General features: G+C 40.5%; 25 protein-coding genes, 10 long non-coding RNA genes and 23 other non-coding genes across 146 annotated transcripts in view; 46 read left to right on the top strand and 12 right to left on the bottom strand.

Moving 5' to 3' along the window:
- LOC102076353 (von Willebrand factor A domain-containing protein 5A) overlaps positions 1-32,725 on the top strand; it is a 58,077-nt gene extending 25,352 nt beyond the window's left edge. Inside the window, exons 17-21 of the mRNA XM_025897894.1 lie at positions 4,938-4,976; positions 11,995-12,042; positions 12,730-12,875; positions 31,611-31,734; positions 32,396-32,725. Coding sequence (XP_025753679.1) covers positions 4,938-4,976; positions 11,995-12,042; positions 12,730-12,875; positions 31,611-31,734; positions 32,396-32,613 — 575 coding nt within the window. The 3' untranslated portion in view covers positions 32,614-32,725. The remainder of the gene's footprint in view (positions 1-4,937; positions 4,977-11,994; positions 12,043-12,729; positions 12,876-31,610; positions 31,735-32,395) is intronic.
- A 13,349-nt stretch (positions 32,726-46,074) lies between these two features.
- Positions 46,075-46,943, top strand: LOC109205026 (uncharacterized). The gene is made up of 3 exons (XR_003213704.1): positions 46,075-46,392; positions 46,485-46,575; positions 46,687-46,943. It is a non-coding gene; the product is annotated as an uncharacterized LOC109205026 (long non-coding RNA).
- A 4,757-nt stretch (positions 46,944-51,700) lies between these two features.
- On the top strand, positions 51,701-53,993 carry LOC102076749 (uncharacterized). The gene is made up of 3 exons (XM_019367447.1): positions 51,701-51,933; positions 52,038-52,289; positions 52,547-53,993. The coding sequence occupies exons 1-3, from the start codon at positions 51,874-51,876 to the stop codon at positions 53,615-53,617; spliced, it is 1,383 nt and encodes a 460-aa protein (XP_019222992.1). The 5' UTR covers positions 51,701-51,873; the 3' UTR covers positions 53,618-53,993.
- Positions 53,994-88,382: 34,389 nt separating this feature from the next.
- On the top strand, positions 88,383-89,428 carry LOC109194395 (uncharacterized). Its single transcript, XR_002064484.2, has 4 exons — positions 88,383-88,494; positions 88,605-88,666; positions 88,778-88,944; positions 89,291-89,428. It is a non-coding gene; the product is annotated as an uncharacterized LOC109194395 (long non-coding RNA).
- An 8,283-nt stretch (positions 89,429-97,711) lies between these two features.
- Positions 97,712-98,630, top strand: LOC100693256 (uncharacterized). Its single transcript, XR_002064482.1, has 2 exons — positions 97,712-97,924; positions 98,014-98,630. It is a non-coding gene; the product is annotated as an uncharacterized LOC100693256 (transcript).
- A 3,488-nt stretch (positions 98,631-102,118) lies between these two features.
- On the bottom strand, positions 102,119-106,431 carry LOC109205019 (uncharacterized). Of its 2 annotated transcripts, none has more exons than XR_003213697.1 (5): positions 105,373-106,431; positions 104,147-104,359; positions 103,007-104,065; positions 102,657-102,825; positions 102,119-102,568 (listed from the first exon to the last, which is right to left on the bottom strand). XR_003213697.1 is itself a non-coding variant. In XM_025897908.1 (5 exons), the coding sequence occupies exons 3-5, from the start codon at positions 103,485-103,487 to the stop codon at positions 102,457-102,459; spliced, it is 762 nt and encodes a 253-aa protein (XP_025753693.1). In that variant the 5' UTR covers positions 103,488-104,065; positions 104,147-104,359; positions 105,373-105,913; the 3' UTR covers positions 102,119-102,456. The 2 variants fall into 2 exon arrangements, 1 of the variants encoding a protein (XP_025753693.1); XM_025897908.1 differs by having other exon boundaries at positions 105,373-105,913.
- Positions 106,432-135,836: 29,405 nt separating this feature from the next.
- Positions 135,837-138,103, top strand: LOC100695670 (tripartite motif-containing protein 16-like). The gene has a single exon (XM_003449781.5). The coding sequence runs from the start codon at positions 135,898-135,900 to the stop codon at positions 137,569-137,571; it is 1,674 nt and encodes a 557-aa protein (XP_003449829.1). The 5' UTR covers positions 135,837-135,897; the 3' UTR covers positions 137,572-138,103.
- A 5,136-nt stretch (positions 138,104-143,239) lies between these two features.
- Positions 143,240-172,985, bottom strand: LOC109194294 (von Willebrand factor A domain-containing protein 5A). 6 transcript variants are annotated; one of them, XM_019367443.2, is made up of 22 exons: positions 172,854-172,985; positions 171,103-171,150; positions 169,716-169,918; positions 169,404-169,626; positions 168,812-168,978; positions 168,614-168,728; positions 168,300-168,475; positions 168,122-168,210; positions 167,877-168,021; positions 167,459-167,538; positions 167,096-167,210; positions 159,137-159,295; positions 158,642-158,745; positions 152,721-152,941; positions 151,935-151,973; positions 149,432-149,452; positions 148,573-148,587; positions 146,612-146,653; positions 145,958-146,002; positions 145,094-145,236; positions 144,455-144,578; positions 143,240-144,335 (listed from the first exon to the last, which is right to left on the bottom strand). In XM_019367443.2, the coding sequence occupies exons 2-22, from the start codon at positions 171,143-171,145 to the stop codon at positions 144,256-144,258; spliced, it is 2,349 nt and encodes a 782-aa protein (XP_019222988.1). In that variant the 5' UTR covers positions 171,146-171,150; positions 172,854-172,985; the 3' UTR covers positions 143,240-144,255. The 6 variants fall into 6 exon arrangements, with proteins under 6 accessions (XP_019222988.1, XP_025753688.1, XP_025753690.1 ...); XM_025897903.1 differs by having other exon boundaries at positions 145,094-145,240; positions 145,959-146,002; XM_025897905.1 differs by lacking the exon at positions 148,573-148,587.
- Positions 172,986-215,102: 42,117 nt separating this feature from the next.
- Positions 215,103-256,083, bottom strand: LOC100710285 (von Willebrand factor A domain-containing protein 5A). 50 transcript variants are annotated; one of them, XM_019367394.2, is made up of 42 exons: positions 255,988-256,083; positions 254,334-254,382; positions 252,412-252,614; positions 252,100-252,322; positions 251,499-251,665; positions 251,301-251,415; positions 251,013-251,161; positions 250,835-250,923; positions 250,529-250,673; positions 239,911-239,990; positions 239,706-239,820; positions 239,408-239,566; positions 239,219-239,322; positions 234,554-234,774; positions 234,190-234,234; positions 233,062-233,097; positions 232,529-232,558; positions 232,181-232,222; positions 232,002-232,037; positions 229,960-229,989; positions 223,540-223,569; positions 222,448-222,486; positions 221,672-221,710; positions 221,538-221,576; positions 221,404-221,442; positions 221,270-221,308; positions 221,136-221,174; positions 221,002-221,040; positions 220,868-220,906; positions 220,734-220,772; positions 220,600-220,638; positions 220,466-220,504; positions 220,332-220,370; positions 220,198-220,236; positions 220,064-220,102; positions 219,930-219,968; positions 219,796-219,834; positions 219,662-219,700; positions 219,013-219,165; positions 216,808-216,953; positions 216,306-216,429; positions 215,104-216,172 (listed from the first exon to the last, which is right to left on the bottom strand). In XM_019367394.2, the coding sequence occupies exons 2-42, from the start codon at positions 254,374-254,376 to the stop codon at positions 216,093-216,095; spliced, it is 3,228 nt and encodes a 1,075-aa protein (XP_019222939.1). In that variant the 5' UTR covers positions 254,377-254,382; positions 255,988-256,083; the 3' UTR covers positions 215,104-216,092. The 50 variants fall into 50 exon arrangements, with proteins under 50 accessions (XP_019222948.1, XP_019222944.1, XP_025753664.1 ...); XM_019367414.2 differs by having other exon boundaries at positions 251,133-251,161; XM_019367403.2 differs by lacking the exon at positions 219,796-219,834 and having other exon boundaries at positions 215,103-216,172.
- A 1,994-nt stretch (positions 256,084-258,077) lies between these two features.
- LOC109194452 (von Willebrand factor A domain-containing protein 5A-like) lies at positions 258,078-259,342 on the top strand. The gene is made up of 4 exons (XM_025897910.1): positions 258,078-258,405; positions 258,789-258,868; positions 258,959-259,073; positions 259,208-259,342. Exons 1-4 carry the CDS (start codon positions 258,286-258,288, stop codon positions 259,325-259,327), a joined length of 435 nt encoding a protein of 144 aa, XP_025753695.1. The 5' UTR covers positions 258,078-258,285; the 3' UTR covers positions 259,328-259,342.
- Positions 259,343-278,603: 19,261 nt separating this feature from the next.
- LOC102076363 (von Willebrand factor A domain-containing protein 5A) lies at positions 278,604-286,631 on the top strand. Its single transcript, XM_019367450.2, has 7 exons — positions 278,604-278,619; positions 280,962-280,985; positions 282,138-282,170; positions 282,570-282,605; positions 285,457-285,602; positions 286,127-286,247; positions 286,368-286,631. Coding segments are annotated over exons 1-7 (441 nt in total). The 5' UTR covers positions 278,604-278,618; the 3' UTR covers positions 286,448-286,631.
- Positions 286,632-292,651: 6,020 nt separating this feature from the next.
- LOC100710019 (von Willebrand factor A domain-containing protein 5A) lies at positions 292,652-302,416 on the top strand. Its single transcript, XM_019367423.1, has 21 exons — positions 292,652-292,942; positions 293,531-293,578; positions 293,702-293,904; positions 293,994-294,216; positions 295,424-295,590; positions 295,674-295,788; positions 295,925-296,100; positions 296,201-296,289; positions 296,433-296,577; positions 296,878-296,957; positions 297,033-297,147; positions 297,250-297,408; positions 297,508-297,611; positions 297,742-297,950; positions 298,031-298,099; positions 299,923-299,961; positions 300,212-300,250; positions 300,501-300,560; positions 301,531-301,694; positions 301,868-301,991; positions 302,103-302,416. Exons 2-21 carry the CDS (start codon positions 293,539-293,541, stop codon positions 302,180-302,182), a joined length of 2,400 nt encoding a protein of 799 aa, XP_019222968.1. The 5' UTR covers positions 292,652-292,942; positions 293,531-293,538; the 3' UTR covers positions 302,183-302,416.
- A 6,487-nt stretch (positions 302,417-308,903) lies between these two features.
- On the bottom strand, positions 308,904-309,901 carry LOC112842077 (uncharacterized). Its single transcript, XR_003213705.1, has 2 exons — positions 309,379-309,901; positions 308,904-309,297 (listed from the first exon to the last, which is right to left on the bottom strand). It is a non-coding gene; the product is annotated as an uncharacterized LOC112842077 (long non-coding RNA).
- A 2,365-nt stretch (positions 309,902-312,266) lies between these two features.
- LOC100709749 (von Willebrand factor A domain-containing protein 5A) lies at positions 312,267-343,600 on the top strand. 3 transcript variants are annotated; one of them, XM_019367419.2, is made up of 24 exons: positions 312,267-312,395; positions 321,260-321,354; positions 321,518-321,565; positions 321,729-321,931; positions 322,021-322,243; positions 322,576-322,742; positions 322,826-322,940; positions 331,218-331,393; positions 331,471-331,559; positions 332,484-332,628; positions 333,091-333,170; positions 333,246-333,360; positions 333,486-333,644; positions 333,728-333,831; positions 334,566-334,786; positions 335,144-335,185; positions 337,283-337,327; positions 337,978-338,010; positions 338,789-338,818; positions 339,578-339,598; positions 339,955-339,981; positions 342,430-342,584; positions 342,956-343,079; positions 343,170-343,600. In XM_019367419.2, the coding sequence occupies exons 2-24, from the start codon at positions 321,324-321,326 to the stop codon at positions 343,247-343,249; spliced, it is 2,433 nt and encodes an 810-aa protein (XP_019222964.1). In that variant the 5' UTR covers positions 312,267-312,395; positions 321,260-321,323; the 3' UTR covers positions 343,250-343,600. The 3 variants fall into 3 exon arrangements, 2 of the variants coding, with proteins under 2 accessions (XP_019222964.1, XP_019222967.1); XR_003213696.1 differs by lacking the exons at positions 335,144-335,185; positions 337,283-337,327; positions 337,978-338,010; ... (4 more) ...; positions 342,956-343,079; positions 343,170-343,600 and adding an exon at positions 333,904-334,023 and having other exon boundaries at positions 312,268-312,395; positions 334,566-334,671; XM_019367422.2 differs by lacking the exons at positions 333,091-333,170; positions 333,246-333,360; positions 333,486-333,644; ... (9 more) ...; positions 342,956-343,079; positions 343,170-343,600 and adding an exon at positions 332,819-332,968 and having other exon boundaries at positions 312,268-312,395.
- Positions 312,818-316,696, top strand: LOC109205016 (zinc finger MYM-type protein 1-like). Its single transcript, XM_019367418.2, has 2 exons — positions 312,818-313,861; positions 314,133-316,696. The coding sequence occupies exons 1-2, from the start codon at positions 313,680-313,682 to the stop codon at positions 316,558-316,560; spliced, it is 2,610 nt and encodes an 869-aa protein (XP_019222963.1). The 5' UTR covers positions 312,818-313,679; the 3' UTR covers positions 316,561-316,696.
- Positions 342,424-345,959, bottom strand: LOC112842078 (uncharacterized). The gene is made up of 2 exons (XR_003213706.1): positions 345,901-345,959; positions 342,424-342,601 (listed from the first exon to the last, which is right to left on the bottom strand). It is a non-coding gene; the product is annotated as an uncharacterized LOC112842078 (long non-coding RNA).
- A 12,331-nt stretch (positions 345,960-358,290) lies between these two features.
- LOC112841698 (von Willebrand factor A domain-containing protein 5A-like) lies at positions 358,291-369,136 on the top strand. 2 transcript variants are annotated; one of them, XM_025897906.1, is made up of 18 exons: positions 358,291-358,426; positions 358,613-358,810; positions 358,886-358,980; positions 359,144-359,191; positions 359,355-359,557; positions 359,647-359,869; positions 360,202-360,368; positions 360,452-360,566; positions 362,457-362,605; positions 362,679-362,767; positions 363,697-363,841; positions 365,093-365,172; positions 366,737-366,851; positions 366,972-367,130; positions 367,216-367,319; positions 368,071-368,312; positions 368,493-368,522; positions 368,623-369,136. In XM_025897906.1, the coding sequence occupies exons 2-18, from the start codon at positions 358,719-358,721 to the stop codon at positions 368,664-368,666; spliced, it is 2,100 nt and encodes a 699-aa protein (XP_025753691.1). In that variant the 5' UTR covers positions 358,291-358,426; positions 358,613-358,718; the 3' UTR covers positions 368,667-369,136. The 2 variants fall into 2 exon arrangements, with proteins under 2 accessions (XP_025753691.1, XP_025753692.1); XM_025897907.1 differs by lacking the exons at positions 358,291-358,426; positions 368,071-368,312; positions 368,493-368,522; positions 368,623-369,136 and adding an exon at positions 367,392-367,467 and having other exon boundaries at positions 358,782-358,810.
- A 638-nt stretch (positions 369,137-369,774) lies between these two features.
- Positions 369,775-409,593, top strand: LOC102075955 (von Willebrand factor A domain-containing protein 5A). Its single transcript, XR_003213695.1, has 30 exons — positions 369,775-369,973; positions 370,710-371,364; positions 371,476-371,536; positions 371,638-371,711; positions 371,792-372,695; positions 372,810-372,853; positions 372,951-373,021; positions 373,132-373,261; positions 380,488-380,578; positions 380,742-380,789; positions 380,953-381,155; positions 381,245-381,467; positions 381,591-381,757; positions 381,841-381,955; positions 383,847-383,995; positions 384,076-384,164; positions 385,102-385,246; positions 386,526-386,605; positions 388,170-388,284; positions 389,602-389,760; positions 389,844-389,947; positions 390,690-390,910; positions 394,325-394,372; positions 395,052-395,084; positions 395,717-395,746; positions 396,509-396,529; positions 397,750-397,776; positions 408,415-408,569; positions 408,949-409,072; positions 409,163-409,593. It is a non-coding gene; the product is annotated as a von Willebrand factor A domain-containing protein 5A (long non-coding RNA).
- Positions 409,594-419,696: 10,103 nt separating this feature from the next.
- On the top strand, positions 419,697-440,472 carry LOC100709477 (von Willebrand factor A domain-containing protein 5A). Its single transcript, XM_019367275.2, has 34 exons — positions 419,697-419,829; positions 420,231-420,288; positions 420,660-420,862; positions 420,952-421,174; positions 423,212-423,378; positions 424,126-424,240; positions 424,368-424,540; positions 424,630-424,718; positions 424,811-424,955; positions 425,404-425,483; positions 425,574-425,688; positions 425,808-425,966; positions 426,052-426,155; positions 426,429-426,649; positions 427,975-428,025; positions 429,382-429,429; positions 429,663-429,865; positions 429,955-430,177; positions 430,301-430,467; positions 430,551-430,665; positions 430,813-430,985; positions 431,076-431,164; positions 431,252-431,396; positions 432,088-432,167; positions 432,541-432,655; positions 432,784-432,942; positions 433,054-433,157; positions 433,452-433,657; positions 434,466-434,522; positions 435,255-435,284; positions 436,159-436,218; positions 436,667-436,812; positions 437,019-437,142; positions 437,232-440,472. Exons 2-34 carry the CDS (start codon positions 420,249-420,251, stop codon positions 437,309-437,311), a joined length of 4,209 nt encoding a protein of 1,402 aa, XP_019222820.2. The 5' UTR covers positions 419,697-419,829; positions 420,231-420,248; the 3' UTR covers positions 437,312-440,472.
- A 4,205-nt stretch (positions 440,473-444,677) lies between these two features.
- Positions 444,678-532,781, top strand: rap1gap2a (RAP1 GTPase activating protein 2a). Of its 9 annotated transcripts, none has more exons than XM_005464593.4 (24): positions 444,679-444,822; positions 462,835-462,870; positions 509,170-509,254; positions 515,533-515,568; positions 518,021-518,053; positions 518,726-518,758; positions 518,896-519,117; positions 519,221-519,324; positions 520,626-520,704; positions 521,080-521,133; positions 521,926-522,009; positions 522,120-522,220; positions 522,763-522,892; positions 524,250-524,405; positions 524,501-524,572; positions 526,077-526,163; positions 526,315-526,455; positions 527,464-527,613; positions 527,766-527,875; positions 527,969-528,067; positions 528,183-528,303; positions 530,109-530,211; positions 530,355-530,428; positions 530,763-532,781. In XM_005464593.4, the coding sequence occupies exons 1-24, from the start codon at positions 444,704-444,706 to the stop codon at positions 530,769-530,771; spliced, it is 2,238 nt and encodes a 745-aa protein (XP_005464650.2). In that variant the 5' UTR covers positions 444,679-444,703; the 3' UTR covers positions 530,772-532,781. The 9 variants fall into 9 exon arrangements, with proteins under 9 accessions (XP_019200689.1, XP_005464650.2, XP_005464651.2 ...); XM_005464597.3 differs by lacking the exon at positions 444,679-444,822 and adding an exon at positions 458,412-458,992; XM_005464594.4 differs by lacking the exon at positions 518,021-518,053 and having other exon boundaries at positions 444,680-444,822.
- A 560-nt stretch (positions 532,782-533,341) lies between these two features.
- si:dkey-52l18.4 (uncharacterized) lies at positions 533,342-537,119 on the bottom strand. Of its 3 annotated transcripts, XM_005464591.4 has the most exons (6): positions 536,903-537,119; positions 536,047-536,343; positions 535,218-535,559; positions 534,877-535,122; positions 534,749-534,777; positions 533,342-534,632 (listed from the first exon to the last, which is right to left on the bottom strand). In XM_005464591.4, the coding sequence occupies exons 2-6, from the start codon at positions 536,096-536,098 to the stop codon at positions 534,525-534,527; spliced, it is 777 nt and encodes a 258-aa protein (XP_005464648.1). In that variant the 5' UTR covers positions 536,099-536,343; positions 536,903-537,119; the 3' UTR covers positions 533,342-534,524. The 3 variants fall into 3 exon arrangements, with proteins under 3 accessions (XP_005464648.1, XP_019200795.1, XP_005464649.1); XM_019345250.2 differs by lacking the exon at positions 536,903-537,119 and having other exon boundaries at positions 536,047-536,745; XM_005464592.4 differs by lacking the exon at positions 536,903-537,119 and having other exon boundaries at positions 534,877-535,110; positions 536,047-536,744.
- Positions 537,120-537,250: 131 nt separating this feature from the next.
- blmh (bleomycin hydrolase) lies at positions 537,251-563,762 on the top strand. Of its 2 annotated transcripts, none has more exons than XM_003459196.5 (13): positions 537,251-537,378; positions 537,853-538,003; positions 540,075-540,272; positions 547,499-547,608; positions 548,288-548,429; positions 548,601-548,689; positions 548,810-548,902; positions 555,536-555,691; positions 555,799-555,957; positions 556,048-556,115; positions 556,874-556,991; positions 557,278-557,344; positions 563,458-563,762. In XM_003459196.5, the coding sequence occupies exons 2-13, from the start codon at positions 537,994-537,996 to the stop codon at positions 563,604-563,606; spliced, it is 1,359 nt and encodes a 452-aa protein (XP_003459244.1). In that variant the 5' UTR covers positions 537,251-537,378; positions 537,853-537,993; the 3' UTR covers positions 563,607-563,762. The 2 variants fall into 2 exon arrangements, with proteins under 2 accessions (XP_003459244.1, XP_025753620.1); XM_025897835.1 differs by having other exon boundaries at positions 556,874-557,018.
- A 3,918-nt stretch (positions 563,763-567,680) lies between these two features.
- Positions 567,681-591,211, top strand: slc6a4a (solute carrier family 6 member 4a). 5 transcript variants are annotated; one of them, XM_013266852.2, is made up of 15 exons: positions 567,681-567,763; positions 570,969-571,116; positions 578,581-579,496; positions 580,669-580,803; positions 581,243-581,465; positions 582,563-582,701; positions 586,019-586,153; positions 586,308-586,411; positions 586,652-586,779; positions 586,929-587,041; positions 587,815-587,946; positions 588,375-588,474; positions 588,680-588,780; positions 588,982-589,149; positions 590,099-591,211. In XM_013266852.2, the coding sequence occupies exons 3-15, from the start codon at positions 579,025-579,027 to the stop codon at positions 590,171-590,173; spliced, it is 2,025 nt and encodes a 674-aa protein (XP_013122306.1). In that variant the 5' UTR covers positions 567,681-567,763; positions 570,969-571,116; positions 578,581-579,024; the 3' UTR covers positions 590,174-591,211. The 5 variants fall into 5 exon arrangements, with proteins under 5 accessions (XP_013122306.1, XP_005464643.1, XP_013122308.1 ...); XM_005464586.3 differs by having other exon boundaries at positions 567,684-567,763; positions 571,030-571,116; XM_013266854.3 differs by lacking the exon at positions 570,969-571,116 and having other exon boundaries at positions 567,710-567,763.
- An 11,372-nt stretch (positions 591,212-602,583) lies between these two features.
- Positions 602,584-611,072, top strand: LOC112842137 (uncharacterized). The gene is made up of 3 exons (XR_003213810.1): positions 602,584-602,995; positions 605,553-605,596; positions 608,095-611,072. It is a non-coding gene; the product is annotated as an uncharacterized LOC112842137 (long non-coding RNA).
- A 3,318-nt stretch (positions 611,073-614,390) lies between these two features.
- ssh2a (slingshot protein phosphatase 2a) lies at positions 614,391-630,656 on the top strand. Its single transcript, XM_025898196.1, is given in 15 exon segments — positions 614,391-614,964; positions 620,925-621,037; positions 621,401-621,465; positions 621,961-622,082; positions 622,316-622,381; positions 622,511-622,576; positions 623,034-623,228; positions 625,067-625,160; positions 626,135-626,263; positions 626,425-626,471; positions 626,600-626,746; positions 626,899-627,099; positions 627,188-628,061; positions 628,420-629,614; positions 629,617-630,656. Coding segments are annotated over 15 exon segments (3,876 nt in total). The 5' UTR covers positions 614,391-614,836; the 3' UTR covers positions 630,051-630,656.
- Positions 630,657-631,935: 1,279 nt separating this feature from the next.
- On the bottom strand, positions 631,936-674,065 carry ankrd13b (ankyrin repeat domain 13B). Of its 2 annotated transcripts, none has more exons than XM_013266847.3 (16): positions 673,927-674,065; positions 671,402-671,547; positions 653,906-654,041; positions 652,773-652,897; positions 651,756-651,801; positions 651,375-651,518; positions 650,310-650,550; positions 647,710-647,776; positions 646,881-646,962; positions 644,375-644,439; positions 643,284-643,420; positions 642,237-642,394; positions 641,790-641,978; positions 639,569-639,732; positions 635,877-635,953; positions 631,936-633,690 (listed from the first exon to the last, which is right to left on the bottom strand). In XM_013266847.3, the coding sequence occupies exons 1-16, from the start codon at positions 673,940-673,942 to the stop codon at positions 633,489-633,491; spliced, it is 1,995 nt and encodes a 664-aa protein (XP_013122301.1). In that variant the 5' UTR covers positions 673,943-674,065; the 3' UTR covers positions 631,936-633,488. The 2 variants fall into 2 exon arrangements, with proteins under 2 accessions (XP_013122301.1, XP_013122302.1); XM_013266848.3 differs by lacking the exon at positions 673,927-674,065 and adding an exon at positions 671,649-671,945.
- LOC112842092 (uncharacterized) lies at positions 649,013-649,881 on the bottom strand. The gene is made up of 2 exons (XR_003213718.1): positions 649,272-649,881; positions 649,013-649,148 (listed from the first exon to the last, which is right to left on the bottom strand). It is a non-coding gene; the product is annotated as an uncharacterized LOC112842092 (long non-coding RNA).
- Positions 672,508-695,791, top strand: git1 (G protein-coupled receptor kinase interacting ArfGAP 1). 6 transcript variants are annotated; one of them, XM_019367647.2, is made up of 22 exons: positions 672,508-672,598; positions 672,701-672,976; positions 677,186-677,319; positions 680,128-680,240; positions 680,932-681,037; positions 681,632-681,718; positions 681,832-681,962; positions 682,095-682,189; positions 682,322-682,364; positions 682,543-682,587; positions 683,653-683,701; positions 684,058-684,130; positions 684,739-684,836; positions 685,617-685,725; positions 686,097-686,221; positions 687,125-687,277; positions 688,172-688,507; positions 689,727-689,789; positions 690,149-690,225; positions 690,494-690,676; positions 691,885-691,948; positions 692,049-695,791. In XM_019367647.2, the coding sequence occupies exons 2-22, from the start codon at positions 672,925-672,927 to the stop codon at positions 692,262-692,264; spliced, it is 2,352 nt and encodes a 783-aa protein (XP_019223192.1). In that variant the 5' UTR covers positions 672,508-672,598; positions 672,701-672,924; the 3' UTR covers positions 692,265-695,791. The 6 variants fall into 6 exon arrangements, with proteins under 6 accessions (XP_019223192.1, XP_019223191.1, XP_003459246.1 ...); XM_019367646.2 differs by having other exon boundaries at positions 672,511-672,976; XM_003459198.5 differs by lacking the exon at positions 682,543-682,587 and adding an exon at positions 683,020-683,046 and having other exon boundaries at positions 672,512-672,976.
- Positions 695,792-696,374: 583 nt separating this feature from the next.
- Positions 696,375-703,793, bottom strand: tp53i13 (tumor protein p53 inducible protein 13). Its single transcript, XM_005464580.4, has 9 exons — positions 702,927-703,793; positions 702,724-702,801; positions 702,404-702,439; positions 701,929-701,987; positions 701,142-701,220; positions 699,024-699,152; positions 698,489-698,689; positions 697,363-698,371; positions 696,375-697,232 (listed from the first exon to the last, which is right to left on the bottom strand). Exons 1-9 carry the CDS (start codon positions 703,041-703,043, stop codon positions 697,132-697,134), a joined length of 1,809 nt encoding a protein of 602 aa, XP_005464637.1. The 5' UTR covers positions 703,044-703,793; the 3' UTR covers positions 696,375-697,131.
- Positions 703,794-720,244: 16,451 nt separating this feature from the next.
- On the top strand, positions 720,245-729,251 carry LOC106098517 (suppressor protein SRP40). Of its 5 annotated transcripts, none has more exons than XM_019367652.2 (16): positions 720,245-720,400; positions 720,958-721,103; positions 721,245-721,340; positions 721,866-721,940; positions 723,796-723,898; positions 724,216-724,256; positions 724,571-724,660; positions 724,826-724,939; positions 725,030-725,122; positions 725,221-725,334; positions 727,542-727,598; positions 727,715-727,762; positions 727,980-728,093; positions 728,201-728,299; positions 728,398-728,481; positions 728,663-729,251. In XM_019367652.2, exons 1-16 carry the CDS (start codon positions 720,379-720,381, stop codon positions 728,975-728,977), a joined length of 1,611 nt encoding a protein of 536 aa, XP_019223197.1. In that variant the 5' UTR covers positions 720,245-720,378; the 3' UTR covers positions 728,978-729,251. The 5 variants fall into 5 exon arrangements, with proteins under 5 accessions (XP_019223197.1, XP_019223196.1, XP_019223198.1 ...); XM_019367651.2 differs by having other exon boundaries at positions 725,218-725,334; XM_019367653.2 differs by lacking the exon at positions 725,030-725,122.
- Positions 729,252-735,987: 6,736 nt separating this feature from the next.
- On the top strand, positions 735,988-738,206 carry LOC100702017 (splicing regulatory glutamine/lysine-rich protein 1). The gene is made up of 4 exons (XM_003449305.5): positions 735,988-736,146; positions 736,290-736,381; positions 736,565-736,816; positions 737,904-738,206. Exons 1-4 carry the CDS (start codon positions 736,125-736,127, stop codon positions 737,907-737,909), a joined length of 372 nt encoding a protein of 123 aa, XP_003449353.1. The 5' UTR covers positions 735,988-736,124; the 3' UTR covers positions 737,910-738,206.
- An 8,315-nt stretch (positions 738,207-746,521) lies between these two features.
- Positions 746,522-859,059, top strand: igsf11 (immunoglobulin superfamily member 11). The gene is made up of 8 exons (XM_005454335.4): positions 746,522-747,062; positions 780,581-780,610; positions 837,127-837,290; positions 848,182-848,389; positions 848,812-848,967; positions 851,638-851,760; positions 852,912-853,059; positions 855,088-859,059. Exons 1-8 carry the CDS (start codon positions 747,002-747,004, stop codon positions 855,650-855,652), a joined length of 1,455 nt encoding a protein of 484 aa, XP_005454392.1. The 5' UTR covers positions 746,522-747,001; the 3' UTR covers positions 855,653-859,059.
- Positions 796,148-803,110, bottom strand: LOC112842171 (uncharacterized). 2 transcript variants are annotated; one of them, XR_003213860.1, is made up of 3 exons: positions 802,947-803,110; positions 796,484-796,620; positions 796,148-796,330 (listed from the first exon to the last, which is right to left on the bottom strand). It is a non-coding gene; the product is annotated as an uncharacterized LOC112842171 (long non-coding RNA). The 2 variants fall into 2 exon arrangements; XR_003213861.1 differs by having other exon boundaries at positions 796,520-796,620.
- Positions 859,060-876,278: 17,219 nt separating the features above from the next.
- On the bottom strand, positions 876,279-883,727 carry LOC102080820 (uncharacterized). 2 transcript variants are annotated; one of them, XR_003213691.1, is made up of 6 exons: positions 883,652-883,727; positions 882,994-883,151; positions 878,649-878,805; positions 878,362-878,440; positions 876,942-876,993; positions 876,279-876,716 (listed from the first exon to the last, which is right to left on the bottom strand). It is a non-coding gene; the product is annotated as an uncharacterized LOC102080820 (long non-coding RNA). The 2 variants fall into 2 exon arrangements; XR_003213690.1 differs by lacking the exon at positions 878,649-878,805.
- An 11,253-nt stretch (positions 883,728-894,980) lies between these two features.
- Positions 894,981-901,659, top strand: LOC109205096 (sterile alpha motif domain-containing protein 3-like). 4 transcript variants are annotated; one of them, XM_019367713.2, is made up of 6 exons: positions 894,983-895,248; positions 896,254-897,293; positions 897,675-897,830; positions 899,817-899,909; positions 900,544-900,676; positions 900,762-901,659. In XM_019367713.2, exons 2-6 carry the CDS (start codon positions 896,265-896,267, stop codon positions 900,926-900,928), a joined length of 1,578 nt encoding a protein of 525 aa, XP_019223258.1. In that variant the 5' UTR covers positions 894,983-895,248; positions 896,254-896,264; the 3' UTR covers positions 900,929-901,659. The 4 variants fall into 4 exon arrangements, with proteins under 4 accessions (XP_019223260.1, XP_019223258.1, XP_019223259.1 ...); XM_019367714.2 differs by having other exon boundaries at positions 900,755-901,659; XM_019367712.2 differs by having other exon boundaries at positions 894,984-895,248; positions 900,544-901,659.
- A 73,993-nt stretch (positions 901,660-975,652) lies between these two features.
- On the top strand, positions 975,653-975,725 carry trnak-uuu (transfer RNA lysine (anticodon UUU)). Its single transcript has one exon. It is a non-coding gene; the product is annotated as a tRNA-Lys (tRNA).
- Positions 975,726-976,326: 601 nt separating this feature from the next.
- On the top strand, positions 976,327-976,399 carry trnaf-gaa (transfer RNA phenylalanine (anticodon GAA)). The gene has a single exon. It is a non-coding gene; the product is annotated as a tRNA-Phe (tRNA).
- Positions 976,400-976,828: 429 nt separating this feature from the next.
- On the top strand, positions 976,829-976,901 carry trnak-uuu (transfer RNA lysine (anticodon UUU)). Its single transcript has one exon. It is a non-coding gene; the product is annotated as a tRNA-Lys (tRNA).
- Positions 976,902-977,502: 601 nt separating this feature from the next.
- trnaf-gaa (transfer RNA phenylalanine (anticodon GAA)) lies at positions 977,503-977,575 on the top strand. The gene has a single exon. It is a non-coding gene; the product is annotated as a tRNA-Phe (tRNA).
- A 1,348-nt stretch (positions 977,576-978,923) lies between these two features.
- Positions 978,924-978,996, top strand: trnaf-gaa (transfer RNA phenylalanine (anticodon GAA)). Its single transcript has one exon. It is a non-coding gene; the product is annotated as a tRNA-Phe (tRNA).
- Positions 978,997-979,418: 422 nt separating this feature from the next.
- Positions 979,419-979,491, top strand: trnak-uuu (transfer RNA lysine (anticodon UUU)). Its single transcript has one exon. It is a non-coding gene; the product is annotated as a tRNA-Lys (tRNA).
- A 592-nt stretch (positions 979,492-980,083) lies between these two features.
- On the top strand, positions 980,084-980,155 carry trnaf-gaa (transfer RNA phenylalanine (anticodon GAA)). The gene has a single exon. It is a non-coding gene; the product is annotated as a tRNA-Phe (tRNA).
- A 425-nt stretch (positions 980,156-980,580) lies between these two features.
- trnak-uuu (transfer RNA lysine (anticodon UUU)) lies at positions 980,581-980,653 on the top strand. Its single transcript has one exon. It is a non-coding gene; the product is annotated as a tRNA-Lys (tRNA).
- Positions 980,654-981,247: 594 nt separating this feature from the next.
- On the top strand, positions 981,248-981,320 carry trnaf-gaa (transfer RNA phenylalanine (anticodon GAA)). Its single transcript has one exon. It is a non-coding gene; the product is annotated as a tRNA-Phe (tRNA).
- A 424-nt stretch (positions 981,321-981,744) lies between these two features.
- On the top strand, positions 981,745-981,817 carry trnak-uuu (transfer RNA lysine (anticodon UUU)). Its single transcript has one exon. It is a non-coding gene; the product is annotated as a tRNA-Lys (tRNA).
- Positions 981,818-982,418: 601 nt separating this feature from the next.
- trnaf-gaa (transfer RNA phenylalanine (anticodon GAA)) lies at positions 982,419-982,491 on the top strand. Its single transcript has one exon. It is a non-coding gene; the product is annotated as a tRNA-Phe (tRNA).
- Positions 982,492-982,916: 425 nt separating this feature from the next.
- trnak-uuu (transfer RNA lysine (anticodon UUU)) lies at positions 982,917-982,989 on the top strand. The gene has a single exon. It is a non-coding gene; the product is annotated as a tRNA-Lys (tRNA).
- Positions 982,990-983,590: 601 nt separating this feature from the next.
- Positions 983,591-983,663, top strand: trnaf-gaa (transfer RNA phenylalanine (anticodon GAA)). Its single transcript has one exon. It is a non-coding gene; the product is annotated as a tRNA-Phe (tRNA).
- Positions 983,664-984,090: 427 nt separating this feature from the next.
- Positions 984,091-984,163, top strand: trnak-uuu (transfer RNA lysine (anticodon UUU)). The gene has a single exon. It is a non-coding gene; the product is annotated as a tRNA-Lys (tRNA).
- Positions 984,164-984,738: 575 nt separating this feature from the next.
- trnaf-gaa (transfer RNA phenylalanine (anticodon GAA)) lies at positions 984,739-984,811 on the top strand. The gene has a single exon. It is a non-coding gene; the product is annotated as a tRNA-Phe (tRNA).
- Positions 984,812-985,238: 427 nt separating this feature from the next.
- Positions 985,239-985,311, top strand: trnak-uuu (transfer RNA lysine (anticodon UUU)). The gene has a single exon. It is a non-coding gene; the product is annotated as a tRNA-Lys (tRNA).
- Positions 985,312-985,912: 601 nt separating this feature from the next.
- trnaf-gaa (transfer RNA phenylalanine (anticodon GAA)) lies at positions 985,913-985,985 on the top strand. The gene has a single exon. It is a non-coding gene; the product is annotated as a tRNA-Phe (tRNA).
- Positions 985,986-986,412: 427 nt separating this feature from the next.
- On the top strand, positions 986,413-986,485 carry trnak-uuu (transfer RNA lysine (anticodon UUU)). Its single transcript has one exon. It is a non-coding gene; the product is annotated as a tRNA-Lys (tRNA).
- Positions 986,486-987,086: 601 nt separating this feature from the next.
- Positions 987,087-987,159, top strand: trnaf-gaa (transfer RNA phenylalanine (anticodon GAA)). Its single transcript has one exon. It is a non-coding gene; the product is annotated as a tRNA-Phe (tRNA).
- Positions 987,160-987,586: 427 nt separating this feature from the next.
- trnak-uuu (transfer RNA lysine (anticodon UUU)) lies at positions 987,587-987,659 on the top strand. Its single transcript has one exon. It is a non-coding gene; the product is annotated as a tRNA-Lys (tRNA).
- A 601-nt stretch (positions 987,660-988,260) lies between these two features.
- Positions 988,261-988,333, top strand: trnaf-gaa (transfer RNA phenylalanine (anticodon GAA)). The gene has a single exon. It is a non-coding gene; the product is annotated as a tRNA-Phe (tRNA).
- Positions 988,334-988,760: 427 nt separating this feature from the next.
- Positions 988,761-988,833, top strand: trnak-uuu (transfer RNA lysine (anticodon UUU)). The gene has a single exon. It is a non-coding gene; the product is annotated as a tRNA-Lys (tRNA).
- Positions 988,834-1,105,154: 116,321 nt separating this feature from the next.
- On the bottom strand, positions 1,105,155-1,152,903 carry LOC102081036 (uncharacterized). Its single transcript, XR_003213689.1, has 6 exons — positions 1,152,893-1,152,903; positions 1,151,522-1,151,568; positions 1,149,487-1,149,563; positions 1,108,951-1,109,100; positions 1,106,768-1,106,863; positions 1,105,155-1,105,191 (listed from the first exon to the last, which is right to left on the bottom strand). It is a non-coding gene; the product is annotated as an uncharacterized LOC102081036 (long non-coding RNA).
- Between the last annotated feature and the right edge of the window lie 530 nt (positions 1,152,904-1,153,433).

The raw sequence follows: 1,153,433 nt of genomic DNA, 5'->3' as shown, positions 1-1,153,433 counted from the left end.
GAATGTTTGGATAATGTGCATGTTGATATGGTGGGTCCCCTGCCGCAGTCACAAGGTTTTACGCACCTTTTGACTATTGTTGACCGCACCACCTGGTGGCCGGAGGCAGTTCCCCTGGTGTCCACTACCGCGGCAGTGGTAGCCAAGGCATTTTTGTAATCTTGGGTTGCGCGTTTCGGCACCCCCGTGGACATTACCTCAGACAGAGCCCCCCAGTTCGTTTCAGAGTAGCTCATTTAAAATGTACAAAGTTACATAGTTACTTTTTTGTCAGCAGGAGGACAGCCTCTTCTGAGTAGTGAAAAAAAGACAATGGGGTATAAATGTCAAAGTAGTTGTTTTTTAATTAAAAGAAAAACTTTACAAATTAAAGTGCAGTGGCATTTAAACTGCAAGTGTATACATCAAAATGGATAATGGTCACCAAACCAACCAACCAAACTGTCAGGTATCACAGTGTTTTCAATACAAAACCATATAATTCTTTTACATGAGTTTGTTCTAAACTGTCAAATAAGAGAACAAGTACTGAACTGAACTGTACGGCAGCTGCTATAAAAATGTTTTTTAATTTTTTAAACTTGGCCCTGCCCTACTGTACCTCTAAATTAAAGTTCCTTTGTGTCCATCCTAGAGTGTTACTCTCTGAACTTCCTGTTAATTTTGAGGAGCAGTTGATTTTCAAAGTTAGTAGAGTTCATCCTTGCTCGCTTTACAGTGAACAGCAGTCCAGCACAGCTAAAGAGACGCTCGCAGGCAGCTGAGGCAGTCAGGCCAGTGTTAAGTTTGAGAGAAAGTTTTTTGATGTGTGGAAATGAATTCAGCAGATCTATCTTGTCCGAGATACACGCAAGGTACCCATATACCTTGTGGCCTTTTGGACTTCATTGAAAAGAAGAAGTCTTCTTCATCTGATGAATGTTGCTTGACTTGCTCCACCCCAACCTCTGCCATCTGGTCAAGGCGTTGTCTCACATAGATCAGACCTGTTGAATGACAAATACACAACACATTAAATATTTCTGACATTTAATTTTGGATAAATGAGGCAACAAGAGTTTATTATAGTGCATGAATTGCAAAAACTACAATTTGTGTAGAAAGGTGCATGTTATTGTACTTTATTAAATTAATAATTTATTTAGTTAATTAATTATTGAAATTCATAAGAAACAACTGATTACGGCATGATATTAAATTATTAAATCAGACCTGCTTCTATGATATCAGGCCTCTCAGTCCAGGTGGTCTTGAACTTCGGAAGAAGGATTGCAGCAGCAATCAGTTCAGGGTCTTCCATCATCCCACCAAAGCGCTTTTGGACACCATCCTGAATGGCTCTGATGAGTGGGAGACACATTTTGGTGGAGGTCTCCAGTCTGCTGAGTTCAGCTTTTAGCTGGAAGATCACTGGAAGAAGCCATCCCATGTGTGTATTGGTCTCAGACTGAAGGATGTTTAAAGCCTTCACCACAGGCTTCATCACAGTGCAGTTCTCAGTCAGGAAAGCAATTTCAGCTGGACTCAGCCTGTATGACATAAAGCATTTTTTAGTAAATTACCTTCAGGCATAGATGTCGAATATAGAGCCAAGTATGGACATGTATTTTAAAAATTCAAAGGTTTGAAAAACCAATAAGTGAGGTAGCTCCAGCATTGTTTTCCACCTGTGTCATTTATGTCACACTTTAGAAATAAGAAATAAAACTCACATTTTTACTTTGACTTCTTCACAGACATTCCTGATAGCATCCTTTTCTTCTGATTTATGATCTCCAGAGCTATGTATGTTGAGTTCCACCGAGTTTGCTTTGGCTGGATGAGCTGGAACTTGCATTCACTTTCCACAATTTCTGCTGCCATGTAGGACCGACCTTACTTATTCCAGTTGCTTGGCATTTCCCAAAGGCTGCTCATGATAGCCATTTGTATGCATCATTCATCTCTTCTGCCTTGGCAGCATCTGTTGTGGCAACTAAATTTAATAGGTGGCATGCACACCTTTGATATGGTGGAAGTTTGTACTCAAGACCGCTATCTTGCTCCCGGATGGCGAATGTGTCCAGGTAGTCTGCTTTGGTCTCTTCAGAAGAGTCTTGATGTGACTCCGACTCCGCTTCCTCAGGCTGACTTTTTTCACCAAACACACTGAATGCTTTAATAAAGTTCGAGCCACTGTCTGTTGTCGTTCTTGCTACTTTCCCCTTTATTCTGTATTGACAATGAATGTCATCAAGGGCACCAGCTAGGACATCAAAGGTGTGGGACCCTTTCAACCTCTGGCAGGCAAGGGCAGCAGATCTCCTCTCCAAAGTTTCCTCATCTATCCAATGAGCTGTGACTCCTATGAAACTTTGCTGGTGTGCTGTCCGACAATCTGTAGTGGTGGCAACATGGCTGACTTTACTGAGGTGCAACATCAAAGTTTTTTTCATCTGATTGGCAGCTCGCTCTATTCTGGTCCTGAGAGTGGGTCTGGAAATGACTTTTCATTGAGGATTCAGTGTCAACAAAAGTTCTTTAAAAGAAGGTTGTTCAACCACAGAAAATGGATGAAGACCTTCACAAATGAAATTAATCATGAGCTTGTCAACCTTTGCCTGTGATACTCGTCTGTTTGCACCCACTGCAATCACATCACTGATTTTTGCTTGCTTTCTTGGGGGTTCTGGTTGCTCCAGGGCTCACTTCCACGTTGCTATATAGTCACTGAAGGCCTTCAGCTTGGATGGATGTTTTCTCTGTTAACAAATTTTTTTTTAATCAGCATGTAAATCAATTTTGATTTCATTAAACACACCAAATTGTTTGGACAACAACGTGCCCGATAACAGGAAGTTGCTAGTACCAACCAACATTAGCCGTGTTCTTCACAGATGTCTTAACTTAATGTGATTAACTTGAGCACAGCCTTTTTGCTACCATAACGGTACAAGTTTCATTTAACTTACCTCTACATGCTTGCACAGGTTTGATGTGGAATTTTTAAAAGCTGCTAACTTGGTCTCTCTGGGCAAACACAGCTTACACTGCATAATGAAGCTGTTGCCTTTCTTGCACTTGAAGCCGAAATGGTCCCTTAAATACGGCCAGGGGTTCACATCAGTTTCTTTGAGTTCAGGGTCAGCAGAAATCGACGTAGTTTCTTTTTTCACGGGATCCGTACCACCAATGTCAGACTCCGTCTCCATCTTTATCGTGACCTTAGCGCCAATTTGTTCTTCTACCCATCATTCCCTGCTGTATTTCCGAAGCGCTTTTTTTTGTTTTTTGTGTTTTGTTTTTTTAAATTTACTCAGTAACGGGTGTGACTGAAAACGTAGCAAAGTACAATACTTTTTTAAAAATATACTTAAGTAAAAGTAAAATTACAGACTTGAAAAATGACTTTAAAAAGTACAAATACACAAAAAAAACTACTAAGGCCTTTGTAATGGGCTGTGTCCCAAAGTGAAGACTTTTACCTGATAACCTCAGCCTGTTTAAGGTTGATTTATAAAGATGGTGGTTGTGGTGTTCTTATTTTTCTCTAATATGTTCAGCCTGTCATAAATGTTCAACCTGAATTTTATTTTATTTTATTTTTTGCATAGTTCATTTTGATGCTCCATCTAACTGTAGTAAATAAAAGCTGTGCAATAACATACATCTACACACCTATGCATTTCTAAAAATTAAAAGAAAGAGACCAACACATATTTTCATCTGAACTAACGTGAAATATACAAATAGCTGCAGTATTTGCTTTTATAGCCTTTGTAATGGGCTTTGTCCCAAAGTGGAGAATTGTACCTGATAACCTCAGCCTGTTTAAGGTTGATTAATAAACTTTAAAGATGGAGGTTGTAGTAATGCCAGTTTTTATTTTTCTCTAATATGTTCACCCTGTTGTAATCTTTAAATCTGATTTTTTTTTTTTTTTTTTTTTTTTTTTTTAAATATGGCATAGTGGTGGTCCAAATAAGTAGTCTGAATGACAACACACATCTACACACTTGTGCATTTCTAAAAATAAAAAACAAACCAACACATTTGTACTTGAACTTATTTGAAATGTTAAATGTCAAACATTCACTGCACAGTTGCTGAAGTATTTATTTTGTTAGTTGTTGTAATTGGCTGTATCCTTAGTCAGCAACTAAAGATGTACAAGCTTTTATTTATACTACCATTTACGATAAGTTTCAAGTCAGGATGAAGACCTCAGAAGCCATAAACTTACTGATCGAAACGTCAAACGAAATAATTTTCCCAACATTTTCTTATCAGCATCATAATCTAGCTGCTATTCCTTCCTGTGAAACTAATTTTTTTTGAATTATTAAATAATTAGAAGTGTAATATATTAAATATGTGATCCTATTAAAACTCAGAGAAGGTCGTATCTGTACATGTTGCTCCTTCAATAAAGAGCTGTTTTCTTCTCTACTGCACAAAAGAGTAAAAACAATGAAAAAGACCCTTTAAAGAGTCAATGTGTCCAAACTTGAATGATTAAATATAGGTGGTGTTTATCAACATGTAGATTTAAATACAGTTTAAATATTGTAGTAATATTCTAACCTGCTGTAATTCTCTCAGAAGCCAGAAACTTAGTATGATATGGAGACATTACATGTTAAGATGAAATATTAATCTGTTGTTGTCATGGTTATTTGCTTTCCTTAAAGAAAAAGACAGATGAATGTGAATAAACGGGGTAGAACAATAAATTTAAGAGCAGAATATCTGAGTCAGGTTCAGATGATCTAAAAGCAAAAAATGACATTGACTTTGAAGTATTTGTAACAAGAAATCAAGATTCTGATTAGAAAGGTGACAGTGATATACATTTAAGTACTTTTATACTATTTGTTTTGTATTTGTATAACGCATCAGTAATTTAGTTTTCTTTAACAAATTCTTATGAAATGTACTGACTATTTTTTACATTATAGTGTCTGGCTCCCCGGTGATGTGTGAGGAAATGGAAACAGGTAAGTAAAACCTAAATTACACATCTGTACATCTATGTAAATGTGTAGCTGTTTGTAGAAGGGACCGGTCCCATACAACTACTGGCCAATAACCTGCATCAGTACCACATGGAAGCTCCTCTCCAGGCATCATAGCAGCTAAGATGAATAAGCACATGGCTCAATACATAAGTGGGGCACAAAAAGGAATTGGCATGAATACCAGAGGCACAAAACACCACCTACTGATAGAGACTGCAAGACTCGGCTGACCAAGCCCCACACTCAGATCCTGGAATGCCTAGAACTGTACAAGATCCACAGGACCCTAAGAGCCTTCATCAGGAACTCTATGTGGATGTGGCGAACAACACTAGAGGCTAACTTCAAGCCAAAAGCACAAGTCACCATCAATTGCGAGATCTACCAAGGAGATTGATTGATTGATTTATTGATCATACTTTATTCATCCCGAGGGAAATTGGGTTAAGGCTGCCAGCCGTGCCAGCGCCGTCTTACCCTTCCGACCATACATACATTACACAAACATCACATGGGGAAGACAGGTCAGAGGGGTATAACATGGAAAAGCACAACATGAGGAAAGATAAGGAGAAAAAAATAACTCCCCCCAGACTGAGCTCCAACAGGGAGATCAGTTTGAGAACAGAAAAAACACCTCTGCACATAGCACATGAAAAAAACTCTAATACACCAAAGAAACACATGACAAGCAACAGGGATGGGTAAAAGGTGAGAGACAGCCAATGTAGACAGTACATCCGGGCCTGCAGCATAAGCGCTGGTCTCCATGATCCACCGTCAGCATCGGAAGGGAATAAACGTTGAAGGCGTTTGGAGGGGGGATGAGTGTACATCTGCATGTGTATATATGTCTGTGTGTGTGTGTGTGTGTGTGTGTGTATGTTTCCAGAGTTCAGCTGAGACAGTGTCCTTCGCCCTGCCAGGCTAAGTAAACTGTCTTCCAGCCGACCCAGGTGGCCTTGCGTAGAATGGGAAGAACAGTCTCAACACAGTCGTTATCAGGGTGTTTTGTTCAGCTCCAGCCTTGAGACCGCAGCTGGCGCCGAAGGGATAGCCGCATGAAGTGATGGTGGTTTTTACTTTAGTGCGAACAACTCATATGAATTTCAAAGCTGTTCTAACAGTCCAACACTGGTCTCTCAATCTCCCGTTGGAGAGCCGTGAGCTTCTCCATGATGTTATCAAACTTGCGCTCCGTGATGTTGTCATTCAAAAAAAAAACTTGATTTAAAATAAGAAAAAAAAAAACATAACAAAAATCAAACTGAATCCTCAAAGAGCAGATTCTGAGAACACACGACCGCAGTGCGCTTCCCAAGATGTGATCCAATTTGCGCTCAGAGGTGTTATTCCAAGCGAGCCCCTCCAGATGTAATCCAGTTTGCACTCAGAGGTCTTGTCCTGAGTATTCACGGCAGCCGTAAGCTTCTCCAAGATCTTATCCGTGCTGCACTCAATGAGCCCATTTTGAGAAACTCACGCCTCGTCCCATCATTTCAATCCCAGCGGGCAGCCTTGTGGGGGTTTGAACAGCCGGTTCCGCTTCCTTAATTCTTCGATAAGCCAGGGCCAAGCCAGCTCCGATCAGCAAGAACCCTGTTATCATGGTTCCGAATAGGTAGATATCTTCAGCACTCAGGCTCACCCAAGCCCAGACTTCTCGTTGAGAAAGGGGTGTCAGTTACATTCAGGGACCAGTTGATCAAATCCATAATTCCTCTTTTAGGTTTTAGAGAACAGACTGTGAGAGAGTGTTCCAGGGAAAAGTAATACAAAAAACACGAGACTAGACAAGGACACAAGAGGCTAAGCAGGGAAGCTAAGGGCGAGGAGAGGAGGAGGAAAAAAAGTGCGACCGCCTTCGCCGAGAGCAAGAGAAGAAATGGGATGGATGTGCTGTCCTCACTGCTGGTCTGCATAGGCCTGAACCCCCTCAGTGAGATCATTGACAAGACTGGCTGCGGATACCGACTACAGAATGGAGCAATCGTCAGCCACCTCCTGTGCATGGATGACATCAAGCTGTATGCCAAGAGTGAACGAGATATCAGTTCACTGATCCACACCACCGGGATATACAGCAATGACAGAGGAATATCATTTGGACTGGAGAAGTGTAATCATATGACAACAAAGAGAGGGAAGGTAGTCAGAACTGAGGGGGTCAAACTACAAGAAGTCAACATTGCAGACACCAAGGACAGCTACAAGTACCTGGGGATTCCACAGGAAAATGGGAGCTGTGGAGAGGCTGCTAGGAAAGCTGCAACCACCAAGTACCTGCAGAAGGTCAGCCAAGTCCTGAGGAGTCAGCTGAACAGTATGAACAAGATCAAGGCTATCATCACATATGCCCTGACCGTGATCAGGTACCCTGCTGGGATAATAAGAGATAGAAACTGCTGACATCAAGACAAGGAAACTCCTGACCATGCATGGAGGGTTCACCCTAAGTTCAGCACCCTGAGGCTGTATGCTAAGTGGAAGAAACAGGGACGGGGACTGGTGAGTGTCAGTAACACAGCACAGGATGAGACAACAAACATCCACCAATACATGAGGAAGATGGCCCCAACCGACCGCGTGCTCAGTGAATACCTCAGGCAGCAGAAACCCAAGAAAGAGGAGGAGCCATTGTGGAAAGAAAGTCCCCTGCATGGTATGTACCACCAGCAGATAGAGGAAGTGACTTACATCCAGATGTCCTGATCTGAAAGATAGCACAGAGGCACTAATCATGGCAGCACAGGAACAGGCTCTGAGCACAAGATCCATAGAGGCTGGGGTCTATCACAACAGGCATGACCCCAGGTGCAGGCTGTGTAAAGATGCCCCCAAGACAATACAGCACACCCAGCAGGGTGCAAGATGCTAACAGGCAGGGCATACATGGACTGCCATAACCAAGTGGTCAGCGTACCATACAGAAACATCTGTGCTGAGTATGACCTGGAAGTCCTGAGGTCAAAATGGGAGACGTAGGGTGGTCGAGAATAGAGATGGACCGATCCGATATTACGTATCGGTATCGGTCCGATACTGACGTAAATTACTGGATCGGATATCGGAGAGAAATAAAAAATGTAATCCGATCCATTAAATATCAAAAAAGCACCTCACAAAACTTGCGACACGGCGTAACTCGGCTCATAACCGTAGCACGTCGGAGCAGTATGTATCACGTGATAGAGCGGCTGTGTGTATTTGTAGCCTCACTACCAAACCAGCATTTCATCTCCAAGGAAGTGATCCCAGAGAGAAGTAAAGCAAGTGTGTAAGTTCATCTCTGAATGTTTGTAAAGCGTTCCCATGTTAAGCTTAACAACCGATATATGGAGCGACTGCCTCTCTCTCTCTCTCCCTCTCCTGCTGCTACTTCAATCATGAAACTGCTTAATGATCAGCTGATCGGCTTTTCTGTCGCGAGTCCTTCTCTCTTCTTTGTTTTTGGCCCACTTTGCACCAGAAAGAGGAAACCAGCGGCTGAACAACAGCAGCACGTTTAAGCTTGATAAGCTGTTGTTAGAATTTATTTAATATTACTTTCTACACCAGGATCCTTTTCTACGTAGCTGACGGCTGGTAACTGTGCAGGGGCGGATCTAGCAAAGTGTAGCCAGGGGGGCCGATAGGGCATTAACAGGGAAAAGGGGGGCACAAAGACATACTTTTCTTTCTTATTCTCATTTAAAATGTCTAGCTTTTAATAAATAAATATCTGAATCTTACACCCAAAGTTTTAATCTGATGTAAAATGTATAGAAGTCCATTACTGTATATAGTAACTGTTAAGTCTAATATACCCTAGTAAGCTATAGTACTTTTTCCTTTGGGAAGATACCATCTGTGCAGTCTGCAATTCTGTTGAAGAAAGATGTTGAATCTATTTAATTATTCTTGAAAAATAATTTATTTCTGTGCATTTTTTTTTTTTCACACTGCATCAAATTAAAGTTGATTACGTCAATTGATTACGTCAATTAAGCATCATTTCTTTTGCTGGGAGTTTGCAACCCTATTAGTTAGGTTGCTTAATATTTTTGCTAAGTACTCTTTAAAATACCAGAATAGGAAGGATGGAGTAGGTTTAAGTTTATTAGATTGATCAGTGTTGCTGAACTATGAAATATTTTGGGTGCAGTGTATTTTTTACATACAGGTATAACAGAATAGCTTTAGTGTTGTTGTTTATTTAAACTTGAGTATGAACTTATACAAAATGCAGCAAGATATTAAAAAAAACAGTTTTATTGATAAAAAAAAACACACTATATCGGATTCATATCGGTATCGGCAGAGATCCAAATTTATGATATCGGTATCGGACATAAAAAAGTGGTATCGTGCCATCTCTACTCGAGAATGATATTTTGTTTTATATAACACGATGAATTTGAATAGTTCAAATGTACTGTCTTCATCTCATGCCATCCATTCTTTTATGATTTTAACATCGTGATGTAGGACATAGCTTTGGAGTTGTACATAACAGGAGTAAGCAAAACCCTTTGTGAAAGTTAAACAAATATATAGGCATTTGTATTCATTAAGTAGTCATCACATATTGTTGTCCTCCATATATGTATGTGTATGTCATGATCCTGGGTCTATGACCCAGCGTTTTGAGTTTATTGTTATTATTTTCCAGTTTCTGCTGTTTTGTATTTGTTCTTAGGGTTTGAGTTGTGTTCTATCATCCCTACCTGTGTCTCTCCTCTGTGTTCTGTTCGTGTCCCCAGTTGGTTGTGTAAAACAGTCTGTGTGTTTCCTGTTTTACTTTGTAGGTTTGTGTCTCGTTATGTCCATTAGTTCCAGCTGTTTCCCCTCCTGTGTGCTATTTCCTGATTACCTGATGTGTGTATTTATACTGCGTCTCTGCTTGTGCTCCTCGTCGCGTCGTCTGTGTTTCTCTGTGAATCTCTGTGTACTCCGCATTATCCCGTGTTTCTCCATGTCTCTCTGCTCCTCGCTCCGTGTCCTCCTTTTTGTATTAGTTTTCCCAGTTTAGGTTTATGTTCGGTTCTGCTCCACACCTTGGTTTTGTGCACTGTAAATAAAACCCACTTGCACCTTCGCCACTGTCTGCTATTGGATCCTCCTTTCTCACCTTCATACGACTGCGGCCCCAGTCATGACAGTGTATAAGTAACATATGTATGGAGAGAAATATGTTTCAACAGCAAATGCGTACGATATGATCCAAAAGAACATCTGGCCTTGTAGACCTGCGGATTTGTTTTTGTTTGTTTTTTCAAATAAAGTGCACATTTAGTTTTCTTAAAAAAAAAAAACTAGAATAATAAAAATAAATAGTATGGAATAACACTCTAATGTTGTTAACACTCTAATAACAGCAGGCTAACATTAATGTTGATGTAATGAATAATTACGAACACGTATTGCATTGCACTCTGGGTGAAACCCTTTAAATTAATTATAATTATGTATTTGGTAAATCGATGTTTTCTAGTAAAGGGGTTATAAGTTGTTCTGTGTATTTAGAAAAAGAAATGCTCACCTTATTTGAAACAAACACACTAACCCACCCGACCCAACCCAGCAGGTATGCAGGAAGCCCAGATGTTCCAGTTTTACACAGGGAGTTGAACGCAGCTTACATCTGTGGATCTGTGTGAAGCTGATGGAGTTAAATTTGTCTCAAAACCCCACGTGGGCACGCAGTTTCATCTGTGTGTATCAGCTGATTCGTCCACACATATTTAAGGTTTTGCAAACAAGCAAGAGAGATGTTACGTGTAGTTTTACAGATTTGTACGCTCAGAAAGGTTTTTAAAGGTCAAAATTATCTGATTAGTGGGCTGAACTTCAAGTCAGTATGTATTCAGGTTAGGATGTACGCATTTGGAAAATAGTTTTAGGTGTGGTTCAGTGTGTGGACTGAACACACACATGTCATTACACAGTCATTGTCATTTTCATTACATATGCATCAGTTAGAGCTGCAAACAAGCAATAAAAAGAGTAAATACAGCAAAACCAGCTTTCATCAATGTGATATTTTGTACTTTTAATTTAGAATAGAATAGAATTGAATAGAATAGAATAGAATAGAATAGAATAGAATAGAATAATCCTTTAATTGTCCCACAAGGGGAAATTTGGTTGTAACAGCAGCCAGAAAGACACATATACAAACAAACAGTACACAGGACACAAAACAGAAACATACACAATTTTTCTTACATATTTACATTAAGGACAATGGTTACTATAAACAGAGTACTGTACAGTTATTAAATTAAATATAAATAACTACAGATAAGAGGCAAACCAGGTTGTAGTGCGAATCGGTTGATTAACTTATTGCAGTTACAGCGCAGATGTAAACATCTATGATTGTTGGGAGCAGTTCTGATTGTACAGTCTGACAGCTGCAGGGAGGAAGGACCTGCGGAAACGCTCCTTCATGCATCTAGGATGCAGCAGTCTGTCACTGAAGGAGCTCTGCAGTTCAGCAACATTTACATGCATGGGGTGGGAGACTCTGTCCATCAGAGATGTTATTTTGGCCAGAGTCCTTCTGTCTCCCACCACCTGCACTGGGTCCAGGGTGCATCCCAGAACAGAGCTGGCCTTCCTGATGAGTTTATCCAACCTCTTCCTCTCAGCTGCCGATAAACTCCTTTGGCCGTTTCTGTAAACACACAGGCAGTTAAACAGAGAGGAAATGATGTGAGCTATTACATGTAGGAGCTGGTTTGGTGGTCCATAGCAACGTGTATGTCAGGGGACTGTTTGTGTCTCTGACAGCCAAAAGAATATTATCATGGAGTGTGTATGCTAAGGACAGAGGGGCACAACAGTGCACTGTTTTAACATTGTAAGAAATCAGGAAGTGAAAAGGTTATGATTTTATTTTCTTGGAATATGACTGTTTTTGAGAAATCCATACATTCAGATACTATTGCTGAGGAATTCTCTGTAATTACCTCAAAAACATTTTTTGTGTGTTTGTGTGTGTTTACCAATTCAGATGGACTGATGATGATGATGATGGAAGAAGAAAACCAGTCAATAAAATGTAAGTAAAAAACAAAATGAGAGCATGTATTTAGTTTTAATTAGCAGGTGTGTTTTTTCACATCAACTGGTCAACTGATGGAAATTCTTTTTTTTCTTATTGTGTGTAACACCATCAGTTATAATTTGCTGGGTTAGAATAAAATAAGAAAATAAAATAAGCACGCATTGTCTTGGTGGATATGAAGGAAATTTAAGGCTTAGTGGAAGTGACTGTATAACAATGTTTAGTTCAGTTGCTTTGATAATGAGATCCAGTTTTCTCTCACTAAATAAAGTTTTAGTTTTATATTCTAATAAATCAGATGAAATTAATTTAATACATTGGCCATATATTTTTTCTGTAAAACATGTGAAACGCATACTTTACATCATATCAAGCTTTCATTTCATCAGTTTGATTGCCTCCAGATGGTATTCATTAAAACCACAGTAACTGATGGTGTGGTGTTGCCAGTTTTAGTTTTCTTTAATAAGTTCAGACTGTCGTAAACATTTGATGTTTGATGTGGAGCTCTTGTGTAATTATTACAGTTTTAAGATGTAATTTTCAAATGAATAAAATAATATTTATCTGTTGCATAGTTTACAGTGCGGTGTTTTATGCTCTGGGTTATCATGTAGAGTTCTGTTTTGTCATCTAGCACCATAATCAGGTTTTGTTTTTGTTTCATCTTTGATTTTCCAGCTGCTGTGCCTGAGCAGCCACCCAGAGACCCTTTGCTGCAGTTAGTCTCCCTGCAGGAGGCGTCTGGCTGCTGGCTGCTTGATCCAGCTCTGGCTGCTGCACTGGGAAAGACCAACGAGGAGGTGGAAAAGTCAAAGCCTGAAAAGGTGGGCTGCTGTCAATTTAAATATTAACACAAAATGATAATGTGAGATAAAACAGATTTGATTCTATGATTTGAACAAAAACACATGATATAATTAAAAAAAAAACATAAAACAAATAAAATGAAGTCAAACTAAATGTAGGTCTGCCTCACAGCCTGAGAATAAACATCTGCATATCAGAAGCTAAAACACTGGTGGTAATCACACTCCTAACCTCCCACTGAGCTGCACCAGCGTCTGATATTATCCAGAAACCACACAGCAGAAATTATTTTCCTCATCAGTTGTTGTAAAAATATGTCAGCACATTATTTTAGAGCATTTATGATATCACAGTTTGGGATTACATCAGGAAGCGCATCCAGTATAATAATCTGCCAAATCAAATATGCAGAGCTGCCCACCTTGGTGACCCTGTGTGACAAAGAAGTACACAAACATATCTAATATTACTGGTTGTAGAAATTAAAATGTGTGTTCTGTCTGTTTTATTTTATTGATTTGGTGAATTAGGCCAGCAGTGAAGTGTGGGGCACCATTCTGGCTCTGATCTGGCTTCATGATTTCAAGATGGATGCAAAGGACGAGTGGGAGCTTCTGGCTATGAAGGCTGCCTCGTGGCTCCGTGCTCAGAATGGTACTAGCAATGATAGTGACAGATAAAATAACAGCTTTAAAAAACTGTTTGATTCAACAGCTTTCCTCCCACAATCATTATCTTAATATTCGTGTTGTGTTTTTAGCACCGTGTGTGTCAGAGTGTGTGGATGCTGGAAATGTCCTGCTGGGTTGCAGCGTGAAGAAAGAAGCTCTGGGACTCTGAGGGTTTTCTTCAAGTAGCTTCATCTTCAGAGTGAACAGAAGCAGGTCTACTTACTCCACACTGCCTTTGATACAGAGCTGTTTTATATCATCAACCCCTTTTACATGTTTATTTGTTATGAATTATGTACCTAATTTTGGTTTTACCATTGTGGAAAAAAAGTATGTGCACAATTATCTGAATATTCCTAACACAGTAAAAGATTGGACCACTGCTGTGGCAGCTCATTCAGAAAGTGTTTTAATTCCCTTTCTCTGCCACTAGATGGCGATTATGTTCATACTTTTTACTTATTTCACACAGAAACACCAAAACCAATCTAAGAAGAGTCTTTTCCCTTCCTGTTATAGTTCTGAAAATGGCTTCAGTTCAGGACATTTTCAAGATGGTCCTCAGTGAATTGGAGTAAATAGAGCTAAACTTTGAAAATAACTATTTACAGTGTTTACACCATCTTCTACACAAAACAGTCTATCTTAGCTTTTATTTTTTTAAAGTAATATTTTTATGGCCAAATTGAAATGAAACCAAACAGAACATCATTTTGTTTCTCTCGCAGGAGTTACAGTTTTATCCATAAAACACTTTCATTCTGCTAATTGACACTGATTGGTCCTTGAACGTCTTAAGACAGCACATAGTCTTCATTCATGTTTGCTTATTCATGACTGTAGTTAGATTTACATCTGAATTTTCAAAAACTGCCTGTTTTGTAATGACTTTCCAAATAATACTTAGCATAAAAAGTTATGAAATATATGTTTGGTCTGTTATTTCTTTGTTGTAACAATGTTTCTTGGCAATAAATTGTATATTGTTGGAAAGTCATTTTTTTCCCCAGAAATGGTGCCACATTTGTATGAACAATATATTTGTGGGATGAGCAGCAAAGTTGAGTACCAGGGTTGTGTTCCTGAATAACTTGCCAAGTCTTCTCTGCCAATGCCAAATAGCCTTCTGGGTGCTGCGCTGCACTGTCAGAGCACACCTCCTTATCTAAGGAATGTTTTGTGTTTCTTATTCTCTTAAAAAGTTCTGCTGAGGGCCTCCTATACTCAAAGTCTTAGAGCCAACTCTGTTCTTTGGCTAGACTTTCTTCCATAATCTGTCTTTTCACTTTTGTGAGAAATAAAACACAATTTAAGAACGTATTGTCATAAAAAGAAAAGACATCAATAACTACACCGATAACTGCATTCAAAACAAATTTTAAACTTGGCTTAAAGACCATAAGTCTGATCTGAAAATGTCGACCAACTTCAACATTTAGATTGTGACACTAACTTGTTTCTCTTCCACAATGTGTTTCTTTTGTCCTGCTCCCCTCCCCTCTCCCTTAACCAGTTGTGGCAGATGGCTGCCCCTTCCTGAGCCTTGATCTCCCAGAGGTTTCTTCCTGTTAAAAGGGAGTTTTTATTTCCCACTATTGCCAGGTACTTGCTCAAAGAGCATCATTTCATTGTTGGGTTTTTTCTGTCTTACTTAGTGAATTTACCTTATAATATAAAGCACCTTGAGGTGACTGTTGTGTTGATTTGGCACTATATAATTAAAACTGAATTACATCTCTGAAGAAATCTTACATGCGTGTTTTGTTGCCTTTTTAAAGTGATGGGGGAGTAATTGTAATGGGCTAATAAAAAGGGACAGGCATGCTCTGTGTAAAGATCAACCCTTTGACCATCACTCACTGCATCATTAATTGCTTTAACTTATAGTCCATAATGCTGTAACAAAAAGAAAAAGCTGAGTCATTTTCACATTTTTATTGAGGTTTGAATTCAGAAAGTCTGCTGCTGATCTCAGTAAATGTAACAGGATGTCTCCTTCCCTGCCTGAAAATTTACAGATGTGGGTAAAACAGGGTGATGTGTTATTGTCAGGTTTGAGTGAATAACAGGACCCAAATGCAGGACTTCCTGAGAAGCCACAGTCAGTTTATTTACTTCACTTACTATTTATATCAGTTTGGCCAGCAGTCACGTATAGGTTCAAACAAAATGGCACGAGGCTGCAAAAATATTGATCATCTGGTAATCTTTATCAATGAAAGCATGAGTGTACCCACCAAACACACCAAACAACCCAACCCCTGTAACAGCAACTGGCTTCTTTTTATACTCTACCATTCAGGTGAGCATCTGGAATAGCCCAAGTCTGGGGGAGCAAACCAAATGAGAAACAAAACATCCACATATGCAAACATCAAACCACAATATAACACATGGAAGACGTTTATATTTTGTACAAAGTCCTATGAATAATTCAATATGTATATGCTTCAGTCAATTACATATAAATTAGAAAAACCTAGAGTGAAACTTCCCCAACCTGGCACATTGGTTTACTCCAGGAGCTCATAGGCAAGTGAGGAAATCAGTTGTTGTGCTTCACCTTTGCTCCCAGTGTGTCCTGCCCATTATTAACCAAGCTTTCCCTCTGTTACACTGGAGTCCTTGCCAGTGTTTCTCACCCACGTTCATGTGATTAAGATTCCTGTAACAAATTAAACTTTGTATTCCCGTGAAAAGATCTGTTTTTATTGAGTCTGCTTTTGGGTAAAGCCCACGTATAGACCTTCCTTGGGACAGACAATAATAATCTGTGTCTTAGTCTTAATACTCTTCAACAACACACACAAAACAAAAATGAGCATTTAAATTTAAATGACATAAATAACACTGAATATAAACAGTTTAGTTTTCTAATATTGAAATGAAAGAAATTCTATTTTTTTAATTCAATCATTTAGAATTTTTAGCAGCACTGCCAAACTCTGATACCTTGTTTAATAAACCTGGAGAGTCACTTACCTCTGTGTCAGTACTTACCAAAATATTGCCTCTTGCCCCTCTGACAGATGACCTCGCCTGAGAAAACAAAACAAAAAAACTTAAAATGGCTGCAACTGCTGTGCTCCATAAATTAGTACAAAAGGGGGGGAAAGGAGAGTGGGCATGTTAAATATTACAGTTAGATTTTCCTAAACTTTCACTCTTAGAAAGCATTCTGTTTTAAAGTGAGCACTTCAAAGACATGATGTTTGTGCAGGTCTCCACTCCTTCCTTCTCATGTTAGCCAGCCACTGGTTCAGTCTTGCTGCTCCATCATAACCTTTAGTAAAACGAGAAGCTCAGAAGCAACAAGAGTGTTGTGTGAAAAGAGATCTGAATAAACAAAGAGTGGCATACCCCCCAGCTGTGTTGTGTTCTTGCTACTAGCAACTTTATGGTGATTCAGAACATACACCAGTTAGTGCACATCAGAACAAAATGTCGCTATTTGTCATAAAAACTGTGCAGAACATTAGGAAATAAATATACTGTGCAGGATGAATAGCAGCATAAAACCAGTTTACCTTCATCACTCCAGGCATGATGTTACACTGTCCCAAATATAGTCATGGTCCAAGTGAGGAAATGCAATATTTGCTTTTGAAGGAATCCTTTAAAAGCCAAAGATCCTTTTTTATGGATGATGTTTGCTGAGTATTCATGCATGCATCATCCATTAATGTTTGGGATGAGGGGCTGATTGACTTTGTCAGGACTGTTTTTCCCAAAAAGCCACCAACATGAAACTTTGACAAGCCTTATGGCCAACTCAACCCATCAGATCTTTGATGTGTTAAAGCCAAAAACCTGCTACAAGACACAATCGAGAGGACTGATGAGAAAAGAAAGTGAACTGGATTTTCTTCAAATTTAAAGTGCACCGTTAGATTTAGCTCATTTAGCTTTGTCAGTGAGCATACATGTAGCTTACTAATAAGTAAACTGAATTAAGGGAGGGAAGAATCAACTTGAAGGCTGAACTCCAGGAAAAACTAGGAAGCTTGAAAGGGAAACAGCGGTTACTTTGGCTGCTGCCACAGCCGCTCCTTAAATACCTGGTCTTGATGACACACTTAATTATCAAGCTGGCTCCTACATGAAGGTGAGAATTTCACTCCCAACCACTGAATAGACAAGATTGTATCCACACGACGGCTTTATTGATCCCTTTGCAGAGGTTTGAACTTTCTTTCAGTAAATCTCAGAAAATCGGTTTGTCTTGATGTTTAAATTATTTTTCCACAACTACAAACAGGAGCAAGCCTGTGAGCATCGGTCCAAACAAAAACAATACAAAGATATTATTAGCAGCTAACATATTGCACTTTAGGCTACTGACTAGATAGCTACTAATATCCTTATATTACGTGAGGAAATACAAGAATAACTCTGAATGCAATTTGATTTATTGAATTTGTTTATTGAAAATAACTTGAAGAAAGACAAGAACATTTGTTGTCTTTTAAAGTTTTCTTTATTTTGTGCCAAATTGGTGCCAAATCAATAAATGAGCGGTAGAAGCTACCGTTCACAGATGGAAAATGGAAAACACTCACTTGCCACTCTATTAAGAACATGTTGGTTTTTGGTCAATGTGACGGACCAAAAAGCAACAAAGTTATTGTATCCAATTGATCCCTATGAGCGACCGTGGAGAGGAAAAACTCCCTTTTAACAGGAAGAAACCTCTGGCAGAACCAGGCTCAGGGAGGGCGGCCATCTGCCTCGACCGGTTGGTGGATAAGTGAGTGTTTTTTGTGCATATTAAATATTTAATTACTGTAAATGTTATATTAAATATTTAAATGACATATATACTTACCTGAAGCAGACGTGATGTGGGAAATTTCTGAAAATGCCACACAGAAATGAGCAGCCTTCAAAGTGGTTACTTAATTTGAAGGCTGCTCATGTATGCAGTCTGGCTTACCTGTGTCTATTTCTGAAATACGTCTCTGAGTCTTCTTTCCACTTCACAGCGGGATTTATCCGAGACGCTTTCTTTCCACATCTTTCTGAAGTTCCTCTGTTTGACCAGGTCTTTTAGGATGGCCTTTCCATGAGCTCTGCAGAGAGATGCAGCTTTAATCAACACTTTAGTTTCTAAGTAAATGCAGAGAATTTATCAAAAGAAAGTCAAAATAGAAATATCAGCCTATAATTGTTAAAAGTTCACACTGACCTGACTTCAGAGGAAGCATCCTGACACAGTTCACTGACAGCCAACAGGAAGCATTTGGTGAAAGTCTGACCTGCAGACAGAACTTTCTCCGCTTCCATGAATTTAGTGATTATGAGGAGCCCCAGTGCGGCACCAGCTCTCACGAGAACGCTCTTATGTCTGAGGAAGGAAACACGGACAAATCCACTCAGTGTGTTTGATTTTCACCTGATCTGATTGTGATCCTGGGGTCACAGATACTCTTCACAGGTGTGAACTTACTTCAAACCCATAGTCACCAGGCTGTTTAGGAAGCGACTCGGGCTGCAACCGTGAACCAGAGCTGTCAGAGCTTCCTTCGCATGCTGCTGAATGGACACATTGGCATTTGCCCTTGCAAACACCTGGAGTAAACTCTCACAGGTCCATTCAGCCTCTCTGTCCATCCTCTCTTTGAGGTGTACACACAAGTATACCACCGTGTCCAGTGCCGCAAAGGAAACACAAGAGCGATTGTTTTTAATCTAAAGAATCAGAGGAAATTTCAGCAGTTAGAAATCAAACTGTTACAAAGATGCATGAGACAGGGCACGCTTGCAAACATGGACATAAGAGGGTGGCATAAACACAGATGTAGAGAAAAACAGCTGGTATACCTCTTGTGTCACCCCCAAGCAAACTGTATGGAGGCTTAACTCCAACTCCCCTCGGTGATGCCGCGCCAGGGTGCGGATGTATCGTAGCCCCTCCATCTTTTTCTTCCTGTAGGAACATGAAATAGTTTTAAAACTCATATCCTCACATTAAATTGAAAATAATTAATGCTAACAGTAGAAAATCATTTTACCAGTCGTCCTGACTCAGCAGGCTGAGGCTCAGCTGGAGAGTCTCTGAAGGATCAGAGACTGGCTGAAGCTCCTCCCCTAACTTTTCGTCAATTGAGAGGAGGTACCCCACGATGAGCCCTTTAAAGTCCACCTCTGGAGGCTGTCTAACAACCCTTCGAGGTGTCCTACGTTCTGGACTTGGAGCTTGTGGAGAAGCTGGAGCTGGAGGAGCTGGAGCTACAGACCCTGCTCGAGCTCCAGCTCCTCCTCCAGTTTGAGGCACTGGAACTTGAGGGGGGGCCGGAACTGGAGCTCCAGGAGGAGCTGGAGCTCGAGCAGGGGTCAGAGCTACAACCCTTGCTCGAACCCCAGCTCCTCGTCCAGCTCGGGGAGCTGGAACTCGAGGGGGGCCAGAACTGGAGCTCCAGGAGGAGCTGGAGCTCGAGCAGGGGTCAGAGCTACAACCCTTGCTCGAACCCCAGCTCCTCGTCCAGCTCGGGGAGCTGGAACTCGAGGGGGGGCCAGAACTGGAGCTCCAGGAGGAGCTGGAGCTCGAGCAGGGGTCAGAGCTACAACCCTTGCTCGAGCCCCAGCTCCAACTCCAGCTCGGGGAGCTGGAACTCGAGGGGGGGCCGGAACTGGAGCTCCAGGAGGAGCTGGAGCTCGAGCAGGGGTCAGAGCTACAACCCTTGCTCGAGCTCCAGCTCCAACTCCAGCTCGGGGAGCTGGAACTCGAGGGGGGGCCGGAACTGGAGATCCAGGAGGAGCTGGAGCTCGGGAAGGAAGAAGCCGCCGCCGAGCTGCAGAGGTTTGGGGCAGGAACGCATCCACAATTTTTTGATGCATTTGCTCCAGTGCCCTAACCACACGTTGGGCTGTCACCAGCCTGACACCACCGGCGACTTCTTTGTCTGCACAGATTAGATCATGAAATATTTATTACTCACATTTCTGTTTGTTTGCAGCTGAGAATGAACAAGACAAAAGTCCACTTTAAAGGGGAGAGCAAACCATGTATGTCTATAAGTGTGTTTATTAAATTAAAGTACAATTTTTCAATTCATCATAATCAATCTTAATTAATTATTTACAAAAATTTGTATTCAAATAAAACCAAATCACAGGCTGGATAAAAAGTGAAGGCAGTGTGCTGAAATGTCAAATTTTTCACCTCTATACATATGGCAAAATACATTTAGCAATGTGTAAAATCTGGTTGGAGGGTTTATCTCTCACACAACAGCTGATTAAAAGCCTGAAGGGTTTAAATGTCTGACATTCTGACTCTTTAGTGCGTCGATATAAGAACTGACCTGTTTCTCTGTAGTTTTTTAACCTCACTGGAATCTGACTTCTGTGAGGTGGAGAGGATGATGGAGGACACGGAGCAAATGGTGGAGGAGGAGAGGGGGTCTTAACCAATGGGACGGCTCTGAGCTCCTCGGGAGTGCGACTGTCTCGAGTTGTCATTGAACTTCCATCAGAGCTCAATGAAGATGCCAAGCTCAATTCCCGCTGCGGCTGCACCTCCCCAAAAAATTCAGCAAGTGGATGCAGGCTGTCCCTGGGTGTTTCTCTAAAGGCTGTCACGTTTTCAACAGCCACCCTTGGTCCACTGCAACCGGATTCCAAGTGACCATTGAAAATCCGGTCACGGATCCGCTTTTCTAAGTCCTCTACAGGTTGAAGAATCTCGTCAATTCGGGAAAGAGTGTCTGTCCTTCTCTCCATCTTTCCTATATCCTCTGTATATCTCTAGACAATCAGATTAAAGGAAAAAAAGCTGAGTTGACTTGAAATGTTTAGAAATGATTTTACAAAAATAGATTCACAATTTTACTGTGATAAACTAAACCACATTACACCATCACACATCTAATCCTAGAAGGTTTATTTTTTTAAATGACCAAAGTATTTTAACTTTATGCCATAACAACAGAAAGCATGAAAACATAAAAAGTGATGGGCTGTCTTCATATGTCAGTTATTATTACAACAGTCTTTATCTATTTTTACTTTTTAGCGTCTACGTTTTCTCTTCAGGATTTTGAGATGTGAAAAGTATGTTTAGAGAAGTAAAAAGAAGCTTGTACTTACATTCATTTCTATAAAGTGATGATTTTCGTTGAGCTATCCTGTAAAATTATAATTTTTGCCTTTTTAAGAGGACAAAAATGCAGTTAATGCACCGAAAGGTGTAATCTCCCAAAGTGTCGTGTCAAAAACGAACGCGTCTAACAGTGGTAGGGTGTTTGTGACGTTACACGGAATGTCACGTGCAATGTTTTGCCTTGTAAAGCTGCATCCATGGTAACAAAACAGCCAGAGCGGGGGAGATTCCAAGATGGCTGCCGAGTAGAAGCATCTCAAACAAAATAAATCTTAAACTGGTTTAAAAAAAGAAACCTGTTCTCCATTTTTAAACCGATCTTGTGTTAGAAGAAACAAAAACTGAGATATGTAAATGTCGAATCGTAAGAGAATGAGAATGTAGCAGGCCAGAGCAAGTTTGACTGAAGTTTCATCAGGTAATATCTTTATATTCAATTCAATTCAATTTTACTTATATAGCGCCAAATCACATCAAAAGTCTCCTCAAGGCGCTTTATATTGTACATTAGATACAGAGAAAAACCCAACAATCACATGACCCCCTATGAGCAAGCACTTTTGCGACAATGGGAAGGAAAAACTCCCTTTTAACAGGAAGAAACCTCCGGCAGAACCAGGCTCAGGGAGGGGCGGCCATCTGCTGCGACATGGCCTGTTATGAGTGAGCTAGCACCTTGAATCCGGCGACGTTCAATGCATTGTGAGTTTCCAAGACCCCAGCTGCGAAAAAGCCTCTTTATGAAATGGAGAGTAGCTCTTCACAGCAAGACTGATTTTTTTATATGGAGTCACTGAGGAAGCCAATGGAAATATAAAGGGGAAAGCGGTGGAGCTGTGTCCGAAAAACCAGCGGATGGTCAGGCTGCTGCTGCTGTGGACAAGAACTCACCTGAAACTTTTAGCGGCCAACCCAGGATCCAGGTAGTAAAACTTGAGTTAACAAGCATCCCTCACTTATACTTTTGAGATTTGCTATTTAAAATATATTTTTGTTATTTCCTAGAAAATGTTCAAAGTGTTCATGTGTATTGGAGCTCAGTGAGAGCATCTAAGCATCCATTGTTGTATTTTATATTAACTTGTTAAAGCATCTCTTTTTCTGTTATTTCGTTAAATGCCAGGGGTTTAAGAAATATTCATATTCATATTAGACTATATTAGACTTTATTCCTATTTCAAAAGCAGCTAAATACTACATTTAGTTTTTGTCAAGAATCTCACTCTATAGCTGTGGTTCTGTTTAGTTGTGGTACTGCATGCTTTATATCTTGTTGAGAGCACACAGAGTGATCTCACAGCGACTGCATACTTTGCAGGGCCCCGACCGATGTATGTAAAGGCCACAGGCAGTGTGGGCTGTGAACGCTGAATAAATAGTATGGCATCAAAAGAGGCAGGGCAGCAGGCACTTTACATCTTCATGTTTCCCTCTCACCATATGCAAACCAATATCATGACCAGCAGCTTTACAGCTGTGGCTCCAGCAAACGTCAGCTGATATTGGAAAGTAATATTAAGTTATTCTAACAACAGCTTATCAAGCTTAAATGTGCTGCTGTTGTTTATCCGCTGGTCTCCTCTTTCTGGTGCAAAGTGGGCAATGAACAAACAACAGAGATGGACTTGGGACAGAAAAGCCGATCAGCTGATCATGATTGAAGTAGTAACAGGAGAGAGATGGGGAGAGAATGATAGAAGAAGAGGCAGCTGTGCTGGATAAAGACACAGCATAACTCCAGCTTTGTGCCGTTTTTCATTCAACCTGAAGTATGGGACAAATCATGTTCCTTTTCACCTCAATATGGAACTTTAAAGTTTGATCTCCTCGGCTGTAATTGGCCAGCACAGAGTCGATCATGACCAATTGGCCAATCCACCACCTTTCATTGTTTATACGGTTACAAATTTACAATAATAATAATAATAATAATAATGATATAAGCATCTGCCCAAATGAAAAATCACCATCGGTAGCCGATGGCCAGTCCAGCTGTGGCTCCAGGAGAGAATCAAATTTTAACATATTTACAGGTATTTGAAATCCAAATATATGTACTGTATTGTTTGGACTATAGGACAGTGCGCCTTATAATCCGGTGTGCCTTATTTGGGTTGTGCTTATTGATCTCGAACTTTATGTGAGACACGGCACTTAAAAATCTGTCAAAAAATGCTTTAGTACAACGCTGGTAGCTACAAAGCCGCACCACTTTATGGATTGTTGTAGCATTACGGCTACCGTAGTCAGGAGTCTTGTGGAGTAATCTGGGTCCAAAGCTCCGTCCGCTTCAGGTCCCAAAGTCAAACGAACACTGCGGCATCACTGAGAGTTAAAAACTGTCTGAATTTTTTCATCTGTTATAAAATGATCAGCGTTGCTGCTTTACCAGGTGTAACAATTAAGTTTAATATCCAGGCATCCATGAAAAAAGAATTTATTCAAGTTGACTGAGAGCTTTCTGAAAAAATGTAAACATACAGCTCTGTTATCACTTCCAACATAAATGAAGACTTGAAACTAAACAGCAGTGACTTTTATAGGGTTACTGAAGTCGGACTAGCTGGTATATAATGATGTGCTACACTGCTATTTTCAATTGTGATCTACAGTTAATGATGCTATACTAAGATGGCTCTATGCATACTTCTCTAAAGAAAATATCACTATAATCACTAAAAAATAAAGAAATAGATAACTAAGGTGAATCTTTTTTTTTTTTATAATGACACAATAATACCCTGATGTATTTTTTATGTATTTATTTCTAATAGTATTTCTCTGTCAGTTCCTCTGAAGAGCATTGAGGTGGAGCTGGAGGTGAGGGACCATGTGGCTACAGTGGTCTCCACTCTGAACTACGAGAACAAGGAGGACAAACCATTAGAGGCTGTTTTTGTCTTCCCTCTGCCTGGAGATGCTGCTGTCTGTCATTTCAGTGCTCAGATTGGACAGACACAGATTGTAGCTGAGGTGAAGGAGAAACAGAAGGTGAGCTGGACAGTAAATATAACCTGATTATAAGTGAGCTTCAAAATAAACACAGTGAATGTCACTGACATGTGTCACCTGTGCTTCAGGCTCGTGAGGAGTATGATGATGCTCTGAGCTCCGGTCAGCAGGCCTTCCTATTGGAGGAGAGTGATCAGAGTCCAGACTTCTAGAACGATGCCCTTTTGACAAACAAACCCAAAACTGGAGATATTTGACTGTAATGCATAGCATCACACTTGGAGAAAAACAACCTGAACACATCAGCACAAAAACCTCATAAAATTACTTAGCTCTTAAATGGTGGGACTGGTGTGTTTAGTTTTGACAGGACTGCATTTGTCAGATTATCAACTTTTTTTGAAGTAGTTCGATGCTGTGTGCAAACACAGACTCTCCCTCTCGTCATGATTTTATATCATTACATGGTTTTAACTAAGAAAATGTTACATTCTTCAACCTGGAAGTTAATTGTGTTGGAATATATTAGAAAATGTAAGCTTGACATTTTTCTGTCCTTTTCATGTGTTTCAGGCTCTCTGAAACACATGTGGAGAGTTTGTGTTCTTAGTGAATCGATCTGAAAATAAGAGTAATACTCACATCAGCAGTGCCAGGGTATTCATAAAGTGGTGTTAGAGTTACAAAATATTTCCTCAAATCTTTTGTAAAATTGTTCCTCTCACACAGAGGTCTCACCATCTTTTCTCTCTTCCCTTCAGGACACTCGTCTGCTCCTGTTGAAGAGCTTACCAATGGGCTGCTATTCCAACATTTAGTTTTGGGTCTAGTTATGAACACATCTTCCCGTCAGTTGTATTCATATGATCTCCGTGATATCAGTTTTCTGTCACTTTTTTCTGTAAATATGTGATAAGATATGTTCCCCTGCTGTTAGACAACATGTTATGTTTGATCTCACTTGTGTGTTTCTCATGGCAGTAAGCGTGTAGAGTATAGTGAGAAGACCATGGAGGCTCTGAAGGCTGATCTTGGAGGAACAGAGATCCTGGAGTCCCTCAAAAATTCTTACGGTCAGCCCTGCATTCCCACTCAGACTAAACAGGTAACTCAGACACACACACACACACTTTAATGATGCCATTCTTTATTATATCTTTTTAATCATTCATTATTCCAACATGTAAGTTGACTATGAACCAAACCCTGTATCACTCGTAACATATCTTATATAATCTGTTAATTATACATAAGTTGATCTGTTGAGTGGCTCCTACTGTTCCTCTCAGTCTTGCTTCTCTTATGTTTTTTTTACTGGTTAAAACTGTTTACTGACAGCATACTTGTATACCTGTCAGAGAGTTGTGTTTCAGCTTGTGTAGATGTGTGTAAACTCTCCTCTCTAGCTGTTTGTCTTTACTGACGAGAGGTGGGGAACACCAAAGAAGTGATTGATCTGGTGAAGAAGAACTCTCACATGAAAAGCAAGAAAAATATGATGACATGTGCTGTGTACCAAACCTGTGTGTTTTAAAAACAGCTGTTGTATTCTCACAAACCAGAAAAACACAACTATATCTACACAGTTTCCAGAATGTCCAACATGTCCTCTGTGAAAACTGTTGTATTGCAGGTGTTTCTCTTTTGGGATTGGGGAAGGGGCCAGCTTTGCTCTCATCAATGGGATGGCCAAGGAAGGAGGAGGTCACGCTCAGTTCATCACAGTGACTGACAGGAACCAAAAGTAAGACAATGACTCATAACACTTACAGTTTTTTTATTATTTATTTTCCATTGAAAAGATGAAATTGGTTTAACACTGTAACTCTGTGTCAGAGCTCAGAGGCAGCAGAGGGCTGTGTGACGCTGAAGTACAGCCTGGCAGGTCATCCCTCTGAGAACCAGCCGCACTTCAGTCTCAGACCTGCAGAGAACTCTGGGTAAATGAGCGGTTTATCCACTGGAACAATTAGATATTACCTCGTGTTGCTTGTATGTATGATCTAAAACATTGTCATTGTGACCATATCACCATACTGATATCTGTACTGAGCTCATAGCATCAAACTCCTGAAGTATTTGATGTCTTTTTGAAAGATGGTGGTGTTTATGTCTGATTTCCATCCTATGAAAGAATTGTTATTTTCTCCTCTACACCTTTTTGAATATATGAAATGTAGAATGTGCTTCTTTCTTTCTCTTGTCTCTTATCTGTTCACAGGCTGGGTGCTCAGACTCTTATTTGCTCACAAGGACTACTTCAGCCCATGGCAGAAGTACCACCATCACTCTGGGAGAGCATGAAGTGAGGCGCACCCTGCGGGCCGTTAACCCGAGGAAGGCGGCCGGCCCAGATGGCATACCAGGACGTGTGCTGAGGGACTGCGCAGATCAGCTTGCCTATATTCTCACCAGGATCTTCAACCAATCCCTTGAACAGTCAATTGTCCCACCTTGCCTCAAGACCTCCACCATAATACCTTTGCCTAAGAAACCTCATATCTCTAGCCTAAATGACTATAGACCAGTGGCACTAACCCCGGTGGTGATGAAGTGTTTTGAGAAACTTGTGCGCTATCACATCATAGCAGCCCTACCTTGCAACCTCGACACACACCAGTTTGCCTACAGAGCAAACCGATCGACAGAGGACGCCATAGCAACAGCACTCAATGCAGCATTAACACATCTGGAGAAGCAAGGAAACTATGTGCGTATGCTCTTTGTGGATTATAGCTCTGCATTTAACACCATTCTCCCATACAAACTGGATGCTAAGCTAAAAGACTTGGGGCTGCCCCACAGCACCTGTAAGTGGATTAATAGCTTCCTCACCGACCGCAGACAGAGAGTGAGAGTGGGATGTCACACATCTCCAGCCCTAAATTTGAGCATTGGGTCGCCACAGGGCTGCGTGCTTAGTCCACTGCTCTACTCGCTTTACACACATGACTGCATCCCCGCCCACCAGAACAATACCATCGTAAAGTTCGCAGACGACACTACTGTGGTGGGGCTTATATCGGGGGGAGACGAGTCTGCCTATAGAGATGAGGTGGAGCGGCTGTCTTCATGGTGTAAGGATAACAACCTTCTTTTAAACACGAAAAAGACTAAAGAACTCATAATCGACTACAGAAGACATAAGACAGAAATTCAACCATTAATCATCAACGACGACTGTGTGGAGAGGGTGACAGACTTCCGCTTCTTGGGAGTCAGCATAGAGGGAAACTTATCCTGGAGTGTGAACACCTCTGAGCTACTGAAAAAGACACAACACAGACTGTACTTTTTGAGAGTACTCAGAAAGAACAACATCACACAGAGACTGCTGGTGTCCTTTTATAGAGCCTCCATCGAAAGCATACTAACGTACTGTATAGGCATCTGGTACGCTAGCTGCACAGTGGCTCAGAAGAAAGCACTACAGGGAGTAATCAACGCTGCCCAAAGGACAATCGGCTGCCCTCTCCTCAAACTGGAAGACCTACACAGTTCTCGCTGCCTCAAAAGAGCCCATAACATTATAAAAGATATTTCACATCCTGGACATTCCATGTTCGAACTGTTGCCTTCAGGTAAACGGTACAGAACCATATACACAAGGACTAACAGACTCAAACACAGTTTCTACCCAATTGCAATATCCTGTCTCAATGCTACTAAAAGTAGATAACGTTCACTGCCCCTGCTGTCAGTTGAAGACATGTTTTGTTAGATACACTAACATAATTGACTGAGTGTTTGATTGTTATATCACCTAAGGACGTATGTCAAGTGACTGTATGTCAAGTGACTGTATGTGGCATTAGGCCTGGATCGCTTTGGGTGCATTTATTGTATGAGTAGGTTGTATTTTATTTATTTTTCTACAGTATTTATAACATAGTTTTTTATAACATAGTTTTTTAAGTATTTATTTCTGTGAATGTGCATCGATCAGAGACATCTCTCAATTTCATTGTACTTGTAACAATGACAATAAAGAATATTCTATTCTATTCTAGAGAACGGAGAGGAAGACGATGAGGTAGAAGAAGATGGAGGTGTGAAGGAGAAGGTGGTGGAGTTGAGTGTGCAATCAGGAGTGAGCAGTTCTTTCACTGCCTTCATTGCTGTCAGTAAAGACAATGCCGAGAGGATTCAAGGCTCTCTTCTCCACCGAGATATTCCAGCACCCAGTGAGTTTTTTTTTTAAGTGACAAGAACAAATTGAATCCTGTGTACTCCAACAATATTGTTCTTGTTTCATTCTTATCTTATCAGTGGATCTAATGGGATGCTGTACTAGGAAAGATTACAGTGGTGAGTACAAGGTTTGTTATGTATACAAACTCAGTAAGAGTACACACACAGCCATATGTATATGTATCTCTGGTAGTTAGAATTGGGGTTGCTGCAAGTAAATTCAGTTGGATTTCTGATTATGGACACAGACCGAGTTAGTCTGAGTTATATAACATCAGATGATTTGCTCATGTTGACAAATTCCAGTCAGACAAGTAAAATGAGATCCCACATCAGTAAAGCTTCTACTGAATTTTGTGTGCAGCACGGCGGCACAGTGGTCAGCACTGTTGCCAGACAGCAAGAAGGTCCTATAAGTTCAATTCCACCATCAGGCCGGGGTCTTTCTGTGTGGAGTTTGCGTGGGTTCCCTCTGCTTCCTCCCACCGTCCAAAGACATGCAGTTAGTGGGGATAGGTTAATTGGTTAATCCAAATTGCCCATAGGTGTGAATGTGAGCGCGAATGGTTGTCTGTCCCTGTGTGTTAACACTGGGACAGACTGGTGACCTGTCCAGGGTGTACCCCGCCTCTCGCCCTATGACAGCTGGGATAGGCTCCAGTGCCCCCCCGCGACCCTGAAAAGGAGAAGCGGATGGATGAGAGCAAAATGTTTAATTGTGTTTTCATTGGGAGTAGAATTATAAGTGTGTGTACTCACTGCTGAATTTCCTTTGAAAAAGCAGGTTTACAGTAGAAATGTGCAACGGATGACTCTGAAGGTGTTTGTTTTGACTTCTTTGCTTTAAATGGACACACTTGAATATGTACTGATTCTTTTCCAAGTGTAATTTGGATTTTTCTACTATTAATTTTAACTTTAACATTTTTAATAAAGAAACATTTACATTTTTTTAATTAAATGTTAAGCATGCTACTATGTTTAGTCTGCAATGAAGGAAAAATGTTTTAATTTTGATTACAACTTCAAGTGTGTGTGCTCACTGTGGAATTTCCTTTGAAAAAGCAGATTGTGAGATGGATTATGGATTCGCTACAAATTTCGTAAAGAAATGCAGTTACAGAGGTATCTGTTTTGACTTCTGTAGCTTGCCATCACCAGTGTGTGAATGTGTGTGTGAATGGGTGGATGACTGGTTGTGTAAAGTGCTTTGGGGTCCTTAGGGACTAGTAAAGCGCTATACAAATACAGGCCATTTCTTTGCTTTAGATAGACACGTTTAGCTTTAATTGGACATCAAAAGTCATCTAGACCTTAATATCTTTAAGACATTCCTGTAGTTTAATTAGTTTTGTGTCATCTGGTTTCATGGGTATATACAGTTGAGAGTCATCTGCAAAGCAATGCAAATGTATGCAGTGTTTTCTAATAATACTGCCTAAACAGGTGTAACATAAGAAATATTGGTCCTAGTACAGAACCTGGTGAAATTCATAAAATACCTTTTGTATACAGTAATACAAAAAAGAGAGAAATCCAACAATCATATGACCCCCTGTGAGCAAGCGCTTTGGAGACTGTGGGAAGGAAAAACTCCCTTTTAGCAGGAAGAAATCTCCAGCAGAACCAAGCTCAGGGAGGGGCGGCCATCTGCTGCTAGGGGTTGGGAAGGGTAGGAAGACAGGACAAAGACACACTGTGGAAGAGAGCCAGAGAGGAAGAATAATTCAATGCAGAGAGGTGTATAAACACATAGGGAGTGAAGAAGGTGACTGAAGAAGAAATACTCAATGCATCATGGGAATCTCCCAGCAGTCTAGACATATTGCAGCATAACTAAGGAAGGAATTAGGGTCACCTGATCCAGCCCTAACTATATGCTTTATCAAGAAGGGGAAGTTTTAAACATAGTCTTAAAAGTACAGAGGGTGTCTGTCACCCAAATCCAAACTGGGAGCTGGTTCCACAGGAATTAAACACAAGTACAGCTCAGTCAGAGAGCGGCTGATACGATACTATAAAGTCTTTAAGATAAGGTGGAGCTCGATTATTCAACACCTTGTATGTGAGGAGCAGGATTTTAAATTAGATTCTGGATGAATCTTCTAGGAATGCAATCTAAATAATGCAGTAGTACAGTTTCAACTTACAGTAATAACATTTGGCATCACATGGCAGCTTCGAGAAAAGAAATCATCATCAAATATCCATAAAATTATGAAATATATCTGGTTGTAAAAGCTGCTCTTTTGTTAACTGTTACTCTTTTAATTGCCCCGATCAGAAATAATAACAACCCTAAATATGACAAATATATTGCAACACATGGATACTAACCAAGTCATTAGAACTATTTTCTTAATATCTCAGCTCATTATTTTATATTTTGTTCTTTTAATTCCCCCAATTAAGACGATTTTATTGAATAAATTAAACTCATTGCAGGAGAGTGGTCAGCATAAAAAATGTTACGATTGTACTTTGATTTTCAAATTTCCCCTTTAGCACTGCTGGATGAAGAATTTCCACCTGCTGAGAAGCCACCCAGAGACCCTTTGCTGCTGTTAGTCTCCCTCCAGAAGGCGTCTGGCTGCTGGCTGCTTGATCCAGCTCTGCTGCTGCACTGAGACCAACGAGGAGGTGGAAAAGTCACAGCCTGAAAAGGTGGGTTATTCAAAAGAATAATAAGACACAGTAATACTGGGTGTTTGTAACGTATTCATTAAAATGGTTTCAAAAGTGAATTTTCAAAATTACACACTCATGTTAACGAACATCTGCTTGCTGCCTCACTTAATTTATTATTTAACTACATGACTGCTGATTCTATACACTAGGCCAGCAGCGAAGTGTGGGCCACCATTCTGGCTCTGATCTGGCTTCATGGTTTCAAGATGGATGCAAAGGACGAGTGGGAGCTTCTGGCTGCAAAGGCTGCATCATGGCTCAGTGCGCAAAATGGTAGTAAACACAAAAATAAGCATTCAGTTTGTGATGGTTATACTGAGTTGCTACAGTCAGTCAAAGGAGCTTGGAAAGAAAAGCGTCTGGACTTCTTTGAGTTGCTTGAAGACGTTTCACCTCTCATCCGAGAAGCTTCTTCAGTTCTAAGGGTCAATGGTGGAGAGTCCCAGATTTAAACCTAGTGGGAGTTTCCCCCCAAAGAGGGACAAAGGACTCCCTGAAGATCCTCTACCTAATCACGTGAGCCAAGGTGTGAAAGTGGGTGTGGGTCCCAATCAGCCAGGGTTTCGGGTGAGCTCATTGTGAAACCTGGCCCCACCCTATCATGTGATTTCCTGAGGTCAGATGGCCCAGGATGTGAGTGGGCGTTAAGGCGTCTGGGAAGGGATCTCAAAACTGGATTATAGATGGCAGACAGTTGGTGTCGTAAACCACCGCCTCTGTTCAAAGATGGTCGCTCACAGTGGACGTAAATGGCTTCTTTTACTCCCCTTTCAAACCATCTGTCCTCTCTGTCCAAAATGTGAACGTTGGCATCCTCGAAAGAGTGACCTTTGTCCTTTAGATGCAGATGAACTGCTGAGTCTTGTCCTGTACAGTCGGTCAGTTATTAAGATGCTAATTGGTTATTTTGTTTTGTACGTTCCTTTTTTTCCAGCACCATCTGTGACAGAGTGTGTGGAAGCCGGAAATAGATTGTTGGGTTGCAGTGTGCAAAAAACTGCCCTTGAGGTTTTTATTAAACTAACAACTTCTTTACGATTATTACACAGAAGCAGATTTACTCCATACTTCATCCACATTAATCTTTGCATCGTCCAACTTTATCTAATGTGCCTTATTTTATGCTGCATGTGCCCAAAGTCTGCTTTGTAGGAGGACCAGAGATTATTGCTTTTGTATTCTCATTTTAATGTTGCTGTGTTTTATTTATGTATTATTTATAGTAAATAAATCAAAGCACAGGTGAGTATTTTTCCCTTCATTTCTTTTCATGAGTCATAATAAAACAAATTTTTAAGAAAGACTAACATACTTGTCCAAAATTCTTCCTTATTCCAATGCATATCTTTCATTTTTTTCAATTTATGTCATGTAAGTAAACAGCTGGGCATAATTTCCACTAACCAAAGGGACATCGTGGTCAGCCATCTCTCTCTCAGAGTGAGTGAAATCAAGGCCAGCAGAGGGATATAATGTTATGATCTACTGTGTCAAATGCAGAAGTCAGATCCAGTAAGACTAGAACCACAGAGCAACCTGAGTCAGTGGTTAAAAGGAGATCATTAAAAACTCTTAGCAAAGCTGTCTCAGTACTATGTCGAGGCTTGAAGCCCGACTGGAATTTTTCAGTAATATCATTGGAATCTAAGAAGGTCTGAAGCTGTTTACAGACCACTTTTTCCAGGATCTTTGACATAAAGGGAAGCTTAGAAATCGGTCTATAATTTGAAAGAACACTGGAGTCAAGATTAGTCTTCTTAATAACGGGTTGAACAACAGCATGCTTGAAGGCAGACGGTACGCAGCCCGAAGACAATGATGCATTCAAAATTAATAAAATACAAGGCCCAATAGTATTCAACGCTTCCTTAAAAATACGGGCAGGGAGAATATCATGTGGGGAATTGGAGATTGTTAAGTGGACAATTATTTCCTTTACATCAGAAAGAGTCACAGGCTCAAACTGCTGAAAGACAGCAGAGCATTTAGAAACTCCAGTGACACTCCTCTGTGTTTAATCCCGTCTTCCAGCCCCCCAGTGAGCAGTCACTGCTGCAGGGAAGACAGAACATCAGTTCACACACATCAGTCACAAACACACAACCGTCCACTCGCAGAAACACGTGCGCACACACATGCACACGCGCGCGAGGAGACCAAGGGAGTTCATACCAAATATCTTACAGGCCAACTGCCTATTACTCAGCCACACACAACTTTATTTGCAGCCGTTAAGTGAAAACACAGGGAACATCACTCATGAACGCGGTGTAGCCTGTAGCGAGAGTGTCACCGTGGCTCTCGCTGTTGAATTATTCTGCCCGTCTCTCTCAAACAGTTGTGTTTATATTTTCCTGGGCCAAAAGTGATAATTGTGTTTCAAGAGGACATTTCAGTGGGAGCTGTTTCTAGATGTAGTGTGTCCACCAGGCAGGTCAAGGCGCGGCTGCGTGAGGGGAATCAGGGGTGGAGCAGAGGGGGGTGTGGGTGTGTAAGAATTAAGGGTGAGACATTTGTGGTGGTGGGTGGAGGGGGCGTGTGTTTGCTTAGCTTTGATGTAGGGCTAAATCAGGGAGGCGCAGGGCCTGGCTCTCTGTTTGCACTCTTTAACACACAATGCCCATCTCCATCGCTCTTTCTCTCCCTCCACCCTCCATCCCTCCCTCACTGCATTCACGTGCACAATGAGCGCTCAGCCAAGTATAACGCCTGTTGACCGTTACGACCTGTCGGCCGAGTGACTCGATGGGAGGGAGGGCGAGGGAATCGAAGGGAAGAACAGGGGCGAAGGAACGGGAGAGAATAACTTGGCAGGGGAGAGAAGGCATTTAAGTGGGATTATAGATTTGAGACCAAGATGAGCTGGACTCAGCAGGGCCCAATGAAATATAATCATTTGGCCATCATGATAATGGTAGCAATGGTAGGTAGTCGGGTTTAGATAACATATACGGGGTTTATTATTAAGTTCTCCTTATGCTGTCATTATATTACGACTGTATTCGCAAGTAGTATAATAACTTGGGTGTGAGTGGAGCCACCTGGTGGTCCGCCACAATATGGTATTAAAATAGAATTAATGGCACGTTTTCAGGATATTCCTCTATACTATACTCTATAACATTTTCATGTTATTATTTTCAATATGTGTACATACGTTCTCCTCTTGGGTTTTGGTGATAAAATAGCTGTAAATAAGAAGATTGCCATCTCGTTTTCTAGTATGAAATGATTAAGTGTTTAGACCTGAAGTGGAAAACATAACACTTAAGTTGTTTTTAAAGTGAATAATAAGTCTTGGTAAATGCTTTGATACCAAAGGTTGACCCCGAAGGAAATTGGTTTAAGGCTGCCGACCTTTTGCCAGCGCCATCTTACCCTTCCGAACATACATACATTACACAAACATAACATGGGGAAGACAGGTCAGAGACGCATAACAATGGAAAATCCACAACACGAGGAAAGACGAGGAGAAAAAAGAACTCCCCCCAGACTGAGCTCACACAGGGAGATCAGTTTGAGAACAGAAAGAAACACCTCAGTACATGAATCATCACATCTCACAACATAGAAGACATAAGCTTCGAAGGCGTTTGGAGGGCGTGGGGGGGTGGGGGTAAGTGTAGGTCAATCCTAACCACTAATTCTTTCATTTTGTTATGATCCTAATCCTTAGTCCTTCCAATGATACAATACAAATAGCTAAACTTCCATAATTTTCATCCCTGTCCCTGGACATACCAGTTTTATAATATACATCACTAATGCTTCCAACATTGTGCTGATGTCCTCTGTATGCAGTGTGTCTTTGGAAACATGCCACGCTATGTGCACCAAACATCTTAACTGTATTTAATGTTTTTGTTTATATTTTATGTATTTTTAAAAATAATTTCTCTTTCAACACAGTATTGCAAGTCCTTAGTCAAGTGGGCTCCTTACAAGAAGAGGAAAATGGATAGAAGAGGGAGGACTCCAATTCCTGAGGACCCTGTGAAAAGCAATAAACCACCACTGGTGGAAAAAGATGACCTGGAGTCACAGGATGAAACTAGGAAGTTGGAGATTTCTGAAGCCGTTGAAGAGCCTCAGTCCAGCAATGATGGTGTGCCAGTGAATGTAAGTTAACAGAGTGACACAGCCAACAAGAAATGAAATATCAGATGAAATGAGTTACTACAACAAATACTAAGAGTCTCCTCTCTTCATTTGTCTTTGCAGGCAGACGATGTTGCTGATGGGAAAGGAAAATGACTGCCATTAAAGACACACAAACATAGCTACACATACACAAGCATGCATGCACCTGCACATAGATGTTCATATACAACAATGTTCAGATAAAGTTCAATAAAGTTCTTGTTGTTCAACGGCAAAATCCTGTGTTTTCTTTCTCACACTGATGGAGGATGGGAAAAGTCAACAGTCATGGTAGTTTATTCAAGTTTATTCATTTCTTTGAAAATGTGTAATTCCAGATTAAAGTTATATTGGAGCGATCATGGCTCAAGAGTTGGCAGCTCATCCTGTAATCGGAAGGTTGCGGTTCGACCCCCGGCTCGGACTGTCTCGGTCGTTGTGTCCTGGGGCAAGACTACTGGTGGTGGTCAGAGGGCCTGGTGGGGCCAGTGTCCGGCAGCTTCGCCTCTGTCAGTGCACCCCAGGGGCTAAGTAAAGCGCTATGCGAATACAGACCATTTAATAAGATTCACAAAACACATTAATTGACTGTTATTTATTATAATTACAGAAAAGACTCCAAGTGAATCATCTTCAATTCCAAGTACTAGTACCTTGTATTATAGGCAAAATTAATAATGTGATTGGCTGAAAGATCTGTGTAGTCATGAGTTTGGGTGGGAGGGGCAGTGATGTCAGAGTGTGGTGAGAGTACAGCAGACTGGAAAAGATTTGTTTCAAGGTAAGTTCAATCAAAATCACTAATGCTTTCATTTTTATGATATTAATCTCTTGTCCATCCAGTTATAGAATATAAATCACTAATGCTTCCAACATTGTGCTCATGTTCTTTTTGTACTGATAGCCCTGCAGATTACTTGAAGGATTTTAGATTAACAATCCAATTTCTAACTATATATTAAAACAACACTTTATAAATATAGTTAATTGATATCTTTGACAAAGTGTAATTCCAGATTAAAATTGCAGTACACTAACAACATACCTAAAGGATGATATGTAAATGCCATTAATTAGGTTTGTGAGATTAATTACATATAAAATTCCAAACAAATCATTCTTGATTTCAAGTTAGTTTAATAATGGATTATTTGATTTGCTAATCAACACTGATGTGAGCAGAAGTCCTGAGAAGTGTGTTTTGGTCCTATCCAAATGACTAATTGTTCTGGGTTTTTTTTTTAAACAAAGTCTCTAAAGCTTCCAATTTTAGAATACAAACCAATAATTCTTCCAATTTTTCCACTTTAATTTATAGATCTTGAATAGCAATTACTAATCCTTCCAGGATACTAATGTATATTTCCTCTGTATGCAGGTTATCTTTGGAAACGTAGGGCCTTTTGTTCCTTCTTAATCCAACTTTGAGAATGTCAGGTATGTGCCAGTGTATGAGACCTGTTTGATTTCTCAGATTCAGTGGTCTGAACTAAAAAGGCATTTGCCCTTCATGCAGTGGAAATACGGCTGCAAAGTGTTGCTCACAATCACTCAACCTTTGCTCAACTTCAGAGCCCACAAGATGAGTATCCTACAAGAGAACCCTGCAGGCAAGTGCAGTTTGTCTCTTCTTAATCCACCAATGTTTTCCATAATATATAAAATTTATTTGAGTAATCTATGTGCACTTTCTTTTCATAAACTTACTTTTAGGTGCACATGTTGGAGATTAATTGATTCATGGACCTGTTGTATGCTTCTCATCACTGCTGCTGCAATCACTTTATTCTTTGTGGTGGTCTTGCTCCTGCTCCATTTCAAGAAATGCATATAATTACACACACACACACACACACACACACACACACACACACACACATTAAAATCAAGCCTAATAAAGTTTTTTTTTCTTTAACAGTGTTAATGTGCTGTGTCTTCATTATTACACTTGGGTTGGGTTAGGATAAGATCCAGTATCCTATAAAAGACAGGATAAGATAAGATAAGATAAGATAAGATAAGATAAGATAAGATAAGATACTGTACACAATAGAGTTAAATAAAATACTATATACACTAGAATAACATGGAATACAAATGCTATATACAACTGAGTATAATAAAACAATGCCAGAAAAGAGTATTGCACTTAGTGTTATTGCTATTGCACATGTGTGGATGTGTGTGTTTTATCTGTTGAAGTCTTTGTTGTGGAGTCTGACAGCAGTCGTCAGGAAAGTACCTGTGAAATCTCTCCGTCCCACATCGCGGGTGCCGCAGCCACTGAAGGAGCTGCTCAGTGCTGTCAGCGTCTCCTGCATGGGGTGGCAGATGTTGTCCAACAGGGATGACAGTTCTGCAGCACTATATACATATGAACAGTATTAACAGAGAAAAATATATAAAATGCACAAATATACAAACCGGTGGGTGAGGAGGTGAATGACAGCATCATCCGCTGAAGTGGGTCCAGTGATGAGCTTACCAGGTGCCAAAGCTGAGCCAGGACCAGCCGCTCCAGGGTCTTCATCAGGTGGGATGTCAGAGCCACCGGCCTGTAGCTGTTGAGGTCCTTGGGGCGTGAGGTCTTTGGCACTGGTACAACACAGGAGGTTTTCCAGAACTGTGGGACTCTCCCCTGTCTCAGGCTCAGGTTGAAGAGGTGCTCCATCACCCCACACAGTTGGTCTGCGCAGGACCTGACGACCCTTGAGCTGATGCCATCTAGACCCGCAACTTTCCTGGCTTTAATCCTCCACAGTTCCCTCCTAACCTGGGTGGTTGAGAGAGACAGGCTGGAGCCTTGTGTTGAGAGTGTATTGGATGCTGTTGTTGGGGGTGGGTAGTAGTGAGCAGGGTGAGTAGAGGAGGTATGAAGTGTCTGAGGTGTCAGAGGTGGAACAGCAGCAGTGGTGGTGGGTGAGTCTGCAGCCGATGTTGAAAACTGCCTCATAGAGGAATCAAATCTGTTAAAGAAATGATACAGTTCATTTACATACCCCCTGATCAGAGAATTCTGATCTTTGTGGCCCAAGATGGTTCTGAGGCCTCTCCAGACTTCGCAAACATTGTTTTGTTGAAGCTGGTTCTCCATCTTCTGCCTGTAGCTGTCCTTCCCATTCCTTATCAGTCCTCTCAGCTCCTCCTTTTCTCTGGATTTGAAGAGAGTTGTCTCTTCAGCTTGAGGACAGCTTTAGGCTACGTCCACACTAGCCCAGATAGATTTGAAAAGGGCGTTTTCGTCTGAAAACGCTCTGCGTCCATACTAGCGTTTTCAGTGGTTTTCACAGGACTCTGCAGTTTATTTACACCTACAGGCCAGTGGACACTCTTTCAACGATGAGGATGTACACATCCTGGACAGGGAAGAACGCTGGTTTGAGCGCGGAGTCAAGGAGGCCATTTACGTGAAAAGGGAAAGACCATCCCTGAATCGAGGAGGGGGCCTAAGGGTACATCTTTCGCCATCTTACAATGCTGTGATTGCAGCCATTCCCCAACTCTCTGTGAATGGTACTCATGGCCATTGATCAGTGTTCTTTGATCAGTGGGTTTTGGTCAGTGATTGTTGATCAATGGTCATGGGAATTTGCATAATTATGATTAAGGAACTGACCTCCCAGCCCATTGTTCCTTCAGTGGGCTGGTTTCAGTCATTATGCAAATGTACTGTTTATAAGGTTTGGGGAAACCTGCAGTCAGCTGAGACTGAAGAAGTCACTTGGATGAGTGACGAAACGTTTCTCCCACAAAACGCTACGTCCAGATGAACAGATTCAACTTTTGGAGATTTTCACAGAGTTGCGCGTCCACATTGAAATGGCAGAAAATGCTTACATTCCAGTACTGTGCATGCGTGAAATGCAAGAAGATTCGACCTGCCTCATTTCTGTCTGCTGCTTATTTACTTTCTGGCTTTTTGAAACGTCGCGGCAAAATGTTGAGGAAAAGCACCACGTTTTTTAAATGGACTAACAATGAGGTGGAGTTGTTGCTGCGAGTAACACAAAAATACAAAGTTGCAAAAGCGAGTGACAGTTAAAGAAGTTGAAGAAAAGCTATCTGGAGCATGTACAGACTGATATAAATCTTTAATAGGGCTGTCAAAACTGAGAGCAAACAAAACAACTGCTGCATAAGGCCCTCCGCTATTTTAGTTTAATTGGTCACATGACTGCATCATATGACTAACATGCATCATCGTTTTAGAAAGTCTCAGTTTTCACTGTCCGCACTGAGACGTTAAAGCACCGTTTTCAAGTGTAGCGTTTTCAAAACGCTACATTGATGTCGATGTCCTCACCATGGTCGTCACAGATCACCTCCCACACAGTAGACCCAAAACAGTCCTTAAGAGCCTCCTCGCTCTCCTCCAGCCATGTCTGCACTGTGCGGGTGGCTGGTGGCTCCCTGCGCACTAAGGGCTCATACACAGGGACAAGGTGCACCAGGTTGTGATCAGATCTAGGGGAGGGAGAGGTGATGAACTGTATGCCTCTTCTACGCTGGCGTACAGTAAGTCCAGTGTTTTATTGTCGGTGTAGGATCAAATAATAGGCGTGTACTATTAACACTAAAAACATGGCCATTTTGAGTTGTGGGCATGTGCCATAACAACCGGAAGTAAGAGAATGAGAAAAATCATCTTGGCGCCAGCAACAAGATTGATGGGATTCAAACTGTATATATTGGAATAAAATATAGATGAATCAAAATATGATCAGAATGGCAATAATACTTTATCATCCCTAAGGAATTTATGTTCACAGTCACTCCAAGACAGTAGCAACAGTAGCTGACCAAACTAAATTAAATAAATACAATATTTTATAAGGTTACAAAATCGTTCTAATAGATATAAATAGTTCTGATTTTAAATACCCCAATATATTGCACAAATTAAATATATGTGATTGACATTGGGGTGATGTAAAAGTGTCAAATTTCACTTTCTGTGTAGAGAATGTGCAGATAATAAGGCTGTATAACTATGGCAGTGTGTACTGTGCTTTAGTTGGAGAAGTTGCACAGAGATATCCACAGGCAGGAATGATTTCATGTGTCGTTCAGTAGTGCATTATGGGTAATCTCAGCCTCTCACTGAGCATACAGAGAGTGCAGAATTATTAGGCAAATGAGTATTTTGTCTACATCATCCTCTTCATGCATGTTGTCTTACTCCAAGCTGTATAGGCTCGAAAGCCTACTACCAATTAAGCATATTAGGTGATGTGCATCTCTGTAATGAGAAGGGGTGTGGTCTAATGACATCAACACCCTATATCAGGTGTGCATAATTATTAGGCAACTTCCTTTCCTTTGGCAAAATGGGTCAAAAGAAGGACTTGACAGGCTCAGAAAAGTCAAAAATAGTGAGATATCTTGCAGAGGGATGCAGCAGTCTTAAAATTGCAAAGCTTCTGAAGCGTGATCATCGAACAATCAAGCGTTTCATTCAAAATAGTCAACAGGGTCGCAAGAAGCGTGTGGAAAAACCAAGGTGCAAAATAACTGCCCATGAACTGAGAAAAGTCAAGCGTGCAGCTGCCAAAATGCCACTTGCCACCAGTTTGGCCATATTTCAGAGCTGCAACATCACTGGAGTGCCCAAAAGCACAAGGTGTGCAATACTCAGAGACAAGGGCGTAGATTTGGCATGGACGGAAGGGACATGTCCCCACCAATATCAAGCGATTATTGAATTGTCCCCACCAATAATTTGATCTCTTCGAGTAAAGAAAAACAAACCCAATTGTAAGAAAGAAAAAAAACGATCTGTCAACGTCTCATTCACCCAGCGGTGCAGAAAGAGTTAAATTACGTTCTCTACTGGAGTCCTGCCTCATGTGACAAATATGGCCAGTGTGATTGGCTGTGCCTTTCAGGGAGCTCTGTTTAGTTTTAGCAGCGGCAAGCCTGCGCTGCGAGGACCTGCAAGGAGGAGAGGAGGATGGCAGCAAAAAGGAAAAACCTGGATATAAGAAAGTATTTTTCAAAGAAACCTGTAAGTCACTTAAAGTCAAGTTCACTCATAAAATGTGTCCGTCATAATAACGTTACAGGCTATGCTAGGCTTTGGCCCACATCAGTCTAAAATTGTATGTAACCATGAATAACGTGTTTTGGAAACTAACTGCAGAGCAGGCAGCACTATTAGTTATCTCAGTCTCAGAGTAGCCTTTCTAATTTTGATTGAAACTGTCAGAGAAAACGGCAGCCTCGAGCAAGCCAGGATATTAGTTTACAGAGGCTGTACCATGTCCACCAGGGGAGACTGGACAGTATAGATGTAAAACAAATATGCCAGCAGTTTATCTCAGTTAACGAGAGGAGAAGGCATGTGTTTGGCTCCTTCACATAGTGGACATTGAGTTGTTGTGAGGGGCACCAGTAGTCCATGTCTGTTGCTGTAACAGTAGTTCATGTTTAGAGTAAAAAATCCCAGCTCACTGATTTGATCGGGGCAATAGTGCCTAAAATGTTGCATAATTTTACTGAGAGATCTTTTACTTTGTGGTAATCTTAGATGAGTAGTTTTATGGACAAAAACCACCAGGTCATTCACTGTTCCCTTAGTGCTAATGTATAAGAGATGTTGGTGTACTATAACTTAAGTAATGTTGTTAAGTCCTTAAAGTCCATCCATCCATTCGCTTCCGCTTATCCTTTTCAGGGTCGCGGGGGGCGCTGGAGCCTATCCCAGCTGTCATAGGGCGAGAGGCGGGGTACACCCTGGACAGGTCGCCAGTCTGTCGCAGGGCCAACACACAGTGACAGACAACCATTCGCACTCACATTCACTCACACATTCACACCTAGTGGTAATTTGGATTATCCAATTAACCTATCCCCTCAAACTGCATGTCTTTGGACGGTGGGAGGAAGCCGGAGTACCCGGAGAGAACCCACGCAAACACGGGGAGAACATGCAAACTCCACACAGAAAGACCCCGGCCTGATGGTGGAATTGAACTCAGGACCTTCTTGCTGTGCAGCAACAGTGCTAACCACCGTGCCACCGTGCTGTCCTTAAAGTCATATTCTTTTATTGTCATGACTGTATTTGAAGCTATTTTTATTTTTGTATGATACCTGATTTATATGGAATATGGCTGAAGTAAACTAAAGTCTAAAATACTTAGTCAGTCATTTGTTTAATAGTAATTTAACATTATATAATTCACATATAAAACTATGAATTGTAATTTTAAATGGTTTAAAAGCATGTAGAATAGCATATGTAGGCAAGTATATTTCTCCTTTTTTTATCAAGAAGCAAAGACAAAAAGTAAAAACAAAGAAACAGGGCAGAGTTTAGTGGTTGAATCATCCGTCCCCACCAATGCCAAAACCAAATCTACGCCCTTGCTCAGAGACATGGCCGAGGTAAGAAAGGCTGAAAGACGACCACCACTGAACAAGACACACAAGCTGAAACGTCAAGACTGGGCCAAGAAATATCTCAAGACTGATTTTTCTAAGGTTTTATGGACTGATGAAATGAGAGTGAGTCTTGATGGGCCAGATGGATGGGCCCGTGGCTGGATTGGTAAAGGGCAGAGAGCTCCAGTCCGACTCAGACGCCAGCAAGGTGGAGGTGGAGTACTGGTTTGGGCTGGTATCATCAAAGATGAGCTTGTGGGGCCTTTTCGGGTTGAGGATGGAGTCAAGCTCAACTCCCAGTCCTACTGCCAGTTTCTGGAAGACACCTTCTTCAAGCAGTGGTACAGGAAGAAGTCTGCATCCTTCAAGAAAAACATGATTTTCATGCAGGACAATGCTCCATCACACGCGTCCAAGTACTCCACAGCGTGGCTGGCAAGAAAGGGTTTAAAAGAAGAAAAACTAATGACATGGCCTCCTTGTTCACCTGATCTGAACCCCATTGAGAACCTGTGGTCCATCATCAAATGTGAGATTTACAAGGAGGGAAAACAGTACACCTCTCTGAACAGTGTCTGGGAGGCTGTGGTTGCTGCTGCACGCAATGTTGATGGTGAACAGATCAAAACACTGACAGAATCCATGGATGGCAGGCTTTTGAGTGTCCTTGCAAAGAAAGGTGGCTATATTGGTCGCTGATTTGTTTTTGTTTTGTTTTTGAATGTCAGAAATGTATATTTGTGAATGTGGAGATGTTATATTGGTTTCACTGGTAAAAATAAATCATTGAAATGGGTATATATTTGTTTTTTGTTAAGCTGCCTAATAATTATGCACAGTAATAGTCACCTGCACACACAGATATCCCCCTAAAATAGCTAAAACTAAAAACAAACTAAAAACTACTTCCAAAAACATTCAGCTTTGATATTAATGTGTTTTGTGGGTTCATTGAGAACATGGTTGTTGTTCAATAATAAAATTATTCCTCAAAAATACAACTTGCCTAATAATTCTGCACTCCCTGTATACTCCTGTGACCAGCACGTCATGGAGTGGCTGGCATTGTCCAGCACTGTCCTTGTTTTAGACTGTCCCACAACATTATCGGCCTTGTGGATCAGTTTATTGAGCCAGTTGGCACCTGCAAACTGCAACCTGCTGCCCCAGCATGCAACAGCAACGAGGATGGCACTGGCCACAACAAACTCATAGAAAATCGTCAGCCACCTCCGAAAATTACTTGGGCCCTCTCGAGTGCAGTGGTGTTTTTTACCCAGTCCAGTTTATTTTCAGTGTGTACTTATATTTACAGTGTTCCACTATGTCCGCATTGACCCCTTTGATTAAAACAGGGGTCACAGGTTTCCTGGTCTTCCTAAAGTACAAAATCAATTATTTGGTCTTTTTCGCTTTAAACTGCAGATGATTTTGTTCAGACTACATGACAAAGGGGTCCGCCACAGCCTATCAGAATTCCTAGAGGAAGATGTGGAAATTATGTTCATTCATCAGATATACATTATTGGTAAGAAATCACATGACCAAAGCAGAGAGCACGATTGGTTGAAAGATCTGAATGCTAAGATCCCCATAGATTATATGTAGAGCTGTTAGTGTTCATTAAATTGAAGATGGTGGAATTACATAAAGGTAAGTTTAAATAAAATTAACTAATTCTTTCCAACTGGAACATCCAAATCCCTAATCTCTTGTGTCGCATGTCGCATTTAAATACTATAATTCCAAGTATTGTATATAAATTACTAATGTTTAGTTTCCCTCTTGAGATTATTCTTTTGTGTGTGTGTGTGTGTGGGGGGGGGGGGTCTTTCATAATTAAAGTCTACAGTCAAGGAAGAAGTGAGTAACAAAATGCAATACTTGTTCATACCTTTATACCTTGTAGCACCACATGTTAAGACCTATGTAATTCTCTGTGAGCACTTATTGAATTAATTTTAATAGCCATTCAACAACACTAACATCTTTTTTCAACAGTTCTTCTTTGCTGAAGGGCTCTGTAGTGATTAGTCAAACTGAATCCATTTTTAGAAATTTGTTTCAAAATAAGTGAAATTTAAATCAATTATTCATCCATCCAAATCTCAAATTCTTCCAATCCTTAAATATTATTCCCCAATTCTCCCAAGTCTTGTATCCAAAGTAACAACTATTCTAACAAATAAATACATATCACTAAAAGTTTAAACAACACATTTCCCCATTCAAAGTAATTATTTTAGTTATTTTGTAATTATATCATGAATTTAGAAGTATACATCTTAACCTTCAAGAATTTAAGATTAGACACATAATGAATTTGTTTTAAACATACTGTCTGTAAATTGTTTTACAAGTCAAACATTATTTTGTAGACAGACAGATTTGTCCTTTGGACATGAAGGGGAGTTAAGCTCAACAGTGAGTAAACATTCATATACACATTAGTGTAACTACATATTTACACATATATTTCTTTATCAAAACTTATACTTATTTATTTTTTGAAAGAGATAGCTTTTTAAAAAAATTTACAACTGTCAGCAAAAATACTGCTTTAAAAAATCGGAATCACCTTATTAACGTTCAATATAAATACACGGAAGTGTTATGAAAGCTCTAAGTCAAATGAAGCTGTTTTAAATGGTTCAGCATTGCCTGCATCTGCAGAGGATTCATGTGTACATGTATTTTAAAATAATGATGTCAAGCGCCTTGATGGAATTGAAAAATCAATAAATGTTTTTCACCTTTTAGTGTCTTAATTACAATCATTAATTCAGAGAAAATGTAGGAAATTAACCTACCCTTCTGAATTAGACCAACCCCTGAAAAGGCTCTTCTGGGACAATTTGAGGCCAAAGGGTCTAAGGGATCTAAGGGTTCTTTTATTTTGAGAATGAGAAAGTTGTAATGAGACAATTCAGAGGTTATAATATTTTCAAAAAAAAAGATCAAAGATTGGGTTAATTTTACCAATTCAAAAGACTAATTCATTCACTAGTATCGCATTCCATAGTTATTCCAGGTGGGTTCTCCAAATAACTGGTCCATAACTTAAGAAAAAATACTAAAGATTTGAAAGTTATTTTAATCCCCTATTAAAAGTGGCAGGGTTTTTATTATGTCAAGGTTTTCTTTTAATTCCTTTAATATTTGGACAAGTATTGAGAAGTGTACACCTCAATTTGAAGACTTGTGGGCAAATAATTATAAATAATTCAACAAATTAATTCACCTGTTCTCATGTGTATTCTTCTCTACAGGAAAAATGCCACATCAGATGACAGAATGCCCAATATGCTTGATTCCATATGTTGCAGTTGGGCAGCATTTTAAAAAATACCACCATATTGTAAACAAAGAAGAATTACATTTACTGCTAAATTACTGCTCTACAGTGTAAGTCACTGTAATACAGTATATGACAAAACATTGCAACAATTTAAAGTGGTAGTTGTAGTTACACTTGTCAAACTGGATGTGATATGCAGTTACAGGGGCAGGCTGGACTGTCCAGTATGTAAAGCAAAAAGCCGTATAAGACTGGACAAGCATTTGCAAAATGTCCACTGTGATATTGAGGTTAGTGTTTTGTAAAGTTTACATTTCGTTGTGGAATTAGATTGTATTCTTATGCGACATGTTTCACTAACTTTCTCAAACATTGCTGTCCTATTGGTTATACCCTTTCAGAAATCAGATCAGAAAAAAGTAATAAGGACAGCGAAACGACTGGCTAATTTGAAAGCCCTCAAAGCTCTCAGACGTTCAAATCCACAGCCTCCAATGGTGGCCTCACTGGACATAGAGCAGCTGACTGAAAGCAGTGATCAAGAGGAGCGAAGTGATAGCAGTGATACCAATGAAGATTGTGCAGAGATTAGAGAAGACAGCTCAGTCCATTCCCCTGTCAATCAGTCAGATGATTCTCAAGTCCAACATCAGAACTGCAAAAAGTGCAAAGAACTGCATTTATTACTCCAACTCCTCAAAAGGAAACTGAAAAGACTGAAATCCACTAAGGATTAACTTGGCCTCAAACCTCTCAGCCCCCCAAAGCGCCAGAAATTTGAAAGAAGAAAACCTGACCCAACAGCCCGGCTTCCTAAATTTGGTATGAATTGTTTAGCAAAAATGTTTTTTCTTCTGTAGTGTAATGTGAATTTTTATCACTGGTTGTTGTATTTAGGAACTCACATCCTACTAATTAAACAGATACTACTAATTAGCAATATCTTCCAAATATCCTTGTCAACCAATTGAATTAGAAGAATGTTTTCTGTACCTCATCATTTTGTCATGACACTTCTAATTGCTACGTTGTTACTACACTTTATTTTAAACAGAGAAAGTCCTGAATGCTTGGTTTCAGCACATCTGTGGGACAAGTAAAAAGGACGTCGAAAATGCCAAACAACGGGTCTATCATGTCCGTGCCTGGGCATATTTCATGTCTCACAATCAAGTCCCTGCAATGACGTTTGGATTTATGGACAACAGAGAAAGACTGACTGAGTACATTTTTTAAAATTTCTGTGATATATCAATCCGGTCTTTAAATGATGATGTGACGAATTCTGCTTCTGGGCCTAAAGCAGTCTGCATTTAATAAGGCTGTTGTGTTTTTAACATGTTTTAATGCTTTGTATCTTGTTCTATTTAATCTCAAAAAGTCCCTAAAAACAGTCAGTGATTACTATCAGCTTCTCTCGGTTTTTATTAAGCTCAGTTTTAAAACCCTTATGATGTAACTACAGCCTAGCCCATGCAGCAGCATATTATTGACTAACCTCGTGTTGTGGATGGATCTCGGTGGTTCTCCTGACTGAAGTTTGGTCCGTTTACAGCAACCTGCCATGCGACTGCATTGGCCCCTAATCACTGGGGACCCTCACATTAACTTTTCTCGAGTGGAAAAAAGTCCTCCATTCGTTAGCGTTCGTCCACCAGCTTTACTGTTTATGTTATGCTAACATAGCTTTGTCGCACTAACGATCATGTAGCACATCTTTATATACCAGCTAGCCCAACTTCAGTAACCCTACAAAACTCACTGCTTTTACTTTGTTATCTTCACTGGAAGTGATAGCAGTACGTTTTAATTTGTTTCATAAATCTCTCAGTCAGAACATGGTATATTATATTTAGATAGAAGCTAGCAAGCTAACTCCCTGCTAACTTTTAACTCCGTTAAATATCATAAATTCTCTTTTCATGGATGCCTGGATGTTAAACTTACTTGTTACACCTGGTAGAGCAGCCACACTGATCATTTTATTACAGATGAAAGAACTTAGACAGTTTTTCAACTCTTTGTAATGCTGCAGTGATCATTTGACTTAGGGACCTGAAGCAGAGTTTGGGCCCAGACATGGCTTATGACGTCAGACTTAAAGACCAGATACAGTAATCTCAATAATATTAAAGAACTGATTACTGATTTGTGTTTGTTTGTGGGCCTTTTTTAGATGGACAACTTATCGGAATAAATATGCTGTAACAACCAAAAGGATTTGGATTGGAAATGTGAGGGCGTTCTTGCAATTTCTGATTGATGCACAACTGCCAGAGGTCAGAGCCTCCCGTAAGGCTTTAAAGGGGACTTTATTTGCACTTCAGTCAGAAATGAAGAAGAGCAGAAGGGAGTTACAAACCCACAGGCAAGACATCCGGATCAAAAAATCACGTAAGATCCAACTTTACTACTTAGTTGTTACCTAGCATGTGCAATAAATAAATTATTTATAAATGTCATGATATCATGACTGTGATGTAGTGAGGAACAAGGACTCAAAATGTTATAATCTAAGTATAAATTGTATATAAGTATATGTTTTGTGCATTGTATACGTACAGTGGTATGCAAAAGTTTGTGCACCCCTGATGTTTTTCAGGATTTTTCTTTATAAATCATTGGTTGCTTGGATTAGCAATTTCAATTCAATATATCATAAAAATCTGTATTAGGTCTAAACTACAACCTGTTTTATATTTACATCATTGCGTGCAGCATGAATGAGCATGACTGGAGCTGCAGGAACATAAACACATTCTGTGTCTTTTAGAAATGCTTGTAGATCCTGTCCACATCACTGATTTTCTCAAGAAAGCCACCACACACATCCATGAAGCACTCGGTAAGTGTTCATTTCTTCATAAAGACATCTCTAATAACCCCAATAATGTCTTTATTAATGAGAAATTATATAACATTTACTTACCAGCTGTAATCGGTATGTATATATAATTCAGAATCTCAGATTTGCAGAAATATATGACAGAACTTTTTGCTTTCAATTATAAGAGACTGCTCATTTATAATCACTTCTTGGACTTTTGATTTTTGTTCAAATATATAATACATATATAAACAGCAGCATTTGTGATGTTTATATAGGATTATATTAGGGGGAATACCAGTGTTGGGACTAACGCGTTATTAAGTAACGCGTTACAGTAACTATGTTATTATTGTGGTAACGAGCACGGTAACTAGTTATTATGCCAAAACCAGGAACGCGTTACTCGTTACTGGGATTTAGATAGGCTCGTTATTCGTTACTTCGTGTGGTGGATATCGCGGAGCTTCCACAGATTCAATAACATTAGCAAGTGGTGGAGGCCAGCAGGTGGATGAAGGAAAAGGGAGGCAAGAGGAGAGATCCGAAGCGGCCGCCGGTCCGCGTGTCAGGTGAACTGAACTTCAGGTAAGAAGTTATGACCTGCAGTCTATCTGAGTCAGATATAAACCAAGTTTAGGTGGAGTTTATTTTCGGTATGCTGACATTTTCGTACTGCGTGCTAGCTAGCATGACGGAGTTTCTATACAGCTGTGTGGGTGCTATGTTACTGATGTTAAACTTTATTTTATTCATATGGTTAATTATTAGAGTTGCCAACCGTCCTGTAAAAAACAGAATCGTCTGGTATTCAGAGAAAATATTACGCGTTTCGTGTTGAGGTGAAAAGGAACACAGTTTGTCCCGGACTTCAGCTACAATGAAAAAGACACAAAGCTGAAGCTACACAGCTGCCTCTTCTTCTCTCATTCTCTCCTCTCCTGTTTCTACTTCAATCACGAAACTGATCAATGATCAGCTGATCGGCTTTTCTCTCTTGTTTATTTATCGCCCACTTTGCGCCAGAAAGAGGAAACCAGTGGATGTCGCATTAAACAACAGCAGCACGTTTAAGCTTGATCAGCTGTTGTTAGAATTTATTTAATATTATATTGGGGCGATCGTGGCTCACTAGTTGGGAGTTCGCCTTGTAATCGGAAGGTTACTGGTTCGAGCCCCGGCTCGGACAGTCTCGGTCGTTGTGTCCTTGGGCAAGACACTTCACCCGTTGCCTACTGGTGGTGGTCAGAGGGCCCGGTGGCGCCAGTGTCCGGCAGCCTCGCCTCTGTCAGTGCACCCCAGGGTGGCTGTGGCTACAACGTAGCTTGCCATCACCAGTGTGTGAATGTGTGTGTGAACGGGTGGATGTCTGGATATGTAAAGCGCTTTGGGGTCCTTAGGAACTAGAAAGCGCTATATAAATACAGGCCATTTACCATTTACCAATTTCTAGTATCAGCTAATGTTTGCTGGAGCCACAGCTGTAAAGCTGCTGGTCATGATATCGGTTTGGTTATCTGGTGAGAGGGAAACATGAAGATGAAACCAGGAGATGTCCTTACTGAATCATCAGAGCTGAACAGGTGATGGAGAAACAGGTTTACCTTTTAGGTGACATGGATGAGTTGAAGGGAAGTTATGAACTGTTTCTGAGAGACAAATAACACCAGGATCCTTTTCTACGTAGCTGACAGCTGGTAACTGTGCAGGGGCGGGTCTAGCAAAGTGTTGCCAGGGGGCCAGGTAGGGCATTAACAGGGAAAGGGGGGGGCACAAAGAAATACTTTTCTTTATTATTCTCATTTAAAATGTCTCGCTTTTAAAAAAATAATTATCTGAGTCTTACAACAAACAATTGATAGATTGATACATATATACCATCAGAACAGTGCACATCACTGTCACAACAGTGTTTATTTTCATTCAAAGGCTTTATGATTTTTCCTATAATGGCGGGCCGGTCTCTAGTCAAAATGCCCGGGACGATTTTTTTGTCCCAGTCCAGCTCTGTATGCAGCTCATCTGCAGTCTGGTGTTACCTACATCTTCCTATTCAGAAGGCAGAATTTCCAAGTTCTGAGTACAATCAAAAGCACCACGACTGCAGTTTTTGTGTTGGATGTAAAAAGCAGGCTAGAATCATGGCGGCGGTCAACGACGGTCCAGGCGTGGGATTTCTCTCGTGGAAATGTGCACATTATTTTTTCCTTTCTATTGGTAGGTGGCACAGTGCACTTGTGGCAAGCAAGCAAGCTAGAAGACTGGCAATCTTGCTGGGTATCCAGTTACGGAAGCAACACATTAACAAGAGAATTCTGAGTAAAACCAAAGTTACTTTCCCTAGTAACTAGTTACTCTGAAAGTAACGAGTAACTTGAAGTAACTGAGTTACTTTTTTAGAGAAGTAACTAGTAATGTAACTAAGTTACTAATTTAAAGTAACTTACCCAACACTGGGGAATACATACCAGTATATGGGATATAAGGGACATTGTGCTATTCTTAGTTAGTGTATTGTCTGTCTTTGTTAATGTTTGTTTATAATGGAGCACTGTAACGAAAAATAATTTCCCCTCGGGATCAATAAAGTATTCTGATTCTGATACTACCCTACCCCTTGTGTCTTACCGTGCAACCTCTATGTTACTCAGTAGTCGAGTTTGAGAAAAATCCCACAACTGACAACCTAGACTGGTTCTATGGTCTTCTGGCTGGATTTGTCATCTGTACAACTGGGCACAGAAGAGGCGTCATATCAAATATGACAGTTGAGGAAGTTGGCACTGCTGAAGCGGATGGTGATGGCCGGCGGATAATCAGAGTAAAGTCATTAAGAAATTATTTTTCTCCCTGATTAAAGATTTTTTCTTACCAGCAACATCAATGACTGTGTGCAACGTAATTTATTTGCTGATTCTTTTACAGGTAAAAGAGCACAAGACCAAAGAAACATTTGGCCATGCACTTGTTCCCCTAACGAAAGACGAATACATATGGTTTCACCGCTTTGTGTACCACCGCCAGAGATACCCTGGTGGATCATCACAATTGATTTTTGCCAACACCCATGGAGGGCCTTATTGTAAGACGTTGACTTCATTTCAAGATGCATGGAGGAAGTTTGGTATCCCAGGAAAACCAACCTTCTCTATGATTAGGAGCAGCATCAGCACTTTTGTGAGTAGTTTCCACTTTATGGTGATTCAGTGTTTTTTCCTTCCTATCCTTTTAGAGGGATGATATAAAACAGTCACCCTTCCTTTAAAAAAAAGGGTTCTACTCCCAGTGTTTTAATGTTGAAAAGACATTTCTTTTTCTTTATATTGTCTTCTGTTGTATTTCTTTTTGTGGTTCTGTCCTTAGCTCTCTAAATCTCCTTGAAAATGTCAAATGTTAGTGCAATTAATAACATTATTTAATGTTTACATTTGTAGAGTGGGAGATCCTTGGGAACCCAAAGCAAGGTACAAGTCCACCGGATGATGTGTCATTCTGACGCAACTGCAGCGAGATTTTATGAGGCAGATTTAAACTTTGACGAAGCCTTCAAGTGCCGCAACAATGCTGCAAAGGCACTTGCTGTGAACAATAGAACCAGAGACTCTGAGGAATCTACAACCTCAGAAGACAATGAAGATGTGTTGCAGAGAAGATATGCTGGACTGAAGAAAAGAAAGTCTAATCAAAATGCCACAAGACAAGAAATTGTGAAAAAGAAGACCAAACAGCATGCAAACACCACTGACACAGACAGCAGCAAAGATGAAAGTAACAATGAAGTCAGGAAAGTCATTGACCTGACAGCAGGAAACACATCTGGAAAACACCCACATAAACAGAGTGGCAGGGGAAGAGCAGAAGTGAGGGTAGAAGAAGACACAACAGGTGATGAAGATATGCCAGGGATGGTGACTACAGAGAGTAGTGAAGGTGAAGATTATGATGATAACTGTGAACACACTGACCTTACAGCAGCAGGTACATTGGGATCCACCAAAGGTAAAGATAATGCTAAAGAAAAAGGAAAAGCCACAAAGGACACAGGAAACTTGTATAGTCATACTCAATTTCTTAAAAAGAAGTTTAAATGTTGGGAATCTCCTAAAATTATGTCAGAAAGAATTGCAATCCAAAGAAAATTGCAAAAAGTTGTTAGACCAAAGGAAACAACTGAGGGTGTGAACCAAACACAGACGGAGACAAGAGATGAAGACAATAATGCCTTGAGGCCAGAAAGCTTGAGTGAAGATGAAAACAGTATACAAACAGTGACTACAAATAATGAAGAAGACAAAGCTGAAGATGAAAATGGTCTCTTGTTGAACACAACAGACATAGACCAAGATGCTTCCACTGGACTAGTGAGAAGAACTACAGAAAAAATCAAAGCTTTGAGCAGAGAGGATATAGGCAAAGATAAAAATGAACCACAGACAAAGACGACTACTAAGGAAAATGGCCATTTGAGAGCAGAAGGAACAACTAAAAACAAAGACACAGAGTAAAAGAAGATGGTCCTTGGACTAGCTATGAGTCTCCATTGGCAGACCCAAAAAAGAGGAAAAAATCTCTAACGCAGAAAAGGTCTTTGACAAAGTGTGATGAAAGCAAAGAAACAGAGCAAGAAGGCAACAAGCAAGAAAGAAAAAGACCAAAGAGCCTGACTGCAAGACAGTTGTTAAGTCCAAAGATGCTCAGAAGTAACAAGAACAAAGACCCACCTAAAGATACTAACAAAAGACAAAAAGCCATAAAAAAGACTCAGAGGAAAAGATAAAAAAAGGTTTTTCCGTTGTTTTTGATTTTACTTTGATGTTTGTTTTACTACATTTTTGAAAACAGTATGATCATGTGGGTTTTTTGATCTTTACTTATTTTACACAGACGCTCTGACTGTTTTTTTTTTTTTAGATTTTACTCATTTTGGTCATGTGAGGTCTTTTTGTTATGTTTAAGTATTGTTTTTATTTTTTACTTTTAAAATTTAACTCTTTTTTTTTTTTAAAAAGGACAAATACTGATATACATAAGTTCTTGACAACAAATGCCAAATGCAATAATAAAGACTTTTCTGTTCAATTTGAAAATTGTGTATTCGTTTGCTTGTCAATCATTATTCATTGACTTCATTGTAATTCCAAATAACTCACATTTTATACAGGCAAGGCTGCTAAAGGATGATATGTAGATGTCATTAATTACATTAGCTGGATTAACACAAAAGAAAAGAAGAAAAGGATGAAGAAGATTGAGAGGCAACAAGAGAAGCTAGAAAGTTTTGCTGAGGATTGTATATCGCTGCCATTGCCCAAACTGAGCAGTCATATTTCACCTCAGTTGAACGCCTCCACACCCTCTCAACTGCCTTCCATAACCACACCACCATCACTTCACCTGCCTGTTTCTGATACATAACGGCTGAATCTACCGCCAGTCTGCTCCACCACCATCTCCCCCGCCTGCAGCTGCTACACCATCATCACCATTGGTTCAACTGTCTGCAGCTGCGGCGCTACCGGAGGGGCCCGCTCTGCCTGAGGGGGTCAGCGTGCAGGAATGGCCCGCAAAGTCAGAGCTGGAGGTCAGCGCGCCCCAGTGACCTGCTAAGTCGGAGCTGGAGGTCAGAGCACTGGAGGGACCTCCACGTCCAGCATGGCCTGCTCATCACGAATCACCTGCCGTGCTTCGCCGTTGCCCATCGGAACTGCTACATGGCAGTCCACCATTGCTCCTTCGCTACCACCGGACCCGTGGTCGGACACCAGGATTGCAACGACACTGCAGCCAGGTCCTGACCGTGAAAAAGTTAGTCAGAAAAAGATATCTAATTAGTTGGTGATTGACTATTCATTGTCAGATGTGAATGCAATTCAATTCAGTTTTGTTTATATAGTGACAAATCACACCAACAGTTGTCTCAAGCTGCTTAATTTAAGGTTAAGACCCGAAAATAATACAAAGAAAACAGGAACAAACTGATGATGGCCATCATGAGCAAAGGCTTTGGGGATAGTAGCAAGGAAAACCTCCCTTTTAACAAGTGAGATCAATTTATTCACTTCCATTAACAGACATTCCAATAACTGGATAAAAATTCCTTTTTTCTGTCATTGTTAGTGTCGATCATTCCACCTACCTTCTCCACCACATCACACTGATCAGATGGTAATGCCTTTCACCCTGGTTTATCTCTGACATCAGCACCAACTATTCTTTTACATTTTTTGTTTGAAGTTATTTTATTGGAGTATCTACCAGCAGGAATTTTGAGAATCAAAGATAACTTTAACAAGCTGTGATTTCAAATGAGTTAAATGTTGCACTAATAAGATTCTGAAAAGCTGTTAATATATTAATTTAATTTAATTACATTTAGTTTATTTTAATTATAGAAAAGATTCCAAACGAGTCATCTTCCATTCCAAGTACTGGTACCATCCACTATGTTGGCAAATTAGATCGTGCGATTGGCTGAAGGATCTGATTCGTCATGAACTTTGGGGGAGGAGCAATAACGTCAGAGTGTGGTGAGAGTACAGCAGACTGGCAAAGATTTGTTTCAAGGTAAGTGCAATCCTAACCACTAATTCTTTCATTTTGTTATGATCCTAATCCTTAGTCCTTCCAATGATACAATACAAATAGCTAAACTTCCATAATTTTCATCCCTGTCCCTCGGCATTCCAGTTATATAATATACATCACTAATGCTTCCAATATTGTGCTGATGTCCTCTGTATGCAATGTGTCTTTGGAAACATGCCACGCTATGTGCACCAAACATCTGGACTGCATTTAATGTTTTTGTTTATATTTTACGTATTTTCAAAAAATAATTTCTCTTTCAACACAGTATTGCAAGTCCTTAGTCAAGTGGGCTCCTTACAAGAAGAGGAAAATGGATAGAAGAGGGAGGACTCCAATTCCTGAGGACCCTGTGAAAAGCAATAAACCACCACTGGTGGAAAAAGATGACCTGGAGTCACCGGATGAAACTAGGAAGTTGGAGATTTCTGAAGCCGTTAAAGAGCCTCAGTCCAGCAATGATGGTGTGCCAGTGAATGTAAGTTAACAGAGTAACACAGCCAACAAGAAATGAAATATCAGATGAAATGAGTTACTACAACAAATACTAAGAATCTCCTCTCTTCATTTGTCTTTGCAGGCAGACGATGTTGCTGATGGGAAAGGAAAATGACTGCCATTAAAGACACACAAACATAGCTACACACACACAAGCATGCATGCACCTGCACACAGATGTTCATATACAACAATGTTCAGATAAAGTTCAATAAAGTTCTTGTTGTTCAATGGCAAAATCCTGTGTTTTCTTTCTCACACTGATGGAGGATGGGAAAAGTCAAATCTGGGATCACCATCAACAGTCATGGTATTCAGAGGAATATAATGCAAGGATTTGCAGCTGAATCATAACGTGAGGAGCAGCATTGTAATGTAATCCTTCTCATATAATACTGTTATATACCTACTGACTACTTGAAGCACTTTAGATTAAAAGTCCCATTTTAACTGTGGATTCAAACAACAGTTTATTCAATAAAAGTTCATTCATTTCTTCGAAAAGGTGTAATTCCAGATTAAAGTTACAGTACACTAATAAGATTCACAAAACAGATTCACTGAATGTTATTTATTATAATTACAGAAAGGCTCCAAGTGAATCATCTTCAATTCCAAGTACTAGTACCTTGTAATATAGGCAGAAATAATCATGTGATTGGCGTAAAGGTCTGTGTAGTGATGAGTTTGGGCGGGAGGGGCAGTGATGTGTGGTGAGAGTACAGCAGACTGAAAAAGGTTTGTTTCAAGGTAAGTCTAATCAAAATCATGTTTCATTTTTTTATGATCTCAATCTCTAGTCCTTCAAATTTTATAAAAAAAAAAATATCAATAATTCTTCCATTTTTTTTCCCATTCTAATCTTTAGATCTTCCACCTATAGAATAAAAATCACTACTTCTTCCAAGATAGTAATGATTATTTCCTCTTTCCTATCTTATCTTTGAAAACTGGTCTTCGTCACAGGCAGAAGGAAGGAAGACCAATGTCAGGTATGTTCAAGTGTTAGTTCTACATATGTTTGATTTCTAAAATTCTGTGTCCAAAATGATATTCCTAAAATTTTCATTTGCACTTCACATAGTGAAAATACGGTTGCAAAGTGCTGACAATGAAGCATGCATTGGTCTGAGCCTACAAGATGACAATCGTACAGGAGAACTTTGCAGGCAAGAGTAGTTTGTCTTTGTTATACAGAGATACTTTCTCTCTCCCTCCCTCTCTCTCACTCACCATCTCTCTCTCTCACCCTCCAGTGTGTCTCTTTGTCCTCCCCGTTTTGCCATGTGTGTAATTGCCCTTAGCTGTATCTCCCAGCTGTTCCTTGTTCTCCTTGTGTATTTATTGTTTGTCCTTACCTCCGTTTGTTGTCGCGTCATCCTCTCACAGTGTGTGTTTTCTCCCCCCTCCTAGTTCCCTGTGTTCCCAGTGTAGGTCCCTCGTGTCTCTGGTTTTTGATTTGAGTTTCTTGTTTATGGCTCCTTGTTTTGGTTTAGTACCTGTGTGTTTTTTCAGGCAATAAAGCTGAGTTCATCCCTCCTCGTGTATGAGTCCTGTGTTTGGGTTCTATTTCCTGTCAGCCACACAGTGAAACGTTACAAATTTGGGGCAGTATCAACAGTTATGATAGTCAAACACTATGTAATGGAAAAAATTGCACTAAAATGAGTCAAAATGTGATGGGCCAAAATTATAATGTACTCACATGTATATATAGTGTAATTGTAATTACTAATCATTTTAGGCCTTTTAGACAACAAGTCACATTTAAATCACACTTTAACGTGGAACTTTATTCAAAACAAATTATGTTATTTCTTTCACAATGTGGATTTCCAAATGAGTCACATTTCACACTAATGTGATTCCTAAAGGATGATATGCAAATTAGTAGATTTGATTACACAGTTACTTTAATGACACATACAATTCCTCAGAAGTCATCCTCAATTCCAAGTCACAGTGTCTTATAACAGACAGCGGAAATCGATCATCTGATTTGCTAGTAGATAGTGATGTCAGCCAAAGTCTGGAGAAGTACAATTTGTTAAGTGGTGAGTCCAGTCAGCATTCTATTTATCCTAATTACTAATTCTTCTGTTTTTTCTTTTGTTTTTTTATCCCAATCAGTAGGCCTTCCAATTTAGACATACAAATCAACAATTCTTCCAATTTTTCTACTGTAATCTTTAGATCTTCCACTTCTTCCAAGATAGTGATAATTATTTCCTCTGTATGCAGCTTATCTTTGGAACTGGTCTCTGTCACAAGCAGAACAATAAGGACGAACAATGTCAGGTATGTACAAGTGTTGGTTCTACATATGTTTGATTTCCTCAGATTCAGTGGTCCCAAATGATATTCCAATGCTTTTATTGAAAAATTCATTGTGCTTCATGCAGTGGAAATACGTTTGCAAAAAGCTGACAATGAAGCACGCATTGAGCCTACAAGGTGAGAATCCTAGAGGAGAACTTTGCAGGCAAGAGCAGTTTGTCTTTGTTATACAGAGATACTTACCACAATAAAAGAATACATCCACTAACATGTACATCTTATCCTCATAAACGTTTTAGGTGTGCATGTGGGCAAATAATGGATCCATTGACCTGTTGGATACACTTACATCTGCTGCTGCAATCACTTTATTCTCTGCAGTGGTCTTGCTCCTGCTCCACTTCAACAAATACATCTAATTAAACAAATGCACATTAAAAGGAAGTTCAATAAAGTTTTTTTCTCTTTAAAAACGTTTGTATTCATTCTTACACTGGGTTAATGGAGGATAGCAAAGTGCAGTTTGTGTAACATTAAGATTTTTGTCTTTTTTTTTTTGTAGATTTTTACTCATATTTAGCTGTTAGACTAAATGCTGACAGGGGTCATTCAGATTCATATTTATGATTAATAATTTTTATAGGTTGTGTGAGTAAGCAGAAAAAAATGCCCTATTTCGGATTAATAAAATTATCTGTTCCTGATTAATATATATATTACTACTACCACTATTATTAATAACAGCAATTTAGATAACAAGCTTTTGTTTATGTGGACATTAGTACAACACTTTATTCAATACTACAGAGTCAAAGTTAGATTTTTTTTACAAGGTATACTTTCAAATTAAAAAAAAAATCCTAATGGTAGTTGTGCAAATCTTGTTAATTAAGTTAGTTGTATTAGTTACACATAACATTCCTATTGGGTATTCCTACTTTCCAAGGTCCAGTATCCTATAAAAAAACAAACAAACAGCAGAAGTCAGTTCTCTGATTGGCTGAAAGATCATTTTGTCACAGGGATCCCAGTATTCTAATTCTAATGACAGAAAGCAGACACTGCGATAACATCAAAGTTTCAAAGATTTATTTAACAGCATGCTAGGGGAAACAGGTTTGTGTCCATGATTAAGGAAAAGCAGGCTGGTAGAGCAAGTGAGGCACATGAGAAGAAAACTTCACAGTGAAAAGCTAAAAATGGAAAAATACAGAGTCTAGACTTGTAACCATATATAGTGTTGAAGGAATCTGATGACAAGTGGATTGAGAATTTGTCTTTGGAGCAGGGATGTCCAGCCAATGGCCTGGAAAGCTGCCGGTAATGGTGTGCTGAACGTGGCTCAGACGAGGCAGGACCAGACAAGGCAGTAACAACCACAGGCGATGTGGCCGTCACACACGGTGGAGCCGGTGGTGGCGCTGCAGGCAACGGTGTGGGAGCTGCAGATAGTGGCTGAAAGGACTCACCAGAGTCATCAGCGGACACGAGGTGCTGAAGCAATTCCTCAGATCCTTCAGCAGGGACCGAAGATGTCTGGAGCATCTCCTCCGGCCCCCCAGCACAGGCAGATGGCTGAACGGGCCCCTGGGACCTTCCAGCAGGAACAGAAAACAGCTGAACAGGCCCCTCAGATCATCCAGCAGAGGCAGATGGCTAAACGGGCCCCTCAGACCCTCTAGCAGGTACAGAAGATGGCTGAACGCGCCCTTTGGACCATCCAGCGGGAACAGAAGACGGCTGAACGGGCCCCTCAGACCTTCTAGCGGGAACAGAATATGGCTGAATGGGCCCTCAGACCCTCCAGTGGAGACAGAAAACATTTTGTCCCAGTGGGACAAATGCACAGGCCATCCCTCCCGAAGGAAACCCACCCTGCTGGTTGTCACGATTACGGGAAAGCTTCCGCCTTTTCCTGTATCGGACGACGGTCCAACCTGCTGAGGCCATCCATCAGTCTTTGGCAAATTGTTGTGTTAGTGTTGTTGTGTTTAATATTTTGTATATTATTGCAGTTCTTGTAATGTGGGTTCACCTTTGTTATCTAAATAATTATAACTCTTATTTCAGCTTTTATGTGGCGAGATACAAATGTAATAGAAAAAAAAAGGGAAAAAAAAATAAAAAATTAAAACAAACGTTTTATTTAATTAATTGCAAAAAATAGTGTGCCGCAACGTTTCGACCCCTCAAGGGTCTTCTTCAGGCGCTTGGCACGCAAAAAACTGCTGACAAAATGTGGCTGTAATGCACAGTGCTGTGGCTGGTAAGAGATGTTCACTCTTCAACGCTCCAAATCCGAATGAGCTCCTGGCTGACTCCACCTCCCTTTATACCCTTCCGTCTGTGTGTGTTTTTTATGTTTTGTCAATTCCTTTCCAATTCTGCTTCTGTAAAATGTGTATTAACTAGGGCTGCATGATTAATCGTTAAAAAAAAATCGCGATCTCGATTCATACTTATGTGCGATCTCATTTTCAAATGACAACGATTTAAAAAAAAAAAAAGACGAAGACGATTGTACCGCATTTTGATCCGGGACGTAATCTGCATGAAAACAAGCGCTCCCTCTTCCTGCTCAACAAATGACAAGGGCGGAGCCTTATACCACGTGATACAGAAGCTGTGCCGTGATGCTCAAATTGGCAGGGAAAAAACAACGGAGAACTAGTGGTGTGCGATACTGCATATTTTGGTATCGATCTGATACCAAGTAAATACGGGCCAGTATCGCCGATACCAATACCGATACCGATACTTTTCAATAAATCAGGTGGATGCCTCATTGAATTGCTAAATCGCAATTAATTTTCATGACCTTAAGTGTTTTTTGTGATTTTTCCTTTTGTATTATTAATTACTTAAAATCCAGGACATAATTAGGAGAAATAATTTATTTATAATTAAATAAAAAATGCTTTATTATTGTGGCGGGCCGTGGTCTGCGATGCTGCTGCAGATGAGGTGGACTCACCTTCACTGCATCTACAATTATGCCTCACCGGCTTAAAACCTGTGCGCTGCTTGTGCTGTTGTTGTTTTTGGTGTTGATGTGTACAGCTGGCAGCAGGAGGGCTGCAGCCATTGAATGTAGGCTACTGTTACAGCAACCGGGTGATCACTGTAAGGGTGGACAGCGCGTGGCTCGGGGTGAGCCGGAGGCTGGCGCGCCAACGGGACCTGCCAAGCTGGAGATGGAGGTCGAGGTGCGCGGGGTCCTGCCTGAGGGCGGCATGCTGTCCGCTTTGGCACGCAGGCTGCATGGTCCTGCGTGCCGGCCATCTGCCCAGCTGCCTCTGAGCCCCGGCTCACTTCCACTCCTGCTCCGCCGCCTCTGCTTGCCATATGGGTGGCCATCAGGCCTCCGCTGGAGGCACGGGCGACCGCTAGAGTGGACACTTCGCCGTCGCTGGGCCGGGGCATGGGGCGCCGATGGTCCGGGCCGATTCCCTCACCTGCTCGCGGGGTGGGTGAAGCGGGCAATGGGGGTATGTGGCAGGGCGTGTTCTGCGATGCCGCTGCAGGTTTGGTGGTGGTGATGTGTACGGCTGCAGCGGGAGAGCTGCAGCCGTTGAATGTACTGTTACAGCAACCATGTGATTATTGTAAGAATAAATGATGCGGCGAAGCATGAAAATGCCATCGGGTCTGCCGTGGTGGCGATCTTTTTTTTTTTTTTCTGTTTTTTAATGTTAAGTGCACGCAAACCAGTAAACAAATTAAAACAAATAGTGTTGATAAACTATAATACGAAAATTACAATTAAAATTTTCAACAACAAAAACAATTGGTAAAAATATAATTAATATGTAAACAACTTAATAACCCCCAAAGTGTCTAAGTCACGTGACGTGTCAGCGCAACACCGAAACATAAGAGAGGGGGGGCGGGGGAGCAAAGTGTGCCTGCTCTCCGCTGACACAGGAGCGGCTAGTCCAGCGACCTGGCTGTTTCGTTTTTGCCAAAAGCACAGCATAGCAAACAAGCAGAACTCAAAGTAAAGAATCGATCTAACCAGGCTAGTATTGATCCGATACCGATCCCGACTTGGGATCGATACTATCGTTATTTGGATCGATCCGCCCACCACTACGGAGAACACGTCAGGGATGACGAGAAAGTGACAGGAGAAAATTCGTCCCGGTCAACCACCCAAACATCAATAACGGGAACCTTATACAGCGCTTCCCTATACACGTCGAACTCCCGCAGGCACAAAGAAATTACGGAGGCTATTACTTATCACCTGACCAAAGATATATCAACACTGTGCAAAACGAGGGATTTAGGAAAATGATCAACACCCTAGACAAACGCTACACAGTGCCGTCCCGCAACTATTTTTCTATTGTTGCACTACCTGCTCTATACACGCAGTGTCGAGCAACGGTGGAGACGGAATTACAAGCAGTACAACATTTTGCGGCAACCACAAAATGTGAGGCATTTATTGTTTTTATGTTTATTTATTGTTTTTATGTTCAGTCTCAACTGTTACGAAGTTGATGTGCAGTTAATAAGTGCAATAAATATTTATATTGGAAAAGAAAATCGTGAGAGAATCGTGATCTCAATTCTAAGCAAAAAAATCGTGATTCTCATTTTATGCAAAATCGTGCAGCCCTAGTATTAACCTTCTGTATGTCAACCCTTTTTTAGCCATTACCCTTAAATATGAATTGTAAACATTTTACAATACACTGTTTTTAATATTTAATCTTTTTAACTGTAATTGTTTTTTGTAAAATACTACCTGCCTTTTTAATACTGTGATGTTTATGCCCTATCCTATGAAACCGGTTTTACAGAAAATGCTGTTTTGAATACACTGTTTTTTAACGTTTTACGTGATTCCACGGTTTTTTAATCGAAATATCATTTATTATCAATTAAAAATAGGTTTTAATCAATTTTTGTAATGTAAAGAATGTCCATGTCCAATTGTAATTAGCTGTAAATATTAGGATGAGGGTTTTGTGTTATGGCCCCCAGGTTGAGATTAGGATTAGGATGGGGGAGGGGGTATGGTTAGGGTTAGGGGTTTAGATGGGGTTTGGGTTAAGATTAGGGTTACGATGGGGATAGGAGTATGGTTATGGTTAGGGATTGGATGGGGATAGGGTTATAATAATGACTCCCATTAGTGTGGTTAGGGTTAGGATTATACCCCTGGTTGGGGTTCTAACCCTTGATGGGACTATGACCGGGGTTGGGGTCTGGATGAGAAATTGGGGTGAAATTCGGTTCAGGACTTCGGGTCCAATTTCGGATTACAGCCTTTCATTTAGCCCTGATGCCTCCCTTGTTCCCAAATTGAAAATCCATCTCCTTTCACATTTACGTCTCTCATTGTCCGTCCATGTCACATTCCTTTGTAACCCCGCAACCCTGAGATTCTGCCAGCCATGCAAAATAAAATGTTTAACTAATAAGGTATGAATTTCCTTTTTATTTTTAATATTGTAACGATGTTGATACATTCTAACAGATATGGAATTCTTAGTCTCGCCGACATACTGTGCTCCACATTTGGCACAAAATATCATATAAATACAGTTATTTGAACGGGGATTAAATCGTTGCCTGATTGTAAAGATGTTCTTGTTTATTCTATTTCTAACATATGTCAATGTGCAAAAATTGCTAATTAACTTGCTTTTATCCGTCCTTTGTTGTATGGGTTTTAGTCTGGCCTGAACTAGTAGGTCCTTCAAATTTTTATTCCTTCTGTATGCAGATATGATTCTGTGATTATCCAATATTTTTTGTCCCCCAATCATATCCTGAAAATTCGTTTTTAGTCTATTGTTCATAATTGTACTCATTTTGGAAAACGTTGTTACTAATGGAATAATTTTAGTAGGATTTGGTTCCTTTTGGACCTGAATTGGTCCTGTTTTAAAACAGTCCCTCAAAAAGGATCTTGTGTATCCTCTTCTCCGAAGTACCATAAACAGTACCCAAACTGCCTCCAAAAAGTCTTCCTCCCGTGAGCATATCCTCCGGAACCTAATTAGTTGTGACTTAATTAGTCCTTTATATGTATGAGCCGGATGAAAACTTGATTTGAATAGAAGTGCGTGTGTATCTGTTTCCTTGAAAAAGACTTTTATGTCAAATTTATGAGTTGTGTCAAATGTTGGTCCTTTGTAAACTGTAGTATCTAAGAAGTTGACGTATTCTGAATGTAATATGTACTTTAATTTAATTGAAGGGTCATGTGAATTCAGGATGTCAAACCATCTCTGAAAACCTTCCCTAGAACCTGTCCAGATTCCCCAAATGTCGTCCAGGTACCGCCAATAATGCAATGGCTTCTCCGGGCAGTGGGCAAAAGCCTCCTCCTCTCAGATGGCCATAAAAATATTAGCGTATGCTGGCGAAAATGTCTTTCCTATCGCTGTCCCTTTAATTTGCAGGTAGAATTTTCCATTAAATTCAAAATCATTTCTCATCAAATTAATCTTCAGTAACTGCAAAATTTCTTTATCCGGTCTAGTAATGTCGGGGTACTTATTAAATATCTTTTTTACTGCTGCTATTCCAGCACCTGTATCAATGTTTGTGTACAAACTTTCCACGTCAATAGAAAAGAAAACATTGAATCCTTTGGAACCGATAATCCTTTCACTATGTCCACAAAATGATATGTATCCTTAATATACGAAGCATGTCTCGAAGAGAGGGTATTCAAATAAAAGTCAATAAACTCCGCCGTCCTGTACGTTTCGCTCCCGCAATCCGATACGATCGGCCTTCCTGCTGGAATTTCAAATGGGACCGGCCACGTGTTGGGATCTTCATGAATTTTTGGCAATAAATAAAACCTCCTTGGTCTGGGTTCATCCTGTCCCTTTAAATATTGCCTTTGTTTATTATTTATGAATTTGCGTTCCCAGAGTCTGTCCAAAATTTTATGAACTATTGGAATTGTTTTTAAATACATGGGTTCGTCCAATTTTTTATAATAGATAGAATTGTTCAATTGTCTTTCCCCCCTCTTGTATGTATTGATCTCTTCCCACACTGTAAAATGTAATTCTAGATGTTTGTTATTTCAACATATTATTCTATATCAGTTTGACGATAGATGACTGAAGTTGTTGTTATAACATAGAATTACAAGTTAAAAACGTCCCAATTACACCAAAAAAAGCTAACTTGAAAACTCATGTCCAGCTAAATCAGCAACTTATGTGAACTTGACAATGTGGGTAAGTTGAGCACAGCAGGATTCAAAACTGCCTCACGTGACTGCTACCGAGGTGCATCATGGGGAATTGGCGGTTAACGACATGCTCACTTTACTTGGACGTTTTCTAATCGTCTTCTTTGGAATATGCTTTCAAGGTGAGTAACATTGGTTATAACTATAAGGAAAGAGAGCTACAAAAGTTGGAACATGTTTTGAATCTATGGCATGATGTGTGTTTTTCTCTTTTACCGAAATGTTTGCTTTAGCTAATGTAACTTTAGCCGACAAGGTCCAGCTTGTATGTCATGACCAAACTTGACCTAATAAACTGACATATGGCCTTTTTTATGGGTTTAATGTGGCACTGACCAAATCACAAGTATTGTGCCGCTAGCTTTAAGGTTGTGCACTCAACCACTGTTGCGATATTAGCAAGCTAACTCAGCTAATTAATAAAGCTTATTTCATATTGTCTCTGTACTTGTAAATTTCTTTCAAGTTCACAGGCTGTTGTATTTTGGTGGAAGTTCATTTTGGCAATATTTCCAATAACTGACTGGGTTCAAAAAGAACTTTTTGGCAGGACTCGGATGCTTGTTGTCATCTGTTTACCCCTATGTAATCACTTAAGTTGTTATTAACTGCTGCATGCTAAGCTGCAAGAGTGCACTGAGGACTGAGACAAAATATGGTCTACAAACCAGCATTATATTAGTTTTTATCAGATAGTCCTCCAGTGTGTTTATTTTTTGCTTTAATTCTATTGTGCAGTTATTTGTTACCCTGAAATGCTTTATGCTTAACAACAGCTCACTATTTTGACTTATTTTTGAACTCTTGTGATCAGTATGACTAGTTTGTGTGAGTTTCCATACTAAAAGAGCTGTAGTGATAAAATAATTGGCATCAGAGACACTGATTTTTGGCATGGTATACTGCAGAAGTTTTGTTTTTTTTTTGCATAATTTACCTTTTAATTAAACTGCATTCTCTGTATTGTAACAAAACTAACATTGTTTATATGTCAGAAAATTAGCAAACATGAATAAATGGCGAAAACAATATAATTATAACATATATTTTTATTTTACTTATTTTAGGTCTGTGAAGCCAAACTTGATGCTGGGGATTTATTTTTGTCAGTGGAGTCAAATGGTAAGTTACAATTTGTGCATTTTGTCATACTGGAAACACCACAGATTATATTGTAACTTAATAGCTCTGTAGAACAAATGATATAAAGATTGTAGTGTCAGGGTACTTCTTAAGAAGTAATATGGCACTATTGATGATCACATGCAGGTGGCATAAACTAAATATTCAGACCTGTTACCAACAAGTGATTCATTAACAAAAGCAATGGAGCAGACTGTTTAGGTTCTTGTGGTTGTAATAACATCCATAACTGCAAGTTTGTCATTAATTTATTTTCACAGGTCTAGATGATCACATCTGTCTTTGTCATTTAAATGAGGTGGACTTGCAAACTTTGCACTCTTTTGGGTAAATTGCTGTCCACTACATATACACAGAATGTGCACAGTATTTCAGATCTAAAAAGGGAGTATGTAATGGACTTGCTGGCTTTAATGTAAAAAGCCTGTTGTGTAACTTTAATGAGGCAGTTGGACTAAAACAGTATTGCTCATCAAGGTAAACATCTGAGGAATAAGGAAATTGTTACTTGTCCTTTTACTCAGTGTTCTTTTAATCGCACGTTTACTAAAGTTTTACATCACATAAGTCATTTTCACAATCATTCTACTTTAAAAGATTTCAAGACAGAGCTTATTGTTCTCTGAACTTCCTTGTTTGCTGAACGGCAGGTAAAGTGCATCTTTTTGTTTGTTTGCTTTTGTGTGTTTGTGTTTTCTCTAATGGGCCTCAGATGACTGTTTGCTTAAATTTGGGTCTCAAAGAATCTTTTTTTTTTATTCTGCCTGTACTCTCCACCCCTCTTCTTCTATTGCTCAGGTTGAAGCAGAATTTGCCCGTCTTACGTCTGTTGACCTGAAAGGGTTCCTTTTTGCTGTGCTTGACCATTATGGAGAGGTTCGTGGAGCTGTACAAAATCAAGAGCGGCATAGGAGGGCTAACTAGGCTCATAAAATGCTTCGGAGATGATGTAAGTGTTCAACTGCGAAATGTTCTCCTTTGTTTAAGTTTTAGGTTATCCAGTTCAACTGATGAACTCATTGAAAGAAAGCTGATAAGTAAAGTCTGTCATCATATTTCACAACTGGACATTTAGTGTGGTAACTTTTACAGAATCTGTGTATATTGGTGGTAGGTTGGATATCATATTCTACTTGAATGTCCTGATAAGCCTGATTCAAAATCTCCAATGATAATCATATATTGATGGAATTATGTATCAAAAAGCTGTGAATTTGGAGCTGTCTACATGCTTCATAAACACTGTTTAAAAAGTGTTTTTGTTTTCTTTTTGACTTCTTTGACCAGAGCCCTACACAAAGGAAGAGGACAGAGGACCTCATTTTCTAAAGGAAGAGCCCTCACACACTTTCAAGACTGTGAAGGTTAGCATTGTTTCTTTTAGTAAATTTAATAATGACAGCACCACAGTGGATTTTAAATGAAACATGTGGCATCTATGAAACAATAGATGCCACATGATAGCATGTGTACTTTTTCCTCACCAAATGTATTATTACAAGATCTTTGACACTGGATTTGGTCTGGGTTTCAGAGAAACTAACTGGCAAGCTAGCATTGATATTATTAGTGTCTTGTGTTTATTCATGTCTTCACCAGGGTCTTTGACATTTCGCTGCTGTACTGTTCACTTCAGCTTTACGTTTGATTTCTCACATTGTATATTGTAATGGCAGAGATATTAGGATATTTAAGGGGCTGCAGTGGCTGCTACAGCTGTGGGGGCAATACTTTGGTGAAATGTCCTGGACCCTGGAAAAGAGACTGTGTAGACTGGGTAAGCAATTAAAGGTTACTGGCCGAGAGTCATTGGGCAGCTGGGTAAAGGTGGATGTTGATATTCAGTGCCAATTATGCAACCTGTTCAGCCATGTCTATATGCTCTTTTTTCATGCTGTTAATAGAGGGGGAAAATAAACTTTAATCAATAAACTGATTAAAGAAGCATTGTCTATGGAGCCACAATCTGATCCTGTAGTGTAGCTGCAGTTTGCACATTTCATGTATTCTCAGCCAGATTTGGTTTAGAGCACAGCCAATATTTAGCATAACTAGATTTAAATTCACACACTGGTGATGGCAGCTACATTGTAGCCACAGCCGCCCTGGGGCGCACTGACAGAGGCGAGGCTGCCAGACATTGGCACCACCGGGCCCTCTGGCCACCACCAGTAGGCAACAGGTGAAGTGTCTTGCCCAAGGACACAACGACTGAAACTGTCGGAGCCGGGGCTCGAACCGGCAACCTTCCAATTATAAGACGAACTGTCAACTCTTGAGTCACGATTCAGTCATCCACCCATGTGTGTGAATGACTGAATGTGTAAAGCACTTTGGAGTCCTTAGGGGACTAGTAAAGCGCTATACAAATACAGGCCATTTACCATTTAAATTGAAAATTTTGTTTGAATTCTGCAATTGAAGACATGCTCAGTTATTTATGAACATGGTCTTTGTTTAAAGCAAGAAATGGATTTGTAACATGGGGGTGCATATCTCATTCTGAAAAAACTTTAACAACTAATAAGTGTTACCCAAAGCCAATCACCATCATCCAAAGCATCAGTATGGCTCTTCTTTGGAAAGACAAGAATTCTTAAGCACAAGGGATATTGTGTAATTGTAATTGTGTAATTTTTTTTTTTTTTTTGTCTTTGAACCCTTTTATAGCCGACAGGTATTGAAGACACGTTTTCTAAGAGGATGAAAGTTGGCATTGCGATGGTGAAAGAAGAAGACATCATCGATGTGTTGGTTGTCCTTGAGGCGGCAGTAATCCTGTCTAATCTGAGGGATGTCTCAAGTGCCATTTCCATGCTGATGGGCCTTCTTTTTGCCCTCAACATACACTATCCAAAGGAACTTAAGGACATCTTTGAAGTCATTCAGAACATCCTAATGAACATTGGTGGAAGGCAGTGCATCTCACTAGTGCATGGTCTAAGAAACAGACTCTTGCAGAAAGCCATGCAGAACTGTAATTGTATGTTCCTTAGTGTTAAGGACAGTTTTTATTTTACTGTTTGTTTTTTTATTCTTGCAAGTTCTCATTCTCACTTTTGTATGTCACTAAATGACTACACTTTACATTCCAGATTAGACAATTACTCATTTGTTCATGGTTTAAGAAACTTATGTGAACAACAATATAATGCTGGACTTTGCAGATGTTTATCTCATGCAAGTCAGTAGTTTTTCCTTTGTTTTGCAATTGAGCAGACTCAAACTGATGTTTCTGAAATATCCATATTATCAAATGTTTCAGAAGCATGCACTCATTTTCAGAGATATTGGTTCTGTGGAATTTGTTGCAATTGTAAACGAAGACAAATACAAGAGTTTGATGTCTTACTTATTATAAACTGATCTTTACTGTCACTTATCAAAGGTTTTGTACTATTTTAATATTTCAAGTTTTATGCTAACAGGTGTGACTGAGCACAATGAAGTTTAAAAATTTTGTAAATGTAAAGAATAACTTTTCTAAAATAGCAAGTGTCCCGTTGATACATTACATTAATGCAGACTTTATGTTGTTACTTCACAAGAATCACTACTGCTCCTAGAGTATTGGTCAGAATTTAATCTTCACCCAAACTGGGCTCAAGACCAAGTTCAAATTTATTGTTTCACAGGGAGCAGCCTTTGAGTTTTGATGGATTGTGAGCCTGATGAGCTACGTCACTGATTTTTCTGTTTCTCAGATGACTAAGATGGCACAATAAATGGTGAATGTTGGGTGCTCATGAGTAATTGTCTTGTCATGTTCTTAAAACAAACTTTCTGTATGAAATGATCAGATAGACTTTAATGGAATCTGTGGGGTTTTATTTTTTTTTCTGTAAACAACAGAAAATTAATTTAAAGGAATGTAGGTATTTAAACCTGAGATCTAAGATAAACCTAACAGGTAGTTTTGCTGAAATGGATGTTAGAAAGCTAAAAAAACAAAACAAAACTTAAGATGTTTAATACACATTTTTCTTTACATCCAGTCAATCAACTCTGATAATTAAAATGAAAATGATTTACAAGTTCACTCAGCTACCTTAAGGAGCTCAGTTAATTAATAAACTTAAATCAACTTAGCTAACAGATTATGTTAGTTAAGCTAAAATAGATTCCTAAGTTAAAAGAACTACTAAAGTATTTGAATTAACTAAAAAACCCAAGTCAACTGAACTAGGACAAGAGTTTAAACAATAGATTATTTTAATTTAGCTGAAAGGGTTTTCCCAAGTAAAAATGACAATTAAAGGAGTTGAACTGACTAACAAATCTCAGTCAACTAAACTAAGATGAAAGTTTAGACAACATGTGATTTTTCATTAAGATAACAATTGGTTGTGTTATAAGAACAAACTCTATTTCTTGACTTAACTTAAAATTTTAAGGCAGCCCTTTACCTCATATTTTTAAGTTGAAACAACAAGTTATATTTTACAGTGCATGATTACTATTGTACTTCCTTTATCCGCCGGTTTAATTACTATATTCCTATTGTTTATTAATTCCCTTAAAGCCTCAACTTCATTTTGTTTCAAATTTTTCTTTTCCCTGTAACACTTGAAATATTTATTAAAATCCTCCCTGTCTTTTTCTATCAATTTGTTGACCTGGGGAGGAATTTTATCCGGATGCGGAACCCAGGAAGATTTTTCTATGAATGGTTTAGGTCTCCGTTCCAAGAAACTGTCAAAGTAGGACATTAATTTTATTTTGCGATGATACTTCTGCAGATCCAATTGTAACTGTGCTTTTTGTTTCTTGTGTACATCCAATGTCGGAATAAACGTCAATCCCTTATTCAAAAGGTTCTCCTGTGCTTTTGTGAGCTTCGTCAATACTATGACATTTTTACCTGCTACAGGATCTGAACCTACATTTTGCTCCCCGCTCCGACTCGACGGGATTTCAAGTTTAAAATGTTGCTCCAATGCTCCAGCATTGCTCGACCTGTCTCACGGGTCCAATGTACCAGATCTCCCTCTGTGGCAAATTTCCTGTACGGAAGTGGAGGGAGGAATGGCATGTTCTTGTAAATATGGGTATTAATGATGTCCAACACCCCCCATTCCTCCCGTGGTAGTCCCGCTGAGAAGTTTATAACTGGCACCCAGATTTCTGCATACGGAAACTGCAGTTTTAGGGTTAGGGCTAGGGGGGTTAGGGTTAGGGATAAGGTTAGGGTTGGGGCTGCAATACAGGGCTGGAACCCGCCGCGTACCATAACAACATGGAAGGTCACCTTTCGCGTTCCTCAGGAACGCCGCGGGACGTGACAAAACCTCAGGATGTTACGCCTCGGGAGTGAGAACGGGCTCCTCCAGCTGACGTGGCATGAGGCTGGACGGGCTCCTCGGGCCCTCCAGCTGGAACAGGCAGCTTGTGCGGTTCTCCTGAACGCCCAGCTGAAGAGACAGACACAGAGCCAGCAGGTACGGAGACCTCTGGCTGAAGGGATGCTAACTGAAGCTGCACAGGGAATACAGGTGGCTCAGAATGCAACGGCTGGGGCTGTGCAGTGCAAACAGCCTGTCTGGGATTTATTAGCGAGATGCAGTCCCCTGCTGGCCAAATGAGCTCACTAGAGTTTCCAGCAGAGGATGGAAGTGACTGAGCAACTGACTGAACTGGTGAAATAGCTAATGACTGTACTGGAAAAAGAGCTGATGCCTGAGCAGGTAGCAGAGCTGACAACAGAACTAGAGACTGAGCTAATGACTGAAGTAGAGGTTGTAGCAATGGTTGACAAGAAGGTAACTGATCTAATTCTCTTGAGCCTCCTGAACACACGGAAAAATGCTGGACGGGCTCACCTGAGCCTCCAGCAGAAACAAGAACGGGTGCAGGCTCCTGCCGGACACTAGCCGCTCCCACCCGAGGAGTAGGTACGGGTGCAGAGACGGGCTGTATCCTGGCTGACCTCACCCTGGGAGCGGCATGGGTGCAGGGGTGGACTGGTTCACAGCCCCCTCACCCTGGAAGCCGGGACAGGCACCGGCAGGGCAGCTGCCGTTCTCACCCGAGGAGCTGGTACGGGTGCAGAAACTGACAGAGCCTCAGCCGGCCTGGGAACCGGAGCACGGACCAGCTGGACCCAAGCCTCCCTCACCCGAGGAACTGATACGGGTACGCTGGGTCCGAGCTGCCCTGGGAGCAGGAACACATGAGGCAGAGGAAGTGGCTCAGAAAACACTGACTCATCAAAAATAGGTTTTAAACCTTTTTCACCACGATTAACAGTTTTTAAAGTCCTTGGTTTAACAGTCTTCGAGTGAGCTGACTTGGGGATGACTGAACCAGACTTGACAAAACCTGAACTGAGTGTCTTAGACCTAGTAACATTGCTCATGGTTTTAAAAGGGTTCATAGTTTTAACATGAGGGTTATTGTCCTTGATTCGTCCCTGTTCAGAGGGAGCAAAACGAAAAAACTTTTCCCAGTCTACGTCATCATCCAAAAGGGAAGTTCCCCACAGATCAGAGGTGAGTTTATTACTTTTAACGTAAGGTGGGACGTGAGAATAAAAGTCATTGTCACTCACCACCGTGAGTTGCTCAGCAATGTCCAGTTTATGGCGGCGGGTGTGGCGCTTCCTTTGAACAGAGGAAGCTGGCGGGGCGAGCAACGGAGCTCTTCCTCCAGTTGGGCAGAGGCTGCCTCCCGACGCTCGTTGAGCTTGCGGTCAGCTGAGTCCATTATATGGTCAGATGGTTCTGTCACAGTCTGGCTGAGGCAGACTGTATGTGTTTGCAAAAGAGAACTCAAACGCAGACTAAAAACAGAACGTGACGTGGATTAACAAAAAACAAGCCGTTTATTGAGGCTAGCAAAAAGGTACAAACAAAGGGCATGGGTGAAAACTAAATAACCTTAACTGGGTGAACTAAATCTAAAACATGAAAAAACCTTAAACATGGTTAACTGACATGGATACCTGAAGACGTAACGTTGATGAGCAGACGACCTGACAAGGAATGACTGAAAACCCACGGACTAAATACACACAGGAGACTAATGAGGGAAGTGGGAACACATGGGGAACAGCTGACACACATGAACATAATGATGTCACAAGGGGAGTGTAAAACTAAAAACATTGAACATAGGAACACAGGACCCCTTCAAAATAAAACAGGAAACATAATGACACACAGACATGAAACACACGAAGGGCAAGGGAGACTTCACAGGGGTTGAAAACACAAGGGGGAACTAATAAGCAAATGAACATAGGAACCCTAATAAACTTAAACATACACTATAAACATCAAAAGAACTAAAACTCAAAACACTGGGTCATAAGACCCAGGATCGCGACAGGAACAATGGTGCACATGCGCGCACACACACACACACACACACACACACACACACAGCTGGGGCAAATCAGGGCTAACGAGACAAGGAAGCAAAGCAGGACACATTCACATAAGACCCGGACCTTCAAAGTAAAACAGGAAGTAACACAGACTGAACTTACAGACACAGACTCACAGGCAAGCACTACAGACGGAACAGAGAGGTGGGAACAGGGCAGACACAGACACGGGGATATAGCCAACAGGGGAGACAGCAACTAAGGATAACACAGAGACATACACCATCAGACAGAACTTCAACAAAGAAACCAAAGACTAGAAATGATCAATAATATAATAATATAATAAACTCAAAAGCCCTGGGTCAACGACCCAGGCATCCTAACATCCAGTCTGTGTTGGGTTTCTGCAGACATATTTATATGGGATATGTATATTGCAGACATTTATATGGCTGTCAGGTTTGGGTCCGCGTGGGGCCGGCGTAGCGTGGGGAAGCGTTTCCCAGACACACACTGATGGATGGGCTAGCGGGGCCTGTGCGACGCTTTATTGGGTTAGCTATGATTATCCCGCCTTGTCTCTCACACACACACACACATACACTGCAGAGAGCTAGAGAAAAAGAGTGGGATAGATAGAGGGAGGGAAAGACTGATGAAGCAAGGGAGAAGGAAAAGAGGGATGCTCTGAAAAAAAGACGTCTAGAGATGGAGGAGAAGGAAGAAGATGCAGATGTTTGAGGGAGTGATGGAGAGAGGGAGGGATTGAAGGAAATGGGTAGGATGATGAGGGAGGGAGAGGAAGTCAGGAAATGGATGAGACAAAGTTACTGGGATAGAGAGAGCGGGGAGGGAGAAAGAGGGTGCAAGCGATGAAAGGAATTGATGGACACCGAGGAGGAGAGGAAGGAGGCGGGAAGAAAAAATAAAAATGGATGATGAAGGAGTGGCACGAGATGAGTGCTGTTATGAAAAAGAAGTAAGGAGACAATGATAGAGTATCTCCATTATTAGTAAGGAGCAAAGCAAGAGAGACCCTAAAACACAACTCGCATTATTGCTATCGTGTCGGACAGTTAAGCTTAAATCTGCTCAAATGAACAACTCTTCCAAAGCTGGAAACAAGAAAGATAATTTTATAAAAGCAATGTTGTCTTCGTCGCACTTTCTGGAGTCTTCCATTGTCTGTGGTTAGATTATAGGAAGCTCCCCCGGATTTCGATGCTGTAACGTTTAAAGCCAAAGTAGTTTGTTATTCATTGTAATATTTTTTTCAGGTCCAGGGAGTATACGGTGTCAGCTTCATGTAATAACTATCCTACTTGCAGCTTTGAGGAATTAGTGCATTTCCTTAAATTCCTCTTAACTCTAAATTCACTAAGACTGTCTTTTCTTTTGTTATAAACTTTAATATTGGTGTAGAGAAGTATTTAAAATTAAAATTTAGCAGCAAATGAGTGATTTTCCCATCAGACTTTTTGGTTTCGTTTTTATTTTATTGTATTTTGGGAGCCAACCTGTGCACGTTCTGCACAGAAAAAGCAGCTTGTGGTTCTAATTGTTCTTCCTCCTCTCTGTCTCCTCGTGTCCCCTCTCGCCAGAAACGTTTGTTGTATATCGTTCCCATTTTAAAAATATTATAACTAAAGAAAAAATGACAAAGATAACTTTAAACACCTTCCCACTCTATGATATAATTATGTGAAACACACAAAAAAGAAACTGGAAACATATTTATCTGTTTATTGTTTTTTGTTTTTTTATATCTGCTCATCCTGTTCTTTTTGTTTCAGCTCAAGTTATCTTATTGCACTGTAACATTTCAGTAGTGAAAGGAGAAGAAAAGTTTGGCAGTTTGATAGATGAACTGATTATTTTTTTGCAAAATTTTGCAGCTCAAAAATTGAAGAAAAACTGAGACGTGGTTTTCTTTCCCTCTTTTTTTTCCCGATGCGATGTCTTCAAAACGTCTGTTTTCACCTGAACCCCTCATGACGAACAGCTGGCCTGCAGCAAGACACAAAGTAGAAATACATGCGCGCACACACACACACACACACACACACACACACACAGGAAGGAGGTTAGATTGATCCAGGTTTAGCTCTCAGGGCTAAGAGTTATTGAAGACAATCATCCCTCTGTAATCATGTTAGAGCCAACCAGACCTGCCCAATACACACTGCGCTGAGAGTGTGTGTGTGTGTGTGTATGCATGTGAGAGAGAGAGTGAGTGAGAGAGCTTTCATTTGTTTTGTGTCTCCTTCCTTTCCTTGTTGTTGTCAGGGTCCTTTGAGAAATGTCAATGTGCCCTTCTGTCAAAGTCGGTCTCAATCAGCTAAAACACGCACAACCACACAGAAGGTTACGCTGTCATTCACACAGCCATTGATAAAGCAGACGGAGCTTTGGAGCCCCTCTTGTCACTGTTCATCTCTGTGTCCATCTCTGACACACTTGTTTGTTTCTCTCCCTCATTCTCTATCTCCTTATCTCCATCACTCCTCTCTTAACCCCTCTGTATTGGCCCCTCCTCCTCTCCTGCCAAGAATCTTCTTTTTATGATTATTAGCTATTAGTTGCTACTTTAACACTCACATGTCATATCTGTTGTATATTTTCTCAGCTGCAAGAGATTACAACAGCTGAGCAGGAGGGGTGTTGTTATCCTGGTGTAGGAGGACACGAAAAACACGAAACCTAAACATTTGGTCTGTGTTTTTGTCTTGCAGCTGATTAAGCTGAGTGTCTTGAACTGCATTGCTCACACTTTTATCCTTGGACTTTGTGGGATTTTACCATAGAGGGTGTATAAAAACAATGGGCGTAGGTCTGAAAGGAAGTGCGTTAAACTTGCATTCTTTCTTATGGCCAGCAGGGGACGACTCTTCAGTGTGCACAAAGAAGTCAGTTTGTATTGGAAGTGACGCCACTGCTCCCATGATTTCTAACGTCAGCTGATTTCTGATATTGATATTGTAGATGAGTTACAGTAAAAGAAAAGGGAAAAGCAGAGTATATTTCAGTAACCATCTCCCTAATAATTGCCAGAATTGTTGCTATAAATTAGTATGCAGAGCCTTGGCTTTTGACTTACTACCAAAACCAAAAGACATTCCTCTGAACATGGTCAGGTGCAAGGATAGAAATGAAAATCTGTGAAAAAACAGCCGATATCTGAAGAAATGTGAAAACCTGGAGAACTGTTGCTCGAGAACACTAGGAAGCAAAATATAAAGAAATGAAGGCGGTCTCAAAACATTTGCACAGTGCCGTATGTGCTACAACACAAAAACTTGTAGTTTCAAATTTCACACTTGACCGAAGTAGCATCACATACATGCACTCTACCATCTTAATGTGATTTTGTTTTCATTATATTTACATCCTTTCTTCCAGAGGATAAACTGGCCTCCTGCCACATTACAAAGATAACTGCAGAATTTCTTCTGGCCAAAACTCTACTGAGAGAACTTGAGGTCATATTTGTCACAAATCAGGACCTGTGTATTTTTTGTACCCACTTTTTAAAAGGTGCTTTAAAGGGCCAACACACTGCGAAGCTGCACTAAAAAAATGTACTTCCAGTTAGTCTGCAATGTAAGTGACCTAACATCTAAACCAAATGCCACAAAAACACTCAGAACCAAACAAAAACCGAAAAGCCTCAGCTGCTCAGGGGGAACCGAACTGGAACCTTTTTCCTCGGGGCAGCAGTAGTGCTAACCATCGATCCACCGGCTTTGGTCCTGTTGACTCTCTCAACAGGTTCTGACTTGGATGAGTTTGTGCTAGTGTCTGTGTCATGGTCCTGAGTCTGAGGACTCGGTGTTTTGTATTTCTTTATATTATTCCATGTTCTTGTTTATTCTGTTTTGTCTTTTGTTTAGGTTTGCTATGTGCTAGTGTTTTTGTTTCATGCCTGCCTGTGTTCCCTCTGTCTGTCCATGGTGTCACTGTGTCTGCTCGTGAGTCTGCCTGTCAAGTTCAGTGTCCTGTCTGGTTCTCTGTGTCTGTTAGTTTCCTGTTTTATTCTGAAAGTTCATGTCTCATGTCAGTGTGTTCAGTTTTACCTCTCCCCTGTCTCGTTAGCCTAATTTCTCCCAGCTGTGTCTCCCTCCTGTTGCCCATTCCCTGATTACTCCCCTGTGTATTTAAGCCCTGTGTTTTCCTGTGCTCTCTGTCGTGTTGTCTGTGTTACTCTGTGACAGTCTGCATTACTCTGTGTAACTTGGTGTTCATTCTGCGTCTCTCTGCCTTCTTTCTCTGTGCGTTTTGCTCCTCCTCCCGTGAGTGTTTAGTTCGTAGTGATGGGTAGATGAGGCCTCGTGAAGCGTTTCAGCACATTCCCCAAACTGTATTGATACTGTGTCGACACAGTGTTGCTGTTTTGCTCCATACTGACACCTGCTGGACCTTAAATATCATTGCAGGCAACTTACTTGAGACTCACAACAGACACTGATTCAATGACCTAGTCATACTTGTACACTGTAAGGTATTGTACTTTCCATGGAATCATTTTATATCTTTTACATTTCAAATATTGTAGACATCTATAAAATATATTGTGAATGACACTAAGTGAAAATTAAAATGAAAGTATTGTGAATGTAATATTACCCATTTGACTCAGAGTTTATTATAAAATTCTATTCAGAAAAATAAGTTTATCCAGTGTTTTTGCATTCAGTCTATTGCATTTTTTTGACACCATTTCCCCAGCTTTGGAAAACTCACAGGCACAGATGAAGCTGGGGTACACAAAAACTGTAAAGCCAGGTGGAAAAAGTTCTGATAAGATGTCTTCCTATTCCCCCAGTACCTTAAAGGATCCTCTGATCTTGGAATGTTTCTCTCCGACACTCTCCACAATACTAAGGGGTTGGCAGTCCCTTATAATAAAATTCAGGACTGCCTGGTCCAGAACAGTCTTCCTAGATGCTTGATTTCAAAATAATAAAACACATATTAATAAAAAAAAAAAAAGATGATAAAGCTGTTCAGTGTCAATATAGGCCTACCTGTGTTCATTCTCGGTGTGTTTGTCTCCTCTTTTGTGTTAATTCATAAATCAGGTCATGCAGCATTAATGTTTCTACTCAAAAATATAACAAGAAGAAGAAGGTTTGTTTTGTTTTTTTGCCAATTTAAAATTATTTACAGAATTCATTAGATTTTAATTTTATTTTTTAAAACATTAAACATGTCACAAAATGAGGCATTGCACCTTTTTTATAAACCATCTTCCATGGTTGAATTATGGTGACATTATAACTTTGTTATGCTGCTACAAGAGAAGTGATAAAGTGTGTCTTTGCAGGTTTACTTAGGGTGACCTTAACAGAACCAAGTAGGGACTTGGTCATTGAACTGTCCGCAGTACCCAGATCTTCCACACAGAGCGTCATCACAAGTAGTTTGAAGGACAAATCCACCCTGAAATCCTTTATCGCAGACAGAAAAGCAGCTTTTTGTGACGTTACTGGCACTTCAGGATTCAGCTGTCCTTCATTTCTGGTAATCTCATAATAAGAAAAGGTTTGAACAAACACAGTTGTTCCTGAAATGCCAATAACGTCACAGACTTACATCCAGTTTATATGAAAGTAACATTACATGGTGGATTTTTCCTTCAGTGACAGTTCCGTTTAAATGTTGAAAGTTTAGGTGAAATCTTCTTTTTCAGTTATTAACTGCTTCAAATATTCACAGTCGTACATCTTTAGGCCTTTTTGTCTAAAAACTTCAACTTTTCACTGATTCTAGTGAAGTATACACACAAAGACATAAACAAATGCTTTAAATATAGTTTCATGCATTCAAGTTTTGTACAAAATATATTGCTGAATATTCCTACTTTAGCACAAGCTGTGTATGTATTTGCATAATTTTTAAAGCTGAAGTATGACTCTAGTTTTTGTAATACTTGTATATTCCTTTTTGCCATTACTCTAAAGCCCCAAAACATTTTTTTAATCTTTATTTTTGTCATTATTGTGCAGACCAACAAACAGGATGTCAGATCTCAGCTATCCATCAGCCATGTTGAATTGACAGGTCTTTCAGTTAGCAGGTTGTTGCTTAGGTATTATAATCAAAGACGTAATTGTTAAAGTGTTGAGCACAAGAAAACTATCATTTTCATTTGCGTTGCAGCCAAATTTATATGCTAAAGTACTCTATTTACAACAAAAAAAATAAAAAAGTTTCTGAAGAAGTTGAAACTAAATGGCCACTTTAGACTGTTTTAGTATGCGGCTTTAGTGCCCAGAAAAGCCCAATTTTTACTGTTAAAACAGTTTAAATTGGGTGGTAGTTTGGGGAACTTTGGATGAAGCTGTATAAAAATCATTATGTTTGTCTTAAAAACATTTATTAAGTAATAAGCATGAGCATTGTGACACAGAAAGTCACGTTTTCAGGTGTATGTCATGGTCTTCAGCACAGCGGCAGATACTTACTGTCAAACTTTGAGCATATAATAATAACAGGTCGTCATACTGTAGGCGGCGTATATACCGGATGGCAAATAAATGAACTTCCTGTACAGAGGAAAGCCCTGGAAATGGTCAGTAAAATTAACTTTTAGGTTCTCTTTAATTAAACTGTGTGCTTCGTTCTACATCTGAGTTAACGTGTCCGTTAAACGCACAGCAGCTCGTCAGCTGTTAATGTTGTAATACTTCAAGTACAGTTTGGTGCAGTTTTACAGGCATCTGCGTGTCTTCCTTTTTCCCCAAGCTTGAGGAAAGAAATTAATGGTTTAATAGAGCACAGAACGGGCTAACATTTAGTGAAATGTCTGACTTTTTTTTTTTTTTTCCCCCACTTTATCGCTTCCAGTGAAAAAAACGTTCTCCACCCCAACACCCCTTTGTGACAAAGGTTATTTTTATACTCACCTGAGAATTAATGTTGCTGTTATTTGGTTTCATGTTCTTCGAAGAGAAGATAGTGAAGTGTTTGTGTATGAGACATTTGTGTGTTCCTGCTTTGAAGTATTGCTGTACATTGACAGGGTGTAAAGTTTTCTCATTCAACAGTTGCTGGTGTTGAAAACAGATGTTAATAACTGCACAGTCAACAACAAAAATTAGCATCAATCTTTAGTCATGTATTTTTTTTCCCCAGTACCGCATGTTGCGCACTAATGGGATACACATTATTTTTACTTCTGTGTTAATTTTTTTAAAAATCTCAGTAACACTCTGAACTGAAACTAATTGGTTCAAGTTTAATCAGTTGAAAACAGATGCACATCTACTGAGTTTTGTGTCGTTGGCTCAGTGTGCAGCTCTTTTCTTTTAAAATGTAATTATTTTATTTTAAGTTCGCACTACATTTAAAATCACCAAGTCAACCAGTGTTTGTATCTGCACTTTATGGCCACTCATTATTCCCTATCAAATCTTTTATTTTGCTCAAAATGCTAAACTGCATCCCTTCGATGGAGTTTTCTTTTAATAAAGTCCAGTGTTTTTAAATTTGCTGTGATGTTGTTATTTGAAAATGGGATTCCTGTATGAGGTGAAGAAATGCTGACCTGGTAGAAGATTTCAAGGCCATCATTCTACATTGAACCAACTTCAAATCAATCTTCGTAAAATTCATACGTTTGGTTTACCTGCTTAATCCCTGGAGGTAGATACTGGGAGAATTATTTTTCCTCCATTGATGCTATATTGCCAGAAGTATTCGCTCACCCATCTAAAACATTGAATTCAGGTGTTCCAATCACTTCCATGGCCACAGGTGTATAAAACCAAGCACCTAGGCATGCAGACTGCTCCTACAAACATTTGTGAAAGAAGCTCAATGAATTCCAGCTTGGTACCATGATAGGTTGACCATCTGTGCAACAAGTCCAATCATGAAATTTCTTACCTACTAAATATTCCAAACTCAACTGTGAGTGGTAGAAGCAAATGGGAATGACAGCAACAGCCAAGAAGTGGTAGGCCATATAAGATCACAAGGCGAGGTTATAGCATAAGCTGAGGCAAATAACAGATTAGATCAAGAACAGAGAGCTTCATGGACTGAGTTTCCATGGCTGAGCAGCTGCGTCCAGTGCAATGCAAGATGCAGTGGTTTAAAGCAGGGGTTCTTAACCTTTTTTGTCTCGGGGCCCAACTTTTCCACTACAAAGTGGCCCGGGGCCCATTCAGATATTGCAGATACAATGCAGGGTGTTCAAATACTTATGTTCCTCACTACATGTAGTTGTGAATGGGAGAATGATTTTCACAGCTCTGTGTCAGACATGGGTACTCTTTTGAGACACCAATCCAGAAGGAGCACAGGTCAACTTTGCCCCACTACAACTTTAAAGTGCTCTTGGTGGAAACTTCCAGAAGCTGGGATTCCAGATGTGAGGGCAAATCAACATCATTTTCAGTGAGATCCACAGAAAATGGGTCCAAAATCACGTTTCCTTTTCTGGGATCATCAGGAAAATATTCATCGAATTTCTCTGTCAGTTATGAAAGGTGCTGACAGACAGAGTCAATGACCTTCACCTGAGGGGAATTTACCATGTCCATCCTCTTTTCCTGGGCCCTCTTAGTCCACAAAGCAAGTTTCGTCTTGAAAGCTTCAACTTTGTCAGCAACATAGAACACGTTGCTGTTTCTCCCTTGAAGTGAGATGCTCAGCTGGTTCAGCAGTAAAAAATGTCACAGAGGTAGGCAAGATTAGCTGTGAACTTTGAGTTGGCATAATAATGTGCAAGAGGAGATTTTTTTTCTCCGTGAGAAAAGAGAAGACCTCATTGCTCAGTTCAAACAAACGCTTTATGACCAGTCCTCTTGAAAGCCATCTCACCTCACTGTGGCAGAGCAGCTGGACATGATCTGCTTCCCTGTCCTCACAAAGCTTGGCAAAACATCTGGAGTTCACAGCATTATTTTAATGAAGTTGATGGTTTTCACACTTAGATCATCTAGTCTAGGACTCATCTAGTTGTAAAGAGAAAAATGGACTACTTTTTATTCTTTCCAGAAGCATGTTGTATGTGTAAGGCAATGTCCATGATACGGTGGCTCACGGTGTCGTTTGAGCATAGGATGGTCAGTAGCTTCTTTGCAGCAGCCTCTTCAATCATCTCACGGCACATATGTACAGCTACAGGCATATAAAATCCTGATCTATAGTGAAAGACTTTTTTAATCTGTGCCACAAGTCTAGCTTTTAAAGCACATTTACAGTATATTCCACCAGCTTTCTTGCGAGTGTGGGATGTTTGGTTTCGAGGTGCCATTTTAATTTCAAAGGCTTCAGTGGTTTGCTGGATAGGATTAGTCCACACTCCACATATTGGGCTCTCAGGTCTGCCTCGTTTCCTCCGTTGACAAACTCATACTTCAGGAAGTCAGGGTTGTACTTGTACTTCTCCATACATTTTTCTTACTGCAAGCTGATTTTCATGACAACAGTAGTCCCTGGTGTTTTCAATTAATAACTTATGATGTCCCGTGGCCCTTGTGGACCACAGGTGTAAAACTACATTTCTTTGCGGCCCTCAATGGTTAAGAATCACTTGTTTAAAGCATGCCACCAGTGGACACTAAAGCAGTGGAGATTTGTTCTCTAGAGTGAAAATCACAATTTTTTGGTCTGGATTCTGTGTTTGGTGGTTGCCAGGAGAACTATGTGTCTGTGCACTGTGAAGCACAAGTGACAAGATCTCAGTTATTGAAGCACTACAGGTTAAACCGTGGCCACTTTGGCCGCAGACACACTTATCCATGCACATATTTAAATTGTCCATGCACTCGGAAGTCACCAATGTAGATCATGTTGAACAAACGTTGCAGAGATCAGTAGACTGCTGGTGAGGTGACTGAAGACAAGCTTTTCACTGACAATTTAAAAAGAAGGTCATCAGCTAGTATTATTATTATTATTGTTGTTATTATTATTATTATTATTATCATTACATTGTCTTGATTACTCTATTAACAAAAAAACAAAACAAACAACAAAAACATTTGCAAAGGGTTCAAATCTTTCATGAATAGTCACACAGAGCTGGAAATTGTAATTTTCAAATTTGATTGTGCAGCTAATGAAAGTCTTCTGAAGGTAAGAAAGAGATGTGCAACAAAAAAGTCTGTTTTTTGTTTTTATTTTCTAACAAACGTCTGTTCATCAATATATTTTGTATTCAATTCACTCTATTATTATTGTGTGAATGCAACTGTTGCTCAATTCCTCTTTATTATTTTGAATTCTTTGTGGGATTTTTTGGGTGCTATGACTTTTGGCATTTGTTCCTGTTATTATTTCTTTAATAACCTTTTCTCACGAGATTGTATACAAAGTAAATACATTTGGCAAAATCTCCCTAACATTAAGATTAAAACTGTTTAAACTGCTACTTTCAGCTGCACAAACTACTAAAGGTTATTGTGGACTTTTCAGTCATTGCTTTTTGTGTTTCTTCCTTTTAGTTTTTTTCTTGTGTTGTTTACACAAAAACATTGTGATGGAATTGGATGGAAACTGTCTCTCAACAAAAGCTCAAGTGCTAAAAAACCAAGCTGTTTGAATGAAGAGGAAAACAGAGGAGCAGTGAAAGACTGTTTAGTGTAACCTTGAAATGGAACTGCAGAACACTTGGACAAGGGTTTTTGTCCCCAACCATCAAATGAACTGGAATATTTTGGATCCACACATTGAACTACTAGTGGAAATCATGTCTGAATATGTTTTAGCAGACTTTCAAAGTGTTCATGGGAGGTTTTCATTTTATGTTGGTCAGTGAAAGGGGAAAAATAAAAATGGAGAATGTAACAAAGATTGGCATGAAAGAGGGGAAATAAGAGATGTCAGAAAGGTTGTGTACCATAAATAAAGAAGAAGGAAAATGTGTATTGATACTCAGAGGGTTGGATATCTGTGTTTCATTGTAATAAATGTTTGTTTCACAAAACTAAAGTGTTGTAAGTTGAATTTGCTTATGTACACTGTGTGGAAATTGTTGACATATCCTGGTTTAGTAAATCAAATTAAAACTTCTACAAATATACCAGTTAAATCAAGTTAAGTTAAATAAAATCCAGTGATTGCCACACACACTAATTTAAGTCAGTTAAATTGGAGCAGCAACGTATTTTTTGATTGGTTTTACTAAATACAGTTAACCTACTTACGAAAATAGAACTTAATTCAGTATAATGACATATTTTTATGTCTGCATTAATCAGCACATTTAAGCATTTTTTGGTCACTTTAATTAGGTGAACACAGACCTGTTACTTAAATCAAAGCTGACCAGATGAGGTTGGAATGACCTGATTTGGAGAGAGTGACTTTAATTTGCCAGTTTTATTTGACTTTACAACATTTAGGGAGAGAAATTTTCAATAAAAATGTTATAAATGCAGCAGCTTATTTAGTTTGAATACTAACCTTCAAAAGCGTAATGGATCGCTATTTATTCAAGTTTGAAATTCGCGTTTGTAAAATAGTTTAAAGTGTGGTCATCAAAGGTGCGCATAAATCACCGCACACACGCGTTTTAGGTCAATTTCACTCTGTACAACTATAACGTGGAAAAAACCCGAAACGTCTTTATCAAAGGCGCAGTTAAATGCTGCGACAATATCTGACAGTAAACCATCTTTATTGTACTCGCTTTGTTTGTTTATATATTCATTTTTTATTCGTTCATTTATTTGGTTTCCTTTCAGCATGAATATTATTTTTTTTCTTTAAATTGTTTTAATCTGAGGACTAACTGTTTGTTATTTTTAACAAAACAAATAAGCAGACTTAAGGTGATGAGCTTTCGTTATGAATTACAGTTATTGTTTATAAAGTTATGAATTAATGATGTAAAAAATTATAAGGACAGTCTCGTAATGATATTAAAATATTTATGAATCGAAAATGTGAAACTAATTGAGAATTATTTTTTTTAGAAATATGATAATTGTGGGAAACTTATTCTGAATAAATAAAGCCGAAATGTTTATCACTCCGCGTCGCTTGGTGACACTGGGAGTCAAGGTGATGATGACGTGTTGAGCCGGTATAAAAGCAGAAGCCAACGATCGAATTTTGTTTTCACATGAGAGTGCTAAGAGGAGCTTTTCTAACTAGTGCTGTGAAAACTCGCATTTTACCAGCGACTCTGAAAGTTTTCCAAACTTGAAGAATAGGACAACTGAAGCACCCAAAATGGCCACCCGTGGATTACAGCGTCAGCACTACCTGCTGTCCCTTGGTATCAACCGCATACTTGACGGCCGCTATGGTAAAGCTTAGTAAGCTAATAAGTATAGCCTAATAGAATATTTAGGCAAACAAACACACCGTACACGGGCCTTTTATTGCTTTAAAGTGATTAAAGTTTCATTAGATTGAAAGTCAAGCCAAATATAGCTACTGGGTAATTTTTGTTTGAAAAATGCGCGCCCTGGAAATGACGTCACTCATTAGAATCGGCAGGAGGCTGACGTCTGACGTCAGTGCGGCCATCCTGGAGTCCCGTTTTTGTATGTGGAGGATTTTGGCAATTGGCCCTGAATTAGACAATGAAGCTAATAGATTACGGATCTGTATAGAAGCATGATAGACCTGTGAGAGTTCACAGAGGCACTCGTTGAGTTTACAGAGCTAGGAAAATAAAATAAAAATGATATAGCCTAATTTTGGGAGGTTAGGGAGTGACCAGATTTGATCTTGTATGCATTATGTGCAAAATCATTTATGGGTACTGCGAGATGCTGATCTAATTAAATATATCATATTTATGTTAGTGCATTACAGGTGTCCAGATGTATGTTATGTGCTGCGTGAGAAATTGAAATTGCATGCAATAAGAAGGTTGGAGGTTTTTAAGTCTGACTTTAGCTGTTTTATTTTCAACAGATTGATGCTTAACTAAAATAAAAATATGACAACCTAAGTGCTGAACATGAATTCAGTATCAAACATCACTGAAACTCTATGCAACCTTACTGACAATATGTCCATAATTCACAAATATTATGGGTTACATTCCTTTATCACAAATTTTGATATACTCCATTAAACTTTGTTCACAGTCACCAAGAACACAAAAACTATACATTTTTAATTTACATGCAGCTAAAATGATAATTTTGCAAAGGATTTCTATCAGCAGGACTTATTTAGTGTTTGCAACATAATAAGACGCTTAGTTTTTCATTTGAATGTGAAATTGTTGGTGTGATCTTTGATTTAAAACAAGCCATTTAGCCATTTACAGTGCAAAATCATTTTCTCTCCTTCTACCAATCTTAAGGCTTTCATAAACAATAAGTTGTGCTGTGGCTCCTGACTGGCTGTGTGTGGAAATAGCACATGATGATATAAAGCCATGTGCTGAAATTTAAATCCTTAATTTGTCTGATTATGTCATGATTAACATAGATGACCTTTCTGATTTCTTGTAGCTGAGCTGGTGAAGCCACTTAGTGTGCGTCAAATGGTTGTCACCAACCTGAGGAAACGTCCTTTGAGCCCCAGCCATTTGGACTCTATGAAAGACCTGGTCCTCTCCCTTTACCATCACCTGGTTACGGGGTCCAAGGATTTTCCTCACGTCGCATTCAGGGGATTCCTTGACAAAGAGGAGCTGGAAACAACGTTTAGACCTGTGCTGCAGAGTCGGAGGGAAAACACCACTCCATCTCCTCTTACTGACTCACCAGATGGAATGGTGGTGCTGCCTGCAGGGTCCCGCCTCACATCTCAGATCCTGACTCCGGTCCTTCCTGACAAGGCGAATATTTTTGTGCTGAAGGCAGACCGGAGGAACTGTGTCCGCACCCTGGAGGTCAACGGCCTCACCGTCAACAGAGTCATATCTGCTGTGTATCGCACAGAAGACTGTGACACTGAGATGACAAACATCTGGAGGGTCACTGACTACAGCTCAGAGGGCAGCGTCATCATGTCAGTGCTCTGCCGCTTCCGGAGGAAGTTTGCACAGCGTGCAAAAAGAAAGGCGACAGAGGAGAAAAGCAGCAGCAGGAGCCCCGCTCCACCAAGGAAGCGCTTCAGACTCTAATCAAGATCGAAGCCTTTCCTGGAGAACTTATTTTCTCCAAACCTTTGTACATATGTATATAGTTCTTTGTTATTGTTGAGATACACAGGTCAGTGTTTTCAGTGCCTCTTGCACTTTTCTTTATTTCTTGTTGCTGGCCTGTGTTTTTGATATTACTGTGAGGATTACAAAATGACTTTATTATATAATCTATGAAAATGAACTAAGGATCCATGAAGACAGTGGCAAGGATAAATTATTCTCTGCTGCATCTCACACATCAGCAAGAACCAACACAGTGGTAAGTAGTAAGTAATGTTCAAGGTTGTCTCTAAAATGATGTCCCAAAATGTTAGAAAACGTCTTGAGGTTTTAATTTTTATTGTTGCTTTTCTGCCTTTTGTTTTTAAGAATCTGATGAAAAGGAGAAACAAAAAGAGACACACCACAAACGAGTTTCCCTGACTAACATGGTAAATATATTCATCATGTAATGACATTTCCTCAGAGTAACCAGGAGTGTTTGTCTTGTTCTAAAGTGATTCACTCTTCTCTCGTGTTATTTGGTCTTTGTCTTTGCAAAGAGAGGAGCAGTAACTGCATATGGAGGAAGAAACAGGAGCATCCACAGACAGCCTGAGAGTTTTTGGGGGCACCGTGAACAGCAGTCACCTCAGAGCAAGAGAGTCCTGGTGGCTGTCTGGGTTCTCTCCAGGAGCTCTGGCTTCATCCCACAGTCCAGAGAAATGATGTAAGTGCTTGAAATTAGGCATAGGTGTGAATGTGAGTGTGAATGGTAGTTTGTTTCTCAGTTTGAGCCCTCTCTGTGTCAGATGGCAACCTGTCCAGGGTGTACCCCCGCCTCTGGCCCTATAACAACTCCAATTGAACCATTTACAATGCAACAGAAATGTTCTCACATTCTAGCACGTGAAAAATGTTAAGACTTTTATAAACATTGAGTTCTGCTGTGGGTCTCTTATTGCCTGTGTGTAGAAATAGCATATGATGATATAAAGCCATGTCTTGACATTGAAATCTTTAATTTGCCTGATTATGTTATGATTAACATAGATGACTGTTCTGCTTTCTCGTAGCTGAGCTGGTGAGTCCAGTCAGTGTGTGTCAGATAGTCGTCAACAAACTTGAGGAACCGTCCTTTAAACAGCAGCCATTTGGACTCTATGAACAATCTGCTCCTCTCCCTTTACCATGATCTGGTTACGGGGTGCAAGGATTTTCCTCCAATCGCAGTCAGGGGATAGTTTCACTCAGAGGAGCTGACGACACCTTTTAGACCTGTGCTGCAGAGTCGGAGGGAAAACACCACTCCATATCCTCTTACTGACTCACCAGCTGGAATGATGGTGCTGCCTCCAGGGTCCCGCCTCACATCTCAGATCCTGACTCCGGTCCTTCCTGACAAGGCAAATATTTTTGTGCTGAAGGCAGACCGGAGGAACTGTGTCCGCACCCTGGAGGTCAACGGCCTCACCAACAACAGAGTCATATCTGCTGTGTATCGCACAGAAGACTGTGACACTGAGATGACAAACATCTGGAGGGTCACTGACTACAGCTCAGAGGGCAACGTCATCATGTCAGTGCTCTGCCGCTTCCCGAGGAAGTTTGCACAGCGTGCAAAAAGAAAGGCGACAGAGGAGAAAAGCAGCAGCAGGAGCCCCGCTCCACCAAGGAAGCGCTTCAGACTCTAATCAAGATCGAAGCCTTTCCTGGAGAACTTATTTTCTCCAAACCTTTGTACATATGTATATAGTTCTTTGTTATTGTTGAGATACACAGGTCAGTGTTTTCAGTGCCTCTTGCACTTTTCTTTATTTCTTGTTGCTGGCCTGTGTTTTTGATATTACTATGAGGATTACAAAATGACTTTATTATATAATCTATGAAAATGAACTAAGGATCCATGAAGACAGTGGCAAGGATAAATTATTCTCTGCTGCATCTCACACATCAGCAAGAACCAACACAGTGGTAAGTAGTAAGTAATGTTCAAGGTTGTCTCTAAAATGATGTCCCAAAATGTTAGAAAACTTCTTGAGGTTTTAACTTTTATTGTTGCTTTTCTGCCTTTTGTTTTTAAGAATCTGATGAAAAGGAGAAACAAAAAGAGACACACCACAAACGAGTTTCCCTGACTAACATGGTAAATATATTCATCATGTAATGACATTTCCTCAGAGTAACCAGGAGTGTTTGTCTTGTTCTAAAGTGATTCACTCTTCTCTCGTGTTATTTGGTCTTTGTCTTTGCAAAGAGAGGAGCAGTAACTGCATATGGAGGAAGAAACAGAAGCATCCAAAGACAGCCTGAGAGTTTTTGGGGGCACCGTGAACAGCAGTCACCTCAGAGCAAGAGAGTCCTGGTGGCTGTCTGGGCTCTCTCCAGGAGCTCTGGCTTCATCCCACAGTCCAGAGAAATGATGTAAGTGCTTGAAATTAGGCATAGGTGTGAATGTGAGTGTGAATGGTAGTTTGTTTCTCTGTTTGAGCCCTCTCTGTGTCAGATGGCAACCTGTCCAGGGTGTACCCCCGCCTCTGGCCCTATAACAACTCCAACTGAACCATTTACAATGCAACAGAAATGTTCTCACATTCTAGCACGTGAAAAATGTTAAGACTTTTATAAACATTGAGTTCTGCTGTGGGTCTCTTATTGCCTGTGTGTAGAAATAGCATATGATGATATAAAGCCATGTCTTGACATTGAAATCTTTAATTTGTCTGATTATGTTATGATTAACATAGATGACTGTTCTGCTTTCTCGTAGCTGAGCTGGTGAGTCCAGTCAGTGTGTGTCAGATAGTCGTCAACAAACTTGAGGAACCGTCCTTTAAACAGCAGCCATTTGGACTCTATGAACAATCTGCTCCTCTCCCTTTACCATGACCTGGTTACGGGGTGCAAGGATTTTCCTCCAATCGCAGTCAGGGAACAGTTTCACTCAGAGCAGCTGACGACACCTTTTAAACCCCGTGCTGCAGAGTCAGAGGGAGAACACCACTCCATCTCCTTCTACAGACTCACCAGCTGGTATGATGGTGCTGCCTGCAGGGTCCCGCTTACATTCTCAGATCCTGACTCCAGTACTTCCAGAGAAGGTGGATATTTATGTGCTGAAGGCAGCCCGGAGGAACTGTGTCTGCACCCTGGATGTCAACAGCCTTATTGTCAACAAAGTCATATCTGCTGTGTATTACACAAAAAAAACTGAGATGACAAACAGCTGGAGAATCACGGACTCCGGACGGACAAAGGACTGGACAGGCAGGGTTTCACTTGAGACACATGAAACACGTTATGGATCCGCATATTTCGGGGCAACTTGAGACGGACAGAAACCGGGTTAACCAGAGTCTATAACAAACGGACCAATGAAGGTGGGAGATAGTTTTTTAGACTCAGCCCAGAGCGGAACAAATCGGGTTGACAGCCAGACCTTTTGTCCCGGGGCGTAGGTGGGTGCGGGGGTCTGGTGACGGTCCGCCAGGCGCTTATTGCGATCAGCTGTGCGAAGAAGGGCGGCCCGGGCGGCTCTCCAGGTGCGTCGACACCTCCGTAGGTGCTGCTGGACAGAGGGGACAAAGTGCTCACCTTCGACGGCCGGAAAGAGAGGTGGTTGGTAACCCAGAGAAGCTTCGAAGGGGGACACCCCAGTGGCTGAGGAGGTAAGACTATTATGAGCGTACTCAATCCACGGGAGTTGCTCACTCCAAGTTGTCTGATTGGTGGATGCCAAGCACTGGAGGGCCGCCTCGAGTTCCTGATTGGCTCGTTCTGTCTGGCCGTTAGTCTGAGGATGAAAACCAGAGGAGAGACTGACCTGCGCTCCGAGGGCGTTACAGAATTCTTTCCAGACCCGTGATGTGAACTGCGGCCCCCTATCAGAGATGATGTCCGTGGGGATTCCGTGGAGGCGGAAGACATGGTTTGTCAGGAGCCGAGCTGTTTCTAGAGCAGTGGGGAGCTTGGGAAGGGCAACAAAGTGAGCAGCTTTCGAAAAACGATCAATGATTGTAAGGATGACTGAGTTACCTGATGAGGACGGGAGGCCCGTGATGAAGTCCATGGCGATGTGTGACCACGGGCGGCCAGGGGTCGGTAGGGGTTGGAGAAGGTCGGAGGATGGCTGGTTGACGCTCTTGTTTTGAGCGCATGTAGGACAGGCAGCAATGTATTCTCGGACGTCCTCAGGCAAAGATGGCCACCAGGCAAAGCGTTGGAGGAAGGTAACGGTGCGGTGGACCCCAGGGTGGCAGGTGAACTTGGCCGTGTGAGCCCAATGCAAAACTCGTGATCTGACTGAAGAGGGAACAAAGAGTAGGCCCGGGGGACCCGTACCAGGGTCTGGTTCAGTTCGTTGAGCCTCTCGAATAGCTGACTCGATCTCCCAGGTTAGGGCCCCGACTACACACGTGGAAGGAAAAATGGGGACGTCCTGGGCAGCGTCTTCAGGGGCGACAAACTGGCGTGAGAGAGCATCGGGTTTGACATTACGGGAGCCGGGTCTGTAGGTGATTGTGAATTGAAATCTGGTGAAAAACAGGGCCTACCTAGCTTGCCTGGCGTTGAGTCGTTTTGCGGACCGAATGTATTCCAAGATTTTGTGGTCCGTCCAAACCACAAACGGTTGGGCAGCTCCCTCCAACCAGTGACGCCACTCTTCAAGGGCCAGCTTGATGGCCAATAGCTCTCGGTTCCCCACGTCATAATTCCTTTCTGCAGGAGAGAGACGGCGAGAGAAGTAAGCACAAGGGTGAAGCTTACCGCCTTGTCGCTGGGAGAGCACCGCCCCAACTCCTGCGTCCGAGGCATCCACCTCCACGACGAAGGGTTGACTGAGGCCGGGTTGGGTGAGGATGGGTGCAGAAGCAAAGCGTTCCTTCAGGCACGAGAAAGCCTGGCGAGCCAGTTCATCCCAGCGGAAGGGGACCTTAGGTGAGGTGAGACGAGTCACGGGTAGAGCGAGCTGGCTATAGTTGCGGATGAAACGGCGATAAAAGTTAGCGAAACCCAAGAAACTCTGAAGCTGTTTGCGATGGGAAGGAGTGGGCCAGTTCAACACAGCCTGAACTTTGGCAGGATCCGCTCTCAGGTCACCTTGCTCAATGACATAGCCCAGAAACGAGATTGTGTGAGTATGAAACTCACATTTTTCCACCTTCACAAAGAGACGGTTCTCCAGGAGGCGTTGGAGAACCTGCTTGACATGGCGTTCGTGTTCAGAGACAGAATGAGAGAAAATGAGAATGTCATCCAGATAAACGAAGACGAAGTGGTTGATGAAGTCCCGGAGTACGTCGTTTACCAGGGCCTGTAAAACAGCTGGGGCATTGGTGAGACCAAACGGCATGACAAGGTATTCAAAATGACCAAGGTGAGTGTTGAAGGCTGTTTTCCATTCATCCCCCTCCCTTATTCTTACCAGATGGTAGGCGTTGCGCAGGTCCAGTTTAGTGAAGATGGTGGCCCCCTGGAGGAGCTCGAAGGCAGAACTTAAAAGAGGGAGTGGATACTTATTCTTCACTGAGATGTTGTTAAGGCCCCGATAATCAATACAAGGTCGTAAACTCTTGTCTTTCTTGGTGACGAAGAAGAAGCCGGCGGCCACAGGAGAGGTCGAAGGGCGAATGAGACCCGCGGCGAGTGATTCATTGATGTGTCTTTCCATGCTTTCGCGTTCGGGCTGAGACAGACTGTATAGGCGGCTGGTAGGGAGAGGTGCGCCAGGAAGAAGATCAATGCCGCAGTCATACGGCCGATGCGGAGGAAGCGAACGTGCCCTATCTTTGCAAAACACTTGTTTGAGATCATGGTAGACGGGTGGCACGGACGAGAGGTCCGGCGGCTCGGAGAGAGAAGACTTGGTTAGCGGTTCAGAAAAGGGGGTGGCAGCTTTAAGACAGGACATGTGACAAGCCTCCCCCCACCCCACAATGCTCTCTTTTATCCAATCGATAACAGGATTATGGTGACGCAACCAAGGGTAACCCAGAACTAGTGGTGTGAGCGGAGCTTGGAACACATATAGTTGTATGGTCTCGGAATGATTACCTGAGAGAGTCAGTAAAACGGGCTCAGTGATATGAGTGATGTTAGGAAGCCGCTGGCCACTGAGGGCGGTGACCTGGAGTGACCGTGGCAAAGGCTCGGTGTTAAGATGTAATCGTCGGGCCAGCGAAGCGTCAATAAAGTTCTGTTCCGCCCCTGAATCGATCAGAGCCTTAAGAGCGTGGTCCTGAAGCTGCACCGTTAATTTAGCTGCTAGCATGAGCCGTGGAGGAGACTGTGAAACAGAGACCTCGCCCACCCGTATTCCCCTCTCTACTGGCGGGCACGGCCTTTTGGCAGTGACGGACGAACATTGGCGATATGACCCTTACGGCCGCAATAAAAACACTCACCGGCCCTCCACCGACGGTGCCGTTCCTCGGGTGAAAGGCAAGAGCGACCCAGTTGCATAGGTTGCTCACCCTCCTCCATGTTGTGCAACTCTGAATCTCTTCCGCCACTCGTGGCGCTTCCGCCCGATGCTGCCTCGCTGCGGCCCAGAGACCTCTGGGAAACGTAGTCCTCAGTTCTGCGGCACGCACGTAAATGCTCGTCCACCTTCACACACAACGTTATCACATCAGACAAAGTTTTAGGTAACTCTCTCATCACTAGTTTGCCCTTTAACTCCTCACACACATTATTCAACAAGGTGCTTATCAATGCAGGCTGCCCCCACCCGGTCTCTTCGGCCAGCGGCCAGAACTCAATGGAGTATTCCGCCATACTTCGTCTTCCCTGCTTAAGATTTAATAAACGGTGAGCTGCTGCGTCAGCGCCAGTACCCCTTTCAAACACACATTTGAATTTAGCAAGAAAATCCTGGTACGAGATGCTGGCGTCCGTTCTCAAAACAGCTTGAGCCCAGTTTAAAGCCGGTCTGCGTAACAGCTGGACAAAAAAGGCAATCTTAGCGTCATCGGTTTCATATGTCCTCCGTAACTGTCTAAACTGCATGGTTATTTGGGTCAGAAAACCAGCACACTTGTGAAACTCACCCGCGAAGGGTTCAGGTGTTGGCAAAGCTCGCTCCGGGGGCTCCAAGGGAGTGGGATGAGGCGAAGCCAAAGATCCGGGTGCCGAAGGCTCAGAAGCCGGTAACTGTGAGGAGACAGAGGGAGGAGAGGCTGCTGGGCTTACCAGGGGTATGCGCTGAGCAAAAGCCTGCGTTAGAGTGGCCAACTGCTGATTGAGGAGCTGCAGCATTTGCTCGTGGCGTTCCAAAACCTCCTCGGCCGTGGGGGCGCGCTGCTGGGCGGCAGAGTCCGCTGAGTCCATATTCTGGCTGGATCGTTATGTTACGGTTCAGTGTAGGGGACTCAAACGCAGGACTCCTGAATCTGCTGAACACAAGGGTTTATTTACAGAGGTCACCAATGTGTATATACAGAGAGTGCGGGGTAGTGCTATGTACAGAAATGTGAGGGACGGGCTCCAGGGAAATCCAAGGGGGGGAACACTCGTTCTCCAACTCTCCACATTCACAACGGCTGTCCTCTTCTTTCACACTTGACGCACAGATTCACACGAGAGGGGGGGTCCAGGGGGTCTGTAGACAGGAGACAGGGGTGAGACCGATATTCACAGAAAACACTTGACTTATCTTGCTCTGAAGTTCGACTTTCACTAACGCGTGGCAGACAACGATCCAGCAACGACCAGCAGTCCTCTCCTGGCTTAAATGCCGTTCCCCTTGTTGGACGTCAGGTGTGACGATCTCCGTGGGCGCGGGCCGAGGGCGTGAACCCGCAATGAGTTCCGCCCCGGCGACAGAGAGGAGGAGGAGAGAGAGAGAGCACGAGAGAGAGAGAGAGAAAGACAGGAGGGGTCGCTCAGCATCTCGCCGATCCCCCAGGCCGTGACACATCAACAAGAACCAACACAGTGGTAAGTAATAAGTAATGTTCAAGGTTGTCTCTAAAATGATGTCCCAAAATGTTAGAAAATGTCTTGAGGTTTTAACTTTTATTGTTGCTTTTCTGCCTTTTGTTTTTAAGAATCTGATGAAAAGGAGAAACAAAAAGAGACACACCACAAACGAGTTTCCCTGACTAACATGGTAAATATATTCATCATGTAATGACATTTCCTCAGAGCAACCAGGAGTGTTTGTTTTGTTCTAAAGTGATTCACTCTTCTCTCGTGTTATTTGGTCTTTGTCTTTGCAAAGAGAGGAGCAGTAACTGCATATGGAGGAAGAAACAGGAGCATCCAAAGACAACTGAGAGTCTTCAGTGCACCGTGAACAGCAGTCACCTCAGAGCAACAGAGTCCTCGTGGCTGTCTGGGTTCTCTCCAGGAGCTTGGAGATAAGATACCATAACTTAAAAAAATGTTTAGAATAAGTGTGAGCCTTTTACAACTTTACTTACATCCTTCAAATGTAAGAGCTGCTGGCACGTCTGGTGAGGGTTTGCCCACACCTAATCTAAACCGAGCTTTAGTCCCTCTCGTACTTTGTTGAGTATTGGCTTTAGCTGCACCAGTGCCTGCAATGTGAGGTCATTAATAGACAGGGAGGAAATAATAGTTGAATTAATTCTGAATGAAGACGTCATGCCATTACAGTCATGAATACATAGACTTTATGATTGCTTTTTTTCTTGTCAACATGTATTGTTCCCAAATAACCACGGGCCACAACTGGATCAGATAGTTCCATCATTTCTCTTCATCTGCATTTTCGATCTGAAAGCAGAAACAACAATAACGAGGAGAAATGGAATTTTTATATTTAAGAACGAGGACTGTGTGGAGGAGAGCCGAGTCAGGTGACAGGTTGTTCACCTGATCAACAAGCTGGAGTCAGAACCTGTGATTTATCCTCCCTGACTATTGAGTTATGTTTTATGCTGATGTTATTTTTCTTGTTTTGAGCCAAACCAGATTTCTCTATAGGAACTCTGTGTTAAAGGGTCAATGCACCAAATTATGTTTTGATAAGAGTTCATTTCTCATGCAAGGAAAGACACAAACTTCTCAGAGGGATTAGTAGTGGGCACAAGTTAAATGAGCTCAAATCACTACGTTGGCTTTATCAGCCCTGCACAGAACAGATCGGTCTCAGACTTTTAGATTCTCTTAAATAAGTAGAATCTGAAACTGAAGGTTTTAGATTAAATCTGATTCCTAAATCAAGAAGTAAAGCTTAAAGAATAACCTAAGTTTGTAATTTGGAACAAAGTTGTGTTAACTAAAACTATCTTGAACTAAGGAAGGTTAAGTGTGACCTTCTTAGCTGCAAACCTAGAACTGGTCTAGTAGCTTTTATATCTGTCTTACTGTGACATAAGTGCTGCAAAAGGGGTTTATTTCTCTCTCTCTATCTCTCAGTCCCTCTCTCTAATTTTACCGTATTTTCTCTATATATGATGTAGGTTTGGATTTTCCCTGCTAAATTGTGATGGTCTGGCAGTCTCCATCGGTCGACCTGCCTGTATGTATGTTTTTCTGTGTGTTTTGTTTTGGCTCCCCTCCCAGTCCCCTGCTTCCTCCTTTAAGTGTGTGTGTGTATGTGTGTGTGTATTCCAGCGTGCCAGTTTATGGGCGTCATCAGGCCGGAAGGTGTTTCCCGTGTTGAAGCCGCCACACCTGTCTTCCATCTAGATTGGCCACTACTTAACTGAGCTTCAGTCAACGCTGGATCGTTGAGTTACCGAGTAAGTGAAGTCTCAGCTCTGAGTGGAAATAGTCTGTGCGTGTGTTTCTGTGAGTTCACCAATCTGATCTCTGTACCTTGTCTTGTTAGGAACTTGGAGAGGAGTGTGTCAGAGGAGCGAAGTATTTGTAAATGTCGAGTGTTGGAGTTGTTTGCCTGTCACACCTGGACCACGAGCACAGTCTTGCAGGATGGGAAAGTCCTGCATTGGGGCCTCGTTCTCACCACGCACCTTAACATTGTCTGAGCCTGAGCCTTTTCAACTTTCTGTTTTGCCAACTGACCCGCTACATACAGTCTGTGCCAAAAACCATTAACGTAATCTATCAAGTTCACTGGTGGTTCACCTGATAACCACTTATCGCACAGCACTGTCAAGGGTCCCTGAACTTTGTGGCCAAAGACCAAATCATTTGGGCTAAACCCAGTACTCTCCTGGCACACTTCTCACGCTGCCAACAGAAGCCACGGCAAACCTTCCTCCCAGTCACTCTTCATTTCTGTGCAACAGGCACGTAACAAGGACTTCAGCATTTGATGGAAGCGCTCTAAAGCACCTTGGCTCTGTGGATGATAAGGAGAGGCTTTGTTATGTGTGATGTTCAACAGCTTGAGAACTTGTGGAAATAGATTTGACGAAAAGTTTGATCCCTGGTCACTCTGAATAATCTTCGGTATGCCAAATAATAAACACTTTGATTGAGAAACTGCATTTTGTGTTTACTAAGAATCGTTTTGGAAATGTAATTAATGATCAAATGGTATCAACAACAACAATAATAGTAATAATAATGGTCCTAAGACTGATAATGATTACTATTAGTATTAAAAGTTTCACTTTCTCCACTTCACCATGAAGTAAACTTGTTTATTTGCAAAGAGAAATAGAGGCATGACAGTATATGGATGATTCAGATTCAGAAGGTGAGGACCAATTCAAACTTTTTATATTTTGTGTTTATTGGTTCTTGGAACATTCAGAGAATACTCTGATCACATTATTGAAGTTTACAGACACAGTTACAGTACATCTGTATGTGCACAGCTGTGGTCCAGTGTAGTTATGTGGAGCCTCAGCAAAGACGAATATTGTCAGAAACGTCAGTGTTATTGTTTCACTGTATTTTAAAAAAAATGTATATAATATAACTGAAAATGAATAGGAAACCTATAACAGATGATTCAACACATTAACCTTAATAAGCAATCGTACTGGCAATGATTGCTCGCACTAAGTCAGTCATCCATCAAGAATGCAGTGTTTATTTAAGGTTTTGTTTCTTTTATTACACTCTTAGCTGACATGCGGTTTTCGAACATTACCTTTAAACTGTTTAATATAGCGGTGATGCCATCCACTCACCTTTTATCTTTAATCGTTTTTGAGATGTTGGTGAAAAAAGTGTTCATGACAGTGCAGATTTCTGGCATTTTGTGTAAATTTAAGCACGTAAGAATTGGATTATTTCTAATAAAAACAGAATGTGAAACTGAGGTTAGACTTGTGTTTGTAAATGAACCAAATCATGTTGTGTAGTTTTCTGGATTTTATACTTATTGGATTAAATACTTATTTATTATACAGGCTATACAGTAGATAAAATAAAAATTCACATTTTATGTAACTGTGAAAAGATTTTGTTTATTATTCAAATATGCTTTGCTTGTGATTGTGTAAACTCTGAATGACGATTCACCCTGATAAACATGAAGCCTTGCCTATGCTTATCAAATGCCTGTGAAGACAAGTTCCTGTGTAAAGAAGAACGGAAAGTGCCACTTAAGCAGACGTTTAGTATAGTACGGACAGAATGTTTAGTAAGATATGCATTTGTCTGTTAAGCAATCTATATTCTGAGAACTGGCGGAGACTGCCTCCGCCCTGTTGTGCCTATATAACCTGCAATAAAGAAGTGTACTGGTGTGACTCTCATTAGAGACGTTCACCCCATGTACATGTGATTGATTATATTGTCTCACTGTGTCTCTGTTTTACTTTGGCAGCCTTCTATTTGGGAGATTTCCTCCAACAGTAACTGAAATGTTTAATTATGTCGGTTAAAGAAAATAAGAACCCCTAACTCTAATCCATCTACTTTTATACACTGTAAAAAAAAAAATTGTAGAATTTACGGTGAATTACTGGCAGCTGTGGTTGCCAGAATTTCACCGTGAAAAATAAATTGTAAATGTAGAACACAAAACGGTATACTATTTTGGTAACCTTAAATTTCACAGTAAATAATAATATTTTTTTACAGTAAATAACTGTAAATTGTAAAATTGTTTATGGGTAATTCATGTGAAAACAACAGACATTCCGTTAACCTGATTACAGTCTTACTTTGTTAAATATAATGAAACTGTATAAAATAATACGGTATGATATTAAAAATTTTATTATTACGGTAAATTACTGGCAGCTGTGGTTACCAGAATTTCACCGTAAAAAATAGATTTTAAATATAGAACACAAAACGGTATACAATTCTTGTAACCATAAAATTCACAGTAAATAACTATTAATTAAAAAAATTAATTGTGAAATTGTTCATGGTTGATTCAAGTGGAAACAACAGAAATTCTATTAACCTGATTACAGTCTTGCATTGTTAAATACAGTGGAACTGTATAAAATAATATGGCCTAATATTAAAAAGTTCAATATTATGGTAAATTACTGGCAGCTGTGGTTGCCAGAATTTCACCGTGAAAAATATAGTGATAATGCAGAATACATAACGGTATACTTCATTGATCAATGTAAAATTCACAATATAGAACCATAAACCTGTTAATGGTAATTCATGTGAAAACAGCAGAAATTCCGTTAACCTGATTACAGATTTGTATTGTTAAATACAGTGAAACTGTATAAAATAACTATAAAAAAGTTCAATATTACGGCAAATTACTGGCAGCTGTGGTTGCCAGAATTTCACCGTGGAAAATATAGCAATAATGCAGAATACATAACGGTATACTTTGTTGACAAATGTAAAATTCACAATGAACTGCTGCTTTTTTCACAATAATTACCATTGAAATAAATGTTAAAATCTATTGAAAAAGCACAGAACAGCTGTATAATACAATCCTTTTTTTAATTCAAAAGTTCAGATTTACATTAAATTATGTGCAGCTGTTGCAGCCAGAACACTGCCTAAAAAATTAAGGTCCAACAAATGAGGTAATAAACATAAGACTACTGATTGGCATAACCTGTACTTTCACTTTTTGTTATATTAATAATACATTAATAAAGACCAATAGAAATGATGAGTACATTAAACTGTTAATATTAAATAATCAAATCAACGACTACAAATGCATTAACCTAACCTAACTAATATTAAACTTAATAGCACCAAAAACAAAAAAGTACTTAATAAACAGTCAAATAAAATTCATAACACTTGATACTTGCGGTGGTGTCTGACAATGTTTCTTTTTATCCAGACTTGATAGTAGAGGGCTTTCAACATGGAAACCAGTCTCTGATGTTCTGGCGTTCTTTCCTTGCACCCTGAAAGCAAATACAAAGCACAATAAAGCAAACTGGCCATTTAAAAAAAATAAACGTGTACATTCAATCAAGCAAATTTACAGTCTCACATTTAATACAGCTGACACTATTCATTGCATAATGATTATACAATGACTATGATGCATTGCAATGTGAACATAAAGATACCTCATTAGGTTGGTACTGGATGCAGTGAGGTAAACATCCACTCCAACTACAGCATGAGTACTGACCGCCTGTCAGCTCTCTGGGATGGGAGAGGAGCCCACAGAAGCTCCACTGCTTGGAGAGAAGATTAGAGATGAAGTAGAAGTAGAAGAATGATAGATGCTTCATGTCAGACACTCCAAGTCTCCAATAACACCAGAAAAAGTCACTAATTGTAGTGACAAAGTCACTAATTCATGCTGCTCTTTCCCACACAACTCTGCCTTTCAACTGCTGGCGGACACCATATGCCAAGAAAGGGCCTGTCTGCTGTCAGAAAAACCAGACCTGCTCAGTTTTCTGAAGAAAAAGTGCTAGGACTCATGTGTACCACAATGCACATAAATTTCTACTCTTTTTTTTTTAACCTCTTATTTATTGCTCAGATTAATAAATTTGTTCATAACAGTGTCAAAAACCGAAATTGATAATTACAAAAATTACAAAAAAATTGACCTTGTCCGTGAATAATATACATTCAACAAAATTAAACATTGACCTATTTCAAGTTTACTGAACCTAAAATGTAAGAATTGTTGTCAATGCTTCAAGATCCATTAATTTCTCCAAATATTCAGTATGTTAGTTGTGTTTTAAACTTTAAGGGAAAAATGTCCACAAATTTAAACATCTGAAACCACGTATGTAATTGATGCAAATCAGAATAAAATTAAAAGACTGTTCTTATAAAAACACAGAACTGATTTCAGAAACGAACAGGAGAAAAACCTTTAAAACCAGTGGCTAACTGCTACATTAGAATAAAGATGTCACACAGCCAGTGATGTGAGAGCTGAGACTTAACAACATTGCACAAGTCCATTTTTAACATTTGGGTTCACAGACAGTTGCTTCTTGTTCTTCTTTGTTTCCACCTTTGTGCCCTTTTCTGGATTGATGTTGAAACAGCATCTGTTTAAGCACAAATTCAACTATCAGTCTCTTCATAAACAATGTGCTACTCATAAGTATGTTTTTTTGTGTGTTTGTGTTTTTTTACCTCTGAAGAAACTTGAGTGTTGAGCAAAGGTCCACAGGATAGTGAATATTGAGGCAGTAGTAACTTCCAAACATCAAGCAGATGGCAGAAATGAAGGTGGGAATGTTGTCATTTACAACTTTACGGTCTACAGCAAGCATGAATCGGGTTGAAGAATAGCAAGAAGATCCTGCAAAGAACATAAATGAAAGAAATACTTAACTCTTCATCAGTCATTATTTTACAAAAAAAAAAGATAAACATTTTTTTCTCAATTAAAGTAGTTTAAAACTGTAAATCACTAAAACAAATCCAAATAGCTTTACTTAAAAGTAAAGAATAAGAAGTCAGATAACTGAATATCAACTTACCGCACACAATGATACATGGAATTACTGGCAGGCTTTCCATTTGAATCTCGTGTCCCAGACATGTTTGTTCAACATGATGGAATAGATTCTCCTCTCTCTCATCAAAATAGGACAGGACAAGAAGGACCATGTCCTTAACATCCTCTGAGCAGCCTTGCAACTGTCCTCTAAGTATTTGTAGTTTTGTGACAGCCTGCAAAACCCTTTTGCTTTTATCAGCACAAGTGTTTCGCATGAAGTCGAGCAGTCGTTTTCCCTTTTTCTCCAGACTGTTAAGGAAAGTCTCCTTCAGTGAAACCCCACTGAGCTCGTAGAAATGGACTGCCATTCCAACCTCCTGGAACAAGAAAGGCCATTCCTCCAACAGGGTTTGCAGTTCTTCTCCATTGTTTATATCCTTGCGTTGAGAGTAGTAAGTACACTTCATGAGATTTTCCACCTCATCTAGGCTGACATTGGTCTCACGATGAAGCCTCTTCATTTTTTATTTTTTCTCCTTCTGACTTTCTGTTGTCTCAGTCACTGGCATGAATTTCATGTCCCACTTGATGCAACCATATGTGTCCTGAACAGCAGCCTTTTTTTCAGCTGGGACTTCATCTGTTAAAGAATCATCTGAACACTCCTTGCGCTTCTTTATCCTGGGTGTTGAAGACCGCTTAACATTTTCTATTCTTGCTTGCAACTGCTTAACCAGTGAGTGATACCCTGATCCCACCACATCGCCTTCTATGACATCTTGCAGTGACTGTGGATACTTGGCAATCAGTTTTTTGGCTACTTCAGTTGAAGCTTGCTTACTCGGACATGCGCTTACTTTCATCATTTCAGAAGCAACAATACGGATCATTTCTCTTCTCAACTTTGGCGCTGGCCTCTTCCCTCTCTCCAAACACTGCAGCAAAGCTTCTGGAAACTTATCCCATGGAATCTGGAAGCTGTCAACCCAGTCTAAAACAGCAAGGACTTGGCCAGGTGAAGGTGAGAGAGAGACTGAGGACCTTGTTGGTGAGGTAGAAGAGGATAATGATGACTGGATGTGAATTTCAGTACTTTGTGCTGTGAAACAAACAAAAATAAATAAATGGGCAAAATGTATGATTGAAAGATACACAATAAAGGTAATTGAAATCTACTTACAGTTTTTTTTCCACGCAGCCACCAGTTTTCTTGCTTGAATCGGTCTAAGAACGGACATCAAATCACTCTCCTGGACGAAGTCAAAATCTTCAGTGGTTTCTACACCCAATGACTGCAGTGTCTCCACAACAATACCAAGAACTGAAGGTGCAAGGTCGGGCAAAACCTTTGTAATGGCATTACTTATGCTGCTTTGGTCCATATCACCCATTTCTGTATATGAGAAAGTAAAAAAAGCAATGAAAATATCAAAATATCAGGCTATGGAAGCAATCAGTCTGACACCACACTATGTTTCAACGGTATTACTTGGCATCCATTCTTCATGTATGATGTCAATGGATAGAAATCAGCTAAGGCGTTGATGTTCAGACACAACATCTTTTCAGTGTCTTTCCTAACAGAGTACAGATGACACTTAGGAAGGAACTCTGTTATGTGGACTGATACTAGGAAATGAGCAGTGTCATCTTTTATTAAAATGAGCACTACCTCATCAAACTCCAGTGAGTCAGTGTTGCCTGTGACAAGGAAATGTCCTTTCTTGTATGTTTTTCCCTTATACACCATTTCACCTGTGACCTTTGTGTTCTTCTCTGTAAATCCAAATGGTCTGACAGCATCTTGAATAGCTTTACTATATAGTGCTGGGTAAAACGGAGTGCCACCTTTAACTTGCAAGGCAGTCTGGCACATTGATCCTGCTGAAAGATACGCTTGCAATAACTGATGCCATTCAGAAAGTAGAGCTTTCCTTGACTCCAAATATTCTTGAATAAGAATATCAAGATATGCAACCTGAGATACAGAAATTTTCTGAGCACAAACCAAGTCCACAATATCTTTCAGTTGAAGGAGCAACTGCCACACATCATCTGTTTCATCTTCCACTCTGTCACCAATTAGGAGAGGCAACAGCCTTAAAAAGTTCCAGTTTTGTATTGCCTGTCCTGAGAGTTTAGCTGTTTGAGGACTAACCTCACATGGCTTTGAAGAGGCATCAGTGTCTGAGTATTTAAACTGTTTAATGCGCCGATTCAGAACAGAGTAAGTGAACCATAGTTTTTTCTTCACGAAATATTTAAGAAACAGCGCAACATCATATGACAAAATGCCCTCAAAAATGTCATGTCCTAAACAAGGTGGCAAACCTGGCTGACAGATGTGAAAATATTTTAAACAGTTGAAAACTGACTCGAACTTTACTCCTTGCACATCTGGCATACCTTCAGTCTTGAGGCGTTCAACAGCAGAGTTGTATGTTTCCTTGGTGCGTTCTGCACCACACTGATTTGGGTCGCCACTCTGAAAATCAGATCGTGTCATTAGACAGTACCTACAGAAATGATGTGTACGATTAAAGTTTTCACAGAAGCCACCAATGCAATGTGAGGCCAAATTATCTCCAGCAATGCAAAACAAGGTTCCTTTGACTACAGTTTTATCTGATGTCACTATGCCATTTTCCTCAAGTTCCTTCAAATCTGTTAGTAATTCAGAGAACACATTTGCATGTCCAAACTCTCTGAAGTCTTTCTCTCGACATAATAACACAAGAAACATGTGGTCTGTGTCAGACCGAACATGAAGTGGCAAATTAGCAACAGACACATAAACAGCTAATACTTTATGTTTTGTCTTTGCAGAGCCTAAAGGATTAACAACTTCAAAGGCGTCTTGATATGGCAGTAGTTTGAGACATGATGGATTTGTGTCAAAAAAATTATTGCTTTTGAATATCCTACCATCACTAATGTCACACAGTACATATGATGAAGAGCCAGCTGACTGCTCACCTGTTACACATTTCTGCCACAAATCAGAGTTTAACAAACATTTCAAAGTCTCTCTTAGAGGTACATAGTATGCAAACTGATCAGTTCTATTCTGGCTTTGTCCTAAAAAAATTTCTTGGGCTCCACATAGTTAAACATTTCTTTGAAGGACTGTACTCTGGAGTATGTTGTCCTCATTGGCCCTTTATGACATGCGGAAAACAGATCGGATCCCTTGACCGCCTCACAGAGCTTGGCAATACCCTCGTCAGACAATGTTGTGTTAGTTTTTAGGAGTGTAGTGAGGTTATCCAATGTATATGACTGACCCAATTCATGTATGTTTTGTATTTCCTCTACAATGGTCTGGATGGTAGAAGCAGGTAGCAGAAACTGTCCTTGCAATTTCAAGTAGAATAAACTTATATTTCTGAGGAAAAGATCTCTAAAATCTTCAGATAATTCAGAATCAACCTCTATTGGGACCGTCTCTGTGCCTGCTTCAGAGATGTCAGGTCCACAATTAAGTAATTCTGCTTCAACAGTGGGACGTGACTGAGGTGCACAATCCTTGTACCAATCACTGATGCCTCCATCTGCAAAGTTTTTATGTTTCCGTGACATGTGGGCGGTAAATGAAGATTTGACTGTGAAAACACTTGTGCACCCTCTTAGTGGACTAGTAACCTCACGTCCTTCCTCAAAATGGTCCTTCAAGTGAGCTATTAGAACTTTCGAGTCTGTAAACTGATGTTCACACAATGCCACTGCGCATTTAAAAGTGCTAAGCGTAATCTTGTCGGTAACAGGAGTGGGAGAAATGTGCTTTCGATAAAAATGCGCCTTGAAAGCCCCATACTTGCAAAATGTCTGCCTGCAGTCGGCTCCAAAACACTTAAATGTGCATCGCGGCTCATTTCGATGAAGTTTGCAATGAAGCACATAACCCTTCAGTGTCCTCACGGACTTGCCACAAAAATCACAACGTGGCATTGTCTTTAGCTGTTTCTCGTCAATTAAACACGTACAAACTCCAAAGCACATACAAATTCCAAACCACGTACAAACTGCAAAGCACGTACAAACTCAAAAACACGTACAAACTCCAAAAAGCACGTACAAACTCCAAAACATCTACAAACACCAAAGAATGTACTAACTCCAAAATACGTACAAACTGCAAAGTACGTGCTTTGGAATTTGTACGTGTTTTAGAGTCTGTACGTGCTTCGGAATTTGTATGTGCTTTGGAGTTTGTACGTGCTTTGCAGTTTGTACGTGCTTCAGAATTTGTACGTGCTTCGGAATTTGTACGTGTTTTGGAGTTTGTACGTACTTTGCAATTTGTACGGGCAGACTGTATGAATTGCAAAAAGGACCCAAAATGCAGACTCCAAGGAACAGGGAGCAAAACGTGAATGTCAACAAAAAGCGTGCCGTTTAATGAGGCTGGTAAAAGGTACAAACAAAAGGCAAGGCAAACTGAAGCAAAATTAACACTGGGAAAGCTAAACAAACAATAAGAAAAACCTAGACAAGAAACTTGGAGGCGAGGCATGGCGAGGCATGGCATGGCAAACATGGCGTGGACAACAGACGACCTGACAATGACACACTGAAAACAGAGGACTTAAATACACAGGAGGTGATTAGGGGAAGTGGAAACACATGTAGGAACAGCTGACTGACATGAGCCTAATGACACGACAAGGGAAGTGAAACTAAATACAATGAACAAAGAACACACGACTCCTTCAAAATAAAACAGGAAACATGAAGCAGACATGACAATACAAACTTGATAACAAAAGACACGCAGCATGAAACACAAAGGTCGAGGGAAACTTAAATACGGGGGAAGAAAACACAAGGGGAATCTAAATAAACAAATGAGCTTAGATAACCTAATGAAGTAGAAATAAACCATAAACATCAAAATAAACTAAAACTCAAAACGCTGGGTCAACAGACCCAGGAACGTGACACTGACCATATTTACTACTAAGATATACTGTTTTATTAACAGCGGCCTCCCATGGACGAACATGATAGAGCCTGCCTGAAACTAGGAGAAAAATTGAAACGGGAGTGGCATTCAGGGAGGGAAACGTGGGTGTACGGGGCGCGGGAGCCAACCCTGATGCTCGGCCTGTGAAATGCAACCCAGGGGTACTCTGGGACCCCCGGGGTCCGGAGCTGCCCCGAAGGGGAGCACGAGGGTTAAATGAGTCAGTCTTTTAAAACTACTTCTGCCTAAAATATTCATATCAAGTTTTAATTATATTTCGTGGGGTTTAACCCTTTAAATTCCAGTATCTTTACATAACCGAACAGGTTTTTTTAACAAAAAAAACCGAAAAAGTTAAATTTTTTTCCATAAAATACATTAAAAAAAAATTTGATTGTTGTTATTATAATTAGGCCTTTAGATGGGTCAAAGATTGGCACCAACATTCATTTTGATCCATCATTGTTCTTTTTGCAGGGGCAATTTAAAAAAAAGAAACCTCACACTCGTGTCCCTAAGGCCTTGAAACGGTCCCGCCCCAAAAAGTGCTATAAAAATGTTACATATCAATATTTTTTCCACTTTAAATCAGTCAGTCTTTTAAAACTACTTCTGCCTAAAATATTCGTATCCAGTTTTAATTTTAATTTTAGTTTTAATTAGCTCATGGTTTAACTATCCGGTCTTTAAGTGATGACGTGATGAATCCTGCTTCCGGGCCCAAATTACTCTACGTTTAATAAAGCTGTTGTGTTTTTAACATGTTTTAATGCTTAATATCTTGTTCTATTTAATCTCAACAAGCCTCTAAAAACAGTCAGTGATCACTGTCTGCCTCCTCGGTTTTTATTGCTGCATTTTAAAACTCAGTCAGTTTTGGGGGGGAATGTCCCCAAACCTTACGATGTAACTACAGCCCAGGCAATGCATTAATGACTAACCCTTATATTGTGGATGGATTATCTCAGTTGTTCTCCTGACAGAAGTTTGGTCCTTTTACAGCATCCTGCCATGTGATTGCACGTGACTTGTCCTTAACCAGGATATCGGGAACCCTCACGTTAACTTTGATTGAGTGGGAAAACAGCGTTCATCCTTCAGCTTCACTATTTAATTCAGTATGCTGAATCTTAGCATTGAATGTCCAGGATATTCTAATCAGTACAATTTAGGCATTCACTCCACCTACAGTATCTACACCTGTGTGGCAAATGTGTGGTAAAGATATAGATAATGAAATGTAATTATTAATAAATGCTATGCCCTAAGTCCCCTTAGCCAATTACGCTAAGTTTAGCTAGTAGAAGTTTGCTAGTGTAGCTGTTGAAATGAATCTGTTCATTTTGATGGTACAGATATAATAGGATTTACATTATTGACATTTTACTACATATACACACCATTATTTGAAAAAAAAAAAAATCCTCAGTTGTGAAATGTAACTCAGTTGTCTCAAATATTATATTTCAGTTAAAATTCAAGGTATATATATTTCTATTTCATATCATTTATAACTTGTGACTATCTAACAGACAATTATTAATACACAATGAACACTGGCTGAAAGCTTTAGTTATATCTAAAGGCAATATCCCCCAAAAAAACTAAAAAGATTTGATCTTTGTACGTTTCACATAAAATGGAAGTCACACTGATGCAGTAAATATTGCTTTATTGGACAGAAAACCGGGCAATATAATTTACTTATGATGTGAAGATATCAGAGCATTAAACAGGCTGATGTTTGGGTAAGAGGCTCTAACAGGAGAGAGATGATGCAGAAACATGACATTCTTAGAAAATACTGACACACTTTATAAATGTACAACTTTGCACAGGTCTTTGAACCTTTTTATTTAAATGAGCTGCATACTTTTCCCATTTAAAACCTTCACAATCCCACTGTGATGAAAATATTTTAACTAAATATATTCTGGATAAATCAAAGCATTATCAAAGTTGTCCTTGGTTCCTTTGATTTTTCCTTCTTTCCCTGTCAGATCCTGTCCTGCGGGGTAAACATAAGTGAGTGGTTTCCTGTATGCAGCTGTTATAGTTTGTGTTGGAGATACTTCTGCAAATACACAAAAAAAATCAAATTTCTAGAAACTGTTTTAAATGTTTTTAGCACTCCCTCCACTACAGAGAACACGTGTCTATTCTCCCCCCTGTTCTCTCCATCTCTCAGCTGCTGCTGGCTCCCTTTTCTCCTCCTCTTCCTCACACACTGCTGAATCTGTCCTGGTGTTTCATCAGGGATGGAGAGCCTCTGTCCCATCTCCTCTCACCATCTCAGTCTCTCCTTATTCTGGACGCTTGTAGAAGGAAATCAACCATGGTAGTTAACAACAAAAGCAGCAGAATCAGAGGAAATTTCAGCAGGTAGAAATCAAACCTGATACAAAGATGCATGAGACAGGGCACGCTTGCAAACATGGACAGAAGAGGGTGGCATAAACGCAGATGTAGAGAAAAACAGCTGGTATACCTCTTCTATCACTCCCAAGCAAACTGTATGGAGGCTTAACTCCAACTCCCCTCAGTAATGCCGCGCCAGGGTGCGGATGTATCGTAGCCCCTGTATCTTTTTCTTCCTGTAGGAACATCAAATAGTTTTAAAACTCATATCCCCACATTGAATTGAAAATAATTAATGCTAACAGTAGAAAATCGTTTTACCAGTCGTCCTGCAGTTCCTCCCCTAACTTTTTGTCAATTGACAGCAGGTACGCTACGATAAGCGCTTTGAAGTCAACCTATGGAGGATGTCTATATTTATCACTCACATTTCTGTTTGTTTGCAGCTGAGAGTGAACAAGACAAGTCCACTTTAAAGGGGAGAGCAAACAATGTATGTCTATAAGTGTGTTTATTAAATTAATATACAAGTTTAATTCATCATAATCAGTCTTAATTAACCATTTACCAAACTTTGTATTCAAATAAAACCAAATCACAGGCTGGATAAAAAGTGAAGCTGGCATGTCAAATTTTTGACCTCTATAGATATTTTACCATGGCAACACCTTAACATTCAATGTGTTTTAGCAATGTGTAAAATCTGGTTGGAGGGTTTATCTCTCACACAACAGCTGATTAAAAGTCTGAAGGGTTTAAATGTCTGACATTCTGACTCTTTAGTGCGTCGATATAAGAACTGACCTGTTTCTCTATAGTTTTTTGACCTCACTGGAATCTGACTTCTGTGAGGTGGAGAGGATGATGGAGGACACGGAGCAAATGGTGGCGGAGGAGAGGGGATATTAATTAAGGGGATAGCTCTGAGCTCCTCGGGAGTGCGACTGTCTCGAGGTGTTACTGAACTTCCATCAGAGCTCAATGAAGATGCCAAGCTCAGTTCCCGCTGCGGCTGCACCTCCCCAAAAAAATCAGCAAGTGGATGCAGGCTGCCCCTGGGTGTTTCTCTAAAGGCTGTCACGTTTTCAACAGCCACCCTTGGTCCACTGCACCCGGATTCTGAGTGACCATTGAAAATCCGGTCACGGATCCGATTTTCTAAGTCCTCTACAGGTCGAAGAATCTCATCAATTTGAGAAAGAGTGTCTGTCTTTCTCTCCATCTTTCCTATATCCTCCTTATATCTCTAAAAATGGGAGACAATCAGATGAAAGGAAAAAAAGCTGAGTTGACTTGAAATGTTTAAAAATTATTTTACAAAAATAGATTTACAATATTACTGTGATAAACTAAACGACATTACACCATCACACATTTAATCCTAGAAGGTTTATTTTTTTAATGACCAAAGTATTTTAACTTTATGCCATAACAACAGAAAGCATGAAAACATAAAAAGTGATGGGCTGTCTTCATATCTCAATTATTGTTACATTAAGAGTCCTTCAAGAAGCCGGGAGAACTAATCCTGAAGACTACTTAAAGACATTACAAGAAAGCTGCCTAAGAGTTCAGGGTGTGTTGAAGAATAAAGGTGGTCGTAACTCCACCTCCATTCTAGCATTTACAGGTGTGTGAAATATCTAGAGCCAGCATATATTAGCGTACATTTAAAACACAATGCCTACGTTGAACTCAAGATAAAAGAAGACAAGCAAATCTGGGTTTTTTTTTTTTTTAAAGTGTTCATGTTTGGGTATTACATGGCTACATCCTGAGCGTTGTTGGTCCTTGCTGCTTCCAAAAGAGCATCATCTGGTTATTGAAAAAGCAGAGAGAAAACATTAACTACACTAAAGATTTTACTAAATAAAACAAGCTGGGTTTAAAACTAACTCTACAGACCAGTTTATATCATATGACATCGTTCCATCAGTATTTACTATATTATAAAAACAATTAATGAACTAATCAGTGTCAGGTGATTACAATTAATTATAAGCTTACCTTTGTTATCGGGGTCTTTCTTCAGACAGAAGGCCACGGCCGCAGCAGAGAGGACACCGGTCCAACTCATAAAATTTATAATCATGAGATCCAAAATATTCCATTTTTTGCCTTTGTTTTTTTTTTTTTGTTCACACATTCACATGCATAGTTATTTTTCTCACAGTTATCAGATATTATTCATATCACAGTCAGCAACACAATTCTTTTCTACACTGAACTCTATTTCTTTTGTTTAAATCTTTCAAGATCTGCAATGTCTCTGACAACAATTACTTTAGCTTGTTCTGGTGTCCCATTAAGTCTAATGAATACCTTACAGTTCCTGGTCCAGGTATCTTGGATGTGCCTTTCCTTCATCAATAGTCTTGCCTGTCGTGCAATTTCAGCATTTCTCTTGGTGAGATGCTCATTCACATATACGCCGGTTCCCTTTAACTTCTTTCCCCATCTTTAACAGTTCAACTTTATATTTCCTGTTCACAAATCGTAGTATGATAGTTGGCATCTTGGTATTTTTTTGTGGAATAGTATGACATGCAGCTATGTTTTTGCTCTCCAAAGGAATGTCTTTGTCTTTGTCTTTGAAAAACTGAATAACTTGCTGCTCAAGCAAATCCTTTTCAGCTCTTGGTGCATCTTCCCCCTCCTTGTCACCTGCTGTACTCCGTGCATAGGTGTAGTGATTTGTCTTCAGTCCAGAAATAATCACATCTTCCATTCTTGTATACTGCTCCAAATCTTCAACTCTTTTTTCCAGCTCTTCAATCTTCTTATCTTTTTCCTTAATCACAATCTTCAGTTGTCTTACTTCTTCAATTAAGTCCAGTAGTCCTGCTTGCTGTTTCACCACCTTACTCAATTCCTCTGACATGAAGTTAAGAGACTTCTTAACTTCTTCATTATCTTCTGTTAGCCTCTTAGTTGTCATGTTTCTTGATCACCAATTTAAATTGTTAGAAGACAAAAGGAATTCCAGGCTCCAGGTAATCCAATAGGCCAGGTGTTACTTGTAGAGCACATGTGATGAAAAAAAGGATGCTAAACTTCAGAATTTGTGGAAATACTCACACAAAATGAAGCAGAACTTCTTTGTGAAGATACAAGTCGTAACCAATCTTTTGGATGTTAAGTTCTTTTCATGATGTTTGTTGGATTGCTAAGAGTAACAAACACAGTTTTCCCAATCAGCAGCCATCTTGGTTGTTGAATCATGAATGGTTGGACAGCCATCTAGGAGGGGAGGTGGTGGTACTGCATCGATGGTTTCAAGCTGTTTCCAGCAGTCTCCTCAGCCAAAATCCCCCTCCTGGAGACCCTGGAAGTGGACACGATGGGGTTGCGCTTGGCCTCCGCCGGAGTCTCGCGGATGCCCTGGCACGCTCCACCACTGGCGCTGGTCTGAAGCACGCGACTGCACGGTGACAGGCTGCGCAACCTTCGCGCAAATAGCCTGGTAGGAACCGATGATAGCATTGCAATTGACTCACCGAAAACCAAGCTGGTCTGGCTTATGGCATCAGTCTAGGGGTTACTCCGGAGGACAAAAAAACTAGGGGCAGCGCCTTCACTCAGGTGTAAGTGGTTAGAGCTCAGGTCAGGGGACCACGTTCGTAACATCGGGACGTAAATAACCGCTTCAGCTCGTCGTGGCGTGGATGTCACTAGAAGCCGCGGCGCATTCTGGGAAATGTCGTTTACTTGAAAGTCATTGATTATGACGTAGTATGCATCGGTTGGTGCACGTTTGCTTTAAAACATGGGTGCTGTAACAGTCAGGGAGACTTTTAAATGGTAAATGGCCTGTATTTGTATAGCGCTGTACTTAGTCCCTAAGGACCCCAAAGTGCTTTACACTACATTCAGTCATCCACCCATGCACACAGACATTCACACACTGGTGATGGCAAGCTACATTGTAGCTACAGCTGCCCTGGGGCGCACTGAAAGAGGCGAGGCTTTTAAAAGGGTTTCCATGGCAGAAAATTAACACAAAACTATAAAAATTAGCATCGGAGCTGTCTCGACTTTATTTTTTTATAAACTTGCCTCAAAAAGCTATCCGTCCTGATTAACACCTAGAGCAGCGGTCCCCAACCTTTTTTGCGCCACAGACTGGGCCTTTAAGGTTACATGGATAAATACAACAAAATAAAATGCTACGATCAAGACAAAAACTGTGGTATTTTGTAAAAATAATGATGAACGCGAATTCACTGTGTGGTTGTGTACCTTTATTAGCAGCGTCCTCCTGAAAATGGTTCAACAACACTCCCATCACCCTCTGGAACACAAACTTGGAGTAATTAGGACCCTACACCACCGGGCAGAACATGTTCCCTCTAAGCCTGAGGGAAAAAAGAAGGAACACACACATGTAAAGGAAGCACTTAAAACATGTGGTTATCCAAACTGGGCATTCATAAAGTCAGCAAAGAGCCACAGAAAAGAAGATCAGACACCAGCGAGGGAGGATAAGAAAGACAGACGCAACAACGTTGTCATCCCCTATGTAGCCGGTGTATCAGAGAAACTCAGGAGAGTTTTCTCCAAGCACGACATCCCAGTGTACTTCAGACCCAACAACACACTCAGACAGAAACTGGTTCACCCGAAAGACAAAACTCCTAAACACAGACTGAACAACGTGGTGTATGCTGTACAGTGCAGTGAGGAATGCCCGGACCTCTACATTGGAGAGACCAAACAGCCACTTCACAAGCGCATGGCACAACATAGAAGAGCCACCTCCACAGGACAAGACTCAGCAGTCCACCTGCATCTTAAGGACAAAGGTCACTCTTTCGAGGATGCCAATGTTCACATATTGGACAGAGAGGACAGATGGTTTGAAAGAGGAGTGAAAGAGGCCATCTATGTCCACTGTGAGCGACCATCTTTGAACAGAGGCGGTGGTTTACGACACCAACTGTCTGCCATCTATAATCCAGTTTTGAGTTCCTTCCCCAGACGCCTTAACGCCCACTCACATCCTGGGCCATCTGACCTCAGGAATTCACATGACAAGGTGGGGCCAGGTTTCACAATGGGCTCACCCGAAACCCTGGCTGATTAGGTCCCACACCCGCTTTCACACCTTGGCGCATGTGATTAGAGGATCACCAGGGGGTCCTTTGTCCCTCCTTGAGGGGATACTCCCACTGGGTTTGAATCTGGGACTCTCGGCCATTTGACCTTAGAACTGAAGAAGCTTCTCGGATGAGAGGTGAAACGTCTTCAAGCAACTTAAAGAAGTCCAGACGCTTTTTTTTCTTTTTTTTTTTCTTTGCAAACTCCTTTGACAACAACACTGAGAGTAATATCCTCCTCGCTGCCACTTAATGCTCTCCGGTCGCTATGGTAACGCGTAAATGTTTCTTTCAAAAAAAGACACACAATTAAAAAGACCCAGGGAAACCGAGTTAATGATAGAAACCCTGAAAACCATAAACTTCACACGCGGGCCTCAACGGGTCCGGTACCATACGACTCACAGGCTGGTACCGGTCCGAGGCTTGGGGACCGATGGAACGATCCAGCGTTGAGGAGCTCTCAGCCACACTGTTTTGAAACTCCTCTGACGAGGCTTGATCGGCACCAGGTGTGTGTGGACATTCCTGGGTGTGACTGGTAAGCTGGCAGGGCCACACCCACCAGGCCTGAAAGTGCCTGCAACGACCGCACCCTCACACACACGCACACACCCATACACACCTGACAGTACACAAACACGGAACACAGGACAGCAGCAGTGCAGAAGACACAACCCTCAAACAACAACAATAATAATATTAATATTAATAATAATAGTCCACACTGCTCACGGACCCCGAGTCCCTGGAACCGGTTCTGTGACACCTGGATCTGTTTCTATTGGGTTGTAAATTTGGTCTCACTGTTACATCCAACTTTTAGAGTGGGATAAAGACAAAAAGAAACAAGAGAGAGTGGATTTGTAGTTAGAAATCCAAAGTTGCTTCTGTTTTGCCCACACACATTGAAGATGATTTCACATCACTAAGCAGGTTATCAAATGTGGACAGAATGTTAGCAGAATCTTATAATTCTCATAAGATTCTGTTTTTGTGTCATTGAATACAATGTGTTTATGTGTGACATACTGATATGAATCATAGGCTGTGTCCCAATTCAGGGTATGCACGCTTGAAGTACACATTTCAAGTGCGATTACGTCACCGCCACGCGACGACGGCTGTCCCAATTCAAAGTGTACTTCAAATGCATACTCCAAATGTGCCGTCGATTTCCCCAAATATCAAGCGTGGTCCGGTGCACGCTTCGTGGCCCCATATATCCCACAATCCATAGCGCAGCGGTGGGTGTGGATGATTTTTCCGCAAAATATGGCAGAAGGGAGCGGCCGAAGAGTGAACTGTCAAAAGTAAGTACTGAATATGATGTCACTTATTTATGTGCGAATGTTTAAGAACATTAAAACATTACTGTTGGCCACATGTCGGCAAAGTTATGTGACATTAGCGATGTTTGTACTTTCAGCGTTAACTTGGTTTTAAAGCCTTTACTTCTAAATATACGCCGTTCAATAGTTGACCTTAATCTTACAGAGAATGTGATGATTTTATGGATAATTAAAGTCAGCACAAGCAGGATTCACTGCACTGTTAATGTTAGCTATGTTATATTGCTGCCTCTGTTCGGTGGTGTCGAGCCAAACGGACTTTAACGTGTGTTTGAACGAGCTGACGGTTCAGTCTTTAAGCTGAAAGAAAGATGCTTTAATCACAGGAGTCACACATGTGTCCACTGGACCATCTGGGAACTCTTCTTGTTTAGCACTCGTAATAACACAAACACTAAATCCTCCTTCTCTTGTGCTGTTTTGTAGCAGTGTATACACCTGAGACTGTCACCTGTCTGTCTGTCCTGCACTCTCTCTCTGTTTCTTTCTCTCTGATTGTGGAATAAAAGTATGAACATGTATTTATAAGTTACACTTGTGTTTGAATCCTGCAGCTTATCACACATTTGATTTCCATGTGTGACAACTGCAAGTGTCCAGAGTGAGGACAGACTGAGGGACCCACTGCTGCACATCATCTGTGAGGCTTTGCACCCCTGATGATCCACCAGGACAAACTCAGTAGTGTGTGAGGAAGAGGAGGAGGAAGAGCCAGCAGCAGCTGACAGATGGAGGGAATAGACAGACTGTTCCCTGTTTGTGAAGGACTGCTAGGAAAGTTTAACATAACTAATTGTCTGTCCTGAATCAGTCTTATTAGGTAATGTTCAAATAATGTTATCATTCCAGTGTTTTCAGTGTGGGAGAAAGTACTCAGGGCCTTCAAGTTACACACTATGAAAGGCAGCAACAAGTTTAATATTCAGAAACCTAAAGTATGTATCAGCAGCAGAATGGAGCTAAAAATAAATGTTTGTTTCAGTTCTATGAAGCTTTGAGTATTTTGGATTAGTAGCACTGCTGTGTTTGTTGCATCATATTGCTGTAATTGTTTATATGCTTTATATATTCTGAGGTAAGTTGATCTATAGTGTTACATCATATTCTATAAGGATGTTATGTGTTTGTATACTTTGTGCCCAGTTTGACCCATTTAGCAGAAGTCAGCCTGTTTAAGGCTCTGATATCTATTCTGTATGACTTAAAGCAGTTATGACATGCTCTGATTTTCTCACCCAATAAAGGAATATTTCATATATCAGTCTACTCTTCATTCTGTCAGAAACAGTTATCACAGCTCGTACATTTTCTTTTTACACATATATGTATATATGTATATATATATATATATGTATATATATATATATATACAGAAATGAAGCCCAGCTATCATGTTTTACAGTCCTGTGGTCTCAACTAATCAAAGTGATGTCATGACAAAAATGAATGAACAGCAAAACATTTTTTTCTCCTTCATATCTGTCACACAAAGCTGTATGAAACATTTCTCGCGGTTAGTATCACGGTTGCTAGGCAACCTGAACAGCGCTACGAAGGCTAGACCGTCCCATTTCACAAGCCTCTCACTTCTGCACTTCCCGTACTTGTAGTACGCACCGTACGTAGTACGCGTAGTGTGCGTACTACAAGCGTGCAGACCCTGAATTGGGACACAGCCATAGTATCTTATGGAATTCCAAAAATGGCTGCCAGGACAGCTGCCACCACACTAATGTGACACACTACAAATCAACTCTTTGAATTAGGGTACACGATGCTCTGTGAGTCTTCAGTGATGCCTGGTGACTGTGTGGGGACAGTTGGTTATTGTGCACATGAGGTTATGCTTGGCCTTCCTTACAATGAAGCGTGACATGTGGTCTCTGGGGCTGGTGGCTGTTGAGCTTGTTACAGGGGTGCCACTCTACCCTGGAAATAAATATTATTATGATTTGAAATTCATCATAGAGACTCAGGGTCAGCCACCAGATCATGTTCTAGACTCTGGCGTGTACATTGAAGACTATTTCATTGAAGACAAATACAAGCAACAGCGCTGGACATTTAAGACCGCCCAACAATTTAAATACGAGACAGGATATGAATCTTTGGAGACAAGATACATAAAACTTATACGCCTGGATGACCTTGAACAAATAATGATGTTTAGACGAGGACCAGAAGATGGCCAACGCTTATTTGTCAGCCTAATTAAAGAGATGTTGGCCTTGGATGCACACCAGCGGATAACACCCTCGGAGGTTCTCCGGCATCCCTTTTTCAACCCTGGCCTCTTTAACAGGTTCCCATGTATCAACACTGAAAGACCATACAGACTCAATCTCCAGCATGGCTTTCTCCACCCTGGACAAAAGTGAGAAAGACACAAACTGGGGTTGGAAAAGGATATTAACAGCAAATTACACTGCAAAAATTGATTAAGCTGCTCCAATAATGATCACTTTGGCTTTTTCTTTTTTTTAAATTTTCACTCCCCCCAACCCAACCAGTCATGGGAGATGGCTGTCCCTTCCTGAGCCTGGTTCTGTCGAAGGTTTCTTCCTTTTTAAAGGGAGTTTTTCCTTCCCACTGTCGCTAAATGCTTGCTCATAGGGAATCGTCTGATTGTTGGGGTGGCCAAAACTCTAGGGGAAGTAGCAATTCTTGTGAAAATTTAAAAAAAAAAAAAGCCTACCAATATTCAAAGCGGAGCAGCGGACACCTTACCATCACATCAGTCCTTCAATCAGACCTAAAACCATGTTTACAGAAATAAATTCCATGCAAATCAGAAATAAATATTGTTGTTTTTGATTGTTTATAAATATATAGCGCTACCCTTCAGCCTCCTAGTAGACATACCTGTGTTATAAATGTGAAACTCCTCTGATTTTCAGAAAAGTTGACCTCTGACCTTGAAGTCAAGGTCACTGAGGTTTAAGCTTCACAGAGGTTTTCAGTAGATGCAACCATGGTATTGACTTGAAAATTCTACACTATCACAGACTTGGGTGTCCACAGCACCTCACCATATACAAAAGATAAAGAGGTGTTTTTTCTAGGCTTTTATAAAGATTACAAAACACAAATAACAAAAATGACAACGCTATTTTGATGTTGTCTAATGTAGCGCAAAAAATGAAACAAACCCAAAAATTAATAAATAAAGTAATTTTTTATCTTAAACTACTGGATAACAGCTCTTTTGTAATAACATTGAAGATGCTGTTTAACTGCTTTTCAGCAGTAGTGCCCTACTAATTAAAGACTTGTCACTTATAGAGGTACTTCATAACTAAGAGTAAAAAAAAATATACATTAAAAAAATACAACTTAATTCTCTCTTAAGACCTGAGCAACCTGTCAATGATGATTGCTGGTGCATTGCAACCATGATTGCACTGTGACACGAATGGATGGTTATGGGGCCAATTTTGTGAATAAACAACACTTTTAAAAAATGGATATTTAAACCATCTTCTAACAATCGTGTGTGACAAATAAGTTGCTCCGATGACAGTAAGCTTTTCCAAAATGCCTGGCAGATATTTATTGTGAGAAATGGGATACAGAGGCCTCCACGCAGCACACGTGAGAGTCATCAAGGAAGGCAACACACAGGTGTAACAGATGATGGCTCAGGTCCAGTGAGAGCCTGAACACAGGAACTCACCTGACAGGAATCTACTTGTCATTACAGTTTTTTCTGAATTGCTAAAACACATTTCCTAAAATCTCATCTCTTTGTGTCAAAACACTAAACACAAAGTGTAAAATTCAAGTTACACTCACATAACCTTTAACTTGTCTTGCAAAACCAAACGTTTGACCCAAAACTATTTGAACTTTACTCAAAATCAACCACTACTGTCAAAGGCCACACAAAACCAGCCAATGTGCAAACACAACTTAGCAACGATTACACACTACAAAAATAAATATAAAACACTGTGAGATAGCTGGAAAATAATATTTATCTATTCATTCATTTATTCTTGTACTCACATTTTAACAAAAAAAGAACTGCAGTAAAAAAAAAGTTATATGTACATTAAAAAATTATATATTTTTACAGCATATTCAGATAATTTATCCTGTCTCAGCATTACGCCTCTGTGCTGGGTCAGGCCACAGTACTTCATCCACATTACATGCTATGGTCTCTCTTGCAAGGCAACGAGGAAAGAATCCTTTAGCATGCCGAATCCAGCTCTGGCAAGATTCCACTCCTATCTCACCACAAGCTCCATTCAATGCTTGAAGTAGATTTTCCTGTGTGTAAGGGTTTCGGTCGTATACTTTCCATCGCCATGCTGAGAAAAACTCCTCAATAGGGTTCAAAAAGGGAGAGTTTGGTGGAAGAAACACATTGATAAAATGCTGCTCATTGTGAAACCAACTCCATATTCTTGGACCTCGGTGAAAGCTCACATTGGCCCAAATGTTATGGGATGCTCTGCCTGCTCGCGATCTCTCTAATCAAGCAAAGCATCCCGTAGACCATCTAGGAACGTTACTATAAGTTCATTGTTGTATGGCCCAACAGTAACATGACTGTGGAGAACCCCATAGCTGCTGATGGCAGCACAGATAGATACATTTCCACCACGCTGGCCAGGCAGTTCAATAATGGCACTTTGACCTACGACATTGCGACCTTTTCTTCTCCTTTTTGCTAGATTCAACATGTATGTTGTCTTCTACATTCCTTTGCTGCATTTCATGCAGTCAAATTGCATTATTCTGACGGACCATATGCACAATAAGTGTCTCCTGGTGTTGTGAGCATCCTCATGTGGCCATCCTTCAATTCTAAACAAAATACCATTTAGTTATAAGTATACTTGTATGCATAGCACATGTATATATTATACTATTTCATTTACAGAACTAAAATTAGTTTGTTGTGTAAAGAGAATCTTTGAGCTTGACTCAGTGGTTAGACCTCATGAATACATCTTCATGGATGAAGCTGTATTCAGTCTAGCAAAAAGCAGAAGAAGAGATTGCAACATGTGTTTTCAATTTTGAGTGGTAGTGTGTTAATGATGAAAACAGTGTGTTAATTGTGTTTAACTTCTGTAGCCTGTGTGCACCATTCTGGGTACAAGTGTTAGGCTGCCTGGGTTGTCGACCCAGTGTTCTGTGTTTTTGGTTCTTTGATTTTGTTTATTTCATTATATTCTAGCTTTGCCTTATAGGTCATAGGATTATTCTTAGTTTAGGTTCTCTGTGTGGGTTTTGTTAGAGTTTTAGTGTTCTGGTTTTCTGTCTGTGATCCATAGTTGCTGTCTCCCCTGTCTGCTGTATCCCCGTGTCAAGTCTGCGTCTCTGTGTTATGTTTCCTGTTTTACTTTGAAGGTCCATGTCTTATGTTAATGTGTCTGGTTTTGCTTCCCCTGTCTCGTTAGGCCTGATTTGCCCCAGCTGTGTTTCCCTCCTCTTTCCCATTCCCTGATTGCTCCTCTGTGTATTTAAGTCCTGTGTTTCTCTGTGTCCGTGTTGTGATCTACCATCATGTATGCTGAGTGTTCTGTCTACCTGTGTAAGTTATTTGAGTTCTTAGGCTAAGTTCACACTGTAAGTGAAAGCGCATCAAATCTGATTTTTTTTGTCTGCTTGTTCACACTACAAATAAAATGTGACAGCAAACGCGCTCTAGTGTGAACCCTCAAAGCGGCCCGCATGCGCAAAAGAAGACATCACACACAACGTGCTCTGTTTAGACCCAGACCAAACAGTATTGTTTGACTGATGGCCTTAATATAAAGACTTGTTTTGGACTTTACGTTTCCCAATTTTGCTTTAAGTTATAAAGTTATTGTGTTATTTACATATGGCCTAATAATGATCCTTATTGCTGTTTTAGAGAGGAGCGGTGCTTCAAAGGATAGTTGCAGATTTCTGTCAGAATCTGCAGATTATACAGTACAAATAAAATGTTCACGTTTCTCCAATGCTGTCTTCCCAACAGTTTCACTAACATCTACACTGGATGGCCCGGAAGCATTCGCGATGTCTTCTCCGGCGCTGATAATTGGCGTCTGTCTTGTGTCAGTGACGTAAAAGATGGATTTAATGCGACATGACCGTTCAAACAGCAGTCGCTTTCTAAAACATCAGATATGTATCAGATTCAGTACCACATACGAAAGTGACCCGGGTCAGATTTGAAAATATCGGATTTGTGCTGTTCACACTGTCATACCATGATCGGATACGGGTCGCACAGGGTCAAAAAAGTCAGATTTGATGCGCTTTCGCCTGCAGTGTGAACGTAGTCTTAGTTTTGTTCTGTTTGAGTTCAGCATTAAAGCTGTTTGAGTTCACGTTTGTCTCCGGAGTCTGCACTTTGGGTCCTCCATTTCACCACTCCTGCCTGCACACCAGTGATGGTGAGATGAAGCCTTGTGATGAACCGAAGCTTTCCCTCCAACTGGTCGACTCATGGTTCGAAGCATTGTGATGATTCAAGTGGACGATTAAAGTCAAATAGGCTCAATGATTATAATGATGTGATGTGTAAACCTCTAAACTTAATAAATAAATTGTTTTCATGGTTATTTATCCCAAATATTGTCTCAGTATGTCTGATACAAAAGAGAAAGTGGAAACTATCAGGAGAGAGTTTTGGTATGATTGTGTAACTGTGTAATCATGCTTATGTACATCTGGATAATGACACAAACTAGTGTGTGGTGCTTCACTTTTTAATAAACTAAAAGACAGAAATCAGATTATAAGTTCTGTGGTGTTATTGATTTATATTATGGTACTTATCATTTGTGATATTTATTACTGTGTGCATACTTTATTAGGAGAGATGAGATCTAAATGTTGCCAGACAGGGGAAAATCTTCTCTTCCTTGCTGGTTCCATCGAAGGAGAAATGTTCAAGTAAGTATGTAACTGGGACGTAATCCAATTCCACAGCACAATGTGATGGGGAATCAGCTGTGTTTTGCTGCCCAACTTATTTAGAATCTGGCACGAACCGGCGAGCCAGTTCCTGAATCAGTCACGTGGTACGGACTGCCCGCGAGGCCTCGAACGTCACTGCATACGTAATCAAAGCAAGATACGCGCTTCACAAAACTACACTGAGATTACCCGACACACAGGAGACATCACTACTTTTCATACAGATGATTTAATAGTTAAAACTATGCAAGCTTAACAATTCTTATTTTTCAAATTCATTAAAGATCTATGCTGGACAATAAATCCACTCTGGAAAAAAAAACAGTTCAAAGATCATTAAAAGTCCAAGATTACCATGACAGTCATGCCCACAACCAGTGTATGTTTCTGATCAGAACTATAACTCTTGAGCTGAAGAATATGGATAATGATATTTTTTACTAAAATGCTAATAACAACAATATTAGAGCACTTTGCTCTCGCTCTGCAGGCCTACTTGTTGTTCCTAGAGTATTTAAAAGTAGAATGGGAGGGAGAGCCTTCAGTTTTCAGGCCCCTCTTCTGTGGAACCAGCTTCCAGTTTGGATTCAGGAGACAGACACTATCTCTACTTTCAAGATTAGGCTTCAAACTTTCCTTTTTGCTAAAGCATATAGTTAGGGCTGGACCAGGTGACCCTGAATCCTCCCTTAGTTATGCTGCAATAGACGTAGGCTGCCGGGGATTCCCATGATGCATTGAGTTTTTCCTTTCCAGTCACCTTTCTCACTCAGTATGTGTTAATAGACCTCTCTGAATTGAATCATATCTGTTATTAATCTCTGTCTCTCTTCCACAGCATGTCTTTCATCCTGTTTTCCTTCTCTCACCTCAACTGGTCACAGCAGATGGCCCCGCCCCTCCCTGAGCCTGGTTCTCCCGGAGGTTTCTTCCTTTCAAAAGGGAGTTTTTCCTTCCCACTGTCGCCAAAGTGCTTGCTCATAGGGGGTCATATGATTGTTGGGTTTTTCTTTGTATCTATGAAGCGCCTTGAGGCGACTTTTGTTGTGATTTGGTGCTATGAAAATAAAATTGAATTGAATTGAATTGAATAGAAGCTTGAGGCTGCCGTGAACACTCAGAATAAGACCACTGAGCGAAAATTGGATTGCATCTTGGAAAGGCTCATGGCGGTCGTGAGCTCTCAGAGTTTGCTCTTTGAGCACAAGATTGATAACATCATGGAGAAGCTCACGGCTCTCCAACGGGAGATTGCGAGACCAGTGTCGGACTGCTAGAGCAGCTTTGAAATTCACATGAGTTGTTTGCACTAAAGTAAAAACCACCATCATTTCATGTGGCTACCACTTCGGAACCAGCTGTGGTCTCAAGGCTGGAGGTGAACAAAAACAGCCTGATATCAGACTGTGCATAGACAGTTTCTTCCTATCCTACGCAAGGCCACCTGGGTTGGCTGGAAGACTGTTTACTTAGCCTGGCAGGGCGAAGGACACTGTCTCAGCTGAACTCTGGACACACACATATACACATGCAGATATACACTCATCCCCCCTCCACTTCCAAAGGCCTTCGACACTTATTCCCTCCCGATGCAGACGGTGGATCAAAGGGGACCAGCGCATACGCTGCAGGCCCGGATGCGCTGTCTACACTGGCTGTCTACAACCTTTTACCCATCCCTGTTGCTTGTCATGTGTTTCTATGGTGTAGTAAGAGTTTGCTATGCACAGAGGTGTTTTTTTTCTGTTCTCAAACTGATCTCCCTGTAGGAGCTCAGTCTGGGGGGAGTTCTTTTTCTCCTTGTCTTTCCTGATATTGTGTGTTTTCCATTGTTCGGTTCCGGGTCGCTGCTCGTGCGGCTGACCCGCCAGCTACCTAGCCTGACCTGTCTCCACAATGTGATGTTTGTGTATTGTATGTACGGTCGGCAAGGTCAGTCTTTCAATTGCCCCCCGGGGATAAATAAAGTCTTCAGAATCTGAATCTGAATACCCTAAATTTCACACCCGAGCCTTAGGGATGGGTATCGAAACCCGATTCTTGTTGAGAACCGGTTCCCACTGTTTCAATTTCTTGGAATTGTTTGCCATTTTTGCAAACGATTCCCTTATCGATTCCAGTCGCCCCGAAAGACGTCACCACATTGCGGAGTGTCATTTACCTGGCAGGAAACATGGCACCTAAGCGGCTCAAACGCTCAAAAGTTTGGTTATACTTTACGAGAACGGATGACAACGGGGCAACTTGCAATACTTGCAAAGTAGATATTTCATTTAAGGGAGAAAACACTACGAATATGCAAAAGCATTTGCTCACAAAACAGGCGATAACCTTAAATGAATGTCGTGTTTTTAATTCCGCTCCGGACTCATGAATCTCAACCCAGCAGCAGCGGTAACGTTTGCACGTCCTCTCCCGTTAATGCGGCAACTAACATTGCATATTATGTCAGCGCGATCTGCTTTATTACAAAACCTGCCGTTACTTTGTGCTGCATTTAGGTGACCATGATGAGAGAGGCAGACAGAGTCTGGCTGGCTCAGATGCTGGCAGTTCTCGCTGCAGTCTACCGGTAGCGTCACCTTTCAGGCCAGGATAGACGAATGTCACCGAGCAGTGACTAAGTTTGTGGTCAAAGGCTTGCACCCATTTGCCACAGCAGATGCCCCTGATTTTCGGTAAGTGAATGTGTTTAATTGTAGGCAGGGACATTACTGGATATTCTTGTGTAATTGCTACAGAATAATTTATGTTATACTTTGTTATTGCTACAGAAGAATATTTATTTTATTATTTTACATTTACAATTTTTTTTCCTGGGGACCCTGTGACACCCCATTGAAGAGCCGTAGGCTGTGGATCTCTTAAGATCTCACTGTTGGGTTTGTAAGGCCATGTTACTCCTAAATTTCTATCTTGTTCAAAGAGAAGATATAAAATAAAGTTCTAAGCTAATCGACCTTAGTGTTCTCTTTTAAAAAAAATAAGAATCGATAAGAGAATCGATAAAGAATCGAATCGTTAAACAGAATCGAAAATGGAATCGGAATCGTGAAAATCTTATCAATACCCATCCCTACCGAGCCTTAACTCTCGCGGCACGGTACCAATGGCTGTTGGGGACCGCTGCCCTAGGTGACTACAACTCCTCCAGGGTGGCACATCAATACAATAATCTCAGGAGGTTTGCTCTGTCTCCCAGCAGTGTCAAAAGGAGTTTCTTCTGCATACCCACCAGACACTCTAATGGGTGATCTATTAAATCTATGACTTCTTTTGGTCCCCAACATTACCCAGTGTAAAAGAGGCAAGGCTGAGGCAATATGGACATCCGCAGATAGTGGTTATACTGGCTTTTAAAGGATTTTAAATGTGGAGCTGTCAGTAAGGAGGAAGCAGAAAAAGAGGAAGACTACAGACAAGTTACAGTTTAAAGCTCTGTCCACCAGGTGCACTCACACAACAAAATCGAACATTCAGTGACTGAAGTCAGTCTATAGTGTGAAAACACTTTGTGCTTTAACAATATTCTTTACATATTTTCAGGAAGGGACTGTGTTAAAACTGTTGAGGAGACATCAGTCTGTCCTTAGAGGTAATATCCTGTTGTTCATTTGAGGCAGCACAATGACTCACTGCTCAGCATCATGTAACTGTGCGCAGACATGGAAACCTTTAAACTTGCGACAGCAACCATAAAGCTGATATACTGAAGTCTCTATGTACTGTGTTTATATATTATGATACTAAAAAGAAATTCTGTTGGTTACAACATATGATTGTATTCACAGTGAGATATATGTGGAGTTTTAAAATGATTCAAAACACTGGAAGAGATAAACCAAAAAGCGAAAGTAACAGTTTGTGTTAGGTGGACTCTGCTGTTATCAGTTGTTATTTACAATAGACAGAAACTGGGAACATTTTAACGTTTTCACAGGTACGATGATGAACTGCTGTGGTCTGCTAATTCTCCAGAAGGAACCAGGTACTGATAGAAACCACCAGCCTCTTTTCATTCATCTAATCTTCTGTAAAGACATGAAGACTGTACATGTAAAGACTTATTGGTTGTAATAGTACTTTCATACTGCACATTCTGGATGTGACAGAGGGGATATCTTTGGGATGCTGACTTAAAAACCCAAAATGTTGATTCTGTTCATCTGGTTGTTGCGTTTTGGCTTGAAAGCTTCATTAAAGATTGTGGCTCTGCTCACTGAGTGGAGCACAGAGAATTTAATGAATATATGTGTGAGTACAAGTGTTGGAAAGACAGAACAGCAGCTTATCAGTGAGGTGTTCATTTGTGGTGTAAAGTTACCGGTTAACTGAAGTTACCGGAGCGTGTTTGTGGAGGTGATAAGCAGCCGCGTGCGTATCTCACTATTAACCCGTGAAACCACTAGATGGCACTGTTGGATTGTTCTTTTTATTGCTGATCTGAAAAGCTAAAAAGATGGATGTTGTAACAACACAAGTTTAAGAAATGTAAACTGTTGACTTCAGTACTTTACCTGCTAGTACTATTCAGCACTAAGTCTGAAAAAAGTAAAATTCTTTTTTTCAGTGTTATCCATATAGTCAAAAATAATTTCTTTGCCCAGTAGTCAAATAAAATCGTCTGGTTGAATTAAATCCAATTAATTTAGGTTCAATATGATAGAAAGTTGTTGTTTTAAGGTAATAGCAACAAAAAATCATTATGAGTCAGTGCTGAGCAGATTGAATGATTTGTGATCGACATCACTGCATGTTGCTAAATAAACATGAGAGCAACAGAGGAAATGCCTGAGGAAAAAGTCAAAGGAGCTTGCAAAGAAAAGCGTCTGGACTTCTTTAAGTTGCTTGAAGACGTTTCGCCTGAGGAAAAAGAGTGTTGTGCTTTATACAAGATTGTTGAAAACCAGCCTAATCATCAAAATGCTCAGTATTATTTGTATATCTGAGTGATATGCTTGACACATGTAACACAAAACTTAAAGGATAAAACTGTTGTTACTAATAATATAGCAGTACTCATATCCCAGATCTTATAGAAATATATTTTTTAAAAAAGTAAATCCCACATCACAACTACTGTAATAACATCTGATATTGCTACTGAGGAAACTTGAAGGTGCAAACACTTTTCTCAACATGATCTGGTCTGGGATTCAGATCCAGAAAGCACCGAACAGCACAAGTATTTAGAACAAAAAGTGGGAGGAGAGTTGTGGTATTATGTACAAAATGCTGGGACACCGAGCTGCAGGGCTAGCTTCATAACATTAACATAAACATTTTTTATAACTAACACTAAAGCAATTATCACAGAAGAAAATATACACATAGAAATACAATATATATAAAATGGTTTAACTACCTTGTTCTGTCAACACAACCTGTACAGAAAATACCTGTAATGAGTGCTCACCATCATGTAGATGCATCTTCACCACTATTAGTCTGAATTTTCTGAGGTCAGTTTGGATGCTTGATGTAGATGCTGTTTGCAGAGGTCATGATTATGGGTATCACAGTACGGACAGTAAGGCTTTATTTTAGTCTTCACATTTTGGAACTTTGTCCTTTTGAAGTGAATCTGGAGGAGGCACTGTACTGGCTCCATTTCCGGTAGGACACAATAAAGGTCCCTGCATCCTTTTACCTTTCTAAATTTGCTTGATCTGCTCCTGAATATGCTGTTGTACAGGACAGGGGTTAATACAGAACCAGAGATGTATGTGGCTTATTATTTCACCCTCAGCCATCCAGAAAAGTTTTATTTCTTAGTTTCAGTTCTCAGTAAACCATGACTGATGCTGTACCCATCTCAATAGTTTACTATTAGTTTGCTCTGTAGTCTGAGTCTTGTTTGGATTGCAGCTGGCTACCCACCTCATGGTCACATATAAGTGTAGTAATGTGGGGAAGGACCAAGATAGAAGAAACACGTTGAGCCTGAGACATCAACTGTTATTTAAATACTGGGTCCATTTCAAACAGAAAATGGACCCAGGAAGATAAGAACTTTTTTTTTTTTTTAAATTTGCAAACTAACTATTTCACTAACTTTCTCTCATCCAGCTCAGCACAGGCCTGTCCTGCCTCCACCACAGCAGTGGGCTGGTGGGCGTCTTTGTAATAAATCAGCAGTTCAACATCTCTGTCAAACTTGTGTCCTGCAGCCAGCTTGACCTGCACACCACAAACACATTCATATTTATTCCTCAGTAATAAGTAACAACCACACACAGCAGACCCATCAGCACTCTACCTACCGTGGCCTGGGTTTGATCAGTGTTGAGGTACTGCAGAGGGTCCAGGGAACAGTTGGACTCTACTTTAGAGACTGGGGGACACTCGGGCAGAAAAAGACAGACTGTAGGGCACCAGAGAGGCTGGAGCAGAAGTCACCTGGACACCTGCACCTTCACTACCTGTACAAAAACATGAGACTAAATACGAACCCTTACTCCAGTGTGTAACTTCAAATGATACTAAAAGAGTCGTGAAAGTAAAATGCCATTATAAGGGGAAATTAAATAAGGTAATAGGTAAAGGTAATAACAAAAAGAAAGTTATTTTCAGTACATTTTTCATCACAGCTTTTGCAAAAATTGCATTTCTGTTTTATTTTTGAATTTTTATGTTTATACAGAAAGAAAGAGAGTGGAAATTTACCCACCAACATACATGCAGGAATGAAACCTTTTTTTACGCAGAGGTGCACGTTTGAGGTTTTCTGTTAAAGTGTAATCTGCTTTCCTACCCTGAGGTTGGTATCGAGGGTTGAGCACAGCAGGCGGACAGAACCTCAGACCATCATCAGCCTGCACAGCCAGCTCAGTGACGTACTCCAACCTGATGGAGGCACTCTCTCCTGGAGGCAGACTGCCCACACTCAGAGAGAATATATCTGGACTCTCATCACTCTCATCCTATAAGATGAGCACAGGGACAGAGCATCTTCTTGGTGAATCCCGCACTTGATGGTGACTTGTGCTACAGGCTTGAAGTTGACCTCCAGTGTTGTTCGCCACATCCCCATTGGTTCTTGATGAAGTCTTTAAGAATCCTATGTAGTTCTGTTTTGTGTAGTTGTAGGCATTCAAGAATCCATGTGTCGGGCACCGAGTCATAATCTTTTAGTCAATTCAGTCTGGTGTTGCAGTCTGGGGCAACTGCTCTATCTACCAGTAAAGAGTGCTTTGCACCTCTGGTATTCCTTCCAATTCCTTTCTGTGCCCCGCTGATGTATTGAGCCATGTGCCTGTTCACCTTAGCTGATATGATGCCTGACAGGAGCTTCCATGTGGTACTGAGGCAGGTTTCTATCTTGACATTGTCCTGAAATGCACTCTGATAAGAAGATGTTCCTGATCTCATTTCTGTTCTAGGTACAGAAGCAAGAAAAAGACACACGTTTTGGGCTCACATAAATGGCCAATGGGTCTTGAATCAGTCGGCTTCATGTGTTGTACAGACTGACAGGGATAGTGATAGGGATAGAGTGACAAGAACCTTTTCAGTTTCGTATTAAGGTTGAAAAAAACAAACCATAAAAGTAATAAAGGCATTGTTTAATTATACTTATTAAAGATAAACATTTTTTTCCACTCATATGATTATTATAAATGAAAGCGCTATATGAGTGCATGTATGAGACAAAATGATTTGTTTGCTCAAATTGAGTGGAAAGAAGGCAGGCAGACATACAGTTAGATCCACATATATTTGGACACTTTGCATTTTTACCCGTTTGCTTAAACATATTCCAGTGTTAGTTATATAATGCATATGGACAAAATGTGTAGACTGTCAGCTTCAATTTTAGGGAATTATCATTCAAACTGGATGAAGTGTTTTAGAAGTTGCCACTCCTTAAAATGTGTCACCCCTTTTTAAAGGACCATAAGTAATTTGACAATTGACTCATGCAGATGTGGGCAATTCCTTCAATATGGCATTTTCAATTAAGCTGGTAAAAGCCCTGGAATTGATTTGAGGTGCAGTGGTTGCATTTGGAAGATTTTGCTGTGCATAGACAACATGCGACCATTATTATGCAACCATTAATTAATTTATTATTAATTATTAATCATTTTACCTGAATTATGGCAAGGAAAAAAGTACAGAGAAGGCGTGGAACAGCTTATGATTCAAACCATATCACATCATCTGTAAAGCACAACAGAGGCAGTGTGATGGCTTGGGCACGCATGTATACCAGTGGCACTGGGACACTAGTGTTTATTGATGATGTGACACAGGACGTGTTCAGAGACATGTCTGCTCAAATCCAGCTAAACGAAGTCAAATTGATAGGGCGGCCTTTATGAACAATGACCCAGAACACACAGCCAAAGCAACCCAGGAGTTTATTAAAGCAAAGAAGTGGAATATTCTTGAACGACCAAGTCAGTCACCTGATCTTAACCCAGTGAGCGTGCATTTCACTTTTTGGAAAGCCTTTGCTTTTGGTCCGAATGCAGCATTGTGTCATCTGTTGGCACTTTTTCTAAAACTATGTATAGCACCTGTTGACTGATGCAAACATTATTTTTGGTATATGTCATGGATATTTTGCTAAATGTCCTTGAAGTGAGACTGAACCACAAATGAAATGGTAGTAATACTTAAAATATTATGTTGCTTTCTGAGAGAGTGTGAGATTTTTTGTTTTTTTAAAAATAGAAAATCCTAAAAACTCCACAATTCGTTGGTCAGTAGGATTGCCAGCTATCTCACCATCCACAGCTCTTCCAGCATCTTCAGAGAACTGCTGTCTCTACTGACTAATCCTTATCCTTCTTTTTGCTTTTTAACAGCCATTCAACTTCGCATCACAAATATCAGTTGGTGTACACTAAAAAATATCACTGCATGTTTATCAAGAAGAGCAATGCTCTCTGCAATGTTAGAGCCGGAGTTTTGCTGGAGGTTTCTTCCTGTTAAAAGGAAGTTTTTCCTTCCCACTGTCACCAAAGCACATGCTCATAGGGGGTCATATAATTCTCTATTTTCTCTGTATTATTGTGTAGGGTATTGTGTAGGTGTATTGGGTGATGCACAAGCATTCACTGTGCTGGGTGATATGCAACTATAACAAAACATGCATATGCAAGAAAACAGTTTTTGAGTAGCTATCCTCTGTAGTTACCACTACTTTGCTTCTTCCTAGGAGCAAAGCACAGCTATTTAATGTTTTATTTAAATGTAACTCAATCAACTTACAAAAAAAAGGACATTATCATCTGTAAAATTTATAACAAACTGAGCTTATCACAAACATCCTTTCATGACACCAGTGTGTTATTTAACAACCACAACCTTCAAATTTGAACGCCACGGGGGGAAAGGATCCCAAGCAAGTTATAAAGTCAGCTTAAACTGCTCTCTTCATTAGAATGACAAACCTCTGACAATCACTTCCTTTTCTCAGAAACCGAATCCAGTTTTGCTGGTACATGTATTTATTTCCTGGTTCCTGTTTAGGAGTATGTTGTAGTTTCTGTCACGAATGCAGATCTTTTGTCACGGAGCAGTTGTAGTGTGCTGTGGAGCAGGCAGGATGGAGGACCAACACGCAGGACTCGTAACAAAGAGGTTAACTTAAAGTGCAGTCTATTCACTGGGATGACTCATCAGAGAAATAAACATTACTGAAACACAACCAAAATCATAAACACGAAACTAGACTGGACACTGGAGCCTAAAACTAAAGAACCCACGGGAACAGAACCAAGAACTAAGAGTATGAACAATTTCCAAACACAGCACAGGGAGGAAGTGAACATCAACGACCCAACACAGAACAGGGAAAATACAGGGCTTAAATGCACACTGGGATAACGAGGGCATGAGACACAGAAGGGGAGCACAGCTGGGAGTAATCTGACATGACGAGAGCAAGGGAAGCAAAACTAAATACATTGATATAAGACACAGACTTTCAAAGTAAAACAGGAAACAAAACAGACGCCGACATGACTTCGGGATACAGCAGCCATAGAACACAGAACAGAAATCAAAAGACTAGAAAAGATAAGCGATGACAAAAATTCAATAATGATGTAAAACTGAAAACACTGGGTCACCAACCCAGTCCAAAACAAGGTCCAAAACAAAATGTCCACAGAGGGCACAGGAGCACAGAACAGTCCCAAACAGAATAGGTGTCATGAGTTCAAACACATTGATCTGGGCTCAATAGTTCATCACTGAGCATTTCAGGGGGCCGACCCGGAGGTTGACGGCACAAAAGTCTATGGCACAGCATTTCAGGAGTCCGACCGCAGAAGCAGCGGCAGCGACGGAGCAGTTCAGGAGGCCGACCACGCCGGCGAAGAAGTCCAGTCAGTGGCCTGCTGACACCAAACCAGACGTGGGCGAAGTCGAGCAGGCTGAGCCGGATGTGGACGAGGCGGCGGCATGGCAACTGCAGGACCAGATGCTGCAGGCGACAGTGTGGAAGTCGCAGGAGGTGACACTGCTGGCGGTGGCTGAACAGACTCCCCAGAGCCGTCAGTGGTCACGAGGATGTGCTGGCTGGGTCCTCCAGAACCCCCAGCTAAAACAGAAGATTGCTGGATGGGGCCCTTGGACCCCCCAGCGGAGACAGGCAGCTGAACGGGCCCCTCGGACAATCCAGCTGGCTTAGCATGATGCTGGCTGGGTTCTCCAGAGCCCTCAGCTGAAACGAACTGTGGAGTTGGAGCCACGGAGAGCTGGATTTGCTCACAAGAGCCTCCAGTGGGAGCAGATGCAGGGCCCAAGGATATGGAGACCCCTGGCTGAATATGTAGCTGACTAGGTGGTCCCCTGTAGTCCTTCCATGACTGTCAGATAACAGGGCAGGGTGTGGACTGTGGTTCAGCTACAGGGGAGGAGTGAACATTTCATTCAGGGACAGTGCCAGGGAAGGCTGGCCTGCACAGCTGATATCCATCTAACAAACCCTATTTAAGTAGCTGCCGGGGTCCAGGGGAGAGGGTTGTGTAGTGTAGCAGGAGGTGATTGGAAAGCTTTTTGTTTTTGCCCCTTTTCTTTTGTCGATTTTTGTTCAGCTATACTCACAACTCCCCGGGATTCATTAAGTTATGGAATCACGACTGAATAAAGGATTATTCCAAGAATCCCCAGAAATACTTATCAGTTATTGCAGACATCTCATGGAGTCATCAGTCTCATGTCAGAGCAGCTGTCAGAAGGAAGGGCTTCTGATATGAAACTGCCAAAATCACACACGTGGAGCATCACACTGTGGTAGTGCCATGTTACAAGGGAGCAGTTGAAGGTAGTTAGTTCATAAATGCTAGAATTAGTGCCTTCATCACTATTTTGTAGATGAAGAGTTCCTAAAATACTCAGACGAGCCCATCTGGCAATAACAACCAGGCCAAATTCAAAGTCACTTTCCCTTTCTTACTTATTCTGAGCTAAACTATACTATTTCTTCATATTCAATATACCTTAAATGGACTGGTACTTATATAACACTTATATACTCTGTTTTGAGTGCATCTCCTGAGCCACAAGCATTCAGTTTCATTTGTTATTTTGTAGCGTAGCATTTCACTAATTATTGGAGGAGTTTCAGTTATTAGTCATTTACATGATTGAAGAAAGACGTTACCCATATTCTACAGCTGTTTCTACTATCTGAAATGTGAAGACAGGATAAACTTTAAGTCACTGGATTCATCAATATGAATTTAATAAACACGGCTGTTGTAAAAAACATAAAAAATAAATTAGTGGCTAATACTGGATCTGAAGAAGCTTCTCGGATGAGAGGTGAAACATCTTCAAGCAACTTAAAGAAGTCCAGATGCTTTTTTGCCAAGGAAATGCCATGCCTTGGAAAGAAAAGTCTAGACGCTTTTCTTTCCAAGCTCCTTAGACTACGATGACCCGGATGACTGAGAACCTTCACAGACTAATACTGGATCACATTTTTTTGCTGTTGGTAATAGAAAAATTAAAAACATAAACATGCACAGGTGAACACCAAAAATTTATATATTAAAATTGCAGGTTAACATGTCAAAGGGGTTCTAAAGAAAGAAGGAAGTCGACTCCGACTACTCCCTGTCCTGGAATCTTTGATAGTTTGGCAGCTTTTCTTAGAAACAGGTTTCAGTGTTGCTTTTGTGCTCGCTCCTCCCCTTCCACAGACTCAGCTCACAGAATGCTGTGAGTTGAGTTGAGCTGCTTTTGCCCAATATCTGGTGATTCACTGCTGTTGAGAGGAGAAATGGCACAGAGACTAAATCAGCTGGATTCAGAGAAATTCTCTTGTTCAATCTGTTTGGAGCTACTGCAAAATCCAGTGACTATTCCCTGTGGACACAGCTACTGCTTGAACTGCATTAAAACCCACTTTGATGAAGAGGACAGGAAGCAAATCCACACCTGCCCTCAGTGCAGGAAGACTTTCACACCAAGGCCTATCCTGGAGAAAAACATCTTGTTAGCAGAGCTGGTGGAAGACCTGAATAAAACTGGACCCCAGGCTGTTCTGGCTGATCACTGCTATGCTGGACCTGAAGACGTGTCATGTGATGTCTGTACTGGGACTAAGCTGAAAGCCAGCAAAACCTGTCTGGTCTGTTTAGTTTCTTACTGCAGGAAACACCTACAACCTCACCACGATGTTATCCAGCTAAGTAAGCACACACTTGCTGGGCCATTCAAGAAGCTCCAAGGGAACATCTGTTTTCGCCATAATGAGGTGATGAAGATTTTTTGTCGTACTGATCAGCAGACTGTCTGCTATCTCTGCTTGCTGGATGAACATAAAGGCCATGAAACAGTCCCAGCTGCAACAGAAAGGACAGAGAAACAAAAAGAGCTCGAGGTGAGACGACTAAAAATCCAGCAGAGTATCCAGAACAGAGAGAAAGATGTCAAGCTGCTTCAGCAACAGGTAGAGGCCATCATTAGCTCTGCTGATAAAACAGTGGTGGACAGTGAGAAGATGTTCACTGAACTGATTCATCTCATTCAGAAAAGAAGCTCTGATGTGAAGCAGCAGGTCAGATCCAAGCAGGAAACTGAAGTGAATCGAGTCAAAGAGGTTCTGGAAAAACTGGAGAAAGAGATTGCTGAGCTAAAGAGGAAAGATGCAGAACTGGAGCAGCTCTCACACACTGAGGATCACAACCAGTTTCTACACAACTACCCCTCACTGTCAACACTCACTGATTCTACACCCTCATCCAGTATCAGCATCTGTCCTCAGAGGTACTTTGAGAATGTGACAGCAGCTCTTTCAGAGGCCAGAGATAAACTACAGGAATTTCTGAGAGAGAAATGGACAAATTCCTCACTAAAAGTCACTGAAAAGGATGCTCTGCTCTCACTACCTGAGCCAAAGACCAGGGCTGGATTCTTAAAATACTCCAGTGAAATCACGCTGGATCCAAACACTGCATTTCCACATATGTTATTATCTGAGGGCAATAGAAAAGCAACAAGAGTGAAACAAAAACAGGCTTATTTTCATCATCCAGACAGATTCACTGTATGGGAGCAGGTCCTGAGTAGAGAGAGTCTGACTGGACGTTGCTACTGGGAGGTGGAGTGGAGAGGGGGAGGAGTCGGTGTAGCAGTTGCATACAAGAATATCAGAAGAACAGGAAAGTCATATGAATGTTTATTTGGTTTCAATGACAAATCATGGGCATTATGTTGTGACACAAACAGTTATGTATTTTGGCACAACAATGTACAAACTAAGCTCTCAGGTCCTCGGTCCTTCAGAGTAGGGGTCTACCTGGATCACAGTGCAGGTATTCTGTCATTCTACAGCATCTCTGAAACCATGACCCTCCTCCACAGAATCCAGACCACATTCACTCAGCCTCTCTCTGTTGGACTTTGGCTTTGGGTAGATGGAGTCACTGCAGAGTTGATTCAAATCAAATAGATGGACAAGCCAAGTTCATTTCAATCCCCGATCATTATGTATACCTCTAAAAGAGGCTTTTTCTGAAGCATTCAGTGGTCAACAGATATCTGAGAATAATTTTGCAGTGATTACAACTGTACTTATATTTATATAAATATAAATCAGAATTTTTTATTATAGCTAACATGAGTTAATGTGAGTTTAAATTATGCTACTTTTTATATTCAGCATATTTTAAATCATTAATCTGTCTAGTTTAGTCTGGTTAGTGGTTTTATTCTGTTTAATTCTGTGGCTGTCCAGGTTAAGTGCAAAACATGCATTGGAGCTGTAAAGATTCATCTGTTAGTGAATGATTAGACATTTTGTTTTATCATTATTTTACTCATATATACATATTTCTGATTTCTAAAGTGTAGAAATTAATTTTCCTTTTTATATATGATTGTAAACTTAATGTCATTGTGGCTTCAACTTTTAAAATGTAACCAAAATTTGGATCCTGAAGTTGTTTGAGGTTATAATGATAATTATATTATAATGACAATTACATGGATATAATTTTCTTGCATTTATAGTTACAAATATTTGTGTATCTCTAAATTAATATAATTTTCACATAAAAATTTGATGTCACTTCATGATTTAACAATGAAAATGAAATAATACCAAATGATCTAAAAGCTACTTTCAACTGCCCCTTTATTCACAAACAGTGATCACAGTGGGTAGCTCCCCACGTATGGTAGAGGATAGTGATGTGTCGGTCGCGAACGAAACGGCTCTTAGAGTCGACTCTTTGAAGTGAACGACGTGAGTCGACTCCTTATTGGGATCCGTGGGTTTTTCCCCCCTTCTCTCACCCTCTCTCTCTCGCACTTTTTTTTCCGCTTCACTCAGCACGTGTTCTTTGATCAGTGGGTTTTGGTCAGTGATTATTGATCAATAGTCATGGTAATTTGCATAATTATGATTAAGGAACTGACCTCACAGCCCATTGTTCCTTCAGTGGGCTGGTTTCAGTCATTATGCAAATGTACTGTTTATAAGGTTTGGGGAAACCTGCAGTCAGCTGAGACTGAAGAAGTCACTTGGATGAGTGACGAAACGTTTCTCCCACAAAACGCTACGTCCAGATGAACAGATTCAACTTTTGGAGATTTACTTTCCTGGATGATTGAGAATGCATCAAGACGCGAGCCTTGTGCTTTGCGCTGGGAAGAGGGGGGAGGGGCGGCAATAGCACAGGAACAGAGTTGCAGGGAAAGAGAGAGAATGAGAGCCAGGGACAACAAGGTCACATTAGAAAGGTATAGTGAGCATCCACAACTATTTTCAGTTGCGGATGATAAAGGATTCAGAAAGTTTATTCATGCAGGCCCATATGACAGAGAATGTGCATCATCTTTTTATTTTCACATTTTAATTTATATTTAATTGTGTTGTGGTTTGCAGTGTTTTGTGTTGTTTCATTTTAAATTTGTTTAAAAGGAAACAGCTGAAAATTTAAATAGTTAGTAATTACATTTTATGTGGAATGAATAAATATATTTACGGTGGCCCCTAGATACAAAGCACGTACAAACTCCAAAACAAGTACGAACGTGTGTGGTAGTAACAGGTAAATGAACATTTTTTAAAATTATTTGTATATATATGAGTGCTTGTGTATAAATACACAAACAATACACATATGCTTTCAATTGTGTAATTTAAGCGATCTAGGTAGCTCTGTTTTGGAAGTTCAGTTAACGCTAGAAATGTGTTTTGGAATTTGTAAGTGCTTTTTGGAGTTTGTATGTACTTTATCTCTAGGGGCCACCGTATATATTTATATATAAACATATATAAATAAAACCACGTTTTTTTACATTACTAATTCCTTTTGTGCATAATTTTATATTGTTGTTACAAATAAATTAATTAAAGCAACAAAACAACCTGAAGAGCTGGTTGGGAGCCGAAAGGGCCGGCTCTCTTTAGTGAGCCGAGCCGAAAGAGCCGGTTCTCTAAAACGAGCCGGAAATCCCATCACTAGTAGAGGAGAAGGTCAGGTATACGCTATGTTAAAATTAAAAATGATGGGAGCAGTTACTACAAAGATAACAAGAACAGCAACAATCAAAAGAAAATGAGAGTGATATAAGCAATATAATGGAGGGAAATAAAAGAGGGATGAAAAAAATAGCATCATAAGTTTATAAAAAGAACAACTAAAGTACAGACTTTGAAATTGTGATTTAGAAATACAAAACTTCAGGTAGTATTTAAAACTTATATCTTTTGTCATTTCTTCAGTCCTTTGCCAGTCACACCTCCCTGACATGCAAAGTCAATTAAACTATTGACAAGTCTCCATTACACCTCACACAGCTTTTCATTTGGGATTCTTTTTACATGAGACTTTTGCTACAGTTCTGCTTGGCAGATCTACAAACAGGCTTTTTCTTTCCAGGATTGCATTAAACAATTTCGTTAAAAAGTTGACTGCCTTCTCTGCTAAACATACCTGTACCTCTACAGGTATGTAATCTGGACCAAATGCCTGCCTGCTCTTCATAGCTGTGCTAAATGCATTTTGCTAATCCTCTACACTTCCTAATTCACTAACTTTCCTCCATTTGTCACTGTCTTCATTCATCAGGTCCTCCTCCTGCCATTCAAAATCTTAAGTATAAGTATGCATATTATTATGAGTATTATCTATATCTTAATTATTGTTCATTATCTATATTAATTATGTTGTGTTTTTACTTTTTGAGTATTATCAGCATAATATTCAGAAAGAAATTGTTTCGAGTACTTTAAGAGCCTAGCCGAGTTGTGACAGTAGTAGAACTGAATATGGAATATGAAAATATGAGCCTTTTTATTATACATATTGGCTCAGTCTTTAATTATCTGTTGCACATCTTTAGTGAAAAAAGGTTTGCAAACCAACCACATCTGTCAGGCCAGCATTCCAGTTGCACTTTTATTTTCTCCCTTCTCCTGCAACTGTGATTCCAAAAGAAAGAGAAACGCTCAGAATAATTAGAGACAAAGTGCAGACGGAATGGATGGGAGTCAAAACGTCAAAGTCATTTAGTTTGTGGTTCACATATAAATGGTCTTCAAGGGGTCAAACTACTATATAGAAAAAACTGTAACAACATGAAAACATTCATGTTCCCATTCACAACAAGGCGAACAGTCTCAGATGTATTAAGAAAATTAATGAGAGGAATTCCATTGTGCTCTCTCATATTTTCTAACTTTATTACACCTACTAACCATTTTCCAATTTACAGATCAAAGTTGATCAGTGAAGGCACAAATCCTTCACCTAAAGTTTTCTGTCATCACTAGATGTAGGATTGATTTAGATGATCCAGTTAGACAGTGAACAGAATCAGAAGAAGAGAATGCTTTCAAGTCAGATTCTTCTTTATTTTGGTCTCCATCTCCAACGCCATGTTACTTTGAATTTTCTGCACTCAAAAAAATGAAATTGGGTGGTTGTTACATGCACAAGATCCAAACTTGTAATATGAACTAAATAATTCCATGTTTCTATGGTGAACGTAATTAAATCATGTAGCATCTGCATGAAATTCAGCGACTTAATTTGTTCTTGTTGAGATGACATCATACAATCTAGTAAGAGTGGTTAGTTGCCTGGATCCAGCCACTCTTACTAGATTGTATCATGTCACTGACAGTTTCAATGACAACCAGCAACGACATAAATCTCAAAGTTGCCTAAATTAAACATAACTGTCAGTAACCTGTAACTGTGCTGAACTAGTTGGGCATGAAAGCTTCTCAAGTACCAATTGTGATCTTGTTGTTCCTATTTATCCGAATTCCTCAGGATTTGCCAATTCTCTCTGCAGGTATTTGGTGGTTGCAGGTTTCCTCTTAGTCCATCTCTCCACACACACACACACACACACACACACAGTTAGTCGTTCAATTTTGTAAATAAAGTCTGCAACATGGAAAGAGCTGTGGTCAAGCTGTTTATAACTGCGCACAGGAGAACACACATACACATCAAAATGTAACAGGTTCATAGTAATGAGCGTTCTAACCTCGGGGCGTCGCAGCACCCCTTTTATACCAGCGCACAAACTCTGTATCTTTTCAGTTGCAATTGACTATGTGCACGTTAGCATATGCTACTTCCAGTGCAAAAACTCCTGTGGGGAGCTTTGTTTCCGGTGTCCTATTCGCGCCTTGTTTACGGTCCAAAACAAGTTAAGCAAATGAATGAATCAAGCGGCGATTGACATTTCTATAGATGTCTTGGGCATTTACGCAATATATCTGTAAATGATGTTCATGGACTTGTCGATATTTTTCCCCCACGCCTCAGAGCAAAAGAGAAAAGGGATTCAAATGTTATATTTCTCAGCTGTCCCTCGTTTATTGCGGGTGTTATGTTCTAAAAATAACCAGCGATAGGTGAAGTCAAGTAGCCAATTTTATTTTTTGATGCGTGGACATCGTGGACATCCAGTACTGAACTTCAGAGTCACACTGCTAGCAATCGATGCAGCGATTCTGTACTGTACAGGAGAGACGTCACGGAGGAGATCGTCTGCAGCGATCAGGACGCAGGACACAATGTGACGTAAAAATAAGCATGAAAACTTGCACTAAAAAATCCGCAAAACAGCAAGGTGAAAGGTGAACCACGTTATAATGAGGGACCACTGTAATTTTGAAGGTAAGTCACAACATACCCTTCATACATACTAATGTATAGAAACCCTCACCAGCAATCGTTCATTTTTTGTGTGGTTTTTTTCACGGTTTGTTAACATGCTGTGTAGGTGTGGACATAACGGGAAACATCTGTGACTGTTGTTCATCTGTAGTTTGAATGCTGAACATTTGCCTGTTTAAAGAATAAGACCAGTCACTATACAGAGATGTGCTTCTGAATGTGGACGATGTGACTTATGCTGCAGTGATGCAGTTCTGCTTGTGTTGAGTGATGCAAACAACCGATCGATCTATACTCTTTAAACGTCAATCACGTGGTTACCGGCTACCGGCGAAAATAATGGAGGAAATCGGGACGGTAAGCCAATTTCTGTCTTAGGGCATTTGCGCCGCTGTGTGTTTTTGTGGTCTTCTTTTGCGGCTAATTCAGTGAATTTTGGTCTGATCGTGGTGAAACTTGGTGTGTGGAGTCAGTGATAGCTCTGGGAGCTAACCAGCCTATCTTTAACCGGTTACATGAAGTCTGAAGAATTTCTGGTTCGGTTTTGTTTGTTTAGCAGACTTCTGCGCATTTACGTAACTGCTGGTTTAATCGCGGCTTATTTTCGGTGTGTTTGGTGGTTGTAGAAATGGTTTATATGACATTTTAGCTGAGATTCTGAGGTTTCTGTGGATACCACACATGTCTGGACTTATATATATATAATCGTTATAACCGATTAAACGTGATCTCCTCCTTTTTGGCCCCAGTATCGGGGCGTGGGGCTTAAGTGGTTTAAACGTCAAAATCTATCATTAGATTTTTTGTGACACAACAGTGGTGAGTGTTCCCACCTTCTGCTCTTTGGAACTTAACGCAATCTTTCCGTTTTCGAGTTTTGGACATGATTTTGGAGTATATCTTCGCAGTAGCGATTTACCGCAAAGTAAAGCTACCGGAAATGTACAACCCCACATCCGGCCTCAAACCAGGAAGTTAGCATTTTCTCGTGCACATAGTCAATAGTCTTTTGTCCAACATGGGCTGTTGCTGAACAGAGAAGACTCCCACAATTCTTTCCCAGGCCTGCACCTGGCGCTGGCCCTGAGCTTCATCCCTCTGAGCAAAAAAGTTGGCAGATAACATAGTGAAACATCGTTAGGCATAGCTAAGCAAGGTCATACTGACACATACTTGCTTCATCTTAAGTAGGCAAAGGTTATACAAGAATCATACAGTAAGATTCTAAACACATGAATCTAAATGTGAGGATAAACTAGAATTTTTCCATAACAAAAGTCATTACAAAACAGGAAGTTTTTGAAATTTCAGATTCAACTCCAACTACAATCATAAGTAAGCAAACATGAATGAAGACTATGTGCTGTCTTAAGACGTTCAAGGACCAATCAGTGTCAATTAGCAGAATGAAAGTGTTTTATGGATAAAATTGTAACTCCTGTGAGAGAAACAGAATGATGTTCTGTATGGTTTCATTTCAATTTGGCCATAAAAATATTACTTTTTAAAAAGAAAAGCTAGGATAGACTTTTTTGTTTAGAAGATGGTGTAAACACTGTAAATAGTTATTTTAAATGTTTTGCTCTATTCACTCCAATTCACTGAGGACCATTTTGAAAATGTCCTGAACTGAAGCCATTTTCAGAACTATAACAGGAAGGGAAAAGACTTCTTAGATTGGTTTTGGTGTTTCTGTGTGAAATAAGTAAAAGCATGAGCATAATCGCCATCTAGTGGCAGAGAAAGGGAATTAAAACACAGTAAAACAGTATTCAGATAATTGTGCACACACTTTTTTCACAATGATAAAACGAAAATTACGTAATTTCAAATACCAATTAACAACAAAAAATATATAGCAATTTTCATTCCATAACAAATAAACATGTAAAAGGGGTTGATGATATAAAACAGCTCTGTATCAAAGGCAGTGTGGAGTAAGTAGACCTGCTTCTATTCACTCTGAAGATGAAGCTACTTTAAGAAAACCCTCAGAGTCCCAGAGCTTCTTTCTTCACGCTGCAACCCAGCAGGACATTTCCAGCATCCACACACTCTGACACACATGGTGCTAAAAACACAAAACAGATATTAAAGGAGATATTAATGTGTGTGTGGGGAGGGGGGCTGATTGTAGCATGAAAACATTTTTAAAGCTGTTATTTTATCTGTCACTATCATTGCTAATACCATTCTGAGCACGGAGCCATGAGGCAGCCTTCATAGCCAGAAGCTCCCACTCGTCCTTTGCATCCATCTTGAAACCATGAAGCCAGATCAGCGCCAGAATGGTGGCCCACACTTCACTGCTGGCCTAATTCACCAAATCCAAGACAATAAAATAAAACAGAACACACATTTTACTTTCTACAAGCAGTAATATTAGATATGTTTGTGTACTTCTTTGTCACATGGGGTCACCAAGGTGGGCAGCTCTGCATATTTGATTTGGCAGATTATTACACTGGATGCTCTTCCTGATGTAATCCCAAACTGTGATATCATAAATGCTCTAAAATAATGTGCTGACATATTGTTACAACAACCGTTGAGGAAAATTTCTGCTGCTGTGTGGTTTCTGGATAATATCAGACGCTGGTGCAGCTCAGTGGGTGGTTAGGAGTGTGATTACCACCAGTGTTTTAGCTTCTGATATGCAGATGTTTATTCTCAGGCTGTGAGGCAGGCCTACATTTAGTTTGACTTCATTGTCCTTGTTTTATGCTGTGTTTTTAATTACATCATGTGGTTTAGTTCAAATTATAGAATCAAATCTGTTTTATCTCACATTATCATTTTGTGTTAATATTTAAATTGACAGCAGCCCACCTTTTCAGGCTTTGACTTTTCCACCTCCTCATTGGTCTTTCCCAGTGCAGCAGCCAGAGCTGGATCAAGCAGCCAGCAGCCAGACGCCTCCTGCAGGGAGACTAACTGCAGCAAAGGGTCTCTGGGTGGCTGCTCAGGCACAGCTGAATAATCAAAGATGAAAGAAAAACAAAACCTGATTATGGTGCTAGATGACAAAACAGAACTCTACATGATAACCCAGTGCATAAGGCACCGCACTGTAAACTATGCAACATAAATATTATTTTATTCATTTGAAAATTACATCTTAAAATTGTAATCATTACATAAGAGCTCCACATCAAACATCAAATGTTTACGACAGTCTGAACTTATTAAAGAAAACTAAAACTGGCAACACCACACCATCAGTTACTGTGGTTTTAATGAATACCATCTGAAAGTAATCAAACTGATGAGATGAAAGCTTGATACGAAACTATAAACTATGCATTTCACATACTTTACTGTGAAAATATATGGACAGAATTTTAATTTCAGGGGCTTAAAACAGTGTTTAAATCCTTGTTTTTATTTGATATATTGGAATATAAGAATAATAGATTGTTCTATAGGAGAAACCTGGATCTCATTATCTAAGCAACTGAACTAAACATTGTACAGTCACTTCCACTTAGCATTAAATTCCCTTCATGTCTACCAACATAAGAAAAACAAATAAGTACTTAGTATTTTTATTCTAACCCAGCAAATTCTAAATGATGGTTTCACACATATTAAAAAAATAAAAATTTCCATCAGCTGACTTTTGACAAAAAATACATGTTAATTAAAACGAAATACATGATCTTAAGTTGTTGGGGTTTTTTTCCCCCCACTTACATTTCCTTCGTGCTTTGTCTGGCATCATTCTTCTTGGGTCTGCATCTGAAATTGTTAAACCCAAAAAGCGTTTTTGAGGTAATTACAGGGAATTCCTTAGGAATAGTATCTGAATGCACAAATTTCTCAAAAATAGTCATATTTCAAAATGTACTCATGGCCATTGGAGCAGATATAGGTATGGAGTCTAACTTATTAAAGAAAAATAAAACTGGCAACACCCCACCATCAGTTACTGTGGTTTTAATGAATACCATCTGAAGGCAATCAAACTGATGAAATGAAAGCTTGATACAATGTAAAGTATGTGTTTCACATGCTTTACAGAGAAAATGTATGGCCAATGTATTAAATTAATTTAATCCGATTTATTGGAATATAAGACTAAAAGATTATTCAACAGGAGAAAACTGGATCTCAATATCAAAGCAACTGAACTAAATATTGTTATACAGTCACTTCCACTAAGCATTAAACTTCCTTCATATCTACCAAGACAATGCGTGCTTATTTTCTTTTCTTTTATTCTAACCCAGCAAATTATAACTGATGGAGTCACACACAAAAGGAAAATAAGAATTTCCATCAGTTGACCTTTTGAAAAAACAGACCTGTTAAAACTAAATACATGTTCTCATTTTCTGTTTTACTTACTTTCCATTACCTTTTGTTTTTCTTTCCTCCTGAAGAATCCTTCTGAATTGGTGAACACAAAACAACATTTTTGAGGTAATTACAGAGAATTCCTTAGCAATAGTATCTGAATGCATAGTTTTCTCAAAAACAGTCATATTCCAAGAAAATAAAATGATAACCTTTTCACTTCCTGATTTCTTACAATGTTAAAACAGTGCACTGTTGTGCCCCTCTGCCCTTAGCATACACACTCCATGATAATATTCTTTTGACTGTCAGAGGCACAAAGATTCCCCTGACATACATGTTGCTATGGACCACCATACCAGCTCATGTAATAGCTCACATCATTTCCTCTGTGTTTAACAGTCTGTATTCACAGAAACGGCCAAATTAAAAGTACAAAATATCACATTCATGAAAGCTGGTTTGGCTGTATTTACTCTTTTTATTGCTTGTTTGCTGCTCTAACTGATGCATATGTATGGAGAAAAATGTTTTCAACAAAGGGTTGATCCACAAGCATAAACCAGGCTCTACAAGTGTGCACAATGCCTTTTGAGGATTCACATGTGCATGTTCAGTCCACACACAAATACAAAGCAATCTGACCAAACCTAAAACTATTTTCTAAATGCGTACATCCTAACCTGAATAAATACTGAGTTTAAGTTCAGCCCAAACATCAGATAATTTGGACTTTCAAAAACCTTTCTGAGCGTACAAATCTCTAACACTACACATAACGTCTCTCTCGCTTGTTCACAAAACTTTAAATACGTGTGGACGAATCACCTGATACACAGATAAATTGCATGCCCACGTGGGGTTCTGAGACAAATTTAAGGCTGCTAGATTCACACACATCCACAAATGTAAGCTGCGTTCAAGTCCCAGTGTAAAACTGGAACATCTGGGCTTCCAGTGTATATCAGCATTGTTCTGTTTTGATTTGTTTGTTTATTGTTAAAGTTAAAGGTATTTCTTTTTCGAACACACAGACCAGCTTACAACGCCTTTACTAAAAAACATAGATTTACCAAATACAGACTGCTACATTCTGAAATGTTGGACTTATTCAAGGGTTTTCCTTCCAAAGTGCAATGCAATATGTGTTCAGAATTATTCATTACATCAACATTAATGTTAGCCTGCTGTTATTAGACAATGGTAAGATCAACATAAGAGTGATATTCCACATTTTTTGTTTATATTATTTGTTGTTGTTTTTTTTCTTAGAAAATGGAATGTCCACTTTATTTGAGAAAAACAAACAAACAAATAAACAAATAAAACTGCAGATATGCAGTGAAAATGATCGGATTATTGATTTAATTCATTGTGCATAAATGATCAGTATTTATTCAGGTTTAGATTGTATGCATTTTAAGTGTGGTCAGCTTTGTATTTGTATGTGAATTGAAGCATGGGTGAGTGTCCTCAAAAGTTACACACAAATCATTTTAATTATTTACTTGTATTTGTTATTTGTAAAGTTTCATTTATGCTTTTGGATCATATATGCATTTACAACCCTTTTGAGACATATTTCTCTACATACATATGTTACTTATACACATATGGAGGACCACACTATGTTATTACTACCATATGAATAAAAATGCCTATATATTAGTTTAACCTTCACTAAGAGTTTTCAAGTCAATTCAATTTTATTTATACAGTGCCAAATCCCAACAACAGTCACGTCAAGGCGCTTAAGTTTTACTTATTCTTCTTCTGTACAAGTCCTTCAAATCTACATCCTACATCACGATGTTAAAATCATAAAAGAAAGAGGATGGCATGAGATGAAGACACTGCATTTGAATTATTTACATTTGTACATACAGTATTGCATATTTAACATATGAAATAAGTTTAAAAAAAAGAACATGACAGTTTGTTTCCACATGTACAGATACACACATCTACACATTAACATAGACGTGCAGATGTGTCATTTAGGTTTTACTTACCCTTGGATTTACACTCTATAATGTAAAAAATAAAGAAAGAATTAAACAAAAAAAATAGAGTTAACAAATTCTGATAAATGTACTAAAGAACACTTAATTACTGATGTGTTAAAATACAAATAGAAAACAAATAGTATAAAAGTATTTAAATGTACACCACTGTCCATCTTGTAACAAATACTTTAAAGTCAGTGTCATTTTTTGCTTTTGGATCATCTGAACCAGACTCTGCTCTTAAACGTATCATTGTACTTCCTTTTATTCACATTTATCTCTTTATTTTTAAGGAAAGCAAATAACCATGACAAAAACAGATTAATATTTCATGTTAACATGTAATGTCTCCACATCATACCAAGTTTCTGGCTTCCGAGAGTCTTACAGCAGGTTAGAATATTACTATAATATTTAAACTATATTTAAATCTACATGTTGATAAACACCACCTATATTTAATCATTCAAGTTTGGACACATTGAAAAAGACCCTTTAATGAGTCATTGTTTTTACTCTTTTGTGCAGTTAAGAAACAGCTCTTTATTGAAGGAGCTACATGTACAGATATGACCTTCTCTGAATTTTAATAGGATTACATATTTAATATATTACATTTCTAATTATTTAATAATTTAAAAAAAAATTCACAGGAAGGAATTGTTTGCATGTCTTTAGTTGCTGACTAAGGACACAGCCAATTACAGCAACTATCAAACAGCAAACAAATACTGCAGCAACTGTGCAGTAAATGTTCAACATTTAACATTTCAAATCAGTTCAAATACATATGTTTGTTTCTTTGTTTTGACTATCAGAAATGCACACGTGTGTTGATGTGTGTTGTCACTCAGCTTCTACTTACTACTTGGAGCACCACGTAATGCTATGGGGGGGGAAAAAAAAAATAAAAAAAAAAAAAATAAAAAAAATAAAAATCAGGTTTAAAGTTTACAACAGGCTGAACAAATTAGAGAAAAGTAAAAACTGGCATTACCACAACCTCCAATCTTTTAACTTTATAAATCAACCTTAAACAGGCTGAGGTTATCAGGTAAAAGTCTTCATTTTGGGATACAGCCCGTTACAAAGGCTATCAAAGCTATATACAGTATTGAGCTCCTTACTATGTAAACGATAAAAAAACAAAAAGGTCCTGGATATGCAAATACAACACAAATAGTACAAACACCGCTTAAAATATACACAATGTTTATCTGTTCAGTGTGATTGCTCCATTTTCATGTCATAACTAGAGATGGGCAGTAACGCGTTACTGTAATCCGATTACTTTTTTCAAGTAACGAGTAAAGTAAGGGATTACTATTGTAAAAAAGGTAATTAGATTACTGTTACTTTCCCGTAAGTACGCTGCATTACTGCTTTACTAAAACCGTGATTTTTTGCGAGAGTGTCTCATGAGAATGGCGTAAGGGAGTGCGACATTCGTGGCAACAGCTGTGTGCAGATCAACAATGGATAATATAACGAGTGCGGAGAGAGTATGAGCGTGCAGCGTTTAAAACGTGGAAGTACTGACCTGACAAAAACATTAGCGTCCGCTGTACACTGCTTGGGAAGAAAACTTTTTTTACAGCAAAAAAACCCTAAACTTCCAAGCAAGCACTGAGTACGCTGCCACGGGAATGTGAAATTCACAGAAAAAGTCCCGGATTCTTCCATTGACATGACCGCTGCGACACACCTGCAGCAGTGCAAACCTCCGCCTGCCCCACTCCTGCTATACAGGTGAAAATAGAGCAACAGGACCGCTGAGTCTTTGATTTTATTTATTTTCTGCTGTGTTTTACGTGTATCTATTGAAAGACTGAGTGTAAACACAAAAACTATTTTATTTTATACGCTGGAATGTGCCGAAAATAGGTCTAAATGTTAAACAAATTTCTTCCAGTCAGAGAATGTTGCATATATTTTAATTTTTGCTTGATGCATAAAGTTAAAAGATTAAAACTAATAAAACAAGTTTTAAAAAGAGACTTTTTCATTTGATTACATTTTATATGATGGATTATGCAGAAAAAGTAGAAGAAAGTAACTAAGTAACTAAGTAACTAATTGCTTTTGAAAATAAGTAAACAGTAAAGTAACTGGATTACTTTTTTGGGAAAGTAATCAGTAATTAGTTACTGATTACTTTTTTCAAGTAACTTTACTTCCACTGGTCATAACCTTCCTGACATGTCTGCCAGTAAAGTTTCCTCACCTGCATCCTGTTCTCTGATTGGTCCCTGCTGTATTTATACATCATGCTTAAAACTCTAGTTTATATAATTATCAATTTCTAATGTGTTCTCTAGTGTTTTTTCTTTCCTGTTTTTTTTCTTATTACGTGGCCATTATGCATTAAGCGCTGTCTGCCACAAAACCACTCAGCCTCTGTTCAAGTCATAATAAAAAAATCTCCCCAGAGGATTAGATAACAAAAATAAATAAACTAGTAAAATAACAGAATGGTAAAAATGGCCTGTATTTATATAGTGCTTTAATAGTCCCTAAGGACCCCAAAGCGCTTTACATATCCAGACATCCACCCATTCACACACACACACACACACACATTCACACACTGGTGATGGCAAGCTACATTGTAGCCACAGCCACCCTGGGGCGCACTGACAGAGGCGAGGCTGCCGGACACTGGCACCACCGGGCCCTCTGACCACCACCAGTAGGCAACGGGTGAAGTGTCTTGCCCAAGGACACAACGACCGAGACTGTCCAAGCTGGGGCTCGAACTGGCAACCTTCCGATTACAAGGCGAACTCCCAACTCTTGAGCCACGATCGCCCACAGAATTCTAATATTAATGCAGTGCCTCACAGGTAGTATTATAAGTAGTATTTAAAGTGTAAAAGAGGTTAACCAATATTCTGAAATGTAAACTCCCATGAAGTCCAGATGAAACATATGAGGTTAACAACTGCATAAGAAGTTGAGTATTTTCTTATTCACATTGTTTAGTTTTACAGAAAAATAATACAGATACTACAAACAGTATTTAAATATGTAAGATCTTTGTGTGTTTAATCTGGTTGTTCTGTTTTCATGTAAGATATGATAAACTACTACTGGATTGTGATATTACTGCAATGCCTCACAGGTTAGTAGTATTTAAAGTATAAATATGTTCACTAATATTCCAAATATAACAACAGCAACATTTTGGCTTGCCGTCTTAGGATACAGCCCATTATAATGACTACGAAAGCAAGTACTACTGCAACTGTACACACAGTATTTATTATTTAACATTTTGAACAAGTTAAAACAGAAATGTGTTTCTGTTTATTTTTAGAAATGCACTGATGTGAAGATGTGCGTTATACTGATTTTCAGCTTCTACTTACTCGTACGTGGTCTTGAACCCTTTAAAATTGTGTAAGCACCTAGGATGTAAAAAAAAAAAAAAAAAGGTCAAAATATTTAATAAGAATTTGTTAAAAAGAACTTGATGTTATTTTAGGGATGTAGACATATAACACAAACACTACAAACAGTATTTAAAAGGTGATATGATATCTTCCTCTATTCAGTCTGGTTGTTCTGTTTTTATGCCCCAACTCCTCCATCATTTCACAACTTACTGCTCTCACCTCCCTGACATGTCTACCAGTAAAGTTTCTTCACCTGACCTTCTCCACTCACCTGCATCCTCCTGTCTTATTGGTCGCTGCAGGATTTTTGCGGCTTGTTCATATTCCTTTGCATGGCCTACTCTTAATTACTCATTGCTGCTCAGGCACGCATTGGCATGGATTTACACACTATTATGTAAACAAAAGAAATTAAAATTTTTAAAAAACCAAAAAACAGGTCAAGATATTTATTTTCTTAAAAAGAACAAATAGAGTATTCACTTTGAACATTATTAGAGTGATATACAAATACTACAAACAGTATTTTTTGTTCTCTCGTGTGTACTGTTTTTTCTCCTATCGGTATCTTGATTCCTTTTTTTCTACTGAATCTAACGTTTTGCTTTAACCAACTTTTCATTGTATTTTTATTACGACTGGATCCTGTGAACTGACTCTGTTAGTCTGCTATTTTACTCTTTTCATTCAAGTTCAGCTATCTTCATCTTCAAACTGTGGCTTACAAAGTTTTAGGTTTTTTTATTGAAATAAACTCACGGGCTGTTGAAATATTTCTGCGCACAAGAGGTCCTTGAATCACTTCGCTGTTGTCTTTGTTGACAGCAATAAAGGCAGTGAACGAACTGCTCACTCCTGATTGGACACTGAGCTGCACCACCTTCTCCTTCACTCCTCCATCTTGCTGTCCTCTGCGATCTCTCTCCTCCATCTCCAGGGAGCGAATGAGAGTCCGAGCACTCAACCTGTGGACTGTTAGTCTGCAGACAAGAAGGAAAACATTTCAGAGTCATAATGTTTGTCATTTTGCTACATTACATTTTGTTAATTAAATTACATTTTTGTTACATTCTGGGTTTTACCTTTGACACTAGCACCCCAATAGATTCTTCCATATGCTAGGAAAATGCATGAAAATATACTACTCAGTGCTTTTGCACAAATCTATAATAATTTCCTTTCTAGGTTTCATCACTTTGATACAACAACAAGATTTACAAACAAACAAGTTAAGAGGTCCACCTCCATCTCTTGCTTCTGAGAGACGGAGGTGGGTGCATCTCTGTCCCTCTCCCTAACCCTTATCTCTCCTGCTTGGCTTCTTAGGTCTTCGTCTTGTCTTGTCTCGTGTAACTAACCCTCGGAGAGTCTCTCAGTCTTGTTCTCTAAAACCTAAAGAAGAATTATGGATTTGATCAACTGGCCCCTAAATGCAATTGACACTCTTCTCGATGAGGAGCCTGGGTTTGAGAGAGCCCGAGTTTCCTGGAGGGACGTTCCCTGCCAGATACACAATGAATGGGTGGCAGAAGTGGCGCCTAATGTGCCTTGTGGGACCGTCTATTGAGGACATTGAAGACATCTACCTGTTTGGAACCATGATAATGGGGTTCTTGCTGATCCGAGCTGGCTTGGCCCTGGCTTATCGGAAATTGAAGAAAGCAGTTATAGCTGTTCAAAACCCCACAAGGCTAGCCGCTATGATCGAAAGTCTGGGAAGAGCTGTGAGTACTCAGACTGTTCTTATGGAACGCAATATGGGAAAGATCTTGGAGAGGCTCACGGCTCTTCAACAGGAGATTACTATACCTGCTGACCAGTGATGGACATTAAGAACAACTGTAAAATACAGATGTAGTCTATTCGTCCTAAACCATCTATCCACCATCTTCATCTCATGCGGCTACCCCCACCCTGCCAGTGCCAGCTGGAAGCTTGAAGGCCGACGCTGACAAGAACAACAAAATTCTCCCTGATAACGAGAGACTGCCGAGACTCTTGCCCAGATCCCTCAAGGCCGCCTGCGTAGGCTGCGGACTGTTGACTTTCGCTTAACATGGTGAAAGGACCCTCTCTCAGGCTGAACACAGGACACAGATTCACATTCACTCACTTCCCCACCCCACTCCTAATGCCTCCGATACTTGCCTCCCATCTGGTGCAGACGATGGGCCAGCTGGAAGGCGCAGAGATGCAGCGACCCTGATGCTGCTGTCTACATTGTCTTAGTCTCCCTGTTGCTTGTCATGTTTTTCATGGTGCCCTGGTGCGAAGATTATTGTGCTTTTGTGCTGGAGTTTTTGCTTCTGTTCTCATACTGACCCCCTATCAGGGCATCAGTATGAGCAGAGTTTCTTTTTTCCTCCTCCACTGCCCTATTGTGTTATACATTTCACTGTGTTTCTTTACGCTACCTGTTCTGACCTGTCTCCCCAATGTGATGTTTGTGTATTGTATGTACGGTTGGAAAAGGTCCAATTTCGCTACAGGCAACTGCAAGTGACAGATAAAGGCTTCAATCAATCAATTTTGATCCACCCCTTTTCCAAAATGAGAAAGTTCTTTATTTAAATTAAATACATGTGACCTAGAAAAAAAATGTGAAACTGTTGAGCTAAGTCAGAGAGAGATTCATCAGAAAAATTACATAATTACCTAAACTGGCTCCTTTCGATGTGAAGGACCAGCAGCTCTATTCTGAGCCCCTTCCGGATGGCCAAAAACCTCACCCTATCTCTAAGGTTGAGGCCAGCCACCATTCGGAGAAAGCTCATTTCCGCCGCTTGTATCTGCAATCTCGTTCTTTTGGTCACTACCCACAGCTTGTGACCATAGGTGAGGGCAGGGACGTAGATCGACTGGTAAATTGAGAGCTTTCCTTTTACACTCAGATCTCTCTTCACCATGACTGCTCGGCACAGTGTCCGCATCACTCCAGCTGCAGCACCAATCTGTGTGTCGATCTCCCGCTCCCTTCTCCTGTCACTCGTGAATAAGTCCATACTTAAATTCCTCCATTTGGGGAAGGAACCTGTCCCTGACCCAGAGTGAGCACTCCACCCTTTTCTGGCTGGGGACCACGGCCTCAGATTTGGAGGCGCTGATTCTCATTCTCAAAGCTCTCAGCTGCGAACCGCTCCGGTGCGAGCTGGAAGCCATCACCCGATGAAGCCAACAGAACCACATCATCTGCAAAAAGCACAGATGAGACGACCCAAGTGAAAGTCGTCCGCCCAGAAATTCTGTCCATAAAAATTACAAACAGAATCGGTGACAAAGGGCAGCGCAGTCCATCACCCACGGTAAACGAGTCCGACTTATTGCCAGCTATGCGGGCCAAGCTCTTGCAACAGTTGTATAAGGAGCGAATGGCCCGCAGCAATGGGTCAGACACCTCATACCCACAGGACACTCGGAGGGACACGGTCGAATGCCAAGTCCAAAAAACACATGTAGACTGGTTGGGCAAACTCCCATGCACCCTTAAGTATCTTTATGAAGGTAAAGAGCTGGTCCAGTGGTCCACAACCAGGATGAAAACTGCATTGTTCCTCCTGTATCTGAGGTTCAACCAACGGATAGACTCTCCTTTCCAGCACCCTGGCACAGACTTTCCCAGGGAGGCTGAGGAGGGTGATACCCTTATAGTTGGAACACACCCTCCAGTCCCCCTTCTTAAAAATGGGAACCCCAGTCTCCCAATCCAGAGGTACCGCCCCTGATCGCCACGCAACATTGTAGAGGCGTGTCAACCAAGATAGCCTTACAACATCCAGAGCCTTCAGGAACTCAGGGCAAACCTCATCTTCCCTAGGGGCCCTGCCACCAAGGAGTTGTTTAACTGCCTCAGTGACCTCACCCGCAGAGATAGACGAGTTGTGCCTCTTGTCTCTAGACACTGCTTCCTCCATGGAAGACATGCCAATGTGATTAAGGAGGTCTTTGAAGTATTCCTTCCACCACTCGACAGTGTTCTCATTCGAAGTCAGCAGCACTCCACCCTCACTATGCACAGTGCAGGTAGACCACCGCTTTCCCCTCCTGAGTCGCCAAACGGGTGGCCATAATCTTTAGGCGGTATGGTTCAGGGGTTACCACCACAACAGGCACCAACCACTCTGCAACCGCAGCTCTGATGATTTGAAATGGAGTCCCTCAAGTCTCACAAATGAAAAATACGCACATATTCTTGTTGGACAGGAAAATCTACTGATATTTTTGTTTTTGTAGTATCAGATTTCAGTGCGTGAAAAAAATAACATGCCTGAAAGTGGGTTGACAGAGCATTTTTCAAAGGAACTTCTTTTGAGTAGTATTTATTATTTGAACCTAAAATTTCACAGCACTCATATGTGCCCACACTTTGTACCATAACATTTTTATAAAAAACATGCAATAGATGGTTGAGCAGAAGACCCGTGCTGATTACAAATGGAATAACCCATGAGTTAACTGAGCTGGACTTGGTTTTACTGACAGCTTGAAGTTAATGTTTAACAAGCAGCGAGTAACTTGGGCAGTACAAACAAACTACCCACCAGCTTAAGAAATTACTGAGCTGTGCTTAAGTTAACACTGAAGCTGGCTCCATAGACTTCAATGTTGTGGTATTTGTTTTGGTAAAAGAACATGATCCTAAAATAGTTTTAACAGGAGTTATAGTGAAGAGAGGCTGCAGCTTAGCAGAAATCCACCATAATCACTTTGATAGACCGTATAAATGATCATTTATCATTTGCAATTAGCCAATTTGAATTTTATTTATATTCCAATACTTCACAACTGTAATTGCTTTAAGTCACTTTGCATATTAAGCTAAAGACCCTATAATATTAGAGAAGAAAAACACAACAACCAGATGTTCCCTATGAGCACGCACTTGGCAACATTGGGAAGGAACAACTCTGTTTAAAAGAGAAGAAACCTCCAGCAGAACCAGGTTCAGGGAGGGCAACTATCTGCTGCAACTGGTTGGGGATGAGGGGAAAGACAAGGATGCAGAGGGAGTCAAGTATCTGGACTCTATGTTTCTAAGATTTTTAGGGTCGAGCACAAAAACTCGCTTTCGCCTGAAATTAGAAGCAGGAAATTCGAGGTCATCCAGGCCTTGATGTCTTTAAGACATGACTGTAGTTCAACTAATTGATTTATGTCACAGGGCTTCATGGAGACTTTGTTAAGAAACAAACCAACTTCTGTGTTTTTTACTATTACACTCCAAAAATGCTTTTTTTAAAAAAAATTATGCAGTATTGCCAGTGACTATATTTTCAAGATTTATCGTGCTATACTTTGTTTCTATCGCACACACTGACAGAGGACGGTGACCTATAGTCCAGACAGATATGCTGTCTTTACTTAACCCCAGTTATCAGGCTGAAAGAGTCCTGAGAGGATCTCGCATAGATTCCTTTCTGCTGCTGATGGATTTGCCTCTAAAAGTCAGACAGACTTTGTTCTCTTCTCTAAACAAACACTATGACAGTGTGCAATGTACAGACAAGTCTGTCATTCTTTACAAAAGCAGGCTCTGAGGACACAAAGTAGTTGTTGTTGGTGATGTTCCTGTGTGTGTCAATCTGTTTGTTCTTAGGCTACGTTCACACTGCAGGCGAAAGCGCATCAAATCCGATTTTTTCGCCCCTATGCGACCCGTATCCGATCTTGGTATGACAGTGTGAACGGCACAAATCCGATATTTTCAAATCCGGTCTGGGTCACTTTCGTATGTGGTACTGAATCCGATACGTATCCGATGTTTTAGAAAGCGACTGCTGTGTGAATGGTCAAGTTGCAATAAATCCGTCTTTTACGTCACTGACACAAGACAGACGCCAATTATCAGCACCGGAGAAGCGCCCGATAGGACATCACGAACGATTTCCTACCATCCGGTGAAACTGTTGGGAAGACAACGTTGGAGAAATGTGAACATTTTATTTTTACTGTATTTTCTGCAGATTCTGACAGAAATCTGCAACTATCCTTTGAAGCACCGCTCCTCTAAAACAGCAAAAAGGATCATTATTAGGTCATCTACATTATTATGTAAATAACAAAATAACTTAAAGCAAAAATCTGGAAACATAAAGTCCGAAGTCTTTATATTAAGGGCCATCAGTCAAACAATATTGTTTGCTCTGGGTCTAAACAGAGCGAGTTGTGTGTGACATCTTTTGCGCATGCGGGCCGCTTTGAGCGTTCACACTGGAGAGCGTTTGATGTCGCATTTTATGTGTAGTGTGAACAAGCAGACAAAAAAAAAAAAAATCAGATTTGATCAAAAAATCGGAATTGAGCATTAAGACCTGCAGTGTGAACGTAGCCTTAGTGTATTTTATAGTAAAAGTGTCAGATTATTACATAAAAGTGTTTGGACTTGAATTCAAACAATGCCTCCTTGATTTCACACAAACTGCAGACTGAGGTTACTCTGTCATGTCAAATATGTTTGTGATCAGTAATGATATACTATTAGATATTATGATACCCCTAATCCAAGAAATAATGATTAGGAAAAAGTGAAACATGTTTAAAACAAGACAAACAGCATTAGGTCTGGGTATTATTAACTGTTTTCCAGTAAGTAGAGTTACGTTTCTGATAATACTGTTTTAAATTCAACACATGGAAACTCACAATTCAAAACAGAAGTGTTGTTTGTGTTAAACATGTTTTACCCAGTGTCCTCTGCAGGTCTGAGACTGAAGTGCAGCTGGTTCTCAGAGGGATGACCTGCCAGGCTGTACTTCAGCGTCACACAGCCCTCTGCTGCCTCTGAGCTCTGACACAGAATTACAGTGTTAGAAGTCCCGTTAATTACTGTCTTTAACCTCCTAAGACCCGAACTCTTCCACGGCATGCATTTTTAATTTCTCTTTGATATTTGGGCTGATTGGGACCTGATGAATGTAAAAACAAAGAATTACCAGATTTTTATTTTTTTTTACCTGATTTTTGTTTCTAAGAAAAATGGGAGCCACATATGAGGATATTCGTTTAAAATTTTGATAGAACAGTAGCAGTATAATGTCTTCGTAAGTGTATATCAGGCCCTTGTAGAGCAAAATTAAGTATTTTGGTCTAAATAACCCAAAATGTGATGTCCACATGTGGACGCCAGGTCCTAGGAGGTTAAATACCTAAACAACAACATGAGAGGCTGCTGCTCCTACCTGTCCAGTGAGCTGGGCATAAATCAGTGAGCTCTGACCCTGGAAAAGTGTTGTGATTGGTGGAGAGAGGACAGTGACAGACACTTCCTTTGGTAAATCCCATGTGACTGAGATGTCGACCACAGCTGGCTGCAGAGCAAATCGCAGCGACTGCATCACCTGAAAAATAATGAAAAACTCTCCAAATATACACAAACAGCTGGAACAGACATTTTACTCACTGCTAGTGATGGGTATTGACAAGATTTTCACGATTCCGATTCTATTTTCGATTCTGTTTAACGATTCGATTCTTTATCGATTCTTTTTAAAAAAGGAGAACACTAAGGTCGATTAGCTTAGAACTTTATTTTATATCTTCTCTTTGAACAAGATAGAAATTTAGGAGTAACATGGCCTTACAAACCCAACAGTGAGATCTTAAGAGATCCACAGCCTACGGCTCTTCAATGGGGTGTCACAGGGTCCCCAGGAAAAAAAAAAAATTGTAAATGTAAAATAATAAAATAAATATTCTTCTGTAGCAAAAACAAAGTATAACATAAATTCTGTAGCAATTACACAAGAATATCCAGTAATGTTCCTGCCTACAATTAAACACATTCACTTACTGAAAATCGGGGGCATCTGCTGTGGCAAATGGGTGCAAGCCTTTGACCACAAACTTAGTCACTGCTCGGTGACATTCGTCTATCCTGGCCTGAAAGGAGACGCTACCGGAAGACTGCAGCGAGAGCTGCCAGCATCTGAGCCAGACAGACTGTCTGTCTGTCTGTCTCTCTCATCATGGTCACCTAAATGCAGCGCACAGTAATGGCAGGTTTTGTAATAAGGCAGATCGCGCTAACATAATATGCAATGTTAGTTGATTATTTACCTGCCGTATTAACGGGAGAGGACGTGCAAACGTTACTGCTGCTGCTGGGTTGAGATTCACGAGTCCGGAGCGGAATTAAAAACACGACATTCATCATTTCATTTAAGGTCATCGCGTGTTTTGTGAGCAAATGCTTTTGCATATTCGTAGTGTTTCCTCCCTTAAATGAAATATCTACTTTGCAAGTATTGCAAGTTGCCCCGTTGTCATCCGTTCTCGTAAAGTATAACCAAACTTTTGAGCGTTTGAGCCGCTTAGGTGCCATGTTTCCTGCCAGGTAAATGACGCTCCGCAACGTGGTGACGTCATTCGGGGCGATTGGAATCGATAAGGGAATCGTTTGCAAAAATGGCAAACAATTCCGAGGAACTGAAACAGTGGGAACCGGTTCTCAACAAGAACCGGGTTTCGATACTCATCCATACTCACTGCACGTTTGATCTTAGTGAGTATCTGCTGCTGCTGTAATATTTAACTTGACTTATTATCATAATTACGATTATTATATTTGTATAGCACTTTTCTATTTGAATATTAAAGATAAGTATACATGTTTGAACATACGTGCACATAAACAGACACATAATCAACCATACGGTCAGACATTTATTCCAACATGCAAACTGCGGTCGAAAATCCAGGGGAAAAGATTAAGGGAAAGCTGACCAATAAAAATGTGTTTTAAGCACTCAAAAAAAAAAAAAAAAAAAATACAAAAATCACCTCACCTGATAGGGTGAGAAAGCCTATTCTAGAGTTTGGGCACCACAATCTCAAAAGCATGATCGCCTCTGACTTTAAAATCAGAGCGAGGGACATTTAGGAGACACTGGTTACAGGATCGGAGAGGTCGGCTGTAGTGATGAGGTCTCAGAAGCTCTGCTATGCAAGCTGGAGTGGTGTGAAAAAGTGTTTGCCCCCTTCCTGATTTCCTATTGTGTCACACTTACTTGTTTCAGAAACAAATATTAGACAAATAACACAAGTAAAACCAAAATGTAAATTCTAAATGAAGGTGTTTATAGGTGTAATAAATGGGGGGAAAAAACAAACCCACAAAAACAAACCCTGTGATCCAAGGAAATTCAGGGACATATGTGAAACAAAGCAATTGAGATATATTACTCTGGAAAGCCATTTGTAAAGCTGTGGGACTCCAGCAAACCATACTGAGAGCCTTTATCCACAAATTGGGAACACATGGATCAGTGGTGACCAGCCAAATAAAATTACCCCAAGAACACAGCACAACGCACCCAAGAGATCATGAGGTCCCCAGAACAACATCCAAATAACTCTAAGCATCACTTTCCTCAGCTAAGGTCAGTGTTCATGACTCAACCATAAGAAAGAGATGGGGCATAATGTCCAAGTTCCAAGATGAAAACCACTGCTTATCAAAAGGTGCATAAAAGCTCATCTCAGTTTTGCCGGAAAACATCTTGATGATCCAAGACTTGGGTAAATATTCTTTGGACTGATGAGACAAAAGTTGCACTTTTTAGAAGGTATGTGTCCCATTACATCAGGCTTAAAAGTAATACGGGATTTTAAAAAAGGAACATCATGGCAATAGTAAAATATGGTGGCAGTGTGGTGGTCTGGGACTGTTTTAAAGCCTCAGGACTAGAAGACTTGTGGTAAATTTAACCATGAACTCTGCTGTGTACCAAAACATCCTGAAGGTGAATGTACAGCCATCTGTTTCGTAACAACAAGCTGCACTTGGGTTCTGCAGCAGGACAAAAACCAGTAAGTCCACCATTGAATAGCTTTAAAAAACAAAATGAAAAATTTGGAATGGCGTATTCAAAGTCCTGACCTGAATCTGATTGAGATGCTGTGGCGTGACCTTAAAAAGACTGTTCATGCTCAAAAACCCTCCAATGTGGCTGAATTACAACATTTCTGCAATGATGAGTGGGCCAAAATTCCTCCACAGCCTGTAAAGGACTCATAACCAGTTATGGGTGACGGTGAGGAGGAAGCATAGTCTTAAACTGAAGCCCCAGGTACACCACCAACCTGTTCATGTGTCTAACCGTTTTTCCCCACTCGGCGACACACCTGCTGGGGGTCAAACTCTGGTAATTGGTGATTCTGTTCTCAGACATGTGAAGCTAGAGACACCGGCAACCATAGTCAATTGTCTTCCAGGGGCCAGAGCAGGCGACATTGAAGGAAATTTAAAACTGCTGGCTAAGGGTAAACGTAAATACAGTAAAATCATAATTCACGTCGGCAGTAATGACACCCGGTTACGCCAATCGGAGGTCACTAAAATCAATATTGAATCGGTGTGTAACTTTGCCAAAACAATGTCGGACTCTGTAGTTTTCTCTGGTCCCCTCCCCAATCAGACCAGGAGTGACATGTTTAGCCGCATGTTCTCCTTAAATTGCTGGCTGTCTGAGTGGTGTCCCAGAAACGATGTGGGCTTCATAGATAATTGGCAAACCTTCTGGAGGAAACCTGGTCTTGTTAGGAGAGACGGCATCCATCCCACTTTGGATGGAGCAGCTCTCATTTCTAGAAATATGGACCAATTTATTAAACCCCCCAAAATATGACTATCCAGAGTTGGGACCAGGAAGCAGAGTTGCAGTCTTACATGCCTCTCTGCAGCTTCTCTCCTCCTGCTACCCCCCCAAAAACCCATCTCCATTGAGACTGTGTCAGCTCCCAAAAAGACAAAACAAACTAAAAACCAGCAACAAACAACTTAAACATAAAAAAAAAAATCACAAAGACAGAACAATACAGTATCCACATCTGAACCAAAGAGTAAAACAGTGTGGATTATTAAATATTAGGTCTCTCTCCTCCAAGTCTCTGTTAGTACATGACTTAATAATTGATCAACAAATCGATTTACTCTGCCTTACAGAAACCTGGTTGCAGCCGGATGAGTATGTTAGTTTAAATGAATCAACACCCCCGAGTCATTCTAACTACCAGAAATCTCGAAGCACAGGCTGAGGGGCGGTGTGGCAGCAATTTTTCACACCAGCCTATTAATTAACGAAAGACCAAGACAGACTTTTAATTCATTTGAAAGCCTGATGCTTAGCCTCGTCCACCCCAGCTGTAAAACTCAGAAACCAGCCTTACTTGTTACCATCTATCGTCCACCTGGGCCTTACACAGAGTTTCTCTCTGATTTCTCAGACTTTTTATCTGATGTAGTGCTCAGCTCAGATAAAATAATTATTGTGGGTGATTTTAACATCCATGTAGATGCTAAAAATGACAGCCTCAACATCGCATTTAATCTGTTATTATACTTAATTGGCTTCTCTCAAAATGTAAAAGAACCCACCCACCACTTTAATCACACTCTAAATCTTGTTTTAACATATGGCATAGAAACTGAACATTTAACAGTGTTTCCTGAAAACCCTCTGCTGTCTGATCATTTCCTGATAACATTTACATTTACAATAATTGATTACACAGCAGTGGAGAGTAGACTTTATCAAAGTAGATGTCTTTCTGAAAGTGCTGTAACTAAGTTTAAGAATATAATCCACCCATTGTTATCATCTTCAATGCCCTGTACCAACATAGAGCAGAGCAGCTATCTGAACACTACTCCAACAGAGGTCGATTATCTTGTTAATAATTTTACCTCCTCACTACGTACGACTCTGGATACTGTAGCTCCTGTGAAAACTAAGGTCTCAAATCAGAAGTACCTGACTCCGTGGTATAATTCTCAAACACGTAGCCTAAAGCAGATAACTCGTAAGCTGGAGAGGAACAAATTTAGAGGATCATCATTTAGCCTGGAGAAATAGTTTGCTGCTTTATAAGAAAGCCCTCCGCAAAGCCAGGACATCTTACTATTCGTCACTGATTGAAGAAAATAAGAGCAACCCCAGGTTTCTCTTCAGCTCTGTAGCCAGGCTGACAAAAAGTCAGCTCTACTGAGCCAACAATCCCTTTAACGTTAACTAGTAATGACTTCATGAACTTCTTCACAAATAAAATTTTTATCATTAGAGAAAAAATTACCAATAATCATCCCACAGATGTAATATCGTCTACAGCTACTTTTAGTACCATCGATGTTAAGTTAGACTCTTTTTCTCCAATTGATCTTTCTGAGTTAACTTCAATAATTAATTCCTCCAAACCATCACCGTGTCTTTTAGACCCCATTCCTACAAAACTGCTCAAAGAAGTCCTGCCATTAATTAATTCTTCAATCTTAAATATGATCAACCTATCTCTAATAATCGGCTATGTACCACAGGCCTTCAAGGTGGCTGTAGTTAAACCTTTACTTAAAAAGCATCTCTAGACCCAGCTGTCTTAGCTAATTATAGGCCAATCTCCAAACTTCCTTTCATATCAAAAATCCTTGAAAGAGTAGTTGTCAAACAGCTAACAGATCATCTGCAGAGGAATGGCTTATTTGAAGAGTTTCAGTCAGGTTTCAGAGCTCATCACAGCACAGAAACAGCTTTAGTGAAGGTTACAAATGATCTTCTTATGGCCTCTGACAGTGGACTCATCTCTGTGCTTGTCCTGCTAGACCTCAGTGCTGCGTTTGATACTGTTGATCATAATATCCTATTAGAGCGATTAGAACATGCTGTAGGTATTACAGGTACTGTGCTGCAGTGGTTTGTATCATATCTATCTAATAGACTCCAGTTCGTGCATGTAAATGGAGAGTCCTCTTCACACACTAAGGTCAATTATGGTGTTCCACAGGGTTCAGTGCTAGGACCAGTGCTGTTTACATTATACATGCTTCCCTTAGGCAGCATCATTAGAAGACATAGCATAAATTTTCACTGCTATGCAGATGGCACGCAGCTCTATCTATCCATGAAGCCAGGTAACACACACACACCAATTAGTTAAACTGCAGGAATGTCTTAAAGACATAAAGACCTGGATGGCCGCTAACTTTCTGCTTCTTAATTCAGATAAAACTGAGGTTATTGTACTCGGCCCTGAAAATCTTAGAAATATGGTATCTAACCAGATTCTTACTCTGGATGGCATTACCTTGGCCTCCAGTAACACTGTGGAACCTTGGAGTCTTTTTTGACCAGGACATGTCCTTCAACGCACATATTAAACAAATATGTAAGACTGCTTTCTTCCATTTGCGCAACATCTCTAAAATTAGAAATATCCTGTCTCAGAGTGACACTGAAAAACTAGTTCATGCATTTATTACTTCCAGGCTGGACTACTGTAATTCTTTATTATCAGGATGTCCTAAAAACTCGCTGAAAAGCCTTCAGTTAATCCAAAATGCTGCAGCAAGAGTCCTGACAGGGACTAGAAAGAGAGAGCATATTTCTCCTGTTTTGGCTTCCCTTCATTGGCTTCCTGTTAAATCCAGAATTGAATTCAAAATCCTGCTCCTCACATACAAGGTCTTAAATAATCAGGCCCCATCTTATCTTAATGACCTTGTAGTACCATATCACCCTATTAGAGCACTTCGCTCTCGCTCTGCAGGCTTACTTGTTGTTCCTAGAGTATTTAAAAGTAGAATGGGAGGGAGAGCCTTCAGTTTTCAGGCCCCTCTTCTGTGGAACCAGCTTCCAGTTTGGATTCAGGAGACAGACACTATCTCTACTTTCAAGATTAGGCTTAAAACTTTCCTTTTTGCTAAAGCATATAGTTAGGGCTGGACCAGGTGACCCTGAATCCTCCCTTAGTTATGCTGCAATAGACGTAGGCTGCCGGGGATTCCCATGATGCATTTTTCCTTTCCAGTCACCTTTCTCACTCAGTATGTGTTAATAGACCTCTCTGCATCGAATCATATCTGTTATTAATCTCTGTCTCTCTTCCACAGCATGTCTTTCATCCTGTTTTCCTTCTTTCACCCCAACCAGTCGCAGCAGATGGCCGCCTCTCCCTGAGCCTGGTTCTGCCGGAGGTTACTTCCTGTTAAAAGGGAGTTTTTCCTTCCCACTGTCGCCAAAGTGCTTGCTCATAGGGGGTCATATGATTGTTGGGTTTTTCCTGTATTTATTATTGTGCGATCTATGTACAATATAAAGCGCCTTGAGGCGACTTTTGTTGTGATTTGGCACTATATAAATAAAATTGAATTGAATTGAATTGAATTATTACAAACGCTTGACTGCAGTTGCTGCTAAAAGTGGCCCAGCCTGTTATCACAATCAATTTTATTACACAGGGCAATTCAGGTTTGGATATTTTTCCCTTTAATTACTTGTGTTATCTTTGCCTAACATGTAAATTTGTTTGGTGATCTTAAACATTTAAGTGTGACAAATAGACAAAAGGGGGAAACACTTTCTCACACCACTGTACAGTGATTAATATGAATTATGAAATATTTGTTGGATAAATATGTAGAAAACCATTTGCAGGCAGTACCAGTGATGCCACCCAGTTTTGTATTATATTAATAAGAGTAGCATGATCAGTGGTATCAAAGACTGCAGATACATCAAGCAGGTATAAAATGGAATTTTCACCCTTATCCAACTGCATAAGAATATCATTAGTAATTAAATGTTTAATATGTTTTTTTTCAGTGCTGTGGTTTTGTCAATAACCGGATTGATTAATAACAACTTTCTCAAGGATTCGTGAAATAAACAAGAGTTTGGAAATTGGTCCATAATTATCTAGAACAGTGGGAACAAAGCAGAGGAAAGATGTTGGCTGTTTTCAAGTAATCTGGAATAAAGTGAGATGAAAAGGACTGATTGGTGATAGAGAGAAAGGAGCTGCCAGGCAGAACCTCTTAATGAATTTCGGAGAGATTATGTCCATTGGGCAGGACAAAGTGTGCATGTGTGAAACAATGTCAAGGAGATCTGTCGAGAAAATTAGTTTAAACTCAGAAGAGAACTGATCAAGAGACTTGGGCCAGTTGAAGACGTGCAGACTTGTTTGCAGTCACTGCAATACATGGCAGGGAAAGCAGATTGAGAAGCATTAAGGAATCTGCTGATGGTGTCAAACAAAAACCTTGGATCAGATTTATTACCAAAAATTAAACCAGCAAAATAAGATGATGTAGTATCTTTTATGAATTTGTTAAATTTGGTCCTTCATAATTGTGTTTAATGTCTTACTTTTGGTTGCATCCTGTCAGTCCCTGTGATGAACTGAGCGTGACCTCCTCCTTCCTTGGCCATCCCATTAATGAGGGCAGAGCTGGCCCCTTCCCCAATCCCAAAAGAGAAACACCTGCAACACAACATGTCTGAAGGTTCTCAGTCATCCAGGTCATCGTAATCTAAGGAGCTTGGAAAGAAAAACATCTGGACTTCTTTAAGTTTGTTTACGTTTTCTTGAAGATGTTTCACCACTGAAGCTTTTTAGCTTGCTTTTCTTTCCAAGCTCCTTAGCCTGCAAATACAACAGTTTTCTTTAAATACACAGAGGACCCTCATTCTGAGAAAAGTGTAGATATTGTTGTGTGTTTGTGGTTTCACCTGTGAGAACCTGAATTCTTCTTCACCAGATCGATCACTTCTTTGGTGTTCCCCACCTCTCCATCAGTAAAGACAAAAAGCTAGAGAGGAGAGTTGGCACATAAGGACATAACATGAAAACCCCCCCCCCCCATCTTTTTCTATGTCAAAGTGGTTTTCATCTAGCTAATGTTTCTAAAGGCCGCAGTAAATTAATGTATACCAGTGTGTATATTAGCTGTCAAGGCTAACTGAGAATCCAGGGCTGGCTGTAAATATGTTTGAAGGGCTCCAGGATTTCTTTTCTATGTCTAAGCACTTTCTGTCATTTACACTACGCATTTACACACACTGCACTGTGCATTGGGGGCCAATAAGACATCTGCTGCACAACCTGAGCCATAACCACCCTAGGAAAGTGTCCCACTTTATGCGTTACCTGTCTGGGCTGATTGGGAAAGCAGGGCTGGCTATAAATATGTTTGAGGGGCTCCAGGATCTCTGTTCCACCAAGATTAGCCTCCATCTGCCCAACCTTCTTCAGAGCCTCCTCCATGGTCTGCTGGCTGTACTCCACACTCTTACTGCCATCACATGAACACATGCACCAAAACAGCCATTAAGATAGTTTAACAAAGACAGCAGGGCCGTTCTTGGGCTGACTGATGTGAGGGAGAGACTCACAGGAAGATGTGTTCATATCTGGACCCGAAACTGTAAATGTTGAAATAGCAGCCCAGTGGTAAGCTCTTCAACAGGAGCAGCAGAGTATCCTTAAGAGAACAGGGAAAAGATGGTGAGGCCACTGTGTGAGAGAAACATTAAGAAATATTTTATAACTCTAACACCACATCATAAATACCCTGGCACTGCTCATCCGAGATTCCTGCTGCTCACTGTAATTGGTAGCACAGTCCATACTTCCAGATCGATCCACTACGAACACAAACTCTCCACATGAAGCCGTTGAAGACATCACAGACTGGGGAAACTCAGGGTACAGACTCACCATCACCACCGGATCACCCATCAGAGAGCCTGAAAATGAGAGACAGAAAAAACTTAAATCAACATCGCCTTTCAGTGTTTATTCAAACATATTTAACTCCTGAGTTGATGAGTAAAGATAATTAACTTTTTATTTGCAAATCAACAACTTCTCTCATTTTCACTCACCCGGCTCAGCAGAGGCCTGTCCTGCCTCCACCACAGCAGTGGGCTGGTGGGCGTCTTTGTAATAAATCAGCAGTTCAACATCTCTGTCAAACTTGTGTCCTGCAGCCAGCTTGACCTGCACACCACAAACACATTCATATTTATTCCTCAGTAATAAGTAACAACCACACACAGCAGACCCATCAGCACTCTACCTACCGTGGCCTGGGTTTGATCAGTGTTGAGGTACTGCAGAGGGTCCAGGGAACAGTTGGACTCTACTTTAGAGATTGGACGAGGAGAGGACACTCGGGCAGAAAAAGACAGACTGTAGGGCACCAGAGAGGCTGGAACAGAAGTCACCTGGACACCTGCACCTTCACTACCTGTACACAACATCAGGTTAGAAATGCTGTAAACAATAAGGCTGCTCACAAGAAATAGCATTTATATTAATTTAAAGTTCAGAGCTGTTCAGGAATAAATAGATCAGAGTACAAATGATAGAGAACCATACATCTGTGTGAGCAGCTTTATAACTTAACAATTCAGCTGTGCTCTGTGTGTTCTGCAGATGTCCCACATACTTGATCAATCTTAACAGAAAACTTTGCAAGCTGGGACATACACAATCTTATTTTTTTAAACATAATTTTTAGACATTTTTTTAATATCTGAAAATCACTTTTTCTTCTAGAAAATGAAGTTGAAGGTTGACTTCATTTTCTGACATATATTGTGTTCTGAGGGTTTGCTAAAGACCTAATATGGTTTCACTGTTTCTGGTCCAAGTATTCTGAAGTTGTCCTACCCTGAGGTTGGTATCGAGGGTTGAGCACAGCAGGCAGACAGAACCTCAGACCATCATCAGCCTGCACAGCCAGCTCAATGATGTACTCCAACCTGATGGAGGCGCTCTCTCCTGGAGGCAGACTGCCCACACGCAGAGAGAATATATCTGGACTCTCATCACTCTCCTCCAATAGGAAGGCCTGCTGACCGGAGCTCAGAGCATCATCATACTCCTCACTAGCCTGAAGCACAGGTGACACATGTCAGTGACATTCACTGTGTTTATTTTGAATCTCACTTATAAACAGGTTATATTTACTGTCTAGCTCACCTCCTGTTTTTCCTTCACCTCAGCTACAATCTGTGTCTGTCCAATCTGAGCACTGAAATGACAGACAGCAGCATCTCCAGGCAGAGGGAAGACAAAAACAGCCTCTAATGGTTTGTCCTCCTTGTTCTCGTAGTTCAGAGTGGAGACCACTGTAGCCACATGGTCCCTCACCTCCAGCTCCACCTCAATGCTCTTCAGAGGAACTGACAGAGAAATAGTATTAGAATAAATACAAACCATACAGATATTTTACAAATGGTTGATTCACAGATTGTGTCTTGTGTTACATTTCAGCCACACAAAAGTCAAACATTAAAGAAGCTGGTACTTAAACATGACTGTCCGATAGTGTCACAATGTGTTTTTTTTTTTTTTAATTATAAGTGATTTTTTTGTTTCGTTTTTTTATCCATCAATTCTCTTCTGTACATGGCCCCGTAAGGGACATGGGAGAAAAAAAATAAAGCTGAAGTTTTGCTTGATCTCGCAAATGTTTTTGCCGCATTCTTCGGAGGCCGCCAGCTCGAAGCCGACCGGGAGGTCGAGGCACGATGTGCGGGAGTGCGGCGTTCCCCCCGGCTGTAGTGGGCCTCGACCTCCTGTTAGCTTCGAGATGGTGGGTAACAGACATCTCCGAAAACGTCAGAGCAGTTTTGCAAATATGTGACGTCATGATAAACCCAGCAGATATTTGACGTTTACACAGCTACATTCACGCCTCAAAATATCTTACAAGTTAATTTTGTGACCCAGAAAGGGTAATATTAAAACTTAGTAGCTGCCACCATTGTTGGAAATGAATTGGCTGGGCCGCACTATGAATTCTGGGATAGGTTGGGTTACGAAGGATACACCAACTCGGCTTTCAAATGAGACCTGTGAAGTATGCAGTCTATTTTGCGAGATCTTGCAAAAGTTTATCTTAATTTTTTTTTTCCCCTTCTCCCATGTCCCTTACGGGGCTTCGTATTTCTGTGCTATTGTAACATAAGAATATACTCTGCATGACTCATAGCCATATGCAGCAGTAGCCCACTGTCCAGGATGCATATGGTCAACTTCACCAATTTGTAGAGGCTCAGCATGGCTTGGTGCCATCCTGATCTCTTCACCAGTCAGTGTGGGAGACCCAGACATTTTTATTATATGCGCTTTGGTCAGTAGATGTTGAAAATAGCCATGAACCTCGATGCAGTTCTCATGTTGATAGGTTAAAAAGCAATTACCATCCAGCTATTGAGAGAGGTTTGTTGACTACAGCCTCAGTCATTGTAAAATTATTATGTATTATGTGCCACTACAAATGAAAAAAGTCTACATTTCATTTGAATATTAGATGAATGAAAAGAGGCTGCAGAGAAAACAGAAGCCTCTTTTCTGTCAGTACCTGGTATCTTCTGGAGAGTTAGCAGACCACAGCGGTTCATCATTGTACCTGTGGAAACAAAAACAGGACTTGGTGTTGAAATAAACACATTCTGGGGATTCCTTAGCAATATAAATAATTGAAAAGCAAAAAAAACAACAAGTATTGTCACATTAATCTCATTGATAGCATCCTGGTAATGATTGATTCAATGAATATGACCAATTTCGAAGATCTGACAAACTACTTGCTGTAAATACATATTGCCTGACCGTTAAAATGTTAACCTAGTTTTCCTCTGACAAGGCTAATAACCAATGACAACAGGATCTCCCCTCAAATACCCAAGTTGATGTCATTATAAAATAATTGAAACATACACACAAGCAGCAAGCCAAGAAATGTAATCTCTCCAGCAACAATTGCGTTTGCGTTGAGGCTTCTTCCTGATAGGACATGCAGGAAATATCTCGTCTATGCAGCCTGGAACACTGTAAAATATTTTCTTCACTGAAATGATTAAACTCATTAACTGATTAAACTGTCAGTTATAACTTCCTGTGAGCATCAGTGCTTAGTTCTATGTCCTAAAAATGTATGGACGTTCCAAGTCAAGAATCAAGTTTTAATGGGTTTTTTGTTTGTTTTTTTTTTAAATATGATGCTAGTGGTGGTGTTTGATATGGGCGACATGGGCCGTTGTCAAGGGCGGCATCATGGTGACGTCATCAAAGTGACGTTTATCAAACTGTGTCTATAACGAACAGAACATCATACTGACCCGAACACTGTTGGAAATATACTTCAAACTGCAGAAATTTTTCAAGTCTTCGCATTTTACACACAGAACGATAAAATAAAAAATTAATAATTTAGTTTACTATTTTAACGCTCAGTGCCCTCTCAGTGCTGCTGTTCATTTCTAACGTGACAGCTAAACATTCGAGCTCTGAAACTTCAAATATTAAGGGTTACTAACCTGTAGATGCTTCGTTTTTCAGCAGATCAAATCAATAAAATAAAAAAAACATCGATTCAATCAATAAAATCGAAAGAATTGATCATTTATTGAACTGGTATTCTTAAGAGCGTTATGTCAGCCGCAAATCCAGCTGTGTGAAACAGAATTAATTCCAGTCAATTTAAAACTGCAACTCTGAACATAACCTGCTCCTGGCCAATGCAGTAAATGCGTTATATAGAGTGCATGTTTCATGCCAGCCGTTTTCGCCTGTTTATCATCCTGTAAGAGCTCAGCATTTTAAAGAAGAAAACACTGCATGACTCGTTTCTATGAATTCATTCAGCTTTAATCTGCACACAAATAACAATTAATACCCCCTTTAGACTCGACACAGAAACATGTGGATTATGTTATCACTGAGTGAAATTTCGGAAAACGCTACAAGAAAACACAGCAACCAGTTAAGCTCCAACATCTGGGACTTCTTCCACGCTCTGCTAACTTCCAGTCAGAGGAGTTCCATACGCCGTCGGTGAACGGCATCCCTTTCTTTTTGAGACCGTGACTGTGCGCCTGCCCAATAATGTGTGACACCAAGGCCCCAGATCCAATGCAATATTTCCATTTTGTGACACTGGGACCCGAAAACATATTTTTAAAAGAAATCATGAAAACTGAAAGAGAAACCAATGATGCGACAGTAGGAATCAACTGACCAACTAACCAAAAAAAACAAAGTAATGACTACAATAAACCAGCGAGATATGAAAATATAGCCAGTGAAGAATGATGCGCGATAGAAACTTACCAAACAAGTGTATCCGGACAGGTTCACTACAGTTCTGTTCTTGTAGCAATGTTTACGCCACACACAGCAGACTTTATAGCAACAAGTCACTGCTGCCGAGTACCTCTCATTTCCTTGCCTCCAACAACCGGAATGTACTGGGTGGGTGGAGCTTCAAATTGCAAAACAATTTTTCTTTGGGTTTGTTTGGTTTGTTTGAGAATACCTTCTGTGAGTTCCATTTTTACTTTGCAATAGCTCTGAAGTGTTGAAAAATCTTATGCTCACACTCAAATGTGACCATAAGACAATCAAAATAGAACACATGAAGATTCATTATCTCACTTTCTACAGCTGTACAAACACATTTTATCTAAAATGAGTGTATTGCCACCAGAGATGGGCAGTAACTAGTTACCGTAATCCGATTACTTTTTTCAAGTAATGAGTAAAGTAAGGGATTATTATTGCAAAAAAATTAGATTACTGTTACTTTCCCGTAAGCACGCTGCGTTACTAAAACTGATTTTTTGCGAGTGTGTCTCATGAGAATGAAGCGAGTGCAATGTTTGTGGCAACAGCTGTAGCTGTGTCCCAAAACGTAGGCCGCATCCTTCGGAGGACCCAGCCTTCGTGGTCTACGTGGGCCAGGTCCTTCGATGACCGGGAAGGCCGGAAGTGCGAGGCTGTGAAATGGGACAGTCTAGCCTTCAGATTTGCGTCAACGCTGTCTCGGTGGAGTTTAATAAACTCGGCCGTCTGCTCCTTGCTATCTAAAATATAACAGGACACTGGCATAAATTCTCGACTGTCTCACACTTCTGTTCAATCAGTTTTCTGTTTGACGTTTATTCAGCTGTGTGAAAATACCGGAGTAACCGACCTGATGGATTAATAAAGTTTTAATCTAATCTAATCTAATCAGTTTGATCTCAGTCAAACCGATTTATTCCGGAACAAATAACACCAAAAAAAGCCAAACAATTGCATTTTTAAGTTATCCGAGTGACTTATATATCATGTTTAATCTGAGTAACGATAGACAGCTGGGGGGGGATTGAAAACGATGTGCCGGGAGTCCGCTGCTCTTGCCGGCTTGAGTGACCATTGAATCCCCGGCTAGCTATCAAGCGGTTGGGTAACAGACGTCTCCGAAAACGTTGGAGCACTTTTGCAAATATGCGATGTCTTGATAAACCAAGCAGATACTTGAAGTTTACACAGCTACTTTCTCGCCTGAAAATATGTTAAAAGTTTATTTTGAGACCCAGAAAGATTAGTAAGAGTAATATTAAAACTTAGTAGCGGCCGCCGAGGGAAATTTCTTTTGCAGTTCGTCTGAAAAGCTGCAGTTGCGCTTTGGCATCTTTGAAATATCACCAGGCGTGCTGCTGCGTGCTGTCTGTCCTGTCTGTGAGCGCAGAACGTCAGATGTCACACATATGGGTCCTCTGTAGGAAAACCTGGACATTTTCATCAGTCTCGAAAATCCCCCCCGGACAGAACGTGAAAAGTGGACATGTCCGGGGAAAAGAGGAAGGTTGGCCACCCTACTCAAGTCACTACTGCGCAGACTCTGGTCGTGTCCAAATTCATGGGCTGCATCCTCCTGAGGACGCATTTGTAGACCGATTACGTCACAGCGACGCGCCGAAGGCTGTCCAAATTCATAGACTCCTCCGAATGCAGCCGACAAATGCATCCTTCTTTTCCCCGAATTTGAAGGATGGGTCGGGTGTGTCCTTCGTGGCCCACCATATCCCAGAATTCATAGTGCGGCCCAGCCAAACTCCAGTTTCCGGCAATGGCGGCCGCTACTAAGTTTTAAAATTACTCTTATTAAGCTTTCTGGGTCACAAAATAAACTTAACATATTTTCAGGTGAGAATGTAGCTGTGTAAACTTCAAATATCTGCTCGGTTTATCAAGATATCGCATATTTGCAAAAGTGTGTCGATGTTTTCGGAGACGTCTGTTACCCACCAGCTCGATAGCTAGCCGAGAGCTCCAGGGTCACTAGAGCCGGCGAGAACGGCACATCTCCCGGCACATCATTTTCAGATCACCACGGACTTTCGCTACTCAGGTTAAACGTAATACATAAGTCACTAAGACAACCTAAAAATTTTATTGTTTGGCTTTTTCAGTGTTTTATTTGTTCGTAAGTAAATCGGTTTGGCTGAGATCAAAGTTATTAGATTAAATAAAACTTTATTAATCCTCCGGGTGGGTTCCTCCTTGGTTTTCACACAGCTGAATAAACGTCAAACAGAAAACTGATTAAACAGAAGTGTGAGATGGTTGAGAATTTACGCCAGTGTCCTGTTATATTTTAGATAGCAAGGAGCAGACGGCCGAGTTTATTAAACTCCACCGAGACAGCGGTGACGCTAATCAGAAGTGTTTTGGAGCAAGGTTCAGAGGAGGTTGGAGATCGTTACCATCATAGGCTCATCCGTTCAGGATGAGAATGAACAGTCAGTAATCACTTGGAGGGTTTTTGTTTTATTGAATAATGTGCAAAAGAAAAGACACACATGGACTGCTATCTCTGAAAGGAAATAAAGTATGATTTAAGTAACTCAAAATAATACATGAACTCAGGAGACGCAAACAGAAACTCACCTCAGCTGCCGCCCCATGTGGGAGTGAAGAAAGAGTGAGCTGTAGGTGAGTGCAGTCCTTATATAACGAGTGACAGGTGAGCGCTATTAAGGGCAAGCACCACACCCAATCAAAGGTGAGGAAAAGAAACAAGGTGCATCTGGTGAAGTGAATGTGCTGAAAGGTGCGCCTTTACAACAAGAAGGCTAGACCGTCCAATTTCACAGCCATTTACTTCCGGCCTACCTGACCTTCTGAGGACCCGGCCCACGTAGACCACGAAGGCCAGGGCCTAAGGAGGATGCAGCCCATGAACTTGGACACGACTGCTGTCTCCAAAAATGCAAGATGGCAGCCTCCACAAGCGGGATATTTTGGCTTCATTCTTCCACAGTGGGAGGAGGTGCTGTCGCGTCATCCATATTTTCTACAGTCACTGGTGCAGATCAACAATGGATAATATATCGAGTGGGGAAGAGAGTATGACCGTGCAGCATTTAAAGCGTGAAAGTACTGCCCTTTCTTTGAGTTTGATTCTGTAAAAAGTGACAAAAACATTAGCGTCCGCTGTACACTGCGTGGGAAGAAAACTTCTTTTTACAGCGAAAAACCCCGTAAACTTCCGAGAAAGCACTGAGTACGCTGCCACAGGAATGTGAAATTCACAGAGAAACTGCCGGATTCTTCCACTGACATGACCGCTGCGACACACCTCCACCAGGGCAAACCTCCGCCTGCCCCACTCCTGCTATACATGTGAAAATAGAGCAACAGGACCGCTGAGTCTTTGATTTAATTTATTTTCTGCTGTGTTTTACGTGCATCTATTTGAAAGAGTGAGTGTAAACACAAAAACTATTTTATTTTATGTGCAGGAATGTGCAGAAAATAGGTTTAAATGTTAAACAAATTTCTTCCAGTCAGAGAATGTTGCATATAATTTATTTTGCTTGATGCATAAAGTTAAAAGATAAAAACTAATAAAACAAGTTTTAAAAAGACTTTTTCATTTGATTACATTTTATATGATGGATTATGCAGAAAAAGTAGAATTGGGCTGAAAGATCTATTGCTTTATTACCTATTCAGGTTGTAAATCATGTTTTTAAAAAGTAACTAATTACTTTTGAAAATAAGTAATCAGTAATGTAACGGGATTACTTTTTGGGAGAAGTAATCAGTAATTAGTTACTGATTACTGATTTACTTTTTTCAAGTAACTTGACCAACACTGATTGCCACTTTTTTGATGTTTGATAAATAGATATGTACATCACACTATGTAACCCTTGTTCCAAACAACATATTTAGCATACATAGATGACCGGCTTAAACCATCTACAGTCACACAGTCAACTAACTACAAGCTGTCAAAACAGCTGACACGTCACCCAGTAGCCTGACCACATCTGTGTGAATGTTTCAGTCTCATGAGGTTTATTGTACTCTTCCAGGTTGCAATACAGAAGTTACTGGAAAGAAAGCAAAACAAGTTGACCTAGAAGTGAGTCAAACAATGACTGTCCAGATGTTTCACCGGTTACCACAATGTTTGTGGGTATTATCAAAACTGGCACAGCATGGTATTCTGTGACAGCCTTAACACAAGTAGTGAGAACGTAAGAAAAAATGACTACACTGAAATATGTTTCAAATTTTAGATTAATATCTTGTGTGTCATCAGCAAACTATATTTCACTGAATAGTTTTGTCTAACACAGTGCTGTGTTTCTTAAACTCAGTTTTACCCAGTGTCCTCTGCAGGTCTGAGACTGAAGTGCAGCTGGTTCTCAGAGGGATGACCTGCCAGGCTGTACTTCAGCGTCACACAGCCCTCTGCTGCCTCTGAGCTCTGACACAGAATTACAGTGTTAGAAGTCACGTTAATTACTGTCATCAAATACCTAAACAACAACATGAGCTGGGGATAAATCAGTGACCTCTGACCCTGGAAAAGTGTAGTGATTGGTGGACAGTGACAGATACTTCCTTTGGTAAATCCCATGTGACTGATTTGTCGGCAACAGTCGGCCGCAGAGCAAATCGCAGCGACTGCATCACGTGAATATTAATGAAAAACTCTCCAAATATACACAAACAGCTGGAACAGACATTTTACTCACTGCGGGTTTGATCTCAAATATGTATCTGCTGCTGCTGCTGTAATGTTTAAATTGACCTCTAATTGTGTTTAATGTCTTACTTTTGGCTGCATCCTGTCAGTCCCTATGATGAACTGAGCGTGACCTCCTCCTTCCTTGGCCATCCCATTGATGAGAGCAGAGCTGGCCCCTTCCCCAATCCCAAAAGAGAAACACCTGCAATACAACAGTTTTCTTTGAGTACACAGAGGACATGTTGGACATTCTGGGAATTGTGTATGTTGAGGCTCCAACCAACGACTGCAGCAGGCTAAACATGAGGACAACGATGACATGCAACAATAAACACATGAGATGCACTTCTGTACAACTGCTAATACTATTTGCTCCTTTTATTCCACATTGTACTGTCCACTATACAAATCAATACATGGTATCAAAATGTTAAAGAAATGCACAGACTGCACAATAAAAATGAATGCAACTCACAAAATATTGCTATGCCAAACTACAACATCTGACTATGGCATCAATTAGTGCATTAAACTATACATCAAGTTGCAGTCAACAGAAAGTTTCTCCTCATGCTCAACCTACTTTTCTACTCATCAACATCACGTGCAGTGAACAGGTAAGTACAACCACATTTATGATCTAACACACCCATGAGTCAGGCCCCACAACTGTGCACCAATACAGTGTGTTCATTTAAACCAACCCTCTTAATCCAAAAAAGGAAAAACTCACATGGCTCCTACAGTGTAGATTTTCACAGAATGTCCAAAGTTGTGTTTTTATGCTTTCACCTGTGAGAACCTGATTTTTTCTTCATTAGATCGATCACTTCTTTGGTGTTCCCCACCTCTCCACCAGGAAAGAGAAACAGCTAGAGAGGAGAGTTCACACATAAGGACATAACATCAGACCCAGAAACAAATAGCTTATTCTGAGAGCTGAGTTAGGTTTCAGAAACAAATATTTTTATGGTTATGTGCAACGAACAATGTACAGTTAGTATGAACTCCAAACAAAAGAACAAATCTATTACCTAGACAATGATTATACTCACAATGTGTCATGGTCCAGAGTCAGATGACTCTGTCTTTAGGTTTTGTTTATTCAATGTTCTGGGATTTTGTGATGTTTTGATGGTTTTGTCTTTTGTATTTCGTGTCCCTTAGATATTCTTTAGCACCTCTGTGATTTACCAGCTTTTAGGTTTCATCTCTGTCCTTCCCTTGTGTTGTGTCTGGTGTTCCTGTTTTGATGTTTGTGTCATTTCCTGTTTTACCTTTAAGGTCCCATGTCCTACGTCAGTGTATCTAGTTTTTTGTCCCCTTGTCTCATTATGTCCAGTTCGTCCCAGCTGTGTTTCCCTCCTGTTTCCCTGTTCCCTCATAACTCCCTTGTATATTTAAGCCCTGTGCTTTCCTTTGCCCTTTGTCAAGTTGTACCTCCTCATGTGTGCAAGTTGCCCTGTGTTTCTGGTTTCAGTCTTAGTTCCACTTTTCTAGATTCCTGGTGTTTTAGTTCTCATTTTCTGGGTTTAGGTTTTTTTTTGAGGGTTTGTTTATGGACAATTCTCCCAGCAATAAAGCTGCTGGTTTGAGTTCACCTTTTGGGTCCATCATCCTGCCTGCTATACAGCTGCACATGACAGTTAAAATATCTGAAATAAACAAATATTTTGTACTGCAAAGAGATATGTGCAGAAAATGTATGTAATCCAAATGTTACTCATGTTCATTAAATCTTTTAACATAGTCCCATTATGGAAATGGAAATGAAGTGATGAAATTTTATGATTAGATATATTTAAGGTTGGAGTTAGGCAAGCAGTAACAATGAGTGGAATTCTCCAGGAAAGTGATGCAAGTAATTGTGTGTTACTTGTCTAAGATGACTGGGAAGGCAGGGCTGGCTGTAAATATGTTTGAGGGGCAGCAGGATCTTTGTTAATCCAAGATCAGCTCAACTTTCTTCAGAGCCTCCTCCATGGTCTGCTGGCTGTAGTCCCCACTCTTACTGGGGTGACTGTGGCTCAGGTGGTAGAGCAGATCAGCTACTAATCGGAAGATTGGTGGTTCAATCCTAGGCTTCCCCAGTCTGCATGTCAAGTATCCTTGGGAAAGATACTAACCCCAAATTACCCTCCGATGCATTCATCGGAGTGTGACTGTGTGTGAATGTAGTTTGCACTTGCGTTAAGAAGTGCTTGCATGAGTGGGTGTGAATGAGGCATGTTGTATACAGCGCTTTTAGTACTCCGGGAGAGTAGAAAAGCACTATATAAGAATCAGTCCATTTACTGCCATCACATAAATATACATACATATCTGGACCCAAAAGTATAAATGTTGAAATAGCAGCCCATTGGTAAGCTTTAACAGGAGCAGCAGAGTATCCTTAAGGTAACAGGGGAAAAAAGGTGAGGCCACTTTGTGAGAGGGAGCCTGTAGACGAAATAGCTTATGTAAACATATTAAAGATATCCTAGCACTGTTAATCCAAGTTTCCTGCCGCTCACTGTTATTGGTAGCAGAGGCCATACTTCCAGATTGATCCATTAAGAACACAAACTCTCCACATGAAGCCATTGAAGACATCACAGACTGGGGGAACTCAGACCCACCATCACCACTGGATCACCCATCATAGAGCCTGAAAAATAATAGGGACAGGAAAATGACACATTTTCTTTTCACTGATTATTCCAACCCATTCAGCTCCTGACTTGAAGAATAAGTATAATAAAATGTGTATTTGCAAACCACAGCCTTTCAGTGTTTATTCAAACATTTAACTCCTGAGTTGACGAGTAAAGATAATTAACTTTTTATTTGCAAATCAACAACTTCTCTTGTTTGTGCTCCCCTGGCTCAGCAGAGGCCTGTCCTGCCTCCACCACAGCAGTGGGCTGGTGGGTGTCTTTGTAATAAATCAGCAGTTCAACATCTCTGTCAAACTTGTGTCCTGCAGCCAGCTTGACCTGCACACCACAAACACATTCATATTTAGTTCTCAGTAATAAGTAACAACCACACACAGAAGACACATCAGCATCTCAGTGCTGGTTTTTTTGGCAGCATCGTAGTGGGCGCAGCATCATGGGCACCACAGAACTTGGGTCTCACCTGCTACATTCAGTGTATCTTAAAGTGGACATGAAATGCTACACATATAAAGGCTAATTTACACCACTGAACCCACTTCTCAAAAACTGGCACAGATGTAACACTGTCTGTGTAGCTGGATTTAAGAAATAAGTGCTTAAAGTTAAAGTTTTGAAAACATTGTTAACGCCATCTTCTGTCAGTACAGAAGGTTATGCCACCAGGTTGGTTGGCTGGTTATGGTCAATAGACTTACAGTTGGTTTGTTAGTGAACTGGTGACAGAATCAATAACTCAGGAAAACAAAGGGACACTAAAACTAAAATCAATTTAAGGGGGTCACTTTGTGTTGCTCCTGGATGCAACAATGAGTTTAATGTTAAAACTATGGATATACTATCCACTTTCACTCTTTGTTCTTTGTTGTTTGGCTAGCTGCACACACACGGGAAAATCCACCTCTTAGCCACAATGTTCAGGCTTGTAAAACACTTTAAAAATGAGGACTGTGTGAAGGAGAGCTTGTAACATGTATGTGTCATGGTCTCCGTGCCTGCCCGGCCGGCCCCACAAGGCTACATTTGTTGTTTCGGTTCTCTCTCTCTCGCTCTCTCTCTCTCTCTCTCTGCCTGGGCGGAGCTCACTGTGGGCTCCCGCCCTTGGCCCACACACCTGACAACAATCACCTGTCATCACCGGGAGCACTATTTGAGGCTGGAACACAGATCCTCTCGTCGCTGGATGATTGTACTACTGACGTTAGTGTTCTCACAGCTCCTGTGAACTTGTGCTTTGTGATTTGTGATTAGTTTGTGACTTCCCTCCTCTTCTGCTTCAGACCTTCCCTCCCGGACCTGCGACCTCCCTGCCATGTGAACGTGTGTGAGTGTGGGCAAGAAGACGCGAGCGAGTGCGAGAGAGCTACCCTGTGATTCCCTGGAGTTTTGGATTCCCTTCACTGTATATATTGTGCACTGGTGCCGTAAATAAACTGTTTTTTGGAGACATCTAACCGCTCTGCGCTTGAGTCCCTACAACCAGATCGTGACAGTATGTCAGTTTTTGAGAGCAGGCCTCAATGCTGTAAATGCACCTTTATATGTGTAGTGTTTCATGTCCCACTTTAACGTTACTGGTCAAAAAAAGGTTGGTATTGAGGGTTGAGCACAGCAGGCAGACAGAACCTCAGACCATCATCAGCCTGCACAGCCAGCTCAGTGACGTACTCCAACCTGATGGAGGCGCTCTCTCCTGGAGGCAGACTGCCCACATTCAAAGAGAATATATCTGGACTCTGCAGAGGGTTAGATTTTTCATGGAGTCCAAATAGCTGCTGTTTAAAGGACGGTTCTTCAAGTTGTGACGGCCACATGACGTACACTGCTCATCTCAGAGAAAACAAAAAGGTGATTTCCTCGTGTTTCTGCTGTCAACTGACTTCACCCAGGAAGGCCCAAACTGAAGAGAGTGAGAGATGTGTGTCATCAGTTTTCTTCAGGATTTCTATCAGAAATTGAAAGATGATAGTAACAGCACATAAATATCCACCTTCTCTGGAAGTGCTGGAGTCAGGATCTGAGGATAAAAGCAGGAGCCTACAGGCAGCACCATCATAATACCAGGTATGGTATTTTAGTGAGGGAAATTCTATTCTGTGGTGTCTCTTCCTTTTTCTACTTTTCTTCTGACTTTTAAAAGCAAAAGTCAGAAAAGCAACAATAAAAGTTAAAGGCTCAAGATTTTTTCTAAAATTTTGGGACATTATTTTGGAGACAACCTTAAACATTACTTTTTACTTACTACATTGTTCCGTCTTGCTTATGTCTGAAACACAGGTGAGGAAAATGTACACTTGGCACTGTTTTTTATGGATCCTTAGGTCATTTTGCACAGATTTACAGTTGGCTCAACAATAGATGTCCCTGGTGCAAGATCCAGTCCACAGCCCTGCCATATGTCCAATGTAGTTCACAGAAGCAATGCCAAAGTCTTAAAACTAAGAGTTCTGAGAGTTCTGAGAAAAAAAAGTTCTCTGGGAAAGGCTTCAAAGTCTGAGGTGTTTCTTTGGTGGACTGGGGCTCTTGCTGTGATCTCTTCCTCTGTAGCTTTTCTCTCTGAATCCTGTGCAAATGTTTTTAGAAACTGGCAGAGCAGCGACATAATAACTCCCTCTGAGCTGAAGTCTGTAACTCTCCATCGTCATCTCAGTGTCTTCTGTTCGATAAACAGCAGAGATGACTCTGGTGATGGTGAGGCCGTTGACATCCAGAGTGCACACACAGTTCCTCCGCTCTGTCTTCAGCACATAAATATTCAGCTTCTCTGGAGGTACTGGAGTCAGGATCTGAGAATGTAAGCGGGACCCTGCAGGGAGCACCATCATAACAGCTGGTGAGTCTGTAGGACTCATTGGACAGGAAATGGTATAGGGAGGGGATTGGATTGTTCATGGAGTCCAAATGGCTGCTGCTTCCTCAAGTTTTTGACCATCATCTGACGTACACTCACTGGATTCACCAATTCAGCTACGAGAAACCAAAAAGGTCATCTATGTCAATCATGACGTAATCAGACAAATTAAGGATTTAAATGTCAAGACATGGCTTTATATCATCATATGCTATTTCCACACACAGGCAATTGGAGGCCCACAGCAGAACTCATTCTTTATGAAAGCCTTAACATTGGTAGAAGGTGAGAAAAATGATTTTGCACTGTGACTAAATTGCATGTTTTAAACTAAAGACCTTACCACCAAACTCAAATTGTTAGAATATTGCAAACGGTAAAAAAGTCCTGCTGATAGAAAACATTTGTAGAATTATCATTTTATGGACGCACAGTGTGAGCACTCAGGTCGCATCAGAGCATTGGGCCGTATAGTGTGAGACCATGCATCGTGACCTACCAACTTCTCACCCCTGCGATTCAATCGTACAGTTTAAGCAGGAGCTGAATAATGCGACTAAAAAAATCGCACAGTGTATGCCCAGCTTAAGATTATGTTACAGGCCTTCGATGGGCCTGTTTTGAAACTGTTTTTTTAACAGAAAAGCAGAGACGGGAGACATCAGTTGCGTTCGGTCTGCAGGCTCTTCCTCGTCTGATTTATTAACAGAATTTAACAATGTCCTTTTCTTTTCATTTAGACACACATTTCTCTTTTAACAACAAAAACACACTCAATTAGATCCATAGCTCAAACCCTTTTGGTTACCTTGCACTCTCGCAAGAATAAACTTACAAAATAATCATAGTATATGTCAAGTCAAACTGAGTAGGAGGTGGAGAGCCTGAGGTAAAAAAGTAAAAGTGATAGACTGGAGGGCGGAACTAATCTTGTGTCTGGGTTTCTGTCTGGGAGGAAAAAGAAGGTGAACTGGGGAACAACAGGAAGTTGCCACTTACGGGAAAACCCAGCATAATTCTTTCAACAAGTTGTCACCAACATGGATAGTGTGTTGAACTGATGTATCTACAAAGCCAGGGAGGCAGCCGGTAAGGAAATGGTTGCTGATTATGTTAAAAGACTGGTTGAAGCGAGTTGCTAAAGAATCGCGGCTGCCGCTAGCTTACATAGCATTAGCATTGTGCCGTGAGTTGGTCGGCTGTTTACGAGCGGCACCATTGTTTATTGTTGGTCTGTGTATGGAAGACTATTAATGCTTGCATATGGTTAAGAGAAGCTGGTTATAAATACTATTGTTACTGCTTAAGTTCAAGTGCAGATTGATCATTTAATTTAGCACTTTAATAGAAAGCAGTATTTTTCAAGTTGTATGTACAATTGTTAGTGAATTACATAATTTGAATTAATTTAAATGAATTAATTTACATAAATTCATTTAAAAATACTCAAGTAAATATTGTGCTACAAAGCTTATGTGCTGCATTGATGTGTTTTTAAAAAAAAAATGTGTTTGGTATTGTTCACAATATTTGCAGATGTGTGATAGCAAACATAATTTGTATTTTGGGTTTTGGTTTGTATTTAAAGGTTTTTCACCTATGACTGACTATGGCCGAAAAGAAGATTAAAGGAAAAAAAAGGAAAACAAAAGATCTGCCTGGTCATTGAGTGAAACCCAGTTAGACACCTGTGGTAGATGCATCAATCCCTTTCAAGCAGGGAAGCTGCACAAACTTAAAGAGCTTGACAGTGAAAAACCGGGAAATTAAAATCTGGGAGCGATGACCTGTAGTCCTGGGAAAAGGGAATAATTAGTGCAAAGAGAAAATTCGGAGAATCCCTCAAATTGCATGTGCCATTCCCATTAGTAAATAAACCCCAGTTGAGCACTGAGCATACAAGAATGGCAGACCAAGCTGCTGGGAAGTCAGTTGAACAGCTCAAAGGAGTGAGGACAACAGCTAAGAGATCATTCTCGCGTCTGGTTAATAGCGTTACGAGGACGCATGACGATATGACTGAAGGAGAACTCAAAGACAGTTTCAATAGACTGACAACGGAAGCAGAGAAAGTCATGGAGGCCAATGATGATCTAGAGGCCGGTTTCATTGCAGAGCTAGAGACAAAGCTTGACACAAGTGAAGCAGTTGTGCTGACAGAACAGCAGAAAGTCGACTTAGCAAAGACTGCAAGTGAATGTGAGTTAAAACTGAAGGAAATAAAAACTCTAGTCAGAGAGACTCTCTGGGCCAACTTTGGAAGTGCAGAATTGTCCACAGCACTACAAGCAGCAGAGGCTGAGTGTGAACATGTTGCTGCCATTAAGCCTAACGGTAATTATGAAGTGTATGATCTCGTACTTGGCCACCTGAAAGAACTGGTGGGAGTGGCAAAGGAGAGCTATAGCAAGTGGAAGCATTGGATCCCATCGAGTGTCCAGAGGGACCTTCAAAGCAATCTACAGAGGCTGGAACTCTGCATCCCCAGGCTGGTTTTCAGAAAAGCTGACTTTCTGGAGATGAGAATAAAGGAGGATGCTGATCACCTGACGTCATTGCCAGCTACCTCCAGCTGCCCCATGCCAATCATCAAGCTGAAACCAACGGCCCTTCCCAAGTTTCTTGGAAATAAACGAGACTTCCACAGATGGAAGAAGGAATGGGTGGCTCTTCAGGGGCAGGCGGAGCCATCTGGTTCGAAAGAGATCAAAAAGTTTCAGCTACTTAATAGTGTGGATGAGAAAATAACAAGAGAGCTCCGACTCACCACTTATAACACTGCAGATGACATCTTTCGTGTTTTGGAGAATCGGTTTGGCAATCAAACATCAATTGCTATTGAAATAGTGGAGGAATTGCAGAGAATGCCAGCTGTTAAGAGCCACCAGCCAAGAAAAATAGTGGAGTTAATTCAAGTTGTGGAGAAGGCGCTTCAAGACCTGGTTGACCTTGGTGACACGGGGGCTATAAAAAACCCATTGGTGACAAAGTCAATCGAAAGTAAACTTCCAGAGACACTCAAAAAGGAGTGGCTTATTTATGTTGCTGACAGTAGAAACGCTGTGACACCACAAAGACGATTTGATAGTCTCCTGGAATTCCTCAAAGAGCAAGAAACCATATATGAGCAGCTTGATCATCTGAAAGAGGAAGAGCCAAGCAAGAGAGAAAGAGTGGAGCTGAAACATTCCAGAACCAGATTCACCAAATCAGGCAGTGACGAAAGGTGTGTGGTCTGCGGTGATGGTAGGCATAAAAAGAAACTCTACTTCTGCAGGCACTTTAAAACATTAAAGCTTGCAGAAAAAAAGGCTGCAATTAAGAAACTAGGCGCATGCTGGAGTTGTCTCGAGGTTCATGACAACGGGTCATACTGCAAACCCACTTATCTGTGCAAAAACCCAGGCTGCAAAGAAGCGCACGCTGCAGAGCACCATTACTACCTATGCCCAAATGCTGAGGTGAGGAAGGGAAGTGCAGCAGGGAGGCAAAACAGATCTGATCCAGAGGGAGGAAAGGTCAGCAGGAAATGTACGGAGGATCAGGAGGAGTTCCTCAGAAAACTATCACCTGAACTGGCAAGAGAATGCAGGGATGCATTTTCAAACACTGCATCCAGGGCATGCAGCACCACCAAGGTCACAGCTAATGCTGGGCAAAAGATTGGGACATTAATTGACCTGGCTTCTGACACTAACTATATAACCCACAGGACTGCAAGTAGTCTTAACCTAAGAAGTGAAGAAATCACTCTGGTTGTTCATGGAGTAGGGGGAATGAAAACGCACGTGAAAACAAGGCGGTATCTTTTAAAGATCCGAGTCAGAACGCCTAGAGGCACACTTAGGTCACACCAACTGGTCTGCTATGGACTCGACAGCATAGCAGAAGTCCACAAACATGTCACACCGAGTCAGCTACAAAGGTTCTTTCCGGATATACCACTCGACGATCTTGTAAGACCGAAAGACATTCATCTGCTCATAAGTCATAAAGAAGGTCGGCTAGCGCCTCAGAGGAGCAGAGTCATTGGTGACCTTGTGTTATGGGATGGGCCACTTGGAAAGACAGTTGGGGGAAGTCACCCTGAGCTGTTCGAGGAGCTTACTGTCTCTGCCCACATGTCCAAGACACACTTTGCCAGGTCAATGAGAGCAGCAGCTGTCAAGTATGAGGAGCTCATTGGCGAGGCCTCAGACCAGTCTTCAAAAGGGAAGCATGTTCCTGCTAAGTTTCAGAGGTCAAGCACCTCAACCACCAGTCGAGAATTTTTAGAGTGGTGGAAGTGGGATAGTATTGGTGCTGCATGTGAGCCAAAGTGTGGGGGTTGCCGTTGTGGAAATTGCCAGCCAGGTGGGAAAGAAATGACACTGGCTGAGGAAAGAGAGCTTGAAATAATAAGAGAAGGGCTCACCTATGTCACAGGTGATGGTCACAGCGAGGAACCACACTGGCATGCCAAGTACCCCTGGGTTGAAGATCCAGCGTCCTTACCAGACAACAAAAGAGGAGTTGAGAGCACATTCCTCCGGACAGAGAAGCAGTTGGCCAAGGAGCCTGAATGGAAAGCCGCTTATGCCGCTCAGGTGCATGACATGGTGGAGCGTGGGGCTGCAGTCAAGTTGTCCAAGGGCATGATCAGTAACTGGGATTGGCCAGTGTGGTACGTGAGTCACCTCATTGCTCCGAATCCTCACTCTGTTACAACTCCAGTGAGGCTTGTGTGGAATAGCAGCCAGAGGTTTAGAGGTGTGAGCTTGAACGACCTGCTAATAAAGGGTCCAGATGTCCTCAACCAGATTCGGGCAGTTCTCCTCAGATTCAGAGGCGGAGTGTATGGCGCCCTTGGTGACATAAAAAAGATGTACAATTCAGTTTGGTTGGAGGACAGAGAGATGCACCTGCATAGATTCCTCTGGCGGGACTCTGAGGATGACGAGCTAGAGGAATATGCAATCACAAGGGTGAATATTGGAGATAAACCGGCAGGATGCATTGCACAGCTGGCAATGCGTGAAACTGCCAGCCTTTCTACCTTTTCCCACCTCAAGGAGGAACGTCAGGTACTCCAGCAAGACAGTTATGTCGATGACATCCTTACCTCTCACAATGACATGAACCAACTAGAAGTCATTACAGAGAACATTGGGCGAATTCTAAAGGCTGGAGGATTTGAGCTGAAGCCTTGGGTCTTATCTGGGCAAAGTGGGAGGAGGAAGCGCGATGACAAGGGTGAGAAGACAGGGATGAAAACCATAGTCCTACCAAACCAAATGCGTGACGAAGAAAACAAAGCTCTTGGTCTGGGTTATATAGTGGAAGAAGACAAGCTTCATGTCATGGTAGCAATCAACTTCTCCAAGAAGAAGAAAAAGATGCGAGTTGGCCAAGACCTTGTCCAGGAGCAGATTAAGACCCACACGCCAAACCCGCTGACACGAAGAGAGCTTCTCAGTCAAGTGTCAGGGTTGTATGATCCAGTCGGTTTGGTCACTCCTGCAAAACAAAAAGGAGCAATCTTAGTTCGCAGAGCATTCCAAGAGACAAAAGTTGAAAGCTGTTTGGTCAAGGACACTTGGGACATGGCGCTCTCAGATGCCCTGAGGGAGGACGCCATTAGGCTTTTTGAGGAGTATGCCCAGCTCAGCAAAGTCACATTTGCCAGGGCGCTAACTCCCCCATGCTTCACCGAAGAACCCTGGGCTATTACTTTCTCCGATGGAAGTGAGCAAGCCTATGGGGCAGTGTTGTACTTAAGGTGGAATTCAGATCAGGGCTCAATCATTAGATTGGTGGAGTCCAAAGCTAAGTTAACGCCATTGGACCACAAAGGGGATGTTGTCAAAGCAGAGCTGTGTGGGGCAGTGTTTGCCTCACGCCTAAAGAAATACTTTGAGGCGCAAAGCCGGATTCAGGTTGAGAGGTGGTATCACTTTGTCGACAGCCAAACCGTCATTGGGGCAATATAGAGGGAGAGCTATGGTTATCAGACCTTTTTCGCAAATAGGATTGGAGAAATACAGAGCAGCACAAGGACTCAAGATTGGTGGTGGATCCCTGGCCCTCAGAACATTGCGGATGTAGTCACAAGAGGAGCCAGTCCCAGAGATCTAGATGAAGACTCAGAATGGCAAAATGGTCCAAAGTTCTTGAGTTTGCCTGTGAGCGAGTGGCCAGTTAGGTCAGCGAAAGAGTTAGCCGTCACTGCCAAAGAAAACGTCAATAAGCTGCAAAGAAAGGCATTTGTCGCTGCCTTGACAAGGGCCGAGGTAAGAGGGCAAGAAGAAAAGCAAAGTCGGGCTGAGGCCCAGGGAGAGCAGCGAAGACCACCTGCAGGGTCAGTCATCAAGAACCTTGTAGATGTCAAGCGGTCCAGTGACCTAACCCGATTGGTAAGATCAGTTGCTTGGACTTGGAGAGCAGCTAGAAAGTTTCTTGGGAGAAATCCAGCTGCTAATGACCCAAAGTGGGAGGCAGTCCCGTTGGCAGGAGTAATTTCAGTGAAGGAACGTGAAGATGCCCTAAGAGACATCTTCCTTGCAGCACAAGACAGCGCAGTCTTCCCAAACACTACTACAGATAGACTGGTAGTATACAAAGACCCAAGCTCTGGGCTCTTTGTTTGTGGTGGCCGAGTGCAAGCTTTTAAGAAAGACCAGATTAGTGTTCCCATCTTGGCTTATGATGCTTGGGTGTCTACACTGTTAGCCCGGGAGGCCCACAATGAGAGTCATGAGGGAGTTGCTGGGACCCTGCTCAGAATGAGGAAGAAAGCATGGGTCATAAGAGGGAGAAGGATTGCTCAAAAGGTTGTTGATGGTTGTGTGGTTTGCCGGAAAGCAAAAGCACAGAGTTGCCGGCAAATAATGGGCAACTTACCTCCGGAAAGAACTCAACCTGCTTTACCTTTTGAGTTCACAACAGTGGATCTCTTTGGACCCTACCAAGTAAAGGATGACGTCAAGAAAAGAGTCATGATAAAGGTTTGGGGGGTTGTATTCTGTTGTATGGCCAGCAGGGCGATTCACACGGAGTTAGTAAACTCCTTGTCGACTGAAGGCTTCTTGATGGCTTACCAGAGATTTACAGCAATTAGAGGACATCCAAGAAAGATCTGGTCAGACCCAGGCACCAATTTCATAGGAGCAAAGCCTGTCTTGAAGGAACTTTACAGATTCTTGGAAAGTCAGAACAAGTTCGTCTTGGAGGAGACTGCGGCAAAGAATGGAACAGAGTGGATGTGGAAAGTTAATCCAGCTGATTCCCCACATAGGAATGGAGCTGCTGAGGCTGCTGTGCGCATTGTGAAGAGAGCGCTCCAGAGTCTTGGAAGGGACTCTGGGCTAAGTTACAGTGAGTTCCAGACAGCTCTTCATGTGGCAGCTAACCTTGCAAATGAGCGCCCGATTGATGCCAGAGTACAGAGTCGGGAAGGTTGCATTCATTACCTCACACCCAACAGTCTTTTGCTTGGTCGAGCATCTCAAGATGGGGACTTCAAGATGTTTGACTTTTCCATTTACCCCTATAAGAGATCCAGGCAATTCAGGCAGAAGTGAGCAAGTTTTGGAGGTCCTGGAGCCAACTTGCTGGCCCTAATTTGTTTGTAAGGAGCAAGTGGCACACTGCACACAGAAATGTCGCTGTTGGAGATGTTGTCTGGTTAAGTGATCAGAATGCGCTGAGAGGACACTTCAAGATGGGCATAATTGTCAGCACTAATCCAGACAAAAAAGGTATTGTGAGGGACGTCAATGTCCGGGTATGCTCAAGTTACAGCGGTTCTGTGGCTAAGTCCTTGAGAGCGAAGGACTTAAGCTCTGGTTCAAAGGGAGTGACTCCGGTGACTCAAGCTACCATCCTTCATAGAGACGTCAGACGTCTAGTTGTTCTATTACCTGTGGAGGAGCAAAATGGAACCAAGCCGTCACCATCATGCTTCAATGGGATGAGTTAAACAGCGGTTTGCTTGTGAAGTTGGCGATCTCCCGTGTTCCAAGGGAAGATCGAGTGGGAGGTGTCAAGTCAAACTGAGTAGGAGGTGGAGAGCCTGAGGTAAAAAAGTAAAAGTGATAGACTGGAGGGCGGAACTAATCTTGTGTCTGGGTTTCTGTCTGGGAGGAAAAAGAAGGTGAACTGGGGAACAACAGGAAGTTGCCACTTACGGGAAAACCCAGCATAATTCTTTCAACAAGTTGTCACCAACATGGATAGTGTGTTGAACTGATGTATCTACAAAGCCAGGGAGGCAGCCGGTAAGGAAATGGTTGCTGATTATGTTAAAAGACTGGTTGAAGCGAGTTGCTAAAGAATCGTGGCTGCCGCTAGCTTACATAGCATTAGCATTGTGCCGTGAGTTGGTCGGCTGTTTACGAGCGGCACCATTGTTTATTGTTGGTCTGTGTATGGAAGACTATTAATGCTTGCATATGGTTAAGAGAAGCTGGTTATAAATACTATTGTTACTGCTTAAGTTCAAGTGCAGATTGATCATTTAATTTAGCACTTTAATAGAAAGCAGTATTTTTCAAGTTGTATGTACAATTGTTAGTGAATTACATAATTTGAGCATTTAAAAATACTCAAGTAAATATTGTGCTACAAAGCTTATGTGCTGCATTGATGTGTTTTTAAAAAAAAAATGTGTTTGGTATTGTTCACAATATTTGCAGATGTGTGATAGCAAACATAATTTGTATTTTGGGTTTTGGTTTGTATTTAAAGGTTTTTCACCTATGACTGACTATGGCCGAAAAGAAGATTAAAGGAAAAAAAAGGAAAACAAAAGATCTGCCTGGTCATTGAGTGAAACCCAGTTAGACACCTGTGGTAGATGCATCAATCCCTTTCAAGCAGGGAAGCTGCACAAACTTAAAGAGCTTGACGGTATATGAGTGTCCTTATTTACAATAAATCTGTAACCAAATTCTACTGCTGTTCAGCATCAAAAACATTTCCGTGCAACTCCATTAACGCTGCAATTAACCTGCTTATGTTGCCATTATATATTCTTTATAGAAAAAGGTTTCTTGCCTTTATATGTGCATTGCAGTGAGCAACCTTGAACTACTAACCTGTTTTTTTAACAGAAAAGCAGAGACGGGAGACATAAGTTGCGTTCGGTCTGCAGGCTCTTCCTCGTCTGAGGTACAGAAGCGTTGCAACGACCTATCGCACTCAGCGCTATCTCCCCCTTGTGGCAATGCCACGCAATTACATTGTCCATAACTCTAAATGAAAAGTGCCATACCACCATAAAATCAGGTCTTTTACATCAAAAACAATCCACAAAAAAATTATAATTGTGACCATACACTTGTGGGCGTCACACACTCCCCAACAAAAAGAAAATGGCTCCTGACATTTAACCTTTTACCCTTTAATATTCATTATACTCATTATTCAAATAACTCAAATCACATCCCCTTCCCACATACCCACATTCCTTGCCTACTAACATGGATAGATGGGACAGTTATGATATACAGGGAAGGTGCCTGGGTGTGCACAGTGAGATGTTGGAATGCGATATGGCACTAGGGGGAAGTAAGGTAACAGGGGATATGGTGGTATGGTGTAGTGTGTGGTGTTTGGTGACTCGTGCACTTCAGCACAACTGACTGATGGATGCACCTGGAGAGAGGGCTGGCCAAGGGTGTCATATGTGAAATGTGTAGCAGGTCGTCGTTCTCTAGTAGACCTTCTTAGAACTGACTCATTAGTCGGCGGGGTCACATTAGGTGTATACTGTGCCCTTTCTGAAAGCGGCAGTCCAACTTCTCCGTCGACTGTGAAAGGCACTTCAGTGACTCCTGATTCCCGTACCCTCTCACGTTCCTCCTCTCCCATGTCGTTGTCAAGTTCAGTGCTTTGGTGTCCACCATCTTGTTCCATTCCTGTTTCCCTCAATTCATCTCTTGCTGTTCGTTCCCCCAATACTGTTGCTTCTGTCGGCTGAGGTGCTCCACAGTTGACTACTCTGCTGAACTCAGCTGTTCCCCTTGAGGGTCCAACAGTATGGTTAGAGGTATGTAGAGCACCCTCTTTGTTCCCACTCCTCAAATCATACCTCAACTCATAATACATTGAACTCTCATCATCATCAGAGCTTGTGTCAGAGTGGGGTTGAAACTCTGTCTCTCTTTGAGCTGGTTTTGGTTTCTTTTTCTTGACAGCAGATGACCTGTCCCCCTCATTTACAGCAGGCAAGTCCACAGGAAGCTCATTGACAAGATGCAATAGATTGCGATGCAGAACACGCACTCTTTTCCCATTTGCCTCTGAGGCCACTCTGTAGACTGGGCTGTCATTGATCTGTTCCTTCACCACATAAATGGTGTTCTCCCAGTAGGACCTTAACTTACCAGGACCACCCCTCTCAGTCAGGTTCCGCACTAGTACTCTGTCTCCAGGTTGGAGTACCACTCCTTTCAAGTGCCGGTCATAGTGTTTCTTCCCACGATCACTTGACTTTTGGCTGTTTTCAGACGCAATCCTGTAAGCTTCAGTCATTCGTTCTTTCCATTTCTCAGCATAACCTCTTGCAGTTTGTGGTTCTCCATCAGTAACCAACTTGAACAGGAGGTCTACTGGCATTCGTGGATGTCGACCAAAAAGCAGAAAGAATGGTGAGTAACCCGTTGCTTCATGGCGCGTACAATTGTACGCATGAACCATCTGTGGGAGATACTCTCTCCATCTTTCTTTTTTCTCTTCACCCAGGGTCCTCAGCATCTGCAAGATGGTACGATTAAAGCGTTCAGCTGGGTTGCCCTGAGGGTGGTACGGGGTTGTTCGAGAGTGCCCCACATTGCTCAACTGTTGCAGAGTCCGGAAGAGCTCGTTCTCGAACTCCCGTCCCTGATCATGGTGCAGCCTTAAAGGATAGCCAAATCTGGGGATATAATTACTGAAAATCCTTTCAGCTGCAGTTTTGCCACTCTTGTTGCGGGTTGGATAGGCCTCGGCATACCTAGTAAAGTGGTCTACCACAACTAGGATATACTGATATCCGCCCCTGCTTGGCTCTAAGTGGAGGTAATCAACTGAAACCAATTCCATTGGTGAGCTTGTGGTAATGCTGGACTTGGGAGCTCGGACATGTGTCACCAGTTTCTTCTGTTTGATGCACGGGCACTGCCGGGTGACATAGGCTTCGATGTCTCGTCTCATGTATGGCCAGTAGAACCGTTGCCTCGCCAGGCTGAGAACTCTTTCTACCCCGACATGCCCCATGTCATCATGCAGATGTTTCAGGACCAGGGATTTGAAGCTGGCTGGTAAGACTAGTTGGCGTTTTTCTGCAGTCTTACGATACAGAACTCCATCTTCTAAGCTCAGCTTTGTCCACTCATGCATCATTTTCCTGGCTGGGCCTCTCACATTCCGTCTCATGTCATCTGTCAGCTTTTGATCTGAGTCTTTCATTTTCATGATCTCACCTATCGCAGGGTCTGCTCTTTGAGCCCTTTGTAGTTCATCCAGATTGATGGGCGTGACCATTTCTTGGATTACTGGTTCAAGCTGGTCACCTTGTGCTAGAGCCAGAGCAGCGATCCATGTAACATCTCCATGCTTGCCTGCTCCACATCCCTCCCAAGTAGCGGCGACAGCTTCTTTGGAGAGCTCTTTTGTACATTCAGTGACATATCTGTCAATGTCAAGGGGACTCCTCGACAGGGTGTCTGCGTCAACATTTACTTTCCCAGGTCTGTACCTTATATCAAACCTGAAATCTGATAGCTCTCCCACCAATCTAAACCCAACCGCATTCAACTTGGCGGTACTCATGACATAAGTTAAGGGATTGTTGTCTGTGTAGATGGTAAAATACGGGGCATAGAACAAGTAATCCCTGAACTTCTCGCAGACAGCCCACTTGAGGGCGAGAAACTCAAGCTTGCCTGAGTGGAGTCTGTAATTCTTTTCAGCCGGTGTCAGTGTTCGGGAGCCGTATCCAATCACTCTGAGCTTCCCATTCTGATGTTGGTAGACAACGGCTCCAAGTCCTTTATCAGATGCGTCTGTATGAAGGACGAAGGGAAGCTCAAAATCTGGGTAGGCAAGTACAGGGGGGTTTACCAACATATCGATCAACTTACACAGGGCGCCCTGGTGCTTTTCGGTCCACTCAACTGGTGTTTTGGATGGTAACTGTGCACCTTTCCCCTTCTGTCCTGTAACCTTCCCCAGAAGATGCTCCTCTTTGGTTTTCTTGGGTTGCAAAAGCTCATAGATGTGTTTTGCTATTCTCGAGAAATCCTGGATATATGAGCGATAGTAACTCAGGAACCCAGCGATCCTCCTCACATCTCCCACTGTGGCAGGTGTCTCCTTTTTCAGGGCGTACACCGCCTCGAGATCTTTTGGATCGATGCGTACTCCTTCAGCTGACACTAAGCGCCCAACATACCTCACTTCTCTTTTAAATAGGTCACATTTTGTCGGCCGGAGTTTGACTCCATAGTTCTGCAGGGCTCTCAAGACTTTCCTCAGCCCTTCCACATGTTCCTCAAAAGTCTTGGTGTAGCACAAGATGTCATCCAAGTATGGGATGCAGCACTCATCCCGAAGGGGAGCCAGCATTTCTTCCATACTGCGTTGGAATGCAGCAGGTGCATTGGTAAGGCCGAAGGGAATTCGCACCCATTCATAAAGGCCCCAGGGGGTGATGAATGCAGTCAGATGACGTGATCCTTCTGCTATAAAGCCCTGGTGATAGGCCTTTCCCTGGTCCAAAATGGAGAACCAGTTGTAACCTCCCAAGGTGTCAATGAGGTCCTGGATTCTTGGTAATGGGTGGCGATCAGGTACTGTGCGCTGGTTCAGGAGACGGTAGTCTATACAGAGCCTTAGGGAGCCATCCTTTTTCCGCACACAAACTATTGGCGCAGAGTAAGGAGATCTAGACTTTACAATCCATCCTCTTGCTAAGAGGTCCTCAATATACTCTTTAACCTCCTTATAGAGGGGTTTTGGAATTGAGGTGTATGATTTCTGAATTGGGGTTGTGTCTTTGAGTGTTATTGTCATTTCCAAGCTGGGAATGCACCCCATGTCGTTCTCATCACGTGCAAAAGCCCCTGACTCTTCCCTTAACATTTTCTTGGCAACAGTTTGTTGGTCTTCAGCCAGGTGGCTAACATCGACAGGTGGATCCCATTCTTGTGTTGCTTGATCTTCACTGCACTGCTGGGGTATTTGAGATACATCAGAGTCGACATCTTGAGTCACTTTGGGCTCACCGAGGTTTGGTAAGTCAGTTTGTACGAGTCCTGCTATTGGTTCAATAGTTCCAAGGGCTGCTCTGCCGGTGAGGGTCACATCGTGCTCAGTGTGGTTGCCAATAGGTACTTTGACATATGGGACTCTGGCATCACAAACTGTGAGGAGGCTGTTGCCAACATCAAGCTGTTGCAGTTGTGGGTTGCTCTCAGTTGGTTCAAAGAGCACGAGGGGGTTGGACATGTCAACTGTAGAGGAAACTTTACACTTAACATACTTAACTTGACCAGCTGGGATTACTACATCATGCAGGCCCACTTTTAGGACACTCTGGCTGACCCCGTTATCACTGGTAAGCTTGGTCTGGATGAAGTTGACCAGTGCCGTCGCTGTGTCATCCTGGAGGTTCATTGCGCTGCGCAGGAGGCTCACAATGGTGGGTATGAGGTTTGTACTAGCATTTGGCCCCAGTATCAGCTGTTCAATTACCATCCATCCATCCATCTTCATCCGCTTTATCCGAGACCGGGTCGCGGGTGCAGCAGCCTAAGCAGAGAAGCCCAGACCTCCCTCTCCCCAGCCACCTCCTCCAGCTTATCCGGGGGAACACCAAGGCGCTCCCAGGCCAGCCAAGAGATATAATCTCTCCGGGACCTCCTCCCAGTGGGACATGTCCGGAACACCTCACCCAGGAGGCGCCCAAGAGGCATCCTTGTCAGATGCCCGAACCACTTCAACTGGCTCCTTTCGATGTGGAGGAGCAGCGGCTCTACTCTGAGCCCCTCCCCGATGGCCGAACTTCTCACCCTATCTCTAAGGGAGAGGCGAGCCACCCTTCGGAGGAAGCTCATTTCTGCTGCTTGTATCCGCGATCTCGTTCTTTCGGTCACTACCCACAGCTCGTGGCCATAGGTGAGGGTAGGGACGTAGATCGACCGGTAAATTGAGAGCTTCGCTTTTACACTCAGCTCCCTCTTCACCACGACGGACCGGTGCAGCGTCCACATCACTGCAGCCGCAGCACCAATCCGTCTGTCGATCTCCGGCTCCCTTCTCCCATCACTCGCGAACAAGACCCCGAGATACTTGAACTCCTCCACTTGGGGCAGGAACTCATCCCCGACCCGGAGTGGGCACTCCACCCTTTTCCGGCTGAGAACCATGGCCTCAGATTTTGAGGTGCTGATCCTCATTCCCGCTGCTTCACACTCGGCTGCGAACCGTTCCAGTGCGAGCTGGAGACCTTCACCTGATGAAGCCAACAGAACCACATCATCCGCAAAAAGCAGAGATGAGATTCTGAGGCCACCGAAGCGAAAGCCCTCCGCCACTTGGCTGCGACTAGAAATCCTGTCCATAAAAATTATGAACAGAACCGGTGACAAAGGGCAGCCCTGGCGGAGCCCATCACCCACCGGGAACGAGTCCGACTTATTGCCGGCAATGCGAACCAAACTCTTGCAACGGTTGTATAGGGATCGAATGGCCAGACACCCCATACTCCCGCAACACCTCCCACAGGACACCCCGAGGGACACGGTCGAATGCCTTCTCCAAGTCCACAAAACACATGTAGACTGGTTGGGCAAACTCCCATGCACCCTCAAGTATCCTTGAGAGGATAAAGAGCTGGTCCAGTGTTCCGCGACCAGGACGAAAACCGCATTGCTCCTCCTGTATCCGAGGTTCGACTAGCGGACGAACTCTCCTTTCCAGCACCCTGGCATAGACTTTCCCAGGGAGGCTGAGGAGTGTGATCCACCTGTAGTTGGAACACACCCTCCGGTCTCCCTTCTTAAAGATGGGGACCACCACCCCGGTCTGCCAGTCCAGGGGTACTGCCCCTGATCTCCACGCAACATTGTAGAGGCGTGTCAACCAGGACAGCCCTACAACGTCCAGAGCCTTCAGGAACTCGGGGCGGACCTCATCAACACCAGGGGCTCTGCCACCAAGGAGTTGTTTAACTGCCTCAGTGACCTCGCCCCCGGAAATTGGCGGGTCATTCCCCTCATCCCCAGACTCTGCTTCCTCCTCGGAAGACGTGTCAGTGGGATTAAGGAGGTCCTCGAAGTATTCCTTCCACCGCCTGACAATTTTCTCAGTCGACGTCAGCAGCGCTCCGCCAGCACTATACACAGTGCAGGTAGAGCACCGCTTTCCCCTCCTGAGACGCCTGACGGTTTGCCAGAATCTCTTCGAGGCAGTCCGAAAGTCTTTTTCCATGGCCTCTCCAAACTCCTCCCACACCCGAGTTTTTGCTTCAGCCACTGCCCGAGCCGCATTCCGCTTGGCCTGTCGATACCTGTCCGGAGTCCCACAGGCTAACCAAGCCCGATAGGACTCCTTCTTCAGCCTGGTGGCTCCCTTCACCTCTGGTGTCCACCATTTGGTTCCGGGATTACCACCACGGCAGGCACCAACCACCTTGCGGCCGCAGCTCAATGCAGCAGCTTCGGCGATGGAGACACTGAACATGGTCCATTCGGACTCAATGTCCCCAGTCTCCCTCGGAATGCTGTTGAAGCTCTGCCGGAGGTGTGCGTTGAAGATCTCACGGACTGGGGCCTCTGTTAGACGTTCCCAGCACACCCTCACTACGCGTTTAGGTGCCCCGGGTCTGTCCAGCGTCCTCCCCCGCCACCTGATCCAACTCACCACGAGGTGGTGATCAGTTGACAGCTCAGCCCCTCTCTTTACCCGAGTGTCCAGAACATATGGTCGCAGGTCTGGTGATACGATTACAAAATCGATCATCGACCTGCGGCCTAGAGCGTCCTGGTGCCACGTGCACTTATGGACACTCTTATGTTCGAACAAGGTGTTCGTTATGGCCAAACTGTGATTTGCACAGAAGTCCAATAACAAAACACCGCTCGGATTCAGATCAGGGAGGCCGTTCCTCCCAATCACGCCCCTCCAGGTCTCGCTGTTGTTACCCACGTGAGCATTGAAGTCTCCCAGCAGGACAACAGAGTCTCCAGATGGGGCACCTTCCAGCACCCCCCCCCAGGGACTCTAAGAAGGCTGGGTACTCTGAACTGCCACTCGGCGCATAAGCGCAGATGACAGTCAGGACCCGTTCCCCGACCCTAAGGCGCAGGGAACAAACCCTCTCATCCACCGGGAAAAACCCCAACGTACCGGCAGCAAGCCGAGGGGATATTAGAATACCCACCCCAGCCCACCGCCTCTCACCAGGGGCAACTCCAGACTGAGACAGAGTCCAGCCCCTCTCCAGGAGACTGGTTCCAGAGCCCAAGCCATGCGTAGAGGTGAGCCCGACTATATCTACCCGGTACCTCTCAACCTCACGCACTAACTCAGGCTCCTTCCCCACCAGAGAGGTGACATTCCATGTCCCTATTGCCAGTCTTGGCAGCCGGGGATCAGTCTGCCAGGGCCTCCGCTCCTGGCTGCCGCCCAGCACACAATGCACCCGACCCCTATGGCGCCTCCTGCGGGTGGTGGGCCTGCGGGAGGATGGGCCCATGTCTCCTCTTCGGGCTGTGCCCGGCGGGGCCCCATGGACTAAGGCCCGGCCACCAGACGCTCGCCCTCGGGCACCCTCCCCGGGCCTGGCTCCAGGGCGGGGCCCCGGTAACCCTATCCCGGGCAGGGTAAACTGTTCCCTCGATATTCTCTTCATAAGGGTCTTCTGAATCGCTCTTTGTCTGGTCCCTCACCCAAGACCAATTTGCCATGGGAGACCCTACCAGGGGGCAAAAGCCCCCAGACAACATAGCCCCTGGGATCCCTGGGACACACAAACCCCTCCACCACAATAAGGTAGCGATTCACGGAGAGGCTGTTCAATTACATTGAAACCAATCAGGGGGCAGTCCATGGGCACACTGGTTACTAAAAAAGGGACTTGTACAATCAAGTTTGGGTCACTATTCTCTAGGAGACTCACCATCACGCCCACCCAGCCGTCGTAGGGTAATGGCTGGCCATTAACACCAAGCACACTAAGAGCCTTATCTCCAATAAGTTCTGTCAGTGGCCGGAGTTTGTGGTCAGAGAGGTAGGTTTTTGCCCACTGGCGATCAATGAGACTCACTTGTGCACCTGTGTCCAATAAACAGTCCACTGCAAAGCTATGAATGTAACACTTGATTTTACATTTTTTTCCAACAAGCTGTGCCACTCTCTCACTTGCCCCTGTGTCTGCATTTTTCGTTGGAGGGGTCACCCAACTACTTCTGACATGAGCAAACTCTTCTGAGCACGTACCTGGTGATTTTGGGTCTGGCTGTCCACTGGTTCTGAGAGTGTGTATTTCAGCAGGAGGCCAGCTAGAGCTTCTGGGTTGGTTTCGTTTGAGACATCCCACTGCCCTGTGACCTGTCTCTCCACAGATAAAACAATGAGTGCATGAAGTAGCCCCACTTTCAATACACTTGGGACAGCCATACTGTTTTGCAGTTTGCCTGGGCTTCTGCTTTGGGTGTGCACACTGACAAGTGGGTTCACGAGCCTGACTGGCTGTGAGAGACTCCACCACTTTGGTCAGGGTTTCCACCTTTGCAGCCAGCTCTTCTATGACTTTATTCTTACTCTTAGATTTACAGTCAGTCATTTCAGTGTCTTTAGCAGGTTCAAGTTGAGCAGTATGAGCATGTGTTACCTTTTGTCGAGTGGAATATCCCAGTCTTCGCTGTCGCTCACTCTCTTCACTTGACACTTTGTTCACTTGCCTTATCAAGGCTTCATCTGACACACTGTAGTCTGATAGCAATGGCTTGAGTTCATTACGAATGTCACTATATTTTGGCAGAAGACCTTGATGAATGGTGCGTAGAAACACATTTTGGATCGTACATGTCTCATACGCAACGTCCATGTTATCCTGCCTGGATGCAAACATGACTTTCTGCTTCAGTCCAATCATCCTGTAAAGGAACTGTTGGGGAGTTTCATGATCATGTTGCTTAGTGCTCAACAATTCCTGAAATAACTCACTCCCACTCATCTCACTCAGGTGTGAACGTAGCAAGCTTTTGAGTTCAATGAGGGTCAAGTCATCTTTACTGATCAACATGTCCTTAAACTGTCCAGGCTTGATAATACGGAGCACACCTTGGATGATCTCTCCCTCTGTGTGCTTCACCTTGAGCCCCTCCTCAATCTGCTTACACAGTCCATGGTAGCTAATGTCAGATGCAATGTCCCCAACCTGACCCCCATGTACTTTAAACTCTCTGCGTTGCAAAAATGGCAGGTCTCTTAGGGAAACCATGTGATCAGGCCTAGAGTGTCACGTGTCTGTGGTGGAGTGGCTGTTTGTCACACTCTCAGCTTGAGGCTGAAGTGGCTGTGTAATGGTGGGGGTGGGTGTTTCTTGTGTTGTCACTTGTAAATCTGCTAATTTTTTACCAAGTGCCTCGTAGTTAGCCTTTAGCATTTCATACTCTGTTACTTGTGGATTAACAGACTCAAGAGGCAATATAGCTGAGGTAAGTACATCACTCTGTTCAGGGTGCTTAAGTGTTGTGAGAGTAACAACATTTTCCTCTGAGACTATAGGGTGAGATACTTCAGCGGTACGACTATCAATGAGATGAATAATAGCATCTTTCAACAACAGTAGGTGTGAAAACCCCTGATCCTCAAAGTCAAGCAATGTCTTACAGCGCAGATAAGCACATATATAATCAAAACAACTTTCCTCATCACCACATCTTACACTTGCAGGGTCCACATCAGGTACTGGTGTGATGTTTGTAGCAATCTCGAAGAGTTCCTCTGCTGTCAGTGCATAAAGACTCTTTCTGATCTGCCAAGCAAGTTCTTTTCTTTCACTGCCCTCCATTGTGTGTTCTTTGGCTCGCAACTCCTCACAGTGCAGTCAGCTCAAACACGCAGCATGTCACCTTTCCAGCAGGAGTTCCCCTCCTCAACAGTGGACCCACTGCTGCCTTAGTTGCACGTCTGCTGTTCCAACACGTCTGCTCTGTGATGGCCGTCTCTGGTTCGTTGATTAAAGGATCAGCAGTCACCCTCATAGAATGCTGATCCCCGTACGGGCCACCAAAATTATGTTACAGGCCTTCGATGGGCCTGTTTTGAAACTGTTTTTTTAACAGAAAAGCAGAGACGGGAGACATCAGTTGCGTTCGGTCTGCAGGCTCTTCCTCGTCTGATTTATTAACAGAATTTAACAATGTCCTTTTCTTTTCATTTAGACACACATTTCTCTTTTAACAACAAAAACACACTCAATTAGATCCATAGCTCAAACCCTTTTGGTTACCTTGCACTCTCGCAAGAATAAACTTACAAAATAATCATAGTATATGAGTGTCCTTATTTACAATAAATCTGTAACCAAATTCTACTGCTGTTCAGCATCAAAAACATTTCCGTGCAACTCCATTAACGCTGCAATTAACCTGCTTATGTTGCCATTATACATTCTTTATATTCTAACAAATTCAAACAATATATTACATTTGCAAACAATAAACAGAAACACTCTAGCATTGCTCACAAACAGTTTACAATCATCCACAAACCGTATACATCAGACTATTTACACTTGACACATAAAAACTGGGTAGGTTCTAATCAACTGTAACTTCCAATAATGTCAGGATAAAAGAGCTGCGTTTGTCACAAAATATAACAGGTAATAAGACCAGCTGCCTATTTGGACAACGAGTGAAATGGCGGCTGCCATTACAAATGGCGGTATAGTTAGCTTTCTCTCAGTCGGTGAAAACACACTCTCTCACAACATTCGTGGTCTTTAACCAAAGACAGAAAAAGGTTTCTTGCCTTTATATGTGCATTGCAGTGAGCAACCTTGAACTACTAACCTGTTTTTTTAACAGAAAAGCAGAGACGGGAGACATCAGTTGTGTTCGGTCTGCAGGCTCTTCCTCGTCTGAGGTACAGAAGCGTTGCAACGACCTATCGCACTCAGCGCTATCTCCCTCTTGTGGCAATGCCACGCAATTACATTGTCCATAACTCTAAATGAAAAGTGCCATACTGTGGCGGACCACCAGGTGGCTCCACTCACACCCAAGTTGAAAGGAAGTGCTGGGGTGGAGATTTTGGCGCTTACTGTATGTGAAGTTGGTGAGAGTCAGTTAATAAAGTTGGAGTGAGACACGGAGACCTTTCCTGTCGTTATTACATACCTCCACATTGGTGACCCCTGTGGCGAACATGCTAAGGCTCGAAGACGAAGCCAGCTCCGGCCTGGAAGCATCGGCTGCCGCCGGACTTCCACCTCCGCCGATGGCTGCGTTTGCTGTGGCGCTTAAATTGCTGGATTTTTGGCTTCACGACCCTCCTTCATGGTTCGTGCACGTAGAAGCTCAGTTTGCTCTTCGTGGAGTTTCAGCCGACGATACTAAATACCACCATGTGGTGGCCTCACTTGACCCACTGTCAACCCGCCGCGTGATGACTCTCCTCCGGGACCCCCAGCCCAAGGCAAGTACACCGCCCTCAAGGCGCTGCTGCTGCGGCGTTACTCCCTCTCTGATGCTGAGCGAGCCGAGAAACAGAGACTCACTTGTGCACCTGTGTCCAATAAACAGTCCACTGCAAAGCTATGAATGTAACTCTTGATTTTACATTTTTTTCCAACAAGCTGTGCCACTCTCTCACTTGCCCCTGTGTCTGCATTTTTCGTTGGAGGGGTCACCCAACTACTTCTGACATGAGCAAACTCTTCTGAGCACGTACCTGGTGATTTTGGGTCTGGCTGTCCACTGGTTCTGAGAGTGTGTATTTCAGCAGGAGGCCAGCTAGAGCTTCTGGGTTGGTTTCGTTTGAGACATCCCACTGCCCTGTGACCTGTCTCTCCACAGATAAAACAATGAGTGCATGAAGTAGCCCCACTTTCAATACACTTGGGACAGCCATACTGTTTTGCAGTTTGCCTGGGCTTCTGCTTTGGGTGTGCACACTGACAAGTGGGTTCACGAGCCTGACTGGCTGTGAGAGACTCCACCACTTTGGTCAGGGTTTCCACCTTTGCAGCCAGCTCTTCTATGACTTTATTCTTACTCTTAGATTTACAGTCAGTCATTTCAGTGTCTTTAGCAGGTTCAAGTTGAGCAGTATGAGCATGTGTTACCTTTTGTCGAGTGGAATATCCCAGTCTTCGCTGTCGCTCACTCTCTTCACTTGACACTTTGTTCACTTGCCTTATCAAGGCTTCATCTGACACACTGTAGTCTGATAGCAATGGCTTGAGTTCATTACGAATGTCACTATATTTTGGCAGAAGACCTTGATGAATGGTGCGTAGAAACACATTTTGGATCGTACATGTCTCATACGCAACGTCCATGTTATCCTGCCTGGATGCAAACATGACTTTCTGCTTCAGTCCAATCATCCTGTAAAGGAACTGTTGGGGAGTTTCATGATCATGTTGCTTAGTGCTCAACAATTCCTGAAATAACTCACTCCCACTCATCTCACTCAGGTGTGAACGTAGCAAGCTTTTGAGTTCAATGAGGGTCAAGTCATCTTTACTGATCAACATGTCCTTAAACTGTCCAGGCTTGATAATACGGAGCACACCTTGGATGATCTCTCCCTCTGTGTGCTTCACCTTGAGCCCCTCCTCAATCTGCTTACACAGTCCATGGTAGCTAATGTCAGATGCAATGTCCCCAACCTGACCCCCATGTACTTTAAACTCTCTGCGTTGCAAAAATGGCAGGTCTCTTAGGGAAACCATGTGATCAGGCCTAGAGTGTCACGTGTCTGTGGTGGAGTGGCTGTTTGTCACACTCTCAGCTTGAGGCTGAAGTGGCTGTGTAATGGTGGGGGTGGGTGTTTCTTGTGTTGTCACTTGTAAATCTGCTAATTTTTTACCAAGTGCCTCGTAGTTAGCCTTTAGCATTTCATACTCTGTTACTTGTGGATTAACAGACTCAAGAGGCAATATAGCTGAGGTAAGTACATCACTCTGTTCAGGGTGCTTAAGTGTTGTGAGAGTAACAACATTTTCCTCTGAGACTATAGGGTGAGATACTTCAGCGGTACGACTATCAATGAGATGAATAATAGCATCTTTCAACAACAGTAGGTGTGAAAACCCCTGATCCTCAAAGTCAAGCAATGTCTTACAGCGCAGATAAGCACATATATAATCAAAACAACTTTCCTCATCACCACATCTTACACTTGCAGGGTCCACATCAGGTACTGGTGTGATGTTTGTAGCAATCTCGAAGAGTTCCTCTGCTGTCAGTGCATAAAGACTCTTTCTGATCTGCCAAGCAAGTTCTTTTCTTTCACTGCCCTCCATTGTGTGTTCTTTGGCTCGCAACTCCTCACAGTGCAGTCAGCTCAAACACGCAGCATGTCACCTTTCCAGCAGGAGTTCCCCTCCTCAACAGTGGACCCACTGCTGCCTTAGTTGCACGTCTGCTGTTCCAACACGTCTGCTCTGTGATGGCCGTCTCTGGTTCGTTGATTAAAGGATCAGCAGTCACCCTCATAGAATGCTGATCCCCGTACGGGCCACCAAAATTATGTTACAGGCCTTCGATGGGCCTGTTTTGAAACTGTTTTTTTAACAGAAAAGCAGAGACGGGAGACATCAGTTGCGTTCGGTCTGCAGGCTCTTCCTCGTCTGATTTATTAACAGAATTTAACAATGTCCTTTTCTTTTCATTTAGACACACATTTCTCTTTTAACAACAAAAACACACTCAATTAGATCCATAGCTCAAACCCTTTTGGTTACCTTGCACTCTCGCAAGAATAAACTTACAAAATAATCATAGTATATGAGTGTCCTTATTTACAATAAATCTGTAACCAAATTCTACTGCTGTTCAGCATCAAAAACATTTCCGTGCAACTCCATTAACGCTGCAATTAACCTGCTTATGTTGCCATTATACATTCTTTATATTCTAACAAATTCAAACAATATATTACATTTGCAAACAATAAACAGAAACACTCTAGCATTGCTCACAAACAGTTTACAATCATCCACAAACCGTATACATCAGACTATTTACACTTGACACATAAAAACTGGGTAGGTTCTAATCAACTGTAACTTCCAATAATGTCAGGATAAAAGAGCTGCGTTTGTCACAAAATATAACAGGTAATAAGACCAGCTGCCTATTTGGACAACGAGTGAAATGGCGGCTGCCATTACAAATGGCGGTATAGTTAGCTTTCTCTCAGTCGGTGAAAACACACTCTCTCACAACATTCGTGGTCTTTAACCAAAGACAGAAAAAGGTTTCTTGCCTTTATATGTGCATTGCAGTGAGCAACCTTGAACTACTAACCTGTTTTTTTAACAGAAAAGCAGAGACGGGAGACATCAGTTGTGTTCGGTCTGCAGGCTCTTCCTCGTCTGAGGTACAGAAGCGTTGCAACGACCTATCGCACTCAGCGCTATCTCCCTCTTGTGGCAATGCCACGCAATTACATTGTCCATAACTCTAAATGAAAAGTGCCATACTGTGGCGGACCACCAGGTGGCTCCACTCACACCCAAGTTGAAAGGAAGTGCTGGGGTGGAGATTTTGGCGCTTACTGTATGTGAAGTTGGTGAGAGTCAGTTAATAAAGTTGGAGTGAGACACGGAGACCTTTCCTGTCGTTATTACATACCTCCACATTGGTGACCCCTGTGGCGAACATGCTAAGGCTCGAAGACGAAGCCAGCTCCGGCCTGGAAGCATCGGCTGCCGCCGGACTTCCACCTCCGCCGATGGCTGCGTTTGCTGTGGCGCTTAAATTGCTGGATTTTTGGCTTCACGACCCTCCTTCATGGTTCGTGCACGTAGAAGCTCAGTTTGCTCTTCGTGGAGTTTCAGCCGACGATACTAAATACCACCATGTGGTGGCCTCACTTGACCCGCTGTCAACCCGCCGCGTGATGACTCTCCTCCGGGACCCCCCAGCCCAAGGCAAGTACACCGCCCTCAAGGCGCTGCTGCTGCGGCGTTACTCCCTCTCTGATGCTGAGCGAGCCGAGAAACTCCTTTCCCTCGCGGGCTTGGGCGACGGCACAGCTCTCGAACTCATGGAGAGCATGCTGTCCTTACTGGGCGCGGATGACGGAGGATTGCTCTTCACCCACCTCTTTCTCCGACAGCTGCCGGCTCCAGTGCGCGCTGGCCTTGCCAACTCCCCGCTATTGGCCACGAAAGATTACCGCTCCCTTGCGGAAGAGGCGGATCGCATCCTCCTGGCTACCAGAAGTTTCGGCATCCAGGCGATTGTCCCGGATTCACCAGCCGTTTCCCCCGCCCCCTCACCGATGCTCCAGGGGCCCTCCGACTCGTCCACGGTGGCTGGAATCGCTGCACGGCGGCACGGCGGCAAAGGGCTTTGTTTTTATCACCAGCGTTGCAGTTTCCAGACCCAGGGAAATGGGTACGCCAGCGCTCTGTAGCAGCCGCGACCGCTGGCAACAAGGAACGGCTGCTGTTCATAGAGGACTCACGCTCAGGGAGGCGTTTCCTGGTGGACTCCGGCTCACAGAAGAGCCTTCTTCCCCCGGCTGGCTCGGACAGGCTAGCTGAGGGCTGCGGGCCATTGCTAACTGCGGTTAATGGCTCCCCCATCAAAACCTTCGGTGAAAGGTTGGTGACTGTTTGCTTTCATGACCGTGACTTTCAGTGGAACCTTGTTGTTGCTGCTAGCTCTGTGCCTATAATAGGCGCTGATTTTCTTTGTGCTCACGGACTGCTGGTTGATGTTGCTAACAGACGTTTAATTGATGCTGTGTCATTTTCCTCATTACCCTGTTTGACTCGGGGTGCCCAGCCCGTGGTGCATGCTAACTCTGTAGATTCGGGTGACGCTTTTCAGTGTTTGCTTTCTGAGTTTCCCTCACTCACTGTCCCCACTTTCTCGAGCACTGTGACGAAGCACGGGGTGGAGCATTACATAACTACAGTAGGGCCCCCGGTGTTTGCGCGCGCGCGCCGCCTCGACCCTGCCAAACTGGCTGTCACTCGGGAAGAGTTTGCCACCATGGAGCGCCTGGGCATCGTGCAGCGTTCGAATAGTGCCTAGGCTTCCCTGTTACACATGGTGCCCAAATCTGACGGTCGGTGGCGACCTTGTGGGGATTTCCGCCGTCTCAATAACGTCACAGAGAACGATCGTTATCCCATTCTCCACATCCAAGATTTTTCCGCCCATCTTGCGGGGACCTCGGTTTTTTCGAAGATCGATTTGGTACGGGGATATCACCAGGTTCCCGTGCGCGCGGAGGATGTCCCCAAAACCGCCGTCATTACACCTTTCGGCCATTTCGAGTTTCTGCGCATGCCTTTTGGCCTGAAAGGTGCCGCCCAAACCTTCCAGCGGTTGATGGACTCGGTCTTGCGCGGGCTGCCCTTTGCTTTTGTATATCTTGATGATATACTGGTGGCCAGCGGCTCGGAGGAGCAACACATGTTCCATCTGCGTCAGGTTTTTCGGCGTTTGGCGGAGCATGGACTGATCATTAATCCGTCTAAATGCCAGTTTGGGTTGCCGGTTCTCGACTTCCTCGGGCACCGTATTTCCGCCCAGGGCGCGGTTCCGTTGCCTGACAAAGTCCGAGCTGTTTCAGATTTTCCGCGTCCCACGAATGTTAAGGCACTGCAGGAATTTTTGGGGATGGTGAATTTTTACAACCGTTTTCTCCCCAGAGCGGCACATCTGCTGAAGCCCCTTTATGGGGCGTTAAAATGTAAGAAGGCTAATGACTCCGTTGACTGGATTCCGGAAAGCATCCAAGCGTTTTCTGATGCTAAGTCGGCGTTAGCTAATGCTGCCCTTCTGGCCCACCCATCCCCGTCGGCACCGATTGCGTTGACCACCGATGCGTCGGACATAGCGGTGGGTGCGGTGCTGGAACAGCGAATCTCGGGTGTCTGGCAACCGCTCGCCTTTTTCAGCCGTACGCTACGTGACAGTGAGCGCAATTACAGCGTTTTTGACAGGGAGCTACTGGCCGCCCTCGCCCGGTGGTTCCCGTTTCCTGGCATCGTCAAGTTTTTGACTCGGTACATGCTCTCTCTCATCCGGGGGTCCGGGCCTCTGTTAAACTGGTAAGCTCTAAATTTGTTTGGCCGGGCCTTCACAAATCGGTTAAGGAATGGACGGCGGCATGCATTCCTTGCCAGCGTGCGAAGGTTCATAAACACACCAAGGCGCCCCTGGAGCAGTTCTTCATACCCGGCAAACGTTTCGATCATGTGCATGTCGATCTGGTGGGTCCTCTGCCACAGTCACAAGGTTTTACGCACCTTTTGACTATTGTTGACCGCACCACCCGCTGGCCTGAAGCGGTCCCCCTGGCGTCCACTACCGCAGCAGTGGTGGCCAAGGCGTTTTTGTCAACCTGGGTCTCGCGTTTCGGCCCCCCCGCGGACATTACCTCAGACAGAGGCCCCCAGTTCATTTCCGAGCTTTGGTCGGCCATGGCTGATGGACTGGGGGCCAAGGTCCACCGCACAACCGCATACAACCTGCAAGCTAATGGGATGTGTGAACGGTTCCACCGGTCGCTTAAGGCTGCTTTTCGCGCCTCCTTAAAGGATGGAAATTGGGTTGACCGCCTCCCGTGGGTTTTGCTTGGGCTGCGCTCTGCGGTTAAGGAGGATCTCGGCGCTTCCCCAGCTGAGCTAGTGTTTGGTCAGCCCCTCCGCGTGCCTGGAGAATTCTTGCCCGAGAACCCTCCCCCCTGCTTCGATCCATCGGTGCTATCTCTCAACCCGCTTTTGCACTCGCTTCGGGTTCCTGGTCCGGTGCACCATTGCCTGCCTGACGCTTTTGTTCCAAAGACTTTAGAGACTGCTAAGTTTGTTTTTGTCAGGCACGATGCCCACCGGACACCGCTGCGGCCGCTGTATGACGGCCCATTCAGGGTTATCGAACCGTGCCAGAAACATTTTGTTTTGGATTTTGGGGGTCGTAGGGAGACTGTGTGTGTTGACAGACTTAAACCTGCACATGTTCTTCCGGACAGTCATGTAGTGCCGGCCCAGGCCCCTCGCTGTGGCCGCCCTCCTTCGATGGGGTTAACAGACTCTGGTTTTTCCCCCCAGGACTACCCCCCGCCCACCGGCGTTTGAGCCTCCTCCTGCCTTTCCTGCTCGCCTTCGCCTTCCTCTGCCTGTTCTCTCCCTCCCAGGTTCAGTCGTTCGGGCCGTTTGCTTAGGCCCAGGGTCCTGGACTGAATAGAGACCTCACTGTGTGTTCGGGGGGGGTATGTGTGGCGGACCACCAGGTGGCTCCACTCACACCCAAGTTGAAAGGAAGTGCTGGGGTGGAGATTTTGGCGCTTACTGTATGTGAAGTTGGTGAGAGTCAGTTAATAAAGTTGGAGTGAGACATGGAGACCTTTCCTGTCGTCATTACATACCTCCACAATACCACCATAAAATCAGGTCTTTTGCATCAAAAACAATCCACAAAAAAATTATAATTGTGACCATACACTTGTGGGCGTCACAATAACAATGTTAAACTGTGTTGTAGAGTCTGACAGCTGCTGGTAAGAATGACCTGCGGTAGCGCTCCTTCCTACACTGTGGGTGTAAAAGTGTACTGCTGAACGAGCTGCTCAGTGCTCGTACAGTCTCATGTAGGGGTGGGAGGTGTTGTCCATGATAGACAACATCCTCTCCTTCCCAACCTGCTCAATGGACCTCAGTAAACAGTCCAGGACAGAGCTGGCCCTCTTGACCAGTTTCCTCCTGTCCCTCTCTGCCATTCCACCACTCCAGCAGACCATAGCATAAAAGATAGCAGACGCCACCACGGTGTCGTAGAACGTTCTTAGAAGAGTCCTGTTCACCCCAAAGGAGTATTGTGTTATTGGGCCAATCCACTTTGTTATGGAGGTGAACACCCAGGTATTTGTACTCCTCCCCTGTTTCAATGTCCAAACCCTGGATGTTCACTGGTGTAATAGGGGGTGACTTCTTGCTGAAGTCAGTCACCGGCTCCTTCGTCTTGCTGGCATTGATATGAAGATGGTTCTGTTCACACCAGTTGACAAAGTCATTGTTGACCCCCCGTATTCCAGTTTGTTTCCCTCGTACACACGACCCACAAAAGTGGTGTCGTCTGAGAACTTCTGCAGATGGCACGTGTCCATGTTATAAGTTTGTGTTAGTTTTGTTAACAAACAAAACTAAAAGAACTGATAAATGACCACAAGCAAAATAATAGAATGATGTAAAATTACTTGTAACAGTTAAAATGTAAATAAGAAATTGCAATCATAATGCATGTTTCATGCCTTTCTTGTTTCTTATTCATTTCCCTTCTTTTCAACCTCAGGATCTATACAAGTGATTTGAGGATGCACTGGTGTTTTTTAAAATCACGGTGTTACTGATTAGCCTTCATTCATTACTTTAATCTATTTACTATAATTCATTTCCCTTCCCTTTTTGTTTCACGTAAAGTTACAAGTGGTACAAATAGGGTATTTCTAAACAATCTCATTTGTGTACAGGCAGCAGAGATGGATGTGACTTCTGTTCCAGCCTTTCTGGTCCCCTACATTCTGAGTTTTTGCTTTCTGACAATAGAATGGGAGACAGAGCCTTCAGGTTTCACACTCCTCATCTGTGCAACCAGTTTTCAGTTTGGATTCAAGGGAGGAATGGCTTATTTGAAGAGTTTCAGTCAGGTTTTAGACCTCATCACGGCACAGAAACAGCTTTAATGAAGGTTACAAATAATCTTCTTATGGCCTCTGACAGTGGACTCATCTCTGTGCTTGTCCTGTTAGACATCAGTGCAGCGTTTGATACTGTTGATCATAATATCCTATTAGAGCGATTAGAACATGCTGTAGGTGTTACAGGTACTGCACTGCAGTGGTTTGTATCATATCTATCTAATAGACTCCAGTTCGTGCATGTAAATGGAGAGTCCTCTTCACACACTAAGGTCAATTATGGTGTTCCACAGGGTTCAGTGCTAGGACCAATTCTGTTTACATTATACATGCTTCCCCTAGGCAGCAGGCACATGCAGAGGGGGGGGCGGAAGGGGCTTGAGCACCCGCCCCTTTCCTGATGGGTGCCCAAAGTGCCCTTTTGTTGAGGCAATTTTTTTTTAAATTTTTAATTTTTTTTTTTTAAATGTGTGTGTGCGTGTGGAGTCCTGTCTGTGCCCCTCAACAATAATATTTAACTATTAATCACATTTTTGCTAAATAAAAGGATCTGGCTTGCATCAGTCACATGATCACCATTAACCAATGATCGCCCTTGACGGCAGAACGCGCTGGTTACGAGCCGGGAACGAGCTCACAAAGAGCACGCGCATTTTTTGCGGTCCGGAGCTGTAGGAGAAACACAAATTAACTCAGAGACACAGACTGATGCGACAAAAACAGTAAGTAGGTGTACAGTGCACACTGTAGTCTAAAGCACACAGGAGTGTTAGCTTATTACGTACACGTTGGTAAGCTGTCTTGTGGCAACTGACGAACTGAAACAAATGAGCGTGCTGTGTGTGCAACAGCGCGACAAACTTTACCTGTCCTTTTATTAACTGCACAAGTAGTGCTGGTCATAGCTGCTGGCTGACTGGGTAAGGCTGTCATGGGTCGGTAGCTCTGTCCACCGTTTTAGGGAACATATTTAGTTTTAAAGTAAGTTACAGGGCTTTTCCTGCCTTTCTGGAGGGCTTATATTTCACTTAAAACGATCTAATATGCATGTCCACATAATAATGGATTATTATAATTATAATATTTTAAAAAACACGCTGTATTTTAAAGAACATACATTAAGAAACAGATTATATTAGATTTATATTTTAAATAAGACAAAATGCTGATTTTACAGCAGCAAAATTATTGTATCTCTACAGTTTAAAAATGTAATAAGCTTTCTGCCTGCACAGAGTGGATAGTGAAACAAATGGAATCATCATAAATACATTATTATAAATTTGTTACTTTTTTCCCCTCATTGCTTTATAATTGTAGCTCTAGTAATAAATAATAAGGGAAGGATTCTGGATCAGCACCATGATGGAAACTTGTGCCCACAGTATATACAGTATTCTGAAGAAGGTCTAAAATGTCACTGTGTGTGCATGCATGTGTGTGTTTTATGTATATGGATTTTTGAATTATTACTCATAATATAACATTGTCCAGACATGGCTGGTAAGGACATGAGGAGGAAACAGTAGGAGCTGTGTGAGGCTACTAAAGGCAGTGGATCCCTCAGCAGCTGGATTACAAAGAGCACAGGTAACATTAACACATGTACCAGTTGTTGGAGAGGTATTCCAGTTTAAAAATAATAATAAGCACAACTGAAATGTTTTGCTTCTATAACATTTTTCTGTCATCATTTTATTATAGATTAAGTGTAAGAGTTGTTAAGTGTGGATAATTAAATAATAGTAACAATAATAATAATAATGGATTGGATTTCATATAGCGCTTTTTAAGGCACCCAAAGCGCTTTACAATGCCACTATTCATTCACTCTCACATTCACACACTGGTGTGTATTGCAATAGTGTATTGCAATAGCAAGTTATGCCTTGTTCTCAGATGGACAGCAAGTGGAGAGTGATAGATGAAATGAGGGGATGGAAGGAGGAAGAGAGGCAAAGAGTGATTCACAGGCAGGGTCTAGTTTATTTCTCAGTTTTTTGTTGCCTTATGGCTCCAACCGCTGTCACCAATCTTTGCATTTTGTTATTATCTCATGACACTTGTTTAATCAGCTACCATCTCTCCTATGGACTTTTTAATGTCTACAGTCTCAGATCAACACAGCCCTGCCCTCCAGCACTATCAGCAGCAGGAGCAGCAGCAACCCCTCAACAGCAACATTGTACTCATCAGGTAAAACATAGGCTACGTTTGCTTTGCCTCACAACAGTGATATAGTATGATGCGATCCCATATTAGATTCTTGATGAATGTGTGTTGTTGTTATTCAGCCTGGTTCAATGTGCCCTTTTTTAGCTTTGAGCACCCGCCCCTATAAACGTCTCTGCATGGTCCTGCTAGGCAGCATCATTAGAAGACATAGCATAAATTTTCACTGCTATGCAGATGACACGCAGCTCTATCTATCCATGAAGCCAGGTAACACACGCCAATTAGTTAAACTGCAGGAATGTCTTAAAGACATAAAGACCTGGATGGTCGCTAACTTTCTGCTTCTTAATTCAGATAAAACTGAGGTTATTGTACTCGGCCCTGAAAATCTTAGAAATATGGTATCTAACCAGATTCTTACTCTGGATGGCATTACCTTGGCCTCCAGTAACACTATGAGGAACCTTGGAGTCTTTTTTGACCAGGACATGTCCTTCAACGCACATATTAAACAAATATGAAAGACTGCTTTCTTCCATTTGCGCAACATCTCTAAAATTAGAAATATCCTGTCTCAGAGTGACGCTGAAAAACTAGTTCATGCATTTATTACTTCCAGGCTGGACTACTGTAATTCTTTATTATCAGGAAGTCCTAAAAACTCGCTGAAAAGCCTTCAATTAATCAAAAATGTTGCAGCAAGAGTACTGACAGGGACTAGAAAGAGAGAGCATATTTCTCCTGTTTTGGCTTCCCTTCATTGGCTTTCTGTTAAATCCAGAATTGAAATGAAAATCCTGCTCCTCACATACAAGGTCTTAAATAATCAGGCCCCATCTTATCTTAATGACCTTGTAGTACCATATCACCCTATTAGAGCACTTCGCTCTCACACTGCAGGCTTACTTGTTGTTCCTAGAGTATTTAAAAGTAGAATGGGAGGGAGAGCCTTCAGTTTTCAGGCCCTTCTACGGAACCAGCTTCCTGTTTGGATTCGGGAGACAGACAGGAGGAGGAGGAGGTGGCTGGGGAGAGGGAGGTCTGGGCTTCTCTGCTTGGGCTGCTCCCCCGGGACCCGGCCCCGGATAAGCGGAAGAAAATGGATGGATGGATGGATGAATTGAATTGTCACTGATGTCATCATGATGAATCCTTGATGTATTTATAGTTGTCATTTGTTACATGTTTCTATTGATCATTTGCTATTGACTTTTAAGTGCCTTTTTTTTCCAGAAACAACACTTCACAAGGAATTCAGAACCTAACCTGTCTGCACTTAACAGGACAGCCGAGCAGGATGACCTGGCTCAAAGAAAACAGCAGGTCAGTGTTGTGGCTGGTCTCTGTATTCAGGATCACTGGTTTGATGGTGCAGCCTGCTGCTGGTTCCAATGTAAAATAATATTTCATATTAAAATGGTGAAGAATAGTTATAAAATCGGATAGTCTAGAAGAAGTGACTGTATTTTGACTTCCATCATTACTGTACAACTGATTCAAGCTCTTTTCTGGCATTAATATTTCAAATCTTAAATCTTAATACATATTAAAGTTTTTTAACTTTCAACACTGGAAACACAGGTGTGGTATTTCAATATTTCAGTCCTTCCCACTTGTGAGCAACAGTATCCTCCTTGTTACTCTTACGTTGTTACTGTGTTGCATTGTGGAAAGATATCAATCAAAACGAAAAGCTTTACAATACCATGCTGGTGTTTGTTCTGTTAGTTTTTTAGTTTTCATCTTTCAAGCTTAAAATCCAGTGCACTGCAGTTTACAGTATTTCAAAAATCCACATATGGCACATTTAAAAGTTGTTCACAAAGTGCTTTGGTAGACAATATATTAAAATACTAAATTCTTCAAAATTAGCACAAAACAAACAAAAATAAAATATTAACAGTATTCAATTATGACAGGGTAGATGTATAGCACAGCACTGGGGAGCAGAACTGCTTGTAAGCCAATCCCAAAAGCAAATGACTTTAAGAAACTCTTCACAGCCCCAGAGCTTCTTTCTTCACACTGCATCCCAACAGTACATTTCCAGCTTCCACACACTTTGTCACACGAGGTGCTTAAAAATAAAACAAAACATGAAAATATTATAGTATTGGATGCAGGAAAAACAGTTGTTTTTAGTATCAAATGGAAATAAATAAATAAATTAACACATAAAAAAAACGAGCAGTTATTATCGGGGTTATTACCATTCTGAGCATGGATCCATGAGGCAGCCTTCATAGCAAGAAGCTCCCACTCGTCCTTTGCATCCATTTTGAAACCATGAAGCCAGATCAGAGCCAGAATGGTGGCCCAAACTTCCTTAGTGACCTAATTCATCAAATCAAAGTCATTAACGTGAAACAGGTAGAAAAAGTAGTTCAGAACAACTTCATCTTCATGGAAAATACTTCTGCTGCTGGATGATTTCTGGATAATATCAGACTTCAGTGCAGTTCAGTGGGTACTCAAGAGTGTAAGTATCAGTTATGTTTTGCTCTGAAGTTTTATGTATGACATGTTTTTTATGCAGATGGGCAGACCTATTTTTAGTTTGACTTCATTTTCATTAGTTTTATTTCATATTGTAGTTACATTTTTCAGCTACATTAGGCATTTTCTTTTAAATTGAACAATTTGATTATTTAAAAAAATAAAATAAATTACATTCTAGGTTTTTTGTTATGATTTGACTTAACAGCAACCCACCAGTGCAGGCTTTGATTTTTCCAACTTCTCACAAGTCTTTCCCAGTGCAGCAGCCAGAGCTGGATCAAGCAGCCAGCAGCCAGACGCCTCCTGGAGTGAGACTAAGTGCAGCAAAGGGTCTCTGGGTGGCTGCTCGGGCACAGAAGCTGAAAAAAAAGTGCAAAAATGAAATTATAATCTGACTTGACTGATCTGATTAAGACACCAGATGAGAAGACATAAAATAGTTTACAAAATAATTAAATGGATAAACCACCACATCATAAGTGAGGACCATGGAGTCTGAGATGTAGCTCTTGGGTGTCTTGTTGTTTCTCTAAGCATTGTGTGGTTTGACCTTAAGGTGAATTTCAGATCAACTTGTGGGAAGATTGGCAGCTCTTTTCAGTGTTTTTTCACTTTTGAATGACCTTTTTCACTTTAGAATGGATAACTGTTTGAGAGATTGTTTGACCTTATAACCATTGCTAGATTGATGAATAGCAAACAACTGCTTCTCTAAGATCATTGGGTTCCTCGTTCACATTGTGTTCACACACGTGAAAGCTCCAGACCAGTAAACTGACAAAAAAAGGCGAACACTCTAGCTGATTATCAATTCTTAGTTTATTTATTTTGACCATAGGATTTAAAGAGAGTATTGTTTCCTTTTACAATAACTGTATTTCATTACTTTTGTGAGAATCAGTTTATATGGTCTGATCATTGAGGTTGTTTGACTAATGTTGTAGGGTCTTGATTTTACATTGTTGGGAATTTGGACTGTATAACTAACATGGATTTGAAATGAATTAAAACAATTCACCTTAATGAGCTCACTGGCTGTCTAGAACAAAAAATACTATATAAAACAGTATATGTAAAATATTAGTAATGGATGCTATTACTCTTGCATTGCATTTTACATTACTTTCATGCTACTCTATAACATGGCCTGAGATTCATTGTCACAAAATGACCACTTAATAATATAAAAATTAAGTAAAATGCCCATATACCAACATAAATCCCTATACTAATGAGTGCTAACAAATACCTTCTTTTAGTATTATACATGATCACAAAGGTTAAAACAAAGATTAAAAATCAGTCCAACGAGCTCGTCACAGGCTTTTTCTCAGTGATTGTCATATACATTTACACATTGTAAATGATTGATGTGTATGGCTGTAGGGCTGGGTATCGTCACTGATCATCATCAATTCGATTCGATTTGATTTGATTCAATTCAATTCATTTTGACTAGGACAGTCAGAAATTTTATAATTCTGATCATTTTTTAGTACATATCAATATTTTTATATTCATGTATAAAAACAAAGCTGACACTTCATGACTGACTTCACCAGAGGTGTGAGCATCACAGCAGATGCCTTTTTGTGAAAGTAAGTAAGGATAAAACACAGAAAAACACAAAGGAAATTTTCCTGACACGGCTTTTTAAAGCAGATAACCTTAAAAATATTCTGCAGTAGATCAAAAACTGAAGAAAACCATGAATCAACACGTGAATATTACATGATGCTGCTGAAGTGAAGCAGAGCAAATTTACAGAGGTTTTATTAAAGACAGATCTAAGCGTTTGCAATTATGCATAATTTTAAAAAGTTTAAATGTCTTTTTTTTATTGAACAGCAGAAATTAGGCTTTCGGGTCATTTAAAAAAATAAATAGAAAAATAAAACAGTGGCCGACAGCACTGTACACAATAGAACTCTGGTACATAATAAGCAATCGAAAAATGCAGAAAACAGAGATTTGAGATGGGGAACTGTTCTTTAAGTACACTGAGAGAGAGAAAGAGGAAATTAATGGTGATGTTTATCAAATGTGAAGCGTAGTTTTGATCTTCTTTTGCTGCTGGTTTAGTGAATTTTGGTCAAAGAGTGAAAAACCTGCAGCATTAGAATCTGTGAGATGTCCGATGGCGTATCTGTGTACATCCGGGCTTTGTGTTTACAGCTTTGTGTGGATTATGTTTACTTGCTCTCATTTGTTGTCTTAGCTGTTTGGTGGTTGTTGAAATAGTTTTGTGAGCTTTAAACTGAGATTCTGTCATTTTTGGCAAAATATTTTTATATATAAAAATTGATTCAGGATTTAATTAATTAATATCGCGTTATTCAAGCTAGAATTTATTTGAATTGGAAAATCTGAATTTTTTTAAACCCACCCCTATATAGCTGTGCTTTTCTATATACTTACAATGCATATTATTCTTGGGAACAGATTTTGGAGCTGCATCATCAGCCTCCAAAGGCATTTCACGAGATTTCCAGAACTTAACTAGTTTCTTCTTCATCTGAGAGAACACTCTTGTGATGTTGTCAACATTTTTGGCAGGTTTGTAGCTACAATCTGTTGAGAGAGCAGAGAAACAGGAATCTGATGATGCTCAAGTAATTACTAAAATACAAAACAAAGCCAAATTAAACATTCTGGTAATGCATTTATTTATTATGACTAACAGAAACTCATTTTCATGAGTATATTGCAAAGCAAAATATGAAATCCTGCTCTAAATCCACTAAGCAAAATATCACCCAGTGCAATGGTTTCTCTGTATAATGCAAGAGAATGACAACAGAATATTCATTAACCAATTTATGGGTAGAACTATTTCATGTCTTTTTTATAGCCATTGCACAGCTAGGGTCTATAATTAGTAGATTAATAAATAAAATATCATGTAAAAATTGGATTCAGACAACATTATAATGTTACAGATTGTAGTGCTCGAGAGCATGCCTCGTGGGTACCTAAGCGACACAAGTTAAAAAATCTTCAATTTAAAAACACTTGTAATAATATATTTTATATTATCTAAAATTACAGACAGACAGTTTTTACTTACTCTCAGATTGTTGTGTTACAGTAGATGCCTCTTGGGTACCTAAGTAACACAATTTAAAAAATCTTCAATTGAAAAACACTTGTAATAATATATTTTATATTATCTAAAAATACAGACAGACAGTTTTTACTTACTATCAGATTGTTGTGTTACAGTAGATGCCTCTTGGGTACCTAAGCAACACAATTTAAAAAATCTTCAATTGAAAAACACTTGTAATAATATATTTTATATTATATAAAAATACAGTCAGACAGTTTTTACTTACTCTCAGATTGTTGTGTTACAGTAGATGCCTCTTGGGTACCTAAGTAACACAATTTAAAAAATCTTCAATTGAAAAACACTTGTAATAATATATTTTATATTATATAAAAATACAGACAGACAGTTTTTACTTACTCTCAGATTGTTGTGTCACAGTAGATGCCTCTTGGGTACCTAAGTAACACAATTTAAAAAATCTTCAATTGAAAAACACTTGTAATAATATATTTTATATTATATAAAAATACAGACAGACAGTTTTTACTTACTCTCAGATTGTTGTGTTACAGTAGATGCCTCTTGGGTACCTAATCAACACGATTTAAAAAATCTTCAATTTAAAAACACTTGTAATAATATATTTTATATTATATAAAAATACAGACAGACAGTTTTTACTTACTATCAGATTGTTGTGTTACAGTAGATGCCTCTTGAGTACCTAAGTAACACAATTTAAAAAATCTTCAATTGAAAAACACTTGTAATAATATATTTTATCTTATATAAAAATACAGACAGGCAGTTTTTACTTACTCTCAGATTGTTGTGTTACAGTAGATGCCTCTTGGGTACCTAAGTAACACAATTTAAAAAATCTTCAATTGAAAAACACTTGTAATAATATATTTTATATTATATAAAAATACAGACAGACAGTTTTTACATACTATCAGATTGTTGTGTTACAGTAGATGCCTCTTGAGTACCTAAGTAACACAATTTAAAAAATCTTCAATTGAAAAACACTTGTAATAATATATTTTATATTATCTAAAAATACAGACAGACAGTTTTTACTTACTATCAGATTGTTGTGTTACAGTAGATGCCTCTTGAGTACCTAAGTAACACAATTTAAAAAATCTTCAATTGAAAAACACTTGTAATAATATATTTTATCTTATATAAAAATACAGACAGGCAGTTTTTACTTACTCTCAGATTGTTGTGTTACAGTAGATGCCTCTTGGGTACCTAATCAACACAATTTAAAAAATCTTCAATTGAAAAACACTTGTAATAATATATTTTATATTATATAAAAATACAGACAGACAGTTTTTACTTACTATCAGATTGTTGTGTTACAGTAGATGCCTCTTGGGTACCTAAGTAACACAATATAAAAAATCTTCAATTTAAAAACACTTGTAATAATATATTTTATATTATATAAAAATACAGACAGACAGTTTTTACTTACTCTCAGATTGTTGTGTTACAGTAGATGCCTCTTGGGTACCTAATCAACACAATTTAAAAAATCTTCAATTTAAAAACACTTGTAATAATATATTTTATATTATCTAAAAATACAGACAGACAGTTTTTACTTACTATCAGATTGTTGTGTCACAGTAGATGCCTCTTGGGTACCTAATCAACACAATTTAAAAAATCTTCAATTTAAAAACACTTGTAATAATATATTTTATATTATATAAAAATACAGACAGACAGTTTTTACATACTATCAGATTGTTGTGTTACAGTAGATGCCTCTTGAGTACCTAAGTAACACAATTTAAAAAATCTTCAATTGAAAAACACTTGTAATAATATATTTTATCTTATATAAAAATACAGACAGGCAGTTTTTACTTACTATCAGATTGTTGTGTTACAGTAGATGCCTCTTGGGTACCTAATCAACACAATTTAAAAAATCTTCAATTGAAAAACACTTGTAATAATATATTTTATATTATCTAAAAATACAGACAGACAGTTTTTACTTACTATCAGATTGTTGTGTTACAGTAGATGCCTCTTGGGTACCTAAGCAATACAAGTAAAAAAAAAATCTTGAACGGAAGAACACTTCTAACTAGAAAAAGTTGCATTTCCTGCGAAAATGCCAGGCGTATGCTATGTACCTGAAATGGTCTGCTGAAAACAGCCCAAAAAAAAAAGCAGTACTGTCTGCTGAAAACATACTGCCACAGGTAGGATTCAAACCAGTGTCTTCTGGTGTCAGAATGCCTTCTCTACTCAGTGAGCTAAAGCTGGGCTCCTCCCAGTGACCTAAACAGGCCTCTAAATTTGTAGTGTCTGATGAGAGGCAAAAACGGTCGTTTCTTGCTGTTACAAAACATTCTGTAACTCGAAAAGTACTCAGGCTAACGATATCATTCATTCACTGTAAGAATCAGCAGGCTTTGGTGAACAATCAAGGCAATGGTTTCAGGTCCCTAGGAAAATCCATCTAGGAGATATGATGAGCGAAAAAACGGCTTCATTTCCAGAGTTTGAAATCTGAGAGTAGGACAGATTTCTTACCCTGAAACAAACGTAATTCATGGGAAAACGGTAAAAGCTATCAAAAAAACTTCTTTCACAGTGAGCGTCACGAGTGTCTGAAGATATATTGGCACCAGGCTCATATCTCTAGGGGTTAGGGTTTAGGACATATGACGAGTTGAAAATGTCTCCTGTTACAGAATTTCAGCTGTGATTTCACTGGAGTCTCCACAGACATTTAATTGGGAAAATACAGACAGACAGTTTTTATTTACCATCAGATTGTTGTGGCACAGTAGATGCCTCTTGGATACCTAAGCAATACAAGTAAAAAACAAAAAACAAAGAGACATTACAGGAATATAAATAAATAGTATAAACTAAATAATTAGATCCATAATTTGTTTAACACAGATAATTTTTGTAGTTTTGTCACTATGGACTACCACAGTGTACAGACAGACATTTGGCTTTAATTTGGGGATTTGTACAAAAATGTTGCACAAAGTTGGATGCTAATTAAATTTAAATAATCATCAAAGTCTATGCTCTATGTCTAAAGAGCAATATAAACTAGTTGTTGTAAAAAAACAAAAGAGTTAATTTATATTTCTAACAGTTGTTTTATTAGTGACACTGCAAAATTTAATAATGTGACTGCGTTGGTTTGAAAAAAGTCTTATTGAAGATGAAGTGGCAAAACAAAAAGGGCCTTTTACGTCACTAAGTCCATAAAGTTAGCAATGAAAACTGCATGGGCATGCAGATGCATGACACTGAACATAGGGAGACAGAGACATTAAATACATACTAGATAATCAAGGAAGAGGGAAGAGGTGGGAAGCAAGGCTGATAACTTCAAACAATGCGTGGGGAAATGAAACCGAATATAGAACACAAAAGACAAAGGTTACCAAAATAAAATGGAAACATCACAGACTGAGACTTCATGATACACACAAGGAAGATGAAGAGCTAAACTAAGGACACCTAAAAACTAAATTATGAACAAACATCACTAATCGGGTATAAATACAAAGGAAAAACACAAAGGTGACCAGTAACCTAGGAGTCAAACTAAACATGATAAACAGAACTCAGAAGTCCAAAAACATAAAATGCTGGGTGCAAAAATCATGACAGCTTTAGACAAAAGCCTGTTTTAAAATTGGCAAATAAATAAATAAAATAAAATAAATAATAAAGTTTTCTTTCAATGTTTTAAGATATTTAATGAGTTTATAGGAACCACACATTTGCGCATTTCTAATTCCATTTAATCTGTAATTTCCCTTTACAAACCAAGTCAAAGTCAACACAAGGACGAATAGGAGACAGTAGAAAATATTAAATAACAATGAACTTACTCGTAGGGGAAGAAACATAGTTTATGTACTCTGTAAAAAAAAAAAAAACACAGGAAAAAAAACAACTAAAGTTAAAAAATGCTGAAATCAGCAAACAATGAACTAAATCATTGGCTTGTGTGCTTGTTACCAACACACAAGGTTTGTCAGTTCAGAACGCTTTGCTCACCATGGTGTGCCTTAACATGTTCTGGTCAACACCCTGTATTTCAGTCAGTGGTGTTTGAGATCTTGTAAAAATTGAAGGAATTATGAACATATTAAACTACTATCAGATTTTGAATTAGCATACAATACCATCTGGAAAGCATCTGATTGGCAATGGCTTCATTTTTCAGTATAAGTTAGATCTCAAACACACTGGAAATGCAGTAAAGTCTTCCATAATAGAAAAAACACACAATGGAACATGGCTTTATTATGGTTTGGCCTCCTTAGAGGCCTCAACATTATTGAAGCACTGTGGGATAATCTTCACTGGTGGGGAAGGACCGTGGGATAGTGCATGAGATTGAGTGTCGTTTAAGGGTCTTTTTCATGAGTGAGGGAAGAAGGGAAAGGGACATCGACATATGGATTGGCAACACGGCTGGTGTGACGTGGATGCTGCATTGCTCTGTTGTTGTAAAGAGAGAGCTGTGCATGAAAGCAAAGTTCCCAATTTATCAGTTGATCTACGTCCCTACCTTTACCTATAGGATGAATGGATAGGTTGCAAATATGTTGAACATCGCACAAGGCACAGAAATGTGTTGGTCTGGCAGATACCATATAAGATACCTTATAATATAATATATAGTATTTACTACATCTTTTAACCTGGTTAAAAAACAAAAAAAAGACCTGGTAATTATGTCTTCTAAAATTTGTACTTCCAGGAAATTTGTGCCACCTAAAAATTTTACTGCCAGGAGGCTAAACGGTAGCACTGGTGGCTGCTAGCATTTTTATTGTTTTTACTTACTATCAGAAAGTAACTCAAGGATAGGGTAAGGGGGCAGTGATCGGTGAGATAAGGAATACCTTATAATAAAAATAAAAAGGGGTCAGGTAAATACATATGACTATGTAAGAAAAATGATTAGATAAACCTTTTACCACAAGAACACCCAACTTTTCATAATAAAGTTGCAAATATGATAAATAGCAATTAACCCACAGAAATGTGTTGGTTTGGCAATTACCATATTTACAGTAAAACACACATTTGTGTTTCTATTCTATTTAGCTTTTTTCTTACCATCAGAACCTGGTGTGGAACACTCAGAAACTATGGCAGGTAAGTGTTACGGCCCTAGCAGGGCCTCCTGAAACTACTGTTGTGTGGGTGTGGTGTTTTCTCTCTGCCTCTTCCTCTCTTGCTCCACCCCTCTGTCTCTCTCTTGCTCTTCTCTCTCCCCAGGACACAGCTGCTGCTCATTGGCCTCATTTACCACCTGGGCCCAGTCAGCAATCACCTCTCTGAGGTCATATAAGCTGGGGATGAACTGGATGTAGGTGGGTGGTTTTCTCTGGTGTCTCTGTTTTGTGTTCTAGATTGTCCTGCCTGTGGTGTGGAGTTGTGGAAGCAGTGTGCAGTGTAGCTGCTACATGTGAGTAGTGTGGGCTTGTGGGCCTCTGCAGCAGTAAAGCTAGCTGCTGCTAGTGACAGGGTGAGCTTGTGGGCCCCTGGAAGTGCGTCCTCGTGGTGTGGAGTTTTTTGTTTGGTTGTTGTGTTCTTTGTTGTTGCAACCTTTTTCTTTTTCTAGTGTTATTGGTAAAACGGCGTTGCCGGCTCTTTATGTTAAGTTTATCTATAATAAAAACTATTTTATTTACTGAACACCTCTGTCTGGTCTCCTTTCGTTCTGTTCTGGACCCATTTGTTACCAGTCCCCACACACACACCCCTAGACCTTCATCGTGGGGACGTAACAGTAAGGAAAACATTTTCAGGTTTAAAAAAAAAAAATAAAAGATTGGAGGCAAAGACATTACAACTGAACTTCTTACCATGGATCAACAATGAACCTATACTAGCAAGGTTATTAAACTGTTTAATATGTCAAAACAGTGCAGCTGTTCAGCTTGTGACAATTTACTTTTGCCTAGTATGGAAAGCCACTTCTCCACATGTTACTAAACTTGATGGGAGCATTCAATTACTGTGATATGTATTTTCAACAAAGTGTCCTCATCTGCCGCTAATGCTCAGATCATACATTGTTCCTGAGACCCTCTATGATGCAGAGCTGCAGTGTGCAAAGCTGTAATCAAGGCAAACTCATTTGAAAATTTAAGAAAGGCAAACTTTCTTCTGTATCATAATCCTATTTTTATTTCATTCATTTGAGGTCTTCAGTATTGTTGTACACTATGGCAAAAAATAACCAGTAAAATCCTTGTACTGTATAAGGAGGTATATCCAAACTTATGACAGGTACTCATGGTGTTTCTTCCACTGCAGTGTTCAAGGTGTATAGGTTTTCAGACTTCAAAATATCACTGCAGATGTAACAACTCAGCTTGCTTGATTTGCTGCTTCTGTTAATGACTACCATTGCAAATGGGGATATAAAAAAAAAATGTACTGCAAAAGCTGTTTTGAAATGTGCAAATAAAAATATAGTAACTTCTGCTACAAAGATGTGTTGGTTTATTCAGTGTTATTTCATTACACATCAAGTGGATGAAGACAGAGATGCTCAATTCTACACCCCTGAGGAGGCATCAAAGAGTTTAAAATCCCCGAAGCCTCATCCACTTGGGACGGTCTAAATAAGGGACTTAATATCTAGCCCTAGGAAAGTTTGTAAAGTACAGAATTCAGAAATATGTACACATGTGATTGTGATAATAGTAATTTGGTTTGAAATTTCAGAAAATTCCTAGTAGGGTAATTCTTAAGATCAGACACTAATTATTTAATGGAGAGCAAGCCCAAATATATTGTACAAAAGTAGCTGCAATCTAACAATTCCTTTGTGTTATTCACCAGGGACACAAAATATGTGCCAAGGTCTACACAGGCAGATGGCGTGGAGATGAGAGAGCTGAGACAGCTGAGACTAATCAGACATGACGAGACGGGAAGGAGAGAAACTGAAAACACTAACACAGGGCCTCCAGACTCAGGACCATGACAATATGGCTTCTTTTTTGCATGATAGAACTTTAACCTGAATTTGAGGATGGCATGGAAAACTGAGTTAAAAGACAGTGATTTCTGAAAGTGTTCCTGAGCCCTGAGAGAATCACGCCTGTTTTTAATGCAGTGTCACCTGATGGCCCAAAGATCAGGGGCATACAGTACTGATTTCTGACCTTATCTCCCACACAGGGAGATTTCTATACATTCTCAGAATCTTTTGACACTATTGTAACCCAGCTGGAGAAATGGGTTAAAATAAGATAAGGTTTGTAAGTGATTTAGTGATTCGTTTAGTTATAGAATTGAACTTTTATTTGTTTTATTTTATTGTCACAAGAAGTGATAATGTGAAAAAATGTGTTTTAGTTCCACACTCCTGCTGTGCCTAGCAGGAGGTTTTATTTTGAAGATTTACTGGAAGTTGTGTGTTACTATGGCGTGTTGTTACCAGCCATTTGAAGGAAAAAGAAAAAGATGACACTATCTTGTTTAGCAGCAGAAACTACCTCTGTTACGGAAGCAAAGCTTCGTAAAAGTTGTTAAAGTGTTGAGAAGTTATTCCCTAATATCTCAATAGTGAGGTGAATGTTAGGCAGAGCTGTCGAGGTCAGCAGAGGTGGCGGCTAAATTAACTTTGTTCCACGTGTCTTGGTCAGGTCTGTCAGTGAGCTATGGGCTCCATGAGGAAAGACCAGTGATTCCAATGATGGCAAGCCTCCCAGTGTGATCTCTAGGATCCAGCACAACCAGTCAGACGGCCATTGGTTTATCTGATTTCTGGTAGGATTCCACCAGTCATCCCGAATGGCAGCAGTGAACAGACAAAAAGAGTGCACTCTAGACTATAAATACACAACATGTGAAACTTCTCTAGACTTGTGAGTTGCTGCAGGAGTGGCGGTCCTAGCCTGTTTGGCGCCCTGGGCGAACACTCCCTCTGGCGGGTTGTGTGTGAGACTTTAAGTCATCAAACTGTAAATTTTAAATTGTTATTGATCCTTTTACCCCTAGTCCTAAAGTGTATATTTATTTTTTACTCTTCTTATATTTATTGTTTGTTTGCTTGCACTGCTGTAACTGGAGCCTCGTTGTCTTTCCCTCTATATACTGGACTGTATGTAGCGGAGATGACAATAAAGTTTACTTTGACTTCAGCAGCAAGCAGGCGCACCGAGGGCTCCACGCTCACTTTTCCCATATAGAATTTCGAAAAAACATCGGTACAAATTATAAGTCTGTATCATAATGTCTGGTCTTTTCGTGTTTTTTGGTTTATTTTTATTTTATTTTATTTTGCGAGTTGGTTATTAGATGCTGCTCCAGCCAGCCAGAGAATCCCGAGCCGCCCCGCCCTCTCCTCCCTGTGCCGCAAGCAGCAGGCGGACCTCACAAACGGATGGCGCCCTTACTCCCAGCAAATGGGCGATAGAAAACCGATAGGTGCCTATGCTATTCCCAATATGCGCTAGGATGACGTCGGGGCAGCATGAGTACGAGCAAATTTTTTTTTTTTTTGGCGATGCCCATGATGCCGTCCCCCACCACGATGGCGCCCTGGGCAACCGCCCATATCAAAAACCGCTACTGCATTGCAGATCATTCCCTCACCTGATCTGTGCTTTGACTTGACTGACCCTCTATAAAACTCTGAGGAACAAACTGTAATATAAGGTTGCAACCTACCAAAATACCTTCAAAGGGGAAATTCCAATAATTAAGGACATTGCATTTTATTTTTACTTTATTTTGTAAAGGGCCCTGGTTGTTATTTTTGTTGTGATACTGTTACCTGTTGAAAGCTGAAGTCACAGTTAACTGAAATTCCTGTGTGTTATGATTATTCGCACTCATGTCAAACTCCTCCCGGAACCTAGAGTGAGGTGTACTTAACCAGGAGTGGGTTACACTATGTACACCTGATGAGCTATTCAAAGTTTTAACAACTTTATTCTGAGAAACATTATTCAGATATTGTTGCACAACTTGTATACAGAGTTTTTTACAGATTGGTAACCTCTGCCCATTTTGACTTTCAAGAATTTCTGCCTCTCCAAGATGCTCTTTTTTTATACCTGGTCATGTCGCTGACCTGTTGCCATTTTATCAAGTTAGTTGCAGAAATGAACCCTAGGGATTGCCTGCTCAACCCAGTAAGCTAAAAACCAGTGGCAACTGTTTCTTGTCAGTTGTATTTACCAGGTTCAGGTTCAAAGGGAGACCTCAGATTCCCCAGATTACTTCTGAGGTCTTCAGTAGCGTTGTACAAAACAGAAAAAAAATAATAAGCACTGTTATACTTGCCCGTCTAGATCATCTAAACCAGCGATCCCCAACACCCAGGCCATGGACCGGTACCGGTCCGTGAATCGTTTTGTACCGGGCCACTGTTGAGGCTTGGGTGTGACATTTATAGTTTTCATTAACTCGGTTTCCCTGGGTCTTTTCCCATGTTGTAGTTGTGTGTCTTATTTTGAAAGAAATATTTACGCATTACCATAGTGACCAGAGAGCATTAAGTGGCAGCGAGGAGGATAATTACTCTCAATGTTATTAGCACATTTCAGGACGCTGCTAATAAAGTTCACAATTACACAGTGAATTCGCGTTTATTATTATATTTACAAAATACCACAGTTTTTGTCATGGTCGTATCATTTTATTTTGTTGCATTTATCCACGACACCTTAAAGGCCGGTCCGTGAAAATATTGTCTAACATTAAAGCGGTCCATGGCGCAAAACAGATTGGGGACCGCTGATCTAAACAGTCACAGCACATGTCCTCTTAAAAGAGGAAAAAACAAACATAAATCAAAATATGTCAACATCAGCAAACAATCAGTATTTACTAAATTTTTGGTGGCTGAGCTTCTTACCATGACTAAAAACAAGCATTTTAAAACCTATACAGAGTAAATTATACAAAGTAATACAGTTGTTATAATGACAAAATGCCACATTTTTATACACAATTGGTCAGTCATCACTAAAATAAAAAACAATTCCATGCAACAACCTTATGAAGCTGTGTACAATAACATCAACTGAGTACAAATAAAATGTAAAATCTTAAACTTGCTTTACTTTGATGTGCCCATTTCTTGGGGCTTTTAAAAAATGTGTCTGTTTGTGTGGAGTCCTGCCTGTGCCCCTGGACAATAACATTTAACTATTAATCACAATTTTGCTAAATAAAAGAATCTGACTTGCATCAGTCACATGATTCTCCACATTACGTTTGAGGCTGTTGTACAAAACAGAAAAACAACTAATAAGCACTGTTTTACTTACCCTCATCTAAACAGTCATAGCACATGTCGCCTTCGCAGGGAGAAAAAACAAACAAAAGTCAAAATATGTCAACATCAGCAAACAATCAGCATGTCAGCCAGCAGTGCAGGCTTGAAACCAGATCCGGGCCAGACCTGTCTGCTATGTGGGAAGGATAGTGGGTTAAGGACCGGTCATTTGGTACTGGGCATTCAGAAAGACTGACCAAAAACCTATTTTATTGATTATCAGAGTTTGAAAGATCTTTTATTTTGAAAAAATGCTTATCTCAGCCACATGACATCAAAAATGTCAAAAATGAGTAACAAACAAATGTCTTTGGGGAGCTTATTTGGAAAGCGCCCAATGAGGAGACAGGACAAGAGACTTAAACTTCCAAGAAAAACAAAGCTGCATTTAATAGACAACATCGGGATTCCTACATGAAATATGTGTTTAATGCTACAGGTGATTTTCATGCACTAAGCCCACCTTGCATAATATGTGGTGACATGCTACCAAATGAGGCTATGAAGCTTTCAAAACTGCTTTGGCACATGAAGACCATGCAACCTGCATTGGACAACAAGCCTTTGGAGTTTTTGGAAAAGACAAAGCATGAACAAGACGGACAGAAGCAATTGCTAATGGCCACCACCTCAAAATAAGCAAGTGCACTGAGAGCATCATACCTAGTGGCTAATGGCATTGGTATGGTGAAGAAACATAAACATAAACAGAAATCGGTCATGATCTGATCCTTCCTACCACTAAGGACATTTGCAGTAAACTTGGTTGCACCTGAATGTGAGTCTACACACCGTGTCGTTCACAGGGAAATGTGGCTTGCTGAAAAATGTTACCTGAACTTAACAGACTATATAACGATGTCATTAAAGTAATTAACTTCATCAAAGCAAATGCCCGTGTCTGTTCGAGCATCTTTTTAATAAGATGAATGTAGAGCACAAACAACTTCTCGTACACACAGAAGTAAGCTGGCTATCTGAAGGAAGATCATTGGCCAGAGTTCTTAAAAGAAGACTTTTAAAAGAGTTCAAGCGATACTTCCCAGGTGAATCAAGCCTGTCCATGCAAGAAGAAGATCAACTGCTGGAGCTGAAAATGATGGTGGACATGAAAATATGTTTCAGACAACAACTCTGTCAGTGTTCTGGATTAAGATCAAGGCAGAGTATTCAGCGACTGCCAAAAAAAAAAGCACAGAATGCCTTGCTTCAATTTACGACATCCTATCTTTGTGAAGTGAGATTTTCTGCAGTGACAGTGACCAAAAACCAGATAAACTGGACATAAGTAACACATTTTGGGTGTGATTGTCTTCCGTCATCCCTAGATGGGACAGGCTCGTAGGAGGGATACAAGCTCAGGGCTCCCACTAAGTCAGCGAGCGAGTTGTGTGTAGTGAGTCTTCAAAAGTTTATGCTGAGAAACATGCCTGCTATTTTTACTTCCAATAAACTGCCTTTTCAAGATGCTCTTTTTGTACCTGGTCATGTTGTTGACCTGTTGCCAATTTATCCAGTTAGTTGCAGAAATGATCCTTAGGGATTACCTGATCAACCCAATAAGCTAAACCAGTGGCAACTGTTTCTTGTCAGTAAACTTACTATCCCAGATTTTTATTGTCCTGTTCCAAATTTCTTCAGATGTGTTGCTTATGTTATTTATTAATTTATTTTTAATAACACATGACATCTTATTTACCATGAAAACCAGGTTCAGGTTCAAAGGGCAACCTCAGACTCTCCAGATTACTTTGAGGTCTTTGGTAGTGTTGCACAAAACAGAACAAAAGTAATAAGCACAGTTATACTTATCCTCTAGATCATGTAAACAGCTATAGCACATAGCATAGTCCTCTTAGAAGAGAAAAAAATATATATATATAAAAACAGAATATATATTTTTATATATACATTTTTTAAAATTTGAGCACACGCCCCTTCAAGCATCTCTGCATGGCCCTGCCCTGCAGGACAGAAATCATGCAGTGATTTCCATGACACTGGAGAACCAATAATAAGCACTGATTTACTTACCCTCTAAATCTTCCATGGAGTCATCCCAGATGTCGGCTAAAAAGAGAAAATAGAAAGCATTCACTAAACTTCAGGTTCAAAGGGAGACCTCAGATTCTCCAGATTATGTTTGCGGTTCGGTAGTGTTGTAAAAAAACAAAAAAGAAAAGAAAAAAACTAATAAGCACTGTTTTACTTACACACTAGCGAGCCAAAAGAGTTATTGCACGCACCATAGTCCACTTTGAAGAGAAAAAACAAACATAAGTCAAAATATGTCAACGTCAGCAAATGATCAGTATTTACTAAATTATTGGTTGCTGAGCTTCTTACTATGACTCACAACAAGCATTTTAAAACTTCTACAGAGTAATATAGTTGTTATATTGATAAAATGCCACATAAGTAAACATTTTTGCACACAACTGGTCAGCATTCACTAAACTTTAGGTTCAAACGCAGAACTCAGATTCTCCAGATTACTTGTGAGGTCTTTGGTAGTGTTGTACAAAACAGAAAAAAAAACTAATAAGCACTGTTTTACTTACTCTCATCTAAACAGTTATAGCACATGTCCTCTTAGAAGAGAAAAAACAAACATATGTCAAAATATGTCAACATCAGCAAACAATCAGTATTTACTAAATTTTTGGTGGCTGAGCTTCTTACCATGACTTACAACAAGCATTTTAAAATTTATACAGAGTAAATTATACAGAGTAATATAGTTCTTATAATAATAAAATGTTACATGAGTAAACATTTTTACACACAATTAGTCAGCCTTGACTAAACTTAAAACAGTAACAGGTAACAACCTTATGAAGCTGTGGACAGTAATATCAACTGAGTACAAAAAAAGACAACCTGGTGTAAAATCTTAAACTTGGTTTACTTTGATTACAGATTCTTCTATTACATATATTTCTCATCTAATTCATGGTCTTTATGGGACTGGAGCCTATCTCAGTTGTCACAGAGCACAAGGTGGGGTACACCCTGCAGGATAGAAACCATGCAGTGATTTCCATAACATTGCGGAAAAAATAATAGAAAAATTAATAAGCACTGCTTTACTTACCCTCTAGATCTTCTATGGAGTCATCCCACATGTCAGCTAAGAAGAGAAAATATAAAGACAAACGAAAATATGTCAAAATCAGCAACAAATCAGTATTAACTAAATTACTGGTTGCTGAGCTTTGTACTATGACTCACAACAAGCAGTTGAAGTAATATTTTTCATTCATATTGTATATTTGGTATATTTTCACACCATAAATCACAACAAGTGCAAATATTTTATACACAGTGTATCATGGTCTCAGTGTCTGCTGGGTCGGCCCAGTGTGGCTACAGGTGTTTTGTTTTTCTCTCTCTTTCTCCTTCTCACTCGCAACGCTCTGCCTGGACCACGGGCTCCGGCCTTTGGTCCTCGCAGCTGCAAGTAATTTCTCACCTTTGGTTCATCATCCTATTTGCCAGCCACTTTAAGGCAGTGGCTCTGAGCTTCTCATTGCTGGACTATTGGGTAACACACATCAGTGTAATCCTGGGTTTGCATAATTCTGAGTTTTCTTTGTGCTTTCCTTGGTACTGAATATCTCGTGCTTGTATATAGATTTCCTGGATCCATCCTGAAACCCATTTCCCGGAACCTGTGCTTGATTGTTGGTTGTTTAAGTCTGGCGTGTGGGAGGAGGAAGATGTCCCAGTGAGGAGCAAGTGCATTGGCAGTGGAGCGTGTGGAGCTGTGTGTGAGACTGAAGATCCTGTTTCCCCTGACGCATCCCGTGGACCCCTGGAACCCCTGACCCCCCCCCCCATCAAGTCTCTCACTATCCTATTTGCTGTATTGTCACTCTTTTTCTTCTTCTCTTATAATATATATCATATACTTTTTCCACTCTTCCACACCTACATCTTGAGACCTGTGACTGACACTTTTATTTTTTGCTTTTGGATTACAAGTAGTACTAAATGTAATAATGATTTTTCTAATACTCTTCATATTCAAAATAAAACAGAAAAACCTTCTGATTGCTGATTTTTACAATATTATGACTCTCCTGTGCCATTCTGCTCTGAACATTATCACTGCGCTTTCATTCACTTAGCTGCATGTATAAATGTGTTAAACCTCAGGTATGCCGCAAACGTCCATGCACACACATGCTTTTCAGTGCCAGTCATTCAGCTTTGTACTTACTTCCCCCAGCATGTCCACACAATGCTGGTCTAATAGCCGATGTCACTTTAAGATAAAAGGGGGGGGGGGGGTATGATGTCAGGACAGGACAGAAAGGAATGCAAAGATGTGATTTATTTGATTTATTCTATTAAACGTACTTTCTTTCAGCTTTTTACTTCCTGGTCATTTCTGATATGTGGAGACCACCTTGGAAACCACCTACTACCTAACTGTTTTTTTGTTTTTTTTAAGGTTTGTTTATTAGTTTCTTGAATCGACTCTAATATTCTGCAATTAAAGCTGTCATTACACACACTTCATTCAAGTTCAGCTATCTTTTTCTTCAGAGCTGAGTTTTCTTTTGCTTTTAAATTAAACTCACTGGGTGTTGGAATATTTTTGTGCTTCATGGGTCCTTGAATCACCCTGCCGTTATCTCTGTTGACAGCAATGAAAGCAGTGAAACAACTGCTCACTCCTGATTGGACACTGAGCTGTACCACCTTCTCCTTCACTCCTCCATCTTGTTGTCCTCTGAGCTCTCTATCCTCCATCTCCAGGGAGCGAATCAGAGTCCGAGCACCCAACCTGTGGACTGTTAATCTGCAGACAAAAAGTAACACACACAAAGATACTACATTTGTTTACCTGTGAATTAAATGTTTTTTTTATAACTGTGGCTGAATGTGGTTGGTGTCTTGGCTGCAGGGTAGGAATGGAGCAGTGGATTCAAAGTGTGGTGTCAGGAGAGGCTGGCCTTCGCAGCTGGCGAGCATCATCTAATCATGCTTTACCTATTTCAGTAGCAGCCGAGGCCAGAGAGGGTAGATCCGTTCAGAACTGCTGCAGCTGGAGGAGCTGATAGCAGAGACCAGAGGTTGGAGAGCTGAGCAGTGGGCACTATAAAGTGTGGAAGTGAACATAATAATAATAAAAGTCTGGGAAAAATATCTGGGTCATGCCAGGTCCTTTCTTGTCTACAAGTGGTGCCGAAACAACAGTGAGGGAAATCTTTCCCAGATTTGTGGAGAGCCATCATGAACCGGTTAGGGCTCTCTCCCCAGGACCATCAGCACCACTTCTGGGATGGTCGGATGGGGCCAGAGGTACGACCCTTCACGTATGCCAGGTGGCTGCACAATGCCACAGCCAAATGGCTACAGCCTGATCTCAGACCGCGGGAGATTCGGCTGCCAGTCGGGACAGTGGAGTGGGTCCGTTGCCACCGGCGGTGAGCCTTGAGGCTGTGGTGACGCTGAATGAGGACCACCTGGCAGCATGGCTGGAATATCCACTGGAGCGGCTGCAACCAGTAGTGGCTAACTGACCTATCCCGGCCCCACGAAGAATGGTCCGGGTCCAGGACAGATGTACCGCCTACTGGTAAGGTGCCAAGGGGATACATTTGGTCTGTATGCAGACCCTGTTCCACCAAGCCATGATTGCCCCGGCAGCATTGCTGGAGACAGAGTGGCTGGAGGTTAGGTGCATGCATGGCGGCATTCATAAATATTGCTTGGTTTCAGCGGAAATTAGATACAAAGTGAAAATGCATAGTTTGCGCCTGACGCACCCCTTAATCTTGGGAACAGACTGATCCGGGTTAAGTCAGTTAATGGTGTGTTTCGAGGAGCATTCGCAGCCGATATGGACATGCATGGTGTGCACTGCGCTCAGCGGTGACTCCGGGTCCAACGATGACTCTGGGGAGGAGAAGATAGCAGGGCCTTCTTGGGAGGCACCGCTGCCTCCAGCATTTCCCTCCATGGAAGATTTTCCAGGTGTGTCTTTACAACCCAATGGCCGGTCACATGGGATATGACAAAACTCTGGATCGAATAATGGCTCGATTTCACTGGCCAGGCATATGGGCGAACGTGCCCTGCTGGGGCATGTCCTCCCCGGAGTGTCACCTGGTTAACCAGCTGACCATTCCAAAACAGCCAGCTGGCTTTGTGGCCATTGCCATTAATAGAGGGTCCATTTGAGTGCATTGGCATGGAACCCATTTCACCGGAGAGCATGTTGTGTTAGTTCTGGTGGATTATGCAGGAAGCCGTGCCGCTGAGTACCAGTGTGGCCCAGGCACTGTTTCAGGTCGTCTCCCAAGTTGGCATCTTGAAAGAGATATTGATTGACCCAGGCACGTCATTCATATCGCACACTAAAAGAGTTGTACGAATTATTGGGCAATAAATCTTTCCGGACCAGGATCTTCCACCATCAGACTGATGAGTTGGTGGAGCAGCTGAATAACAATTTGAAGTTCATTCATGAGGATGAACGCAACTGGGATCACTGGTTATACCCTCTGTTGTTTGCAGTGCAGGAGGTGCCCCAGGCCTTCACAGGATTTTCTCTCTTTGAATTACTGTTTGGCAGAAAGCCATGGGGGGTGTTGGACCCGATTAAAGGAAACTTAAAAGGAAGGTCCAAGCCCTGCAAAAACAAGATTCATTACGTCCTGGAACTGAGAGCAAAGGTGCACATGTTGGGGAGGTCATCAGAGGGACTGGACTCAAAGACAAACTGCTTGTAAAGTTGCTCACCAAGTGGCACGGACCCTTTGTGGTTACACGGCGAGTGGGGGACGTTGACTATGAGGTGGAACGGTTGGACAGGGGAGGAGCCACACAGGTATATTACCTCAACCTCCTGAAAGCATGGAGAGAGGATAAAACTGCTTCTATGGTGAGTCTAGTTAAGGAAAGTGCGTTGGTGAGTTGGGTCCGGAGGTGTCAAATTCCACCATTCCCACCTCCCTTCATTGCGTTCACAGCCCTACAGGTTGCCTGAGCACATGAGACAAATTATGCAAAAGTAATTGGCTGAAATGCTAAAAGCTGGGTGGAATTACACAGCGCGTGTTGTAGCCCCATACTTCTTGTAGTTAAGAAAGATGTGTCTATACAGTTCTGTGTTGACTACTGTAAGGTGAACAAGGTCTCACTGTTTGATGTTTATCTCATTCCCTGGGTCAACTTGCTCCTGTACCAGTTGGGCACTGCTCTTTTTTTTTTACGACACTAGAATAACCAAGGCCTACTTGCAGATTCCCTTGTCTGCAGAGTCTAAGGAAAAACAGCCTTCCCCACTACATAAGGTTTGTACTTGTTTGTCACACTTCAGCTTGTACAGAATCCCAGCCACTTTCCAGCGCCTCATTGACCACGTGATGTATCCACAAGCTGCATATCCTGCTGACCACCTGGACAATGTTATCATCCATAGAGACACCTGAGTGGTGCTTGTGCGGCGGGTGACCACAGTCCTGGCGTCCCTGAGGCAGGCGGGACTCACAGCCAACCCAAAAAACTGTTGGTTGGATGGAGGGAGGTACAGTATTTGGGGTACCACTTGAGGGGCAGGCAGGTGCATCCACAGATAGATAAAACAGCTGCTATTCCCATCCCAAGACAAAAAAAGAAGTGAGGTGGTTGTTGTGAGTGGCTGGTTACTACTGCCGGTTTGTGCCTAACTTTGCGGACCTGACCTGACTCTCACCCAAGATCTGGTCCAGTAGGCGGAGCAATGCACTGGTGAAGAGGACTCTCTATGGGAAACCTCTGCTCCACCCACCTAACGTCTCCCTCACTTTTGGTTCTGGTGCGGGGGGCCGTTTTGTCCCAGCTCAGCCAGATAAGGGGGGTTGCCTGCCCAGTGGTGTACATCAGCCGCAAACTGTTGGAGTGGGAGGCTAGGTAAAGCACCATGGAGAAAGAGTGCCTTGTCATCCGGTGGGCAGTTGACTCCCTCCGTTATTACCTCCTGGCCTTGCTTTCACCCTCTGTTTGGTCACACCCCGCTGCAATGGATGCTAATGCCCGGATCACATGGTGCTATCTGGCCCTCCAGCCTTTTAAGTTGAAATTGCCGGGGGCGCAGATAGTCATGGCTGATTTCGTCTCCTGCGCGTGGGGGGTCGGGCATGAGTAGGCTAGGCTAGGCCGGAAGGCTCCCCTTTATAAGTTGGGCAGTGGGGGTGTGTGGCGTGGTGTAGTTGACGGCAGGGGAGGAGTGGTGCAGAGAGTTCAGGGTGTGGTGTCAGGGGAGGCTGGTCTTCACAGCCGGCAAGCATCATTTAATCATGCCTTCCCTATTTCAGTAGTGGGCAGGGCCAGAGAGGGGAGATACAATTGGAGCTGCTGCAGTGGGAGGACTTGGCAGCAGAGAGTGGACAGCAGAGAGCTCAGCGCTGCAAAGTGCACACACGTATAATAAAAGTCTGCATAAACATCTGGGTCATGCCAGGTCCTTTCTTGTCCACAATAACATTGTACAGGGTGGGCCATTTATATGGATACACCGTAATAAAATGGGAATGGTTGGTGATATTAAAGTCCTGTTTGTGGCACATTAGTATATTTGAGGGGGCAAACTCCTCAAGATGGGTGGTGACCATGGCGGCCATTTAGAAGTCGGCCATCTTGGATACAACTTTTGTTTTTTCAATAGGAAGAGGGCCATGTGACACATCAAACTTATTGGTAATGTCACAAGAAAAACAATGGTGTGCTTGGTTTCAACGTATTGAAGTTACAGTGCGTAATAAAGAAGACATGGAAATCACTTTAGTCTTTCAACAGATTAAAATCAAAATCATTTTATTGACTTAAAAGTGATTGTTGATGTGTACCTGTTTATAAAAATCTTAGCAGCAAAGAATAATCATGTATTAAAACATTTTATACATTTTCTAAATTACGAACTGAATACATGAACATAGCAAGACATTCCTGTGACAATGTGACGCACAGTTAATGCTTCATTCAGTGGTTTTAGGGAGGTACGTGTAAGCTACACATATAAAAGCTTTCACCCAGGAGAGAATCTGTATTAAAACATGCACTTAAAACATGCTGTAATAAAGAAACTGTAGATTTATAGCATGAAATCTGTGCATGCATGATGTTGCACAGTTAACATCTTATATGACCACAACATATTTTAATAGGTTGTGTCATATGTCTCATAATTTGCTACTTTAAACATGTGTCTAAGGTCATGGTCCACAGAATATTGTTGTTTATATCAAAACAAGTTTTACCCAGTGTCCTCTGCAGGTCTGAGACTGAAGTGTAGCTTCTTCTTAGAGCGATGACCTGCCAGGCTGTACTTCAGCGTCACACAGCCCTCTGCTGCCTCTGAGCTCTGACACAGAATTACAGTGTTAGAAGTCACGTTAATTACTGTCATCAAATACCTAAACAACAACATGAGAGGCTGCTGCTCCTACCTGTCCAGTGAGCTGGGCATAAATCAGTGACCTCTGACCCTGGAAAAGTGTTGTGATTGGTGGAGAGAGGACAGTGACGGACACTTCCTTTGGTAAATCCCATGTGACTGAGATGTCGACCACAGCCGGCTGCAGAGCAAATCGCAGTGACTGCATCACCTGAAAAATAATGAAAGACTCTCCAAATATACACAAACAGCTGGAACAGACATTTTACTCACTGCAGGTCTGATCTCAAAAAAGTATCTGCTGCTGCTGTAATGTTTAACTTGACCTCCAATTGTGTTTAATGTCTTACTTTTGGTTGCATCCTGTCAGTCCCTGTGATGAACTGAGGGTGACCTCCTCCTTCCTTGGCCATCCCATTGATGAGAGCAGAGCTGGCCCCTTCCCCAATCCCAAAAGAGAAACACCTGCAATACAACAGTTCTCTTTGAGTACACAGAGGACATGTTGGACATTCTGGGAATTGTGTAGATATAGTTGTGTTTTTGTGGTTTCACCTGTGAGAATCTGAATTCTTCTTCACCAGATCTATCACTTCTTTGGTGTTCCCCACCTCTCCATCAGTAAAGACAAACAGCTAAAAAGGAGAGTTGGCACATGAGGACATAACATCAAACCCAGAAACACACAGCTTGTTCTGAGAGCTGAGTTAGGTTTCAGAAACACAAATATTTTTATATCATGCGCAAAGAACAATGTACAGTTAGTGTGAACTTCAAACAAAATCTATTGCCTGAAAAAGGATTACACTCACAAGCTTACAAAAAAGTCACATAAAAATAAATTGGCTGTACAATGGATGCATAGTTACTGAGCTCCAATCCAACTGAACTAAATTACAGCCCCCAGACTCGAAAGTAACAGTACCAGAGTATTTAAAAAGGGATGAAAAAGGGGAAATCCACATTAGGACAGAAAATTACTAACCAGGCGATGACTGAGTGGGCAAAGACCAAAAAAAGAATGGAACCACATAACAAAGAAGATGGCGACTGCTTGCTACCTAGCCATGAGACAGCGCTAGCTGAGTCTGGAGGAGATTGCGTCATCCTCCGGGAGATCGCAAAAGTGTCCAAGGAGCCTGGCAGTTTTAAGATAAAGTTCAAGAATCACTCTCAGAAGTCACGGAAGACATTGGCAGAAAACTGGCAGATGAGTTGGCGACGTTCAATCAGAAACTAAACCAAAAGGTATTTGAATGTGTGGCTACACAGCAGTCACAGGGTAAGGCCATTGCCAAGGCAGAAGGACGTATAGCTGAGATGGAGGAGAGTGGCGTGGTGACAAACGAGGCCTTACTCACTTTTTTGGAAAGACAACATGAGCTTCGAGAAAAGGTTATTTACTTGGAGAGCAGATCCAGGAGGAACAACATCCATATTTATGGGGTACCCAAGGACTCAGAGGGCGAGTCAGTAATTACCTTTTTACAAAATCTGCTCAAGAAAGAACTGCCTTTGCCTGAAGGTATGTCCCTCGAGCACATAGAGCCTCAACATGTAAGCCCAAGCTAGATGCAACACCGAGATCTATAATCATTAATTTCCTTCAGTTTGATGTAAAAGAGACGGTCCTTAGACTTGCCTAGAAGGAAAAAGTGCTGATGGGAAGCAAACAGTATCACAACTATGCCTATGAAGTCATGGAGAAACACAAAACGTACACAGGAATAAAACAGGCACTAAAAGAGAGGAACATTCGATTTCACATGCCCCTTCTCCCGGATTCGCATCCACTGGAGCACTGGTCCACGGACCTACAGGGACACAGAGGACACGGTGAGAGAGTTGAGAGCACGGGGCATTGAGGTGGCTTCTATGCGTGCGAACCCAAGCCTCAGCATTGAAGAGAGGATACGTAATGCATTTCCATGGCATAGAGTGGATACGGAGGGGGACAGAGGGCCACGAATGGAAACTCGAATCAGATGCAAACTGAGGGAATATAGAAGAGACTATTAAATATGAACGACAGGGAGGATAAGAGTTGTACTCCCAAGCAAGCAGCCTGAATAGGAAGGTAAATACGCATTATTTGGTTTCATTGCTGTTTAAGAGGGTGTGTTGATAATTCAGTTGATCAGATATATAAGATGTCATATTTGTTGGACTTATCTAGTGTAAGCGGGATGTACTTGCTGGTCAGTCACCTCATCACTAGGGAGAGCTCCCAACTTATGTCGGATTTTTTCTCTCCTCTCCCCAAAAGAGACCTAGAGGGATCAAATGACCGTGAGTGTTTGGAAGACTCTATATAAACTGAAAAGAGATGATAGTGATGTGGCATTTCTACAAGAGATGCACATATGAGAAACTTAAGAGACAAGGCTTTAAGCATGCCGCTCCCAAAGATGTTACGCTTGTTCCAGTCTGTTCCTATAGAAAGCCCGGACCAATGCTTTGCAGAGTGGGATAAAATCTTTTCCAGATTTATATGGGCGGGTAAGCCGTCCTTGCTTACATGACTATTATAGGGCAACCCAAATAAAGCCACTGGTGGGCTGGTGTAACCCTGTGTATCGTATCAAGATGGAAGGAAATCGAGTATTCCTTGGGAGGTAACTTTCCTGTTAGGGCACTGATAGGAGACCCCTCAGTGTTAAGTCGTTTGGGAGACCTAGGTAACCCTTGGATAATAAGCTTGGTGAAGACATGGAATGCATTACTTAAAAAGTATCAATTAAAACAGGGGGCTGGACTCCTTAGGTGGTTCACATACGGCTCAGAGTTTTTGCCTAGTAAGATTGACTCGACATTTAAAACATAGGGTAATAAAGGTCTCACCACGTACAGTACCTCATTCAAAGAGGGGAAAGAGTTTCCAGGACCAGGATCAAGATTTTTTTTAGATATTTGCAACTGAGGGATTTTCTGAATAAAAAATTAAAACATACCCAGTTACTGATGGGGGACGAAAACATTATTTGTATATTTGAGAATGCAAATAAGGATGCACCCTATCAAAAACTTATCTCAAAATTATATCGATCACTGACCAATCAAAAGGGTCATGATACAGAATATGTAAAAACAAAAGGGGAAACAGAGGGGCAATCTAACCTTATCAATAGAGGAATGGGATAGAATTTGTATGCAGCAGTAGTCAGCAACAAGCTCCCTCTCGTGGAGGGAATTTAGCTGGAAGAATGTAACTCGTTACTTTTGTACCCTGGCGCAAAAATCCAAATATTCTCAGCAGACAATCTGCTGGAGGCTGTGTGGGCATGCAGTAGCAAATCACTTCCATATTCAATTCAATTCAATTTTATTTATATAGCGCCAAATCACAACAAAAGTCGCCTCAAGGCGCTTTATATTGTACAGTAGATAGCACAATAATAAATACAGAGAAAAACCCAACAATCATATGACCCCCTATGAGCAAGCACTTTGGTGACAGTGGGAAGGAAAAACTCCCTTTTAACAGGAAGAAACCTCTGGGAGAACCAGGCTCAGGGAGGGGCGGCCATCTGCTGCGACCGGTTGGGGTGAAAGAAGGAAAACAGGATGAAAGACATGCTGTGGAAGAGAGACAGAGATTAATAACAGATATGATTCGATGCAGAGAGGTCTATTAACACATAGTGAGTGAGAAAGGTGACTGGAAAGGAAAAACTCAATGCATCATGGGAATCCCCAGCAGCCTACGTCTATTGCAGCATAACTAAGGGAGGATTCAGGGTCACCTGGTCCAGCCCTACCTATATGCTTTAGCAAAAAGGAAAGTTTTAAGCCTAATCTTGAAAGTAGAGATAGTGTCTGTCTCCCGAATCCAAACTGGAAGCTGGTTCCACAGAAGAGGGGCCTGAAAACTGAAGGCTCTCCCTCCCATTTTACTTTTAAATACTCTAGGAACAGCAAGTAAGCCTGGAGAGCGAGAGCGAAGTGCTCTAATAGGGTGATATGGTACTACAAGGTCATTAAGATAAGATGGGGCCTGATTATTTAAGACCTTGTATGTGAGGAGCAGGATTTTGAATTCAATTCTGGATTTAACAGGAAGCCAATGAAGGGAAGCCAAAACAGGAGAAATATGCTCTCTCTTTCTAGTCCCTGTCAGTACTCTTGCTGCAGCATTTTGGATCAGCTGAAGGCTTTTCAGCGAGTTTTTAGGACATCCTGATAATAAAGAATTACAGTAGTCCAGCCTGGAAGTAATAAATGCATGAACTAGTTTTTCAGCGTCACTCTGAGACAGGATATTTCTAATTTTAGAGATGTTGCGCAAATGGAAGAAAGCAGTCTTACATATTTGTTTAATATGTGCATTGAAGGACATGTCCTGGTCAAAAATGCCATCCAGAGTAAGAATCTGGTTAGATACCATATTTCTAAGATTTTCAGGGCCGAGTACAATAACCTCAGTTTTATCTGAATTAAGAAGCAGAAAGTTAGCGGCCATCCAGGTCTTTATGTCTTTAAGGCATTCCTGCAGTTTAACTAATTGGTGTGTGTTACATGGCTTCATGGATAGATAGAGCTGTGTTTCATCTGCATAGCAGTGAAAATTTATGCTATGTCTTCTAATGATGCTGCCTAGGGGAAGCATGTATAATGTAAATAGAATTGGTCCTAGCACTGAACCCTGTGGAACACCATAATTGACCTTAGTGTGTGAAGAGGACTCTCCATTTACATGCACGAACTGGAGTCTATTAGATAGATATGATACAAACCACTGCAGTACAGTACCTGTAATACCTACAGCATGTTCTAATCGCTCTAATAGGATATTATGATCAACAGTATCAAACGCAGCACTGAGGTCTAGCAGGACAAGCACAGAGATGAGTCCACTGTCAGAGGCCATAAGAAGATCATTTGTAACCTTCACTAAAGCTGTTTCTGTGCTGTGATGAGCTCTGAAACCTGACTGAAACTCTTCAAATAAGCCATTCCTCTGCAGATGATCTGTTAGCTGTTTGACAACTACTCTTTCAAGGATTTTTGATATGAAAGGAAGTTTGGAGATTGGCCTATAATTAGCTAAGACAGCTGGGTCTAGAGATGCTTTTTAAGTAAAGGTTTAACTACAGCCACCTTGAAGGCCTGTGGTACATAGCCGATTATTAGAGATAGGTTGATCATATTTAAGATTGAAGAATTAATTAATGGCAGGACTTCTTTGAGCAGTTTTGTAGGAATGGGGTCTAAAAGACACGGTGATGGTTTGGAGGAATTAATTATTGAAGTTAACTCAGAAAGATCAATTGGAGAAAAAGAGTCTAACTTAACATCGATGGTACTAAAAGTAGCTGTAGATGATATTACATCTGTGGGATGATTATTGGTAATTTTTTCTCTAATGATAAAAATTTTATTTGTGAAGAAGTTCATGAAGTCATTACTAGTTAACGTTAAAGGGATTGTTGGCTCAGTAGAGCTCTGACTTTTTGTCAGCCTGGCTACAGTGCTGAAGAGAAACCTGGGGTTGTTCTTATTTTCTTCAATCAGTGACGAATAGTAAGATGTTCTGGCTTTGCGGAGGGCTTTCTTATAAAGCAGCAAACTATTTCTCCAGGCTAAATGATGATCCTCTAAATTTGTGACACGCCATTTCCTCTCCAGCTTACGAGTCATCTGCTTTAGGCTACGTGTTTGAGAATTATACCACGGAGTCAGGTACTTCTGATTTGAGACCTTAGTTTTCACAGGAGCTACAGTATCCAGAGTCGTACGTAGTGAGGAGGTAAAATTATTAACAAGATAATCGACCTCTGTTGGAGTAGCGTTCAGATAGCTGCTCTGCTCTATGTTGGTACAGAGCATTGTAGATAACAGTGGGTGGATTATATTCTTAAACTTAGTTACAGCACTTTCAGAAAGACATCTACTTTGATAAAGTCTACTCTCCACTGCTGTGTAATCAATTATTGTAAATGTAAATGTTATCAGGAAATGATCAGACAGCAGAGGGTTTTCAGGAAACACTGTTAAATGTTCAGTTTCTATGCCATATGTTAAAACAAGATCTAGAGTGTGATTAAAGTGGTGGGTGGGTTCTTTTACATTTTGAGAGAAGCCAATTGAGTCTAATAACAGATTAAATCCGATGTTGAGGCTGTCATTCTTAGTATCTACATGGATGTTAAAATCACCCACAATAATTATTTTATCTGAGCTGAGCACTAAATCAGATAAAAAGTCTGAGAAATCAAATCAAATCAAATCAAATCACCTTTATTGTCACGTCACATGTGCAGGTACACTGGTACAGTACATGCGAGTGAAATTCTTGTGTGCGAGCTTCACAAGCAACAGAGTTGTGCAAAATACAATAACGTGCAACAAGCAAAATATAAAAATGGCTGATCTAAAAAGTAATAAATATATGTACCATATATAAAGGTATATACATTACTGAATGTGTATACTAAATATGTTTTTCTACGTGTGTGTGTGTGAGTGTGTATATAGTGTGTATATACATGTTTTACAAATGAAATAAAGTAAACAATAAAATAAGATATATAAATATACAGAGGTTGGTATGTGCAAAACAGTGGCATTAATGTACAGTATGGAGTGCATAATGTTGAAGTTCCAGTAGTGAGGGTGAGGTGTCTATGACGTGTTCAGCAGTCTGATGGCCTGGTGGAAAAAGCTGTCTCTCGGTCTGCTGGTTCGGGACCGGATGCTGCAGAACCTCCTTCCTGATGGAAGTAGTCTGAACAGTTTGTGGCTGGGGTGACTGGAGTCCTTGATGATCCTCCCCGCTTTCCTCAGGCACCGCTTCCTGTAGATGTCTTGGAGGGAGGGAAGCTCACCTCCAATTATCCGTTCAGCACACCGCACTACTCTCTGGAGAGCTTTGCGGTTGTAAGCGGTGCTGTTGCCATACCAGGTGGTGATGCATCCAGTGAGGATGCTCTCAATGGCACAGCGATAGAAGGTCCTGAGGATGCGGGGGCTCATGCTCATGCCGAAATCAGAGAGAAACTCTGTGTAAGGCCCAGGTGGACGATAGATAATAACAACTAAGACTGGTTTCTGAGTTTTACAGCTGGGGTGGACAAGGCTAAGCATCAGGCTTTCAAATGAATTAAAAGTCTGTCTTGGTCTTTCGTTAATTAATAGGCTGGTGTGAAAAATTGCTGCCACACCGCCCCCTCAGCCTGTGCTTCGAGATTTCTGGTAGTTAGAATGACTCGGGGGTGTTGATTCATTTAAACTAACATACTCATCCGGCTGCAACCAGGTTTCTGTAAGGCAGAGTAAATCGATTTGTTGATCAATTATTAAGTCATGTACTAACAGAGACTTGGAGGAGAGAGACCTAATATTTAATAATCCACATTTCACTGTTTTACTCTTTGGTTCAGATGTGGATACTGTATTGTTCTTTCTTTGTGATTTTCTATGTTTAAGTTGTTTGTTGCTGGTTTTTAGTTTGTTTTTTGTCTGTTTGGGAGCTGGCACAGTCTCAATGGAGATGGGTTTTTGGGGGGGTAGCAGGAGGAGAGAAGCTGCAGAGAGGCGTGTAAGACTGCAACTCTGCTTCCTGGTCCCAACTCTGGATAGTCATATTTTGGGGGGTTTAATAAATTGGTCCATATTTCTAGAAATGAGAGCTGCTCCATCCAAAGTGGGATGGATGCCGTCTCTCCTAACAAGACCAGGTTTCCTCTAGAAGGTTTGCCAATTATCTATGAAGCCCACATTGTTTCTGGGACACCACTCAGACAGCCAGCAATTTAAGGAGAACATGCGGCTAAACATGTCACTCCTGGTCTGATTGGGGAGGGGACCAGAGAAAACTACAGAGTCCGACATTGTTTTGGCAAAGTTACACACCGATTCAATATTGATTTTAGTGACCTCCGATTGGCGTAACCGGGTGTCATTACTGCCGACGTGAATTATGATTTTACTGTATTTACGTTTACCCTTAGCCAGCAGTTTTAAATTTCCTTCAATGTCGCCTGCTCTGGCCCCTGGAAGACAATTGACTATGGTTGCCGGTGTCTCTAGCTTCACATGTCTGAGAACAGAATCACCAATTACCAGAGTTTGACCCCCGGCGGGTGTGTCGCCGAGTGGGGAAAAACGGTTAGACACATGAACAGGTTGGTGGTGTACCTGGGGCTTCTGTTTAAGACTATGCTTCCTCCTCACCGTCACCCAGCCGCCCTCTTTCCCCAGCTGCTTGGGGTCTGCCGGGGAACAGCTAGCGGGGCCTACGCTATCTTCGGCTGCACCAGCTACAGGGGCCTGGCTAGCTACGGGTGAATGAAGGGTGCGAAGCCGAGTCTCCAATTCAGTAATCCTGGCCTCCAAAGCTGCAAATATGCTACATTTGTTACAGGTATCATTACTGCTAAAGGAGGCCGAGGAGTAACTAAACATCTGACACAATGAGAGGGAAAGTGCAGGAGGGACAGGTGAAGTAGCCATGGTGCTAACGAGTCAGCTACGAGCTAAGCTAGCGAAACAGTAAAGAGACAGTGAGTGAATACTTTGGCTATAAAATAGGTAGTGAGCACACAGAAAGGGTGATTCAGATGAAGCACGTTAAGATTATACTATGAAAAAGGGATGTATCAAAAGATTTAAATTCAATTGCTAAGCAGAAAAGCTACTCAGAAACACCACTGTGTTTGAGCAGGAACAGGAAGTGATACTCTACCACAAAGCGAGCGAACACCAACACCACCATATCTTTTCGAATTGTCCTGATGTGGCACCATTTTGGTAGGAAATACATAAGGTCTTGGAAACTGTCTTTAAAAAGAAAATACAATTTCATTTCCCTGTACTGTACTTAGGAAACTTAGAGAGTCTTGTGTAAATCAGATAAATATCTGCTCAATGTGCTGTTGGTGGCTTCTAGAAAAGCCATAACCCATCGTTGGTTTAGTGAAGACACTCTTACTACAAATGAGTGGTTTGATTTGATATATATTATATTTGTTATGGACAGTGTTGGGACTAACGTGTTATTAAGTAACGCGTTACAGTAACTACGTTATTATTGTGGTAACGAGCACGGTAACTAGTTATTATGCCAAAATCAGGAACGCGTTACTCGTTACTGGGATTTAGATAGGCCCGTTATTTGTTACTTCGTGTGGTGGCTATCACGGAGCTTCCACAGATTCAGTAACATTAGCAAGTGGTGGAGGCCAACAGGTGGATGAGAGAAAGGGGAGGCAAGAGGAGAGACCCAAAGCGGCCGCCCATCCAAGTGTCAGGTGAACTGAACTTCAGGTAAGAAGTTATGACCTGCAGTCTATCTGGGTCAGATATAAACCAAGTTTAGTTCGAGTTTATTTTCGTTATGCTGACTTTTTCGTACTGCGTACTAGCTAGCATGACGGAGTTTCTATACAGCTGGGTGGGTGCTATGTTACTGATGTTGAACTTTATTTTGTTCATAAGGTTAATTATTAGAGTTGCCAACCGTCCCCTAAAAAACGGAATTGTCTCGTATTCAGAGAAAACATTATGCGTTTCATATTGAGGTGAAAAGGAACGCAGTTTGTCCCATACTTCAGCTAGAATGAAAAAGACACAAAGCTGGAGTTATTCTGTGTCTTTGCTGCACAGCTGCCTCTTCTTCTCTCATTCTCTCTCCCTCAGTCTCCTGTTTCTACTTCAATCATGAAACTGATCAATGATCAGCTGATCGGCTTTTCTCCCTTGTTTGTTTATCGCCCACTTTGCGCCAGAAAGAGGAAACCAGCGGATGTCGCGTTAAACAACAGCAGCACGTTTGATCAGCTGTTGTTAAAATTTATTTAATATTAATTTCTAGTATCAGCTGATGTTTGCTGGAGCCACAGCTGTAAAAGCTGCTGGTCATGATATCGGTTTGGTTATCTGGTGAGTGGGAAACATGAAGATGAAACCAGGAGATGTCCTTACTGAATCATCAGAGCTGAACAGGTGATGGAGAAACAGGTTTACCTTTCAGGTGACATGGATGAGTTGAAGGGAAGTTATGAACTGTTTCTGAGAGACAAATAACATCAGGATCCTTTTTTTATGTAGCTGACAGCTGGTAACTGTGCAGGGGCGGATCTAGCAAAGTGATGCCAGGGGGGCAGGTAGGGCATTAACAGGGAAAGAGGGCACAAAGAAATACTTTCTTATTCTCATTTAAAATGTCTAGCTTTTAATAAATAATTATCTGAGTCTTACAACAAACGATTGATAGATTGATACATATATACCATCAAGACAGTGTACATCACTGTCACAACAGTGTTTGTTTTCATTCAAAGGCTTTATGATTTTTCCTATAATGGTGGGCCGGTCTCTAGTCAAAATGCCCGGGACGACTTTTTGTCCCAGTCCAGCTCTGTATGCAGCTCATCTGCAGTCTGGTGTTACCTACATCTTCCTATTCAGAAGGCAGAATTTCTGAGTTCTGAGTACAATCAAAAGCACCACGACTGCAGTTTTTGTGTTGGATGTAAAAAGCGCACATGACGCTGTGACGTAGGCTAGAATCATGGCGGCGGTCAACGACGGTCCAGGCGTGGGATTTCTCTCGTGGAAATATGCACATTATCTTTTCCTTTCTATTGGTAGGTGGCACAGTGCACTTGTGGCAAGTAAGCAAGCTAGAAGACTGGTAATCTTGCTGGGTATCCAGTTACGGAAGCAACACATTAACAAGAGAAGTCTGAGTAAAACCAAAGTTACTTTCCCTAGTAACTAGTTACTTTGAAAGTAACGAGTAACTTGAAGTAACTGAGTTACTTTTGATGGAAGTAACTAGTAATGTAACTAAGTTACTAATTTAAAGTAACTTACCCAACACTGGTTATGGAAAAAATAACTTTTAGAATGAAGTCGCAGGGGGACTCATTTGAGGAATACTGGTCGAAATGGTTAACCTATACACAAAATGGAAGGCCTGATGTTCATTGTTTTTCCCCACTGTTTTTGTTATGTTATTAAATTGTACTCTTGTATTCCTTGTATAAAAAAGAAAACCAATAAAACATAAATGAAAAAAATAAATAAATTTTGAAGTTATGGCATTGAAACTGCTTAGTAAGCTATGTACAACACATTTCTCTGCGATTCGAGAATTACCTATGATCTTAAACTCAGTGAAATGTCTTTTTTCTGCCTTTTACACAAGAATGTCCGTATGTGTGTGTGTTACCTGTCTAGGCTGTTTAGGAATGCATGGCTGGCTGTAAATATGTTTGAGGGGCTCCAGGATCTCTGTTCCTCCAAGATCAGCCTCCATCTGCTCAATTTTCGTCAGAGCGATCTTCACATTCTTCTGCTTGTACTTCACACTTGTGCTGCAAACACATAAACACGGATACACACATTTATTTTAAATCATTTTTTGGTTTTATTTTGTTTGCTATTGACCAATGTGTGTCTTTAATAAAGTAAAACTAAACTATGTCTTGGACAGCTGGATTTTTGTTGGGCTGACTGATACGAGGGAGAGACTTACGAGAAGATGTGTTCATATCTGGACCCAAAACTGTAAATGTTGAAATAGCAGCCCATTGGTAAGCTCTTCAACAGGAGCAGCAGAGTATCCTTCAGGGAAGAGAGAAAAGATGGTGAGGCCACTGTGTGAGAGGAACACTTAGAAAGACTTTATGACTATAACACCACATTATGAATACCCTGGCACTGCGGATGCGAGTGTAATTCATACTTCCAGATCGATCCATTAAGAACACAAACTCTCCACGTGAAGCCTTTGAAGACATCAAAGACTGGGGGAACTCAGGGTACAGACTCACCATCACCACTGGTTCACCCATCAGAGAGCCTGAAAAATAAGAGACAGAAAGAATGTAAAACAACACCGTGTTTCAGTATTTATTCAAACATATTTAACTCCTGAGTTGACGAGTAAAGATAATTAACTTTTTATTTGCAAACCAACAACTTCTCTCATTTTCACTCACCCGGCTCAGCAGAGGCCTGTCCTGCCTCCACCACAGCAGTGGGCTGGTGGGCGTCTTGGTAATAAATCAGCAGTTCAACATCTCTGTCAAACTTGTGTCCTGCAGCCAGCTTGACCTGCACACCACAAACACATTCATATTTATTCCTCAGTAATAAGTAACAACCACACACAGCAGACACATCAGCACTCTACCTACCGTGGCCTGGGTTTGATCAGTGTTGAGGTACTGCAGAGGGTCCAGGGAACAGTTGGACTCTACTTTAGAGACTGGACGAGGAGAGGACACTCGGGCAGAAAAAGACAGACTGTAGGGCACCAGAGAGGCTGGAACAGAAGTCACCTGGACACCTGCACCTTCACTACCTGTACTTGACATGAGACTGAATAAAAACCCTTTGTTCCAGTTGTAACTTCAAATGATATCAAAAGAATTGTGAAAGTAAAATGCCATTATAATAAAAACTAAGGAGAAATCAAATAATTTAACATTTTTAAAGGCCAGAATCAATGCAAAATGAAACCCATCCCACAATAGTATTTTTTCTGAGCTTGTAAACAAAGGTGATAATGAAAATAAAGTTATTTTGCAGTAAATTTTCAACTGAATAATTTTATGTTTTATTGCACTCATTATCAATGTAACTTTTATATGTCCATCACAAATTCTGAAAAAAATTATTTCTGTTTTATTCTAGAATTTTTATGTTTTTACAGACAGAAAGAGAGTGGAAATTTCCCCACCACTTTACATGCAGAAATGAAACTTTTTTCTGTTATTGTGCCATCTGCTTTCTTACCCTGAGGTTGGTATCGAGGGTTGAGCACAGCAGGCAGACAGAACCTCAGACCATCATCAGCCTGCACAGCCAGCTCAGTGACGTACTCCAACCTGATGGAGGCGCTCTCTCCTGGAGGCAGACTGCCCACACGCAGAGAGAATATATCTGGACTCTGATCACTCTCCTCCAATAGGAAGGCCTGCTGACCGGAGCTCAGAGCATCATCATACTCCTCACAAGCCTGAAGCACAGGTGACACATGTCAGTGACATTCACTGTGTTTATTTTGAATCTCACTTATAATCAGGTTATATTTACTGTCCAGCTCACCTTCTGTTTCTCCTTCACCTCAGCTACAATCTGTGTCTGTCCAAGCTGAGCACTAAAATGACAGACAGCAGCATCTCCAGGCAGAGGGAAGACAAAAACAGCCTCTAATGGTTTGTCTTCCTTGTTTTCGTAGTTCAGAGTGGAGACCACTGTAGCCACATGGTCCCTCACCTCCAGCTCCACCTCAATGCTCTTCAGAGGAACTGACAGAGAAACAACATCATCTACGCTAGTAAATGTTGCTAATTCAAGTCAAAATCTGCTCTTCCTCATGTTCCTTTATGTTTCCATGCATCTGTAAGGAACGTTTTTGACGTACAGGGAGTGCAGAATTATTAGGCAAATGAGTTTTTTGTCCACATCATCCTCCTCATGCATGTTGTCTTACTCCAAGCTGTATAGGCTCGAAAGCCTACTACCAATTAAGCATATTAGGTGATGTGCATCTCTGTAATGAGAAGGGGTGTGGTCTAATGACATCAACACCCTATATCAGGTGTGCATAATTATTAGGCAACTTCCTTTCCTTTGGCAAAATGGGTCAAAAGAAGGACTTGACAGGCTCAGAAAAGTCAAAAATAGTGAGATATCTTGCAGAGGGATGCAGCAGTCTTAAAATTGCAAAGCTTCTGAAGCGTGATCATCGAACAATCAAGCGTTTCATTCAAAATAGTCAACAGGGTCGCAAGAAGCGTGTGGAAAAACCAAGGCACAAAATAACTGCCCATGAACTGAGAAAAGTCAAGCGTGCAGCTGCCAAGATGCCACTTGCCACCAGTTTGGCCATATTTCAGAGCTGCAACATCACTGGAGTGCCCAAAAGCACAAGGTGTGCAATACTCAGAGACATGGCCAAGGTAAGAAAGGCTGAAAGACGACCACCACTGAACAAGACACACAAGCTGAAACGTCAAGACTGGGCCAAGAAATATCTCAAGACTGATTTTTCTAAGGTTTTATGGACTGATGAAATGAGAGTGAGTCTTGATGGGCCAGATGGATGGGCCCGTGGCTGGATTGGTAAAGGGCAGAGAGCTCCAGTCCGACTCAGACGCCAGCAAGGTGGAGGTGGAGTACTGGTTTGGGCTGGTATCATCAAAGATGAGCTTGTGGGGCCTTTTCGGGTTGAGGATGGAGTCAAGCTCAACTCCCAGTCCTACTGCCAGTTTCTGGAAGACACCTTCTTCAAGCAGTGGTACAGGAAGAAGTCTGCATCCTTCAAGAAAAACACGATTTTCATGCAGGACAATGCTCCATCACACGCGTCCAAGTACTCCACAGCGTGGCTGGCAAGAAAGGGTATAAAAGAAGAAAAACTAATGACATGGCCTCCTTGTTCACCTGATCTGAACCCCATTGAGAACCTGTGGTCCATCATCAAATGTGAGATTTACAAGGAGGGAAAACAGTACACCTCTCTGAACAGTGTCTGGGAGGCTGTGGTTGCTGCTGCACGCAATGTTGATGGTGAACAGATCAAAACACTGACAGAATCCATGGATGGCAGGCTTTTGAGTGTCCTTGCAAAGAAAGGTGGCTATATTGGTCGCTGATTTGTTTTTGTTTTGTTTTTGAATGTCAGAAATGTATATTTGTGAATGTGGAGATGTTATATTGGTTTCACTGGTAAAAATAAATAATTGAAATGGGTATATATTTGTTTTTTGTTAAGTTGCCTAATAATTATGCACAGTAATAGTCACCTGCACACACAGATATCCCCCTAAAATAGCTAAAACTAAAAACAAACTAAAAACTACTTCCAAAAACATTCAGCTTTGATATTAATGAGTTTTTTGGGTTCATTGAGAACATGGTTGTTGTTCAATAACAAAATTATTCCTCAAAAATACAACTTGCCTAATAATTCTGCACTCCCTGTAATGTGAGCATAAATGTTTTGATGATTATCTGGCTCTTACCTGCTTCCTTCTGGGAATTTAGCAGACCACAGGATCTATTCATTGTATTCTATACAAAAGACAACCACCACAGAGATTTAATTTAAATAACTGTTAAAAATAAATCATTAAACTAATGTTTCTGCGATCTTGGTACCAGAAGTCAAATAAGATTACGGTGGATGAATCTAATCTGTTCTTTCCCCAAATGTCCTTATATATAATTTGGATTAATGATGCACTTAGAGTTTAATAGTAAAAGTGAAAACAACAACAACAACACATGGATCATGGGAAAGCACATTTATCAGCTGAATGATTTTACAAGATGAAAATTATTCTTATCAATTTTTAACCTACACCACAATTCTCAAGCAAGTAATGTGCAACACATAACAGGACATTATGAGAGAGTATTTTTCAAAACACAGTCACAGAATGCTTTACAGAACATAATACAATAGATCAGAGTCAGAAATAAAAAAAGAAAAAAAGAAAACAAGCAAAAATGGCAAAAGGTTTGAACAAACTGAATAAAATAGCAGCTAAGAAAGTTTGAGATCAATATCTGAAGGGTACAGTGTTGTATATAGAGGATGGGAGCAAAGCGTTCTTGTCTCTTTCAGTGTTGTTGAGACTCAGAATTATAGGTCTCAAATGAAGTGAGATGACAGAATTATGTCTTTTGTATGATGTCTGTTTTAATATAACCAGCAGGTTGCATTACAAAGCCCAAAAAGTGACATTTCTACATATGTTTGTATGTATGTGTCTCATGGTTGCACTGTGTACAGGGTTCCTGCACTCATCTTGTGACCACACTCTGTGAAAGAACAAAGTTACTCTTCCAGCTCAAAGTGTGTGAAAGAAATTGGGTCGTGGCTTTCTTGTGAACTTCCTGTGGTTGGAACGAAGCATCGACATTTGTTTCTCATAAACACCTTAAAATGTATTGCTGTGAAATCTTACTAACCGCACTTTGTTCTTTGCAGCCAAAGCTGCTCTTGTTACAAATTTGGCATTACTGTGTTGAACTGGGTCACACTATGTACTTTAACACGACAATCTAACAAATTAAAAGTTTAATTCCTTATTTTAGAATATTCTGATATCAGAGCATGTCACATTTCACTAACATATTTCCTTAGCCCTGGACTGAGATAAATAATTCTGTTCGGCTTGTTCAGGATCTGGAAATTCAGACACACACATGCAGATATGTACTCACAACACCTGAGAACACCTTGAATATAATTAAATCTGTTTTTCAAAAACTGCATCACCTTGAAGCTCTTAATTCTTAATATTTTGGTCCCAGTAGAACTACCATCTCCACGCTAAATGACCATAGCCCCTCCACCCTTACTTATTATATTACAGTATATAACTGCCCTTGTATACAGACCCACAATGTTTTTGTTTCAATGTTTCTTACACATACACCATGTATATAGTTTCACTCACATATATGTATACATATACATTGCTTTTTATTTTATTTTATTTATTTATTTCTTTTTCCCCCTCGTTGTATATTGGTTTCTCTTCTTCTTACTTTTGCACCTTTGTGGTCCAGCTACCCAATTTCGCTGTGCAAGAAACTGCACAATGACAATAAAAAGCACTAAGTCTCTAAGTCGCTCTAAGTTAAGCGTACATTTAAAGAAAAGCCTACCTTTGAAAAGGGATCTATGTGTCCAGTAAGTACGTTCTTCTTGCACTATGTGAAGCAAGCGGTTGTGTGCCAACAATATCCCCACACAAGTTCTTATACCCAGTTGTGGAGAGAGTTTTTTTCTACTCCACTTATTGTATCTGTGGAGAATCTCCAATGAGATCGCTTGAGAGTTGAGTGGGTGGGGCTTAGCAACAGTTACAAGAGAAAGTTCCATAAAATAATGATGGGCCACCCTTGGTGGCAACAGATTTGCATATGACAATGCTGTTTGATAAAATAAACTAGCATTTATACTTTAAGAGTATCTACAATTAACACCGAAAATAAATTATAGAACTGAATGTATTGCATATTGTTATCATATATCTATGATTTAACACAATAAATCATAGAAAATTAAGTTGACATTTCTGGTGAAAAAAATCCATTTCTTCATGACAGTGAAGATTTCTGACATTTTATGTAAGTTAGACTTGTATTTCTAACTAACCCATCTTGTGTAGTTTTCTTGTCATGGTCTGTCAGTCCTCGCTGGTCGACCGGCCTTTTCATTTCTGTTTTGGTCTTTTTGTTCATGGACGGGCCTAGATGTTTGATGCCTGTCCCTCTTTTCTCCATGTGTGCGTCAGGATGTGTGCATGTGTGTGTATGGCTCGGTGTTCTGGTTTACACACAGTATGGAACAGTTTGCACTTCATTTACTGTTTATTCACTGTAAATGAATTTACTGTCGCTCACCAGGAAGTCCGGCGCTTGGGTCCTGTTTTTCCCTGCATCTTGACATTTCAGGATTTTATACTTATTGGGCTACATGCTTATTTATTATATAGGCTATACCAGGGGTCTGCAACCTTTTACACCCAAAGAGCCACTTGGACCCGGTTTCCACGCAAAAGAAAACACTGGGAGCCGCAAATACTTTTTGACATCTAAAATGAAGATAACACTGTATATATATTGTTTTTTGTACCTTTGTGTGAACAACTAAGGTGTGCTGCTTATGAAATCCATGAAGTGCTACAGAGAAAATTACATTTTATTTATGTAATCAACACATTTTGAACTCTTAAAGAAATATAACAAAAGCAAAGACACCCAGCTGAACTAAAATGATCCATGTAGCAAACAAAAACTGTTGTGAGCCGCCTCCCTTATATCTCCTTTGGGCTTTTGGAGCCTTGACCTGACTTTTAAAAGATAATTGGTAAAAAAGCTCTATGCTGCTGAAAAATTGAAAATAGATATTTGCAAAATTCTGCCTAAATATGTATTTTACCTGGTTAATGCGTGCGGCGGGGGCGTGGTCTGCAGCGCCGCTGCAGGGAAGGCGGACGCACCTGAGCGGCACCCGCAATCACGCCTCGCCGCCTTAAAGTCTGCGCTATCTGCGCTGTTGTGTTGGTGGTGTGTGTCGGGCTGTGAGCTGCGAAGCTACAGCCGGCTGTATGCGTACAGCAACCGCGTGTGAAAAGCGCGTTCATGCAAACATCATCGGGTCTGCCGTGGTATGTTTACAATGGGACTTCTGCTCCTGAACCTCTGCGCACAGCGTCTGCTAATCGGTGCTGTGCGAAGTCAGTTTACGCAGGACTGTAAGCTGTCATCTGTCGTCTGTGAGGCGTGAGCAGTGTTTGTCTTTAACATAGTTCACGGTGCAGCTGCTGACATAATGTGGATCCGAAGATCCATAATTGGCCTACCCGGGGTTGAAAGTCTCGATAAATGCACGGTGTTTCGGCGGGAATACCGGCTTCCGCGAGTGTGACGCTTATATTGAGCGAGGAAAAAATAATAGAATATAATTTTATATTTATATTTCAATATCACAATAATCTTCCAATTTAGAACTACAAGTTTAAAAGAACTAACATAAATAAAATACACTTCAGCGAAATACTTCTAATTTATTTTCCCAAACCACGCGGAGCCGCACTATAAGGACTAAAGAGCCGCGGGTTGCCGACCCCTGGGCTATACAGTACATAAAATCAAAATTCACATTTTTTATGTCACTGAAATGTTTGATTATTTGGGTATATACTTGTTGTGCTTGTTGATGTGTTTTAACCATATATAATACATATTACAGAATGTAACACCTGCACATGTTTAAAGAAATGGCTGTTGATGAGCTTACCAACGGGCTGCTATTTCAACATTTACAGTTTCAGGACAAGATATGAACACATCTTCCCGTAAGTCTCCCCCTTATATCAGCCCAAGAAAGGTCTTGCTGTCTTTGGTATAGTGTGCTTATGTGATGGCAGTAAAAGTGTGGAGTACAGCCAGCAGACCATGGAGGGGGTTCTGAAGAAAGTTGAGCAGATGGAGGAGGCTGATCTTGGAAGTACAGAGATCCTGGAGTCCTGCAAACATTTTTATAGCCAGCCCTGCATTCCCAGTCGGCCGAGACAGGTAACACACACAGTGGTTTACATTAATTTTGGGGGACTTTAGGTGTGGCTAAGGCTCAGGAAGTAGAACAAGTTGAAGTCTCACTCTTGGTATACTAATCAGAAGGTTGGTGGTTTGATTTCTGGTTTCCCCAGTCTTCATGCTCAAGTATTCTTGGGCTCCAGTGCACACAAAGGAGAGTGAGTGTGTATGTGAATAAGAAAAAGTGTTTGTATGCACCAGTATGTATGAATAAGATGTTGTATAAAGCACTTGTTTAAATTGAGGAAAAAACAATAAGAGACAGTCAGATTTCAGAAATGGTAAACAAACTCAGCTCTCAGAACAAGCTGTGTGTTTATGGGTTTGATGTTATGTCCTTATGTGCCAACTCTCCTCTCTAGCTGTTTGTCTTTACTGATGGAGATGTGGGGAACACCAAAGAAGTGATCGATCTGGTGAAGAAGAATTCAGGTTCTCACAGGTGAAACCACAAAAACACAACTATATCTACACAATTGCCAGAATGTCCAACATGTCCTCTGTGTACTCAAAGAAAACTGTTGTATTGCAGGTGTTTCTCTTTTGGGATTGGGGAAGGGGCCAGCTCTGCTCTCATCAATGGGATGGCCAAGGAAGGAGGAGGTCACGCTCAGTTCACCACAGGGACTGACAGGATGCAACCAAAAGTAAGACATTAAACACAATTTTAAGCGAAGTTAAACATTACGGCAGCAGCAGATACATGTTTGAGATCAGACCTGCAGTGAGTAAAATGTTTCAGCTGTTTGTGTATATTTGGAGAGTTTTCATTATTTTTCAGGTGATGCAGTCGCTGCAATTTGCTCTGCAGCCAGCTGTGGTCGACATCTCAGTCACATGGGATTTACCAAAGGAAGTGTCCGTCACTGTCCTCTCTCCACCAATCACAACACTTTTCTAGGGTGAGAGGTCACTGATTTATGCCCAGCTCACTGGATCAGCCTCTGTGTCAGAGCTCAGAGGCAACAGAGGGCGAGAATAATCTCACTTAACACAAAAATATTGTGGTAACCAGTGAAACACAGTCACTGTTTGACTCACTTCTCGCTGAACTTGTTCCACTTTCCTTTCAGTAACTTCTGTATTGCAACCTGAGTTCACCTACACACTTTTCTCACAGTAAGGAAAAGGCTCATTTCTCACAATAAACATATTGAGACTGAAACATTCACACAGATATAGTCAGGCATACTGAGAGAAGTGTCAGGTGTTTTGACAGTTTGTGGTTAGCTGACTGAGTGACTGCAGCTTGATTGACAGTTTAAGATACACAAACTGATTGCTGCATATATCAGGGACATTTGTTTAACCTGCTTTAACCAAGCACTTGGTTTTACTCTTTACCTCATTACAGAAAACAATGATTTACATTTTGGGTTTTTATTTCTATTTTTTTTTACATTCTGATCATGACTTTTTGTCATGGTCATGGGTCTGGTGACACAGTGTTCATGTGTTCTTGAGTTTCATTAATATTGTTTCATTTAGTGTTATTTATGGTTTTGATTTTCTTAATTTTTTTGTGCTTATGTTATAGTTTTTAGCCTTTAGGTTTAGTTACTTGGTATTTGCAATCCATCAACAGTGTTCCTTGAAGATCCATCATACTTACCACTAAGCAAATGTTACATTTTTGAGTGGGTATAGAAACTGCTGCTTCATTTTACTTCGCAAAAAGTAAAAAACCAGGATTCTGATCTTGAAATTTTGACCAACCAAAATTTTGGTATTTAGATTGTGACACACACACCTGACTGGTATATCACAGGAAGGTGGTGTGTGTGTGTCTGTGTAAACACCTGATAATAATAATGTATACTATATTAATCCCATAGAAAATTAGTCCTCTGTATTTAACCCATGTGAAACAGTGGGGAGCCACCAATCCAGTGTTCAGGGACTAGTGTGGAGAGACAATACCTCGGGGTAGACACCTGAGGACATGATTGTGTCTCCATGTGTACCTGCCTTGAGTAAAGCTGGGCATACACTGTGCGATTTTTTCCAGTCGCGTTATTCAGCTTCAGCTCAAACTGCATGATTGCCTCGCAGGGATTAGAAGTTCGTCGGTCACGATGCAGGGTCTCACACTATACGGCCCGATGCTCTGATGCGACCTGAGTGCTCACACTGTGTGTCCATAAAAATGAAGGTTATAACAGAAAATCTGTCGCTCGCTCTCCCTCTCTGTCTTTCACTCACACAGACGCACACCGCCACCATCAACTTTGCTAAATTGCTCATGAAAAACTGTCAGGAGTTTATTTTTAATAAGACATTCTTCAGGCTGAATAAAGACACTCAGACAGTTAGAATATAATAAAAGCGACGTGCACGGGTGAGAACTCTGGCGAGACACACCCTGACTGCAGCCGACAGTTCTTTATTTATAGGTTACATCGCGTATGCAAACACATCACATTTTCTTTAAGCAAGTTCCTCTAAACCAACGGTTGCGGGTGGGTGTGAGTCAGATGTGTGTATGGCTGTGCACTTTTGAACTCTTGTGGTTTAGGTGTTGCATTTGTTTTCTGCTTAGATAGTTTGTGTTGCAGGGTTCACTGTCAGTTCACATGGCAGTGAAATGGGGAAGTACAGCAAATTTTGTGAAATATATAAACACTTTACAATATGCTTGAAAATTAAAGATAACTAAACAACGAATAAAACACATAAAACATAAAATCTTACAACATTCCCTCCTGTTGTTAATATATTTCACTCATACTCTATAGACTTCAGTAACAATCACTTGCTTGCGCATTTCAATTGCTACATCATGTGAAGTACAGGAAATTTTTAAACACAGTCTTCTTCTTCCTCAGTTGCTATCGGGCTATAAGCTTGTGCCAGGAAGATTCCGGTTGCAGTGTCTTATTTGGATAAACAAAAGATACACCCTGCTTTTCTGGGACTCTAAGTCTCCATAGGCAGACCATGGTCATGTTATGGGCTAGTTCGGGCGGTGTGACCGGAAGTGTTATTAAGCTCTTTCTTGGTTCCTTTGGAGCACATGCACGCAGACTTGTATTTATTACTGTTTCTAGAGTTTGTAGTAGGTTTACAAAGAATGCCATTTCAGTTTTGTTATGGGGTACATAATTATGCATTAGTTGGCATTCCTCTGACCAGCATCGTCGTCGAGTCCTGTTGGGGACTGGGTCCTCTCCATCTGAAATGTCTGAATGTTCATTTTGCACGTCTATGTCAGGCATTGTTTATGAGTGTCTGAGTAGTTACTTGAGTGATGGGTTGCTCTTCTGGTTCTGCAGGTTGGACTGATCTTCCTTTACTCTACCGGGCAGGTGGGGCTAGGTCGGTGCTCGGGCTACAATGGGGTTTCTTCAGGTCGACCAAGTTCACCAGATCACCTAGTGTGTCGACTGAAAGCGAGAAGTCAAGAGGGCGGGGTATACCCAATCTGCCCTCTCCTCCACTTACAGATCACTAGATGATAGGTGGACTGGCGTCTGGGCTTGTGTCCCCTTGTACTTTTTTGGCGTGGCTCTGGTGGATCCACGAAGGTCTTTCAGCGATTTTGCACGCTGTTGGTGTTGTGAGCAGGACCTGATAAGGGCCCTCCCACCTCGGAGAGCTCCAGTTTTTCCTCTGGAGTACCTTTATCAGGATCCAGTCGCCTGGTTTCAACCTGGAAGAGACTGGAGAAGAATCATTCGGCAGTTGGTTGCTCAGAACTATTTCTTTGTTCTCTAGCAGTTTTGTCATCCATTCTGCTAGGGTGGTTTCTCTGACTGACTTGTCTATTGGTTCACTGGTGATGGGCAGAGGAAAAGGTCTACCATGTACAATTTCAAATGGTGTCAGTTTCTGCAAGCATTGGGTTAATCTCATCCACATTTTTACTAGGCCTATGCACTCTGGCCACGGCCTTCCTGTTTCTTCCATGCATTTTCTTAGTCTTTGTTTTATTGTGCCGTTTGTCCTTTCTACTAGGCCGGCACTTTGAGGATGATAAGCACAGTGATATTTGATGTTGAACCCTAGTGCTTCAGAGACTTTGCTGATTACCTCATTGACAAAGTGTGTCCCATTATCTGATCTTATCAGAGTGGGGATGCCATATGTTGGAATAAAATGCTTACATAAGCATTTTGCTGAAGTTTCGAAATTTAGAGTGTAAGTGTTTTGGAGATTATATCTCCTATCCCTCCTGTTGACGCATGGAGAGTAACTCCATGTGTCACTAAGGCTGCTGTTTTGTGTAGAGATTTTGGAAGTATTGGTTTTCCTTCACAAATCATCAAGTCATCTCTTAGTTGCGCTCCGCATTTCAGCCATTTCTTTTGCTCAGCTGTGGGAGCTGCTTTTTGTTCATCCTTTGTCAGTAAAATTGTTTCCCTTTGTAATTTCATAGTCATTCTTCTGATGTGCTGCACACTTGCAAATTGCTAAATGTCGCATCACATGAGGAGTTTCCTCCCATGTAAACAGATGTGTGCCATGATAAAACCTTCTCCACACACTAGAAACAAAAAACTAATTTCAACCGTTGTTACATCTTATTCACTTATTTTATAATACAGTTATTTTTCAAATCTAATATCAATAAACTAATTTGCATATCAGCTTATAATGCGCTAAATTGACAGGTCAACAGAAATGCACGTTCAAAAGATTATCACAAAAGAGAATTTCCTCCATACAGTAAATTACTTGTGTTGCATCAATCAAGGAGAAAGCATCTCACAATTTATTGTATTACCAACTAAATTTATTGTCTGATCACTGCTTGGTCATACCAGACTCTCTCTGTGTCTTTATTTTTCCTTCTCTGTTTTCACAAATGTTTCACCTATTGTCCTGCAAGCTGGAGAGTTAAATGTCAGTAGTGGGTAAATTCAGCAGTTGATAACAAAACTATTAAGTTTTTCCTGTTTTAACACCAATGTGAGATATAGAGGCGCACATATAGTGTGTGCTCTAGTGTAAGCTGCTCTTCATTGCATGTATGTGTGTTAGTACGCTTGCATGCAGGGCCTCTGGGCCTGTCTCACCCAAAAGGGCATTTTCTTAACAGTTGCCTTTCACTTGCCTGTGTTAAGAAAGGCAAATGTGCTTGTAGCAGTTGTGAGATTATTATGCTGTCATATATTACATTATACCTGTAATCAAAATGAGTGAATCATGATACTGGTGTAGGCCACATCATACTTCTTAGTTAAAAGAATTTGAAAATCATTAGATTTATTAGATAGGTTTGTATTATCCTATACTGCTGATTCACTGCTGATTTACTGTGAGTGAGTTACACTGTTTCATGACATTTCATACTGCCGAGTTATGAAGAGAATATTGTATTCAGAGAGTAGGGGCCTCTCTCTTTTTTTTTTTCTTTGTGATAGTAAAGAGAACAGAGCACATGCCACGGAAGCGTCACCCCCACCCTTGGTGGAAGCAGAAAAACAGGGAGCCAAGGTCATAACTCAGGCTCACAAAGAGTCAGAAAGAATGTGAATACTTAGTTTTGTGGCTGTGGCGCATTCTGTATAGCTTTTTTTCTTTGTTTAGTAGCTTTCTGCCTTCACCTGAGGGTGTGCCCTAAGCATGTGACTTCAGGTCTCCATAATTGGAGTTTATTTAAAGATAAATAAGATGATTTCATATATTGCTCGCAGATCATGCACTAGACGATATGTTGCAGTATTAGCCTGCTTCAACACTTAAACAAAACATCACTCTTTGTTTTATTATTATTATTATTATCATTATTATTATTATTATTATCCTGTCTCAAAACAGAAAATGAAATTGTAGTTGTTCTTGGCTGAGAAACACAAAACCTCTCTTTTGTTTTTTCTTCAAAACAAGAAACTAAGTTTTAATTTCTCAGTCTTGTCACATAAAACAAAACAGATAACCCAGCTCTCAGCTGGCTCTGGACTTATCATCATCAAGGACACAAAAAGAAAAAGAAAAAGCTGCTGCCAGAAACAGAGAAGAAGTGTGAGGAAAAAACTGAGCTCACAGACAGCTGCATGTGTGACCTTTAATATGCAGCTTCTGCTCTAAAAAACAAATAAAAATAAAAAAAAATGTGTAACTTGCTCATCAGCTTGGTAGTGTCCACATATTTAATTCATTTTATTCAGCTTCTCAAACCTGTAGCTTTAGCTGTTGTATACAGGGTTTGGCTTATTAGTTGTTAGTATAGGTTTGCTCTTCATCTTAACAAAGTCTCATCTAAAATGACAGGTTTACAAGCAGGTCAGGTGTCTCTATGCACCTGATTAGTTTAGTTATTTCCTTATTTTCTTCATCTCCTATATCATTGTACTGAGTTTGAGCAAACCTTAAGCTTGAATCAGACTACTTTTAACAATCTTCCACCTCACATCATAACTGACTGAGGTGCCCCTTCTTATTAATAGTATGTCATTATTAATGTTATCATTGTATTGTTTTTCCTTTTTTATAACAGCAATAGTATATCACAATACACTACTTTACTACTAATATACAATAGTATATTAGTTTATATTTTATTATGTATCCATCACGGGTCTGTGTGAACCTGCAGCTTCACACCTTCCCAAGCTGGAGACATTTTCCTTGGCTGAACAATGACACAGCCTTAATATGCCTTATGCATCTCTCTTTTTTATTTGATATATTTTGTGTGAATTATCTGGTTTCACGCATTCTATTCATTCAGCTTGGTTGTCTTCCCAATTTTGTTTCATTGCTTTAATTTAAGTTAACCTTAATTTAACCTTTTGTTTATTCCACTTCATTCCTCTTTCCATGCTTTAAAATATTACAACTCTTGTGTATGCTTTGATTTCTTTTTAGCTTCCTTTTCAGTATTTGTTTCTGCTTGGAGGGTTTCTTATAATTTAGTTAATGCATTTTTCCCTCCCATGTGGGACATTTAGTTTTCTTTGGATTTCTCCATCTATATGCACTTATTTGTCCGGCGCCTGGACATTTCTTTTCTAGCCACTGCTCGTCAGCAGTGAGTTTTGTTGTTTTATTTCCCATTTTGATTTTGTGTTATTAATACTACAAACAGAACTGTGTGACCTTCTCTGGTATTAGAGTTAGGGGAGGTTATTAAGGCAGCCTTCTACCCTTGTCCTAATGTCAAGGGCGGCCTTAATTTTATGCGATGAAGCGCAACCTTTTCCCTTCCTCACCAGTATTTCAGTCGACACAGGAAAACAATAGAAGTGGTGTAGGGTCCTACTGTCCCTCTTCAAGTGACACTCACTTCCTCTTTTTAAATACAAACAATTCACATACGCGGCAGTGTAATCCTATTTTAATTGACACCTTCCTTTTCCCATTTACTCCCGGAGTAAATTTTGTCGACTACCAGCTTTTTTTTATTGCGAAACGAGTCTCTTCTGGACTGCCAGTTTCGTCCTACAAGCGAGTCTTTTAGACTACCAGCTTTTTTTTATTGCGAAACGAGTCACCTCTGGACTACCAGTTTCGTCTTATAAGCGAGTCCTTTTTTAAACTGCCAGTCCCTACAGGACGAGTTTCTTCCTTAGAAAAGTGTCAATCTAAAAGACGATTATTCGCGATGTGCCTTTGAGTGTTAATATTCACCTGGTTATGATGATATAAGTGCCGGTCAGAGATTCCTCCTCGTTCCCCAGGATCGTGGACCTCTTACTAAGAACGCTGGCCAACCCCGAATTCACGTAGTTGGTCTTTTTCTCCTTCATAGGAAAGAGGCTGTCGACAGACTTCAGCGCGGGCTCTCCACGATGTCAGGAAACGACGAGGTCACTCCGTTGGAGCATAAAATTAGTTATAATTCGATGTCCTGAATCCGGCTCGAAGGACCAATTAAATGTCAGGAGTTTATTTTTAATAAGACATTCTTCAGGCTGAATAAAGACACTCAGACAGTTAGAATATAATAAAAGCGACGTGCACGGGTGAGAACTCTGGCGAGACACACCCTGACTGCAGCCGACAGTTCTTTATTTATAGGTTACATCGTGTATGCAAACACATCACATTTTCTTTAAGCAAGTTCCTCTAAACCAACGGTTGCGGGTGGGTGTGAGTCAGATGTGTGTATGGCTGTGCACTTTTGAACTCTTGTGGTTTAGGTGTTGCATTTGTTTTCTGCTTAGATAGTTTGTGTTGCAGGGTTCACTGTCAGTTCACATGGCAGTGAAATGGGGAAGTACAGCAAATTTTGTGAAATATATAAACACTTTACAATATGCTTGAAAATTAAAGATAACTAAACAACGAATAAAACACATAAAACATAAAATCTTACAACAAAAACATTGATCAGGCAGCTGTGATTGAGCAGCGGTGTAGATCCAACTATTTTCACAGTTGTTGTGGTCGTGATAATTTTGTGATGCCACATCGAAAAGACTCAGATGAGCTTTCCAAAGTTCTACAAGTGCCTCCATCGCTTGTGTCCAGATCACACGCTGCACTGCCATGCTACTCCGTCTTTTTCACCGACATTTATGTGTTTGCGCGTGCGCAGTGTGAGCGGCTGCGGTGACACCCTCACGACGGTCGGGAGGATTGTTTGAAATCCTCCCGACCAAGCGATTGATGATCGGGAGCTGGTCGTGAGGTGTTAATCGCTTCTCGTTACCCCACGTATACTACACGATGCACGATGAAGGCCAAACTCGGGCCGATCACCAAAACAGTCGCACGACTGAAAAATCGGCTCAAAATGGGCCAAAAATCGCACAGTGTAAGCCCAGCATAAGGCTAGTCCTGCAACCAACCAAGATGTGCTTGAGTGTTGCTGGGACTGTACACAGGGGGCAAGATGGGTCCTTTCCAAACCACAGCTGCAGATTTATGGGGGAAGGCAACACATCATATGTGGCTCAGATGATGAAACTTAGCCTATTAAACTCCATTCCCCAGATTTCACTCCATGTGAGTTTCCTCTTTTCAACACTCTTCCAATTCATTCAGCGACACTGCTTGGCCAGCACTACAGCTCTGGCATGTCTGGCTGCTTCCTCCTGTTGACACACCTCCTCCACCACCATTTTTCAATGTTTGGTTACAGTTGCCTGTTGCCAGAGAGCTGTTACTGCTCAAAGCCCAAATCCTCCTCTGCCCTGTTGGACATGACCCACCACGTCACCATGGTGAAGAGCAGATTTGGCCTGTAGCACAGCTGTGGCTGGCATCCACTTCCTCCCTGTTGCTAGGGTGGGAGCAGTGCCTCTCACTGTGGGGTCCCGAGAGTCTGTGAGTCACCTCTCAAGCCTCACTTTTGCACATCTAAACTCCTCTACCAGGCTTCCGATAGGCAATGACAGAATCCCGTCACTGTAGAGTCCAATGCTGCTGAGGCATTTGGGCAGTCCGAGCCACTTCTTAACGTAGGAGCTCACTAGCCTCTCTAGTCGATTGGCACGATTGAGTGAGACCTTGTACACTGTCAACAGTGAGACCTTGTACATTGTCAACGGCCACAGTAGACAACAACCCAAACTGGAAGCTCCAGAGCTTCAGTTTCCCTGGGAGTGCAGTGTTGTTAATCCACCTGAGGTCATTAGCCATGTTCTGCCGTAGTTGTTCAAGTTGCCAGGTATCATTGAGGTCTGCATTATACCACCGTCCCCGGCTCTTGATGGAATTCTCTAGGACTGTTGGGATTGGTTCTCCACTAATGTAGAATTGCTCGGCTGTCAGTTTTCTTTTATGATGGAGATGCTGCGAGATTTATATGGCTTAAACTTCATTCTTGCTCATTCGATGTTTTCCTGGAGCTTCTATAGCAATCGCCTAGTACATGGTTTTGTTGTTGTAATGATGGTCATGTCGTCTATGTAGGCTCTAATGGGAGGAAGACAAAGGCCACTCTTGAGTCTCTCACCTCCCACTACCCACCAAGATGCTCGCATGACCAACTCCTTTGCCATGATAAATGCTAGAGGGGAAATTGTACAGCCTGATATAACGCCAATTCCCAGGTGCTACCAGGCAGTGGTGGTGTTCTCAGCTGTTACACAAAACTTTAAATCCTGAAAGTAAGTCTTGACCAGTCCTGTGATGTGGTTTGGTACACTGAAATAGTTCAAGGCCATCCACAAGATCTCATGCAGAACTGACCCAAAGGCGTTGGCAAGGTCTAAAAAGACCACACGAAGGTCTCTTCGTGATCAAAGCCCACTGATCAATGGCCATGAGTACCAGTCTATTTATACCTACAGGTCAGTGGACACTGTTTCAATGATGAGGATGTACACATCCTGGACAGGGAGGAACACTGGTATGAGCAGGGAGTCAAGGTCATTTACATGAAAAGGGAAAGACTATCTCTGAATCGAGGAGGGGGCCTAAGGGTACATCTGTCACCATCTTACAATGCTATGATTGCAGCCATTCCCCAACTCTCTGTGAATGGTACTCATGGCCATTGATCAGTGGGCTTTGATCAGTAGTTGTTGATCAATTGTCATGAGAATTTACATAATTATGATGAAGGAACTGACCTCCCAGCCCATTGTTCCTTCAGTGGTGCTAGTTTCAGTCATTATGCAAATATACTGTTTATGAGACTGGGGAAACCTGCAGTCAGCTAAGACTGAAGAGGTCACTTGGATGAGTGACGAAACGTTTCTCCCACTGAAAACGCTACATCCAGATGAACAGAATCAACTTTTGGGGGCTTCTCCTCTAAGGTTTCCGTAGCAATGTACCCAAGAATGTTAAAAGCACTGGGTCCTGCTGATATGAGGCGCTAACCCACACCAGCCCCATTAGGGTCTATTCTCTCCTGTCAGCATTTTTTCCAGGCTGTCATCTGGTCTTTCCCTGATTGACAGCCGCCCTTTCGCAGCAGGACAAGACATGGCCCGGATGACCTTGAATTTCCTGCTTCTAAATTCAGACTAAACCGAGGTTATCATCCTCAACCCTAAAAATCTTAGAAACTTGTAGTGAAACTTCTCTTTCCCCTCAACCCCTACCAGTTGCAGCAGATGATTGCCCTCCCTGAACCTGGTTCTGCTGGAGGTTTATTCCTGTTTAAACAGAGTTGTTCCTTCCCACTGTTGCCAAGTACTTGCTCATAGGGAACATCTAGTTTTTGTTTTTCTTTTCTCTAATATTATAGAGTCTGTAACTTAATATGCAAAGTGGCTTAAAGCAATTACAGTTGTGAATTAGTGGAATATAAATAAAATTTTAATGGAATTGAATTAATCGGCTAATTGCAAAGGATAATGATAATTTATACAGTCTATCAAACTGATTATGGAGGATTTCTGCTAAGCTGCAGCCTTTCTTCACTATAACTCCTGTTAAAACTATTTTAGGATCATGTTCATATATCAATACAAACACCACAACATTGAAGTCTAGGTAGTGGAACTAGCCTCACTGTTAACTTAAGCACAGCACAGTAATTTCTTAGGTGATGGGTAGTTTATGTTTATACTACCCAAGTTACTAGCTGCTTGTCAAAACAGTAACTTCAAACAGTCAGTAAAACCAAGTTAACTCGTGGGTCATTCCATTATAAATCAACACAGGACTTCTGCTCAACCATATATGATTTTCATAAAAATGCTATGGTACAAAGTGTGGGCACATATAATGAGTGCAGTGAAATTTTAGGTTCAAATAATAAATACTACTCAAGATAAGTTCCTTTGAAAAATGCTCTGTTAACCCAATTTCATGCATTTTTTTTCACACACTGAAATCTGATGCCATCTCAAAAACAAAGAAAAATCCCTGAAATGTTCAGTGCCCTAAACATGAAAATGGATGAGGATCTATAATTTTGGAAAACATATGCTCTTTAATTTTACTTTTAACGTTGAGTGAGTAAATGTGACAAGTTATACTACTAAAACAAAAATATCAGTGAATTGTCCTGTCCAAATAGAATATGTGCTAGTGATGTGCGATACCACTGATTTCCTTTCCGATCCGATACCAAGTAAAATTCAGGGTGGTATCGATGATACTGATCCGATACCGATACTCTGTACAAAAACTTAATGTTTCACTTGTAATAATAATATAATAATATAGCTCCATAATGATTACAGGACATCAGACTACTTGTTTTTATTGCTTAATAATGCAGAATAATCATATAGAAATAAAAAACTTGAAGTTGTGCGCTATTTGAGCATGTTGCCTGCCTGCAGCACTAAAGGACTCCGCCAGAGACGTCTGTCTCACCCCAGCAGCACCTGTCCCCCTCCTCCTCTTCAGTTCGCGTCAACATAAGCTCATCATATTCTGTGATATGATTTACTCTGAGGTGTTTGACGAGGTTAGTGGTGTTGCCACAACACCTCACTGTCTTGCCACATGTTTCGCAAACTGCGTCTTGGCTGTTTGTGGAGGTAAAATATGTTCACACATGACTCTGTTTACTCTCAGCCATTGTTGTGAGTGCGCATGTCAGGGGCTGCAACACATTTATACAGCCGTATTTCCCATATGACTATGAAAGGTGTAAGAGGAAGTAGTTCCTTCCAATTTAGACGATCTGAATGATATAGTTTCTTTCCACTGTCTTCCTGTTAATGAAAAACTACAAATACTAAAATATTGATATTTTAATATGAGAATCGATTCTAGAACCTAAATTACTGGTATCGGAAGAATCGATATTTCAATATCGGTCCGCACACCACTAATATGTGCATATTTTTCATTTCTGAGACTTGAGGGACTCCATTTCAAATCATCAAAAGTTTTTACAATATTTTCCACTTGACCATCTGGAGACTCCAGTATTTGTGTTGTATTTTGAAGAGACAACCTACTGACTGTTTTTGTGGAATTGTCATATTTGCTCAATACAGCATGAAATTTAAAAGGAGATACCATTTTCTTTATTTTTCTTATTAAGAATATCATGTTAAAAAGTATTCTGCAAAATATTTTTGTATTTTGCAATATTGTGAAATTCAAATAAATACTATTTAGAAATTGTCACTAGTCATGCTTTGAATAGTAAAGTTTTCTCTTCAGTATTTTTTTATTCATGTTCAAATATTACCTCAGATTTCAATGTGTGGAGAAAAAAGTGGGTTGATGAACCATCTAAAAAAATATGTATCTTGAAAAGTATTTGCTATACAAAGGTAAAATTTGGCATGACCCTTATGCCAATAAACTGCCTTGCTGTGTACACAGTGTAACTATAATGTGTAATATGCATGTGTGACTGAAATGATTTGTGATGGACACTGGATTTGATTTCATGTTTGTGTCAAAGAATAGGGTAAGGAAGTGGTTGATGAATGAGAGAGTGTAATGACCACAACCCTGTACACAAAATAATTGAATAACACACTTTCTTTGTACAACACCGGCATTACTGTCTGTGTGAATAAGCCAGCTCATTTGAATCATTCCACCTTGGAAAAACAAGAATCCAAAGAAACCATTAAAATTCCAGGAATACCAGGAGAATCATGCCCATGATGAGTGTATGTAAACTGTACAAAGCTCTTTGTACAGAGTTAAAGTCCACTCAACATGAGTAGACTTTAACCCTGTGACTCAGTGGTCTAGAAAACATGCATACAACAATATCGTTAACAATTAACTACCAGTGCAATCGACATTTGACTCGCTTCCAGCTTATTGTAGCTTTCCTCCCTTTCAGCAAATTCTGTGCTGCAGTCTGAGCTTTTCTACACTTGTTATGATCAAATTAAGGTGACAGTGTTGACTTTTTTGCTGCAGCTACTTGTCTGACTTAAAGGCAGAGACTCCCTTCCCACAACAAAACAACAAAGTTAGACTGAGACTGAGACTCAGATACACAAATAGTTTGGGAAGCTTTGATCATTCTTCCAAAAGGACACTTGTGAGGTCGGTCATTGATCAGGTTGAGTTCAGGACTCTGTGCAGGCCAGTCGACTTCATCCATGTCTTTATGAACCTTTGCTTTGTCTACTGGTATGCAGTCATGCCTGAACAGGAGGGGGCATGCTCCCAACTTTGTTCGTACAAAGTTTGCTTGTACATGAGGACTGGAGGGTGTGCTCCAACTACAGGGAGTGCAGAATTATTAGGCAAATGAGTATTTTGTCCACATCATCCTCTTCATGCATGTTGTCTTACTCCAAGCTGTATAAGCTCGAAAGCCTACTACCAATTAAGCATATTAGGTGATGTGTATCTCTGTAATGAGAAGGGGTGTGGTCTAATGACATCAACACCCTATATCAGGTGTGCATAATTATTAGGCAACTTCCTTTCCTTTGACAAAATGGGTCAAAAGAAGGACTTGACAGGCTCAGAAAAGTCAAAAATAGTGAGATATCTTGCAGAGGGATGCAGCAGTCTTAAAATTGCAAAGCTTCTGAAGCGTGATCATCGAACAATCAAGCGTTTCATTCAAAATAGTCAACAGGGTCGCAAGAAGCGTGTGGAAAAACCAAGGCGCAAAATAACTGCCCATGAACTGAGAAAAGTCAAGCATGCAGCTGCCAAGATCCCACTTGCCACCAGTTTGGCCATATTTCAGAGCTGCAACATCACTGGAGTGCCCAAAAGCACAAGGTGTGCAATACTCAGAGACATGGCCAAGTTAAGAAAGGCTGAAAGACGACCACCACTGAACAAGACACACAAGCTGAAACGTCAAGACTGGGCCAAGAAATATCTCAAGACTGATTTTTCTAAGGTTTTATGGACTGCTGAAATGAGAGTGAGTCTTGATGGGCCAGATGGATGGGCCCGTGGCTGGATTGGTAAAGGGCAGAGAGCTCCAGTCCGACTCAGACGCCAGCAAGGTGGAGGTGGAGTACTGGTTTGGGCTGGTATCATCAAAGATGAGCTTGTGGGGCCTTTTCGGGTTGAGGATGGAGTCAAGCTCAACTCCCAGTCCTACTGCCAGTTTCTGGAAGACACCTTCTTCAAGCAGTGGTACAGGAAGAAGTCTGCATCCTTCAAGAAAAACATGATTTTCATGCAGGACAATGCTCCATCACACGCGTCCAAGTACTCCACAGCGTGGCTGGCAAGAAAGGGTATAAAAGAAGAAAAACTAATGACATGGCCTCCTTGTTCACCTGATCTGAACCCCATTGAGAACCTGTGGTCCATCATCAAATGTGAGATTTACAAGGAGGGAAAACAGTACACCTCTCTGAACAGTGTCTGGGAGGCTGTGGTTGCTGCTGCACGCAATGTTCATGGTGAACAGATCAAAACACTGACAGAGTCCATGGATGGCAGGCTTTTGAGTGTCCTTGCAAAGAAAGGTGGCTATATTGGTCGCTGATTTGTTTTTGTTTTGTTTTTGAATGTCAGAAATGTATATTTGTGAATGTGGAGATGTTATATTGGTTTCACTGGTAAAAATAAATAATTGAAATGGGTATATATTTGTTTTTTGTTAAGTTGCCTAATAATTATGCACAGTAATAGTCACCTGCACACACAGATATCCCCCTAAAATAGCTAAAACTAAAAACAAACTAAAAACTACTTCCAAAAACATTCAGCTTTGATATTAATGAGTTTTTTGGGTTCATTGAGAACATGGTTGTTGTTCAATAATAAGATTATTCCTCAAAAATACAACTTGCCTAATAATTCTCCACTCCCTGTATAGGGGCATCACACTCTTCAGCCTCCCTGGGAAAGTCTATGCCAGGGTGCTGGAAAGGAGAGTCTATCCGTTAGCTGAATGTCAGATACAGGAGGAACAATGCAGTTTTCGTCCTGGTTGTGGACCACTGGACCAGCTCTTTTACGCTCTCGAAGTTACTTGAGGGTACATGGGAGTTTGCCCAACACGTCTACATGTGTTTTGCGGACTTGGCCCTCGAACGTGTCCCGTGGGAGGTGCTTCGGGTTCTGTTGGCTTTGTCAGGTGATGGCCTCCAGGTCGCACTGAAACCGTTCACAGCCAAGTGTGAAGCACCGGAAATGAGAATTAGCACCTCCAAATCTGAGGCCATGGTCCTCAGCTGGAAAAAGGTGAAGGGCCCACTCCCGCTCAGGGACGAGTTCCTGCCCAAGTGGAGGAATTTAAGTGTCTCTGTGTCTTTTTCCACTAATGATGGGAGAAGGGAGCAGGAATCAACAGAGAGATTAGTGCTGTGGCTGTAGTGATGCGGACGCTGCACCGGTCCGTTGTGGTGAAGAGAGAGCTGAGTGTAGCAAAGCTCTCAATTTACCAGTCGATCTACGTCCCTACCCTCACCTATGGTCACGAGCTGTGGGTAATGACCAAAAGAAGAAGACTGCGGGTACAAGCGGGGGAAATGAGCTTCTTCTGAAGGGAGGCTACCTCTCCCTTAGAGATAGAGTGAGGTAATTCAGCCATCCGGGAGGGGCTCAGAGTAGAGCTGCTGCTCCTCCACATCGAAAGGAACCAGTTGAGGTGATTCGGTATATAGTATATTTTCATGCATTTTCCTACCATATGGAAGAATCTATCCGGTCTTTAAGTCTGACGTCACTAGCCATGTCTGGGCTCAAACTCCGCTGCAGGTCCATATATCAAACGATCACTGTGGCATTACTGAGAGTTGAAAAACTGTCTAAAGTCTTTCATCTGTAATAAAATGATCAGCGTTCTTCTCTACCAGGTGTAACAATTGACTTTAACATCCAGGCATCCATGAAAATGGAATTTATGACATTTAACAGAGTTAGAAATTAGCAGGAAGTTAGCTCGCTAGCGTCCATCTAAATATAATATAGCATGTCCTGACTGAGTAATTTTGGAAACAAATTCCACGTACAGCTCTGCTATCACTTCCAACATAAATGAAGACAGAGAACTAAACAACAGTGACGTTTGTAGGGTTACTGAAGTTTGGCTAGCTGGTATATAACGATGTGCTACGTGACCGCTAGCGACACAGCTATGTGAGCATAATATAAACACGCTAACTTTTATTCCACTCGATAAAAGTTAACGTGAGGATTCTCGAAGGTCAGGAACAAATGTAATCGCATGGTAGGATGCTGTAAACGGACCAAACTTCAGCCAGGAGAACAACTGAAAATCCATTTACAATACGAGGTTAGTCATTAATATACTGCTGCATGGGCTGGGCTGTAGTTACATCGTAAGGTTTTAAAAACTGAGCTTTAAAATGATTAGCGGTAATAAAAGCCGAGGGAGGCCAACAGTGATCACTGACTGTTTTTAGGAACTTTTTGAGATTAAATAGATGAAAACACAAAACATTAAATATGTTAACAACACAAAAGCCATATTAAACGCAGACTACTTTAGGCCCGGAAGTAGGATTCGTCACGTCATCACTTAAAGATTGAGGTGCCAGTGTCAAAGGTAAAACCCAGAAGAGAGTGTAATGTAATGAAACAAACAAACAAAAATGACAAACATAATGACTCTGTAATGTTTTTCTTCTTGCCTGCAGACTAACAGTCCACAGGTTGGGTGCTCGGACTCTGATTCACTCTCTGGAGATGGAAGCAAGAGATCGCCGAGGTCAGCAAGATGGAGGAGTGAAGGAGAAGGTGGTGCAGCTCAGTGTCCAATCAGAAGTGAACAGTTCTTTCACTGCCTTTATTGCTGTCAACAAAGAAAACAGCGAAGTGATTCAAGGACCTCTTGTGTGCAGAAATGTTCCAACAGCCTGAGTTTATTTCTTTTCTTTTTTTTTCGCCTGTCCCGTTTGGTTCTTTTGCCATCAGAATTATTGTCTAAAGGCAAAGAAAGATGCCCCACGGATTTACTTTACCAAATGGACCATCCCGGCCTTGCCGTATTAGTCTATTTGATTCACCTTTGCTTTTATTGTTTATTTTATTCTATTTTCACTTGCTACACATGGGACAGACATGACTGGGGTAAAGAAAAGGGAGAAGGAAAGATGGAAAGAAAAACAGCAGGGAAGAGGAACGGTGATAAAGGGCAAAAAACAAAAACCAACAAAACAAACAGACAGAAAATTACATATATGAATCACCTGGATCACCTGTTGAGAAAGAAAAAAGAGAAAACAAGCAAAAAAAAGAGAGCAATATAATAAACAACATCATCGTGATGATCTATGTGAATATAACAGTAAATACTATATATTGAATATTATTGTGCAGCCCGTAGGATCGACAGCGCACAGTGTGCTTTGAGGTAGGAGCCAAAAAGGGTGTAGTTTGTGTGTGTGAGCACCCGTGTGTACACCTGTGAGCATGAGCGTGCTTGTATTTAAAAAGTTCCTTCATGTAATGATCTGTTAGACGGTGTGGGGGGCCATAGCCCCGTCCTCCAGGGCATGAAGCAGGTATGGAGGAGATCAAGACTCAAGACAGAGACCCTCAGAGCACAAGAGACCAAGGAAGACCAACGGAGGGGCAACCGTGCCACTATCCCAGAAAGAGCTGAGGAGAGCCCCAGATGAGGGGTCACTCAGCAGCCGCAGAGCAGAAGCCAGGGGGGTTGCAGTGACGTGCCCGTGAGCTCCGCCGGCAGCCAGCTGTGCCAGAGTGACCGAGCCCCAGGCCGAGAGGCCGAGGGCACCCCACCCCAGAAGGGGCCCGAGCGAGCCCCAGGCTCCAGGCCCCGACAAGCAGCCACCAGGAGTGAGCCGGTGTGTACCTGGACGCCCATCCCCGGACACAAAGAACCACCAATGCACCGATGTCTGAGGGAGAGGTGGCGTCTGATACCCAACCTAACATATAGACACAGACAAACAGGCACACACAGATACAAACATCCATTCCCACCCTCATGCTCTCATATGCAAATATTCAGCACTCACCCAACATGGAGACAGACATAAATAGACACTGTACACACAATCACACTCCCCAAGCGTACTCTAAACCCCAGGTCTAGGTACCCTTGCCCCTGGAGGGGGAAACTGCGCCCAGACCCAGGTAGTCTTACCCTCTTCCCTGGGGTGGGGAGAAGCAGACCGCCCCGAATCCGCAGCAGCAGGGAGGCCCCACATTCCAGACCCCAATCGGATGGCCAACTCCTCTTCCCAGCCCCCCCGCCCCAACAGGCAACAAAGAACGGGGGGGTGTGAAGACTCCAAACCTCCCTCCACCCGCTCATATGTAGTGTTGATGCATGTGTGTTCTAAGGTGCATTTAAAACCCAGGAGGGCATGGGGCTACCTGCCAGAGAGCAGCAGGTAAGCGCATAGCCCCTCCTGCTAGCCCTCAATGTATACGTGTATTTAAAATTCAGAGGTGGGCGACGGCGCCAGAGGTGAGGTTGTACACCCTGATGGTCTTCTGGATGCCGTGTAGCATGCCCACCCCCAAGGTCCTATATGTATGTTTTATGAGAGTGTGAGTAATGTGGATGTCTAAGTTGTGGGATAAAATTGAGGCACAGGCAGCCAGAAGGGACAGGGGGGGGGGGTGCCTCCCCTGCACCCTGGTGACACACCTTTACCCCAAGGCCCTGCATGTGTGAGTGATTGTGGTGGAGCGGGAAGAGGGAGGCAGCTGGAGATGGGGAGGGAAGGAGTTTATTTCAAAATAAAAAACTAAATTCTGCCAGCCACAGTTTGAAGATGAAGAAAGCTGAACTTGAATGAAAAGAGTACAATAGCAGACTAACAGAGTCATTTCACAGGATCCAGTCATAATACAAATACAATGAAAAGTTGGTTAAAGCAAAACGTGAGATTCAATAGAAAAAAGGAATCACGATACCGATAGGAGAAAAAACAGTAAACACAAGAGAACAAAAAATACTGTTTGTAGTATTTGTAAATCACTTTAATAATGTTCAAAGTGGATGTATTGTGTTTGCTCTTTTTAAGAAATTAAATTTCTTAACTTGTTTTTTTTTTTTTTTTTTTAATTTCTTTTGTTTACATAATAGTGTGTAAATCCATGCCAATGCGTGCTTAAGCAGCAGTGAGTAATTAAGAATAGGCCATGCAAAGGATAATGAACAAGTCGCATAAATACAGCAGCGACCAATAATAAAAGAGGATGCAGGTGAGTGGAGAAGAAGGTCAGGTGAAGAAATTTTACTGGCAGACATGTCAGGGAGGTGAGAGCAGTAAGTTGTGAAATGACGGAGGAGTTGGGGCATAAAAACAGAACAACCAGACTGAATAGAGGAAGATATCATATCACCTTTTAAATACTGTTTGTAGTGTTTGTGTTATATGTCTACATCCCTAAAATAACATCAAGTTCTTTTTAACAAATTCTTATTAAATATTTTGACCCATTTTTTTTTTTCCATCCTAGGTGCCCTCCCCATTTTAAAGAGTTTAGGACCATGTACTAGTAAGTAGAAGCTGAATATCAGTATAACACACATCTGCACATCAATGCATTTCTAACAATAAACAGAAACACATTTCTGTTTTAACTTATTCAAAATGTTTAATAATAAATACTGTGTGTACAGTTGCGGTCGTTCTTGCTTTGGTAGTCATTACAAGGGGTTGTATCCTGAGTCAGCAAGCCAAAATGTTTCTGTTATTATATTTGGAATATTATTGAACATATTTTATACTTTAAATACTGCTAACCTGTGAGGCATTGCAGTAATATCTCAATCCAGTAGTAGTTTATCATATCTTACATGAAAACAGAACAACCAGATTAAACACACAAAGATTTACACATTTTAAATACTGTTTGTAGTATTTGTATTATTATTATTATTGTATTAAGTCAGTAATCAACTTTTTATGCAATTGTTGACCTAATATGTTTCATCTGGACTTCATGGGAGTTTATATTTCAGAATATTGGTGAACATCTTTTACACTTTAAATACTACTTATTATAATACCTGTGAGGCATTGCATTAATATTAGGATTCTGTTATTTTACTAGTTTATTTATTTTTGTTAGCTAATCCTCTGGGAAGATTTTTTTATTATAACTTGAACAGAGGCTGAGTGGTTTTGTGGCAGACAGAGCTTGATGCATAATGGCCACGTAATGAGAAAAAAATTAACTGAAAAAACTAAACACTAGAGAACACATTAGAAATTGATAACTATATAAACTAGAGATGGACCGATCCGATATTACGTATCGGTATCGGTCCGATACTGACGTAAATTACTGGATCGGATATCGGCGAGAAATAAAAAATGTAATCCGATCCATTAAATATAAAAAAAACAAAAAAAAAAACACACCTCACAAAACTTGCAACACGGCCTAACTCGCTCATAACGGTAGCACGTTGGAGCAGTGCGCTCACGTGATAGAGCGGCTGTGTGTATTTGTAGCCTCGCTACCAAACCAGCATTTCATCTCCGAGGAAGTTATCCCAGAGAGAAGTAAAGCAAGTGTGTAAGTTCATCTCTGAATGTTTGTAAAGCGTTCCCACCTTAAGCTTAACAACCGATATATGGAGCGACTGCCTCTCTCTCTCCCTCTCCAGCTGATTGGCTTTTCTGTCGAGAGTCCGTCTCTCTTCTTTGTTTTTGGCCCACTTTGCACCAGAAAGAGGAAACCAGCGGCGGAACAACAGCAGCACGTTTAAGCTTGATAAGCTGTTGTTAGAATTTATTTAATATTACTTTCTACACCAGGATCCTATTCTAAGTAGCTGACGGCTGGTAACTGTGCAGGGGCGGATCTAGCAAAGTGTAGCCAGGGGGGCCGATAGGGCATTAACAGGGAAAAGGGGGCACAAAGACATACTTTTCTTTCTTATTCTCATTTAAAATGTCTAGCTTTTAATAAATAAATATCTGAATCTTACACCCAAAGTTTTAATCTTGTGTAAAATATATAGAAGTCCATTACTGTATATAGTAACTGTTAAGTCTAATATACCCTAGTAAGCTATAGTACTTTTTCCTTTGGGAAGGTACCATCTGTGCATTCTGCAATTCTGTAGAAGAAAGATGTTGAATCCATTTATTTTTTCTTGAAAAATAATTTATTTATGTGCATTTTTTTTCACCCTGCATCAAATTAAAGTACTAAAGTGCTAAGTACTCTTTAAAATACCAGAATAGGGAGGATGGAGTAGGTTTAAGTTTATTAGATTGATCAGTGTTGCTGAACTATGAAATATTTTGGGTGCAGTGTATTTTTTACATACAGGTATAACAGAATAGCTTTAGTGTTGTTGTTTATTAAAACTTGAGTATGAACTTATACAAAATGCAGCAAGATATTAGGACTTAAAAAAGTGGTATCGTGCCATCTCTAATATAAACTAGAGTTTTAAGCATGATGTATAAATACAGCAGAGACCAATCAGAGAACAGGATGCAGGTGAGGAAACTTTACTGGCAGACATGTCAGGAAGGTTATGACATGAAAATGGAACAACCAGACTGAACAGATAAACATTGTATATATTTTAAACAGTGTTTGTACTATTTGTGTTATATTTGCACATCAGCCTGTGAATGTTAAAAAGTAAGACATTAAATGTCTGGAACTTGTTTTGTTTGTTTTTTATCGTTTACGGAGCTCAATACTAATTATAGCTTTGATAGCCTTTGTAATGGGCTGTGTCCCAAAGTGAAGACTTTTACCTGATAATCTCAGCTTGTTTAAGGTTGATTAATAAATTTTATAGCTGGACGGTGTGGTGTTTTTATTTTTCTCTAATATGTTCAGCCTGATTATTTTTTTCTTTTTTTGCGTAGTGCCTAGTTTGGTTCCACTTGATGGTACGTAAAAGCTGAGCAACAACACACATCTACACACATGTGCATTTATGAAGAATAAAAATAAAGAAACCAACACATTTGTATTTGAACTAATTTGAAATGTTAAATGTGCAATACTTCATGCAAATAGCTGCTGTATTTGCTTTGATAGTCTTTGTAATTGGCTGTGTCCCGAAGTGGAAAATTTTACCTGATAACCTCAGCCTGTTTAAGGTTCATTAATAAATTTTGATGGGGGTTGTGGTAATGCCAGTTTTTATTTTTCTCTAATATGTTCACTCTGTTGCAAACATTCAACCTGATTTTTTTTTTTTTACATAGGTTGTATTGGTGCTTCAAATAAGTAGAAGCTGAGTGACAACACACATCTACACACATGTGCATTTCTGAAAATAAAAACAAAGAAACCAACATATTTGTATTTGAACTTTGAAGTTGAAATGTTAAATGTCAAACATTCACTGGACAGTTGCTGCAGTATTTGTTTTCCCAGTTGTTATAATTGGCTGTATCCTTAGTCAGCAACTAAAGACGTGCAAGTTTTTATTTATACTACCAATTATGATAAGTTTCAAGTCACCATAATGACCTCAGAAGCCATAAACGTACTGATCTAAACACCAAATGAAATGTCTAATCTTCCTAACATTTCCATATCAGCATCATAATCCAGCTGCAATTCCTCCCTGTGAAACCAACTTTTTTGAATTAGTAAATAATTAGAAATGTAATATATATGTGATCATGTAGCTCCTTCCATAAAGAGCAGTTTTCTTCTCCACTGCACAAAAACAATGAAAAAGACCATTTAATGAGTCAGTGTGTCCAAACTTGAACCATTAAATATAGGTGGTGTTTATCAACATGTAGATTTAAATACAGTTTAAATATTGTAGTAATATTCTAACCTGCTGTAAGACTCTCAGAAGCCAGAAACTTAGTACGATGTAAAGACATTACATGTTAAGATGAAATTTTAACTGTAACATGACTGTAATATTGTCATTATTATTGATATACATTTAAATACTTTCATACCATTTGTTTTCTATTTGTATATCAAAAAGTCAGTAATTTAGTGTTCCTTAGCAAATTCTTATGAAATGTACTGACTCTGTTTTTTTAATTCTTTCTTTATCTTTTACATTATAGTGTGGGACTTCTTGGTTGAGCCAGTTGAATCAGGTAAGTAAGCCCTAAATGACACATCTGCACATCTACGTAAATGTGTAGATGTGTGTATCTGTAGATGTGGAAACAAACCGTTATGTTCTTTTTTAAAACTTATTTCAGATGTTAAATAAGCAATACTGTAAGAACAAGCAATATTTGCTTTGATAGTCATTGTAATGGGCTGTATCTTTAAACAGAAAGGGAAGAAGCTTGAGGTTTTTTTTAATATATATATATATATATATATATATATATATATATATATATATATATATATATTACAGTTTGTAATAATTTGCAAGTCACTTATAACCTCAGATGCGAGAAAGTTAATATTTCTTCTTAAATAATTCAAATGTCTTCATCTCATGCCATACTCTTTTCTTTTATGATTTTAACATCGTGATGCAGGACGCTGCTTTGGAGGAGGACTTGTACAAAACAAAGGTAAAACACTTAGTCAAAGTTAAAGTAATTGCATTAAATGCATTTTTATTCATATGGTAGTAATCACATAGTGTGGTCCTCCATACATGTATGTGTATAAGTAACATATGTATGTAGAGAAATATGTCTCAAAAGGGTTGCAAATTTGTACGATATGATCCCAAAGCGTAAATGAATCTTTACAAATGTGTAAAATGATTTGTGTGCTTCAATCTACACACAAAGCAATCTGACCACACCTAAAATTATTTTACAAATGCATACAAAACAAACCTGAATAAATACTGATCGTTTATGCACAATTTATTAATTGTGCATAAACGATTCAGCTCACTAATCTGATCATTTTCACTGTAAACCTGCAGTTTTATTTTTGTTTGTTTTGTTTGTGTTTTTCTCAAATAAAGTGGACATTGAATTTTCTTTCAAAAGAAGGAATAATAAAAATAAAAAATGTGGAACAACACTTTAATGTTAATCTTACCATTCTCTAATAACAGCAGGCTAACATTAATGTTGGTGTAACAAATAATTCTGAACACATATTCTATTTGTCACAGGCTGGGTCTCTGACACAGCGCTCTGAGTGTAGTTTGTATTTGTCTTATGTTAGATTTGTGATTATTGTCATGATCAGGCTGTATGCAGGCAGGAATTGGACCCTGTATGGTAGTCAGACACGAACGTCAAGGAAGGTGGTAGGGAAGCAGACTAGGCAGGCATTTCAGATTTCCAAGGTGAGCAATTTATTTACAGTGAACTTAATATAATGTAACTTAACAAAACTTCCCCCCAAATCAATTCAACTAACAGGACTCAACATAACATGGCTCTGGTAACACAGCTCACCTCTCCTCCCCCTTGCATCTGGTAGAGACTGGCTTTAAATAGGGCCATCAATTTCCCTCCAATTGCTCAGCCAGTACCACTCACTCAACTGAGGGATGTACAACTCTACAAAAATGATTTAAAAACACAAAACCTCTACACACGTCTAATATGCACATTTACACAACTAAATGGCAATATTAATAAAAGGAAAAACATTCAACAAATTCCTTTAAACCTTAACACAAACAAAAGGAAGCATCTCTATGGAAAAAGAAACCCCTCCACTTGGTTTGACCTGCTGATGTCATGTGTGACATCATCAGGATTTTAAAATGAGGAAATGCCAGGCGGGCGTTTCCCCACACCTGACCCTCATGAAAACTGAAAAGACAAACAAAGTAAGTATGAACAAATGACTTAATCTGTAACATAATAAAATATAAAGAAACATAACTTAGTATTTGTCTTAATTTGCAGAATGTTTGATTTGCCGGCAACCGAACGCTTACACAAACAAACCCGGGATAGTGAGTGAAGCAATGTTACTTGACAAATAGCAAATCATAGCAAATGCATAGAAACAGAATAATGTGTACAATGTGCAAAATAAAGTAAACACATATGGGACAAATGGAGCGCATTGCAACTGCTCCTCCACTTTGTCACAGACCCAAACGCAAACTCACGGGAAACAGGACTGAACTTAAAATACAGCTTTATTGCTGACAGAAGGGAAAGACGATACAAAATAATACAAAACCAAATTGGGAGATTCTAGAGGAACTGACTCACGAGGAAACACATGGAGGGGCACACCGTCATGAGGGAGGAGGCGACACCGAATGGAGGGAGACGCGGACATAAATACACAGAAGGATAACGAGGGACATGGGAACACACGGGGAACACAGCTGACACAGATAATCATAACGAGACAGGGCAGGAGCAAACACAACATGACGCATACTGACGGGAGACTGTCAAAGTAAAACAGGAAGTACACAGAGGCGCAGACAGGAGGGGAGGAGAGAACACGGGGAGAGCACAGACATAACGAGCTGGGGAAAACATGGAATAAAACACAAGAAGGAGAAACGAGGCATGGGGACTCGGATATGTGGAGGGGGACACATGGGGTAAGGTCACGAGGGGAAATCTAATAAGGAAACACCTTAACAGAACAACCTAGCAACCCTTAGAATAAACAGTGGACCTAAAACATAATAACATCAAATGACAACAATACAAGAAACACAAAATACCAGGTAGAAGTCCCGGGACCATGACAATTATTGTTTGTGTGGTTTTCAATTAGGTTTTAGTTGAGGATAAAGTCAGCCATTATTTAGTCATTGTCTCCATAGTTTCTGTGTTTGGGTTCTTGTCTAGTTTTTCATGTGTGCCAAGTCTGTTAAGCTGGTATTGTCTTGTCTACGTTTCCTGTTTTATTTAGTAAAGGTCCTGTGTTTCCCTTGGTCGGCGTGCTTAGTTTTACACCTCCCCAGTGTGTCATGATGTGCATTTGTGTCAGCTGTTTCCTCATGTGTTTCCACTTCCCCCGATCTCTCCTTCTGTGTATTTAGTCTGTGTGTTCTATTCTGTCTTTGTCAGAACGTCTGTGTTTCCACGTCTAGTCATAGTTTAAATCATAGCATATGTCATAGTATAAAGTCATAGTTTCTTTGTTTTTCATAGTCTTTATAGTTTCATGTGTATCTCTTGCTACCAGCCAAATGGCTCGCTCTTCATTCAAGTTCAACCACTTTAACTGATGGTGTGGTGCTGCCAATTTTAGTTTTCTTTAATAAGTTCAGACTGTTGTAAACATTTGATTTTTGATGTGGAGCTCTTATGTAATTATTACAGTTTTAAGATGTAATTTTCAAATGAATAAAATAATATTTATCTGTTGCATAGTTTACAGTGCGGTGTTTTATGCTCTGGGTTATCATGTAGAGTTCTGTTTTGTCATCTAGCACCATAATCAGGTTTTGTTTTTGTTTCATCTTTGATTTTCCAGCTGCTGTGCCTGAGCAGCCACCCAGAGACCCTTTGCTGCAGTTAGTCTCCCTCCAGAAGGCGTCTGGCTGCTGGCTGCTTGATCCAGCTCTGGCTGCTGCACTGGGAAAGACCAACGAGGAGGTGGAAAAGTCAAAGCCTGAAAAGGTGCCATGCTGTCAATTTAAATATTAACACAAAATGATGATGTGAGATATTGTAAAACAGATTTGATTCTATAATTTGAACTAAACCACATGATGTAATTAAAAACACACCATAAAACAAGGACACTGAAGTCAAACTAAATGTAGGTCTGCCTCACAGCCTGAGAATAAACATCTGCATATCAGAAGCTAAAACACTGGTGGTAATCACACTCCTAACCTCCCACTGAGCTGCACCAGCGTCTGATATTATCTAGAAACCACACAGCAGAAATTATTTTCCTCATCAGTTGTTGTAAAAATATGTCAGCACATTATTTTAGAGCATTTATGATATCACAGTTTGGGATTACATCAGGAAGAGCATCCAGTGTAATAATCTGCCAAATCAAATATGCAGAGCTGCCCACCTTGGTGACCCTGTGTGACAAAGAAGTACACAAACATATCTAATATTACTGGTTGTAGAAATTAAAATGTGTGTTCTGTCTGTTTTATTTTATTGTCTTTGATTTGGTGAATTAGGCCAGCAGTGAAGTGTGGGCCACCATTCTGGCTCTGATCTGGCTTCATGGTTTCAAGATGGAAGCCAAGGACGAGTGGCTTCTGGCTATGAAGGCTGCCTCGTGGCTCCGTGGTCAGAATGGTACTAGCAATGATAGTAACAGATAAAATAACAGCTTTAAAAAACTGTTTCATGCTACAATCAGCCCCCCTCCCCACACACACATTAATATCTCCTTTAATATCTGTTTTGTGTTTTTAGCACCGTGTGTGTCAGAGTGTGTGGATGCTGGAAATGTCCTGCTGGGTTGCAGCGTGAAGAAAGAAGCTCTGGGACTCTGAGGGTTTTCTTAAAGTAGCTTCATCTTCAGAGTGAACAGAAGCAGGTCTACTTACTCCACACTGCCTTTGATACAGAGCTGTTTTATATCATCAACCCCTTTTACATGTTTATTTGTTATGAATTATGTACCTAATTTTGGTTTTACCATTGTGGAAAAAAAGTATGTGCACAATTATCTGAATATTCCTAACACAGTAAAAGATTGGACCACTGCTGTGGCAGCTCATTCAGAAAGTGTTTTAATTCCCTTTCTCTGCCACTAAATGGCGATTATGCTCATACTTTTACTTCTTTCACACAGAAACACCAAAACCAATCTAAGAAGAGTCTTTTCCCTTCCTGTTATAGTTCTGAAAATGGCTTCAGTTCAGGACATTTTCAAGATGGTCCTCAGTGAATTGGAGTGAATAGAGCTAAAAATTTAAAATAACTATTTACAGTGTTAGAATTTTATCCATAAAACACTTTCATTCTGCTAATTGACACTGATTGGTCCTTGAATATTTTAAGTCACCACATAGTCTTCATTCATGTTTGCTTACTTATGATAGTTGTTCGAGTTGAATGTGAATTTCCAAAAACTGACTGTTTTGTAATGACTTTCCAAATAATACTTAGCATAAAAAGTTAGGAAATTTATGTTTGGTCTCTTATTTCTTTTTTTGTAACAATGTTTCTTGGCAATAAATTGTATATTGTTAGAAAATGAGTTTTTTTTCCCCAGAAATGGTGCCACATTTGTAAGAACAATATATTTGATCAGCAGCAAAGTTGAGTACCAGGGTTGTGTTCATGAATAACTTGCCAAGTCTTCTCTGCCAATGCCAAATAGCTTCCTGGGTGCTGCGCTGCACTGTCAGAGCACACCTCCTTATCTAAGGAATGTTTTATGTGTTTCTTATTCTCTTAAAAAGTTCTGCTGAGGGCCTCCTATACTTGAAGTCTAAGAGCCAACTGTTCTTTGGCTAGACTTTCTTTCATAATCTGTCTTTTCACTTTTGTGAGAAATAAAACATAATTTAAGAACGTATTGTCATAAAAAGAAATGACATCAATAACTACACCGATAACTGCATTCAAAACAAATTTTAAACTTGGCTTAAAGACCATAAGTCTGATCTGAAAATGTCGACCAACTTCAACATTTAGATTGTGACACTAACTTGTTTCTCTTCCACAATGTGTTTCTTTTCTCCTGCTCCCCTCCCCTCTCCCTTAACCAGTTGTGGCAAATGGCTGCCCCTTCCTGAGCCTTGATCTCTCAGAGGTTTCTTCCTGTTAAAAGGGAGTTTTTATTTCCCACTATTGCCATACTCTACCATTCAGGTGAGCATCTGGAATAGCCCATATATGCCACATATATGTGATGCATTTTGTTCAGCAAAACAAAAGAACAAACAACCTTCCTCTTTTGAGCATCTTTTCTTTCTCCTTTGGTTCACTAAACAAAATTTAAAATGCAGTTGTGCTAACTAGCTCCTAGCTGATAAACAAATTGCTTCATAGATGATACCAGCAGTCAAATATGACAAGTACACTGTCAAGAGGACATCCTCTCATCCTCCAAAGTAAAGAAGTATTTGTACTTTGTTACTTCCTGCCTCTGGTAACATGTTTCTCTCAATCACAACACTTACATTATCTAAAATTAAATAAATAAACAGATAATAATAATAAGAAGAAGATGATGAAGATGAAGAAGAAGAATATTCAAACCTCATTTTTCTGGGTTTTAATGATAAGATACTAATAATATACCCATCGTGAAAAAAAAATGACTGATCTGATTAAAGGGGTGTGACTTGAATGAAAACTGTGATGATGGTTACAGATTGACAGAAACTGTAGCATAACACCGGTGCTCTCAGGGGCGGTCCTAGCCTGTTTGGTGCCCTGGGTGTACAATCCCTCTGCCTGTGTGATAAACATGTGTGATAAAATTTAGAAAACACATCGGTGCAAATTACAAGTCTATATCATGATGTCTTCAGTTTTTCTGTTTGTTGTAGGGCTGTCAACGTTAACAGGCTAATGTCGTCATCATAGCTGGACTGGCCATCGGCCCACCGGGTGATTTTTCGTTTTTTTGGGCCGATGGGTTTTTTTTTTTTTTCCGTTTTTTTTCCATAACGGTATAAACACTGAAAGGTGGTGGATTGGCCAGATGCTGGGAGATGTGTAAAAATAACTCAATTGTTTGGTGGTGGCTATCGCGGAGCTTCCACAGATTCAGTAACATTAGCAAGTGGTGGAGGCCAGCAGATGCAACACGCTGGCAGGTGGATGACAGAAAGGCAGGAGGAGCAGAGACCCGAGGCGGTGAACTGAACTTCAGGTAAGAAGTTATGACCTGCAGTCTATCTGGGTCAGATATAAACCAAGTTTAATTGTAGTTTATTTTCGTTATGCTGACTTTTTACCGTCAGTTACAATAACTCGTACTGCGTACTAGCTAGCATGACGGAGTTTATATACTGCTGGGCGGGTGCTGTGATGTTACTGATGTTGAACTTGTTTTACCTTATTTTATTTATAAGGTTAGTTATTAGAGTTTCCAACCGTCCCGTAAAAAACGGAATCGTCTGGTATTAAGAGAAAATATTGTGCGTTTCGTATTGAGGTGAAAAGGAAAGCAATTTGTCCTGGACTTCAGCTGCAATGAAAAAGACACAAAGCTGGAGTTATTCTGTCTTTGCTGCACAGCTGCCTCTTCTCCTCTCATTCTCCCCCCTCCCTCTCCTGTTTCTACTTCAATCATGAAACTGATCAATGATCAGCTGATCGGCTTTTCTCTCGTTTGTTTATCGCCCACTTTGCGCCAGAAAGAGGAAACCAGCGGATGTTGCGCTAAACAACAGCAGCACGTTTAAGCTTGATCAGCTGTTGTTAGAATTTATTTAATATTAATTTCTAGTATCAGCTGATGTTTGCTGGAGACACAGCTGTAAAAGCTGCTAAATGATATTGGTTTGGTTATCTGGTGAGAGGGAAATATGAAGATGAAACCAGGAGATGTTCTTACTGAATCATCAGAGCTGAACAGGTGATGGAGAAACAGGTTTACCTTTTAGGTGACATGAATATGTTGAAGGGAAGTTATGAACTGTTTCTGAGAGACAAATAACACCAGGATCCTTTTCTATGTAGCTGACAGCTGGTAACTGTGCAGGGGCGGATCTAGCAAAGTTTTGCCAGGGGGCCAGGTAGGGCATTAACAGGGAAAGAAGGGCACAAAGAAATACTTTTCTTTCTTATTCTCATTTAAAATGTCTCGCTATTAACAAATAATTATCTAAATCTAACAACAAATGTTTTCATCTGACCTAAAATGTATGGAAATCAATTATTGTACATAATAATTTTTTAGGGTCCCATCATAATTTCTTCAGAAGTAGCTAAGTACTGTATATGATGCCAGTATTTTCCCACATTTTCTACATACTGTACCAGTACTGTGTAAAATGCCATCAAAAAGTCAATGAAGTTTTATTCTTTCTCACCTGTCTTTCTGTCTCCTTTCACTTTTTAAAGGTTGCCATGTTAGAAAAAATATTTTGCCCTGCCATGCTGCTTATTGATGTGGCAAATGAATGGTTTATGAAAATATATCTAAATCTGTCATTTATTATTTTTAATATTCAGTAATGATCATGTCTCACCTCTAGTCTTCTCTGTCTTAATTTCAGGTTTTCACCATGTGTTGTAGATAGTTCAGGAGGTTAACTCGACCAAGCAGTCTACTTTTGGGTACTGTTTAGAATACCAGAATAGGGAGGATGGTGTAGCTTTAAGTTTATTAGACTGATACATATATACCAACAAGACAGTGTACATCACTGTGACAACAGCGTTTGTTTTCATTCAAAGGATTTATGGTTTTTCCTATAATACTTGGTGGGCCAGTCTCTAGTCAAAATGCCCGGGCCAATTTTTTGTCCCAGTCCAGCCCTGGCCGTCATCACGATTAATTTTTTTTTTAAGCAATCAACTAGTGATGGGATTTCCAGCTCATTTTAGAGAACTGGCTCTTTCGGCTCGGCTCACTAAAGAGAGCCGGCTCTTTCGGCTCCCAATTAATTTATTTATTTGTAACAACAATATAAAATTATGCACAAAAGGAATTAGTAATGTAAAAAAAAAAAACGTGGTTTTATTTATATATGTTTATATATAAATATATACGGTGGCCCCTAGAGATAAAGTACGTACAAACTCCAAAGGGCACTTACAAATTCCAAAGCACGTACAAACTCCAAAGCATGTACAAACTCCAAAACACATTTCTAGCGTTAACTCAACTTCCAAAATAGAGCTACCTAGATCGCTTAAATTACACAATTGAAAGCATATGTGTATTGTTTGTGTATTCATACACAAGCACTCATATATATACAAATAATTTTAAAAAAATGTTAATTTACCTGTTACTACCACACACCAAATCCAGTCATTGGTCCTTCCTGGCTTATGTAGCCACTAGGTAACAAAAGCTCAACACTGCGCCTGGCATTCTGGAGCACTTCTGTTGTGTTTTGTACGTGTTTTGGAGTTCGTACGTGTTTCGGGGTTTGTACGTGCTTTAGGGTTTGTAGGTGCTTCGGGGTTTGTTGGTGCTTCAGGATTTGTACGTGTTTTGGAGTTTGTATGTGTTTTGGAGTTCGTACGTGTTTTGGAGTTTGTACATGCTTTGTATCTAGGGGCCACCGTAAATATATTTATTCATTCCACATAAAATGTAATAAATAAATCATATGATACAAAAAACAACTATTTACATTTCAACTTTTAACTATTTAAATTTTCAGCTGTTTCCTTTTAAACAAATTTAAAATGAAACAACACAAAACACTGCAAACCACAACACAATTAAATATAAATTAAAATGTGAAAATAAAAAGAAGATGCACATTCTCTGTCATATGGGCCTGCATGAATAAACTTTCTGAATCCTTTATCATCCGCAACTGAAAATAGTTGTGGATGCTCACTATACCTTTCTAATGTGACCTTGTTGTCCCTGGCTCTCATAGGGCTTTGGAGTTGACGTCACGCCGCAGTGCATTGTGGGATCGCGGCGCCATGTCAGAAGGCCACAAATCAAAACAAACACACTGTGTTGGAAGCAGGACTGCCAGAACCATGCTTAAAATCAGCGCAAAAGACAAAGGGCTGTATCGCGAACGATTGCGTCCAGACGCCAAGAGACGGTACTTTGAAAAAATAGCGTGCATCAGTAATGTAGACCCGTATGAAAAAAGGCAGTGGAGCGGAAACCCAGACAGCCTACCGCCATTGTCCTATCCCGATAACGTCGCGTACCTTGTCTGTGCAGTCAGCGCATACACTGAGAATCATTTTCGGAATTATAAATCCCTGGAGGCGCACATCTAATACACAAATGGTTGGGTACAAGATTTGGCCGTTTTTAAGCCTCCACATTGTGAGTACGTTGACCATATGACCAAGATACAGCCAGAGGTTTCCAGCTGTGCATTGCCATGTAAATAGTTTGCATTTCATGTGTATGTACTTGCTAAGTACATGTGAACAGATCTTGAATAAAAAAAATAAACATACTTTTCTTTTGTGTTTCATATTTCATATGCTGGTTTGCCTGCAATAATGCCAAATAATACACTACTCCGTCAACATGACGTGGTTCTGCAGCATCACACATTAGGATGTTTTATCTAATTATCTATGACCTCAGCGCATTCAAAATAACACGAAAAGCCTATTAAGAGAGATATGAATTTATTTAGAACTCACCGGAAAGAAAATGCCGCGAGCAAACCAACAAAAAATTGGGGATGGCAGAGAACTCGATATCCGCTCGTCTGACCGCTGCAATCCAAGCCTGACGTCTTCGTTTAGTAATATCGGATACATGAAATCCCTCCCGTTGCCTCCAGGAGGGGAGACGATGAAAAGAGAGCCCATTTTCCAGCTTCTTGCCTTCCCTATCGTGTGATCTAACGTTGCAACACAGCACGTACGAACCATAGCTGACGCTTCCGTGTGCTTTCTTTGGCCTACTGTCATGGCGGGAGGGGGCGTGGCCCCGCTCCCGTGACATCACGCTCCAAAGCCCTATTCTCTCTCTTTCCCTCTGACTCTGTTCCTGTGCTATTGCCGCCCCTCCCCCCTCTTCCCAGCGCAAAGCACAAGGCTCGCGTGCTGAGTGAAGCGGGAAAAAAAAGTGTGAGAGAGAGAGGGTGAGAGAAGGGGGAAAACCCCACGGATCCCAATAAGGAGTCGACTCGCGTCGTTCACTTCAAAGAGTCGACTCTAAGAGCCGTTTCGTTCGCGACCGACACATCACTACGCCACTAGGTGCTCTCGTACAAGAAAATCGAGCATACCCGGTGGCAGTCTTGTTTCAGTTAGGTCAGTGTTGTTAGCGAAAACATTACGTGTTTTAACACCATTCTTCACATATTTAGAGGAGGGGGCTGCAGTAAAACTGTACCGGAAACATCAGTCCATTCTTTGAGGTAAGTCTGTCCGTTATTTAAGCAGCTGGACTGACAGGAAAACCTGAAAGCTTATCGCTGTTATGTGGGTGCTGTCACACAGACGTTCCGCACTAACTGTTTATGTGTGTATACTGTCATGCAGTAAAGAAAGTCCACAGGGTTATACAACAGACGGCATGTTTTAATGTGAAAGTGAAAGTCACGGTCAGAGGGACACTTGGCTGGTTATACAAGGCTGCAACAAAACCCGAGGCCTGTACAAAAAACCCTGATTAATGCGTCAGCGAGCTGTTCCCGGCAGTGACTCCCTTTTTAGCTGCTTACATCACCAAAGTAACTTGTACTCAAAACATAAATCGGTCAGGAGCAATTTGTGTTACGAATTTCGGTTAAAAATCGACTAGAACCCCCATGTTTACAGTGATTCTTTTATTTACTAAATGTTTGTTTAGACACAGAGCCTAAAGAACAAAGTAGTTAACGGAGAACGTTTATTCCCACGGTCGACATACCCGTTATCTCTGACTGGGGCTATATGTTTTGAATGTTCCGTATTTGTAAAGTGTAAAGTGTATAGTTTCAGTATTAAGTGTTCTTCTTTTACAGGTAAGATAATGGATTGCTGTGGTCTGCTAACTCTTCAGAAGGAACCAGGTACTGATGGAAAAGAAGTTAATTAAAAACAACTTCAAATGTAGATTTTTTTGTTGTTGTAATGGCACATAATAATACCCTGATGTATGGTTTGTATTTATTCTAATATTATTTTTCTATCAGTTCCTCTGAAGAGCATTGAGGTGGAGCTGGAGGTGAGGGACCATGTGGCTACAGTGGTCTCCACTCTGAACTACGAGAACAAGGAGGACAAACCATTAGAGGCTGTTTTTGTCTTCCCTCTGCCTGGAGATGCTGCTGTCTGTCATTTCAGTGCTCAGATTGGACAGACACAGATTGTAGCTGAGGTGAAGGAGAAACAGAAGGTGAGCTGGACAGTAAATATAACCTGATTATAAGTGAGATTCAAAATAAACACAGTGAATGTCACTGACATGTGTCACCTGTGCTTCAGGCTCGTGAGGAGTATGATGATGCTCTGAGCTCCGGTCAGCAGGCCTTCCTATTGGAGGAGAGTGATGAGAGTCCAGATATATTCTCTCTGAGTGTGGGCAGTCTGCCTCCAGGAGAGAGCGCCTCCATCAGGTTGGAGTACGTCATTGAGCTGGCTGTGCAGGCTGATGATGGTCTGAGATTCTGTCTGCCTGCTGTGCTCAACCCTCGATACCAACCTCAGGGTAGGACAACTTCAGAATACTTGGACCAGAAATGCTTCAACTATATCAGTGAAAGTGTTGAACCACCTTCCAACTTTCACATCACTGACAGAACACAAAATGTTAAAAAAAACATCTTCAAACTTTGCCAGTTACTGTAAGGTGTGAACACAGAACCAGATATGCAACTGTTGCCACATACAGTGAGAAAAATCTGGAAGATAATTGGGTCAAGTTTCAACTTGATTTTCTGGAAGACAAATGATTCACTTCTCATCACATTGTGATTGCCAAATATAACAAGCTGTGAAAAAGAATTGTTTCAGTCCAGTGAATAGATTTAGTGCATCCTCAGAGAAATTGCAAAAAGCCCAAAAGCTGTATCTCAGACTCTACAGGCCTCAGCTAGCATATCAAATGTTAGATTTCGAGGCATTGGAATAAGACTGAACAAGTTTGGCTTATTTTGCAGGGGTTGCAGGAGAAAACTTCTTGTCTCAAAAAGAAATTGGCAGCATGGCTTATGTTTTCAAAGTTGGACCTGAACCAATCACAAGACTTCTTGAAAGATGCCCTTCTGACAAACAAACCCAAAACTGGAGATATTTGACCGTAATGCATAGCATCACAATCAGAGAAAACCAACCCCACTGTATCAGCACAAACACCTCATAAAAACTTGTTGGGACTGGTGTGTTTAGTTTTGACAGGACTGCATTTGTCAGATTATAATTTTTTTTGGAAGTAGGTTGATGCAGTGTGCAAACACAGACTCTCCCTCTCGTCATGATTTTATATCAGTAAATGGTTTTAACTAAGTGTGTGTATATGGAGTTTCCCTTATTTTGCCAAAAGTTAGATCATAAAGAGGTTTATATACTTAACACTCATTAATTCTCGCTGACATTAAATTTTATATCACCCTAAAAGATTTTTTGGTTTTTCTGAAGAAGGAATAAGCAAGAAATGGTTTGGTTTTCCTCATCATACCAATATGGTTCATTATACCATCCGTAGGTCATAAAAGTCAAGTTATTCCTTTTCTGTCACTTTTTCATTGTTTTGAATTAAAACAGCTGTAAAGTAGTTTTGTTTTTCCTGAGCAAAATGCTTATTTTCCTCATTTTATCTGTACCATCATGTGGACCAGAGACTCTTTACAGCCTAAATTATTTGATTGTATTATGCCTCATTAATTACATCATTTCTAACCTGATGTTGTGTACAGGTAGTGAAGGTGCAGGTGTCCAGGTGACTTCTGTTCCAGCCTCTCTGGTGCCCTACAGTCTGTCTTTTTCTGCCCGAGTGTCCTCTCCTCGTCCAATTTCTAAAGTAGAGTCCAACTGTTCCCTGGACCCTCTGCAGTACCTCAACACTGATCAAACCCAGGCCACGGTAGGTAGAGTGCTGATGTGTCTGCTGTGTGTGGTTGTTACTTATTACTGAGGAATAAATATGAATGTGTTTGTGGTGTGCAGGTCAAGCTGGCTGCAGGACACAAGTTTGACAGAGATGTTGAACTGCTGATTTATTACAAAGACGCCCACCAGCCCACTGCTGTGGTGGAGGCAGGACAGGCCTCTGCTGAGCCGGGTGAGTGAAAATATGTGAAGTCATTAGTTTGCAAATAAAAATTATTGATCCCCGTTCTTCAACCTAAAAGTTAATTTTTTTGGAGCTATTATAAAATGTAAACTTGACATATTTCTGTCCTTTTCATGTGTTTCAGGCTCTCTGATGGGTGATCCAGTGGTGATGGTGAGTCTGTACCCTGAGTTCCCCCAGTCTGTGATGTCTTCAAAGGCTTCATGTGGAGAGTTTGTGTTCTTAGTGGATCGATCTGGAAGTATGGACTGTCCTACGAATGACACTGAGCAGCAGGAAACTCGGATCAGCAGTGCCAGGGTATTTATGATGTGGTGTTATAGTTATATTTCCTCAAATCTTTCCTTAAATTGTTCCTCTCACACAGTGGCTTTCTCCATCTTTTCCCTCTTCCCTTCAGGATACTCTGCTGCTCCTGTTGAAGAGCTTACCAATGGGCTGCTATTTCAACATTTACAGTTTTGGGTCTAGTTATGAACACATCTTCTCGTGAGTTGTATTCATGTGATCAGTGATATTACTGTAAATGTCTGATAAGATATCTTCCCTGCTGTTAGACAACATGTTGCCTTTGGATGATTCTGCAAAACTCCAGGTTATGTTTGATCTCACTTGTGTGTTTCTCATGGCAGTAAGAGTGTAGAGTATGGTGAGAAGACCATGGAGGAGGCTCTGAAGAAAGTTGAGAAAATGGAGGCTGATCTTGGAGGAACAGAAATCCTGGAGCCCCTCAAACATATTTACAGCCAGCCCTGCATTCCCACTCAGCCCAGACAGGTAACACACACACACACACACACGCCTTAATGATGTCATCCTTTAGTCCTTCCTTTTTTCTCATTCATTACTCCAACATGTAAGTTGACCATGAACCAAGCCCTGTATCAGTCTCATATAATCTGCTAATTATACATGAGTTGATCTGTTGAGTGGCTCCTACTGTTCCTCTCACTCTTGCTTAAAGCTTCTTCTTTTCTTTTTTTTACTGATTAAAACTGTTTACTGACAGCATACTTGTATACCTGTCAGAGAGTTGTGTTTCAGCTTGTGTAGATGTGTGTAAACTCTCCTCTCTAGCTGTTTGTCTTTACTGATGGAGAGGTGGAGAACACCAAAGAAGTGATCGATCTGGTTAAAAAGAATTCAGGTTCTCACAGGTAAAACAGCAAAAAGAGGATGACATGTGCTGCGTACCAAACCTGTGTGTTTTAAAAACAGCTGTTGTATTGCAGGTGTTTCTCTTTTGGGATTGGGGAAGGGGCCAGCTCTGCTCTCATCAATGGGATGGCCAAGGAAGGAGGAGGTCACGCTCAGTTCATCACAGGGACTGACAGGATGCAACCAAAAGTAAGACAATGAGACATAACAGTTACAGTTAAAAAAAATATTAGTGTTTGTTTTTTATTTTATTTGGATAGAAGATACAATTTTTGTTTTTGTACTCATCAGGTGATGCAGTCACTGCGATTTTCTCTGCAACCAGCAGTGGAAGATGTTTCTGTTACATGGGATTTACCAAAGGGATCAACTGTCACTGTCCTCTCTCCACCAATCACAACCATTTTCCAGGGTAAAAGGTCATTGATTTATGCACAGCTCACTGGACAGGTAGGAGCAGCATCTTCTCACAGTGAACAATCTCTGTGTTCATGCTTGTCATGTTTTGAAATAAAATGAAATTGGTTTAACACTGTAATTCTGTGTCAGAGCTCAGAGGCAGCAGAGGGCTGTGTGACGGTGAAGTACAGCGTGGCAGGTCATCCCTCTGAGAACCAGCTGCACTTCAGTCTCAGACCTGCAGAGGACACTGGGTAAATGAGCTGTTAATCCACTGGTACAATTACATATTTACTTTACAAAAGTTTACTTTGTATGTCTGTATGATCTAAAACATGGTAATTGTGACCATGTCACCATACCAATATTTTCTCTTGTCTGTAGCTTAATAGTCCACAGGTTAGCTGCTCGGACTCTTATTTGCTTGCTAGAGATGAAAGCAGAAAACAATGAGGAAAAAGAAGAAGTAAAAAAGAAGGTGGTGCAGCTGAGTGTCCAATCGGGAGTGAGCAGTTCTTTCACTGCTTTCATTGTTGTCAATAAAGACAACAACAAGGAGATTCAAGGACCTCTTCTGCACCGAGATATTCCAAGTAACAAGAATAATTAGCAATCCTATCTAGTTTATATTGTTCTTGGGGCATTCTTATCTTATCTTATCTTATCTTATTAGTGGCTGGTCTAATGAAATGTGCTGCTACCCCTTGCTGTCTGGCAGCTTATAATTCCTCTTTTTCACGCGGTGAGTACAAGGTTTATTACCTTTGCAAACACAGTGTGAGTACTTCTACAAATACAGGTGTGCGTGTGTGTGTGTGTGTGTGTGTGTGTGTGTGAAAAAAGAATAATTTGTTATAAGGACAAATTAGAGACTATTAGATACATATGACTCAAACCACTTCAATGGACTTTTTTAAATACCTTTTGTATACAATAATACAAAAAATTGAGAGAACTCCAACAATCATATGACCCCCTATGAGGAAGCATTTTGGTGACTGTGGGAAGGAAAAACTCCCTTTTAGCAGGAAGAAATCTCCAGCAGAACCAGGCTCAGGGAGGGGCGGCCATCTGCTGCAACAGGTTGGGATGAGGGTAGGAAGACAGGACCAAGATATGCCGTGGAAGAGAGCCAGAGATTCAATTCAATTCAATTCAGTTCAATTCAATTTTATTTATATAGCGCCAAATCACAACAGCAGTTGCCTCAAGGTGCTTGAAGAATAATTAAACGCAGAGAGGTGTATAAACACATAGTAAGTGAAAAAGGTATCATGGGAAGAAGTATCATGGGAATCCCTCAGCAGTCTAGACTTATTGCAGCATACTTAAAGAGGCTGCTGCTCTCTCGAAGCCTACAGCAGTGAGTACAAGTTTTGTTACCATTACAAACTCAGTAAAAGTACACACACGCACACACACACACAAAATATACAAAATATTCACCTCTTGCCCCTGCGGGCAGTCTGTCCTTCAAGCTCGCGTCCTCTACCAGAGGCCTGGGAGCTTGAAAGCAACGTATTTTTTGGACAATAAGGCGAACCGGATTATAAGGCGCATTAAGTAATTCTGTGTTTATATAATGCTAACATAGCTGCGTCACTAGCGATCACTTAGCACATCATTATATACTAGCTAGTCCAACTTCAGTAACCCTACAAAAGTCACTGCTGTTTAGTTTTCTGTCTTCATTTATGTTGGAAGTGATAGCAGAGCTGTACATTTAAATTTTTCAGAAATCTCTCAGTCAGAACATGGTATATCATATTTCAGTGGAAACTCGCGAGCTAACTTCTTGCTAACTGATAACTCAGTTAAATTTCATAAATTATGTTTTTATGGATGCCTGGATGTTAAACTTAATTGTTACATCTGGTAAAGCGGCAACGCTGATCATTTTATTAAAGATGAAAGAATTGAGACAGTTTTTAACTCTCAGTGATGCCGCAGTGTTCGTTTGACTTTGGGACCTGAAGCGGACAGTTTTGGACCCAGATTACTCCGCGAGGCTCCTGACTACGGTATCCCTAATGGTACGACAATCCATCAAGCAGTGTGGCTTCGTAGCTTACCAACGTCACACTAAGACATTTTTGACAGATTTTTGAGCGCCGTGTAAAATCAGTTCAAGGTCGGTAAGCACAACCAGAATTCATACATAAGGCACGCCGGATTATAAGGCGCACTGCCAATTTTTGAAAAAATTAAAAGATTTTAAGTGTTATTTAGATTGCGGAAAATATGGTAAAGTTCACTGGATGAAGCGTTTTCAGTGAGAGTAATGTTTCATCATTCATCCAAGTGACTTCTTCACTCTGGGGTGGGTTTTTGTCTCCTGGTAGTTAGTTTTGGGATTGCTGACACAGACTGAGTTAGTCTGAGTTATATAACGTCAGATGATTTGCTCATGCTGACAAATTCCCGTCAGACAAGTAAAATGAGATCCCACATCAGTTAAGCTTCTACTAAATTTTGTGTGCAATGAAAGACAAATGTTTAATTGTGTTTTCATTGGGAGTAGAATTGTAAGTGTGTGTGCTCACTGTTGTATTTCCTTTGAAAAAGCAGGTGTACAGTACTATTGTGCAATGGATGACTCTGAAGGTATTAGTTTTGACTTCTTTGCTTTAAATGGACACACTTTATGAATATGTACTGATTCTTTTCCAAGTGTAATTTGGATTTTTCTACTATTAATTTTAACTTTAAAATTTTTAATAAAGAAAGGTTTACATTGTGTTATAATTAAGTGTTGAGCATGCTACTACATTCAGTCTGCAATGAGGGAAAAATGTTTTAGTTTTGATTACAACTTCAAGTGTGTGTGCTCACTGTTGTATTTCCTTTGAAAAAGCAGGTGTACAGTACTATTGTGCAATGGATGACTCTGAAGGTATTAGTTTTGACTTCTTTGCTTTAAATGGACACACTTTATGAATATGTACTGATTCTTTTCCAAGTGTAATTTGGATTTTTCTACTATTAATTTTAACTTTAAAATTTTTAATAAAGAAAGGTTTACATTGTGTTATAATTAAGTGTTGAGCATGCTACTACATTCAGTCTGCAATGAGGGAAAAATGTTTTAGTTTTGATTACAACTTCAAGTGTGTGTGCTCACTGTTGAATTTCCTTTGAAAAAGCAGATTGTGAGGTGGATTATGGATGCCCTCTAGAATTCGAAGACATGTGCAGTTACAGAGGTATCTGTTTTGACTTCTTTGCTTTAGATAGACACGTTTAGCTTTAGTTGGACATCAAAAGTCATCTAGACCTTAATATCTTTAAGACATTCCTGTAGTTTAATTAGTTTTGTGTCATCTGGTTTCATGGGTATATAAAGTTGAGAGTCCTCTGCAAGCAATGCAAATGTATGCAGTGTTTTCTGGTCCTAGTACAGAACCTGGTGAAATTCATAAAATACCTTTTGTATACAGTAATACAAAAAAGAGAGAATCCAACAATCATATGACCCCCTATGAGGAAGCGCTTTGGTGACTGTGGGAAGGAAAAACTCCCTTTTAGCAGGAAGAAATCTCCAGCAGAACCAAGCTCAGGGAGGGGCGGCCATCTGCTGCGACAGGTTGTGATGAGGGTAGGAAGACAGGACAAAGACAAGAGAGCCAGAGAGGAAGAATAATTTAATGCAGAGAGGTGTATAAACACATATGGAGTGAAGAAGGTGACTGATGAAGACATACTCAATGCATCATGGGAATCTCCCGGCAGTCTAGACATATTGCAGCATAACTAAGGAAGGAATTAGGGTCACCTGATCCAGCCCTAACTATATGCTTTATCAAGAAGGGAAGTTTTAAACATAGTCTTAAAAGTACAGAGGGTGTCTGTCACCCAAATCCAAACTGGGAGCTGGTTCCACAGGAGTTAAACACAAGTACAGCTCAGTCAGAGAGCGGGTGATGCGATACTATGAAGTCTTTAAGATGAGGTGGAGCTCGATTATTCAACACCTTGTATGTGAGGAAAAAAATATTACAACATGTGGGTGCTAACCAAATCAATGGAAATATTTTCTTAATTAACTAAACTCTTTTTCTAAAATATTGCTCTGTTAATTCCCCCCAATTAAGACGATTTTATAAACTAAATAGAAGGAGAGTGATCAGCATAAAAAACTTTATAAATGTACTTGTATTTAAATTTCCCCTTTAGCACTGCCGGATGAAGAATTTCCGCCTGCTAAGAAGCCACCCAGAGACCCTTTGCTGCTGTTAGTCTCCCTCCAGAAGGCGTCTGGCTGCTGGCTGCTTGATGCAGCTCTGGCTGCTGCACTGGGAAAGACCAACGAGGAGGTGGAAAAGTCAAAGCCTGAAAAGGTGGGTTATTAAAAAGAATAATGAGACACAGTAATAGTGGGTGTTTGTAACGTATTCATTAAAATGGTTTCAAAAGTGAATTTTCAAAATTACACACTGATGTTAACGTACATCTGCATGGTGTCTCACTTTATTTATTATTTAACTACATGACTGCTGATTCTATACACTAGGCCAGCAGTGAAGTGTTGGCCACCATTCTGGCTCTGATCTGGCTTCATGGTTTCAAGATGGATGCAAAGGACGAGTGGGAGCTTCTGGCTGCAAAGGCTGTATCATGGCTCCGTGCGCAAAATGGTAGTAAACACAAAAATAAGCATTCAGTTTGTGATGGTTATACTGAGTTGCTACAGTCGTTAAGATTAATGCTAATTGGTTATTTTGTTTTGTGTGTTCCTTTTTTTCCAGCACCATCTGTGACCGAGTGTGTGGAAGCCGGAAATATATTGTTGGGTTGCAGTGTGCAAAAAACTGCCCTTGGCCTCTGAGGTTTTTAATAAACTAACAACTTCTTTACGATTATTACACAGAAGCAGATTTACTCCATACTTCATCCACATTAATCTTTGCATCGTCCAACTTTATTATCTAATGTGCCTTATTTTATGCTGCATCTGTCCAGAGTCAGCTTTGTAGGAGGACCGGAGATTATTGCTTTTGTATTCTACTTTTAATGTTGCTGTGTGCTTGAAAGCATCAAATATTAAACAAATAAAAACACACATGAGTTTGGACCTGTCATTCCTTCTAATGAGTCACCATGAAAAAAATAAATAATTTAATTTTAAAATATTTAAAAAGACCAACACACCTGGCCAGTTCTGTCTTCCAACACATTTTTTTTAATCATGGTTGAGGAAAATATGCAGCTTATATTCAAAGTCATGATAAAGCAAAATTTTTCCTTATTCCAATGCATGTCCTTCATTCTTTAATTTATGTCATGTGAGTAAACAGCTGGACATAATTTCCACTAACAAATGAGACCTCATCATCAGCCATGTCTCCGAGCGAGTGAAATCAAGGCCAGCAGAGGGAATGCAGAGCTAGATTTGTTCTGCAGTCATGAGCCATCCATCGCATACTCTTAATACAACCACAAACAAACTATAATTTGTTCATCTGAGTAATGGCTGCTACAACAAAGCTATTTTTAAACCTCCATGTTTTACATTTTGAAACCAGAAACCTTTGCCCAGAAGGTAGAAACTGAAACTCACTATGCAACAGTTGTGAGCCATCAAGAAAAATTAAACCAGCAAACTGCTGTAACTGTCTGGTGTACAGGGATGCTCGGCTCAGCTGTGGATCAGCCTGCTCAACCACTTAACAATTTGATCGAGTGAGTTTCTGTTTTTTTACAGATAAGTATCCAACCAATGACCCTAAACAAAGATCAAATGGATTCAATGAAAGCACAATAAAATAAACTCATCATGGTTGTATCAATGTGGAAATGAGATCAGAACATGATTTCTTAACGGAGGGCTGCAGGCCTGGACTGGGACAAAAAAATCAGCCCTGATATTTTAGGTCCAGGCATCACCATGTTCAGTCCAAAATGAAAAAAACAGATGTAACACATGTAATGTGATCATCAAAGAACATGATTTTTATAAAACATTTATTATTATATTATAATGTTTTTCTTACACTGTGTTTAATTTTTATAGAAACTTAGCTCCTTGTATGAATGTGTAATCATGTATCTTTGATAAATAAAATAATCTTGGATTTGTGTAATTTGTGGCTATTGAATAAAAGTTATTCATGTATCCACTGATAAAAACAGATGGCTGAAAGAAATGTTTGATGTAAAAAGGAAACACAGTGTTGTGCTGTTGAACTTTGAGGTTCTAAGTCACCAATGTTTAAATGCCAAGAGGAGACTAGCAGCCCTGAGTCTGCATGTAAAACATTAAACTCCATAGCAGTGATACCTGTTCTTACACAGGTATGCCTATTCTTTCTTATGTCACTTTGCTGTCCCAATGAAACACGACGATCTTGTTTTAAAGTACATTTTTTTGCCATCCTGTAATCTCAAGAATGTTTATGTTAGACTCTGTTTTTAATCAGGTTGTGATCTTAGAGTCAATCTCATAGCACTCGGTCTGTGCTTCAAGGATTCTGATAGTTAGTATGACTCCGGGGTTTTGACTCATTTAAGTCTGTGTTTTGCTGGTTTTTAGTTTTTGTCTGTTTGGGAGCTGACACAGTCTCTACGTGGATGGGGTTTTGGGGGAATAATGGGAGGAGAGAAGCTGCAGAGAGGCATGTAAGACTGCAAGTCTGCTTCTTGGTCCCAACTCTGGATAGTCATGTTTTTAATATGTGTTTAATAAATTTGGCCAGATTTCTAGAAATGAGAGCTGCTCCATCTAAGGAATGTTGTCTCTCCTAACAAGACCGGGTTTCCTCTGGAAAGCTTCCCAATTATCTATGAAGCCCACATCGTTTTTTGGACACCACTCAGACAGCCAGCAAGGAGAACATGCGGCTAAACATGTCACTCCTGGTCTGATTGGGGAGGGGACCAGTGAAAACTACAGACTCCAACATTGTTTTGGCAAAGTTACACACTGATTCAATATTCATTTTGGTGACCTCCAATTGACGTAACCGGGTATCATTACTGCCGATGTGAATTATAATTTAACTGAATTTACGTTTACCCTTAGCCAGCAGTTTTAAATTTTCCTCAGTGTCGCCTTCTCTGGCCCCTGGAAGACAATTGACTATGGTTGCTGGTGTCTCTAACTTCACATGTCTCAGAACAGAATCACCAGTTACCAGAGATGGATCCCTGGCGGGTGTGTCGCCGAGTGGGGAGAAACAGTTAGACACATTTGATAGAAAAATATATTTAGATTTTTTAAAGAAGTATAAAAGTTAAGTTTACTCAGTTAGAATATATAATTTAATCAATTGGTAATGGAGTAATGCTTAGTTAAAAAGCTGAGTTAAATAAATGTGTGGTGAATAATTGTTTAAATTATGTATCTTCAGTTGCTGCAACTCTGTTATTAGTACATTAAAATGATGATGCATTACTACCACCAACTGGTAGAATATGGCGATGAAGCTCATCAGCTATTATTTGAAATAAAAACTCACAAAGTGTTGATTTTAAACAGAAAAAAGAATCACTGCTTAACCTTGAATGTTTTTAGGTTGTTAATTCCCATCTCTGCTGATATCAGATATCTGATGTCCACAAAATAATAAAAAAAAAACAACCCATCTGACATCAAGTCAGTATCTGATTGGTGCTCTTATAAAAACCTTTCCCTAAATTTTAAAAAACCAAAAGAAGTCATTGATTTCAGGCGACAGAGAGGGGCGCTCAGGCCACTGGAATCTGGAGGTCAGGAGGTTGAGGGGGTGCTTGCTTTATATTTCTGGGAGTTGCCATCAATGAGGTCCTTAAATGGACAAAGAACGGTGCTCCTCGTATAAAACAGGCACAACAGAGACTTTATTTCCTCAGAATACTGAAGAAGGCCCACCTGTCTGCAAATCTATTAGAGCATTTCTACTCTCAATATAAAGCATCCTGTTGTACTGAATAACTGTCTGGTTTGGGAACAGCTCAGCAGCAGACAGAGAAACTCTCCAGAGGGTGATAAAAACTGCTCAGGACATCACTGGCCAGCCTCTGCCGCCTCTGGAGGACATCTACTGGTCTGTTCCCTCTGCCCCCGTCTGGGATACAGTACAGGTTACTGAATTCACCCACTGCCAGATGAAAGAACAGCTTCTATCCAACAGCTATCACTCAACTGAACCTTTTATCCCACACAGGATAAACCTTCTGTCATGTCAGGTTCCATGAAGCACCAGGAGTACAAACACTTCCCTTGACATATGGTATTTATCATAACCAAGGCTCAAGTTGGACCCAGAAAGCAGACCCAGACAACCAATAAGAATATTAAAATGTTTATTTTCAACACACAAAAAAAGATTAAACAGGACAAAGGACTAGAAGGCACTGGCTTAAACTGAAAAACATGGAAAGTGGAATGGATCTCGGCAGCAGGCAACTTTAACCGTACAGCAACAGAACTGATGATGTTTTCAATCTCAAAGGGACCTGAGAATCAGGGAGCCGGTTTCTTAGACATGCACTTCAAACAACGTCCCTAGAGGACAGCCAGAACCTCTGACCTACTGTGAAACAGAGCCGAGGACCCCTTTTTGTCAGCAAGGCGCTGGTTGTGTTGAGCAATGTGAAGGAGGGCTGATTTCGTCTGCCTCCAAACCCTGCAGCAGTGATCGAGGTGCACAGGAGGTACAGCGATCTCCTTCTAGAGTCAATTTGAGGTGTGGTGCTTGCATTTAGAAGGTTTTGCTGTGAATAGACAACATGGGGTCAAAAGAGCTCTTATTAAACCCGATTCCTTTTCCCCATGACAAAACAGAGAAAACCGACTCGTAGTGTGTTAAAACAGTTATATTTCTTTATTTAATCATCTTCCGGAAGAGAGAGACCTCTGCACAGCTCAGACGCCAGTTGCAAGAGCTCTCTAACATTAGAATCATAAGCTGTGTCTTATATGGTGTTATTTCGGTACTTTACACGTCACACAGTCTCACACATTGCTTATATGGAAAGTTCCTCTTTTCTGTGTCTTGATTTATTAATATGCCTTGTGCACTACAACTTCCTGTTTTTCAGTCTGGCTGAGCACTTATTTGTGCCTTCATTATTAAAGTACATAAAACAATATAATGAGCAGATACACATTAAAATATTTCTTTTATTCCTAACACTCTCCATGCAGGTGAAACAAGCCATGCTTAAGCTGCCAAAACAGAAAAAAACAAAAAGAGAAATGGCTACAATATTAGGAGTGGCAAATTCTACACTTTGGTACTCCTGAGAGGCAGTGTGGGCATGGCTGCCACTGGCCCTGAGACTTAGTGTTTATTGATGATGATGTGACACAGGATAGGACAGAAGCAGCTAAATTAATTATGAGGTGTTCAGAGACATTCTATCTGCTCAAATCCAAATCTCACTGCATCTGAGATGGTTCATTTAAAATTCATTGTTGTAATGTACAGAACAAAATTAGAAAAAAATTGTCTCTGTCCAAATATTTATGTACCTAACTTTAACTCTCTCACCTCCTCCACTACAGGCCTATCTCCCTTTGAAGGATTTCTAGGGTACCAACCACCACTCTTCCAATCCATCTAAGCCAACCTCACCATGCCATCCATTCAGCATCATGTACAACGGAGCTGGCGGATTAGGTCCTCTGCCCTGGACTACAAGCCTGGGAAAAAGGTATGGCTCTCAGCTAAGGACATACCCTTAAAAATCTTTGGCACGCCTCATTGGACCTCATAAAATCGACTACAACATCTGCCCTTCTCTAGTAAAACTCAAGCTACCTTCATTCCTTCACATCCACCCGATGTTTCATGTTTCCAATACAACAAACCCGCTCCTTCGAGCCCATTGCCCTTCCTGCCTCTCTGCTCATCTTAAAACCCTGCAAAAGGTCACAAACAATCAGCCTCTTGGATCATTCTCAGCACAGTTCTCTCCTACACCGTCCTGCTAAACAAGTAAGAAAATCAGTTGTTGTGCTTCACCTTTGCTTCCAGTGTCTCCTGCCCATTGTTAACCAAGCTTTCCCTCTGTTACACTGGAGTCCTTGCCAGTGGTTCTCACCTCGTTCATGTGATTAAGATTCCTGTAACAAATGAAACTTTGTATTCCTTTAAAAAGCTCTTTTTTATTGAGTCTGCTTTTGGGTAAAGCCCACGTATAGACCTTCCTTGTGAGAGAAAATAATATGTCTTATTCTTAATACACATAAACAACACACAAGAAATGAAAATGAGCATTTAAATTCATATGACATAACACTAAATTCAATCATTTAGAATTTTTAGCAGCACTGCCAAACTCTGATACCTTGTTTAATAAACCTGGAGAGTCACTTACCTCTGTGTCAGTACTTACCAAAATATTGCCTCTTGCCCCTCTGACAGATGACCTCGCTGCTCCATCATCACCTTTAATAAAACGAGAGGCTCAGAAGCAACAAGAGTGTTGTGTGAAAAGAGATCTGAATAAACAAAGAGTGGCATACCCCCCAGCTGTGTTGTGTTCTTGCTATTAGCAACTTTATGGTGATTCAGAACATACACCAGTTAGTGCACATCAGAACAAAATGTCGCTATTTGTCATAAAAACTGTGCAGAACATTAGGAAATAAATATACTGTGCAGGAAGAATAGCAGCATAAAACCAGTTTACCTTCATCACTCCAGGCATGATATTACACAGTCCCAAATATAGTCATGGTCCAAGTGAGGAAATGCAATATTTGCTTTTGAAGGAATCCTTTAAAAGCCAAAGATCCTTTTTTATGGATGATGTTTGCTGAGTATTCATGCATGCATCATCCATTAATGTTTGGGATGAGGGGCTGATTGACTTTGTCAGGACTGTTTTTCCCAAAAAGCCACCAACATGAAACTTTGACAAGCCTTATGGCCAACTCAACCCATCAGATCTTTGATGTGTTAAAGCCAAAAACCTGCTACAAGACACAATCGAGAGGACTGATGAGAAAAGAAAGTGAACTGGATTTTCTTCAAATTTAAAGTGCACCGTTAGATTTAGCTCATTTAGCTTTGTCAGTGAGCATACATGTAGCTTACTAATAAGTAAACTGAATTAAGGGAGGGAAGAATCAACTTGAAGGCTGAACTCCGGGAAAAACTAGGAAGCTTGAAAGGGAAACAGCGGTTACTTTGGCTGCTGCCAAAGCCGCTCCTTAAATACCTGGTCTTGATGACGCACTTAATTATCAAGCTGGTGCCTACATGAAGGTGAGAATTTCACTCCCAACCACTGAATAGACAAGATTGTATCCACACGACGGCTTTATTGATCCCTTTGCAGAGGTTTGAACTTTCTTTCAGTAAATCTCAGAAAATCGGTTTGGTTTCAATGTTTAAATTATTTTTCCACAACTACAAACAGGAGCAAGCCTGTGCGCATCGGTCCAAACAAAAACAATACAAAGATTTTATTAGTAGCCAACATATTGCACTTTAGGCTACTGACTAGATAGTTACTAATGTCCTTATATTACGCGAGGAAATACAAGAATAACTCTGAATGCAATTTGATTTATTGAATTTCTTTATTGAAAATGACTTGAAGAAAGACAAGAACATTTGTTGTCTTTTAAAGTTTTCTTTATTTTGTGCCAAATTGGTGCCAAATCAATAAATGAGCGGTAGAAGCTACCGTTCACAGATGGAAAATGTAAAACACTCACTTGCCACTCTATTAAGAACATGTTGGTTTTTGGTCAATGTGACGGACCAAAAAGCAACAAAGTTATTGTATCCAATTGATCCCTATGAGCAACTGTGGAGAGGAAAAACTCCCTTTTAACAGGAAGAAACCTCTGGCAGAACCAGGCTCAGGGAGGGCGGCCATCTGCCTCGACCGGTTGGTGGATAAGTGAGTGTTTTTTGTGCATATTACATATTTACTTACTGTGCATGTTATATTAAATATTTAAATGACATATATACTTACCTGAAGCAGACATGATGTGGGAAATTTCTGAAAATGCCACACAGAAATGAGCAGCCTTCAAAGTGGTTACTTAATTTGAAGGCTGCTCATGTATGCTGTGTGGCTTACCTGTGTCTATTTCTGAAATACGTCTCTGAGTCTTCTTTCCACCTCACAGCGGGATTTATCCGAGACGCTTTCTTCCCACATCTTTCTGAATTTCCTCTGTTTGACCAGGTCTTTTATGATGGCCTTTCCATGAGCTCTGCAGAGAGATGCAGTTTTAATCAACACTTTAGTTTCTAAGTAAATGCGGAGAATTTCTACAGTCATTGTAACAAAGCAGTCAGGGCGGGGGAGATTCCAAGATGGCTGCCGAGTAGAAGCATCTCTGCTGAGCGGTTACAAAATAAATCTGAAACTGGTTAAAAAAAAGAAAAGAAACCTGTTCTCCTTTTGTTTTTTAAACCAATCTTGTTTTAGAAGAAAAAGCACTGAGATATATAAATGTCGAATCGTAAGAAAACGAGAATGTAGCAGGCCAGAGCAAGTTTGGCTGAAGTTTCATCAGGTAATATCTTTATATCTTCATGTCATGAGTAAGCTAGCACCTTGACTCCAGCGATGCTCAATGCATTGTGAGTTTCCTCTGCTGAGCCAGGTGAGTGAAAAATAAGTGAAGTCATAAGTTTGCAAATAAAAATTATCCCCATTCTTCAACCTGGAAGTTAATTGTGTTGGAATACATTAGGAAATGTTCAATTTGACATTTTTCTGTCCTTTTCATGTGTTTCAGGCTCTCTGATGGGTGATCCAGTGGTGATGGTGAGTCTGTACCCTGAGTTCCCCCAGTCTGTGATGTGTTCAATGGCTTCATGTGGAGAGTTTGTGTTGGTAGTGAATCAATCTGAAAATGTGAGTAATACTCGCATCAGCAGTGCCAGGGTATTCATAAAGTGGTGTTAGAGTTACAATATCTTTCCTCAAATTGTTCCTCTCACACAGTGGCCTCACCTTCTTTTCCCTCTTCCCTTCAGGACACTCCTCTGCTCCTGTTGAAGAGTTTACCGATGGGTTGCTATTCAAACATTTACAGTTTGGGGTCTAGTTATGAACACATCTTCCCGTGAGTTGTATTCATGTGATCTCAGTGACTTACAGTGATATCACTGTAAATGTGCAATAACAAATTTCCCATGTGTGGGACTAATAAAGGTTATCTTATCTTATCTTATCTTATCTTATCTTATCTTATCTTATCTGATCTTATAAGATGTCATCCCTGTTGTTAAACACCATGTTGCCTTTGGATGATTCCGCAAAACTCCAGGTTATGTTTGATCTCACTTGTGTGTTTCTCATGGCAGTAAGAGTGTAGAGTATGGTGAAAAGACCATGGAGGAGGCTCTGAAGAAAGTTGAGAAAATGGAGGCTGATCTTGGAGGAACAGAAATCCTGGAGCCCCTCAAACATATTTACAGCCAGCCCTGCATTCCCACTCAGCCCAGACAGGTAACACACACACACACACACACACACACACACACACACACACACACACACACACACACTTTAATGATGTCATTCTTTAGTCCTTCTTTTTTCTCATTCATTACTCCAACATGTAAGTTGACCATGAATCAATGATAGTAACAGATAACATGCTAAAATCAACTTTTCCCCTATATTCATTCTTATAATCATTGTGTGTTTTGTGATTTTTAGCACCGTGTGTGTCAGAGTGTGTGGAAGCTGGAAATGTCCTGTTGGGTTGCAGCGTGAAGAAAGAAGCTCTGGGACTCTGAGTGTTTTCTTAAAGTGGATTGGTGAACAGAAGCATTTCTACTTGCACCATACTGCCTTTGACTAAGTGCTGCCTTTTATAATTTTTTATAAAATCAGAATTACTTTTGGATTATAAAGTGTTGTTTTAAATTTGAACCCAATTTGGCTTTAATGCTGTAAAAGTGTTTTCAGAATTATCTGAATACTCATAATACACAGTAAAGATTGGACAGCTACTGTGTGTGTGTGTGTGTGTGTGTGTGTGTGTGTGTGTGTGTGTGTGTGTATGTGTGTGTGTGTCCATTCTTTTTCTCTGCCACTAGATGGTGATGATGTTCATACTTTGTGACTTTTGACTTGTTTCACAAACCACTTCGAGGCAGTTTTGTCAATAAAATGCTTGTATTCTGCTAATGTTTGCTGATCGTTCCTTAAAGGTCCCACAGCAGCACACGATCCTTCAGTTTCTAAAGAATAAGTAAAACACAATCTAAAAATGGAACTATATTTACTGTCTCAGCTGCTTTCTAACGCTTTCAAACAGCAAGACTTGGTTCACTGCATTTTTGTCTTTAAGAGGAGACATTTAGGGAATAGTGCTGTGTTGACTCGCTCTTGAACAAACAATAAACCATCCACTTTCCAAGAATAGCTCAATTTGATCATTTTTCTGCACGAGTCAATAATCTGAAGCACTCATACCTCGTATGGACAGATATTTCTGAAAAGTTAACCCACAGGAACCTATGCCACCTACAAAATTATACCATAAAATAGAAAGAAAAAAAACTGCCTCATATCTTGATATTGCCTGTTCTATCAGATCCAAGACGGGTGCACTATGAAGGAAAAATATATATTGATGGGGATAGTTTTAGTGTCAGATGAAAGCGATACAGTCCAAAGCTTCAGCTTCAACATAATACATAATACATCTACCCAGCATAATACACTCATCACCAAAAGGAAATGACTGTGATTAGATTGGATGTGACTTGAATGAAAACTGTGTTGCTTGTTCCATTCTGGTAGATGCAGCGTTTTTTTTTTTTTGAGAACAGCAAAATACAAATACAGTATAATTTTATAAGTGCGAGAGTTTCTAGCGTTTCAGATATATTTAAAAAAAAAAAAAAAAAAAAAAAAAAGACATCCGAATTTTGGACCGATCTCAAACCGCAGCGTAAAGCTCCACCCACCCGGTGCTCTCTTACTAAAGAATCGAGCACACCCGCAAGTCATCCTGTTTCGGAAAAGTCGCTGTGTGGGCGGAAGCGCTTCGTGCTTGCAGAATATTCTCCACGTATTTACAAGACAGGACTCCAGTGAAGCGACACAGTTCTTACAGTCTGTTCTTAGAGGTAAGTTCACAGTGTGCGTCTGTTTAAGCAGCTCAACAGCTCACTGACATGACAACTTTAACATGTATGACCACTGGCGTGCACAGATAGAGACGAGGTGGTGCTGAAGCACTTGCCCTTTTGCCCTCAGTCCAAAAAAGTGCCCTTTTGAAAGACGTGATTTTTTTTTTATTTTTTTAAAGCTGCGCGATTTAAAAAGGTGTGAAAATAATGGCTTGATTTGTGCCCCTTCTTCAAAGACACCCGAACCCTGTCGCTTTTTCACTGTCACCGTGTCACGTGAACACGCTTGCAGTTCATTTGTTGTGAGGCGTGTAGCAGCGGCATGACATAGGACTACTTGGAGTAGGCTAACTATAGCGACTGGGAGCCACGGCGGACAACACGGCAGTTCTTTCCCTTCCCAACCAGTCAGGTAACCCATGAATCGAGTGAAATTATTCTGTTTGCCCTCTAAGACCAACCTGCAATTGTTTTGTTGTGAAGTAGCCTGTCAGAAACTGCACATGACAAACTTTGCCAGCTTGCCCCCTCCATCCATCCATATGGATAAACAAAAAAATGACACATTTAAAATGTAACCTAAACCATTTAGGCAACCCCACTCTCCATCAATTCCGACCTTTTTGCATACACTATTGAAAATATCACGTTATGCTATAGGCTACATGCCGTTAGGCAGAGGGCTCTTTTGAGCCCATTTTTCGTTACAAATTTTAGGATGATCTCACGGAAATCTGTGAATAAATACAAAGTTTTCAAACTGAAGTCAGTGACGGGAAGACATCACACTTTTTAGAGATGGAACTGCAGAAAAACCTAAAACCTTGACATGATTATGAATAATAGAATTATGGACGTTTCTCCGTTTTTGTGGATTAGCCTTTCCATAACTAACGTCAACTACTGTCCTACTTTGGTAAGATTGAAATTAATGTCTTTGACTGTCTTTAGTAGGTGTCTCCTGTGAGAAAGTTAGAACACCGTCCAACTGTCTAAAGATGCAGTCTTTAGCCTAACTGGTTGTTACTGACTCAGCGATGCTCGCAGACATTTACGCACTGTGTTGTGACCTGATTGTGACAGAACAGTGACGTTGTTATTGGTAGTTTGAAGGGTACGGTGTTGGGGGTGGTGCATGTTAAAAGTTTTGAGAAGCACTGGTTAGACATGTTAATTTTTTTTGGTGTAACATATTGGCAACATTAACACATTAATTTGCTAAAGGAAAAATAGGCAGTTCCCAATTGCCTGTGAAAACGACCATTCTGCCCTGTTCTTGTAATGACCACAGTCAGTCTTATTCGTTCTCATACATTTTGGTCTATTTATTTACTAATTTCAGCAAGCATAATGCCTAGGAAAGAGAGGCTGAGAAAGGAGAAAGAAAGGGATCTACAACAGGCAGCCCAGGGAAGCAGTTCTCTGCTCTCCTGGATGAAAGCAAAGGAAAATGAAGATGAAAGGTCAGAGTCAAGGGCAGAGTCAGGTTCTATTTTAATGTTTTAATGTAACCTGCTCCTTGCAGTTAATTCTATTGAAAAATCTTAAAAGCTGTTCACACTTAGTTTTTAATGAACTTAATCAGCAGGCATTGAGCTAACTATTATTTTGTACCTACGAAAGTTATTTCTATGTTACAAGACTTGCAGTATGGGTTATTATTAAAACTATATGTTTAAGCTTATTATTATGATAAATAATAATACTATTATTATTATTATTGTTCCATTGTAGTCAGTCACAGCAGGGAAGCAGCTCTATGCCATCTACCAGCATAGCAGAAGAGGGAGATATAGAAACAGATGAAGCCGCGACCAATGCAGCAACAGGTTCAGTTAGGCCTACAGACACTGATGTAGTGCTCTCTGAAGACCACAATGAGGAAGAACAGATCGATCACATAATGTCAAAGTTAGCAGCTTTACAATACCCAACAGATCCAACACACATCCATACATTTAAAATAAAGCGCAATGACAGATACGTTTCAATGTGCTGCAATGTGGGCCCATGTCAGCCTGATATACCTTACCCAAAAACTGAGGGTAGATCATTCCAGAAACAGTGGTTTTCTGCTAATGTGTGGCTGGAATACTCACCCACTGCTAATTCAGTGCATTGTTTTAGTTGTCGGCTTTTCCTCTCGGATGAAAAATATAAAAGCAGAACAGCCTGGACAACTGATGGCATCAGAAAGTGGAGTACTGCTCTTGAAAAAATCAAACAACACTCCAGCGCAGAGATGCACATGACAAGCATGGTTAGATGGATCAATTTCCAGAAAAAGGCCCTTCAGTCTGCATTTGATGTTTCAGACGTAAAAGGGGTGGAAGTTAGAGAGCGAGAGAGGCAGACAAACAAAGAAATCCTGACAAGATTAACTGACCTAACAGTGTATCTTGCACGTCAGGGACAAGCATTCCGAGGTCATGATGAGAGTGAGTCCAGTGATAACCGTGGCAATTTTCGTGAATTAGTCAATGTATTTTCCCGCTACGATAGTGTGCTGAAAATGCATTTGGAAAAAATTGCCACAGTTAAAGCCACCAAGACAAGGCCCCAGGTGTCACTGCTTTCCAACAGAAGTCAAAATGACATCATTGCAGCACTAGGAACTTACATCAGGAAGGAGATACAACGTGAAATAAAAGAGGCTGAAATGTATTCCATTCTACTTGATGAAACCTCTGATGTTTCACACAAAGAGCAAGTGTCATTTGTTGTGCGATATTTTCATCATATGCAAATAAAGGAGAGATTCATCGAAGTGTGCAATGTTGATACAACTACAGGCCAGGAGCTGGAGAATACAGTGTTCTTGCTTCTGCAAAAGAATGGCCTAGAGATGAAGAACATGTATGGTCAAGGCTATGATGGAGCAGCCAACATGAGTGGCATGTATAAAGGTCTCCAAGCTAGAATCCGTGCACACAATGAGAAGGCCCTCTATGTGCACTGCAAAGCCCATTGCCTCAATTTGGTACTAGTGGAGGCATCAAAGTCCAGCAAGCATTTTGTGACATTTTTCAACTTGGTGGAGAAATTGTATGCCTTTTGCTCAGGCTCCCCAAAGCGTCATGCTGCCTTGGTCAAATTTCAGGAGTCTCTCTTTCCTGGACAACATGTTATGGAGCTCCAGCAGCTGTCAGATACTCGATGGGCTTGCAGGGAAAAAGCACTGAAGGCACTTCAGAGAAATTTGAAAGCCATTTTGATGCTCCTTGATGACATCAGTGACAGTGACCCACCTAACCTGGCCCAAGGTGATGCTCAGATGTACAGAAATGCCATTAATTTTATGTTCATTCTCTGCATGGAAATCACCACACCAGTATTCGAAGTCACTGCTTTGGCATCAGATTCTCTGCAGGAAGAAGGGTTGGACCATTCCACTGCCTACAAGGTAATTGATGGTGTGCTTCACACATTGCAAACCATGAGGTCTGAGGAGAAATTTGGAGAGATATTTAGATGTGCATCAGAGAAGGCAGAGAGTTTCAACATTCCAGTACCTACCGTGGTGCCTGGTCAGGAGAGAAAGCGGAAAGTTCCAGTGCATTTCCAACACAGCACCACAGTGTCTCAAGTAGGTGCTCAGTTTGAGTCAGTGGAGGCATATTTCAGGAGTAGTGTATATTTCACCTTTCTGGACATCATGACTGGGGAACTGAACAGGAGGTTCAAAGGGGACAATACTGGAAGCCCAACGGCCAGAATCATTCAGTCCTTCCAGCCCTTAACTGTGCATGCTAACTGGGTAGGCCCACCAAACCCAGAAGCCATTGAAGCTGTCCACATCCTCTGTGAATTCTATGGAGAAGATGAGGACCAGCTCAAAACAGAATTAAAGGTCTTCCACTCCAGCTTTAGTTCAAAAGACCTCAGAGAAATATTTCTGATACTGAGGGAAAACAATGGCCAGCTGATCTTTCCTGCCTTTGTCAAAATGATTCAGATCTACGCAACACTACCAGTGACAACTGCGACAGTTGAAAGATCCTTTTCAAAGCTAAAAATAATCAAAAATAAACTAAGAAGTTTGTGTGGAGAAGAAAGGTTGTCTGATCTCCTCTTGTTGGCCATTGAGAAAGATGTGGAGATCAATTACAACGAGGTCATCAACATCTACAAAGACATGGCACCAAGAAGGATGCTTCTTTAGAGCAGTACACTCCATTTAATGGACACTTGAGAATATGTATGTATATAGTTTAGAGTTGGATACAGATTTTATCTTTTTGTGGTGTGATTTTTGATTTTTAGAGAATGTTTTGAAATAAAAGTCAAATTGCATTTAACCTGTGCGATTTTTTTTTTATTATAAAAAGAAAAGGTTTTCCACATATGCAAAAAGTGCCCTTTTTTCCCCCTGGAGCACTTGCCCCCCAAAATGTCTGTGCACGCCACAGTGTATGACAACAATCTGGGTGCTGTCACAGTGAAGTTCTCTACGAGCTGTGTTTCTGTTATAAAATGAAATAGATCCATGTGGTGATGAGACATTTGTGCTGTTTTTAAACTCCGTGCCGCAGACCACAGGAAAGTGAAAGTCATGGTTGGAGGGGCGTGGCACTGGTCGCACTGTCAGCCGTATCCATAAGAACAGTGGCGTGTCTAGAAAATTTTTGTTGGGGGGGCTAGGTAGGGGCACAGATTTGGAGAAGGGTGGCAGATAATGTTAAAAAAATTCTACCAACCGTTAACCATAATTCAATAACTCTATAAACCTAATAACTGAATTAGCTTTTGACTCTTATTAGAATGAGGTTTTAACCACTACAGTGCAAAGTTTTTAGATACTGCGTTGATAAAGTACAAGAGATACAATCAGTGCTTTGTCAGTGTTTATTCAGCATTCAAGGACAGCAATATTTGCATAGTATTTTTACTGACATATAGTGCACATATGTTTTGGGCAAAAACATTTTTGAATATTAAAATACGAACATTTTTAACATACAATTGGCAAATTAGACAATGCCAATGCAAAACTTTATCTGCCTATTAAAAAAGAAGATAATCTTCTCACAAACTGGTGTTTGATTTTGAAACAGGAAAAAAGTGGGGAAACAACTGAAAAGACTAACATTTGAATGAAACCTGAAAGTAAATACTTTCTGTGCTGCCTTATGGTAAACTTATGGTAATATTGATGTATAAAGAACAACACTGGCTGATGATGAAATACAGTCAGCTGGCATGGTGACACTGGCAGTATTAAACTGCAGCGCTGGACTGGGACAAAAAGTGGGCATTTTGACTACAAACCGGCCCACCAGGTATTAAAGCCATAAAGCCTTTGAATGAAAACAGACGCTGTTGTGACACTGATGTACACTGTCTTTTTGGTATATGTATGATTTCTATAAATTTTACGTCAGATAAAAACTTTGTTCGCAAGATTCAGATAATTATTTAATAAAAGCTAGATATTTTAAATGAGAATAAGTAAGAGAAGTATTTCTTTGTGCCCCCCTTTCCCTGTTAATGCCCTACCTGGCCCCCTGGCAAAACTTTGCTAGACCCGCCCCTGCACAGTTACCAGCTGTCAGCTACAAAGGATCCTGGTGTTATTTGTCTCTCAGAAACAGTTCATAACTTCCCTTCAACTCATTCATGTCACCTAAAAGGTAAACCTGTTTCTCCATCACCTGTTCAGCTCTGATGGTTCAGTAAGGACATCTCCTCGTTCCATCTTCATGTTTCCCTCTCACCACATGTCCAAACCGATATCATGACCAGCAGCTTTACAGCTGTGGCTCCAGCAAACATCAGCTGATACTAGAAATTAATATTAAATAAATTCTAACAACAGCTGATCAAGCTTAAAGGTGCTGCTGTTGTTTAGCGCGACATCCGCTGATTTCCTCTTTCTGGCGCAAAGTGGGCGATAAACAAACAAGAGAAAAGCCGATCAGCTGATCATTGATCAGTTTCATGATTGAAGTAGCAACAGGAGAGGAAGGGGGAGAGAATGAGAGAAGAAGACGCAGCTGCAGCGTAAAGACAGAATAACTCCAGCTTTGTGTCTTTTTTTCATTCTAGCTTAAGTACGGGACAAACTGCGTCTCTCTCAGCTCAATACGAAACACGTAATATTTTCTCTGAATGAGGGACCATTCCATTTTTTTAAGGAGCCGTTGGAAACTCTACTAACTAAACTTATGAATAAAATAAAGTTCACTATCACTAACATCACAGCACCCACCCAGCTGTATAGAAACTCCGTCATGCTAGCTAGCACGCAGTACGAGTTATTGTAACTGACTGTAAAAAGTCAGCACAACAAAAATAAACTCCACCTAAACTTGGTTTATATCTGACCCAGATAGACTGCAGGTCATAACTTCTTACCTGAAGTTCAGTTCACCTGACACTCGGACCGGCGGCTGCCTCGGGTCTCTCCTCCTCCTGCTCCCCTTCCCTCATCCACCTGCTGGCCGCTGTGGAAGCTCCGCCATAGCCACCACCAAACAACTGAGTTATTTTTACACATCGGCCAGCATCTGGCCAATCCACCACCTCTCATTGTTCATGCCGTTACGATGGCTGATGACAGTTTAACATAGTCCAGCTATGTTAAACTGTTAATCTTTCGCCGAAAAATTGTTTTCTGCAGTGCTGTCTTTCGTGCTTGGCTCTCCTACCTTTGCTAACATGATGCTCAGTAGTGATGTTCGATTCGTGAACGAATCGTTCAATACTCGAGAATCACTTTACTGACTCCTGAATCATGATTCACAAGCGCAACTGACTCACTGACTCATCCCTGTTGCTGTTAGCAAGCTAATTCCATTAGTAGAAATATATCTAGCTTATAATTAAAATTGTGGGGAAAAAAACAACAGCCAGTTTCTTAACAAAAACATTTCTGCTCTGAACTGGAAGAAAAAACCCGGAGTAGAAGCTCACATCAAGACAATAGCTCCTCGGTTCACAGTAGCATCGCTCAGCTAGCATGCTAACAGCACGTTTGAGTTACTCACCCCTTCCCTTGCTGTGCTGAATCATAGCATAAGCGAATCACTCAGGACTCACTAACCCCCTCCCTCCTGGCTCACAGCTCAAACGAGTTGAACGAATCACTGACTCACTCACCCCCTCCCTTCCTGTTACGAATCACTCACTGGTCGTGTCCAAATTCATGGGCTGCATCCTCCTGAGGCCGCATTTGTAGACCGATTACGTCACAGCGACGCGCCAAAGGCTGTCCAAATTCGTAGACTCCTCCGAATGCAGCCGACAAATGCGTCCTCCTTTTCCCTGAATTTGAAGGATGGGTCAGGTGTGTCCTTCGTGGCCCACCATATCCCAGAACTCATAGCGCGGCCCAGCCAAACTCCAGTTTCCGGCAATGGCGGCCGCTACTAAGTTTTAAAATTACTTTTATTAATCTTTCTGGGTCACAAAATAAACTTTTAACATATTTTCAGGCGAGAATGTAGCTGTGTAAACTTCAAATATCTGCTCGGTTTATCAAGATATCGCATATTTGCAAAAGTGCTTCGACGTTTTCAGAGACGTCTGTTACCCACCAGCTTGATAGCTAACCGAGAGCTCGAGGGTCACTGAAGCCGCCGAGAACGGCACAACTCCCGGCACATCATTTTCAGATCACCGCGGACTTTCGCTACTCAGGTTAAACGTAATATATAAGTCACTTAGACAACCTAAAAAGGATATTGTTTGGCTTTTTTCAGTGTTTTATTTGTTCGTGAGTAAATCGGTTTGGCTGAGATTAAAGATATTAGATTAGATTAGATAAAATAAAACTTTATTAATCCCCCGGGTGGTTTTCACACAGCTGAATAAACGTCAAACAGAAAATTGATTAAACAGAAGTGTGAGATGGTCGAGAATTTATGCCAGTGTCCTGTTATATTTTACATAGCAAGGAGCAGACGGCTGAGTTTATTAAACTCCACCGAGACAGCGGTGACGTTAATCAGAAGGCTAGACCGTCCAATTTCACAACCGTTTACTTCCGGCCTGCCCGACCTTCTGAGGACCCGGCCCACGTAGACCGCGAAGGCCGGGTCCTCAGGAGGATACAGCCCATGAATTTGGACACGACCACTCACTCACTCACCCCCTCCCTCCTGGCTCACAGCTTCTTCTTCTTCTTCTTGGTTGGCAACCAATGTTAAAGCGCTTTACCGCCCCCTGGCTCACAGCTCAGTGGATATTTAGATGAGAAAATATATATTTGACACATTTAAGGAAAATACCAATAAAATAAAAATAAATAAATGTTCCCTTTAGAATTTTTTTTGCTCTAAAAAAATAGTTGTTTTCTTTTACAATCACTCATCTTAGCAGTAGGATTTACATTAAAAGAGAAACAAATTAAGTTTGAGTGAAAATATACATTTTTGGACTCTCTGGTCAACTGACTCAGTGACTCAAATGACTCAAGAAACCCGATTCACTTTGGTGAGTGACTCATTAAAACTCGATTCAGTAAAAAGAATCGAATTTACCATCACTAATGCTCAGAGCACAGAAGCCGATGCTGCATTCACTTACACTCGGATATCTGAGCTTCACTGTGAAAAAATAATCGTACATTTGATATTTCATTGAATTTTATTGTTTTAGCTTCGGGGTGGCACCTGGGGTGGCCAGTCTGGTTGGGGGGGGGTGGCCAACAGCATAAGAATACTAGTGATCATCATCATCATCACCACCATCACTATGTCCAATCTAGTACTACTAATGATACTAATCCATCGATCTGTCCATCTCTTCTCTTCCGCTTATTCAATTCCGGGTATGACACCTCGCAGGTTTGTCGCAGGGCTGCAGATAATCATTGACACTGACTAACCTAACCCCACTAACTGGTTGTCTCCTTGTGCAAGGAAGCTGTTGAGAACCCACGCAGACACAAGAGAATGCAAACTCAATCACAAGGGCCCTGGACAGATGGTGGATTCAAACCTAGGATATTCTTCCTGTGAGGATAGTAGTAATAATAGTAATAATATTATTATATGAATAGTAAAGATAACCACATTCATTGATGTGATTACATTATCTGATGAGTTTCATGGGGAAGATTGTACAGCAGCTATAAAAGTGTTTGCATCACCATTTCCTTAAATGTTTTTGTTTCACAGGTGTGATGATGAACTGTTGTGGTCTGCTAACACTCCAGAAGGAACCAGGTACTGATAGAAAATTAAGAGACTGTATTCACTAGAGCCTCACTTCATTATTAAAATCTTCATGTATACTTATTTCTTAAAACAGTTTCATGTGGCTACAATGTGAAATTTCTGACTAGAATATATGGGCTGTGTTTCTATCATAATTCTGTTTGTCTGTCAGTTCCTCTGAAGAGCATTGAGGTGGAGCTGGAGGTGAGGGACCATGTGGCTACAGTGGTCTCCACTCTGAACTACGAGAACAAGGAGGACAAACCATTAGAGGCTGTTTTTGTCTTCCCTCTGCCTGGAGATGCTGCTGTCTGTCATTTCAGTGCTCAGATTGGACAGACACAGATTGTAGCTGAGGTGAAGGAGAAACAGAAGGTGAGCTGGACAGTAAATATAACCTGATTATAAGTGAGCTTCAAAATAAACACAGTGAATGTCACTGACATGTGTCACCTGTGCTTCAGGCTCGTGAGGAGTATGATGATGCTCTGAGCTCCGGTCAGCAGGCCTTCCTATTGGAGGAGAGTGATGAGAGTCCAGATATATTCTCTCTGAGTGTGGGCAGTCTGCCTCCAGGAGAGAGCGCCTCCATCAGGTTGGAGTACGTCACTGAGCTGGCTGTGCAGGCTGATGATGGTCTGAGGTTCTGTCTGCCTGCTGTGCTCAACCCTCGATACCAACCTCAGGGTAGGACAACTTCAGAATACTTGGACCAGAAATGCTTCAATGACACTTTTGACAGCCAAACACTACAACACCAATGAGTCATGGCAAATGGCTGCCCTTCCTGAAACTGGTTTTGTTGGAGGTTTTCTGTTGAAAGTACATTTTTCATTCTCACTGTTGCCAAATTATTGCTCATATTGGGTCATGTGATTGTTGGGTTTTCTCTGTGTTATTGCAGCATTTAGAGTATAAAGCACTTTGAGGTAACTGTTTTGAGGTTCTTAATAACGTAAAGGATTTCAGTGTAAGCAGCCTCATTAATTACAGCATATTTTACCTGATGTTGTGTACAGGTAGTGAAGGTGCAGGTGTCCAGGTGACTTCTGCTCCAGCCTCTCTGGTGCCCTACAGTCTGTCTTTTTCTGCCCAAGTCTCCTCTCCTCGTCCAATCTCTAAAGTAGAGTCCAACTGTTCCCTGGACCCTCTGCAGTACCTCAACACTGATCAAACCCAGGCCACGGTAGGTAGAGTGCTGATGTGTCTGCTGTGTGTGGTTGTTACTTATTACTGAGGAATAAATATGAATGTGTTTGTGGTGTGCAGGTCAAGCTGGCTGCAGGACACAAGTTTGACAGAGATGTTGAACTGCTGATTTATTACAAAGACGCCCACCAGCCCACTGCTGTGGTGGAGGCAGGACAGGCCTCTGCTGAGCTGGGTGAGTAACATTAGTGTCGTTATTAGCTTTTTAGTAAAAAAAATATCATTATTCATATTCTTCAGCTCAAGAGTTATAGCTCTGATCAGAAACGTTGTGGGTATGAATGTCAAGGTAATTTGCGCCTTTTAATGATCTTTAAACTGGGTTTTTTTTCCAGTGGATTTATTGTCCAGCATAGATCTTTAATGAATTTGAAAAATAAGAATTGTTAGGCTTGCATAAGTTTGAATGTATTTTGGATTTTCTCTAATCCATACATGGTTCAAAGTTTACAGTGGTGTAAAAAAGTGTTTGCCCTCTTCATGATTTCCCTTTTTTTTTTTTTTTTAGATTGTCACGCTTTCAGGTCATCAAAGTAATTGAAATATTAGACAAAGACAACAGAAGTAAACAAAAAATATAGTTTCTAAATGAACGTGTTTTATATGAAAGGGAAAAAAATCCAAACCTACCTCGCCCTGTGTGATAAAGTGATTGACTGACTTTTTAAGGTCATGTCAAAGCATCTCAATCAGATTTAGTCAGGACTTTGACTAGGCCACTCCAGAGTCTTCATTTTTTTTCCTTAAGCCATTCAGAGGTGGACTTGCTGTTGTGTTTTGGATCATTGTCCTGCTGCAGAACCTCAAGCGTGTTTCAGCTTGAGGTCACGAACAGATGTCCAGACGTTCTCCTTCAGGATGTTTTAGTAGACAGCAGAATTCATGGTTCCATTTACCACAGTGAGCCTTTGTGTTGTTTTTTTGTCAGCAGTGGCTTTCTCCTTGAACTTTCCTGTGAATGCCATTTTTGAGTGGTGCTTAAGGTTCTGCAATTTCTTTTAACTTGACAAAGCCAAGACCTGTTAACTTCTCATTTGTGATCATGTTTGACTACAACTGGTACAGACATGGACAAAATTGTTGGGACCCTTTGGTAAATGAAAGAAAAACTCACAATGGTAACAGAAATAACTTTAATCTGACAAAAGTAATAATAAATAAAAAATTCTATAAATCTTAACCAATGAAAGTCAGACACTGCTTTTCAACCATGCTTCAACTGAATTATTTAAAAAATAAATACATGAAACAGGCCTGGACAAAAATGACGGTACCCCTAGAAAAGAATGAAAATAACGTGACCAAAGGGACATGTTAATCCAAGGTGTGTCCACTAATCAGCATCACAGATGTGTACAATCTTGTAATCAGTCAGTGGGCCTATATATAGGACTCCAGGTAGTCACTGTGTTGCTTGGTGACATGGTGTGTACCACACTCAACATGGACCAGAGGAAGCAAAGGAAAAAGTTTTCTCAGGAAATTAGAAAGAAAATCATAGACAAGCATCTTAAAGGTAAAGGTTTTAAGACCATCTCCAAGCAGCTAGATGCTCCCGTGACTACAGTTGCACATGTCATTCAGAAATTTAAGATCCATAGGACTGTAGCCAACCTCCCTGGATGTGGAGGAAAATTGATGACAGCTCAAAGAGACGGATAATCCGAATGGTTACAAAAGAGCCCAGAAAGACTTCTAAAGAGATCCAAGCTGAACTTCATGCTCAAGGAACATCAGTGTCAGATCGCACCATCTGTCATTGTTTGAGCCAAAGTGGACTACATGGGAGACGACCAAGGAGGACACCATTGTTGAAAACAAATCATAAAAAAGCCAGACTGGAATATGCCAAACTATATGTTGACAAGCCACAAAGCTTATGGGAGAATGTCCTGTGGACAGATGAGACAAAAATTGAACTTTTTGCCAAGGCACATCAGCTCTATGTTCACAGATGGAAAAATGAAGCATATCAAGAAGAGAACACTGTCCCAACTGTGAAACATGGGGGAGGCTCGGTTATATTCTGGGGCTGCTTTGCTGCATCTGGCACAGGGTGTCTTGAATCTGTGCAGGGTACAATGAAATCTCAAGACTATCAATGGATTCTAGAGAGAAATGTGCTGGCCAGTGTCAGAAAGCTTGGTCTCAGTCGCAGGTCATAGGTCTTACAACAGGACAATGACCCAAAACACACAGCTAAAAACACCCAAGAATGGCTAAGAGGAAAACATTGGACTATTTTAAAGTGGCCTTCTATGAGCCATGACCTCAATACTATTGAGCATCTTTGGAAGGAGCTGAAACATGCTGTCTGGAAAAAGGCGCCCTTCAAACCGGAAACAACTGGAGCAGTTTGCTCATGAAGAGTGGGCCAAAATACCTGCTGAGAGGTGCAGAAGTCTCATTGACAGTTACAGGAATCGTTTGACTGCAGTGATTGCCTCAAAAGGTTGTGCAACAAAATATTAAGATGTGGGTACCATCATTTTTGTCCAGGCCTGTTTGATGCATTTTTTTTTTTTTAAAATAATTCAGTTGAAGCATGGTTGAAAAGCAATGTCTTACTTTCATTGGTTAGGATTTATAGAATTCTTTATTTATTATTACTTTTGTCAGATTAAAGTTATTTCTGTGACCATTGTGAGTTTTTCTTTCATTGACCAAAGGGTGCCAACAATTTTGTCCACGTCTGTAGTTACTCTTTCTCATCAAGTTATTTGTTGCGACAGCACTCATTGGCCTGACCAACAATCATAACAATGGAAAAAAAATCAAAGAAAGTCAGTGAAAATCTAAGGAGGAGAATTTTAGATTTGCATAAACAAAACACCTGCAAATTCTAGGTTCAAACAACTGCATGTATGTAAAAGATTTTTTGGATGTGTCACCACTTTAATAAGTTCAAAGAAAGACCCAAACTCTTAATTTTAAGAAATTGGTTGAGATCTTCAGGAACAACCCAAGTATCAGTAATTCTAAAGTGTAACATAAACTTTAAATTTTTGGAACAAAAAAAAAAAGCCCCTTACATTTGACTTAAATTTGCAGGAGTGAAGGAGAGGCTTTCAAATTTAAGAACAATGTACCAGCTGTCAAGCATTGTGGTGGTAACATCATGCTTAACCCTCTGGGCTCTATCCTGGCCATTTGTGGCCACTTCACTTTTCTTTTTTCAACCATTTTTGTTCTGTTAATGGAAATGGATCTTTTTAGTATTTAGTATTCTCCTTAATAATGTCAATAATATTCACTATACACCAAATTGTTCCTCTTGACTCTATCGTGGCCATTTTTGGCCAATTGAAACCCATTATAACCACCTTTTTTGATTCCTTCTTATTGACAGTACTATATCATGCAATTTAGGTAAAATTGCTTTCATTCTAAACTCAACACATGAAAATTGTAGTTTTTCATGTTTTTTACCAAATTACATCATTTACCCATTTTTGGCCAAGCAAGCAATTTCATGTAATATTCCGAGTTTCTAGTAGCGGCCTTTGATAGCTTACCTCACTCCAATGGACCAAAATAATGAAACAATTTTGACATAGGTTTGATCTTAAGGATCTAATAGTTTGTGTTTGTGCATGACATTGCAGCACAAACATGTATTTACAAGATAGACTGGAATAAATAATAACGCATCAAACATTACATAGGCTACAGTGAATTTCTTTCGATGCAGGCTATTGAGCTTTGAGGTTCCCAGTCAAATTTAGCTTTGAAGCATATGTTAAAAGCACTTTTACTCTTGTATTTTTCATAAAAAGATAACATACCCAAAATATTAACTCTAGAAACAAAAACAAAAACAAAAAAACCCCCCAATCACAGGACATTTTGCAGAATTCAAACCTGCAGCTGCAGCGCAAGCAACAACAAACACTGTTTGTAAACGTGTCCTGGAGTTTATGCAGGTGCAGACAGTGCTACTGCTGTAAGTAAGCCTAACAGCTTCCAGATCATTTATTCTGGCAATATGGCAAGAAGGTCATCACTGCTTCACGCACTGTCTGTATGATCTGGTCAGACAGCAAGGACAGCAAGCAGTCATCTGCCCTTGAAGAAAAGACATCTGCCCAAGATGAAGAAACTTCCTCTCCAGAAGATGAGGGGACAATCTCCAAAGAGGCTCACTGCATCACCACTGATGTTGAGTACTAGCCAGTGCCTGAATCCTCTTCTTTGGGGGAGGATTGTGGTTGGGGGGCATGGAGGTGGAGGCCGAGCAGCTGATGGAAAAGAACATAGGACCATTTTCTGAGACCGAGGAGCCGGTGACTGAGTGGATCCCTCATGAAAGGAAAACCATGTGGGCCCACCACTGAAGAGAGACTGCTCTACAATCCAGTACCCACTGGTATCAAACCAGGGGTCACCCTATATGCAGTTTCCTGCATTAGCAGCCTGAGATCTACTTTTGACTTTTTTATAACAAAGAGATCTTTTAGCTGCTGTGCACCCTTATAGACCTGCACGGGAGGCGAAGGTGTGAGGATTGGAGGATTATAGATGAAGTGGAGATGTGAGCCTAAACCAGAATAAAGCAATACATAGCATGTTGGATGACAACACTGGAAGTTCTCAGGAAGTAAAAAAGGGAAAGGGGTTCAGACTCCAACTGACGGAGGAGCTCCGAGGACAACGTCTTTCCTTCGGTCACCTTGGCAGAGGAACTCCTCAGATGAAAACTGGCACAGGGGAAAGAACCCAGAGCTTCCTCCCCAGCTCCTCCAGTTGCAACAGAGGAAGATTTTGTTGTCTGTCTTTGACTTCACCAAAACTACCACGGCAATATCCCACATGCCAAAGCAACAGAGGAATGTGCTTCTTTTGACAGCAACACATAAGGAACCAGCAGTCAGTGATGGGGAATAGAGGATGCGTGAAAGCAAGAAGCAATCCTGGACTACAATAGGCACAAATATTGCTTGGATAACTTAGATGGTGTTGTAGAAGGAAAACTAACTGATGGCTGCTGGCTCTTTTCTCCAATCTCCTGGATGTCTTGGGAAACGATGCCTTTGTCCCGCCGGAAACAACTTCACTGAAGTGGGGGAGTCCTCTACAACCTACAAATGAAGAGTGATCGTGGGAGAGCTGGGACACATGCTGGTGACCTCAACAACGGCAAGACACCCTTGTCCCTGATTCTCAGCCACTTCTGCCATGGATCTCAAGATACAGTACTCTGAACCAGAGTGTGACCCACACCCCACCAACAAAATGAGAAGAAGGTGCAAAAGGCGCACCTCCAGGTGTAGAAAGTGTGCCTACAAAAACCACTTTACTGTGGTTAGTACATCTTGTTGCTAATGAGGATGCACACAGAAGCACACACACTGGAATATAAATTTTGATCATTTTATTGGTCATTTCAGTGGTTATTTGGTCATTAAATTGCCTTTCTGGCCACTAACACACCATTTGTGATTTTCTTTTTGGCCATTCATTCACACACACACACACACACACGCGCACACGCACACACACACACACACACACACACACACACACACACACACACACACACACACACACACACCCTGCCCCCCTTAAAAAAAAAGTAAAAATAAATCATTGTTACTGTTACTGTTACTGACCTGCAATGATGATAAAAAGAAATATTAGGTTTCATCATTCATATGCTAAAAAAATGTGAACTTTATTACTATTTCTATACTTTATTACTATTTTTAATATAATAATACATAATCTGACTGGTATTCAAAGGGTATAATATCTGAATTTGAATTATATTTTGGTTTTCATGACTAGGACTCGCGCTAATTTAAAAAATCAAGTCAATGAAAGTAGAAAAATGTTTTAATATATATTAATTTTATAGCATTTTGTAAACGTAAACAGGGGGTGGCCATTGTGGAATTATAATATTACCTTATCCCATGTTATACCCCTAATTAAAGATGGTGAAAATATTATGTAGTTTTAGTTTGCATTATTCTCCTGAATTAGAAGAAGGTGATAACTATTACATTTGTTAAACTGATTTGTATTACATTGGACTGCTGATTTATTGTGAATGAATGATATTGTTTTATGATGCATTATACTGCTGAGTTAGAAGAAATATTGTGTTTAGAGAGTCACGGCCTTATTCGTCTGATTAGAAGAGAACATAACATACCGGAGAGGTTTTCTGCCCCATCTCAGGAGGAGCAGATAAACAGGGAGCCAAGGTCATAACTTAAGCGCCGTGTGAGAGAAAGAATGTGAATGTTTAGGCTTTTATGACTAGGTGGGGGCCACTAGAGGCTATGAGAGTTTGAGCAATGCTCCACCATTTTGAGATTTACAGCTGATGTTGCAGCGTACATCTCCCACGCGCGTGTGTTCATTAAAATCATTGTTTGACCGACTCTTCTGGACCAGTTGTTGTTTTTTGTGCTCTCCCTCAATAAATTGAACCCGGATTTTAACACCATTTTTGGCCACGAACAAGCTGAGAGGGAGTTTTTTTGTTTTTCTGTCACTGCACAAAAAAACAAAGATGCATAAAACTCATTGATACTTTTAATTATTGCTATGCATCTAACCTCCATCATGGTTAGAAAATAAATCAGTTTGCATGTATTATTTAGAAAAAAATGGGGATTTTATGCTTTTATCCCTACGTAAATCATTAAAATTATGTGATCTAACTGGTATTTAAAGGGTTAAAATTCTGGATTTGATTGAAATTTTGGTCTTGATGAACAGCACTGATGCTAATCAAAAAAATCAAGTCAAAAAAAGTGGAATTTTTTCTTAATATATATGAATTTTATAGCATTTTGTAAACGTAAACAGGGGGTGGCCATTTTTGGCCATGAACAAGCTGAGAGGGAGTTTTTTTGTTTTTCTGTCACTGCACAAAAGAACAAAGATGCATAAAACTCATTGATACTGTTAATTATTGCTATACATCTAACCTCCATCATGGTTACAAAATAAATCAGATGGCATGTTTTATTTGGAAAAAAAATCGGGGTTTTATGATTTTTTTCCATTCATGAGTTCCTAGGATTATTTGATTTAACTGGTATTTAAAGGGTTAAAATTCTAAATTTGAATGAAATTTTGATTTTCATGAACAGCACTGATGCTAATCTAAAAAATCAAGTCAAAAAAAGTGGAATTTTTTCTTAATATATATGAATTTTATAGCATTTTGTAAACGTAAACAAGGGGTGGCCATTTTTGGCCACGAACAAGCTGAGAGGGAGTTTTTATGTTTTTGCTCTCCCTGCACAAAAATAACAATGCATTATAATCAATGTTGATGTGAATCAATTACATGCCCCAGACTCTACTATTAACAATACAAGAAATTTCAGTAGCAATGCAATTATATAAAATTGCGAGATTTGAGGTTGTCTTCCAGCTAGTGCAATGGACAAACAAACTGGTGTTTAAAGGGTTAAAAATTAAAAAAGTAATAACTATTTTATATTTATGAAAAGAACTGAAGTTAGTTAAAAGCTTTATGCAGAATAAATGGCAAAAAAACCATAAAAATAATAAAAATTACAGACCTAATCTGTTGGTTAATCTTTTGGCCACGAACAAGCTGAAAGGGTAGTGATTTTGAACAAGCCCAGAGGGTTAAACTGGTCATATCTGAGCCTGTTCGCATAATTTTGACCCTGTGTGAATTAGAGAAAGTCAAAAATAATGTCACCAAAGATGACTGCATTCTCATTTCACCCTCAACCCCCCCCCCCAAATGACAATCATTTACATGATAAGTGAATATAAACCACACCTACAAACATGTTTATGTCATGTGAAGGCTGTGTGCAGGCAGGACAGGAGGAATGATGGACCCAAAAGTTCAGACTTCAAAAACAAAGATTTATTACTAAATGACAAAAACAGAAAATTGGCTAAACTGGGAATACAGAAACTAAACTGGCAGGCAGACGGACTGACGGAACACACAGCATGGGATGATGGAGATCACGACACAGATAAAGGAAAACACAGGGCTTAAATACGCAGAGGGGGCAATCAGGGAATGGAAGACAGGAGGGAGAGACACAGCTGGGACAAATCAGGCCTAACAAGACACAGGAAGCAAAACAAGACACATTAACATAAGACACGGATCTTCAAAGTAAAACAGGAAACCCTGACTGAACTTACAGACACAGACTCACAAGCTGGGACTGCAACAGAGGGAACAGATAGATGTGGGACCGGGGCACACACAGACTGGACACAGAACAGAGGGAGTCTGGAACCAAAGCTTAAGACTACAAAATCACAAACCAAGATAAACTGGAGGAATAGAAATGTATAACAGAAACCAAAACCCCCACATTCGTAAACCAAGATGAGAACACAAAATAAAGGTACAATACTGAAAACACTGTCAGGTACCCCAACAGTGGAATATATTAAAAATTGTAAACTTGACATTTTTCTGTCTTTTCATGTGTTTCAGGCTCTCTGATGGGTGATCCAGTGGTGATGGTGAGTCTGTACCCCGAGTTCCCCCAGTCTGTGATGTCTTCAACGGCTTCATGTGGAGAGTTTGTGTTCTTAGTGGATCGATCTGGAAGTATGGACTGTGCTACCAATAACAGTGAGCAGGGGGAATCTCGGATCAGCAGTGCCAGGGTATTTATGATGTGGTGTTAGAGTTAAACCTTTCCTCTGACACAGTGGCCTCATCATCTTCTTCCTCTTCCCTGAAGGATACTCTGCTGCTCCTGTTGAAGAGCTTACCAATGGGCTGCTATTTCAACATTTACAGTTTTGGGTCTAGTTATGAACACATCTTCTCGTGAGTGATTCAGTCCATAAAACTGTGCTTCAGTCAATGATGCCATTTGTGTGTAAGTGTGTAATAAGATATCTGCCCTAGTTACACCAGATAATTCATTTCTAGAATACTTACAGCTCATTTAGGTGAGCTGCTGTTATGTTATGGTTCTGAAAGGTGGTTTTGAAAGTGCATGAGTGAAACTCATTAAATTACAGTGTAGAATTTGGCAGTGCTAAACAGCCATCAATCACTTATTGTCAAGGCTTGCTGTGTGGCAGGTAGTGGTTGGACCCAAACACAGGACTCTAAGATGGAGTATTTAACTTACAGGCAAAAGCAAACTGAGAAACACAATATATAAGCACTAGAAACAAAACAAAAACTCAGACTAGGAAGAATGACCTAAACTGGTAGTGCATGACATAACAAACATGACACACAGCTAATGCGGAGGAAACGACAACTAACAGAGAAAAATACGGCTTATATACACCGGGGAGTAACGAGGGAACGGGAAAACAAGAGAGAAGCACAGGTGGGGCTAATCCGACATAACAAGACACAGGAAGCAAAGCAGGATACACTGACATAGGACACAGACTAAACACGGCAGGAAAGAGGTAACACGGCACATAAGCAAAGACACAGACTCAGAGACACGGGCTTCACACAGAGATGACTGACTCGGTAACAGAGGGAACAAGGAGACAAGGGTGATTAGACATGCGACTGGGGACTAGGACAGGCACAGAGAAAACATGGGGGCAGAGACTAAACACAGACCAAGAAACATACAAAGGGAGGAAGAACTAAGATCACTAAGCACAAACGAAAGATAACCAAAACCAGGAATAACAATCAAAGAATATTAAACCAAGAACTGAAACACAAACACTGGGTCAGAGAGCCAGTACTGTGACACTTATGTGTATCTCATGGCAGTAAGAGTGTGGAGTACAGCCAGAAGACCATGGAGGAGGCTCTGAAGAAAGTTGAGGAGATGAAGGCTGATCTTGGAGGAACAGAGATCCTGGAGCCCCTCAAACATATTTACAGCCAGCCCTGCATTCAAAATCAGCCTAGACAGGTAACACACACACACACACACACACACACACACACACACACACACACACACACACACACACACACACACACACACACAGAGTTTGTGAGTTTATATTAATAAACTGATAGGTAGATTAAATAACACTGATGGGTGTTCCTGGTCTGCCACAAAGCAAATATGGTTAAAATATGGTCTCCAAATTTGACAGATCTCAATCCAATTGAGCATTTGTGGGACAAACAAGTCCGATCCACAGAGGCGCGACCTCCCAACTTACAGGACTTAAAGGATCTTAAAGATATCACGTCACCTTCAGGGATCTAGTGGACTCAATGCCTTGATGGGTCAGGGATATTTTGGTAGAAAAAAGAGGGACCAGCACAATATTAGGCAGGTGGTCATAATGTTATGTTTGATTGGTGTATGTGCATTACTTTCAGCTTGTGTAATTTGACCTTGCATGTAAACTCTCCTCTCTAGCTCTTTGTCTTTACTGATGGAGAGGTGGGGAACACCAAAGAAGTGATCGATCTGGTGAAGAAGAACTCAGGCTCCCACAGGTGAAACAGCAAAATGATGATGACATGTGCTGCATACCAAACCTGTGTGTTTTAAAAACAGCTGTTGTATTGCAGGTGTTTCTCTTTTGGGATTGGGGAAGGGGCCAGCTCTGCTCTCATCAATGGGATGGCCAAGGAAGGAGGAGGTCACGCTCAGTTCATCACAGGGACTGACAGGATGCAACCAAAAGTAAGACATTAAGTCATAATAATAATGATTATTAAAAAGGCAATATGATGTTATTATTTGGACAGAAGACATAATTTCAAATAAACATAAATGTATAATTTTTTTCTAATTCTTGTTGTTTTCAGGTCATGCAGTCGCTGCGATTTGCTCTGCAGCCAGCTGTGGTCGACATCTCAGTCACATGGGATTTACCAAAGGAAGTGTCTGTCACTGTCCTCTCTCCACCAATCACAGCACTTTTCCAGGGTCAGAGGTCACTGATTTATGCCCAGCTCACTGGACAGGTAGGAGCAGCAGCCTCATGTTGTTGTTTAGGTATTTGATGACAGTAATTAACGTGACTTCTAACACTGTAATTCTGTGTCAGAGCTCAGAGGCAGCAGAGGGCTGTGTGACGCTGAAGTACAGCCTGGCAGGTCATCCCTCTGAGAACCAGCTGCACTTCAGTCTCAGACCTGCAGAGGACACTGGGTAAAACATGTTTAATGTAGAGCACAGTGCTCTGTGGGTCATGACCATGAATTGAAACTAATTGCAGCACAGTGTGTGGTTGGTAGGATGGAGAGGTGGAGCAGAATGGTTTCAGGTGCAGTGCCACCTGTGAAGAACAGCACAGCTCTGCTGATTAACCTCTCTCCTCCTGTAGTTGGTGCGTCGCTGGAGGTGAGAGTTCAGGGTGTCACAAACTACTGGTTTTCTGATTTTCATGAGCTAAAGCAAAAAAGGCTTGAAATATTTACTTTGAACTTTTTCAAGATATCTTTATGGTTATAGATGTTCTAGCATATGCTCCAATGGAACCACTGTTTTTTGGGGAGATTTTAGTAAATGTCCTTTGACTGAGTCAATTAATAACTTCCAGTATCTGACAAGATGAGAACAAATGTAAACATACGGCACTATCAGAGAAGCTAATCGTTGTTTTTTTTTAATCAGATCGCTGTACGATTTACTTGGTTCCCACTTATTAATCAGCCAAAAAGAAAGATAAACTGAGTTGTTCCAGTCCGGACTCTAAACTGCAACTAGGGGACTGCTTTGACTGCATCAGCTGCCTTTTTACATGTTCATCACTGTGTGACCCTGAAGAGGACACATTGGTGTTAAAAGCAAATTAAAATTACTGGTAAACTAATATACTATAATAATATGGTATTCACAATGACAAGCATTAGAATTCTGTGTGTTTTCCTTCTTATCTGCAGACTAACAGTCCACAGGTTGGGTGCTCGGACTCTGATTCGTTCCCTGGAGATGGAGGAGAGAGAAAACAGAGAAGAGCAACATGGAGGAATGAAGGAGAAGGTGGTGCAGCTCAGTGTCCAATCAGGAGTGAGCAGTTCTTTCACTGCCTTCATTGCTGTCAACAAAGACAACGGAGAGGCGATCCAAGGACCTCTTGTCCAGAGAAATATTCCAACAGCCTGTGAGTTTTTTTCATTGTCAGGGATTCTAACAGCTAGTCCTTTTACTGAATCAGAATAACAATGAGAAACCCCGTCCAGTTTATTTTTTTAAAAAGCAAAACTAAAACTGTCACCAACATCTGAAGCTAAAAATAGCTGAGCATCAACGAAAGGAATACTAGTATGATGCTATGAGGAGAATATCAGAGTTAGTCCAGGGAACACCAAAGCACAACTTATTGGTGAACAAGTTAATGAGGCAGTAGATGCCTACGGGCTACTGTGTTCGCCACAGAGCATTAGAAAGTAAAAAGCTGAATGGAAGTACAACACACATCTGCCTGCCAATGATATCGCCTCTTTTTCATCCTATATAGTGGCAATGGATTGCTTTTTATCATCCGCAGCATATAGAACACGTAAGTACAAACCTGAATGAATGGCAGTGGAAACTATTTTTTGCATGGAGGCATGCTTGTGTCTCTGAGGTTTAATAGATTTATATTGTACATATAGGTGAGTGTGAATGACATCACCACAATGGTAATGTAAAGTGCAGAGAGACACAAAAGGGTTGTGTGTTTTATAAAAATCAGCAATCTTTTTTTAAATTAGGTTTTTATTATTTTGAATTTTATTAAAAAGATCTTGATGCATGCTTAGTCATCCAGATAAAGAAATCCCAGAAAGCTCATTGACCTCATACTGCAGGTGATACCCGGTAGAACCTACGCAAAGTCTGTAGGGTTCAAAGAAGATACATAAACAGGTGTACCTTTAAGACCCACTATCTGTATGATCAACTCAGCCTCATAGTTTCTGGCTTTGGTCTTCAACCCGTTGGTAGACAGCTCTAAACACCACAGCCACACCGCATCCAGAACTCCTTGGATTTTTTTTTAAGGTGAAAGATGTCATTATGGATTCGCATACAAGCATCACTACTACAGGAAGAAACATGGATTCCCCACTTTCACCCACTGTGGCCCATTTTTATATTGAGGAAGTGTAAAAGAAGTGTCTGTCATTCTACCCTGGAACACCACTGGGCCACTGGTATAGGTGTGTGGGTGACACCTGGCTGAAAATCAAATCTTAGGGCGGCTAGACTTAGACTGAGATTTCCATCTGTAAAGACTGGGACCCAACACACTGTTACTGGGACCACTTTCAGGAGTGTTTATTGAAGTTGCACACATGGTTTTTACTGTTCGGCACCCCGTCCACCAACTTTCCAGTTGGCTTCCTGCACACACTCCTCCTTCTCTGGTCTCCCGCTTCACTATAAAAAGGAAAAGCCTCCATAGGACAATCATCACCACCTGTCCCTCCAGCCTCCCTGGCACCTCCGCCTTGAGCTCACTGCCCCACCCCTCCCCTGCAGCTGCAGCTGAGCCACAGGCCACACCTCTGCTACACCGTCAGTAATGGGGGACTTTTAAAAATGGATGTGTACCATAACCCATCGCATATGGATCAGTATTTATTTAGGCAGATGAAGAAGAGAGTGCTGACAAATGATGACAAAAAAGTGCCAGGATTATTCTACATAGTCAAAGATCATATAAAGCACTCGAAATTAATATTATAGATGGAAAAGTTTAAACAGACATGCATGGGGAACAACATTGATTCTGCTTCTGCCATCTTGGATGTGTTAAAGGGTTCATTCACAAAGTTCAGGTTAACAATGAAGTAAAAACTGAGGATATGCAAAGAGGTGTCAGCTGAACTGAAACATCTGCTCCAAGCAGGCATTATTGTACCAGTGGACACATCTGAATGGCTGAGTCCTCTAGTGGTGGCAAGAAAACATAAGGGCGACTTGAGACTTTGCGTGGATCTGCGTGAACCTAATAAAAGCGTAATAATGGATGCATTAAAGAAGAACACAATGAATGCCTACAGGCTGTTCTCCAGCCTCTGAAGGATGTTGGTCCGCAGATCTATTCCAGTAAAAGTTCATTCGGGCAGACGCACCTCGGAGGTCATTTCAAAGAAGGGCTTGTGTCCTCACCCAGTCCACCTGACTGCCATCTCTGAAGCTCCTGCACCAAAGGACATGGCTGCACTTTGTTCCTTCCTAGGTTTAATGTTGTGGTTCAGCAAATTTTTGCCAAACAGCGCAAGAGTAGTTGATCCACTTGAGAGCTACTTCGAACAAACTAGAATGAACTGATGCAGTAAATGAAAGCGTCGTTAAGCTGAAAGCAATGCTCCTCTTGGACCTCTTGTGGAGAGAAATCTTCCAACACCCTGTGAGTTTTTTGTTTTTTTAAAGCAAACACTAAAAGTGTCACCCACAACTCTGAAGATAAAGATCACTGATCATAAATAAAAGGAATATTATCATGATTAGGACAACATCAGAGATGGTTCAAAGCACATTTCTAATGCACATGTCAGTAGCATTAGAAAGTTAAAAAGATTAATGGTAGTACAAGATACATCTATGCATGTCTATAGATACTAACCTGTCCTGAACTCATACTCTATCTCCTTTTTTCATCTTACAGTTTCATTAGATTCCTGTTCAGAATCCTATGTTACATATAAAGCATGTAAGTAAAAAGCTGAGTGAAAGGTGATGGGAACTGTGTGTGCATGGAGGTGTGCTTGTGTCCCTCAGATTTAAACATCTACCTGAGTGTGAGTGAAATCAGCACAATGAAAATGTTAAGCGTAGAAAAGCACAAGAGTGTACTGTGTTATATTATTACAGTCAGCAGGTTTTTGTTTTATTTTGAATACCATTTTTTTGATATAGTGAAGAGCAGAATATACTAGAGTCAGCTCAGTGGATCCAAAAGTATGACTCCTTAAAAGGGATGGCAGTTAAACAAAACATGATATATACCACTAAACACATGATTCAAGGAATCAAGATAAACTCGGGGAAAAAAACGAAATACTGTTGAACAATAAAACTTGGTAATCTGACAAATCTGACCCCAAAAAAGTGTAATGAGCAAGTCGTATAAATACTGCAGTGACCAAATAGAGATGAGAGAACTGTGAAAGGGAAAAGTCTTGAAATGACACAAGAGTTAGGAGATGAAAACAGAACAGCCAGACTGAAAAGAGGAAGCTCTAAAACCCAATTGTAGTATTTGCCTTTGTGTTATATCACCAAAATAACATCAACTTAGTGCTGTTATACTTCAAATACCAGAAACATCTGACTTTTTTTTTTGGCTTGACTTCATTGTAGGCATAAAGAAGAAGAGTGCTCCATTGCCCATAAGTAAGTAAAATTTGAATGACAAATCAACACACACATACACAGCCATGCAAATAAAGGCACAGAAACAAAATATTTCTGTTTTAACTTGAAGTTTTATATATTAAATACTGTATGTAGTGTAGCTGCAGTACTTGCCTTGGTAGACAGGATGTATGCTACATACATACAGAAAATCAGGTTCGTACAACATTTTGCAAAATTTATAATTTAATTGAACAGATTTACATTTTACATTTTTGTTATGAGTTTTGAGGCACCACATAATATCAGAATCCAGTATTTTAGATTATTTATTGTATACTACGAGTGTGCAACAAAAAGTGAGAGCAGAAGAAAAATTTGCATTATGTGTCAAAAGTTTGATTACACTTATTCATAGAAGGATTTGACTGTGTTTACTATTTCCTACAGTTTACAACATTCAGGACTTCAGAGCTATAAAATAACACAAATAAGATTATGATACGTCAAAAGTCCAAATAAATGAAATTGTGTTTTTACATTTTATGTAAACTATTTTGCTTTTATTAGTTGGGGACATTATCTCCACTTGCCCTCTTAATGTATTTGGGAATGTAAATTCTGAATGAGTTACAGGTCCTCGCAGGATGTAAAAACTAGACTGCTAAGATAAATCTAAAATACTGTTTGTAATATTTGTGTTGTATTTATATATCACCACAGTAATATTAAAAATCTGTACTTTTGTTGTTATTTTAGCAAATTCTTCTTAAATGTTTTAACCCTAATTTATTTTTTTTAACTCTTGACTTCACAGTTGGTACCTTGCAGAAGTTTAGTCGGTGGGGTAAGTATAAGTAAAAGCTGGATGACAGAACAGCACATATGTTTAAAAATAAATGTAAACAAACCGACACATTTCTCTTTGAACATTTGAAATGTTGAAAGTAAAATGCTTCGTCTGTATTTTTTTGTTTGCCATTATTAACATATTAACAGAGAGTATCTTAAAGTGGTGACTGAAGAAGGTTGAACTTTTACAACATTTTGATATATTCCGAATATTATTGAACACCACATAGACGTGAAAGACTACTTATAATGAGCTGTAAGGTACTGCAGTAAAATCAGAATCCACTAGCTTCATTTATATTTTGTTTTCAAATCATTTGGACTGAACTGCTAAATCAAACATGTGGCCGACAGGATGGACAAGTAATAGGAAAAGAACTAACAGGAAAAAGCTTAAGACTAGAAAACAATGGAAACAGGCAATTGTGCAAATCGAGGATGGTGAGCAACTGGTAGAAATACTTCAGCAACCAATCAGAGAACAGGATGCAGGCGAGGAGTGGTGAGGAAACTACTGGCAGACGAGTCAGGGAGGTGAGAGTAACAAGTTGTGTAATGACTGAAGAGTTAGGACATGAAAACGGAACAACCAGACTGAATGGAGGAAGATATCGGACATTTTAAATACTATTTGCAGTATTTGTATTTCATCCAAATAAATTAGTAACAGTCAGTCCATTAATTGTTCTTTTTAACAAATTCTTATCAAATATCTTGACTCCCTTTTCTTTCTTTTTTTGTTTTTACTTCACAGTTGGTGATCGTCTGCATAAAAGTAAGTAAAAATTAAATGGCAGAACAACATCTTTATCTTCATGCATTTTCAAAAACACAGACGCAAATGTATACATGTATATGTATACATACTCTGGTTTTTTTGTTGTTGTTGTTGTTTTTCAAACCATGAATTTTAATTTCTGGGCGAGGATACAGTTCCAACATTAATATTCAAAGTTGTATCTTTTTGTGATTTTTAATTATAGTTTTAAATGACTCACTCGTTTTAAACCTTTGTAATGTGCTCTAAGTCAGTGTGTAAAAAGTTGCATTTTTAAAAACTTCACATTTTAACAAGTTCATAATAATAAAGATTTGTTGTAATGTCTTTATTTCTTCTCTTTGTTTATCTAGAACGTTTTTCATCAGAAGCTTCACAAGGTAAGTGAAACATTAAACAGAAAAGAAACAAAGATGTGTGTAAATACAGTAAGCGACAGTGGAAACAGAAACCTCTGCACTAACCTTCCATCCCCCAAAAAGTGCTGCAACTCACGCCTGGATGACTGCACTGAGAACATCACAGTCGTTTTGATTTTTGAGTGGATGGGTTTTAGCTGTTCCCCAGCCCACTGTCACTCCAGATGCACTTTACCTTAACTGATATTGGTCAACATACTTTACCTTGAAGATATTGTGAGGAATGCCAGGGTAAGCTATGGTCATTTTAACCCCTAAATAACCAGCCACAGGAGTGCCTTGTGTAAGACTGAGAATTTCAGAACAAAACATCTTTTGTATTTCCATGCTGCAGTCATCTTGCATGGACACATACGGCAGAGTCCATTTGGACAGAAGAATGTTGAGTCTACAGAAATAACCTCATGCTTTCTCTGCAGTCATTTACCTTAACTGAGACAGATTTAATCACAGAGTGATTATGCAGTGCCTCTGGGCAAAAATACCTCACTATATTTATTAAAGTGCAAAAAGATGGATGCGATTTCAGTAATTAACTGTTATTAGTGTAGTTTAAGACAGACGACAGTCACAATATATAAATACATTAGCTACTGCATGTAGAAATTGGTACAGCAATCTTGAGAATACGTGACTTATACAGTAACCTACAACAGCAAATGAGCAATGTTGAGCTGTTAAGCTGCTGGTGGTGGTAGCAGTTGATTCTACTTTATGCCTTTTTTGACAGAAGATCCACTTTTCTCCTGCTGAATAATTTATTAGTCTAATATTGTAATAAGATAAGATAACTCTTTATTGTCACTGCACAGTCATACATAGTACAATAGTACAATGAAATTGGAAAACTGTCCTACGTCGGCACTACATATAACACAACACGACACAATACGACACATCACAACGCAACACAAACAACACAACACAGTATATTAACTTAGTAATAAAAAATAAAGAATAAGTGTATGTGTGTTGCACACTGTTATTATTGCACATTAATTATTATTGCACCTTGTTATAAATATAAATATTATTATTGTTATTGTTTTACCGTTGTTACCTCCCCCCCCAAAAAAGTCCAGGGAGGTAGCCAATCAGGTCAGCTATTTGCATTGATCAGGGCTATTGCCCTGTTGTAAAAGCTGTCCTTGAGTCTGTTTGTCCTGGACCTCAGCAGCCTGAACCTCCTGCCAGACGGCGGCAGCTTAAACACCCGGTGTCCTGGGTGTTTACAGTCCCGTAGGATGCTGCGTGCCCTCTTGAGACAGCGAGTGCTGTACAGGATCTTCAGGGAGGCAAGAGGATGTCCAATGATTTTTTGGGCCATATTAATGACCCTCTGGAGTGCCTTTCTGTGTGCTGTGGTGCAGCTGGAAAACCATACACCGATGCAATATGTCAGCACACTTTCAGTGGAGCAGCGGTAGAAGACGGTCAGCAGCTCCTTCTTCAGGCCCATTTTTCTGAGGATTCTCAGAAAGTGGAGACGCTGTTGGGCCTTCTTTAAGACCGCAGAGGTGTTAGAGCTCCATTGGAGGTCTGTGTCTATGTACACACCCAGAAACTTGAAACTGGAGACCTTTTCCACGCACTCCCCGTTGATGCTGACAGGCTGCAGCGCAGACTTCCTCCTTCTGAAGTCAACTTTTGTCTTGGTGGTATTGAGGTCCAGGTTGTTAACTATTAGTCTGTCCGGGAGTATCATATTGAAAGCAGAGCTAAAGTCAACAAAGAGCAGCCTGCATTATAACAGGTGTTAGAGCAACTGGTCGGTAGTCGTTGAGGCTGCTAATGTTAGTACGCTTTGGCAGTGGGACAATTGTGGCTGACTTTAGGCACGGTGGGATGCAGGACTGGCACAGTGAAGTGTTGAAGATTTTAGTGAAGACCCCAGCCAGGTGGTCTGCACACTCTTTTAGGACCCTTAATAATAAAACAATAATAATTAAATAATAAAACAGATAAAAGCGAGGATTTACTGTTATTAAGTTTTCTTTGCTTTACTGTCTTCTGACCTCTTGGATTTAGCATATTGGCCACATTTTTATTATAAAGCATGAGAACAAGACCTTATAAACATCATTTGGTCAGTATTCATCTGATCAGGTTGATTACTTTCAAAAGTTATTCATTAAAATCCGACTAACTTCCGCTTGTTCAGTTCACAAAGTCTAATGCTGGGGTGTGTGGTGTTGTTCGTTTTTAGGCTGTTGTAAATACACAATTTCTCACATGAATTGCTTTGGTAATTATATTTAACGTTACATTTTTGACAGATATTCAAATGAATCATATAAGGCTTTATTTATAACAGTTTCAGGTATAATGGTTTGTGCATTGGTTAGTCATATACACTTTATGTTGTCTCATCTAGCACCATAATCAGGTTTTGTTTTTATTTCATCTTAGATTTTCCAGCTGCTGTGCCCGAACAGCCACCCAGAGACCCTTTGCTGCAGTTAGTCTCCCTGCAGGAGGCGTCTGGCTGCTGGCTGCTTGATCCAGCTCTGGCTGCTGCACTGGGAAAGACCGACGAGGAGGTGGAAAAGTCAAAGCCTGAAAAGGTGGGCTGTTGCTTTGGCTGTTGAAATAGTAACACAAATGTAAGATATTGTATAACAAATTCCATAGCATGATCTGAATGAAAACTAGAATTACAACACAACATAAAACAAATGGAAATAAAGTCAGACTAACTTCTTGCTGCATGAACATAAGCATCTGTATATCAGACACTCACACTCATGAGCAACCACTGAGCTGCACTAAAGTCTGATATTGTCCAGTAACCACAAAGCAGCAGAAATCATTTTCATCATCAAAAGTTCTTAAAGTCTATCACTGTCTTATTTTACATTTATATTATTTGCAGAAATTAAGATGATAATTTTCATGTTTCCTGTTTTATCTGATTGTCTTTCACTTGATGAATTAGGCCAGCAGTGAAGTGTGGGCCACCATCCTGGCTCTGATCTGGCTTCATGGCTTCAAGATGGATGCAAAGGACGAGTGGGAGCTTCTGGCTGTGAAGGCTGCCTCATGGCTCCAAGCTCACAAAGGTAGTAATCATCACAATGAAAATAAAATGCTATAGTCAGCTTTTTCCCCCATATCAATTTCTATAATCATTGTGTGTTTTGTGTTTTTAGCACCGTGTGTGTCAGAGTGTGTGGATGCTGGAAATGTCCTGCTGGGTTGCAGCGTGAAGAAAGAAGCTCTGGGACTCTGAGGGTTTTCTTAAAGTGACCTCACCTTCAGGACTGTTAAGCAGAAGGATACTGACTTACACTATACTGTGTTGCTTTCTTTAGTCTGACCCTTTAATTGTTATAAAATCATTATTTTCCTTGAATCCAAATTGGTATTTAACATTGGATTTAACACTGTAACACGTGTCTGCAGAATTATCTGAACACTCCAAATATACTTTCTGACAGCTACTGTAGAAGCTCAATCAGAAGGTGTGTTCATTCTTTCTCTTCCACTAGATGTGATTGACTTGTTTCATTCTCACTAACATAACCTCCTGTCAAATGTTGCTGACTCAACACTAATAAAACACATGATTTGGTAACACAGACTTGGTTCTCTGCATTAAAGTCTTTAATTCAATTCAATTCAATTTTATTTATATAGCACCAAATCACAAAAACAGTCGCCTCAAGGGGCTTTATATTGTACGGTAGATCGTACAATGATACGATCTACTGTACAATATAAAGGAGAGTTTCAGTATGTCTTTTTTCTGAATGAACACTTCATTTTCTCTTTAAATGGTGGAATTTAGAGGTGAACTCTTCACTTGGTCTTGTAGCCAGTGTCTTCTAAATTGCTCTTAGTCTGGTCAGTTAAGATTAATGCCTGTTTAAGTGTGTGTGTGTGTGTGTAAACAGATTTACTACATCATTGCATCATCCTAGTGCCTGTATACAGACAGTTTGGTAAAGGGCATCTGAAGTTATGCTTCATATTCCATATAATGAAGCAACTGACATGTGGTCTCTGGGGCTGGTAGCTGTTACAGGGGTGCCACTCTACCCTGGGAATATGGATTTGTTGTTTTGAAATTCATCATACATACTCAGGGTTAGCCATCAGATTATATACTAAACTCTGGCATGAGAACTGGATATTATTTCATAAAAGACAACTACAGCGAACAGTGCTGGACATTTAAGACTGGAAAAACAATTTCAATATGAGACAGGATTCTAATCCCAGGAAACTCGATATATAAAAACCTCAGCGCCTTGATGACCTGAACAGGTTAGAACGGGAACTGAAAGTGGCCAACATTTATTTATCAGCTAATTAAACAGATGTTGGCTTTGGATGCTGAGGCTGAAGAAGTCACTTGGATTTGTGATGAAATGTTTCTCCCACTGAAAATGCTGCTTCCACAGGAACAGAATCAACTTTTTGGGATTCTGTGCTTAAGTACAGATACTAGTGCTCAAAATACTCCAGTAAAGGTTGAGGTAATGATCCAACTTCTTTATTCAAGTAAAAGCGAAAAAGCAGAGGCTCTAAAATGTACTAAAAGTAAGAAAATAAAAAAGTAGCTCTTTGGGGGACGTTTCTACCACTCATTTTTCCCCAAAGCTAACTGAACCTTGTGCTATATTAATGTAATAATAAAATCATATAAATTAATGGGATTACAAGCTTGACTTCAGTCTAAATTTTAATTCTAATAAATGTGTTCAGCTTGAATCAGTAAAATAAAACAGGAGCAGATGAAAAGTACAATTTAAAAAAATCTAAATTTTCTGCTGCCTACATTGTAGAGTGTGAGTTTGCCTCTAAGCAGGAAAATGAGTAGGGCAGAGGTTACAGTGGGATTCATGAGGTGGGGAACCCTACAATCAGCAGTGTTGGGCAAGTTACTTTGAAAAAGTAATTAGTTAAAGTTAGTAACTGAATTACAATATTCTAAAAGTAATTAACTTCTTCAAAAGTAACTATTGCGTTACTTTTTGGCCATTTTTAACTACTTTTGATTTTCCCTCCACATTTTACCTTTAAAAACAGTTTATTTGCCTTGTTTGGTATCATTCTTTTCAGCACAACCTCACGTGTCTGAATTTACAGTCATGTTTTCATTTTGACATACTGTATTAACACAATTGATCTAAAATCAGACAAAAAACATAAAATCAGAGTAGAAAAAGTTATATTTTTTACTGTAACAACCATAAACATGTTTAATGAATCATATTTCATAACTTTAAATGCAAATATAAATTGTCAATTTTAAAATCCTATGCACAAGTTTTGCAAACAACAAATTTATTTGCATCCATTTACCTTTTACCCTTTTTTAAATAACCATTTCAAACTATTTACAGAACAATCAGCTGTTCTTCAATAAGATGCCACACAAATTATTTGTGCCACTCCAAAAAAATAATTTCTGTCCACTATAAAGGAGAACATCACAGCCTGATACCTGCAGGTCTGACAGCAGCAGGTGTATCACTCCTGTTTCTACCTGGAGACAGCAGTCACCTCATTGTTCTGACACACAACACAAAACTATCCACAACTCTACACACTAACTACACAAGACAACACATTAACTACACACTCCAAACACACTGAACGTCACAAATCTCTCACATCTCAAAACTCTCTCTCTCTCTCTCTGTCTTGCCGTCACTCCTAAAACTTCCCTTTTTTGTTTAGTTTTTTTGCTCATAAGCAGAGAGTGCTTGCTAGCGCTGTCCTTAGACAGTAAATGTGACGAAACTATTGAGGAAAAAACGCCGCGTATATATTGTTTATCATGACTCTGGTTTTACGTGGCCTATCAGCACAATTTAAAAACTGGTATATATCACCTTGTTGCTTTGTCTTTAAGTGGTCGTGTGATTGGCTTACCAGGACTACTTTATTCTTCCTCAGTCCAACAGCAGCACTCATGCAATTGTTTTGCCCCCTTAGTTCCAGGTGTTGTGCCAAAAAGTGATCGTGATTACCGTCTGCGGGAGCGCGCGCAGCTGTTTAAGGCCTTGTGATTTGTTTCTTGTTTCCTGTTTTATTGTGAAGGTCCGTGTCTCATGTGAGTGAATTCAGTTTTGCTTCCCCTGTCTCCTCTTGTCAATTACTTCCAGCTGTGTTCCCCACCTGTGTGTAATCTCCCTGTGTTCTTCTGTGTGTATTTAAGTCGTGTCTATTCATGTACTAGTTGTTGTTCTGTCTGTAAGTCTCCTGTTCATTCTCTGTGTGTTTTCCCTGCCATCCGCCTTCTTATGCCTCTGCTCACCTTCGTTCATGTTTGCTGTTTAGTAGTTTAGTTTTTGACAGTTTACATTATCTTTAGTTCCGTTTTGCCATTTTTCACCTTGTGCTTTACTTTACAATAAACCACCTTCATCTCAGCGAGTGCCTGCGTATGGAGCCTGATTGATTTTCTCCACACGGCTCATCCCCTTGGCCGTGACAGTAAATCAGAATGTGCAGAGAATTAGTAAGGATGAAAAAAGGGAAACTATGAAGAGTGGAGAGGTGCTTGGTCCAAACGACATACCCGTGGAGGTATGGAGGTGTGTAGGAGAGGGGATGGTGGACTTTTTAAGCAGGTTGTTTAACTCAATCTTGGGCAGTGAGAGAACGCCTTAGGAATGAGGATGTGTACTGGTGCCAACTTTCAAGGGGAGGAAGAAACTGCTGACGAGATGCCAAAGCATGTGTAGTGTCTGTCTTATCTTCTGATGGTTCTTACTTTATCTTATAATTAAAATAACCATACTTGGGATGGGCAGGTGACTGTTTTCATGTGTCTGTTCATTAGAAACAACAATGGTAAAACCATCATCTACCTCCGCTGACTTGTTTATTTCCCACATAAACATTTCACATTAAAGACGGGTAGAGTTTGGTGTCATCAACATAACAGAGAAAATTGATATTAAATGTGTAGGAGAGATGACCAATTGGAAGTAGCTAGATAAGAAATGGTAGAGGTCCCTGAGGACACCAGTAGGAAGTGGAAATGGCTGGAATTTAACATTTTTGAGTTGAATTAACTGAGTGCAACTGAAGAGAGAGGACGAACTAATTCAGGTGTGTGTCAGTAATATCAAGTAAGGTTTGTTATACCTGCATCATTTATATTGTTAAAGCTCTAACGTTGATAACAGAGTTAATGGCATATTTCAACTCTGAAGCAAGTTTTCACATTTCATTTTGATTTTAATCCTCTGTAGACCGCTATCTTCAATCATGTTATCATTGTGAGTCTTAACCAAGTGGTGGATTAGCCTCCACCTCTGAAAAGGATAGAGTGGAGTGAAAAACAGAAAAGTCAGTGATGTACTAATGTAGCAAAAATAGGAAACATTAGAACTGTAAATGTTTTCTTCCTTGTCTGCAGATTAACAGTCCACAGGTTTGGTGCTCGCACTCTGATTCGTTCCCTGGAGATGAAGGAGAGAGAGCTCAGAGGACAGCAAGATGGGGGAGTGAAGGAGAAGGTGGTGCAGCTCAGTGTCCAATCAGGAGTGAGCAGTTCTTTCACTGCCTTCATTGCTGTCAACAAAGACAACGGAGAGGCGATCCAAGGACCTGTGCGCCGCAGACATATTCTACCACCCTGTGAGGTTTGTTTAAAGCAAAGAAAGGAATACCAGGGGCGTCACTAGGTTTTAAGGACAGGGGGGGCTTAGCCCCCAAGAGATGCATACGATATGAACGAACGTAGTGAATGAGCACAAAATTTCACAAACAGAAAACAAAGACTGAGAAATTATTTTCCTACTTTTTTGGACAGATTAAACATCCTAGGCCACCAATAGATCTATTGTTTTATTTCAGTCTGTTTTATAATACAGTACAACAAGAAAACAGAGGAAATGTGTTTGCTGCATCAATAACAAGAAAAAAAACTGAAAATAAAAAAGTACATCATTTTTATGGCTGCAATCACCAGTTACTTGGTGGGTGGAAGCATCAAAGAATGACGTCTGTTTTTAAGAGTGGCAAATCGGTCAATCACTCTGTTGTGACTCAGATGCTGAAGCGTGTCTTTTTCAATAGACATGACTGCAAGACTGTCTTTTCTGACCCATTGTTTGACGCAGCCAGGAGTGCAGCCGACGCAGTGCACTAAAGGACCTTTCGCACGAGCAGCTGCTGACAGGCACTGTTAAGGCAACTTGGATGGTTTCCTTCAGAGAGGGAAACATGTCTGAATCAAGGAGGTTGTACACAGACAACATATTTTTGGGTGGACATCCAGCCTCTGTTTTCCGGGTAAGAAAGTTTCTGGCCACCAGAACCTCCTCTTTTTTCAGGTCAAATCTGTAGTGCTTTGCAAGTTCATTCAAGTGTGGTTCACTCAAGAAATTCTCAGATTTAGGACTGCATGCCTGGAGGCCTTTTAGCAGCCCTGCATCTACACTGCAAAATCTTTGATCAAGCTCGCCAACCATCCGATCCACACAAGGGAAAAGTAACTCTCTTTTCAATGTGTCTGAGTTATTCAATTCAGTGCGTGAACCCACAGTTGCCTCCAGGACAAAATCCTCCATTTTCCTCTGTTTGTGCCTTGTCTTGGCACCTGGTTCAGGGATACTGTGGGTGTTACACAGGGCCTTGGTTTTCTCATACAACTCTGTAGCAAATGCATCTGAGTGTTTGCCCTTAAGTGTGTCACACACAGCTTGTTTGCAGATAAAAGCTTCTGCCAGGTCTAAAGTCTCTTTCTGCAGGAATTTGTGGAGTCCTTCGGTTACAGACAGAATCGACTGAAACATCAGTAGTGCATAGACTGCTGAGAACTTATAGAGCTTTACTCTGAGACCAACAGCTATGGGGGATCCAATTGCAGATAGGCACTCCAAAATGGCAGGCAATGTCTCAAGAACTGCACTGATTGATCGCAACTGACATGCCCAGCGAGTGTTTGAAAGTTGCACAAGCTCAGTTTTTGTCAATCCAAGCTTTGCCTGAGTCTCCATGAACTTATGATGATTGACTAGGGAGGTGCTGAAGAAAGAATACACACACTCCAACAAGCTGAAAAGCTCCACAGCCTCTGGGACAGCCTTGCAAGTATTGCACAAAACCAGGTTGAGTTGATGAGCATAACAATGCACATAGATAGCCTCAAAATGGAGCCTTCTAAAATGTGCTTGTACACCTCCAGTGGAGCCACTCATAACGGCTGCACCATCATATGTTTGTGCTACACACTTAAGCTCTGCAAGACCATAGTTTTGGATCTGCTGCTGAATCTCATTTGCAATGGACTGGGCATCAAATGATTTTATCTCTGCTAGTGCAAGGAAACGCTCCTTCACTGCCCCCTCTGACACGTACCTGACACAAACAGCTAACTGCTCTGCCTTTTCATCCCTTGCCTCATCTGCCATGATGGCATAGACTTTAGACTTTGTCATTTCAGATACAATGACACTAGTAACTTCCTGGGCACAACAGTCAATCATGTCATTCTGGGATGTTGGCGAGATATACTGTGCATTTGATGGGGGATTATGTTTTTGAAGAAAAGGATCAAACTCCTTCAAAAGCTTCATGCACGCAAGAAAATTCCCTCTGTTTGGGCTGTCTTCACCTTTATCATGGCCACGAAAACAGAGTCCCTGTCTCCCTAACATAGAGGTGACTGCAACAATTCGTCTGAGATACTCTCTTCTTTCGACTATCTCACTCACATTTGCAGTTGCTATCATCTGTGCAACGTTTCCCTGTTTGCTAGTTCCCTGGTAGCTTTTCCATGTAACAACACTGTCCTTATGTGTAATAGATCTATTGGTGGCCTAGGATGTTTAATCTGTCCAAAAAAGTAGGTAAATAATTTCTCAGTCTTTGTTTTCTGTTTGTGAAATTTTGTGCTCATTCACTATGTTCGTTCATATCGTATGCATCTCTTGGGGGCTAAGCCCCCCCTGTCCTTAAAACCTAGTGACGCCCCTGGCCTGCAATATGGAGGTGTGAGGTTTCTCACCTAAATGTAGCTGCTTTATTCTCAAAAAATTGATGCTCAACTAATATGAAAATATTACTCCTTAAAAAACCTCAGTGAAAGTCCATGCAGCCTTACACCACATGAAAACTTTTACCACGTGAAAAATGTGAAGGCTTTCATAAACAATGAGTTCTGCTGGGAGCTTCTTACTGTTTGTGTGTGGAATAGCTTATGATGATGTAAAGTCATGTCTCGACAATTTAAATTCAGGCTTTAATTTGTGCGATCACATGATTAACGTAGACGCACGCTTTGCTTTCTCGTAGCTGAGCTGGTGAGTCCAATCACTGCACCTCAGATGGTCGTCATTAACTTGAGGAACCGTCAACTGAGCAGCAGCCATCTGGTCTCCATGTCCCCCCTGGTCCTCACTCTTTACCATAATCTGGTGACGGGGTCCAAGGACTTTCCTCACATATTGTTTAAAGGATTGTTCCACCGGGACCAGGTGACGACACCATTTGTCCATGTGAGGCAGAGCCAGAGAGAGAACACCACTCCTTCTCCTCCTACGGACTCCCCAGCTGGCATGATGCTGCCGCCTGCGGGCTCCAGCTCTCATCCACGCTTCCTGACTCCAGTTCTTCCAGAGAAAGCGGATCTTGCTGTGCTGAAGGCAGATCGGAGGAACTGCGTCCGCACCCTGACTGTCGACGGCCTCCCCGTCACCAGAGTCATCTCCACTGTTTACCGAACAGAGGACACTGAGATGACGAACCGCTGGAGAATAACAGACTACAGCGCAGATGGCAGAGTTCTCACATCGGTGCTCTGCCGTTTTCTAAATACGTCGGCAAAGCGTGCTAAGAGGAAGGCTACGGAGGAAGAGAGCAGCATCCGGAGCCCGACTCCAGCAAGGAAGCGCTTGAGAATATAATATACAGTGAAGCATGTCGAACGTCAGCAAGCCTGAACAAAGTGGTAAGTAGTAAATAGTGCTTAAGGTTGTTTCTAAAATAATGTCCTAAAATATTTGAAAATCGTTGAGGTTTTAACTTTTATTCTTTCTTTTCTGCCTCTTGTTTCTAAAAGTCAGGAAAAAGAGTCACGCTGCGAAGAAACACCACACAGAAGCTTTTCCCTCAGTACAATGGTAAATATATTCATCTTGTTATGACTTTTGCTCACAATAACCAGGAGTGTTCCTGTGTTTCTGAAGTGATTCACTCTCATTTGGTGTTATTTGATCCAAAGACAACTGAGGGTCTTCAGAGCAGCGTGAACGGCCGTCACCTGAGAGCAAGACAGTCCTCGGGCCTTCCCTCCAGGTACTCCAGCTTCATCCCACAGTCCAGAGAGATGCAGTTAGGTTGAATGTGAGTGTGAATTGTCTGTTTCTCTGTGTTAGACTGGCCACCTGTCCAGGTTGTACCCCCGCCTCTGGCCCCATAACATGGCTCCAACCTTGAATTGGTTAAGCAGAAGGGATGGATGGATGGATGGATGATCCAAAGAGAAACATTGAAGGCACTCTCACAAAAAAAAGATAAGAACTCATTTTACACATTGTTGAAACATCCTGAAAGTTACTTGTTCTGTTTAGAAACTTGTTGAACTGTCATTAGAGTTTGTTTCGACTTGTTTTTCATTTCTTATTCGGTTCAGCTGTGTTTCTATGTGTCCTTAGTTCCCATAATCAGCCTCCTGTGTGTAAATATTGTGTCAGTCTCCCTTTGTCCCTTGTCAGAGTGTTAGTCTCCATCCCCTCGTGTTTCCTTGCCTCAGTAGCTCTGTTTCCTATAGTTTTCCACCAGTATAGGTTTTGGTTTGACTTTTTCAGTTCCCTCTGTCAGTCTTTGTATTTGGTATTTCCTCATCAGTCTCATCACTTTCCTCTGCAGAGAGAAAACAGGAAAAGGACCTGAAGAGACGTCTATGCAAACGCTCTCATTGTGAAAGATAAGTATACATCCATCTAATCTGTGACTCTGTCACAACTCTGATCAGCAGTTCTTTCAGGTTTGTCTGTTTTGATGATGTTATTAATTGTTATTATCCTTTATCCAGTTAACTTTCAGAGAGGAGCGGAGGGAGGAGCGAAGCCAGTGTGCTCTGTAAACTCTCATTAAAAAAAAGATAAGTATATTTGATTTTCTATAATTATGACAGCTCCTCCTCAGTGAACACTTCCTCTAGTTGCTGAAATCATTTATTAATTTTTTTCTTCCCATTTGTCTTTTGTTTTTCAGGGAAAACAGAGAGGAGACAAGGTGACATTAAGACCTAAGACAGGACGGATTGAACCCTTTTCCGTAAAAAGATTCACTCTGTTTTTAATCATAATATTGATAAAGATCTATAATTCTGCTTACCTGGTTGATAAAGTTATTAAAATGATTCCCTCTTTACTGTCATTTGTCCTTTAGAGAGAAGATGAGAAGAGTGAACGTCAGCAAGAATGAACAAAGTGGTAAGTAGTAAATAGTGTTTAAGGTTGTTTCTAAAATATCCCAAATATTTGAAACTCGTTGAGGTTTTAACTTTCATTCTTTCTTTTCTGCCTCTTGTTTCTAAATGTCAGGAAAAAGAGCCAAGCTGAGAAGAAACACCACACAGAAGATTTTCCCTCATTAAAATGGTAAATATATTCATCTTGTTGTGACGTTTGCTCACAATAACCAGGAGTGTTCCCGTTGTTCTGAAGTGATTCACTCTCATTTGGTGTTATTTGGTGTTTGTCTTTGACAGGAGAGGAGCAGTAACGACACTGGGAGACAAACAACAGGATGATCCAAAGACAACTGAGAGTGTTCAGAGCAGCGTGAACGGCAGTGACCTCAGAGCAAGACAGTCCTCGGGCCTTTGTGGTTCCCTCCAGGTACTCCAGCTTCATCCCACAGTCCAGAGAGATGCAGTTAGGTTGAATGTGAGTGTGAATGGTTGTCTGTTTCACTGTGTTAGACTGGCCACCTGTCCAGGTTGTACCCCCACCTCTGGCCCCATAACAGCTGGGATGGCTCCAATCTTGAATTGGATAAGCTGAAGAAATGGATGGAAGGATGATCCAAAGAGAAACATCAAAGGCCCTCTCACCAGCTTTCATTTATTAAATTTGTCTTTACTGAACGATTTCTGGTGTGTATTTGCATTGATACTCAGACAACAGCCCCTCTTTCTGTTTGTGCTGGAAGATTCAGACAAACACATATTACATATATAGATTGTTATGATATGACTCAGTTTCACATTTAATGCTATATGATAATGATAAGGTCCAGTTTAATAGTATTGCTAGTGTCTAATGAAATGAACACGTGATTTTCAGATCCAGCAAAGTGAATATTTGGAAAGGTTTAATGAGTCATCAGGTATTTCACTACAAAGATGATGTGATTAAAGGTTCTCGTACATGCAGGTCAGAAGTTTTGCTCCATCCTGGATGTTAAATGCTGATCAATGTTTACACATATATGCACATTTCCAACAGCTCATTTCACAGGTCATCAGTCTCCTGACTGCATATGCAGAGTTTTATCATCACCTGTTCATGGCAGACAAACATAATTATGAATTCTTGTTTTAGTTCCATTCAGTCACTCAACATCAGGTATCTGCCTGTCCTGAGCTGTGAGAACTACAGTGAGTTCCTTTCCTCTTTAGCTTAGTATTAATAAACCAGGTCGTAGGTGGGCACCTGCATCCCCGTCTATGGACAGATCATAACTGCCTGGTTTTACACAGAGAAATCACTTGTTGTCAGAAGTGATGAAAGTGTTGAAGCACTCTGTGTCACAGGAGAAGTCATTCATGATGAGAACTGTGGATGACAAATCACATGATTGGATCCTAGTTCAAAGTACGCTTTCTTGAGTCCTACAAGAACATAAAGTACAATTAAAATTAAAAAACTACCTGAGATGAGTTTGGAAAATAATTCAGATTTTAAGTCTGAAAATATCTTTACTTCTTTTAGCATACAGTTAGCAAAGGTGAAACTTTTCCACATGGGGATGGAGATTTTTTACAGTTTGAAATAACTGGGATGCTGGCTGTTGTTTAATGTGTTTATTAAAAAGTCAAGAAGCATATTTTATTGTTTATTGGTGAAAATAATGGATTGTTGTTCATTTGTTTAATGGAAAGACTGAAAGTGCTGAAAGTGTGGCCTGGTGTTGACTTACACTTATTCAAAGTGATGAAGTACCAACAGATACTAAAAGTCACAGGCTGAAACACGTCAACTGCTTTATTATTTCTAGTTATAAATAAACTGTAAGAGCAATGTGCAGCAACAAAGAAAACATCCCTTAAATAAAACAGTACCTAGTTCATATGTTTTAAGTTCTAACTACTAAATAAAATACAAAAAATATCAGAGAAATGCTTCAGTATTGTATAGGTGCAATAAGGGAACATGATTTGTAAATCAGTCGAATAATTAAGTAGAATAATTTGTTCTGAAAATTGTAAAAATGTGTAAACGCTTTGGTAAAAATAGGAAGAACTACATTTAAAAACGAATGATTGGAATCCAAACATTTTTGTTTTTCCTCAATACTCCATCCTCTTCTTAACATTTTTGTTTTCCAGCATTTTTAGAGGGAAAATGATTTATTACATCACTGCAAGAAATCTGATGGCCAACTTTGTTGTTAATACTAATTAGTGTCAGTCCACTCAGTCTTTCTTGTGCCGTGGAAGGTCTGTGGTAGTTGTTTAAGTACACAGTGAAGGGCAGATGATGCTGCCGTCTCCCTGTCAGCTGTGTCCTCTCATCTTCAGGAGTCTGGACTCCTGAGTGAACGTGTCAAATAAGAACTAGCAAGTATGCATGTACGATCTCTTTACTTGGTACTGAGAGATGCCATCTAAAGGAATCGACTCTGGACTAAAGCAGCGTTTTAACCGTTTCATTGTTAGCCCCGCCCCCTAACTCTGATGGGTGAGGTTGACAGATGAAATAAATTCATTATGCAGTGCATCACAGTAACCATGAAAAAAATAATAATTGCTTCTAAAAATAAATGAGTTGGTTTTAAATGAATTAACATTTTAATTATATATTTAATACTTTTATTTCCAGTTTAACTCATGAAATTTAATGAATTTAATGATGCACTCATTATTCTTATTATTTAATGATTGTTTATTTATTTTAGCATTCTTGGCACTCCATAAATTACATGCTCAACTACTTGCTTGGAGGTGTTTTTTTTAACAGTTATTTGTAAAGGAGAGTGTTTAGATTTTAGTCTAAACTATGAATGACTCAAACCCAGCCATTGTCTGGGTCTGTATTTTGCTCTGAACACTAATGCTTTGGTCAAATATATGCTGATGCTGGTCTCAGCTCCTGCGTCTCCCACAATAGGAGCTGCTACAAGTTCAAGGTAAAAGGCTCAGTAACCTGTTGGGCTTGGAACCTTTCTTGCTTTGCCTTTAACTCAGCTTTTTTCTGACCGACTAGTGTCTGGTTAGGTTCATTCGGACATTGAGCAGCAATAGGCTTCTTCACCACATCTAAAGGGGAATCACACTTTTGGCATACAGGGAACCTTAATAGGTCTCCTGGCACTGCTATTTCTTGCCATTAAGTAATCTTTGACATCACTGTTATTCTCTTTAGGACAGTTTTAGTAGCTTAGACAACTCTCTTAGTTGAAGTTTAACAGAAATGTTTAACAAAGACAAGAAGAAATTCTTGTCTCTGTTTTAACGCTGCACTAAGCTCACTGTCAGTAGGAGGATTCTTGGACCTTTGGCTCAGTTTGTCTACTTGCTTTGCAAGCTCATCCACTCTCCTTTCAAGCTTAGATGCCTCGCTCTGTTTTGTAGTCTGTATTGGAACAGGCTCATCGTCATAGGAGGGTACATCAAAAATGGAGTGGGCATGTACAGCTGCTTTTGTAGAACCAAGATATTTTAGCCTAGCTTTGCAGATCTAGCACCTTCCTCAGTTCTTAACACGATGAGGACTTCTGAAAATGCTGATGGACTGTTTTTTTTGTTCTCTAGCTGGAGAGCTATGAGGAGACTCATCCCAGCAGCCTCTATTGAACTGTCTGAGCAGGTGTTTGCTCAAGGTTTCAACAGAGACTGCCCCTCTAGAAATAGCTCGAGTGAGGAGGCTATGGAGTGTGTTCAAATATGCTGAGGACTTTTCTCCACTATTCTGATTGGAGCTGAGAAAGGCTGCAAATAACTCTTCTCCGTTCTCTACAACACTAAAATCAGAATCACACTGCCTAAAATAAGCTCTGACAGGTGAGCTCACATCAAAACACTTAACGATATTTGCTGCTGCACTGAGCAAAGTTTCAGTAATGTTCCTAACCTTTAGTGCATCATTAAAGGAGGAATCAGAGGAGAAGATCCACTTGTGTGCGCCATGTTTCATAGTCTACTTCTCTAGTGGGCCTAGGAGTGCGGCCAGAGAAGGTGCGCAGTCTGGTTTGTGTAGACCACGAAGTTGTTGTCTCATTTCTGATAACATGCTCAACAACAAGCTTCTGAATCTGAGGTTGGTTAAGAAGACTGATCAATATTAACAGGGTTCACCACAGCACTAACAAACGCACTGTGGGTCTGTGTACAATCAGTAGGTTCATCATGATCACTAGCTACAGTGGCATGGAGAGATATGTCACCATCCTGGGCTGTGTGTCAGGAGTCTCAGGTCACTGGCACGTCCTCTGTTCACTGAAAATAAAAGCACAAGACACAGCACGTTAAAAGAATTTAAAAAAGGACACTGAGCCCAAGGTCGCTGCATATGGGGAGGAAAATCAAAAAAGTCTTTTCAATCTTTGATAAAACAGAAACAACACACACGCGCGCACACAGAGCGCAGACTGGAAGACTTGCACCCCACGAGTCAAACCACGGCTTGTGCTGCTTATAATCGTCCAAAGCCTCGATCACAGTCTGGTGCAGCTGCCCACAAACTGGGGCCAGCCAGCTGAGGCGATAAAGAATTCCCAGCACCAGCACAACACAGGGGCGGAGGATCACTCCAGCCCTGCTACAGAGGCGCGGGTCCAAGCAACAGTCCAGAGTGAGGCTGAAAAAAAAGGGGGAAAAAAAGGATAAAACCCAAATTAAAAGAAAACACAATCTGACGAGTCCAGACAAGACAAGGCCAAATAAAAGAAGACAGTTGTTTAAACTGTTGTTTTAAATTTGAGCCCAAATAGGCTTTAATGCTGTAAAAGTGTTTTCAAAATGATCTGAATACTCATAATAGACAGTAAACATTGGACAGCTACTGTGTGTGTGTGTGTGTGTGTGTGTGTGTGTGTGTGTGTGTGTGTGTGTGTCCATTCTTTTTCTCTGCCACTAGATGGTGATGATGTTCATACTTTGCGACTTTTGACTTGTTTGACAAACCAAAGCCAATTTCAGGAGTCATTCCACTTTCTTCAGTTCAGGATGCTCATGAGACAGTGAAAGGAACTAAACAGCTAATATAACAGGTTCATTCCAGCTTCGAGGCAGTTTTGTCAATAAAATGCTTGTATTCTGCTAATGTTTGCTGATCGTTCCTTAAAGGTCCCACAACAGCACACGATCCTTCAGTTTCTAAAGAATAAGTAAAACACAATCTAAAAATGGAACTATATTTACTGTCTCAGCTGCTTTCTAACGCTTTCAAACAGCAAGACTTGGTTCACTGCATTTTTGTCTTTAAGAGGAGACATTTAGGGAATAGTGCTGTGTTGACTCGCTCTTGAACAAACAATAAACCATCCACTTTCCAAGAATAGCTCAATTTGATCATTTTTCTGCACGAGTCAATAATCTGAAGCACTCATACCTCGTATGGACAGATATTTCTGAAAAGTTAACCCACAGGAACCTCACCTACAAAATTATACCATACCATAAAATAGAAAGAAGAAAGAAAAAACAGCCTCATATCTTGATATTGCCTGTTCTATCAGATCCAAGACGGGTGCACTATGAAGGAAAAATATATATTGATGGGGATAGTTTTAGTGTCAGATGAAAGCGATACAGTCCAAAGCTTCAGCTTCAACATAATATATAATACATCTACCCAGCATAATACACTCATCACCAAAAGGAAATGACTGTGATTAGATTGGATGTGACTTGAATGAAAACTCTGTTGCTTGTTCCATTCTGGTAGATGCAGCGTTCTTTGAGAACAGCAAAATACAAATACAGTATAATTTTACAAGTGCGAGAGTTTCTAGCGTTTCAGATATATATATTTTTTTAAATGACAGCCTAATTTGTAAAAGAAAACACAAAGTTTGGACCGATCTCAAACCGCAGCGTAAAGCTCCACCCACCCGGTGCTCTCTTATTAAAGAATCGAGCACACCCGCAAGTCATCCTGTTTCGGGAAAGTCACTGTGGGCTGAAGCGCTTCGTGCTTGCAGAATATTCTCCACGTATTTACAAGACAGGACTCCAGTGAAGCGACACAGTTCTTACAGTCTGTTCTTAGAGGTAAGTTCCCAGTGTGCGTTTGTTTAAGCAGCTCAACAGCTCACTGACATGACAACTTTAACATGTATGACAACAATCTGGGTGCTGTCACAGTGAAGTTCTCTACGAGCTGTGTTTCTGTTATAAAATGAAATAGATCCATGTGGTGATGAGACATTTGTGCTGTTTTTAAACTCCGTGCCGCAGACCACAGGAAAGTGAAAGTCATGGTTGGAGGGGCGTGGCACTGGTCGCACTGTCAGCCGTATCCATAAGAATAATAGTGATCATCATCATCATCACCACCATCACTATGTCCAATCTAGTACTACTAATGATACTAATCCATCGATCCGTCCATCTCTTCTCTTCCACTTATTCAATTCCGGTTATGACACATCGCAGGTTTGTCGCAGGGCTGCAGATAATCATTGACACTGACTAACCTAACCCCACTAACTGGTTGTCTCCTTGTGGAAGGAAGCTGTTGACAACCCACGCAGACACGAGAGAATGCAAACTCAATCACAAGGGCCCTGGCCAGATGGTGGATTCAAACCTAGGATATTCTTCCTGTGAGGATAGTAGTAATAATAGTAATAATATTATTATATGAATAGTAAAGATAACCACATTCATTGATGTGATTACATTATCTGATGAGTTTCATGGGGAAGATTGTACAGCAGCTATAAAAGTGTTTGCATCACCATTTCCTTAAATGTTTTTGTTTCACAGGTGCGATGATGAACTGTTGTGGTCTGCTAACACTCCAGAAGGAACCAGGTACTGATAGAAAATTAAGAGACTGTATTCACTAGAGCCTCACTTCATTATTAAAATCTTCATGTATACTTATTTGTTATCACAGTTTGATGTGGCTACAATGTGAAATTTCTGACTAGAATATATGGGCTGTGTTTGTATCACAATTCTGTTTGTCTGTCAGTTCCTCTGAAGAGCATTGAGGTGGAGCTGGAGGTGAGGGACCATGTGGCTACAGTGGTCTCCACTCTGAACTACGAAAACAAGGAGGACAAACCATTAGAGGCTGTTTTTGTCTTCCCTCTGCCTGGAGATGCTGCTGTCTGTCATTTCAGTGCTCAGGTTGGACAGACACAGATTGTAGCTGAGGTGAAGGAGAAACAGAAGGTGAGCTGGACAGTAAATATAACCTGATTATAAGTGAGATTCAAAATAAACACAGTGAATGTCACTGACATGTGTCACCTGTGCTTCAGGCTCGTGAGGAGTATGATGATGCTCTGAGCTCCGGTCAGCAGGCCTTCCTATTGGAGGAGAGTGATGAGAGTCCAGATATATTCTCTCTGCGTGTGGGCAGTCTGCCTCCAGGAGAGAGCGCCTCCATCAGGTTGGAGTACGTCACTGAGCTGGCTGTGCAGGCTGATGATGGTCTGAGGTTCTGTCTGCCTGCTGTGCTCAACCCTCGATACCAACCTCAGGGTAGGACGACTTCAGAATACTTGGACCAGAAATGCTTCAATGACACTTTTGACAGCCAAACACTACAACACCAATGAGTCATGGCAGATGGCTGCCCTTCCTGAAACTGGTTCTGTTGGAGGTTTTCTGTTGAAAGTACATTTTTCATTCTCACTGTTGCCAAATTATTGCTCATATTGGGTCATGTGATTGTTGGGTTTTCTCTGTGTTATTGCAGCATTTAGAGTATAAAGCACTTTGAGGTAACTGTTTTGAGGTTCTTAGTAACGTAAAGGATTTCAGTGTAAGCAGCCTCATTAATTACAGCATATTTTACCTGATGTTGTGTACAGGTAGTGAAGGTGCAGGTGTCCAGGTGACCTCTGCTCCAGCCTCTCTGGTCCCCTACAGTCTGTGTTTTTCTGCCCGAGTCTCCTCTCCTCGTCCGATCTCTAAAGTAGAGTCCAACTGTTCCCTGGAGCCTCTGCAGTACCTCAACACTGATCAAACCCAGGCCACGGTAGGTAGAGTGCTGATGTGTCTGCTGTGTGTGGTTGTTACTTATTACTGAGGAATAAATATGAATGTGTTTGTGGTGTGCAGGTCAAGCTGGCTGCAGGACACAAGTTTGACAGAGATGTTGAACTGCTGATTTATTACAAAGACGCCCACCAGCCCACTGCTGTGGTGGAGGCAGGACAGGCCTCTGCTGAGCCGGGTGAGTAACATTAGTGTTGTTATTAGCTTTTTAGTAAAAAATATCATTATCCATATTCTTCAGCTCAAGAGTTATAGTTCTGATCAGAAACACTGGTTGTGGGCATGACTGTCATGGTAATCTTGGACTTTTAATGATCTTTGAACTGTTTTTTTTCCAGAGTGGATTTATTGTCCACCATAGATCTTTAATGAATTTGAAAAATAAGAATTGTTAAGCTTGCATAAGTTTGAATATATTTTGGATTTTCTCTAATCCATACATGGTTCAAAGTTTACAGTGGTCTAAAAAAGTGTTTGCCCTCTTCCTGATTTCACAGTTGTTTTTAGATGTTTGTCACACTTTCAGCTCATCAAGCTAATTTAAATATTAGACAAAGATAACACAAGTCAACACAAAATTCAGTTTCTAAATGAACGTGTTTTATATGAAAAAATCCAAACCTACATCATCCTGTATGATAAAGTGATTGACTGACTTTTTCAGGTCATGTCACAGCACCGCAATCAGATTTATGTCAGGACTTTGACTAGGCCACTCCAGAGTCTTCATTTTGTTTTTCTTAAGCCATTCAGAAAAACAACTTGCTGTTGTGTTTTGGATCATGAACAGATGTCCAGACGTTCTCCTTCAGGATGTTTTAGTAGAATTCATGGTTCCATTTACCACAGTGAGCCTTTGTGTTGTTTTTTGTCAGCAGTGGTTTTCTCCTTGAACTTTCCTGTGAATGCCATTTTTGACCAGTTTCTTTTTCTATTGTTGAATCTTGAACTCTGAACTTAACTGAGACATGAGACAACTATGAATTCAGGAAGGGGAAAACACTCTTTCTTACCACTGTATATACAGCTTAAGTGCATACAATCACTTAAATCTTTTACTGAGTGGTGCTTAAGGTTCTGCGATGTCTTTTAACTTGACAAAGCCAAGGCCTGTTACCTTCCCATTTGTGATCATGATTGATTACAACTGGTTGTTACTCTTTGTCATCATGCAAGTTATTTGTTGTGACAGCACTCATTGGACTGACCAATACTCATAACAATGGGAAAAATCAAAGAAAGTCAGTGAAAATCTAAGGAGGAGAATTTTAGATTTACATAAGCTAAACAGGTACAAAGATTATCAAGCTCAAACAACTGCATGCGAGCATGTATGTATGTAAACGTTTGTTTTTGGTTTTTTTGGATGTGTCATCACTTTAATAAGTTTGTAAAGAAGACCCAAACTCTCAATTTTAAGAAATTGGTTAGGATCTTCAGGAACAACCCAAGTATCAGTAATTCTCAAACGTGACATGAACTTTAAACTGCTGGAACACCAGTGTTACTGTACTGGGCGTCAGTGTCCACACTGGGTGTCCGTGTCCACAGTGAAGCGACTTTTTCATCGCTGTGGACTGAGAGGGTGCTGACCAAAGAAGAAGCCCCTTACACTTGACCGAAATTTGCAGCTGGCCACGTGGACAAAGCAAATACCTTCCAGAGAGTTACGGTCAGATGAGAGAAGGATTGAGCTATTGGGCCATAATGATAAGAGGTATTGGAGAAGTAAAGGAGAGGCTTTCAAACTTGAGAACATTGTACCAGCTGTCAAGCATGGTGGTGGTAACATCATGCTTAAACTGGTCATATCTGAGCCTGTTTGCATCATTTTGACTCTGTGTGAATGAGAGAAAATCAAACATTAAAAAAACAGTTTTTTTAAGTCACTAAAGATGACTGTACTGTTATTTCACACTCAAAAAAACAATTCAGAGAGTCAATAAAAGCCCAGGATTACCATGACATTTATTACCATGATAAGTGAATATAAACCACAATTATAAACATGTTGGAATATATAAAAAATTTAAACTTGACATTTTTCTGTCCTTTTCGTGTGTTTCAGGCTCTCTGATGGGTGATCCAGTGGTGATGGTGAGTCTGTACCCTGAGTTCCCCCAGTCTGTGATGTCTTCAATGGCTTCAAGTGGAGAGTTTGTATTTCTATTGGATCGATCTGGAAGCATGAGTAATACTCGGATCAGCAGTGCCAAGGTATTCATAATGTGGTGTTTCATAGTGTTCCTCTGAAACGGTGGCCTCATCATCTTCTCCCTCTTCCCTGAAGGATACTCTGCTCCTCCTGTTGAAGAGCTTACCAATGGGCTGCTATTTCAACATTTACAGTTTTGGGTCTAGTTATGAACACATCTTCTCGTGAGTGACTCAGTCCATAAAACTGTGCTTCAGTCAATGATGTCACTTGTGTGTAAGTGTGTAATAAGATATCTGCCCTAGTTACACCAGATAATGCATTTCTAGAATACTTACAGCTCATTTAGGTGAGCTGCTGTTATGTTATGGTTCTAAAAGGCAGTTTTGAAAGCGCATGAGTGAAACTCATTGAATTACAGTATAGAATTTGGCAGTGCTAAACAGCCATCAATCACTTATTGTCAAGGCTTGCTGTGTGGCAGGTAGTGGTTGGACCCAAACACAGGACTCTAAGATGGAGTATTTAACTTACAGGCAGCAGCTTTTATTCGCTGGCAAAAGCAAACTGAGAAACACAAAACAAAAACTCAAACTAGGAAGAATGACCTAAACTGGCAGTGCATGACATAACTTAACCTGACAAAACATGACAAGGGAGGAACACATGCAGAGGACATGACAACTAACAGAGAAAAACACAGGGCTTAAATACACCAGGGAGTAACGAAGGAATGGAAAACAGGAGGGAAGCACAGCTGGGGCTAATCCGACATAAAGAGACACAGGAAGCAAAGCAGGATACACTGACATAGGACACAGACTATCAAAGTAAAACAGGAAACATGACACATACGCAAAGACAGACTCAGAGACAGGGCTTCACACAGAGATGACTGACTCTGTAACAGAGGGAACAAGGAGACAAGGGTGATTAGACATGTGACTGGGGACTAGGACAGGCACAGAAAAAACATGGGGGCAGAGACTAAACACAAGAAACATACAAAGGAAGGAAGAACTAAGATCACTAAGCACAAACAAAAGATAACCAAAACCAGGAATAACAATCAAAGAATATTAAACCAAGAACTGAAACACAAACACTGGGTCAGAGAGCCAGTACCGTGACACTTATGTGTATCTCATGGCAGTAAGAGTGTGGAGTACAGCCAGAAGACCATGGAGGAGGCTCTGAAGAAAGTTGAGGAGATGGAGGCTGATCTTGGAGGAACAGAGATCCTAGAGCCCCTCAAACATATTTACAGCCAGCCCTGCATTCAAAATCAGCCTAGACAGGTAACACACACACACACACACACACACACTGCATTTCGTTGCCCTGTACCTGTGACATGTGCAATGACAATAAAGTTGAATTCTATTCTATTCTATTCTATTCTATTCTACACACACACACACACACACACACACACACAGAGGTTATATAAATAAACTGACAGGTAAATTAAAGAACACTGACTATCAACATCACGGAGTGTAAGTTTGATAACATCATGGAGAAGCTCACGGCTCTCCAACGGGAGATTGAGAGACCAGTGTCGGACTGTTAGAACAGCTTTGAAATTCTCATGAGTTGTTCGCACTAAAGTAAAAACCACCATCACTTCATGCGGCTATCCCTTCGGCGCCAGCTGCGGTCTCAAGGCTGGAGCTGAACAAAAACTCCCTGATAACGGACTGTTTAGACTGTTCTTCCCATTCTATGCAAGGCCACCTGGGTTGGCTGGAAGACTGTTTACTGAGGACACTGTCTCAGCTGAACTCTGGACACACACACACACACACACACACACACACACACAGACATATATACACATGCAGATGTACACTCATCCCCCCCTCCCCTTCCAAACGCCTTCGACGCTTATTCCCTTCCGATGCTGGCGTGCAGAGGTGCTATGTGCAGAGGTGTTTTTTTCTGTTCTCAAACTGATCTCCCTATTGGAGCTCAGTCTGGGGGGAGTTCTTTTTTCTCCTTATCTTTCCTCATGTTGTGCATTTTCCATTGTTATACCCCTCTGACCTGTCTACCCCATGTGATGTTTGTGTAATGTATGTATGGTCAGAAGGGTAAGATGGCGCTGGCGAAGGTCGGCAGCCTTAACCCAATTTCCTTCGGGGTCAACCTTCAGGATCAATAAAGTTTTATTGAATTGAACTGATCTATTCATCACGATATCTGCAGACCTTGTGGGGTGTTCTTGTTCTACCAGAAAACAAATATGATTCAAATATGGTCTCCAAATTCAACAGATGTCAATCCAGTTTAGCATCTGTGGCTTTTACCGGACAAACAAGTCAGATCCCATTCCCAACTCACAGCATTTAAAAGATCTGGTGCCAGATATCACGTCACCTTCAGGGATCTAGTGGACTCAATGCCTTGATGGGTCAGGGCTATTTTGGTAGAAAAAAGAGGGACCAGCACAATATTAGGCAGGTGGTCATAATGTCATGTCTGATTGGTGTATATGTGTTACTTTTAGCTTGTGTAATTTGACCTTGCATGTAAACTCTGCCCTCTAGCTCTTTGTCTTTACTGATGGAGAGGTGGGGAACACCAAAGAAGTGATCGATCTGGTGAAGAAGAACTCAGGCTCCCACAGGTGAAACAGCAAAATGATGATGACCAATGTTCCCTCTAAGCTGCGCACGTGCGCAATTGCGCACTGCTGGCACGGTCTCTGCGCACAGAAAATCTGTGATGCGCACAAAAAAAATTAACCTGAATTGAAATTAAAATTAATACTTTAACAATTCTGTTTTGCAGTGTTAGTCAGTGAGTGACTGGCTGCTCCCATATTGTATTAGAACGACGCCACCTTATCCCAAAGTCCAGCCAATAATGCGATTCACATTCGTATATACGCAGCTAATCAACGTCGTTGACAAGCTATGACAGCGTCCTTATGTGCCGACACCGGTTTTATAAGTGCCGACACCAGTGGAGTGAAGCCACGTTAATGACAACGTGTACAACCATTGGAGATGTGAGCAGGACAGACGGAACAACTGACGGAAAATGTGTGGACTTTATACCAGTTTTTAAATTGTGTTGATAGGCCACGTAAAACCAGAGTTGTGATAAAAAAATATATGCAATGTTTGGTTTTCTTCCTGAATGCTGTCGTTGTTTATATTTACTGCGGGAAGAAACAGTAAAAACCGCGTTTTATAAGAAAAAAGGCTCGAAAGCGCTCTCCGCCTGTGAGCAAAAACAAACTCCACCCCCCTCTCCCTTTCCTATTCGTCCAAAAAAAGTACCATGTCGACCAATCAAAAAATGATATGGCAACGTGGCATCTAGTTGTTAAGAAACGGGGGGAAGTTTTAGGAGTGACGGCGGTGCTTTGATATGTGAGAGATTTGCGACGTTTAGCGCAAATCTTGTGTAGTTAGTGTGTAGTGTAGTTTTGTTGTGTGTCAGAACAATGAGGCGACTGCTGAATGTTACAGGTGTTACAGGAGTGATACATCTCCTGTTGTCAGGCCTGCAGGTATCAGGCTGTTGTTCTCCTTTATCTCATAGTGGACAGAAATTATTTTTTGGAGTGGCACAAATAATTTGTGTGGCATCAGATTTGATGTAGAACAGCTGATTGTTCTGTAAATAGTTTGAAATGTTTATTTAAAAATGCCTTGGCTGCATTTAAAAAAAATAGCTGCAAAAATCTTTGTTGTTTGCCAAACTGAGTTACTTTTTTGAAGAAGTAACTATATAATTAATTGCCCAGCATTGGTCATTATATACTCTCTCCCAGACCACAGGCTCATAATACAAGTCAGAGCTTTTTTTAAAAATAAAGAAAGTTGTGTTTTCAAAATTGGAGTTCAAGTTATTTTTACTTCCAATAGTGTTAACATACTACACAGGTCATGAACAGGATTTTTTACATTTTCATTGTAAGTGGGCTAAAGCAGTTAATTAAAAGTAGTCTAACATAAATGTAAATGCTGTAATTTGATTATTTTAATAAACCATGTAACTTGGATGGATTAGATATCGGCGCGACCACAGTGCACACGTCTGATGTCGCTCACAGTGGTCCAAGGGATCGCTCAGGGAGTTTGTGTGTTCGCTCAGACACGTGAAAAATTAGAGGGAACATTGATGATGACATGTGCTGCATACCAAACCTGTGTGTTTTAAAAACAGCTGTTGTATTGCAGGTGTTTCTCTTTTGGGATTGGGGAAGGGGCCAGCTCTGCTCTCATCAATGGGATGGCCAAGGAAGGAGGAGGTCACGCTCAGTTCATCACAGGGACTGACAGGATGCAACCAAAAGTAAGACAATAAGTCATAACAATTATCATAAAAGGCAACATGGTGTTGATATTTGGACAGAAGACATAATTTCAAAAAAACAGAAATGTAGAATTTTTTTCTAATTCTTGTTGTTGTCAGGTGATGCAGTCGCTGCGATTTGCTCTGCAGCCAGCTGTGGTTGACATCTCAGTCACATGGGATTTACCAAAGGAAGTGTCTGTCACTGTCCTCTCTCCACCAATCACAGCACTTTTCCAGGGTCAGAGGTCACTGATTTATGCCCAGCTCACTGGACAGGTAGGAGCAGCAGCCTCTCATGTTGTTGTTTAGGTATTTGATGACAGTAATTAACGTGACTTCTAACACTGTAATTCTGTGTCAGAGCTCAGAGGCAGCAGAGGGCTGTGTGACGCTGAAGTACAGCCTGGCAGGTCATCCCTCTGAGAACCAGCTGCACTTCAGTCTCAGACCTGCAGAGGACACTGGGTAAAACATGTTTAATGTAGAGCACAGTGCTCTGTGGGTCATGACCATGAATTGAAACTAATTGCAGCACAGTGTGTGGTTGGTAGGATGGAGAGGTGGAGCAGAATGGTTTCAGGTGCAGTGCCACCTGTGAAGAACAGCACAGCTGTTTGTAATCTGCTGATTAACCTCTCTCCTCATGTAGTCGATGTGCAGCTGGAGGCGAGAGATCAGTGTGTCACAAGCTATTGAAGTACCGGTTTTCTGATTTTCAAGAGCTAAAATCAACAAAGCTAAATCAAAAAGGGCTTGAAATATTTACTCTGAACTTTTTCATGATGTCTCTATGGTTATAGATGTTTTAGCATATGCTCCAATGGAACCAGTATTATTTTGGGAGATTTTAGTAAACGCCCTTTGACTGAGTGAATAACTTCCAGTATCCGACAAGATGAGAAGAAATGTAAACATACGGCACTATCAGAGGAGCTAATCGGTTCTTTTGTCAGATCACTGTACGATTCACTTGGTCCCCACTTGTCCATACAGAAAGATAAACTGAGTTGTTCCAGTCTGGACTCTAAACTGCAACTGAGGGACTGCTTTGACTGCATCAGATGCTGCCTTTTTACATGTTCATCACTGTGTGACCCTCAAGAGGACACAGTGGTGTTAAAAACAGTAAAATGACTGGTAGACTAATATACTATAATAACACAGTATTAACAATGACAAGCATTAGAATTCTGTGTGTTTTCCTTCTCATTTGCAGACTAACAGTCCACAGGTTGGGTGCTCGGACTCTGATTCGTTCTCTGGAGATGGAGGAGAGAGAGCACAGAGGACAGCAAGATGGAGGAGTGAAGGAGAAGGTGGTGCAGCTCAGTGTCCAATCAGGAGTGAGCAGTTCTTTCACTGCCTTCATTGCTGTCAACAAAGACAACGGAGAGGCGATCCAAGCACCTCTTGTCCAGAGAAATATTCCAATGTTCCAACATATGGTTCCATACCTAGGTGAGTTTTTTTCCAAGTGTAAAATAACAATGAGGAACCCCGTCCAGTTTATTTTTATGAGGAAGTAGATGCCTACGTGCTACTGTGTTCTCCACAGAGCATTAGAAAGTAAAAAGCTGAATGGAAGTATAACTAACACACATCTGTGCCTGTCTATGATATCTGCTCTTTTTCATTCAGTAATGGACAGGGATTTCTCTTTACAAGAAGGTGAGTGTGAGAGACACAAGAGGGTCTTTTTAATTAGTTTTTTTTTATTATTATTTTGAATTTTATTAAAAAACATCTTGATGCATGCTTTATCATCCAGATAAAGAAATCCCAGAAAGCTCATCAACCTCAGACCACAGGTGATACCCAGCAGAAGCTACGCAAAGTCTGTAGGGTTCAAAGAAGATACATAAACAGGTGTACCTTTAAGACCCACTATCTGTATGATCAACTCAGCCACCTATAACATCTCATAGTTTCTGGCTTTCGTCTTCAACCCGTTGGTAGACAGCTCTAAACACCACAGCCACACCGCATCCAGAACTCCTTGGATTTTGTTTAAGGTGAAAGCTGTCAATATGGAGGCACATACAAGGGTCAGTACTACAGAGGTTATAGATAAAATAAAAGTATCACGCGTTTTCTAGGTGTGTTTATAACTCTGTGTTATTGTACATATTCTGTGTTATACATCATAATCAATCCAGTCTTTTTTAACTTTTTTAATCTTTATAAAACTTTTTTTTTTTGCAATTTCTGCTGCCCTATTGGTCTGGTCTCTCTTGAAAATCTATGAGAATGTGATATTCATAATTAAAGGATATTTAAAAGTTTACTGCCAAAAATTCTTGCACTTCATAACAGAAATGTACTAACTGGCTTGAAATAGATTGAAACTGTTATGAGATTGCTTCAGGGAGCAGACATGACACCGTCTTTTAGGTTTCGCCATCACTTTGTATTATGCACAACACCACCCTCCTCTGGCTTCCACATGAACTGCACCTTAAACAGCAATTGTTCACACCAGTGACGGTTTTCTACAGTCATTGGTTCACACATATGACAGAAACAATCGTTTCAATACCGTAAATCACTTTTTGGACGGCGATCACTTTTTGGCACAACATCGGCTCTGATAACATTTAAAGCGCATTGAAAAACTATTCTTTGATGCAAAAAGTCCATTATCAATTGTAATTATTAATTTATTATTTTAAATTTCAGATATCGATCTTCATTTTTGTAAACTGGTGAATTAATGATTTTTTTAAAGAATTAAAACGACAAAGTTTGGCAATATATTTTTTAAAACGGATGAATAAAACAGTAAAATAAAATGAGAAATATTTTATAAAAAAAAATATAATAATTAGACGAAATTTCTTTTAAATAAATAAAATTGATTTTCGGTGACACTGGGAGTCATGGTGATGATGACGTGTTTGAGTGCAGGTATAAAAGCAGGAGGCCAAATTGGAATTCGGGTTTCACATTTGAGCGCAAACAGGAGCTTTTTCCCACTAGTGCTGTGAAAACTCGGATTTTTCAAACTACAGCTAACGTTTGAAAATCTTCAAGAAGGATTTGCAAAATGACTTCTACCAACTTCAATCGCGAGATGCACCTGCTCTCCCTTTTCATTGAGGAGGTGATAGATCAACGCTATGGTGAGTACAGCAGGCTAATATGTCAGAGTGCTAGCAAACAAATACAACTTAGATTTTTGTCTTTTATTGTTTGAAGTAGGACTTCATGAGTGTTAACATTTAGGATGAGATGTTTCACACTTGAGTAACATCAATTTTAAGTGCCAGTACACTATAAAGATGGCACCATGTTTTTTTTTAATTGCTGAAAAAAAAACAGTTGAATGCACGCGCCATGGAAATGACGTAAGGCATTGGAGGACGCTGACGTCAGTGCGCGGTCCCATTTTTGCATGTAGCGGGTTTGAGTTGACATGTTTGGGCTGCTGGCGCTGAGTTATACATGAAAGTTTCATAGATTGTGAATGTGTAAAGCTGGAGAATGGAGTTTTAAAAGTTCACAGAGTCGCTGGCTGAGTTTGAGATTAAAACAGTGTGTGCCTGCAATAAGGAGGTGTGAGGTTTCTTACCTAAATGTAGCTGCTTTATTCTCAAGAAATTGATGCTCAACTAATATGAAAATATTACACCTTAAAAAACCTCAGTGAAAGTCCATGCAGCCTTACACCACATGAAAACTTTTACCACGTGAAAAATGTGAAGGCTTTCATAAACAATGAGTTCTGCTGGGAGCTTCTTACTGTTTGTGTGTGGAATAGCTTATGATGATGTAAAGCCATGTCTCGACAATTTAAATTCAGGCTTTAATTTGTGCGATCACATGATTAACGTAGACGCACGCTTTGCTTTCTCGTAGCTGAGCTGGTGAGTCCAATCACTGCACCTCAGATGGTCGTCATTAACTTGAGGAACCGTCAACTGAGCAGCAGCCATCTGGACTCCATGTCCCCCCTGGTCCTCACTCTTTACCATAACCTGGTGACGGGGTCCAAAGACTTTCCTCACATATTGTTTAAAGGATTGTTCCACCGGGACCAGGTGACGACACCATTTGTCCATGTGAGGCAGAGCCAGAGAGAGAACACCACTCCTTCTCCTCCTACGGACTCCCCAGCTGGCATGATGCTGCCGCCTGCGGGCTCCAGCTCTCATCCACGCTTCCTGACTCCAGTTCTTCCAGAGAAAGCGGATCTTGCTGTGCTGAAGGCAGATCGGAGGAACTGCGTCCGCACCCTGACTGTCGACGGCCTCCCCGTCACCAGAGTCATCTCCACTGTTTACCGAACAGAGGACACTGAGATGACGAACCGCTGGAGAATAACAGACTACAGCGCAGACGGCAGAGTTCTCACATCGGTGCTCTGCCGTTTTCTAAATACGTCGGCAAAGCGTGCTAAGAGGAAGGCTCCGGAGGAAGAGAGCAGCATCCGGAGCCCGACTCCAGCAAGGAAGCGCTTGAGAATATAATATACAGTGAAGCATGTCGAACGTCAGCAAGCCTGAACAAAGTGGTAAGTAGTAAATAGTGCTTAAGGTTGTTTCTAAAATAATGTCCTAAAATATTTGAAAATCGTCGAGGTTTTAACTTTTATTCTTTCTTTTCTGCCTCTTGTTTCTAAAAGTCAGGAAAAAGAGTCACGCTGCGAAGAAACACCACACAGAAGCTTTTCCCTCAGTACAATGGTAAATATATTCATCTTGTTATGACTTTTGCTCACAATAACCAGGAGTGTTCCTGTGTTTCTGAAGTGATTCACTCTCATTTGGTGTTATTTGATCCAAAGACAACTGAGGGTCTTCAGAGCAGCGTGAACGGCCGTCACCTGAGAGCAAGACAGTCCTCGGGCCTTCCCTCCAGGTACTCCAGCTTCATCCCACAGTCCAGAGAGATGCAGTTAGGTTGAATGTGAGTGTGAATTGTCTGTTTCTCTGTGTTAGACTGGCCACCTGTCCAGGTTGTACCCCCGCCTCTGGCCCCATAACATGGCTCCAACCTTGAATTGGTTAAGCAGAAGGGATGGATGGATGGATGGATGATCCAAAGAGAAACATTGAAGGCACTCTCACAAAAAAAAGATAAGAACTCATTTTACACATTGTTGAAACATCCTGAAAGTTACTTGTTCTGTTTAGAAACTTGTTGAACTGTCATTAGAGTTTGTTTCGACTTGTTTTTCATTTCTTATTCGGTTCAGCTGTGTTTCTATGTGTCCTTAGTTCCCATAATCAGCCTCCTGTGTGTAAATATTGTGTCAGTCTCCCTTTGTCCCTTGTCAGAGTGTTAGTCTCCATCCCCTCGTGTTTCCTTGCCTCAGTAGCTCTGTTTCCTATAGTTTTCCACCAGTATAGGTTTTGGTTTGACTTTTTCAGTTCCCTCTGTCAGTCTTTGTATTTGGTATTTCCTCATCAGTCTCATCACTTTCCTCTGCAGAGAGAAAACAGGAAAAGGACCTGAAGAGACGTCTATGCAAACGCTCTCATTGTGAAAGATAAGTATACATCCATCTAATCTGTGACTCTGTCACAACTCTGATCAGCAGTTCTTTCAGGTTTGTCTGTTTTGATGATGTTATTAATTGTTATTATCCTTTATCCAGTTAACTTTCAGAGAGGAGCGGAGGGAGGAGCGAAGCCAGTGTGCTCTGTAAACTCTCATTAAAAAAAAGATAAGTATATTTGATTTTCTATAATTATGACAGCTCCTCCTCAGTGAACACTTCCTCTAGTTGCTGAAATCATTTATTAATTTTTTTCTTCCCATTTGTCTTTTGTTTTTCAGGGAAAACAGAGAGGAGACAAGGTGACATTAAGACCTAAGACAGGACGGATTGAACCCTTTTCCGTAAAAAGATTCACTCTGTTTTTAATCATAATATTGATAAAGATCTATAATTCTGCTTACCTGGTTGATAAAGTTATTAAAATGATTCCCTCTTTACTGTCATTTGTCCTTTAGAGAGAAGATGAGAAGAGTGAACGTCAGCAAGAATGAACAAAGTGGTAAGTAGTAAATAGTGTTTAAGGTTGTTTCTAAAATATCCCAAATATTTGAAACTCGTCGAGGTTTTAACTTTCATTCTTTCTTTTCTGCCTCTTGTTTCTAAATGTCAGGAAAAAGAGCCAAGCTGAGAAGAAACACCACACAGAAGATTTTCCCTCATTAAAATGGTAAATATATTCATCTTGTTATGACGTTTGCTCACAATAACCAGGAGTGTTCCCGTTGTTCTGAAGTGATTCACTCTCATTTGGTGTTATTTGGTGTTTGTCTTTGAAAGGAGAGGAGCAGTAACGACACTGGGAGACAAACAACAGGATGATCCAAAGACAACTGAGAGTGTTCAGAGCAGCGTGAACGGCAGTGACCTCAGAGCAAGACAGTCCTCGGGCCTTTGTGGTTCCCTCCAGGTACTCCAGCTTCATCCCACAGTCCAGAGAGATGCAGTTAGGTTGAATGTGAGTGTGAATGGTTGTCTGTTTCACTGTGTTAGACTTGCCACCTGTCCAGGTTGTACCCCCACCTCTGGCCCCATAACAGCTGGGATGGCTCCAATCTTGAATTGGATAAGCTGAAGAAATGGATGGAAGGATGATCCAAAGAGAAACATCAAAGGCCCTCTCACCAGCTTTCATTTATTAAATTTGTCTTTACTGAACGATTTCTGGTGTGTATTTGCATTGATACTCAGACAACAGCCCCTCTTTCTGTTTGTGCTGGAAGATTCAGACAAACACATATTACATATATAGATTGTTATGATATGACTCAGTTTCACATTTAATGCTATATGATAATGATAAGGTCCAGTTTAATAGTATTGCTAGTGTCTAATGAAATGAACACGTGATTTTCAGATCCAGCAAAGTGAATATTTGGAAAGGTTTAATGAGTCATCAGGTATTTCACTACAAAGATGATGTGATTAAAGGTTCTCGTACATGCAGGTCAGAAGTTTTGCTCCATCCTGGATGTTAAATGCTGATCAATGTTTACACATATATGCACATTTCCAACAGCTCATTTCACAGGTCATCAGTCTCCTGACTGCATATGCAGAGTTTTATCATCACCTGTTCATGGCAGACAAACATAATTATGAATTCTTGTTTTAGTTCCATTCAGTCACTCAACATCAGGTATCTGCCTGTCCTGAGCTGTGAGAACTACAGTGAGTTCCTTTCCTCTTTAGCTTAGTATTAATAAACCAGGTCGTAGGTGGGCACCTGCATCCCCGTCTATGGACAGATCATAACTGCCTGGTTTTACACAGAGAAATCACTTGTTGTCAGAAGTGATGAAAGTGTTGAAGCACTCTGTGTCACAGGAGAAGTCATTCATGATGAGAACTGTGGATGACAAATCACATGATTGGATCCTAGTTCAAAGTACGCTTTCTTGAGTCCTACAAGAACATAAAGTACAATTAAAATTAAAAAACTACCTGAGATGAGTTTGGAAAATAATTCAGATTTTAAGTCTGAAAATATCTTTACTTCTTTTAGCATGCAGTTAGCAGAGGTGAAACTTTTCCACATGGGGATGGAGATTTTCTACAGTTTGAAATAACTGGGATGCTGGCTGTTGTTTAATGTCTTTATTAAAAAGTCAAGAAGCATATTTTATTGTTTATTGGTGAAAATAATGGATTGTTGTTCATTTGTTTAATGGAAAGACTGAAAGTGCTGAAAGTGTGGCCTGGTGTTGACTTACACTTATTCAAAGTGATGAAGTACCAACAGATACTAAAAGTCACAGGCTGAAACACGTCAACTGCTTTATTATTTCTAGTTATAAATAAACTGTAAGAGCAATGTGCAGCAACAAAGAAAACATCCCTTAAATAAAACAGTACCTAGTTCATATGTTTTAAGTTCTAACTGCTAAATAAAATACAAAAAATATCAGAGAAATGCTTCAGTATTGTATAGGTGCAATAAGGGAACATGATTTGTAAATCAGTCGAATAATTAAGTAGAATAATTTGTTCTGAAAACTGTAAAAATGTAAAAGTGTGTAAAAAAGTGTAAAAAAGTGTAAAAATGTGTAAACGCTTTGGTAAAAATAGGAAGAACTACATTTGAAAACGAATGATTGGAATCCAAACATTTTTGTTTTTCCTCAATACTCCATCCTCTTCTTAACATTTTTGTTTTCCAGCATTTTTAGAGGGAAAATGATTTATTACATCACTGCAAGAAATCTGATGGCCAGCTTTGTTGTTAATACTAATTAGTGTCAGTCCACTCAGTCTTTCTTGTGCCGTGGAAGGTCTGTGGTAGTTGTTTAAGTACACAGTGAAGGGCAGATGATGCTGCCGTCTCCCTGTCAGCTGTGTCCTCTCATCTTCAGGAGTCTGGACTCGTGAGAGAACGTGTCAAATAAGAACTAGCAAGTATGCATGTACGATCTCTTTACTTGGTACTGAGAGATGCCATCTAAAGGAATCGACTCTGGACTAAAGCAGCGTTTTAACCGTTTCATTGTTAGCCCCGCCCTCTAACTCTGATGGGTGAGGTTGACAGATGAAATAAATTCATTATGCAGTGCATCACAGTAACCATGGAAAAAATAATAATTGCTTCTAAAAATAAATGAGTTGGTTTTAAATGAATTAACATTTTAATTATATATTTAATACTTTTATTTCCAATTTAACTCATGAAATTTAATGAATTTAATGATGCACTCATTATTCTTATTATTTAATGATTGTTTATTTATTTTAGCATTCTTGGCACTCCATAAATTACATGCTCAACTACTTGCTTGGAGGTGTTTGGTTTTTTTTAACAGTTATTTGTAAAGGAGAGTGTTTAGATTTTAGTCTAAACTGTGAATGACTCAAACCCAACCATTGTCTGGGTCTGTATTTTGCTCTGAACACTAATGCTTTGGTCAAATATATGCTGATGCTGGTCTCAGCTCCTGCGTCTCCCACAATAGGAGCTGCTACAAGTTCAAAGTAAAAGGCTCAGTAACCTGTTGGGCTTGGAACTTTTCTTGCTTTGCCTTTAACTCAGCTTTTTTCTGACCGACTAGTGTCTGGTTAGGTTCATTCGGACATCGAGCAGCAATAGGCTTCTTCACCACATCTAAAGGGGAATCACACTTTTGGCATACAGGGAACCTTAATAGGTCTCCTGGCACTGCTATTTCTTGCCATTAAGTAATCTTTGACATCACTGTTATTCTCTTTAGGACAGTTTTAGTAGCTTAGACAACTCTCTTAGTTGAAGTTTAACAGAAATGTTTAACAAAGACAAGAAGAAATTCTTGTCTCTGTTTTAACGCTGCACTAAGCTCACTGTCAGTAGGAGGATTCTTGGACCTTTGGCTCAGTTTGTCTACTTGCTTTGCAAGCTCATCCACTCTCCTTTCAAGCTTAGATGCCTCGCTCTGTTTTGTAGTCTGTATTGGAACAGGCTCATCGTCATAGGAGGGTACATCAAAAATGGAGTGGGCATGTACAGCTGCTTTTGTAGAACCAAGATATTTTAGCCTAGCTTTGCAGATCTAGCACCTTCCTCAGTTCTTAACACGATGAGGACTTCTGAAAATGCTGATGGACTGTTTTTTTTGTTCTCTAGCTGGAGAGCTATGAGGAGACTCATCCCAGCAGCCTCTATTGAACTGTCTGAGCAGGTGTTTGCTCAAGGTTTCAACAGAGACTGCCCCTCTAGAAATAGCTCGAGTGAGGAGGCTATGGAGTGTGTTCAAATATGCTGAGGACTTTTCTCCACTATTCTGATTGGAGCTGAGAAAGGCTGCAAATAACTCTTCTCCGTTCTCTACAACACTAAAATCAGAATCACGCTGCCTAAAATAAGCTCTGACAGGTGAGCTCACATCAAAACACTTAACGTTATTTGCTGCTGCACTGAGCAAAGTTTCAGTAATGTTCCTAACCTTTAGTGCATCATTAAAGGAGGAATCAGAGGAGAAGATCCACTTGTGGGCGCCATGTTTCATAGTCTACCTCTCTAGTGGGCCTAGGAGTGCGGCCAGAGAAGGTGCGCAGTCTGGTTTGTGTAGACCACGAGGTTGTTGTCTCATTTCTGATAACATGCTCAACAACAAGCTTCTGAATCTGAGGTTGGTTAAGAAGACTGATCGATATTAACAGGGTTCACCACAGCACTAACAAACGCACTGTGGGTCTGTGTACAATCAGTAGGTTCATCATGATCACTAGCTACAGTGGCATGGAGAGATATGTCACCATCCTGGGCTGTGTGTCAGGAGTCTCAGAGTAATGTTGAGCTTCTTTGACCTCACTCTGAATAACACTCAAGAAACCTGCTTTAACACTACTTCCAACAGCCGTCAGTTCTTCTAAGTATCTGCGCGCTAACTCCTTGCCTACTTCTTCCTGAGCAACATCTCAAATGGTTTTGAGATGGTCGCACAAGTTCAAGGATGCACACCGAGGCAGGTTGGCTCAAATATTAATACAATTTTATTTGTAATTATAGAAGTAAAATAAAGAATAAAGCAGTAAGAAAATTGAATGTAGCGTTGTTGTTGACAGTGTCCTAAATTACAATAAAACAATCATTGAACTAGGACTTACCAGCAGCCGTGGACCCAAAAGAAAATCACACGGAAATATCACTACAGCCTGCACCCAGTGCTGAACAAAAAAGTGTGAAAACGACCCACCACCTGAAGTCCTAGGGCCACTGGCACGTCCTCTGTTCACTGAAAATAAAAGCACAAGACACAGCACATTAAAAGAATTTAAAAAAAGGACACTGAGCCCAAGGTCGCTGCATATGGGGAGGAAAATCAAAATCAGTCTTTTCGATCTTTAATAAAACAGAAAAAACACGCGTGCGCACACAGAGCGCAGACTTATACTCTTATAGTGACCGGTGCAATCCCTGCAATCAACGTACAGGTGGGTTCCCAGTTTATCCAGTTACGTAACGACGAAGAGGGAGGAGAGAACGAGGGCGATAGAGCAAGTGAGAGAGAGAGAGAAGGACATAAGGGCGAGTAGCCCATCCGGCCACACTAGGTTATACCATTGTGATAACACCCTTGGATAAGGGAAGGATGTGGGAGGGCGGTTCTATCCCTTTTTATTTGTTTTATCTGTCCTTTCTTCAAATATTTTTATTGTGAAGCACAAGTAAAGATTACAAGTTGCCTGACGTCGCTTCATTTTTATACGTTTATCACCAAGAAGGAAGGGGAAAAAAACACAAAACACACAACCAAGACAGTAAAAATACAACAGAGACAACTATTTGAAATGCAACAACAAAGTATTAAAAAAACATGAACTACATTTAAAATCCTATAAATGAAACAATATCTAGTTAAAAAGTTCTCTATGTGAAAATAACTGAAAATTCCAAAAACAGAACAAATAAAATAAAGAAATGTCCAACAAATACTTCAATATTGTCAATGAACAGAGGAAAAATAAAGGAACTTAATTTAAAAATCAGATACAAAGTTGAATCATTTGTTTTAAAAACTGTGCAAAACATTAATCCCCCAGTTTATAAACTTTAAGGACCGTGGAAAACTCAAAGTCTGAAAAGGTATATCACTGTCTTATTTTACATTTATATTATCACAATTGTAGAAATTTAGAAGAAGATTTTCAAGTGTTCTGTTTCATTTGATTGTCTTTGCTTTGGTGAATTAGCCCAACAGTGAAGTTTGGGCCACCACTCTGACTCTGATCTGGCTTCATGGTTTAAGGATGGATGCAAAGAGCGAGTGGGAGCTTCTGGCTGTGAAGGCTGCCTCATGGCTCCATGCTCGGAATGGTAGAAACTACTGTTATGATAGTAACAGATAACATGCTAAAATCAACTTTTCCCCTATATTCATTCTTATAATCATTGTGTGTTTTGTGATTTTTAGCACCGTGTGTGTCAGAGTGTGTGGAAGCTGGAAATGTCCTGTTGGGTTGCAGTGTGAAGAAAGAAGCTCTGGGACTCTGAGTGTTTTCTTAAAGTGGACTGGTGAACAGAAGCATTTCTACTTGCACCATACTGCCTTTGACTAAGTGCTGCCTTTTATAATTTTTTATAAAATCAGAATTACTTTTGGATTATAAACTGTTGTTTTAAATTTGAACCCAATTTGGCTTTAATGCTGTAAAAGTGTTTTCAGAATTATCTGAATACTCGTAATACACAGTAAAGATTGGACAGCTACTGTGTGTGTGTGTGTGTGTGTGTGTGTGTGTGTCCATTCTTTTTCTCTGCCACTAGATGGAGATCCCACAACAGCACACGATCCTTCAGTTTCTAAAGAATAAGTAAAACACAATCTAAAAATGGAACTATATTTACTGTCTCAGCTGCTTTCTAACGCTTTCAAACAGCAAGACTTGGTTCACTGCATTTTTGTCTTTAAGAGGAGACATTTAGGGAATAGTGCTGTGTTGACTCGCTCTTGAACAAACAATAAACCATCCACTTTCCAAGAATAGCTCAATTTGATCATTTTTCTGCACGAGTCAATAATCTGAAGCACTCATACCTCGTATGGACAGATATTTCTGAAAAGTTAACCCACAGGAACCTATGCCACCTACAAAATTATACCATACCATAAAATAGAAAGAAGAAAGAAAAAACAGCCTCATATCTTGATATTGCCTGTTCTATCAGATCCAAGACGGGTGCACTATGAAGGAAAAATATATATTGATGGGGATAGTTTTAGTGTCAGATGAAAGCGATACAGTCCAAAGCTTCAGCTTCAACATAATACATAATACATCTACCCAGCATAATACACTCATCACCAAAAGGAAATGACTGTGATTAGATTGGATGTGACTTGAATGAAAACTCTGTTGCTTGTTCCATTGTAGATGCAGCGTTTTTTTGAGAACAGCAAAATACAAATACAGTATAATTTTACAAGTGCGAGAGTTTCCAGCGTTTCAGATATATTTAAAAAAAAAAAAAAAATGACATCCTAATTTGTAAAAGAAAACACAAAGTTTGGACCGATCTCAAACCGCAGCATAAAGCTCCACCCACCCGGTGCTCTCTTATTAAAGAATCGAGCACACCCGCAAGTCATCCTGTTTCGGGAAAGTCACTGTGGGCGGAAGCGCTTCGTGTTTGCAGAATATTCTCCACGTATTTACAAGACAGGACTCCAGTGAAGCGACACAGTTCTTACAGTCTGTTCTTAGAGGTAAGTTCCCAGTGTGCGTTTGTTTAAGCAGCTCAACAGCTCACTGACATGACAACTTTAACATGTATGACAACAATCTGGGTGCTGTCACAGTGAAGTTCTCTACGAGCTGTGTTTCTGTTATAAAATGAAATAGATCCATGTGGTGATGAGACATTTGTGCTGTTTTTAAACTCCGTGCCGCAGACCACAGGAAAGTGAAAGTCATGGTTGGAGGGGCGTGGCACTGGTCGCACTGTCAGCCGTATCCATAAGAATAATAGTGATCATCATCATCATCACCACCATCACTATGTCCAATCTAGTACTACTAATGATACTAATCCATCGATCCGTCCATCTCTTCTCTTCCGCTTATTCAATTCCGGTTATGACACCTCGCAGGTTTGTCGCAGGGCTGCAGATAATCATTGACACTGACTAACCTAACCCCACTAACTGGTTGTCTCCTTGTGGAAGGAAGCTGTTGACAACCCACGCAGACACGAGAGAATGCAAACTCAATCACAAGGGCCGTGGCCAGATGGTGGATTCAAACCTAGGATATTCTTCCTGTGAGGATAGTAGTAATAATAGTAATAATATTATTATATGAATAGTAAAGATAACCACATTCATTGATGTGATTACATTATCTGATGAGTTTCATGGGGAAGATTGTACAGCAGCTATAAAAGTGTTTGCATCACCATTTCCTTAAATGTTTTTGTTTCACAGGTGTGATGATGAACTGTTGTGGTCTGCTAACACTCCAGAAGGAACCAGGTACTGATAGAAAATTAAGAGACTGTATTCACTAGAGCCTCACTTCATTATTAAAATCTTCATGTATACTTATTTCTTAAAACAGTTTGATGTGGCTACAATGTGAAATTTCTGACTAGAATATATGGGCTGTGTTTGTATCACAATTCTGTTTGTCTGTCAGTTCCTCTGAAGAGCATTGAGGTGGAGCTGGAGGTGAGGGACCATGTGGCTACAGTGGTCTCCACTCTGAACTACGAAAACAAGGAGGACAAACCATTAGAGGCTGTTTTTGTCTTCCCTCTGCCTGGAGATGCTGCTGTCTGTCATTTCAGTGCTCAGATTGGACAGACACAGATTGTAGCTGAGGTGAAGGAGAAACAGAAGGTGAGCTGGACAGTAAATATAACCTGATTATAAGTGAGCTTCAAAATAAACACAGTGAATGTCACTGACATGTGTCACCTGTGCTTCAGGCTCGTGAGGAGTATGATGATGCTCTGAGCTCCGGTCAGCAGGCCTCCCTATTGGAGGAGAGTGATGAGAGTCCAGATATATTCTCTCTGCGTGTGGGCAGTCTGCCTCCAGGAGAGAGCGCCTCCATCAGGTTGGAGTACGTCATTGAGCTGGCTGTGCAGGCTGATGATGGTCTGAGGTTCTGTCTGCCTGCTGTGCTCAACCCTCGATACCAACCTCAGGGTAGGAAAATCATCCAACACTTATTAATTTAGTTTGTTTATCACAAAACAATCATGCTTGTAACAAGCATGAGTCGCAGTGAGTCCCACAGTGATTTGCAGCTTTCTCTCATGTTAACTCCAGGTAGTGAAGGTGCAGGTTTCCAGGTGACTTCTGTTCCAGCCTCTCTGGTGCCCTACAGTCTGTCTTTTTCTGCCCGAGTCTCCTCTCCTCGTCCAATCTCTAAAGTAGAGTCCAACTGTTCCCTGGAGCCTCTGCAGTACCTCAACAATGATCAAACCCAGGCCACGGTAGGTAGAGTGCTGATGTGTCTGCTGTGTGTGGTTGTTACTTATTACTGAGGAATAAATATGAATGTGTTTGTGGTGTGCAGGTCAAGCTGGCTGCAGGACACAAGTTTGACAGAGATGTTGAACTGCTGATTTATTACAAAGACGCCCACCAGCCCACTGCTGTGGTGGAGGCAGGACAGGCCTCTGCTGAGCCGGGTGAGTAACATTAGTGTTGTTATTAGCTTTTTAGTAAAAAATATCATTATCCATATTCTTCAGCTCAAGAGTTATAGTTCTGATCAGAAACACTGGTTGTGGGCATGACTGTCATGGTAATCTTGGACTTTTAATGATCTTTGAACTGTTTTTTTTCCAGAGTGGATTTATTGTCCAGCATAGATCTTTAATGAATTTGAAAAATAAGAATTGTTAAGCTTGCATAAGTTTGAATATATTTTGGATTTTCTCTAATCCATACATGGTTCAAAGTTTACAGTGGTCTAAAAAAGTGTTTGCCCTCTTCCTGATTTCACAGTTGTTTTTAGATGTTTGTCACACTTTCAGCTCATCAAACTAATTTAAATATTAGACAAAGATAACACAAGTAAACACAAAATTCAGTTTCTAAATGAACGTGTTTTATATGAAAAAATCCAAACCTACATCATCCTGTGTGATAAAGTGATTGACTGACTTTTTCAGGTCATGTCACAGCACCGCAATCAGATTTATGTCACGACTTTGACTAGGCCACTCCAGAGTCTTCATTTTGTTTTTCTTAAGCCATTCAGAGGTGGACTTGCTGTTGTGTTTTGGATCATGAACAGATGTCCAGACGTTCTCCTTCAGGATGTTTTAGTAGAATTCATGGTTCCATTTACCACAGTGAGCCTTTGTGTTGTTTTTTGTCAGCAGTGGTTTTCTCCTTGAACTTTCCTGTGAATGCCATTTTTGACCAGTTTCTTTTTCTATTGTTGAATCTTGAACTCTGAACTTAACTGAGACATGAGACAACTATGAATTCAGGAAGGGGAAAAACACTCTTTCTTACCACTGTATATACAGCTTAAGTGCATACAATCACTTAAATCTTTTACTGAGTGGTGCTTAAAGTTCTGCGATGTCTTTTAACTTGACAAAGCCAAGGCCTGTTACCTTCCCATTTGTGATCATGATTGATTACAACTGGTTGTTACTCTTTGTCATCATGCAAGTTATTTGTTGTGACAGCACTCATTGGACTGACCAATACTCATAACAATGGGAAAAATCAAAGAAAGTCAGTGAAAATCTAAGGAGGAGAATTTTAGATTTACATAAGCTAAACAGCTACAAAGATTATCAAGCTCAAACAACTGCATGTGAGCATGTATGTATGTAAACGTTTGTTTTTGGGGTTTTTTGGATGAGTCATCACTTTAATAAGTTTGTAAAGAAGACCCAAACTCTCAATTTTAAGAAATTGGTTAGGATCTTCAGGAACAACCCAAGTATCAGTAATTCTCAAACGTGACATGAACTTTAAACTGCTGGAACACCAGTGTTACTGTACTGGGCGTCAGTGTCCACACTGGGCGTCCGTGTCCACAGTGAAGCGACTTTTTCATCGCTGTGGACTGAGAGGGTGCTGACCAAAGAAGAAGCCCCTTACACTTGACCGAAATTTGCAGCTGGCCACGTGGACAAAGCAAATACCTTCCAGAGAGTTACGGTCAGATGAGAGAAGGATTGAGCTATTGGGCCATAATGATAAGAGGTATTGGAGAAGTAAAGGAGAGGCTTTCAAACTTGAGAACATTGTACCAGCTGTCAAGCATGGTGGTGGTAACATCATGCTTAAACTGGTCATATCTGAGCCTGTTTGCATCATTTTGACTCTGTGTGAATGAGAGAAAATCAAACATTAAAAAAACAGTTTTTTTAAGTCACTAAAGATGACTGTACTGTTATTTCACACTCAAAAAAACAATTCAGAGAGTCAATAAAAGCCCAGGATTACCATGACATTTATTACCATGATAAGTGAATATAAACCACAATTATAAACATGTTGGAATATATAAAAAATTTAAACTTGACATTTTTCTGTCCTTTTCGTGTGTTTCAGGCTCTCTGATGGGTGATCCAGTGGTGATGGTGAGTCTGTACCCTGAGTTCCCCCAGTCTGTGATGTCTTCAATGGCTTCATGTGGAGAGTTTGTATTTCTATTGGATCGATCTGGAAGCATGAGTAATACTCGGATCAGCAGTGCCAGGGTATTTATGATGTGGTGTTAGAGTTATAAAACCTTTCCTCTGACACGGTGGCCTCATCATCTTCTCCCTCTTCCCTGAAGGATACTCTGCTGCTCCTGTTGAAGAGCTTACCAATGGGATGCTATTTCAACATTTACAGTTTTGGGTCTAGTTATGAACACATCTTCTCGTGAGTGACTCAGTCCATAAAACTGTGCTTCAGTCAATGATGTCACTTGTGTGTAAGTGTGTAATAAGATATCTGCCCTAGTTACACCAGATAATGCATTTCTAGAATACTTACAGCTCATTTAGGTGAGCTGCTGTTATGTTATGGTTCTAAAAGGCAGTTTTGAAAGTGCATGAGTGAAACTCATTGAATTACAGTGTAGAATTTGGCAGTGCTAAACAGCCATCAATCACTTATTGTCAAGGCTTGCTGTGTGGCAGGTAGTGGTTGGACCCAAACACAGGACTCTAAGATGGAGCATTTAACTTACAGGCAGCAGCTTTTATTCGCTGGCAAAAGCAAACTGAGAAACACAAAACAAAAACTCAAACTAGGAAGAATGACCTAAACTGGGAGTGCATGACATAACTTAACCTGACAAAACATGACAAGGGAGGAACACAACTAATGCAGAGGACATGACAAGTAACAGAGAAAAACACAGGGCTTAAATACACCAGGGAGTAACGAAGGAATGGAAAACAGGAGGGAAGCACAGCTGGGGCTAATCCGACATAAAGAGACACAGGAAGCAAAGCAGGATACACTGACATAGGACACAGACTATCAAAGTAAAACAGGAAACATGACACATACGCAAAGACACAGACTCAGAGACACGGGCTTCACACAGAGATGACTGACTCGGTAACAGAGGGAACAAGGAGACAAGGGTGATTAGACATGCGACTGGGGACTAGGACAGGCACAGAGAAAACATGGGGGCAGAGACTAAACACAAGAAACATACAAAGGGAGGAAGAACTAAGATCACTAAGCACAAACGAAAGATAACCAAAACCAGGAATAACAATCAAAGAATATTAAACCAAGAACTGAAACACAAACACTGGGTCAGAGAGCCAGTACCGTGACACTTATGTGTATCTCATGGCAGTAAGAGTGTGGAGTACAGCCAGAAGACCATGGAGGAGGCTCTGAAGAAAGTTGAGGAGATGAAGGCTGATCTTGGAGGAACAGAGATCCTGGAGCCCCTCAAACATATTTACAGCCAGCCCTGCATTCAAAATCAGCCTAGACAGGTAACACACACACACACACACACACACACACACACACACACACACACACACACACACACAGAGGTTATATAAATAAACTGACAGGTAAATTAAAGAACACTGACTATCAACATCACGGAGTGTAAATTTGATAACATCATGGAGAAGCTCACGGCTCTCCAACGGGAGATTGAGAGACCAGTGCCGGACTGTTAGAACAGCTTTGAAATTCTCATGAGTTGTTCGCACTAAAGTAAAAACCACCATCACTTCATGCGGCTATCCCTTCGGCTCCAGCTGCGGTCTCAAGGCTGGAGCTGAACAAAAACTCCCTGATAACGGACTGTTTAGACTGTTCTTCCCATTCTATGCAAGGCCACCTGGGTTGGCTGGAAGACTGTTTACTGAGGACACTGTCTCAGCTGAACTCTGGACACACACACACACACACAGACATATATACACATGCAGATGTACACTCATCCCCCCTCCCCTTCCAAACGCCTTCGACGTTTATTCCCTTCCGATGCTGACGGTGGATCAAGGAGACCAGCGCTTATGCTGCAGGCCCGGATGCACTGTCTACATTGGCTGTCTCTCACCTTTTACCCATCCCTGTTGCTTGTCATGTGTTTCTTTGGTGTATTAAGAGTTTTTTTCATGTGCTATGTGCAGAGGTGTTTTTTTCTGTTCTCAAACTGATCTCCCTATTGGAGCTCAGTCTGGGGGGAGTTCTTTTTTCTCCTTATCTTTCCTCATGTTGTGCATTTTCCATTGTTATACCTCTCTGACCTGTCTACCCCATGTGATGTTTGTGTAATGTATGTATGGTCAGAAGGGTAAGATGGCGCTGGCGAAGGTCGGCAGCCTTAACCCAATTTCCTTCGGGGTCAACCTTCAGGGTCAATAAAGTTTTATTGAATTGAATTGAACTGATCTATTCATCACGATATCTGCAGACCTTGTGGGGTGTTCTTGTTCTACCAGAAAACAAATATGATTCAAATATGGTCTCCAAATTCAACAGATGTCAATCCAGTTGAGCATCTGTGGCTTTTACCGGACAAACAAGTCAGATCCCATTCCCAACTCACAGCATTTAAAAGATCTGGTGCCAGATATCACGTCACCTTCAGGGATCTAGTGGACTCAATGCCTTGATGGGTCAGGGCTATTTTGGTAGAAAAAAGAGGGACCAGCACAATATTAGGCAGGTGGTCATAATGTCATGTCTGATTGGTGTATATGTGTTACTTTTAGCTTGTGTAATTTGACCTTGCATGTAAACTCTGCCCTCTAGCTGTTTGTCTTTACTGATGGAGAGGTGTGGAACACCAAAGAAGTGATCGATCTGGTGAAGAAGAACTCAGGCTCCCACAGGTGAAACAGCAAAATGATGATGACCAATGTTCCCTCTAAGCTGCGCACGTGCGCAATTGCGCACTGCTGGCACGGTCTCTGCGCACAGAAAATCTGTGATGCGCACAAAAAAAATTAACCTGAATTGAAATTAAAATTAATACTTTAACAATTCTGTTTTGCAGTGTTAGTCAGTGAGTGACTGGCTGCTCCCATATATATCCCACCTTATCCCAAAGTCCAGCCAATAATGCGATTCACATTCGTATATACGCAGCTAATCAACGTCGTTGACAGGCTATGACAGCGTCCTTATGTGCCGACACCGGTTTTTTAGCTGGCAAAGCGGCGTGGCTGATGTGGAGTGAAGCCACGTTAATGACAACGTGTACAACCATTGGAGATGTGAGCAGGACAGACGGAACAATTGACAGAAAATGTGTGGACTTTATACCAGTTTTTAAATTGTGTTGATAGGCCACGTAAAACCAGAGTTATGATAAAAAAAATATATGCAATGTTTCGTTTTCTTCCTGAATACTGTCGTTGTTTATATTTACTGCGGGAAGAAACGGTAAAAACCGCGTTTTATAAGAAAAAAGGCTCGAAAGCGCTCTCCGCCTGTGAGCAAAAACAAACTCCACCCCCCTCTCCCTTTCCTATTCGTCCAAAAAAGTACCATGTCGACCAGTCAAAAAATGATATGGCAACGTGGCATCTAGTTGTTAAGAAACGGGGGGAAGTTTTAGGAGTGACGGCGGTGCTTTGATATGTGAGAGATTTGCGACGTTTAGCGCAAATCTTGTGTAGTTAGTGTGTAGTGTAGTTTTGTTGTGTGTCAGAACAATGAGGCGACTGCTGAATGTTACAGGTGTTACAGGAGTGATACATCTCCTGTTGTCAGGCCTGCAGGTATCAGGCTGTTGTTCTCCTTTATCTCATAGTGGACAGAAATTATTTTTTGGAGTGGCACAAATAATTTGTGTGGCATCAGATTTGATGTAGAACAGCTGATTGTTCTGTAAATAGTTTGAAATGTTTATTTAAAAATGCCTTGGCTGCATTTAAAAAAAATAGCTGCAAAAATCTTTGTTGTTTGCCAAACTGAGTTACTTTTTTGAAGAAGTAACTATATAATTAATTGCCCAGCATTGGTCATTATATACTCTCTCCCAGACCACAGGCTCATAATACAAGTCAGAGCTTTTTTTAAAAATAAAGAAAGTTGTGTTTTCAAAATTGGAGTTCAAGTTATTTTTACTTCCAATAGTGTTAACATACTACACAGGTCATGAACAGGATTTTTTACATTTTCATTGTAAGTGGGCTAAAGCAGTTAATTAAAAGTAGTCTAACATAAATGTAAATGCTGTAATTTGATTATTTTAATAAACCATGTAACTTGGATGGATTAGATATCGGCGCGACCACAGTGCACACGTCTGATGTCGCTCACAGTGGTCCAAGGGATCGCTCATGGAGTTTGTGTGTTCGCTCAGACACGTGAAAAATTAGAGGGAACATTGATGATGACATGTGCTGCATACCAAACCTGTGTGTTTTAAAAACAGCTGTTGTATTGCAGGTGTTTCTCTTTTGGGATTGGGGAAGGGGCCAGCTCTGCTCTCATCAATGGGATGGCCAAGGAAGGAGGAGGTCACGCTCAGTTCATCACAGGGACTGACAGGATGCAACCAAAAGTAAGACAATAAGTCATAACAATTATCATAAAAGGCAACATGATGTTATTATTTGGACAGAAGACATAATTTCATCCATCCATCCATCCATCCTCATCCGCTTTATCCGAGGTCGGGTCGCGGGGGCAGCAGCCTAAGCAGAGAAGCCCAGACCTCCCTCTCCCCAGCCACCTCCTCCAGCTCATCCGGGGGAACACCAAGGCGTTCCCAGGCCAGCCGAGAGATATAATCTCTCCAGCGCGTCCTGGGTCTGCCCCGGGGCCTCCTCCCGGTGGGACATGCCCGGAACACCTCACCCAGGAGGCGCCCAGGGGGCATCCTTGTCAGATGCCCGAACCACCTCAACTGGCTCCTTTCGATGTGGAGGAGCAGCGGCTCTACTCTGAACCCCTCCCGGATGGCCGAACTTCTCACCCTATCTCTAAGGGAGAGGCCAGCCACCCTTCGGAGGAAGCTCATTTCTGCCGCTTGTATCCGCGATCTTGTTCTTTCGGTCACTACCCACAGCTCGTGGCCATAGGTGAGGGTCGGGACGTAGATCGACCGGTAAATTGAGAGCTTCGCTTTTACACTCAGCTCCCTCTTCACCACGACGGACCGGTGCAGCGTCCGCATCACTGCAGCCGCAGCACCAATCCGTCTGTCGATCTCCGGCTCCCTTCTCCCATCACTCGCGAACAAGACCCCGAGATACTTAAACTCCTCCACTTGGGGCAGGAACTCATCCCCGACCCGGAGTGGGCACTCCACCCTTTTCCGGCTGAGAATCATGGCCTCAGATTTGGAGGTGCTGATCCTCATTCCCGCTGCTTCACACTCGGCTGCGAACCGTTCCAGTGCGAGCTGGAGGCCCCCACCCGATGAAGCCATCAGAACCACATCATCCGCAAAAAGCAGAGATGAGATTCTGAGGCCACCGAAGCGAAAGCCCTCCGCCACTTGGCTGCACCTAGAAATCCTGTCCATAAAAATTATGAACAGAATCGGTGATAAAGGGCAGCCCTGGCGGAGCCCATCACCCACCGGAAACGAGTCCGACTTATTGCCGGCAATGCGAACCAAACTCTTACAACGGTTGTATAGGGATCGAATGGCCTGTAGCAGTGGGCCAGACACCCCATACTCCCGCAACACCTCCCACAGGACACCCCGAGGGACACGGTCGAATGCCTTCTCCAAGTCCACAACATAATTTCTAAATGTCTTCTTTTAGAATATCCGAGTCGCAAGTCTTTTTTTTTGTTTTGTTTTACTAATTTTACATAATTTCAAAAAAACAGAAATGTATAATTTTTTTCTAATTCTTGTTGTTGTCAGGTGATGCAGTCGCTGCGATTTGCTCTGCAGCCGGCTGTGGTCGACATCTCAGTCACATGGGATTTACCAAAGGAAGTGTCTGTCACTGTCCTCTCTCCACCAATCACAGCACTTTTCCAGGGTCAGAGGTCACTGATTTATGCCCAGCTCACTGGACAGGTAGGAGCAGCAGCCTCATGTTGTTGTTTAGGTATTTGATGACAGTAATTAACGGGACTTCTAACACTGTAATTCTGTGTCAGAGCTCAGAGGCAGCAGAGGGCTGTGTGATGCTGAAGTACAGCCTGGCAGGTCATCCCTCTGAGAACCAGCTGCACTTCAGTCTCAGACCTGCAGAGGACACTGGGTAAAACATGTTTAATGTAGAGCACAGTGCTCTGTGGGTCATGACCATGAATTGAAACTAATTGCAGCACAGTGTGTGGTTGGTAGGATGGAGAGGTGGAGCAGAATGGTTTCAGGTGCAGTGCCACCTGTGAAGAACAGCACAGCTGTTTGTAATCTGCTGATTAACCTCTCTCCTCCTGTAGTTGGTGCGTCGCTGGAGGTGAGAGTTCAGGGTGTCACAAACTACTGGTTTTCTGATTTTCATGAGCTAAAGCAAAAAAGGCTTGAAATATTTACTCTGAACTTTTTCAAGATATCTTTATGGTTATAGATGTTCTAGCATATGCTCCAATGGAACCACTGTTTTTTGGGGAGATTTTAGTAAATGTCCTTTGACTGAGTCAATTAATAACTTCCAGTATCCGACAAGATGAGAACAAATGTAAACATACGGCACTATCAGAGAAGCTAATCGTTTTTTTTTTTTATCAGATCGCTGTACGATTCACTTGGTTCCCACTTATTAATCAGCCAAAAAGAAAGATAAACTGAGTTGTTCCAGTCTGGACTCTAAACTGCAACTAGGGGACTGCTTTGACTGCATCAGCTGCCTTTTTACATGTTCATCACTGTGTGACCCTGAAGAGGACACATTGGTGTTAAAAGCAAATTAAAATTACTGGTAAACTAATACACTATAATAATATGGTATTCACAATGACAAGCATTAGAATTCTGTGTGTTTTCCTTCTTATCTGCAGACTAACAGTCCACAGGTTGGGTGCTCGGACTCTGATTCGTTCCCTGGAGATGGAGGAGAGAGAAAACAGAGAAGAGCAACATGGAGGAATGAAGGAGAAGGTGGTGCAGCTCAGTGTCCAATCAGGAGTGAGCAGTTCTTTCACTGCCTTCATTGCTGTCAACAAAGACAACGGAGAGGCGATCCAAGGACCTCTTGTCCAGAGAAATATTCCAACAGCCTGTGAGTTTTTTTCATTGTCAGGGATTCTAACAGCTAGTCCTTTTACTGAATCAGAATAACAATGAGAAACCCCGTCCAGTTTATTTTTTTAAAAAGCAAAACTAAAACTGTCACCAACATCTGAAGCTAAAAATAGCTGAGCATCAACGAAAGGAATACTAGTATGATGCTATGACCGTATTTGGTGTGTGGCAGTAACAGGTAAATGAATATTTTTTTTTTAATTATTTGAATATATATGAGTGTGGTTGTTTTATCCTTGCAGGTGTTTTCTGCCGGTATCCAACTCCATGTGTTTGCAACAAACTTGCCGTTTATTTTGAAAATCAAGCTCAACACTGCCCCTAGCGTCCTGGAGCACTTCTTTTGTGTTTTGGAGTTTGTACGTGCTTCTGAGTTTGTACATGCTTTTCAGTTTGTACGTGCTTTGTGTCTAGGGGCCACTGTACTAGAACACCTCTCAGCCATTTGTTCAGCTATGCGGATGACACCTGGCTGAAAATCAAATCTCAGGGCGGCAAGCCTTAGACTGAGATTTCCATCTTTAAAGACTGGGACCCAACACACTGTTACTGGGACCACTTTCAGGAGTGTTTATTGAAGTTGCACACATGGTTTTTGCAGTTCGGCACCCCGTCCACCAACTTTCCACACCTCTGCCACATCATCAGTAATGGGGGACTTTTAAAAATGGATGTGTACCATAAACCAACACATGGATCAGTATTTAAGCTTTGCCTCTCATCATCCACTGGAGGATAAACTGGGTGTCATCAGGATGCTACAACACACGGCGGACACCATCCCCACAGATACAGCGGTCAGGGAAGCAGAAGAACATCACATAAAGAACACCCTGAGTAAATGTGGTTATCCCAGCTGGTCATTTGTAAAAGCTGGGAAGGCACCTAAAGGTTGCTCCAGGTGATCCAGGAGAGAAGGACAACCGCTGCGTAGGATATAACCTTTAGTGGTTCCTTATGTGTCTGGAGCTGAGACCTTTTTTTGAGGTTTTGTCTAAACACAGCGTTAAACCCCAAACCAAGTTACACCAAAAAGTGGTCCACCCCAAATATTGGGTCCCCTTGCACAGAGTAATACACTGTACATGGTTAAGTGCCAGGAGGGTTGCTGTGATTTATACATCAACATTTGGCTTAGTGGACTGTACAACACAGAAGAGCTAACTCAGCAGGCCAGGACTCCACAGTCCATTCACACCTACAGGTACACATCCTGGACAGGGAGGAACGCTGGTTATAGCGGGGAGTCAAGGAGGCCATTTACGTGAAAAGGGAAAGACCATCTCTGAATCGAGGAGGGGGCCTAAGGGTACATCTTTCGCCATCTTACAATGCTGTGATTGCAGACATTCCCCAACTCTCTGTGAATGGCACTTTTGACCATTGATCATTGACCATAGCTGAGTGTCAGTGACATCAGCACAATGATACATTCCATAAGATGCAAAAGCACTGTTTTAGTGTTATAAAAGTCAACAGTTCAGAGGTTTAAAAAATACAATAAACATGAATGTTAATAATAATTCACACAATTAGACAGTGCTTGTAATCATTTCTTTTCAAAAGCAAAAAGTGATATACACTGCTCTGAAGATAAAGCCAGCTGTACATGAACAAAAGGAATACATAACTCTCAGAGCAGAATATTAGGGTCAGTTCAGAGGATCTGTTAAAGCAAAACACAACATTTGCCATTAAACACATTCGAAGGAATCAAAATACAAATACACAGAGGAAAAACAGTAATTGAAACATTGAAATACTACAGTGATTAATAAGAGCTGATAGTGGGTGAAGAGGAGGCGCAGGTTTACTGGGAAACATGTCATGGAGGTAAGAGTAACAAGTTCTGAAATACCTGAAGAGTTGGTTCATCAAAACAGAACAACTAGACTGAACATATGAATATTTAAAATGCTACTGTAGTTGTATTTTAAAAAAATAGTCATAAAAAAAAGTCAGTACTGTAAATGTAGTTGACGAATTCTTAGTCTTTGACTTCATGTCTTTGTCTTGACTTCATGTTTGGTAGATTGAAGAAGAGAGTGCTGACAAATGATGACAAAAACATGCCAGGATTATTCTACATAGTTAAAGATGGTTCACCTTTGTTGGGGCTTGACCTGATTAAAGCGCTCAACATTAACATTATAGATGGAAAATTACATTCCAAAAAGAGGACCTGGCAAAAGAGCAAATTAACAAACATGCATGGGGAACAACAATGATTCTGCTTCTGCCATCTTGGATGTGTTAAAGGGTTCATTCACAAAGTTCAGGTTAACAATGCAGTAAAATATGTGCGCCAAAAACTGAGGCATCTACCACTCAGCATACGCGAAGAGGTGTCAGCCAAACTGAAAGGTTTACTACACGCAGGCATCATTGGACCAGTGGATGCATCCGAATGGCTGAGTCCTCTAGTGGTGGCAAGAAAACATAAGGGTGACTTGAGACTTTGCATGGATCTGCGTGAACCTAATAAAAGCGTAATAATGGACGCATTAAAGAAGAACACAATGAATGCCTACAGGCTGTTCTCAGGCCTCTGAAGGCTGTTGGTCCGCAGATAATAATGGATTGGATTTATATAGCGCTTTACAACGCCATTATTCATTCACACACTGGTGGAGGCAAGCTACAGTTGTAACCACAGCTGCCCTGGGGCAGGCTGACATATCGCGCCATCGGCCCCTCTGGCCAACACCAGTAGGCGGTAGGATAAGTGTCTTGCCCAAGGACACAACGACCAGGACAGAAAGGCCGGGGATTGAACCGGCGACCTTCCCGTTACAGATGCACTTCCCAACCCCCTGAGCCACAGTTGCCCCATCTGTTCCAGTAAAAGTTCATTCGGGCAGACGCACCTCGGAGGTCATTTCAAAGAAGGGCTTGTGTCCTCACCCAGTCCACCTGACTGCCATCTCTGAAGCTCCTGCACCAAAGGACATGGCTGCACTTTGTTCCTTCCTAGGCTTAACTTCATGATTCAGCAAATTTTTGCCGAACAGCGGAACAGTAGTTGATCCACTCGAGAGCTGCTTCAAACAAACTAGAATGGACCGATGCAGCAAATGAAAGCTTCAATAAGCTGAAAGAAAAGCTCCTCTTGGACCTCTTGTGCAGAGAAATCTTCCAACACCCTGTGAGGTTTTTTTTTTTAAGCAAACACTAAAAGTGTCACCCACAACTCTGAAGATAAAGATTGCTGATCATAAATAAAAGAAATATTAAAATGATGAGGACAATATCAGAGGTAGTTCAGGGAGCCCAAAGCACATGTCACTAGCATTAGAAAGTAAATAAGATTAATGGAAGCACAAGATACATCTATGCATGTCTATGAATAGTAACCTGTCCTGAACTCATATGTCCTTTTTTCATCTTACAGTTTCATATCATTTAAGTCCAGAATGCGATGCTGCTACATATAAAGCATGTAAGTAAAGCATGTAAGTAAAAACCTGAATGAAAGGTGATGGGAACTGTGTGTGTGCATGGAGGTGTGCTTGTGTCCCTGAGATTTAACAGATTTAAACATCTACCTGAGTGTGAGTGAAATCAGCACAATGAAAATGTTAAGAGTAGAAAAGCACAAGAGTGTACTGTGTTATATTATTACAGTCAGCAGGTTTTTGTTTTATTTTGAATACCAATTTTTTGATATAGTGAAGAGCAGAATATACTAGAGTCAGCTCAGTGGATCCGAAAGTATGACTCCTTAAAAGGGATGGCAGTTAAACAAAACATGATATATACCACTAAACACATGATTCAAGGAATCAAGATAAACTCGGGGAAAAAAACGAAATACTGTTGAACAATAAAACTTGGTAATCTGACAAATCTGACCCCAAAAAAGTGTAATGAGCAAGTCGTATAAATACTGCAGTGACCAAATAGAGATGAGAGAACTGTGAAAGGGAAAAGTCTTGAAATGACACAAGAGTTAGGAGATGAAAACAGAACAGCCAGACTGAAAAGAGGAAGCTCTAAAACCCAATTGTAGTATTTGCCTTTGTGTTATATCACCAAAATAACATCAACTTAGTGCTGTTATACTTCAAATACCAGAAAAATCTGACTTTTTCTTTTTTTTTGGCTTGACTTCATTGTAGGCAAAATGATGAAGAGTGCTCCATTGCCTATGAGTAAGTAAAATTTGAATGACAAATCAACACACACATACACAGCCTTGCAAATAAAGGCACAGAAACCAACATATTTCTGTTTTAACTTGTTTTATATATAAAACTGAGGCACCACATAATATCAGAATCCAGTATTTTAGATTATTTATTGTATACTACGAGTGTGCAACAATAAGTGAGAGTAGAAGAAAGAATTTGCATTATGTGTCAAAAGTTTGATTACACTTACTCATAGAAGGATTTGCCTGTGTTTACTATTTCCTACATTTACAACATTCAGGACTTCAGAGCTATAAAATAACACAAATAAGATTATGATACGTCAAAAGTCCAAATAAATGAAATTGTGTTTTACATTTTATGTAAACTATTTTGCTTTTATTAGTTGGGGACATTATCTCCACTTGCCCTCTTAATGTATTTGGGAATGTAAATTCTGAATGAGTTACAGGTCCTCGCAGGATGTAAAAACTAGACTGCTAAAATAAACCTAAAATACTGTTTGTAATATTTGTTTTGTATTTATATATCACCACAGTAATATTAAAAATCTGTACTTTTGTTGTTATTTTAGCAAATTCTTCTTAAATGTTTTAAGCCTAATTTATTTTTTTTAACTCTTGACTTCACAGTTGGTATCTTGCAGAAGTTTAGTCGGTGGGGTAAGTATAAGTAAAAGCTGGATGACAGAACAGCACATATGTTTAAAAATAAATGTAAACAAACCGACACATTTCTCTTTGAACATTTGAAATGTTGAAAGTAAAATGCTTCGTCTGTATTTTTTTGTTTGCCATTATTAACATATTAACAGAGAGTATCTTAAAGTGGTGACTGAAGAAGGTTGAACTTTTACAACATTTTGATATATTCCGAATATTATTGAACACCACATAGACGTGAAAGACTACTTATAATGAGCTGTAAGGTACTGCAGTAAAATCAGAATCCAGTAGCTTCATTTATATTTTGTTTTCAAATCATCTCGTCTTAAATGCTAAATCAAACATGTGGCAGACAGGATGGACAAGTAATAGGAAAAGAACTAACAGGAAAAAGCTTAAGACTAGAAAACAATGGAAACAGGCAATTGTGCAAATCGAGGATGGTGAGCAACTAGTAGAAATACTTCAGCAACCAATCAGAGAACAGGATGCAGGCGAGGAGTGGTGAGGAAACTACTGGCAGACGAGTCAGGGAGGTGAGAGTAACAAGTTGTGTAATGACTGAAGAGTTAGGACATGAAAACGGAACAACCAGACTGAATGGAGGAAGATATCGGACATTTTAAATACTATTTGCAGTATTTGTATTTCATCCAAATAAATAAATAAAAGTCAGTCCATTAATTGTCCTCTTTAACAAATTCTTATGAAATATCTTGACTCCCTTTTCTTTCTTTCTTTTTTGTTTTTACTTCACAGTTGGTGATCGTCTGCATAAAAGTAAGTAAAAATTAAATGGCAGAACAACATCTTTATCTTCATGCATTTTCAAAAACACAGATGCAAACCAACACATTTCTGTTTTAACAATGGAACAATGCGGTTTTCGTCCTGGTTGTAGAACACTGGACCAGTGCTCATTATCCTCTCAAGGATACTTGAGTGTGCATGGGAGTTTGCCTAACCAATCTACATGTGTTTTGTGGACTTGGAGAAGGCATTCGACCGTGTCCCTCTAAGTGTCGTGTGCCTGTGGGGGGAGCTTTGGGAGTATGGGGTGTCTGGCCCAATATTACGGGCCATTCGATCCTTATGAAACTGCTGCAAGAGCTTGCTCCTCATAGCCGGTAATAAGTCGGACTCGTTCCTGGTGCACCAGTGTCCGGCAGCCTTGCCTCTGGCAGTGCGCCCCGGGGCAGCTGTGGCTGCAATGTAGCTGCCATCACCAGTGTGTGAATGTGTGTGTGAATGGGTGGATGATAGTGTAAAGCGCTTTGGGGTCCTTAGGGACTAAGTAAAGCGCTATACAAATACAGGCCAGTTACCATATTTAATATTAAGTACAATTTTGATTACGTTCAGTTTACAATATTAAGTAAATGGAAGAAAATTTTGGATTAACTGACCATCTATATTTCAGTTACATTGACCAAGCATGTCAGTGTTATTTACTCAATTTTTTCATGTTTGTGTAACAACTACAATTATTCATTTCAACTTAATATGTTTAAGCTTTATTTATTCAATAGATCAAGTATATTGAACAGATTTGACTGGTTTCCAATCTACTCAATATTTTTAAGTGTAAAAGTGTTGCCTCAAAAATTTTAAGTAAATGTCAATTTTAGCGTTTAGAGTGTGCTAGTACTACGACTACTTACAACTATAACACTGGGCCGTTGCAGTAATATACATATATATATATATATATATATATATATATATATATATATATATATGTGTACACATACTCTTTTTTTTTTTTTTCAAACCATGAATTTTAATTTCTGGGCGAGGATACAGTTCCAACATTAATATTCAAAGTTGTATTTTTTGTGATTTTTAATTATAGTTTTAAATGACTCACTCATTTTAAACACTTGTAATGTGCTCTAAGTCAGTGTGTAAAAAGTTGCATTTTTAAAAACTTCACATTTTAACAAGTTCATAATAATAAAGATTTGTTGTAATGTCTTTATTTCTTCTCTTTGTTTATCTAGAACGTTTTTCATCAGAAGCTTCACAAGGTAAGTGAAACACTAAACAGAAAAGAAACAAAGATGTGTGTTTTGTGTAAATACAGTAAGCGACAGTGGAAACAGAAACCTCTGCACTAACCTTCCATCCCCCCAAAAGTGCTGCAACTCACGCCTGGATGACTGCACTGAGAACATCACAATCGTTTTGATTTTTGAGTGGATGGGTTTTAGCTGTTCCCCAGCCCACTGTCACTCCAGATGCACTTTACCTTAACTGATATTGGTCAACATACTTTACCTTGAAGATATTGTGAGGAATGCCAGGGTAAGCTATGGTCATTTTAACCCCTAAATAACCAGCCACAGGAGTGCCTTGTGTAAGACTGAGAATTTCAGAGCAAAACATCTTTTGTATTTCCATGCTGCAGTCATCTTGCATGGACACATACGGCAGAGTCCATTTGGACAGAAGAATGTTGAGTCTACAGAAATAACCTCATGCTTTCTCTGCAGTCATTTACCTTAACTGAGACAGATTTAATCACAGAGTGATTATGCAGTGCCTCTGGGCAAAAATACCTCACTATATTTATTAAAGTGCAAAAAGATGGATGCGATTTCAGTAATTAACTGTTATTAGTGTAGTTTAAGACAGACGACAGTCACAATATATCAATACATTAGCTACTGCATGTAGAAATTGGTACAGCAATCTTGAGAATACGTGACATATACAGTAAACTATATGTCTCAACAAATGAGCAATGTTGAGCTGTTAAGCTGGTGGTGGTGGTAGCATTTGATTCTACTTTATGACTTTTTTTGACAGAAGATCCACTTTTCTCCTGCTGAATAATTTATTAGTCTAATATTGTAATAAGATAAGATAACTCTTTATTGTCACTGCACAGTCATACATAGTACAATAGTACAATGAAATTGGAAAACTGTCCTACGTCGGCACTACATATAACACAACACGACACAATACGACACATCACAACGCAACACAAACAACACAACACAGTATATTAACTTAGTAATAAAAAAAAATTGAAGAATAAGTGTATGTGTATTGCACATTGTTATTATTGCACATTAATTAGGGCCCGAGCACAAAAGTGCGAAGGCCCTATTGTATCTGCTCTGTTTCTTATTATTATTATTAGGGCCCGAGCACAAAAGTGCGAAGGCCCTATTGTATCTGCTCTGTTTCTTATTATTATTATTATTATTATTATTATTATTATTATTATTATTATTATTTCGGCAAATGAATCGGCCTTTTGAGGGCCTAAACATGCTCGAAAACTCATGAAATTTTGCAGACGCGTCAGGTCTGGTGAAAATTTACGTATTTTAATGTCCGTAGACATGTCCAGGGAAAATTGGCTCAGTAGCGCCACCTAGAAAAATGAGAAACGCGAGCCCCCGAGATGGGTATGACCTACACGTATAAAACTCGGAACACATATCTAACGTTCGGAGACGCACATAAAAGTCTATTATGGCCATGTCCTAAACCCAACAGGAAGTCCGCCATTTGGAAGTGAAGGTGATATTTTGGCTCTAATTTTGCCATTTCCATGCCTCGAACTTTTGCGAACTCCTCATTGGAATTTCATCGTACAAGCTTCATATTTGGTCAGTCTCAACTACACACCTGGGCCATGTTAAATTGCGGAGCTTTTGAGTTTTCGGGTTATTGTGAGGCCGTGGCGCCACGGCGAATTTCGATGACTCGCCATGAAAATCTTATTGCCTCTCGTTCTGTCATACATTGTCCGACCTTGACCAAAGTGGACACATATGATAAGGCTCCACCCCTGAACATATTTCAACTGCCATATTTGACATCAGGTACAGCGCCACCTAGTGGGAACAGGAAATGTCATGTTTTACACTTTGGGGTACAGTATTGTAATGGGTGACATCTGCAGCCTCAAATTTCTCCAGGAAAGCCTTAAGGAGCTGGTCTTGGGTTACAGAGAAAACTGTGAGTTTTCGCTGAAGGGTGTGACCCCAGCAGCATGGCGAACATTGAGGTCTCGCCATGAAGAAACAAATTAGTGTAACTCAATGAAATCCAATCTGATCAGTACCAGATTTTACAGGGATGATGTCAGACCCGCCCTGAACAGATTGATATGCCCATTGTCAGGAATACGTAGAGCGCCACCTAGTGGCAACAGGAAATGTCATGTCTTTCATTTTGTTGTACTGATTTTCACAGGTTCATCGTGGCCACCTCAAAAGCGGTGAATATTAACATCAGTCCCTCGTGATGCTTCAGTGAGAAAATTGTGACTTTAAACTGAACGGCGCACCCTGGTGGCATCGCGGTTCACCATGACCAATGAAGTGGCTTTTGAGGGGCTTGGAAAGTTTAAAAAGTCTTGAAAATTGGCGCACACCTCTAATGTGATGAGGGATTTCTTTTTATATGTTCATTTTCCTTGAACAGCGCAAAATGGCTCCACAGCGCCCCCTACAAAATTTCAAAACAACAGCCCCTGCTCTGTGTTTTATGTATGAGTTTGAAACCTGGCAAGCTTATTGGACATATCAAGATGTACAAAAAAGTCTCTTGGAGCAATATCCCAAATCCAACAGGAAGTCAGCCATTTTAAAATCAATGTGTAAATTTGGCGACATTTTCCCCTCTTTTCAGGCCTCATACTTTGACGAACTCCTCCAAGGGATTTCATTAGATTTACGCGATCTCCTGTGTGTGGAATCTAAAGACCTTGGTGATGTTAAATTGCGAAGCTTTTTACGTTCAGGGAAACGGGGTGGTCATGGCGGCACGTGGAGTTTCAATCACTCGCCAAAAAGCAGTAACCTGCTGTCGCTCAAAAAGACAATGTCCAATCTCTCCCAAAGGTCGCAGGCGTGATGAGACTCGAGCTCGGAAATGTTTGTTATGCCATTTGTCAGTAATGGTTAGAGCGCCACCTAGTGGGACGACTATAATAATGATTGAATGAGATGAATCGTTAGCTGGTGGTTCTAGGCATGAATTCCATCAATGTGACATCAGATCGGAAGCGCTGGTTTTAGGTGTTGGGCTTGGCTCGACGCGCCGGGGTGCGAGGGCCCTCATATCGCTGCTTGCAGCTTTAATTATTATTATTATTATTATTATTATTATTATTATTATTATTATTTCGGCAAATGAATCGGCTTTTTGAGGGCCTAAACATGCTCGAAAACTCATGAAATTTTGCACACGCGTCAGGTCTGGTGAAAATTTACGTATTTTAATGTCCGTAGACATGTCCAGGGAAAATTGGCTCAGTAGCGCCACCTAGAAAAATGAGAAACGCGAGCCCCCGAGATGGGTATGACCTACATGTATAAAACTCGGAACACATATCTAACGTTCGGAGACGCACATAAAAGTCTATTATGGCCATGTCCTAAACCCAACAGGAAGTCCGCCATTTGGAAGTGAAGGTGACATTTTGGCTCTAATTTTGCCATTTCCATGCCTCGAACTTTTGCGAACTCCTCATTGGAATTTCATCGTACAAGCTTCATATTTGGTCAGTGTCAACTACACACCTGGGCCATGTTAAATTGCGGAGCTTTTGAGTTTTCGGGTTACTGTGAGGCCGTGGCGCCACGGCGAATTTCGATGACTCGCCATGAAAATCTTATTGCCTCTCGTTCTGTCATACATTGTCCGACCTTGACCAAAGTGGACACATATGATAAGGCTCCACCCCTGAACATATTTCAACTGCCATATTTGACACCAGGGACAGCGCCACCTAGTGGGAACAGGAAATGTCATGTTTTACACTTTGGGGTACAGTATTGTAATGGGTGACATCTGCAGCCTCAAATTTCTCCAGGAAAGCCTTAAGGAGTTGGTCTTGGGTTACAGAGAAAACTGTGAGTTTTCGCTGAAGGGTGTGACCCCAGCAGCATGGCGAACATTGAGGTCTCGCCATGAAGAAACAAATTAGTGTAACTCAATGAAATCCAATCTGATCAGTACCAGATTTTACAGGGATGATGTCAGACCCGCCCTGAACAGATTGATATGCCCATTGTCAGGAATACGTAGAGCGCCACCTAGTGGCACCAGGAAATGTCATGTCTTTCATTTTGTTGTACTGATTTCCACAGGTTCATCGTGGCCACCTCAAAAGCGGTGAATATCACCATCAGTCCCTCTTGATGCTTCAGTGAGAAAATTGTGACTATAAACTGAACGGCGCACCCTGGTGGCAGCGCAGTTCACCATGAAAGATGAAGTGGCTTTTGAGGGGCTTGAAAAGTTTAAAAAGTCTTGAAATTTGGCGCACACCTCTAATGTGATGAGGGATTTCTTTTTATATGTTCATTTTCCTTGAAGAGCGCAAAATGGCTCCACAGCGCCCCCTACAAAATTTCAAAACAACAGCCCCTGCTCTGTGTTTTATGTATGAGTTTGAAACCTGGCAAGCTTATTGGAGATATCAAGATGTACAAAAAAGTCTCTTGGAGCAATATCCCAAATCCAACAGGAAGTCAGCCATTTTAAAATTAATGTGTAAATTTGGCGACATTTTCCCCTCTTTTCAGGCCTCATGCTTTGACGAACTCCTCCAAGGGATTTCATTAGATTTACGCGATCTCCTGTGTGTGGAATCTAAAGACCTTTGTGATGTTAAATTGCGAAGCTTTTTACGTTCAGGGAAACGGGGTGGTCATGGCGGCACGTGGAGTTTCAATCACTCGCCAAAAAGCAGTAACGTGCTGTCGCTCAAAAACACAATGTCCAATCTCTCCCAAAGGTCGCAGGCGTGATGAGACTCGATGAAAATTTACGTATTTTAATGTCCGTAGATATGTCCAGGGAAAATTGGCTCAGTAGCGCCACCTAGAAAAATGAGAAACGCGAGCCCCCGAGATGGGTATGACCTACATGTATAAAACTCGGAACACATACCTAACCTTCGGAGACGCACAAAAAAGTCTATTATGGCCATGTCCTAAACCCAACAGGAAGTCCGCCATTTGGAAGTGAAGGTGACATTTTGGCTCTAATTTTGCCATTTCCATGCCTCGAACTTTTGCGAACTCCTCATTGGAATTTCATCGTACAAGCTTCATATTTGGTCAGTGTCAACTACACACCTGGGCCATGTTAAATTGCGGAGCTTTTGAGTTTTCAGGATACGGTGAGGCCGTGGCGCCACGGCGAATTTCGATGACTCGCCATGAAAATCTTATTGCCTCTCGTTCTGTCATACATTGTCCGACCTTGACCAACGTGGACACACATGATAAGGCTCCACCCCTGAACATATTTCAACTGCCATATTTGACATCAGGGACAGCGCCACCTAGTGGGAACAGGAAATGTCATGTTTTACACTTTGGGGTACAGTATTGTAATGGGTGACATCTGCAGCCTCAAATTTCTCCAGGAAAGTCTTAAGGAGTTGGTCTTGGGTTACAGAGAAAACTGTGAGTTTTCGCTGAAGGGTGTGACCCCAGCAGCATGGCGATCATTGAGGTCTCGCCATGAAGAAACAAATTAGTGTAACTCAATGAAATCCAATGTGATCAGTACCAGATTTTACAGGTATGATGTCAGACTCGCCCTGAACAGATTGATATGCCCATTGTCAGGAATACGTAGAGCGCCACCTAGTGGCACCAGGAAATGTCATGTCTTTCATTTTGTTGTACTGATTTTCACAGGTTCATTGTGGCCACCTCAAAAGCGGTGAATATCACCATCAGTCCCTGTTGATGCTTCAGTGAGAAAATTGTGACTATAAACTGAACGGCGCACCCTGGTGGCAACGCAGTTCACCATGAAAGATGAAGTGGCTTTTGAGGGGCTTGAAAAGTTTAAAAAGTCTTGAAATTTGGCGCACAGCTCTAATGTGATGAGGGATTTCTTTTATATGTTCATTTTCCTTGAACAGTGCAAAATGGCTCCACAGCGCCCCCTACAAAATTTCAAAACAACAGCCCCTGCTCTGTGTTTTATGTATGAGTTTGAAACCTGGCAAGCTTATTGGAGATATCAAGCTGTACAAAAAAGTCTCTTGGAGCAATATCCCAAATCCAACAGGAAGTCAGCCATTTTAAAATTAATGTGTAAATTTGGCGACATTTTCCCCTCTTTCAGGCCTCATACTTTGACGAACTCCTCCAAGGGATTTCATTAGATTTACGCGATCTCCTGTGTGTGGAATCTAAAGACCTTTGTGATGTTAAATTGCGAAGCTTTTTACGTTCAGGGAAACGGGGTGGTCATGGCGGCACGTGGAGTTTCAATCACTCGCCAAAAAGCAGTAACCTGCTGTCACTCAAAAACACAATGTCCAATCTCTCCCAAAGGTCGCAGGCGTGATGAGACTCGAGCTCGGAAATGTTTGTTATGCCATTTGTCAGTAATGGTTAGAGCGCCACCTAGTGGGACGACTATAATAATGGTTGAATGAGATGAAATTTTAGCTGGTGGTTAAATGCATGAATTCCATCAATGTGACATCAGATCGGAAGCGCTGGTTTTAGGTGTTGGGCTTGGCTCGACGCGCCGGGGGTGCGAGGGCCCTCATATCGCTGCTTGCAGCTTTAATTATTATTATTATTATTATTATTCAGGCAAAACAAGGGCCTTTTTGAGGGCTTTAATATGCTCGAAAACTCTTGAAATTTTGCACATTTGCCAGGTCTGGTGAAAAATTTTGTATTTTAATGGTTTCATATATGAGCACTGGGAAATGGCTCTGTAGCGCCACCTATGCCTTGGTAAATGCAGCCCTACGAACACATCGTTTGAGCTACATGTATGAAATTTGGCACACATGTGTATCATGCCAAGACGAACAAAAAAGTCACTGGGACCATTGACGCAAACCCAACAGGAAGTCCGCCATTTACAAGTGAAGGTGACATTTTGGCTCTAATTTTGCCATTTCCATGCCTCGAACTTTTTCGAACTGCTCCTTGGGATTTGGTCGTATGTGCTTCATATTTGGTCAGTGTCAACTACACACCTGGGCCATGTTAAATTGCGGAGCTTTTGAGTTTTCGCGATACTGTGAGGCCGTGGCGCCACGGCGAATTTCGATGACTCGCCATGAAAATATTATTGTCTCTCATTCTGTCATACATGGTCCGACGTGGACCAAAGAGCACACATATGATAAGGCTCCACCCCTGAACATATTTCAACTGCCATATTTGACACCAGGGACAGCGCCACCTAGTGGGAACAGGAAATGTCATGTTTTACACTTTGGTGTACAGTATTGTTATAGGTGACATTTGCAGCCTCAAATTTCTCCAGGAAAGCCTTAAGGAGTTGGACTTGGGTTACAGTGAAAACTGTGAGTTTTCGCGAAAGGGTGTGACCCCAGCAGCATGGCGAACATTGATGTCTCGCCATGAAGAAACAAATTAGTGTAACTCAATGAAATCCCATCTGATCCATACCAGACTTTACAGTCATGATTTCAGACCCGCCCTGAACAGATTGATGTGCCCATTGACAGGAATATGTAGAGCGCCACCTAGTGGGAACAGGAAATGTCATGTCTCTCATTTTGTTGTACTGATTTTCACAGGTTCATCGTGGCCACCTGAAAAGCGGTGAATATCACCATCAGTCCCTCGTGATGCTTCAGTGAGAAAATTGTGACTTTAAACTGAACGGCGCACCCTGGTGGCAATGCGGTTCACCATGAACAATAAAGTGGCTTTTGAGGGGCTTGAAAAGTTTAAAAAGTCTTGAAATTTGGCGCACACCTCCAATGTGATGAGGGCTATCGTGTTATGTGATCATTTTCATTGAATAGCGCAAAATGGCTCCACAGCGCCCACTACAAAATTTCAAAACAACAGCCCCTGCTCTGTGTTTTATCTATGAGTCTGAAACCTGGTGAGCTTATAGGAGATATCAAGATGTACAAAAAAGTCTCTTGGAGCAATATCCCAAATCCAACAGGAAGTCAGACATTTTGAAATTAATGTGTAATTTTGGCGACAATTTCCCTTCTTTTCAGGCCTCATACTTTGACGAACTCCTCCAAGGGATTTCATCAGATTTACACGATCTCCAGTGTGTGTAATCTAAAGACCTTTGTGATGTTAAATTGCGAAGGTTTCCACGTTCAGGGAAACGGGATGGTCATGGCGGCACGTGGAGTTTCAATCACTCGCCAAAAAGCAGTAATCTGCTGTCACTCCAAAACACAATGTCCAATCTCTCCCAAAGGACGCAGGCATGATGAGACTCGAGCTCGGAAATGTTTATTATGCCATTTGTCAGTAATGGTTAGAGCGCCACCTAGTGGGACGACTATAATCATGACTGAATGAAATGAAATGTTAGCTGGTGGTTAAATGCATGAATTCCATCAATCTGACATCAGATCGGACGTGCTGGTTGTAGGAGTTGGGCGTGGCTCGACGCGCCCGGGTGCGAGGGCCCTCATAACGCTGCTTGCAGCTTTAATTATTATTGCACCTTGTGATGAATATAAATATTATTATTGTTATTGTTTTTACCGTTGTTACCTCCCCCCCAAAAAAGTCCAGGGAGGTAGCCAATCAGGTCAGCTATTTGCATTGATCAGGGCTATTGCCCTGTTGTAAAAGCTGTCCTTGAGTCTGTTTGTCCTGGACCTCAGCAGCCTGAACCTCCTGCCAGACGGCAGCAGCTTAAACACCCGGTGTCCTGGGTGTGTACAGTCCCGTAGGATGCTGCGTGCCCAGCGAGTGCTGTACAGGATCTTCAGGGAGGCAAGAGGATGTCCAATGATTTTTTGGGCCATATTAATGACCCTCTGGAGTGCCTTTCTGTGTGCTGTGGTGCAGCTGGAAAACCATACACTGATGCAATATGTCAGCACACTTTCAATGGAGCAGCGGTAGAAGACGGTCAGCAGCTCCTTCTTCAGGTCCATTTTTCTGAGGATTCTCAGAAAGTGGAGACGCTGTTGGGCCTTCTTTAAAACCGCAGAGGTGTTAGAGCTCCATTGGAGGTCTGTGTCTATGTACACACCCAGAAACTTGGAGAACTTTTCCACGCACTCCCCGTTGATGCTGACAGGCTGCAGCTCAGACTTCCTCCTTCTGAAGTCGACTTTTGTCTTGGTGGTATTGAGGTCCAGGTTGTTATCTACGCACCAATCTGACAGCCTCTGAACTTCAGCTCTGTATGCCGTCTCATCTCCCCCAGAGATGAGCCCCACCACGGTGGTATCATCTGCAAACTTGATGCGTTGTCTCGGTGGGTACTAACACAGTCATGTGTGTACAGAGTGTACAGTAGGGGACTCAGTACACAGCCTTGTGGAGAGCCGGTGTTGAGGCTGAGGGCTGAGGAAAGATGAGGCCCCACTCTAACTCTCTGTACATGATCTAAGAGGAAGTCTCTGATCCAGCAGCAGGTGGTAGAAGGAAGTCCGATTTCCAGCAGTTTAACTATTAGTCTGTCCGGGAGTATCGTATTGAAAGCAGAGCTAAAGTCAACAAAGAGCAGCCTGGCGTAACGGCCCTGCACTTCCAGGTTTAGCAATGGCATCTTCAGTTGATCTGTTAGCTCTGTATGCGAACTGGAGCAGGTCGAGTGTGGGTGGCAGGAAGGACATGATGTGACGTCGGACCAGTTTCTCAAAGCACTTCATTATAACAGGTGTTAGAGCAACTGGTCGGTAGTCGTTGAGGCTGCTAATGTTAGTACGCTTTGGCAGTGGGACAATTGTGGCTGACTTTAGGCACGGTGGGATGCAGGACTGGGACAGTGAAGTGTTGAAGATCTTAGTGAAGACCCCAGCCAGGTGGTCTGCACACTCTTTTAGGACCCTTAATAATAAAACAATAATAATTAAATAATAAAACAGATAAAAGCGAGGATTTACTGTTATTAAGTTTTCTTTGCTTTACTGTCTTCTGACCTCTTGGATTTAGCATATTGGCCACATATTTTTATTATAAAGCATGAGAACAAGACCTTATATAACATCATTTCGTCAGTATTCATCTGATCAGGTTGATTACTTTCAAAATGTCTGTGAAGGTTCTCAGTCATCCAGGTAATCGTAGTCAAAGGAGTTTGCAAAGAAAAGCGTCTGGACTTCTTTAAGTTGCTTGAAGACGTTTCACCTCTCATCCGAGAAGCTTCTTCAGTTCTAAGGTCAAATGGCCGAGAGTCCCAGATTTAAACCCAGTGGGAGTATCCCCCCAAAGAGGGACAAAGGACCCCCTGGTGATCCTCTAATCACCTGAGCCAAGGTGTGAAAGTGGGTGTGGGTCCCAATCAGCCAGGGTTTCGGGTGAGCTCATTATGAAACCTGGCCCCACCTTGCCATGTGAAACCACCGCCTCTGTTCAAAGATGGTCGCTCACAGTGGACATAGATGGCTTCTTTCACTCCTCTTTCAAAAGTTATTCATTAAAATCCGACTAACTTCCGCCTGTTCAGTTCACAAAGTCTAATGCTGGGGTGTGTGGTGTTGTTCGTTTTTAGGCTGTTGTAAATACACAATTTCTCACATGAATTGCTTTGGTAATTATATTTAACGTTACATTTTTGACAGATATTCAAATGAATCAAATAAGACGTTATTTATAACAGTTTCAGGTGTAATGGTTTGTGCATTGGTTAGTCATATACACTTTATGTTGTCTCATCTAGCACCATAATCAGGTTTTGTTTTTATTTCATCTTAGATTTTCCAGCTGCTGTGCCCGAACAGCCACCCAGAGACCCTTTGCTGCAGTTAGTCTCCCTGCAGGAGGCGTCTGGCTGCTGGCTGCTTGATCCAGCTCTGGCTGCTGCACTGGGAAAGACCGACGAGGAGGTGGAAAAGTCAAAGCCTGAAAAGGTGGGCTGTTGCTTTCGCTGTTGAAATAGTAACACAAATGTAAGATACTGTATAACAAATTCCATAGCATGATCTGAATGAAAACTACAATTACAACACAACATAAAACAAATGGAAATAAAGTCAGACTAACTGTAGGCCTTCTTGTTGCATGAACATAAGCATCTGTATATCAGACACTCACACTCATGAGCAACCACTGAGCTGCACTAAAGTCTGATATTGTCCAGTAACCACAAAGCAGCAGAAATCATTTTCATCATCAAAAGTTCTTAAAGTCTATCACTGTCTTATTTTACATTTATATTATTTGCAGAAACTAAGATGATGATTTTCATGTTTCCTGTTTTATCTGATTGTCTTTCACTTGATGAATTAGGCCAGCAGTGAAGTGTGGGCCACCATCCTGGCTCTGATCTGGCTTCATGGCTTCAAGATGGATGCAAAGGACGAGTGGGAGCTTCTGGCTGTGAAGGCTGCCTCATGGCTCCAAGCTCACAAAGGTAGTAATCATCACAATGAAAATAAAATGCTATAGTCAGCTTTTTCCCCCATATCAATTTCTATAATCATTGTGTGTTTTGTGTTTTTAGCACCATGTGTGTCAGAGTGTGTGGATGCTGGAAATGTCCTGCTGGGTTGCAGCGTGAAGAAAGAAGCTCTGGGACTCTGAGGGTTTTCTTAAAGTGACCTCACCTTCAGGACTGTTAAGCAGAAGGATACTGACTTACACTATACTGTGTTGCTTTCTTTAGTCTGACCCTTTAATTGTTATAAAATCATTATTTTCCTTGAATCCAAATTGGTATTTAACATTGGATTTAACACTGTAACACGTGTCTGCAGAATTATCTGAACACTCCAAATATACTTTCTGACAGCTACTGTAGAAGCTCAATCAGAAGGTGTGTTCATTCTTTCTCTTCCACTAGATGTGATTGACTTGTTTCATTCTCACTAACATAACCTCCTGTCAAATGTTGCTGACTCAACACTAATAAAACACATGATTTGGTAACACAGACTTGGTTCTCTGCATTAAAGTCTTTAATTCAATTCAATTTTATTTATATAGCACCAAATCACAAAAACAGTCGCCTCAAGGGGCTTTATATTGTACGGTAGATCGTACAATGATACGATCTACTGTACAATATAAAGGAAAGTTTCAGTATGTGTTTTTTCTGAATGAACACTTCATTTTCTCTTTCAATGGTGGAATTTAGAGGTGAACTCTTCACTTGGTCTTGTAGCCAGTGTCTTCTGAATTGCTCTTCGTTTGGTCTTTCACCTAGGACTTATTTGCCCCTGCAAAGTCCCCCACCACGATACAGTAGTGATTAGGGATGGGTATCGAAAACCGGTTCTTGTTGAGAACCGGTTCCCACTGTTTCAATTCCTTGGAATCGTTTGCCATTTTTGCAAACGATTCCCTTATCGATTCCAGTCGCCCCGAATGACGTCACCACGTTGCGGAGCGTCATTTACCTGGCAGGAAACACGGCGCCTAAGCGGCTCAAACGCTCAAAAGTTTGGTTATACTTTACCAGAATGGATGACAACAGGGCAACTTGCAATACTTGCAAAGTAGATATTTCATTAAGGGAGGAAACACTACGAATATGCAAAAGCATTTGCTCACAAAACACGCGATGAACTTAAATGAATGTCGTGTTTTTAATTCCGCTCCGGACTCGTGAATCTCAACCCAGCAGCAGCGGTAACGTTTGCACGTCATCTCCCGTTAATGCGGCAGGTAAATAATCAGCTAACAGTGCATATTATGTTAGCGCGATCTGCTTTATTACAAAACCTGCCATTACTGTGCATTTAGGTGACCGTGATGAGAGAGAGAGACAGACAGTCTGGCTGGCGCTCGCTGGCAGTTGTCGCTGCAGTCCACCGGTAGCGTCTCTTTTCAGGCCCGAATGTCACCGAGCAGTGATTAAGTTTGTGGTCAAAACCTTGCAGCCATTTGCCACAGCAGATGGTGAATGTGTTCAATTGTAGGCAGGGACAGTACTGAATATTCTTGTGTAATTGCTACAGAATAATTTATGTTATACTTTGTTATTGCTACAGAAGAATATTTATTTTATTATTTTACATTTACAATTTTCCCCGGGGACCCTGTGACACCCCATTGAAGAGCCATAGGCTGTGGATCTCTTAAGATCTCACTGTTGGGTTTGTAAGGCCATGTTACTCCTAAATTTCTATCTTGTTCAGAGAGAAGATATAAAACAAAATTCTAAGCTAATCGACCTTAGTGTTCTCCTTTTTAAAAATAAGAATCGATAAGAGAATCGATAAAGAATCGAATCGTTAAACAGAATCGAAAATGGAATCGGAATCGTTAAAATCTTATCAATACCCATCCCTAGTAGTGATTCATCGGGGTGATAGATAAAAATCTGTATATCTGGTTGTAAATGCTACTTTAGAGTGTGAACTTCTAGCTGCAAAGGCTGAGTGTACAAAATGGAAGTAAACACAAAAGTAAGTGTTCAGTTTGTGATGGTTATGCTGAGTTGCTACAGTTGGTCAGTTAAGATTAATGCCTGTTTAAGTGTGTGTGTGTGTGTGTGTGTAAACAGATTTACTACATCATTGCATCATCCTAGTGCCTGTATACAGACAGTTTGGTAAAGGGCATCTGAAGTTATGCTTCATATTCCATATAATGAAGCAACTGACATGTGGTCTCTGGGGCTGGTAGCTGTTACAGGGGTGCCACTCTACCCTGGGAATATGGATTTGTTGTTTTGAAATTCATCATACATACTCAGGGTCAGCCATCAGATTATATACTAAACTCTGGCATGAGAACTGGATATTATTTCATAAAAGACAACTACAGCGAACAGTGCTGGACATTTAAGACTGGAAAAACAATTTCAATATGAGACAGGATTCTAATCCCAGGAAACTCGATATATAAAAACCTCAGCGCCTTGATGACCTGAACAGGTTAGAACGGGAACTGAAAGTGGCCAACATTTATTTATCAGCTAATTAAACAGATGTTGGCTTTGGATGCTGAGGCTGAAGAAGTCACTTGGATTTGTGATGAAATGTTTCTCCCACTGAAAATGCTGCTTCCACAGGAACAGAATCAACTTTTTGGGATTCTGTGCTTAAGTACAGATACTAGTGCTCAAAATACTCCAGTAAAGGTTGAGGTAATGATCCAACTTCTTTATTCAAGTGAAAGCGAAAAAGCAGCGGCTCTAAAATGTACTAAAAGTAAGAAAATAAAAAAGTAGCTCTTTGGGGGACGTTTCTACCACTCATTTTTCCCCAAAGCTAACTGAACCTTGTGCTATATTAATGTAATAATAAAATCATATAAATTAATGGGATTACAAGCTTGACTTCAGTCTAAATTTTAATTCTAATGAATGTGTTCAGCTTGAATCAGTAAAATAAAACAGGAGCAGATGAAAAGTACAATTTAAAAAATCTAAATTTTCTGCTGCCTACATTGTAGAGTGTGAGTTTGCCTCTAAGCAGGAAAATGAGTAGGGCAGAGGTTACAGTGGGATTCATGAGGTGGGGAACCCTACAATCAGCAGTGTTGGGCAAGTTACTTTGAAAAAGTAATTAGTTAGAGTTAGTAACTGAGTTACAATATTCTAAAAGTAATTAACTTCTTGAAAAGTAACTATTGCGTTACTTTTTGGCCATTTTTAACTACTTTTGATTTTCCCTCCACATTTTACCTTTAAAAACAGTTTATTTGCCTTGTTTGGTATCATTCTTTTCAGCACAACCTCACGTGTCTGAATTTACAGTCATGTTTTCATTTTGACATACTGTATTAACACAATTGATCTAAAATCAGACAAAAAACATAAAATCAGAGTAGAAAAGTTATATTTTTTACTGTAACAACCACAAACATGTTTAATGAATCATATTTCATAACTTTAAATGCAAATATTAATTGTCAATTTTAAAATCCTATGCACAAGTTTTGCAAACAACAAAGTTATTTGCATCCATTTACCTTTTACCTTGATTTTTTAAATAACCATTTCAAACTATTTACAGAACAATCAGCTGTTCTGCATTCAATAAGATGCCACACAAATTATTTGTGCCACTCCTAAACAATAATTTCTGTCCACTATAAAGGAGAACATCACAGCCTGATACCTGCAGGTCTGACAGCAGCAGGTGTATCACTCCTGTTTCTACCTGGAGACAGCAGTCGCCTCATTGTTCTGACACACAACACAAAACTATCCACAACTCTACACACTAACTACACAAGACAACACATGAACTACACACTCCAAACACGCTAAACGTCACAAATCTCTCACATCTCAAAACTCTCTCTCTCTCTCTCTCTTGCCGTCACTCCTAAAACTTCCCTTTTTTGTTTAGTTTTTTTGCTCATAAGCAGAGAGTGCTTGCTAGCGCTGTCCTTAGACAGTAAATGTGACAAAACTATTGAGGAAAAAACGCTGTGTATATATTGTTTATCATGACTCTGGTTTTACGTGGCCTATCAGCACAATTTAAAAACTGGTATATATCACCTTGTTGCTTTGTCTTTAAGTGGTCGTGTGATTGGCTTACCAGGACTACTTTATTCTTCCTCAGTCCAACAGCAGCACTCATGCGATTGTTTTGCCCCCTGAGCTCCAGGTGTTGTGCCAAAAAGCGATCGTGATTACCGTCTGCGGGAGCGCGCGCAGCTGTTTAAGGCCTTGTGAATTGTTTCTTGTTTCCTGTTTTATTGTGAAGGTCCGTGTCTCATGTGAGTGAATTCAGTTTTGCTTCCCCTGTCTCCTCTTGTCAATTACTTCCAGCTGTGTTCCCCACCTGTGTGTAATCTCCCTGTGTTCTTCTGTGTGTATTTAAGTCGTGTCTATTCATGTACTAGTCGCTGTTCTGTCTGTAAGTTTCCTGTTTATTCTCTGTGTGTTTTCCCTGCCATCCACCTTCTTATGCCTCTGCTCACCTTCCTTCATGTTCATGTTTGCTGTTTAGTAGTTTAGTTTTTGACAGTTTACATTATCTTTAGTTCCGTTTTAGTTCTGTTTGTTCTTCACCTTATTGATTTGAACTGAACTGGAATAAATCTGTTCTTTTGTATGGTAATGACCAGGACCTGTCCCAGCTGTCTCTGGTGGATTCAGTATTGTCTCCAATGTTTCTGATAACTTCCAGTTTGGGAAGTTTCCCATGCAGGTGAGGAATGCAGTGACTGACAGACTACCCCTCCTTGATTTAGGACCCATGCCAAACACTGAGTAAAGAGTTCCTTGCATTAAACCTGCATAGCTGTTTTTACATTTATAACAAATCACCCAAGTGACCGACCGTGATCGTTTAGTTAGTGCTCTGAGTTGTTGCCTAAACAACCCCTCTTCAAATCTGAGTTACAGCAGAGAGAATATGGCACTGAAGCAATGATGACAGCTTTAATAACCTATTAAACAACTAACAACTGAATTTCAATCAACTCAGCTAGCTCTGCATATTTTATTTCCTCTGTTAAAGTAAAACGTGGCGGAGCCCAGCTGTAATTCTACCTTGCATTAATATGGTGTATTATTGATGGTGACACAGCACTGCTTAGCATGTCGTCCTGAATCTCACAGGTGTGCCAATGACCTGTGCAGTATATGAGGCACTAAAATCCTGGTGGATTTCTGGGATATGAACAGGAGGGAGTCATGTGAGCTCTATCAATATTGCACCATTTACGTCTCAGACCTGTATTTATGTATTTATGCACTGAAATCGCGCTGTAATATCCAGTTAACTGTCCACATTTGTACTCTGTTTTTCCATTTATTATATTTTTTTTTTTATTAATTTGTCTGAAAAAAAGATCCACGTAGTAACCAAAGAGAGCCTAAATCGATGGTCTCTAATAGCAGCCAAATTATAAGAGCTTTCATTAGTGATGGTGAGATGAAGCCTTGTGATGAACTGAAGCTTTCCAGCCAACTGGTCGACTCATGGTTCGAAGCATTGTGACGATTCATTGGCTCTACTGCGCCATCAAGTGGACGATTAAAGTCAAATAGGCTCAATGATTATAATGATGTGATGTGTAAACCTCTAAACTTAATAAATAAATTGTTTTCATGGTTATTTATCCCAAATATTGTCTCAGTATGTCTGATACAAAAGAGAAAGTGGAAACTATCAGGACAGAGTTTTGGTATGATTGTGTAACTGTGTAATCATGCTTATGTACATCTGGATAATGACACAAACTAGTGTGTGGTGCTTCACTTTTTAATAAACTAAAAGACAGAAATCAGATTATAAGTTCTGTGGTGTTGTTGATTTATATTATGGTACTTATCATTTGCGATATTTATTACTGTGTGCATACTTTATTAGGAGAGATGAGATCTAAATGTTGCCAGACAGGGGAAAATCTTCTCTTCCTTGCTGGTTCCATCGAAGGAGAAATGTTCAAGTAAGTATGTAACTGGGACATAATCCAATTCCACAACACAATGTGATGGGGAATCAGCTGTGTTTTGCTGCCCAATTTATTTAGAATCTGGCGCAAACCGGCGAGCCAGTTCCTGAATCAGTCACGTGGTACGGACTGTCCGCAAGGCCTCGAACATCACTGCATACGTAATCAAAGCAAGCCTCGATACGCGCTTTACAAAACTACCCTGAGATTACCCGACACACGCTTCAAAGCTTCGACACACAGGAGACATCACTACTGCACACAGCCTTCACACGACAACAGGTGCACCACACTGCTAAGTGTGTTTTGTGTTTAGAGTTTTGGTAAATGGGAGACTGAGCTTTGCAAATGGTGTCCTAACCAGATGAATAGTGTTTAAGATTTTGGCAACAGTGGGATTGATTTGATGAAAGAGTTTTCATAGTTGATAGTTTAGTTTTTACAATGGGGTTTAGTGTTTTAGCAATTCAGAAAAGCTGTAATACACCTGTGCTTTTCCCAGCAACTGAGGCTTTTACCCTGCACAGTTTAAGGTATGATAAAGCACTGGCCTTATAAATGGCACAAAATACACATTTTAGCTGGGAGCTGGTTATTCACAGGGGAAAGGCCCCATTGTACAACAACAACAATAATAGTAATAATAATAATAATAATAATAATGATAAGAAGAAGAAATTATTATTAGTCAGGCAAGTGTATCATATACCAAACATGCTTCCAAACTAATGAATTTTTTTGCATTCCTCACATCAGGTCAAAATGTACTTTTTTTTTTTTTTTTAAGTCACTGGCACTGCGGAAATGGATCTACAGCACCACTTAAGAAATTTTAATGAACTTCTAACAACTTATTTACAGCTTGAAATATGTATGACATTTATTACACACAGATTCAGTGAACCCAATCCAAAGAGGAAGTCTGGAAGTCCGCCATTTTGAATGTAAAATGACATTTTGGCACAGTTTTAGTGTTTCCAGGCATCGCTGGTTTACACATTCGCCTGCAAAGTGAGAGGTCGCTGGTTAAATTCCATTTGGTTACTTCAGGAACTTGTTGGGGTTACTTCAGAAAGGGACATCTTCGTCAAAGCCATGTTTGTGGTGAAATTTTGATCATTTACCACTGGACATAAGATTTTCATCTCTAAAAATGTATTTTGTCCAGTCTGTCCCAAACTTCACATGTTTGATGACAGTCTGGCGACGACTACATGCCAATATCTGGTCACACATGGCGCCACAGTTCTCATATAACATTTTAATCAAGACTACCCCACTGTGACTGAAGTATTTCTTGCAAAACAATCATAACCAAACAAAACCTTTCCTGTTCTGTAAATGAACAGTAGGACAGAAAGATTACTAGTCATTGCGGAAAGCACAATGAATGTTTTTGTTTACATCGTTGGAACGAGGAAAAATTCCCCCACCACAAAAACAGAAATACTCATAGAGACTCAGGGTCAGCCACCAGATCATGTTCTAGACTCTGGCGTGTACACTGAAGAGTATTTCATTGAAGACAAAGACAACCAACAGCGCTGGACATTTAAGACTGACCAACAATTTCAGTATGAGACAGGATATGAGTCCCTGGAGACAAGATACATAAAACTGACACGTCTGGATGACCTCGAACAAATAATGATGTTTAGATGAGGACCAGAAAATGGCCAACGCTTATTTGTCAGCCTAATTAAAGAGATGTTGGCCTTGGATGCAAACCAGCGCATAACACCCTCGGAGGTTCTCCGGCATCCCTTTTTCAGCCCTGGCCTCTCTAACAGGTTCCCATGTATCAACACTGAAAGACCATACAGACTCAATCTCCAGCATGGCATCTTCCACCCTGGACAAAAGTGATAAAAACACAAACTGGGGTTGGAAAAGGATATTAACAGCAAATTACACTGCAAAAATTAATTAAGCTGCTCCAATAATGATCACTTTGGCTTTTTTTTTTTTTAATTTTCACTCCCCCACCCCAACCAGTCGCAGCAGATGACTGTCCCTTCCTGAGCCTGGTTCTGTCGAAGGTTTCTTCCTTTTTAAAGGGAGTTTTTCCTTCCCACTGTCGCTAAATGCTTGCTCATAGGGAATCGTCTGATTGTTGGGGTGGCCAAAACTCTAGGGGAAGTAGCAATTCTTGTGAAAATTTAAAAAAAAAAAAGCCTACCCATATTCAAAGCGGAGCAGCGGACACCTTACCATCACATCAGTCCTTCAATCAGACCTAAAACACCATGTTTACAGAAATAAATTGTGTGATAATTGTTGTTTTTGATTGTTTATAAATATATAGTGCTACCCTTCAGCCTCCTAGTAGACATACCTGTGTTATAAATGTGAAACTCCTCTGATTTTCAGAAAAGTTGACCTCTGACCTTGAAGTCAAGGTCACTGAGATTTAAGCTTCACAGAGATTTTCAGTAGATGCAACCATGGTATTGACTTTAAAATTCTACACTATCACAGACATGGGTGTCCACAGCACCTCGCCATATACAAATCAAATCAAATCACTTTTATTGTCACGTGACATGTGCAGGTGCACTGGTACAGTACATGCGAGTGAAATTCTTGTGTGCGAGCTTCACAAGCAACAGAGTTGTGCAAAAATACAATAACGTAAAACAAGCAAAATATAAGAATGGCTAAATCTGAAAGTAATAAATATATGTACAATATATAAGAGTATATGCATTACTGGATGTGTATACTAAATATGTTTTTCTACGTGTGTGTGTGTATACATATTTTACAAATTAAATAGAGTAAACAAAAGATAAAGAGGTGTTTTTTCTAGGCTTTTATAAAGATTACAAAACACAAATAACAAAAATGACAACGCTATTTTGATGTTGTCTAATGTTGCGCAAAAAACGAAACAAACCCAAAAATTAATAAATAAAGTAATTTTTTATCTAAACTACTGGATAACAGCTCTTTTCTAATAACATTGAAGATGCTGTTTAACTGCTTTTCAGCAGCAGTGCCCTACTAATTAAAGACTTGTTACTTATAGAGGTACTTCATAACTAAGAGTAAAAAAAAATATACATTAAAAAATACAACTTAAAGCTGTAGCGTCCAGATTACTTACGTAGTCAGCTACTTCCGTGCAACTGATATAAGATGCGGTAAGCTGAACACAGCTTCAACCGTCTGTTTGTTGAAAAATAGTAACGGACCGCATTTTCTTGTTAGTAACTGTAACAGCGTTGCAACGATAGGAATAGTAATTAGTTAGATTACTCGTCACTGAAAAAAGTAACGCCGTTAGTAACGCCGTTATTCCCATCACTGACAATCAGTTATAATGGCTCAATGTGCGGAAAAGAATCATCAGACACAATTGAGAGCTCCAGTAGTTTTTCTTAATCTACAGGCTGTGATCAGCTGATCTGTTGCTCTTTGTGGATGCACACAACTGAATTCAACAAGATGTAAGCAGATATTTCATAAGTTGTCCTGACTGATATTCATCTCTATACACTGACAGTACACTGTTTATGGTGTCTTTAGATTAGACAGTATACAGTTGGAATTCAGTGAATGAACGTCAGCATCGTCAGCTTAATGTCACGGTCGGACGGTCCTCCCCGGACGACCTGCTTTTGTGTGTGTGTGTGTGTGTGTGTGTGTGTGTCCCTTAGGTTTAATCAGGACATTTTCACATGCATCTTAGTAAATAAGTTACCGTGTTCTGGAGTTGATATAGAAGCCCTCATAACAATTATTGTTATTAGATTAGACAAAATCCAAGATAAATTAAAGCTTGTCCACGAAATTCTTGATGTCTGCTGTACAATCATTCGATCCTCGAAAAAGAAATGTGCAAACAAATCATAAAAGGTCGCAAATTATCATGACGTTCATGTCTGTGATAAGTGTATGCAGCTTTCTGATTTTTTTGTGTTTTTTGTGTTTAATTTGATTTCCTTTAATTTGTTGATTTACGCTACCGGTGAAGTGTGGGCCACCATTCTGGCTCTGATCCGGCTTCATGGCTTCCAGATAGATGCAAATGAAGAGTGGGAGCTTCTGGCTGTGAAGGCTGCCTCATGGGTCCGTGATCAGAATGAAGAAACCATGATAATAGCTGATAAAGTGTGTTTATTTTAACAGTGTGCCATGGCTACGATCAGCTGTTTTTCCACATGCTTTCTTGTAATAACTGTGTTTTTAGCACAGTGTGTGACAGAGTGTGTGGAAGCTGGAAAAGTCCTGTTGGGTTGCAGCATCAAAAGAGAAACTCTGGGGCTCAGAGCGTTTGGTTTACTGACTTCATACTGCTTTAAATTTAGTGTTGTGCCATAATATCCTGATTTAATTTTTTTTTAATTTCATGTTTTTGATTTCTGATTTTTGTGTTTACTGTAAACTGGTATTTGGTATTTGTACCAAATTAGGGTTTTTCATGCAGTACATAAAAAACTTCGTGTAAGGCACAGTGACTTTTTCTAACACCGCACTGTGTTGCTGTTGTGCGGCTGTTGCTTCCTCTCTGCTCACTGACTTTAATTGATATTAACTGCGCTGATAAGCGAGAGGCTCTTAAAGACACAGTGGTGAGCAGCAGCTGGTAGATGCACTTGTTTGCTTCAGCTGGCTGCTGAAGCCTCGCCCACCTGGCTGTCCCAGCCCTCAGCACTGTTTTTTCCACAGCTGTCTGCGGAGCACAAAGTGGACACCTCTGTCTTCGGCTGGACCTTTTACTGCGACTGTTTTAGAAACGAGCGCGTTTACGTCACAAACAGCGGGAGGAAAGTATTTGCTTGACCAACGTCAGTGTCGTAACAGGTAGGCATTTATTCCATGTTTTTTTATGGAGGTTAAGGTGACGCATCAGAATCTTTGATCGAAATTAGCCTTCTTCATAGATCGTAGTGTCTCCACATGGTGGGTCTTTTCCATTTTATTCCCCGTCAGAGTAATATCTGACAAAAAAAAAAAGATTTTATTTGCCCACACAACAACAAAAATCTTTCAAAGTTTTTTTCAAATTATAATATTTCCATTTATATCTTTAAGGATGATTGCTTTTGTTTTATTTTGTTTTTATTCTGGTATTTTGAAAATGACCTCAGGTTAAGTCTTTCAGATATATCTTTATCACTTTATGTTGTATTCAGGCTGGCTGTATTTTAATGAAAGTTACATGTCAGTATAACGATCATGTTCAAATTAAATTTCTGATTTAGCTGTGAATAGGTACAAAGATGGCGTCCTGTGGTCTACTCACTGTCCAGATGGAACCAGGTAAAACATCACTTAATAAATATAGTTTCATGTAGATGGGGGGGAACGGCTGTGGCTCAGGAGGTAGAGCAGGTTACTTAGTAATTTGGAGGTTTGACCCCCGTCTGCTCCAGTCTGCATGCCAAATATCCTTGGGCCATGTACCAACCCCAAGTTGCTTTCTGATGCATCTATTGGTGCATGATTGCCTGTGCACTTCCATAGAAAGAGCATAGAAAAAAGTGCTTGTGCAAATGGGTGAATGAGACAAGTTGTGTAAAGTGCTTTGAGATAGAGTAGAAAAGTGCTGTATAAGAACCAGTCCATTTAACTGGTATGACCAAGTTAAGATGTGTTGTAAATTTGGATGTTTCATTCTGTTTGTCTGTCAGTTCCTCTGAAGAGCATTGAGGTGGAGCTGGAGGTGAGGGACCATGTGGCTACAGTGGTCTCCACTCTGAACTACGAGAACAAGGAGGACAAACCATTAGAGGCTGTTTTTGTCTTCCCTCTGCCTGGAGATGCTGCTGTCTGTCATTTCAGTGCTCAGATTGGACAGACACAGATTGTAGCTGAGGTGAAGGAGAAACAGAAGGTGAGCTGGACAGTAAATATAACCTGTTTATAAGTGAGCTTCAAAATAAACACAGTGAATGTCACTGACATGTGTCACCTGTGCTTCAGGCTCGTGAGGAGTATGATGATGCTCTGAGCTCCGGTCAGCAGGCCTTCCTATTGGTGGAGAGTGATGAGAGTCCAGATATATTCTCTCTGAGTGTGGGCAGTCTGCCTCCAGGAGAGAGCGCCTCCATCAGGTTGGAGTACGTCACTGAGCTGGCTGTGCAGGCTGATGATGGTCTGAGGTTCTGTCTGCCTGCTGTGCTCAACCCTCGATACCAACCTCAGGGTAGGACAACTGTAGCTTTTCTTTTGATCCTGCTTGCCTTTTGTGTTGTTCTCTGTCAAGATAACCTTTGTTGCCACTGATTTTCAGTCCACCTCTTGTGTAAATTCGTATGCCTCGATCCCTTTTTCACTTTTATAAGAATGGCTTCTTGATAGCCACCCTCCTTTTGAGAGCATTTCTGATGAAGCTTCAATGAACAGTAAATGGATCAACTAAAGACCCAGATCCATCCCTCGTGTCCTGTTAGCTGTTCACTGGATCTTTTTCCTATTTCTTAAGGACATGACTTTCAAATCATTATCTGCTGTAGATACAGTGGCTTGCAAAAGTATTCGGCCCCCTTGAACTTTTCCACATTTTGTCACATTACCCATTGCCCTGTATTTGGCTGCATCCATCTTCCCATCAACTCTGACCAGCTTCCCTGTCCCTGCTGAAGAGAAGCACCCCCAGAGCATGATGCTGCCACCATCATATGTGACAGTGGGGATGGTGTGTTCAGAGTGATGTTCAGTGTTAGTTTTCCGCCACACATAGCGTTTTGCATTTTGGCCAAAAAGTTCCATTATGGTCTCATCTGACCAGAGCACCTTCTTCCACATGTTTGCTGTGTCCCCCACATGGCTTGTGGCAAACTGCAAACGGGACTTCTTATGGTTTTCTGTTAACAATGGCTTTCTTCTTGCCACTCTTCCATAAAGGCCAACTTTGTGCAGTGCACGACTAATTGTTGTCCTATGGACAGATTCCCCCACCTGAGCTGTAGATCTCTGCAGCTCGTCCAGAGTCACCATGGGCCTCTTGGCTGCATTTCTGATCAGCGCACTCCTTGTTCGGCCTGTGAGTTTAGGTGGACGGCCTTGTCTTGGTAGGTTTACAGTTGTGCCATACTCCTTCCATTTCTGAATGATGGCTTGAACAGTGCTCCGTGGGATGTTCAAGGCTTGGGAAATCTTTTTGGAGCCTAAGCCTGCTTTAAATTTCTCAATAACTTTATCCCTGACCTGTCTGGTGTGTTCTTTGGACTTCATGGTGTTGTTGCTCCCAATATTCTCTGAGACAACCTCTGAGGCAGTTGTGGAGCTGTTTTGCAAAGAAGAATGGGCAAGGATTTCAGTCTCTAGATGTGCAAAGCTGGTAGAGACATACCCTAAAAGACTGGCAGCTGTAATTGCAGCAAAAGGTGGTTCTACAAAGTATTGACTCAGGGGGCTGAATAATTACGCACACCCCACTTTTCAGTTATTTATTTGTAAAAAATGTTTGGAATCATGTATGATTTTCATTCCACTTCTCACATGTACACCACTTTGTATTGGTCTTTCACGTGGAATTCCAATAAAATTGATTCATGTTTGTGGCTGTAATGTGACAAAATGTGGAAAAGTTCAAGGGGGCCGAATACTTTTGCAAGCCACTGTAGTTTGTTAGGCCTGGCACTTCTTCGCCTGTCTGTCTGTTATGTGTAGACACAACACTGGTTCCTCCCTTGAGTTGGGTGCCCATGAAAAAGGCACCTAACATAATATGTACACAAGCTTTTATTACTGCACCTTCTCATACCTGGGTTTACGTCCCCTTTATGTAAATGTGCATATGAGGGGGATTTACAGAGAACAATAAAAGTCAACATCCAAATATATGGCCCTGCAGATGATACTTAGCTTTATCTATTGTTGAAGCCGGATGGCAAACAACAATTGAACTAAATTATGCTGAAAAACTAGTTCATGCATTTATTACTGCAGCGAGAGTACTGACTGGGCCTAGAAAAAGAGAGCATATTTATCCCATACTGGCTTCTCCTAATTGGTTCACTGTCAAATCCAGAATCAAATTTATAATTCTTTTACTCTCATGTGACTTTTGTTTCACTGTGATTTCGTACTATACAAATAAAACTAAAGTGAAATGTATTAAAATCAATTAAAAATAGAAAGAAAACCAGAACGCGAGGTTCAATGAATCTTTCTGTGAACCTTGAAGTTGATACTGTAACAAAAGATTTACTTCTAATCAGTCTGATACTGTGTACAGGTAGTGAAGGTGCAGGTTTCCAGGTGACTTCTGTTCCAGCCTCTCTGGTGCCCTACAGTCTGTCTTTTTCTGCCCGAGTGTCCTCTCCTCGTCCAGTCTCTAAAGTAGAGTCCAACTGTTCCCTGGACCCTCTGCAGTACCTCAACACTGATCAAACCCAGGCCACGGTAGGTAGAGTGCTGATGTGTCTGCTGTGTGTGGTTGTTACTTATTACTGAGAACCATATCACCCTATTAGAGCACTTCGCTCTTGCACTGCAGGCCTACTTGTTGTTCCTAGAGTATTTAAAAGTAGAATGGGAGGCAGAGCCTTCAGTTTTCAGGCCCCTCTTCTGTGGAACCAACTTCCAGTTTGGATTCGGGAGACAGACACTATCTCTACTTTCAAGATTAGGCTTAAAACTTTCCTTTTTGCTAAAGCATATAGTTAGGGCTGGACCAGGTGACCCTGAATCCTCCCTTAGTTATGCTGCAATAGACGTAGGCTGCCGGGGATTCCCATGATGCATTGAGTTTTTCCCTTCCAGTCACCTTTCTCACTCACTATGTGCTAATAGACCTCTCTGCATCGAATCATATCTGTTATTAATCTCTGTCTCTCTTCCACAGCATGTCTTTCATCCTGTTTTCCTTCTTTCACCCCAACCGGTCGCAGCAGATGGCCGCCCCTCCCTGAGCCTGGTTCTGCCGGAGGTTTCTTCCTGTTAAAAGGGAGTTTTTCCTTCCCACTGTCGCCAAAGTGCTTGCTCATAGGGGGTCATATGATTGTTGGGTTTTTCTCTGTATTTATTATTGTGCTATCTACTGTACAATATAAAGCGCCTTGAGGCGACTTTTGTTGTGATTTGGCGCTATATAAATAAAATTGAATTGAATTGAATTGAATTAAATAGGAATGTGTTTGTGGTGTGCAGGTCAAGCTGGCTGCAGGACACAAGTTTGACAGAGATGTTGAACTGCTGATTTATTACAAAGACGCCCACCAGCCCACTGCTGTGGTGGAGGCAGGACAGGCCTCTGCTGAGTCGGGTGAGTGAAAGTTTTTAGTTTGCAAATACACATTTCATTATCCTTACTTTTTAACAAACAGTTTATGTGTTGGAATAAAAAGTAAAAAGCAAATTTATGTAATTTTTTTCTGTCTCTTATTTTCAAGGTTCTCTGATGGGTGATCCAGTGGTGATGGTGAGTCTGTACCCTGAGTTCCCCCAGTCTGTGACGTCTTCAATGGCTCCATGTGGAGAGTTTGTGTTCTTAATCGATCGATCTGGAAGTATGGGATTTAGGAACCACAGATTGACTCGCCAGACTCGCATCCTCAGTGCAAGGGTATTCATAATAAGTTTACTCTGAAATCTTTAATTTCATGATGTGCCTCTCACACAGTGGCCTCATCATCTTCTCCCTCTTCCCTTAAGGATACTCTACTGCTCCTGTTGAAGAGCTTACCAATGGGTTGCTATTTCAACATTTACAGTTTCGGGTCCAAATATGAACACATCTTCCCGTATGTCTCTGCCTCACATTAGTCAGCCCAACAAAAGTCTGTTTTTGATATGAAGTACGTGTAATTGTGTATTGGTGTTTGTGTAATGACAGTAAGAGTGTGGAGTACAGCCAGCAGACCATGGAGAAGGCTCTGAAGAAAGTTAAGAAGATGAAGGCTAATCTTGGAGGAACAAAGATCCTGGAGCCCCTCAAACATATTTACAGCCAGCCCTGCATTCCCAATCAGCCTAGACAGGTAACACAGACATATGCACTGACATTACACTGACTTAGGATCTCACATGAATCTTAAATACAACTAATACTTACATAAAGCTACTCTTAAAACAACTTTTCACCTTAAAATCTAAAGAGATAAGCTAACCTGACTTGCTTTTTATCCTATAATGCAACTGTTCAGCTTCAGAAATATATTACCAGATTAAATAACAGATCAAAAAAATGTGCTGCAGACACCGTCGATATGTTTTTTTTTATTAATGCACTTTTTTTTAAACGCCCAGCTTGAACAGGTATACAAAGTTAGTGTAGTGTCCAGGAAACAGTTCTGCTCTTTTGTTTGCTTGTTTATTGTGTATTACCATGAAAGTATTTTTGTTTTTGAAACCTAACTCAGCTCTCAGAACTAGTTGTGCATTTCTGGGTCTGATGTTATGTCCTTATGTGCCAACTCTCCTCTCTAGCTGTTTGTCTTTACTGATGGAGAGGTGGGGAACACCAAAGAAGTGATCGATCTGGTGAAGAAGAATTCAGATTCTCACAGGTGAAACTACAAAAAAACTGTTCTATCTACACAATTACCAGAATGTCCAACATGTCCTCTGTGCACACAACAAAAACTGTTGTATTGCAGGTGTTTCTCTTTTGGGATTGGGGAAGGGGCCAGCTCTGCTCTCATCAATGGGATGGCCAAGGAAGGAGGAGGTCACGCTCAGTTCATCACAGGGACTGACAGGATGCAACCAAAAGTAAGACAATAAGTCATAATAATTGTCATCATAAAAAGACAACATGATGTTATTATTTGGACAGAATGATTTCAAATAAACATAAATGTGTATTTTTTTCTAATTCTTGTTGTTGTCAGGTGATGCAGTCGCTGCGATTTGCTCTGCAGCCGGCTGTGGTCGACATCTCAGTCACATGGGATTTACCAAAGGAAGTGTCTGTCACTGTCCTCTCTCCACCAATAACAACACTTTTCCAGGGTCAGAGGTCACTGATTTATGCCCAGCTCACTGGACAGGTAGGAGCAGCAGCCTCTCATGTTGTTGTTTAGGTATTTGATGACAGTAATTAACGTGACTTCTAACACTGTAATTCTGTGTCAGAGCTCAGAGGCAGCAGAGGGCTGTGTGACGCTGAAGTACAGCCTGGCAGGTCATCCCTCTGAGAACCAGCTGCACTTCAGTCTCAGACCTGCAGAGGACGCTGGGTAAATGAGTTCATATCTAGTGTCAGAATTAGATATGACAACAGAATAAAGCATTATGCATATGTCAACATGACTGCATTTGCTTTTAACTCAGAGCACAAGAGCACCTAACTACTACATGTGTTTTTGTAGGATAAAGAAAAAAAGTTAATTTCATGTCAGATTTCTTTTCATTAATAAGTTGGATTAAATATATCAGTTTTGACTTTATTTTGGCAAGATGAAAGTGTAAGAAGAACCCCAGCTGTACTTCTTCCTTCCCCCTGTTTGCAGATTAACAGTCCACATGTTGGCTGCTCGAACTCTGATTCGCTCCCTCGAGATGGAAGCAAGAGCCAACAAAGGAGAGCGTGATGAGGAAATGAAGAAGAAGGTGGAGGAGTTGAGTATCCAGTCAGGAGTGAGCAGTGCCTTTACTGCCTTTATTGCTGTTAGTAAAAGCAGTGGTGTGGCAATACAAGGACCCCTGATATGCATAGAAAATCGAGCAAACTGTGAGTATTCACACTTATATTTTCTGTATTCTGAAACACTGAATGTTGTTTTGCTTGTCCTTTCAAGCCCTACTTTATTAACACAACATGAGCTCAGAGGGATGTACTGTGAAACATGATTATTAGCATCATATTTTGACCTCTGAGTTGGAGTTTTCATTGCCAGGAAGGTAGATTTCTTTTTACCTTGTTCATTCACAGTGCTAACTTATGCCGAACACTTAATTGGTCTGGAGCAAGTTATATTGAGAGTTTCAGTTCAAAATCACTCTTTAAAATATGCAAAATGTAGGCCTCTACATAAGAGATAAGTTTTAAACATGAAGTCTGCAGAGCTGTATCTTACTAACACAGCTGAAGGAAGGTATGCATGAAGTCACAGCAGCACAAAATGTGCAGTGCATGCACATGGCCCCAGTAGTGCTCGCTGGAAGCAACAATAAGGTTGCCAAGGTCTTGTCAGAGCTCATTTGTTTTACCCATCACAAGATGTTTCTTGTGTGACACATTGGTAATGAGACACCTTTTCAGAGGCCGTCAGTTGGGACTGAAGCTACTGATATTAGTTTGCACTAAGTGTCAGAACTGCTTTAAAAATACTGATAGATATTCTTCTTTCCATGCCCTTTTGCACTTCCCTTTCTTCATGCGTTTTTCCCCTGTGTCATTTCTCATTTTTACACATAATTTATGGACACGTTTGGCTTGATTTCTTAGTGTTTTTGGATTGGATGAGTTGTTAATGACATGTGGTTAAAGCTTCATGTCAGTAACACCTTTAGAAATACATTAACTTAGAAAATTGGTGACATGTTTAATACTTATTTTAGCCACTGTGTGTATGTGAGAGAAAAAGACTCTTCACCACCACCTGGTGGTTGCAGGAAATTCTGAGCAATGATTTTGTGGAAAAGTAAAATAGAATCAAAGGCTTTACACTGCTGTGTCTCCATTTCAGACGCATTAGTTACATTTGTAAGTGTGAAAATATGATGATATACTATAGAAAGTTCAAATGGTTTCTTTCGGCGACTTATCGGAAAACGGATAAAACATCTGAGCTACTGCAGACATCAAATAAGGATCTACTGAAACGAATAAGTTTCATGATATCGATAATGCAAAAAATGATATTCAGGGATTTTTTACATTTTGAAACATATTATTTTGTATTTTGCATCTTTTTCCCGATTTTAACTCTCTTTTTCAAAATTGTTATGGCTTTATGATTGAATTAAGTTTTTTTTTTCTACAGCTTGTCTGTAAATGCACTTCAAAGACACTGTTTTTAAATCATGATTATAACTTTGTCTTGTGTCACACAGTTTTATACCTTCGCCAATACAGTTTTTCAGATTCCTGTGAGATCAGTAAAGGTGAGTAGTTTTACTGGAGCATGTGCAAACATAAACTGAATAATAGTGTATAAGACAAAACAGAGTTCGTGCCACCTTTATTCTTCAGCGGAGCCTGAACTCCCTTAGAAGCTTTCTTGTAATTTCTTTATTTATTTAAAATTCAGGAATAGTTCTCCTCCTGGCTTGACTAACCAACAAGCAAATAGCATTCCTGGGAAAATGGTCGGGTACTAGGATTTATTTCCACAAGCATTCTGGAAAACTATTGCTTAAAGCCACTTTGAAAAATTGTAGAAAAGTCCGTCTTCTTTAAAGCTAATTTTTCAATTAGTCATTCTTTTGACCAATAAATTGGCATTTTTGAAGTTCCTCCATGGGTATAGCGGTTAACACATATTCTCGGTGAGAAAGTGGTTGCTTGTTTAATTCCAGACAGACATAAATTCTACATTTGGGTTTCATCAGGAAGGACATTTGCAGAATAAGCCCTTAAGGAAAGGGAGTAGCTGGAATAAGATTTTAGTTAGCACTCTTATGTTTTTGGATTGTGTGTTTCTTTGAGTTTCTGTCTTAGTTTTTGCTATTTTCCATAGATTTTATTAATGACAGGTAGTATTTTGTTACTTCCCTGTCTTCTCTGCATTTAGTCTAACTTTAAAAAAAAAACATTGATAGTCTTTATAAGTTTCAACACTTTCTTGTCTTGACTTTGATTTATAATTTTTGTCACTTGTCAGTTATTTTGATCATTTTTATGAAGTATGGGATAGTATTACTACCTCTTGTAGTCCAATATTCCAGCTTCTGTCTTCCATATGGAAGGCAGCAGAGTATGGAATTCCCTGTTTATCCAGCCTCATAAACCCCACCCTTGATATTTTGTTGTTTTTTTATTTTAAAACCTGACCTTTTAAAACCTACTGAGAATACTTTGACCAGTCATTGAATTTAACCAAAATTCTGATACCAAGTAAAATTTAAAATGATAATAATAATTTTGATATATTTTCCAACCATAAAATGGAAGAAATTGTGCTACTCTTTGAACTAGATAAATACAAGTTTTTATTTATTTATATAAACTGTGACTCAGAGGGGATTGTGCAGGCACTGTTTACAAAGTGCAAGATTGAAAAGAGAAAGAAAGATATTTTAATCTAATGCAATAGGTGTTTTTTAAAATAACTTCCTGCTCTTCTGTAGGTTATATCACAAACTTTAGTTCAGGTGTTTTGTAAAAAGACCTGAGATTGCATCCTTTAGCCGTGTCATATTCACTTTCTGTATTCATTCTCTCAGTTTGCCTTTGTATGACATTAATGTGTAAATGTATCAGTACCAGTAAACTAAAATCTATGATTTGTCTGTATATAGGTACAAATACGGGATCCTGTGGTCTGCTAACTGCCCAGAAGGACCCAGGTAAAAAAAAAAACATCCGCTCCTGCATCTCTGATGGCATGAAGGTGGATTCAGATTTGGTGCATCTGAAAACCAAAAATACTACAAAGGCCCAGAACTGTTGAAACACTAAAGAAGTTAGAAAAGTAGGAAAAAAAGTGGAAGAAGTATTAACTTAGACCCTACCTCTTTCATAATTCATTCATAATGTACCATCTGTAAGTTTGGATGTTTTGATTCTGTTTGTCTGTCAGTTCCTCTGAAGAGCATTGAGGTGGAGCTGGAGGTGAGGGACCATGTGGCTACAGTGGTCTCCACTCTGAACTACGAGAACAAGGAGGACAAACCATTAGAGGCTGTTTTTGTCTTCCCTCTGCCTGGAGATGCTGCTGTCTGTCATTTCAGTGCTCAGATTGGACAGACACAGATTGTAGCTGAGGTGAAGGAGAAACAGAAGGTGAGCTGGACAGTAAATATAACCTGATTATAAGTGAGATTCAAAATAAACACAGTGAATGTCACTGACATGTGTCACCTGTGCTTCAGGCTCGTGAGGAGTATGATGATGCTCTGAGCTCCGGTCAGCAGGCCTTCCTATTGGAAGAGAGTGATGAGAGTCCAGATATATTCTCTCTGAGTGTGGGCAGTCTGCCTCCAGGAGAGAGCGCCTCCATCAGGTTGGAGTACGTCACTGAGCTGGCTGTGCAGGCTGATGATGGTCTGAGGTTCTGTCTGCCTGCTGTGCTCAACCCTCGATACCAACCTCAGGGTATTAAAATCATCCAACACTTATTAATTTAGTTTGTTTATCACAAAACAATCATGCTTGTAACAAGCATGAGTCGCAGTGAGTCCCACAGTGATTTGCAGCTTTCTCTCATGTTAACTCCAGGTAGTGAAGGTGCAGGTGTCCAGGTGACTTCTGCTCCAGCCTCTCTGGTGCCCTACAGTCTGTCTTTTTCTGCCCGAGTGTCCTCTCCTCGTCCAGTCTCTAAAGTAGAGTCCAACTGTTCCCTGGACCCTCTGCAGTACCTCAACACTGATCAAACCCAGGCCACGGTAGGTAGAGTGCTGATGTGTCTGCTGTGTGTGGTTGTTACTTATTACTGAGGAATAAATATGAATGTGTTTGTGGTGTGCAGGTCAAGCTGGCTGCAGGACACAAGTTTGACAGAGATGTTGAACTGCTGATTTATTACAAAGACGCCCACCAGCCCACTGCTGTGGTGGAGGCAGGACAGGCCTCTGCTGAGCCGGGTGAGTTGTTGGTTTGCACATTTTTATTTGCAAACTAACAACTGATGATTAAAACATTCCCCTCTTTCTTCCGGTGGGAGTTAACAGTGTTTAAATATATTGTAAAATATAAAGTTTACATTCTTTTCCCCTTTTCATGTGTTTCAGGCTCTCTGATGGGTGATCCAGTGGTGATGGTGAGTCTGTACCCTGAGTTCCCCCAGTCTGTGATGTCTTCAATGGCTTCATGTGGAGAGTTTGTGTTCTTAATGGATCGATCTGGAAGTATGGGATCTAGGATCAAAAGAAGGAGTCTTCAGACTTGCATCCACAGTGCAAAGGTAATCTTAATGTGTTTACTCATGAAGTCTTTAATCTCTAGTGTCCCTCTCACACAGTGGCTTTCTCCATCTTTTCCCTCTTCCCTTCAGGACACTCTGCTCCTCCTGTTGAAGAGTTTACCAATGGGCTGCTATTTCAACATTTACAGTTTCGGGTCCAGATATGAACACATCTTCCCGTGAATAACTCCTTCAACCAACAAAAGTCTTATTGTTTTTGGTATGAAGTACATGTACTTGTGTAATTGTGTTTTTTATAATGACAGTAAGAGTGTGGAGTACAGCCAGCAGACCATGGAGGAGGCTCTGAAAAAAGTAAAGAAGATGAAGGCTGATCTGGGAGAAACAGAGATCCTGGAGCCCCTCAAACATATTTACAGCCAGCACTGCATTCCCAATCAGCCTAGACAGGTAACACACACACACACACACACACACACACACACACACACACACGACTTAGGAGCTCACCCCAATCTTAATTACAACTAATAGTTGCATAAAGGTACTCTTAAAACATATCTTTACCTAAAAATCTAAAGAGATAAGCTATGGTAACTTACTTCCTTTCCCTGTATTGGGACTGTACAGCTTCACATGACTGTTTTACCTTACCAACAAATACAGAAACAGCTGGATGGCTGTTCTTGTTCTTATTGCACCATTTTCACGGCTGAATAAGGTACACAAATTTAGTGTAGTGGCCCAACAAACTGGAGAGTATAAGGACATCTGCATAGAGCCGCACGTTAACTTTCTGATAAGAAAATATATGTCACACCATCCTAAATGGATCTCCATTGTTACACAAGCAGAAACACCGGTATGTAATTTGGATTGACACACACAAGTAAAAATACAAGTTCTACAAGTGTCTGTTTGCAGTAATATTACCATGCAATTCTAGATACTGTTTTTAAAACCTTGTCAGGACCATTATTGTTCAGGTAACTGTTTTGCTGGTTTTTTGGTCTTCATACTAACTGTGCATTGTTTGTTACTCATAAACCATTTGTGTTTCTAAAACAAAGAACCAAAAATGGCTCTAAACGCAAACTGTTTTACTGATTTACATCTGTTATGGTGAAACTCTTCTCTCTAGCTGTTTGTCTTAACTCGTGGATGGGTGAAGAACGACAAAGAAGTGATAGATCTGGTGAAGAAGAATTCAAGTTCTCACAGGTGAAAACACAAAACATAACTACAAAATTGTGCAAAAGTCTTGATCCATCCCTCTTTTCTTAGTATTTTGCTTTTAAGGAGGCAGATTTTTTTTTTTTTTTTTTTTGCCATATTTAAGGTGGTCTTGGGGAATAGTCTTTCTGAAGGTCTTTCAATGCTTTACCTTGAACCTGGTTGTGTGGCTGTTTTTGTTTAAGCCACATGACATTGACTTATGAGTTATTCAAGCATAAAAAGGCACTTGACTCAATATTTTATTAAATATAAAAAATGAGGGACGGCTTAAGACTTTTGCGTGGTACCAGATATCTGCAGAATTCCCAGAATGTGCTAAATGTTGTCTCTGTATCTAATGGAAACTGTTGTATTGCAGGTGTTTCTCTTTTGGGACAGGGGAAAACACCAGCTATAATTTCATTAATAAGATGTCCAAGGAAGGAAGAGGTCACGCTCAGTTCATCACAGCGACTGACAAGATACAACCAAAAGTAAAACATTAGACACAATCAGAAGTCAAATGAAACAAAACCACAGCAAATACTTATTTAATCAGAGAGTGTGATTCCAGTCATTAAAAAACCCCCCAGCTAACTCTTTGTTTTGAATTATTATTCAGGTGATGCAGTCGCTGCAATTTGCTCTGCAGCCATCTGTGATTGAAATCTCAGTCACATGGGATTTACCAAAGGAAGTGTCTGTCACTGTCCTCTCTCCACCAATCACATCAATTCTCCAGGGTCAGAGGTCACTGATTTATGCCCAGCTCACTGGACAGGTAGGAGCAGCATCTTCTCACAGTGAAAGATGTCTGTTGTGTTTTGTTGTGTTAATCAGTGATATTCATGTGAAGATGTAGTTGGTTTCTAACACTGTAATTCTGTGTCAGAGCTCAGAGGCAGCAGAGGGCTGTGTGACGCTGAAGTACAGCCTGGCAGGTCATCCCTCTGAGAACCAGCTGCACTTCAGTCTCAGACCTGCAGAGGACACTGGGTAAATGAGCTGTTAGTCTGGTGGTAGAATTAGTAGTATTAGCTTATACATTTGGTCAGGAGCAGTTATAAATTTTTTATTAGAGCAGAAATAAGTTCAGATTCAAAACTACTGATTCAATAGATTTGTGCATTAAATTTTAGCATGCACAGATTATACTAAGATTGGTTTGTATGCACTGTTTGTGGATGGAGCTAGCTGTGAGTATGTCATTGTTGTCATGTTATTAACCATTACCAGGATGATAGTGTAAGAAGAACCCCAGCTGTACTTCTTCCTTCACCCTGTTTGCAGATTAACAGTCCACATGTTGGCTGCTCGAACTCTGATTCGCTCCCTCGAGATGGAAGCGAGAGATGACAAAGGAGAGGATGACAAAGTGAAGAAGAAGGTGGAGGAGTTGAGTATCCAGTCAGGATTGAGCAGTGCCTTTACTGCCTTTATTGCTGTTAGTAAAAGCAGTGGTGAGGCGATACAAGGACCCCTGATACCACCACCCAGTGAGTGTTAGCACTTATATTTCATTTATTCTGAAACACTGAATGTTCAAAGTTCTGCTGAGGTTTTTTTCTTTCAAGTCCTACTTTCTGAGCACAGGGCTGTACTAAGAAGTGTCATTAATGGCTCAGCAAAATATGTTGACATTTGAGTTTTCAGTGTCATGAAGATGGCTCGCTTTTTATTGCACTGTCTAACTTACATCGTCTCAAAGCCCAGCGTTTTGTCTGATTCTTTCACAACCCCGAAGTTGGGACGCTCTTTAAATTGTAAATAAACACAGAGAGCAATTATATACAATTTAGAAAACATATCAAATGTTAATAAGAAAGAGGTAACTAAAAATAAATAATAATAATGATGAAGTATTTTGGAATTTGATATCAGCTACACATCACAAAAAATCGAGACGGGCAACAAAACGCTGGAAAAATACATTTAAAAAGAAACAGCTGCAGGAATATTTTGCAACGACTTAGGTTAACTAGCATCAGGCCACTGACATGTTTTAAACATTTATGTTCAGCACATCTAGTCTAATGTCCTATATAAATAAAATTGCCATTATCATTAGAGTCTAGAAATTGCTAGAAGACAAAGAATTTTCATCTTTATCTGTATCATTTTGTTCGTTTTGTTGTATTTTAGTGGTATTATTGCTTTTGTGTTGCCCTTTTGCATCCTTCTCCCTGTATTGTGACTTTATTTTATCTCGTTCTGTCCTCTTCTGGTGTTTGCGCTTCTGTTTGAAGCACTTTTTTAAAATGATGATGATGAAGATGAAGATGATGATTATTTTGTGTGACACAGGTTTAAAACAGTGTAATTTGGTGGATTCATGTGAGAGTCAGCCATGCAGCAGTAAGGGTAAGGACTGTTACTTTTTGACACACACACACACACACACACACACACACACACACACACTTGTAACAACCTTGAGATTTTCCACAAATTTCACTCGATACATTTTTTTTTTTACCTTTTCTGAGAAGTGCCACAAATTTCCAGCTACACCCACAATGTCAGAGTCTCAAATGATAAAGGCAAACATTCTGTGTACATGTTCAGTTTCTTAAAGCATAAAGCAGGATTGATGGTCCTGCAAATGTGTCTATTCCTGTACATATTAGTGTTTGAGAGGGCGAGGGGTTTCTCCCCAGACGCCTTCTCACACTGTCCACCAATATCTTGACGGCACATTGCTGGAAGAAAATGATGTAATCTTGTACTGAATACTGATTGGTTGATAAGTGGGCTGGAATAAAGAAGGGAGAGACAGTTGAGTTTGCTGGAAACAGGAGAACTGCGAAAAAACAAACACATTTTAAAGATCAAAAATTACGGCTGGCTGATGGACAAAAACAGCACAAGCAAGAGTGGCACACAGACCGGTTGTACCGCACACTTTGTGCGTTGCCTCCATTTGGAAACAGAGCTTACTGCAGGCAGATGGGCCTGACATGGAGCAGACAGTGCATACGTTACCTCTGCTGGACATAAATCCCACTTAACATATAACTGATCCTTAGCCAAGCTCCATCAATTTAATGTTAAGGATGTAAAGTAACAGAAATTTTATGGTTTTTATCTCTGCAGGGATCTCTGTAACGGAGAAACTGAGATCAGGTAAAGGATTTACTCTTCCGAGATATTGAATCTCTGTGTAGACACACACACACACACACACACACACACACACACACACACACATACACACAGTTTAGTGCATTGTCTCCAACTTAATGAAGAAAAAAGAGATGTCCTTGTTTGTGGCCCAGCAGATTTGAACCTAATGAAAGTGGAAACAAAGTAATGGACACTTTATGCCACATTTGCCAATGTTAAATGTTTGGTTCACTCTTGTTTTTAATCACTTGCCAAGCTGAGTTCTGTGTATCAGGGTCTGAATTGGAAATTGTTATTAATGCCTTTATTTAATTAAGGTTATTGTAATTCATTGTTCACTTCTCCTAAGTTCCTCTCTGGAACATCAGCAGATCGTTCAGGATGCTGCTGTGAGGCTTCTTACTAAGTATTCACACTTCATTGCATTCACTGCATCAACTTCAGACTGCACTTTAAGATTCTGCTTTTGACTTTCAGAGCTTTTTAGAGATCTGCATTGACAAACACCAGCATAAATCAATGAAATTTCCCAAAAGATGGAAAATAAACCAAAAGCTAACCCAAACAAACCACACCTATGCATACTGGCAATAGGAGAGGTCGAATTTTAACATCAACCCAACAAGTGTGGGTTCTCTGAGGATCCATCTCTCACATCCTGCCCACTCATCACACTTACATTCTTGTCATTAAAGCTACCCTACCTTCCAAAAAAGAAAATTATTGTTATTAACAAAATGATTCACACATGTAATCTTCCAAAAGGTTATTTTAGACTTTTTCTTTTGACTGAACTAAAAGTGAATCACACACTTTTCACATAGAAGTAAAAATACATCTTCATGGTTTGCCTGAAATTTTTCCCCATCAACAGCCTTCAGCCGCATTAACTCCCACTTCAAGCATGCTCAAAGCTGCTCACCTCAGAGGAAGGGTAAGTCAACAAGTGACATGTTTACTCTTTCCCCTCTTATTTGTGCTAATAAAGTACGCATGTCAAAAACTCTATGAAATACAAGACACATACATGTGTCTGTCTGTAACAGTAACCTACAGTATGTGCACTTATTTTGTGCTTTTAATGATTTCTTGAACTGCTCTTTTTCTGGAGTGGCATGATTGTACAGAATACATCTTTAATGCCTTAAAAACCAAGACATGGGTCCTGTTTTTAATCTAATCCACGCAGGGTCAAAATTATGCATGTGGGTCCATATTTATACACATCTGTCACTAATATTTAGTTTAATGTGCCTCAACAAGTTGCACCTTGACTAGACACTCTTTGTAGCCATCAATAAGCTTCTGGCATATTTCTGCTGCTCTTCTTGGCCAGGCCAGAAATGACCATGATATTCATTTATGTAACTTTCTTATCACAGCCACCGAGTCTCAGCTGTCAGTCAACGACCCTTTGCTGCAGCTGGTTTCCCTGCTGGAAGCCTCTGGATGCTGGTTATTGAAGCCAGCTTTGGCCTCCGTGCTGGGGAAGACCAGCAAGGAGGTGGCAAACCTGAAACCTCCATCGGTGGGTAATCATCACGTATTCAGTCATAGATGTTTAAGCAGCAGTGCATTAGTAGTATTACACAGCATCAAAAGTGTGGTAGACAAAAATAATGTATTTATTAACTTATTTAATTTTTACACCTTTACTCCAGCTAATCATATATAAGTGTAAGGGCAATAACCTGCAATCTCAACATATGCACTGCTTTTAATTTGTGGAGTTAGGCCAGCAGTGAAGTGTGGGCCACCATTCTGGCTCTGATCTGGCTTCATGGTTTTAAGATGGATGCAAAGGACGAGTGGGAGCTTCTGGCTGTGAAGGCTGCCTCATGGCTCCGTGCTCAGAATGGTAATAAGACTAATAAATATTGAACTGCTGTTTTCTTGTTTTTGTTTTACAATGTGTTCTGTTTGTGCTTAATCTCGCTTTATTTTCAGCGACGTGTGTGACAGAGTGTGTGGAGGCTGGAAATGCGCTGCTGGGTTGCAGCGTAACGAAAGATGCTTTGGGGCTCTGAAGTTGCTCCTCCTTCAGAATTCAACTTTATGTATTGCACATTATCAGTGTTCCTCTTGTTTATTATATATTTTATTATGTGTCACTTTTTAGTTTTTCAGCTCTGTAAAAACAAAAAAGAGAAAAAGATGTAATCTCAGCTCTGTTTTGTGCCTTAGTTACCTCAGTACTGATGTGCTGCCCCTGTTAGAGGTGGCAGACTGGACTCAGTGGTGCTGTTTATCCATGCAGACCGTTCAATTGCACATGGACTGAACATAACAGCTGGATGAAGCTATTGTGACATTACCCACTGGTTTCTGAAGTCTCAGCTTCTAAGGTGCTATTGCCATCTCAGATGTTTTAAACCAGATATCATGAGTGAACAGTGTTAATTTAGTTGACCAATAATTCCCAAAACAAAAACTACGATGAAATGTACTGACTCTTTCATCAACGAATAAAAACAAGATGAAAACATTCCGGAGAGACGAGAGCCAATCAGAACTAATTAAGTTGTAGAGAAAGGCGGGACGAGTAAGGTTAGAAACGTGCATTTGAGATGGAAAATGCTGCCTGTTCTTCATGAAAATACAACAAAATGTCAACATTTGTGAGGTAGAGACAAGCAGAGATACGGAGACATTTCCAATTTGATGTCAAGTAAAATAAGAGACTTTGTAAAGCATGTAGAAGAACTCAAAAAGAAACTATAAAATAGTCAAGTGAATCAACTTTAGATAAAGTCTACCGTAACCTTACTATATCTAGTGGGCTAAAACTAAATAAATTTAATGTATAATCAAAAGAATAAAATTTAAAAAGAGTATACCACCCTTACAATATAATCATCTTGTCTTCAATATGGCTTGAAATGAGTGCTTTTGGCCTTAAGTTCATCAGGTCAAAATCACTAGAACCACAGACGGTAATATTTTAATGGGCAGCAGGGGGTGTCTCCTCTGGTTGTCTTTGTATGCCTACGGGTAAACATCTTTATAAGTTTACACTTTCATAGAGGGGTTTGTCTTTCTGAATGCAGCATGATGGTCATTCACTAAATTCTGTTCCTGATTAGAATCAAAAAGGAGAATAAAGCAGGATAAACTTTAGGGTTGTTTCACCTTGTGATGTGCCGAGTTTCTGCCAGTGGTGGAAATACTCAGCTTGATACTTCACAAAAGAACATAACTAATGCCTAATGTAATGGTTGCTACAGTTTATGCATACACACTAAAACATTCTGCACAATTGTTTTTTATTTTATTTTCTCCAATTGTCCCTGAGAGGCATGTGAGTGAGTGATCAGCTATATCTCATCTATTCAGTTCAGTTTTATTTCTATAGCACCAAATCGCAACAGCAGTCACCTCAAAGCACTTTACATTGTGGGGTAAACGCCCTACAATAATACAGAGAAAACAGTCTTTGAGACGCTTTGTGCTTTCTGTGACACTCGCCTGCGATGCTTAGCTGAACCAATTATCAGTTCATGCACAACACTTAAATATAAGGGCAACACTAATTGTTTGAGCATGTGTTAGCTTTTCCTGTGTTGATTTAGTAATAAAGATAAATGTCTGAGCTCTAATTGATGTTATTCTCTGGACAGATTCTCTGTATCTATCTTATTTTTCATTATTCAGTGCTTGTTCATCAGTGTGCGTTTGTGAATTTGTAATTGAATTTACTGTGCATTTGGTAAAGATCCTCAACCTAAATGTAGTCTTTTTTTTCTCTCATTGGTAAACCTGTAACCTGTATGCCAAACAAGAAACCACATCTGCATTTTAGCAAGGATAGAATAGTTTGTACTTCTAAGTCATACAGTCAGTGCTGGGATCTGGGAAAATCCGTCCACTAACTCCACTCAGAGTTGGACTAAGAAGTGAGATTAATGGGATACCAAACTCAGTTGAGCTATAAGCCAGAGTTTTCTGTGTCATAAAAGTGGATTTCTTTACACTGGGCTAAATCACCATGGTACCTTATGATCAACATGTGCTTAGAGTTATGGTTCAAAGTCTGGAAGCGCCACATTTTCGCAGATTTTTTTAAAAATTTACAGCATGTTTTAAGTGCTGTGTGGATTCACAGCTGGTGGAAGGTGTTTTGCATGTGCAGGTTGTTAAGGCGTACATCATCATGATCAATCAATCACATCTCTGACTGGAGTAGGCGGCGCTCACAGGGATCATTTTGTGTGGCACAAGATTTTTATATAGGCGCAAACCAAGGCTGAAGCAGAAAGGCTTAACAGAGATAGTTGATGAGCACCATCGTGACACCTGTTATCTCCAGGTGGGGTTTTAGGTTTTGTTAAGCCAGCTACCACAAACAAAGCCTAGATGGTGTAACATATTTATAAACTTCTCCAATAGTATATCCTCAGGGTTAAATCACAACTCTTGCTCAGTGTTATCTGGGATCGGCTCCAGCATCCTCACAAGAAAACCGATGGGCGGATATAGCCAATTAAATACATCTACAACATATTTAATACTCAAATATTGTTTTCTATTTTTATTTTTCCTACTATAGAGGCTTGCTTTTTCTGATGTCTGTTCTTTGTCCTAATATGTGTGGCTGGGAAGGGACTGTATGTTATCCTCCTGTCATTTATAATGAGTATTATCCACATTACTCCAGTAAATCAGTGACTGAACTGAGCTGATGCTCCATGTTGTTTCACATTGTCACAACCTTGTTTTAGCTGAAAAACTTAAAATTTTAATGATTTATACTCTATTTTAAATGTGTCTTTGAAAGAATTCAAAGAAAACTGTGCCTGCTTCTTTAGTTATTATACTGAATACTGAATATAATGTACAAAAATATAATAATATAATACAAATAATACTCTGTTAATTTGAATACCATGACAACAAAAGAGCAGGAGCTTATCTTCTTCCTACACGTCTTGTTTCTGTCCCACTTCACTCCTCCCCTCCTTGCATATAACCTAATGTATGGCTGTATGACCTTTAGGATTAACATGCTCTTTTAATGCAGCAGACCTTTGTGCTGCTTGTGATGACAGGTGCTCCTGTCTCCTATTTACAGGACTCAAAACCAGGCATTAATCTGGCATTACACATTACAAGGTCTTAAAGAGATCACTTTCAGTGACAAGATGATATTATCTGGCTTTGTCCAAAAATGAATGAATAAATAAAAAATCTTAAAAAAGATCTGACATGGAATGGTTTCTGCATATCCTCAAGCAAGTGTATTGTGAGCTGTAGTAGAAAAAGATTTGTCCAAGTGAAAAGAATAAGAAAATTATAGAGAGAATATGATTGGGTGAGCTTTGTTTTGTAAAAACAATTAATAAATAAATAAATTTTTAAAAATTAGGTATTCGTTTTTAAATTAAAGTAATGGCTATGCTGTTATTTCCCAAATTGCTGTAAGCGTATTCATTCATTCTCAGCCATTTGCTTAACATGTTTCAACAGATTAAAATAAAGTATAAATGCACCATATTGGACGTGCTACCGAAAAATGTGTTTTCCCTGAGTGGCTGTCAGTGGCTGCTGGAGGCTGCTGGGGTAAACCAGAGGTAAAGAACCCACTGCACCAAAAACCTATTGTGATTGTTTAGATTGCAAGCATATCATCACAGTTTCCTGTAGGGTTTTTTTTTGGTTTTTTTTGCACAAATTATCCCAAAATAGTAGCCCAATGGTTGTACAGCTTCAAAAAGTGTGAGTCTTTCAAAAAAACGTTATACCTCAGCCCTGCAGCCAACATGTTTAACAAGGTGCAACTCTTACTTTGAAGGCCAAAGGTCTCAACTTCAGTTTGTGTTGCGCCTTTTACATTTTCACTACAGCTTGGAGAGCAGCTGGCTGATGTTTGCAGAAGAGTTGGCCACTTTAAACTACTTGCCCCAATATGCTAGCGGCAAAAGCAAACCCAAAGGGCAGTGGTTAGTCACAGGTCTCTAGGCCTGTGTGACTGGGGCTTTAGCAATCATATTCTGTTTTTGTTATAAGGGAAGAATTAATTTAAATCAAGTGGTTATATTGAGAAAGAGTTATCAGCTTCCACTTGCAACCTGTGAGGTAAGCTGTAAAAGCTTTGGCTGCTGTTGTAGTATTGCTGCACTATTGCCTGCTGTCAGGCAATACTAATTTTTCTTCTAACAAGGTGCTGATGGTCATTGACTGTGTGACTGTAATCTTATTCACTTGTTCCATGATTGTCACATGTTCAAACTGGCACTGGCAGGCAAGTTAAAGTCACATGGTTGGGGGTCACGTGTCTCAGAGAGACAAAGACAGAGAGAGTGTCAGCAATATATATATCTGACTATATAATTGGACAAGAAGCTCCTGGCATGTGCCATAAGCTCACCCTGACAAGACTCTGACATTCTGCTTGTTAGCAAAGCTCACAAAGACAGATTTAGGCCTTTGGGGGTGGGGGGACTTGTTACTGTGGCAGACAGCATGCAACACTGATACCCGCTGTCATATACCAACAGCAGCCAAAGCTCTTCCATCTTCCATCACAGAAAATTTTCCCTCATCCATGTATGTAATGGATAATTAATGGCAGTAAAGAGAACCATGCCCTACCTGTTCAGTAACGCCATGTTCCATGTTGAACTTAAGAGAGCTGAAATTAGTTTGTTTATATTTCCCACCCCATTTTTTTTTAAAAGGAACAAACAGCATCACTGCAACTACTTTCTGTTTGCATGACGTGCACAGTGTTGGTTACAGTGGGTCATTACAGCTAATCTTATCACAACCTTTGGCAGACCTCCAGCCAACACTTTCTAAACTGGTTTCCAAGGCAACCCCAACGAGCAGGACCAATTAGAACTGACAAAGGATCCGCAAGCATTAAACTGCCTGGAGATTAAAGGGAGAGACGACAAACACAACAAATGATAGGTGGGGTATGTCTTTGTATGTGTGTGGTGGGTAATAGGGGAGCACAGTGACTTCGGATGCACCTGTAGGCTCACTTGTGTCTGCTTCAGTCTTTCCACTGGTGGGAGTTCCGGGGATGAATTTAATTAAACCAATTTCAATCCTTCCTTCTCCCTATTCGGTTTCTTTCTCTGTAGGACTGCTGGGTGTTCGTTTGTCAGTAGAGCTGCAGGCAGGAAACCAGATCAATAAGAAATAGTTTAGAGAGACCAGTGTGTGGTTAGTTTTTTTGTTTTTTTGTTTAGGGCCATCAGTCGAACACTGTGGCCTCTGAGCTGCACATCAATCACACACCATGCTGTGTGTGCAGGGAGGTTTGTGTGTGTTTGAGATTGATTTGACAGCCTTTGTACTTCAGCAGGGGATCAACTTTACTGAATAACTGACACCCATGATCCCCTGGTGTTGGTAGGTTGTTGGATTTCTATCTGTGTCTATTGGAGTTCAAATGTGTGTCACACTTCTAAATCGATGACCTTTCCTTTAAACCCTTTTAGTGCACGCCTGTGTAAGACTTTTATTCACGGAAACAGTAACCATGTGTTCAAAATCGAAAGTAAGTGTTTAATGTAAAAATGTCAGCTCAGTGCACTCATAGGCCGTCTGAGAATCATTGACATCAGCCCAACGGTCCCTGGTTTGTGACGTCCCTTTAAAAAAAAAATTGAAATCCTATCTTAGCATTTTTTCTATTTCCATGTTGGTTTGTAAAACCAAAGTAAGGGACGGATGTGACTGAGCACACGCAGAATGTGGCCACTAGTCAATTATGTGGTAGCCAGACTTTAGCATTAGCTAGGAAGCCAAACATAATTAATTATGCTAATTAAACTTCAACCATACTCGCATTCAGAGAGAATTGGTTTGAATCAGGTGAATTGTATTGCTTTGCCTTTTTATGCAGAGAAATCAACCCATCTTGTCTTTTAAAAATAATACATATTTAAGGTATCTCCACATGGTTTCACTTTTAAACCCAGCAAACAGTCACCTGCTGCTCTGAGTGGTAGCGAAGCTGTTAAAAGTATGACCCGGACTGGAGACGGAGACCTTTCGCCTTTAAAGTAAAAATTGGGCTTTTTGAAATGTGTTGATTGCTGGACAGAGGTACAACTTTTACTTTGAAAGCAACCAGTCTCCATTTCCAGTTTGCATCCCACTTTTGCAAGTTTTACTACCCCTCAGATTCTAATGAGGGCTTGCAGACAAATTGCAAACTATAGGCATCCATGGAAATCTGCTAGCAACCAAAGTAACTGCAGTTGCACTCTGTTTGCAACCATTTTCACATAGCAACAGCTTGTGACAACTTACCAGCTGCTCGGGTAACAGCAAAGACTAGCCCTCTGTCACTAAAGAGCAACTAACTGTTTTTGTGGTTCAAAACAATTTCAGTGCTTTAGTTGTTTGATGGAAGAGGCCCACGGGTACCTAAATATTGATATAGAGAAAAAAGAAGCAGCTATTTCCCAGCTAATGATAACTGTTATCTTTATGCTATTTCTAAAATCAGATCAGACCATAAAAGACATTTTTTGTATAAGTTACAAATAATGAGGTCAGCATATGTAACCGTAATCCCTTTTAGCGAACAACTTTGTTTTTAAAAGTTTTTCTCCTCATGTGCGGAGCTGATGTAAGCTTGGATTTCCCTGTATATTTAAGGTTTGTGGAAAACCAGCAACCAATCAATAAGAAAGCAAGCTTTTAAGGAGGGAAGCCTGGAAAATGAAGGAGGTTAATCAAGGCTCTTTAGGCCTAGGATTTATTTATCTATTTTATTTAATTTAAGTAATTCAAAGCTACTAATTCAGTCCTGAAATGAAAATATAGAGCTGATATCAACTTTAATTGTTTTTGCTTGATTTTAATATACTGTAAATATAATAAAATTATGGGCCAGAACAGTCGTATCAGAAAAACGGACACATTTAATCAATAATTCAATAACAAAGGGTTTTTTAAATGTAAAAAGCATGTGATTGTATTTTATAAATTGTATGTCATGTGTCTGTTTGTGACCTGTGCATTTCTGCTCCTGCTGTCACTACCGATGAGTAAAAAGCTTACCTTGCCCCAGGCCTACCTCTCACCCCTCCATCCTGTGCTCCTTCCTCATTCATATCCTTTTCCAACTACTATTTCTGTGATCCTGTGGTCCGTCCTTTCTGCCTTTACCAAAACAAACATTTGCCTTCTTTTTTATTTTCAGCTTGAGTTTCTCTTTTGTCTTTTTTGTTTATTTATTCATTTTTTGTACCTTTTCTTAATAAGCTTGGAGGAGATTGGGTGTAGTCCTCTCCATGGTAACGCTGTTTCCCATTCTTACACTCACTGTCGCTGTCTCTCATCACATAATTCTGCCCTACCCTGTGCTTTATCGCTGCGCCCTCTCCCTATATGCGCTCTCCCCTTACCCTCCCCTTCTCTCTCTCTCTCTCTCTCTCCTTGTCTCCCTTTCTCTCTCACATATGCACGCACACATACACTCAACCTCTCCTCTGGTCCACTGGTCTCCTGCTAATGCTGCACCGTCCACTGACTGCGAGATGTTCAGTCCAGCTTGTAAAGGATCTGCAGGGGAGCCGAGGTAAAGCTTTCACCCTCGTCTCTTCTGGAGCCGAGATGTTACTGCTGCTGTTGTTGGCTGCTGACAACTGCTAACTGAGAGCCAAATGCCTGATGGGAAGAGCATTAGTGTGTGAGTGTTTGTGTTTGTGTGTGTGCTGATTTGTGTGAGAACTCACCAGCTGGAGTAACGGGCTTTTTGTTTGTTTTTAGGTTAGGTCTGGCACTTGTGATCTGCATACACGCACACAGCAAAGGGAAGTGATCATACTTCCTTTTATATTCATTTATTTGTGGTCTTTTTTGCATCTTCTTAAACTTGGGAGTATGTTGTTGTCTGCATGCGTGCAGGGAGTCTGCTGAGAAAGAGCCTTTGGAAATCTGATGGCACGCAGATATTCTTCCCTCCAATGCAGCAACAGTGCTGCAATGTCTTTTTATGGTGGTGCACTCTCTGGCGGTTTATGACACCATGTTGTGTTTACGTGTGTGTGTGTGTGTGTGTGTGTGTGTGTGTGTGTGTGTGCGTGTTTGGGGGATGGTGAGTGGGGGCATGAAGTTCTGCATATGTGAGTGGGTGGACAAGAACAGTGCTTCTTAATATTTTCATAAATTCATCTCACTAACATTCATGCCACAGGAGGAAATCCAAGGCAAGCGATAGACGCTCAGCCATTCAAAGACTCAAAAAACAAACATGTTTGATCTTTTATGAGTAAAAGAAGAGGAAAATAGGAGCACGTGAATCATTTCTGAGATGTTACTTTCTGACCTGTGTGTCAGCCAACAGGTACGGGTCTTAATGTACTCATGAATTTTCCAACAATGTGCTGGTGGGAACTCATTTGTGCTCATGTGTATATACATCACGGTGTATGTGTGTGAGTGTAATATGGAAATATGATCCCTGCTGAATGCAGTGCTAAAGGAGAAATGCAACAATAATAATATTAAAACCATTACTCTTTGTCCCTAAGAAGCACTGCTTGTGTTATTAGATTCTTAACACCTTTCAAGACATCTCACAAGCACAGAGGGTTTCCATTGTGCTGTAATAGTAAGGAAGGAGTAGATATGCAAGCATCATCTGATGAAAAAATGTGACGCATTTCTGTTGTTCCTGCAGGATACTTTATGAGGTGCAAGATATAATGTGCCTTTTGTGTGCTGTTCAGATGGAGGGGGTGGGGGGGTCTTCTGGTACCAGCCAGCTGGAGAGATGCTCCATCCTGCTAGATTTCACTATCACCATGATGGCATTCTGGGAATTTAAAAAATAAAGTTAGGGCAGTTAAATGTGTCAGATGTGGACTTAGAGTAGATGAGGTTTATTTTCCATGATGTTTTCCTGCTGAAGGGTATGTCTTTAAAAAAAATCATTTTTTTTTTTATTTCACATCCCTGAGTGAAAGCAGAGACACCAGTGCCCAACACACAAAAGCTCCTTGGTTCGAGAAGGCACAAATCCCTGCTATGGTTTTGTCGGGAAAGGCGTCTGGTGTAAAAAAAAAAAAAAATCTGCCAAACCAAATGTGTGGATCCATCTGCTGTGGGGACCCCTTGTGAATAAGGGAACAGCTGAAAGACGCTTTGGCAGCAGTGACACCGTCACAGTGTTGCTTTGGTCAAACAGTAATCCAAAACTTATTTTAAAAAAACACAGAAGAGAAAAGCAGCAAATATTTTATTTCTTAATGTTTTTATTTATTTAATGATTACAATTCTTCTCCTCTGTACACTTTAACCTCTACTGATTTAGGGTGCTACCTTCTGATTCAAGTTGGGTGGACAAGATTCATACCCCCAGCTCCTCTGGCTGAATAAACAGTTAAGACGATGGATGGATGGATGGATGGATGGATGGATGGAAAGCCCAAATCTACTGTTACTATATGAATATTTGGGCCATGAAGAATTATAAGACCACTGGGTAATGCATTTTTGTCGTGAGCTGTGCCTTCGGCTGAACCCCCACTCCAAGTATGAATGGTCAGTGATGGCAGACTTTGGGATATTTATAGCTTTGGAGCTTCAGAATCGTCACATCAACCAAAAAGAGACTCTTGACACAGCAGTCCCAGACTAAAGCGCTTTACAAATCACAGTTCTGCTGTGTCAAGTGGACGACTGGTCCTGCTGGCAGCATTTCACACAATCTGATGATGATTCAGTTCAAAATACATGATGGCTAATCTGTACCTCTCAGGTGGAGTGAATCCAGGATTTGTCCCATTTTCTTTGAGCAAACACACCCTGCAGTGAGTCAGTGTCAGTCCTTCACAATTAGAAGGGTTTTTTTAATCTTCTTTCAAAACAGTGTTCAGTGTGAATAGTTACTGCGTTTTGTTCATCTGTTTTAATCCCATTGGAATTAAAAGGGTTTATTTATCATGTTGCCTGTCCCATATCTTTTGTCCCCATATTATCTTGAGCAGTCCACTTGACGGCTGTTAAAAATTAACCAGCACCACTCAGAGACTTTCCTGTATCCTCACAGACCTCCTGTCCTGTTGTTTCTCATCTCCTCCTTCCTCTGCCCGTCATTATCACATCTATGAATCCCTCAATCTATCAACATTTCACATTCCTCTCTCTCTTTCTCCCCTCTCTCTTTTTTGCTCTGGAAATACCAAGATTTGTGCACTGATTACTCAACATGTGTCCGGATCTTCATCCGGGTCACAGCCATCGATAGTCTCACTAAACTATTTTTTTTTTTATTAGAACACTTGAGTAATATCCCTCATTGAATTTAATAATTGATAGACCCTTGTTTAGCAGCACAGTGTAGTTTCCTGTGGCTGTTTTTTGAGATTTGCCGATTTTTTTAGCCCTGTCTTCCAATCAGTTCATGAATATCTTCTGAATGTTTTGACTGAACAGCCCTCCTCAGATTGAACCCCCCCAAGATGTCCCTAAGTTTCATTTACTCTTTTGGTTTTTTATATCTCTTTTAACCATTTGCTGGTGTCTTCTTTGTGTGTTTAGGGGAATTTTTCCTTACTGACCACAATACATTTAGCCCCCAACCATGATGATCCCTCCACCATGCTTTACTGATTCACATTGGCCTTTCCCTTCAAACGTGGTGCATACATTCTCACCAGAAAGATCAAATTTTGGCTCATCAGCATTTTCCGCAGAGCTCTTTTGCACACATCTGGTATTCTCGATGTTTTGTTTTCCACTGAAGAGTAGGGTTTTTTCTTAGTTGTGTCTTTCCATTAGTGTTTTAATGGAGCTACATTGATAAGAGTTTTCACCTTCTCTAATATTTGTAGGACGTGCTCCTCAGCAGAGTAACAACAGTCCGGGGTTCCCTCCATTTGTACACATTTTGTTCACTTTTGTTCAAACTAGAAATCCTTTTGTAGCCTTTTCCAACTTTGTGCGTTGTTGTAATGCATCATTTCCACAGACTCTGTCATTAACCAGACTTTGTGTGCATTTATTTATAGCGAGGGGCGATCTCATCTCCCTAGCTTTTAGAGAAGTTGTTAGCACAGAGATTCCCTTTTATTAGCATGGACCATGAGTTCTAATTCAAGGCCAGCTATGTGTTCTTTTTTGATAGAAAATGGTTTTATAAAATTGCAGCTTAGATGAAGATCAGACCAAAGTTCAAAAATCAAAAATCGATGTGGAACTCATGATTCCAAAAAGTGTCTCGAGACTGAATTTTGCACCTTCATTCCACTTGAACTCAGTTGTATTTTACTATTTTTTCCATCGTGCTTTGGTTACAGTTGAGAATATTTTAGCCCTCAGTAAAGAACGATTACATTCTTCCTGTTTATTCCCTTGCCTTCTTTGCTGATGAGGTCAACGCACACTTTAATACAGAAACACATGAGTCATCAGTTGCAGAGGGGATTTGCGTTAAACTTCCTCAGCCTGTGTTTGTATTTGTGTGTTCCCATTTAGTGGAAAATGAAATGCTGTGAGGAAATTGCCATGTTCTCACAGCACACCTGATTAAATTGCTTTTTTGTAGGCTGAGCAATTGCACTTGCCCCTGGTTGATGTCTGGTTGTTTTTGCAGAGCCTTGTGTGTTTGGCGTCAGGGGCAGTAACGGGAAGTATGTGAAATAAGTGGATTTTTTTTTCTGATCAATGTTGCCGAATAATGGGATTAAAGAAAGGAATGATAGCACTGTGTCACCCGTGGGTGGAGGAGGCGCAGCGCGTGCGCACATGTCACAGCTTATTAATTTGAGCGCATTAATGTGTGCATGTGTCGAAATTTATGAATGCATGTCTGTGCGCCTGTGTGCACGGGCGCATGCGATGCCTGCTGTTTATGGATGTGCGCTCTCATCTCTCTGTGTGGGTGAATTGGAAGAGTGGGTGTATGGGTGGGCTCGCTGTCACTTTTACTAAAATCCACTAACAAAGCGATGAACCATGGGGGGCAAAAATGGGAAAATAAAAATAGAATAGAAGAAAAAAGGAAGGTTTATTGCACGGAGACTGACTCAAGAAGGAAATGAAAAATATTTCTTTAATAACAGTTCATATTGAGGAGGTTCTTAATGATCAAATAAAGTTTGTTAGATTTTTATCATATATTCAATAAAGCATGTTATCTTGGGTTCTAAATCAATTCTGTTAGGTAATAAAGTGCATTGAGTTCTATTACTCACCTCATCTGTTTTAGGCAAACACACATCTCCACAGAGGACCAAAAATGTGGATTTAATAATGTTTCAATCCCATAAAACTATATTCTGTACCTCAATCATTAGTGCTATTCATTTCACAGTGCTTAGTTCAAAATAAAATAGCATAAGAATAATTTTTAAAAGACTGTTAATCAACATTGTTTAGGGTTAATCAAAAAACAGTTTCACCAGCTCAAAAACAAAATGCTGCAAAAATAAATTGTTTAACAAACTAGAGTGTAGGAAAAAGTTCACACTATGTGTACTGACTTCTGATGTTGCTTATTACTTTTACAGCTTTTCATGGTCCTGCCTCAGAATAAATACTGTGTGATTCCCGTATCAACCAGGGCACAGCCTCAGACCCGCAGGCAGACACCTGTAACTGTTCCCACCTCATCCTTAAAGACAAAAGGCAGTCAAGCATTTGCTGTTAGGGCTCCTCGACTGTGGAATAAACTGCCTGAGGAAATATGACTCACATCATCAGTGTCTTCTTTTTGTTTTTGTTTGTAAACTTTCGTTTAAGTTTTATATTTTTTTAGTAAAAAAATATAGCATTTTTATACTGTTTTATATTCTTAAAAATTACTCTTTCAACTTTAAGATTTTTATATGAATTTTTAGTTGCTTTTCTTTTTTTTACAATGGCATCACGCTGTATCTTATCCTTGTTTTTTATTTTGACATTCCACTATTACATTTGTATTATTTCAGTTGATATGTAAATTATTTTTATAATTTCTTTCTACTTTGTTCTTTCTACTTAAATTCTCTTTCATTTTATGTTTTATTTTCAAATCAGGAAACACAAGTGTGTCCATTAATATATTTAAGTGCTCTTTACTCTTTTCATCTGCTCTCTGCAGCAGATCGATCTGCATATTTGGCTGTGTGCAGATTTTTAGACCTCTGATATATCTGGGCTTTGGACCAGCAGGGGTCATAAGCTAGCTTGTACATTTCCTCTTCTTTTTGTTATGTACACTGAATTGGACCCTATTTTACCTTCAGAAATGCCTTAATTCTGTATGGCATAGATTTAACAAGTTGCTGGAAAATTCTCTAGAGGTTTTGGTTCGTATTGACATGATAGCATCATATAGTTTCTGCCCATTTCTGCAGATTTGACAGCTGAACATTCATAATCTATAGCTCCTGTTTCACCATGTCCCAAAGATCCTCTGTTGAATTGAGCTCTGGTGTCTGTAGTGGCCATTTAAGTACAGTGAGCTCATTATCATGTTCCAGAAACCAGTTTGAAATGATTTGAGCTTTGGGGCTACACTGTGACTGTAAAGGGACAAACATGGTCAGCAGCAACTAAAGTGTGCCAAGAAAATATCCCCCATCATAAAAAGCCTAGTTATAGTTGTAGAGGAAAATCCCAGTAGATCAACACTTCCTGAAATACTGAGACCAGCTTGTCTGTCACAAACAGCCATTCAGCATTCAGAGTGACTTAAATCATCTTTGTTAATGATTCTGATGCTCACTTTGAACATAAGCCTTGATCATCCCAACATGCCTAAATTCACTGATTTTCCACCATGTGGTTGGCTGATTAGATGTTTGCATTAATTGAACAGGTTGAACAGGTATACCTACAGTAATAAAGTGGCTGGTGAGTTTAAATGCGTTTTTAAAGCTCGCTAAAACCTTTAAAGGACATCAGCCGAATACAGAAACTCATCACTAGAAAACAGCTGTGCAGTACCAGCTGTGTGCATGTGATATTCAAAGAAGAACATCCTATGAAAGAAATCCTATGACACATTCATATATTCCCTGGTAGTCAATCAATAGGCAGCTTTGGTTCTTCTGTGCTCTGTGTGCGTTATAACAGATGGTGATTAATGTGAATGAGGCAGGAGCCATTAAGCAGAGCATCAGCTCTGTTACTAAATCAGCAACCCTCTGGTAAAACCTCATAAGACTAAGTAACCTATTAGCAGCACAGAAGGGGAGGCCGGTTGGGAGGAGGGAGGGAGAGGTAGACGAAGAAAAGCGAAAGGTCTCTCGTGTCTGTCTGTGTATCACCCCCTTGGGAATCTATCTAATGACTAAATACCTCATTACATGGCTGTGAGAGAGATGAAAGAGGGGAGAAGCGACACAGCAGAAATAAAGATGGAAATGTTGCGTCTCTTGTGGTGTCCCGCTGCCACCAGCTGCCGGGAAGAATTGCTACTGAGAAAGACACGAGGGACTAAAGTGAAATAAACAAAACTAGATTGATGGAAGAGAAAAAAAATAGAAATTGAATTTATAAAGTCTCAGATAAGAAAAAATGTGAGACATAAATATGCATTACTATCACACATACAACACAAACATGCTCAATGACCACTGTGCTGTTTATGTTACAGTTTTTCTGACTGCTACAACTCCAAATGCTGTTTTCTGAATCCAGTGCTGAGTCGTCTGAACCCATTTAATTAATTTATCGCCCTTTTGGCAATTTACACATATAGGCATCATTGGCAGATCTTGTTTTCTCTACTTGGAAACTTCGTTAACACATTCTTACTCGCTAAAACACCTTGCACAATCACTGCTAACACAAAACAAAACAACATTGTTCACACTTGTATACATTTTTTGAGAACAGCATAAGCCAGTTCAAAATACATAGGTGACACCATAGACTGTATATAAAAGATGGTTGCACCTGCTGAAATGTTACCCATCAGTTTTGCAGCCTCAGCATTAGTGTTTTGGTTAGCACCATGTTATTTGTCATTTATTTATTAATTTGGGAGCCAGATGTGACAACAATTAAGTGATGGGGAAGTACTGTCAGGTAACGCTAGCAAATTTGGTTAGCAAACTATATAAATAAATTGTACATCTGTAAAGCAAAGACACACAAATCTGCTACTTAGTAGCAATCTAATAAAAGGCTAGAACTTTGCTAACCAAACATGACTAAGAAGTCTAGTTCGGTGACTCGAATTGGTAGATGAAGCCTGTGAATCTAAGTAAAGGTCAATAAACCCACTATTCAGACTGACTGAGTTATTTAAAAGTCACCCACTGTTGCTGGTGTTATGAAGGGCGAAGCTACACTGCTGTGAAAAAGCACTTACCTCTTTCATGACTTCTTAGTTTTTTGCATATTTTTAACACTTGCATATTAATATTAGACAAACATAACTTGAGTAAATACAAAATGATGATACATGATTTAATTTTCTTAAAGAAGCAAAGCTATCCAAACCTGTGTGAATGAGTAACTGCCCCCTTAAGCCTGATAACTGGTTGTGCCACCCTTGGCAGCAGGAACTACAAATTAGGGGCTTGTGGAGGAATTTTGGCTCACTCTTCTTTGCCGAATTGTGTTAACTCAGCCACATTGGAGGGTTTTCAAGCATGAACAGTCTGTTTAAGGTCATGCCAAAGCATCCCAATCAGATCTAAGCCTAGACTTTGACCAGGCCACTCCAAAACCTTCATTTTGTTTATTTTGAGTCATCCAAAGGTGGACCTGTTGGTGTGTTTCAAATCATTGCATAAAACATATACCTATAGATCATTATAATTTCATGTACCAGGTTGTAATTATCAAGGTTTTTTTAATACTATAAAGTTGGATGTTTTGAAGTCTTGTGGTCTACGGGATTGATCCATTAGTACCATTTTTTAACTGGCTACAAACATCTGAGAGGCAGAGAAGACTGATTAGAGTGAAAGGAGAGATTTTTTTCTTCTTATTCCTTTCAAAATCCAAAATGTCCCACAAACATTTTACTGACTGCTGTTTGTAATGAATACTTATACTTAAGTCCTATATATACAGAAAAGGGATGTTTTAATGGGATTATTTTGGTTTTGCCAGCAAAGGGGTTTTATCAAGACACACTGAAAATTGTCTTGTATTGAAACAGTTTGAAAAGAAAATATTATTTGAAAATGGTGTTTTTTGCAAACAGTTATGAGATAATGGATGCTTTCAAGAAATGGGTGCTTGAAACTGTGAAAACCAAAAACCATGTATGAAATGAAGACAAAGTCTTCCTTTCACCAAAGCAGTAAAGTTCAGTTTTAAAATGTGTCAATTTACAGGATTGCCGTAGCTTTAAAGGATTAATCATATTGATGCTAGGTTCAGTATCAAATGTTCTTTCTTTATTATTTCTCGCCTTGCTATCAACAACTAACACACAACATTGTAAATGCAAAAAAAAAAATCACGCAGCCTCTTATCTGTCATCCAAAGAGCTCTGCTTTTGAGTTAATGTTGTTTCATCAGCATCACATTAACAGAAGAGTCTTAGGAAGATGCTGTGAACAGCAAACCTGTGCTGGCATAGTGTTGTGACATTAGACACTGATAAAGGATATTTATAAGATTGCAAATGACTCATGGCCTGTTACACAGATGGCCCACTGCTCTAGCTACACAGTCAGATCAGGCTTTACAGTTTCATGAACAACAAAGAAAATGCACCGTGCAGGATGCGTTATACCTATGTATATTAAGCTAGTCTTTTATATGGCACAAAGTCCTGCTAGAAACAAGTCTTGCAACTTGGCAGCTATCCTGGAACAAATCCCGAGAGCTTGAGAGAGCTGATTTGAGATTTGAGAGCTGAAGTCCCTGCTATAGAAATGAATGGAGATGGTTGGAATCATCTCTTCAATGTCACTGGGTCATAAATTGCATTTATATTAAACTGCCAACAAAATCCAAGTTTTAAAAAATGTAAACAAAAAAACAAAACAATAAATCTCTCCTTTTTCCAAAGATTTAAATCACTTTTTACCAGTTAACCATATTTCTAATGTACATGTCCAAAGTTTCACAACAATACATTACATTACAATCGATTTAAAGTAGTGTAGTATACCATAATCTGATTTATATTTTCCAAACATTATACACACATTATGTGTGTGTATGTGCTTCCTAGGAGGCAGAAGGAGTTCTCCAGGCTTTCAGAAGGTCTTTCAAAGTTTTTCCTATGACCATTTTTAGAGGAATGTTTGGTAGCACTTTATAATAATGTCACACTATAAAGCATTCTTAAGGTATTCATAAGGTATTAGCAAGTGCTTAATTCATAATTTATATAGCATTACTCCTACAAACCTAAAAGGCGATCTCCAGCAGAGGAACAGTGTCTCAAAATCACATGCTTAAGAAATGGGGGGGAAAATCCAGCAAAGACCTGACACACAAGCCCTCAGAGATGCATCTGACCCTTCAGTTGATCCGTCTGCTGTTCACTGAATTGCATTAGAAATGGTCCCAGTGGAAGGGTGGCTGTCAAGTAATCATTAAGGAAGGCAAACAGACAAAAGACTGTGGTATGCCAAACTGTAAACAAAGTTCAGTTTCAGGACAGCTTCAGCATCAGTGTCTGGAGTGATGAATACAAATTTGAGATTTTTGGCTCAAATTTTTGTCAGTATGTACAAAGGAGAACAGGAGGTGCACACCAGTGAGCATCTATAGCCAAGTTTTAATTAATACAATGATCATTTTTATATTTCTGAGCAAAATATAAAAACGAGGGATGGCCCAAGACTTCAGTACAGTGCTGTATATACAAATTTTGTACATAATCATTTCATGTAGCAACCACTATCATTTATTTCAAATATTTTTTAAAGGTTTTTATATTTTTATAATGGGAGCATCGAACCAATGCCATGCTAGTTCATGTTTCTCTACATGATTATTGCAACAACAAGGAGATATGCGCCACACAGCTGATACAGTCGTGAACCTTCACTCTGCAGTCATCAGTGCATCAGTGTGACTGGCTAATGTTTCCCATTTGCCGATGTCACACAGGGACGGGACAATCGCCATCTTTAGCATGCCTCACGTCTCAGGTAGACCACAATTGCCTGAGTGCTATGTCTTCTATATATAGCAAAATGTCTCTGGCACAACACAGCGCCATCGTCAGTCTTTATTGCTGACACACTGCGTATAATAAAAGAGTTTGAACAAATTAATGGAGTTTAATACTTACCATGCACTTGGTGTTGTTTATCAGTTGCCAACACTGTGGCGACCTGGTGACATCAGCCAACTGGTTACTGTCGGGTGATGTCACCCAGCCCACTTACAAACATCTGTGGTGCTGTGAATGCACGTTTCAGATCTCAAGGATAAAATGAGTGTGTTGCACTTAAACCTGAGAGGAAATATGAGTGTCATAAATATCGTTATTCCACAGTTTTTATAAAACTGAACTTGCGGTTTGCTTTTGCTCAGGCTAACATTAAACTGGCCATGGTGAAATATATATAGAATAGACAGATATTGAGTCATCGCATATTAGATTAAACAAATGAAGCTGTGCGACACTAAACAAAGAGAAGATGATCCTCTGACTTAAATCTGCTAGCAAGTAGTGATACATGCTGCACACATGCAGTTACTTTACCTCCAGATGACGCTTTATTAAAGCTATTTTTACCAAGAGAAACATGCTTTTTTGTGATACTGTTTGCAGGGTGTGTACTTCACACAACCGCAAAATTGTGTCATCGCCATAGTGACAGCTTTTCATGTTCATGTTGTAGTTTTGGTCAAGGAGTTAAGACCTGCAGCAAAAGTCTTGTCACTGGCTTGTACTTTATTTTTTACTTTTCCCTATTTTATCTTTTGTTCTTCAAGTTTTCCCATCATTCATTAATCTTATTTTCTAACCTGCTGGCATCTGCAATTAGTATTTCTTTTATTTACATATTTTAGGACCATCAATAGAAATCGGGGAAAATTTTAAATTGGTGTTAAAAGTTGTTAGTTTGCATTTGTTCAGGAGGGTTGAATTTTCCTGTTTCATCCACAAAAATGTTTTGAAAGTAACATCTGGCTCCTCGGCTGCTGCGTCACCAGCTGCTGTCTCACGGCTCCCCTGTGCTGTTAGGTGCCCACTCATTTTAACAGAACATGGATTCCTGATGTATCAGAAAACTTTGTGTATGTGTGTGTGTGCGTGTGTGTGTGTGTGTGTGTAGCATAAAGACATGCCTCTGTTTTTTTGTGGGACACAGCAATTTGCAGCATTTATTGAGCTTGATCTTTCATGGTACTAGTTAAAGTTTGAGATCCAAAGTATTTTTTCTTTGTCAGTCTGATATTCGCATTTTCTTCTTGCTGGTGTTGTGTTGATGTTTTCTCACATCTCTAAACCACTAGAGGGAGAGTGAGTGACAATCTTAAAAGAGACTGAAAGCATGTTGATAATTGAGACTTTAATTGTGAAAGCATTACGCCATCACATTCAACAGACTTCTAAAGTGCTTGTTTGGTTTCTTGTTCTCACTGGACATGTTTTGAAGTGACTGGAAATGAAAGTAGCTCTCTTTGAATACAGAAGGACGTGTTGCCTATTTCAGTGTGAAAAAGAATAACTGAAACCATTGTTTTCAATTCAACAGAAAAGCCTTGGGGGGAAATTGCATTTGAAATGATACTATGTCTGTTTGAATGGGTTTTATGTTATTACTTGTATTTATGGCATGCTTTGTGACAGCTTCACTAGTACGGCAGCCACAGAGTGGCTGGATTAGCTACTGTTGCAGATAGCATCTTGTTGTCAAACCACGGCCTGTGAAATTAGAAAGCTGCTATTCAGTTTATTGTTAAGTTAAGCTGAAATTGAAATAACCTCTTTATTATTGTACTTGCTCCAAATTGTAATTATTCCCCAGCTCCTTATCACCATATCATTATCTATACGTAACTATATATAGACAGAAAAGAAGACTAATTTTAAAGGTAACGAGTGGGATTTAATAGACTGGTCATTTAAATCTTACATGAGATATTGTGCTATCCATAATGTTAAGTTATGTTTAGTTTTTTTTTTTTTCAACTTTGAAACGTCCTGCAAAACAAATTAAAGTATGTTAACTTTGCTTTATTCAGCAGTTGCATGAAATAATTTACTCCATAAGGAGCAGTAAACCTCAGAGCAGCTGCCTGTACACAAAGAAAATCTTCTGGAGCGCTGTGACTTATTTCTAAGTTATGCTTTTTACCATGCTTCACCACTACAATCACTCTCGCGTTCCCCCACCTTTAAAATCCCACTTTAACCCCTGACTATATTAATTTTCCTGTGAGACTCTGTCTCCACACCTACACCTACAACGTAGGCAAATACACCTAGATTCTTTTAAGTGTTTTTCTTTGATCGTGGTGTGCATAACAGAGTTCACTCATTAGAATTAGAATGGCCGTATTCTGGTGTATTAATACTGTTATATTATAATGTTAAAATGGCCCAAGGTTCACTTTCCTTAAAAATAGCTAGTAAAAATGTCCTTCAAGTACCTGCTTTTGCTTTTACACTGTGAGTATATTTAACAGCCTGCAACGCTGCAGATCACAAACACACTGCACATTGAAATTGAACTGTTGAAAAACTGAGGGCTTGTAAAGTGAGGTTTGTTTGCAGCTGTCCTTCAAATGAATTGAATGGAGCAGGTGTAAAAAAAAGTGAAATCTATTTATCCCGTTAGGCGTACAGAACGCTTATTTGATTTCTCTCACTACACTGCGTGCACATTAATTCTGAGAGTGTCAACTCTGGAGTGAGAAGAAAGGGCGTCAGGAAGGACACTCCCTTTGGCCACAACATGAGAGGTTTCGCTGCAGTCTTTCTGCACAACTGTTGGGCTCTTTTTTCTTTCCTTCAGAGGAGTGTTAATGCTATGTAGTGCAACAAAAATAATCCAGTTTGACTCCTCTGTTGAGCAACTGGCATATTTTCCATTCAACACAGACTCTTCTGATACACTTATATAGATTAGAAATAGGAATGACGCAATAGAAATATAGCTTTTTGCAGCGTTAACCTGAAGTTTCCACAATCCGCATCAAAATGCTCGATCAACTTATCATCTTTGCTTATTCAGGGACATTTTTGCATGTGTGAGTGTAAACAAAAAAAGGGGGCAGTGCAGTCAGTTATCGCATTTCCTGTTGGACAGCGTGTAAGCAAGAATACAACGTACATGTGTTTTGGTTGTGGTTATTGAGATAGCGCTGTATTGCATGTGTAGCCCTTTACATGTGTGTTTGTGTGGGAAACAAACCAGCAGAGTCAGATGGGTGGTTGTGGTCCCTCCTCATTTGGCTCCTCCCCTACCCTGCTGAAATATGTGTACCTGTATGTGTCAGTGTGTCAGATTTGAGCGTGGGTTTGACAGACTGTGAACCAGTGTTTCAGGAAAGTTGTTGATGGGTCAAGTGGCAAATTGGACAACAGCAGCTGTGGAGAGGCAGGTGAAAAAGAGCAGGGAGAGAGAAGGCAAGACAAACAGAGGGGGAGAGGGCGAGAGAGGGAGTGAGACAGAGAGCCTGGCTCAGACAGACAGACAAAGTGCAAGTATACAGAGTGTGTGTGTATATATATATATACACACACACACACACACACACATAGAGGAAGACTGTCAGCGGAGCACACAGTTCCCAGAGGAGAGCGGCAAAAGAGACTGCTGAGAAGGTCAGACTGACAAAATGCTGAGGAGGAGAAGTGTGTCATTTGGTGGATTTGGATGGTATGTATGTGTTTTCATTCAATGCTCACGTGTGTTTAGGAAAGTTTGCATTGTGCATGTCCATGCTCACATTTGTGCCCATTTACATGCAGTTCTACACTGAGTTTGAATCATTCCCATTGTGCTTTATAATCAGCTGCAGCGTGTGCCAGTTGTTGTTACTGTGCAGTGTGTGAATGGGTGGAGTAGAAATGTAAACTTTTTTTATGAAAAGGAAGGATGGGTGGAGGGCTCCTCTGTGTCACACCTCTAACACTTTGTCCTCTGTTTGTCTGTGTTTGTGCATGTGTGTGTGTGTGATCATTTACAGTTTCACTCTGTGTTGTCTCTGTTGAGGGAGGGATTATATTCAACAGGCGACTTTATTTCTGCCTGCTGGCAGTTGTGGTTGTTGTTGCTGCTGTGCTGGTAAAGGGACGCAGCTTGTTCTGGTAATGCTCTCCTACTATATTGGCAGAGGGAAGTTCCCATGATGCAGCATTAAAGAAGCTGCCAGCAAGCCCATTTAGCACTGAATGCTGTGACACACTCGGATGGAGTGTTTTTGTGCGCTTGGCTCCCTTGCTGCTAGTCATTCTGACACTGAAGCACATCTTCAGAGCACTTAACCTTCCCAGCTGGGCTGATGCAGCATAGGCCAGACAGGCTGAGATAACCTCAAACAGACAGAGCTGAGGAGCAGCAGCAGCTTTGTGTGCAATATGTTGTGTTTTGCAGAAAAAAAACAAAGCTGGACAAAAAAAAAGATTTCAGACACACTAATTTTTGAAAAGAATGTCATTTTTTTAAAATAACTTTCAGGATAGATGTAATCCTCCACTGTCATAAGTCAATGGTGATAGTGAGAAAATAGAATTAAGTGGTCAGAAGGTTTAGATAAGCTGCTTTCGTTTTGACTGATAATGGGTTACGGGTCCAAGTGCAATTCAAGTGGCTCAGTGCAGTCTCAGCACATGTTTGAATGCTCTGTGATTGAAGCCTACACATTATTCATCCACAGGCTTAATGGAAGATGAGTAATGCACTGTGTGATCATTCCTCTGCTAGTTAAAATATACTCTCATGTCTCTCTGTGATACTTCTCTGTTAGAGATCCAGTCTTTTTAATCCTTGGGGAAAAAAATATTCCCCTAAAAGAAAAATTGTATCAGCATTTTACAAAATTCTTAAACCAAGAAATAATTCCACGTGTTAAAGCTCGTGGAATTATGTCTCAAATTTTCTTCTTTTGAATGCTCAGTGTGAGATGAAGGGATATGTTAAGGGGGATTATTTTTCTTTTCTTTTGGATTGCTGTTAGAAATTTACAGGATTATGTTTTGTATGCTGCTAAGATTAGGCAGGGTGTGACGGGAAAATGCACTTCTCACAGGTCTGATGATAATGAATGCTGAACTTGCAGCATCCGGTGAAATTCTTGTACATTGTCAGTTGTAAACAAAGAACATCAGCATATAAGTATTTAGAAATTGTACAAATTTCTAAATTCTTACGAGAAGTTGAACCCTCTTCATTTTGGGTGTGAGCTTAAATGTAGCAGCATCCAGATGCAAACTGACAACATACTACTGTGAAGTTCCTTAAAATGTTGTTTACACTGTTTTGTTTTTGAGCAGTTTCAAAATCTTAGTCACATTAGGCTTACCTTCCATGTGTAGTATTTAATTATCAGTTCATCTAGTCACAAATTTGAACATTTTTTGGTTTATCGCGGGCGCAGATATGGATGAATGGAAGCTGTTTGAACATCTGCTAATCAGCACATTAGTAAATTTAAAATCAGATGTAGAGGTGAGGAGGACGCCGAGCTTACTGTTACCAAACAATGGTGACCATCTGTCACTTTCTTTGGATAAGAAAAATGTACTCAATGGCCACTTTGTTAGGTACACATATTCAACTGCTTGTTAACATAAATAGCTAAGCAGCCAATCCCATGGCAGTAACTAAGTGCGTTTAGACATGTAGACGTGGACATGATGATTGAGCATCAGAATGAGGAAGGTGAGGTGATTTAAGTCAGTTCTCTGAGCCTTGCTAATGTAAAGTTCACAGGAGATTGGTCAAATTGCTTTAAGCTAATAGGAATGCAACAATTACTCAAATAACTACTATTAACAAACATAGTATGCAGAAGAGCATCTCTGAATGCACAATACATTTAGCCTTGAAGCAGCAGAAGACCACACAAGCACATCTCCTGTCAGCTGAGAACAGGAAACTGAGGCTGCACTTCGCACAGGCTCACCAACATTGGATGATGTAAGACTGAAAAACAAATCAATCTAATGATCCTAAACAGCATGATAGCATGGATCAGTCCTACCTTGTATCAGCATATAAGTCTGGTAGTGGAGCTGTAACAGTGTGGGGGACAGATTCTTGTCACACTTTAAGCCCCTTAGTACCAACTGAGCATGCAACAGCCTACCTGCTGACCTTCATGACCACAGTGTACCCACTGTATCTTCTGTTGGCTGTTTCCAGCAGAATAACACACTATGTCACAAAACTCAAATCATATCAAACCCGTTTCTTGAACATGAGAATGATTTCACTGCACTCAAACGACCTCCACAGTCACCAGATCTCAATCCGAGCTCAATGGAGCAGTTTTGGAATGTGGTGCAACAGGAGATTCAGATCATGGATGTGTAGCTAGCAAATCTGCAGCAACTGTGTGATGATGTCATGTCAGTATGGACCAAATATTGTGACCGGTGTTTCAAGCACCTTGTTAAATATGTACCACAAAAAATTAAAGAAATTCTGGAGGCCAAAGGAGGTTTGAACCCAACGCTAGCAAGGTATACCTAATAAAGTGGCCGGTGAGCATATATAGTGGTTTTACTGCTAAAATCTGGTGATGAGATTTTGCTCTCATAATATGTTTCAACAAACATATGTTATCATTTCCCCTGACCTGTAATTGTATGATTTGGTGGATTATTGAGCCATAATGTAGATGGTGTGTATTTTCAGCTGCTGCTCTGTTACGACATGACTGAGGGTAATTCATCTGTCACAGCACAGTCATAAAGTGCAATAGTTGTTTTAGGAACATGATGAACTAACTGCAGTTAAATAAGAAGCTTTCTGTTCTGACATTTGAATATCAGGTTTGTTGCATGACGGTGAAACATCACAAGAGCTTACAGTATTCATCTCTGATCTGATGCTGCTGTAATGCTGCACTGTTATTGATATCAAATAAGTGGAAAACATTCAAATGATATTTAAAATTTCTATGCTGGCCACTGCGTAGATTGCGGTAAGGCATGCATTTGCTGATAAGAACACACAAAATAAACATTAAATTAAGACTCTTGACATATTTATAGTTTCCTTTATGGAAAAGCCTCAAGCGACTCACACGAACAGCAGCAACAAAACTGAAATGTTGTGAATATGAAACGGCCGATTGCTCCTGTTTGTAGTGTGGCCAGTGTGCAGTGAAGCACTGAGACGTCTCATAACCGTTCTGAGCAGCTTGCCGAGAGGTAACTTCGTTAAACGAGGCTGTCTGTCATAAAGTAGGCTCTGCTCTATGCCAGTTCCTTACATTCACACTGCCGCAGCTATTAAGGCAAATAGAAGCAACCACAGTTTTAATGACCTTTTCTTTTTTTAAAGCCACAGAGGCACGGGGGGGGGCTGTGGAGACATAAATCTCACTCCTAACCGTCTTTATCTGCCTGCCTTCCTGTGCTTATGTCCTTAGTAAATTAGGAGCAATTAGACTAAAGAATTGAATTGCTGCTTGGAGCAATTTGTATCAGAGACATGATCAATAATAATTTCCCCTTTATGTGTGTGTCTGCCTTCTCTTGCTTCTTTTCCAGGATTGACAAGTCCACTTTGTCAGCACTGAAAGCACGGTAAGTGTTTTTTTTTCTTGTTCTTGTTATTTTTAGAGGTTTTAGAGGGAGGATGACATAAAGCAAAAGGCCTGGGCCGCCCTGGTGTGGTCTATTCCTTTGACAGCCTACATGGGCACTCTGGGTCAGTTTGGAAATCTTATTCTCTCTTCTGAACCCAATCACCACAACTTCCAGATAATATTCAAAAATTTGTCCGTTAAGAACAAAGCCATATTTTCTGCAAAACACACATAAAAATACAATATACACCTCTTTACACAGGGCTCTTTACACAGGGCTCTTTACACAGGGCTCTCCAACCTCCGGTCCGAGTGACAGATTTCCTAAATTGATTCCTTTCTTCTTCATTTTCATTCACTCTCATTCACTTTCTCTTCACTGCCAGCTTGTACCTGTTGGCAGGTCATACCCGCACAAGGAGGAAGTTTCTCACGCAGATACCTGTACTGCTAAGTACTCGAGTGAATTCTAGGTAAATTCTGTGGTTGTACTGTGGCTCCCAGGTGTGACTGCAGTTTTTGAATACTATGTACTGGCATAAGCAGCCTTCTCTGGGTTTTTCCATTAGGGTTTGTTTGGGCTCTGCGACCTAAAAATAAGTAATCAAATCCAGCTTGTAGTTCATTGCACAAAGAATACAGACATTTGAAACACATGTTAGAATTATTAAAGGCATTATATTAACCTTTATTAAAGCCTTTAAGATAACATCAAGATATATGCATGTATTAAGGTTCTTTGAGATTCTTCAAGCATACTGGTGAAGGATGATAGTAGGAAGAACCATTGCATCATTCCAGACTGCCTTTAAGAGGCATGGTTATTGCTGCATGTGGATTGTAACATCTAAATGTGGTCTAAATCTCACCAGCTGCATGAAATTTCTTTGCATGTACTGTAACAGACCTTTATTTTTCAATAACAAGGACTTATCATAGCTGCAGCTCTCTGACCATTTGCTTTGTTTTTGTGTGGCTGAGTTGAGCTAAGATGGTGTTGTTAACTCTTAGATTGGATGTCTTAATTTTGTTAATAAGAACTGACAGCATTCAACAAGCAGTTATTAGTTTCGGTTCATGTTTCACACCTCTGCAAGGAGAAGACAGAACCTGTCTCATGTGGATTTAAATGTGTGCAGTGACTTTGCAAATTTAGAGGAACAGTGTTGTGAAAATTACACAGTGCTGTGAACTTTTGAGGTGTAGAATTACTGCTTCCGCTTTTACCTTAATTCATTCGGGGAAGGGGTAGAGAATGTGATCATGTGAATGCCACTTGCACAGTTGTGTACTCTATTCATGTGGCAATCTTTGAGGATATTAAGTATGTGAAGCTTCTCTGTGTTGAAACAAACCACCGGCAAGCCTCGCTACAGGAAGTTGCCTTAGTGAGGACAGATGATGGGTTTTTGTGTGTGTGAACTCTATCTATACCCCAAAGCCACCATGTTTAAGCACAGACACCATTTCTCTTGACCAAAGGAACCACACACTCTACTTTTCTTACCAACTTCTCTCTCTTCTCTCCGTAGGTGCCATGATGGCACCATCTATTTAAACATGCCAGATGGATAGCCTTAGAGAACTGATCATATTTTAGATATGTAAACATGACTTTTGTTACTCTGGGTGGTGGCCAGGAAAACCCCTCCATGTCATGCTAATGATTCTGTATCTTCAAAGAAAAATGAACAAAGCATGCTGGAATATCAGAATCGAGGATTAGAAGTTTGGATTTAACAAAATATCTGCAACACGCTGATTTGAACTGGAAACAAGTAGCCTGATGGCAGTGGCACATATTGTTTTTTGAAGAACTCAAATTACAGAATAAACGTATGAAAAAATATTTTTCTATTCATGTTTTCCTCTGTTTTACAAATCCAAGTTCTGGGTTTATGTGGACTTTTATTATTCTATTAAAATCAAGCAATTGTCTTGAATTTTCACAGAATAAGAGAAAAAAAAAAAACATTATTAGGATGCATTATAAGAATGTAAAAGGTTTGCATGAACAGTACTTGAAATGGTGGAATAGGGCTCCAGATGCTGCTATGGTAAAACCTTAATCATGGTAGATTTTGTGGTCTAAACAGAAAAGTGTAAGCAGGTTAGCATGTAACATGTAAAGTAGGACTCGTCTTTTATCTGTTCTCTCACATACAAACAGCTGTGCACACTTTCAGTGTCTCCTGCATGGCCAGGTGTCATTAGATCATCTACTCTGTAGTGGGTCTGAATATCAATGAGTGAGTCGTGACTTCTGCTGGAGCTCCTGGTCTGCCCGAGCGATGAATAAAACCGACCTGTGTGTGCGCGTGTGTGTGTTTGATCCGGGCGTTAGATGTAAGAAAACAGTGCAGAAGCAGGAACTGTAGGACTGGAAATAAAGGAGAAGACAGTCTGTGCAAAAGACATTTTGCAGTATCTCAATGATTTGTTGATGAGGACGGAGGTGTAGATAAATTGATGCAAGTGAGTTCATTACTCTTGTGATCCTGCTGAATCATATCATTATGGGTCACAGGAAATGTGAGAGTTACTAGCATCCATCTACCTATTATCTTCCAGTTATTCAATTCAGGTTGCCGGGCAGGACTGGACACTATCCCAGCTGTCATAGAGCAAACGAAGCCTGGACAGGTCACTAGGTCTAATCCACTGTTGCTGTTTTAATGCAAACAACATCTTCCTGAAATTCACATTTAATTTATACTTTGAGGACTTTGACATTCTTCATATTCCTAATTCATGAGTTTCAGGATATTCTTGAAATTTGGTTTGCAAAACGTCTGTGATTAAAAAAATGAAAATAAAAAAACAAAACACATGCAGCAATATACAGTACAGGAGAGTAAAGCCACAAGGGGGGAGGAGAGGAAACAAGAGAGCGGAGAAGGCCAAAGGAGCAAAAACATCAGTTGGATTGCACACTTCAAAGTTTGCAGCTGCAGGGCAGCAGGTGTGAGGGCTTTATTTTGTTCTCCTCTCCCCTTTCCGTCCCGTCTGCCCTTGGTTCAGAGTGTGCTATTTATTCCTCTGTTGCTCCAGCTCTTTCTCCCCATGTCTCATCTCTCCTCTGTCATTAATCCCGGTCTCCCTCTGCCTCTTCTTTGCTCACGGGTGCTACAAAGGATCTCTCCTCCTTCACCGTACAGCCGTCACCTCATTAATAACTGTATAATCAAGCCCGTGTTTGTGTGTGCGTGTGTGTGCACGCACGTGCGTGTGTGTGTGTGTGTGAGCAAACACATGCATCTGTTTTGTCTTCAAGTGGTGCTGAGGGTGAGTGAATATCACAAGTGGACAAACAGGGATAATAGAGGAGAGAGAGGACGAAAAGGGGGCAAGGTTGCACCTGATCAGCTTCTTAATACTGTGTGACGATGCCACGCAAGCTGTGGTGAGTAACTGCAGTCTTTTTCTCTCTTGCGTCTATTTCTCCTTATTACATTCTTAAATCAGATGTTTTTTCTTATATTAGCTCGCACTTTGTTGCGTAACACCTGAGATCTTATGAAACCAGTGGAGTAGTTTCTCCTCCTGCTGAGAAGTTATTAAAGTCTGAAAAGCAGATTTCTGATTCGATTGCTATGAATAAGTTCATATTGCTTTTTTTGTCCGCTGAAGGTGCTGTGAGGACTCGGTTGGCCTAGTGAGAGCATCTCTCTTGTGTAGTCAGAGTATCTAATGGGGATCTAAACAGGCAAATAGTGCACACACGGTGAAAACAAGCAGCTCTTGCCGTGTCTGTGGGTCTACTCAACTTCACATGGGTTGAAGTAAAGTAGTGTGGACTGCACTGAAACTAGTTTAAAGAGAAAGTCGGTAAAAGCAGTACAGATCAGAGTGTATTGGAGCAGACTGTAATAAAACAGTGTCACTTCAGGATATTTGACGCCGCAGTCATAGAGCTGTTCATCGCATTGTCTGATACGGATCAGATGATTGCTTTGGTCTGCGTGAGGTGGATACCCAGGATGTGAAATCGGTCTAAAGGATTGATCTTTCTGTGTCTATTAGTGAAGCTCTGTGTCACAGTCATGGCTCCCGGCTTTCTCTTGTAAGACGCTTCAGCAACAGACGCTTCCACAGTGCAGTAAACCAAAACAAATGACTTGGATATCTTGTTTAATGTGGTTAACCACAGATTGTTTTATTGGCTTGTTTTGTTTTTTCCTTCACAGCCGGCTGTCTGCTCGGCTTCTTGATGATACTGTTGTTAGCATGCATGCGTGTGTTTGCGCAGAGGTCACAGCCACTTGCTGCTAATTATACATTGTTATATGTTATTTCCATTCATTCTCTGCTCAGTCTAAGCGGAGCAGCTGCTTGAATCCGAAAGCGCCTCCCAGCTCAGATGGATGGCTTATAGTGGATGGGATGTGGATAAAGCTGTGATGTTCTCCAAGACTGTAACCAAACTGTACATTTTTTTGATGTAATGTAGTTATTTTGCAAATATGAAAAAAGTTTACTTTATCGTCCATCCAGATTATTGTCCAGACTGAGAGGCAGTTTTAGTGGCAGAATAAAGGCCGACAGGCTCAAGAGAGAAGAGGAAATATGAAAGAGGTCTTTTTAAAAGAGGGGACACGATAAAATGAAAAAAGCCCCCTTCCCTTGTCGTTGTCTAGCCTAGTTTTTTGGGGCCAGGTGTAAATGTTATCTGGTTGCCAGCATCATGGAAAAGAGCAAATGGGCTGCTGCTGCCGCTGCTGCTATTTCTGGAGCCTGGCATTTAATCTATCTCTCGGTGTACCTTCTATATTGCGGGGAACGACGGCGAGTTGTGGCCACCGAACAAACAGGAGACTGAATGTCCGCTGGTATTATATTTACTTTAGGTGACGGCTTATTAAAGCTGGAGGCTTTGCTTGGCAGCACGAGGAGAAGAAGCAGTGATTAGTCACAGGGAGGCTGTATGCAGCCTTAATGAGCTGTCAACTTTATTGTGTTTTTCCTTATTGGAAGTGCTTGTTGATGCAGTGTACACAGATACAGTCTGCTACATAATTTAATATAAGCCTGCAATCACTGGCAGGGGGGGGAAAGCGAAGAGCAGCAATGAAGGACAGAAGTTCACTCAGTTAATATCTAATGCACAGCTGCCCACAGTGACCGTGACCTTCAGCTGGGGTTAATCTGGGAACCAGAGTTCAATATACGCAACCTGACAGAGGTCAGGTGGTTCAGTTTCAGTTTGCTTCTTTTAGCAGCGCAGCTTCGGGCCTTGCCTGCGTGTTTTGTTTCCCTCTGCCTCAGAGCGTGTGAAAAAAGGTTAGAGAAAGCAACCACACAGTTGCGGATGCATTAGCAGCAGTATGATGTGGGAAGTGGTCGGACTCCACCCGTTCTCGTGCACTCAACAAAGGATGTCGCACTTCCTCTCATATCACGCCTCCAGTTTCAGTGACGCTACGCCATAGGAAACCATTTACACACTTTTTATGTGTACCATGTAATTTTTCTAATGAAAATAACTGAATGTATCCACTTCTAATAAAAATCATTTAGATTCAATTGTTAAAATTTTTGTTTTGGGTCCTAGTCTTTTATATACTTATCCACTTATTTAGAGATCTTGATATCTTTGTGCAGAAATATGGACGTTTCATTCTCTCCTGTGGCCACAAGAGGGAGCCAAGTCCATGTGTTTGTCCCAAACTGACTCCTACAGCAGTGAGCAAAAATCAGTGCACTGCAATGAAAGCAGCTGAAGTGAAGTAAAAGATCCACTGGGTGGAACAGTTTCTCTATTAGATCAGTGCCATCCCACCTGTTAACATGTAGACCTGTTGAAGGTACTACTGGGAATGACGTAAGAATAAATTATCTGGTTAAACCAATACAAGCGATGCAAGCTGACCCACTGAAGTCATACCTAAGAAATTGGAAGGTATTTTTATGTTGCTTATGCTTAAATATTTATACTTATAAATTTATGTTACACATTACCAACATTAAAAAAGCCACAATTCTGCATGATGGTCTCATCAGTTAAATTTCTCCTGATATAAACATGAAGTCCAGCAGGCTCATATCTGTACCACTGCAAGACAAAACCACAGCCATATTGTCTTCAACAGCCTATAGGGAGCCGTGGCTGTTGCCATGGCAGCAAGAACTGATGATCAGCTGATGGTCCAGCATGGCTCATTACCATGGTGACGAGCCTGGGTTGTCTCACCTTGCGGCCGGACTTCATTGGCAACACATAAGAATGCAACCTGCAGAAAGATGCCGTGACTTGTAATACGAGCGATCACCTACACTCAAAGTTTCATTTTATTCATGAATTTGCTTGTTGTTATTAAAAGTTGATAAAATGCTGGAGGTTTATGTATATTTCCAGTCACATGGCATATTGTATTCGAGACACCTCAATACAAATGTTTTTTTGTTATACACATATATGAAACATCTTGTGTTTTATTGACCCAGTGTCCTATTTTACTTTCTTCTTCCCATGCTCTAGTTTCCTTATATTTACACTTAATCTGCATTTGCTAAAATAAGCACTTCATCACATTTGCCTGCTGTCTTACACGTGGCTTAAGGCGGTATCAGTGAGAAACGATACACACGGTGAACATATGGAAACAGGACGTGTTAGCTGCTCTTAGCTACAGCAGCAGCAGGGAGGGGAGTAGTGTGAGCTCCCTGAAACACAATCACATCCCTGTGTAGTAGTACTTACTTACTCTCAAAGTGGTCAACACTAGACTGCACCTCTGAGACAATCATTAAATCACCAGAGCGGCATTCATCAGATGTTGTGTTTCTGGTTACTGGGGCAATCTAAGTCAAGCATTTAGTTCCCTTTAAGTTCTTTTTTTAGTCACCAGCAACAGAAATATCTGCTCTCTCTCTCTGACTCTGTTACATCACCCTTCACTATGTTTACCAGCTGATTGCTGGATGTTTTTTTTCTCCTTTCTGCTGTTAAGTGCCAGGCTTTAAGTATAAGAGCAGTGAGAGGGAACTATTAAGAAATTGGCAAAAAATGAACTAACCAAAGCGGAAATATTTGTAAATTGGGGGGATATGTACAGTACATATAGCCATGTGAGCTATTCTTAATCCCAGTGAGCTGGTTATGTTATAGCATATTTACATACACTAATCATAACTACACAGATAGAAAATAGCCAACTTCTTTCTGTTTGTTCTTCGTGTGCTCTTGTTTTACTTTCTGTAATGGCTGACAGCAAATGAAACTCTAGCCTGAAGGCTTCACTGACACAGGTTTTCTTTTGATTATTAACAAGCAAGGAGTAAAAACAAATTACTGTCTGCTTGTTTTCCTCTGTCCTCTCTCGCTGTCTCTTAAATGTTTTGTCACCGCATGTGCTCTGCTGCTTGTTAAAGCGACAGTTTTGTTACTCTAAAGTCCCCCAGACAGCCAGCTGCCTCTTTGCTTTTGACAAATATTTACTTCTTGCCCTCTCCCTGATACTACACGTACACTCACACACACACACTCACACACACACACACACACAAAGTAGCTGATAGCGCACCATCTGGCCTGAGTGCGGGCTGTTAAGGGCTCATAAAAGTAGACCCTCACCTATTTAGAGCCGTAAGGGCTCCCCGGGCGGGTAAACAGCACACACACAGACACACACGCACACATACACACACACTTTTCTTCTGCATACATGTGCCCACGCACATTCACATTCAATATTCACATCCACTGGGGATGTAGGAGGTGAGACAGGTAGGAGGTGAGAGCATCAAAGGATGTACCTGGTCCTGTTCTGAGAATGTCTTCATAACTACTGGCCTCGCTGACTTGCTTTGAGGATAAACAGAGATTGATTCAGCAAACTTCCAAACTGACCCTACAGTTACATCTGAGTCAGCCCTGATACAGATGCACATCTGCTAGCTTTGTGCTTATGCTTGTTTTTTTCATCGCATGAAAGTGACTTAAAATTTTACGAATTACGTAATGTGAGGCTCATACCTCATTTTTAACTGACAGCCAGTGGTTGTCAGATGGCTTTAGAGCGGTCTCTAGGCCTGTGTATCTTAATCCTGCACTGTAAACAAGATTTTACCAACAAGTTTGCGTTATGTGGTTAACAGTGACATGTCTGTAAAATAATGATAGATTTGCAGAAAAGATTAAGAGATGTTTCTTCATTCAGAGTAAAATTATATCTTTGAGCAACATTCAGAGATTTGTTATACACCAAGAAGGTACATAATGTTTAAGAAAAACTAACACATATCTGGCTTTGGTAGTTTTTCACAAACAAATTTGCTAGCCAGAAAACTCAGACTGCTCTAAACAGTGTCAGAGAGTTTTTCCTACTCTTTGTTTTAATATAGTAATTACTGTTATTTTTGTCTGCGGTTCAAGCTTTTTTGCAAATGGCAACTCCTCCCTTATTTAGGTCTCTTCCTGTTAGTTGGGAGTTCTTCCTTCCCACTGTTGCCAAGTGTTGCTCATCGTAAGAAAGTCGATTAAAAGGCGGTTTCCTTAAACCAGTGTTTCCCAACCTTTTGGAGCCACGGCACATATTTTATATTAGAAAAATCACACACCACACCACCAAACAAAAATGTCACTAAAAGCATATTGATAATTTTTCCAGCACCAGCTATAGCAGAATTGGCTCAGTTTGTCCCCAGTATACCTTTTTTCCTTTCTTCTGACCACTACTCATGCTAGGGCCTTCATCTGGGTTGGAATTTTCTCCAGGACCAGGTCAGATTGATTACATTTTCTTTTCAAATGTTTATCTATTGCATCGTCACACAGCATGAGTATTGTGTAATTTCTTCTTCATCTTCTTCTCTTTTACTGGCAGCTGGCCACCCATTTAATTAGAGCAGGTAGTTGTACTGCCCTCTAGTGGAAGAGAATGTTAATGTTCTGCCCGTTACTCACACGGATCGCTTAGAATACTAATCAGGTGGAACCAGCTAATCTTCCACGGCACACCTGATCATTTCTCACAGCACACCTATGTGCCACAGCACAGTGGTTGGGAAACACTGCCTTAAACGGAGAAGGTTAGATACAGCAAGGGGCTTCACCAAGACCCAGTGCAAGCTAAATATACAATGTACTCCATGTAAGTACTATAAGTACTACTTTAAGTATGTTAGGAAAAAGTGAACTGCTGTAAATCAATCATTTGAATAGTCGTTAATAACATACACTTATTGAGGAAACCAATGAAAACTTACAAGAATATGTCCACATTTTTAAGTGATAGGTGTTGGTATGTGTTATGTACTCTCTTTCCTCTCACTCTGTCTTGTTTCTCCAGGAGTCATTGGCTGACACCGTTGCCATTAGAAACAATCTCAGAATAATTTTTTTTTTTTTTAGGATTTTGTCTGTTGACGATTTTGGACACAAACACTTAAGACCTACATACTGGCAAATTACAGTCCATCTCCTCAGTCTTTCAAAGCAAGCAGAGTGATGCTGTGGAAAGTGTAGAAAATGAAAAAGGGAATAAGCGAAAGGACAGAGATGGCCTTTGGGTTGTCTGGAGGAGTGAAAGATGGATCAAGGGCGATAAAGAGAGCAAGAGACAGTAATAGAGCAGGGGAGACAGATCCTTTCTGAGACCGAACAAATAGAAAGGAGAGGAGAAAGTTTGACCTTCCTTCCTTCCATCCTTCCTTCCTTCCTTCCTTCCTTCCTTTCCGGCACAGCCGTCCACCCTGCATAGAGGAGATGCTCTTAACATCTGAACAAGTAAAGACTGAAGAGAAAAGTAATAAGAACTGAAGGATGGAGGGACTGAAAAACAAGATAGCTTCTCTCTCGGGAACAATGAGCTGTGAACAGTGAAGAAGGAAAGAGCAGAAATAACAAAGAGGAAAAAATGAAGGAGCAGTGGGGCTGTGAAAGATCAGTTTTTTCCCCTCTCTCTCTCCTAAAGTTCGAACTCTGTTAGTAAAAGTTTGTGTGCGAGAAGCTGCACGTGTCCGTTGTTTCTCTCGGCCCCTGTGAGGTCATCCGCGAGCGTCCATATGAAAGCTCTTGACAGATGGTTCAGCGCTTGGCCGCTGATGTTCATGTGATTCAGAAGCTTATTTAGAGGATTTAGTGAAACTGTTAACTTTTTATTTTTCAGTGTAAGACCATCTCTTAATCTTCCATGAGTATCAGTGACTCATCATGGTGGCTCAGCGTGAGGTTTGCATATTCTCTCTTTCCTTCTGCAGGTTTCCTCTGGGAGCTCAGGTTTTTAGCACCAAATAGGGAAGGTTGTGTTCTCCTTTCAAATGCCCTTCACTAAGCCACTGGCTTTTATTCAGCTCTACGTTTTATATGCAGACACATAAAAAAAGAGCGCACCCAATTTCCCTCCAACCGTGTCCATTTTGTACATATATCAGAGGCAGGGAACACGACCCTGTCAGAGCCGAGCTCAAATGCAATTGTCTTTCAGAGGAATAATTCATCTCCATATGAGCAACCTGCTGATACCCTCAGCTTAGCCTTGCTTGTTTGGCCCACACATTGTTGCTAGCAGCTGAAATGGTAATGACTTGTGTTGATAGATCTTTGCAATTTACCTCAGGTCACTACAAAATCACATCGCGTGCATCAAGTGACAGCTATTTGTGCAACATGACTAGGAGAAAACGTTTAAAGCAAGCAGATGGTGAAACCATTAAAACGGTTTATCAAGTCTTACCCTCTTTTGTTACTGTGCTATATCGATCCCGTTTTCTATTCTAACATGGTAATAATAGTAATATTTTTGAAATAATAGTTTCTTGTAGCTGTTGTAGCCACAGCAAAATGTCAGTAGACTGTGCCTCTATTGACAAATGCTATTAATAGTGATGTATAAAGCAGTTCTTTTCAGTATGGAAAAGCTAGAATCAGTGCAATAAACACACACAGAATCATTATTTTTCTTCTGCCTCGCCACTTCAGGAACATTGTGGAGTTTATCCCAGTTATCATAGCTATCATAAGGTAAAAGGTGGGATACACCTTGGACAGGTCGCCGGTCTTTCGTATGGTTAGCACAGAGAGCCAGACAATCATATCAGTAGTTTGGGACCGAGTATCTTTTGGCTGTGAGCAGCAGTTCTAACCCCTGCACCGGTGCACCAATATGCCTAAATATGTTTTTTGTAGCGAAAATCAACAAAAAAGCCTCGAAAAATGGGGATCGTGTATAAAAATGCCTGTAATTCCCGAACAGTTAACAGAAAATTCTGTAAAACCCTTTGTCCAATAACTTATGCAATAACTGAATGATTATTGTAATAAGGCTTCAATAATGGATGATAAATGGTGACCACTTTAAGTGACAGGCTGATGGCGACACAGACGGCTATAGCCGGCAGCAGCCTGTCGGGCTTCACCTCAGCTAATTGGAGTCACTGACCTGGATCTCTCGAAAGTGTTTGTGGTCTTGGCGCCTTTGGAGCAATTATATTGGAATTATATGGTTCCTATGCAGTTAATTATATTAACAGCCTATCCAAGAAATCTGTGCTGCTGTTTTGGTGATAGTAATAAAATGACAGAAATTCTATGTTACTTAACACAAATTAGCAGATGTGTGTGTGAGGCAGCCAGTGTTTGAAATGCATGCTTTCATTTTACAATTAGGCTTAAAGCCTTCCTTTTTGATAACGCTTACAGTTAGGCCTGGATCAGGTATCCCTTAGTGTTGCTGCTATAGTCTCAAACTCCTGGGAGACGTCACATGATGCTATTTGCATTATGCCTCCATTTCACCCCGTTTCACTGTCTTTGCATTTATAAGCCTTTTGCCACAGGTTGTTTTTTAGTTTATATTTCTCTCAGGCTGGTTTTGCTGGACAGTTCTTCCTGTTAAAAGGGAGTTCTTCCTTCTCACTGTTGCCAAGTGCTGCCCATAGGGTGTTGCCTGATTGTTTGAGTTCACTCTTCAGTACTGTAAGATGCTGAGTGGTGCTGGTGGCATCACAGTGGGTTTGTCCATCTTTTATACACAATCTGCTCCCTCATAGCGAGGGAGAAGGAGCATAGGTTACAGACAGTGAGATTATAACAGAAGAAGAGCGAACAAATGTTTCTGAAGCTTCAGATAATAAAAGGAAAAACTGTGTTCAGAAGAAAGATGACAGTCATAAAATGGAAGGTGGGAACAAACAGATTACCTTTGGTGTGGCTTTTTCCTTTTAGAGGGATAGATCATACGTTATCATCTCCTGCATTGGTGCAATTACTCTTACTGCTAGAAGGGGAAGATAGACAAGATCTGCACTGTGGGTTTCACATATAGTACAAGTGCAGAATACAGCGACAAACAGTATTACACATTGTTTGTGACTGCATTTGTTTTTCCCTCACTTTTCTTCCTTGATGAGTTCTTCCCCTTGTGCCCCTTCAATGTCTATTTCCCAAGGTGCGTATCTAAACGCATGCATGTGTATTTCTGTGTATTTCGCGTGGGGCAACCAGCTGTCAGCCGATATCCCACTCAACCAAGCAAACTGAGAAAGCAGGAAATTGATTTACCTCTCTGATGTTACGCATGACATTATGGTCCCAGAGGACATGGAGAGAAACAAAGGGATAAAAGAGTTCCACAAACCTCGACTGAGCAGTGCTTTATAGAGGAGCTGAACAGAGGAACGAGAGGGCGTAATTAAACTAAAGACGCTCGTTTTTTCCTGTTGTGTCACGTGATGCAGCATCTCCGAAATTCTTGCATTTACCCGCCTATGTTTTCACACCTATCAGAAATCCATTTGCAGTCATCCCAGCGATTATGTTTCAAAAATGCATGTAGTTTATGCGTATGCAAGAGAGAGGAAAACATCACCCGAAGCCAAATTACAGACACATCGCAAGCAGAGATAAACAATCGCGCTTCAAATAGCCCAGAGTGTGTGAAAATAATTGTCTGATGACATTTCTGTTTCGGTGAAATGACAGCACGGAGCAGAGAGCTAGTCAAGGCCAGTGTGCTTGGTGATTAACAAAGGACTGTCTGTGATTTGACACTGTAATCAGCGCTCACAAAGGGACGGATATATCTCTTATTCAGCACGGCCCTGCATCACTCATCCTATTTCTCTCCTCCAACTCTGTTCTCTCACTTGCATTTTCTCCCTGTCCTCTGCTCATTTATCTTCTTGTTTGCAGTGTGTCTTTGATTTCCTTCCTCGATCTTGTTTCCTCACGTGTTTTTAGGCCTTTTTTCACGCATTCTTCTTAGTGTTGGATTTTCTTTTACTCTTCCTGCCACAGTTTATTTTGTATTTGTTTCTCTAGGTTTCTTATGCAGCATCTGTGTCTCAGTGATGATTTGAATGAATCTTTTGTCATTTTTGGAGCGAGAAACAGAAGCAGAAGCAGCCTGGGGGCTGTAACATACTCCAGTATGTTACAGCTGGAGTAGGGAGGACATGTAGGCATGCACTTTGTCCTGGCCAAACAAGTTGTAATCCACAACTGGCATGAGGTGCTGACAGTTTCTAATAATCTGGAGCGAGTCGTCCCCTCGGCCCTGTGCGGGGTGTTCTCTGCCTGTCTCTCTTGATGCACACTCTTTGGCTCCAGCACCCGTGACCCTAAAATGGAAAAGTGGTTTAGAAAATGAATAGATAGGAGGATAGATGCAATCACATCCTCTCCATCCTCCCTAACCTCCATCCGTTACCTAAGTGGCAGATTTTTATAAGACTGTGCAGATGCAGGGTGGTGTTTCTCTACACAGCTGTTACTGATTCACTTATGTCGAATCAGTGATTTTCCACGAAGAGATGTGTGACTGCATGATGAAGTCTGAGGTCCAGGGTCAATTTGGTATGAAATTCTTTTCTTTTTTTTCTTTTTTAAAATTTCCCCTCAAACAAAACCTAAAACTTTTCCAGTTTTCCTTGGTGTCCTTAAAAACTTGACTTGAGTCTTAAATCATCTCTGTAACTTTAAAAGTCCATTACTACAAACGCAGCAAGTACTTCTTAAATCTATTTGTTGGAGGCATGCAGTCCAAAAAAAAGAAAAATATCCCATCCATCCGTCCTCTTCCACTTATCCTTGTCAGAGTCACAGGGGGGGCTGGAGCCTATCCCAGCTATCGTAGGGCGAGAGGTGGGCTACACTCTGGACAGGTTGCCAGTTTTTCGCAGGGCTAACACATAGAGACAGACAACCATTCGCACTCACATTCACACCTATGGGCAATTTAGAATTACCAGTTAACCTAACCTAAATATCCCACCATAAATTTTTATTTGAAAGCGGACGTTACTGCCATGGTCTTTTTTCTGGATAACCCTCAATCCTCAGTATGCTACTTCACTTTTATCCGTTGTATTTAAAATGTGCCAGGTTTGGATTCTGCTCTATCTCTGAGTGTAACGGTGACATTTTTCTTGCCTCTGTATGATCACCTTCACTTTGGGGATGACAGTAATCGAGAGTGGAGCCCAGGTTTGCAGCTTCATCCCGAATAAATTCTCCTTTCCTGCCCGGTGCTGACAAAATCCAGCCATGCTGCTGTCCGTGCTCTGGCTAGGTTATCCGTGTCACAGCCTATCTGCAGACCAGACACCAATAGTCCTCATGATGGATCATCCATCAGCCGCCACTTTGGACGGTGTGGGGACAAGAGGGCAGTTTGAAATAGCTGTCTGGGCTGTTGTGCTGCAGTATGAATGATTGCATATGTGTCTAAGTGTGTTTGTGTGTGGGTGTATGCGTGTGTAGGGGGACCTTGAAAATGTCTTCTCTTCTTCATTCTGCTCTGAATCTCACAGAACTGTTCACAGGTTGTGCTGCTACTTCTTCACACACGACACACATGCACGCGCTCATGCACACACACACATATGCACACCCGACGACAGCTTTATCGCTATTTCCTCTTTAGTTTATCACCCTTATTTCCCACAGCTAGGTGCCAGGGGAAGTATACCGCTGTTTGTGTGTGTCGACAATCACCCTCTGACAAAGTTGCGCAGTGCAAACAATCCTGTCATTATCAGCAATGTAGAAACACTCTTTACAACAGTGCTGGATATCTGTGTGTCACCAGTCTTGTCGACATGTCTGCTGCACATATTAATGTTCAGTTTGAGATGAAATTACAATCAGGATGGGACCAAAACATGACTGAGTCATCCCATTCGAATTCAGCAAAACTAACAAGTCAGTACACTGAGAGCAGTCAAGCTTAAATTAAAGCAATAACACAACAATTTCTTGCAAATTGCCTTTGCTTCAGTCTATTTCCCACTGAAATAGGACAACTGTAATGTTTTCCAGTTACTTGATGAAAGCTTCTGCAGTTATTGCTTTAAACACCTTACGGTTAATGAGTGTTGTTTTGTTTTAGCAGAATATGCCACAAGTAAGACGTTTGCATTGCGCTTTGTTTGCAGACACTTTAAAATAGAGCCTACAGCAATTTATTATGTACACTTTTGTGGTACTGCTGTACTGTACTGTTCTATTACAGATTGTAACAACACTAATGATATCAGCATGGGAACATTATGGGAACAGTGTATACTGTAGGAATATTATATATAACCTTCTGCTCAGCAATCTCGGAATCCAAAGATTTACATGTTGATTGCTGATTGGAAAATTCTTCCTTTATGTTTAAAGCATACAGACTTTCTTTCTTTGAAATGTTATATATATATGTGTGTGATTAACATTATATTCGGTAGGATCTAATTCTGCATGCTAAATGTTATTTTTATTTTTTTACAGAATTCTAAAAATATGCTATTTTACCTCATCATTAACAAGCCTACATACATACTAACAGCTAACTACACATTTAGTGCTAAAATACTCATCTGAAATACCTGAAAGTCTAAAATGTGTCCCCCTTTAGTCTGCATTGCTTTCTTGGTGTGACACATTGCACTCTGCATAGCCTCTCTTTTGCATGTCATTATCAGCTCATATTAGTTATTTGCCAGTCTACAGGTATTGTAATTTATAAGTGCCAATAAATTACATTACAAAAAAATCACCCTTCAACCATGTCATGATGTTGCATAGTGTCCAACTGTTGGCGACACATTATTGTGTCGCCAACAGTTCTTCTGGCTTTCATACAGCAAATGTTAGGGAATCTGCCTCTGTTTAGTCCAGCGATGTCAAACTCATCATTGGTCACATACAGCTGATTATGGTCTTAAGTGGTCTGGACCAGTGAATCTCCTCTGTGAGTGTAAAGAAGTTTAACTACACATTTAATCCCTGATATATTTTAATATAAGGAAAAAAAATTTCTACATGATAAAAAAAATGCTGCTTTGGTTTTTTTTTCCTTTTTTTTTTCTTTGGTTTGTTTTTTTACTGTGAACCCACTGTAAAAATCATACACTTCATTTTTAAAGTAGATGGTAAAAAAACAGGAACTTTCTGCTATTTATTTGTTTATCTAGTACTTATTTTACTTTAGTGTTGTATGATTTGCCATGGGAGAGGTCTTTATCAGTAGGAAAAGCTGTAAAACCTATGAAACTAAAGTCTAAAATTTATGTCCTCTTTCGCTTGTTCCGAAAATGTCCAGTGAGTCAGATCTGAATGTTTAGCAGGCCGATTTTGTATGTTTACTGTACATTGGAGTAACATATTTTTACTTCACCAAATATCTGTTAAAAATCAGTTGGGCTTTAATAAAATAGTGACCTATCATCACTTTATTCTGTAAAAGATATGGCTTTGGTATCACCAATGCTGAATTTCCAACCATTGGTAAACTAGTCTTCATGCACTGATTTCCATTCTTTTCTGCAGTGATGAGTCAAAACATCACAGGCCAGACATTATATGATAATGACCTTTCCACAGTAAACAGGCTACTACTAAAAACAACATTTAAACACAGAAAGAAATATATTTATTTCTTGCACATTTCCTCTCTGATCACTCACCTAAAACACCAGTTGGCTACACCAACTCCACCAGTTGGGATAAAGTACAGTTCTTCCACTGTTAGACAGCATGCAAAGCACTTGATTGAAGCATAAAATATAATGCTCAAGTTTTTTAAAGCAATATAATTAGATATTTGCATCATTTTGCGGTTATGGGTGTAAAGTTGACCGGCCTCGGTCTGGCACAGACATATAAAGCAACGATTTGTACAGTGTAAAAACAGCTAACAGCAATGATCTCATATTCTCTCTGCTGTTTTTAGAGGTTTGTGTGTGTGTGTGTGTGTGTGTGTGTGTGTGTGTGTGTGTGTGTGTGTGTGTGCGCTGACCATCATACAGTAGACTTTCTATCTCCACTCCCTCTTTTCTCCTCCTTCTCCATCTGTCGCCCCGTGACAAACACATGGTGTCTTATTTGGTCAACTCAGCAAGGCCCCCAGCTCTGTGGGCTAGTTTCAAATACACGTGTGCACACACACAGACACACACACACACACGTGCTGGCTCTCCACCATCTCTCATGCATTGTTGTGTGCCTCACAAAAATGAGGCAGGCTCTATGAAGAGGTTTATGCATCACTGGGGCCCATAATTTCTAAGCGTGGAGGTCAAAGGAAAAAAAAAAGACAAAACAGAATGATAACCCTTAGTAATGGTATTTTAGGGAGCAGACTGTGGTTCATTCAGTTGAAGCTGTCAGCAGGTTCATACTGTGTGCCCTGAAATTGTGCCAGAGTATTAATATAGCCCACTGAGACGTGAAGAAACGAGACAACAGAGCAGAGGAAGATAAGAGTGGAAGAGAAGAAGGCATAAATACTGTTAATTGTGGGCAGAGAAGGTGAAATAGACCTACAAGGATAAAACTTGGCCCTGGCTTTTTATGAAGATCATATTTTGGTCCCGGTCTATCACCTTCCACTGCTGGGCAGACATCTGTGTGGGATGTAAAAAAAACCTTGTGAACAACAGAAGTTCTTGTCTTTGAAGAGATTCAAAGGCAAGGAGACTGCTTAAAAGGTGCGGGAGTCAAAGCGTTTCCTTGAGATCTTCACAAAATGATATTCAATTCACTTCATCTCTGAATAACTTGCAGCATTTTAACCCTTTTTGATTAGTTAAGTTAATTTTTCAATCCTTCTGGTGAAGCTTCCAAGCACCTATAAATCATTCTAAATATCTGAAATTAAATTGGGAATTCAACGCAAAAATAAAAAAACATCAGATGACATTAGCAGTTATAGATTTAGTAACATAAACATATCGTGCCTGCTGGAACTGTTGGTGAGTGTTAAGTCGATAATGGCATGTACAGTGAAAACAGCATGTTAGAGCTGCACATGCCTGAGTCAGTTAGGGGCAGGGTAACTACAGTAGCAACTGTACAGTGTGGTTGTGTGACATGATGATGTGCTTGTGGAGCGATACAGTCATCATCCTGTCATGGGTGCTCCCGTCAGTCGGCTTGTGTTCTACTGTTTCATCCAAACAGCTTTTAATGCATGCGTTAAGTGCACTTTGAACAGTACTTGAATGCAGAGTGCGTGTATGCACCTGGGCACCAAAGGTCTGCTGGAGAGCTGTCCAGATGTTAGGACAAATAACTCTTCATTACTGAGAGAAACAAAGAATAAATCAAAGTGACGGGCGATACGTCACTGCTGGCGTATGAAAACTCCACGAACACAACAATCAGCTGATCTGATCAGGGTTGGACAGAACATAAACGAAGATGGTCTGAAACCCCTGTGTTATTTGGGCCCTAATAAAAAAGGGAACAAGCGTGTTCATGATCAGCAGTGGCGGCACAGAGGACCACGCCCATCTTATACAGCCTATTTCATTAACCTGCATATACATTTAGCATGTTGTGTGTTATTAATCAGTCATTTTACATTTGATCAAAGCTAAGTAGACAGTTGTTCTTGTGCTGAGGTTAAAACATGATTAAAACACGATTCTATCACTCAAAGAACCTACGTGGAGAAAATACCAAACTAGAGGGAAAAAATGAATAAAAAAGGAAAGAAGGAAGGAAAGGAAATGCGAAGTGAAATTGTGGCTTCAGTGTCAAATCTATACCTGCACTAATGCAATATATTAATTTTCTGTTATATATGCATATTACAAAGTTTGAAAACATGATCTAAGTGCTCAGTTCACTTATAATAGTCTAGTTAAAATTGTCTCAGTTCTTCTTGTAGTGTTGTAAACACCAGCACTGAGTCGGGTTTATTGCCTCTTTCATACATTTCTGTGTTGTGTCCCATTATAAAAGACACTTTTTCCTTTGCCTTACAGTTTGAATCAACCACTCGAGCTTTCTGTGTTGATTAACGCGATGTATAGCACTGTATGTGGGTACACGTTTGCCTGCGTCTGTCTGTGCGTGACAGTGTTAATTTATGTGTTTGATAAGAGCATTTTCCCTCCCTGTGTGAATTATAACTCATCTCTGCTCTGTTGTCTGCAAACTACAGACAGCAGGCTGTAGTAAACTTATCTTAAAGTAATAATCCAACACGTTCTGTGGTTTATTTCGCTGCTGTGTAGCTGATATGACACAACAGTGATTCATGAAGCTTTCACGTTTAGAAACAGCTGTCAAACTGGTCTGGGAAAATCCTTTATCAGCAGTTGATGATTCATTTTATGTTGCCTGCAGAGGAAATGGGTAGTTTGCATGAGAGGCTGCAGCTGCCAGACAAATACGAAAGCCACCCAGAGACACTCAGATTTTATTAACAGAAACCTATGACAAAAGGAGCAAATTAACTGGACAGAGCAACGCAAGCGTGCTGAAGAGAAACACAACGTCTCTGTCATCTTGCTGTCTCCTTATTTTTTTTCCTGTTCTGCAGCTTGAAGGCGCCCCAGATTTAAGTATCGCAATATTTTGTGTGGCAATATTGTATCCAGGCAGGGACACCAAATATTGCTATTTTATTAGATACATTCAAATAATTGGGGAATATTGCAAACAAGAAGTCTCGTCTCTTGCACCAACATCCCGAGATATTGTTAGCCAAGCAAGGGTGAGGGTGTTGCACATTCACGACCACTCGATTGCAAAGCGACTGCACAGGTCGCCTGAGCAGCTATTTTTAACACCAGTTAAAAATAACTTGTGAGATAACTTATTGGATTGATGAATTTTAACTTTAAGGACATAATTTGCAGTTGTAAATGGTGATAAATCACAGTTAAGTTACTGCAATACACAGCAACAATAATATCATATCGAGATTGAAGTATCGTCATAATATTATATAGTTAGGTGTCTGGTGGACACGTAAAAACTCTTTCAATCTTCAGTCCATAAAACCTGCCTGACTATTTCCTTAAAAAGCTGCATGGTGTACTTTTCAGTAAACCTTAATCAAATAGAATTAAAAGTATTTTCATTAAGGACTATTTTTAGTGCAGTACTAATGCATATTTAAGCTTTAGTAAATCTTTACAGCAGCAGCAGCAGCACAGTGTGTGTGTTTATCATAATAATGGAACATGGCAGTGGTGTGCTTCATTCATGTGTAACGGATTATGACAACAATGGAGCTGAAGAATGGGATAAAAATAGGCTTGACTGAATGGGCACTTTTGTTACTAAGATTTAGTCATTGTTAGATTTTGTCATTTAAAGAGATTTGTTGACAGTTTGAATGTCAGGATATCGCAATACTAAGAATTTCATTCCAGGGAGTTCACACTGAGAGTCCACACTAGAGCTTCTAATTTTAGCCGTTTAGTAAATACAAGAAGATGACAATGACCTGGCGACAAGCACCCCGGTGTCAGTGAGAAATGATATGTGAGCAGAACAGAATGAGGAACCTAATTATATAAATCAGTTGACTGTTTTGTGAGCACGTTTATTGGAAACACCTTCACAAATCAAGTGGACCTATTGAGGTCAGCTAAAAATAATCTTTATTTATTGTATACTGGGTGTTGTTGCAGTCCTTTTAAAACTATTTTAGCTTCTCTTCACCAGACCAACAGTGGGGTTGGGCACTGTTGGTTGGTATAGAGCGAAAGCAGGTGGTGTTTGAAAGACAAGAAGGAAAAAATATTGGCAGTCTTTTCTCCATTTCTAGCCATAGTTGAAAACTGTTACATCTCAAATGCCCTCATTACACTTTCTCACAAGATAACGTATTATTTTCTCCTTTCTCATTATTCATTAAAGTCATATTTTTAAGTTTTTTGCTAAAAATAATGAAAAGATGAGAAGAAAAACTGTCACACACATCAGTGGTGCTTCAAACTTGTGATCTCATGCGTCTGGGTCTAATACTTTATCCTACTGACGTAACTGCTTTTACATTGAGTGATGGCATTCCTGAGTTTGCTGAGTGGCTGACATGGTGGACAGAAAGGGAACTTGTAACAGTCCAATGCATTAAGTTCATGATGAAACAGAAGTAGATGTTTTAAATCATAAACAGCTGAAAAAAACAGGCTCTGGTAATGCTGGTCTGTGGAGAAGACGTCACTGTGGATGTCTGTTCACAGTCGTGTACTAACAATATTAGTTTTTGTTGTTTAAAAGAACAAATATAAATGCATTTAATTCTTCTCTTGTAATAATTTTGAAACAATGTTAACAGTTTTCACCAGGGAAATGACATCAGGGTTTCAGCCATGTTTGACGCAGCGGAGCTAAGTGGAATGATTTTGTCCTCCATCCTTTTTATTAATTTATTATTCCATAAGGTGCACGGGCAGCTGGAGTACAATGGGCGTTCAAATACACTGCAATTAGAAAACTGTTCCAAGAGCACACAACAACTAAATTCACAAAAAACAATGGAAGTGTTTTAGAGGACAGAATAACATGACGAAACAGCTGTGGAAGTGACAAGCTAACTATCCATCCATCCATTCGCTTCCGCTTATCCTTTTCCAGGGTCGCGGGGGGCGCTGGAGCCTATCCCAGCTGTCATAGGGCGAGAGGCGGGGTACACCCTGGACAGGTCGCCAGTCTGTCGCAGGGCCAACACACAAGGACAGACAACCATTCACACCTAGTGACAATTTGGATTATCCAATTAACCTATCCCCACAAGCTGCATGTCTTTGGACGGTGGGAGGAAGCCAGAGTACCCGGAGGGAACCTACGCAAACACAGGGAGAACATGCAAACTCCACACAGAAAGACCCCGGCCTGATGGTGGAATTGAACTCAGGACCTTCTTGCTGTGCGGCAACAGTGCTAACTACTGTGCCACCGTGCTGCCTGCAAGCTAACTAGTAAATGACTAATAGCAAAGAATTATATGAGTCATGTGATTAAAACACACATTTCCTTGCATCTTTTTCTCTCTCACAACATTGAAGAATCCTCTGATTATTTTAATTGTGGGTTGTTGTTTTATTTATTTTTTTCATTTTGCTTGTATTTTGTGTGCTTTTGCAGTTTTTCTGTTGCTGGTATTTTCTTAAGTTGTAGTGCATTAGACCTCTCTGGAGCATACCCTAGCTGTCACCGAGTCAGAGATGGGCTACACCCTGAACCTGTTGCCAGTCTATTGCAGGGCTAACACAGAGAAACAACCAATCACACTCAAATTCACACCTAAAGCCAGTTTAAAGTCAGCAATTAAGCTAAAATGCCGGATGGAACCCATTCAAGCAAAGAAAAATATGAAAACTGCACACAGAGAGGGTCCCAGCTGCCCAGTGGTTTTAGATCTTCACTTCTTCTTGCTGTGAGGCAACAGTTTTAACCATTTTACCCTTATGTTGCCCTAAATATGATTTCTCCAGGGGGGAACGAAATATTTTGCTGATGCTGTCCTGTCTTCTAATAAGAAAAAAGCACGATAGTCCCACTTTAAGATTTATCTTCAACTATTTGTATTCAAATGTTGTTTCATGTCCGTAACTTGTGTGTGTACGGTTCTGTTTCCATCGGCGTATGTCACTGTAATAATAGTGCACTCTAGTTCTTTGATATAAAAAAAGTCTTTGGTCCAAATACTGAATTGTGGAAAGCATTATCATGAGGGAGCGCACACACAGAGAGGAGATAAAAGGAAGGTGTGATATGAAGTGAGACTAAAAGCCATGAATGAGAGGCTTAGATTCTGAGATGATGCAGGAAATCGGTTACAGATTACTGATTATCTTAAGTGAACATCACCAGTGATCATTTATCCTTCTGCGATGACCACATTTTAATTATTTACTGTAAAATGGAATGTGCCTCTTAAGAAGTGTGTGTGTGTGTGTGTGTGTGTGTGTGTGTGTGCAGTGTTATCAGTTTAAAGGTTTAAATAGATTTAAATTCTTAAATTCTCCAAATATATCTTTATTAGAGTTAGTGACTGTAATACTATAATCGATTAAAGTTTATTGCGCAGGATAGTGTAGTAAAAGAAATGGGAGTGAGGGTAGGGGGAGGGGGAAGAGGGATTTGTGTGGAAGGAAAAAGAGGAAGACGAAAAAGGGTTAATGGAAAATAACACCAACAAGAGGGAAAGTGAGAGAGAGATAGTGTGGTGGCAGATACTGGAGAGACGAGAGCTACAGGAAGAGAAGCGGTGCTGTTGCTAAGGAGAGAAGTCCCCCCAAACAGTGGCAAAAATGGGGGGAGCAGGCTTCAGACCACCAACACCTCCTGCATGAAAACAGACTCAGTGAAAATTTGGGGGCACTAAAATAAAATTAAAAAATTTAAAAAAAGAAGAAATTGTAGAACAGAAAAATTAGATCAAGCAGTTGATAAATGAAACCAGACAATACATGCAGAGCAGATGCATCCATTAGCTGTGCCCACTTACCCTAATAGGGAGCTGGAGCCAGTCCCAGCTGACACAGGTCAGAAAGCAGGGAACACATTTTGGACAGGTCATTAGTATGTGTATATATAGAGAGTCACCAATTAACCTGTCTTTGGGCTGTGGAAAGAAACCAGAGCACGTGGAAGAAACCCAAGCAGGCACGGGCTCAGTCTGAAAAAAATCTTTGTTTAATTTCATTACAGCGAATCCGAGCGTCAGTGAAACGACACCACCACATTAAAAGAAGAGTTCCTTTCAGCAAGGCCAACCCTTTATTTTGGCTTTGTGCTTTGCCTTTCCGCCAAGTTTCACAAAATTTAGATTGGGAAACGGGCAGAAGTGAAAACATGCCTCAGCTCTTGGCTTTTGTGGGAATTATGGTGATGTTTGGCACTGCAAAGACATATTCAATAGCAATCAAAGCGACTTAAAAAGCCTTAACTACTCTATAAATGCTCAACACCCAGCTTTGCTTTGTGAAAGGGTCTGACAGTCGTTGTAGACCTGGATCTATCCGCTTATCTCTGAAATACACAGACTTTGTTTTTTTGTAGCATAATCAGAGCCGACATCTTTTTTTAAAATCCCATCAAATAAATTCTCCATATTTTCTCTACATCAGGTTGTGGATGACCTTAAAGATAGTGAGTCATGGCGTTTCTCTGGATTTACTCTAAGGGCTCCTCATTTCATTTATATGACAACATGACAGACGTCCCAGAGTTAAGCTCTTATTTATGGCACGTTTGCCGTTTCCATTTCAGCTCCGGCGTTTCTTCATAAACAGCAGACACCTCTGCCTGGCCCAGACAGGCAGGAGTCACTACATGGTGGAGCTGAATCTGCCAAGATACTATTTCATGCATGACATGCATGATATGGACAGCAAAAAGTGATATACCAATATGGTGTGGAACAGAGCGTGTTGGAACAGGGGATTTAACTGAAAAGGAAAGTAGAGGGAGACAACAACATCTGTGTGTGTGTGTGTGTGTGTGTGTGTGTGTGTGTGTGTGTGTGTGTGTGTGTGTTGTTGGGTGGATAAACTAGTTACTCAGCAGCTGTGAAGGTCATTTTCTGCAGTAGCCTTATAGTTGGGTCAAGCATTTTGTTTGAAGAGTGTGTACGTGTACGTTTGGCCTTGTGGGTGCAGCCTATTAGATGGGCTGCCACAGTATAGTTTTGTGTATTACAAAAGGCATTTTAGAGTTGAGCGTGTGTGTGTGTGTATGTGTGTGTCCTGTAATAGAATGAGCAGCAAAGTGGGATGATGTGGCTGGACTGGCATGTGTTTGTCTGTGGGACACTTGAGGAGCTGTGAAGTGACAGGAAAGGCTGCCTGGCACCATTAAGAGACGCACGCAAGCATGTGTGCAAGTTTCTGGGTGTGTAGTAAGGAGCAAACACCCAGAGCAAGGGTTTGTAACTTTACATGTAGATGTTTACATTGATTTTCTTGTGCTGTTTCAAAACCATCCTGTTGTTTCATTGCAGAGCCCCAACAAGGCTTCTGCTTTACTTCCACAATTAAAATTTGTTGATTTTATGACATGCAGAATTTTCTTGTTCCCCAGAAGGGGAATAAGAATTTCATTTATTGTGTGGAGAAGGAGCAAAACACATTAGGTTTGACACAGAAACAGTTAACTGAATGAACTGCTCATGAAAGATCTGTAAACTGTATATACTGTCAGTGTATACATATAATGTAAGTATAAAAGATAGGCTGCTGTGACAGGAAGAGCATTTCTCCCATCTTGCTTGCAAAGAACTGAATGTGGAACGGAGGGGCGGGTCTGACTGTGAAACCGCATACTCATTGGCTAATGACTTGTGACTGACAACATGTTAGCCAGTTTTGTGCCACAGACAATTCTCTGTTTTAGAACATGGTATGACAACGATTTACAAAACAGACTTAATTATTTTTGTTATTCAGTGTGACTCACAGTCAGTGACTGAGTCCATGAAGTCATTAGGAATGTGTGAGAGAGATCCAGATAGACTTCTGGATCGGCAGCTCTTTTTGCAGCCATAGCTATCGCCACCTGGTGGCATTCAGATAGAGTGCAGGTTTCAAGTCATGTTTACGTTGGCTTCATTTTTCTGAACCAGAAGCTATGTGTTTTATACTGTCAATGTTTGCCTGTTTTTAAATGGGATGCTGGAATAGGCTAGTGGAAAAAAACGCTTAAAATGCATTTTTTTTAAAAATATATATACATTTTTAAAAAGGGTGTAATCATGTTTATTTCTGCTGAAAAGAGGTGCATTCTAGCACTGGAGCCAGTGGAAAGGCACTTGCTTTTAATGCAAGCCTCAAATAGCCATTCAGGAAGTTGTACAGTAGATATTGGCTTTCTGCAACGGCTGGTTGCCTCTTTAAACAAAAAGAAGAAAGAAAAAGGATACTCAACAAAATTATTTTCCAAACTATGATGATCGTGGTTATTGCCTTCCAAGAAACACATACCATTTGGAATAGTGAAAGGAACATTAAAAACAATTAACATCATAATGAGTTGCTGCTGGAAACACAGAGTTAAAACACAAACTATCTGCTCTCACGCTCAGAGTATGGCAGTTATACCTCAGCGTATGGCACGGGAACAATGTCGCACCTGTGGATGAGGGCGTGTGTGCTCGACAAAAAGAAGAAAACGGGGTTGAAAGAGTGCGAGAGCGTGTGTGTGTGTGTTTGTAAGTGAATAGATACAGGTGTCTCATTTCCTCTTCTTGATGACGCACAATAGGGAAAAGGCCGAGCGCCTACATATATGTGCGCATGTACCGCATGTGTTTTTAACAGTGTGTCTCTCGGGGATGTTTGACAGTCCGGTTGAGTTGTGGGCTTGTTTGTGCGGCACCACATGGGAGCTGGGAAAATCCTCAGGTGTCTTTGTGCACTGGAGTCATGATCGCAGATTGTGTCCATCAAAAGCGCTGAACTATGGTTTTTGGCAGCAAATTCCTGAAATGACCTTAACCCAAATAAAATCAAATCGAATCTACCCGGTCTTTCCTCGGATAGGTGTGAAAGGATGGGGGGGCCGGCTGCAGCCTCAGGGGTCCTTCGGGCAGGTCCTCTGGCAGCTGTCTGGTTGCTATGGCACTGATCTCCCTCTCGCACACACACACGGGAAAAGCAATGTATGAAGAGAAAAGGGGCTGAGGGGAGGGCTTCAGTTTAACTGCCGTGTTTATTGCTGCTATTCCCTGGCTGATGTCAAACAATTACTGAAGCATCTTATCTGCTCAAACCTCTTTGTTTTTTTTCCTCTTCGTTTCTTGCATTTCTCTAATTGCCTCTGTGTAAGAGGAGCCTGGGACAATCCATTTCAGCTACACAACAGCATTCATTTTTTTAATATTATTGCCACTCTGACCCAGACAAGCTGCAGCAGAGGTGCAGTATGAATGGTGTTATTTTTGTTTTTTCTGCTGCATCAGGCTGCGGCTTGTGTGCCTACGTCCTTGTCTGTCTACAAAGTTTTATCTACGCTGCTGTGTGAACACGTGACTGTGTCATTAAGCCCATACATGTCTGCTATCTGTATTTGTTTTGGGGAATGAAAACAGAAAACGTAATTACCTCATTATTTCCTTATGTTTGTTGTTTCACTTCAACTTAAAATACTCCTGCTTCCACGTCTCTGCTTTTAGATTTGTGTCTAAACAAAGCCGTGAATGATGGAACTAAAGGGCAAGCGATTAACAAAGTTCAAGGTAGTAAAATGTCCTTTTGAAAAGGAATTATTAAGCTACTGAAAGTGATGCAGCTACTCAAACATTCACTCACTCACATTCAGTCAGCTGGTTAGTTCATAGAGGAAGAAGAACAGGTGGCCAAAGATGGAAAGGGAACATTTTGGATCGATATATTCTGGGAAGATGACTGATTTGGTGGTGTTTACTGAAGTGAGACAACTGAGAGGGAACTGGCTCTGGCCAAAGCCGGGGAGAACAGCGGAGTAAGTGTTCACTGGAAGGATGGCAGGCGAGCATGCAGTTTGTTAGTTCTCCAAGAGGTGTATTGGAGAAAATAGACAGCAGAAAAGCTTAACTGGAGGCAAAGAACAAGAAATGCAGTGTGAAAAATATGTGTTATGTATTTCCACATGAGTGCAAGGGGGAAAAAGCATGTAGAATTTCTTAAAATTGCATTTTTTTTTCTTTCATGAGGTCTCAATGAATCTCCCTTCATTTTCTTGAGGTTACATATCAATTTGGATGCCCTTGGCAACAGCACAGCAGGCAATAGGATGATAAGGCTGTTTGAATTGAGATTTCACGCCGAGACAAAGAGTTAGTGACTGAGTGTGTACTTAGGGGTGGGTGGGTGCCTGTGGGAGTACATGCCTGTGTCTAGAAAGGAAATCATAAAATCAAGCACAAAATAGGACAAGGTCAGGAAGATTGATACAAAATTATTAACAAGGTAGAAACAAGGACAGGGAGCGATAGAAAGAGGAATACAGTGGAGGAGGAGGAGGAAGAGGAGGAGAGGAGGCGGTACCTTGTGTTCCCCAGCCTATCAGATGAGGGAAGGAGGGGCTTGGATGACAGGAAGGAGGGAGCAGAGGAGCAGCAGACAGAGAAGGAGAAGAAGAGCACGTTAGAGAAAGAAGGGAGAGGTGGGAAGGTAGAGGTAGGCAGACGGGGAGATGCGGTGCTACAGTCAGCGTGTCTGTGAGCCTGCAACTCTTCATCCTATCACCAGCGACCACAGTGTGCTATGGAGCTGTGATGTACAGATTCACTGCAGGAGCAGGGAATGCAGATAGGAGTTCACCTTGAGCTGGAGTCCGGCACTGGCACTCTGGACCTTTGGGATTACCAAAAAAACAGCTGAGGTTTCATCAGACTTGACAGGCTCCCAGATTCTTTAACTTTGGGATTACTGGTCCACACTCCAGGCAGAAGGTCTCACTGCAGAGACAGAGGCCAGAATTCAAACAGGTTCTCATTTTGGAGACTCACCAGCTGTCCGCAAGCCGGACGGCATACAGAAGAGGCTGTCGCATCCATTGATCAAACTGGATCCCCGCAAAGCCACCACCAAGCAGGTCCTGCATCCCAGGAAGCCTGAAGGCAGCCTGACCTTGGACCAGCTATCACCCGAACCCCTGCTGGCACCAGCAGAAACGTCCGGCATGTCTCAGACCGGAGGACGGCTCCACAACAAAAAAGCTGGCATCCGGGCCGCCGTGATCCTCATCGGACTCCTCCACAAGTCTCGCAAAGTCAAGGAGAAGGAGCGGGAGAGAGAGGAAAGCGAAGGGTGGGTGAAGTTTGTACATTAAGCAAGGGCGGCATGCTGGGTAGGTAATGCTGTGGACAGGCGGGCAGTCCGCAGTGCAGTGTCAAGCTGGGTTTGTGTGGGAAAACTTTATTAAGCCTGTAATGTCTTTGTTATTCTAGAGCCACAGGGCACTTTGAGCTCTGTATGGCTGAGTGCAGTTTTATTATAGGTCCATTTTGTCAAGTGTGTCCTTGTGTGTGAGTGTGTTTTTAGCGTCTTGTTGACTGTGCTCACGCTTGTATCTGGGTCAGTTTGAATGACGGGAAGGACAGTGAGAGAAAGGTTGTGAGCAGTTTAGGTGAACGGAGGTGTGCTCGGAGTGCTTTTCAACAGGGGCTCTGAGAATAAAAGCTTCCCTGCAAAGGCAGAGGAACGTGGACAAAGGGAGGTTGAGGTCTGGATATAGAAAGACTCCTACTTCTGCTCTCAGAAGTAGGAGTCTTTCTATATCCAGACCTTAAGAGTTACTGCTGTACACACACGGGCATTATTGGGCACTTGTTGATGTCTGTAATATATCTGTCTCGTTGCTTTAGCACGGGGGCAGCATAGGCACACGTTTTTAGGCTGACAGGCTGAGGAGTTCAGTAGGTAAGCTGCACCACAGTTTCATGCTTTACTTTAAGAAAGGCTTTTGAAACCCTGCTTCTTTAAAAAACTGCCCATCCAAAGCACCCCCATGTGTGTAGGGGGGGTTTCCCCACATGCTTTGTTGAAGACTGATCATCTTACTGCTAACACTACCTTGGTTGAGTGCAGTCAGTAAGACCCCTGAGAATGTTCCACCTGCTAACAAAAAGTGTTTGAGGTTGTCTGGGTCGAGACTGCCCCCACCCCGGCAGAGGGGAGCTAACATCAGCAGCTGTGCTCCCGCAGTTTAGCTGGAATCTGAGGAGATGGCTGGAGATTGGAGTTTGGAGTTTTCCTGTTCAGTATTGTCATGGTGCAAGGTGTGTGTGTGTTTGTGTGAGTCAGTGTGTGTGTGTGTGTGTGTGTGTGTAAAGATCAGATATGCAGCACAAGATGCACTTTGCTATTTTGTTGTAATGGTCTGGCCCAAAATAGGCTGTATTAAAATAGACTGTAACTCTGCAAATGCTTCAAAAGTTTATGTGACCTCTCTCTCCCTCCCTCTCCCCCCCTCACTGTAATTTAGTTTAGCATTAAGTGTAAAATTAACTCTGAGCAGCAAGACTGGATTAGCAAAAATGCAAATCCGGCCTCAGACCTCCTGGACACAGAAACTGTAATGTTATCTAGACTACTTTATCTAATAATGAAATGATAAGTGGTGGGGTTCCTATACACAATGACTCCAACAGTTATTTTTTTGCCCCAGGGGATCTTTCATTGATCAGTCCAGCCATGCCTGGAGTAATGATTGCTTGCACTGTTACACAGATATACGCAGGCATGCACGGAAATACACTTTTTTTCATTTGTTTTTGCACATTTCTTATGTGCTTCCAAAATGATTTATGATTTTGATTCTGTGTTTGGGTTTTTTGGCCTTTTAGCCAAATGAAAACAGTAAAACTATATCTGGACAGTGGAAATAGCCCCAAGCCACAACACAGTCCCATTGCTAGTACTTCCATTACAGTGACTGTGTCACGTAATGATCTAGTCACAATTGCCAACAATTTTTAAGGTGTCTTATTCCAAGTGTTGGTTATTACGTGCATGATTGCATCCATTCAGGCTTCTCATACTACTATTTCTCTCAGCTGTGCTTGAGCCATTGTAATTTCAGTGCCCTTAAAGCAGAGATGTTCTAACTATTAATACAAGGAAAAGTGAAAATATAAAAAAGGTGACTGATTACTGTTATTAGAGCTGAACTTTTCTAACTACATAATAACAGGTGAGATTGCTTAGACTGCTGGAAAAGAGTAACTTATTGGGGTTCTTTTTTTACATTTACACTGCTCCACTTTTCAGCAAAGAATTAAAAGTATATATATATATATATATATATTTTATCCAGTTTTCTAATTTTCAAGTATGAAAAGAGCTTTTGCTCCATGCATGTCTCCAAAGTATTTCTTTATTTCTGCTCTCATAGAGTCATTCTCTGTACTTGGTCCCCATTAAGCTGAACAGCATGAGTTGTGCTGCTTGTATCTGAATATTTATTTTACTGGCGATACATTAATTTCCTTTACAGCTCATTTATCTCTAGCTGTAGAGCTGCTTTGTATTTGTGTGTACATGTTTGTGTACGCACTGTTCGTCCCATTATATGTGAACCCTCATTTGGATGAGTTGGGCTATTGAAAACACTTATAATACAAACTGCTGTGCAGTTCTGGTGAAATGTCTCCATCCGTTTGTGCTCCAATCTGTTCGTATGTGTGTGTGTGTGAGTGTTAGTATGAGCAACCGCATCATGCATGACGCTAGAGTGCTTATTTAGGCCTAATCCATAATCACAGTATGCGGCTTCCTGTTCAAACTGTGTTGCCCCCTCTAAGATCAAAAGCTTTAAAAAACACAATTGAAAATATATACACTGTGCCTGTCTATATGTCAATATATTTACTCCAGATGCTTTTTCTGATGATGAAAAATACATGCAGAGTTTCACTGTATATAACTTGTTCACTGATAATCGATAATTACTACTGTCTATAACTACAAGTATGTCTTTCATGCAAATGTTTTTCTCTTGGGGTTTTCTAAAGGTGCAAAGGAAAACTTTATTTTGCATCTGCTATTCAAATCTTTCAAGGATGTTAAAAATTCTCTTGCATATTTCAATTTACAAGGTTAGCCTGACTCATCACAGTAACCTTAGCATCTTCCTGACATTTGTGCTTCTTTATGTGTTTTATTTTCATCTGTAAGTAAATTAAAGCAAGTCTCTTAAAAGTAGTTACCTGTAAAATCATTATTACTGCATGAAAAATCTTCATGTATGGTCAAAAGTATTGGGCCACACCTCTTAATCTTTCAATTCAAGCGTTTGTGGTATGTGGTTTGTTTTTACAAACAAGTATTTTCATGAAATGTCTTTCCTCCTACTCTAGATATTTCACAATCAAAAAGTGGTTTCCAGAAATATGCTTAAATATGCTTACATACATATGGTTACTCTAAGTATTATTATAAAGTTAAAGTCTGGGAACAACAGCAACTCTGTCATGAAATGCCAGAACATGTAAAGTTACACTGCGGGTTCACCGAGTGCCTAAAAGTCTGCAACGCTCTGCTGACTGACTAACTGCAGAGCACCGAACTTTCTCTGGAATTAACATCAGCACAAAAACTGTGCAGCAGGAGCTTCATGTATGGATTTGCATGGTCAAGCAGTTCCTATAGGAGTAACGTGTAATGTGTTGTTCATAAAGTGTACACGTATCATTGATTTTAACATACTGTAGTACACTAACAGTTAGACTGAGGATAGAAGATAGACAGCACTGTCATAAGTGACAAATAAATCTGAACCTCAGTTGTTATCATACAGAGCAAATCCAACAAATTAACACTGTCAGATTTGATTTCAACACTATTAAAGTGTCTATATGGGTCCACACCAGAGAGTGTTAATTTAACTCTTTTTTGGGAGTTAACTCTGATTTAGTGTTAAATACCAAATCTGTCTTAAGCTGACAATGTAACACTTATTAACACTAACTAGGTGTTAAGAGTTTATATATTAACTCTCACAGAGTATTTTATTTTAATTATATAAGAGTTATTTTCTAATTAATTCTAAAAATTGTAATTTTTACTGTTCTGAACCTTTAGAAATTCCTTGGGAAACAAACATTTATTAAAAAAAGGCAATGTTTTTCTCAAAAACGCCACAATTTCAAAACATTTTCTAAAGCATGTAACAATATGGAACAATGTACATGCTCTCGCTTTCATTAGAATGTTGTTTATCAAAGGGTCTGACGTAGGTGAGCTGGTCAAAGCAAATAACAGCATGCTCTTTTCTTCAATACAATATGCACGTCCTCCATTCATCCCTTTGTGTAACTTTAACATACTTCTGCACTCCCCCATATTCCGCCTTCGCAAGCAGGTGGAAATTCAGTAAAAATTAATTGTGCAGTAATTAATTGCACAAATAATCTAGTAAACAATTGCAACACTGTAAAAAAACAGAAACATTTTGAGGCATAACTTGTGTAAAACTTGTATTTTCCCAAAATACAATCCTAGATACGAATCCATTGCCCATATTTAAACCCAATATTATACCCAGAACATGTTTGTTAAAATGGTGCTCTCTTAAACAACTGAAGAACACAGACAATAGTTAATGCCGAAATAAATTTTAAACCTGTCTTTTTAATTTTTACCTAAATCATATGCTCAAAACTCTGAAGGGATCTAAATATTAACCCTAGAACACATCTGCTACTGCCGTTTCCTACATCGGTTTTTGTGGGAGATAGTTTTCAGGCTTCAAGTAGCGCCATAGTTTTATGCCAACATTTCACAGTCTAAACATTGTTTTAGGTGTATTTGAGTTGACTGAATATTCATATGCAAGCTTTTTTTTAAGGCTATAGTATTTGCCCGCAAACAATAAATTTCAGCGAGCTAAAACAGATTATTATGCTATCACAGAGCAAGGTGGCTAATGCCTTTCACAGCTTTGTCTCAACTCAAAAAAGCCACAGAAGTAAAAGCAATTAATAATGACTAAAACAATCTCAGAAAAAAATGACTTACCAAGCATGGCAAACAACTCTGGAGAGCAACATGCTCTGAAATGGCTTTGCTTCAGCTTTGGTTGGAACATGTGATGCTGGGGGCGGAGCCTGTGAATTTACACTATTAGCGTCATAGCCCCTTTAGGGGGTCAAGAGTTAACATTTCCATTCTAACACCTCCAGATTTGATATAGAAACACTCATTTTTAACACTTGATTTTAACTAATATTATTTTACAACTCAGAGTTACATTAAAATAATCTGACTCTACTTTGAGTAAAATGAAATGAAGTCTACTAACATCAAAACATTTAAAACTTTTGAATTTGCTGTGTATTTTAGCCTTGAAATACAGAGAAGCTTGAGGGTTGCCTTTGATTTTATGTACATATTAGTAATATACAGTTTTTTAATAAGTGAGAGTTAATGTTGTTTTAGGTAGATTTTGATGCCAAGCTCGTGGTTTCCTGTTTGTTTCCACCTTCCTTGGAAAGTTATGCCAAAAAGCTCCAGTTTCCTGTTTAGTCTTTTGCACAAAGTTATATTGTACTATTAATATTTTCATCTGATTCTAAACAAGAAAGCAAATACGCATATTTCTCAAAATGTCAGGCTACTCCTTTGTCTATGAAAAGGGTAATACATGCACATTGATTCCAACACAGTTATTAAAAATGACAATTCAGCCCCAGTTGGATCGTTCTCATGTCAAAATGTCAGGCTGGTAAGCTCCTTAAACAACAGGTATGGATAACCATCTAATCTGCACAGGGTCTTAAACAACTGAGAGAAATTCAACAATAAAAGCCTAGTCAATCATTACTCTAGTCTTATCATTCCCCATAAACCTTCATCTGCATCTCAGACATTCTTGTTCCTTCTAGTTTAAACTGTTGATTCAGCCAGCATATCAGAGTGGCTGTAAACACTCTCCCTCAAAAATCCAGTCTCTTTAGAAATCCTCACAAGGTCTTTCTCACCTTACATATATTATTTATAATAACAACTGTCACAGGAATGATGAGGACGGACACACAACAAAATGTGCTGATGAGTCGGTTATTAGTCAGCCCACAAGGACTGGGTGGAATAATATTGCCGGCCTGTGGAGGAGGATTTTGTGTCATGGCGCAACAAGTTAAACATTCTGTCCGATCTAGCAGAAAGTAAGGACACGAGTACTGATTCCACTCGGTTGTCACTATATTTAAGCCTTGGTGTTGGAAGGGATTGTTTTAAGATCACCAAGGTTTCTCAAACAGCAACCCTTCATTCTTTTATCCTTCAACGGTTTGACGTGTACTTCTTTACACGGACAGCCAAGACCAGACTGTTTTTTTAGCATAATAAAAGGCAGTAGGTAGGGGCAGTCAAGGACACTTAGAACAAGTAGGTCCATAAATTAACCATGAAAGCTCAGATTCCTGCTCGAGAGAAGCTGGGAGGGGGTGGGGGTGTCCTTTTTAGGATGAGCACGAACATTTTAAACATTTTCATATACATTTACCTCCTGACCTCTAAGTCTAGGAAGTTTGACATGTGCCAGATTTGTGTTTTAAAATGGTTTTATTGCCGTTTCTTCTGTTGCCATCGCCACTGTTTTTAATAATTTGCTATGGTCTTGCAGTTTTGTGTGATTATCCCAGATGTCTTGTCTTGTTTCGGTGTATTAAACCCTTGTATTTCCCTTTGGACTCAGAAGGTTTAATTTGATTTGAAGTATCTCAACACTTGTTGTCCCTTAAGAGAAAATCTCATCAAACACTGCTGAGTGGCTGGGATCCTTCTGTTTGAGGGTCCTTGATATGGACAGCAAAAACTAACTTAAGCGCTGTGTCTCTTTGAAGAGCATGATACACTTTAAAATGGCTATGTTGCTATTTAACAAGCATCCTGTATTGTCTCATCGAGTCTAGCTGTGTCCTGCAGGGGCCATGCGGTGGTTGAAGTATTTGTGATAGAGCAAAATAAATCATGCTATCAGTTGGTAACAGATTACAAACATCATGAAAAACCTTCCTGGTTTACCAGTGACAACCCAGTTTGCAAAGCAGTAAACCAGAAGAAGAAAATTAGAGATACCCCTACACAAAACACAAGACATCTCAAAAACCAGATGAAGCAGAAGGATTTTTTATGCCTAAAGGTCACATTAAATGTTTCCCAAACTCCTGTATTTTCTTGTTTCTCCACCTGGCAAGCTTCCTCTTTTTGTGCAACACTTATAAAGTATACAATAATAAAGTAGGATTACTCCCCTTAAAAAAACAAAAATGTAGTTTTTGAAAAAACAAAAAAATCTTCAGAGAAGGATACACAAAAGCAGGTTGCCAATTGACAGTTACCAATTTTGCTCACTGAAATTTCTACATGGCAGCTACTATTAGCCCTTACACTCCCTGACTACTTTTCTAGATAAACCCATACCTAATCAGCCAATCACAGGGCAGCAACTCAGTGTATTTAAGTATATAGATGTATTCAGAGGAGAATAGCCTGCTCCATACTCATGGGGGAAACAGCAACTGAGATAACCACTCATTACAACAACTAAGGTATGCAGAAGAGCATCTTTTCTGAATCTCTGCTTAATAACATGCTGAACCTCGAAGCAGATGAGCTACAGCAGCAGAAGACCACAGTGTATGACACTCCTGTCAGCTAAGAACAGGAAACTGAGGTTACAGTTACTGTAGGGGCTCAACAAAGTTTGACAAAAACAAATATGAAAAATGTTACCTGGTCTGATAACTGCCAATTTATGCTGCAAGATTTGGATAGTAAGGTCAGAATTTGGCATTCACAACATTCAGGCTGCTGCTGGTGCCTGAATGTTGTTAATGCCTACGCAGTCGCCAGATCTTAATCCATTGGAGCACCATTGGTTGTGTAGGAACCTGAAATTTATATCATGTATTTGCAGCCAAAAAATCTGCAAGAACTGCCTGATGCTGTCATATCAGTATGGATCAAACTCTGTGAGGAATGTTTCCAGCTTGTTGAATCTATGTCATGAAAACAGTTCTAAAGCCAAAATGTGGTCCTGTAGGGTCCTAACACGTGTAACACATGGTGAGGGTAGGTGACTAGTCAAGCTAACTCTCCACTTACAGTACTAACTGTCTTTCTTCTGCAACTTGATGAATTCATAGTTCTATGAAAATAGACTTGAAGTAAAAGTAAAAGCCCCTTAGGAAACATTTGCTCTTTTAGTGCACTGAAGAACAAGGAAATTAGTGCTAACAATCTGACCTTACATTTTCTGACTTTTTCAACCTAACATTACTTCATTTGATTCTGTGCACATACACAAAAGATTCTTGTTTCACAGGTTGAAAGTATATGTTCTGCAAATTTAGTTTGGCTTTAAAGTATTCATTTGCTCCAGGTTTTTAGCTCCAGGTGTTTAGCTCAATTCAATTTTTCAATTTAATTCCATTTCATTTATAAAGCCCCAAATCACCTCAAGGTGCTTTATATTGTAAACTAATGTAAGGTTCTCTCCTTCCAGTGAGACCTACTGGAACCATGAAATTCATTCCTTGCAGTTCTGCTCTTTGGGTTTTGTAAAAGTAAATGAAAACAAATGGCCATGCAGATTGTTTAAATGTTCAGTTCTGCTCTTATAATGAGAAACCTTAGCTAAAGTTGTTCGAATGATTGCATACATTTAAAATGTTCAGTGAGATTTCTTTGTTTTCTTTTTCTTTTTTATTATGACTTTGCAGAAAAGAAAATCTGAGACTCCTTATAGGTGTTCAGCGTAGCCAATGGGAGATTTTAAACATTTGTGCTAACAGAAAGAAATCCTCATTAAGAGATTAAGTGCAGTTACTGTTTAAAACTACAGTCTCTCATGCTGCTTTTCTTGACAACCTTACAAAGTTTTTCCTTTTGCCGTAGCTCCTTCCCTCTGCTCGCTGTCAAACTCTCCTCCTCCCGCTGTTTAACATTTCCGCTTTTATTCACTGACTCACTCATGTTTCCATTCGTCCTTCTCGCAGTGTTTTTCTTCGCTATCCGCAATTAATCCCCTTTTTAAACAGCGTTTCACTCTTTTTTGTGAATACCAGCTGAGTGCCTTTCTGTTTTTTGGGAGGGGTTGCATTCAACAAGCTGATTTTTGTTAAAAATAATGTTTAGGACCATGTTGGATTGTGCTCAACAAATGACACTACACAAAGTCCAATAGAGACTAATTAGCTCTGTCTAAGGAGGTATACCTAAACTTTGGCTTTATTATACATTAGTGTGTGATTTTTTGGGTGAATGAAAAAACCAATATGCTTCATATTGCTTGAAGAAATTGTGTGAACATATACTGTGTGTGTATGACAGACAACCTTGTCTTTGAGTGTAATGGATGAGACGGTATTGTCTCTAACAAGTACCCAGGGACCCACCCAAGACAGCCCTATTTACCCAGCTCTGCACAGGGGATTGAGAGAGCTATTTTTAGTCTGCAGATTCATTTATTCTCGCTCTCCATACCTCGCTCTTTGGCCTTCTCTCTTTCAGCGATCTGTCTGGTATTCATCCATTCTGCGTCTCTGCCTCTCTGTCTTCATATCTTTCCATTTTTCTCCAGGACCTTTCTGCTCTGGTGTGGTTATCAAGTACTCCGACGTGGTGGAGCTAGCAGAGAAGAGACATATTCAGTGTCATCCGACAGATGCTTAACTCAGTTTTGGTTTTTTTTGACTCAAGTCAGTGACACTGGGTAAAAGCGGGCAATGATAAAGAGGAAGTACCCCCCCACACCACAAAATGAATAGGATTAGGCAGGATTTGAGGCATTTCAACTGATATGACAGTGATAGCAATTGATGCCAGGTAACTGTGTTTTTCACTGCAATGCAGTGCTGTGCAAGAAGACAAATAATCATAATATTAATAATTTAAAAAAACTCTTGCTTCCTTAAATAAAAAGTTTTGATAACAAACCTCATGCAGATCTTCTGAATAAAAAAAGTAAAGAAGTCTCATTAATGCACTGTCTGTGCCTCAGATGAATGCACTGATACATATATGTGACAGAAGTGTGATTAAAAATGACAAAAATTAAAAAGAATAAAAGACAGACAGGTGAATCTTTCTGGGGATACATCATTAGATAACACCAGGGGATGTACAAGTGCTGAAAAAATAAAAGCAATTACAAAGAGCACTGACAGGACACCCTCTCTGAACCCATGTGGAATGACATTTCATTCAGTGAGGAGTTTGCATTACATATTCTTACTAAAATTGTGCTAATATTCTGGTGTTTGCTTGATCGAATGGCCGCAGGCTAATGCACTCACAAAGTACGTCATCACCTCGGAGACCGGTGACTATCAGAATTGCTGGGATATCCAAACAAAGTGTAATTAACTGGACGAAGCACGGCCGAAGAAAAAGAAACAAACGTGTTTCAGCCCGTGGCCTTTATCAGTGTCACTCTGCTGCTGGGAGGTAAATACACATAAATGTCTAACGGAGCTTTCCTGGCAGCAGTGGTGCAGTGAGCCAGAGAACAACACTGACATTTCAGAGGCTAAAGCTACAATATGTAACCTTTTTACTGGCTTGTAGTGTTTTCTTTTGGTGTTAAGATGGTTAATTCAGTGTCGAGCAACAAAGCGTGCTTGTGTGTCAGACACACTGGTTTATTGCACATCTTTTATCTTAGAAGTCAGAGTTCTCGTCACTACCTCTGGCTTCAGCATGTGGTAGACATATTAAATGGCACAGTTACAGTCAGTCAGTAGATGTTTTGGGGTTTTTTTCCAGGGTAGCAGACTCATGGCAGCATATTAAACACCATTCTCCTTGACAGGACGGTCATAGATTCCCAGGGTGAGAGTCAGCGGCCTTCGAGAGGGCAAGACCTTCACTGGCATGTGTTTAATCTGATGCTTGGGTTAAATGCAGAAATAATTAGGAGAGGAGAGAACCAAAGAGTCAGGTTAAAAAGGAGAAAGATGACCAGAAACCAAGGAGAGTCTTGGAGAATGAAGACCAGAGCTTAATAAAAGCTTTGAATGAGCATCTCTGTAAATGGAAGAAGGCTGAAAGCTATTACAGGTTAATTTCACTTCAAGGTTGACATTTTTTTCTAGATCATCCACTCCATATATACCATGTTCTCTAATGTGTGCAAATTACAATAAATAATATAAATAAATAAAACATAAAAAGACAAATATGTCTATGTTGTATAGTAGTTTAACTTTGTTAAACCTGTTTAAATGCACATTAATGCAAATCAGCAAATCACTTGACAAAAACACAGTGCATCTAGACATGTAGACATGTTCAGAGGAAAATGGCCTGCTTCAAACTGATACGAAGGCAACAGTAACTCAAATAGCTACTCGTTACAACCAAATTATGCAGATGAGCATCTTTTCTGAATCTAAGCATACTTTGTTGAACCTCGAATGAGCTACAGCAGCAGAAGACCACGGCGGGTGTCACTCCTGTCACCTAAGAACAGGAAACTGAGCCTACAATTACTCTAAGGGCTCAACAAAGTTGGAGAACACCAGATTAGAAAAGGGTTACCTGGTTTGATGAACCATAATTTATGCCCTATACACATAAACCATCTCTATCATTTACACAGAATGGTCTAAAGAGAAAATATTCAGTGAGAAATGCTGATATCAGAGGTCAGAGGACAATGGCTAGACTGTTGACCTTACTCAAATAATGGTTACACCCAGTGTATGCAGAAGAGCTTTTTTGAATGTACAACATATCAACCCTACAGCAGCAGAAGACCACACCCGGTGCCACTCCTGTCACCCAAGAACAGAAAACTAAGGCTACAATTCACACAAACACATTAAAGTTGGAGAATAATATTAAAACATTGCTTTGTCTAATGACTCATAATTTCTGCTGGGATGTTCAGGTGGTAGGGCCAGAATTTGGCATATACAGCATGAAAGCATGGATCCATCCTTCTTTGTACCACTGGTTCAGGCTGGTGGTGGATCTGATTGTGTGAGGGATATTTACCTGACACACTTTGGACCTGTTAGTACTAACTGGACATTGTTTAAATGCCACAGCCTACCAGTTCATCTTTTTTATAACCACAGTGTACCCATCATCTGATGGCTGCTTCCAACAGGATAATGTGCAATGTCACAAAGCTGAAATCATGTCAAACTGAGTTCTCTTTACTAAAATAACCTGTAGAGCCACCAGATCTCAGTTCAATAGAATAGCTTTGGGATGTAGTTGACTGGGAGATTTGCATAAAGGATGGGCAGCCGTCAAATGTCATGTCAACGTGCACCAAAATCTCAAAAAAATCTTTCCAGCACATTTATGAATCGTTACTATGAAGAGTTAAGGCACCTACGAAGGCAAAATAGGTCCAACCCTATACTAGCAAGGTGTACCCAATAAATTGGCGGGTATATGTAAACTGTCACTATGGTTTAGTCTATGAAATGCAAAGACAACTGTCTCTACTATTACAGCAAACTGTCTTTCCTTTAGAGCCAGAGAGCTTTCAGCTTGTGTGTTTGAATACTTGAGTGCCCTTGGGTGAGAGTTCCAGTCTGTCACAAAAACAAGTTGTGAGGGTGATAATGACAGAGTGCATCTTCAGGTGGGTGTTTGCTCTTAAAACAGGGTCTGGAGAGTGTCACACATCCACATAGAGGCACACGCGAACACCGAATCCATTTACTTTCTTGTACTCTATCAGCAGAACAGTTAAATGAAAAGGTTATTTACTTCCTCGTCTCCCTCCAGTGCACCAACTCTGTAGATGAAGGAGCCATTATTTTTGAACAAATTTATCTAGTGATTTAGAAATGCAGCAGCGTTTCTTTTTTGGGATACAAGACATGCCGCTCCCTCCTCCTCCCCTCCTTTCACCCCCCTCTCGCTATCTGTCTCCCCCTCTTATTGATAATGAGAGTGTTTCAGGTTGTCTGGCTGGACGGTCTAATCTCCTGCCGGCTGCCAAATTTGTATCTATTCATGTCGCAGTAAGACAGAGAGGGCGAGGCATGATGTTCCCACAGGAAGCAGCCGGTGACTTGGGCTGCAGTTGCCTCATAATTACTTCTCTCCTGACCTCTACACATATCCGTGCATATCTGGGATGCCTGTAGTCTTCATGGCAAACAGCTGACTAAGCCGTGCATCCGTTTCTTAAATCTACATGTGGAGTAGACTTTTGGGAACAGCTAATATGGGAAACTAGATTAAACAGACGATGGCAAACTTTAGTTTTCATCCATACCAGCACCCTTTTTTCAAGGCTACACTTAGCTACCATGTTTGCACATCTAAACTCTAGGCTCCATTCATAAAATACCATCATGGCTTCTTTAGGATCCATTCATGACTTCCTTACTTAACTACAGAGTATATGAGTCAAAAGGAATCAGGTTGTCTGCATGCCACCTGTCAATATCAGCCAACATAAGTACTGATGAGGGCTGGAGCTGTCAGGTCTGATATGTGACATTGCAGCAGATTGTGCTGTGTGGTGTAATTCCTTATTACAGGCCTACTGCAATATACATTAGGGTTGATGGATTCTTGTGTACCCTGCCCCCCCTATACTCAACCATCTTTCTCCCTTTTTTTGTGTCCAATTACAGTTGTATTAACCCCATTACAGGAACCATCAGTCATGTAATTGGCCAATCAGCACAAAGATCAGGCTCCTTATCAGGTTTCCTAACAAATATTAAGACCAACTGGAAACAGTACTGATTCATGAGCCCTTGGGAGAGGGCTCCATACCAGAGACCCGCACTTCACCCTCTTCCCGGTCTTTCTGTGTCTGTCTGCTGTTCTTTATTTTTATCATCTCAGCTCTCTCCATCGTCCTGATTTCCTCTTTTCATTTCCTTATCTCCTTACTAGGATCAGTCAGTCATTTATAGATGTTGTCCCCCCCTTTTTTTTTTGTTCCCCAAACACTCTTTTATGTCCTGGATAGCTCTCCCGTTGACCCGCTTTCCAAATCTAATCTTGAGGGTTTAATCAATAACGGAGATGTATTAAAGCCTTTTTTCTTTTATGGGCCTTTCATTCAGCCTCTGTCACAAACACACACACACACACACACACACACACACACACATTACTGACATCGTCATTAGATAAACATGATGACTGTGTAGATGTAATTACTGTTGAATTAGCCATAATTAGCACCAGCTAAATCCAAGAAGGATTATAGGCACGCACTGCTGTACAAGAACGGTACAGCTTGTACTAGTTTTGATGTAAATGTAGAGCATGGTATGTCCTATTTTTCTTTGCGAGTTTACAACCTCTTAATCTTAGCTCCAGGTGACAGAGGGCCGAGTTAAGTTACACTGCACCTAATTTATCCAACAATCGCCTTTTTTTTTTGTTTGTTTTGCAGTTTAAATAACCACTTTATTGTTGTGGATAGATGAATGGATATTTCACATGTGACTACCCAGTTCTTGGAAGAGCACCCAGAGCCCACAGACCCACACAGCTGTTCCTCCCCAGCAGTATTAAAAGAATCTAACAGTGTGGCAGTCACTGCCCATTTGCTCACTCAGAAATGAATGCTGCACATTATCCATGCTAGCTTGGAGCCAGAGGAATGAATGCAATTTGACCCTGTGATCTCACCTATAACAGCCTGAGTGCTTACTTGTTAATGTTGTTCCCCTTTCCTTAAACGTTTATCCAAGTGATAGGAAGAAACCTGTCCTAGCTGACACAGGGTGAAAGGTGAGGTATAGACCAAAGCAGGTCAGCAGTCTTTCACAAGGCTAACACAAAGAGACCACACACTGTCACGCTGCCGATTTAGAACCACCAGTTAATCGAACATGTATATTTTAGACGGTGTGAGGAAGAAGCTCAGCCGCAAATGCAAAACTTTGCAAAGAAAATTCACATTCTAAGTACCAGCAACACTGCTTGCAGAGCCTTGTGAGCTACCTAACAGGCCAGCATTTTGTTTTTTTAACCACACTGTAGTTTTTAAGGTATTTAGTTTTTCTTTGACCACAGCTCTTGTTAATTAAAAAAGTGCCTATTCCCAGAATTCTCATCTTGTGTTTATCTTTTCATCTGAGTCACAAAGTTGAATACACAGCAATATTTCCGAAACCTACCAGGGCCTTTAAAAAGTGTCCTAGTTTCTGAAGGAATAACTAGAAATCTCAAAGATTCTTCTTTCAGATTTCCATCCATTGCTTGATAAAACTTACAAGATTACATGTTAAATAAAAGTTTCTCTGCTCTATCTTTTTCTGTCTTCCTCATGACAAAGTCAGAGGCTCGGGAGCAGACTTGACAGCTGATAACTGGTGCCAGGACACCCATAATGTTTCCTTTTCTTATATATCTCATCTTTTATCATTTTGTAATTTCTTCCAGTGCCACTGGAGTCTGTGGCAGCCCACAGAACTGTATAAAAAGCCATACTGACTGGGGACCATGAGGACCTCAATTCTTTTCACCAGGCTTCATATCTGTCTTTTCGACCGTATGTTAAACTTTTATATTTGTTGAATCAAGTCAAGTTCAAAGACTCCAAATGTCAGTTTGAAATTGTACGTATCATCGGGAATATTGGAAGGGGAATTCTCATGCCTAGCCTTATCATTTTGTTCACGCATTCACTTTCTCAAGCAAGAAGTGAACTCATATCTCAGAAACTCTTTAATATATCTAAAAATAGTTTTATAGGAGCCACAAAAAATGACCACTAGAGGGCAGTGCACTGATCAAGAACCAGCTCCCAGTTGAGGGAGACAGACAACCTCTTAAGATTAGGCTTAAAACTTTCCTTTTTGATAGAGCATATTGTTAGGGCTGGATCGGGTGACCATGAATACTCCTTTAGCTACACTAGGCATAGGCTCCTGGCACTTCCCATGATGTACTGAGTGTTTCTTCTTCACTCACCTCTTTACAATATAAACGTAATATAAATGACGCGTCCAGTGCTGCCTCATCTCCCCCTGCCTCCATTCACACTCGATTCCTTCTCATATTTCCTTCTCTGGGCTTCTCTGAGCCAGTAGTGTTAAAAAACATAATCCACCTTAATTGAATTAACTTTAATTGGCTCTAATGAACTTAAACAGAACGGGAGATCAAAGACAAGGTTCATCCATTCGCGGTGAGTGCAGATAGGAGGTGTTGTCATAACAACACGATACATATCTACCACTGGAGGAAATTACTAAATGATACCTCCTTGATGGGCACTTTGTGGTCGCAGTCTGACCCTCACTTTAATGATTTGTCAGGAAGCCAATCTTCCTAAAAATAACAAGCAAGCTATTATGCGGTGAGATGTAATTTTAATGTATTATCCAGACTTTCATTCACAAACTCTGACCTTCACACCCCTATTGCTGGTATTAGGTCTAGCTTACAGGGTGGAGCTCTCCTCTAAGGAGTCTGTTGAGAAACTGTGTAGTATCCTGTTTTCATAGGGGCTGATTTTAATAGCGCCTTCCTGGAGTATGACACACCACATTTTCATCAAAACCTTCTATTCACATGTTGTCCCACGCACAGATATTCTCTATGACCTTCCTAATTTATTTCTTTGCTTCCTTCTTTCTGCTGTCCCAAAGCGTCCTCTCCCTTCCTGGGCGGTAGCTATCTGATGTGATGCAATCTTAGTTTTATTGCCTCAAAGACACAGCCCATGCTGCAAGGACAACGGCTTCACATCTTTCCCTGCTTTTCTCGCGGATACAAATTCCCTCTATCCCTGCGCACAGGTGTGGATGTAAGGGACAGAGAGATAGGTGCCACTGTGCTGTAGAGACACACAGCGGGGGTTTACACAGAGACCTTAGTCTGGACAAGCTTTTCCTTTTCACAGGTCAGTGGGGGAAAAAAGGCAACAGTGTCCTTCCCTGCTCTAGGGTAAAGAGAACAAAAAAAGAGAGAACAATGAACAATGTCTAAGAAAATGACGGGTGGTTTTTTTTCAGTCCTTATAAACTCCTCCAGTCTGTATTTCCTTACGACTGACATTCACACATCATCCGCCGTCTGTGAGCTAACATGCCGCATACGCAGGGTGAACACAGCGCTGCGTTGTGTGATCACCGTGCCTGTGGAAAGAATTGGGCTTTTCATGTGTCCTGAAGAACAAGTAGGGCTGTCTCTGGGTGTGTCCCAAAATATGGCTAATGGAGATGTGGCTGTGATTTTCCATCTTCTTTTTTTTTTTGTAATGTGAGCCTCATAAAAAAATGTGTGTCATCTGCCAACATCAAGGTGCACTGCTGATTTAACTACAGAAAAGAAAGGAGTAGGACTATTTCTGCATTACATGACCACTTGACACTGCTGCATGAAAGGATGGAGGAGCTACGATAGCTCCATCTAACGAACAAAAAGAAGGGGCATAGTCATTTCACATTAAAAAAAAGCTAGACATATGCATTTATTGTGTTCCATTGTCTTTTTTGGACTCTAATCTCTCTCCAGGTTCTCTGTGGCAGAGAACTTGGAAATATTGCATATTTCAAACAGTTCAGCTTTAAAATTGTTTATTACTACTATTATATCATGGTGGATTTTGTTTAAACTGCAGAAACACCTTTAAATGTGTTCCAGAAAAACAAAAAAGATTTAGTATTTATTCTTTATTTTTTCTTCTTCTCCTCTCCAGGAAACAGGAGCTGCTGAACATCTCCAACGTCCCTTTGGGAGAATGTCCCCCATCACCACCCCGCACTGCACCACCCAGCATGAAGGTATGAGCAGCCAGACACACCTACGCATGTTTGCTAATAGTGGAATATGATGTTTGTCTACATGTGTTAAATCAGCTGACTGTGATTGTTCTCAGTGTGAAATCCCTTTAACAAGCATGCAATTCAGAGACAGTGACAAACACCACTGTCACAAAAGTTAAAAAGAACATATTTGTGCACGTAAATAAAGCACAGTGTTAGTTCGGGTAGGCCAAAGCCAAGCAAAGCTACAATCCCGGCAAATCAGCTGATCTCAGTGCCAGTCCCCATCAGCTCATGGCTCAGCTGATTCTGGCTATCTCTTGCAAATTATTGCAAACAAAAATAGCAGTCTTCCTATCGTTCTCCTGACTAAATGTCAGGTGAATACAGGTTATTATGCTTTTCACAGCATCTGCTATCTATGCCACAAATTAAAACCTATCATTTTTTAAAGATTCAAATCAGGTTCATGATTTATATCTATTATTATATATTATATCTATTATTGCTCTCAGAGAACGTAAACATGCTGATGTCATTGTGTAAACTCAGTCACACTTTTGCCTATTTTGCTGTGACGGTTCCTCCAGGCGTGGAGTACTGTAATCCTTCTTTTTCCAATGTCTGCTTGCCATTAAAAAAAAGGGGATTACGTCTGGAGGCAAGCGGAATAAGAGCCGGAGATACAATGAATGCTCATCTGTGCCGCTACCGTACTCTAAATCTTGGCTTTATATTTTGTCTCAAAATTTTACAGGAAAGTGAAGGATGCGTTCTACAAGACATCCAGTAAAAGGAAATGTCTATTCATTTGAGTGTGCACTTTACCTTGGCTCCTGTTACCTTGACTGGCACTTGGAAATTTCCGTATATGACAGCACGAAGTGGTTTTCGAGGACCTGATCTCACTTTTCTTCTATGCTTGACATTGCTGTGAGCTTCCTTTTGCAGATAGAAAGTTTTGTTGTTAAAAATGAATTCTGATGTAAATTGAATCATGATCTACTACAGTGGGACCCCATTAAACCCATTCTCAGACCAAATGCATCCTGACCAGGAAGAATTGTCTTCAAACTGAGAACCAAAGTGAAAAACAAAATATGAGAGCATAGCTAAACTACAGATCTTAATACCAAATAAAATCCATCTGGCTGTAGATGATCATCTTCCTCAGGTGCTGTTACACTGACTCATGTGGTGTGAGGTGTGATGTTGTCAGACATTCAGCACTCTCTCTGCACTACTCTCACACTAAAGCTGAACATCTTTCTTCCATTTTTCCTTCAGCATGACAAAAAGGAAGAATACATTCTGTATGGAGGGAGATTAGCATGGTGAGGAAGTAGCTGATGGCTCCTGGTCAGGATAGTAACCTCAAAGCAAGCCATCATTACTGAGTCCTCTGAATGGGAGTTTGTCCACGGTGAGAAAGGGACGATTGAACTGAAATTATGCTCTCAGAGGAATCATATATGAGAGAAATTACGGAAGAAATATAACTCAAGACAGAAGGCATCAATTACCTTCTTGATGTGTGGCTGATTTCTTGTAATTATCAAACGGCAGCCTCCAATTTTGCTGTGAGCTAGAGTGGCCTAATGGCGAGATACTCATCATGAAAGTCACACTGGCAGTGAACGTATGAAACATATCATTTCTTATAATTGCAGTTTACGGCAAATCCGTGCCTTTTGTGTAGAAACATTTGTCTCCTTTCTCAGATTGCAAAGCACATGTTGATAAAATCCGTTTTGTCAGCACCGTGTCGGCGCTAATCCTGCTTTTATCCATTTTTGTTTTTTAATTGCTACATAGGTGTACTCGTAAGAAGCTCTTTACGTGGTTAGGAAAAGCGTTTAAGGTTATAGGCGTCAGAGGACAGCTCACGAGCAAACGTGTTTTGGCAGCAGCGGCGGGAAAACTGTGTTTGCTCAAGTGATGCGTTTGTACAATTCGGAGGTACTTCTGGTTTGTTGAGTTTTTCCATTTCTGCTGCTTTACAGTCAAAAGCCACTCACAAGCTTATATAACGCTGCATTCATGTGATGTGATTATTTTGAAATTCAGATCCAAAATGCTAAATGTTATAAACAAATAACCCCTTCTTGATCAGCTGTAAATATAACATTATTCTGCCATATATGCACACCAGCCGCTTCATTAGGTAAACCTTGCCACTCTTTTTGACTTCTGAACTTCCTTAAACCTTGGTGGCACATATTCAACGGTGTGCTGCACATCCGTGAAATGAATCTCCCATTAAACCACATCCCAAAGGTGCTCTGGTGGATTGAGATTCGGTGACTGTCTAGGCCGTTTGAGAACAGTGAACTCCTTGTTATGTTCAAGAAGCCAGTTTGAGGTGGTTTTAGCTTTGTGACATGTTCTCTTTTCCTGCTAGGAGCAGCCATCAAAAGATGGGCACACTGTGTTCATAAAAGGATGGACATGGTCAGCAACAATGATCAAATAGGCTGTTGTGTTTAAACCATGCTGGAACTAAGGAGACCAGAGTATGCCAAGTGGTTATCTGAGTTTTTCTTGCTTTCCTATCATCTGAAAGCAGTCTGACTCATTCTGCTCTGAACTCTGACGTTAACAAGGCATTTTCACCCAGAGAAGCACCGCTCACTTGGCTTTTTTTCAGACCATTCTCTGTAAACCCGAGAGATGGTTGTGTGGGAAAATCCCAGCAGATCAGCATTTTCTGAAATACCCAGATCAGCCTGTCTGGCACCAACAACCATTACATTTTTTTCTCCGTCTGATGCTCAGCTTGAACTTAAGCAGGCCATTTTGACCATAAATACATGCCTAAGTGCATATGGTTGCTGCCATCTCGTTGGCCGATTAGATATTTCCTATAACAAGACAACACGTTCTCACTCCCAAAGTGTAACATATTACATGTGACAAATAGTCGGTAAGTTACTCTTTCGGCCACCCAACACATTCCTATGTTACTCATTCAGAAACAGGAGGAAACATGAGAACCATTTGGACTGAATCTACACATGTACATTTATTTTACTTTCTCCTCATGAATCGCTCTGGAAAACACTATCTAACACCATTAAGGTTGTGGTTAAGGTTAGGGATAAGGTTTGGGTTAGGGTTAGGACTGGAATACACTGCTGGAACGTGTGTTACCGCCGGGAGCATCATTCTATTGGATTCCATCCACAATCAGGTGCATATCATAGGGACTCGGAAGGTTACCTTTCACATTCCCCTGGGACACCTCGGGACGTTACAAATCGTCGGCATGTTACGCGTCGGGAATGAGAATGCTCTGAACAAGAAGTTGAACAGGTGTACCTAACAAAGTGGCCCATGATCAATTTATAAGTTAGCATACTGAGTACATGTATTATGTATTATGTATTTGGTGCTTTAACTCTAATTTATCCACACCAGTTTACAGCAGTAGACTGGCTTAGGGAGTGTATGTTAAAGCAGAGACTGTATAGTTTGTGCCTGGAATTTCTTCCTTACAGATGATCTAATGTTTGTATTTGTACAATACTTTACTCAGGCACTTCCTTCTGTGACGTCAATAATGTGTATGGATGCTGATAGTCAACAGTCTTCAAAGAGAGCGACACCAAACTTGGCAATATCTTGGATGACTTACAGTGTGTGTGTGTGTGTGTGTGTGTGTGTGTGTGTGTGTGTGTGTACTTGTTTAGGCATCTTTGTGAGGACAGAAAATTGGCATGTCACTATACTTGTGAGGACCAACAGTCTTATAAGGACAAAATGCCTGTCCATACAAGTTTTAAGGCATTTTTGAGGCTCAAAATTAGATTTTAGTGTCAGATTTACAATTATGTTATGGTTAGGTTTAGGCTAAGGGTTAGGGTTAGGCATTCATTTTGGATGGTTGGGGTAAGGCTAAGCGTGTGTGTGTGTGTGTGTGTGTGTGTGTGTGTCAGACACATAAACATTGGCATGACCTGTTTTGCTTTGACAAACAATTCAGTTTGCTGCCTTACTTGATTTTCCTGTTTAAGCTTTAGTGGCCATGTTTGAAGGCAAAACAGACATTATAAACGAGTGGGAGAGGGAAGTGCTCTTCTAAAATATAGAAGGAAGGGTAAGAATAAGAGGAAGGCAGGGACACTTGAAGACTCAAATGTTTTGGCTGCCCTTCTCAAGGTAAGTCGGCACTGGTTACCATGCAAGTCCCAACAGTTTGATGTGTAATGGGGAGTTTTTTCAACTTGGCGCGCAAGTTTATGATGAATGAATGAATGCAGATGAGTAAGTTTCTGCTCATACCAACTTATCATTTCTTTGTAAATACAACATCAAAGCAAGTGAACTTTAACTGAAGCTATCAGACGTGTTCAAACTTTACTTTTATTGCCGCTAAGTTAATCAGTTACCTCGTCTTGCAGCTAATATTTGTTTATATTGTGACTTCAGAAATAGGCGTATGTCACATTGAGTCAAACTTCACGTCCTCAAGTCACTGCAGTGTTATAACTGAGGTAGCGGCATCTTCTGCACCCTCTTAAACTTTCTACAGTTTTATGCCTTATTCATAGCCGCTTTACACCCACGTGTGCAACATTTTGCAACCACAGAGCTAAAATATCACATTTACACATGCGTGTCAGTTCAGCTGCGTGCCATTGGGCCACAAGTGTGACAAAGCCGAGCAATGCTGCGAGGACTTTTTGGGGGGGTTTTAACAACGCGTTCTCAACTCTCTAACGGTTGGATTTCATGTACACCTGATAGCTGAGAGGTCAGGGCTTTTAGTTTCAGTCCATCCCTTCACCCAAAAAGGCAGTTTCACACTGTGCATTTAACTAAGGACTACTCAAACAGAAATGCCATGCAAATGCTGCAGACGTAATGTTCTGATATTCGGAGAATAATAATAATATATATGAGAGAAAGCAGAAGAAGAATGTGAGCAAGTTCAGTTCCCATTTACCTTTTTTGTGCTTTGTCATCATTTCTGTCAGTGTCTGGGTGATTGTGTTCATGATTAGCATGAGTATGTGTGAATTCTAGCTACCAGTGAATCTGTCAGTCATTGAATCAGTCAGGCAGACAGACAGGCTGATCGTGGCAGCCTCCACAGGTTGCCATGGGAAATAAGATATCCAGATGTCACCGGGCTAACACAGAAAGAGTGAACGAGTGCGAGCAGGAGAGACAAGGCAAGAAAAACTAAGAGAGAAAAAGGCTAATAAAAGAAAAGAGAAAATGACTGAGTAATAAGAGAGTATAGGGGACAGATTAGTATAATGACACACTGAGATTAGAAAGCAACGGTGAGAAAAGGGAAGTAGGCATGTAGAGATATGTTTTAGACTGACAGTGGAACAGAAAGGGAGATAAGGCTTCCTTGTCTTTGGACTTGTGTCTCTTGACACCATTGGAGACTCAACATGCTGTCTGCACTCCCAAGAGCCCACTGAGACGCTGCAAAGGTGATCTGCTACAGCGTGTCTTTTTAGCTGCCTTGGGCAGTGCTTAATGTAGCAAAAACTCCTTCACATGTGCCAGCATGACTCTAGCTGTCAAATATAATTAAAGTAGGCATTAGTCGACTTTGTTTGTTTTTGCAGAAGCAGTTTAAAAAGGAAGCACAACACTGCAGTTATAGAGTTGATGATGAGAGGTGCTTTGGTCAACTTCTGTGTTTAAATAGCTTTTATTAATGGCAAGTTTAATTTGGGGTCAGAGATCAGTATCTCCTGTGATGTGAGTCAAAGCGCTGATGCGCTCACACACACTTGTTACCTAAAACTCTCCATGCATTGCTTTGCACATTATATATGTGCCAAAATCTGAGCACAAAGGCCATGAGTGCCATTATCACCCTTGCAGCTTGTTAATGTGGCAAGGCGGAGTCCCCGTGGGAACACGGCATTGTCTGTGTGTGTGAGTGCACTTAAGGAAGCTGGTTTGTGTGTTGTGTAGTAAGTGTTGCTGTTTGAGGAAGTGGTTTCTTATCACTGTGTGAGCGCGTGCGGGTGTGAGAGGCTGACCCAGCCCTCTGTGACGCTGCAGAGCTGATCCCGTGGAGGGGAGGGAGCGGCACAATCTACTCTTGCAGATGAATGTTATCATTGTCAGGGCTTTAAATGCAGACGTTTAGGTTGAGCATTGAATGTCAAAACACTTGTGCGAGGTGTAAATTGAAGCCAACCAAAGGGCGATGATTGAACTGCTGTCAGCTAAATGGTGTCAGTAGATTGTCGTCCTCTGACAGTCAGAGTTGAGCTCTCTTTCAGCTTGTTTTAGATACTTTGTAATCTATTTCGTCTCTGTTCCAGTCCGCAGAGTTCTTCGACATGCTGGAAAAGATGCAGGTATGACGATATTTTCATTCCTCTGAATGCCATTTCCTTCTCTGCTGCTGTCCGTCTATCATTTCCTTATTTCAGTATCCCTATTTCCTCCATTCTTTCCCTGTCTTCAGCCAGCACTACTGAGCTATAATAGCGTGTTTTTTGCCATAAGAGGGTTCCTCCTATCACCTTGTTTTTCTTTGACCAAAATCAGCTTTAACATATACTTGAATAGGGCTCACGCTGATGATTTAATCACTGAAAGTCAGCGCCGCATGTGTCTTAGATTGGATAATAGGCATGCAGGCGGCAGAGAAGAACATCCACACAAAGATCTGGACTGGCATGACTATTTTCTCCTTCTCTGTGTGGAATACATTGATTTTATTTTTGTTCTGAACAAAGTCTGTCTCTCTCTCTCTGTGTTCGACCACTTTGTGCCCTCCACAGGGCCCTAAGGGTGCAGGCTTTGAGTTGTCTGAGGACAGATGGGGTTGGGCGAGCGGGGTTAAAAAGGGTGAGGAGGAAGAGAAATAAGGTAGGAAAGAAAACATACAAAAAAGAGAGCATATGACCAAAGGAAGATTCAGACAGAGATAATTGCTCATGCGGGTTTATTATTAGATGTCCAAGAAGTGAATTATTAGGTGGTCATACTGGGTCGAGACAGTGGAACCGTTAATAGGTTAAGAATAGAAAGCCCCATACTTTTAAGTCATTAGACTTTCTTCGCTCAGAATCCAAGAGGTGTGAACTGACTTGCAGCTGAAAGTTAAGGAATGCCAGTTTTATCCAGTGACCCCTGAATGCAGCATATTCAATACCAGAAAAATAGAAAAAGTTCCCTCCAACAAAATTATAGCATTTCCATTTGTTTCTTTTAAACTTTCTTTGAGACTGCTGATGATTTGTGTTTATTTTTTTCTTCTATTGTCAACGAATCCTATAAAAAGACCAAAACAAACAATTCTGTGCATCCAAAGCCTGAAATATGATATTCCCCTTGCTGTGGGACTCTACTGGCGCTCAAAAACTCAATGAGCATTGACTGACTTGTCGGCCTCTGTAGTTCATTTTAGGTCAGTCTCATGTGCGCAGCCTTTTCTGATTATTGCAGTGAGTATTATTCACTGTACCACATATGCACTGATCCACTGTTGAAAATACTCTTTACAGTATCAGTAACAGCAAGTAAGACTGCCACGTGATCTATTTACAGTCAGAGAAACACAGCATCGTGTAAGAGACTGTGTCAAAAACAATGTAAAATAGCATCTGTGATTAGAATAGAAGTGAACAGAAATAGGTAAGAGCAGACAAGGTGTGAGATGGTAAGTCAGCGTGAGGGAGAACCTGATTGAGGACATCAGTGGAGTTATTTGGAAAGTGTAACTAGAGGATGACGGCCCCCTAAGCAGCCTGATGATCAAAGAGTCACACACGTACACAGAGTGAAACTGGCAGCTCTTCGGTCTTTGCTGAAACTCAGCTTGCATCGACCTTCTCGTCTGGGCTCTGAACGTTTGGAATCAGGCTTTCAAAGTGTGTTCCTGGGTGCTGATGATGAAGGTCACTTTTTTCTTTCTTTTTTGCTCCCCATCTCCGGTCCACTCCCTCCTTTCCTCTTCTTTTGGCAGTTTCACCAATTTTCACCCGTCTCTCTGCTTCCTCTGCCTTTGTTGGCTCTTCTGTATGACCAAAAATCGAAGCCTCTGAAGACTCTTTCTGATCAGTGTCATACTGTTGACACTGACTCCCCGCTGACTGCAACAGCTGCTCCATCAGTATGCACTCAGACAGACATAAACCACTACAGATTAGACTTAGAAGTGTGTGCAAACACTTGTGTGTTTGTGTGTCAGGGTTGTATTTGCACTCTTCAAACGAATTCTGCCTGACTCTTGGTATGATTGGTATAAGCGATGGCGGTGGCGTGGTGGTGGTGTGTATGCTAAGAGCTGTGAATCTGCACACATGCATTTATTTCCTCACTCTTATTCTCAGTCATGTAGATGAGCTGTTCCACTGGGCCCGTAGCATAATTGGCCAATTTACTGTGTCTACTAGATTGGCTTTTCATATCTGCATATATTTGCACTGCGCTGCACACTATGAAAAAAAAGGCTTTGGCCTGCGCCTCAGCGTTTCTGTGTTCCAACAAATGATAATAACAAGTGAAGAAAGGAACACTTAGTGTGTGGAAGCTGGATTCAGAGAGAGGATGACTAAGTGACTGCATTACCTGTGTGCGCTCACGTATGTGTGTGTGTTTGTGTTTGCAGGAGAGTATATTAGCATGTATGACTCACTCTGTTTTCACCTGTCAGCAGATGAGACAGTCTGAAGTCTGAAAACAAGAATGTTTCTGCACCTTTTTGGAACATTGCACAAATAAACTGAACTTGTATTTTTTTAAATTCTTTTTTGACCCTTGTGCTCTTTCACTCTCATGCTGCGATTGGACTTTAATAAGGTCCCTAAAGCTGAAGAGACCAAAAAATGGAAGGTGTGACTCGATACACACTTGTTGATATCTTCTCTGTGGGTCTCATTAGTGTGTCTGTGTGTGTGTGTCACCATTTATTCTGCATGCTGTGCTTCATTGCTGCACTGCTTTGCTCTGTGGTCGGACTCCTCGCCGCGAAGGGATTCTGAACACCCCTGTGAACGTTTTTCAGACTTTTCTCAGGGCTTTCAAAGTGCAAAAATCCATAACCCCCTGATCAGATTGATTATAAGTTGAATGAACTCCAGCTGTCAATTGATCCTCTTCGGCCTGCCAGAGTTGCTGGCTCCTGCTGCCACAGAATATAAATGACTGGCTGCCCGGAGCCCTGCACCACCAACAATGCAGACAGGCCTCAGCAGTATTTTAGAGGTCACACTGGAGCCGGGCTAGCAGTGCCAAAGGCACACAACAGCTCTAAATTCTCAGGGGCCACTGAATCAAACACACTCCCTGGCTGATGTTTGCTGATGACTTTGCATTTTGCGTTGCATCATCGCCCCGACGTGTATTTAGTATCGTGAGCTGCACTCCCCTTTCGCACCTGTGTTTGTCGATGTGCTTGGATCTGTTTCACCGTCGCAAAAGTCAGTGAAGTTCATACAAGTTAAAAGTGTTACTGATGGTGTGTGCATATGTGTATGTATGTCTGTCCTCTTTTTTTTTTTACAGGATGACTATATCCCCTACCCACGGATAGAAGATGTGAGTCATTTCTTGCTCATCTTTCACTCAGCCATAATGCAAAACATTTGCAATCTTTGGCAAAACATGAAAAGCACACACTTTTTTAGTTGGTTATGTTTTAGTTCCTCATTCTCTCCCAACCTTTTACACGCAAGGTCCTAGAGAAGGGTGGTCCATACCCCCAGGTAATCCTGCCCCAGTTCGGGGGTTATTGGATTGAGGATGTGGAGGCACCAGCAGGAACTCCATCTTCCTCAGAATCTAGTTTCTGTGAGGAGGAAGACGGAGGAGAGGGCATGAGCCCCGGTGGGGGGCACAGCTACCGTCTGGAGTGCAACAGCACAGCCCGTGCCTACCGCAAACACTTCTTGGGCAAGGTTAGTGCAGTCATGTCAGTTTGTATGAAGCAGTGCGAGTATTTAAAGTCTAAACTGCACCTTTCTCCCTCACTTACCTCCTTTTCTATATCCATACACCCAGGAGCACATGAACTACTATTGCACCGGCAGCAGCATAGGCAACCTCATCATGTCCCTGAAACACGAAGAGGCTGAGGGACAGGAGTTCCTGCGCATCATGCTCAGGTACAACCAGGCAAAGGCAGCAACAGTAGCTTCACTTCACATAGTATAAGTTCAGGATTTAAAGTCTGATGTGGTTTTCCTTCATGTTCCTGTTAGTGATGGGCTAAACCAAAAATACCTGCCATAGCGTCATAATAAGAGCAAAAGTAGGATGAATGAAAACTTGTCCTGGCCTAGTGCCAGTTCATGCAGATTCTTCTAAAACAAATGTTGTGGCAAAAATCAATCCAGCCACATGACCCAAATGCCATTCTCATAGTGCCGATAGAGGAAAAGCGAACAACATATCTGGAAACATTTGCAATACATTTTTGTGACATTTCTGTCTGAACCACAGTCGAGCTCCAATTAATTATCCGACAAACCTAAAACCCCGAAGACACACAAACACTGTTGGCATGGCTAAAACACACTAATAACCCAGGCCTCCATTCTGTTTTATTGCAGCTCTGTGCACTCCATGTTAGTCAAATTTCATATGATTTTGTTGCTCTGTGGTGAATAATGTTTTTTGCTATTATCACAGTTGGTGACATTTTGATTAACGGGCGAGCAAAACAAATAGCATAATGCTTTGTTGTTACGTAGCCATTGTGGGTGTTGCACAGAGAACTGCAGCCAGGTGATTGCTAATCTTCTCTATGACAGATGACTGTGATAATGCTAGTGTTATGGGCAGCACTGCTACATTTAGAGTCCATGAGCCCAGTGACTCTATTTTTTTTTCAATTCGAAATTGGTTAAAATGATTAGTTCAAATTTCCTCATATTCTTCCTTAAATTTCACTGGGACAGTGAACTACATGGACACTAGGAGTTAACTAGAAATCTCTTTGATGGAACAAATTCTTGAACGGTCCTATAAGTCAAACTCATTTTACATTGTGGGCCACATTCAGCCCATTTTGAGTGGGCGGGGCCATTGAAATTCCCCTTTAACTGCCCATTTAGTCCCCATTGGGTTTAAACTGCAACAAACAATTGTGTAAAATAAGAGAAAAAGTTATGCAGCTCACTGCCCAGAGTGTACTGTAATTATAAAATAAAGTTTTTGTTCATTCACATTTTGCTTTTCTTTTTTTTTTTTACTGTGGGACCACTGTGAAAAATTGACATTTTATAGGCTGCAGTAAAAAAAACTTTCTGTTCATTGTTTTCATTTTTTTATCTATCACAAAATTACTGTATGCCCTCCTTTACATTTTCTAAAGCCGTCCAGTGGGCCGGATCAGGGTCTTTGCCAGCCTGATTTTAGTCCACGGGCCTTATGTTTGGATGCCCAATTTATATTCTTCTTGCAGGTCGAGGACCAAAACAGTTCACGATAGAATCTCTTTAGCAGGGCTCAACCAGCTGCCCAGTGTACCACAGATTGCCAAGGTAAGATAGAGCTCGCAGGTACACCAGGTTTAAAGGCAGACAGTTTCCATGCACATATAGCAACATCAAAAAATAATGGCATATTTGCAGAGAAGTATGGTGAAAACCTGAGCTTGAGGGAGAAGGAAAGACTTTAGTAATCACATGTATTATTTCGGAATAGCACTTCTCACAAATAATAACAGGACAAAAACTGCATTAGGTTAAAGAAGTCAAGGTAACAGGAAAAAATGTTGAAGTGGAATTGTTCCCTTCCTGTTATATTTCTTTTTGCTCTCTGACATGTGACTGATTATTATTATCTCAAAGACATTTTCTGGTACATTGGATTAGTGCTCCCTTACAGTGATTTTTCTCTGTTTTTTCATCTTTTAGGTCTTTTGTGATGATGCCACAGGGATGAAGTTCAACCCGGTCCTGTACCCACGGGTGAGTTCATCCTCAGTTCCTGCACTGCAACCATCATCACACCCAGTGTGACCTGAGCTCTTCCGTCCCCGTCAAGGCAAATATTCATTCAAGCTGAAACGAGGTAGCTTTTCCAGTCCCTTACGTCTCCTGAGACACAAAGGGGGGCAGTATAGCTGAAAGTACATTTAATTATAGCTGCCACAACTTTATAGTAACGTTCATAAATAACTTTTCATGAATTTTGCATATCTATAAATATTTGATGGCTTTTATTTAGAGCCCGGGGCTTTTGTAGACATTTTAGCTTTAATTATTTTTTGCCAGCATCACCTGCCTGTCCCTACTTCATTAACTTTTCAACCTCCTTAAATTTTATCCAGAAAAACACTTCTTGTCACATTTTACCCCCTACCTCCTGCCTCTCTAACATCTGCCCTGCGCAGTAAGCATATTAGTCAAGAAACGACTGATGACACCGCAACTCTCTAAAATGAATTTGATGGATCTGTTCCTCCTCCTCTTCCTCCTGTGAGCCTGATGGAGGAGTGTGATGGAGCATGCTTTCAGCCTGTGCCTCAGGGAAGGGAAAAAACCATCTGTGTCTCCGTATGCAAGAGACAGCAACAGGATCACTGCCCTCGCTGGGGGCCGCTATACAGTTTGTTGCGTGACATCCTTACATAACATGGACCCAATAAAACCTGCCCTGGGGACGTGTTATAAAGGAGTAAAAGACTTCCTTTTTTAAAGTGTACAATTTATAATCATAGGAAGAAAGTATGACTTTTCCTCTATTTTGTTTACGTACAGGGATCCCAGTTAATAGTGGCTTATGATGAACATGAGGTGAACAACACGTTCAAATTCGGAGTCATCTACCAGAAGTTTGGACAGGTGAGCTATTTTAATTATCTTCCGCTTACTTTACATGTACTCTTTTATCTCATCTATCTTTCTCCTCTCCGTCCTTCACTTTATGTGCATGTGTGTGTTTTCCTCCTCAGACATCAGAAGAGGAGCTATTTGGAAACAATGAGGAGACGCCAGCTTTCAAGGAGTTTCTCAGTATCTTAGGAGACACCGTTGAACTTCAAGATTTTAAAGGGTGAGGGTAGTAAAATGCAATTTGTTGGCATAAAACAACTAGAGTAATATGAGAGAAAGTAGCAGGAAAAAAGGATTCAGTCAAATTTAACTCCAGAGGAACGAAAAAAAAAAAGAGTTCATGAGTCTAAAAAGAAGGAAGCGTGGGCTTATTACAGTGAAGAACATAGCGAGCTTTAATTACTGTAACCTTGGAGCAATTTGTCCTGCTGTTTCGGACTCAGCATGCAACGTGGGTAAACTGCTTAGTGCAACAGATTTGTGCAAAGAAAGTGCCACATGGACAGGTAATCAGAGCTTTGTTTATTGTAAGGGGGGGGACGGGGGCGGGGAGGTGTGCCGCAAGCTTTCTCCTATAGGGTTACACTTGTTGCTTTTACATAAGGAGACTATAAATTGTAGCTGACACATCACATTTGAATGACACTGGAGCCAGTTAGACATAAAATGTGATGACGGGATGTGTAAAATGCATGAAACAGAACCTTGTAAGTGAAGGCTGGAGGCTGCACAGAGAACATGAGAGCTCTGATCCTGTGACAGGTTCCGTGGTGGGCTGGACGTGTCCCATGGACAGACGGGGTCTGAATCTGTCTACACCGTCTTCAGACAGAGGGAGATTATGTTCCACGTGTCAACTAAGCTTCCCTTCACCGAGGGTGATGTTCAGCAGGTACCGCGGCTTAATTCTGCCTTTATTATTGTTACACTGAATGCATGTATGGATTTAGCTGCCAAATGGGGCGGTATGAGCCCAGAAATATCAATATTAAATTGCTTTTATTCAAAGGCGCTGAACTCAGATTTGATCCACTGTTGGAAAAGTGGTTGAGTTAAATGCACTAGATCATCTCACAGCTATAAAAGAGGACTTTAAAAGGAGCACATTCTTGCTTTTATGCCAGTGGTGCTGATGGTGTATCTGATATTCACGTGTTGGTGTTGTTCCTGGATCATCATATGATTAATATTGATCCAGGTTTACTATTGCAAGTGATCAATCACATAGTTATTATGTCTTAGTTCTGCGACACAGAAAAGAACCTGCGGATGTCCACTCGGGAAAAAAATCCAACAAAGGGAGCGTTTCGAGTCATCGTGAGTTTGGGGTTAGGATTCAATCGTGGTTAGGGTTAAACGGCTATAGTTAGGGTTTGGTGTGTAGTGTGATGGTGATTCCACATTGCAAAACTATGACATCACTAAAGCGTGATTAGTCAATGCAGGGTTGAACCAGGACCAACATTAGTTTCGGTGAACCAGCAACAACACTGACACGGGGATATCAGATCATCTAGCTGTCTGATCATCTTTACAGGAAGTAGAAGGGAAGAAATATGAGTAGCCAAAGATGAACAGTCTCATCAACGAGTGGCCTTCAGTGTTCTTCAGACTCTGACAGCAGCATCCGCACTAAATTACAGTGGGGGCATGACTTGGGAACACACATAACTGCATGTATTCTAAGACACATGTCAAATCTTGTCTGGCACTTGTGGACGAGGTGCGAAAATAGCAGATGCACAACCAAAATCTGTACACAGTGTTAAACCACTGACCTTTCTGGCCTTTCTATCATACAAATGTATTATTTTAATGAACTCTAAACAATAAAATCTCCCCTCTGTTTCAGAGAATTATCATGAAGACTTTATGGACTTGCTATCAATGTAGCACGCTCCTCTTATTGTAATCCAGCACTGAGATAAGCCTGATGGGCCCTGCACCGGCAGTTATTAAATCTTATGTTAAGATCTTTTCTTTTTAAACCTTCATTGTAGTCTTAAAGTGCTCGGTGACAATGAGCTTTGCCATCCTAATAAAAAACTAAATTGCTCTTATATAAGCTATCGCTGAGGGTTTGATGTGAAGTCTCTAAAATCCTCCTGAGAACCATATGACCCCTTCTTGATTTCAGGGGCTCATGCAGTGTAGAACTAGAAGCCATATCCCGAGCTATTATTTTGAAAGCATTCAAAAACAAACACATAGCAAAAACCAGTGACCCGAGGTAATTATTTACTCCTCAGCTCCAAAGAAAAAGGCACATAGGAAACGACATTGTGGCCGCAGTCTTCCAAGAAGAGCCCACACCGTTTGTTCCGGACATGATCGCCTCCAACTTCCTGCACGCCTACGTCCTGGTGCAGGCTGAGAACCCCTGCACAGAGCACACGACATACAAGGTACAAACCGGAAAATACTTCCTCTCCTTCTGTGTGTGCTGTAGTGAGCCGGTGGCCACAGTAACATGTGGCTGTTACTTGTTTTATGCTGACAGGTGTCTGTTACAGCGAGGGAAGATGTACCTTCATTTGGACCTCCCCTCCCAAACCCAGCCATCTTCAAGAAGGTGAGCAGCAGATGTGATCTCAGTATGAAAAGAAGCACCACCGCAGCAGCTCGCTGTCTGGGCAGTATTTACTTTTAAGGGAATAATATTATATTTTCTATTTATTGACTTTGTTTTCTTTGTTTTTTAAGAGGTTTGAGTGCAGTAAAAATCAGATAAGGGTCTCAAGGGAGTAGATAATGGATAATAGGTACGATTTGTAAATAACTTGACATAATGAATTAGAGCTTATTATATTATATACAATATATGAATTAATTTTATAATATTATACTACAGTATATTTTTAACTAAGCATGTCATTTGTTTTCACTTGAGAGAAAGGGAAATGTGAGGTCAGAGGTCAAATGTGGCATGATATTTGGCCACATTATATTTAAAAAATGATATTTAGAATTCCCCATATACTAGAATCATTTACCAAATGTTCCTAATACAAACAAAGGATGTATTTTCCAAATGTAAGCACAGTTTTAAAGATAAAAGTCGTTTTATGAAAGTTTGACCTTATTTGACCATAAAGAAGAGGTCAAACGGTACTTTCTATATCGTTGCAGGACACACCACACTTTTAAAAAATAGTTTTAAGGCTTTTCGTCAATTTTTGATCAATAAATCATTGAGCTGACCTTGTAGACCTTGGTGGACTTCAAGGTCTCTACACTCCCACAAAGTTTCTATCAGAGTTCCTTGAAAACCTTTTGAGCGGTTTACAGACAGAATGACACACACACACACACACGCAAACACTACCAAAAACACACCAGTCAGACTCAAATCATGTATCCGATTACTTTCAATTTCACTGAGAGATAAAAAAAAAGGTCAACTTTTTGACCTTGACTCCAATGGCTTGTGCTGACGAAAAGCTAAAGTTCACTGAAACGAACTGATATCCTCCGCTGGCAGCCAGTCACTCAATATGAAGAAGAAGAGTAGTGCTTTTGGCAGGAAATGATACGCTGACCTGCAGCATGGATTGCCTTTCAGTAAAAGGTATCTGCAGCATGTGAAAATACACTTTTTAGATTTCCAGCAGAGAGTTGGTTAGGAGATTGATGCCAATCTTAAAGTAGGTAAGAAGCTGTAGGTAGCTTAGTGCAAAAGACTTCCTGTTCATGGAGAAAATATCCAAAGGTAATATAATAAGAAAATACAGTCACAGGTATTCAGTATCTCTATAAAGTTATTGCTTAGTGAAGGATGAAAGATTTATTTCAGGATTCTGTCACAAAAGCAAAACTCCAATGCAGAAAAAAATTAGAGACACTGGTTTCAGCATTCAGTCGATAATAAAGCTGCTCACTGCACAATACGAGGATGAAAAGGGGGAATTTGAGGCAGATGGGATTTTTAAATCATTTATGCTCATGATCACCACAGCACAATGAGCTGAGGCACTGTTGTCTGTATAGCGTTAAGGTCACCTTTTCCTTTCCTCATTGTCACCCTCCCCACTCCTTGTTGCTCATCAACTTCCCTCCTCGCCTCCGTCGCTCTCTAGGGTCCAGAGTTTCGAGACTTCCTGCTGACAAAGCTGATCAATGCTGAAAATGCCTGCTACAAATCTGACAAATTCGCCAAACTGGAGGTGACACACGCGCGCACAGCTACACCAAAACACCGCAGCATGCCTTCGGTCCGCTCTGCCGATTCATCCCTAATCGTTTTCCCGATGCGTTCCTGCTTGTGTGTGTGTGTGTGTGTGTGTGTGTGTGTGTGTGTGTGTGAACCGATTTCAGGGGCGAACACGAGCCGCGCTGCTGGACAATCTCCACGACGAGCTGCACAGACAGAGTCAAAGCGCGCTTGGTCTGGGCCAGGTCGGAGAGGAGGACAAGCTTGAGAACGGTGGACACGGAGGCCTGCTGGAGTCCTTCAAGGTGAACATGAGCCTGGACAAAGAGTACATCGTTCAATCCTTTCTCAGCTCTGTGACATTTATTTAATCACCGTCATTACAGCACAAGAGTGCCAGGTTTGCTCGCTGTAGGTCAGCGAAATGTCACAGGTCTGCAAGATGACTTGAGGCGCTAAACCATTGTTATCACAGACGCTCCTGGATTTCTCTGTGCTCGAGAATTTTGACCTTATACTCACAGTGTGTGTGCGTGTCTGTGTGTGTGTATTCAGTGTGAACATGTGAACATGCAAAACGCTGCGGCGCTAAATCTGTATGAGACTGTGACTTTCTCTTTATGAATTTCTCCTCTGCTTCCTCTCACTAGCCACCTAAATTTCTCTAACCCATCACACCGCCCTTGCACGTGCTCACTGAAGGCTGGAGTTTCTTTAAAAGGACCGTCTTGAATGTGTGTCTCTGTTTGTCGCCACGAAAATGTGTAACTAATGTAATCATTTGATTCTATTGCTTTTCACAGGCGTTGTGGACGACAGTTTTGCAGTTTCTCCAGTCAGTCCCAGGGGGCGCTCTTATTGTTGCTGTCGTGGCGATTGCTGTGTATTACCTTTCTGTGTCACTGTAAATGCACGTGGGGGAATTATATGATGATAAATAAAGACGATCTCATATGATATTGTTTGTGTGTGTGTGAATTTGAGCTGGTCATAGCTGAGGCAGATAGCAAAGGTGGGAAAAATATCAACATTTGATTTGAATGTTACCAACTGGAAGTTATCATAAACTCCTTTTATATTAATGAACCAATGATATGAATAATGAGTGTAACACAGTTACAATACTCTTTCTTCTCTAACTCACTTTTCTTCTTCTTGGACAACTGCGCCCTCTTGTGGTCACCTTCTTGACACTGCCTCCCCCCAACTTCATTATTTCACACCGTTTCCATGTGTCTTTACCTGCTTCTACTCCTTAACCTCCTCCTCCCCCTCATCATGAGCTCATTCTCTCTTTTCTCCTCTTTCTCCAGAGAGCCATGCGGGTCAGGAGCCACTCCATGGAGACCATGGTAGGGTCTCACCGTCACAGGAGCCCCGGTGTAGGAGGTGGTGTTCCAGCCAGCCTCAGTGGTGGAGGTCTGCCGCAGAGCACCAGCGAATGCACAAAGAGCACCTTCACTGTGAGTTCATGTCAGCAAGATGTGGCTTGAGCAAAAAGCTTTGGTTCTTGTTCATTTAGTCATCCATATTTAATGCTGGAGGATTTTTAGGGAACATTTTCAAAGTGCTGCAATACTAAGAGAAGCCAAATTCTTTATTCTGTGATCCGCAGCCTCCTGTACTCTCAGCCAAGTCTCCCCTGAAGAGCCCTGTAAAACGGCGCTCGGGTCTCTTCCCCCGTCTCCACTCCAGCACAGAAACCTCAGACAAACACACGCGTGGGTAGGTTAAAGGTCCCTGCATTCAGGAGTTATTACTGTTACAGTCTTTTTAAACAGCTACCTTTTGATTTACGGATTTGCTTTTTGTGTGCAGCGACCAAAAGTTTGCAGAGAGCTGTTCACTGTCCCAGGATGTGAAATCAGAGACGTCATCCAATCCGAGCTCACCTGAGATCTGTCCCAACAAAGAAAGGTGAGACCCAAGCTGATTTTATCTAAATAATACTTTAACAATACTGCTTAATGTTTGCTTTTTCACATCAGTACAAATTTTACTCACAACTGCTCCTCTGTGTTCTCCTCAACAGGCCGTTTGTCAAGCTGAAGGAGTGCGGCGGCGGCAGGCAGAACATTTCTCGTTCTTCTTCCAGCACCAGCAGCTTCAGCAGCACCACGGGAGAAACAGAAGCTCTGGAAGAACTGGAGACGGTGAGCCCAAACCTTTATTCATTTCATTTGAAAAGAAGGAAAGAAAGAAAGAAAATGTGTTGTGCTGTTGAGAGTTACACCTTTACAAAGAAGTATTAGGGCCACATAAAAAAACCCAAAATATACTAATGTTCATTTTGAGAATGAAGTCAAAATAATATTTTGAGAATAAAGTATAAGAACATTGAAGAGATGGTGCAGAAAGCTGCATCTGGTCTGAAGGAAAAAATCACACAAACTTGGAAGAGTTGGCCGGATTTGTGCAAGATGCATTAGGTGGCAATGGACAAATACTAACATACAGAAGGTTACACCCTCGTGCAGTAAAGAGGATGTATGTTGAAGCACAAGACACAATAAGACAGCTGATCAAGTTGTTTCTTTAAGTCATCTACACAAGGTAGATGGAGAATAGCAGCGATGACAACATCTCAAAATAGTATTTCGAGTTTAATCTCGAAATTTTGACTTTTTTTTTTTCTAAATTTGGCCCTAATACTCTGTCGTATCCGTACAGAGACAGAATCACCAGGTTTGAGGTTGTTGGTGGTGTCAGTGTCGTGGATGAAATAGTCTATAATTACTAAGAACTGCTTCGTAGTAAGCGCATGTCAATTATGATAATTGCAGCTCTACTTGATCGCCTTGTATCAGATAAAACCGCTTCAAGGTGTTATTTTATCTTACCTGAGAAACGCTGTGAAATTGTTCCTCCTCTCGGCGTTTGGCTGGAGATCAGCTTGCACAGATGATCCCTACGCAGTAGAAACTCTCAGAGAGAGATAGAGTGACGGCTTAAATGCCAGAGAAAACAGTTAAAGCAATCGTTAAGTGCCTGATGCAGCAGTAAAGTACACCAGTGGGCATCACAAGGGAGAATCTGATAGGCTGGATGGGAAGAAAAACGCAGTCATTATTAGCTTAATAGAAAGATTTGAAGCAGCGAATTAAAACTATTTTTAAAGTTTGTCGGGGTCAGTTTTTGTTATTTTTTATTTTTATTTTTTTTGTTCATTAGTTTTTAATACCTTTGGAACCAGGCGAATTAGCATTTGTATAGTCTTTATGCTACATTTAGCTCGTTGGCTAGCATACTATCTGACTATACACACACACACACACACACATACATATATATTTCAAAACCTTTACCCCTAAAAAACTTCTAGGAGAACTATCATACTAATCCTTAATGTTGTTTCCCTATGCATTGTCTCTCTAAAGCATTTTTTTCTGCTTTTGTATGTTTATGATGTCAGTGAGAGTCGTGCTCACCTCTGTTTGTGTTTTTCTTGCACCTGTGTGGGTTCTCTCCAGCTACTCCACCCAAAAGCGTGCAGTTAGTGGGGTTAGGTTGATGATTCTAAACTGACTGTAGGTGTGAATTGTTGTCTGTGTTAGCTAGCAAAGAACTGGCACAGCCTCCAGAGTGTACCCTGCCTCTCACCTCACAGCAGCTGTGATAAGCTGCACAAAGGACTTGTGTGAGATAAATAAGCATTGTTTTTAACTATGAATAATGCAAATCGACTCTAGTAGAATGCAGGAATCAAAATATTGAGTTAGAAATAAACTTAAGACACCACATCACCTATTTTAATCTAACCCATTTTATGATCATTTTTCCCTCCAAGCCAGCTTTACCCAACTCCTTGCAATGTTTCCCACTTTGCTGAGGGGCAAGTTAAATTCAACTTCAGCAAACTTCTGCTCCCTCGTTTCAGCGAACCTCTTTTAGACCCCCACCCCCATACGTCTGTGTCCATATTTAACTTTCGTCCTCCCGCTTTCTCTCCTTCCCTCAGGCCAGCCATCCATCCATAGCTTCTTCCTCTGCCTTCAGCCCCGCACTCAACATAGAAAGCCAAGGGTCCTGCACCCCTGTCATCATGTGCCGCAGTCCAACAGGTAAGCCTAAATTCATAAAGCATTCGTGGACTAGCTTTTAGTCCAGTTTGAACAGAATGACACGCCAGAGGTGGATGAGTTCATTTTCTAACGAGCATTTCCTTTGTTTCCTTTCCGTCTCCTCCCTTTTTTTTCTTACACAGATGGAAAAACTAAAACTTCACCGAGGTCAAACTTGAAGTTCCGCTTTGACAAAATGAGCCACTCATCCACGACTGTAAGTCCTGATACTTGTTAAGAATTTTCAGTAGGATATTTCCAACTTTTCGAGACAGAAGCTCCATAAAACTTTTAAAGAGAGAAAGTTCGACATTGAAATTAAGATAATTATGGCAGAACACTGGCAGCAATGAGAAAAAGTCCCCTGGTGTGTGTGTCTGTCTGTTTTTTAACACTTTGTCTATCTTATAGACATCTCATTATCTCTGGAACACTGTAATGTGACTGAAACACTCAAGCTGATGTTGGGTAATAAGCCCGGACTGAAAGACGTGTGCTGAACGCTCTCTCTTCTCTTTTGTTTTTTTTTTGTTCCCTCTTCTCTCTTTCAGTCTGAGTAGCTTTGGGTGGAACGGAAAAAACTCCCAACCTTGCACAATGAAAGGACAGCACCTGCTGACAGAGCTGCAAAAAAAAGAAAACAACGACAACAAAATAAAAAAGTCACAGCAACAACCACAAAATCACTGTAGAACCACTTCCCAATGCCAAGGATAACCTGACAAGGTTACCGAGTCCCCTGCACACTAGAATCTAACTGAAACTACTGTGAGTGTATAGGGAGGGGAGCAGCTGACATTTTGGCTTTTGTTTCTAACCAACCTTTAGCTGCAGATTAGTCGATACTCGCTGCACCGTTGCTCGTCCACCTTACGTGAGGGTCTTTGGCATAGCTGTGATACTGTGAGTTCAAGCCGAGCTCGGCTTTTTTTCCTCAAGCGTCTTGTTTGATAGAGAGAAACACGATGACCACCTAGAAGAATTGTGACACAAGTTTATGGCCGAACTGTTAACCTTTATCTCACTGACTGTTGAGTGCCCAGTGGAGGAAGAAAAAAAGAAACCATCAGCCATCAGGATGTATTTGCCTTCGCCCTTGAACGGTACATCCGGAGACAAAAACTGCGCACAGAAGACTCGCAGTAGCAAGACCTCGGAGGCGCCGCCACTGGGAGTCTTCTCCACTGTGCTCTCTGAGCTTGTTCTTTGCATAATGTAAATGCTTTTTCCAGAGAACAGGTTTTGATTTCGACGAGGCTTTTTGTAATCCCGCTAGCTGCTGCATTGTGTCTACTGCACTATAAACGTGACGCGTCTCCTCCTAGGACAGCATTTCTGTATCCGTAGGGGCAACTTCATAGCCCTGAACTCAAGAGCTCGGCTAGGGACACAGCAGGGGTGGGGGGTGGGGAGGGGCACTGCCAACACATTTTGCCACAAGCTTCTTTTAGCCAAAGCTGCGCCTTACAATCTATCACATCACACACATAAAAAAAAGCCCTTTTTGCCGCTGACACCTTCTTTCTCAGCCTCCGTCTCGTCTCTGTGCGTCTCACTATGTGAGAGGACGGGGATCTGGTTACAGCACAGTTGTAGGTAGCCGATCTACACCCACATTTGCTCAAAATAGATGTTGCACTCAGTGAAAACATTTCACCTTCTGATACCTCCCATTGAAACTCTCTAGCTCGGTGTATCGGCGTGTACGTACGGCGGCTCTTTAGGACATCTCCAGGGTTTTTCCCAGGATGTGAGCTGATGAGGACGACTTGAAAAATATGAAGTTCAGGTTATAACAAACCACCTATGAAGTTACAAAGAACACTTTGAATGTAAACTATGAGCCTTTAAAAAAAAGGACTTAGCTGTTGCAAAAATGCAAGTAAAAACTGCAAAGTCAGGTGCTCGCAGGCACAGCAGGACCACGGGTCTAATCTTCAACTGACATTAGCCTGGAAAAGAAGCATAAAGACACACACATTCGCTTCCAGTGTGACCAAAAACAATCAAGCTGGTGTGTGTTAGGAAGAATGTCGGTGTAATCTTACTGTGTAGGGAACAGTTCCTGTAGTTTAGGCTGGCCTGAGAGTGTAAAAGGTTTAATAGCTAGGTTCACCCAAATTACAAACACCCTCTGTGATTTACATGTAGGTCACCTTTTAACTTGCCAGGAAGCTGTTCTAACTTGAGTAGTACCTTTCTAATTTATCAGGACTAGAGGCAGGCGTGTTGCCTAACACACGCTGCCCTCGGTCGGTGATTACCTCGAGTAAGGGAAGCAGGGATAGAAATCCTCTGGGGAAGTTCAGATGTCATATAGTTTGTAGCAGGTGTCGCCTAAAAAAAAAATGCCCTGCAGCCTTTCCTTTGTTAATACGCTTAAGTTATTAAACTTTTTTTTGCATCGATGTCATGTAAAAATTGTTACTGCAGAGTACGCTAATTAACGGTAAAATGATTAAAGGAAATATATTAAGTTAAAAGATGTCTAAACATGTATATGTATATTTGGTTATGTAATGTGCCATTGAGAATTTATTCTAAAATAAAATGTTGTATTTTGTGTCATATTTGTGTGTTGTTTCTGGTTTTCTGTTGTTGTTTTTTTAATGCAATCTCTCCACACGGGTGCTTTTCTTGTCTATACTTTAATGTGTAATATACTTGAACACGTGAGGGAAGTTTGTTTCACATTTTGTCGACACTGCAGCACCTTCACATTATTCTGACAGCAGTTAATGTGGTCACATTTTAGAACAATACAAACCAGAAGATCTGTGAAATCATCTCACAAAGCAGAGTCTGCTTACTGTAGCGCCTCAGCGTGGTACAGCTGTGCGATGCAATATCTCCTTATTATATGTAACATTACATGAAAGTGATCCTTTTTTAAAGTGGCTCTTTTTCTGGTTCCTACCTAAAGTAGTCCCATACAGTCCTGTGGAAAAGTAAGTCCACACTGTTATTGAATAGCTTTCAAAATCACCTTTAGCAGCAGTAGTTTGAACATATGAACTTTTTTAGTCTCTCACATCCTTGTTGAGGAATTGTGGCCCACTCTTCTTTACAGTGTTGCTTCAGTTCATTGAGGTTTGTTTATGCACAGCTCTCTTAAGATGCGGTCGCAGCATATCAGTCGGGTTGAGGTCTGAACTTTGACCACATCGTTGCAACACATCAATCTTTCTCTTTCTCAGCTGTTCTGTTGTAGATTTGCTGCTGTGCTTGGAATTATTGCCCTGCTGCATGACCCAGGTGCAGCCCAACTTTAGCTGTCACACTGATGTCCTCACATTCTACTGTACAATAATTTGGTATTCAGGAGAGTTAATGATTGACTCAATGACTCCAAGGTCCCCAGGTCCTGTATCTGCAAAACAAGCCAAAAACATCACCCCTCCACCACCGTGCTTGACTGCTAGTATGAGGTGTTTGTGCTGATATGCTGTGTTTGGTCTTTCTCAAACATGGTGCTGTACATTACAGCCAAACAGCTTCACTTTGGTCTCATCTGTCCAAAGAACACTGTTCCAGAAGTCCTCAGATTTATTCAGATGCAATTTCATAAACCTAAGTCGTGCTGCTATGTTCTTTTTAGAGAAAATAAGTTTTCTTGTCATAAAAGATCCAAAAAAGCCATACTCATCTGTTTTTGTTCGTTTTTATCCACATCTAACCCAGCCCGCTGATTCTGTTATGTAGTTCTTCCCGGCAGCAGCAATTGCTTCTTTAAGAACATTGCTGATGTCTTCCCTCCTTGGAATTGTGTTCACACACACCTGAATGCTCCAGACCTCCACACTGCCAAAACCTCTGCTCTCATAGAGGCGTTCACACCTGGTGATCAGCTTATCAGATGCATTTGATCAACTCCACCTAGCTGCTACTTACTCTTTTAATTCCTATGGAAGCAGCAAAGGTCTTCTTAGTTTTTCATAGGACTGCACAGAGTCCCAAGAAAACCTTCTTACAGGACTATACATGTGTTTTGGTTTTTTAGAAGGAAGCTGCATCTGTGGTGAGAGGCTCCTGCTCAGTGTGACAGTATGGTAGGAGATAATAAGTACAGGCAATTCCCTCTCTCCTCCTGTCCTGTGTTACTAGCTAGCTGCTGGCTTGTTTCGGTCAGGTGATGTGGCTGGCGGTTGTAATTTGGCAGGAAGAGTAGTTCCTACATGAAACTGCTCAATACAGGGAGATTCAAACAGGGAGATTGAAACTAGCACCTCACACCCTCTCCCCCCAAAGGTTCTAGATGGAAAAATAGCAGATATGGGATTATTTTTAATTCATAAAAATAATGCATAACTCCATTAGGGGTTGTCAAATCTGAGGGATGAGTAGACAGTTGCAGACTGGGCAGGCTGTCTCGTGGCTCTCTGCTGCTTCAGTGCACCTTGGGAAATCACTGCATACATCACCTGTAACAGTGTGAAAAGTAAGGGGGTGGGGGGGAGGGGGGGCAGTTTAGGAGTTGCAAGCCTGTCAGCGAGTTCACTATGTTCAAGGACTGTTTTAAAACAGTACGTTCACTTACTTCTGGCTTCCTCTTGACTTTAGGTGGAGCTGCAAAAAACAAAAAAAAGAAGAAGAAAAGACAGCATGGTAAAAATTGCAGAGTATTGCCTCATAACAGGTTAACAAAAGGAAATACACAGGATATACCTTTGGGAGGGTATGCTTTGCATTTCTGTGGTACCGGGCATCGAGGTGGAGGTTGAGGAGCCAAGATGGTTGGTTGGGTTGCGTATGGAACTTCGTATATGACCTGTGCCCTGGGAAGTGGCTGTGGTTTGACCTCTGAGCTCAGACAGCGAGCCAATTCCAGGATGATGGGAAGGCAGAGTAATGCACAAGCACAGATCAAAACCCTGTGCAGGAGTTTCCTTGGAGAGGGACCTGTGATGAGAGCTATATGATGAGGAGGATACATGACAAGCAGTAAGACCTGCTGGCCAAAATGCAGATGCACTGTGATGCACTTCAATATATGTCATTCTCTGTACCTGCGGTAATGTTCACGTGCGTGCGATGTCCATTTTCACTTACACCTGTATCCCAAACAACCATGCATCCATAGGAACCTTCATCCGACTGGTTGACACTCTGGATGTTTAAGAATAGCTTTGTCTGACTGGCTGAAATTGTCTTGTTGGTCAAATGGTGTCTCTCGCTTTCCTTCACAGGCTTCCTAAAATCATATGTTGAATTTTCCCACATCCAGGCAGCGGTCCAGTTGTTTCCACAGTGCTGAACTACACAGGACAATGACAAGCTGTCCCCTTCTGGCACATAATCCATATCGCGTTTTGCCAAAATACTAAGTTGGCATTCTTCAGCACAGAGACCTAAAAGAAGGAATTTAGATTTAAGTCACTGTAGGGGAACGTGAATGTGTAGCCAAGGAAACTCGTGCAGTTTGGTGCTCCTTTGTCCCAATCTGGTTAGATTATAACCACTAAAACGCATTAATAATCAGGGAACATAAACACACACGCACATGTTTTTGTTTAACTTGGTACATCTGCTAATTTCCATATGCAGTGAAACACACGTCATGCAGAATAAAACACGCATATGGCGGCCACATTTAAAAGGCACGGAGCTTAACAAACATTTCAAAGAACTAGACGCACGCAGTGCGCTTTGGCATGACCGTGATTACCACAGCTTTTAAGGCGAACACATGGCAAATGGCATCTTATTATAGAATACTGCAGATGGAGAGTTCACACGAGCGCTTTAACAAACAAAAACAGTCAAATAAAAGGCAAGAAGAGAGACTTTCCTTTATGTAATGAGAACTTTGGTCAGAGTTTCAAAGAGATCACTTACCAGCTTGGAAGATACAGACGAAGCAGATGACACCGAGGAGATAGGTATACATGTCTGACTGTAAGGGTGTGTTTAACGGTGTTTTTGTCTGCCGTTCATCACTTCCCCTAAGAGAGTTTGTGCTTACGTTTTACGACTGATTCTTAAATGCTGCCACACTTTCTGGAAATCTTAGGGAGCGAGTGAGTGGGATCACGGTATTTCACTTTCTTTTACTCAGTAATTATATTGTCTTTCCTTTCTCCTGCTGTTGTTCCTATCCGGTCAGAGATGAAGGAAGTGAACACTTACCCATACCTGAAGGCACAAGCACACACACGCAAAACTGAAATACGGGAAGCAGTGATCTCATGAACAGGAATATAAAATTTCCTGCAGGAAAGGGGCCGGCTTCAAAGAACTATAACATGAAGAGACAAAAGAGAACAGAAGCCAGCAAATCCTCCTCCTTCTCATTTCTGTGCAGGTCTTGATTAACATTTTAGTCCAGAGACCTTGATTAAGGCATACATGGCTGATTATGTGGTTATTTGGAGTACAGATCTCTGACAGCTGAGGCTGAATAGCTCGCTACAGCTCGGTGGTTTTCAAACTTTGGCATATCCCACTTCAGAAAGCACTACTCTTACTAAAAATAAATAAATAATAAAGAAAACATTGAATATTGTAAAAAATTAATCATTTTGGTAGCGTATAATTGCTGTATATGATAGAAGGGGGTTAATAGTGTGAGACAAGCTTGCAGAAATAACTTTTCCACAAATACACTATATTGTGTCACGGGGACTCGAGTCCCCGTGGCACCAAATACTAGGAATACTAGGAACGACCCACTTGCATTGGCTGCATAGCTTACCACTGTTACTATAGCGAAAGTGCTTGTATTCTCTTTATTTCAGAAAATAGGCTGGGGAGTTTTTTACGATTACGTTTCTGTTGTACTATTAAGCGCAGGTAGGGATTTTCCACTCGGAGTACAACTGCAAGCCCATTCCCAGCGCACATCAAGTCTTCAAAGTAAAAGCTTTGGTTACCTTTGAAGACAAACACTATTAAGCAAATAATGGGCTGTTAAAGAATATACTCGCATGTAAGTGATTTAAGCACATACAGTCCTCATTTTCTGCTATGTCCTATGTGATGTTTGTGTCGCTCAAAAAGCGCTGCGCGTGATCTTATTTTGAAAACCGGACGTTTCGTATGCGGTAAATCTTTCAGTTTTGACTTTTGGGAGCGCTTGTTTATCGTCCACAGCGCTGTGCAGGAAATACAGAGGAAGTGAGAACGGTGCTTCCTTTTGGAAAGAAACTCAAAAAACGACAGACGCCAGTAGTAAGTGTTATGACTTTAGTATAATTTAGCCCGCATTTACAGCTAGGGTTATTATTCATGCGATTTAGCTGAGAAACCCACAGAGGCTGAAAATGGTGGCTAAAGTTGAGTATATCTAATGTTGTCCCTTTGTAACATGATTTGCATACATGGGTTAAAAGTGTTCACACTGAACAATTACTCCCTTGTAAGCTTCCAGGAGAAAATGTTGGCTAATTAAGAAAACAGTGTACAAAATATTTGTTTTATTTCCTTACTTTATTACAGATAATGGTTTTTTATTTTAAGCTAAATTTTGAGTAGAACTAGTAGATTTTATATTCTTGAAAAAATAAAGAGTTAAATACGTGCAGTACAGAAGTAAATGTGAGCATGTGCCATTACAAAGTATGTGAATCGTCTTCCATGACTTCTACAGTCATTGATCGTCTTCATGAGCTAATGTAGTCTACATTGTTTTCAAACCCCGCCCAGCCGCCACGTCAAAGACCGAGCCAGGAGCCCATAAACGAGCGCACCCCGTGGTTACACTGACAGACTGTCGGTGAATGAGATAAACAAAGAGCCGGCTACTTTCCAGGACAACAGTTGACGCTCCTCAAGCTTCTCGGCAACATGGAAACTGGTAGGTTAAATGTCACTGTGTCCCCTCTCAGTGTTTGTGGCTGCCTCGATGAGTGGAGCTTGCATTTGGTTGCAGGAGAATGACAGCTGACCGAGCTAACCCGTGCTAAAGTTAGCATTCACTGCGTTAGCATGCCAGCCTGCTAGCACGACTTTATGCCGTCCATCTCTCTGTGAGCTAGGTTGACAGTTCACCCCCCCCGACGGGCTATGGGGTTGTCAGCACGGTGCCAACATCACAATCTTAAATACATTAATCCTGCTCCTCTGCTCAGGCGTTAGGAACTCTTTCCAGGAACGGGATTTATTAGCCAGAGAGTAGCTAGCTCGTCTTGGAAATGCCACAGTGACTCTTTAAAGTCGGGGCCATTCATGGAAGTGAGAGTTCTGTTTGGGGAACCCTGCTTTTTACCCGAAAAGAGAATAGTTTCATTTATTTTTCAGTAGATCTCAATAACCACCCAAGTCAGCCGAGAAATACTCCCTACTTTGTTTCACACCTCTTTTTTATGCTTCTGGGCAAAGGTCGACTTTGAACTTGAACCTAAGATCTGTGTTAGCCAGGTGCTCTGATTTACACCGCAACATTTAACAATAAAAGATAAGTTGAAATTAAACAAATTAAAAACGTTAAGAATTTCAATATTGTCATTTTTTTTTTTAATTGTAAAGTTGACAGCAACAATGACTACCTCCTAAGCCTGTTTCCTTTTTTTTTTTAAAGTCTGTATTCCAGCTTTATGGAGCAGTGACGGTCATAATAAAGTGCTTGGGTAATGTAAAGCCAGCTGTACGAGCACTGGTGTGTAAATTTGCAAGTCACCCTGGCTGCCTGTGCTTGGCCCCTCTCCATAGAAAGCCACCGTGATCTCTGTCCTCACCATTCATGCCCTCAGTTGTTGACTAAAAGCCTGGACAACTAACTTTATTTGGGCTGAGTCTTTCCCGTTTCTTCACACACACGCGCGCACACACTCCCATCAGATATTGTATTTAAATAAGCTGCTGGCTTTTACTATTACAGGCTGACCTTTTGACACATGTCCTCATCATCTATCCATACTGATCAATGTCATAACTTTTAGCTGTTGTGGCTTAAGGAAAACCGTGTTGCACTGACACATGACTGAGGCCGCACTCCCAGAATACTCTTTGCCTTAGGCTGGGTTCTACATTTTTTTTTTTTTTCTCCCATTTTTCTTTTTTTGATAACGCAGCAGCTAATGAGATTTGACACTGTCCTAATCTGTGATGGTCAGTGCATTTGAGCTTTGTGTTGATGGAAAATAACAGAATGCAGCTGAGCAAGAGGTTTGAACTCGAGGCAGCATGCATGACTAGGCAATGTCCCTCTCAATGTTTAATTGCTCTATGCTATTATTTGACGGAATAAAACACACACACACACACACACACTAGTGCCAGTTTGATTCTGTGTGTGTGCGCGTGCACACCCCTCCTTACCCCCATCCAGTGGGACTGGACAGGCTTTCTAGTGCGTTCCTCTCACAGATGGAGCCAGATGAGTGATCCCAGCAGCCAGCTCTGACCAGCCCTCAGCTCCCTGGGGCAACTTGTAGTAGTGCTACTACAAAGCTTTCTTCATTTTTGTCCTCTTTTGCTGGTACTGCCTCTCCATGTACCCAGAATATTCTTTATCAGAGGGCTAATCTTAATTGTATATGGTACCCTTTATAGATTCCAATGTAATCTCTGTGTGGACTGTGGAAAAAAGAAGTGAAGCACCAGGCGGTTATGGTGTTCAATAAAGCATATGCTCTTAGTTTATGACTATCGATCTGGTGTTAGAGGCATCATTCTGACATCTGAGTGCGTGAGTACTCGAAAGATAGCTCTTAAGTGGGAAGTGCACATGCTTAAACCGCACAGTTGAGTCATGGGAATTGGAACAGTAGGAAATTCCACTTTTGGATGCAGACAATGTGTCTGAATGTCTAGCCGTGTAAGCTTTTCTATAATGTCCTAACTTTATTTGTCCTCCCTCTCCTTCCCTTATTTTTTTTTCCCTCTTCCCCCTCACACTCCCTGTCTCCCACTTCTTGTTCCTAAAGGTTTGAGTCAAGAGAAGGTAGCCACCTTTGTTAAGCGGATGCGGTCTGAGCCGCGTTACCTGCTGGCCCAGAATGTGTCAACCTGCATCGACCCGTTGGAGGTGTGTCTTCACCGGCAGACTGTACAGGATACTGTGCACATCTTCCAGCACTCTATTCCCACAGAGGGCAAGCCCATCACCAACCAGAAAAACTCAGGTAGGACATGATGTAATGCAGTTACATACACATGTACTCTCCACAAGATGCATTTTTAAAGTGTTTGTATTAGGGCTGAATGGTTTGGGTAAGGTGTTCCTGAAATGCCCTGTTTCAGGGGGGGACTGGCCATCGCCCAAAAGCAAGCAAGCAGTTTATTTATATAGCACTTTCAGATCAGCCCCCAGCTGAACACAAAGTGCTGTACACTTGACATGCCAAAAATGATACATTGAACATGTTAAAAAAATTAGAAAAATAATAATAATATAAAATAAATAAAATGTGTGTGTGTATGTATATATATGTATGTATGTGTGTGTGTGTATATATATATATATATATATATATATATATATATATATATATATATATATATATATATATATATATATATATATATATATATATATATATATATATATATATATATAAATAAATAAATGATTATTAAAATAAATAAAATTAGCACAAATAGCAAAAACAATAATAAAATAGTATTAAAAAAAAATGATGATGAGAATTACATTTAAAACAATAAAATTAGCACATTAGATTAAAACAATAAAATCAGGGTCAGACTGTGTCATAAGCCAAGGAGTAAAAATGGGTTTTAAGACGTGTTTTAAAAGTGGACAGTGAAGGGGCCTCTAATGTGCTGGGAAAGATTGTTCCACAGATTAGGAGCAGCAATAGAGAAGGCCCTGTCCCCTCTGAGCTTTCTCTTGGACCTGGGTACCTCCAGGAGCAGCTTGTCAGCTGACCTGAGAGACCTGGGGGGTGAGTAAGGATGCAGAAGCTCAGAGAGGTAAGTTGGGGCAAGACCGTTTAAACATTTAAACACAAACATGAGAATTTTAAAATGAACTCTAAGATATACAGGCAGCCAATGGAGTGAAGCCAGGATGGGAGTTATGTGCTCTCTTTTACGAGTTTTGGTTAAAAGTCGTGCAGCAGCATTTTGGACCAGCTGCAGACGAGAGAGAAGATGCTGACTAACTCCACAATACAGAGCATTACAGTAATCTAAACGACATGAAATAAAAGCATGGATTACCGTTTCAAGATGCGGCCTGGATAAAATAGGTCTTATCTTTGCCAAGCGCCTTAGATGATAAAAACTGGACTTGACAGTAGCCCTAATTTAAAATCACTGTCCATCTTAAAACCCAGGTTTGTAACGACAGATTTAACATACTCTGCCAGGGGTCCCAAATCAATAGCGGAGGGTACACAAGGTCCACTAGGACCAAACAGAATCACCTCAGTTTTGCTTGAATTACATCTTAGAAAGTTTAGGGACATCCAAGATTTAATGTCTTCTAGACATGCTAGAAGTGGCTTAATAGAGAAGGCCTCTTTCTGCTTCAGAGGCAGATAAATCTGACAGTCGTCAGCATAGCAGTGGAAGGATATTCCATGCCTTCTGAGGATGGTTCCCAGGGGCTGTAAATATAATGAAAAAAGCAGAGGCCCTAAAATTGAGCCCTGCGGGACCCCAGACTGAAAAGTGGCAGAGGAAGACTCATACCCTAAAAAGTTAACACTAAAAGTTCTGTCACAAAGATAAGACCGAAACCATTTCAAAGCAGTACCACGAATGCCTGCAAGATGGTGCAAGCGAGACAGTAAAATGTTGTGGTCTACAGTGTCAAAGGCAGCTGTTAGGTCAAGGAGGACAAGAACAACATGATTACCAGAATCACAGGAAAGGAGGATATCATTAAAAACCTTTAAGAGTGCTGACTCCGTGCTATGAAAGTTTTTAAAACCTGATTGAAAGACCTCCAGGATACCATTCTCATTTAAAAAATCCATCAATTGGCAGTGTACAATTTTCTCTAAGATTTTAGACATAAAGGACAACTTGGAGATGGGTCTGTAACTAGCCAATACAGTGTGGTCCAGGGCAGGTTTCTTAAGCAAGGGTTGTACTACCGCATGCTTAAAATTAGCAGGGACTACACCAGATATTAAACTGCTGTTTATAACAGTAAGAACAGCCTGGCCTATGCTAGGAAAAATCTCCTTAAAAAATTGTGGTGGGACAGGATCATTTGGGGAACCAGAGGGCCTCAGGTGGCCAACCACATCCTCTAAATAAGAAAGAGTCACAGGCTCAAACTGGTTAAAAACAGCAGAGCAAGGGATCGAGACAGAGGGGTCAGACTCAGGGGAAGAAATGAGAGCCCGCGTGGTTGCAACCTTCTCAATGAAAAAACACATAAAATCATTAGACAGTTTATGCGAGGCCTCCAAACAGCCACTTTGTGGAGCATTTAAGACTGAGTCAATAGATTTAAATAACACACGTGGATTGTGACTGTTGGAGGAAATGATCTTAGAGAAGTATTTTCTTTTAGCCTCTTTGACTGTATCCTGATAGAGGCGCCAGCAGTCCTTTAGGATTTGAAGAGACACCTGCAGTTTGTCCCTCTTCCATCTGCGTTCAGCTCTACGACACTCCCTCCTCACAGCCCGAGTGACGTCATTAAACCAAGGGTCAGTTTTAGCCTTGGGCTTCCTGGTTTTTAATGGTGCCACAGAGTCCAGAATAGTAAGGCAAGAATATTGAAACCAGGAGCTGAGGTTCTCTGTGTCCAAGGGAGTACGATTGGCGGGCATAGACAGCTGGTTAAAAGCAGTTGCGAACTGGGCAGCAGTGGAAGGGTTAATAATCCGACAGCGGCGAACAGGAGCGCTGGTTTGAACTGTAGTGCGTGAAAACACAGCATCAAATAATACAACCATATGGTCAGAGAAAGCAGTGTCAGTCACTTCCACGTTAGACACAGGTAGACTGTGTGACAAGACCAGGTCTAGTGTGTGTCCGTGTTCATGTGTGGGACCAGGTACGGACTGGACCAGATTAAAAGAGTCAATGAGGCTTAAACTCCTTCACCAGAGGTTTATCAGGGCAACAGACATGGATATTAAAATCTCCCACAATAAGAACATGATCGTAGTTGGGCATAATCCCAGCTAGAAATTCTGAAAAGTCATTTATGAAATTCTTATTGTATTTAGGGGGATGATAAATAACAGCAAAGAGCACAGAGTTAGAGCGACTGACTTCAAAACACGTGAGCTCAAAGCTGGAAAACGAGGGCTGTAAAACACAGTTTACATTTAAAATCCTTTTTAAAAACAACCGCCGTACCTCCTCCTCTCCCTGATGTCCTTGGTGTGTTAAAATAGGAACAACCCGCTGGTAAAAGTTCAGATAAAGTACTGGACTCACCAGTGTTAAGCCAAGTCTCCGTGACACACATGAAGTCCAGTTTCCAGGAGATGAATGACTCATTCAGAATAAAAGATTTGTTCACCAGCAATCTGGCGTTTACCAGCCCAATCCTGACAGGAGCCGGGGATGAGGTAAAAGCCCCAGCGGCACAGGGAGTCCGACACAGCGGCCTCAGATTGCGGAGGTTCGCCCGGCGCACGTTGAGCCGAGGGGGACAGGGGTCACGGAGGAGCTGCGCATCATCCTGGCAGACCACGGGGATGAGGCAGGAATCCACGGGGTCCAGGAAACGTCGATGCACAAAAACTCCAGGAAATAATCTCTGTATTCCTTTGACGGTAGTGGGATGGTGCGCTAAAGAGATCTTGAGTTTAACCAGCCGACCACTGCGCCTACCCCGACGTCTTCGCCGGGGAGGTAGCATGACTGCACGGCATAGGCAAGTCGGGATATGTGACAGCAGCGGACACCATGAATTCTGACCTCCGTTAGAAAATGGAGCTGTATTTTGTCCAGAACTTCTGAGGTTCAGAAGCGATTGGCGATCGTACACCAGTAATGACCCGATTTCTTGAGTGACACACGACAGGAGCAATATAAAAACAAACAAAACTGACAGCGACAGACGAGCAGCCACGTACACCGGCGCCATCTTGGTCAGTATAGACACTTTAGAGTTTAGACACTTGGCACAAAAGGATTCAAGTTTCCAGCCATGTGCCCTTCACAGTGCCAGGTGGATGGCAAAAGTGATTTATGAAATCCCAAAACTATAGTCAATGATCACTAGAGACCACCTGATTCTTTATGCTCTTCTTTATGTGTCAGAGTGCCACTTATTGTCTGTTTCATTTAGAAATTATTCCCATTTTTAGTTTTCATTGTCAAGTTTGCACCAGCTGCCAGTCACAGATGCTCAGAATGTTTACACCTTGTTTGATGGTGATAAATAAACGTCTATGTGCAAAATATTTAGCAGTAACTTTTTATTAGAACATTTCATTTATGTATTTAATATCAAGAAGCACGTGGATAATTTCTACATTTGCATTTGGATGTATTATTCTGGACCGTTGTACCTGTCAGTCAACCCAAACAGCTGCTTAAGACACTGAATTCAGTAATGTTGTACATTTGTCCTCACAGCGACATTTTACAGTTCAAACAATAGACAGTTAGTGATGTCATTTCTGAAGCAAATAGCAATTTATATCATTAAACATTTCTAGCCAAGGTAAATATGGTGAAGAGCATAAATGTAGATATAAATTGTACACTGGCAACACTGATAAGATTAACACTTCCTGAAGTCTTGAAATTGCTACAGTGTAGTAAAGTGAATCTGATCTTGTCTTGGCTCTGGTGAGAGGCACAAGTTTAAAGTACATGGTGTGCATTAAGGACAGGCGGTTGTCAAGAACTTCAGCTAATAGACTTCAGCTTGGTCCACGGGTTTGTGCCTGTAATGTTTGTAATAGTCAAAACTAGGGATGGGTATCGAAAACCGGTTCTTGTTGAGAACCGGTTCCCACTGTTTCAATTCCTTGGAATTGTTTGCCATTTTTGCAAACGATTCCCTTATCGATTCCAGTCGCCCCGAATGACGTCACCACGTTGCGGCGCGTCGGAGCTTACCTGGCAGGAAACACGGCGCCTAAGCGGCTCAAACGCTGAAAAGTTTGGTTATACTTTACTGGAATGGATGACAACAGGGCAACTTGCAATACTTGCAAAGTAGATATTTCATTTAAGGGAGGGAACACTACGAATATGCAAAAGCATTTGCTCACAAAACACGCGATGAACTTAAATGAATGTCGTGTTTTTAATTCCGCTCCGGAGTCGTGAATCTCAACCCAGCAGCAGCGGTAACGTTTGCACGTCCTCTCCCATTAATGCAGCAGGTAAATAATCAACTAACAGTGCATATTATGTTAGCGCGATCTGCTTTATTATAAAACCTGCCATTACTGTGCATTTAGGTGACCATGATGAGAGAGACAGAGTCTGGCTGGCGCTCGCTGGCAGTTGTCGCTGCAGTCTACCGGTAGCGTCTCTTTTCAGGCCCGAATGTCACCGAGCAGTGACTAAGTTTGTGGTAAAAGCCTTGCAGCCATTTGCCACAGCAGATGGTGAATGTGTTTAATTGTAGGCAGGGACATTACTGAATATTCTTGTGTAATTGCTACAGAATAATTTATGTTATACTTTGTTATTGCTACAGAAGAATATTTATTTTATTATTTTACATTTACAATTTTCCCCGGGGACCCTGTGACACCACTTTGAAGAGCCATAGGCTGTGGATCTCTTAAGATCTCACTGTTGGGTTTGTAAGGCCATGTTACTCCTAAATTTCTATCTTGTTCAAAGAGAAGATATAAAACAAAATTCTAAGCTAATCGACCTTAGTGTTCTCCTTTTTAAAAATAAGAATCGATAAGAGAATCGATAAAGAATCGAATCGTTAAACCGAATCGAAAATGGAATCGGAATCGTTAAAATCTTATCAATACCCATCCCTAGTCAAAACATTACAGCTGATTCTTTACTCAAATGGAAAAAGATTTTCTATGGCAACCCCTAAAGTGGGCAGCTGAAAGAAGAGGGTTTGACCTGTTGCCTACCTGTTTGAACAGTTGTCGTGTAAAACATTGCATTCATAAATCATTTCTGTACATAGCTGGACTGGAAGCAGCATTACTTTTTATTTCCTTAACCCTCTCAAGGCAGGCGTTGCAGATTTGCAACAGTTAAAACACTAACAACCTGATTAAGCCACATACATATTTTATGAGTGGTTTTTTTTGATAATTTTCCCCAAATATCAGATTTTTCTTGTAACTAAAACTTAATTTGAGCCTGAGAGGGTTAAATTGTTAGAGGGACTGTATGTAATATGCAGGGGTGCACAGAAGTGGTCCACAGGTGCGCATGGGCTGTCAAAATAAAAGACGTGCACCAGATAAGAAGTTGCAACGCGCGTTTGCGTATATATAAAAGGCACTGTTTTTGTCCGCTAGAGTGGGATTTTCACGGCATATTCTGCACCATATCTGTGCGTTCATCATTTGTTTGAAGCCAGCTCACCTCCTGCAACCACTTTTCCGAGAATACGCGGTTCTTTTGCAGTTCGGACTTCTTGTGACATTTCTTTGGAGGTGGAGGAACACCAAAGTAATTGCTTGAAGGAGCTTCTTCGACATCTTTGAGAGTTCTAAACAAATGTCTGTCCCCCTCCAGAAAATCTTATGTACGCAAACGCCACACTCCCTTTTTCTGAGCTTGTCATCATTTATAGTTTTTCCATGAAATGTAAGATTTGCATTGTGTTTACATATTTTTCTCACTGGAATAACGAGTTTATTTTCCCCTTTTTAGCATGTTTCACTTGCACAGTTTGTCATTAACCTCTGGTAGGTCAGCTGACACATCTTTGGGTTGCTTTCTTTAAACTGAAATCTTGTTCTAGTATGTGGATTTCAGCACCTCACAGCCTTCATGAGAGATCCAGCTGGAATGACTCATGTGTTGGTGGGGACGGTGTGGGCTACCAAAGTTAGTCTTGCCTCAAAAATAGATTAAATGAGAAAGAAATGATAGACTTGGGCCATCTCTAAGACAGTCCATGCCAGGCACATTAAAAGAGAAGGCTGCTGTTTAGAAACAGATGAATTCATGTATCAGCCCCTGTTGACAGCCATTGCTGCCAGTTTATTTCTGCATTCAACAAATTTAAAACCTTAAATTTCCACCAATCATGAATTAATGAACCACCCAATCGGTCTCAGCTGCAGAAATCCTGGTCCACTACAGCCCTGTTAGTCATTGAAGGGAAGGGATCTAATTAAACAAGCGATTCTAGTCTTTCAAGTTCTTTGTGATACTTGTTATCATCACAAGCACGGCTTTATATTGCTGTTTGCGTATTAAGCCTTTACTAACCTGCATATTTCTAAATCTGTTTTCTCTTAATCACTAGGGAGATGTTGGATCTTCTCGTGCCTCAACGTCATGCGACTCCCCTTCATGAAAAAGTTTAACATAGAGGAGTTTGAGTTTAGTCAGTCCTATCTATTTTTCTGGGACAAGGTAAGACACACAGTAACACCACACATTGGTTATGGTTGTGGGCTTTTTCACTCCTTTATTATTATTAATATTTTGTACATTTTGGTGATGTAACATTCTGGTAAATGGATGTTTTCTGTTGTTTTGGAGTTGGGACACTATGTGTGCACTGGTGTGGTGTTATTATGCTGCACCTTTCTACTATACAGTCATTGTCCCACCTAAAACCCTCTTTTGTGCGTTGTTGTCAGTGCTCCACCCGGACCAACGTCATGGTGACACCTTGGTGATTTTTTTTTTTTCTTTTTTCTTTTTTTAAATGCCGTCATCTTTCTCTTTTAAACTGTGTGTATTTTTAGCAGGCCCATCATAAACACACCCCTTCTTTGTGGCAGGTGCCAGACATGGGAGCTTCAGCTACTGTGATATTAGTTGTAAACAAAGAAACAGTAGAACTCTCCTTAAGTTATCAGCTATTGCATTAGATTTTTAACTAATTTCAATAAAGTCTTAAATGAAAACTAATTTTAACAAATTACAGTTGATGACAGTACCTCTTTAAATATGTAATAAGTCTAATGATAGCTGAACGATGCCTCTCTGGTACCTTTTTTGTTGTTTTTCTTCTTCTTTGGTTTTGTTTCAAGTCTCATGTGGTCAACTGTCTACTTTGACAGTCTCTGTTGTTGTTATCTCTCAGATCGAGCGTTGTTACTACTTCCTTCAAGCCTGTGTGGAGACAGCACAGAGGAAAGAGCCAGTGGATGGACGCCTGGTCCAGTTTCTTCTCTCCAATCCAACTAATGATGGAGGGCAGTGGGACATGCTGGTCAATCTCATTGGTTAGTTCTTATCATGACACAGTGGTTCATGTTAAGTTCATTGAATAACCTGTGTATTCTAGTTAATTTTATACTAGAAAGTGAGCTTCATTGGTTTTAAAATCTCCGGCTTGTTATTGACTTAAAAATAATATTATTTAATTTATTTTTTTAATGCTGTGCTGTCTACAGAGAAGTATGGCGTTATTCCAAAGAAATGCTTCCCGGAGTCACACAGCTCAGAGGCCTCACGCAGAATGAATGACATCCTCAATCATAAGGTACATTTGCACACTTCCTTCAGTTCAAACAAAGTAAATGGAGCTCACATATAACTCCAGCAATAAGTCTCATAACGCCAGTGAGCCCGTCCTGACTGTTTACCTCATGATGTGTTGCAGCTGAGAGAATACTGCCTAAGACTGAGGAACATGGTGGCCAGCGATGCCAGTAAAGCCGAACTGTCTGAAGCTATGGACAGCATGATAGAGGAGGTGAGATTGAAATCGCATGTGCAGTTTCTTTGTTTGCTTGTGTTTTTCTCAGAGCACTGCAAACTTTTATAGGAACACAGTTTGTGTGTGAATGAAGGAACTTCTAAATAAGCGTGGGACCTCTAGAGCAGTTCCCTGCTCAAAGTGTGCTACTTCCCAAAAATTCAGGAACTCTAAGGCCTGAGATCGCCTGGCTGAATGCCCAGGTTATTTGCTAGGTGGTAGCATCATATACCCTCTCAGCTACCCCAGTACCTCCAAAAATTATGTTTCAGGTAAAAATAAAAAATACAAATGGTTAACCAATAGAAGAGTGTGTGAAAAGCCATTGTGAGTTCTCAGGTACATTTTTACTGACAAGTTGTGTGTAAGCTCCGGTTCCTGTCCGCAGCTTTAATTTTTTCTTTTCACTCAGTGTTATTTCTTCTTATTAACTGATCATTTTCATCCTAGTTGATCCATGGATGTGAGGTGATATCTGCCTGATAATTTTCCTGGCAGATTTGTTTTGTGTTTTAAGCCCATGTAAAGTTGAAACATGCTGATCTTGTGTGCTGGTTGTTAAAATTTTATAAAGCCTGGTATGAATATTTGAACAAGAAGTCAACTTGTACACAGTAGTATTTGTTAGCACTGAAACTGCTGTCTAGTCTGCTTTCCGGCTAGACTAATTACATGTAAGCTTCATTCATCAGCAGATTTAAAGACATAGCTTTGAGGGGGTTCTCGTCTTTAATTGATCAGAGTTGTGACAGGTGGACAGATTTGATGGCGGCAGCAGTGGAAATAAAAGCAGAAGTGTGTAAAACAGAGCAGAAGTTGGTAGTTCTGTTGTAGTTTTGGGGAAGTAAGAAGTCAGGAAGACCTGCAGAGACACAGAAGTGTTGAAAGCAAATGGAAAATGTGTAGCTTTTGTAACATTGTTCCACTTTTACCAGAAGAGGGAGCTGTCAAATAATACATAACTGAGACGAGAAATGTTTAGCCAGAAGAGATGCTCAAAGCAGGCTGTATGTATTCAATGTGTCTATGAACACTAATATTAGATTGATTAAACATTAGCAGGTGATGTGTTCAATTTCTATATGACGTTGTCAGTAACTTAAGTTATTACAAAGCAATAGTTTCAGTTTGTGACATCTAGTATGTAGGTATCAAAATTTCACAAGTCCAATAGGAGAATTTTAGATTTTTAAGTTGTAATGATAAATAATCGGTTTTATAGAAATGCATTTATAATATCCCAGCGCTATAGTTAAACATCAGTGCACGTTGCAGAGACATGCATTTGCAGACAAGGTAAAGGGAGAACACAATACTCTATATAAAAAAGAGTAAACAAAACAAAAGCATTTATGTTGGCTTCAGGCTCATAACACTGACAACATCTTGTTTATAAATGATTAAGGAGAGGTTTCCCTTAAATAGAACCAGACAAATGCCAACATTTGTCTGCAGATTCATGATAACATTTGTTTTTCTTACATTGCTCATTCATGTTGGACTTTTTGTAAAGAAAGTAAATGCATCTTGGGCCTACTTTTTTTTTTTTCTCCCCCCCCCACTTTCTCTAATATGCAGACAGTGTTTTGACCTACATTTTGTGTTTGTGTCAATTCACCTGCACACTACCTCTCATGTGACAAAGTTGCTGATAGTGATCTTGTTTATGGAACAGTCCGACGTCTAATGCTGGATGATGATGCTGGTTTACCTCAAAGAGACAATACAATGAGAGGTGTGCAGGTACATGTAAACAAACACATGCAACACGTCATGAGCGTAACACGTGTTTAAGGGACTACATGTGGTACACAGTGTGCTTGCGTGTGTGCTTTCTGAACACTGGGCAAATTGCACTATGTAGGTGTGAAGCTTTATTCACTGCTCTTGTGTATGTGGGTGGGTCAATCGATCAATCAGTCAAGCTTCCGTTGAGACAATTGGGTCCAGTTAAGCAGCTTTTGTTGTCAGCTGTTAGGTCGTATTGTGCTGCTGGCTGTTTGCTTGTTTAAACAGTCGCTCGGTAGATGCCCAGCCATCAACACAAAGACATGTACATCCACAAACACATGCTGTGCAAGAGTAAAGATGGAGGACCGGGTGGGAGGACAGAGGTTTGTCAGCATGTTTGTATGTACACCTGGAAGTGTTTTGTTTTGTGAAGCACCGCACTCATTTATTTTTATTTTTTACAAAAGGGAACCAAATTATTCTGATCACGGTTCATAACGGGATGCTCCCAGCAAATGCAATAAGGGAATAAATGTTAAATGTCTTTAAACTTTGTTGATTCTGTGAATGGGGTTATACCATAGTTTCTGTATTTGATCATAAGTATTCTCCATGGTTTGCTGAGATGAGTAATGAGTTTTGCTTTCACCATCATAACAGACATTTGTTTGGATGGTTTACTTGAAGTGTCGAGGTGTCTTTTTATTTATTTATTGCTTATCAGCAGAAATTGTATAATGATTCTTATATCCATCCATCCATCCATCCACTTGTCCAGTTCATTGATTATGTTTAAACAATTAGTCACTTAAGATTTGTTACTTTTTCTTTCTTTTTTAATTTGTAACTTGGAACGTCATTGGGTCAGCACATGGGTTAGCACTCCCAGAAAGAAGGTCCTGGGTTCGAATCCGCCACCTGGCTGAGGCCTTTCTATATCTAGATATGCGGGCATGTTGTCCATGGGTTCTCTCAGAGTACTCTGGCTTGGTCCTACAGTCCATTCTCCATTAGCCCTGGGACGGCGCCCTGTCGAGGGTCTACCCTGCCTCTGCCTTGTGACAGCTGGGATTGGCCCCACCCCCATGTTGCTGTAGCTTTAACAACATTCCTAAATAGTAGCTCTGTAAATTAGGACCAAGATGATAAACTTTCGATGACGGACATTTTACCAGAGGCTTTGCAGCCAGTTCACAATACCACCATCCAATGCCAATCGTGAGCCCAAGTTCATGCAGAACAGGCAGGCTTTAAGAAACCTGTGTTTAAGATTAAAAATTCACTGTTTATTTCATCTCGTTTAGAACCAAAACAGTGTTTGTGGACACAAGAACCCTGTGTACCTCCAGACTTCTGTCTGGAAACACAGTGTTACCTCTGCATGCTCATGTGCATTTGCATCCATGTGTTCACATGTGTTTCTCGGGATTAAAGTGCCATGCCAGTCCTACTTGGATGCATGTGGAAGTGATGCTGTCCACCCGCCATACGTGGCAGCTGCGATTGTGCCCTGGTCTTCATCACCAAGCCCCACACACAGTCCCGTGACAGAAACCCTGGGTCGGTGCTTCTGCTTCCACTTACTGTACCTGGGGTGTGCTTGATTTGAATGAATCTCTTTGCGTGTGAAGAATCAAGTCTTTTTTTGTGTGTGTGTGTGTGTGTGTTAACACTGCTCAGGCACATTGACTCAAACCACATAACATTTATCTAAGAACCTTGGCAAAAGAGGCTTAACCCACTTCATAATGCACCTGCAGAAACGGCGTTCAAATCACCGCTGTGCACTGACAGTTTGTCGTTATTGTCGCTAGGATTCCTGTGTCCATACGAGTGTTGTTGAGGCAGCCTTCTTCTTTCATGCTCTCTCAGATGTGCATCGGGGTTTCTCTTCTGTCACTTGTGTGGACAAGTAGACAGTACAAAGGCACAATCACTGGAAACTATACATGCACATGCAGCACTTCACACACATGAAACATACACAGATGGTATTCCTCACGCCACCACCGTACCCTTTCCATGCTCCATTGCGTCATGGAATCAGAAACACCATGTGCGGCTCTGCTCTTGGCTCTGAATACAGAGAGAGTGATTCTTAAGACAAGTCTAATTTACGAGACAGCCATCAACTCGCAGAGGAACCCTCTTACCACAGCTCACACGCCCTGCGCTGCAGGCTGTTGGCTCAGTTGATTTGTTGTTCGATGTGGGTGGGTTCCTACATGTGTCTTTGTTACCGGCTGCAGTTGTTGCAGCCTCAGAATAGACACTTTAGAGTTGTACACCCACATTTCTTGAATTTTTTTTTTTTTTTTTCATGCACAATTGCAGGAATTTAACAATGCCCACATGTGTTGCATGTTTACAAAACATGGAAGTTTAATCAAAACCTCACTCATTTTTATCCAAACTGTTTGCATGGTGTCATTTGCTTACACTCACAAGTCCAGCTTCTAGACAATGGTTATAAATTTATCTCAGAGTAGCAACGAGGTGCATGTTTTTCCTCAATTCGGCAAATCATGCCAATCCAAGAACATTTTCAAATGTATGTTTTAACCCTTTCCTCCATAAAGATGACTTTTGATGCCCTCCTCTGTATTCTTAATGAGTTTTGACGCTTAGATGTAAATGTATATCCATAAAGACATGGTTTCTATTCAGTGACCATTAGAATGGGATACGGGTTAACACCAGTAAAGCTGATCACCCTCACTAACTTCTGATACACACTCAGTCATTTTGTTCTGAAAGCAGGCCTGATATGACCGAAACCACTCAGTTGTTAAAGCAGAAACAAGGATTGCAGGTTAAATCCGTTGCTATAGCATGTTACAAATGTGGAAGATTTTAGTTTTACATGTATTGACGGCTAAAATAAATTTTACTGTCAACAAGGTGTGGTTTATGTACCAACTTTTGTAAATTATTCTTAGATTGCAATGATATTAAATGTGAAAATTGCTTTTAAATCCTTTCAGCTTTTGTGTACGTTGTACTTGGCATCCTGAGTCGAGCCAACTCGGGCCAGTGTCTTCAACACTGGAGCGCAGATGCTATCAAACATTAGCCAGGGTTAGCCCCAATAGCGTGCATTCAGCTCATTGTTTGTACCAAGACATGCAAACTCACTATGTCACAGAATGGAGACAGACCTGAGGTGGGTCTTCCGCTAGAGACTGATGAGCTGAAAAGAAAGCCGCATGTTGACAAACTCCATCATAATCACTTACAACAGCTGGTTCCTGAAACCTGTTAACAGTTCAGATGTTTAGAATATTAAGATATGAATGACATGGCTGTTGAAGTTAGAATCTAAACACAGATCGAGCCCTGCAGATTTTTATGAACAACGCATGTTGGGTTTAGGAAAGAATTGAGGGGCTTTGGCTCGGATCATTGTAAACTGTCTCAAAATAGGAATTTACAAATCTTTAGACAGTTTAACTCACTGAAGTGGTTTCTGAGAGTCAAATTAGAAAAAGCTTGCAACGTGGAGTTGAGCAAATTAATTTCAAACTTACTCTGTGACATTATCAAATCAGACACATTACATTGAGGTGTGAAAAAGAGAGGTTGCTATTCTGTATCCCCCCCCCCCCACCTGTCCCTCTTCCCCGTCACTCATGCATGTCAGTCACTGAGGCAGCAGGTGTTTCTATGTTGATCCTGCTCTGATGTCATTGTTGCTGTTTATTCTCTTGACTAAGGTCTCCTCTCCTCACAGTCGCTTTACTTACTTTGCCAGGTCCAAGGACAATGTACGAGGCAGGTGTATGCGTCAGGGCATCAGAAAGACAAAAATTGTAAAGAGAGTGGAAATGTTTCAATTTGTCAGGAGAGATTAAATGCAGGAACTGGAGGAAAAGGTAGTGGAGCCCGGCGGGTGGTTTTTAAGACCTAACGAGTGGATGGACACCCTGGTGTGTCCTCCTGCCCACAGAGCAGTCTAAATAAAGTGGCTGAATTGGGAACAAAGTAGTTCAGAGGTGTGGGGAGCTTAAGCAGATGCTTTTGTTGACTCAGCGCAAGTGTGTATTTTTGTGTGCGTCTGTATTTTTGTGACTTTACGCATTTCTGTAACAAAGAGGGGATTGGTTTGTTTGTTTAAGACTGGCCTGAATTTATGCCTTTTTTCCACTATGTGAGCATTTCTGGAGTGGGGCTCCTACATTCTACTTTATATAATGGGATATTTAAAATGTGTGTAAGGGTCAGGAAAGCGCTGCCGCAGGAGCTGGGTTTCCTTTAGTCCTTTAACACACACACTGCCAAGGCAATGTGTCACTGTCTAGTGGCCCTTTTTATCTACCGCAAATAATGGTCTCGATACAATGATTAATTTCTCAGTCCCTTATTAATCATATTTCATAGGAAAAGTATGTGCTCGGTCTTGGGAAAAGAACAGAGGATGGGAGTATTGAAAAGCTTAAGGGGGAAATTCCAGAGATAGCTATATCAGGGGTTAGGAGGGCCAGATTGACAGACGGCCCAGTCCAAACAACCTGATTTAGCCCACGAGAACTCACTCTGAACTTCTGCACTGAAGGAAGACGCACATGGCGGAAGGGCAAAGGGGTGTGTGCTGCAAGTGGAAAAGAATGGAAGTGCAGCAGTGGGAAAATGCAGGGATAATTGGAAGAGGTCTTGGTACTCATCAAGGGTATGCAGGGATGGACCGCAGATGTTTGCAAATTAGGAATATTGAATATACAGGCTCAAGTGAAAGCAGTGGCTCCTCCGTCTCTGTAGTTGAGGTGAATTGGTAGGAATCTCTGCTTGCCTTATTAAAATGTAGAGTTTGCTGAAACGCGCTAAGTTTGCTTTAAACTGCCTACAAATGTTAAATAGACTTTAAAGCCAAACCTTTATCTAAACTGTCTTTGTGCTGTGCAGGTTTTCCGAGTGGCCAGTGTTTGTCTAGGCAGCCCTCCTGAGACCATCTGTTGGGAGTACAGGGACAAGGATAAGAACTTCAATCGCATGGGACCGCTCACTCCTCAGGAGTTCTACAGGAAGCATGTGAAACCCCTATACAACATTCAGGACAAAGTAAGGGACCCCCCTTGGACACCACAGATGGAAAGCCTGTAGGTTTCTGTGGTCTTTGTGTTGCTGTAGAAACTTTGATCTCATATGGTTATTTCCCCTATCCTCAGGTCTGCCTTGTAAATGACCCTCGACCCCAGAATCCTTATGGAAAGCTGTACAGTGTCGAGTTCTTGGGTAACATGGTTGGTGGTCGCAGCACTCTGTACAACAACCAGCCCATCCAGCTACTGAAAAAAGCTGCAGCTGAGTCCATAAAGGATGGAGAGGTACGTTGTCACAAGTGGGCACAACTCCAGGCACAGATGTGTGCACAACTGTGATTATTTTTTCTTTTTTTTTCTTTCCACCCATCGTAGGCCGTGTGGTTCGGTTGTGACGTTGGGAAACATTTCCACAGCAAGCTGGGCATTAATGACATGAATGTGTGAGTATAACTGAGGGATGTACAGTGTATGAACTAGTCTCGAATAGTGTTGAAGTAGCGATTTATCTTAAGATAAACTTTGGCATACCAAACAAAGAAACTGGATTTTTCCCCATTCTCTTACACTGAAAGGATTAGAGGAACAGCGGGAGTGTCTACAGCAAACAAAGCTTTGTTCACTTGACTGTGGTAAAGGTATCTTTAAAAGGCCTTAACAACAAAGGGAACATTTTTATCTGTACCACATCTTCATTTGACCAGACCAGACAACATCTGCCTTTTTGAGGTGTCCATATCCCCACGCAGGAAAAGTGCCCATCTTTGCCCTTCAGGTGCAGCAGCAGCAGCATCTGTGTCTGAGTTGCTGGCGCCAGGCTTAAATTTGCCCGCTGAACCAAACCAGCATGGTGCCGAATGTCTGGTTTCATCTGCACTGAAGCTCATCTTTCACACAGATCTCTTCTTGTAACAGTACATTATAACTGGAATGAGGCTGAGGCTTAATGTGGCCTCATTTCTAGACAGTCATGCTCAAGGTGGAAATGAAACAGCGGGCTGCCTTTTTAGCAGCAAAATCCCAGCTTATGAAGGCAGCGTGTTTTTTGGCTTTTTATGGTCATTACATCTCTTCCCACTGTTCCTGTCAGAAACGGATTTTATTATTAGAAAATGACAAATCACAAATGCATTAAACAATTTCTTGTCATAAGTGTGTAGAGGAGCTGGAGTTATCACTTGATTTTGTGCATTTCATACAGGTTCAACCATGAGCTTGTGTTTGGGGTTTCAGTGAAGAACCTTTCAAAGGCAGAGAGACTGATATATGGCGACTCTCTCATGACCCATGCAATGATTCTCACCGCTGTCACAGACAAGGTACGCTCGCACAATCATGCAGCACAGGTATGTGACTGTTTGGTACACTCATGTATACATGCAGTACTTATACAAACTGTCCAGCGAAGATACACACTCTGAGAATTTCCCAAGGTTTATTGTATGAAAGTCTTGCCGTGTGTTTACACTGCTTTAATCCTCTGCAGTTTTTTGTAGTGCTGTCAATTTCCCCCCTTTTTAAGTAACAACAGCTGTCAGGACACTTTCTTTCCTCTTGTCTCACTGTTATCTCCCATTGTCTCTTGTTCTCCTTGTTCTCTCTCAGGATGGAAAAGAAGCCTATGAAAAGTGGAGGGTGGAAAACTCCTGGGGTGATGACCGTGGCAACAAAGGTAACACAAAACCCTCTTGCTGGAGAGCAGAAGCCTGATTTCTTTAATGTGACGCTGATTGTCGACTGTCTGGTCGGGTGATTAAACTCTTCCTGTTTGTGTTCCTTAAATTAAAAACAGGGTCTTGAACTTGTAATTGGTTATGTTCCTCTTCACCTCAACAGAAACGCAGGGGGACTTTATTTAAAAAAAATAAAAATAATAAGAGTTATGAAATTTACAGAGCTTAAGGTTGACACAAATTATGCATGTTTATTCAAAAAAGGAATTGGCTTCAGTCTCATAATTGTGTGCAAATATCTGCACTTCTGCATGGCAGGTTATAGCAGAGGAAATAAGGAATGTTGGATAAAGCAACACAGCTCACGGGCAACAGTTTAATCTTTCTTTCTGGACTCGAGTCAGGAATGTCAGGCCCTTTGTTGGTCAGCACTGAATATTTAGGGGCCAAACTGTCAGCTAAAGCTACCCTGACTGTATGCATGCTTCTCAGGCACAGATATCAAAAATAGTAATTTCCCAAACATGGGGAAATAAGTGTTTCTCATTATTGTCTCAATATCTACTAATATTAAGTAATGCATAAATAAAACAACAGAATTTGACTCGCCAAATGTGGAGAACAGTCTTCTTGGAAAGACTTACTATAATCAAAGATCCAGCAGGCTGACTTATCTGTCAGATAATTTATTTTTTACATAAATCTCCAAAAGCCAGCAGTACCAGAAACATGTTTGAGAGGTCCAGTTCATTAATTTCATTAATAATCAGGCCTTTTACATGTGTGTCTGTGGAAACTGGCTCAACTGGCTATTTGAGGTACTGCATGCATGAGAGTTGAAGTTTGACTGAAAAACTAGAGTGGTGTATGACGGTGTTTTTGATGGTTGGATATTCAGAACAACAGTTCATTCAACAACACTAATCTATTAATTAATTAGCTAATTTTAATATACAGTGCCATGTATAACTAATGTCCACTAGTCTTAGGTGGAGCTGAAAGCTATCCCAGCTGTCTTAGGGTGAGAGGCAGGGTACACCTTGGACAGGTTGCCAGTCTGTTGCAGGGATAACAGACACAGACAAACATTCACACTCACTTTCACACCTGTGGGTCAATTTAGTTACCAGTTAACCAAACTCCACGTCTTTGGACTGCGAGAGGAAGCCGGAGTACCCACGCAATACATGGGGAGAACATGCAAACTCCACATAGAAAGACCCTAACCTGATGGTGGAATTGAACACGGGACCTTCTTGCCATGAGGCAACAGTCTTAACCACCGTGCCACCTGCCTTAAATGATCCTATCAGTGTGAATTGAATACAGGCCCAGCAGTTAGGCATCCAAGTGGAAATGGCATGAAATATCCATACCAGCATATATGATTATACTGCACATTTTAATGTGCTTTTAAAGTTATTAGAGCTAAAGGTAAATGTTAAAAATAGAGACACGCATAGCAGAAGCTGAGGGCTGAAATGTTTCAAATGGTGTGTTTTGGTCGTCAGCTGTTGACATGCAGACATGGAGACCTTGGACTGTCTAACACACCAGAAGCGTACAAAGAATTTCAACTTTTGAACCACGGTTTATTTTTTAGTGGTCTAGTTGTTTTTTGTTTTATTTTTAAACCACATATTAGATTTAATTTTGATAACCTGAGTCAGTCTTGGTCAAACTACCAATAAAGCATTTTGAGGCATCATGGAAAACTGTAGGGTGTCTGTCATTAAGTAGGTTTGGCTTCCTTTATGCAACAGCCCTCCCAACACATCAGCCCTCCACACCACTGCCCCAGATGGCTGTTGCTATGCCCACTATTTTATTTATTTATTTTCCTAATCTTCCTCTGATCTTCTCTCCCTTACCGCCCTGTTACTGAGCTTGGGCTTCCACTCCAAATTATGGGAGAGTATTTAAGGTCAGTGGTGGATCGTCTCGTGACACACACACACAGACATACAGTACAAGATGTACACACAATGAGACGCACACTTACTCTCAATATTTGCTTGAACCCACAAACCTTAGTGACTGTTGAGAAAACATGTGAAAACCCCTCAGTCAAATGAAATGTATTTCATGCATATCTTATTCCATAAACACCAGCAGATGGGGGAAGGCCAGGGCCCCCAGCCCCTCCACAGCCAAATTAATAAAGGTTTTTTGTTTTTTTTGAGAAGAAAAGTCTGAGAAGTGGAGTTCACTGGGGAATCTGGAGGCTTTGTTTGTTTGACAAAAGCTGAGGGGAGAAAAGAAGGGAAGTAGACGTGGAGACAATTTGGGAAAATGACAAAGAACTGAAGAAATTAAAGAATAGTGACCAAAAGAAGGAAGCCAAGAACGAAAGTGCTTGTAAGATTTCCAAAGACTTGATGTCTCCCTTTAGATCTTTTAATATTCCTTCTAACCATAAAAGGATCTCTCAGGAGAGATTTAACTTTCCATTTCCTTCATCTTTAATCCTTCAAACAGACGTTGTTATGGCTCCGCTCACTTTACAACTCGAACTTTTTACACCATTTAAGAGTAAAATTTGGCCACAATCGCTGAGAGTTTAATATGGGTTTAAAGATTCTGTAGAAGATTTGTTATTTTCACCCAAACAGTTATCTGTTCTTTAGTCCTATAAAGTAAACTGTAACATTTTAAATTTATAAAACTCCTTTTGGCTGCTCCCTTGTCACAAGGTGTCGCCACAACAACCTGACACAACCCCAAAGTGGATTTGTCTTCACCAGGAATTAAAGTGGCAACCTTTCACTTGCCAAGGGAATTTGTAAACCATTACACTATGAAGGAGCCCAAGTGTTTAAATAAATAAACAAATAAATATAATTTTAATAACATTGATCCATTCATTCTCTTCCACTTGTTTATTACTTTATGCTGCAAAACTCGAGAAGCTGAAGTGACCCTGTGGAGTCTACACAAGTGACTGACTCCATTGCACACATTTATACTTGTGCACTGCTCTGCAATTTCACCACCAAAGTTTCTCTCTTCCGAGTTGATCCATAGAAAGATGCATCGGAAGAAACAACAATACTGAATGGTCGGCTGTTGCAGGCTGTGCCGTCGTGGCTTGTACGGCTACAAGTAATATGGGTACAGCTGCAGTGCGATTACTCAGGTGGTGAACTCGTGATGGTCAGAAAGTCGAGTGTAGAAGGCTGTACATTTGTGACCCTCAAGTAGGTTTTTCACAGCAGCTATTTCAAGTGTTGTTAATGGCATTGGCAGAGGTTCACATCATTATTAATCTAATAAGTAACAAGTGTTTACCCACTGTGTCAGGTTAAAAGGTCTGTGGTGACCACCTTGGCTATCTAGTGGATGGCCAATTTTCAGCCATTCACCACCATAGTAGGTAAATGGCTCTATTGGCTAACTTGCAAGATTGTTTTTTGGGGATGGGGGCGTTTGTTTGTTTTAAAATCAGACACACTGCCATGTGAGTGCTACATGTTATCTTCAGTGTAGAAAGTGGTATTTGTGATCGTAGGGTTAAAAAAGTTGTAAATGTTCAAAAATGTGGCAGCTAGCATGACAAAATGCAGCATTAGTCGTGCTGAGAAGGAAAACGGCTAGCCGTTTGTTTGTTTTTTTTTTTTAAAAAAATAAACAATGAAAGTGAATACACGGTGTATATAGTGTTAGTCATGCTTTTAGGCATTTAGCAATTTATTTCAGTAGTTGGATTTTGCAAAACAAGAGAAAAATGGCTATTTTTAAATATCTAAATCATTGTCACTTCACTTTTTTTTTTTTTTTTTTTTCTTTTTTTTTTTTTGCAATATGGATTAAAATCACAGCTCCTCGGGTCCAGATTGCGTCCTTTGTTCAGAATAGCTGAATAGGTGGCTCGCTTGCACTACACCCATCTGGTCTGAGACAGGACACTCAGCCTATCCCAAAAAACAAATAACACCCAACATTCACACACACACTATGCCACCCAACACGTGGGTTCCAGGAAGCTCACATCAATACACACATGGTTACTGCAGTGAGAACCAGGCAGTATGCCATGTGAGATTTGCGTACTTGGAAGAACACGGATACACAACACACACGCCATCCCGATACATTGTTTTGAACTGTGCATGTTCTTGCGGTTACCCTGACGTCTTTGATAAGTCAACTTGACAGTTGGAGGGACGCACTTGTTTGCTCAATTCCGAACACAAGAGAAAGGGGGGGGGAGGAAAAAAGGAAGAGCTGGAGCAAAAAGGTGGTATGAAGAAGGGGGGAAAGAAAAGTAAATGAATTTTGAATTCAGTGTTTCCAGTTCTAATCCAGCTTCCCATATGGGCCAGTTCAGCGCTAGGTCTGAGCTGCTCTGGTTTCACCGAGCTTCTAGCCTCTTTTATTTATGTGGAAGACGAACACAGACATCTTTGATTTTAATTAATCGTTTCAGTGTGGGGCTAGATTCTCATCCAGAAAGTGATCAGGTTATCCCAGCATCCTTTCAGTGTAAGCTCAAGGTAAACTCACAGGAATCTGAACTCATTCATGTTGACCTTGTACGGCTGCACACAGGGACACAGGGAGAGGGAAGCAGACATTGTTTGGTTTTATCAGGGTGTGCATGCAGAGCTGATAGCTAAAGTGCTGAATGCATGCCGTACTGAAGGGTGGGATAGTGTGAACTATAACGGGCGGGGGTCCTTCGTGTCTGCAAAAAGCTCTTTTGCCTGTTGAACAATAGTTTAAAACTAAAGAGCACTTAGCAGGATTTCAAACATGCATGCATCAACAAAGTGTGCTGGACCATTCTGTTGAATTGTTCTTCCTCTCTACTCCTCCCCTTGCAATGAAAGAAGCATAACTGCATTATTGCTAGATTAATAAAATAAGCCACTTTGTGTGAGTCTGTGTAGTGCTGTCTACCTGCAAGAATTATTTGGAAATAAGTGGATCCCCCCCCCAAAAAAGCTAGTATTTGAAGAATTTTACAGCAGCTACACTAAAATATTTGCTTTGTTCCCATATTCATAAAAATCTTATTTTAAAAAAAAAAAAAAAAAACAAACAAAAAAAAACTAGGTGCATATCCGATTGTGATCTGGGCACAAGAGATGTTGATAAATAATGCTAACTGGCCTCATTTCCTGAGTTCTGCTAAACAATTTCCATTATCATGTAACTTTTCCATTTCAAGGAGAGAGTAGGCTTCTTATCCAGCTCGGTCTGGGTGTAGCTGCTGCTGCTATTGACAGATGTTGGGAGCTGGATGAACGTGCCATTGTAAAGCTTTCTGATGTGTTCAGCCGTTGCTTTCGGTGTTAAACATAAGAGCTGAAGGACCATTCTGCCACACACGAGTTGGCCTATTAGTTTTATGATATTCCTTTATAAAAAACACATTTTTCATTGTTTGTGTTTTGGCCAAATTCTTCATTTTCTATTAAATGGATATACTGAAAGATAAATGTTTCAACATGGGGCTGGACTCAGGACTGAAGATTCTTTAGTGGGCGACAAAATTGTTAATTTAACTGTGGAAATGATCTCATCATCAAATGTATAAGAGACGAGAGACAATAATGAGAAACAGTTGTACATCTTTGCAAAAACAACAACAAAAAAATTTCAAAAAAAAACCTAGACGGGATTCATGCCAGTGATCAAAATCAGTCAAAAACAGAGATGTGTTTTCATGCTTGTGTTGAGATATTTTGGTTGTCTAAAATACATTACGTGTGTGGGTTGTTTTTGTTTGTTTGTTTGTTTGGTTGGTTGGGGGTTTTTTTGGTTTTTTGTTTTGGGGGGTTTTTTTGTTTTGGTTTTTTGTTGCTTTTCAGCCACCTGTTTCTACCACAAAATGTGCAAACCTTCTAGTGAATTTCAAACCAGACTGCTGTGACTCTCATTGTGTGGTTTCACATTTTTGCCATTTTAAACAGTTAAAACCTTTTTTTACATGTAAAAATCGATTAGGTAAAGTTAAACCCTAGACCTATCATATTTATCTAATTCTTGACCAGAATCTGAAGTTTGCTCCTTGTTTTGGTAATTTGTTGAAAACACTCAGTCTTCTGCTGAGTACTGGCATCACAAGAAGAATCCAAGCAGCTGACCTGATGTCTTCCTGTCTCTGTAGGTTACCTGATAATGACGGATGACTGGTTCTCTGAGTATGTTTACGAGGTGGTGGTAGACAAGAGGTTCCTGACCGGTGATGTCCTGGAAGTGATGCAGCAGGATCCTATCGTACTTCCTGCCTGGGACCCGATGGGATCCCTGGCATAGCTAGAGAAATCTAGGTTTTAGCCCCACCCTCTGGTCAATTTGACTCCGCCCTATTCCTCAGCTGCTTTTACCTCGCCAACATTTCCCCAACACCTCCTTCCAAAACGGCCTGTACTTCTAGAAAAAATAATAAAGATTTTTTCTTTTTTTACCAGACTGCCTTTGTCTTTTGTCTATTTTTCTTTCTTTCTCAGACTGCTGAAGGTTTATTCTGTTGCTTAGACACTGCATGTATCTGCAATCTCAGCTCTGGACTTTATTAGTTGATTAGCTGCTGACAAATATTGTACAAGGCCGTTAAGTTGTTTGAATGTTTTTAATTGAAGTTTATGTATTCCACTTTTGTGTGCACGTGTTTCACCAGAACAAAACAGCAGTTCATAGTTAAGTGCTGGAAGTAACACACTAGTAACGCAATCATATCATAACCTCCCGTCCCTGCAATCAGCACAGTGTAAACCAGCCCCTGAATAGCAAACAGCAGTCCAGATTTTTTTGGACAGCGACAGTTTTCAGATGCAGTTGAAGTTTGAGAGACTGAACAAAAATGTTGTATTAACCTTTTGAGAAGTACAGCCAACTTGATGCGAAGTTCCCTTTTTTTTAAATTTTTTTTTTTTTTTAAGGGACAGAAAATTAACTGATAACCAAAAATGTTAATTTGTAACACTTGGAAAATCCTTTGCTGGAAGAAAAACCGACGGACATACCAAAAGAGCAGGTGTCCACTTTTACCATGCTTCACCAGGGCTTTGCTGCAGCCGTCTGTAGAGGTGGGTAGATCGATGTCAACACTGGTATTGGTATTGGATCAATACAAGTAGGACAGACAATAGGAACCATGCTTTGTTTCTAAGTTCAGTATGTAGCCCACTGAATTGTGTTAACTAAATTAATTGTAGTAACGAAGGAACATGCCTCCAAACATGCACTGTGAGAAATGTCTGAAATGGTTTGTATTGACTGTCACGTCTATTTTATTTATAGCCTATAGCACATTTAAACAACAGAAGTCAACCCAAAGTGCTTTAGAGGCGGGTGCATTTTGTTGTGTTAACTAATTATGGTGGAAAATAAAAGTCCCAGTTATCTAGGAGTCATTAAAACGTGCACAATATGCACATTGATGATTTGTCATCTCATAAATCATGAGACGCCGTCCTCTCCTAAATAACCTGCTTTTAGAAGTTAACAGTATCTGTATCTGAAATACTTGCCCTGTGTTTACTTGCCAGCGGAACGATACTAAGATTTGCAGTGTCGCACATCACTAGCTGTCTGCAGTTTTTTGTTTGTTTTTTTTGTGGGTTTTTCTCCTTTTTTTTTTCTTCCTTTTTTTTCTTTTTTTTTTTTGGTTTTGCACAAAAAGCACTTTTGCTAATCTTGAGCTGCCTCCTTTCTTTTTTTCCTCCCTGCCATGCTGGTATAGGTTGAGCTTAGTTCCGTGTGTCAAAACAGTGCTGTTCCACAGCTTTTCTGCAGGTTTGTTTCCTTTTGTTGCAATGCCTGTTGTGCCCTTTTTCTTCTTGAGGCTGATAGATGATTTGCACCTTGTGCTGAACCATCTGTACCTGCTCTCATAAAATCTACCCTTTATGGCCAAACCTCCTTATTTGTTTATACATGTATATCCAGTTCACCAGTCTAGTTTATCCTTAAAAAAAATGGTGGATTTGTTCCTGCTATCTTGTTTTGCTTTTTACAGCCTAAGGGTGGTGTATTTCACTTCCACATTGACCACATGTTGTGGGTTTGCAGAATCGGCTTTTAAATGCCACACTGGGAATCAACTCTAGACTTTGTACTACATTTAATTTAATAAGAAATGACAAAAGAAGCCAATCCCAGTCCAACAAATAGCTTTTGAGTTGATTGTCTGACTGCCTTTGGTCCCTTTAAAGGAGACTGAAATATATTAAAGAGGTTTCCTTCAATTTTAGATGAGTACCTTCAAACTGAAGCTCAGTGACTTAGTTACATAAAGAGCATAAATACAAATTTGAGTATGTGGTATTTAACAGCTGAAACAACCAAAAATGTCTGCATCCAAATAAATATGGAGCCGACTGTGAATGTGTAATAATGATTTCCTATCATAAATTCTGTCTGTATCCACCCTGACTGGATATACATGTGAAAGTAAAAAAGCTAAGCTAGTGAAATGTATACTTATTCCCACACAGGATGCTTAGGTTAAAGATCCAGGTAAAAATCCAGCCACTTCCTCTGTGCTCTCTGCTCTTCCTGCTTTAAAACACTCCTGTCAAGGTAAGAAGGACCTCTGACCTCCCGGCAGTTGGTGTGTCACAGGAGTTACTACTCGTCATCTTCAGCAGTATGGCTAAAGCTAAAAAACAAATCAACATCCATACCCTGCGAGCTCCTGAAAGACTTTTTTGTGTGTTTTTGAAAGAGAGAAGATTCAGAAATTAATTTCATTATGTAAAGCAGTTTTTGTTAAGATCTGCGTCATACTGTTAGCATGAGGGTTATCCTCATCCAAGCTTCAAAATAACATGTTTTTCTTGTTTTTTATAAGACACCAAACACTTTCTATGATCCAGAATGTACATTTCCTTGTATTTAGTTCTTGAAGGTCCAGTGCAGAGGCATGCTGGATATTACTCTGTATCTGCAGTTCTCAGACACTGGGCAATAATGTCTTATTTAGAAAACTGGTAATCGGGATGTGCTAATTGTGAAAAGTTTGCATCTGGATCAGGGTGATTTCATCCAGGATGAAAAAAAAAAAAAAACCCAAACTGCAGATAAGTAAGACGCATTAGCTAGTCTTAGGAAATCCTATATTATGCAATCTAATCTAGATCACTGATAAACCAAATGAAGCTGTTTGAACAACGGGTCCAAGGAAAAACTGCTGGGATGGAGAACACAGACTGACTGAAGGTGCGTAACTGGTACATGAGTGTATTTATTGTGATGCATGTCTGGTTCGGATGAAGCCTTTTATTTTTGCTGCAGGTTCAATAACTCTAGCTGTTGCCACTTCTGCATTTTTCCCTGTCACACTGCACTGCTCACTGGAGACAAATGAGCAGAAGAATAACAATCCCTGATATATTCACACAAAGGTTAAGCGTGAACTGTTACTCCTACATCCTCCCACCGATCAGTTTACATTTCTTTAATTTATTTTCACTTCTAATAGTTTTATTCCACCCACCCCTTGCCCCCGCCCCGTCCTGTGTCTGGCACTCCATTTTTCTGGCCTTCATCTGCAGATTATATTTCTTTATAACTATTTCACTTCTACTTACCCCCCTCAGTTTTCTTCCATCTGTCTTAGTCATTTCTGCCAAATGCCTGCAGGTTGACTTGACCCCCCCCCAACACACACACACACACACACGCACACGCGCACGCACACACACACCACCATTAAGTCAGATGTGAATTATAGCAACAGTGGAGTAGTTTTTGAAATCTGTACACTACAGGAGCTAGATATATCATGTAGGATTTAACCGCTGACTGTATTTATAACAGTCAGCGAATGGCCCAGCAAATTTTTTCCCTAGAAATCACCCCTCAGAGGAATGGCATTTTATCTGGGTTTAATTTAGAGAGGTGTGTAAATCTTAGCTGGTAAATCTCCTGGTTTCACAATATGTTCATGAGGGGAGGGCAGAGTAATTATTATTATAGCAATTCATCTCTGTGTTTCACAGAACCGAAGCTGGAAGGACAGAACTGGCATTAGAAATCATTATTTTCTGTCAGTCAGTGTCTGGATTACATTTCCAATGAAATTTTCTGGCCTACTCCAAACTTTTGAGCGACTGTGGCGACACATTTATACATGCGGCGGGCCTACATTACATTATTGCAGTACCCCATGCAGAGGTATTTGAATGCAGAACTGTTTTTTCGTGAGAAAAGAGAAGAGGTTAAGTGTGAAAGAATTGACGCCCTTGTACCAAAGTGGGTTTTTTTATTTTGTTTTAAAGTGAAGCAATTTTCATTGGTTAATCTGGGCGTCGGGACATCAAACAGCCTATCACGAATCAGCAGGCTTCAAGGTTCAACAGGTAACTTGTTTTTATCTCCTGGAGAAGAGTACTGTACCTTTTGATGGGAGATATTGATAGTAAAAGATTTCAACACTCAGCACAACAGTTTTATGAAGACAAATTAAGGTTTGTGTAATTTTCAATGTAGACTTTGCGTTTATAATAGTGGGTTATCATCCAAAGGCTGCTTTTTTTTTATTAGGTTATAGTTTATATTGTCACACCTATGCTAACGAGCTAGCTGTTATTGTTCTTGTGTGAACTAGCCAAATGACCGCAGTAAATTAAGCGCTAAAACTGTTGTTTATTGTTGCGACACATAAAACAGCTGAGTATTTCATAGGGGTCACAAGAGGGTTCGTTTGCAAACTTGGCAATTGCTTTCAACTTTTGAACTGGGTGTTAGTCAGTTATTTCCTCCTTTCATGTATTACAGCGAAAGTGTTACTGTTGCCGAGTTGGGTGAGGATTTTATTAGCAGGAAACGCACTGTAGATATCTCTGACGTCATAGTTTATTGATAAGTAACACACCTGTGTGTCTCAGTGGTGGATCTATTCCCTACTCCAGCGTGTTGACGTATCCTTGGAAAAAATAGTGAACCCCAGAAGTAACATCGGATATGTTTCCTTAAGCGCTTAGATATAGAGAAAAAATGCTGGCATGAGAGTGCGTGATAGGCTGAGTCCTACAGCGTCCTTTGAATGCTCAGAGTAGAAAAGCTCCAGCTCTAAGTACCAGTCCATTTACCTTTAACAGTTAAAACACGATTACTTAGACACACTGCTCAAAAAACTGAAAGGAACGCATCAAGTCTGAATGAGGGAAAGAAATCATGCTGGATATCTATACTGATATCAACTGGGTTATGTTTTAGGCATGAGAGCATGGCACATCATTTGTTGGAAATGAGAATTCAAAGATACCCTGAAAATCAGAGTGGAAAAATGGCGGGCTAGTCCTTTGCACCAGTGTAGGGTCTGACAATGACTCCAGGAAAAAGACTAGTGTGAAAAAGTGTCTAATGGCAGTCAGAGTGCAGTTACCTGTAGAGGTTTCTGTGTCCCTCGATCGGTATGACTCCCCAGACCTTCGCTGATTCACCGCCTAACTGGTCGTGCTGAACGATGTTACAGGCATCGTAATGTTCTTCACGCTTCTTCAGACCTTTATATGTCTGCGACCCTCTATCAGGGTGAGCCTGATCCCACCTGTTGAAAGCACAGGTAACAATTCTGGTATTCTATGGTAAATTCTAATCCAGCTCCAGCAGTGAGCACAGGGCCCACTAGAGGAAGTTGGGTCCTAAGGCCACCGTCATGAAGTGTGTGTCTGATTGTCATGTCAGAGACATTCACACCAGTGGCATGCTGGAGGTTATTTTGTAGGGCTCATTCTGTTCTTCCTTGCACAAAGGTGTAGATGCTTCTCCTGGTGATGGGTTAAGGATCTTCTACAACCCTGTCCAGCTCTCCTACAGTAACTGCCTGTCTCCTGGAATCTCCTATATGCTCTGCTGGAACACAGCAAAACTGCTAGCAGTGGCACAACCCCATTATGGTAGTTGGACTACCTGTATAACCTTGGTAGGGCTCACCTGGTAGCGTTAGGGTATCACCTAATGCTACCAGTAGAGACACCGACCATAGACAAATGCAAAATGAGGAGTGGAAAATGTCTGCGGCCTCCATCTGTAAAATCATTCCTTTTTGGAGCTGTCTGATTGTTGCCCCTCTAGTATACCTGTTGTTAATTTCATAAACACCAAAGCATCTGAAACTGATTGTTAACCCTCTTCGCTACTTAACTGACCAGCTCAATACCCCACAAGTTTAACTGACTTGATGCTATAAAGTGATTCAAACGTGTTTGTTAATTACGGTTTCTGAGCAGTGTAATTTTAGCTTTTCTACTTTAACAACACCAGTGCTAGCAAGTACTATAAGACTGACACTTGTGTAGTTTTTGTAGAAAACCTCTTATTATATAAGCACAAGAATATTTACTATTAATGGTAAATGGACCTGCCCGAAGACTTTCAATACAAACTGGTGTATTCCATTTACTATTAGTGTTAAATCGACTTGTATGTACATAGAACCAGTCCTTTAGACACCTTTAGACGTACCAGTAAGTACTCTAAGACATGTACTTAAATGGTTAACGCAGAAAAGCTTTAACTATATTAGTACCAGTCAATTTACCGTGAACAGTATATGGTAAATGGAATGAATTAAAAAAAACACAGGCAGTTTGTGAGAAGTGAAGTGAGGAGCTGCTTTTATCCTCAAAGCTGTAGTTCATGTCAGGACATTTCTCTTTTTGTTTGCCTTACATTTTCTACAGTGTCTTCTAGGTTTCTTCGTAAAGACACAAGCTAACAGCCTACCTCTAAACAAGTAATATGAGGATTTTTTTTTTTTAACTTTCTGTTTTTGCACTGTTGAGGTTAATGGCCATTTGATGTGAGTGCTTTCCTCCTTTGCAACCTGTTGCCTCTCTTGAAAGTTTTCTTCTCGTACGGTGTGTTACAAAGCAAGCCTGTGAACTTATGAACCTGTGCACCCAGGCTTAAAAGTCCTGACATCAAAATTAGTCTTATGATCGTTTCCACATACAGCCGTTTGTGTCTGACAGGAAGAATTAGCCCATCGCTGAACCATACAGGAATGGTCATCGCACAACCGGTCTCATTACTGCCTCACATTTCTTTAACAGTGTGTGTGTTTGCACGCCTGTGTGTGGTTTGCATGCCGTGAGGATTAACCTAGTACTTCAGCTGATGCTGATTGGAATGACGTTCAACACCGGCCTTTAACAAGAAGGAGAGTTTGTGTGTGTGAGAGTTGGTGAGACAGAAGGAACGAGGACACAGTGATTATAATTTAATATCAACATGTCTGTGACTGTTTTCCCTCTCTGCTCAGGATGCCTCCTTTTATCTCTTTCATTTCATGTCTGTCACACACAATACAGGCCTAGTAGACTGACTGTACTACTGTACCTGGCACCGGTCCATTTGGCAGGATAGGTTGCAGGTGGCCGTAAATGGGTTAGTTAGACCAGGGCACAGACAGCCTGGGACATTAAAAAAATCTCTCTCACACTCACTTCATAATGTTTGTGTTTCATCATGTTGCTTTTTTTTTTTCCTTTTTACATATGCAGCATAATTAATGTACACGTGCTCCTCTCTCATTCCTCTTTGACCCTTATAAATATGCACCAAGGAGTGCTGGATTAGGGTCAAGTATCCTTTTCTAAAGCTCAGCGTGTGTGTTTGGGTGTGAGCGGACGGTTGCATGCTCGAGTGTTTGTGTCTTAAATCCAGGCGGAGCAGAACGCGGCCCGCTGTAAGCCCAGGCATGTGTGATTTGTGTGATTGGGTTTAGACGGCGTTGGTCGGCGGCAACGTCTTGGGGGTCCAGATGACCGGATGCTCCACGGGCAATGCGCGCTGTCCTGCTAACAATATCAAGGTAAGACTACTCTGCCTGGACTCCTCACCAGCAGGTTCATCATATACGATTTACTGTAATCAGTCCTCAGCTGTAAATTCATATCCAGCGAGTGTGTGAGATCTTTACATAGGCCTGTTGCATGTGTGTAAATGTTCAGCAACACCAGGAGGGATTTAGGAGATGAGGTGTTTTTTGTATTTTTATGTAAGCGTTGGATGGGAGTAGTTTAATTTCCTTTTGGGGCCTCTGATATCAAGGGTTCATCCTTATCGCTGTTATTAATCTCTTTTATGTGGATTTGTACTTTTCGAAGCTGCCAGATTTGTGACAAACTTTCAGTTTTTGGATTAATGAATATGGAAGTAATTATCTGTAATGGGTTCATATTTCAGCGAAAAGTGCGATGCACGCCAAATCAAAGCTTCTCGATGATTTTTAGCACCTCTTGCATTCTTCTGTATTTTATGCTCTCAATCTTCGTGGCAGGCGTTTTGTAATACAGAATAAAGAATGGTGTGGTTGTAACTTCTCCAGTGGTAATGTGTGGCGTTGCTCAACAGGTCAGCTCTAGCTGTTCCCTCGAGGACATTAAGCTGCTCAGTTTTGAGAAAATCCTCAAATAATTAACACAAACATCAACTGCCCACAGATTATAACTCTGCCAAGTTTTAGTTGAATCTCACTGTTGTAGTTTCAAGGGAAATAGGAATAAGTGCTTGCAGATAGTTTCAACATCCTTTCATAGCAATGAAGAATATCTAGGGTGGATAGCCTTTAGCCTAATAATCGCTAATCAAATAAATAATGAGGCGGTCATTTTTTTTCAGCCTCCCTGGAAAATATCTGCAACATCTCAAAGATGCTGTGTTCAGTGTCACCAGGACATTTCTAATGAGAGTCAAATTATGAACTGAACTTCATTTATTTTAACCCATTGTACAAATATATATTTCACCATCATAAACCAGAAAATAATGGGAATTTTTTTTTCTCTTTTAGTTCCATTGCTAGCATTTACGCCCCAGGCTGTTTCAGACTGTATTTTCGTGTTTATTTTAATAGTATAACTTCATAATGCTTGTAGCAGAATTTGCTGTTATTACCAAGCTGGTAATCTGTCCTTGGACACCTGTAGGACTGCCTTTAGTTTTAGTGGCTGTGCCACCGTCCCAACGAGAGCTTATGTCACCACTTGAGGTTGAAGTAAGAGGTCAAGCTCCTAAGTTGTGCTGGCAAAGTGTTTATTTGGCAGGAAGTGTTGGCCGTCTAGTAGTCAATAGAGCCTTTGTTTCCTAGTGACAACATATATCTTTGTCTTATAAACCTGATATTATTATTTATTATCTTACTTCATTTGTGAAACTAAATCACACTGAAGACTCAGTTAGGAAAGTGTGAGGAAGCGACAGAGTTTGTAACCTGTGTCCCAGCTGGAATTTAACCTGTGGCATTGTGACTACAGGCTGTGATGCACCATTCCAAGGGCTGCTTTTGTACTTTTCACCTTTATATTATGTTCTTTAAGCACAGTTCTTTACCCCCCACACACATTTAAAGTTTAGACATGGGTCATAACATTTGAAAGCCTCTGTGTGTGACTGTAAGACATTGTTTCCATTGACATATCAATATCATTAAATTCCTGTATTAATGGATGCTTTTGGCACAGTTGACTAAAAGTATAGTTGATGTCTTGACAGGGTCTACAGAATAATTAGGCAACATCTTATAAAGAAAATAAAACTGAATGGGCACGTGGCATCTGATCATATTCAGCACTTTTTCATATTTGCAAGTTGTTGTCAGCAAGCACTTCGTTGTCATCGTAGCACAGCAACAAGCATTTAGATGGGCTGTTATTGGCCAAAGTTTAGGTTGAGCAGTCTGACTACATTTCTGTGTTTTGAAACTTGTATTAGAGCTTATGAGGAGGGTTAGGAGTATTAAGTTCAAAGCACATATATGTATAATCACTCTGTGATTTCAAGAGAGAGCACAATAATAAGGTTATGATTGTCTTATGAAAATGTGTCGAAATGTGTTGAAAAAGCTGCAGTTCTGTCCATTTTTATATTTGAAGAGGTGTCACTGAAGGGCTAAATCAAATTTCTCACTCGCTGTACCAGTGTTCATTGTGCTTGTGTCTGACGTATTCTGCTTAATGCGTAATCTCTCGGCTCCTAGATTACCACTTGTTACTTTATTGGATGACTTGGATTGCGATTTCCAAATTTAAGCTCAAACACAGAGGAGGTCAGAGGTACAGACCAGGACAGAAAATGTGTTGATGGTGCCAAAAAGCAGACAAATCAAGCCAGGGGGTTGTGAATTAAACTGGTTTCTTTGTTTTGTAATAAGAAGAAGTACAACAAAAATGAAAGCAAAGCCCAGTCACCCCTATAAACACTGAAACCGTAAAGGAAATAAAGCCACTTAATTTGTGTTTGCACATCTGCTTATCAGGTCGCACCTCAATCTGAAAAATAAAAACTTGTTTTTCTCTTGGGAGTATTATTACAAAAGGTCCCGCATTCTAGTTAAATTGTTTGTGCAGCACTGAATGGTTTTTGCCTCCCATTCCTGCCTGCACTGTTTATTTTTCAGTTAGCCAGAACTAAAGTTGGTGTGATGTCAGGAACCTAGGAGAAACTACTCTCACAAGTCTAAAAAAACATAAAAGGGTACAAACAATTGGACTTCATTAAGATTCATGAATTATTTTTTAGTGTTTTTGTCTCTTATTCAATGGGAAAATCCCCCCCTTCTTTCTGTGCTATCGTCTGCTTTTACCCTTTATTACTGCAACATCTTCAGTCAGGAAGTAACAGGCTTTGTTATGCGTATTAATACTTTGCTGCGCTGTGTTATTTTCATTATGTGCAGCTATCAGGCTCTGTTTTATTTACCTTCATGTCAAATCTGCAAAACGGTGACACCACATGTTCAGTGGATTTGTGGGTTGATGCAAGACAAATGTTACGAATAACTGTCCTAAATATAATATTTATTTTAACCCGTGTCTCTCAACTTACTTAGATTATTTTGGAAGATCTTTTATTGTGCCAAATATACTACGGAGAGATAATGCTTAAAAATATGCACTATAACTGACAGATGGATACGATACATCAATATTTAAGCTAGGTTGATATACAGCAGGATATTGGCTTCTCACAAATCAGTGAGTAGGACATTGGTCTTAAGTTCAAATCTACTGTCCGGCTTTATCCGCCTGTTGCTGTGTGGGTTCTCTTCACAGTCCAAGGACATGCACATTAGGTTGATTGGTGACTCTAAATTGGCCATATGTGGATGGTTGTCTGTCTGTGGTAGACTGGTGACCTGTACGGGCTGCTTTCTGCCTTTTGTCCTATGATAGCTGGGATGGGCTCCAGCCCAACCTGATGTCAGCCAGATAGTGGCAGAAGTCCACAGTATAAAAAACATAGTCAAAGGTAATTTTGTCTTTATCTAGCTATTCATTTCTAATACATTAAGTTAGTCAGAAAAACTGGCTGTTGGGTCCAATCTGATTGATCATTTCTGTCAGGTATGTTCCGTTCAGATTAAAATCTGAACAAAAGGAAGGCTGGCTAATAGTGTTGACTGTGTTCTACGGTCTAGAGTCCAAAATCATTCAGGAAACCCCCTGAGAGTTGCCAAAGCATACTGCACATTATTTTCACTCAAACATTCCTGTCGTCTAAGGTCCAGACTATAGGCTGTTAGAAGCTGGCACAGAGCCCAAAAGCTTTGAGTTGTTTTAGAGTAAGAGATACACTGAGACCCTCTTTGGGATTCTTGGGGGAAAAAAAAAAAAAAACCTACTTATTAACTTACATATGGTTCACCGGGAGTGGAGACTTTGCATTATCATATAATTATTTATTTAACACTTAAATAACACATGACAGGTATTGCTCTGCCTCAGCTGTGTGAGTGCAGATATGGTTTATACAGCATGGGTGTGCGTGAGAAAGTGTTTGTGCATGCTTGTGCTTGTGTCTGTCTGCACTGCGTGTGAACATGACAGTGGTGGTAATGTTTAACCAAGATGGGACTTTTAATGCATTTCTTACAATCCCGACTTTTATTTTATTTAATATCAAAAATAAAAGCATATTTAAAAATTTGTTAAAGATAAATACGTTCTCAGATGGTTTCATTCAAATAACAGAGAAACAACAAACTAAAATATTCATTATTTCTGACGATAACATAACTTTGTTTTTTTTTAATTCTTTACTTAATCATCTCATAAGCCCTCAGATTTATGTGCCCCCGTCCACCCACACACCACCCAGGCAGGCTGGAAATGCACTTACATGTTGACATAACAGTATTGCAGAGCCAATATTTTTTTATTTTATATAAAAGATATGTTAATGAACACCAGTTGTTATGGGGTCTGCCAGTTTCTGTTTCTCACAATCTAACTTGATATGTAAAGCAGCTTTAATGAGAGTATTTAATACTTTTGAACTGTTGCTCAAGTAAGCAAAAATGCTTAAGCTGCAGCAATAACCTGGGGGAGTATAGGTACAGAGAACACAGTTGGACTACCACAGCCTTGCACCAAGTACAGTAAGCAAGATGATTCAGCTGCTCAGAGGCTCGGAGCAGCAAGCTGTGTTTAAGTGAAGCTTTTAATTCCAAAGATTGCTAATGCACTTTAAACAACAGAAGTCAGCTTGTAAATGAATCAAATATAGCATTGAACAGAAACCGTATCTTGCAAAATGTATTTGAGATCAACTGTGCAGTCAAATTGGTTGGAAAACTTGTATGTATGCAACCAGGGTGAGAGCAGCAAAGACTGCATTTCTGCAGAGCAGGTGCACATTAAAATCTTTAGTAAAAAACGAAGAAATTTTAGATTCACAAAATCTAAAAGTAAAACTGGAAAGAGGGGGAGTAAAAGCACTGCAGCACAGCAGTGCTTTACCAGTGTAGTATGTTGGGGTGTGTGTGTGCAGGTAAGACATACCCTGACACAGAGCCCCACAATGCCAGAAGAACTACTCGAGGGTAGGACTTCCCCTGTCTGCACTGTGTGGCTGTGTTTGCGCTTTAATGACAGTTCTGCCATGACCATACCATGTTGGATCTGTGCTCCAGTTCGTCATTTCTGTTTGTACTATCAGTGTATCAAAGCAAAAACTTGATACTGTGATGTGCAGGTCTGTGCTCGCCTAATGATTCTTTATTATCTTCTGTCTGATTGCATGCATCCATGCATCCATCTGTGCATACATCTGCACGGCTGTGCTTCTCTGAACCAGGCGTGTGTGTGTGTGTGTGTGTGTGTGTGTGTGTGGAAGTGCGGTTGGTTGTGGAGTGAGTGAGAGAGAGGGACAACAAGGGAGGGAGAGAGAAAGAGAGAGAGAAAAATGAGAGAGGTTTGAGAGCTCAATGGGCAAACACGGTGTCCTGATGTGCTAGGGCACGCTGTTTCTCTGGCAAGTTTTTGCCATTCCACGGGATTCTTTAAGTTTTGGGTAGAAGTTCTTGCTGCCGCTCTTCACATATGATTCAAGCGCCACATGTTCTTCTTGACCTCTTCTGTTGTCTCTAAAGGTAACGTATGCATGCAGGTTGAGTAAAACCTATAACTTTAGATTTTTGGTTTGATTTGTAGTGCTTTTACTTCAAAAGTTAGTAAGATTGCTGCAGAGAGTGGTTTTGGTTTTAATTTGGGTTGTTTTATAATGTCTCATTAGTATTTTTCTCACATGTCGTATTCTTTCAGTCTATCGTTACTGAAATCTTGATGTTGTCATCTTACCGTCTCTTTCTTTATTAAAAATGACTTTGTGAAACGGCAAGAGATTAAATAATTTCCTGTTGAGACCAGTGAATTTAAAGTTTGCACCACTGTATCAGTCTGTAGTGTTGATTTTTTTAAGTCTTTAACAATGGGTCTTCATGTATTTTTCATTATTATTTGTTTTTTTTTTGGTGGGGGGGGGTCCCTGGTGATGAAGTTTGTCTGCACATAGAGTCCAGAAAATAGCATTATACTGAGACCTTTCCCATTGTTTTCCTTCACTTATTGAGAGATTGTGTGACAGCTCATACATTTTGTTATCTCTGTGGGGTAAGTGTAGCTGAGGAGATTTTTATTTTTATTTTTTTTGTCTCATTTTATTCTCACGTCTTTGATGTCATCATAGGTCAAAAACAGATTTTCCATCGCGTTTTTTAAAATCGAGGAACACGCAGTACTTCTTTCACACTGGTGAGGATTCAGATGGAAGTTATTGTGATGAAGAAAATGGGGTTGTTTTCGGTAGAAATTAAAAGTGTGGTTTGCAAAGAGGAGAAGAAAAAAGTTTGAGTGGAGTGGAAGCGATCCAGCGTTTCTTTTTGTGCTAGAGTCCATGTAGTTGACGGCGTCCTTTGTTGTGTGGTAGTCAGATGTCGGTGAGGAATGAATGTCGTGCCGTGTACAACTGCTGGACACTCGTTGTTCATTAAGGTAATGGCATTCCATGTAAATTGTGTCTTCCCACATTTTACAGTTCATTACTAATTGGGCTAACACTATAAACAAACTAATCCACTTTTGAACAGATGTCATAGTTTGACCCATCGCTCATGTGAAAGCATCTTGGATTATTAGAGTCGGAATTTAATTTCTATTGCAAAACAAGAAAAAGAACAAAAAAACACAGCTTTAGGAGATGTGAACTTTATGATGTGCTTTATGATGAATTTATAGAACTGTTTGCACCTTCAGATTGAATTACATGTTTAGTTTTATTTGCCTGAGTTTAGATTTGCATGAGTAAATTAAAAAAATAGAATTTGCATTAGAAATTAAGGAGATAAAAAGTTGGTTCTCATGCTGCGTGAGTCTTGTTTTTCAGCTTAACCTTTATTTTCTTGTAAAACTGCTAAACATATTTCAGCACCATGGCAACCAAAGAACAACCTGTTGAGTATCTGACTGATGTTGAATCTTTGCCCAATGTTTGTTGTCACTATGAAAATTGGAGAGCATCGTTTCTAGCGCATGTCCACAGATGCTCTTTTGTTTTCCTTTTTTTTTCTTCCCCCTTTTTTTTGTGTGCATTTCCTGCCTTCAAACGTGCTGCTGGCGCTGGTATTTAGATTCTCTAATTTCTTCCCAGTTTACTTTGGTCAGATAAGCATCAAAACAAGTTATGCAACTGATAGCGTAAAATGAGAAACAGAAGTAGAAGGCTCCAGTAAGTGAATCGACATGTCGCAGCAGAATCCCCTCAATTTCCTCTGTTCTAAGGATTTATCCTCTTATTCATTATCATGTAAGACAAGACTCTGTCCTGTTTTGTTTTGGAGTTTTTTTTAGAGCCATTTTCATTTTCATTGTCTCATCCAGAAAAAGCAAACTGCCCTGAGGACTGCTCTATTTTTATTTAGGTTTACTGAAAAGTAATTAAAAAAAGATCAGCTCTTATCCTGTGATTTACACGTGTGTTTCCCCTCTGTGTGTTGCAGTTTGCACCATCACTGTGGGCCTCAGAGGACGAGCTGTTTGTGGAATAGATCCAAGATTCTTGTAACTTTTCTGCTAGCCACATCCTGTTCAAACACATCTCTCTCCTCTCGTATACCCTCCTCTGTCTGTCCTGCAGCCCGCTCTTATTCCCTCTTGCTCAACAGACCTTTAAACATTACAGTCCTCTCTCCACATACACACCCCCTCAATCTGGCCCCTTTCTCTTCTTTTAGCTTTCATTTCCAGTTCCTTATCTCCTTTACCTGCATGAGAAGGACAGTCTTTCCCAGTCTTGTCCCAAACTCTCACTACACCCCTCTCCTAAAGCTTCTTTTCCACTAATGGGCACCATATCAGACAGCAGCACCACATTCCCTTCATTGTCACTGAGAACCGCTCTCCACCCCTAACTACCTTGCCAACACGAACATCAACACAACCCAATGGAGACAAAAGATATGATGATGACGAGCATGCTGACAATGGACAAAGGGGAGAATGAGGGAGAGAGGGACAAGGAGAGTGAGGACATGGGGGGAGAAGAGGATGGGACACAGCGTGAAAATGGTAGACTTATGCTTGCTGATGGGCTTGCAGACAGAGGTCCCAAGAGCATGACATCTGGCTCTGGCCAGCAGGTGTCCAATGGCTTCACAACATCCACCCCTCAGAGCCCCAGGGAGGGCCCAGGGACTGCAGCTTGCGCTGCGGGTACAGCCGCAGGACCCGGAAGCGGTACTGGATCCTCAGCACCTCTGGGAGGCCTAAGGACTCTGATGGTCCAGCAAACAAGCTTGGACAGGCCCAGAGAAACCTGGAGCAAAAAGATGGACTTCCTGCTGTCCGTGATCGGCTACGCCGTGGACCTGGGAAATGTCTGGCGCTTCCCATACATCTGCTACCAAAACGGAGGAGGTGAGGAAGCAAAACATGTTTGGAGGGGAGAAACGGGTCAAATGGGGGAGAATGAGACATAAAGTGTGGTGGAATGGAGAGAGAGAGAGACGACACGTCAGATCCCATGCTAAAGCAAACAGGATTTGAAGGATTAGACAGAAGAAAAGGCTCTTTCATACTCACTGCTGTGTATTCTGTAATTCACATTATGTGCTTTATATGTAGCAGCTGAAGTCGGCCGACTGCTCTCGAGCTTTGCCGTTATTAAAGTCTGAGTTAGATTAGCATGATTTGTGGTACTTCCCAATAAATGCTTTAATAGCTTACAAGGAGTGCCCCAATTAACAAAGTTGTGTATGGATAAGTGTTTTGATGTAGCTTATTTCTTGCGCAATCGGAGGTACAAAAAGGTATGTCTTCACAAAGTCCACGCTTGTGTCTGCCCTGCTCTTTTACTAGCCGATCCTCACCTAGCAGCAAACACAGCCTCTCTTTTTATTGAATTTGCAATAATAAAACCTTTGCAATTTCCTGTGTTCTGTGTGTGAGTGTGTGTGCCTCACAGAGCGAGGTAGAGATGAAGACTGGGGACACTTGATAGAGGCAACAGTATTAATTGTGTTTTTTTCAGTGTCTTTCTCCTTGCTTAATAACCTGTCTCCCAGGCAGCTGCTCAATCAGCCCTTATCTTTGCTTTCATGTCACAAACAGGCACAAGCACCATCCCGTCCACACACACAAATGCAACACGTGCACATGGAAATAAGTTTGCAATCAGATAGCAAGAAGGAGAGAGCGATGTGTTATCAAACACCCCGCAAAAGCCGAAGAGTCGGAGATCTGGCTGCTGTCCTGATGTTCTTCTGCTCATCTGTGTTAGGCCTTTAATTTTATTACTTTCATATTTTAGAACAAAGCCAACATCAATGTCGAGATCCTTTATGATAGGATTTGAGCAAAAATAACTCCACAAAGCATAATAAATACAGCAGTGTTGTTTTTGAATAGATTGAGCTATATAAATAATAAGCTTTGGCACCTTTTAGGATTTTTACAGAGTGTTCTTAAATGGTGTGTGAAAGAGCTCAGTTTCTCTTGAGTGCAGTTGGCTTCTTGCTGTTCTCCCACAACACGTGTTCATTGTCACGCATTTATTCTCCCTCCCAAATTTCTCCAACGTCTCTGTCCAGGTGCCTTTTTGCTGCCCTACCTGTTGATGGCAGTGTTCGGAGGGGTGCCTCTGTTTTACATGGAGCTAGCTCTCGGCCAGTTTCATCGCAGTGGCTGCATCTCCATCTGGAAACACATCTGTCCCATCTTCAAAGGTAATAGGGAGGGGTGTACAGAGAGAGAGAGAGAACCGATTAGAGGGAGAAAGTCAAAAGCAACAGCTTGGATGAAACATGGAAGAAGATATCTTTAGAGGGAAGGGAAAATTAGAGGTAGGAAAACAAAAAAAAAAAGACGAAGAAGGACAGTTTTAAATCATCCAAGTCCAAGAGACAGCTCATTTAACCTCCCTGCCCCCCCCACCTCTAGTGAGATGTTCTGACTCTCTGTTATGGAAATTGTCACATTTTCATGCCAAATGCCAGATGCTTAGAAATTTGATAGTATTTAAATCGTCGTTGTTTGGAAATGTCACACACTCACCCAAAGGGAACTTGAATTAGCTTGAAAAAATAACCCACTGATGTATGTGAGTGATGTGGGCAGTGAGTGATTTGGTGTCACTTATGTATTTATTTGCTTCAAATCACCCAGGGATAGGCTTTGCCATCTGTATCATAGCCCTCTACGTAGCCTTCTACTACAACACCATCATGGCCTGGGCCTTGTACTACCTACTGTCATCATTCCGGGCCACTTTGCCTTGGTCCACCTGCACCAACCCCTGGAATACAGCCAACTGTAACCGCTACATGTCCTCAGACCACAACGTGTCCTGGTCCAACTCCTCTACGTCCCCTGCTGAGGAGTTCTATACGTAAGTGCATGTAAGTCAGATGTAGTGGCATAGGGGGAGCTCTACGCAGGAGGGAGACGTCAGGTGAAGAAAGGGAGGATGACTTCAATTCCAGGGTTGGTTGTGGTGTGTGGGACAGATTCCCCACCATCATCCCCTAAAAATTCACTTACTGGTGGTGAAAACAGTGCAGGAACTTTGAGTATTTCAGGGTACGAATGACTGATTGGAGATTCCTTATGAGTGCATAAGTAACACAGAAGTATGAACCGCCCCTTTAGGAGCAGGTGAGAGAACAAGTTTTTGAATTACTGGATTATGGGAAAATATAAAGTAATGCTTGGTATTAGCCAGTAATAAAATATATGCCCTCCAAGAGTTAACCAGGTTTTAATGGGCTGTTTTTGCAGCGATTAAGTCATGGTCTTTAAAAAACATTGTCTCTGTTATTCTTGACTGTTCAGGGTCTATGCAGTCAACGGGCTCAGTCTTATCAGCACTGCGTCCGACTGCGGAGACAGATTCAGGGTTGACGCAGAGTTGACTTTTCCTAACGCAGGTTTATAAGTAACAGATTCCACAACTCAGTCTGGCGCCAGAATTTCCTGTTTTTTAGCACAATTCATGTCTCAGTTTTTTCATTTGAGCTCCTGGTGCTTAACCTGTGCCCACACATTGACCTTACAGTTTGTTTCTGACTCCTTTTTTTCAGCTTTTAACAAAAGTTTCGATAAAGTTTGTCTAAACCCTTTTGAATAGTAATAGTCTTGTCTTACGTACTGATGGTTTTCTTTCTTTTCTCGCTGGTCCGCTCATATCACATTTCCTTCTTTCCGTGCTCTTTCCTTCACCTCTGCTTTCCTTAATCTTCCAACATTCCCTTGTCTCTAATCCCATATTGTTTTTGCGTTTTATCCATTACTTCTGCACAATACCCTTCCTGCTTGCTCTCCTCCTCTTCCACTTCCTACACTTCTTCACCTCTACTCAGTTACTTTTTATCTCCTGTCCTCTCTTGTCAATTCATCTGCATAAAATGTCTTCCTTGTCTCTCCTCTTTGCATTTCATTCAACCTCAACTTTCAACACAAACGCCCTTTCTTGTTTTCTCTTTCCAGCCGGCAGGTGTTGCAGGTCCATCTCTCCCCAGGTCTGCACGAGTTGGGCTCTATCAGCTGGCAACTGGCTTTATGTCTGCTCTTCATCTTCACCATTGTTTACTTCAGCATCTGGAAAGGAGTCAAGACGTCTGGAAAGGTAGCTGAAGGGGTGCCTGCATGGCTGATGGGGGGTGTCAGTTAGAGCAGATGGATGGATTGATGGATGGAGACATACGGGCAGAGAAAAGAACAGCAGTTATCCTGTCCTCTCTTTACCCTTATTATATTCATCATCGAGTGTGGAAAAGTTGATTAGAAAGGAATGAATATCAGAACCTAGCTAAGGCAATATAGCACCGTTTTTAGACATAAAGTTCGTGCCCTTATGTTCTCTTAAACATTGCAAGAATATTCAGATAAAGGAGTAAAACAGACTGGTAGAAATAGATTTATACTGTAAATCCTACATTTTTATTTTTTATTTAACCTTTATTTATACAGGTAGTCCCACTGAGAGCCAGTGTCTCATTTACATGAGATACCTGCTCCAGACAAACATGTTAAAATTGCAACAATAATATTTAAAAAAAGAAGCTAAATATGTCTAATGTGTACAGTCCTATTAAAAATAAGTCTGAAGTCTGCAAGTGAAATCAATTGAGAGATCCGTCTGCAATGTATTCCATGAAGACGGGGCAGAAAAGGAGAATGCCTTCTTCCCAAAATCTGTACGAACTGATTTAACGGTGAATGTAATGATGGCCGGAGACCCCAGTCTATGACTAAACTGTTTACGTAACATGTACTCTGATAGGGCAGTAAATTAGAAATATATTCATAAATAAAATGATACCAATGAACATTCCTGCGTAAGACCAATGAGGACCAGTCAGCCAGAGAATATAGAGTACACTGGTGTTTTAAAGGTTTACAATCAGTCATAAATTTTAATGCCCCATGATAGACAGAATCCAAAAGATGAAGAGAGTGAGCAGAGGCTTTCATATAAATTATGTACCATAATCCAGGAGGGGTAAAAAAGTGGTGGCAACAAGCCTTTTCCTTGCCGTGCAAGAGAAACATGATCTGTTTCTGAAAAAGAACCTCAGTTTCTTCAATAGATGGTCAATGTGTGGCTTGAAGGAAAGATTTTCATCAATCACGCTACCTAGGTGTGAGGCCACAGTTGCAATAGAAATGGCTTGAGCAGATACACGAGAAGGATACTGCCAGCACCCTCTTTCTGTTTGAGAACAGCATGACTTTGGTTTTTTCTGTTTAAGTCTGAGCTGACCCAGCTGAGACTGAGCTGAGACTACAGCTAGGTGTAATTGTTTGAAAACCATGTCAATGGTACGAGCACAGCAATAAATAAGTGTATCATCTGCATAAAAATGAACAGATGCATCTAGATTCTGTGCAACACGGTTGGCATAAATAGTAAATAATATAGGCCCCAGGACAGAACCCTGCGGCACTCCATTAGTGACATTTTAAAAACTGGAAGAGAGGCCACTGAGCTGCACACACTGCTTATGGTCCAAAAGATAATTAGAGGACCAGCCAACTGCTCGGACTGAAAGGCCTATTTCCAGTAATCTCTGACCTAAAACGCCATGGTCAACAGTGTCAAAAGCCTTTGATAGATCAATAAAAAGAGCTGCACAGTAGTTCTTGGCTCAGCTATGATATTTGCTGCCACACGCAAGAAGAAAGGATAAAGACTGTCAGCACCGGCTAATTTTTTGGTGCCTAGGCTCTTCAAAGCCTCATATACCTCTTCTACCATGAAAGGTGTAAAGGAAAGAGTGTTAGTAACCGATCTGCTAGCAGAGTTGGATGCAGAAGGTTTACCATCAGATACTGTGCTAAACAAAGAACAAGAAGCAACAAAGTGTTTGTTAAAAAAATTGAACATTTCAGTTTTGTCTGACACAGGAATGAAGTTAATAATTAAGTGAAGAGGTAGCTCTGAGGAATGAGAGCTGGCAGGGAGAGACTTTATAGTTTGCCAAAACCTCCTAGAGTCGTTTAGACTTTCAGTGGTTAAAGTCAGAAAGTACGCTTCCTGATGGAGGCAGTAAACTGTAAACTGATTACGCAGCTGACAAAAACATAGCTAATCATCATCGGATCCGGATTTTCTCGCAGCTGCCCAGGCCTGGTTTCTCTCATGTAGGAGACCGGCCAGTTTCGAATTGAACCAGGGCCTGACCTGGCAAGAAGTGGCATGTTTGTCCACAAAATAGATAAAACTCTTGGAAATATTTCCAAGCTAAATTGACATTATCAGGCAGTGTAATATGACCCCAGTTAAAACTGAATAAATCGTGAAGAAAAGCTTGGTCACTGAAAGCTTTAAATTTCTTTTTGTGATGATGTGGGGCTTGGAGCGTGAGATTTTGGTGTTTCTCACAGCACCAACTATGCAGTGATCACTCAGGTCATTGGCAAAAACTGCCAATGTGGAAAACTTATGCGGCATATTGGTTAAATAAAGGGTCGATAAGAGAAGAGTTATCTGGGGATTTGGGATTAAGGTGCGTGGGGCTTTGAATAAATTGAGTTAGACTTAAAAACAAACAGTGTGCCTTAAAATCAACAGAAACAGAAGAAAGCCAGTCCCAATTAAAATCACCTACCAGAATGATTTCATTTAAATTCAATTCAGATAAAAGTTGAACCAGAGAAGGTAACGTGCTGGGGTAAGCAGATGGAAGCCGATAGCAGCCAACAACTGTCATAGACTGACCAAACAGATTAATAGTTAAGGCCAAGATTTCAAATTGCTTAGGTGCCTTTTCTGGGACCGTCTGAGCGGTAAATGTTAAATCCATCAACTGCCACGTCTTTATCCAGTATAGCTTTGGATATCCAAGTCACAGAAACAACAATTATATCAGCACCGGTTGAAGGGAGGCCAGATTCTAATCATATCCATCTTAGGAAGCATCACATTCAGCCAGAAGCCCAGGGTTAGTTTGAAAACCAGACAATAATTATCTCCAGTACAGATGTCACACAGCCTATAACCACTAGTCGTGAGTCTAAGTGGTTTAGTTTGCTGCTAGCATGTCCTCCAGGACTCAATTCTTGGGCAAAACAGGGCCAGGAGCAAAGCCCCTGCAATGGCCAGGAAGAGTGACAGCTGCCCGAAAAGCATAGCATCCGATCCGACAGGGGAGAGCACTGAACATTGCCCGACGGTGCAGGCACCAGCGGCAATCACAGCCCAGCATCCAGTGAGGAACAGCGGTCTACCGAGTCAAACCCCGGGGATCCTTGGCTCACTCATCCACTGCTGCCAGCATTAGTGTGTCTAATGCTGTCTAATACTATCTATTGTACAGTAACATAGTCAGTGATTTCACATTGTGAAGAGCTTCTTTTTGAATATCCCATGGAAACACATTTTTAAGCGTATAAAGGTTTATTAAAATTAAAGAAAATAAGGTTCTTTGCTTTCTATATTAGGTAGTTTGGGTGACTGCTACCTTTCCCTATTTGGTCCTCCTGATCTTGCTCATCCGTGGGGCCACCCTGCCAGGGGCCTGGAGGGGTGTCGTCTTCTATCTCAAACCTGACTGGGAGAAGCTGCTTTCCACTACTGTGAGTCTGTTGGTTCAGTGTGACAAGGTCCATCATCAACATATGTAGCGAGCTCAGATCCTGCCCTCTTTCTCTTATTCCTCAATCATTTTTAAACGCGTGTCTTTCTCTCCCATCATTATTTGTCATCACTTTACTTCTCACTCTCTCAAAGGTCTGGATTGATGCAGCAGCTCAGATCTTCTTCTCTCTGGGTCCGGGATTTGGCGTGCTCCTTGCCTTTGCCAGCTACAACCCGTTTCACAACAACTGCTACAAGTAAAAACTTTTGTTATTGAGTTCATAAATCAGTGACATCTGTTTGCTTAATGTCAAAATGCTACTCTGTGGTTACTGAAGTTCAGCAGAAATGTTTTATCTCTCAAATCCCTTATTTAACATGTGTGTGACCATGAATATTAACATATCTTTATTGATGAAACTACCAGAAGGTTAAATCCTTTGCATAGGTGCTCTAACTTTGCCATCTTCCTGCTAAACACTTGTTTCCTCTGTCAGAGATGCGTTGGTCACCAGCTCAGTGAACTGTCTGACGAGCTTTCTGTCTGGCTTTGTCATCTTTACTGTGCTGGGCTACATGGCTGAGATGAGGCAACAGAATGTGGACGCTGTGGCAAAGGATGCAGGTCGGGCCCTGCACCAACACACTGCAAGAAGTTCTTTATCCGAAGTCAATTTGTTGGAAATTTATTCAGAATAAACAACTGAATCTCCAATGTTTGTTGGTGGAAGTTTGGATGGCATATAAATACCAGGTCTCACTTTTTTTCTCTAGGTCCCAGTCTGTTGTTCATCATTTATGCAGAAGCCATAGCAAACATGCCTGCTGCCACCTTCTTTGCCATCATCTTCTTCCTCATGATCATCATGTTGGGTCTGGATAGCACGGTTAGTTTGCCGATGACTCATTTTAGTGTTAAAGTCAGACAGCATTCTTTAGGTTTGCTCGCATTTAATTTTTAATCTAAAATATTCACTTGTTGCCTAACTCCCAGTTCTTGGGGACATTTCATATTTGTCTTCTTATAAAGGGGATTCCTCTTTTACTTTGACAGTGATTTCACAGTTGTGCTCATTTCTCCTTTAAAGCACTGAGTATTATTTGTCCTCTGTGTTCAATTTTGAATAACATTCGGTGAAAACAAAATGATAGGAGTTCCATATCACTGTTGTGTGATGGTCTCGTCTCCATAAACCTTTGTTTATCTGCTCGGAGGCAGCCAGGTGGAGAGATCCGTAAGCTCTTATCACGAGCTGATAATCACTGTAAAACCTTCAACGGGGATGCTATGCTGTTTGATTTTATGACTGAGGATATTGCTGCAAAATATGTCGGTGTACATGACTTTGTGTTGGAGCAGTTCAACACCGAGTCCAGAAGCAAAGCTATGTATCTTTGCAGCTTTTGCAAGATGAGACAAACAGTGGATGATTAGCACATAACACAGATGTGGAATTTTCACATATATGACATATAGCTGCCCTAACTTTCTTTTCCTTCTGCCCCATCTTAGTAAGTTTATTTATATAGTGCTTTTTAAGATAAAACCTGTCAAAATGTGCTTTACAAAGGTATTAAAAACATGGTCAAATAAACACACCTGATTTCATTTTCCTCAACTTGATCTTTTTCTTCTATTTTACTATCTTTTTGACCCCAGTTTGCAGGCTTGGAAGGGGTAATCACAGCTATGCTAGATGAGTTCCCTCATATGCTGGTTAAGAGACGAGAGTGGTTCGTCTTTGGCCTCGTGTGTGTGTGTTACCTTGGAGCTCTCTCTACGCTTACATATGTAAGTATATTTGGGAATAATCACGTTACTGTCAAAAAGGAATGCAAGTTACTAACAAAACATTTAAAGCTTAAAAATGTCATTATTCAGTCTCCATAATTAGTCACATTCACTCAGTATATTGATAAGTTTATAAGAAAATTGCTCACACTGGTAAAATAAGCTTGAATTTTGCTGCTGTGTTTTTATGCAGCGTAACGTGTCACAGTTAACAATCTGCTGAAAATCAGATTAGAGCAGCCTCAGTAATCCATGTATCTCCAACCCTCATTAAAGTAAGACAGTGACCACCACAGATTTCTGCTCAATTAAATTGTCTGCATTGTCTTAGGCTTGGCAGATGAACACTGTTTCACAAGTTGCATAAGTCATTCATAGAAAACGTTTCAGAAATAACTCTCCTCCTGTTCGTCCGTGTCGTGTCTCAGGGAGGAGCGTTCGTAGTGAAGCTGTTTGAGGAGTACGCTACGGGCCCTGCAGTCATCACTGTGGTGCTGCTGGAAGTCATTGCTGTGTCCTGGTTCTACGGTGAGTGGTGATTTTTGTGGCGATGGTGGAAATTTGTGACTTTAATGAGAATCACAGCGTAAATAAGTGATAAAAATACAGTGTATAGTTCTGAGCTTCATTTGTGGCACAGCTGCCTTGTCAGTTCACATAGAAGAAATGAGACAAATGTTCGCTCTTGATATTTGACTCTGAGGTGTCTCATGTGTCTGTGTTCATTCTGCAGGCACCAACCGTTTCTGTAATGACGTGCAGGTCATGCTTGGTTTTTACCCGGGTTGTTTCTGGAGGGTCTGCTGGGTGGCCATCTGCCCCTGCTTTCTGCTGGTCAGTGGCATGCACAGCATTTGCACACTTACACTAAGTTGTATTAGTTGCTCGAATTAGCAGTTTGAAGAGTAAGCCCTCGAAGGCAAAATAGTTTGAGCAGCTGTCATTTGCTTATAAGTTGAGATGACAGGTGGTCAGATTTACTGTGATATTTCATTCATTCATTATGTCTGATCTCTGATTTGTTCCTTTTCTCAGTTCATCATCATCAGCTTCCTGGCCTTCCCTCCAGAGGTCAGGTTGTTTGATTACCACTACCCACCATGGACTACTGTCTTGGGCTACTGCATCGGGGTGTCGTCATTCATCTGTGTGCCCTCTTACATGGTCTACCACCTGCTTAATGCTAAGGGCACATTCAAACAGGTGCAGAATTTCTGAATTCTCTCCTAACTCTGTTTTTCTCCATCTGTCCTGTCTACTCTCCTGACCAACTGATATTTCTGGAACAACAAAGGATTGCTGTTGGCCCTTTTCTTTTCCATGTGCTGCCAGGTTTTACTCTCTCCTGTGAACACATGACTGGAGATCAAAGGAACAAGGTGGAGGCACGGGCCAGAGATTAGCAAGAAAAAAAGCAAATAGAATAGGCGTACAAACACGCGCACACACACACCCTGCAGCGGATGTGTAGCCTGTCACGTTGCTGTAACTGAAAGGTGACCGGACCCCGTCCGTCAGCAGCGCTGCAGCATCAAAAAACAAATCAGTCATCAAATTGTGTTCAGCAGACACATAGCGGGTGTTTTGTATAACACCTTGCAATGCACATAATGCATTGTGAATGCAGAGCGAATGCAAAAGTCTGCATCGTTATTGTCATCACTGATATTAAAATCTTGTTAAACCCTGTGTGAGGGGTTGACAGAAGGGAGGAGGACATCAAAGAGGCCGCTAGACAGACCTTCTGTGCCTGTCACTCTGTATTGACTCTGCTGCCAGGGTGCACAATGACACCGACACAGATCGACAATCACAAGTCATGTTTTTGTGTACATGTGAACGGAGATGGCGAGCGTGTAAGTGAAACGTGACAAAACAGGTGGCTGTGTTTTATCAGTAATTGAAAGTGTTTTGTGTTCTTCTACATTGTTTCAGAACAAAACAATTTGACAAATATGCTCTTTTTAAGATCTTATTTCAAGCAGTGTATATTTTACCAATAGATACTTCTTGATGTTTTATTGGCAGGGTAACTAATAATGATAGCACTGTCACTACTAAAACTGCTCTATTTACTCTATATGTCACTATGATTTATTCTTTTTTTCTGTCTTTTTTTCTTCTCTGTCTCTTTTTTACTCTTTATCCACAGCGTCTGTTAAAAAGCATCACGCCAGTGCCCGGCGGTGACAGCCACAGGGATTTTATTGTCACAAATGCAGTCTGACCAAACCCTGACCAAAAGAAAAGTGCAACTCTACCTACCTGGAGTGCCCTCTTCTGGACATACTGCAAAACTACAGGACAAGGGGGCTACCTTTCACCGTCTTTGCCTCTTTTCGTGCATCTCCTACACTCGTTCCATCCAAGTTGTAGAAATGTAAACGGAGTTAGTTGAAGCCAGGCATTAGTAGATATGTCTAGCTTGGTTCAGATCGGATCCTCGTGCTGTTTTTGTTTTTTTTCTAAGTTTTGCAGAGTCTCTGTGGTCACCTTCTCATTTCTGTCCCACCTAAAAGGGGTCACCAGAGTCACTCAGTGACCAGGTTTTTCTTCAGGTCACCCAGCTCTAACAGTAATTTTATATAATAAGTGATAAGTATGACACAATTTCTTTAATGTAGACAGTAAAACATATACCCAAACAGGAGATACTGTACAATGAACTCAGTCAGCGAAGGCCAGATAAATACATTACAGTCCTCTCTGCTCTGACTGTTAATGGTTGTATTTTTATTTAATGCTGTTAAGTTATGCATTCTAATATGTAGCAAATTCAGGTATCTTTTACATCTGTTACTGAAGCCAAATATATGATATCTGTTCTGTTCTTGTTTCTAAAGTCGTTTCAATATTGTTGTGGTTTTGTTGTGTTGACTGTCAGCCTGTGTTTATTTGGTGGCATCTTGGAGGAAGGACAGATCTGCAATGAGGTTCCTACACTGTGAAACACTGTCTGGTAGTGGTATGAATGTGTACGTTTGTGACTGTGTGTGGTCATGTAGAAGAAGGACTGTTATAATAACCAGTGGAAAGTAACCACTTGTATTCATTCTTGTAACTGCAATATAACACGAGTTTATTTTACAATGTAGCAGTGCTGTCGTTGCATCTTTCACCACACATTACCAGACTCAGTGCCGATGGTCTTTGTTTAATTACACTCATGCTCTGCGCTCTGCCGTCGTACTGCGTATCTGTCAGTAGGAGAAGCCAAATATGGATCAGAGCTAATACCATTACCAGTATCACAGTCTGAAAGTCAGCGTTACTGCGATTTACTTTCTACCAAAAAAATCTGTGTGCCTGCGCGTGTGTGCGTGTATGCATGCTCCAGAGAGTATCTGTGTGTATGTAGGAGCAGGAATTAAAAATATGGCGAGTACTGTACATGTACATGTGTATTTACTAGTCAGTCTGGTATTAATGTAATCCTGTGAATGCCTGTCTCCTCCTCATTCTCCCTTTGACGTGCGAATGTGTGCGCGTGTGTATGTGTGTGCGCACGTGTGTGTGTACACCTCAGGTAGTATGTTGTACGGGTTAGAGGTGTTCAGCCCCTTTATGTGTGCATGCAGTGGTGTGTATGTGTCCTGTGCTACAAATGTGTGTGTGCGTGTGGGTGGGTGTCTGTGACGTGCTCTCCTGTTGTCTTGTTAAATGCCAAAACATCTTATGAAGAAATTAAACTCCCTCTTGCCTCGCTCTCTCGTACCTCTCAAGCTTATCTACGATCCTTGTATGTCAATAAAAGACTATTGAGACTACAACTGTATAGAATAAAGATATATATATATAAATATATATATACAAATAAATATATGGGAAATAACAGATAATAAAGATATATGGAAATAAACAATGAACTCTGTCATCTTGTTATCTGTAAGTTTTTGTGTTTGTCCATTCTTGTTCACAATTCGATGGATTCAAGCAATCAGGAAGTGCAGAGGGCTAGTAAGAAAGAGGCCAGGGGAACTATGAAGAGCAGAAAGGCAGAGGTATGGAGATGTCCAGGAGACTCAAAGTTGTTTTTTGGGGGGGACGGTATTTTCCTCAAAAAATTGTATGATTCACTATTTAAAATGTCTGAAATAAACAGTTTTATTTCCTTTACCTTTATGGCCACTTTCCATTTAAGACATTTTTCTTTTTATTTGCTGTCCCTCAAAAACAGAAGGTTTGAACACAATAGTGTGTAATGATCTTTCATCCCAATAACTTTGGATCAGATGGTCTCACATTTGTCTCTAAAAGTTTGGTATATGTGCCAGATACCACTTTTCTCCTGTCTGTCCAGGGGACAGTCAAGGGCGAACAGAAAAGATTAAAAACTCATGCTCAACAAAGCATTTCAAACTCCACAACATAAATCAAACTAAAGAAATCACACTTATCAGCAGAGGCAAGCATAAGGCAACAAAAGAAGATATTAACAAACATTGACAAAGACTGAAGGAAGACTAAGGCTGTAAATATACCACGAGGCAATCTGAGAAACTGGAAACACCAGGACCACAAAACACGGCTGAACTTAATCAAGGTAAGGAGACAGGGAGCAAAACAACAGACAAAGCACATGCTTATCTAAGTAAAACAGAAGCAACTAAAATAGAAATATCTAACATAGAAATAGCGACTTGACACAGGACGGAGAGCAAAGGGAGTAACGTCACAGAGAAATTGTGTCCAAGACTGGAAATCTCATGGGAACTAAAGGAAACACTTGAACACCTGGACCTAAGAGACAATAGAAACTTGAAGGAACTATTAAACCCAATAACAACCAGAAATGTAAAAATAAGCCCACAGACGAGGACATTTTTCCAGAAACCTTGTGGTTTGTTCAAAACCTAGGCCATGCTGCCACTTGCTGCCACTTTCTTTTCAGAGAGAAAAGCCTTTCTCCTGATATCCCTGTGTTAGTGTTGTTTCTATATCATTATAACAATGTTGCTCCAAGATCAACTTTGCAACTGACCAGTGATGTTGTCTGAGCATTCAGTTAGCACTAGCCTAGAAGTTAGCTAATGCTATTAACCAACAAGAGTAAACTAAATTGGGTTAACAGCAAACCCAACTTGATAATACATTTATTATATTGTATAAATTAATAAAGAAAACGCTTGAAATTCTGGCCATTTGTACCAGAAGAGAGTTTTGTGTTTTAAGATGATGCAGGAACCACACCAATACAGGAATATCAGATATATCTTTTCCTGGTAAGCCTTCCAAGCAAGTTATAGTTTTCAGTCTTTTTTGGTCTATAATTTGGGTGACTTTGCAGGGGGCTCCACTCCTTGGAAGAGTTTAGCATTGTGCTAAAATACATGTAAGTGCTCTAGGTCGAGAAAAAAAAAAGATTTTATTATCACTGCCTGGGCTGCTACTTACCCAGAAGCAGTAATGGTGTACTTAGATTTTCAAAGGTCTGCACAGAGTCATGTGAAAACCGTCTTTTTTCACATCATTGTGCAATCATCGATGAGAATCTCATCTGGAGTAGCCATGCTGGTGTGGGGAGGCTTCTTATGAGATTCCTCTGTGTGTCACTCTCTGATGACAGTCTATTCGGGTAACCGTTCAGATACAGTGTAGTGATATTTTGTAAAAAATGATATGTAGTCTTAAAGGTATTAGCACCAAAGCCCTCTGCAAGTCATCTGTTGCCGTGGGCTGTCCCAACCTGTCAGGATATTCCGAGTTTGTCTATCAAACTGTGTGCATCTGTGTGTACAATTACACAGAAGGTGACAGTTTCTTGTCATCACTGATTAATCCTGTAACTGAAATCTGCTATCAGCAGCGTTAGCTAACAGTCTGTTCACAGAGAGACACACACCAACATGAACAATAGAATATGAGGAGACACCTGTGTGTTTGATTCCTGCAATGCTGAGATGATGATTTTATTTAATCATCATCTCCACCCATCTGAGCTGTATGCATCAGATGAGTAGTTCTATAAGTGTATAGTAGTGCTGTTTGATTCAGCAAATTTTGGTAAACTTCAAGTAAAATACAAGACCAATACTTTTAAAGTATAAATGCAGCTTATATAGGAGGGAGCAGTGTCTCGTGATTTATCAGATGAATGATCATTAATTTGCAAACTGAACTGATGTGGATTGATAAGAATTTAGTGATTCTGATTCTCACTTTCAATGATCAATTATCAGTTTTCATTGAGTGCTCATTGGCCATATCAAAGACATTTTTGCATATTAATGTGCGGTCAAATGTTTGTGGAGGTATTTCCCCTCTTTGTTGTGATCAGTGCCAGGGTTGTTATTACACATAACACTTTTCTTAAAGGTAATGCAGTAAGTTACTAAAGTACCCCCAGGAGAAAGTAATTCATGACACTACTCTTTACATTAATTTTGCATTTCTCCATAAAATGACTTGGGACACATGGTCTCAAAATTACCATTTAACAACATGAACCTGAGGTTACAGTTCCTACCTTAGAAACATGAACAAGTAGAAATGGAGGCTGCAGTCTGATTCCATTTGTTACATGTTGAAGTTCATGGTCTGGCTGCTGGGCTGGGGTTGGCATTCACTATGGGCTCCTGTTAGCTTAGCATTAGCATCCTGTCTGTGCAGGTGCTTGCAAAGAGCCGAAGTTGTGTTCGCAGCAAATGTGTTTTTTTCTGCCCTGATCGAGTTTGCACTTTATCATTATTCTTTTGTTTTTTTGTCGAATAAAAATTAAAGCTAATGTCCATATGTCCTCCATGAGCACAAGTGGAACCAATAAGCGGGATTCTCTACAAGAACTTGTCTGTGAAGGTTCTCAGTCATCCAGGTCATCGTAGTCGAAGGAGTTTGCAAAGAAAAGCGTCTGGACTTCTTTAAGTTGCTTGAAGACGTTTCACCTCTCATCCGAGAAGCTTCTTCAGTTCTAAGGTCAAATGGCCGAGAGTCCCAGATTTAAACCCAGTGGGAGTATCCCCCCAATGAGGGACAAAGGACCCCCTGGTGATCCTCTAATCACATGAGTCAAGGTGTGAAAGCGGGTGTGGGACCTAATCAGCCAGGGTTTCGGGTGAGCCCATTGTGAAACCTGGCCCCACCTTGTCATGTGAAACCACCGCCTCTGTTCAAAGATGGTCGCTGTCCACTGTGAGCGACCATCTTTGAACAGAGGCGGTGGTTTACGACACCAACTGTCTGCCATCTATAATCCAGTTTTGAGTTCCCTCCCCAGACGCCTTAACGCCCACTCACATCCTGGGCCATCTGACCTCAGGAATTCACATGACAAGCTGGGGCCAGGTTTCACAATGGGCTCACCCGAAACCCTGGCTGATTAGGTCCCACACCCGCTTTCACACCTTGACTCATGTGATTAGAGGATCACCAGGGGGTCCTTTGTCCCTCATTGGGGGGATACTCCCACTGGGTTTAAATCTGGGACTCTCGGCCATTTGACCTTAGAACTGAAGAAGCTTCTCGGATGAGAGGTGAAACGTCTTCAAGCAACTTAAAGAAGTCCAGACGCTTTTCTTTGCAAACTCCTTCGACTCTACAAGAACTTCAATTCCTGTCACTAAATGTAACAAAACACACCATTCAGCTTTTCATGTATTTTGAAAGTGTTTTTTTAGAGCTGGAATGTAAATGTTCATGTTTGATGTTGTTTTTTCCTTCATAAAGAATAATTTCTTCAACACAGTTCAGTGGACTTCATACTGAACTTAGAGGATGGAAACAATCGATCGATCCTATGAAGCTAGTATTGATCCAATACCAGCATCAGCGTTGGCATTGATACTATGAAAAAGAAAATTTTGTTCATTATTTCTGTAAGCAGTTTTTCTCATTTTCCATACATCAGCCGCTCCATCTGACAAGCTTGAAATGAACTTTAAAATTAAGTTTAAAAGAAAAAAATTGCGCCTCCCTGGTCGGTTCACATGCTAAAAGCTGCGCGTCAGGCTTTCCTCCTGTATGTGCGATGGTGTGCGCTTTATTGTGGCAATTTCCTCTGAGCCCCCTCCGCCCTGGCTGATGGACACATCCTGTGTTCTGTGTCTCACCTTATCACTGCAGATCTATATTAAACAGCGCAGCACCGCCTGCGTATCCCTCCTCCCCGCTGTACCTGTCATCTCAGCATCTGCCGAGCTGCCTGTCTGCCAGCCTCCCTCACTATCAGGTGTCTATCAAGACCTCCAGCTCATTTCATCTCTTTCCCAGCGCTCGTATCTTCCTGTTTTTCTCTTTCTTATATGAATTTGGGCCAAGCGAGCCTGGGCCAGTGCGCTGTGTCTGCTCTGGGCTGCTGTCACTTTGAGAACTCCCTCACAGGATTTGATTTGCACCCTAACACTTAGTCGCAGTGGCTTTCCACTTCTTAAAGAGTAGCCGAATTTGACATATCTTTCAACTCTCCCTCAGTCATCTTTTTTTCAGAGGTTGACTCTTCTTTTCCCTGACAAATAATCCTGGCATTTACCTCTCTAACACACTCGGCCGGTCCTCTCCCTGTCTCTCCGTTCTTTTCTTCTTCTACTCAGCTTCTCCGCTGATTCTCCGATACCGTCGGTGTCTCTGAAGAACAGGAAATGAAACTCTTTTTTCCCTCCAATCTGTCGCTCCCACCCTTTATCACACAGACACCTTGATTCCCTGCAATGACTGTCTTTCCCTCCGCTAATGAACTCATTTTGCACGAATGGAGAATACCATCTTATCTCCGCACAGTGGGCCCTCTTTTACTTTCTCTCTCTCTCTCTCTCTGACACACTTTCTCTATCTGTCTCTCTTTTCTCCATTTCTCACTTCTCCTGTGTGCTTAGTTCATATAATTGTTGCCAAGATACACCGAGAGGTCCTTGATCTGTTGTCTTCTCATTATAGATGAGGAGATGAGGCAGACGGAGACCGAGCAGGGGAAGCGATGCTTAATAGACTCTCTGAAATGCATCCATTATGCTTGAATTAAAATATATGTAGAGGTGGAAGTGTTTGAGATGTGCAAAATAGCCTTAAACAGAATGGGAAAACATTTTACCTAATGTTGAGTGCCCCTGAGGTGGCTGCGGCAGGGAATTGACTCTATATAAATAAAAGTTGTCCATCTTAAACAAGAAAACTCATATTTTTAGCATGCATTTCATGCATTACAATGGACATCAGGTGTTCCTCCTGCACCGCCATTCTGCATGGAGAAGTATATGGAAGAAATCCATAGGATCAGAGTCCAAACTGAGCAGATCAGTACATGACCACACAAAAAGGCTCATATACTGGAGGATAATTAAAGAGTTAAGGTTCAAAATTCCTACTTGTAACCATAAAAAGGTCATAGGTCACAGGTCAAGGTCATAAACAGGATAACAGCATAACAAATAATCCATGGAAAGAGCAGAGCTAAGAACATGAAACTGTCCTATCATACACAAGGAAATCAACACATGAGGACTGCAACAAACACTGGGAAATCACTGGAAGGTTGGTAAGGGATTGCAGGCTTGATACTGACGCTTTGAGCTTAGGAAATGCAGATGTTTCAGAACACTGCTCAGAAGTGTGGTTCAAAACACCCACTTCATGCGACCGTGGCTAATTGAGGTCTTGGTGAGTTTCACCCCAGAAGGCTTACCTGCTGCTTCTAGGTTTGACTGACAGAGTGTAGAAAAAAACCTAATGACACTGCAGACTCACAGGAAGCTTTAGAGTCATGAGCAGCAGCATAAGCAGGAGAGGCAACAACAACCACAGCCAAAGTTTGTGGGCACTTTTTGACAGGCAAGTTGGTGTAAGCCGTCGTACCCACGGTGCAATTGCTGATGGCACAGAAGAGTTCAAAACATACCTGAATGATGCATTCGCTCTAAAGACACATGATCCACTTGTTTCTTGGCAGGAACGATGAGCTGTATAACCACATTATTATATCTTGGCAAAAAATAAATAAATATTGCCAAAAGTATTTGCTTGTCTGCCTTCACACAGATATAAACTTAAGAGACATTTTTAACATAGGGAATGTGTTTATGGAATTTTTGTTCATTCTTCCAGAAGCATATTTGTGAGGTCAGACACCAATGATGAACGAGAAGGCGTTACATGCGCCTCAGCATCTGCTGACCTCGCTCTGTGATTTTACGTGGACTCCCACTTTGTGGATGAGTTGCCGTCGATCCCAATCACTTCCTCTAACAACTGACTGTGGAATATTTAGTAGTGAGGATTTTTCATGACTGGACCTGTTGCACACGTAGCTCCTATCACAGTACCATGCTGGACCTGTGACCATGGAAGAGACTAGAACACCTAAATTCAATGATTTGGAACGGTGAATGAATACTTTTGTCAGTATTGTCAGTATGTGACTGGGGTAAGAGCAGCTATTGTTAGGCACTGGTTTCCTACGTACCAGTGAGAGAGGCGAGTCAGAGAGATGTTTTCAGTGCTGGTTGTTCGTCATTGTGTCAGGATAATTGCACAAAAATTACCAAGATGCATTTCTTGGGAATGAGTGTTAGTAACATGTTTTCTCCCACAAAAGAAAATTTCCTAAAGAGAGCCCCATCAAAAAGTTTAGATCCTCAAAATTATTATCCACTGTTGTATTGCTGAAGAAATAATATTTATTTATATATCCAACAAAGGGACCGTGTTCATCACAAAAATCCACAGCAGAGAAAAATGGAAATAAAGGAACACTGGAATTAAAAGTAATTAAAAAAGTTGGGAAGAAAAAAACATACAAATTTGACAAATTACCAAAAAGAGCAGGGAAAATTTATGACAGTGTATTGAATAAAAGCAGACCTGGTGCTAATTAAACACCTGTGTAAGTAGGTATTCTATAGGTGGCTTTAAAAGAATCCACAGATAGAAAAATTCTAAGGCGGAAAAAAACAAAACTGGAGAGATGTATAATGTAAAGAAATGTTTCATTTATATGGCACCTTTCAAGACAAAGATAGCAAAGTGCTTTGCAACAAAAATACGTGGTGGCTGAAGGAGAGAGGCACTAAGTTATGCACATTCATATGCTGAAGCACAGTTCAGGACAAAGACCCAAGACTTTTCTATGTAACATCATCTGAGGTAATGATCAGTCCTTGATAAATTAAATAACATTATTTGAAAGAAAAATGTCATATAAGTTGGATATCCTCTGGAGAACTGAGGAAAAAGACTCTTCCTATTGAACCTTTTTTGTGATTTTCTTCTTCTCTGGAGCTAAAACACTTGAGATATCAATGGAAAGCCTAGGATGTCCCTATCTAGTACATCAGATATAGACCAAAAACAAATGTCCATTACAGAGGACATAAATGAATAGGCTGGTTCTCAGGAGGATATGAGGTGTAAGTATACATTATAAAGCAACAAAAGGGGCCTCAAAACAGAGCCCTGTGGAACACCACACAGTAGGGACAGCTAGGTTTCAGTAGAGAAAAATCCCCCATAAGACACCCTCATAAGAGCAGTTTCCTTGGATTGTCTTTTTCAAAACACAGACCGAGTTTTAAAGTATTTATATATATTTAAATCCAGCAGCAAGTTCTAAGCACACAACTCTATCCAGATGTGTAGAAAAAAAGAAACTTTGATATATGGACGTGTCCGTAGACAGTGAAGAATTAACAGTGCGGGGCTAATAGCTGGCAAGAACTGTAGTAATAAAGACTGGTATTACATCCAGATGGCTGAAGGATTGCTTTGTTCTAGTGATCATCACTCTCAAATCTTGAAAGCTGATCAGTTGAAAGTAATCCAGAACAATAAGAGATGGAGGTGAGATGGAAGTCTACTGGAACGTCACATGCGCCAAGTCATTACCTTATCAAAAAAATCCCCAAAAAACCCAACTTATTAGACATGGTAGAGAAGAAGGGTAAGTTGTGTTATTATTATTAATAGCATCACATAAAATCTTTGGATTTCTTTCTGAAGAGGAGCTTATCTTTGCAAAGTGAGCGGTCTGGGCCTCCTTTAATGATGCATTGGCAGACTCCAAAAGATCTCTAAGCTCATCAAAATGTCAGAAGCCCAAAGGCCAGTTTCATTAAATGTTTCTAATAAAATGCTGTTGCTTATGATTAAAGATTTTTTTCATCTGATTTTTAAGAATGCATTATGAGTCCTGCTCTTGCTAATAGCTCTTGCTAATATATGTATATATACACACACACACACATATATATATGCTTAATTACTATGTGGAAGATATATGGAAGAACAATCCTTGTTGACAGACTCAGGTTAAAACCTTAATGACATCTCTGATTATTAATAATAACATTTGATGAAAGAATGTTATTATTAACATATTAACATGTGTGTGTGGGGGGGGCTGCCTACAAATTAAAAATAATCATAGTAATAAATAAATACATGTAGCTCTTAGGTTTTTATTTTATTTTATAAGAGCAATTCTTGATCAACTATGTATCTCTACTGTTTTTTAATAGGGTCATATCCCCCCCTGTTGGTTTAAAAGTATCATGACATTACTTTTTTCTTTTTTTTTTTAAAGGAACTGAGAATAGGGATGGGGGTGCGATAGATGGACTCTTGCACTAGAGGAGGGTGTGGGGGTTTATGGTGTAAGAAAATGTGTAGTTATACAATGCACACTCAAAAAAGAAGAAACAACCAACTGAAAGAAAAAGGATTCTTGGGGGTCTTAGATACTTAGATACTTGGTTAAAACTGAATGTACACTAATCAAGTAAGTTTCATTTTACTAGATTCCTATAAATGTAACATGTAACATGTAATTATGTAACAAAATGACATGGAAACGTACATGTAATCAAATCACTTTAAAAACGTGTTTTTAAATCTAAATGAATGAGACTGAACATAAACTTGTAATAATGTAATAATTCACCTTGAACGCAGAAATCATCTATATTGTGTCATCATTTTGTCCCTTTAGTATCCATTCAATCTACCACACACACATAACCTATCGTGCACAAACACACTCTGTCATCCAATCTCTCTTGGAGATCAGCACTTTAATTACAAGGAGGAGTGTCTTCAGTCCCATTGTCTTTATCTTTACACTAAGTCCCTGGAGTAGAATCATCCTCTCCTCTAATCCTAATCTTGTTTGCTCCTGCACACTCACTTTCTCAACACCTTTGCCTGTTGTGTAACCTGTCTCTGAAGAGTCTGTTTTAAGGGTTTTTCCCCCATGTTTCCTCATCTTTTGCCTTCTCTGTGATTCTGTCTTCAGCTTTCTCAGTTACCTTGCTGTCATAATTGTGGTTGTAGGGAATTTGTTCTCTGGGCAAATGACGCATGTGCACACAAACAAATGCACTGAACTAGGATATTGCCATAAAACTGAAAACAAATAGAGGTAGCTTTGTATGCACAGCTGCTCTCTCTCTCTCTCTCTCTCTCTCTCTCACGCACACGCACACACGCACACACACACACACACACACACACACACACACACACACACACACACACACACAATGTGTGTAAAGCCTAATGGGCTACACCCAACACTGAAGGGCTGACTATGAAGATGGGGGGATGTGAGAAGCACAAGTCATCAATCACTTTGTCACTTCTTTATTTGCAATCATTTCAATTATGTTTTCTCTGCTTTTTATATCCACTTTCCATTTTCTTCCATCCTCTTAGCATTTTAACTAATTTCCTTTTCTGCTCATCAACCACATTTTTTTCCCAAGCTATCTGGCATTTCGCCTTAAATCAAATTCTAGGTTATTTTAATGCCTTTTTTGTCTCTTTCTCCTGTGCTTCTGAAGTCAATCTAATTGGATGATTGGGGAAAAGAAAGGAGGAGAAGGGACGAAGGAGGGGAGTATGAGACTAGGGTGAAGTAAAGGAAGCGATGACCCAAATAATGGAATGAAGTGAATCAGAATGACCCTCCTGTCCTCACAGAGACCTCAGCTTCACACCCACACAGCTACCCATCCACCCAGGCCTTCCCCTGTCTAATATCAACACCTGCTCCACGCCTGCACATCCACTGCGAGTGAGTAAAATCCGAAGGGGGTGTCTGAATTTGTGTTCCCAGGTATCCTTCTGTTGAAATTCAGAAATGTGTAACAACAATTCCAAGAAGCACTGAAGCTGTTATCTTCTGACACTTCTGTTGGTTTTAATTTCTCACACATCTGTGCTCTTTCTGTAATCTGTCTTTCTGAGCTGACCCTCCTTTCACCATCATCCTTCATAAATGTGCCTCCCTGCAGGAGGTATGTAGTGTGACAGGAGAAAAATTGTGTAAGCATGGAGATGTAAGGTCAGGTCCTCTGGAGCAGATCCCATAGGAGCAGATGAACACAGATGATTAAATATGTGACAATACAATGCCTTACTAGATACTAAACTCTACTGATTAGGTAAGAGTATTTGTATTTTAGGTGAATATTTTAAACTTGACCATATTTATACTGTTTTTTTTTTAATTCAGCGTAAATTATCTTCTTTTAGTGACCTTAGGATAAATTGCAGTGTATTTATCAACCAGCCAGTAGCCCGTTTGACAGCTGTTTAACAGGACGCATGCGCATAGCACCGGCGAGGGATGCTGACGTGTAAAGTACACAGATGTTGGGCATGCCTCTGTAGGAAGTTTAGAAACCTCCTATCAAAATAAAAGTAGACTCTTTGAAGAGGGGCGGATTAATTGTTATCTAAAAAATACTCTTATCAAAAAATATCACATTAATAATTCGACGTCTTAGGAGTGCACACTCAGCTGTCGGCTCTCCAGTAGATAACCAAATGCTGTGTTTGTTTTTCCTCAGTTGCTATAAGTTTCTGGATACAACTTTTCGTTTGAAAAACTATATGTTACAAAACTTTAATTATTGTTTGCGACTTGACACAAGCGGTGCAACTAAGCAACCTCCGGAGAAATAACCTCGGGAGCACGGTGCACTGTAGTGTCTGCCCAAAATATGTCCGGTATCCCGTCCTTTCACTCTCCGAGGTGACCGAGGTCTGAGCAGCTGCAGTCGGGATGGCGCTGGTTACTGTCCAGCGGTCTCCGACACCGAGCACTACCTCCAGCCCTTGCGTGTCTGTGAGTATCTGTAAACTGGTTTGACGTTTTGCTTCACTTTCGGCTTGTGTGATACGGTGAGACTACCGTTAGCCCAGTTTGTACTCAACCTACATGGGTGGCTAACTTTACTAGCCGCTAGCCCCACACTGTAACCCTAAAGTAAGCTCGTACTTTGAGATGAAGAGATGAGGGTTTGAGTTTTAAGATATTTAGCCAAACACAGGCTACTAGCCAAGCTTCATATTAAATGTGAAAAGTTGGGTTTTTTTCTTTCTTTGAAACTAGCAGAAACAAAGCTAGCAGGTAGAGCTAACTCACTTCCTCACGGAGAACCCAAAGTCGTCTCAGATCAACTGAACTACAAAAAAACAACATACATACATACATACATAGACAGACAAACAGACAGATATATATATATATATATATATATATATATATTTATCAGTTTGAACTGTTTGTAAAGGTCATCATTAGTTTTGTGTATTCTGTGGTGTAAAACATAGGATAGGATTCCAGTCCGGAGAACAAAACCGCTTCAACGGATCACTGTTTAGTAGAGTGACAGTAAGGGGCCGGGAAGCGGGTTAGTGTGGCAGGCATGTCAGAGCCGGCAGGAAGGCAGTCCTGTTATCCCCTCTGACAAGCCTGAGGTTTCCAGCGTCTGGCTTCAAGCGCTTGAGAGCAGGGTGACGGTGTGGCTGTAGTAGATAAGACCTATGCCTTGTGCAAAGTGCTGTTTGTGCTGATGTTGACTGCTCTGGCAAGCTGTTTTCTGAGAAAGAAAAGAAGACAAATACCAACGAGGACTTCTGATTATCACAAGGTGTTGCAGAGTTTACATGCAGCTGAAGAGAATGTGCAGCCTGATGGAGAATCACATGGACAGCTGTGCAAATTCTTTTGAATAGATCAGGGGTAAATATATGGTCAGCAAACATCCCGGTGCTGATGCTGGTGGGGAAATTTGTTGTCAAGACAAAATGATTTAAAAGAATCTTTAAGCTCATTATTAATGGTTACTAACATTTGCATGGGATGCTGCTTGGCAGAGTTTGGACGCCCTAATAAAGTCCAGCCTTTGCTGATCCAAACAGATGGTTCACACGACTTATTGCTGTTAGTGAATTTATGACTCCGTGACCAGGCAGCAAAAGAGTCGCAGGCTGAGGCTACCAGCTGCTTGTCATGAGACCTGCTTCTGATGGGAAGTAGCCTTGTGAGGACTCTTGTGAGATGTGTGCTACTGAGAGGGCAGAAACCTGAGAAAAGGGGCAGCATTGTATAGGGAAAGAACTGGGAATAAAACTCCTATGGAGGAACTCAGCAGTCATGAGGCTCGCAGCTTGGATGCCACCGCACCATAATAGTTAGAATATTTCCTTGAATGCTTGCCCTCTAAACATCTGATCCACGCAGGATCAAATAAAGGTTTAAGATTGACCCTGTGGTAATACAGAAAGCATTACTTCCATACATCACAGCAGGGAATAGCCTCCCCACTGTGGCAGTACACAGTAATCTGCCTAGCAGCACTATGAATCCCCTGTTCTCATTGGCTATGCAAACACTCCCTACACATCCACGCAAAGGAACGATAACCACAGAGATCAGCTCGTAGCCGCCTTCTTACGTTATGTTGTTTTAAACACAAATACTCAGCACCTACACTCATCAGGAATATGTGGGCTTGCTTTGCAGTGGGAGCCCTGGTTTCACATTTGCCTTTGAAATCTGCTGAGCAAGCTTTTGTGTCAGAGGTGTGTGTGTACATGCAGTATGCATCTGCGCACTCCTATTTCACTATGTCACAATATTTTTGCCTTGGAGGCAGGCCGATAAGCTGCTGATGTAGAGAGCACCATTCAGCCAGATGCCTCTTTAGCCTTAATCACAGCTGTGTTCGTGGACACCAAGAAGAAAATGACAACGCTCCGGCCTGCAGCCGCCTGCTCTTCCTTCTTTTACCCGCCTGTCACAATCTTCCATTATCAGTGTATCATTAGCATCTTATTATCTTTCGGTCTGGGCGTGTCCGTGCACACTGCATGTCTGTATTGGCCTGGGTAGTGGCCCAGGATTGACAGATTGATGCCAAAGAGAAAGTTCCCTCAGTTTGTGAGGGATTACTGAAAAAGGCTGGGATTAAAAATGTGTGTGCGTGTGTGTGGCAAACTGTGCTGGTTCCAGTGGTGGGGGAGGATGACTGCATGCGTTTTGGGAAGAGAGCACCCAAGGGTGTGGGGAGTATTGGGGGCATGGTCACTCAGTGTGTTTCGGCCTTTATCCCTGGTCTCTGCTCTGAGCCTTACTTAAAGTAGTGGCCCTGTCTTGTGAGTGAAATCATAGATGAAGAGCTTTACGTGGAAGCCCTCACCCCCAACCACTGTAGTGCTCCTATAATGTACAGTTAATCAAATGTGACGCACTCCCATTGGTTGTTAAATAATGTTTATTCTTCCTGAAATACAAGCGTCTCCCGTCAAAAAAAAGGTGATGAAAGAGTTAAATAAATATTCTGCTTTCTTTAACAATATTGTTTTTTTCTTTTCTGGTCTTCTGTTTGCCTCTGCAGGAGTCGGGCAGTGGCGAGGATGACCGTCGCTTCCATCTCAGGAGGTGAGACCACCCCTCTGTCTTATGTTTCTTGTTTCTTAAACAACCCTTTTCTTTCAAATGCTGCCAGTTAGCAGGATCCATGCAAACTGCAAATTGAGTCTCAGACCACTAGGGGGAGACTGTACATCAGAATTATTCAATTTTACCTCTAAGTGCTTAAGCACATTTTCTGTTGTCAGTTTATGAAATATTAATGTAGCTGTCACGTTATTATTATTATTATTGTTATTGTTTTTGTTGTTGTTGTCATTATTTTAAGGCAACACTATTCAAAGACCAGAATTCCCATGTGTAAGAACATTAGAAAATGTTGCTGTATCTTTCTCGTCACAGCATAATCAAAGGAAATGTATCAATGGGAATCGGATGAAATTGTGTTCCTGTTGTTTATTCCTAAATGTTCCTCGCACACGGTCCCTGCATTGTAGTGCCAAATTTCCTCTGCTTTAAACAGCGAACAGTACGCTGCTATGACAACAACAAGCCGTTCATTCTAAATTTGGAAATTACTTATATATTTACAATGTGTAACACAGAGTGTTTTGATATGGCAAAAATAGTTCCTTTCTGTTTGGGGTAAACAAATGGCAGCTCTGTGAGAACTTTATGTCAATATTTGGCCGTCCCTGTCATATTGCAGGCTGCGGTTAATTTGAGGCTTTCTGCCCGAGGGTTGTGGTCTAGCTGATTTGCTTTTGACGTGTGCATCTGTGTCTTCATAAAAGACGAGGACGTCACCGCTGTTATTGTTTTTTTTGTTTCCATGACTCAGGTGGCTCCGTCATTATCCTGCACCCTGGGCCAAGGCCCCGTTCACAATTGAAATGAAATTCTCTTTAGCGAGGAGAGCCTGAAAGCGCGCGCTTTGTTGCATTTGTGTCTGGCTTGCTACTAGCTGCCATTCAACACGGACATTTTCTCTCCATTGTAGGGAAGGCTACGCAAAGACACCGCACTCACTTCAAATGTTCTCCCTGCGTTACATTCTGAGACAGTAGTGCACAGTCATTAAAGAGGGAGTGGAACATCAAAGCATGTGCAGCCTTTCCATCTTTAATGGACTTTGTAAAGGGCTTTTGTAGACTTATCTAAACTTAGAGGTGTAATCTAAGTAGCATGTCTTTGTCGTTTAACTTTCTGTGTCAAGCTTTTATCAGGTGTAACTCATATTTTTACGTTGCCTCTTGTCACTGCTGTAGGTACTGTCTAATGCAGCAGGTAAAGATGCAGTGCAGTTAGTACAGCTGTGTTGAGCTCAGCCTGAGACAGACAGTTCAGTCAGTGCAGATTGAAGGGCTGGTCTGATTGTCCTGTTTGGAGGCATGACAGAAACACCAAGATAACACCAGATAATGACAGATTTCTGCAGGAGTCCTGTCACAGGAGTCAAAAAAACCCAACAAAACACTGCCTGCCTGCCAGGCTGTGTTAGTGTTTCCCCATCTTTGAATAGCAGTGCTAAGAAGCAGTCCAGTGAGCCTGAGCTTCTCCACTTCTCTATTTTCTCTTTCTTTACCTTTGCACTTTGACTGTGGCTCAGAATCACTGTGATTTCATTCAAGTCAATCTAAGGATGCTAAGCACAGTCGGGCATATTTATTACTGGGACGGGAGACTGAGCTCAGTTGGTAGAGCTCAGGTGGTCTGCCAGTTTGAAAGTTGGTGGAACGATCCCTGGCTCCTGCAGTCCATGTGTCCAAATGTCCTTGGGCAAGATACCAAATTGCCTCCATCATTTACCATTTGGGTTATTCATTTTGGGAGTGACATCTATTCAGATGCTAACTCTGACTAGATGAATGACTATTTAAAACCCTTTGAACATAGTTGTGTACGTCCTGCTCTACATCTGGATTGCACCACAACTTGCTCATACACAAACCCTTTGTCAGGTCCAAGAAAAATATTTGGCGTTGGGCATGTATAATGAAAACTTGGAACAGAGTGGAATTCATTCCACTGTGGAACATGCAAAAAAAGGGGGAGGGGGGTTGTCAGATATATTTGAAAACTGAAACACAGTGACATCATTCCTACAGTAAACACACCCCGATAGTGACCGCGAGGACATGTGGTCCCGATTATTTGTTAGGTAATACCTCAAAGCAGAGGTGAAGTCATAGGCATTGATGAGCATTTACCATTTGGCTCTGTTACTTTGCTCGCCATTTCAAAGTCACTCTAGTCATGCAGGGTGCAGCCAAGGGCCTTGCTAAGGGACGCCCAATGTGTATTAACGAAGAGCAGAGGTCCAATTAACTGTGCACTCCCCAACCTGCGTATGCCTTCACACAGCCGCATGGGCCAGTAACATTGCACCGGAGCCGTTCAGACTGAGGAAGGCTTTGGCCTTTTGCACTGCAGTAATATTTTTCTCTCCATCATCGTTTTCTTGCACTTCTCCAGAGTTTTTTTGTCTTCTCCTTTTTGCTGTATACCAACTCCCACACTGTATCTCTCACTCTCATATTCTCTCCCTCTCTCTCACATGCAAACAGCTATCTCTGCCCACTGCACCACACCAATGAAGGATAACTGCTGCAGTGCAATAATGAATCTCTGCCACACACTGCTGCCTCAGGACTGACACTGACTGTCAAGGACAATGTTAGAAAAACTTTTTTTATTTTCCTACCCAAAGCCATCATTTGGATTTTTTTCTCTCTTTTTTTTTTTCCTCCTCTAAGTAAATCTGTTAGTGCTCGAATAAATGTTGGTAAATGTGTTTTACTGTGGCTGTTGCACCATAGAGATCATTTGCAGGGATCTGTGAGTAACTCAGTGTTTGGTCAAATTAGTTTTTAATGCTCCCTGCATTTAATGGTTTAATATTTGTTCATTTTATCCCTGTTCTACAACAATATCCATTACAGTGTTGTGTAATGTTCAGCACAGAGATTGATATGGGATAGGGATATTAACTTGGATGTTTCCCGCTTCATTAATCTTGTCTAATCTTGCAGCTGTCACACGAAACGCTAAGGTGCACAAGCTGGATTCATTCCTTTAAACCACAAAGGCATACCCGCAATCACTTCTCCTTCTACCCCCTATTTGGTTTGCAGTTCACAAAGTGCCACAATGTATCAACAAAAATGCCACCTTAGTTAGCGCCATGTCAGTGTATTGTATCTACTGTAGTGAGAAAGCAGGCCGAGGATGAGAAAAGCTTGTGTGAAGAAAGAGAGCTGTTGTTTAGCAGCCCTCCTCCTGACCTTGTCTGTCTATTGTGTCCATGCTGTACAACATTTCCTTTTTACTGAGTGCAAAACAGGTCATTGTATTGCAGTGTTGGCTGTTTGTTTGCAGTACAGCCCCATTTCCAAAAAGAAAAAAGGGTAGACTGCTTCATAAAATGTAAATAAAAGTACAATAGTGATTTGGAAATGATTTACATGTAATTTAAAATATTATCTATTATATTACTGGGTGACAGACCGGGACCGCAGAAAGGCCAGTTTAGCACACAGGCATAAGTACTACAGAGCCTTGCTGTGGTAATACATGCTAAAATAATCACAGCCTTTAATGGGGGAGGGGAAAAACAAACAAAAAACTGAGTGGCACAATAGGTTTCTCCAAAATTGTATTGTTTATTATTAATGCTGCCTTGACCATTGAAATGCCTTGTGTTATACAACTCTTTTGTTGCCTGTTCATGTTATAGACTTATAGAGAACTCTGAAACAGGTGCACACAAGCAGAGCAGGTTCATCAGGCCTGCTCTTAGAACGAGAAGGGCGTGGTGCAGTAATCAACACCAAGCCAACGGCATGCTCTTTAAACACCAACTTCTCATGTGGAAACAAGTTTATAAGCTGTTATCTGTCATTTACACCCTGCACCTGCCTTCTGTCTTTCTATAGCACACCTGCTGTTTAAACATGGAGTGCTTGATTAGTGACTACATGGGCGTATATGTTCCCACCGCCACTAAGAAACTGCAGTGCACAGTTTGTACTTCCAGTATTTCGTCCATAGAAGTTCTGCCTTGTGGGACAAAAAACATTGCATGCACAATATCTGACAATTTTACAATGCAGAAAATGGAAATCATGGGTTCAAGTTTTCGAAATTTAGTTGAATCATGCAATTGCAAATTGGAAATATTAGAGTCACTGGAATAACAGGAAAACTATTTGGGTCCTGGTAAGTTTTCTTTTGAAAAACTGTATTTTGTGACTTATTCATTAAGAGAAACTGATTCTCAGGAAAGAAATTCATACTGGATCAGCCATAACCTCAGTGGAAAGAAATCTGTGATGCAACAGTTGGAAACAGTGGAAATCCACAAACAGCATGCAGTTAGTTCCATAGAAGAGTCAAGGGTTACAGTCATTGTGTGCAACATATTTAATTTAATTTTAATTTCAATTAAGTTTTATTTATATAGTGTCAAATCACAACAGTCATCTCAAGGCAGTCTATATCGTCTGGTAAAGACCAGACAATAATAGAGCGAGAACCCCAACAATCAAACCACCCACTATGAGCAAGCACTTAGCAACAGTGAGAAGGAAAAGCTCCCTTTTAACAGGAAGAAACATCGGGCAAAATCAGGCTTATTTATACTGTTGGAAAGTCTGCTTCTTTTCCCTTAAGTGGGGCCCTGTTTGTAAAGAAAATGCATTTGTGGGTTGAGCATTAGAGTTGAGTATGTGAGTTGTGCCCATGAAAAACTTGCCAGATCTGGTCTCGGACTGAACTCTATTATCCAAGATGACAACAATTGCCCCCACAGAGCGGGGTTTATCAAAAAACAGCTAGAGAGTTTGGGAGTGGAAAAGATGGAATGGCCTGTCTGCAGTTCTGATCTCAACCCCACTGAACACTTGTGGGATCAGCTTGGGTGTACTGTTCGTGCCAGAGTGACCAACACAACCACACTGTCTGACTTGCGACAAATATTGGTTGACAAATGTTATAACATCCCACAGCAGTGTGTGACCCAAGCTGGTAACCAACATGAGATGAGGAACCAGGTTGTTGTGGATGTGTATGAATCTTCCACATGCTATTGAGGTCCCTGTTTGAATAAATTGTTAAATTGGCAATATGTCTTGTTTATTCAGACTTCATCCAATTCAATAAATGACACCAAACAAGAGTCTATAGCAGAGTAAGCTGTTTAGCATTGGCTGAGATGATTTGGCAAGTTTTTCATCAACTTAACCCACACATTGAACTCTGCTCCTCAACCCACAAATGCATTTTTTTTTTTACAAATGTGACATTATTTGAAGGAAATAACAAGCTTTCCAGTGGTGTACAATTTATTGCCAAGAAGCATTGTTACAACTAAGAAATAATCGACCAAACACACATTTCTTTACTTTTTATGCCAAGTTTAAATATATGACATACATAACATATGTCACCGAGTAATGCAAGATATAACATTACAGATATAACAGTTTTCCAGTTATATTTACAGAAATGCGTTCTGGGCTAGCTTCACTAACACACCTATTTTCAGCTTGTCCTTATCTAAAGTATACTTTTGGTTTACTGTTCAATATCTTTTGCTAATAGAGCCTTATTTGTCTTTCTTATATTGCTGTTCAGCACTTTAGAGCCATTTCTCCAAAGCTAAGTGCTTGTACAGCTGACTGGGCTAAGTCTTCAGCAAACATTTGAACTTTAGGCATTGTAGGTCATGCTGTTCTTCGGTTCGTTTTCAACTTGAAATTCCCCTTTAAGTGATAAAGGAAGACATGTAGCTGGAAAACAGTTGTGCAACTTGTTCACATCTCAACTAAACACCACAGCATGGTCTCAGGTTACCATCCCAGAGACAAATAGGTTTCCACTGGGTGCTGGTAAATTTGATGACACTAAACAGAACCACATGACAAGAGCACTTGAGCACACAACCTGCCTTGTGATGCAAGAGCAGTCAGTGGGACATGTAGGTGAAGCAAAGTATAGCGTGAGTACAGGAGTGCCGGTGCGTTTGTTTCATATGTGATTTAATCAGAATTATCGGCACGTACACACTGGTTTGTTGTCTGTGGCCCTGTGTTGTAGCATTGCTGTTGAATCTATGCAAATTAGGGTTGTAGTTTTAGTTATTTTAGCTCACTTATGTTGGCATGTGTTTACATTCTCTGTCATGAGTTCAGCTTTATTAACAGGCATTCGCTACTTGCAAAAGTATGATTATAATTTTGTTTTTGGAGATTTTTTTATAAGATAAGTAAGAGTACTTCATAAAACGGTGACAACAACATGTCATAATCATTTCAGAGAAGGGGATAATAAAATGGAGAGGAGCTCTAGCTCATTAAATTGTTTGCCTCACACCTGGAGATTGGGAGATTGTTCGTGGACCTAGAACATACACCAATCAGCCACAACATCCCAGCTCCCGATGCTGTAGTAGTAGTCCCAATGCTGCGACTGAAGGTGTCGTTTCATAGCATAGCATCACAACATTTAAATAAGTTGTGAGGTTGGACATCTGTGGATCAGACCTATTCTTCCAGCCCTTCCTAGAAAAATCTGGGACATTTTGGAAACCAAGTCAACAACTTGGAGTGGATTTAAGAAATTACGAGAGCTTCACAAGGAGTGGACTGAGGCTGGTGTTAGTATTGCATCAAGAGCTTCTAGGCACAGGCGTAGTCAGGAAACAGGCTACAATTGTCACATTGTTAATATCAAGTTACTCCTAAACTAGAGACAACAGCAGAATCATCTTACTTGGGCTAAGGAGAAAAATAACTGAAGTGTTGGTCCTCTTTGAGATAAATTTTGAATTACATTTGGAAATCAAGGTTTTACGCTTTGGTAGAAGAATGGAGAAGCACAAAATTCAGAATGTGTCAAGTCAAATCTGCAGTCTGTGATGATTTGGGGTCATCATGGTTGTTTCACTGAGTCCATAGCCGATATAGGTGTCTACCAGGGGATTTTAGAGCACTTTGTACTCCCATCTGATATAGAATTGCCATTTTCCTTTTTGAAGAGGACTTAGCACCTGCCCACAGTGCCAAAAATAGTCATGTTATTACTGTGGTTGATTAACCAGCTAACTCACCTGACCTGAACCCCAAAGAGTATAAGTTAGGATGCCAAAAGGAAGATGAGAAATACCTTACCCCAAAATACAGATGATCTGAAGGCTGCTGTCAGGCCAACCTTGGTCTCAGTAATGCCTCAGCAGTGTAACAAGCTTATCACCTCCATGCCACAGCGCATTGCTGAAGCAATTCTTGGTAAAGGACACCCAAATAAATACTGAGTATATAAATAAATATATATATCGATGTTGTTAACACTTTTGAATTGAGCTTTGAAAATATTCTAATAGTTTGTGAACGGATGTGCCAGTCCGATAGCTGGATCAGACACTGGTCTGATAGGCCCAGAAAGTCTTCTCAACTCAGTGATAATGTGCCGCGCTATGGTACAATCAATGCAGTTCAGCAGTGCGAATCTAACAACAGTGGGACAACAGTTTTGTACCTGACACTGGTACACCAACAGCTTCTATTTTTATGTTTACACAAGTTTTGTACTTAACTGCAAAATCTGAAATGAACTGGATTAGGCTAATTTCAGATACTGGATTTCAGATTTTCATGATCTACAAGCCATAATCATAAAAATTAAAACAAATAAGGACTGAATTAAGATTTCACTTAATGTTCAGTGAATATAGAATATATGAATTTTTACCTTTTTCAATTAAATCCCCCCTTTTCCCCAATATTCTCATTTTTTAAAGATTCACTAGTACATCCAACAAAGTTTCCCGGTGCTAGTGTTACAGGTTAGTCAGTGTTTTCTGCTTTAACAGGATGTAAGAACTACAGGCTGGAAAGTTTGTGATTGCTTAGCCAAAGGTGTATTGTGTAACAGTATTCTTAATAGTGCCCTATTCTCAGACTTCCTACCGATAACTACACTACTTTGGAAACACTCAAAACAAAAATCCAGCCCTCTGTAAACACAGTACGACTGCTCCATTGTGTAGAGGTAGAGGTCATTTACTACAGATGTTTTAGTTTAGAATTTGAGGCACTTGGCACACGTTGGTGTGACTGCAGCAGCAGGGGGGTGCGCTGTGGTTTTACCTTGTTTTTCAGATTGTTTGCAGGTTACATAGGACCCATCATGCTGGCGCGTCAACTGAACATAAAACTTTAAAAGGCTATAAAATAAACCTGATGCCTGTGCCCACCTCACAGCATGGAGTACCTCAGCTGATACTTGATACCCTCAGACCAGCTTCATGGGAACAGTCACTGCTCACCCAGACTTTCTTGACAAGGCAGGCTCCACTTTACCTAGATACTACAGGCTCACTGCACAGCAGCTCAGCCCAGATAACTTCAGCCTGTTTCTCATTTATCTGCTCCTTATGTAACCCAGCCACATGGTTTGTGTGTTGGGAGGGAAGTTTGGAGAGGAGACAAGTCTTCACAGTGAGCTGACTGCAGAACCAAAAGCCCATGCGAGTTTTATTCCCTCTATTACATTAGCTTATTAATGAACAGATCCTCTATTGACCCTGTTGTGCCGGGACAACTAATCAGCTGCTCGGCCTCACTTGACTATGGCAACTTTAACATACTAGGCTTATTAAATGCGTTACTCCGTGTTTAATCTATTATGGATGCGCCATTAAGTAATTCCCAACTTCTAACCAAACACTGAAGTAGTATCTTCAGCCAGTCAGAGCAGCCAAAAGCCTGCGGGGTAGAGAACTGGTTTACTTTCAAAAGCGTCGATGCAGAGGTGCTTCTAGTGCCGTCAGTCCCACTTCCCTCTTGCCCTCATTGGCTTCCCCATATTTCCCAAAAACACGTGGCTCCAGCTCCTCCCTGCTATGACTTCTCCGGCGAGAGTTTGACCCAAGTCATACGCCTCAGTACTGTACACGGTAAAGGATATTACCGCTGGTGGCAGGGATGAATATTTTTTGACCTCTTTGAAAATGCCTTTTGCTTTCTGGGGGAAATACTGGACAGTGACACGCTGCTGACGAGGGGCAGGAACACGGCGTGCTAGCTTCAATCTTCCTGCCTTATTTATTGTAACAGAACTACGATTTGGAAACGTCTTATTTTTTGTGAAATATTTAGAGGAATATTTCCTCACTTTCTGTCGAATCACGACCGTAAAAACCTCCCACGGAAGACTGTTTGCGATGACTGTGGGAGAGGAGTAAAAGTTCTCCATCGGACTTTAAGAACACCTGCCGCTCTCTGCTCCCTCCGCGCTGCCCTCGACGGCATGACCCTCGGCACGGTGGCCGGTTCCGACTGCTCGTCGCCGGTCAGCTTCTGCTCCTGCTGCGGGGCAAAGATGGTACCCTACTTCAGCGACGACGCGGTGGTGTCAAAAAATGAGATCAACCAGCTGTAAGTTGCACAAGAGTGGCATGCTGTGAACAGTAGTGACAGTGGGCAGTTTGATAATGAATAAACAATTAGACGGCATAGAGTGTGTGTATGACTAAAAACAATAAGTAGATGGGACTGGGACACAGAGCAAAGCTGCCGTTAAGTAACAGGGTCTCCATTCAAATTTCTCCAGCACAACTTCAACTCCAACGTGGAAATAGACTGTGGGAGTACTGTCTGAAACTCGAGTGTGCTAATAAAGCTTTAAAATACACACTAGATTGTCACCATTATTTCATCTTATGGCAATTTTATAATTTACCGCAATACTCAGTGTTCTAGTGAATTGATGCAATATGTGGGTTTTGTAATATCAGGGTTGATGAATGTATTTCCTGGTGACGTAGCAGGGTCTTACTCATCACAGTACTCCCTTTTTGACCTTACTAAGACATAAGTGCTCTTCAGCCTGTGTGAATCATCCAACCTGTTTCGCAGGTGTGGATATGGAATTAAGCAAGGGATTCCTCTTTAGGTATACTTAGTGGAGAGAAATGGGGGAAGGGAAGGGGTCACCCGATTGCCATAATAAGAGATTTATTTGGCAGGGAGCATGTTGGTGTTTAGTATCATGACTGAAATAGAAATAAGAGCTTTTGAGGAAGACGAGGTAAATAAAGAGGAGAAAGAAGATATTGTAAATAATTGTTTTGCTTTCTTTACTTTTGGCTATAATATGTGACAAGTTAAACTTATGTTTGAGGTCAGTGGCTTAATGTGTCTTAATATTTTATAGGAAAAGACTCAAACTGACCTGTATCCACCTGGATTCTGACAGTTAATTTAAGCAATAAGCATCTGAATGTCACTTTTAAAATAATCCCAAACAGTTAGGGCTTTTGTGAGTCTGGTAAGCCAATAATAGTACTGCACAACTGGCTGCTCATCAGAATTTTTTAACCTAAACACATCAAGCTGTCCATATATCCTGTTCTGTATTAGAACTAATGCCCTTTGTTGAGATGTCAGTGATGGATGATTACTTTATCATCCAGTGGTCTTATCTGTTATCTCTCCGTGCCTGCAGACATCAAGGCAAAGTTGGGTGAAGGCTTGGTTTTGCCTGAGAGATGTAAAAGGATTTAGCTGACTTGTACATGTGGTAAAGACAAGTCTGCTATTCAGGACAGATCAAAGGCCTCCTGTGTTCCAGTATTTCTAAACTCATGTGGTGCTGGCTCAGATAAGCTTAATAAATTTGGGGAAGAGGGGAAAAAGAAAATCAATGCAAAACTTCTTCAAAACTACTTAAACTAGATTAAAAGCTGATGTAATCAGCATTAACCAATTTGTATTTAGTAAAATCACCATATTTAGTTCCAGTGTCGGGTTGTTTTCATGGAGTCAGCAAGTGCATGAGAACGGGCCCTCTGTTATGGTTTTCAGGAAAGTCAAGGGCAAAGTGTGTGTCTTGATTGCATTGTTTTTTAGTTGGTTTACATGTGACGGTGTAGCAAAGTTATTGAGTAAACTGAACGTTTAGCTTTTATTAGGGCTGCACCCACTCTTTAAGGAAATAGTTTTTCTTTCTTTCTTTTTTTTCTGTGAGTTTGCACAAGGTTGGTTTATGGGAAGAAGTTACTCCGAGACAGGCACACAGTGCTTACTGGCAGTCGCGTGTCTGGTAAACAGCAGCAGATGTGGGAATCTTTCTGACTTCCTGGCTTTGTTTGAAATACAGCATGATGCTAGGCTTGTTGTGATCAGCAGTTCTTTGTAGTGCCCAAAGATGGTTTAGAGCCCTTATCACGACACAGGGGGCGTGCTTTCATTTTTTTCTGTTTGTGTGCACACATACATGTCTGTTTATGTCAGACGGATGCTGATTTTTAACCAGGTTTCTGCACATAATTACAGGCCTTGAGGCTGTCACTGGACTTTAAGTGTTGCCTGAGGATAAACGACACCTGGAACACTGTTGTTGTGCCATCAGTTTTTAAAAGATACTGGTAAACCCTCTCCTCCACTTTAAACCGTGTTTGTGTTTCGTACACATGTCCAAAGCAAACGGATGGGACTGAAACGTGACAAAGAGATGTTTTGTTTGAGCGTTTGCAGAAGAGACTATCAGCTGAACAGCGATACAGGCATCTGGATACAGGTCCTTACCTGGGCTTTGTCTGGGTGATTTGTCTTTAAAGTTAAGTAGGTTTCTCGAAGTTTGTATAATTAGCTTCAGTAAATTGCCTGATATCAGACAAAACAGATGATCATGTTTGTTGCCAAGTGTCTATTAGTGCTTAATTGTGTCCAGGTACAACCACTGCTCATCTATATTTTGCCTCGGCCACATTAAAAAAAGATTTCTTTCTGTAACTGTAAGTGTAAAATGTAATCTGGATCCTTCTGAGAATAGCCTCGAGTGCCTGACTCAGGTATGTTTATTTCCAGCACTCATACCTCTGTCTATCAGATTACCAAAGAAACAGTAGTGAAACTTGTGGTACTTAATTGCACACTTCCAGAAGCCAGGGGACCAGGGCAGCAAGCCGACTGTACTAGCAAAACAAAAGTCTATGTTCCGTCATCTGTCCTGACCTCTTCTGCTCCTGAGATCCTCATCTGCTATTTGAGTTTCCATGTTTGTCCAACAGTCTGTTTAGCATCGAGCAGACTTTGTGGAAATGCGCTTTGATTAAAATTACAATCAAAAACGTGTAACCTCTTGGGATGTCGTGTGACGCAGGCCTTCAGCCAGACTTGAATGAGGACGTTGAGGTTTGTGGGTCTGCTAGCTCACTGTGACACTACACGAACATAACTTCTCCCTTTAGTCATCTGTCTGTCATTTTTTTCTACATGTTCATGGCTTATGCTTCCAGGCAGCAGGGCCCACGTGCACCTGCAGACATGTGGACACACATAAACACACACAGCAGCTAATTCCCTGCCTTTCTCATGGGCTGTATCCGTCTCTGTTGTAAACTCCTAAAGCCTTAGGAGGACCTGCCCTCCACAGAGCAGACCCTATATTTATCCCACTCTCCTCCTAAGAGTGACTAATATGGGCACAGGCTGGAGGAGGGGGTCACTCAGTTATCTGCCCACTATGTGGAGTGGTCCTTACATAGTGATGATTGTGTCTGTGACTGTTGCCCTAACAAGTACCTACAGCTTCGCTTTAGCCCAAAAGCCCGGGATGGCTTAATGCCAAAAGAAGACCCGCCCTGCTCTCAGCTACACGCTCTGACCGGGTCTTCTTTCTTTTCCTCCCATCTTTCACAGTCCACTCGGCTCTGTGGAGCCCAATTTAACTGAACTCGTTGCCCTCTTTCCATTTCCCCCTTTGCCGTGTCCTCCTGTTTGTAGAGCGCTGCCCTTTAAATCAGCCTGAAAGTGCATATTTTCAGCTGTCTTGGCAATTTCTTATCTTTCTCTCATACACTCCTACAGACTGCTAGTGTTATCGGTCTGACAGTGCCATATCACATTACAAATTTATCATTTAAAATGAGTTCGGCTTAAAGGCAGCTGCGTAACGTGAGTTGACCACCCTAATTTAAACAGAGGCTTGAAGTGATGCAAAGGTTTACCCATTGGATTCACAGCAGATGTGTGTGATGATGCAGAAATTAACAATTATGTCCCTAATGAATCTATAGTTTGCCCTATTGATTAATGAATTGACCAGGGTTGCATCAGTCAAGAGATTGATGCAACCCTGGTGTGATTCCTCTGGGTGATGGTATTCTGTGCTTCTAACTGGCTTTACCCGTTTGTATTCATCCAGCACTAGCCTGAGTACAGTATCACAGCAGCACATGCAGGCTTCAGTGTGAACCCTCTGCAGCGTCAAAGAGAAGCTTCTATGTACAGTTCAGCGACTGCTGAGACTTTTAAAGGACTACTGTATTTTTAGAAACTGTATATGAGAGTCATTCACAGCCCCCCACCTCTCAAAGCATGGGGCTTACATTACCCTCTCTGTGTGTCTGTGCGCAGGAATACAAGTGCGCGTTTGCTCGCGCGTGTGACCCTCCACACCAGATTCTCAGGAAGAGTAGCAGTGTTGCATTACATGACATTGTACAGTAGCGCTGCTGTACACGGTCATTTCCAAGTACAGCACATAGGAAACTCACGAGTGTAAGTGGGGCATGATGCAGCAGGAACTGAGGAGAATGACAGAAACTTAAAAGTAGGGCAAAGTTTTGTGAAATGCAGAAAAGAGAAAGGGGGGGAGGAAACAGCTGGTTCAAGGGTGGGTGGGTTATGGGAAATGAGCCCAGCACAAGTCAGTCCTTTTTGGGTTTTTTTTGTTTTTTTCCTCCTGCGTTGTCTCCTGATTCTCCATATCTATGGTCTCAGCAAAACTCAGGAAGGGCAGTTGGATGGCTGGGAGGATAGAGAGATGAAGTTACAGACAAGAGGGGGATGACAGGAAGACTAAATGACAGACAACACCAGACTTTTTTTTTGCTGTTTTGAGTGTGAAACTGTAGAACTTGATGAACTCCAAGTTGGGTTCATTGAGTGCAAGCCTGCTGCTAAAGCTAAAATATGCTCGCAGCACACTAGGTTACCATCAAAATAAACATTTCAGTCAAATACCTGATTGTTTGACCTCAGAGATTTGATGTCATTACCTTGCATTCATTAATCCCAGTGATCTTTATCACGTCAGTTCCTTGTTTTAGCTGCCGGTTAAAAGCCGCCCTCGTTTTGAGCAGAACAGGTTGGACGAGTCCTTGGAAGAGTGTTTCCTCTACTAACTATTTGTATCTGCAGTGTTTTTGTTTTGTTTTTCTATTTCTTTTTTTAACTGATGTTTATTTACTGCATCTTAAAAGTCACAAAAGCACCTTCCTTAAGAATGTGTTTAACTTTTAAGACTCAGGTTTTGCTGATTAGGAACATTGTGGCTGCACGCACATCTGTTTCTACATCAGCCGCATTCTTGCCAGCTTGACTTGTGGTGTCATTTTTGGCAAAACCTGCAAAGTGAATACAGCCGATGTGTTTTTGTTATAATGATGCATTTCTCCTCGGCCTGGAAGAGCTACTTCAGACTTAATTATATTTGTTAAAAGCATAATTTTCATAGCAGCAGTACTTTTCTTTTTTCTTTTATTTCTCTCCGTATCTACTCATTAAACACGAGCAGCCAAGCGCCCCGCTGGCCAAGTGGTAGACTTCTCGCTCAGCATCATTAAAGTTATGCTTTAGCGATCCCATGGTTATCATTAGCTGCTGCAGGAGTAGATGTTTTAACTTGTTTTATAGCTATCTTGTGAGGTTAGTGTACCTCCGTACACTAAACATACACCTGGTCAATTACACATGCAACACTTTTATTTTTTATGTTTTTGGTATCCAGTTAAAACATTGGCCTTAGTTTATAATGCATCTTCCTCCTCAATGCAGTGACCTCAGTCACTGTTAATAAGATTAAGTCTCTCAAAGGGAGCAAAAAGCCCATTTAACTAGGCCTGCTTTGGAGTGAGGTAGTGTGCGCTGGCCAGCTCTTATCGACGCTTAAACATTGTGTAGGAGGGGGACTCGTTCTGTCTTCCCTCTCGGACCCCGGGTCCCCCTCAGTTCCCCCTATCCCTCCCTCCTGGCAGCTGTTAGTGTGAGTAAGTCTTGTGTGTGTAATCCAGCTGTGTGGAGGACCAGAGAACATTGTGTTCTGAGTTCACATCGGGGCTTGGATGTTGTTTTGCTCGCATCGGTCTGTGAGCTCTGATCTGGGGAGCCTGCAGACCAGAGGCGAGCTGAATGGGGCATTGTGACGGCGACACAAGGGCACGACAACACTCTACTAGTCCGTGTCCCCGTCTTGTGCCTGTTATGGCCATCCGGGGTCGGCATGTGGAAGGAAGCGATTTCAAATTAAGTTACGCAAAAAATACCAGTTATGATTAGATAACTTTGCTTTTTAGGCTTCTATTCATGCTTCATTTTCTCTTCTCTTCCAGTATCAGTGAGAGCTTCCTCACAGTTAAAGGTGCAGCCCTCTTCCTTCCCAGGGGTAACAGTCCCACGCAGAACTCTGCACCTCGAATCAGCCAGCGCAGGAACAAACACACAGGTAAACCCTCATTCTTACAGCGCCCACACAAACAGCAGCTGCACCATCTCCCAAAACTTCCTCTTACTCCCTTTTTAACCCCAAAACTCACAAATGAACTCTGTGGAGAAACTTGAGATTAAAGAGCACTGTATGTCTTCAAATGGACATTCCTCTACAGCATCATGGGTCACGGCTGGCGTTAATTTCTCTCAAGCTGTTTCACAACATAGCAGATAAGCTCAGCAGTGGTGAGCTTGTTTGCTGGATAGAGAAAAAAAAAAAAACCTAACGTCTTAATAAGTCGAAGACAAAACAGATCCACAGGGGAAATAACACATTCTATCTGGTGTTGTATCATACTTTGAAAATGTTTTTGTTCAGGTGACCTCCAGAAGCATCTTCAGACCATGTTCACTGTGCTGCGCCCAGAAGACACAATCAGACTGGTTAGTAACAAGCACACATAAATAAATATAATAACAAAGGTCAGCTGTGTGTGGTCCTGTGATCAGAGAGCATATTCCAGAGCATCTGATTAAGGTCTTAAGAACTGAAACATGGATTGACTTTTGAAAACATAAACAGTTATGAGGCAAAGGAAGTCTCAGCTCTTCCAGCTGTGCCAATAACACCACCCTCACATGAAACTTGCAGAACTCTAAGTGTACTATGAGTGTGCTCGCCTTTCCCCTGATGTCCCTGCTGCATGTTTAATAAAAAGGGTTTATGAAAGAGGGATTTTTAAATAAAGGACTGGTTAAAATTTCATTAGGTTGTCCCTGCATATCTCATATTCACGATCCAGAGTTTTAAATGCCATTCTTGTGGTATAAAGAATCTATAGGCCCTTGAATGATAAGGGGTGATTTCCAGGGCTGTAAAGAGTCAAAGACATTACACAGCTGATTTTACAGTTTGCCCCTGTCCTTCTTTTCTTGCAGGCTGTGCGTCTGGAGAGCGCCTATCCTCAGGTAACCCGCTACATGGTGGTGGTCTCCACCAACGGTAGACAGGACACAGAGGAGAGCATCGTGCTCGGCATGGACTTTGTCTCCTCTGATAGGTACACCTTCTCTGTCTTATTGTACTTTTATAACAACTCAAGAATTTATGTTTTCCCTATGCAGATTTCTTTTTCCTTCTTGAATTGGATCATCCTCATACTGTAACTGTGGTGTAGTTGACACAGTCAGAGAAATTCAATAAATCAGTGAAAGTTTTTTCAGCTTAGGGATAAAGTAAGCAAACCAGTGCATCTTGTTTCACTGTGTTTACCTTGTCGATCTTCTCTGGCAGCTGCTGCACGGTGGGTCTGGTTCTACCTCTCTGGAGCGACACTATGATCCACTTGGATGGAGACGGGTAAGACGCCACACCTACTCCCTGCTTCCTCTTACTGCTCCCTGGGGCAGCTGCCTGACGGCTCTGATGACTTTGTTTACTTGTTTGTGAGCTTTGTGTTTTCTAACCTGTCTCTTTGCGTCTCCACAGTGGCTTTAGTGTGTCGACAGTCAACAGGGTTCACGTCTTCAAACCAGTGTCTGTCCAGGCCATGTGGTGAGCAACCTTTATTTTTTCCACCAAAATGACAGCCATGTGAAGCTGTTGGCCTGCAAACAATGTGTCCATTGTGCTCCACCCTTAACTTTGACCTCCAGACTGTTTTGTTTTTTTTTCCACTTTTTCTTATCTTTTTATTTGTTGTCTTATCATGTTTTTGCTTTCAATCCCTCTCATGTGTCAGAACCGCCTCTTCATATCTTTATTTTGTTGTCCCCGACTGACTTCCTCCTTTGAGTATGATCATGTTATTCCTCTTTATAGCTTCAACCTATGCCCTGTTGTTAAGTTCTCACATGTTATTATTCCTTCTTCACACATCCATCCTTTTTATTTTCACTCTCACATAATTTTTACCCTTGCATAAGTCCAAGTTCCTTTCTGCACTTTTCATTCCTCCCAGTGACATTTGCTCAAGTGAAAAATCTCCTTGCTTTCAACTGTCTGCCTTCAGGTCAGCCCTGCAGTCACTCCACAAAGCTTGCGAGGTGGCTCGCTGCCACAACTACTACCCAGGCAGCCTGTTCCTGACCTGGGTCAGCTACTACCAGAGCAGAGTCTCATCCAGCCAGTTGTGTATCAACGAATGGAACGCCATGCAGGATGTCGAATCGCACCGTGCCAATTCACCCGTCCTCTTCACAGACCTGTGAGTAGAGTAGGATGGCCACATTAAGGGAAGGGCTTTCCGTAGAGAAGCACTGCACTGCTCACACAGTCGTACACAGTTTCATCACAAATTCACCTTCACCGTGGCTGTTTCTGTGAAAAGTTAAAAATATGTTGCAGTCGCATCTTCCTAACAGCATTGCCTAATAAACATAACAAGTGTTGCTACATCCCCAAACTAAAATATTACAGTCTGCAGAACCATGGACTCTGGAATGAGGCCAGGTGCCCTCTCTAACCTTCCAGGAGAGGCAAAAACAACAGACCAAAACAAAAGCTTGAAGGGCTGATGTTTACAAAGGTGCCTAATCATTAACGTGTTCACAACATGATGAATAATGCTGCCTTATCAACATATTTACATGGAAACATAAAAAATACAAGCAGTGACTTCAATAGATTTATGTCTTCACTGATACCAGGGAAATTCCCCTCCCTGCTGCTTCATCACATGCTCTGCTACCTATTTAGACTGTCTGTCTCTCTCCCCTCGCACGCGCGCACACACACACACACACACACACACACACACACACACACCACACACCACACACTCTCTCTCTTTGGAGGTCTTCAGAAGTCTAAAATAGCCAAGGCTTTAGCTGTCTTGATTTACTTATGGAAAAGTGGAGTCCAGATAAACTCATAGGTAAGTAGAGTCGCAGAGAAACGGACAGGAGCAGGTGGTGAGCACAAAGACAGGGGCTACTTGAGGAAATAACGAGGAACGGTTCGGGCAGAAAAAAAGCCACTTCAAACCATACATTTAAACACTTCGCACACACACAGACACACACACAGTCTCTCTCTGAGTGTTCTGGCTCTGCCCCTTATGGCCAAACACAGAAAGTTCCTGTTGGTTTTCCCGGACAGGGAGGCTGCTAAAGCTTCATGACGCGTCAGTGTTTGTTGACATGGCTTTCCCCCGCCCCCAAAGTAAAAATAGTCGTATCTACCTGCAAGCAATTCAGGGAAGCTGCGTAAAATTTCCATTATTCATTTACTCATTAGCTCCGGTCCTTATGTCGTCATTTGCCCTCGTGTAGTCTGTGTTTTTTTCCTGACTAGGCTTCCCTCCCTCAGGCCGTCTGCAGGCAAGTGGAGGCTTGTTGTGAGGTAAAAGTGTTACTGCATGTCAGTAAATAACCCGTGTCAGGTTTTTTTTTATTTGTTTGTGTTTTTTTCTCACTCAACCCTTGTTCCACTCAACTCGTTCTCATGAGGTCAGGGAAATGTTCAGGGTTGAGGTAAACAAGCCCCCCTCCCACCCCATTTCCAGCACAGATGATGCCTTCACGGGTCCAGTGTTACACACCTGTGGTCACCGTACTTCCCCTTTCTGTAGCTGCTGACCCACACTGCTGTGTGCTGTTACACTGAATCAGTTCGAAGCAAAAACAAAAGAAAAAATGTTAGAAGAAGGAGTTCACAGACAAACTGAGCTCTTCTCCCCAGAGAGGCAATTAGGCCACTTGTTGGTATCATCGGCATGACGTCGGAAAGGCCCCCAGCCAGAACGCTTAGGAACACAGCGCGGCACAACAAGAAGCAGATCCTACAAGGGGACTTTGTCTAATTCTGAGAAACTGGAGAGGGCAACAGAAAATCTGAGAGCACAAACTCAAACGGGAGGGCAAAACAAAGCCGCAGTTCTCTGGTAGAAGTAATGTCATTGAGACTTACGTAAAAGTGAACATAAATTAATGTAATGCAGCTGTGAAGGTGGCTCTGTCTTCAAAGTGAGTTTTTTTACTTTGGCCAAGAGAAAATGTGTTAAAGTTGTTTTTAAATGGAGGTCTTTGTGTGTTTTATGTGCAGGCCCACAGAAAGGGAGCGCACAGAACGGCTGATCAAGACGCGCCTCAGAGAGATAATGATGCAGAAGGACCTGGAGAACGTCACCTCAAAGGAGGTGAGGGGACAGTGAAATTTACATTTAGTGCTTAAATGTAGGTGTTAACTATAGACTGCACATTAAAGATGGATATAGTCACCATGACATCTCTCGTGGCTTGTGAAGTGAACTCGTAAATGGCCCCCTTCTCTCCTCTTTCAAACCATCTGTCTACACAACGTGAACATTGGCGTCCTCAGTCATGTGTCATTTGTCCTTTTTCAATTCAATTCAGTTTTATTTATATAGCAACAAATCACAACAACAGTCGCCTCAAGGCACTTTATATTGTAAGGTAAACCCTACAATAATACATACAGAGAAAAACCCAACAATCATATGACCCCCAATGAGCAAGCACTTTGGCAACAGTGGGAAGGAAAAACTCCCTTTTAACAGGAAGAAACCTCCAGCAGGACCAGGCTCAGGGAGGGGCGGCCTTTTGCTACGACTGGATGGCGCGTGAGGGGAGAAAGACAGGATAAAAGGACATACTGTAGAAGAGAGAGGATTCAGGGTCACCTGATCCAGCCCTAACTATATGCTTTAAAGGAAAGTTTTAAGCCTAATCTTAAAAGGAGAGATGGTGTCTGTCTCCCAAATCCAAACTGGAAGCTGGTTCCAGTAGAGGGCCCTTTGTGTGCAAAGTAATTTTGTTGTAAATTAGAATTGAAACTATACACTGGAACCATACACACATCACTAAAGTGTTTACAGAGGTCATAAATCAAGAGCGACAGGGTCATTTTCTGAAAGGCCTGAGTGCAGACTTCCTTTTGCAGCCCAGATGTCTCTTCATGATGGTCGTGAGAAAGAATGCATGTTTACACCACTGGCTTCACTTTTCAGACGCAGAGGCTGCATTCATCGTTTATGTACAGTCTGTGGTTTTATTACTTGTTCAGATGTACTTGTACCCTGATTTTCTGCGTTTCCCTGCTGCTGTTATCAGCTGTCATCAGACCATTTATTGTTTGCCTGAACTTTCACAGATCCGGACAGAGCTGGAGATCCAGATGGTGTGCAACCTGAGGGAGTTTAAAGAGTTCATAGACAATGAGATGATTGTGATCCTGGGACAGATGGACAGCCCCACGGAAATATTTGATCACGTCTTCCTGGTGAGACAATTGGGCTTTGATTCCATTAGCCTGTGAAGGTTTGTCATGTCAGACTTGAGGTTCAGTAAAAAGCTGCATCTAACTTTGTTTTGTCTTTCTAATTGTAAAGAAAATAAATTAGCGCATGCTGTTAATAATGACTGGACCTGTGTTGTCTCCAGGGTTCAGAGTGGAACGCTTCTAACCTGGAGGAGCTGCAGAACAGTGGGTAAGAGATCAGTCACCTAAGCTAAGATTAGAATTGATGTATTAAATTAATTTTCTCTTTTAAAGTCGATTGAAATGAGCAGCTCGTTTATCATCATACTGACACGCCTCCTCCCGTCTCTCCCCCAGAGTGCGCTACATCCTGAATGTGACCCGGGAAATCGACAACTTTTTTCCAGGGATGTTTGAATACCACAACATCAGAGTGTACGACGAGGAGGCCACCAACCTGTTGGAGTACTGGAACGACACATACAAGTTCATCACCAAAGCCAAGTAGGCTTCTGCACACACACACACACACACACACACACACACACACACACACACACACACACACACACACACACACACACACACAGAGTTTAAGCTCCTCTTTCTCACTAGTTCATGTGCTTCAACCCTGCCTCTTTCTCTTCCCACTTTAGGAAAGCTGGTGCCAAGTGTCTGGTTCACTGTAAGATGGGCGTGAGCCGCTCTGCTTCCACGGTGATAGCCTACGCTATGAAGGAGTATGGCTGGAACCTGGACACCGCCTTTGACTATGTGAAGGAAAGACGGGCCGTCACCAAGCCGAACCCTTCCTTCATGAAGCAGCTGGAGGAGTATCAGGGAATTCTGCTGGCAAGGTGTGCTCTCATGCAGAAACATGTACACTTCCTTAGAAGGAATTTGGAGCTAACGAACTCTTCTCTCCCTCTTGTTCTTCTTCTTCAGCAAACAGAGGCATAATAAGCTATGGCGTTCCCACAGTGACAGCGACCTATCAGATCGCCCGGACTCGAAGCCTTCATCTCCCTCCTTGAACCGCGCTGACTCTCACAACAACAACACCTCCTCCCCGTCTGTGCATCACTTCCTGGGTGTGGCCATGCTGCGGGCGCTCTGCCCCGAGCCCGAAGACTCGCACGCACTCTCCAACGGAGTGTGTGACTCGCTGGTTCAGGAGGTCAGATCAGATTGCGCAGACCCCCGCCTGCTTCCCCTCCCCAGACCCCGAGCAGCCACCGTGGTCCCAGAGGAAAAGCAGGGCAGCTCGGCAAGCATGGCAGTCACTGTGCCCGTCGCTCTTCCACTTCCACCACCATCGCTCCACATCCTACCTCCCACCCCTGAACTGCAGCGCGCTCACAGGGAGACTCCCACACATCTGTCCTGCTCAGTGGGCAAACCAGAGGAGCTGTTCCTCATTTTACCCGACAGAAGCAGTTCAGAGGAAGTCTCTCCTCTCACTCTGGGATCCACTGACTCGGATATGATCAACCAATCATTGTCTGATTTAACGAACGACAGGCACACTCCCCTCAGCCCTGCGACTCCCACTTCCTCGCCTCCGGACTTGGCTTTCGCTCCCAGCGACGACAACAACAACCCGAGCGAGTTGGACACCCGTGGTGAGGCAGACGGGTCATCGACCCACAGCACGGACAGCATCGACTTCTTCAGTGCCCGGGAGAAGTTTCTGGAGCTGGCCAAAGATGGCCGACATCGGACACTTTCAGAGCAGGCACAGCAAAGGACGCCTCTGTCAACTGACAGAGAAACAGAGGTCAGCGAAGACGAAGAGGAGGAGAGGAATGAGATGAGTCAGGTAAGGCCTCATTCAGCTGCTTCCTTCTGTTTAGGGTTTTGGTTTTTTTGTTTGTTTTTTTAAAAAGCATCTCAAATGTACAACCACTTTTCAGAGTGACCTTTATCATCATCATCATCATCAGCTGTAGTTTTAATCAGAGGGGAAGTAAACTGGAATCTGAGTGAATGTGAGGACTGTGTGGTAGCAGATAGATTGAGCTGATCACAGTGACACCTGCTGGACAATGAGAGAATAATCAAGACCAAACCTCCTCCTATAACGAGTTGTCAGTAGTATTATGTGGGTTATAAAAGAGTGTAAACTGGTGTAAACAGGACTGAGCTAATAAAGTCTGTATCCTCTCTCTGTCTCTCAGGAGTCTGACGACAGCTCCGACAAAACCAGTCCTGACCGGATTCATCACACTCACCACGACAACGGAATATCAGTCCGCCATATTGTCACTGAGATCGAAGCCATATCACACCCTGCCGCATCTCTTCAGACTCCTTCCTCATCATCATCTTCTCCACTCCCTCCATCCTCTCACAGTCCTCAGGTCATCCGACCGGAACATCAGGAAGAGGCGGAGTCTTCTGAAGTCACGCACACCTCTTCGACTCCACCTTCACACCCCCAGCCTCCCTCCACGCTGTCGTGCGACTGGCCGGCGGGCTCCGTGCGGCGGGCCACCAAGCAGCTGGAGCAGAAGCTGAAACAGGAACTGGAGATGGTGGTGTGTCAGCGGTCTCCGCTGCATTCGCCCAGCAGCGAACAACCTCCTGTCAAACTGTCCGTATCCTCCGAACACACGCTGCTCCACTCCCCCATGCACGCTGCAGAACAAAAGATCACTCAGGGAGAGAACATGGCTGTTTCTGCTAATGCTACATCCAAAGATGAAGAGAAGCACACGGGGTCACACAAAAGACCCGATTTCTCAGGCACAAGCGACCTCCAAGACCCTTCATGTTCCCCAAAGTCAGATATCAGCCAAGTCTCTGGTGCTATACCTGTCAGTGTGCACACGTCCACAGATAGCCATACAGTGACATCATCACTGGCCTCTGCTGAGCAGTTATCAGCATCATCTCAAGATACCTCAGCCCAGTCTCTCAGACGGGGCCAGCTCCATAGCCAAAACCTGCAGGACTGTTCGAACCATATGACTCTGGATGGCGTGACGCTGCAGGAGTCGGACACGGATGAAAGCTCTCGGGTCAGGCAAGAGAGCTGCGGCCCCGACTGCGCCGCCCAGAGGAGGCTGGCCCGAGGCAGCCAGGATCTGGAGAGGATTCAGCAGACGCTGAGAGAGCTGCAGGCTTTTCTTCACGAGGGCATTGCCCTCGAGACGGCAGACAGTCGAGCACAAGAACTGGGGCAGCCTCAGGGGCCGAGAGACGCCATGGACACAGAGTCAGAAAGTTATAAAGGGGTGAGTTTTGAAGAGAGCCCTCTGGCTCTGAAAATGGGGCAGCAGCTCCCAGAGAGGCAGGAGCAGAGGAGTTTGTTGGAGCCAACAGAGTGGCACAGAGCCACGGAGCTAGAGGCGCGCATCCGCCAGGCGGGGCTCACCCCCCTTCTCTCATGAAGAGATCGGCCTCCTTAGCTAAACTGGACTGTCTGGAGCTGTCGGCTCATGACCTCAGCAGCTTGGACCTGAGGTCACACAACAGAGCGACACTGTCGCACTCGCCTGACACGCCCTCGTCCCCCCAGTCTCACCCGGACGACACATGGAAGAAGCAGAAAGTGCTGGCTCAGAGGCCCCGCTCTGAAAGAACAGGTTCGTGCAGTGATGACACATCCCCTCCATCGCTCGGCCTCTCCCCCTCCACCAAAGGTGAAAGAGGAGAACGGGAGGAGTCAGATAACAGCAGCAGTAGCAGCAGCACGGTCCCCGCATCCCGTCAGCCGGGGAGAGGACACTCGTCAAGACGTTCTCGCAAAGCTTCCACTGAGAAGAAGCAGCAGCGAGCCGTCACTCTGCTATACAACACCATGTAACCTCAGAGCAGCCAGACTGGAACACATGCGACTGAAGCTGCGCTTATGTGTGTGAAAGAGACCGCATGATGTGTATGAATGTCAGCTGTAACCCCCTGTGTGTATCCTCTGGTATTATGTGTATAGTATGCAAGACATGAATGATGAGCATTTATTTGCATGGAAACCACTGGATGTTTGTTCGAACTGGAGTTCAGGTTCGTCTGTACAGTGTCATGAATGTCCAAACTAAGACTGAACGGTGCTCAAGCACTCATTTATATCAGTGTCCCCTTTTTTTAAGTGTGACCCTCGCTGCCTGTTCAGAGTTTCTAAAACTCCAACCAGAGGGGCTTTTGTTTCTCAAACCATGCACTTTACTGTTTAGATGACTTTTTCTTTTTTTTTTTAAATTTGAGATGTGTTTCTTACCCTGGGGAGGATTGTTGTTTTGCACTGTTCTCAGTAGACTTGTCTCTGTGGTTTTGTTTTCAAAGCTGGCAGACATGTCTTTATTCAGATTTTTAATTAAACCAGGACAAAGCTGATATGTTGTTTTTGTTTTTTATTATTATTATTATTACATAATTGCTTTAGCAGTAAATAAAGGTGGTGAGTTTGTTTTAACTGTAGTGACTCCTTAGTTTTTCTGTTTTTAGCCACATATCCGTCACCACCACCACTCCGTGTAAGGCGAAGAAATGAGGCCAGCTTTTAAATGTACCGCCACCTGCTGGACAGGCTGATCCACACATTAAAACTGGATTTCATGACATCGGGTATTGCCACTACCAAGCTTCTCTTTTCTAACGATTGAAAAGCACGTCCTTAATAGAAAGACATTTTACCTCTCGTTTTTAACTACGACTAACCGATCCTTTAAGCACGTCAGTGCCAACTCCAGTGGGAAATGATCTCCATCGGTGTTCAGCGCAGCTTATTTCAGGCTGACATTTTACCTACTGTTTCATGTGGGTAATTAAATACTGAGATGTAGGCCATCGGAGCCCCTGCTGAGAGAGACACACACACACACACACACACACACACACACACACGCACACGAGGCGCAGACTGACATTAAAGGACTGAATCTGCTTTTAAAAAAAGATGCTGGAGATAACTAAGACATCAAAACTCACAGGCTCCATATATGAAGACCAAAAGACTCTTTGGTGGTTTAAGTGAATCAAGAGGAAAAGCTGAGATCCCCTGACGTTTTCACCAATTAAATCCACCTCAGCAGACACAGCAGAAGGATTTTCAAATAAAATACGAGTGTGTGTGTATATCACGAGGAGAGGGAATAAAAATCAGTGGAGCAGAAGAGAAGAGGGGCTGGAGAAAGGCTGAGATTGGCATCCTTCCTCTTTGCATACTGATGCTCTGAACGCGACATATCAGCAGCTCTTTGCAAATTCGTTTCACACAGGCTTGCAGCTCGGTACCTTCCACAGTCCTGGTATTTTTCATAATGCACACTGCTGGTTCTTCCTCTTTCTCTCTGTCCTGAGTGCTGTTTCTTGGAGGTTTTACAGCCTCTAATCTGCCCTCCTTTTTTTTTCTCCCTTGTAAGCCTAAAATAACTAAAGCCAGAAAAAACAAAAAAACAACCCAGTTGGATCAGACTTCTTCGGCTCTGGGAATCCATGTCACAGGGACGATGATGAAGGTGGCAGCTGCTAAAAACAGATGAGCTCTCTCTGGTGCTGACAGACGCCGCAGCATTCCCCAATCTCGTGTGAAATAAATTGCTTTTGTCACCATCCTCCACTGGAGAGGACCGCGGAAACGAACTTAACAGTGGAAGAACTGTAGCGCGCGCGTGTGTGTGTGTGGGGGGGGGTGTCAAGGGATTTACAGAGCATTTGAAAAGCTTAAGAAAAAACATCAAATAACACACTTGTACATTGCTCTCCAAAAAAAAAAAGATTTTCCTTTATTTAAATCATGTCAATTCACTTCCCAGCATACGTCATGAAAACACCGTCCTTTTTTAATGTTTTGCAACATTTTTTCAAAAAGTAAAAAACAAAAGGAGCATTTTTTTACTTCTTAACCCAACCGGGCAAGCTTAGAACCATGAATTACAGAAGGAAAAGAGAAGGTGGTATCCTCAGTTTGTGCTGATACTGGAGTGTGAAAGTTTTACATTTCTCACTTTATTTAAAAAAAGAGAGCATAAGGTGTCCCTGCTCTCGTCATCCTCCACACAAAAACAAGTCCCTCAGAGCTCATCTACATTTGCACCCTGCCAATTTCTAAGAAAACATTTGAGGGGTGATTTTACACTGGGTTTTAGTTTCCAGCTTTTTAAAAAAAAAATTTGCTTAGTGAAACTTGCCGTAGGTCGCAAAAGACCCCCGCCCCTTCCACTGGATACAGACCATGCTGAAATATTAGAATGCACAGAAACACACGCACAAAAAAACAAAAACAAACAACCATCAGCTCATGTAAGGTGAGAAAAAGCAAATTTACAGAGAAAACTCTTCTCTAACCCACGATCCACACACAAACCTTTATTCCTCTTACTGTTTTTATTAATAAATGCTCTACTTCACATACAGTATAGTTAGTACACACCTAGTGTTCATCTGGGAGTCTCATCATTACTATGCTCCTTGCAAAGCCCAGCGTCAAGGTTTAAAACTAAACCCCGGCCTGGGTTTCTTTTTTTGTTTTAAACTTTGTGCTCGAACTGAAACACCCATTAACAGTCATATATGTGCTTCACCCACAAGTACAGTACATCTGGATTTTGTGCAAATCAAAAAAAAAAAAAAGAGAAGAAGAAGAAACACATTAGTCCATCATTTTAAAAATTTTCATTAAAAACTGAGGAAGTCTGATTATTTGTCGGCCTTTAAATGAGGAAGGCGTTCTCCATGCCGCTGCGCTCTTCAACGCAGTCAGGACTGAAAACCACACGCGCTCAGTGATGACGGGAGCGTGGGGTGAGTGTGCATTAGGTGCTGGAGCAGTGAGTTGGCCTGACACACTACATTTAGGGGAACCATTTAGTTGACCTTATTGACCTTCTGTGCGTTGAGCTGGTTTGTTTTAAACGCACACGCACGCACAGACAAACATGCACGCTTGCAACCCCCCCCCCAGAAATCATTCATTCGAGGTGGAGTTCCTGTTAAACTGTACCGGATGTGTCGTTGGTTGTAAACTGGCACTGGTCGAGGAAGTGCCGATGTGGCAGAAGAGAGACGAGGCGTGCGTCCATCTCTGGCTGCGTGAAGCCGGGGAGACGTAACCACCTCATGGCTTCACGGGAAAAGGGTCTGGCTGAGGCGAGGGGAGAGACGGCCAGGTCAGATGTTACCTCTAAGATGGTTTTCTTTTTAAATTTCACTGGACACTTCTGCCCTTTTCCTCCCACCTCCCTCAGTCCAGACCCCCACCCTGGCAGGCCCGCCTGGTTCAGAGGGAGGGTGTGGGGTGAGGGGCTCATTTCTCCATGAGTGACAGCTGGATGATGCGCTGCAGCTCCTCTTCCTCCTGCTGCTGCCGAAGCTCCGCCTCCTGTTGCTCCCGGGCTGAGATCTCCATGGCGATGCGCAGCTGCTCGTCGTAGCTGCAGGTGGTCGGCTTCTTCTTGGAGGGGGTGGAGCAAAGGCTGGTGGGGGGGCGGGGCTTGTGCTGGGGGGTGCTGCGTACAGGGGCGAGGAAACACGGGTTTAAAAACCTCCTCAGTGGGCAAGTAGGCATCATTCATAATAAGGATAAGTCAGTAATGCTTTCACTGTGAGTCACAAGGCATTAATAATGAATGAGGTCTGGGTTGCCAGGTTATGAGAATCTCCTCTGATTGCTGTTTATCTTTTCATCGTGACACTTTGTCTTTTAATCTAACGCTCCACCGGAACTTAAACCTGGATCTGTCTCGTCCTGATTCCATTTATTACCGTCTGTCATTCTGCAGATTTGATGAACGGTGGGAGAAAGCTATTATCGACTCACTTTAGCTGCAGACTACATCGTGGAGTCTTAGTAAACGCTTTATTTAAAAAGAAGTTGTGACAAAGGCTTCAGAAGAGACACAGCGAGACATGCGATCCCATAACTGTGCTCAGTTCATCACGAAATACTAAAAAAAACCAAACTTTTTACCACAGACTGTCCATAAAAGATGGACACAGAAAGCCTGGAGTCAAGCATTTTAGCTATCACTGTTTTTTTTCCCAGCTAAGTCATTTTGAGGACACTACACACTTGTCAATTGACTCTCTGCACGGGGCCCAGAGTCTCTCTGTGGAAATGGATCATGAGGTCGATCCTCTGGGGAGAGGAGACGGTTTCCCTAAATTTAGTTTAATAGTCAAGCATTTCTCTCTGCAACCCCAATGCCAAAAAAAGCATCAAATAAAATACAATTTGGGACTCTGACATGAAAATCTCACAGACACTAACATTATTTACAGTGGAACACAGAAAACATGTCAAACAGTTAAACATTTTATTGCTTTAGAAAAAGTATTAGCTCATGTGAAACTTGATGCCCCCACAGCAACACATCTCAAAAAAGAAGAAGTAAGTGATGCTAAAAAGAAACAGCTGGAGGGACGTTTTGCAACTGATTAGTTTAACTGGGTAACAGGTCAGTAAGATGACTAGGTATAAAAAGACAGGCAGCGTTTCTCACGAGTAAAGACGTTCACCAATTTGCCAAAATTCTGGATAAGGCAGAAAAGCAGTACTGGCCCGTAATTTTGGGCCCTCAGGCAGCACTGCATTAAAACAGGCATGATTCTGTTGTGGAAAACACTGCATGGCCTCAGGAACACTTCCAGAAATCACCGTGAGAACAGCTCACTGTGCCCTTTAGAAATGAAACTTATGGTTAAGTTCATCAAGGATGATCCGCCTGCTTTCCTGGGTTTCTGACTGCTGGTCTGTTATTTACATCACTTCCTCTTTCCCACGCTGTCAAACTCGATGCCGACAGTGCTGCTCTAGTGACCGGTCCCACTTCCACTGAGCCAATCTGCCTCCACTCTGCTGAGATGTTAGCTTATTTTTTTCCATATCTGACATATTTTCTGTGTTCTACTGTAAAATTTGGGTTTATGAGATTGCATTCTGTTCTTATTTTTACAGCTTTGCAACTTTCTCTTGGTGTCGGTCTATAGGTCCAACACTTTCTCCTCAGGTTATAATTTTGGCTCGAGTAAACACTGCTACAGCAAGACTTGGGGGGGAGGCGGTGAAAAAGAGAATAGGACAGTCTGTGCATCCAACCACTCATCTGCAAACAGGGAAGGCACCCAGAGAGAGAAACGCTGTCTAAAGATAACAGAGGCTAAAGTCAACTACAGCACTGTCAACTGAGAAAGCAGGAAACTCTCTCAACTCTCTCATCCTCCCACCAACACCCCCTCTCTGCAAACACACACACACACACACACACACACACACACACACACAGTGGAGCTCAGATAGCAGATAGGAGAGGGGGAGAATAGCAGGATGGATAAGAGAATAGAGCAGGGAATGGGACAGGAATACAGGATGTAAGTCAAGTATGGGAGGAAAGAACCACAGGAAAAAAAAATTCACAGAGGAGTGCGAGACACTGAAGATTAACAACACATAAGAGAGCTGAGAGGAAGTCAGAGACAATGCGGTGGAGGGATGGCAGGATATAATCGCCTTCATCCTGACACTCAAGGAGATTTATGCGGGGGCTTTTTTCCCCTCGCTGCTGACAACGAAAGTCCCGCTCTCTTTAATTCACTGACGCTTTCTAACAAAGTCCCCGATAACAAAGAGCTTTAACTCAAACACGTGGGTGTCATTAAAAATCCCCCAAAATAAAACAAAGACTTTCATTCTGACCTCTCGACACGACTCGGGTCGCAGGACAGAGGGTGAGTCCCCGGCTTGCTGTTGGTCAGCGCCTCCCAGATGGTCACCTGGGCACACAAAAGAGAAGGCGGCACAGGAAGTCAGTGAAGGAGCGCTGCAGGAAGCGGTGCATGGAAAACAAATTTATCCTCGTTCCCTGTAGGCGGCTTCCTGTTAACGTATGGTAGGGACACAGCCAGCTGCCTTGGTCGTAAACTAAATGATCGATCCTGGCTGAGGTCCTACTCAAGTCCACGCACAGTTTTAATGCTACCACTGAATAATAAAGATGAGAAGCACTTGTTAAATATTAGGCTTCACATAAAATACATGCACACATGCCATATATAAGCATATATTAATAAATAAACCATCATAATCATCAGAGATTTGAAACTTGAGCTCTCAGCTGGTTTCTGCATTCTTACCTAATCTTGAGGATTTCTCCTTAAAATCTGGTTTTAATACCTTAAACGCTCTATTTCCTGCTTCCTGTGACACCCCTCCCTCTCAGCCTGAGTTTAATCATTTTCCTGCACCTGGAGGCCGACTGGTCAGAGAGGTGTCATCAGGATATGACGTGTCTTGAGTAACTCGGGCCTTGTTCTAGTTTGTTTTAGTATTTTGCCTCTGTGCACCACCACAGCGGAAGTGTTGGAATCAATCAACATGTCACTGAAGTGCAGATCATTTCATCGTAGAATTCAGACACAACTGTCTTCTTGGGCATGGCGCAACTGTAGCTTGCTTTCACCAGTGTATGAATGTGAGAGTGAATGAATAGTGGTATTGTAAAGTGCTTTGAGGGGTCCCGAAAAGCGCTATATAAATGCAATCCATTATTATTATTATTATTATTATTAATTCAAGAGGTTTTACATAAATTTTGCATTGATCATTTGGGAATTACATAATTTTTATACAAACTCCCCCATTTTTGGAGGCCTGAAACTAACTGGACAAGCTAAAATAATGTGAAATATATATTATACTTAATACTTGGATGCAAGGCTTTTACTGCAACGACCTTCAGCTGCTGCTTGTTTGTGGGTCTTCCTGCATTCGGTTTTGCTATTAATAAATGAAAACCATGTTGTGTTGAGTTGCGATCAGGTGACTAACTCGACCATTAAAGAACATCCCATTTCTTTGCCTTGAGAAACTCTCGGGTCGCTTTTGGGTCATCATCATCCATCAGTTTTGCAGCATGTGGCTGGATCTGAGCGCTGTACACTTCACAATTCAACCTGCTGCTTTTAACAGTCACATTGTCTGCACTTCTAACCCCTCCCACTCCACCCCTTCACACCCACCCAAAATAAAAGAAGAAGAAAAAAAGAAAGATTAAATGTCAATATTTGGAGCTGAATGCAATTACACTTTACTTTTTGCTGTTTAAGTCAGAACTGGGCATGGTGGTGCAGTGGTTAGCACTGTCGCCTCACACTTAGAAAACTCTGGATTTAAACCCCTGGTTGGCTCGGGCCTTTCTGTTCACCGTGTGAACACATCTCTTTGTCCGTTGCTGCTTTTTGGTGAAAAAAACAAAACACTGCTAATCATCAAATGTGGGGATAGGGTAAAACAAGGAAATCTCCGAGGCTTTAACTTTAAATAGACTTTCAAGTTTCAAATTCAGCTTCACACTGTCACAGAAATATATGGAAGCTGTGAACAAAAGCGTTTCTTTTAGAAGATGACAGGATACAGTGTAAGCTAGATTTGTACAGCAGTGAATTCTGTAAAACACGGCGTGTCGGCGGTGCGATCCTTTAACACCTGTCCTGCTTCGGTATTAGAGCAGTAATTAAAAGTGTCACCTTTCTCGGCAGCGCAGCGGTGGAAGCGCTCGGTACAGCAGGCTGCTGGAGACGAGAGCACAAACTGCAGCACAAAACCTAAGCCGCAACCGTGCCCTTGCCTCCTCTGCTCCTTCCTCTTGTGTATTTCAGCTAAGAAAACTCAGAGGATGTTCTCTGACCTGTCTCACAGAGCCTATTTATACCTCACTTTCTGTAACGTCTGGAAGAAGGCCAAGGGCTATCAGGACCGAGGATCTCTGGGATTTTAAACCGCGCCGATCCTGAGGCAGTGTGCGCCACACATCAGAGCCAATTTATTCTACTTACTGATTTTACTTCAGCACTGATTGTTTTTTTATTTTCAAAACAGCTCACTTTTTCCCTACTTCACCGAGTATATTTGTCTGGTCTTGCTTGACTTATGGTTAAATTTATTGCTGCCATTTGCGCTGTATATTTCAAAAGCAGGGAGAATACTTTCCACATTTGCTACCTGTGCCTGTTCATAGAAATATACACACAGATATGTCATACTCTGCTGCCATTAATTACAGTAACGCGTCAGCACCATATTAGTATGGAAAAGCCGCTTCTCCACCGTCTACTGTTTAAACAGACACAGAATTTGTGTGACATATCAGATTTAACATGTTTGAAACACATAACAAGATACATTGCAAAACATCAGTTTGCGTTTTGGCGAACCTTTCATGAGAGCATGAGAGTTATTTTCTATTGTTTCATCTGGACAGAATCTCTCTGCAGCAGAGATGCACCTCACAGGCTGCTAAAGATATACATGCACACAAGTGCTTCTTAATGCAAATGTCTCATCAGCCGATCACATGGTCGCAACTGAATTTGGGCAGACACGGCCGAGATGATCCACTGAAGTTTAAATTGAGCATTAGAATGAGGAAGAAAGATGATTTAAGGAACTTTAAATGTGTCATTGTTGATGGTGTGAGACATGCTGGTCTGAGCGTTTCAGAAACTGCTCATCTGCTGGGATTTTCCCACACAAACATCTCTGCTGTTTAAAGAGAATGGTCTGAGATTTGGGTAAAAATGCCTTGTTTATGTCCCGACTGCTTTGAGCTAGCTGATTGAACAGCACCAAAGGACACAGAAGAGCATCTCTGAACACACAGTACTGGACAACAATGGCTCCAGCTACTCATGGTGCAATGGTGTAGGGTACACTTTTTGAGCCCTTAGTACAATTTGGGCAACCCAATGATAGAGAACAATAAGAATTTATGGTACATGAATTTGAGCATCTCATATGAATAAAATTTTTTACTGTTTTGTATAAATTAACAAATTATGAACTTGTGAGGAATGTCAGTCATCCGGTGTGTTCATAACGTGCAACTGCACTGCCTAAGCATCATCCATTAGCTAGTCTGTGGGCTTGATTTAAACAGATATATGTTCAGCTCATCCACAGTGTAGCATTTCCAGTATGCTGACACAGGTTCTTTCACTATGTGTAGGCTACAATCAGCTGCTCTTTATAGGATGCGGGGAATACACTCCAACCTCTACAGCACCATCAGAAATGATGAAGTGTAAGATTCATTTTTTAGGAAGCTAACCTTAGCTTCCAACCTGATGATGACTGCCAATGTAACTGTCAAAAAAGCCAGCTAGACTAAGAGTCTTCAGTTAGAAATAGGAGCCCTCCTGTAGTCTAGTTTTGTCTCAGGGGCAATTTGCTTTTTAAATGACTATGCTATCTGGATCATTGCTAACTGTGCATGTGTAGCCTGAGCTAAACGTATGAAGCAGTTTGATTTAGCTAATAGCCAGTTAAGCACTGATTTAAGCTGTCTGCAGAAGAGAAAAGATGATCTCTCAAGAGTTTCACATTGAAGCCACCTGATCGTATTCGGAGCCAGCCTCCAGCAGGCTCTGCTGTATGGCAAACTGCAGCAGATCCTCCTCCTCCTCCCTCATGCTGTCTCTCTGTTTGCCTCCTAGCATGGTGTATCCAGGTGGGGCCTCAAACACACACGGGGGAATCTCGCTGGCTCGACAGGACACTGCAGCACACAGGGGGGGAAGGCAAAGGGCAAGAGATGGGAAGGAGTGTTATCTGGCAGTAAAGGAGGCTAAAGGAGAGGAGCGGAAAAAGAAAAACACAAGAGGTTTTTTTTCTGAGTAAAAGAAAGCACGAGGAGACTTAAACCCCTGAATTAACAGATATTGCACAAATTTATAAGTGTCAGCCTGTCACTCAGCAGAGGTTTGGGAGAAAGCAGACAAATCTGATAGGTAACAGTTCATATTTGCAGATTTACATTTGTCACCTAATGAGGCAAAACCTCAGTCTATTGACCCAAAGCCTGTAATAAATTGTACTTTGTATAAGTCGTAGTTCCCTTTTTCCAAAGGTCTTTCAGTTTTTCTTTGGCTGCATTTTCACTCATTTTGCACCGGACTATTTTCAGAGACATTAGCCACTAAATATTCACCAATGAATCATTCAAACTCAAAAACTCAAAGTATGAACCAGTGTTGTGTCTACACATAACAGTCAATAAGAACTAATTTTATATTGTAACATTAGACACTTTGTTACTAGGAGACTGGTCTCAGTGGGAAGAAAAAGCTGAGGTATGCTAAATTACACTTAGAATCAGTGGCAACAGGTCTTATGGAGTGATGAACCCACATTTGAAATGTTTGCTTCAAATCATCATCAGTATGTATGAAAAAGATCGGGAAAGAGGTATAGCACATCTGTAAAACATGGTGGAGCCTCTGTCATAATCTGGAGATTCATTTCAGTCATGTTGGGATTCTTTCAAAAAGCATTTGACTGGCATAGCCTCATTTTTTTTCAGCATGAAGGTGATCCCAAACACACTTCCAATGCAGTAAAATCATACCTGGGTAGAAAAACACACAATGGAACACTGTTGATCATACACTGGCCTCCCAAAGCCCAGACCTCAACGTTACTGACAGAGTGTGGGATCATCTTCACAGAAAAGAGCTTTAAATGTCCGGCAAGAAGCCTGGAGAACTATTCCTGAAGACTACGTAAAGAAACCTTCCTAAGAGAGTTCAGGCTGTGTTGAAGAATAAAGGTGGTCACAGCAAATATTGACTTTGAAGTTTGTTGGAATTGTAAAAACTCTGTTGTCCTTTTCGTGCACGTGTCCATGCAAATCGCTGCACCTACTTCCCATTTTCCTAGAAACATATCAAGGCATGAGGATTGCCTCAAGACCTTTGCACAGTAATGTGTATTTGCTGAAATTTCCAAAGTGTATAATTAGAGTATTTGTAATTAACACCCAGCAAACACTGGTTAGTCAGAGGTGTTGTATCCCATTGCCAGAAATAGCAAAGTACAGGCAGGCGGTTTCTATGTCAGATGCATTGGACTGGATGTTTTTTTAGGTTCAAAGTCAGGAGTGTGGCTGTATTAGTCACCACTGCTGTTTGCCTTACGCAGCAGGAGTATAACTCACAGCTTCTGGGTTGGAACAATGAAGCCAATGCATACACGCCTGAAAACCTGCACTCTATCTAAAGGCCACCAGATGGCGACAGCTGTGGTTGCAAAAAAAACGTCCACTACTATAGAAGTTTAAGCGAAAACAGCTTTGTGCCCTGACCTCTGGAAACACTTTCCTGATGAGTTTATGGGTTCAGTCACTTGTTTTCGATCATATTGAATAAAAAACTAAATGCTCATCTAGAAGACATCTAAAGGAGACTCGAGAGAGTTGCGTCATGGTAGTTACATCCATTTTATATGCTGTCCAATAAAGCTACAGACATTAAAGTAAAATATGTCTCTATGCAGATAAACCAATGACTTTAGTTTGTTATGATCTTTAAATCTGATAACTTGCTGCAGGATTACATGTTCTGCTGCAGGGATACCTGCAGCACGCAGGGGTGTGTCTAAAAGGGGGCATGTGGTGTACTTGCCTCAATTTAGTTCAACGATTTGGTGACAATATTTTGCAGACTTACATTATTAACATAAAATATACATATAATAAATTACACTGATGTTTAAAAAGAATATAACATTTTTTTGTGGACCAGTAAAAGAAAAAGCTTCTACAGCTGAGGCGCTTACTGGTGGAACTAGAGCTGGAGACGCTGGAGGAGTCGCTGCCCGGAGAAGGGGTGTCTGTCCTCGGGGTGTCCCTCTGTCTTTCGCCCTCCACCACCACTTCGTTGTCAGCACGGACACCGGCTCCCTCCTCACAGCCATTCAGGTTACTAAAGGTGATCCTGGCATTCAGGATGTGGTAAAGAGGGATCTCTGCAAGGACAGGAGAGAAATTTCACCCCCATCCTCCAATAACACACATGTCCTTTATATCAATTATTCTGTTTTTATGATTGATACATCTTATAAGTAATTTGGTCATTTTTTGACATCCTTTCTCTACATGTCTTAACTTTCCATTAATCTTTGTGTCCATTTTCCAACCTTTCCATAACTGCGCCCTCCCCCTTTATTTAAACAGCCAACATCTTAGCCCCCTCCCATCATCCGTCTCAATCTCGCAGCGCTCACCAATCTTGACAGGGAAGCCAGGCGGCAAACGCAGAGTGATGAAGTCACGCAGCTTAGCGAACAGGGCGTTCGAGATCGCCATGAGATCGATGATAGGCACCACTTGTTCTGCCAGGGAAAGAGGGTGGGACTCACACAGCCACAACTTAGCTTTAAACCTGGGAACAAGCACACATATGGGAAAAGAAAGAAGGCAGGAAGAAAGAGTTAATTAATAAATATAAGCAAATACATTTCTGACTAAAGCATAATTGAAGCAATTTATGCTCTTGCTCAGACAGTTAAATGTTTGCCTGGAGGAAGCTGCACAAAGACATTGATCACATCAGCTAACAGTGGCTGTCCACAAGCTGCTGAGTCGTTCTCAAACCGAGGCCGATCGATTCTCATATTCTAATTTGTCCAATGAATGAACACAAGATTGAGAGGCAGCTCTACAACCTCAGACCTGTCGTCCTCCCGATGTCCAGCAACTTTTCATTACCCGCTGAAGAATGATGGTACTGGAAATGTCCGAAAGACCCAAAACACAGAGCAACAACCCGGATTTGTGGGCAGCGGAATAACATCAGCTATGTTGCAAAAACACCTGAACACTCATTCAACAGATCATTCTTTTATTTGCTTTTACTTTCCTCATTGAGTTCATATTTTCACTTCTTTTGATTTTTGCTCTTTCTCCCTGAGCGACACAGAAAGCCTTCTTTCATTTGTTTTGTTCCATTTGTTAATACGCTGGAGCGAAGATGATGTGCCATGAGTCATCGAGCCAGAGCTGAGTGATCGACTGCAGAAACCCACTAATTGCTCGACTCTCCACTAGCTTTGTAAAAACCTGAGTGTTTGTCTGCCGCCGTCATCTGACTGCCTTTCACCTCAGAAGCTCGGCGGTCAGCTGCTGCGGACGGACGATTTTCCTCTGGGCTCTTCTCTGTCCATCATTTTGTCAGCTCTGACAACGACTCTGCGACTCAGGGCGACTGTGCTCTACGCATGGCTGAATGTTTGGTTTGTTTTTTTGTTTCTTTTTCCGTGGGCATGTGTCACCTCTGTGTCTTGGTTGTGAGCTGGCACGGGTGGCCGATATCCCTCTGAGTGGTCGTCGAGCTGGGGTTGAAGTATTCCTCAGCGGTCAGCGCGGCGGGGTTCGTCACCACGGGGGACGACATCTGGGTCACCAGAGCCTGGGCAAAGTAAGGCGTGAATAACATGAATTTACAAAAAAAAGATCCAGCTATAACATGTCGCCATATTAAAGATAGTGAAGCTTTTACAGCTGTAGAGAAACGACTCTGTTCACGGGAATGCAAAGGACTATTAATCAATACCAGAGGCTTTTCAGACTCACTTTCTCTGCTATTCTCTGCTCTGTAGAGATTTCAAGGCTTTCCTTTTACCTACTGGCATTTTTTAACAACTCTTTGAAGGAGTCGAGCTCAAGCCAGAAGTTGTGAAAAAATTGATAAAGCGGTTTCTTATTTCACTATTCATCATTACAGCGGCTGGTTCGCTGCATTAATAACTATCTCGGTGTGACGCATGACTAAACCTGTCAAAAGTAGGAACCCCCATTCCTGCTACGGGCCACCAAAGAGTTGTGAAACAGAAGACAGAGTGCCTCTTTAAAGTTTACGGTTTGGCAAAATAGACGATTTTGCTTTGCAGGTCTTTGCAGTGCGAAGCCACAAGCTCAGGATACATTCATTGTCTGTGCACCAATTTTATCTGTTGCCCAAAATAACTTAATGGCAAATTCAATTTTTTTTTTTGGGTGTGTGTGTGTGTGTGTGTGGATGATGATGTGCAGAGGCGACAGCGAGAGGAAGCGAGTGAAGAGCCAGAATACAGAAATAGGAGAAGCAGGGAGGTATGAGTCATGGGTGCTCGGCAGCAGAAACAAATTAAAAAAACATAATCAATATCTGAGAGCGGTTTGGAGCCTCTGCTGTTGACACGGTCGACTCGACAGTCGGGATTCATACACTGCCTGACCATCCAAAGAGGAGGCGATCGAGTTGCGGGCGGGGTAACGCTAACACGAGAAGGTGGGAAATTTCCCTGAAAACAGCGATGACAGTCACAGTGCTGATTGCCGTTTATGTTTCACGTGACGACGTACAAATCGAGTGTGTGCTCACCCCGTTATTAGGCCCCATGTGCTGTTCTGCAATCCCGAGGAAGTTCTGCAGTGGAGTCTTCCCACCTGCTCGGACACACAGCAGCAGCAACAAGTAAAAAAAATGCACTTATATAATCACAGTACATCCATACAAAATACATGCTGTCCTGTTTGTTTTACACATTTACTTGAGATTACTGCACAGCCCTCTGTGTGGGCTCATTTATCGCCGCTGCAGTTGTCCACAGTGTCATTTTGCTCTATAATGCTCTGCTCAGGATGCATTATTGCATTACATGAAGCTTTCTGTAATGCACTCTTATCTACTAGGAGCCAGCACGAGCCAAACCAAGGCGAACCAACTTAATTGAATAGAAGCAAAAAAGGCATTCTAGTCTAAATATCAGCAGATCTCACAGCAGAACCTGATACGTGAGTAATTACGGACTACAGCTGGACAACGAGAAGCCCTTAATCTCAACATTGTTCTTACTTTTCCTACTTCCACCTCCTGACTTGACCTTTTCCTGCTCTGAGGCTCTCTCACCCTGCTATGCTATAGTTCATTAAATCATAGACATATCCCCCCCCCCTCATAAAAAAGTTCAATTCTTTATCTCATCCCTGTAAGATGCCAGTTTAATAGCACTTCTTCAAGACGCCGATTTTAGTGCTCCAATAAAAAAGAGAGCGAGGGCATCACTTGTGGAGATATGTCACCGTCATTATTATGGGAAACAGGCACAGCAGTAATGGGAGAAAAAAAATCACATTTGTCACACAAATCAAAAGATAATACAGGAATCTTGAGAATATTTGAGGTCTTAACAGCTAATTCCTGCTACGGGACCACATGAGGCATTCGCTCATCACCCAAAATCCAGTCCAAGTCATGACATTCAACATGCTTGTCAAACTTTAAAGCGCATTTATTGTAGATGTCTGCGTTCCCTTTTCCCCACTCTATTGTCATCTCAGACTGGCCCTGTCAGCATGTGGGGTGAAGTGGAATCATCTTTTTTTGGCTTAGGAAGGTTCCTAACTGGGTGAAATGACCTGGTGTCCACATGGCACCCTCTTCTATATACTGGCACCTAATTTAGCCGTTTTCTGCAGAGACTCAACACTGGCATCTTACAATGGATTTAGAAAAGTTGTTCATTATCATCCCAAACTATAGACTGGGTCAAAATAATTTGTTTTCCTCCGAGAGTGTTTGCAGCCCACACACTGTCGGTGAGCTTGTTCACACTGCACTTTGGGCAGGAGTGGCACTTATTTCCACATCACCTGGACTTGCAAATGAGGTCACTTCATTTTCGGTGGTGGTGACTAAGAAAACCCTGTTTTGAGCTGTATCGTTTCCATGACATCACTGAGTGCTCCGAGACATCACACAGGTGGAAACTTGTCCCTCTCCTGACTAACTATTGAGGAAACAGTGCTTCAAAAATGATGAGTGACGCACCAAATAACCTTTTCAGTTACCCATACACAGGCAACTTTTTATGATTACATGGGTTTAAAAAAATGTTCTATTATTTTACATTTTATTTACATAGTTAAACAACTAAATAAGGTGTAAAAATCTAAATTAATTCTAGTTCTAATGGTTCGAGTCCCATCTACTTTAAAAAGCTGTATAATGCAAAATACCTAAAGTGAAATCTGCAATCAGAAACTCCAGGATCCTTCTCCTCACAGTAATGAACTGAATGTGAAAATTAGACATCGAGGGGTTTAAAAGATCCACAGTGGAGAAACTCAAAAGCTGCTTTTCATTTAGATCTGAGCACCAAAAAAAAGTGAGCAGCTTGATAGTGTGTGGTTTGGATGTGGTGGTGCGGTTTGTCTTTATCAAACCAGAAACTGAATAAGTACTAAAAGCAGAGCAAAGGTCCATCACTGTATTGTGGTTTTTAAAGCACTGATCTACATTTCAGCCTTTGGTCATCTAATCTGTCTACAGCTGCTGATGATACAGTGTGTGCCTCTCCTAGGATATATAGATAGCACTTGGGTTTTTTTTTTTAATAGCGTTAACAAAATGATGAAAAGTAGCTCAAGGAAAAGGGCAAATGGACCGAGTCACTCATTCAGGAGTCGGTGTAGCGTCTCTGAGAACACTTTCCTCGTGCATATTAGCAGAGCGCAGATGGGGATTGTGACCTGGGAGAGAGGAGCTCTCTCAGAAGAGCTCGTGATGGTTGATCCTGGCTGACAGCGACGGTCCAGGGAGAGAGGGAGACCTGCTAATCCTGTTTGATTTATGATGTGAACCAGAAAATGAGACGGAGCCACCGAGAGAACTTTACGGGCTGTTAGCCGCAGCCTCGGGGTGATCTCATCGAGCTCAGGTGAGAGGGATTAGTCATCGGTGACTCTTCTATCGGACATGTCTCGGCACTTGGACTGCGGGTTACAACCGCGCGGAGGACGTAATGGAGAAATTCAGCTGCAGGGGAACAAATACAACCCCACCTGAGTGGTCGGAGGCGTGACGACATCCCGATGAAGTGACTTACCTTTTATCTTGTTCTTGTTCTGGTCTGACAGATGGTCGGTTCTGGTCCTGGTAATCAGCTCAACATTGGATGCTGCATACACCTGAAAGAGGAAGACACATAACTCCTTTTTTCTGTCCACGCACACTTTACCGCCTCATAACTGTAGCAATAATTCTAAAAACAACCATACAAGCTATAAAGCAAAACCAAAACCCTTAAAGCCGTGATTTTTGTGCACCCTAGTTGCTAGTCTGCAGTCCGACTAGTCCACAGCAAAATGCAAGAATTCCTCAACAGTGACCATAAAAATCAGGTGCTTATTAAATATTGAGCAGGCTGCTGATACTGAGTTTACACTCACTACACACGACTGAAATAAAGAATTAAAAGCTTCCAGAGGTGGAGCAGTTCTGTATGCTTTGTCTGTTTATGTTTGCGACTCTAAATCAATGAAGCAGAAAATAGATGCTTCCCAGACAGCAGTATTTTACTGTAGAGCCCATCTGAAGGGCTTTTAAACCCACCAGTGACAGATGGCCCAGTAGTCTGACACTTGCCTCCCATCGATCCCTCGAGGGGGACAAAGAAAACAAATGGGGTCAAGGTAACAAGGTAATGTATTATTTTTTTTAACTTGATTTGAGAGGCCATCTGGTGTTTTAGGTGCTGCTGAATCTTGATTGATGGGGGGTTTTTTTAAAGCAAGAAATAACTCTGGATTTTATTCATTCAGGAAATGAAATCCTTCAAGTTAAGTGAACTTGCATGAAATATCAAACTGAATATCAAATATCAAACGGTGGCTGGGCTTTCTCTGGACAGTGCGAGAGATAAGCGAGCCGCTTACCTTTGCTTCATATCCATTCACCGTCTCGGTCTTCTCGCTCCTCCATCCCAGGATGCCCGTCTTGTTCCTGCAACACAGTTTCAGCACATCCCAGGTCATCTCTCAAAGCCATAATAAAGCAGTGTTGGGTTACATCTAAGCTCAAGGACACAGTACCCTGGAGAGGAAGCTCAAAAAAACAAGAGGAATCCTGAAAACACTGTCCTTGTTTGTCACCAGTGAAGACGAGCAGTTCAGTGTGCAATTAGCAAGCCTGCCAGAAGTCAGCGAGCCATATTGCATCTTTGTGATTTATTCGTGCCTCAAAGCACAAAAACTCACTTTTCAAGGATGGTTATTCCATTCATTTCAGCTCTTACGTTTATTAGTGAAACAATATCAGATTTATTTATTTTTTTATTTTATCAATGACATTTGGGAGAATTCTCCTGAGGGTTGTTGCTCAAAAGGCTGTCACGCCTGTCTCCCATCCTACTTTGTTTAGAATTTTTGTCAACAATAAATGTTGTTGGCTGTTTGGATCTTATCTGTAGATAAGCTGTTATAATTATCAAAAGATTTAGTTTAATGGAAAATATTGGCAATCACAAGCCTGAACTGTACTTTGCAAAATGTTAGCATGCTAAATGGTATAGACAAGGCAAGAACTAAGGAGCAGCAGACAGTATAACACATAAAATGTGTTATACTGTCTGCTGTATAAAACTAGCATTATTGTGTTTAAGTACAACATCACAGACTGACTTGCAGCCTGTTGCTTTTTTGTCAACGATTCTTGGCCAATCAGATCCCAAGAGGACCAGCGCTAAACACGAATGCAAACGACCGCCAAGACATACGGTAATCACGGCATTACACCGCTTATCTTATATGTCCCCAACACCAAAGTAACAGAAAGATATGTCTTTCAAGCTAATATACAATATACATTTTATTGTGCATGCTATGTCCCCTTAGCAAGTGGCACATGAATTTGTCTCAATCAGGGAAAGTCTGTAGCCTAAGCATGCCGTTTCCTCTGTTAGCCAGCTGTCAAGGTCGTTGTCATGGGTTCCGAAAACTGTTCTACTTGTGAATCCAACTTTCAAAACAGTAAAACTGCAGCGCCGTATTTTTTGTGTGCAAAGTTGCGTAGAGACGTAATAACTCCAGAGCTTTGAGGTGTCCCTGTCTAGGATGCTTGACGAAGCGGTTTGCTGTAAAGCATCCCAAATACATTACTGGACAGGAATGCTGACAGAGCAAAATGCACAGAGGTGACACCGAGGTGCGAGATGATTACCCCACCCCACCAAACCACCAACCTCTCCTCGCTCACTTCTCGGAGTCATTCGTCTCTCGGTCTTCTTTCTCACTTTTAATCTGTTAACATTCACTTCCTGCCGCCGCTGCCTTTCCATCACTCGCCTATCTATCACCGTCTTCCTCTTTTTCCCCTCCTGCCACAAAAAAAGATCAAATATCTCTTTCTTCTGGCTTCTGTATTGTGCTTTCCCGCCCACAGCCTTGCTACCCATTCATCTTTCCCTCCATTTTTCTCATTGTGCGCCTTCCCCTCATACCTCCACATCCCACCGTTAGCTCTGTCCCTCGCTCTCATTCTTTTTTTGTTTCATCTCTTTACATTTTCTCTTCTCCATCCCTCTCTGTCCAAACAAAACTCCCTCTTCCGTTACTCCCGTCCTTTCCTCTCTGTCACATCAGTCTTATCTCTCCAACCGACCAGAATAGGATGAGTTTTGTCCTCCATGACCCCCCCCCGCCTCCTGCCAGCTCGGTCCACTTCTCCCTCTCTTCTCTCCACCTTATGTCCGGCCTGTCTCTTGTCCAAGTCTTTTTGTCTTTTCCCACCACTGCATTTTACTTGTTTTACAGGCGCCCTCAGCTCGATTCAGGCAGCCAGAAGCTAATTTGTTCCTCCACATCAAGCGTAGTCCTGCAAATTTATTTGGGCGCTTTTTGCCTTTTGAGGTTACACAGAGACAGAAAGGATGAAGAAGCGAGTAGTTAAATTAAAATACAATGATTACTATTGACCCAGTGTGACTGCGACTGAATTACAAGACAGCTGCTGGTATTTGAACATTGTTTTTACTTCTTTCAAAAGCTCTACAGTCTTACTTTAAACTACAGTGGGATTTTAGAAAAACTATTTTAGTGCACTTTTGCGATAGGAACATATTCCCAGATTTTCGGATACAATATTCCAAAAATATGTGCTCTTCAATGAAATTTAACAGTTTGTTCTATGCGACTCTTTCTTGTGTCCATTTCCTCCCACTGCTGCAGCTTTGGTTTGTATTTTCCTACACTTTGTGAAATGCATTTTGACAGCCACCAGAGAACGTGCCTGAACTTGTTCCACTCAGCTGTGGGTTGCAGTGTAGGAGGCAGCAACAGAGAAACGCTGACAGAAATTCAACTCTAACAACAAAAGAGTGATTTTTCTCCACTGGGGAAAAAAACAAAACAAAGCAAAAGAAAAAAAAAAAAGAACAGCAGATTAATGGAGCAAGTCCTGTGGCTGAGCTAAAGCTATTTATTAGCTTTCATTTTTCACATCCTGTATATTTTCAGTACACAGCAGTATTTCTTCTGACCTCTCGAACGCGATGTTGCGAGTGTCCAGCTGCGTGGTCACCACTGGGGCAGACAGCCGGGCCGCTACCTGCTCGTCAGTGGGCTGCATTACTCCCAGAAGGCCCAACCCAGCTGTGGTGCTGCTGCAGGCACCACCCTTCCCCCTGCCCGGCGAGAGCGCTGTGAGCGATGACACGCACAAGGTCTCACAGAACACCAGCTGCCTGTCGTGGTCGACCTCCATCACCTCGGCGCTGGAGTCTGAGAGAAAGACGGGGAGAAAGTTGAGAGCTTTTCAGTGAGGTGAGGAAGTCCACAAGTCCGTGATGCTTAGACAGACAGACAGATAGAGCGATAGATAGATACCTGCCTGATACCAAGTCTATACAGGGCCAGTATTGCCGATACCAATATCAATACTGATACTTATAACTTATAAAGGGAGGTCATGTAGGGGAGACCTTTGTGTCATGATTTATGAGATAAATCATCATCAACAGTTCAGTGAGCTACGTACTGAACTTGGAGGATAGAAATAAGTATCAATCCTACTGTGCTACATACCAGTACCAACGCTGGTAAACACACTATCGATTATTGGATCGATCCCCCATCTCTACTTCCCACTACAGGAGATTTAAAGGATACAAACAAAAACAAGTTATGTACAAATGAGAAGAAATCTGACCTTATACTGGATTTAAGGTCAGATTTCCTCGTCTTGGTTTATGAGAATCATTTGAAATCAATACCAGCTTCATGCCTTTGTGATCAATAAAGCCACAGCAAGCAGCGAGTTAGCTTAGCTTAGCACAAAAACAGGAGGAAACAGCTAGCTTTGCTCTCTACTCATTTTGATATTAAACCGTGTTTGTTTCATTTATGCAAATAATTCTCAGCAAAAACGCAACGAAAGAAAAATTCAAATTGAATTGTGCTTTCGTTGTTCTCACGTCTCCCAGTTTCGTCTGTCTTTCACCTCCATTTTTAAATATCAGCACTAGTCAGTGTCATTTTCTTTGAATGCATTTTGACACACTGGGTGCACCTCACACAGAGCGAGCCAGTCCAGCTCAAACTCTCACCTTGTCCCTTGAAAATGAAGCTCCGGTTTCCTCTCTGCCAGGTCATCTGTTCAAATCCCATCAGGGTGGTGTCAACACGGAGACACTGACCACTCTTCCAAACTCTGTATGTGTCACTGGGGCAGATGCGAGACACCAGGGGCACTAAGGACGAACACAGACACTGTTTGACTCAAACTATGCCGAGCTAGGTCTCGGTTTTCTTTCTCGTATTTGAATATTTTTAATTCAAGCCATTCTAACTGACACATACTATACAAATGCTTTTCTGACATGCAACTGAAAACAGGTGTCTTTAGCCAAAGAGGCAGATAAAAGTATTAGATCTGACTGGTTGGTACTGGCTTTTACTGGATCATTGGACACAAGGACTGGACTCACCCCAGCTGGTAAACTCCCATTTCATCTCCACATAGAAGTCTTGGGCCTGCTTAGGGTGGAGGAGGAGGAGGAGAGCGGAGACAGAGAGAGAAAAGAATAAAAATGAGAAAACATTGAGCATCGATAAAGAGGAAGATACGGAGGGAGAGTTGTGGAGAGTGATGAAGTTAAAGATTAACAGACAGAGGGAGGAGAATACGATGTGCAGGAGGAGAGGGAAAAAAAGAAGTAAAGCAAATAAATGCAGCAGGGATGTCTGTGCCAAAGATGAAGGGACTGGAAACAGAGAAGTGTCTGCATATGTGTGTGTGTGCGTGTTAATAATAGAAGTGATGGATGGAGGGATGGAGAGGACAATGATGTGGGTGAGAGCAGCGGCAGATGAAGAAGGATGGGATGTGTGTAACGCTCGCGGGTTCGTGTGCGAGTGCGTTTGAGTGCCAGTGCTCTTTGCTGTTTTCACAGTGTGAGGGTGTTGTGTCTGCCATGAGAGTATGCCGAAGTGTGTGCATAACTGTGTGTATCAGGGAGCTGGCAGGAGCAAATGCACAGGACGTCAGACACTTTGGAGGCAGATCCCTGCATTGCTGTCACTGTTCTGTGCAGCAGCTCCAACACAATCTGCTGCTGCAGGCTTCTAACCATTAACCTCCTGTACGGGCAGCCTCAGCATGTCCATCACTGCTTTTGTGCCTTCAAACAGGGCAATCCTGAGGTCCTTAGGGAATAGCTATGAGTCAGATTAGAGGGAGAGAGCGCTTTGCAACATGGAGACATATCCTTTGAGTGTATCTCCCTTGTTAAACAAAGCTATTAATACCTTCAGAAAGAATCTCGTGGGAAAAGCAAATTTGCATGTAAAAATTTGCATGTAAATTTTAGAAAGACTTATTTACATTTCAAATGCTTTTATAGGTTCCATATTTATCACCCACATAGCTTGCACACTTATTTCATGAACCTGTGCACTACAGCGTGTTTGTGTGTTTGCTTATGGGTGCTTGTGTGAAATCGCACTTGGCGCAGTCGCTCCAGCAGGACGGGGATGCCCGCCAGTCTCTTGGCAGTCCTCTGGTAGTCACGGTAACGAAGCACGAGACGCACCAGCTCCGGATCTCTGGTACTCACCGCCTCCTGAAGAACTGAGAGAGAGAGAGAGAGAGTAAAACAGAACCACTCACTCAGGCTTCATCCAAAATTTATGTACATGAACAATTTAAAGGGGGCAGCGAGAACTGCCAAAACTGAAGTGGGCCAAAGGAGAAGCTGGAACCACCAATTACTCACCTGTCATTGATCAGCTGTTCCTACACTTGAACAGCACACCTTGTGAGTTAAACTAACACACACACGCTATATTATCTGGTGTGTGTATGTGTGTGACGCTGTAAAGATGCAACGATCACACAGGCATTATGCTCGTTTGGTTAGCGTGCTGATATAATGTCTTCCTTTGTTTCACACAGCCAGGCAAATAATGCAATGGACACCTGCTCTTGGTAGCATTAGTTTCACATTCACAACTAGAAGAGCAGCTCTATTTTTCAGGCCTAATGGAAAAAACAGAAGCAAAGTTTTACTAGTGTGGTATGTGTGCACTCGACAGGGCTACCACTGTGATGGTAAGTGAGCAGGTAAAGGTAAACAAAATATCTGGATTCAATATTTTTCAACTATTGATTCATTGAAATAACTTAGATTCAATGCACAGCACTTAAATCATCAACGTCAGGGGGAAAAGCCACAGAAAAAGAGAAGAATGACAGCAAAAACAAGAAACTTAAGGTGAGATCATATTTTGGGCACAAATGGAAAAAAAAGTTACAAAAAAAGAACTGATTTCAAACTCCATTATCTTCCCACAAGAGCACAAAACCAAATTTTGACTGTGCCAGCAGAGATGAGATTTTGGTTTTCATTTTCCAAACAAAAAAAGAAAAGAAAAGAAAGAAGAAAAAGCCAGTGGAAAGTTATGTTGTAAAAAAACAAATGACCCCCCCCCCAAAGATATATGATAAAATGTATTATGAGGTCACTAAGTTTTCAAAATGTACCACCATCCTCCAGATACAGCTTATGCATGCTGTGCATTCCTTACATTACCACAAATAAACTCTGTTTTCCTCAACACAGCATGTGCACACACTCACCTGTCCATCCGTTGCGGTTCTCCTTGCTAACGTCAGCGCCGTGCTGCAGCAGGACCCTGGCGCAGTCCAGGTGGCCCAGTGTGACAGCGAGGTGAAGAGGAGTACGACCACGAGGGTCCAGAGACTCTAAATCGGTCTGGATGCAAAAATAGGAGGCGGAGGAAGATGTTAAAATCTTAAATGTTAAAATTAAGCAGGATCTGTATGAGTGGGAATTGGGGTTAATTGTGTATCAATGTAATGCTCTTGTGGCTCAGATAGAGGAGTGGCAACAGAAAAACATATAATAGAGACACAACTGCGCCGGCAGCAACAGAAAGATGCGGGGAGAGACTCTGACAGGCGCTAATTGATCTGTCACCACTCCTACATGGCTGGGCACTACACTTCTGTACTCCACTTATTTTCTGGGCTGGATGTGTTGGGTTTGGGTAAACACAGAGAATACTACCTGCTTTGTTAAACAGGCCTCTGGACACACAAACACACCCACAAACACACGTATCACACAACATTTTATGTGTTATACTGTCTGCTGCTCCTGAACACTTGAAAAATAGCTAAAGTTTCAGAGAGTGTTCCAGTATGAGTCTTGGTGAAAAAAAAAATGTGGGCAGGTAACAGAAATAAGTGTCTCTTTTCAACCTGCTGTGCAATTAAGCAAAAATATATAACCTACAGCCTCTTTGTCACCAAAAATACACTTTTTTTTTCTTAGTAAGCTTTTACAGCTTGAGGCTACACTTCAGCTCTCAGCTCTCCACTCTGAATTTAGAAGCATGTCAACAAGGCCTCATTAGGCAGCCATACTACATTAGTGTTAATCTTTTCACATCAATCATACCAGCGCTTTGATACAGAAAATTAAAAGGCAGGAGGCTTTTAAAGCCCTCAAATGTGAAAAGTGTGGTAGAAAGCAACTGCCAGTTTTAGATGCTCATAAGGCTAGCTCGCTGCTGCCTCTGCTATTTGGTACAGCTTTCAAACAAACAAATAAAGTGTTCCTGGAGTAAGAAGTAAGAAGTATTACCCGCTTTATCATGTCCTGCTTTATCAAGTCCCGAAACAAAGCTTGTGCCTAAATACACCCATCTGTGTTCCGGATGATAGGTTATTTACATCACTTCTCCTTCCCCCTCTGGGTTAATCATTTTTTCCCTGCCTTCTTTGACTCAATCTGCCTCTCTTCTGTCATTCTGTCTTTCAGACTCTCATTTGTTCAGCCCGCCTCCTCCCCATCTTCTCATGCTGGCCATCCTCGTACAAGTCTTGACCACCAGAATCTAGACTGGCTGCCGGTGGGGGTAGTCATATCTGACTTCCTGCCATGGTTAGATTGCTGGACGATTCAAACACATTGTTCTTATTACATATCTAACTCTATACTTTGATAAATCATGTTCAGTTCTTTCAAATGAGCTCTCCTTTTGAAATAATAAAACAAATCCCCACACATTTATTGCTTTCTTCACAAGTGTTAGGAGTAGGAAAGGTTATTATAGTCATTATTATCTAAACTTAAAACCTCAAAAATTACTGGCAGCGGGGGTCAAGGTCAGAGGTAGATTTTAACGAGGCAGATTTGCCGCGTTAATGCGTTTATGGCGTTAAGTCATTTAAACAAGATTAACGCTGACAGCACTAAAATGAACTAAAATAAAAATATAAAATAGAGTTTTGAAACAAAAAATGAAAGGAGTTTGTGAACTTGGAAAAGTTACATGCTTAGTTTTAATATTTGTTTCTTTGGTAAAAAATAAATAAATAAATTATAACTTGCCTGATGAGACTTTGAGAAGATGGACTGCGAGCTTTCAAAAAGCTGTGTATTTGTTGTAAGACCTGTACTGATTTTCCTAAATCTTGCCCATGGTTTATCCCCTTGAATATACAATATAATACAATATAATATAATAATACTCTATTAACTCTAAAAAAAAAAAACAGAAATAAAGGTAAAGATTTTTAAACAAAAAAATACACTCTGGAAATTAACTGAAACTAAACTGAATTTTAGTCAAAATAAAATACAAAATTAAAATAACTCTGTGAGTAGATTAGGTTTGCCATCACTTAGCTTTTGATAATGTGTGTGTGTGCTGGAGGTACACTAACAGACCTGTCTAGGGGTATAAATGACACTGAGTGTATCATAATCCTGGTTTGTTGCTTGCAGCTGTAAGGAGGAGTCTTTCCTCTGAGTTTACTAAAAGCTGCAGCATCTACGACTTACCTACAGGGTTTAGTATTTCCCACTGTTAAAGATTTGCACATAATTGCAAACGTGGAACATCCCACAGTGGTAAATCCCAATGTTTTTATTTATCCATTTATTTTATTTATTTATTTATTTTTTACACCCAGGAACATAAGCTGTCACAAACACAGAGTTTTACATTTATTTCTACAGCTCTGCAGGAAACTGTCCATCCCTCTCACAGAACGTCCCCCTTTTTTCTTACAGTGTTACTCCTTCAGCAATTTTTACTGCACTGATCTTAGATCTGCCACCCAATTAAACAGAGCTGCTGATGCCCCCATTATCCACGGCCTTGGCAGATCCAAGGTCAGTTCAGGCAGTCTGCTGTGAGCTTGAATTTTAATTAAGGATTACTCTTGGACGTAAGAGCAGCATATCTTGGAATCAGCACTTTCATAAAGATGTTAAAGAAGCTATGAAAAAAAAAATCTTTCCAGGAATTAAAAAAAAAAAAGTGAGTGTTGTTGTTATGGTGTAGTTCTATGTAATAGTAATACTGTGACGCTGGGCAGACCAAACCTAGGATAGTTCAAGACACTTACTAATCCAGAGCAGTGGAAAGAGTAAATGTGTTCAAGGAAATTTTTTGAGCAACGGATGAGGAAGTTGCCATCGATACTGCACTTGATGGATGATGTCCAAATAAAATATGACCCAAAGGAAGTCCAACACAGGCTAACTGCAGTTTCTGAGAAACGCACACTGTGAGCTTAGATGGGAAGTCAGCGGTTACATTAGCAATCAGTTACTGCGGCTCTCTGTTTGTCCTATTTGCAAGGGAAATGAAGAAAACCTGCAAACACAAATGTGGAGGTGGGGGGGCGGGGGGATAGCAAGAGACACAAAGTCGCCAACAAGTTTTAAAAAAAAGACAAGGATAATCACACGCTTTTAAAATGTTTTTGTTATGTGTTGGATTGAGTTTAGTAAAGCATAACTCAATAATAAGAATATGATACCATGGCTTCAGCCTGTTAATGGGTGGTCTGTCTGCGCGATCTCTACATCTTTGCTTAACAGCTCTCTGCGCTCTCCACAGCTCTTCCAAAAGCAACTCAGTAGAGAAAGAGTGGGAGATAAAGAGAAGGACACAAATAACGTGGGCAGAGAAATTTCTGTAGCAAGAAAAAGCCTGTCGGCAAAACTTTAACTAAGACAGGGGAGGACAGGGAGCGAGCTGAAGAGAAAGAAAGAGTAATGACGGTTCTCGCGAGTGACGGTGACACCAAACGAAGACGCAGGAGGAGGTGAGGACTGGAGAACATGAGGGGAACGAGCGTTAGGAGGGAGACAACAACATGAGGGAGTCCCTCAGGAGCTGTGTAGGCTGGAGAATAGAGGGAGCGTACGAGGGGTGGATTATCACAGAAAAACATGGCGGAAGAAAGAGAGCAGTCAGCTTTGTTTTTGCGTGTGCTGAATAACGAACTGTGCATCATGCAAATGCAGCCATTTTCCGTGCCGTGCATGTGTGTGCATGTCGAGCATAAGCACGGTCTTATGGGACACTGTAGAGAGCTCATGCAGCATAAACGTGAAGAGCAGTCAAAGTCACAGAACGGTCTGAAGTCAGGCTTCTGTCATGTAAACACAAAGAAGAAAGAGAAACAAAATAAAAGATGATTTGTGTGAAAACCAACCTCCTAAAATGGAAATTTCTTTTTTCATTTTTTTGAAAGAAACCACACATATTTTTGTGAGCACATAAAATAGACAAAAAGTCAGAGACAAGAACCAGATGATGGTAGAGAAAATGAGATAAAGGAAAGAAGGGAAGGGGGGTGGAGGCTACTAACGTCTTCATTTTGTTTTTATAAGACCCTTTTACTGTCTCACACCTGCTCTCCCTTTAAGTGTTCCCGTGTAATTTTGGTGATTATCAGTTTAAGCTTATTTTATAGCTCCACTTGATTTAATTTACTCTGGATACAAGAGCTGAACAACAGCTGAAATGCAGCACAGAGGCAGAAACACAGACCAAGGGAGAGAGGCACGGGCGTGGTGTGGGGGAGAAAGAAGGGTGCTAATAAGGGAGAGGATAAACTGAAACATTTGGCAAGGTGGAAGGTGACAGAAACAGAGGTAAATAAAGTCAGGGAAGGATGCCAGTGGGGGTGATTACAGGCGAACAGGGGAATTTAGAAAGAGACAGGTCAGAGAGTACAGGATGCAGCCAAAAAGCAGTGCACAGAATACATAATAGGATTACAGAGAAACAGCAGGACAAAGCGCTGAACTTTCATGTAGATAATTCCTTTCTCTTAAGAGAGAAAAAGAATATATGTCCCTTAAGACAATTTTGGCAGCCAAAGATAAGTTGGCCGAAGCCTCTGCTTTTGGCTGACACACACAGACACACACTGGAGTGTCTCTGGCTCCTCCTCCAGGTGGTGGTTGCACATGAGGGTGGTCTTCTCAAGGCTATTTGGGCTGAGCCCTTCCAGGCCCCATTGGTAAAGGCTCAGGCACCAGGCTCATGCTGACCAACCACTCCTCCAAATGACTGTGCCGTGATGAGGCTCGTATGCCCTGTGCTTTGATTCTTTTCCCTTCATAGTGGCCATCAGAATAGCACCTCACCTAGTTTTTCTTGGAGATCCTGAGGTAGACCCGGGACAGGTTAAAGAGATTACACCGCTTGGCTGGATTGGATGGATGGATTTTGTCATTGGTCACCCATGCTGCTAAACTGATTTATGGGACAAAGAATTGAAGTGAATTGAATTGAATTAAATTGAACTGAATTGGATAGATGGATAGGTGGATATGAAACTACACTCGAGCGCCCTCCTTTCTATTTGTTTTCCTATAGCACTTCTCTGTGATGCATTATACTAGGCACACAGTATTATGTGCAAAACCCATTATGTTGGTAATTGCAAGTCAGTCTGAGTGAGCGTGACAAATCCCTGCAATCAGTGCACATCAGCCTCTTAGTGTTTAATAGTTAGCCTTATTGTTATTTTTGTACCTTATAAGTTAAGACTGAGAGCATAATAAACTTGCTGCCACACACATATTCTCACCAAAGGGTTTCTCTGCGTCTTAACTGCTAGTTTTTTATCGACTTTCTAAAAGCCAAACATATATTTAAAAGGGCCAAGCTCCCCCCATTACAGATCGGCTGAAACAGCTTATCATCAGCTCTCCTTAATTTCTAACTAACGCGAGCAACGCGACACTTAACCCCTGTCAAATTTTCGACACAACACGACTCAATATGTGAGGCATTTGTTGTGATGACACCTTCAAGCGGTACGAGAAAACAGCGTCCGTGTCATACTGTAGCAGCAGAGATTTGCTGCAGCTCATTTGGCCCAATTTGCATCAGAAGTAGCAGAGATAGGAACAAATTGTGACAGACAGTGCTCGGAGTTAGCAGAGCACACAGAGCTATAATTCAAACTGTGAGTTTAAAGTAATGATCGTGACAATAGAAAACATCAGTGATAGAAGACAGGAGCCATACATAGACAAGTAGGAGTGACACAAAGATATCCAGTGAGTGAGTCCATACACACACACACAAAACCAGGAGCAACACTTAAGTCCACTTAGAGCTAATGTCCTCCCACGACGACATGCTGACCTGCAGACTTACTGACATACTTACTCATTCACATGTGAACAATGTTCAGCTGAAAAACAAAAGACACACACACACACACACACAGTCTGAGCTAAATCATGATGAACAACGTTTCCTCTCCCCATTTACAAACTAGGAATTCTCAAGAGAAAATAGTTGTTTACTACTAATGGGCTTTTCTTTCTTGAGTGCAAACACACACACACAAACACGCACGCACACACACACACACACACACACACACACACACACACACACACACACACACACACACACACTCTTGTTTGACTTGTGTGGTTCCGTAGTTACAGTAGGGACATTATGTCACCCCTACTAATCTCTGAGCTTCCACTCGTCATAACAAAATGACAATGGATGGTATATCGTGGTCATGTAAAGTTAGTGATGAAGGGTCCGCCATGAAGGTGCTTGGCGTTTCACAAGTTAATGCAAAAATTTCTCAGCTGACTAAAGGTAAGACTGTACTACAGAGAGTAAGCTGTCACAGTATGTTGACATGAAACATGAGTAGCAGGAAGCCTTTACAGCGAGACAGCATGCATAATAAAGACACTGGAGCTAACTGACATGAAATGGAAATGCAGCCATATTTAAAGTGATTCGAACAACCTGTGGTTTCCCTGCCAAAAAGCTTTCTGTGAAAACAGTCAGCAGCAGAACACTGAAAGCCAATCAGCTAAACAGAATATCAATAATAAAGGCTTAAATGACTAAAAATAAAATGAAAACGTTTTCTCTTTTGAGGGCTAGCCAAACAAGCAAAGCAAATGTCAGCTTATAGAAATTCGTTGAATCTGGAGAACAGAGGGGGCTTGTGAGGGGTGGAGAGTCTATAAATGGTGGAGGTAAGTGAGCAATCAGCTTTATTTGTGTGTGCTGAAAAGTGAACGATGGAGTGTCCAAATGCAGCCATGTTCTGACGCAACTTTCCTTGGTTCATAAGTTCACTGCTTTTTTCTCTGTCGTGCTCTTCAAATATATCATTTCTGCACAACCAGGCCATGCTTTCTGTACTGTAGTAACACTAATGATCCTACCATCCCCATCATCCCATCCTTCCTGTCTACTTGCTCACATTTTCCTTATTAGTTCTCTAGCATATATACCATTTTTACTTCATTTACATGTTACCATATTGATTGGCTATTGCTTGTTCATATTTGTCTTTGAGTCTTGTTTTTGCTTCAGCTGCTTTTGTAAGCTGTTACAAAAGGTCTAGCTGGTTTATCTAGCCTAGTCATGGTTTTCTGCCTCTGTCATCATCAGTCAGAAATGTAATGCCAAAATAAATATATGAGACTTCAAGGTAAAGGTAACATCTACTTTCTCAAATACTGAAACTTCACCATAAACCTAAAACTACCCCTACTACCCCTGACTTGTGATCTGTCGGTTATTACAAGGTTAAGATAAGTTATCTACTACCAGTTACATTCATGGTCACTTTTTCAGATACACCTAACCAACATGGTTGCTGGTGCCAGACAGATGGGTTTGAGAAAGTCATAAACTGTTGGTCTTTGGGGATTTTCCCACACAACCCTCTCTACGGTATACAGAGCTTCATGCCTCATTGATGCCAGAGGTCAGAGGTCAATGACCAGACTGGTTCAAACTGATAGGAAGACAACAGTAATTCAAATAACAACTTGTTATAACCAAAGAGCATCTCTACAGCCGCAGAAGACCACACCGGGTGCCACTCTGTCAGCTAAAAATAGAAATTTGAGGCTACAGTTTGCACAAGCTCACCAAAATTGGACAAAAATGTGAAACACCTTGCCTGATTTGATGACTCATGATTTCTGCTGCAACTTTTGGATGGTAGGGTCTTAATTTGGTGTAAACATGACGTGGGCGATATTTCCTATGCAACACTTTGGGTCCATTAGTACCAAGTGAAGATTGTTTAAACGCCACAGCCTACCTGAGGATTGTTGCTGAACATGCCCATCCCTTTATGATGACAGTATGCACCAAGTCACAAAGCTCAAATCATCTCAGACTGGTTTGTTGAACATTACACTGAGTTCACTGTACCCAAATCTCACAGTCACCAGATGCCAGTCCAATAAAGCACCATTACGAGATTTGTATCATGGATGTGCTGCTTGCCAGTGTGCTGGAACTGTGTCATGCTATCATCACAGTATAGACCAAAGTTTCTGAGGAGGATTTCCATCACCTTGTTCAATCTATGTCACAAAGAATTAAGGTAGTTCTAAAGGAAAAAGGGGGCCCCACCCAGTTTTTTACTGTACAGATGAGAAAGTTGTAACCAAATAAAGATTACTTATTATTTCACCACAGTCCATATCAGGTGTATCTGGAAAAGTCTACTGCTGCTGCTACTGAAGAAACACGTGTGTGGTTATTTGCATAGCGAGATCCAGTCTCACTTCCTTTGGGAACTGCCGTGTAACCTGTCGCTTTTGCAAATGTTGCAATATTCCTCATGTGTACTTTCTAAGATCCTGGTCTTTTATAAAAGAAGGAAGTGTCATCATCAGCGCCATGTCAAACTGTTTGATTTCATTATGAGAAGACAATAATCTCATTACGATGGCACTGTTGAAAGATGAAATCTTCATACATTTGTAATGAGATGTAGGAACTTTGGTTTTGGCAGCTCCGCATGTCTTTGCATGCAATTTTGAGCCAGTGTAGATTTTTTTTCCATGCCTTTACTTTCTTTTCATCTGTGTATGCCTTCTTTTTTTACTCTTTGTTGCAGATCTGTTTTTCCATTTTTTCTATTGAATCTTTTGCATCATCCACTGATAATTTGCCTGTTTTGATTTTTTCCTTCTCTCTTTCTTTGTCCTTAACCCATATCTGCTCTTTATAACCAAACTATATTTTTTTATGCTTTCCCCTCTAACCCCTTCTGTTTCATTTGTTCCTGCCCTCCCATCAACAGAGAGCTCAGTGGAAGTTGCATTATTGATAGGCATCTCTGTCTGTGGCATCTGCTCCTTCTCTCACTACTCTTTTCTCCCCCTCTCTCCCTCGTTCCATGTGTGCCTGGCCTGATGCAGCTTGGCAGGTACTTAGGCCAACATCAATCTTTCATGCAAACACCACACACACACACACACACACACACACACACACACACACACATACACAGTGTGCATATTCACAAACAGCAGCCCTCTCAAAATGTTTGTGCACGGGGCGCATAGGAACAGAGGGTGGCAAAGGGAAGGAGGAGTGTAAAAATAACTTTTCCTCCCCTTGCCCTCTTTCTTGCCTCTGCGATTCCCAATCCAGAGGAGGCTTAGAGAAACGCTACACTCCCACAAAACCCTGATTTAGTCTCATCATAGCAATGCTTCCAAAATAAATAAAAGAGACAGTACAAAACCTGCGTCACAGGTGACACGACGAGTAAAACGACCGGTGAAGAGGGCTCCCCGCAAAACAACAAAACCTCTACAGAAGTCTCACACTCTTCTAAAAAACAGTTGCATTTCATTTCTACTTGTGCAGGTGCATGCTGTGAATTCTAACAGTGGAAGTAAGACCAAATCATCAAGTGAAGACGGTGACCTACTTTTCAGCATATCTAATGTTTCTCTGTTTCACTGAGCTTAGCCTGTTCATTGTCAGCTATAATCTCTCAACAGGTTAGATCTGCAGACAGACAGGAAGACACGGGGCAGAAATCAAGACAGCGCAAACAGCGTGGGATGCCAGTGGACCTGCCAGAGTGGCAACAGGAGCAAATAGAAAGCCTCTGTGATGGTTATCTAAAGGTGCTGACACCTGTTTGTTTCACTGAGCTAGCACACGTCACCAAAATATCAGGAAGTACACGTGTGTGGAGGGACAGCACTGCGTTTGCATAAGACACAGGCATAATCTTCTGTTTGAATGGCAGCGTCAGTGCATATGCTATAAATGAACATAATCACATAATGTCGCCTACTGGAGTGAAACAGCCACAGCTGTCACTTTCTTTCTTTGGTGCATGAGTGTGTGTGTGTGTGTCAGCTTTTGAATTATGCAGCAATCTCAGGTAAACCTGGTGGCGTGGCAAGAGACGGCTGCACTGAGCTTTTGCTCATGTTGAGAGCAAAGGGTTGTTTTTTTGTTATTGTTGTTTGAGTACATCATTCATTAGCATCTGTCAAATTCAAGTGCCTTGGATTTGCTAAAATGGATGGAAAACAGCATAATTAGCAATGCATCTTGAAACCAAGCTGCAAAGCAGCACAGCAAATCCATATATTTAGATTTGCCACTGTCACGATTCTGATTTGGTTCAGTGTCCTGAATCATATTTGGAAATTACTGAGACGAGTCTGGATGTGTCACATCTGGATGACAACAGATCCAGACCTTTGGAATGGAGTCCAAAGGTCTGGATCTGTTGTCATCTATCACTGTATTTATATTTATGGTTGTGCACTGAAATCTGAGACTCCTGTGTTCATGCCATTCTTGCCATTCTAACAGGACATGCACACACTAATACATTTATCCAAATATGCATGGACACTGGAATTCTTCAAATATGTAATGTGTGCTGTTAGCTTAATTTCGCCATTGCTAACAATATCTTGGAAGCCCAGTCATTTGAAGGGCAGCAGCTAAACTTAAAGAAGGGAGTTTAGCTGCTGCCCCAGTTTGTGATACTCTGTAGAAAACACCACATACTAACCATGACCAAACAATCCTTAGTATACTATTATGAGAAACGGGTTACCATGGTAACCTCTTCCATAATGAAAACAGCAAAGTTAAGGTGGTTGTTTGAAGAATTAAATTCTCGACCTAACCTAAAAATTATACTCAAAGAGTGCAAAACTCTAAATATGTCTAAACTCTAAAAATAAAGTTACATTTTTATCCAATTATCCTTTGAAGGTTGTGATTGCATCTTCAGGAATTCTCCTGGGGGCTTTTCTAGTAAGCACAGGTGCAGAGGGGAACATGGATTGACTGACAAAGCAGCCTTAAGTCTTAATATTCTCTTTCTTACCATGCTTCACTATACACTCGCTGACCACTTAATTAGGTACACCTTGCTTTTACTGGGCTGGAGCCCCTTTGCCTTATTTTTTCATGGCATAGATACAACAACGTGCACACACAGTTGCTGCAGATTTGTTCCACCACATCCTAAAGGTGTTTTTATATCAGACTGATATCTGGTAACTGTAAAATGAACTCAGTGTCATGTTCAAGAAACCAGTTTGAGATGATTTGGGTTTTGTGGCATGGTGCATTATCCTGCTGGAAGCAGCCATTAGAAGATGGGTAAAGTGTGGTCATAAAGGGATGGCTTTGGTCAGCAGCAGTACTCTGGTAGGCTGTGGTGTTGTGGTGTTGATGCTCAGTTGGTGCTAACAGGCCCAAATTATGCCAGGAAAATGTCCTCCACACTATTACATCATTTTGGGTTGTTTACGCCAAATACTGACCATCTGAATGTTGCAACAGAAATCGAGAGTCATCAGACCAGAGAAGATTTTTCAAATTTTTGTCCAATTTTGTCAAGCCTGAGGAAACTGTACCCTCAGTTTCCTGTTCTTAGCTGACAGAAGAGGCGCCCAGTGTGGTCTTCTGCTGCTGTAGCTCATCTGCTTCAAGGCTCCACTTGGGCATTCAGAGATGCTCTTCTGCATATCTTGGATATAACCAGCAGTTATTTAAGTTACTGTTGCCGTCCTATGAGCTCAAAGCATTCTCACTATCCTCCTCTGACGTCTGGCATTAATAAAACATTTCCACCCAAAGAACTGACGCTCACTGGAGGATTCTCTGTAAACCACAGAGATGGTTGTGTGGGAAAATCCCAGCAGATCAGCAGTTTCTAAAACACTCAGACCAACCTGTCTGGCATCAACAACCATACAACATTCAAAGTGACTTAAATCACCTTTCTTTTCTGATCCTCACTTTGAACTTCATCAGGCTGTCTTGACTGTATCTCAATGCTTTGAGTTGCTGCCATGTGATTGGCTGATACATTTGTCTTAAGGAGCAGCTTAATAGGTGTACTTAAAAAAACTGGATGCCGCTCAGTTGTAGCTGCTTAGACAGATGGATTACTGAACGGGGGAGGTTGCAGGCTGATGAGGCTTTCCAGCCAGTTTTATTTTCCTTAGAAGCTTGGCAGCATAAATTCCTGATAATTCAATTCAAATCACCAATTTTCCAATTTGCTTTTCTTACAAGTCCTCAAATTGTTTTCAGATTTCAGACTGGCCTTGTCAAGAACATAAGTGGAACATAACGGTGCAAAAAGCATAGTATTTAAAATAATCTAAAGAAAACTAGCACCTTCCCATGTGGGCTCATGAGCTACCTAAATGTTTTCCTAGTGAAAGCCAGAAAATGTTGACACTAAGTGATGATAAAATAAATAATCAAAAAAGTGCTTTAGCTATTCAGAAGAGGGAATGCTTTCCCATTTCTCGAGGTGATTCACAATAATAATCAAGAGAAGCATCAAAACATCCTCCTGAGGTTCAAGTCTTTTTGAACTGTACTGTGTTATTAAGTCCTGCTTTTACATGTCTGCATAACAAAGACAACTAAAGTTTGTTTCATTGTATTTATTGTCTATCACTAATACACTCTCTATTTGTTAAAAGCTTTCAGCAGCCTAACTAAGTATGACCCAACCCAGCATACGTGGCCTATGAAATCTGGAATTGGATTTTTATTACACAGAAGAAAGAAGGGTAGGGTGGGTTTGATGTATGGATGCTTGGAGATAACGAGGGATGGAAAGCACTAGGGAAAGAGGATAAAGAAAACTTTAGGCAGTGGGGGAAATGCGACTTGAGAAGAAGGAAGAGAAGTAGGTGCTTGTAGACAGGTGCGATCAGATAGCAGCTGCCTGGCAAAAAGATTCAGGCCTATAGTGAAGCCAATGAACCCGAGAGCCTTAATTTATGGCTCCATTCCCCTCAAGCTAGCACTCCGGCATAAGATTTTATAATGCTGATGTAACATTAGTACCTCGCCAAGGGCATCATAATCAAACCAGCTCTGATAGGAGGGGGGGGGGAGAAAAGAGGTGCAGAGAAGACAAGAAACAGCAACAGAGAAGTCTTTCTGTCATTTCCTGGCTTTGTCCTAAGATAGACCATCACTCCTTACATGGCCCTGTTCTTTTTCAATTACGCTGCGCTTCTACGTCTGTGCGCAACCCAAACAGAGTCTGCTCATGGTCAAAGTCTGTCATTATTTCCTCCCCACCTCCTCTCCACTTCTCTGCTCTCTGTCTTCACTCCTGTCATTACCTTGTTTGTGCCTCCGCTCCTCGGTTCAGACTGTCAGTGTTTGCCTCCTTGATTTCCAATTCCGCCTCTCGTTACCCAGCCGGCTGTTAGTGCACTCCTTAACTCGAAGCTGTGGTAAAAAAGCGGCTAAGAATCTCACCCCAGGATCTCTCATTCTCTCTTTTTTTTTTCTTTTGCAACCCACCGCTGCTTGTTTTTCCTTCTTATTTTCCATCTCCTTCTTTTTATTTGTGCTTTTATCCATGGTCAGCTGGCATTCATTGTACCATTCCCACTCTTGCCTAACCTGTTATCTTCTCACAAACGATACCTGTACATGCATGCTACACTCTAATAGTAGAAGTCTTGCAAAAAAATCCATTTAAGGAAAAAAAGACAGCTTGAGTTTCATGTTACACCATCCAGTCACTGCATTGCAGGAAGGAAATAAGACTGTGGACCGAATCAGTGCCGGATATTTGATGTATGCACATGGCGAAATGATAAGTCTGATCATAGATTACTGAGGTGTAACGCAGAGGTCAGTGATATTACACTGTTCTGCAAAATACTGTCTTTGTTATCTGGGCCGTATCATTTTAATTCCTCTCATATGACACTATGAGAACTGGGATTATGCATATGCCTCTAATATTCTTTATCACACCTCTTAGGAATCATTGGGTTTATCATTCATGTTAGACCAAGCTATATTATTTTTTTGTTATCTGTCTGATGTCACACGCACACGCAAATCTTGAAATCAGCAATCAAACTGCAGTCATTATCTAGATGAAGAACATTTACCCCTCCTGAAACATACTGCTAATTCTGGTGGCTTACTGCAGCTAGAGCCCGCTACTACAGTGTGAGAAAGTTACTGTATAAAATTGGTTTTCAGCAGATCTGCTCTCCAAGAGCAGTGAATAAAAAATTTAACCTACCACCTACATCTTTACATCCACACTTTTTTTGTTTTTTTTGGTCACCCACTTCTCTTTCCTCCTCCATGTTTTCTCTCATTTTGTTGCCCTAGCTGGAAACTATCACACTAGGCCAGTGAGCAAAAGTAGGTTAGTGGCCTTGATTTTCACTTTAGCAATATTCCATATCTGAGCATGGAAATCAAAGTTCACGCCAATGAATCTCAAACAGTGTCCTGCTTTTGAGCAGCAGGGCAGGGCAAATAGGTCTCGGACATACTAGGTAACCTTGGGCTCAGGTTTACTCAGGCAGGGATTTTAGAAGCTTGGGAAAAATGAATATACAGTTAACTTGAAGTACTCAACCTCCAATGCTGCCTGCAGGTATTACAAAAAAGACAAAAATTTTAAAAGTCCTGTTTTTCCCCTCCCGTGGGAGTGCCACAGCTATCTAGAATACTTCCCGACACCTGAGATCAACATCACTAATGTGCTTGCATGAGTGTTTCACAGGTTTGTGACTGCTAGAAGCTCAGAGTCCAAGCATGCTGCGTGCATGCTGTCCTGGTTTAAGTGGCAACACAAGTACTGCAACTGGGTTCTAGGAGCTGATCGTATAAAACATACCAAATAATGCATCACAAATGAGTCCATGGATATAATGCTAATTGTTAATGCTGACATTAGTTTATAAAGCGAGGAAAATGTTTGCAGGATTGTATAACATAATCCATATGAGCATACAATCACACAAAGAGAAATTTTGCTGTAGTTTGCGACCTGTCACCACATACACGTTGAGCTTTAGACTCTAAGAAAACACACCTGGTGCTGGCAGGGAAAATGCAAGAAATATGGGGGGAAAAAATCATTATGTTCTTGGAAATAGCTTTAAAGTCATATTCTAATATAAGCAAGGAGAGAAAACAGACTGTAATCTTACCACTGTTTTAAATTTCATATAAACCTAGGGTGCATAATGACAGCTGGTAGACATGGCCCCATGTACTGTAACTGAAATAAAGTACAATAAAAATAACTTGCAACTGGAAGATGATCAGCTGTGCTTATTTACTAAAGTTCATTTGCACGTTTAGCACTTTGTTTGCTCTAATGCAGTAAAAACAAGTATCAGACAGTCTGGCTGGCTTAGTTTAAAAAGAAAAAAAGAAAAAAAGTGGAGGGTTCCAATGCACAGCAGAGGAGGAATAAAAATTTGCATTATAAAATATTTATTGATACAAGAGTTCCTGAAAAATGAATTACTATGGGGCTATGAGGGCAAATTTATTGAGCCTGTGTGAACAAAACATGGCCAGAAGTTTCTGTTTACTGAGCGTGATGTGAAATATTAGCTACAGTAAAGTAATGTGTTAATATTTAATACTTCATTAACACACTTAGGTGGTGGCAAAATAAATACAATAATAATAAATGGTATAAACTCTACGAGGTACCTACTGGTGCCAAATTATAGGCACGAGGGAGGGACTCACAAAGCACAGAAGTAATGCAAAGACAGTTAATAATTACAAGCCAGAGGTATATCATTAACGAGCTACTTTCATAAAAGGTTGCCAGCAGGTCAGCATCTACCTGTGTTGCTTGACATTGGCCGTTAGAAATTCCATTATTATACATTACAACAGTGAGATGTATGAAAGGCAAATGTGTCTCTTTCAGGAAATGGATAAAATGCTTGTAGTCCTTCCTGTGACTGGGTTGTTGTAATGATTCTCACTGCATCACCTTAAATTTCCCAGCATTTCCCAGTTAGCAGGAATACTTAATGCAATGGGATTCATCCTCAGGGGATCATGAACAACTGCTCTGCACTTAAGTGTAACTCAGTCTATCCAATACAATCCATCCAATATTTGTTAGGACATTTCTGAGTGTGAAACTGACCAATCAATGGCCCACTGACGCTTTCATTGTTTAAGAGACCCCGCAAGTGTAGCTACTGGACGAAGATGCACACCTTTGCTTTAAATGTATCAATCTTGACATTTGAAAATATGAGACACTCTCCCAGGTTAGCAACTAATCCAATTTTTGAGTGAACACCGACTCAACTGCACATGTTTGGCTAGGTATGTTTTCTCTGTAGAGTTTGAATAATCGTAATAATTAGAGGTGGAGCGTTGACGGCCTGTTACATTTTTGGAGCAGATTCTTTAAAATTGCACGATAGTGCATTGACTAAGAATGAAGAGCGCTTTCTCTGAGTGAGTGCCCTTCCAGTTTTAATTAAGCCCTCAGCCAGCAGCCAGGGTTTGAAAAGTTTTTGTCTCCTCCGCCTCAAGAGCTCACATGATTCATTTCCATCTCCTCTATGCATGAAACGCGGTAACTATGTCACCTCTAGCCCTGACTTGACAATGAGAGGTCTGTTCTTAGAGCCTCTTAACTGTGAGGTGTGCCATGTGTTTTGCAATAGTTATTATTATGGTGAGGATTTAAATGTAACGTGTCATTCCCACAATCTATTGCTGTAAATGCAGGGAACTGTGGCAAACTGACAGCTGACCGTTTTTGGTCTAAAGAAATGGCTCCCCGGGTTATGATTTTATAACCACATGAAGGTGAGGGTGTGCATGCGTAGGCAAGTGTGCGTAAATGTGTGCACACACGTGTAGAAATGTGATGGCTTGAGCAAGATGCAAGCAGTTCTCCTCTATATTTGTTTGAATTCACAAGCATCTGTTCACATGACACACTGTGATATTCTTATCGTGTTATCTGGTCCCTCCCTTTTTACCGCTGTGACAAATATCCATCCATTACTGCATGTCTCATATTTGGAGACCATAGTGTATCTTAATGGTTCTATTACTGTATTTACTGTGGTCGCTGGCAACTGTTCGCCCACATGCTACAATATCTGCATTGTCTCACCCACTCACAAAGGGTTTAGGTGCTGGTGGGAAGGTGGAGAGCCTACACTTTTGAGTAGATAACAATAAAGCTGCTTAAACACAGACATAAACGCATAAACGCGCACACACACACACACACACACACACACACACACACACACACAGTTCAACCCCATAAGGTTTCACTTTGATTTTCCTTTTTTTTTTCAGGAATAAACTCCTGACACAACTTCCTATACATATTTAAATTACAGGGAGGCTGGGTATTTCCGGTACCTATGCGCAGCACAGACCTGACATGTATAGCCTGTTGTGTCACACTGTGGTTTAAAAAATGAATGGCAACAAGAAAATAGCACAGATTCGAGGGCACGATACGGTCCACAAGTGTCACCCTCCACCCTATAGCAATTAACTGCGCTAATACCGGCCAGGTTCTTGAATGAGGTGGTCCGTGGATGGCAGCTTCTCCACCACTATCTACAGCTATGGATCCACATACCTAATAATCGCCTGTAAAATAGCTTTATATATGGAAAGAAAAAATGTGTTTGATCGCCTTTCCACTCCCCCCTCACATTCTCACCTGCTCGTTCCTTGCAAGCTCCTTCTCCAGTTGTCGGTGTTTGTTGTGCCACACCAGATAGTGGATAGGATAACGACTCTTCTCCGGAGTTTTCTTAGCAGAAATCATCCTCGGATCATAGTTTGCCTCTCCCTCCTCTTTCTTCACTGTGGATCGCAAGAATACTTTGTCACAGATTTACGCTATACAATTAATCCTATCATCCTGCATCGGCGGTGATGCCCAAAGGCGTGTAGGGCAACCTTACGCGTCAGAAACAGTGGATGGCTCCCTGCTCGCTCTGCTTAGAATAAACGCAAAAGCCCCATGAAATCATTTAGAAATAAAGATAAGGGGGGAGAAAAGCCCTCCCTTGATTGTGTCAGTAGATTGGGTTACACCTTTATTCCTTATCCACCCGTTCCTCCTCCTCTCGCTTTCTCTTCCTCGCTCTCTTTCTCCCCTGCCTACTCTAACGCGTCTATCCTCCTCCTCTCCTCCCATCCGGTGGTGACTGAGAAAGATGCATTGACAAGCTGCAATGAAATGGGCGCACACTCAGCCAATCCGCTGTCAGGGCTCTGATAAAACACATGCCTTGTGAAAAAGAAAAAGAAATCGAAATGATGCGTTTAAAGTGAACCAGGCCCACATAGCATAGGAGTGTTATAAAGGAGGTGTGGGCGTACTGTGGAGAAGGCTGGGGAGCGCACGACATGACAGCAAAAGACAAAATTCATCAAAGTTGAAATGAAAGCCAAACTTCTTGATTCTTTTTGTTCCTCTACTCTTATTCTGCGTTATTCACAGCAGATTTTTCTTGTCGACACGACAGAAAAGTGAAACAGATAAATCCAATAAATCAATAGCACTTTAATGTTTCATTTGACTGCTAAAGCTGCTCAGCCATTGAATGTTCATTAAGAGGTCAGAGAAGGTGATCACGATATTTCTGCTTAAATGGAGCAGTGTGTGTCTTATATCTAAATGCTGATTAACATCAAGTAACTTTTCTGTCAGCATGAATTTTAGATTGTGATTAAGTCCCACTCTATCGAAACCACCTCACCTTTAAGAATATAAGGTTATCATCACGCCCTGTCCCTCCCTGTCCTAAGTTGTCGGGATGTTGGGTGTGTGTGTGTGTGCGCGCTCGTGTGTGTCAGAGTGAGTGAGCGCGAGCGCGGATACTGTCAGGTAAAGAGCTGCCGTCTCTCGGTGAGTTGCAGGCAATGCAGGGAACAGATTTACTGTAGCAATATTCCGAGATGAGATCCTTTATATAAACAGATTAACTATGTTCACATAACTTGGATCCAGTCTTGGAGTTCATCAGCGAACGTGGGCGAACAGACCGCTGGAATTAACGGGAAGCTCAGTCGTCGTCAGCTGGCCGGGGGAAAAGCCGATCATACCACCCGGCTTCCGGGGATTCAGGGGCCGCATCGGTTGACGGCAGACGTCGGTCTGTAGCTCGGGGGGGAAGACGGGCGAATATTCACATCATCGCCGACATCCACCTCTCCGTTTCATCCACTTTCGAGATGTCGAGAAAGCTACAAAGAACAGAAGTCTGCGCTGACTGCAGTGCGCCAGGTAAGGAACAGAAAAAAAGAGAAAACAGACCATGGGACTGGAACAATGCGTCGATAGGGGCGACGTGGTGGGAGAACAAGGCCGAAGTTGCTGTCATTGTCAGAGGGTCTGCAGAGCAGGAAAACGGCCAGGGCTCCAAAGCGTCGTTTAGGCCCAAAATAAACACTGGAAAAAATAGGCGTGTTGCCACAACGGGAGAATATCTCTAGCTAACAGCTGCTCAACGTTAATGTAAGCCATTGAATAACTTGATAGGTATATTTATTTGACCACGGCCATATGTGAGAACGAGCAGTTTATTTGGGGCAATTTAAGATCCGAGTGTCAGCTTTATGCTGCCTTCCCACTCGAAGAGACGTTTGTTTTGATTTTCGTGACCGGGACAGACTTCCGAACACGTTAGCTTAGCTTGGCTAGCGAGCTGGCGATTTTGAGTCACTATGCAGCTGTGTGATAGAAGAATTTATGGTAGAGTGAATGTCCTGAGATATAATAATACATTTATAGCGATGAACAGCTATCATATTGTTAGCACTTGCCCGTGGCTTTTGGAGTTTGTGCTTTTTATACTGCTAGCTTAGCTATGACGTTAGCTACTTCAGCTAACTTTTGCTAAACGCCAAGTTATTGCCAAGCTGATTCAGCTAAAGCGTCAGCGACCAGTCAATAGCTTTAACAACAATTTGGCTTAAAAAATACAGTAAAGTATCAAAAACGTAACTAGAGTTTCTGTTTGTTTAACTTGATGATTTTAGAATATCTACAGTAAAGTTAAGAAATAAAATAATGAGAATTAATAGGAGTAAATTCAGTTTACAGTCATCCTAAGTTGGAGCACAATTCAACATAAACCTGAAATGAGCCATACCTGTAGTTGTACCTCAAAATCATTTAAAAGCCACCTCAGTTACATTAACCTAGTACAACACAAAGTTAATTTCTAGCTTCACCTGTCTCAGCTTTCATCCATACTGTTCAGGGCGTAGTGATTTCCACTACAGTGACCATCCATAATTCTAGGTTAGTTTCCAACCCACTTCTCCTTTGGCCCCATCTGTGTTTGTTAAAATCTGATTAGAGGCAATGTTAATAAGACCCTTCGTATGTAGCCCCAAATGCACGTGCTGTTTCAGTTCGATCCCCTTGATCATTGGTGATCTTGTGTGCCTTGCTTGCATTCATTCATGTATACATGTGCAGCAGCTGCTCTTATGACAGCTGCGACCCCTGATAACTCTAAACTGTCTATATGCTGCAGTCCAGCCTTGCATTGCACACCTTGCTATTATTACTTACTAACATGCTTCAGCACCTATTTGCCTTTTCTGGTTCCCTTTGAGTTACTTTTTACATACTGATGAAACCCCAGTTGAACTCCTTTCGTTGATACTATATTAACCTGCAGAATAACAACATGCGCATTATCTGTGACATATTAGTTATGTTTTAAAGCTTTAGTTTATTTACTAGACAAAATAAGGCATTCACAATGGTAGATGGCTTGTTCGCGTACCTGTTACTAGCCGTGCATTTCTTCTACAACCATCATCTCTCTGCATGTAGCCTCCTTGCGACTTACACACACACACACACGCACGCAGTGCTTTCTGCAAAATGCTGACCTAGCCCCCTGGTGACAGGCCACCTCCCTACTACCCAGCTTTGTGTCATACTGGGGGGATAACTCAATGGCATTGCTACAAAGGACGACTGATACTCCTTTCGTAGCCAAGCTTCAGGAGCCTTTAATGTCACACCATGGCAATCTGCACAGTTTATGGCAACAGTGAATCACATCGTCACTATAGTAAACTCTTTATTGCGCACAGATGCATTTGTTTAGGAAACTGAAACTCTTGTGCAACTATTCACAGAAGAGAACAGCGGGGTTGAGTCGATATGTTGTGTTGGTGTCCGTGTCAGGCTTTGCTGTTGTTGCTGTGTTTGGTTAAATTTAGAAGTAAGATGGAGTAAATCCGGCAAGCTGAAACTTAGTACAATTAAACACTGTATTAAAATGCATTGTGATATACACCAAATGAGCCTGAAGCTAACCCGTTAATGGCCAAAGTATACAGATGTGTGCAACATGTTATCTCAGTGTTTGAGAGTGGAGTGTAACACAATTTTAAAAACTTGCACTCATTTGTAGCATATGTTTTTGTGCAGGGTTAGCTGACACGTATAAAAACAAATGTTATACTGGATTGATGAATTAGGCCAACTTTAGGCAACATTATGCAGCAACATGCTGCAGATTTCACCAATACAGCACTGCTAATAGTCTATCCACTTCTAATAGCTTAATGGCATAGCCTCATATTGATTTAGCAGACCAGGCAGATAGCCTAGCCTGTGGGAGTTTTTTTTAATATTTATTACACAGATTAAGGAATTAAATTGCTGCGGCCTTTAAAGCCTACAGGGCTGCTGTTCTAAACTGAGCTATAGCTTTTTTTAAAAGCCATTTTGCATTTCCTATTTCTTTTTTTCTATGGGCAAAAAGACTTAAAGCACACCGGTTCATCTGATGATGGACTATTTTAGCTCCATTAATACCCTAAGCCCAGACAGTTTTTATCCCAGGCTGAGTGTGACCAACACACATTGTAGATGTGTGTGCGTTTGGGCGTGAACAGTGTGCATGTAACTGTGCAGATGCTTGTTTTGATACTGCAGACTGTGTTAGTTGTGAGGCATTCATCGCATCAGGGTCCTGAGGGCATAAACATAACCCAGACTCAGTCTTTCAGTGTCATTGGACTGGCACTGGCCTTTGCTGCTGCCCTTCACTTCCTCACCTCATTTGCACCCATTTAGAGATATGTTTCTTCTCTTAGGTATTAAAACAGGTTTCTTTGTCAAGCCACTGTCATAAACTAGTAATATTTAGTGATGGCAGCAAAGCACAACTTGTCTCATTCCTAGCTGTTTATGACTGTAAGGTGCAAGCTAACTTGTATATTTGTAAAAATGCTGTATATAACTGTTTCTTATCAGACTTGCACAGTTCTTTACAGGAAGAACTAAAAATTGATTGCAATCAGAGCCTGACCAAGCAAACTGATATTATAAGCCAGTATTAACTATTTGCTCATCGGCTTTAGCATTTATAACAGATGATAAATGAAAAGTAAAAAAGTAAAAAAATAAAAGGGAGAAACACCCTTCAACTGTGTTTTGAGTGCTGCATAGTTTGTTGACCAGAGGGCTGTCTGCAACACCAGCTGATCTGGGCAAAGTCGGGCAATGCGTTAAATACATAAATGCGCATAATGAATGTTAGGGAAATCAGTTTAATATGTAATCTGCCTAAAAGAAAAAAAAGATTATCTGATATATGGAAATGTTAAATCATCTGTCCATTAAATTTAGGGTCACGGGGGGGCTGGAGCCTATCCCACGGCCATAGGGCAAAAGGCGAGGTACAGCCAGCTTGGACAGGTCGCCAGCTGGTCGCAGGGCTAACACATAGAGACAGATAACCATTTGCACCTATAGGCAATGGGGAGAACATACAAACTAAACAGAAAGGCTCCGGCCAGATGGGCTAATTCGAATCTCAGACCTTCTTGCTGTGAGGCACCAGTGTTAACCATGTAGCTGTGTCGACATAGTCGTGCTTTCACATGATTCATTTCTGCATTATTTAAGTCACTTTTCAGAGTTAATATTTAAAAATGTCTAGTTCTTATATTTTCAATAACCCAGTTTTTATTCAAAAATTCTCTGTTATAAAAGCCCTTTGATTCATTACTGACATATACATCCTGCTTTACTCTTAATGTGCATAATACAAACCAGCTGCTCATTCAGCTGAGAAATGTATAAAATGTATAAACTTAATTGGAATATCTGTGACAGGATCACTGTCTGGTACTCGTCTTTATTTTATCCATCATGTGGTTTTGCTCAGAAACATCGAAAAAGACCTATAAAAAGACACACATATGTTTGACTTGATATTGACTGAAGCCTAAAAGAGTAGCAGTGTAGGTAGACCACATCTCCTGGGAAAAAATGGCATTATAGTTGTGTAGTAAACTGTAATTTGGACCACCCACGTCATAAGTCGTAGATATTCATGAGTATGTTCGTGTGGCCTGGACGGAAAGCACTTAATATTTTTTAAAAATCTCCAAAGTCTAATTATCAGTCACAGTGTGCTTTAAAAAATACTAATGCTGTCTGTGTTTTTCTGTCTGTCAGACCCGGGCTGGACCAGTATCAACCGAGGGGTCCTGATTTGTGATGAATGCTGTTCGGTCCACCGCAGTTTAGGCCGCCATATCTCCATAGTCAAGCACCTGAGGCACAGCGGCTGGCCTCCCTCCCTACTGCAGGTAAGTCTGAGAAATGAAGAGTGAAGGAATGAGAAACAGGGAAGGGCTTGTGAGGCAAACGCAGTACCCAGAATAGTGCCACAGAAAGAAGAGCTACTGCAGAAATCTTAGTCAGCTCAGAAGATGCAAATCCACAGTACTGCAGTTTGTGTTTATTTTTTATTTTATCATACAGTTTAACTTTGATCTGTCAGTCTGTCTGTACTCTTGTTGTATATCTGTGTTCGTCTCAGTATGGCCTAAATGCAGGTTGAGGTGCTTAGTGCTGCTTCAGCTTCATCCTGTAATTAAGGAGGCATGAGGAGTGTGGGAGTTTTTGGCTTTATTGGTTTTATAACCAGTTTTGATTCCAGTGTAGAGCACAAATATGTATCAGGGTTGTTCTGCAGCTTTACTGAAGATAATTTAGATTTATTTCGTAACACATTATACGCGTTAGATAATAGTTACAGAAATCACTGTGACTGTGAGCTATATGATACTAGATCATGAAAATAAGCCGTTAAACTAATTTCTTCCAAGCTTTTCTGGCCAGTCCAGAAGTTATGTTTCAGTGATGCACTGGAGTCATAACACTGATGTAGTTTTAAAACATATAGAACTGCATTAGCATCAGTAGACCCCAGAAAGTCTTCTACTTTCTGAATGTGAATTTTACATGTTGTAGGAAAGCATCATTTTCATGAAACATTTGCTAATGTTAGTAAATGTGACCTGAGCAGAACCCAAAAGAAATAAAGAAATACACACACACACACACACACACACACGCGCACAATCATTGTAAAGAAATACATACACACACACACACACACACACACACGCGCACAATCATTGTAAAGAAATACACACACACACACACACACACACACACACACACACACACACACACACAATCATTGTATGGTGGTTTCAGCCCTGTGCGCCTCTAAGGGTATTTTCACACCTGTGGTTTTTAATCCGTTTAAGTCAAACTTGGTTCATTTTCCTTTTCAGTGTGGTTCATGTGTGCAGATGCGAACACTGTAATCGCACTCAGGTGCAGACCAAAACGACTGCACTGAGAACCTTTGGAGGAGTTTATGGTGTGAACGTGATCCCACCTAGATCCAAACCAATTAGCAAGTTTGAGCTAAAAACATCCAGCAGCCACACAGGGTTAGGGTTAGGGTCTGATAGATCTGCAAATGCTAATGGAAGTAAATTCTCTTATAGTCCAGAACACAGCGCCTTCTTCCAGACACATCTGGCTAATAAGCAGACTGAACATTGTCACGTGGTTTGTAGTGACACATTTTGGTTCACTTGGAGTTCACTTGGATTTTTCTCTGCGTGAAAACAAACCAAAGCATGGGAGAACGGCTACAAGTTTACTGACTCATAAACTGATTCGAACCAGAGTACGAATCAGATGTGAAAACGCCCTAACAGCAGGTTGTCTGTGGATCTCAGTTGTTTTAAAGCTTGTAAAAGATCAGAGAGGACAGTAGTCCTTGCAGAGGTGATGTTGTGATACTCATCATTCTGAAAAAAAGATCTGTGTTCAAAATAAATCAGGCCGTTCTTTCTATATCTAATCCTTCTTAGCAAATTTAAGTGAGGTGAGTGAGTTTTCCAGTAATAGTCACCAAATGACATACTTTGTGTAGGTCGGCATCTTTTTTTGCTCTGAATTGTATTCAGGTGCTGGTGACTCAGAATACTGACACTCCACTGACAGGTGGCGTGAATAACACTGGCTATCTCTTCATCATGTCACCTGTGAATGGATGGGTTAAATTAGGTAACAAGGGAAGATTTTGTCCAGGAAAAATGGGCAGCGTAAGGATTTGAAGGAGTTTGACAAGGGCCAAACTGCAATGGCTAGAGGACTGGGTCAGAACATCTCCAAAACTTCAGCTCTTGTGGGGGTGATCCTAGTCTGCAGTGGTCAGTATCTATCAAAGGTGGAACCAGTGACAGAGTCATGGGCAGCGGAGGCTCACTGGAGAGTGAAGGTTGGACTATGTGGTCTGATTCTACAAACATTCTACTATAGCTCACGTTGCTGAAAAGGTTACTGCTCTCAGAATACACAGAGCATCACAGTAGGGCCTCAGCTGTAGACCAGACAGTGCGCCCATGCTGACCCCAATCAGCTGCTGAAAGCACTAACAGTAGCCACATGAGGATCAGAACTGGACCACAAAGCAATGAAAGAAGGTGGCCTGGTCTGATGAATCATTTCTACACTGCACAGCTTGCAGGACTTCAATGTTTAAACTTAAAGGTTTCTTTACAATCTGTTGCTAACATCTTGGTACCAGATACCACAGCGCAGCTTCAAGGGTCCAGTGGAGTCTGTACCTCGATGGGTCAGGGCTGTTTTGGCAGCAAAAGGGGGACCAACACAATATTAGGCAGGTGGTCATAATGATCTGATCGCCTGGTTGTTGTACGTGGCTGTACTAATCCAGAAAAAGCTTCTAGATCGATAATCAATTTCTCAAATTGTAGAGGTACTTTATCTTTGAGAGAAACTGCCTTCCCATGATTGGGCGCACAGTCGTAGCATCTTCAGTAGACAGGCTTCCAGCGTCTCTAAGCAGAGAATATTGCTTTTTTTTCCAGGATATTGAAACCTAATTTTCTGTGATTAACAGTCAGTTTAGCCAGAGGATAACACATTTTTCTTCCGTGTGACAAACTCCGAACACACTGCTCTACGGTGACTTTAATAAAACATGCTCATGACAGCAAACCATCACTGAGTCACTTCTGTGTGTGTGTGTGTGTGTGTGTGTGTGTGTGTACGCGTTTATGTTTCAGATGGTTCAGACCTTGGCCAGTAACGGGGCCAACTCCATATGGGAACACAGTCTCCTGGACCCAGCTCAGGTGCAGAGTGGCCGCAGGAAACCGAACCCCCAGGACAAAGTCCAGTAAGTGTGCTCTGCACAGGCTCAAAATCCACATTAGGACACAGAGAAATTATTGTCCCTTTGTAAGCATAATTTTTCTCTCTCTTTTTTTTTTTGACTGGTGAAGAACAATTGCAGCTAGTATTTATTTCTAAGTACATTAGTGCGTTGTGGGTTGAAATATGGCTTTGGGAGAGTCATGAGATCGGGACCCGCAGGAAAAATATTTGCTCATTTCTTTTTCACCGGAAAATGGAAGTTTAGTGTGAACTGCCTCTTAAAAACCTCTGCAGTGTTCATCAGATTTATTTCTTTATCCATTTATGTAAAGCAAACTAGGAAACTAGGCATAACCCATCAGTTTGGTTCACTGTAGAGATTATTTATTACTGCTGGGGGACCTTTGTCTATTATTACAGCACTTTCTGTGTCTGTACCTCACACAGAAAGGCGCCTGATCTTTCTATTTGATGAGAGTGAGGGGGTGAGAGAGAAAAATGAAGTCAAAGCAAAATGACCTTACCTCTAGTGGGGCTTCAAATCCCTCGGTGGGGCACTATATGCGCTTGCAGTCATGATGCTGAAACGCATTTTGCTGTATAATAGGGTTTATTGCATGAATTGCAGTTCCACATATTTTGTCCTCGCGTGTTCTTGTTTACCTTTGAGGCCTGGGCTTTTGGTAACCATCTCAACTTCCCCTCCTGTGCAGTCCCACCAAGTCAGAGTTCATCAGAGCCAAATACCAGATGCTCGCATTCGTGCACAAGCTGCCCTGCCGTGATGACGACGGCGTCACCACTAAGGATCTCAGTAAGGTAAGAAAACGGCGTTATGCAGCTGCTGAATTGAATGCGTGCGCCACGTGTTTTTTTCTTGATAAACAATAAAAGAATAATTTAACTCGACTTGTCCTCTGTAGACCTATAAGCATGCTTTCTTTTATCTGCTAAGTGAAGGATTCTGCACTTGTGTGGATGATAACAGAAAACCAGTATTGTCTTTAATCTGCGCTCTAATGTTACTCTGTACTGAGCTGATGGGTAGGATGTTATGAGTTCAGGTTAATTAGCCTATACTGACACAGCCATACTGTGGAACAGCATGTCTAAGCACAAAGGTTGTTTCCTTCATGAATGTCAGTAGCGGATGTTGCACATAAACATGCGCTCATGCACTCAGGCAAACACACACAGATGCTCTTTTACTTATAAACCCCCCCCCAACCCAGCAGGGAGTGATCTGAATGACACAGCAGGATGCAACAATCATCTCTAGCGCTGTGGTGCCTCTCTGGGCTAATAAGGGAATTCAGTTTGTTTCTGTCTCTCTGTGATGTTTAATCTTTCCGCCCCCGACTCTCCCCGTTTCTCTCACTCCTCTCTACCTGTCTGTTTCTCCCTCTCTATTAGCAACTTCATTCGAGCGTGCGGACGGGGAGTTTAGAGACGTGTCTTCGGCTCCTGTCCCTCGGCGCTCAGGCTAACTTCTTCCACCCGGTCAGGAAAAAGAAAATCTACCGCTGACTCACATTTTCGTCTTGTGCTGTTAACTTACTCTCTTTATGCCAGGCGTCTCTTTTTGTGACTGTGTTTCTGTGTCTGTCCCACAGGAGAAAGGCACTACCCCACTTCATGTGGCAGCCAAGGCAGGCCAGATCTTGCAGGCTGAGCTGCTCGTGGTGTATGGTGCAGACCCTGGATCGCCTGACATTAACGGACGCACACCTATGGACTATGCTAGGTACTGGAATTTGAAAGCACAATTCAGTAAATACAAAACCTGCATTTAGAGCCTGTTCAGCTCTGGAATTGAGTCATCTAATGGTAAACACAACACAAGTAGAATCATTTTATGTGCGCGTGTGTGTTCCAGGCAGGCGGGCCATATAGAGCTAGCAGAGCGTCTGGTAGAGTGTCAGTATGAGCTGACGGACAGGCTAGCCTTCTACCTGTGCGGTCGGCGTCCAGGTAACCTAATGCACCAGTTTTCCCTGTTTTTGTACTCCTCCTCACATGCCTTTAAACACAGCAGTTAACCTCAGTAACATACTGTGGTAGATTTTTGTTATTCGGCTGTTACATTTTTCTCTTCTCTCCCAGATCACAAGAATGGCCACTATATCATTCCTCAAATGGCAGACAGGTATGGACCAAATTATCATTTTATTGTCTTAAGTTAATTATGAACAGCTGCAAGTCTGTTGTCATTTAATTGCTTGAAAATAAATATCTACATTAGTGAACTTGCAGCTGCCAAACTTGCCTTACTTCTGTGACTGCTTAATTTCTCTGTCTGACATGTATGTATTGATATAATTTAGTGTTCTGACCACAGGGTGGCACCAAAGCCCCCACAAAGGAGTTAGGTAAAGGAAGTCTTTATTAAGCTGTCTGTTCACTGTGAATTTGGTGAGGTAGATACTTGAACCGCGCTTGGTTAAGTAATGCTGAACTGCAGCGTGGATTTGAAAGACACACGAGTGCTCAGGCCGTGACACATCGAGTTCAGCATTTCTTAGCACGGCTTCTTTCACCTGTTTGATGGGCGCTGGGTTTTCTCAGCTACAGTTCAGAGATGTGTTGCACCTCCAGATCTGTTTGTTACTGAAATGGGTCTTACTTCTGTGCTGTCATCTTAACTCCACTTGCATCTGTTCTGTTTCTGGTGAATGGTTCCTCTTGACAACAACAATTAAAGCTGTTTTCATGTGGCTTTTCTTCCCCTTCTTTCTGTCTGTTTCTCCCGTTTTTCTCACTCTGTCTTCTGTTCTCCATTTCGCTGTGCTTGGTGGAGTCAGAGCTCGTCCTAAGTGCCCGACACAGAGGTATCTTTACTTTCCTTGTTCTTTTTTTCCCCCAGAATCTCTTTCTCCCCATCGGTCCCCTCTCTGTATACTTCCATCTCTCTTGTATCCCACAGTGCATCCAGCTTTTCTTGAGTGGCATTGAACAGTTATTTATAGATTATAAAGTTTAAAACAGATGTTAATAATCAAGAAGTCTTGTGACTGAAAGACTCTTGTGTCTTTGAATCACACCAGGCTTTTTCGCATATTCAAATTTTACTTCAGTGTGTATCCTTAGTGACATCTTAGGCCAAAGAGTTTCAGTTCAGTCTTTAAATCTTCGAATCTCTGTAATCTCACTATGTCACAAACTTGACACCCCTACAGCATAATATGTGAAAGCCAACTCACATTTATATTGCTGTTGTTACCTGACCAGCAGTCACCATTAGAACAAGTTGTCCCACCCCAAATGTACCCGCCTTCCCTCCTCATTCTAGAAAAAACTCCCTTTCCACCTCCTCACCTCTCACTTTTTTCTTCCATCTCATATCTCCCTCCCCTGTCCCCTTCCTCTCTGTGTCTTTATTCCACTGTATATTTACCATACCTCTTTGATTGTCATCTTCTGTGTTTTTGTTCTAGTCTGGACCTCTCAGAACTGGCCAAGGCTGCCAAGAAGAAGCTCCAAGCGGTGAGTTGAATTTACATAGCTTATGGTTATAATGTCAAAAGCAACAGACTGCTGTGTTTTGGGGGGGTTGTTTGTTTTTTTAACAGGTTCTTGGAAGTTAAAAAAATTTAAAAATACAAGAAAAGAGTTTTTGTCGGGTGAAAAGAAAATGTCAGAGTTGGTGTCACAAACAGATTTTCTGCTCCGAGCTGTTTGTTCTCTCCATGTCAATCTGATAAATTGTTATTAAGTTCATTTTATTTCATCTGCTCTCTCTGGTTTGTCACGCTGATGCTTATTGTTCAGCACGTGCTGTATCTATGTAGACATGTACAAGAAGACCCGCTAATGTCAATTTGTGTGCGCATGTGTGGCAGCTAAACAATCGGCTGTTTGAGGAGCTAGCAATGGACGTCTACGACGAGGTGGATCGCAGAGAAAATGATGCAGGTGAGCCTTATCGCTTCCTTTTATACCCTGTACAATTGTCTGCCTGGGTCCGTGCCTTTGGGCTTTTTCCCCTTTGTGGACCAAATTGATGTTGATACAAACTAGAAAACGTAAAAACTCTTGAGGAAAATTTATGGGAGTGAAACTGATAGAAAGATAAGGAGTGCCAAAGAAAAAAGGAAGTGAATATGAAACACAGGGCGAGGAGAGAAGGAAAAAACTGCTGAAGAGGAAGGCCAAAATGTTTTGAGTGAAAGAGGAGGAGGAGGAGAATTGGAGCGAGGAAGTGCCTCGCAAATTCTTGAGTCTCTCTCCTCCTCTTCGGCTCTCTCTCTTTTTTCCTTCTCTTCTCTCCTTTTCCTTCAGTATGGGCAAAAGTCAGAGAGCGCTTTCTGACTGAAGCACACAGGTAAGTAGCAGGGATAGACTCATAGACGCACCACCAACAGCACGCAGAGCACAAAACTGCACTGTAAGAGATTCGCTGTACTTTGTTTATATCTCTGAGGATGTGTGGGTGGATGGGCTGCGTGCGGTTGGATGTGGGCGACCTTGTTGTTTGAACGCGCACTCACGATTTATTTTTTGCTTTACGTTTTTGTCTCCAGTGTGGCTTACGACCCAGAACCACAGCACTCTGGTAACAGAACGCAGCGCAGTCCCTTTCCTACCAGTCAATCCTGAATACTCTGCAACGCGCAACCAGGTAAAGACGCACGTACTCGTATACGTTTGTAACGACTGATTTAAAGGAACAGATGGGGGGGAGGAAAAAAAGACAAAATGGAGATTTCTTATATCTTAGATAGGTAGTTTATGTGTTTGTCGGGGGGGACAAGCAGAGAAGGAGTGTGAAATTAGCAGCGGATGTTCCTCAGCTGTGAGAGTGTAATCTTTCTGTCCTCTCTCTTTATCTCTCTCTCTCCCTGTGAGGTAGAGAGCGAAATCTCAAGTCCACTTACAAAGTTTATAGTCATCTGCATGGCTCATTTTTGGTGTAAACACTCAAATCCAAGTGTACACACACACACACACACATATACAAACAACTCCCACATGGCCACGTTTGCTTTCACGTGATTGGGCAGTTCACTGCGGTCAGAGGCTGCTATTTATGGTTGAAAACAGAAGAAATCACGTCTTTAGAGTTGAACTTCTGTGAATGGTTTTACACTTTGGTGGGAGCTGACCTTCTTGTGCTCTTATGCAGATGCCTGGACGCTAACCTAATTGTAGAGTTTATGTTCCTTTGCACATGTTGTGTTGCTGTGTGTGTTGAGAGTATGACTGTGTTTTTCCACAGCACATGGTAACTGACCACAGCAGTCACACAGGCACTGAACCACTGACTGTGGGCCCCATTGTATTTGTCTCATACTCAGCTCATGATTTGAAAAAAGAGAAACGCTGAACTGAATTTCAGGCTTTGATGCCAGTGTTTGTGTGCGCATGTGTTTGTGTAACTCCCGGCTTGTTCTTTTCTCAGGGCCGCCAGAAGCTCGCCCGTTTCAACGCCCGAGAGTTTGCTACCCTCATCATCGACATCTTGAGTGACGCTAAAAGAAGACAGCAGGGAAAAGGTCTTAGCCCTACTGGTGAGACTGAGAGGGAGGGCGAGACTTTAAACTTTGAAGGCAGTGCCATCTAACCTGATTAATATGCACAATGCATAGATATCCATTTATTTGTTTATACCAGTGTGCAAAAGTCTGCAAAGCATAAAACCTTAAAACTTTTAGAATCACCTGTGTCGCAGCAGCAGCACAGTTATAAGAGAATCACTCCTGTGTGACAGTCTATTCTTACATGAAACAGTCAAGTACGACACACAGGTGGTTAAAATCAGTTAGCAGTGTTATTACTTTGAGCACTCCCAGGAGAAAGATCAAATTTGAGAGATGAGCGAGTGCTAATATTACGTAAAAGAAAACTGTAAATGGGCGGATTTTTCTTCCTCCGTTATCAGACCCGGTAGACCTGGGCATCGATGATGACCAGCACGACTACGACAGCGTAGCTTCTGACGAGGACACAGACAGCGAGCTCACCACCCAGAACAACAACAACACGCAACGTAGCAACCGTGCAAAGGTATACAATGTGACACACTTTTCTTTTTTTCTAGATAGCTACACTTTACCCCACGTTTGTGTGGCTTTCATACTTGTTAATCACCATTTTGATGTGTTTCCTTTCCCTCTATCCCTGCATTTCATTCAGTCATATTAGTAAGCAAAGCTTTTCCACAGTTTAGTGGCTTGAATGACTGCTTCTCCCAACATGCTTTGCGGGAAGTGGCTGCACTCATGGCTGCCACATAGCTCCTGAGTGACATCATGAGTTATTCTGGGTCCCTGTCAGAGTAGGCATTGTTCATGCACAGAGAGAGCGTGTGTGTAATGGGAGGGAAAAGAGAAGGAGACAGATTTAAGAAACAAAAGGAAGGAAGAATGACGTGGGAGGGGTAGAAATGAAGCTAAACCAGTAACAAGCTTCTTTTCATGCCCAGGGTAAAACCCCGGCAAGCTGGAGGATCTACTCGCCTTTATATCCAAGGAAATATATGCATTTGTTGTTTTACAGTGCTCACAGCATCAAAGAATTGTGTGTTCTAGTGTGAACAGGGGGTAATAGAAATAGTGGTAGATGAATGACAAGCAGAAGGCTATAAAGTGTAGTTTATGAAAGGTGTATTTATTGGTTTAATTGCAGGGAGTGGTAGAGGGCTGAATCTGAGCAGGCTGTGGGGGGGAATATTGAGAGCAAGAATTAAAGGTCTAATGTCTGCATATATATGTGTGTGTGTGTGTGTGTGTGTGTGTGTGTGTGTGTGATCCTACCTTCAAGCTAGGCCTCTTCCTGCCTCACAGCCACAGCTCTGTTTTTTCCACAGCTTAAAAAAATGTATAAATTACATCCATATTTAGAATCGTGTTAGTGCATGAATTTTTCAATGTGTTTGACCTCCTGCCTTATATGTTCCTATCGATCCAGAGTATGGACTCCTCAGACTTGTCAGACGGTCCCATCACCCTGCAGGAGTATCTGGAGGTGAAGAAGGCTTTGGCCTCCTCAGAAGCTAAGGTGCAGCAGCTGATGAAGGTTAACAACAACCTGAGCGAGGAGCTCCGGCGGCTCCAGAAGGAGGTAGGAGGAGTGCAGGTGGATCGAGAGGATTGGCAGTGACCATTCAGACTAATAAAGGGTTTGCTGCGTGGCTTCTTAGAAAGAGAAAAAAAAGGAATAGAAGTTGGAATAAAAGGTGTGCTTGGTAATGATGACTAGAAGACACGAGACAGAATGGTAACAGAGACGGAGCAGTTGATTCAGACAGAAAAAGGGTAGAATGATGGAGAGAATTAATATCTTTGCAAGATGATTTTTTTCCCTGTCAGGGTGTTATTTTTCCTTCACTGCTGTCTCGGGTTGATATATTTGGCGACAGCTTTCCAGCGCTGTATAGAAACTAAAGCTATTGTTGTCCTCATGTGAAATTTTTTACTTTTGATGGAGCTCATGTGTTGTTCATTGTTGCATCTTTTTTTTCCCGTGAGTCATTGTCATTTCCCTAATATGTTCATTAGCGACTGGCTTAAGTGATTCATTTATGTGTTCATCTTCTCATGTCACTGAGGATTTAATGAAGATTTGAAACAAACATAGAAAAAAAACCACACTGCAAATAACAAATGTGTCAGATTAGGGCGCTAGGCAACAGTACCTCAGGGCAGATGAGCCTACAGTTTCCCCTCATTGACCCCTTGAACACAAACACTGTATTTTCAGGTATGTACTGTAGCCCTCGACCCCTTCCCTAAGACCCAGTCCCAGCTTATTGGAGTGTAATGCCATGTGTTGCACCCCCCCCCCTCAATACTGACTTAATATGTGAAGCCCGATATGAGCCTGAATATAGATGCTTGTTTTTGACCATTCAGTTGACTCCCCCTCCCCCAATTCCCTTCAACCTTCCCATGTTCCTCCCTCCATCCCTCCCTCCATTCTCTCATCCCTCCCTGCTGCCTTCCTCCTCTCCTTTAGATCACCCGGATGCAGACAGAGAACAGTGCGCTACGGAGGGGCCAGCAGGCTGGGGGAGCAGCTGGCCATGGGGTAGGGGGACCTGGTGGAGGTGGGGGAACAGGAGGCCACTGGGCAGTGGGTGGGATGCGAGGTGGAGTGGGTGGATTTGGGCCAGGAGGGGACCCACCGGTGCTTTCGGTGCCCTCCACGGCCACCCCCCACTCCCACCCTCACCGGAGGGAACGCCAGGCCTTCTCAATGTATGAGCCAGGGGCAGCCCCCGGCCCCACGGCCCACGGTCCCCCAGTTCTGGACTCCCTAACGCCCCGCCTGCAGCCCCTCAACACAGCCAGCGTAAGTTAGAACGGCCCTGTCCCCTTTCCACTCACCACCTTCGCCTCGGTGGCTCTGATTGCCTGTCTTTGGCCTGATTAAATAGGTGATGGTCTGAACCTGATCTTTACATTTTTTTCCCCTCTTCTTTCCCCTTGCATCTCAGTTCTCAGTCCTTCTCTTTCAAAAGATCCAGTTGTGCACGAACCCATTTTTAAGGGAAGTTTTGTTATGTGTTCAAAAAGATTTGTAATATTGAGCTTTATAACTGCATAAATGATGGAGTGCATACGTGTGACCTGAAGGAGAAAGATGGGAAACCCCCCCAAAAAGGACTGTTTCTTCTGTTCTGCTGCCTGGCAAAAGCCTCTGATACACCACTGCATAGCCTGCTCTGCACACTTTGACCTTTTCAAACCCCTTTGACGTCTTTGCTCCTGGACAGTTGCTTAATCTGGAAATGCTGGGATCATACACACAGATGCACAGAAGTTCATTTTTGTTTCACCACCACTTTAAAGAAAAAAAAAAAAAAGTTTCTCATATTGCAGACAACCAGGTGAGCAGTTCAGCAGCATTTAGTTTACAGCACGTTAATAGAGCTACAGAATGCAGACACAACTACTCCTCACCGCCGCACCAAGTTGGTGACTGTTACTTCACACAAAGATTTACCTGTTTGTCTGTTTTCTGTCTGTGTGTCTCTTCACCTGTCCGTTCTTTGCTCACTGCAGTGCAGCCGTGCATCCTCTGGATGTAAGCATTCTGTCTGTCATTGCATCGTTTGCCATTTCATCTTTGAGTTTGTAGTATTATCTCACAGTATGTAATTATGTATTCTGTTTTTCAGAGATCAACATTAGTATTAAGTATAGGTAGTCTCTTTTTAGATGCTGTGTGCCGTGTGTAAGTCAATCAGAAGCAGCTAGATTAGTGGACAGTATGTTTGCTTACTGTTAGATAAGCAGCGAGGCATGTAGAGTAGATTGAGATGATGGGCGAGCTGTTGAGTTGTTCAGTGCTGCTCTCACTGACTCGTTTGCCTTTTTTTCCTGCTGTTTATTTAAAAAAAACAAACTTCTTCTCTCTGTCCCCACGCTTCTTTTTCCCCCTGCTCATTTCATCATCTGTCTCTTTCTGCTAATATTTCAATTTCTTTTTAATCTTCTTTCTGGCCTCACCCATGCTCCTCCATCTCTCTCTCATCCTCTCTATCCTTGTGTTCCCTTTGTCCTCCCAGGTAAGGAAGGGCAGCTCAGGGAGTCCGTATCTGTCTGGATCTGCAGAGATGGGTAGATACATGGTGAGCTGCTGTTGTTTTGGCTCTTCATTTCTTTTTATGATCCTCCACTTAATGCATTCAGAAAGTTGAAGTTATTGGCTTACATTGTTTTATCCAAACCAGTGTCTCATAGGTCTGTTGCTGTTGGCCCTAATCCTGTGATTCAATCACAGAATATCCCTCATCCCGTTAGAATTACCCACATGCCAAATGTAGTGTAATATTTGTCCCATTTAATGGACATCAGTTCAAAACATCTCAATTTTAATGGAAACAAATGAAAATTAGAATTTTGGTTGAGGAGGTATACTTACAGGACACGATGTGTGATAATTAGGATGTGTGATGATTATTAAGTTGCTGCTGTGTTTTTCTTCAAGGTCCCTAAACCAGAGAAGCACGGCAGTGGCACCGACAGTGACTACGACAACACACAAATGTACGACGCCTCAGTAAGGTCAGTGTTTGAATGTAAATATGAAGGTTTTAAAAAAAATAGATCCCCTAACCTTCTAACACAAACCACCAACTTTTCTACTTTTTTAATGATCTTATTTTTAAAATGCATGTACGGAATGTGTTTTTATTTACTTATAACACAAATGTGGAGGTAACAGTTTTTAGTTAGAAACAAGGGCCACAAGCTGTTGACATTTGGCCACGTCACCTACTGTCCCTAATAGGAGGTTTTAATTGTTGCGCGGGTAATGCATTTCCCCTTCCAGTATGGGCCGCAGCAGTGAAGAGGAAGGCCGTGGGGAGCCTGAGGAGGGAGGCGGTGGGGGTGGGGAGGGGGGTGAGCCAGACCCCACCTTACCCTGCACAGAGGATGTCATACTGAAGACTGAGCAGGTGACTAAGAACATCCAGGAGCTGCTCAGGGCCGCTCAGGAGTTCAAACACGACAGGTAGGTGAAAAAATGGTGGCACAATCCTTTTCATCTTAAAATAAAATGCATACACATTACAAATCTAATTGTGTCTTACAACCAGCCTGTCAGAAGTTGAGTTAAGCTAATGTCATGCTTGTGTTTTTCTTGATTTCAATCAGAAAAAAACACAATATCAAATCAGATCATAGCAATTCACAAACAGTTGATGTTGACATTACGAGAGGCCGAATCACAAAGATGTGAAAGAAAGACAGAGGACAGAAAAGAAGAATATACTAGGGGTGGAAATACAAGACCATGTATAAAACCTGTAAACGGTTAAAATAAAATCTCCCGCGGGTCAGAAATGGTGATTTAAGTAATCTTACTGTAAATACTGTAAAGAGCTGAGCAGCTCATAGACACAGGAGATCATGTGACCGCATGCAATTTATACTGGTGCTGTGTCCCCTAACCCTAAGTTTACCCTTCCAGCAGAATGACCGGGGTGCACTGAAATGCTCAGGTGCCGTCAGATTAATGCAAAGCAGCACATGTCTGATAGACATAGACAGTACCTTCATCTCCATTTTTAAATGGTAAACTCTGATGTGAATGATAGTCGACAGCTGCACAGTGAGAATGTAGTTGTTAACTCCAGTGGCCGTAGGCTGAACTGTTGCGCTAGCAATATTTTCCAGCTTTTACTAGAGGAAGCCACATAAGAAATATAATCTCTTCAGAATGTTGTGGGTGCTTGTATTTGCAGTCTCATACTTATGGTCACCAGGGTAACCAAGGGCCAATGACGATAGGTGTAATAAGGAAAGAATGAACTTATTGTAGTTTGAGGCCAAGGCAGCATTTCTCCTCAGTTTCAACTCTTTTGTTTTATTTAATTACAGCACACTAAACTTTCCTATTGATAAATACTGCTGGTCTTAAGAAATCTATTTAAATCTCTTTAAAAATCTAAACCTGCGGAAACATAACACCAACAGAAATCACTGCTCCAAAATGGCACACTATAAACTCCTAGCCTAAGTGGATTTGCTGTGTGACCTCTGTTTTTCTTTTTTTACCCCCCTTTAACGTGAGTCACTCAAACTCCCAGTTTGATAAACTTTGCTTCCTGGACCAGCTCCCTCTTTACCACAGGAGTCTTCCTGCTCACCTGCATTAGTGCTGCTGCACAGTCCTTGACTCATTTGACTCCTCAGTTAAAGAATCATTTCTCTCTTCAGTTTTGTGCCGTGTTCTGAGAAGATCCACTCTGCTGTCACAGAGATGGCTTCACTCTTCCCCAAAGTAAGTGCCCTGTGCTTATGTTTTATTTCTCACACTGTGTCTCTCATCTACATCTACATCTTCTTTTTTCTTTTTTCTGATTGCTTCCATCTCTCTGCAGCGCCCAGCACTGGATGCAGTCCACTGTTCTCTCCGCCTGTTGGCTTCCAGTGCCTCGCGACTGCAGGTGGAGTGCCGTAAGGCGGCGCCTTCGGAGCCCGGCGCTCCCGCAGTAGACTACCAGCTTCTCACTCAGCAGGTCATCCAGTGCGCCTATGACATCGCCAAGGCTGCCAAGCAACTGGTCACAATCACCACTCGTGAGAAGAAACAGTGACCCGACAAAAGAAAGAGAGAGGATCAGTGCATGTGTGGTTTAAAGTGGGATGGGAGGGGGCTTCCGGGAGAGGGAGAAAGAGGTAGGGGCAGGGGGTGGGAGGGGAGTACGATCACACTACAGGATGGAGGGTAAGGGATTGAAGTGACGGGGGAGCAAGGCTGACATGAGGAAGAGAAAAGAGAAAGGAAGGGAATTGGATGGAAGCAAAGGAGAGGACGTTTGTATGATAGAAACACTACAGTGAATGGAAAAAAATTCCACACGCGTGGAAGCGAAAGTAGGAAAGGACGAGAGGAAGGATCCAACACGGGAACCACAGCCCGCAGGGACCTTAGCAGACTGTTGGAATGGGATGTGTACCATAAACTGCTCAAACTGTGACGAGCATACGTGTCATAGACTGCTTTATTTATTCTCACTTGTCACTCATCGTCCCTCCCTCTCCTGCTTCGGGAGGGAGGCAGCGTATGCTCTGAGAGAGAAGTAGATAGACCAGCCTCCACGCCATCTCCGTCCCTCCGTCCTTATGAGCAGTCTGGATGTCCTTCCTCCTCTTCTTTCCTCTATTCCCTTTGAACCCCCTCCTCTGGTCTCTCTGTCCCCACACCCCCACGCTGTCCCAGGCAGGATGAGCGTCCGGTGCAGAGAAGGACCTGCAGGCCACTCAGTCCGATTCCCACACTTCCTTCCACATGGGGGTGAGCATTTACAGGAGGGGCTCCAGCTTTTTTTTTTTTTTTTTTTTTTTTTTTTAAACCCATCACCTTCCCTTTCTTTTGGTGGTACACAGCATGATCTGGCATGTTTTCCTTTCTTTCCTCTCCTTTTTTTGCCTTTTGAATGTGCAGGTCTGTTTGGTCTGACAGAAATACTTTTTTTTTTTTTTTTTTTACTGACTTACAGAAACAAAAACCCTTACACTGGAATAATTGTGATTTATTGTTATTGTTGTTGTTTTTTCTTGCCTATTGTTTTATTTTGTATTGATAATTTTACTGACTGTCATTTTTAATTTTATGTATGTTTTTTTTTCCTTGTCTCATTTAGTTGAATATGGAGACAGGTGGGAGTATGTGTTAACCTCTTACTGGGATTTAAGTCTACATGCACACACACAAACAAACACACAAATCAGCCTGTGAAAAAAAACGGTCCTCGACATTTCTCAAGCGCTCCTTTTCAAAGACAGTTGAGTTTTTATTACATTTTCCTTCATCTTGTGATATATACATCTTATGGCCGTGGGGGGTTGAACAGTTGCCAAAGGCATGATGCATTATGGCAGGACCAGGATCAAAACTGCTCCTCCTTTATGTCCTCAGCTGTCTTTTTTTTTCCCTCTCTTTTTTTGCGCTTGATTTCTCTTACTGTTCGCCTCATTACCAGAGCCAGTGGAATCATCTCAGAATCACCTTGTAATCATTTTTTCGCAGTGCCAAGCAGAATAATAAGAACATCTGGTTTGCGCATGGAGGATTAAGCCACAGTCTTCCTCAAAAAGTGCTTATGCGGCACGGGTGCTTTACTTGGTAACTGTTGAGTGTCATTAAGTGGACACACTGGTGTGTTGGGAGTTGAGCTTTAAAAGTAGACCTGTGGAGAAAAAAACAAAAGCACCAGATCTGGCAACCAGGATCGCAGATAGCCTTCTGAGGTGCACTTGATTTAGTTTGCCAAGTATTATTATGTTTTTTTTTTTTGTTTTGACCCTTGAGACTGTTTGACAAGCTGTGGAAGCCTGCAAGCAGTTTTCCGTCACAGCCTGCTGATCTGGGCCACAGAAGTCACTTTTTAGCCATCCGCCTTTCTGCAGACGGCGTTGGGAACAAAACTCAGTGCAGTTCAGCCGACTTATGTCAGTCGCGTACTGTGCCGAACAAAAATGGTCATATCTGTAAACGCGTTGGGAGGACTGCCCTCTTTTATTTTCTCTTTCCCTTTTCTTAAAGTTAAGATTCTACTCTAAAACCTGTGCTCCCGCAGCTGGTTTCCTCAGTAACAGAGAGATTTCCTCACCTCGCTCTGTTTTGTAATCTGAACGTTCAGTTACTCACCTGAAACACTGAAGGATCAAACTACAGTCGCATCTCAGTTTGTGTCTTGTATTGCTGCCTTTTTTTCCCACAAGATGACAAATCGGCTCCAAACACCTTGAGGTAATGCCTCATCATTTCTCTGTCCACTTTTTTTTTCCCCCCCAATATTTTATGGTTTATATATATGTATTTTTTTAAATCTTTTACTCTGATCACTACGTGGGATTTCAGTCCATGTCCCCTCAGTCTTTGACATAGTTGCACACATGTCTCTGCATGGGAGGGAAACTTGGACCGTGCGTTGAAAAACTCTTGAAATGTATCATTGTTTAATATTGAATGCCTTTGCACATCGTCATCATCATCATCTCCTGTATGACTGGCTGAGTTGCGGTGATCTCGTACTGACTGCTGATACAACAGAAATACTACCACACTTATACATACACACACACACACAGGGGGCCAGCAAGAAAAACTTGTCCCCTTTAATCATGATTGCCCATGTTTTAGTCTAGAGCCATATATATATATAAATATATATATGAACGTATATTTTTCATGCTATATTTTATATTAAGCTGTAGGTTTTGTTTGTGAGATATTTATCTATTTGTTGGCCTAAATGGGCTTCAGGCCATGACCTCTGTTCACCAAGTCCTTGCTCACCTCTTAAGTCTTGGCACCTGATGCACTTGCAGTTGTTCAAATGTTGTGAGGTTACGTTATGGTGTTACTATGTAGTCATGTTGTACATATTAACGATCCTACTCGTATCCATGGGAAGATGGGAATGACAACGTGTCTCCTTTGATCTTAGTTGCACTATTTTTCAAACACCTGCTGGATGAAGTAGGATCTGCAGTATGTACTGCACTCTCCCAAAGGTCTTAGCTCAAGTACATTGGGTGCAGGATTGGATTTGGCATATGGAAATATGGGTGGGGGTATGGTCTGAAGCACACTTGGGCTTAACACTACAGTCATCTCAAAAGATCACGAGGAGGGGGGGGGGTCTTAAAAATGCACATGGCCCAGTCCTCCTCTGAGTTAGTGGACACTACATAGGGTGCCTCTAGTGTGAATGTTTAATGCTTGCGTCAGTTTTGTCACACTTTGCAGACTTTATATGCCTTCATTCTGTTCAGAATTTAGCACATAGACAACATCAGACACTCACCCTGAACTTATCGGTTGGACCAAGCCATGCACAGGTACAAACATTAACCCTTCAGCCAGACTTTAACACACACACATACGCATGCACACACACATCAGATTCTCAGCTGTGACAGTGCACTGTAGCCTGTGCTGTCGCCATTCCTGTGTTTCTTCACAGCTCAACAGTTTGGGAGATGGGAGAGTTATCTTTTAACAGAAGACATTAAGAACTGTAAAGTAGGGAAAACAACGACTTAAAAAGGTCAATCGTAATGGAAACTCATAAGCTGTACATTTGTAATAAAATAATAAAACAATTTAATTGTCCAGGGTTTGCCTGCATTTCTTTGTGTTACTATATGGGTTTCCCCCCTAGTACATGTGCAAGGAGCGTTTCAGTTGAGATGATGTACTCGAGCCTTTCACTGTTGACAGCAGAAACTTGACTGCAGATGATGCTGGCGGAAATGTCGTAAGGCACAAAACGCTGCAGATCGTGCTAATCTGCACGTGTAGGCAGGCAAAGTAAGCAGTAATTTAAAGCTAAATTTCTGCTTGGCTGAAAAGTAAAGCATGTCATTATTTTCTGTTGTTGTCAGCTTTGTTTTCGCACAAATGTAATATTTAATTTAAATGTAATTGCCTTTACACATGTTTGTACTTTTTTTTTAAAAGGTAATTTTAAAAAGTATTGAGTAATAGTTCCACCTTCAAAAGTTGTTTACATATCAACATTCAGCCACAGCTGTTGCAAGTTTACATCAACAAGTGTTTGGGGGAACAAAAAACCAAAACCTGACCATCTTGCACTTAAAGTGAACCTGTTATGCTTTTTATTATTTTGAACTGGTAAATGTGCAATGCCACATCTGCAAACTAATGGACCATTTTACGTATACAATCTGACATCTATGATGGGAACTGCAAAAGTACATTTGAGATCATTCAGCAAAAGCTTTTCACTCTGCCTTCCATTGTGGTCCGGATCATCACAGTGCAGCTCACGCTCTCGCCTCCTTCTTCTTCAAAAAGAGTGGATAATTGTGTTTTTTTTTCCCCACACATCCATTACTGATCTGGATGTTCTAACTTTACAATTTTAATTTTAATCCAAGTACCTGTAGACTCACTCTTTACAAATCACACAATCGCATCTCCAGAATGCAGCTATTCATATGTTTGTATGACAACACAAACATAGCGTTGCTTACAACAGCAACTTACATTTCGCATATCAAACCTTTACAGTTAAAAGAAACATTACTGTAAAACTAATTATGAAAACATTTTTAAGGCTTAAGAGTTTTTGGAACTATTTGGGGAATGGCTGGTTATAATTTAACTGTTCTTTTGGATAATAAAACAATTTTTTTGTCCTTTCAATGAAAAAAAAAATTGACATGTTAAAAATATGACATGTTAGGTCCTCTGTCAAATTGCTTTGAGCCTGTTGATTGTGGTTGTAGGGCTGCTACAGTCTGTGCCATTTACAGCATTTAGGTTCTCTCAGATAAACTGCACACCGTAGGTACAAGACAGCTACATGTAAGATGAGTCCAACATACATAACACAGCCTTTTTCTTTTCCTTCAGGTCCCCTCTTCCCCCTCATCACTTGAGTTCACTCCAAACAGTGTTGGGGGTGTTTCTTTCAGTTCTACGGACATTCATTCATCTGAGCTGGAGGAGCTCGGCAGGAGAACGCATTCTTGCCTTCTGCCCCTTTTCCGCCTTCTCTTTGCAATTCGCAATCTTCTGCGGATCACATCTGGAAGAAAAAACATAACAGGAATAAGGTTGGCTTGTAAGCTCCACCTAAAAGAGAATGTGTATCTTTCACAAAAACTCTAATTTAATTAGGGCATAACAGCTCTATTCTTCATCCCTGATGACCTTACCTGCAACGCTGTCGTAGTCCTCACTTGGGTCGTGCCAGTAAAGGCTCGGCGTGATCCTCCAGTGGCGGTACAGGCGAGTGTGAAGCACTGACAGAGTCAGGAGAACCAGCAGGAAGCCTAGCGCTGCTGCTGCCCACACCGCTTCGTCCGTCCTCGGGGTCCTTTGCAGTTCTTGACGTACAACAGCAGCAGCAGCAGCAGCTTGGGCCTCTGATCCCGAGGCCTTGGCACAGTCACAGTGTTCACCTGGTCTGCAACTGTCGCAGTCACGGCTGATAGGCTGGCTGTGGCTGGCTGCCTGTGGATGCTGTTGTGCCTGAGCCTCTGACTGGGGTTTGGGCACAGAGTCGGAGCCGGTGCTTTCACTTTTTTGGTGAGATCCTGGGGCACCGTGGATCTGCGTATGCTCCAGCTCTCTCTCCTTTACATCTACCACTTCATTATCCTCCATGTTGCCGTCAGATGAGTCGAGGATTTTCTCTTTAGAGTTGTCCACTTTGATATTGTGTTTAATAGAGTTTGTTTCCTTGAGAGTCAGGGCTTCAGGCCTGTCGGTAAAGGTGCGTTTACTGCTCACACCATGTGCAGAAACAGCAGATTGGTTTAGGTTTCTGAGGCCTTTCTGAGCCTCTGTCTCAGACATATTTAAGGCCAAGGGAGCTGTGAGCCTGGGTTTAGAGGCTTGAGTTGGAACCTGAGGAGCTTCTCTGGAGCTAGAAAGAGCAAAGAGTTTCCTCTGACCTGCTGATGATCCAAGCGTGCTGCTGTTATTCTGACCATCTCCTGACCGCTGAGGAACAGTTCTGGAGACATTTGCCATAGTGTTATTGCTCTCATTGCTGTCAACATTAAACTCTCTGTTGTTCAGGGCAGCTCTCATCTGCCTGGTTTTGCTTCCCACTTTTGTTTGTTTTGAGCGTTCGGTCTTAACGCTGTGCTCTAGTTCAGCCTCTGTGGCTCCGCTTAACAGAGAATAGATGGTCCGCTCACAACACTGCCTCAGGGAATCCTGCAATGTTAGTTATATCAGACAACTGAAATTACTCATTTATTTACTTGTCTGTATGTTAAAAAAACATCACATAACTCAACAAAGCTAGCTCAATCTTGAGTCGTGTTTCCCAACCTTCATTTTTGTTGTTTGTTCTAGTTGATGCAGCTCTGCTGACCAGGTCAGCAGCAGGGCATACTTCCTCATCTGTGTCACACCATCAGACTCTTTTCTTGAAGTCTGACCTCTGTGATTGACCTCCAGCCAATCACAGACGTCTAAAGACGCGGCGGTGGACAGCTCCAAGGTGCGACCCCAGGACACAAAAGCTACAGGCTGAGCACAGAGCAGAGAAAACACACTCGGTAACTTCCCTTCTCCCAGAGGCTAAAAACTTATCTTGTACTTCATGATGCCATGAAGTACAAGACTATCGATACTGCCTGAGTGCTCTTAAAAAGGCTGTTTTAACAAATAACTGACAGTTCAATGACAGGACAACACCCTCAAAAAGTCTTCTTAAAGCAAACAATGCTTTTGCATTTTGTCTCTCTCCGAGATTCTGAGTTCCACTCTGAAATGGTATTAAATGTGACAAACATCCATATTTAAAATCCCAGAAGTCCAACAAATTCTGATGAGAACAAAGGTTGCTGAAAGTGTTTCTTACCATGTGTTTATTGAGCTGTGGGTGTGGGGTCATGATGTAGGACTGCAGACAGGAGCGAGCCAAGTCGGACAGGATCTGACGCTCGCGAGGCGGTGCACACGGATGGTAGAGCAAAACAGCCGCTCCACGCTACAAAACACAGAACACCGCACGTGTGACCAGAATCTCCCCATTATCCACCATTACTGCAGCATTCTATGATTAATTTTCATTAACATCTGTATACTCAAGCGCTTATAACAACATAAACATTATATCAAATAACATTTTCTGATTAGTCCTTCTAATGTTGCTTTAAAAAAACAACAACAATATGCCTATTGGTCGATGTTCTCTCTGTGGAGAATGATAGCTGAGAACTAGCTGCGATCCACATTACATGCTGGCATATTACTGCAGGAGGTCAAATCTGTGATTTTCAAGGAAAATTCATAGTCAGTGTCAACCCTGCTACCAAGGGTCCAAACGTGTAGAACATAACTGCTGGTACACTTGCCTGGTTTACTTGTAAGCTGCACTTAAAACTACACACTGTGTATCGACTGCAGTTTGATACGAACACGAGTTTCAGCTTGGATTTTTATAAAAGCTAATTTGTAACTCAAGAATTGGGTGTGTGTTCCAGTGTCAACAACCGCCCCATTCCTCTGTGCTTTTATCTACTGTATTCGGATTTTACAAGCGTTGCTTCCTAAAGCAGAAACCAAAAAAAGGTAGGCGACTGACCTTCCCAGCACACATTTTTACTTGTCACGATAGAGAAGGCACAGGTGTATTAATAGTGGCTGCCTTCCTTTTAGGAGAGGTCCTGGTTTGGTGCGTGCCGTACAAACTATACACATTTTCCATACTGTTACAATTAAAAATGTTTGCTGTGATTAAAAAAGTTACATAAATAAATAAATGCTGAAATAAATGCTTGTTTTGTTAATGAGTGATTTTAAATTGGTCATAGTTATGAATGTATAATACCCTAACTTAGATTAAGAAATTGATGGATCGAGGAATGAAAAACAAAGAAATACTCCAGTCCTGCTATTGTTATTCATGGTATGGCTATAAATGCTTCATGACAAAATGACAGTTTCTCTCTATTAAATGCAAGGTGGTTTGATACTGACTCAAAGATCACCATCACAACACAACAGTCAAGCACAGAGGTGGAAACTATGCTTTGGGACTGTTTTTCTGCTAAGGGTACAGGATGACTTCACCACATTGACAGGGCAAAACACTTTATCTAAAAACTCTGCATTTTCTCTCATTTTACAGTTAGCTCCTCCCTTGTAGAAAATGCTGTTGTGCTACCAGTATGTCTGTCCAGGCTTTTTAATGCTGTCAGCAATCCCCCCTTTTTTAATGTTAATACACACAGGGCTAGTATTAAAAACACAAAACAAAAAGAACGCTGGGTTGACTGATCTACGTGAAGGTGATAACTTCCTGTGACTGCTTAGCCTGAGCACTGATGTTAGAGTAAGTAACACCAGATAACAAAAACATATAGAGACCTCAGTTGCTAAGCTGTGCTTCACTGACCTTGACATTAAATGAGCACACTGTATAACACTATGAGTGCACTGCCACAGTGATGATGATTAACCATAGGGAGGTGTGTTTAGGGTGGTTTTTTTTAGCAGTATAAAGTTACTCTGTTAGTTGTTAAACGCTAGTATTTGTGTAGCTGTGTAGAGTTATGGAGTGTTGTGTGCTTTAATGAACTTTAATGCACAGAACAGTCACACCCATAATTTTGCTGTACTTCAGTGAGGTGACAATAAAGGTTTCCTAACTGTTGGTTCTAAGTGATCCGCTGCTTGTTGTTAAAACAGTTTTGCAAACTAACTGAAGATGCTCCCCCCATATTAACAGGTTGTTACTATAAGCTTAAATGGCATACACTAGTGGAGGGAAAAAAGTAAGTCAATCAATAAAGTATGGCCTCAGGATGGATGTGACTGAGTGCTGAAAAATACATGTCCTGAGAGTGCTGCAAAAAGGCTCAGTTTACACAGAATACACAGGACGCACATATCTCTCCGATGAACAGACAAACTGATGTTTCAGAAGATACAAAGGCAGAGGCAGCAGCAAAACATGTGCAATAGTGCAACTAACCTGCAAATTATTGAGCCACCGCTGAGGAGGACAGTACAAGTACTCTCCGCTCTCTGCTCCTATTGGTCTGTATGCTCCACTGCAACACAAACACCAACACAGAAACACAGGTTAATGTCTTCAAAAGCCTTAACCCTTTCACGCATAGTGGTCACTACAGTGGACAGCTATTCAAAGGCTGTTTTCTTGTATTTGTGTCAGTGTTGATGGTATACTTGCACATAAAGCACTACACTGGACACTGATGTGTCACTCCATACCCTGCCACCCGCTGGTCGTTTAATGTTACTATAGATGTAAGACGTGTGTCATTGTAATTATTGTTATTTAACCCTGTCATGCATGAATTATGACAACCTCAATCAGGAATTTTTTTCTTAAGTATTTTTATTCATCTTTTCATGCCTAAAGATGAAAAAAATACAGTGGTGGAACAAGAGAGCCAACACACCGATGTTCAGTTGAAAAATCTATAGCAACTGTGTGATGCTATCATGTCTATATGGACCAAATACTGAGGAATTTGTGCAGCACCTTGTTGAATCTATGCCATTCTAGAGAATTAAGGTAGTTCTGAAGCCAAAAGGGGTCAAACTCGGTATTACCAATGTGTACCTCATAAAGTGGCCAGTGTGTGGCTTGCTTTAATGTAGTAAAACAGTGCTTTTTGTGACAATACTAAGCTTGTGTATCTGTCAGCTCTTTGTACAAACAGAACTAATTGTGTGGCCGTCCAGTATGTTATTTTGCAGCTCTAGTGAACTTACTCACAAACCTTTACACTCACCTGTTGGGAATGCGGTGATAGTAGGAGATAGATTTATCCATGCATATTTGCCTAGCTGGCTGCAGTGAAAACATCAAGCACACAAGACATACACTTAGTTAGCTTCTAGTAAATTTCACACAAATTACTTTTACTAAGCAAAAAAGCTGGTTTGGTTAACTCAAACTGAATCTTGTTGCAACTAACACACTTGCTTGGTAAGGCTTTTGAGCTATTACATGTACTGGTTTCAAATGTCATCTGGGAGAGGCTCCAGCTCCCTCAGGACAGTACATGAGGAAAAAATGGTTAAGAAAATAAAAGAATGAATGGGTTCCAAATTTTGTGAACTATGAATGGGACTTGTTTGGAGTGTTATCCAGTTGCACTTTGATTTTAGGAGATAACCATGTCATGCTTCATGTTTCGAGGGCCAAAGGTTGCGTAAAAAGTCCAGATATGAGATCCTTAAGTAAACTGCCTGGTGTTTACTCACCTCAGGATTGTACACAGTGTCAATACTCGGAAGTCTCTGAAAAGAGGAATTAGAGGGAACACTTGTAATCTGGGAACAAAGCAATCCGAACAACTGACAACCATATGTAACAGTGTGAGGCCGTAAGGTGATTCGAAGTGGGTCGAGCAGCTCTAACAGCTCATTTGCTGTGTGTGCAGGGTTTATCACAACAGTCTCATTCTTATGATTGTTTGCATTTCCTGGCAACCAGTCTAAGTGCAGCACACCCCTCCCATATGAGCCACAGTGATTATGGTGGTAATGTGTTAGACTAAGGTGTATGATTTTTCCATGTTTACCTGAGTAAACTCTGGCCATGCAGACGCAGCACAGTCCCAATAAACAGCATCCGCAGGCAGGTCCCTGTCCAAAGAGAGCTATCTCACACACACACACGTAAAATAAGTGCATTTTAATCACCAATACTTGGTTATAAACCACATGACTTAAACCATGGATGTCATTAACACCAGCAGACACACACAGGTAGTGAGATTGTTACCTTTCCATTATCACATCCTTGCCCCAGAGATCCGAAGACATCGCACCGACCCACACTGACCCACAGCGCTGCCAGCACAGTCACCGTCAGCGGAGGGAACGTCGCTTCTCTCGGCATGACGACGACCAGTCAGTCGACTTTAGCTAGAAGTCATAGCGCACCGTAGGTCCTCCACGTACAGAGTGGCCGAAGAAGTGACCCTTTAAAATGCCCCAAAACACAAAATGTGTTTGGCACAGAAACATGACCGAAGAGCGGTGAGACGTGCGGATGAGGGTGAACAAAGTAACCGTCCCTCTGTGCCGGCTGTCCGCTGTCTTACCCACAGCAAGCGAGCGTTAGCTAGCTCCTCTACATTATGAAGTTAAACTAGAGTGACAAACTCGTGATTAAAACACAAAAAAACGTAAATAAAAGAAAGTGTATTTCCATTCTTCGTCAGAGTTTGGTATACAACAGTTAAGCTACACGCTGTAACGTCTTCCGGAGAAATTTCAAAATAAAACTGCTGTCTTCCGTTGAAATTACCTAAAGAAGCTGCCTCTCTCTCCCCATATTAGTTGTATTTAAGAGGAAAATTTAAAATATACATATATATAAAAATTAAAATGTATTCTGATTATTATTTTTTAATCTTCAAGCGGTATTGTGGGAATTCATTTCGCCCTTATTTAAACCCCCATTTCCGGAACTCAAGCCTGTAACCCTTTGAGCTAACTTCACTGACCAGTTGTACTACGGAAGCGACGAAGGAAAAGATTCAGAGGTATCAAACGCGCGGCTCGGGGACCCGTGAAAGGGCCCGTGCTGTCCCGGTGACTAACTGCAAAGTGTGAAAATTGCAGTAAGGTCCTTACAGTCCTCTGAGCCACCCCTCTTGGTTTATTGAAGATGTGCAAATAGGCATGGAAAAAGTATATAAGGCAAAAAGACTGTCTGATAATAACAAATATGAAAGTCAATATTTGAGATGACCACTTTTATTCTTTACAACAGCCTGAACTCTTTTAGCCAAGCTTTCTTGTCGTTTCTTATATTTCCTATTCTTCTCCGGGCCTCTTGAAGGGCATTAAATGCTCTTATTTGAATGCTGACTTCCTTTTTTTCTGTTCTTTGTCAAGATGATCCCACACTGCTACAGTAATATTGACGCCCAGGCTCTGGGGAGGCCAGTCTATGACTGAGGGTGCCCCACTCTGTTTTTTCTATCAAGGTATGTTTTCTTCAGCCTTTCTTAGCTCTTTGGGAATCAACAAAAAATTGTTTTTGCAACAGGCTGCTATTAACAAAGTTTCTAAAGATACAATTTTAGAATATTGTCTGTTATGTGTAGACATAACATCTATTCATCCCTCGAGTGGGGTACATTTTTTATGCTTGAATAATTCACAGCTCGGTGTTAAGTGGGTTTAAAAAGAAACCTCTAAAAAGGGTCTGGTACAAGGACTGGACTGAAAATGGGTGGGAAAAAACCTTGAAAGACTTTCAGAAAGCACTATTGCATTTTATCGCATTCTAGCATTTGGCAAAACTTTTAAGGGGCCAGAGTGCATTTGGACTCATGGCTTTTGTTTTTCTAAGCATTTAAACATCTTCAGAATGCACTTTGTTGCACTTTAATAACATTTTAATAACACAAGTGCTTCCTTTTTAAATAATGTTTCTCAGTTTATTTTTATTTTTCTCACTCCAGATCAGGGGCGATTCTAGGATTAGAGCTTTGGGGGTGCTGAGCACCCAGAGAGCTGCCCATCCAGGCAAGATAAACTTTACACGTCACAATGAGACTTCTTCCCTGTCTCTGTCGGTCCCTGTATCCTTAAATGTCTCCAGTTGTCCCAAGTTCTCTCTGACTGTCTCCTGGGTGCATTTAAACCCCTGTTCCTCCCTGTCCTTATCGTCTGTTGTCTTCATCTCTGTTATCAGTCATCATAATTTTACCATCTCTGTGCAAGTCTGCAAATTTCTTTCTTAAATCATAAGATTCTTAAATTCAACAAGTCCCTCTGTGCCTGGGTCCTCGTCTCAAAACATGACATCACTGTTTTGTACATTTTAACACAATTTAATCCCCACATTTGAGAAAGAAAGGCAAAACACTTTTTTTGAAAAGTCTGTAACAAAACCATCAAATCTGATAAAGGTTATTTAAATGCTGCAAAAGAAGAATGGATTGGAATAATAAAAAAAAACAAACATATCCTAACCTTACTGGGGGAGAATAATGAATGATGCTCATAGTGAGTAAGAAGTAAACTGTGCATTTTTTGGACAGAGATTCACTTTTAATGTGTATGTATAATATAATACAGATACATAAAAAACACTCCCAAAACAGAATAAATTATTACAAATAAAAATCTTTACTGCAGATACTAAATTTACTAATTTAATAATACTAATTTTGTGTTGTAAGATTTATGAGTTTCATGCTTTCATAGTGGTACTTGGGAGAGCTTGACATTTTTCTCAGGTGGTACACACTGTAAAAAGTTTGAGAAACACTGATAAGTGTATGTGTGCTTTTGGAAAACATTTAAAGCTGCAGTACAGAATCTTTGAAACAAGCTAGCTTAAAACAGTTTTAGAATATAAACAGAGCACTCTGCTTCTCTTTACAGCTCCTCACTCCACCAGGGCACCGTTTGGCACTTTCTGATACTGTACTGCGGCAGTCATACAGACAACTGGACGGTCCAAAGGTTGGCCTACCTATTACTGGCTGAGGTTTTAGTAGAGTTGTGGCTGAACCACATAAAAATATATGATTAATTTTAATCTCCCCAATCAATTATAATGTTATGTTGGAATGTTGTTAAAGAGGGTCAAAAATGTTTCAACCCAGTTTGTTTTGCAGATTCTGTATAGCAGCTTTAATATAGGGAGAGCACAACTTCCTGATTGTGTGAGTAAAATCAGGTTTTTTCTCTTTGTCAGTTTAACAGTTTCAGTTTTGCCCGTCACTGTTCCCTGTCTGTTTTCTTACCTGGTTCTTCCTGACCTTGTACTTTCTCCTCACGTTCCCCTCTTTCCTCTCTCCCTCTTTGGACTGACAATCATACACAAATAGATTGTATTCAATTAGTTGAAAAATTACATTAATATGACAAAAAATTATTAAGATCACTAACAAAAAGTCCTCTCTCAGTATACTTTCAACCAAAAGGGAAATAACCAAACCACATGAACATCTAATAAAAGATATAAATATTGAAACACTGTTCCAACATTATCCTTTATTGACGGATCATTTGATTTTACACTTTTACCTGAATGTGGCTCCTTTTTTTTTTTAAACTTCCTTATATCCCTTAACCTGGCTGTCTCTCTCTACACACACACACACACACACACACAAACACACACAACAGGAGTTATAAGGTTAATGGGCATTCAGTCAGTTAGCTAGTTAGCATCCATTTCAAACAGGACAGTGGTAACAACAGTAGGCTATGGACAATTTTAAGTTTTAGATTTTAAATTGGCTATATAAATTTCAATGGGAGCAACAGGACGGTCAAATGTGCTGATTTTACTACAGAGCAGGACGGATTGTAGGGTAGCAAACATCATCGGAAAACACGTTTTCAACACTGCAGGTTACCTGGTGTAAGGTTTTTCAGCTAAAAAGAAACATGGTCTGACTCCTACCTAACTATATAAAGAGTAACTGAAGGTTAAATGCAGCTAATATGTTTTAAGATAGGCACTCACACCTCCACTCCACTGCGCCTCAGCCACCATGGCTCTGGCAGCAACGGCGCTAGAGCCAGAGTAGGGGAGAGCCGAGCTGTGTGTCACACAGACAACAAATATTGTCCAAAAAAAGTAAGAAATCTTTGGGGGTGCTTTGATTCATTTTGGGGGTGCTAAAATGGGCTAAAATCGCCCCTGCTCCAGATCAAAAAGATTGTATGTGGCCCAGGAACACCCCTGCTTAGGAGAATGTTGTGGTTTTAACCATGATCATCCACTGAGAGGCGACATAGCAGCAACATGATTAAGGCTATGTCCACACGTACCCGGGTATTTTTGAAAACGCAGATTTTTCTATGCGTTTGCACCTTTCGTCCACACGTAAACGGCGTTTTCGGTCACTGAAAACGGAGATTTCTAAAAACGCCTGCCAGGGTGGATATTTTCGAAAACTCCGTTTTTGCATTTACGTGTGGACGAGGAAAACGGAGAAAACGCAGCGTCAAAGGTGTGCGCCTTTTTTGACGTCACACTGTGCGCCACGTTATTGTTTCGGTGAAATGAATTTCTACAATACTGTTACTGTTAATTGTACTCTCTGCAGTGTTTAAATGCTTACATATACACACACAGTTACTGTCCCTCCACACATACGACTCGGTTCTGCTTCTATGCCCCATCTTTGTTTACTATTTCTAGACTTCTGATTGGCCAACATTTCTACACGGTTAGGAATATATCGCCACCTGCAGTGTTGGGAAGGTTACTTTTAAAATGTATTCCACTTGGGGCTTAGCGGTGCTGCTGCCGTAGGCCCCGATCGGGATGGGCCTGGGCTCCCTTGCCTTGGTGGGTACTAGAGGACGGGGGTGCCTACTGGGGTCAGCCGGGGAGCTGGCCCTAAGGAGGGGCATCTTGCCCCTCCCTTCTTTTCCTCCCCATCCCCGGCTGCCTCCCTCTTCCCGCTCCACCACACCCACCCACACAGGTAGGGCCTTGGGGTGCGGGTGTGTCACCAGGGTGCAGGGGAGGCATTCCCCCCCCCTCTGTCCCCTTCTGGCCACCTGTGCCTCAATTTTACTTCACAACTTAGACATCCACATTATTCACACTCTCATAACACACACACACATATATATATATATAGGGCCTTGAGGGTGACCACGTTAACGGCGTCCAGAGGACGGTCTGTGTATTCAACCCTACCTCTGGCGCCGGTGCCCACCTCTCAATTTTAAATCCATGTAGACATTGAGGGTTCTCGGGAGGGGCCGTGCTAACACCTGCTGCTCTCTGGCAGCAGCACCATGCCCTCCCTTGTTTTAAATGCACTTTAGAACAACACGCAGCAACACTACACATGAGTCTCTACTAGCCATCGGGGCGGGGGGCTGGGAGGAGGTGTTGGCTGTCCGATTGGCCTCCCTGCTGCTGCGGAGCCTGGGGCGGTCTGCTTGCCTCCACCCTGGGGGAAAGGGTCACATCTCTTGGGTCTGGGTGCCGTTTCCCCCTCTGGGGGCGAGGGTACCTGGACCCAAGGCATAGAGTATGTTTGGGGAGTATGATTGTGTGTACATGTCTATGTATGTCTATCCCTATGTTGGGTGAGTGCTGAGTGTTTGTATATGTGTGCATGAGGGTGGGAAAGCATGTTTATGTCTGTGTGTGCCTGTTTGTCTGTGTCTATATGTCAGGTCGGGTCTTAGACTCCACCTCCCTGGGTACTCCCAGGCCCTCCAAGTGTGGAGGCCTATCTCCCCTCACCACACTCCCTGCTGGTAACTGATGCCCTCAGGGGTTGGTGCATTGGTGGTTCTTGGTGTCCGGGGCTGGGCGCTCAGGTATGCACCAGCTCACTCCCGGTGGCTACTTGGCGGGGCCCGGTGCCTGTCGCTCGGTCAGGCCTCTTCCGGGGCAAAGGGGGCCCTCGGGCCTCCGGCCTCGGGGCCTGCAACTCGGTTCACTCTGGCACAGCTGGCTGCCGGCAGAGCCGGCGGGCACGCCGGTGCAGCCCCCTCTGGCTTCTGCTCCGTGGCTACTGGGTGACCCCCTCGTCTGGGGATCTCCTCAGCCCTTCCCAGGAAGGTGGCACGGATGCCCCTCCGGTGGTGCTCCTTGGGCTCTCGCACTCTGGGGCCTCTGGATGTCTGGAGCCTGGATCTCCTCCATGCCTGCTTCATGCCCTGGGGGACGGGGCTATGGGCCTCCACACCCTCTAGCAGACCGTTACATGGGGAAACCTTTTGTATACAAGCGCGTTGATCCACACAGGTGTGCACACGGGTGTTCACTGTTCGTAGACATAAACTACACCTTTCTTAGCTGCTACTTCAAAGCACATTGTGCGCTGTCTGTCCTGCGTGCTGCACAACAACTTTCAATATTTAGTATTTACTGCTGTTCACACTTAGCTAGATTAACGTGATGGTGTTGTGTTTAGTATGTTGCTTTGTTTTTGTTTGGTTTTTTTTGTTTCTCTTCTTTTTCTCTCAACAGGTGATCCAGGAGATTTTTTATTTTTTCTTTCTCTTTGTCTTTGTAAGTGCCCTTTCTCACTGTCCCTTTTCCCTTCTGTTTTTCTTTTCCTTCCTCTCTTTCTTTCTCCCTTTCCTATCCCCCCGTCATGTCTGTCCCATCTGTAACAACTGAAAATAAAATAAATAATAACAACAAAGTTTGATCAAATGGACCAATACGGCAATGCCATGATGATCCATTTGGCACAATAAATCCATTTGGTATCCTTGTTGGTCTTCAGACAACAATTCTGACGGCTTAAGAACCAAATGGGACAGACAAAAAAAAAAAAAAAATGTATTCCACTACAGAATACCGAATACATGCCCCAAAATGTATTCTGTAACGTATTCCGTTACGTTACTCAATGAGAGTAACGTATTCTGAATACTTTGGATTACTTAATATATTATCATGCTGTTTACAACTACCTGAATGTACTATTGCTGTGATTTATTACTGTTACTGAAGGTCCGCGGCTCCGAACCGTAGTAAAGGGACCTCTGGCTAATACGGTGGGTTCAGTGTCAGGCTGGTAGCCGAAAAATAGCTTTACTTTGTTGTCTGGGTCACTTTGCTTCCGAGAGACAGAGAGAGGCGTTGAAAGGCTGCTCCAACGGAACTTATTTTTTTCCGGAGGAAAACACGAACACAGCGTACAGTCGAGTCTTAATAGCTTACTTACAACTGGGCTCGTCAGGCACTCTTCTTGGCTGCAGTGGTTATTATTATATTTACATGCTTCCAGCTTTTTGCTCCGTGACAGCTCGGACTTTTCCTTTTTCTCCCTCCCTCGCTCACAGACACATAACGGGTACGGTAGTCCATTCTCGCTGCAGCACGGACTACACTGCCCATCATGCTACATTCTTTAGGGCTATACATGTAGCATTCTGCCTATTAGCTTAGCACAACAACAACAACAACTAGAAAGCGAAAATTTCAGAAGAAATTTTATGTGTGCCTATGCCGCTGCTAATCTGTGTAGTTTTCCATTCATACGGCTACAGACAGCAAAACTCAGAAGAGCAGCCATTCTCCACCATGAATTATGGTAAAAACAAACACCGCTCGCGCCTCACAGATGACAGCTTACAGTTTTGGGTAAAGATGAGGTCACTTTGTACAGCCCCGATTTGCAGACGCTGTGCACACAGGTTCATAAGCAGAAGTCCCTCTGTACCACGGCAGACCCCGACAATGTTTGCACGAACACACTTTGAACCAGTACGTTATGGACCACTTTTCATACATGGTTGGTGTACCCTCCCAGCCAGCTGTAGCTTTTCAACTCACAGCCCGACACACACCCAAAAAACAGCCGAGAGAGCACAGACTATGCCCGAGAGGTGTGATTGCAGATGCCCCTCAGGTGGGTCCACCTCCCCTGCAGCGGCACTGCAGACCACGCCCCGCCACACATATCAAACACGTAAAATAAATATTTATGCACTTTTGCATTCACTTTTTGTTTTTTGTTATTTTTACACAGTGTTCTGAATGATGAACAATGGTCTACAGCCAATCTTGTGTATTATTATACAAACTTTGGTTGTAAGATTCAGATAACTATTTAATAAAAGCTAAATATTTTATACAGGGAGTGCAGAATTATTAGGCAAATGAGTATTTTGTCCACATCATCCCCTTCATGCATGTTGTCTTACTCCAAGCTGTATAGGCTCGAAAGCCTACTACCAATTAAGCATATTAGGTGATGTGCATCTCTGTAATGAGAAGGGGTATGGTCTAATGACATCAACACCCTATATCAGGTGTGCATAATTATTAGGCAACTTCCTTTCCTTTGGCAAAATGGGTCAAAAGAAGGACTTGACAGGCTCAGAAAAGTCAAAAATAGTGAGATATCTTGCAGAGGCATGCAGCAGTCTTAAAATTGCAAAGCTTCTGAAGCGTGATCATCGAACAATCAAGCGTTTCATTCAAAATAGTCAACAGGGTCGCAAGAAGCGTGTGGAAAAACCAAGGCGCAAAATAACTGCCCATGAACTGAGAAAAGTCAAGCGTGCAGCTGCCAAGATGCCACTTGCCACCAGTTTGGCCATATTTCAGAGCTGCAACATCACTGGAGTGCCCAAAAGCACAAGGTGTGCAATACTCAGAGACATGGCCAAGGTAAGAAAGGCTGAAAGACGACCACCACTGAACAAGACACACAAGCTGAAACGTCAAGACTGGGCCAAGAAATATCTCAAGACTGATTTTTCTAAGGTTTTATGGACTGATGAAATGAGAGTGAGTCTTGATGGGCCAGATGGATGGGCCCGTGGCTGGATTGGTAAAGGGCAGAGAGCTCCAGTCCCACTCAGACGCCAGCAAGGTGGAGGTGGAGTACTGGTTTGGGCTGGTATCATCAAAGGTGAGCTTGTGGGGCCTTTTCGGGTTGAGGATGGCGTCAAGCTCAACTCCCAGTCCTACTGCAAGTTTCTGGAAGACACCTTCTTCAAGCAGTGGTACAGGAAGAAGTCTGCATCCTTCAAGAAAAACATGATTTTCATGCAGGACAATGCTCCATCACACGCGTCCAAGTACTCCACAGCGTGGCTGGCAAGAAAGGGTATAAAAGAAGAAAAACTAATGACATGGCCTCCTTGTTCACCTGATCTGAACCCCATTGAGAACCTGTGGTCCATCATCAAATGTGAGATTTACAAGGAGGGAAAACAGTACACCTCTCTGAACAGTGTCTGGGAGGCTGTGGTTGCTGCTGCACGCAATGTTGATGGTGAACAGATCAAAACACTGACAGAATCCATGGATGGCAGGCTTTTGAGTGTCCTTGCAAAGAAAGGTGGCTATATTGGTCGCTGATTTGTTTTTGTTTTGTTTTTGAATGTCAGAAATGTATATTTGTGAATGTGGAGATGTTATATTGGTTTCACTGGTAAAAATAAATCATTGAAATGGGTATATATTTGTTTTTTGTTAAGTTGCCTAATAATTATGCACAGTAATAGTCACCTGCACACACAGATATCCCCCTAAAATAGCTAAAACTAAAAACAAACTAAAAACTACTTCCAAAAACATTCAGCTTTGATATTAATGAGTTTTTTGGGTTCATTGAGAACATGGTTGTTGTTCAATAATAAAATTATTCCTCAAAAATACAACTTGCCTAATAATTCTGCACTCCCTGTATGAGAGTAAGAAAGAAAAGTATATCTTTGTGTCCACCTTTCTCTGTTAATGCCCTACCTGGCCCCCTGGCAAAAGCTTTGCTAGATCCGCCCCTGCACAGTTACCAGCTGTCAGCTAAATAAAAAAAGGAGCTTGGTGTTTATTTCTCTCAGAAACAGTTCATAACTTCCCTTCAACTCATTCATGTCACCTAAAAAAAAAGGTAAACCTGTTTCTCCATCACCAGTTCAGCTCTGATGATTCAGTAAGGTCATCTCCTGGTTTCGACCAGCCGCTTCTACAGCTGTGGCTCCAGCAAACATCAGCTGATACTAGAAATTAAAATCAAATGAATTCTAACAACAGCTGATCAAGCTTAAACGTGCTGCTGTTGTTTAGCGCGATAAACAAACAAGAGAGAAAAGCCGATCATTGATCAGTTTCATGACTGAAGTTTGAACAGGCGAGAGAATGACAGGGGAGGCTGTCATAAAGTTCAACATCAGTAACTTAGCGCGCACACAGCTGTATAGAAACTCCATCGTGCTAGCTACCACGCAGTACGAGTTATTATAACTGATTGTAAAAAGTCAGCACAACGAAAATAAACTACACCTAAACTCGGTTTATATCTGACCCAAATAGAGTGCAGGTCATAACTTCTTACCTGAAATTCAGTTCACCTCACGCTCCGACCGGCAGCCGCCTGCTTCTCCTGCCTTCGGTTTCCCTGATCCACGATCTACCACCGGTCGATCGGCGGTCGCCTCGCCGCCTCGTTCCCCGCATGTTCTTTCTGACACACACCGGTGGATAGCTGCCCTCAGTTGTAGCTCCGCGTCAGCGACTACCAAACAACTCAGTTATTTTTTCCACATCGACCAGCATCTGGACAATCCACCGCCTTTCACTGTTTGTACCGTTACTAAAAAAAAACCCCTCATCGGCTCATAAAAACGAAAAATAAGTCCAGCTATGACCCTGAGTCAAAAAGACAGCCAGCTCGGGTTAGCTAGCTACCTGTCTAGCTCTTTGCAGGCACCGAAAACATCAGAGCTAATATGGGATGTCTTGGTAACACGAGCAGATATTTGAAGTTTACATCTGGCCAATCCACCACCTTTCACTGTTTATACCGTTACTAAAATGAATAAATAAATAAATCATCGGTCCATATAAACGAAAAATAAGTCCAGCTAAAACACATACTGTCGGCGAGCGACCGGGTGCTGACACGAGTTTCACCCGCCTCAATATAAGCCAAGCCTGGGTGCTTTTTCACGAAGGGTCGCTAGCGGTGCTAGCTAACTATGCTAGCGGCGCTAGCTAGCTAGCCGGCTATCAGCAACACATAAGAGAACTGCTGCTAAATAAACTACACCTAAACTCGGTTTATATCTGACCCAAATAGAGTGCAGGTCATAACTTCTTACCTGAAATTCAGTTCACCTCACGCTCCTGCCTTCGCTTTCCCTGATCCACGATTGACCTCCGCGTTAGCAAACACCGGTCGATCGGCGGTCGCGGCATGTCCTTTCTGTCATACACCGGTGGATAGCTGCCCACTGTTGTAGCTCCGCGTTATAGCACCACCAAACAACTCAGTTATTTTTTCCACATCCAGCTGTAACTCCGATTCTGTGCGAGCATTTGCGAGAGACCGGGGAGGTGAAACGACAGAGAGAGTCCCCTCGCTATCCATTTGCAGCCAAGTGCGGCAGCTAGCTAGGTAGCCGGCTAGCTGTCAGGCAGGACCAACGTCGTCAGAGCACTGTCGCTAAATATGGGATGTCTTGATAAAACAAGCAGATATTTGAAGTTTACACACCTACATTCTCGCCTGAAAATATCTTAAAAGTTTATTTTGTGACCTAGAAACACGAATAAAAGACATATAAAACGAAGTGGTGGCCGCCATTGTTCACTCTGTAGAGGCGTGCTATGAATTGTGGGATATGGAGTTTTCAACACAAGGATAAATCTTTTCGGCTGTACTACTCCCGGTATACCACTAGAGAGAGCCAAGACACCACAAATGAAGTCTGTTTATTTGGCGCCAAAAGATGAATTGGCCTAAATTTGTACTAAAATATTAATATTTAAAAAACTATAAAAGTCATAAACACCAAAAGTCACAACATAATAGTCCAGCTCCAGCCGCACAAAATGATCTAACATATGTAATCCTAATGTCAAAACTGTTTGGCAGAGGAGCGCGGGAAAATTTTCACTAAAATATTAATATTTAAAAAACTATAAAATTCATAAACACCAAAAGTCATAGCACACCATTCCAGATCCGGCCGCACAAAATGAGGTAACATATATGAAGCTTGTCTCAATGTGTGCCTCTTTCCATAGGCACACATAACAACAAAAAAGCGCTCTCTCACCCAGGAAACACGCAGAGAGAGCGTCACCCTGTAACCATGGCAACCGTAACGCTGCTGCCTGGAACAACAGAACATAGCTGTCAAACAAACCCAAACAGTCCTGACCCGCGATAATATGAAACAGGAAAGTACCGCCGTGTAATCCATTTATTTCAGCAAAGTAACTGTATTCTGAATACCACCTTTTAAAACGGTAACTGTAACGGAATACAGTTATTCATATTTTGTATTCTAAATACGTTCCCAACACTGGCCACCTGTTGCTTTGGCATGTTCCTAGCAGCGTTTTTCTTCATTTCTGCGTTTACGTGTGGACGGGATTATTTTTTAAAACGAAAACGGAAAATCTCCGTTTTCAAAAATACCTGTGTACGTGTGGACGTAGCCTAAGTGTTCGAGCTACCAGGTTTATACTCTGTGAACTCTGGGATGGGATGGTGCCACGAGCAGCTGAAGCTGGAGTGTTAATTAAACCGATATCTCCTCAGGCTAAGTGTCAACTGCTGCAGAAGAACACTGATAGGAGGAAGCCAAAATGTAACTGCAGCACCTGACAGCCAGATGATTTGCTCTAAACTGTACACAGGCTCCACAGGCAATGTATGGAAGCACACACCGAGTCAAAGCTAAGTGCTCCTCATTGATCCTTAGCCTCTGCAGCCTGTGGTTTTGACCCAGTGTTTAGGTTTTGTTTTTTTCTTTTGTTGCAGTAAAATAACTGCTGGCCAGAACTGCATTTTATTTGGGCATGTTTAGACTTGCCATCTCCCCGAGGGCAAAAACATTACATCTGCATGAAGTCAGTACTTTTGTTCTATTCTGGCCTGTCTTGGCTCACATTCTGTTTTTAAAACATGACTAAAGAACTATATACACATACTGTCCCTCAAGGGGACACTGAGAAAAAATAAAGACTAACATTGACACTGTAACTTTGCCTTAAGTCATTGTTGATTTTGTGTCTTCACTCTCCATCCCCTGCCAAGCTGCACCTGTGATTCTGCGACTGCTCGCTGATGAGCTGACCGATAAGTAAATCTTTTCTTGGATCTTATCCTCTGCATCCTTACCCTGTCACCTCTGCCTCCCACAGGACACCAGCCTGCCCTGTTGAAACACTATTTTTTTTTCATTTTTTTAACTGAAAAAATAGAATGCCTTTGATTAAAAATAGAATGCCTTTGATCAAAAATTGAATGCCTTTGATCCTTTGATCTTGCTGAGAGAAAAAACCCACATATAGGAGCTTTGCTCTGTTAAACCTTACTGCTTAACGGACCCTGACCTGACAGCAACCAAAACCCTTTTGGAAATTTTTGAGAGACTCTCACGTTTCTAAGCAATTCTCCGACCAAGCCGACACATTTCACCATGTCAGCTAACCCATCGTTCTGCTCAGATGAGCTTGAAATAGTTAAAGGGAGCATTTTGGGAAGCCACTACAAGGTAGAGGCTTTCCTCGGAGAAGGGGGCTTTGGTATTGTAGCCAAATGTCGTGATACCATGACCAAACAAGCTGTTGCCATTAAAGTCAACAAGAGCCGCCCTGATATTCTGCAACAGGCAAAACTAGAAATTTTCATCCTGGAGCAGCTGAGAAGGTTGGATCCAGATGCCGCCAACATTGTTCAATGGAACGGCTTTTTCCACGATGGAGAGCGGGTTTGCCTAAAGTTTGAACTCCTTGATCAATGCCTGTGGGACTACATACGGGACCGGCAAAACCAGGGTCTCCCCATAAGCGAAGTCAGGCCAATTTTAGGTCAACTCACAAATGCCCTGTCCCACCTGGGTTCTGTGGGAATAGTTCACGCTGACCTCAAATGTAGAAACATCATGGTTGTGAACCGCCATGAGTCTCCCATCAAAGTCAAACTTATAGACTTTGGCCTCGCATGTCCTGCGTCTGCAGTGATTCCTGGTGACTGTGTGGGGACGGTTGGTTATAGTGCACCTGAGGTTATGCTTGGCCTTCCTTACAATGAAGCGATTGACATGTGGTCTCTGGGGCTGGTAGCTGTGGAGCTTGGTACAGGGGTGCCACTCTACCCTGGAAATGAACATTATGATGTTTTGAAATTCATCATAGAGACTCAGGGTCAGCCACCAGATCATGTTCTAGACTCTGGCGTGTACACTGAAGACTATTTCACTGAAGACAACTACAACTACAACCAACAGCGCTGGACATTTAAGACTGACAAACAATTTAAATACGAGACAGGATATGAGTCCCTGGAGACTCGACACATAAAACTTGCGTGTCTTGAAGAGCTTGAAGAAGTAATGATGTTTAGACGAGGACCTGAAAATGGCCAACGTTTGTTTGTCAGCTTAATTAAACAGATGTTGGCCTTGGATGCAAACCAGCGGATAACACCCTCGGAGGTTCTCCGGCATCCCTTTTTCGACCCTGGCCTCTCTAAGAGTTCCCCTTGCATTGACATGAGTGCTGAAAGACCACAAAACCCTGTGGTCTGTCAGCACCCTTCAAACTTGAAATGCAAGAGATCACAGAAAATCAACCGCAGTTTTCAAAGCTCGGTTGAATTTTCTCAGCAAGTATTCGTACACACGTCAGCCAGCCCATCCTTCTGCTCAGATGAGGCTGAAATAGTTGAAGGGAGCATTTTGGGAAACCACTACAAGGTAGAGGCTTTCCTCGGAGAAGGGGGCTTTGGTATTGTAGCCAAATGTCGTGATACCAAAACCAACCAAGCTGTTGCCATTAAAGTCAACAAGAGCCGCCCTGATATTCGGCAACAGGCAATACAGGAAATTTTCATCCTGGAGCAGCTGCGAAGGTTGGATCCAGATGCCGCCAACATTGTTCAATGGAACGGCTTTTTCCTCGACAGAGAGCGGGTTTGCCTAAAGTTTGAACTCCTTGATCAATGCCTGTGGGACTACATACGGGACCCGATTAACCGGCGTCTCCCCATAAGCGAAGTCAGGCCAATTTTAGGTCAACTCACAAATGCTCTGTCCCACCTGGGTTCGGTGGGAATAGTGCACGCTGACCTCAAACCTGGAAACATCATGGTTGTAAACCGCCATGAGTCTCCAGTCAAAGTCAGACTTATAGACTTTGGCCTCGCATGTCCTGCGTCTGCAGTGATTCCTGGTCACCGTGTGGGGACAGTTGGTTATAGTGCACCTGAGGTTATGCTTGGCCTTCCTTACAATGAAGCGATTGACATGTGGTCTCTGGGGCTGGTAGCTGTGGAGCTAGCTACAGGGGTGCCACTCTACCCTGGAAATGAATATTATGATGTTTTGAAATTCATCATAGAGACTCAGGGTCAGCCACCAGATCATGTTCTAGACTCTGGCGTGTACACTGAAGACTTTTTCATTGAAGACAACTACAACTACAACCAACAGCGCTGGACATTTAAGACTGACGAACAATTTCAGTATGAGACAGGATATGAGTCCCTGGACACTCGATACATGAAACTTAAACGTCTGGATGACCTCGAACATATAATGAAGGTTAGACAAGGACCAGAAGATGGCCAACGCTTATTTGTCAGCCTAATTAAAGGGATGTTGGCCTTGGATGCACACCAGCGGATAACACCCTCGGAGGTTCTCCGGCATCCCTTTTTCAGCCCTGGCCTCTCTAACAGGTTCCCATGTATCGACAACGAAAGACCATACAGACTCAATCTCCAGCATGACATCTTCCACCCTGGACAAAACTGACAAAAACACAAACTGGGGTTGGAAAAGGATATTAACAGCAAATTACACTGGAAAAATTAATTAAGCTGCTCCAATAATGATCACTTTGGCTTTTTTTTTTTTTTTAATTTTCACTCCCCCCACCCCAACCAGTCGCGGCAGATGACTGTCCCTTCCTGAGCCTGGTTCTGTCGAAGGTTTCTTCCTTTTTAAAGGGAGTTTTTCCTTCCCACTGTCGCTAAATGCTTGCTCATAGGGAATCTTCTGATTGTTGGGGTGGCCAAAACTCTAGGGGAAGTAACAATTCTTGTGAAAATTAAAAAAAAAAAAAAGCCTACCAATATTCAAAGCGCAGCAGCAGCGGACACCTTACCATCACATCAGTCCTTCAATCAGACCTAAAACACCATGTTTACAAAAATAAATGTGATAAAAATTGGAAATAAATTGCGTAATAATTGTTGTTTTTGATATATATACATATATACATACATATATACACATATACACATATACATACATATATATACACATATACACATATATATACATATATATACACATATACACATATATATACATATATACACACATATATATATATATATATATATACATATATATACACATATACACATATATATACATATATATACACACATATATATATATATACATATATATACACATATACACATATATATACATATATATACACACATATATGTATATATATACATATATACACATATACACATATATATACATATATATATATATATATATATATATATATATATATATATACATACATATATATATATACACACACACACATACATATATACACATACATATATATATATACATATACATACATATATATACATATATATATACATACATATATATACATACATATATATATATATATATATATATATATATATATATATGTATATATATATATATATAGCCTGGCCAAAGTCCAGGCTATCCTAGATTTCCCTGTGCCTCGCACTAGACGTGAACTTCGCCGGTTCCTTGGAATGGCCGGCTATTTTCGTGGCTTCTGTAGGAATTTTGCAGATGTAGTTGCGCCTCTCACGAGTCTCACAAGTGTATCAAAACCATTCGTATGGTCGCCCACATGCCAGAATGCTTTTGAGTCTGCCAAAACTCTCCTCTGCAGCACTCCGGTACTTGCTGCTCCTGATTTCACACTTCCTTTTAAACTCGAGGTGGATGCCAGCGCCAACGGTGCAGGTGCGGTGTTGTTGCAGGAGGACAAGCAGGGTGTCGATCACCCAATTGGTTATTTTTCCAAGAAGTTCAACGTTCACCAGCAAAAATACAGTACCCGTGTACGTGTGGACGTAGCCTAAATCACCTCTCGCTCTGTTTTTTTTTGCCTTCAATGCTCCTCATTAAAGGCAAAGAGGTTTTTTCCCCTAAACCTATTCCTACATTTTGGAATCATGGATAGTTAAAATTTGTTTTTGATAATTTCCTGCTTTGACCTGCTAGAGAAATGGCAATCCTTCTCCTTCTGCAACACTATCCAAATTTTTTAATTCATGCAGACAATGCACACAGGCTACAGTCCAGTCATAAAACTAGCACCACCTGTTCGCACAGGTAAACCAGCCTTTCAAGCTATGTAAGTCTCATAACACAAACAGATGGTGACAGTCAAATACAATGCATGTAAGCAGCTTTTAGAATAAGACTGAGATAAAATAAACACAATTTATAGAATAAAATCAGATAATCAGCTATCCTCTTAAAAGACAACCGTGAATAATAAATAATGGGTACAATAAAAGATGACTTCACAGTCAGAACTGATTGGTGACTTTCTTTTAAGGTGATCTTTATTTTGAAACCGATGCGGGGAAGTGTCTGCTTTTGGCCCTCCCTGTTACTCCACCCCAGGGCTCCACACACCCACACCTTGTTATAAATGGGATCAGGTGGCTTTGTCAGATGCGACCTGGACTCCTGGACAGAGGACTGAAATGGAGTCCACCCTCCTCAAAGGTTTGCTATTTTTTAACTGGCTTGTTTCTTTTTCCTTTTACAGTTTGAAGAGTGTGGATTAAATGTATTTATTTTTGGACAATGCCTTTTTTAATGTGCAGAATAACCACTACAGGGAGATTGCAGCTGATGCACTCCTGCTGCTTTATATTTGTAGACAGCAGGCTCTTTTTAAACCTTTCTTCTGCTGTCAGGGGTGTGCACTTCCCCAAATTGTTAATTATTAGAGTATTCACTGATTTATAACCAAAGGCTCTATAAAGTATATGCAGGCACAGTTTTAGTGTTGATGCCTGATTTTTAATGTCTGTGTTTTAACCTGGCTGTCCTTTTAAGGAAGTTGGATAACAAGGAAGTCCTGGCACATGCTGCTGTCATATGTGTTTTTTATTTATTTTAATATTTTATTCAAGTGCATGTTAAAAATAGGCTGTTAAGACAGATGATCCTCCATAAAGTTTGTATATACAGATTACTCATTAGTTGAGCGTTCAGAAAAATTGATGTCTTTCAGCCAGATATTTGTAACACTGTTCACCTGAATTGTTCAACTGCAGGTGGAGCAGACACTGCAGGTGTCCGGCCTGCAGCGGTGCCCTCTGGCAGTTCGCAGCCCCCGGCTGAGGTAGAAGGGCTTGCGGAGCTGGCCAAGACGCAGGGAGACAAGACTCAGACCGGAAAACCTGCAGGAACAGGAGATGAGGTTAGCAGGAGAAACAAAGCACACACGTTGTGACTTCTCCATTATCTAATGCTAGTGAAGCAATTAAAGCAGCTCTGTTCACAGGCTCAATTTCCCCACTGAAGATAACACATCTACCTTCTCCTCTCTTGCGTTTACCAGGAGTTGTATTCACTCGACAGCTCTCCAGACAGTGAAGATGAGGGTATCGGCAAGAAAGAAAAGAAGAAAAAGAAGGTGAAAAAGAAGAAGAAGAAAGTAAGTGTGGCAGAGTTCAGTAAAGTGAACTACCGATGAAAACAGTATAGATTGTATTTGGAATTTTTTCTCTGTAAATATTTTCTGGTATCTACTAAGATCACTCAGCAGTTTTTTAGGGTGTTGTCCTGACGGGAGCACATGTGGTGTTGAAATCATGAGTTACAGCTTCTTACAGAGGAGTGGAGTACAGTGATGGCTGCACCCAGTCAAACAGGAGAGAATCGTTTGTTCCATGTGTGGCTCAACTGTTGCTTTTGGCACAAGTCGTTAATGACATAGCAGGGATAGGTGTGTGCTCGTGTGCTTGTTTGTGGAGTTTTCCTTTATATGTGTTGCCAAGTGCCTGAACGGGCTCTTTCATATACAATCACATAAACAACCTGCCCTCGTATGACAGAAACTCACTGGGGCGTGTTGGCCGTGACTCATTCCTTCTCATGTATCATGTCATAAACAAAAGATTGCGTACATAAACTTCTGTATGTAAAATTAAGCACTAATATTCTCCTTTTTTCTCAATAGAGCTCCAGCTCCTCCTCATCATCATCTTCTTCATCTTCATCTTCCTCCAGTAGCTCCTCAGACAGTGATAGTGAGGTAAGTTGCAGATTGGCATGTGCTGATCAGGGTTTGAAGAGGAAATGTATTTGTTCAATAAAAATCTGAATAAATGAGATGTTCTTATGTGAAGCCATGGAAGAAAAACCCTTCTCAAACAGCCACTTCAACTTTCAGACTGAATGCCTTGGGGTATTTCCAAGCACTATTTGATATCGAGGTCACAGTTTGTCACACACCACCTGTAACACTGGGGCATTTTTAACTAGTCAGTGTGAGCAAAAGTGTGCACCAAAATGTTGCTGATGCATCCATGCAGAGCACTTTGTGTTTACTGGTAAATTGTAGTTTTGCTGATATAGTGACAAAGCAGTTTTACCCGCACACCCACATGCATGACACACACATCTACACCTAACCACAGATTCTGTTTGAGAGCCTTTTTTTAAAAGCTCCTGCTAAGGTCAGGCATCCAAAAGAGTTTTCTGAGGGCTGTCCAGAGCGCTTTTGTTCTCAGTATGTTGACACATGAGACACAAAGTCAAACACAACAGCAGACCCTCGACAGAAGTAGGTTGTAATGATTGATGGCTGATCTAGAGCCTTCAATTCTAATGTAATAAATCTGAATAAGTGTGTCATTTCTGTGATCATGTGACTGATCTGTTTTCATTAGAATTTTCACCTTTATTAATAGATTCTGGTTTTAGGAGAATCCAGGGTTTTCTTGCTCACATGTAGCTTCCATGGGCTGTATGTGCTTATTACCAAGTGGAAAAACATGACTCTCTTGCAGTTCCTTGCCTGCTCTAACCTGTCATTTACCAGGTGCTGCCATTACATGACTTAGTCATGACAACACTGCTCGCAGTAATTAATTCTAGCCATCTTGATGTTTGCTTAGGAATGTAAATATCTTTCCAAACACTTAGAGAATTTTGCAGTTTTGTTTATGTAAATCCTTACGAAAGGCAGCTATACAAAGTCCTTGGCTAGAAGCACAATTTCAAATCGGCTCACATGGGATTTATTGTCCCGTTTAATTATGTATCTGCCTTAGGTGAGGATACTGTCTAAAAATGCAGTCTGTTCAGTGAATATTTAGGGTGGATTGAATCTAAAAACTGCATTTTTATCCTGTCTCTTAGTAAACTGATAGATAACCACGTCAGTCTTCTCCCTGCTCTTGTCAATTTCAGCTCTTGAAATAACTCAAGGAGCACACAATGACTCACAATTCCAGTTTTGTCTAGTTTTCCAATTTTGCAACTTTTAGATGACTGCAGTCATATGATGACATGATGTGGGTGTAAAATCAGGAGACTCAGGAAAAGCCAGTTATTTTGCTATTGCATGATTTTAAGATAAATAGACAAAGGTCAAAGACACAAAGGATAAACGTTTCAAAGCAACAACCAGTTAACCACCTACTGGGTCACCTCTGATAGGACTTAACAACTGGTGAGCTTTATTGTGACTTTATTTAACTTACTGAAGCAGAAGGTCTTAAAAATAAGTATACAGAGCAGCAGAAATGATTTCTCAACAGGCAATAGCCTTTATAGTCCTGATCTGAAATGACAAACTATGTGAGAGGAACACGCCCATTAACAATGATATTTTTTGGATATCATCCAGCTACCGATAAGTTGTGTCTGAGAAAGTTATGTGTCTTACCATGAGAATACAATGACATATCAGTTGTGTGCATGCCTCCATGCATCACTGCTCATGCATGTGTATGCGTGGATGTGCATACTGTGAGTTGGTTTTGACGTCTGATTTTGAATCCTCCTCCCGAGTCTTTTGTATTAACACAAATGTAACATTGCATGAATACACGCGAAATAAAAATGCATTTACGAAACAACTGCTGTTCAATGTTTCCTGGCAGGATGAAAAGAAAAAGAAGAAGAAGAAAAAGGAGAAGGAAAAGAAGAAGAAAAAAGACAAGGAGAAAGAGTATATCCATGACAGTGTCGTCATATCTCAGGCTGGTAGGTGAGCTACGCTATTTCACGATGACAGTTTGTTCTTGATTTCTGCTTTGCAGCGTCTCCACGATGAGCCTGAAATTTCAATTAAATCAAAGAGGTAGTTTGTTTAATTTGCCGTTCACAAACAGATACTGAACATTCATTGGGTTTTCTTGAAGCCTGTGTCTAGATCCCCTTTATAACAACATGTCCTAAACCATCCTGCAACCCCACATTCTGTGATCATAGTAGACCAGCTGTTTACATAACAATATGTGTTTTTTCTTCCAGAGTGATTAAACTAATGCATTGCATTTTGTTGCATTCAATCTTACCAGGTTCCAATGGCCAAATAAAACATGCAGACGATCTTTGTCAGGTGAGAAACAACTCAAGTCTGTAATTTTATACATTGCATTGCTCATGAGGTCGACGATCCAGTAACACCTGTGGTATAAAGAACAGCTTTATTAATCGACCAACATGTTTTTTCATCAGATTCATGAGAAATGTATTGCATACCATAATTTAAATGCCGTACATGTTTAGCAGAGAAAAAAAATCTTAATTTGAATCAATCATATAGGTCCTGTGTACCGATCCACCAATCCACTCAGTTGTGTGAAAAAACAGAGCACAATCAATCGAAGCATTCCAAACTTATCATTGTAATTTTTTTTTTATTTGTCTCAGGATTTTAACTCATCAGATGACGAGGATGACAAGAAGAAGGAAAAGAAGAAGAAGAAGGAAAAGAAGAAGAAGAAGGAAAAGAAGAAGAAAGTGGGTTTAATTTCCCCTCCAAAACTGGCAAATTTTACGACAACGACTAATTGTTTAATAAGACTATCAAATTTCAACATACCATAAATGACAAATGACAGAGACAAAGGATAAATATATGGTAGACTATGTTAATAAATATGTATTATACTTCCTCTGTCCTAGGAATCTTCTTCCTCATCATCTGATAGTTCATCATCTGACAGTGAGGACGAGAAGAAGAAGAAGAAGAAGAAGAAGAAGAAGAAGAAGAAGCAGAAGAAGAAGAAGCAGAAGAAGGTGTGAAACTCACCATTGTCACCACATGTATGTAACTCTGAGTAGACAGAGAATGATTTATACGTAATACTTTTTATTCCTTTCTCACAGGAATCCAGCTCCTCTTCTTCAGATAGCTCTTCTTCATCTTCTGACAGTGAAGATGACAAGAAGAAGAAGAAGAAGAAAAAGAAGAAGAAGAAGGCATGAAGATCACTATTGTCACCTGCCTGATGTGTGTGTGTTAATGTGCAGACAGAAATTGATTTTATATGTCAGTACTTTTTATTCCTTTCTCACAGGACTCCAGCTCCTCGTCTTCTGATAGCTCTTCTTCTTCATCCTCTTCTGACAGCGAGGATGACAAAAAGAAAAAGAAGAAGAAGAAAAAGGACAAGAAAAAGAAGAAGAAGAAGGTAATGTCCAAGGTTCTTAATTTTCAAGTGACTAATCCTTCTATTTCACTTGTGTTTAAAAGTTCATTAAGACTTTTTTTGTTTTAAATAAATTCGTTTTTCCACAGGACTCCAGCTCAGATAGCTCCTCTTCTTCATCTTCTTCTGACAGCGAGGATGACAAGAAGAAAAAGAAGAAGAAGAAAAAGGACAAGAAGAAGAAAAAGAAGAAGGTAATGCCTGAGGTTCTTAATTTTCAACTGACTAATTTCTCTATTTCTGTATCACAGTTCATTGATGATATTTTGTTTTAAATATATTCATTTTTCCACAGGACTGCAGCTCAAATAGCTCCTCTTCTTCTTCTTCTTCTGACAGTGAGGATGAGAAGAAGAAAAAGAAGAAAAAGGACAAGAAGAAGAAGAAAAAGAGGGACAAGAAAAAGGTAAAACAGATGTGGATGTCTGTTGTCCTCTTACATTCAAATGACGTTACAAAATATACAGTCAGTATCCAGGCATGAGCAATTAAGAAGAAACACCATAGGGGTTTCATTTCTTTATTTTTTATTTAAACAACAAGATGAATTATGTTTCTTAATACAGGATTCCAGCTCTTCATCTTCATCCTCATCTTCTGACAACAACAAGGAGAAAAAGGACAAGAAAAAGGAGGATGATGAGAAAAAAGTAAAGTAACTTGTGTTTGTGTTTAATAAAAGCATCAGTCCTGTTGCTCTGTGATAACCCACCCACAGCGAGCACATTTACCCTTGCACTGGCTTTTCACCATCAGGAAATGATTCCTAACAACTCAGCGTTTATCATTTTGAAAGTTTATGAAGTTTATTTCTTTAGCTTAACTGTGTGCGTGTGTCTTCTTTCAGGATGAAGAGCAAAGTGATATTGGTCTGTCAGCAGCAGGTGAGTGTTTTCTACTTGCTCTTGTGGACAGTAATATAAATCACATTAGCCAAACATTTACATTATGTTGATCCTTTTGGTTGTCTTTTCTCTATTTTTGTAGGTGGTGCAATTCCAGGACCAGATGAAAAGGTTCCTGGCAAGGTGAAATATTTGCTCACGCATATGTCTTCACACTACACCTGCATGCACAAACTCAATACGTGTAAACAAAAGAGCGACAGCTCCTGGCTCTAAAACAATGAAGCCGATGCAAACTTATTCTCGCTAATTGTTCTTGGTTGCAGTTTCAGGTTTAAGTAAGCACAGCATGATGTTCATTTTATATATTATGATTGCCCTGTTGGACTCAGAAAAGACGATAAAACTGAGTATGGTTTAGTGCAAACTTACTGTGTGGCTGTCAAGTTGCTAGCCTAGATAAGAAGTACTGGGATAGCTAAAGATGACTGTGCACAAGAGCCGAAAGCTTGAGAGAGATTAATGGAGCCGACAGGTTTTTGGGATCAGCCTCAAGTGGCTAACAGAAGACCTACAGTTTTTTTTGTTTAATTTTTCTTGCTCTGGAGTTTGCTGCTTCATTGAAAAGATGATTCCAAATGAGTTTTCAGTATCCTTGGTTTCTCCCCATGTTGAGATAAATTAAATGTTTACAGCTGACTCAGTGCTTTAGGGAGCCTACAAGCAGGAGTGGTGACATCATGGTGACCATGTCCTGGTTTTATATAGAAAGGCATGACAGGAATAAAAAAATATAATAATTACTTTCCTTTCCCATGACAGCTTCAAACTTCAGACGATTGCAAAGTCTCCTCTACACTGGCTGGTATGTATGCCTCTCTAGCTCTTACATAGATCAAATAGCATTGATGGCATTGGCAATGTTATTGATGGCAATGATGTTTCCTGTCTAATGGGGGGAGTAGAGGCAGTACCTAAGGATGGCAACCTGAGTGATGATGAAGGAGAAGGAGGGGAGGAGAAGGACAAGAAGAAGAAACTGAAAAAGAAAAAGGTAAAAGATTGTCAGCTACCCATACAGAACTCTAATAACAGTACTACCACTAATAATAATATATATTACTAATAATAAATTAAACTTGTAATTGTTCAACTTTTTTACAGGATTCCAGCTCCTCTTCTTCTTCTTCCTCTGATAGTGAAGATGAAAAGAAGAAAAAAAAGAAGAAAAAGAAGAAGAAGCAGAAGAAGAAGAAGAAGAAGAAGGTGGTTAGAAAAAGTCTAAATATATATTTTACAGAAAATCATGTATTTCTGTTACTGACTGACTGATGCACTTTCTAGGATTTTAGCTCTTCTGATGATAGCTCCTCTTCTTCCTCCGATAGTGATGATGACAAGGTGAGAAGAACATCTACAAATATCGCCATTTTCGTCTTTGCAAATACATTTGATGCACTCAAAATTATGAAAGATAGAAGACACAATTTAAATTGAGTCTTCTTTTTTATATTTAGAAAAAGAAGAAGAAGAAAAAAGACAAGAAGAAGAAGAAGAAGAAGAAGGTGAGGGGCCATCCATTTTAAGGTTTTAGGTTAAATTTGTGAGTTTTATTTAAAAAGTTTCCAAAGCTTATTGGACGAGTCACAACACTTTGAAAGTAAAAAAACCCCAAAACAAACAAAAACAACAACAACAACAACAAAAAAACAGATCTTGGCAAATGGAGGATAAGCTACTGTAATTCCTCTAAATGAAATATGTTCCTTGTTTTTTGTCCAGGATTCTTCTTCTTCATCAAGCTCCTCAAGCAATTCTTCTAGTGATGATGATAAGAAGAAAAAGAAGAAGAAGAAGAAGGATAAGAAGAAAAAGAAGAAGAAAGACAAGAAAAAGGTAAAGAAGAGTGGACTCCCTGCCTCCTCCTCCTTTGTATATTTTCAAAACTCTGGTTCCTATCCGTCTTATGATTGTGTAACTTCACTATCATATTTACATCCCAGGATTCCAGTTCCTCTTCGGGTTCTTCTTCCAGCAGTGATGATGACAAGAAGAAGAAAAAGGAGAAGAAGAAAGACAAGAAGAAGAAAGACAAAAAGAAGGTAGTTCTTTCCTTTGTGATGGAAAAAAATGTGTCTCTGCTCATTTTGGTAATCATGTTTGTGAGTTGATGAGTTTCTAACCCTTCCTTTCTGAGCAGGACTCAAGCTCCAGTTCAGGGTCCTCTGGTAGTGACAGTGACAAGGAAAATAAAAAGGAGGAGCGTGAGAACAAGGAGGAAAAGGTAAAATGACTTGTAACCTGCTAATATCAGATTATATGAAAGAATAACGACAAATAATAATTTTAACATTATTCTTTTTTACCGAAGTTTTGGCTCCTCGGGAAGTGAAATCAATAGAAACAACAAAAAAAAGCTTTTAATCTAAAAATGTTCAAATGGATTGTTAATTGTTCATTTCCAGGACCACCTTGATGGTGAGCAAAGCAGCGACCCTAAAACCAGCATTTCAGCCTCAGGTGGTGGTGGACCTTCTGCCACTAGTGGCGGCAGCTCCAAGCCAAGTGATGCTCCCAAAGTGTCTCTTACATCTCCTGCCTTGAAGCTGAATCCTGCGAGTTCTTCAGCTGCCACCAAGTCCTCCCTTGTAATCAAACGTCCCAGCTACATGGAGAGCCTGATGGGCACCCCGAAGAAGACTGGAGACAGCACGACACACTCCACTAGTCACTTCACCTCAAAGGATCTGCTGTCAGGGCCCAGACCTTACCAATATTAAGATGTCATAGATCTTAATAATCAGTCAAAATCTGGCCTACATGACACTGGAAGCACTTCAGTGTAATCATGATATGCTTTAATGATGTTACCTTGGGTCATGATTTCATTGGAAGATCAGTAAATTTTACAAAATAAATGCACTGCTTGATTAAACAGGATTCTGAGAAAAGATTTGTGTTTTTAAAATGGACAAGTTTACAATTGGTGGAGGAAATGTCAATTTACGATCACAGCAGGTTAAAGGTTTGAGAAATAAAAGAGCATGAATTCATGTTTGTGGTTTTTGTTTGCTGTTATTATTACCAGTTGGTGCATCAGCACTTTCTACTAGAGGCTGCTTCCTTTATAAGCAGTAAATTCTATATCTACAGTTAATTACAATGTAAATATTTTATACATGTAACTACTCTAAACTACTAGGTTGAGCATATGGTTTTAAATGTGTGTTGTACTCTGTCATTTTTGGACCCATGTGGACCATGTTCCCCAGTAATGTCTGTGAAGGTTCTCAGTCATCCAGGTCATCGTAGTCAAAGGAGTTTGCAAAGAAAAGCGTCTGGACTTCTTTAAGTTGCTTGAAGACGTTTCACCTCTCATCCGAGAAGCTTCTTCAGTTCTAAGGTCAAATGGCCGAGAGTCCCAGATTTAAACCCAGTGGGAGTATCCCCCCAAAGAGGGACAAAGGACCCCCTGGTGATCCTCTAATCACATGAGTCAAGGTGTGAAAACGGGTGTGGGACCTAATCAGCCAGGGTTTCGGGTGAGCTCATTGTGAAACCTGTGGGGCCATGTGAATTCCTGAGGTCAGATGGCCCAGGATGTGAGTGGGCGTTAAGGCGTCTGGGGAGGGAACTCAAAACTGGATTATAGATGGCAGACAGTTGGTGTCGTAAACCACCGCCTCTGTTCAAAGATGGTCGCTCACAGTGGACATAGATGGCCTCTTTCACTCCTCTTTCAAACCATCTGTCCTCTCTGTCCAAAATGTGAACATTGGCATCCTCGAAAGAGTGACCTTTATCCTTAAGATGCAGATGGACTGCTGAGTCTTGTCCTGTGGAGGTGGCTCTTCTATGTTGTGCCATGCGCTTGTGAAGTGGCTGTTTGGTCTCTCCAATGTAGAGGTCTGGGCATTCCTCGCTGCACTGTAAAATGGTAAATGGTAAATGGCCTGCATTTGTATAGCGCTTTTCTAGTCCATAGGACCCCAAAGCGCTTTACACTACATTCAGTCATTCACCCATTCACACACTGGCGAATAGCAAGCTACATTGTAGCCACAGCTGCCCTGGGGCGCACTGACAGAGGCGAGGCTGCCGGACACAGGCGCCACCGGGCCCTCTGACCACCACCAGTAGGCAAACATGGTGTTAGGAGGCCTGGGTCGTTGACCCAGGGTTTTTGAGTTTGTTATATTATTTATAATTTCTAGTCTTTGGTTTCTTTGAGTTCTGTCTTATGGTTTTTGTCTGTCGTCTCTAGTTGCTGTCTCCCCTGTCAGCTGTATCCCCTTGTCTAGTTCGCTTCTCTGTGTATCCTTAGTTGCTATATCCCCGTGTCCAGTCAGTCTGTGTCTATAAGCTCAGTCTGTGTTGTGTTTCCTGTTTTACTTTGAAGGTCTCTGTCTTTTCTCAGTGTGTTCAGTTTACGCTTCTTTGTCTCGTTAGTCCTGATTTGCCCCAGTTGTGTTTCCCTCCTGTTGCCCATTCCCTGATTGCTCCCTCTGTGTATTAAGCCCTGTGTTTTCCTGTGCTCTCTGTCGCGTCGTCCCTCATGCTGTGTGTATCTCCCTGTGTGTGTTTTGTTAGATTCTTTTCAGTTTAGGTTTTGTAGATATCCTTTGTTCAGCAATAAAGCTGTTTTGAGTTCATGACTGTCTCCGGAGTCTGCACCTTGGGTCCTATTCCTGTCTGCACACAGCCGTAACATGACAGAACGACGCGACCATACTATGGACCCAGCAGACTCTGTTTGGTATCGGCGACCCGCAGTTTCTGCCTTCCTCAAGGAGAGCGTGAGGCAGGAGGCTAAGCATGCCCAGGAGCTCCAGTCACCCTTCTATGGGTCTCGTTTGGCTTTCGGAGGGCCCCGCAGCCTCCAAACTGCCATGGCCATGGCCGAGCCGGCGCCTATGCCTCGGGCGATCAGATTGAGCACGTGCTCATTCTCTCCAGTCGCTACACCTCCGCCTCCACCCCTGGATTACCAGTCCGACAAGAAGGTTAAGCGGCGGAGGAAGAGGGATTACGTGACGCCGGACGTTAGACTCACTCCGCTGCAATCCTTCGCTCTGTTTTTGGGTCTGCCACGTTCTGAGCTTCACAAACTCTCTGCTTCCTCGTCGCAGCCCGGTCTTTTGGAGGGTTCGCAGCCCAGTTTGCCACCTCCCACTTCCCGGAGAAAGCGACGTTCACGCAGTCGCCACTCTGTCTCTGCTGAGCCACTCCCCGTGGTGAGTTATAATGACTGTTTTCATTCTGCTCCCTCTAAGCTGGAAAAAGACAATCATATGAACACTGCTAAAACTGAGACTGTTAAGACTATTACACATGGTGGTGGTAGGAAGCTAAAAAACATTTTAGAGGATTCTGTGTTTTCTGACCCTGCTCCTTCGCCCAGTTGTGTTCCTGCTCCCAGGGCGGCTCGGGCCCAGCATTCCCCTGCACCTGTTTCAGTGCTTCAGGTGAGGGAGGCTGAGGTCCAGCTGGTCCCTGCTCCGGTGCCTGTCGCGGCACCTGTACCTTCTCCTCGGGTGGGAGAGGCCGGTATCCGGCAGGTACCTGCACCTGTTTCTGACCTCGCTGGAGGCTCAGGTGAGCCCGTCCAGCGATTTTCTTCAGGTTCTGGAGGCTCAGGGGAACTAGCTCAGCTTACTGCTAATCCACCACCTAACCCACCATTACTACCATCGTTACAACAGTCAATAGAACTTAAACTTCTATCCATAGCTCGAACATTAGCTCACCTATCGGCTCAGTCACCTGCTCAGTTTTCACCTCAGTCGTTTACTCAGCCGTTTATTCCTGCTGGAGGGTCCGAGGGACCGCTCCAGCCTTTGTTCGTCTCCGCTGGAGGGTCTGAGGGGTCCGTCCAGCCTTCTGTTCCCGCTGGGGGTTCTGGAGAACCGCGCCAGCCTTTGTTTGCCTCCGCTGGAGGGTCCGAGGGCCCGTCCAGCCTTCTGCCTCCGCTGGAGGGTCCGAGGGCCCGTCCAGCCTTCTGTTCCCGCTGGAGGGTCCGAAGGGCCCGTCCAGCCTTCTGCCTCCGCTGGAGGGTCCGAAGGGCCCGTCCAGCCTTCATCGCCACCACCTGCGGCTCCCACGCCGTCACCTGGTCCAGCTACGGCTACGGCTTCGTCCTCGCCTGGTCCAGCTACGGCTTCAGCTCCGCCGTCGTCTGGTCCAGCTTCAGCATCGCCTGCAGCGTCACCCTCGCCCGGTCCGGCCTCCGAGTCTTCGCCTTCGCCCGGTCCGGCCTCCGAGTCTTCGCCTTCGCCTGGTCTGGCCTCGGCTACAGCTTCGCTTGGTCCTGCCTCGGCCACGCCGACGTCCGGACCACATCCTGCGCCTCTACAGCGCCGGCCTCCTTCCAGGCCTCTGATTACGCGTCCTGGTCCTGCTCGTCCTGCTCGTCCTGCACGTCCTGCTCGTCCTTTCTGGCTGCTTTCCAAGCCGATGATTGGGCATCCTCGCCGTCGTGGACGGCCTCCTGACCTGCTCCGTCGCCGCCGGTGCCTCCCGCCCGGCCGGCCTCCTGACCTGCTCCATCGCCGCCGGTGCCTCCCGCCCGGCCGGCCCCCTGAACTTTTTTCTGGACTCTTGGGTCGTCGTCCTCCGGGCCGGCCCCCTGAACTTTGTGACCTGTTTTTCCTGGCCGCCTGTGTGTTTTGTTATGTTGCTTTCTGGGCTCCGTTGTTTGCGGTTTTTTTTTTGTTTTTTTTTTTGTTTCTGGCTCCTTGTTTGGTTTGTTTCGAGCCCTCCGTCCTGTTTCCCCCACCGCCCGCCCTGGTTGGGTTGTTTTTCGTTTTTGGTGATTCTGGTTTGGGCTGTCTGGAAGCCAGCCCTTAAGGGGGGGGTACTGTTAGGAGGCCTGGGTCGTTGACCCAGGGTTTTTGAGTTTGTTATATTATTTATAATTTCTAGTCTTTGGTTTCTTTGAGTTCTGTCTTATGGTTTTTGTCTGTCGTCTCTAGTTGCTGTCTCCCCTGTCAGCTGTATCCCCTTGTCTAGTTCGCTTCTCTGTGTATCCTTAGTTGCTATATCCCCGTGTCCAGTCAGTCTGTGTCTATAAGCTCAGTCTGTGTTGTGTTTCCTGTTTTACTTTGAAGGTCTCTGTCTTTTCTCAGTGTGTTCAGTTTACGCTTCTTTGTCTCGTTAGTCCTGATTTGCCCCAGTTGTGTTTCCCTCCTGTTGCCCATTCCCTGATTGCTCCCTCTGTGTATTAAGCCCTGTGTTTGCCTGTGCTCTCTGTCGCGTCGTCCCTCATGCTGTGTGTATCTCCCTGTGGCTCCCTGTGTGTGTTTTGTTAGATTCTTTTCAGTTTAGGTTTTGTAGATATCCTTTGTTCAGCAATAAAGCTGTTTTGAGTTCATGACTGTCTCCGGAGTCTGCACCTTGGGTCCTATTCCTGTCTGCACACAGCCGTAACATGACACATGGAGTTAGTATCTTGCCCAAGGATATTTGGCATGCAGCCTGGGATCGAACCACCGACCTTCTGATTAGTGGCTGACCTGCTCTGCCACCTGAGCCACAGCCACCCACAAGATCTGATCTTGAAGATCAGAAGATCAGATCATCTGATCTTGTCTGACCTGGAAGATCAGACACCAGCGAGGGAGGATAAGAAAGACAGACGCAACAACGTTGTCATCCCCTATGTAGCCGGTGTATCAGAGAAACTCAGGAGAGTTTTCTCCAAGCACGACATCCCAGTGTACTTCAGACCCAGCAACACACTCAGACAGAAACTGGTCCACCCGAAAGACAAAACTCCAAAACACAGACTTAACAACGTGGTGTATGCTGTACAGTGCAGCGAGGAATGCCCAGACCTCTACATTGGAGAGACCAAACAGCCACTTCACAAGTGCATGGCACAACATAGAAGAGCCACCTCTAATGTTCCCTCTAATGTGTCTGAGCGAACACACAAACTCCCTGAGCGATCCCTTGGACCACTGTGAACAACAGCAGACGTGTGCACTGTGGTCACGCCAGCATCGAATCCATCCAAGTTACATGGTTTATTAAAATAATCAAATTACAGCATTTACATTTATGTTAGACTACTTTTAATTAACTGCTTTAGCCCACGTACAATGAAAATTTTAAAAAATCTTGTTCATGACCTGTGTAGTATGTTAACACTATTGGAAGTAAAAATAACTTGAACTCAAATTTTGAAAACACAACTTTTAAAAAAAAAATATATATATATATAAAGCTCTGACTTGTGTTATGAGTCTGTGGTCTGGGAGAGAGTCTGTAACTCTCTGTCTGTCAAATACAGTAAAGACCAATGCTGGGCAATTAATAATATAGTTACTTCTTTAAAAAAGTAACTGAGTTTTGCAAACAAAGTTTTTTGCAGCTGTTTAATTAACGTGGCTTCACTCCACATCAGCCACGCCGCTTTGCTAGCCTGTCAACGACGTTGATTAGCTGCGCATATACGTGAATGTGAATCGCGTGATTGGCTGGACTATGGGGTACAGTGGCATCGTTTTAATCCCATACAGGAGCAGCCAGTCACTTACTGACTAACACTGCAAAACAGAATTATTAAAGTTTTAATTTTAATTGCAATTCAGGTTAGAATTTTTTTTTGTTGTTGTTGTGGGTAACGCAGATTTTTTTCTGCGCAGAGACCGTGCCAGTAGTGCGCAATTGCGCACCGCGCAGCTTAGAGGGAACGTTGAGCCTCAAAAAAATACTGAAAACCACCAGTGCTACCTCTCAGCCTCCCAGTAGACACATTCACATTTCAATTAGAAAATCCTGTATCGCCTTGTTGTCAAGTTTTTGTATTCACAGGATTTTTTTTATTCACAAGATGCATAAACTTAGGTGTCCTCACCGACTGCCCACCTATCAGACTTTTACTGCTGCGAGGTAATAAAAAACAGAGCTAAATAAAGTCCAAGAATTCACAAGTACTGCTGAAACAGTAAGTCATAAACAGGCATCCACAGCCCCATGAAAAGTAAACTAAAACTCTGAAGACTAGGGTAAGGATGAATTTATGAGCCCCCCAAAACACAGAATCACACACACAAAAACAAACAAACAAAGAAACTATGGAGATGTCTGTGAAGGTTCTCAGTCATCCAGGTCATCGTGGAGATGGAAAGAAAAGCGTCTAAACAAGTTTTCTTGAAGACGTTTCACCTCTCATCCGAGAAGCTTCTTCAGTTTTAAGAGCCCATAGGGCTTAAAATCTGGGACTCTCCCCCAATTGCTCTTAGAACTGAAGAAGCTTCTTGGATGAGAGGTGAAATGTTTTCAAGGAAGCTTAAAGAAGTCCAGACACTTTTCTTTCCAAGCTCCTTAGAAAACTGAGGAGATCTAGTAAAGGCTGTAACAACCGGAAATTAAATCAAACCAGCAATCTTAAACTTTCAACAGTAGAAAACATAATGTGTTCACAAAGAATCCTAAACACTGGAACCATGTCAGAAAGCACCCATGTGGCTTGCTGTGCTTAAACACAGCTGGTGTTTTACCCCACATAAATTAAACGGAGCTTATTCTAAGATCCTTTAGTATTGGTCGAAAAATAGAGAAACAAGGTATTTTACATATCCATCTATCCAATTCATTTTCTTCCGCTTATCAAGTTCATGGTCCGGATGGTAGGAGGCCCGGAGCTTATCACAGCTGATGTGGGAGAAGAGGTGGACGGTGGATAGGCCAGCGAGCAGTGTTATGTATCAAATACGCATAAATAAGAAATATAACACTATCTCACAACGTCTCCCACTCACCTCACGGCAAGAGCGAACTGCGTTTCCAGGGCGTGGTGTGGTGTTGATCACGTGACTTAGGTGCGGTCGGTCACTCCAGATTTCCTGAAAAGTAGTAGCAGCGAGAGCTCACTGACAGTTTGTTTCGGAATCGGAGAGAAGAGGCGCATAAGCAATAGTCACAATGAGTTTCGATCTGTCAGAAGGTAAAAATCTATCGCAGCTTTATGGGATTTTTTTTTTTCTTTAGCTGCACTCTTTTGTTGGAGTGCGAACAGGTTTTGCGCTCCATATTGCGATATGTGGACACATGATCCTTAAAACCCTGTCCCATCTTTGTCATTGGCAGCTGCGGGTAAGGACGAGGAGATGATAAAGAAGGAGGAAGCACAGAAAGACGAACTCAGTTGGCCCTGGGGCAAGAACAAAGATAAGGGCAAGGTAAGACTTTTAATTCGCTTTCCAGAACAAAATGTGCGCTACGGATGGACGTTGCATAAACACACGGTGACGAGAATTGACCTCTCCTCTTGTAAACCTGTTTTTCTGGTCTTTCCTTACTTTTGATTAACTACAATAATTACGACATAAACAACTACTTGTCAAAACTTTGTATATTTTTAGGAAGGCAGCAAAGACAAGTCTGGAAGTAAGGACAAGGACAAGTCTGGAAGTAAGGACAAGGACAAGTCTGGAAGTAAGGACAAGGACAAGTCTGAAAGTAAGGACAAGCACAAGTCTGAAAGTAAGGACAAGGACAAGCACAAGGATAAGGACAAGTCTCACAGCAAGGAACATGGTGAGAAGAAGAAGGAGAAAAAGAAAAAGGAGAAGAAGCATGGAGGCAAATCGGGCTCATCTTCCAGCAGTGATGAGGTAGGTATACCTGTACGGTTTAGTTTCAGGGATCACTTCCTCATCTCATGATCAGGCAAAGTGGTTTTAGTTGATTTTTATTATTATTGTTGTTGTTATTATTATTTGTATTTATTATAAGTATTTTGTTGTCAAAGTTGTTATAGTTTTTGTATTTTTCTAATTAGTTTTTATTTTGATTTCTTTTTGTATTTAATTCGGTTTAGTTGAAGTCATTTCCAGGGTGGATTCTCTTGTTTTAGTGTAGTTTGTATTATTATTATTATTATTATTATTATTATTATTATTATTATTATTATTATTAATATTATTATTAATATTATGAGGGAATGTATTTAGGACAGTAGGTAAAACTTCTTCTAAATTTAAATTTTTTGTTATTCAGCTTTTCCAAGCTCACAAAATATTTTTTTCAAAGGTTTATTTTTAATTTTTATTTTATTTCATTAAAGTCTTTTCTCCCCATCTAGTTTTTAGTTTTAGGCAACTAAAATGACCTGGGCTGGCACAGTGAACACACACAGGCAACCTCCACATAACTGTCAGTGCTCAGTGTGTGAACGTGTCTGTGTAGTTTTCCACAAAAAAAGCAACCTGCAACTGAACATGTAACATACCAGTCACACCTCTGTTCAAATGTTATCCGCCGAATCATTGGTTCCTATGGAACAGCCATAACCAGCCTTACCAGTACTTCCAGTTTAAAGAGATGAGACACACCCAGCTCTCTTTTGTGTGCATGCTGCTCAGACTGTGATCAGATCTGACTGATTAACCCGCAGCAGGGGAACACCTACTCCTATCAGCTTTCAGAGGAATTCCTTTTCTCTGACTTGCACTTTTATTTTAAGAATACATATCATGTTGATCACATTTGTATGAAAATACTTACGCGCATATGACCCAGTGTGTGACAAAAGAGGAAACTGGTCAGATGATGTGAGAACACACTTGGATCAGTCGTGACCTGATTACATTTCCGAATACCCCCCCCCCCCACACACACACACACACACTTTTAAAGTGTTCCTTTATAAATCATTGGTTCCTTTCAGCAGTAACGGCATTATTGCCTTTGTCATTTCAGGACTGATGCTTCTTGGGGGACCAAACTGCTCTGTTAGTCTTTTTATAATCTCATCTGTCGACTAAGTGAGTGTGCCAGTTTTTCTTTTTGTCCTTCTGGTGATGTCTCATGTACACAAAGCCGATGATTCCTGGAAATTAATGTTCGGGCAACAAACAGTAGGTCTGCAGGATTTACCCCCATTTTTTTTCCCACTCCTGGCTTGTATGGTTTTTCACCACAAGATGGCAGTAATGTCCACATAAAGCAGAAAAATTTGAAGATTTTTCTGTTATGAGAATAAATAAAAATACACAGATTGTTGTTGTCTGTCATTGTCATTTATTTTTGTTTTGGCAAAATAAAAAAGACTTGGACCACTGGAATATTTCTTCTTAAACCGGTGACTTTTATGAATAATAGTTGGGTTTTTATTTTTAAATTTGTTTTTTAAGTAAATGTTTTCTTATTTAGATGCATGTACATGCACTAAAAGAAGCAGTTTTCCTAGTGTGAAACTGTGAATTACAGATCACTTAAACTGGAGACTCGAGTGGAAAAAGAGACGTAAAATGTTGAATCTTTTTTCTTTCCTCCTGGAAACTGGCCTCAATGTCGATGGATGGATCAGGATGGCACAAGCAAGAACAAATATTTGCAATCTTAAAAAAAAAATCCCAGAAATAAATTGACCAACCTTCAAAAACCTAAAAAAATGGTAGTGTGGACACTCTATATCAGAGATGTCAAACATAAGGCCCGGAGGTGAGAATTGGCCCCTGAAAGACATCAAATCACAACAACAGTCACCTCAAGGCACTTTATATAGTAAGGTAAACACCCTATGATAATGGGGTCATACAAGAAACCCATTAACAAAGAAAAAATCTACTTTTCTTAGCTGGTAAGACTGAAAAAAAAAATCAGTAAATCAGCTTCAACTTGTTAAAAGATCACAGATATTTAGAGAAATTGGCTTCAATTTTAAAGAACAAAGTGACCCTGATTTTAAAAACAAAAAACAAAAAAACAAACAAAAAAAAACAGAACAAAAACCTGGTCTTTGTTCTCATGTTACATCTGCTGTTTCCTCTCATTACACAAAATAATAAAAATCATATGCTAAGAGTGCCCACCATGATTGCTATACAACCAACCTCATCCCCTTCACTGTTCTGTTTCTGCACTTGTGTTTGTTTCTGTGTTTAATGTGAAACTGTCATATTGTCATGCGTGTTTATCATCTTTTATTTTTTCTAACCCACACAAACTATATTTGCATTTTTGTCCAACAAAAAGAAAGCCTTTTTGTCTGAGGTAGTCATTCAGTTCCACTCTATTTTATTAAATTTTGCTTCGTTGGAGGACATTAAAGCAACAGCACCTCCCTGTGACATCACTGACATTAAGACGTGAGCACATCTGAAAGATGCAGCTTGTTCCTGTGTGACTTAACTAGTAAACTTAACTAGTAAAAGGAGGCTGTGTCCCTTTTTTGTGGTTGGGTGATGCGGATAAACTGTGAAGCACACTTCACGTGACAAATGATCGGAACCAGACAGGTTCATTTTTAAACTGTGCGCCTCTCCTTATTTCATTTTCTTTCCCTTCACCTTGGAGATGTTGTATCATTATGACTACTTGTCGACATGTGTCTGAAGACTTGACCAAGTTTACATTTAAACGTCTTGTCTGGTGACTTTTCAAAATTTTCCAAAGCCTCACTAACACTTTCACTTTTTATAATTTACCAGAGACAAAAAGATCAGAGGTAGAAGTGAAGTTTTTTTTAAAAGGTCAAAAAATACTCCTCCATTCAGCTTGCAGCAGGACTCTGGGACTCAGTGATTGATGGAGCCAGTGGCTGATTAGAGCTTCTAATTATAAAAGAGGGAGTCCTTTTTCAGCATGATTTTGTAATCAGTCACAGCTGTGGATTCAGATTTACAATGAAGAAAGCAGCAAGAGTAGAAGAATAGTCACTGTTGAAAGATGAGAAATTTTCACAGGAAGCCACACACACACATTACTTATTTTAGGTAAACCTTGCCAGGATTGGACTGAACCCCCTTTTCCTTCAGAATTGCCTAAATTATTTGTTTCACATTCAACAAGTTGCTGGAAAAATATGCCAAGTTTTTTGATCCATGTCAACATAACACGATTTGTCAGCTGCACATCAATAACGTGAATTTCCAATTCCACCACATCCCAAAGGAGCTCTATTAGATTAAGATCTGGTGATTGTGGAGACCATTTAAGTACAGTGAACTCACTGTCATGTTAAACAAAAAACAGATGATTGAAATGATCTGAGTTTTGTGAGCAGGTGTGCTACCCTGCTGGAACCAGCCATCAAAATATATACATGATCAGCAGCAACATTCAGGTTGGCTGTGGTATTTAAATAATACTCAGTTGGTCCTCCACACCATTATACCACCAGCCTGATCCCCACATAGCAAAATTGGTATGGCCCGGATCTGGCCCACGCAATGTGCTTACACATGGCCCACATACCGCAAAGAATGACGGCCCTTTGGTGGCCCAGATCTGGTTTGCCAGAGGTGGCCCACACATGGGCCAGCACAGGGCCAGTTGCAGACACACTGCTGGCCCTGTGCTGGCCCAGAACAGTTTCAGCTCTGGCCCCAGATGTCAGCCTAATGTGTACCTTAATCAAGCCATGTAATAAAAACATTCTGGAACATAATAGTGCAAAAGTAACATGACGAAACTCTGTTCAGACAGTGACTGGACTGATTCTTATATAGCACTCACAAACCTGTCAAACCTGCATTTGAAACGTTGGCTGCCATAGCAGTATAGTATTGCACCATGACATTTGGGTCTTCTAACTAAAATAGGAAAATAAGAACATAAATAGTGCCATCATTGCCAGACCTGGCCCACATCTGGTTGACATACACCCTGCCATGACACCAGTCAGTCAGAAGTGCCAGCTTGATGCCGGATCCAGGCCAGACCTGTTTTCTATGAGCCTGGGCCACATAAACCAAACCACAATCGGGCCAGATGTGGCATGCCATCACATAAACAGTGCCATCTACGCCAGGCCTGGCCCATACCTGGATGACATACCAATTACCATGCCAGAAGTTAGCCAGATCCGGGCCAGACCTGTCTGTTGAATGGTTCCATTCTTTCTCGTTTTTCTGACCCTACCATCTGAACACTGCAGCAGAAATCAAGACTCATCAGACCAGGCAACGTTTTTCAATCTTCTGCTGTCCAAATTTGATGAGCTCTTTTGCTGATGTAGCCCTTTGATTACAATGAGTGTTTTTCGGGTTTACTGTTGCCCTCCTATCTGCTCAAAACAGTCAAACCATTGTCCTCTGGCATCAACAAGACATTTTCGTATAGAAAACTGCTGCTCACTGGTTATTTTCCTCTTTTTCAGACTACTCTCTGTAAATCCTAGAGATGGTTGTGTGGGAAAATCCCAGAACATCAGCAGTTTCTGAAATATTCAGATGAGCCCGTCTGGCGCCAACATCCACAGCATGTTCAGAGTCACTTTTTCATCATTCTTATGCTCATTTTAAACGTTGTATTGAGTATGTCTGCTTCCTAAATGACTGCTCTAAATTCAGTTTGAAATTATTCCCTTCTGTTCAAAATGCTAAAATGTCAAGAACTCAATGAAACGGAAGGAGTCTGCATTAAAACACAAAGAGGGCAAGAAATATGGTGTTTTCACAGCGTGGTCAAGTATGCTTTGGAGTTGATTGCTGAGACTGGTGCTTGCAGAAAACAAAAGTTGACTGAAGTAGATGTCAGACCCTCCATGATTTAAGTGTTAGAGACAAAAGAAAGACCACTGCTGAGATTCAGGAAGAGATAAAAGCTTCTAGATCAAAGTCTGAGAAAGTCTCCAAAATAATGACTGAACAAACAAGGCCTAAATGGAATAGTAGCCACTAAGAAGCCTGCAAACAACCAGAAAGACCTCAGAGTTTCCAGAGAGCAGAAACACTGAACTGTAGATGACTGGAAGAACGTACTCTGGAAGGACAAGTCCTCTTCGGTGAGCATCACTGTGTTTATGTCCACAGAAAAGCTGAGGAACGCTTTGATGCTAGCCACAGTGCACCCACTGTGAAACACAATAGCTATCAATCTGTCAATCCTTTCTGTGTCCGGGCCGGGTGAGGTTTCCCGTGTTGGGTCAAATTAAGCCGCAGGCTCCACCCCATACTCTCCATGAGAGTATGGGGGTTCCCGTTCTGGAATCGCTTTTTATACGAATTTCTAAAATATGTCTGCTTTATGACAGGCATTCTATTGCATTTATTAAGCGCTCTATATTTTGATATCGGTGTTTTATGTAGTATATAATCATGTGCTGTCTAATTATTGAGGCCTTAAACTTTAAACATATAAATACAAAGTTAGACTTGTAACTCTGATCACGTCACCTTTTTGATTTTTAGAGGCACCAACCCTGTAGCAACACTGTTTTTACCTACAAATTCATTCAAAAGGTCTGCCACTGCCATTTTAAAGTCTGTTGACCTCATAAAGGTATGCAACATGATGACTTCATCATGAACTGTCTGTAGTTCAGTAATATTAGTCTTATTTTTACTTTGAAATACTTTGACACAACCTGTGCTGTGAAATTGAAATAAAAGGCTGCACACACGCCAGCAAAGTATGTTTCCCCACTGCAGAAAGAAACCTACTTTGCAGAAAATGTCCACTTGTGCACTTCTTAATCAACACTTATTAAGTTAACAATGTAAAGCACTGAGCAATCGCTCTACACAAGCATGTGTCAGAGCCACTGATGCTTCTCCAAATGCTCTTCCTGTGGGTTGGATTTCATTTTGCACCGTGTTTGAATAGTTTGTTCTTTAAAAAAAAAAAAGAAGCATAATGTTTGGCAAAAATCTCAGAAAACTGTGTAGAAGCAAAAGTGACAGGAGATGGAAATACTCAGCTGCTCATAAACCAGAAATACTCAGCCATAAAGAGGTTGGAAGAAAAAGGTGAACGCTCGCAGCGAACAAGGGCAAAACAACTCAAAGAAGACATGATGCAGCACTAAAGCAAAGGATCGCTCGTTTACTTGACATCAATATTAAAGTTATGGTGAACTGCAGCCAGGTCTGTCAGGAGAGGAGTAGTACAGCGTTTAGCATCGAGGATCTCCTTCAGGTCTTTTGAATCTTTCATGGAGGTGCAGAAAAAAAATAAAATGGAGCAGGTTTCAGAAGGAAATCAATAATACATCAAGCACACATCTGTTTGTGGCTGCTGAGGAAACTCAGTTTTACCCATCCATCATGTTTAAACCTCATTTTAACCTGTAAGAAGAGAATCAGAAGAATTAGAGGAATATTTCTTCTTCTGTCAGAAGAATGTATGAATCGGTTGTGCTAAAAATGTCTTTCACTTTAAAAAAAAATTGTTATTTCATTGTTTTGCTTTTTTTCCCCTTGTTGTTTCTGTTGAACTTCTCTTACCTAATTAGTGCATCACTTGCATCATTTAGATTTCTTTTTAGCTTCTGACAAATGACATAGATCTGCAAACTGAAAGTCAGAGGAGAACGACAGGTCAGAATCCATTAACATGCAGCAGGTCCATAATTTGTTAGACAAAGACACAACTTTAGTTTGCCTCACTTTGTCGCCTGGAGATACCACAGTGGATTTAAAGTCAAACAATCAGGATGTGCTTTGACTTAAAATCATCTGTTCTGGCCTACAGAGGCAAAACTGCTGAAGCTCTGTCTTTCTCCAATAAATTGTGGGTGTATGAAAAGGCGAAAAACTCAACTAGAAAAACTCAACTCAAGGCAGCAGGTCCAGATGACATACCTGTGGAGGTGTAGACCAGAGGATGGTGGACTTTTTGATCAGACTGTTCAGCATAATCTTGGAGAGTGAGAGGATGCCTGAGGGATGGACAAGAAGTGTGCTGATGTGGAGAGCTATTGAATAAAGAGGGAGGGATGAAGTGGACGAGTCAAACCATGAAGAAATGAGAAAGAAGCCAGTTTAAGGAGAAGGGCTTAGCTTCATGCCAAGAAAAAGCACTGCAGGTGTGATCTTTGCTTTCAGAGTGTTGATGGAGAAGTTTGGAGACTGTCAGAAGGAGCTGCACTGTGTCTTTAGATCTAGAGAAAGCAGGATGACAGATGAGGTCAGGCAGGAATCTCCGTGGACTATGGCTTTTATAGGGAGCAGGTGGAGGTATGGACAGAATAAGTGTGTGTGAATAAGAGGAAGGCAGGTGTAGCAGTAAAGACACACATAGCAGAGGTAGTGAAGATGGATAAGAGGTGAAGCAGAGAGTGCAGGCAGGGTGGAGTGCATGGAGATGAATATCGGGGGGGGGGGGGGGGGGGATTTCTGAAAGAAGGTTTACAAGATGTGATGTATGATTTGGTTGCGGCACTGACAGAAACACAGGAGGCAGAGCTGAAGATGTTAAGATTTTCATCAGGAGTCACCACGATGGACAGGATCAGGAAAGAGGGACCGCTCAGGCTGAACAGTTTGGAGAGAGGCAGAGCTGACATGGTTTGGACATGTGCAGAGCAGAGACGGTGAATAAACTGGACAAAGGATGGTGAAGATGGAGTTACCAGGAAGGAGAAAAAGTGGAAGACCTCAGAAAAGATTCGTGGATGTAGTGATGGAGGACATGAGGAGGGTTGATGTGGAAGAAGAGCAAAGAGTAGGTGGATGATTCACTACGGTGCCCTCAAAGGGAGCAAATGAAAGAAGAAGATTCTTCTATTATATGTAAAAAAAAAAACCTAACCAAAACAAAGCAGGCTACTAAGTCAGTGTGTTGTATAATAAGAAACAATAGCAACATAAGCTAGATCTGCATCGTTCATACAGCCCTGCAATGATTCAAGTCAAATAAGTTTTCTTTTTTAATTTTTAATTTTTCTTTCCAACAGAGCATTTAATTCATTCTGCCTTTGGGTGACACTGAGAGCTCTTTTTTAGGTATGATGCCAAACACCGTATGCCTCTTCAAACTTTTAAACCCTGGTCCGTTGCACTGGGTGTAACTTTGCCCCTCAAGCATCTTTCATGAATATCACAAAGGTTGTAAGTCCTTTTCAGAAAGGGAGCTGCGAGTGGATGAGAGGAAAGTTTAAAGTTCAAGCAGAGAGTCAGAGCGAGGGGAAGCCCTCGGGGCCTTTTTAAGATGCTCCAATGTTCAACTTATTTACTTGCTGTGGCAAACATGAATGCCTGCCAGCAGCTTTTAGGGCCGGAAAAAATAAAAATAAAAGCATGGAGTGATGTATATGGTGCTGCTCCCCATCATGGCTTATGCTGCACTTTTTTTTAAAGCCTGAAAAATCTAATTAGTGAAGAAAATCCACAAATGGTTCACTTATAATGTTTCTCCTTTGATGTTCTGATGCTGTGAGACTGACAAGACTGAGAGTCCTGTGAAGTAGAAAAGATATAAGCAGGCATTTAGTGCCGAGATGAGCTAAGTGAGATCAGTGGATCAGAGTAATTAGACGCCCAACCGTAGATTGTTTGATGCAGTGTCCTTGGTAACTTGTTTAATCGCTGATGAGTTCCTTAAGTCTGTGAGTTCATGCTCATCCCCGTGCTACTCTTTAGTGAAAAAGAGATTTCCATTTTATTTCCTTCTTTGCCACAGCCACAGTCTAGTCCAAGTTTCTATCTTCTTTTGAATGCATGCAGACAGCTTTAAGAGACTTTCAGAAGAGTAACTTTGCTTTCTTGTAAAGAGCTCTGCAGCCTTTGTCTCTCAGAGAGGAGCTCACCTGCCTGAGTCTAATTATAGGCTCCTCTGGTGTGGCAGTGACAACGCTCTCTTATTTACATTCCAAATTATGAAAATGAACACAGAGCTCAATATAGCAGCAGCGATCAAACAAACTGATGAATGCTGCCACCGTGACAGGCAGAGAAAATGATTCACGCAGAAGTGTGCAAAGCTTTCTGGTCTATTCTGTTTTATTCTACTGGGCCTTTTGTGGACGCGCCGCAGGAGGGCGCGAACGTCTCTCTTTCGTCTGGCGTCAACGGTCTCCCAGCAACAGCCAGGCTCGAGCTCGTCTCAATCGTCCGCCGCTGAGCGCAGTCAAGCCGCACGGACACAGCCATGCCCTCGCGGACAGAGTGGGCTGTTACCTACAAAATAAAAGCCAACTGAGTTTAGACGTATAGCCGCCCAGCCTGACGGTGCTGGATTCTGCTGTCCCTGTTTGCTAGTTTGGATAAATGGCAATGGAATAAAATGTGGATTTTCAAGGTGGGAGGCTATTTTTTTAATACTCAAGCAGCACCTCAAAAGCAAAAAGCAAAAAACATAATAAGACAAGTGAAAATGTAATGTTAACCCACCAGTGTTCGCATGTATCCTCATGACTGCAGTGAATTGAAGAGATGATCAGTGAGATGACCAATGATCGAAGGTACTGACACGTCTGACCTTTATCCCCATCTGACAATCGTGACGATTTGACTTTATCATTTCTTCTATCCAATACCCCCCACTTGATTTTTTTTTCTTTCGTTTACTTTGAAAAACAGCGACCGGAAGTGGGATATTTCCCCCACACTTTCCGACTTACGCTCGGGTCTGCTCAGCTGCAGCCGAACAGACGAAAAACCATGGAGCGCAACAAGACGCGTTGGAGAGACTCACCGAGCGGGCACGGAAAGTGTCAGTTTCAGTCGTGTTTGTAAGTTACTTCCAGCGAGACTGGACAGATTTTTGGAACACCAGCAGGTGGAGAGTGATTCTTCGTTTTCTTTTTTTTTCTCCAAGCGTGCGTAAACTGATTGGAGTGGTCGGGGAAAGAAAATAGCCTTGGACTGTCTAGCGGCTACCAAAGAACGGGAGGGAGGGTAGTTAGTTTTAAAAAGAAGCTCTGAAGTGAAGAGGAGTGCCTGCTGGATAGAAAGGTGGATTGGTGGATAATGTTTGGAGAATGCGCGCTGCGTAAAAGCCCTCACATCGCTTACATGTTGTTATAAGGAACAATTACTTCTCTTTGAGGAAACTGTGAGCGGAGACCTCCATAAAGAAAGGAGGCAGTGGTCTTAAATTGAAAGTGAGTTACTACTGAACAGTTACCAGCCATGGTGAAGTTCCATAACTCAGATCTATGGATAGCCTGGATGGTCATTTTCTGCATGGAGGGTAAGTTATATGACACTTGGAAACTTAGTCTGTGCGCCAACTATAAGCTGAAAGCGCCTGGTAGGTTAATGATAATACTACGAATACTAATAATAATAATGACAGGAACACGTTTATGTGGCTTTTTTGTAACTTGGATAAGTCACTATGACCATAGATGTATATAACTGGTATAAAAACAGACTTGGACCCTGGAATGAAATTGTCTCTTGGGCTCTGCCTCTCCAAAAGCCATATGATCCCAGTCCTCCTTAATACTGTGTGTTTGGATCACGCTGACAAATCCCCGGCATTAACAAAAAAAAAAAGAAAAAAAAAAGACTTTTCCGCCTTTTGCTAGTCGCTATCCCCACCGAGCACTTTTGAGTGTACACGTCTTATCCATATGCGCACTGCCTGGTTTTCCTTGTGGCCACCTCACACAACCCGAGGTCTGATTTCCTTCTCCCCCCTCACCCGCCCCTTCTTTTAACCACTGATACACTTTAAAACGTGGTACAGTAGTGTCTGTGTTTTAAAATAGAAACGGAGCAGACGGTGGAGGGTTGCGCTGGTAATCCGCCCGATTAACCAGGAGTATGATGATCAGGCTGCACAGGAGAGCGAGCAGCCCCAAAGGAAAATCACTGGATGTTCCTATAGCCCTCCGATGGGAATTTTATTGTGTGCGTGCACAAATAGCAGTATATGTGTGCGCTTTTGTTTACCTTCTCTTTCTTCTTAGCGCAGCGGTGCTGTTATCCCTGCGGTAATTTAACAGTGTTCTCGCTCAGAGTGCCTGCAAGTTTAGTGAGTTTGTCACACTTGCTGCTATAAAATAAACCAAAGTTTAAATTCTGAAAACGACAAGTCCTTGTGCGTCCTATTAAAGCTCTAGTTGAGACGAAGGAATTCATAAAAAACATGATTAAGTTAACATTAAAGAAAATATTAACAGCCTGCCATAAATAAGCAGTTTATAGACTAAATATATTGCTGCAGATATGATGTTTCCCCACTGAATAACGATGGATATGGTGCTCATATTAAAATGTCCTTTCACCTGAGGTCCACATCTTTATTGAAAAACACCCCAACAATGTCAGAGCAGAGCAGAGACATGCTTGAAAATTGACTGATTCCCCTCAGAGCTTCATGCAACATTTGCTCTGAACCGTGCAACACACACACACACACACACACACACACACACACAGACCGACCTGACATGTCAATTTGGACCGAACAATTGTGCAAGATTCAATTTAGCCCGATTCTCCAGGTGTTTCACTCCGCTGCTTGCTGATTTGGCTTGTGGGTACCTCTGCGGTGAGTGGATGCGTGGCCTCTCGTCAGCTTCACTCAGGGTTACACACATACGTACACGCCCATGATAGTACATCGTGGACTGTGGTCACTCCACGTGTCTGTCCGGCTCAAAAGACCTCAGCTTTTCATTGACTTTAGGTTAAGTAACTGTAAGACCGATGTGAGTTCAGCATCTCTGTAACAAGACAACTTGCTCAGAGAGAAGCAGGACAGCCTTTCTTCTCTCCTCTTGCTGTCTTGCTGGGGAGCTGCCAGTGTTGCTATAAATAAATTCTGATGCAGCAAAGTCTGTATTGTTCATGGTGGCTTCTGTTTTGTTGACCTCAACTTTTTCACGCCAAACATATTCTCTAGGATGATGAGATCAGTCTTAATAGACACCAGATTGTTTTTGAAGATATTACACATGAGACTTTATACATATATATTAGTTTTTTGTAGTTTTGCTTTAGGGCAAAAACCCTACTTTTTGTTCACAAGTGCCTTAAGATGGCCACAGAAAAGCAGGAAAAATGGAAAAGCTTTAAAAAGCAGGAAAAAGCAACAGAAGGAAGTAAAATTCATGAGTTTCTCGGACAGGCATCAATCATGGCCTAGTTCGTGGCAGGGCCCTTCGTATTTCAGCATTAGTTAGAGGACATGTCGTGTCCTCTTCAGCCATCAGCGCTCCCCAGTTACACATAAATATTGTATCCCCTTTTCTCAGTTAGAAATGGATTCATCTCAACAGCAGCCGTGCAAGAAAAGTTGGGTTCGTCTGGATCTGCAGTGCTAGGATCATTTGAAGAAAGTTTCTAAAAGTTAGAAGAATGAACAGTGGAGGCTCTATGCTGATAAACAGATTAGTTCAGCTGTTGTCACAACGAACACCCGTGGTGATACCAACACAGGGCCGCTCTGTTCACCGTGCCCTGATTTAAAGATACACCCAGAACAGCCCTCAAGGGCGTAGCAGGGACAGATCCCGAGGTTCAGTCAATTCAGCAAATTGAATTCGAGCGGAGCTGGTGGCTCTGAACTTTTCAACTGCTTTTGTTTGGTTTACTCACCTGTGTAACGCTTCCTATAGAATCCTTCAAGTTTGAATACACAGAAGCGCTCAGATTAGCCCGCTGTCTTCAGGTTTGGACCGAAGAGTTCAGCGAGAATAAGCGTTCAAAAGAGACAACATGGTGTGTTTCTCAGAGCTCATTGGCATTCAGGGTGTCCGTGCCTGCTTCAAAGCAGAACTTAGACCAATTCTCCTTCCCGCTCACTCTGAGCTTGTTAACCTCTGGGGGCTCTGCTGAAAGTGGCGATAACAAAGTTACACAGTGAGTCTGGTTTATCTGTCGTGTTGGTTGCTGCGTTTGTCATGTTTGCAAGTCCACTTTCCAACTCAATCCGTCCCAGAAATCTACTTCCAGCAGGATTACTCACCAGATCTGCAGACCATAAGACAACAACCTGTCTGGATGAAAAAAAGTGTGCTAAACAATGATATCTTTTTTGATTTTGGGTTATTGTTATATTTATTGTTCAAGTCATTTCCAGTGTCATCTTGTAGGCCTTGTTCTTTTTCCTGCCAGTCTTCTGTACCACCTGTTTCTGGTCCACTCATTATTCCTCCAAGTATAAAACCCCCCTGTGCAGTTCTCCCAAATCGCCAGATTGGAGTGTTGTGTTCCTTAAAAGTGATTTTTGTGTTTTTGGTTTGCCTGCACCCTTGTGTTTTCTTTTCATTGCTGACTGCCATCATGTCCATGCTCCGAAAGCCCAGTAGTAAAGTTTGGCATGTTCTTCTTGGTTCCTTCAGTTCTACGTTTGGATCCTTTTCTCTTTTTCACTCAGTCGCAATATTATCATCTTTTATTTTCATCAGTAATTACAGTATATTTCAATGACCATCAGGTCCAATGAGAAACAACTGCATATTTACCAGAATGTCTTTTCTTACCGGTTCAAATTGTCACTGTTTTATTTTGTTAGGCTATTTGGCTGCTAGTTAAAGCCAATGAGAGAGAGGAGAGCGGCAAGTAGTCCCTGAGATGTTATAGGCCAGCAGCAGAGTAAAGAGCATGTAGGGGTGCAGAGAGTTTCCCGCTTAGTTGGTCAGATACTAACTTAGAGAACACCTCTCTTCCTGCTAATGCAGATTTTAAAAAAAAATGCAGTTTGTGTCAGTTTCATCCGTTAAGTAGCGATTTTTTTTCACCCCCCCGTTCCTCTTCCGCCTGCTGCTAAAAAGGAGCAGCTGGAACAAGAGTGTTGGACAGATGGAACTTTCCACCTCGATTATTTTTCCCGCTAAAAATAGCCTCTCAAAAAATTAAAAGACCTCCGGGACCGCTCGCAAAGTGCATGTGCGTGCGTGTGCGCGGCCGCTTGAGCGACAGAGGCGCGGGGAACTTCAGACGACGTGGTCCTCAGATGATGGCAGCCGCAGCCATCCTGGGAGTGTGAATGAATAAATGATGGGCAGATATTTGGAGGAGAGAGAGAGCAGCATTTGCCCGGTCCCTTGGTCTCTTAAGCACACATTAAACTAGGCCCCAAAAGAGTCCACAGGCTGCCTCTTGCTTGCACGGCAGTTGGCCAAGCATCTGGGGCAAACATCTGATGTGGTCACTTCACAGAGGTTTGGAGGTTTGGAGCTTTGAGGTTTTGGGGTTGGTTGTACCTCTAATCACAGTGGCAAATGAGGAAATCACGGGGATGTAGTAAAGCAGGGTGATGCTGTTAATGCAGCAGTGCGATCAGTGGGGCTTTTAGTTGCATTTGGGTTAGATGGCGAAACGGAGTGTCGGGGAAATTGCGTGTCACTTAATAAACCAGAAACTCAGCTTGTAGTCAGTGCAGTTGTCAAACTTGCTTTAGATTTGTGTTTGCCATTTATTAAATGAAAAAAAAAATAGGCTAATTTCATATGTAAGCAGAGAAAGTGTGTGACTAAAGCTTTTTGACTTTTACTTTATGACACGTTGCAGCACTTCAAACAGTGGCCAGTTTTATCTCAGTTGTGCTCCAGCCACAAGATCGTTGCTCCGAGCAAAGAGATAATCGCGGATTAAGTGCGACAATCGCGCCATTGTGAGAGCTGATGTTAGTTTATGAGTCTTTGAAACGGCAAGTCGGCTTCGTGACTCAAAGATGGAAATGAATCACTACAGTCTTGCAATGGGGCTTTTTTTTGGTTGGTTTACAGGTGCAGAGGAGGTGATATCATTTGAAAAAGTGGGAAAAAAAAGACACAAAGTAATTCATGAGTAAACCGCAAAACATAATTTAATCTACATGCTTTATGTGTACGGCGCCTTCGTCTGTAACACACTGTGGCAGGTTGAGGCATTGGGATGAGAGTGTCTTTTAGCTTGATTTTCCTTTCGAGTGTGTGGGTGAACCCGAGGCTTATACATATTTAAGGCGGATGTCTTCCTCTTGCTGTGGCACCCTGACGATCCTCTCCTTCAGGGCGCTACGACATGAGCAGTTTTGCTTTGCTGGCTCTTGAGGTTTTGACAGGGCTCCTGACTCGCTCGTTAAATAAGTTGCTTGGGAGTTGTTTGGAACATGTAGATACTGCGCTGTAATGACCACTTTTACAACTTTTTTTAAAGATATCAAGTAAACTCGTGTTTACTCACGAGTCAGAACTGCTGTAAATTTATGTAACTGTTTTTTCAAAAGCTCTGCATGTACAACAAAAGTGGGGGGAAAAAATTGGTCTCTTAAATCCAGCAAATGTGAGCAAAGTCATGCATGCCAGTCAGCGAAACTGCAGGCACAAATTGGGGCTTTCCATAGACTTTGATCTAACAGAATAAGTATTGTGTCTTTGGAGGCTCTTGAAAAAAAACCCCTCCCTGACGCCACATCAGTATCACAAAAACCCCCCAAAAAATAAAACACTAACTCAACTCCACATTCATCCTCTTTTTCATGGTAGTCTCTTTGTACCTCTTAAAAATTGTGCGGTCCAAGTTTTAAACTTTTCATGTCTCTAACAATTCATATTAATTGTCTTATAATTTACGCAAGCTCTCCCACACCATTTACTTCCGTGTGTGTGTGTGTGTGTGTGTGTGTGTGTGTGTGTGTATGATATATTGCCGCTTTCAGTCAGTGGCTGCCTGACGGTCATTTAGTTGATCTCTGGTATTACCAAGAATAGCTGCTGTGTTCATCATTGTAAGCCTTTATGAGCTCAGATCAATGGCAAAAGGAAATGCTCCCATGCACACATTACTCCCACAGGTGTGCACTAGCAGGCAGGCTGTTTGTGCTTGGGCCCTCTTATTCCCCTGGCAAATAAATTACAGTTGATCCCAAAGGATCAAGGTTTCCCTTGGACGGTAATGACTCCATCAGTTTGTTCCACCAATCCCAAATCTCCCAGTCGCGGACCATCAGATTGTCTCTTAGATTCATTAGGTAGACTCTCACTCTGCTGTATAGGCTGAATTTGTGAATAGCCTTGTGACTTGCTAAGTTGCACCAACTCAGAAATAAATTTAAAAAAGGTTTGTTAAAACTCTGTTAACCCCCACTTTTTATTGTGTAGAGTTCATTTTTTCAAAACACATAAAAGACCAATAACTAATATTTTTTTGCTTTTTTAAACCCACATTACCATATTTTCTTTTACAGTAAAGCAATATAAACAGTGACCTTCGGAAAAAACAAAGAAATTAACCGAGCTGCAACATTATGGCTTATAGACAAATCTGAAGTATGTCACTGTGCAAAGTCTTGAGCCACCTCCAATTTCTTTATATTTTGCTAAGAAAATAGAACATAGTGCAGCAATACATACAACACATTAATGGAAACACAGTATATAAGGCAAAAACAGAGTTTGTAGAGTTCTAACAAGCTTGAAAGTCATTTTTTGTTACCACCACCTTTATTCTTCAACAGAGCCTGAACCTTTAAGTAGTCTTCAGGAATACTTCTCCAGGCTTCTTGAAGCACATTCAAAGCTCCTTTTTGGATGTTGGGTGCCTTTTGTTCTGTTCCACCAAGAAATCTTACAAACTGCTTCAATAATGTTGAGGTGTAGGCTGTGGGGAGACCAATCCATGACTGATAGTTTACCTGAGTGTTTTTTTATCCAGGTATGCTCTACACAGTGTGTTTGGGATCATTGTCATGTGGAGAAATTCAAGTGCCGCCAATCACATTCTTTCCAGATGTTATTGCATAGTGGATCAAAATCTGTTGGTGCTTTTCTGTGTTCATTATTCCCCCAAGCTCCAAACCATGACAGTGCCTCTACCGTGTTTTACAGATGGCTTTAGACACTCATTGTCATACTCCTCTCCTGAGCTCTTCTATAAATTCTGATTTGAACCAAAAATTTCAGATTTGATTCACAAGACCGTAAGACCTGTTGCCTCCGACAGTCAGTTCCTTTCTACCTGTTTCCCTTCCTTAAAAATGGTTTCTTGGCAGCCACTCTTACCCTGAGACAATGCCAAGTTTTTGGCTAATATCTCTTTGAGAATACATTTTTTGATGCAAAAATTCAATTTATGCCTGTCAAACAGTGTTGTTATTATTTTTCAGAGATTCGACTAAAGAAATGGGAACAAATAATGTGTGTTTTCAACAGGCTGGCAGTAAGAGCGAACCTAAAGGTTTTAAATTTTGTTCTTTGCTAAGTTGTCTATAATGTATAGACACAACACTGGTTCATTCCTCAGTTTTGGTGCTTTTTTAAATTTTAAAGGATTCAATGATCAAAAGAAATTAACGTGGCTAAAGACATTTGTACATCGACATGTTCCAATCAAACTACAACTGTTTTAAAGTGAACTGGACTGATAGCGAGACGATCAAAATATGAGCATTTCAGGGGATAAATTGAATCGTTAAAGAATTATACACATTGCTATTGTGAGGACATGAAGCCCAATAAAATACAGGGTCTGCTTAAGTTTGCAAAGTTGTATCAGCTGTCATATTATGATTGGCTTTTTAATGCATCATCTGTTCAGCTACCAAGTGACCAATAACATCCAATCAATTCTATCCAGATGTTTTAGGTGGTCTTGTATTCTTTCAGTATTGTGTGCTAGTTTCACTCATATTGTATAAGGACAGGACAGTTTTCCATTGCCCACTCAAAACTATGCAGTACAAGAAGGCAGCCATATTTTGGCTTTTGTTTTGGAAGATTGGAGGAAGTGTGGCCTATTATGTTTGCGCCTATTATATCACTAAATCTTTGGGGACGTTTATGTTCATGTCTTGTATATAGCCATCTTAGCTAAAAATAATTTCCTATAAGTTGTAAATTCCTTGAAGTGGATTTCTGTCATGATTAAATTGAGGGTTGTGTACTGAAAGCGCACGTTATTACGATAATCAGCTCTCGGAAAGCAAGCTTTTCTTCCTTGAACCACCAGACTCCATTAAAACAAGCTTCCTTATCTGAGAGATTTCAGAGCATTAGTGATTAGCAGAGTGCAAGAACAAACGCCACGCTGCTCCTTTATAGTAGTTGGAGTTGCATTTAAAGTGCAGGCTGACAGATTCAGCAGTGGGTGGTTTGAGGAAAGGCGAGGCAATATAGAGCAAAAATCATAGCTAGTTTCATAGCTCATGGCAATACATGAGTTTGAGTAGATCTCAGTCATAGATAAATGTAAGTAAAAGCCACAAATGCAAGTGCCCAAGGACTTTAATTACAACAGACTGCATTAAAAATCAAATGCAAAGATAAAGTTTTCTCACCTTTTTGAAAATTGCTGCCTTCCTCCATGTTGCACAAGTGCTGCTAGGTGAGCTAAGCAGGCTATTCGCTAAACAATGGCTATCTTTTAATAGCTTATTTCAGCCTGATGTCAGCAGATGTCAGGCCTTAACATTTGTTTTCTATTGTCTTATTCTTTGTGCTTACATATGCTCTACTTTAATACTGCCAAAACCCCAATAAAGCTGTCAACCAGTCTCTTCAAAACCACCTACAAGCTGCTGCTCTGCATCTGACAGACTCACCACACACAAAAGTTATAGGCTATGACTCTGCTCTGATTGCAGCTGTAGTTACATGTATAATGATCATGCAATGAGAGCATATCTTTCTCACACGGCACAAAACCTGCTCGCTTAAAAGCTGCTAGCAGTGACAAATGAGTAGGACTTGTGAGTGAGTGGGTCCTAGACTTTTTTACAAGAGTGTGTCCTGAAGCAAGGACTATACATCGGTATTTTCAACTGTACTCCCCGGAGTACAGTGGCCTTGCATCACTAATTTGAAATTGATTCTAAATTGATCTAAACAAAGACTAAATGACCTTACAGCACTTGAATGAACCCAGAGGCTGAACCGGCTGGTGTCACACTGAGAGCTGATGCCGATCCTGTGACCTGCTTTGAGTGCACGGTGGTCCAGTCAGTTTGTCTGCATCAGATAACTGTGCAGTCTCCAAAAATATACTATGCATAATTTCATACACTAGATTAATATAATTTTCTAAATTGTATAGTGTTGCACTCAGTGGGTTTTCTGCGCTCTTCCATAATTGCTGCATTGATTGTTGGACACTTAGCTGACTGAACCTGCAAAACTGACTCCTTTCCTTTATGTTTTTAAGGTTCAGAGATCTCAGACATGACGTGGTTTAGAAAAGATGGAAAAGTCACCACCATTTGCAAGCTTTTTGCTGCTGTACATGCCACTCTTTCTTTTTGCAAGAATATTTCCTTAATAATGTTTTTATCCTCCTGAAAGCAGTGTGATAGTTGAGTGTAAACCTTTTGATCCTTTATCTTTCACAATCAATTCACATGCTTCTTTTTGGAGGAATGTGATCAGGGTGAGCTGATAAACTCATCTTGAAACCATGTGCTTGTTGTCCTGACTATCCTGGCTGTTACTCTCGTAATGCGGGGAAAATGCAGATTTTTGGAAAGGGAAAGAAAACAGATTGGGGAAAAAGTTTTTTTTTTTTAAGAAAGAAAGATAAAAAAGGGACAGATTCTCCTGCATTAAATATGCCCAGGGCTTTTCACTGCCATAGGTAATTCATAAACTAGCTGTTGGGGTAAAACACTGCTGCAGTATTTCTGCTTTTTCTCTAGTTTAATGTCTGTACTCTCAGAATCATCAAAAAGTACCCTTCAAAAGGCAGCGGGATGGTAAAGACAGGTTTCGATTTAATGCATTCTGGGAATCAATTCTTGGAAGATGCTGACATCGCTTGTTGTAGCCAGATCTAAAATATAGCTACATATCTCTGATCTCTGAAAATCTGATTGAAAGTGACCGCGTGGACTGTGATTGATTAGGCAAGCTTTCAGTGGGGTGGTCTTACTGAAAAAGTAAAGAAAAAACCCCTCACAAAACCATGGTGGGTAAAATATAACCATAAGTGAGCAGGACTTAAAATAACAGCAAGTATCAAGCGGTAATAACCTCAACTATTCCTTTGATATTCAAATGTCTTTAGAAGGTGTGCACAATGCATTATGTCCTCTTATGTCATCAGCATCATGCTCACATGAACCACTGCATTCATTTAGCTGTTCAGTAAGGACAAAAAATGAAGGAGACCTGCTGTAGTGCAAGGTTAGATTTAGGTGTGACACACTTTGGCTCTCAGTAAATGTATGTTAACTGGCTGCCTGTTCCCTGCAGGAAAGGCTATAGGCAGCAGCCCTCTGTAGTTCCATTATTAGTCCCTCTTTTGTACAGTGCCCTTAGAGCCTCATTTTCTCAGCAGTGTTATGCTTCTGCACGCTTTCTCTTGCTCGTTCAAATTGTTCCAAAATGTCCAGCTTCTCTTCCTCTTTACATCGTGACCTATATCCTCTTTAAGTTTCACTCTGCCCTCGCTGTGCTCACTGCGTTCTCGCCCGCTTTATTGCTCTGCATCACCTTTTCTTCCGCTGTCCCGATTTCTGTGTCTCTTTCCTTTTTTCCAACTCTCTATTTCTCTCCGTGACTCTCGCTCACAGTCAAAATTTCTCTCTCCCTGCCTCGATTGCTCTGCCCTCCCACACACTCTGCCGAAACACAAATGACTTTTCAGGGATGAGGATGAGACTGAAAAGTGGTCCCTGGTTGTTCTGTCCTTGCAGACAACGAGTGAGCATGTCAAATCTGATACATGTGAACAGCCAGGAAGAATGGCGCATTAGGCGCACTGTGCGAGAGGAAAAGAGTGGGACAGAGAGGGAGGGAGGGAGTGAGAGAGAGAGAGAGATCCCATCTGTGCATTGTTACAGCAGACTTCACCCTAACATTGTCTCTGTTGTATCCAGTTGAACAGGAGGGGGCACCAGGTGGGACTTTTACTAAGTGGGGGAATACACACTTGCACACACACACATACTCTTTATACTGCACATACACACATTCAGATACATTTGTAAACACAGACATAAGTTTGCAGAACACGCACGTGCCTCCACGAACATATAGTGAAAAGCTGTTAGTTGACACGTTCAGGCACACACAGAGCCACCTGAGGCCTAAAAGGACTGTATATAGAATTACAGCTACAGAGTGATTATTTGGTTTGTTTGATCTGGGGATGATGTCTGCATTAATCAGGCTTTTGTAATTTCTGTTCTGTTGCTGTTTCTGTTGGAGATTTTGTGCTCAGCGGGTATTCGGGTAGGGACAGAAGGAGGTAGGGCCTGTAACCTTTTTGTCGCAGGACTTGTGTTAACTCTTGATAGAAAAGGCAATGCATCTGTGTTCATTTTGTTGCCCAACGAAGGAAATCAGATTAAAAATATGAGCAGTTCAAAATCTAATCATATTGCTGAAATACAATTTGAAGCATCCCGCTGAAATTAAATAGCGTGTTTTATTGGCAGTGACAGCACACGTATGTACTGTGTTCTTCCTTGAGGAAGAACTCATACCAGTGGAAGAATGTTCTATTTTCTGTTTTCATGATAGTAGACTGGTATTAATTCATCTGATTCCTTATAATTAGATGGGGCGTCTTATGTCACTGTTTGCATAAAGCAATGCAGTCACTGAGCTGCAGACTTTGAACAAGAACCCACATGATTTTTTTTCTTTATCTAATTTAAAACCATGAAGACACATCCTGTCCTGATCCTTAACGTAGTAAACAAGCGACCAAGCTGAGAGTCGCTGGGGAAAAGTGCACAGCAGTTTGCAGGATAGTTAGCTAATTAGCTTTCTAGCTACAGCTCATTAAACAGCACATTTTATTCTTGCAGCAACAACAATTAGCAAAACATGTTAACATATTTTGACTAGAAAAGATGTTTTATATTGGTTTGAGAGACCCAGAGAATACCAAAGCTTTGGCTGCACGCTACTTTGCAAGATCTGACAGTGATTTATTCATTTTTAGAAATGTATTTCTGCTGAGGTTGTTGGTAGAAAGGTTGAAGAAATTAATAAATCAATGGAATATTTTTTATCCAAAGAGATGGCATGTACCAATAAATAGAAATAAGACTAAAGTTATAAAAACTGGGTCAAAATAATGGAAAATGAAAGTGATGGAATTATTTATTTTTATAATGTTAAAATTGAAAGCAATGACTAAACTAAAACAAGGGCTAAATTTAAGCTTTACATTTTGATCGGGTCAAAATTAGGCTAGCTATGAATTGTTGTGCATGTGCATGAAAATCACTGTTGGAGCTGAGTGAAAGTGGATTTTCAAGCTTATTAAAAACAGGCAGCATGATCCTTTGATCATTTTTAAATGACGCCGATTGAAAGACAGGAACACATCTATGGAAGAGTTAAAAAGACCATTAAAGGCCTTTATAAAAGAAGAAAAAAAAATGTAATCTCACCTTCCTGAGATATACAGTATTGTGTAACTGTGTTGGCGCACTTTTGTTACATTCTCCATCAGGATGATCACACACTGCTTCAGTGATATGGAAGGCTGGGCTCTGGAGGCCAATCTGTGTTCCATTGTGTGTTTTTCTGTCCAGGTGTGTTTTCACTGCATTGACAGTGTGTTTGGGATCATTGTTATTACTGAAAAATTAAGCTGTTCATCAATCAGATGTTTTCCAGACGGTATTGCATAGTGGCTTCAAATCTGTTGATAATTTTCTTTGTTCATAATTCCATCAGTTTTGACATGATCTCCAACACCGCTGGCTGAATTGTAGCCTCAAACCACAACAGAGCCTCCACCATGTTTTACAGATTGCTGTAGGTTAGGGGTGGGAGATATAGCCTCAACACTCTTATGACATTTCAAGAAAACTGCAAATTGTTAAATAATGCTATAACATAACTGCTCAGTACTTTAGTTAAACAATAATAAAAATGTATTTAACCTTGTATTTTGTCAACAAAATAACGCAGTCTGAGAAGTTTAGCTCAGCAAAACAAAGTTTTAGCCACTAAAAGTTATTCACAGTAATTTCACGGTAAACTTTAAAGGTCAAGTAAGAAATAGAAGAGGATTGCTTTTCGTACATCCTTTGAGACCTGTTAGTTGTGTCAAACATGTAGGTGGTGTTTGTGTAACAGCAGTATAAGGGGCATGTTTATCGGGGGGCACCATATGCTGCTGTGCCACTCCAACCCTTAATCCTCGTCTTTACTGTCTTATCTGGTTGACTTCTCTGATAGCCTTGGGACGGATGGTGGGGGCCGGGAAACACTGTCCAGCGCTCTGATTACGGCTTTGTGTTTGCACTATCAAGTAGTAATCGACGAATGTGAGAAGCTAAATTCACTATTACTATCTCAAGGCCGCGCAAGAACAGATAGACATACCAACGCACTCACACAAAGACACACACACACACACACACACACACTCACACACACAGATCCTTCCCCCCACCCTCCCTCATGCATTAACATCACGAGGGTATTTCACAGACTTATCTGATAATGCCAGATAGTAGTATTGCCATATACCCCATTGACATAGTAAGTTTATGTGTGTGTGTGTGTGTGTGTGTGTGCGCCCTATTTGTCCGCTATACTACAAAAAGCCTTTTAAGTAGATTTTAGCTATTGCAGGAGCTTTAAATAAGCATAACACAATAATGGAATGTTGGTCCACATTCACGCTTATCCCACATGACATCAGCTGTGAGGGCGGTTAACTCTTTAACCCTTAAAAGAGTACTAGAAGTACCTACTGAAGCCTACTGATGTGAGGGTCCGAGGCTTTTAGGCCATGCACTTTGACTTTTGGTGGTTTTCAATTTATTTCTGGACTTGTGAAATAGTTTACATTCTAGTTCTAACATTTAGTCTTCTGAGTTTTGTTATTTAAATTCCTAGTCGTTAATCCTGTAATGGTGCAAGTCGCCTCTCCTGTCACAGGCTCCTTCTTTTTTCTCTGAGTAGTCAGCCTTTATCTCTGTATTTGTTTACCTTTGGTCTGTGTCCAGTTTCATGTTAAGGTCATAGTGTGCATCTGATTATCTTCTTAGTTTCTAATATTTAGTTATCCTCTCCTGTGGTCCCTGTCATGTTTTTCTCTCTCTCTGTTCTCTGTCTCGTTGGTTGTCTGGTCTCTCTGTAGTTGGCTCAGGTGAGCGTCGTCTCCTCTTCCAGTCATGTCTTTGTGTTGTGTTACTCTGTTCCTGTGTCTCAAGTCTGAGTCTCTTTGTCTGAGTTTGTTCTCTTTCCTGTCTTATTTTGATAGTTCCTTGTTTCGTGTGCATTATGTTCAGTTCCGCTTCCAGTCTCGCGTCACTTACATTCCTTCAGCCATGTCCCCCAGGTGTGTCCTCTCTCCCCTGATTCCCTCCTGTCTACTTATTGTCTGAGTCTAGTCTTGGTGACGTTGTCATCATACCTTTCCCATGTGTGTGTTCAGTTTTGACTTTTTGTATTGTTGTATTTTGCTCCCCAAGCTCGGGCAATAAAATGCTGGTCTGAATTCAGTCCTGTCTCCAAGTCTGCAATTGGATCCGCACTCTGCCAGCCACACACTGACACGTGACAACTGAAGCTCTTTTCTGAACCGAGCAGTTTCCGTCTCACTTCAGGCCTGCTTATAGAACAAAATGACTGGGTTTGCATCTGAAGTCAGTGAGGGTGGTCTTTGCCTAGGGTAGGCAAAGACTACCCTTTGCCTACCCTATGAGTAAACCAAGAATCTATTCTAATGGTCTTCAAACCATGTCTTTATTGTTATGTATTGAGGTATCAAAACTCATCATTAAGGCTACAGCGTTCGTCCATATCATCTTTTTGGGAGAAAGGGTTAAATGGTAGAAACACAGAAACTCAACAGGCTTCGAGAAGGACACTGTTTTCATTATGACACCACTAAAAAAGGATAATGGCTCTTTGATTGATGGCATCTCGTTCAAGACTGAATGAGCATACAAAACATACCGAGTGACAATGACTGATTGGCTAGGCTGGTTTGCCTCCCAATACTACCGATGCAGTGATCCAGACTCACATGGGATCCCTGCGCAACACAGAGTTGTCCATCTTTTTCGGAAAAGAGGATTTTGTCACCTCGAGGCTAATGCTGTGTCTCATTAAAGGTTGTGCGTCTGAGAGGTAAAGCCTTCCCCATTTCTGTCTATACAGAGATTACAGCACTTGGCATTGCGAGCTTTCTAAAAACACCCTGCAAATAGCTCAAGAAGAAAAGAATAACAGTGGAGAGTGTTAATGGAAAATGAAGCCGGAGGCAGTGTTCTGGCTAAACAGAAAGAAATGGCTGTTTAATTGGAGGGTGGCGAAAGACAGTGTTAAAGGAGAGCAAAAACAACTAAAGGAAAATCTTTAACTTGTCTCCCTTGTGAAAACATTGCTAAATATTACTGTGGCAATATTAAAGGAACAAGGACTGTCTGTTTCAGTGGATGAGTTGGTGTAACTGTAAAGTGACAGAAGTGCATATTGATTGCATGCATTCTTACTTTCTCAGCTTATCTGAGGAAAGAACAGACAAACAGAACTACATTCATTTGTAAGGGTCCGTAATTTGGGGCGTCACGTTTATTATTTCACAAACAAGCCTTTGATTTGTGGCCTTCTCGGGCAACTTCCTAAGATGTTTTCCTTCTTTGCACTTCGGCATCTTTTCTCTTAGTTTTAATTGCATTAGCACTGAATTAAACCCTCCATGCTGCTTTTACATGAGTGAGGATGATGCGACTTGGTTGCTTACTTGCCTCCTCTGATGAGCCGTGACTGACCCGGTTTGGCTGCTAAGAGGTGATTTGTGAATATGGAACAATGTGTAAACTATGGAGCGAAGGCCCAAATCATCTGCTAAAACAGGCTTTGCTACAGATTATGTCTGTCATTTGGTCTACGACCCTGGCTTATAGATTATAGATAGCTTTGGCTTTATTTGATCAGTTTATTTGGTCTTGCACACAGGCAAGACCATGCATGTGTACACATGCTGACGGGCAGTTATAAAATTAGAGCTATGGTTTACAGCGAATAATTTTCTATCTATCATTTTCTTTTTGCTCTGTTTTTTTTCTTTTTTAACATATTTGTTACTTTTTGGGTCAGAAAGTCTCATTTTCCCTAGGTTGGCATTTTTAATCACAAACCAGACAGGAAGTGATTGTAATGATTTAAAAAAAGGAAAAAAAAAAGAAGCTGTGGACTGGGCTCTGATATACACTCTTTATGTCTCTTTTTCCCTGCTGTGACAAACTGTGGATGGGATTTGAAGATTTCCAAAGGTTTATCTTTCCACAGGGCCTCCAGATCTAGTGTGGTGATTTGTCGGAAATGCTCTACTGCCTGCTAATTTCCTCCTGATTGTCGATGACAGCCTGCCAGCCAGGCCTGTGATTGGAAAATCGTGACAGGGTACATAATGGATGATGAATTCGGATAAATATGATTGTGTGAGTGAACTCTTGGCTATTTATATGCTTGCAGATGCTTTTTAAAATCAGATCTTGTGCAAATTGGAGACCATTGAAGGGGCCAGAATGTGTGCAGGGTGAACAAACCCTCTAATGCATCAGAGATCTCTGCAATCGCTGTACAATACTCTCTGTACAGAACTGCTGCCTGTTTTATGAACTCGTGACAGGTAACATTTGCTGGATTCCTAAACTAATTCTGGAGTTCTTAAGGAAGCTGAATTACGTGTGTAAGCTTGAGAAAATGACTTGAGTAGAAAAAATCAGCCAAAACAGTTTTGGTCTGGGTGATGTCTTATGGTGTCTGGTACCTGAGTGTTGGCACCAGGAGCTTTGGGTAGTGGGGTTCTGTGGATCAGGCTTGGTGTGGCGTATCTTGTGAATGCTTGATTGGATCTGGATAAGGGAACTTTGCAGACAGTTTGGAGTCAATATCTTGGGCTCTTTATGATGTCTGCTGAGCTGCTCTGAACTAATTTAGCCAAAGCCAGTTTTCCTGAATTAGGGTGCATCGTTCTATGAGGGGTTATTTACCATCAGTGTTCAGGTTCAGTACATGTTAAATAAACATCCACACGAATGCCAGGGCCTGAGCCTTCCTGGCAGAGCATAACATTGTAAGGAGATAATCAAGGTGGTTTTAATGTTAATTCACATATAGTGAAATCATATGCTGTCATGTATGAGCCTGAATGAATTGAGAGGATATTCACCAGTCAAAGGTCTCCAGTTAAGTAAATGAGAACATGGATCCTTCTTCTGGTCGTTCAGGTTGTCAGGTTTAAAAGTAAGTTGTGTGAATTTTACACGTTATGAGAAGTAAGGCCTGCCTGTTAAGGGATATCATTTTGCAGCGTCAACCATGAACAAGTTTTCAGTCCATTATAGGGCTAACACAGAGAGACAGAAACCAAAAATTCTCACTTTCAAACCTACTGCCAATTTTGAATCATCTGGTAACGTACCAGGGCTAAGCCCTGCTGCCCACCTTCACCAGCTCAGAACATGTAAATTAAATGCTACCAGAACCGATATTTATGTCACCTTTCAACAGCAAAATTCTGAAAAAATAACGGTATGTCTTTTTTATAAGTTCACAGCACGCCGCTCCCTTCACTAGCAGCTGAATACATGAACAGAAGTGCAACAAACTTGCAAAGCATCTTGAAGACTAACACCTTGGTCTTTATGAATAATTTCATGAGGTGACTAAAGCACCTGTTTCAACAACATTGACATTAAAAATTGCTATAAACATTGTCATTCCCTCAAACATGTTAAAATTAGCTGTTTATTAACAGTTATCCTCATTAGCTGTCTGTTAAATTATCATTGAGATAGCTAGTAGCTATGGTTGGAGCTAAGGTAGGAGCAACATAGCATGTTATCGATATTGTTAATTTTACAGATTTAACATTTATTGTGTTGTTTGTGTTTAAAAAGTGTTAGCTTTCTCTTAAAATCCAAGATTGAAGTTGAGAAGAGTCTACAAGCCCCTAGAGAGAAACAGTCAAAGCCTACCTTAACTGATTAGCAACATAAATATAGTACCAAGTCATCATAAGCACGGGAAATAAACAGGGATATATACTAAATACATTTAATATATTATTAAAAAAAGCCTCTCGACTTTGTAATTTTTTTGCAATGGTATCAAAAGTGGTATTTTTCTGGGTATTTCTGTTGATTATAATATTGTGACAGCTATTGTGATAGTTAGTCTGTTTAACTATGTTTAAACCTTAGTGAGGTCAACAATTTTAAGAAAAAAAAATGTCATTATATATTTTTTAGGTATGCTTTTAACCCCATCAGATGATTTTAGGCCTGGGTAAAGTAATTATCTGCTCTTGAAGAGTGATGTTTTTGTCCAAAAATTCATTGTGAAGATCAGAATGGTTTGCAATAGGCAATGAATTTTTAAGAAATGACCAAAGTCATTAGAAACAATTTCAAATGGATTCCTAAAGTAACAGTTGTGAATGTGGATGCAATGCCATTAGTTGCAAAGGATCATTATGTGACTTTGTCTTAGTGTTTCCACAAATGGAGTCTTCTGTGGTTATTATTATTTTTTTTGTCAAGTGCACACACACACACACACACACACACACACACACATACACATACACTCACACATGCAAAGATTTAGACATTCACACAATGTCAAACAATCCAATTAGCTGCCATCTAGTCAATTGGGGTAATTACCCAGAGACTATTAAGTCATTTTCTCCCTGTGCACTATCACAACTGTAATTATGGCAAAGCAACAATGATGTGCAATTACAGTTCACTGTCATTGCTCTGCAGTGACGTGATGCCATAAAGATGGCCGAGGGAGTGAGATGATAGAGAGTCGCTGTATATAACACTAACGTGGAGAGAAACTCCGTTGTGGAACAAAGACAATCTCAGTCAGCGATAGCAGGATAGAGGATCCTCAAAGGGACTTGTGAGTCCCGTTCTGTCTCTTCATAAACATCTCATAATCAATGGCAGAATATAAAGTAATCCATCTTCTCTGGCCTGTAAACGGTTGACATTTTCCCTTTATTAAAGCTGTGAGATGAAACACAAGATTTTAACGATGACACGAGATGATCAATGACTCTATTGTACTCAGCTGGAGGGTACTTTATTAAGGCGGGGCATTGTCTCGTTCTTGAAAGATTTCTCTGTATTTAGGGAATGATTTCCCCGCTGGAATTCAACTCTGGTCATTTTCGATAGCTTGAGTTCGGCTCTTCCTCTTTTGTGCATTGCAAATAAGTAGAATAGAGCTGAGTAATGCTTTGGGACTGGCACTGAGACGGAGCGAGGCAGATACAGAGAGAGAGAGAGATGTAGCTTTTCTTTATTACTGTACCACTGGGTGATGAGAGAGACGTGGAAATGTGTGTTGTGTATTAGAGCACAATGGGAAAAAAATACTCTTTGTTAAAATGAGCCTAGTGTGGAATAGCAGGACCCATTGAAACTGTCGTCAGTGTGCCTGCGCAACCACATGAGACTATTCACCATTGTTACAGTAAAACACTCTTTAGATAAAGGCTCGTGAATGCAGCTTGCAATGGAGCCAGAGCAGATACAGTAACAGATTACGCCACTGCCATGCACCAAGGGGAGAAAAAAAGCTCAGTTTTTAATTAATCCTTGTTTGAATTAAGATGAAAAATTAATACTGTAAGCTGGCCTTGCAGATGAGATGAGGCATATATGGTACAGTGTTTCATAGCATGTTATCAAAGTATCACAGGCTCCGGGAGGACAGGGGTAGTGGCTAAGAGCTAAACCGTTAAGTAATTTTAAGTGAGAGTAACTGGGGACCAGTTGACTTGTGAACGTAAACCTGAACAAATCATCAGCATTGGCAGATTTCACATTTGGTTTAGCAGTCTGAGGCTGAAGCTGGCAGATAGATTGATGAAGCGAGTCAGGCGGTGCTGGATGAGATACTTTTTTTGCCATTTGTTTTGAGGGGTGTACTATGAAGCCAGATTAATAGGTTACCGAGCTATCTTCATGTTAAAGTCGGATTTTTCTGTGTTAAAAAGTGCCTTGATTTTTTACCTCGGTCGGGAGCAGGTTGTGGTTCAAGTTTTTTGGTTTAAATTTGGTTGGAAGTGCCTCGTTTTCACTGAAACCACTAAATAAAGCGCAAACTGTACCGCTATCACCATTTTTATCACCATCATCTGACTGGAGTAGGCAGCACTAATGGGGTCATTTGTGTTAAAGAAGATGTACATGACCCAGTAAACTCCCTTCTTTTGTTTGAGGGCACAACGGGCCATAACCACTGCTGTGACACCCGTTATCACCAGCTGGGGTTTTAGGATTTGTCGAGTCAGCTAACTCAAAGACAGCCCGACTGTGTTGAACTTTGTTTACAGTCAAGGCCTCTGCTGGAGGAAACCTAATTGCTTCCAATATTATTCATGATTTTTTTGTTTTCAGTGATCAAAGCGATTTATTTCGTGTGGAACACAGGAATCATAAGCTGCCTGGATAGTGAGTGTCCAAAAAGCAAGCCCTTACGCCAATGCTGAGGTTTGTATCCCGAGTCTGACTTTTGATTTGAATGTGATGCCAAAAACGCATTATTATTATATTTTTAAACACTGTGGGCATTTTAAGTGTTTAAACAGGACCAAAAATGTGTCATATTATATAAACACATATCATATTGTCAGAAGAGAAAAAGTAATTGTTATGCTATTGGAAATAATTTTTGCAATAATATTCATTATCAACATTTCGGAGTTTAACTGATGGTGTCCATCTCCTATGACCATGTAACAGGTAGCGGCAGATGGCCGCCCTTCCCTGAGCCTCGTTCTGCTGGAGGTTTCTTCCTTTTAAAAGGGAGTTTTTCCTTCCCACTGTCGCCAATGTGCTTGCTCATAGGGGGTATTAAACCCCCCATGAGCAAGCATGACTGTTGGGTTCTTCTCTGTATGTATTATTGTAGGGTCTACCTTACAATATAAAGCGCCTTGAGGCTACTGTTGTGATTTGGCACTGCATAAATAAAATTGATTTGAAAGTTTGCAACTGAGTTTCCTTGAAATGGACCTTATCATAATCTATACAACGCTGAGAAGTAATTTAGTAGCTGCAAAATAATTTTGCAAGATTTTTTGCTAGAAAAATGTTATTGTTGAACTGATATGTTCATGATCAGTGTATTTGCAATATTGTCAAAAAATATTAACAAAGTTTTCTTATTATGTTACCTTAAAAATAAATTAATCACAACTGTATTTCCATAAAACATACACTGTATGGTTACTGGGCCACCTACAAATTATACCTATGGGAGTTGCTCGGCCACAGCGCTCCTGGTGTACATCTATTGTGCTGATTTTAATGACAACTGTTCGGCACATCCAGTTCTTTGACAAATGTAAAGATAAGTGCATGGCTAGGTGCTTTATTTTTCATAACTTTGGCAATGAGACTAAACGATTAAGTGGTGAGGCCTGATATTTTTTTCCAGTTTAGTTGTGTAGAAATGTAATTTTTTGGGGAACAGAGTCAGCTCGCTTTATTTTTTACTTTAAGACTGCAACAACAGCAATCAGTTGATTCAGTCAATGCCTTGTAACAACTTGTGTTTCATCAAATTAACAGCCCATTTCTGCCCCTCAAAAAGCATCACAGCAGCAATTCTAAAGCACCGGCACTCATACAGGGAGAAGTTTGGAGAAAATGAATGGGCTAAACAAAACATCTGCAAACGCTTGCAAATCCCGCTAGAGTTTATACCACATTTATTGCCAACTATAAACTGACAGTTAATATCAATTTGAAAGCATGTTGTTTGTTCTAAGACCACAACATCGTACAGTCGGTCCCTGTGCATCGTGAATTTTATATGTAAAGTGTATATAAGGGCGTTGCAAGTTGATACCAAACAGAATGAAAACTGACTGAGAATGATGTTGACGAACAGTGTCACAATGGAAGTGAGGTTCCATTGAAAATGGACGACAAACGTTGGATGAGAAAATCAAAACTTCAAAAAATAGAGGATCAAGTATTGTCACCTCATGCCAGCCACGGTGCAGTTCATGTCCTTGTCTGTCCAAACTTGAACTCTGGACGTCCTAGGAGTGATGAGTTACTCTGTAATTAGGCCACAGTGAACTTTAACTTCTGAAGACCAGAATCTAACCAGTTCATCCTAGAGTTCAAGCAGCAAATTTGAAGAAATTCCCTCAAGGCTATGCGAGAGATATGGTTTTGCTGGCGTGGAAGCATAAAAAATGATAACGGAGAAGGTCTGCGAGCTTAATTCAGCGGTGGAGCTGATACGATGACCTCACACACCTTCTGTTATCTGTTTAATTCATGACAAAATTAATTTCTCCTCTCCTTTCCACTCCTTCCACTGTTCTCCTCAGCTTAAAAACATCTGGAGCTCACCACCACCACCCTCTGTTAAAGCCTTTAACCCTTATTTGCTGTGCAGCAGCCCTGCGACAGACTGGTGACCTGTCCAGGGTGTACCCTGCCTCTCGCCCTATGGCAGCTGGCATAGTCTCCAGCCCCCCCGCAATCCTGATAAGGATAGCAGAACAGGATGGATGGATGGATGGATGGATGTGTACCACCATCACTTGATCTTCCATTTTCTGTTAATAGGGCAAAACCCAACAACCCAAATGTTTGATTTCCCCTCTTCTCACTTCCTTTCTTTCGTTCTCAGCCTGGGGACTTGTGAATGAAAATTAAAAAAAAGCTGTATTTTTATAGTTCATTTGCACTGCATTTTTCTCCCTAGCCTGGTGGAGACTCAGGTGGGCATGAGTATTAATAGCTTCCCTCGTTTGTGACGTCAGCTGAAATCACACATGCGCCTCTTAATGCTCAGATCCTTTATGTTAGCCGCATGACTCTCAGCTGCTATTTAGTCACTGCTGTAAAGCACTTGTCAGTGTAAAGCTGACAAAAAAAATCTTTCTTTCTCACCTCCTGCCTGCCTTTAAGGATCTTGGTCTTAAACGACGTATTCATTTTCATGCCTTTTCTGCTTTTTGAGCCATGTTTGTCTGTGATCTATCTGATGCTGACCCGCTGCCCGCTTCACCTCTATCACTGTTTTATTTCCCCTCCAAATCATTTTCCTCTTTAATGTGATCATCAGACTGTTTTTCATTCTGTCTCCCCCCTGTTTTTATTTCTCTGTGTGTATCCATGTGACTAATCTCTCTCTCTCCCTCTCTCGTTTGAGAAAAGGGCCTGTATATTCTGCCTGAAAGCTTTGTGGGGTCCTAAATGCTAAATGCCAGTCACTCTCTGCCAGGTGCCCGCTTAATACTGGTCTCCTTGGTGATGAGGCCAGCAATCAGGCCGTTCTGCACCAGACACCGAGGGGTTTGTGATGGAGCACTCATGTTTGTGCGACTGCACCAGTGTGTGTTTGTGTCATCGTACAGTAGATTTGTGTGATTTATGTGTGTGTGTGTGTGTGTGTGTGTGTGTGTGTATATGTGTACTTGCTGCCCCCCCCACACACACACACACACACATCCCACCCCCCGTGTAAAGACATGTACTGTATCTGAGGGAGAGAAAGCAGCGACATGTATTTGCTCTCTCATTATCATGTGAATGTTTCCCGTCAACATGCCTCTGCCAAACAAGGGGGCCCCTGTTCTCCCTGCCAGGGCTCGAGTGAACGCATGGGCCAGGCCCCAGAGCGGTGCCGTTCTTTGCTGGCACAATTCACCAAGAGTTTAGCTCCACAGACACTGCTCCTGGCCTCATCTCCATTCAGTCCATCTGTACTGGCATCTCAGCAGCCGGCGAGGAATCAGTCTATTGGAATGAGGTGGGAAGACACCATTCAGAAAGACTTAATGACCGATGGAGGGCTTCATACTGATTGGCTTTAGATTATTCATGTATGATGAGGCTATATTATAATGTGCAGCATTCTGGTTTTTCTTTTTTTTTAAACTGTGACTGAAAAAGATGTCTAAATGTCCAGTTTTTTTTTGCATCAGCTGTTTCTGCATCATTCAAAGTCATGTTGTGTGACACTTTTATTAGTCAATATAAAGTACGAGCTCACATTTGTAAATTGGGGATTCTTATTTCTGCCAAAAAACAAATACACAGAAGCAACTGCAATTTTTTGCTCTTCCTTAGCAACAAAACAATTAAGGAAATGGTGATCAGTTCATGATGACAGTTTGTGTAGAAAAGAATGACCAGTGGATGACAGTGCAACTCCTCAGCATTACTGTCCCACACGTGGCTCTTGACTCTGCTCTGCTTCCACTTTTAATGAGTTTAGTTCAGCTTTGGACCTGGTTGTGTCCTCAGCTGATTGACAGGTAGATACGTTCTTCATTTATCTATTTTTTTAACAGACACACGGGCCAAATATAACTTCCATCATGTCTGTCAGCCTGCTCAGCAGTCAGGTGTGAAGTCTTATCAGTGTACTCAGGTGACTTTGGAGGCAGTAGGAAGCCCAGCAGTAGTCATGTGTCATAAACAATGCCCAGACAAAAGGTGGCTGGAGCAGGACACTCATCAGTGTCTACAGGATTTCTAGGAAGATAGGCTATCACTTCTGAGCACAGCACAAGGCAGTCCATTACATGTCTTGTATTGCATTGAGTTTAGCTTGTGTATACCCCAAGCTTTTTTTTAGCTTTATTACAAGTAATTATGAGCAATAACTGTCAGAGCTTCAACTGTATTTTCACTAGTGTCATCTTTAGTGAGGTTTAAATAAAGTTATCTTAATAGAATCAGCAATTTAATTGTGTCCCAAAAGAGGCACTGAGGCAAGGCTCCTTAAAAAAATAATAATATCTAAAAAAAAATAAAAACAGTCGAGCCAATTCTGATTCCTTAATCAGCTCCCAGGATGATTTAACCGTCAAAGCCAGAAAGATTTTCCCCAAAATCAAACGTGTGCTCGGAGGAGAACCACCAAGCAGATGGCCTTGTCCATTATCATCATCTGCCTGCTGATACATTACAATGAGGCTTCCTACATCGAAGCTGGGTGTCTGGCTGCTGTTGTGCCATTGGTTGGATGGACCGATTCTGACTCTTTGCCACCATAGGTGGAGAGTTAGAGGTCAGCCCCGTGGTCTGAGCTCTCACATCTCACTGGGACCAATTTAACGGCCGAAATAGCCAAAGGTCCTAACAGCACAACTGCCCGTGCTCACGCAAATCAAAGGTTTCAGTGTGTGCTGGGGCAGGGATAGGTGTAAGTGTGTTTGTATGAGTGTGTGTGTGTAAGGAGGTTTTTTATGCATGCTTCTTCATGCATGTGTGCATTCTGTTGTAAAGTGCTTACATAAGCAACACTGAGACTTCCGTGAGCGATTGTGTGCAGCTCACGCATGCTTATTATGTAGATATAAGTATGCGATGGTGAATAATACCTCGAGAAGGCTGTGAATGAGCATGTTGTAGACAGATGCAGCAACCCAGAAAATGACTCTGCTGTGGTCAAAGTGTTATGTATTATGAAGACCATGAGTTAAAGTGGCCTGAGCAGGTATAAGTGACCTGAGTATCTGAAGCTTTTTCAGGGTGTTATGGCCTGTCTAGGGGTGGCCAGACTACAACATAAGGGTGATCCATCCTCGTCAGACCCCAAGCAGCCACATTGCACAATTGGTAAACTTTGACAATGATTGATTTACAATATGTTAATTTGTTAGGTTATTTGACACTAAAAAACAGAGCAAAACAACAAACAAAAGGAGCCTATCTCGAGGATTTACCGAACTAACCTAATCAAAAGAATTAAACCAAATGACAGCAACTTGCCTCCCTAACTATGAAAACAGGAGAAAACTATAATCAAACAAAAAGCCAGTCCACCCCTACATACTCCTGTATAATACGAACAGCTTTGGGCAGGTTGCAAAAAGGTCTGCTGGTTGGGATGAGCCGAGGATGAATGAATAACAGTCTATCGTGGTGTCATCATATAATTCATCTCCAGCTAGTTATCCAATCCGTATGGTCTGTCCTCTGGATCCACCAATCACGGAGAGGCATCTGCACACTAAGATTTTCATATTAGACAACATTACAACAACAGTCGTAACAAGGATTTGAGCTGAAAACTGTAGGAATGGCTAACATAGATTACATGGTATAAAACACAGATTTATCATGAGCCTGCTGTTTTGCATAGAATTCGTTATATCTCTTTGATCGGGACACAAACTGTAGCACATTTCAGAATGAATAGAGATGAATTAACTTTTTCACTACTTCCTGATCAAGTTTTTTGAACCCTTAATCCAACCCTTAATTCGAGGACTCAAATACACCGCTTGGACTATCATAAGCAGACAAAAGTGACTGATTTTGGCTCTTTAAGGACACAGTCTATCGCCTACTTCCTCATAATCAAGGCAATGTATAAATCAGTGCTATGTAATCAGTTGTTGGCATGGCCAAATAAATTGGTGTATTTGAGATATGTCAACTATTAAAGTTTTACATTCGTGCTATCTATTACCTTTGGGTATATAATTTATGTTTATCTGATAATTTAGTCTCTTCAGAGACTGAGTGTTTTTATCTACTGTTCAATTAAGCCAACAGTAAATCATGTAAAATTTTCGACGGAGGGCAGATTTTGATGGAGAATGTAAAAATAATAATCTGGCTACCTCCGCTTCCAGGCTGACTGTAAAAAGACCTTATGATTAAAACATATGTGAATATATGAAGTTCGTTCCAGCACTCATGCTCTAAGGCGTCTCTGCCAGACTGAGCCAATCTAACTGCCTTTATTTCTTTCACACTTATTCCAATTAAAAGATGACGTGTGATTAAAGGACAGCAATCTGTTTGCTAATGTGTACAGTGTGTGAGAGAGAGTATGTTTAACAGAGACAGAGAGAATTAAACAGCATGTGTCAGTTTATCAAGTGCTTCTTTGTCATGTCATTATTATCTTGGCCTGTTCGTGTGTGTGTGTGTGTGTGTGTTGCCTTTGCTATATTGGCTTATTTGATGCCTGCACTGGAGGGTTCTCAGTTCACTCATCGGGTTAATTGACCTCTGGAGACGCTTTTCTCCGCAGTTATAATGACTGTCTGGATTAAATGATGATTCTGCATTGGCCTTAGATCTGGAATTTGTAAGAGCTTTGATTTCTGAGGTGGTTCATTATTTTTTTTTTTAAATGAGATATTTGAGCTTGCCATTTCTCAGATTTTAAATGCCTTTGATGCATGTGTCAGAAGAAGAAATGCTGCCAATGTGAAATGCTACATGAAAACTAGACCAACTAGCTTTTGCAGTGTGGAGGTTGTGGGGTTTCCATTTTTAAAACGTGCATGATTTTGAGATCAAGGATCGATAGTTCCCCAAGACCCATGGAACATTCAAAGAGACATGATCACAGCAAATTAGCTGTACTATAACTAAATGCAGTTGACTTGAATAGATTTGGGCAAACAACGGTGGAAAAGTTAAGTATGTAAACATGACAAATAATGCAAATGATAAGTGATGCAGAGTCGATAGGAGTGCGTTCATGCCAGTGTGGTTCTTCATACATTGTTTGCTTCTTTGTTCATTTTAATAAAAAAATGTTAAAACCAGAGCAACCAATCTCTTCTTATATCTGCTTTTTAATTATGGTGGTTCTTATAGGCACTTTTGCTATATTGGGATTCATACACTCATTGCAGCAGGCCTCAAAACTCTGTTGTCATGTGTGCAGTGGTCATCTAAATTGAACTTCAGACATGTCTGTAACTTGTGAAGTGCTTGGCTATCTCAAAGTTGTCAAAATGAAACAGACACCGAGCATCCCATCCATGAGACACAATTGGGCCCTGTCTCAAAAGTGACAAATATGGAGTACATTGCAGCAAAGACTAGAGATTGTTTGAAGATTGATGGCGCACAGCAAGCAGCGATGGTACAGTGGCTTCTTGTCAATGGTAAAAAAAATACATGAGAGAAATAGTCTCTGATAATCACAAATGCAAATGAGACAGCTGCTGTGTTTGGACTTGGTCTAAAAATATATTTTTGTGTTCACTGTATTTCTGAAAAGCACGTCACTGATACTCAGGTTTGCATAGAAGTCATTCATCAAGCTGATACACGCTGAAAGGCTGGCCAGTCATATTTATCAAACCACTGTCAAAAATAGTGTGTAGGTTTTGAGCAAGTATAGTGATATTATTGAAGTCAAAAGGGAAATTAATAATCGTACTTAATAAAGTCTGAAAGAAGTGTGATAAGTTGATGCTGCTGATACCAAAATGTGTGAGCAGTGGTTTTTTGAGAACCGCGTTGAAGCTGGCGCTGCACCGAGGTTTGAAACATTAATGTGACTGAACAAAGTTTTAGTTTGACTGACTTGTTAGAGGGCAATCTTAGTCTTCACACCTAAAGACACTCTGAAAATACAATTTGCAGGCGCAAACTGTGAAAATGAATTTGATATGCATATAAACTAACGAACTGTCAGCAGTTCACAGCTTCATTACTGTGCAAAAGTCTCAAGCCACCTTTCATTTCATTTTTTATTATTTAGCTTCCAAACTGCGAGACTCCTGTAAATTTTTAAAGTGGACTTCAGCAGTAGTATCTATGAAAAATACCATAAACACCACAGGCATGAAATTGTATTTTTGAACCAACAAGTTGATTCCTAAAGAGCTATGAGAGAAAAACCTTTCATATAGATATGGCGTGCAGTGTGTCCTTAAAAAAATTTGAGGAAACTGGAACAGTGGAGGTCAAAAGAAAAAGTGACACACCTAAAAAGCTGATTAAAAGTGTCTGAATATCACACCCTTAAGAAATAGGGGGGGACAATCCAGCAAAGGCCTGTCACTGAACCTGAGATTTGACCCTTAAACTGGTCCATCTTCTGTTTCAACGATGCCTCATCAGAAATGTTCTCAGTGGACGAGTGGCTGTCGAAGAAGCCATGTGTAAGGAAGGCAAACAGGGAGAAAAGGGTGAGGTATGCCAAACTACACAATGACTCAAAATCAGTGTCAACGGGTCTTATATAGTAAGTGTCCACAGCCATCTGTAAAACATGGCAGAGGCTCTTTCATGGAGCATTTCTAATTTTCCAAGCAGCACATAAAGAAATGAGGGGTGGCTCAAAACATTTGCACAGTACTATAGATTACAGTTACATAACTGTAAATAACCTTAAAAGACATGATGTGTGTCTGAGAGTAATGTAACTATATAAAGTAATTAACTCTCAAATTCATCAGCTAAGTAGGAAATGATATTATATTCTCAGAACAAACAGGCATGTCTTGCTTAGGTCCAGACTTTGTGGAGACCACAGGCTTGGTAATCACCAGGTGATAATTTTCCACCAAAAAATGAATATGCAGTGTTTTAGAACACAACTCTTCATTTGTTTTGTTCACGTGTAGATAAATTTTACATGAGCGATATTAAAAGGTCTGATCATCAATGATTAATAGTCGTTGTGCTGTAATGTAGGTTAGGGCCCGTGAGGCTTGCGAGCTGGAACGTAAAACAAACAAATCATTCTCCATAAAGGAAAACATCTCTTAACACCCTCTCCACTTTTGCCTGCCTTGCGCCGACCTGTATTCCCAGTAAGAAAATGATCCATGATGACGACGTCATGAGGGCTTTTTTTTTGTTTTACTTGTTTACATTTGTCAGAGGCACTCTCAAGGACAGTATGTTCATGATGCTAAATGAGCATGCACTCGCACTCACTCAGAGGCATTCACAGCTACACAATCAAAGAAACAAACTAATGAAGTCTTTCTGAAACAAACAACTTGATTAACACCCAGGAGGGGAGAGAATCAGGTGTGAACACCGTGGGTCATGAAATCATGTGTGAACCAATGCCAGAGCTGTGTTTTTAAAGATGCGGCTTGTCTGCTTTTAAGAAGCGCTCCACATCCTGTGGGAGTTTGTTTGGGCATGTTGTCTCCAACATGGCTCCTCTCTACCTGGTTATCAACTCCTGGCTACGCACACTAGCAGGAGAGATGAGCGAAGCTTTGCCTTTGGGAGGCACATGTCTGTTTTGCTTGAAGCTGCATTTCTTTAGTGTCCACTGAGCAGTACTCTTCCTTTCCCTGTTGTCTTCAGAAGAGAGAAGTAAACCCTGCTTATAAGGGAAACAACACAAAAAGCAAAACAACACATATTTTTGACTATAGAAACATTCGTTTAGTAATAATTCGATGCTATGCTGTAGTTTACAAGAAGCTCACCAGTTCTCGGGAATGTACTTTGATCTGCTTTAAAAATTTAAACAAATTGCATTTTAATTGTGCACATATGCTTAGCAGTAATATACTCAGTCTTCTTAACTGTTATTTTCACTGCTCCAGTAGTGTGTCCCCAGGAATGCAATCAAAACTAAAGGCACTCCACAGTGATTTGTTTTACTGGTGTCAGTTTGGTCTTAGAAGAAAAATAAAGAGCTGAGTCGATTTACTTTATTATGCTGTGAAGACGCACCAATCCTTCAGAAGACTGTAACAGTAAATTTGTAACTTACATGGTGATAATAATTCAGTCAAAGTTATAGAGCTTGTTTCAGCCCGCCTGTGCATTTACAGTTGTTGGTCTTATTTCCCAAGTTGGAAAGTTGTTCTTCCATCTTCAGTGCTGCTCAGAGCATCTAAGCACATAATTTCAAGTAAAGCTTTGCTTTACCTGGTATTGTTTAACAAGGCCATTGCTTTTCTAATGGCTTGGTTACACCAAAGAAAAAATAGGGTGGTACCCTCTTTGAAACAAGGGAAAAATGGTTGTCTGGGGATTGCATTGAATTTTTTTTGCATTCGACAGTAGATTGCAAGTAGTTGGGGTAACCAACTTGTCACCCAGAGCTTGAGTGGACACCACAGGTCGCTTGGTGGGAGGCAGCCTGTCCCCAAACTGTTGTAGTCTGACTGAGACTGGCTGGAATCACTCTCAGACAGAGTGGCAAAGGTTTGTCAATAAATAAAATGCTGGAATTAATCTGCATCATCATCTGGTTGCCAACTGGTTGGATTCTGTTTGAATTGTTTGTTGCACAAACACAAAATGACACATTTTTGATGTGATCAAAGTTAAGAAACTACAATGAAATTTAACATGCACAGATGGGAACATATCATTTCCTGATTCTCAGCTGACGTAAAAAAATGTGAACATCCTTCCATTTAGTGTCACAGAGCCCTCTCAGAGTCCGAGAGAAACTACTAAAGAAAGCTGCAAGTGAGCATCAGCTGACAAGGTTGAACACAGAACACGCACACAGTACAAAGAGTAAAAAGTCCATTAGAGATAGAGAGGCCAACACAGTACTCGGGAGAAACTTCCAGAAAGGTTTGTGATCCGTTGGCCGTTAAAGAATTTTTCACTCATGGGGTCTACAGCTGGTGGTGGTGTGGTTACCATGGAAACTGACATTCCCTTGAAGGTACTTGGCAGCCACTGGCAATCGTTGAGCTTGGGTAATGGTTTGAAATTCTCTGTAAAGTGGCTCAGAGGGTGAGATTAAATTCAAACTGTTGGCAGTGGACTCGCGCAGTGACTTATCACATTGTTGTAGAGTGAATGATGCCCTTTAGAGAGGGGGAGATATAGTATCTGTATCTGCAACCTGTTGCTCGCGTCATCACATTTTTTTATTTTGGCTCTTTAGTTTCTGGCTGCCTCATTCAAAAAACACCCCAAAACACCACTCCTTGCCTTGTCAGTCGCTGAACTTTCATTCATCGATTAGTCAGATGCGATCACGCTCTGCTGTTACATCCACTGTTGCACAAAATTTGCATTAGTTTTGTGCAGATATGCAAAATATTAACTGTTAAAATAGCAGCACGTGCAGCACATTTTTTCACTGCCAACCACCCTCCTCTTCCAATTTTGCCACCGGCCTTTGCTCCATCTGAGTAAGTTCTCCTTAACAACTGCTGAAATGATTATGCCTCCAAGTGCAGAACACTCCAGCCGTATGTGGCAGGTAGCGTGAAGACATGCTGCTGACGGTCCTGTGAATGTCAGCAGCTGAAAAGGATCAGCCGTGCGAAGCATCAGCCTCACACCTCTGCTTGCATCACCTGCTCATGCAGAAAATATGAAATATTATTACTGTGTGCGCTCGTTTTTCTTGTTTTTGCTTGCTTGTTTGCTTGGGTTTCTTTTTTATCTCTTCACACGTGAAGGGAGTGTAAAATGGTTTTCTACTGACCAAGTACATGACTATATGTTCGCAAGATTATAAGAACTCAGCTCTTAGCAGAATGTTTGTATTGGTAACCTAAAACAGAAGTACTCAGGCATGATGTTTTTGCTATATGAGCCATAAAGCTAGTCAGCTTTGGGGTCCCTATAGGGGTAAAAGAACTTTAATCGTGTAACATGAAGGTCTTTTATATGTATTTTTAGCAACGCATAAACCTGTACGGGAAAAGCATAGACATCTTATTGTGTTCATGTGTGCGTGTCCGTAGAAGATTGTTAAGCTTATTTGTATGCTGCAGAAGCTCCTGTTGTTTCTAGGGCTCCTGTAGCCTGGGTGGTCAGTCTCTCTCTGTTCAGCTTGAAAGCATCAAAGGTTTTCAGCAGAGGACAGATTGAAACTGCCAGTGTTGCCTCTTTTCAAAATACTCTGAATGCAGCTACAGTGTGGGACAATGACGCAGTGTTTTGCATGAAAGGAAGAGATATCTTAGAAAGCGAATCTTTGAAACTGAAAGTGTGAGAAGTCTCATGAAAGTAGCAAAGGGACAAAAATGCCCACTTAACCCCGCACTCACGCAATCACTTTTCCCCCCTTTCTCTCTCTGAGGATGTCGTGTCAGTTAAAAGCTTTTATCGCTGATTATAGCGTTCAAAGCGCTTTAAGCGAAGGTAAAGATCTCAGACACTCACTGCAGCTTAGCAGATCGTATCAATCCAGCACCGGACCGTTTCACTGAGACGGCAGATGCAGCGGGCATCTGTTTGCACGTTGTACATACCGACCGGATGACAGGCTTCTTCCGTCAGCTTCAGAACAGAAAGCAGTAATTGGGGGCATGGTGATTGCAGGGAATGTGTTGTTTCACTGGCACAGTTGGTGGCTACAAATTGGCATTTTGAGGTGTCTAAAAACTGAATCCATAATAGGTTTAAGAATGAAGAAGTCTTTAGCTTTAACAGTCCTTTTAACGAAAATCAATGATCAATGAAATCAATACCTGTTCAATGTGATGACGAACTTGGTAACGATGATATTAGCGGTCTGTCAAGTGCAATTGTGCTCACCTTCAATTTCCAGTTGGAATTGAAGAGCAGCTCATCATCTTCAGTTGAGAAGATGATGCAAAAAACTAATTTCTGATTTGTGGTTTGATTGCCAGCATGTTCTCAGTTCTTTGGAAAGGAAGTTCATTTAAACGTGTGTGTTGCAGCAGGGAACACGTGACATTGCGTTTATCACATGCGAATGATGACTTTTTTTGTTTGGGTAGATATGCATCCATGCTCAATAATTACTTTATGCATACTGTTGGGGAAGGATTTAATTAACTGCCCCCCCATGTCAGGGTAGATAATTAGCCAATAACACACATGCACAAACACACACCTTCTCTCTTATGCACACATAGATTAAGTCACAATATTTGAGACTTGAATGCATTGGCTTACTTGCTGCCACAGGAACCTAAAGTCTTGAGTAGCAGTTGCAGGGATATCAAGAAAAGATGCAAGAAGCAACCGAGCATGGTGCAGGTTCTGTCTGCCTGCAGAGAGATGCTAATGTTGATTTCTCTGTTTCATCAGTGTGGTGGTGCACTGTGTGATTGGCTCAGCTACACTAATGCTCACTCACAAAACACAACAGTAATTATGCCTTCTTTATTGTCTTTTCTCTCTCTCCGCAGGTTCAAGGTTTGATCTACACACAGGAAAAGGTAAAAAAAAAAAGCTCAACTTATTTCCAGATCTCTGTCTTTGCTCTTTTATTCCCTTCCTGCACACAGGGGGAGACAGGATGATTAGCAAGCATTAGTCTGTATCTGTATTTGTGTGTTTTCAGGTTGTGTATGTGTGTGGATGGATATAACCGCATTATTTGGGAGATTTGTGGACTAGTTTGCCTTTGTTTTCACTGCACACACACCCCACACACACGACACGCACATGCACGCACATAGCTCAGCAGGCTGTTGTCCTAATCACGGTGAACATAAAATGTGGATTAGTGGCGGTCTTATGGTATCAGTCATAATCACACACAAACACGTTCTGAAATGCTCCAGCACATAGGCACCTGAAAGCAGCGCATGTTTTAGGTCTTCACGTCATTGCCGTTCACCCGTTTCAGTTTCTAAATATAATTCTGTTAAGTTTCTTGAAAGGCCCGATTCTGTGACACTCAACAGGACATTTCTCCCAAGTGATTTCACTAAACGCGTGAGCATAACTGAACATCAGCATTTTATCTGTCCTCAGAGTCATTGTGTTGTTTATGATGACAAATATAGCCGTTTTTTTGGATTTTGCTATCCAGGCAGTATTTGATCATTATTGTGATGGTGCACCTACAGCTCTTTTTGGTCTATTTCTGGCAGATGGAGTCTGTAACGGTTTATGTCTGTGGCCTTCCCTCTGTAGATCACAGAGTATTTTAGTCCAGAATAATCCCCACCATCTGCTATCTCCTCTACTACATTTTAGCGCTCAGTATCTCTCTGTCTATCCGTCACTCTTTCCTATTGCTTTTCTTCTTTTTGTTTTTTCTTTCAGCATTTGTCTATGATCCCTCCCAGCTTTAAAAAAAATGTCATGACCCTGTTTCTCTCACATTCAGCCTTTCAGTCTCAGCCATGTCCCATTCTTTCTCATGGGTTTTAATTTTCTAGCTTACTGGTTTTGAGTTTTCCAGTTAGGTATTTTTATATTATAGCTCTATATTTTGTATTTGTTGTCGTTCAGGCTTTTGTTATTATGTGGTTAAGTCAGTGTTCGTCATCACTAGCTGGTTCCTTCTCTTGTGTCTAGGTTCCTGTGTTAGTAATTGGTGTCTCTCTGTGAAGTCAGTCTTGTCTTCATGTAAATTTGTCTGCCTGTCATGTCTCTGTGTTGTCTATCATGTCTGTTTATGAATGTCAAGTTTGCTTTCGCTCTCTCGTGCACTCTCTGCCTCTCTCTCTCTCTCGTCCCTTGCTCTTTAGCTTTCTCTCTCTGTCTTTCAGCTCTGTCTGCCATGTGTGTGCTTTTGTCTTCCCACATGAAGTTGTGTGTCTTCATGAATGTTTCTCTCCAGTCCCTGTGTCAAGCCCACATGTCTAAGTGTGCTACTTCCTGTTTTACTTTGATAGTCTCCTGCCTCGCCTGTATCATGTTCAGTTTTGCTTCCATAGTCTCGATTTAAAGTTAACCTCGATTTGTGTCAGTTTGTTCCCACCTGTGGCCTGTTCCCTTGGTCTCCTGTGTGTATATATTGTGTGAGTTTGTGTGCCACCCTTCTAGCTGTGCGCTCTGAATGTCTCTGTTTCTTGAGCCGAGTAGTTCCCGCTTCCAGTTGAAGCTGAGTTTTTTGTATCTTGAGTTTTTGAGAGAGTTCAGCTTCAAAGCTGTTTTGGCCTTAACTTTGTGATTTTTGGAGTCCTGTGTTTGAGTCCTAACCTGCCTGCCACACAGCTGATTAAAACATTCTTTTTTCTGTGCATACTGTTTTTCTTCACTTGTTTCTCATGCTTCCTGTTAGCATAGCTTTACAACTGTCTTGTTCTTTCTGGATGTGTCCACACTCCTTTGCTTTCCCTTATTTATCCCTGTCTCTGCCCACACACATGCCCAGTCCGTCCATGCTACACAGGCAGTTAAATCTTAATCTGGGCTTGCATGAAAAAACGCATCCTGTAGTTTGTAGCTGAAAAGTCCTAAAAATCCACTGTATTAGAAATGTAAAAAAGAACTACATTTATTTCTTCATTATGTTTGTTGGTGGCTGTAAGTCAGGAGGTTAAGTGGGTTGGGAAGGTCGGTGGTTCAATCCCTGGCTACTTTTGTCTACATGCCAAATATCCTTGGGCAAGATATTAACCCAGAGTTGCTCTACGATGCATCCATCAGAGGGTGAATGTGTGTGAATGTTAGATAGAAAGCACTTAAACATAGAAAAAGCACTTCTATGACTGGGTGTGAATAGGTGAATGAAGTATGTTCTATTAAATTCTTTGAGTGCTCTGGGAGAGTAGAAAAGTACCGTAAAAGAATCAGTCTATTCCCCATTTATTCCAGAAAAACATCTCTGAAGGTTACAATCATCATTTGTATATCCATTGAAATTATTTAGGAAGGCTTTTCCTAACTTCTTCATAACTACGTGCCCATGTTCCCTTTAAGCCAACTTTTTCTTCTTTTGTTCTCTGTCCCTGGCCTGGTTCTGTAAAAAGAAAAGGAAAAAATAACAAAATTTAAAATTATCACTGAATTAAAATTGAAATTCTCAAATCTGTTAGAGTGCCTGAATCTACTCCACAGTATGAGAGTGGACGGCACTCAAAGCAAGCAAGCAAAGTTCTGCTACAACAATGATTATAGCAGGGTATTTTTATTCAGTAAATATGACCTCATTTCCTGCTTATTATGGGACATAACAGTGAACTTAGTCATTCAATAATACAGTAGGCTATATGAAACAGTGTTATTTATATATGTCTCTGTTAAAAGGTGCATATGGGTGTTCAGGTAGCAAATTAAAATGTTATCCTCTTAATTCCTTATATGAATACATCTTAAATCAAAGTCTTGATGCATGCTCAATCATCCAGGTAAGTAAATTCTGTTCATGTGGACGTAGCATTTTCAGTGGGAGAAAATGCTACGTCCAGATGAACAGAATCAACCTTTTCAGATCTTACATCAAAGCTCTCTTACAATGGTGCCAATGGTGCAGTTTAATATGTACACAAACACTTAAACATTACCAATACAAGAGAAAATATTTTTATTTAATACAATATTGCCCACAGGTTATGATTCAGTGTCCTCAATTATGATGTGGTTCCACATTTTTTGGCATTAGCCTAGCTGCCAATATTCAGTTCTGTTGAGTAGTCTATTGAGCGGCAGTCACACAAGTCACCAACCCCCTGGCAACCACTGATGGCTGTTGCCAGGTGAGATCGCTTGCAAAGAGAGTTCTGAACCAAAAAACCAGCCTTGTGATTGCTTTGGTTGCTAGCGGACTACTGCAGAGTTGCTTGTGGCAAACTGGAACTTGAGTTTGTCTGTCTTCAAAGAGAAAGTAGTCCCTTTTGCAACTGTAGGGCACAACGTTTTGGTGAATGTTCTCTGTTTACAGTTACAATCGCTTTCTTCAGTTTCACTGCTGCTTGGCGAGTAGTTTGTAGACAAGTTGGCATCTTGCATGAAAACCCCTGGAGACAGCAGTAACCGGCTAGTGATCAAAGCAATCGCACAGAGGTTTTCAGTCCAGCACCACACACAGTAGGGACTACTAGCAACTGGCAGTAACCTCCAGCAACCACTTGCCAACCAGTGGCCTGAGGTTACCAGGGGGTCACTGACCATTCTCTAGGCCTGTGTGAATTTCTTAATTACTACCAACAACCTCCAGTTCACTAGCTGGGCCCACGTCCTCATTTTAGGTTTGACAGTTTGCAGAACAGTTTGCAGAACTGGGGGGAACCTATATAGATGACAACCGGAAGGAGCGTGTTTGGAGGCGTGGTCCCACTCCTGAAATTCTGATACATAATCTCCAATAACCACTCCCCAAATTGGTTGGAGAATACACATTTGGTTGTCAGATAATTCCTCAACAGTTTCTATACTTGTGTGACTGGGGCCTAAAATAGCATAAACAAACACGTTGGGATTGTACTGTCCACTTTTACTTTAACCTTAAGCAAAGAAAAGCAAGTTTAACATAACTTAATTAATGAAAAAGCAGTTTTGGTCAACCTCCAAAAACTGCAGAGTACTGCAGAGCAAAGCGGTGGATCCAATTTTGAATCAGACGGAGCAGGTTGGTGACACTGCTGTGTTTACAGCCAGAGCTGCGACTATATTAAGGAAATCCCCTCATGTCGATGACAAACAGATGCAGTAACTGCTGGAAACTAAGCATTTAAAGCAGATTGACCAGATTATAACAATCAAGCAGAGACTGTGGCGATATCTTTGAACACTCCAACAATACAGACACCCTCTACCATACCTGAGACACAGATCAGACAGTGTAAACGTGTTCGTTGAATTAAACATGAGGGATATTAGGTGTTTTAAGGTTAGAAAAAGAGACCTCACTGAAACCACAATGGTAAAAAAAAAGAATTACTCACTTGAAAAATCTAATTTGAAATGTGGAAGACTCTGGTCTTCCTCTACAAGCACCACTAACATGCCCAGGGAAACGACACTTGACTCTCAGCTACTCCACTTCCATTGTTCTGTGGCAAATGGTACATGACTACTGTAGAAATCCTCAAGTGTGTACAACTGCATCCCTTTTCCCTCTCTGCTCCCTTCTCCCCGACTGAGGCTCTAAGTGAGACTGAGCTCTTTGTCAAATTATACAGCTGAGAACATGACAACAACATTTCACTTAGCACACCGACATGAGCGTTTGTGACACTCAGGATCTCTACAGAGAGAAATTCAGTGTGCTGTAATGCAAAGAGCAGAGTACACGGTTTAGGCTCCTTGATATATTCGCATAATAGTGTGCTGCATGTGTCTCGCAAACAGCAGCGATTACAACGGAGGCAACCGAAATACACACAGGTATGACATCAGCATTGGTGACTTGGTTGTCAGCCATGTACAGCACATCTCTGTACCAGCACACAGCTGGATTAACAATGCCTTGAATGGATTAGTGGGAGTTTGTGTGTGTGTGTGCGTGTGTGTTTGTGTGTGTGAAAGTGAGAGAGTCAGACAGAGACTGAATGATAAAACATGATGGTGACTCCTGTGTCAAGTGGGTATTTGACAAAGCCGGATACCTTAAACAGATACTGATAATACCCCGAGATCATCGTATTTTGGCTCGACTGTTAATGACATCACCAAACCATGCTCTCCACTTGTACACGCAAACTCACACACACACACACACACACGCACGAACGTCGTGCAAATCATATCTTCGTCATCTGACCTAAATCCATTAGTACTAGGAGTCACAACCTCTTCCTCCCATTCCTCTCCCTCAATTTCCTGCTCTCCTGCTTCATCCTCTCTCATTTTTCCCCCTTTGTGGCCCTTTACCTGGTCGAACAGCCGAATTGGACATACAGGTGTTTTACAGCTTAGTGGACACTTCAGTCTTCATGCTACTCAGACTGACACATTTATCAATTTTTACCATTCTGCAGTGATAAGATTCAGGCACAGAGCTTAATGTGTGATGGTAAATATAACTCTCTTGAATATATTTGTCTTTTAAAGCATATGAAAAACCGTTTGTGTGTATGTGTGTGTGCTTGCATATGGGTGTACATGACAGGATTGCCAGCTGGGCCATTTATGCTAAACTGCAAGTGTCTCTGCTGCTGTAAATTGCTTTGGATTGCTGTTAATAGCTACTTTTGCCATTTGCCTGTGAGACCAATATTAAAATCTGCCATGATGTCATTCTTCTGTTGCCCTTTCATCCTCACTGCTGCAATATGTTTCTTGGATTACTGGATTTGAACATCGCATAGTGCTCTAAGAATGTCAGTAATGAATATAAGGCGTGCAAGCTGCTTGACTATTCAAAACGCTCCTAATTGAAATGCTGAAAAGACGGCTCTGGCTAATCAGCTTAGAGATGTAGTCCACAGCTGACAGATAATAAAGAGGATCTTGGTGCTGAAGAGTCTATTACCACCGCTGTAATGAGAGTTCATATAATATCAGTCGAGGACAATGGAAGAACGGGGAAGTTGGGAGCGAGTGGGAGGCTGGGAGAAGTACAGGATTGCGGGAAGAATGAAGAGGTGGGTCCCATTGTTCAAATTTAAAAGATGTAACTTAGGAGATATGATCGGGGATCTCAAACTGAGTGTGGGCACGTGTCAGCACTAATGACCAAATATGAACTGAAGGAAAAGAAAATAACTTGCGAACCTCGTTTTTTTTTGCATGTGACAATGCGAAAAAAGGATAGTGAGGGTGAAGTTCTTAAATTTGACCCATTGTCTGTCAAAAGGCTAAAAGCCATGGCCTCCTGTTTACAGTTCGTTAAAAAAAACAAAACAACGGCAAAACACCAAATGGAACAACTTTTCTCCTTTTCTAGCCTTCAAACCTTTCTAAGCTTCTTAACCTTCAAAATAAAACAGGAAGTAACTGGAAAAAGGACAAAGAACGAACAACTCAGATCAACCAAAACACACAGAAGGAGCAGGCATGGAAAAGAAAATCTTTGAGCGGTGTCAGAGCAAAGCTGTAAGGATTACAACAGAAACCACAAATCCCACACAAAGACGATGCTAGTCGCTCAACAGCAGACAGCAAACAGGGTTTTATAAAAACATTTGGGCTCATTGTTTAGCTGCTTGTCCCACAACTTTATTGTTTGGTTCACTTTGAACTTTTTTTAGTACCTGGTCAAGACAAAATAATAGACAAGACAATTTGTTGGTGAGCATTGGGCAGCACTGAGCAGCTAAAAAAAGTCCCAGATGTTTCCCTCAGGAGTTTTGGACACTACTACAGCAGAGTTAAAGGCAGGTGATTATTGTTGTGTTTTAGCAGGTTGCCAAAAAAATGAATGCGACTGAAAAGAAATGTCAGCTTCCCAAGTGCTTCCAAAGAAGCGATGGGATTTTTTTTCCAATCTCACAGCTTTATATCTGGGCATAGCTAAATATAGACACCTTGAAATGCATGCTCACGATGTGTTTTATTTCTATTTGACTTACAAAATCACCTTACTGATACGAAAATTTGGCTGAATTCTGACCAATTGTAGAGTGGGGTCACATTAACAAGCCATTAAAATTTGTTTTGCATCCACCAAGGTCTTCAAGGTCAACATATAAAAAGTACCACATAAAGAGTTTAAAATATCGTATCCCATTTGAACTCTGACCCCAACAGATCAATCTGAAGGTCAAAGTGATAATTATTCTATGTAAATCAATTTAAAACTATTTCTTACTGCCATTGTTTGTATTGACAACATATAGGCATATACTATATAATATATGTGATGTATAACGGGATTCTAAATATAACATTACCGTGGGCCTCTGACTCTTATGGTTTGGATCCATAGCTTGTCACATTTGAGTTCCGACCTCACTTTTTATATTTTACATCTGCCTTTCTTTCACGTTGGCTCCAAAACACGTTATTTGAACCTTCTTGAATTCCATTTAAAAAGCACAAAGAAAACAACACGAATGAGTACAAAACAGGATACTACTCCGTTAAATGTAAATACTACCCAGAGGCTGTGCCTCCTTGGTGGAGGTTTGCTCTCTCGGAGTGCTTCTTGTTTTCCATTTATTTTCTTTGTTGTTTTTTTTCTTAAGATGGTTGCAGTATGTATTCTCAACAAGATCTCCGACGGACCTCCTATTGACATTTCTGGTCCAGTGTGGCTAACGTGAACTAATGTTATAGGTGGAACTCCATAGAAACTACTATAGGTTTCTTTAATCCCACAGCTATAACAACAAGAGGTTATGATGACAAAGAGTTTGAGAGTACAAGCTCCAGTAAGTAACTGTTTATAACTGCTGACTCTTCTGCACTGCACCTTGTTTCTGATCTGCTCTGTTCTGGGGATTTAGGGATACAAGTTGTCAATCATTCTCTCTCATAGATACTCTTTCTGCCCCTCTGACCTCTTCTTTCCACACGTACATGTAATCAAATTTTGTAAAGCCAGTGTTTATGAGACCGACAGAGGTCAGGGCTGCGCAGTATGAGTGGAACGACACGGCTATCTGTCCAAGCAAATCACTACTGTACCGAAAAAGAGCTGCTACCACAATGTGACTTGAAACTATAACCGAGTCACCCCCCCCACCCACCCCTACCTCTTACCTTCCAGACGCCACTTCTGAAGAATGTGTTTTGTAATCCTGTTAAAGTTGAAAGTTGAAACACATACCATTTTGAATTAACACTTCATGCCTATTAATTACTGAGAGGCCTGTGTGTGATCAGATGTCCACTTTAAACAAACCTGTCCTTGTCCCGTCTCATAGTTGGCATCACACAGTAGCTCCAAGTAACATTGTTGCCACATACTTTTGCCATCTTTGCCCTCAGCGTTCTGCAGCAGTAATGCACATTACCATTCAGAGGTACAATTTGCAGTTTTTAGACTGCATCTTGGGGTAAAAGGAAAAATAATGTGTTAAGTAGTGGGTTTTATACTTTTGTAGGTGCAAAGGTGGACACATTGCCCTCTCATCCTCAGAGGAAAGCACACGAGTCATCGTTGAGCATCTTGTATAAAGAGGAACAAAATGTCAGACTGTTTCTTTAAACTCGCCACAGAAATAAACTGTGGGTCGAGATATTTGGATGGATTAATATTAGTATTAGTATTACTAGTATTAGTATTTCCAATAATCAATGTGCGCCGTCTTTGCTCTGCCCTCCAGGGGGCCAGCTGCATACTTTCCTCTCTTCTTGTGTGAAGCGGGCAGATGCCAGCCACAGCACTGGGAGAAAGAGGGCACTGCTCATTAACGCCAGCAGCACAGAGATTAATCATCACACCTTTAAGTATCCGCGAACGGCAGGATATAAACTGTGAGTTGGGTTCAGAGGGTAGCGGCAATTTGATAGGAACTTAACGTTAAATAGGCCATGACAAAGTCAGTAAAACCATGTCTGTACCTTTGACAAGGTTACTGAATGCTGTGAATATTGTACTGTGTGCTGAAAGCTGAGTTGATACTTGGATGGGAAACCTGGAATCTTAAAGCACGCACTCTTTCTATTGCACAGACATCTTTTTCTATGAGGGAATTTGCACTCTTTAGTGAGGTTTGTTCTAATCAGGTGTTGCACTCCTATGTTGGGGCATGTTGCACATGCAAAGTGAGGGAGACACCCGAGGTCAAGCCCTAAGGTTCAGTCAGTGGCTAGTGTCAGGTGGCTAATTTAGAACGTGTTGTGTCAGAGAAATAGGAGCTGAGAGGAAACCCCTGATACATATCGAACACACACACACACGCACACACACACACACACACACACACACACACACACACACACACACACACACACACACACACACAGACTCGCCTCTCTGACTCACTGGCTAACTGAATGTTTACTGGCATTGAAAACTTCACAATTTGCCTCAGTGGAGCAATTGTAAGCAAATCATCATGTCATTGTAAGTAAATGAAGAAACAATATTTGAGAAAAGAGTTGAGAGCGAGGGGGCTCTGTTAGGACAGGCAGCAGATGGAGAGGAAATCTGGTGAGTTCGGAGATGTGTGTGTCGGGGGAGCTGCGAGGGAGTATCGGGGGTTGGGGTGGGGTGGGGTTAAAAGTTTTTTCTGGGATTGACAGAGGGAGTTAGGCAAGGAGCATAAAAAGAGGGAGAGAGGCAAGAGGAAGAGCAGCTGTCCTTAGATATCAGTCTCAGAGGGCTCAATCACGGGACATCTTTTTAACTTTCTTAACCTTGGCATTTGGACGTCAAGAGCAGCGCAAAGATATGAAGACAGCTTCCTAAAATAAAATAGTGGTGGAGAATGTCCTCCATCATCTGCCTTATTCTAAGTGAATACCTCAGTGAAGTATATGGATGTGAAATTCACACGCGAGATTAAGATTCTAAGTTTTAGAAATGCTGCTTGGTCTTGCGCTGCAGACACTTAGGGGGTTTCATATCCCAGGGGACCCATTAAAAACTGATTACTGTGTAATTTAAGAAATACAAAGCTGGCCAGAGGGAGATGAGCCCGTTTTTTATATTGATTGACCTTTTGGAAATGAGAAGGTTTTTGTGTGCCAGAAGCAGAGGCCTTGAGCCAGGAAAGCAATATGATCCATACTCCTACCACCTGGAGTGGTTGTCATAATCACGGGTGCCACGGTGAGGAATCGGCTGCAGTACGTATTGATTTCTGCTCTCGATTGTAGTTTTGGCACACAGGGTGAGGACTACATCACCACGCTGTAGCACTGTAGCCCCAGTGGGACACGTGGAAAAGACCTGTGGCCTGTTCATCTTCTGCTGACTCAGTGTTAGTGCTTTGGTTTCTTGTCCTTGCCAGCCTCCGTCTGGCTGTCTTTCAGCTTGTCCTAATATTGTGTTATATATGTGAGGAAGACTGATATCTAATGCGCACAAATAGCTCGCCGCCCCATCGATTATGAGGCTATTTGTTTTTGTGGTATGATTTAGGCCACGTTGTCGTGTTCATGCATTATGCAGAAAAATATTGCACTCTTCGCTGTGGGAGAAAAGCAATAAATGTCCTGCTATCATTCTGTTATTCTGGGAAAATTAAAGGACAGTTATGCAGTTGCTGGGCTCTTGCTGATGGAGAACATTGCTTTCTAGTTATTATTATTATTATTATTTTTAAATCTGGAGAGATGGCATGTTACAGTGTCATTATCAAAGCCAGATATATAGATGAAATATTCTGTTTTAAACCAAGCAGCACAACCCCCTTTTTGAATATCAATGAGAATAACTGAATATTGAGGTAAGGTCTTTTTTATGTACTCATCTGCTTGGCTGTCATAGCTGAACTCATCTCCTAAAGAAGAACTCATTACTCAGCATGGCAGCTTTCTTGTTTCGTTTTTTTTTAAGGTGAAGGCCACTGGAATAATATTTTATTTACACCTCTGTGAATTATTTAGTGGAAGTGTTTCTAGATGGAGCTAGCTAGCTAACTGTCTACTGTCTATGAATGCTTCAGTTAGTCTAATGATCCCGCTCTCTCCCTCATGTGCTGGTGTGTGCCTGCAGGCCACACCGTAGCTAGCTACTTATTAGTGTGAGGATTCTCTCTCAGCAAAAAGTTGCTGCTTTAGCTGGCACAGAGCAATGAGATTCGGCCTCCCAATCCTCTCGCCGATGTTCCAGATTTGTCTCCCCCAAGTGTGCGAATGCAGTGTATGTGCACCCGCATGCGTGAGCATGCACATGCACATCGGGCGCTTGTGTTTGCGCCTTTACCCTCGTGTGTCCTGCCGTCTTTCCATGCAAATCTGCTTCCTTCTTTCTTTTTTTGCAGAGTAATCCCTCCCTGCGTTTTCTTTAATCTTACCAACCCTTCCCCTGGTTCATTCTATCGCTGTTTGCTGCTGCCTTTTTATCCCACCTCATGTCTTTTTCTCACTCCCACCATCCCTTTGCTCCTGTTTTATCCACTCCTACATGTGTGCTTTGAAGTGACCACATGGTGAACCTTATCAAAAGGAGCTCCATAAGGGCCCCTCAGCTTTTTCCCAGGGGTGTTTTCTTGAGTGTTTTTGTGCGTGTGCATGTGCATGTGTGTATGTGCTTGTGAACAATATTCATCTCTTCTTGTCTCTGTATGTCTCTGTCAGGGAGTCTAACCTGTCAGGACTGACAGGACGTTCAAACAATATCCGCTTCAGATATGTGACTCTAGGCTACAGCAGTGTTGCAGATTGAGAGGAAATGAAGTTTTTTTGCAGTGTGGGATGGGAATCAGCGGAACTCTTTTGAAGCTAAACTGTTAGATGTATAGTTTCCCTTTTTACTTTCTCTCTTGTAGTTGGGAGAGTTGAACTATCCGAATTGGACTTGGGCCAGCTACAACTGGGTCTCCAAAAACAGCAGTCATCAGTCGCTCGGTGCAAGCGCCTTCTTTCCTCCAGCATGCACACTAACACACACACATACACACCGGCCCTCCTAATTCTCTTCTCTCCAAGCCTTCGAGATTCCCTTCTTAGTTCCTCTGATCTTCTGAACATCAATCCCTCATTCCTCAAAGCAAAAACGAGGGGAAGGGAGACGACAAAAATGAGATGACAGATTACCTGCTATATATAGAGCCAGTCCTATGCAGCTTCCCTTATTCATCTTCTCCCTGCGCCCTCAAGACATCGGATACACCTTTTGGGTTGTGACTGCCAATGCAAATAGACTCTCTCTCCCCATTTACAGAGCTCTTGAAATTCAATGGCCTGAGCAGCGTGATTTTCGTAAATGGTGCCGGACCTCGTGGTGAGAATTTGGTAGCAGGAGAATGAACACGCTGACAGATTCACATTCACTCCGACAGCTGGGATTGTTTCTGTAATGGCAAATCCCAGTTTTGAAATATATAAATGGAAAAAGAAATTATGGATTAGTGTTTAGTCAAATTTCCCTGCTGGGACAATAGTTGTGCTCGAGGATGTTTGCTAATCTTAGTGTCCATAGACTCTGTATCACGATTATATATGAATATAGAAAGAGTGGCCCACAGTGCTTTAGCTGCTGTTTAGTACTGTCCAATCATTCCTATAAACTGTCATGTGGCAGATTTACAATTTTCTGTGGGGAATATTGTAAAGTATGGATTATAACTACAGTGAAAGGTCGCAGATAATCTCACAGTCTTCCTTTTTGTTTCGTCATTCTCAGCTTTCTCTTTTGTGCTTTCTCTCCTATCTTCTATCCAGGATTCAGCCCCTGTTATTACACTGAATAGTATTGGAAAAAACTGCATTTGATCTTTTTCTTATTGCATCCATTCAAGCGTATTTTTTATTCCTTGGTGTTCACATGCTTGAACTACAAGCTTGGCTGGTTTTTAACTGTCCTAATCAGTTTTGACAGAGGTAGAGAAAAATCGGACAAACTTTATTAATGTAATGATTCAAGTTTCCGTTTTGTTAAATGTTGCCTTACATGAATCTTTAACGGTTACTGAGCATGTGTGGAGTTTTTTTTTTAAATATATCATCCGCTAAAAAGAAAAAAGTGTCTATGTGCTCAGCTCAAATAATTCACTGACGCATGCTTATTTGATATCCTAATTCATTGGTAGTGATTGTCTTAATGCGTAACTCCATTCAGTACTGGAAATTGAAGATTTTTTAGTTAATGCAGACTGACATATTAAAACATCCTTATTGTATAATAGCATTTTTTAGTATTTGATACACTTGATGTAAAAAAGTTGGCTTTATATTAAAAATGCAAACAAACAAATGGAAACAAATAGGTTTACCCAGAGGCTTCTTTGGGTTTTCTAAATGCAACCTTTATTTCAGTGAATACCAAAGACATTACAGTGTGACAGTAACCACTCACACATTTGCATACAAACCTCAATGTATATTCATTCATTTGAAAAATACACCCCATCTTTCCTGCACTCTGTCTTCGTCTTTCACACTTTCATCTTCTGTTGTCCTCATCACCATATCATCAGCATATTGCCGCGTTGTTCCTCTACTTCTGTCAGTGTAAACTATCACTCTTCCTTCACAACACCTTTACTTTAATCTTCACAGGAGAGAGGCGAGGAGCGGGAATGAGAGAAGGAAAGGGGTAAAGATGCAAAATCTCTCTTGGGATATCATTTATTTTATTGCTTATGTTTACATTGTACCAATAAGGTCTTGCTCTACATCAGTCAAACCTGTCTACCTTGTTAGGCATGAATAAAGATTATATTTCCAGTTGGACTGGAGCCTTCTCTCTTCTACTTCTCGTGTTTTTGCCAGTAGAATTTTTTTTGTTGCTTTTTTTAGTTTAAATGCAAAAATATGTGCCAGTAAGGGTGGGAAGAGACAAATTGGTGCCATGAAGCTATTCCTTTTCGTGCTGAGAGGAGAAGGAGAGCTCTGTTAGCCTAGCTGACATTCCACTTAATTTGATTCATTACTGCGTGGTGACGCTATTGTCGCCACATGCAGGGAACTGGGCCAGTTGTAGGGCTTTGAACTATCCTGATGGAGAATGGGTCAGCTAACACCATATGATAAAATATGAGTCAAACCGGAGTGGTGCAGCTTTTTCCAGGCCACAGACGGAATTGCAAATTGCCTTCACTAGAATATTTGTGAACAAATCGTAAAAGGAAATTGGGAAATGTTATCAGCGATTCAGTTCAACAAGAATGAAACCAATCAGGTTCATAAAAGTTGAACTCGGCCCACAGTAGAGAGTCGTGTTGTGATGTGCAGTTCATTGGTTTGGCAGTCAGATTTTATGTGGCGCCCCTTTAAAACAGCTTGGGTTGTATCTTGAAGCGTTACACTTTAAAGGACAGGTCTTATTTTATTGTTGAAAATGTGAAATAAATGCATTTTTAAAGGTTTTTTAAGGGCTAGTCATTTTCCAAAGCAGCTTTTTATGCGGCTGTTGCTTAGATAGAATTTGTTGGGAAGCATTTTCAGCGATGGATTCATACACGTGATGCCCTAGTCAAGTATTTCAGCTAGCAGAGCATTTAACCTTTTTTGTGTCTAAAGTAGACATATGAGCAATGAGATTTGGTTACACAGATAACGCTATTTTTGATAAATGGTTACGATGTGATACTAAAATTTCTTACATACTCTGAAGTAATTTGAAAACAGTTATGGGGACTTTTCAGATTTCTACTTTTACATGTCAGACAATATGTTCAATGGGAGATGTCAGAGCAGCACTGTGATATTACTGACATATGAATGGACTCAGATGGAGAGCAAAGCACAATCTGTCTGTGTGACTTGCTGTTGTACAGTATGACTCATGCAGTATGCATACAGTATGGATAACTGGCTGCTGAGTAGTTCTGGCTGATACAAGTTGTTCGCGCGTACTGTTTGTAGTTCATACATAAGGAGTGATTAATCATTCATGTAGATGTGAAATACTGTGTATATTGAGAAACACTCTTAGATGTAGTATAGATATGATGTGCTCAGAATGGTGTTTCTTTTAATATATAACAGGAAAAATAAAATCTATCCTCATTCTTACTGTAAATGTCCTGGAGACGCATGCTATTTTGTATGCTTTGCAAGCCTCTAGTTATTCAGTGAGCTGTAGGGAGTGGCTCCTTACTGGGAGCAACACATCACAGGGGTTCCCGTAGCCACAGATATGTGTGATTTTATCCATGTAAAATAAACATAACGTGGATCGTATTAGCATGCTGAACATGAAGCTGCTCTCGGCTCTTTCTGATATCAGAAAAAAACATGCATTTAAATGAGAAATTATTCCAATTGTTACCCTGAGCAGATGAAAATTATTACTGTCCTCATGGACTACTTACAGTACATGCAACAACAGTAATTGTTAATATCTATATATCTAGATTCTCTCTCTGCATTAATTCCTACTGACAAATGTCTTAAGGGGATCTATAAAGACCGGGGCTTTGGTTTTTCAAAGCAATTCATTTTCTACCATCAACATCTGAGAGACTTTGTTTTTCATTACTGATGCTTTTTTTCCTTAATGAATTCTACACAATGGGAAGCTCCTAGTCAAAAGACAGAGCATCAATTAAAACAAAAAGATATTTGCATTTGACCTCCAGCGGTTCTGCTCAAAAACTGAGTTGGGTAAAAATGTATCCAGTGTATCTATTTATTTTCAACCCTTCAAAACAAAACAACAACATCACTACCACTCGATGTGGTGGTGTTTTTCGTTGCATGATTCTTCAGGGTATCTTCAAGGCTTTTCAGTTTGGCATCGTCTGCTGCACATCTTCATCCTAATACACGGGAGTGTAGAATGAAAAGATCATTAGACGGAAAAGCTGCCCAGGGCCTCTGGATGGATCTAAAACCTACTTTAACTTGGAGAAAGATCATTTTGATTGGCGTGCAAAAACTATATTCATTCATCACGCCTCGCTTTCACACACCGCCACAAGTGATTTTAAACCAAGCCATCCACTAACTTCATCTCCCAAGCCCCAGCTTTCCTCTGCTATAAATCATCATCTAGCCACAGGCTGCTGGGCGCTGAGCAAGGTGACACTCCACCCTGCTACACCACCACCTGAAGTGGGAAGTAGAGGAGAGAGAGAGAGAGAAAGAGAAAAAAAAAGGGAGGGGAGGAGAAAAAGGGGGAGGGCCATAGGTTGAGAACAGGGGTGCAAGATACGGAGCAAGAGAGAGAAAGAGAGAGCGAGTATCTTGCTAGGCTGTCGCAGTGGGAGAGAAATCTTTGATGTCAACTCTATTAGTGTTTGGCGTGTACAGACACAGCTCAGACTTGAGTGAAACCCACGGTGCTTCAGAGTACCTCCAAAAAGTCAATCCTGGCTGGTAATTCAGACACCATACCGCTTAGAAATGTGCCGTTACTAGGCTGCTTAGAGTGCAGTGCAAAACATTAGACACATAGAGATTTAGATTCTTAGTCATCACGCAGTGCCATTCGAAAAGGCATCTCGCTGATCCTAAATTAACTCTTCAGCATGGCATTCATGAAGAACTGTCTTCAGTGACAAGATGAGTTCTGCAACAGATGGTACGTCTGTCACCGAGAACTCATCCCAACCTACTACCACTCATACCTGCCAAGTGCCTGGAAAAACTGTGTAGAAGTGAAACTAACAGGATTTATATGAAAGGTGGTCCCACCAAAACCTACTACATTATACAGCTTTATAGCTTTTATAGCATTGAAAGTGTCCTCACGTAAGTTTTAGTGCTTTAACATTTTCAACATGAAGAGCAAATATTCCATCTTAACTCAATTAATCGATGCGTGTGAGTTTTCGTTTCCAGGGTTTTTAACAGGCTGTGAAACACTGTGATATTTTTTATAGTCAGTCTATATTTGCAAAGTTACTAGAAATAGTTTGAAAACATAGTTTTGGTGAGTTTAGATGAGACAAGTGATGATTCATGTCTGTATACCAACGTTAGCTTGCAATTAGTTTAGCTTAGACTAAACTTTTTTTGTATAGCACATTAAAACACATTTAAAATAGCTTTCCAGTTAAGGAAAAGCTATTAGGGTTGGGGATTTAATTAAAAAATGATTCAAAATCTTGCCCTCATAGTGAAACAGGAGCACCATCAGGGCAAGATTTGTATCTGCGACTGAATTGTGGTCCAGTCACCACCACATACAGAATGAAGACTTTGGAAAAGTGCCAGAAGTCTGGCAAAAACTGAATGATGAGATTAATGTTGAACTGTTGATTTTTTTCTGATCTACTTCATGTTTTACATTTGAATGAGAATGAAAAGGTGAGAAAACACACTTTCATAGGTGGAGTGTCTGTGTGTATAACCTACTGTATTGGCACTCAAGCAATGTGATGAGCACATCAGTTACACAGGAGGCCGTGGGTTTAACTGTGAGCCACTGGAGCGTGAAGACTGCACTGTATGTGCTTGTGTGCGTTGTGTCTGCGCAGGCTTATCCTTTTACTGCAGCACGTCTTCGATTAGATTATGGGTTTATAAATGAGGAGGTTTATTCTTCAAGACATTCACTTATGAGTAGCAGCTCTTTATTTGTCTCTACCACAACAGTGCCACTGATTTATACTGCCTTCATTAATTAGCTCTTAAATGTAACGGGCTCATCCAAGTGGGAACAGGAGGTTATGGCAGCAGCAGAAAAGTGAGTTTGCTCACCTAACCTCAACCGCAGTGGATCTTATTTCATGCAAAATGGTAAAGACAGAAAATCAAATCTAATTATAGCAATCATCAACTGAGGCTCATTGATCCATGTGTGTTTGGAGTCGGGAAAGCACTGCTGCCACCATGTTCGGTAATCAGTCTGGCCTCGATTGCTTGCGTCACATTCAAACGCAGATGTAGCCATGTTTTATGTCGCCACTGAAATGAAGCAGGCAGGCTGGGTATAATGGTATGAGATTGACCCAGCATGCACACCGAAAGAGGGTCAATACCACCACAGTTTTATTTCCCAGTTTATGAAAGAGAAGCAGAGTTGAAGGGAAGTTAGCTATTTGTCAGCCCTCAATGGTAACGATGCCGCCCTTACAGTGTAATGAGAGGCACAGCGGGGCGGAGAATGGAGAGGCAACGCGGGTTGCTCCTCCAGTTGCTTGTTTCATATACAGTGATAATGGCTGGTGGATGCCGCAGGACTGAGGGGTGTCAGCAATTTTGTAATATTTATAGTCTCCATAGCTAGATCAACAAGATTGTCAATATGTTTTCTTCTTACAAATAACAGAAGAGGCCACTTACTCAGTAGATATAGACAGGTATGGATTACATGGAGTTCCCACAAACACAAAAGGACCATAATAGGAGCACCCTTTATTACAGATTCTACTCCTCAATATGTTAAAGGGTTGTTGCTTACTTACTTTCTTAAATCAATTTACTTAAAGTTGGAGACTCAGTGAAATAGTATTACTATTATTTTTTTAATTTTAACTATGCGATAACTCTTGCAACGTTAGCTGGGCAGTTTTTTAATTTTAGCCATATTAATGGCTGAAGCTGGTGCTGTGATTAGTTCCCTGAGGGGGGAGGAATTAAAGTAGCTCCTCTGAGGAAGTTCAACCACAAAGCTTCTGTAGTTCAAATGCAAATGCCTCTGTGCTGATTGCTAAGTTTCTTTTTTTTTTCTTCCTTTTTTTTGATCAAGGGGGGAAAGAAAGAGAGCCACGGCCCTCCTCCCCACCGCAGCACCTCTCTGACACAGACTAACACAGACACACAGACAGCATGTGAGCAATGATTTCCTCATGTCAGCTACAGATGGCTTGAGCCATCCTACATTAATGGAGACGCTGGGAGAGGAAAAAGCAAAAAGAAAAAAGAAAAAAGTTTCACACGAAATAAAATGACACAAAACTCCAGATTTTAGTTGATTGTTGTTCTTCTATAAACACATAATGAAAAGTGCTGGACGGGGTTAATTTACGTCAAAATGTGTGTGTATGAATGTGTCCGCTGGTACGAATAGTACTGGAGATCGACGTGAATGCAGGGGTGTGTTGTGCTTGATTGCCTGCCTGCTCTGCATCACCTCATGCACCAATTTGTTCTCACACATCACTTAACAGTGACTAGTGGAATTACTACCAAGTCCTTATTTGCCCTCCACTGTAACTGACTAGGTAATAAAACACAAAATAGGTCCAGGGCTGCATTACACGCTTTCCATAGCACGTTTTCACACTCACAGAACCTCAGTTAGATGCAAAAAGAGAGCTTTGCTGCGGTGTGGCCATGCTACCTAACACACACGCACACATACACCCAAAGACATAAACACACGCAGTTGTCTCTCTGGCTTCAGGCAGTTCTTCTGCTTGGTTTGCAGTGCTTGTCCTCTTGTTGGCGAAATGGCTCTGGGTAACCTCTCTAGTTCACACTATCATAGTATCACTTAACTGTCCCTCTGGTTAGACTGGCATCCTCTATTGTTCAGTTGTAAGACTGCTTGAATTTGGCTCATTGTAACCTTATTTGGACTAAATAACAATTACTTACTCGACACATACAGCTTTACAGATCTGTTTCCAGTACGTGAACACACTGGATGATTATTCTCACATTTACTTTTGTTTTTTTCACCAAGTGGATCACACTTACTTTATAACTGTGAACCGCTCAGGCTAATAACGAGTATTTTTTAATATCTAATAAAAGGCCCGATGATGAAGCTTAATAATTTCCGCAGAGTCTGCATCTCGGGGTTGTGCTGAATATTCTCGGGTTCATATTGAATCCATATATCCTGAGCGCAGGCATAATACCCAGTGGTAGAATTAGAAGTTCACACTTAAGCTGCAAGTTGTCATCACTTTGTATGCTCGTGGTTTTAGTCCCAAAGCTATCAGATGCTGGAGTCTATTTGTAGCCGGGCCCTTACTGGGCTCCCATCACAGCAGAGTTGGAAAGTGCATTGCAGGAAGTAAAACAGTGAAAGCTGAAGCGTACTGTAAATTATTATAAAGAACCAACTTCAAAGGGTAGGTCTCACATGTTAGATTGCCAATGGAGTGAAATAGGTTGAGAGAAATCATTTCAGCTTGTTCATGGATGTTACTGTTGTTATTTTTGTTCTCTTTTTTGCCTGTAGCCTGGAGAGCTGTAGCAGGGACTTCAAACCCACTGTATGCAGTATACAGTATTTCATGGGTTGGTGGAAGCAGAGTGGGTTGTGGGCTTCTTGTCTTCAGTAATTTGTGAACTAATCAGGCATGTCCGTAATAGAGTTTTAAATTTAGAAGAGGTCTTCTCCTGAATATTTAAGATCTGTTTTGCACAATTTTACTTTGGCAAAACATAGTACCACAACATAGTACCTGGAATGGTGTGTGAAAACTTAGTCTTTGTGAGATTTTCTTGCTTTACATTTTCACGTCTATTACAAAATGAAACCTCTGGAAAATATACAGTGTTATGCTGCTGAAGTTAGAACAAGGGGACTAATCTCACTGACCAGCTTTGAATGGTTGTTTGGTTCTGATAAAACATGAACAAAGAGCTCTTGTTTAGTTGTTCCGGCTCTTTGTTGGAGTCTTTCCTCTGAGTTTGCAGCGTCAGGGTGAGCAGCAGAATGTATGAATTAAGGCAAGGCACAAAACAGCACAACTGCCATTAATTACAATGAAACATGATCGATGAGGATCTAAGGCAGAGAACACCGTGTACATTTCTTTCCTTCAGACAGGCGAGCTGTGACACAGAGTCAGAGTTTAACACTTATAGTTTCAATAGCAATTTGTTTCCCAGCAGCTGTGAAAAAGCTCCGGTCGAGTCCAGAGCTCGATCACAGCTATCAGGATATAATATAAAAGACTTTTTCCTGAAGTTAAATGATTATTTTTTTACTGTAATGTCGAGTTTTTAACGTCAGAGATTTTTCCATTTCAGGCTCTCACAGCAGGCTTTTTGCAGGAGTGACATTTTTGTAGCAATAGTTGTGTTCCCATAACTACATGAAGGCAGGAATGTGATCTGTTTCCTTATTAAAGAAACCAGGAATATTCATCTGTAGGTGAAGCAAAGCTAAATTTATTTCACCTTAACCTGTAATTTCACATGACTTTTCAGTCTTATCAGATACACAGTTAGCGTAATAGTACAGTATGGTTAATGATTTGTTTGGGTTATTATTGTGTTATATTACTTAAATGATGGAACGTTTCTTTCTTCATCCAGATTATTATTAAGTTGAATTGATATTAGAAATGTATTAAAATTAGTGTTAAAACATATCAACACACTTTATTTGTTTATCATCAACATTTTCTTTTCTCTTGACTGTATTTGACATTTTGGTATTGAGGTTATTGAAATATACTAGAAAGAAATTAAATTGATTTACTGGAAAAAGCTAAAATTTTAATTGTATTACTGACTACATTTTGAATCAGGGTAGTAATAATGAAGTGCCCCTCAGGGACATCTACTCTGGCAGGCTCCAGTGGAAAGTCAGTGGTATAGTCCACAAGCCCTCTCACACTGGACACTCTCACCCCTCCCATCTGGAAAAGACTACAGGTCACTCATGTCAACAACGAACAGTCTCAATAACAGCTTCTACCCACAGTCTTCCCCTCACCTCCTCATTGAAGCACTGATGATCCAGCCCCACTTTTAGCTGTACAAAGTAGGTCTCTATACACTCCACTGACTGATTTTTCACTATATTTTATATATATATGTTTGTCTCCATATTTCTCCATTGTTTACATATATATTGTGGCGCTAAATTGAAGAGCTTCTAAACTATTTTTCATTGTGCAACAGTGACAATACAAATGATCTTGTCCAACCTTAAATGTGTAGGACTATGTATTTACCACTTGAACCCAGACTCTTCCTAATGTTCATAGAACCACAAGTAAAAGCTGGGGTATACATTTTAAAGCCTCAGTATTTAGCATTTTGGCTAGTGCAATGCTGTTTTTCAAGGGCTTTTTTTGTTTGTTTGTTTTTTAACCAGGAATGACCATATCTTACCAACCATACTCAAGAGGTTTGATTGGTCTGCTACCAAGGCTAGTTTGGATTGCAAACTGAATTGACATGTCTGCAAATTAATGCTAAGAAACAGACTAGAAAAACGTGACGCACAGAATTCTTAGATTAAAAAAGTTATCGGCACATCAAGTAATTATCATCAAACATGCTCTAAATGCACCACAAACACTGTCAAGTGGTTCAGTGTGGTCTATGTAGCTCAGTTAGAGCCTAGCAGACAGCTAGCACAGCCACTGTCAGCACACCTGTAACGAAACAGCACATCTGTAAGATCAAACTGTAAACCTTAATGCACTGTAACCAGTTGAGTTATAAACAAATAAATATAAAAACATGAGCTCAGGATTCACCTACTTTTTCATTTATCCCCTGCCATAATGTACTTACATAATATTGTGCAATCATAAAAAAATGAGAAGTCCCGATGAATGTCGTGGCTGTCAGCTGACGGTGACTCTTCCTGGTGACATGGTGGTCATGGTGGTTTTTCCCCTTTCCTGCTGGATGTCCTGTGGCCAGTGTGGCTTTACAGGTTGTAACCTAACCCAGCTGTTCACTGGCTCTGTGGTCGTCCACATGTGTGTGTGTGTGTGTGTGTGCAGACCTGGCTGGGCAGCCTTCTGCTCTGTCCTTCTCTCGTGCAGTGTGATGTTGAGCCCATGGTGGGTTTTCTGCCTCATTGACCCATTCCCATCACACCTGACCACTTCTCTGCAGCCACCTCATGTCTTACCTACGTGGGCAGGGCAATATGGTCAGAATTATTTATCACGATATATATGAGAAAATTTGCGATAACGATATAAATGACGATATACTTGATACGAGACAAAATACTTTACAACTCCACAACTTTATTAGCGCAAAAAACCCCATCAATTTATTTTCACTTAAGCAAGCAGCTGTTTTTTATGTGCATTAAAGCTATATAAAAATTTAACAGTGCAAATGCAAATTCCTTGCTAACAGTTTAACCAAAAGGCATTTCCGATGTATAATATCCACAAAAGTGAAAAAGAAGTGCTTTGCAACATGAAACTGCAGTGTGCCAAATAAACAAGTCAAATACATATTTATCATAAGATGCACAGGATTATAAGGCGCATTAAGCGAAACAAAACAGTCAGATAAGTCTAACTTTACTCAACTCCTTATTCTTGCTTCTTCCACTTCTGTAACATTGATTCATTAATGCTGAATTCTCTCGCAGATGCTCTATTCCCATGGATTATAAGGTGCACTGTTGATTTGTGAGAAAATTAAAGGCTTTTAAGAGCTCCTTATAGTCCGAGAAATACGGTAATAACAACGGCCCGCTTGCATTTTCTACAAAAAAATGTGCTTTGGTGTGTATCTGACAGACAAAAAGCAAACCAGTTCCACATCACTGAAGTTGCGCCATTTTTACAAACCAATTCTGGTTCATCTGTTTCATTCAATGATCCGCTTTTGCCCTTCTCATTCTCCGGCCGCCATGTGCGTATGAAAACAAACGCACTGAGCATGTGCGTTTTATTGTATTCTATCGCGATATTTCATTTTCTTATCATTGCCTAACATTGTACCGGTATTACCGTGAACGGTATAATATGGCCCAGCCCTATTACCTTCCACCCACTGACTCCTCAAAACAATGACAATGACATTGAGTGTTTATCCATTCTGTTTTTATCCTGCTTCCTTTCATACTTGTCCTCTCTCCAGTGGAAGACCTTTGTAAAAGGTATATATATGTGTGTGTGAGTGTAATATAAAGCTGAGCATGTGAGTTAAGAGATATTTTTAAGTGAAAGCTGTGTTAAGAGCTAGGGGCATGGAGTTTGAAAAATGTGGGATTTACCAGACAGAAAAAATAATGCTATTGAGTTGCAACTGAGTTGCATCATGGGAAGTGTTGAATCCAGAGGTTTTGAGATCCCGACCTATGAAAAAATACATTTCAGGGTATCTTGACTTCTGCTACTTCAATTTTGAACCTTCCCTTTTAAATCTGTACCATGCAAGGGTCTACAATTTCTGGAAATTTAGTGCAAAATTTTTCTGAAGTACTTTACAGAAGAAATAGTGTTACCTTGCTGAACGATACGTAACCTCAAATTTGGATTCTGCTCAGAAGTGTTAATGTAGTCTTCAAGATTTTAGGGGATTCCCTTCAGTGTTTTTCTAACAAACTTGCTAGACATGCGCTATCCCAGCACTGTCCCACACTGTGTCTGGAACCATAAATCAGTTTGTTTATGTCTTATGAGTGAAGTTTTACAGTTCCAGGTCAGAAATGTAGATAACCCAGTGCCAGGATTTTGATTGGTTAATGAATAAAAAAAGAGAAGATCAACAACAAGTCAAAAAAGATGTGTTGCTGGGTGAAATTACACAATTACATATCCTGAGAGGTATGAAAGATAGACATACTGAATGTCATAAATAAGCTCTACTTGACATTTAGCTGAAGGGTTTCACATCGCAGCTTAATCAGGATTTCATCCCTACTTTACATGTCTTCGCCGGTCACCGGGGTGTAATCGACCATACATTTTCTCATGGCATCCAGTCTTATCACCTATCAGCACCTCACATCTAACTTAATGATTTCTTCCAAGACACCTCAAGATGACGGCGCTATTTTTACACCGCAGCAGCTGTGGTGTGTTTGAATGGTGGAGGAGCGGGTGTCAGTGGTTATTTTGAGCATTTAAACTCCAGGTCAGGATATGTAAAACAACTTTGCGGTGTGCTGCACTTGTGTGCGTGTGTGTGTGTGTGTGTGTTTGCAAGAGAGAGATTTAGGAGAAAGAAAAAAGGAAGAAGGCGAGAGACGCTCCTTTGACCCCAAGGGAAAGTGAAAAGGAGATTAAGTTGCCGGTGCCACTAAGTGAGGTGGCTATTCCAAGAAGCGGTGTACAGTTTCATCTTTGTCACGTCTAAATGCCAACCTCGAGCTTGCTCTGTCTGTCTTTCAAAGACGCTGAGCTAATTCAGAACTGCCTTCCAGACGCCTCTGCATACCACTGGATTCATGTGTCGAGAAGTCTCGTTCTGCATCATAACAGAGGTGCGGAAGGACGAAGAATGTGAGTGCTTGTTGTAAGATGGAGCGATACACAGATATCGCCTACCAGGAAATTGCACTTGTGGCTACCATTAGATGTCAAGGTGATCTCTGCTCCTAATTTGGATGTGTATTATGATCGCTATATTATACCTAGCTGCTCTGGTGGTCCAGCTGTAATTAGCTTCTAATAGCATAAACCATGCCTCTTACCTCATATCGCTGAGGATTGAATGTACCACAGGGCCAAACAGTACTTCTCTTATCTTTCTCAGCTAATCTCACCCTTTAATGGCCATTTTCAGTGGCATACCAGTACTTTGAGACATCCTTCATGATTCAGTAATTGCATTCCTTAAGGCTTTCCTTTTTTCTGTGAAGGCAGTGTTCATAAAACATACTGTACATAATCAAATGAAACCAAACACAATTTAGGGACCTCCCATTTTTCAGTAATGATGTAAATGTGCTCCGTAAATGTCATTTAATATGCAAAACAAAAACACTAGAGGACACGTTCCTCGTGAGCGTGCCTAACGAGCTGGAGGAACTAACGGGCCAAAATAATTAGTCTTCACTAGCGATCGCCGTGCTCATTTATCAGCTTAGAGTAAAGCGTGAATGCATAAATAGCTTTCATGCTAAATCCACCAAACATTACAAGGATGTAATTAGCGGCTGGATTATGGGGGAATATGTAAGTCTTTAGTCATTGCTAAGCACGCTGTAATTCAAAATCTGTTTCCATTGCAATCATTCGGAGCTTATGCCAAGGCGTGAGCACACTTGAATACAATCATTCGAAGGGAAATGCGCTAAATCAGTAGCAATCAAATTTCAGACATTTTCAGGGGTTCCAGAGAAATGATGAGGCCCTTTATATATTATACTGTTTGAATGTCTTAAAATGCTATTCTGTATGTGTATTTACAGTACTGCGCAGAAGCCTCGAGACACAGCTCTTTTCTTTATGTTTTGCTCTGAAAGCAGCACACCGATTTATTGAAACACATCCAAAGAAATAGAAGGAAATACAAAAAAGTTTGTCCAAGCTTGAAAGTCAATATTTAGTATGAACGCATTTATTTTTCAGCACACCCTGAACTCTCTTACACAGACTTTCGTCTGATTTCTTTAAGCAGTCGTCAGGGATAGTTTTTCAGGCGTCTTGAAGGACATTCAAAGCTCTTCTTTATTCTGTTCTCAGTCAAGATGACCCCGCACTGCTTCTGTAATGTCGAGGTTTAAGCTGTGGAAAGACTGATAGCGGTACACTGTGTTTTTCTGCACTGGCAGTGTGTTTGGTATCATTGTCATGTTGAAATGACCCAATAAGACATTTTACAGATGGTATTACATGCCACACCACGACAGCTAATAGGTCTTTGGGAATCACCTTGTTGGTTTACACATATATTATATTATACCTGTCAAACTGTGTTATCTTTGGCAGTTTTGATAGATTCAATTAAATAATCTGGGACAAATGACAGGCTGCTACTAACAAAGTACCTAACAATATTGGTTCATCCCTTGAGTTAGGTTGGTTTTTATGCTGGGATAGTGTTAAGTGGTCAATGGTCAGGTGTAAAGACTGTGAAACTCTGAACGACCTTCAAAAAGCCTGGGGAACTATTGCTTAAGAGCACTTAAAAGATTACAAGAAGCAAAATACAAAGAAATGAAGGGTTGGCTCAAGATTTTTACATGTCACTGGGACACGCAGAGTGGTTAATTTTGCCCACAGTGTTCAAAGTTTAGTTAATTCAGTGTTGTTGAGTGCCAAAATTGTTTTGTGTTCAGTGTTATTAATGACAGAAACTGAGCTGCTCATTACTTCTCCGTTCCATCTGAGTTCACATGCAAGATTGCTGTCTCTCTCTCTCTCTCTCTCTCTCTCTCTCTCTCTCTCCATCCCTCCCAGGCTGAGCTACGTGTGAGCTAACATATTTGCCCCTATGCCTCTTAACTGCTTTTCTCACTGCATTTAGACAGGCAGCTCAGATGTGGTCTTCACCCATTTGTGCATAATAGTGAAATGGTGTGGTTACCTGGTTGTGTGTGCGCCTGTGTGCGCGCACATGTGCATTTGTGGATTTCTAGAGCGTTTTGAATAGAGAGGTAGCTGTATTATGCACGTCACCTCACAGCCAATTAAGCCCCTGCTTACTGGAGCCCCTTCAAGTGTGATTTTTCACAGGAGTGAGTGTGAAATCTCAAGGTTTGGGTGGAAATTACACATACTCTATATTCAGAGACTGTACCAGCCACCTAACTGCTTTCATCAAAACCTGCTTCACCAGGTTACTTGCCTAATGAATGGTTACATTCAGGTGAAAGAAAACTGAAAATGTTAATTAACTAATAACTGTTCAAGTAGTGAAAAAATGAGAGAAAAAGAGGATTAAGTTAGTTCAAAGGGCAAACTATAAATAAACACAACCCATTTTGTAGTACTACACTCATCATTTTCCTAATGAACAAAACATTTTTCTTCACAGTTGCTACTTTAGCCTGTTTCCCCTGACCCTGTACATCTCAACAGCTTACAGTATGTAAGTGCTTGTCTCTGGGCAGACCTCATGTCTCCACAGTTGGCCTTGAATCTGACCCCCGTGTTAGGTGTTTATGATTCTTCCTGAGTGCTCGTGGGATGTGTTTGTGTCTGTGTGTGATTTTAACCTGCAGAGGGTTGAAAATGATCTTTGGACAGGCTTATGGCTGAATCGCAGCCACCCTGGGATTCATGTGTGAAACTGAGGATGTGGCAGAAAGATAACTGCAAAGAGGAACTGTCACTTTGTATTTTTAGATAGCAAATTTGTTAACAATCTCCCTCCTGTGTCTCTCACTACCCTATGTCTGGTGTCTGCTTTGCTGTTTTAGTGCCTCACCAGAGACGTTACATAGCAAATAGATGAATGGACTCCTGTTTTTGTTCCCAGTGATTTCTCCTGCTTCCTTCTCTCCTTCCTCCTTTTTAGAAAGCCTATTAGCTGTGGGCGTGTGTGTCTTTTCAACACAGTAAAAACACGCCATTTAAATAAGTCCGCTCGTGTGGAAGCTGTACATTTTTGCTGGCCGCAGAGCTGTTGTCTAGACATCAAACATCACACAGCTGTGTCTTCGACCCAGAATTCTGCGTTCGTCTTGACGTGTTTGTGTTCACATGGGTTCGCTTCTCCATCTGCGTATCTTAGTGCCGAGTACGAGTGTTGTTTGTGTGTGTGTCTCTGAATTTACAAGGCGTAACCTTGTCAAATAGGGCTGCATCATGTGCTGATCATCCCCCCGTCTGTCTGTCCCCGGGACAAATGTCTCTCTCTCTCTCCGGCGCTCTCTATGGCCTCATTGTTTTCACTGTTAATTGGGTTAGGTTAGCTTTGTTTGGATCGCTCTAACTTCGTAAAGAGCTCTGTAGGACTGTTGCACTTCCTGCCAATGCTATGGCTGCTGTAATACGACGCGTCACAACAGGGGATTAAATACAGGTTAAAAGTGAAACATCAATCCTTTTCGTTAGATTGATTTGTGGTAACACGCACACATAATAGTCCCCAAATCTGGATTTTCATGCACGTTTCTCTTACTTTGTTACGCAGCGGCCAACAACTATTTATTTGACTATTATGGTAAGAATTTAATTTTGTGACATCTACATATTCTTTTAACTGAATGAGCTTTACAACTTAGATGTTTCACTTAACAAAATGATGATAAGGAAGAAGAAAGCACTCATCTTAATGCACACTGTAAAGGTCTAAAGGTCCTCACCAATGGTCTTTGATGTAAAAAAGATCTCAGTGTACTCTGTGTACCCTTAAGGTATAAGGCAAAATGAAGCAACACAGCGATACAGTACAGTACTGTACTCCTTGTGCAGTACTGCCACTACTGCCTTTTATCTTGAGAGGAGCGATTTCTTTGTGTGGGGAAAAAAACGAAACTGTATCACCCAGAGCAGAATTTCTGAGAATTGGTTAATACTAATTGATATTCTAAACTTGCCTGTCCATCCCTGAGGCAAACCCCGTCTCCATTAAACGATGCAGGATAACCGGCATAACTTCCTTTCTTGTCGATCTAAGCAAAATGTTTGAGTGCATCACTGTGAAGATGGCACAGTTCCTAGAGGATGAGCTCCAGAGAAGACAGCATTTATCTTCACACCTCTCCTATTTCTATTATTTGTCAGAGGCACATTAGATTGTGTTCGCAGAATCTGCCTTCTCAGATTCTTGGAATCGTTAGGTAACACCTCTCTGCTATTGTATTGTTGTGACTGTAATGTACCACGGACCACATCACATACTGGCTGTGTGATATAGAAAAAAAGGCCAGCCTCTTAAAGTGACTTTTCACTCTCATTACGCTCGACATCGCTTCCCATGATCCTTGCTGCAAGAGTGAGGATAGACATCAGTTTGTGGCGTGGACAGCTCCCTGAGCTGCTTCTCTCACTTGATACGTCATTAAAGTGTTATATGTGCTTTCACTGACCGTACTCATTAAAACTATTAATTACCCCTGGAAAAGCACACGTCGATTCAGTCTTTTAGCGCTGGAAGCCCCTCCCCAACCTCAGGCTAACATTGTCTTTTTAGGACTATCCCCAAGATGTGAGTACAAGTTTCAGCCAAGGTCACCCATTAATTTCCCGAGCTGTGACAGTTCTGTGGTAAAGATATGGGCCAAAGCTCTCAGAGTGTAGCCGTACTTCCCTCCTTTATTTTCTCCTGACCCTCCACTAAAGGGCTGCAGGAGGAGGAGAAAAGGGTGGTGAAGTTATTGTACTTCTATATATATATATATGTATATATATATATATATATATATATGTATAGTCACCATTTCTTCTGAGACGTCTCAGTGGAATTCAAGTATAAATTTAGACTCTCCTGCTCCCCGCTAACATTAGGTACTGAGAAGAATCTGCAATGATCTTTCATTGATTCTGCAGTGCCATATGGAGGCCCATTAAATTGATCGCAGTGGCAGCAACGGGAGAACCAGCACGCTCCATGCTCGTAGATTTCCTGTGTGTCACTGTCATTTCTCACCAGTCTGTACTTTACTAGCAAAAGGTGCCACCTTTTACCTAGACCGATTGGCTTTCTCATTATTTGTTAATCGTTTAGCAGAAGGACAGATAAGTAATCGTGACTTTGTTAGACGTAGTCACCGTGGGAGACAAATGGGAGAACAGTAAGGCAGAGGTGCACTTTGGTACCATGCACAGCATTTGCTCTACCACAAAAAAGCAGCATTTATTTCAGCTCTCTTCATATTATCCTGCATGTTCCCACTGCACAATCTAATACAGAGACTTTCTTTATTCTTCATCTGTTGAGAGCAGTGAATAGCTGGCTATCAAATCAAATACTGCCCTGGTTTTATTTCTATTGTCTTACGTATAATGAATATACAGTAGCCAGCAAAGACTGTGCCTTTGCCAGCCTTCCCCCAACAATGAATCCCGTTCTTTGTTTAACGACAGTACATTATCACGACTACTGGAGCTCATGCAGCAGTCCCCCTCCGTCGTTCTCCGGTCCCTAATAATCTAATGTGCTCACATTTAGATTAGTCTTTGCAAATATTTCCATCAAGTGGCCCATATGACAGTTTCTTTATAGCATTCATTCGAAGGTTAGCTACTGAATTGAGTTTTAGGGAGTTTTAGGGCTGCTGCAATAAGTGTCAAGAGGGGGGGGGAAAAAAAGATGTCTGGAAAGACATATATTAAAACACGGATGTGACAAGATAGATACACATGGCTGTCTCTTAAGAAATATCAACCTAAGACGGTTTCACTCCTGCTGGGGGAGGGGGAGGCGGTGGGTGAAGCGATCCATTTGAGAAATCGAAAGTTCTTCAAATATCGTTAAAGATGAACGCATTAATCATTCATAATGTGATCCTCTCCTAGCATGATGGGTGCGTCATCCCCCCCTCGCCCCCTCCCTGTTCTGTGTGTGTGTGTCACTAATTCACTCATTTTTTGCCCTCACATTTTCTCTGCCTCCTTTTCTCAAGTATGCTCAGGCAAATCAGTGGCAGGCCTTCTTATTTTTCTACTGTGTTTTTCTTTTTTTTCCCTTTCATTTGAAGTTTGGTGCTATGTATATTTATTTTTTGGAAAGTGTGGAAGTTACACAGCTATTCAGCAAATAAAATGACTGTCATCAGTGCTAGGACCACAGATGGATGAAGCATAGTAAATGCTAAATAAACTGCTCTGCTCTTTCTCTCCGTACCATTTTTCCAGCAAGCATTTTTTTTCCTTCTTTCTGTCAGACATACTGCCACAGCCAAAATGCAAGACCCAGTTTGGCTGAGTGTTTTTCAAAAAGGGCAGAAAAGAAGAAAAAATGATTAATATCAAAGTTCTGACCTTGACAGCTCAGTCTGCCTGCTTTTTCAATGTGTTCCATGTTGCTCCGTTTTCACCACATCCCAGTATCAATCCCATGCAAATTATAGCCACAAACAACAGTAAATATCATTGGCATTACCTATATGTCTGCATGAAGCCAATTCTTTTTACTAAATATGTTTAAAATAGTCAGTTAAATTAAAACGACAACAACACAATAACGTCTTGATGCATGGTCAATCATCCAGGTAAGCAAATCCCCAATAGTTGATTCTCCATGGTACTCATGGCCATTGATCAGTGGTCTTTGATCAATGAGCTTTGATCAGTGCTTGTTGATCAATGGTCATGGGAATTTGCATAATTATGATGAAGGAACTGACCTCACAGCCCATTGTTCCTTCAGTGGTAAAGTTTCAGTCATTGTGCAAATTTACTGTTTATAAGATTGTGGAAACCTGCAGTCAGCTGAGACTGAAGAAGTCACTTGGATGAGTGACGAAACATTTCTCCCACTGAAAACGCTACGTCCAGATGAACAGAATCAACTTTTGGGGAACAACACAATAAATATGTTGGTTTTCAATTCTAACGGAGCCAAATTATTTAAGAACAAAGGTCCACTTAGAAGCTTTCAAAGCTTTTAACTGTAGCCCATGGCAAGTTGGCCTTGTTGCACAAATTCCTTCCAAACACTATATAGAGATTGAACACAAGTCAAGGAAACAGAGGAGGTAGTCTTTTTTGTGTTTTCATTTGCATTCATTTAAATTCTACACATGGTTCTTGTTCAGAAAATGAGAACAGCCAAAGAAGAGTCATTCAAATAAAACGTACAAAGCTATTGACACCTGTTTGATGGTTTATAGGTCTTATCAAAAGAAGAAGTGTGTTCAAGTGAACAGCAGAAAAGCTGTTTAGCTATTTCTATTTAACTATAATGTTCAAAAGTCTTGAGTAACCCCTCGTTTCTTTATATTTCACTAGAAAAATGGGAAACACGCAATCATACGCTGAAGTGGAGTTAGGCAACTTTGAACAGTTTGAATGACTTGAAACTCACATAGGCAAGCTTCTTTAATTTCTTCAAGTTGTCTTCAGGAGTTAATCTCTGGGCTTCTTGAAGGACATTACAGCAGAGGCTCCAAATTTCCCCTTGTGGGACAATTCAAGGATTATTCTATTCTATTCTCCACAGTGCTTTACACTCATGGTATAAAACCTGTTGCCACTGACCTTCAGTCCAGTTCTTGTGTAGTGTGGCATGCCTCTGCCTTTTCTTGCTGTTTCTTACTTTTTTCTTAAGAATGGCTTCTTTACAGCTACCCTTCCACTGAGACCATTTCTGACAAGGCTTCAGCGAGTAGTAGATGAGTCAGCTGAAGGACCAGATGCATCTCTGAGGTCCTGTGTCATATTTCTTAAGGACATGACTTTCAGATCCTGATAGTTTTTTAGGCCTCCCACTTCTGCTGCCAAGTTTTCAGCTAATGGCTCCTTGGGAATCAGTGTGTTGGTACAAAAATACTACTTTATCAAACTGTGTTATCTTTGGCATTTTTTTATTCAACTAAACAAATATAAACAAATGAAGTGTTTATTGACAGGCTGATAGTAACAAAGTTCTTTGTTAACCTCCTGAGACCCAAACTCTTTCATGACATGCATTTTCAACTTCTCTTTGCTATTTGGGCTGATTAAGACCTGATGAATGTAAAAACAAAGAATTACCTGATTTTTTTTTTCTTACCGGATTTTTGTTTGATGATGATATGAGGAAATTTGTTTTAAATTTCGATAGAACACTGGCAGTATAATGTCCTCGTAAGTGGATATCAGGCCCAAAATTTAGTTTTTTGGTCTATACAACCCAAAATGTGATGCCCACATATGTGGACACCAGGTCCTAAGAGGTTAAGTTGTCTTTTACGAGTTGACCCATCCTTTTGAGTTAGGCTCACTGTTATTATGAATGAGCCCTAGGTCAGTGTTAAGTGATTTAACAGACTCCTCTCAGATTGGTCAGGGAATCAGGGAATGCACTGAAAATGAGTCAGACGCTGAAAATGAGTCAGACAATACAAAAGAAAAACTTTGAAAGATGTTGAGAAATCCTGGAGAACTATTCCTCCAGTCCACTTTAAAGAATTACAAGAACATCTGGATCCTTGGAAGCAAAATATAAACAAATCTGGGTTAGCTCAGGACTTTGGTGAATTCTGTAGCTGGAGAGTAACAAAAATGAGAAAAAAAATTCAATGAGCAACAACTTTTACTTTAATAGAATCTCCAAAACATTGGAAAATCCCTTAGAGATTTTTAGAGTAAAAAGCGCAGAAAGCTTTAGCTCAAGATGGACAGCTATGTTCTAGTTTTCCTAGCAGCACTGTCTAGAGACAAGTATTGCTGCAAATGCACACAAATGTGTGACGTAGATCTACATGGGCTAATGGAAGCTTTTCTCCCCCCACATCAGAGCTTGTGACATAGAAAAAAAACCTTTCCTGGATCATTTGTGTGAAGTGCAAAGAGAAAAAAAATATTCAGAGGATTTGTCCATTACTCTCTGTATCATCCCTGGATCCGAGGAGAGGCTGTGTGCACTGCACCAGATCGGTGTTGCATGATTAAGTATATAGATAAACGTAATCCTTTTTTATCCATATGTTTTAAGGCTACAGCACAAAACTCTATATTGTCCTCACAACGTCTTTCACGTCATAGCTTCTGTGTGGAATGCAGAGCACAGTGCAAACCAGCAGTGACTTAAGCTGGAATGAATGAGATTACACATGCAATATTTATTGTGTCTCTCAAAGCCTATCCGAACCATAGCCATGTACGGCACAGCTCATTTTCTCTGACAGCTTTGCGTTGCGTGATAGCCCACCTTATTAACTTGCGCGTGAATGGAGTTAACTTTTCTATATCAGTTTAATGTATGTCTTGTTTCAGCCGGTGCTTTCAAGTCAACTCTATTCACTGGAGTGAAGCATCAAGTAAAAAGGTTGCAGAAAGAGCTCTGGTTGCCATGTAAGATTGGAACCCCCCCTTCCCAAACATCCATGCATTATAAAGCATTTTTCTCAACAATGCACTTGTTAACATGTTAATATCAGTGGGTATATTTATTGTCATGGTTGATACATGTGTTTGTTGTGTTTGTTTGAGTGTGTGCGTGTGTGCATCTTCGTTACGAGGCAGTGGGGGGGGCGGTTGGGGGTAATTAGAGCAGCTGGAGTCTGAATGCTCTATATGATGAGCCGCTAAACTTTAAATTATAGACTTTCCTCCCTGCGGCACTCTCTGTATATCTGTGTGTTTTGGTAGGGGGGGTGGGTGGTCTACACAATATGCTTGCAGATTAAGCTCTAACCGCCATATGTGTATCATTGCAACATCGTCTATGTTTGTGCTCTTTTGTGTGAGCCTGTGTTTGTGTGTTTCTGTGTGTGTGTCCTCCCACATGGTCCAGGTGGCAAAAGGAGGCATCCCTTCCGGCTTCCACTGTGAGCACACAAACACACACACACACTCAGAAGCTCTCTCCGGTGGATGACTGCACGTTTCTACGGATGATTAGATTACGTAAGAAAACACTGCAGAGCCCTAATAGTTGGTAAACCCAGATTACGCAGGATTATCATCCCTTTTGCTCCGCCTCTGTTCTCCCCCTGCATGTGTGTACAGGGAGAGTGGATGGCGGGGGGAGTGAGGATGAAGCAGGAGGATGGGGATGGGAGGGAAGGGGCTATGTGTGTGGGATGGGGTGAATGATGCCGCAAACACCAGAGCCAGATGGGACAGAACCCCTAAGCAGCTTAGAGTCACAGTAATCACGCAGGCTAAGTTTCCATCAATGGTGTATGTGCATGTTTGGGTATGTATGTGTGTGTTTATGTGTGTTGCATGCATGTACGTCATACATTAAACTGCCAGGGCATAGACGGATGCTCTTGCTCACTCTGCTGAGTCTGGAGAAATGTGAAAAAGAGAAAGAGGGTGAATAAGAGATGAAGCAAATGTTCCCATGCAATCACGATATTAGTGAGGACAGGGAGCGAGTGGGAGAGAGAAGCTGATGGGGAGGGTGTGTTAGCAGTGTGGGAAGTGATAATGGAGACGAGCAGGTCAGAAAGGTGGTATTATTTCCTCTCTGCGCCAGTGAGATGTTACAGAAGCAGCTGAGTTAGATACGATAGTGTGTGTGCATGCATGTGTGTGTTCGACACCACATGGGTATCAACCTCAGGGGGATGAGGAATCAATTACCCTCTGCCAATGCCAATCAGCTTTGAATTTCTGTAGAAAATTGATCACTGAATGTCCACATTCCCAAACATGCAGAAAGTACATTTACTGTCAGTGGAGCCGGGAATGTTGAAGGACAGACAGGCACAGAGAGCTGGATGAGAGGCAGGAGTTTCGGGAAGCATTAGCGGCGTCTCCCAGATTTGGAAGATCCCTTGGTGAGAGAGTGTAACAGGAATGTGGAGAAAGATGGGCAGGTGGGGCACCAAGGTGGGAATAAGCAAGGTGTGTGAATGTTTGAATGTCTGGATATAAGGCAGAAAGGCATGGCTTTTTGTGCTTTCACAAGAGATCTGAGAACAAATATGATAACATACTAAGAGCTTTTAAAATATAAACATGTGCGATGCATAACAAATTAAGACTCCCCTTTTCAAAGCTTCTGTTCCTCCCAGCACAGTGAAAGAGACAGAGAGAAAAAAGCTAACTGTAAAACCCTGGAGAGAAGCCTGCATAGATGTATTTACCTACATGAATATTCAATAATGGAGCTGCAGCACTTCACAAAGGGAAGTAATCACTGATTTATTTATTAGTGTTTTTGACATGCTATGCAATTATGCCACCACAGGCGAGGTGCTAGGCTGCTCTCTGCTCCTGCCCCAAAGCTGCGTTGCACGCGCGCGACACTGATTGGGTTTGAAGTTGAACTATTGATTTTAATGGATCAATGGTGATGATTGTTCTGGTGCAGACATAATCACAGTGATCAATAAATGATGGATAAATTACATGCTTCCTTCAACTGTGTTCGAATTACTCACTGTGTTTCATTTTTAGTACCAAGCCTCTCCAAAGGAATCAGTCATCACTAATTTTTGAGCTTCTTTGTTCCTTTTATTTCGTCTGAATGCAAAGATCAACCGCTGTTCTCCACCTCCAACCTTCACATAACCTTTACTTTGCTTTCAGCGTCTTCCCATCTCCCATCTCATCCTTTCGTTTTTTCCCTTCTCTCCAGAGAAGTGGGTGATGACAGCTAGCCCCACTCTCCGCTCATTGAACATTCAGCTTTGCTTTTGATGGAATTAATTTGAATGTAAATGATGCTCTGATGGGAATGCTTTTATTGGCCCCACTACAAAATTTCGCACAGCGATAGCACCCGCACTAACCCCACTGATGCATAAGTCAGTCCACTAGGAGGGAGAGAAAAACAAGCTATTACTATTCCTGGAGACGTTAACAAGCGTGAAACATAATGAAATTACGTTTTCAGTCAGTAGATTTAGTCAATGACTTGATCAATAAACGTCTTCCTTGTTAATTTGTAATTTGTACACTGTAGGAAATAGTTGTTTGTGTCGTGACTTATGACTCTCCAAGGATGGGTGCGTGACTTAAAAAAAAAAAAAGTTTTACAGCACTGTGTTAACAGTTTACATAGGTATGTAATGAATTACAGGAAAAAGAAAAATGAAACGCAAATGAGAAGAAAAGAACACGATGAGGAACAAGAGATCAAAGTGTGTGAAAAGAGGCATAAAAAAATGTATTAAAGAGAGTATTCATGCCATTTTCAGCGTGATTGAGTGTGTGTGTGTGTGTGTGTGTGTGTGTGTGTGTGTGTTTGTGTGGTTTGGATTGTTTTCCATCTCTTTATGTGCATGATCAAAGAAGCTGTTTTTGCAGTTGTTGATAGTTGAGTGATCAGTGGTTTTGTAAGGGGGTTTTTGTGTGTGTGGCGTACTTGTTAAAGTGGGATTTGACAGGTGGGAGAACCCTAAGATATGGTGTAGTGGTACATCTGGGATAAATGACTCACCTCAAAATAACTCCCAAAATTCATTTGTATGTGAGCTCTAGTGCACTTGTTTTCTTTGTTGACAAGCTTTGTGATCAGCTGGCCTCTGCTGCTGTTGTGGTTTTGAGGTTTGCTCCTCTTTGTGTATTTAGCCAGCTGGATTCCGAGAATTATTAGTAGATTTTGCATAGGCTGTCATAGTGCTGGCTGCTTGCCAACACCTAGTAATATCAAGATGGAGTATGGCAAATTAAGTCAGTCATAGTCTGTGCTTCAACAGGCCAAAATTAGTCGAATTTAAACTGTACCATAGCACTGTATTTGAACAAGCTGACTATAACAACAAGCTAACTTTATAAGCTAACTTTATCCCAGCTAATGCTAAATCCGAGTGTCCTGAACATCAAACTTTCCCTCTGACAAATAGTTTGATTACACCTCATATGACAGTTTATTCACTTATTGGTAATGGTAGAGCCACTCTAAAGAATTTTTAAGTAACACCAGCTAACAGTGGCTAAAACTGGCAAATTTGGCGCTAATCGACGTTAAAATTCAGGATATCCTCATCAACTCACCTTGGTATCATTGTCATCGGTCAGAAGTGACCTTCACTGACTCAATGACGCATTTTAGACTCCTTTACAGCCTCCTTCAGAATAAATATATGTGGGTGCCTTGTACCCTACCCCTCATAGCCTACACTTTCTAAAGATGAATGCTGACTAGAGAGGTCATTCAGGAACAAAAACATAAAATATCACAAAATATTTAAATGATACATACAATTTTCTTTATTGCTGATTGACTGTTATGGGCTGTTATTGGGTAAAAAATTTAAGTTTTAAATTTCTTCCAGTGTATAATCTAGTCTGTACTAAGCAGTCCTCAACCATGAATATAGTCATTTTTTCTCCATCGTTCTCCCCTTTTTGCATTTCTTTATCTTTGAAAGTGACGTTAACATACTCTGATGTTGTGCTCTCTAACTGGGAAATACTAGTGAATCAGCCAAAAAGAAAGATAGAAAGATTAATAATAAAAATGCAATACTAAGGGACAGTCCATTCAGATTAGGTAAAATAATATTGACAGGTTCATCAGAATTGAAAGGTCATTTTTTGACCTTGTAGATGACAGAAGTGCTCTTCATCAAAAACACGAGAAAACTGACCAAAGCAACAAAAGGTAAAACTGTTATCTAAGTCATGGGATCATGTAACACATGGTGCTCTCCCTCTTTATGGCTCTCTGCTGATTTCCTTTGTCTATTTATCTTCTCTGACCTCCCTATGCAGAGCCTCAAAATAGGGTCTTTGAACATTAATGGTGGGAGAGACAGGCGTAAAAGGGCATCAATCTCTGAAATTGCTCCTCAAAAAAGGATTGATGTGCTGGTTTTTGCAGGAGACATGTACTAATTCAATAGAGTGTTCATATGCCCTTAGCCATGGTGCAAGCCTTTCACACAGGGATAGCTGTTTTGTTTAGACAAGCTGCAAATCCAAGTGTTTTGTTTGTTACTGAGGTGGTAAAAGGTCAGCTGCTGGTTGTCACAACAGAAGTTGAAAACCATGTGCTCTGCCCCGTTAATATGCGCCTAAACAAAGAACCAGAAAGAGTTTTTATTTTACCGAAGCTGCAAAATGAGCTAAATAATTACAAATGGGATCACCTAATAATATGTGAAGAATTCAAGTACGCCCTAGACTAGATGGAGTGAGTGCTCCATCCACTGCCAGAGTCTGAACTGCAGCACTGTATGAAAAGCAATACACATTTAGTTCTGCTGTTATGTCTAACAATTGAGGAGATATATGAACATCAGGACCATTGATGGAGGGTTACATGTTGAGTTAAAGACTTTGCAGCCATCTGCTGCAGGAGAAGAGGTTGGTGTTGGGCTGTTTCCTTTAAAAGAAAGTGAAGGAAAGTCTTATCAGGCAATTCTGCCTACAGGTGAAGTATTTGGATGCCCTGAGCACCATGTTTTTCCAACCTGGACAGATGTGTGGTCCCAAGCAGGCAAATTGCCACAAAATGACTAACCAGATTGAAATGAGGGACCAACTTTGGTCAAAAAAGAATTTGGAAGGAATTAAGGAGGTCTTTCCTTGAACGTGCAAAGACAAAAAGTCGCTGCTCCAATAATGAAAAGGGTTCTGACTGTGCCTTGACTCTGTGGCACAGACTTATTGCTACTACCAACAAATTTAAATGAAGTTTCAAAGGTTCATCCTGGACCTTTCCTGGTCTGGTTACTGGGTTCATGCATTTGCCTTCTACCTGCATGTGCTAAAAACGTGGGTCAGGCTTAATCTCAATATACATTACTTCTGCTGAGGAGAGCTGGACCATTGGGTTATGCCAAAAATCTTTTCCTCTTTTTCTTCTGACATGGACCTTGTTGGACCATAGTCATTCTACAGTCCTTGCAAACATTGTAAGATGCCCATTATTTCTTAATAACTCCAGGTCTCCAACCTCATAAGAGATGCAACAAACTGCGCCACATGGTAAGATGACAGCAACACCCAGAGTGTCAATATAGCTCCTGTATGGCTGATAAACAGAGTTATAGGAAAGCCCTTTGCCGCACCGCCATAATTTCTGAGAGCTTTTACAGGTGACTACATAGAGTCTGACCATTGCACTGGAGAGAGTGGGTGCAATTATCACACTTTGTGCCCAGGGAAGAGGGCGTGGCGGGAAGCAGTAGGCCAGTTGCTACAGTTTAAGCCTCTTGCATGCACAACTTGAAAAAAAAAAAACCCCAAAAGAACTTTCAGTCAAATCTACATGAATGTTTTGCACATGAACCCTTTGGTTCAGGTTTTAAACCTTCTTGTCCACTCTCTGGGCACTCTCTCAATATTTCACCATTGTGTCCATATTTAATTCTTCACCCATTCATATGCCACTTGTCTTTCATTTAGTCCTTTCTTTTCTCTTGTCCACAAAAATCTCCCCATCTTACACTCCCCCTACAGTACTAGCAGCTTATTACCAACTAACTCACATCTCATATTAAATACAATGTTGCTGTAGTTAAAGAGAGAATTGAAAAGTTTCATTATCCATTGGGCGTAAGTTGAGAGAAAACTGTAAAGCTGCAGTAAAAGTACGCATTCATACTCCACACAGTCTATATTAGTACATCTTATAGTCATATAAAATAGATACACTGTTCATACTTTGCCAACATCCACATTGAACCCCCTTCCCACTAATCACTGTGTTTTATGATCACGCTCATTCCTTCATGTTCAGAGGTCTGACATGACATTCACCATTCCACCGCTTTTACATCACCATTGATTTCCAGTATCCTCCCAAAGTGAGCCCTAGGCCTATTCACCCTAGGCATCATACATCACCCAGTATTAAGGCTTCACCTTTTATATTGCTCACCCTATATCATGATATCTCTTACAGACACCTCTGCTTTTATGTCTCTCTCAGCTCCCGTGATTCGTAACCGATGCCTCTCTGGATCGCCAATTATCTCCCCCTGTGAAAAAGACAGGTGTATTTTTAAAAGAAATATGCCTTAGTGTGGCACAGGTTTTAAAAAATTTATCTGCCTTTTCAATCATTCAAGCACCCCACCTTCCCCGACTCCTTACTTTTTCAACTATATGGGCTGGACAAGGATGTATGAATCAGTCAGGATGTCACTTTGAAGCTTTGTAAATCCCGCTCTTCTCCTTTGACTCTCCTTAGAACGAGGTATAAGAATCTCATAATATCTTTTAGAAATCTTTATGCGCTCACTGTTCTCTCCGGGCCTCTTTGAGACAGGAATAGACTGATGAAGTGTGTGACTGCCTCCACAGTAATTATGTGATGAATGCGTTCATTTTGTGTGTTGCCCCAAGCGGTGAATAGCTCAACTGATTATTGAGGGGTGTGTTCTTTGTGTGTGTGTGTGTGTTTGTAATAATAGAAAGACTGAAACCAAAGATCTCAAAGAAAGAGAGCAATATTTGCTCTGTCGGCTGTTGACTTTACTGACTACAAAAAACAATAAGGCGCGTAAATCAAAGAATCAGTAGGTTTCCAAACAGCAAAAGCAGCTTCCTGTTTTCATTGAAAACACCTTTTTTTCCCTCTTTTTGCTCCAGGAGAAACGTTAAGTCTAACACATCAAGCCTTTAACATTTTAAACCCCTTAGATGGATGTTAAGCTCCCATTAATAATATAGCCGACTTTGCTGTCCAGCTTTGTATGGATTTTCTTTCACATACGGGAAATAGAAAGAGGCGGAAAGTGACAGAGGTAAAGAAACTGAGCCGCAGAGATGGATCACAGCAGGATAACAGCTCCCATATCTAGCCCCCGAATAGACCCACATCACTGTTGGCCACCAACGACTAAGGCTATAGCAAACATACCTGTGGAGCATTTGGAGTGTGACAGGTAAGAGCTCTGATTCAAAATGCTTGATCTGTTACTCCTTGCCTGAGATCTACCTGCCGCTGGTGTGTAAATGAGCAAATGAGATGCTAATTTTGTATTTTAAAATTTGACACACGACCCTTCCTTCAGCGCATTTAGACCGTAAAGCAAAAAACTAAAAAGCATTAAAACTGCGCAGTTGAATATTCATCTGATACTCGTTCCCCTTCTGGTGTTTTTTTTTTTTTTCCATTTATCATTGTCAAAATCGCTCTAAAGGCTACGTGTGGAAATCCTGATGTGAGTGTTTATATGAATATTCCACCAGCTCTGGTATTAAAATGCTGCATGTGTTATTTTGTAAATTTATCGATAGGAATATATATTTTTTGAAATGTGATATTATATGTGGGAGGAAACCAGAGTACCCAGAGGGAACCCACACAAACACAGGGAGAGCATGCGAACTCCACACAGAAAGACCCCAGCCTGATAGTGGAATTGAACTCAGGACCTTCTTGCTGTGCGGCAACAGTGCTAACCATCATGCCACCGTGCTATCCGTCCACCGACATGCAGTTTGTGGTGATAGGTTAATTGATTAATCCAAATTCCCCATAGGTGTGAATGCGGGCATGAGTCTGTCTCTGTCTGTTAGCCCTGCGACAGACTGGCGACCTGTCCAGGGTGTACCCTGCCTCTCGCCCTATGACAGCTGGGACAGGCTCCAGCGCCCCCCGCGACCCTGAAAAGGATAAGCGGAAGCGAATGGATGGATGGATGGATATTATATGTGATATGTCTGTGTGGGTCATATAATGCATAACACAAACAGGGATTTTCATTTCAAAACTGCACATTTTGCCTGTGATCTGAATTTCTCTTAAATCACTTGCAGTGGTGGAAGGGCTCTTGTACAGTTTGCATTCAGGATGACCAGTCTGCACTTGAGCCTCAGAACCAGCTCATTGTGCTGCCAGTCAGTCAGGCCATGAAGAGTCTCAGCGGACCATCACGAGCAAATAGACGTGCAGGAAAGATCAATGGGCGTGTGTTTATCGAGCGGCAAACACCCCCCCACCCCATTCATGCACGAGCACACACCTCCACCTAACCACCAAGTCTCTGACCTGCCCCTCTCGACAGCCAGGGTAGTGAAGGTATTGATTTCCTCATATTAATGCATCCTTCATGAGAAGCCCCAGGCAGCAGTGTAGAAGAGAGAGAACAGGAGAGAACAAAGAGGTACAGGATAGATGGAAAAGGAGGAAACTGGAGGAGATAAGAGAAGTGGGAGAAGAAGACGGAATAAAAGTTTAAAGCAGTGTCTGACGCCTCTGATACTGTACATCATGCTCAAACAGAATTTAGATACCAGGAGTAAGCTAGGCATAAGCTAAACTTCAGTCCCCGCTTTGGCCTTTGAAATGTTGGAAAAAAAGTCAAATGAATAGCTTACTGTACTTGTAATGTATTTAAATGTAATGTTGTCTTCTGTTTGATTGGTGAGGTCTTCTGAGATAATGATGGATGCTAATGCTTTCAGTACACACTATTCAGTCACAACATTAAAAACACTTTTCTTATAGTTGGTGGACAGATCAGCAGTCTGGAGCTAGGGGTTAGAGGGTGGAGCTTATATGGATCATGGATCTTGTGTATCCTATCAATGCCTGATTGGACTGTGACCTAGTAGGTTTGTAGGCTGGATCAGTGTCACCAGAACAAATACTTAGGGGACCTTTCAACTTTAACATTTTAAAAGTACGATATAGAGAAGGGGCATTTCTTAGTACTGTCGGGGTGAATAGGGGTGATACTAATCCATACTAAAAATTACTATCTGATGAGATACTCATTTGCAACAGCAGATATATATATATATATTTGCAACATTTGCAACAGTATTGGTGCAGCACTGATAGGGCTTCCTTTGGCTGCTCCCTTAGCCGCAAGATTTTTACACCCCCAAAGGGAAATGGGTCTTTTCCCAGTTTTTAACTAGGAAAATTTTGTGTTTTAGGCAAATGTGTAAAAATGTGTCTATGCATGCATCTCATGTACGGGTTAAATCAGGATATGAGACACTAAGCTCACCGCACTTCCCAAAATACTGTCCTTGGGCCGACTCATTTACCCTCTCCTTTACTACCCCAGTCAGGTAAAGACTGTGGCTGAGAATCGCTGTTATGTAATGAGTATTTAACCTGGACTCGATGTGGCTGGAAGAATTCAGTCATGTCAGGGTGTTCAAAACATTAGTGTGTTTGGAGGTGGAGTGGATCTTTTCACCCAGCCAAATGAGCAGCACGTACAGCTCCGCGCTCATCAGCTGTTACTACTGCCTTCCTTCCCTGTCTCTGCCTCACCTTTTTTCTCTGTCATGCACTCGCGTTCATTTTTACTCATTTTTTCTTTTCATTGCAAACTCCCTCTTTGTGAAGGAGTAGGAGGCATGTTTGCCAGCCATATGGCAGTGCCAGGGGCGTCCGGAGCAGATGTGCTCGGCATTGGGGCTCTGCTCAATCAAGCACATGCGTCCTTACACACACACACAGAAGCTTATGCAGTGCCTGTTACCGAGGAAGAGGTCACTGACTGACAACGGCATTATCTAACTCCCAAAGTGTTGCCATGGCGGATGCAGGGGCGACAAAGGCTGCACTGAGGTATTTGTGAGGTCTCAGTGAGACTTTAAGTTAAAAGTAAATGAATTTCTTTTAAAATATTTCTCAGCAATTGAAAGTTAGAATATAGCGCTGCTGTTTATTAGTTGAAACTGTCATTTATATTGGGCTGTACATATGAATTTGGCAATATAATTTGAATTATATTCTATCTGTGATGTGTTGTCGTGCTAAACCAACGGGATACTGTAGTATAACGTCAGACACATCCTTTTCTCTTCAAACTCTTTACACGAGGCAAGTGAACATCCTGATGACTTGGTTCTAACTCATTAGATTGTAAAAAACGTCTCTTCAGTGTTCAGAGATTGTTGCTTTTGACTTTCTGGCTTCTTTTGCTGTCTGTGAAAGAGTCTTCGTTGCCCAAAGAGCGCACAGTCAGCACATTTGTGTTGATTTCTCTCTTTTTTTTAAGAGCTATTTTTTTTGCTGAATCGTAGAAGAACGATGTGGGGTCTGTGCATCTTCGTGTATATGTGTGTGTTACAGTACTGTAAAGTTTCCTCTGAATGAAATGGGATGTAAATTTGACCAGCGTGCAGAATGAAAATGCAGGCTCGTTCCCAGTGTTTGCTGAGCCAGCACTTGACCTATATCAAACATTCAAAAGCAGAATATCTATGAAAGTACTCCAATGTTGGTCAACACCTAGTCATAGGCACACATCAAAAAGATTAGTGCAAAAAAAAAAAATGTTTGGAGTTTTTTTTTCCTTTTCTAAAATCAACATTTCAAATGCCCCACAGTTTATACTTCTGAGAGTTATGACAACGCAGAAAGCAGTATGGTGTGTGCCATGTGCTACAATACTAATATATTTATGAGAAATAAAGGGTACACACAGATTTATATGGAAACCCATGTTTTGATACTGAGCAGGAGAAAGCTAAGCTCTTCTATTATTAGAAATGCTTATGTATCGTCAATCACACAATGACATAATACATCATCTGAATTTCAATATGACTTATGTGTGTATTCGCAGCTAGAAAATGCCATCCATCCCTCAGCACACTATTCATCATGAGTGCTTCTTTACATTTGGAAATGGGAAATGCTATTTTGAAATAAAATCCACCTCATTCATTCCCTCCTTTGGATTAATGAAAAAAAAAACATCAAAAGGTGACTGTGATGATCTATGAATGATGTCAATGAAAGGAGAACAAGAGATTAAAGCATTGTTTTTAATCAGTGGTGTTTTTTCTTCCCTAACTAACTAAATGCATTACTTGGCTGTTCACATGTCATGGAGGAATCAGCTGCCCACGGGGAAAACGACCAACCTTTGAGACATTGGGGGCAAATGTTTGTGTCGGTTTGTGTGCCGGTGACAGCTGATGAGAGGCAGTCAGTGAGTTTTTAGCTCTTTCAGATATAATACGATCAATAAAAGTGAAAGTAAATACGTATGAAGTGTGCATGCATTATGAAGGATTTGCTGTTTTTAATTTTAGGGATAGAAGAATGTTTCCAAGTGAAGGCAGAAAGAAAAAAACAAGAACAAAGAAACAAATGTCAAGAGGAGCTGCAAGTTTATCTTTATAAAGTGCATGCTTATCGTTCCCGTTGGATCTTAAGTACCTGAGTTCTTGTTGAATTGGTGACACCTGTAGGTACTAGTGGTAATGGCAAATCTTCCAACTGTGGAAGCGCTGAGAGGCAAGTGAGGCAAATTTTTAAATAAAAGAAACAGAAAAGAAACCTGGTGATCTGTTTTCAAAATTCCATCAAAATTTAAAAGTTTCAATAGGAAAAAAAAATCTTGCTCTTCATGTTTCCCGTCTCAGTCCTGATGTGCATCAGTGCCCAGTCTTTCAAATAGTAAAAGCACTCATGATTTCTCCCAGGTGAGTAATGCCGTGCCTCTGAATGGAAGCATGCACATAACTACTGGTGGTGCAACACAGCTTCCTTCCAACACAACTATGAACTACTTTAAACATTGTACAGTTTGTGTGAATAAGTGCTGGGAGATGTTGTTCATCACATCTACTGTCAGTCTGGGTGTCTGCATTAACTTGTATTTAAAAAGGTAAAAGATTAAAGAAGAAATATTTTAGGATATATTTAAATATGTTTGTGACACAGTCAAAAATATCTTTATCAGTGTTGTCAGTCAGCCTATCTGGAAGAAGACATCCTGTCCAGCTACAAGAGAGAAAACAACAGTTTTAATGATATTTACAAAATGCATCAGTAGATCTCACATCTTCCTTCTTTACGTCTCTAATGAGTGCACAGCCAGTTCTTTATCATTCAGTATTCCCTGCTCATTTTTAAACCGATCTGCGGTTGAATAACAAAAAAATAAGTGTTTCCTTGTTTCAAAGCCCATCTGGAGGGTCACATAATAAGGTCAGTGCGTTTCCTGTGACTTTAAAATAATAGTCAGCTTACCAGTGAAATGGTTTTAATGTTAAGCGGCAGCAGAGCAAATTGTGTGGCTTGTAATAGCACTAACTTAACCCCTTAAGCCCCAAGGGTATTTTCAGGTGTGATTCGCCTACGTACCAAAAATAAATAAAGAATAGCTTTGCAATTATCACATCAATGTGCATAATGTGGTCTCTATGGATAGGTAAGGCCTCAGAGAATATTATCCAAGTGTCTGGATCACTGTGTTACAGCAATTTTTTTCCAGGAATGTCACCGCTGACACCCAGTTTGTAAAACTGCAGACATATAAATATTATTTTAAATATTATATTATATATAATATAATATAATATTATATTATAAATCTTTGAGGAAAGGGGCCTGGTCTGGTCTTTGTCGCATCCCCTGATTTTATTCTTACTAACTGACATTTTGCTGTCTTTTGGTAACAGTTCCAGCATATTGCCTCCTGTTTTTTCTAATCAGATCATACAAACGAGAAACAACATTCGCAAACTCATAGTAAAATAATTTTTGTACTAGACATACTAGATCTGTTTAATACAGATGATTATTTGATAGCAGAAGTCTAATTTTAAAGCTCCACATTTTTTATTCCAGCCTTTAACCCTATTTAAATTAAATTTCCCGTTCTGCTGAGTGTGTGCATGTGAAATTTTTACACACTCTGGGTTTAATTGTCACCCCTTTAACTACAATGACCCGCTCATGATAAAGGATCTCATTTCACATTTTACACTGTCCTGTGTTATATAGTTGCGTGACAAACAACACACTCTTAAATGATGGGCTGTATTTGAAATCCCAGTGATCTATTACATTTTATTAAAACTTTAAAAAAAAAGCTGTTTCTGGTCAGTTATCTTACTTTCTCTCAAATTCCTGTCAAAAAATCACATTCTACAAATTTGTAACAGGAACAGTAATAATTTTTAGATTAACCCAGCAGGCTATCAAGTATGCTATGCTGTGTATTCTAGCCTTTTTCTCTGCTTTCCTCTGCTAATCCACATGTGTCACTGAGTTGAGCGAGAGTTCATGTTTAAGGTGAGCCATGCAGGGACTCAAACGGACGATAAATCACTATAAACCCTTACTGCCACAGAACTGTACTGACCAAATCTCCTCCAGAAGTGCTACCACTCCCAGGTGGCTCAGCTGGGGTTGGCAGGCTTGAAATCGCTGTCTTCATTCAGAGCTGTAGTGAGTTTACACAAGAAAGAGCGGTAGATACAGATAACGAGAGATCAAACCAGGAAGAATCAGTGAGAAAGGAAGCAAAGAAAAGAACAAAGGAGAGTAAAGCAAGTTAGAGAAAGAGGAATATCTGCCTACAAGCCAATTACTAGCTGAGGAATCAGACAAGGTTACCTTAGGCTAAATGCTAGTGTTGTGTTTTCTGATGGTTCTGGCTGGGAGACTGTTAGGCTTTGATTACTGGGTTAACCTGTAACGTCACTGTCACATGACAGCGCAGGAGTCTGACCTTATTTGATGACATAATAATACTGTTGTCGTTAATGAGATAATACTCATTAAAGACAACAAAGGGTTTAGTGTTTGGCACTTTCTCACCAAAACCAGTATAGTGTCTTCAATGACTAATCCTGTGGCCTGATGTCAACCCAACATAGCACACTTTACAGTCACTGAGCGTAAAACTGAATGACCTGAAAACAGGCAGCAACTGAAGACGGATGCAGTGAAGGCCAGGCAGAACAAAGACAGCATTTGGCGATGCCCGTGGCTTGTGGACTTACGGAAGTGTTGACTGAAAAGGATTTTCATTTTTATTAAAGTGCTAAAAACAATCCTTATAATTAAAGTCATGCTGGGCTCTCTGTTTACTTATGACCCTCTTAAAATCAGGAGGTAGGAGTAAAAATACTGTAATCCCTAAAGAGTTAATGTGATATACTTTTGTCAAACCTGTTGAATTAAAGCTCCAGGTCTCCACTTTAGTCACATATTGATTGTTTGATTTAAAACCCACTGTGATGGTGTACAGAGGCAAAATTACATAATTGTAAAAACACTTCATCTTTAGAGTGCTGCAATTTTAAGAGCAATGATCTTGCTCACTTACTGTACATAAATACCAGACACAAAGCACGATTGGCTTTTTATGTGGATGTCTTTAGCAGAACCAAGCCATTGTCAACAAGTTAAAAGAGACTTCAAGATGGAAACTGCCAAACTGCAAAATGGAGTCACACGCCAATCATGTCATCTTACTGGTAGATCAGCACGCTCGCCAGGATGTCAGATTTACGTGCAGACACAGTGACAGGTTTGCCAAACGTGTAAGTCTGCCAGGGAACGGAGTTACCCCATACAGAGTCGGTATGAAGGCTGCGCGGTGGCTGGTGGGTGACGGGGAAAAGAGTGCATTTCTTTATAAAAATTCAGGTCTGACTCTTCAGCTGTCACGCAAAACCACGTGGAGCGGCACGCAAAGCCGAGGGTTTCATTACCTGTTTGTGCTGTCAGGGAGTATGTGAAGGCTATTTTAGATTAGAGATGTATGTTTGTGACAATTGTACTCCAGTGAAGTTGGTATGTTTTCGGACATTGTGTTTGCGTGTATGTGTGTGCGTGCATGTGTTTGTGAAGCTGTGTCCAGGGCTGCATGTGCAGAGCCATCTGTTTGCTGCTTTAGCAGCAGTCTTCCAGTGCTCAGGCTTATCTGTGCACGAGGGCAGTGGCCTACTTCAACCTTCTGCTCACTCGGTGCACACAGCCGAGCCACACTAGTTTGGTTGATCACCCGTCAGCTCGATCTCAATAACTTCCCCTCAGTTTATCTACAAAAGTCTTGGGCCCATCACTTAAAACCACTTTTCGTTTTTACTTGTGACTTCATTCCATATAATATATGAATTCTTCTACTTGTCCTAGCATTTGATCTTCTCTTCTTAAGAAACTCTGCATGTGTGGATGGTGACATGACATGCCTCCGAGTAGTCCAACATTAAGAGCAAGTCGGAATAAGTGTTTATATATTTACTTATATATATAAGTCAGAAATGTATGTCTCATCCCAACACCGCCACCATTATTTACATTTTCTCAACTTTTCTTCAAGTGCTGCACATTTGAGTCACTGTAATGCAGAATAGGTTGAGAATTGTGAACTTTATAAGCATCGCTACAACTAACACGTTCAAACGACATGCTTCAGCCTGATGTTTATAGTAGTTTGGGAACACACTAAGCTGTGCTTGTCAGACTCGGTACAGTTTAGAAAAGAGTATTAAGCTATGTAGGCTAGTCAGTGGGCCCTGTTTGGGAGTCGGCTGCTGTGGCTAATGGGTCAGCTGGGATGGGCGGGGCAGGGGATGAGAGAGGATGAGCAAGAGATTTTTAAGGCTCTTTCACTGGGTGAGCGTTTGTCAGACACACTGATGAAGGAATAATTGAGGAAAGGAAAGGAAAGGAAAGGAAAGGAAAGATTAAATGCGCTATGTTATGTGAACAAAACCTCTGCCAGACCCTAACCCCTTGTCTTGTTTTGCCTTTGGCCCAGGCCCACAGTGTAAGGGCTCTTTATATGATCGTAGCTCCATTACCGTTTCTGCTAAAGACAAAATTCAAATGTTTTTTGATGGAAGAGAGGACGAGCTTTACGGAAATATTTGGTAATGCTGTCTGAAAACAGACAGAAAACTAAGCTCTGCTAAGATTTTACAGTTCGCTAACTCCACAACCATTCTGAGCTATAGGGAAAATTCAAACGGTCCTCTAAAGATGGAAACTATTTTGTAAATTTACAGCCAAAATTAAAAGATTCAATGAAAAAATTCATGAAACTCAGGTGATAAATGGTTAAACTGAAACCTGATCTGAGACTTTTAATGACCAAAAATGAGTTTCTCTAGTTCACCCTGCTGTACAGTCCCTTTTCTTTGCACTTGTGTGTATGTCTGAATTTTTATTGTCATTCTCATCATGCAGTTAAAATGAAATATGCACAAGATTTGACCTGAGATGCAAGACAGGTGTTTCAGTCAATGGTGTTTAGTTGTTAACAGAGGCTTGTGTGCTCTGAACAAAGTACACAAGACCAACATTTCCTTGTAAAATATGAATGAGGACCTTTAGTAATGCAGTCCCTATGGGCTGTGGTTATAAACAAGCCTGCCCTAAGCTTCAGTTTGTTTACTCTAAGGCAGAATGTCATCTTCCAGCTTTAGAGAAAGTAAGTAACACTGTAAGTTTGCTGTTTTACTTTAAGCTTAGAAAAAGCTCAAAGGGGAACCAGCTAATCTCCATCTGTCTAACGCAAACAAAACAGATGATTTACAGAAATGATCAAATCGATCCAAATATAGATCGTATCGATACCAGTATTGGTATTGGTATGAGATTGATACTACCATGATGAGATTGATACTTTAATCTTCTAAGTTCAGTACATGTACAGTACACCGCTCTTTTTATGCAGTCACACTTTAACATTAAATACATCTTAAGCACGAACTATAAGGATAAAGTGTTAGTGGTCATCTGTAGCTGTTATTTTACCAAGAGGCTATAATCAGACGTTTAGATAATATATTAAGCCCACTGAATTTTTGCAAAAAAGTTATTTTCTTGAAAATGAAAAATATATTCCTCAGACACAAACTATGAAAAATGCCTGAACAGTTGTGTGCTGACTGCCACGTCTATTTTATTTATAGCCTACAGCACATTTAAACAACAGAAGCTGTTTAGAGACAGGCACATTTCCATTCCACGTCTCCAAAAACACTGTTTCAAAATACATGAAAAGCTAAAAGGCATATTTGATTCTGTTAATAATTCTTGTGGAAAGTAAAAATCACAGTGGTTTAGTGGTTATTAAAATAATTTGATGATGATTCATCTCATAGATCATGGCACACTGCTCTCCCCTACATAACCTGCCTTTGTAAGTTTGACATTAATGGCCCTGTATTCATTTGGTATTGGATCAGTACCAGAGTTTGCAGTATCACCCAGCATAATATGATAACATTCTGTTTGTAAAAACAAACATTGGTGATTTATTTACCTCTACAAAGAAACAGAGCATTAGCTTAGCAGCTCTAAGCTAAGCCAACCTGCTTCCCACCTTCTGACTTAACAGAGATACGAAAGTGAAACAACTAAAAGCAGAATTTCCAAAAATGAAATGTTATAGTTTATTACATTCGACAAACAGAGAATTGAGTAGACTTTCAGACACCATTAAATGCTACCAAAGTGTCTTTAGAGCGGCGTTCATTAATTTTTACCTCAGCAGTGCTGTGAGCACAGCGCTTGATGGGTTGCCATCGAGCAGCTGGGTACACGATTACGCCACCTGAGTTTCGCAAAAAAAACCCGTCTTTGCCCGCCTGTCGGTTCGCCCTGGTGCCTTGCAGGCAGAGGCAACAACGCGGGGTCCGCTACTCGCATGTACACAGCTCATCATGAAGCCCCTGGGTGTTCTGCAAAAGAACAGGACACGAAGCTCTGTTTGTGTGTGGGCACAGGTGTCGGAGTACATGAATCCATGTGCAGATGTATTTGTAACTGTGTGATTAATTTTATGGTTTTTGATGTTAATTTTTTTCCCAGCGCTTGCTGGAGACTCACCTCTAGTGTGCAATGTGCAGGACACAGAACTAAGTGCGATCATAGGTACCAACTGTCATCCCTGAAGCAGTAGATATGTGATGCTCTCGCCTCTTAATTGTCTTTGAACAGATTTAAAATAAAGTTGTATCTTCGCACATGTGTTAATGTGTGTGCTCTTCTCTCTCTTTAGTAATGCCTTTGCTATCATCAATCACTTCACTTAACCAGGTTTATGCATGTATAGGTGTGTGGCTGTCTCTGTGCATTGAGGCTTTGCCAGAGGCTCATCACTGCATCGCGGGCATCTGTTTGAAACCGGAATAAAAGTAAAGCCTATGAATAAAAGAGCCACATGAATAAAATCACAGAATGCAAATGACTTGCCAGGCAGGGATTGTGTGTGTGTGTGTGTGTGTGTGAGCGAGTGCGAGTGCAAGAGTGAGAGAGAGGAAGTGTTGCATCCAGCCTGCATTTGTTCTCCATCCAATCATGCCTCCACCTTAGCTTGACTGATAGAGTAAGCAGACACACACACACAGAATCACACACAAAGCTTTTTCTTCTCCGAGGTGCATGCTTTTCTCATGCATTAATCAACAGCGGTTTTGACACTCGGATCCCATCAGAGAAGAGAGGGAGCTGTTTTAACTGAACCATACTGTTGGTTCTCTCCTTTACTGCTAGCACTGCCTCAGGTGACTTTATCAATTAGGCCTCTCTGGAAACACCAGCATCCTCTCTGCTCCCTCATGTCCTCCTCTGTTTCACTTTCTTTCTTATGATTTGTTGATTTCTGTTTCTCCTACCTGTCCCTCCTCACATCGTTCTCGTGTTCTTCTCCTCCACCTACTCATCTGTTACTACTCATACTTCATTTCATGCACACCATCATTTTTCTTTACTTTACACTTCTTTAAAAATTCCTTCCACATTCCCAACCAAAATCTCATGTAGTCAGCAACTCGTAGTCCCTTTAATGGAAATAAGGTAGCACAAATATATTCTGTTTTGATTAAATAAAAGCTATTTTTCTCTGAAAATGTAAAAGGTGTACGATCCCACAGCAATAGAACATTACCACAGGTGAGTAATACTATAGGAGACAATGCGGCGCTGCTCTGTTACAGTTAAACATAACTGTGGGCAGCCAGGGGTCAGCCTCAGAGATTAGTGTAGTTACTCTGTGCTGCTTCGTACCAGTCAGGCTGGCCTCGGCCTCGGGGCGCCTCTGGGCTGGAATTGACAGCAGGAGGGAACGGGATGTTTGTCAACAGGAAAATGAGAAGCTTGCGCTGTAAAGCGATAGCCTGTTTACATCACAACTGTGCACATTAGCCTGCAGAAACAAACCCTTTCAAGACAGAAAAAAAATCAAATTTTTTGAAAATTAAGTATATATTGTAAAGAATCACACTGATGATGTAGAAGTCTCCAAAATTCATGTATCAAAAATGTGATAAATTTGGCTTTAAAGGGTTAAAAAAATAGAATGGATGACTCTTTGCTTCACTCAGTGCTGGGCATAAATTCAAAATGTCTTAAACTACAGCAAAATAATGTTAGGACCACTGTATCAAGCCCTGACCTGTCTTTGATTATTTCCTGAAATCAGTTTGTACTTTATTGTTTTCTGCTAGCGATTAGAAAACATGGTTTACCTCAGCCATAGTGGCTCCTTTGGAGCTATAATACAATACTGTACTGATTTTTTATTTAGTTTTTTTTTTTAAAGCGGGTGGTCATGTTTGACAGTGACTGGCTTACTGTTCATCCCTTACATTTTGAACCCATTACAGGATGGATTCTGGAAGAGCGACGGTCTACCAGACATGCTTGAGTGAAGCTGGCATAAAGCTTTGGCAGAAGTGTGCGCAATAATGAGGCAATGCCAAGCAATACCATACTTCTCATCCCTGTCCCTTAGATGTGTCCCCAAAGGGCTAACATACATGTCACCAATGACATACACTGATTAAAGTCTGAGTGTATGGATTGTAGTGGGCAGTATGTCATGCATGTGCCTGTGAGTTGAGAGGGCACGGTGCACGGCATATGTACTGCACTGGTTTCACTGGCACTGCGTGTTGGTGCTTGTTTGTGATGTTTGGTGTGTGTGTGTGTGTGTGTGTGTGTGAGTTTGCTTTGGTCGTGGGAGCTTACAGGCTCTGTGCGCAGAGGTTCCCTAATCCAGTGTTTTGAAATGAGCCCTCCAGCTGTTGTGGGCTTGAGAGACTGCTGCCTTGGAGGGGGCTTACAGATGATAAGATGCTCCTTCTATCTTCATTCCTCTAGGATCTTTCATTCTTTCTTTCTTTCTTTCTGTACTTTAGTCTTTCTCTGCCTTTCTGCTTCCCTTAAATCAAGCACATTTAATACCTATGTGGCCACTGAGAAAACACACTTGCACTTGATCTCATGTTGCCAACGCAATCGCGCATTCTAGTTAAGACCGCAGCTCTTCGCATGAACTTCTTCCTCTGTGCTGTTAATCCCCCATTAAGAACAAAGATTGATTCCTTGCAGAAAGTGAACATTACATACACAGAGGACAGAGGAAGTTCAGATTAGAGCAGCAAGTTAAATCTTTGCCGCTTACTGTTTTTATGGCTGCAGATTGCACACGTCAGTCAAGTGAGCAACAATGAAGAATCCTGCATCTCTAAATATTGCATATAAATGAAATTGCTTGCATTTTTTGGAGGGGTGGGGGGTGACTCTCTTTTTTTTTTATGAGTATATGTCTTTGACAAAGCAGAACTGAGTGAAGCAGTTTGAGTGCTGCATATCTCCGCTGGCCCAGCACTGAGCCTGCAGGGCCTGTGGTGTCTGCCAGCAGAAGGAAAGCGTAGGAAGTCCAGCAGGTTTTGGACAGACAAGCAGAGAGCAACAGGCAGTCTGTCAGCTTGAAAATATTACACTGATATTCAAAACTAGGCAGAAGCGAGTCAGTAGATGGGAAAAAATTCTTATATTCGTTTCCTTATCATAATGTTAATAATTACTCATATATATTCTATTGCACAGTGTGGTCATTGCTTGCACTTGGGATCTATCTTGACTCTTGACTACAAACCATAATTGACAACCTGGTGGTTCCTACTATTGATTAATGGTAAGATCCTCATTTTACATTACCACTGACTAGGGCGATTCACATGACATGATCAATTATCTGTAATCATATCAGTGCATCATCGTCCTCACCGTGTTTAGATAAGATTACTTCCCAATGGGGTTTTTTGGACATGGATACATGCTTGCGGGGGAGATCTAACTTAATTTAGGCTCTAATGTCTTTAGCCGGTCTCGAAATAGGATGCAGCATGTACATATCTGTCTTTGTGGGTCTGTTGTGGATGGCAGCTGAGTCCAGATGAGGAAAGTGGCTCCTTAGTTGTTTACTTTGAGAGGAAGCAACAAATCTAACATTGCTGTCATCATTCAGTATGCACCGATTCAGATGTTGCTGTTTTAGGAGAGGAATAAAATTAACGTCTCGTGACATCTTATCATTTTTTCCCCCCATTTAATTGCACATTACATATTTCATGTGATCCTCTCAGTGCAGCCTTGTTTGTTAGTTGTCAAAAGCATCTCAGACGAGGAGTTTGGCTCTCAGGAAATCATGTTTGTTTTGCTGTAAAGATGAAAAAGCTGTAAAAAAAATGTCACATATTAAAAATATTGTACATGGCAGCGTTTTAGCTTTGGATTTCTTGTATCGTCTGTCTCTGTGTGTGTGTGCGTGTTTCTGTTACTCACACACTAAAGCAAGCGTTCTCATTTTTAGCGATTTAGGGGATCTAATAGCCTTCAGGAAACCTTTTGAAGATGCTGCTTTTCTTACAAAGTGCAAAGATACATCTGTTGGGAGTTTCGGGGGGAATTTCTGCATTTAGACATCTGCTCATCTCTCTCTCTCGCTCTCTCTCTCTATCTCTCTGTTTCATTTGGTACTGTATGTGCTTTTCTTTTGAGAATCAAGGCGCTGATCACTGACTCTTTTTTTCTCCTGCAGTCTGTGTGCAGGCACTAGATGTGACAATGCCTCAGCGCAGTGTCCAGGTGGCACGTGGCCAAGCAGCCATCCTGCCATGCTCCTTTACCACCAGCGCTGCCCTCACCAACCTCAACATCATCTGGATGGTGACACCGCTGTCAAATGCTCACCAGCCAGAGCAGGTATGAACCACTTGCATCCACCCACTGACCTGAGTCATCTTTTACAGCTTTTACAGCTAAGATCAGAGTCACAGGTGTGTTAAAAAGCGTAGTCTTCATATTTAGAAGACAGACTTGTGCAGTGCAATTAAGCATGTCAGATCCTTATTTACTATTCTGAGAGTTTTGCTGTGATTGTTGTAATTAACTGTAGATGTTTGGATGCTGAATTGGTACACAGTCAGTGTTGCCGTGCTCTCTGCACATCAACTGAAATGTCTGCTTCTGAAATCTTATTTTCTAATGCAACACTACTGTATGCGCATCTTGTGGATGGGTTCCTTACAGTCAATGCAGGTACATGAGAGTTTGCTCTGTTTGAAGGTGTGCTCAGATACAGCGCAAAGAGAATATGAGTAGCTGCAAAAATGCATCACACGTGTAGAGAATGAAACAAGCAAAAGGGAAGTGTCATGTAGCTGTTACATCTTAAGGCACGACTCTTTTGTTTATATTTTGCCCCCACGGACCCAGACTTGTTTGTAATTGTTATTGTGCTCTTGAGGAATAATTCTTTATACTTTCTGAAGGTCTTTCAAAGTTTTTGTTAGTTCAAATCCTATCAAAATGGACAGAGTAGGTCAGGAGAGATGAACAACACTGAGTGTCTACAGTCATCGGTAAGACACGGTGGAGGCTGTGGGGTTTGGGGTTGGATTTCAGCATCAAACTTGATGTCTGTCAAAGGTATAAATGCAGAAAAGCACAGTCAGATTTTGATCCACCTTTTAATACCATCTGGAAAGCAACAGCGTCATTTTTCAGCATGACAATGATCACAAACGCACTGCAAAGGCAGTAAAAGCATTCCTCAATAGAAAAACACACAAAGAAACACAGCCAGTCATGAATTGCCCTTCCCAGTTCCCAGACCTCAACATTATGGAAGCAGTCTACAATCATCTTTATAGAAAGCGCAACAAAAGGCAGCCAACATCCAAAGAACAGCTTTGAATGACCTTCAAGAAGCCTGAGAAATATTCCTGACTACTTAAATTACAAGAAAGCTTGTATAAGAGAGTTCAGGCCGTGCTGAAGAATAAATATTATTGGTGCACCTATTTCTCAATTTTCCTGGCAAGGTAAAAAGAAATTAAGGGTGGATCAAGGCTTTTGCAAAAAACTATCTATCTGGCCCATGCTAAATTTGCATATACCAAAAATATAGTTGCACTGCTTGAGCAAAAGCAGACAGAAAAAATAATTCCCTTTTCAGTGCATCTGAACACACCTTTAGCACATCAGTTTTGTAATTAATAGAGATCACCATAGTTTAAAATAGAAGTAATGTAGTAGTAAGCTTAAGGGTGTATTTATAGTTTACAATCTGTGTGCTGCAGGACGCCTCTTAAACAACATATGCACAGCCAAAGCATCAAACTGCTTTCGTAGTGCTGATTTGATGTGGAAACACTGTCAGAAAGTTCCACGCAAAGACATGGTCGAATTTAAGTTACTCGCCGACTGCTGATGCTCATTTTGTTTATCTGGCCTCGTTTATAGCAGTCTACTCTCTCACCTTCCCTCCGTCCCTCTCTCACTCACTCTTCATCCCCTCGTGCGGGACTTCTGTGATTCCATTTGAGTTGTTTAACATGCAGCTGCAGGCCGTACAAGCTCACCTGCCTCCCTTCACTTTGAACCCCAGTGCTGGTCGGCCGTCCAAATAACACAATCATCTTCTGCACTAATTAACTCACGCCCACGACAGGCTCTATATCGCAGCTGTTCTCCACACACACAGACACACAAATATGCACAAATGCACGCACACAAACTGGAATTGAACAGACTGCTGGTCCAAATGTAGTGCGGATCCACGTGCCTACATGTCGGGCTTATATACAGTATGCGTTCATGTGCGAAGTCTGTAGACAAAGTGCACAGTCTAAGTGTGAATACTGACGTGAGTATATACATCCAGAAATTCACACATCATGGCATGGTTCTGTCATGTGTACACCTGTCGCTTGTATGGCTGTCATCACCCCCCCCGCACCACACACACATTATATTGCACAGCACTTTGGGTCTGCTATTTCCATGACAAAAATCCAAGCCTTTAGGAATACATTACATTGTCACAAACATATGGAATATCTCACAATCTGTCCACTCGAGCACAAGAATGAAACAAAAACACTGCAAGTTGCCATTCTGCCATGAAATTGGGGAGCTGTCTAAAAAGTGTGTGATGAAATAAAGTGCTGCGTGGTGCGACAGAACACGCGCAAGGTCATTTTAGAGAGAGAAAGAGTGTGTGTGTCATAAATGATTACAGTTGATGCTGAAAGCCATTAAGAATTACTGAACACAACTCCATACACTTGCGCAACCTGCATTAGCACTTTAGTGAGCACACACTATGACCACTCAGATCTCTCTCTTCTCAAATTCGATTGCCATGTTCGTGTCGGTCTGTACCGAATCATGAACTGTTAGAAGGCGACGGCAAAACTTTGTCGGCCTCACTAAAAAGTGCAAATATAGCTATTTGTTTTCCCTGCTGCCTTTATTGCCATGTTGTCTAAGGCGTCACCCTCTCCTTCATAGCCTTTAGCTTACACGGTCGACCCCACATTATAGGCTGTGGGAACTTAACTATGAGCTCTATATATTTTGTTTATGAGAGCAGGCAGTGTGACAGGCTGGTGCATTTGATGTCTGCTGGGATCCTGATCTATGAAGGAATTACTCTGGAGACAAAGTAATTTGTATTTTGAGTTAAAAGTCACAATAAACCCCAAATGACTCCATTAGAATATATTTTGGTGTATGTTTTAAAAATGGATAAAATGTCTGCCTGTATTATTAAACGAGTAAAGAGTTGACAACCACCCAAAAAACTCTAGCTCAAGTTCATCCTCAGCTCTGTGCTTTTTAGGATCTTTTAGTTATTGTTATAATTTCCAGTCATTCTTGATTCACTTTCAGCATTTTCCTGTGATTTTTTTAATTCTTTTTTTTTTCTTAAAACATCAGGGGAAAATGCTATATATATATACTACCTGGAGAACAAACAGAGAAAGTAAGCAATTAGCTAGAGTCTAAAGAGCCACATATTTCCCCCAGGAGTTAAGGTAACAAAACAGAGCTGAAGGGAAAACTGACCTCAAATGAATGTTAATGTTGCTTCAGAACTGTTAACTCCTACACATTATCAAATTAAAAGGTCTTGACATTAGTGTTGCATTTGCACCTTGCTTCTTGCTGCTCAGCATAAGGTAATATAGTAGCTGTAGATTCAGCAGAAAAAAATCCCTCCCTTTCAGTCTCCTCCTTCTGTTCTTTTCTTTGGCATATGAATGACTATTTTATTTAACATGAAAGATTTCACACATCGAGACCTCCAAAAGATATTTGTTCTATTTTATGATTAAAACTAATGCCCGTTGACACTATCAGGCTTTGTCATTTAAAAATGGGTTCAGTTACCTTTCACGGCATGTATTTGTTGATGAAGGACACCTATTGCAAACATCAACCAATATAAGAACATGCATAAGAGTAATAAAGGTAACATATTAAACTTAAACCAAAGCAAAACAACAATTGAGTGCATGTGGTTTGTATGTGCTCTGAAGTATTTAACGGTACTAGCATATGCATGAGCATTATCTAGTGGCCATATCAGCCAATTACACTCTAAGACTCTAAGGCTACCCTGAAGGTTATAGCATCACCTCCAAGATAGCAACAGGGGTTACCAAAGCATCTACTTTGTTTGGGTTCTCACCATTGTATAATTAAAGAAACAGCTAAGCTTAGCTAAGATAGCCAGCTGGTGGTTGTAGTTTCATATTTAACAGACACATGAGGTGCTATATATTGAAGTTCACAGAGCTTTCAGATTCCTAAGCATGATAAATTAGACTAGAAAACTTGCTCAAATGCTTCACACATTGTAAGAAAACTGTGAAAAACTGTGATTTCTAAAACAGACAACTAGCAGTATGTTCATGGAGGGGTCTGCAGTACAACACACACTCTTTCACTATGATAGAGAAAGCTAGCTGAGGACATCTGGCTGGTATCTTGGTATGATACCCACTCAGAAATTTGTAGGACACCTTACTGTAAACTTCCACCCTGAAGCTTTGTTTTACACTTTATATAACATGGACTACACTGTGCAAAGTCTCCATGACTTCAGTTATACTGAGGAAAACCTCCATCAGTAATTGTGTACCTGAACCTACAATAATATGACATGAAGCCAGTATCCATGTTGCATCTCTCCTATAGCAACAAAATTGTGATGTAAAGGATCAATAATGTGAGAGCTTCACTGAACAAGCATTTACAGCGCATCCAAAGTGAAGTTTGGAACCACCAGGACTCTTCCTAGAGCTGACCGCCAATCTGACCAATCGGGATGGAAGGGACTTAATCAAGGAGATGACCAAGAACTCTATGGTCACTCTGAAAGAGATCCAGTATTGTTATGTGGACAGAGGAGAACCATTTCTGTAGCACTCAACCAATCAGGCCTGTATGATAGGGTCCAGAATGACCAGACTGAAGCCACTCCTCAGTTAAAGGCCCATTCCCAAAAGTTACCTGAAGCACTCTTAGACCATGAGAAACAAAGTTATCTGGTCTGATGAAAAAAGGTTAAACTCTTTGGCATGAATACCAAGTGTCAGGTTTGAAGGAAATCAGGCACCACTCATTATCTCGTCAGGTGGTGGCAGCATAATGCTGTGGGGTGTTTTTTCAGCAGCAGGAACTGGGAGACTAGTCAGGGTCGAGGGAGTGTGACAATGTACAGAGACATCCTTGTTGATAACCTGGTTCTCGTACTGGGGCGAAGGCTTATCTTCCGAAATTTACTCCATTTTGGAATAAAGCTCTAACATGACAAAATGTTGAACAAGTAAAGCGCTGTGAAGTTAAGTGTACACTTTATTAGTGCTCAGAGAATTCAAGCTTGAATTTCTAACTGTAAACTTTTGCCTAATTCCAGTTGTAGTCATTTTTTTTTTATTCTCATGACAAGCTAAACTCCAGATTCTAACATGTTGGTGCATAGCTCAGAGAAGTGTACCTGCATGTTTGCATATTTATGTGCTGTTTTCTGTGGATGTAATCTGTCTGACAAATTGTTGTGGAGATCAGAAGTCTTGGCCTCTGTCCTCTGGGCTGCTTGATGTGCACACACACACACACACACACACACACACACACACACACACACACACACACACTCACACACACACACACAAAATCAAAATCAAACTCAACACTTGACAATACAGTTTGTTTTTTCTGACCTATTGTTTATCCTCTTAAAGGTGTTTGCTGGATATCGGTGGTCTTTATGCTTAAATATGTTTAAACATTTGTAAAAATACTTTTATTGTGGCGGGACATCTTTTAAAATTGGATTTTTGCTGCATATTGTTTTCTTTGTTGTTGCAGTTGATAATCGAAAGTTTTAGAGAAAGGTGTATTTTCTCAGCACTAATGAAAATGTTTCTCATTTTCAGTATTTGTGTAGCTTTGTGTACCTTGGTCATCACCCTGATTAAGTCAAAAGAAGCTTAAAAAATATGTTGATATAGTAAAATATGTGCCGCATCACTGAAATGAATATTCTGTGAAATTGAGATCATAAAGAATATTTGATGCAGAAATGATGCTGATCTTTAAATGAGAATATAAGGTATACTGGTATAATCTGAATGTGTGCCTGTAAAGTCAATTTAATTTGACCAGATTCCATTAAATGTAACGTCTTAGCATACATTGTACTTAAATAGCAAAACCACATTGAAGATTTACATGTTCTTCCATAGTATATTTGTACTATACTGTACTTTGTATTTATCAGCAGACAGGTATTTTCATTTTATTTATTTATATATTTGATTACTTTTTCACTTGTCTACCTCAAGGGACATAGGTATGCAGAGTCAGCTGAATTAGTTTTTTATTTTCTGTTTTTTATTATGTTATATTATATAATATTTGTTTTTTACAAGTGTATTTCCAAAGGATAGTTTAATGGGAAAAATCCTTTTTAATAATACTGGGAAACCTTTTTAGTTTACAGTAGAATGTGGTTATCGTGATTATGGTGAGTTTTTAATACTGTACCAGGCTTAGGCCAAAGACGTGGGCACTTTATAAGCAACTCAATTTTATGGGAGTCGTACTTCGTGTGAGCGACTCCAGGCACAGTTTCTCCAGTGCTGTCTTTGAAGTTTGAAGTCTCAGTGAATCTAGTTTGACCTTCAGTATTTCATCTTGGTACAATAGCCTGGCTGTTACACACAAGACACAGCTCAGATTATCAGACAGGCCAGTAAGATAACAGGTTTAGTTCAAACATCACTGTCTGAGTTGTGCATTAGATCAGTTACAAGTGAGAGGGTCCCTGTAGGACCCTTCTCACTCCTCCCATTCTTCTTTTAGCTATTATAATCAGGCTGGCACTATCCAGTCCTGTTGGCTGGGAAAAGCATATAGAAAATGTACTTTATTCCGTCAGCTGTGGATATTTTAAAAAAGAAATCATGACATAAACTTACTTTAATTTCGACGAGTTTTTTTAGAGGCCGTGTCTAAAGTTAATGAGTTTTTAAGACACCGAAAGCACGGTTGCAGTGGTCAGAATTTTCATTTCATTACAAAATTACAGCGTAAGCTTTTTCTTAAAAACATCCAGCCTCCACTCACAAACTTGGCAACAAAACATCAAGTTATATTAAAAAGAAAAAAGAAAAAGAAAAAAAGAAGCTTCACCTGCACTAAACCACCAGCTCGATGCACTGAAGTGTCCCATTTTACTGTTCCAACTATTTTTTTTCTTCCTATAACTCTGATTCCACCCGAAGCCATCCCAAAAGGACTGAATTTGTCTTGAATTTTCTCCCATGATGTTTCTTCCCTATTTTCCCTCTTCACATGAAAAGTATTTTGTTTTGTTTTTTCCCATTATATAATATTCTTTGGGTCAGAAGCAGTTGACTGTCCAGTGTCCAGTTTCCTAAAAGTATCAACATAAGGGTCACAGTGAGAACCTGGAAAGGAAACTTGGAGCAAGCACAGCCTTAAAACAAGTTCACTGTTGTTATAATGTGCCTATAAGCATCAGAGAGAGAGAGAGAGAGAAGAAGAGAGATTTTTTTTGGGGGGGGGGGGGGGGCAGAGACACAACAACTGACCAAGCATTTTAGACATTTGGCACTGTGTGAAAATGTGCTGACAAAAGAGTCAAATATATATATGTACTAGAGTCAAAAGGGTAAATCAGGTAAATCCAGAAGTATATTAGTAAAATGGGGTTTGGTCCCATATTGTTCAGAACATGTCTCAAAGGATAGAAAGAGATAACAGTTGCAGCTTATAGTCATTAGATTGAAGGGAGCTGTGAGGGTTTAGAGATTTATTCAGGCTTTATTGAAGAGATGGCAGTATCTGCCATGTCAGGGGCCAGGGGGGTCCTTGCACGGTCAGTTAGAATTGGAATACGAGTACGAAACTGCTACAGCAGTATTTGAAAGTTTACTATGAGCATTCGTTTGCTACACACACTTACAGGGTATATCGCACAGCAGGAGAATGACTGGGGATGTAGCACAATTTGTGCAGATGCTTGTACTGTATCTGTGTAGGATTTTAGGAGTCAAAGGATGAAACAGAGGTTTACCACTGGGCCAACAGTTGGGCGTCCAGCTAGTCCAGCTAGAGTTCTTAGGGCCGTCTGCCATCTGAGTGCCAGCCATGACCTCTTTTCTATCTGTTCATAGCCACAAAGCCAACCAGGTCATGCGAGGGAATGAGGTGATTTATACATATACATAGATACGGATGGATCGACATAGCAGACAGAGGCAAAATAAAAACAAGTCTACAAAAAGGAGGGCTTTTGGCATGCACCATAAATGCACCACTGTTCTCATGCATATGATTTTTAACATGCTTTTAAACATACATTGGCTTGATTTATTTCTCCATAATCCATCGGGCATTTGTTTCTGTTCCTAAAATTAATACCTGCAGAGGAAAAGGAGATAGAGTAGCCGAAATGGGCTTGATCTGCACCACAGGTTAGGACCTGCTTTAATCCTCCACTCATTCATGCGCACACTCAAAACGAGCACAGTCAAAACGGTGCGTGCGAGGCCGATTGATTGGATCGCTTTCACCAGGCATGCAGATTATATTGTTGGGTCATCAGGAATATAGAGCCAGGTCAGATCATGTGTTAGAGAAAGGAAACAGAGAGGTATGCACAAATGAACCTATTACAAAAAAACACATAGAAGGAAAGAAAAGAATGGGAAGTTATTAAACGGAGGAACAGTTATTGTGACATAACAGTCACAAACACTTCCATGCTCCACACACACACTTGCACACTCTGCTCACAACTGATACACTCCTTGTGACAAAATGTATCTACAGTGAAAGACACACACACGCAGAAGAGATGCAGTTGCAGGCTCTCATCACAGCTGAGGAGCTGCCTATTCATCTGCACATAAGAGGACAAAGCGAGCGTGCTGCACTCAGGAAATTGCTGCCACGCAATTTACAATCGTTAAGCAGCGGTGGAGGACACGGTCACATACGCACTCCTGCACTTTCATCCAAACTATCATTCTCATGCATGCACGCGCACACGGAGCCGCGCACACGCACGTGAGAACACACTGGTGCTGGTTGCCTCTCCGCTTGGGTCTTTGAACAGTTCAATGAGGCCTCTTTTCAGCAAAGTGAATAGCCCCTCTGATTCCCCACCACGCTTTGTGTGTAGGCGTATGCGCCGCGCCACCGTGTGAGTTGGTGCGCGCGTGTCATGACTGCCACACTTGTGTGCATGTACCGTGTGTTTGCGTGGGTCCTTCATCCTTTGTGTGGGCCCAGCTGAGGGGTGAGAGCTGTTTTGCATGTGGCTCGGCCTCACAAACGAGCTGTTCGGGCCAAATTTAAAGCCTCTGGGAAGCTTTTAAACAGCTCGGTCTTTCATTGGCTTTTAATTTCGATCCTGAGACAAGATCAGCTCAACCTCAACCAAGTGTGGAGTCTGTGATTGTTCTCAAAGGTCACGGATGTAATGATAAAATGATAGCTTCTGCCTTAAGTTCCTGCTGGGTTTGACCTCTTTGTGCAGACGTCTGCCTGCATTGCTGCTGTCGAATTGGTCTTATTGCAGTTTATATGTTTCTAATTTAAAATGTTTTCAATTATGCATACCATTTAGTGCATGCTTTTATGTGAAGAGCCTTACAGTAGCATGAAAGCATACTTTTAGTGTGTACTCCTCCCCCTAAATCTACCCACTAAGCTAGAAAGGACCACTTACAAATGAAAAGGTTTTTTTTAGTTTGTCTGTTTGTTTGTTTGTTTCTTCCAGAGAAATAAGTCAGTTTGCTCCATTACTTATTCTGTCCACTGTCTATTTTTAGCCTCTAAGTAGAAATAGGTCTCCCTCTAGTGAGAGTGATGTGCAACACTAAAGGAAATGTCTACAGGTGAGGACAAAAATCATTCGTCCCCCTATGAAATCTAAAGTTATTGTTATTGTCAAAATTTTCCCAAGTGCTTGTTTAGGAGTTCAATGGATTTTGAATCCAGTATTTTTAACATTACTAGCATAAATTATTTCTATTTGTGCACAATAGGAAAAATAAAATTACCAGTCAATATTGAAATGCTCAAAGTTTGTAAAATGACATTAGAACTGAGTGTTATCTTTCAATTTAAACACAGTATATAAACTTAAGCAAGGGTTAGAGCTGTCTATTGAGAAAGCATCATATGAAAAACAAAATAAATCAGTTTAGACTGAATGCTCACAAAGCAGGAGATGGATATAAGAAGTTCTCATAGCGTTTCAAGTGTCAAGAACTCAAGAAATTTAAGGAGAGCCATGCAGCACCGAACACAGAACAAGCCTGGCAGCGGTATGTGAATAACTTAGTCAAGTTGGGAATTGTCGTCTCAAAGAAGACAACAAGTATGCTAAGGATAACCTTTAGATTATGCATACTTGTTCAGATGAAATGAAACTAGAGCTCTTTGGCCAAAGAGATGCTGCTTGTGTTTGGAGAAAGAAGGGAGAGGCATCTGACTCAAAGAAGACCATCCCCACAGTGAAACATGGTGGTGGGAGTATCATGCTGTGGGGACGCTTCAGTTTGTCTGGAATAGGCAATCCCCTCAAGGTGGAGAGAACCATAAGGAAAGAAGGATACATGAAGGTGTTTGAAAGGAAACTTCAAGCACTCAGCAGCAAAACTAGGTTTAGGTCATCGTTTTGTCTTCAAACATGAGAACATCCCAAAACATACGTTGCTCGCAGTGAAGAGCTACCTCCTGAAAACCAAAGTGAACATTACTGACTGGTCTGCACAAAGCCCAGACTTGAATCCCTATGAAAATCTTTGGGATGAACTGACAACCAAGGTCCATGCCAGAAGACCGTCAAATCTGGAGGAGCTTGAGAGAGTCATTAAAGAAGAATGGGCTGGGATTGCTCAGGAGACAACAATGAAATTGCAAGAAACAACTGCAGGTTGTGATCCAGCCAAGAGGATATGCAAATATTAGTATAAGGAGGGCCAAATAGTTTTTTCGGTTATTATTAAATAATTTGGTTTCAGTGTGTAAAATACAAATAGGATGTTTGGAAAAACTGTGTTCCTTGTTCTGTTTAACAGCACTTGGGAAATACTTTTGAAAAAACATTTTCAATGGGGGAAAGGGGGTAATAATTTAGTCCTCATCTGTATCTTTTAAATTACAGTATTTTCCCTCAGTACAAGGGAAAATAGAAATTTTGATTTCTTTTGATGACTAAATATTGAGTTTAATTTAAATTTTTCTCTGGTCCCTTATCCAGGTGATAATTTACCAGGGCGGTCGGGTCTTCAGCCTCTCCAACCACCTCAATGGTCGTGTGGGCTTCGTTGCCACCATGCCAAGCACAAGTGCCTCCATCTTCATCAACAACACCCAGGTGTCCGACACTGGGACCTACCAGTGCCTGGTCAACAACCTCCCAGACAGAGGGGGGCGCAGCATCGGTGTCGTTGGACTCACAGTGTTGGGTAGAGTACACCAGCACATTTTTATCATTATTTATTCCACAACTCCAAAAATAAAAAGGAGAAAAGAAAAGCGTTTCCCGCTTCATAACCTGAGAGCATGCAGCGCTCACTTTTTAAAAAATGCATCTCAGGTGCCAACTAATAACAGTAAAGGAGAAAAAAAGAAGGTTTTGTCTTATTTTCTTCTCTGCCATCTGCAGATCTTTATTAAAGAAAGATAAACAGCACAATCATCACTGTGGCAAAGTGGAAACCATTCAGTTTTTCAAGAGTCCTAATAAGAAAACATCATATTTGACTGTTTGATTAATGAGATTCTGCACAATTTCTCAATTATGCAATTCTCCCCCCTATTTGGAAAAAAATTAGTTTTCTTTTGTAAAGTGGTTAACGCACCACCACCCACTCTCTCCATCTGCCAGTGCCCCCCTCGGTGCCAGCGTGTCGAATCCAGGGAACGCTGGATGTAGGCAGTGACATCATCCTGATCTGCAAATCAGAGGAAGGTATTCCCACGCCGTCCTACTCCTGGGAGAAGCTGGACGCGCTGCCCAAGCTGCCGCACAACGCCATGCAAGGTATTACAAACAAGCTGGCCGTCGGAGTTCCCTTTTGCCCCACCTTCGCTGGTAAATCTCACACGCATAGCGTAGCTCAGACTCAGAATCCAAATGCACCATCACTGCCACCTGTCATGTGCCAGGCCTGAACTACTGCCCCCTTCCTGACGATCCTCCTCCGCTGACCCTGCTGAGGGTGATGATGGATGGATGGATGTAGTGACTCGAACCTGTGAATTTGTGAATGAGCTTGTGTGTGTGTCAGCAATGTGTTTCTGTAAGTGAGCAAAGTGATATTGCTTTGTGGTGCTCCTTCCTCATGCTGAATACCAACTCCGCCCGCACGTGCCATTGTGAGATCTGCAGTTGTGTCATTTCTGCGACCGCAATACATACAATAACCTTCTTCTGCCATCCAGCGTTTAATAATTACAGAAACCGGAGTTGCATTTGGTTTTCAGCATCAGAGAGGACTGGTGTGGTGCACTCTCCTTTCTTTTCCAGCTGTGCCCACTGCACAGTGAAATAATATTCATCACTGGTATCTTTCTTTGTCTGTACACTACTGGTCAGTAGAAAGCCCACTGTGCAAAAGTCACATCAATTGCAGACAGCAGATTATCATAAAAGTGAAACAGTCTTCTGTTAACAGGTATGAGTCCAATTATCTGAGCACTTGCAGAGGGAGAATAGGAAATGTGTACTCAGTAAATCATAATTGCAAATTAGGCTGCAAAGGTGGTTGAATAAATGTCAATTATCTTCTTTTGTGATATGCTAATTTGCATTTTTGGCAATCAGGCCTTTGAAATGATAACATCGAAAAGAGCTTCAAAGAATCTGACTCACCACAAAATGGAGTGGCGTTAGCACAAATGAACAAACAAACAACAGAGACACAAAAACAACCTGTCACAAAAACATTTTTTTAATAATCTAGATTTTGAAAACCAATTCCCTGTTTTTTTTTCTTTTTTTCATTTTTTTCAATATTTCAGTTAGACTGTAAGGTTTCGTCTGTGTGCAAGAGTATTTTTAATGTCTATTGGTGCATTGTTCATTTCAGTTCAGTTCAGTTTTATAGCACCAAATCACAACAGTTGCCCCAAGGTGTTTTATATTGTAAAGTAAAGAAGCTAAAATAAAACAGAGAAAACCCCAACAGTCAAATGAACCCCTATGAGCAAGCACTTCATGACAGTGGGAAGGAAAAACTGTCATTTAACAGGAGAAACCTCTGGCAGAACCAGGCTCAGGGAGGGGCGGCCATGTGCTGCAACCAGCTAGGAGAGGGAAACAAGACAAAAGCCACACTGTGGAAGAGAGCCAATAATGCTTAAATGCAGAATGCATGCATGGGACGTCCCCAGCATCCTAGGCCTAGGTCACCTGATCGAGCCCTAACTATATAGTAGAGAGGGTGTCTCTCTCCTGAATCCAAACTGGGAGCTGGTTCCACAGAAGAGGGGCCTGAAAGCTGAAGGCTCTGACTCCCATTCTACTTTTAAATACTCAAGGAACCACAAGTAAGCCTGCAGTCTAAGTCCTCTAATGGGGTGATACAGTACTATGAGCTCTTTAAGATAAGATGGGACCTGATCATTCAAGACCTTCTATGTAAGGAAAAGGATTTTCAAATTTGATTCTGGGTTTAACAGGAAAACAGTGAAATAAGCCAGGATGGGGAAAAAATGAAAACTAAATAATTAAAATAAAGAAAAATACTCTCTCTCTTTCTAGTCCCTGTGAATCCTGTCCTGCAGCATTTTAGATCAGCTGAATACTTAGTTTTTAGGAAAACCTGATAATAATGAATTGCAGTAGTCAAGCCTAGAAGTAATAAGTAGTTTTTAGTCCATGCATTTATGGAACAGACTAGCAGCCATAAAAAAAATCCCCTTCATAAGTGAAAACCCCCACTTGTTAGCTTGTTTTGCAACATGTAGCCCAAAATATGACTCACTACTGAGGTTATACTTATAGCTGCAGGTATTATTTACAGTATAAATAATTTAACAGCCTCTAAAATAAATTTTGCATTAATGTATAATATATTAAGTATTTACCTTTTGATGACTACATTTGACATGTCCGCTTACATAAAAAAATAACCTGCAACAACAAACAAACATAACAAATGTATCTTTAAATATTCACGGTTTGTTTTCTGCTGCTTGCATTTCATTCAAACTGTAAAGGGAACCTGGAATCCAGTGCCACTCCTAATCCTCCGTGTGTTTAGTTTGACGCAGACAGCTATGACATCTGTCATGTCATTGCTAAGAGAACAGTTAAAGATCTGGCTGACTTCCTCTACAGCAGAAATATAAGATAAGAACAAATAAATAAATAAATAAAAGCTTATGCAATTTAAATGAATCCAGTAGTGTACAGCTCTATGGTTATAATCTCACAACTCAACCCTTTCATCATTTATGAAAAAGGAATCTTCAGTTTTATTGTTCTACTGAACAACATAGTTGCACAACTGGGATTAAGAAGACAACAGCACCCTCTGTTGGTAGTTAGTATAACTTGTTCAGCTGAAGTTTTTAAAAGTATAAATCAATATAAGTGTGTATGAATTATTTAAATGTGCGAGTTACAACACAGGGTCCATATTGTTGTGTTTAAGAAACTTTAATTAGTATGTGGCTCTCTGTATGTGCGTGTGTTTGTGTCCTTTAGACCAGATGCAGGGCACTGTCACACTGAGAAACATCAGCACCACCACCTCAGGACTCTACCAGTGCACCTCCAGCAATGCTATCGGAAAGAGCACTTGTCTGCTGAACCTGCAGGTTGTTGCACGTAAGTATACTCAAACATCACAGGCACAGGTAAGGTGACACGTGTCTGTTTGTTTAAGGCTGCGCATAAAAAGATGGAAAGGCTGCTACTGGCAGAGCAGAAGTCTTCTCGGTGACTGACAGCCGTCAAACACAGACATAAGCAAACAAACAAATGTGACAAAATCCAGCCAAACAAAGGGCACAGTCAGAGCTGCTTGCACACGGCAGCACTTGACATCTGACACCAGGAAAGAAAAACAGAGGTGATAAAAGTGACAGGGTCGGGCAGTTTTGATAGCTTGACAGAAAGGGCTGTAACATGTTGTTTTCTTTTGGTCATCTGACAGTGTGTGACAGGCCGGGCCTCTGTATCAGAGTGCTGAGTCTGCCACACATGCCAGACTTGTGATTTGCTGACACAATACAGACGTAAAGGCTCGTGAATGAGATTTTATTTATTTTTTTTATTAAGAACAATTTGAATCATTAATTCTGACAAAGAGATTGTTTTTACAAAGCCATATATTAAATAAAAGGCATGATGTATGTGTTTAACATGGACTAACTTTTTGACAAAATTAGTCAGACGTTAGATTTGAAAGTATTTTCTTTATTTATATATTTTGGCAAGTACATCTGTTGTGTAAAGTTGTGTCAGCTGGGTGCTGAAAATTGTTATTTGGCACAGAAAAGGTCAGTTTAGTACATCTGGGGCTCTTTCATTAAAGCAAGATAAAGTTTTCAATATTCAAAAATGGGTTGTTTTTTATTATTTATTTATTTATTTATTGTTTGGACGATTTGGAAGCTGCCAGCCTCAGTGAGCAATTGGCTGATGTCGGAGGATAATCAGCTGTTCTAGTTTCTTATGGGGCTTTCAGCATATAAAAGCTGCACTGTGTGCTCAGTCAGTTAATATCAAGTGTGGATCACACCTTATTTTCTGTCTTATTGTAGTGACACCTTGTATTATTCTGAAAGACCTGACATACAGATCTAGTGATGTATTTTCAGAGCTATATTAAACAAATACATTTCTTGATTCTCTTCTCTGTGTGTAAGGAAATGAAATCTGTTTACTAGATAATTTTTTTTAAGTGTAGTTTTGGCCAACCCATCCAGCTCTCTTGTCATTTTCAAACGTCGTCCTCTTGTCTGTCTGTCCTGCAGCCCAGCCTCAGAGTGTAGGTCTGATAGCAGGAACCATTGCCACAGGAGTCCTGGCAGTCGTCATCTGTTCCCTGTTAGTGGTGGTCACGCTCTTCTATTGGAAGAACAAGAACAGATATGATGAGGAGGAGATCCCCAATGAGATCAGGTTTGGCTTTGATTGCTGTTTTTCCATCGTTCTTTTATTCTTTTTCATTATTTTGTGGCTGGTGTGAAAGTGCATCTGCAAGCTTGTACGCTCACCACGTTTATTCAGTATGTCTGTAACCTGTAACGCAGCGGCCCTGGCACACCGAACTTTTATGTTCTGTGTTAAAAAGGTGATAATTCTGCTTAATTATTATTGAGGCCACACTTTGCAGGGTGCTTGTATTAGATAACATTACATTTGAAAGTGTTGAAAGTGCTCCCTAAATTCACTGTGTGCTTATGCAATGAACAAAATATTTGGAAGATTTTTCGGTGAAATGCAGTTCAGTAGACCACCATCACAACACACAATGGAATCAGTCAACAAAAGCAAGGCTTTACGGCAGACACGGCAGAATGCTTGATCAAGTAGCTTATGGGTGTAGTTTATGTATTTATTTAGACTGAATACATTTATATTTACAGATAAGCTTTTATTTGTCCAGTGACTAATGTGTAGGAGCCATAAAGAATGCCTTGACCTTATACGGTGTTAAGGCTATTAGGATGCAGGGGCGTTTCCAGGATTTTTTTTAATGAAGGGGCACAGAGGGAACCAAGAGCCTAGGTGGCGGGAAATCAGAAAAATATTTCAACTTCCTATATAAAAATATATTATATAGAACTTTTCATAATCGTATATGTTATATTATTTAAACATTATTTGTTGCTATATGTAATTTTACTGCCAAATAAGCAACTAAAGATTTCAAATAAGTGGTGTTGTGGTGTAAAGTGCAATGTCTGGTTCCAAAAATAAAGTGGAGCAGAAGTAGAAAATAGCATAACATAGAAATACTGCTTATAAATAAAGTATAAGTAGTATTCAGTATCCATACTGTCTGTTACTATCGGGTGAAAGAACTATTTAACAGTCTAGCTTTTCTTCATTTTGTGCAGTTTTTGTATTTTGTCATCAAAGCGTTTTGTGTGTTTCTCAAAATTAAGCAGTTCTTTAGTCGGTCTTTCCACAACATTGCTTATACTTAATATAGAGTTTCTGTTGAAGTTAAGCAGGGTTTGTTTACTGAGTTAATCACATACTTAGTGTTTCAGAAGGTTCCAGGGTGACATTTATAGCCTGTCTGATGTATTTTAAAAATCAAAAACATGCAGCGTTGGCTTTGTGCTTCCTGTTGTAGAATATTAAGTGTGTCAGCACTGAAAGCTCTGAAAACTACACCAGTAATTGGCTTAAATATTGTTCCTAATTACAGGCTAGTTTGTCTTTTAAAACCTCTGTCAGTTGCTTACCTTAGCTGCAAATTTGCCACTAAATTACTCCAGGACTCATTTGGAGGATAAATTAGTATACTTTCAGATATCTGTAGCTTTGACTAACTGAGATAGCAATAAAATTCTCAGTCCACCCTTACACTTCTGCTTTTCCTCAACAGAAAATCACAAAGAATACATTTGATCTCATATGCCTCAGGAGCTTAACTCCATTAATAATACCTCATGAAAATAGGAAAACACTGAAAGGCAGGAAGTTTTTGTCGGCTTCATTTGAAATACCTTTGAATACATTTAAAATGATTTTATCATAGTTTTGACATTTTTTGTTGCTTTACTCGCACACGGCTTCGCAGTGGTTATCACATTATATTTAATAGGCTCCACGAAGATCAGAGTGCACACATGAATACATAAGCACCTTGTAAATTCTTACTAGAACTTTTGCTGCACTGTGAAGCTGAATTAATATTTTATGGAAATTTGTGCTAAATATTTGAAGCTTGAACTAATTTGCCTTCACTTCTTGTATTACTGACATCTTTACAAAGAGCAGTATTTGTGATCTTTTGCTTTGCTATAAATGCACAGGATTAACAAAATAAATATCATAAAATTTTGTATATTGTAAAACAGTTTTCTAATGTTTTTCCCTGTGTAAACCATAAACGTTGGTACAGGCAGTTATTGTAATCTGCATGTAAAGCTGTGCATGTCTAACTGTGCTCTCTTTCAAATGTCTCCTCAACAGAGAGGATGACCTTCCTCCTAAGAGGTCATCATCAGTAAAGGCTTTCCATGCCGACGCGTCCTCCTCAGAGAATGACACGCTCACGTCTACCAACACGTACAACAGTCGTTACTGGCACAACCCCAAACCCAACTATGACACCAACTCCTACACGCGCTACAATGGAGACGCTCGCCAGACCTACTCTGCCGCTGCTCACGGCACGCACGGACACGGCCCAGGCCCAGGCCAAGGCCAGAACGCAGCACAAGGCCACGGCGCAGCAGTGACAGCGCCAGGCTCAACCCCGCTCTCCCGCCACGCCCCGCCCACGACAGCAACGACATCATTTGCCAACGGCAGCCACACCCTCCCGCCACCAAAGACTCTGGTGGTCACCACAAACTCTGCCCCCTCCCCTCCCAACATGGTGCGCAGCAACGGTACTGTGAGTCTCAAACCGGTGGTGACGTCCGCACATGGGCAACACACACACTCCTACGCCGTGAGCCAGGCCACTCTGGAGCGGATGGGGGCGGTGCCAGTCATGGTGCCTGCCCAGAGCAGAGCGGGCTCACTTGTTTGAAATCAAATTTGAGGAACTTTTAGCTTTCAAAACGAGACTGAATGAGCATTCGGTTGCAATGTTTGAAATCCACCGATGAGAAGCAGACTAAATATGGGCTGAAGCAGCCCGCTGCCCTTTACAGCTGTGTCTTTCTGTATGTCTCGACCTTTTTATCTCCAAACAAACTGGGATTTTACAGTGCAGAGTTCATTTGATGCCAATTCCTTGATGGACCGGTGTTTTTTTTCTTTTGTTTGCTTTTTCTAGAGAAGCACTACGTGGTATCTGATCATCCCCTTAACTGGATGGATTTCATTGGTGGGTTCAGTAGGAACTATTTTTAAAACAATCTGGATGATTTCCCAAAGCTGGCGTGAAACATCCTACAGAACCTGGATTCCCAGGTGTTTTTCAGGGCTGGATCATTGTGATGATTGATTTCTTTTGTTTGTTTGTTTGTTTTTTAAAGCAACGCACATCACAGTGTGTCCATACTGCATGGTCAGACAAAAGCAAGCTTGGATTCTTAAATAAATGCATGTGATCCCTGATTCAGAACATAACAAGTTAGCTTTTTTTTTCCATTTGTTTGTTCGTTTTTCATTTCTGTTGTAATTTTGGTTGAGGGTAATGATCGAGATGATGAGGATTATACATGAAAACGTGAATGTTTAAAGTCTGTTGGCAGTACCCCAAAGATGAAGGTGTGAATGAAATGATGGGGTTTCAAATGGCCTTAGAAGCTCGTAAAGGCGACTGGGTGTTACTGGGTGCAATACAAGGCATAACATACATTAAGTCACTGAATGAAAAATTTTTAACTAAGTTTTTGCACTTTTCAGAACAGTTTTATATAACCCTAACTGATTTTTGAATAATAGTCTTACTAACAATATGCTTTTCCCATAAAATCTAAAGTTTATCACACATACAGAACAGTGGTAATATTTAAAGAAGGCACCAGAGAAAAAATTGGTGCCACTTTCCCAACAGAAAGCTACTGTCCAACAGATGGAGATGGATCTTAGTGTTTGCTGTCCTTATTCTTGCTGTTGTCCTAGCCTGGTTCATGACACATCACTGCTGCTTTGACATGAAATAAGCTGACCGCTTATTTCATAAATGATTTTTTAAAAACACAGAGATAAATATATATTTAAAGCTGATTTTTTTTCTCCGTCAAAATATTTTTTTTAATGTACATATTGCAAAGTAGGCTAGATTGTAAATCAAAGAAAATACACATCTAGCACATATTTTACAACTCACATGTCTTAATTTGAAAACAGGTTTTTTCTGCTACATTGGTAACAAGCTAGGTTTCATAGACTGTGCTACTGGTTTCAGTGAAGGGTTTCATTAGGAGATGTGGGGTAAATACAGTGTTTTAACACGGATGGCTATGTGTTTCATTACAGCTTATGATATGTGTGTTGTATAAGGTACTGTATTTCTGACCCTCCATATTTGTATTCCAACCAAATTTCAACGTGTCCCACCTTTCCAAATTTAGCCATATTCATTTCTTTTTGTGCCTGAAGGCACAGTTTCTGATAAATCCTTCTAGCATCGATGCAATATTGGACATAGCCGCTTTTCAAGGTAAATGCAGTATTTGAAAATGTGTATGTGTGTGTGTGTGTTGGAAAAGTTAAAATGTGCTGTTCAGCATTTTAAAGTCTTACTAGACGAAACACTTAGAGAGCAAGTGTTCTGTAACAAATGCAATTGTGTCACTTGTGTCACAAAAAAAATGTTTTATATAGAAGACTTTACTCATTCAATCAGGGGTTGATGTTTATTTAGTTCAACTCTTCGTACAATTTGCCTGCGTACTCTTTTTGGAAATAACAGGATTTCTGCACTGATTACTAAAAAATGTGACCTGATTTTTTTCTTATTCATTAGATACACACTATCTGACTAAACCGATGACAAGTAAACAGATGTGCTCTTCAAGTCTTTAATAGAAGTAAGAAAAAAAGTTGTCTGTAGCTGAAAAAACCTCCATCCAACCATGACATTTCCTCCAACGTGCTTTCCAGCTGGGATGAGGTTTTGGTGTTTTTGTGTAGTGCCTTTTTCCTTCCAAACATACTTTGTGCGTTTTTTGACAAATTTTCCAATTTTACTCATCAGTCCATGTACGGGCTCAGAACTTTTTCAAAGCTTTCAGTAGATTTTTTGAAAATTTAAAATCAAGCATTCTACTTCTTCTCCTTCTTCTTCTTGTATTTTTTAATTGGCTGTCATGTTCTTCCATTAAAATCATTATAGTGAGAACTGAAGGTGTCTCACTGTCAACCTTTTTTTCTCCTACTCTTTCATGTCACTTCTTTCCAAAACTAAATTGTATTTATCCATAGCTATGACTTGGAAGTACACTCATACCACATTTGATGAGTAATCAGTTCAGAAATACTTGCACTTTTCAAAAGGTAACTTAAAGTCAATATTTGAACATTTTTAAATGAAATACTGATTTTCAGTACTCATTTTCAGACGAATCCCACCAGTATTTTGATAATGGGAGCAATAAATATTAGGTTATACAGGCCTAATATGTTATGATGTTAATGTCCTGACAGTTACGTGTGCTTCACCATAACCCAGAATGGCTTTTCTGACATTATAACGGCTGGTACTTTGGATCTCCATATTCTTCATTTATTCAGTATTCAGTTTACATTAATCAGTTACTCCAGTATCATAAACTGACTTGCTCATGTATGGTCTGACTACATGGATCCATTTCTTTCTTTGTTTTCCTTTGATGCTGTCTACAGTGCTGGAGAGCTACAGCACTTGAACACACTGATTTTAAATAGAGAAAGGCTAAACGAGGGCAGATGGTCAAAGATCAGTGATCGCATCCCCTCCTTTTTGTCTGTCAGTGTTTTCATAATAAAGTCTTTGTGAATATTTCACTCACAATCTCTTCCAGTGTCCCTGCCCTGAACACTATATGAAAGCATTACTGAACTCTTATTCTAAGGCCTTTAGCTTTATTCCTAAAGAGAATGGAAAGTTCCAAAAGTAAAACTAAATGGAGTTTATTTTACTTTTCCTCTGCCCTCTGTTTTCAAGAGATAAGGCGGAAAGAGAGCACAATCAGTAGAAATCTACTGAGGTTTTAACCCATATTTAACAAACATCTCATCTTCTGCTGATGGCTGGCAAGAATGATAAATAGACTGCATTTATATGGCGCTTTTCTGGTCTTAGTGACCATTCAAAGTGCTTAGTGTCAACAAGGTGGCAAATGGGTTGTGTATATAGATAAATGTGATATATTGCGAATAGTGAAACCAATCTGTAAATATGTAAAGAAAAAGAAACACATCTCATTCTGACTGTTGGGTTGAAATGAAATAGGAAAAATAACACTGGAGCTTGTAGTGAATAAATATTGTTAATACATCCTAGTTGGCATCCTGCTCATTTTGTGTATGTGTGCTTGTGACATGATGCAAACTCCCTAACTGTATTTCAGTGAATACATGCACTGAAATACACTGATACACTTTCAATTTCTTTTTAAGAAATGAAAAGTAAGCACTAATGGCGGAAGAAATTAGCATATTAGAAATGCAAATGTCCAGATGTAGCTTAAAGATGTACACAAGACATAGTTTGGTCCCCCCCCCAGTAATATAGGTAAAATGTTCACAGTTTCCTTGGAAAGTTTTCTCTCAGACTCATAAATCAGGCCCTTGGTGGTGCTGCAGGCTGTAAAGACATCCATAAAAAGGGAGTAGTATAGAATAACAATATGAAAAATAACCATGTCTTAGTTTCTTCACACCCTCCTTGTTTCTATTTGAAATGACTTCACACTATTACACAATTTCACTTCAGTCTTGAGCCAACCTTTATTTCTTTATATTTTGCTAGAAAAAAAAGGAAATAGGTTCAGGGATTTATTAAAAGGTCCAAACATACATGGATATAAAATATATAAAGCAAAAACAGAGTTTCTAGACTTCTAACGAGCTTGAAAGTCAGTATTTGGTATGAGCACCTTTATTCTTTAACACAGCCTGAATCATTGGCAAGCTTTCTTGTACTGTCCTGAAGTTGCCTTCAGGAATACTTCTCCAGGCTACTTGAAGGACAAAGTTCTCTCAAAGCTCTTTTTTTGATGCTGGCTTCTTTTTGTCACACACTTTGTAAAATCCTACCACACTCCTTCCATAATGTTAAAGTCTGTGGAGGCCAATCCACAGACTGATAGTGCTCCACTGTGTGTTTTTCTTTTCAAGTATGCTTTTCCTGCATAGGCCTTATCTTTAGGTTCAACAGCTGACTGAAGCGTAGCCCCAAACCATGACAGAATCCACAGTGTTTTACAGATGGCTGTAGATACTCAGTGTCTCTCCTGATCTCCTCCGTACATAGCGATGATCATTTGAACCAAAAATCTCATGTTGGGATTCATCACTCCTTAAGACTCCTTGCCACTGATTTTCAATCCATTTCTTGTGTAATCTGGCACACCTCAGTCACGCTTCCACTTCTGAGGAGACTTCAATGAACAGTAGCTGCAGCAACTGGAGGGCCAGATGTATCGCTGAGGTTCCACCATAAAATAGGGGAAATTTTCTAGCACTAAGGCATTACATTTTCAGTTTGTTTCTATCTGGTTTATTTAGTATGTGTGTTATTGTTATGCGAGTCCTCCCTTGGTGATTCCATTATGTAAATAATTTATACATGACATTGATGATTTGAATCTGTTCAATAGTTTGTATATGACAACAACAACAACAATAATAATAATAATAATAATAATAATAATAATGACAATGATAATGATAATAATAATTTGAACATCCTCCCCTGCAGTTATGGGAGGTGAAGACCTTTATTGAACCACTAGGGGGCACTATTTATTCACTCATGCAGCCTCTTCACTTATGTTCGTTCAAAAGAGTTCAAGGCAGTAAATTCCAAACCATTCATTATGAAAGGCAAAAGTATCCATCGGTAATGGAGTGAGTGTTAATGGACTCATTTAAATTCAGTTGAATAGGAGACTCTACTTGCAGTGGGCTGAACACTTGTCTTAATGCAGTCTTAATCAGTGCATTTGATTTCCATTAATCTTCAAGGTTCCATTCCTAATCTGAATTTCCACCAGCCTTCCTTTATTCCTCCTCTAGCCCATGTAAGCTTTAAAAATCAACCCAAGTGACCACTGGGACGACAGCTACAAAAAAGCAAATGGACCTGAGAGCCCAGTCATTTAAAAAAAAAAAAAAAAAAAAAGGGGGGGGATGAGATCATCAGCTGAGGCTGTGCTTGTGCGTGTGCATACATGAGTTTCTGCTCACAAGGCTGACAGATGCTGGTCTGTGTAATGAGCACAATTACAACAATTTTAAAGGAATTTTCTTTCCAGTATCCCCCCCCCCCCCATCTCCTTTCATGCAAAAGTTCATTCTTTGTTAAATATCACATCTGAGCACAAAGCTAAGCATATTTTGTGTGTGGACATTTTTTGCGTTTTGTCTGGCAGTTATGTTACCGAATCCCATCTTTTAATTACAACAATAATTTGATTGTGAGTAACAGAGTGTAGTACAACATAGACACAATCTTTACTCTATTGATCCTTTCAAATTGTCCTGAAGAAGTCTAAATTCTTGAAATATTGTGGCTCCTCTCTCCTACAGCAGTACAGTGTGTTTTATTACCTGATTGATTTCTGGCTGAATCGCTGGTTATTCTAGATGACCATGGCTGATTAGACACAAAGCATTTGACTGTACTGAACACTATCATACTTAACGGTGACCACAAAATATCCAGCACTGTGTTACTATTTTTAAACTGCATGCATAAAAGCAGGAAAATTCATATACACAGCTCAGGCTGACAGATGTTGTATATATGATATTTCAAATATTATGATTCAAAGTTTAGCATACATCGATCAAAGATGAAAGGAAAAAAAAGACTCAGCTACAGTCATAGGTTATGAAGAGATTTTGCATTTGTGGTATGAGTGGGATAACACGGAGACTAAAACCAGGAATTTTATTATTGTGATGGTCAGTTTGGTTATTATTCTGATCATTATTATTCATCAGAATATTATTTGGTTACTATTCTCCATATGCTGAAGATAAACTGCATACATTGAGCAGTGTGAAGAAACAGATGAGCAGAAAAGGCAGAAACTCATTTCCCAGAAGGGCTGACAGGTGACAACTAGGTAGCTGAACACAGCCAAACTGGCCTCTCTGGTTTCCAAGCTGAATGCACAATGGCAATTCTGAGAAATCACTTCAGACATCCATTACTTGGCTCTATCCAAAACACTCTCTCCTCTTATGTTGTCCACAAATCAGCCTTTCTCTAATGATGGTGAGCTCTATCTACCCCTAATGGCTGCTTTTTGGAAAGCGAACACTGCCCGCTGCTCCCAATAACTTGCCTTTCTCCCATCTTTATCTGTCATTATTGCAGCACAAATGAATAACAGACTTCTTTCTGTTGAAAACAAAATCCTTTAGAAGGTTCAATGAGTTTAATTCCAGTCACGTTGAAGTTAAATATAAAAAAAAGAAAAAGCCTAAATAAGGGCTACTTATATGCAGAAAAACATTGTAATCCCTGATTGATACTGAGCAAGCCTGCATTCACATGGACTCAAGATAAGATGAAATTTGACATCTAACAGTGAATGTATGACCTGATAAACATAAACTACCAAAGGTCGTAGCTCATGTTGAAGCTTTAATTTGTAATTTAAATTAGTATTTTTTCTTAGTCCACTGTTTAGTCATAGACATCATTTGTTTCTTACTTCTTACTAATCTAGAGGAAAGTGGCTCCATAGTGCTTTACACATAAACAAGCAAAAAGATCTCCAGTTCCTCTCCCAGGAGGAGACTCACATCCCTTTGGGGACTTCAGGAAGATATCTGATGTCAAAATAAATAAATAAATGAAAAAATAAAATCAAAATCAAACGTGAGTTATCTCCTTGCTGACTTTGTTATTGGCTTTGTTGCCATGAACCAACTGACAGCAGAGTTCTTCGTCTATTTAGAATCTGAAGCAGATATGATTGAGACGAGAATGCAGCGCTCTCCGTGGTGCTGATCCTGTACTCGTTAGCTGCTACTGAACTATCCTTGGTGCTCCTTTTGACTGATGTCACTGTACTAGTTACCCATAGCATGCATTTTCAATTAACAGCAAACGTGGCTTTTCTTTGTCAGTGTATTCTGGTTTTTTGAGTCCTGATAGGAGTTAATCTGAAAACAAAACTCTTTATTTTAAAGCAAATTACTACTTCGACAATTAATAATGCCGCATGTTTTTGTTTTTTTTACTTTGACTTATTTTTTTTGCTTTTATTTTCTGATCATTTTTTTGTTAATGCCTTCAGTATTCAGAACGCCAAGACAAAGACTATACACACACTGAGGGCTAATTGGGAATTGTGAACAGCAGGGAAAGTAGTCATGGCAATCACAGGGGAGGAAGTAAAACGGTAAAAGTAAAAGTAAAAAGGCGTAAGAGACGAGATATAAAGCAGGAAAAAGAATCCAACTATATACAGAGAAGAGGAAACTCACACGGAACATGGAGGCAGTATAAAAAAAACAAAAAACAAAACACAAATCCATTATCAGAATACTGACTCCAACCCTTGAACAAAAATAAAAAAATCAAAATACACAAACTCAAAAACATGACCAATCACAGGGATCAGACAAAAGTTAAACATACTCAGTGTTATTCCCCACAGTGCATTGAAAGATGGCAAGGAAGACAAACAAAAGCAAGAAGAAGAAAAACAACAACAACATGTTTTCTGTGAGTTTTATTCTTTGGTCTGGAGTGTCTGTGGCTCAGGTGGTAGCGCAGATCAGCTACTGATTGGAAGGTTGGTGGTTCGATCCTTGGCTTCCCCAGTCTGCATGTCAAATATCCTTGGGAAAAAATACTAATCCCAAGTTGTCCTCCGATGCGTTCATCGAAGAGTGAATGTAGATTAGAAGTGCTTGTGTGAATGGGTGAATGAGGCATGTTGTATACAGCGCTTTGAGTACTCCGGGAGGGTAGAAAAGCACTATATAAGAATTAGTCTATTTACCACCGTCTTATAGTTACAGAAGCTATAGGTAGACATTTCATTTGAGAGCTGAGGGGAACTCAGGTCACTGCTTTGATGTTAACTACTACTGGATGCCAAATGATGTATCAATCATGCCTGTGGGCTACATAACTAGAACAAACAATTATTATTCCCTGCTGTAGGCTCTTTACAAGGATAAGTTAATGTTCTGACAAGGTGCACAAACCATTATAAAAAGTGTAACAAAGAAAAACAGCAAAAACAAAAAACAGGTTTTCCCCCAAAGTGCACTGAAGGATGGCAACAAAGACCAAAAAAAAAAAAAAAAAAAAGGAAAAAACCCCCAACATGTTTTCTGTGAGTTTTGTTATTTGGTCTTTGGAGTTACAGAAGCTATATGGATGCTGTTAACCCCCCTGAGTTTGGGGTCAAAGCAGTCCATCTGGGATAGAATGAATAGAATGGGAATGAGAGAGAAGAAAGAAAATGAGGAGATAGAAACAGGTTCAGCAGACTGATGGACAGGTTCAGAGTTTAGATGAGGAGAATGCCTTCAAAAAAACAATTTAAACTTTGACCGAGCATGAGATGAGCTAAGTAAAAGTTTGTTTAGTGAAAATGAATTAAAAAAAAAGAAAAGCTAACCCTTCACTGAAACTGGAAGTGAACGCAGTACAGCACACATCCTGCAAAGAGAGAAAGATCTTTCTCGCTTCTGTAACTAACTAATACAACATACGAGAGAAAACATTCATTGTATATATTGTGATGTGATGATTAGGATGTATTTCCTGTATACATACACCATCAAATATCCTACAGTCAGAGCAACGAGCCAAAGGAAAGACTTTAAAGTGGTCAATTTATAAGTTCTGACATTTAATTTTCTGCTGGAGTAACTCAGGGTTGGCTAACTTCTCGAGCATTTTTTTTCCTTTTTTGACAGGACAAGAGGGCTGGCTTGGAGGAACAAATATTAATCTGAATGTTTCACTGAAATAATCAATATGGTAATGACAGAAAGCTGCTACCAAGCAATAGATCACATGCAGTAAAACTCTAACAGCATTAGTCAGTGAATCTGCTTTTCTTGCCGGATTAGAAGTCAAGGTTTGTGATTCTGATGAATACTGAAGATGGAAAGTACAAACATTTTGGTGCCAAATATTTGTTAAGTGTCATCTAAATGAGAATTCCATTTTCTTTTCTGTTCCATCACCTCTTTAACTCCCCAGAGGTTCAAGTAAGGTCTTCACTTTCTCTCCTTCTCTCATTTTAGTCTCTCCCACGTGAGATTCAAGTGGAGGAGACAAAGAAGAGACAGGAGGAGAGAGGAGTTGAGGTAATGGCCCTTCAACAAAACGATACATTCTTGCTTCTGAGCTTTCAGTTTAAAAGAAATCTCAGTCATATGCAACATATACAGTTGCATCAGCTGTTCTTTGCTTTTGCATGACCTACTGCTTTATATTTCAGCATTACAGAAGCCATGACAATGTATTTATTCATTTTCAATAGATTTTACAACATGGCATAATGTCAACAAAAGCATAGGGCCACACCTCTGAATGTTTAAATTTGGGTGTTTTCAGTCCCACTGCCACAGGTGTATAACATCAGACATCCAGCCATGCTCTCTGCCTTTACAAAGATTTGTGTTGGATGCCACCATTTGAACAAGTCAGTTCTCTTCTACCAGCTATTCCATGATCAACAGTAAGTGGTATTATTGCAAAATAGAACTGTTGTATCTGGTCCCTGTTCTGGTCCTACTCTGTGGCTATGGAGTGGCTACAGACTGGGGTAGCTGAGTGCTTTTTAAAATCTTTATATAGCATAAAAGTCTCCAACACTCTGTTGACTCAACAACTGCAGTGTTCCAAACCTCCTCTGACATTAACATCAGCACGAGGACTGTATGCCGGGAGCTTCATGGCATGGGTTCTCATAGCCGAGCAGCTCCGGCAGGGATTATGTGTAGGTGGCTAGGTACTGTTGTCCAAAAACTGTATCATGTATACTTTTTTTCTATAATTTGCACAGTGAAGGGCAAAATTGTTCACTTCATCCAAACTAAAACAAGTTATGATGACCACGATTTATATAATTCAGCTGTGTGTTGCACACTTTTATATGTCACAAGGGAAACAATGGTCCAAAAAGGTTACATCAAAACACACAGCTTTAACCACAACCATCAGGAATGACTGGGTTGAATAGTCAGTTTTGCTTAGGATGGTTTCTAACTGCGTGGTAAGTTCTAAAGATGTCACATAGTCTAGTGTGAGTCTATTCTGAACTGTCCTTCACATTTTTCCTTGAACTCATTATGTTTTTCATCAAGGTCAAGAAAAAGTGATTAGGAAAGACATTTTTTCCTGACTGTTCAACCACAGCCCTAATCATTTGTCGTCTATTCCCACTTCCCAATCAACTCACCTGCTTCCACTCACCTCATTACTGCCTGCAGTTATACTCCCACCATACCTCATTTGCCAAATTGTCACGGGAGGCTTAATTCTTGAGGCTGCAGTCTCTGGCAGTTACCTCAGGCTTTTAGTCTCCTGCTTGTTCTTGGACTCTGCGTCTGCCGGCTCTTTGTGTTTGTCTGCCTGTCTGGTTCCATAGCGTTGCCACCTAGTATTTCCTGTCCATCTTTAGTGTCCTCTGAACAAGAAGTTAACAAATTGCAGTTTCAGGGTGCATCCATTTTATTTCAGCCCAACTCTGAAACACTTGTATACCATGTTTTTTCACCAATAACAAAAAAGTTGCTTCTTTAGCCTCATTCTACTGACACATTTGACATAAATAGATTCTTACAGCATAATTTACTGCAAGAAGAAAATATAATAGCAAATAATAATGACAGCTAAACTTATTTTTTCTCAAAGCATTATTATGTCATTAATGTAATTTAAAATATTATTGTTATTATTACAATTATTAAAAAGATAGTTAATTTGCATATTTTTTTTAAATGAAATCTACAACTCACAGTATTACGTTAATGTTTCTTTACTGTCTTCTTTCCTGATATCACTCAGCTTTTGTTAATTTTAATTAAACATTAATTGTGTTGGAATTATATAGGTATTAAAATGATTGAAATTAAAATACAATAAACACCAGGCATCGAAAAAGGATCTGCCAGGGTCTGCCCTGGGCGTCTTTTTTTTTTTTGCCTGTCCCGTTTGGTTCTTTTGCCATCAGAATTATTGTCTAAAGGCGAAGAAAGATGCCCAACGGATTTACTTTACCAAACGGACCATCCCGGCCTTGCCGTATTGGTCCATTTGATTGACCTTTGTTTTTATTGTTCATTTTATTTTATCTTCACTTGCTACACACGGGACAAAGAGAGGTAGGGAAAGAAAAACATCGGGGAAGAGGAACGGTGATAAAGGGCAAAAAACAAAAACAAAGAGACAAAAAAATACATATATCAATCACCTGGATCACCTGTTGAGAAAGAAAAACGAAAACAAGCAAAAAAAAGAGAGCAATATAATAAACAACATCATCGCGATGATCTATGTGAATATAACAGTAAATACTAAATATTGAATATTATTGTGCAGCATGCAAGATCAACAGCGCACAGTGTGCTTTGAGGTAGGAGCCAAAAAGGGTGTAGTTTGTGTGTGTGAGCACCCGTGTGTACACCTGTGAGCATGAGCGCGCTTGTTTTTAAAAGGTTCCTTCATGTAATGATCTGCTAGAGGGTGTGGGGGGCCATAGCCCCGTCCTCCAGGGCATGAAGCAGGTATGGAGGAGATCCAGGCTCCAGACATCCAGAGACCCTCAGAGCACAAGAGACCAAGGAAGACCAACGGAGGGGCAACCGTGCCACTCTCCCGGAAAGAGCTGAGGAGAGCCCTAGATGAGGAGTCACTCAGCAGCGGCGGAGCAGAAGCCAGGGGGGTTGCAGTGACGTGCCCGTGAGCTCCGCCGGCAGCCAGCTGTGCCAGAGTGACCGAGCCCCAGGCCCAGAGGCCGACGGCACCCCACCCCCGAAGGGGCCCAAGCGAGCCCCAGGTTCCAGGCCCCGACAAGCAGCCACCAGGAGTGAGCCGGTGCGTATCTGAATGCCCATCCCTGGACACAAAGAACCACCAATGCACCAATGTCCGAGGACGTCTGCCACTGGCAAGGGGAGTAGTGGGGGGAGATAGGCCTCTATTGGAGGGCCTGAGATGACCCTAGAGAGGTGGCGTCTGATACCCGACCTGACATATAGACACAGACAAACAGGCACACACAGATACAAACATCCATTCCCACCCTCATGCTCTCATATGCAATTACTCCACACTCAACCAACGTGGAGACAGACATAAATAGACACTGTACACACAATCACACTCCCCAAGCGTACTCTATACCCCAGGTCTAGATACCCTTGCCCCTAGAGGGGGAAACTGCACCCAGACTCAGGTAGTGTTACCCTCTTCCCTTGGGTGGAGAAGCAGACCCACCCCATAATTCACTCATCTCCCAGACTACACAAGACAATAGACACCCAGGCTGAGTTCTTCCTCCACCTCTCCTATATCTCTCCCCCACCTGCAGAGTGAGTTCCTGGAGAGAGGAGACCTCCTGCAAAGATGTAACAGCCTCCCCCACCAGTTGAAGAGCCCCTCAGGTGGCTCAATGCACTCGCGGCACCCCACGCCAGGGCTGAGCCCCCATACACCCACCCGCCCACAACCCTGGTGACACACCAAACAGGACCCAAGCCCCCAAGGCCCAGCCAGGGCCCCAGCCCGGAGATGGAGCACCCCAAGAACCCCACGCCTGCCCCGGACCCACCCAGGGGCAGCCAGGCTACCAGGTCAGTAACACACGTCCGTCAGCACAGATCCTCCCTATCCCTGGACCAGGCGAAGCTGAAGCTAATGCAGACGCTGGACCGGACGAGGCAGGACCGGACGAGGCAGGACCGGACGAGGCAGGACCGGACGAGGCAGGACCGGACGGCAGCGTGGCAGCTGCGGAACCATACGGCAGCGTGGCAGCTGCAGGTGGTGGCACAGCAAGCGACAGTGTGGAAGCCACAGGCGATGGAGCAGGTGGTGGCACTGCATGCAGCGGAGTTTTAAAAGCTGTTGGAAGCACTGCAGGCGACGGTGTGGAAACCGTAGGTGGAAACACAGGAGGTGGCTGAGTGGGATCAGAGCCGTCAGCGGACTCAAGGTGCTGGAGCGATTCCTGCGACCCTTCATAAATGACCGATGGCTGAAGCGGCTCCTCGGGCCCCTCAGCAGTGAGGGACGGCAGAAGCGGCTCCTCGGGCCCCTCAGCGAGGACAGACGACAGAAGCAGCTCCTCGGGCCCCTCAGCAATGACGGACGGCTGAACGGACCCCTCGGGCCCTCCAGCGGAGACAGGCAGCTGAACGGACCCCTCGGGCCCTCCAGCGGAGAGACTGCTGAACAGGTCCCTTGGACCCTCCAGCGGAGGCAGGTACAGGGCCAGTAGGCACGGAGACCTCTGGGGGGTACAGAACAGAACCAGCAGGCGCGAAGACCTCTGGCAGAGACGGTTCAGAACCAGCAGGCGCGAAGACCTCTGGCAGAGACGGATCAGAACCAGCAGGCGCGAAGAACTCTGGCAGAGACGGATCAGAACCAGCAGGCGCGAAGACCTCTGGCAGGGACGGATCAGAACCAGCAGGCGCGAAGACCTCTGGCAGGGACGGATCAGAACCAGCCGGCGCGGAGACCTCTGGCAGAGGTGAAGCTGGTTGGAGCTGCGCAGGACAGTGGCTCTGTTCAGGCAGTGACAGCAGGATGCAGTCCTTAGCTGGCCGAATGAGCTCATTGGAGCTTCCAGTGTGGAACGGAGGTGGTAGAGTTAACTCCTCAGAGCTCTCAGCAGAGACCAATTGCTGAGACAGTCCTGTTGAGCACCCAGGAAAGACAGGTTGCGCTGGCTTCTTCGTGTCCAGGGGTCCAGAGTCAACTGAATGCTGATATTCATTCTCTGGGGAGGCCCTGAAGAGAGTAAAAGTCTCTAAGTTGGCCAGGTCTTGAGGAGCGACAAAAATCTGTTTAGGGCTATCCTCCTCCTGAAAATGAGTGGGTGGAGCTGGTGGCTGAACAGACGGTGCTGCCAACACAGGAGAGTGCACTGAGGTCGACTGAACCGGAGAGTGCACTGAGATCGACTGAACCGGAGAGTGCACTGAGGTCGACTGAGCTGCAGGAGACTTAACGGAGGTCGACTGAAAGAAAGTATCCTTTTCACTCACCACAGCCGGCTGCTTTGACCTCCTGAAGTCCGGCTGTGGGGTGACTCGCCAGTGGCGCGGCCGTCGTTTCCTTCCAGACGAGGAAGGAAACGCTCCTCATCCTCTGAAAGCATTGCTGCCAAGAATGAGGCTGGCAAATGGTGGTCAGAGCAGGACGTGAATGGTAAATGGTAAATGGCCTGTATTTATATAGCGCCTTTATGGTCCCTAAGGACCCCAAAGCGCTTTACACATCCAGTCATTCACCCATTCACACACAGGTGATGGCAAGCTACGTTGTAGCCACAGCCACCCTGGAGCGCACTGACAGAGGCGAGGCTGCCGGACACTGGCGCCACCGGGCCCTCTGACCACCACCAGTAGGCAACGGGTGAAGTGTCTTGCCCAAGGACACAACGACCGAGACTGTCCAAGCCGGGGCTCGAACCGGCAACCTTCCGATTACAAGGCGAACTCCCAACTCTTGAGCCACGATCAAGGGAGAAGAACTCTGTGGTAGCGGCCTAGAAATGCCTTTCCTTGGCGGTGATTGCTGCTGCTGTGCCGCAGGGAGATCCTTGCTCTGCTGTTGCTGCGTGGATCGCCGGGACTGGACAAGGTCTGCTAGCTCCTGGGCCTGTAGTGTGTCCCGGGCTCGTTGCAGCTCCTTAATCAGGCCTGTCACTTCCGGGAGTTGGTGAAAATGACAGTTTTTCATTAAGATAGCCTCGATGGCGTTTATTCCTACCATCCTAGCCTTGATGTCTGAGGTGGTGGAAATCCGCATCATCGGTCCTTGGATGCGGGACAGGTTGTGCTCCCGGGATAAGCCCGCTGGGTCCATGTACTGGTCGCATTGTTCTGTCATGGTTGGGCTGTGTGGCAGGCAGGCAGAAGTGGTGGACCCAAAATGCAGGACTCTTGGAGACGGGATTTAAACTGAAAATGCAGCTTTATTGCTGGACAAACTCCTCATAAAATAAAACTCATAAAAAGCAAGGCAAAAATAAAACAAGACACTGAACAGAGGTGCTGGTGGACCAGACATAACAAACACACAGCAAGTTGAAGGTACGACACAACAGAGAGCACAGGAAAACACAGGGCTTATATACACAGGGGAGTAATCAGGGAATGGGCAACAGGAGGGAGACACAGCTGGGAGAAATTAGGCTAACGAGACAGGGGAGAAGTAAAACTGAACACACTGACATGAGACAAGAACTTTCAAAGTAAAACAGGAAATCAGAAACAAATCACAAAAATGCAAACTTGACACAGAGAGAAAGAGAGAAAGAATATGACACATAAAACAGAAGACAGTGGCTTAAACTAAAGGCCAGAACACCAACTAATGTAAAATGAACAAAACCAAGAATAACCCTTAATACAAAATCAAACCAGCACAACTCAAAAACCCAAACAAATCATATATTTAGAAAAACAAAACAGAAACAGAAAAAGCTGGGTCAAAATTGACCCAGAACCGTGACACTTATTTTCTCAGTCACTACCTACAGTTTCTGACCATAGGTGAGGGTAGGAACATAGATCAACCAGTGCGAACTAGAGGTCATCTCCTGATGAGGCCAAGAGAGCCACATCATCTGCAAACATGAGATCCCGAGTCTACATTTGGGCTGTGCCTTCAAGTTCTTTCCATAAATTATGAACAGTGAATTTGTGACAAAGGGCAGTCGTGTTGAGGCCACCAAGAATAAATATGACTTGTTTCTCACTATGTGACCCAGGCTGTCACTGCAGTTGCACAGGGACCAGAAACAATTAAAAACAACTAAAGCTAAATACACTACAGGCTATACTCAGGGCAGACTTTGACAGGAGGGATAAATAGTTGCTACCTTACTGTCTGTGTTTTGGGACCAAAGGTGACACCTCTATCATGTAGCTTTTCCAGCTGAGTGTTGAAAAGTCACATCAGCAGATGGAGTTTTCCTCATTCTCAGCAAGGTCATTGCTTTGATCAGAGATTGTAAAGCAGCTCTTCTTTTCATATGTGGCATGACCAGGGCATACCCCAGCTTTCTCAGGTAAAAATATATGGATGTCTCCAATGTTCTGATGACTGAATAAAGCAATGGAGTCTTTCCTCTTTAAAATGAAACTCGAGAGTTCCTTTTACTTAAACTCTAGATCTGGAATTCGGTGCTTTTGACTGGAGTCCTCTCAAAACATTTCCAATTTTAAAAAGCACTAATAAATGCAAGAATTGAAAACAATAATGTCAGATAATTAAGAACAAATTGTTGGACAAAGTCATAAAAAAATGAAATGACAGACTGCACAAGAAAAGGGAAGTAAATGTGGACGCTGTGAGTGGGATTTAACACAACACAGTTAGGTACATGCTCACACAGACAGAAATTCAAATACATAAATGTACCGTGCTTTGCTTCCACTTGACTTAGCTAGAGATACCATATCAAAACATCTCAGTGGGTAAAGAAGACACCATTTGGTATGTTTTATCCAGCACAACAATGCCAGGTGTGGGTACAAGCAAACCAAAGTCTCGCTGTAAACAACATACCCGTTCCACACTGGCAGAGACACACACCTGTAATTTTGGATCTGTGTGATTTAAGAAATGACAAATACCACTTAGGAAAATGAAATCTTTAGTTATTAAAATAGAAGTTAGATTAAATTAGTGACATAAATAGCTGCAGAAAATAAATTAATAACGAATAAAATAATAACTAGATTTAAAAGACACAGCACAGTCTCATCGTGGCTTATAGATGTGCTTAATTAATCGTACTAACCAAGTGAGAAGTGGAATACTAGTATTTTATTTGTCTGTTGCTTAGCTTTATTAGCAGGTATGCATCCATACATGGATGAATGCATTTTTGCTTACAAAGCTTCCTTAGAATTAAAGTTGATTTTGCACTCTAACTATTTTTTACTAAAATATTGAAATATAGAGACGTGTTTTCACTTGTAAAAGAGTGTGATGGGGGAGTAGATGTGATGCTACACTGCTTACCTATGTTTTCAGTAGTTGTTTGTTCAGGTTTAAGTGAATACATTTAATAAAAGAAATAATTATATTAGGCAGCAAAACTTGTGAGGGGTTTGTACAAGATTGTAGCTGGGCTGGAATGAAATCTCTGTCTGTCTGTCTGTCTGGTTTAAACGGGCTGCCGTATTCCAACCCATCTAAAGGTTTGACTTCAGCATACAGTTTACTTATTTACATTTCAACCTTAGACTATTAATGCCTAAAAATAGCTAAAGTTTATGTTATTGACATGCAATGGCAAATGGATCCCTTTGGAGTTATTTTCTTGGGAGGACAGTCTCATGTCTATGTTTTTAGGATAATTTTTCCTCTTTAAGATGAATTTTTTGTCTGTCTTGGTGGGTGACAGAGAGTGCGCCTTAATACACTAACATTAATAATGTAATCCAATGTTTAGAAGACAGCTGCAGTCAAATGGAAAACAATTGCTGCCCTCTTGTCCCCTGTTATCTATGTATTTAAGCTTCCCATCAGCCTTATCTTTCTGTTACCTGCCTACAAATTCCCCCAGTTACACGAAGGAGAAAGAGAAGAAAGAGTATTATCGTATCACAGGAAAGGCAGGATATTGTAACGACATGACAGAATCAAGTTTAAGTCTAGTGTCAAGGTCTTGCCACCTGTCACACAACAGTTTTCAAGCTCATTCTTCTTCACCGTTTCCATTCTCAGTCTATCTTTATTCTTTCCCAGATATAAATTGTCTCCCCTTTTTTGACTTTCCTTTGTGACCTGGTATGATCTGAAGCTGTATTAGAAATGCACAAAGGGAAAGCCAGTTGAAAAAAGATCTTTAATACCTTATACCTTACTTTGTACTCCTGCATATAGTTGTTCTGTGTTGTATGTGGAACAATGGATATTTTAAAACCACCTCCTTAAATTCACAGCCTTGCAACAACATCCACGCTTCCCCCTTATACACGTGCAGAGCTTCAGTTTTCTTTTCTGCTTTCATTTTCTTTCACTTGTTTCAGTGATTCACTGCCCTCATCATTCCTGGATCGACGTCTTCAACTGCATTTTTGTGCAAATCATCAATTCACTCTTAAAGCTGATGATCAGCAATTCCCAACCACCCTTTTCAACCTTCTCACCTGCCTGCCCCAGACATTTTCCCTGCCTTTTTTTTTTCACATCAGCAGCTATTTTATTCACTCTAAAAGCTCCTCTGGCCGCCCCAATCTGCCTTGATTTCCTTCCAGTTGTTCTCATCTGACCAAAGGAATCCATCATACATCTCCCTACAGGCAGCCTCAAAATCTCTACATTTTTGGCCCCTTCAGAGAGCTCAAGCACTCTATCTTTTCTACCTCAAAATGGAAACCTTTCAGTATTGGCTTCTTTTAGTCTTTTTTCATCTTAATGTCCATTCCCCCTAAATTAACTTAAGATTTGTTTCAGTGCAGAAAGTAGTAGCTGACATTCTCCCCAAATTTGCTCATTTCAATCTGAAAGATTTTGTCAAAGTTTGTGTTTACTGTGTATGTTGGAAATTTCACCGTAACTCTCACCATCGATCTCCCCTCAAACGTTCAGCACGATTCTGAGAAGTAAGCTGAAGATGCTTTACACATAGGGCCTAAGGCAGTTAATAGAACTACACATCCATGAAATCAAGTTGGCAGGAAACAGAGCAGACAGCACGGTCAAGTCAGGCATATCAGACAATCAAGGTGTCACAAAGAAACCCTCCATGTACTGAGAGTATTAGCAAACAAATGCAGAACAGCTGGGCTGGCAGGTGGCAGGTGACACAGTCAGTCAGTTAATGAGCAGATGCGAGACGCTCTCCGGAACCAGCAATATTAGCGAGTAAACAGTGAACACATGGAAAAACTGAAAACTGAGAGCTAGAGGAGGACGGAGAAAGCAGGCGTTGTGGTTGGAACCATGAATTTAATGCAGGTTATATATATATATATATATATATATATATGTATATATCTCCCAGAGGGATGCTCGAGGATGGTGTGGATGACTGAGTAAGCAGGATCTGTTGCAACTCTATCTCGGCTTTATTTTCTTCTGAGAGTACAGCTGACAGCCAATCACCTGCTCAACAGACTGGACAATACACTGGCTGAGGTCCCTGGAAGAAGAATGAGGCTGAACCGCAGACAGGAATAATTTGAGAAAAAAAAATATGTGTGTATATATATATATATATATATATATATATATATATATATATATATATATATATATATATGTATTTATATGTATATTATGTATGCTGCTTGAATGTAACCAGAAGAATGCAGTCATCTACATGCCACAGTGTACCATTTTAAAATGAATTTTCCATATGAATTTTTAAAGGATTATTTCCTCTATATTTTATCATTTATGGAAGCATCTGCTAAAAACAACTGATAATACACTGGCACAAACCTACCAGGACATTTTTTGTATGAATTATTTATTGATTGATTTTTTAAAAGTGCATATAAGCAATTGTAAAACCTTTACATGCAAATTATTTGTAAGCAAACTCTAGAAGAAAGCGAAAAAATTTCCTTGTTTTTGAATTTGTAGAAATATTTCAGTTTTGCATGATTATCCAAAATGACATACAGTAACTTTGCAGGCTGCTGTTTTGCCCTGAGCTTCACTACCATTGGCATGATATTCTCTTTAAAAATGTGTTTTTCTTGGTCTGGCTGCGTCTCACCCGATCCTCACTCGTGATAGCATCTGTGTTTTGCCTCGTCTCTCCATGCTCTTTTTTTTCTTTGCTTTTTTCATTCTACTCAACTGGTTGTGATAGATAGCTGGCCCTTCCTGACCCTGCTGGAGATCCCTTGAATGTTTATATTTTCTCTGTAATATGTAGGGTCTTCACCTTGCAGTATAAAGTTCCCTGAGGCAACTGTCGCTGTGAACTGGCACAATACACTCAGCATCCCCTATGAGTCCATTACATGCACATCAACCGAAAAGATCTGAAAACAAAGGTCAAGTATAAATCTAATAAATTCTAATCAATAAAGTTCACAACTTCCTATAAGTTTCCACTACACTTTGATTTTTTTTATTTCCAAATGTCTTTAACAGCATCTTCAACACTCGTATTCATCTTTTAATTAGCATTTGAAGCTTGACCAGATTTTCCACTTCAAATTCGGTGGATGAGAAGCGATGTCTCGACACTCTGTCTGGTTCATCTTCAAACCCCACATCCACCCTTTTGTCATACTCTCTCATGTTAGGCTATCTTCTTTTTCCATCTGGGATACAGATGACTTTTAAAGAGTATGAAACTCTCTGGTATGACGAGAAAATGAAAGACAGAACAGAAAAGAAAAAATTTAAATAACTGTAATTTGTCTGGCTTGAGATCCTGCAGCTCTTGGAGGCTGCATTTCATTTCGAATGAAAAGACACAGCCCGAGGGCTTGATAAAGACACTTTATAGATAAGAAGGAATGAATAAACATGCATAGAAAAACTGTTGAGAGTACAACAGACATGTGTTATGAGCTTTGAGGTGAGATTTGGCTTGCTGCTGCACTGTCTCTGCCTGTGGTGGCTCTTGAGAAAATGGACCAGGTGCATAGTACGCACAGCAGTACATGCAGTACTTTCTCTCTATTCACTATCCAAGGACTGTCATAATAACTGAGTGGCCACATTCATGGACTGATGTAGTTCAGTTTCTCCGGATTTCAATGTTTGCCTTGGAACTGGATTACACCCGTGTTTCATGACCCTGAAGAAAACAGCAAAACACGTTTCAGTTGAGCTGAGTTCAGCAGAACCCCCCCCCCCCAATGACCCTGAATATTGTGATTTAAATGCAAATGTGAAATTTAATGTAATGCTAATTTAATTTGTACCATTTGTGGTAACCACATTTCTTAATACATTTATAAATACATTTCTTATAGCAGAACTATTTTTTTTTAAAATAGAAACTGCTTGTGGCATCACATACTTGCTCATTGACAACAGACAGCCTTTTTAAAGAGGTGATCCATTATGCACAGCTAAAAAAAGGAAGACAGAAAATGTCACAATTTCAATGGGTGGAAAAAAAAACCATGCTGGATGTTTCTACTGATAGAGACTGGGTAATGAGTTAGGAATTAATTCTGAAAATTATCAACCTACAGAAGGCAACAACCACAAAACCAAAGTAAAAAAAAAATATTCAGCAGGCTAATCCATTTTGCTGAAATTTCACTGCAACAACTCAAAATGGTGCTCAGTAGTTTGTATTGCCTCATTTATTTGTATGCATGCCTGGCACACCTGGGAAATGTTCCCAGTAAAAGGGTGGATGGAGGATCTCCTCTGAAGATCTGGATCAGGGGATCATGGAGCTCCTGGACAGTCTGAGGTACAACCTAGTGCTGTCAGATGGATGGAAATCTAATGTTTGGGGGTCAGCCTGTCAAGCTCTCCTAGAGTAACTGCCTGTCTCCTGGAATCTCCTATATGCTATTGAGACTGTGCTGGGAGACAAAACAAACCTTCTGGCAATGTCACTTACTGATGTACAGTCACGGGGCATGGGCTACTTCTGCAACCTATTACCCAAGTATCGTAGCATTCAAGTATTGTCTCATGCTAGTGACACGGACACTGGCCAAATGCAAAACTGCTGCAAAAACAGTCAGAAAAGATGAAGAGGGGAAAATGTCAGAGTAGCAGTTTAGTTTGTTACAGTCAACGGCAAAAGAAGTGACAGTGTAGTGATGTAGTCTCACTGCTGGCCTTTTAGCCTTAAGCATGTTTGCCTTATCCCCTCCAGAGCACTACAAGTTCACAGACAGTAAATTGGTATTTTGATGGGCTGTCTTTGTCAGCCTGCGGTCTCATTAGCACATTTAACATTTTTGGTTTATGGTGAGGAGATATCAGCTGAAAGGATTTGTTGTTCTGCAGCAAAGTATTATCATAAAAACATGGAGACGTGTATAAACATTCACTATAAAGACAGCTCCTTGGGCTCTCCCACGCTCTGTGCTGTTATTAAAGCTGGTTACAGGTACTTTCTCTCATAGTCTTTATCTCTTCTAAATAATTCAACACTTGCCCTACGGTTCCCCCACCATCTAAAACTGATGGATGGCAAATGTTCAGCACTACTGTACACGGTGTTCTCTGAGAAGTGTTGAACCATTTTCTCATGCTGCATGAATTATTAAGAGTTTGTCACCAACATGTTCCGCCATCAGTAAACTGAAATGTGTTTTCCTGAAGGACTCCAAACAATTACCCCCCCCACCCCACCCCTCTCCCAACACACACACACACACACACACATACACACACACACACACACACATACACACAAAATTATGTAGAGGGAGATTTTAACACAATGCAACAAGACTGCAAAAAAGACTCACACATTTCCCTGTCAGTGGATGAGAGTCTGCCTTGTGGAGTCGATCCATCATCTAAACCGTTTATTCTCAGGTCCTCAACCTGTCATTGAAAGTGAAGACAACTTCAGTATACAGGAGGGAAATCTCTCATTACATTCAAAACAGACTGAGAATGCAAGCCAAAAGAGTAAAGCCACAACAATAATTCAAGGGAACTTGAAAATGGGAAAGATTGCAATGAATCCCCCCCCCCAAACCTGAAAAAAAAAGTTCTACTGTGTGTGTGTGCGCGCAACTGGCAAACATACAGAGGATCAGCATCCTGCACCAAACTGGCAAGCTCTATCATCAAATTCTGCAGAGGCAACAGTGCTTCATACATGGCCTGGTGTTGCAGACAGTGCATATCTGTACACGATAAAGTGTTCGATGCTTTATCCACAAGGACGACTCTGATCCGGATGCCTAAAGAAAAAAATAGTATCAAAGCCACAGCTGAAACATTTCAATCCGTGGAAGAAAAGCATGCCAGAAAGGTCAAAGATTATAGTTAATGACACAAAAGCTCCCTAGCTGGTGGAAAGTTAGTGTTACACTTGGGGGCTCTGCAGCAACATGGACAAGAGCTTGGCAGGTGAAGCTCACTGAAAAGCTTCTGAGATTTCAATAGGTAAAGATTTGCAGATATTCTGAAGGCTTTATTTCAAGCAGCTCTGCAGTGCTCACAGTGTGAGGATGATGCCTCATGACAAGGGCAGCATTAGGCGGATTTAAGCACAAATGCTGTGTGTAAACTGTTATAGAGGTCAGAGAGGTTTCGCCAAGTCAATTAGTGACTTCATACAGACGATGCTCATATAAAGGTTTCAAAGATAATCTTCTAGCAGCATTATGTTCTCAAGCAATTAAAGCTATATTCAGGCACAAAGAGTGTTAGAAATATTTTAAATATGCCTGTCTTCACTTCAGTAATTACTTTTCAGCATTATTTCTGGCAGATCCTGATTTTCTTTCAACAAAAATTAATTGGAAAGTCTCCGAGAGAGTTCAGACTGTGAGGAATTAAACAGTGATCAATTCACGTCAAATAATGTCTGATAGAAATACCATTTTAGAAAAAAGTAGCCCCAAACTGCTGTGAACAATTACATAGAAAATTAGTCTCTAGAGCTTTTGTTGCAATGACCTTCAGGACAGGAAGTCATTCAGTCCAGGTGAAGTGCCTGCTATTGTCCTGGACGCAGAGGATCAAGTGAACCATGCAATCTGTCATCCTGAGGGTGATGAAATATTTGCTTCGTGGATGCTGCCGGCAATGGGTGAGGTGCTACTGGCAATTTCCAGGTTGCCGCTGACCTTAAGGACGATGCCATTTATTCTAAGCAGCCGTGGAGGTCGGAGATCACCATGAGAGGTAGAGCAAGCTATTTTCAATGGGTGGAAAAAACCCCCACGCCACTGTGCTGTCTCGCACTAATAAACAGTGCCTCATATCAGAAGCCCACTTTAATTATGTATACGTTACAAATCATTTGGCAGTTGTTAATTAATATTTAATTGTGAAGCTTTGTTGTTTCATATTAACAAGACAGTCAGAATGAACAATGGCAAATATTCCGACTTTGCAGAACAAGAATAAATAAGAAATGACAGCGTGCTTTAAATAATGAATGCGATGAATGATGTCATCCGTATGTCGCTTTATGTCACCAACACATATTGTCCTAATTCTAAACAAAGGCGATGATGAATGAGCCTGGTTGCTGCTGTTGTTGCTTTAATATACTAATCAATATCAGTGAGGATTAGTGAGCTGAAAGATGTTTCCATGACAACCTCAGTTAAACTTGATTTATTCGAGACACGCTCCTCAGAGGCCCGCTGAGACAACGGGTTGCTATAATGTGCGCATGGCTCATTAAGCTCAGGTAATAATGAACCAATGGCAAGCTCAGGTTGTCTCTTCAAATTCTTATTTTCTGCAAGAAACACTAGATGGCAGCGCAGGCCAAGCAATGGCCGCCCACCGAGCATCCACTTGGCAGAGTGAGATAGAGTCCACCAGTTGTTCCTCCAGCACTTGTGCAGTTTCTGTCGGCAGCTGCCGCTGAGTTCGTTCACTTTCAGGCGTTATTTGCCGAGGAAAGCCTACAATACCCTCCAAGGTCAACAGATCACCTGCGGACCCCCGAACCACGCCAGGACACCCAGTTTCTTCTGGAGGAGCGCTGAGCAGTTGGAGCTGATTGAAGGACGCCATGCATTACTTCTGGATATACAGCGTTTGGATCCCCTTCCTCGCTTTCCTCTTCGGATTTCAAGGTAAGAGAGACAGTTTCATTCATTTGCCCTGTGAATGTAGCAGGAGTTAGACTATGCTGTGATGCAGTTTTGGGCTGTTTGGAAATTGTTTGGAGCTGTATTAGCTGCCTGTTAGTGCCTCGTTCTGTTACCTGGCCCTTTGAATTGTGGCTGTTGCGCACTTAGGAAACTGTATCACTAAGTGTATGACTTTAGACATTAAATGATCTGTGTCAGACAGACTTCGCTGCTCAGCAAGGTCAAGGTGCATAACACGTTTGTAAACTTGATAGATGCCAGGGGTCGGACAAGTGGCACAGGAGCAGCACGCCTGCACGGAGACTGAAGGTGAAGTTTGCCTTTGCTGTTAGTAGGGAGGTTCAGGGCAGACAGGAGCAGACTGAGACAATTCCCAAGTGTTCAGAGCAAAGCTTCCAAGTTTCATCTACATTTCCTTACTGGTGGGTCTCTGGGAAACTGGATGCTTGTCGTTTGAGGGCCAGAGTTTGCATGTTTTCTAATATCCAAAATGTGATTCTGTGTAGTTTAAATCAGTTTTATCTATTAGAAAAAAACCCCCTCTGTAGATGAGACCTAAACAAGAGGCGCTCACTTGACACTTTCATCTGTTGATGGTTTATGTCGTTTGAAGTTTTTGATACTTAGTAACAGTGTGATCTCAATAGTATTAAAAATTGCAGTTTTATATGCCCCCGAGTGGTTTTGCAATACTCCAGTAGACTCTAACCTATGGAAGAGTGAAAGCCACCCTCTGTTATAAAGCTAGACAGTGTTGATCACATTCTCGCCTAATCTACCAGTCTTATTTAGTCTATACTGGATCTTTTCTCTGTTCATTGATGTGATCTGACCTCACAGATCTACTTTGCTTTCGACCGCGAGCGCTCTAATTGAGCTGATTTAGCCCCTCTCCGGGAGCTGAGAGTTAAATCAATTTGGTTCTTTTGTCTCCCATAGGAGCACGCTACCTAGAAAAGCATACGGCCTGACCAAGCATATTGGATTCAGTTTGACAGTGCTCTGATGCTGGCAAGTAGCCTGGAATAGTGTGATGTGCCAGATTGGGGCAACTAGAGAGCGAGAGAGGAAAGGAGGAGAGGAAGAGAGATAAGTGGGGATAGGAAGAAGGAAAATGTGACGAGTGGAACGGGAATCAGATGGATTTTTTATTTATTTTAATTTTTTGTTACATTCAAAATTACTTATTGGCAGAAAGTAATGCTCTCAAGCATCCTCAAGCACCTCATTGCACAGGATATCAGTAGGAGACTGAAGAACGTTAAAGTGTGTTTGAATACTGCAATGTTACTACTAGTTCTTTGATGGTGAGAAATGGTCTGTCTCCCTTCACTATTACTTTGTACCTCTCTTTATTTCATCCTCCTCTTTCCTCGCCCACGAGTCTTCTTTTTATGCAGCTCATGTAGAGCGCACTGCTTGTCCTGAATTTTAAAGCACAAATGGCAGATTACTTCTCAGAGCAGAGGCTTATGAGAAGTTTGCTTTTAAACTTGGTGTACTGTAGCACACACGCTAAGAATAACTGATTACTATCATCGGATTAATGTTGATTTTTTTTGTTATCTTATTATAATTTTTTTTTTAACAAGTTTTCTGCTATGCCGATAATGATAAATCCTCGAAACAGAGCCAGCCACATTCCATCAAATCTCCAAACAGTTGTCTTGGCAGATGCACAACTGTTGTCTACAGTCACAATCAGCACTGGCACTGAACTGTGCTGTCTGGGGATGTGGCTCATTTACTTACTGAGCCACTGCTGATAAAGAAAAGAATGATGGATGGAGATTTGGTCTGTCACTTCAGCTGCTGCTTCTGCTTCCTCCTCCTAGTTGCGTCTTTTCCATCTTTCACAGTGTTCATTTCAAACTGTAATACTGTATGTGGCCAATTCAGCTGGGACAAGGCCTCTGACTCTGTGTTACCATATTAGTTGTTGCATATTTTATAGGTTAGACCGTGGCAAGCTGCATACAGAAGTGTCAATCAGAGATCACATTATCTGAGGGAGGGGGAGCTGGAGAACTTTCAGGGTGTCTGTAAGGTAGTCTTATATTTTTTTGTAGACGTGTTGGGGATATTCATTATAGGTGGCTTATAAAATGCCACCTGCAATGTTTTCCCCAAAAATAATTGCCTTGTATAGAGACAGTCTACAAATGAATTATGATTTATCGATATGGTGTTCTATTTCTTTGTAAAACAAACTCATCTTTCTTCACCAAGTACAGATTCTTTTTTTTGTTCTCATGTCTGTGCAGCACATGAATCCAAGCTGGAGGTCTTTTTTTTTTTTTTTTTTTTACTTACTTTAAAAGAACTCTATTCTTCAAAGAGTTGCCTTCCTGCTTTGATCTTCATATTTGCCTCCTCATCAGGGCACTAGAGTCCCTCTCCTGATGGTTTCATTTAATTAATTAGGACAAATGACAGTATGTAATGTTAATAGTGGCTGTTTTGCACATTACCTTCACAGTGGGAGAGAGATGCCGTACAGGAACATAGAAAGAAAAGAGGAGAGGACATATTTAGTCATTTATCTAGTTTTCTTTTAAGGAATTAGTAGATCCTAAGTTCCTACTAGGCATTTTTGACTTCTGTGTTGTAGAAATCTAACACACAGCTTTTGTTAAGATAAAGCAGAACATAATAAAAATGAGACAAAATTCATTACTGATATCAGTTTTCTTGGCTTATTCAGATTACTGATGTTTTTGTAAGTGCGACCTGTTGATACCAATTTTGCTGATTTTTGATTTGCTTTCTAAGTGACAGCATATAGAAGCAAAAATCCCTTTTCTTCAGTGCAGAATATTGTTATCATAATGAACTTAATTGTTAAATTCTTACTATGGTAAGTTACAGGAGCTTAAACAACTGAAAATAAAGAGCTCAGCTACTGGGAAAAGCTACAAATAATTAAATGAAAAATTAAACCGGTGTACCTGCACCATACTTTTGACCTTACCGAACAACAGCAGGTGCAGCAAATTTACATTTCACAAAACAATTATCAGGTTTTTTAGTATGTTTGTAACTTCATCAGATAACAGGTGTGGGAGGGTGTGGTTTGTAGTTCAGCTGCAGGGGAGGGGTGGAGCAGTGGGTTCAGGGTGTGGTGTCAGGGGAGGCTGATCTACACAGCCGTTCTCCATCACCTAGTCATGCCTCCCCTATATTTGTAGGACGCCGGCCGGGACCTGATGGCAGAGCTGTGTACTGCACTGGAGAGAGTCAGCTGGAAAGCTGCACAAGCAGAAAAATGAAAGAACACTGTTAAAAAAAACCCAAAATGTTCAAGTGCCTGCAACGGCGTGTGCCTTTGGTCCTTTCTACCACAACAGGACATCAACTTTTTTCTCTTTTTCAATTTCCTCATAACTGCTTTGATCCTTTGCTCATACCGAGGCTGCTGGTTTGTGGCTGTTTCTGAGCTCTGGATTGCTTTAGCGTTAGCCACTCTAACTTTGTTAGCCTGATCAGAGTGATTTAAGTGTCTGATTAGGATTTTCATTACAAATATTTACTGGCGGTCCACCAGTAGTTAACTTTGGCTAACAGACTGGCTAGGTAACTTTAATGGTGGTTGTCCCTGATTTATTTGCCTTTCCAGCGAGTCACGCGTCTCCTGCTACATAATCTCTGCTCGCGGCAGAGATTCAAATCTTTTTTTCTTTTCTGGAGATCTACTGCAAGCTAGGGGACCACTAAAACCACAGTCAGCAGCAAGTGGAGCACTGGCTTATTTGTAGCTGTGCACTCACAGAGCAAAACTAGAAATATCTATAGTCGATTTTTGAGATTGAAAAGCCAGCTGAATGCTCTGTGTCCTGAATTCTTTGAGAAACAATTCAAGTAAGGCAACATTTAGAAGGACTCATTTCAATCTGTGATTTTAGTCTTGGCCCTGGACTTCTGTTAGCTGAAAATTTCTAGTTGCTGTATTTGTGGTGGTAGATGCAGAGTTTATTTTTGGGTGACTGATTCACTCAGTATGTCTAATGGCTGAAGATTTGTCTTGATTTGTCTTAAACGGTGTATGGCAAACACAAAATGAAACAAAGCTAAACAGTGGGGGACAGCTAATGTATAGGGAATGAGGAGGGTAAGAATATAACTTATGTGAAGGGCTCATGTCAAGAGAAGCATAAGGAAATAAAATGCAATAGATGGGAAAGAAACAGCGTTGCTAAAGCACACTGGACACAGGCCCTGTACTCATGCTAATGGTGACTTTTGGTTTTAGATGTCAAGTCATCATCTGTACAGTCAAAGCCTTTACACTGCCAGACATGAAAGACAACATTACAGTCACAGTCTTCTATAGATATTTGTTCTGCCTTGCAGTCATAGATAAACAATCACCCAGTAGGAGCTATTCTTGGAAATTAAATGGAAAAAAAAAAGATTGACGGAACAAAATAGAAAGTATGAATGTTGTTGAAATCACTTGCGATTACTGCACATATTCTAGTAACAGTCTGTACTATGTGAACTGACTATGTGTTTCTGTGTTGCCAAATGGGACAGTGATGTGGACTTAAACATGATAATCATAATTATCACTGCCAGTTTCAAGGTTTCAGTTTTTGCTATTTAAATGATCTGTTTCCATTAAACCTACAGAAACGTGATTCTTCTGTATTCTGTTGTTCATGGATAGATAATAGTAAATTAATTTGATTGGACAGTTTGTAATTTGCCATGATTTTCTTTCATGTGTGAAAAAAAACCCACACATGCACAGAGACAGCTTTCTCCAGGTCCTGATGTGAGCAAATAGGTCTGCCACTTTCTGTCTTCTGCTCTTCAGTCTGCAGCCAAGCTCTTCGCATTTCTATTACTGACACAGTGGCTGCCTTTCCCGGCAGCGATCTCACACCACAGAGACCACAAAAGATGGAGGCCGGAGGTTTAGAAATTCTTTTTTGTCACTGTCACTTTAACTTTTCTTCTTTCCTTTACTTCAGAATGTTCCCTCTTGTAGTCATGCTCTTCTTTCAGGACTTGGCTATCCGTTTTACATGACATAATTACCCCAAATGATTGTTTAGAGCAGGATTAAGGCTCCAGTAATTCCTCTCATGACATAAATTGATTGGAGCTTGAGGCCCTGCATTTCTAATTACTACCATATTGGTGACTGTTAAATTCTATAAGACTACTAGCATCTTGAGTGATCATAAAGAACTGGATACTGTATAAAGCAGTATGAAGTCCATGAGTAGGTCAGGCTGGTATTGAAGCGCCAATGATATTCAGCAGAGCTGGAGAGGGAGCAGAAGAGTCAAACCCTGAGACAGCTGAGTATCAGACCTTTTTGATATGTGGCATAAAAGTTAATACAGGATGCTTTGACCTGCTCCTTAGAACAATAGACAGACAGACAGTCTTTAGTTAGCACGCTAGTTTTGAGAGTTGTGATGGTGACCTATGAACTATGAACTGGAAGGCCTTTTAGGATGTATTTGAATCTTGTCCCAGTAAGTTAAATCTTTGATTTGACATGAAAGTGAGGGACCTCAGACTAATTCAGACAGATTTCACAGGATCACACAGCTCGGTCCTTTGTTCTCATGTCAGTTGTCAGCAAATCTGTAATGTTTCCATACTGAGTGTCATATGAGTAAACTAAAAGGGAAACTATGTGTCTTACAGAAAGTAAGAGCACCATGTGAAAATAGTATATAATACACCTGTTGCCAATGCATTATATACTACTTTTGTTGCCAGTCTAAAGAAGGCCACCAGCTTTAAGAAATAATATGCTTCATATTGTATAAATTCAATTGTTACTTGAGTAAGCAGGAAACTTCAAACTGTTCTTCAGTTACAATCAGATTTTGTTTTAGTGATCTGCAGATGTTATAATGTGGGCACAATATCCGCTTTAAGAACAAACCCTTTGTTTTTCTTTGTTTCTTTTCTGGTCTCTTCATTTTGATGATTAATTTAAATTTAAAAAATTGCTGTGTGAATGTTAATTAGTGCTGTCGCCACTCAGTCCATTAAGCATCCGTGGCTCAGTGAGCATGTGGCTTTTACTCAGTTATTGTTGATCTAATCTGTTGACTGCCAGTGAATGTCTGGTAAGGTTGATTAATTGTCCAACATTTAAAGGTTTAGTATTTATTGTATTTCTATATAAATGTACAAAGAAATTTACTGAAGCCACCTTCATCATATGATTTAAGACTGATTTTTAAAGGTACCTCAGTGTTTAAAGGGTCGTCCGCACAGGAAATGATTGACAAATGCATTTCTTTGACGCTGACAGTCAGCAGCTAGTAGCTACCTTCCTTAATTCATGTATTTAGCTGGCATAGAGTGTAGTATTTACCCGAGTGTCCTTTTGGCAAAAATCAGGAGATGGAGAGGTAGAAATGCAGTGTGTGGCAGTGAGAAATGAGTTTGCTTAGAGAGACACAAACTGATCACTTTCTGGTGATAAAAGGAAATCTCTGAAGTTCCTTTCCATTGAAAACCTTATTAAGGGTAAATTTTGAAGTAAGGTTCGAAGATGTATCTAAACAATCAAGATATAATCATTTGTGAAATAAATGTGCTGTTGTCAGACTTTGAAAAATACTGACGACTATTTTTTTTTACAGCAGACATTTGACATTACTGCCAAATCTCCACCCTTCCACCCACAGAGAAGGCTAGTCTCAGAACTGAGGCACATAACATATGTTTCCTGAGTTTCTGTGGACAAGTGGCATCAGATTTGAAAGATGTGAAATGACTCCTGCTGCAGGGGCTGAGGCTGATAAGAACCAATAAAATGTGCTGTCAGCTGTTCTGTAGCTGTAAAGCTGTAAAGAAAGAAGAATGAGGCTGATTGGAGAGTCTGCTCACATCTCCCAGAGCAGTGGAGGGAGACAGCAGCAGGACCACCATCTACTTAGGAGAAAGACCTGAAGCATTTGTCTGCTCCAGTATGATAATGCTATACTGCCTGGAGGTCAGAGGAGAGCAACAACACAGCACTGACTACCAAATGATGTGTATGTTCATAGTGTAGATTATAAGTTTTAATAACTATAAATTTTTATTTTAGTCTAGTGTACCACTAGTAAGTTTACTTCTTTAATTCCTTAATCATTGCTTGGATGAAAACACTTGTGCTGACAAAAGAAATATTGCAAGAAACGAGAAGAAATACAGTCATTTTAGTTGCCAGTTGCATTTTATTCAAGGTATTAAAAGAGTCCAAAGAAACTCACCATGAATCCTTGTTTTAGTTATGAGGAAAGCGCAATGTCTCCAGGAAAGCCGAAAGCGTGAATTTCTTTGCCTCTGAATAGATGTCAGCTTTTAAGTGATTGCATAGGTGGTGCAGCCTTTTATGTATGCATGTATGTGAAAATAAGAACTGATTGCTTTACATAATAGTGATTATGTTTGTTAACACTTTGAAGTCAGTCCAAATGTCCATTTGGTTTACCCTTACTTCCAGCTGTTGAGCAGAATGTGCAAACTGAGTTGGGCAAAAGAAAAGCCGAGAGTAGAGCGCAGTCAGAGAATTCACATCACATAAATAATTTAATTAATATGTTAGGCCAAACATACTCAGATACTATAAAATAACACTAGACAATGAACAACCAGGTGACTGCTGTAGAGGAGGAAGGAGTTCTCTGTGGTTCTGTAGGTTAAAAGAGGAGATTGATGGCCAAAAATGAATGAAAATTATATTAGTCAGAAACTTTGTCTGCATTTTTATCATCTGTTTCTCATCTAATTATGACTCAGATTTATCAACACTGTCTAGTCCTTTATTTCATACACTCACCACTTCATTAACTATAGCTTATGAATACCAGGTTGACCCTCTTTTGTCTTCAGAAATGCTTTAATCCTTGGTGCCAACAAGGTGCTGGAAACATTCCTCAGAGATTTTTCTCCATATTGACATGATAGCAGCTCCATATTGACATGATACAGTTGCTGCAGATTTGTCAGCTGATCATCCATGATACAGGTAACCAATTACACCACATTGCCAAAAGCTGCACACTGAATTTGGTCCTGCAACAGCTTCACAGCATTACACCACATCTATGATCTTGAAGTGTTGATTTTTGTGCAAACCTCTGATCCTGCCACCTGAAAGTTGTGGCAGAAACGGAGACTTGTGGATTTATAAATGTTATTCTACATACCTCGGTTGTAATGAGTTGGTATTGGACTGATTGTTGCCTTCCTATCAGCTTGAAGTAGTCTGCCCATTCTCCTCTGAGCTCTGGCATCAACAAGACATTTATTCCGAGAGAGCTGCCACTTAGTGGATATTTTTTGGACCATTCTCTGTAAACCCTAGAAATGGTTGTTTGGGAAAATCCCAGAAAATTGGTAAAGCATCAGTGCCAAATTCAAAGGCACTAATATCACCTTTCTTCTCTATTCTAGGGCCTTAAACTTTAGAAAGTCATCCTGACAATGTCAGAAGCCTAAATCCTATGGTTATATTTAAATGATTTACTTTGATGACCCCCCTCGTGCACTGTTGCTGAATGAGTCCAGGGAAATGTGTGCACAAGCACAAAACCAGAAAGAGAAACTCAGACCTCTAATGAGATGAGAGAGAAATAAATTTTGAGTGCCTCTCCGTAATGCGAGCCAGATAAACTCTCTGTCTTTCTCTGACACGATCCCTTTTCTCTCCTATTCTTAGGACAGGCTTTTAAAGTGAATCTTGATACACAGTCTAAGTTATTTATATGGTAATTGACCAAAGAAACAGGTAACACATTAGAGTTCCTGCAGTTTGTTCAAGTTGAAATGAGATATTCTTGCAGTCTCTATGTATCTTACGTGTGTGTGTGTGTGTGTGTGTATGTGTGTGTGTTCGGTAAATGGACTGGTTCCTATGTAGCGCTTTTCTACGATACCTGAGCACTCAAAGCGCTTTATACAACTTGCCTCATTCACCTGCTCATACTTTTTCATACAAGACTTTTTTCTATGCTTTTTCAACATGAGTGCTTTCTATCTAAAATTCAAACACATTCATAATCCAATGGATGCATTGGTGGGCAACTTGGGGCTAGTGTCTTGCCCAAGGATATTTGGCATGCTGATTGGAACAGCCAATGATCGAACCACCAACCTTCTGATTGATAAATGTGCTAATTATCTGTGGTCAAATGGAGAATTTTCTGATGATATGAGGTGGGATGTTAGATCTCACCATGGATAGCGGAATAGAAATGCCAAATCTGGGAGTGGCAACAGGCTTAAGCAGCATGATTGGTGGCTTTAAGAAACCTGTCTGTTCCTCTGTGTGACTTAGTGGAAACTGATCCCTTCTTTTGTAATATAGAGGAAACTGGTGGAATATGAATAGATGAAACAAGGGAAAATCTCACGCATTAGGTTGTACTGAACCAAAAATTATCTTCCCTTCACTAGCTCCCACTAATATTCTTACAAATAGTAAGTCTGATTTAATACAAACAAACAAAAAAAGTAGTACTTCAAAGCACCCTGGAAAAGTTACAGTTGTTATGTTTCAGTGTTTTCTGTCTCTTCATGTGACAGAAGTGGTGATGAGTGGTGACAATGTAGAGATATCGATGTTTAGGTTCTAGAGTCTGGTCTAGGACATCACCTAAGGAAAATTCTAGTGTTCCTAATATTTTGTCTCACAATAGATAAGATACTGCTATTTGTAATTGTAATCCAGCCTTAGCACACAACCATCACTCCTTATCCTTTCAAAAATAACCCTTAAATATGACCTTTTTTTTTTAAACTGTGTCAATAAAATGTAAAATTGAAATAAAAGTTGATTTCATGTCACAGCTGTTTTCTTGACCTGAACCAGCTTTTACATACTAAAGAAAGAGACAGCGAGTGCATTTAGGGATTTTGTGCTGCTGCAGAATGTATTCAGGACCAAGTGCCAGCCAGATGAGATTGCGTTGATCCAAAAAAAGTGCCTAAAACTGTTCTGCTGTACCATATATTATTGATTTATTATTTATGGCAATTCACCAAGCATAAACATCACACATCACCTACATTTCACTTTGATGGAAATAGCCTTTTTATCAGTGTGCATGTTAATGGCCTAAAGTGCATTTTATATGGCTGAAAAAGAATCCTAACCATATGAGATTTTGCAGCTGCCAGAAATGATCATTTCGTCTTTCTTACACCAGGAGCTGTCCGTGGTGCTGAACCACAGTTGCACTCTGTTTGGATAGAGTACTTTTTAGGACATCAACCAACTGCAGCTAGCTGATCTTCATTTGAAATTCCACCATTGCTTTGTGGAGTATGCAGCTGAAAGAGTCTTGCATGCAATTGCGACACATTTAAGAGATGCCAGAAAAAGCAGCCACAATAAGTATTCTGGTGACATGAAACCGAACTGAAGATGAATAAGCAATGTGAAACAGCTGAATCATGAATAACTTCAGTTGTGGTCCTTATTAGCTCTCCTGTACTCTCCTGCTTGGGTGTACAGTGAGGCAATACTTTGTTCCATACTACAGTGAAAAGACTTGATATATCAGTACTAAGTGAGACGAAATGAGGCGGCACTGTAACCCCCCCCCAAAAAAAGTAAAAAATAAAAAAACCTGACCATTTGCCTGGCAGTGTTTCAGCCATCATATCTAAATGTATTAAGACTGGTTTGAAGTAAATCACTGACATTCTTGAATGAGCACATTTGGTGTCCTGCATCTTTTTAAGTCTTAATTGTCACTCCTGACACCTCATAACAGTTAGAAACAGCTGAATACTACTATAACACTCTACACTGTCCCTAGCTACATTTCCTGGTCATTAGGTTGGAAATTGCTTATTGATTCTTTAACTGGGGCTATAGTTGTTTTAAAATCACTGAACTAGTACAGGCACATTTATTGTAAAGAATTAAAATACCCAATTGCAAATCATGCTTAGTATCTGCCCTAAAATAGATTGCTTAAGGAAACCACCTTTACTTAAAGGGTTTCATCTGGTGTCACCGTATTCCTCTTATTTCAGTGGTCTTTCATGTGAAGCACAAACACACATTTTTCACCAGGCATGAAAATGATCTCTTTTTGAAGCTTTTCAGCTATATTAGCCTAACACAGATAACTCTAAGGTGTGGTCACCTTACTTTACTGTTTAATGCTGAACTAAAACACTGAGGCCAACTCATAAATGCCAGAAAAGCCATTAGCCTTGTGTCATTTGAATAAATGTGCCCACTGATTACCCCTGGAAATGAGTCAAGTACAGCACAGCCCAAGCTAGTGACATCTCGATAGATGGAGAAAGAAACTGTGGGGGGAATATTTAACATGTTAATGTTATTTTGAGAAATGTGAAGATGGAGCGACCAGTGAACATTGTTCTTTGTCTTCCAGGGGCCAGAGCAGGTGACGCTGAAACTGCTGGCTAAGGATAAATGTAGATTTTGTAAAGAAATCATTCACGTTGGCATTAATGGCACCCGGTTACATCAGTCAAAGGTCACTGAAATTAATATTGAATCTGTGTGTAAGCAGAGCGGTTTGCTCTCAGACTGCTGGCTTACTTGTGGTTCCTAGGGTATATTAAAGAAGAATGGGAGGCAGAACCTTCAGCTTTCAGGGCCCGCTTCTGTGGAACAAGCTCACATTTTTTTGATCAAGCTTATAGTTAGGGCTGGATCAGGTGACCCTTAGTTATGCTAGGCCTATGCTGCTGGGGGGCTTTTCATGATGGACTGAGTGTTTCTTCTTTACTCATCTCGTTTCACTCTCTGTGTTTTTATCAGAGGTGGGAAATAACAAAGTACAAATACTTAAGTAGAATTTTCAGACATATATACTATGCTTGAATTTTTATTTTTCTGACAACTTTTTACTTTTACTCACTAAAATTTTAAACAAATATCAGTACTTTAAACTTATCACATTTTCAAAACAGACTCGTTACTTTAGGTTCAGTGGTGTTATTTATAGCATTTAAGCTCTGGAGTTAAAGTGGGCTGAAAGGAGTGCAGGGGTCGGTAATTTTGCTTTATTGAACAATTTAAAATGCATATAATAGACTTGTCAGGTAACATACCTGTGGCAGATGACATAGCTTTGGAGGTATGGAGATGTCTAGCGGGAAATGGACTTTTTAACCAGATTGTTTGACACAATGCTGGAAAGTGAGAGGATGCCTGTGGAAAGAAGAAACGTACTGCTACATATTTATAAGAGCAACGGTGATCCACAGAGGTATAGTAACTACACATGTATAAAGCTGATGAGCCATATCATGAAAATATGGAAAAGAGTTGTTGGAGCCAGTTTAAGTAGAGAGGTGATGATCAGTGAGCAGCAGTGTGGGTTCATGCCAAGAGAAAGCACAACAGCTTAATTTCAGTACAATTTTATTCATATAGCTCCAATGCATGTCAGTCATCTTAAAGTTCAGATGCTATACTTGCTTTGACAGTGGTGATGGAGAAGTAGAGAAGGTCAGGAGGAGCTTCACTGTGTCTTGTGTCTTGAGAAAGCATATGATAGGGTGCCAAAAGGGTCACCGTGGTACTAGGTCTTTACCTTTATGAGGTCTCTGTGGACTATGATGTTTGAGAGTATGATCTGTAGTGAGAGTAGGGAACAAGTGAAAGAGAGCCTGAGGAGGTGGAGGTATATTCTGGAGAGAATGAAATGGACGTTCAGCAAGTTTAAATACCTGGGGCCAAGGATAACAGCAAGAGTGGAAGAGACGATTTACAGGAGGGAACTGAGACCTGCTGCGATGTGTGGTTTGGAGATATTGGCTCTGACAAAAACAGAAAAGAGGGAGCTGAAGAATTTTTGAAAATTTTTGCAAACATCTCCATTGTCCACTTTATATCGGACAAAGGATGTTGAAAAAGGAAATGCTAGGAAGAGGACGAACACAGAGAAGATTCATGGATGTAGTGAAGAAGGACATGCAAAGGGTTGGTGTGACAGAGGAGATGCTGAGATGGAGGCAGGTGAAAGAAAGAAGAAAATGAAGAAAATGTTGGTGTATGTTGGAAGACCTTACACTTTGAATTCTTTTAGTTTTCAGTGAATGAATAACTTAATCAACAAACGTAAACCAGTGCTGCTCCACTCATAATCACTAAATTTGAAATTTGGATTAATGCAGATACATGCAGCTCCTCTTTTACCTTAAGCCTTACCGGCTTTTCCATTGTGAGGTTAAGTTGAATAACACTCAATGACAGGAGCTGCAGAGTACAAAAAAGGGTTTGGGTGAAGTATCTGCTAAGAGTTTTGCTTTATTGAACTTTAATTCATTCTTTCTTAGTTTTATGCTCATGCTGATTCCTTGAAGGTTTCTAGCTGCCCGTTGTTCCAGTTCTGCAAGCTATGCACTTTTTTAAAGACAAAATTCAGTATGCATAATTTCTGCAATAAAGAGAGGCGTTTGGCAGATAGTGTTATCATGGGAAAAGCACAGATACTGAATGATTTAAATAATTCAAATTAGTAATGTGACTGAATATTACTCAGACACAGTCATCCATTAAATCCATTCAATAAATTTCCCCCAGAGACTAAATGTGGTTTGACCAGTGCACACTATAATTCTCCACGCAGGAAAGAAGCAGTTTAGTTCTTAAAACTGGATGATTTTGAGTGTGTGGTATAATCCCAGTGTACATCAGCAGTTCAATGGATGTATTTTTCTACTGAAAGTAATGTGGCTGTTGGTGTACAGGAGAAGCAGAGGTGAACAGGGATTTCTGGCCCCGTGCCTCTTGTGTGGTCACTGCGGTGTGAAATGCTGCTATGCTCTGCTCCATCTCTTCAGGTCTGATGGTGCTCCATAATCTGCAGTCCTCCCAGATATGAGCTGAGCTCTGAGTCACAAAATAGGCCTGTTGTAGGAGACAGAGAAAAAGAGATGATGACACAAAGGATTATAATTTTTATGCATTCTCTTTTGACTGATGAGATAATATCTTTTTCTGAGTGACAGGTACTTTCTGCTCTCCTGCTCTTATGAAAGAACTGGAGCACTTGTCATTCTGGTCACGTGTGAGGGTGTCCTATTTTGTGATCATTTAGTGAACATTAAACAGCTGACACATGAGCCTCACCTGACAGTAACCATTGAATTTAAGCTCACTGTAGTCCTTGTATCTAATTTATATTTTCTGTAGTGTTGCTGAAAATCTGAATGTTTCTGTGCAAAGATTTGTATTTTTTCTTTATTGGTAAACATTGTTTTCTGTAACCGTCACATCATTTTGTGATGTGTCTGTGATCAGGGCAAAGTGTGCTGCATGATAACCTCCTCACTCAAAAAAGTGAAATTGTGTGGTTATTGCATTTACAAGTCTCTAACATGTGATTTGAACAAAATTAATTTATGTTTCCAAGGTGAACGTAATTAAATCATATATGATCTGCATGAAATTTACCAATTTAGCACCTCTTAAATTTATTCTTGTTGATATGACATGATAAAATCTAACAAGAGTGGTTAGCTGCCTTAAAGACTCGCGATATCACAAGATCACACGTGATTTTAACCACAGGAGACAGGAAAGCGCATGGTTTGCTTCGCGGTCATCTTGGAAAGGTAAGAGTGAATCTGTCTTCATCCATCCAGATGAAAATACTTTTTGCGTAAAGATATCATTAGTTTGTCTATTCTTTTCAGTGATATTTATTCACATTTGTTTTTTTTGTTTTTTTAAAATCTGTCTGTTTATGCCATTTGTGCTAGCTAGCACGTTAGTACAACAATATAGCACAATGTCAAGCTAGCACAAGTATAAAAGCCTAATATGAAAGACATAGCTACTTCAAATGTAGATATTGTTTATAACTTAACCTCTGCAAATAAGCTAGTTGGGCTCTACCACAGAAACTGTTGTGATAAATACACATTTTATGTATTTTATGTATGGGTTGTTGAAATGTGTAAGTTTGTAAGTTGCAACTATTGCACAGTAGTTTCCTTAACAATTGATATATGTTTTTAGTACACTGAGGAGGAAAGACCAAACATGAACAGATATTTTTTTCTGTTTTTTAAATTTTTTTGAAATAAAATATTTGTCTACTTAATAAACTTAGAGACTTGCAGTGTGGACAAGCTCTATAATCTAAATATTTTTATTGCTAAAGTACAATTAATGTTGTTATACATTTAATTTTCAATATATTATCTTGCAGAACTAGAAATAAATGGTAAAGCAAATTCTTATTAAGATGCCAAGTTACAATTATTTATTTTAATTCCTGAAGAGAATGTTATGCTTTATTAATTTTACTCCTGAGAGAATTCCAGTTTAAATTTGATTATAAAAATGTGAATAATTCATTTTGAAATTCTTCATTCCTGTTCAACATGGTAAAATGTTGAACTCACTGAAAAGGAAAGAGTCCAAATTACAGGAACTAACTCATTTTTATGACAGGCAGTCTAATAAATCTAAAATGTATTGAAAATTAATGTGGCATTATTTTATTTACATCAATTTTAATGGACATAGCCTGCCACACCTTTATCGAATTGCTTTGTTGAAATCAGATTTACCCTTGTTGAAACGGTTAACGTTGTCTTAATTTCCTCTTTTAGGCTGTTGTGAAATGGCTGCAATGGTGAAACTCAGAATCATTTTCTCCGAAAATGATTCCCGGAGATTGATCCTTCCAAATGGGATGCCAGAGTCTGTCAGTGAGCTAGTTCAGCAGATAAAGGGACAGTGTGGAGTTAATGGGGACTTCAGGCTTCAGTTCATGGATGCAGAATTTGGGAATGAATTCACCAACTTGGAGTCAATGTCGGACATCCAGGACAAAAGTACCATCAAGGTCATCTTTAGCTCAGTTGCACCTGTCGAGCCTGGTGAGCCACTGCTCCCTCTTTACTCATCTGCTGCCACTTCCCGCACTCTAGATGACTCCTCATCCCTTTCATCTCCTGGGAACTCATTTGATACAGACATATTGTCTTCTCCTGAATCTACGTCCTCAAGAGCCACTGCATGGCCCGATGTCTTCCCCATTCCCCGGTTCTCTTATGATACTCAACTACAGCTGGACAGGGCCAATGCTACTTTCAAAGAAACTGGAGCTTTGTTGAATCCTGATCATAAAATTAAGTCTGCCATTCTTGATGGTTTAGCTGAAACAATTGTTCAGTACAAGGTCTACCTCTCTGACAGGGAGTTTGATGAGGTCGCAGAAGCTCTTGTAACAACCCATCCATGTTTGAAAGAGCCTGGTTCAGTCACTGGATATGGCGGATGGAAAGCAAGCTTGAAGTATAAACTTGCTAACTACCGAACTAAGCTTAGACGGCTTGGATGCCCTGAAGTTACTGTGAATTCCTTAAAACATAAACCTGATAGCAAATGTACTCCTGCGTATGGCGTGAAGAAGCCAAAAAAAGCTGAAGTGAATTACTGCCCCACTTATCCAGCTGGTGAAACTGCAGAGACACTAGAAGAAATCAGAGTGGACCTCCTGTCAGAAGTTAAGAAAAAAAACAATGACCATAGGGTGGCTGCAATGATGGAGAAGACCTTGGCTCTCAGAAGGCAAGAGGTGATACGTGAAGCACCGATGATCGCTGATTTCAAAATGAGGTGGCCAGCTCTCTTCCATGTGTGTGAGGTAATTGAATGGGTTTAACAAAACAGCAATATTTTGCTTCCATTGGATTATTATATAAAAGTAACTTGTGACCACATGGGATTTACTGAAGGTCAGCTAAAGCAGCCTGTGTTAGCTTAGTTACAAATATGAATGCAGGAACCTAATATACAAGAAATTAATGGATTATGCATTGACATGTATTGAACAGACTTGACTCACTTTTAAGTGGACTGAATAATGACAACACAATCCTCTGTTAATTATTTGTGGTTGTATTTTCCTTTGTTAAGTATCCTGGGGTTTTTTTGAAAGGTGCTGTGTAAATCTCAGTTATAAATGTATTCTTATTATTAGTCAAACTGAGTTTTGTCTGTTGGATTATTATTCTGCCTTTTGCAGGTGAGTGCAGAATTCAAGAGGATTACAACAATCCATTTGCAGTCCAAGTTCTTCTCCCAGCTGGATAGTTATTCGGCAAACCTTATGAAGATATATGCCAAGAAGGGTGGAATACAAGGGCGAAAAATTAAGACCATCATGGCACCTGCAACCCAGGTATGACAAGATATATTTATACAAGCCCAATTGAAGAAAGTTTGGATATTGTGTAAAGTGTAACTAAAACCAGAATGCAGTGATTTGCATTTCAAAACCATCTTTTACTTACAAATAAACATAGAAATAGAGTTAGAAACATTTGTAAATGTTTTTGTACTTGATTCTAATCTGCTAATTTTTATTCTGCTTGAACTGCAGCTGAAAACTAATCAGTTAAATTTGTAATTCACCTAAAATATCTGTTCAGTGACATTGATTTCACTTTGATATGGAGACAAGCTAATGTGATTTCCATGTCTCCTTTATCAGGCTGCGGGATGGTAAGTTTAGTGTTTAAGTGAGTCCAGTTTAAATTTTCAGACTCTAATGTGCTGATATCACCTTACAAATAAACAACAGCACTTTAAGCAAATAATTTACTGGAACTACAATGTTTATTTTACTGCTCTGTTTATTAAAACATCAGATTCAACATTTGCTGCACCATTCATCACTAGTCCCTAAACAGCATGGGTGTTTTTTACTGTTATATTTTAGTCTTCTTTATAGATTGTTAATCCCTATCTGATAACGTCCCTAGAGTACACTTATAGGGATTATTTCATGGAAGAAGAGTCATATGACCCGTGAAACGCTCCTTTAGATTGGTTAGATATTGCTAACACCACCCTTTTTATGGAAACGAGCCGGGGAAATCCTAGGTTAAGTTAATGAGTTAATAACCAACTTCGTGTGAGTGCACATCCTGATCACCAGTGTTAATCCAGATAAGGGAAAGATACCCTGGGTATGTTGAACTCGCTTCATAGTATAGACCTCTGTTGCTCGACTTTTGGGAGAAGAATGTCATCTCATTCTTGTCTGATACACAATTCTAGCTGCTCTACAGAGGCCTATACTAGGAAATGGGTTCAACAGCGAGTTTGAGAGTAAATACAGCAGAAAAAGAATGCAAACATAGGCTTAAACTACATACAAATTTGATATGAGGACAGCATGTACAGCAGCGGTCCCCAACCCATTTTTGCTCCACGGACCGGTTTATGTCTGACAATATATTCACGGACCAGCCCTTAAGGTGTCACAAATAAATAAAACCAGTACCAGTACCAAAAAAAAGATAATTTATTCATAACACACAGAGAAAGCTAAAAACCGATAAAAACTCTCAGCCTGGGGTCCTCTTTTGTCATTTTTTTTTTTTCATTTTATCACGTGCCAAATGTTATGGGGTCTGGAGAGCTGGCAGGCCTGTTCATCAAATTCAAGATGAGCTAATATTTTTCTTAAAAATTTTCAAATTTTCCCAGATTAAAAATTTAATATGTTCATTTGTAAGTGATATGTAGTTTTGAGACTAGGAAGTCATTGCATTCTGATTGTATGTACATTTACACATCATCCAAACTTTCTTGAATTGGGGATGGTATGGCATGATTAAATTCATAGACAAAGTAATAAATAATATTACAATGACAGATTTGTCTAAAATGCGTAAAGACTATTCCAAAGGGGTAAAGATTGCAAAACAATAGCCTCTAAATTTCTCACAAAACGTTCTTTAACCCCACTGCTAGGTTGTTGAAATGGATTTCCATATATATGTGTGTGTGTGTGTGTGTATATATCTGTGTATATATGTGTATATGTGTATATGTATATATGTGTGTATATATGTATATGTGTGTATATATGTATATATATATATATATATATATATATATATGTATATGTATATATATATATATATATATATATATATATATATATATATATATATATATATGTATATGTATATATATATATATATATATATATATATATATATATGTATATGTATATATACACACACATACACACACACACACATATGTGTGTGTGTGTGTGTGTGTGTGTGTATGTATATGTATGTATATATGTATGTGTGGAGAGTGAGAGAGAGTATATTTGTGTAATTTATGTATTTTTCCTCTGTGTATTAAGACTGCTGCTGTTGAAGTCAGAAGAGAATGCATCCTCAAAGGTCTTTGCGTGTACCTGAATGAAGATCCAGAGAAGCTGGTGAAGGATTACCTGGTATGTTAATTTGCATTTATCCTTATATAAGGAGATGATCAAAGATAGGCTCAAACTACATATAAAAAGCTACATACAAGAAGTTTGTGGCTTTAAAAATTACCTTTTAAAAATAGGAAAAGGAAGGGCTTTATTTTTCTCACTAGATACTGCACGCACCATTCTTGAGTGTTTTATACTAACCTCATAAAATAATAGCATCACAGAACTAATATCATATAATGATTCACCCATTCACGCACACATTCATACAAGTATTTCTATGTAGCATTCACACTTTGATGGATGTATCAGGAGCAACTTGGGGTTCATCAAAACTTTCCCCAAGTTTTGGAAACTTGGGGTTCAGTATCTTACCCATGGTTAGTTCTGGTATTCAGACTGGAGAACCCAAGGATTAATCCAGTACACGACTTGCTCTACCTCCTGAGCCACAGCCACCCCTATCACATCTCAATATTTTAAAAGACAGGACTTTGTTGAGGTATTGAATTAGATTGTCTTGAGTCAGAAAAAATATCAGGCAGTCATTTTTGATTACATTTACATTATTATAAAGTTTGAATGAATAAAGCTTTTAGGTATTTTACATTAATTATCTCTCTCTCTCTTCTTTTTTTTTTAATTGTCACAGGACGTTGATAAAAGCATCGCCACTGCCATAGCAGAGACAGTCTTTGGAATCTGTGTCATTCGATCAGAGGGTGCGGAGCCTGGCGATGACCCTCAGGATGTTATGATTGTTCTAGAGGGGGTGGAAGTGATGGGTGAGTTGGGCAATGTAGCTTTTGCAGTGGCAATGTTGCTTGGTCTGGTCTACTCACTAAACCTGAGCTACCCTCCAGAACTCAGGTACACCTTTGAGGTTCTGCAGAAGATTCTTATGGAGTTGGATGCACACAAACTATCCAACAAAGTACAGGTTCTCAAAACTCTTCTTTCTCGTTGAGAAATGTTGCCAATACAACAGCTACACCATGTATCTGGAACATGAACCAGAAAGAACTGCAGACAGATGATACCATGCATTTTTTATTCATTTTGAGATATACAAAATTGGTGATATTTGTTTTTTTGAAAGTGCATCTCTTTGACCTTCAAAATCACTTGATTCAGCCGTTCATTGTGGTTAAAAAATGGTTTGAACAGGTTAAGTTGCCACCATGTCCACTACTTTTTTGTTTTTCTGTGATATAACTTGCATTACATGTATTCTTCACACGTTATATGAAATTTGCTATAAATCCAATAAATTGGAGAAAACAAAAAGATCTGTATGACAATTTTTTTTTATTTAAGTTTTAGATATTGTAATAGTGCAATGCATGTTATCCAGACTCTAGACTTTGTTAAATACTCCAAAAAAATTTCTCTTTAAATGAACTTAAAATAATCATGGAAAGAATTTCCACATTATTAAATGGCTTTCTATTAGCATTAAACACTTGTGTTGGATTAACATAATTTGTATGAGTTGGTTCAACTCAGTTAACTTAAGTTGGAACCAAATTCAGTACATTAGTTGGAGAAAACCTACTGAATTGAGTTGGAACAAAACCCTTAAAGTTGGATCAACACTATTATCTTATATTGGATTCAAATGCAGTAAATACGTTGATTCATCAATCATTAATTAAGTTGGTCCAACTTGAGTACATTAAGTTGGAATTACAGAATTGCATAATGCTAAAATAAAGCAATTCAATCACGTGGAAATTCTTTCCATGATTTTTTTATGTTCATTTAAAGAGTTATTTTTTTGAGTGCTGCTCATTGAGCTGGATGGTTACACCTCATACTAACAACACTGCATCAGCAAGTATACAGGACAAATGAAGAGCTTTGTGATAAAATAGGAATATGCACTGAAAACTAATGAAGGAAGTCATTTGTTTTTTACTGGAGATCATTCTCAGTGAAAGTGTGGCTTCTCTCTCACTCTAGCACACAAATCATGAAGCTTTGCTGTATGTTTACAAGAGGCAGGGGTTGAAAATGATTCGTGTGCGTCTTGTGCAAACAGCCTCTCTTTAGTGGAAGAAGTAGTTTGGTAATGCTTTTTGCATCAGTCACACAAGGACACAACAAATGTTTAAGTTTTAAAAAGTCTAGACAGTCCGGATCTTCACTTTCTGTCATCAGTTACAGCTAGTGGTAAAAAATAGAAGATTGGTGTTACAGAAGAAGCCAACCTGAAGTCTTTGGAGGTAATAAAAACAGAAATATAAGTAAGTAAAGTTAATGTATAAAGCACCGATCACTAAGTCACATAGTGTCCAACACCAAAAAGAAAACAATAAAACAGATAAATGATCAACACAAGGTTAGACACATACAGACCCAAATGCCTGTCTTGAATAGGAATGTTTTTAGCTTTTTCTTTTTTCTTTTTTTTCTCTCTTAAAGACATGAAGCCGTGTAGTAGAAAACATTCATCTAATTGTTTTAACTGACTCAATAAAACAAGTGGTGAGGGGAACTCAGAGTTTTGGAGCCTTTCATCAATTGTAAAGTACGGACCCAAATGCAGACTCTCAGGCTGACACGTGTTACAAAAACTACCCTTTATTTCAGTAATAGCAAAGTCCAAAGTTCACAAAGTCAATAACCAGATTCATTGCTGGCTGGTAACAAGGACAGGAAGTTAATAGAATCAAAAAATCCAAAGCAACCTGCCAGGAGAACATGAGGTAAGGGAAAGGAGTACTTAAACACAGGAGGGCAGGGCTGGGTAGAGCAAGGCTCGCAAAATTTCAAAATCTCTGGTAGCCCTTCGGGCAGGCACTCTTCAGTTTTTGGTAGCCCACAATAAATTTAAGTAGCCCGAATAAAAAAGAGAGCAATTTTTTAATGTTTTGTTTCCTTTACAATATTATACATTAAAGTATAATATTGTAACGGAAACAAAAATTAATCATAAAGTTGTTAAAATACAAATCACAACAACTGTATAAAAATCACAGTCATCAACTCAAATACTTGTTTCTAATTGAACAGAAATTTCTATGAACTTGCAAGAACTGTGTACAACATGAATCAGTCTGTGTCAGATCCTGAATCTGAAATTTCCACTGAAGTCAAGGGTAAGAGGTAAGTGGAACCAAGATCTAGGCCATTTGCTTTTTGAAGTTTGCAAAGACTGCTAAATTTTGACAATGGTAGTTCACTCTTTGCAACATAGTACGCTTTTGAAAGATTTTTCAGGACTTCTGCTTGTGCTTAGTTTATTTTTAGTATGTTTTTTCCAATTGCTGTTTGTTCTGGGAAAGATACTGCAGACTGAGCAATAATGCATTTCTTGCATTTCTCATGGTCTTTCTTAAAATTACTGGTCCCAGTTACAAAGCTTGTGGACTCAAATGAAATGAAACTCACAACACACCTGGCAGAACATCATGTTATTTAGCTCGTCATATTCCAGCCACAGAAATTCTTTTGTCCATGAAACCAAAAAAGCTGAGCTTTCTTTTTTCCTCATAGTCTGATTTGTCATAACTTTTCCGTTTTGTGGTAGGCTTTTATTTGGCTGCCCCTTCTTCACCCTGACCTGTCTTATTTGGCTCAGCAGAACTAAAATACCGGCGTAAATCCTGCTGCTTTTACACACGTACTTACATAACGGTCAGCGATTCTCTGCGCAATCAACCTCTCACATGTTTAAGCTTGCTGCAGGAGATTTCACTTGTCACGTTTGAATAGTAAGCTAATGAGTGATAAGACGATGTCAGAGGAATTGGTGCGCAATTAATCGTCACTCACCAATCAGTGCTGCCGCTCTCTACACACCGTTCGCGCGATCGCAAAGTGAAAGTGAAAGCAAAAAACAAACACAAATTCAAACGCGATTTCAATATGTCGTATATTGGCAGTGGCTCATCGATGCCAATGACATAATTACTCAGCTACATTTTCGAAAGAATGCAAAAGCATTGACATATATTTTCCCTTCCTATGATAGCCCGACGGGCAGGGCTGAGATAGATTTTGGTAGCCCGACTGGAAAAATCGCTAGCCCCGGGAAGTCGGGCTAGCGATTTTGCGAGCCCTGTAGAGGCTGTTATGGTAACAGTATCACCTTATAATTGTGAAGGTAAAACCACAAGTCGGTAACACCTACTGGTTTCCACTTTATTACTCACTCTTATTGCAATATTACTGAGCTTTAATAGAAATTCCTAACATTTCAATGCTATATCAGCAAATAACTAATATTGGTGATCTCTGAACAAGTACTCAGAAGCACTTGAATTGGTTTTGTCAATTTCTCTATATATTAAAACTGCATTGATGTTGCAGTGCATTTCAGACCATCTACTAGCTGCATCTTCTGGACACTAACAGTCGTATATTGTTACCCAGTGAAGGCTTGAGTAGTCAGGTAGGGAAAAACAGGGTTTGAAATGTACACTGGTTCACAGATAATCTCAGATAATCTCTCGATGATGGATGATGATGGACAGAAAGTAATGTATTAACTTGTTTCACTCAAGTAGAGCAAAGTCAAGACAAAATTGTTATCTGCTAGCAACACTATCAGTGCCTTGTTACCATAAAGAGATTATTAGCACTCTGTGACACTGGCTGTGTGTTCGTAGACTATTTGCACTTTAAATGTGTTTCCACTTTGTGCTTCACCTCCTGTACACGTAATCTAACAGATGTTTTATAGCAATCACACTGCCTTTACACTGCTGCCGTCACAACCTGTTCAGCTCTCAGACAGACATGTTCTGGTTATAAATGGATATGATTATTCCTGTAACCCATCACCCAAACTCTTAGACAACCGACATTTGGGATCTGACAAGATTTTCCTAGATAGCTCATCATGCAAATTTGATTTTAACAGCTGTCCTAATGATATGACTTGTTAAGATATAAAAATTTTGAGTATGAACATGATGTAGAATCATTTGCATGGAAACCTTTTAGATTCAGTCAGCTGAGATTGTATTCTACTAGAATGTGGCTGACATAGTCAGAAGACGTGAATAAGTCTTAAAGGATTTTAATGGAAAATCATGAAAAAAAGAAAGACAGCAGGAAACAGAAAAAGATCAGTTTACATTCACAAACATCAAGCAAGCATCAAATCAATGCGGAGAAGAAAGGTTAAAGCCTGATTTCTTTGTCATTGATGCATCAGACAGTCAATTCTCAATCTACATTGGCAGAATACAGGATGATGTGTCAGTGACCTGGATCTCATTGACTTATTCAGTAAATAACAGAAGTAATCTGTCAATTAAGAGACTGTAGATGTTTTAGTTTGTTCCATTGTCGCAAGTTATTTTTATAACTTAGGTACCTGTGTATTTGTTGCATTCAGCCCTGAGATGTTGGTTTACAAGACTGCGTTTATGTAATTCACACAAAAGCACATCTCCACCAAGTCTCTACAAAAGTACAGAAATCGAACTATATATTCACTCAATTTTATGCACAAACATCCAAAACAACAAATAATCTACACTTAGACTCAGTTACAGAAAAACGAACATTTGACACAGAGCAGTCCTGAACAGGTTGCTTGTTTAAAAAATCTTGTTTTAAAGTTGTGGATGACTCGTTTACTCTCTGCATGTCTTTACTGAGATTAACTGATACCAACTGTTTATTATTATTATTATTATTATTATTTGTGGCATACAGGTATTGCCAACAAGGATGTTGCAGAGTTCCTGCCCTCTATTACTTTTCAGTTACATGCAATGCCACTTTTTGTGGCCTGTTTTTAAACAAAACCATTAAATAGCAGTTTGCATTGGTATTTCCACAGAAAAAATTATGAAGTGCAGCTTTAAATATTCTCCATTTGGACAGTTTTTTGTAAACTTTGTAGCACAAATTATTCCGGTCTAGGTAAAAAGACCTGGAACAACTTGAGTAGGAGGTTATGTTTGCCTCATCTGGTTCTCTGTCATTTATTAAAGAAGCACAAAGTCAAGCATAGAAGGAGCACATGCAGAAATTGGTTATGGTCAGGTTAATGAAGCCATGTTGAATAGCCATAGACACCTGTGTGTTGTCTCACATTAATTTTGCCATATAATTAGAAGTGTGGGTTTGAAGGGTGTGCAGCTAATACAGGTTGTGTCCATCACTTCAGCTGTCTCCTGTGTCTCATAGCTCTGTTTTACTATGTTGTTCAGAAAAAGTCTATCAGCAGGTCAAGTCTCACTGTATGCTTAACTGGCCTCTGACAAATGCTGGCTTATTTCTTTAGCTTTAGTTAGTTTGCCCTGTTTGTGTCACATGTCGGAGTTTTCAGCTACAGTAAGATACTGCTAGCTGGTATGGTATTTTATTTCAGAATATTGTTTTGACCTCATGTCATTTTTAAAGTGGTTTGAACTTTTTTTTTGTTTGTTAAAAGTGGTGAAGTATTGTCTCTAATACACAACAGACAACTTAGGGGAAAAAAGCTATTCTAAATTGTATCTTTAGGCACTTTGTTGCTAGCAGCCTTTGGCAAAAACATAGAATTTGTTACCATTTCTTTGCATATCTTCATTCCTTCATTTAATCTAGAAAAATGCTAAATATAACAGTTAGGTTTTAGCTAATAGCAAAAATATAATTTTATGCCTTTCTCATCTTGTCAGCATGGAGGGAAGTGTGTTCTTATACTGTACTAGTTATAGAGTCTTAAAAGCTATGGCTAAATCTCTCTTCATTGCCTTATCAGTGTAAGGCATTTGCTGTATTATCAGCAGATGGATCAAAACATATCCTTACAGAGGAAGTTAGTTGTTGTGCTAAGCGTGTAGAGCTAGCTTTGAGGGCCAGATTATTATACAAGGATGACACAATGCAGACGTCTTGGAAATTGCAGAGCTTGCCTGGAGCTCAAAATCAACACTGGTGAGTAACTACTGAAAATACTTTGACAAGGAAGAACAGAACATATAAACAGGTGCCGAGGAATGTGCCAAATCAAGTTTGATATACTGCTTCCTTATTGATGCTAAATACCAAAGGCTCCTTCAGATGTCTTGTTAAATTCAGAGCTATTCTGACAGCATACAAGGGACTGATATTATATAAGGCAGGGGTGGTAATTTGATTATGATTTAGTTCATTAGTGTATGCTGCAGTGAAAACAGTAGCTCTGTCTAAGCAGCAGTGAGCTGAGCTGTGATGCAATGTCTTTTTCCATGGTGCCATCTGGAAACTGATCAATTCACTGTTTGTTAGATCTTGAAGGACTTACTGTCAATGATTCTCCAAATGCACACACATTCACAGCTACAGTCCAGCACCTAATTAGGTCACTGCAAAGCTGCTATTTCTGTTTTGCCTCTTTTTTGAACAAAGCGAGTAAATGTAATCTGCTTCACATACCTGTCAGAACTTAGATGTTCTTATATATGGTCATATGAAAAAGAAATTTTTCCTAGAGCACTGTTGTCTCTTGGATAGTACACGTAGAGCTAATGTGATATACTGTTTTTTTTTTTCTTTTTTTCTTCGAGATACAATCCTAAGCAAGAACCTGAGCCTATACAAATTCCATGACAAAGTTTTTCATTCATCAGTGACCACCTTACATTTTCATTTTCCATTTCCAAACCAGTTTTCATGTCATTTGGATCATTTCCCTTTGGAACACTCAGTTGTGCCCAAGTTTAAAAAAAATCTGGTTGTTCATTTGAGGTGAAATTAAAGAAGCAGGGTGTAGTTCCAGCAGTTTCCAGTTCATGACAGGCTTAAGCCTTGGTAGTTCCTGGATTATTCATATATATATATATATATCATAATCCATTTCCTCTAATCTGAAGGTGACAGTTTGGGCCTTGTTATAGTAATTATGTATTGTAATTGGCCTCGCTAGAAGTCTGACTAGCTATCCAAACAGCTAAACATGAACCCAGGAACTCCAGACAGTAGATGAGACCTTATGAAGTTTACTGGTTCTTTCATTTTGTGAAACTGCAACAATAAAGCATATATGTAAATATACATTACTCATCTGTACTGTTAAGAACACTATGTGCCTTAAAACGATGACCTAACGATGCATTTAAGAAGCTAGCATGACGATTAGCACCGTAAATTAGCATGTGAATTGGCGATCTCATTTACATGAATGTAAGGAAAGACATGAATGTGGAGCGGCCATCTTGAAACAACATAGTAAGAAAACATCAGCTTCCTGTCTAGCTCTTCTTCTACCGTCATAAAATATCGACTTAAACCAACCACTAGGTGGCGCATTTTACTAACATTTAAAACATAAAATTAACCAAACAGTAACATAATTTATATAATTTTTTTGAACTTATGATTTTGGAATCTGTAGTTGTATAAATAGTTCCAAGAGAGCTTCCCCTTAGAATCTCCATCCATCTGTACTGTCTACTGGGTAAGACTCACAGGATCAGAGATTAGGACTTTTTAATTAAAATTACCTACCTGTAGCATCAACATTCTTTCATTCTTTCTCAGTTATTTTGCTTATAATCTTGACACTGAAATGAATTTGCACCTTTCTAATTGGTTTGGGGTGCACATCACTAGGCAGATCCATGCTACAATTAAATGTGCCAAAAAAATTTAGGAAATTAAAGTGAAATGCGGGGCGGTCAGACGAGTGCTTGCTGAAGAAAGCATTTTGTCTTTCCAGGAGGTACATCTTTCATAACTCACTGTGTAAGACTGAATCTTCTGTTTAGGATCCCTAACTTAATAAGCACATTTTAAAACCTCTAAATAAGCTATCTGGGTTGTTGAAGTATCTATAGGTTTATTAATATCTAAATATATTAATAAACCTATGAAAGTGAGTCTTGGGAGAAGTTTACAGGCTACAGTTGGCTACTAATTGAAAATGAGGACACAAATGACTATTTAACCAGCAGAATATTATTATGAAGAGGAGAGATAATTATTATGATCTGACCTATATTGGCAATGCAAATTAATCCAAAAATAGATAATTAAGACTAAAAATGGTTTTCAGGAAATTTTCCCTGAAGCAAATATTCATGTTCATGCTCCACAAATTCCTCTCCTGCCTTTGCGGCTGCTGATTACTGGGAGAAATGGTGGTTAAGGGGACGACACTAGTGACAAATATCTTTGGGCTCGATAATAGCATTCACATAACCACATCCAGTGTTAATGTTACTTCAAGACTATTACCTTGCCAAAAAGGTTCCCAAATGACCGAGCTGATAAAAAACAAAATTTAAAAAAATAAATAAATTGTTGAATCTGTATTGCAATGCTAAAACTGTAAGCAACAAAGGAGAACAAGAACTAATCTTTTCTACTAAAATTTTCCCCCCTTTTTAAAAAATAAATATTATAAAATTGCCACCACTCACTTCTGTTGTTATCATCAACATATTTACCAATATTTGACAATTTCACAATTTCTTTAATAACTATTTACTTCGTAAAAAAAGAAATGTCACTATGAAAACATCTCAGGACACATATATTACTGACAAATTGTACATAAAGTACTGTAATGCAGTCACTTTTACAGAAATGGCAATCAAAAACCATTTACTTGCTAATGCTAACACAGGACACAGATGGTAACTAATCTCAAAGTAGTGAAAGCAGAGCTAGCAACAGCTTGTCTAGCATGCCAGTCTTCCATTAGTCTACCATCAAAGATTTTATCAACGTTTATCCACAATATGCATATGCAAATAACCAGAAACAAAAAAAACTGCTTACCTCTTAGCTTACCCAGCTCCAGCCTTTGTTAATCGGACACAAATAAATCAACACTAAAGGTCCCAGTAGCTTATAGTCAAGCAGAGTTAAGCTTACAAGCCAGAGACAACAGCCAACTGTGTCCACAAAATGTCAGTTATTTAAAAGGATGAAATAGTCAACACAATTAATGACAAACTGCTGTTTGAGATCATTGACACTTTTTTATAAAATGATGTTGATTCTTAGATTTGGCCAGATGGTGGATTTAAAACAAAAAACCTTGCTGTGAGGCAGCAGTACAAATCACCATTCCACCGTGATGCCCTGGAATCGATCTTGCACTTTACTGATCTGTGGAAGCAGCACCCCAATACAACGAAGTCTAGATAGGCTCTCTGTTTAAGGTGAGTTGGGTGAGTGTACAGAGACAGGTCTGTGTATCAACTTGCCGTGATATAATTTAATCTTTAAAAGCAAGTTTCATTTTATGGGATGCCAATTTTACTGTGAAACCATAGACTGTTTATAAAGGCAAGGCTATAAAATGTAAACTACATAATCAAAGATCAGTTGCCACATTCAGACCTATGAGAGCCTGAATGACTGAATGACTTGCAAAAATAAAACAAAGTTAAACATATATGAATTTTGCTATCAGGAGATATTTCTTTTTGTGTTATCTTCCTGCACTCACCCCATGACAGATGGCTGCTCCTCCCTACGTCTGGTTCTGCTTGCAGTTTCTTCCTATTGAAAGGAAGTTTTTCCTTCCCACTGTTGCCAAGTGCTTGCTCATAGGGTTGCCTGATTGTTAGGATTTTCTCTGTATTATAAGAACACAAGGTCTTTACCTTACCATATATAGTGGCTTGAGGTGACTGTTTGAATTATTTGAATTATTTTATTTTAATTAAATAAAATAAAACAGCATAGAATAGAATAGAATAGAATAGAATTAGTGAATTTGCCAGGCCACCAGTCACGGTCAAATTCAGGGCTGAGAAAGAGGTTGAGGTCATTTACTTTCTACAGAATGCATTATGTTGCTGGGCTAATTGTGATAAAAGGTAGTTAAAGTTTGTGGACAGGTTGAGGGTGTCAGGGGGCTGGGTCTGATACCCAATATTTTAAGTTTGTTTTGTATTTTTGATTTCTTATGTTATATTGGAATAATTTTAAGTTCTTGTGTTGTTACTATTAGTTAGGGTTTAGTTGAGTTTTAGTGTACTTTATGTTTCATCTATGTCTCCTTGTTTATAAGTCTTCTCTTGTCCTCTGTGTAGTCTCTCTTGTTCTCAGTGTTTAACTTTTAGTTATGCCCATGCTTGCGTCTCCCTTATCTGTTCTTATGTGTCTCTCCTTGTGTTCCGTGTCTCCCCAGTCTGTCATGTGTTTCATGTCTGCGGGTTCCACGTTGTCAAGTTTGTGTTGTCTTGTCTACGTCCCATTATGTTCCTGTTTTATTTTGAAGAGTCTGGTGTTTCCATGTTTTGTGTGTTTAGTTTTACTTCCCTGTGGCGTCAGGTTCATTTGTGTCAGCTGTGTTTCCCCAGGTGTTTCCACTTCCCTCATTACCCTCCTGTGTACTTGACTCCCCTGTCTCCCTCTGTTCAGTGTCGGTTTGTCTGTCTGTCTTGCATCATGTCACGTCAGGTCTCAGGATTTTCAAGCTACTGTTCAGGTTCAGGGTTCATGTTTAGATTACCTCACGCTGTGGTGAACCGCTAGTGGGCTCCACTCACACCCACACTGAAAAAATGGGAATTGGCAGGCTTTTGAATTTGCACAAATGAATTTAGTTAATGCTACACAAGCCTTTCATGTTTCTCTTATTTACATGATTGAATAAAGTACCATTTACTTGAGTATAAACAATACTGAGACTACTTATTTTTCTTGCATTGATTTAAAGTGACTAAATTAGAATACTAAAACCATTGTAATCATGTTTGACCACAACCGGAAATGATGCAATATATTCAAAGACAACAACTAAATATGATTGGATAATAAGACCTAGAGTCTTATCCAATAAGACAACAACATAATTTAAGGAGAGCGCAATTGACCGCCAGATTCTGGAAGACTGTTTAGCCACATGCAACCTTTGGCACTGAGTCAGGCATACTGAGGAGGTAAGTAATTTAAATACATTTGTTTTAGTTGGGTACGTTTTCACAGAATTGTTGTAGTGCATGCTATATGTTCATGCTATATGAAAAGTAATCTGTAATGCATCTACATGTTGTTTTTAATGGCGTTTTTGATGGCTTAGCAAGTTAAAACGTCACTGAGAGAGCGCAATAGTGTTTGTGTTACTCGTGCTAGTTATGGCTACAGTGGCTAATTAGTCAGGCTGTAACCTCAGAGTTTAAGAAGCTGGGCACGCCACAGTGCCATACCTTAATTCTTGCTGCTGACATGCACTCAAGTTATAATAAGGATCCTGCCACCTTAGACGTGGGTTTAAGAACCTGTGCCCATAAATGCCAAATCATTTTCCCATTTAGTCATTGTTTTAGGTGAAATGTCACTTACTTGACTATTCTATTGGTCATGCCCAAATAATACAGCAGATATCTACAAGGAGATAAGTTTTTTTCAACAGAGTATGTCTTATTAAGTGATGTATTGTGAATTTTCCAACATTGTCCTAACAAAAATTAGGACCCTCCCCCCTTTTTTTCTACTTTGTGTAGAACATATGTGAGCTGCTTCTCAAAACATTATGTATAAATGAGAGAAAGATTGGTACTTTAAAGAAACCATTAATGCTCTTCTGGACTGGAATACCTTTTTTCAATTAAAATTTATGTTTTTTGTGATGGTGGAATTTTTACCTCTATGATTACAGAAGTCAAAACATCAGATGATGACAGCTTACCATCTAAACTCCCCATCTCTTGGCAAGTCTGAATTAGAGGTCTCAGCTGTATCGGCCTTTCTAGTGGATTTGCTTAAAGAGGAGATATCTTAAGTCATTAGGTACATATTCCCTGACATTCTAGAGGTCAACCTTGCACAGTGTGTGACAATAAAGGGCATAACTTATAGAAAGGGAATGGTATTGGCCCAAAGGGCAGCAGGTGGATTGCCAGAATATTGAAAAACCATATCTGCATTGTACCACAGCATATTCTACATTGTCAGAGAGCTTGGTGGCTGGTACAGAGAGCACGACAGAGCTTTTGAGCTCAGCCCAGTATCCACAAGAATATTCACTCTCGTTTCACTCTGTGAACTCCTTGATACTTATCCATTGGTTGACTATAAGATTGGCTCAGTCCACATTGTGACTTTAAAAAGGCATATAGAAATAAAAGGTGTTCAGATAAGTGTAATAGGTTCAGTCGCATGTTTTTCATTAGATAAATTCTTCTTTTTTTATGTCTCAAATTTATAGCTTTGACTATTGGGTATGGATAGCTGTATGAAAACTAAACTGAAATGATTCTTTCTGAATGTCTGATATGTAATTCTTTTTTGCCTACAGAGTCCTAAAGACTGTTTTGGCTGACGGAACCTGTCGAAGGCTCACTCTCTAATGGAGTGTCTGAATCAACTGAGGATCTCATCGTTGAAGTCAAGAGACAGTGTGGTCTTCAGGGCAGTTTCAGACTTCAGTTTATGGATTCCTTGTTTGGGAATGAGTTTCTTAACCTTACCTCGGTTTCAGAAGTAGCAGACAAAGGGACTCTTAAAGCTACTGACATGTCAAAGCCCACCACATGGACATAAAAAAAGAGTAACAGAGTTGGTGAAACTCAAGATGGAAAAGACTTTTTCATACAGAAGACATGAAGTTGTTCGTGATACACCAATGGTGGAGGCTTTCATGGCAAGATGGACTGCTCTATTTGATTTCCATGAGGTAAGGTTTGCCTCATACACTGTGTTCTTGTGGTATTAGCCTAAAATGGTTCAGGCACAGTTGTTATTTGACAGCCCATTTCTTCAGCATGAGTGATTGCAGCCTTCTTCCAGGTATTAAACCTTTCAAGCTCATTCCTCTGTGCTCATGTTTTCAGATCAACGCTGAGTTTAAGAGAATTGCCACCATCCCCCCTCAAACAGCTGGATCTCCACATGGACAACCTGGTGAAGTTGGTCAACAGAAGAGGAGAGCTCGGACTAATACTGAAAAGAATTGTGGCACAAATGGATAATGTAAGCGATAAAGCCTCAACACTCACTTAACATGATCCTCTTTGGATGAAACTTTATAAATGTGGAAGTTTTCAAATGTTTTCCCATGATAAATTCTCTCATTTTGTATTTTTACATCTGCTTGTTTTTTTTAACCTTCAATTTGTCAACTTATTAATTGCCAGTAAACCTGCTATTAATTTGTGTGCCTTTACTTTAAAAACATTCATGTAAAGTACACTATTAAAACTTAAATGAAGGACAAGGGATGAATGAAGATGCTAATTACATACATTTCATTTCAGTGTGAAGATGATGATGCTGAGTGTGTCAAGGGAGTGTGTATCTACATGGGTGAAGACCCTGGCATGCTTATCCGGGAGTATGTGGTATGTACTTGTCTTTTTTTGTCTTTTTTTTTTTTTTTACTTTCCACAGTGTGTCATATTACTTACTTGGCATGAAATGACTAACATGGCTTCTCTTTTACAGGGCATGGAAGAACGTGCCATCAATGAGACTGTTGAAGACACCACTGTTGGAATTTATCTTCTTAAAGAGCAAGCTTCAGCAGAAGAACAAGAGTTGTCCTTGCAGCCATCAGGGTGGCGAAGAATTTGGATAATGAAGCATTTGCTGTGATAATGCTATTTGGACTCATGTATGCATTAAACCTTGCCTACCCTGCTGACCTCCGCTACAACTTTGACGTTTTCCAGAAGGTTTTCATGGAACTGGATGGAGCTACACTCTCTAAAGTTCTTGCTTTCAAAAACCATCTGTTTCATTGAGAAGTCAGAGACTGCACTTCTGCAATTCTTTGCAGAATTCTTTTGTATGTTTTTATTGCTTTCCTCTCATGTGACTGTAATGCAGAATGATTTTTTTCTTTTGGTATCATGTTGTAAGAAATTTTTACTGATGTTTTTTAGCAATATGTTCTGAGTCAACCTTAATGTCCTGCTTACATGTTTAAAAGGAAGATTTAAATTCATATGGGTGTTTGGTATTAGTTATGTAACAATGTCATTTAAGGCTCAACTTAGTTGAAATCTTGTACAGGTAAATACTTGTACAGAAGCTGAAACTGTTGTCAAATAATACACAAGTTATATTTGTGTAAATCTGTTTATTCATAAAAGCGTGTTGCTTTTTTTCAGGTAGTCTTAATTTAGTTTAAATTTTCAATTGTGTAATTAATACAAATGTTATATGTAAGAGATGACAGGATCATCTATAAGCACTTTCTTTTATTTGCTGCTAAGGTCAGTTTTTTGTGAAATATTTGCAAAAGTTTTAAATTTTTCTTTTAGTTATTTCTGCAGGCTATCTTTAAGAATGTGTTAACAAGTTTATATGGATGTGATTTTGGACTTGTTCATGGCAGCTTGCTGCTTTCACTGCTGTTACAGTTTAATAAAGGTGAATTGTTCAGCAGCACTCACAGTCTTTGCCTTTTTTGTCAATAGTGATCACTTAATATTTCAATTGAAAAATTCAAGTAGGATTTAAAGCCATAATTTGTGTTGCAGGGACATAATTGCAATGTGTTTACATTACACAATATCATTGCGTACCACTGGCAATCAAAAATAAGTTGATGTTAAACATTAAAATGTATTGACATTATGCAATACATTGATATTATGGTAACAGATTAATATTAGTACATCAAACATGATTTTTTTAAAGTAATCTGATGTAAATACTTTGATTTGACAAGCATTAATTACTAGAGGGAAAGTGGAAAATTAAGTCAGTCGTACTTATTCATATTATGTGGGACCGATGTACACAATAAAATCAAGTAAATTGAAAGAACTTTTTTTTTCAGTGCAGGTATGGGAAGTGGTTGCTGAGTTGTGAGGCACGAAGTAATCAGTTGTTTCAACTAATGGCAACTGTAAGCTTATTTACAATCAAGGAAATATTCAAGGTACAAATTTGTCTATAATCATCTCTAAAATGTCAGAATTTCCATATATTCTTTGCACAGCACCTAGATCTTTGACCCAAACATCATACCAGATTTTCCCTCAGATGTAACACCTTTACTTCAAGTCCAGATAATATCGAGAGCCTGCCATTTATACAACACAGAATAAAAGAAAGAAAAAGTCCAAAGAAAACCTTCAAAGCTTTGACGGAAGCTGTTTACTCTGAGCATAAAAAGCTGTATATGTTTTTACTGTTTTGTTTTTTCTCTGTCCTGTCAGAGAGACTACAAGTGAGCACTGCTCACTGTTGATGCGCCTACATGGTGGGTTGTGATGTGGTCTCTCTACACTGAAGGAGACAATGAACTCATACCGTACAAAGCACAAAACATGCTGTCCACAAATGTGGACAGGGTCTGCTGTTGTGATGATAAGTGTCAACCTGGCTGTGTTGTGGAGATGGTAGCTGTGTCAGGAGAGGCTTCAGGAGTGGATGTGATGTCAAAAACAGCTTAAGAGAGACAGATGAGAGAAGAGGTTGGGAGGTAGTAAAAAGAAAAACATTGCCAGAGGATGTACATGCTGTCTTTGATTGTCCTGTGGATTAGAGAAGGATTTCACTGCTAGTGCTGTGGATCAATGTGGAGTCTATTTTAGTATTCCAGTATAACTTGTGATTTATGAACAAAGAGTGATAGAAGAACAAAACAAAACATTGTAGTCTTTTCAATCATTACTACAAAATGCGTACATTACTTATATTTAAAATAACATATTTAAAATAATTAATGATAAACTGGCGCTTTTTCAGAATGTAAATGTGCATGGCCGTAACTGACGGCCTTTTCCCACAAAAGACATTTGATTTGTTAAATGAAAGAGGTACAGTGGATAAATGATTGATTCAGTCTCCACACAACTGTGATTTACAGAGAATGGTCAGAAATAGAGAAAATGTCCAGTGAGTAGCAGTTCTCTTGTTGGTGCCAAAGGTCAGGAGTAAATGGCAAGACTGTATTGAGCTGATAGGAGGGCAGCAGTAATTCAAATAACCAGTTGTGTTACAACCAAGATATGCAGTGTCTCTGAACACACAGTATTTTGAACCTTTTGAAACAAATCGGCTCCAGCAGCAGAAAACCAGACTTGGTGCCAGACTTGGAGTATTGTTGCTGACAATGTCCATCCATTTATGGCCACAATGTACCCGTTTTCTGATGGCTTCTTCCAGGGGGGCAACGTGCCATGGTGCTCAAATGTACTTAAATACCCTTTCTCCGCTGTTTTTTTCCCCCTCTTTCTTTCTCCCTTTTCTTTTCCTCATTCAAGTCTGTCCCATATCTAGCAAGTGAAAATAAAAAAAACAAAAAAAACAAAACAATAAAAGATGAATCAAATAGACCACTATGGCAAGGCTGGGATGGTCCATTTGGTAAAGTAAATCCGTTGGGTATCTTTCTTCACCTTCAGACAATAATTCTGATGGCAAAAGAACCAAACGGGACAGGCAAAAAAAACCAAACAAACAAACAAAAAAAAAAACCCTACGTAGTCACCAAATCTCAATCAAGAAGAGCACCTTTTGGATGTGGTGGAATGGGAGTTTCATATCATTGATTTTTGCCACCAGATCTGCAGGACCTGTGTGATGCTATCATGTTAATATGAGCCAAATTCTCTGAGGAATGTTTTCATCAACTTGTTGAATCAGTGCCTGGAAGAATTAAGACAGTTCTGAAGCCAAAAGTACTAAATACCCAGTAAAAGTAAAGTTTAAGTAAAATGCCAGTGAGTACATCATTCATAGACTGCCTCGCTGCATAATGTATCTATACATCATGGAACCTCTGTCAGTGTCTTTGGTGTGAATACTAGATTTAATTCCAAACTGCACTAGTGGTGCATTTCTATTATGATCTTACATTCTTAGAATCTAATCAAAGTTTTAGTGAGCTAACAGAAGTTTAAAGACCTTTTACATTCTTGTTCCACGAATAAACCAAATAATTTTTTTCATTCAATATAAAATGGTGTTTTAAAATCAAATGAGAACAATTTTTTTTCCTCTTTTTTTTCAGTGTTCAGTTTCTGGGAAAAGCTTCAACAACCCAGTTGAGTGACAACTGGGTTGAAAAGCTCAATTTGCAGCACACACAGCAATAAGTGTGTCAAAAAGATAAGCCTGATGAAACATATTGCATATTGAGCTAATGCATGCCAGTTAAATAAGACTAAACATAGAAGAATATGACTTTCATATAGTCTTCCTAATTTTATCTTAGGGTAGACCACGCAAAAACAATCCACCAGTTCAATTTACAAACTGACCAACTGACTGAGTGAAACCAAGTACAGTGTAGTACAGTGATGCCTCATAGGAAACTCAGGCAGTAGTGTGGAGCACGTGTATTTTACTTTGAAGTGATCTGATTATGCTTAGTGTTATTACTCTTTGGGTGATCTAAAACCAAGCCTGCAGAATTCTGATTCCGTTCTCTCCTCTCCTCCCCTCTCCTCAGCCATAAAAAGACTGATGGGGTATTGTTGTCACCCTGCTGATTGGGTTGGGCGGAATGGGCATACCCAAGTTTGTGAGTGCAATAACCCGAGAACATGATGACATGGGAGTCTGTAAACATCTCGGATACTTTTGAATCTTTGTGACCTCAAGCCTTAAGGTCAAAGTCAGAGGTCAAGTTTTCTGAAATTCTTGTGAACTTGAGAACAGCTTGATGTAGGATTTTGAAATTGATTCCAGGCAATATATATATATATTAAAACAAGCTAAAATAAAAAATAACAACACAACAACAACGCTAAAAACAAACACTTGTGTAAAGAGTAGAAAGAGATTTTACGGCTATTTTTGCTGCTATTTTTTATAATCATATTACCATTCCATTAATTATTAATATTGATATTGCATTTAGACTTTTAAACATATTGGCACCCAATTAAGCTTTTATTACAGGTGCAGTTATAACCACTTTAAACTGTTGAGTTGAATTTATAATCTTAAATGTTTATATGCAGACTGCATGGTGAAAGAAAAGGCCTAACGCAGAGTAACTCTGTGCCAAAATAAGACAGGAAGTTACATGTTTTTGAAGTTACATGCTTTGCAGGAAGTGAAACCGAAACTAGAGTCTGAGTGAAAGTTAGTCTGAGGAGCAGTTTTGATGATGCTATTATCTTTTATACTTTTATATCTTTTGATTAAGCTTTTAGTAGAGGTTCTTGATTAAAACATTTATTCAGTAGAGTACACATACATAGTTTCGGTTCGGTTATTACATACACGAGAGCGGCTTCTGTCTCTCTGTCTGGGGAGAGGTCAGGAGTTAGTCGGCGAGGTGAAATGGGGTGCGATTGTGGTTAGCACATAGACACACACGTAACCACACATACACACACACTTACTTAGAGGGAATCATTTGTAGGTGAAAGTTTAAGCATGTTTTGCTAGGGTTGCAGTTTTATGTTGGTGTACGTGACTGTTTGATGAAGAAGCAGGTGCACGATGCGAGAGCTGAGCGGGCTTGCGGGAAACCACCGGGGAGAAGATGGAAGCCAGTGTCCTTTTAATTGTGTCACAAGTTGTCAAACAGAACATTTGTGGTTTTGAGTTGACGTATCCATGTAATTTAAGCAAGAGGGGGCGTTCTAATACCCCGATGTATAAAACTGTGTTCTGAAGTTTTGGAGATAGAGATCAATGCTGTCTGCGTACAGGATTTATCTCTCCACATGTGTCATTAAATCATTCGTTGACTCCAACTGACTGGGTCAGTGTGTTATTCCGATCTCCACCATCTCTCTCGTCCTCAAAATGAACCTTAACACTTGGCAACAAGGCATGTCTGGGTCACCAGCTGAGCAGAACCTCCACAATCCCTTATGAAAGGTTAAGAGAGGTACAGCAGTGTAGAGCAGAATAACACAATCCTCTTCTAAAGTTACACACCTATACTGCTTCAATAACTGCTGGTTGCCTCAGGTTAGTAAACTGGCTGGCAGAAGGAGTTTTGCCATTGAAACAACTGACTAGCATTAAAAGTCTCTAGTCAAGACAGAGGATAAGTAGTAGTCTGTCACAGTCTGAAAAGTCATGCTTGGAGCCACGGGGAACACTGAGCCAAAATCTGTCTCAAAGGTACAATAGAAGTCTGACATCAACAGTAATGGAGGTTTAAAATGAAAACCTGGCACTTTGGATCTCATTCAGTCAGAGGACAGAGGCTGGCAAGATGACGTGGAGACAGAGAAAGAGAGCAAGGTCTAAGCAGACGCTGGGACGTGTGTTTTATTCAGCACACTGCAGTAGTCTTATAGATAACTCTTGTCTGTGAGTTGAGTGCTGTCATCCATTTTCTGTATTTCTCTGATACCCTTCTAGCTACCTGAGATAAAGTAAAGTTATAGAAAATGGGAGGAATCCTGATCTCCTGAGTTTTAAACACAGAACTGGAAGTTTGTTCCTTCTTTTTCTTTCTCTCTATCTACGCCCTTGAGACACAGTCTTTTTTCTTTTGATTCAAAAATAGCTTTATTTTATATAGTATAGTAGTGTTGTGTCAGTTTGTGTTTTTTAGTTTTCCTCTTCAAGGCTCTCAGTTGGGCTCCTTGGCTCCACTCTGACAGTCATACTGCATTCCTATTTGGGACGAAAGATCAAGAGAAAATGAGAAAATAAATAAAAATCAGCTGACAGTCTGTAAACATTTGATATGAAGTGGTGGCACAAAGTGGGTGTAGGAGAAAACCAGTGGTCCACTTAACCACACATTCAGTAGCCCCACTTGTTAAAAGGGTGCCAGTGTCAAATTTTAGCTTGGTCAGTCTTTGTTTTTTGTCCGAACAGTCTTTCGGCAAAGACCTTAAAATTACCTGAGGGACTCATTTATCTCAATACATGATTGCATAATTAATTGATTTGTCAAATAAAATGTTTTGTGTTCTAAATGTTCTAACTTTGTGACTTTTGGATTGGTACTGGATCATAAAAATGAAAGCAGTCACAGTAATAGAAGTTACAGCTGGAACTAAATGAAACAGCAGCTATGACATAAAGTGGCAGAGAAGCAAACTGATGTGTGTATATTAAGAAAGAAAATTAGATCAGCACTCTGCTAAAATGAGTGTTTTTCATCAAAGAGGGGAGATGAAATCAGACCTCAAGTGAAGTGAAGGCAGTTAGGAGAGGGAAGATGTGAGAGAGGTGTGTCTCTGCAGGAAATGCAATTTTGCTCTCTATTTGTGTGGGTGACAGGTCTTAGTGTCTCCCAAAGAGAGAGGCAGTTTAGGTTCCAGGAAGATGAAATACACATTTTTTAGACAGTGGTTGTGACAGTGGTGACTTACTTTCATACACTTCTGACTCGCTCAAGTCATTTATCTTTCTCCAGTATCTCTGCCATCCTCAATATCTTGAACAATGTAGTGATTTGCTTTAACCCTTCAGTTCAGCTGAAATCAGTTCAGAAACACCATATGAAATGTTGAAACTCAAAAATGTTATTATGTCAAAAGAAATATATTTGTGTGTGTGTGTGTGTGTGTGTGTGTGTTTCTTGTAGTATAAAAATGTGACTGACTGTTGGGAGCAATTGTTGAGCATTCAGCACTAACTGTCTAGACTAGATGGAACCGGAATCCCAGTGGAGATGAAATGATATCTGAATATGTAAAATGATTACTAGTCACACAGGCCTAGGGATTTTAATCGCGTTGACTGTGATGGCAGATTAATTTGTGTTAACGCGTTAATTTTGACAGCATATTAAAGCAGAGTTGCAAATTCATGTTGGAGAATTGTACGTCTTTTCTCTGTCAGGATATGTAAAAAACTGATCATTTGCTTAAGTCCAAAATATATTTCTTGTAAGTTTAGTATTTTCTTTCCCTACAAGTCAGTATTGCGCCATGATTATGGTTTGATTGCGCACATTTATGTGAGTAGGTCACATAGATGGTATGCTCAGAATATACACCAGAGAAAGGTTATTGGTGGCTCCAATATTTTTTGATAAAAATGCCTCAGTCAGTATAATGGTTCTCTCTATCTCACCTCAGAGAGGGAAAAGGGAAAATTTGGAGCCTGGACTGTGAAATGAATACACTTTCTGTCATTTTCTGTGTGCAATGGGCTAAAAATGTCTGTAATGACAAAACCACCACACTGATCGTCAGAGTAAGAAAATTGTTGAATGTCAGCAATCTGAACTCATTCTTATATACATTATTGAAGCCAAACGCCCTTAGATATAATAAAATCTTCCACAGCTTTCTCTCTCTTCTTTAAAGTTTTTTTTACATATACCTTCTTCTTTTAAATCACTGTAATTTTGCAGCCTAATGCATTTCAAGGAAGGTCAACCTTAGAATTACACCTACATCTAAAATACAAGGGGATTAGATATTATCTGGAGCAGTCTTCTCTTTTTTGTAAGACTTGAGCACTAATATCTCGCTAATACTCACTAATAAGTATTTTACCTAGTCTGGCAAGAGCTATCATTAAGAAAATAATATCTGCCCTTAAAATGTCCTCCACTTTCTTTCAGCAAAAAAGTAAACCACATATTTTCACTCATTACATGTAAGGCAAAAGTATTGTATCTGGATTGTTTTTTCCTGGAAGTATTTCCAGTGCTTTGCTATTCATGGCATTTTGCAGAGACCTTTCACGGGAAGAAGAGAAGAATTAGGCTGAAACTATACTCAACATAAAGTGCACCCATGCATCTTATCTGCTTCAGACCACACAAATGTATCGTTTGGGGTGTAATGCTGGGAAGAGGACACAAAACAGAGACCACAGCTCTTCCAAATGACCCCAAACTCATCTGCACTCAGTAGGGTCCCCAGCAGTACACCTACTAAGCTAATCAACTGAATAGCAGTCAAGATAGATTTATTAGTAAGATGTCTCACTGCTCTGGTTCTGCACCTTCTAATGAGTTTACTTCATATGTTTTAGTAGCCTATTTCATGACTTAATGGTGGGTGCAGCATGTTGAAACGATCTGGCAATTGTCTGCTGGTTAATCTTAAAGTATATTTCCAAAAAGTTGATTCTGTTCATCTGGACGTATAGCGTTTTGTGGGAGAAACGTTTCGTCACTCATCCAAGTGACTTCTTCAGTCTCAGCTGACTGCAGAGACTGACTGCAGTTAGCTGAGACTGAAGAGACAATATCAGTACAAACCGTGCAATCTTTGCCTCCTCGGTCCAACACGCAACTTAACACTGCGCCGCTGCGAACAGACAAACATTTATCTATTAGCAAATTACCCGACAGCCGCATTAGCCAACATAGCGGCTGTTGGACTGTAGTTAGATAAAAGATGAATAATGATTACAGACTGAGTTAGGTATTTTGTTGTTTGTTATGTCCTTTGTTTATTAGTAGGATTTAAAATATATTCTACCTTCATGATCTGTAATGAAGTGATCAAATTAATTTGCAACATGAATCAAATCTGAACTTAATTTTGAATACTTCTCTTTTCATGGTATTTAAAATGGTAATGAGTATCTAGTATTTTCTTCTTTCTTGTATAGAGTTTGAAATTCTAGAATTATGACACCTTAACTCCTACCCCTTTCTCCTTTCTTTACTCCTGAACTAACAACTAATTTCAATGGTGACAGGTGCTCAATATTTTGAATTGTCCCTTTGGTGAGAAAAAATGAACGCAATAAAAAAGAAGCATGCATTTCTGTGTTGTAAAATGTAAGAATGAGCTGTCTATCTAAATGAATCCTGACATCGTCTACTAAACTAAAACTGGCACATACACTTGTTCTCCAATGCAATTTACAGCTGGTTTGGTACCATGACATCTGTGACTCCATCTACACCAATATTCTCTCACACAACTGAATACACCAACACTTTCTGCTCCACTGAGACAGCAGATGGATACAGTCTGAAGAAGAGGAGACAGTTTGATAGTTTTCTCTCTGGACAAGTGTATCTGTGTGTGTGTGCATGCATGCAAGACTCCTACAGTATCAGTATCTTGAATAGTAGCTGAAAGAGTATTGTTTTCTTTGTTACATTACAGCAGCGGTCCCCAACCCCCGGGCCTCGGACCGGTACCGGTCTGTGAGTCGTTTGGTACCGGGCCGCGAGAGTTGAGGCTCAGGTGTGAAATGTATGGTTTTCAGGGTTTTTATCGGTTTTCAGCGTTATTTTGTTAGCGTTTTTATCGTTAACTCGGTTTTCCTGGGTCTTTTCACGTGTGTTATGAATAAATCTTCTTTTTTTCGGTACCGGCACTAGTTTTATTTTGTTGTATTTATCCGCGACACCTTATTGCCGGTCCGTGAAAATATTGTCGGGCATAAACCGGTCCGTGGCGCAAAAAAGGTTGGGGACCACTGCATTACAGTAATACAGTAATTATTCACATTTTCTTTATCTGTCAATGCACAAAGAAAAAACAATCTAATGATTAATACCGTCTTTCAAATTCCATGTGATATACTGTAGTGACAGAATTGGGGCATTGTACATTTCTGACTGCAGTAAATTAAGATTGAGGGATGAAAGCATTTGTTAAGTCTCACTGTCGTTTTTTTTTTTTTAATTCTATAACTTAATTTAAAGTGACACTGAGTTTCTGTTTTAATTTTAAGATGGGATGATCTGACAAATAATGATGAGCAGCACCACCAGCAGTGAATCCTAAGGTTCCTCTCAGTCACATGGTATTTGACAGCAGCCTGTCAGCTGATGTCCATGCTAATAATGAATCATACTACATGCCATATATATTGTTATTAATTTGCTAATAATATTAATAATGATAGTAGTAGTAGTAGTAGTAGTAGTGATAATGATATCAATAATAATAATAGTTAGTTCATGTTAATTATGTTCATCATGAAGTAACTCTTAGGGTTTGTTCTATGAAGAGCTGTAGGACCTGCTGCTGTTCATTGTTGTTCAATTCACTGCTTGAGCAAGTGAGCTGTGGTCTCCTGTATTATGCATTGAGTGGTTGGTTAAAGATATAGAAAACTATCATACTGTCATGTCATCATACAGATTTCACTACGTGTAAATGAATTGGGTGTAATAATGTTTTGGATGGCAGTCCAAGCAAAGATTGCTTTTGGCTGTTGTTTCCAGTGTCAGTATCTAAAAAAACTGTCTAAAATTCTCTCTTATAGCTCTACTCTCAGTCTGTTTACTGACAGAACCAGGAAGCTGGAGTTGCTATTGGGTTATTTTTCATTGTGGCACAACTGCAGATATTATTTGTCATTTCTTTTGTAAAAGAGGCCTTTCTTTTTACATGAAGCAAGGTGCTAAATATGTGTACTTTAGCAACATTAGAAATTTACACTAAGTGGATTGCATGATGCTTAAGAAACCTACCCATTTCAAGGACGTCTAAGACATAAACATCTGCAGTGGTGTGAAAAAGTGTTTGCCCCCTTCCTGATTTCATATTTTTTGTATGTTTGCCACACTTGTAACAGACCTTTCAGATCATTAAACAAATTTACATATAAGACAAAGATGACACAAGTAAACATAAAATGCAGTTTCTAAATGAAGGGGTTTATTATTAAGGGGGGAAAAAAAATCCAAACCTGTGTGAAAAAGTGATTATATATAAGCTGAAGTACACTTGGGCTCTGCAGCAGAATAATGATCCACTTCTTAATGGCTTAAGAAAAACTAAAAACGTGGCCTAGTCAAAGCCCTGACCTGAACTCTATTGAGATGAGATGCTGTGGCATGACCTTAAAAAGGCATGTTCGTGCTCGACAACCCTACAATGTGGCTGAATTACAACAATTATGCAAAGATGAGTTGGCCAAAATTCCTCCACAATGTTGTAAAAGACTCATTGCTAGTTATCGCAAACACTTGTAGGTTTGGATTTTTTTCTCCCTAAATACTCAACACCTTCATTTATAAACTGCATTTTGTTTTTACTTGTGTTTCTTTGTCCATTTTTTTTATTTATTTGATGATCTGAAATATTTAAGTGTGACAAACATACAAAAAAAAGGAAATCAGGAAAGGGGCAAGCATTTATTCACACCACTGTAAATACACAGTGTGTATGTCTTATTATTCTTCTGGAACTATACTGCTTTCCCTTTTTTTCCTACTCCTTGCTCTCCATGAACAGAAATTATAGCTCTGTTGAGGTTTAGCATGTGACCACAAACTACGTGGTGTTAACTTGTACACCATTTTGCATTTGTGACAATCATGGTGACAATATAGGATCAAGTGAATAAGATCCCAGTTGCACTGGCATAGAGACTGGTCTGTTAGCATCTCACAACCAGTGAGGGCTGCTGGAGGTTGATGGCAGTCACTTGGAAAATGATTGCTAAAGCCACAGTCACACAGAAACTACAGACCAGTCAGTGAGCCTGCACTTCCGTTCCCCAGCAACCACCTGTCATTAGGGAAAAATGTGTATTTCCCAGTGCGTTGGCAAAACCTCCTTGTGATTGGTTTGCTTACTAGTATGTTGCTGCAGTTGTCATTTTTAGTTTGCAGTGAGTACACTGGTCAGCTACTCGTCTTGCTTCAGTGAAATGGAAAAGTACATCACAAACAACAAATGGAGACCATTTGCCTTCATAATAAAAACTGTGTCTTATGAAATATTTTGGCTGTAGCACCAACACACCGTTTTTTCTTAATTTTTGGATTGCAGTGCACTTTTCAAGTTGTCCTACTGCTGGGCTAGTAGTTATCAATTATTTACATAAAAATCTACGGGCAACATTGGGAATCTGCTATCAACCAAAACACTCACTAGGAGGCTTTTGCTACAGCATCTTCTTTGCATCAGGTTTCACCCAATGAGAGCCAGCAACCTCCAGTAACCACTAGAAGAGGAATACATGTTTTTTCCCTTAGCAACTGGTGGTTGTATCACATCCAGTAGAACATTTCTGAACAGCATGCACATGATTTACTCTGAGAAACTTCAGCTGCTCTCTTCACAACATGGGCATATCAAAAGAGATAGGATAGTACATAGGAAACAGCATGTTTCTAATATAACCTTATTTCATACAAATGCTAATAAGATATAATACAATGTACCTTTTGACAGTTCATTTGGAACATTCCACAGTGGAAAACGTCCTTCTTCATTGTAATGCAGAGGCAGATTGATGCCGAAACCATTTTTGTACCAGACTGAAAACAGGGTAATTTCTGCAGTAAATTTCAGCATTTTTATGGAATCTGTGGTTATTGACTCACCGTGGAGCCAGCCTCTTGTGTTCGTTCAACAATTGCACATCCACATTGACATTCCACATTTTTCCTGCTATAACTGTTTGGTTTTCACATTTTTGCTTTACTCTCTACCTTCTAGACTGAAGATTGTTGCATCTTTCAAAACACTGTAACAGACTGAAAAAAAAGCCTTACATGTTGTAGTTGCCACACAAAGCAAAAAATGCTAACAGGTCTTTGTCTGTCCCCTTCTTCCAATGCACAGAGGTTTGCAGGGATCACTGTATTGTCGTCTAGGGCTTAGAGATTTGTGTGCTTAAAGGTTAGAGGGCTTGAGACACAAAGCCATTAGCTATTTGCAGAGTGTCCCTGGAGAGTAAAGTGCTGTCATCAAAAGGATGCCAAGAAAAGGGAAAACCAAACTGCCAAGGATGTCCTGAGGAGCACATGATTAAATGTCATATGAGTGGAAGAACAATGTACTCTATGTTAAACTATGGAGGCTGTCAAATGGCTAAACTGCTTCATTGATTTGCAGCAGACAAAAACAAACAAACAAAAAGCAAGAATTGCCCCGCCCCAAAAAACAAGCAATCAAAACAAACAAACAAGCAAGCAAAAAAAGGATATATAGATGTCAACTGCATATAAATGTCAAGCATACATGCACTTAACAAGGCTTTATATGAAAACCAGAACCTCAAAACCTCATAAAAATAAAGAAAAAATAAATAAATAAGAAAACAAATGAAATGCCTGGTCATTGTCCTCTAGTCACTTTGGCTATGTTCACACTGCAGGTCTTAATGCTCAATTCCGATTTTTTGATCAAATCTGATTTTTTTTTTGTCTGCTTGTTCACACTACAAATACAATGTGACAGCAAACACGCTCTAGTGTGAACCCTCAAAGCAGCCCGCATGCGCAAAAGAAGACGTCACACACAACGCGCTCTGTTTAGATCCAGACCAAACAGTATTGTTTGACTGATGGCCTTAATATAAAGACTTGTTTCGGACTTTACATTTCCCAATTTTGCTTTAAGTTATAAAGTTATTTTGTTATTTACATATGGCCTAATAATGATCCTTATTGCTGTTTTAGAGGAGCGGTGCTTCAAAGGATAGTTGCAGATTTCTGTCAGAATCTGCAGATTATACAGTACAAATAAAATGTTCACGTTTCTCCAACGTTGTCTTCCCAACAGTTTCACTAACATCTACACTGGATGGTCAGGAAGCGTTCGCGATGTCTTCTCGGGCGCGTCTCTGGCGCTGATAATTGGCGTCTGTCTTGTGTCAGTGACGTAAAAGACAGATTTAATGCGACATGACCACTCAAACAACAGTCGCTTTCTAAAACATCAGATATGTGCACGATCTGATATCGTCGTGTTGGTGTTGTTCCCAGATCATCATACTAAATGCTGTTCCAGGATCAACATTGCAAGTGACCAATCAGAATGTTGTGACGTCATACTTTTGCGACTTCGGGAAAAACCGCCGTAAAACAAAAAACTGTACTTAAGCTGCGAGAAACCGCCTCTGTCCACCGATCAACGGACCCTGACCCTAATCCTAACCCTAACCCTTTAATAAACGGTAAGCACAATTGATATTGTCCTTGCAACATTTGAATTTCATAAATGCACGAATGGCTTGGCGCTCAAAAGAATAACATCACAACATTCTGATTGGTCACTTGCAATGTTGATCCTGGAACAACATTTTCATGATGATCTGGAAACAACATCAACACGACGATATCAGATCATATGAAAGTGACCCAGATCTCATTTGAAAATATCAGATTTGTACCATTCACACTGTCATACCATGATTGGATATGGGTCGCATAGGGCCAAAAAAGTCGGATTTGATGCGTTTTCGCCTGCAGTGTGAATGTAGCCTAACACGGTGTTTTGATACAGCAAAACAGCATGCTATGATTGTTCTCATTTCTATTTTTCTTTTCACTTTCTTTTGTCACACTACTGAAAGAAAAGAAATGCTCCAAACATCACCACTGAACACTAAATAGCAGTAATTCTGAAGCAGCTGTGCTTCTGTGATAAAATGCTTATTCTATAAATGAAACATTGTTTGACAAAAATCTCCATGAATATAGTCATTGGCAAATTTCCCATGGTCCTAAAATAAGACTGTTCTCCCTGGGATAATGACCCCCAATCAGTGTAGGAGTAGGGCTGAGATGACGGTCAGGCTAACCCCGCAGGCTGGTCTGTACATCTCAGAAAACAAGGAAGGTTATTTGTTGTTTCTGGCTCTGGTGGTCATGCATCCTTGATGAGAAATGTCTGCCCTCTGGGTGGTTCATCACAGCATGTGTCCTATCGTGCAGTTAACTTTTATTTGCTGATTGGTGCTTAAACCTTCCCCGATTTAATATTTTGAAATATATAAAGTCAGGAAAGGGATTACACTTTACACTTTGGATTACACTGGTTACAGGCCATAGCTGAAAGGTCTTCTTTTTTCCACAATAACATAAACCAGGGAGTGCTACAATCAGTTCAGTCACTTCAATAATGATCAGACTAAAGAGTTAATCTGCACTGCATGTTGTGATATAGACTGATGTCTATGTAGTAGTTTTTTGGGGTATCTGTGGCTCAGGAGACAGACCAGGTAACTGTGGTCAAGATACTGATACCCCAAGTTTCTCCAGATGTGATCACTGGAGTGCAGATGTGTGTGAATATTAGATACAAAGCACTTGGGCATAGGAAAAAAGTGCTTGCATTAATATGTGTGTGAATGGGTGAATAAGAATTGTAGTACAAAGCACTTTAAGGATTAGTCAATTTACTATTTGTTGAAATCTAGAGAAAATTAATTGATTCAAGATCTTGGTTGATATTGTTAACAAAGTTGTGCCCCATCAATTCTGCAGTCTTTTTATGATGGTGCTGAACATCAGTTACTGAGTCAATTCAGTTTGTCTTAGCCAGAAACTTTGTTTAATTACTAATCAATACCCTTTAATTCCAGTCATTTATACAAAATTAAAAAGTTAGCATGTATCAAATTCATTTTAAAAAACTTGTGTGCCATTCATATACTGTACCCACCTTTTAGCTAGTATTATCTACACACAAAATTAGAACAAGAAAATACAACAAAGAACAAGAAAAAAACTAACCACTAAAACATTAATATTCTAAATGTTTTATTCAATAAGTAAGAAAAAAAATGACGCGTCATCTTTGTCCTGCAGCTCATTTCAAAGTCCCTTTCATGGGTTGTTGAAATCTGTAGATTTCTGGGAAGGGAGAGGTACACACGGCTTTTTGAATTAGATTTTCTAATTCTAATAGTCTGGTGGGTATTTTCAGTTAGGCCCCTTTGTGGAGTTAAAGTGATGCTTTGCTGCCATAAATGACAACTGGGACTGTAGCCAATGTCATTAAGGCCAACTGGCAAGCACCATCAGTCAACCACCCCCTCTTTCCTAAAAGGCTTTTTATCTCCAAACACAGAAGTTTTATTCTGCTTCTCACCCACTCATGTGCCCAAGGTATACGCGATTATGCTCCCACTCTTCCAGTTTATGCCTTTGGAGACAATACATTGGATCCCGCCATACATCATACTGATAAGACATCAAAACAACGTTGATTACGTACAACCCCATCTCCAAAAAGTTGGGACGCTGTGTAATGTGTAAATAAAAGCAGAATACAATCATTTACAAATCCCATAAACCGATATTTGTGTTTACAGCAGAACACAGAAAATATTGTATGTCAGATGTTTAAACTGCAACATTTTATTATTTCATGAAAAATATTAGCTCATTTTGAATTTCATTGCAGCAACACGTCTCAGTAAAATACAGGCTTGTGTTTTATTTTACAGAAACTCTCATTTTTTTAATACCCCGTCTTTAATATCATTCTTACATTATGAGAAAAAATCTATATTTCATATGCAGAATGGTGGAAGAAACTTTTTATCCATGATAAATGTCAGGCCATTCAGGCTCAAAGACAGATATTAATCTCAGCACCGAGCTTCATCACATCGAGTTTAAGTGGAAGAAGAGCAGCAGATCAGAGAGATGTGGTGAGCTCACTGCTGCAGGGGCTAGGGATGAACTTAAAATCACTGTTTTGCAAATGTGATAATGTAAAGAAAGCAAACTGAGCTTGACTGGAGTTTCTCATGAGATTACAACAGATCAAAGATAGACATAGAACTACAAATTAGGGAAAAGAGAATGAGGCTGTCAGGGGCAATAATGTTTCATTATTTTAAAGTAGCGTTATGGTTTGAAGTGTTTTCACCATGTGAAGTAAGAGGTTTCTGTTAGAAACGTAAGGTAAAGTGTCCTGTAATGTAAAGCTGGTACAAGAATGGTGTATGTGCGTGTTTTGTCCATGTCTTTTAAAGTTTGTCTACTTATGCCATGTTGCTGCCCGGCACAGTGGCTTTCACATTTGCCTAGCAAGTCAAAGGTTCAATTCTAGAAGAGCTTTTGGCAAATAACTCTCCCAAATCAAAACATGTGGAACTACCTGCTGTGGGGACACATTGCGGCATGCGAGTAGCCAAATGTAGTTTTATTCATGACTTGACATTTGAATCATGTGAGCATTTCACCAAATTTCTATTGATGTATCCCTACTACTGCTACTAAAATTACATTAAAAACATATAGAGATCAGATGGAGAAGTCAACAATAAATATTCTATTGATGGTAACACTTCTGTGGTGTTGACTCAAGGCTTTCTTCCAGCAGAATTGATTTACTATTGTGGACAAAGAGGAGAGTTGGAACAGTTCTCTGTTGCAGTTCACCAGCTTTACAGCTCCTACCCCACTGTCACCTACCAGCAGGAATAGTTTCCATTTGTCTGATACAGAAAACACTGCAGTGGATTTGTCAGCATGGTGCAGCACAGTGGTAGTTTGACAGATCTTTGTAGTGAAGACTGAGTTCATTATAACAAGGCAGATACAGTACTGTGGTTAAAACGAAAAAAAAAAAAAGATACAGTGCTGAGCAAAAGAGGCACCTCTCAATTCTTACTATTTCCCTTCCAAACTCAGACTTTCTTGTAATTTTTAAAAAGCGATATTGAGTAATAGCTCTTGATGCTTTCATAATTCCAGCTCATTTCATCAAAATTGATGGAATTATGATTGCAGAAAACTACTGTCAGACTTGGATCCACCATACAATGTCATCAAAAAAGCATCCGAGTGCTAGTGTTTTCATTCGTTTCAGCATGACAATGATTCCAAACACACTGACAATGCTGTAAAAGCGTACATAGGATGGATAGAAGAACGCACAATGGAGCACTGTCAGTCATGGATTGGCCTTTGCAGAGCTCCAGAACCTCAGTATTATCAAAACAGTATGGGATTATCTTTACAGCCAACATCCAAAGCAGACCCTCTGAATGTCCTTTAAGAAACATGGAGAACTATTCCTGAACACTACTTAAAGAAATGACAAGAACACTTTCTAATAGAGTTCATGCTGTCTGCTCTTTTCGCCTAATATACCGCATTTTCCGCACTGTAAGGCGCACTTAAAATCCTTGAATTTTCTCAAAAATCGACAGTGCACCTTATAATCCAGTGCGCCTTAAGTATGAATTCTGGTTGTGCTTACATTGGTGCTTTACCAGGTGTAACAATTAAGCTTAACATCCAGGCATACATGAAAACAGAATTTATTACATTTAACAGAGTTAGAAGTTAGCAGGAAGTTAGCTCGCTAGTTTCCACCTAAACATGATATACCGTGTTCTGACTGGGTGATTGGTGAAAAAAATTATAACGTACAGGAGTGACGATTTTAGGATTACTGAAGTTGGACTAGCTGGTATATAATGATGTGCTACGTGATCGCTAGTGACACAGCTATGTTAGCATAACATAAACACAGTCAAACTGGAGGATGAACGCTAACTTTTTTCCACTCGATAAAATTTAACGTGAGGGTTCCCGATGGTTAGGGACAAATGAAATCGCATGGCACAATGCTGTAAATGGACCAAACTTCAGTCAGGAGAACAACTGAGATAATCCATCCACAATACGTTAGTCATTAATATACTGCAACAACATGGGAATAGAGCAGCTGCGAGAGAATTCAACATTAACGAATCAATGGTTCGGAAGTGGAGGAAGCAAGAAGAATGAGTTGAGTAAACTTTGACTTATCTGACTGTTTTGTTTTGCTTAATGCGCCTTATAATCCAATGCGCCTTATGGTCAGAAAAATACGGTACTCTATTCCTATTTATGTTTTTATATGTTTCAATAAATAGGAATACAATACAAATAAATGAATCTATTTCCTGTTTTGCTCACAAAACAGGAATCTCTATATTGTTTTCACAATGACGTATAATATATAAGAAATGTAGAAGATATTATTATTCTCGTGTATAACTGTTGGCCGTTAAAAGCTTAAATGTTTTCAAAATAAATACGTATAATGATGTCTTACAATAGTAGTTTTTTATTCTTTTATGGTTGCATTAAACCTAAATATAAATCTTATCATTATTGAGTCTTTTTTCCCCCCGTGTATGTTCCTCATTCACTCATAGGGATTTGCAGAACGCTCCATTCAAAAAACGATTAGTTAGATTCAGGATATATGAACAAATTGTGCTATTTGTACAGTATGCTAGTCTCCCAGAATCATTCCAGTTTGGAACGTGTATTTCCAGCCAGCAGAACGTCACAGCAACGTTTTACTATAAGGAAATATGTTTATGTATGCTTGTATAGAGAAAGTTGTTTTAAGAGTGAAGTAAAAAGCTCAAATAAAAGGCAAAATTGGCTCCCCCACTAAACTTTTCCCAACGTCTTCTCTGGAGACTGACCATCAATTTAAAAAAAAAAAAAGACTCTTAGACTGCAGTTACTGAAATGGTTGCGTCCTCTGAGACACAACTGCAGTGAGATCTGAAACTGCAGCAGAAATTGGTATGTTTTCCTTTCATCAAACAGAATTATTGTATTGGGTCAATGGCTCAAATCATGATGATGTCAGTATTAACTATTAATTAAGTATTTTCATGCTTTTAAAGATTAAAGTATGCAAAAAATATATAATTAATTAAGACAAATGGACAGTTAAACATGATCAGTTTAAGTTATCCACAGTTGAAAAAAGGACTAAATAAAAACAATTAAACAAAACAGGAGTCAACATGATTTTTTTTTTTTTTTTTGTGGCTCTTTTGCCTTGATTCAGTAGTGACAGTGAAAACAGAGAGGAAAGCGGGTAGAGGAAGAGAGGGGACAGCACGTAGCGTGGTTGGAATCAAACCCAGGCCATGCAGCATGTAATTGCCCACTCAACGACTGAGCTAAACTGGTGCTAACATGACTGTAACTAAAGACAGCTGAAAGGTACTCTAGGGGTGCTATGAGGTTTTATGGAAGTTGGAGTCTGAAGATTCTTAATATCAAATTGTAAACATGACAGGAATGCGGATTTACCCACATGCTGTGCTTAAATTCACTGCTGATGAGAGGTATAATGGCATCCAACTTTCTACCTCTGTGGTGTCAAAAAATTGATACCTTCTTATTTTAGTGGTCTGCTTCAATAGTGTAATAGGAAGGGTGAGAAAGTGTTGACCTTAAGTGTTTTATTCAGGTATGAAGAACATCTTGCGTTAAGAAGTGTTATCAGAATTTCTTCTGGGCTCTGCCGTGATTTCCTAGTCCATATTTATTTTTTACACTGCTCTTGAGTGTGAGCACAGAGCTAGAAAAAGTAGGCATTGGTTTACAAAGCACGGGATCCACACCCGGCCAGCCTGTCAGATATTTTGCAGCGATACTGATACTTTTACTGAAGCCTAACCCAACATCCTTTAACTATGCCATTATTATAACTTCATAGAAATTTATTTTACTTTCCCATTGCCTTGTAATTTTCTGATCTCTGATTGGTTTCAGATAAATTCATATTACCTTTTTTTTTTTTTTTTTGAAAGAGGATCCAAAACCAACAGAGGGGCAGCCGCGCCACTCTCCCAGAAAGAGCTGAGGAGAGTCCCAGATGAGGGGTCACTAAGCAGCCGCGGAGCAGAAGCCAGGGGGGGTTGCAGTGACGTGCCCGTGAGCTCCGCCGGCAGCCAGCTGTGCCAGAGTGACCGAGCCCCAGGCCGAGAGGCCGAGGGCACCCCACCCCCGAAGTGGCCCGAGCGAGCCCCAGGCTCCAGGCCCCGATAAGCAGCCACCAAGGAGTGAGCCGGTGTGTACCTGGACGCCCATCCCCGGACACAAAGAACCACCAACGCACCGATGTCTGAGGGCGTCTGCCACCGGCAGGGGAAGTGGTGGGGGGAGATAGGCCTCCAAACCTTGGAGGGCCTGAGATGTCCCCAGAGAGGTGGGGTCTGATACCCAACCTAACATATAGACACAGACATACAGGCACACACAGATACAAACATCCATTCCCACCCTCATGCTCTCATATGCAATTACTCCACACTCAACCAACGTGGAGACAGACATAAAGAGACACTGTACACACAATCACACTCCCCAAGCGTACTCTAAGAACCGGGTCTAGGTACCCTTGCCCCTGGAGGGGGAAACTGCACCCAGACCCAGGTGGCGTTACCCTTTTCCCTGAGGTGGGGAGAAGCAGACCGCCCCGACTCCGCAGCAGCAGGGAGGCCCCACATACCAGACCCCAGTCAGACGGCCAACTCCTCCTCCTAGCCCCCCCCGCTCCAGCACGCCACAGAGAACGGGGGTGTGAGAAGACTCCAAACCTCCCTCCACCCGCTCATATGTAGTGTTGATGTATGTGTGTTCTAAGGTGCATTTAAAACCCAGGAGGGCATGGAGCTACCTGCCAGAGAGCAGCAGGTAAGCGCATAGCCCCTCCTGCTAGCCCTCAATGTCTACATGTATTTAAAATTGAGAGGTGGGCAACGACGCCAGGGGTGAGGTGTACACCCTGATGGTAATTTGGAGTCCGTGTTGCGTGCCCACCCCCAAGATCCTATATGTATGTGTTATGAGAGTGTGAGTAATGTGAATGTCTAAGTTGTGGGATAAAATTGAGGCAGAGGCAGCCAGAAGGGGACAGAGGGGGGGGATGCCTCCTCTGCACCCTGGTGACACACCCTTACCCCAAGGCCCTGCATGTGTGGGTGATTGTGGTGGAGCGGGAAGAGGGAGGCAGCTGGAGATGGGGAGGGAAGGAAGGGAGGGGCAAGTGACCCCTCCCTGGGGCCAGCTCCCCCGCTGACCCCAGTAGGCACCCCCATACTCCGCAACCCGCCAGGGAAAGGGGCCCAGGCCCATCCGGACCGGGGCCCAGTGCAGCAGCGCCGCCCGGCCCCACAGAGCCCGGGACAGCCCACCCGACCCCACCACAGAGAAAACTGCACCCACCCCATCATCCACTCATCTTCCAGACTACACAAGACAATAGACGCCCAGGCTGAGATCTTCCTCCACCTCTCCTGTATCTCCCCCTCCTGCAGAGAGAGTTCCTGAAGAGAGGAAAGCTCCTGCAAGATGTGACAACCTCCCCCACCAGTTGAAGAGCCCCCCAGGTGGCTCGATGCACTGGCGGCACCCTGCGCCAGGGCTGGGCCCCCATACACCCACCCGCCCACAACCCCGGCAACACACCAACCAGGACCCAAGCCCCCAAGGCCTGGCCAGGGCCCCAGCCCAGAGACGGAGCACCCCCAGAACCTCACGCCCGTCCCGGACCCACCCAGGGGCAGCCAGGCTACCAGGTCAGTACAGACCATCAGCACAGACCCTCCCCTAGCCCCGCTGTACGCAGTCATGAGGAAACCGTCACCTAAGAGCCAACAGAGCCCTTAATTGGCCATGACCGCTACCCCGGGTTGAGCCCCCCAAGGAAGATGCTCCTGGGGAACCCCCCGACGCCCTAAGCCTGTCCCTACCCCCACACCAATCACAACAGTGAAGGTGGGACCAAACTATGACCCCCCACCCCCACTAGGTGATGGAGCTGATCAAAGGAGCCCAGAGCAATTGATCTGATGTGGTGGCAGAGGCTGTATCAAGACTAATGTAATCTAATAGATAATTTCTATATTGGTTAGAATTAAGATTATTTTTATTTTTCCAGTTCATGATGACTGTTTTCTTGGCTATGCATAGGGCAGTGAAAACCATATGGGCTATATTCTTTTCCGTAGTGACATTATCTAAGCTGCCCAACAAACATACTAAAGGGGAAGTTGGAATGTTACATTTCAGACACTTTGATAAGGCTTCACATATCTCACGCCAAAACTTCTGAACTGGTGAACAGAACCAAAGAGCGTAGATATAATTGTCCGGTGAATTGGTTTGGCAGTGTGAGCAGTTGCTGGTAGACGTAAAGCCCATCTTGAACATCCGATGACCTGTATAGTGCACTCTATGTAGTATTTTGTATTGAATTAATTGAAGACTGGGATTTCTAATTAGATGAAAGGTTTTTAAGCAAATCTGAGACCAGAAGTTTTGGTCTAAGTTAACTGATAAATCCGCTTCCCATTTTGCAATAGGAAGTGATATTGATTCATCTGTTTTAGAAAGCATTCTGTATATTTTGGATAGTACTTTGGGGGGTTTTAAGAGTAAGAAATTGAACCACAATTGGTGGTGTTTGTAATTCAACTTGACCCGGTTTAAATTTCTTTTTGGATTTAATTTGTTGATATTCTAAAAATCTTTTCTTGTTGATCCCATATTGTGTAACTAGTCTGTCAAATGAAATAAATTCTGTTCCTTCTCGTATATGTTCTAAATATTTGATTCCTTTACCACTCCAATCTGAAAAGTTTATCATATTGTTGTTTTGCAATATGTCAGGGTTGTTCCAGGTGTACGTTTGCATGGGATTAATGAAGACTCAGTCAACTTCAGAAACTCCCACCATGCTGTCAGAGAAGAGCTAATGTTGACGCTTTTGAAGCATTCATGTCGTTGGATGTTTGAGCTGATAAATGGTAGATCTGAAATCTCTAGATTATTGCAAAGTGCTTGTTCTACATCTAGCCAAGGTTCATCTAAGAGGGTATGTTTTAGCCATCCTGAGATAAACTGAAGCATGTTGGCTAAGAAGTAGTGCTGAAAGTTAGGTAGTTCTAATCCTCCTTTATCCTTGGTCTTTTGTAGTGTTTTTAAGCTTATACGTGGGGGCTTATTTTTCCAAAGGAATTTGGACATATATGAATCTAGAGATCTGAACCAATCTTGTGGCGGTTTAGTTGGGATCACTGAGAATAAATAATTTATTTTTGGTAATACCATCATTTTTATAGCGGCAACCCTTCCCATGAGTGATATGGGTAGACATTTCCACCTAGCCAGATCACCTTCTACTTTCTTTAAAAGTGGGATATGGTTTAATTTAGTTAGATCTGCAAGCTTGGGAGAAACATTAATACCTAAATATTTTATATTTCCCGATTGCAGTGGAGTAGAAGAGGAATTATGGAAGGAGCAATTAATCGGAAGGACTGTAGATTTTGACCAGTTAATTGAGTAATCTGATATTCTTGCAAAAGAGTTTATCAATTCAATCACCCCAGAGATATTGGTTTGTGAATTTTGGAGAAAGAGTAACACATCATCTGCATAAAGGCTGATTTTATGTTCCACGTTCTTGCATTTTATGCCCTTAATTACTGAATTCTGTCTAATTGCTGCTGCTAGTGGCTCAATAAAAATTGCAAACAGTGAAGGGGAGAGTGGGCATCCCTGCCTGGTGCCTCTCAGGAGACAGAAGCTGGAGGATGTCTGGTCATTTGTTCTGACACAAGCTGTTGGCGAATTATATAATATTTGTAACCAGTTAATGAAAGAGGTTCCAAAACCAAATTTGTGTAAAGTTGCAAATAGAAATTTCCAGTTAACTCTGTCAAACGCCTTTTCTGCATCTAAAGAAAATATTGTAGTTTCAAGGTTTTTACTGTATGAGTATTCTATCAAATTAAGTAATGTACGTGTATTTGTTGATGAGTGACTACCTTTTATGAAACCAGTTTGGTCAGGATGAATTAAGAGGGGGGTTATTTTCTCTAGTCTCTTCGAGAGAGCTTTAAGATAAGATAAGATAAGATGACCTTTATTAGTCCCACAGGTGGGAAATTTGTTTTGTTACAGCAAAGTGCAAAGTTATGTAGCAGAAATTAGAAAACACTGGAAAGCAATAAAATACAATAAAATAAAATAAAATACCATATACAATAGAATAGAATAATATATACAATAGAATAAAATAGAAATACAAATACTATATACAACTGAGTAGGAAAATACAAAAATACAACTTCGTCAGAAGAAGAATTGCACATATAGCAGTCTTATTGCACATGTGTGGGTTTGTGTGTTTGATCAGCTGCAAAAGTCTTTATTGTGGAGTCTGACAGCAGTGGGGAGGAAAGACCTGCGAAATCTCTCTGTCCCACACCGTGGGTGCCGCAGTCTCCCACTGAAGGAGCTGCTCAGTGCTGTCAGAGTCTCCTGCATTGGGTGGGAGATGTTGTCCAACAGGGATGACAGCTTAGCTGCCATTCTCCTGTCACTCACCACCTCCACTGGGTCCAGAGATTTGCAGATTATTTTAAGGTCTACATTTATAAGGGATATTGGGCGATAGCTTGAGGGATATACAGGGTCTTTGCCTGGTTTTAGCAGGAGATTAATGTTTGCAGAATTCATATTTGATGGAAGTCTGCCATTTTCTTTGATTTCCAACAACGTTCTGTAAAAAACTGGTGCTAGAATCGTCCAGAATTCTTTGTAGAATTCTGCAGGAAAGCCGTCTGGACCTGGAGCCTTATTATTGGGCATACTTATCAGGGCTTCCTGGAGTTCATCTGATGTCAGTGGCGAATCCAGTGCCATTGCTTGAGAGTCTAATAATTTTGGGAGAGTTATGTTGTCTAAAAACTGATCAATTTCCTTTTTAGATGGGTTTATTTGTGGTGAATACAACATTTTATAGAAATCCCTGAAAATGTTGTTTATTTGTTTCGGTTCATATATAGAGCGCTTTGAGTACTCCGGGAGAGTAGAAAAGCGCTATATAAGAATCAGTCCATTTACCATTTACCATTGTGTTCCCAGATGAATCTTGAACAGCACATATAGTTGTTTTTTCTTTATTTATTTTTAGCTGGTTTGCTAGACATTGACCGGATTTATTACTATGTTCATAATTTTGTAAGCGTAGTCTTTGTACTAAGAATATTGTTTTTTTTTATCAATAATCTCATTTAATTCTAGTTTTGTTTTGCGTATTTTGTTCAATGTTTCCTGATCTTGGTGGGGCGCGTAGGCTTCTTCTAGCCAAAACCAGGGGGTTTTAGCCTGGTTTTTTCTAATTCCTGAATTGTTTTGTTTCTTTCTTTTTATGTGATGAGAAAGAAATTATTTTACCTCTCATCACAGCTTTCCCTGCTTCCCATAGAACAGAAGCTGATGTTCCGGGAGTGTCATTAAAGTCTAAATATGAAGTCCACTCTTTTTTAAAATATTTAATAAAGTCTTCATCTTTAAGCAGTGATGTATTAAATCTCCAGTTTTTACTTGGCGTAGTATTATTCTTGCGCATTAGTGTTAAAGACACAGGAGCATGATCGCTGACAGCTATAGGGTGAATCTCAGTGTCTGAAATGTCCCTCAGCAGTGAGCTGCTGACCAGAAAATAATCCAGACGAGAGTAGGAGTGATGAACATGTGAGAAAAAAGTATATTCCTTACTGGTGGGGTGAAGGGAGCGCCATGCATCGCAAAGACCAAAGTCGCTCATATACTGTTTGATTATATTTATGGACTGCCAATTACGCTGAGTTCCTGTTGTGTTGAGCCTATCCATTTCTTCATTTAGTCCAAGGTTGAGGTCACCTCCAAGAATAAGTGTGCCATCTAAGTGTTCAGAGAGTGCACTGAAAAAACCGTGAAAGAATGAGGGATCATCAACATTTGGACCATATACACTTACAATACATAGCTTTTTATCAAGTATAGATAGTTTAATGATTAAGAATCTGCCCTCTGGATCTATAACTGTATCGAGTACTGTGAAATTAATATTTTTATGTATTAAAATTGCTACTCCCCTTTGTCTAGAATTATAACGAGCTGAGAACACATTAGGAAACTCAGGTGTTTTAAGTTCATTCGAACCTCTAAGAGGTCTGTGGGTCTCTTGTAAAAGGACAACATCTGCCTGTAGTTTTTTGAGTTGGTTAAATATTTTTAACCTCTTTTCTCTGGAGCCAGCTCCATTTACATTCCATGTAACGAATCTTAATGCACCCATAGATGTCTGTGTATAACTAGGGGTGTATGCTGTGTGTGTTGCTTAGACAGGTGGAGAGAATACATCACTTGTTCATAAATAAAGAGAGGGAGAGAGAGAAAAAATATGTGGCGAGATGCTCCCTGAGTCTGATTATGTGTGTGCATATTTACTAATATGAGTACGCTTGGCTTAAGTGTGTGTATCCTATACGTCTGTGTGCGCTGTCTGACTGATGTAAATGTGCTGCCGTTGAGCGCATGACTGTGCGTGATCGTGCTGTGCGTATGTGTCGAAATAAAGGATGTTGTTTGTGGATGAGTGTGGAAGCAGGTGATCGAAGCAGTGAAAGAAAGAAAGAAGAAAGAAAGAAACCAAGGACAAGGGTGAGCAGCATAAAAACAAGAGGGGGAAAAAGAGAGAAAAAAAACGAGAAGAAAAAAACCCGGAAACATTCCAATCCAACCATTGACGGAGAGTGACGGTGTTAATTCTGCTCTGATATCACACTTAAGATGCGATTTGATACTAGTAAGTTAAACAGATGTTAATGCAAGTTAGTGTGAGTGGATGGGGAAAGGGTGTAGCGGATTCTTATCTGGTGTGAAGTTAATACAGCCACGGAGTGATGTCGGGGTCGCGGTGGAGCTGTCCGTCCATGTACAGCCAGTCCACAGCGATGACAGCGCGGGAGCCCTTCTGGATGAAGCCGCGTCGGATTGGGAAGAGGACCCTGCGTCGTTCCAGGATCTCTTTGGGGAACTGGTCGTTCACGCTGAAGTCTGTTCCTTTTAATTCCCTGCCGCGGCTTTTCACCTGTTCCCCCCAAAAAATTAAAAAAATAAAATAAAATAAATAAATAAATAAATAAATTCATATTACCTGAGCTCAGAGATGTTGTCTTTTTTTTTATTTGTTAAATCTGTAGACCACTGTAGAAATGTTACTGTTTCGTACTACTTTTCCAATGAATGCTTTCATTTATCATTTTATAATATAATAATTCAACTGTTAAAATGTACATTTCTGTGGTACCATCAAGTCAGAGTAGCCTGTCCTCACACTTTTAAGAACAAACACACTCTGGTTTTTCCTTTGCATGGCTGGCTTTGATCTGAAAATCATTTTTTAAGGTAGAGATGCTTATAAAGACTCTAGGGGCTTTATGTGTGTTGATGATATCTCCACTTTTTCCTCTAGCAGTCTTACTGTCAGTTAATGTGAGTGGAGTACCAATGCGTGGTGTTTGATCTTGGATTTTCATCTCTCTCTCTCTTCCTTGCTTGTCTGCATATCAAAGCTCCCAGGCAAGGCCCTGCTTGCTTTTCCACTCTTCATATATTCTTCTGACCAGCTACTGTGTATCTGAGAGGAACTGTGGCGCATCAATTTAATTTATTTAAATTTTGAAAATTTCCATTATGAATGTTTATTTTCACAAACTGGTGGAAGTAACTACAGAGTGTGACAGAATAAAGTCTATTTACAAAAGACTTGCTTGTGCATAGACAGACAGTAGGATTGGGCACATTTATTGCTCTTTTGGACCTGTAGGCATTTAGCTTTGAACCTCTACTCTTGGCCTGACTCCGGTAACCCTGTTAGAGGCAAAATAAATACAGTCAGGTCCATAAATATTGGGACATTGACACAATTCTAACATTTTTGGCTCTATACACCACCACAATGGATTCCAAATGAAACAAACAAGATGTGCTTTAACTGCAGACTGTCAGCTTTTATTTGAGGGTATTTACATCCAAATCAGGTGAACGGTGTAGAAATTACAACAGTTTGCATATGTGCCTCCCACTTGTTAAGGGACCAAAAGTAATGGGACAGAATAATCAAACTTTCACTTTTTAATACTTGATTGTAAATCCTTTGCAGTCAATCACAGCCTGAAGTCTGGAACTCATAGGCATCACCAGAATCTGGGTTTCATCCCTGGTAATGCTCTGCCAGGCCTCTACTGCAACCGTCTTCAGTTCCTGCTTGTTCTTGGAGCATTTTCCCTTCAGTTTCATCTTTAGCAAGTGAAATGCATGCTCAGTTGGATTCAGGTCAGGTGATTGACTTGGCCATTGCAAAACAGTCCACTTCTTTCCCTTCAAAAACTCTTAGGTTGCTTTTGCAGTATACTTTGGGTCATTGTCCATCTGCACTATGAAGCGCCATCCAATGCATTCTGAAGCATTTGGCTGAATATGAGCAGATAATATTGCCCGAAACACTTCAGAATTCATCATGCTGCTTTTGTCAGCAGTCACATCATCAATAAATACAAGAGAACCAGTTCCACTGGCAGCCATACATGCCCACGCCATGACACTTCCACCACTATGCTTTACAGATGAGGTGGTATGCTTAGGATCATGAGCAGTTCCTTTCCTTCTCCATCCTCTTCTCTTCCCATCACTCTGGTACAAGTTGATCTTGGTCTCATCTGTCCATAGGATGTTGTTCCAGAACTGTGAAGGCTTTTTTAGATGTCGTTTGGCAAACTCTAATCTGGCCATCCTGTTTTGGGGCTCACCAATGGTTTACAACTTGTGGTGAACCCTCTGTATTCACACTGGTGGAGTCTTCTCTTGATTGTTGACTCTGACACGCATACACCTACCTCCTGGAGAGTGTTCTTGATCTGGCCAACTGTTGTGAAGGGTGTTTTCTTCACCAGGGAAAGGATTCTTTGGTCATCCACCACAGTTGTTTTCCGTGGTCTTCTGTGTCTTTTGGTGTTGCTGAGCTCACCGGTGCGTTCCTTCTTTTTGAGAATGTTCCAAACAGTTGTTTTGGTCATGCTTAATGTTTTTGCTATCTCTCTGATGGGTTTGTTTTGTTTTTTCAGCCTAATGATGGCTTGCTTCACTGATAGTGACAGCTCTTTGGATCTCATCTTGGCAATTGACAGTAACAGGTTCCAAATGCAAATAGCACACTTGAAATGAACTCTGGACCTTTTATCTGCTAACTGGGATAATGAAGGAATAACACACACCTGGCCATGGAACAGCTGAGAAGCCAATTGTCCCATTACTTTTGGTCTCTTAAAAAGTGGGAGGCACATATGCAAACTGTTGTAATTTCTACACCGTTCACCTGATTTGGATGTAAATACCCTCAAATAAAAGCTGACAGTCTGCAGTTAAAGCACATCTTGTTTGTTTCATTTGAGTTCAGTTCAGTTCAGTTCATTTTTATTTCAAACATTTCAAACATGTGCCTTCACAATCATTACAAAATATCATTTCATTATTTGTTTGAAAAGGAGTAGGCAGAAGTATTTACTTATTTGTCCCTACCCCCTCAAGTTTTACCTCTCATTCATTTAATTTTCTTTTAGTCTTAAATTAAACAAACAACATATGAAACAAAAGTAAAGCAAAACAAAACAAAACGTACATAAATCAAAAACAAGAAATAAGCAAGCCCCACCACAGTATAGTTTGGAATCCATTGTGGTGGTGTATAGAGCCAAAAATGTTAGAATTGTGTCGATGTCCTAATATTTATGGACCAGACTCCATAAATATAGGTCCTGTAGTTGGGGTTTTCTGATTTCTTTCTCTAATTTACTGTATTTACATCAATGCAATTTTTGCTCCCCTCCTGGTTTCTTAATTTTTTGCATATTTGTCACACTTAAATGTTTCATCATTAAATAATTTCTAACATTTGTGGCTACCGCTTATCAGGATTATAGGGGAGCTGCAATCTGATGCAGGGCTAACACAGAGAGACAGACAACCATTCACCTTCACTTCAGTTTAGAATCACAAATGAACTTAAATCCACTAATTGCCGGAAAGAACCTATGCAAACACAAAAAGAACATACAAACTCCACAGAGGAAGCGCCCCAGCCAGATGGTGGAGTCAAACTCAGGACCTCCTTGCTTTGAGGCATGATGATTTCATTTATTAAGGGACAAAAAGGTGTCCCAATCTACTGGGCCCTGTGTGGCCCTGTGTGACCCTGTGTGTAAAAGTCACCACCACAGTCAAGCATGGTAGTGTGATTTGCGATTTGCTGCTTTGCTGCTTCAATACTTGGATGACTTGGTGTAATTGATAGAGCCAATCCATGATAGAGCCTCCACTGTGTTTATAGATAGCTGTCACTTTTGTACCTCACTGCTGACTTCCGGCCTTACAATTTCGTGATGCCTTGAACCAAAAATCTGGATTCAGATATAAGAAGATAACATAACTTTTTATTGTCATTGCACAGTCATGCCTAGTACAATAGCACAACGAAATTGGAAACTGTCCCACATCGGCAATCATCAATCCAGAAGAGGTCTTGCTACTGATTTTTAGTCCAAGTGGCTTCTTGATGTTAAGTCTTATGTCAGCTTTTCCTGGATATTTTGATATTTCTCAAAACATGACTTTTTGGCAGTGTTCATCTGCTGTAGGTAGATTTTTAGGGCTTTTCCTAAAATGTCCTAAAACAGCTTCCTCAATTTTTTAAGGACACATTGCACACCACACCATATGATATACTTTTGGTCATATCTCTTTAAGACTCACCTTGTTGGTGCAAAAATACCATTTTATGTCCGTCAGACTGTGCTGTCTTTGGCAGCTTTCCAGATTCTACTAAAGAACCTGCAAACAAATTATGTGGTTTTGTGACAGGCTGCTGGTAACAAAGAGCCTAAAGATACAATTTAAAACTGGTTTATTGCTGAATTGTCTGTTGTGTTTTAGATGTAACACTGGTTCATTGCTGTGTCATGGTTATTGGCTCATTGGAAGCCAAATAAAAAGAAAAGAGGGGTGGCTGCAATTCTGCTTTCGTGTGTAGCCTCAGTCAACATTCCTCTCACATTATACTGCAAGATTTATACTGCAAGCTGGACACAACATTGTTTTCATGTTGTGTCCAGCTGTGTTTCTTTGCTGTAGTGTCTCAGTTCTAGCTACTTCTGGCTGGTTCTCAGCTCCCTCCTTCAATACAAGGCCATATTTTCTTTTTTCATTCTTGCCCATGTCAGCGGGACAAATCTTCTGGACTGAGTGAAAATACTGTTCAGCACACTGCATAATGATACCCTGCTGATAGATTATTCTGTGACTATAACATGAATAAAGACAAGGGTATAGTAACTTTTTGTAATATATGAGAGTAAGACACAGTACAGAGACACAGCACAAGTTTTTGTGTCAGTTAGGTGTTAGATGTCACAAAGACTTCAATAAGAGTTTAATGATCCAGGAGAATGTAAAATTGGGAAAATGACATAACATTATTTAAAGTTGTCTATTTTGTTTGTTTGTTTTCTGTATAGAGACCATTACTTTAGGACAAACTGTTAAAACTCGAGTGGAGGAGGAAGAAGAATGAAAGCAAGAACTAATACCATTGCTACTGAACATAGGAAGAAAATCTTAAATATACTTTACAGGAGAAAAAAACCCCCCTGTTTTTACTCCCACAATCAGTCTTGTCATTCACTTTACTATTGAAAAGTGAATTATTTCTGTTCAGTCCTCATCTGGGAGAAACCCTTTTTTTGTGACTGATGTTGACAGAAGATCAGAACAAAACTGCGGAGAGGAAATCATACAGACAAGATCCTCACTTGAGCCTTTGTTTTTCTCTGTTCACACAGAGATATGTAACAAGCAAATATGGCTGAGGTGGTCTGACTGACAAGGAGCAGCTTTAGAAATGCTGAGGACTCAATCAACTTGAAAATGTGATCAGTAGTTAAAATGTGACAGCATTTTCTCCTGGTGGTAAGGAGGTACTACGATGAATTTAAAAATCAGATGTAAATGTGTAAATATGTAAAAATTGTGTATGTTTCTGTTCTGTGTCTTGTGTACTGTTTGTTTGTATATGTGTCTTTCTTGCTGCTGTTACACCCAAATTTCCCCTGGTGGAACAATTAAAGGATTATTCTATTCTATTCTATTCTATTCTATTCTAGATAATCTCTGTACTCATGATTTGCATACCGGTGTTACTGGTGACAACAGAAGGAGGCACACAGCAGAAGTTTAAGATCCTACTACATTAAATGTGAATTAGTAACAAAATAGAGCAAACAAAAAGGGGTCTAGTGTGAATTATGGCATTTCTCAGTCAAAGACTGGATTGTGTAATGTTACATTTCAGCATGTCTAGGCTTAATTTTGGTGTTTGGTATTAGTTTAGTCTTCATTTATCTTAATGTTGGCCTCCATTAAACAAAAACAATTATTTCTGCTTAGGTCTGCCATGATTTTTCATCCATTGCTGATTCTATGAGGGCATTATGTCCTCGAAAGTCACAGCTACTGAAGCGTGCCTGGTACTGTCGTGGTGTATTTGCTAGTGGTGCATGGTCATCAAAAATAAAGTAGGCTGTGGTGAATAATTTTCTCTCATCATTTTTAATTTACATTATTTAGCAGGCTATATATGATAGTGTGCCCATATCCACTTTTTAATTAATTGATTTGCAGTGCTGTCTTACAAAGGCAATCATAATGACTCTGTGACAGTAGTTTTATATTAATGTAAAACCTGTCTATGTTCATCTCAACACATACATTTTTGACATGATCATTGCAAGTGAACCTATTGTAGTCAAATGATTGATGTGTAACCATGATACACTGTGTTTGTTCTCTTCTGTGCAATACACATGTACACCCAGTGCTCCACTAAGGAAAGTTTTCAGTGTGAGAGAATTATTACATAAAAAAATCGCTTTAGCTTTCTCCTCTTTCTAAGTTTTTTCTGGGCTAAATCTTTATCTCCCTTTCTTCCTTTTTTATCCTCAGTCTCTGCTGTAAGGTCCTCTTGAAATGTTTCCCATCTCTTTGCATCGAATCAGTTAAAAAATGAAACAGAAATGTCAATATTAGGGATGGGTATCGTTTAGGTTTTATCGGATACTGGTGCCGGTGCTTAAACGGTGCTCAAACCGGTGCTTAAAGAATGGAGAACACAAAATTGGTCCAAAAACCTCTCATGTTCAGCTGTTGTTTTTTTTTTTTGTAAAAAGATAACAATGTTAGCCTTTTCTGCAGCTATAGGGCATATATGGTCTCACTCTTGGCTGGAAGCAGTGCTTAAACAATGGAAAAAAACACAAACTTTGTCCAAAAACCTCTCATGTTTAGCTGTTTCCCACTTTTTCTTTGGTCATTTTAGCCTTTTTGGCCAGGGTGAAGGGAGCATCTGCCATCAAAAAAGAAGACAGCCGCATGTAACTACGACGGTGTTTGCTAGTTCACCTTACGTGCATTAATGTAATAATGTGGTTAGCGTACTCAACGTTAATTACACACGAACAACATTAAGCTACTCACGCAGAGGAGAACGGCTGCTGCTGCCATCATCATCCGTCATCATTTCTGCTACACTGACAGGGCTAGGGGCCAGGACTCTACTCTTCGGGTTTTTGGGGGATGTTGCTAACTCCGGTCCGATAACAGGCACCACACCCGCAGTACATGTGCAAGGTGTGAGGTCTCGCAGCAAGCTATCAAACACGGCGCATTTCTCGGCTTTAAAAAAAACCCCGCTATGCCTCGCCAGGTGTTTCATCAGATTTGAGGTGTTACCTCCTTTGACAGTATCACAGTATCAGCTTAAAGCACTTGTTGCAGGCTGCTGAGTTTGCATCTTTTGCTGCGAAGTACAGCCAGACTTTTGATCGCTTTGCCTTGGGCATTTTTAATCTGTAGCTCTGCTCTAAAAGAACGTACGTACCTGGCCCCGCCTACTATCCTCGGAAACGTAAAATGATTGGCTAGAATTGGCTCAGGAAAAAAAAAAAGCACCGAAATGTGCGCTGCTTTTCGGTCTGGTTACTACCGTTTATGTCAGAATCGGTCCCATCCCTAGTCAATATGCACTCACAGGTAGGCCCACAATCTATAATACACATATTAAATGTAATTAAAAAAAAGCAAATAAAAGTTTTTTATTTTAGCATGTTTGCTGTTTGTTTGTTGTTTAATCTCCTTCGCACGGCTGCAATTTTTCCTTTATATCAGAAACTTGGTGGAAAATGTACTTTTTTTTCTCATGCAATGCTGTCTTTTTTTGTCCCAGTTTGTCTGTCTACATCAAACTACTTTTCTCCTGCGTTTCTTTTTATTTCAACATCTCTAGTTTCAAAGGCCAGTCTGTTCATCCTAATGTAAAAAAGGTTTATGTTGCACCCACTACAGGGAGTGCAGAATTATTAGGCAAGTTGTATTTTTGAGGAATAATTTTATTATTGAACAACAACCATGTTCTCAATGAACCCAAAAAACTCATTAATATCAAAGCTGAATGTTTTTGGAAGTAGTTTTTAGTTTGTTTTTAGTTTTAGCTATTTTAGGGGGATATCTGTGTGTGCAGGTGACTATTACTGTGCATAATTATTAGGCAACTTAACAAAAAACAAATATATACCCATTTCAATTATTTATTTTTACCAGTGAAACCAATATAACATCTCCACATTCACAAATATACATTTCTGACATTCAAAAACAAAACAAAAACAAATCAGCGACCAATATAGCCACCTTTCTTTGCAAGGACACTCAAAAGCCTGCCATCCATGGATTCTGTCAGTGTTTTGATCTGTTCACCATCAACATTGCGTGCAGCAGCAACCACAGCCTCCCAGACACTGTTCAGAGAGGTGTACTGTTTTCCCTCCTTGTAAATCTCACATTTGATGATGGACCACAGGTTCTCAATGGGGTTCAGATCAGGTGAACAAGGAGGCCATGTCATTAGTTTTTCTTCTTTTATACCCTTTCTTGCCAGCCACGCTGTGGAGTACTTGGACGCGTGTGATGGAGCATTGTCCTGCATGAAAATCATGTTTTTCTTGAAGGATGCAGACTTCTTCCTGTACCACTGCTTGAAGAAGGTGTCTTCCAGAAACTGGCAGTAGGACTGGGAGTTGAGCTTGACTCCATCCTCAACCCGAAAAGGCCCCACAAGCTCATCTTTGATGATACCAGCCCAAACCAGTACTCCACCTCCACCTTGCTGGCGTCTGAGTCGGACTGGAGCTCTCTGCCCTTTACCATCCAGCCACCGGCCCATCCATCTGGCCCATCAAGACTCACTCTCATTTCATCAGTCCATAAAACCTTAGAAAAATCAGTCTTGAGATATTTCTTGGCCCAGTCTTGACGTTTCAGCTTGTGTGTCTTGTTCAGTGGTGGTCGTCTTTCAGCCTTTCTTACCTTGGCCATGTCTCTGAGTATTGCACACCTTGTGCTTTTGGGCACTCCAGTGATGTTGCAGCTCTGAAATATGGCCAAACTGGTGGCAAGTGGCATCTTGGCAGCTGCACGCTTGACTTTTCTCAGTTCATGGGCAGTTATTTTGCGCCTTGGTTTTTCCACACGCTTCTTGCGACCCTGTTGACTATTTTGAATGAAACGCTCGATTGTTCGATGATCACGCTTCAGAAGCTTTGCAATTTTAAGACTGCTGCATCCCTCTGCAAGATATCTCACTATTTTTGACTTTTCTGAGCCTGTCAAGTCCTTCTTTTGACCCATTTTGCCAAAGGAAAGGAAGTTGCCTAATAATTATGCACACCTGATATAGGGTGTTGATGTCATTAGACCACACCCCTTCTCATTACAGAGATGCACATCACCTAATATGCTTAATTGGTAGTAGGCTTTCGAGCCTATACAGCTTGGAGTAAGACAACATGCATGAAGAGGATGATGTGGACAAAATACTCATTTGCCTAATAATTCTGCACTCCCTGTACATGGCTCAATCTTTCTGTTCTTAGATTAAGAACCGCTGCTTGTGTTACATTACCATAAAAGCTTTTGTATATTTGTATTACTAGTACATGCTCATGCACCAGTATTGCCTTGCTTATTACAGCACCCCTCGAGTCCTTGGAAAGATCGGACCGATCTTTCCAAGCTGTTGCACCCAGACTGTGGAATGCACTTCCCCTATTTTTACGGTGTTTGGACTCGGTGGAGACCTTCAAAAAGCAGCTCAAGACATTTTTATTTCAAAAAGCTTTTAATTAGACCACGGTTTTTATGATGTATTCATGACTGTATTGTGTTTTTACCTTGTAAAGCATTTTGTGATACATGTCTGTGAAAGGTGCTATATAAATAAACTTTACTTACTTACTTTATTCATGTTGTTGGTTTTGAAATTAAAATAATGCTTTTGTCACATGTTTTAATTACATTAATATTTAAAAAAGAGTTATTTTAACTAATTTAAATCATTATGTTGCCTAGTAACCAACTAGGCAACATAATGATGATGTCATATAATTAGATATTTCGCCTTTTGTGGATATTAATTAGGTGTTATTGTTGTGACCTAAAACTGTTATGATCCTTTTATCAAGTGCCATAGGTGCTTAAATGCTAAAAAGAGCATTGCTAGTCAACATGATGACATCATATTATTTGATATAGGTAAGACCCTTCAGGGGCCTAAGATATACCTGTGTGCCAAGTTTGGTTATTCTGCTCCTGGTTGTGTAGGAGTTGGTGGCCAAAGAAACAAACATGCACAGATTTTGATTACTGTAGATTTCGGGCTTGGGGGTTGATTCCTGTCCTATGTTGCATTCCAGTGAGGCATGCAAACTAGAGCAGTCAGTAAATTATGAACCTTCCAATTTGCAGAAGACCTGCTCTACCTTCTGAGCGACAGCCAGCGTGGGGATTTGTCCCCTTGGAGGTGGTCATGTGAATTGTTGACCCACTGTTAATCATGTGAGAATTAAGATTACGGTAAGAAAAATGGTTTTGGCCTTAACATCACTGGGTACATTTCACTTCACTTTATTGTGTGAACTATTGAGGTCACCTGAGGCACGGGGGTGAGTGGAGGTTGAAACGCCTCGGAAGGGATCTCAAAACAGCATTGCACGTGGCTGAAAGCTGGTGTTGTAAGCCCTCATCTCTGTTCAACAGTGGTTGTTCACAGTGAACAGTTGATCCACTTTCAAACCATCTGTCTTCTCAGTGAAGACAGGCAAAACCCGAACTCTGGTCTTTTCTCCTTTCTGTGCAGTTGTACAGCTGAGTTTCATCCTGTTGAGGTGGCTCTCCTGTCTTTTGCCATGTGTTTAGTTAATTGCCCCCTGCTTAGTGTTATATGCCTGGGACGTTCTACCAGTTGTTTTAGAATTAAAGAAGCCTCCTGAATGAGAAATGTCTTTACAACCCTAAAGAAGTCCAGTTGCTTGCGATGCATGTCCTGTATGGTGATGAAATAACCTTAAAGGCCTTCATGATAGTGGTCAGTAAGTCTGTTCTTCTGTAAAAGGCCTATGACAGCTGGCTGGGATTTTGCCACAAGGCACCTATAAAGACTCTCAATGAGTCGTAAACTGAGTCGTAAACTATGAAAAGTCTTCTGTGTTGAGCAGTGAGGTTCACCTCATTAATACCATCCCTGCAGTCAAACATTAGGGGGGCAGCATCAGGCTGTCAGGCTTTTTGGATTTTTTTTTTTTTTTTGTTGCAAAAAGGGATTGGAAGACTATGCAGAAACATAGAGCATGTGGAAACCTTTTCCACTGTACTCAGGATTTGAGGCAAGAGTTAACGTTTACAATTCAACCAGAAAATGATCCAGTGCACACTGCCAATAAGTGGCTTTGGCCACACTCTGGAAAAGTCCTTGAGTGGCCCAGCCAGAGCTGAACTCAATAGATCACCTCTGGGGAGATCTTAAATTGTCTGGGCAGTGACACTCACTGTCCTAACTGGTTGAGGTTGAATGCGTCTTCCGAGCAGTAATTAAGAAACTCAGAAAAGAAGCCAGGACAAAGTAAGGTTAATAACTGAAAAGGCCTGTACTTAGTAAAAAACGATAAGTGAGTCTTTTTATTTTAATTAATTTGTGCTGAACATGTGTTTCTTTATCATTGTGATGCATTGATAAAACACATCTATTTTTGAAGCGTTACAAAATGTGAAAAACTATGCACATGCACAAATTTGTATTTTAATTCCATTTCTTCCCCTTTTCTCTTTTCTTTTTGCACCATCTGGAATCTTCTGGCATCAATCCTGAAACGCAGGTAAAACATGTGCCATTCGTCTCCTAGTGATGAAGCGTGACTGATTATATGCAAGTCTGTGTGCATGCTGTGTTGTCAAAGTATATGCGGTGTATTTTCTGTATTAGTTTTTTGATACAAATGACAACCAAAATCCTACTGCACTTTTTGAAAATCTTTTTTTTTGTATCACACTCACAGAAGCTCTGAAGTTTCACAATTTGTGTTCAGGTTGATGTTATCAAGCATGATTAACCATGAAATGTCAGTTTACCAGTGGGTGAACATGATTTCTACACATTGGTTGGGAGTTTGGCTCTGATGAAAGAGAATTTTACTGAAGCTTTGCTGGAACAATAATCTATATGTTAACAAGCAAGTACTTGACACAAACAGTCAAACTCACTGGAGAGTCTTTGGGATTCAGTCAGTGTTTCCCCAGCAGACACTGCAGCATCAAGAAAATGTCAATCTACAGATACACAGATGCCTATAACCTCTGCTCTTAAATAAAACAAACCCTCCATGCCTCCGTTCTCTTCAGCTTATGTTGAGAAGAAGCACATGCAGCCTGCTGTCCCGACGTGTCAGTGAAGTGCCGATGCGGGCATTGTCATTGATGCTAAGATGCACAGGTTAATCAACAGGATTTAAACCTGAGACAGAGACCATAGTTTGGGGATTTTACTTCCTCTTGCTGATTCTTATCTAGGATAGCTGCTGTGTTCCACAGAAGTGCCTCCTAAACTTACTTCCGCGGTGAAACAACTGACTAGGAGACAAACACAGCAATCTTTTGTTAAAGTGGTATGCCAGTGCTTCAGTCTGAGCCTGTTTCCAGATGTAATCAGGCTGCACTATTAGCACTGTCTCTACATCTAAAAAAGCTTTAAACCTGCAAGCACATGAATGACTTCTTAACCCATCCAATCTCTTCTTCTCTTTAGAGAAATCACTGCAGCCCCTGCATGCTTACTCCCTGATGAAATGCTGTGGACACCGTATTGAATTCAGCCTCATCAGACTTGTTACTTTCAGCAAGCCAGAGAAAGCACATGCTGGGTTTGAATCCCAGGTGCAAAGAAATACAATCTAAGCATTGTAGTGGAAAAAACCAAACTAATTAGGAGGCACTACAGTGAGCAAATTATTTCCCCCCAAAGTATTAACTGTCAATAACATATTAGGTATGTAATTAATAAATGCTTAGCCCTATTTGGGGCCTCAAGAGTTTGACACCCAGAACACCATAACTTAATTAAATTATTTTTTTTTCTAATTATGAAATTTATGGTGAAAATTGATGGTGAAATTGCATCCTGCGCAGTATCTTTGCTGTTCCTAGGACTGCATTCATCTGGACAGAGATCTTGGATATTGTTCCTGGAATCTGCTGGAGCCACTTTTGGGGTCACTGCCCCGAGTGCTCCGATTACCACGGGGACCACTGTTATCTTAAGCCTTCACATCTTCTTGAACTCCTCAATCAACCCTTGGTATTTCTTGAGCTTGTTGTATTCCTTCTTCCTGTTGCTATCACTTGGTATAACTACATTACACTGCGACGTTCCTCCTCTGCTTGTTCACCACTACTATGTGCGGTTGGTTAGCAATAACCCCTTTGCCCCTCTATATCTCGAAGTCCTGCAGGATCTTAGTTCAGTCATTCTCAACCACCCTAGAGGTAGAATCTCATTTTGACATTGGAACCTTCAGGCCAAGCTTAGCACAGATTCCTGTATATTATCACAGCTACTTGTGCTATGGCGTTCCATATATGCCCTGCTTGCTAGCATCTTACAATCTGCTGTTATGTGCTGGATTGTGTCAGTGACGTCTCTGCAAAGCTTGTGCCTGGTGTGTTAGACCTCAGACTGAATTTATCTTGTGCTTAGACCTTGTTCCTGTGCTGCCATGATGTTTTATGTTTTTAACTCTTTGTAATTTGTGCACTGTGATGTTTAATCACAATTTACACCTATGAAGTAGACCCAGATGGTAGTTTTAAAAAGCTTATTGAAAAGGTGGAATAAGAAGTGGAGTGGGAGAATGTATTTATTGTTTGAGCAGGGCTGGAGTTTCTGTTGGAGAGCAGTGTGAATATTAACAGTGGCTACTGTGATGCTGGTAACGTCTTGTAAGTTTGTAAAATGTTTCTCAGACCTTTTTTGTGTTTTGTTGAAGTGTCCATTCGGATGGGCAGTGGGGAAGCAGTAGGGATCCCACAGAGGGAACAAGGGATTCAGTAGTGAGTGGCCAGGCTAGTGAGTAGTACATGTGAATATTAGAGCTTGGATTTTCAGTTGTTGCAACTGAATATTTAACTTAGGTAAGTTAAGCCAGGCAGTACTTGTTAAACTTATCTGACTTTTTGCAGGTCAAACAACTTGGAAGAGTCTCAAAGGCTTCGGCCAGGCAACTGGAGAACAAACGAGCAAGCAGTTACTCAGTAAGACACTTGAAAGCAACAAATGTGACGAGGGAGGCCTATTTAGCACCATGATAGTGACAATGATCCAACAGAGAGTAGCAGCACCAGCTGGGCCTTAAATACCACGAGCAGATTAGATAATAAATAGCAGAGTAGGGAGAGAAAGCTCCGAAAAGGAAAACTCTGTGTGGAAAAAAGCCCCGACCCATTTCTTCTCCACCTGAAATTGAGACAGAAAGCGAGAGAAAAACAGGGAAAAGCCCCCGAGCCTGCCTGGACCATAACATGAAGTGCATGTCCATTTTGTACCATTTGTATCTTTTAAACTACGAAGGACCCATTATCCTTAGTGGACCATTAAACCTCCACCCTTTAATGACTCAGTTTTACTCCGATTCTACAATCTCTCAGTGTTCTGTTTGCATGCATCACTGTCTACAGATTTTATTTGACTTTTTTGGATGTTCAGTGTTTCATTGAAGCCATGAAATCCATGGAGTATAAAGTCAGAGTATATTGAGTATAGAGTTAGAGGTCACTTTTTTTGCTTTGTGTTGGGTTTACCGCTCTACACTCATCATTTCTGAATGCTGTAGTTTGAGGACCAGAGGTGATTTGTGCTGCTTCACAGATTCTTGTAATAAGCGTCTGAGCAGAGCACAAGGCTGTTTAAGTGTCCTTGGTTATCTGAACATCCTCATTGCAAAGCAGCTTTAGCTGTGTCTCTGCATGATGGTAACATGCTGCTGGTAATATTTTGTATTGTTAAAGACAATTAGTCATATTTCACTGTCCACCTATAAACGGCGACGCTGCTGCGAATGTAAAGGAGAGGCAGTCTGAGGTATAGTAGAGTGTAATGGATCAAAAAGTGACTGACGGAAACTTGATGCTAGATTGAGAACATGGAGGAAAGGGCAGGAAAGAGAAAATGGCCTGTCAGTGGAAAAGAAGAAATTGGTTATAAATTTAAAATGTGTTTGAGACTCACAGAAAATAGATGTCTTTTTCATCCGCTCTACATTCAGTATTTTTTGACATGCTGAGCTCCTTTTCTTTTGCTGCTTCCTGCAGCAGCTGTTGAGAAACAGGTTTCTGTTAATGTTGCCGTGAGAGTGACAATGTAGAACAGACAAGATCACAGCCACAGTAGTAATGGCACTACTGGTAATCAGACACTTAAAAGGGCTTCATGGGGAAAAAAATAAAAATAAATAAATCACTGTTTCTGCTCATGTTGGATTACAAATCACTTGGGTTTTTGGATTTTTGTCAGTGTTGTCTGCAGTTAAAGTGAAAGAGTAAGCCACACTGACTTACACAGATGGACAAAAAATGTTAGATTGAGTGTCATCCGTTTGGGGTTATGACCGTGTTATTGTTAATTAACTCAGGCAACATGTAAGGATGAACTTGAGAGAGAACTTAATGAGAATTCAATTCAATTCAATTCAATTTTATTTATATAGCGCCAAATCACAACAAAAGTCGCCTCAAGGCGCTTTATATTGTACAGTAGATAGCACAATAATAAATACAGAGAAAAACCCAACAATCATATGACCCCCTATGAGCAAGCACTTTGGCGACAGTGGGAAGGAAAAACTCCCTTTTAACAGGAAGAAACCTCCGGCAGAACCAGGCTCAGGGAGGGGCGGCCATCTGCTGCGACCGGTTGGGGTGAAAGAAGGAAAACAGGATGAAAGACATGCTGTGGAAGAGAGACAGAGATTAATAACAGATATGATTCGATGCAGAGAGGTCTATTAGCACATAGTGAGTCAGAAAGGTGACTGGAAGGGAATGAAGATTAGTTTGAGGACATAAACATATGGGGGTTCTTCAGTGAAGAGCTCCCTTGTTCTCAGCTTTCATCTAATGCCACTTCAGTTTCTGATATTGGCTGACACTGCATTAGCTTACAGACAGAATTAGTAATGTTTCCCTTAAAATAAACCATCTGACTGATATCTGCATATAAACAACAAACCTACAGTTTACAGACCAGTCGAACCCGACACAATGCTTTCAACTATGCAAGTTTCATTTTACTGTTTTCACCACCTTAAGGCATTTTAAAACCTACACAGGTTTTTCTGTTTTTATATTCTGTGTTAAGGACATTGAATTTGCATATACTGAAATGTTCTATATAAATAAAATTGCCATTGGCACCGACTGGAGAAAAAAAAAATGTGTATGCTTGCATTTTTCAGGCTTTTTGTAATTGGCTTTCAGATTTGACTTGTCAAGCAAAAACAAAAAGAAAAGGTAAAGTGTGCTTTTTATGCAAACAGTTGTGTTTGGATTAGTATATATGTACCTTTGAGACATGATGTGATATATTTGCTCTTATTTATTGTTTGCAATCCTTTAAAGTGTTTTTGCTTTTTCTATTTAGCCCATATGGAGAACTGTGTGTTAGTCCAAATCACTACCAGCTACTGCAGAAAGCAGAAAGGATGTGACAATTTATGTGATGAATTATATGCCCATTACTCTTATCAGAGGCTGAGCTGTGAAGGTACAAATCCATTGACTGTGAGCACAGCTGATGCTCGGGAAAGATGGCTGTTATTGCTGTGGATGTTTGGCTGAATTTACGATGCCTCAGATTTGTCTAGCTGCAATTTACCTTCTCTTTACTGCTTCTGTAAGCATTAGTCAAGAAAGCATCAATGGGCTGCACAGGATTTGAATCAAGCTGCGTCTGTCGTATATGACAAACGTTACTAATGCATAGCTTATGCAGCACTTGAAAGTGGTGACAGAGAAGAAGCAGCCACTGTGTGTTGTACTTATTATAAACACATGTGTCACAGCTGGAAATGTTACAGTGCAGTCATGATGACTAAAGCAGCAGCCACAGTAAATACTGTGTGTCATCACACGGGTGCTGTCACAATCACAGTCTCAGTCAGTCTCAGCAGTGGAAAACATCCACAAATTTAAATAAAGTTTACTCTAGCTGGTTATTTAGCTGGCAAACATCAGCTGGATGTTTACTAGCTTTGGTGTCTTGCTTCAGGAAACAACAGCAGGAGTGTCAGCCATAAATCATCTTTAAAACAAGAGAACAAAGATGAGCCCTACCTGCCCTTGTTGCTTTGCTCTGCTGACTTTGGAGTTAAATTAAGAAGCAAACAGGAGGTCACATCATCAGCTACTAAACATTAATGATATATTATTATTAAAACAGGGGAACGCAAACAAAGTCATCATTCACTCCATTAAATTATCTATTTATCACAGCATGATAGAACATGCTCGTTTGTCTTTGCCAGACAGCGCTTCACAGGAGTCCTCAAACTCAGACAATCAACAACTGCAGTGTGGGTATTTTTTTTTTCTTTTTGTATGTGTGCGCGTTTTGAGTTTTCTCTATACTAAGAAAAATATTTTTACTGTCAGCACATCTTGCAGAGAGCAATTCACTTTTTTCCTTTTATGTGGACAGCTATTAGAATAAATCTTTCTGGCATTATCTTCATTGGTCACCACTGGAAGACTGGGGGCTAAAAACAAAACAAAAAATAACTCAATAAAGAAAAAAAAAGGGATGCTTCATAACAGGACTGATTGCTGTATTGAGGGACTGAAGGCTGTATGAAATGTGGAGCTGATGGTCTAACATCACACCAGTTTCTTTCATTCCTTCCTTCATTTCTATAACCTTCAAGAAAGACAAGTTACATTCATATTCTGTGTGTGTGCGCGCACACGCTGTATGTCACAGCTCATTCATCTGCTGAAGAGAAAATACCAGCTGACAGACGTCAGGATCAGCCTATGTCAGCATGTCTGTGTGAGCAGATCAGGTACAACCTGCACAATGAGTCTTTGTCTGCTTGTTAAAATCTTGGTGTCCTAAACATTTTGACCTTCATTCTTCGCTTTGGTAGTTTCATTATAACTTCTCAGCTGAGACTTCACAGGAACATAAAGTAGTTTCATTCATTGGGCACGGTACATAGATTACACATTCTTCTAAGCAATAGAGGTGCAATCACACTAGACACAGTTGCCTTGTGCTGTGCAGTAGCATCATTGCCCCCTCGCTCCCTTCTCCCCGCTTCCCTGCTGGCCTGTACTCACACTGTGCTTAATGATCTGGGTTTGAGTATGCTTCAGGTTGTCTGTGTCTGCTTTCTTGAAAATGAGAACATTAGTGTTCACGGCTTTGTGCATTTTCTGGCTTATTTTGAAGCAGTGACATTCTATCCACATACATCCCTTATGGATTTGTAAAACTGCTTAACACACAATTTTCATGAGAATAGCTGTTACTGAGGATGCATTGAAGATTTGTGCTTTGGTGTTGTAAGCAATCGTGCTACATGCTTACTGTGTTGTGTCTAGCTGAACTGTACCGGGGCACACTGCTCCAGCAGTCAGCCTAGTTGTATAAACTGGACTTTAAGTATCAAATGTGCTTGGGCACAGCGGAGAATACCTTGTGTGAGTGCACCCTGAGGCTATATTTAGAATTCTGCAGTGAATGCTTGTCGAGCCTGAGATGTAACTGACATGACTTTTGTCGTTGGTGGCATTCATGATTGTGCTAGTGCATTGTGGGTTAATTACCATGAGGTTGCTTCCTAGAGTTTTAAATGCGGCGCTAATAGATAAAACCAAATAAAATGTTGTGAAGTCCCTGCTCTTTGTTTTTTTGTTTTTCCAGGCCATTCTCTCACTGATAATTTCAAAAACAGTGAAGAAAATTAGCCAGTAATTCACATTAAGAATCGAGTCGTACATTACGGAAAAGGTTTCATGCGGGGTTTGAAGTTGTGACCTAGCTGCAGTGTAGATTTCCCACTAGAGCATAAATCCACAGTTAGTCTTTGCCTGGGAAGAGTGTCACTTGTATAATAAAGAAATTACATTTTAAAGACCCTGAAGTTGAGCTCTTTCAAAATTTGTCATCTCAAGTGACATTCAAATGGTCCAGTGAACTACATTATGTTTGTGCCTCATAGTTAATGAGAATAAAAAGCCCTCCTGGTGTATTCTGGCTGCCATTACTTTAAAAATATATTTGTGAATGGTTTGGTCACAAGCCATTCACTCAGTCATTGTTATGAGTTATAGTACTTGTGTTTTTTTTAATGATTTTTTTTTTTTGTGTGTGTTTGTGTATTTTACCATTGTTGGCCTAGTCTGTCTCTGCCTGCTTTTTGGACCGATCACTGATCACAGCAGACCAGCTTTGCTTTGCTTCACAATATAGTGACTTATCTCAGCAGAGCATCCGCCTGGTCGATCAAATCAAGCACCAGTCATGAGCCTTAGCATGCTGTCAAGTTTAGCCTCAAAAGCTGCGAAGTTTCTCTACCATTGTAAGACATTGAGATTCAGTATCTGAACAGAATAAACAGGGAAAAAAACCACTATTAAAAGAACTGCCTGCTGTCCTGGAGGTTGGGCACAATATCATCACAGGTGGACGCCGAGGTCATCCTGCATCAAGTTGACTAGACAATTCTGTAGTGACACAAAATAGATGCAGGAGATAAAAAAAAAAAAAAAATTGGCTTTTTTTTCAGCAACTTTTCTTTGTGTTTAGGACTTGGCATTATTGACGTCTCGGAAACTGTAAATTGTTTGGTCAGCACAGAGTGACCTGGAGGAGATTGTGGAGGCTCCCGTTTGCTGTTTTAATGTCTGGCTGTAAATAAATCCATGACGAGCGGGGACAACAAGCTAGCTGTCATAACTGAAGAGTCGAATACCAGTGTTGTGTGTATTGTGTTTATTTTATACTTTTACTGGTTTTACTTACTCAGCTTTTGTTACTGATAGTGTCTGGCACTTGAGTATCGTAGCTGTAATACTAACAGTTATACCCACTAAAAAAAACACTTTTTTCTTTTCTGTTGTTTTTCAGAATAAGAAAAGAGAAAAGTTAGATATCCAGCAGAGGGCAGGAAATCTGCTATAATATTTCATTTGGGCTTTGTTTTACAGTATACTAAGCTTTTACATTTATCTTCTGTCATAGTAGTGAGAACAGTGGAAATGGTTCATGTTGTTTTCTTATGAAATATAAAATCAGTTCAGACTAAATGAAAATTTGACACGGTTTCCTCAGGTTATACTCCAGAGATCCAACAGTAGCACACAGCGAAATGTTTTTGTACATAAGCAGCATGGTAGCACTGTAATAGCTGTCACTGACAACTGATGATAACTCAGAGCTGTGATGTGTTGCCTCATGTAGTGGTCAAAGTAGTGGATATTGTGACATATTATAAAAGACAGTGTTAGGCAGTAGAGACTGGTACCTTTTAGTTTTAATTCCCAGATGTACTGATGTGTTAAAAAAGATAAAATGGAATCTGCCAAGTGCCCCATGCTTTTCTTTTCAGTAAACTGCTTTATAACAAACACAATAGCTTCCATTCAGAACTTGACTTGGTCAGACATGGAGATAAAAAGGTGGAACATATTGAAAAAAACTTCCTTCTTTTTCTTGCACTAGATGTTTTCTTTCTTCTTTTTTTTATTCCTACCTCACCTTAAAGATCCCCCTTGTCACTTCCCACCATCACATTTGCTACTAAATGAAGATTAAAAAGACATTAGGTTTGAATGAGATTTGGGCCCACCAATTGCTCTCTGGTTACATAGTAAAGCATTAATGTGTCCCATTCTGAAATCTGATCTATTCCTTTGTGCTAAGTCAAGTATAAGTGGATTTCTTCAGACTGCCTGTAGACTATCCACTCTGTCTGTGTCAGCTTTCTCATCTGTTGACTTAATTCCAGTCATGGTACCAATTGTCACATCCTAATAACTTGGTTTTGCTTGCTAAGTGACAGAGTGTGCAAATACCTTAAAAACTAGTGTCTGTCTACCTGTGCTCACCTCATATAATTTGGCTGCACTCTTTTGTAGTCAGGAAGCTTGATTTAAGGTCAAAAAAATGTAAGTGCTCTGTGCTTTTGGCAGAGATCATACATACATAATGATGTTTTCCTTTCTAATTGTATTACGGCATTCCTCCTGGAGTGGATGTTGCAAGGTTACATTTTATAACAAATTTTCAGTGCTGAGACAGACTACTAAAACCCCATACCATTGATAGCAATAAAACAATAGCAATCAGACTTGCTTTTGTGACAGAATGGAGCTCATATGTTGCTGTTTATATTGGAAGTAACTGAGCCCTTGAGTTAACTGTAATGAATAAGGCAAAAATGGAGAACATGAAAAAAAGGCAAGGTGTCATTCACCTTATGTAATTACTGTTTGTTGTCCTGCTTCTCTGATGGTCTGTCAGATGAAGGCCAGAAACTCTCTCCTCTTTGCAAAACACGAACCTACCAGAGATAATGCAGACCTCGCCAGAGGTAGTCGAGTATTGTGGCAGAGGAGTTTTAGCAGTTTACTCAGCAGCAATAAGTCAAGATGCAAAAGTAGCTTCACTATGTTCAGTGAATTCTGCTGGAAAATCTCATTAGTGTTTATTATTGTCCTTTTGAAATCATTGTCTCTGCCAGAATGAGCCTGTGTGATTAAAAATGCTGGGGGCTCAGCTGGTCGTGGACTCAGTTTTGTTCAGTTTGTAAATCCTATTACTGCATTCCTCAAGAGCTGCAATTATCATAGCTAATTTTTTTAGAAAGAAAAGGGTAGCGTTAAATATGAATTGGAACATGTCAGTCATATTTAGTCTCCTATAAGGATTTTATTTTAGATAAATATGAATCATACGTTTAAAGTTGGTTATTTGGTAAGCTTAATCACAATAACAAGTACATTTTCAGAATGCCTTTTTATTCTCACTATACACATGTACAATGAGATACAAAGTATCTCCTATTCAGTTCAGACATGTGGAAAAGAGAGGGAGGTGAGGTTCACAGTTCTGCGGCACTATATACATATCTAACATAATTGCTAGAGATAGGATGAGGTGGAGGCAGATGAGCCGCTGTGGCATTACCATTAACCAGTAAGTGACCATATTATTGTGCATCCGTATCTCATAATACCATCTATTAACAGTTATTTCTTGATTTAACTCAGTGAAAAGGAAATGTTGAGAATAATTCTTCATCTGTTGAAGAATTGCTTAGATTCTTATGTCCCACCAAGAAGCACACAGCAAGGTAGCAAGGTAGAACGTCTGCATTTACTTTTGGTGTACACGATTGACCTTTTCTCATTTTCAACTTGGTAATTCCTACAAACTGATTAAGTGGCTATACTTGCTATACTTGCATTTGCTTTGGAAGTAAAATAGCTATAGAGCCATTCAGACTGTGCACGTTTAATTCACTGAAAGTTAGGCAAGCAGTAATCCATTAGTTCACAGTCACACAAACTCCTGTTTAACACAATTACTGCAATGCCTGCTAATTTGTCACTATTCCATTTCAGGTTGTAGAAAAGTTAGCAGTTAATTGTGGTGTCATTCTATTTTACACAAAGTGCCGATTCAGGTGAGCTTTTTTGGATGAATGTTCTTATACCTTTGGTACCTTAATTTAACAATTCCCTGCAGCGTAGGAAACAATTTAAGTTGTTGCTAAAAATCCATACTGAAGAATGGGGAAAATGGCTGCTGTTCAGTGAATTTGACTTTGCAGTAAAATGTCAGGATAACAAAAAAGTATCCTAAGAAGTAAGTGTCTGATTAGATTACATTTTGACAGTTATCAAAAACTTGCATCAGTGGTTATAAGTGTGAGGTTTTCTGTGAATATGTCATGTGCTAACAAGTATGTGAAGAAATCTTTCTATAATGTATAAATTCAGCTTCAGGAAAATGGTACAGAATATTTCAGCATACACAAAATACATTACATAAGGTGGTTTAATTTATGTAGGAGGTGTAAAACTAAGGAAAGGAAGTAAAAAAAAAAATAAATGTGACGATAAACACTTTATGTGATAAACAGTGTGAATGTAGAGTTCACTGTATTACAGATTATGCACTTCTACAGGGAGCAACAGTTGGGCGATAACACTTTAGGAAACGAGGATAGCACAGGAATTGATAACAACAGAAAATATTAGGAAACAAAATAAGATGTTCTTCATGGAGGCAGGTACCATCGGAGGCGGATGATGAGGCTGATGAGACGAAGCATGATACTTGATGAATAGATGTGACATGATGGATTCTTATATTCATTAAGTTTTTCCTTTTGGTAGATATATGACCATATGCTAAACAATGCAGTCAGTTCCTTTTAAACATCCATCCATTTTCTGAACCATGACCTGAACCAGCAGAGCAGCAGTCTAAGTCGATATGCTCAGTTGGACCTCTATTTAGCACAGAGGTCCAACAATAAAAACTGGGTTCAGGTTGGGCAGGTCCTCCTATTCACATTCTTCCAGATCACACTGTAATTACGCACATAAGTGCTGAAGTCCTCCAGCAGGACAGTTGAGTCATCAGTTGGGGAAACCCCTAGAACCACATTCAGGGCCCCAAAAAGGCTGGGTACTCTGAACTATCATCCATCGTGTAAGAACCTGCTCTTAAATGGCCTCTCACCAAGGGCAACTCCAGAGTTGAACAGACTCCAACCCCTCTCCAGGATTCTGGCTCCATAACGTAACCTGTGGACTGAGGCTAGCTCAACTATATTTACCAGGTATCTCTTGGTCTCAAGCAGTAGCTCAGGCTTCCAGATAATTTTGGTGTCATGTGACTTATAGCTGTGCTCTGTGAAAGACTGCTTCTTGGACATTCAGCCAGCAGCCGTAATCTCAGTGATAAAGGCAAGGCAAATTCTGGTTAAAGGGGAATAATAGAATAGTCTTCTATAGACACTTGGTTTCAGTGTTTCAGTGTCTGTGACAACAGAAAGCAAGAAGGTACTATTTGAAAAACCATTAGTATATACAAGCTAATTCTGTGTGTATGTGTGTCTGTTAGTACAAACTGCCTCGCCACAGCCCCCACTTGTTCCGTTTGAAACCAGGGCTTTACTTGATAAGCAATATTTTCTGAAGCACCAGATTTCTCACATATGAGACTTCAAACATGGCCGTTGGAGAGGCAGAAACTAAACCTGAGGTAGACGGATTAATACACAGCTGAAGATAAATGCATTACCTTCACCCTCTGTGATAGCAGTAGGTCTGTGTTATTTTGTATCTTTGTGCCCCTGACCTAAGGCTTGGACAGAGTGTTATGACTAGTCAGACCACACACACACACACACACACACACACACACACAGTCCAGTTAGTTATCAGCAAATATGTCAACCATCGTAGCAGAGAAAGCTGATAATAGAGTTGTTTGAAAAGGAGGAGGCAGGATGAACGATAAGTGAAGAGAAAAATGGTCACGTCAGGTTGTCTTGTAGTTGAAAAGGAGACAAGCTTGAGACTGGCTGAAAAAGAACTGACAGGGTGATGTGTCGCACAATAAATGTGTCTTCAGGGCTCCTATAATTCCAGATAGACGCCTGTCAAGGGGCTTACTACAGATGTCGGCACTGACTTAAGCAAGAGAGACACATAGTCGTATAACATGTGACTGACTGCAAATGCAGTTTGAGGTTGTTTTTTTTTTTTTTTAAATTTAAGGCGGGCTAGTGAAGAGTTTCTGTGTGCACAGTATTTGTGAAATTTGCCATTAAAAAGGAAAGAGCTGGGTGCATGGAGGCTGTTCTAGCTTTTTTAATGTCTTTAGCCACTAAGTTTTGTTCAAACATTCCTAAAATTTGTACTCACAGATCATTGACAAGATAAGTTGTTGAATTTTAAATCAGGGTAATTATGTAAATAATCTAATCAAAAGCATTCAATCCATAAGAACAGGAAACTAAGACTACATCTCACACAGGCTTACCTGTCATGAATCACTGTGTGCAGGCAGGAAATTGGACCCAAAATGCAGGACTCACAACACATGGGAATGAACTCAAAATACAGCTTTATTTACTAACTCAAGGGAAAGATACAAAACTAAACTAGACTGGGAAAATGTAAACTAAACTTCACAGAGAGGCACACTAGGGATCACACAGCATAAGGGACGATAAGACACAGAACAGAGGGAGATTCTGTCATAAATACACAGAAGGTAATGAGGGACGCGGGAACACACAAGGAGCACAGCTGAGGACAATTACACATAAGAAGACAGGGGGGACATGGAAATGAAAATACTGACCCAAGATGTGGACCTTAAATGTAACACAGGAAGGACACAGGCAGACGGGAGGGGGAGAGAGAGCACGGGGAGAGCACAGACATAATGGGCTGGGGAAACACGATAAACATGATGGAATAAAACACATGGGAAAAAGGCACACGAATTCACAATTAAATAAACACAGACACACAAAAGGAGACAGAGGGCAAAGACACAAGGGGAAATCTAATCAAATATACTGAACCTAGGGATCTTAAGAATACAAATGAACTTAATACAGAATGTCAAAACTCAGAAGTCCCGGGACAATGACATTACCAAAATATTTTACCTACCCTCATGAGTCTTATTTTCTGTTGCACCACTCAGATGTTAGGACCAGAATGTGACAGAAACAACGTGAAAGGACGGATCCATCCTATCTTGTAGCGCTGGTTCAGGCTGATGGAGGCATGGAGGTGGTGCAATGGCGTGGGGGACATTATTGACCTGGTACTAGCAAGGTGTAATTATGAAGTGGCCAGTGAATGAATGTTTAATTGCTCCAGTTAAATTTCCAAGTCTAAGGCATTACACTTGACAGCCAGAGCAGTGTAAAGCAATTTCATTTTCTTTTTCTTTTTTTGGTCTTTCTCATAAAATGTTATTAATTTTTCAAACCCAGCTTCATTACTAATGTAAGCCTCAGGACCATGGTTGTTTTCTTTTCACGTTTGATTTAATGATGGAATAAATAAATCAATCCCTTTATTCGACTTTGTCTATTTTATCATCAATCCAACTGCTTTTTATTTCATTAATAAAGTGACACACAGTTTTGGTTCAGTCACAGCCAAAACAAACAAACACAAAAACAGTGTGCCGAACTGGAAAGTCAGTGAAGCAGAAAGTAATTACTCAGTTTATGAGATTCTAAATCAGCTGTAGGTATATGATGTGAGTGGCAAATGGCTATGTGGGCTCTGTGTTGGCCCTGTGATGGACTGTCCACGGTCCACCTCAACTCTCACCCTATGACAGCTGTGAAAGGCTCCGGCACCCACATGACCCTTGTTGGATAAACAGTTAAGAAAATGCTGTGCAGGCAAGGCTGTCAATTTACTTGTGAACTTAAACGTGAAATGCAGGAGACAAATACCATGCCAAAATATAACAGGAAGTAAGAATAGTAAATACTCAGTCAAAGACAGCAGAGAAACTGATATGAGGGGGAAATGGAAAATACTGATGGAACAAAATAACTAACACAAACAACATGGACTTGAACTAATGCCTAAAGGCTCAAAAATGCTAAATAATATACGTACATTAATAATACTAAATAAACAGGAATTTTGTAATGCAAAAGTTAAAAACCCTGATCTGAGGAGTATGAGAGGTGAGGTCATGTCCTACTACAAAAGGCAACTTCAGAACAAGCTGGAGAGAATTCTCTGTGGGGTTGTGAACACCTTGGTATCTTCCAAAAAAAGATTGAGCAGTTTATCTTAAAGGTAAATAATTGCAGCTTCTACATATTCTTAATTTTTAAATCTATGACTTGCAAATGCAGTATTTTTTTTCTTTTCACAGATGGTCAAATCTGTTGTTGTTGTTCTAGCTACATGCCCTGATGGCTAAAATAAGCGAGTGTCAATTCAATATTTTGCCTCTCTGTGTCTCAAGCTGTCAGTTTGAAAAAGCTTTCACTGTGCTATTAGTAAACTGCCTCCGCAAGTGGATCTCGCTAAGAGGTTTCACCATCTGTTACTCTAGTTCAGTTTAGTAACTTTATTTCATTTCAGCAAACCTTCATTTACCAGCCCACACAGGGCATTTTCCTTTCACACAAGACTTCCCAGCTATTCTTCCTACCAACTAACCAGGAATCACTCTGTCACCATGAGGACAAACTAAGTCTTCTTTTTAAAATATATTGTTGTTTAAAACTGGTGCTCAGTAGTAATAAGCTTGTAGGGAAGAAGCATTCTGAAGGAAAAAAAATCTTTAATGCGAATTATTTGCCTTAAAGCTCTGTTTCATCCTTAAGCTGACTATAGAGATGCATCTAACAGTTGTGTACAGTGTGGTAAACCTTGCAAACAAGAGTTTCAACACACCATAGCATCTTTACTTGTGAGTACTGAGATACTTTTGAAATATACTACTCATTATTACCACCTCAGCAATGAGAAGATGAGGGACAGTCCGCCACTGTGCTATTCTTGTAGAATATAGTCAAGTCAAGATTTCTAAGATACTTTATTTCTAAGCTGAAATGGGAGCATTAAGACTTGAATCAGTGATGCCAGATGGTGATGTACTACCTTTCAATACACAGGTCTGCTTAGCTTGTGACTGTTAAATATAAGATGTTTGATTTGAGATTGATTTAATTTTAGCCATTGCAAAACTACATTTTTTATATCCAGAAACACTGGCAGCGAGAAGAAGTAGACATACCTCCGCTTTGTTACATAAATATAAAAAAATGCAGTATTTCATTCAAGTATCATTGCCATCTGCTATATTATTGTAGAGTCTTGCCGAGTGTTGTTGTGATTTCGTGCTATATAAATAAAAATGAACGTAATTGAAAAGTCACTCTTCCACCTGCTTTGTTTTTTCCATCTAGCAGGTTTTTGCATAAAACCAAATCCCATTAAAACTAAAAAGCCTTTTTATTATCTGCATAATATTTGTGAATAAATACTTATCATATTAGGTAATAGTAAAAGAAATAAATCAGGGTAACTCTTAGTTGGTTCAAGCTAAAGGACAGTTACCCACCTACCAATGACTGGAGCTAAAATAACTGGACCCTTTTAAAGCATTTGGTTTGTTTTTCAAATCTAAATTCTCATCCATGTAGCAAAAGCCAGATTTAGAAATTGCTACAATTACTCAAAGAGCAAATAAAGCTATCTTTGGCCATCTTTCCTGTGACCCTACTCACTATTGACTTGGATTCACCAATGAGGCAATAAAATTTATGTGTCTTCATTTTTTCTGGGGATGAATAGGTTACAAGTGTAGTTTTTGTTATTGAGCAGGTTAGACTGCTTTCATCTGCAGGCTCGTACTGGCCATTCTTTTGTAAAAATGCTGATTAAAATTCATTCTGGCACCTTCTAGATCACAACAGCATTTTAACTAATCCGATTATATTTTAAAATACACATTTTATTCTGTGTTATTCCAAGCAACTATTCGGTAGACCATGTGTGTTTGTGTGCCAGATGGTGTGTAGGTTTATGGAATGCAGGTGAGGTGCCTTAGACATAACCCTGTGTATTAGACAGTATCCAGAACCAACAGCAAGCACAATTTTTATATTTTAAATTGCAGTGTTTATTAAAAAATAAATAAGTCAATATAAAAAACTGACTCAGTTTAACCACTTTTGTCTTAGAGTACATGATGCTTATTACCAAGTTAGGCCTGATTTAGACTTCTGCTGGGAATCTTTGTATGCAGTGCTGGTCGATAGGAACAAATAAAATGATGGAACTTTTTTCCCCACTCCTCTTTTTTAAGGGCAAACATGACCCTTAACTTTTTCCGCTTCTTTGTACTTTCCCTTATATTAAGATGATGGTCGTTATTCTCTCACTGCTAAAATCAATTATTTTTTTTGCTCCAGTGTTTTAATAGCCAACAGCAAAGTCAATTTTGAATTACGTCCAAGTAGCCCCTAACATTAAGAATTTTAGAAATCATTGCTGAAGTAAGGTTGGTGCAATTGTTAAAAGTTCCTATTCTCCTTATGCTGAATTTCTGTATTTAAGAAATTTGGTTGGTGCACAAATGCTGCAACAGATCGCTTTCATCTTGGGGGATTTTGTGTTGAGTTGTGTTTTGTTTATGTTCAATTCAATTCAATTCAATTTTATTTATATAGCGCCAAATCACAACAACAGACGCCTCAAGGCGTCATATGACCCCCTATGAGCAAGCACTTTGGCGACAGTGGGAAGGAAAAACTCCCAGGCTCAGGGAGGGGCGGCCATCTGCTGCGACCAGTTGGGGTGAGAGAAGGAAGACAGGATAAAGACATGATGTGGAAGAGAGACAGAGATTAATAACAGGTATGATTCAATGCAGAGAGGTCTATTAACACATAGTGAGTGAGAAAGATGACTGTAAAGGAAAAACTCAATGCAACATGGGAGTCCCCCGGCAGCCTACGTCTATTGCAGCACAACTAAGGGAGGATTCAGGGTCACCTGGTCCAGCCTTAACTATATGTTTTGGCAAAAAGGAAAGTTTTAAGCCTAATCTTAAAAGTAGAGATAGTGTCTGTCTCCCGAATCCAAACTGCAAGCTGCATCCACAGAAGAGGGGCCTGAAAACTGAAGGCTTTTCCTCCCATTCAACAAGTAGGCCTGCAGAGCGAGCCTGCAAGTGCTCTAATAGGGTGATATGGTACTACAAGGTCATTAAGATAAGATGGGGCCTGATTATTTACCTTGTATGTGAGGAGCAAGATTTTGAATTCAATTCTGAATTTAACAGGAAGCCAATGAAGGGAAGCCAATACTGGAGAAATATGCTCTCTTATGCTCTCTTTCTAGTCCCTGTCAGTACTCTTGTTGCAGCATTTTGAATTAATTGAAGGCTTTTCGGGGGGGGTTAGGACATCCTGATAATAATGAATTACAGTAGTCCAGCCTGGAAGTAATAAATGCATCACAGTGTTACTGGAGGCCAAGGTAATGCCATCCAGAGTAAGAATCTGGTTAGATACCATATTTCTAAGATTTGCAGGGCCAAATAAAACATCTGGCTTCATGGATAGATTGAGCTGGGTGTCATCAGCATAGCAGTGGAAATGTATACTATGTCTTCTAATGATGCTGCCTAAGGGAAGCATGTATAATGTAAACAGAATTGGTCCTAGCACTGAACCCTGTGGAACACCATAACTGACCTTAGTGTGTGAAGAGGACTCTCCATTTACATGAACAAATTGGAGTCTATTAGATAGATATGATGCAAGGCAGCACGGTGGCACGGTGGTTAGCACTGTTGCTGCACAGCAAGAAGGTCCTGAGTTCAATTCCAACATCAGGCCAGGGTCTTTCTGTGTGGAGTTTGCATGTTCTCCCCGTGTTTGCGTGGGTTCCTTCCGGGTACTCCGGCTTCCTCCCACCGTCCAAAGACATGCAGCTTGTGGGGATAGGTTAATTGGGTAATCCAAATTGTCACTAGGTGTGAATGGGCGAATGAATGTGAGTGCGCATGGTTGTCTGTCCCTGTGTGTTGGCCCTGCGACAGACTGGCGACCTGTCCAGGGTGTACCCCGCCTCTCGCCCTATGACAGCTGGGATAGGCTCCAGCGCCCCCCGCGACCCTGCAAAGGATAAGCGGAAGTGAATGGATGGATGGATGATACAAACCACTGCAGCGCAGTACCTGTAATACCTACAGCATGCTCTAATAGAATATTATGGTCAACAGTATTGAACGCTGCACTGAGGTCTAGCAGGACAAGCACAGAGATGAGTCCACTGTCAGAGGCCATAAGAAGATCATTTGTAACCTTCACTAAAGCTGTTTCTGTGCTGTGATGAGCTCTGAAACCTGACTGAAACTCTTCAAATAAGCCATTCCTCTGCAGATGATCTGTTAGCTGTTTGACAACTGCTCTTTCAAGGATTTTTGATATGAAAGGAAGGCTGGAGATAAGTAAAGGTTTAACTACTGCCAGCTTGAAGGCCTGTGGTACATAGCCGATTATTAGAGATAGGTTGATCATATTTAACATTGAAGCATTATTTAATGGCAGGACTTCTTTTAGCAGTTTTGTAGGAATGGGGTCTAAAAGACATGTTGATGGTTTGGAGGAAGTAATTATTGAAGTTAACTCAGAAAGATCAATTGGAGAAAAAAAGTCTAAATGAATATCAATGGTACTGAAAGTAGCTGTAGATAATGTTACATCTGTGGGATGATTATTGGTATAGTATAATATTAGTATAATATTAATAATATTAATAACAATACCAGAATATAACAACAGAAAAAAAAAGATGAACGTTAAATAATTCAAAACAATAGTCTGTTCTCCCTGATGCCCTCTGACAGAAGGGCACATAAGCAGACTAAAAAAACAGCTCTTTATTATTATTATTATTATTATTATTATTGTTATTATTTTCTTACAAGCCATGATGCCTTTAAATAAATAATGTGTGTGCACAAAATGTATAAACATCTGTTATATGCAGTGTACATATGGTAAACCCCTTTAAGTCCTGTGTAAAGTATATTAATTTTCTAATGATGTTATGATATGCTAATGAAAGTTAGATCAACAGGGCATTTCATTTTCACTTTTATTTTAATAGTTAACTTGTGAGGACATTAAACTTTTGCCTTCTACAGAGGACTTTGAATGAGCTACACTAAATGGTTCATTTGATTCTGAGGTCCTTTAAGCCTTGGAATTAAGTGTTAATTAGCCTCCAAATGAAGAGTGGTGAAGAGATTAGAAGAAGCTCCACCTCCAGGTATCACCACCTCCATTGCATGCAGATAATTCTCTAACCAAAAAGCCAAAGTATTTCAGTCTTAAATTACATTCAAAATCTGTTTAGTTTTCTGTTTGTTGTTGAGGCTATAAACACGTGGAGAGTTGACTATGTCTGAGATTTATTTTTCTGGTGAGATATATTTCCCCCAATAATAGTGATAAACCTTGTACATGTCAACTGCTAGTTTATGTGAGAAGTGTTGTTAAAGTTAAGTTTTGCCCCAGGCACAGATAAGTTATCAAACATTAACACTATTGAAATAAAATTGTATTTCAACAAGGCAGTACTGAATATTACTACGCCTATTTTGTCAGTAGATCTGTGTTAAATTGTAGTTTAGTGCTAAGATTAATATAAATGAGATGTGATTTTTTTTTTTTTTTTTAAAAAGGTCATAACCATTGTCTTACTGTGCATGTTGTTTTTAGAGCAAGCAGTCCACCCCCGAGTTATCTGTTCAAGACAACCAGGCAACACAAAGAAGATCAGAAGTGCTTTCACTGTGTGTATGTGAATAATGGTGTTTAACACTGGCAATGAGACAACAGCAGAAGAGCTGACTGAACCATTACAAGAATTATACGCTGTTTAAAATGAAATATTTTATTGATATACACTTTAAACTAATACATTAACTTGCCCACACTCTAATTTCTGGTAACATGTAGGCAATGTTTAGTTAAGATCTATTTTTTTTTTTAAATTCCTTCAATGCTTGTCAGTCTTGTGGCCACGCTACTGGAGTTAGATCAAGTCAGGTGATCCTATACATTATGAAATAAAATGTTCCTCCAGGACCAAAGGTGCAGGACATCATAAAGATATAAATATATTAATACAATTTAAGTATAAATATGTAAAATACAAGTACATAGTGCCATGTATTAAATGCATTCTTCCAGTCTAGTTCTTGACTACTGAGCTGTCTGATGGTTTGGGAGTAGAAACTGTTGTACAGTGTCAATATCAGCACTTCACTGAGTTCTTTTGATTCCTCAGAGGCATCCGATGGAAGACAAAACACTGCTCAGTAGACCATTTAACACTTTATTTCACTTTCACAATACTTCTAGAAGGGAGATACGTCCTGCATGACACATTGCCGCGGATCTCAAAATGGTGGTGTGCCCCTGACAGTTTTATTACAGAAGCTCTCTCATTCTAGTCTAAACAACAGTGTCTCAGTAACTTGCCACTAGAGATGGTCCCCTCTTATCTACATTTTTCCCAGGCAAGTGTGAGTGAGAGTCTGCAGCTTTCTGCTCCCCAAGGACACATGGTCTCATGCCTTTATTTTTCAGGGCTGTGTCCACTTAATACTACACTATATAACTTTATAACACTTATTATTAATAAAAAGCATAGCATTATTGAGGCACTGCAAATTATTTAATTCCAACACCAGTGTGGCAGTGAAGGCATGACTGCTTCTGTGGCTCTTGCCAGATAGCTCTCAGTCATGAATGGCTCTTCCACATACAGCAGCAGTGCTAGTTTGCCCCTTGCTGGGAATCTAAATACAGAAATATACTGTGGAAGCGTGAAGGCTGTAAATTAATCTCAGTTGTCTTTTGTTGACTGTACGAGGCATTCACGACTTTCTATGCGAAAGTTGGACAAACCTATAAAGAAAATACTGACTCATATATACCTGTCATATCTCACAGGGTATCTCACACGTCAGGTGGTGAGGTGAGATCAGCTTTTGGAAGTGTATTTTTACATCAAATCACATGATATCTTTAAATCTACTCCATCACAAGCAGTCAGACCACCAGTGTTATTTGTCTTTGAGCCTTTGATTCATTCATATTTCACTTCTCAGTAATAGATTATATAGAGTAACTCGAATCTCAAGGCAAATTTTCATGAGTGCCAAAGTAGCTCAGCTGGGAGAGCGTTAGACTGAAGATCTAAAGGACCCTAGTTCGATCCTGGGTTTCGGCAAAGCTATTTTGGTCACCATCTGGGGCTTGGTAGGTTCGTTGGTAGGACTTCATTATACGGCCAACAACTACGTGGATCATTCCCATCAAATGAGAAAACAAACACAGATGTTGCAGCTTGCAAACGTCCATCACGTGGAGGTGGGATTTGAAGAAGGTCCTCCTCCAGACGCTCCCAGTCCTCAGCCATTATACGATTGACTTACCTCAGGCTTGGTACGTTGGGTGATCACACCTCATAATGCAGCCTAGCGATGTTTCACCTAGAATTAAATCCTTGCGTTGGCTCTTGTCTGAAATGATGATGTAATAATATCTAACTGCAAATCCTCACCAGTACATACAGTAAAATGAGAGGATAAGAGTTCACATTGTTACAGAAACGAAAGAAAGTATGTGGCCCAGAGGACAAACACGTGGCTTTTGTAGCCTGGGTAGCTCAGATGGAAGAGCATCAGACTTTTAATCTGAGGGTCCAGGGTTCAAGTCCCTGTCCAGGTGTTGCTTGGCATCCTAGTCCTTGCCCTTTGGTGGTTCCATGTCTTTACCTAACAAGCTCACATGTTCTTGATAGTTCTGTGACCTCATTGTCATTTGGAGCAAAGTCCATGGACTGCAGGTGAGATGACGATGTGGGACTTGTAGATGTCAGGGACGGAGACCTCTTTGAGATGATCCCAGCGTACAAGGTCTGTAAAGAATGTTTCCCTGCCCCTTGGTCCAACTCACCACCAGTTGGTTCTCAGCTCAGCTCCTTTCCTAAACCCAGTGTCCAAGACATGCCAATCTCATCGATTACCAATTCCACCTAGGTTGTCTTGACACGTTACCCTTTAACTTCTTTTCTGTCTTACTTTAGGTGGGACAACATTTAAGAGAGCAAAGTTCATCACAGTTCACTGTAAAATCCAAAGCTTAAAAGTTCATTTCACATTGATTTAAGTAAGTAAGTAAAATTTTATCCCATGATTTGGTTCCCATGATTTACTGTCTCAGTGGGTCAGCTGTAGTGCAGCTGGGTCAGCTGTAGTGCAGTTTGGCCAGCTGTAGCCGTGACTGGTCATTAGAATGCAATTTTTGAGCACTTTCCATCGCAAAATGTGCCGAAATAGCTCAGCTGGGAGAGCGTTAGACTGAAGATCTAAAGGACCCTAGTTCGATCCTGGGTTTCGGCAAAGCTATTTTGGTCACCATCTGGGGCTTGGTAGGTTCGTTAAAGGTAGGACTTCATTATACGGCCAACAACTACGTGGATCATTCCATCAAATGAGAAAACAAACACAGATGTTGCAGCTTGCAAACGTCCATCACGTGGAGGTGGGATTTGAAGAAGGTCCTCCTCCAGACGCTCCCAGTCCTCAGCCATTATACGATTGACTTACCTCAGGCTTGGTACGTTGGGTGATCACACCTCATAATGCAGCCTAGCGACGTTTCACCTAGAATTAAATCCTTGCGTTGGCTCTTGTCTGAAATGATGATGTAATAATATCTAACTGCAAATCCTCACCAGTACATACAGTAAAATGAGAGGATAAGAGTTCACATTGTTACAGAAACGAAAGAAAGTATGTGGCCCAGAGGACAAACGCGTGGCTTTTGTAGCCTGGGTAGCTCAGATGGAAGAGCATCAGACTTTTAATCTGAGGGTCCAGGGTTCAAGTCCCTGTCCAGGTGTTGCCTGGCATCCTAGTCCTTGCCCTTTGGTGGTTCCATGTCTTTACCTAACAAGCTCACTTGTTCTTGATAGTTCTGTGACCTCATTGTCATTTGGAGCAAAGTCCATGGACTGCAGGTGAGATGACGATGTGGGACTTGTAGATGTCAGGGACGGAGACCTCTTTGAGATGATCCCAGCGTACAAGGTCTGTAAAGAATGTTTCCCTGCCCCTTGGTCCAACTCACCACCAGTTGGTTCTCAGCTCAGCTCCTTTCCTAAACCCAGTGTCCAAGACATGCCAATCTCATCGATTACCAATTCCACCTAGGTTGTCTTGACACGTTACCCTTTAACTTCTTTTCTGTCTTACTTTAGGTGGGACAACATTTAAGAGAGCAAAGTTCATCACAGTTCACTGTAAAATCCAAAGCTTAAAAGTTCATTTCACATTGATTTAAGTAAGTAAGTAAAATTTTATCCCATGATTTGGTTCCCATGATTTACTGTCTCAGTGGGTCAGCTGTAGTGCAGCTGGGTCAGCTGTAGTGCAGTTTGGCCAGCTGTAGCCGTGACTGGTCATTAGAATGCAATTTTTGAGCACTTTCCATCGCAAAATGTGCCGAAATAGCTCAGCTGGGAGAGCGTTAGACTGAAGATCTAAAGGACCCTAGTTCGATCCTGGGTTTCGGCAAAGCTATTTTGGTCACCATCTGGGGCTTGGTAGGTTCGTTGGTAGGACTTCATTATACGGCCAACAACTACGTGGATCATTCCCATCAAATGAGAAAACAAACACAGATGTTGCAGCTTGCAAACGTCCATCACGTGGAGGTGGGATTTGAAGAAGGTCCTCCTCCAGACGCTCCCAGTCCTCAGCCATTATACTAGGGGTGTCAAACTCCAGGCCTCGAGGGCCGGTGTCCTGTAGGTTTTAGATGTGCCCATGTTCCAAAACAGCTGATTTAAATTGCCAAATTACCTCCTCAACATGTCTTAAGGTTCTCCAGCGCCTGGAAATGAACTAATCATTTGATTCAGGTGTGTTGACCCAGGGTGATATGTAAAACCTGCAGGACACCCTGCCCTCAAGGCCTGGAGTTTGACACCCCTGCATTATACGATTGACTTTCCTCAGGCTTGGTACATTGGGTGATCACACCTCATAATGCAGCTAGCAATGTTTCCCCTAGAATTAAATCCTTGCGTTGGCTCTTGTCTGAAATGATGATGTAATAATATCTAACTGCAAATCCTCACCAGTACATACAGTAAAATGAGAGGATAAGAGTTCACATTGTTACAGAAACGAAAGAAAGTATGTGGCCCAGAGGACAAAGCGTGGCTTTGTAGCCTGGTAGCTCAGATGGAAGAGCATCAGACTTTAATCTGAGGGTCCAGGGTTCAAGTCCCTGTCCAGGTGTTGCCTGGCATCCTAATCCTTGCCCTTTGGTGGTTCCATGTCTTTACCTAACAAGCTCACTTGTTCTTGATAGTTCTGTGACTTCATTGTCATTGGAGCAAAGTCCATGGACTGCAGGTGAGATGACGATGTGGGACTTGTAGATGTCAGGGACAGAGACCTCTTTGAGATGATCCCAGCGTACAAGGTCTGTAAAGAATCTTTCCCTGCCCCTTGGTCCAACTCACCACCAGTTGGTTCTCAGCTCAGCTCCTTTCCTAAACCCAGTGTCCAAGACATGCCAATCTCATCGATTACCAATTCCACCTAGGTTGTCTTGACACGTTACCCTTTAACTTCTTTTCTGTCTTACTTTAGGTGGGAGAACATTTAAGAGAGCAAAGTTCATCACAGTTCACTGTAAAATCCAAAGCTTAAAAGTTCATTTCACATTGATTTAAGTAAGTAAGTAAAATTTTATCCCATGATTTGGTTCCCATGATTTACTGTCTCAGTGGGTCAGCTGTAGTGCAGCTGGGTCAGCTGTAGTGCAGTTTGGCCAGCTGTAGTGCAGTTTGGCCAGCTGTAGCCGTGACTGGTCATTAGAATGCAATTTTGAGCACTTTCCATTGCAAAATGTGCCGAAATAGCTCAGCTGGGAGAGCGTTAGACTGAAGATCTAAAGGACCCTAGTTTGATCCTGGGTTTCGGCAAAGCTATTTTGGTCACCATCTGGGGCTTGGTAGGTTCGTTGTAGGACTTCATTATACGGCCAACAACTACGTGGATCATTCCCATCAAATGAGAAAACAAACACAGATGTTGCAGCTTGCAAACGTCCATCACGTGGAGGTGGGATTTGAAGAAGGTCCTCCTCCAGACGCTCCCAGTCCTCAGCCATTATACGATTGACTTACCTCAGGCTTGGTACGTTGGTCACCATACCTCATAATGCAGCCTAGCGATGTTTCCCCTAGAATTAAATCCTTGCGTTGGCTCTTGTCTGAAATGATGATGTAATAATATCTACTGCAAATCCTCACCAGTACATACAGTAAAATGAGAGGATAAGAGTTCACATTGTTACAGAAGCGAAAGAAAGTATGTGCCCAGAGGACAAACCGTGGCTTTTGTAGCCTGGGTAGCTCAGATGGAAGAGCATCAGACTTTTAATCTGAGGGTCCAGGGTTCAAGTCCCTGTCCAGGTGTTGCCTGGCATCCTAATCCTTGCCCTTTGGTGGTTCCATGTCTTTACCTAACAAGCTCACTTGTTCTTGATAGTTCTGTGACCTCATTGTCATTTGGAGCAAAGTCCATGGACTGCAGGTGAGATGACGATGTGGGACTTGTAGATGTCAGGACAGAGACCTCTTTGAGATGATCCCAGCGTACAAGGTCTGTAAAGAATCTTTCCCTGCCCCTTGGTCCAACTCACCACCAGTTGGTTCTCAGCTCAGCTCCTTTCCTAAACCCAGTGTCCAAGACATGCCAATCTCATCGATTACCATTCCACCTAGGTGTCTTGACACGTTACCCTTTAACTTCTTTCTGTCTTACTTTAGGTGGGACAACATTTAAGAGAGCAAAGTTCATCACAGTTCACTGTAAATCCAAAGCTTAAAGTTCATTTCACATTGATTTAAGTAAGTAAGTAAAATTTTATCCATGATTTGGTTCCATGATTTACTGTCTCAGTGGGTCAGCTGTAGTGCAGCTGGGTCAGCTGTAGTGCAGTTTGGCCAGCTGTAGCCGTGACTGGTCATTAGAATGCAATTTTTGAGCACTTTCCATTGCAAATGTGCCGAAATAGCTCAGCTGGAGAGCGTTAGACTGAAGATCTAAAGGACCCTAGTTCGATCCTGGGTTTCGGCAAAGCTATTTTGGTCACCATCTGGGCTTGGTAGGTTCGTTGGTAGGACTTCATTATACGGCCAACAACTACGTGGATCATTCCCATCAAATGAGAAAACAAACACAGATGTTGCAGCTTGCAAACGTCCATCACGTGGAGGTGGGATTTGAAGAAGGTCCTCCTCCAGACGCTCCCAGTCCTCAGCCATTATACGATTGACTTACCTCAGGCTTGGTACGTTGGGTGATCACACCTCATAATGCAGCCTAGCGATGTTTCACCTAGAATTAAATCCTTGCGTTGGCTCTTGTCTGAAATGATGATGTAATAATATCTAGCTGCAAATCCTCACCAGTACATACAGTAAAATGAGAGGATAAGAGTTCACATTGTTACGAAATGAAAGAAAGTATGTGGCCCAGAGGACAAACGCGTGGCTTTTGTAGCCTGGGTATCTCAGATGGAAGAGCATCAGACTTTTAATCTGAGGGTCCAGGGTTCAAGTCCCTGTCCAGGTGTTGCCTGGCATCCTATCCTTGCCCTTTGGTGGTTCCATGTCTTTACCTAACAAGCTCACTTGTTCTTGATAGTTCTGTGACCTCATTGTCATTTGGAGCAAAGTCCATGGACTGCAGGTGAGATGACGATGTGGGACTTGTAGATGTCAGGGACAGAGACCTCTTTGAGATGATCCCAGCGTACAAGGTCTGTAAAGAATCTTTCCCTGCCCCTTGGTCCAACTCACCACCAGTTGGTTCTCAGCTCAGCTCCTTTCCTAAACCCAGTGTCCAAGACATGCCAATCTCATCGATTACCAATTCCACCTAGGTGTCTTGTACGTTACCCTTTAACTTCTTTTCTGTCTTACTTTAGGTGGGAACATTTAAGAGAGCAAAGTTCATCACAGTTCACTGTAAAATCCAAAGCTTAAAAGTTCATTTCACATTGATTTAAGTAAGTAAGTAAAATTTTATCCATGATTTGGTTCCCATGATTTACTGTCTCAGTGGGTCAGCTGTAGTGCAGCTGGGTCAGCTGTAGTGCAGTTTGGCCAGCTGTAGCCGTGACTGGTCATTAGAATGCAATTTTTGACACTTTCCATTGCGAAATGTGCCGAAATAGCTCAGCTGGGAGAGCGTTAGACTGAAGATCTAAAGGACCCTAGTTCGATCCTGGGTTTCGGCAAAGCTATTTTGGTCACCATCTGGGGCTTGGTAGGTTCGTTGGTAGGACTTCATTATACGGCCAACAACTACGTGGATCATTCCCATCAAATGAGAAAACAAACACAGATGTTGCAGCTTGCAAACGTCCATCACGTGGAGGTGGGATTTGAAGAAGGTCCTCCTCCAGACGCTCCCAGTCCTCAGCCATTATACGATTGACTTACCTCAGGCTTGGTACGTTGGGTGATCACACCTCATAATGCAGCCTAGCGATGTTTCCCCTAGAATTAAATCCTTGCGTTGGCTCTTGTCTGAAATGATGATGTAATAATATCTAGCTGCAAATCCTCACCAGTACATACAGTAAAATGAGAGGATAAGAGTTCACATTGTTACAGAAATGAAAGAAAGTATGTCCAGAGGACAAACGCGTGGCTTTTGTAGCCTGGGTAGCTCAGATGGAAGAGCATCAGACTTTTAATCTGAGGGTCCAGGGTTCAAGTCCCTGTCCAGGTGTTGCCTGGCATCCTAATCCTTGCCCTTTGGTGGTTCCATGTCTTTACCTAACAAGCTCACTTGTTCTTGATAGTTCTGTGACCTCATTGTCATTTGGAGCAAAGTCCATGGACTGCAGGTGAGATGACGATGTGGGACTTGTAGATGTCAGGGACAGAGACCTCTTTGAGATGATCCCAGCGTACAAGGTCTGTAAAGAATCTTTCCCTGCCCCTTGGTCCAACTCACCACCAGTTGGTTCTCAGCTCAGCTCCTTTCCTAAACCCAGTGTCCAAGACATGCCAATCTCATCGATTACCAATTCCACCTAGGTTGTCTTGACACGTTACCCTTTAACTTCTTTTCTGTCTTACTTTAGGTGGGACAACATTTAAGAGAGCAAAGTTCATCACAGTTCACTGTAAAATCCAAAGCTTAAAAGTTCATTTCACATTGATTTAAGTAAGTAAGTAAAATTTTATCCTATGATTTGGTTCCCATGATTTACTGTCTCAGTGGGTCAGCTGTAGTGCAGCTGGGTCAGCTGTAGTGCAGTTTGGCCAGCTGTAGCCGTGACTGGTCATTAGAATGCAATTTTTGAGCACTTTCCATTGCGAAATGTGCCGAAATAGCTCAGCTGGGAGAGCGTTAGACTGAAGATCTAAAGGACCCTAGTTCGATCCTGGGTTTCGGCAAAGCTATTTTGGTCACCATCTGGGCTTGGTAGGTTCGTTGGTAGGACTTCATTATACGGCCAACAACTACGTGGATCATTCCCATCAAATGAGAAAACAAACACAGATGTTGCAGCTTGCAAACGTCCATCACGTGGAGGTGGGATTTGAAGAAGGTCCTCCTCCAGACGCTCCCAGTCCTCAGCCATTATACGATTGACTTACCTCAGGCTTGGTACGTTGGGTGATCACACCTCATAATGCAGCCTAGCGATGTTTCCCCTAGAATTAAATCCTTGCGTTGGCTCTTGTCTGAAATGATGATGTAATAATATCTAGCTGCAAATCCTCACCAGTACATACAGTAAAATGAGAGGATAAGAGTTCACATTGTTACCGAATGAAAGAAAGTATGTGGCCCAGAGGACAAACGCGTGGCTTTTGTAGCCTGGGTATCTCAGATGGAAGAGCATCAGACTTTTAATCTGAGGGTCCAGGGTTCAAGTCCCTGTCCAGGTGTTGCCTGGCATCCTAATCCTTGCCCTTTGGTGGTTCCATGTCTTTACCTAACAAGCTCACTTGTTCTTGATAGTTCTGTGACCTCATTGTCATTTGGAGCAAAGTCCATGGACTGCAGGTGAGATGACGATGTGGGACTTGTAGATGTCAGGGACAGAGACCTCTTTGAGATGATCCCAGCGTACAAGGTCTGTAAAGAATCTTTCCCTGCCCCTTGGTCCAACTCACCACCAGTTGGTTCTCAGCTCAGCTCCTTTCCTAAACCCAGTGTCCAAGACATGCCAATCTCATCGATTACCAATTCCACCTAGGGTGTCTTGGTACGTTACCCTTTAACTTCTTTTCTGTCTTACTTTAGGTGGGAGAACATTTAAGAGAGCAAAGTTCATCACAGTTCACTGTAAAATCCAAAGCTTAAAAGTTCATTTCACATTGATTTAAGTAAGTAAGTAAAATTTTATCCCATGATTTGGTTCCCATGATTTACTGTCTCAGTGGGTCAGCTGTAGTGCAGCTGGGTCAGCTGTAGTGCAGTTTGGCCAGCTGTAGCCGTGACTGGTCATTAGAATGCAATTTTTGAGCACTTTCCATTGCAAAATGTGCCGAAATAGCTCAGCTGGGAGAGCGTTAGACTGAAGATCTAAAGGACCCTAGTTCGATCCTGGGTTTCGGCAAAGCTATTTTGGTCACCATCTGGGGCTTGGTAGGTTCGTTGGTAGGACTTCATTATACGGCCAACAACTACGTGGATCATTCCCATCAAATGAGAAAACAAACACAGATGTTGCAGCTTGCAAACGTCCATCACGTGGAGGTGGGATTTGAAGAAGGTCCTCCTCCAGACGCTCCCAGTCCTCAGCCATTATACGATTGACTTACCTCAGGCTTGGTACGTTGGGTGATCACACCTCATAATGCAGCCTAGCGATGTTTCCCCTAGAATTAAATCCTTGCGTTGGCTCTTGTCTGAAATGATGATGTAATAATATCTAGCTGCAAATCCTCACCAGTACATACAGTAAAATGAGAGGATAAGAGTTCACATTGTTACCGAAATGAAAGAAAGTATGTGGCCCAGAGGACAAACGCGTGGCTTTTGTAGCCTGGGTATCTCAGATGGAAGAGCATCAGACTTTTAATCTGAGGGTCCAGGGTTCAAGTCCCTGTCCAGGTGTTGCCTGGCATCCTAATCCTTGCCCTTTGGTGGTTCCATGTCTTTACCTAACAAGCTCACTTGTTCTTGATAGTTCTGTGACCTCATTGTCATTTGGAGCAAAGTCCATGGACTGCAGGTGAGATGACGATGTGGGACTTGTAGATGTCAGGGACAGAGACCTCTTTGAGATGATCCCAGCGTACAAGGTCTGTAAAGAATCTTTCCCTGCCCCTTGGTCCAACTCACCACCAGTTGGTTCTCAGCTCAGCTCCTTTCCTAAACCCAGTGTCCAAGACATGCCAATCTCATCGATTACCAATTCCACCTAGGGTGTCTTGGTACGTTACCCTTTAACTTCTTTTCTGTCTTACTTTAGGTGGGAGAACATTTAAGAGAGCAAAGTTCATCACAGTTCACTGTAAAATCCAAAGCTTAAAAGTTCATTTCACATTGAAATTTATTGATTGGTTCCATGATTTACTGTCTCAGTGGTCAGCTGTAGTGCAGCTGGGTCAGCTGTAGTGCAGTTGGCCAGCTGTAGCCGTGACTGGTCATTAGAATGCAATTTTTGAACACTTTCCATTGCGAAATGTGCCGAAATAGCTCAGCTGGGAGAGCGTTAGACTGAAGATCTAAAGGACCCTAGTTCGATCCTGGGTTTCGGCAAAGCTATTTTGGTCACCATCTGGGGCTTGGTAGGTTCGTTGGTAGGACTTCATTATACGGCCAACAACTACGTGGATCATTCCCATCAAATGAGAAAACAAACACAGATGTTGCAGCTTGCAAACGTCCATCACGTGGAGGTGGGATTTGAAGAAGGTCCTCCTCCAGACGCTCCCAGTCCTCAGCCATTATACGATTGACTTACCTCAGGCTTGGTACGTTGGGTGATCACACCTCATAATGCAGCCTAGCGATGTTTCCCCTAGAATTAAATCCTTGCGTTGGCTCTTGTCTGAAATGATGATGTAATAATATCTAGCTGCAAATCCTCACCAGTACATACAGTAAAATGAGAGGATAAGAGTTCACATTGTTACAGAAATGAAAGAAAGTATGTTTCCCAGAGGACAAACGCGTGGCTTTTGTAGCCTGGGTAGCTCAGATGGAAGAGCATCAGACTTTTAATCTGAGGGTCCAGGGTTCAAGTCCCTGTCCAGGTGTTGCCTGGCATCCTAATCCTTGCCCTTTGGTGGTTCCATGTCTTTACCTAACAAGCTCACTTGTTCTTGATAGTTCTGTGACCTCATTGTCATTTGGAGCAAAGTCCATGGACTGCAGGTGAGATGACGATGTGGGACTTGTAGATGTCAGGGACAGAGACCTCTTTGAGATGATCCCAGCGTACAAGGTCTGTAAAGAATCTTTCCCTGCCCCTTGGTCCAACTCACCACCAGTTGGTTCTCAGCTCAGCTCCTTTCCTAAACCCAGTGTCCAAGACATGCCAATCTCATCGATTACCAATTCCACCTAGGTTGTCTTGACACGTTACCCTTTAACTTCTTTTCTGTCTTACTTTAGGTGGGACAACATTTAAGAGAGCAAAGTTCATCACAGTTCACTGTAAAATCCAAAGCTTAAAAGTTCATTTCACATTGATTTAAGTAAGTAAGTAAAATTTTATCCTATGATTTGGTTCCCATGATTTACTGTCTCAGTGGGTCAGCTGTAGTGCAGCTGGGTCAGCTGTAGTGCAGTTTGGCCAGCTGTAGCCGTGACTGGTCATTAGAATGCAATTTTTGAACACTTTCCATTGCGAAATGTGCCGAAATAGCTCAGCTGGGAGAGCGTTAGACTGAAGATCTAAAGGACCCTAGTTCGATCCTGGGTTTCGGCAAAGCTATTTTGGTCACCATCTGGGGCTTGGTAGGTTCGTTGGTAGGACTTCATTATACGGCCAACAACTACGTGGATCATTCCCATCAAATGAGAAAACAAACACAGATGTTGCAGCTTGCAAACGTCCATCACGTGGAGGTGGGATTTGAAGAAGGTCCTCCTCCAGACGCTCCCAGTCCTCAGCCATTATACGATTGACTTACCTCAGGCTTGGTACGTTGGGTGATCACACCTCATAATGCAGCCTAGCGATGTTTCCCCTAGAATTAAATCCTTGCGTTGGCTCTTGTCTGAAATGATGATGTAATAATATCTAGCTGCAAATCCTCACCAGTACATACAGTAAAATGAGAGGATAAGAGTTCACATTGTTACCGAAATGAAAGAAAGTATGTGGCCCAGAGGACAAACGCGGGGCTTTTGTAGCCTGGGTATCTCAGATGGAAGAGCATCAGACTTTTAATCTGAGGGTCCAGGGTTCAAGTCCCTGTCCAGGTGTTGCCTGGCATCCTAATCCTTGCCCTTTGGTGGTTCCATGTCTTTACCTAACAAGCTCACTTGTTCTTGATAGTTCTGTGACCTCATTGTCATTTGGAGCAAAGTCCATGGACTGCAGGTGAGATGACGATGTGGGACTTGTAGATGTCAGGGACAGAGACCTCTTTGAGATGATCCCAGCGTACAAGGTCTGTAAAGAATCTTTCCCTGCCCCTTGGTCCAACTCACCACCAGTTGGTTCTCAGCTCAGCTCCTTTCCTAAACCCAGTGTCCAAGACATGCCAATCTCATCGATTACCAATTCCACCTAGGGTGTCTTGGTACGTTACCCTTTAACTTCTTTTCTGTCTTACTTTAGGTGGGAGAACATTTAAGAGAGCAAAGTTCATCACAGTTCACTGTAAAATCCAAAGCTTAAAAGTTCATTTCACATTGATTTAAGTAAGTAAGTAAAATTTTATCCCATGATTTGGTTCCCATGATTTACTGTCTCAGTGGGTCAGCTGTAGTGCAGCTGGGTCAGCTGTAGTGCAGTTTGGCCAGCTGTAGCCGTGACTGGTCATTAGAATGCAATTTTTGAACACTTTCCATTGCGAAATGTGCCGAAATAGCTCAGCTGGGAGAGCGTTAGACTGAAGATCTAAAGGACCCTAGTTCGATCCTGGGTTTCGGCAAAGCTATTTTGGTCACCATCTGGGGCTTGGTAGGTTCGTTGGTAGGACTTCATTATACGGCCAACAACTACGTGGATCATTCCCATCAAATGAGAAAACAAACACAGATGTTGCAGCTTGCAAACGTCCATCACGTGGAGGTGGGATTTGAAGAAGGTCCTCCTCCAGACGCTCCCAGTCCTCAGCCATTATACGATTGACTTACCTCAGGCTTGGTACGTTGGGTGATCACACCTCATAATGCAGCCTAGCGATGTTTCCCCTAGAATTAAATCCTTGCGTTGGCTCTTGTCTGAAATGATGATGTAATAATATCTAGCTGCAAATCCTCACCAGTACATACAGTAAAATGAGAGGATAAGAGTTCACATTGTTACCGAAATGAAAGAAAGTATGTGGCCCAGAGGACAAACGCGTGGCTTTTGTAGCCTGGGTATCTCAGATGGAAGAGCATCAGACTTTTAATCTGAGGGTCCAGGGTTCAAGTCCCTGTCCAGGTGTTGCCTGGCATCCTAATCCTTGCCCTTTGGTGGTTCCATGTCTTTATCTAACAAGCTCACTTGTTCTTGATAGTTCTGTGACCTCATTGTCATTTGGAGCAAAGTCCATGGACTGCAGGTGAGATGACGATGTGGGACTTGTAGATGTCAGGGACAGAGACCTCTTTGAGATGATCCCAGCGTACAAGGTCTGTAAAGAATCTTTCCCTGCCCCTTGGTCCAACTCACCACCAGTTGGTTCTCAGCTCAGCTCCTTTCCTAAACCCAGTGTCCAAGACATGCCAATCTCATCGATTACCAATTCCACCTAGGGTGTCTTGACACGTTACCCTTTAACTTCTTTTCTGTCTTACTTTAGGTGGGAGAACATTTAAGAGAGCAAAGTTCATCACAGTTCACTGTAAAATCCAAAGCTTAAAAGTTCATTTCACATTGATTTAAGTAAGTAAGTAAAATTTTATCCCATGATTTGGTTCCCATGATTTACTGTCTCAGTGGGTCAGCTGTAGTGCAGCTGGGTCAGCTGTAGTGCAGTTTGGCCAGCTGTAGCCGTGACTGGTCATTAGAATGCAATTTTTGAGCACTTTCCATTGCAAAATGTGCCGAAATAGCTCAGCTGGGAGAGCGTTAGACTGAAGATCTAAAGGACCCTAGTTCGATCCTGGGTTTCGGCAAAGCTATTTTGGTCACCATCTGGGGCTTGGTAGGTTCGTTGGTAGGACTTCATTATACGGCCAACAACTACGTGGATCATTCCCATCAAATGAGAAAACAAACACAGATGTTGCAGCTTGCAAACGTCCATCACGTGGAGGTGGGATTTGAAGAAGGTCCTCCTCCAGACGCTCCCAGTCCTCAGCCATTATACGATTGACTTACCTCAGGCTTGGTACGTTGGGTGATCACACCTCATAATGCAGCCTAGCGATGTTTCCCCTAGAATTAAATCCTTGCGTTGGCTCTTGTCTGAAATGATGATGTAATAATATCTAGCTGCAAATCCTCACCAGTACATACAGTAAAATGAGAGGATAAGAGTTCACATTGTTACAGAAATGAAAGAAAGTATGTTTCCCAGAGGACAAACGCGTGGCTTTTGTAGCCTGGGTAGCTCAGATGGAAGAGCATCAGACTTTTAATCTGAGGGTCCAGGGTTCAAGTCCCTGTCCAGGTGTTGCCTGGCATCCTAATCCTTGCCCTTTGGTGGTTCCATGTCTTTACCTAACAAGCTCACTTGTTCTTGATAGTTCTGTGACCTCATTGTCATTTGGAGCAAAGTCCATGGACTGCAGGTGAGATGACGATGTGGGACTTGTAGATGTCAGGGACAGAGACCTCTTTGAGATGATCCCAGCGTACAAGGTCTGTAAAGAATCTTTCCCTGCCCCTTGGTCCAACTCACCACCAGTTGGTTCTCAGCTCAGCTCCTTTCCTAAACCCAGTGTCCAAGACATGCCAGTCTCATCGGTTATCCAAATCCATCATCAATTACCATTACTTATCTCTTTCATCATTTGGCACAGTGGTTCCCCAAGTTTTTTTTGCCAGGCCCCCCTTTGTTTTACAAGAAAAATGTTCTCGCCCCCCCCACAAACACATCCTCCAAACACACATACCCATATTTTGCTCCCTTGCGGTTTATTTCACACCTCAAAAATTTAGTAAACGATTAAGCAAATACAAGTAAACGGCAATAAATTACAGGTAGTAATAAAATATACTACTAACTCTTTTACGCTACGTCCACACCTACACCGGTATTTTTGAAAACGCAGCTGTTTCTATGCTTTTGGGCCTTTCGTCAACACGTAAACGGCATTGCGATTCACCGAAAACGGAGATTATTTAAAACTCCTTTTTTGCGTTTACGTGTGGACGAGGAATATAGATTTCGTCACGCAACGACAAAGGTATGTGCCTCTTTTCACGTCACGCTGTGCGCCACGTTATTGTTTACATGAGATGAATTGCAGAATGGCAGATAGAGACAAAATACTGTTACTGTTAATCTGACTATCTTCAGGTTTTACACGCTTACATACACACGCAGTTACTGTCCCTCCATTTAGAAAGGCCGAGGCGTCACGGTGTAATTATTTTACATATAGTTGGGTTTTTTTTCCTGTGTAATAATATTCAACATTGCTATCAATACATTTTTCAAAAAATGCCTCTCTGTGCAAAATGGGTTCAAAAACAAAAACAGCTGTGGGATACTGTTCGTCCGTGATTTGAACAGGGGGAACAACAAACAACAAATTACGGAAGGATCAGCCTGATATTATTTGTATCCCACTGTAACTTTACTACATAAAGAGCTAATATGTCCAAAAATGTCTGGAGTAGTTATTACAAGAAGTGTTTGTGAACTAAAAATCAAGAATGTTGGATACTGTTTGTCCATGATTTGGAGAGCCCAGCGCGTGCTCCCGACACAGGGAAAACTAATTTTGCAGGGGAGACCTACCTTGGCTTGTCTTTGGCTTGGAAGGAAGTTGGTTTGGAAACATATTTGGCGATGCTTCATCTCCTGCTTTGCGTTTGTGTGGGAGCCCCGTCAAAAACCTGTCCATTATGCTAGCAGTGTCCAAGCTTTCTTGTTTTGTTTTGTTTTCTTTTCATACCGCGCCCCCCTGCAATGGCTCTGCGCCCCCCCCCCCCCCCCCCCCCCTAAGGGGCGGGCCCCACACTTTGGGAACCTCTGATTTGGCATAACATATCATCAATAGTTTGAAAGGACATTTATATGAAAGATAAAATATTTTTTCAGTTTATTTGGATTACGCAGTAGTTTATATGCTCACTTTAGTTTAGTAAAAAAAATGAGATGTGTTGCTACATGTGTGTCTAGGGTGTGTTAAAGGCTAAATATTGACCTTTGATGAGTTTTTTAAATATTGTTAGAACATCTTCCTGTCCTTCCCTGGCCAACTGATGCTCACGGAGTATCAGTTGGCATTAATCAAATGACATCTCCTGTTTGATCTGAGATGGAAGAGGTCCACTATCACATTAGATTATTAATCTGGTTTTTATCAAAGGTATGCAAGGCTGTGAGGCAGAACTTGTGTGGAAGTCAGTAATAGCTTATATCTTCACCCATTAATTATTTGGCATTTTGCATAAAGGAGCTTTATTAACACTCCTTGCATTATGAACTGATATAAATAGATAATGCACTTGCTTTGATAATGTAGGTCACTGATTTATTTTCAACACATATGGCAGCACCTATATGGATGTCTTATGTATCATGAACAAATAACTTGCGATGTATCAGACTATGATTATAAGTTATAATCACAGGCCTTCTCTCAAGTTGTACTGTTTTAATTATAGTTTTTTTCTTATACCAAGAACAGTTTGATTGGAATTTATAACTTATAACATAATTATATTATTATATAATTTGCAATGTAATTTATAACCAAACAGCTCTTGGTTTAAGATCACAAACTTTAAAGAGGAAATCTTCTATATTGGCTTCCTTTCATTGGCTCCCTGTTAAATCCAGAATTCAATTCAAAATCCTGCTCCTCACATACAAGGTCTTAAATAATCAGGCCCCATCTTAACTTAATGACCTTATTGTACCATATCACTCCATTAGAGCACTTCACTCTCACACTGCTGCCTTACTTGTTGTTTCTAGAGTATTTAAAAGTAGAATGAGAGGGAGAGTCTTCAGTTTTCATGCCCCTCTTCTATGGAACCAACTACCAGTTTGGATTCAGGAGACAGACGCTATCTCTAATTTTAAGATTAGGCTTAAAACTTATTATAATAAAACTATAATAATCAAATCATTTCCTCATCCTCTCATAGAAGTGCTACATATGTAATCATGCCAATCAACCCCATTTGTGCCTTTTGAGCATTTTTAATTGAATGACCTAACAGATAATATGACATACAAGGGCAGTTCATCCAAGAGTTTGTCCTTCCATATTAATGAGTGAAAGCCTAGTTATTAGTGTATCACTAATTACCATGTATATGTGTGTTGCACCTACTCACTTAACAGTCACTGACGCTTCCAGAACCAATAGGTGATGTCAATTTGGCTCCATCCATTTTTAGGCATAGCATATGATAGCAGTGGCTAAGAAATGTGCAATTCAAATGTTGTCATCCCATTAAATGGCCACTAATAGGTGGTGTCCTCTACTTTATTATCCAATCTAATTAGTGATAGATGAAACACAGCCCACATTATATAAATGTGACGTGTAAGTTGAATTATTTGCTTTAATTTAATTGTAGGTTTATCTGTGGCTGAATGGAATTGCCATCAGGTTTCGAAAGTGAAAAAAATCATCACTGTTATCTCTTTAGTGGATTTCAGAAACAGGGATCAATAATTGAAATTATAGTACATTCAGACTATTCCATCATATGTCAACTTTTCCAACATTCCTGCCTGTTACAAAGCTTATAGGTTAGCAAGTACACACAACCAAATGCTGAAGGGAAGTTGCGTCAGTGACCCAGAGATCAAATATGTATTTGAACTGTTTACATGATCGTATTTTTAATTTGCATGTGGTACAAGAGTAAAAGTGTCTTGTTAATTTGATCTGCAGCTTTAAGCAAACAAAGTATTGTAAAGGCTTTTCTTGACTGAGCCTGTAATCTTTTAGCTGTGGGGATTCAGTGTCAAAGAAACAGAAGAAAAAGTCTTGTAGAGGGATTCAGTTATAGTGCATCACATCACATCCTGCTTGGGGTTCTTGGGCTTCAAATGATGAGATGTGGTTAAAGGGAAGCAAGTAAGATAAATGCAATAATTCCAGTAGAAAGTTCATGCTGTAGTTTTTAGACATTTGCAAAAACAGCCAACATAAATTTTAATATTTTTTTATTATTGTGTTCCTTTTTGGAGGGCTCATGTAATAATTCAAAGGTGTCATTAATCTGGGACACGGTAAGTAAAAGTTATAGATGTTTAAGCTTTTTATAAAGACCCTTAAAAAAATCAGCTGATTCAGTGACTACCTTTATGTATTAATCAGCTTTTTGTATTTTATGTAATCAGTAATGCTTGTTTGAAGCCAAATTATTACACAGGTAAAAACCAACAAACATGGTGTTGTGGTTTCTACAAAAAAGTCATCATGACTCATTATATGGCATGACATACTGTACGCTAATTGCGTAAACTAAATCAGTGGTTGCTAGGGCAGTACTGGTACCAAAAAACAAGAAGATTTATTCATAACACACAGGAAAAGAACCAGGGAAACTGAGTTACCGATAAAAACGATAAAAAAATAATGACAAAAAATGATAAAAACCCTGAAAACCATAAATTTCTTACCTGAGCTCAACTCTCGTGTCCCGGCACCAAATGACTGACAGACCGGTAACGATCCGTGGCCCTGGAGTTAGGGACCGCTGCCCTAAATGACCACTCATTCATTCATTTTCAGTATTGCTTGATGATGATGATGATGATGATGATGATTATTATTATTATTATTATCAACATGAGTGATTTCTCATCTGGAGGATTAGGTGCACTGCAGAACATGCACATACACATGCAGAACAGTTTTTATAAAATGCCCCTGTATTTTAATGGCATTACTTGCTTACATAAATAAAATCATATCTATTTTTAACAACCCTACAACCTTGTCAGTAAAATGATTTTACTGCTGGTCTTTTGTTCGTTATGTTTATTCATGCTAGTTGCTGCTCACACTGTGAGTTCGCCTGGATATCAGAACAAAGCATTAATGTTTGTGATTAATAGTCAGGATTACTAGAAAAGATTCATATCTTACTTTTCTAAGAATATCGCATATCTGAGAAGCAATGGGTTTCTTTTATGTACCCTTTTCTTTCTAATGAAAAACTGTCATTACTATTAAGCACACTTCACAGATAGCAAGAGATACATGTGTATTTTTAGGCTTTTTCCAGCTTGATTTCAAACACCAGTGAATTAATAGTTTCGTTTCAGTCAGCTGTTAGTATGAAATGGTTTGTTAATATGTCTGTGTGTAATTGAAATGGACAACAGTTACACGAACCAACCAAACACCTCAGTGCTGGCTTTCAGCTCTGAACTGCCATTAAGCTCAAGTTCCTGTCAAATCATTGCTTCGGGTTTTTGGTCAGGTTTGGTCAGGGACTGTGTGAGAGCTTTTTTTGTAGAACACAGCGGTTACTTCCAGGAGAAAAGTGATTTTTTTTTAAATATTTTTTGCTGAGCAGAAAATATTATGTGTATTATATGTTAGCTTAGTTGATTCAAATAAACTCAAAAAATTGCCTCATGATGTGTCTCCAAGTCTTGCATTAGTAGTAGAAGACAGCTCAGTCAGAAAATCACATATTCTCGACCATTAACTCTATTTCCATGATCAAGTTCAATACAGAAAAAATACAGTGTGAAAAAAATCCATAGCTGGAAATGGAGAAGCAATACCAAAATAAATAAATAAAACAATACATGTTGTGTTCCAGAGATTATATGAAATCTACTTTTTGACCCAGAGATGAACTTATTATTATTTACGAGTAACTCTAACATCTTTGAGACTTACAGTTACTTCAGTCAGCCTCTGTCTAAAAAGTTCTACAGTTTTTTTGTTCAGTACAGTATGTCCTAAATAGGCTTTCCTTTAGTCTTACTGATATGGACTAGACTTTTCCAGAGACAATAGAAAAGTTGCTAATTTATTCTGTTTAAAATCTGCTCATTAGGTCACAGAATTTAGAAGACTTATTGCAGTATCGAATGCAGGGGTTTAGCTTCCAGTCCTGACTTAGAGCTACACTCAACTAAAAGGATACTACTTACCTATGGGATTTACTTCTGACTGCTAGAGTGCAGATTTTTAAATTACATAATTAAGTTTTCATGGCATGTCATCTCCCACTCCAATTCTTCTTTGTATTTTTTCATTCCCATGAATATACTTGCCAAACAGTATTAGGATCTACCCCTTGCAAAACAAAATTCTCCACTTCAAATTTAAAGTAGAACCAACAGTGCTTTCTTCTGCTTGCTTATGTTATTTCCATAGAGTATTTTCTCACAGTGGTGTCTTTTTTCATTGATATTGATACTGATTTGCGTCGATATTCGATAAACTATTCAGAACGCCACGGGTGGATATTGTTAAAATAAGATGAAGAAAACTATGTGTATGTAAAATGCATGTTTTACATACACTGATAAAAATGATCAAAAGGTTTTTTAATGTTGATAGAGTTAAGTTTTGCTTTCTATCTTTCCTTTAGTTCCGCGGTTGTCTGCTGAGGCCTTTTCCGATGATATTTTCTCCATACCTAAGAGTATTTTTCTATGACCAACATAGGTTTTCTTCAAATAAATTACTCCACATTTAATGAGAACTTAAGAAACAGTAATTGAGTATGGAAGAAGGAAGTAAGATAAATATACCAAGAGATACTGAAAAAAATGAAAGGGTTGTACCATCACTTTAATCTGCCTTAGGATAAAAGAAAAAAATAACACAAAACAAAACATATTTCCTTCTTTTCGCTGCCACAGCTATGAATAATTTACATTTTTAATAGATGGATGTATGGGTGGATGCATTAAATAGGTATAAACTGTTGTCTAGTCTGTCTTAGTATCCTTGAAAGTATGTCAGTGACTTTATAGATTTTTAAGTTTGTTCATCTCTTTGGCAAACAGCAGATCTGTTCTTGGTTAGAATTTATCTGCTTTCATCAGCCATGCAGTTGGTCTGCGGTTTGCCAGTGTTTCAGTGATCAGTTCAGTGTCCTCAAAGCTTGCATTCATATATATTAAGAATTATAACATACAGATAACTGCAGTCTAAATTATATTTCTAGTTTTGTTTTTTTGCCTTTAAACTTTAGCCTGAGTATAAAAGATGTAGCCACCTTGACATCATCCAGTGATTTTTGTACTTTAAAACTGAACATGACAAGCAAGGGGTGCAGGATCTGATAACATATGGTACCAATTTCTAAAACATGTGTCTGTGACCATCATAAACCCATTACCCTTACTGACCATTTTACTCTAAACACAGCTGTAATGATAACCACTCTACCGTGTTAAATACGACTTTAAACTGCTAACTCAGTCCATGAACTAATTAGGATTCCCATGGATTTGTATCCAATACAAATGATTTTTACAACTAAAGGAGTCACCCCCCTGCTAGCCATTGTAAAAAAAAAAAAAAAAAAAAAATGCAGATTTAAGTCATTTATGTGTTGCCTTTACTTTTCCACTCACCAGTCGCCAAAACTGCTTAAATAATATTTATGTAGTAGAACTTTCCAGGATGTTAATCACATTACATTAATCTTTTACACTTAGTTGTTATTTCTGTATTTGTTATAGGGCATTGTCACCCTTTAAAGATGATGTTGCAGGCACTTTAAGGTTTGCCACAGTCTTCTCATGTGTACTCAGTGTTAACTCGCTGTCATTCATGAAGAAGACATGATGCCAATAGTAGATCTGCCAATTCTCGTGTTCTTGGGCAAATGCCAGTTGAGTGCTTTATGCTGTGAGCATACGTCTCACTACTGGCAATGCCATGCTCGTTGAGTCTGTTTTTGAACAGTTTGGTCAGAACAAGCACATGAGTAGCACAATGGAGGTCTCTGGCTGTAGTCCTCCTGTTCTTGCACAAAGGAGCAGATACCAGACCTACTGCTATGGCCCTGTCCAGCTCTCTTTGTGTAATGACCTAACTCCTGGCACCTTGTCCACATCCACACAGGATGGATGTGCCATACTGTGTGAGGAGCTAGGCTACCTGAGCAACTTGAATGAGGTCCTACTTACTGTCTTATTCAACCAGTAGTAACAGGAACACTGTCAAAAAGTAACACTAGCAAAAAAAATAACTCAACATGGATATATATAGAAAAAAACGGTGTGTGCCTACTACCTGCTAACCATTACTTTTTGGGAAGCTGTGGCCTCTCCAGTACACCTGTTGTCACTTTTATTTGCCCCATAGGTGAAGCAAATTAACAGGAAAGATTGAGAACCCCGAAGTTTAACTGATTTTACACTGAGATTCTATCTTTTAAGCGATATAGAAAACTTACATGTATTGCATGAGAAATTACTCTTGTCTCAAACTATAATTTAACAATATAGTTTATTTGTAAGGGAAAATAATTTTTGGAAGACAAGTCTACAGCAAATGTGTTTTTTTTTTTCTTTTTACATTTGTTTAACATATCATACTAATCCTCAGATGTTCAGAAAACTTATTGATGTGAAACCTGACCAAGTGTGGAATCTTACAAATTACATATCCCAAGAACCATCTGATAGAAGTGAACTGATAAGCAGTCCTGTATTTCTCAAGTGAGCAGTATGGCACTTCATTAAAACTCCAACTGACTATGGTAAATTAATCTTGCTGTAACATACATCATAGGGGAATCCTGTTAAGGATCAGAATCTGTCTGCACTTCAGGTTTTAGATTAGTAGTAATTATCTTTTACAGGTAGAGGTTAGTGGTAGAGAGGAGATGTGTGCATGTGCTATTGAAAATATTCATTACTATAAAATAAACAGCGAGAACCTAGCTTATTTTAAAGCCATCCTCTCTTGTTTCCCGGCCTCAAAACTCTATATATTTTATTTATTATTTAGCAGTGTCTGTCATGTTAGTGGTCATCATGAATGACACCTAAGATGAACATTCAGAAATGGGTTGTGGTTGCTTGCAAGACCATATTGCTGAAAAGCAACTGCAACTTCTTCTCTTATAAGAGAAGAAGGTTTTCATTCTGCTGAACATTCATGTATCATAGGGTGAAAGGCATGTCTTGAGTCACTCATGCATTTCATATGTATTGAATAATAACAATAAAACATATGGGAACCAATAAATAAAACTCCCTAGTATGCTCAAAAAATGTGAAATATGCAGTGATTTTTTTATCCTGTGTAAATTATATAAAGTTTTGCACACTTGAGCTCGGAATATTCGTCCCGCTGTAGTCTTTGGTTGTATTATGTTGCTATTGTTAGATAAATCTTGACCCTGATCACCAGTTCCAATTAGTTAGTCAAAGTTAGCTACAAGTTCTCAGGATTTTGTTGGTTTTTTGTGTGTGAAACGCCAGCTCTTGAACCAGTTCAAGACTGTTGATGTTAAGCTGTGGCTCTAAGATGAAAATGGTTAGCCCTGGTACTGCCTGCTTCTTTTGTTCACAGAAAATCTTCCAAGGTGGTCTTCAACCTCTCTTCGTGCATCTACTCTGTACGCTGGCAACAAGAGCGACATATGTCATTGCTGCAGATTATTTGAGTTTAACTTCGCAAGGAGACAGAGACAATGAAGGGCAGTTTATCTACTTCATCAGCAGCGCTGGGCTTAGCTGCTCAGATAACTTCTTGACCTCAACGTCACACACACACATTGAGAGAGAGAATTTCAAAGCCAAAATTTGATAGGAACGCTCCCACCACCAGACACTCTCAGATAAAGATAACACACTAGCTGATGTTTGAGCAACACAAACATTCAGCATGAATACATAATGTGTCCTTCACTGTTGTCATGTTGTTCACAAGGACAGCAGATGCAGATGGATGATGCATGAAACATGAAACTTTCAAAGTTCAGGGGAAGCAGAAACTAGGACCAGCTAGATTTTCAATAATTAGGGCATGGTAGTAACAACATGTTTCCTTTACAGGTGACACAGAAATATTGTAAATGATCATTAACCAGCTTTCTACAATTGATTATAGATTGCTAAAGAAAAATATGGAGATGCAGTCTTTCTACTTAAATGCAAGACTTTTAAAAGCTGGTCTCCTGAATGCAACTGAAACATTTCAAAATCTTATTGCTGCACTCAGCAAAATTGAAGGTGAAGGGAAACAAATAATCAATGGTTATTTCGGAAAACCAAAACAGCCGACTGATTGTATAATTATGATCCGTCTTTCTAAATCTGAGAAAAGACTTTAAACATGTTTTTATGTGCACAGCACAAGAGAAAATATCAAACGCTTTAAAGTACTGAGGAGTTTTTGATGTATACTAAAAGTTTAGCCCTTGAAGGCTTTTCCAGCCTCCATGAGCTGAATAAATGGCAAAATGAGAGCAACGCAATAACAACAGAATAGCTGATTCTTAAATCTATATGGCTTTTCATCCCATGCAGATGAAGCTACTAACATTATGCATACGTTACTTTTTATTTCTTTTCCCTTCCCTCTGTTGTCAGCTGTTGTAAATCATGCCTGGTGTTCTGCTGTTGAACTGTAGAGTAATACTCTACACTGAATTAAAGTTTAATTAGGCCGAGGACATAAACAGCAACGCCCACACTTGCTTCCCCCTCTCTCACACACACAATCCTACATGATACACTGGGTGCTTTGCCACATATGGGGGCGGGGTCTGCTCTGCAGTAGTTTGGTGGAATGGAATGACAGTACATGTTTAAAATAGTACGATGGACCTGTAAAGTTTTATAAAAGTTACTTCTAGGTTTAAAACTAAGTGCTTTTCCTGCTTGCACAACTACCATGGCAGCATTGCATCCATGTCGGTGTGTAGGTGTGTTTGTGTGTGTGAACCATGCTGATAAAAGTCACAGTGTGAACCATCTGCTGCCTTTTCATGTTGGCTCTCTTTGTTCGACACTAGAAGGTCACACACATCCATAAAAACAAAAACAAAAAACAAAAAAAGTAGGGGAAAGTAATTGCGTGTACATATATGAGTGTACTAGATTGCTAGCTTCAGAAATAAACCTCTAGATGAAGAGGCACATGCAGTCCATGAACTGCTATAGAATAGTTGGTTATATCATCAGAGATTTAAAAGAGTAAACATGCTATAAGTCCTTCTGAATATTTGTTTTGTTATGATGCAACCAGTGATACATGCTATCCTGCAGAATATGATCTCGCAAAAGAGTCACTGTCATGCAGATGCTGGTTATGACAGAAAGACATCAAAAAACACAGAGTGAATTATGGTTAGATGGTGTCAGTCTGCATAGCCAGAGACCCATTAAAATGGCCATGCTCACCCAGGTCCTTTGCCTAATGTTGTGGCTGTTAGCCTTATGTTCCATTTTAGTTTTTCTGTATCTGGCGAGGATCTCTGAGTCACTGCCAAGGTTAGGCATTCACACAATTGCAAGGAACAGCCTGTGACAGCGTTGGGTTGCAATAAGTGAGCGTGAAAGGAGCAAAAATCTTGAGACAGATGAAAACTGTGTCATTGATTTTATGTCTTTATTTTATAATCTTTTATTCTCGCTGTGCTTATCAACTCAGCATAGGTTCAAAATCTAAATATCAATTTCAGTCCGTATTTAATATTTACTAAAGTGAACTTACTTATAATGTATGTAGCCAAAGAAAGTTAGAACAGTTTTGTTTGCGACTCTTATCACTTAATAGTTCCTAACCCAGACCTCAGCTTTCCAGGAACATAATAAATCAATTTTTCAATGCGTTAAATCTGCACATAAAGCAGTGTTCTTTTTTTTCCCCTTTTTCCTCACACAAATGTAGGTCTCTCTTTGAGTACAACCATTCCCCCAGTAGCCATTCAGCCAATAATTTTGGAAAACAGACCAATTCAGCGACTCCACTTGAATAATTTCATGCTGCATTTCTGTTTGGAGATGAACATCAAGGGAAAAGTGGTGCAGGGTGAAGGGGAAAAGTCTGATCCAGTCAGATAACAGACAAACCTCTCCATTCATTACTATGGCAACAGCTGTGAAGGCGATATGCATGGGTAGATTAATGAGTTTTTGATCCAGTTCAACAATTTCCCACCTAGCATGGTTATTATCATAATTCTACAGGTTTTCATTCAATGAAAGCGTCAAGACATAATCGCTTATCAGATGCAATGTTGAATCATCACTGTGTGAGATTCAGCAAAAGTGTCAGATAATCTATCAGAGGGTTTTACACAGCTGGTAATGAGAGCATTTCTACATAAATACAAACTGCAAGATTAAAACTTTACATTTCGATTCTTTCTTTTATGTTGACAGACATTCAGCAACACATACAGGCATCAGCATTTTTCTGTCAAGAGCCAGATGCAATGGCAACATTTAACTTTTCAGATACTCATCAGCTTCACTACCAGTGTCAGTTGCAGAATTTTTTAAAAATAATTATAAACGCTGTTCTTTCTTCAACCTTCTGAAAAAGAGTTGAATCATCCTTCCTTATCACCTAGAGCTGAAAGGTAGGATGAAGAAAAGGGCTGAACAAAAACAAGAAACGGTGGAATTGAAAATTGATTTTGACTGTCCTTTTGTTAAACCAGAGTTTCTGAGAAGAAAATGCTGATGCACTGGAAATGTGGTTTATACTTGATAAGAGAAAACACAGGGAGAAGTCAGAATGGCTTCAGGAAACAAAATGAATAAGAAGTAAAACTACTGTAATTAGAGAAAGGAAGGAAAGAAGAAGTGCTCTAAAATGTACTGTCAGGTAGAGAGCAGTCTTTAATGAATAGATAAATATTGAACATATTTTTTTCACATTCTACACCAACTTGAAACTCACAGCTTACTTCTTACTTCTAGGCAAACAACCCAAATGTCATCACTGCCCATACTCTTAATATACACAAAATCGGTTTAGCATCACAGCACATTGTAGGAGTAATAAATACATATGGACAACAAAAAAGAACAAAAAGAGGTGCGGAGCATTAATAGGGGACCCCTTTTTGGCAATAAATGCATTGTCTGTATGTATGCATTAATGTTTCATTAAGTGTAGCAGTATTTTCTACTGTCATCATTTAAGGTCTGTTTAAGCCCTCTAATGCTGCCACTCCAGGGTTCTGTTGGATTATATGCATTTAGAGGTGCTCAATGAGCATTTACTCTTTAACAGCACTGAAGAGGGTAAAGTCTCCCTATGTGTTCCTCTATCCAACATTTAGTTGCACTGACTGGCAAATGTCCGATATACAAATGTAGTAATATAGGGGGATGCAGTTTGCACAGTGATATGCAGTCAGTCATTGTGGCAGCTGCCCGAGGACTTCAGATACTTGTTACACACAACAGAGCAGAATAAGAATGTGTAATATGTGTCTGGTAACACTTTTATTGTAAATGCTTCTCCATGTGGATATTTAGGACTACTACAATGATATTCAGCTATCTCCTGGAAATAAAGGTCCAGTGATGGACTCTACTGGACTAAGGGTTCTGGTTTGCTTTGTGTCAGAGGGAAGGTGTTTTCAAACTCAAGATTCAGAAAGAAACAAAGCTGTAATAGCTGAGTGAACTCAAGTACAATAGTTATGAAAAAAAGCCATAAATCAAGTGTTCTCAGTAGGTTTACAGGTAATGAGCAGAGGTCTAGTGTCATGGAAGTCACTGGGGTGGAGTCACTAGAAATAGACAGAAGAACTTTTTATTCAGGACAGAGACCAACAGCAGAGGAAACTGGAAAACTGGAGCTCCAAGAGTTGTTAGCATCAGCGTATAAATACCACACAGCATCTGTAGCTTTACTGCAAAAGGACAGCACAGAGTGGGGAGAGTGAGCCTGATGTGGTGCTCAACCGTGTCCTATGGTTGATAAATGGAACGTGAAGCCTCTTTTCAGAATGACCACGAAGAGCTCAGTGCTCAGCTGCTCTTTGGTATTTTAACCACAGAGATGCATTTCAGTGTCAACAGTAAGTAGGCACATCATGCCATCACTGGTCATCAATTATTGTAAAGCAGTATTGTCACCTTCAAAATACTAATTTAAAAAAGAACAATGGAGATATTTTTCATCAAGCTGTTATAGAAAAAAGCTTATTTAGCTAACTGTCTTCTAATCACACATCTTCTGTGTGGCAAATGTAGGTGTAACTTCATTACAAGAGGCTAATAGGAGTCTTATTAGCTAATTACACCAGTCATTATTGTCATTAAACTGAGGGGCAGTTTATGTTACGCCCAATGGGATTTTAATATTGCAATATCAGGAGGAATTTTGCACATTGATACCATACAGTCAGTCTCCATTAACATACACGTTTTCTGAAAGTCTATCACTACACTACAATCTTTGTGAAACCTATCTAGGATTACCTGCCTTACATATATTCCCTGATTTTTGCTTCATCTCACATCTTACTGCCAGTAAAGGCACAGATTGACCAGCATTTTCTGGAGGTCTTACTAATATCCAAAGGTTTGGTGGAGAACAGAAACACTTTGAAATAGAAATTATTTATGAATGAAAACACTTGCAAGTCAGAGGCATTTACTCTGACCTGCAAGTGTAAGACGTCATTGGTCTACACTTTGGAAATAAAGCAGACTTACAGTAGGTAATGAGTAGGACTGTCTTTACCTACTGCTGTGATTTCTCTGATTGCTCACTGTAAACGCTGGAGAAACTGTACTGAAACTGCTACATTTTCAATCCTACATCATGTATTATTAATTAAATTATTAAAGACTACAGGACCTCGTTGCACTTTGAAGAAAGACTTAAGGCCTCAATGTAAGAAAACATTGCACATGTGGTGCAAATTTGGATAAAAAAAGAAAAGAACCTGATGTGCAAAAGCTTCCAGTTCCGGGTTTTGGTGGTTTTGATTTCTTCAGGATTGTTGTTTTTAAATTCTAACTGAAGGTAAGTTTAGAAAAACAAGGGTCAGAGCAAATATCTGTTTGAGAGTTAAACCTGTTGACTAATAATAAAGAGGAATGAAGATTATGTTGTTCACTATGCAAATAACAAAAACTTTGCATAGTGTATTAAATATAAAAATGAGCCACAATCATTGCTTATCAACCTGTTTTTGTTATAGTATGATGTTTATTCTTAATATTCTTTTTTTCTTTGGTGTTTACTTTGGTCAGAACTTGTCAGAAAAGTGTTGCCATTGAGAACATGGATTATGCAACAAATGTAGGTGTAATAAGCTTAAGCTACTAGCTCACACCTTCAGTCACGGATTTGTGTTCTTTCCATTGAATTACATTCTTGATTGTCAACATTTATTTGATTACTTAACTTCTTTTTTGTTGTTGTTGTTTTGAATTTTTTCTAAATAATGAGTGAACAAAACCTAATTTAATTTCAACTCACTTTGTTTTGGCTTCATAATTTACTTTATTTGGAAAACTGAGCTAATATGGAGCAAGAGAAAAGCATCATTGTTTTTGCCACAGAATCTTATCTGTTCACTCTCATTAAGATGTGTTTCACTCATTTATAAAACTCATTCCCCATCCACACTTTACTTTCTTCTTCTTTTCACATTTTTTTACTCTGCATCATCACTTTTTTATGTTATGTTTTGTGTGATTTTAAGGTTCTATCTATCTTGGATTAATTTCCCAAATTGTATGCAAATGATCGGTAAGAGTGTTGGCTGAGCCACTGTTTTCTCTGAAGAGAATCCTATAAGGTTCTCATCCTCAGAGTTCAATGGATCATTTACAAATGACTTTTCAAAGTGCAGACATTGAAAGGGAGAGGGAGGCACTCAAAGGACTAATTAAAAAAACATGCCCATCATTATATTTGTGCATGCTGGCCGAGCGCATTGTGAAAAAACAGATTTTGCATTTAAAGCAGCTAAGACATTTTCTTTCGCTTAACAGCTTTTTGTCCTCTGCATAGCACTTCTTTTACCTGGAGACTGTTTTACTTGGTTGCCTCCAAAAAAGCCCAGCTGTTTTTACCGCATTAGATGGTTTCTCATTTATTTTTTCTTTGCTGAGAATAAATGCATATAAATAAAAAGGTAATAATTGCAAGCTCTCTACTGTCATAAACGTGTTTCAACCTTTTCAAAATGAAACTGAGCTACCATGTTTCTCACATATTGAGTTTTATATTTTCAGGGACATAGAGTTCTTATTAAACATTAAATGTATTTTGATCTTGATATTGGTGAGCTAGTCTGTTGTGATTTGTAATACTCATTTTGAAAATGCGGCATTAGCTTCTCTAGTCTCTGTTTTTGCTGCTTCAAGTTGTTCTATCTTCTTGCATTGACAGTGCCTAAAGAGAAACCAGGCTAAACTGACTGGCCACTCTTTTGGATGATGTAGCGCACATTCTGTTTTTGTTAGGATTAAAACTTTGACTTAATTTAATTTGAAAGGAAAAAAAGTCTCCAGTGCTGTGTAAGGCAGACAGTTTTGTGCATTAACTTTTAAAGTGGAGGTTTTAGTTAGATGACTAAGTAACAGACTTTTATACCTGGTAGTTTATGCATTTAAATTAGATGCTCCAGTCATCACATTAAGATTTAGGCTTTTGCTTTTTCAGGCCATTTTAACACAGTAAGTAAGCAGTTGGTCATGATATACCATACATACTGTATAGTTGTACAGTAGCAAATAGCAGATAGGTATTCAGTTTGTGCTGTCAGGTGCTTTAGATCACTTTTGACTCTAAAGCTGAAAATACACACCCTTTTTTGGTACAACAACCTAAGAAATCACTGGATGTTTGCTTTCTTAGGAGTCAGTGAAGTTGAAGAAAAGAAGTGAGTGTAATACGGGATTACAGGATTAAAATTTTCGCCTGGCATAAGTGTTTATCCACTAAAACATGTCCAGACATCAAGCTTCTAATAATCATTCATTCATCCAGTTGTGAATAATAGCCCTGTTATGGTGTTACCCTTGTGGATTCCCATTTCAAAGAACTCCTTAGATTCTGTCACCTGTTTTTGGAAGATGAATGGACTGCAAGTGTTTACAGGAAAGACCAGAATATTTGCTTTGTCTGTTTATTTGAGAAAGACCAGTAACAGATAAGGTGTTATCGTGTTAGCTTATGAGTTATGATAGCAGTGTAGTATTATTATAGTATTATTATAGTATCTTTGCTTAATTATAACAAGTGTGCATAGAAGAGCAAGTATTCTGAATTTACCTGCATCGTGTGGCCACACAGTAGTGATGGAAGTTAAGGCAGTGATTAGTTCCAGCTGAAATCTTTGCTGCTTGTTTGTGCAAATGTCCCAGATTAAATTTTTAATAAGCAGCGTTAGGGCGGTACAACCAGACGGACTAAAATTTTAGCACAACTTAGTCTGGACAACAATTTGCTACACAGAGAGATATACACACACACACACACACACACACACACACACACACACACACACACACACGTTATACCAGTATCTGTGGAGAAGAGGGTTACCTTTGGTATGCAAAATTTTATGATATGGTATCCTATGATACTATGATATGATACCTCCCTCCAATAGGCTTGTTTTGCCAGCAATCTCTTCCTGTTAAAAGGGAGCTCCTTCTGTCTTCCTTCCCATAATCATCAAGTGCTTGGTTTAAGATGCTTGTCTGGTTGTTTGTAGGATTATTAGCTTACTATACAATGTTCATTTCTGCTGACCTGCAGAAATGAACAGTTTCACCTGTTTGTTTCTGCAGCCTCCAGGTTGTCAGTTATCCATCACACACTTGAGTACAGCATACTTTTATTTGTGAAAGTATGTGAAAAATCTAGGCACCACTGACACATGTATACAGTATTAATGATATTGGCTGTTAGTCCACAGTTTAACACACTTTCATTTTGTTTCAACCCAGATTAAATAGGATTAAAACAAAAAGAGAGCATTATCTTAAGAACAACAACAACAATGCACAAGTTTACTGTAAAATCAAATTCATAACAATATTATATAACCCCAATTCCATAAACATTGGGATGCTGTGTAAAATATGAAAAACACATTTTATTCACAATAGAACATAAAATAAATAAAAAATAAATTAAAATATTTACATTGAGACATTTTTCTGTGTCTTGAAAAATATTACTTCATTTTGAAGTTGTTGTGAGTGACACATCAAAAAAGTTTGGACAAGAACAAAAAGAGGCTGGAAGTGTAAGTATTACTAAAATCAGTTTGAGGAACATTTTGCAACAACTTAGTTTACTTGACAACAGGCCAGTGACACGATTGGGTATATTCTTAGCATATGCAATAATTGATCATTTTGTTAATAACACAAGTTTATTGTTTTCTGAAGGGTCTCTGTAACATAGAGGTCTAATGTAATATTGTGGCGATCCACACTGTTTCGTTATTGTATAAATGTACAAAAAGTGGTTGGACTTTATGATAGGCCGTTATAGAGATTTAATTTTATATTGATTTAAATGTGTTTGGCAAGACAGTGTGGAGTAAATGATATGAGCTGTTGAACCTGGTTGATGTGACATTTCTGCCCTGCTGAAAATTAAGGACCTTGAAGCGATCAAAGATTAATGAGCATATTAGCAGAATTTTTGACACTACCCATGGCGATACATGGTGACGTGTTAGATATTAGTGAAATCTGACACCAAAGTGGTTCAACTGTTAATAAGACTGAGGAGCAGTCTTATTGTAATTTACCGATAAATCAAGAATTGAGAACAAATAGACAAAATGACTTTGAAAAAAGACACTTTATTCAAAAATTTAAAGAGTTTATTTTAAATTTCTATAAAACTACTAACTGATGCGCTTTTTTTTTTAGTGTTACAGGGTGAGCTTGATGGTCACAAAGAACAATAAGCAAAAGAAAAGCAAAGAACTTGAAGTGAGAGGACTTTGTTCAGTGTTATAACTGCTGCTTGACCCTCCCACCATTGGTAGATAGGTGCATCAAGGTTCTTTTACGTTCTTCAGCCTTGCTGAATTCCCATCTCATTACTCGAGTCAATTACTCTGCATTCACATTGTCTCCTCTAGGTACACCGTGGTTAAAGGCCAAAGAAAGATGAGACTACATTTTAGTAATGTTTTACACAACGGGAAGAAGAAATTGCATAAAAACGACACAGTGAGAGAACATAATAATAAAATAGCTTCAAAAAGTGAAATATATTCAGTGTCAGCTTATGTGACATAGATTTTGAGTATTGTTCCAATGCTATACAGTCCAAATAGGTTCTGTTGGTCATATACTTTAATAGAGTCCCAACAACTTAAATGTCATCAAACACTATATATAAAACTGTCAGCATCACTTAAATGTTGTGAACTGCTAACATCAACCTGTAAAAACCTAAAGGTTGTTGTAGAAAAATGCTGTAGGTATGAAAGGGTCAAATTATCTATGGAAGATGACGTATTCGCCAATGCAACATGCAACAGTACAAATAGGGCCCTTCTTATTCTTCTCTGAGAAGATCTGTATCTTAATAACTTGCATAAGCCTTTAAAGCAGCCAATCAAATTCTGCATGTGGTTGTGAGGTTTTTCGTGTCTGGAGATTAAGTGTTAATTAAAAGGGTAAATGAAGTGTGGCAGAGAGATTAGACTGATCCTCCTCCAAGTTGTCAACAGCTCTACTACACACACACAAGTCCCCAATCCCCACAACAAATTCTAAACTTTCTTAATGAATAACATGGTAAAAAAAACATTGATACTTTACTATAGTTTATGTTTGTTTGTTTTCATTCAAAATTCTATTTCAGGGTCACATTATTAGTCACTCCTTGTTCCGTACATTTAATAACTTAAAGTTCCGTATTGAGCAGCAACAGGAAGGAATGGTGACATCTGGAAAAACAGTTGGCTTGCTCGGGTGGGACTGATGCACGGGGCGTACAGGCTTGGCAAACAGAACCGTGCGCCTACAAGAGTCTGGAATATCATGAGCGCAGACTGATTTGTGGAGGGGTGTCTCTGGCAGAGCTCATTATCCAAACGTATCTAAAAAGTTTAAAGAAATGTTAATGTGAGTGTTGTCTAGAACATGAGGACGTTGAACAGTACTGGTTCCAGAACACGTTCAAAAAATGATTGAGCTGTTGGAACATTTTAATGATAAAACAGTAATTATGTCCAAAAAGGGACACAGGCGGAACAACACACTCACATCAGAAATCAAGAAATATTGGATTATATGAAAGTACCAGGACTGTGTCATGTCTGATGTTCTTTATTATTATCTTTCATGTTTCTTCTCCCTTATTGACAGAATCATTTAGTATTTAATAAATCTGAGCCCATGTTTGTGTGCTTACTTGGTACACAGAATGTTTTAGATAGCAAGCGTATCTGTCTATGCTGCTGTAAGGATCAATGTTACAACATTCAGAGAGGAAGATGAAGGATGATTTGACAGCAGTGCTGTTTTGATACCGTCCCCTGGAAGCTTCTGTATCTTGAGCATGTGCACTATGCTAATAAAATATAGATGCACTGCATTTCTCCATTGTCTTGTGTTGCCTCAGTGTGTAACCCCACTTCCCCAAAAATGCTCCATTATTAATATCAATATTACAGACTCTCCCACCAGGTGAGCTCATGTCTTATCCATATGCCAGGACTCTCTGCTGTCAGCCATCTGAGACTAAGCTGCTTCTCTCATCTGAACCTCATTCAACCTCTGACATTTTGCCATTTTCACTGCGATCTTGCCATCATTTCTAAGTGTTATCAGCCTTTCAAAATATTGCACATGCATTGCTGGAACATTTTTAAGGTTTACATTTGAAGTCTCATGGTGATGTTTTGGGTTTTTTTTATCTTCAAACTCAAAGAATTTGACTTAGAAGCACACTTAGGAAAAAGAACGCAGCTGATCTGTTATAAGAGTTCAATAAAAAGTCATATGTACTTGGTTTAAATCCAGTCAAAACAGAAAGTTTGCACCTTTGGTGTTATTTGTAGTTTTGTTGTTTTGTTTTTTCATTGATTCTTACTATTTTCTTACCAGATAAATTCATTTGGCTCAGGCTATCTATCTATCTATCTATCTATCTATCTATCTATCTATCTATCTATCTATCTATCTATCTATCTACCTACCTACCTACCTACCTACATACATACATACATACATACATACATACATACATACACACACATACACACACACACACTTTCCTCAGCAATGCATTGATCCAAAAAGTGATCAAGGCAAGTCAAGAGCTATATGCTTTCAGAGTTTAAGAAATAGTAAATTTGTGAAATATAGGTGATATAACAATCTTCCTAGATATTAGAAAGCACCACTGGTCTGCAAAGATTTTGACTTAAAAAGTTGTTTGTTTGTTTTTTCACTTATCATGGATTAAAGGGTGGATTGCATAGAAGTAAGAGAACATAGGACACTGACTTCAATCAGAAGTCACGCAAGAGCAGGTCTATTTGTGAGTCTGAGTTCAGAGCAGCATATTGTTGAGTTCAGGGGTAAAAAAGTATTAATTTGCTTTTACCTTAAACACTCCATCCACACTAAACATTACATCAACATTACATTACAACACATTAGAATTATACTGGACTAAGGATGAGCATAGATTATACTTGGTTAGGGACACTGACATGGACAGATGGAGACCTAATGGCTGAATAGTCATTCCTGTTATACTTCACTGACTTCTGCTTGAAGTCCACTGCCTGTGGAGCATGTGCAGTTGGTGCGTTAACATGGGGGGAAATCCGCGCGGACTGTCTGATGACCACATTTACACCACTGGGACCTGAGCTGTCCCTAGTGAACTTTTGGATGTGCAAAGTATGTAGCAGCATTGAACTATATGAGTGAATCAGTGTGACAAAACTTCAAAGGTACATTTCCAAACAAAGTACCTGAACATTTTTGTACTGTTCACTTTTTTCAAGTCAGTTAAAGTCTGCGTGTTCTAAAGATCAGATTAAACAATGTTTTAACCTTTTAAAAAAGCGATTAATGTTTTCTCCTCTAACAGTACAATAAACCACTCCTGTCCAGTTTAGTATTTAGCAGTTTTGCAAAAGGTAAGAAAAAAACAATGGCCCTATGTGAGGATATGTCTTTTGTAATGGCAACAACCCTTACCACAGCCATGTGATTAAACGTGGCCATTGATTCATACGGGAAATAAGTCAATTAGAGCACCTAATAACAGATCAGAACTGCTGGCTCCCAAATGGAGAATGAGCAGGGTGAAAAAAGGGATTGTGGGAGGTTTGAGTTCACATACACAATGAAGGGTTTGACAAGTGGGAGGAGATGAAACAGCTTAATGTGAAATGCACACAGAGTGAGACACATCCAGCATACTATTGTTCCTGACTCATTGACAGCTTCCAGCAGCCTGAGGGCTTTGCATTCTGCTGAAAATGTTGAAAAAGAAAGGCTACTGATTTTATATCTCTCATCTCTATAAAGGCTGTTGAAAATCCATAAACCTCAGCTTTCAAAGTCCTTTTCCTTCTGCTTTTGCGCTTTGAAATCCCACATATATCTTTGTAGTGAGATTTATATGCAGATGCTTTCTGGCAATGCATTATATCTCCAAATCAAATTGCTCCATAGCAAGAAGAAAAGAGTAGAAAAAAATAAGAAAAAGAATGCAATATTATTATGCTTAGGATTCCTACCCTAAGCACCCTGCCATAACCATTTTCCACTCATGGCCATAGCAAGATAAGCGGCACATGCATTAACAAGGCTTTAAAGTGCCAAGCTGCCACTGGCACTGGCATTGAGCTCGCTATGGCTCATCCACTTTAATGCATATATTCAGATTCTGGTGGGTGCAATAAGTGATAGTGTGTAGAAATGCATGGAATAGATTTGTCATGGCTTAGGCTATCATAGGTATCATCTGACATGGCTTGCAATGTATTTTTGTCATCTGTTTTTAGGTAGCATCTGAACACACTCTGTTAAATGACCATTTACTTGCCACAGCAAACAACAACAGAGTAAGAACAATTAGTTGTCCAGATGTAGAACTAACAATACCTGCTTAACAAAATCTTTACAAATCTTTGTAGAGGCTGGATTGGATTAAAAAAAAGCAAAACCGGGACTTGATGGTGATAGAAAAAATGCACACGATGTCAAAAAGCAGGCAGAAGTTATCTTGTGAAAGACATCTGTCTTTAAAGTAAAGTAATTGTGGACTTTATGGGCTTTAACTCAACAGCTTTTCTGTTAGATTAGCTTTTTTTTTCTCTGATGAGTTGGCAAATTGATGTACAGGAACACCCAAAGCTGCTTTTACAATAAATTTACATAATTTACTTTTAGCAATTAATGTAGTAAAATGGATTATTTCTTACTTTGTTGTAGCAAACTGTGAGGTCAATTTTTAAATGTATATGAATGTTTTAGGGTAACTAAAATGACTATAGTATGTCTTGGCCACTGTGGGTTTTCAACACACCCACACTGGGTTGTGTGTTACTGGGTTACTGTGTGTTTCAGTGATTGTTAACAGTACTTCAACACAAGTCTTTTCTGGCCCAACAAGTTAGTTTTTAGCTTTCACATAATCTGATTGTAATTATATAAAATCAGAGTTCCGGGCATGTTAACACTATAGGGAATATTTTGTTATTTAATGTAATTAGGGATAATTAGGATCAATGTGTCTTAGACTGATACTGAAAAACTAATGCATACATTTGTTACTTATTGGCTGGACCATTGAAATTGCCTATTATCCAGTTGTCTGACCCTGATCCAGCCCTTGGTTATTCTTCTGTAGGCTCACAGTGCTGGAGGACTTCCCATGATGCACTAGACAATTCTTCTGTACTCACACCCAATGTGTTCATATGCTACTGTTGAATGTTATTAATATTTTCTTTTACTTTTCCATAGTTTGTCTTTCATTATGGTTTATCCTTATGTTTTCTTTATGTTTCTTTTTTCTCTTCTCTTTCCTCTCATCCTATATCCAGCTTGAGATGACTGGTTTGTTTTAACTGACGCTAAACTCTGTAAATAACCGTCAGTAAATCCAGAGGAATAATTTGTATTTTACTGAAGGCTAGGATCTCCACTTCAACACTTGTAAGTCTTCTATTTACTGAGAACATATCAAAAACACTTAAAGAACTTAAAACATCCAAAAATGAAATTGTGAACCTGCATAAAAAAAATCCAAGCTTCATAGAATCTTCAAAGAATCCTCTTTAATCATCGTAGAATTCTTCCACACTTACAATGTCCTGTTCATAATATAGTGCAACAACATCACAGTACAGCATCAGAGAAGCATGCAAGGTTGACTGGTGTTCTAATCTGCTTTCTGGGAGGAATGTCATCTACTCGCATAAAACCTCGGTCACTGTTTTCACAGACCCAGCTCTCCGAGCATGACGATGTGAGCCTGTTCGACTGAAATAATTGATTCTTCACCAGCGTGGCTGCAGTCAGTGGACCTGTTATTGAAACCATGCCACTTGTGATCAGATTAAAAATCAACAGTAACACGCTTTCAAGTGAGCAGCTTAATATTTTTGGTTAAAAATGCTACAATAAGTCCCAGGCGTCCTTTATAACTTTCCTTTGTTTTAGAAGAAAAACAGGAAGCTTAGTGCTTAGGAAATCTACTTGTCAGTTATTCTTCTCTGGGAATCTCATTCTAAAAGTAAGATGCTAGATAAACACACAAAAATAAAAAACAAAAAACAGAACAATCAAAGAATAAAGAGACATCTGGTAAATGTATTTGTTGCTGACCTTGGATCGCTCATGAGATTGAGGCCAAACCTGTATTAGCTTGTTTTCATGTAGACATTTGCACATTTTTTGTACTATCAGGCTACAACAGGCTAGATGGCTATTTGACCCATTTAACCTTCAGAAAAGTGGTTGGCAATATTCTGCTGTTTTTTTGTGTTTAGTTGTGTGCAGACATAACAAGACAAAGTAGAAAGTGTCACAGCTGAATAACACAGGTCTGATGCTGGTCTACTCACCCTGAAAGACCCAATTAATCTCCTATTTGAACTCTCAGCCAAAAGCGAGAAAAAGGGAGCTGATTGAGTTTTCTTTTTTTTTCTTAACCATAAACTACAGATTTCAATTTTTTTTTTTACTTTTTATCCATCTAACCACATGCTCATGATAGGCACTTTTAGCAGTTATTTAGAAAAATTTTAATACACAACCTTCTCACCAATAATTAATTAATTAATTAATAACTAATAATAAGCCAAATAATGATTTTTGAATAATTTTTATCCAAATTTAGGGGCAAGTAATGATAACCTCACCACAAATCACTCATGTAACCCAGAAAATAGAGGGAATCAATCCTATCACACAAGGGAAACATCTATATTCTAGGTATTTATTTATTTTTACAAATACATAAACAGAATAAACAGAAAACAGATTTTTGATTAAAGTTTAACAAGTTAATGGGATCCCCCCCTATTTTTTTCTCTAGCATATATCTGGAAACATTAGCATCAAGAATAGATCTTTTAATTAATAGAATCATGGGAAACCGTGGAGTGGGTGGTGGGTTTGATTCTCAATCTTTTTTGAATAGAAGAAGATTAATTTATAATTTTATAGAACAGCTTTTTTAAGCATAACATGTAACTGTTTGTGTATTTCTTGTGATTTGGTTTGATGATGACAGCTAGGTTCCCAGTCCCTTGGTTGATGAGCTAAGAGGTGGAAAAGGGGCGGAGCAAGCCTATATGGAGACCTGCAAATTGGGTCATACCACAACTCTGGATCATGAGAGGGTGGCTGTGGGGTGGAATTTGTTATGTTAGTTTCAGTTAGGTTTTTGTGTGTTTTACCCCTTTTTGTGTTTTTTGTGGGCTGATCAGCCACTCTTTAGTTGGTGAAAAGCTATTATTACAAGGCTTGATACAGAATTTTCTTTACATTTTTCTCCATGACAGGTTAAACCACAATAAATAGCAATAGCATACACGTGGTGACCAGGTTGGAAAAAAAAAACAATAAACTATTTGATATAGGTATCATAGGTATTACAGACAGACAGACAGACAGACAAATAAATAAACACCATTGATAGTGCAAATTATGACAAATGCCATAATATTAGAAAGAATTTTTTAAAAGCAAACTTCTTAAAAAAATTATTTTCAAAAAAATCCTTTTTCCATTTCGTAATTTGTGATGGTTAGGACTATTTCATGCTTGCTTGAACTGTTTAAATATTCTCTTTGGCTCAAACCTTCAAATAGCAAGTCGGCAGTAATCAGTAAGCGTAATGCATGGGTGAGGGGCACATTCATCCAGCTTCTTCTAACGTTATATCTATATGTAATTCAGGACACATTTTGAAAAGTGTTTCACCACTAGTGCTAGAGCAAATAGTGATACAGTGTCTCAGAGTCTTCTCTCACTATTTGTTACTTGCTATTTTGTTCTAGTCTTTGCTTGTCCACATGTCTTGTTTTTATTCAGCCTGCGTAGAGCTTGCTGCCTGTCCTGAATTTTAAAGCACTGGTGGGATATTACCTCTCATAGCAGAGAGTTGACTTTTTTTTAAAATCTGGTAATACTGTGATTTCTTTCACATGGTGGAGATTACTGTTGCCTTTCTGCATGCACCTCTAACAAATTAATGCAGATTTCTCATATGAGTGGTTTGTCCTTCTGATTCTACCAGCTAAAAAAAACCCCATTTGCATTCAATGTGGTGAGCTGGCAAACAAAGTTGCACCGTCGTTAAGTTGTACTTGCTTGTGCCTCGTTGCTAGCTAAATCATCCAACATGATAGGTATAGATTTGGTCTGTCAGCACTGTACACCAGGGATTCAGGTGCTTATTGTACTGTACTTACAGCTTCTGTCAATGCTTCAGTCCTCTCCATTTTTTTACTGCTTGGTAGTTCATGCATGAAAAAATGAGTGACTCACATTAGGAGTCGCATACACATGCACACTCACACAGAGAAATAGAGTTCACAAAAGTTCACAATGTACATAATAAAAAAATTGGGGAAAAAGAAAGAATATATAGAATGCATTCCCAGGGGAAACAGAAGCCAAGAGAGTGAAAACCTGAATAAAAGAAATAGAAAATGTGTTTAATGAGAACTGTGTGGAGTAAAAGACTTATTGTGGCATTAAGTCTCCTCCCAACAGTCCTGTGCTATATGATCTAGGCCCATTTCCATGTCGGGTCATAAAAATATATACATGAACTGACACAACAATACGTGAATTTGACTCTGTAGAGATAGATGGCTGCCTCAGCACAATGGAGTGTTCTATTCAGAATAGCACACTGCCCCAAAGAATAAATTGACAGATGTATCACCCAAAGTGTAAATTTACATAAATTAAATTACCAAATATAATGTTACACATTTAAAATGTATTTTGTAAGTGAAAGCCATTAATGGCTGCTCTGCGTTTTCCTATGACAGTGTATAAAAAATTGTGTACTACTATATTTTTATGTATTTGAATGATATCAACATTTAACTGTAATTCTGGAATAAAAACTGTATATATGTGCATTAAATATTTTGTGATATTTTACGTTTTCACCTCAAATGCTCTGGCCAGTTCTTATCTGTAGAAATTGTAAGCTGTCAGTCTACTTTTTACCTCAACTGTCAAAATGCCCGGTGAAACGTCCTTGTCTATTTACTCTTGAGGAAGCTATAACAGTCTGTGAATGAAGTCTGATATGGATTGAAGAGTCAATGAGGCTCACTTCTGACCAATGGCAGCGATACTGATGTGAATTTTTAAGGATATCCTGAACTTTACCTTCTCTAAGCACTTCTCTTTTTCCACTGTAAGCAACTTTAGCTGGTATTCTTTAAACTTTTAGGTTACTAGAGGCTAATGCTAGATAGAGAGAATAGTGGTTTATACATTTGGCTAACAAACACTTACGCTGCTGGTTCAATTCCAGTCAGAGATTCATAAGCCTTTTGGGGCTGTGTAAAAAAGGGTATGAAGTATAAAACTCTATCTTCTATAGCCGTGGACAAATTTTTTTTTGAACGCCAGCTGCTTTTGTAAGTTTGCCCACTAACAAAGAAATGATCAGTCTATAATTTCAATGGTAGGTTTATCTGAACATTGAGAGACAGAACAATAACCAAAAAATCCAGAAAAATGCCTTCAAAATAGTTAGAAATTAATTGGCATTTTCATTAATGAAATAAGTATTTGATCCCTTTGCAGAATGTGCTTTAGCATTTGGTGGCAAGACATTCGTTGGCAATCACAGAGGTCAGACACGTCTTGTAGTTGGCCACAAGTTTTGCACACATCTCAGGGGGGATTTTTGTCCCACTTGTCTTTGCAGATCTTCTCCTAGTAATTAATGTTTGGTGGCTGATGTTTGGCAACTCGAACATTCAGCTTCCTCCACAGATTTTCTTTGGGATTAAGGTCTGGAGACTGACTAGGCCACTCCAAGACCTTAATATGCTTCTTCTTGACCCAATCCTTTGTTGTTTGGCTGTGTGTTGTGGATCATTGTCATGCTGGAATACCCACCCACGACCCATTTTCAATGCCCTATCTGAGGGAAGGAGGCTCTCACCCAATATTTGACAGGACATGGCCCCATTCATCCTCCCTTTGATGCAGTGCAGTTGTCCTGTCTCCATGGCAGAAAAACACCCCCAGGGCATAATGTTTCCACGTCCATGTGTGACGGTGGGGACGGCATTCTTGGAGTCATAGGCAGCATTCCTCCTCCTCCAAACACGGAGTGCAGTTGATTCCAAATTGCTTGATTTTGGTCTCATCTGACCACAACACGCAGTCCTCCTTTGAATCATTGACATGTTCAGTGGCAAACTTCAAATTGGCCTGTACATGTGCTTTCTTGAGCAGGGGGACCTTGCGGGCACTGCAGGATTTCAGTCCTTCATGGCTTGGTGTGTTACCAACTGTTTTCTTGGTGACTATAGTCGACGCTCTTTTGAGATCATTGACAAGTTGGCAACACTTTGGCCAACATTTTTTTTGTTATTAAATGTGCTATATAAATAAAAATAAAGTAAAGTAAAAGTAAAGTTCCTCCCAAGTAATTCTGGGCTGGTTCTTCACCGTTCTCATTATCATTGAAACTCCATGAGGTGAGATGTTGCCTGGAGCTCCAGACCAAGGGAGATTGGCAGGTTTTTTTTATGGTTCCATTTGCGTATAATCGCACCAGCCATGGTCCACTTCTCACCCAGCTGCTTGGCAATTGTCTTGCAGCCCATTCCAGCCTTGTCTAAGTCCACAATCTTGTCCTTGACATCCTTGACCATGGTGCAGAGTTTGGAATTTCGATTGAGTGCTTCTATTGACAGCTGTCAATCAGCAAGGTTTCTGGCTCCCAGGTGTAGTTTTTACCTGTAACAAGCTGACATTGGGAGCCTTCTCAACTCATTACCTGTATAAAAGACAGCTGTCCATAGAAGCAATCAATCCAGAAACATTAATGACTAGGAGAGGATCTGCAAAGAGGAGTGGGACAAAATCGCACCTGAGATGTGTGCAAAACTTGTGGCCAACTCCAAGACATGTCTGACCTCTGTGTTTGCCAATAAAGGTTTTGCCACCAAATACTAAAGCACATTCTGCAAAGGGATCAAATACTTATTTCATTCATGAAAATACAAATTAATTTCTAAATATTTTGAAATGCATTTTTCTGGATTCTTTGGTTATTATTCTGTCCCTCACTGTTCAGATAAACCTACCATTGAAATTATAAATTGATCATTTCTTTGTTAGTGGGCAAACTTACAAAATCAGCAGAGGTTCAAATATTTTTTTCCCTTGACCCCTTCTGACAAGGCAACAGCTGACATGTGCTTCGTTTGAAATTAACTTCTTTTGAGCCTGATGTTAGCTTTTAACCAGCTGTTCTTTAGCTGGCTCATATTCAGCTGTCTGGAGGCAATAGGGTTGCATGTTGAATCTGTTAACAATGACTAACTGTGACAATGTTGGAGATGCTTCTTGGCAATAAATTGTATACAATTGGCACCATTTAACTCTTTTTACCAGCAGCCCAGTGGTGAGCCCGTTTTACAAGCACTCTTTAAATGATCCATTACGTTTGTGCTAGAGATAAAATTCAAACTGCTTTGGAAGCGAGGACAAGTTTTACAGGGATATTCAGCGTATCATGGTAGTACAAAGCATTCACAAGGTACTGAAAAATTAGCTCCACATAGATTTACCATGTGTTCTTCAAATTACTCCAACTCCTCATCCATTTTGGGCCAGAGAAAAAAAAATGTTAGTAACTTCACAGGCAAAATTAAAAAAATAACTCCAGGGGCCTATATGACAGCTTGATGATGAAGGGTTAAGGGAAAGAAAATAGGCTGTGAAAATCTGTTCACTGCAAAAAATATTTCTTTTATTAACAAAAAGACTGAATTCACTTCTGCAGGCCAATGTTTGCTCACCTTAACAAGTACAGTTTTATTGCTGCCTGGTTTATTAGTGTTGTAAGAAAGAAATTTTGAAGTTATAGGCTCCATACAGAGCGATTCTTTTGACCAACAATTCAGAGCCACATAAATATTTGCACAAATTAGATTGGGCATGATTAATTCCTCACAGTTTTCTCTCCTTCTGCTTTCTTCTTCTCAAACCGTTTGAAATGTAAGCCAACCAAGTCAGTCTCTTTAACATAGCATATTCCTTGGCTCAGAATGCTGCACAAAACACTTCAAAAATATTCAGAGAGCAAAGAAGATTAAGGAGAATATGGAATCTCTTTTCCCATAAATCACCTTGAGTCATTGCTGGAGGTGTTTTAGAGCTGACTGGGAGCTCAAAGCTGCTTGTCACAATGATCCATGTTGGAGAAGGCTGCACTAAAGTTGAACCCCAGATTATACTCACTGATATCTGTACTTATTATTTCAGAATTTTTCCATGCAGTAGCATTCCTTATGTAAGATAAAGATATATAAGTTATTAGTATATTTTAGATTAGATAACAATATTCTAGTATTGTCATTTTCATTCCCTCTGTAATATTTACCACATTAGAAAAATCACCACTGCCTATGTCACAATCGTGTATGTCATACTCTGTTTAACAAACACTGCAAAAAGAGAAAAGTAAGTCTGATTGAAGAATCCACTCACATCTCACAGCGTAGGGGAGCGAGACACCAGCAAGGCGACCACTTACAGTCAATACTAGTTTATGAGAGAAATCATGAAGTCAATTCTCATGAATGAAGTGGCGGGCTTTGGCAAAGTGTTTCTCAATGGGAAATCATATTGATAGTGTTGCTGCAATAATACTTAACCATACAGTCATGTGAAAAAGAAGGTTTTTACAGGGCTCTATGCAGTCTTGTAAAAAAAACAAAGTACAACCTTGCTGCTTCCACAGGAATTAAGAAGATAAGTGGCAGATAGGTGCAGCTAATCAAATTAATTTGATTAACTGAGCATTGGCAAGTGTGCCTGCTTCTGTAGAAGCAGCAATTTCTGTGGTATGCTGGTTTGGTGCATTAAGGTATGTGCTAACACAATCCCAATGAATTCACCCCAGGGCCAGACTGTGCAATGCTCAGAGAAATTGCAAAAAACCCAAGGCCTCAGTTAGCATGTTAAATGTTTAAGTTCATGACAGCACAGTTAGAAAAAGCCTGAACAAGTATGGGTTTTTTGGAGGAGTTGCCATGGAAGAAAGCATCATCTCTCAAAAAACAAAACAAAACATGGCAGCATGGTTTTGGTTTGCAAAGGTGCATCTGAACAAACCATAAAATTTGTGAAACAGTATCACTAAAACAGATGAGGCCAAAGTGAAGATGTTTGGTGATATATAATGTATCTCCAAAATCATGTCATTATGAAGCTCATGCGTAAATTCAAAAAGAAAGATCAATGGTCTTACATCTGTCTGCTCCCAGGTGTCGCTGACTAAATCTAAGTTTCACATCACTTCCACTTTTCCACGCTATCAAGCTGTTTGTGACATCGCTGGTCTATTCCAATCATCTTTCTCAAGGCCTTCTTTAGGCTAATCAGCATTTATGCCACATACTTTAAATCTCACTGCAAATATGTCATTCTCCTTTGCAGAGTCATGCTACAAACCTCCTCCCCATCACCGCCTCTCATCACTCAGGCTCTGTTCAAGCCTCCATCTTCATCTCCGCCAATACCTTCGGATCATAGTAATAAACACACACTCATGGAGTGTGTGTTTATTATTATATTATATTATACACTCATGTTTAAAAGGGCACATCACTAATGGTATGGATGTGCATTGATGCCTATGGAATTGGTAGCTTGCACATGTGGAAAGGCACCATCAATGCTGAAAGGTATATATGGGTTTTAGAGCAATACATGCTCCCATTCAGACAATGTTTTCTTTTGTTTTTTTTGTTACGGATTTGTTTCCTAGGAAGTCATTATTTCAGTAAGACGATTCTTTCTTTTCTTTTTCTTCTTTTCTTCTTTCGATTCTTTTTTTTTTAGAAATCAATCCTGTTTCTCCCTCCAAGTGAGAAACCACTTGATTCATGCAGCTTTTTTACCTTTATTGGATTATGGTGACCTGCTTTTTATGATTGCATCTGCCCACTACCTAAAGAGGTTGAATACTGTGTACCATTGTGCTTTACGTTTTATTACTGGCTATGGAAATCGTGTACATCATTGTTCTTTGTATGCTACTGCTAAATGTCCATCTTTGCATATTTGCAGACTCTCCCATTGGTTGATCTTTATCTATAAATCTCTCCTTGGGCTGGTTCCACCTTATTTATGTGTTTATATGTGTAAAAACCACAACCAATACAGCCTTCGTTCTCACAATATCATACAACTGATTGTCCCAAAAATCAGAACAGAATTGGGGGAAAAGGCTTTTAAATACGCTGCCCCTGCTTTCTGGAATAATCTGCAGAAGGAACTGAAATTATCAGAATTGGTTACCTTGGGAGAGTTTAAGTCTGTCTTAAAGGAACGAGAGAATAACTCTTTTACTCAGTGTGATTGTTTTTAATGTACTCTTAATTTGATCTGTTATTGTATATTTTTCACATGTTTGTATGGGATATTGTATTTGTTTTAAATGTTATATACTTATGTGGTATGTGTATTTTGACTTTTGTTGCCATGATGCCAGGTCTCTCTTGGAAATGAGATTTTTAATCTCAATGAGATTTTTTTACCTGGATAAAAAAAGGACTAATAAAAAAAACCACATACTGAACTGCAACTATGACAACTGCATGGATTTGTAGAGTCCAGGTGATGAACTGGCCTGCCTGCAGTCCAGAACTTTCACAAGTTAAAATGACAAATTTAACAAAAAAGACAAAGGAGTTTTGAGTAGCTAGAATGCTATATCAGACAGAAATGGGACAAAGTAATAATAATTTTTCATGAAATAGTAAAATGTCTATGTTTAAGCATTGGATATGTTTTCTATTTTCTTTAATAGTTTCATGAGATTTTTAAATCATCACATTCTGTTTTTACTTTACATTTTACCCAATTTACCAACTGTTTTGGAATTGGGTTTGTATATGTGAGAACTGTGTAATCCAAGTTCAATTAGCATTCAACTGATGAGCAGAAGAAGAAGAAGGAGAAAAACTGACATGCAGAAAGCAGTTGGAGAGCTCACACAACAGATAGTTTCTTCTTCTTATTCATCTTATTAACTTTTAACATTTTATTTAAGTCTCTAAATATATAGGTATGTAATTTAGGCAGTGCACTGTGATTTCATATTGAAGTATTTATAGAATTTCTAAAAGCAGAGTGACAATCTGACCTGCTGGCTACTCGGCAACTCTACTGAAGCAGTTCATTAGTTGGGGCTGTGGTCGATGTCATAGCAGTGTTAATAAGAAGGAACTCATGGGGCAGTTTAGTGTATTGAACTGAGCCCTCAGACTTGACCGGACATTGAAATTTATGTTTATCAGAGAAAACAAGGGCAATGCTTCAACAGTTCTTTTCTTGCTCAAGGTTGTCCACTCTCAGTGTTTATCCATTCAGTGGCTTGCACTGCCAGAGGAACATGTGAGAGAAAAACAGAGGCACAAAGGCAGATAAAAAGAAACTGTCTAATGAGATGGAACGGAATAGACTTTAGTGCCACCATCTAATGAGAGCCAGGTATACTCTTTTATACTTTCTCCTTTACCAGCGGCCTTTGAAAATGAATGCTGATAAGCAGTGGCAGTTATTTATATGGTAATTCACCAAAGGAACACATAGACATTAGAACACCTGCAATTTAGCACAGTGGAAATTGGATATTTTGTGTGTGTGTGTGTGTGTGTGTGTGTGTGGGTGCGTGTGTCCGTGTGTGTCCTAAGTGTCTGTGCATGATTACCTACTCTATCCTGATATTATATCATGGTAGTACTGTTTGGCATCCATTGCAGGATTTCAGGTGTGATAATGTTAAGTACCACAGATTCTTCATTTTTTGATAATAAGCATTCTTTGCCACTGTTCAGTTTGTGAATCTATGAGATGACTAAATAAATATGGCAATAAAGTGAATTTTTCAATGAAGCAATGTTTTAGCCGTTAATGAGGAACATGAATAATTTCTGATAGCTACTGTGAACTGTAAGTTTTTTAGAAAGTGTTTTAGAAACTCATCTGCTTCAGTTACAACGATCTATCACAATTCATGTTTAACCTCAACCTTAATTTTCCAGTCATAAAATTTAAATCAGTGATAAATAGCGCACTGTGGGAATAGGGCTGGTTTATTTTAACTAGGCCTCTGTAGGAGCTGTGTGACTGTGGCTTTAGCAGTATTGTAACATCACTGGGATTAAAAAACACGCATTGTAACGAGAAAAGGACGTGATCATCAGCTTGAATAAGTCAACAGAGGCCATGTGAGAGGTCTGGTCTAAAGAACTTCTCTTTGCTGTCTAATGATGATTTAAGGGGAGGTACCTTGGCCCGTTTAAAAGACTCCAAAAGTTTGTTTTTAGACATTTATTTCAGCTTTATGTGAGTTGAGCATAGCATAATCTGATCAGAGTTTATCATAATCTAATAGACAGAGAGAGAAAGTGCACATGAAAACATACACAGATCAGCAGTGATCTTAAAGAAGGGTTGGGAAGGGTTATAAGGTAAATACCAAATAATCTGAAGTCCACAATTCCACAGTGACCAAGATTATCCACAAGTGGAAAGTATTCAAGACAACTCCCAGTCGTCTAAGGAGGGGAGCAAATTCACTTCTCCCAGCAAATTCACTTCAGCACAAACACGTTACACCTGCAGTCAAGCACGGTGGTGGATAGATGATGATTTGGGCTTGTTTTACAGGACACCCTGCCATCACTGAGTCGACCATGAACTCATCTGTATACCAAAGTACTCTAGAGTCAAATGTGAGGCCATCTATGTGATAGCTAAAGCTCGGCCAAAACGACATCATCCAATAGGACAATGACCCTGAGCACAGCAGCAAACCTAAAATTTAAAAAAAAAGAAAAAGAAAAGAATCAAAGTGCTGCAATGGTCCACAGTCCAGAGCTCAACCTGACTGAAATTATGTTGCTCTTAAGAGAGCTCTGTAAACTCAATGAGCTGATGTAAAGTAGATTGAGTAAAAATTCCTCCACAATGATGTGAGGAACTGATAAAGTCATACAGAAAACAATTACCTCAAGTTAGGTAATTGAAGGAATTAATGCTAAAAGGGTCTGTGAAGGTTCTCAGTCAACCAGATTATCGTAGTCTAAGGAGCTTGGAAAGAAAAGTGTCTGGACTTCTTTAGCTTTCTTGACTACGTCTTTAAGACGAGGTGAAACGTCCTGATTGCTGCGATACAGCAAAACATTACCTGGATTTGTGCAGTCTCTGTCTGAGGGAAGATGTGTCAGTCAGAAGTTGAGAGGAAACATTAGACTCAGTGAGAGTTCTGTAGACACGGTGGCTTGAGGTTCACTCTCCACAGGCTGCATAGCATCAAGGTCTCTTGTTTTAATGTCATGTGTCATGCTGCCAGTGTCAGGAGAGGAAACACAAGTAAATGTGACCTGCAAATAGGTTAAGGAAGCGGCAGCAGGCAGGAGGCCTGGAGACAGCAACACACTGCAATCCACCGTCAAGGTTATGTACACAACAACAACAATGCTATTTTGCCAGAGGTTATTCAGCTGGCTGACAGCAACCAACAATAGAAGAATCCCACCACTAAACCAGCTGACTGGCATAAAAAGCCTTTATAAATGTCCAAGGAAAGTGGCCAGACCGTCACAGGGAAAAAAGGCCAGGATAGAAGCAGTGAGGAAGAAAGAGCCATAATCTGTCCCAAAGGTAAGATATAACACTGGCAAAGGTAGTATTGGAAGTTTGACATACAATCCTGGTGCTCTAGAACCGGATCAGTCCCAGAGAGATGGGCTGGAAAAGCCAGAGCCAGAGAATAGATGTACATGTAATTTTTTATTCAGGACTTTGCAGTTGTCATACAGATTCATGTGCTGAGAACACTCAGTCACACTGGAACGTGTCTTATTGTCCTCTGTCAGCCTCCCTTTCAGTATTCTATAGCAACCAGCTTTGTGTGAACACTGATCCTCTCAGTGGTATTAAAAGTCTTCAAATTTTAGAAGTTGTTCATGAGACCAAGCGAAACAGTTTCTAAATAGTGTTTTTCTTAGAATAAAGATATGTGAACTGGCTTCTTGTTAGCAATGAAATGTGAGGGTCTTTCAGGTTTTTTTCATTTGTTTGTTTTTAAACTCTTCAGTTATTACATGCATGAAAGACTTTGGATTAGAGAGCAAATGGGAAAATTATCCCAGAGCCTCATCATTTAAACACATCTTAGTCCTTATGCCTCCGAAATGAGCAACTGACCACAATATAAGGAATATGAAACAAGGTGGAAATATTACTTTTGAACCAGTTACTGGGTTTCCTACAGCAAGTAACTTCTCAGTCTGGAGAAAGTGTTGGGATTAGATTAGATTAGGTTTGAATTCTATTAAATAATCCATGTTCACATACTCAACAACACTAAACATGACCACTGTTTTCTGTTCACTGCATGTGAACTTGTGAGTTCTCAAAAATATGCAGCTCTGAAATCCTCGTTTTATACTGTTTGGCAGTGATGAGAGGGCATGAATTGTAGCCTCAGGTGTGCCCCATATCTCACTTCTAGGCATGTTTTTACCAAACTCTAACACAGAGAGTCCCAGGGGATTTTAGTGTTACCTTGTTTTAAAACAAACACACTTTATAAAACTGTAGGATCACACTATCAACTATCTACACATGTAAAACTTCTTAAAAGCAAAGTCTGATCTGGGTACTAATCTTTAACTGTGCTCTAGGGTGAGCAGCAGAGCAAAGCTTCTTCAAATTTCAAACTTCTGAGTAAAAAGCCAGGAGAGGAGAAAAAATAAGAGAGATGATGATGAGAGATCCAAAGAAGGCGAGAGCGGCAAAGGAGAGGAAATGAGAATATTTCTTTAATTCATTATGAAACTTTTATTTATCTTACAAGAGAGGAAGTTTCTAGAGGAACCAGGTGGCTTAGGTGATTTGTTGCTTGTATTATATTCATATTAGCTGTGTTTATTGTGCACTAAAGTTATTGGTCAGACTAAACTGAACCTATAGAGAGAATAGAAAAACCTTCACATCTGCTCACAGAAATTTGACCTCGCATTAGTTCTTGTATTCAAATTCGTGGTTATGATAATAAATGGGGGAAACAGTATAAAGCCATAGGATGTTATGTACCTATTTTTAATTATTTTAAAATTGAAATGGTTCAGTAAATACAGATATTCCATGTTCATGTTTGCTTCTTTTATTGGTATAAAATACCTCACACCTTAAAAATTGGAGATATTTATAAAGTATTTTCTTAGATAAACTTATCAATTATCTATTTGCTATTCAACCACTTCTTGTAGCTTATATGTCCAAATGAACACTAATTGTTTCACTGTTACACGAAGAGCAAATGTTTTGAAATTTTTGTCGTTGTGAATAATTTTTTTAGTTTTACACCATAAAAACTTTTTTGTGTTTGTTTCTGTAGCAGAGATCAGTCTAACCCACTAGTTGCCAAAGGGGAACACACCAATAGTTATTTTTTGAATAATTTCCATAATGTGACTCTATAATATTCAGAAGCAACCATCCATTAAATCTATTCACTGAATTACCCCCAAAGAGGAAAGTTGCGGTTGAAATTGAATACAGAGGACTGTTGCTCATTAAAGAAAAGTGTTAACCTTAAAATGAGTCATCTTATCATGAAAACTGTATGCAAATTACAACACACAATGGGGGAAATAATTCTTTTAGTCCCTGCTGAATTTGTATGTTTGCTCACTTACAAAGACATGAACAGTCGGTAATTTTTGTGGTAGTTTCATGTTAGTGGAGAGAGACAGAATATAAACCAAAAATCCAGAAAAAAAACCCATTAAATAAAAGTTACAAATTAATAAGGATGTCATTGATGAAATAAATATTTGATCCTCTACAACCCAGCCAGAATTCTAGCTCCCATAGCCTGACTAGGTGGATGGGGCCATGAACCATAAAATCTTGGATGAGAGCCTCGTTTCCTCAACCAGAACACTTAAGATGGGTCATGGATTGGTCTTTCAGCATGAAAATGACTCAAAACATACCACCAAGTAACAAAGGAGTGGCTAAAGAAGAAGCACATCAAGGTCGTGCGGTGACCTAGCCGGTCTCCAGACCTCAGACCTCCTGTAGAAATTCTGTGGAGGAAGCTGAAGCTTTGAGTTCCCAAAAAACTTTTTACAGAAACTCTCTAAATCATTTGAGTTTCTATAAAGAAAAATGGGACAAAATCCTTCCTGAGATGTTTGCAAACCTGTTGACCAACTACAAGAAATATCTTGCCGCTGTGCTTGCCCACAAGGGTTTCTCCACCAGTGCTAAGTCATGCTTTGGTTGGGGATCAAACACTTGTTTCACTCAATTTCTAACTTTTATGTTGTTTTATTAACAATGGCTCATGGTCAAAGCAGCCATTCATTTTACTTGAATCCTTAAATCTCTCCCTTCCATCCCCCTTTGTCCATTTTCTTACCACACTGATTTCACCTTCCTTTGTCTCTTCCTCACTCTGTTGCTGGTACTGCTAATGGTGCTAGTTTTTTTTTTTTCTTTTTCGGTCTTTGCTTTTCAAACTCTGTTCTACAAGTTGTGTGAGCACACAGCGAAGGTAGGGGAGGACCCAGTTGTGTTAAGAGATTTTAGTCCGCAATACAGAAAATGGAGAATGGGCCGCTATCAGGGCCGGTGTGCAGCAGCCCTTCGATTGACCCTCTGGCTCAAAAGAGTGTCGGTCCACCAGTGAAATGCCCGATATGCCAGATTACCAATCCAGCCTTGACTGCAGGTTTATAGCAATCATGTTATGAATGCATCGTCTCCATTAAAAGTTTATATGCAGGAGAGGCAGCAGCAAACAGACACGTTTTTATAGTGCTGGGTTATCAGCTACGTGCTAACCACTCACACTGTGCACGTGGGTTTGTGTGTGTGAGAGCGAGGAAGAGGGAGTAAAACGAGAAACGGGGGATTTGTTAGAGGTTATGTGTTACATGTGCATACAAGCCTGATCAAAAACTTGCCACCACAACCCAGAGGCCAACCAGGGTTTTCAGTGTGGATATGATGTTTTCTCTTTTAAAAACAAACAAGCAAACAAACAAACAAACAAATATATAAAATCAAAAAGCAAACAATGAAATAATATATTTTCTTCTCAGTGGAACTGAAGACAGACGAGAGATTTTGACTTTGACCGTGCGCTTTTCTAAATGTGCCTGCTGAATATTAGTCGGTACATCAAGTACTTGTCAGTTGTAGTTGCGTGTCTCTTTTACTCTGTTATTTCACACTAGCAGACATTTTAATGACACTTCAAACTGTCTTGATGTTGCTATCTGTCAGTAACATGAAGCCATGCTGTACACTCTATCCCTAATCAGAGCTGTTTAGTGTTTAAGTGTGTCTGTGAAAAGAAGTCACTTCCAATTTTGGTTTGACTGTGATCAGGGCCCAGTCTGTTACATGTGCTTCAAGCTGGGAGCTGAGGGAGGTTTCAAGGCAGATTAATGGTTCTCCAGTATTATGCAGTGATAAGTACATATGAATTTGTTTAATGACAGCAAAATCTCAAATAACATCTGAATGTGCCAGTTTCTGAGAAAGGCACAGAAGGAGAGTGATCTTGCATTGTCTTCCTTTAACGAAGGAAGTAATTTGTTTTCTGTGGTGATAATTCTCAGTCAAAGCCTGACTCCTGTCTGTTCTGCACTGTGGAACGCAAATTTCCATGTCACGCTGTGTGTTTGCCTACGAGAGACGGGTTGAAAATGACTGGAGTGTCTTGTGTAACTGCCTCTCTGTGGAGGAAGTGATGAATGGAAGCACACTGTGCTGATTTTGTTCAGCTTCAGTTTCACACTGACTCCTCAAATGTTTGACTTTCAGTGAGTTTGTACAGACTAGATCTTTGTATTCAAATGCATATCACAGCATAGACCGCAATCTAGTTTCCCAATAGCAACACACACATACACACAAACAAAAGCTTCTGTCTTTTTTAATTTAACTTTTATTTGTAAGACTATGTTTTTTTTTCAAAACTGAAGGAGAATTTTCATCTCTCTTATTTTTTTCTGACCAAATTTGTTGCTTTATTAATGATGGCAAGCTGTTGTTCATAAATCTTGAATGCAGTCATATGTTATTTTGTGTACCTCATCAAATAAATATGCTCTGATGACATTCTCCTCTCTAACATTTCCTCAGGCATTCCTCTATAATAATCATACACATTAGGGCAAACATTACAATAAGGCTTTTGATACAATTTTGAAGCAAGGTGAAATAACTTGCATGCTTAAGAAACTGTGATCAAAGACACTGCAAACATTTTCTTTTTCTTAAATCAGCCGTAGATTTTTCTATTTAGTAGTCTGTGTCTGCACAGATGTTTCCTACAGTTTAGATTTCATGTTTCCAATTTCTATTTATTTATTTTTTTGAGCATTTCTGCTTATTCATTGTTTCACTTCTCTCCTACTGACTGCTGATGATATCTGGTCATATGGTGATTATGTTGTACTCCTGAGTTAAACTACTCAGATAGTTGGTAATTCTGTTTTTTTGTGATCAAATCATTTATTTACATGGCTACTGCATTTTCTTTGATGTGCTGTGTGCAGCTTTTGATGGGTTTTCTCTTCAAGCGTACAACACAGCAGCAGCTGTCAGTCAGTTAGGACAAAGCTAGCTGTGCTGGGGGATAATGATCCAACAAAGGCAGCTAAACTGTCAGAGGCGGGAGTAGGATGACACATTCTGATACACATACACACACACACATGCACGTTCACATAGTAGCATCCTGCTGTGTCTGTTAACTTCAGCTTTCCTAAGTTTCAGAGCTAAAGGCACTGAATGAGAAATTTGTGTGTGTCTTGTAGTCTTGCAGTGTTTTACTTGCTCTCCAGGATGCCCATTATCATCAGTCGGGAGAAGGTTATGCATGTGTCCCTGTGTCCCTGCTAGTTAAAAAAGAAATAGACTCCCAAATATAATTGCAATACTTTGCAAGTCACCAGCATGTGCTGGGAGGTGTTTGTGATCTTAATGTAAGGGTATAAGGTATTTAAGATGAATTCAAATGAAACAATTCAAATAATTGAAACTATTTTCTGTGCACCTCTTATTTTATTCAGATGTTTTTAAAAGATCTGAAATATAATACTAATAATTATTATAATTAATTAATCACCGTTTTGCATATGTTGGTAATTCAGAATCATACTAAATAAACACACTTGTCCTCACTATCTGTAATCTACATTCAGTGTCCCTGTATAAGCAACAAGAAAAAGTGTTTTCACGTCTGCAAAGATGGTTTTAGAACAAAATATTATTATTATTGTTATTATTATTATTATTGGCTTAAAACAACACAGGTGCTGTATATTGTTACCTCTGAGACACTCACTATGCCAAGTGTAAAAGAAAAGTTTTGATATGTTTCATTTGATGAGATAAATCTTTCACCATGTTAACAGTCTTATTACATCAGTGTTTGTAATAAATCATTTTTATACACAAAAATGCCCGACAGGGTTTATGCATGTGTGTTATAACAGTGTGAATCTTGTTCACAGTAATTACACAGATCCCTGATTCCTATAGTGACTTCTGCTCTTCAGACTGATGTAACCATCATGCAGCTGCTACATCTGGATTTGGAACAATTTAATATTAGTTTACTCAGTTTTTCAACAAGCTTTACTTTTTGTGGGACTGAGTACAAAAAAAAAGTCATCACATAGAAAGGAAATTTGCGTGCATAGAGCGAAAGCACTTAAGCAATAGAGTTTTCATTTGTGCCTGCAGTTTCATAATCACATGAAAGTCAAGTCTAAACAACATTGTGTAACATTAAGGTGGTGATTTCATGAAGTTTCACTCAGTGTTTGTTGCTACATTAAAATGCAGTGCTGCAATACATTGGATCATTAGCTTTTTACTGTCTTTATTTTTTCAGCTACATTTACAATTCATTGTTTTACCACCAACTGCATACTGATTGCAGTACTATGTCAGAAGGCTCAGTGGCTTCTTTCTAACTAGAGTCACACAATGTTCTGTTACTTGACAGAAAAAAAGTAGTACAACAAAGTACAACAATAATAATAATAATAATAATAATAATAATAATAATGTAGTTAACACTAGCCTTAATGACCTTGCTTTGCCTTTGAGTGATGATTTGTGTTTGTCAGGTTCGGCTGCCTCAGTGGTCCAGAATCAATGCATCCATCTCCATCAGCTCCTGTCCCAAACACATTTACAATCACTGCATGCTTTTAGGTCTATTGAGATGTTCAGCCAACACAGAAAACACTGGTAAACACATCATAAATATACTTGATGTGGTCAGTACACAGGCAAAGAAGAATCTAACAAATCTACAGAGACTCAAGAGGGGAGTGTGCACATGAGCACACCCTAAAAATGCAACCTTACGAAAGGTTGTATTTAGGAAAGCCGCAGGTCCGTTTTTATGTCACCTCATTACTTTTGTGTTGAAATCTTAGTGACTTCAGCCTCACTGACTGCATACAGGATGTATGTTGGTAACCCTGACAACCCAGTGACATACTTTTAATAACTAACAGAGGTAATGTGTCCAATGTCAGATCTTCTCAAAAGAAGTTGGCAGTGTGTAATCAAGTGTCAAAAGTTACTTTGTGATCCGTGTGTGCTTTCTGCCCCAATGAACTAAAGCCTTTCATGTTGGCAAGCCTGGGGATGTTTTGCCTTGCAAAAAAGGAGAAAAAATATATAACACTGATATATATAACACATAAAAAATTGCTATGATGTGCTGTAGATTGCTGGAAGAAAGTACTGTAAAATTGTATATTGTAATCATAATGAATATTTATTTCATACACTTAATGACAGTCAAGAAGATTACAGATTGAGAAAGGTGACTTTTTCTCGATCTTTACCGTATGATTTGGCACTATATACATAAAATTGAATGCAACTCGTGAGATATGGGAACGACTGCTTGACAGGGTGGTCTTCCTTGTTATTTCCTAACTCTACATGTGATAACATACACTTACTGTATGATCAGGATCCTTTTTTGATGGCTTTCCCTGGGTTTGGCCTCTACCATTATGGAAAAAAAACATGTTTGTGTCTTTTAAAAACATATTGTTAGATATTTGTCTTCTTTCGTAATATTGAAAGGTAAGCACAAGATGTGGTTTATTGTTCTACCATAGGCAAAGGTACTAAGTTACATGTTATATGTACTGCTCCCTACTGTAGTCACTGCAGTGTTTTAGTAAAATCGCATATAATCTATGCATTTTAAAGACCCTGACAGAGTTAACTAATTATTCAGACATGGGGCCTGGAAGTTGAATGCTGTGCATTTCATCTTAGAAACTCTGGAGTAAATAGACTAGAGGATATAAGTAAGACCGGGGAAATGTAAATGCTTGGTGGATTTGCATTTTATGGGATGAATGTGCTGCACTGCTTCCAGCAGTCCAACATTTAAGCCACAGTAACTGACACAGAGGTACAAATAAGAAGTGTAGAGGCATTGTAGAAAACAAAACCAGATTTAGATTTGTTAGGATCCCTGGGTTGCAATCCCAGTGTTTAAAAAACTATTTCCTGTTCATATATATATATATATATATATATATATATATATATATATATATATATATGGCTGGACAAAGCTGGACTGAAAGACAGCACAGAGGCACTAATCATGGCAGCACAAGAACAAGCTCTGAGCACAAGATCCATAGAGGCTGGGGTCTATCACACCAGGCAAGACCCCAGGTGCAGGCTGTGTAAAGATGCCCCAGAGACAATCCAGCACATAACAGCAGGGTGCAAGATGCTAGCAGGCAAGGCATACATGGAACGCCATAACCAAGTGGCCGGCATAGTGTACAGGAACATCTGTGCCGAGTATAACCTGGAAGTCCCGAGGTCAAAATGGAAGATGCCCCCAAGGGTGATGGAGAATGACCGAGCTAAGATCCTGTGGGACTTCCAGATGCAGACGGACAAAATGGTGGTGGCTAACCAACCGGACATAGTGGTGGTAGACAAACAGAAGAAGACGGCTGTAGTGATCGATGTAGCGGTTCCGAATGACAGCAATATCAGGAAGAAGGAACACGAGAAGCTGGAGAAATACCAAGGGCTCAGAGAAGAGCTCGAGAGGATGTGGAGGGTGAAGGTAACGGTGGTCCCCGTGGTAATCGGAGCACTAGGTGCGGTGACTCCCAAGCTAGGCGAGTGGCTCCAGCAGATCCCGGGAACAACATCGGAGATCTCTGTCCAGAAGAGCGCAGTCCTGGGAACAGCTAAGATACTGCGCAGGACCCTCAAGCTCCCAGGCCTCTGGTAGAGGACCCGAGTGTAATGTTCCGTTCTAAACTTATGAATAAGTATTCTTAATCTGCTTCGTGAGCCACCATTTTCTTTATTGCCACTCGTGCAGTCCAGCATAACACACACCCACTTCCGTAAACAAAACACTCCCCGTTGCCACTACAGCAAATCATAAAGGACAATAAGCACGGAGTGCAAACATTATAAACAATACAACATCTCCCTTTTTTTTTTTAAATGTCCGCCAGTGACACAGCTGGTATGCATTTCAAAATAGGACATCCTGAACATGAGGGTAAGGAACAGTTTGTTCAACACTGTCATGTGCGAAATTACTGTGGCATAAGACTAACAACAACAAAACAACATGGGATATGCACTCATTAGTACATCAATATTTGACATGTGTATTTATTTTTTTCTTCTTTAGGGCAGCGATCCGCCTACACCCTTTACAATCACAGGTCAAGAATGACCCTTGGTTTGACCACTCGTCCTGATCTGGTGGTCAGTGCAGGGCTAGTGTCCCTGGTTGGTGTTGTAGTGTCTCTAGATGGCGACAGGGGCTCTGCTTGTTGTCGAGCTGCGCTATCTGGCTGGGTCACCAGATCGGATGTTGGTGCTGAAGGTGCCGGTGACGCCTTGGCGCCTCTCAGGTGCCGTCGGTTACGCCGTATAGTATGTCCCTCGCCAGTGCGGATCAGGAAAGAGCGGGCAGTCTCTGCAGGTCGGACGATGACAGCCGGTTTCCAGCTGCCGGACTCGTGCTGAAAGCGAATGTGGTCCCCCTGCTGCAGCCTCGGTAGTGGTGTGGCGCTGCGATTGTAGTATTGCCTCTGATGCTCTTGTCTTTCCATCCGTGTTTTTTGCACGGCCGTCTGGCTTATGATGCGAGGTGACAGCTGGTATCCAGTGATGGGAATCACTGAGCGCAGACGCCGACTCATGAGGAGCTGCGCGGGTGACCTGAAGCCGTCGACTGGCGTGTTCCTTTGCTCCAATAGAGACAGGTAGGGATCTACTCCCTGAGCATGAGCTTTATCCAGAACTGATTTGGCCGTATTGACTGTTCGTTCAGCAAGGCCGTTGCTTTGTGGGTACAAAGGGCTTGAGGTCGTGTGGACAAAGTCCCATATGACTGCAAAATCCTTGAACTCTCGAGAGCTGTACTGTGGGCCGTTATCTGAGATAAGCTTCTCCGGTATACCATGTCTGGCGAATATGGCCTTTAGCTTTTTGATGACGGACCCTGCAGTGGTAGAGAACAGCCTTTCAACCTCAAAATAGCGGCTGTAATAGTCCACAACTACTAAGTAGTCCTGTCCACGCCATGTGAAGAGATCTGAGGCCACGGCCTGCCATGGTCTCTCAGGAATCTGGTGTGGAATGAGAGGTTCTTCGGGATTCGCTGCACGCCTCTCCTGACATATGGAACAGTTTTCTACTGTGGCCGTTATGTCCTTGCCCATGCCTGGCCAGAAGAGGGCGTCCCTCGCTCTCTGCTTACTCCTCTCAATCCCCATGTGCCCTGTATGGATTCTCTCCAGCATATTGTGTCTTAGGGCTGTTGGCACTATGATTTTGTCACCTTTGAAGATGATGCCCTGGAAGTGTGAAATTTCATCTCTGAAATTCCAGAAGTCCAAAAGGGTTTTGGGGCATTTTTTCCTGTCCTCGGGCCAGCCATCATGCACGGTTTGCCTCAGCAGGGTGAGCTGCGGGTCGCATCTTGTTGCAGCCTGTATCTCTGAGAGCTTTTTGTCACTTACTGGGAGGCTGTTTATCACTGAGTGGATCTGGTCCTCCATGCCTTCACTCAGCGCGCTGTCTTGGTCGAGCAATGGCTTCCTGGACAGTGTGTCGGCCACAGGTATGTCTTTTCCGGGCCGGTGCACGATCTCTATGTCGTATCTCTGTAGCTGTAACAGCATGCGCTGCAGACGAGCGGGGGCTACAGAGATCGGCTTCTTCAGTATGTGCTCCAACGGCTTGTGGTCTGACTCGACGATGACTCTTCTGCCGTATATGTAGGTGTGGAAACGCTTGCATCCAAACAGCACTGCAAAGAGCTCTTTTTCGATCTGTGCATAGTTAACCTCTGTTGGGGTCAGTGTCTTTGAAGCATATGCTATTGGGTGTCCGTCCTGCATCAACACAGCTCCCAAACCATACTTCGATGCATCTACTTGTAGCCGTAGCTCCTTGGTCGTGTCGTAGTATGCCAGTATGGGGCCTGGTTCTCTGGTTATGAGATCTTTCATTTGCTGGAAGACTCTGTCGTGATTCTGATCCCAGATGAACTCCGAGTCCTGCTTGAGCAGCTGACGCAGCGGTGCATTTACTTCTGATAGTCGTGGTGCGAATCTGGACAGGTAGTTCGCCATTCCAAGAATTGTCTCGAGCTCGTTCTTATTCTCAGGAGGTGGCATGTCCTTTATGGCCTGCAGTTTCTTTGGGTCTGGCTGGATGCCCTCGCGGGTGAGTTTGTGTCCAAAGTAACTCACTTCTGTGGCGCCGATGACACATACTGGGGCTTTGTTGAGATTTCTTTGGGTAAGGCTTCCATTTAAATATGATCTGTTGCTATTAACTGCAGTGCACATCATGCAATACTGAGATTTGGAAAATACAATTTGCAGTCTAGTGGACCCAACTTACTATTAAAGACATGTCACTGACATTTCGGTAAAATTCAAATAGATTTTTTTGCCCATGTTATACTTTTCATATCTGTTTAGAAAACTGATGTTAAGGTTAGTTTGCCTGGTAATGTTTATCAAAGTGAAACTTACTTAAAATGGTTTCTTTCTTGCAGTGGGTGAAAAAAGAAAGATTTTGCAAATTGTTGCTTTCATGTTTTCACGTGTCAGACGTGTCTTTTGATTAACCTTTTTTCCATTCCGCTTGTTTAGTAGTTGTCAGTCTTTTAATAACAATATTTACTGAATTTAATAAAGCTGCTTCAATACCCAAAGGAGCGTGCATGTGCATCTGCAGTTGCAGGATATAAAACATGAGCACTGTCTCACTAAAAAGCTATACAATTGATAGAAGAGTGGCTTTAAAAGCATGGAAATGAAGCCAATGGGGAAATCTGGGAGTTTAGCTTCCCCACCAGACCACTTGAATTACATTATCCTGAAATTTTATGATTGAAAACAGCTTTGAATGATTAAAAGTTTTGTTTTAGTTAGTCCCTCTTTCCCTATAATGAACAACGACCAGTGAAATAAATATTTTTTCTTAAAACCTAGTCTGAAGCTTGCACACAAGAATTTCACTCACATGTGATGTACCAGTGTACCAATAATGTGATGTGACAATATAAGTGATTTGATAAAAGTGATTTGTCCCACAAATTTCTATGTAAGCAAAGACAGCCCTGCCAAAAAACAAGATATAGTTAAAAAACACTTACATCATTAACTGTAAGTCACTGTAAGTTAAGTCAGTAAGTAAATCTTTACTGTTTGATTGAATTATAACATTTGACTTATTGCAAAGATGAATACATGGACACATGTTTCATGTGAATACCTAAAATGACTAAGCAGTCACATAGTTCCTTCAATTTCTGCAGTGTTTCTTGAATAAATGGACTTTTAGGTTTACTTGCTGAAGGATCATTTTCTCCTGTTTTTTGTGCTGCCATTTGTATGGTCATTTCAGCTGTTTCGTTTGTGAGTGTGTGTGTGTGTGTGTGTGAATGTGTTTTTGCTGTGATGTTTTTTTTATTTTCTTAAACTAATTCCCTCACTTCAGGCACTTGAACATTTTAATAAAGTTATTAATATCCCCAGCTGGATGCATATTGAAGTGACTAGGATGAGTGCCTAGCTTGAAGGCACAACAGAAGGGAAAAATCATTATTAAAACCTGTTAATCAACTTTCATCTCCTCTAGCCAGCTCTTGCCCTTGTTGTCTCTTTCCTCTTTAAATGTAGTCTCCACCCTAAAGGAAGTCTCCAGGATAATGTGACATGGTGGTTGTGCTAGTGAATGTGTATCTCTACCAAATTGTGTTTGTGTTTTTGCATGCAGTGTTATTTTTAGGTCATTCGAGGTAGCTGATTCTTATTCCTGTTTTGAGCAAAAAATTTGCTTAATGGAAAGCTAGATTTCATTCTTCTTTCTCCTCCTTCACTCCTTTTTCGTCAGGGGATCGGATTTTATCCCTTCACATTTTGGCACAGTTGGTGTTCATAGATAGCATTAGCTGCTTCTGCACCTTTTTTTCCCCGTCTCTTCTGGTTCCACTGGGAAAACATAGGCCTTACACTACACACTGTTAATCACTTTCTTCTCTTCAGCTCCATTAGCAGACCACTCGAGCTCCTGCTGAGAGGAAATACATGTAGGGTACAAGCAGAAAGCAGAGAGTGGGCTGTAAAATGAGTAAGGGCTGGTAAATGAGTGATTGGACATTTTAATTAGGTTAAAAGGTTCCACTATACACTTAGCATCACCAAACTAGTCTGCCAGAATGCTTCAATTTATCATCAAGCTCTGTCTTTGGTTTGGCTTTCTACAGACTCTAATTCATATCTGCAGGAATCACTATGTGAGTAACTGAAGAGCTGAAATATAAAGCTAAAAAACTCAACTACTGTTATAACTTGCACATTACTTTTCTCAGTTAATATATACTAACTTATTGGCAGTTACAGGTCTACTTTTTAATGCACAGGTACAATACACAATCTGTACTTTTCTAATTATTCTAAGTATTCTAACTATTTAAACATCGTTTAGTATCCTGCTCTGTTTGCACACTACAACCTGGGTTTGCCACTTATCTGTAATTTAATTTTAATAACTGTACAGTACTGTTTTGGTAACTATTGTCCATGATGTAAATATGTAAAAATTTTGTGTTTCTGTTCCATGTCCTGTGTCCTGTTCTCTTTGTATGTGTATTGTTTTTTTTCTTTCTATTCTTCTATTCAATGACCATCCCTTCTAAATATCAGAGCATGTTTTATTTTTTGTTGTTCTTTTTGTTTAATAATAATTCCTCCTGCATGACTTTTCTGTGCTTCTGTCTTTGCACTCATTCTAGCATCCTCTTCATCATGTCTCCAGTACGGTGTACATTTTAGGACATCGTCAGGTCTCAGGAAAAAAGTCGTCAGGTATCCGGCAAAAAAATGTCAGGACTCAGTCTCTAAAATGTACACCGTACTCCAGGTCTCTCCTCGGGTCATTTATGTTATTACGTTAAAAAAAACAAAACAAAGGCATTACAAGAGGGACCTGGACCAAGAAATACACAGTACCAGGCAGGATGTGACAAAGATTAGAGGGACACTCAGACAATAGATACACAGCAGGTAAAGAGGGTGTGAGCACAGTGTAGACTAATCACAGAAGACAAGGGAAGTAGAACTATATACAAAATGCAGGAAACAAGAGACCGTCAAAATAAAACAGGAAATAAATAATACTGAGACACAAACTCAAACACCCGGACTTGAGAGAGAAAAAAAAGAACATGGAGACAAGACTAACTACATAGAGGAGACACAAATAATGTAACTGGGACCAACAGAGGAAAATCCATAAGCGCAAGAAAACAAACAGATTAATAACAGAAACAGAGTAAAATGCATACGGTTTGTTTAAATGAAAAAGAATGAATAAGTTCTTTAAATAAATAGTTCAGGTCTAGGTGTGCCTTAAGATTTTGTGGCAGCTGTACATTATTATTAAAATGTGCAACTGCACAAAAGACTGTTAATACTGAATTGTTATTTTTATAGTCATCTGGTGATGTTATAGCTAAATGGAGGGAATTTTTGAAAGCATCAGACTTTAGGTCCTGACTGAGTCTAAAGAGATTAATAAAGGGGGGAATTTATCCATTTTTTAAAGATTGCCACAACCTAGTGTAACTCAACATCTTTCCAAAAATCTCTTCTGCTGGGGGAGTTTAGCTAAACCAAATGACCCTTCAGAGATAAATATGCTTTTTTTGTTAAGAGTTCTTTGGGTGTGAATGACGTGAATCTGTATCTGAATGAGTTTAACTATCGAAATCAGAAATCTCTCATAAAAAAGAAAAAAATCAAAAAATGTTGTTTAACTTTTGAGATATAGACCCGCTTGCTGAGATTTGCATACTAATGAAACAGCTGCATACTATTTGCTACCAACTCAGTGTGATACTCAATGACACTATTGTTGTCTTGTAATATTTTTCCTAGCGCAAAATCATTATCCACTGCAAATGTAAATATGGCTGCAGGATCACTTATGTCAGAACCTCCTAGTTTTGGCCACATGAAAATGCTTTATTGCTCCATATTTTAAGGCTGCAGAGGCATGAGGTCTTTGTTTTTAACACATGATAAAAGGGCCTGTGATTCACTGTGGTAGAAGTTGCTGATGTTTCTGCATTATGCTATGTGTTGGAGTGTGCTGGTGGGATCAGAAAGATTTACTTGTCTGAAATTCTTTTCTACTGATTTATTTCTCGATGATGTTGTAGTTTATGCTAATAACATTTGTGTCAGCAGCTCTGACAGTGTGGCCTTGGTTTGCTGAGTCACAACGTCACCTATGCAGAAGAATTATTCTGATGGAGGCTGAATGCTATATCTTTGTCACTTTTACATTGCGAAGGCTGCCTTGAGAGCTATTAAAGCCGTAAAAGATCATGTACAGCTACCTTCCACGCTGTCAGCACATTGAGCTGCTGGAGGCATGGCACACTATTATTAAAAAAAAATATATCCTCATTTGATGTTTCAGTGATGATGGTGGAGAGTCTGGTTTATTAACATGTCTGTTCAACATCTCTCTACAAAACGTATCCACTGAGATAGAAGTTTGTAGGAAAGGTGGAATTCTGATGGCTTTATGTGAGAACTATGTGTTTGTGTATAACATGTGCACCTCCAGTCTGGCTAAAGCTGATCAAAGTTTTGTTGTCCAAAAACCCATCATTTTTAATCACATACAGGTGCAGCGTTTGGTTTAAGAGTGTTTTTGAAGAACTATGTAGAGGGTCAGGAGGAGTTTCACTGTGCCTTTGTAGATTAATAGAAAGCATACAATAGGATGTCAAGAGAGGAACTGGGGTACTGGATTAAGAAGTCAGGGCATGTATGAAGAAATCGAGGTGGTGGTGAGTGTGCAGTTGGAGTGACAGAGTTCAAGGTGGGGATTACATCAGCGATCTGTGCTGAGCCCCTTCTTGTCTAGTGGTGTTGGACAGGCTGACAGATGAGGTCAGGCAGGAGTCTCTGTGGACTCTGATGTATGCACATGACATTGTGATCTGTGAGAGTAGGGAGCAGGTGGAGGTATATAGTGGAAAGAAGATGAATGAAGGTCAGTAAAAGCAAAACATAATACGTGTGTGTGAATGAGAAGGAGACAGTTAGAAAGGTGAAGGTGCAAGGAGTAGAAGTAGTGGAGGTAGATGAGTTTAAATACATGATGTAAAACCTCCAAAACAATGGCCGGTTTAGAAGTTCAGAAGAGGGTCCAGGCAGGGTGGCAGAGTTGGATGGACATGAGTGTCAGGGTAATTTATAACAGAAAGATAGCAGCAAGAGTGAAAAGAAAGGTTTACAGGGGACTGAAGATGGTGGCACTACCAAAAAGGCTGGTAATGTATGTTATGCTAAGATTGCCATTGGGAGTGAGCAGAATGTACAGAATTCCCAATGAGAGCATCAGAGGGACAGCTCAGGTTTAGCATATTGGCAACGAAATTAGAGAGATGAGACTGAGATGGTTCAGACATGTCCAGAGCAGAGATAGTAGACATATTTGATAAAGGGTGTTGAATATGGAGCTCGAAGGTAGGAGGAAAAGAGACCTATGCAAAGATTAATGGATGTCGTGATGCAGAGTTGGTATTACAGAGGAGGATGCTAGGGACAGGGCGATGATCCGTTGTGGTGACCCTGAAAGGAAAAAGCTAAAAGAGGGTGAAGGAGGAGAAAATGATGGGAGAGACACTAGACTATTATAACTATACCTCAAGCCAAGCATGGCTGCCCATTTACTGTAATCTGATACATGTTTAATTCATGAAGCTCAAACATCCTGCGTACTCTTCTTAAAGTCCACAACAACAGCCCCAAACACAAACACACAAAACGGTCTGTTTTTAGATTCAAATTTAACACAATCGTGATGTATGAAATGGTAATTACATACTTTGATTAGTTAACAAAGTCCTGGACAGTAACCCATTCTGGTTAAGCTATAAAAACACACAACCATGTATTAAGGCCTGCACTGAAAGGCAAACCAATATTTTGCATATTAGACACTCTGTCAAAGACAGAAGAGAAGCCATGGGGAGATATGAGAGATGAATCCTAACTGAAAATTCATAAACTTGAATTTTATTTTCTCTTTTTGAAATAACTCCCGGCTCCTGAAAATTTCATGTGGTTATCTCCTATACTTAGGAAGTTATGGAGTTTCAAAAATTATGAAAAAATAGGCAGCTTAAAAAGCATCACGATTCAAACCAACCCTATGCAGTTCAAGAGCCTTTAACTCAAACACACTTCCTACAGTACAAAGGCAGATTTTTGCACGCCTTCATTACATATAAAATCTGTTCATTCTCAGGGGTTCAGTTGAGAAATTATTTCAGATTTGACTGACTTTGTATGGCATACCCCATCTCATATCTCCCTTATGGAAGTAACATTTTGGAGCAAATTCAAATCATCTCTCTCTCCACTCAGCATGTATTTATATTCTGCCTCTGATGTGAATAGAGAAGATGATTGTTTCTTCTTGCTATCATGTTTTTGTGCGGAAGATTTTCTATTTTTGCCTTTGTGTTCAATGTTGCAGTAAGTACAAATGCAATTTTGATTCTTCATAGGTTGCCAGCCACTATGGTTTGTTTGTTTGGATGTTATGTGTCATGCTGGGAGTGTCGGGATAGGCTCCAGGAGTGAATCCCGCCCACAAAGAGGTTAACAGACCAACTACAGGCAGGAGTTTATGAGAGAGAAACAAAACGCAACCCACTGCCAGCACATCAACACAGCCACAAAAACACTGTGGTTCAGTTTCTGAAGTTAGTAAACTGGCAGACAAGATTATTACTATTGAACCTGTTTCCTGGCCTCTAGCCATTATATAGGACAAGGTGAAGCATGCCATAGCACGAGGGGCCAGAGTGAGACCAGGGGGCAAGTAATGAGCCAAAATCGGTCCCAAAACTAATATAAGAGAAGCACAAAGACAGTAACATAGATTTAAGAACCTTAGCCTGTGAATCAGATGGGAAAGATAAGTGGATAATCACTCAGAATAACAGATATAAAGATCTAAGTAGATGGTAGGGCACAAGGGCTAGTACAGGTAGCATTAATAATAATCCTTGTGCTCCCTGCTATTTATTCTGACAGTCACTATGCTTCCTCCCTGATGACTGAGCATACATGAATCTAATCATTTCTATTTAAATATCTGGAGATTTTTCAGCTTAGTGTTTCTAAACCCTGACAACATAGTAAGTTATTGTATGTGTGCGCATGCTTTTATTGTATTTCTTTTGTTTGTGTGTTTTCTCTAATAACTTACTACAAGCTGAACTGGTAGGCAGACAGACTCATGAGAATTGACCTAGGTCATCAGGGTACAGAAATGTCATAACAGCCAGCCTGAGCTTTTGCTTTTCAAGCCTGTCATGAAGTATTTTGTGGAAAAGGTCGAATTCTGACATAAGTTATTTATATATGTTAGATTCAGCTCTTATGGCAAACAGCTGCCTTTTCTTTCTTGCCATTGCGATTTACTGTGAAACAGTTTCTTTTGAGATTTCAAAGACAAGGATGACGATGGTTGATCTGTTTTGGGCGAGAACAAGTAGATGTTGAGTTATGCCAACAATATAATAAATTTGGTGAAGATAAATATGTTCTTTGCCTTCTTTTTGCTTTGAGAAATTAAAAGAGGCACTGTATTTATAGTACAAGTAACAGCTATCTGTGTCAATTTATTGCAATTCAATCTGTAATGTGACATTATATATATATATGAATATATTTTAGAGATTTTAGTCTCATAAAGTGTCCTTAGTGAACTATTCATGGAAAAGCGTGTCTTTCAGAGTCACGGTTGTATTTTGGAGATTTGAAAAGGTCAGTATAGAAGGAAAGAAAACAAAATGAGGCAGTGGTTTTTTCCTCTCAGAGAAAAAGACCTGCAGAAGATGAAATGAGGCTCTTAGGGAGGTGACGGACGGTGAAAGAGAGATGAGAGAGGTGTACAGTCTGGGGTCTGTGCCAAACACTATGTGTCTGTCTTTTATTTTTGTAGGTGAAAGGTCTCAGGTCTTCAGGTTACAGGAAAAAGAAATGCAGTCTTTGCTATGTTGACACTTGCATTATATACTTCTTATGTGACTTGCCATTTATCTTCCTCAAGTACATCTATCACCATATTGTCATGTACGACTACGTGGCAGGCAGGATAAGGACCCAAATGCAGGACTTGAGACAAAAGATTTAACAGAAAAAGGGCAGCTTTAATTGTGCTGTTCAAACTCGAATACTAGATACAAGAAACAAAACATAATAACTAGAAGCTAGGAAACCAGAAAACTAAAAACAAAGAGGCTAGAAACTAGGAGCTGATGCGAAACAAAAATGGAAACCAGGAGCACAGAGGATACACACAGCACTGAGAGGGTACAACATGACATCGGACAGAGGAAAACAAAGGGTGTCATGATCCTGGGTCTTATGACCCAGCGGTTTCAGTTTTTGTGTTTTGTTATTTTTTATTATGGTTTGAGTCCACCTTGTTAGTTTAACGTTTTAGTCCCTAGGTTGTTATGTTTAGCTATTGGTCGTCTGATTTCCTTATGTAATTGCTCCTATGTCTCCCTCTGTGTATTTGTGTTCTGAGCTCCTGTGCCTTGCTTCCCCTTGTGTTTTATCCCATGTTTCCCATGGATGTCTGTGCTCTCTCCATGGTCTCTCTCTCCCCTCCTGTCTGTGTCTCTGTGTTCTTCTTGTGTTATGTTTAAGGTCTGCATCTTGGGTTAGTATTTTCAGTTCCGTATCCTCCCTGTCTTGTTATGCGTAATTGTCCTCAGCTGTGCTCCCGTGTGTTCCCACCTCACTCATTACCTTATGTGTATTTATGTCGGAATCTCCCTCTGTTTTATGTTGCGTCGTCCCTCATGGTTGTGTGCGTTTCCTTGTGTCTCCCCTGTACCTTAGCTTTCTCCCAGTATAGTTTTGTATGAGTCTTTGTGTTCCTGTTAATAAAGACCTGCCTTTTGAGTTTATCCCCGTGTGTCTTGAGCCGTGCGTTTGGGTCCTCTCTTGCCTACACACAGCCACTCCTTGACACAGGGCTTGAATACAGAAGGGAGTAACGAGGTAGACACACATAACGAGATGCGGAGGAAACAAAACTGAAAACACTGAGCACGGCACACGAGACTGTCATATTAAAACTGGAACATAGGGACATTCACAAAGACACAGACTTGACACTAAAACATAGAGAAATGACTGACTGGGGAGACAGAGGCAACATGGAGACAAGGGTGACCAGACATGAAACGTGAAACACGGGGGAAGGCAACGTAGCAGAAACCTAAAGCCCAGGAACTAAGAATATAACACAAGCAGAAAACAATAAAGAGAACCAAAACCATGAAAAACCGCAAATCCAAGAATATAACTTAGACTAGAATTACACTTACCGTGACACTTACGGTGTACTTTTCTTTTTTAGCTTTACTGTAATTTAAAATTGCTATTCTGCCTCAGGAGGAACCTTTTAAAGTTCCAAGTTTATCCAACTTTGTTGTGTTTGCAGGCTTATGTGGACTGAATCTGGGTGTTGTGTGCTCTGTGGTTGTTATTACTTCTTCGGGCCAGAGGTGCCGCTGTGTAACAGGTACAATGAGGAGGAGAGAGAAGAAGAAAGAGTGTGCGATGTAAAACAGTTTTCATTAACATTAAAGTGTACCTAAAAATGAGCCATCGTCTCCGGTGTTATATACAAACACAACAAACTTGACTGCTGACTGCATTGGAGCAGGAACAGGCATGGACAAAAATAACAATAATAATAATAATTTCAAAAAGGAGAGCTCATTCGAAGGAACAGAATTCAATTTGAGGTATTTGGCAGTTAGAGATGAAGATGGAGGCTTGAAGGGCCTGAGTGATGAGAGGCGGTGTTGGGGAAGTGGTGGGTTGCATGAAGGCACAGAGTGAAGGTTGAATGTAAACAATTTCTAATAAATTAAGATCCAACTTGTCATGGCTATATTGGATATGGTAAGGTTATTGTACGAAAATATATAAAAGCTGATTTTTCATAGTTTTTCATAGACTTTGGAGACTGAACATGGCGGTACTGTGGCGTATGACCTTGTGGTTCATTCTTTTTGCAGTAGTGTTAGCTTTTTCCATTTCTGCTCAATCTGTACTTCTGATAGAACTACTAGCCTTGCTGCCATAACAACAGTGCATTTTTGCTATCAGGCGAAACATTGTGCCACTAGGCTACATTAAACTCTGGATGGTTACACTTTGCAGAAGAATGATCAGGTTTAAATAGCAAAGCAGGTTAGACTCAGCAGAGAGAATGTTGATGTTGTGTTAGCTCAGTCACTGTCAATTTTTATGCAGTATAAAGGACTATGCTTGTGTGGGTGTTGTGCCAGTGTAATGCTCTGTTTAAAGTGAGCATAATAGTAGAATAACACAATAAGCTGCTGGCCTTTCTCTACCACAAAGGATTATCTCCATCTTTTTGCTTTGCTTTGTCACATTCAGATCTTTTCAGCAATACACTAAACCAAACCCCTGAACATTTCTCTTAAAAGACTTACAGTCTGTCTACATCAAAAGATATTGACAGACTGTACTGCAACAGTTTTTTTTATTTTTATTTCTTTATTGTAGAAGCAGTTGCTATTCATAACAATTTCAAACTATGTCGCACTGTGGGCTTTATTAAGCTCACTAAATGCAAATACAAACAACAGGAGCAGGTCATGTTTTTACAGAGGTCAGTAATAAAAGTAATAATACAGGATCAGAACAAAATCCATGAAATTTTACTTGCATTTTGTGGCGAAAACCTGGTGTTATAAACAGCCTCCAGGAGCTGTCATGCCTTAACAAACCACAGTGGTAGAGGATCACTCAAAAGAAACAGCAGGATTGAGAGAGAAAACTTTCTAAAGCAGCACCTTTTCTCTCACCACAGTCGACAACACAGCTTCCTTGTTCTGATTTACACGTGACTAAAATTACCAGTTAGTCAGAAAGTCTGAGGTAAATGTGAGAACACCACAGATGTGTATTCAAGAAATTATTTTAACAATTTTGAAAAGGTGAATATATAAACATTTAAACAACTCAACATGTAAATACTAAATGTAAATGCAAATGTGTATATAGTTAGGTTTTTAAAAATAGAAAATACACTTTTGTACTGTTTCTCAGTTGCATGTCAGCTTCTAAACTGTATAGTTTTTTCATTATACAGTAATATCAAACATTTGATGGTCATTAATCTGTATCAAGCTTGATTACGATAAAGAAATTTGAGGTGATTTGAACATTGTAGAACAAAGTTCCTGCTGACTCAACTCTGGTGCTTTTTTTAGTATAAACTAAATAAGTAACATTACTGGATTTTGTCTAGCCAGTAGTTCTGTTGCACTCAAATGTAATTCTAAAAACAGCTCATGTTATTTTGGAAACAGGCTTACAATTAGTGAAAAAAATTAGTGAGCTGTATATCACGTATATTGATGTCTTTACTTGACAAATAGATTGAATCTTTTAAAAATGTGTATATCTTCCCGTCTTTGTTGACTTGAACTTGCTTCTATTTTGCTGTTTTCCTTTTATATTTTTAATTTCACTGATGTTTGATTTAATACTTCCACAATATTTGCACTTGAAAATAATTATTTATGACAGCTTAACACATTTTTTTCTGCTGTATCAACAGTAGAGAGCAGAAGACAGGAAGGTTGTGAATTGTTTTAAAGTTGCCATGTTGTTTCCACGTGATGGCACTGCCGGAAGACCTATCCTGGATTAACCAAATGGTGAGATTTAGAAATGATCTTTAAGCTCTTTTTTTGTCTTTTGTGAACATATTGTGAGTGGTTTTTATTGTGAAAAAGATCCAGTTGAACTCTGCACTGAAGTTGACTCAGTTTATTCTATGATGGCTTTGGTAGTTTCATGATTCAAGTGAGTAATATTCTGTGAGAGTACCTATAAATTTACCACTTTTTTGCCCACCTACACACTCTGTCTCCTCACAGTATCTCAAACTATCATGTTTTGCCTTTTAACCATTTCTACTAAAACTTCATTAATCAATAAGAAATATCTAAAGAAAATCTGAAGCACCGTTTCACTCTGCTGATGTAAAAACATTATGAAGCTGTCAATACATGTGAACCTGGACATCCTCTTTAAAAAAAAATACATACACACGTACATATACTTCTGCACACTATATTATGAAAGTTATGAAATTAATGTTAATTAATGTAAAAATTCTTACATGTTTTCAGTGATGTGTCTTGAATTGCTTAGATTTTTCTCTGCTGCAGATTTCACATTATCATGTATTTAGAGGAAAAACATGAGACAAGTCTTTAATAACAATGCTGTGGATATGAAACGAACGAACAAAATAGTTAGATCCAGAACTTGTTTTTAAACATTTTTGTTTTTTGTAAGTTTGCCTCTGTATACCACCAGAGTGGTATCAAGCAATCAATATGCGGTTGAATTACAGGCTTTCAGCTTTATTTCAAGGGGTTTTACAAAGATTTAGCATTAACTATTTATGAATTACAACCATTTTTATTCATAGTTCCCCAATTCAAAGGCTCAACATTAATAGCACAAGCATAATTTTAAAATAAGGATTATTTTTGATACTTGGATGAAAATCCATTATAGTCAGTGCCTGCCTAAAGCTGAGAATCCATGGGCATCAGCAAATGTATTTCCTCCTGTTCTGCACCCTGCATTGTGCTACTTGTAGTCTCTCTGCCTCCAGTTTTGTCTACATTAACCTGCATGCTCTGTTGGTCACTGAAAAATATGCAATTTCTGTATCTCGTATTGCTCTTGCAGTATGCTTTGGTTCGTTATTCATTTGTACTGTGAAGCATTAGCTACCCAGTTCTATTGGCAGGCACGTTCTAGGTTTTGACAATGACATGACTGATTTTGCAAGGGTTAACACTGCTGGCCCTGTGCTGGCCCAGAAGAGTTTCAGCTCTGGCCCCAGATGTCAGCCTAATGTGTACCTTAATCAACCCCTGTAATAACAACATGTGCCGTAACATAATAGCTCTGAAACTCTGTTCAGATAGTGATTGATTCTTATATAGCGCTTTTCTACTCTCTTGGATTACTCAAAGGGCTCTATACAACATGCCACATTCACCCAACCACACACTTTCATACATTTCATTTCATACACATTCACAATCTTGACATGCAGACTGGAGGAGCCAGGGATCAAACCACTACCCTTCCGATCAGTAGGTGACCTGCTCTACCTCCTGAGCTACAGCCACCCAGTGGTAAACATGAGTAAACCATCACTAGGTTTTGGATAAAGTTTACACTCACAAACCTGTCAAACCTGCATTTGAAACATTGGCTACCATAGCAGTATAGTATTGCAACATGGCATTTGGGTCTTCTAACTACAATAGGAAAATAGGAACATATATAGTGCCATCATTGCCAGACCTGGCCCACATCTGGTTGACATACACCCTGCCATGGCACCAGTCAGGCAGACGTCCCAGCTCGATGCCGGATCCAGGCCAGACCTGTTTTCTATGAGCCTGGGTCACATAAACCAAACCACAATCGGGCCAGATGTGGCATGCTATCACATAAACAGTGCCATCATTGCCAGGCCTGGCCCATATCTGGATGACATACCACTTACCATGCCAGAAGTCAGCCAGCAGTGCCTGCTTGACACCAGATCCGGGCCAGACCTGTCTGTTATGTGGGAAATAGCTACCAAATGCAATTTGTACTTTTTCATGGAATAATGAAGGAAAGGGCTCACCTGGCCAAATCAAACTGAAGATGGAGGATTATATAAAAAATTAGTAGTAATTAATAAATAGTTAATGCAAAATGTCTCTCACATCCCTTAAATTTGTGCTGAAAGTCACTCCCCTTCAGTCACTCTTAAAGGATTAATTTAAAATCCACTGTGCTGTTGTACTGAGAAAAAATAACAAAAAAAATGTTTAATCGTCCAAAAATTAACTACAATGGCCCAGCTGCTACTATATTTAATATAAATTATATTATTATATTATATTATAAGATATTAAATCACTGTTTGTCTTTTGTTGGAGATTATGGTCCAAATTGTAAAAAAACAGCAGAACAGCAGAACTGAATATCAACCTTGCAACAGTAGAAAGCCTGTTGAAAAGAAGAATGCACTCTTATTCTCATAATTTTGACTTCCTAATATTTAACTTTATCAGACAAAAAAAAGTCTGATAGAATAATTTCTGGGAAATCACTCACTCACTCGTTTGTTGTACATGTTATTATACAAGCTGTCAGTCTACAAACTGACACCCACCTCCCTGCCAAAAGCTTTCACAGTCAATGCTCTTCTTTATCTTTCTCTCTCACACACTATCTAGCATCCAGGGTATCACCTGGATGCTACAGTGATGATTTGTGGCAGGCCAAAAATATACAATAATCTCCATTCAGTCAGGGATCGGCCTGCATACACATAAACTGAATTCCTTATTATGAAATGCAGGATATAAGCACAACACTAACCAAATGGTACTTTTGCTTCAGTATTATAGATATTTTTAACGGGGAAGAAAGATGGATCGCTTCCAAAATCAAAAGTTTAAACACCACCTACTGTGACTTTTTTGTTGTTTAAAAGACCAACATCCAGAAGTGGGCTATTCGCAGCTTTATTAGCATAACTGAATAATCTTGAGACTAATTTAAACTCACACTGCTTATGTGAGTTATACTGAGGACAACCACGGCCGTCTTACTGGACTTTTCATTAATGATCCAAAACAGATGGGTACAAGCAAGTTTTCCTGTGCTCATTAACATATAATAAGCTCACTGTGAACTTATTACTTTGCTTTTAAGTTATCTAATATTCAGAGAGACAGAGATATGAGCGATGACCCACATTCAACAGCCACATCAACTTTGTTATAATGCCAATGCTTTGAAATGAGAAAAGTGTGAATTTCAATTAGGACTTTCATCATCCTATAATCTTTTGATATGCATTCCTTATCATAATTTTAAGAGTCAAAGATAAAACATTACTCGTAATGCCCTATTTTAAGTTATTCTTCAAGTACAGCTGTGAACCAGGCTAGATAAATCCCATTAATCTTTCCACCTGGACTTGAACTCAAAGCTATTAAAGTTGACATATCAACTTTATATATATATATATATATGAATTATTTGGATAAGAATTTCTGTTGTCATGTATCTGTGCTACTGTCCTCTATGGAAGACTTGGTGTTTTAATAGTGTTACCACTGCCACTTACCTTGTGAAAAGTGGATTTTGAGTGTTATTCCTGCCCAATGTATATGCCAGTTTTTATCTCAAGATAGCATTCTTAACTCAAGTAAATAGATTTGTAGATAGAGTTGAGAAGTATAACCTAAACGTCTGTGAAGTTAAAAAGCCAGTTGAGCTTCTCAACCTAAATTGATGCAACAATTCATCACTTGTTTCGCAAAATATACCAAAGAAAGTTCCTTTATTGTAATGCAAAATAAGAATTAAAAAAGTACCATAAATGCATATGAATATTAATACTTCATGCAATATTCAATAAGTCAGAAAGATGGTGGTTTTGTCTGTGTCCTGCAGGTAGCAGCCATTATCTGAAGCTGCATGAATTAGAACTTCCAGATGGGTGCTTCTTCATTTAGCTCCTTTTGTGAAATCAGAGTGATGAGCATGTGCCAAAGACTGACTGGGATGAGCAGGGGTAGCAGGCAGTGTCATTAAAGCCAGCTGGCATCCACCATTGTTCAACCACACTTTCCTATCTGAAAGACTTTTTGTCTGTAAATACAGAATGTTAACCCGGCCGCTCACCCACTAATATGCTACCTTTAGACTTGATGGTGACCCCACTAAAAAAAAAAAAATATATATATATCTAGATCACTCTTTGGAGATGCAGGATATGCAATTAATTTTATAAATTGCACATTGCATTCAGTCAGTCGAAATTTATTGTAACAGCAAGACAATAAATCTGAAAGGATCCTGTTATACATCATGTTAATGAGACAACCTGACTCTAAATCAGTCCTGTGTGTACTCTCAGCTGGTTTACGACACAAAAACGTTGTATTATTAGAAAGACTGTTGCTCTGATTGCCAGTGAAATATCAATTCACTAGTTTCATAGTTCAGTCTATTTCTCAACCACTGTTGTCGTGTTTCCTGTTGAAATATTTCTTCTGATAAAAACAATCTCAGGGAGCAATCCACTTAGATGATATCATTCTTTTTCAAAACAGCTAAGGTGAAAATCCCATTGACGGTAGGAGAGTAAAGCCTATCCTTGTCAGCAGGACATCTCCCCAGTTCACTGCAGGCTCATCTCTGTTTTAGAAGATGGCTGCTGAGCTGCAGCCTCATGGGTCTTGACTTTACATTGAACTCAGAGATGTGAGCTTCATGTTAAGCATATTTTGATAAATTTATAGAAAAGATTTAATTTTGTTAGTGATTCCACTTACTTGCTGTCACTAAGACTGCACATACAACACCTGTGAGTGATTTAAATGTCCCACTTTTATGACAAAAGCCATAGACATACATCAATCCTGGACCAAGTCATGGGTCTCTCATCATTTCTGAAGCCTTGGGTCTTTTCATAGACACACCATGGCCAGCTGTGAAGCAGAGATGGCTGTCTGGCTAAACTGAGCAACTCAGAAGCTATATTATTTGTCCGTGAGATGGCCTGAAACTTACTCTATTATAGAGCTTCAGAAGTGCACTGCAGAGCCAGATTTCTCAGCAGCACCTACCATAACAGCACATCAGTGGTTGTGTTAGAGCAGCTGAAAAGCCACTCTGAGTAAAAAGCATAGCCCTGCCTGACTAGAGGTTGTCTGATGGCATGTTACAGAATCTAAAACACGAGAAAAACCATTTCCTGATCTGCTGGAACTTGATCTCTTTAGACACAACTGCAGACATTGCCCATCATGCCAGAACCTTCTTGCTGTGATGCAACAGTAAATGGTAAATGGACTGGCATATATGGAACCTCTCTATTCAGTCGAGCACTCAAAGTGCAGTGCTAATCACTGCTCTACTACACTGCAAAGTGGTTTCTACAAAGTGGTGAATTAAGCTTTTTTTTTTGTAGATTTCATTCTTATTTCAGCTTTAAAAACATGCCAGACACTAGTGTTATTTAGTGGTGGCTCCGCTGTCTTCAATTGAGAGGTCCCTGCTTCAGTTCCAGGTGGAGGCTTAAATCCCCTCTGGGTTGTGTCAGGCTTGGCATCTGGTATAAAAATCTGCCAAATCAAGGACCTACCTGTTGTGGTGATCAGACAAAGGAGTTATTGATTGCAGACTCTTGGTAAAAAGGGCAATCCCTTTTTTAAGGAATGAAAACATGTTAAATGAGCAGAATACTATCCTATTCCACTGTTCAGTTATATTTGTTATATAAAGGTGCTGTTTTTATTCATAAACTCCCAAATGACTCAAACCTTACTTTCTCATTTTCAACAACCTGTAAGCAACTGGCTGAGGATCTAAAAATGAATTTACCTTAAAGGCTTTGGAAAGCTATGAAAGCATTTTCAATGTGTGAAGTGTTAGAAAAAAGGAGAGAATGAAAAGAAAATTCTGCTGGGCATAAAGTCGAAGCTACGTGGAAAGGATCTACTGGGAGGCTAAGCTGGAGTTGTAATACAGCACTTTACTGTGCAGCATTGACACAAAAACAGGATCTACATGTAAGAGCACCTGGGTAAGTGGTGCAGCTGTAACTGATGGAAAAAAAAAAGAAAAAGGAAAAAAAAACATCTTCCCTACTGTGAAGCATCTGTATAGAAATATTCTGCTTTGTGTAGCTGCCAGTGGTGCAAAAAAAAAAAAAAAATACAGGTACGCTTTTCATAAAATATCACAATTTTATGGATGAAAATGTTGTGCAGTCATTTCAGAAACCTAAATTCAGTAGAAGGTGACTCAGAAACTCTAACCTGAAAGAGTGCTATGTGACTGTAGTATGTAAAACTGAAACTTTTGAGGCTGAAGCATTTGAATTGGTTTTACAATTGACCACAGTTGAAACTGTGAGAGAACTGGAAAGTATCTCATTGTTTAATGTAACCTGAAAGGAAGATTAAACATTAAAAATGTCATCAAAAATATAAGAAAGTTAGCAGCAAGAAAGAAAAGTTTGCATATTCAAACTTTCGGTACATTATGAAATTTTAAATATAATTATAATATGTCATTATTATAATGATTCAGTTTAAAAACAGCTCGAAAGAAGAGGGTTTGTACGTTATAGCCTAAAAATTCAGGACGCTCCTTTCTACCACACACTGTTAATTTGTTGAAAGGTTTCCTGTGTATCACTTATAATGTCTTTTTCTTTTTGTTGCTAATAATTTTTTTATTTTATAACACTTTGGTATTATTAATATTACTATTAATATTAGTTATTTCTAGCTAGCAAGGTAGCTTCGCTAGGTAGCATGCTTCTTTTCTAAAGTTTAAATGAAGCCAGTACAAGCTTGTATTCTGAATATTTTCAAATTCATTTGATATGTCTATCTCACAGTAAGACATGTTTAGACTTTTTCGCCATTAATAAACTAGTAAAAAATGTCCATGCCTTCTTTCTGACAATGGTATAAAACAATCTACTTGAGCTGTGACTTTGATTATCACTTTGTTCCTAATAGAAGTTCTCCATAAGTCAGGACTTTCCACATTATGAGACTTTACCCTTTTAGCATTCATTGAAATAATATTAAATCAATATCAATATTATTTTCATTGACTTAACATTGAAATCTGACATTGATTTTAAATCACTTTTGCACCATCAGTTAATATTGTAATAATGTTAGAGCTTGATATTGATTCAATGTTGTGTGCATTTTCAGATGAGCTGCATTCTTATCACCAGTCATGGAACTGCTACCATCACTTTGCAGAGTGAAAAATAGTTTATATTATGTGAAATGATTACAATTGGAAACTGTGATATCTGATATGATATCCTGATAAGGCTTTTAGAGAGTCAGCTGTGTGTTTGGAAGATATGATGGATCATGCAGGCTTTAGTGAAGTAATTGTCATTGGAAATGGCAGAGGGATAAATCAAACACATTCTCTGTAGTGACAGCCTATGACGCTGTCAGCAGAGCCACAGAAGTCTGACAGTTACCTTCAACTGTGGAATGCGATTAAAGTTATTTTAACCAAAAAGTTTATGTAACTTAAAAAATATATAGTAATAGAAAATACTGACTGTCAAAGGGTAATTAGGCATTTTTCTATTGATTTTCATGAAAAAGGTTTCATCCTTTTTCCCCTTTCAGTGCTACAAATCTCTTATAAAACATTAAAGGCTGATGTGATGAAAAATGAAAACATTTTTTCCAGATAAATGACTTCATATTGAGGACTGATTTTTCATTGGGATTTAAAGGCCTTAATGTCAGTTTTCAGGGAGAATAAATAAACAAGTAATGAATAAAAATTGTTTCACATATCAACAGCATATGGAAAAAAACTGTGGAAAACCACTTTAACATCACTGTGTCAGGTAAACAAAGATTTGGACAAAGGACCAGGTGAGACAGAGACAATATATACACAGGGGGGTGATTAGGAGAGTGGAGGCAACAGAAACAAATTAGACATAAGGAGACAGGGGAAACCAAACTGAACATACTGAAATGTACATGGGACAAGGACTATCAAAATAAGACAGGAAACACAGAGACCCAAACTTAAGACACATAAACTTGACCAAACATATGACAGACAGAGATGATAGAGCCGAGAGAAATAGGGGGTGAGGGACAAGGGAAGTAAGAGAGACACACAGAGAAAAGACATGACAGGCTGGGGAGACCAAAGATAACAAACATAGAGACATGAAAAACTTAACAGGGAAAGGACAAAAATGGGACCTTAATGGGAACTAATAAACCTTAGACTTTTTCAGTCACCTTTTTCACTCACTATATGTTTAGACCAGTGGTTCTTAACCTTTTTGGAGGTACCGAACCCCACCAGTTTCATATGCGCATTCACTGAACCCCTCTTTAGTGAAAAATAAAATAAGATTTTTTTCAAATTCAAGACATACATATGTTTTTTACTGGTGCACAAAATGAGCTGTGCATGTCACAGTGGAGGCTCTGCCAAACCCCTGAGACCAACTCACCGAACCCCTAGGGTTCTACCTTTAGACTTGATGGTGACCCCTCAGGATCTCAAACTTAGATATATTTCCGAAGGCAGAAAGGGGGAAAAAGATACAAAGCCTAAGGTGGCTGCATGGTGTGTGATGATATCTCCGCTTATTTATGAAGCAGTGTTACTATCAGCTGGCTAAGTTGAGTATCACTGCTTGGTGTTTGATTTTGGTTCCTTGTCTTTCGTCTTCCGGCTTGTCTGCATATCAAAGCTCTCACATACAGACCTGCCTGCTCCTCTGCTTCCCCCATAACTCTTATCTACATATTAGATGTGAACTTGTTTACTTAAAACTCATTCTTTGGTTTATTTCTTGAAACTAATCTATAAATGAATACATCTGATGCAAGACAACCTAGATTAATTGTAATAAAGCTTATAAAGAAAAGAAAGTTTGTCAGTCTTAGAAATTAGATTACCAGCCAGCTGACCCCTTCTTTCTGTCCCACCCTGCTGTACTATTTGTATGTTGCTATTTTTTCTCTGCTGTTGATTAATGAAAAAAAAGTGAAACCAAGCTGCATTAAAACTGTGTTAAAAAAAATGTCAGTTAAACTTTACAAGCAACAAAATATTGGAGATACCTTATTAACATAACTGTGTCATCCTTTATATTACTCTGAGAGTCTTATTCTGGTCATCCTATCATGTCATACTTCCATTGAAACAGTCATTCACTGAGAGACATTTTTTCTGATACAGTGACAGGAGATCAGATCAAACGATTCACTTTCTTTGCAAAAAAAGAAAAATGTTTTATCATGTAGAGACAGCTGTGACCATTTTGGACAGGGCACTTTTAAGCTGGCTGAAGTGTGAACATTTTTTTTCTTCCTGATGATGATGATAGAGATTTAGTTTGCTGAAAGGCAGATTTAGATTTCAATAATCTGCCTGATCATTAGATCTTCTTCATGTACTGACAGAGCCTTGGGCACAGCAAAGGTAAAAGGTTGACTGCATGTTTGAGGTTTGTATGAAAGGGTTCTGCAGCTCTTGAAGTCTTAAAGTCACTTTAAAAAAAACCCCAAATATATATTATATATATATATATATATATATATATGTATAAAATGCTCCTCTACTACAAGTTTGCAGTTTAGTTTTGAATTCAATTTTCTGATAGTTGACTAGGGTCACATTACTTACTTTCAATTATTTTTTTGACTTTATAATTTTTAATACGAGAAAGATTTTCTACAACTAACTGACTGTGTGTGTGTGTGTGTGTGTGTGTGTGTGTATTAACTATTAAGACTATTCGGCTATTATACACACTGTTCTTAAAAAGCTTTTAATTAATCATAGTACAAATGTTCTGAGAAGTCTCTAATGATCTGATCAGTTTTACTGGAAAATTCAGGTAGCAACATTGCAGCCATGTGTGACGTGTGGTATTGACTACTCCCATTATCTTGCTAATATTCTGCAGTTTATGATAAATTGTCTCATGCTGTCCTGTATCCAGAAGCTAAGCTGGACTACTTTTCTTTGTCAGAGTAAATTTTTGTTGTAAATCTGTTGTTATTGGTTCCAAAAGCAACAACACCATTAAAATCCTGTTGATTGATAAAGAATTCTGTGATGGAGGCTCTTTGCTTCTTTGGTTCACGTTGTCCTCTCTGCACAGTTTGATTCTAGGTTAGAATAAATTGTCTGACTGATAGTCAAAGACTCTAGTGTAGTAATGATAATGTAGTTAATGTTGCTACCCTCAGCAAATGCCATTTTGCCTTTGTGTGATACCAACTTTGAATACATTTTTTTGAGGGTAAAGGTTATAGCACTCCTGGTAACAATTACCGCATTAGTATTTTTTTTTAACCTTTAAGCTTTGCTCCACTTACGTCACCATATCTGAACTACTAAACAAACTGTTAAATGTTAGTTTGGTTTTACCTGTCCTTTGCTTGTAATCTGACAAATGACACAAATGAAACATACTGTATATGACACATATGTCTTTCTGTTCCTCTGTGTACATTTGACCATAAAATGAAGTGATTATGGACAGGATAGAGAACAAATAGTCCTCTCAGTCATGAGGTCCAGATAAGCTATTATTATTCAAGTCGAGCACCAGTGGGTTTTTACAGCTATGCTTTTGTCTCCCTCTTTTTATCTGTTAAGTCTTTGTGGATCTAATGTCATTCTGACAAGTTTGACATTTCTTTCAATGAGTACTGTTAAAGTTGGATTTTCACTCTTTCATACCAATTTTTAAAATAAAAAGTGTCTTTTGAGCGCTTAAAAAACATACTCAGCTTCACAATTTGTCAAAAGATCTTATGTGCGGAAGAAAATAATAGAAGCTGTTTCAGTGTTCTACTTTATTAACTCTGCTTCACAGTGCCAACAAAATCTTTTCCTAATCTTCTGAGGAATTGTGGCAGCTAATGTCCTGTCAGTGCTTCTATAGCTCTAGGGTTTGTCATTGCTTCTGAAATTGTTCTCAAAACGTGGAATATTGTCTGGGGTTTTTGGTCCTCACTGAATGATTAACCTGCTTCACAGATTCACTAACTCTAACAAAGATTTAACTTTAACACTTGAAGAATATCCTGCTACTGCTCATATGTTGCAGCATTATTAACCTTTACATACTGTTCATACACTATATTGCCAAAAGTATTTACTCATCTGTCTTCATGCACATATGAACTTGAGGGACATCCCATTCTTAATCCATCCAAGTTTTAATATGGTGTCGGCTCAACCTTTGCAACTATAACAGCTGCAACTGTCCAAGGTTTTATAAGTGTGTTTATGTGAATTTGTTAACATTCTTCTTTATAAGATCAGACACTGATGTTGGATAAATTAGACCGCTGGCTCAGGGTCTAATTCATCCCAAAGGTGTTGTGTCTGGTTGAGGTCAGGGCTCTGTGCAGACTAGTTCTTATTGTCTTTTGTACTGGTGTGCAGTCATATTGGAAGAGGGAGGAGCCATCCCAAAACTGTTCCCACAAAGTTAGGAGAATGAAATTGTCCAAAATGACTTGGTATGGTGAAGCATTAAGATTTCCTTGGGCCGAGCCCAACTCCTGAAAAGCAACCCCACATCACGATCCCCCCTCTACCAAAGTTTACACTTGGCAGAACTCAGACAGACAAGTACTGTTCTTTTGGCCATCGCCAAACCCAGAGTGGTCCATTGACACTCTATGCGCTGTTCTTGAGCTAATCTGAAGGCCACGTGACACTGGAGAGAAAGAAAATCGAGTAGGATTAGGAATCTGTTAATATATTGAACAACCTTGGATTGTGCTTATTATTTTTAATCAAACTAGCAAAATAAAATATTCTCTAACCTTAACCCCAATTCAACATTAGTTAGCATGTAGAACTCAAAACACAAAAACTGTGTATTGCAGTGGTAGGAAACCTTACATGTGGAGGACTTACACATGTTTCTCACATTGACTAAAATGGCAGTGTTTCCAGTGCTGGAAACACAGACAGTTCCTTTGACAGTGTTTATGTCTCCCTTTAACTCTCTCACCATGATCCTATAGAAAATGCACACACATGGCTTGTACATTGTCACAATTTAAAAATTTTCAAAAACCTCAATTTTCCTTGATTCGAGGCACACTGTAGGAACCAAACTCTATCTAAATAGATATGGAAAAAATCTGACCCAGAACAGCCTCATTACATGAAAATCTGTAGCACCTGTGCAATGATATATATATAGATATATGTATGTATGATATATACATACAAACATGTATGGGTCTCTTACCAGGTGTCCACTGAGAAATAAACATTGATCTATTCAGACTCCATCTGTTAATATGACTAACCCTTACTCTTCTCATCTCAAACCTGACCTTGCGGCAGCCACTCTAATGCTGGGCTGGCAGGCAGGCATAGATCGGATCAGATCCATCATCCTCTGCACCTACAAGAGAAAGAAGATAATTAGTAAATAGCCAAGGACACGGTGCAAAATGAGATTGAACAGTTTTGCTTGATATGAGTTTAAATCACAGAACCTAGTTGTCCATGGTTGTTTTTCATTTTATACATTTCTTTTGATTGATTTTTCTTGCTTCCACTTGTTTGATAGAAGCACCTGTGCCACTTACTTCTGCTGAGTCATTTGGATCATTAGATGGTTGAATTATTTGCAGTATTCTGCAGATACAGCCACTCAGCCAGCTGACTGTTGGCTGGGAGTCCCCCCTTCCCTCCCTTGGAGGGTATCTACTTTCCACTATAAACACGCCGCTTTAACTCAATTGCAGTGTCACCAAAAGTTGGCACTTTCTTCAAAATAATAAAAGATTACCAAAAATGCAGTCTATACTAGTATGTGAATTCCATAAATGTAAGGTTTTCCTACTTGATATTCAGTTTTTGTACACATGCTGTGACTGTTATCCGAAGATAAAAAAAGGGCTGATGTCCTGATGAAGGCAGCTCTGAGCTGAAAACTGTTTCTGTGACTGTGTGGACCTAAATAAACTAAACAAGCATGTTCTGACTTATCAGATCATTCAATTAAGTAGAAATTTCTTCTGCATATTTTTAAGTTAGACGCTGTTATAAATTCAGCATGATGTCAGTTTTTGATGTCAAGTTTGCAGATATATTAAAAACAGTTTTAGTAACATACTCTGGATTGCATACTTTTAAAAACTGAATTTTAACAGTAATCTAAAAGGTCTTTTGTGATTAGTTTACTTAAAGGACAAAACACATCAATGGCATTCACTACTAAGCTTTCACAGACAGTCAGAAATTGAGCTTACTGCCTGTCTGTAAAAGGCTCTTCTATCATTAAGATCATTAAGTTTCAGTGTAATGCAAATGAAGCGTGGCAGCTGAACAACAAGCACTAAATGAGAAAAGCAAAAATCCCTCATTTGAACTTTGTCATAAAGTTCAGAAAAATCCAAAGAAAATTATTGTTTTTATAACAGTGTTCTGTAAATACTTTCTGTCAATGATTCGTGGAATATCATTTACATGTGTTAAAATCACAGCGATAGGATAGAGGGCATATTTGAACCAGGGTTTGGAAGTCATTGGCCTCCTATGGGAGGTTGAATGCTCACCTAATGTGTGACAAAAGAATCTGCTGTGATGTTAATGACAGTATGCGTTGACTTACCTGTCTTGACCTTTAAATTACCACAGCGATTTATTGGAGATGCCCAGAGAGCAGAAGGGGAGTTAAAATAATGCAAGGTAATTTATTAAAGTCTATACATCTTTAAGGAAATTTTCATTAAGACATCTACGTAATATATTTAATAAAATTGTCTTATTAAAGTGTTTATTTATTTATTCATCATCAGGATTCAGATGGTTTCTGCAGTTTCCCATAAATTTTGCAAAAGAAAATCACAAGAAACAATATAGTAAATATATAAGATAGGTATCAGCTGATAATTATCTAAATTAAATAGTTAAAAAAACATAGCCTCTGGGAGCTGATTTGTAAAGTCAATCACTGGGATCAGGTTGAACGCTAATTACTGTTAATTCTCACCTACCTGTAAGCAAATGGAGTTTTTGCACTTAAAACTATCAACTAACTAACAACTAACTAACTAACCAAAGACTACGGGTTGGACACTTATTTGCAGGATATACATCTGTTGTTGAATTTGGAGCATCTCTTTCACAGCACAAAATATTTGAACAAGAGTATTAAAATGAATTACAAAAGTGAGATACTAAGCAGCAGAGTCCATTTGGGTCTTACCTATGCCAGCCACACAGCCACTGTGACAGCTTTGAAAAAAATGGAGACAAATTTCCCACTGGTGGAGATTAAGATAACAGTTTTTAAATCTTTTTTCGTTCCATCTAGATTTCACGTAAGTGTCAGATTCACTGTCACATCATTCCAGATGGGTACGCTCAATAAGTTTAATGATGCATGTTTTCATTTCACTGGTTATGGCCCTAACTCATGCTGGGAAACACAGAAGAGTGCTCTCAACCACATGCATGCCCATTTGTAGGGATACTGAAATGAGATATGTGATTTCCTAATAATTTAAGTTGGCATCAAAAATAACTCTGTATGTGCTGCTTTGGCCAGAGTCACAAGTCTAGTTAAACTATCTTTGTATCACTTTAATACAGACCACATACATGTAGGAGCAATGTATATGAAAGTTTCTTAAAGACTGATGAAAAGGTATCCACCTGTCACAGAAACACTAAAGGAAAGTAAGATATATTTACCACTTGCCCCAACAGATGGAATTACAGCAATACTATAGATGGCTGCAAGCATTAGTCACTGGATACTTTCTTTGTATTTGAGAATTATATTAAATAGAATCTGGGGGGAAGAGATCTCAGATTCTTTAACTTCCTGTACAGCCAGATATAACATATAGATTGACATAAAATTTGGTTTTAATAGGTTTACTGACAATAATATGTTCATAAGTTAAACAAAAGTGTTAGTAGTATCTAAGAATGTACATTAAATGTTATTTTTCAATTCCAGAGAAATACAGTCTTCTCAGTCTTCTTACTGATTTCTGCAGCTGTGCCTCCATTTAATTCCACTGGTTTTGTTTCCATTGCCAGCCTAGCTGAATGTCTGAAAAGAAAAAATGAATTTAATATTTAAAAGCATTAAAAAAAGGAAGAAACCAGTGTGGAAGCTGAATAAGCACTGCTTGATAGAAAATGACCATTAAATTAACACTGAAGCATATGGGAAATTACTTAAAAAGAAATTACTGAAGACTGAAGATTGTTTTTTTTTTTCCTCTGTAAAATGTGAGTCAAATGAGATTAGTGTCAATAATAGTCACAACTGACACTGGCGAGCAACCATTGGCCAGTAAAGTCCAGAACATCAGAATAATATTGGATAAAAATGTCCCAAAAAATTGTTTTTACAAAATCCATAAAACTGTGTACACACTGGAAGTGATTTGTTTGTCGCGCATCATTATGCTATTCCCACTCAAGTGTCCAACCATGATACATTTCAATCACGTACACCTGTCTGCTTCCACATTCCCACACATTTCACTGTCAGCCTTGAAGGAACCATTCTATGTTTTGTCACACACTATTTCAGCTCTAAATTGATGGTTGGACACAACAGATAAGTAGCTTTACCTGTGTGATTCCTTGTCAATCAAGAAAAGATTCTCTTAGTGACTTTACTAGACAGAAAAGATTTGGAAGCTGATGAAAAGGAAGAAACATGAAGCCTTTTGCCTTTTTTGGAAAGGACGAGTCGGACAATGGACTGGAACGAGGTGAGAGGAGAGAGAGGAAATGCCACGCAAGATGGACAGGAAGACACGGTATACTTGCATCAAGGGCCAGATGTACATAACTAACACAGCAAAACTGCCCCTCTGTTGTATAGTCAGGGACCAATAGGCTGTTTGCTGGGTTTTTTTTTCATGTATATTTTGGTTATAATTTATTATTATTTCGTTTACATTTGATAACAAAATAAATATGTGGCATGAGGTCTATTTTGCTTGTAATCGGCAGCCAATCCAAAAGCCTGGAGCCTATCCCAGCTGTCTTAGGGCGAGAGGCAGGGTACACCCTGGAAAGGTCACCAGTCTGTCACCGGGCTAACACATAGTCACAGACAACCATTCGCACTCACATTCACACCGGCATTCACACCTATGGGCAATTTAGAGTTACCAGTTAACCTATTCCCACTAACTGCATGTCTTTGGACTGTGGGAGGAAGCCGGAGTACCCAGAGAGAACCCTCGCAAACACAGGGTGAACATGCAAACTCCAAACATCATGAACATCACTCTATGGTTATTATAGTCACAGAAACTTGGTTTGCTGATAAATGTGAGGAAAACATCTGTTTACATATTTACTGTTTCAAGGGTTTTTTGCATTCAGATTCCTATATTATATTTGAATTTCTCGTGATTGCACAGCTGCCCTCTTTGACCTTGAATAACACGGCCTTGTTAAAGGACTTCACCTCATTTCTACCAACATTCTTTTGGTTTGCACTGAAAAAACATGACTTTCCGTTGCGTAGCTCTGGTATAATATATAAAGTTACCAGTTTTCCTCAGCTTTCCTCTGATGACTGCTTTATTCCCACCACAGATGCTCTTACCTGAGGCTGCCCACCACTGGCCTAATTTAAATAAAGTTATTAATCTCCTCAGCTGCATGTTTACTGAAAGCCTTTTTGGTTTTGATGGCAACCCCCAAGGGCACAACAGCAGGCATCTCAATTGTAAATCATTGATTAAATAGAGAGTAGCCTGGTTAGCCAATCTCAGCTCTCCTTATAGTCTTCTTTAAAAAACAGCTAACTTTTGTTTGGATTTCCTGAGAGGACTCCTATTGCTCTACGCTAGAAAACTGGGTTATTAAAAAAATGTATTCTCATATGAAAGGAATTGGTGCTGTATGGGTGCTACACCTGAACAGCGGGTGATGTGTTTTAAAAATAAATAGGCTACAGGTGTGATGAGTATGTATGCTCTCCTGTTATGTTTCGCTTGTTTCTTCTGGAATGGTTTTATATTTCATGTATTCATTTATTGTGACATACTCCTCATTGTTCTAATGTCTTAAAAGCTTGAGTTTTTGTTTTTTTTTTTTTAATTATAGCTTCATCTATTACATAGTCTACAGAGCGATGTATCATTTAGGAAACAAGTTAAGTTCAATTTGTAATAAGCTTTTATTCATTTTGGTTTAATTTATATTTTGCATAACCTGAACCTTAGATCTATTATTATAGACAAATTAATGTCAGATACCATTTCAGGAGATATTTTGTGAGCCTTCCTGAAAGAAGGAAATCCTTTACTATCTGCCACCCTGTTGCTGTATTATAACTGTATAGACTGGAGAGATGTAGTGTGGTTTTCCCAGTGGCCTTTACATCTGTATCATGCTACTGAAATTTCAACCATAAAATCTGTGGAATTGAAAATGTCACTTTCTGAAAGTCTACCTATTCTTATTTAAGTCTGGCACTGGTACAGTTCTTCATTCTAACTGTCAAATGTTCACACTGTCAAGTGTGCCTGTCAGCTTTTTCATCTGGTGGTAAATTAGCTCATTTCTGTCCACTTCCAGCTGTCTGTTACTTTGTCATTAAAATAAGATCTAAATGTGCACACAGCTCCATGTGAGAATCACAGACTTATCATATGAGGGAAACAACAGGAAATGCAACCACTGCTATCCAATCGGTCTCTCATATTCATCCTTCTTCCTTATTGATTACAGCTGTGGCTGCAGTTCAATTTTTGCAAATATTTCTTGTCACTCATTTATACCAAAACATGCTTTTCTTTTTCAATCCTCATCTCTTTTCTTTTCTCTTACTGTGTAAAGCTAGTTTGAATTCAATCTTCTGCTTCAGTCTCAGATTTCAACACATGCACACAGCACCTGGTTGAACTTAATACTGGCCCCATGAACTTTATGCATATCTTTTTTGTATACAGTTTTTGTTGATTTTTTTTGTTTTTTGTTGTTGCTTATTTCAGCTAAACAGAGTTTACATGGATTACATTTTAGATAGTGATTGTGTAGCTCAGATGTGAACCTGAATGCTAAATAATTCCAAACATCATGTGAGGTTGTACTATGTGCATAAATGTGTGGGTGTGTTTGCCCCTGCACCACAGCACAAGTGCTCGCAGCTGATGGACAGTCCCTCCAAACATGGCGGAAGAGTCATGGAGCCTGTCAGCTATATGTGGGTGTTTAGGAGTCTGCATTACAGTGACAGCAGCAGTGACAGATGATCGAGAGCTGAAAACACAGTGTAATGATGCATATTTTTAACAGTGAAAAAGTGTCGAAATGGATGTTGGGCTGGGTTTTTTTTTCTTGCAGAGCATCACACTATATAAATGTGTAATGTAGCAGTGCCAGGTGTACCAATTTTTGCATATAATTTGTTGCACAATTTGTGGCCCTTTGTAGACAAGACACCATCTCTACTTTTAATAAAGGCTTAAAACCTTCCTGTTTGATCAAACATATAATTGGTGCTGGGTCAGGTGACCCTAAATCCTCCCTTAGTTAGACTGCAATAACTAGGCTGGTGGGGGCTTCCCATGATGTTTCTTCTTCACTTACCTTTTTAATTCTGTTCATGCACCAATTTGCATTTAATCATTAGTTATTATCAATCTGTGGTTCTCTTCCACAGTGTATCTTTTGTCCTGACTTCCTCCATTCATGGTCAGCTCATCAGTGCAGATGGTTGCCCCTCCCTGTGCTTGGTTCTTGTAGGAATTTCTTCCTGTTAAAAGGGAGTTTTTCCTTCCAAGTGCTTGCTCATAGGGAGTCATATGAGGGTTGGGGTCTTCTCTGTATTACGGTAGCATATTTACCTTACAATATAAAGCACCTTGAGGCAACTGTTATGATTTGGTGCCATATAAATAGCATTGAATCAAATTGAATTCAACTTGCATGAATATAGACATTAGATTAAAAACATATTTGACTTAGAATTCTTTGTGGATTTTCAGTGGAGTGGGACTGAACTGTTTTGTTCCTGAAAAATTTCTTATGCATCTTAAAAAAGCAATTTTTGTCACAGAGATGTTCACACTGATGCCTAATGAATCAAAATGGAAAATGTCAGTAAAGAGGCGATGTAACAACACTGAGCAACCTCATAACCAGTAGTCAGCAGCAGCAGTATCAGCACGAGTGGTCAACCTGACATTATACGCAACGCTATGTTAAACTGATAACAATCGACCAAGTTATGTTTTGATCTCATCCCACGTTAACAAAAATCCAAGTACTGAACAATCTGATCACAATAAATAATTTAAAGAATTAATTAATTAACTCATCATCCCTACAGTATCCTGACAGGAGTACAAAAGCTAAAAATGAATATAGACGATTTTGGTTAAAACCGCATTCACAGCACATACAATTAATTATGAAAGAAAATACACCTGTCCATGTTTGATTGATTTTGATTTGGAAGTGACAGATCCATCTCATTATTGCCTAAATCCAGTTTGTATTTTAGAGACCTGCACAGATTTGACAATAGTTGAGAATGAGTGTGGTCTGAGTAGACTTAGTATAGCCAAATAACTGAAAGAGAGCCACATTAAAACAGAAACACAAGTCGTCAGGAGACTGAAATATTATTAGTACAGCTTTGTTAAACAGACATGCTAAATTGAAGAAGTTTTAACGGGTGTTATGGTGGGTATTTAGTTTAATAATGTGGCAATTTTTAAAAAAATTTCTTTCTCTGTATCTCTGTATAATCAGTTGCCATCCGGGCATACAATTACATCAAGCACAAAGGTGGGACCAGAAAATGTCAACTGGCATTCCTCATAACACACTTAAATATTTATGAAGGCCTTTGAATAGTTTGATTTTGTAACAACAGATTATCACATGTAAAAGGGGACAGCAGAGGGCAGGGAGGTGAAGAGTGTCAACAAGCAGAGGATGAAGAATCAAATGAAATTATAGATAAGTTTTATGGAGGTGATGATCTAACATGAATGATGTAAAATTGTAGATTTATTCCGAATGATGATTTTGGTCTCTATAGTGACAGAAGAGCGCTTTGAAAATTCCTAGGCTGATCTGCTCTTGAATAAGAGGAGAGAGAAAAGCAAACAAACTGAGGTCTTATAGAGCAGAGAGCCTGGCCCCTTAGGGAAAAAAAAAATCAGTTTTTGGAAACGCACCCAGTTTCAACACTCAAACTGTTCTTGACATATGGGGGTGGACATGAGAGTCAGTATTCACTGAGAGAATGTAAAATAGATGATGTTGAGAAAAGTTATGTTGGGATCTGAAACATTAATTCCAAAGGAGAGAAAAAAACACCCTTTTCGCTGTGACTCATACAATGTCAAAAAGAAGGTGAAATCCTAACATTGGAACTTTATAGAAATCATGCCAGTATAGCCTATCTATTAAATTAAAAATAAACTACTTTGTCATTACGCTGTCATTGACTGTGCTTGCAGGCTTATATTATACATGATTTTGCTGGAGTTTGGTCAGTCTTACTGTATAAATACTGTTTCAGATTATGCTGTGTCACCATTTATTATGCTGTCACCTCAGGCTTTTGTATGATTACATGTGTTCACTGCTATTTAATAAGCATGTATAGAACATTTCGAAACACTGGACTGCATCATATATAGGCTTCCAGGTGGGTTGGGAGCTGCTGAAATGATATGACTGACATGCTTACCCATTAAACCACTCAGTGACACCTGTACACTGTGTATGGGTGCTTTGTCATACTGGCAGGAACCATTCCCATCAGGACAGAACTCAGAATAACTCTGTATTGATTTTGGGGAACCTCAATGAGAGGATCAAGGGTTTTGGTTCTCCCTTTAATCTTTTGCCATTTGCTATGGAGGATGTTGTAGGCTGCATACTCTTTGATGTATAGTAACATTCATTTATGTTGCTGTATTTTACAGATATCTGTTTCACATCTTAATCTTAGGAAACAATAGGTGAAATACAAACTTCAAAGGATGTAGGTGATAAGTGTAATTGAATACATCTTTACTTTGTGGCACAAATGTTTGATAAACTTTCTTCCTTTTTCATCATAAATTATATGAATTAGGTTTGGTTCTCCTGTCTTTTGTTTAATTTCTAAGCACCTGAGCTGAGAGGACTGAGCTGGTCTGTTGGGTGAAAAAAGATCTGAGCATGAAAGCACAGCTGTCGTTTTGCTGGACAGTCAGGTTTCCTAACCTAATCAATGGCCACATGCTGTAGGCCAAAAGAATGTGTTTGAGGATATACAGCAATTGTGAAAAATTAGCTTTATCTGATAGATGTCTTTGCTAACCCTTAGATCTCACTAGTTGCTTTTCTAAGGCCCTCCCAGGGCCTTAGAAAAGCAACTGAGGTGGTTAAAGCATCCAAACAATGTCTTGCACACTTTGTACTGAGAGGAGACCCCAAGGCAGACCCAGAACACACTGGAGATATTATGCCCAACACCTTAGGATCTTACCGGAAGAGATGGAAAGCAAATTCTGGCATCTCCACTTACACTGTTGTCCCCATGACCCAGACCGAGATTAGAAAAAGAGGGTGGGTTGATACGCGGATCGATAAATGAGTCATTTTAAATCCTCTTTTAATGATGTGTTATTGCTGTCCTCTGTTACTGTTTTCAGCCACTAAATTCTGATCAGAATCTCTTTATGTGATGGCCATGGATCAGTGACAAGATAATTGCTTGCCTGATGAAACCAGAGGATTGTGGGAAATCAGATAACTCCTCTAATAAAGAGGCTTAAAAGCCTGATCACCCAATTGCACGCTGGGTTATGACTATTATTGTCAATTAACTTATTTTAGACTCCATCCTGAATAAAGAGGTGGTGGTGCACAGTCAGAATGGATGTGTGATACAGAGGCATTTGTTTCACTAGAACAGTGTCTGTTCAAAAGAGTGCAGTTTGGTATAGTGCAAAATGAATTATCTTTGTGAAATGATACAGATGAGGTTTGTGTATGTGATCAGTTTATTAAATTGGTTTAGTAAATATCCAAATAATGACTTTTTTTTTCTTCTTCTTCATCTTCTTTTGGCTAGTCCCTTTTTGGGGTCACCACAACATATCATCATCCTCCATCTCACTCTATCCCTAGTGTCCTGTACTGTCACACTAACCTTCTGCATGTCCTCCTTTACTACATACATCAATCTTTGTATCTTCTTATCTTTTCTGTGTCTTCCTATTTGAGTTCCTCCATATGCGTTTCAGCTCCATATTCAACATCCTTTGCCCACCATATATTCACAACCCCTCCTCCTCCACAAAAAGTCTGGAAAATAGGTGTAGAAATCAGAGGAGCACACAGGTCAACAAATGACTTTTAGCTGCTTGCGTTTCTCTCTGGTGCTTTAGTATTCCACTTTGAATTGCTAAATTCTGAGACCTTTAAGTGGAGATAATTTATCTGAATTTCAGGAGCAGGATAAGAACCCCAGTACATGCTAGTACTGCCCTAGTTTTAACTGTTTGTCTCAGATTTTCATGACCAACTAGCTCTCTGGGTTGTGTGGGCTTGGTGAACAGTTTGAAACAGACCAGACTGCTGATATGCTATCATTTCATCAAATAAACAAACAGACAAAAAAAAAAAAAAAGAAGATGATGATGATATATTAGGATGAAGAAAACCTCCAATTACATCCAGTTTCATATTTTTGGTGATTGTCACTTCCCTACTTTTGCCATGTTTTCCTTCCATCCAGTGTTAACAGCTATTTCCACAGTGGGAGCTTTGACGAAGAGAATAGTTTCCGTAAGTACACACACAAAAGGAACTTTCCTGGCTGTAGCAGATTATAGGAGTCTGGTTAACATATTTGACTGCAACTGCTTTTCATCAGCTCTTCATTAATGCTACAGTTTTCTAAACTAATGAATGCCACGCTGAACAACCAGCTGGAGTACTTTCTATATTAGTCTTAGTTTTGTATAATAGTAAACTCTTGTTGCAGTGGCATGTAGGACAGCTGCATCTATTGACTCATAGCCTCACATCTGGACAGAAAGAAAGTGTTGGACAGAAAGTCAGTAGAATTAGCGTAAACTTCCAACCTGCTCCAGTTTTAAGGTTTCAAGTAAAAGTATGTACTTCAGTACGTGATACTAGTACTTTATTCATATGACAAAGATCATCCACAGAGAATTACACGATGCATGTTGGTATCAGTGACCATTAAATTGCATATGCATATTTATTGCACATTTTCAATTTATATTTGATGAAAATGAACTTTCAAAAAACAAAGATGTATTTTATCCTGCTGGTTTGGTTTAACAGTTTAAAACACGTTAACAGTTAACTAGACGTATTTATAGGTTTGTAGCTTGAACCTATTCGCTGGAACGTTGAAGGCAATGTAATTACACAGCAAGCAAGACACGAGTAGGCAACATTCTTTATGTTTCACGTGCACAGGAGAGAACTGGACAGGCGCCGTTCCTTCGCTTGACCCCAGTTGCTCTCGTCCGCTCTGCCGTAACACTGCTCTTTTATTGTGGTCCCATGAATATGCATAGGCTCATTAACATATGACATAGGTATACATGTGAACAAAGAATACCTTGTGTGTGTGTGTGTGTGTGTGTGTGTGTGTGTGTGTGTGTGTGTGTGGGGTCAAAATGTGACCCCGTGAAGACTCCCCAAAGCTGGTGCCAGGAGTCTAACGGTACATCTGAACAAAAGGCTCTTACACTCAAACAGATATACGTGTGTTTGTTATACCATATATCAGCAAGAGAAGATACGACCTCTCCTAGGAGGTGTATGATCTATGCCAGAACACTGAAGAGGAGTGAACACACTCCCCTCTTCATGCTACACAGAGTTGTTACAGACTATTAAGGATCAAACCTCCTATCACTACACAATCGATTATATACTTCTAAGCATATATGAGTAAATATTTCTAAGCATAAATGGCAATAAACAATACAAATCTAACACGTATATCTAACCAAAGTAAAATATTAAGCTTGCAACTCCTAAATATGCATATCTTTATATTACAAGCAGTGACACTATTCTCTCCTATTTGGACTGACTCCCTCCAGGTTTATAATAAGTCTTAAACAGATGTTGTCGCACCTCAGGTCATTTTTACCTGGCTGTTTCTGCAAATCACATATCCTGATGAAAATAAAATTAATATTTCAGGTAGCTTTTGTTGTGGCTTTCATTTTACATTTTATTGCAGGAATGTCAGAGGCTAGCTATTTAATTAACAAAAAAGATGTGCAATGATGTGCAGTTTTAGTGTTTGTTATGTTTTAGTTAAGTTGATATCCCATAAATCAGCTGTAAGTGTTTGAGGATGTGTGTCAGGATTTCAGTCTACTCCACAGCAAGCATCCCCTCCTGTTATTGTCTTTAGTATTATCCTTTCTCTCCAGAGTTGTCCTATTGGCTTTCTGATCAGTCATAATAACTATAGTGACAATAAATAGTTCATATATATATTCATATAAATAGTGTTTACTTGTTTAATATCAGATATGTATGGATCTGATGCTCTGTACAAAATAATACAAAGCAGAACAAACCAAAAGAAAACATATATAATATATCCTACATGAATGAATGTTTTCACCTGAGCTTTAGCAGCTGTCCTCATGTCAGTATTCACTGAAAGCATTCAGTAACAGCAAAGAAAATCCACCTTCTTTCCTGTAATTTATGACCCATTGTGAAGTTAATCCTCCATCGGGAAATCTATGAATTATAGCGCTGCTAAGATTGGACACTAATTAGTAAATTCTCTGTAAAAAGGTTCCACTAGAGTACCATTTAGCCCACTGTGAGAATCAATGTTCTGACATTTATAGAGGATACTGGCTGGTGTTTCAGACACCTACTGTTTTGATTTTTCTCTTGGATGAATACATTTATAATAAGACAGACTTTATAGTTCTTTTATGTCAGCATCGCTTTTTCTTTTCACGTCATATATGGTTTCTCAGAATAACCAGTCCCACACTGCATCTTTTCAAAAGATATATACTTTCTTCATTATCACTGTTTAAAAAGTGTGCCCAGTTGTCAGCGTCTGCCATTATACTCCGTCTCTCTCCAGCTCCAGAGAACATTATAATTCTCAGTACTGTATTTCTTGGGTTTCTGCTGAAGTATGTCAGCAGATTTGAGAAATCTAATGTGAGTCCTGCTGCAGGGGGTAAGGCAAATGAGAACCAATAACAAGCTGTTGCAGTTTATCGTTAACTGTGAAACTAAAGAGAGAAGAATATGACTAGCAGAGGATCAGAACCCCCACATAGACCAGTATCTCCTCTGTCTGTGTGGGAGTTAAAATATCTAACTGATTACTGATCAGAAAAAGTTAAAGAAGTCATATAATATTTTTTTAAATCCCACTTTATAGACTGTGATGTTGATTGCATGTGGGCATATGCTGAATTAAGCAACTTTTGATATATAAAATTTAAAATTTACATTTTAAAAATATACACTCACTGGCCAGTTTTTTCGGTGAACCTGTTCAACTCCTCGTTAACACAAATATCTAATGAGTCAATCACATGGCAGGAACTCGCTACATGGAAGCTGTGGTTAGGACAACCAGCTGAAGTTCAAACTGAGCATCAGAATGGGAAAGAAAGTTGATTTAAGTGATAGTATGATTGCATTTCAGACAGTGCTGATCAACTGGGATTTTTACGCATGACCAACTCTAAGGTTAACAGAGAATGGTCCAAAAAAGACAAAAATTGATGCAGTTCTTTGGCCATTTATGTCCTGGCAATGTGAGAGGTCAAATGAGAATAGCCTGACTGCTTCAGGCCGATAGAAGGACAACCGTAATACCAACTACTTGTTACAACAAATATATGCAGAAGAGCATCTCTGAATACACAACACTACAAACTTTGAAGCAGATGGGCTAGAGTAGGAGCCACAACAGGTTCCAGTCCTTTCAACTACAAACACAGCTGACACTACAATTCACAGAGTCTCACCAACATTGGACCATAGAAGATTAATCTTGCTTTGTTTCATCAGCACATGCTGCTGGTGATGGGGCTGTCATGGTGAAGGGGATATTTTATTGGAACACTTTTGGGCTATTAGTACCAATGTACATAATTTCCTCTAGGATGAAAAAAGTCTTCTGATTCTGATTGACTCTGATCATTGAAAGTTAACTCAACAACCTACCTGAGTATAGCTGTTGACTATGTCCATCAAAAAACAAAAATCCCAGTAACACTCTTAACGTTTGACAAACTGCACCGAGGGGGAAAACAAAACCGATTTCATTTAAACAGACTAAACACAGCAAGTGTGAAAACACCCTAAGAGACAGACAGTGAAAGTGCACAGGATATATTTGTTTTTTTATAACAGTTTTTAGAATGAGGCTCAATGGTGTAGTGTTTCATGTCCACTTTAAGGCTTTTGGGCATTTATTTATGCAGAGCAGTTAAGGTCCCACAACAGCATTTCAGTCAACATGTTTTGGTTTACAGATTGTAGTATGGGTCATTTGTATGTGACCCTGTAAAGGATAAGCAATTTTTTCCCCCAAAAAAATATTTTTAGCCAAATGCCGAATTTTCCTATACTGACTGCTTAGTGTGAAGAGATCTGAAATTACAGGGGCCAGAGCTGTGTGGAACCTTTAAGGGTGTCAAATATATATGTATATATATATATATATATATATATATATATATATATATATATATATATATATAGTGCTGGGTATTTTTTTATATAAAAAAACACCACACCCAGCATGTCCCTGCGGGCGATTTATCCTGCCTGCTAGCATCTTGCACCCTGCTGTTATGTGCTGGATTGTCTCTGGGGCATCTTTACACAGCCTGCACCTGGGGTCTTGCCTGGTGTGATAGACCCCAGCCTCTATGGATCTTGTACTCAGAGCTTGTTCTTGTGCTGCCATGATTAGTGCCTCTGTGCTGTCTTTCAGTCCAGCTTTGTCCAGCCACTGGTAGGATTTCTGGATATCAGCCACCTCCTCTATCTGCCGGTGGTACATACCGTGCAGGGGCCTGTCCTTCCATGATGGTTCCTCGTCTCCCTCCTCTTTCTTGGGTTTCTGCTGCCTGAGGTATTCACTGAGCACAGCTGGGGCCATCTTGCCAATGTATTCTTGGATGTTCGTTGTCTCATCCTGGACTGTGGTGCTGACACTCACCAGTCCCCGGCCCCCTTCCTTCCGCTTAGCGTACAGCCTCAGGGTGCTGGACTTGGGGTGAAACCCTCCATGCATGGTAAGGAGCTTTCTTGTCTTTATGTCGGTGGCTTCTATCTCCTCCTTTGGCCAACTTATTATCCCAGCCGGGTACCTGATCACGGGCAGGGTGAAGGTGTTGATAGCCCGGATCTTGTTCTTACCGTTCAGCTGACTCCTCAGGACTTGCCTGACCCTCTGCAGGTACTTGGTGGTTGCAGCTTTCCTAGCTGCCTCTTCATGGTTCCCATTCGCCTGTGGGATCCCCAGGTACTTGTAACTGTCCTCTATGTCTGCAATGTTGCCTTCTGGTAGTTCGATCCCCTCAGTTCTGACTACCTTCCCTCTCTTTGTTATCATCCGACTACACTTCTCCAGCCCAAATGACATCCCGATGTCATTGCTGTATAGCCTGGTAGTGTGGATCAGTGAATCGATGTCTCGTTCACTCTTGGCATACAGCTTGATGTCATCCATGTACAGGAGGTGGCTGACAACCGCTCCGTTCCGTAGTCGGTATCCGTAGCCAGTCTTGTTAATGATCTCACTGAGGGGGTTAAGGCCTATGCAGAACAGCAGTGGGGACAGAGCATCTCCTTGGTAGATCCCGCACTTGATGGTGACTTGTGCTATGGGCTTGGAGTTGGCCTCTAGAGTTGTACACCACATCCCCATTGAGTTCCTGATGAAGGCTCTTAGGGTCCTGTTGATCTTGTACAATTCTAGGCATTCCACTATCCAGCTGTGGGGCATTGCGTCATAGGCCTTCTTGTAATCAATCCAGGCAGAGCACAGGCTGGTCAGTCTCGGCTGACTGCTCGGTCTACCAGTAGCTGGTGTTTTGCGCCTCCTTTTCTGTGCCCCGCTCATGTATACATATATATATATATATATATATATATATATATATATATATGTATTTTTTTTAAATGTGTTTACATATGTTTTTCTAAGCCTTTCTTGGGGGTCATTCACCTTGACGGCCATCTTTGCGGACACTAACCAAACTGTGACAGCAGGCGCTGCACTAGTTTCCACAGGTTTCACCCAGACCTCCCAGTGAATAGGCTCGGCCCTGATTGATAGCTGTATGAATAATAGCCCTGTCTTCAAGAGCAACACAGCTCTACCTCTGCTAAAGATACTGGGAGGAAAAGAGGAAATGACTGACAACTCTGAGTGAGTTAACATCACCTCCAGCTGCATGACAAGCAGGAGCTCAGCACTGGCTACTGTGGCAGCTGAGCATGCAGATCAAACTCAAATCAAAGTACAGACACAGACAGAAACAATAAGTCTTCCAACTAAATGATCATATCAGTTGGTCAGACCTACTTCTTAAATGCACTGAAACAACCATATGTGTTCCTCAAATAAACTCCCAAAACTGACCACTTAATTTCCCCTGATTGTTTGCCCAAACTGGCAAGGTAGCTCACTGACACTGCCATGCGTAAGTGGGAAAACTAAAAGTAAGCAGTTTGGATATTATAATAACAATAACAGTGCTTTATACTACAAATTCCCTACTTTTTCTATACAAATATTAAACAAACAAACAAAAAATTAAATACATACATGCATACATAAACGCTTTAAGTTTTTGATAATGTTTCTGCTGTATCAGACTGTATGCTGGTTCCATGCCCATAACTATGAGCCTAATGTTGTACATCTTTTACCCTTCATTTTTTGGCAGTTTTAAATCTTTTCATTTTATATTTTTCCAGAGAAGAGAACAATATTCATATTAAAAATTAGTCTTACAAGGCCAAAGGCACTCTAGCTTTAAATGTGAAGTCTTAATGTGATTTGTAACCTCCCTCCAAGCAGAGTTCTGTATGTATGTGAACAGAAATGAAATGATGTGGAAGGCTTGATAAGGAGCCAGTACATGTTTACAATCAGTGGATAAAAATTGTGGTCTTATGATTTCTTCTTGTAGTGGCTGAACTAGGCTGCATCTTTAAGTTACTGGAAGATGAAGAGGCCGTCTCATGAGTGTGGCTGATGGTCAGTGATGATTAGGAAGCATCTTTACAATCTCCAGTTCATAATAGACCCTCTCACATTTATGAAGACCTCCAAAGGGGAAAATTATTACCTCTGGGTTTGCATATACAAATAATAGCAAATGGCTTAAGTACCCTCCATTAGTAGCCACTTATATCTCCATCATCCATCCATCCTGTCCCACTTATTCTTATCGGGGTCACATGGGGGCTGGAGCCTATCCAATCTTACCACAGGGTGAAAGGCAGCCTTTCATGGAGGTCATTCACCTTGACGGCCATCTTTTGCACTGCATGCATCATGATGTAATATATTCAGGTTTCTGGACTCATGAAATGATGATGTGGGTGTCAGTGGACGGGATCAAAACCAAAGCACAGGGACATGTTGCTTTAGTCAATAATAATACGTAAAATGATACCTCTTAAGATTATTTTAATGAATGAACCTTGCATGTTTAATTTCTAAAGATCTCCCAACATGTAAAATGAGTGAGAGTGGTCCCACTCGTTTCAGTAACAGAAACATTAGTGTCACACTCTAACCCTTTAATTTGCTCCTAGAGAAATTAGATTAACATATTTGCTTTGGAATTGAGCTGTTGGTAATTCCTCCTCTTTTATATTTTATGTTTTTTTTTTTTATTCTACGATCAATATGCCCAAGCTTAAACAGCTGTGATTATTATTTGTGCTCTAGAGTCCCCTCAGTAATCCTTTCAGCCATTCATTTTATTTTAGATCATTTTACATGAGTAAATAAATAAATAAATAAATGTTTTTATTTATTTATATTCTTTGCCTGGAAGCATTTTATCCCAGTCCCTCTCCACTGAGTAATTATAAGGTTCAAGTCTCATGCGGCATAATAGATGTGACAAATGAGATGGAACTGCAGTGAGTCTAAGAGTAATCCAGATACAGCTGTCACTGAAGAGATGGACAGATACATAGAGGGACAGATAAAGCAAGAAAGACACATGAAACAGGTCTGTAGAAAAAGCTCTTATTCTTTTGTACGTGGTCCAGCACTCTCTTCACATGAAGAGTTAAGACGTAGCCCTTTGTATTCAATTTTGATTCTTTTACTTTTCTGCGTGTCCATTTGTATGAATCTTCCAGTGTCCTCATTAGTTTTCCCTTCATGCAGTGTGGATTTAATACTACCTAAGGCTATGTGCAGATATACAAAAAAAGAAGTCATGCGAGGTATGTCACTTACTAAGAAAAAAATCAGGTAAGTAAAGTTGATACATTGTAACTGTAACAGGAAACTCACAGTTACATTATTCCAGATACAGTCTGAGTTTAAGCGTCAGAACTGATAGCAGTTTAATGCTTGCTGCTGAAAACTTATCCAGTGATTTTAGTGTCTATTGCATTTTTTCCTTCAACAATCTGTGATCTGTAATTCCCTCCACAAATAACATTTAATTTATTGTGCCCACCATTTCTAATGAGATCACTGAACAGCCACACTTTAATCTGACATTAATTAGCTTTTAATTGCCCCACTGATTATGATGAATATGGGGAAGGCTTTAAGTCTCTAGTGCCATCAAATGATTTTCGCATTTTGAGTACACAGTCACACAAAGGCACGATACTACGAGCCAACACTCATGTTCTGTTCCAGAAAATCAGGTTGTCCGCCTATAATGCTCAAATGTCCAATTCCTTCATTGCTGTTCTTCCTATTGCTGTGGCCTGTGTGATTGCTGAAGCAGTAAGTCCATGAAACGGTGCAACATGACATCCTCTGCAGTTACATGGACTTTCAGCCGCATTGCTTTGACCAAAACATCATAGGTTTGTTCAAACTGTGTATTGGCTTGAGTACACCTTATATATTTCCAACACACAATGAATTTAACATGTTTTTTTTTCCTTCACAGTTCCTTCAAAAATGAGGCTTTAAACTCATAAATGCAGAGTCACATTCATGCACATGCTTGCTTTCATCCCTGCTTGGTGCATATAAGGCAACATGTGTACTGTTGCTATCATGCACAGCTGGAGCATCTGGTCCTGTCATAGTTATCAGGAAACAGCCTGGCAGCACAGTGGAGAGAAGAGTCTTAAATTGCTGGAGACTGACAAAAGCTTGAGAGTTGAACACACATCTAGACCAGTTCGAGCTATTGGCAGGGGTGGGCTCAGTCACTCAGCTTAAGCACAGAAAACACGAGTACAGTTTCTACCATCTGACTGAGTGGGCAGCTTACAGTCTGCCTCCCAATTTTTCCACTGCATACCTGCTTAATATCAGAGGTACAAACTCTGAGTAAATGGTCTCGGCAAGGTAACGTGTGAAGCAAAGACACATTTTCCAGCTGAGAAAGAAAAAAGGAACAAAGGGAAGAAAGATACCTGTATTAAGGTATTTTTTGTTTCTCTAAAATTTTCATTTTACCTGTTGTGACTGTTTTTCTGCTGGTTAGATGTGTCACTGTGCTTTTTCTCTCTCACACTTGGTTATCACATTTTTTTTATGTAACAGAAGATCATTTATGACATGTTTGGGGTGGTAAAAACAGCCATTACTCAGCTGAATCTATCAAAGAGTGTCTTTTATTCCCCTCCCACACTAAATGTGAGATGCAAAAAAAGGCTGTCAATCTAATAATTTGTGGTTAGAATTATGTCAGCAGATATGACAGTATGGCCATGCTTTAGCCCAAATATATTCCGTCCTGGATCTCCCACTTACAGACAGTTTTTCACTTTGACTGTGTAAAGGCTCATTTCAGCAGCAAATGAATGCAAAGAATGTGCTATGGCATAAAGAAACTTGTAAATGTCTTTACCTGCTGTCATAATTTGTTCATAATAAGACAAAGACATGTTAATTAAGCCTCTGAGTTGGAAAAACACTATAATAAACTCACTGTTGTGGCTTCAAACGAGAAGCCACATTAGCGCTTTATGTTTGAACAGTTCAGTGCTCATTATTCCTCACTGGTAAATGTGCTATCCTGTGGAGCTGAGACATGAAATTGAACGCTGAAAGCTTCTGTGGCTGGTAGTTTAATTAAAGATTTTTTTTCATAATGACCAAAATAAATATTTAAAAGATTAACAATTTAGATGAACATTTTTTCTTTAGATCTACTCTCAGATTTAGACCTAATTATTCTTCAGATCTCAGAACTTTTTTATCCTGCCTTCAGCTGATATTAAGGCATCATATTTTGATCTTCAAGTCTCTCTTTTAACTTTCCTGTGAGTCAAAGTAACAATGGGCCTCATTCAGTAATGTGTGTGGAAGGATCCTTGCCATGCACGGAAATGAAGTGCACAGACAAAATTAGTGTCAGATTCAGAACATGTGCACACCTGCCAATTTTGCTGTAATCATCAACAGGCTTGTACAGTCTGCTTACTAACAGCATACTGCCACACCCTCATTTCTCAATATAGGGAAATATTTTTTATTTCAAGGTATATTTTAATAAGTATATAATAATAATATTGATATGTTCATACTTGTATTTGATCAGATTTACCCTCTATAGCTCTTAAAATCTGTCTCAGGTTTTCAGCAAGCAACTATGGTCTGCTTTTCAAAGCAGTCAGTCAGTGTGTGATTGAACACAGGTATACGGGTACATATGTATGCATGTAATGGCTGCATCTAGTCTTAAACAAATAATTACACTTTGTAAAAGCAAATATGAATTCTTATTCTTCTCACTGCCATTTAAGTGAGGCAACTGCTAATACAAGCAAGAACAACAGCAATAAAAATGTTACATGGGCTGGCTTTTACAGTTGCGGTCAGAAGTTTACATACGCTCATAATGGGCATAAATGTCAAGACAATTTCAAGCTTTTAATGAATCCTTTAACTGTTTATTTTTCCGAGTGAAATGACTGTACAGCACACCCTTAGTGGCTTTAAAAAAACAATAATTGATTGCACAAATTCGAATTCTGCTATCTTATATCTTCGTTAAGTCCAAGGAACTTAACGAAGATATAAGAAGGAGAACTTCAGATTTGCACAACTTGGGAAGGCCTCTAAACAAATGCTGAATCCCAGATTATAAGTTAAAAAAGTTATATATAAGAAATGGTTACTGGGATCTGTCACCACTTTGCCAAAGTATGAAAGAAGACAGAAATAGAAATTGGTTAGGACTAGAGATTGAGAATCGCTTCTTGTAGAGAACCGGTTCCCAGTAGTTTAGTTCTTTGTAATAGTTAGTCTGGTCAGCTATCAATCCCACTTTTCGGTTCCACTTGCACTACAATCAGCTGATTTCAGTTTGTCAGAGGAGAAAAATAATGGCTCGGTCGTCCTTTTTAAAAAAAATTATGCACGTCCTCACACATTTCTCATATTGCTAAATTGCAACACATCTACTGAGAAAGTTAAAGCTCTAACTCAGCAGATAGCAATTTGATGATTGTTCATAACTGAGAAAATTACAACACCTAATAGAAATTGAAATTGGCTGTCAGGGAGTTTTTAGTCTTCACTCTGATGTGTCATATTTGCTCCATGAACTCAGGTTCACTTGATCATAACTCCCTTCAATTGCCTGAGAAAATTATTCTAAATGTATCTATCTGCCCTATCTATAGTGTCCATACTGACACAGCTTCTGCAGATTTGTCTGCACGATGTGAATCTCTTGTTCCACAATGTACCAAAGGTGAACTTGTTATATTCAAGAAACCAATCTGAGATGATTTGATCTTTGCGGCATGTAGCGTCATCACAATACGAACAAAGTGTGATCATGAAATGATGGATATGATCAGCAAGTTAACTGTGCTTCTTAGTTCGCTTTTACTTCAGCTAACATTACTTTATACTTGCTAAACAATATGTGTGTCAACCCCACTGAAAATTTGTGAGCAGATAATGTTGAAAATTTTGACTTTTATATCTTTCCTATTGTATTTATTTTGATCTGTTTACTGCTTATTTGTTTCACTCCATCATGGCCTTTAGCAAAACAGTTTTTGATAGTACTGCTAAAGCCAAAGCATTCATTATGCGCCTGGAATATTAACTAGAATTAAGACCAAATTGACAAAAAACACATAAATGAAATAATCTTTTGTCACTCTGTCTTCTCTGATGATTATTTTGGAAAAAATAAACAAATCCACATTAATCACTCTAAGAGTTTATCAGTGATCTCCTATTTGTCTTCTGTTTATTATTACCATCGGCTATTTAGAATATTGAGAAACAATCTAATCCTCCCTCTAGCAAACACTGCAAATAAAGTGGTAAACAGAACAAAGTTTGCAATTAAAGACGGAGTGTAATTGGGTCTTTGACTGGGACTGTTTGTCTCTGAGGCACCTAACAGGGCTTCTTTGTGGTACATTCACATTTAAACTTAAACTGTTTTTGGTTTATTTTTTACATTTCTTGGGCTATAGCTGATCCAACACCTTCTCTATGTTTCCAAGTTTCAGCAATATTTGCTGCTTTAAGCACAAAAGGAAAATGAGTGCAAGAGGGAGGGGGGGATAGGTCAGTCAGCCCTTTATTTCAGTTCTTGTTCTGGAAGGTTCAACACCATCTTTCCCTTTCATGCAAACATTTTTGATTCGTTCAAACTGGAGTGAGAACTCAACTCCTGAGAGTGTCCTGAGAGTCCTGGAAGTGGTTCTAGTGATTTCTTTTTCTCCTTTAAACATCTGATGCAATTCACTGTTATTTTTATTCCCTGCCTGCTGTTTACTTACTAACTTATTCCTTCCTTACTTCTACTGGCAGGACGTTTTGTTTAAAGCGGTAAACTTGTGATAGCTTGCCAGTTTTTCGCCTCTTCTGACCCATGCTGATTAGTTCAACTTGTGCTTTCTTTTTTCCGTTTATGTTACATCTCCTTTCTTCTCTGATGACGATTTAAAAAAAAGAAACTAGCAACAAACATCTAAAAAGAAATAAAATCACAGTTAAAAAAACTATGAAGTTTGAACTTTACACACACATACGTATCTGTCAAGACCAGAAATACATCATGTTTTCATCAAATTTTAAGACTGAAATGCAAAAAGTAATTTTGAAAACAGCAACTTAAATGTGCACTCACTTAGATCACTGAATAGCACTGCTGGTTAGTCCAAGATGTCAGCCAGTAAACAAAGGTTGGCAGGCCTTTGTTCTTTACAACTCGCAAACTATGGCATTAGACTAGCAAATTCTCTAATTTCATTTTTTTTACGATGAATGTCTGATAGGTCAAAGTATGTTTTTTCTGTTTTATTTAATGCTTTTCTCTATTTCTTGACATGAACTACATCTTGTTTACTGAGTATCATCAACACTTACGTCAGACTTAACGTATCTCTACAATCCAGTATCACCCTAGTTTCACAGTAAAATGTGACACATCTATAAGGGATCTCACCTGAGAACACAATGAGTTCGCATGCCTCACATTCCTTATTAAGACTTATCACGGAGAAGAAGAAAAGAAAAATATGCTGCATGCTGCGCTATGTAACAGTGCTTTTATCACACATTTGACTGTGACTGAGCTAATACATACGTAGAATGATACATCCGAGGCCAGATGCCCTCGGCCTGGGATATCAAAGGACAGTCAGGATAGAGAGCTTTGGCAGCAGTTTGACAACATTGTCTGACAAATAAAACATCAAGCAAGAACTGCAGATTAGAAGCAAACAGAGAGAAAAGAAAGTCTATGTATTACTCAATGTGGCACTCTTTTCCTGCATCCTTTCATGGCTGCTTTTCTAATGAAATGTGAGATGTATATTATGATGCTTTCCAGACTGTAGGTGCATGGGCTCTAAAAGGAAATGTGAATGTTATTAATGCTAATGGATTTTTTAAAAATGATACACTATTTTTAATTGCTATTATTTTAGTGAAGTTTTTGTCCATGTAGGATGTTGCCCATGCTCAAATAAAAGTGCTCTATTGTGAAAGTAATTTAGTTTTGCTAGTACCAGGCTGGACACCCTTTTGCTTTACCAACTGCCTTAATTCTTCATGGCATACATAGAACAAGCTGCTAGAAACCTTTCTCCGGGAATTTGGTCCATATCGACATGTAAACATCACTTAGTCACTGCAGATTTGTCTGCTACGCATTCTTAAATTACCTCTCCTGTTCCACCACAATCCAAAGGTGCTCTATTTGATTGAGATCTTGTGACTGTGGAGGCCTTTTGACTACAGTACAGTGGAGCCGTAGTTATGTTCAAGAGACCAGTTTAAGATTATTTGTCCTTTGTAGCATGGTGCATGATCTTACTGGAAGCAGCCATCAGAAGACTGGTACACTGTAGTTAAAAAGACAAAGAATACCTTAGACTTAGATAGTCTGTGCAGTTTAAATGATGCACAGCTGGTACCAAGTACCCCAAAGTGTACCAAGAAAATATCCCTCACCCCACTAAACCATCACCACCAGCCTGACAGCAGGATGGATCCATGGGTTCTTATGTTTATGCAAAGTTTTGACCCTTCCATTGAAATATCGCCAAGCGTGGCAACCATTTTTTTTCCTGTCTACTTTTGGTGAGCGAGTGGAAACTGTAGCCACAATTTTCTGTTCTTAGTTGACAGGAGTGGGACCTGCTGCTGCAGCCAATCTGATTCAAAGTACAAAGGGCTGTCTGTGCTTTCAGAGATGCACTTCTTCATACCTTGGTTGTAACAGTGGTTATTTGAATTACCGTTGCCTTCATGTCATTTCATATCATCTCAAAACAGTCTAGCTGTTCTCCTCTGACCTCTGGCATTAATAAGACTTTTTTCGCCAAGAGAACTGCTGCTCACTAGGCATTTTCTCTTTTTCAGACCAGTCTCTGTACACTGTAGAGATGGTTCTGGAAGAAAATTCCAACACATCAGCAGTTTCTGAAATCTTGACCAGCCTGTCTGACACCAACAACTATGTCACATTCACTCACTTAAATTTGCTTCCTTCCCCATTCTGATGCTCAGTTTAGCTTAAGCAGGTTGCCTTGACCATGTCTACATGACTAAATGTACTGAGCTGCTAGCATGTGATTCAGTAATTAGATACTTGTATTAAAAAGCAGACAAAAAAGACTTGGAATTACCAATCATGTGGGTTTGTCTGTGAACAAATAGCATCATTTTACTCCTTGAGTGATAAGTTGAGATAAGGATTATTTATTTTGCTTCTTGAGTTTATAGAGGGAGGCACTGAGTCTGTAACTTTCTGTTCATAAAGGTTGCAGTTCTCCACTCTTTAATGAATCATCTCTTTTTTTAAGAACACAAGTGGATGAGTTAGTACCTCAAGGTAAATGCTGGTATTTCTTTTTTCTAAATTCAAGCTCGTTGATTTCCTTAATGTAGTTGCAAAAACAGAAATATATACATAGCCCTATTTAGGGCTATGTATATATACATATCTAGGACTATATAAGATATAGTCGGAATGCAGGAATGATAAAAATAGAAGGGAAACAAGCATTTCCATGAATGGCAACCTGTTTTCTGTTGTAATGTGGATACTAACATGCAGATTTACACTCTCTGAGTCATTGGTGTAGTTGCTGAATGCCAGATGGTGGTGGAGACTGTGGCGGCTGATATCTCTGTGAACAACAGCTGGTCCCATGTTAAATGTATTTCAGCCAATACAGTCTGGTTCCCTCAAATCTGATAGGAGAGGAGTACAGGTTTTTAAGTGCCTTGCGGTAGTTGTTTGAAGATACCTACCTCTTCGGTGCAGCCTTAATGACTGCCTGATTATTCTAACTGGTCAGCTACAGCAATAAACATAGTGCTTACAATGCAGATGTTTGTTTTGGCAGATCTCATGTCTTGGCATTCACATGGTCCTAACTTTGAGACCTACCGCTCACCTAAACATTTCTGAATACCAAGGAAGCCTTCCTATGGACTTTCTTCCAAAAAAAAGAAAAAAGAAAAGTTGCTTAAGAATGGTGTGCATGCCCAGCATCGATTATATATGAATGAAAACTTCTCAAATAGTGTGCTGTCCGGTAAAGTATCTCATATTTCCTGTTAGCATCAATACTCTAAATTACTGCTATTGTGTGAGCGCAGGTGGCTGTTACCTCTTGTCTCTTGAAGCTACCCTGACTACAAACTACTGGAATCCATAGTTATAGCCTTTTTCATTTTCATTGCGGCAAACCTGACATCTGTTTTCATTTTTATTTTTTTTCAATTAATTCATTATTTTTTTCTAAATGTAATGTAATCTAATTTAATTATTATTATTATTATTTTACTGTTACTTAAAGTCATTCCTGTCTGAAGCAGTACTGTGAAGATCTGCTGTCTCTATGGTTCTATGTGTCCTTGTCTTGACAGTTGACCTATGAAGCTGTTCATACAGATCTGTTCATTTTGGCAGAGTTGTTGCAGCTTTAAAGAAAAAACTAAAACTAAAAAACAAAACTAAAAACAGCTTCAATGAACTACTTAAAGACAAAGCAATTTTAAAGTCCATTGCCAAAAGGCATTCCAATAAAACTGACGCAGCACTTGACATTGTCACCATGTCAAAGGCTAGCTGAATACCGTCAGTGCGCCTTATAATCTGGTGTGCTTTATGTATGAATTCTGGTTGTGCTGACTAACCTCGAACTGATTTTATGTGGTACACGGCGCTCAAAAATCTGTCAAAAAATGTTTCAGTACAACTTTGGTAAGCTACGAAGCCGCAACGCTTGATGGACTGTCGGAGCATTATGGCTACCGTAGTCAGGAGCCCCGCTGAGTAATCTGGGTCCAAAACGCCGTCTGCTTCAGGTCCCAAAGTCAAACGAACACTGCGGCATCACTGAGAGCTAAAAACTGTGGAAATTCTTTCGTCTTTAATAAAATGATCAGCGTTGCTGCTTTACCAGGTGTAACAATTAAGTTTAACATCCAGGCATCCATGAAAACAGAATTTATTAAACTTAACAGAGTTAGAAGTTAGCAGGAAGTTAGCACGCTAGTTTCCACCTAAACATGATAGACCGTGTTCTGACTGAGAGATTTCTGAAAAAGTTTAAACGTGCAGCTCTGCTATCACTTCCAACATAAAGGAAGACAGAAAACTAAAGAGCAGTGACTTTTGTAGGGTTACTGAAGTTGGGCTCGCTGTTGTATAATGATGTGCTATGTGATTGCTAGCGACACAGCTATCTTAGCATAACTGTGTGCCTTATGTATGAAAATGAGATTTGCCGCGTTAATGCGATTATGGCGTTAACGTCATTTTAACAAGATTAATGCTGACAGCACTAGTTTTGTACTATTGTTAATCATAAAATGTAGCATATCCTGTAAAAAAGGTCTTGAGTCAAGTCATGTGACATGTGACCCCAAAATGCAGTTAAAAGCTTCCATAATGTGAGTTTTCCCCCAGATTTTCAGCATCCCAGCTTCTTTCTATATTTATACCTCCGTTGTTATAGAGCCAGACAGCCATCTGTTCCATTGCCCACACAAATTCAAACCTTTGACCCTGTTATATGTTTCTGGCTGTTGCATATTTCATAGGCCAAATTCTGGCTGACGGGAAGTCAGCACAAACAGCCTGGGACTGGATGAAAATACAGTAGCATCACTGTCTGACACATTATTATGCATTTTTACTGCTGAGGTTAGAAACAAAGTGATATTTAGTCATATGTTTTAGTTTGTACATCCCCACAGGATAAAGGTGTCCTTGTCCTCTTCTTCCTGCCTGCAGATTTAAACAGGTGAAGTTTTGTAAAAGCTTTGCTTCACTGAATGTGACATCTTTTAGCTGTCAAGGAATCAGCTTTGCAGAACGAGGTGAAGTAAAAAGGGATTACATTCTCTTTTATTTACACAATAAGAAAAAAAATGATGAAAAAGAAAACATATTTTTGTCCTTGTTCTCTTGGATTGTTCAGAGTGAATATTTGAACATTTTTACTGGCAGATTTCCCAGTGATTATCAAACCTTTAGTTATTTTGGAAAGCTTTTCCAGCTGTTAATCACAGCACAAATAAATGTGACATTTTCTGAATCATGGCATTTGTTTTCAGTCTTTGGTCAATATGTTGTTGTCTGTGAAAAAGTCAGTGTGATTCATTTAAGACTTTGTGTTATTTTAGTTAAAAGGATGTTAATTCAAACAGGTGTAGAGAGACAGTTTGTTGATATTTGATTTGGAGTTGCCTTCCTTGCTTCTATCTTCTATCACTAAACACAAGATTGCTGCAAATACAACACCTGACAGCCAGCCCATGTTGTTGGGGATTCAAATGTGACCGCACATCTGCTTTACTCCCAGGCAGAACAGCAGGCTAATTATTCCCTCAAGTTTTCACATATATATATATATATATATATATATATGTGTGTGTGTGTGTGTGTGTGTGTGTGTGTGTGTTTCAAATGGCAGGCTTGGGCACCCATGAGGATTTTGTTACACTGTGACTGTAAGTGAATTTCCAAATCTGGTTAGTTTATAATGACTCAACTTCACAGATTAGTAAGTTACAGAAATGCCGCTTCAGTGACTCCTGAGAGAAAGTGCGAGCTGTTGAGTGATGTCAGTTTCTATGATGATGTCAGCAAAGCACAGACTCAATATGTGAAACCCCCTTTATGAAAATGAACAGACAACAATTCATGCATAAAATAGCTTCACATACTTGTTTATATCAGTGAGGCTTTATCTTTAGCCTCACTTATATAGGCTGATTGATTCAAAATTTATTTTTCTGCTTTATTATTATCATTATTATTCTCATTAGTAGTAGCATCCTAATTATCTGTTGTAACACATTTACCAAGACAAATCAAGCTCATTGTATGTTTTGCATTTTTGAATGGACAGATGCTGTAGTTCTTAAAATTTTTAACTTGAATCCTCACTGGGATACAAAGACGTCTACACCTTTTTCTTTACTTCACATCCAGTCAAGCATTATTTAAATGAAAGGATTTTGGTAGGTATAATGTGAACAAAAAGCCAGTGTGAAGTTTTTATATTATGTAAGAACCCACTCGAACATCCAGGATGATAATGTGCCAAGGATATGCAAGCTGTTGTCAAATCATATCTACCTTGAAGAAACCAAAACTAACAGAATTTTGTTTTGCTTGTACCTGTTTTACTTACTTCATATATCTAAATGGGTTTTCCTTGTTCTTGAATCCTAGGTTTGAAATACAAAGTAAATAATAATTGAATCAAAAACTGGTACTGTAGGTTCAATTCAGTTTTATTTATACAACACCAAATCACAACAACAGTCGCCTCAAGGCGCTTTATATTGTAAGTTAAACCCTATAATAATACATACAGAGAAAAACCCAACATTCATATGAACCCCTATAAACAAACACTTTGGTGATGGTGGGAAGGAAAAACTCACTTTTAACAGGAAGAAACATCCGGCAAAACCAGGCTCAGGGAGGGGCGGCCATCTGCCTCGACCGATTGGGGAGAGAGAAAGAAGACAGGATAAAAGACATGGCTGAGATTAATAACAACTTTGATTCAGTGCAGAGAGGTCTATTAACCCTAGAACACTATCGCTGGGTGATTTACACCCAAGCAAATACATTTACATGATTTCTCTCTCCTGCAGCTGTTTGCGTGTCGAGGAGCCTGTGCCTTCACCAGGGAAGTCTCAAATTTCCCAGGAATGGGTGGACCAAAGACCAGCTTTCCAGAGTCATTATTTTGTTTTAGGAGGGGGTTTTTTTTCATTTCGTTGGACATGGCACAGTTGAAAGTAAAAGAAGACCACTCTAATTTGTCATGTGTTGTCATATTTTGATATATTTGATTACTTTTTATTGGTTATATTATATCGGGTAAAAATCACCCGGCATTAGTGATTGTGTTACTATTTATAGCGATAGTGTTCTAGGGTTAACACATAATACTAATAATGCAAGTAAATATGTAGGCAAATGTAGCTTTTATTCATCACCCCCAGGGGAAGTGTGACAACCAACATAGATAGATTGTTTTAGAGTTTTTAGAAAACAGGATTTGAAGAGTATCATAGTAACATGTTGCAATATAAATACTTCAGAAATAGTAACTGAGTTTACTATTACTGACTTTAATTAGTGTGTAGCATGATAAATCAGATATTATGATACAGTTCTCATGTTACACTTATTAAAACGTTATTGGTTAACAACATTGTATAATTAATGTTGATTTTAATAAAAATCATCAGAGGGCGTGGGAGCTAAAAAGCTCCATTGTTGTCATTAAAAAAAAGGTGTGTATCAGAGCTTCTGCAAGCACTGGGAAATTCACTTCTCTAGAGTATTGAATGACTTTTATTTCTTAATGTGTTGCTCTTTGGTGCTGAAGTTGCAGCATTGAGTTGAATTAAAATGGTCAGTGGATGCTTTGAGGATCAGTGAACAAGAAAGGGACATTTTCTATGGACTTGCTGATGTACTGCAAAATTGACTTTCTCTCTATTTTGTTATAGAGAAAGAAAATGTTTCTGATCGCCAACATATCTGTTCCGATCTCACATTTTCATAAGAAATTCAAACCATTAAAAAACATGGAAAGTAAAAGAAAAAAAAAAGAAGTGGCACAGAGATAAAGGAGTAGAACGTTATAGCTTTAATTGATTTCCTTTCTTCCTGGCACTTTAAACTCAGCCATTTTTGTAACAAATCCTAAACTCAGCTGGAGAGAATTTACATTTAAAAAGGTATGTAGGGCTATGAAGATAAAATGTAAGGTAGGGGGTATTTTATTGTTGAAAGTTATATGTGTTATATTAGTAAATTATTAAATACAACTTCCGTGAAGGAAAAAGATGGTTTTCTGATACCAGGTTAACAGGTTAGCAGCCTCTGCCATCCTTACTGATGGAATTAAAGTATGCCAATGTTCTCATAAATATTACAATGACCACTGGATGATCCAAAGGATGTAATGAAAACTTCCCATGCCAGTGTATAAGCTGAAAAAACTGGGTCCAGATACTGAGGCGATACTGGCAACATGAAGGATTATTTCTTACACTGTTGTGTGCTTATCATCATATGCTAATCCAGTTTCCTCAAACCAAAGGGTCATACACAGTATCAGAACAAGTTTTTTTTTCTTGATTTTATGTTTTACTCATAATAAAGAATTCCACAGAGATACCAACTTCTTATATTAAACAGACATGCTGTTGTTTTCCTTACAAACGTTAAGTGACAGCCAGACAGACCTATTTTTCCCAACTGAAAACATCAGAAATAATACCTCATATCTGGAAGGTGTTTAAGTCTCTAAAGCTGAAGGGAAGTGGAATATGTATCCGCATGTAACTAAATGGTAGAGCACATTTAAGTAAAAGAATAATACTTTCATTACATTACAAAGTCTTTCATTACAAAGACTAACATTCTTACATTAAGAGATGATTCGTTTGAATAAGCCCTTAAAATAAGTTTTGAAGGTTCTAAACTACATTTTAAATAGCAAATTTGTTTCAAATGATTGTAATCAGCGCATCTGAGGCTCTGATGTTTTTGCTTTGCAGCTGTTACATATTGTTTTTTGCCATAAATCATAAATTAGATGTGATGAAGAAATACAATTGGGGTCTTCTGCTATGGTGATCATTGTGAAAGGCTGTAGTTTCAGTTGAAGTGTAGTTGTTTCCAAAAACTGAAATAAGAAATAAAATATTGAAATAAGTGAAACAAGACTGTTTTGCAGTGGTGTTGTTATAAGAAATTAAGACTCCTTGTTTTTTCTCTTTTTTCTGTCCTTTTACAGGTAAGATGGCCATATTTGAACTACCTACTTTGACTGTGGCTTCTGGAAGGGGACATACAGTAAGACTTTCAATGTCTTAACTGTGCTCATCTTAGTTAAATCAATAATTCATCAATCTTTGAGATTTTCTCATAGTGGAGCAAGGCTAAATATTCTGAAGCTGTATGTTTCCTGCTGCACTGCCTTTGCCTCTGTGTGCTGCTTGTAAATATTGTTTGATGTTAAGCACTTCGGTCATACTACAGTGCTCTTCACTCTGAACTATTAAACTTTGCTTACACTTATACTGAGAATATGAAAACCATACCCTTACTTTCTCCTTTGGTCTTCTACATTGTATAATACACTGGGTGCTGTGCCACAGATGGAGACAGGGTGTGCTGCTGTGATGATAAAGGTCATGCAGGGTGTGTTGTGGGTTCGTCCACAGTGTCAGGAGATGCTTCAGGAGTAGATGTGATTAACAAAGAGGTTAAAAGACCATCAGCGGGAAGCCAGAAGAGAGAAACACAACATCATCATCTGCTAATGGACTCCTGACTTTTATATCACTGCAAATGCTGTGCAGCGCAAGCTGCACGCAGAGAGAAACCATTTACAACTGCTGTTGTCCATGATTATATATCCTGTAGGTATGCCATCAGTGAGGCTCAATGATGCAGGTCACACCTTATTAGATTTACAAACAGTCCGTCTGTTTCCTCCTTCCTTTTTTCCATGAGAAATATCATTAACTCATTAACCATGAGAGCTCGATGGATGAGGTAGTAAAGACTGTCTCTTCAATATTCTGCTTTAAACGTCATATAAAATGAGAAAACATGACATTGCTGATTAAAAAACCCCAACAGCGATTCAGCTGTTTTGGTGTTCATCTTGTTCAAACGAGTGTATGATTACACGTAATGACTAGAAAATTTTGCATTTACAGGTTGGACATGGAAACATGTAATCACATGTCACCAGATAAGTCAGCTATAAGTTTGTACATTTTACCTCTTTCTGTGTAATCCAAGGAGCTTGGAAAACGCTCCTGGATTGCAATTATTGAGCTGGATGACCGAGACATACACAGTCTCTTTCTGTGTATGTATTCAGACACAAAGAGGTACAAATACATAAAAAATGATGAGGGAACATGGTTATATTTGAATTGGTACACTGGGCTTGTATATCTCTCTGTAAGTGCTGCTTTTCCCTCTGGAGTCTTTTAGGTGGTCATTTTGGAAAATAATAATTCACCAATTCCACTTGCAATAATTTCATGCTGCACCTATGTTTGAAATCCAATATCAAGGGAACAGATAGAAAAAAAAACCCCCACCTGCAACAAAAAACAAAACAAAACAAAAAAAGGTCATATCATCAACTCCACCCATCAACAAGTGTGAGTTGGAAACGTGCCTGAAGAGATTTATACCAATTTGATTCAGATGAGTGATTTTTCCCGCTGATCTGAGTACTGCTATTTTTTATAATTTAAGCCACCTGTATTAATGCTTTATAATAAAAGTGACAATCAAGAGCAGTAAAACAAAAGACATCAGTAAACTGAAGGCACTGACTCTGTGGTGTCATGCAGGTCATACAGGGAACAGACATTATCATTTTAATTGTGTTGTGACAGTTCATGCTGCATGAAAACCAATTTTTCACTAACAGTTTTCAAATTTGTCTAAGCTTTTTTTGTGAGCTGTCAGAGATGCAGACATTGTGTTCAAAGAATGGGAGAGATGCTGCCCTTTCACATTTGCAGCACTTATAAAATAATAATTAGTAAAATGTCTACTTTTCACTGACTTTGACAACTCACTTAGTTGACCTGGATGACTGAGAACCTTCCCAGATTGCACTGTACATACTAATGTATACATAATTCTGTTTTGTCTGGATCAGCTTACGCTTAATAAGATCATGAAGACAAATTAACATAAATTACATAAATTTGTAACACAGCTATGCCATTTTAAGAATTTAATTTTTGAGGCCGCTCAATATCACTGTAATTATAGATCTGCTCAATACAGGTCAGTACAAATAACACACTTATAGTAGAATGAATGGATTATTTCTGTATTCACTTGTCTCACGCAGACTTTTCTTTTATACTTTTCTTCAATTCTTTGATCCTGACACTGTTGTATTTGTATTTGAAGTTACCCAGCAAGCATTTACACTTAAGATCCATCCAAGAGAACCTCATTACCATCTTTATTCATATAATATCAGCAGTTTGCACAGTAATTACAGAAGGTAAAGAGAGAGCAAATGGCTATACACTACCCTCCCAGTCATCCAATCAAGAGCACTTAATCAAGACAATGATTATTTTTACTACTACTTTTAGCATTGGAACAATTTATATAATAAAATATAAATATTATAAATACTGTAAAAAAAAAAATGGTAAAACATCTGAAGAAATCGTAACAGTCTCTCTCTCTCTCTTGATCGATAGAGTTAGACCAAATACAGTCAGTCAAGAAATTTCTTTTTAGTAACTGATTACTAAACCTTTAACCATTAGGTCAGACCTTCTGAAACAAACTAGAGTGTGAATATGATTCAATAACACATGGACTGGTTTTCATACTATCTTTATATATGGATTAATCCATTTTAAATGTACAGCTATCTAAATCTTCTGTATGACAAATGCTCCACAAATTGAATTTCTCCACTGTCTCTTCACAATGTGTCAGACTGAGAGTCATCAGATCACTTGAGTCTTCAATAAGACTTTAATGTTGACTCCAGGATCTCTCAGACCTGCTCAGTGCTTTTGAGACAAACATGCCTCTCAAAGCCATTTCACTCAGGCGTCTGTCACACTTAGTGTATAATAGCTGTAAAAGAGCTTCCCAGATAACCACAGATGTGCCAGTGTTTGCCCTGTTTAATGGAGTGATTAATATGTTCCTCTTATCTTTTCACCAGCATCTATTATTCTTAAGTAAGGAATAGTTTTATATGTTCCTTGAGAACAGTATTAGAATAATGTGAGAATGTTGGTGGGTGAATCAGGTATTGTTGATGAAAATGCATGCTGGATATAATCTTTTTTGTTGCCTGACAGTTTTGATTCAAATAACAGTCCGTTTGCCTGCTTATGATATGTGAATGAACTTTATGGGAGTCTACCGTTCCCCTGCCTGTGTTTTTCACACTCTTAACTGTTCCCCCCCCCCTCTCAGTTATGTAATGATATTCTTGTCCAGGTCTTCATGTTTTGCTCCATAATCACTGCTCAGCACAGAAGCGTGGGCAAGGACTGGACTTATTCATGCACTGAGACAGTGTTTCCACCTCCCTGCTGTGTGGTGCCGGACACCTGCTGCGGTTCACTGAATGCCAGCTTGCTCCCTGTGGTGGGATTTATTGCCAGTCCTTTATGCTTTCCAGCTAGCAGTGTGTTTCAAATTAATGTTGATAAAGTTCCCAGCATTTACCACAGGCTTTACACCTAAGTACATTTATTAACAAGACTTTTTAAATCCCATTGGCATAAAAATTAATTATGTCAAAATTAGTCTTTTCTAACACCACTTTCTTCTAAATATTGACGGGTGTTTTCTAACCACGCTCTATGTGTAATCCTGCTGATTTTCTGACGTTAAACACAAAATTCATCAGGCATTTTATGAGAAGGCTTTGCAAAGTTTTTTAAAAGAAAATAATTTATTTCATTTCCTTATTTTATTAATCTAAAGCTTTTAAATTTGCCAGCTTTCAACCTGACATGTAACTTCCAAGTAATTTAACTACACATCGAATCAGCGCAGGGGGTTATGAACTGAATGGTGTGGGGAATGTTGCAGTGTAGGGTTGCTTACATCGTAAGTCAGGATGTAGATTTCCCACAGAAGTCTAATGTATGTCCCCTTGAAGCATTCACTCAGCTTTAACATCACTCTGAGCTCTTGCCTAGCTTAGCTTTAGCATGCTGTTAGTGAATGTGCTTGCAAAGAACCAACGTCGTGTTAGTAGCATAATGCGTTTGTTTCTGCCCCACTATTGTGCTCTCATCTTTTTGTGCAATAAAAATAAAAGTAATATCCATGCTGTAGACTGTAGACTGCACTACCAATGTAATGCTCTAAAGTGAAATCAGCTGATTGTAGAGCAAACTGAAGTGGAATCGATAAGCAAGATTGATAGGCAAGTAGAATAACAATTGCAAGGAGTTGAACTACTCATCATGGCAGGAAGTATAGAAGAATTAAACAGCGAGTCACTTCTGCCATGTTTAAGACAGTAGACTCCATGCACAATATCAATAGACTGGAACTAAAGTGGAATAAAATCTTTTTCAGTGTTATCAATTATACATGGGCTTTTCCTGTAGTGACAAGCTAAAATGCATGCTGTGAAAAAAGGTCTTTGACATTTTATACTGCTGGGAGCTCTGGGAGGTTACTAGGCATTTCCACAACATTGTGTGGCACAGCATGCACCGGGACAGAGCTGCAGGAATCTTTCATGGTGCATAAGTGCAGTGAAAAGGGATACAGAGAACAAGAATCAGTGAGTCAAAACTAACTGGAAATAGTTTAGTGGGTAATTCATACTGTACTTTCAGGCTACTGCCACTGAAAGCCTGTTAAGTGCTCTCTAATTTTGTTGTACATTTTTCTTTTTACATTTTCGGGTGTGATACACAGCATTAGCAATTCCTGAGTATCACATAATGTGTTGATGATGTTTGCGAATGGTTCTGATAGTGCTGCCTTCATGGGAAATGGGTTGAGTCATTGGACCATCATATTGGACCAGATCAAAAATACTGTGCAGTGACTCCTCTAAAATATTACAACTAAGCAGTAATTGCAGCAACAATAAGAAATGATGCCGATTAAAGAACTTTAGCCGTTAACAAGTTTACAATTTAAACAGATGATGCCACCATCTAGCGGTATTCTCTCTGAGCCACAAATCACTCTACAAGCCTTGTGCAAGAAGAGACATGAGTTTTTTTGTGTCTTTTTTTCTTCTTACAAAGTTCATTACTTTAGTCTTAGATCTATTGCGAAATGCTTTTAAATTGCATAATTGTTGGCAATGACAGTTAATCTTATTTCACTATTTCACACATTTCTGAGTACCAGATTAATTCAATAAATCTGCCTTTATCTGTTAAATTTAATAATTTCACACCAACTATAATGCTCCAAAGGTCTTTTAACCTACCGAAGATGTATGTATTATGGCATCAAATTCTCCCTCTGCTCACCCGGTGAGACTTTATTGGCTTAGCTGCTCATCCTGTCATGTCAGGTCACAGCAATCTGCATGCTAATGCTTACCCGTGACAAGCTGATTCAACCTCAGAGGGATTTCACCTGTACAGAGTCAAGAGAGACACCTCAATCATTTTTCTGCTGTGTGTGAGATGGAAGTATGAATCTACTCCAGGGTTACACATTGCTATGTGGAATGCACTGTAGGTGGACACACAGTAATGTTTTCTTCTGGGTACCTTTCAGGCTATGTGGTACAATGCTGAGATGATACACCTGCCTTTCCTATTCAGCTGGTACAATTAGGATTTCGTATCATTATTGTGGACCACGTAAATTAAGAATGGGCCAAAAGTTTTGTTTCAAAATCTTGCCTTTTCATTCACGTAGCAGTGAGACAAGACTGGAAACAGATCTCATGAAACAGATTGTTCATTAAAGCATAAATCGGTTTATAGTCTGCAAGGAAGAACAGTCCTGGCCCTCCATGTCATTTGTGGTTGTGTGCATACACAAGTGCATGCAGCAATTTCAATCCAATTTTTGCTTTGTTACTCTAACATCTGTGACTCTACCAACAACAGCAGAATCTTGCATATTTAAACACTTGGTGTTCCACAGAGAGAGATAGAGTTTGATTTGTCACGGTGGTGTTCAGAGGAGCTCATTTGAAGGTTTAGATAGCTGTGTGTACTTCTCTGTGTTTTAGGTGTTTTTCTGTGAACATTTTAATGGACGGGCTAGAAACCAAAAGAAAAACACATTACATAAAAGTTACAATTTGATATGCAGGTCACTAAGATTAAAGATTCAAAGTGTTTATTGTCATGTGTCCAAAGAAAAAAAAAGGCATTTCTCTGCGCAATGAAATTCTCTTTTTGCTGTCCACCCAAAGATGCTGAATAATATAAACAATAGAAATAGAACAGATAAAATACAAATAGTACAAATAAATTAAGACAGACAAGGAGACAAAATATTGTAGTGTGAAACAGAGATGTGTGCAAAACAGCTATAGCTTAATATGCTGGCTTAAATAAAATAAGTATTTTTTTTCCAAGCAAAATATGACTTAGTACTTGTCCGTCTACTTTATCTTCATTGTTACTGTGTACTTGCAAAGCAACTCAAATTATACACAGTTAGAAACAATAATAATAATAATATCAATTGATTTTGGCTTAAAAACAGATTGGTTTTCTGGGAAGCAGATATTGTTATTCAGTGTTTTCGCATCTCCACTACGCAATAATATTGATTCTCTTTCACTAAAGTCTAAGTTTTTGAAGGAGGGAGGCTCAAGTGGAAAAGAGCTTCATTACTCAGCCTGTTGGCGTGTTTAATCCTGAGAGATTTGAAGAATCACACATATCCAGATTGTTGACAGTCTTCATCATCTGGTATCATTTTTCACTGTGTTTGTCATAATATGGACTGTTAAGAGCCCTGGCTTCAGGAAATAGCTCTCCAACACTCTCTTATGACGAGTCAGTGACAGGCAGCTGAGTGGAACCAAGCAAAGAGGAGAAATCAGTCAATGTGACGGTTGCTTCCACAGTTTGCACACTCATTACACAACACCACACCATGTGGAAAATGTATAAGTATGTATATATGTGTGTGTGGGTGTTCAAAGTTGCAGACAAATAAATTCACTTGAATCTATTATGATTGTTGTATTTGTATTATATATTGTCTACCAGGTAGGCGATAAGTGGTTTCACAGGGACTACATAATGGTGTCCATGTTATAGTGAACTTGTGCACAATAGTTTGTATGGTTGCGTTTGACTTTAGTAACATGGAGAAAACTTTTTTTTCTGTGCATCTGCATCATTTATCAACCCCATACTGCCAGGAAAACATGGAACCGATAGAAAACACCTGAATAGACTGTAGTAAAGCATATTAGCACAGAAGAATGCATGGATAGATGAATAAAGGAAAAGGTAGATAAGAACAAAGGTGGACCTTCAGCTGCTGAACATGTCCATGAGCATCTCTGCTTGTGTTCATGTAGCAGGTATCTGTATCCTGTTTCTGGTTCAGCTACTCTCACTGGAGCAGAACGGTTTTTATTCAGCATGTCTCCCCACCTGTCTGATCCTATTAGACCACAACACGTCTGCTTAGCTGATCAGGGCTGGAACCCAGCAGAGTGTGAGCTGATGACTGTTGATAATGAAGAAAATGAGGATTAAATCACTCGGTAATAGAAATTAGATGAGTGCATGTGACCGCTCTGATATAATGGTGGTTCAGACCTGTTTTTTTTTTTTTTAAAAAACAGGGAAAAGTACAGTAGCTCATATACAAATTTATTTCACATTATCCCATTATGCGAACATTGTGACTCCCTCTGTCTCCTTGAAAATTTCAGAATCTGAGCACTTTATTAATCACTAAGGAAATTATGTGGTTACAGTTGCTCGAAGACAATAAGGACAGCCTGAACTAAATTTAAGAAATTAAAATATATTACAATGTTACAAAATATATTAAATAGCGCTAATATATACACATAGCTTAAACATAAATATCTAGAAGAATACAGATAACAAATCTGTAAGATGGACATTGTGCTCTGAACTGTGAAACTTTGTGATTTTCACTGTAAAGGATGTGCAAAATCATGTAACTAGTACACTGTGTACTGTGCATTAGATGGAGGAGTTTTAGCACAGGCAGGTTTGATTTCCTGTGTTGTTTAGTGGTGCCTTTGGGTAATCTCAGTTCCTCACTGAACCTGCTCCTGTGGCTGGAGAGCACGTCATGGAGTGGGTGGGAAGCATTGTGCAGCATGGTCCTTATCTTGGACAACCTCTCCAACACCACCTCAAGGGAGTCCACCTCCAGCAAACAAGCACAGACAGACTTCCCTGTTCTGTCCTTCAGTCTCCTTCAGTCATGTCACTGTCTGTCTGTCTGCTTCATATCAGAGAGCTTTGAATAAAATAAATAAAAGAACAGTGCCATTCTAATGAAAATATTTAGAGATCTTTTTGACCATTACATCTACAACTAATGTGACAGGAAAAAAAAAAGATGTATCTTGAATTGAGTAATGCGTTATTTATTGTGAACTCTTTTAAGTTGTGTTTTTATGAAAGAGCTGAGGAAAGGATATGGAGATAGGCTGATGGCTGCATGTGTGTGTAAGGAGTCAAAATTTCCCAGCATTCCCAGCATCCATTGAAGTTGCAGCTTGAGTAATTGTTCATCTTTATCTCCCTCTGCTCACTTTTCTTCTGCTTCCTTTCTTCTACCACCTGCTCCTTTTGACAGTCTTCCTAACTGAGCAGCTACAGACATTATGGTAACAAGTGTTAACCACTGTGCTGCTAGTTGTGAAAAGAAATAACATCAAATTATAAATGAGCCTCATTTGTGCAGCAGGTTCAGCTCAACAGAGCCTGAACACAGACCGAAAGGTAAATCAGTAAATAAGGGTGATGAACAGTTTACTAAGTTGATTCCCTATAAATATAATATTTTGAGGTTATTATATTATCCCTTTATTATATTATTATTAATATAAATTCTGTCTTTTATTATGTGCCAGTTTACATTCTACTTCATCTTCCCTTTAGTCTTCACAATCACACATTCATTCAGTGATTTCTTTGTTTTTTGTTTTTGTTTCATCCTGAAGCCCATGAAAAACACGATTACCATAAAATCCTAACTTTCTTTTTCTCTTTGAAGATGTAAAGTAATCCAAAATAACAAGGGGACGGTTTTGTATGAATGATGGTGATTTACCACGCTGCCTCATCTGAACTTGTAGACACATCTTTCTCTACTGGGGCATTGCTGTTATTCATGTTGCTGTTCTGTCAAAACCACTGGAGTCTCAGAGTTACAAAAAGGTGTCCCCTGGCCTTAGTGTTGTAACACACCAGGATCAATAATCACAGTGAGACAGAGAGACAGTGCTGACTCTTAATTCCACAAACCACATATTCCTTTCCATCCCAGTTTAATGCTTAGAAGTTGCATCATTATAAAGATCATTTTTGTCAATGTGTAGGATTAATGCTTTGAAGAGTAGCATTTTACATAAAATCCCAATTTTCTACCTACACACATACACATTCCTGGCTGAACAGCTAAGATATTTATGAATATTAATATTTATCCTTCATCGGGTACTCTTTCCTCTCTCTTCCCTCCTTTTTGCTGCTGTTAGTCTTTATTATCATATCATATTATACCAATAATATTCTGCATTTGTCCATACTTCTCATGCCATTCTTTCTCTTTGCTTTTTGCATTTTGGGCCGCTGCTGTAACCTGACCTGCTCCATCCTGAATGTTCACGTGGATCTTTGCATATAAGCATGACCAGCTCCCATGTGAATGATACACAATGATAGAACTATACTTCCAACACTGGTATCAGATGGTCTGCATGCTGCTTTCGTCATCACCATTTACTAACACATCAGCAGCAATCATTACATACCGATTTACTTCCCACTGAGGATTCGGATGTAATTAAAGGCTACAACCTGAGTATCATTCAAATTCACAGCTTTTTAAACAGTGGCTGGTGTCTCTAGCTGGTGTTCTATGCTCAGAGAGGAGACAAAAAATCCTCTGTCATGGTGCATTACACAACAAGTGTTTCAAGGATATATACAAGAGTGACAGGATGGCTCAGAGGATATCTGGCTGATCCTACAAGTAGCAGTTGTTTCAAAGATCAATCAATCAATCAATCTGTATTTATAAAGCACTTTTCATACAAAAAATGTAGCACAAAGTGCTTTACATGGTTAAAAGCAGCCCACCCCACCCTCTCATTAACATAAACGATCATGAATCCCCCCCCCCCACACACACACGCACACGCACACTTAAAGAGTAAAATTGGGCTGGGTACGCATGAGCCAAGTCAGGAAACACTATCACAGGGAGCCGTCTGCACCGGGAGCCGGTTACAGACCGCAGCCTCCAGGCTGGGCACACAGCAGGAGGGAGGCAAAGAAGCCCCCCAGCCAGGCTGAGAGGACCCACAGAGCCCCAGTAGCCACGGTCGATCACAGCCCCGGTGCAGAGAGCCCCCTCCGAGGAAACACTGGAGATATGACCCAATAAGGATATATACAGGGTAAAAAGATAAAATAAATAAGAACGGGATACAATATAAATATAAATATAAATAGAGTAAGAAGATAAAAAATGAATAAGAATAAAATCAATAAATATTAGGTCAAACCTAAATTAATAAGCCATGCAGGTATACAATCATACATGGACAATACCATCAAATTGCAAACAGCCTATTGAAGTATAGTTCAAGGCTACTCATCAATATAACAAAATCTGGTTAGCAGTGATAACCTGAAAGGGAGACTTGCTCTGATGTTAGATGTGGAGATGAATTAAAGTCTGTAGGGTCTTAGCAGGTGAATCTGCAGGACAGTGACTCAAGTTTCTACTTTTCTGTTCAGCGAGTTGAGGAAATATATTAATCTACTTTAAATTCAAAGGATTCATCACTGATTACCTGTGTGCTGTAATTAGAAATGGACCCAACATAAATGCAAAACTGTTAACTCATTGGTGAGATTGCAGCTGGTGACTGTGTGCACATACTGAAACAGCAACAACAGAGACTAAGTAAAGTGGAATGATAATCTTCTTAATCACTCCTTCTATGTGAACTCTGTATTCTTTTGATTGATTTTGTTTTTTGTAGCTCTAAATGCCCATCTGTTCTTTCTCTCCTTCCTTTGTAGTATGTCTGGTAGCAATCTCTCCTTTGGGAATAAAGTCCCAGTGACAGAGTCCAACACCCTTTAACTGTATCTGAACCACAAGGTGATGCTTTGCTCTGCAGTTATTTCTCTGTTGGGCCTTGAAGTCCTTAGGGAAGATCTCAGGTTGTTTCATGGCAGCTGAGAGCTGCAATGTTGCAGCTGAGAGCTCGAGTCTAATAAGAGCAACCACCCATAAATCAGCTGCTGGGGTCTGGTGTGGTGGTAAACACTGGGGTGGAGTCACTAGAAAGAGAGAGAGTCACACAGGAGCTCTCTATTCAGGACAGAGAGCAACAGCAAAACTAGACTCCAAAAGTCATTAGCGTCAGAGTATAAATACCACAGAGCATCTATAGGTTTACCATAGATGATTCACTTCTGGATGTCACACCACAGAATGCTTTGTATTAGTAGCAGCTCTGTGTCTTGTGGCCGGAAATGTTTTTATTTTTGACAAATGATGTAAACTTTTTTTCATAGATTTGCTTGAGGTTTCAAGCTTTTACATAATGTAATCATAGAAATGGTTATCAATAGTCCCATCATTCCAACTATCGTTATGTTTCTTAACAGTATACTTACCAAAAAATAGGCACCATCAGAAATGCCTTGGGTGCAGCTTGACTTTGGCATTTCCATGCTCAGTTACCCAGTTCTTGTATATATAAAACTACATAGAAAGATAGACTGTTCAGTAAAATTCCAACATCAGCCTCAAAATGAAGACCTAAAACAGCAGTATTGACAGGTTTCTAGAAATTACTTTTCAGCAATGAAACAACAGTCGAATATCCATCCATTTATCTTCTTCCACTTAAGCTTTTTTGTCAATGGAGTATCCATCAAGTGACTGCTGGGAAGGATCTGTCGCTACATATGTCTTTTGAGTAGGAGGAGATGTGTGATGCACATTTCTTTGGTTAATGTATTTGCCTTTAATTTCCTTTCTTTCAAACTTTTTTAATTTGATTTACATTTTCGATCTTGCTGTCACTGTCTTCATGTCCTGTTTCATTTCCTTTATCTACACTCTGAGGTGTGCAGAAAAAAGGAAATGAAACAGAAATGATAATTAACAGAAATGATAACCCTGAGAAGTCATCTGTAACTGTATCTTGGACACTTCCCATACCTTTAGTGACACATGGTCCTATATTTCCTCCTCAGATGGACCCGACAGCTTCTAATCACAGTCGCTATTGTCCTAAATTCCCTAGAATTACCTTGAGGATTTTTCACTTTGACATCCAAGGGTTTGCCGGAGGACAAAAACACAGTGGGCTGGAAGTTAATTATGAATCAAGACACTTAGCGGTCAGGAGCTTTGACCTGTGTGTGCTGTGTTAGACATGAGTATACTGAAGTCACTATTAAATACATCTAATTAATGGAAGGTGATAAAGTTGACTTGTTTTGTTGTAAAGCTGTGGCTTGAATCAAACTGTGATATTTGCATCACTTTTTGCATAAATCAAAGTTAATATTTTCTTCCAGTCCTCAATATGACTCACTAATTTAAAATTTGCACCATCTTCTACTAGAAACATTAATCTATGGAAACCCTTTACAATTCTTGTAAGACATAGGCAACTATTTAAACTCATATTCACACCCATGGTCAATTTAGAGTTTCCCATTTACCTATCCCCACTAACTGCATGTCTTTGGAAAGTACCCTGAAAGACCCCGGTCTGATAGTGGAATTAACCTCAGGACCTTTTTGCTGTGAGGCAACACTGCTAACCACTGTTCCATGAGTACCTAGGTTGGCTAAACATTTGACCTTGACCTCATTAGTTGATTAGCAACAGGGTCAACCTTGACCTTGAAAAAAAAATCAAGAAATGATATCGAGTAAGATATTATTATTGAGAGAGCTGTGCAACACACTTTTAAAAATTTTTGATACGACACCATACAACACCACAATGACCTAAAAACAGACTGGGAAGTTGCACTCTCTGTGTGCTCCTGTTTGCCTAATGGAGGTACAGTTAAAAAAATCAATTTCAGTTGATGGCAGTCTGTGATCACAGTGTGTTAACGGGTGTGACTTACACTGAAGATTACCATTATGAGTCTGATTCACCACCGAAGGCGTGAAAACGTATGAACCCTGAGGTTGATATCCGCATGCACAGAGAGCTCTGATATTATGTGGAAGTGACATGAATAATGCATAAAAGGCTAGCATAGTACACTTTTCATCAACTTGGTCAATGATTTTTTTTTCCTTTCAGTTTGACCCCAACACAAAACAAGACTTATCTTTAACAATCAACACTCACTTCTCAGACAGCAACCCATATTTTTCATTGTGTTGTTTTAGTGGGATTTTTTTGTATATTTGTTTTTTTCCCTCTTGCTGCTGGCATGTTATAATGAAAACTGCAAAATACAAATGAGCTGGATGGTGGAAACAGGTGGGGAATGTAAAATAAACCCTCCAACCACAGTCTCCCAGCAGTGCAGGGTCTTATGGCTGAAAGCTACACAGATGGAAAATAAAAAAGAAACAAAACTGAGAATCCAAATACACAGAAGTACAAATAAAACAATTAGAGCCATGCAGGTGTGATTCTTCTGTTTGATGGCAGAAATCCAAAAACTCTCTTGCCATACTGATATTTTGTGCCTAGTCGATGAACATGTGCTCTGTTTGTAAGTCCTATTGTTTGTCCCACATCATGAATATTGCAGCAAACAACTGTAGACATTTATTTACCAGAGCAGTCTATTGAAACAGCTGTCTTCATGTCAATACAGTCACATACAGTAGTATGTGTAGTCTTCATCTGCCTGGGTTCATCGGCAGCATTTATTCTTCTCTTCTCTCTTCTTCTGGAGCCTCATCTGGAGCAGCGCACGCTTGTGGACCTGAGCAAAGGACACCAAGGCTTACTTCTGGACACATAGAATGTGGATCACTGGTGTTGCTTTCTTCTGAAGGACTGAAGTTAAAGGGAAAATGACATCTATAGTGGATATGTTGTTTCCATTTGTCTGTACGATGCTGACTCAAGTTATGAAAATATGTGAAGAGAATTCCCTTCCTGACAGAGCAGAAAGGTGCGCAGTTCTCACGATGAAGCTTCTCACTTTACAGGTACAATAGAGCTCTGTTTGATCAAAATACAGTTAGTGATGGGTGTCACAGAGCTGAGCTGGCAGCAGTTTGCATACAGTACAAATCCTGTGATACAGTAAAGAGCAGCACTGGCAGCTGATAGAACCAAGAGCTTCATTTGAGTCTCCTCAGCACAGCTGTGGAGCATAGCACGAATAAGTAGAAGCTGTTCTCTGCACTTTGTTTCAAACATGTGGACCAAAGAAAGAAAAAGATGCATAGAAAGAACCCAGACATGTATCTACCATTTAATTATCAGCACTCATGATGCTCATTTTTTGCCTTCTCTTTTTAAGAGTGTCCATAGTAACAAAAATATCCTATCAAATCCCTAGACATGAAAACTTAACAGTTATAACAATTTAAATGTATTTTATTGAAAGTGAAAATGGCAAACAATCTTGTTGGGATTTATTATATAACCATATGCACCGTCTTCACTGCTATATTATAATTTAATCCACAATCTGTAATTGTCAGTATTAATTTAAAATATGAAAAATGGTTATTGAGAACCAGTCTGTGCATTCAAAGCAGTGAAAGGGAAGCTTACATATGTGGGATCTCAACTGAAATGGCAGCTCTGGTCTCTTTCTAATGTAATATTATGACATTTTCAAAATTTCCCTAAAACCACCGTTTTCCTTGATGAAAGCCACACTGGTGGATCTAAAACCTATCTCATCAGATATGAGTTACATATCACCTGAACTGACAATAATGTGTAGTATATATAGTTGTTCTTAGGGGTGCTATGATGAAATTTAGCCCCCCCCCCCCAAAAAAATGGCCTAGACTCGCCTCGAGCCCAAATCATATAAAAGAGTTAATGGAACTGTTTTGGATAGTAGTTGTTGTGCATGTACACGGATCAGCTACAATGCCTTTTGGGAAATAGACACAGGACCAGTGTATGTGTGTTTCTGGGACTGGATTATTGCCAGCGGAGTATATGAATATTGATGTTTCCATGACACATTATTGTTCTGTGCCGTTTTGGGATAAAATGATTGCTTCCAATTTTGACCCAACCTAAAATGCTTGGGGCATTGTGAGGTTGAGTCTTATGAATCTTGCACTCTTTATTGTGTTTTTCCTGAGCACTGGTGAAACGTGCTGTAACTTATGGATCTGCTACAGTGTATGCTACGTGTATGGTACAGATTCAAGTAAGATTAGTAAGATTCAGATTTGACCCTGGGTGTTCAGTAATATAAAGGTACTTATTACCGGGGTACATCATCATGGTATCTTGTATTGCGGAAGTAACTTGCTCTGGAACAGAGTTAAGTTGAGGTAAAAGAGGAAAAGAAATGAAATAAATACCTGCTGAACAATAAGTTCTCAGGAAAAATACCATCACCATTCCTGGAAGATCCTTTGGATGTGGTTAGTAAGAGGGTCTGGAGTCTTTGTCTTTCTCTAGTGACCATTAAAAAGACAGATGGGTCCTTAGAAGCAACATTATCACTTGATTATATTTTCTGTTGATTGCAAGGATGTTTGAAACAGTTTTATTGTTTTATACACCTTGTAATATGATGCTAAAACAGGACACCTCATTGTTCTCAGGGACTGTATATGAAATTTTTATGTGTGCTAAGGTCTGATTTAGCCTTCTGCAATGAATCTTTGTGTTGACCTAATGATGTTACCCAATGTAAGTGGCCGACATTTATGCTTGTGTGTTGTGCATTATGTGTTAATTATCGTGTGGCTATGTCTTACATGTGGTGCGATAGAAGACGATAGGAGCAAATAAAATGCTGGAACTTTTTCTCTCCTGGGTCTCCATTTCTTGTGGTCATTTTTTTAGAGCAACATATTTGACAAACATATTTGTCACAGGTTTGCGTTTCTTTAATCCATTTCCCTTCATTTTTGGAATAGTTTGAAACCACTGATGCATGTATGTGTGTATGCTGGAATGAATCTCTGTTGGTATGGCTGATTATGTGCCTGTATATTTTAACATATACACTTATCTTCAGTGTGCGGTTTTTATTTGAACTGTAAAGCACTTTGTAACTCTGTGCTTTGAAAAGTCCTATATAAATAAAGTTATTGTTATTATTACTAATAATAATACTATTATTCAGCTGCCATTGATTTTGTTTTTGATGGCCTACCACTGCCCAACACTGATACATTAATTTCTAATACAAACATCTTATAAAACATTGTAAGAGAGTAAAATCAAGCTGTGCTATCTGGAAATATGAAACTATGTTACCATATAGCATAAAAAGTTTATTTTCTTCATGTGTCTCCCGGTCAGATTATAGATTATAGTATTGGGAAAGTAAACAGAAATATAAAAAATAGAGTAAATACAGCAAAATATAATATTACATTTATTGACAATGTGAAATTACTGAAGCATCTTTTTGAGCATAGCAAAATGCTGACAATGCTGCCTTCTGCGATAGTAAACCAATACGTTCTCTGTTTCTGTAGTTAAGAGGCAACAAAATTCATAGGTGGCACCATGTCATAGGATTACAGGATTAAAGCTTTTTGCTTGAATTAAGTGTTTACCCACGGCATCCAGATATCTCTCTTCTATTAATCCTTCATCCAACTAGGCAGTCTTTTTGAAGAAAACATGTCTCATGCTGCGTAAAGCTGGTGGATTCTCAAATATAATCATCACTTTTCACTTCTTGTTTGGCTTTTTTCTTTTTTTTCTTTTTCTTTTTTCTGATGACGAAGATGTTTTCTAAACAACAGGGTAGTCTATAAAGCAACATTAATGGGTTAGCATTATGTGTGACTTTTCATCCAAGAAGTCACTTGGATGAGGATAAAACAATTATATTAATTATTTAAAACATCAACTATTTTTTGCCACCATTTTTGTTGAGATCATATTTATAGCTGTTCGTGAGCTTTTGCTGAGGCAGGCAACACTTTTTAGGTCCATTTAAAAAAGAGCATATTTGATATTTGATACCCCTGATACCCATTTTCTGTGATTTGGGTTTAGGTTTTGGCAGGACAGCTTATGTAGAGACTGGCTGTTTGCTGAAAGCCACTTTGTACGATATCTCTCAGGGCAGAGAGGCCAGCACTTTCCAGACGAAGCAGATATACTTGGTAACAATAACAGATTCTTGTGAACTGCTGTTGAATATGTAGAGCTGTAATATCAGAAGTATCAACGATGCCTAAGACCGGATGAATCTTAGGAGTCAGAGCTGGACATAAACTCGGTGTGGTGGTGAACCACACCGGACACTCTTCTGGAGTTCTGCACACTCCACATGCTGTTGTTGCCAAATGCAGATTTATTTGGAATCCTGGCATTTTGTCTGTCTTAGCATGCCTAATTAGACAATGTCTGGAGTGCAGTGCCACTTATACTGGGCAGCCTGATAGAGATTTTACAGAGACTCAGTCTGGATCACAGTGAGCCCAATGTTTGTGGACCTTTACTTACACACACACACACACACACACACACACACACACACACACACACACACACACACAGGTTATTGAGAACTTACCTGATGTGAAAGAGTAATTATTTTCATTGTTGCAATGTTGAATAGCCTTCAGAATTTCAGTCATATCAATGTGGGTGAGCATCTTTGTCCACCTATCCATCCATTCCCTTCCACTTATCCTTATCAGTGTTGTTAGTTTGTATTGTTTTTCTGGAAAAAGAAAACAAACTCTGAGAGGTTCACAGTCACATGCAGAAAATATTAAATTTGTTATGTTCATCTACTAACCACAAATGAATAGCTGGCCTATCCCAGCTACCATACTGTGAGAGGAAGAATACACTCTAGAGTCTAGAGAGACTGCCACTCTGATGCAGGGCTGAGAGAGACAGACAACCATTCACACTCACATTCACACCTATGGGCAATTTAGAATCACCAATTAACCTAACCCCACCAATTAACCTAACCCCACTAACTGCAATAACTCTGAACTGCAACGACGACCCACTCAAAGACCGGGAGAACATGGAAACGCCACTGAAAATTAACTTGACAAACACTAATTTTAAATATAAGAGTTGTTTCTAGCACTTGGATGAAAATCATGTTAGTCTGTGGACATCACAAAATGTTGCTTTTCCTCTTTGAGATATGAGTCCTTCAGCTGCTATAATTTCCGCTTATTAGTGCATCTTTCTGCATTTAGCTTTGTGTTTAAGTGTGAAGAGCATGAAATTGAAAATCATCCTATGTTAGGTTGAGATCAGGTGACTCACTTGTCCATTAAAGAATACCCCGTTTCGTTGTGTTTTGAAACTCTTGCAGTTTGCTTTGGGTCATTATCCATTTGCACTGTGAAGTACTTTGCAATTAGTTTGCAGTATTTGTCTGAATCTGAGTGGAGAATATAACTCTGTACACTTCACAATTCATCCTGCTCCTTCATCAGTCAGTTACGTCATCAATAAACTCTAGTGTAGTGTTGTTGTCGGTAGGACCTCTGTGTATGGAGTCCAAATGTGGTTGTTTTGGACATCATTTCAAAATCAAACTTAGGCTCATTTTAGACATCGTTTTTATAATGCTTCTACTTGTATAGTTCCTAAAGGGTGGGCTGTACAGAAACATAACTCTTTCTGTGTGAAGGACTGCAGAGTGATCAGCAGACATCTCTCAGATGGCGCGGGCTCTTGAACTAAAACAAAAGTGAGAAGCTGCTTGGTGGATTTGGAGCAGGTCCCCAGCTTCTCACAGGCAGTTTGCAAAATGTGCGCATTGACAAAGACTGTCGAGCAGATAGTCAATTTCATACATACACATTTGCATACACATACACTTCTCGTACTTTCCGTCGCAACTTCTCTCAGAGCGGGCTACCAATCACAAACACACTCACTTCCTCTTAGAAAGCTTTTCACTGTAAAACAGGATACTTGTAAAAATGATCCATATATAATGCAAAGGGTCTTTTAAACTTATGAAACACATTGTTTAGACATCCAAATTGTGGAACAGGTTCGGATGTCATGTCGATGTTCAGAATTGGTCATGGACCGACGGACCCAATATAGACATGATCTGGATGTCTATCGAATGTCAAGTGTTTAGTGGGTGAATAAACTAGTAGTGCGCATCTAGTTAAACCCTCTGTATTTCCAAATGGTCTTTATTGTAGATCAAGACCTTCTATGGTTGTGACTTGATTAGATATTGTCTAGTTGTTTTATTCTTAAGCATGGAAATAATTCTGTCATCATTTGCTTTAGTTGTCTTCTGTGGTCTTTCAGGTCCTTCGGTGTTGCTGAGCTGGCCTGTGCATCGTTCTTTTAAAGAATGTAGCAGATTGCTGATTTGGCCATTCCAAAAGTTTCACTCTGATAGATGATTAATTAATTATTTAATTAATTAAATAAGCCTTCTTCACTTGCAGTGACATTGCTTCCTCGTTTGTTATCATATCATACCGGAAAAGCCCTTCTAATCAATACCAGCTCGATTTGTCAAGAAATAGCTAAAGAAAGGCCTCACCTGACCACAAAAACATGCATTCACTATTAACATTCACCATATTACAAAAATACTATGTCTACCAATAACATGACGTAGACATGATGGATGGACACAAACAACAGATTGGCAGTCTGTTTTCAATTTGTCTTCTATTCCAAAAATCTAGGCATTGAAGTGCTGCAGCAACATGTAGAGGTATGACCAAGCCTGTGTAGCCACACAGCCTCAGGGAGGATTTTATGAAAGCCAAATTTGTCATTGCTTTGTTCTATATTTTGGCCGTATCTCTTCATTTTATGATATATGTTTCCACATTTTGATCTCCTGATATGCTTCATGGGCATGTATTTCTAATTTGCATTGCATGTATTGTTAATTTACACAACCATAAAGGACTTGTTACTACACAACATGAAGGACTTTTTTGTAATCTAAATGTAAATGTAAAATGCAAGTTGCCTGAAGCAGGAGTCTGCTTCTGCGGGGGGTTTCTTCCCGTTAAAAGAAAAGTTTCGACCCCCTATTGCCAAGTGATTTCTTAATAGGATTCATGTTAGTTTCCTGTGCACTTTAAGATCTTTGGCTTATTAACTAAATATCAATTCATTTATTTTAATCTTTCATCTTGTGTTAATTATTTTTCTACATATTATTATTGAGGAGTGATTAAAAACAGGTTTAATGCTTGTGTTTCCTGCCAGGTGGGCTCATATATTAAGGTAATGATTAATGTGTAGTCTCACTATTAGCAGTGTTTGTAGATGTGGTAGGGTTGTTATGGTTTTACTATCACAAAGGAACTTTTTTGATTTTAACACTTAACACATGACACCCCATACATGCCAAGATTTAGGTTTTAAAATCCCACTGGGCATGTAAGTAAGTGGTGGAGTAGTAAGACGGGGGTTGGGCTGTGCTGTTATAAAAGGTTGATGGGATATTGTTGTTTGTGAATGTGATAACTCAAGAATGGGGTGATACAGGATTTTCAAATTGATATCATTGGTCCAGCTACTAAAGATCTCAGATGAGTTTGAATGCTGGTCAACTTTTCTAAAAATCACCGACAATTTTTAAATTTATACCATAGGTGGAGGAGTTCTGAGGCGTAGAGATCTTTGGTGGCCGCCAGAATTTTTGAATATTTTCCCACCTAAAAACAGCCCTAAAATAAAGTTATGTAGTAACAGTGCCTTGAGGCATCTGCTGTTGTGATTTTGAACTATATAAATAAAATTAAATTGAATTAACAGGAGAACAGTGAAAGGTATTTAGTGGCAAAACCCTGTATGCTATAATTAATGAGACCTATGCCAAGCTCACAGTTAGATTTTTAATGTTGACCCTCTTCACCTGGTGTGGGGCAGGTTATGTTCAGAGTTTGAGTTTAAAATCGCCAGTAAACATCACAGTATCACTGACTGTTAACAGCAGTATTCTGAAGTGTGGCATAGATTCCTTACTAGAGCAATATGTTTTTTTGCATGTAACATGCTGTGCTGTGCTGTACTTACACCAATCAAGGAAGCACTGCATAAAGTTACAGCTGTGTACACTGTTTAAATCACTGTTTGTGTTCAGGATGGGATTTGTAAATGTGTAAATATGTTTTCACATAACCCTATGCTGTATCTGTTTTACACTGCTGGAAATGTTGGAAATACAACAAAGAATAGCCATTTGATTAGTCTATTTGTAGGGTATTTATCACTAGGAATATTCAGTCTTTAATTACACTTTGAAAGTTTTTTCACATCTCACATGCCATTAGGCTTTGGGACTGAGACATCACTGAATGTAATGAATATGTTATAAAATTTAAATTGATCAAGTTACAGGTTTCTGGGGACTAATGTTGAGCTGCTGTTTTATTTTATTTTTTTTTAAAAAGGGCTCATGATCATTATTGAAAATCTCAGGAGAAAAAAGCAATACAAAAGGATGCCAGATGGCCTTGAAATATTGGCAGAAACCTGAGAAAAACAGGAGTGTTGGCACATCTGACACACAGGCGTGACAACCGTATAATTGCTGATATATGCAGTCAGTCATTCGGTGTACTAATGAAGTAGTTGCTGTTTTCTGGATTGAGCTAGATTTTAGTCTTTGTGACTTTCAATAAACACTAAATGGCAGTTGTTACCAAGGTTTTATTTCGCCTTGTACTACACTGAGGGGGATGAGAAAGTGTAAATGTCCCTCCATATCATGAGACATGTGTGGATTAAAGAGGCCACATTTTTATTTTTCTCGTTTGTTTCATGTATTTTCAAATCCTACTGTATATGGTATTAGGAACAGTTAAATTTTAATTTATAGAAAAATAATACTTTATTGATCCCCGTGTGGAAATTGCTCTCTCTGCATTTAACCCATTCACTCAGTGAAGCAGTGGGCAGCCACTAATCAGGCGCCCGGGGAGCAGTGTGTAGGAACAGTACATGGCTAAGGGATACCTCAGGGTAGCCGTTCAGTGGATTTGAACCCCTGACCTTCCGATCACGGGCAACCACATTACCTACTGAGCTATCCCTGCGCCAACTAAGGTAAATGCCATTATGTCCCTGTATTTAGCTGGGTGAAGTAACATGAGACTTCCAGCCAGACTCCTCTGAGACCTCAGACACCTCACTGTACTTTTAGCTGTAAACTGATGTTGTCTCATTTATTAATTTATATATACAGTGGATTCAAACTATGCACAACGGCACACAGATGTGTATTTTATGTACAAGTGCAAATTTCTAGAGCACTTTAAAAGTGTTAAGAAAATGGAGTTCATTTTTCAAACGTGACTGATTCATTTAGTAGATTCCCAGAGAGTAGAGCTTCATCAGTCAAACACAGCTTGTGTAGCATTAGTAAATGATCCATCCTGATTATGATTTATTTATTTTCTTCCCACATGGTGCACATTAATTTATGTCAAATAATTTAACACCTTAGTGAAGAACAAATCGGTCGGACTTGAATGATCAACAGAGAGACATTAATTAGACTTTATTTAAATGGAAGCTAGCATTAAGGTAGACTTGACTGAGTGTCTATTTCCATTTCTCAGTTTTTACTCCTACCTAAATAATGTTTTTGTGGTGGCTTGTATCTCAGACTAAAACACTACAGCACAGCCTTTGTTAACAATGTCACATTCATCAGAGTTTATCTAATGTGCTCAGAAAATTGTCAGTGCAACATTAGACCAATGTCAACAGCGGTCAAAGCATCTATTTGCTAACATGATGCATCATTGCCAACTCCAGTAATAGACTTACTGAGCAACATATGGATACATCAGCTGAATGACAGGCATCCTTCTATTGGTTCTAACTACAATGATTATTATTTAATTATAGTTATTTCACTTTTTATATAAATATATATTTTGGGTTTTTCTTCGCTAAAGTCACTTGGTCTTGCTTGCTGTGATCGCTGGTTGTCATTGTATTCTCACTTTCACAGGGTTGGGTACCTGACCCTGATTGCATTATTTATTTATTTATGTATTTTTTTTAACCTTTTTTTGAGATATTGACAGATAAACAATCTTAAAGTTAATAGGTTAAGCAAGGGTTGTGATCTTGGCTGGGGCGTTAACGTTAGGCACATAGTGTACTCAAGATCCACTCCAGTACATCTTGATTACTCTTAGGTTGCAAACTATTAATGTGATGCTTCCTGTATTCATTTATTTGATTAATATCAAGTAATTCGATCAGTCCTTTAATTCCGTCTAAACAAGTTTAGCTATGGTGAAATGGAGTCCATAGCAAGAACTAGCTTTTTGCATCAAACCCTTTTTTTCACTACAGTCAACAACTGAGAGAAGCTATTTAATGGGAATACTTGTCTGCTAACAAAATGAGGAGTGAATGATGTGACTTATGTAACACAGTCTGACATTTCTATTGCATCCATAACTCAGGCCCTCCAAGCTATCAAAGATTGATGAGTACATTAACTCCATTTGTTTTGACACTATTCCTAATTTCACTGAAGCTAGATAGTCTTATTTTCCCCACACAAAATGCTCCCCCAGTAAAAAAAAGACAAAAAGTGAATCAAATTAATACATAATAGCACATGGAAATGGAAATCTAAGAACAACTTGCCATATGAATGGCCTGGGGACAAATTAATTATGCTTCAGTTAAAAGTGACCTAAGTAACATCTCCAGAAACTGTGTGAGTTTTTTTTACATCCTCTTGTTTCTATGAGACAAACTCTGAATGTTTTCATCCTAGTTTTATGTCTAGTACTCTGCCCCACACTCCCTGATCTTGTTTTCCCATTTAATGTGTTGTTGAGAGAACTGGTTAAGTGTGACTCTTGGCTCTTAGTGAGCAGCTCTGTCACTTGGTTAATGGAAATGCAAAAAGGGATTAGCTTTCTCCAGGCAGCTGGAGCTAAGAGACAATTGCAGGGAGAGTCTAAATTGTACTTCTCAGTTTGGTCATTCATATAAAAGTGAGTCATCATTCCGATTTCCTTTTTATATTCTCATGTCTATGGATATAATAACAGTACACATACAAATCATTCAAATAACCCTGAAACTGAAGCTACCTTAGAATGTCTTAGATTCAAGTATTTCCTGACAGCATCTGTCAGGCAATTACATATTTGGTCAAGCTAAATTACACATTTCACTCACTTTGAATAAAAGGTAGGGAAAAATATGTGAAACAGAAACAGCATAGGGTGTATAGGTAAAAAAGAGAAGAAACAAAATGCTCAGGTTTGCGTGATTTCTTGTATTTTTTTCACACTTAAATGTTTCAGTTCATCCAGCACATTTAAATATTGGACAAAGATAACACAAATAAACACAGATGCAGTTTTTAAATGTGTTTTCTATTAAGGGAAAAAAAATCCAAGCCCACATGCTCCTGTGTGAAAAGTGATTGCCCCCTTAACCTAATAACTGGCTGGGTGACCCTTAACAGCAAAAACTGCAGTCAAGCGTTTACATAACTGCCAATGAGTCTTTTACAGCACTGTGGAGAAATTTTGGCCCACTCATCTTTGCAGAATTGTTGTAATTCAGCCACAATGGAGGGTTCAAAAAGCATGAACCACCTTTTTAAGGTCATCCCCAACATCACCATCGAATTCAGGTCAGGACTTTGACTAGGCAACGCCGAAGTCATCATTTTAAGGTTTTTTAAAGCCACCCAGAGGGGGACTTACTGGTGTGTTTTGGATCATTGTCCTGCTGCAGAACCCAATGAACTTCAGCTTGAGGTCACGAACAGATTGCTGGACATTCTCCTTCAGGATGTTTTGGTAGACAGCAGAATTCATGGTTATATTTACCACAACAAGTCTTCCAGGTTCTGAGTCAACAAGACAGCCCCAGACCTTCACACAACCGCCACCATATTTTACTGTTCTATGTTCCTTCTCTGAAATACTGTGTTTTACGCCAGATATAATGGGGCACACACCTTTCAAAAAGTTCAACTTTTGTCTCATCAGTCCACATACTATTTTTCCAAAAATCTTGGGGATCATCAAGATGTTTTCTGGCAAAACTTAGACGAGCTTTTATGATTCTTTTGCTCAGTAGTGGTTTTCAGTTTGGAACTCTGCCATGCACGACATTTTTTGCCCAGTCTCTTTCGTGTATATATATATATAAACATATACAGTGGCTTGCAAAAGTATTCGGCCCCCTTGAACTTTTCCACATTTTGTCACATTACAGCCACTAACATGAATCAATTTTATTGGAATTCCACGTGAAAGACCAATACAAAGTGGTGTACACGTGAGAAGTGGAACGAAAATCATACATGATTCCAAACATTTTTTACAAATAAATAACTGCAAAGTGGGGTGTGCGTAATTATTCAGCCCCCTGAGTCAATACTTTGTAGAACCACCTTTTGCTGCAATTCCAGCTGCCAGTCTTTTAGGGTATGTCTCTACCAGCTTTGCACATCTAGAGACTGAAATCCTTGCCCATTCTTCTTTGCAAAACAGCTCCAGCTCAGTCAGATTAGATGGACAGCGTTTGTGAACAGCAGTTTTCAGATCTTGCCACAGATTCTGGAATTCCAATAAAATTGATTCATGTTTGTGGCTGTAATGTGACAAAATGTGGAAAAGTTCAATGGGGCCGAATACTTTTGCAAGCCACTGTGTATATATATATATATATATATATATATATATATATATATATATATATGTATTGGTTGTGATAACACTGAGACACTGCAGCAGCCTTCGTCTCTGTAATTATGCAGCCTACTCTAGCTGTGGAAAAAACACATTGGAGAATTTGTGGTGAAAATGTGATTTGTGACAAGTGGCTGGAAATAAACCTTCAGAGAAGACCTGAGAGCCATTATGGGAGCAAATCTTTATTTATTCACAGGAAAGTGTGTCCTAATGCTTATTTGGATTAATGTCCCTGAACCCTAATGTCACTCCCATTACCCTGCTGTATATAATTATTTTAAAATGAAGACACAGAGCAGCATAAAAATGCACAATAGGCCAGAGGGAGTTTTTTCCCCCTTTGTCTGCGTCTGTGATGCCAAAACGACCTGCTGCCATTTTATTCTGAAGATTAAAAATTCTGTCCAATCATTACGAGAAGAATTGAAGAAGGTACCTCCACCCTTACTTTTCTTCTGCTGTCTGATACTGACCTAAGACACAGTACCCTGGCCCTGGCCCACTAAAGCCATTAGCTTCCAGCCAGCTGATTCAATGTGGCCATTGTTTCCCAGAGGAGATGAGTCAAGTACAGCATCACCTGATCGGAGCTGGCAGCTCCCTAATGGAGCTCGAGAGAGAGACCATAGGAGATGGTAGTTCACATTTACACCAAAGTGTTTGAGAGGTGGGAGGAGATGAAACAGCTTAATGTGAAATATATACACAGTGAGAGACATACAGAAACCAATTCTTTCTGACTCATGGACTGCTTCCAGCAGCCTGAGGGCTTCACATATTGTTGTTTTAGCAATAAGAAGTGAAAATGTTTAAACACAAAGACTTATTTATAAAAGCAGAAATCATATCGGCTTTAAGTATAAAACCCATACATGTCATACAATCAAAAATTTGTTTGTTTTTGTGTGTTGTTGGACCGTATTTGTCTCATGTCTGACTGCAATGCATTTCTCACACCAAAACAGTTGTAAAGACTCACTAGGCACACATGTTCAACTGTCCAGAGATTTTATCATCAGATTTTGTTGTTTTAATTCTATGTATGATGCTGGCAGTGTCAGGAAAGACTCTGAGAGTGGATATGACCTACAAAGGGGTTAAGAGAGACACAGCAGGCAGGACGCCAGAGGAGAGCAACATAACACAATCCACAGCCAAGGTTAAGCGCCTACACAAACACGCATACACAGACAGGCACACACTCTGCCAAAGGTTACTCATCTGGCTGACACAAAGACTTTCACCACTGAACCAGTTGAGTAGCATCACCACCCTCTGGGCCTGAGCTAAGTGGAGTGGATCCACAGGAGAGAAAACCGTGGGGGAGCAAAACCACGTAATCTGTCCCACAGGTAAGAGACAAGACTGGCAAAGGTAGTTTGTTTTGGGGGTTTTTTTGCAAATACTGGAAAGTATTCTACTGTGATATTGCAAAGTAAACTTGAAAAAAAGGATACTGATCGACTCTTTGTTGTCATGCACTTTCTCCAAGTCCCTGGCTGACAGTACCATCTACACACAGTTCAGATTCTGTGCAGATGAGAAAGTTTTTTTGTGTGTTTTTCTTTTGTTTCACTGTTTTCTCTTGTTGATGTAAATGGAGGCTAACACTAAAACGCATACTACTTCAAACAAAAGGTTTGGAGAATGTGGTTCTGAGGGAGCCTGTTTTGCATCATTAATGATGCTGGACTCTGTCTCTATCTCCCAGGTGTATTTTTTCTGCTGAACTTATTTAGTTTGAAGGACTCATTTAACATACACAAGCTTAGAATGTATCATCTGACTAGTTTAGAAACAAGTACCTTTTTCTGGTCAAAGCACCAGCCAAATATATGACGACAGATAGATGTTACTAGCACAGTTCTTCAGAAATGACAGTAACGTAGTCAACTCACTGTTGTATTTTTGCCTGCAGTTCATAGCCATCTTCTGAGATTTTTTCCCCTTTCTTTCAACATCTCAATTGAGGTGTTACCAGTTTTTTTTTATTTACTGTAAATATGGCTGTTGTTTTGCTCCATCAGGGAGCTATTTCTGTGTAATCAATACCAATGACTGATACTCTGTCTCTACTGCAGATTGAAGTGGAGAATGAAAACCCACGAGGGTGGGCTGTAAAAAAGGAATCTGAACCATGGCTGTAAGCCAGTGGACCATGTAATAAAGAAAAGTCAGCTAGATGCACTTAAATTATTTATTTCTTTAATGATTTTTTAAATATTGGTAACACTTGATAATTACACACTGGACGTCTGGTACACATGCAGATCATGTCTATATTGGGTCTGTCGGTCCATGACCAATTCTGGACATCTATACGTCATCCAAACTTGGTCCACAATTTGCACGTCCAACCATGACCCGATTTGGACATCAATATGACGTTCAGTATTTTAATTATTTACATAATTAATAAATGTAATATTTTTTATTGACAAATATCAACATGGTTGCTATCAACATGATAGATATGACTATGGGTTATTTATAAACAACACTATGTATTATGTTAGCCTATTGATTTATTCAGTTTTCCACATGTGGGGTTTGGGGGTTTTTTTGTTGTTATTTTACATTTTCCTCGTTTTCTTTAACTGGTTTATTTATTTTAATTAATCAACTTATTTGTTTGTAAAAAAGTTAAAGCTGTCATTGATTAAAATAGGATAAAATAATAAAAACATTGAAATCCATATTAAAATGTACATGTTGAAAAATGACGTTGCCTGGTGTTACAGCGATATAGATATTCCTCCGCAGACCATAACTGACCTGCCTGTCACATGTGCTCAGGGTGAACCAGCTCTCTTCTTTGAAAAGCACAGGGCACCAGTGGTGAACTTGCCAACTCTGGTATTCATTAGAAAAAATATAATGTTATTATTTCATGGGATAATCCTGGATATTAAGTACTGTGTGATTGAGCTGGTATTGATAATGACTAAGAATATTCTGCTGTCATAACATCCCACTTTTTTGTTGTTGTTTGTTGTTTTTTGTTTATATGTGCAATTATTTTGTGCATAACATAATAACATTTGTATGAATGTCATGGTGACTGAGGCCTGTTGTTTGAAAAGCTGTTGACGTTACTGAATTACCACACGGTCTAACATTTGTGGTGCTTACATGAATTACGCGCTGCTTACAAGGTTGTAAGTGTCTTGTGAGGGTGCCTTTTTTCTTTTTAATAATAAGCAACAGAAGCAAATTTTAATGGTCACATCTTTCAAAAAACACTCAAGCTGAATCACTGGAGCAGGTTGAACTTTAGGGAGACTTGCATGCAGTTAATGAGAGCTACTGACTCTACAATACTATTCTCTTGCTTTGTTACATAATGGTATGTCTGTAAAAGTAGCTTGGTGGTGGGATAAAGTAAGAGAATCTGACCCTGGTCTTCTCTCAGGCCCAGTGGATCCACTTCATCTTGTCTTTTTAACACTGTTGTCTGTTTTCTTTCATCTACTACATGAAAGCCTTCAGCTAACAGAGTGACTTACTCCTTTTTTATTTGGACTGTGGGAGGAAGCCGGCATGCCTGAAGAGAACCCATGCAAAAATGGGGAGAACATGCAACCTCCACACAGATAAGCCCATGGCCAGATGGTGGAGTCGAATTCAGGACCTTCAGAAATGATACTCTGTTGTTGTTACTCTTTGGTCATCCCTTTCCTCTCAGGAATAGATGGTATTGCATGATAAATTTCTTCTGCTCTGCCATCTTTTAGTGACTATTTCATGTTTGGTTGTCTGAGACATGACTGGGTAAATGGATCTATACCGTCTGCTTATTTCTGATGGAGACTCTTGTGACTCTTCTTGTGATGTTAGTCTTTCTTCCTGTGCTATCTTACCAGTCACCCCTTTTATACTCCTTCTTGGAAACCATGAAAATGGATGCACATGACTTTATAAACAGATGCAAGTCGAAAATGCAGTTAGACAGCATCAAGTCCAAGAGATACAGAAAGAAGCTGAGCTCCAACAGTGTTCTGTTTTGGTCTGAATCAGCTGAACTCATGTGATTGCTGCTGGATGTATAGTGTTATCAAATGACAGCAGTATTATTACTCTGAAAGTAAATAATACAATGTTTATCATCTCAACTCACTATTCCATTTGTTCCATCCTCTCCTGACGGAAAGCCTTTTCAGTTTTGCTTGATTGAAAGTGAAATTACATTAAAATAAGAAAGAAAATAAAACTATAAAAGTGCCATCTACAAAACAAATCTGGTTACAAAACTAGAAATACACAAATGCATTTACACATTGAAAAAAAGGTGCATTCATACCAGTGGCGATTGACTTATTGAACATGCACACTGTGAGTAATTGGTTTAGAGAGGAAACAGCTCTGATGGTCTGTTAACAGATTGAATTTGCTTATGTTAGATTGTAAGTAATGAGAGACTGCCTAAACACATGGATGCAGAAGGCCAGGGAGGGTTGGAGCAACAGATATTGCTGACTGTGTTTCCCATATGGTACATTATTTGAGTGATGTGTACTTTGACCTAAAATGTTCATTGAGCCAACAGATACTACTTTTGAAATCTTAATCGACAATGAGATTACGAATACACAGAGGCCTGTTTTTTTGGCCTTTTTCTGCCTTTATGGAAGACTGACAGGAAAGCAGAGGGAGAGAGAGGGGAAGATGCAACAAAGGGCAGTGGATGGGACTTGAACTCGGGCATGTGGCCGCCTGCTCATCCCACTGAGCTTAACTGGTGCCCTACTGAGGCCTGTTTGAGGTTCTTCATTCTCTTTCTGATGTGAGCACTGCCCCAATATTTTATTCACCAGTTAATTTTTTATCCGGACAGATTTATGCACAGGCCCTCATCTGATAACAAGCTATAAAACTGCCAAATGACATTAAATGAAATGTGGGATTAGTAGAATAAGGAGCAAGAATGGTTGTCTGTCACTCTCTGCTGTCTCTCTCCAGATTGTACTCTGCTTTTTGCCCTGTGACAGCTGGGATAGGCTCCAGCTCCACCACTACCCTAAACTGGATAAGCAGTTAAGGAAATTATGGATCAAGCTTGTCTGAAATGGCAGAGTGTTACATAATGACATGAAAACAAATGTTACATTGTAGATGTACAAATAGACTGTAAATAGAATAACAGGAAAAGTGACTTATTTTTTTCAGCCCAGGTTCAATGTAGTCGGTACAGTGAGCCAGTGATCAGCACTCTTGCTAGACAGCACAAAAGTTCTGGGTTCTGTGTGCTGGAGCCCACATGTCACCCTGAATTGGTTAAGCAGTGACAAAAATGGATGGACTGAGGCTTCGATAGACCCTGATACGTTTTATTGTAATGAGACACTGGAAATGATTGTGGCTTTTCTACCTTTTTTCCCATGTGAGCTATTCATCCCGCTCCTCAAATGGCATAATCATGATCCAGGAAAAGGGTGGATGCTACTTTGAATAGCACTTTAGGTGATAAAAGATAGTGGCTGGTATGTCACACGTTCACTACAAGTAGGTATCTAAGACAATAGACACAGAGCACTTCAGTCATTTTGCTCTCTTGAAACTGACCACAATTTACTTAAAACTTTCTGCATCAGTGAAATATTTTCGAGTTTGCAGCCATTTCCATCATTTTTGATGATATTGACTAATCTTTCAATACTCCGTAGATATTTTGTTTTGAATATGAACAAAGTGACCAGATCAAAAGAAAGACAACTTCTGCTTTTCTTTTCTTTTGATTCTTTTTTTTTTTTTGTAGCACTAGAATGTTGCCAATTTTCACTGAAAATAACAGAATTTTGGACAAGAAATGTGAGAAAAAATGTGCTTTTGGCAAGGACAGATGATTTGAGCTTGGAAACTATTTCATATTCACATTTTTTCTACTTACAGAGTTTATATATTGCTGTGTACTTATATACTCTGTTCTGCTTGTTGGAAGTCTCACAATGAATATGTTGCCCTAACTTAGTCATCTTATGGCAATGAGTTTGCAGAATTTTTTTTAAATTTTAGTTCTGGGAATTGATTTGATTTTACAGTGTAGACTTTCATACATTCAGATATGAAATCATTCATTCTTTTTTTTTAATTCTTTTATCTTTTTATTTGAAAGACTAGAATGTTGGCCTTTTTGAACCAGAAGCATGATAAGTTGAGCTGTAGCTATCCACAGGTTGTCAACTGGATGCCCTTCCCATCTGAGCATGTCTTCTTTTTCCCACTAACTGTTTGCCCCTCTGACATGTCAGTGTTTTGGATAATAACTTTGTCTCATCTCTGTCATTACTCAAACCTTTGCTGTTTATTAGTGTTATCACTGTAATTTGAAGCACTGGACTTGGTAGCTTCTGCATCCAAATCTGAAGGTCGATTTAAGCATGGATCTTTAGAGCCTGATTCACTGAATAACTCCAAAGCATTCATAACTACATAACACTTCATGGGCACTGGCATTTCCTCTGCTTGTAGTGTTATTATAGTATCCAAATCGGCTCTGTGGGGTTTAAAAGAATGCTTCTTCTCCTCTCAGCTCGTGGTGCTTGTTTTCCGACTTAGAAGTGTTGTACTATCTCACCAGATACATAACAGCTCTTAAACATAGACTATATGTTTAATATTTGTGAGGACTATAAAGCAGTTGTAGCCTACATGAGGGCATTTGAAGTTAGAATAATGTATAGTTATTCTTGCCTTTGCAGTTTTATTCAGTTTTTTTTAGTGGAATGTGGATAAAATACAGATTAGTTGGTTGATCACCAGAGGGCTAGATAAGATTATTAAAAATGTATTCATTTAGCAAAAGAAAACTGCACTGGACTTTTGAGGAGAATAAAAAACACTTTAGTACTGGACGAAAAAAGCTTGTGTCATAATCACCCTTATAATTTTCTAAAAGTTTCACTCATTAGGATCAAGCTTCAACCTTTTATCTTGATTTATTTCTAATCTGTCTTTATGGTCTAATTTTCAGTCTTAAATATGTGGATATTAACTGATCACAGACTGACATTCACACAGTGATGTGGTGTGAGGAATGAGGAATATCAGATTTTAATTGTGAAGCTATAAGATAGGGAAAAAATTCATTGAATTCAAGTGTTTTCAGTCCTCTGCCACAGGTGTATAAACTCAAACACCTAGCTTGTCTGCCTTTACAAACATATGTGAAAAAAGGGTTGTTTTGAAGAATTCATTAAATTGAAGTGTAATAGGATGCCACTGTTGCAACACGCCAGTCGTTGAAATGTCTTCTCTCCTAGTCATTTCAGAATTAACTGTAAGTGGTATTAGTGAGAAATGGAACCATTTAGCAACCACAGCAACTCAGCCATAAAGTGGCAGGCCGCATAAAGTTACAGTGCAGGGTCGCCGATGGCTGAGCCGCATAGTGCTTAAAATTCGCCATCTCAATGCTGATTCAGTAACTGCAGAGGTATAAATCTTTTCTGGCATTAATATCAATACAAAAACGTTGTGCCCGGAGCTTTTGGCATGGGTTTCCATGGTCAGGCAACTATATGAAGCCTTACATCACCAAGCACAATGCCAGATGCTGGATGGAATGGTCTAAAACACACTCCCACTCGACCCTGGAGCAGTGGAAATGTGTTTTGTGGACTGATGAATCATACTTCTGTCTCTGGGATTTTGATTAATGACCCTGGATTTGGTAAATGCCAGGAGAATGTTGCCTGCCTCACTGCATTGTGCCAACTGTGTTGCTGGAGAAGGGATAATGCTATGGGGCTATTTTTCTGGTGTTGGCGTGCTTAGTTATAGTGATGGAAAATCTTAATGCTTCAGTTTATCAAGACAATTTGGGAAAATCTATGCCTCCAACTTTGTGGGAACAGTTTGGGGAAGGTTCATTTTCTATTCCAACATGACTGCACACCAGTGCACAAACCAAGGTCCGTAAAGATATGGATGGATGAGTTTGGTATGGAAGAACTGGTCTGCACAGAGCCCTGACCATAATCCCATCAAACATTTTTTAGATCAACTACAAAATCTGCAAGCCAGGTCCTTTTGTCCAGCATCCCTATCTGACCTTATGAAATGAATGGGTGAGTGGGCACAGGCAATTTCCACAGTCTTGTAGCAATCCTTCCCAGAAGAGTGAAAGCTGCTACAGCTGCACCTCCATATGAATGCATTTGTATCATACATGTGTGAAGGTAGTAATTATAGTTCAGTATGTTTTTGCTGACAAAGCAAAATCAAAAAGTCTGTCAGTTAGTCTCAAGATTTGCCATTAATCAGTTTTTAAACTCAAGCTCAAGGCTGTATATGTGTGGAAGTATGAGGAGTACCCAGAACAGAACCATTATTACCAAATATAAATTACAGCAAAAAATAGTTTTGACTAAAATGGTCTTGCAGCAAAGCATAGAAGGCATAGTTTCTATGCAATGACCATTTATTTAAGTCACTCTCTTTGTAACATAATATTTTTAATGCAATAGTTGTGATGGTGTTTGAGCCCACTGATTCCATTTTCAAAGCTTTTACTTTATATCAGAGATCTTTGAATCACATAAAGAAATAGTTAGAAAAAAGAAAAAAAAGAAAAACATTTTTGTTTTAATTCCAGAGGTCTGTTCTTTTTCTTTATCGGAAATCAAATATGAGGAAGCAATTAAAATTTTATTAAAAATTTCATTAAAATTTTATTAAAAATTTTAATTAAAAATGTAATTATTAATTTAAGTGAAAAATATTTTTTAAAAATGCACAAGGGAAGAATTAATTAATAAGAACTAATTAATTTGGGTTTTCTAGTCATTTTTTTAATAATGCCTTTAGATTTGCCTTTTTGCTCACTCATAGTATATTTTTGTGTGCTGACTTTCATGTGGTTAACTTCATGTTGGTGACTGTCTCTCTCTCTCTCTCTCTCTCTCTTTATATGTTATCTCCTGAATCTTCAACTTCAACTGTGGGTCCTGAAATGCAGGTAAAACTGGCTTATTTCCTATGTAAACACTTTTGTTTGAGAATACAAAATGCTGCTTGCTTCTGGGAGTGTTTTTGTCTCTGCTTTACCTGGTGTCTTTTTGAAAGATGCACAATGAATCATCACAGCCCCCACAGCTACTTTCAGCACTAGATTGTATTAACTTTGACCGGTTCCTGCTTGTTTGTATTTCACCTCATGCGGTGACAGCCGTACGGTTAGTTTTTGGTGCTGTGATGAATTGCATTCATCAGCTCCAACTGCCTTGGTGGGAGAGCAGCTCATAGCACAAACCCAAAGATCATAATGGCCGGACAGCCATTACTGCACAGCCATGAATACTGACAAGCACCGGAGCAGCTTGTCAGTATTCATGAGAAGAGGTCAGGTTTTGTGCAGCTGTGACTTTTAAAATGTTGGTCAAGTGAGGTATGTGATTCTAAACTGGTGTATTAGTGCAAAGCGGTGTGCAGCCGGAGAATTAGTCTTAATAGAAAAAGATTGATGAATTATTTCTGTCATGCTCACATTGTTGCTCTGCCTTAGTCAGGTTTCAAGTTTGTTTCATTGGTTTGTATTGGTTGGTTATATGGCAGCATTTTTGCTTTCCCCCTTGTGTGTTATTTGGTTTAGCTAAACCAGTATTTACCTTCCCCCGTGTGTCATTTCAGCAGGTCAGTTTGTCTTATGTTTGTTTGAGATTTTGTTAATTGTTATCTTGAGTTTAGTTTATTGAGTTGACCTCTTTAGTTGGTCTGCCTGTTTAAGTGTTTTTTTGGCTTTGTTAAATATCTTTTCATATTTTTGGGTCAATAAAAACCCTTATTTGAATTAAACACCTGTGTTCTTTATGCCTTACTGCTTGGTCCCTGATAAAGACATTTTATAAAAAATAAGCAAAATTAGAATTTAACTAACACACACACACACACACACACACAGAGCAAAAAACACTGTAAACTCTAATGTTTGACTGTGAATTTCAGTTTTATGTTTGATAAGCAGCCAAGCCATGCTAAATGTTTCTGTGTTACTGTGGCATGAATGAATGGAAACAGATTGCTTCTTAAATAGGCAATTCAATGCATAATTGAGATCTAATACTACTGTTAACATGTAAGAGGCCATGAGAGAGAGATAATATGACACAGAAAAGGAGACAATGTTAACCAAAGCAAAATTCATCCTTAAAAAGTCTACTTAAAAATCAATTCTAACTAATCATCAGTGTGAGCTCTAAGCCTGTTTTCCAGAGAAAGGGCAATTTATAGCATAGTTCTGTGTTTTTGTGTAACAGCTGCAGTGCATTTTTAACATCCAGAGCTTTGTATTGGTGGCTGCAATGCATTCAGCGTGATTGTGGAACGCTCTGGTTATTTCCTTTAACCTTAATCCAGAAGGGATAGATATGCTCCATAGTTTTTTCTTTTTTTTTAAACTGCAGTAGTTTTTCCTTTTGCTGTGGTGTATGTGAGATGATTCAGTTGAAGGTTCAGAAATAAAGTGATCATGTGTCCACTCCTTCTTGATCATTGGGTCCTTCGCAGAGGAGAACTATCCCTCAAACTTGGCTGAGCAAGCACAGGTAATCCCACATGAGCCATCAGGTGCACAAAGCCCTCCTCTTGTGTGTACTTGGTATATGTTTGAAACATGTCATAGAAACCTACTTCCGTGCTTTTTATCCAAGAATCCTGCTTTACTTTAGGGGCAGCAGTTGATAGCCAATCTAAATGTTGTTAAGCTCAGTGAAATCACAGTTTGGTGCAACCAGTTTCACATAAGTCACAAAGCTAAGACAGACAGCCAGTGCAATAGTCCTTGCAGCATCAGTGCACACACCTACACATTTATCCCAGCTAACCAGATATGTATTCACCCAAAGCCTTAAATATTTCTTCTCCTGTCGTTTGTGTTGGTAGAGTTAAAGCACACAATACATCCTCTTGGGAGTCTTCAGGACGGATTTACCAAGCATAAACTAATTCTTGTTTTCCATGTCTGTATACTTGTACACCTGAATGGCATAGCCCAAGGATGCACTGAGTCTGTCAAACAGCTGGATTTTGACATACTCTGCTATCTCATCTACTCTCCTCTTAACTGTGATATCCAAGACGGGAATAAATCCAGCTTTCCTAGCTGTTGCTTTGCAAAGAATTTCCCCCAAAATCTCCTTTGGCGCTGGAAGAATCAACTGCTACCTGATGTCAAAAGGCTCTTTGCCTTGCCAAGAAATATGAAGCATGTAAACCAGCAGACTTTAACACTTATGATTGTTTTGTTCAGATCTTTTTCTCTCAAGATAATCCACAGTCCGGTCCCTCACAGAAGGATTCTCAGTCTCCCCCATTGTGCTGATGTGCAATGGGGCAAATAAATGTTTGAATTAAATGCTTAAAATGAACAGTCTCTAATTTTTACAGTAGTTTCATTTTAATGGAGAGAGACAGAATATCAGAAAATCCAGAAATTCAGAAAAAAATATTACAGAAGTTATATATATATAAAGTATGATTCGATTTGCATGTCATTGAGAAATCAGCTTATGTATTTGATCCCAGCCACAATTCTATATCACAACCTTTTCTAGCCATTTATGAGAAGCCAGGATATTTGAAGTTATTGCAGATTACTATTGAATAATTATACAGTTAAGGGCAGTTAAGTGTTAATTTTTGAAAATATTGAGGATTATCACTCAGAACAAAATTCCTGTTATTGTTTAGTGTCATATGCGAATAGCTTGATAAATGGTTAAAGGTATCCACTGCTTAACAAAGACACATGAAGCAGCCACAACATTTCACAGTGGCTAAAGATGTTTTTAATACTCTTATTTAATACTTCAAGAAGAGCATTGCACTTTACAATTTACATGTGGCTAATTAATGTGAAATGTGGTCTGTGGGAGCTCCTTTGGCTTGGTCAGCCTCATCCTCTGACATTTATTTACTGCAGATAGCTTTAAGAAAACTGAAAAAGATTTATGTTGTGGTTACATATTGATGAGGAGTAAATGACCGAAAACAGTAAAGTTGTAGGTTATGAGAAGTGAATGCCAATTCACAACAACATTTCTGGACTGCAGTGGTGTTCAATAGACTCAAAGATATGCTATAGTCACATCTGATGACTGAGCGTCTGTCAGAGATTAACATATGAAAGGCCATTGTAAATGAAATATTTATCTCTAAGCTATCTCTTAGATCTTTTTTATTGCTGCAGTAGACTATATTGATGAATGTAACTGGTGACTGCACATTTGTCAATGTGTACTCCACATATCTACATCTTTTTTGTTTTACATTGTTTTACTGACATTTTGTAAATTTCTTGCTGTAGAAGTGACTTTACTTAAAACAACACTTATACAGGGGAATCTAAAAGCAATAGATGGACAGAATTTTTGATAACTGGCAAAGAGTCTTTCACATTGCTGTGAAGCAATGTCAGCCTACTGTTCTTTGCAGAATTACTTTAATTCAGCCACATTCAAGGGTTTACAGACATGTTTAAGGTCATTCCAAAGCATTTCAGAAGGATATAAGTTCATCAAGATGTTTTTTGGCAATTGTAAGTCTTTGTGGTCAGCAGTTGGTTTTGCATTGGAACTCTCCCATGGATGCCATTTTGCCCAGTCTCTTTCTTACTGTTGAATCTTGAAGTCCACATGTGGTGATAAGGACTTTGAAGATGCATCTAGATCTCAAGACAAAACATCACAAGACACTTCTCTCTCATCTAAGCCAGTAAAAATCGGAGGTGTTATTTCATCTGAATATGGTACAGGTCTCATTGTGATGGCAGATTAGGCTAACTGATAGAGGACTGTATTCACAAATACTGACTAAACAGCAGTAACAGTAATCAGCATGCTTCAGTGGCTCCCTACATGGATAGATTCCGTTACTTACTAGAATACTAAAACCCATGCTCTTTGTCTTTTCCTTTGACTATGCTCTGATGTTTTTGACACAAGCCAAACAAACTGAATGAGGTGCCTATGGCCTTTCTTGGTTGCCCAATTTCATACCAAAACAAGAAAAGTATCCCCTTTTAACAAAATCTTCCCATATGGAAAAGATATATATAAATCTTATAAAGTTTGTATCTGTCTTGTGTGAAACTTGTATGAAAAGCATACAAGAGTGAAAACAGATATAAGATCCCTTGAAAAAATTATATAAATGAAACTTATATGTTTTGGATAAAACAATATATGAAAAGTAATGAGAAAGTGGCCACTTTCATGAGTAAATCATATAGGCCTTATATGATTCACTGTATGAAGTAGGTCACATCTTATGCAAGTCTTTTATAAGTTTTTACTATTTCTTTTCCATATGGGTTGTATGCTTTGTCACTGTTTGGGTGTAGTAAAGCATCCACAGATATAACAAAAAACATCTGGAACATCTTAGCCACAATAGCCAACAAAAATAGATACTATTATTTAAGTCATTAAACCAAAATTAGTAAAGTACAATAGTTATATTTCATTCAGCCAATAAGATGCAGGATGGGATAATAAGCTGTAAATAAGTGGGAAGGTGTGATTGGATGGTGATATAACAAGTTATAACTAATCAGATAGCATCCTTCCTTTGTAAGTGCGCATGCGCCATTAGCGTGCTGCCTGCTGTAACCCCAATTTCCTTCGGGATTAATAAAGTATTCTGATTCTGATTCTGATACATGCAATCAAGAGATTAAACTGCTATGGGTTCTTATATTGCAACCAGTATAGGTAACAGGTCTGACAAGATTTCAGAGATATTCTGCATTACCAAATCCATATGAGACTTATGGGCTATAGTCTGCATGCAACTAGAGTCTTTGTCATCAGGGTCCCAGAGCCTTGAAATAAACAGTGTGTGATAACGGAGTAAAAAAAGTCAGCAGCATGTCTTAAATCTCATTTTTAAAACTAGTTTTATTGATACCAAAGTTGAATAGAGTGATGGCAGCTATAGTAGGTGGTTGTGAAATGAAATGCCTTGAGGAGAGACGAGAAATTGTCTCGTCTTTTGATTTTTCCATAAAGCCATTCTAAGGAGTGTGAGTCAATCTTCAGATGAAGAGAAACTGACACTGGTTCATGGATGTGGCCTTCTATGTACAGCGCATTATTCTCTGGCTGATATAGTTATTTCTTTATTTTTCTATTTTATGCGTTTCGGCCTACTCTAGGTTATCTGAACAAAATTATTTTCTTTTATTCTGTATGAGCTTGACTCTCACAATGGAAAAAAAGATGAGTCATACCCTCACAACAAAATTACTCACTGTTAACAGTCACTCGATACCATTCTTGTCAGATGACATTATTCTTGAGATTGTGGATCTCCAGTTTTCTTTAACCAGCTTAAATGCAATTTAAAAAGCCATCGGTGTCAGTGTAGTGTCATGAATAATGTATGAAAGTATTCACTCATGCATCCATAAATTATTTATACTACTTTGTGACCAATCACCAATAATAAGTTTTGGTCCAGAATGAAAATAGACCTGTATCTGGCTACACTGACCTACACTGTAAACTATATTTGTCGTTTTTTCATAGGATCAAACGTAAACTTTTTTCTGCCTTCACTTTGCATTTTCTTGAGACCTAAATTTAAAATGAAGGAAAAGAGTTGAATTTTTCAAACAGGTTATTGTGTGAAAAATCCAGAGAAACAAAAACAAAACACAAACCATCACTCATCCAGGTAAAGAAAATCCCAGAAAGTAGATTTTTCCACCTTATACAAATTTTTACTTAATTTTATATTGCTAAAATAAAGTATAGAGGGTTTTAAATGTTGTCTATATTATAAATATCTGCCTGTCATCAAATTGGCACAGAGCAAAGTAAGCATTACACTATTTTTTTAAATGACAATTTTTTGGCCTTTAGCAGACAGATAGAGAGAGGAAGACATGCAGCAAAGGGCTGGGGGTTAGACTCGAACCTGGGCCAAGTGCTCTCCAACCATGTGGCATATGGGCACCCGCTCACCCACTGAGCTAAACCAGCTCTTACTAGCCTTTACTTCTGTCAGTCAGTGCATGGCACATGGAACGAATGAAAGACGTTCTCCGGTCCTGCTCACAGTGTAATGGGTCAGCTGTCAAAATTCCTTGGGATAAAACACCACATTTGTATATGCAGAGCTAACTATCTTTTCTTTAACTCTTGCTCTATAAACTGTATGAACCACAATTAAGTATAAGTATTTTTTTTATTGCCTTTATAAATGTAAGCATTTATTAGCATTGATTACAGACATTCCACCACATTCCCTGGAGGAAAGAGGTAAACAGACATCCTGGCAATGAATTTAAATAAGTAATACTTAAAAAGGCAGTGCCTTATGCATTTCACTTATCAGGAGGGTTCATTTTACTGTTCAGACATAGCTCTTTGGTTCTGTATCATTTCAAGGTCTCTCCACTATACTGTATGTATATTATAAGTGCATTAGTAAGTTGCATTAATAATTTTGTATCACTTAAAAGCTATTCAAATTCAAAACCTCTGCCTATATACCAAGGACTCTCCAGCATTTGCTCTTAGAACTGAAGATGCTTCAAGCTCCGTAGATTACAGCATAGTTTTAAATAGAAATTCATGTTTGCAAAATAACTAATGCAGTATCTGCATTTTAATCTTGTAAAGTTATTAATAAATTTGTTGTTTAAATATATGTTCACTGTCTTCAATTTTATTAAACATTATTTAAATCTTGAGACTTTATGCGAAGTGAACAATGTTTTTGGACCAAACCTGATGAAGCATAATGCTGGCTCACTTCATCGTCTTCCTTAGCCAATGACTTTGTTAATTTAATTACATTCTATTAACACCGGCCAGAGAAAAAAAAAACAAAAAAAAAAAAAACACTGGAATACTGGAATTTTTAAACCAAACTTTAATTAAAGGGGATGATTAATAATGTCATCATAGACATTTGTTATTGTTAAGGGTGGCTGTGTGGCAGGCGGGCAAGGAGGAGTGGTGGACCCAAAGTGCAGACTCAGACTCAAGGGATGAACTCAAAATACTCAGCTGTATTTGCTGGCACAGGGAAACAAGCATACAAAGCAAAGCAAACTAAACTAAACTGGGAAACAACATAAACTCACGGGAAACACAGGGAGATCCACACAGCATGGGGGACGACGCGACACTGACTCAAAGAAACACAGGGTTTAAGTACACAGAGGGAGCAATCAGGGAATGGGCAACAGGAGGGAAACACAGCTGGGGCAAATCAGGACTAACGAGACAAGGAGAGCAAAAGCAGATACACTAACATGAGACATGGACTTTCAAAGTAAAACAGGAAACATAACACAGACTCACAGGCAGGCATTATAACAAAGGGAACAAAGACGTGGGACCAGGGCAGACACAGACAGTGACTGGACGTGGGGATACAGCAAACAGGGGAGACAGCAACTCAGAATCACAGACAGAAAACCAGAACACTAAAACTCTAACAGAACCCACCCAGAGAACCTAAACTAAGAATAATCCAAAAACCCAAAAAGCAAAACTAGAATATAAAGAAATAACAAACTCAAAGAACCAAAACACAAACCACTGGGTCGATGACCCAGGGATCCTAACAGTTATGTCAAAATAACATACACTCTTTTCTCTGTTCTCTAGATACACCATTTGCATTTATGCCTCAAGACATCATACAACGGACTTCATTTCAGTTTCATTCTGCCAGCTCACTTACATAGATTTAACGCACTGCATGTGACTGGACAGCATGGAGCCATGCAACAACTATAGCCAATGAATTACTATTTTATGATGATAACTGAAAGATTCCATCCATTTTCTTCCACTTATCCAACATGGTGGCGTGGTGGTTAGCACTGTTGCTTCACAGCAAGAAGGTGTTGAGTTTGCGTTAGGGCCCAGTCTGTGTGGCATTTGCATGAGCTCTCCCTGACATGTTATCTACCTATGCTACATGCATGTAATCATGCATGCGTATTTTACAACACAATGAAGGAATGCAAGGTAAAACTTCTGTACCAGTTTGTACTACTTCTCTTTAAGGAATCATATTACTATTTACTTCTCAAAAATCAATATCACATAGTTGTTTGTGTTATTCCCCTGCCTGCATAGAATAGAACTTGTGTTTTGTTTCTTGCTGCAAATTAAGGCTTTAACTCTGCTCTCTTTTTTATACTCCTGGATAAGGATATTATATAAGCTATCTAACAGCATTAATACGAATGATTACTTCATTATTCAAAACACAGTTGTATTTGATGCTTATCAGCATTTTTTAATTGCTGTCCCAAACCAATAATGCTTTGAATTTTGCATTTTATTAAAGCAGGTTAACATGTGTACAGCCCACAGACATGCTGAAGAATGAAACAATCACGATCTACATTTGCCTTTTAATGAATATAACTATGTGTTCACTGTAAATGCCTTCAGGTATATGTTGAGACTTGATATATTTCAGTTTTATCCAATACATGAATAAAGCTGTAAAAGGAAATAAGTCGATTCATTTTTATTTAAAGGTATACACAAATAAAAGTGATGCTTTTCCAGTAAGATTGTTCTTTTTTTTAGCATTGTTTTTAGTGATGTGACCATTTCTCTTTAACTTACTGTTATGATGTGATTATCATATTTGTAATAAATTTACTTCATCTTTGCTATAGTAGGAGGCCAAAACTTACGTTTTGTACTTTTTGCTGATAGTCATGTATAGACACCAATAGTGTAGTAGATTATTTTATGCAACTCCAGGACCAAAAAAACCTGCGACAAACAAACAGTAAAAAAAATTCAGTTGAGAAAAAAAAATTAAATGTTTCTCCAACCAAGGTTATTCTGTGTTTCATCAAATAAAGTCAGTCCAAACACCCTGCAGGTCCACTCAGTCCTTTGTCAACCATTATATTGTTGACATATGTTTTCAACAATCAGTATAATTTATGTCACCTTACCTGCAAATACCTGATGCAACACCTAAAATTACTTACACATTATGTAAAATTACTTACCTCAATGTAGTTTCAGTGTAATTATTTCTTTGTTTCCTGTACAAACATAACTTGTTAGCCTAATATTCGTAAGTACTTATTAAATAATTACATTTAAAATAATACATTGGGATTACACATTTAGTCGTGCCAGTGTTACTGCATTTACTCATGAGTCATTAGAATGGCTTTTTAAAAGCCTCAGTGAATAATGAAAGACTTTTCTCTTCATCTCTGAGAAAGACGGCAAGATGGTGACTCATTGACTAAAGCTGTCCTTTTGTAAGTGAAATTAAATGATCACAGACCGCAATCTAGTCTGCCTCTTGATATTTTCTAGTCCTAATTTCACATAAAATATTTCAAAACATACAGTATGTACTCATAGCTGGATGCTGCATAATTTACCATAATGGGGATTTTATGGCTGTGACATCAACACTGTCAGACCTCTGGATCTCAAATACAAAATCACAGAAAATGAGTAATCTGACTCCTTCATGCTCTTTGATCAACAGCTTTCTCTTTATGTGCAGTCTGACAGTGATGCTTTTTGCTTTTTTGATGCTGTTTGTTTACAAAGTATAATGGTGGCCTTTGAATTCAAATATGATTATTTCTGTTTTTTGACAGTGTCATTCTTTCTTTTTTGTTGTTTTTTGTTTGTTTCTTCTCTCTCTGTCTCGCATACATGGTGCCAAATGAGCTCTCAAAAGCAGCAAGTGTTTCAGTCATTGCTTGGTTCTCCAGGCTGTGGACACCATAGAGCTCCTAGTCTTTCAAAGCAGAGTGGAGACCAGGAATGCCTTTCTAAATTTTCATGTTTGTCAGGCAGAAAGTGTACTTTTTACCAAACTTGGTTTAATCAGTCCAAAGATGAAAGAAGAACTGTTGCAGTATGGCATGGCAGTAAAAATAGAAATAGGCTGACAGATTGTTAAATGGTGATGAAAGAGAATCACCTGTTGCATTACAGTGACTATTTTATAGGGCAATTTTTGGACAAGAATAAACACATAACTATTTGTAGAATATACAAGACACTATCAGACAGTGAAAAATAATGAGAGCTATTTTTACACAGATATTTTACATTTTTCAACCAGAATCTCTAAACAGAGGCACATGCCATGGAATTCTTGAGTTTTGGTTGACAAGTGGCATCAGATTTAAGAGATGTAAAATGAGTCCTGCTGCTGGGCTGAGGCTGATAAGAACAGATAAAATACTAGTCATTTATCTGTCTCCCCAGCTGTTTTGCAGCTGTAAACCTGTAAAGAAAACAGAATGAGCCTAATTTGAGAGTCTGTTCACAGAGCAGGGGAGGGAGACAGCAGCGTGGACCACCATGTATTTATGATGAAGACCTTAAGTAATTCTCTCATCTGGTTGGATAATGCTACTCTGCATGCTAAATCAGAGGTTCGAGACTGGGAATACTATAAACACTATTTCCTTACAGAGAATAAATATTATTTTCAACTTTATTGACAAAGTTCTCAAACACTGGACATCAGTATTGTATACTGTATGTAAGCAATGTACAAGAAAGCAGAAAAAGAAAGAAGCATAGACAAACAGTGCTGCACTCAAAATAGTTGACAGATTCAGAAGAACACTCAATTCTTATCACAACAGACTGGCACACCATCAAAAATTACTGCAGACAATGCAACAATCCATCTGTCAATCTCTTGCTCCCTCCTCTCTCATTTGAACAAGATCCAGAAATCCTCAAACTCCTCAAAGTTCAGGGCAAAAACTCATTCCGAACCTATAGTAAGCATTCCACCCTTTTCCCACTGAGAACCGTGGCTTCAGATTTAGAGCTGCTAACTTTCATTCCAGTGTCTTCAAACTCTGGAATAACCTTCCACAGTGAGAGAAGGAGGTCACCACCTGATGAAGCCAGAAGAACTATATTGCCGATAAAAGACAGAGATAAGATCCTGAAAGCACCCCACACTGCATCCCATGCACCTATAAATTCTGTATATAAAAATGATGACCAGATTCAGTGGAAAGTGACAGCCCAGGCAGAGTCTAGCACCCACTGGGAATGAGTCTGATGTACTGTGCCGTTTCAAACCAAGCTCTCACCACCGTTGTATAGGGCCCAATACCCCATACTCCCACCCTTGGTAGCACATTTTGAATGAGGCAGTTGAATGCCTTTTCCATAAAATACGTTTTGTGGAAAGTTCCAGACACGCATATATATCCTCAAGATATTCCTACCAAATATAAAGTTTGACTAGTTGATGGACTAAGCAAATGGAATTCCATGTCATAGAAATGCCAGTGAGGCTAAAATCAAGACTCATCATCACACAAAACCCAAAACCCATCATCACACAGTTCATGTAGAGATGTGGCAACCAGAATAACTGCTTCCCCTTCCTGATCAGCTGACAGTTGAGGTCCTCCCTTCAGTAGAGTGTCCACAATGTAAAACCATCAGTGATATGATTATAAAATTGATTACTAACTATGACATACAACCTTTGGGGGCCATGGCATATATTTGATATTAGAAAAATCAAACGGCACACCACTAAACAAAAATGTCAAATTTTTCAACCTTCCACGGCAAACCTGATCATTTCTCACGGCACACCTCTGTGCCGTGGCACAGAAACACTGCTGTAGGGCACCCTGGTGCCAAGTGCATTTGAACACCCTTGTGGTCAAACACGAGCCATCAGGTCTTCATTACTTTCCTTTCATGTCTATTTTTGCCTGAGATATTTTATTTTCATTGATAGAAGCTATTTTTTAAATCGCAATAACATGTATAGAGTATGTAATGTGTTTGTTAAGGCTCTACCCTTTCAGTTACTGTGGTACAAATATTTGGATTTTCAATCTTCTGACACTAGAAGGAAAAAAAGTCATGAACCTAATCTGTTCCTGGCATATTTCATTTTGTATGTAATCTTTGCTTTAAAATGTCACATTACATTTCTTTCTGTCTAAACACCATGATTTGTCCTGATTTGTTTTCTTGGTGGCTGTGTCAGCCTGCTTACAGCTGTTTTAGTGCAGTAAAATAATTAAACACAAGCACAGCACAAAAAGTGAGCCCATTTTGAAGTGCATATGTCACAGGATGTCATTGGGCCTGACAATTTTAATTACTTTTTAGCACACCTGCATGAATATCTAAAACAGTGTAAAATACAGCTTTTGGGGTAATTTCAATAAACCCTAATTTAAAAACAAACAAACAAACAAAAAAAACCCATATAATACTGAATGATAGGAACTCATGGGAAAAGGTTTGGAGTTTTTCTTTAACGGGCTTGAATTTATTCTATTTTTAGGCTAATGCTGATGCAGATTCCTTGAACGCCTCTCTTGTTCCAATTCTGCAAGCCTTGCACATTTCCAGACAAAATTCACTGTGCATAATTTTTGCAATAAAGAAAACAGTTTGGCAGATAGTGTCATCATGGGAAAAGCACAGATACTGAATGATTTGAATAATTCAAATTAGTAAGTAAATTTCCCCTTAGAGACAAAAAATGCTTTGACTAACACAGCAAAAGTCTGCATAGAGGAAAGAGGCTGTTAGCTGTACAATAAGATCCTAGTTTTATTATTGTCTATTTTGTAAATAATTTCATGGATGTGCATTTTCACCTAAAGCAATATGGCTGTTGGTGTACAGGAGAAGCAGAGGGGAACAGGGATCTCTGGCTCTGTGCCTCTTGTGTGGTCATTCCGGTGTGAAATGGTTGGCTCCATCTCCACAGGTCTGATGGTGCTTCGTAATCAGCAGCTCCCTCAGAGATGAGCTGGGCTCTGAGCCACATGATGACATCCACAAAGGGGAAGGCCCATTGTAAAGAGAGACGACGATGCAAAGGGCATGAATTCTGTTTTGTGTGATGAGATAATGTTTTTTTTTTTTCTAGAGAACAGCTACTTCCTGCTTCACTTCTTAGAATGACATCTGCTCCGGCAGCCTCTTGTGAAAGGCCTGGGATACGAGTTATTCTGCTTGTGTGAGACTGCTCATTCAAAGAATACCATATGACAAATAAGGCTCACCTCACGTAATTCATTACATTTAAAACTAACGTAGTCTTTATATTTCTTGTGCATATACATTGTTATCTCTCTTCATCCAGTTCTGCTAAAAATCTGAGTATTTGTGCAGCGAGTTGTCATTTTTCTTTAAACATTTTCCTCTCTAACTGTTAAAACTGGGCGTGCTCATTGGTCTGAATGTTTGCCATTTACTAATGTTGCATATTAACAACAAAGAATCAGAAAACATGCAGGATAAATAAAGATGTTTGTGATAAAAACAAAAGAAAAGTTTAAAAATATACTTGTAGTGACAAGTATAAAAAAGTCTCTCAGAAGAGCTGAAAATAACTTTCACTGGAAGAGTCACAGAAAGGGACTGAATCTAGATTATTATTCCCTGATGAAGGAAGTCATTGTTTTTCAGTGGAGATTATTGTCATTATTCTCTACTTTTCTGCTCTGGCTTCTCTCTTTTCTGCACTGTAGAAAACAAATTGTAATGTCATTCTGTGTGTTTGCCAGAGTTGCTGGTTGAAAATGACTCAGGAAAACAGCCTCTCTTTAGATGAGGCAATAAAACAAACAGCATGACTGCAGTTTTGCTGAAGCTATACTCAAGAATTATTTGAATTTTTACACGTCTGGACAGTCTGGATCTTAACATCGAGAGACACACCAAACCATAGAAAGTGCTTCTTTTAGCAGAACAAGTTTATTTACCACATTTTATCAGAAAGCAGCTAGAATTCCACCCTCATATGTAGACTTTAAGTAGGGAAAAGAAAAGAACTTTTTTAACAGTTATTATTAAAAAAAACAAAACAAGAAAAACCCCAAGAATAAATTATTTAGGCCACAATGCAGAATCCAAAAAGCTTCCAGAGGAAATAACAGGGTAAGTGGAAGAAAGGTGCTGCTAATTAAATATATTTGATTTGCTGATCATCAGCAAATGTGAGCAACTCTAAAAAAGTAGAAAAGTAGAGGTTTTGGTAGTTTGTTGGTTTGGAACATTCATTTGTGTGTTAACAAAATGCCAAAGAAGAAAGACATCAACAAGCATCTTTTATAGAAAACCCCAAAAGCTAAATCTCACAGAGATGACACCAAGTGGAGCTGTTTGGCAAAACCCAAACAGAGCATATCAGCACAAACACTCCATACTGTCAAGCACGATAATGAAGGAATGATGATTTGGGCTTAATTTGCAGCAAAAGGACCTGGTCACCTTGCACTGGGTGATTTCATTTCTCCAACTAAAGCTTGGCTCAAACTGAGTCGTGGAACAGGACAAAGACCAAAGCACACCAGCAAATCTCTCCAACATAATGGCTGTAAAAGAAAAGAATGAAGGTATTGTAATGACCCAATCAAAGTCCAGACCTAAACCCCAGTGGTGGGGCTTTTAAAGAATTATGCATAAATGGATGCTGTAAGTTGTTTTTATGTATTGAATGTATAAATAAGATATCAGGCAAGATATCATTTATTTATTCCACATTTTGGAATATTTGATTGAGATATGTGGGATGTTTCTTTGAATCATTTATTCATGTAATCCTGCAATGATGTAAAATGAACAAAAAGAGAACTACTCTTTCTTAATATTAACAGGAACCGCAGGGTGAATGCTATTGCTACAAGACTTTCTCTGATACAGGTCACTTCTCTTGTTTCCCCTTGACTTGTATTCCCTTATCTTCAACAGAAAATTATTGATGAGATTTAGGAAACTGTGTTATGCATCTCAAGCACCATGGTAAGTGTCACAGTCTGGCTGCGAAGCTGACAGCGTGGAGTGAGGAGGTGGACCCAAGTGCAGATATGCGAAGAGACAAAACTTCAGCGTAACAAAAACGAGTATTTTTTAAAGCTGGCAAAATAGTACAAACCAAAAGTGGAAGACAAAACAAAATAATAACCTAAACCGAGTGAACTAAGATTAAAACATGAAAAAACTTTGAACATGGAGAGCTGGCATGGATACACAGAAAAACCTGGAAACATGAGATGAAAAGAGCAGATGACTGGACGAGGAAGGAATGAAAACAGACTAATACACACATGAGGCGATCAGGGGAAGTGGAAACACATGGGGAAACAGCTGACACAAATGAGCATAATGACGTCACACTGGAAGACTAAAACTAAACTTGAACATAGAAACACATGACCTCTTCAAATAAAACAGGAGGCACAAAGAGACGTAGACATGACAAAACGAACTTGACAACATAAGAAATGCAGACATGAGACACATGAAGGGCGAGGGAGACACAGGGGTTGAAGACACAAGGGGACTCTGATAAACAATGAACTATAATGGCAACCTAGACATAATAGAAATGAACTTCGATAACTTAAAGAACTTAAACATAAACCATAAACATATAAACTCAAAACGCTGAGTCAAAAGACCCAGGATCGTGACAGTAAGCCTGTATAACTGCATCTTTCAATCACCCTCCTGTGATACTGTTAACTAATACAGTGTTTACACGGGATGCGTTTGAGTCTACAAGAACAAAGAAGAATGTGTGAACCATTTCATCAGTTAAATTTCATATGCTGCAGCTTCACAGCAGAACTTAGTGAACTTAAAATGGGACAAGGTAATTATGCCTCTGTCCATGGTGCTGACTGTGAGCAGATCCAGTGGCTATATTTTACTTTGAAATTAATTTGATAAGCGATTAATATTATCGGGGATCCTTACATGTCTGCAGCTTTAACAGTGCAGCAATTGCAGTTACTTTGTTAGCTTTTCTTTTAATGGAGGGAAAGATTTAAACTTTTTATGACTCTGTTGTACTTTATTCTATTAAACTTTTTATGATCTTGTTGATTTATGCTACAGCTAACTTAGAAATGTTAATACCTTAATATATTACATTTGCTCTGTGTGTGTGTGTGTGTGTGTGTGTGTGTGTGTGTGTGTGTGTGAGAGAGAGAGAGAGACTTTTTAATAACATTGTACTAAACTGTTCATAAAAATTTAATGGTAGATTTATTAGACTAGATTATTATTTGGTTCTTAAATACTGGTTGCAGGAGTAAGATCCCCATGGTTGGACGGTGATCAGATGTTATCTGTTAGTGTGCTCACCTGTTTGAAATTATCCATTGAAGTTCCCCTTTCTAACCAGCATTCTGGGAGATGAATCACATATTTATTCTATTGAGTCACAATTCAGTGGAGATTTTTCTGTCTTTTACGGAGGTAAATGACATCCATAGTCTCTCTAACAGCTCTGACAAAATGTGAAACTGACATTAATAATGTATCAAAACATGTACAGAGGATATAAAGTCATTTATATTTCATCTGCCTGACCAATGGCCTTCTTGGACTCCGACATAAAAAAAAACAAACAAACTTTAAAAACCAAGTGTCCTTGCATGGTTTCAGCCTTTGACAGAAGTTTCATAGTATTCTTACAGGAACTGATAAATAAGAATAAAACATTTTATTAAAAAAAACACACAAACATTGTACTCCTTTTAATTGATTCTAAAACACAAAAAAGTTCAATGAAAAATTGGTGCTTTTAAAAGTTTTTAGCAACATGTTATTTTTCAGTTAGTGCTGTGAATGCCAGATAATCTCTGTGATTCACAGTATCATTATCGCCACAGCTGGTAGTTTTACCTTTCTACTGTCTTTCTCTAACAACATTGTTTCCTAATTTATCATCGCAGTTGTTGTTCGGTAGGGAGCCTTTTAATGGCTCTGGAAGAAGTGGAGATGTTAAATGAGGAAAATGTCAGATACATGGTGGAATTTTGACAACCGCTGAGCCATCTTTTCAGAAACTACCATCACTCATAGCCTAGAAATTTACATAGTGGCAAAAATAAACAAGTATGGCTTGAAATATGAGTGTATGGCTTTCAGTTTAACTACATTTGTAGGTATAAATCCTATTAAAGCACCATCCAGACCGAGCCTATTGTGAATGCTGGGTAGACATCCAGTAAACCAAAGCGTGAATAGTGGGAAAATAGTACTGAAAAGTGATCAGTGGCCATTATAGTGAATTATAATACAGTTTACAATACAGTTGTCAGTTTGTATTACTGTATTCAACACTATATTTGCATTCTTTACACAATTAAACTATTGAAAAAGACAACATCTATCTCACATGCAATAAGTCTGAATTGAATACATTGTACCTGACTACTGAGATAATGCCATTCATTATCAAAAACAGCCAGTCCCTTTTTTCCTGCACACAAACATTGCTGTTATTTCCAAAAGAAGCTTGCACAAAACATCCTTCAGTGCATAAATAATGATGTCCCACTTACGTGTTGATACACCACAGTCAATGTACAGTTTGCACCTGTACAAGTTTTCCTAATGTCATCTTACATTAAGCTTGAAATTTTCAATAAGGTCAAATTTCACTGAAATGTCAGGCTTTCTATTTATTCTTTGGAGAGCATGAAAACCTCTGACCAAGACCTCATACCAGTTTTTTATTTTTTGGCCCAGATGTAAAAACCCTTTACTCCAAGTCAAGACAATGTTGACAGCATCTCATTTAAACAACAAAGAATAGAAAAAGTCCAAAGGGAGCTTTCAAAGCCTTTCCAGAGGCTGTTTTCTCTGCACATAAAAAGCTGTATATGTTTTCACTGTATTATTTTTTTTTTCTCTTTCTTGTCAGAGAGGCAAGGTGAGCGCTGCTCACTGTTAATGCACCTACATGGTGGGTTGTGATGTGGTCCTCTACACTGAAGGAGAGCCTGAACTCATAATGTACAAAGCACAAAACACGCTGCCCACAAATGTGGACAGGGTCTGCTGTTGTGATGATAAGTGTCAAGCTGGCTGTGTTGTGGAGATGTTAGCTGTGTTGGCAGAGGCTTCAGAAGTGCATGTGATGAAAAAACAGGTTAAGAGAGGCAGATGAGGCAAGATGCCAGAATGTAGAAAGAGAGGGGGGGAAACTGCCACTAGGGGATACATTTACTGTCTGTGCTCATGCTTATATTTTCGATCAATGTGGAGTCTGTTTTAGGCCATGTCCACACTAATACATTTTCGTTTAAAAACGCATCTTTTTCTCTCCGTTTTGGCCTCTCGTCCACACTGAGATGACGCTTTCAATCAAGGAAAACGCAGCGTTTTGAAAACGCTCTCCAAAGTGGATACATTTGAAAACGCTGTTTTCGCATCGCGGTGTGGACAGCGAACCTGGAGCCTTTTCACACATTTTAGTCATGTGATGCAGTCATCTGACCAATTAAACTAAGATAGCGGAAGGCATTATACAACAGTTGTTTTGTTTGCTCTCAATTTTGACAGCCCTATTAAAGATTAATATCAGTTTGTACATGCTCCAGATAGCTTTCCATCAAATTCTTTAATTCTCACTCGCTTTTGAAACTTTGTACTTTTGTGTTACTCGCAGCAACAACTCCACCTCATTGTCAGTCCATTTAAAAAACGTGGTGCTTTTCCTTAACATTTTGACAACAACGTTTCAAAGAGCCGGAAAGTAAATAAACGGCAGACAGAAATGAGGCGGGTCGAATCGTCTTGGGTTTCACGCATGCGCAGTACTGGAATGTAAGCGTTTTTGGACGTTTCAATGTGGACGCACAACTCTGTGAAAACGAGTGGAAACAATAGTGTGGACGCGGAGCGTTTTCAGATGAAAACACCGTTTTCAAATTTATTCGTGCTAGTGTAGACGTAACCTTATTATTCTAGTACATGTTCAGATAAATTAGTGTGAAATGTAACAGAAGTAAGTCAATGGAGACCTCAATGACCTTTTCTACTGTTGATATGAAGGATGGGAATTATTTTGGACATAGAGTTTAAGAATAATTTAATGATAAACTTCTATCCATCCATTCTCTTTTGCTTATCCTTGTCAGGGTCGCAGGGGGGCTGGAGCCTATCTCATCTACCATAGGGCGAGAAGCAGGGTGCACTCTGGATCGGTCGCCAGTCTGTTGCTGGGCTAACGCATAGCGACAGACAACCATTCACATTCACCTCTATAGACAATTTAAAATTGCCAGTTGACATAACCCCACCAACCCACGCAAACTCCACACAGTAAGACCCCAGCCAGGTGATGGAATTAAACTCAGAACCTTCTTGCTGTGAGGCAACATTGTTAATCACTGCACCACCCTAACCTCTTATTTTACATAACATGTCAGTCAAAGGTTTTAATACACTGGTACTGTATATGTAAGGCAGCAACTGACAAACATCCATCCAAAAAGACTTGATCTGTCACAATAGTAATATTGTGACAGATCAAGTTATTGAGAGGCATAAATGATCACGATAAATGATTGATAAATAGTAATAACACTGATTTTCTGCAGTCTCAGGATAATAGTAGATAATTGCTGTTCTACAGTCAGGATCTGACCGAATTTCTGCTCTATTCTGTGTTTGTTTGTTTATGTTTGTTTGTGTGTTTTTGTGTTTGTTTGTGTGTTTGATTGATTGATTGATTGATTGATTGATTGATTGATTGATTGAATGGGCTGAGGACAGCTTACTCTGTCTCTCTCTCTTTTCCAGAGCTTAGTTTGCTTTCAAAGCTTCTACCAGTGATTTCACCAGGTATTATACCAGTTACAATGTGATCCCAGTGGTCATTTCTTTACTAAAATTTACAATAATATAAAAAACAAGAATTCTGAAATTGTTACTACTGAACAGTAAACAATAAATGTTTAATTTGTGTTATATCTGTAAAGAGCAGTGATATGTGCACTGTGGCCTGTAAGCAAGCCAAAAAAGCCATTAGCTACATACCTGCTTCAGAACAGACTGATGACTGATGTTCCATAAAGGGACTGTGGTGGCCAGAGGTTTGTATTAGCGACAGATGGATGAGAGATAAGAGGAGATGACATGGATTTTAAAAAATGTACTGACAGAAAACTACCCTGAGACTCTCAGCGTGTTTCTGGTTCAGTAACAATGTTCGGAGACTGATAAACCGCATTTATTTTATGTTAGATTTACCTTCTGTAGGAACCTACACTTTCCTTGTGTAAAATAAAACTTAAATATGAAGGTAATTTGATACTCACTCACAGTTGAATAAAAAATATGGCACTGTGTGTGAGCCAGTCAGGGTACATGTCTTCAGGCTCTGTTGTTTTAATGTTATGTAATGATGTACATCATGCTGGCAGTGTCAGGAGAGGCTCCAGGAGAGGATGTGACCAAAGAACTAGGTTAAAAGATACACAGCAGTTAACACAATTTTCTGGCAAAGTTACACACCTACACAGAGCCTTCTCTGTGGCAGGTCCCAGACGCTGGAATAGTCTGCCTCTAAATATCAGATGGGTGCAAACACTGGAACATTTTAAATCTCTACTGAAGACACGTGTTTATGGACTGGCTTTGGCCCTGTACACTTTGTGTTTTAACAGCCTTTGTCGTTGTTGTTTTAGTTGTTTTTATTGTATTAGTCTTTCTGTTTTATATTTTTCTTGCATCATTGTTGTGGATTTTACTTATTTTAGTTACATTTTACTTTGTAAAGCCCTTTGTGCGACATGCTGGAAATGTGCTACAGTCGATCCCCGGTATACGAAGGGGTTAGGGATCACAGCAACACACTAATAGGTAAAATCCATGAATACTTAAGACCCACTCTAAAAATGCCTATTTTAATAGTTCAAAAACAAATATACTTAAACTATCATCTTAATGAAAATAATTCTTATATTTTAGATATGCTGTACAAAACAATCTGCGAATAGGTGAATTTTCCACAAATAATTTGGAGCTATTTTCCACAGAAAAATCCACGAATAGGTGACTGCTAATATTGAGCTATCAATAGGCGTAGACTGTGTATAAAAAAAACAAACTTGATGTTGACCTTGACCTACACTGCTTTGCTCAATAATAGGTGCCACACATGAAACCCATGGAGATATTTTTGAAAGAGCTGATTGGCTTTAAAAGCTTCTGGTCAGGACAGAGGATAAGTAGCAGTCTGTCATGGCATGAAAAGCCATAGTGGGAGTGATGGGGGACAACGAGCCAAAGTATGTCCCAAAGGTAAAATAGCAGACTGGCACAAACAGTAAGGAAGGTTTAAAATGATAACCTGGCACTTTGGATGTGAGAAAAGCCGGCTGATGACATGGAGACGGAGAGAGAGAGGTCTGCACTGGGAAGCTGGGACAGATGTAACAGATGAGGTGTTTTATTCAGCACTTTGCAGCGGTCTTATGGAGAATTTGAGCACTGTCATCCATTTTTGCTGTATCACTCTCCTCTCTCTGTGTAGTAGGCTTCCCATTGATTCTACCACACATCCATTACATTTGTTTTTCTGTGACTCGGTGTATCAAAATACAATTTTAATGAATGCTGTATAGTTGTTTTGTAATATAGTCGCATACTGTAATAACATTTGTATCATTGCATCTTCAAGCCTTTTAGCCTGTCTCTCTGGATCCAAACTGACTAATACTTATATTTATATTCATAATTTATATTCATATTTTGGAGCAAAGCTCAAGAGAAAATGAGAAAATGATTGCAGCATAAGCACTTAATAGTGGTTATGAGTCCTTTGAGCTTTTTAGATGATAAAAGGAGATGAACTGCTGAAGGACAAATTTCTTACAGTTATGTTTAGAACTATAGGTAAGGATAGCTGTCCTTGGATGGCCTCACTAATGTGATGAATATGGTGAAGGCAAATATCTTCTTTGCATTGCCTTTTTCTCCCTATAGGGGCATGGGGCAGAGACATATTTACTCTATATAATTGGTGTCTATATCTGAAAAAAAAAGACTCCTATGTTTATGCATTTGCTTACACAGCTTTTATTTTGTAGCTACACAGAGTTCTCTTTCTAGTCCCTCAGCACCACTGAGTAACCAACCAGAAGCGTACTGTAATACCTCTGCTTAAGCTGAGAATTGAGAAGTTAATTGTCTGCGAAAATGCACAGAACAGCAATAGCATGATGCACTAGATTAATACAACATCACAAAGTGAAAGCATTGAAGTGGATGGGACTTTTATCCTGGACAGAGGTGCAGACTTGTGAGTGTGAATAGCACAGGAGACATAATTAGATTATGTGGTCTGGGAAGATGAGTGTTTCTTGTCTCAGAGGGAAAAGACATAAAAAAAGATGAAATGGGACTCTTAAGTGCTTGAGGAGGGAAGACATGAAAGAGGTGTACAGTCTGCTGTTTCTGCCAGACAATACAGTTTTGCACTCTAGTTGTGTGGGTTGATGGGTCTCAGTGCATCCCAAAGGGCGACACAGTTCAGGTTCCAGGAAGAAGAAATGCAATATTTTAGCTCTGATATTGGCCTCGTTCTTTGATATACTTTTTTCTTGCCCATTTTTCAACTGCTGTGCTATGCCTCATCATCTGTTATTTTTTGTTTCTGTGTTTTGTTTTTGTTGTTTTCAATTACATATATGGAGTTAAGTAATTACAAATAACTGCATTCTTATTCTATTTTACACTGGGTTACAAAAAGTTTGGCAGTAAAATCAAGTTTGCTTTTCATTCACTTTGCAACTTCAGTTTTTACACTATAAAGTATTTGCTCATCTACATTCACTCCTGTGAAATTGAGTGAAATCCCATTCTTAATCTAGATGTGATAAAGGTTCATGCTTTGCAGCTATAACAGCTTTCCACAAGATTTAGGAGAGTGTGTTTATGGGAAATTTTGACCATTCCTCCAGAAACACTGCTGAAAGTTGGCGACCTCTGCGCACTATGCACTCCAACATCCGCTGTGATTTTATATAGTCTACCACTGTGGCTGAATTGCTGTCGCTCCCAATCACTTCCACTTTGTCATAACACCACCTACAGCTGACTGTGGAATATCTAATAGTGAGGAAGTTTCACGACTAGACTTGTTGCACAGGTAGCATCCTATCACAGTAATAGCTGGATATCAGTGAGGGGCTGAGAGTGACCCACTCTTTTAAAAAAGTTTGTAGAAACAGTCTGAATGTCAAGGTGCTTGATTTTATACACCCGTGGTGATCCAAATCATTGAATCTAGGAACACCTGAATTCAATGATTTGGATGGGTGACTGAGTACTCTTGGCACTATAGCATCTTTACATGTTTCTAGGTTAGACTGAAGAACAATCAGAAGGATTAGTGAATTTTCAAAAACTAAAATTGGAAAAAACAAAAAGACTTGCATTTAAAGTAGAAATCACATTTTACTTGTAAATAAAACGGTCCAAAGTTAATTTTTTACATTATTTTTTTAACTTGAATGGGATTCCACTCAGGCTTTAGGAAATTCTGTTAAAATTCTGCAGTCTGTTTCATGTCTGGGTGACTACCATATAGCCCCAGCACACACAGAAGAGAAAGGTTATGTATGTTTTCAGTACCTTTTGATGACAATGCCGTTATGGGTCTAATGGCTGTGTCTGTGCGTGATGTCTCTGCGTCTGGCTCTGTTCTTTGCCTGAAAGAGAAAAAGAAATATGGAATACATTTTCTGTCACTTTCTGTGTGCACTGGGCTAAAAACGTTGACACTGACAGAACTTCCATGCAGAGTTTAGATCACTGATATTCAATACTTTTCTGACTATGCTGAAGATAAGGGTATAATGTTACCCGAGAACATCAAGCTTATTAGCCTTATTTCTTATTTTAATGGAGAAACAAGGGGATGCTTTGGCTACCCAGTGCTGTCTTTGTGTTGTAACACTCTGTTATATTGACATAAACACATGAAACAGGGGATGTATTCTCATATAATGTGTTTTTTTCTGTGTACAGTGTGAAGTACTTCGTGCAGTGAATATTAGTGCTGACCTGGCCCTCTCTACAGAGATCATATTCACCTTCTGCTTAAAGTGTATTCTTGAAACAGGAGGACGACTCCAATATGAGACCATTACTAATCTGAGCAAATGTAAACTTTACTGTTCAGTAATACCCACAGAGTTAGGATAAGCAGTAAGAGAGACAGGCGAAAGACAGATCGATTAGCAACATGCCTGCTCTGCTCTGCACCAGCATCATATAATGAGTGTTCTGCATGTGTCATATTAGCCTTCAACACCTTGAAGGACACTTTGAAATGATAATACTCTAGTGGTTAATCAGTTTAAGCTGTGTCCCTCTAATGAGAAATGAGCTGAAAGGAGAACCATTTGTTGTCATGAAATAGTTCCAGACTGTGATATCCACTCCACATCCCGTTGAAAATCCACAATCTACCAAACTTTTGTGAGCATATATAATGCAAAAAAAAAGTAACATTTGACCCTCTGTTCTAAAAATAAGACTTTGCTGTCTAGCTAGATGATTCGTGACATTTTCTGCTAAACCAGAACTGACATATACACCTGAACTCACATGCAATTTGCAACTGGTTTGGCACCATGACGTGTATGACTTCATCTATTGCAACATTCTCCCACACAGATGAACACAGCAACACTTTCTGCTTCATGGAGACAGCAGAGAGATATAGTTAGGAAAAGTGGAGCCAAGTACAGCTCTCACTTGGTCTCTCTCTTTATCTGTTGACTCCTACAGTGAGCAAATGAAGGAGGAAATATATTCCTACAGTATTGTTCTTTCTTATCTTCTTCAATGGTATTTTAACAAGTTTCTCAAATCTTAAAACAAAGCTAGAAAATGTGTATATTGTATGTGAAATGGGATGCAATATGTGTTGACAGATTTGGGGCATTTTGGATTTGTAAATGAAATAAATCAAGAGAGTGATGAAAGCATTTGTAAAGTCTGTAATGTCATTTTTCCCCCTCTGACACGATTTAGAGTGACAATGAATTAATCTTCATTTCAAGATGGGTTTACCTGACAAATAATGATCAGCAGGATCACCAGCAGTGAATCCTGGAACCCATCTAGGCTCTACACAAATGTGTGTCGATATAGGAAATATAATTAATCATGGCTGTAATGAATGATATTGTAGCACAAAGTTGCTGACTGTTTGTTATTGCAGTTCATAGTAGCTATTGAATGAGAGGAAAGTTTAATTGATCGAATCCTACACAAACCACAAACATTTTTCGAATCCCGAGTCTTGTGTGGATGCATTTGACCACAGAGCTGAATCAGTAATCTAAGGCTGGTTTGTAGCTGACGTACAGCCTATTACGCGCACACTTATGCACTTTGTTTTAAAGATCGCAGAAGCAAGAAAAAATATCTTTCCTGATACTGGCTATAATTTTATGAATATTTTATGATTAGAGTTAATACCAGAATATAATAATACCACCTGCTAACTCTTCATAATAGCAGAAAGTGTATGCTGACATAGAGAACAGGACATCACAGAGAAGAAACATCCAACCAAAGGTGCTTTTAAAATTTAAAAGTAATATCAGGAGCAAATGTATTCCTCTGGAATTGTTTTTGCTTTTTTCCTCTGCCTTACTTATTGTCTAATGTGTTCAGCAACGCACTCTTGCCCATTTGCAGCTCCTAAAGAAAGAAGTTTAAAAAAAACAACTTTAGTTTTAGAGGTGTGTTTTCTGAATGATAGATTTGCGTCATTGTGTATCGTAATCTGTTGAGGGTATAACATTTTGCAAGAGCTGTGAAGACATAATCAGTTATTGATGACGATGTGTCAGGACTCATTGGTTAAATAGTGCACTATGCAGGAACTCCAGCAACACTTAAGGGAAGATGAACGACTTTATTGACTGACCAACGCGTTTCGGCTTGTGGCCTTCATCAGGGTCATAGTAAAACATTGGAGAAGATTGCTTAAATACAAGACAGGAAACAGAAAAAAAAATCAAATTAACCAATCACATCTTCATAGATAGATCAGCTGACATGTAACAGGTAGGTATTGGTTAATTGATTAAGTCCCCCCAAGTAATAGTGCACTGAAATGATTAACACAACAGTTTTATAAGTAAAACAAAATAGATTGTACAATACAGAAATATGTATATAGATGTTCTCTGGCTGATAGTAGAAGGATGGAAAAACCAATGAGGAGAAAAAAAGAGATGTGGTCCACCTTGGAGAGGTTGCCAACTTATCGTAGAGCAAACACAGAGAGACAGCCAATCATTCACACTCACATTCTCACCTGCAGCTAATTTAACATCACCAATTTGCTATACCACAAAAATAATGGGGAAATCAGAGGAGTCTCCTCAAGCCCCCATCAAAGTTTGCAAAAAGCTACTGGCTGAGTATGCTTGTTCTCAAACTTTCACTGTGCCTGTAAGACTGCAGCATCACAGTGTATCAAAAAATATCATCCCTGGATAAAATTACTGGATAAAATGTTCTTTCAACACATTTCTGCAAAATGCCAACCCATTTACCCTCAGAGACAGATTTTATTCCAAGCATTGACTGATTTCGAGTTTGTAAGACTGATATAGGAGCCCATGTAGTCCAACAGGTCATGCATCACACTATGCTCAAAGACCAGATCTATGATCATTCATTATATACTAATATGTGTTATATTTAATGCTGTATGTTTTTATATGTATTTGTTTTTCTTTGTTTTGTTTTTTCTCTTTTTTTTACTGTGGGTGTTTTTTGTTGTAATTGTATGTTGTATATATGTTGTCTGGAGTATATTGTTAAACATTGATGGTGTGTTAATTTTCTCATTTATTGTTTTTGTCCTGACCTGCCCAGAACTTTTGGCTAATTCTGGCTTATTTACATTTATTAGTATGTTTGTTAATATTTGATATATGACATATAGTATTTTGCCACATAATATGTTTCCTGTTGTATCTGAACACATAATAGCAAATTAGTGTACACCCACCTCAGCATGTTGTATCACTAAAAGAAAAAAAGAGAAAAGTGGGTTAAAAGTGTGTTTTTTTTCTTTCCCTCATCCTCCATCATATCTTTAAAAGAAGGAAACAGGTTAGTGGTGGGAGGAGTTTGGGAGTAGCAGTAAACTAACGTTTGTATCTCTTTATGGGATCCCTTTTGTTCTGTTGAATGAATGAAGGCTTTCCTCCAGCAGAATTGGTTTATTGTGGTGGACAAAGTGAAGGGTCAGTTCAGTTCTTTGTCACAGTTCAGCAGTTTTAAAGCTCCCTCCCCACCGTCGTCGACCATCTGGAATCGTTGTCTGTCGAAGAAAACACTGCAGTGGATTAGGCTTCATTCTCATTCTCTTCTGACTCTTGAATACATCACATAATCGAATAATTTATCCTGTTAACATAAATGAATTTCAATATATCGTGGAAAGACAACTCATGAGTCCTAGATTTGAACTAAAAACACTTAGAATTAGGCCAATTTATTTACTTGTTCAGTTATTTAAATTAATATAATTGAATTTGAAATAATAA

Source organism: Oreochromis niloticus, linkage group LG14 (genome assembly GCF_001858045.2).
Source record: "Oreochromis niloticus isolate F11D_XX linkage group LG14, O_niloticus_UMD_NMBU, whole genome shotgun sequence".
Taxonomy (NCBI): Eukaryota; Metazoa; Chordata; class Actinopteri; order Cichliformes; family Cichlidae; genus Oreochromis; species Oreochromis niloticus.
Note: the sequence above shows the minus strand (reverse complement) of the source record. Positions and strands in the feature narration are given on the sequence as shown.

Coding starts and splice junctions, on each gene's coding strand:
- LOC102076749 (XM_019367447.1), top strand. CDS start 51,874: ATGACAGTTGAGGAAGTTGGCACTGCTGAAGCGGATGGTGATGGCCGG. Junction 51,934..52,037: donor ATGGCCGGCGGATAATCAGA/GTAAAGTCATTA, acceptor ATTCTTTTACAG/GTAAAAGAGCACAAGACCAA. Junction 52,290..52,546: donor GGAGCAGCATCAGCACTTTT/GTGAGTAGTTTC, acceptor TTACATTTGTAG/AGTGGGAGATCCTTGGGAAC.
- LOC109205019 (XM_025897908.1), bottom strand. CDS start 103,487: ATGAAGAGGCTTCATCGTGAGACCAATGTCAGCCTAGATGAGGTGGAA. Junction 102,826..103,006: donor TCCATGTATCATTGTGTGCG/GTAAGTTGATAT, acceptor TGTTCTTTGCAG/GATCTTCTTGCTATTCTTCA. Junction 102,569..102,656: donor ACACTCAAGTTTCTTCAGAG/GTAAAAAAACAC, acceptor GTGCTTAAACAG/ATGCTGTTTCAACATCAATC.
- LOC100695670 (XM_003449781.5), top strand. CDS start 135,898: ATGGCACAGAGACTAAATCAGCTGGATTCAGAGAAATTCTCTTGTTCA.
- LOC109194294 (XM_025897903.1), bottom strand. CDS start 171,145: ATGATGAACCGCTGTGGTCTGCTAACTCTCCAGAAGATACCAG. Junction 169,919..171,102: donor AACTCTCCAGAAGATACCAG/GTACTGACAGAA, acceptor TTTCTCTGTCAG/TTCCTCTGAAGAGCATTGAG. Junction 168,729..168,811: donor CTGATCAAACCCAGGCCACG/GTAGGTAGAGTG, acceptor TGTGGTGTGCAG/GTCAAGCTGGCTGCAGGACA.
- LOC100710285 (XM_019367394.2), bottom strand. CDS start 254,376: ATGAATAGATCCTGTGGTCTGCTAAATTCCCAGAAGGAAGCAG. Junction 250,674..250,834: donor AGATATGAACACATCTTCTC/GTAAGTCTCTCC, acceptor ATGTGTTTGCAG/CACAAGTGTGAAGTACAAGC. Junction 220,103..220,197: donor TGTAACACAACAATCTGAGA/GTAAGTAAAAAC, acceptor TGTGTTACTTAG/GTACCCAAGAGGCATCTACT.
- LOC109194452 (XM_025897910.1), top strand. CDS start 258,286: ATGGAGGGGGTTCTGAAGAAAGTTGAGCAGATGGAGGAGGCTGATCTT. Junction 258,869..258,958: donor AAGAATTCAGGTTCTCACAG/GTGAAACCACAA, acceptor GTTGTATTGCAG/GTGTTTCTCTTTTGGGATTG. Junction 259,074..259,207: donor CTGACAGGATGCAACCAAAA/GTAAGACATTAA, acceptor ATTATTTTTCAG/GTGATGCAGTCGCTGCAATT.
- LOC102076363 (XM_019367450.2), top strand. Junction 282,171..282,569: donor GGTTGAGCCAGTTGAATCAG/GTAAGTAAGCCC, acceptor ATCGTGATGCAG/GACGCTGCTTTGGAGGAGGA. Junction 285,603..286,126: donor AAAAGTCAAAGCCTGAAAAG/GTGCCATGCTGT, acceptor TTGGTGAATTAG/GCCAGCAGTGAAGTGTGGGC.
- LOC100710019 (XM_019367423.1), top strand. CDS start 293,539: ATGGATTGCTGTGGTCTGCTAACTCTTCAGAAGGAACCAG. Junction 296,578..296,877: donor TTCCCACTCAGCCCAGACAG/GTAACACACACA, acceptor TCTCCTCTCTAG/CTGTTTGTCTTTACTGATGG. Junction 301,695..301,867: donor AAAAGTCAAAGCCTGAAAAG/GTGGGTTATTAA, acceptor TCTATACACTAG/GCCAGCAGTGAAGTGTTGGC.
- LOC109205016 (XM_019367418.2), top strand. CDS start 313,680: ATGACCACAGTCAGTCTTATTCGTTCTCATACATTTTGGTCTATTTAT. Junction 313,862..314,132: donor AAGGAAAATGAAGATGAAAG/GTCAGAGTCAAG, acceptor GTTCCATTGTAG/TCAGTCACAGCAGGGAAGCA.
- LOC100709749 (XM_019367419.2), top strand. CDS start 321,324: ATGGTGGATTCAAACCTAGGATATTCTTCCT. Junction 321,566..321,728: donor AACACTCCAGAAGGAACCAG/GTACTGATAGAA, acceptor TTTGTCTGTCAG/TTCCTCTGAAGAGCATTGAG. Junction 322,743..322,825: donor CTGATCAAACCCAGGCCACG/GTAGGTAGAGTG, acceptor TGTGGTGTGCAG/GTCAAGCTGGCTGCAGGACA.
- LOC112841698 (XM_025897906.1), top strand. CDS start 358,719: ATGTCCAATCTAGTACTACTAATGATACTAATCCATCGATCCGTCCAT. Junction 358,981..359,143: donor AAACCTAGGATATTCTTCCT/GTGAGGATAGTA, acceptor TTTGTTTCACAG/GTGCGATGATGAACTGTTGT. Junction 359,558..359,646: donor AGGTGAAGGAGAAACAGAAG/GTGAGCTGGACA, acceptor CCTGTGCTTCAG/GCTCGTGAGGAGTATGATGA.
- LOC100709477 (XM_019367275.2), top strand. CDS start 420,249: ATGGCGTCCTGTGGTCTACTCACTGTCCAGATGGAACCAG. Junction 424,541..424,629: donor CTCGCATCCTCAGTGCAAGG/GTATTCATAATA, acceptor TCTTCCCTTAAG/GATACTCTACTGCTCCTGTT. Junction 435,285..436,158: donor AACGGAGAAACTGAGATCAG/GTAAAGGATTTA, acceptor CCCCATCAACAG/CCTTCAGCCGCATTAACTCC.
- rap1gap2a (XM_005464593.4), top strand. CDS start 444,704: ATGCACGCACACATACACTCAACCTCTCCTCTGGTCCACTGGTCTCCT. Junction 515,569..518,020: donor ACATGCTGGAAAAGATGCAG/GTATGACGATAT, acceptor GACTTTAATAAG/GTCCCTAAAGCTGAAGAGAC. Junction 518,054..518,725: donor AAGAGACCAAAAAATGGAAG/GTGTGACTCGAT, acceptor TTTTTTTTACAG/GATGACTATATCCCCTACCC.
- si:dkey-52l18.4 (XM_005464591.4), bottom strand. CDS start 536,098: ATGTATACCTATCTCCTCGGTGTCATCTGCTTCGTCTGTATCTTCCAA. Junction 534,778..534,876: donor CAAAGCATACCCTCCCAAAG/GTATATCCTGTG, acceptor TGTTTTTTGCAG/CTCCACCTAAAGTCAAGAGG. Junction 534,633..534,748: donor AAGTCAAGAGGAAGCCAGAA/GTAAGTGAACGT, acceptor ACACTGTTACAG/GTGATGTATGCAGTGATTTC.
- blmh (XM_025897835.1), top strand. Junction 555,692..555,798: donor TATACAACATTCAGGACAAA/GTAAGGGACCCC, acceptor CCCTATCCTCAG/GTCTGCCTTGTAAATGACCC. Junction 555,958..556,047: donor AGTCCATAAAGGATGGAGAG/GTACGTTGTCAC, acceptor CACCCATCGTAG/GCCGTGTGGTTCGGTTGTGA.
- slc6a4a (XM_013266852.2), top strand. CDS start 579,025: ATGGAGACAAAAGATATGATGATGACGAGCATGCTGACAATGGACAAA. Junction 587,947..588,374: donor CTCTCTCTACGCTTACATAT/GTAAGTATATTT, acceptor GTCGTGTCTCAG/GGAGGAGCGTTCGTAGTGAA. Junction 589,150..590,098: donor CTAAGGGCACATTCAAACAG/GTGCAGAATTTC, acceptor CTTTATCCACAG/CGTCTGTTAAAAAGCATCAC.
- git1 (XM_019367647.2), top strand. CDS start 672,925: ATGTCGAGAAAGCTACAAAGAACAGAAGTCTGCGCTGACTGCAGTGCG. Junction 680,241..680,931: donor AACCCCCAGGACAAAGTCCA/GTAAGTGTGCTC, acceptor CCTCCTGTGCAG/TCCCACCAAGTCAGAGTTCA. Junction 685,726..686,096: donor AAAAGGTCTTAGCCCTACTG/GTGAGACTGAGA, acceptor CTCCGTTATCAG/ACCCGGTAGACCTGGGCATC.
- ankrd13b (XM_013266847.3), bottom strand. Junction 651,802..652,772: donor TGCTGGAGCGACTGCGCCAA/GTGCGATTTCAC, acceptor CACCCTAAGCAG/GCCCAAGACTTCTATGTGGA. Junction 633,691..635,876: donor GACCCGAGTCGTGTCGAGAG/GTCAGAATGAAA, acceptor CCCTGTACGCAG/CACCCCCCAGCACAAGCCCC.
- tp53i13 (XM_005464580.4), bottom strand. CDS start 703,043: ATGCCGAGAGAAGCGACGTTCCCTCCGCTGACGGTGACTGTGCTGGCA. Junction 701,988..702,403: donor ACACTGTGTACAATCCTGAG/GTGAGTAAACAC, acceptor TTTTCACTGCAG/CCAGCTAGGCAAATATGCAT. Junction 698,690..699,023: donor CACAGCTCAATAAACACATG/GTAAGAAACACT, acceptor CTCTGTGCTCAG/CCTGTAGCTTTTGTGTCCTG.
- LOC106098517 (XM_019367651.2), top strand. CDS start 720,379: ATGGAGTCCACCCTCCTCAAAG. Junction 721,104..721,244: donor CTGCAGGAACAGGAGATGAG/GTTAGCAGGAGA, acceptor TGCGTTTACCAG/GAGTTGTATTCACTCGACAG. Junction 728,094..728,200: donor AGAAGAAAGACAAGAAAAAG/GTAAAGAAGAGT, acceptor TTTACATCCCAG/GATTCCAGTTCCTCTTCGGG.
- LOC100702017 (XM_003449305.5), top strand. CDS start 736,125: ATGAGTTTCGATCTGTCAGAAG. Junction 736,147..736,289: donor GAGTTTCGATCTGTCAGAAG/GTAAAAATCTAT, acceptor TGTCATTGGCAG/CTGCGGGTAAGGACGAGGAG. Junction 736,382..736,564: donor AGAACAAAGATAAGGGCAAG/GTAAGACTTTTA, acceptor GTATATTTTTAG/GAAGGCAGCAAAGACAAGTC.
- igsf11 (XM_005454335.4), top strand. CDS start 747,002: ATGGTGAAGTTCCATAACTCAGATCTATGGATAGCCTGGATGGTCATT. Junction 848,390..848,811: donor CGTTGGACTCACAGTGTTGG/GTAGAGTACACC, acceptor TCCATCTGCCAG/TGCCCCCCTCGGTGCCAGCG. Junction 853,060..855,087: donor GAGATCCCCAATGAGATCAG/GTTTGGCTTTGA, acceptor TCTCCTCAACAG/AGAGGATGACCTTCCTCCTA.
- LOC109205096 (XM_019367712.2), top strand. CDS start 896,265: ATGGCTGCAATGGTGAAACTCAGAATCATTTTCTCCGAAAATGATTCC. Junction 897,294..897,674: donor CTCTCTTCCATGTGTGTGAG/GTAATTGAATGG, acceptor TGCCTTTTGCAG/GTGAGTGCAGAATTCAAGAG. Junction 899,910..900,543: donor AGCTGGTGAAGGATTACCTG/GTATGTTAATTT, acceptor TAATTGTCACAG/GACGTTGATAAAAGCATCGC.